General features: G+C 45.1%; 2 protein-coding genes and 1 long non-coding RNA gene across 3 annotated transcripts in view; 1 reads left to right on the top strand and 2 right to left on the bottom strand.

Moving 5' to 3' along the window:
- Nucleotides 1-68,384: 68,384 nt before the first annotated feature.
- Nucleotides 68,385-641,768, bottom strand: VAC14 (VAC14 component of PIKFYVE complex). Its single transcript, XM_030203598.1, has 19 exons — nucleotides 641,665-641,768; nucleotides 600,740-600,998; nucleotides 574,982-575,132; nucleotides 569,159-569,326; nucleotides 554,434-554,496; nucleotides 553,062-553,169; nucleotides 541,512-541,621; nucleotides 535,173-535,279; nucleotides 526,732-526,866; nucleotides 525,295-525,447; nucleotides 507,449-507,588; nucleotides 500,022-500,087; nucleotides 414,647-414,803; nucleotides 339,771-339,903; nucleotides 221,225-221,399; nucleotides 184,319-184,437; nucleotides 166,878-166,957; nucleotides 162,354-162,504; nucleotides 68,385-70,034 (listed from the first exon to the last, which is right to left on the bottom strand). The coding sequence occupies exons 2-19, from the start codon at nucleotides 600,841-600,843 to the stop codon at nucleotides 69,872-69,874; spliced, it is 2,283 nt and encodes a 760-aa protein (XP_030059458.1). The 5' UTR covers nucleotides 600,844-600,998; nucleotides 641,665-641,768; the 3' UTR covers nucleotides 68,385-69,871.
- Nucleotides 641,769-698,451: 56,683 nt separating this feature from the next.
- The window catches only part of HYDIN (HYDIN axonemal central pair apparatus protein), a 2,443,906-nt gene continuing 2,153,849 nt past the window's right edge, over nucleotides 698,452-988,508 (bottom strand). Inside the window, exons 95-109 of the mRNA XM_030205004.1 lie at nucleotides 976,702-976,867; nucleotides 968,032-968,179; nucleotides 934,811-935,018; nucleotides 926,300-926,521; nucleotides 908,605-908,774; nucleotides 879,461-879,659; nucleotides 874,104-874,262; nucleotides 868,192-868,469; nucleotides 819,217-819,436; nucleotides 799,373-799,579; nucleotides 779,091-779,254; nucleotides 737,746-737,896; nucleotides 736,292-736,522; nucleotides 713,408-713,632; nucleotides 698,452-699,902 (exon numbers count right to left, since the gene is read on the bottom strand). Coding sequence (XP_030060864.1) covers nucleotides 699,414-699,902; nucleotides 713,408-713,632; nucleotides 736,292-736,522; nucleotides 737,746-737,896; nucleotides 779,091-779,254; nucleotides 799,373-799,579; nucleotides 819,217-819,436; nucleotides 868,192-868,469; nucleotides 874,104-874,262; nucleotides 879,461-879,659; nucleotides 908,605-908,774; nucleotides 926,300-926,521; nucleotides 934,811-935,018; nucleotides 968,032-968,179; nucleotides 976,702-976,867 — 3,237 coding nt within the window. The 3' untranslated portion in view covers nucleotides 698,452-699,413. The remainder of the gene's footprint in view (nucleotides 699,903-713,407; nucleotides 713,633-736,291; nucleotides 736,523-737,745; nucleotides 737,897-779,090; nucleotides 779,255-799,372; nucleotides 799,580-819,216; nucleotides 819,437-868,191; nucleotides 868,470-874,103; nucleotides 874,263-879,460; nucleotides 879,660-908,604; nucleotides 908,775-926,299; nucleotides 926,522-934,810; nucleotides 935,019-968,031; nucleotides 968,180-976,701; nucleotides 976,868-988,508) is intronic.
- On the top strand, nucleotides 848,658-860,180 carry LOC115470423. Its single transcript, XR_003942196.1, has 4 exons — nucleotides 848,658-848,748; nucleotides 856,036-856,057; nucleotides 856,222-856,224; nucleotides 860,169-860,180. It is a non-coding gene; the product is annotated as an uncharacterized LOC115470423 (long non-coding RNA).

Below are 988,508 nucleotides of genomic sequence, written 5' to 3'. Positions count from 1 at the left end.
CATCTGGAGCGGAATTCCAAGTCCCTGGGCCTACTCCTCCTTGCGTTCCTCCCCTTGTAGCAGGCCATGACCAAGCTGATCAGCAAAACCCTGAGGGAAGTCAGACTCCTGAAGCGCAGCACCCAACCCCGACTGAGCCCCTCCACCTGGAAGCAAACGCCTAACTGATTGTCTGCCCCCTTGAAGCCCATCCCAGGCCAAAGGCCAGCTTGCAGCCAACCCCAGGGCCCTAAAGGCCAAGCACCATTATCAAGCTGACCAGGTGTAAGGCTACCACCTGAAGAAGCCCCCCCCTACAGCTGCATGCACACTGCTAGCAGGAGGCCCAATAACTGGCTCTAATCCAGTTCTCCCCCCTGCCAAAACAAACATCATGGGAACTGCCCCAGAAGCCACCCTCCAGGCCTGACCCACCTCTATTGCCACTAAGCCCTGCCCTACTGATGATGTCACAGGCCCCTCCGGAAGGGCCTGCTTGACCCCCGCTGATTCATCCAGCATCACCTGTGCCGACTTTCCTTTCCTGCCATGTGTGGGCCCAGATTTCTTATTTCTTTTTCCTTCTCTCCAATCGGATGCATCCATGGCCATGGCCTTATAACATTGCAGGGCCAAAGGAGAGGTGCCAGATCTCACCTGGTCAGGACTGGCCTCCTCATCAAGGGAGTCAACCACCATCAAATAAATCACCTCATCCGCTGAGGTGCTGTAGGGAGAATCACCAGATAACATGGAAGCTGTCCCGCAGTGAGGTAAGACTCGCTAGGCCAAGGGAGAAGCCGACGCAAAACACTGACCTGAAGCTGTCTCTGAGGAGCAGAATAAAGACCTTGCTGCCCGGAAGTGGATCCTGTTAATACATTCCCTTGCCGCCCAACCCTCAAGCTCTCGCTTCACTGAGTGGGCCCAAGGCAGGAAAATAACTCTTAAAAGTAAATCCCCTAATCCTTGCTGGTTCAGCCTCTCCCCCCTCCCCATAACAATGGACCCCTTCCTTCATTTTAGGCCTACAGAAATAGGCCCTGAACGGTTTTGCCAAATTCAAGGTTAGGATCGTCCTGTGACACTAGCTCTTGGGCTCCTATTGACTTACAGTTCTTAAGTGTTGAATAAGAGTTTCTGCCCAGCAGATTGAAGAGTCTGTTCTCAACTAGCTCTCTCTGCATGCAAAGAGGAGTCAGGAGCTCTCAGTGTCGAGCTCAGAGAGAGCAGATGTTGTAAATACTTTTAAACTGGTGAAAATTTGATGATGTTACAAAGGTTTTGAAAGGCTCATGCAGCAAGTTACAGTGTTAAACTACAGTTTGTAGAAAAGCATGCTGCAGACAAATTCCCCTTCTCGAAGGAGAAGAGGGGATGGAGCAATCTACCCAGCAAGCCTAGAGGCTCAAGAAAGCCAATAAGAAGGGTCCCATAAGACACAGGGAACTGGTATATGTGCTCAGAAAGATCCTATTACAGAGAACTACAGAACGACAGAATTTTGTAGTCCTATCCTATTTAAAGACACAGGAACCGAAAGTACTATAAGCAATGTCCAATATATACGTAAACAGCATCTGTCATGTGTACAGCTGTAGGTTTCCTGGTGTTGTCATACTTCTTTGCCAGCCTTTTATTCAGGGGCTGCCTAGATGGGTTGCAGGGCCTGCAGGGCTTTGGAGCTGGCCCTCTGCTCTCCAATGCCCACCTCCCTCCTCAGCAGCCAAGCTGCTTAAGGAACCAACGGGCGCACGTAATCCCTAAAGGCTTTGGAATATCATCTCCCTAATTGCTTGATAGCCTCTTTCTCCACACCCGCCACCGCAGCGCTCATCGCTGCACCAATACAGAAGGAGCGGGTCCCATAGCAAGTGGGGTCTTCCCTAATCACCACCAGTGCCTTACAGAGCACCGCCATAAATTGGTAATCGGTTAACACTCTGCTGTCCGTATGAATGAACAGCGGGGAACCGACAACCTCCTGGGCCCCTAAAAACACCATAATATGATGCACCAGGCAGGATTCTGCATCTGCAATCTGCTGCAGAACCAGCACGTGCCTGCGACCACCCTGATCTGCCTTAGACTGAGCAGCATGTAGGTACAATGCATCACCCTTCAAGGAGACATGGTCCAATAACAGGCCTTTTTGGCCCTCTGCTCCCCCGCCCTCCACTAGTAGCTCACCCACTCTCAGCACCCTAAAGAAGGCAATTGAGAAGGTGGCCCTGAAAAGCAATGTCTCAAACGCAGAATAGGTCACCAAAGGAATGGCCAGCATGAGGTGCATAAGTCTTTCATGAGTGATGTGCCGCCACTGATCCAGGCAAGTGGGCGAACACTTCCCCTAGCAGGCAAGCGGGAAAGTACTTCCCCCAGCAGCAAGCAGCTGCTGGGCCAAGAAACTGTTGAGGGGCTCTCCCAGTCAAGTGTGTGGTTAAAAAAGGTAAATCCTGCCAGATGATGAATAACCGCCCCCTCAAGAAACCCAACCTCTTCACTTGCACAATGTATTTAGTGACCAAGAAGTCAGGTGCAAAACCAGAAGTCTAGCCTTTACCTCTCAGGAAGGTATACAGCTTTGAAAAACCATTAACATAACGCGTCCATGTGGAAGGTGTCAGCGAGCTCCTTAGCAGTGAACACACTTAGTTCTGCAGCGGGGAACCAACAGCCGACTGGGCGCCTAAAAACACCATAAGATGGTGCACTGGACAGGATTCTGAGGTGCTCTCCGGGCATCCCATAGGGGGGATGGACACAGTTACTCTTGGCCGGGTGCTCCTGTCTATCTTTCTGGTTCCACTCCTCTCTTCTGTGCGGGTGGTTCATGGTAAGGGAGGGCAATACTCCTTCCCTCTTGTGTTGGCAAAGGATGTTGTTTGCTTTGTTCCTCTCTCTTAGATGCAGCTGGTCAGTTTGCCCAATATGGATTATCAGGCACTCGTTCATCCACTGGGCAGGCTACCATGCAGCATGGCAGCCGGGCTGCTTGCAGTTGGAAATGGCTCATCTGGGAGTGAGGATCTCCTGGCTGAGGGACCACAGCATGAGGTGGTGCCAGGTTTTTCCTCTCCTGTACTTGCTGAGTTCTAGAACACTTCACCCGCGGTGGCTGATCCAGCACTTGGGAGGGAATGAAGTGGACTCCTGGTCAGGAAAGAAGCTGATCGACACATCTAGGGATGATCTGCAATTGATCCTGGGATGGTTTCTGGCCACACAGGTGGTGTGGTCGGACGGACATTATACCCAGACCTAGATGTCTTCCTAATAGGATGGGGATGAGGGGGGCTGATAAAGATCAATCAGCAGATTGGGTTGTGGTTGGCAGCCCGTGAGGAGGTGGAAACTCAGGCATGACTGGATGGATGTTTCTTGTGCCAGGCATTTTGGCAGGCATAGAGTCCATCTATCTGACATAGGCCTGGATTTGTTTCTTAATGATCTTCAGGAGCTTATTGGTAGTTTTGTGAGAGCTTCAGGGCTGTAGGCCACAGCTTGAGAATTACTTGGGGGGGGGGGGGGAGCTAGGAGCTTTAGCTCATCGGGTGATGAGCGGTGAATTAGGCTCTAAAAGCAGGAGGTCTGGAGGATCAGGTGACCCGGTCAAGGAAGGGATGGAGGCCCATGCCAGTAACATTGTCGTAGCTGTCATGGTGATGTGGTGGGGTTTAAAATAGGTTAATTATGTTAATAATATGTTATTGTAGCTCGAGTGAAGGTTTGGTTTAAAAATTGTTATGGTTATTTGTTACATGCTAATAAGCTGCAACCTATATTTCATCAACAATCAGTCTTGTGAGTTTGTTGTTTGTTATCAGAGTTATAAGGTGGTCGGGGGGAGGGGGAAGGGAGCAGTGGGGTAATTAGTCCCCAGCTCCAAACGCTAGTTGGTGCCCCAAGTGACACATATACTTTATTGCATGCTATAAACTATGCACCTAACTGGGAGACACACCCATGCTCTGTCCACGTGTATGCCCCTCCTTTGAATTTGGCACTATGGCACTTAGGTGCTACCTTATAGAATAGTGTGTAGTAAATATAGGCATCTGTAGATTAATGGCACCTTTGATGCATATAAGTAGCGCGTACCTCTAGGCACTAGTTTATAGAACTACCTGCCCTATTAGACTCTCAGCCCCAAGGAAAGAGATGAATACCTACTATACTGTAACTCACTTTGAGATGCTACTGAAAAGGTGTGAGCTAAATCCTATCCCTTCCCTTTAGTAGACCCAGGCCCTATTGCTCTTCTACAAGGCTGGGACTCTTACGATGAAAACCACAGTGAATCTCAAGCAATTTGCAGCTGAACAGCTACAAAGCCACTGAAATGGGTTACTAGACATGAAAAATGACTTAGGAGTAAGGTAGATCTCTTTAGTTTGGAGAAACAGGCAGTTGCCTGTAGAACCTCATCCCAGATCGATATGGTACAGTGGTGAGTAAGACTGATTGTGCATCACCACACACATCCTAGTAGAAAAGCAGAATGGGACTAGAACCCTGATGGGAAGTAAAACCTGACCTGGAATCTCATATAAAGGGGAGGGGATTATAAAGCCCTTAGAGAATCCTATAGGGAGGAAAGCTAGAGCAAACGGGGAGTGGCAAAGAGCATGATTTTATAAATATTCTTTTTGATTGGATGAGAATTCATTCGCGTCTGATGATACAGAGCATATAACATGGGAACCATTTTGAATTACTCCATTGCTGAGGGAGGCACTGAAGAGCGAACTTGTGACAGTTTCAAGTACTGTAATTACAGAGATGTTAGAATTAAGCACTACCGGGGTGAAAATTGTGAGTAAGTTTTGTTTCTGTTTTCATCTACAGAAGCAGCCCCACCACCAAGACCCTGAAGCAGCAGTACGAAACGCTGGCCACCGTCGGCTTGGGGTGAGGGGGTGAAGAGACTAGTTCCAGCAGATGATTCTCAAAGTGCCGGTAGCAGTCAGTGCTGAAAGATAAGTGTTCATTTAGCACTATACCTCCTAAGTTTATTTTACAAATGCAGTTCTGATTGTGATCATTTGGCTTTTCTGTCAGAAATCACTTATTAAGTTTGTGAAATAGCACTATTAGCTGCGAAAAGCAAAAAGCACACACTATAAGCTGAAAAAGCACACAAAATAAAATAATCTAAATAAATACAATGATATATTAAGAGACATTTAATTACCAGAAGGTTTTTTTCTGGCCAATGATGAACAGAAGATCACTATGGATGATTTCAATCTGGGAGCTCTGTGAGGCTTTTTTCCTTCCAGAATTTAATAGGATTGCACTGGGTTAGTCCCTGATTCTATGCAGAACTACGTCTGTATGTAAGACATTTTCATCTAGTGGAAATTCTTTGAGAAAGTGAAGAATGTAAAAGGAATGCACATTGATGACATTGTGCCCAAAACAAAAAAATTAAATACCTATGATAAAATAAAAATGTAAACTTCCATAAACAACGTGAACAATTTTTGGTCTCTACATCCTTATTAAAGACTGTATTTATATGTTGCCCAATAGACTCTAGATAGTTCTCAAATGTACTACAAAGACAAAACAGTAGATATTGTGCCATAGAAAGGCACTGACTTTAAAGGCTTGAAGGAAGTAAACTGATATAGCAATAATGTTCAGAAGGCCAAGAAGACAGCCTATGCTCCCTCCTTGGAGAGGGCACTGAATCAGCCACATCAGATGTTTAAAATAGTTAAGAACTTATTGGGGATAGCACATGAACTGTAGGGGGATCTGGCCTCAGATTCCCTGGCTGATGTTGTTGTAAGTAACGTTGAGGTGCTGAAGAACCAGCATGTGGATACATTGGGTAAAGGTGCTATAGGAAAATTGGAGTTCAGGTAATTAAGTGATTTTGATGTTGTTATTGTGGAAAGTGTAGAATACCTGTGCACTGCAATTAGGGTAATTTATTCTACCTTCAACCCTGCTCCCTCCTTTTCATTGAAGAACTAAGGGTTTTTAGTTTGGATGAGGGATATGGTGAATGCATATCTGAAGTGTGTGTGTGTGTGTGTGAGGTGGAGGCACTGATAAATAGGGATTCAGTGAGGTCTTTACATAGAAACATAGAAAAAATGTAGGCGGATAAAGACCATATGACCTAGCCAGTCTGCCCATCTGTGCCATCTATTCTCCCTATGGCTCCCTTAGAGATCCTATGTAATAATCCCAAGCTCTCTTGAATTTAGATACTGTTTTTGTCTCCACCAGGTCCACCGGGAGGCTGTTCCACGAATTTACCACCCTTTCTGTGAAGAAGTATTTCCTCAGGTTACTTCTTGGTGTATCCTCTTTCACCTTCATTCTATGAGCTTCCTTTCAATGGAAAGAGAGTCGCCTCCTGTGCATTTATGCCACCTAGGTATTTCAATGTCTTTATTATATTTCCCCTCTCCCGTCTTTCTTCCTACATATACATATAGCGATCTTTGAGTCTGTCCCCATATGCTTTAGGACGCACACCACTGACCATTTTAGTAGCTGCCCTCTGTATTAGTTCCATTCTGTTAATATCGTTTTGAAGGTGTGGTTTCCAGAATTGTACACAATATTCTAAATGAGGTCTCATCAGAGTCTTATACAGGGGCATCATCAACCCCTTTTTCCTACTGGCCATTCCTCTCCCTAGGCATCCAAGCATCCTTCTAGCTTTCGTCATTGCTTTTTCTACCTGTTTTTTCCACCTTAAGATCAGCACATACGATCACACCCAAGTCCTGCTCCTCTTTTGTGCACAAGCTAGCTTATTTTTGAAAGGGAAGGACGCCCATCTTCCGACACAAATTGGGAGATGGGCATCCTTCTCCCAAGGTCACCCAAATTGGCATAATCGAAAGTCGATTTTTTGTGTCCTCAACTGCTTTCCATCGCAGGAACGACCAAAGTTCACGGGGGCGTGTCGGCAGTAACGAAGGCGGGACGGGGGCGTGGTTAAGAGATGGGCGTCCTCGGCCGATAATGGAAAAAAGAAGGGCATCCCTCACAAGCATTTGGTCGACTTTACTTGGTCCCTTTTTTTTCACGACCAAGCCTCGAAAAGGTGCCCAAACTGACCAGATGACCACCGGAGGGAATCACGGATCACCTCCCTTACTCCCCCAGTTATCACCAACCCCCTCCCACCCCACCCCCCAAAAAAATTAAAAAACATTTTTTCCAGCCTCTGCCAGCCTCAAATGTCATACCCAACTCCATCACAGCAATATGCAGGTCCCTGGAGCAGTTTTTAGTGGGTGCAGTGCACTTCAGGCAGCCGGACCCAGGCCCATCCCCCCCACCTGTTACACTTGTGGTGGTAAATGTGAGCCACCCAAAACCCACTGTACCCACATGTAGGTGCCCCCCTTCATGCCTAAGGGCTATGGTAGTGGTGTACAGTTGTGGGGAGTGGGTTTTAGGGGGGTTGGGGGGCTCAGCACCCAAGGTAAGGGAGCTATGCACCTGGGAGCAATTTGTGAAGTCCACTGCAGTGCCCCCTAGGGTGCCTGGTTAGTGTCCTGGCATGTGAGGAGAACCAGTGCACTACGAATGCTGGCTCCTTCCATGACCAAAGGGGTTGGATTTGATCATTTTTGAGATGGTTGTCCTCGGTTTCCATTATGCCTGAAAACCGGGGACGACCATCTCTAAGGTTGACCTAAATGTTGAGATTTGGGCGTCCTCGACCGTATTATCGAAACGAAAGATGAACGTCCATCTTGTTTCAATAATATGGGTTTCCCCGCCCCTTCGCCGGAACGTCCTTAGAGATGGACGCCCTTAGAGATGGTCTTCCCCGTTCGATTATGCCCCTGTTCTTCACCTCGTGAACTGTAACGTTCTCTGGGGTTTTTGGAGCCCATATACATGACCCTGCATATTTTTTAGCATTAAAGCTAAGCTGCCAAATTCCAGACCATTCCTCTAGCTTTGCTAAGTCCTTCCTCATGTTAGCCACACCATCAGGACTACTGTATTGCAGATTTTGGTATCATCCACGAAGAGGCACACCTTACCAGACAGCCCTTCAGCAATATCAGCACTGGATTTTGTGTTGCTTTTCTGGGAGTGAAGTTGCTTTTACCTGTAAGGTGATATGCTGTAAGTGCAACAGCTCCACCCGTGGGACCAATGTAGGAAGGGACTGATATAGAAATAATAGTCTGGGCAACAAGTTCATTTTAACCGCCGATATTTGGCCCCACCAAGAGAGCCATCCAGCTTTCCACCTATTTAAGTCTGTTCGTAACTCTTGCAGTAAAGGAGTATAATTCAGAGTTGTGACAAGTCCCTAGGAATCTGAATGCCTAGATAGCGTAAACTGGTTTGAGCTCTTCAAAAAGCAAAGGACTCTAACCACTCATTTACCTCCCCGTCAGAAATAGTTATTCCTAAAAGTTCTGATTTATCATAATTGACTTTAAAGCCCAATAGCTGCCCATAATAGTTCTCGGATGACTATAGGTAATGTTATCCTGGGAGCTCTCACATAAAATAATATATCATTCAAAATAATGCTATTTTATGTTCCATATCCCCAATTGGAATCCCTTTCATGTCACATAATGATCTAACCCGTTGGGCTAGGGGCTCAATAGACAAAGTAAATAAAAGAGGGGAAAGTGGGCAACCCTGCCTGGTACCACGCTGGATGGCAAACAAGGAGGAATACCCCCCATTTACTTTAATACGAGCTGCATGTGCTTTATAAAGACACTGTAGCCATCCTATAAATTTGGACCCAAAGCCCAAGTGTGTTATAACTTCCCACAGAAAAAACCAATCTACCCTATCAAAGGCTTTTTCAGCATGAGTAGTTAACAAGGCAAAAGGATCCCCCAATCTTTTCACTTCCCAAATAATATTTAAAGTCCGTCTAATATTGTCAGCTACCTGGCATCCGGGAACAAAAACAGATTGATCTGTTTGAATAAGACAAGGGAGTACTCTGCCAAGGCGATCTGCCAAGCTCTTTACGTCAGTATTTAGGAGGGAGATCGGCCTATTTGATCTGCACACTGTTGGATCTCTCCCAGGTTTTAATAAGACCAATATTCCCACTTCAAGCATACTGGGAGGAAGAGCGAAGCCCATGAAAAACGCATTCCCCACTCTTCTCAACAAAGGGGCCAAATCATAAGCATAAATCTTATAGAATTTAGCTGTATACCTCTCCATCCCTGAAGCCTTTTCAACCTTAAGCCCTTTCACTACCCACAAAACCTCAGCTAGTGTAATAGGGGCCTCCAACTCCTTCCTATTTCTTTCTGACAATTTCTCCAACGAGAGCCCCGCTAAATAATCTCGAATCCTAGGCACTGCTACGTCTGCCCCTCTAGAGTACAAATCTGAATAAAATTTCACAAACTGATCTCTAATCTTTCCATCTGATTAGTAGAGGACATCTCTAGGTCCCTTGATCTTCGCCACAATGCAATTAGACTGACGCTTTCGTAGGAAGCGCGCTAGCATACTACTCGCCTTGTGGCTAAATTCAAAGAACTTTTGCTGGACTAGGCGCCTCCTGTATTCTGTCCTCTCCACCTGAAGTTACTGAAGCTCCATTCTGCAAGCTAGGAGCTGAGAGAAAACTGTGGAATCTCTCCTCTGATGCAATGTCTCGAGATGAGCGAGATTCATTCGGAGCTCCAGCTCCTTAGCACATGACTCCCTCTTACGAATGGCCCCCCCATTTTATTAGGTGTCCTCTTACCACTGTCTTAAGGGAATCCCACAAGATACCATCTGAATCTTCCCCATTATCATTAATTTCCAAATAATTCTTTATACCCTCCTGCACTTCCTGGCAAACCTTTTTGTCACCTAATGTAGACTCGTTCAATCTCCAGAAAGTAAGTAGATTTTTATCACACCCTAAACTATGCATCAAATCCATATGGGAGCATGATCAGATGCATGTATATTCTCTATTTCCATATCGCTCACCTGCCCCCATAAAGAGCGACTGCATCACAATGCATCAAATCTAGTATAGATCCGCTGTGCATGTGACTAAAAGGAGTAAGATCTCTGCCCTGGATGTTGCAACCTCCAGAAATCTAATAAATCTAAATCTTTGGTCAAATGTGAAAACTTATCTCTGTGGGCTATGGTGTAACCTGTCCCTCCCCGAGAATGATCCATGTCCAAAAAAGTTATGTTAAAGTCATCTCCCATGATAACCTACCTGCAACAAATTGAGAGAGGGCCTCCCTTAAACCATTAATGCTCAGCGTTGTTCCCATATGGCTTATTATGGGAACATTGGGCACTAATGGGTTAATGAAGTGAAAAATGTTCCCTGCTCTACATTGGGAGCGTATATATTGATAAAGGTTACTTGTTGATTGTAACGACGCCCCCTAACCGCTATGCATCTCCCCTGTTCTCCAATATACACATTTTCCTTAGTAAAGGGCACCCCCGCTTTCACATTGATTACTAATCCGCCTGTTCCCCCCCTCCCTGTGGATCTGCTAGAGTAAAACACCCAGTATAATCTTTGTGATGTAGCAGTAAAGTATCTTTTTTCCTAATATGTGTTTCTTGAAGCATAACAACATCCCATTTAAGACGCACAGCTCTCTGAAAATAATACTCCGCTTTGCAGGATTATTTAGACCATTCACATTCCATGTTCCCACCCTAGTACCCTTCCCATTTCCCCCACCCCACCCCCTTTCCATAACTCCCCCAACAACCAACCTCCTCCACCTCCGGCCACTTAAATCCCTGAGTATGTGTGACACCGCTGGGGGCCTTCTAATGCATATCATATATTGATACACCCCTTTTCACTCATCCAATGTCATATAACCTTTTTGTTAACCACAGATATTTCAGTTATCTCTAATCCATTCACTCTCCAAACAATTAGCGAAATTGCTGCTACCACAAGTAGCTGTGCTTGGTCTAATTACCCCAGTGAGAATCACCCCAGCTCTGCAAGCCAAAAGTATTAGGTCTCTAACCAAGTCAAGTTGCAGCAGATTGATCGGGCTGATGTCCTGCAGGGGAGCGTGCCTTGTTGCCCGGGACCTTTTGCCATCTCTGCCATGGGGTGTCAGGAGAACCCTGGCCCCGTCCCTGGTCCTTTTGAACTGCAGCTGGCAGGTCAGTACACCCCAGCTCCAAAAGCACTTTCCAAGCCCCCGTTGTAGTCTGAGCCCTCCTCGTTTGACCACCAACAGTAAGCTGTAGCCCAAAGGAGAAAAGCCAACGATAGCACAGGCCAGCTTTTTGCAGATATCCGGTCACCTGTTTAAAATCCCTCAGCCACTGGAGAGTGGACCGGGCTAGATCTTGATAAACTTGTACTTTATAGTTCTTCCAAACCCTGCGGCACTTCCTCCAAACCTCTTCTTTCATAGAGAAATCATGAAAGCATGCTATAATGTCTCAGGGCAGCGTACCCCGTTGAGGTCCCAGACTGCGATGCACTCTGTCTATGGCCACAGAGGCTGGTCTTGATTCTTCAAGTGCTTTCTCTCCCGGGTGCAGTAGTTGATCACATATTTTCTTAACCACCTTTATGCAATCCTTGAAGTGTTCATCCTCTGGCACTCCCTTAAATCGGAAGTTACAGCGTCTCGATCTGTTTTCCAGAACTTCTAACACCAGCTCCAGATCTGACCTCAGCTGCCTTTCTCGCTTGAAGTCTGCTTGCAGCCCATGTATTTCCTCTGCTATCACATCCATGAGCTCATCCGTTTCTGTCAGGCGGTTGCCAATATCTCTGACCTCCTCCCAGAGCTCTGTTACCACCGTTTTAATATCTCTGCGAACCACCACTATTTCAGATTTCAAATCTTTAAACCACCATGCTACATCAGTTTTGGTAAGCTCCGCATCGCTCTCATACTGCTCTGCGTGCTCCGGGTCAGAGTTCGAGTTTTCCACCGCCATTTTGGAACCTCGAGTTATCGCCCTATGAGTTTCACTCGGTTCTGGCGTCCTTTGTTCAGCTACAAATTTAAATTTTGCAAGTTTTTTCCGTGGTGCCATGCTTCCAGAAATTGTCGGAGGGCAGTGTAGGAAGCAGCAAACCACTTTGACCGGGTGTATCTCGCAATTATCTATGCCACTCCAACGGAGCACCAGGATTAGGCAGTGGTGACATCACTTCCTCCCCTGATGGCCTTTTCTTATGTATTTTGGCATTCTTAGTTGCCAAGCTCATTGTGACACTTACTTCATCTGAAAAAACAATAAAGAGGAGGAGCTAGTTACTTTGATCCTGGGGAGGTGGGTTCAATACCCACTGCAGCTCCCTGTGACTCTGGGCAAGTTACTTAACCCTCCATTGCCCCAGGTACAAATAAGTACCTGCATATACTATGTAAACGTAGTTGCAAAAACCACAGAAAGGCGGTATGTCGAGTCCCATTTCCTTTCCCTTTATCTCCCATCCTAGTTTATTGGGTTTGTTGTCCCATACATCCTGTTGGCTGCTCTGGGCCTAGAAGAGTAAGGTATCTTTTTACCCTGCTTCCCTCCTACCATGCATTCTGATGACCCACCTAACCACTAGGCCATCACAACATGAATTTTGTTCTCCTTAATTGTACTTACTCTAAAACCTCCCTTATCTATTGACCTCAATGCTGATTCTCGTATGAGTTCTTTTGTCTAACTAAAGCCTGACTTGCCCACACACACAACTTGACACACTCTGGATGTCATGTTGACTATGACTGGCTCGCTATTAAATCCAGCTAATGTTTCAGCATTACTTATCTCATAGTTGGATCAATCTATACTTGCAGAAGGCATCTCTGGTGGATCAGCCCTACTGATCTCATACCCTTCTATAGTCTCTTTTCACAGGATTTTTAAGTCTTTAACCCTGTCTGATCAGGCACCCCAGTGGAACTCCATCTTAAGTTATGCATTGGGCTCTGTTGTTCCATTAAGACCTTTTCTGAAACGTGTGCAATGCCATCTGTGGCATTATGGGGGTCTGTATCTCTTTGTGTGAAGCTTGGAAGGCAGAGAGGCTGTAGAGAACAAATATGATGCCACATAATTTAGCTGTCTGCAAAGAATGCTACTATTTGGGTTTCTGCCAGGTACGTGTGATCTGGATTGATCACTCTTGGAAGCAGGATACTGGGCTAAATGGACCATTGGTGTAACCCAATATATCTATTCTTATGTTCTTATTTCATCAATCTTATTGCATCAATTTGATTAATACATAGGCCAACCACCCATAGAAACCTTTTTGCAGTGTTATCTGATTTATTCTCTGCAAACTCAGCAGTGTCCACATAGGCGTTGCCAAATGTAGAGGACCTAGCTCAGTATTGTAGCTCAAAAATTTATGTTCTGTGCCTCAACCTGTCCCTCCCAAGTGACCCGGACCCATCTCTCTCACTCTGTACAGCGTCGGTTCAAATGACGTTGTAGGAGCAAAGCAAGCACTACTATGAGCAATATGCCTAGCCCTGCCAGCACCTATACGACAAAATATATGGTTTGATGCCATGGGCGTAGACTAGGGGGGGCGAGGGGGGGCAATGCCCCCCCAAACGCAGGGCCGGCAACAGGCAGCTCTCCCTTCACCCCACCCTCTCCCCGTTCCTTCTCCTCCCCCCCTGGCCCCCCCGTGAGCCGGCTCTCCTCCCTCCCTCCGTATCCGTCCCTCACCGACCTGATCTTCGAATCCTTTGCCTGCCCGCTAGGCGCTAGCGCTCTCTCCCCTGCTGGTTCGTGCTTTAAAAATGGCCGCCGAGACTTTCAGAGGCTGCCTCGCAAGAAGTCTCGGCGGCCATTTTGAAGTGTGAACCGGCAGTGGAGAGTCAGCGCTAGCGGGCCGGGCAGGTGAAAAATTCGAAGATCGTTGGTGAGGGACGGATCCGGAGGGAGGGAGGAGAACTGGCTCGCTGGGGGGGGGGGGGAGAAGGAACGGGGAGAGGGCGGAATGAAGGGAGGGCAGGGGAGAGGAGGGTCACTGCTGGACTGAGTGGATGGAGGGCAGGGGAAAGGAGGGCCACTGGATATGGGGGCAGGGGAGAGGAGGGTCACTGCTGGACTGAGTGGATGGAGGGCAGGGGAAAGGAGGGCCACTGGGCATGGGGGCAGGGGAGAGGAGGGTCACTGCTGGACTGAGTGGATGGAGGGCAGGGGAAAGGAGGGCCACTGGGCATGGGGGCAGGGGAGAGGAGGGTCACTACTGGACTGAGTGGATTTAGGGCAGGGGAAAGGAGGGCCACTGGGTATGGGGACAGGGGAGAGGAGGGTCACTGTTGGACTGGGTGGATGGATGGAGGGGAGAGAAAAGAAATGCTGGACATGGATGGAGGGGAGGAAAGAATGAGGAAGGAGATGAGATGAGGGAAAAGGAAGAGAGGAGAAAAACTGCACATGGATGAAGAAAATAGGCAGAAGCTGAGGACCAGAAATGAAGAAGAAAGGAAGAAAGAAATAAATGGAAAGGAAGCCCTGGAAACGGAGTTAAGAGGACAGATAGCAGCAGAATCAGATACTGCACCAGCATGATCAGAAAAACAGTCACCAGACAACAAAGGTAGAAAAAAATCATTTTATTTTCATTACAGTGTTTGCAATATGTTCACTTTGAGAATCAGGTGCTCAACATTAAAAGTTTATATTTACTTATTTATACCCCCCCCCCCCAGGCTCTCTCCCCGGCTATAGCCAGCTCTGCAATTTGGGGGGGGGGGGGGGCGCAGAGGGGGACTGGGGGGAGAACCTGTTGTTAAATATTTGCCAGCACACCACTGCCTGTCGCCAAACCCGCTGCCTCTCTGATTCAGTGGCTATCCATTGGCAAACGAACACTGGTTATTCCCAAAAAAGCCAGCTCTTGCTCCCTTCCTTCCTCCATATTAGCATAATTTGCATATACATATATGCAAATGAATATGCTAATATGCCCCGCCCCTTCCTTTGCCCCCCCCCAAATGAAACAGTCAAACTACGCCTATGTTTGATGCATATGTGGCACTATCCAACATTAACAACCTGATTAAATTATGCAAATTCAGATATTGAATCCTATAAAGCTTGTTGCTTCATGAAGCTGCAATCTGCATACAGACAGAAACTGCTGATAAGGTTCCCAATGTTCCAAGACAATGAGGTTGTTATCAGCATTGATGTCATGGCTAGGATAGCCTCTTGTAGACACTGTGGCTGGCCAAACTGTACATTGGTTGTGCAACTCTGGCTCTTAGTCGAGGTGCTCCTGAATGTGGTGCCAATGAGATAATCATGTGACCCCTGAAGTCATAACAATGGGGGAATCACAATGTTCTGTTTACGTTACAACAAGGATAGAAAGCATGTCAACAGTAGAGCTGCAGCTTGGGATTTCTCTTTAAAAGGGGGCTCTTATCAGAGGCAGGGGCTGCTGTGTCAACATGCCACCCAGAGGAGCAGACCTGCGTTGGACTTGCCTGACCATCTAAGGGATGCGCTGACATCTGAGGGACTACATCAGGTTGTATGTGCAATGTACCTTTGTATTACTGCTGTGGGTTAGAGTGACTCTTTGCTTGTCAGGGTCTAGTTAGAGATTTATGTGCATTTACTCCAAGTTTATTTCTGTAATAAGATTGGCTTGGTCTTCATTTCTGTTTTTCTTATATCATATTTGCTGCTATTGTAAATAAAATAATTGCCCTATTTTTATAATTCTTGGGTGTGAAGTTAGTTTCTTCTGTTATTTTGGTGCAGTGGGCTTGGATCTAAGGGGAATATATTTGCATCTGACACTTCCCTCACCAATGTTAGTCTTGTTTGGGACCCATTTCTTTCAGGATTTATACTGTCAGGTACCCCAATAACACCCCAAAAAGAGTGTATCTGTATTGCGCCTACAATGTGCCTCCTGGACTGCTTTTTTGACAGTGGTCATCTTTCAAATTAGCCACTTCTCTGACTGAGACTATTTCCTCCTCTAAGCCCACTACTTTCTCTGTTGACCCCTTCTAAATGGATTTCAGTTCACACACATCACCTTGTTCTTCTAGTTTTGATCATTAACAATCGCAGAATATTGTCTGGGATAATCTCTGATTCCTGGAAACAAGTCCAAGTTTGTCCCATCTTAAAGAAACTTACCTTTGACTCTTTTTCTTTTCTTGTGCCCAACTACAAACCAGTGTCGAATCTGGCACAGCTATCTAAGTTCACTGAGAAAATAGTTTTCTCTCACCTAGTACAGTAGGTTGAGCATAGTTCTGTTTGATAAACTGGGCATGCTGACTTTTGACCAGGCCATATCACCAAAACTGTTTTGAAAACTCATCTTAGTGAGCTTCATCGTGTTCTTGATGATGGCAGAGTAGCCCTGGCAGTATTCCTGGACCTGTCTGCTGTCTTTGAGTTAATGGACCAGGTCTTCTGCTTACGAGGTTGGTCTCAATTGGATTATCTGGATAGGTTCTGTAATGATTTCTTTTAGCTTCATCCACATCAAGCACACATCACCTGTCTTGTCAGAGTTTGCTCCATTACTATTAAACATCTTCCTTAATCCATTGGGTACTATAGTACAGGACTTAGGACTCATTGCATTTTTTTAAATATTATATTATTTTTTCAAAACTTTCTAGATACAAGCATTCGGGCACTGATTTTCTGGGATATGAAGTGCATTTTGTTATGCAGAAGATATTCCTCTCCTTGCCTACACAGACCCTACTAAACCAGTTCTTAGTTATATTAATGTCTTGATGCTGTCACTACATGGTTTCAGGAAAACCAGTTTGTGCTAAAATCCACCAAGACTGTAGCATCTGGGATCACCGATCATCTTGTCCACCCTCTCTTGCACTCCCTTGCTTCGTTCTTCCATTATCATAGTGAATTCCTTTAAAGGTTTGAGAGTCCTTGTTCACTCTCACTTTTCCTTCAAACCTCAAGTTTCTACCATTGTGAAATGTGGCTTCCTAGCCCTGCAGCAGTTTTGGTCCGTTTTCTGGAGAGAACAGCTCAGTTTACTCTGCTTTATGCATTAGTAGCTTCGTGTCTGGATTACTGCAATGTAATATATGCTAGGATCATTCGATTTCACTTAGCTGTATTTTGGACAGATTGAAATCATTTATCAAGATTTTTTTTGCCATGGGCGGAGATTCAATTATGTTTCCTCGCTGCTTTTTCAACATCACTAGCTCTCCATCCAGGTTAGAATTTATTTTAAGATTCTTTTACCTTTGGCACACAAAACATTCTATTCTGGTACACCACTTTACATGTCTTCTATACTGTTTGATTAATTTGTTGTGAAGAATTCCATCTGTCAAATCTACCAGTTTCACGTGTGAGATTGGAGTCCACAAGGAACTGTGCCTTTTCCTTTGCTGCACAACTCTGTGAAATATGCTGCCACCTTCCATTCATGGTGAATCCTTGTACAAAACATTTACGAGTGTGCTAAAGGCTCATTTATTTCTGCAGGCATTTAATAGGTCATAGGTTTCCTTGGAGACAAGTAATGGGATTTCCTGTGCCTGTAACTTTCGTTCTTTCTGGTTTCTTAATTGTGTCCTTCCTCCCTGTCATTCTCTCTATACTGTCATGTCAAATTTTTGGTGTTCCTTTCTACTTTCTAAACTGCTTTGATATGCTTGTCATGAAAGAAAGTACAGTAAAACTGAATAAACACAAAAGAGGTCCTCGGGAGTGTGGGTAATTCTCACATACAGAAAGGGAAGAGATTTTGGATAGTCTCTTGTACAAATTAGTGAATACTGATTGTTTGCCAGTGACATTTGTCACTACCTTAAAAATTCAGGGGTCAATATTCAGAAGGAGTTATCAGGTAGGAGCAGCTGCTATCCACTATCCAGGCCATGACAAGGTGGAGCTGAAGCTGGGAGTTATCCAGACCCTGCCAATATTCAGCCTCTTTTCAGTCCTAAGCAAACGGGGTAGCTATCTGGGTGCCACCTCTGAATATCGATGGTACTCAAATCAGTGGCATAGCTATGGGGGGCCTGGGCCCCCCAAACTGGATCTGTGCCCCTGGTTTGGCTGGCGGGGGTCCCCAACCCCTGCCAGCTGAAGCTTTTTTTCCAGCGCAGGTGTCCGGCGCTGCTGCATTTCCTGCCCTGTTCTCTCTTCCCCCCACATCCGGCACGCCCTCACTTTGGGTTCTGGCCCCCTCTCCCACTTCCCTAATCATTAGTCATCCCTTTGTATATCCCAGTTGAACTCTACATGTTCGTTGTTGCCTGTTGGACTCAGAGAACCTGAGGCAATTTTATTCAGTTGTGTGGAAAGGTTTGGGCACCCCAGTTCAAGCTTTTACTCCTAGGGGAGTTATGTACAACTTTGCAATGCAGAATTTATGCAGAGACTACCGTTAGAGATGCATTTTTGAGGATGATGCTGGACTGGGCAGAAGCAACTGGGCATCACTTCTGCCCAAAGACCCACTAGTCCACCAGTGTTTCATTTGGTAGGCCCTTCAGTAGGTCTAGGCTCCTTTGGAGGTAGAGGGAGAGGAAGAGCTTGGGGCTTTGGGGGGGGGGGAGGGGGGCTTTGTGGGGGGGGGGGAGGTTTGGAGCTGGGGTGGCAAGTAAGGCCTTTAGGGGGTGGGGTGTAAGCCAAGGGGGCCTGCTCTGCCAGCCTGGGAGTGATGATGCTCCCAGGCAATAAAATGACCCCATCTAAAAGCTGGTTATTTTACCATGATTTCTAGGCCCTAATGCAACTTGCAGTGTATCACCAAAAGCGGCATTATGGTATATACAAAGTAATGAGATGCAGAACATGCATTTGTATGTTTTCATCTCATTACTCTGCAACCAACAGCAACTTAAATATTGCTGCAGTAAATTTGGTCAAGCTGCATTAGTGCCCTTTAAATCACGTTAAGAGACAAATAACGTGACTTTAAATCCCTAACATAGCTTGTTAACTTTCCTCTTTAATGCACAAACATGCCAATGAATATAAAGGCTTGCTGGTGAAACATGAGATGCTGCCAGTTTGAAATGCAAATAAGAACCTGGAAAGTCAACTGAGCTTAAATGATTTTATGTGGAAAAAAAAGCAGTGGCCTGAAGACTACTGGTGAAATAACAGCCACTGATGATCAACCCTTCTCCATTGTTGAAGATGTCAAGTAATACCCTCCCAGGGTGGAGGAGTACACTAATCATTAATGCATTGGCTGAGAACCCAGGGAACTGGGTTTAATCTTCACTGCAGTTCCTTGTGACCCTGGATAAGTCACTTAACCCTTTATTGCCACAGGAACAGAAAACTTAGGGATCAGTATTCAAAGCAATTTAACCAGCCAGAAACAGCTCCTTCCTAGTTAAATCGCTTGTTCAGGGTAAACTGGTAATTTTGAGGGGCACTTAACCAGTTAAGTGCTGCTGAAAATATCCAGTTAATACCCAACTCAAAACCAGTTACCTTGGTTGCATTCCGGGGTGTGAAATCAGCACTTGGCCGGTTAAGTGCTGCTGAAAATATCCAGTTAATACCCAACTCAAAACCAGCTACTTTGGTGGCATTCAGGGGCAGAGTCAGCACTTCGTCGATTAACTGCTGATGTTCAGTGCTTAACCGGCCATGATAACCACAAAGTGAGAATCCACTAGATCCAGTGCTTTTTATTTTACTTCACCCACGTTATGGAATTCTCTACCGCAGCACCTTCGGCTTGAAATGTCTTATTCATCTTTTCCTGCTCTTCTTAAAGCCCACCTTTTTCAGCAGGCTTTTCTTGTCTAGGATTGGGTTGGTTCTGTAGTGGGAGACAAGGGTAGGAAGATGGAAGATCATAGTTTTCAATTTGATTTTGCCTGGACCAGGGGTGTAGCTATGTGGGGCCACAGGGGCATGGGCCCCACAGATTACGCCCTGGCCCCCTCTACATTAGATCCCCCCGCTGCTGCCCGCCCCCCGCCTCACCACCGCATCAGGTACCTTGTTTGCTGGCGGGGGTCCCCAATCCCTGCCAGCTGAAGAGTCTTCTTCAGCGCCGGTCGACTCCGCGCCTTCGTGGTGTGATCATCTGTTTCTGACAGGGCTACATGCATGGTGCAGGACATAAGGCGTCAGAAACAGATGATCACACCACAAAGGCGCCGGAGTCAACCAGCGCTGAAGAAGACTCTTCGGTTGGCGGGGATTGGGGACCCCCACCAGCAAACAAGGTACCTGATGCGGCAGTGGGGCAGGGAGCGGGTTTGCGGTTACGGCGGCAGGGGGGGGTCGGTGGTGGGGGTCGGCAGCTAAACAGTGCCCCCCACCTTGGGCTCTGGCCCCCCCTCCTGCTGAGGTCTGGCTACGCCCCTGGACTCTGTTTTGAATTCTCTTGTCTTTGTATGCATGTTTCTTTGTATGAGTGATTTAGTTTGATTGGTAATAGGTAGTTGATTCTTTCCTATCTATTAATGGTGTTCCTTTCTGTTTCCCTGTTTTTATTGTGGGGTTTTTCTCTTTTTAAACTGTAAACCACTTTAATTTGCTTGCAACGAAAGCATTATAGCAAATATAATAAACGATAAAAGTCAGTCCTATCTTTATATGGTTTACCATTGCCAAATAAGTGCTGGATTTCACACTTAATTGGCTATGGTTTCACCGTCCCGGTAAATCTGGAAATTCAGTGCTGGATTGTGGACATGACCCGGCATTGAATTTCCGGGTATAATACTGGGGGGGTCAGCAAAACCAAAACACTGAATGCCACCAGCTGAATACTGATCCCTTACATTGTGAGTCTACTAGAGACAGAGGAAGAATCTGCAAATAATACATATATAAACTACTTTAGTTGTACCACAAAAAGGCAGTATATCAAATCCATGATCCTTTACCCATTCTAGAGCCCAGGCACAGAATACCATCAAGGAAATCTTTTCCAGAAAAAGTTATCCTGCCATTATATGAATGGATTAAAGATAATCTGCTGAACGACTCTGGAGGAAATCTCGCACCCTGTCAGACTTCACCCATTTCAAATTCATGCTATCCTCCTTCCAGTCCTCCCTATTCCTTGCCAAACAGGAATATTATTCTCAATTAACCAATTCTCTTGGCTCCAACCCTCGTCGCCTCTTCGCCACCCTCAACTCCCTACTTAAAGTACCCTCCGCTCCCAACCCCCCCCCTCTCTCTCTCCTCAAACACTAGCTGACTACTTCCGCGATAAAGTGCAGAAGATAAACCTTGAATTCACTTCCAAGCCTTCTCCTCCCTGTGACTTCTTAACCCACTCCCTCAACCAACCTAACCTGGCCTCCTTCTCCTTCCCTGAGATCACCGAAGAGGAAACTGCTCGCCTTCTTTCTTCCTCTAAGTGCACCACCTGTTCCTCTGATCCCATTCCCACCAATCTGCTTACCAACATCTCTCCTACAGTTAACCCCTCAATCTGTCACATCCTCAACCTCTCTCTCTCCACTGCCACTGTCCCTGACACCTTCAAGCACGCTGTAGTCACACCACTTCTCAAAAAACCATCACTTGACCCCCACCTGTCCCTCCAACTACCGCCCCATCTCTCTTCTACCCTTCCTCTCCAAATTACTTGAACGTGCTGTCCACAGCCGCTGCCTTGACTTCCTCTCTCAGGCCGTCCTCGACCCGCTTCAATCCGGCTTTCGCCCACTACACTCAACAGAAACAGCACTCTCTAAAGTCTGCAATGACCTGTTCCTTGCCAAATCCAAAGGTCACTATTCCATCCTCATCCTCCTTGACCTATCTGCCGCCTTTGACACCGTCAATCATAATTTACTTCTTGACACACTGTCCTCATTTGGGTTCCAGGGCTCTGTCCTCTCCTGGTTCTCCTCGTATCTTTCCCAACACACCTTCAGAGTATTTTCTAATGGCTCTTCTTCCACCCCCGTCCCGCTCTCTGTTGAGGTCCCTCAAGGATCTGTCCTTGGACCGCTTCTTTTCTCGATATACACCTCTTCCCTGGGCTCGTTGATCTCATTACATGGTTTCCAGTACCATCTCTATGCTGATGATACCCAGCTTTACCTCTCCACTCCCGACATCACAGTTGAAACCCAGGTCAAAGTTTCGGCCTGCCTTTCAGACATCGCTGCCTGGATGTCCAACCGGCATCTGAAACTGAACATGGCAAAGACTGAGCTCCTTGTCTTTCCACCCAAACCCTCTTCTCCCACTTTCTGTCTCTGTTGATAACGCCCTCATCCTCCCCGTCTCTTCAGCCCGCAATCTCGGAGTCATTTTTGACTCCTCCCTCTCCTTCTCTGCCCATATCCAGCAGACAGCTAAGACCTGTCGCTTCTTCCTCTATAATATTAGCAAAATTCGCGCATTCCTCTCTGAACAGACCACCCGAACCCTCGTCCACTCGCTCGTTACCTCTCGTCTTGACTATTGCAACCTTCTCCTCGCTGGCCTCCTGCTTAGCCACCTATCCCCCCTTCAATCTGTCCAAAATTCCGCCGCACGTCTTATCTACCGCATGAACCAATACTCTCATATCACCCCTCTCCTCAAGTCGCTTCACTGGCTCCCAATTCGCTACCGTATACAGTTCAAGCTTCTCCTATTGACCTTCAAGTGCACTCAATCTGCAGCCCCCCATTACCTCTCTACCCTCCTCTCCCCATATGTTCCTACCCGTAACCTCCGCTCTCAGGACAAATCACTCCTTTCTGTACCCTTCTTCACCACCGCTAACTCCAGACTCCGCCCCTTCTGCCTCGCATCACCTTATGCCTGGAACAGACTTCCTGAGCCCATACGCCATGTGCCCTCCCTGCCCATTTTCAAGTCCTTACTCAAGGCCCATCTCTTCTCCCTTGCTTTTGGTGCCTAACCACCTTCCCATTCCTGATACCTACACTGACTACATAGTTTTTACCTTTAGATTGTAAGCTCTCTTGAGCAGGGACTGTCCTTCCCCATGTTTAAACTTGTACAGCGCTGCGTAACCCTGGCAGCGCTATAGAAATGCTAAGTAGTAGTAGTAGTATAATATGCAAAATGCCATTGATGAAGCTAAAATAATTTCTTTCATCACTGATCAATGGACTTCTGAAAACACAACAGAATCCTGTGTAAGTCTTACTGCCCACTGGATCAACAATGACTTCCAGCAACACTTTGTTGTTTTGCACTGTGAGTATTTTCATGGAAGTCACATAGGAAAGAGCTGCTGTGTTAGAAATGATGGCAAATTGGAATATTCAGAAGAGCCAAGTTCATGTTCTCTTATGAGATAATAAGGTCAACATTGCAAAATCCCTGAAGAGATGCAGAGGTACATGGCATGAGTTGCATTGCTCATACACTCCAGCTATGCATCTGTGACTTTATTCTCTTAAGCTTCCATAACAACATTAACATCAAGAAAATTAGTTAGACATTTTAAACATTCATCTCATCCATATGCTGTTCACTATTTACAGGATCTGCTTCAGCATCAATTTCTGGCTGATGTTGCGATTAAATGGACCTCAACATATTACGTGTTGGGACTTTTATTACAGCAACAGAGGGTTATACTGTTACATTTCTGAAATGGATGGTGTTAAGGGACTAAGGCAGTGGTTCCCAAACTGTGCACCACAGCACCCCAGGGCATCACAGTGAACTCAAAGGGGTGCTGTGGCACATTTTCCCCACCTCCCTCCTGCCACCACCCAAGCTGCTGCTGTTTCTCTAGATGAGCAGCAGCAGCGGCAAAACAAGCTGCAGCAGACTATCCATACCTGCAGCTGATGGTACTGCCTCGTAGGATGTCACTTCCTGTTTGGGGCAGAGTTGGCAGCCAAGTGAATGATGAATCCTGCCTCACAGTAGCTGTATCTTGTTTTGCTGCTGCTGCTGCTGCTGGTGGTGGTCTAGAGAAGCAGCACTGGCAGAGAGGGTGTGGAGAAGGGGTGGGGGACAAAAAGGAGGCAGACTCTGAATTAGGGGAGAAACAGAGAGGGCTTAGGCTGAATGGAAGAGGGGAAAGAAGGAGGACAGAGGCTGGATGGAGAAGGCAGTGGCTAGATGGAAGGCGGAAGAGAAGGTGGGCAGAGGCTTGGTGGAAGCGGGAAAGAAAGAGGGCATGCGTGGGAGTGCTGCCATTGTTGGCTGAAGTGTGCCACCAATTTGCTCGCTGTGCAGGCAGCATGGAGCTTGGGCTTCAAGCAGTGGTCATCTTCAGCTGGTGGGGCTTGGCATCTCTACCAGCAAAGGTAGGACTCAATGCCATCGGGGGAAGGAGGGAGGGACCTGAGAGGAAATGTGTAGCCTAGGGGCGCCTTGACCCAAGAAAGTTTGGGAACCATTGGACTAAGGACTAGATTCAATAAATGGCACTCAAATTTAGATGCAAATGTTAATGCATAATTACTATTTTTTGCAAACTTTTTAAGTACTCAAAATAAGAAAACTGTGAATATGGCAGGTGCAAAAGTTTGGATGCCATTCTAGCTGATTCATCTCTACTTTTCTTTAAAAGTTGTAGATAAGACCTCATTAGACCAGTGGCGTAGCCAATGGTGGGCCTAGGCCCTCCCAGTAGCAGCACACCTATGATGTGGCTGGCATGGATCTCCAAGACCCACCAGCCGAAATCTCCCAACAACTGTCCCTCCTGCATACCTTGTAAATAGCAGATCTTCTCCTGAAATGAGCAGTGACTGATACATACTGTTTGCACTGGCCCTACAGCCTTCCCTCTAATGTATTCCCGCCTATGTGGAAACAGGAAGTTGCATCAGAGGGAAGGCTGTGGGGCCAACATGAACAGCATGTATTAGTTGCTGCTCACTGCCGGTGAAAATATGCTATTTAAAAGGTATGTGTGGGGTGGGGGGGAAGTTTCAGAGACCATATGGCTTGCAGGCAAGAGAGGGAGAGACCAACAGGCTCATTTTCGAAAAAGAAGTATGCCCATCTTTCGACACAAATCGGAAGATGGGCGTCCTTCTCACAGGGTCGCCCAAATTGGCATAATCGAAAGCCGATTTTGGGCGTCCCCCAACTGCTTTCTGTCGCGGGGATGACCAAATTTCACGGGGGGGGGGGGGGGGCGGAGGCGGGACTTGGGCGTGCCTAACACATGGGCGTCCTTGACCCATGATGGAAAAAAAAAGGGCATCCCTGACGAGCACTTGGACGACTTTACCTGGTCCTGTTTTTCTTACGACCAAGCCACAGAAAGGTGCCCGAACTGACCAGATGACCACCGGAGAGAATTGGGGATCACTTCCCTTTACTCCCCCAGTGGTCACTAACCCCCTCCCACCCTCAAAAAAATATCTTTAAAAATATTTTGTTCCAGCCTCAAATGTCATACTCAGGTCCATCACAGCAATATGCAGGTCCCTGGAGCAGTTTGAGTGGGTGCAGTGCACTTCGGGCAGGCGGACCCAGGCCCATCCCCCCCTACCTGTTACACTTCTGGTGGTAAATGTGAGTCCTCCAAAACCCACCACAAACCCACTGTACCCACATCTAGGTGCCCCCACTTCACCCGTAAGGGCTATGGTAGTGGTGTACAGTTGTGGGTAATGGGGATTGGGGGGCTCAGTACACAATGTAAGGGAGCTATGTACCTGGGAGCAATTTATGAAGTACACTGCAGTGCCCCTAGGGTGTCCGGTTGGTGTCCTGGCATGTGAGGGGGACCAGTACACTACGAACGCTGCCATAAATGACCAGATGACCACTGGAGGGAGTCAGGGATGTCCCCCAGTGGTCATTAACCCCCTTCCACCCCAAAAAAATCTAACTAAAAACATTACTTGCTAGCCTCTATACCAGCCTCAGATGTTATACTCAGGTCTATTAGAATAGCATGCAGGTCCCTGGAGTAGTCTAGTGGTGGGTGCAGTCCACTGCAGACAGTTGGACCCAGGCCCATACTTCCCCCTACCTGTTACACTCGTGGAGCAAACTGTGAGCCCTCCAAAACTCACCAGAAATCCACTGAACCCACAAATAGGTGCCTCCTTCACCTGTAAGGGCTATTGTAGTGGTGTACAGTTGGGGGTAGTGGGTTTTGGGTGGGTTTTGGGGGGCTCAGCAGACAAATTAAGGGAACAATGGTGAGATGTGTACTTGGGAGCATTTTATGAAGTCCACTGTAGTGCCCCCTTGGGTGTCCTATTGCTTTCCTGGGATTTCTGGGGACCAGTCTACTAATAATGTTGGCTCCTCCTACATCCCAATGGCTTGATTTTGTGCGATTTGCACATGGACTTTTTTTTTTTTTTTTTTCAAAAATGGACCAAAAGCCAAAACATCCAAATCACAAAACCTTGTTCAAAACAGTATTAAAAAAAAAAGATAGACGTTTTTCTTTTTTGAAAATTACCTTCTTTCCTATTTGGATTTTGGACGTTTTATGCATATTTATATATATATATATATATATAACATTTTTTTTGTATTACAATGCAGTCATCAAGCCTTTGAACAGCCTACAAAAATGTATTTTATATTTATAATTTTTCAATTAACATTCAAGAAAAAAAGCACTCGATACAGAAATAATATTTCTCATTACTGAAAATAATTTTTTTAAACCATATAAACAGGAAATATTAATCAAACTCAATGCACAAAGTGAGGGGGGAAGAATCTAGATGAATCAAGGCAATGTGGATGGGCATTTTCAATATGCTCAATATGTCCAGAATCCGAATAGCAAATAAAGGGGCCCTTTTACAAAGTGTTGGTAAGCCCAACGTGGGCTTTCCGCACACTAACTTGCGAGTACTGCCGGCCCAACACAGCCACCAGCGGTAGTTCCGGCTCAAGTGTGTGCCATTTCCAGCGCATTGTAAAAAAACTTTGTTATAGCATTGCCATACACTGCCCAGTTACTGCCGGGTTACCACAGGAGCCTTTACCATAAGAGCTCCCCACCACATGGCCATGTGGTAAGTTAGCTTGCCACATGATCATTTTTTTTGGGGGGGGGGGGGCCTTTTTACCCACTGCAGTAAAAAGGGCCCTGGCATGTGGGAAAATTGGCCCCCACCACTACTGCAGGGCCCTTTTCCCCGCAGCTTAGTAAAAGGACCCCATAGCAATTTTCAAAATAGCAAAACATCTCTTTTTTTTTTTTAATGGCCACTTGCTAGATGTTTTTGTGCTCTGTGCATTTATCTTTTGGGTCCATTTTTTGGGGAAAAAAACATATCCATGTGAAAAGCTCACAAAATCAAGCCATTTGGATGTAGGAGGAGCCAGCATTCTTAGTAGACTGGCCACACAGACATCCCAGCAGAGCAGTGGGGCACCCTAGGGTGCAATGCAGTGGACTTCACCTAAAATTTCCCAGGTACACATTTCACCGTTGCTCCCTTATATTGTATAGTGAGTCCTCCAAAACTCACCAAAAACCTACTGTACCCACATATAGGTGACATCTGCAGCCATAAGGGCTATTGTAGTGGTGTACAGTAGGTTTTTGGTGGGTTTTGGAGTGCTCACATTTTCCATCACAAGAGAAACAGAGTGGATTATTGGCCTGGGTCTCTTTCTCCACTGTGTACTGCACTGACCATTAGGGACCTGTTTATTGAGATGTGGGGTTTTGCGGACTGGATAGAACCAGGAGTTTGGCTTTGTCTTTGTTTTAATTTGAGTTTGAAAGTTGTTGCCCAGTTCTCCATATGGTCCAGTATTTCCGTGATGCTTTTGTTAAATGGTATATAGATGGTGACATCATCTATGTATATGAATGGGTTGAAGCCCATTGGTTCCAGTTTTTTTCCGAGTGGTGCCATCATTACATTGAATAGTATTGGAGATATTATTGATCCCACATTCAGGGATCCAAGAAGCTGATATTTGGTTAGACATCTTTACAATGTAAGATCTGGTCCTTAGGAAACCCTTGAACCATATTGCCACTGCACCACTAATTCTCATGTTGTTGAATATGACCATTATATTATGCAAGTGAAAAAGGCCCGTTTCTGACAGAAATGAAACTGGTGCTAGTAAGGTTTTCCTCGGAGTGTGTATGTTTGAGAGTGTGTGTGAAATTGACTGTGTGAGAGAGAGTGAATGTGCGAGTGTGTGTGTGTGACAGAGAGAGAGTGAGACTGGATGCGAGTGTGTCCATGAGAGGGAGAGTGTGTGTGAGAATCAGAGTGTGTGCCAGGGGCCCCTCCCTCCTCCCTCCCAGTTCCAGGGTCCCCCCCTCCATCCCTCCCTCCGTCCCTTCGATTTCCAGGGTCATAACCCCCTCCAAGTTCCAGGGTCATCCCCCCTCCCTCCGAGTTCCAGGGTCCCTTCCAGTTTCAGGGTCCCCCCCCCACCCTCCCTCATAGTTTGCGGATCCCCACCCTCCCAGTTCCAGGGTCACCTTCCCTCCCTCCCTCCCAGTTCCATAGTCCCCCTCCCAGTTCCAGGGTCCCCCTACCAGTTCAAGGGTCCCTCCCCCTCCCTCCCAGTTCAACGGTCCTGTCCCCTCGCTTCCTCCCTCCCTCCGAGGTTCTTGGGGGGGGGGGTTGCTATTTGCTGTCAACCTAAGGAGAGACTGCTTCTGGTGTCCAGCAGCTAAGTCCTGTTGTGACCCACAGGCAGCTGGAGCTCCCTCATACTCTGACACACATTGGCAGGCAACGGCGGGGCTGACGCAGCCACGGGCACTTACCTGGATAAAGTTTGTATTGTTGACAAATGATCTGACAATACAGAGTTTAAAATTGCAGTTTCTACCAGGTAGAATATTTTTTAAAGCTGTTTTAGTGATATTTAATTTAGATTTCATGATATATGTACAGATGGGTAGCTTTGAAATAAATTAAAAAGGTGTGCAGTAAAAAAACAAAAACCCTTTGTCCTTTACCTTTTAAGGCGCAGTTTATCCAGTAGAAACAGCTTTAGACGTGTTTCAGATGGAAGAAGGAAAAAAAAACGACAATGTGGATCAGCAGCTCCTAGGTGTGCTTGGTTTTGAGTGTATGGGAATTACGGCTGTGCTGGGGAGTGGAAACAGAGATTAACCAATGGGCTTCCTTGCTTACAGTGTAGTTGATTGGGTCACTTTCACTTGTGTGTAGTAATCATCCTGCTGCATGGCCAGAGTCGGCGAGGAGAGGGGGTGCGGCGGAACGGTGAGCTAGCGGCTGCGGGAGGGTGGGTGAGGGGGACTGTGGGCGGGGGAACGGGGTGCAGCAGCGATTTTGTTTGGTTTTGAGTGTTTGGGAATGACAGCAGCGTTGTGGAGTGGAAACAGAGATTAACCAATGGGCTTCCTTGATTTGTTGAGTGTCAGTGCTCCGCCCTCGACGTCATCACGGTTGACATGAGGGCGGGGCAGACACTCATGGGCAAACCAGATATCTATGCCACTTCAAGTTTACAGCTTGAGGCTTCATTAGAATGTTGGAGGTGCGTTTTATATATAGAGATTATAGTTACGAGGGAAACCCCCCAGTACATGAAATAGATGTGTCCATTCTACCCAGTCAAAGGTCTTCTCCACATCTAGAGAAACTGAAAGAATGGGAGAGGCCTCCGACTGGGCAGCATGAATCAAATGACAAAGCAACCTAGTATTACCTGAACCATATCATTTTTGAGAAAACCTGCCTGATCTCTATGAATTAGTGAATAGACGGTCTGCTCAGTATATTACATTATAATTTTGCATAAATCTTGTAATCAAAGTTCAAGAGCGATATGGGATGATAATTTTGAACCAATTGAGGATTTCTATTGGGTTTAGGTAACACAATTACATTCACTTCCAAAAACATAGTAACATAGTAAATGATGACATATATGGTCCATCCAGTCTGCCCAACAAGATAAACTCATTTTACATGATATGTGATACTTTATATGCATACCCAAGTTTGATTTGTCCTTGCCATTCTCAGGGCACAGACCGTAGAAATCTGCCCAGCACTCTTCTTGTACTAAAACTTCTGAAACTAATGCCAAAGCCCCTTAAAATTTACACTCCAGCCCATCCATACCTATTCGATCCAATCAGGGCATAGACCTGGTTTTGCTTCTCAATTACCGACGTTGCCAGCAATCTCCACTAAGATTCCGTAGATCCATTCCTTCTAAACAGGATTCCTTTGTGTTTATCCCACGCATGTTTGAATTCCATTTCCTTTTTCATCCCCACCATCTCCCATGGGAGGGCATTCCATATATCCACCACCCTCTCTGTGAAAAAATACTTCCTGAAATTACTCCTGCTTCCCTTCAACCTCAATTCATGTCCTCTAGTTCTACCGCCTTCCCGTCTCCAGAAAAGGTTTGTTTGCAGATTAATACCTTTCAAATATTTGAATGTCTGTATCACATCATCCTTGTTTCTCCTTTCCTCCAAGGTATAGAGGTCAAGTCGGCAAGTCTCTCCTCGTACAGCTTGCACCACAAATCCCATACCATTTTTGTAGCTTTACTTTGCACCGCTTCCAGTCTTTTTGCATCTTTAGCAAGATACAGCCTCCAAAACTGAACACAATACTCCAAGTGGGGCCTCACCAACAACTTGTAGAAGGGCATCAACATCTCCTGTCTTCTGCTGGTTATACCCCTCTCTATGCAGCTTAGCATCCTTCTGGCCACAGCCGTCACATTGTTTCTTCAGGGTGTCAGTGACCACTGGGAGAGTAAGGGGGGAGTCATGCCTTAATCCCTCCAGTGGTGGTCATTTAGGGCACCTTTTTGTAAAAACGGCCCATATGGTTAGAGTCTAACAAAAGGTCTTGATAATAAGACTGTAGATTAGAAAGGAGAATATTGGAGAATTTTTTATAACATTCTGATGAAATACCACCCAGTCCCTGTGTTTTGGAAGAGGCTACATTTTTAATAGCTTGTAGTATTTCTTCCTTAGTAATGGGTTGATTAAGTAGGGAGACATGTTGTGGAGATGTGAGGCAAATCAATATTGGATAGGAAAGTAGATATATCTTCTTCAGAAGCAGAAAATTTTGAGGTATACAGTTTAGTATAAAAGTTTTAAAAGCTTTATAAATAAGACAAGTAGTAGTAAAAATGTCTTCAGATTCAGATTTTATGCTTGCAATATGTCGTTTAGATTGTCGTCCCTGAAGATAAGAGGCCAAAGGTTTTCCAGCTTTATTAGCCACAGAGTAGTAAACAGAACTTTGATAAAAAGAGATAAAGTTTGCCATGTTAGTCAGTACAATATTATATTCAAATTTGAGAGATGCAATTTCTGAAATATTACTGGATCATCTTGAAAAAAAATAATTTAAATTCCAAATAATGAATCTCCTTTTCCTTAAGACTAAGTGAAGAGTTTAGTTGTTTATGTTGAAATTATGTATAGCTAATGACCATGCTTTATAAGATTTCCATATCATAAGAAAAGAGAGGTTAGGGTCACAATTGCACTTAAAGAAGTCAATAGTTGAATCTTTGATGTGACTGATAAAGGATTCATCTTTAAGTAGAGTAGAGGTAGGTCTCTAAGATCTAGAATTAGCACATTCCTCTAAACAGATTAAAACACATGTGATGTTGACGCATGGGTACTAAATCTTTCGAGCCAATAACGTATTCCAATTTGGAATAAGTATGGTGCGTAGCAGAGTAGAAGGAATAATCCTTTGCTGTTGGATATAGAAGATGCCAAAAATCAGACCAGCCATTTACATAGTAACATAATAAAATAGTAGATGATGGGCAGATAAAGACCCATACAATTCACCCAGTCTGCCCAGCAAACTCATAACATAAAGTATGATGTGATACTACATATGCACACTTGATCTTGATTTGTCCTTGTAATTTTCAGGGCACAGACCATAGAAATCTGCCCGGCACTGGCCTTGTTCTCCAACTACTGAAGCTGTCATCAAAGCCCCACTCCATAGAAGGCTGCTTGGCACTAGCCTAGTCCTCCAACTACTGAAGCTGCATCTGTCCAGCCATGATCAGGGCACACACTGTAGAAGTCTGTCTAGGACTGGCTTTGCTTCTCAATTACCGGTATTGCCATCTAATCACTGCTAATTTGTTTGATTCCATGCCTTCTATACAGGATTCCTTTGTGTTTATCCCACCCATTTTTGAATTCCATTACTGCTTTCATGTCCACCATCTCCCTTGAGAGGGCATTCCAGGTATCTACTACCCTGTCCATGAAAAAGTACTTTCTGACGTTATTCCTGAGTTGACCCCCCTGCAATCTAAATGTATGTCCTCTAGTTCTACCACCTTCCCGTCTCTGGAAAAGGTGACTGCTCTGTTTATATATTAATACCTTTCAAGTATCTGAATGTCTGTATCATATCACCCCTGCCTCTCCTTTCCTCCAAGAGTATACATCTTCAGATCATCATCTCTCCTCAAACGTTTTGTTGTGCAAACCCCATACCATTTTAATCAATTTTCTTTGAACCGCTTCAAGTCTTTTTGCATCCTTAGCAAGATAAGGCCTCCAAAACTGAAAAAAATACTCCACGTGGGGCCTCACCAATGACTTGTACAGGGGCATCAACACCTCCTTTCTTCTGCTGGCTATACCCCTCTCTATATGCAGCCTAGCATCCCTCTGGCCATGGCCACCAACGTATCACATTGTTTTGTCACCTTGAGATCCACAGACACCAGCACCTCAAGGTCCCTCTCCTGAGCTGTGCTTATCAATCTTTCTCCTCCTATCTCCTTTCTCCTATCTTGTACATCTCCTTTGGAGTTCTGCACCCCAATGGCATCACTCTGGCTATCTTCGTATCATCAGCAAACTCTTCCTTCTAGCCCTTCAGCAATGTCTCTTACAAATATATTAGACAGAATCGGCCTCAGTACCGACCCCTGAGGCACTCCACTACTTACCTTCCTTCCCTCTGAGCAAATTCCATTAACCACCATCCTCTGTCGCCTGTCAGTCAACCAGTTTCCAATCTAGTTCACCATTTTGGTCCAGTGCAGAAAGAAACAGAATCCGCTAGGCAGGGCTGTTTTTACCTATGAGAAAAAGAGGCAGCAGTCCCGGCTCAGCTTAACTGGGGCCCATGAGGAAAATCAACTCAGCACAGGGCCCACTCCAGTCTAGCATCCTCTTTCCCTCCCCTGGTTCAGCAGCTTCCTTGCCTGCCAGCCCTGTGACATAAAAGCAAGGAACCACTATATAGTCTGTGCTGCCAGTGAATCTACCAGTCCTGCCCCTCAGAAACAAGAAGTCACAAAGGGGTGGGACGGCTAAAGCCAGTGAGGTTGCAGAATAAATAGCGGGTCTGCTTCTTTATGCCCCTTTTTTTGCCAGGAAGTGGTGTGTTTGGCAGGGGGTTAAGGAAGCTGTCCTGCTAAACTTGGGGGTGGGGGGGTGCTGGACCACAGTGAGAGTCCATCCATAAATGTTTGCCCAGGGCCCCATAGGTGATTAAAGCAGCCCTGTAGATGGGATGCAGCTAATGGGAAAGTGCTGGGGGTGGGAGCATTTGAAGACAAGTTATGCACTCAGGAAAGAAGAGTGAGCCAAGGAAGGTTCCAGATGCTTCTGTGTGAGCTGACTTGGCTCTAAGAGGCATAATAGATGGACTTTGCATTGGAGAGCAGGGTGCAGAGAAGGCATAGGAATGAGAGAATGGGAAAAGTGTGAAAGTGCTGCTGTAGGCTGAGTTAAAGAGCTGGCATGGCAGCAAGTGCAAAAACTTGACATGATGATGCAACACTCAGTAGTCACATGAGCGGCAGCAAAGCAGAAGAATGTGTGTCTAAGAGAGAAAAACAGGACACAAATAATCCTGTGTCTGTGTGTATGCATTTAGTTAGTTTAATTCACACAATTTGCTAAACTACCCTTTGATGCAAAACATCAAAGCATTGTATAATCTAGTGATATATACAATATAACTTATATTCTGCAGGTGACCTTGTGGTTCTATGCAGATTACAGAACTTTAAGAGGCTGGTCATTCACCAGGAAATTACAATATTTAAAAAACATCTGCTAGCTAAAATATACAATCCAATGTCACATTCTGACCAATTACAATAGTCTTCCTACTAACATTTAGCCTAAAAATGGAAAACCCAATTTTGCACTACAACCCTACATAGTTATTTCCTATATAAGTATGTCTTGGCTAATTTACAGCAGATAATAGTAAAGTAAAAACATGTTTATCTAATCTGGCAGCTTGAAAGGAGAGCAAATTGTCAGGCAACCTAAATCTCCTCTTATTTTTCAAAGAAGGGTAAGTAAAAAGCTTGGTATTCCCTGTAATTTTGAAAGATGCCAGAAAGACAAAATGGTTCAATAGGTTTAATGGAGCTAGTCCAAACAGAACTTTATAAAGTAAGCATAAAAATTTAAAGTAGTCTTTCCCAAAAACAGCAAGCCAAATGGATTTTCAAATAATAATCTGACACACTATCATGTTTTTTCAAAAAGAAAATTAAACGTAGTGCTGGTTTTTGAATGGATTGTAATCTTTTAAGTAATTGCTTAGAGCATCCCCCAAAAATAATGTTACAGTAGGCCAAAGGTCTAAGGGCCCCTTTTACCAAGCTGTGGCAAAAGGGGGCCAGCGCTGGTATCGGTGCATGTTTTGCACATGTGCCAAGGCCCCCTTTTACTGCAGCGGGTAAAAGGGAAGTCTCTCTTTCCTGCAGGAAATGGCCATGCAGCAAGTAAAGCGCTTGCCTTGTGGCCATTTCAAGGGGAGCCCTTACTACCACCCATTGAAGTGGCGGTAAGGATTCTCATGCTTTCCCAGCGGTAACCAGGCAGCACACGACACTGCCCGATTACCGCCAGGTACACTCCAGCACTACAAAAATAAATATATTTTTGTAGTGCTGGATGTCACGGCACAATAGGGGTGGGAAGTACCGCCGAGCTGCTGCGGTAGCCCAGCAGTACTTCCTGTTTAGTGAGCGGTAAGCCCGCATTGGACTTACCACCAATTAGTAAAAGGGGAGAGATTGTACAATTAGACAAAAATGATCCTGATTGAAATATTTTCATACCCGATAATAAAGAAAGATTTCTGAGTTACAGCATTAACTTGCTATTGTACAGTCAATTTGGAGTCTACAAGTACCCTCAGAACAGGTGTGCCTACACCTAAATTAGAATTAGAATGTATTATTTCTAAACCCCTTTATCCAAGGCAGAATACAACATAACATACATAAAATAAAATCACAAACAAAGAAAACTCTCAGACTATAAGAATTGCGGCAGTGCAGATCTACAGACTTTAAGAAAAGGTCCAAATAGGGCAGCAGTGTTCAGATAGGCACATAATATGCCAAACATAACAGGGGGGTTGGGTGCCCAGCACCCGTGGTAAGGGATCTATGCATGTGGGAGCGTTGTCTGAAGTCCACCGCACTGACCTCTAGGGTGCCCAGTTGGTGTCCTGGCATGTCAGGGGGGCGAGTGTACTATGAATCGTGGCCCCTCCCACGACCAAATGGCTCGGATTAGGATGTTTTTGAGCTGGGTGTTTTTAGTTTCCATTATCGCTAAAAAAAACAAACGCCCAGCTGAAAAATGTCCATTTTTTTGAAAATACGGTCTGTCCTGCCTCTTCGTGTACCCGTTTTCGGACATAGATGCCCATGGAGATAGGCGTTCACGTTCGATTATGCCCCTCCACGTGGAGTAGAATGGATAAACGCAAATCTATTGTTCGCTCTTTCAAAAAGTACGATGATTAGAGGATACATCATGAAGTTACAGGGTAGTATATTTAAAACAAATAGGAGAAAATATTTTGCAACACAACACATTTAGGCTCTGGAACTCATTGCCTGAGGATGTGGTAAAAGCAGTTAGCTTAGTTGAACTTAAAAGAGATTTGACAAGTTCCTGTAGATAAAAACTGGGAAAGCCACTGCTTATCCCCGGGACTACATAGCATGGAAATTATCTACGTTTGGGATCCTGCTATGTATCTGAGACCTAGATTGGTCACTGTTGGAAACAAGATATGGGATGATGGACCTTTGGTATGATCTGGTATGGCTGTTCTTATGCCAGTGCAAGATACACAGCTTTGGCTGGTATTAGAGGAGATGAGCAGCAGTGTTGCTATCAACAACTTGTCCTGGGCATTAAAATTCAGAGATGAGAGCACAGGAGAGCCAGAAGACAACTGAATCTCCTCTTCCTTTCTTTTTTTGTTCTTGCTTTTCTCTTTGTCCATATCTTCCTCTTGTTTGCCGTGGTATTTCCTTCAGTAGAAGCCAAAATACATCTGTTTCCTTCTGCAGAACTGCTTTGCGTCGACTGCTGGCATTGATAAAATGTACAGTCAGTGCTTAATGTTTGCTCCAGAGTGGGTGATACAATTTTCTCTTTAGTATAGAGTTGATATATGAGCATGGTTTAATGACTAGATTAATAACTTTAGCATGCTCGTTATACATTCATTTCCATGCCCCTTTTCACATCAACATGCTAAATTGTTAACAGGCTCCTAAATGTGGGTAAATGCTTGAATTTGCATGGTTATGCAGATCTTGTGGGTAGTGTATTGGAAAAACTTAGAAAAAAAATCTTAAAACCATTTTGTTTTCAAAAGTTTTTCTTTTTTTGGTCCCTTGAAGTGACTCTGATGTGGGATTCTGTTAAATATTCTTTTTATTTATTCTTATAATTTATACTAACCTCCAAATTCTATATATGATGCTTTAAGTTGTGTGCAGTAATTTGGCCGCATGGCCAAATTGTGCACACAACTTAATTGACAAAGCCAATAAGCGTCAATAATTTGTACTTAACCAATTAGAAGCAGTAATTGGCTTTAATTAGTATTAACTTGCACAACTTTCGAGGCATCTATATATATAAAACTCACCCTCAACGTTCTATTTGCACTGACGTCACTGAAGTCAGGTTTGTAAGTTCGAAGCTCTGAAGCCACACAAAATCACAGTCTGTGGGCCCCGCCCTCGCGTCAAACGTTATGATGTTGAGGGCGGAGCACATTCTCAGCTCCAAGTTCCATTGTACTGCACTGTAGCTCTCGCACGGAGGCTGCAGGGGGGCCGGCGACACACGGAGACACAAAGGGACGAAGGGGAGCCTTGCTAGCGCCCGTTTCATTCCGATTTGAAACGGGCCTTCGTTACTAGTATTCTATAATGCAGCCACGTAAATTCTAATGTGCACAGTTGAAAAGGGGGTGTGGCCATGGGCATGGAATGTGCAGGTTGTGAGTGTCTCAAAAAACTAAGCAAACTATTATAGAATGCACCTGATCTGCGCCTAACTTAGGCACAGGTACTTAGGCCTGATTTTAGGTGGCCTAAATGGGTGTGCCCAGTGGTGTGCTGGTAAATGTTTAACAACAGGCTCTCTCCCCGGTCCCCCTCTGCGCCCCCCATCCCCCTCTGTGCCCCTCCAAATTGCAGAGCTGGCTATAGCTGGGGAGAGAGCCTGGGGGGGTAGGCAGTGAATTACTCCAGGAAAAAAAAATTAAATGAACCCAGGTTCCAATCTAATTAATGTTTAATGTGCAATAAAATGCCATAAATAAGTAAATAAATATAAACTTTTAATGTTGAGCACCTGATTCTCAAAGTGAACATATTTAAACACTATAATGAAAATAAAATGATTTTTTTCTACCTTTGTTGTCTGGTGACTGTTTTTCTGATCATGCTGGCCCAGTATCTGTTTCTGCTGCTATCTGTCCTCTTAATTCTGTTTCCAGGGCTTCCTTTGCATTTATTTCTTTCCTTTCCTCCTTTTTTCTTCATTTCTGGTCCTCAGCTTCTGCCTATTTTCTGCATCCATGTGCACTTTTTCTCCTCTCTTCCTTTTCCCTCATCTCCTTCATCACTCTTCCCTCCCCTCCATCCATGTCCAGCATTTCTTCTCTCCCCTCCATCCACCCATGTCCAGCGACCCTTCTCTCCCCCTGCCCTGCATGCACCCATGTCCAGTGACCCTTCTCTCCCCCTGCCCTCCATGCACCCATACCCAGCGACCCTCCTCTCCCCTGCGTTCCATCCACCCATGTCCAGCGACCCTTTTCTCCCCTGTCCTGCATGCACCCATCTCCAGCGACCCTCTTCTCCCCTGCCCTGCATGCACCCATACCCAGCGACCCTCCTCTCCCCTGCCCTGCCCTCCATCCACCCATGTCCAGGGACTCCCTTCTCTCCCCTGCCCCCCTTCCTCCACCAGCCACCCACAATCAAGCGACTCCCTTCTCTCCCTTCCTCCTCCAGCCACCCATATCCAGCGACTCCCTTCTCTCCCCTGCCCCTTCCTCCTCCAGCCACCCATATCCAGCAATTCCCTTCTCTCCCCTGCCCCCCTTCCTCCTCCAGCCACCCACAATCAAGTGACTCCCTTCTCTCCCCGCCCCCCTTCCTCCTCCAGCCACCCACAATCAAGTGACTCCCTTCTCTCCCCTGCCCCCCTTCCTCCAGCAGCCACCCACAATCAAGCGACTCCCTTCTCTCCCCTGCCCCCTTCCTCCTCCAGCCACCCATATCCAGCGACTCCCTTCTCTCCCCTGCCCCCTTCCTCCTCCAGTCACACAAATCCAGCAACTCCCTTCTCTCCCCTGCCCCCTCCTCCTCCAGTCACCCAAATCCAGCAACTCCCTTCTCTCCCCTGCCCCCCTTCCTCCTCCAGCCATCCACAATCAAGCAACTCTCTTCTCTCCCCTGCCCCCCTTCCTCCTCCAGCCACCCACAATCAAGTGACTCCCTTCTCTCCCCTGCCCCCCTTCCTCCTCCAGCCACCCTTATCCAGTGACTCCCTTCTGTCCCCTGCCACCCCCTCCCGAGTTGTCCATGGAATTCTTCGGGGCAGGCAGTCTTGCCTGCCCGCTGCCGACGCTGACTCTCCCCCGCTGCGGATCGCTTTTCAAAATGGCCGCTTTTAAAGCGCGAACCAGCAGCGGGGGAGAGTCAGTGCCGGCAGCGGGCAGCAAGACTGCCTGCCCCGAAGAATTCGATGCATAGGTGAGGGACCGGATCCGGAGGGAGGGAGGAAGGAAGGAGACTGGAGAGCCGGCTCGCACTTTCCAACAACCGGCTCGCAAGTCGGTGCAAAATTTAACAACCAGCTCTTGCGAGCCGGTGCGAGCCGGTTCCAGCACACCACTGGGTGTGCCTAAATTTTAGCTGCAAGAACGTTGCATGAGCATATTTTATAAACTACATGTAACTTTAGGCGTAGTTTATAGAATCACCATAACTGTGGGGCCCTTTTACTAAGCCGCGTAAGCATCTACATGCGCCCAACACGTGCCAAAATGGAGTAACCGCCCAGCTACCACGTGGCTCTTGCGGTAATTTCATTTTTGGAGAGCGTCCGATATGTGTGTCTGAAAAATAATTTTTATTTTCAGATGCACGCAGGTCATTACCACCCGGTTACCGCGTGAGACTTCACTGCTAGGTCAATGGCTGGCGGTAAGGTCTCAGACCCAAAATGGATGTGCAGCAATTTTCATTTTGCCACACGTCCATTTTTGACAAAAATTTTAAAAAGGCATTTTTTGCAGGTGCACTGAAAAATGATTCTGCACGCGCCCAAAACACGCCCCTACAGTACCGCAGGCCATTTTTCCATGCACCTTAGTAAAAGGACCCCTGTGTGGTTTTACAGCACTGATTTTTAAGGCACCATATATAGAATGCCCCCAAAATAGTCCATTCTATGAGGGGGACAAGAAAACACAAACCATGGGGGAGATAATCGTTTATGTGAAATAGTTTCAAGACAAATGAGTAAACTAAACTTATACATTATTGACCTAAGATATATAGCAAAGGAGTGGGACAACCTTAAAGGGAGACATCTTTTCCTTCTAAAAAGAATCTCAGCTGAGAAGGCTCAAAGAAAATATAACAAACATTATGAAAGGAAATTATATATTTGCACAGAAATCTTAAATTGAAAAGATGCTCATAGCGAAACTGTAGGTTGTCTCAGTTCTAGAAATTGTTTCCTTCTAGACCATGTCCACCTAGAGAATTCAGGAAAACCTTGACCCTGGATTCCAAAAAAGTGGTATCTCTGGCATGGTAATGTGGAGGGCATAATTGAAAGGGGCACCCAAGTTTTCCTGAGGACGTCCTCGCAGGACGTCCCGGTGAAGGGGTGGGGAAACCCGTATTATCGAATCAAGATGGGCGTCAATCTTTCGTTTTGATAATCCAGCTCATTTTCGAAAGTGATCGCTGGCCATCTTCCGACACAAATCGGGAGATTGCCGGCGATCTCCTGACCCCTGCCAAATCGGTATAATTGAAAGCCGATTTTGGCTGGGTTCAACTGCTTTCCATCGCGGAGCCGGCGAAACATCAAGGGGGAGTGTCGGTAGGGTAGTGAAGGCGGGACGGGGGCGTGCTCACGAGATGGCCGGCTTCGCCTGATAATGGAAAAAAAAGCCAGGCTTGACAAGCATTTCGCCGGCTTTACTTGGTCCCTTTTTTTTCACGACCAACCTTCAAAAAGGAGCCCCAACTGACCAAATGACCACCGGAGGGAATCGGGGATGACCTCCCCTTACTCCCCCAGTGGTCACCAATCTCCTCCTACCCAAAAAATAAAAAATAAAAAACATTTTTTTGCCAGCCTCTATGCCAGCCTGAAATGACACACCTAGCTCCATGACAGCAGTATGTAGATCCCTGGAGCAGTTTTTAATGGGTGCAGTGCACTTCAGACAGGTGGACCCAGGCCCATCCCCCCCTACCTGTTACACTTGTGGTGGTAAATGGGAGCCCTCCAAAGCCCACCCAAAACCCAATGTACCCACATGTAGGTGCCCCCTTCACCTCTTAAGGCTATGGTAATGGTGTAGAGTTGTGGGGAGTGGGTTTTGGGGGGCTAAACAACCAAGGGAAGGGAGCTATGCTCCTGAGAGCTATTTTATTTTTTGTAATTTTTAGAAGTGCCCCCTAGGGTGCTTGGTTGGTGTCCTAGCATGTGAGGAGGGCAGTGCACTACAAATGCTGGCTCCTCCCACGACCAAATGCCTTGGATTTCGCCGGGTTTGAGATCGCTGGCATTATTTTCCATTATGGCCGAAAACTGATGCCGGCCATCTCAAACCCGGCGAACTCTGACATTTGGCCGGGCAGACTGGATGGACTGTACCGGTCTTGCTCTGCCATCATCTACTATGTTACTATAATAGACTTATCTTGTACCAGCATTGACTGCATGATCTTTAAATCAGTGATTTCTCCAAACCCTAATATTGGAGGACAGCGATATTGATACAAATGGGCCAGATTCTATATATAGCGCCTAAAATATCCATGCGGTAAAAAAATACGTCTAGACATATTCTCTAAAGTACACCTAAATTTTATAGAATGGGCTTACATTTTTGCGCGGTATACTGAATACGCCGAGTGCCTCTCCACGATGAAATTTGGTCACAACCATTTAGGCCATGTTTTACTTGGTGTAAATACTAGTGTGTACATTTAGACGCAGAGGACCATATTCTATAACAATGCGCATACACTAGAAAATGCCCATTTCCCCACCCATAACCATCCCCTTTTTGGCTGCACATATTAGAATATACTTAGGGAGTTGTGCGCGTAAATTCTAATTATTGCCAATTAGCGATCATTATTGCTTGTTAAGTGCTGTTATCAACGCTGATTAGCTTGTTGAGCCAATTAAGTTACGTGCATTATTATAGAACATGCTTTATTTCAGCGCAGAACACTAGGCGTGATATATAGAATCCGGTGGAAAGTCTCCATTGTTACTACCTGTGGTCCCTCTAATTCAGGGTTGTCCAACCTTGGTCCTTCAAGCCTGCAATCCAGTTGAGTTTTCAGAATTTCCCTAATGAATATGCATAACTACTGTTCTTATATGGGTACACTTTTCTATAATTAGTTGTACTTAGTATAGCAAACACTTTCTCAAACAACTGTTGTTTTATTATCATCAATCTTTATTATTGTTAACCATTATAACTTTAAGAACATTTCCATTCAGTGCTGTTCATGATTGTTAAAATCCTTCAAACATATTGTAATGGTATCAGTTTATTATTGAAATATGTAGCATGATATTTTGCTGGATCATATATAACAGTATAAAAATACAGCTTTGAGATCAGCTAGCCTGAATTTCATCTCCCCTTCCCCTTTTCCTGGGGACTTCTGATAGCAGGACTAGTTAATTACAGACATTTAAGAGACAAAAGGGTACTGTGCTTCAAAGAGAAATAAAACTCTCTCTGCCCTCCCACCTAAAAAGACTGAACAAAAGCATGACTAAAGGTGGATACTTGAAGAATCACATAGACATCTCCACCAGCAGACAGATAGTCTGGAAAAGGCATAACTCCAGCTATTGATAACAAAGACTTCAGAGGGGAAACCATAAACAAGACATTTGCTTGTCAAAGGTATACCTGCCCCTCCCATCAACTATCAGACAAATGGACGCCAGGACATCTGCAGAAAGGAGAGACCTATAATGCAGATCATGTGAACAGACTACAATAACCATAATGCCTTGCAAGTTATCCAGTACAAACCAGGAAGCAGGTGCTGGGACTCTGTGATCATATCCTCCTGCAGCTTGCAAGATATAAAAGCAAAAGCTGTTTCTCCAAGATTCAGATTCTTCAGCTGCAAGCAACTCAGATCCACTCACTGCAGAAGCCCTGCTCCTGTCCTGCAAACATGTGCTTACCTCATGCTGTTCATACTATGTAACAAGGACTTGTAAGTAACATAACTTTTGATCTAGACCTGCTACTTTGCCTTACTTAAGCACAGATTATCTGTAAAGATCTCTTAAAACCTACCTCTTGTGTGCAATTGTATATTAAATCAACCTTTTTGAAGCTAAAAATACGGTCTCTTTGTGTTCTGAGTATATGGTATCTTTTATATATACTTAATTTATTTAATTTATTGCAAGTATCACCTTTGGTGATTGGTGGAGAAATTAATATCCTAAAACTTATAAATATAGCACCTGCTCTTAAATTATAAACAGTAGCGAGTGCTCTAGAGCTCTTTTCCCCAAGATAAATCATTTCTTGTAACAATATCACCACTCATATCACAATCATTCAACCTCAATCACCCAAATCATTAAGAATACTCAAATCTTTAATAGAGACGTCAGTCCACATTTCAAGTTATTAAAGTGATCTTGCTAGCTCTGAGGAGTTGGCGCGAAGAATAATGGACTAAATTAGAACATATACTATTAACCATCATTGACATTTTTTTTGGTGAATTCAGGCAAAAACGAAAGTATACATCACTACCAGAGGAAATTACTTGAAATGTGGACTGACGTCTCTATTAAAGATTTGAGTATTCTTAATGATTTGGGTGATTGAGGTTGAATGATTGTGATATGAGTGGTGATATGTTTGAAGGATTTTAACAATCATGAACAGCACTGAATGGAAATGTTCTTAAAGTTATAATGGTTAACAATAATAAAGATTGATGATAATAAAACAACAACAGTTGTTTGAGAAAGTGTAATGAATATGCATGAGATTTATTTGCATGCACTGCCTCCATCATAAGCAATTCATTGGGGAAATCCTGAAAATGCGACCTGGTGAGGCCCAAGGTTGGACAAGGGAAGTCGAGAGGGTAGCAAAATTTTGAGAAGAAACGGTTTCACAAATTAGAAGTTCCTTTTCCCAAATTCCCAACCACTGCCTTCCTCCATCAATGACTCTGAATTTGCTTCAGGCATCCTAGTTGCCAATTCCCTCTCAGGGGTCAATTGAGAGGTCTATCTCATGGCTCTGAATGCTATTCTAGGCTCTTCCTCTCCTCGGCTCGATACTTCAACACTTGATCCCAGGCCTGAAGGAGTCTCCGGTCCTTTTAGGCTCAGTGACCCAGCCTCACTGCAGCAGTGCCCAAAGTAGAACTGACCACATATGAAATGATAGGGGTCTGTTGAGTGAAGACAACTGAAGATGAGGGGGAAGGGGGAAGAGTTCCTCTTGTCTTGCCCCAATGTTTCGGCATGGAAAGTTTCAGCAAACGCCAAAGAAAGTTAGGAGCAAGCTGCCTGCAGTCCTTACTCCAACACCATCATGTCCTTTGTATGATATATTTTAATATTCATATACAGTGGGGGAAATAAGTATTTGATCCCTTGCTGATTTTGTAAGTTTGCCCACTGACAAAGACATGAGCAGCCCATAATTGAAGGGTAGGTTATTGGTAACAGTGAGAGATAGCACATCACAAATTAAATCCGGAAAATCACATTGTGGAAAGTATATGAATTTATTTGCATTCTGCAGAGGGAAATAAGTATTTGATCCCCCACCAACCAGTAAGAGATCTGGCCCCTACAGACCAGGTAGATGCTCCAAATCAACTCGTTACCTGCATGACAGACAGCTGTCGGCAATGGTCACCTGTATGAAAGACACCTGTCCACAGACTCAGTGAATCAGTCAGACTCTAACCTCTACAAAATGGCCAAGAGCAAGGAGCTGTCTAAGGATGTCAGGGACAAGATCATACACCTGCACAAGGCTGGAATGGGCTACAAAACCATCAGTAAGACGCTGGGCGAGAAGGAGACAACTGTTGGTGCCATAGTAAGAAAATGGAAGAAGTACAAAATGACTGTCAATCGACAAAGATCTGGGGCTCCACGCAAAATCTCACCTCGTGGGGTATCCTTGATCATGAAGAAGGTTAGAAATCAGCCTACAACTACAAGGGGGGAACTTGTCAATGATCTCAAGGCAGCTGGGACCACTGTCACCACGAAAACCATTGGTAACACATTACGACATAACGGATTGCAATCCTGCAGTGCCCGCAAGGTCCCCCTGCTCCGGAAGGCACATGTGACGGCCCGTCTGAAGTTTGCCAGTGAACACCTGGATGATGCCGAGAGTGATTGGGAGAAGGTGCTGTGGTCAGATGAGACAAAAATTGAGCTCTTTGGCATGAACTCAACTCGCCGTGTTTGGAGGAAGAGAAATGCTGCCTATGACCCAAAGAACACCGTCCCCACTGTCAAGCATGGAGGTGGAAATGTTATGTTTTGGGGGTGTTTCTCTGCTAAGGGCACAGGACTACTTCACCGCATCAATGGGAGAATGGATGGGGCCATGTACCGTACAATTCTGAGTGACAACCTCCTTCCCTCCGCCAGGGCCTTAAAAATGGGTCGTGGCTGGGTCTTCCAGCACGACAATGACCCAAAACATACAGCCAAGGCAACAAAGGAGTGGCTCAGGAAGAAGCACATTAGGGTCATGGAGTGGCCTAGCCAGTTACCAGACCTTAATCCCATTGAAAACTTATGGAGGGAGCTGAAGCTGCGAGTTGCCAAGCGACAGCCCAGAACTCTTAATGATTTAGAGATGATCTGCAAAGAGGAGTGGACCAAAATTCCTCCTGACATGTGTGCAAACCTCATCATCAACTACAGAAGACGTCTGACCGCTGTGCTTGCCAACAAGGGTTTTGCCACCAAGTATTAGGTCTTGTTTGCCAGAGGGATTAAATACTTATTTCCCTCTGCAGAATGCAAATAAATTCATATACTTTCCACAATGTGATTTTCCGGATTTAATTTGTGATGTGCTATCTCTCACTGTTACCAATAACCTACCCTTCAATTATGGGCTGCTCATGTCTTTGTCAGTGGGCAAACTTACAAAATCAGCAAGGGATCAAATACTTATTTCCCCCACTGTATGTTGTTATTTCTTGATTTTTGGGTTATATGTATTTTTAATTTATCTTATTTTGTTTTATAGTGTATCACTTTATTTAACTTAATGCTGTATATAACCTTATTTCTTCTGTGGTTGTAAAATACTGAGAATTGTAGATCAGCAATACACAAATATTTTAAAATAAATAATTGGCCATTTTATTAAAGCTTAGTGTGGGCTAATGGCCATTAGCATGCGCTAAATGCTGCATGTCCTATTTTATACCTATGGGCCACGTGGCACTTAGCGCATGCCAATGTCCATTAGTGAGTGCTAAAACTTTAGTAAAAGGGCCCCTAAGTAAAATATATACTTGTAAGGCTTTAAAATTATGCAAGAAAGTGTATGTGATTGTGTGCTGTAAATATAACTGCAGGGTTAGGAACTGACTGAGTGGAAGATGACAGAAGGTAGTGGTATATAAAGTTCTCTTTGAGCAAAGATATATTACCAGTGGTGTTCTGCAGGGATCAGACCTAGGTCCGCCTCTTTTTAACATTTTTGTTAGCAATATTGTAGAAAGGCTGTCTGGTAAAGTTTGCCTCTTTGAGGATGATACCAAACTCTGTAATAGAGTACACCCCTCCCCCCGGTGGTGTGGATAGCTTGAGAAGGGATCTGGCAAAGTTGAAAAATGGTCTAGTTTGACAGCTGAGATTTATAAATTATGTGTTTTTGTTTCTCAAATATTATTTGGCATGACACCGGATTACATGCAGTCCTTAATAACTATTCCCCTACACAATGTAACCTCTGGTTCTAGGGACTTCCTTAGACTTCATCTTCCAGATTGTAAGAGTGCGCTATAAGTCAGTTCACTCTACAGACTTTAGATATCAAGGTGCTAAGTGGTGGAATTCGCTGCTGCCAGTGGCAATCAAGGGTCAGCCTGATTACTTGGTATTTCACAAAAGACTGAAATTTTTTCTCTTTGAGACGTTTCTACCCATTGATGGAGTGTGTTAGGTTGTAACTGGCCATCAATGGTTTATTATTTATATCAAATTTGTGGTGCTCTGCTCTTACTTGATATTTTGTTTATGGTATTGTAAACATTTATTGTAAGCCACATTGAACTCAAGTATTGTTCAGGATAATGTGGGGAATAAATGCCTAAGTAAATGAATATTCACAAATCTTTTCCTCTATGTCCTTGGTGGATAATAAACAGATCATTTTTGAAGGTAAAATACTGTTTTTACCTGAAGAACTGGTGCCTATTATTGTTTTTCCAGGTACTATGATGCTACTTACTGTGTACACCGGGGCCTTGGGGGTCTGGACTCACCCACTTTACAGGCTCAGGCCCCCTCCAGACTTGCTGGAACCGTTAAATGGTGGCGGGTATACCAAAGCTCCGCCAGCTAAATAAATTTACTGCCAAGCTGCTCCCCTCCTCCTCTTGCTGCTAAAGGAAACAGGACATTGTGGTGGGCCTCTTCACACATGCTCAGTTCGCGCAAGAAAGTAGAATGCTTGGGGGGCATTCAAGATGGCGGTTTAGAGCAGACGTGCGTTCGGTGTGCTCTTCTGCCCAAGACTAGGATTGGAAATCTGGCGTGCTCCCCATAGTAATATGGGGAAAAGAAAGGGCAAAACTGGTGCCCCAACCTCCTCGGGCCCGGCATTAAACCCCACCACACGCCAACCTACCTTAGAGGCATTTGGTATCCGAACGCCGGCGAATCCAGCGGTAACCTCGGAAGTAATTGCAATTCTAACGGCAAACAGCAGTTCAGAGGGAGTGTCTCTCAGCCCTCCTGTAGGTGTAACCCCGCCGCAACTCGGAAGCTCGACGGAGCTGGTGTGCAGGGCCCTGGAGACGGCCGAAGTGGGCTTTGTTTCCTCATTCCCTGGAGGTCAGCTCATGGACAGTCCCCCTGGAGGTACATCAACTGGAGTTGGGATGGTGACATCGACTCCCACGCTGACCAGAGGGAACGCTCCCGGTGAACAAGGCGGTTTGGTAAGACCTCATAAAGTCACGCTTGACAATCTTTGGGATGCTATCCAAGGGCTCAACTCTTCCCTTCTTCAAATAATTCAAATAACAGCCTCTCTTAGAGGGGAGACAGTGGAAATGAAAAATAATATTGTACAATTGTCTAATAAGATGGAAGAACATACAAAAGGGATTGAGACTATAGAAGAGGAGGTTAAAAACGTTAAAGTGGTGGTGGAGTCAGTAATTAAGGATAATGCTGCTAAAACCAGGAAACTGGAGTATTTTGAAAACCAGCTCAGAAGGAAAAATTTGAGATTTTTGAATTTTCCCCGTTTCACCTTTTATCTCTCCATCAGAACTGTTAAAGAAATATTTCCAGGATATTTTAGGGTTGGCAGTAGAAAATCACCCACCAGTGACAGAAGCTTATTATATAAAAAGAAAAGTAAGAAATACTGATCAGCCACCTCAAGAGGATGTGAATCTCACAGAAGTTTTGGAAACATCTATTGAGAAAGAACGTGCAACTTTACTGGTTTCTTTTGTTCTTGAATTAGACAAGATAAATGTGTTGCGGTTATATTTTCACCATATAAATGACTTTTTCATGGGGGAGAAAATTAGTATTTTTTCAGACTTGGCTAAGGAGACTCAATTGAGAAGGAAGGAGCTCTTGACATTTCGGTCAAGGGTATTAGCCCTAGGGGCTACCTTCTTCATAAAGTTTCCTAGCAGATGTTGTATTTCCTTTGAATCTAATAATTACATTTTCTCTGACCCCAAGAAATTGCAAGAATTTGTGGTTAGTAGGGAACAGATGAAAGGCCCTGTTGGTGTAGCTTCCCAATCTAGAACTGCTGCCTGATTGCTACTGCTGAAGGAACTTCTGCTCTTGATTTAATTATATAATGCATGTTATGATATTAGATTTTATAGTTCCTTGATCTTGAATCCGATATTGTGGGTGGAGAATGAGAGTATAATTTCTTTATGTTACTTTGTGATTCTATTTGATCGGAATATTTCTACGATTTCTGTAATCTTTCTATATGGTTTTGTAATATGGAAATAAATAAAGAGAGTTAAATATGAAAAAAAAAAAAAAAAAAGTAGAATGCTTGGGGTGTCCTGGAGTTGCTGGCTGGAGACACGCTGCCACCTTCCTGTTTCCTGCAGCAGCAAGAGGAGGAAGAGAGCGACTTGGTTGCAGATTTATTTGGCTGGTGGGGTCTCGCACCAGGAGGGGGGGAAGAGGGAATGTGTTGCCCTCACAGTCCATCCCTGGGCCCTCTCCAAAATTGGGAGGGCTGGCTACGCCCCTGAGTGCGCACAATTTGCAACTTTCAGTCAGTCAGCTGTGCAGCCTTAAAATATAAGGTCATGGATATTCTTGCTGGTCTTCATTTAACAAAGCTGCTACTTGTGGAAATATAGGACCATCATTAATAAGAAGAGACAGAGTGAGAGGATAAAAACATCATTTATATTCTGCACAAATATACTATTACAAGGATCTTAGCAGAATCTGGACTCGCATTGAGTACATTAGAACAACGGCTCATTCATTAGCATTAAAAGGGGGAGAATCAGTTTAAATGCTCAGTGGCAATGCTGGGCACTGCTCTATGGGAGTCAGGATTTGATTCCAGTGCCCAGATTTTGCTCCTTGGCTCAGTCAGGGCTGTGTTTGCTGCAGAGATGGTATTCAGAGCCTCAGATAGAAAGTGAGTCATGACCATTGCACAGCAGTCAGACTGGGGTGAACATGTACCAGGTTTCGGAGGGAGCCACAGTCTGTGGCCCCAGGCCAAAAGGATTTCCACTGCACTAGACAGAAAGGTAGGGAGAGAACAGATACACAAAGAGGGAAAACAAAACTAGATAGTTGCTGGATAACGGCTCTGCAACCCCAGCTGGGATCAGTTCTGACTGAACTGGAAGCCCAAATGAGCAGAAGAAAACTACCAAGTGAAAGGAATAATTCAAATAGCAAATAAAAAAAAACAGGTCCCAGTCAAAGGAATATATTCTCCTGAGAGAGACAGTGCTAGCAATCTTGTGATTAGGAAAGCATTCCTGTGGAGGACAATCGAGAGAAGCTCTGCAGTTTTTCCCTGACTTTCTGGGTAACCCAAACTGTCAGTACTATCAAAATAAGTAACAGAAATATGATGTCAGTGTAAATTAAGGACATTTTTTTTGTTACATTTGTACCTCGCGCTTTCCCACTCATGACAGGCTCAATGCGGCAGTGGAGGGTTAAGTGACTTGCCCAGAGTCACAAGGAGCTGCCTGTGGAATTGAACTCAGTTCCTCAGGACCAAAGTCCACCACCCTAACCACTAGGCCACTCCTCCACTTCAGTCCCATGGATCAATTCATCTGCATTCTTGTTATCTTGTGGGAAACAAAAATCCCACCTCATTCCCCTAAAAAAAATTGGAGTATTTTGTGCAGCATTTGACAGAAAAAGAATATATTTGTCAATGTCATGACCAGAAAAAATGATTTTCAGGATGTGCAAGAGGATGGGATATCTTACATATTGCATTTACAGCCTCTATTCACAAAGACTCATTCACTGAAGTCACACGTTGAAGTTAAATGGAAAGGAAGGTGATTATTTTGATCCTATTTTATATAGACACAGAGGTGTCTATGGGGCTTATTGTCAAAGTATATAGACATCTCAAAAGGCTGAAATAGACATCCATGTGCTGGAAACGTCCAAGTACTGATTCTGCAGAGGCAGAAAAGGGACATCGAACACTGCATCCAAATAGCAAGAGGGAATGTTCTGGGTGTGTTTGGGGTGGAATTAGGGAGGGCCTGAAATCTGGATGTCCAAGAGCAATTACCAAAGGGGAAGAAATGTCCATGTGTAAAAAGAAGGACATCCTTATTTTGACCTGTTTCAGACTTGTCCAGGGTACAAAAATCCGGACAAACGGGCAGGCTGGTAGGCGGACAAATGGGCAGATTGCTAGCCTCCCCTCCCCTTACTTACTACTGCCCTGGTGGTCTAGTGACCTCTTCCGCCTTCAGGGCAGGAAAGAGCCCCCTCTTTCCTGCCCAGAGCACTGTCTTGCATGCATCCTTCCTGTTGCTGATCTCGGCGCCGATTCAAAATGGCCGCCGAAAGTTGAAGTGACCTCGCGAGACTTCAACTCTTGGTGGCCATTTTGAATCGGCGCCGAGATCAGCAACAGGAAGGATGCATGCAAGACAGTGCTCTGGGCAGGAAAGAGGGGGCTCTTTCCTGCCCCAAAGAGGTCACTAGACCACCAGGGCAGTAGTAAGGAGGGGGTGACGGGGAGGGGGGGTGAGGGGGTGTGTGACAGGAGGGAGGGGAAAATGTGACAGGGGGCGGAGCGAGAGCATGAAAGGGGGTGGGGCGGGGCATGTGTCCTCCTTTTTGGGGGACAAAATATGGTAACCCTAACAAAATATAAAAGTTGAAGTGGGATTTCAACCTGAATCCCTTGAGTCATAGGCCACTGCACTAATCACTAGGCTGCCCTTCTACTCTGCATGGATTTCTGTGTGGCTATTTTCAAAGAATGCTGCCATACGGATGTTTATGTTCCTTGTTTTTCCCCATTCATAATTTAGATGTTCCAGTTATGGCTGTTCATGCTGGACATTTCCAGCATATGGACACCCATCTCATGTATTTTCAAACAGGAAATCTTGACATATTTCCTATTCGAAAATATTTGTGAGATGGACGTCCATTTGAGATGTTCTGACTTGGACGCACTATTCTGATTTGGACGTCTTTTCCAAAATGTCCCTCCACATGTCTTTCTAAAATACTAGCACAAATGCTGCAGAAGTAACACCTACATGCAAGGTGCAGATATCTATGTCTGCCCAGGAGTAGGTGTAAATGTAAGTTTGTAAAGTATGTGGATAGTTTATATAACACATGTGTAAACTGTAACTCTGCCCACAGTCTCCCTAAACTTCTTCCCGGTGCATGCCTACTCTAACCTCACCTACAAGGGAACACCTAATTGCACCATGCATACTTTTAAGCATGTCCCTAGACCATTCTGGAACTAAATGTCAGCATTTAATTAACTTAAAAGTGATGAGACCTCAGCGATGCAACTTAATAGCATAAGACTTTTTCACTATCAATATTCACAGCACCCACCTACTCGTTTGTCTCAAATCACTTAAATATTGTGACAAATGTTAATATCCAATTTCCTTCAAGATGAAATTTTAAATAGAAAAATACTCATCTGGGGTATTCAAGCAAGTCTGTTGGGGATTTCTGCCGACATGACTCATGTTTCGCCCCCAGGCTGCATCAAGGACTATCCCCTTGCTTCAAACTCCAACTAGCCTCAGCGACACAGACTTTTAAGCATGTGCATATAAAACAGTGGTTTATAAAATGATGTCTACATTGTCCAGTGCTGCTGGCTTAACGGGTTGTACCACCTGAGCCAGCTATTGCTCTGGTGCCCCCTCCCATCTCCATTGGTGCCACATTGCCCCTTACCTTACTGCATTGGCTCCCTTTAACCCTCCCCCCCCCCAGTCAGCATCAGCTCTCTTCACCCCTTCCTCTTCCAGCCTTCCTCCCCCCCCCCCCCCCCCCCCAAGCATCAGCTCTACTTTGACTGAGAAAAGAACACAGCAGTGAGAGCAAAACATGCTTTCGCCTTTGAGCTTTGGCACCATGAACAGTGTCTCACCTATCTCATGGCTTGAGCTGGCCCTGGCCCTATTTGCATTTTCAAGCTGTGATACCCAAATATAGCTGCATCTTCTTGCTGTTGATATCAGTCTGGGCTGGCAATGTCTATGGGCAGAAAGAAACTTCAACTGTTTATCCAATTACATTCTTTAAAGGTGCATACTGATCCACAGGGAGACCTGAATGTCTGATGATGCCTAGTGCCCCGTCATACATGCTTGACCTCGTGGACCTCCCACCCAGAAATACCGAAAGATCTGCCCACACTTTTCTTAATCTGCACTTCCCCAGCTGCAAAGGATTAAAATACAAACTAACACATGCGTCCAGCTTTTCCTACATGAGCACGCAGTTGTGGAATGCACTACCAAATCACCTAAAAACAATTAACGAAATAACTCACTTTCGCAAAGCGTTGAAAACCTATCTCTTCACCAAAGCCTACAATGAGAACCCTTAACCAACTACAACACACCACCACTCCTCTCTTTCTATGACTATCTTCTTTCTATAATTGCTTGATTAGATCAACCTGTTAACCTTGTTATTCTTTGACATCTTTGTAACACCAATTGTATTTCTGTACCCTGAAATGGTGATGCCATTACAGGTATTTGTAAGCCACATTGAGCCTGCAAACAGGTGGGAAAATGTGGGATACACGTGCAATAAAATAAATACACATATGGTTTCAAAATGCTTGATGAGATCACAATATGCTGCTTGTATTTATGCTTATTCTTTACTACCACCCTTCAACACAAATATCAGAGTGATGTACACATCAAATCTAAAATCTGAACTCTGCTGCTTCCCTGTAAGCAGGGCTTAATTTGTAGAAAAAAAGGAAGTGGAACTGTATTTATTTATTTATTTGAATTTTGCTCATGCCTTTTCAGTAGTAGCTCAAAGTGAGCTACATTCAGGTACACTGGGTATTTTCCTGTCGGGGGCTCACAATCTAAGTTGGTACCTGAGGCAATGGAGGGTTAAATGACTTGCCCAAGATCACAAGGAGCAGCAGTGGGATTTGAACCAGCCACCAGAGTCACTGGGGGGTGGGGGGGGGGGGCAGGGAGGGCAAAATTCCCTGGGCTCGGCCTCCAGGGGGTTGGCCCAGGCCCGGCACTGGCAAGCTTCTTCATGCCTGTCTGCTTCCGGGTCTGTCTCTTCTGCTCCTGCTGCCCAGGACCCGGATGATTGCATTAAAGTGATATTGCATTAATGTAATCATCCGGGTCCCGACTCCCGGCACACAGGAGCAGGAGAGGACAGTAGCAGTCACTGAGATAGGTAGGTAAGCGGGCAGGTGGGTGGCAGTCTGAGTGTGGGGGGTGGCCCAAGTGGGAGAGGGCGGTGCAGTGCAGCGGCGGCCCATGTGGGGGGAGGGGCAGTGGTCTAGTCCTGCCCCGGGCCCAGCTGAGTTTCTCTGCGGCCCTGCCAGCCACCTCAGGATGTCAAGCCTGGTACTCTAACCACTAGCGCAAGGAAAAAAAGCAACACTGGGCCTTCAAGAGTGGGACAACAGGAGTATTTTATTAGCCAAAGACCCGACACGGGCCGTGTTTCGGCGCCAAAAAGGCGCCTGCCTCAGGGGTCAAATTGTAGATATGGTGGTAATACAGATTTCAAGTTATAAGTGCCTTTGAGGACAGCTTCAATAACTTGTATAGATTTTGCTATAGCGCGAATAAAAAGGGCTCCGACAAAACTCTAACCACTAGGCCATACCTTCACCTGGAACTGTAGAGCTGGGAGAGGGAGTAGGAGAGCAGGGGTAGGAGCAAAGGGAGAAAAGGGGCTGGATTAGGGAGTAGAGTTCCCTGACTGCTTTACTCCCTCTGCCCTCCTCTTTCCTGCAAGCTGGCTGCAAGGGATGGGCTGGAACAGAACACCTCTGCTGCTCTGGAGTCCAAATTGAAGTGGTAGAACTGTGTTCCAGGCTGTTCCCCAGAAATTAAACCTTGCCTAAAAGAAAAAAAAAAGAAAGAAAGTATTTGCGACTTGAAGCACTGTTCCTTCTAAATTAGGCGGGAGTACTTCAACTGAATTGCTGTCAGTGGGGGATTACTGCTTCAATATTGTATCTTCTATCACTAGGGACAAGCAGGTTCCCTGGAGTCCTGCAGAGCTTGCCTCTCACTATTGAAAATGTGATAATGAAACAGTGTCCTGTACTAGCAGGACTATAAGTGGAGAACTCAAGCTCAGCTTAGAGGAAACAGTGACTTGAAGGTACATTAGAATTGTGAACCTAAGTTCACTGGATGTTCAGCTATTGGTACCACAAATTTAATGAAATTGCAAAAACGGTTCAAAAGTTATCTGGTTGAGGGACATATGGAACCCACAGACATGGTATTATAAGGCTAGTGTACCTGTAGAAAACTAAGAAAAAAAAAAGATACCGTTAGATCAGAGATCTTCACTATTTTTCAAGTTGAGGTCAGTTTCTCATAAAAAGTTCAGTGTGAGAAGCAAGATCATCACCAGACAAAGCAGCAGACACCCTGTCAACCGCCACAATCCTGTCTACACCCATCCCCTTCAACCTGGCTCTTCCCACCTTTCTCCAGTTTCTAAACCCCTCCTATATGTTCCAGGGAGGTTTGTTTGTGGTACCACCAAGTGAACTTCTATTTCATTTTCTTCCAGCACCACATAGCTCACAGTAAGTTCGAGTTGCATGGTGCTCTCTCAGTCTTGTGAAAATACAATGGGATTTTGGGCAGCATATAGCTCAAATTCACTGAGAGCTACGTTTTACAGATACTAAACAGAATAACAGTAATGGAGGTATGCCAGCAACAAGTCTGAGGAAAAAACAGAGGGGAGGAGGGAGAGATTGTATTCTGGGGAAGGAATCAGGAGCCACACTTAGTTGATGCCTAGCAATAAAGAATACTGCTTCAGTTCATAATTACTATCTGTGTCAGAAATAAATATAAATAAGAGAATAATATATAGCTGGCAACAAAGTCTAACAAAAGTTGGCTGCAAGCCACCACAACTGGATAACCATCCTCACAATATTTTGCCTTTATGATAAATGTTTCCTGTCTGCTCAAATTATGCATCTTTTAAATCCCAAATCAGACTAATGCCACTTCCTTATTATAAAAACGGATCTTCCAAAAGCTCCTGTTCAAACTAAGCTATAAAGCTTGGTCTTGAGGGGACCAACCTGTCCTGAGTTTCTTTGCACTGCTTCTGACTAAACATTTTTCTAAGTGTGTCAGGGACAGTAAGCACCATTTTGAACATCGGAGACAAGAAATCATGGGTCAGTATTTTGGCTGAATTCTAGCAGGTAGATATGAAGCTCACAATGCAACTCCTTGTGACCTTGGGCAAGTCACTTAACTTTGCATTGCCTCAGGTACAAAAACCGAGAATGTGAGCCCTCTAGGGATAGAGATAGTACCTGCTTATAATGTGAGATTGTTCTCTGCTTTGAACTTGATGGTAAAGCAGATTATCAAATCCAGAATTAAATTAAATTTGATTTGGGGACTTAGCTGCAAAGGGTGGTAGCTAGAAAATTTTCATTTTGTGTTGCTTCCCGTGTTGTTTATGGGATTTTTTTTTATCCGGGCTTATTGTTCATGCTGACATTACAGGAGCAATCAAATTACTAGTCCAAAATTTTTAAGCAGGAGTCACTGTAAACAATTCAAAGTGTGCCCAATGCCTGTACTACTAAAGTGTTCAACAATCAGGAAAATGCAGCAATATATCTCACTAATCTTCTAAGACCTCAGTGGTATCTCATTTTACATAGGAACCCAGTCCTATGGCTTTCCCAACTTTTCATTGGTCTTCAATGTATTTATTTACTTGCTTTACTTTTTTGTCATTTTTATCAAATGTTTTCAACTTTTTCAACATTTAAAAAAATGAAAAGCTTTACTTAGCTTGCACAGAGAGACCCGCATCCAACATGAGTCATGTTTCGCAGATAGGCTGCGTCAGGGTAAAACTCTGTCTCTGAAAACCTCCTCTAGAAAATCAAGATGGAGTGTATATATATATATATACGTTGAGTTTTTGGCCTGTGCAGATCAAACTGTTTTATCAAAATCTAGAACTGTGCGATTAATTTGGTGACACTATTTACAACCTAAGAATCCTCAGCAGATAACAAATGAGATAGACATACATAATCAAAATAGCAATAAACATTAAAACAATACATTGGGGCAGTACAGTAAAAAAAACAAAACTTTGTACAGTTAAAGTGCTATACACTTTGATCCAGTGACAAGAGTGCTGTTTATATTTTGCTAGTTTGTCAGTCACCTAGTGTCATAATCCAGTGTATCCTGGTTTGTTTTTATGCTGTTTACATTGTATTTTCTGGATTTAATAAAAGACTTTCATAAATTAAAAAAACAACAACAATACAGCGTAAAAACATTCAAACATTTGTCAGAGTCACCTGCAGGCTCATTTTCAAAAGAAAAGGGCATCCAAAAAGCAACACAAAAGGCACATGGGCATCCCCATGAAAGAAGGTCGCCCAAATCCAATAACCGAAACAGGGTCGTAAGGGCGTCCTCAGCGCAAGGACGCCCATCTATGGTCGTCCCCACAGGGGGCGTGTTATGGGTGGTGTTACGAGATGGGCGCCCCCAGCGTATAACGGCTAGTGAAATGGTTTCGCATGGGTCGGAACATGGGCGTCCTTAGGTAGACCTGAAATAAAAACGACCAGGGTAAGAGGGAAGTCGTCTTTAGACCCATTAGCGATTTTGTGCAGTTGGAGAGTGGCGAGCGTTGTCGGGAGAGAAAGCTGAGAGTTTGTTGAGTACCTGTTACCTTTGTCTGTGTGCCGTAGTTGGAACATTTTCACCCTCACCTGCCTCATTTGTGTTTTACCTTTTCAGCTTTCCCTACCCCTTCTAGACCCCAAACCCAGACACCACTACTTCTTCCTCTGTCTCCCCATCCATCTCCATTCGCTGTCCCCAAGTTCATATTTCATTCCCTTACCTGTTTGTCGTTTCTGTTTGTCTCTTTGTCCTGTGTACTGCTGCAGCGTGTTTGTGAAGACTGCTTGGAGAGTGAGTGGCTAGAGGGTGTGGCAGGAGAGTTTGTACTGGGTCAGAGAGTGCTTGCAGTGTGGCTCTGCTGTGTGTTACCGCATTGTTTGTCGGTGGTGGGAGAGTGAGTGTCAGCTTCTGTTTGTTGCTGATGTGTTTCACCAAGTTGGTAGGGAGAGGTGAGCACTGGTGGCACTGCATTACACCTGTAGTGTGGGGAAATGGAGGCACTAAATGCACAGGTGGCTGAACTGCAATGTCTCACTAGGTACCACTTTGATAGGGCTGCCATTCAGCACCTTTGTGACCAGCTCAAACCCCTCCTGCAGCCCAGGACCCATAGGAACAACCCCCATCCCTGTGCACCTAAAGATCATCCAAAGTTCGCTCTATGTGCACGAGCCGGAGAAATATACGTGTTCAAAGCAAATTTGTACTACAACTCTTTATCTCTCACAAATGGGGTGTTGTGCAATATTCTCAAAACGTGTGATTTAAATTGCTCTTCTGTCAGATCTGCTGATAGTTCCTCTGCCCATTTCCTCTCCAGAGATTTATAGACCCAGCGCCTGAACTCCGATTAAGTCATCCCTGCTGGGAAATCCGGGTTTCGATACAGGGCCAAGAACGGGGTGGATGCTGCTGAAAACCCATGGCGCCGACACAGCCACCTTCAGGCCGCTCTCACTGAAAGCAAAATAGGGTTATGGCATAACACAGGATCTGTTTTCCCTGGAATTGTATGTAACAGCCAGCTGATAGGTACTGTGGGTGACCATACTGTTTCTACCTCTGTGGCAGAAAATGTGTGTGCATTAGTTAACCAATCATGTATATATCTAATGGAACATGCTACCGTGAAGTACCTCAGATTCAAAAGTCCCAGGCCTCCATGTGCCACGGACTTCTGTATTACCAATAGTGGTAGTCTGGGACGCTGCCCCCTCCATAGAAAGCTCTGAATCAGTCTATTCAGTAAACATTCATCTTTCTTTTTTAAGAATAGCGGTAACATCTGAAACACATACAACCACCGTGGGACCATTATCATGTTGATCAAAGCAATCCGTCCCAGCAAGGAGAGGAGGTAGGCGCCCCAGGGTTGTAACCATGTTCTAGTTTGGGTCAATAATGGGGAAACATTCATCTCATATAGCTTGTGCAGTTCGTCTGGGACAGTGACCCCTAGGTATTTAAAGTGATGAGAGGCCCATTGCAAAGGAAACTGCCCCCTTCACTGGGATGGAATAGTCATTGGCAGTGGCAGAGCCAAAGATTTCAATAACTTTAGCTTAAAGCCCGACAACTTGCCGTAATCACCCATCAATTTAAGTAAGTGGTCGAGAGAGCTTTGGGGCTCACTCAGGGCCAGATGCACTAAACTTAACGAGCCCTTAACGAACAAGTAGTAAACCCTGGCATGCACTAAACGCCATTTCCCGATCACGGTAGCAGCTAATGAAAACGGAATGCAAATCATTATAATGAGCTGCAGTACCATTACAAGGCTATTATAATGATATGCACTAATGTTTACCGATTTCCCTTATGGTGGAAACTCTAACGTGAGGTCTGCACCTCTCGTTAGGCAGGGGCTGCTATGGGAAAGGAAAAAAAAAAAAAACAAGCTGCGCGTCTGTGCCTAACATTGACGTCCTTCAAGGACATCCCTGATGAGCACTGCTTTCTTTTTCCCTTCCGACGCCCACCCTCCCCCTGCATTGAAAAAGCTTTCCGCAGCCTCCCCCACCCCGAGGCTGCCGCTCCCCCTCTCTTGAAATGACAGCTTCCCCGCCATCCTCTGCACCCCTGTGGCCCCACCCCCACCTCCGAGGTCATCCCCGCCGCCACGCCCCCCTCCACCCGCCCCCCTCTGTCTGCCACCGGGCCCTCACAGCGCTTCTCACCCCCGTGTGAAGGTGCGGCACCGGCCGCAGCAGGCAACAGCTGATCATTTGGCTTCGGGACTTCCCTTCTTTCCTCCTTGGCCCGCCCTCGTCTGACGTAAGTTACCTACGTACGTTACTTATGTCAGACGAGGGCAGGCCAAGGAGGAAAGAAGGGAAGTCCCCACTTGTTTCTTTTTGAATACCACCTGAAGGAAATATTACATCTCCTGGAGAGAGTTCAGCTCAGCGGTCTTCAGCATTTAAAGGCAAAGATCTTTGCCGTAAAGGGTTGAATTGAGTTATTGAATTGGATAGGCACAGAGCACTGGATGAATGCTTGGCACTTTTTTTTGGACTGGAGGTGCTATACAATATTCAGGAGAGCAAAGCTGGTTATAACAGGTTTTATGTTTTCAAAACTACAGGTGCTCTGTTTTACAAAAAACATCTACAGAAAAATCAGGTGCAAATCTCCAAGTTTTCCAGGTCAGTTTCAGTGGGAAAGTATGCAGAGGATACCTTTTTAAGGTAGTCCTTGCCCATCCCTTACCTTATAAAAACTGGTTTAAACCCAAAGGCGACATGTACCTGGCAACTTTGGTGCTCATCTTCAAAGCAGATGGATGTCTTCAAAAATGCCTAAAAAAATCTATCTGCTAAAAACACCCAAATCCTGATTTTGGAAAGTCAGACGTTGGACGTTCCGCACTGCAGTTTGTCCAGATAACAAGGAGACATATTGTGTGTGGGACTAGGGAGGGCCCAAAAGTACGACATCCAACAATGATTTTCGAACGGTAAGAAATATCCATGTCTAAAAAGAAGGACGTTTTTATCTAAACCTATTTCAGTCACGTCCAAGATACAAAACGTTGTTCTAATTGAGCAGCTAACCACTGGAGGGATTAAGGCATGACCCCTCCTTAATCCCCCAGTGATTTCTGTCCCCTTTCCTCTCTCCTGAAGTTGAAACTGGAAAGGAAAACTAGGCTCCTTGTCAGCTGCAGGTATTATGGCTATTCCGAACAAAGCAGTAAGTGGGTCAGAGAAGTAGCCTAGTGGTTACTGCAGTCGGTGGACTGTAAACAAAGGGAGCAAGGTCCAAATCCTAACTTAAAAAAAATAGTTCTGAGCCTTTCAGGAGGGGGGGGGGCAGGGGAGAAAAGAGGTTCGCTGGACATGGGTGGCTGCAGTGAGCGCAGGGGGAGAGGAAGGTCGCTGGACATGGGTGGCTGCAGGGGAGCCGAGGAAAACCTTGCCAGCACCCATTTCATTTGTGTCAGAAACAGGCCTTTTTTACTAATGCCCGTGGGGCTTGGGGGCATCAGCTTCTGGGGGGGGGGGCTTTAGAGGTGCAATACAAGAAGTGATACAGTCCAACCTGTGTAGCAGTTGCTGGAGCATATCGCTTATCCTGTGCACCTGCTGCACAAACCCCTGAGGCTCTTATCGATGCTCTGTATTGTGTTGGTAATCTGTGGGCCCAGAGGGGGTATGGTGAAAAAGCGGGGCTGGGGAGTGATAGGTGGACAACAGAGAGATGAGAGAACTGTGGCCATGGGGATGGGTTGGGGAGGACAGGGCTGTTGTTGTCGATTGTACTGGTTCAACTATCTATCTGGTGGCACTCCCCATGGATATTTGGGTATAGAAAGACAGAACTATCGCTGTAAATGTAAATATATTTAATATGCAAATAGACCTGGAATAGAAGTGTCTCTTTCCATTTAGTGGGCAACCTTGGCATCATCCATGTGCAAAAAGTATGTCATGGTGACACTGTTCCCTTTTTTCAGAGCCACATTCACCACCATCAGTGTGAAAAACCCTCTGTACTACGTTGAAGTGGTACTGGAGATGCCTCCATCCAGTCTCCTGACGGAAGATATTTCTCCCCTTCCCTTTCTGAGGTTTGTGGACTAATGTTGTATTTTTCTTTGGTTTGTTTGAATGAGTCGACCCTGGCCCACCCTGGATGTTGCACCTCCTCTTCTAGTTTTTAGAGTGAGATTCGGTTTATGAAGTTTTTCTAAGGTTAAAGGGAAGAGAGGGTTAGGAGGGAAAGCTAATATAGCAAGCACGTTAAGCTTTGTGCATCGTGGCATGATGCTTTTCTACTGTGGTCTGGTCACGGGGTGGGTAGATGGGGAGGAGATGGGGGAGGTAGTAAATAGATAGCGAGTGAGGGAGGAGGGAAGGGGTAGGCAGCCAGGAGAACAAGGTAGCACAAACAGACACATGAGTGGATGTAAATTGGGATGCTGGTGTGGGGGCTATATCAATGAGAGTGCAATTCTTCTGTTGAAGATGGAGGGCCAGAAGAAAGAACAGGGTACCACTGAAGCACCAGTGGCTGAAGGCTGTGGAAAGGGACCTTCTAGAGATATGATATGGTAGGTGCAACCTTTTTTCCTGGAAAAGAAGGGATTCTTTGGATTTGGTGGTCAACCTTTGCCTCATCCATGTGATGCCAGCTTGTCACTGTAACATCGTTCCCTTTATTTCAGAACCACCATCATATTCATCAGAGGGTGTCTTACAAGATTCACTAGGGATATTAGCAGGGCCTCTGTGCGAGAGGAGCTGCTGCAGCATACGCAGGGCCTTTTCATCTGGGAAGGATGTTCCCATGATCTCTTAGAAGGAAATGGCCCTTTATACGAAGAGTTGGGAGCTGGCAATCAGCTGTAAACAAAATTAACCATGCCCCCCTGGCCCAATATATTTTTTAATGTTTATATTTAGAACATTTTGTTTATCTTTTAATTACGTTTGTTACTTGGGTGTAGTTGCTTGTCTTGTTTGCTAAGTTTAAAATTGTTACGTTTGTTAGTTGGTTGCTTGGTTGGGTCATAGGTATGTAGGTTGTTAAGTTGTTGTTTGCATGGGGGGCATGGATGGGAGGTGGCTGTTGTGTTGTTGGATATCTAGGTAGTTAGGCGGTTAGAACCCAGAAAGGGAAAGTATTGTTATCAAGTCTATATTTACAGCTACTGAACCAGGCAAAGCACCTTTTCTTGAGACCACTGTGTACTCTTTCCCAGGAATATTAGCAAGGCCAGAGCTGGAGTGAGGGTGAGGGTGGGGGGGATCCCTACTCCTCCTCTGAAGATGTATCTGAAACACACACACACACACACACAAAATAGAGGCTGGAGGATCATCTCCCCCCTCAGCCCAATATATCAAGAGTGTGCATGCATTTGTATATATCTTGGACAACTTAGTATATAAATGTTGTTTGTTAGGTAAGGTGTTAGGAGGTTATAGAATAGTATAGAGAGTATATGCAATATCCAAAGCTAGCTTGTAGGCTGTTTTTTTTTGGTAGGCAGGTAGTTTGTTGATAGGTGGTTTGTAAGGTGGGGGGAGAGACTCTGAGAGAAGAGGACATTTCTCTGGGTAGGTGAACGTTTTCTGTACTCTGTGCTTTGGTGATTTCAAGGTTGGGGTTTAAAAAGAAGTAAGGTAGGTTTATTGATAAAGACATTTAGAATATAAAAAAGGAAACTTTATTAATTAGTCTCCCTACCCTTTTCCCCTTAGTTTCTAAAATGTGAACCACAACATACAGCATTCACTTATAGCCTCTAGAAGGCACAGCAGGGCCTAGTTCAGTCCTCATTTAAAAAGAGAAGACAGCTTTATTAATTAGTTTCCATAGTGTACAACCCCTTTTCCTTTAGTTTTAAACTGAAACTTTCTTCTAGAGGCAGAAACTTAACTGTAACAGCCAAGAGCATTAAAAAAGGTAGTAGCAGGGCATAAACTTCGTCTTAAAAGAACGTTACTTTCTGTTCTTGCCTGGAAGTGAGGTAGCAGTGCTACTGACCTGAATTAGGTGTTAATTAAGGTGTAAGGAAGGTAGAATAGCTGCAAAGGTTACTAGAGCAATCTGATTACTGTATTAGTTTCAAGGGTCTATTTGAAGCAGTCCCCTTAGAATCAAAACTCTAAAGTTTCCAGGAAACTTTCTTTCTGAGAAGCTCTGAGAGAAGAGGACATTTCTCTGGATAAGTAGTGAACATTGTTTGCACTCTGTGCAAAGAAGTAAGGTAGATTTATTGATAAATACAGTCAAAATTAAAAAAAATCAAACTTTATTAATTAGTCTCCCTACCCTTTCCCCCAAAGTTTATAAAATGTGAACCACTGCATACAGCATTAACAGATAGCCTCTAGAAGGTTCAGTCTTCATTTAAAAATTAGAAGCAAGCTTTATTAACTAGTTTCCATAGTGTATAACCCTTTCCCCCATAGTTTTAAACTGAAACTTGCTTAACTGTAACAGCCAGGAGCATTAAAAAGGATAGGTAGCAGTGCTACTGACCTGAATTAGATGTTAATTAAGGTGTAAGGAAGGCAGAATAGCTGTAAAGGTTACTAGGGCAGCAGAAAAACCTTGCTTAGTCAAATTGGTTGAAGAAGGAATATCAGTAAAGTTTTTAACTAAACAAAATTTTTCAGTATTCAACCAATTCACCATAACTCTTTTTCTTGGCTTTGCTAGTTTTCTTCTTATATTATATGGAGCTTCTGCCATAGAGACAAAGAGGTGCATTTTGAAAAGAAACGTCCAAGTTGCGATTTGGACGTCTTTGCAAAATGTCCAAATCCAGGGGCGGGGAAAACCGTATTTTGAAAACAAGATGGATGTCCATCATTCATTTTGAAAATACCATCAGAGACTTCCAAATCCTTAAATTTGGATGTCCCTAGATTTGGACGTCCCTAGACATGGGCGTTTCTGACTTTTGGCGATTTTTGAAACCAAAGACGTCCATGTCAAAAACGTCCAGCTGCCCCCCAGTCGTGAGACTGGGGGATTGGGCGTCCAAATGGCAGATGAAGTTCAACGTTGACAAGTGCAAAGTGATGCACGTGGGAAGGAGGAACCCAAATTACAGCTATGTCATGCAAGGTTCCGCTTTAGGAGTTACAGACCAAGAAAGGGATCTGGGAGTCATCGTGGATAGGACGTTGAAATCTTCCGCTCAATGTGCTGTGGCGGCCAAGAAGGCAAACAGAATGTTGAGTATTATTAAAAAAAGAGATGGAAAACAAGCATGAGGATGTTATAATGCCGTTATATCGCTCCATGGTGCGACTGCACCTGGAGTATTGTGTTCAGTTCTGGTCGCCTCATCTCAAAAAAGATATAAAGGAATTGGAAAAGGTGCAGAGAAGGGCAACAAAAATGATAAAGGGATGGGACGACTACCTTATGAGGAGAGGTTAAGAAGGCTTCTCTTTAGCCTGGAGAAAAGGCGGCTGAGGGGTGATATGATAGAGGTCTACAAAATTTTGAGTGGGGTAGAGCGGACAGATGTGAAGTGTTTGTTTACACTTTCTAACAATAATAGAACTAGGGGACACAAGATGAAATTAGAATGTGGTAGGTTTAAAACAAATTGGAGAAAGTTTTTCTTTACTCAGCGCGTGGTTAGACTCTGGAACTCATTGCCGGAGAAGGTAGTGACGGCAGCTGGCCTTGCTGAGTTTAAAGGGGGTCTGGACAGATTCCTGAAGGAAAAGTCCATTGATCGTTATTAAATTTTGGGATTTTGCCAGGTTCTTGGGGCCTGGATTGGCCGCTGTCAGAGACGGAGTGCTGGGCTTGATGGACCTTTGGTCTTTTCCCAGCGTGGCAGTGCTTATGTACTTACTAGCTGTTCAGCCCGTAAAAACGGGCTAGTATAGGAAGGGGGGGGGGGGTTGAAAGGCCCCCACCCCGCCGCCGAGTTCGCCGCTGCCGCTCCCCCTCCGAGTTCGCCCCCCCCCCCGGAGCTGTCGCCACCCACCTTCCACCCGGTCGGGCCCTCGCTCCGCTATTGAAACAGCGAGGGCACGCAGCACACAGCTCTACTGCTGAGCTGCCATGGCCTTCCTTCTTCTTCTCTGCCTGTGTCCCGCCCTCGTGTGATGTAACGTCGTCGAGGGCGGGACACAGACAGAGAAGAAGAAGGAAGGCCGATGGCAGCTCAGCAGAGCTGTGTGCTGCGTGCCCTCGCTGTTTCAATAGCGGAGCGAGGGCCCGACCGGGTGGAAGGTGGGTGGCGGCGGCGACTCCGTGTGGGGGGAGCGTTAGTGACGGCGGTGTCCCTCGCAAATGCGCAGTAGAGACCCTCTCTGTTCCGCCCCCGTCATCACGTATTGACGCGGGGGCAGGGCAGAGAGGGTCTCTACTGCGCATTTGCGAGTGAGTACGACACTCGCCATTTATATATATTGATGTCCTAATGCAAGCCATTTGGACGAGGGAGGAGCCAGCATTTGTAGTGCACTGGTCCCCCTGGCAATCCAGGACACCAACCGGGCACCCTAGAGGGCACTGCAGTGGACTTCGTAAAATGCTCCCAGGAACATAGCTCCCTTACCTTCTGTGCTAAAGCCCCCACCCCCCCCCCCCAAAACCCACTACCCACAACTGTACACCACTACCATAGCCCTTATGGGTGAAGGGGGGCACCTATATATGGGTACAGTGGGTATTTGGTGGGTTTTGGAGAGCTCACTGTTTCCTCCACAAATGTAACAGGTAGGGGGGGTATGGGGCCTGGGTCCGCCTGTCTGAAGTGCACTGCAGAACACACTAAAACTGCTCCTGGGACCTGCATGCACTGTCATGGACCTGAGTATGACATCTGAGGCTGGCATAGAGGCTGGCATGACATATTTTTAAAGATGTTTTTTGAGGGTGGGAGTGGGTTAGTGACCATTGGGGGAGTAACGGGAGGTCATCCCTGATTCTCTCCGGTGGTCATCTGGTCATTTTGGGCACCTTTTTGTGCCTTATTTGTAATAAAAACATGACCGGATGAAAACGTCCAAGTGTTCATCAGGGAGGGACGTCCTTGCTTTTTTCGATTATGGGTCAAAGACGTCCAAGTGTTAGGCACACCCAAGTCCCGCCTTCGCTACGCCTCTGACACGCCCCCTTGAAATGTGGACATCCTTGCGACGGACTGGAGACGTCCAAAATCGGGTTTCGATTATACCGATTTGGACGTCTCTGGGAGAAGGACGTCCATCTTCCGATTTATGTCGAAAGATGGATGTCCTTCTCTTTCGAAAATGAGCCCATTACTGTCAGGATCTCTAGTTTTACACCAGTTGTTTTCTAACAGTCTACAAGTATGTTTCAAACTCAGAAGTTCCTCAATATACCAGAAAGGTCTTTTGTTAAGCACTACTCTCTTGGTTACAATGAAGAAAGTTCATCCAGTACAGTAGTGAAAATCAAGATGTTTCAAGGAATGTGACTTAGGAGTTTTATCAAGCAGAAGATCAGTTATCATATCCAAGAAAGATAAACTTTCTTATGCACTGTGATTATTTCACTAGCTAGTCTAATCAAAGAGGTAAATAGGCAAACATTTAAAATAAGCTGAAGTAAATAATGATGAGTCCAGGGTAGAGATAACCAAGTAGCATGGCTAGCCAAAGTGGGAGGAGAGATGGCAAAGATATGAAGAGAATGACTTTTCTCATGAGTGGGTCCTTCTCCTAATAAGCTTAAATCATAATCCTTTAAAATCAATTACATTTACATCTTGATCATCATTTAAATGCAGGTTTAAATTGCATACTAGAAAAGTTCTAGAAAATTGACTTCCACTAGTTGAGGTGCTACTTTTGGCCAATAACTTGGAGGGTGATATGTAAACAAAATCCATGTTGGCATAGTAGATGAACCATCTTGTATTGAACATATTATATATTCTAAATCAAAAGAGACAAAAGGAGTAATTACAGAGAGTCAAAAAAATGATTTAAAAACTTTAGCTAAATCCCCACCACATTTGCCTAACCTAGGTGAATTAATAAAATGATATCCTGAAGGGCATAAATGAAAGAAAAGAGCATTATCATTCTCTATTATCAAAGTTTCTGAAACGAACATCTTAAGTAGAGGAGTGTGGTAGCCATGTTAGTCCACTCTTAAGGTTATCAATAGAAATCAAACAAAATAAAACATGGAAAAGAAAATAAGATGATACCTTTTTTATTGGACATAACTTAATACATTTCTTGATTAGCTTTTGAAGGTTGCCCTTCTTCGTCAGATCGGAAATAAGCAAATGTCATTTGCTTATTTCCGATCTGACGAAGAAGGGCAACCTTCGAAAGCTAATCAAGAAATGTATTAAGTTATGTCCAATAAAAAAGGTATCATCTTATTTTCTTTTCCATGTTTTATTTTGTTTGATTTCTATTTGAAACGAACATAAAACCCCTATCAGAAGACACAGTTAAATAATTCAGCAACAATAACTTGATGTTAACCAATCACATATTGACATAAAGCAAAAGAACAGGGGTGAAATCAAAACTATCAAAACTATCGAGATCTTTAAGTCTGTGTCCATATGCTTTATGACAAAGACCATTTTAGTAGCCATCCTCTGGACCCACTCCATCCTGTCTATATCTTTTTGAAGGTACAGTCTCCAGAATTGTACACAATATTCTAAATGAGGTCTCACCAGAGTCTTACACAGGGGCATCATCACCTTCTTTTTCCTACTGGTCACTCCTCTCCCTACGCACCCAAGCACTCTTCTAGCTGTTGCCGTCGCCTTTTCTACCTTATGATAATCACATACGACCACACCAAAGTCCCTTCTTTCATGCACAAAAGTTCTTCACCCCCTAAACTAATCTCTGCTGCCGAATTCCAGACCATTCTTTTAGCTTCGCTAAATGCTTCCTCATGTTATCCACACCATCAAAGGTGTCTACCCAATTGCAGATTTTGACATCATCTGCAAAGAGGGAAACCTTACCAGACAGCCCTTCAGCAATATCACTTATAAAAATGTTAAAAAGCATCGGCTCAAGAACCGAACTTTGTTGCACACCACTGGTAACATCCTTTTCCTCAGAATGAGCTCCATTTACCACTACCCTCTGTCACCTTCCACTTAACCAGTTCCTAACCCAGCCAGTAACTTTAGGGCCCATACCGAGGGAACTCAGTTTATTTATTGGTCGGCCATGCAGAACCATGTCAAAGGCTTTACTAAAATCTAAATACACCACATCTAACACGCTCCCTTGATTTAACTCTCTGATCACTCAGTCAAAGAAATTAATTGTCTGACCAGATCTGCCTCTAGTGAAACTATGTTGCAATCAGAAATCTTTCTGTATTTCAATCAAAAGTACTTAAACATTGAATTTCTTTATTGTTGTTATACACGAAAGCCACAGATAATGCAAAGAAGGCAGGGTTGTTTTAATACGAGAGGCAATTACAGTGGGAAACTAAATGACACATATGAAAACAAATGTAAATGGATAAACCTAGAATCATTCAAAGATTATAATTAGGAGAAATCACAAGGCGATGAGGAAAAATCAGCATAGGCATGCTGAATCCAGGCAAATGTTTAAAAAAGGGATAGGATTCAATTTTCTTAACAGAATCATTTTTGGGTGAAGGGGGTAGGTGGAGGACCATAGTGACAACATGTAAATTGACAAAGCAACTAACAGAGATCGTGCTATCTAAATCCACAAATTTGTTTCCCTACTTTTAGTTAATGAAACCATGCTGTTTTGCAATCTCTTTTTATTTAATTTTTCATATCCTCAGCAGACAGTGGCATCAGTTATTACAGGGTGTCAATAAAACCAAGGGAATTTTTTGGTTTGCTGTAGATGGAAATCCATGGTACACAGGGCCAAATCTATCTCTTGCATATGCCTAGGTGCATGAACACGGGATATGTGTCCCTTGGAAGCCATGGGATTAAGGAGAAAGGGGATTCCCTGGAGATGCTATTCAATCAATGGCCATCTTCTTCCAGCCAACCATTTCTTCCCTCAGAAGACACACGGTGTCTTGACTAATGGGAAATCTGACAGTACAGTCTCTCTCTCTGTGTCCCTCTAAGTATTTCTTACCTTTACTACTAGGCTCTCTCTCTCTTTGTAGTTACCGTGTTTAGAGGTATCTAAGTATTTATGAGATTAAAAAAATATTAAAGAAAAATGTTCAAACCTGTTTCTTGAAAAAAAGGTTTTCTGGGGTTAGCTCAGCAGCAGTGCAGTACACCCTGGTTTGATTTCTGGCTTGACTTCTGTTCCCTGGGCTAGGGGAGCTAGGGGTATTGCAGAGGCTGAATTCACAGCCCTTGGATGAATTTTTAGCTCTCACTCAGGGCTGACACCTACTGGCTGGACTCGGGGAGCACATGTACAGTTTCCATAAAGAGCAGCACTCTATGGCGCTTGGTTAAGGATTGTCACTGCAATAGCTGTGGTTACAATGGGTTATAAAAATAGAGGTTTAGACCTCAGGTAGTTACAAAGGATGATTCAGAGCATTAAATGTCACCGAGTGGAGTCAGGAAATCACATCTTTTCCTCAATTAAACATACTCATTTTAAATACTGTACTGGAAAAAAGGTGTGTGCATGTACAGGTTGCCAATAAAGTTTTACTGAAACTTCTAAATTCTCTTCTTGTTTTCCAAAAGGAAGAGTTGCCCCAAAAAAGTATAATGCTCTAATAGAAAGAGACAAATGGTTAGTGATGATACAAATGTGACACCTTAATGGCCATTCCTTATACAGTTCCATCACAGTGCTCTTCAATACAGGCAGGCATCCCGGAATCCAAGTGAACTAATGCTGTGTTACAAGCAAGAGCTGCTGTCTACAGTTGTAAATGTTTCTCTCTCTCAAAGGCCAATCTTCTTCTCTAGGTGGTCCCCTCGGTTGGCTCGCTGATGCCTCACTTCCAGGTGCTTGTTTTGAACCTTCTCAAAGTGCTGTAAGAGCTCCAGGTAGTCGACCTTAGAAGACTCTTCTTTCTTTGACCCCAACGGCATTTTTGCATCATGCCTGGAAAGGGAAAAACAAAAAGCATTATGGCACTGATAAATGGAAATATAGAATGATTTGGCAGCTGTTAATGTTTTGTAAAATTCTGAGATAGGGTTATGTGCTCCACGGCTAAAAAAATCCACTTTTTCTGTAATAGTGCGGCACCGAGGGAGTTTTAGGATGGTCTTTGAGAACTTTATGATTATCACTATAAATCCTTATAACCATACAAGATAGATAAAGTTTGACTCATCGCTATTCACCGTATCTAATCTCTGAACAAAAATACAAAATAAAACACATTTAAGTCGAGCAGTTGTCAACTAAAAAAATGACAAAACTTTCATTCTACAACTTTCAGTGGCTATTTTGGGAAAACCAGACATAAAAATAATACTTGCTTTCTTCACACAATGCCTCTTCTTTAGGGTTGTTTCATGGTGAGTTTGGGGTATTTACAAAAGTATTTGAATTGGTGTTCAAGTATAGAGAACCTTCTAAGGGAGGACACGCTCTGGTGTAAATTCTATAAGTAGCACCACATCAGCGCCGATAATGTATCTCTCAACGCAATTCTATAAAGAGTATGCATCCTTTATTGAATTGCGCTTAGCACTAAGCTGCATCTAACTGTAGGTACCTGCAATTAGGCCTGCTTATACTGGGGCCTAAGTTAGGTGCACTTAGGTGTGGTTCTGTATGAACATGCAAAAACACCTGGGAACGTCCCCAGCAACGCCCCTAACCATGCCCTCAAATTGTTATGCACGAAAGGATTTAGGCGCAATCTATTATAGAATCGGATATGAATCCTAAATACAAATTATTGCCAATTATTGCTGATAATTGATTATAATCAATTATCTATGTTGATTAGCTTGTTCAATTAAGTTGAGCGAACTCTTTATAGAGTCACGCTAAGCATGTCTTTAATCGGCACCGATTTTTCAGGTGCAATATATAGCATTTGGCTCTCTGTCTCTTCTTCCTCTCAGGTCTGGAATTGATCAATGGTAGGAAGTGTAATGTAAATACCAGGTGAAACAATACAGGGCTGGCCCAAGAGTATCCAACACCCTAGTTGAACCTTCCGACATGTGCCCTCCTTACCTATCTACCCCATCCCACCCCTGAGTGTCCAGCATCTCTCTCCTTCCCTATTCCCCCCCCCCCCCCCCGTTGTGTCCAGCATATTTCTCCATTTCCTATTTAAATACCATCTTCCCCCATGCTCCCATCAAAGTGTTTGGTGGCTTCCCTTCTTTTCCTTACCACATCTGTGGCAGCAAAGACATGTCAGTCATCTTGCCAACAAAAACACTTGTCATACCCTGTGTGGTGCCTTGAAATTTTGAACATGCTCAAGGGCTGTGGGATCCTGTCCACTCCTGAAAGAGGAAGTTTGGAGGGCGCAGAACCTGTCGGGTCTTGAGCATGTGCAGACTGAATTGACTTCTAATTTCACTTCTGTGCTGGAATAATTTGCATTATATCAAAATATTTTCAAGGTAATGGAACCACTGCCAGGGAAACAATTTATTTTTATATCTAGAGAGCTAAATTTCATAGCTTTTCAATGAGACAGGACATATGTTTGTATAGCAAAAAAGGAGAGAGTGATCATTACTAAATAAAAACAGTGACATAATAAGAAATCACAGGCACTGAAACACATTGTGCAGGCTGCCAGAGCATTATCCCCTTCTGAATACAGCTTCCAGACAAAAGCTACTGCTGGTCTCTTGTGAAAGAACTGGGAAATTTCATTGTCTGGTTGAAGTATGCAATGTGAATTAATGACTCTTTGAAGTTAAAACTGTTCCTTGACAATTTAGTGGCAACTCAAGTTTTAAAGAAAAAAAAAAAAAAGTTAGGGTTATACTTATAATTTTGTAATTATAGAGAGTGGGCAGCACACTTCCTTTACTATATGAATGCCTTATCACAGGCTTGTCCAAAACCTTTTACTATTGGGGGCCACATTTTATATTTGTAACATTCGGAGGGCCAAAACTTGCACCTTTGTATTTTGCTGCATTTTTAATCAAACAGTGGTAAAATATGATGGTGTCATCCCTTTCCCCAGCCTTCACCCAATCTCTCTCTTTTGTACCCCCCCCCCCCCACAAGCTTTCACCCAATCTCTCTTTTTTTCTCATGTACACCCCCCCCCCCACCTCTCTGACTTCACCTGCATCAAAACTGCACAATTCTGGTTCTCTGCAAGATTGAGCCGTGCAGTACAGGAAGTGTGGGTTGGTCATGTGGTCTCAGACTTGAAATGGCGAGAGCTCTCAAACTTCCTGCAACACATGACTCAAGCTTGAAGAGAACCTAGCAAATCCACTTAATATGTCTTTAAATGTGGTGAAAAAGAACATCAGAAATCACCCAGTGAGATGGGTGATTTCTGAGGCTCTTTTCCCCACATTTAAAGACATATTAAGCGGATTTGCTAGGTTCTTTTTGTAATATAGAGTGCACTGCTGATGATTTTGAGAACCTGTTGATTTGCCATAATATATCCTTGCCCATATCCTTTTACAAAACAGCTTCCTATTGGACATTATGGCTCCCAAGGAGGACAAGCGTTAAGCAGGAAGGTGCACCAAAGATAGAAAATCTCAGCTGTAGGGTGGCATTACCTGCTGTCTTTCAAAAGTGTTATGAGATCGTCTCAATCTGTTTCTTTCATCCTGACTAAACCCATTATTGCCCCGTTCGTATGGGCTGCAGAGAACCACACTCAAGCCCCCTGGGATTTCCGCTGGTCAGGAAAACCGCTGCTTTTCTTCTTGGCTATGCCCCCTGATTATCACGATGTCAGTCACCAGCTTGCATCTGATTGGGCCTAAACTTCCAGTTGCAACTCAGCTATTTTTGGGACCACAAGTTTGGGCCCAATCAGATGCAAACTAAAGGGAGAGAAGCAGAGGTAAACACTTTTTTACTTTTTGAATACTTTTTTTTTTTTTACTAAGTACAAAAGTATAGCTTCAAAGTAACTCGTTACAAGTAAAAAGTATGGCAAAAAATGTAACTTGTTACATATGAAATTACTGATAATTGTACTTAAGTATTGTAACAAAGTAACTGTACTTTGTTACTACCCAACCTTGAGCCACTGTACCAGTAGACATGTTTCCTTCCTCCTCAGCCCCAAGCCTGTAGAATGCTCAGGTCTGACCAGCCACAACATAAGAGGCTTCTGAACATGGATTCATTAAAACCGAGCATGTGTGGCACGGCACGGGGGGGGGGGGGGGGGGGGGGGGGAAGGGGGAGGGAAGCAAGGCAGGCGTGATGGCAGTGAACAGCACTGAAGGAAGGCTTCTGCTAGTGAGGCTTGGGGACCCCCACCAGCCCAGGTAAGTGGGGTTGTGGCGGAGGGCAGAGAGCAGTGGGGGAGGTGGGGCAAAATGTGCCCCTCCCCCACACTTTGGGCTCAAGCCCCCTACAAAACGGAGATCTGGCTACGTGCCTGGGGCATACACATGGGTGGACCATGAGCTTCCATTTACACACACAACTTGCACAATACTATAAGTTATACAGACTGTTGCTGCATTTACACGACTGTAGTTATGCCAAGTCTATGGTTTGTGTAACTACAGGTTTGTAAATGTTAGGCATGTTGATGCCGTATTATACTAGTAATCTATAATTGAATCGTGGCGCCCAGATGCTGTTATAGACTAGGCTGCCACCATGCAGCATCAGTTTGTCTAAAAGGAAGTGGCCACTTATAGACCTGCCACCTTAGGGGTGAATTCTATAAGTCACACCTAAAAAAAATCAGCACCAACCCCCCCCCCCCTGCACTTACGCGCTATAAAGCATGCCTAAAGTCAGGCGCGGTTTATAGAATACTGCGTAAGCGTAGGGGTCACAAGTAAATTTAGGCGTGTCCATTTGCACCAACAAAAACGTGGTGCAAATGCCCCTGCCTAAATTTACATGCGAAATGTCCTTATTCTATTAATTGCACACATAACTGGAATCCACACCCATGCTCTGCCCCAGAATGCTCATGACCATCCATTTCCATGCCCCCTTTTCTGGGACATGCGTAAAATTTAGGTGCAGATCAAACGTCTAAATTTAATGCACATACATGTTAATTGATATCAACACCAATAATTGCTTGTTAAAAAGCCAATTATTGGCGCTAATTGGCTCGTTATTCATTTAAATTGCATATGCAAATTGGGCCATGCGCCCAAATTTACATGCACAATTCTTGGCAACTTTATAGAATTCGGGGGGTTAATGTGCATTAAAGCACTAAAGAGTGCATTAAAAATTGCTACTAAAGCAAATTAAAAAACACCACTCAAAACAGGACAAATCAAAAAAACATGAAACTACATTTTTTGTTTTGCATGTGCACATCCCTACCAGGGATCATGACATACTGATATCCAAAGCTTAACCACATAGTGTTTGAATCATCCTCGAACACAGTGTTTCCCAAGTCCAGTTCAGTCAGGTTTTTCAGGATATCCACAATGCATATGCCTGAACTTGATTTGCATGCTTTGCCTCAATTATATGCAAATTTCTTTCATGCATATTCATTGTAGATATCCTGAAAACCTGACTGGCAAGGGGTACTCCAGGACCAGACTTGGGAAACACTGATGTAACTCAAGAGATACATCTGATTCATCTAGTTCTGAAGAGTCTTTTTTTCTGAAGGTCAAGGCAGGGGTCACAACGACACCGAGGGAGGTCCCAGAACATAGACAACAAAGACAGGCAGGGTAGGAATTGCCCTCAAACCTGAGCACAAACTAACAAGAAGCAATGTCACATGGAGGGGCATAATCGAAAGGGGCGCCCAAGTTTTCCTGAGGACGTTCTCGCAGGACGTCCAGTGAAGGGGCAGGGAAACCCGTATTATTGAAACAAGATGGCATCCATCTTTCGTTTCGATAATACGGTCGGGGATGCCCAAATCGCGAAAATTTAGGTCGACCTTAGAGATGGTCATCCTTAGAGATGGTCGTCCCCAATTTTTCGGCGATAATGGAACCGAGGATGCCCATCTCAGAAACGACCAAACCATTTCATCGTGGGAGGAGCCAGCATTCGTAGTGCACTGGTCCCCTGACATGCCAGGACACCCAACCGAGCACCCTAGGGGGCAACTGCAGTGGACTTCATAAATTGCTCCCAGGTGCATAGCTCCCTTACCGTGTGCTGAGCCCCCCAAACTCCCCCCCAAAACCCACTCCCCACAACTGTACACCCACTACCATAGCCCTTACGGGTGAAGGGGGGCACCTACATGTGGGTACAGTGGGTTTCTGGTCGGTTTTGAAGGGCTCACATTTACCCCCCAAGTGTAACAGGTGGTGGGGGGGGGGGGATGAGCCTGGGTCGGCTTTCTGGTCGGTTTTGAAGGGCTCACATTTACCCCCACAAGTGTAACAGGTGGGGGGGGGGGGATGAGCCTGGGTCCCGGCTGCCTGAATGCACCTGCACCCATTAGAACTGCTCCAGGGACCTGCATACTGCTGTCATGGAGTTGGGTATGACATTTGAGGCTGGCAAAAATATTTAAAAAGTTTTTTTTTTTTAGGGTGGGAGGATGTTGGTGACCACTGGGTGAGTAAGGGGAGGTCATCCCCAATTCCCTCCGGTGGTCATCTGGTCAGTTCGGGCATCTTTTTAAGGCTTGGCCGTAAGAAAAAATGGACCAAGTAAAGTCGCCCAAGTGCTCGTCAGGGACGCCCTTCTTTTTTTCCATTATTGGTCGAGGACGCCCATGTGTTAGGCACGCCCCAGTCCCACCTTCGCTATGCTTCTGACAAGCCCCCGTGAACTTGGTCGTCCCCGCGTGGAAAGCAGTTGAGGATGCCCAAAATCGCCTTTCGATTATGCCGATTGGCGACCCTGGGAGGACGCCCATCTCCCGATTTGTGTCAAAAGATGGGCGCCCTTCTCTTTAGAAAATAAGCCTGATTATGTTTTTACTTCCGACAGAAAACAAAAAGGAGGATGCTATAATGCTTTTGTATCACTCCACGGTGTGACGCACCTTGAATATTGTGTGCAAATTATGGTCATCGCATCTCAAAAAAGATATAGTGGAATTAGAAAAGGTACAGAGAAGGGAGACGAAAATGATAAAGGGGATGGGATGACTTCCCTATGAGGAAAGGCTAAAGGAGCTAGGGCTCTCAGCTTGGAAAAAGATGGCTGAGGGGAGATATGATAGAGGTCTATAGAATAATGAGTGGAGTGGAACAGGTAGATATGAATCACTTGTTTACATTTTCCAAAATACTAGGACTAGGGGGCATGCAATAAAGCTACAAAGTAGTAAATTTAAAATGAATTGGAGAAAATATTTCTTCACTCAACATGTAATTTAACTATGGAATTTGTTGCTAAAGAATGTAGTAAAAGCAGATAGCTTAGCAGGGTTAAAAAAAAGGTTTGGCTAGCTTCCTAAAAGTAATCAATAGAATTAAAACAAAATAAAACATGGAAAAGAAAATAAGATGATACCTTTTTTATTGGACATAACTTAATACATTTCTTGATTAGCTTTCGAAGGTTGCCCTTCTTCGTCAGATCGTCAGTTTTTTTGGCATCAATTTTTACGGTGCCATACACAGAACCTAGCCCTATCTGCATACATTGCAACTCTACCCCAGCCCTACCCAATTACACTCTTGGGACCACTTATGCATGATCCTGGCAGTGTACATAGGGCCCTTTTACTAAAGGGCTGCCGCAGGGCAACCTGAAACAAACGCCAGCCCAACGCAGGTGTCGGTGGTAGTTCCACCTCCAGCACGCTCCATTTCCGGCGCTAGCGGAAATATTTTAAAAATATTTCCGCGGGGGATTACCCAGAAGTAATCAGGCAGTGTCGAGTGTTGCCCAGTTACAGCCGAATTAGCCCGAGAGCCCTTACTGCCATCACAATGAGCGGTGGCAAGTGCTGCCTCTGAAATGGCCATTTCATTTTTGGTCTTTTTACCTGCTGTGGTAAAAGGGGGCCTTGGCACACAGCAAAAACAGCCGCCGTCGCCACCAGCGCAGAGCCCCTTTTACTGCAGCTTAGTAAAGGGCCCCATAATTATATACATGTATCAGGCATACTATTTTCAGCAGAGCCCTTTAGGCATATAAAACATGCTTTATACATGGAAACTGCTTTGTAAAATTATCCTCATTGTATCCCTGACAGCATAAGAAATTTCTTTTCTGAATAGCAGCTTATCCACTTAAAGGTAGAAAAAAAAACCTGAAATGATATTACAGTTCAATCAAAGCTTTTGTCCTCTCTCAATTATAATTTAAATTACGGAAGCCGTGTTTATAACGTTGAATAAACAGTTGTTCTATGCAAAAGATGCCTTTCAGGCATACAAAAAAAAAATTATAGGTGAATGTGAAAACACATTTAATACTACTGACTGAACTAACTCTAGGGGTGTCCTACAATTACAATACCTCAGGTGCATTGTGAGCCATGAGAGCAAAAGACTGATGGCCATGAAACAAAAGCATGTAGCACAGTTATTTGTTTCTGGATGGCTTGCTGTGGTGAAGTGCTTATTGTTAGGCTACCATATACCTCACTGCTAATTCAGCTGTCTTATAGCCATGTGACACAAAGTTTGTATGGGAAGCATTTGCTATAGTGCTGTTACAGGATTATAATAAAAGCGGAAGTAAAATCAGCCTGAGAGGCCATGCATGCTGCACAGAGCAGCAATAAGAATGACCAGAAATATGTAGCAGCAAACCTCCATGTATGCAAAGGCCATTTACTCCTAACTGGCTGTCTATTGTCATATTAAGAAAATGCCATACTGTTTATATGTGCTTATAACTGATTGGTTGACAAATAAGAAGGCCTGTCTTCACTTACAACAATGAGCAGAAGATGAACTAGATCATAAGAAACATATTGCTTGGAATTTAAATACCCTGAAATAGCCTCCACTGACGCCAGCAGAGTCCTACAATTTGTCATGTGGAATGTACCCTTTAGAAACAGAAAATGGGATAAAGGATTACTTGTTAGTCCTTTGGTACGGTCTATATTTATAGCCATGTCTACATCCTAGAAGCCCATTCAGGCCTTTTAAACCACTACCTGTACTAGACCGAATGCTGCCGCTAAACAGAAACAAATTATACACCACTGACATTCACAAGTGTCCCTTGAGACAATTTTTTGCCACTGTCAATTAAGTGACCCTAAAGATTTCAAAGGAAAGGGAAGGAGATTGGATTCATAAATTGCCTTTTTTGTGGTTACAATCCAAGCGGTTTACGTATTGTATACATGTATTTATTTTGTACCTGAGACGATCGAAAGTTAAGTGGCTTGCCCAGAGTCACAAGGGCCTGCAGTGGGAATTGACCCTGATTTCCCTGGTTCTTAGGCCACTACACTAACCATTAGGTTACTCCTCCTCTTCCATTTCAACAGGTCACTGTACAAATATCTCCGCTGGCCCATACATCTACAAAACCAGAGGCCCCTCATGTTTTAGAAGATAGCACAGGTGTGATGCTCTCTATTGTAAATGAGGGCTATCACTGGGATGAACAGAAAAGTTACGTACTTGTAGCAGGTGTTCTCAGAGGACAGAAGCATATATTCTTACAAGTGAGACTCACTAGCTGCCAGGCTCACAATGTTAATAATGAGCTTGGTAACTGAAGCAGAAAGTGAGCCTGGCGGATAAAAGGGCCAGAGGGTGGAGTTAATTCAAGTAGTAAAAGGATTTTGCAGGACGGCTTGTCCTGCCTGGTATGTTGCTCCAGACAGTAGTGAGCAGTGAAGGTGTGGATAGAAGAACACAATGCCATCTTGCAAATTTCTTAAAAGGAGGCAGAGCGGAAACGGGCTACTGAAGCCACCATGGCTCTTATAATGTGAGCAGTGACAGGGCCATGAAGGGCCATCCCAGTCTGAGCATACATGTAGGAGATGTGGAGAGGCATTTCGATATGGCGTCTAAGTCCGACTTTGGACATTTTGCTCTAAATGTCCAGAATCTGAATAGCAAATATAGCCATTTAGAAACAGTAAAATGTCTATTTTTTTTTTTTTTTTCGAAAATGGCCACTTGCTAGATGTTTTTGTGCTCTGTGCAATTATCTTTTGGTCCATTTCAGAAAAAAAAAGTCCAAGTGAATAAATGCACAAAATCAACCCACTGGGATGTAGGAGGAGCCAGCACTCTTAGTAGACTGGCCACACAGACATACCAGCAGATCAGTGGGGCACCCTACTGTACATTGCAGTGAAATCCACATAAAGCTCCCATGTACACATTGCTCCCTTTTATTGTATAGAGAGCCCTCCAAAGCCTACTTTACTCAACTGTGCACCCTTATGGCTGCAGCTATCACCTATATGTGGGTACAGCAGGTTTTTGGTGAGTTTCGGAGAGCTCACACGTTCCACCACAAGTGAAACAGAGTGGATTATGGACCTGGATCCCCTTCTCAATAGTGCACTGCAGTAATCACTAGCTACTCCAGGAAACTGCTTGCTGCTCTAATAGGACTGGTTATAACATCTGAGGCTGTCACAGATGCTGATATGTATTATTTCTTTTACATTTTGGGGGAGTGGGAGTGAGGGTCAGTGACCACTGGGGGAGTAAGGAGGGTCATTCCTTTATTCCTCCAGGGACCATCTGGTCATTTAGGGCACTTTTTTGTGGCTTAAGTCATTATTAAAAAGAGGTCTAGCTCAAAATGTCTTAGTTTTTGTCCTGGACATTTCATTTTGTTCCATTATGGCTGAAAAACCATCCAGGTTTTAGGAACACCCAATCCCACCCTTAACAGGACCCCTTGAGATTTGAGCACACTGCGGATGAACTGCATAGAAAAATGCCTGGAAAATGGGTTTTGATACCGATCTGGACGTTTTGGTGAGAAAAAACGTCCAAATGTTGCTTTATGCCACTTTTTAGACATTTTTCTCTTTTGAAAATGAGCTCCACAGTCAACCAGCCGAGACAGTATGTTTGGTGATAGGAATCCCCAATCTGTTAGGGACAAAAGGTACAAAAAGCTGGCAGGATTTCCTATGAGTTTTAGAACGCTCCAGATAATACGCTAAAGCATATTTGGACTAGTAAGACAAAAGTAATTTTTTTAAAAAATAAGCACAGAAAAAGTTACAAACAGAACAGAAAGCCAGAAGTCTCAGCACAACAGTAAGCCGACCTGATTTAAAAAACATACAGATAAGGCCACAGCCATCTACCGCTTCTTCTTCTAGAACATTTTTGAGAGGATTTCGATGATCTAGTTATTACACATCTAAGCGTCGTTTTACTATATTGTCTACTCTCGGTTATGGGAGAAAAGGCTCGACCCTGAACAGTGTCCAGGAGAGTTCTGATGAACTGCAAGGTCTGAACAGATTGAAGATGTGATTTGGGTAACTTATTACAAATCCGAGGAGCTCTAGGAGATGTATGGTAGAGTAATGGAAGTGTCACCGACTGTAGGGAGGCTGCTTTGACCAACCAGTCGTTAAGTCAGGGGAAGACATGTATGCCCCACCTGCAGAGCATTGCAGCTACTACTATCAGGCATTTTGGTGAAAACACGAGGAACTGAGGTCAAGACAAATGGCAAGACTTTGTATGGATAATGCAGAGTGTCACAGCGGAAATGCAGAAACTTCCTGTGAGCAGAAAGAATGGATATGTGGGTGATGCCTCCTTTAGGTCTAGAGAGCAAGCCAGTTGTTGATTTGGATCATGGGGAGAAGTGATCCTAGGAAACATGCAAAAATTTTTTGAGTAGGTACTGTTCAAAACCCAGACGTCAAGAATTGGTCGAACTCCCCCTGCCCCCGGCTTTTCGGTATGAGAAGTATCAAGATTAAAACCCACAACCCCTCTCTAGCAAGGAAATGGCTATGTTAATATGTTCGTGAGCCCTTGTTCCTAGGCTGAGGCTTAGGTAGGATCTTGGCCAAGGCCTAGGGTTGACCAAACAGGCGCTACGCAATACCACAGCCACAAAGCCCCACCACTCAAGACAATCAACTAGCTCCAGCAGAAAAGGGAGATAGACACTCAGGTGGGCCTCACGGCCGAACCGAAACCCACTCATACAGAGTCCAAGCGTACGGGCCTCACGGCCGAACAGGAACGAGTCATACACTAGGGAAGCGAAAAAGAACAAAGGGTCCCAAAAAGGACTGGAGCTCTGCAACAAACACACAAGAGAAGGGCGACAGACAAAAAGCTGGCAGGTACAGACTACGACCAGAGGGAGAGAATGCAAACAAGGCTACACAGAACCCACAGGTAGCAGAGGCAAAGCCCACAGGGAAAAAGGGGAGGCCGAGGACAGAATGGACACGAACTCAACAAGAGCGAAACTCACAGGAATGGCTGAACATGGAAAAGCAGGCTGAAGGAAAAGGCTGCTCAGCAGAGGCAGGGCTTACAGAAGGCAATACCAAGCTCTGCACATAAAGGGTAACACTGAGGATTGGGAAACTCAAACAAACAAACAGGAATGATTACAAGGGACAGAGAGGCTGCGAACAGAGGCAGGACTTACAGAGGCAAATACCAAGCTCTGCACAAAAGGGTTAATACTGAGGAAAGGGGAACTAAACAAACAACAGGAACAATTACAAGGGACAGAGAGGCTGCCAACAGAGGCAATACCTAGCTCTGCACAAAAGGGTTAATACTGAGGAAAGGGGAACTAACAAGCAAACAAACAAACAGAAACTAGCTTAGCACAGACAACACAACACCAGCCAAGCAGGGAACAGACACAGGTGCAGTGTAGTGAAGCAATCAAGCACACGCTGGGAACAACCAGCACACACAGACACTACAAGCAACGAGAAGAGTAAGCAAACTCCAACGAAAATACAGTGCTACTAGCACAGGCAGAGAGGGAAACAGGCTCAGCTGACAGGATTCAACGCTAAAGCAAAGGCTTGTAAGTTTAAATAGATTTGGCTTCTGACGGTCTGCTGCTTCACACGTCAGCTCAATCCCTGACAGGCCAATCAGAAGCGAGGTCCCAGTCATTCCCCTGCCTGTCTCAGCAGAATCATAACAAGTTGTATTGCATTTTGTCAGAGGAGGGTCGAATGCTCTTCCCAAAGTACCCGGAACAGGAGTACCCAAAACAGGAGAAGCCTCTATGATGGAATCCACACAGAACAAGAGACGTAAGGGCTGACCACAGACTAAAACAAAGTACCATCATTTGGAGGGAATTGAACAAGACTGTTTTGGTGGATGGTCAGGAGTTTTCTTTTCCAATGCAGAGTGTAACCGTGCTAAATGATCTTAAGTATCCACTGGTTTGAGGTTATGAGGGGCCACCTCTCTTGAAAGAGTATCAGCTGGCCTCGCACCAGTAGGTTAGTTGGCATGGACAACTGGATGGTGGCAATGCTCTCTAGTAAGGATTCAAAAACTCGGCTGCTGTTTAGGCTGAGAAGGGGCCTGTGACTTCTGCCCCTGTTGCAGGCGTGGGATGCAGTCCTCTGAGAAGGAGGAGCAGAGGAGTATAATGATGCTTAGATATGTAGCAATTAGAGCGTTAAAATCCTCCCAAAAATCTTCTAGAAGAAGTAGTAGAGAGCTGTGGCCTATTTGTATGGTTTTTAATCAGGTTGGCCACTTCCTTGACTTTGTCACCGAATAAGTTGTCTTCACAACAAGTGACATTTGCTTAACATTCCCAGACTGCAGATTCAAGATCATAAACTCTAAGCCAGGAAAAGACGTCTCACCAATACTCCTAAAGCGGAGATGCAAGAAGAGGCATCAAAAGCATATCATGCAACACTACCAGAAGTTTCCCGGTGTAGTTTAAGAAACTCAGCAGTCTTTTTAGGAGGAAGGAAGTCTGCAAAGGAGACTTTCCAAGAAGTTCCGAGAGAAGAGGACATTTCTCTGGAAAGTGAACGCTATGTTGCTTTGTGCTTTGGGAAATTAAAGATTGGGGTTTAAAGGAGGAATCGTAGGTTAGTGTTAGGCAAAATAAAAATATAAAAGCAAATTTTATCAACTAATCTCCATAGACTTTTCCACTTGAGTTTTAAAAACTTTGTACCACAGCATTAACAGACAGAATCTAGCAGCACTGCCGATCTAGTTTAGTATTAAGGGGGAATAAAAGAGAGAGAGATGAGAGAGAGAGAGAAAAGCAAGCATCATTAACTAGTTGCTGTGGAGGGGCATAATCGAACGGGGGTGCCCATCTATAAGGGCAGCCATCTCTAATGACGGCCCTGTTAAGCGGTGTACCCGACCGTATTATCGAAACAAGATGGCCGACCATCTTTCGTTTTGATAATACGGTCGAGGCCGGCCAAATCTCAACATTTGGGCCGCCCTTAGAGATCGCCGGCGTTAGAGATGGCCGCCATTGGTTTCCGCCGATAATGGAAACTAATGGCGGCCATCTGAAAACCGGCCAAATCCAAGCCATTTGGTCGTGGGAGGAGGGCAGCATTGTAGTGCATTGGTCCCTCTCACATGCCAGGACACCAACCAGGCACCCTAGGGGGCACTGCAGTGGGCTTCACAAATTGATCCCAGGTGCACAGCTCCCTTACCTTGAGTGCTGAGTCCCCCAAAACCCACTACCCACAACTGTACACCCACTACCACAGCCCTTAGGGCGAAGGGGGGCACCTAGATGTGGGTACAGTGGGTTTGTGGTGGGTTTTGGAGGGCTCCTATTTACAACCACAAGTGTAACAGGTAGGGGGGATGGGCCTGGGTCCGCCTGCCTGAAGTGCACTGCAGTACCCACTAAAAACTGCTCCAGGGACCTGCATATTGCTGTGATGGAGCTGGGTACGACATCTGAGGCTGGCAAAAAAATGTTAAAAATTTTTTTTTTGGGTGGGAGGGGGTTGGGGACCACTGGGGGAGTAAAGGGAGGTGATCCCCGATTCCCTCTGGTGGTCATCGGTCAGTTGGGGCACCTTTTCAAGGCTTGGTCATGAACAAAAAAGGACTACGTAAAGTCGGCCAAATGCTCGTCAGAGGCAGCCTTCGTTTTTCCATTATCAGCCGAGCCTGGCCATCTCTTAACCACACCCCCATCCCGCCTTCGGTACGCTGCCGACGCCCCCTTGAACTTGGCCGGCCCTGCGACGGAAAGCAGTTGAAGCCGGCCAAAATCGGCTTTCGATTATAATGATTTGGTCCGGCCTTCTCCTAAGGCCGGCCATCTCCCAATTTGTGTCGGAAGATGGCCGCCCTTCTCCTTCGGAAATAAGCAGGATAGTGTACAACCCTTTCCCATAGTTTTAAACTGAAATTTTCTCTAGAATAGGCATTTCCCCCATAATTTTAAACTGAAACCTTTTCTAGAGGTACAAACTAAACAACCACAAACTCTTGTTCTAAAGGCGATTATTTTCTGTTCCTTGGCTGCTGGAGAGGTAGCTTATCCAGCGACCTCAATTAAGTGTTAATTAAGGTGTGGGGAAGTAGACTACTTGCATAGGTTGCTAAGTCAGCTTCCAACAGCCTGTTTAAAAAAAGGCCCCTTAGATTCAAAACTATTATAAGAAGAAAGGTCCCACTGAACTTTCTTCCCTAAGAAGTTCCGAGAGAAGCGGACATTTCTCTGGTAAAGTGAACGCTATTTTGCTTTGTGCTTTGGGAACTTAAAGATTGGGGTGTTAAGGAAGAATTGTAGGTTAGTGTTAGGCAAAATAAAAATATAAAAAGCAAATTTTATCAACTAATCTCCATAGTTTTTTCCACTTAGTTTTGAAAACTTTGTACCACAGCATTAACAGATAGAATCTAGCAGGCACTGCAGGATCTAGAAGGGGGAGCATTTCAGAAAATGCTACCCTGGAGGATCTGGACTTCAGCTTTCTACCTAAGAGCCTAATTTTGGCTTCCAGAATCTCTCTCTCACATTTTCCTATGTCATTGGTTCCCACACTGAATATTGTAGAGTTCTATAAGAAGGATATAAGGCCGTATATTAATAGTTAGGGCAGGTGAGGCAATAGGGTTTCTACTAAAATGAAAAGAATTGCGTGTTCCACTACATGATTAATTACTCTGACCTTGTATCTTCCCAGACTGTTTACACAGTCTGAGCACTAACAGACTCCATAATCAGAAGACACCCGGGATTCAGTGGATATAAGAACATAGTTTATTAGTATCTTACCAAAGCCAGTACAGGTAATTAGGCATTCATATCTGGAACATGGTGGAACAGCGCTCCGCGACACACAGCAGGTGCCGTCAGTCTTCTCTCTTCAGCCTTCTGCCCCATACCCTAGCAGACTGCCTTTTATACATTTCTTGTACCATTCATTCCTATGGACACTCACTTTCTCACTGGCCATCTTGACCTGTTATCAGCCAGTACCTTCTAAAATGTCAACATCGTGGATTGCAATGATTTCACGTGTTCCCGGGTTCATATTATCAGTTGATAGCATTGATTCTTACACGTTCCAAGCCTTCCTCCAGCCCCCCTTGGATGTTCTCACCCTACTTGCATCTGACCCACTGCTATCTTCCACTAGCCAAAACATCCTTGCCTGTGACTTTCTTGCTAGGGCCAGTCCAGCTGTTGTTTATAGAGCAGATTCCCCCTCCCTCTATCTGCTCTCAATTACCTCATTCAGCTTTCATTACAGTGAAATGTCTTATGATTTTAGAGGCCTAGCTCTTAGCTGTAAGCCTGAGCCCTTGGCCTGTATTTCACAGCATTTTTCTACAACATGTACCAAGACAGCCGGCTCCTGTCTAGGTCTAACACCTTCTTACCAGGCAGGTAGGTGACCAGGCGATCCTCACATCTACCAGCCACCCAGCTATCTACATAACTAATGATCGAATCATCAACTACAACAGATGTCTTAACCCTTCCCACCTGGGCAGAAGTTCTTGGAGACTTATCCTCGGTGCAAGAGGATAGTACATCACCCTGGTGGGCAGATCCTGGTTACAGGAGTACATCCTACTTCACCAGGGTGATGTTCTCCTTCTAAGGAGACCTCCTTCCTCCAAGGCAGCACAGGGGCTGCCAGACTGGGGTGGGACTTCTCTACAACATCCCTGTAGGTCTCTTCTATGTACCTCTCTGTCTCCCTCAGCTCCTCCAAGTCTGCTACTCTAGCTTCAAAAGAACAGAGGACTGTGTGGATCTTGTCCCGACTCCCAGGAGAGGTCCAAGTCTGACTCTTCAAAGTACTTGTCTTGGGAAGTATGTGAAAGACTGTGTTGACTAGAGCATCAGCTCTGTGTGGAAGAAAGTTAAGGGAGGTGTGCCTCTGAACCAGGAGGGTTCCTCTGCCGATGTCGACGCATGTGTCGGTTGGGTTCCTGCTGCCCTTGATGCTGAGCCGGTGTGCAGGATCTCTCTTATGACTGCCTCTTCGATGTATCCTCGGACTGTGCTGAGGCTGGCGCAAGCACCCTGTAAGCCTGAGTAGACTGCGTATGCATTAGCTCTGAAAGCTCTTTCTTTATAGCCTGGATTTCTTCCTGTAGAGAAGGCATCGGTATTGGCTGGGAAAGGCGTGTTGAGGCAACATGAGTTATAACCTGTCTAGGCATTGGAGACCTCAAGGACCCCAAAGACTGTCGCTGAGGAGTAATCAGTTGAAGAGGAGAGCTGTCACTGTGGCAAGGATGCTTCCCGTGCATTGAAGATGTCGATGCAGGAGAGGTCTTGGCACCGTGCCTGGAGGGAGAATGATGGCAATGCTTCTTAGGTGTTTACACTGCAGGTCTCTTGATACCCGTGACAATGAGGATGTGGAGTCCTTACACGGCTGCGGTACCAAGTCTGATGCTGGACATTCCCGATGTAGCAATGGTGTACCCAATGTTGATGCAGTTTCTGTGTCTGGTGCCAAATCCCCTGCCATGTCATTGCCAATGCAGAACAAAAAAGTTTTTTCCTCGTTGGACTTTGCGGGTTTTAAGTGTCCTTGCTTGCATGCATATACAGAGGTTACACAGTATGTTTCATTGCTCCAGACCCAAGCACTGAACACATCCATTATGGGGTCTGTGCCTGAGATAGTCCTATTGTACCAAGTACACTTTTTAAACCACTCGGCACCCTTTTGACATGGAGAGAAAAACAGCTGATGCCAAGGTCACAAGGTCTCAGTGGTTTGGGGAGCTCAAGTAACCTCTAACTGAAAATGGTCAATGCTCCAAACAAAAAAAGGCCTAAATATGACAGAAAAAGTGTCCCAATAGAGAAAGTTTGATGTGCTAAGAGATTAGAAATATCCAACCTCTCTGCTTCGCATGAGACTGTGGTCCTGCGCCAAGCATCAAGCAAGAAGGAACTCACGAGTGCATGGTAGGGGCACTGCTCAAAGTTTTTAAAGTGACAGTACACTATGCAGTGTCCGCACCGGCCTCTGTAGATGATGTCCCCAAAATCTAAACACATGTAAAATATTATGCCTGCTTCTCTTGGGAGAAATAGTCTACGAAAAAGAAGTTAGCAGAAATGCCCCAGTTGATCTAATTTTGATCATCTACTATGTGAGCCTCATTATTGAGAAATAAATCTACTGAAAGCCACACATACTTAATATCAGAAGGTCTTTGAAAATTGTTTTCTTTGCCTAGATACAAGAGTATTACAGCCGTTCCCCATAAACAATAAATGAATCTCAGCATCAGGTTTGAATAGTTAGTAGTGGATTTAACAGCTACCACCCTACCCGATGGTTAGACCTAGCAACCCTCAGAGGGGAAAGCCACAAACAGTTACTGACTGATAGACAATTCAACAATGTGCATCTTGATATCATAACACACCTCAAATGTCTCATATGATCCTCTAAACACTCCTCATCTGGATTTTTGGAAGCTAGATTTCAGAGAAATTTCAGCCACAATCTAGCCAGCACTATCTCTTTACATTATTCTTACCTTCCCTAAAATATTATCAAGGAAAGATAGTTTCTTTTGTTTTTTTCTTTTTAACATGAAGAGCTATCCCTTCCCCTTGAATAGCTGGACCAACCATGTCCCATTCATGGGACTCGCTGAACCATGTCTGTGACAGCAATAATATTCATGTCTGCTTTCATCATTACGGCCTTGCATATTTGGAATGTCATTGCCTGGACTGTGAACATTTGTGCTCTTCAGTTATTTCTTCTCTCCTTGTCTACATGATGTATAGGCTCACACCTGCTCCATATCTACCCTGTTGTTTTAGGGTAGTCTTGTATGAGCCTTGTCTTTTTCCACTAGTTTCTTCACTTCTGGAAGTGATAGCCTGAATCAAATCACACCTCCTGCTTTTAAGTTTAAATATCCGTAGCGTGTGAAGTGGATTCGCCACTAAGATCCTTTTCCCTCCCATAGACAAATGTAGGCCATCCCCTAGTACAACCTTCCTCAGATTTGAATACAATGGAGTGATTTTGACACAATCTCCTGTCATTGTGCAGGGAATGCATATTTTCACATGCTTCAATAGTAAAGCAGAAGCACTTGCATGTGACCTAGGTTTGACTGTGATCTCAGGTTTCTCAGTTTCTGTAGTTCAATCAGACAGCACCAGCATCTCATAGTATAGAAATGAAAAAATAATGTAATGCACAGCTGGAAGAGTCGGTTCAAGATTTGGACTTGCAAGTATGCTTCTCAGAGAGCATTTGCCTGCGGTGTAGACAAAAGAGGGATGAAAGGGGGATTAGGGCAAGCACTTAACAGCTGAGCATTCACTACCTAAAGATGAACCATGCTCAGAGGAAGCTCAAAGGAATTTTATGTCATGCCATAACACTGTGAAGAAACTACTGTGAATTGCAACTGCTCTTTAAACCTTTGTTCTTGCTTTCCATTTTAGTAATGTCTTAAAAGGACTCACTTTAGCGAGTAAAACTTCAGATAAGGTTATATATGCTTCTTCCAAATGCCTCAGTATGACTTATTGTACACTCTGGTCAGTGTCCTGCCAATGCAACTTAACTCTGACACACACTATTATATCTTGTCATTCTAGAATGATTCTCACATAGATTTGTCAACCCATTTCAGTTCTAAACAGGGCTGTGGAGTCAGAATCAGAGTCATGGAGTTGGAAACAATTTTGGGTGGAGTTGGAGATGGTATATATCGTTGTCCTGGATCTAATTACCAGTATTTTTGATCAAGAACGAAACATTTAAAGCTGTAATATCAGCAGGCATCAGATCGGGCTGGAGTCAGAGTTGGACAGGTAGAAAAATAGAGGAAACAGAGGCAGCGTTGGAGAATTGGTGTGTACCAACTCCACAGCCCTGGTCCTAACCTGTAATGCCTACTGCTAATTGCAGTATTAGGCTGCACAATTCTCCATTAATGTAGCCTTATTCACGACTTGCCTTAGGCCCCTTGTAATTCTAGTTTTGTGTAACTGTTCATAAGAACTGTTAAGAACCTAAGAATTGCCATACTAGGTGTCCAGACCAAAGCACCCATGTAGTTCAGGCAATGTTCCATCAGTGCTTATCCAGGTTACTAGTACCTGGGATTGCTCAAGAAAGTGGCACAATTCTATACTATTTACACCCAGAGCTAAGCAAAGGCTTCTCCCCAGGTGTATGGATTTTTCCTCTAGTAATCTGTCCAAACCATTTAGTTTTTTGTAAAACTCAACTATGTTAACTGCGTTTACCACATCCTCGGCAAAGTGTTCCAGAGCTCAAGGTGAAAAAAATTATTTTCTTCTATGATTACTACCACTGGTGTTAGAGAGACTATGACTGACAAATCTAAAGCTACATATGAGATTTACTGACTGCTGTTTGTAAGAATAATTTTTTTATAATAGGGACGGCGTAACCTAGTGGTTGAGAACCAGGGAAGAAAGGGTTCAAATCCACTGATTCTCCTTTTGATCTTGGGCAAGTCACTTACCCCTCAATTGCCTCAGGTACTACAAACTTATTCCCCCCCTTTTACAAAGCCATGCTAGTGGCTGCCGTGTGTGGCAATGCCGACACAGCCTATTCAAAGTGAATGGACTATGTCAGCATTACCATGCGGCTTTGTAAAAGGGGGGAGGGGAGGAGTTAGACTAAGTCTTTTGGGGACAGAAAATACATTCAGGACCTGAATGCGCTAAATCCAAATCTTTAACAATAACTAACACCATGCCAAGATATTATAAAAGCCTCCTTTTTATTTTTTTTTAAGAAATGTTTTTTTTTTTCAAAAGTATGAGTATAAAGGGGCTTAGTGTATTTTAAGAAATGGGCTCAGTATGTTTAAATGCAGGACTTTCCTGTGGGCAAAATACATTTTTAATGTGGCCCAAAATAAGGCTTAAAATTTTTTTTTTTTGCAGGTCCTGTGCTAAGTTTTCAATTAGCATGTGAGACCTGCAAAAATATAACATGCCCTGCGTTGTCTGCATATCCAGTTAGCCCATGTTAATGCAAACACACCAGGAGCGTAAGCAGACCTGCCTTTGGGTGGGCCCCAAATTAACGTGGGTGGCCGTTCCCAACCCCACCCCTGTACAGTATTTTTAAAAAAAATTCCCTCTTCCCCCCCCCCCCCAGGCATCTTCTCTCTGTCCCTCCTTGGCCTACCTGGGCCGTGCTTTCTCCCTTTCGCCATCTCCTCCCGAGAGGCCCCGCCCCTGACGACGCACGCTGGCAAGAAGGCAATGGGAATCACCGGTGCTGGAGGGAGAACGGAGCTTCAGGGAGTACAAATGATCAGACCCCGCGGACGGGGAGAGTGGGCAAAAGAGGCAGGAAAAGATGGCGTCCTCACTTGGGTTGGGGCTTGTTAGGGTGGGCGGGCCTGAAAGAAAAGGTGGCTGGGCCTGGGCCCGTCCAGGCCTGCTCGTGGCTACGCCCCTGAAACACACTAGCTGGAAATACTTCCATGACCTTCCCTGCTTATGACACGCCCCATCCTGAATAAAAAAGAAAAGAAAAAAAAATAGTATGCAATTGGTACATGCTGACAGGCAAATTACCCACTAACCATTTTAATGAGTTTTGCAGTAAGCCTTTTTTCCCATGTTAAGCACATATTAGTTTTAACCTGGTTTTAGTAAAGGTCCCCAACATTTAATGGGGTTTTATTGTTACCTTTGATGACTTTGCAGAACAGAATTGTATGCTACCTATTAAGCTCAAGAGTGAAGAGGAGAACATATGAAGAGGCTGATGAGGATAAAGTGGAACTCCTTATTTCTGTTCTGTGAAATAGATGTCGAATGAAATCTTCTGCCCAGTGTGCGGCGGTGGCCAAAAAAGCAAACAGCATGCTAGGAATTAAAAGGAGAGGGATGTAAAATAAGACCAAAATATTATAATGTCTCTGTATCACTCTATGGTGCGAACTCACCTTAGGTATTGTGTTCAATTCTGGTCACCATATTTCAAAAAGATATAGCGGAATTAGAAAAGGTTCAAAGAAGAGAGACTAAAAAGATAGATGGGATGGAACTCCCATATGAGAAAAGGCCAAAGAGGTTAGGGCTCTTGGAAAGAGATGTCTGAGGAGGGATATGATTGAGGTCTACAAAATCCTGAGTGGTGTGGAACGGGTTGGAAGTGAATTGATTTTTTATTCATTCAAAAGTACAAAGACCAGGGGACACTCAATGAAATTGCATGGAAATACTTTTAAAAAACATAGGAAGAAATATATTTTCACTCAAAGAACAGTTAAGCTCTGGAACTCATTGGAGGCTGTGTGGTAATGGTGGTTAGCGTATCTGGGTTTAAATAAAGGTCTGGACAAGTTCTTGGAGGAAAGTCCATAGTCTTTATTGAGATGACATAGGGGAAGCCACTGCTTGCCCCGGATTGGTAGAATAGAATGTTGCTACTAACTGGGTTTCTGGCAGGTACTGACCTGAATTGGCCACTGCTAGAAGCAGGATACTGTGCTAGATGGACCATTGGGCTGACCCAGTATGGCTATTCTTATGTTCTTATTTTCAGATGACTGTTTGTGAGAAGCTAGAATAGACAAAGCATTGGGGCCAGAAAGGATACATCAAAGTGTATTGAAGGAACTTAGAGAAGTTCTAGAGGCTCTTCTGTCTGACCTTTCCAGCGTTTCTTTAGAGCCAGTCTGAAGGATTGGAGACAAGTGGTTCCTCTTTATAAAAGTGGAAGGAAGAGCCTAGAAACTAAAAGTTGGATAGTCTGACCTCAGTGGTATGTAAATTAATGGAAATGCTGCTAAAGCAGAGGATAGTGCAGTTTCTGGAATCTAGTGGATTGCAGGTTTTGAACCAGATGATTTTACTAGAGGTAGGTCTTGTCAGACAGACCTGACCAATTTCTTTGACTTGGTGGCCAGGGAATTGGATAGGGATATACTGCTAGATCTATTTAGATTCCAGAAAGGCATCTGACATGATTCTGCATTGGTGAATTATAAATGAACTGAGCATCCTTGCTATGGGCCCTATAGTGACTGACTGAGACGGTGACAAATAGTACTGGTAAATGGAGTTCACTGTGAGGATAGGGTATTACTAGTGGTGTACTGTCTTAATTGGTCTTTGATCTGGTTCTTTTCAATATTTTTGTCAATGATATCATGGAAGGGCTATCGAGAAAGATCTGACTTTCTGTGGATGATACCAAAATCTGCAACGGAGTAGATACCCTAGAAGATATAGATAATATAGCTGGTGGCAGAATTTGAAGAAGAAGGGAGGAAGCATAGAGCTACACAATAGGACAGCTGCACTTTAAAGCTGCTGTCAGTACAGTGTGAGGTCTTCCAGAAGAGGCTTGTGCTCAAGTTTTGCCAAGTCTGGCCCCCTCTGACAAGAAGTTTAATTTTGCAGCAGGAGCCAAGGGCACAGCATGGAGCTAGGGTGGCAGCAGAGGAAATGGAAGGGAAGGGAGGGGAGATGCTAAACACCAGGGGTAGGGAAGGGGAGATGAGATTCTGGATACTTGGCGGGATTAAGAAAGGGAAGGAGAGATTTTAGACTCCTTGGCGGGAGACTGGGGCAGGGGATAAACTGCACATGTGGGGTGGCTAGGGAAAATGGAGCGATGATGCTGGATATGATGGGGATAAGGAAGGAGGAGGAGTGCTGGACATGGGAAAGAAGGTAGAAAAAGAAAGGAAGATGTATTATTGGGGTGGAGGGAGGGGGAGGGTAGGACTTCAGCTGCCCTTGAGGGGAGGTGCATAGCTGAAGGGTTTGCCTATGTTGTTGGCTACCCTTGCGCTGACCCTGCTTTGAGGAAAGGACTACTGTATGGCAGATGAGATTTGATTCTAAAGCAGGGGCATAGCCAGACAACAGATTTTGGGTGGGCCTAGACAAGAAGTGGGTGGGCACCAAGTGTTCTCCCCTTCACCCACCACAAAAGAAAAATCTCAGCTGCGCGCGGGGGACAACGCTTCTTTCCACCTTAGCAGTCTACAGAAGGCATGCGCTGAAAACTGAGCATGCGCAGGTGCTGGTATCGTGGAGAATAACGTTTTTCATTACCATCAGGGGGAAGTCTTCAGCTGGCGGAGCTTGGGATTCCCACCTGCTACCACTAATACATGTGCTACTGTTGGGTGGGCCTGATCCCTAATTGGGTGGGCCCCGGCCCACCTGTAGCTACGCCACTGTTCTAAAGTATGCAGGGTCATGCATTTGGGCTGCAAACTCCAAAGTGTGTGTGTGTATGTGTGCGTGGGAAGGGGGGGGGGGGGTTATTTTTGTGCATAAAAAAAGGAGAATATGGGGGTTATTGTATCTGATGATTTTAAGGTAGCCAAACAGGTAGAAAAGATGATTAAAATACAAAACAGAAGGATGCTTGAGTGCCTAGGGAGAGGAATAGAAATAGAGATAAATGAAGGCAGATAAAGGCCAAATGGCCTACCCATTCTGCCCATCCATGCCATCTACTATCCTTTCCTCTCCCCTAGAGATCCTGGACTGGCCAGCAGGAAAAGGAGGTGAAAGAATCTCTGTATAAGTTTCTGGGTGAGACACAGTATTGGCACCTTTTTCCTAGCAGCTTTTTGGCTGCTTCACTTAATGGCAGAAAGCAAAATAAAAGGCAGTGCAAGACTTTTGTTCCCTTCTCCTTAGTCCATGTCCTTTTTTCTCACCACCAGCCACCGCAGAAGTGCAGGAACTTTCACAACCTGTAGAGATGGGTAGTACCTGTACTTTATTACAGTATTTAAGTACAACTGGTAGTACTTTTACTTGTAACGAGTTACATCTTTTCCCCAATACTTTTTATTATACCTCATTAACAGGTAAGCTGTACTTTTGTACTTTGTAACAGAATAAATGTTAAGTTGTAGTAGTAGTAGTAGTAATACAAGTCAAGAAGTATTAAAAAAAAAAAGTATTTTCCATGCTTCTGCTTGCAGCTGAATGGGTCCTAACTTCTAGTTCCAAAAACAGCTGAGCTGGGACAAAGTTCAGGCCCAATCAGATGCAAGCACGTGCTTGCCCTGCCCCTCAGGATACCCTCAATCCCCCCCCCCTCAGAAAAAAGCTCAGGATGCCCTCCCTAGTCAGGAAAGAACCCCACTCTTTCCTGCCCATTGCCGCTGCTCTCCTTGATGCCACTGCTTATTCAACCCACAACAACAAAGAATTGACAACTAACAAAAATCCATATAACACCAAACATAGCTGACCATACCAAACAATTCAAAGGGGCTACAATCACGCCAGATCTGTAGTAAGCAAATGACGTTACAGACTGGATCACGTCAGAAAACCTTGATCTACTCTTCATCAATGAAACCTGGATCCATGACCAAAAGGACCCCATAATCCTAGATCTTTGCCCCCCAGGATATAAAATCATTCACTGGAACAGAAAGGAAAAGAGAGGCAAAGGCATAGCATTAATCTATCGATCCTATTTTACCATCGAAACCACTGCCAAGTCCATAACACACCCCAACTGAAATTGCCTCAATCAGAATTCACAGCAAAAGCCTGCTTGATCACCTGATCTCTGTCCTGTTTTATAGACCACCAGGAAATTGGAACGAAGGCCAGACCATCTTCACTGACTTCATTTCAAACACTTGTGCGACCAACTCCAACATACTAATACTAGGAGACATCAATCTTCACCTAGAAGACCCAAACTCCGCCAACACACGAGAATGTAAGGGACATCAATCTTCACCTAGAAGACCCAAACTCCGCCAACACACGAGAATGTAAGGACCTCACAAAATGCAAGCAGCCCATGTCAACCCATATCACACAAACTCCCAACAGACCAGAACCTAATAATAAAAGATATCAAATGGACAGAAACTCCATGGACCAATCATTACAAATTAAACCTAACACTAAAATGGGGGAAGAAATGCTCACACCGCACACAAGAACACACAACCTACAGCACCAGAGGAGACCTGGAAACCTTCTGGCTACAGATATACAATAACGAATGGACAGAACAAACGGATTCCACACATTATCTCACAGAATGGGACAAGAGATGCAGAAGCATACTAGACGAAATAGCACCCTTTTGAACAAGAACCTCACATAGGCATAACTCTATACCAAGGTTCAACGACGAACTGAAAAAAACTAAAAACACAATCCAGGAAACTCGAACGAGCATGGAAAAAAATAAAAGATGAACACACACTTAATGCATGGAAACAGATACGTAGAAAATACAAATATGCAATAAGACAAACCAAAAGGACATACTATAAAACTAAAATAGGGCCTGACTTCAAAGACACGAAGAAACTATACCAACCTGTGAGCAAATTACTAGACACTACAGCGGTCACTGCAACCAATACAGACACTCCATCTGCAGACAAACTCGCTAAATACTTCAATGAAAAATCACAAACTTACGCAGAACACTACCTGATACCGAAAACTTCATCAATAGCTTGGATCCAAACCCTGGAGAATACCTAGCTGACTGAACTTGGTCAAACTTCACGGTCCTCACTGTTGAAACAGTCGCCCAGGTGATCAAAAGGTTCTCCAGCACCCACTACAAACTGGATACCTGCCCCAGCCACCTGCTAAAATTCGCCCCTGACCGCTTCATAACAGACCTTACATCCCACCTAAACTACTTGCTTCAACAAGGTTTTTTTCCCTGAGGAATATGGCAAAATCCTCCTCAACCCAATCCCAAAAGATTCCAAGAAAAAAACAACTGAACTTGCCAACTATCGCCCAGTTGCATCTATCCCACTAGCAGTCAAACTGATGGAAAGCATGGTGACCAAACAGATTACTGACTACATGGACAAGTTATTATTACATGAATCACAATCGGGATTTCGCCCCCTCCATAGTACCGAAACTGTGCTGATCACTCTCCTAGCCAAATTCAAGCAGGAAATAGCTACAGGCAAGAGCATACTTCTCCTCCAATTCGATATGTCGAGCGCATTCGACATGGTAAACCACAACATACTACTAAGACTCTTAGACTACTTCGGGATTGGCGGAAGTATACTTAGCTGGATCAAGAGGTTTTCTTACCACCAGAACATACCAAGTGAAATCACAATTAAACATATCACCTCCTTGGAAAGCAGACTGTGGAGTACCTCAAGGATCACCACTATCACCAACACTCTTCAACATAATGATGATCCCACTGGCCAAGTCCTTATGAAAGCAAGGCCTCAACCCGTTCATCTACGCAGACAATGTCATAATATACATTCCCTTCAGACATGACCTAACAGAAATCACCAATGAATCAAACTCGGTTTTGAACACCATGGACTCATGGGCAAATTCTTTTCAACTGAAACTGAACACTGAAAAAACACACTGTGTCATCCTCTCATCTCAACACAATACGTACAAACCCACAACCTTAATCACCCCAGACCACACCCCTCCCTATATCAGACAGTCTGAAAGTACTCGGTGTTACAATCGACTGCAACCTCACATTCGAGAGCCAAGTGAACTCTACAACAAAGAAAATGTTTCCACTCAATGTGGAAACTCAATGCGTAAAACCTTTCTTACCGAGGGAAATATTTCATAACCTTATACAATCAATGGTACTAAGCCATGCAGACTACTGCAACGGAATCTATGCGGGATGCAAAGAACAACTTACAAAGAAACTCCAGACTACTCAAAACACAACAGCTAGGCTGATATTTGGTAAATGGCGATTCAAAAGTGCCAAACCCCTCCGAAAAAAAAATGCACTGGCGTCCAATCAAAGAACGTATCGCCTTCAAAATCTGCACCTTGGTCCACAAAATTATCTACAGTCAAGTCCCAGGATACATGACAAACCTCATCGACCTACCAATCAGAAATATAACCAGTTCATCTTGGAAATACCTAAACCTCCACTACCCAAACGGCAAAGGACTCAAATACAAAGCAACCTATGCATCCAGCTTCTCTTATATAAGCATACAACTATGGAACACATTGCCAAAAGCTGTGAAAACAACCTACGACCACCTAAACTTCAGGAAATCACTAAAACCTAACTATTCAAAAAGGCATACCCACCGACCCAACATAGAAACCTACACTCTGCAACACAGCAAAACCAAGCTCAAAATAGACACTATGGGGCTCATTTTCAAAGAACTTAGACTTCCAAAGTTCCATAGGCTTTGAAAATACGCCTCCACATAACCTTTCCTCTCCTCAACCCCCATTGTACCTGACACACATATACCTTATTCGACCATAATACCACCTTGTATTTGTTTCTCTTCCGGACTTGGTTGAATGCCTTATTCGACCACAATATTACCTTATATTTGTTCCTCTACCGGACTTGGCGAATGCCTTTACGGTACTGTGTAAGCCACATTGAGCCTGCAAATAGGTGGGAAATGTGGGATACAAACAAACAAACAAACAAATAAATTAAAATGGCTGCTGAGACTGCCGCTTGAAGTCTCAGCAGCCATTTTGAAAAACTGGTAGTATTGAGGAGAGCAGCAGTAGTAGTCAGGAAAGAGTGGTGTTCCTTCCTGCCCCAAAGAGACCAGCTAAACTCAGCTAGCCAGTAAGACTCCCATTTCATGTCAAAGCCACCACTGGTGAGGCTCTTGTTCCTTGCATTTTCTGCAATGCAGATGGCTTTGTTCTAGCAGATGACATAATTCCTTTTGTGCTCTCCATCCCCACCTACTCCTTTAATAACAGGTTGTACCTTTATTTTTTCCTCTTGTATTTTCCTTTTCTCTTATTGATTCTTTGTTTATGTTTCCCACATTATTTTAAATTGTAAAGTGCTTAGTTATTTTGCAATATATCCAGTGGTGTGCTGGAGCCGGCTCGCAAGAGCTGCTTGTTAAATTTTGACAGCTCTTGCGAGCCGGTTGTTGTTGGGGGCGAGCCGGCTCCATTGCGGGAGGTAAGCATGGCAGGAGGGCGCCATCACAGGCCATGCTTACCTCCCCTGCCGCTCCGAAGCATATCCAACCATGTCCTTCGCCCCCACCCTCCCCCCCCCGCTCCCCTCCGTCTTTTTTTAATTACCTCTGTCGAAGCGCGCGCCATTTAAAGCCCTGCTGTGTGCTGGCCATCTCCAGGCTTCCCCTGCTTGCTTCGGATGATGTTCGTGCCTTAGTCCCGCCTTCATTCTGGATCGGGTGGATGTGAAGCGACTGTTCACGCTATCCAAAAATACTAGGACTAGAGGGCATGAGTTGAAGCTACAGTGTGGTAAATTTAAAACGAATCGGAGAAAATTTTTCTTCACCCAACGTGTAATTAGACTCTGGAATTCGTTGCCGGAGAACGTGGTACGGGCGGTTAGCTTGACGGAGTTTAAAAAGGGGTTAGATAGATTCCTAAAGGACAAGTCCATAGACCGCTATTAAATGGACTTGGAAAATTCCGCATTTTTAGGTATAACTTGTCTGGAATGTTTTTACGTTTGGGGAGCGTGCCAGGTGCCCTTGACCTGGATTGGCCACTGTCGGTGACAGGATGCTGGGCTAGATGGACCTTTGGTCTTTCCCAGTATGGCACCGACTTATGTACTTATATTAAAAAAGACGGAGGGGAGGGTTGGGGGCGAAGGACATCGTTGGACATGCTTTGGAGAGGCAGGGGAGGGAGTGAGAATCGCTGGATGGGTTAGAGGGGGCAGGGGAGAGACTTGCTGGGCATGGGTGGGTAGAGGGGGGCAGGGGAGAGACTTGCTGGGCATGGGTGGGGAGAGGGGGGCAGGGGAGAGACTTGCTGGGCATGGATGGGGTAGAGGGGGCAGAGGAGAAACTGCCTGGCCATGGGTGGGTAGAGGGGGGCAGGGGGAGAGAAGAGACTGCTGGGTATGGATGGATAGACGAGGGCAGGCAAGAGAGGAGAGTTTCAGGACATGGATGGAGGGGGAAAGCAAGAGAAATTCCTGGACATAGATGGGAGCAGGAGGGAAGGGAAGGGAGAGAGAAGAAATGCTGGACATGGAGGGAAGATAGAGGAAGGAGATTAGATGAGAGAAAAGGAAGTGAGGAGAGAACTGCACATGGATGGAGAAAATAGGCAGAAGCTGGATCCACTGTACAGTCAAGTATGCGGAGGACCAGAAATGAAGAAGAAAGGAGGAAAGAAAAGAAATAAATGGAAAGGAAGCCCTGGAAACGGAGTCAAGGGAACAGATAGAGAGCAGTAGAATCAGATACTGGACCAGCATGATCAGAGAAAAAAAGTCACCAGACAACAAAGGTAGAAAAAAATAATTTTATTTTCATTATTGTGTTTGGAATATGTCCACTTTGAGAATCAGGTGCTGAATGTTAAAAGTTTATATTTATTTATTTATGGCATTTTATCCCATATTAAACATGAATTAGATTGGAACCTGGGATCATTTAATTTTTTTTCCTGGAGAGAGTAATGTGTTGGCCGCCCCCCCCCCCCCCCCAGGGTATAGCCAGCTCTGCAATTTTTTGGGGGCACAGAGGTGGGTGGGGGGCGCCGAGGTGGATGGGGAGGGGGGGCGCCGAGGTGGACCAGGGAGAGAGCCTGTTGTTAAACATTTACCAGCCACCCACTGAATATATCAATATAAAATTGAACTTGACTGTAATCTTGTTTAATTTCCCTTATGTAGCAACTATTTGAATGATTCGAATGTGCATCTCTGAAGCACCCTACATAGAAGTGTTTTTCTTTAATAGCTGTTACTTCTATGAGAAGAGTAAGAGAAATTAAAGCACTGGTAACCTAAGATCCATTCACATCATTTTGCACAGGGGAAGCAGACATCATTTAGGTTGGTGGTGCCAAATAACCAATCTCTGCCTCTGCCCCCCCCCCCATGAACTCTTTAGTTGCTGATGTTATGCTGTTACTGATAGGGCCAAGGCACAGAAGGCCCCCATCCACTTCCTTTGGTTCTACGAACTCGTTTCAAGTTTTACTTAAGGTAGTAGCAACTTTTATTTATTTGGATTTAGCTAGCACCTTTTTCAGTAGTGGCTCAAGGTGAGTTGCACTAGGTATTTCCTTGTCCCCAGAGGGCTTATGGTCTAATGAGGCATGTGGGAGGCTGGAGGAAAAAGGTGGTGTGTCTGCGTGTGTGTGTAGGGAGGTGGGCTGCAAAAGGTGGATTGAGGTCCTGTTAAAAGAAATAAACACCACCATTGTAAAAGAAGTCCTTAATCAGGTTATAAAATTACCAAATATTTCCTAGATGCTGCCAGGAACATCAGCGGGTGATAAGGAAGAGCCTATATGTCATCAAGTGGGACTGACTTGTGCTGCTTAAGAGTGCACCGTCTCTCAGTGTCAGTGGGAGAGGGAGAGTGGTGGATACCTGGACATTTGGAAGAATATTTACTAGATGCTACCTGGAACATCAGGTGGAGCCTACATGTCATCAAGTGGGACCGACTTGTTGCATAAGAACGCACCTTCTCTGTGGTGCGCACCCACAGGTGAAGGGGCATGTCCAAAGGAGCACACCATGTCCCTTTGGAGCCCAAGAGAAGATTAGAGTAGCAAGGAGACTAATATCGTTGGAACCCAGGTGCTCACCTTATGATGGGCAAGCGTTAAGGCCCATTTTGGTAAAGTCAGCAAATGTCTTAGAGTCTCAACTTGCAAGTCTGGAGTCAGAAGCCTCCCTTAGTTTAGGGAGTAGACTGACCTTTCCCAACACCAACACCTTTATCTGCTTGAGTACAGTTTGCCCGCGAGTTTCCCATGTTGGTTTTCTGGACTCACTGTGGGAAGTTCTGGTCTGCCTGTGAATTTGACGGTATTGATCCTAAGCTGATACTTTGGAACTTCTCAGGATAACATTACATCAGGTGTTACCCTCTTGGTAAAGCGAAGATACCTACCTGTATCAGGAATTCTCCCAAGGACTGCTCTAATTTCCTCCTGCTCATGTTGATCTATTCTTACTGTACACCGCCTTGAGTGAATTCTTTCAAAAAGGCGGGTAATAAATCCTAATAAATAAATAATAAATAAAAGACATTAGACCATTCATTCTCACATGTGGGGTGACGTCATCCACGTCGCCCAGTGCAGAGAACTTTAAAAACATATATGACTTTAAGAACATGTACTAGAATCCCCATCGTGCATGCACGAGTGCCTTCCTGCCTGCCACGAGAGAATGGGACCATAAGTGCAGTACAATAGCACTGAAAACAACTCCAAGGGGAGGAGTGAGGGTATGTGAGAATGAACTCACCTGCTGTCCTTAAAGAATACCTGCTAAGGTAAGTATCTTCGCTTTCTCCAAGGACAAACGGGCCACATTCTCACATGTGGGAATCCCTAGCTGCCAGGCTCACTGAAAACACAACAATAGATCAATTACATAAGTATTGCCATACTGGGAAAGACCAAAGGTCCATCGCGCCCCAGCATCCTGCTTCCAACAGTGGCCAATCCAGGTCACAAATATCCGGCAAGATCCCAAAAATGTACAAAACATTTTATACTGCTTATCCCAGAAATAGTGGATTTTCCCCAAGTCCATTTAATAACGGTCTATGGATTTTCCTTTAGGAAGCTGTCCAAACCTTTTTTAAACTCCGCTAAGCTAACCGCCCTTTACCACAATTCTCTGGCAACGAATTCCAGAGTTTAATTACACGTTGAGTGAAGAAACATTTTCTCCGATTCGAAATGGTGAGTTCAAACAATAATTAACCTGAAACTATATACATACTCTGTGAGGAGTGCAGCCTGGAGCAGAATAAAATGGGCCTAGGAGGGTGGAGTTGGATTCTAGACCACAAGCAAATTCTGCAGAACCATCTGTCCAAACCAGTATCCTCCTCAAGGCCGTAGTGAGATGTAAATGTGTGGACTGAAGACCATGCTGCAGCCTTGCCACATTTTTTCTATGGAGGCTGCCCGCAAGTGAGCTACTGAAGTCTTCATTGCTCTGACATTATGAGCCTTGAAATGGCTCTCAAGAGAGGTCAGCCAGCCAGGGCACAAGTGAAACCCTGTGAACTGAAGTAACAGCCATCAAAAACAAGACCTTACAGATCATGTACTTCAGATGACAGGAATCCAGCGGCTCAAATGGAGCTTTCATCAGCCAGGTGACGACGACATTGAGGTCCCCATGATACAGGCAGAGGTTTGACAGGGGGCTTTGTCAAAAGCAAAACCTCTCATGATGCAACAACTAGAGGTTCTACATGGTGATGGTAAGCATTAATTGCATGGAGGTGAACCTTTACAGAGTTGGTCTTAAGACCAGACTCGGAAAGGTTGCAGAAGATATTCAAGCAGTGTCTGTGTAGGGCAAGAATAGGATCTAGGGTCCTGCCCTCACACCAGACAGCAAACCTGCTCCATTTTGAAAGAGTAACACCTCTTAGTGGAATCTCCCAGAAGCCAGCAAGACCTTGGAAACACCCTCAAGAAGATGCAAGGAGGCCAATTCTAAGCCCTTAACATGCAGGTTGGGATGCAGAAGAGATCCCTCGTTCTGTGTGATGAGAGTCAGAAAACACTCCAAATCCAAGGTTCTTTGGAGGATCTGCCTAGGTCAATAGGGGGCAATCAGAATCATAGTTCTGCAGTCTTGACTGAGTTTCAGCAAATTCTTCCCCCACGAGAAGTATGGGAGGATATGTATACAGAAGACCAGTTCACCAGTGGAGAATGAAGGCATCTAATGCTAGCCTGTAGTGTGCCCTGACCCTGGAACAGTACTGAGGGAATTTATGATTGAACAGAGTGGCAAAGAGATCCATCAAAGGGGTGCCCCACTCTCAGAATATCTCACAGGTAACACTCATGCTGAGCAACCACTTGTGCGGTTGCATGACCCTGTTCAGCCTATTGGCCAGGATGTTGGATTTGCCCACCAGGTATGTGACCCTGAGAACTACCTGTTCCAGAAGGCCCAGTGACACTGATTAAGGGCCTCCTGACACACAGGGTATGATGCAGTACCCCCTGCTTATTGGTGTAATACAATGCAATCTGATTGTCCGTTTGAATGAATATAATTTGATTGAACAATCAATCTCTGAAAGCCTGTAGAGCATTCCAGATTGCCCATACCTCCAGGAGGTTGATCTGAAGGATCTGCTTCCTGAGCTGACCAAGCCCCTGGGTGTGAAGCCCATCCAGATGTGCTCCCCACTCAGGTGGGATGCATCTGTCATCAGCACCTTCTGGGGCTGAGCAATTTGGAATGGAAATACCACAGTCAAATTGGATTGAACTGTCCACCAAAGGAGGGATTGAACTAACTCTGGTGTCAATCAGATGACACTCCACTAGATTTCCAGAGGCCTGACAGCACTGGGAAACTAGAGTACATTGGCAGTTCTCATGGGAGATGTGCCATGGGTTGTGACATGCACTGTAGCCTAGCACCTCAACAACATGCTAAGCTGTGACCCACTGGCTGGCTTGAACCTGAGTGGCGAGTGCGACTACAGTGTCTGCCCTTGCCTCAGGAAGAAAGTCTCGTGCCTGCTGTGTTGTCTAGTAGGGTTCCAATGAACTCCCAAATGCTTAACCGGGAGCAGATGGGGCTTGGAGTAATATAAAACCCTAGCAGGCTCTAGCACCCGAATAGTTCGTTGCATGGACTCCCAAGTGCCATCCTTCGATGTGCTCTTCATCAACCAATTGTCCAGGTACGGGAACACATGGCCTCCCAGTTTGCGTAGCAACATCTGGGCGCCTGAGACAAAGCCAAACGGCAACACATGGTACTAGAAGTGACATGTTCCCACCCGAAATCTGAGATATTACCTGTGGCCTGGAAGTATTGGGATGGAGTGTAGGCCTTCTTTACATCCAGAGAGCATAGCCAATCTTGAGCCTGAATCCATTGGGAGAAGGGTGCCCCAGGGAAACCATCCTGAACTTTTCTTTGGCTAAGAATTTTTTCGGGGCCCTTAGGTCTAGGATGGTACACATCCCCCCCTGTTTTCTTCAGGACAAGGATGTAACTGAAATTTTATTTATTTTATTTATTGCATTTGTACCCCACATTATCCCACCTTTTTGCAGGCTCAATGTGGCTTACAATGTTGTTATGATGTAGTCATTACAGGATCTTAGTACAATCGCTGATTAGGCTGAAGAATCTTAAGTACAATCGATAATAGGCTGAATGATCTTAAGTACCATCAATAACAGGCTAAAGGTAAATGGGGGTTTTAGATGGAAAGGTGGAAGGTAAGGTAGTGTGAGAGGGTTTTTTTTTTTTTTGCACATGAGTGTTGCACATGAGTGGTTTAAGGAATAATTTGTTTCATTGAGGATTGTTTTTTGTAAGCTTTGTTGAAGAGATGTGTCTTCAACGATTTGCGAAAGTTGGTTAGATTGTCCATGGTTTTCAGGGCCATGGGTATATGCGTTCCCATATTGTGTGCTTCTGTACACAAAAGTAGGTGGCATATGACTGTTTGTATTTAATTCCTTTACAACAGGGGAAGTTCAGATTGAGGAATTTGCGAAGCCGATCTTTTTGCGTTTCTGGGCGGTAGGTCCACTAGATTTAACATATAGAGTGGGGCGTCTGCGTGGATGATTTTGTGAACAGTTGTGCAGATCTTGAACTCAGTTCGTTCTTTCAGCGGGAGCCAGTGCAGTTTCTCTCTAAGGGGCTTCGCATTTTCATATTTAGCTTTTCCAAAATGAGTCTGGCTGCGGGTGTTCTGGGCTGTGTGGAGTTTTTTTAATGGTCTGTTCTTACAGCCTGCGTACAGAGCGTTACAGTAGTCCAGGTGACTTATCACTAATGACTGTACTAGGGTGCGGAAGATGTTTCTTGGGAAAAAAAGGTTTAATTCTTTTGAGTTTCCACATCGAGTAGAACATTTTTTTCGTTGTATTCTTCACGTGGTGTATCGAGTGTGAGGTTTCGATCAATGGTGACTCCAAGAATTTTGAGATTTTCTGAAATAGGAAGTGTGCAGTATGGTGTGGTTATAGTGGGGTAGTGTTTTGTGTTATATTGTGAAGTGAGGACTAGACATTGAGTTTTTTCTGCGTTAAGTTTTCAACTGGAAAGAGTCCGCCCAAGAGTGCATGATTTGGAGGCTCTGGCTGATCTCGTTGGTTATTCGTTTAAGTCACTGGTTGAACGGAATGTAGATCGTAACATCGTCAGCATATATGTAGGGGTTAACGTTTGATTAGCTAGAAGTCTGGCTAGTGGTATCATCATTAGGTTGAAATGGTTGGTGAAATGGGGGATCCTTGAGGAACTCCACATTCCGGTATCCAAGGTGGTGATCTGTCAGTATTCATTGTTACTTGGTAGTGATCTGGTGGTGAGGAATCCTTCGAACCATTTGAGAACTGGGCCCTCCAATACTGAAGTATTGTAATAGGTGTAGTAATATTCCATGATCCACCATGTCGAAAGCACTCGACATATCGAATTGTAATACGATTATGTTCTTGCAGTTGCAATTGTTTTTTTGAATGAATTAATCGCAGACACTAGTACAGTTTGTGGTGTTATGATTTGATCGGAATCCTGATGAGGACTCATGTAGAATTGAGTGTTTGGTTAGGTATTCTGTGAGTTGTTTCGTCACTATGCCTTCCATCAATTTTGTTATGAGTGGGATAGAAGCAACTGGTCGATAGTTTGTTAGGTCCATAGTGCTTTTTTAGCATCTTTTGGCAGCGGAGTGAGAAGGATATTTCCTTTATCCGTGGGGAAGAGACCATTTAGGAGTCTGTAATTTACTTGGTTCGTGAGGTCTTTTTTGAATTGTTTGGGGGCGGCTTTTATTAGGCTTAGTGGGGCAAATGTCAAGTTTGCATTGAGGTTTGGCATATTTCCTGAACCAGTGTGAAAGTTCATCAACTGAAATCAAGTCAAACTTGGTCCATAATCGATCGGCTGGATATTCCCCAGGTTTTGGGTCTAAGCATTCAAGGATGCTTGTGTACTCAATGTATTGCTTGGTATCATGCGTCAGAGCTTTATGATTTTTTCCTTGAAATAGTTCGCTAGGTTGGTTGCCGATGGGGTATCTGTGCTATTCGAGGTGACCTGTGTGGTGATTAGGAGATTGTTGACAAGTGAAAGAGTTTGTGCATATCCTTGTAATTTGGTCCTATTATAGTTTTGTAGTATGTTCTTTTGGTTTGTCTGATGTTGTATTTGTATTTTCTTTGTAGCTGTTTCCATTCTTTTGAGTGTGTGTTCGTCTTTTTTTTGCTCCATGCTCTTTCTAGTCTTCTAACTTGTGTTTTTAGTTTTTTTTTTAGTTCTTCGTTGAACCATGGGATTGAGTTTTTCCTATGCGAGGTTCTAGTTGGAGCGGTGCTATCTTATCTAGAACTGTTCTGCATCTGTTATCCCATTCTGTAGAAATTGGGTGAGTCGGTAGTTGTTGTCCATTCGTCAGTATATATTTGTTGCCAGAATATTAGAGGGTCTATTTTGCCTCTTGTAGTGTAGGTTCTTTTTCTTGTTTTTGTTGTGTCTTTTTTGTTTTCCAGACATAGAATCCCTTCCCTTCATCTCCTGGTGGAAGACCATGTGGGCCTTTAGAAGGATAGAGAGTTCCCTTTGCAAGTACTTCCCTGTGCTGAGAGCTGAAAGAACATACTCTCGGAGGACAATTTGGTGGTCTTTCACACCGATGAAGAGAATAACCGAGATGAACAATTAGAAGAACCCAGCGGTCGGAGGTTACAATGGGCCACATTTCTTGGAAAAAACTCAGCCTCTTTTGCACTCTGTCTTGGCAAGGAGGCTGTTGATGTATCTGTTGCCTACTACCTACAATTTTTCTTCTAAAAATGAGGAATGCTGTGCTGTAGCCAAGATAAAATTCGGAGAGTAGAACAATAGTATTACATTAGATCCATCATCTCCTTCACCTCTTTTTCAATTACATTTCAACTCATATGGGGCACATTGCCAGCCTACTGTGCACAGAGGCCTGATGCTCTCAATCATACCATTTTCCTGGTTTAATAGTGACTGATGAAATATGAGAAGTATCAAAAGCCGATATCTCACCAACTGCTTCCCCTGCTCCCTGCTAGGCTAAGGCAGAAATTCTTCAAGTCTTTAATTTTTGGATATAGTCATGTATACAAAGTACCATATACTTTGGAGTGGAGGAGTGGCCTAGTGGTTAGAATGGGGACTTAAGTCCTGGGGAACTGGGTTCAATTCCCACTGCAGGCACAGGCAGCTCCTTGGACTCGGGCAAGTCCACTTAACCTCCATTGCCCCAGTTACCAAATAAGTACCTGCTATATCATATGTAAGCGCATTGAGCCTGCCAGAATGGGAAAGCGCGGGGTACAAATGAAATAAAAATAAATACAGCTGCAATACTCAGGGGAGTTTTCTTCAGTGCTGAGATCACTGCTGATAAGGAAGTTGTACCTTGTAAAATCCAGGGGAAGTATACTACTTCATAGTTAAGTCCAGCTTTTTGGCTACTAGATCACATGAGATAGGATTTTGCTACAAACTGAGAGCTTCTTTACAAAGTCGCGCTAGCAATTCCGTGTGACAAATGAATGTGCTTCTTCTCATTTCCCGCACCAAGAATCGGTAGAACAGCTTTGTAAAAGAGGCCCTGAGTTGCAGTTTTGAAAGAGTCTATAGATTAAAATAGTTATTATCTCTCTTAGTGATCATTCAACTGGATTAGAACAAATATGTTGATAAAAAGTTATTTCTCATCTTGTAATTATAAAGGGATCACCTTCACCATCTTTTGAAGGAACTTTGGAATGAAAGAACTTCTGAAGAAAAGGTGCTCCTTGGTTGTTTGGATGAAGAATATAAAGGCAGGCAAATAGATTCCTCTGTTTCTGATCAATAAAAAAAAATTCCTCCCGAGAATGATCAGACAGATGAGGCTGCCCTACCTTAAATGTTTTTCCAAAGGACACGAACTGACCTACTTTAAAAACAAAAGGTGGAAAGGGTTTCCTTCATAGATCATCAAGGTGAAATAAAGAGCAAAGGGCTCAGGTTCATAAAAACAACCAAATAGAGTGTGCAACGACCCAAGTCAGCTCACACTTTTTTTTTTCAAATAAGCTACACCCACACACTGAACGTCAGTGATTTGTTGAACAGTCTGATTTTTTTTCACAGTAAGCCGAGGAGCGAAAACATGGCCTGCCTGGTCTTTTCAGAGTTTATATTTTAATGGGATATACCTTAAAAGGTTTATTTAATTTATTTTTCATTAACAGACCTTTGTATTTAACTATCACATTTCTAGTCCTTTATTCTTTATTACTTTAAACAAAACTTGCTGACCTATGAGGAAAACAAGGTCTCTAACAACTTAAACCAGCCCAATAGAAAGTAGGAAGTGACTGGAGCTGGAAAGAGATGTTGCCTGTAAAGTCCTGGAGACACTGGAAAAAAGGAAGTTCTTTAAACTCATCTGGGAAACAGGGAAACTCCTGGATGAGAGAATCCAGGAAGTTGGCACCAAATCTGCTAGCTAAGGCAAGCTTGCAGCAGGACAATTTATTTTCCTTTTGGCTGACATAAGCCTCAGACTTGGCCAAATGGGAACACCCCTGATCTGATAAAAGCATTTGTATTTTAAGCTGTGCCTAACCATGAAATTTATTAATTCTTAGAAAGGTCACAGTTTGAAATAAGGCAGGGGAAGTCTTGGGCAGATGCATCAAAGCTGCAAAAAGTACATGCAAATGTACCCTATAAATATACTTTATTGTTCAAATACCACATTTTGCCTTTTCAAAAATAATCAAAAAAAGCAACCAAATGTCTTCTTTTTCATGGCACAACCATATATTTGTCTGCTACTGACCACAAGGAGGCTATCTTGGCCTGGGAGACTGTTGATTTTTGCTGCATCTGTTGTCCACGTCTTGATTAATACCTACAAGTCTCATTTTCTGAAAGATAAGTACTGCTCTGCTGTAGCCTCTGTATCGCTCCATGGTACAACCACACCTTGAGTATTGTGTAAAATTCTGGTTGCCATATCTTAAAAAATATATAGCAGAATTAGAAAACATTCAAAATGATTAAGGGGATGGAACTCTTCTCATATGAGGAAAGGTTTAAGAGGTAGGACTCTTCAGCTTGGAAAAGAGAAGACTGAAGGTGGATATGATAGAAGTCTACAAATACTGAGTGATATAGAATGGGTAATGTAAATCGATTTTTTACTCTTTCAAAAAGTACAAAGACTAGGGGACATTCAAGGAAGTTACATGATACTACTTTTAAACAAACAGAAGGAAATATTTTTTCACTCAATGAATAGTTAAGCCCTGGATGTGGTATCAGCAGTTAGTGTTATGTGGGTTTCAAAAAAGGTCTGGCCAAGTTCCTGGAGGAAAAGTCCATAGTCTGCTATTGAGATAGACATGGGGAAGCCACTGCTTGTCCTTGGGATCAGTAGCATGAATCTTGCTACAATTTGGGATTCTGTGAGGTACTTGTGACCTGGGAATGGCCACTGTTGGAAGCAGGATACTGAGCTAGATGGACCATTGGTTTGACCCAGTATAACTATTCTTATGTTCTTATGTAAATTTATGACTGTGCCCCATCATAGAAAGCTTTGGTTAGCCACATCACGCGAGACTGCATTTAGTCACATTGCCCCTACATTATGGAACTCACTTCCACCTGAACATCGTCCGGAGTTAAAAATTTGTTTTTTTTAGACAAACTTTTTCATGTAGTTTGGATATTCTTGAATCCCTTTCTTTTGTATCTCCAGTTTTGTTGTTCAAGGGCGATTATTATTATGCAATTACAATCTCACACCATTTGTGTCTGTTTATAATTTTGTTAGTTTTGGTTTCTGTTATTGTAATACTAAAGATTGTGAACTGCTTTGAAAATATGGTGGTATATCAAATACACTGAAATAAAATAAAGCCCAGAGAGTACAGCAATAGTATTGTATAACCCTTCATATTCACCTTTTTTTTTTTTCAAATACATTTTCATCAAATGGGGCCCACTGGCTAGCTTACTATGCACAGAATGAACAGACCCTTATTTCTATGGGACACGCAATGGTACAAGGGATATGAAATTTTTAAAAAGCTGATTAAAGTTGTAGTTTTTAATGTGTATTTAACAGAAGTTGCAGTAGTTAGGCAACATTTATAGTTTCTTGAATAGGCAACCTTTTGCCTATTCATTTGTGTTTTATCACATAAGTTTTGAAGTATCCTGACAATTTTTGAAGCTATAAGAATACAGTGTAGCTGAATAACTGAAAGGGTTTGATTTAGGATACTTTCCTATAGCCACAATACGCACAAATGATATCAAAGCCAGCTTCCATAGCTCATGAAGTCCTTATGCTGTTGATGGTTGTAAGAAGCACTGAAGGGAATAATAAGCACTACACCATGAGCATGAATGCCACATTTACCATGGCATCCATGAACCCAGCTGGCTACTGCGACACTCACCAGCATTATGAACAGGGAGAGAAGCAGGCCCCTGTCATGGCCATGATACTTCTGGGCAGCTTCCTGGCTACCAAGAAACATAGAAAACAGAGACATGATATGGAAAAGTGTGGTACTATTTTAATAAATGCTGTATGTAGGAGGCAAGATGGCATCCAAGTAAGACATATTGGAAGCAGCTCTCGTCCCTTCCGCTGCTCTTAATCGAGAAAAACTATTCCTGCTTACAAAATGCACAAAAGGAGAAGTAGACAACGCGCCAGCCCCGCAATGCCTGTCTTACCTGCTTCTGGGATGTTGGACCGTTTCCTTTCACCGGGAGGATTATCGGGAGCTTCCTCGCTGCTGCAGAGTCTGGGGAGAGGTTTGCCATCTCTACAGCTTGAGCACGAAACATCTTTCAGCCCCGAATTGAGAGCCCCACCTGCTATGCTGGCGGTGGCCTAGAGGACGGTCCAAGAAACCCCTGAGGAGGACTCGATGGGGTCTCCAGGCACAGGTACCGACCCGAGGCAGGAAACGCTGACTTTCCCCGCGGTGGAAATGGCGGGTGAAGGAGGAGGAGGAAATATCCCTGGGGAAAATCTTGAATCATATCGGAGACAGCCAGCGGAGACTTCCTTAACAGACTTGGACTTACCAAGTAAGTCTTTTTTGCCTGAAAAACCTACAACGATAACTTTAGAAAATATATGGGAAACTTTGGATGGATTGGAAGCTTCTTTCTCTTAGAAGTTAAATTCCTTAATCAACAGTATAAACTCTGAATCAGAAAAAATAACTTTATTGGACAAAAAGTATTAAATATGGGAAAAGAGGTTGAAAAAAAATTCAAAAACATTACAAACTCTCAACAGATACAAGCCAATCTTATAAAAGAAAATATTTTCCTGCAAATAAAATTGAAATTCTTGAAAACTTTCTTTTTTTTTTTTTTTTTATTATTTTATTTATTCAGTTATCATTACATTTATATCTCAAACGTAATAAAGAATTAAAGAATATACACAGTTGAACTAAACAATCAGGCAAAATATAAATTTGTTAGTACACATTTAAATGATCCAAGAACTAGGAACTCAAAACAAAATAGTATAACTTCAATCTACAGAAAACATTTTGCAAACAGGAAGGGCAAGAAATCAAGTCAGGGCAGCCGATAAAGCGTACAATCCAAACAACAGTAAATTACTCTTTACTGACAATGAATTCTAAAGTTTATCTGGATCAAAAAAAATATAATTAGTAGATTCCAACGAGATATAGCATTTGCAAGGAAATTTAAGTATAAAGGTCCCACCTAATTGTAGGACCCTTACTTTCAATAATAAAAAAGCTTTTCTTCTTCTTTGCGTCTCTCGAGAGAGATCAGGAAATACTTGAATTTTTGAACCAAGAAAAGGTGTGGAGATGTGGCGAAAAAATAATCTAAATATGTTATTACGGTCCAGTTCTAAAGCAAACGACACCAACAATGTTGTCCGCTCCGTAATAACTTCCATAGAGCTTTCCAGAAACTGAGTCAAGTTCAAATCAGATTGAGGAGGTTGTAAATTTCCAATTCCAGCCCCAGAGATGTATAGCACTCTAATTAAAGGAGGAAAAGCTTCCGGGGGGAGCCCCAGAATTTCAATAAAGTATTTTTTCAGCATTTCTTTGGCTGGAATCAAAGGGGATTTAGGAAAATTCAGAAACCTGAGATTATTCCTCCTTAATTGATTCTCCATATAGTCTATCTTCTTCCTTTGAACAGTATTGTCCTTAATAATTGCCGAAATAGAATTTTTAATGAAATATACCTCGGTTTCAAAAAGATCCATCCTAGTCGTCTGTTCAGTAACCTTACCCGAAAGCTCTAAATGAGCCTGAGACAGCTTCCCCACATCTCCTCGTAAAGTTCCTGCCACTTGGAGTAACGTACTGTTTAGGCCTTGGATCGCTTCCCAAATGGAATCCATTGAGATAACGGGTGGTCTCACAAGTTCCCGGAGACTAACGGAGGGCTCGCTCAGTTGCCGCTCGGGCAAAGAAGCTTGCAGCGTCAAGCCCGCTTGCGGAGTTGTTTCCAACGGAGACGAGGTCGCTATGGGGTCTCCACTGCTATCCGCAGGGACTTCCACTTCCGGAAGCCCCCGTCAGTTACCTCTCCATAACCAACAACTCCCCTCCGGGTCTCTGGGGCGTATCATCGGAGGGGGGCTTAACGTCACTCCTTCTACGCTAAGGTCCGAAGAATCCCTCGGACCCCTCGAAGCACTGGCCTGAGTTCTCTGCAACAGCATTCCCGCTTCTTCTAACGTCGTCTGCCGGGTGGTAAGGGAATTCACCCGTCCCGTGGAGCGAGGTAAGCTGGGTTTACCCTTTCTCTTCCCCATAGACAACTAGGGGAGATTCCCACACACGACTTCGGAGTTGAGGGGCAGGAGCTGCTGTTCATGCGTCCTTCCTAAAACGCCATCTTGGATCTTTTTAAAAAAACGAAATTCTTGAAAACTTTCAACGCTCTAATACCCTTAGATTAACAAATTTCCTAAACAAATTTCAATCTCACCTTTGATAACTTTTAAAAGTATCTGAGATATTAAAAATTCCTGAAGAATCATATCCTCCTATATCAAAAATATATTATATACAACCTTTTTACAAGAAGCAACAAGAAATAGGCGAGAGATCTGATCAATCCGCAGATAATTTCGATATGAACCTAACTCAAATATTGCAAGATGATAAAGTTGGATTGACAACTGCTACACTTAAAGTTGTCTTTATTTTACAACCTGATAGAGACTGGGTACTTAAACAATATTTTCTTCACAAAGATCAACTTTTCTTAGACTGTAAAATAAGAGTTTACCCCAGTGGCGTACCAAGGGGGGGGGGGCGGTGGGGGCGGTCCGCCCCGGGTGTCAGTGGGTGGGGGGGTGATCCGCTTCGCTCCAGCTGCTCCCACCCTACCTTAAAAAAATTTTTTTGAAGCGTCGTTGCAGGCAGCGCCTCACGTCTGCCCTGCAGAAGTAAATGTCTTCGCTTCGAAGTTCGTCGTCGTCGGGCTCTCACTATGTCCCGCCCTCCTCTGAGGAAACTTCCTATTTCTGCGAGGGCGGGACATAGTGAGGCCCGACGACGACGAACTTCGAAGCGAAGACATTTACTTCTGCAGGGCAGACGCGAGGCACTGCCTGCAACGACGCTTCAAAAAAATTTTTTTAAGGTAGAGTGGGAGCAGGAGAGTCGGGTCGGGGTCCTCAGATGGGAGGGGTATTGTGGGGGTTCTCACATGGGGAGGGGAGGGGGTTTTTATATGGGAGAAGGGGACTGAGTGGGGAGGGGGTTCTCAGATGGGAGAGGGGTGTTGTGGGGGGGTTCTCACATGGGGAGGGGAGGGGGGTTTTTATATGGGAGAAGGGGACTGAGTGGGGAGGGGGTTCTCAGATGGGAGAGGGGTGTTGTGGGGGTTCTCACATGGGGAGGGGAGGGGGTTTTTATATGGGAGAAGGGGACTGGGGTGGGGAGGGGGTTCTCAGATGGGAGAGGGGTGTTCTGGGGGTTCTTAGATGGGGAAGGGGTTTTCAGATGGGAGAAGGGGACTGGAGTGGGGAGGGGGTTTCCAGATGGGAGAAGGGGACTGGGATGGGGAGGAGGTTCTCAGATGGGAGAGGAGAGGGGTGTTCTGTGGGTTCTCAGATGGGAGAAGGGGTGGGGGGGTTTCTCAGATGGGAGGAGGGAAGGGGTTCTCAGATGGGAGGAGGGGGCTCTCAAATGGGAGAAGGGGGCTGGAACTGGGGTCTGAGAAGGGGTCATGATGGAAAATGGGGCATGCCTGGGTCAGGTGGGAGAATGGTCGGTGCTGAAAAGGGGGGCAAGGCATGTGGATGAAGGTGGCTGAAACTGGGGGCTGAAGGAGGGTAGGTGGGATAAGGGGGCTAGTACTGGGACTGGGGGCTGAAAGGCAGCAGGGGCTGAAATTGTGGGGACTGGGGGCTAAAAAGGGGACAGGGAGAAGTGGCTGGGGGCTAAAGCTCAGGACTGGTGGGATAGTGGGGCTGGAACTAGGGGCTGGAAAAAAGGGGCAGAGAGGGGACAGATCCTGGATGGAAGGGGGAGTGAGAGGGAGGGCAGACCCTAGATGGATGGGAGAGGGAGGGCAAATGGTGGATTGAGCAGACAGAGAGAAAGGGCAGACAGTGGATGGAAGCGATAGAAAGGGCAGAGAGTGAATGGAAGGGGGAGAGAGAGAGGGCAGACAGGGGCAGATGGTGGATGGAAGGGGCCCGAGATAGAGGGCAGATGTAGATGGGAGAGAGGGCAGACATTGGATGGAGGGGACAGCAGAGAGGGCAGACACTGGATGGCAGAGAGAGAAGAAAGACAGATGCTGGATGGAAGGAAGACAGTGAAAAGATGATGAGGAAAGCAGAAACCAGAGACAACAAACTGTAAATAAAATATATATTTTTATTTTTTTTGCTTTAAGATAAAGTAGTATTGTAGCTGTGTTAATGTTTATAATAGAACATGTAAACAAGGTAATCTTTTTATTGGACTAATTTTAATACATTTTGGCTAACTTTCGGAGAACAAAACCCCCTTCCTCAGGTCCGGATATTGTAACAACACTATACTGTATTGACCTGAGGAAGGATGTTTTGGCCTCTGAAAGCTAAATGTATTAGTCCAATAAAATGGTATTATTTTATTTTCTATATTTGTTTTATTTCTATTTGTTAATTTGTAAAGTGGTGATTGGTACTTGTTAGTTTTTTCAAATTTACATCTGCTGTCTTTATGTTTTGCACAGTACTAGGGGACATTTTCTGTTTCTGTGGTGTTGCATTGTATGCAGAGTCTGGCATCTTGGGGGTTCAGTTTAATTTTTGTCTAAATAGAAAGTTTATTATTGCTTATTCTATAGTGGATTAGGGTGTATCTGTGTTTGTGAAAAAGACATGGCTTTCGGTTGGCATTGACTGTACAAGATGGACGATCTGTGTTATTCTGCCTGGTTTTGTTTTACAGTAGGTGAATTGATGTTCTAGTGCTCACTGTAGTGTTTAAGATGCTTTCCTTTTCCTTGTGTGACTTGTAGAAATTACTGCTTATGGTATGCTAGAATTGCTCTATAGGTCCTGAGTGTTTTGTATTCTTGGCATGCCTAGTACTAGATTTTGGAGAGGGGGGGGGGGGGTGTTAAAAAATGACCGGCCCCGGGTGTCAACTACCCTAGGTACGCCACTGGTTTACCCAGATATCTCGAGAACAACATAGAAGAAAAGACAAGAGTTTCTCAAACTGCACCTCAAAGCTATGCAATTGGGGGCTTTATTTTGGTTGAACTTTCCCTGCAAATGTGTCTTAAAATTCAACTCTGTTAAATATGTTTTCTTTGAATCAAAACAATTAAATTCTTTCTTGGAAGCTAAAATGGCTGAACTACCTATGATACATCCAAGGATTGTAACAACTTCGACTCCGTAATAGTATAAGAACCCGGTAGCTCTTCTTGGCCATCTTTTTCTTTCTTAGTGTTAGATGTTATTAATCTATCCTAAGTTTTGATTTTCTTATGTATTGTGTAATGCCTCCAATTGTTGGACTAAAGATGAGCAATAGATCATTCCTTTGTTTAAGAAATCTATAATTGCCATTTTATATGTACATATTTTGACTTAAAATCATCTTTTCTAATTTCAAGTGATATCTATGGAATGCTTTGAAGTCCCCATACACATCTCCTACCCACCCTGCTAGACTGTCTATGAGAGACTGTTATATACACTGTCAGCTACCACATTTGCTTATTTCTGATCTGACGAAGAAGGGCAACCTTCGAAAGCTAATCAAGAAATGTATTAAGTTATGTCCAATAAAAAAGGTATCATCTTATTTTCTTTTCCATGTTTTAATTTTGTTTAATTTCTATTGATTACCTTTAAGAGTGGACTAACACGGCTACCACACCTCTCTACTTAAGTGATATGTTGAAATTAAAATGAAAAAAAAAAAAAAAAAATAAATGCTGTATGAATTATAGCAGTTTGTGAAACAGGGGCACTCAAGTTTAAGAGGATCTGGGTAGGGAGAGAGCCTAAGTAGGGTTCACAAGTGAGGGGCTCCGTTAGCTATCACAGACACTGGCTAAGAACTTCTTGAGCTTTGGCTGTTGCCAAGACCTGCATGACCCTCATGACACACATGCTTCATTAATCTTTGGTGCAAGCTGTGGTCTGTGGCAGTGGGCTGGCAACCTTACTTTGAAGATGATGGATTGCCCAGTAATGCCCTACCTTGGGCTGACTCCTTACAAAGATTAGGGCCCTTGTTTACCCATAATGAGCCAAAGGGACCAGAAGAATGCATATCATTGGTCTGCTTCCCTGCTTAGGTCTTCCTCCTTGCACTACCATTTCAAAATGATCCGGGGGAGGGGATTCCAAATAGAATACAAATTACCCCTCCCTGGACAACAATGAAAGAGCTTGCTCAATATTGGGGGCGCTGAGTATCCACTCGTACCCAGACAGCTGGCTCCTCTGCCTCCTTTCACATGGGGAAAAGGGTGAAAGATTTAGGAATTGCTTGGGTACATAGGTTAGAATGCCTTCGTTAGCTGTGGTATTTTATTATTCCACTTGATGTTTACATTTATTCAAGAACTTGATATACTGCCTTATGCACTGGAAACAAAGTGGTTTTACAAAATAAAATTAATGTAACATGAAGAAAGAAAAACTCTGTTGCTTAATGACATGACAAGGTAACGTAGTGAAACAAGTGATATATAGAGAAAGGACCAAGCTACCTAAGAATTGTCATTCATTACAGGCCACATGTTCAAAGGAGTGGGTATTTAAGCCCACTTTATAAAGTTTGTAAGATGACTCAATATGGAGTGAAAACACAGTGGACCAACTTCTTATTTGATTTATTGCTTCTGGTCAAAGGGCTGGGAAAGGGGACTAGTTAGTTACAGCTGCCAGTATCACTACTTTAATAAAATAAAAAGGAATCAAACTATTAAATTTGACCTTTAAGTTATTTCACATATGCTTGTAAAAATTCAGGACATTCAGTCAATAAAATCATTTACTTTGCTTAATTTATTGATGCTTTCATTAATTTTACTATAGGGTTTCCAATATAGTGCAACAGTTCTGTGACAGGAAGATCATTCTGATTCAGCTTCTAAGGTATTTTTTTTCATTGTAAAATTAAAACATAAATACAGCCATCTGAGAGTTCTTCTTTCTACTAGTTAAGTTAAATCCACATTAAGATTTGTTGTTTTAAGCATTTCACACACCAACCGATTCTGTTATAGACAACCTCAGAAACATTATAGATACTTTTTTTCTTGGTTATACTTCAGTAACTCTTATATATTGTATACCAGTCCATCAAATCTTAATAATTTTTTATATTTTATTATGCAGTGCTCCGTGTGTTGAAGTGCCAAACTTTTTAGTGTTCCACGGAACCAGCATATAGCACTACAAATACGTGTACATCATTGCACTGGACCCTACCTCCCTTCCACTAAAGTAGCCTTTATATGAATTTGTCTCTTCAAATAAAGGCAAATATTTTTACTTATCTTGTTGGCAGGTCCTGAGCTGCTCTCTTTCTATGCTAGTGCTGCCGGTGCTGTGCGCGTGTTCGTGCTCTAAAATGTTATGCTGATGAGATCTTGCTGTCAGCTGTTCTCTGTTCTCTATGCGGTGCCAGGTTTTGCCTTACTGGCGTCTTCAGGAGAATCTATTCTTAAACTTCAGTAAACTTCTTATACTTCAGTAACGTCATACATTGTTGGTCTTTCTTTCATCCTCAATTTTAATGATGAATAGGCTTTAGAAAGTGGAGAGCTGGTGGCGTAGTCAGCCCTGACATTTTGGGTGGGCCCAGAGATAATACGAGTGGGCACTATGTATATAGGTATGAGTAGCATTTCTTGGGATACATACAGAATATAGGAAAAATGTATTCAAATTCTGGTAGCACCTCAGTAATAGCACCTGTAAAGTATGGTTGTTTCACCATTCTCAGATATCAGTGGCCTTACCACTATACTGGGAGTGATAGATAACCCCAAAACCTCAGACACCACAAAATCCATTCTCTGCCGGGTACTTTGTGAAGTAACACTATATCCTGCAAAGAAGCTCCTTAGAGCCCATGTTGCAAACCCTAACACCAATTCTGAATGCGAATACCAATAACAGTACCTTTAAAAAGGCAGCAGTGAATATGCACAAAAGCAATACACATCCCATTGGAAAAGCCAGAGGTCAGACTCCTAGATCCTCACACAAACCACATGCCAGCAGAATCTCTCACCTGCCCGGTCATAGGCAGAACTCAGACCAGCCCTCATCAGCTACCGAAGAAAGATCAAAAATTAAAAATTATCCTGCAGCCCTTCCCTTCTCTACCCTACAATCCCACCCATCCCCGTAGCCTGGTACCAGCCCTTCCCTACCTTATCCCCCCCCCATCCATCCCTGTAGCCCAGCATCAGCCCTTCCCTTCTTAACCTACCCCTCTCATCCATCCCTGTAGCCTGGTATCAGCCCTTGCCTTCTCTATCCTATCCCCCCATCCCCATAGCTCAGCATCAGCCCTTCCCTTCTCCATCACACCCCTCATCCATCCCCGTAGTCCAGCATCAGCCCTTCCCTTCCCCACCATCTATCCCATAGCTAGGCATCAGCCCCACCCTACTTCCCCTCCCTGTAGTCTATATCTGGCATCTCCCCTAGCCTTCCAAATTTCCCTCACCCCACCCTGAAGAATACCAGCATTAAATATAAAACATTTTGTTTTTTTAATGTCATGGGCACTGTAGAGTCCACCCCTAACCAGAAACCCACCTACATTAAATATAAAATATTTAAAAATTATTTTAACCTGGGCACTGCAGAGACCTTCCCCACCCAAAAACCCACCAACATGAAAAAATATACAACCTTTTTTAAACTTTAACTTGGGCACTGAGCCCATTAAAATTTATTGTTGGTAGGTTTCTGGGTTGGGGTGGGCTCTTTACTGCCTAAGGGGGGGGGGGGGGAAGGTACATTTAATTATTAAATGTACCTTTTTTTTCTCCTAGGCCATGAAGAGCCCACTCCCATCCAGAAGACCACCACCAGCATTACACTGTACATAATATTAAAAAAAACCCATTTATTTTACCTGGGATACTGGGCTTGAATTTCCTAAATTTTTATGCAACTATGCACTCAGTGTGCATGTGGTGGCAGGTGCAGATTCAGAGCACTGCAGACTGTGCTTCGTGTGCTGGCTCCTGTGCCTGTCCTGTTTGTGGTAGCAGGGGAGTGCTGAAGCCTGGGGTGAGGTGGGGGGCTCAATTCAACTGAAGGCTCATTGAGTGAGCCTGCAAGGGTCCAATAACTTCCCAGGTATTGCTGGCTCAGTGGAGGAGATCTGGCCAGCCAAGTTGTGGCACTGGTGGCAGATTTTTCCGTGCAACTGCGAGGGCACTGGGGGGGCAAGGCAAGCCAGGCACCCTCAGACCGAATGTCAGAGTGGGAGCACAGCAGAACAGAGCAGTGCGGCAGCAGTGGTGCTAGAGTGGCCAACTTTCGTTACTGACCCGGACCCTCACTAAAAAAAATTAAGCGGGTTACTGTAGATGGGAGGAGAGCTGGGGGTTTTGCTGCCAGCTGCCTAAATGCATGGAGCTGAGCCATGGCAGAACTGAAAGACCACTACAGCCTACCCGGCACCTAGAAGGCTGGCACCGATTGGAGGATCAGGACAAACTGGGTGGGCCTGAGCCGAGATTGGGTAGGCCTGGGCCCACCCATAGCTACACCTCTGCTATCCAGTCTTCAATCTCTCTTTATTCACTGCATCTACCTAAAGCTTTCCATATATTTCACTCTACCCAGGCCCTCTCATTCCTTTCCTCTTATTCTTCAGTCTCTTTCCCCCCATCCAGTATTACCCCATCTCCCTTCTTCCCATCCACCATTACCTCATCTCTCTCTCTCTGTCTCATTTCACTCCATCTAGTATTATCTCCATCTCTCTTCTGTGTCCCTCTCTCCTATCCAGCATTACCACATCTATATCTCTTCTCCCCATCCAGCATTACCCAATGTCTTTCTTTCTGTCTCTTCTCCCCATCCAGCATTACTTCCTCTCCCTCTGTCTCCCTTCTCCCCATTCAGCTTTATTCCCTTTCTCTTGCATCACCCCACCCAGCATTACCTCCTCTCCTCTAGCTCACTTTACCTCATCCAGCATTAGTCCCTCTCTCTCTGTCCCTTCTCCCCCTTTAAGTCAATCTCTCTCTCTCTTCTCCACAACCCAGCATTACCGTATCTCCCTCTCTCCCTAATTCTCCTCTTTCAGCACTATTCCCTCTCTCTGTCTCATTTCACCCCATCCAGCATTACTCCTTCTCTGTGTCCCCCATTAAGTATTACCCCATCTCTTTCTTGCTCTCTTTATCTCTCATTTCTCTCTTTTCCTTTATCCAGCATTGTCCTGCCTCTCTCTTTCTCTCTTTTCCCACCATCTCATCCATCCAGCACTTCTACTTTCTCTCTCTTTCCCCCTCCAGCTCACCCTGTTGCTGTTTTACAGATCGGGCCACATCATTTGTATGAGCAAAGATGCGCAGGACCATTTTCCTGCGAGATGCCGCAAGCTCAGCTGCTCCCACCCCTCTGATGTAAACTTCCTGCGTCAGAGGGACAGGAGCAGCTGGGTTAGTGGCAGCATGTGCAGGAAAATGGCCCTGTGTGTCTTTGCTTGTAAAAATGATACGGCCCAACTGAGAAAACAGCAACAGCATGAGTGAGAGGGAGGGGGAAAGAGAGAGAAAGGAGAGATGCTGGGGGAGTTGGAGGAAGTGCTGATTTGGGTTGGGGTGGCAAGGCAATTTTGGGGGGTAGCACTTGCCACCCCATAGTGATGCCTTTGAACAGGACAGATAAGGAATTAGAGAGTTAAATTTATCATGGGAATGATTAAAACAACATAGGTATTGAACAGGTCAAGAAGGAGTTAAGAGTTAAAAAGCACCTTCAAGTGGGCTTTTAGCCTCAATTTGAATAGGACCAGAGACGAAGCATGACATACCGACTTAGGAATTCTATTCCAGGCATAAAGCACATCGAGATGGAAAGAACAGAGTATTGAGTTGGCGGCAGAGGAGAAGGTTACAGGCAAGAGTGAACTGCCTGATGAACGGAGTTCCTGGGGAGGGGTGTAGGGAGAGAGGAGAGATACTGAGGAGCTGTAGAATAAATGCACTTGTAAATCAGTAAGAGGAGTTTGAACTGTATACAAAAATGGATAGAGAGCCAATAAACTGCCTTGAGGAAAAGTGGTTATGTGAGTGTATTAACTGGTGGAAGATAAGCAAAATTTTGAACAAATTGAGGAGAGATGGTTTAGTGGGAGATCTGTGAGGAACATGGTGTAGTAATCTAAGTGGAAGGTGTTGAGAGTGTGGATAAGTATTTTGGTGGTATGCTCAGAAAGGAAGAGGTATATTTTGGTGACATTATACAGAAAGAAATAACAGGTTTTAGAAGTCTGTAGGATATACGTAGAGAAAGGAAGGAGTCAAAGATGTCCCCAAGGTTACGAGGTGAGGAGGACAGTATTATCCACAGAAACAGAGAATGGGGAAAGAGGAACAGTGGATTTAGGGGGAGGGATAAGCGGCTCAGTCTTGGCCATGTCCAGTTTCAGGTGGCAGTGGGACATCCAGGCAGTGATTTATTTATTTTATTAGGATTTATTTACTGCCTTTTTGAAGGAATTCACTCAAGGTGGTATCAGATATGCAGGCCGAGACTTGGGCTTGTATTCCTGGCAAAAGTTCTGGTGTGAAGGAGACCTGGGAGTCAGTGTGAAGATGGTACTGAAAACAATGGGAGGAGATGAGAGCACCAAGAGAACAAATATACAGAAAGAAGAGAAGTCGTCCCAAGACAGAGCCCTGAGGTACACCACCTGATGGTGGGATAGCAGTGGAAGAGGATACATTAAAAGTGCGATGGGAGAGATAACAAGAAAACCAAGAGAGAACAAGTGCCTTGAAATCAAATGATGACAGCATATCAAGGAGTAGGTGATGATCAAAAATGTCAAAAGCAGCAGAGAGGTCAAGAAGGATGAGGATTGAGTAAAGGCCTTGGATAGGGCCAGAAACAGGTCACTGGAGACTGCAAGGGCTGTTTCTGTAGAATATAGCGAGTGAAAGCCAGATTGTAGTACATCAAGAACAGCTCAAATCAAGACAGTGGTGGAGAACAGAATGTTCAAGAGCTTGAATGCAAAAGGCAGGAGGTATATGGGATGAAAGTTGGAAAGGTAGGTAGAGTCCAGTGAAAGTTTTTTGAGGAGTGGTATGATCACAGTATGTCTGAAGGCATCAGGAACAGTCTCAGTGGAAAGTGATAGATTGAGGATATGACAAATAGAAGGGATGACAGAGGAGACAGAGCCGAGTGCATGGATAGGAATGGGATCCAATGAACAGACAGTGAGTTTGGAGGAGGAAAGAAAATGTGAAGTTTCTTCTTATGTGATTTTACAAAAGGAAGAATGGGTGGCAGGATTTGAAGGAAGGTTGTGAAAATGAAGTGGGGAAAGGGGAGATGGAGGTGACTTGGTACCTTGTGAACCATGTGATGTAAGTACTCAGCCATAGTCTGGGCAGAAACTGAAGAGGGGGTTGGAGATAGAAGTGCTTGGAAGGAGGTGTAGGAAAGAGACAGTGAGAGTTGGAGACGAGCATTTGTTTGGCAAATGCAAGAGCAGACTGGTAGGAGGTCAGCAAAAATTTGAAATATATGAGGTCAGCATGGGATTTTAGCTAAACACATTCAGCAGAATGAGCACAGGAAATGTAGATGATGGATTCTGAAGGTCAGACAAGGCTGGGGTTTGGCATGCCTTACAGAATGGTGAATTTTTAGGAGATAGAGTGTTCAGAGCAGAGGAGAGAATAGTATTAAAGGAAGAGACAGCCTCATTGATGAAAGTGAATGAGAGGAGAGCTGAAACAGTGGTAGAGAGAGTACAAGGGTCAACAGCCTTAGGATTCCTAAGTGTATTATTAGTGACTGGATGAGACTGCACCTGCTTCAAGAACATATGATGTTATCTTAATAGGGCATTTCCATGTGGCTTGAACAGCATTTGTTTTTTTTTTTAAAGTGCAGCAGCATGCCATGTTTTATGTGTGTAAGTGCTTATGCATGTAAGTATTGATGCTTACAGGTTTGATTGGTGGATTTTAGAAAACTGGACATCCTGGATGAGCCAATTAGGGAACCAAGTTAAATAACTAACATTTTGAAATTTGGACATGGTTTTCATACCAGACAATTAAGCACAATTGACCCCTCACTTACTCATGTGAATGCCAGGTCCAAATGAATGCTTAATTACATAAGAATAGCCATACAAGATCCATCTAGCCAGTATCCTGCTTCCAACAGTGGCTAATTAAGGTCAAAAGTACCTTGGTAGAAACACAAATAGTGGCAACATTTGATCACAGGGCAAGAAGTGGCTTCTCCCATGTCTATCTCAATAGCAGACTATGGACTTCATCTCTAAGAGCTGGTTCAGCCCTTTTTTTAAACCCAGATACACTAACCGCTGTTACCACATCCTCTGACAATGCGTTCCAGAGTTCAAATATTAGTGAGTGAAAAATATTTCTTCCCATTTGTTTAAAAGTATTTCCATGTAACTTAATTGAGTGTCCCCTAGTCTTTGTATTTTTTAAGAGTAGAAAATCAATTCACTTTTACCTGTTCTACACTACTCAGGATTTTGTAGATATTAATCATATTTCCCCTCAGCCATCTCTTTTCTCAGCTGCAGAGCCCTAATCTCTTTAGCATTTCCACTTTATCATTTTGGTTGTTCTTCTTTGAACATTTTCTAATTCTTATTAGTTATAAAAACAGGTCTAGCACAAAATGTCTTAGCTTTAGTTCTAGACAGTTTTTGGACATTTTTCTCTTTTGAAAATGAGCTCCAGAGACACTATAATGGTCTTGTTTTGCATCCCTTTTCTAATAATTCCTAGCATCCTGTTTGCTTTTTTTTGGCTGCCACTGTACACTGGGAAGAATATTTAAGCATATTGTTTACAATGACACCTAGATATTTTTCTTGGGTGCAGATTCCTAAGGTGGACCCTAGCATCAGGTAACTGGATTATTCTTCCCAATGTGCATCACTTTGCATTTGTCTACATTAAATTTCATCTGTCATTTGGATGCCCAGTCTTCCAATTTCCTAACGTCTTCCTGTAATTTTTCACAGTCCACACATGTTTTAACAACCTTGAATAGTTTTGTGTCATCTTCAAATTTAATCATCTCACTTGTCATTCCAATTTCCAGATAATTTATAAATATGTTAAATAGCGCCAGTCCCAGTACAGATCCCTGTTTCACTCTACCATTTACCCTCTTCCAGTCAGAGAAATGGCCATTTAACACTATCCTCTGTTCAATAACCAATTCCTAATTCACAACAGAACATTGCCCCCATTATATGCAAATCTCTTTCATGCATATTTATTGTGGACATATTGAAAACCTGACTGGCAAGGGGTACTACTCTAGGACCAGACTTGGGAAACACTGATCTAAGCAGTACCTAAGGTAATGGAGGGTGAAGTGACTTGCCTACGTTCACAAAGAGTATCAGTAGGAGAAGCAGAACTGAACCCTGGTTTCCATGGTCCACAATCTGCTTCTATAAGCACTAGACTGTTTCTCCACCCCTTGCCACTCATGTGCCTGATTCAATTGACAGTGAAAGAAAAGTTGCTTACCTGTAACTGATGTTCTCCACAGACAACAGGATTGATCAGGCACACAATCCTGCAGACCTCTCTGATAGCTGAACCACTGCTTGACTATAGAACTAACAGAGGGGATTGAGACCGTTGTACTTGGGAAAGGCTGCACATGCTTTACACTAGATGTTTTGTCCCAGCACCATCTGATTGTAGGAGTGGAACACTGAACACTGGATACTACTAGACCAACAAGACAACCTCAAGCTCTGTGCATACTACTGATGGACTTTTCCCTTGTGCATACTACCTCTGCTTCTGCCTTTTTATGGCATACTCCATACTTGAATGTATTGGATATCTAAGTTCTCTTGCACTGTGCCTTAACCGCAACTTGTCAGCTCCTGCTGCTTTGATGCTTATCTGTGTGACACAGGATGCAGGGGCATTAGATAAACAGCTTGTAACAGTAGTCGGTAAAGCTTGTACACAGAAACCAGCCTGCATGCAGATGCCACATGACTAGATGGCCTTGGAGGGTGTTGCCAACCCCCCTTCCCTGCATCTCTGAGCCTAGCGAACCTTATCTCCTCAGCCAGAAAGGAGCATTGTATTATGTGTGTGTGTAGAGCAGGATGCTAAGTTTCGTTTCCCTAGCCAGTATCATTTCAGTATTATGACGTGTGTATGTACTGTGAACTACAAATGTGTACTGTCAGAACTACAAATGTTTACTGAGCATGTCAACTGTGATGTATAAGGGGCCTAATGCGCAGGCCCAGCAGGGAAGTATAAATGTAGGTGTCAGATGATTTCTGACATACAGTATCCTGAGAGAGAACTCAGTGCTGTTCATTGCTAGCAATAAAAGCTGCATTGCTTTGGAACCAATTTGCCTTTCGTCTCCTGATTTCCGAGCCTGTTTCAGTGGCGAGCCAGCCAGGAGTACAAAAGGGAAATCGGATTATATTCTTTCCCCTCCCCACTGCAGCCGGATTGGGTCCCCGACCCCCCTCCCGAGAAGGTGGTGAGTGGCCACCGCTGATTTCAGCGTCCATCTCCCGGCGGAGGGCCGATCGATTCCGGCCGACTGAAAGTGGGGCTGTGTGGTTCCGGCAAGGCACCTTTTCCGACTCCGGAGAGAAGCGCACCGACGGCGCAGCCTGCAACGACGACGGACAGGCGAGTATACTCAACGTAGTGACCGGCCCAGTAAAGGACCGAAGAAGAGGCTTGATCACCCTCTTAGCCAGTGACTAATACGGACTAGGTCCCGAAACCTCACTAGGTTTTTGGCGAAGGAACCGAACGGGAGGGTTTCGTGTGGCGTATGAAAGTTGTGTGAGTGGGCTTGCATTTCCGGGCCGGGAGACCGCGTTCCGGTCAGGCCGAGTGTTGACCCTTTTGTGTCCGGTGGAACGAGACCCCTTACTCCTCCACCATCCTTTTCCCCCTTTGTCTGTCTCCTATCCTTTGGCACTCAGGTTAGGATGGGCGGGGGTGGATCCACACCTTTAGACTTAATGACGGAACACTTTAGCGAAGTGTTCGACCAAGATAAATGCAGTAGGGCCGGGATGATACAGCGATGTCAATTTATGTGGCCCGGGCTAGGGATTGCTGAATGGCCCCCGGAAGGGTCATTTGAGTATGAAAAGGTGGCGGCGGTCATGAATATTGTTATAGTTGAGGGGAACCCAGGCTGTCCCGAGGACATTCCATATATAGAAGCGTGGTTGGATGTAGTCCGGGATCCGCCGGGTTGGGCCCAACGCAAGGTAGAAAAGGCCGCCCTCATGGTGGTAAACCAAAGAAAGGGGCGCAAAACTAAACTCAAGGCCCTGCAGACCCCTGCCTTCGCTCTCCAAACCCCAGCAACCGTTGCCGTCCCGAAGGCCGCGGGGACCGCCCCCATAAGGCCGACCGCCCCCAGCATTGAAGCCCCAGAGACCACGCCCCGCACTACCATCACTAAGACCAAGGCCACGCCCCGTACCACCAGTACACTTCCCAGAACGAAACCCCTGAAGGGAACCCGAGGGAAAGTTCAGGGCTCGCCCGAAAAGATACCTCCGAGGGCCCCAATACTTGCTACGACGGAGGCCTACGAAGATGATGCTGCGCCCCCTCCCTACGCCCCCATATATCCCGACCTCGCGGACTTGGCAGAGGGCCAGGATAACGCCGAGGCCTCCGAGTCCGAGTCGGACGCTGAAGACACTTCCCGGCCAAACACACCCGAGACAACAGGTGCAGGTCCTGCAACCTCCAGGAAGAGCCAAAGGGTAGTAAAGAAAATTACTCGATTTCCCCAATCGAGTCCGGTAAGCACCCTCCCTTCCAACCGGAGAGCGGAAGTGACCGACTTATACCCGGTCCAGCAATCTACGACCTATACCCCTAACCCGACGGCAGGAGCCCAGCCCATCCAGTCGACCGTCTACAGCCACGTTCCCTTCTCCAGTGCCGACCTGTATAACTGGAAACTGCATGGGCCTTCGTATGACCAGAAACCCGAACAGCTGATAGAGCTGGTGGAAGGCATCATATACAGTTATAATCCCACATGGGGTGACCTCAGGCAATTGAGCGCCCACATTCTGACCACTGAAGAACGCCGTCTCCTACAACAGAATATGGAACAAGCCATTCGGGACGCCAACCCGGGCCATGCCAACTTGCAGAACCTCCTAGACACGGAAGTGCCCACCGCGGTCCCTGCGTGGGACTACCGAACCGATGAGGGCCAAACCGTCATCCGCCGGTATCAGCAGGCATACCTGGCGGCCCTAAGAAAGGGGAAACAAAAGATTACCAATATGAGTAAAATCCACAATGTAGTCCAGCAGAAGAACGAAAGCCCAGGGGATTTCCTTGAACGCCTTATGGACGCATTTAGGAGACATAGCCCGATAAATCCCGAAGACCCCAAAAACGTCCCTACAGTGGTCATGAGTTTTGTTAGTCAGTCAGCACTGGACATAAGAAGAAAACTCCAGAGAACTGAAGGATTTGAAGGGATGAGTATCAGCCAACTGAAAGCCATAGCTGATCGCGTATTCGGATACCGCGACCAAGAAGAAAAGACCGAAGCCCGGAAGGAGTCGACCAGACGGATGCGCGAGAATGCGGATGTGCTGGCCACGGTGCTGGAAGAACGCCTGGGGTCCAGACTGCGTGGCAGAGGCAGGGGCCGAAGGGGGAGAGGAACACGGTCCCCCATAGGACGCAACCAGTGCGCTAATTGCCGGGAAGAAGGGCACTGGTGGGCGGACTGCCCAGAGAAGCCACGAGACCAGAAGAGAGAGGAGGAGGACGACAACCGGCCAAGAGGCCCCAGACAAGGACAACGAGGACGGGGCCGGGGACGAGTCGAACAACAGGAATGGCAGATGGCCCTTGACGCCACCCGGGACCATACTGCATGAAGGGACCGGGAGGGCAGAGTCCCCACTGACCCTCTGGTGGAGATCCGGGTGGGGACACAGTTGATGAAGGCCCTACTAGACACTGGGGCCCAACGATCTGTTATCACCACTGCCATAGCCCCGGCCACGAAAGAAGCCATACCGATTGTGGGTGCCTCTGGGAAGTCACTCACTGCTCCCCTCCTCAAGGAATGCCAAGTCCAGATCGGAGGGACGATGGTGTCTCACCAGTTCATACATATCCCCGACTGTCCAGTCCCCCTGATTGGCCGAGACCTACTGTGCAAGCTCCAAGCCACCTTGAAGTTCAAGACTACGGGTGAAGTAGAAGCTCACTTTGAAGACCGACCGGTGACGCTTATCTGCCCTGTGCGGGAAGAATGGAGACTACACTCCCCCCTAATTGCAGGCCCTGACGACTGCCGTTACTACCAGGACACCCCTTTCGCACGGCAGAGGAAGGCCCTAATGGCTGGGGTGCCCGACATATGGGCAGAAGTGAACCCCGGTGGACTGGCCGTTAACGCCATCCCCATCTGGATTGAACTTAAACCAAATGCTCAAGTCGTCAACCAAGGACAATACCACATCCCTTATGCAGCCCGGCATAGTATGCAAACTCATCTACAGAAACTCCTTCAACAAGGGGTCCTTAAACCGATCAGATCCGCGTGGAACACCCCACTGCTGCCCGTTAAGAAGCCAGGAACATCAGAGTACAGACCCGTCCAGGACCTGAGGAAAGTCAACAACCAGGTAGCCGACATAGTCGCCCTCGTACCAAACCCCTACTCAATCCTAGCCCAAGTGCCAGCCCAGACCAAGTGGTATAGTGTCATTGATCTGAAGGACGCCTTCTTCTCCATCCCTCTTGCTGCCGGCAGCCAGAAGTTGTTTGCCTTCACGTGGGAAGACTTACAGACTGGGAATAAGCAGCAATTTACATGGACCCGGCTTCCCCAGGGATTCAAGAACTCGCCTACCCTCTTTGGTGACCAACTTGCCCAGGACCTGAAAACGTATCAGGACGAGTACGGGCCGGTCGTTCAATACGTGGACGACCTGTTGGTGGCCCGTGAAACCTACACGGACTGTGCAGAAGCCACCCTTTACCTCTTGAAAACCCTGGAAGCCCAGGGGTACAGAGCCAGCCGGAAGAAGGCCCAGATATGTGAGATCGAAGTCGAGTACCTGGGTTTTCGCCTCCGAGAAGGAACCCGAAGGCTCGGTACCCCCCGAACCCAAGCCATCCGCAACCAACCCACTCCTGCAAATAAGAAGGAATTGCGGGCATTACTAGGAGCAGCTGGGTACTGCCGGATCTGGATCATTAACTTCGCTGTTCTGACCCAAGACTTGTACGCCAAACTGAAAGGACCTGAACTCGAGGGCCAAAACCTCCAGTGGGAGAAACACGAACTGAAAGCCCTTCAGGACCTCAAGGAGGCCCTCGTGGCCCCACCAGCGCTCGGACTGCCAGATGTGACCAAGCCGTTCCACTTGTTCATCGACGAAAAGAAGGGACTGGCACTTGGAGTCCTTACCCAACTGGTCGGCACCTGGCAACGCCCTGTAGCATATCTCTCCAAGGGCATGGACAACGTGACACGAGGATGGCTGGGGTGTCTCCGAAGCATTGCGGCGGCTTGTCTGCTGATACACGAGGCCAATAAACTCACGTTTGGCCAAACCCTCTTTGTGACTACACCCCACACCATCCGCGGCCTACTCGAGAGCCACGGACCCAGATGGATGACCAACTCCCGATTGGTCAAATACCAGGCCCTCCTGTGCGAAAATCCGGAGGTACGGATCCTGGACACAACTAACCTTAATCCCGCTACTCTCCTTCCGGCCCCTGAACCACCACTCCACGACTGTGAAGAGGTAATGGCCACTGTGCATTCTAGCAGACCTGACCTCAAGGACCAACCCTGGCAAGGGGGCATCACCCTGTTCACCGATGGAAGCAGCCAAGTAATAGAGGGAATTCGAAGAGCTGGCTATGCTGTTGTGTCTGAGGACCATGTGATCGAGGCTATGGCTCTGCCGCCCGGAACGTCAGCCCAGAAGGCGGAACTGATTGCCCTCACCAGAGCCCTCCTGTGGGCTGAAGGAAAGGTTGTTAACATCTACACAGATTCCAAATACGCCTTCCTCACCCTCCAGGTGCACGGGGCCTTGTACAAAGAGAGAGGATATCTAACCGCTGAAGGGAAGGGACTCGCAAACGCCACTGAGATCTATCAACTACTCGAGTCAGTGTGGAAGCCAAAGAAAGTAGCTGTGATGCATTGCAGGGCCCACACCGGCCGGACGGACCCTATCGCCCGGGGAAACCAACAGGCGGATGATGCCGCAAAAAGGGCAAGTCAACTCCCTTACCTCTCTCATTCCTCTGACCCCATACTCGTCCTTCACCTCCCCACAGAGACCCCCATCTATGCCCCACAAGAAATTGAGTGGGCCCGGCAAGAGGGCCTGGAGTCGCGAAATGGCTGGTGGGTACTACAGGATGGTCGGATATGGATACCCGAAGCCTTGGCCTGGACGGTGGCCAAAGAGGCCCACAACCGCACCCACCTGGCAAGGGACGCCCTGGGGCGCCTGCTCGAGAAGACCTACTACATCAACAAGCTGTCCCTGTGGACCAAAAACGCTTCCAGCCAATGCGCGACTTGTGCTCGTAACAACCCAAGGACGGGACCCGGTCCTACGCCAGGACATGTCCTCCGGGGCACCAGCCCCTTTCACGTCTGCCAGATTGACTTCACGCATATGCCCCCAGCCCGGGGCTACAAAGCCATCCTTGTCGCCGTGTGTACCTACACCGGATGGATTGAAGCCCAGCCCACCAGAACAGAAATGGCTAAAGAAGTCACCTCCTTATTGATCCATCACATCCTGCCGAGATACGGCCTCCCCAAGCAGATAAACTCCGATAACGGCCCTGCATTTGCCAGCGAAGTTACACAACAGCTCAGTACAAGACTGGGCCTCGATTGGAAGTTGCATTGTGCTTGGAGACCCCAGAGCAGTGGAATAGTGGAGAGAGCTAACTGATCCCTGAAGAACCAGCTAGCCAAGCTATGCCAAGAAGCCAAAGCCAAATGGCCCGACCTGCTCCCACTGGCCTTGCTGCATCTTAGGTGCACCCCCAAGGCTACAGGCCTTACTCCTTACGAGATGATGTACGCCAGGTCACCACCACTACCCTCCTTTCCCGACTCCTTGCAGATACAGGGCGAGAGCTCCTTAGTAAAACAGATGAAGGCCCTACGCGAGGTAGTGCAGGACATCCAACAGTACACTGAGAGTGTAGGTCCCCTAGTCCTTACTAGTCCTACACACCAGTTTAGGGTGGGGGATGAAGTCTGGGTAAAGGAGTGGGATGAATCTGACTGTCTAAAGCCCAAGTGGAAAGGGCCCTCCCTTGTTCTCCTAACTACCCCAACCGCTGTTAAAATTGCAGGAAGTCCCGTGTGGATACATTGGACCAGGCTGAAACCCGCTGCGCCTACCGGCGGCACACCTAAAGTTTGGACTGCCCGTCAACATCCTGACGCTCCACTACGGCTGACCCTGACGAGGAAGTGAACCGGGTCCATGCCTGCCCAGCAACAGGAGCTCAGCTTTTGGACCCACTGCGTCTTTGGCTCTGTGTTTATTGCAGCCTTCATCCTGAGCCTCATTATCTTCTTGCTGCAAAGGCTCGGATACCTCCCACCGTACATATGATGCTGAACCTACTCCTCCTCCTCCTTTGCTCAGTCCTGAGCCATCACACCACCCTGAGCCAGAACTGTACTGAGTGCTTGCACTCAGTACGTCACCGCATAGAGGGGGCATATCACCTGGTCACCACCCTCATTCATCAATCACAGCCTCCGGAAGGCGATTGCCGGTCCCTTCCGGTTTGTGCCATTACGACCCCGACTGGACTCCAACAGTTTCACAGGTGCCTCCAGAGCAACCTCACTATCTGCCACAGCCCAGTCAAGCCAAGATACTACAATGTCACCCTCAGTATGTCGGATCTATGGGAGTCCAGGGAGATGGCGTCCTGTATTACGTAAATTCCACCCGCATTATTGCAGGTGGTACTCAAACTGTGGCTACCCTTACCTTTGACGTTTGTGTTGCTATAGACAGACACCCCTGGTCCCACAAGTGCGGAAGTCTAGCTTGGCGCAAGGCCTACGCGAATGATCACAAATATGTTTGCCCCCTTACCTTAGACGGAAGATATGGATCCCCTTGGTCTCGTGCAGCAGACACCCGGACCTCGGGATGGGAACGAGTGTGTGCCTACACAGGAGGCGGATACCCCGGATGTCCCGGTCTAGGTGAAATTCGCAGGGGCTCTGACAACACCGTGCTCCTTGAATGGCCGCTAAGGGGACCTGGGACCCCCTGGAGACAAACTTGGGGTTTTGGCATCGATGGGGCCGGAACGGACCCTATAACCTTCATCACCATCAGCCAGAGCCTTGAGGAGAAGGCACCCACACACTATCAGACCACGGTTGTCGGGTACCAGGATGTATTCGACGAAATTGCTCGCGCTGAGGAGGCAGCAACTAAGTTCCCCATTTCTCCCGAAGCTCGGAACATGTTCCTCAACCTGGCCGAAAACATTGCCCTCTCCCTAGGAATTGCCAATTGTTTCGTCTGCGGAGGCACCGATATGGGTGAGCAATGGCCCTGGGAGGCGAAGGAGATTCACCAGCACATGTGGGACGCCCTCAACGCTACCAACATTACCTTTCCCCGGCGTCCGAGGCCTTATGAATGGGCTCTGAGGACCAACATCATAGGTACCCTCTGCACTAGCCGGGCTCCCTCGAAGCGCTATTCCGTCCCAGTGGGAGATTCCGCTTGCACGGGGGTCCTCCAGTTTAATGGAAGCCGAACCACTTGGTGGCAAACGGACAACCTGCCCGCCCCGGTGCCCATTTGGACCGAACCCACACTGAATACAACCTGGACATACGGGGGCAACGCCTCCCTTAAATGGATAGCCCCGGAGGGCTACTACTACATTTGTGGTCGCAGGGCCTATGAGCAGCTCCCAGCCCGCTGGTACGGCACCTGTCTCTTGGGCACCGTCCGACCTAGTTTCTTTCTCCTGCCCCTGCGTGTAGGCGAGACGTTAGGTATACCTCTCTATATGGAACAGGGGCCTGGAAACATAGGCAGGCGTAAACGGTCCCCTCGAGACAGCAAGCCCAAGGTCCAGATAGGAGACTGGAAGGACAACGAGTGGCCACCAGAACGTATCATTCATTACTATGGGCCGGCCACGTGGGCTGAAGATGGCACGTATGGGTACCGTACCCCTATCTATATGCTGAATCGCATTATCCGTCTGCAGGCAGTGCTCGAAATACTCACTAACGACTCGGCCCTTGCACTTAACGTCCTGGCGCGACAAAACACCAAATTGATTACCGCAGTATACCAGAACCGCCTGGCTCTTGACTACCTCTTAGCCCAGGAGGGCGGGGTGTGCGGCAAATTTAATCTCAGCAACTGCTGCCTGCAGATTGATGACCAGAGTCACGTCATCAGGGAGATCACTGACCGGATGGTAAAGTTGGCTCACGTCCCTGTCCAAACCTTGAACAGCGCCTGGGATTGGACATCCTCTTTAACCGACTGGCTACCGACCTCTGGGAGTCTCAAGAGTATCCTTGTCATGGGTGGCCTGTTCTTGTTGTCCTGCTTACTAATACCCTTGTCTTTCCCCCTTGTCTTCAGGTGTCTCCGCTCCACCATGGAAAGCATCGCCGACCGCCGGGCAGCCGCCCAACTTATGGCCCTCCAGATGTATTCCCCCATACCGCAATCCGATGTGGATGAAGCAGAACTCTGTTCTCCCGAGGCAATCAATGGGCCGACGCCTTTGTGACAGCACAAGTCCGGCTACAAAGTGGGGGGGGGGGGACTCCACTAGGGACCCTCCGTCTCAACCCCGGCGAAGTAACCAGCGGCTGCGCAAGGGCCTAGGGCTCTCTTATTGCCTCTCCCTTCTAACTGTTCTTGTCTCTCTCTTCCTTTCCAGGGCTTATGGAGATGATACTCTCCACCAGAATGGATGTTCAAGTATCAAAAGGGGGGAATTGTAGGAGTGGAACACTGAACACTGGATACTACTAGACCAACAAGACAACCTCAAGCTCTGTGCATACTACTGATGGACTTTTCCCTTGTGCATACTACCTCTGCTTCTGCCTTTTTATGGCATACTCCATACTTGAATGTATTGGACATTTAAGTTCTCTTGCACTGTGCCTTAACCACAACTTGTCAGCTCCTGCTGCTTTGATGCTTATCTGTGTGACACAGGATGCAGGGGCATTAGATAAACAGCTTGTAACAGTAGTCGGTAAAGCTTGTACACAGAAACCAGCCTGCATGCAGATGCCACATGACTAGATGGCCTTGGAAGGTGTTGCCAACCCCCCTTCCCTGCATCTCTGAGCCTAGCGAACCTTATCTCCTCAGCCAGAAAGGAGCATTGTATTATGTGTGTGTGTAGAGCAGGATGCTAAGTTTCGTTTCCCTAGCCAGTATCATTTCAGTATTATGACGTGTGTATGTACTGTGAACTACAAATGTGTACTGTCAGAACTACAAATGTTTACTGAGCATGTCAACTGTGATGTATAAGGGGCCTAATGCGCAGGCCCAGCAGGGAAGTATAAATGTAGGTGTCAGATGATTTCTGACACACAGTATCCTGAGAGAGAACTCAGTGCTGTTCATTGCTAGCAATAAAAGCTGCATTGCTTTGGAACCAATTTGCCTTTCGTCTCCTGATTTCCGAGCCTGTTTCATGATGACATCAACCATTTTGTTTGCCTGATTAGTCCTGTTGTCTATAGAGAATACTTGTTACAAGAAAACAACTATATTATCCAGATTTCTAATGTATTTTTACTATGCAGTTTTCAAATACATTTTTATATAATTACAAATGTTTTTTAGGAATCTTTCATCCAAGCAATATGCCTATAGGGGAGGCTCTATCCATCTATAAAAACAGGCACAAAGACATCCACAAAAATATAAACATACAAACACACACATCTCATACAGTATCTTTCATTCAAATAAGACACATTTTATCATGTCTTTTCATACTCAGTCCCGAAACATGCCCATCTGCAAACGTAGGAAAGTCTACCATTTTATCACATGATAAGTGTTCACTTATCAACTTGTTTTAGTTTTATTATTTGTGAAGGGAATAATATCACTGAAGTTATTCTTTCACTAGCCCTTTCACTTAAAATTTGCCAAGATCACAGTCTTGCAACCGAGGTTCCTCCTTGCTATTTTCTTGAAATTTGATGAGGTTTCAATGAAAACAACAACAGAAGTTGTTAGAATGGTAGTGCAAACTCAAAAATCTCCCAACTTAGAGAAATCTATCTCTTGATCTGTAGAAGGGATTAAGTTCATTAGCAGTCCAATTGCAGGGACAGTCCAGAAATATCATAGGTTCAGTGTTTCCTCAGAAAGAACTGGGAAAATATGAGGTTATCATGGAGCGAGGAGAAGTAGTTGTAGCATAAACTTCGCCACTTTTCCCTAGTTTTGATCAACTAGCCTCTTATTATTAAGAATAAAATTGCAGAGCATATACAAAAACATGGACTGATGAGACAAAGTCAGCACGGATTTAGTGAAGGGAAGTCTTGCCTCACCAATCTAATGCATTTTTTTGAGGGGGTAAGCAAACATGTGGACAATGGGGAGCCGGTTGATATTGTATATCTGGATTTTCAGAAGGCGTTTGACAAAGTGCCGCACGAAAGACTCCTGAAGAAATTGCAGAGTCATGGAATCGGAGGTAGGGTATTATTATGGATTAAGAACTGGTTGAAAGATAGGAAGCAGAGAGTAGGATTGCGTGGCCAGTATTCTCAGTGGAGGAGGGTAGTTAGTGGGGTCCCGCAGGGGTCTGTGCTGGGTCCGTTGCTTTTTAATGTATTTATAAATGACCTAGAGATGGGAATAACTAGTGAGGTAATTAAATTCGCCGATGACACAAAATTATTCAGGGTCGTCAAGTCGCAGGAGGAATGTGAACGATTACAGGAGGACCTTGCGAGACTGGGAGAATGGGCGTGCAAGTGGCAGATGAAGTTCAATGTTGACAAGTGCAAAGTGATGCATGTGGGTAAGAGGAACCCGAATTATAGCTACGTCTTGCAAGGTTCCGCGTTAGGAGTTACGGATCAAGAAAGGGATCTGGGTGTCGTCGTCGATGATACGCTGAAACCTTCTGCTCAGTGTGCTGCTGCGGCTAGGAAAGCGAATAGAATGTTGGGTGTTATTAAGAAGGGTATGGAGTCCAGGTGTGCGGATGTTATAATGCCGTTGTATCGCTCCATGGTGCGACCGCACCTGGAGTATTGTGTTCAGTACTGGTCTCCGTATCTCAAAAAAGATATAGGAGAATTGGAAAAGGTACAGCGAAGGGCGACGAAAATGATAGTGGGGATGGGACGACTTTCCTATGAAGAGAGGCTGAGAAGGCTAGGGCTTTTCAGCTTGGAGAAGAGACGGCTGAGGGGAGATATGATAGAAGTGTATAAAATAATGAGTGGAATGGATCGGGTGGATGTGAAGCGACTGTTCACGCTATCCAAAAATACTAGGACTAGAGGGCATGAGTTGAAGCTACAGTGTGGTAAATTTAAAACGAATCGGAGAAAATTTTTCTTCACCCAACGTGTAATTAGACTCTGGAATTCATTGCCGGAGAACGTGGTACGGGCGGTTAGCTTGACGGAGTTTAAAAAGGGGTTAGATAGATTCCTAAAGGACAAGTCCATAGACCGCTATTAAATGGACTGGAAAAATTCCTCATTTTTAGGTACAACTTGTCTGGAATGTTTTTACGTTTGGGGAGCGTGCCAGGTGCCCTTGACCTGGATTGGCCACTGTCGGTGACAGGATGCTGGGCTAGATGGACCTTTGGTCTTTCCCAGTATGGCACTACTTATGTACTTATGTACTTATGTACTTATCTGACCAGGGCTGGAACAGATGTTCAAAAATCAGACTCAATGGTGTTTCATGAAAAGTAAGTCATGGTTAATACAATGTGCAGTCAGCCTGACAGATAAACAGGAAACAAAATTCAACAGTCTAAAAGATAAATGAAAAAATAAATACAAAGACCATGGGGGATAACATTTGCAGAACACTGCATTTGATTTGGGCGGTTCAGCAGGTCAATCTCGAATAGCCTTTCTGGCATTAGATGCTGAGAAGCCTTTGACAGTGTGAGCTGGCCCTTTGTACAGGAAGTAATGAGTAGAATTGGACTGGGGGATAACTTTTGTGCACGGATTACAGCATTTTATATGGGCCCCAGGGCTTGTCTCTGTATCAACTGCTCATATACACATATCTTCCCTATTGGTAGGGGTACACGTTAGGGATGCCCATTATCGCCCTCGATATTCACGCTTTACATGGAGCTGCTGGCTATCTATATCCATGAGCACCCGGATATTCAGGGGGTGGGGTGGGAGTGGTGAGGCTAGGAGAGGTGGAACATCAAATGGCTCTCTTTGCAGATGATGTTTTACTATACATTTGGGATTCGGGACTGACTTTGCCGATCATCATGGAAGTGTTTCACAAATTTGGTGCAGTCACAGGCTTAAAAATTAACATGGACAAAAGTGAGTTATTAGGGGTCCCTACATCTGGAGGAGAAGAGGAACGATTGCTCAGGGCTTTTCCCTTTCATTGGATGCCAACTCACTTCTGCTACTTGGGCATTTAGATCCCTTGTGACTTACAGTCTCTATAGTCTTAATTTTGGTAAGATCTTAGGTCATATTCGGGCAGATTTGGGGAGATGGAAGGGGCTCTGGCTTTCCTGGTGGGGCCATATGGCAGTTGTAAAGATGAATGTACTGCTGAGGCTTCTCTTTTTATTTCAGACCCTACCAGTTCAGATTCCACGTAAACTGTTACACCGCAAGCAGGCTACTATTTACCACTTTATTGGGGAGGGAAGCGTCCATGCTGGTCTAGAAGAGTGTTGTGGGGGGCCCTGGAACAAGGGGGTAGAGCAGTATCTAATCTAGATTGGTACTATATGGCGGCTCAATTAAGAATGGTTCTAGATTGGGAGGTTAGCTTGGATAAGCCGGGAAAGGAAAAAAAGGGGGGAAAAAAGAACAAAGAGTTTACAAGGAAAACAAAACAAAGTTAGTCTGGCTCCTAAAAAACTGTTTGGTGCTCAAGGTTTTCTAACTATTTTTTTTTTACCTGCGTGTAAACATAATGGAGGTAGAGTGGAGAAGGTCTTCTGATAGAAGAAAACAGTTTTGGGGTTTTTTTTGGAGGGGTGGATTTGTGGCAAGCCACAGCTTTTGCTTGCCTTCTGTAATAGGCCAAGCCTCCCTACATTAAAAGGTCGGACAGATTTCTCTTCCCTAGTCTGTCTAACAAAAGCAGCCAGTATCCCTTTAAAGCTTCAGGAGTGCAGTATACAATGCAAGTTGCCTTTCTCTATTCAGTATAAATCTTCTCTGTTGCTCTCTGTTTCCATGGTGATGATGCAAGTGAAATTTTCCATCTCAAATGCCAAATGCCTGTGGATGAATGTGAGCCCTTTGAGGGTTACCAAATATAGACAAAATAAAAGCTTTTACCATGCAGAAGGGGCCCGATCATGGTAAGAGTATGCACAGAAGCTGCTGAAAATGACAGGTTCCAGGGTGCTAGAGATGAGGAAATGTGAGACATGATACCTAATTCTTCAGTGACTAATGAAGTACAATAATTCACTAAGCCTTGTTAATTTGCTATTCACATACATCCAGATCCTCACATTGAGATATATAAATGCAGAGTGGAGGACTAACCAAGTGGGTTCGACATCCAGGGGTGCTCGGTTCAAATCCCACTGCTGTTCCTTGTGATCGGGGGCAAGTCACTTAATCTCCATTACCCCAAGTACAAAATTAGATTGTGAGCTAAACGTCCCAAGTCCGAAAGCAAATGTAACCATTTTCAAAAGTGCAAAATGTCTTTTTTTTTTTCAAAAATACCGTTTGTAACAAGGTTTTATGCTATATGTTTTTATCTTTTCAGGCCATTTAAAAAAAAAACAACATATGAATGAAAAACGTAGAAAATCAAGCCATTGGGATGTCGGAGGGGCCAGCAGTTTTAGCAGACTGGTCCCCCAGACATCCCATGAGAGCAATGGGGCACCTTAGGGGCCACTGCTGTGGAACCATATAAATGCTCCTAGGTACACATCTCACTGTTGCTCCCTCGTCTTGTCTGCTGAGCCCTCCAAAACCCTCTACCCCAAACTATATATCACTACAATAGCCCATATGGGTGACGGGGGCACCTATATGTGGGTACAATGGGTTTCTGATGAGTTTTGGAGGACTCAGCCGTCACAGTTTACAGCCAAGAGTTTGGAGTGTTAAGAAGGCTATTATTCTTGGATCCTGAAGCAGACAGTCAAAATGCTGGCCATTGTCGCCCATGTAGAAATTGCAGAAGATATCTCAGCACATTCGAGTTAATAAATCCAAAACAGTGAAAAATATACATTCAACACTTAACTTAAATATGCTGATATATCTTCTGCAATTTCTCCACGGTTGATGATGGCCAGCGTTTTGACTGTCGAGTGCATATTTTTCACGGTTTTGGATTTATTAAATTGAATCTGCAATAAGGGAAGTTTTCTCAGCCAATGATGACACTAAATATTCCTTTGCTCCAAAGAGACTGGTTTTAATGGGAGTCTGTTAAGGCTTTTTCCTCCCTTTTCATATTTTTCACTGTGTTAGCTAAATAAGTAGTTCTTCTACCTAATTGTCAGAGGAATTTATTTGGATATTCTTTTGTGGAAATTTATTCCTCTAAATCCTTCTTTATTCTATAGGTGAACCTCCATTTTCATGACATGTAGGTACGAATTTGGACGTCTAGATTGGGTTGTTCACAATACCCCGAGCATTTTAGCCAATAACCTGATAAGATTAGACAAATTCAGCATGGGGAAACTGAGGCCGATGCTGGACAGACTTCTATGGTCTGTGTCCTGCAAATGGCAAAAGACAGATGAAGCTTCAGCAACTCCAGTGTTGTATATCACTTTACTGCCACATGCTGTGAGCTACAGTGCTATGCAGCTCAGGGGGGGAGGGGACATCTTTACTGATAAGTTGAATACTGTCAACAATACTTGGAGTCTTGGTTATATCCACATATCATTCCCATCATGTTTGGCATGGTGGAGACTTGACAACCAGTATTTAAGCATGGGTGACTGAGGCCTACACAGAGTGGCTGGCTCAGCTCTGGCCACCTTGTTGGACAGCCTGAATGGGCCGTATGGGTCTTTAATTGCCGTCATTTACTGTGTTACTGTATTTTACAAAAGACTCTACAGTATGCTGAGCCTTTTGTAGAAACATATATAGGGATGAATCATTGGAGCATCGATTTCACAAACCTATACACTCAGAAAAAGAGTGGCAGAGCTTGGTAGGTTCCACAAGTTGACTAACACACAGGTGTATGTCCAGATATTTTAGCTTATGTTCCCATTTTACAAGGAACTCTTCTACCCAGTGTTCTCCTAAGAGGCCTTTAATGGTCAGTGCTTCAGGCTTCCCAAAATAAATTTTTAAGCCTGAGAAACTGCCAAAATGCTCTATGGTTCATATCACTGTCCCAATGCCAATTTTCTGAATCTTCTCAAAATAGTCACATGTCATCCACAAACAGATTTATTTATTTATTCAAAATTCTGTTTTCCATAGTTTTGTGAATGGTTTTGTGATTGAATGTGTTAAAGTGCTACATTCAATGACTTTACTAACAGTTTTGATAAAAATTTAAAATATAAAACAAAATTATAAAAGAAGTGAAGAAAGTAAAAATGAAATATATACATGTGGAGGTTTTTTTTAGCCGACGAAGAAGTGCTTTTTAATGTATTTATAAATGACCTAGAGATGGGAATAACTAGTGAGGTAATTAAATTCGCCGATGACACAAAATTATTCAGGGTCGTCAAGTCGCAGGAGGAATGTGAACGATTACAGGAGGACCTTGCGAGACTGGGAGAATGGGCGTGCAAGTGGCAGATGAAGTTCAATGTTGACAAGTGCAAAGTGATGCATGTGGGTAAGAGGAACCCGAATTATAGCTACGTCTTGCAAGGTTCCGCGTTAGGAGTTACGGATCAAGAAAGGGATCTGGGTGTCGTCGTCGATGATACGCTGAAACCTTCTGCTCAGTGTGCTGCTGCGGCTAGGAAAGCGAATAGAATGTTGGGTGTTATTAAGAAGGGTATGGAGTCCAGGTGTGCGGATGTTATAATGCCGTTGTATCGCTCCATGGTGCGACCGCACCTGGAGTATTGTGTTCAGTACTGGTCTCCGTATCTCAAAAAAGATATAGTAGAATTGGAAAAGGTACAGCGAAGGGCGACGAAAATGATAGTGGGGATGGGACGACTTTCCTATGAAGAGAGGCTGAGAAGGCTAGGGCTTTTCAGCTTGGAGAAGAGACGGCTGAGGGGAGATATGATAGAAGTGTATAAAATAATGAGTGGAATGGATCGGGTGGATGTGAAGCGACTGTTCACGCTATCCAAAAATACTAGGACTAGAGGGCATGAGTTGAAGCTACAGTGTGGTAAATTTAAAACGAATCGGAGAAAATTTTTCTTCACCCAACGTGTAATTAGACTCTGGAATTCATTGCCGGAGAACGTGGTACGGGCGGTTAGCTTGACGGAGTTTAAAAAGGGGTTAGATAGATTCCTAAAGGACAAGTCCATAGACCGCTATTAAATGGACTGGAAAAATTCCTCATTTTTAGGTATAACTTGTCTGGAATGTTTTTACGTTTGGGGAGCGTGCCAGGTGCCCTTGACCTGGATTGGCCACTGTCGGTGACAGGATGCTGGGCTAGATGGACCTTTGGTCTTTCCCAGTATGGCACTACTTATGTACTTATGTACTTATGTACTTATGCTGGTCTGTGAGTCTATAAGCAAGATAAAAATTTAGACCACAGACATACAGAGGCTTTTACCTCCTATTCTGTACTTTCTCTTTTAATGATTGAAATGGTCATAAGATGAAGCTATAGTTTATTTACTACAATATTCACAACTACATATTTGTTTGGAACAGTTGCTTTCTAATTGGGTGGTTGAGTTCTTTATTTGTAGAAGAGATCATCTAAACAAATAAACAAACAAACAAACAAACAACCCCCCCCCCACCCCGACTTCTTGCAATGCACACAGCCTTTAATGCTTCTGCAACCATGCTGGGTACAATAGTAAACGGTCTGGCTACTACCTCTGTTATTTTGATACTTTGTTTACATTAAACACATTTAGCTCACCCACCTTTTTGTCTGCAATCCCTCCATCTGTTTCTTGCGCAGAGATCTATTCCTCTCAAATTAAACTGCTCTGTCTTCTCTGGGCTGATTTCTCTATTCTGCATTCTGGTTCACAAAATAATCCATGGTCTAGCTCTGAGATACATGATTGATTTGATCAACTTACCAACGAGAAACACAACCAAAGCAGCAAGAACATACCTAAGCCTTCACTTCCCAAGATGTACAGGACTGAAGTATAAATCAACATACACTTCCAGTTTCTCCTACATCTGCACACAACTATGGAATACGCTACCAAAAGCCCTGAAAATCACGAGCAACCACCTAAACTTTTGAAAAAACCTGAAAACGCACTTTTTCAAAAAGGCATATCCCACTGATCCAACACAAACACCAATCAATGCAACACAACCGAAACACGATAGGGACATAATTCATAATTTACGATCCCCTAATGTGGATAACCCACATTAGCTTTATTTAACTAGTTAACTACAACATCACCTTGTAGTTTGTAATCACTTTTCCGGAATTATGTAAGCCAATTGAGCCTACAAATAAGTGGGAAAATGTGGGATACAAATGCAACAAATAAATATTCACTTCCACCATTTCATCATTATCTAACTAGCTTTCTGTCACTCTTATTTTCTGGTAATGTCCTCCTTACCTAATCAACAGCTCTCTGTATCATTATGATGGTGACAAATTTCATCCCATGATGAAAATCATATGGGGGCGATCTCTAAGGAGCTGCCAAGTTCTAGGTAGCAGGAACATATGCAAATGGCAGTATTTTAGCCACTCGGGTATACATATAAAGTATCACATACCATGTAAAATTAATGTATCTTGTTGGGCAGATTGGATGGACCGTTCAGGTCTTTATCTGCCGTCTTTTAATATGCTACTACAATGTTACTTACACACTTAAATGACCTCTTATAAAATACTGACAAATGGAAAAGTACATGTGAGATTTTGATGGCGTGTACTTTGCTGGTGGGTATGTGCATAGACAGAGCATGCAAATGTGCATTAAACTAATCCTAATTTTATTTTAGCTCATCCAGTCATGGGTTTACCCAGTGCATGATGGGACTTGTAGTCTTGCTTTTTCTTAAGGACTGCACTGGGGAAATCAGAACTACAAGTCCCTGCATGCAACAGGGCAAACCCAGGACTGGATTAACCCTGTCCTGCGAACCTGGATCCAGTTGGCAGCCTTACATTTCAAGGCAAAAGTGGATTATAATAATTTAACTGGTCAATACTACGTTGTCGCAATATCATAGCATAGATGCAGTAGCATACTAAACAAAATAGCACCCTTAAAAATAAGAACATCAAAAAGACAAAACTCGATACCATGGTTCAATGATGATTTAAAAAAGCTCAAAACACAATCCAGAAAACTTGAACGAGCATGGAAAAAAACTGAAAACAAACATACACTCAATGCATGGAAACAAACACACAGAAAATACAAATATGCAATTAGACAAACCAAAAGGTCCTACTACAAGACTAAACTAGGACCGGATAACAAAGATCTTAAGAAACTATTTCAACTCATAAATAAGTTAATAGACACCACCCCTGTCACTACATCCAACACAGACATCCCATCTGCAGATAAACTAGCTACCTACTTCAAGGACAAAACAACAAAATTACGTAGCTCTCTTCCTCATCACAACACTGACATCAAAAACTTCTTCGACAACCTAGACCTAATCTCAGGCGGAAACCCAGCTGACCGTATCTGGTCTACATTCAATCTACTCACCACTGAATCAGTTACACAAGCGATTCACAGATTCGCCAACACCCACTGCAAACTGAACATATGCCCCAGTTACCTACTTAAATCTGCCCCCAGCCAATTCATAGAAGACCTCACATCCCACCTAAACTTCACGCTACAACAAGGTTCCTTCCCCGAGGACTATGGTAACAACCTACTTACCCCAATACCAAAAGACACTAAGAAAAAAACAAACGACCTTACCAACTACCGCCCAATTGCATCCATCACTCTAGCAGTAAAACTGATGGGGAGCCTGGTGACCAAACAGCTTACGGAATACCTGGACAAGCACTCAATACTACACGACTCAAATCAGGATTCCACTCCCACTACAGTACAAAACTGTCCTAGTCACTCTCCTGGCCAAATTCAAACAAGAAATAGCCATAGGTACAAGCATACTTCTCCTTCAATTCGACATGGTAAACCATAATATACTACTAAGACTCCTTGGCCACTTCAGGATTGTTGGAAATGTACTTAATGGATCAAAGGCTTTCAAACCACCAGAACATACCAAGTAAAATCAAACTCAAACATATCATCACCGTGGAAAGCAGACTGCAGAGTACCTCAAGGATCACCATTATCACCAATACTCTTCAACATGATGATGATCCCACTGGCAAAGTCCTTATCCAACCGAGGCCTTAACCCATTTATCTATGCAGATGATGTTACAATCTACATTCCCTTCTGACATGCCTTGACTGAAATAACTAATGAAATCAATCATGGCCTGAACATCATGGACTCATGGGCAAACTCATTCCAACTGAAATTGAACACTGAAAAAACACACTGCCTTATCCTCTCATCCCAACATAACAACTGCAAACCCACAACAATAAACACCCCAGGACACGCACACCCTATCTCAGACAGCCTAAAAATACTCGGAGTCACTCTTGAGAGCCAAGTAAAAAACGTAATAAAGAAAATGTTCTACGCAATGCTGAAACTCAAATGAATAAAACCTTTCTTCCCGAGGGATACCTTTCGTAAACTAATACAATCAATGGTCCTAAGCCATGCAGACTACTGCAACGGAATCTATGCGGGATGTAAAGAACAACTCACAAAAAAACTCCAGACCACCCAAAACACAGCAGCCAGACTGATGTATGGTAAAACACAATTCGAAAGCGCTAAACCCCTTCGAGAAAAGCTGCATTGGCTCCCAATCAAAGAACGAATCATCTTCAAAATCTGCACATTGGTCCACAAAATCATCCATGGCGTAGTCCCATGATACATGACAGACCTCATAGATCTACCAACTAGAAACAAACTCGGATCAGCATGATCATACCTAAACCTACATTACCCAAACTGCAAAAGGCTAAAATACAAAACAACTTATGCATCTCGCTTCTCCTACATAAGCGCACAACTATGGAATGGACTCCCGTATGCAGTGAAAACAATACATGACCACTTAAACTTCAAGAAATTATTAAAAACCTACCTCTTCAAAAAAGCATATCCCACCGATCCAACATAAACCCCCACACCCAGCAACACAACATAATCAATGATCCTACTAGACAATTTACTATCCTCCTTCCCCTCGACCCCTAACCTCTGATTCACTTCTACCTCTTTTGATCACAACACAATCTTGTATTTATTATCAACTGAAATGGCAAATGCCATTACGGTACTTTGTAAGACACATTGAGCCTGCAAACAGGTGGGGAAAATGTGGGATATAAATGTAATAAATAAATAAAATAAACAGTAATTATAAATGAAAAGGCTTCTAATTAAATAAACAACAGTATATAGTATTTTATAATTTGTGTGTGTTCTGGATAACATCCAGGTGCATGTATTTACATCAGCAACAGTATAGAGTGGTTAGGTACAGCTGATGTTTGCTGCTAACCAGATAAGCTTCGGTCACAAAAATAGCTCTCTCAAATCTAGCTGGTTAGGTTCCAATGAAAATTCTCCTAAAGATAACGGGCTAAAAATTCACTGGCTCTCTTATCTGCTTAGTAGAACTGTGAAAATTGGCCCTACACGGAACATTTTTCTTACTTGTCTCTTTCTTTCACAGGCTTCTGGCAAAATGAGTATCTAGGAACATTCTTTATCACTGACACTAGCTACTTGTTCTGTCATCTTGAAAATATATCCTGGAACATTCCCTGATCTTGCACAGAAGCAGCTTTGACTATCAGAGGGAAGAAGGCAGCAGCAGGGAACTAAAAACACGAAGGTGATCATGCTTAATAGTGACTGGATCAATAGTCAAGCTGTGGTGAGAATCATGGAAATTCATCTGACAGTATTTATTTATGACATTTATACCCCACATTTTCCCGTATAATTTCAAGTTCAATCTGGCTAACAAGCTAAAAAGAAGCCATTACAAAATATAAAACAAAATATAAACCCACACATATAATGTGTGTGTGTTCTGAATAACATCCAGGTGCATGTATTTACATCAGGTCACCTCCACTCCTTCCCATAGTCCATTCTCTCAACCCTCCAACCCCTGCCTCCTTTTCTTCTTTTTCTGAAATCACTGAAGAGGAAACTACACATCTTATTTCCTCCTCAAAACTAACTACCTGTTCCTCTAATCCTATTCCAACCCATATACTTAATACTAACTCTCCTACTGTCATCCTTTTTATCTGTTATATCCTCAATCTTTCACTGTCCACTGCAACTGTTCCTGATGCCTTCAAACATGCTGTAGTCACACCACTCCTTAAAAAACCTTCATTGGACCCTACCTGTACTTCCAATTATTGCCCCATCTCCCTCCTCCCTTTCCTATCCAAGATACTTGAACGTGCTGTTCGCCGCCATTGCCTTGACTTTCTTTCATCTCAAGCTATTCTTGATCCACTTTAATCTGGCTTGCGCCCCCTTCATTCAACGGAAACAGCGCTTGCTAAAGTCTCCAATGATCTGTTCCTGGCCAGATGCAAAGGTCTCTATTCTATCCTCATCCTTCTCGATCTATCTGCTGCTTTTGACATGGTTGATCACAGCCTACTCCTTGATACACTATCCTCACTTGGATTTCAGGGCTCTGTTCTTTCCTGGTTTTCTTCTTATCTCTCCCAGCGTACCTTTAGTGTATACTCTAGTGGATCCTCCTCTACTTCAATCCCACTGTCAGTTGGTGTACCTCAGGGATCTGTCCTGGGACCTCTTCTTTTCTCCATCTATACTTCTTCCCATGGTTTTCAGTAATCTTTACGCTGATGACTCCCAGATCTACCTCTCCACACCAGAAGTCTCAGCCGAAATCCAGGCCAAAGTATCAGCCTGCCTGTCTGACATTGCTGCCTGGATGTCTCAGTGCCATCTGAAACTAAACATGACCAAGACTGTGCTTCTTATCTTTCCCCCTAAACCAACCTCTCCTCCTCCCCCATTCTCTATTTCTGTGAATAAAACTCTCAACCTTCCTGTCTCATCAGCTTGTAACCTTGGGGTCATCTTCGACTCCTCCCTCTCCTTCTCTGCACATATTCAGCAGACTGCTAAAACCTGTCGTTTCTTTCTCTATAATATCAGCAAAATTTGCCCTTTCCTTTCTGAGCACACTACCAGAACCCTCATCCACACTCTTATCACCTCTCACTTAGACTATTGCAACTTGCTTCTCACAGGTCTCCCACTTAGCCATCTTTCTCCTCTTCAATCTGTTCAAAATTCTGCTGCACAACTAACATTCCGCCAGTGTCGTTATGCTTATATTAGCTCACTCCTCAAGTCACTTCACTGGCTTCCTATCAGTTTCCGCATACAGTTCAAACTCCTCTTATTGACCTATAAATGCATTCACTCTGCAGCTCCTCAGTACCTCTCCACTCTCATCTCTCCCTACATTCCTCCCGGGAACTCCGTTCACTGGGTAAATCTCTCTTATCTGCAACCTTCTCCTCCACTGCTAACTCCAGACTCCGTTCCTTTTATCTTGCTGCACCATATGCCTGGAATAGACTTCCTGAACCGGTACGTCAAGCTCCATCTCTGGCCATCTTCAAATATAAGCTAAAAGCCCACCTTTTTGATGCTGCTTTTAACTGCTAGCCCTTATTCACTGGTTCAGAACCCTTATCATCCTCACTTTAATATTCCCTTATCTCTTGTTTGTCCTAATTAGATTGTAAACTCTGTCAAGCAGGGACTGTCTCTTCATGTTCAAGTGTACAGCGCTGCATACGTCTAGTAGCGCTTTAGAAATGATTAGTAGTAGTAGTACATATCAATAAGGAAAGAATCATAAATATAAAAAGAATTCAATAATAAAGTATAATGGGGAGAACGGAAGGAGGAGATTAGGCTTCAGGATAAATTGACAGAAATCATAAAGAGTTATAACCAGAGAGTTTCTGGCAAGAAATGATAGGACATGTTCAGGATAATTTTCTAAACCATTTTGACATGTAAAAGGCCTCTTACAAAATTTGGCACACAAGTTTGTGAATATTTGTGGAGTACGCGCTTTCAGGGGAGAAATCTGGGTAAAGCATGTACTTTATGCGTTACCATTTATACCTGCACCTGAGCAGGTATCAATGTCCTTATCTTCAATGTAGGCATGATTTCTGCAGGATTTTGCACTAATATTTTATAAAGACACTTAGAGGGGCATAATCGAAAGGGGCGCCCAAGTTTTCCTGAGGATGTCCTGGTGAAGGGGCAGTGAAACCCGTATTATCGAAACAAGATGGGTGTCCATCTGTCGTTTCGATAATACGGTCGCAAATCACAAAATTTAGGTCGACCTTAGAGATGGTCATCCCCGATTTTCGCCGATAATGGAAACCGAGGACGCCCATCTCAGAAACGACAAAATCCAAGTCATTTGGTCGTGGGAGGAGCCAGCATTCGTCGTGCACTGGTCCCCCTGACATGCCAAGACACCAAACGGGCACCCTAGGGGGCACTGCAGTGGACTTCAGAAATTGCTCCCAGGTGCATAGCTCTCTTACCTTGTGTGCTGAGCCCCCTCAAAATCCCCCCAAAACCCACTCCCCACAACTGTACACCACTACCATAGCCCTTATGGGTGAAGGGGGGCACCAAGATGTGGGTACAGTGGGTTTCGGGTGGGTTTTGAAGGGCTCACATTTACCACCACAAGTGTAACAGGTGGGGGGGGGGGGGGGGGGGGCCTGGCTCCGCCTGCCTGAAGTGCACTGCACCCACTAAAACTGCTCCAGGGACCTGCATACTGCTGTCATGGAGCTGGGTATGATATTTGAGGCTGGCAAAAAATATTTTTAAATTTTGTTTGAGGGTGGGAGGGGGTTAGTGACCACTGGGGGAGTATGGGGAGGTCATTCCCGATTCCCTCCGGTGGTCATCTGGTCATTTAGGGCATATTTTTGTGGCTTGGTCGTAAGAAAAAAAGGACCAGGTAGCATCCAAGTGTTGTCAGGGATGCCCTTCTTTTTTCCATTATCAGTCGAGGACGCCCATGTGTTAGGCACACCCCAGTCCCGCCTTCGCTACACTTCCGACATGCCCCCGTGAACTTTGGTCGTCCCTGCGATGGAACGCAGTTGAGGACGCCCAAAATTGGCTTTCGATTATGCCAATTTGGGCGACCCTGGGAGAAGGACGCCCATCTCCCGATTTGTGTCGAAAGCTGGGCGCCCTTCTTTTCGAAAATAAGCCTAATAGGCACCTTTTTATAAAATAGAATAAACATATGCACCTAAATGCAAAAGAAGCTGGTCACACTAAAGGTGATCAAAGTCAGAGACAACAAGTCACAGATGGGGCGAAGAAAACGAAACACTGCTACAGTAAAAGGTGACTTTAATGACAAAATAATTCTTAGACATAAGACCCGATAAAGCCATGTTTCAGCATCCGCCTGCATCAGGGATATGACATCACCACCAAAACATTTGTTGGCAACAATAAATACACAAAACAAATGGTATACCAATAAAAGCAATAAGAACAACTGCAACAGCAACTTTCAACAAGTCAAACATGCATGCAGTCTTTGAAAAAGTCTTTGATACGGGCGGATGCCGAAATGTGGCCACATCAGGTCTTGTGTCAAAGAATTATTTAATTAATAAAGTTGCATTTTACCATATTGTTGTTTGGTTTTCTTTGCCCTCTTCTGTGACTTGACTTGATGTCTCTGACTTTAAAATAGGCACCTTCCTGCCCAAGGACATGTATTAGTGTGCGCACATATGCTGTAATCAGGTACTGAAAAAGTCATTGGTAACATGGGTCAGGACATGCGTAAAAAGTTTCTTATAAAATCGGATTGTGCCCAGAAGTACACATGGTGCATGCAGCATGTACTTGTACAGTAGGCACGTTCAGGTGAGAAGTTTGGGCTCAGCTGTAATATATCTGCTAACATTTAGTTCCCACAAACTAGGCACTATCTCTGCAGAATTTGTACTAGTCTATATTAATAAATCCCACCTTGAACATTCTGAAGCTCACTCCAAAGCAGAGAAGCTCACTCCAAGGCAGAGAAGCACAAAAATCCTGTAGTCTTCATAGGCTAGGACCAGTCACCCTCACTCATAGACCCGCCCTCAGCCACGCCCCATCTAATATAATAAAACGCACCGTGAACATTCTGAGGACAAAGATTCTGAAGTCACAGCACACGATAAAGGGTTCATGGTTTCATGGTGGTGAAGCCATCCAACATAACACGGACCTATCAGAAGGGACCTATCAGAAGGGGCTTGCCCACTAACAAAGCAGAACTGTTACCAGGCAACGGAATGCGACATAGAACTCACCTATCAGAAGGAAAAAACAGAAGAAGGGAGGAGCATTCAGCTGTAGAATGCCTCATTGTCTGAGCAGCACAGAGAGCAGACGAACGCCGCTGGAAACAGAGAATATCCCAGCACTGGGTATGTACACAAATATTGTTGTTGGACCCGGGGAAACAGGAGTACAGCGTGCCCCTCGCCATCTGCAATGTGCGCCGCCACCTGCAAAAATTAAACCCGACCTAGCCTGCATCACAGACTGACCCAGGCGGGGGGAGGAGTAGGGAAACACGCTCCGCGTGTTTCCCTACTCCTCCCCAGCCTAGGATTCGGTACAGACTGGCTGGCAAACTGCTTGAATATACAAAACCGCTAACTCCTTCAATATACAAAACCGGAGGCAACAAAGAAAAAAAAAACATTATCACGCACGTGCACATAACTGGAACACCTCCCCCCCTTCATCTTCTCACGAACCAAGCAACCCAGGACGTGCAAAACCATCCCCCGCCTCAAAAAACCTGTCACCCACCTCGAGGATGCACACACCGCGCTGCTTCCCGCTGCGCATTCGTCCTGCATTCCTCCTGCATCATTCCTACGCTGCTGCCCTATAACGAACCGAAAGAGTGGCATACTCTCCCTTCCGCAAACCACACCACCCAAAACAAGACGCCGCTGCTTGCCACAAGGACCAAAAATACCATTAAAACCGACGGCCCCAGACAGTGCTGCTCTCCCGCCAACCAACAAAAAACATCCCCGGCATAAGGCAACCCCTAACCCACCTCAAGGATTCCCCGACCTCAATCACCCCGGGAAAAGACAGCGCCGCTTCATACAGTGCTTTTCGCATCAAAGGAAAAACTACAGGAGAAAAAAAAAAACTACATGCTAGCGCCCGTTTCATTTGTTTCGGAAACGGGCCTTTTTTACTAGTCTGTACATAAAACGCTACCTCAACATTCTGAAGACAACCTGCTGAAGCCATCTGCAAAATCCCTAAACAGTTCGTAAGTTCATGGTGGTGAAGCCATCCAACTCACCATGTCTCTCTGCCCCGCCCTCGAGGGCGGAACACAGAGAGTAAAGGGATCCATAAAGGCACCCCTACCAACTGGCAACCCCCTCCAACAAACAACGACCCAGGCAGGGGGAGTGTTTCCGTACTCCTCCCCCTGCCTAGGAATCGCTACAGACTGCTGGCAAACTCCCCAACCACATGACCACAAAAGCCACCCGCAACCCCCCCCCCCACACACAAACACACACACACACACACATAAACACACACACAAACACACAAACAAACGCAAACACACGCACACACAAATGCAAACACACACACACACGCAAACACACACACACACGCAAACACACACACACATAAACACACACATAAACACACACACACACACACACATAAACACACACGCAAACACACACACACACACAAACACGCAAACACACACATAAACACACACAGAAACACAAACACACACAGAAACACACACATACACACACAAACACACACACACACACAAACACACACACAAACACGCAAACACACACACACACATAAACACACACACAAACACACACACACACACAAACACACACACACACACACACATAAACACGCAAACACGCAAACACACACATAAACACACACACACACACACATAAACACACACAAACGCACACGCACACAAACACACACACAAATGCACACACAAACACAAACATAAACACACAAACATAAACACACACAAACACACACACACACACATAAACACACACAAATACACACACACAAACACGCAAACACACACATAAACACACACACACACGCAAACACACACACACACACATAAACACACACACACGCAAACACACACACACACATAAACACACAAACGCACACACACACAAACGCAAACACACACACAAACACACACATGCACACACACAAACACACAAAACACACACAAACACACACACAGAAACACACACACACACAGAAACACACACACACACACAGAAACACACACAGAAACACACACATACACAAACACACAGAAACACACACATACACAAACACACACACACACAAACACACAAACAGCCTCGACGGTGCATCTCTAAGTGCCCCCCGCCGCATCGCCACAACAACCCGTGCAACGGGACATCAGAAAGCCCCTACCCCCTTCCCTCCTCGCCGCATCACCCAACCCCTCCCCCTCCGCTTCACCAAGCCCCTCCTCCCCACAGACCGCCTCGCCACCCGCGACCGCTAATACAAACTCTGTCCGGCGGCTGCTGCTGCTTCTATTCAGCAGCAGCAGCCCATACATAAAGAAAACAAACAAACAAAAAAACAACCTCCTAAAACGCACCTCCGTGGAGAACCATCTCACATTGGCTGACGTCTCTGCAGCCGCTCCTCCTCTCCCCTCAACGTCAGTGCCCCTGCCGGAAGACCCCGAAGAAATGCCGAGGCGTCAGAGGGGAGAGGAGGAGCGCATGCTGAGACTTCAGCCAATGTGAGATGCTTCTCAACGGAGGTGCGTTTTAGGAGGATTTTTTTGTTTGTTTTCTTTATGTACGGGCTGCTGCTGCTGAATAGCAGAAGCAGCAGCCGCCAGACACAGTTTGTATTAGCGGTTGCGGGTGGCAAGGGGGTTGATGAGGGGGGAGGGGCTTGGTGATGTGCCACGATGGGGGGGTCGGGTGATGCGCGAAGGGGCGGGACAAGGGGCTTTCTTTGGGTGCTGCGCCGGCTGGGGGGGGAAGTGGGGGTCTCGCTGGACATGGGTGGCTGGAAGGAAGCAGGGGGAGGGGAGGGTCGCTGCACATGGGTGGCTGCAGGGGGGGCAGGGAACAGGGAGATAGGGATGGGGCTCCACACACCGCATGGGTGCCTGCAAGGGGGACAGGGGATACAGGATGGACACTGCAGGGCGGGCAGGGAGACAGAAGGGTTGGTGGTCATCAGGGGGGTCAGGTGGGTCGATGGACATGGCTGGCCACAGGGGAGGAACAGGGAAAAGGGAGAGGAGTGTCCTCTGACATGGGTGGCTGCACAGGAGAGGAGGGTCGTTGGACATGGGTAGCTGCAGGGGGGCAGGGGGACAGAAGGGTCGCTGGACATGGCTGGCTGCAGGGGGGACAGGGGAGAGAGGAGGGACGCTGCACATGCGTGCCTGCAGGGGGACAGGAGGGATGCTGAGGGGGGGGGGGCTGAGACCACATGGGTGGCTGCAGGGGGAGCAGGGGAGACAGGAAGGACGCAGCAGGGGGAGAGGAGGGTTGATGGGCATGGGTGGCTGCAGGGGGAACACGGGGAGAGGAGGGTCGCTGCACATGCCTGGCTGCAAGGGGGCAGGGGAGAGGGAGGGGGTGAGGGGATTCCTCACACCACACACGCAGTCACTCATTCTCTGTCTGCCACATACACTCTCACTCACACACTCACTGTCTTTGTCCCTTTCTCTCACACAGTGTCACACAGAAACACAAACTCTGTCTCTCACACACTCTCTCTCGCACAAACACATACACTCTGTCTGTCTCTCTCTCTCTCACATTCTCTCTCTGACACACACGCTCTTTCTGAAACATTCACTCCAAGGAAAACCTTGCTAGTGCCCGTTTCATTTCTAACAGAAACGGGCCTTTTTTACTAGTATTTTATAAAGGCACATAGATACCCAAGTGTCTTTAGAAAATATGCAAAAAAACAGGGGCTTTCCTGCCCTATTATCTAAGTTCATAATTATATAATTACACAGGACCAGTGTTAGGGAGGTGCAAACAAGGCAAATGCCCTGGACCCCATGCCACAAGGGGTTCCAAAGTCTGCCCAAAGCTTAAGAAGGCAAAGCCTGCTGGCAGGCTTTCGGGTCCCCTTTCAAATTTCTTCTCTGGGCTCCAGCAAGTCTAACAGAAGCCCTATGTATCAGTGTGGGTATGTGTGCTGTACTCTAGTAGTGAAAAAAACATTGGAAACACAGGGCCATGACTCAAAACTATCATGAAATGTGCGACAACCTGTAAACATCGGCAGCAAACTGTAGCAAATCATGGTGTTTGCTACCAATGTCAATGGTAAATAGTTAAATGGAGGAGTGTCCTAATGGTTAGAGGGGTGGACTTTGGTCCTGGGGCACTGGGTTCAATTCCCACTACAGGCACAGGCAGCTCCTTCTGACTCTGGGCAAGTCACTTAACCCTCCATTGCCCCAGGTAAAAATAAGTACCTGTATATAATATGTAAGCCGCATTGAACCTGCTATGAGTGGGAAAGCGTGAGGTACAAATATAATAAAAATAAATAAAAATATCCTTGTGATTGATTGCTGGTGGATTTAAATACTAATATTCTATGAGTTGTCAGTCAAAATGTGCAGAGTGAAGTATTCTTGCTTTTACTGGGGGGGGGGGGGGGGGGGGGGAGGGGAGGAGCACAGAAAGAACAGACTGTAGTCTGGTTGGCTTGATATCAGAATTAGTGGATTTGGTTAACAGCAGCACCAAGGGCACATTTAAAGTGTAAGGGATGATATACCTTAAACCTTCTTTGGGAAGGTGGAACACACATACAAAAACTTAGATTGTGAGCCCTCTAGGGACAGAGAAAGCCCTTGCATATAATGTGTACAGCGCTGCATATGTCTAGTAGCGCTATAGAAATGATTATTATTAGTAGTAGTAGTAGCAGTATCTGATAAGTGGTAGAGGGTCTCTAGCTATCTTGCTTCTAGTCTATAATGTGTTATCAAGAACCATCACCAAAAGACAGTCACTTGGAAAGAAAGGTAGAGGAAGCAAAACAAGGCTTCATGAAGAGTACTAGAGGAAAATAAGACCTCAGTGAGAAGAATAAAAAAATAATTCCGCTACCCAAACAAGATTCTGAAGATATACAAATATTATCCAGTCATTTGACAAACACACCAAGAGGAAGGGGTTTATAATCTCTAGTTGGCCTGACATTCTAGCAATGTACAAAAAAAATTCCCAGTGTTCAGGAGCTAGCAGCCTGGCTGGTACCCTAGTATACAACGAAGAAGAAAGCGTCAGCCAGGAATTGGCAGCCTGCTTGATATTCTGGCACCCTACCATTTCTTAGAGAAATCAGCTGGCTTCTACACATACTAAAAGGAAAGCAGACAGTGTTATTAGACACCACTATGACTAGATCTTTCCAATTTACTATATAGCCTGAATTCTAGTGGGAAGAGGTAGAAATTAAACAAAGCTTTGCAGTTTATATTCCAAAACGCTGAGTGAGACAATGCTATCCAAAAAGATATAAATCTATAACTGCCTATAACTGAGGAGCCTCAATCAGATAACATGACACAGGTTCATTTAGCAATGTAGAAAACAGCACCTCTCCTGCTGATCCAGAAAACTTGGATGTAATCACTTTCTTGCCATAAAAGGGGCATCAGTAAAATCTATTAATATAAAAGTACTAATTTTTATTTTATAACAAACTTTGAATATAGCTTAGCTTTGCATTCAGAAAAGGCCTAAAATCCCAGTGATTCTGTCTGAGTGAGAATTACCATTTATGATATATCTGTTTTAATAGATCTTACTCCATTTGTTGTCCAAATATATGTTATTTTGCAGATTCTAGTTTGCTTTGCTGTTCATATATATATTGGTTATTTTTTGATTTGCTATGATTTTTAGTTGGGAAAGGTGAATTAAGATTTAAATTAAACTAAACCTATGGATCAGATATTCTATAAAGAAAAGTATATTTCTACTTTTCTTTACAGAATGATAGCATAAGTGGCAGAGAATGCACATATCTAGGTTCGAACCTGATAAGAGGAGTTTGATTAATATATGTAAAGTTAGTTTGGAGGTGTCCCTTTAAATTGATGGAAAAAATGTCCAACCCATATATGAAATATATATCTCACAAATGGAACCTCAAATTTTTTCCATCAATTTAAAGGGACACCTCCAAACTAACTTTACATATATTAATCAAACTCCTCTTATCAGGTTGGAATATTCTTTATAGAGTTTGTATTCTCCTGTAGTTGTTAGAGCATATCTAGGTTCGACCATGTACACCAGTTCTATAGTAACATAGTAGATTACGGCAGAAAAAGACCTGCACGGTCCATCTAGTCTGCCCAACAAGATAAACTCATATGTGCTACTTCTTGTGTATACCTTACCTTGATTTGTATCTGCCATTTTCAGGGCACAGACTGTAGAAGTCTTGCCTAGCACTAGCCCCACTTCCCAAACACCAGCCCCGCCTCCCAATCTCGGCTAAGCTTCTGAGGATCCATTCCTTCTGAACAGGATTCCTTTAAGTTTATCCCACGCATGCTTGAATTCCGCTACTGTTTTCATCTCCACCACCTCCCGCGGGAGGGCATTCCAAGTATCTACCACTCTCTCTCCATGAATTTAAATATAAAATCCATCTTACACTCCCCCCACCCAAAAAAAATCTGTATGTGTGTGTGTGTTAGTATACTGTGTCTAAATATATACATGAATATGCATATATACATATATCTATATCTAGCTGGTATAAATGCCTACACCTTGATATATTCATGAACACATGTAAATGATAGTATCCTATAATTTAGGCACGCTCCCAAAGCTAAGTTACTTACCTGTAGCAGGTATTCTCTGAGGACAGCAGGCATATATTCTCACATGTGGATGATATCATCTACAGAGCCCAATACAGACACTGCCAAGTGCACTGTCACTTTAAATTTTTGAGGCAGTGCCCCCACTGTGCATGTGCAGATAGCTTACTGCCTGACACTTGAGTGAGGGAACAGCAGTAGAGTACTAAAGGTAAGAGGACAACTCCAAGGGGAGGTGTGAGGGATGTGAGAATACTACTACTACTACTACTAACTAGCATTTCTAAAGCGCTACTAGGGTTACGCAGCGCTGTACAATTTAAACATAGAAGGACAGTCCCTGCTCAAAGAGCTTACAATCTAAAAGACAAGAGAACAATCTAAAGACAAGTGAACAATCTAGAGGACGAGTGAACAGATAATCTGATAGGGAGGATAGATTGGAGGACGAGTGAGCAGTTAATCTGATAGGGTGGATAGATTGGGCCATTTCATATTTCTAGAGCGGTTAGGCGCCGAAGGCAGCATTGAAAAGGTGAGTTTTAAGCAGAGATTTGAAGATGGGTAGGGAAGGGGCATGGCGTATGGGTGAGGGAAGATTGTTCCAGGCATAGGGTGAGGCAAGGCAGAATGAGCGGAGCCTGGAGTTGGCAGTAGTGGAGAAGGGTACTGAGAGAAGGGCTTTGTCCTGTGAGCGGAGGTTGCGGGCGGGAACATAGGGGGAGATGAGGGTAGAGAGGTAGTGAGGAGCCGCAGACTGAGTGCATTTGTAGGTAAGGAGGATGAGCTTGAATTGTATGCGATATCTGATCGGAAGCCAATGAAGTGATTTGAGGAAAGGGGTGATATGAGTATATCGGTTTTGGCGGAATATAAGACGTGCAGCAGCATGCTGAACGGATAGAAGGGGGGATAGGTGGCCGAGTGGGAGGCCGGTGAGGAGTAAGTTGCAGTAATCAAGGCGAGAGGTAATGAGAGCGTGGACGAGAGTTCTGGTGGTATGCTCAGAGAGGAAAGGGCGAATTTTGCTGATGTTGAAGAGGAAGAAGCAAACAAAAAAAACAGCACCACGGGCCTTTAAAAATGGAACACAGTTCTTTAATGAAGGAGCCTTGACAAAAAGACCCGACACGGGCCGTGTTTTGGTGACTAGCACCTGTGTCAGGGATCACAGTGATGACGTGGAAAACTTGGGGAATAACTCGAATATATTCCTCTACAATATATTATTCCTTACCCCACGTCTCATATAGTAAAAGCTACAAAGCACCAAGGCACCAAGTTTTCCACGTCATCACTGTGACCCCTGACGCAGGTGCTAGTCACCGAAACACGGCCCGTGTCGGGTCTTTTGTCAAGGCTCCTTCATTAAAGAACTGTGTTCCATTTTTAAAGGCCCGTGGTGCTGTTTTTTTTGTTTGTTTTTTTTTTGTTTGGACTTTAGTTTGTACTTCGTTCCCTCTCTTTTGTTATATCGAAGAGGAAGAAGCGACAGGTCTTGGCAGTCTGTTGGATATGCGCAGAGAAGGAGAGGGAGGAGTCGAAGATGACTCCGAGGTTGCGGGCAGATGGGACGGGGAGGATGAGGGTGTTATCAACAGAGATAGAGAGTGGAGGAAGAGGAGAGGTGGGTTTAGGAGGAAAGACGAGGAGCTCGGACATGTTCAGCTTCAGGTGGCGGTTGGACATCCATGCCGCAATGTCGGATAAACAGGCCGATACCTTGGCCTGGGTCTCCGCGGTGATGTCAGGTGTGGAGAGGTATAGCTGGGTGTCATCAGCATAAACATGATATTGAAAACCATGAGACGAGATCAGCGAGCCCAGGGAAGAGGTGTAGATTGAGAAGAGAAGGGGTCCAAGGACAGATCCCTGGGGAACTCCAACGGATAGTGGGATGGGAGTGGAGGAAGATCCATGGGAGTGTACCCTGAAGGTGCGGCGGGAGAGATAAGAGGAGAACCAGGAGAGGACAGGGCCTTGGAACCCAAAAGAGGACAGCGTGGCAAGAAGTAAATCATGATTGACAGTGTCAAACGCAGCGGAAAGATCGAGGAGGATGAGGATGGAGTAGTGACCTCTGGATTTGGCCAGGAGCAGGTCATTACAAACTTTAGAGAGTGCCGTTTCAGTCGAGTGCAGGGGGCAAAAACCGGATTGAAGTGGATCGAGGATGGCATGAGAGGAGAGAAAATCAAGGCAGCGGCTATGAACGGCACGCTCAAGTAATTTGGAAAGGAAGGGTAAAAGAGAGATGGGGCGGTAGTTGGAGGGGCAGGTAGGGTCAAGTGAAGGTTTTTTGAGGAGAGGTGTGACAACGGCGTGCTTGAAGGTGTCAGGGACAGTTGCAGTGGAGAGAGAGAGGTTGAGGATGCGACAGATGGCGGGGGTGACAGTATGGGAGATGGTGTTGAGTAGGTTGGTGGGGATGGGATCGGAGGAACAGGTGGTGCATTTCGAGGAGGAAAGAAGGCGGGAAGTTTCATCCTCGGTGATCTCAGGAAAAGAGGAGAAAGAGACCTGGGTAGGTTGGTTGAGGGAGAGGGTTAAAGGGTGAGGAGGTGGTGGTGGCTTGGTCGTGAACTCAAGGTTGATCTTATGCACTTTGTCGCGGAAATAGTCGGCCAGTGATTGAGGAGAGAGAGAAGGGGGAGTAGGAGCGGGGGGCACTTTTAGGAGGGAGTTAAGGGTGGTGAAGAGACGACGAGGGTTGGAGCTGAGAGAATTGGTCAATTGGGTGTAATAGTCCTGTTTTGCACGGAATAGGGAGGAGTGGAGGGAGGATAGCATGAATTTGTAGTGGAGTGGGGGGGAAAGAAGATTAGGAAGGGACAGGGCAAGGAAGAGAACATGGACAGGGGCCATGGGTGGTGACTGAGGTGTAACAGGTGACTGTATAGTGACTGAGGTGTTAAGCAGTTAACAGGTGTCAATGGGTGACTATGTAATGACTGAGGTGTTAAGCAGATAGATAGGGCTTGAAGCCTGCTGTCCAACGGAGAACACTTGCTACAGGTAAGTAACTTAGTTTTCTCTGAGGACAAGCAGGCATAATATTCTCACATGTGGGACTCACTAGCTACCAGGCTCACAATATGTCAGTGTCAATGTATCTCTTATATACTGCTATATCCCCTCACAGGTTCACTGTGGTTTACAGACAGGTTTTTAATACAAGTATTAAAATAAAGAATAATCAACAAAATCTAAAAGTAAACCCATCAAGTCAAATCATTAACAATTATCAAATCAGTTTCTGTTGGTCCTGCGCTTGAGCATTGAGTGGGAAGGCATCCACGCATGCATGGTGGGGGCATTGCCTCAAAGATTTAAAGTGGCAGTGCATTGGTAGTGTCCGTACTGGGCTCTGTGGATGACATCATCCACCACGTGAGAAAATTATGCCTGCTGTCCTCTGAGACCACCACCCACACCCACAGGTAAAGCACATGCTTTTAAAGTATGGTGCATACTTTTCCATTCGTCAGTATTCTATAAGAGGTCATTTATGCAACTTCTTGCTGTCTAAAACTAGGCAACTCCTTACAAAATTATCTTCTCTTTATGGTATAATTTTATAGGTCACCAATTTTATTGAGAAAAAAATCACCAACAGTGCAACCAATCTGAGTCTCACCAAATGTTTCATATCGGTACTCACGTGGTGCGCATGAGATCAGGGTTAGGAACACACTGCAGCCTGTGGGACAGGAGCTGGAAGGCGCTGCTCTGGGGTAGAAGCATCAGCAGTCCATACAATGCCTTGATTAGATATGGGTTATTTTCCACATCCAACAACTGCAACCGCAAATCTACAGAAGAAGCATCAACATAATTTAAAAATGAAAAAAGGGGCACGAGAAGGAAGTCTGATTTACATGTGCTATTATGTAACTTCCTGGAGTGTCCCCTAGTCTTTGTATTTTTCGGAAGAGTACACAGTTTTTTTGCATCTACCCGTTCCCACACCATTCAGGATTTTATAAACCACCATCATACTTCCCCTCCAGATGTCTCTTCTCCAAGTAGAAGAGCCCTAACCTCTTTAGCCTTTTCTCATGTGAAAGTTGTTACAATCCCTTAATGACTTTGATCGCCTTTCTCTGTACGTTTTCCAGTTCTAACATATCTTTTTTGAGATGTGGCTGCCAGAACTGCAAACAATATTCAAGATGCAGTTTACAGAGGAATTATATTCTTTGTTTTATTCTCTATTCCTTTCTTAATAATTCCTAACATTCTGTTTGCTTTCTTGGTTGCCACCGCACAAGTGAAATATTTCAATATATTGTCCATGGCTTTTCCTCAGTGGTAACTCCTGATATGGTATATGTAGCTATAATTTGGGCTATTCTTCCCAATGGGCATCACTTTGCCCTTGTCCACATTAAGGGCCCTGTTTACCAAGCAGCATTATAGGCACGTTAACGTTTTTAACACACGTTAACCACGTACGCACGTTAACCATGTATGTGCCTACAATATCCCTATAGGCTCCTACATGTTTAGTGGGCGCACTAAAAACACTAACACACCTTAGTAAACAGGGCCCTAAATTCCATCTACCATTTGGATACCCAGTCTTCCAGCCTCCCAAGGTTCTTCCTATCTTACAATCCCTGGTGGTCTAGGAGTGTAGAACAACTTACTCGATTGAAACTATAAACATCAGACCAAATAACTGTGTCCTTATAACCAACAGGTCTGACAAATGAAAGCAATTCTACTTCATACTGATATCAATTTATTTAGGAGGAAAAGACCTCAGTAGTCACATGCATTCCGTAAAAGGCTCTAATCTTACAGGCCAATATTACTGGTTGCAAATTGTGACACCCTTCTCATTCATAGGTCAAAAAACTGAGGTCCATGTGTGCGGAGGTTATTTGGCTTGGAGGTAAAACATAGTATTTTATTATTTAAATTATTATATATATTCTGGCTTGGATACTATTTAGGTGATTCTAAAGAATTTCCAGGCTCTGCTGGGTATGATGAAGATGCAGCATTTTATATCTATGTTGATGATATTTTATTAGTTTTCCCTCAAAGCCCTTCTAATATTGATCTCTCTGCTCTTCAATCTTGCTTAGACAAGATTGCTTCCTGGTTAGCCAACACGTTTGGTGATGAACCCTTCAAAATCAGCTGCTCTTTGGATTGCCGGTCAGTGCTTCATTTCCTCCCTTGTTCCTTCCCTTCATAACACTCCTCTTCAGCTGGTACAGTCTCTTGGATACTTAGTGTTATCCTGGATTCTCAACTATTTTTTCATTCCCATATTTCTGCTACTGTTGTGCTTTCAATCTCTTCACATTATCCAGTCCTTTCGTGCCTATTTAGAGGATGCTTCTTGTGCCACTTAATTAATTAATTAGGATTTATTTACCGTCTTTTTGAAGGAATTCACTTTACTTTATTCCTTGGTTTCTTCCCATTTGGATTACTATAATATTGTCTACTCAGGTCTTCCTAAAGCTGCTCTTAAAAGGCACATCATTGGCTTCCTGTCCCTTTTTGTGTACAATTTAAGGTTTTTACTTTGGTTCACAAGGTTCTACACACTGAGAATCCTTCTCTTTCTGCTCTTATCTCTCATTTAGGCCCCTGTGCTCTGCTCTTTTTGCTATGTTTTCCTCCTGTTCACTGTTCTTCGAATCTACTCGCCTCAGCTTTCTTCTGCGCAGCCCCTTTTCTTTGGAATGCTCTCCCTGCTGACCTTCATGGTCAGCAATCTTATTCCCATTTCCAAGCTGTTCTTAAAGACCCACCTTTTTTTCAAAGCTTTTCGCTCCCTGGTCGTTAAGTGATGCCTCCATGCTCTTTGCCCTGGAACCGACCTGTACTTATTCTCTTTCTATGCCATCCCTTTACTACTTTTTATGGTGTTCCTTTCATGCATTTTAATGTTTATTTTTGTATTGTGCACTGCTCTGATTTTTATTGAAGGACATTATATCAAGTTCTTAATAAACTAAAAACTAATCAAACTTGTGGTGTGCAGAAGCTAGATTCTATAAGAAAGGAAACTGTAGTGATTGTTTTCAAACACAACTACTGGTCAGCTTATAATGTTAGTAGGGAAATGATATTACAATGAAATGAAGTTTATAAATTAGAAAATAATTTGAAAAATGTATTAACTCTTGATTGCAATTTTTCAGAGCATATAGTCCTCATATTCAGTAACACCAATGTGCTTTATTATTCTGGATTGTGAATCAGGTTGGTATAATGTCTGCAGTGTAGACCAGTGTCTTGACTCCTTTACCCCATTTTAGTAAGGATCTATATCATGCTTGTCCTTAATCAGTTTTATAAATAAACTAGCCGTTAAGCCCATAAAAACGGGCGAGTATTGCAGCCCTCCTCTCTCCCCTGGCCTCACCTCGTCTACCGATCCTCCCCCCCATATCCAGCGACCCTCCTCTTTCCCTTGGCCTCCCCCCCTCCCCCCATGTCTAGCAACCCTCCTCTGTGCCCTGCTCTCACCCCAAGTCCAGCAACCATGGCCTCTCCCCCCTGCCCACCCCCCATGTCCAGCTACCCTCATTGCCGCCGCTCCCTCCCCCTCCGTGCCCCCTGCACTGACCTGACAGCGCCTCTCACCTCCATGTGAAAGCGCTACAGGCAGCAGCAGATCGCTCTGCTGCTGCCTGCAGCGCTTCCACACGGAGGTGAGAGGCGCTGTCAGGTCAGTGCAGGGGGCCCGATAAGGAGGGGGGTGGGAGCAGTGGCGGCGGGGATGGGGGGGAGGGTGGAGGTTGTTTCACGCGATGTTCCTTTCCAGGCGGCAGTGGCGGCGTCCGACAATTCGACTCCATTTCCCTCTCTGTTCCGCCCTCTGACGTCATGACGTCTTGACGCGAGGGCGGGACAGAGAGGGAAGTCTATACTGCGCATTTGCAAGTGAGTACGGTCACTTGCCGTTTATATGTTTGATGCACAATGGGAAACATCTCTTGCTACTTGTGAACAGTTTGGGTAATTATAAAAAGCTGGTAATCATGATATTTTTTTTTTTTACACGTTGTCACAAAGTTCCTGTCTCAGAGGATATTTAACTACATCTGCATTGACTTGGGAACCTAAACATGCCAGACTTGTTGGGAAGTCCTGCACCTGGACTAGCTTGTTACACACACTGTAACTTAGACTACTTCCTTATATCTTGATTAACTTTACAAAGAACTTGCCTTTAGTTTAGCCACCCATTTATTTATCCCAACTGAATTTGTACCGCGAATCTTGTCCCCATCTATATATCTGCATTTTTTGGCCCCTCAGCTATATGATAAGCATTAGTATCACAGCATTAATGATAGCAGTTGTGATACTAATGCATTAGAAAAGCATTAGTTTCACAGCAGTGTTATTTGAATGTTCTAATTGTGTGCTTATCGATAATCCATCACTATTACGCTTACATCATATTATATTTCTGTTATTTGAATTTCAGTGCTGTTAAATGTGTATATTTTTTATCCTGTTTCAAGGTAGTCCTATTAGGTTTCAGTTTGCTGTTTTCCTCTTTCATTGCACTTATGTTATACGTGTACATTTTACTATTGTTATGCTGTTAACAAAATTGATGTTAAACTGTACCTACTGTACACTGCCTTGGGTAAATCTCTTCATAAAGGTGGTCAATAAATCCCAATAAAGAAATAATTTTCAAAATAGGTATATTTTAAAAAGAATATTTACATTTCTACTGACAAATAGGTGGGCTATTTGAAAACTGCCCCCATTAGGTGCAATATGCTCTGCTTGAACCCCAATATTATTTTCTGTTATACTTACTGGAGGGTTCTGCCTTTTAACATGACTGTGAACACAATACTGATAAATCACAAGGCTATTTTACTTTTTTTGAAAAATAATTTTGTGAATGAATATATAGGTTGGCATAGCAGTTATTATAACAAATCATTTGCTATTATTCCTTATTTCACCAGTTTTTAAGCCCCATGCATCTTTCTTTGACATGCAAGCAATTCATAAAATAGAACTATGCACATGTAAACATCCAGAACACAAAATAAATATGTAGCCATACCTTATATAAGCATATAAAAACTTCAGCCATACCATAAAAATGTATACATACAAAGACAATTTCACATGTATACAAACAACTATCTGATATTCTAATTAAAGAGGTAGAGGTATATGAGTTTCTTACATGTAAAGATTGGACACTCGATGAGTTGCACCAATTTATCAACTTCTGTGAGGAAATCCACAGTAACCTCCAGGTCTCCACTATATGTTTTGGTTAAGGTAGTTCCATTAAAGAGAAAACAGAACACATGCACAATGGAGATCAGCTCTTAGGATTTCCCACCCACTGGAACCTGCAGTGGATATGCAAAACAATTGAAATTGAACTTGAAATAAAATAGTTTTGGCACAGCAGCTGATCACTAGTACTAGAGTCACCTCATTTATCTCTAAAGGAGGATTTCATTCCCTACCACACATATTCTCCCTCCCTAAGTTGTACCTTGAAGGTGGTGGGGGTAGATGAAAAGAAAAATGTGTGCAGAAGATTAACTGTGTAAACTAGTTAGTAGTGCCACCAAGCAAGAGACCAGGGTTTCACTGTGATGGGATGTCAGTTGAGCTCTGGGGCCAACCTGGGAAGAAGATACATTTGCAGAGCTAAGACACCAGCCTGTCTCAGTGCTACCTCAGAAAGTTGCCTTCAGAAGGCAGCACAGGCAGGTGTACAGCGTGAAAAGAGTAACAAAGATAAATTGCCATGACATCCGCCCTAGTAAAACAGAAAGGAGACGACTGCTATCAAAGTTTAGTTTGAGAGAGGCTGCTGAATTAAATGGGTAGGTAGAAGAGCACAGGGTCATCATTTGCCTGAACTACATGCTTGTCAGTATCATGCCTTCATCCCCCTTCTTGTAGCAGCTGCTCATTATTAAGGAGCTCGTTTATTTGTTGTTTAGAGGGGCTGGAGTGGTTGTGGTACTGGCCCAAGAGAGCCTGTGGATGGATACACATTGGTCGAGTTGGGGTGAACTTGTATTCCTGTGATTTAGGGGATGGTGAGACAGAGGGGCCTCAAGTGCTGCTGCAAGAGTGAAGGATCAGGGCTTGATAACTTGTGTTGGTAGGAAAAATTGGGAGTGTGTTGTTAACTTCTGTGGCAAACAGTTACATAAGAAATAGAGGACTGAGAAGCTGGCAGTTTTGATTTATTTGTATTTTTCACTTGTTAAATTTGAGTATTTTTCAAAATTTAGCATTTATTATAAAAATGACATTTATGTCTGATTAACTGAAGCAATTTCAACTTCAATTTATTAGAATTGTATCCCACAGTCATCAGAGTTGGGAACTCAAGTTCTGTGGCTTACAAAAGATAAGTAGATATACAACAAGTACAGGTCAAGGATGCATAACAACACAATGAGCAAAGGAGTTGTGGTTACAAGAATGGGGGGGGGGGGGGGGGGGGGGGGGGAGAGATCTGGTTTACAGTACACTATTCCTTGGTTTGAGGCATGAAGCCCATAGGGAGTGAATGGGTCCTGGGTGGAAGAGGGTGGGGTATGTGATCATGATTACCAGGTATACTTTGTAACACTGATCTAGTTCACATTGATCAACAGAAATTTTCAATTACGAAAACTTTCATAGCTGGTGTCATGTCGTATGTCTTTGCACAAAGCATTGTATGGAAAGATGGTGGTATGGGCCAATTTATAGACTATCCCTTTATAGCTGGGGAAGTGGACTACTAGGTGGTCTCTCTGCTTCTTCTTGAGATTTGGTAGTGGTAGTTCTACTAATTACATCATGTAGCTGGGTGCATTGCCATAGACAACCTTGTGTATGAAAGCACAAATTTTGAAAACCACTCTTGCTCTAGTTGGTAGCCAGTGTAGGGATTGCAGCAACGGTGTGGCATGATCGTATCTGGATGTGCTGTAGATCAGATGTACAGAGGTATTCTGTATTGTTTGTAGATTTTTGAAGATGTACTCTCTGCATCCCGCAAATACTGCATTGCAGTAGCCTATCTGGGACATGACAAAACTTTGGATCAAGATGCAAAAGGTATTTTTTGAAAAACAGGCCCTTAGTCATCACAGTTGCCATAGTGACCTGAATACTTTTGACATTAAGGCTGACACTTGTGGTTCTAATGTTAGGTGTTGGTCAAGTATTATACGCAGCACTTTGATGCTGGTGTCCAGAGAGTATTCTGTTTGATCAATAGAGAATCTGTTGCTTACTGTTAGCTTGATTGGGCTGGTTATTGTCATGAACTTCGTTTTATCTCTGTTGAGATTCAGCTTAAAGGTCATGGCCCATGACTCCATCAGAACAAGCGCACGTTTGATGTCTAGTACATCCAGGATGTTGTTCACAAAGAGGATGAGTACAGTGACATCATCAGCATAGATGTATGTATTAAACCCGCTTGCCTCCAGTTTCTGGCCTAAGGGGGCCATCAGAATGATAAATAGTAATGGACAGATGGGGAACCTTGAGGCACTTCACATTCCGGGATCCGTTCAGATAGACAGACATCCTGACATCTTCATGTGGTAGGATCTGTTACTCAGGAATCCCTTAAACCAGGATAGTACCTTGCTTCCTATGCATAGGTTGTCTAGTAGGTTTAGCGGCATCTCATGGTTCACCAGGTCGAATGCCAAGGACATGTTGGACCGGAGGATTATGACTTTCCTACCCATGCTAATCTCCTTTCTCAACTTTGCCACCAAGGATGTTAGAACACTTCCCACGTTGTAGCTAGGTTGGAAGCCCAATTGAGAACTGTGCAGTATTGAAAAATGCATCATATATTCCAGGAGCTGTGTTGTAGCTATGCTTTCCATCACCTTGGTAAACAGGGGGATGGAGGCCATGGGTCTGTAGTTGGATACTACATCCTGCGTGATCTTCTTATTTTTTGGAATGTGGGATAGGATAATGCCTCTCTTTTCTTTTGGGAACTGGCCCTTGTGAAACAAAGATGATGTACTTGGTTAGTAACATAGTAGATGACGGCAGAAAAAGACCTTTATGGTCCATCCAGTCTGCCCAACAAGATAAACTCTTATGTGCTACCTGTCCTTTTCAGGGCACAGACCGTATAAGTCTGCCCCGCAATATCCCCACCTCCCAACCACCAGCCCCACCTCCCACCAGTTGGCTCTGGCACAGACCGTATAAGTCTGCCCATCACTACCCCCTCCTCCCAACCACCAGTCCCGCCTCCCACCACCGGCTCTGGCACAGACCGTATAAGTCTGCCCATCACTATCCCCGCCTCCCCCCACCGGCTCTGCCACCCAATCTCGGCTAAGCTCCTCAGGATCTATTCCTTCTGAACAGGATTCCTTTATGTTTATCCCACGCATGTTTGAATTCTGTTACCGTTTTCATCTCCACCACCTCTCTCGGGAGGGCATTCCAAGCATCCACCACTCTCTCCGTGAAAAAATACTTCCTGACATTTTTCTTGAGTCTGCCCCCCTTCAATTTCATTTCATGTCCTCTCGTTCTACTGCCTTCGCATCTCCGGAAAAGGTTTGTTTGCGGATTAATACCTTTCAAATATTTGAACGTCTGTATCATATCACCCCTGTTTCTCCTTTCCTCCAGAGTATACATGTTCAGGTCAGCAAGTCTCTCCTCATACGTCTTGTAACGCAAATCCCGTAGCTTTTCTTTGCACCGCTTCAATTCTTTTTACATCCTTAGCGAGATACGGCCTCCAAAACTGAACACAATACTCCAGGTGGGGCCTCACCAACGACTTATACAGGGGCATCAACACCCCCTTTCTTCTGCTGGTCACACCTCTCTCTATACAGCCTAACAACCTTCTAGATATGGCCACCGCCTTGTCACACTGTTTCGTCACCTTCAAATCTTCAGATACTATCACCCCAAGATCCCTCTCCCTGTCTGTACCTATCAGACTCTCCCCGCCTAACACATACGTCTCCCGTGGATTTCTATTCCCTAAGTGCATCACTTTGCATTTCTTTGCATTGAATTTTAATTGCCAAACCTTAGACCATTCTTCTAGCTTCCTGAGATCCTTTTTCATGTTTTCCACTCCCTCCCGGGTGTCCACTCTGTTACAGATCTTAGTATCATCCGCAAATAGGCAAACTTTACCTTCTAACCCTTCGGCAATGTCACTCACAAATATATTGAACAGAATCGGCCCCAGCACCGATCCCTGAGGCACTCCACTACTCACCTTTCCCTCCTCCGAGCGAATTCCATTCACCACCACCCTCTGGCGTCTGTCCGTCAACCAGTTCCTAATCCAGTTCACCACTTCGGGTCCTATCTTCAGTCCATCCAGTTTATTTAAGAGCCTCCTGTGGGGAACCGTGTCAAAAGCTTTGCTGAAATCTAAGTAGATTACGTCCATAGCTCATCCCTGATTCAATTCTCCTGTCACCCAATCAAAGAACTCAATGAGATTCGTTTGGCACGATTTCCCTTTGGTAAAACCATGTTGTCTCGGATCGTGCAACTTATTGGCTTCCAGGAAATTCACTATCCTTTCCTTCAGCATCGCTTCCATTACTTTTCCAATAACCGAAGTGAGGCTTACCAGCCTGTAGTTTCCAGCTTCTTCCCTATCACCACTTTTGTGAAGAGGGACCACATCCGCCGTTCTCCAATACCTCGGAACCTCTCCCGTCTGCAAGGATATATTAAACAAATCTTTAAGAGGACCCGCCAGAACCTCTCTGAGTTCCCTCAATATCCTGGGGTGGATCCCATCCGGTCCCACGGCTTTGTCCACCTTTAGCTTTCCAAGTTGTTCATACACACTCTCTTCCGTGAACGGTGCTCTATCCACTTCATTCTCATTTTTACTTTTTCCAGTCCATCGTGGTCCTTCTCCAGGATTTTCTTCTGTGTATGAATGTGTCAGCACAGACCAACAAATGTAGAAAGCAGTATCTAAGATTTTAATTGAAACAGATGACTAATTATGCCTAATGTAGCCATGTTTTGTCATGCAGTATCAGAAGCAAAACTGTATGAGCAAGACAATAAAAAAATTAAAATCACACAGTAATAGTCATTCACATACAAATAAACAGATAAAAAATTATGAATAATAAATGTACAAATAAAAAAACTACATGGAACAAATCATATCAGAACCATGCAAAGCAGTTAAGAACATGCAAAAAAAATATCAGAATGAAAGCATTAAAAAGGGGTACTGGTTCCAAGATGGCGCTTTGACCGGACGCACCTGTGTCTGCTGCTGAGGTGACTCCGTTGTTTTTTGCTGGTTTCGCTGCTTCTGTAACCTACTTGATGGGGAAACGGAGGGGGAAAGTTAAGGAGCATTCCTCGGCTCCTGAGGCATCTTCGGCGTTACGGCAGACGACTCTGCAGTTTCCAAAGCAGCTACCGGGACCTCGGGGAACTTCGACCCCCTCTGCCGCTCTCGACGCATCGGCGTCGATTGAGAGCGCTAACGGAGCTTCCTTGAGCCCTGTGGAGCGCATTGCTCCGCCTCAACCCGGAAGGGAATTGCTGGCAGCCCAAGCAGGGACGGAGAATGAAGGTGTTCAATCCAAACTGCTCGAGGGAAGGTCTGCAGCGATAGAATATGAACCCCAACCTAAAGAAGCACTTTTTCAATCAGCTTTACAGGTACTTCCTTTAGATATTGTTTCTAAACTATCTCAAGTTGGTGCTCAAATTCAACCCCTTCCTGGAATTTCTGGCGTGGTTAGACCTGCAATTGTGACATTAGAGTCACTATGGGACATGGTACACAATATTCAAATCTCTATGCAACCTACATTAAAAGAGAACACTGATAATATAAGAATTATTTCTGAAGCTGCGCTACTCCAAGCATAGGTATCTGCGCAGCAGGCCTCGAAATTGGAAAATTTGAATACCAAATTGCAAGAAATGGGAACTTTAGAGACTGTTTTGGTTAAGGACAATATTTTTCTTCATAAACGAACAGAATACCTGGAGAATCAGATTCGGAGACTTAATCTTAGGTTTCTAAATTTCCCTAAGTCTCCTTTAATTTCACCTGTTGAAATGGTCAAGAAATATATGGTGGACATTCTTGGAATGGACAAGGATTCGTTGCCCCCCATAACACGGGCCTACTACATCTGGAACCCACAGGGGGGTGATGGAAACCCCCCAGTGGTGGGGGATGGAATGAATTTAACTTCATTCCTCGAGAGTTCACTGGAGATTATTACTCAGAGGTCTACTATGCTTGTTACTTTTGTCTTGGAGCCTGACCGCAATGCTATATTAAGACTTTCCTTAAGACATTTAGAAAACTTGTTTATGGGCTCAAAGGTTCGTGTTTTTCCTGACCTCTCAAGCTAGACGCAGGGCCTTTTTGGAACTGCGTCCTAGAGCGTTGGCATTGGGAATAAATTTTGTATTACGATTTCCTTGTATATGTAATTTAATGCTTGAGGGCAGACAGTTTCAATTTGTTGACCCTAAACAGTTAAAAGAATTTCTTGATGCTAGAGTAGATATGAATGTTGTATGCCCTCCATAAAATAGCAGGCTGGGATCATTAACCCCGAGGTAGCAACTGGTGGGGATTATTTTTTTCTTTTTTATTGCCTTTTGTTATTTATATTTCTTGATTCCTGGAACCAAATGTTTCTTAATTTGTGGACGAATAGGCTTTAAGTGTTATTCCTTTTGTATTTCCTGTTGTTAATGCCCATTGCATATTCATAATTTGTAGTGAAATAATGATATATACTAATAAATAAAATAAAATAAAAAAAAGCATTAAAAAGAGCAATATCCAATTTCAAAAAAGGTTTTGTATGGTGATCATTTGTCATATAAACCTTGAGAAAACAGAGTTAGGATGATTTGCTGGAGAAACTCTGAAGGACTTGCTGTAGAGCTGAAAGTAGTTTTTTAATGACTTTTGTTTTTTAGTTCTTATTGTTTTTGAAACCTTGCTGTTATATTTATTGACTTGATGTGATAATTATTTTAGAATTGAGCCTGATTGTTACTTCTAGAGGGAAGCATGCTTTTTTTATTTTACTTCTCTATGTACTGTTATTAATTTTGTTTGCATAAGCTGTACACTCACTGATAAAATTGAGTATTCACACAAACTTATTCCATTCTTATGCACAATGATTAATAATTCTGCCCACTTGTCACATCCTGGTCACTGTACAAAGCTTTTTTGACATTGGATGCTGCTGTTTTAATGCTTTTATTCTCATATTTTTTGCATGTTCTTGTTTGCATGAGTCTGGTATGATTTAGTTTATGTAGTTTTTTAAATGTATATGTTTATTATTCATAATTATTTTTCTATTTACTTTAATGTGAATGACTATTTCTTGGTGAAATGTGGTCATGTCAGGCAAAAGTATTTATGTATTTGAATTAAAGTCCTGAAACTGCTTTCTATATTTGTTGGTCTGCTGTTTTTGTTCTGCTGTGTTTACACTGCAGATCTTCTGTCACTCTTGTGTTCCCTGATTAAGAGACTCCTGAAGCAGGCCTTGGTGGTCGAAACTCGATTTGTGTCGAGTCCATTTTATTGTGAATAAAGTCTCTGATGTGAACTGTTTCAGTATATTGGACATTTTTATTCTGCATTATCCTTTGTGTCACCCCTTGCTGTGTGTGTTTTCTGGTGACTTTTTTGCAGGGGATCTTTGTTCTTCTGTGTTAGTCGATCCCTGGTTGAGGTGCCCTTTTACTAAGCAGCAGTAAAAGGGGCCCTAGGCTAGGGGTGGCAGCCATTTTTGTTGCGCGCCAGGGCCCCTTTTACTGCAGTGGGCGAAAATAACCAAAAATGAAATGGCTGTGCGGTAAAGCTCGCACTTGCCACGCTGTCATTTCGAGGGGTGGCACTTACCGCCACGTACTGAGGTGGCGGTAAGGGCTCCCACACTAACTAGGCAGTGATTACTGCCGGGTAACCCACTGTGGAAATATTTTTTCAATATTTCTGCTAGGGCCGGAAATGGAGCGTGCTGGGGGTGGAACTACGGCAGGCATCTGCGTTGGGCCAGCGGTAGCTCCAGGTTGCCACATGGCAACCCTTTATTAAAATGGTCCCTAACTGTGGCTGAGGAAGTGACGTCACGAAACGGCATGGCTGCATGCTAGCTGAGCTCCGTATAATCCGCGGAGATTTATAAGCTAAATAGCCTGTTTCAAGCGGCGAAATAACTGCAAAACACGAGCGGAGGAGAGCGCAACACAGTGGGATTAAATTTCCGATGCAGACGGAGACGGAGAGACTGCATTTCTCCCGCTTTGCATTTACACCGTTGGCGCGTGGCGAAAACAAAATGGCGGCCGCAACATCGAATCGCCCGGAACGGGCGATCGCGGTAGCGGAACTGGTAGAATTAACACCCGCAGGGGAAGCACACACCAATAAAGATCAGGAGGAGCCCGAGGAAGAAATGGGTCCGGAGTGGCAGAAGTGGCTTCAGGAGATTCGGGCAGACCTGAAAGCAATGCGAGGTGAGCTGGTGACTATGGGGGCAGATCTCAAAGGTGAAATAAGAGAGCTAGGTTCTCGATTGGAGGAGGCAGAAAATCGGCTTGATGCCCAATCAGAGGCACTCGAGACCTTAGATCAGCGAACCACGGAAAGCCAGCTGGCCCACCAGCAGGTCCTCGACAAGTTAGAGGATCTGGAGAACCGTAGTCGCAGATGTAATTTGCGGTTTCGTGGCCTGCCAGAGTCCCCTGCCTACATTGACTGTGAGGATACTATACAAAGACTGACGAGTGATCTGCTAACAGCTGGAGGTACAGCAATAGAACCAACCGCGATCCTCATTGAGAGAGCTCACCGGGCATTCAGCTCCCCACGTGCCAATCTGCCTAAGGACATAATAGTGTGCTTTAGAGACTTTAAGATGAAGGAGCAGGTGGCAAAAGCGGCACGACAGACCCCAAATTTTAAGTGGGATACATACACAGTTGAAGTGTATCAAGATCTGGCAGCCACTACATTGAAGCGCAGAGCGGAACTCAAACCAGTCACTAGAAGACTTCAAGAACTGGGGATCCGGTATAGATGGAGACATCCATTTGCGCTAGTATTTTATAAAGAGGGTAAAATGCAGCACATAAGAACACTTGCAGAGGCGAAAGAAGTGCTGCCAGAGGAAGTCGAGATGGAGACATCAACCCCGACGACAGCAGCAAAGAGAGGCCCAACCCGGGTGATACCGCCTAAATGGCAACGAGTAGGCAATGGTCAGCGACGCCTAAAACGCCAACAGTCGGCAGCAAAAGTGACCTGATTGAGAAGCACTTCACTGGGAAGCCTCGGTTAAGGAGCAATTGTTGAATTGGCAAAAAGACAGAAGTTGATTGAACGTGCGCTCAGTGGCAATGCTGCAAAAAAAGAAAAAGTTGGACCTTAGGAAGTGATTGGGTGATGTATTTTGTTTTGTTAATACTATGCAAACACCTGTTATGTTGTTCTGTTGTCACTTAAATTTATAGAAAGGTAAAAATTGCAAAGAGATAAGGCTTTACTCAAAGATGTAGGAGCCTCCGCGGAAACACGGACTGAACAGCTTACACTTCCTTCTAGAATGCCCTTAGTGATATACAGGGGCAGCTTTCTAAAGAGGGGAGGGGGGAGGGGGGAGGGAGGGAAACCCTGGGATAGGGACAAGAAAGAGGCCTATCAGGATGGTAAGGGGAGGGCTCATCAGAGGAAACCACTAGGAAATAGGCAAAGAAGCATAATGACTCAGAGATTAGCAGGCAATAGAGCAATTTATTATGACATCTTATGGCAGATATCAACCTACTACTGATTAATGCCAGAGGGTTGAATATCCCGAGAAAGCGACAACTCCTGTTTAGGGAAATGCTCCGTTTGCGAGCAGATGTGGTCCTGGTGCAGGAGACCCACTTGCTGTCCAGACATGAATATTTGTGCTACCATAAGAAATATCCCCATATATATTTTGCGTCCAATAGCGACAACACAAAGAGTAAAGGGGTAATGATGGCATTTGTAGGTGATAAACCTTGGAACATACTTAAAGTGACCAGAGACAAGGGGGGAAGATACCTCCTGGTAGTGATGTCGCTGTTAGGACAGATCTTTACTATAGTAAACGTGTATGGGCCGAATGCACAGCAGGAGGGTTTTTTTTCAGAGTTGGACCAACTGCTCCAGAAACATGTAGAGGGCTCCCTATTGGTGGGGGGGGATTTTAACCTTACCATGCAGGCTCATCTAGACAACTCCTCGAGTAGCATACAATATGGCCGAAGAGATAGAGCAAAATTGTACGAATTTGTGAATCACTGGCACCTAATAGACCTGTGGCGGCGGGTACACCCAAGAAAGCGCAGCTATACTTACTATTCTGCAGTACATAAGTCATCCTCCAGGATTGACTACTGGCTAGGAGAAGCAGCGATAGCAGGATTGGCAGGGACACAGCAGATTTTACCTAGAACTTGGTCAGACCACTCTCCGGTTCTGATGCAGCTGACATTACCCAATACGCGAGGGAGACAGAAAAGCTGGCGTCTGGATGATGCTCTTCTGCAGGATCCGGCTAATCTAGTTAGCATTGAAACCAATATTAAAGAATATATCCAATTCAATGATAATGGGACAGTTTCACCGATAATAGTCTGGGAGGGATTTAAGGCAGTTATGCGGGGTCACCTCATAGCGCTGAAAGCACACACTAGGAAACAGCGGATGTTAAAAGAGGCGACTCTCCGGAAACAACTAGAACAGGAAGAAGCCAGGCTTCATAGTGGTGGATCGGAACATAAGCAGGCGAGCTTAGATAGAGCTAGCCGGCTGCGGGATCAAATCTGTGATTTGGAGCTGGCGGATATCTCCGAGAGTCTTCAGAAGGCTCAACAGACTCACTATGAATTTGGTAATAAGGCTAGCCGTCTGCTGGCCTATAGGCTAAAACAGCAAGCGAACCGCAACATAATTGCGAGCCTAAGGGATGAGGGAGGGGACACCCACACAGACTCTGATTATATAGAACTAGCATTCAAAGACTTTTATGAGAAGTTATACACCAGAGGTGAGGAGACAGATCACATAGAGATAACAGATTACTTAGAGGGGTTGGAGCTTCCAAGACTGACATCTAGTGCCACTCAGATGTTAGCGCACCCTATTGAAATGGAAGAGGTTATTCACGCTATTAAGGAGCTCCCGGCAGGTAAGGCTCCAGGACCCGATGGCTTCACTGGCAAATTCTATAAAACATTTGGGAAGCTGTTGGCCCCGCTGCTATTGCAAGTGTTTAATTCCCTAGAGGATAGTCCGGGGCTCCCCCCAACCTGGAATTTGGCTAATATTACGGTCATCCACAAGCCAGGGAAGGACCCACAGCTCTGTGGATCTTATAGGCCTATCTCACTGTTAGGGATAGACTATAAGATCTTCACAAAGATTTTGGCAACACGACTGCAAAAACATTTACCCTTTCTAGTTCATGAGGATCAGGCAGGTTTCGTGCATGGGAGACAGACATTCGATAATATACGTAGAGCACTACATTTGGTATACCATGCACAGGACACGCGGTCTCCATTATGCATTCTGTCACTAGATGCCGAAAAGGCGTTTGACAGAGTGAGCTGGTCCTTCTTGTTTGGAGTGCTAGATAAAATGGGATTCACTGGGCGTTTCCTCCGCTGGCTTCGTCTAATATATAAAACCCCTCAGGCCTCCATTAGAGTAAATGGCAGACTGACAGAGCCCTTCAATTTATATAGAGGAACAAGGCAGGGATGTGCAATGTCCCCCCTGCTTTTTGCCATTGTAATGGAGCCACTGGCGGTTAGGCTTAGGGCACATCCAGAAGTAAAGGGGCCACGATTGGGAAGAATTGAAACGCGGACGCTTCTCTTTGCAGATGACGTCTTGCTGATGCTAAAAGATCCTGAGACCTCCTTTCCGAAAGTATTAGAGATGCTAAATGCATACGGGAAAGTCTCGGGGTTTAAGATTAATCTGGACAAATCTGAAGTGCTTGACATAAATATTCCCATTGAACAAAAATCCCGTCTGCAGCAGGCAACTCCGTTTCGATGGGCATCGCGATACATTCGATACCTAGGGGTTAATATTCCCAGAGACATCAAGGAGCTATACCAGGTTAATTTCCCCGAGATAGCGAAGCGTTTGCTGCAAGACTTGCAAAGATGGGGGGGTCTACAGTTGTCCTGGGTTGGGAGGATAAGTGCAGTAAAAATGGTAGTACTCCCAAGGATACTGTATCTCTTTATGGCATTACCAATCTCCATCCCAGATAGCTTCCTACGAGGCCTCCAGAGGGACATCTTCTCCTTCATCTGGAAAAAAAGACCACCACGAGTTAAAAGAGAAGTTATGTACCAACCAAGGCAGCAGGGAGGGATGGGGGTCCCCTCTATCACCCTATATTACCAGGCGGCACATCTTAGAACAATAGCGGCTTGGTTCACAGACACAGAAAAATTGAGTGTCAGGATGGAGCAGGGCTGGGTGGGCCCCTTCCCGCTTAGGGCTATTCCATGGCTAGCTAAACAGGAGTTGGATGAACTTATCAAGGGATGCCCGCCGCTGATGCAGTGGCCCTTGCACACCTGGAGTGGGGTGCGAGAACAGTTTTTTCCAGGACGTAAGTTTTTTCGGCACATGTACCTTAGATTTGCTCCACACTTTACACCAGGAAGACATGACACGGCCTACTGTGGCTGGGAAGATATGGGTCTGTGCACGTTGGGCCAAATGTGGGAAGAGAATACGACAATAGCGTTTGAAGAGCTCTGCAGGGAACATGGTTTATCCTCCTTACAGGCTTTCCAATACTACCAAGTACAGGACTTTATAAGGCGAAGGGCAAGAGATGAGCTTAACTTATCAGAAACTAAGATAGAAATGTGTATGATGAGAGGGGGAGGTAAGGGGAGCATATCAAGACTCTATGAAGCATTGCTTCTATACTCCAACCCCGTAGAACATTATTTAGCTATATGGAATGAAGCCTTGAAGGAAACATATACTTTTCAACAATGGAAATTAGCATTTAAATCTTTGCTTAAGGTCTCGATTTCTAGTTCTATGATTGAGAATGGACACAAGATATTATATTGCTGGTACTATACCCCGCATCGCATTGCAAAGATGTTTAGAGGATGCTCAGCTACATGCTGGCGACAGTGCGATGGAATAGGGGACATGTTCCACATCTGGTGGGCCTGTACACACGCTCAGACATACTGGACAATGCTTCTGAAATTTCTGACTGAGGTCACTGGGATAACCTACCCAATGAAGATGGACTATTGTTTGCTACATTTTAAACCCGAAGGAGTTCCAAATCCAATACACCAGTTTGCTGGACAACTGTTTGTGGCAGGCAAGCTGGTATTAGCAGCGGCTTGGAAACAACCATCACTGCCGGGCCTTCATAGAGTCCTGCAGAAATTAGAATACATTTGCCTTATGTCCAAACTCACAGCGCTACGGAATGGACATTTAATACAACATCAAAAGACTTGGAAGCTTTATGAACAGTGGTTGTCCTCCCGGGACACTAAGAGCCAGTAAATGTTAGGCACGCATGAGTAGGTCGAGAGGGGGGGGGGGGGGGGGGGGGGGAGAGGAAGGGAAAGGGTGAGAGGGGTTCTGAGAAATTGAATGAGTGGAATTAGAAATGGGGAACAGCCCAGAAAAGGTGTTAAGCAATATGGTTGTATTAAAGTTGTTCTCTGTTTTGATATGTTTATATCTGAAAATAATAAAATAAATGGTAAAAAAAAAAAAAATGGTCCCTAACTGTAATAGCAGGTAATATGTGCAGTCGCATAGCCCATCTTGTGTTTTGTTAGTCTGGCAAGCAGCCTTGTGAAGCATTTTCTATATACCCATCTTACAATAAGGCAAATGAAGCACAAGCAGAAATGATGCATGTCTGTCATTAACATTTTGTGCAGATGTCTTTCTAGTGTATTTAATTTGGGAAATCCTGTATCATCATGCAAGATATTTTGATTTTCTCCCACGCTCCAACTGCATGAGGAGAGGAAAAGCCACTTGTTAGTCTTCAGAGGAATATGAACACCATAATTCCTTTAATTCCAGCGCAACTTTCTTTCTTAGACTTAAAAACAAAAGTAAAAAAAAACAAAAAACTAAAAAGGTAATCCAGTTTAGAAAAACAATAAAAAATCTATTTTATCAGGATCAGCAATAGAATATATCATGATGTCTGAATCCCAAAAAGGATTAAAGATAAATTCATAACAAAGAATATTTAATCTTGGTCTCCAGGTATACAGAAGTAAATTTATAAAGCATTTCCGTTGTGTAAAGCTTATTTTACACATGGAAAACTGAATGGCTTATTTCCAAAACCTGCTAAGTCCATACTAGTTGCATTGGAGTTAGAGGGTTATAGAAATAAGCTTTTCAGTTATTCCTGGGGGATTTCTGCATTATTTGTAGTATTTTTGCAGAGAATTTCCCCATCATAAAGCTTGAACTTCTCTACTACCTTTTCCCTCCTCATGCTCCAGCCTTCTTTACTCCTAATTCTGTCTGCCCCTAAAGTCTATTGCCACACGCAATACTCCCAACTCTTATTTTCCCTCCTCCCAGGCACACCCCCCACCTCTTCTTCTTTCTCCTAGGCACACACCTCCCCAGCTATCATTGTATCTCTTCCTCACCCAACATGGCACTCTCAAGTATGATCCATACCAGTGGTAAGCTCTATTTGTTCTGCGTCTGCCCTGCGGCACAATCTCGGCTTTCACTGCCACCTCTCCCATCCCAATACTACACATTCAGCTTTCTCTGACCCCCTTTGAACCCCATGGCACCAGGGGCGTAGCCAGACACCCAAGTTTGGGTGGGCCTGGACCCAAGGTGGGTGGGCAGCACTCCGCCTTGTCCTACAAGTGATTTGGTTTTTCCCTCTCTTGCCTGCATACCATATGGTCTTTCAAACATCCCCTCTCCCCCATATACCTTTTAAATACCCGATTTTCACCGGCAGCAAAAAGATGTTGGGGGTTTTGGGCTGGTGGGGCTTGGGGTCCCTGCCAGCCACATTATAGGTATGCTGCTACTTGGTGGGTCTGAACCTAAATTGGGTGGGCCTGGGCCCACCCCAGCCCACCCTTGGCTACGCCACTGCATGGCACACACTGAACTTGCTCTATTGCTCTGCACTCCACTTTTCCCATGGCACATTCTCACTTTGCTCTACCCCCCACCCTTCCTATGGCCTTGATGGCACATTCACCTTGCTATGCCCCCCCCACCTTCCCCATGGCACAGTCAACTTGATGTGCCCTCCGTCCCATGGCACACTCACCTTGCTGTGCCCCCCTTCCCACCCTCCCCATGGGAATTCACCTTGCTGGGCCCCCCTTCCTATGGCATATTCACCTTGCTGAGCCCCTACCTTTCCTAGCCACATTCACTTTGTTGTGCACCTCCTTCCACACTTTTCATGGCACACTTACTTTGCTGTGTGATCCCTCACACCCATCCCATGGCACACTTGCCTTGTTGTGCACCCCACATATGGCACACTCATCTTGCTGTGTGATCTTCTCCCACCCTCCCCCATGGCACATTCACTTTGCTGTGCCCCCCCCCCCCATCTAAATGCCTCTCTCTCCCTTCCATTGCAGGGATCATGTGGCAGAAGGAGGAGGAAATGAACCGCTGCACATCAGGTCATCTCCTCCTCCTCCTTTGCCAGCTTAGAGCCAAATGTTTATGTGAACTGTGCGGACCTCCCTACAGCCATGCAGTTCACATAAGCAGTCTGGCCTAAGCTGGCAGAGGAGGAGGAAGTGACCCGATGCCCAATTCACTTCCTCCTCCTTTTCCTGCTGTGTAACCTCTGTGGGGGAGAGGGTGGGAGCGATCCGATGCCAGCACTTCGAAGTATTCTGCATGTTCTGCGGGTGTGGGTAATTCTTCTCTGCGCACCTGTGCAGAATTCCCCCAGGAGTAGAAAATGGTATTATAAAATTGTTCTAGGATATATACACATAACCTCCAATATTAACCTGGCAGAGGTCAGCATATTTTTTTAAACACTGATCATCGCTGGTTAAATTATTCCCTGATATTCAGTGCCAGACTATGAATATTGGGGGATAATTTTGGGCAGGCTGGGAGGCGGAACTTATGCGGACCCGGATGATATTCAGCCAAGGCCCACATAAGAGTTATGCAGTCCGGCTAAATTTCGGCCAGGGACCTGCATCATTTTCTCAAAAATACTGCCTGGAGCCCCTCCCCTCAGCTCTCACCATTAAGAAGTGCTCCCCTGAAACTCCACCAATCATCCAGGTAGGGCCCCTAGGCCCATCTCTATGCCCGATGCAGAATGGCTGCCACGACTTCTCACGGTACTTCGTGTAGTCCTGTGAGCTGCTGCGAGAGGTTGTGGCAGCCATGTTGGAATGGAGCTGCAAGGGGCAGGAGTAAGGTGGCTGCCCTCCTGCCCCCAATGACCACCAGGGATACAGCCATGTTGCCAGATCTCTGAAAATTCCCCAGCCCAATTTGTGGCCCAAAGTAGCCCAAAAATAGTCCGACACCTAAACCAGCTGTCTGAGGAGTGGTGGTGGGGGGTGTCTCCCCTCGGAGCTCATCAATAAAAAATTGTGTGTGGGGGAAGAGGGAATCTATCAGTATGGCAAAAAAAAGGCCCCAAAAAAGCTACCTGGATGGCTGGGGGGATGGGATGGGGGGGCATTCTAGGGGGGGGTTCTTATTGGAGAGGGCTGGAGGTGGTATATCCTTGGGCTCCTCCTAGTACCACTCCTGACCTGCCCACTTTCTGTTTGGGTGGTCTGTGTGTCTGGTTAAGTGCTGCTGAATATCCCCCACTTAAGCAGCGGGAAGCAATTTAAGTGGGCAGGAGAAAAATCACTTTGAATATCGGCCTCATAAAGATTAGGCATACAGCAACACAGGAGGTGATATAGTCATAGGTGTTTCTGTGGGTGCAGTTATGATGCATATGCATATTCTATAAAATTTATATATTCATGAAAAAAATACACAAACATATTTGGAACCTGCTTCAGAACAGAAAAAAATTTGTATGCTGTTGGGGATGGCTCTGAGATTTGATTTTACAAAGGAACACAGGTGTCTATGTTGCCTTTAGAAAAAAGGCAAAAATAGGTACATGTTTTGTAGATTATATAAGCTTAATTTTTAAAAACTTAAGCCGCACAAACATCCCTTTGGTTATATTTCCCCTGTTTTAGAGACTGTGAATGTTAGAAGAGAAACAGAAACAGCCATCAGCCCCAGTTCTTTTACTGCCTGAATATTCACACACCATAGGCAGGTTATCAATCACAGCAAAACACTAGAATTAGTCCTCTTGCAGTCACTAATACTACACGGGAGTTACCCCCTTCCAGCATATCCTTCATTTCCTTAAAAACTCCAGAACAGTTTAAGGTGATATCTCAAACTATTAGCATTGCTAATACTTTGAAAACACAATAACTGGAGCTTTACAGTGATACGGTATGTAAAGAAGTAAAGCAGTGTTAAGTGGCATAACAGCAATATTACAGCAAATATCCACAGGATACAATTTCTGGATGAGGTCATAAGCATGCTTATAATTCTGAGTGAGGAAGCAGAGTGACACTGTGGCGACAGGATTGTGGCACCAGGAGCGGTAGAGGCAGCAGAAGAGGTTACAGCTTTCCTGTGCAGAGGGAATATAAAAGTGACATTTAAAACAATGGAATACAAAGTCATGTCTAAACGTTAATTTGTTTTAGATTGTTATATTCCCTCAAGTTTGTTTGGCTCTATGCATCCATAGTATACATGGAAGCAAAGTTGATGGAATGTAAAGTTTCAAAATCTATGGAGTTGTTGTAGGCATTAAAGTATCATAAAGAGCCTGATTCATCAACACCTTTACACCCAGACACTGAATAAGGGACAAGGCCCAATGCTCTGAAGCAAATGTGGGCACTAGAGGCCATTAGCACAGGACTAGTGACCGCATTTGCTAGTGCTGAATGCTGAGAGCTGACGAGCGCGTGAACTAATAAGCTCACCGGCTCACAGCGCAATGAGCATGGCAAATGGGCTCATCCCCTAATCCTCCCCAATGCTCAGCAGACAGTGTGCCAAACAAGGACGCTCTTTCTGCCATCAACCCTACATCAGCTCGGAGCTGGTGTTAGGGTTGTGCCAGCCATGGAGAGGAATGGGAATGGTAAGATCCGGGTCTTAGTTAGAGGGTGACTTGAATGCTGGACTTTGAGCAGGGAGAACAGTCAGCCAGGGGAGTGGTGTGTCAAGGTAAAGCTACATTCATATTTGCAAGGCCATAGAGATTATTTCAGGGGTAGGGGGAAATGACTGACTCCCCCCCCCCCCCTCACCACTGTCTTCCCCTTTCCTCCTTTGGCTTTTCTCCCTCCCTTTCTCTTCCTTACCAAGACATACTTCTTCCTCCTCCCCCTCTGGCATTCAAGGCATGTGCTCAACAGCTGTGCTTAACGAAACAGCCTTGAGTGCATGCCCAGGCACAATCCTTCTGCAGAAGTCCCTAATGCTCAACACTATGAGTGCGCCTAAATTTGCATCTCATTAGTGTTGAACATTAGGGAGTTTCTTTGCCAAGCTGATCCGTCAGTATTTTTCCAGTGCTGTTCAGCATTTGGGCCTAAAGCTTTATTGAATTAGGTCTTTGGTATGTTTGAGTGCATTATCCTACAATTACTAATACATTTCTGACCACCTATCCCAGAGGGTAAAGTTCTGAGCATGAACAACCCTTCCCACCCCGCAGCAGTCTCCAGAGTTTCCTCAGTGTAATGAAATTCTTGGGGAGGTGGGAGGGACTATGTGCTTGAATAATCCTGTTGTCTTTGCAAAACGTTTGTTACAGGGAAGCAACTTTGCTTTCTCTGCTGACAGGCAGGGTGTAATCAAGCACACAAGTGGGCGACTCCTAGGCTCAGGACCAATCCAATTATATTGATAACTTCAACACTGGTGAAAAATGGCAAAGTTAGATGACAATGTGAGAGCTGCATAGATCACAAGGCTAGGCTGGTCTATATTGCTCAACTTAATGCACTGTTTCTGACTGTGTGAAGTGAAGGTATGAAGCAAGGACCAAGTAGATGCTTTCAGATGCTATCTGGAGAAGAAGAATTCAAAAGAGTTATGATAGTCACAGTGGCTCTAATCTGATTAGGCTTGGCTATAGAGAGATATCAGTCTGCTCATAACATAATAGTAGCTAATAAGTTAGTTTATTTCCTTCGACCCATACAGGTTTGGCATTCTGTTGGCAAAGTAAACTGTTGAGCTGACCATTCTTTTAAGAAAACAAGCTAGAGCTTGTTTACAATCCAAAGTGTAGAGGGACTTCTCATGTGGATGCTTGTGCAGTTTAGGATAAAATGTAGGTACCACTATTTCTTCATTCATAAGAAAAGGTGATAATCTTTGGCAGGAATTTAGGACAAGTATGTAGTCCAACTTTATTATGATGAAACCAAGTATTACATTCATATGTAACTAAGGGTTGAAGTTCACCAATTCTTTTAGCCGAAGTAACCAATACAAAAGAAAAGAAGTGTACCTTCAAGGTTAAATTCATGAGAACCAAAGATTCCATAAGTAGCAATGGTGGTCTAATGAGAAATGCGAGGATGATAATCAGGTCCCATGGCATAGGAGGCTTCTGTATCAGTGGACTGACATGAAGAAGGATGGGCAGACTGGATGGGACATATGGCCTTTATCTGCCATTATTTTCTCTTTATGAGTCAGAAACGTATGAGACACTGAAGCCAAGGGTGCACAAACGTACAGTGGTGGAAATAAGTATTTGATCCCTTGCTGATTTTGTAAGTTTGCCCACTGACAAAGACATGAGCAGCCCATAATTGAAGGGTAGGTTATTGGTAACAGTGAGAGATAGCACATCACAAATTAAATCCGGAAAATCACATTGTGGAAAGTATATGAATTTATTTGCATTCTGCAGAGGGAAATAAGTATTTAATCCCTCTGGCAAACAAGACCTAATACTTGGTGGCAAAACCCTTGTTGGCAAGCACAGCGGTCAGACGTCTTCTGTAGTTGATGATGAGGTTTGCACACATGTCAGGAGGAATATTGGTCCACTCCTCTTTGCAGATCATCTCTAAATCATTAAGAGTTCTGGGCTGTCGCTTGGCAACTCGCAGCTTCAGCTCCCTCCATAAGTTTTCAATGGGATTAAGGTCTGGTGACTGGCTAGGCCACTCCATGACCCTAATGTGCTTCTTCCTGAGCCACTCCTTTGTTGCCTTGGCTGTATGTTTTGGGTCATTGTCGTGCTGGAAGACCCAGCCACGACCCATTTTTAAGGCCCTGGCGGAGGGAAGGAGGTTGTCACTCAGAATTGTACGGTACATGGCCCCATCCATTCTCCCATTGATGCGGTGAAGTAGTCCTGTGCCCTTAGCAGAGAAACACCCCCAAAACATAACATTTCCACCTCCATGCTTGACAGTGGGGACGGTGTTCTTTGGGTCATAGGCAGCATTTCTCTTCCTCCAAACACGGCGAGTTGAGTTCATGCCAAAGAGCTCAAGTTTTGTCTCATCTGACCACAGCACCTTCTCCCAATCACTCTCGGCATCATCCAGGTGTTCACTGGCAAACTTCAGACGGGCCGTCACATGTGCCTTCCGGAGCAGGGGGACCTTGCGGGCACTGCAGGATTGCAATCCGTTATGTCGTAATGTGTTACCAATGGTTTTCGTGGTGACAGTGGTCCCAGCTGCCTTGAGATCATTGACAAGTTCCCCCCTTGTAGTTGTAGGCTGATTTCTAACCTTCCTCATGATCAAGGATACCCCATGAGGTGAGATTTTGCGTGGAGCCCCAGATCTTTGTCGATTGACAGTCATTTTGTACTTCTTCCATTTTCTTACTATGGCACCAACAGTTGTCTCCTTCTCGCCCAGCGTCTTACTGATGGTTTTGTAGCCCATTCCAGCCTTGTGCAGGTGTATGATCTTGTCCCTGACATCCTTAGACAGCTCCTTGCTCTTGGCCATTTTGTAGAGGTTAGAGTCTGACTGATTCACTGAGTCTGTGGACAGGTGTCTTTCATACAGGTGACCATTGCCGACAGCTGTCTGTCATGCAGGTAACGAGTTGATTTGGAGCATCTACCTGGTCTGTAGGGGCCAGATCTCTTACTGGTTGGTGGGGGATCAAATACTTATTTCCCTCTGCAGAATGCAAATAAATTCATATACTTTCCACAATGTGATTTTCCGGATTTAATTTGTGATGTGCTATCTCTCACTGTTACCAATAACCTACCCTTCAATTATGGGCTGCTCATGTCTTTGTCAGTGGGCAAACTTACAAAATCAGCAAGGGATCAAATACTTATTTCCACCACTGTATACTATTACTATTAGGGCTGCACATCTATTAAAATTTTAATTGCACAATTAATCACTTTTCAAATGTTTAATTGTTGTATAACGTGTGCCCCTCACATTTCCTCCTGTACAGTGCAAAATATAGACAGCAAATGTAAATTCTCAAAACTGACACATTTCAATTACTAAATTGAAAATAAAATAATTTTTCTTACTTTTGTTGTCTGGTGATTTTATTTTGCTAATCATCTTGTTCCCTGGCTCTGGTTCTGCTTCTCTCTGTCTGTGTTCTGAATTGTGTTTCCAGGGCCTTTTGTCCATTCACTATTTCTTTTCTCTTCTCCCCTCCCTATATCCATCTTTCACGTTCAACTTTCTTCCATTTTTCTGCCTCCTTCTCAAATCTACCTCATTTTTTAGCTCTTGCCTTTCCTGCCTTCCCTTCCCTCTTCTCTTTCATTCCCCACCATCCATGTGCATTCCCCCTCTCTCCATTTCTCCTCCCCTCTGTTCATGTCTACCATCTCCCATTTCCAACTTCTGTCCCTCTCTTCCCCAACCATCCAGCATCACCCCTTTCTCTCTCTCCCCCAACCATCCAGCATTGCTCTTCGCTCTTCATCGTCCACCAATGACATATCTCTTTCTCTCTTCCCCCTCACTATCCACCATCAGCCCTCTGTCTCTTCCCCCCCACCATCCAGTATTGCCCCATCTCTTCCCTCTCACACACCACCATCCAGCATTGCCCCACCTCTCTGTTCTGCCCTCCAACCATCCAGCAATACCACGTCTCCCCCCTCTATCCCCACCACCAGTGCCACCAAAACAAAACCATCATCCCACATTGCTCTCTCTCTCCCCCCCAACCATCTGGTATTGTCTTCATCCCATCACTCTATCTCCCCCATATTCTGCATTGCTCCATCTCTCTCCACCCCCCATATTCTGCATTACTCTGTCCCCCCCCCCCCATATTTTACATTGCCCTGTCTCTTCTACCTTAGTCTGCACTGCTCTCTCTCCCCATCCCCATATCCTGAATTGTCCCATCTCTTCTCCATCCATTTTCTACATTGCTCCATCTCTCCCTACCTCCTTCCATATTTTGAATTGCTCCATCTCCTTTTCCTCTTTTCCTCCTGTTGGCTCACCTGCTCCTGTGATGGGCTCACTGTTTCTCTCAGTCTTCTCGGCACTTGTGACATCAGCAGCAAGCAGAAGTCAGGCATGGAGACATTTCTCTATGCGTGCTGCTGCTGGCTCTGCTGGACCCAGAAACAGGAAGTTACATCAGAGCTTGATGTAACTTGTAACTTCCCGTTTCTGGGTCTGGTCGCAGCACACACAAGGGAATATTTCACGTTCAACTTTCTTCCATTTTTCTGCCTCCTTAAATCTACCTTGGTTTTTTAGCTCTTGCCTCTTCATATTTGCCTTGCTGCAGCCACCATGAAAACAGAGAAGCAGTGAGTCCATCACAGGAGCGGGAGACCATATAATGTGAATGAGCCAGTGGGAGGAGGAGAGGAAAGGGAGACAGATGGGGCAAAGCAGGATACGGGGGGGGGGGGGGGGGGGGGAGGGGAAAGACAGGGCAATGCTGGATGGTTGCAGGTAGGGAAGTGTGACAGAGATGATGCCATTAATTCCGTTATAAATTTAATCACATTCTAAATTCATCTTTATTTGATATACTGTCTGAGAACATACCATCTATGTGGTTGACAATAATAAAAATACAAATAGGCAGCTGAAACAGCAATCGAGAAACAGAACTACCAATCTTTGATAGGAAAGGGATAGAAAACAAGAGAGGAAATACTGCATCTATCACAAGCTTAACTCCCCAACATGGGCACTAACTGCTAAACAAAAAAGAAAAAGGCCTTATTTGGATCCTCAAAGGCCTAGACCACAGCCTCAAAGCCTGCTGAAAAAGATGGGTCTTGAGGGCCACCTTAAACTGTTGCTGTGAGGACAGTATTCGTAAATATGCAGGAAGAGTATACCCATAGGTGGTTAGTGGCTCAGCTGTTTGAGGAGGCTAAAGTGGGCAAGGCTGGGCATGGGGTCTGAGTCTATAAATATGTATCAAATGCCAAAGAATAAAGTGGCAAGAAAATTAAACAGTGTAAACTTCAATAAATATATATAGATCTCTTAAGCAACTGAATTAAAGCGGATTGAAAAAAGTGTTCATAGATGATGCCTACATCTCCATAGAGGCCTGCAGCCAGTTTGCCTCTCTTCTCTCTTACACATCCCACTTGCCCTCAGCCAACACACCTATGGAAACAATTCAACTGTATTTAAAGATCCCTCAAGAGGCTGTGTCTCATAATTTAGGCTCTAAAACCCTTTCTGATGTTTTGGTGTAACCTCAGTAAGGCCAACACACAATCTCTCCATTGCAAAACGTTATACACAAATCTGTGCAAAAACACACTCAGAACCCTACCAAATTATAACAGCACTAACTTCCAGGACAGGAAGAGCTATAACTTTATGTGTGAAAAGGCAGCACTGTACACCGGGCCCTAAAATACCAATACACTACCTAGTGAATAAAACAAATAGGACTGTAAAAAGATCTCTATGCAAATACTACATGCTAGCAGAATACCGCACCTTGGTCACATATGAAAAACACATGACACAACAGATATGACCCAAGGGACCAGAGATCAACAAAAGATATGAAGGCAAAAAACTGAACTGGAAACCTCTACAAGTCAGACTTAACACTTCTATAGAGCTACAAGGCATATGCAGCGCTGTACACCATACACGTAAAAGACAATCCCTGCTCAAAGAGCTCACAATCAGCATACCACAATACTAGAGACATTGAATCTGAAATGTAAAATATCACAGATCCACATTTACAAAAGCTGACATTCTAATTAATAAATTCTGAATAAAATACTTTTTTCTACCTTTGTTTTCTGAGCATTTTGCTTTTCTGTTCACTTCGGTCCCAGTGTCTGTTTTATGCTTTTCTCAGTTTCTTTTCTTTGAAATGTCTCCTGTTCATCTGACATTTTTTCTTTCTCCATATCCACTATCTTCCTGTGTCCTTATATGTCCTGTCCACCATCTCCCCTCTGTGGGCCTGTCCCTATCATTCCTCCAGTTTCAGTATCTGCCCTCAAAGTGTCCCAATCCAGTCCTTATATTCAGCAGTTTCCCCTCTATGTCTTTGTCTTGCCTAGTCCTGCATTTCTCCCTCTTAGTCCCTATCTCCTCCTGTGATCAGCATTACCCCTCTGTGCCCCTACCTCCCCATCCAGTGTTGTCCCTCTGTGTCATTATCCCTTTTCCTCTATACCTAGCATCTCTTCTCTGTCTCACTGTCTCTCTCCTCTCTTCTTCCCCCTCTCCCACCCTGGGGCCAGGTAGTCTCCCTCTCTCATATCACTCCTGTCCCTCACAGTTAAATATGTCTTCCTCCTAGGTCTTCAGGGTCTTTCCCCTTTTTTCCCCTAGTCAGTCAGTCAGTCAGTCTTTCTCTTGCTTCCCACCCCCACCAAGCTGGTCCAGCATCTATCCCTCTCCCTCCAGCACCTCTTTCTGTCCCTCCTGTTGCAAAGAGCAACACTCAGTTCTCCTTCTTGCCTGCAAGTCCAGCATTTCTCCCCTTTTATCATCCCCTGTGGTTCCAGCATCTGTCCCTTCCTCCTGCTCCCTGCAGTCCAATGATGGTTGCTACCCTGCCTTAATTGCTGCCGGCAGGGGAACAGCGATTGAAATGTGCTGCCTTGATCTTAGGTCTGAAGATGGGGCTAGGAGGAGGCAGATGCAGGCAGGTGGGAGTGGAAGGAGGAGGCAGATGCAGGGGAGTGAGAAGGAAAAGCAGGACAATTAATACTACTACTACTACTACTTAACATTTCTAGAGCGCTACTAGGGTTACGCAGCGCTGTACAAATTAACAAATAAGGAACAAATTATGGAGGAAGGGGCAAATCACGGGCATGTGTAGTAGAAGGTGGACATGGAGAAGCAGAAGAATGGATTATGGGGGCAGGAAGGTAAAGTACATGAATACAGAACAAGGGGAAAGGTGGGCAGATGCTGGGGAAGGGGTATATGGGAAGAGGTAGAGAATGAATGCTAGGGATGTGGGAGAGATGGGTAATGAATGGAGAAAGGAGAGAGAGGAAGACAGCTATAGAAAGGGACAGGTCTTAGAAGCAGATAAGGTAGAAATGGGGAAGTAAAAAGGGGGAATGAGAGCCTAGATAAAAATATAAAACATAAGAAAATAGGGGATGAGTGACAGGGTTGGTGATGGGGTGAAAGGCAGAGGCAGATGAAGCTGGAGAGGGGAAGATAGATGTAAGAGGAAGGGAAAAAGATGGAGAGGGAAAACAATGGAATATGGAATTCAGATTTTAGAAGAGGGCATAGGAGAAAAACAAGCAGCAAAACTGGTAAAGAAAGAGGTAATTGGTTTTTGGATAAGGGCTAAGGAGGCAGTTTTGTGCCATAATATTCACTGCTATGTGGCTAACACTCATATCATGTCAAAGAGTACCATACATATATTTTATATTCAACTATATTTTTTCAATAAAAATATTTAACTTCTCAATGTTTTTGTATAATATTTTAAAAATCACTTGTTCCCCTCCCCCCCCTCCGAGCCAAGGGATGCTCCAGCCCAATCCCATTACTGCTCAAACAATATCATGACTTGCATATCTGCTTCTTTGGCTTAGAGGGAACATGGATTATATAGCATTCTTTTATCATTCTTTATCATGTCTATTATTACATAGAGCAGCTGAGGCAGCAATTTTTGGTGGAAAGAAAAAACTCTGTATTGAAAGAAGGGAAATTGAGCAAATTTCAGAGGGAAAAAGGAGAAGGAAGAAATGTGAACACAGAACTGTAGTAAGCACAGTAATCAGGGTGAAAGTATATTAAAACTGATGAGGAGTTAATAGAAACAAAGAAAAGCTGATCACTTGTCAACTTAAGTGATGTCAGTCACTGCCAGTTAGTCCTATGTTGTATTGGAAAAATGAGAGCGGGGAATTATTTCCACTTAGAATGTGAACAGGCTACCATACCCTTCATTTTGTGTAATAAGCTAAACTGAAAATTAACACACGTCCAACCTTATTACTACTTGAGAAAGCTCAGAAAAGGGATCAAGAAGAGATTATGATTTATTGGCCAGAGAACAAGAAATAATGAGAGCATAGCTGCAGACCTGCAATAGAGCAACATAACAAAACCTGCTCCACAGTTCATCACAGTCAAGGAAACAATTCTCACCAGTTCCAGGGCTAATTATTTTAGTTAACAAAACCATGGAAAGTAAGCCCACATATAATGATAGCCTTTCAAAATAATGCAGAGAAGAAACCAGTAAAGATGACTCCATACTGCCAGGCACATTGTTCAACAGTGAGGAGGTTAAAATGGCTTCCTAATTTAACATAATCCAACTTTAGGAGTTCAAGCTGCTCAGAGCTAATATCTCACAAGCAACAGTAGTGGGCCTAAAGGCAGAGATGAAAGAAATCAAATGTCAGGTAACCTAAAATAAAATCAACAGGGGAGAGCAACTGGACATCAGTTCAACTCAGATATCTGGAGATCACCAGTAAACTCCGTTCAAAACATCTACATATCATAATACAGGGTATAACAGAGACAGACACAAATAAGTGAGTCTAGAACAAATTTCTTTACAAGAGAATAAGCACTGTATAATGAGTTGCTATTACTCAATAAGTATGAGGAGGTATAAACAGATAAACAAGAAAGGAAGAATTACTGCTTCCTAAATCACCAGAACACGAAAAGGCAAATATCACTAATGTATAATGTTGGAACTAGTTAGCAAAAGAAAAATGTATATATTTTTAAATAGATGTATGTTGCCCATTCATACATAAAAACTAAATTCTGTTTGATACCTGGTTTATACCTCATCAAGCTTATTGGGTAATAGCAAATCATCATACAACATTGGCTATTCAATTGTAAAGAAATATATCCTATACTAATTATTTAAACTGCATATTATCTGTTATATCCAATCTATATTTAATATTTTGGTGAATGGGTTATTCATTGGTTATTAAGTTGAAAACTTATTAAAAAAAAATAAGTGGACCAATATTCAGCTGGTGGCAGTGAGTGTTTTTTTAAACAATGATAAGTGCTGGTGCTGGGCAAAATAGTACAGACCATAGGAGCCGACTCTGTGGGTGCTGTGGGTGCTTGAGCACCCCCAATATTGAGAAAATTCCTTGTATGTGTCCAAGGAAGGGTTATTTCCATTGGGCTTAGCACCCCCAATAATTTTGAAAAGTTGGCTCCTATGGTACAGACTATTATAAAGAACTAAACTACAGAGCAAATTCAAAAGCATGGATTAATGAGACAAAGCCAACATGGATTTAGTGAATTGAAATCTTGCCTCCCCAATCTATTACATTTCTTTGAAGGGGTGAACAAAAATGTGGATAAAAGTGAGCCGGTTGATATTGTGTATCTGATTTTTCAAAAGGCATTTGACAAAGTACCTTATGAAAGACTCCAGAGGAAATTGGAGAGTCATGGGATAGGAGGTAGTGTTCAACTGTAGATTAAAAACTGGTTAAAAGATAGAAAACAGAGAGTAGGGTTAAATGGTCAGTATTCTCAAAGGAGAAGGGTAGATAGTGGGGTTCCCCAGGGGTCTGTGCTGGGACCACTGCTTTTAACATATTTATAAATGATCTAGAGATGGGAGTAACTAGTAAGGTAATTAAATTTGCTGACGACACAATTTAATCAAAGTCATTAAATCGCAAGAGTATTGAGAAAAATTACAAGAGGGCCTTATGAGACTGGGAGACTTGGAGGGGCATAATCGACCAGAAACGCCTATCTCCATGGGCGTTAATCTCCGAGAACGGGTCCGTGAAGGGGCGGAGTGAACCGTATTTTTTAAAAAAAATAGACGCCCATGCTTTATTCGCCAAGGTGTGAGCTGGGCGTTTTTGCTTTTCACCGATAATGGAAAATGAAATCGCCCAGCTCAAAAACGAATAAATGCAAGGCATTTGTTCGTGGGAGGGGCCAGGATTCATAGTGCACTGGTCCCCCTCACATGCCAGGACACCAACCGGGCACCCTAGGGGGCACTTTTACAAAAACAAAAAAAAAGGTAAAAGAGCTCCCAGGTGCATAGCACCCTTCCCTTGGGTGTTGAGCCCCCCAAATCCCCCTCAAAACCCACTGCCCACAAGTCTACACCAGTACTATAGCCCTAAGCGGTGAAGGGGGGCACCTACATGTGGGTACAGGGGGTTTGGGGGGGTTGGACGACTAGTAGCATTAAGCAGCACAATTGTAACAGGTAGGGGGGGGATGGGCCTGGGTCCACCTGCCTGACGTCCACTGCACCCCCTAACAACTGTTCCAGGGACCTGCATACTGCTGCTTGGGAGGAGGGTATGACATTTGAGGGTGAAAGTAAAAAGTTGTGAAACATCATTTGTTGTGGTGGGAGGGGGTTAGTGACCACTGGGGGAGTCAGGGGAGGTCATCCCCGACTCCCTCTGGGGGTCATCTGGTCATTTAGGGCACTTTTTGGGGCCTTATTCGTCAAAAAACAGGGTCCAGGAAAAGTGCCCTAAATTCTAGCTACAAACGCATCCATTATCGGCGAAGGGCGCCCATCTCTGTTCGGGTGATAACCACGCCCCAGTTCCGCCTTCACCACGCCTCCGACACTCCCCCGTCAACTTTGTCCGCATCCGCGACGGAGTGCAGTTGAAAGCGTCCAAAGTTCGGCTTTCGATTATGCCGCTTTATTTGTTTTTGTGAGAAGAACGCCCATCTCCCGATTTAGGTCGGAACTTGGGCGTTATTCTCGTTCGATTATAAGCTGGTTGGGCATCTAAATGGCAGATGACGTTTAAATGTGAGCAAGTGCAAAGTGATGCATGTGGGAAAGAGGAACCCAAATTATAGTTATGTAATGTAAGGTTCCACATTAGGAGTCACCAACCAGGAAAGGGATCTAGGCAGGGGTGTGCTGGTAAATTTTTAACAACAGGCTCTTTCTCCAGACTTAGCCAGCTCTGCAGTTGGAAGGGCCAGGGGTGGCCGGGTGGGGGTGGGGGGAGAGCAAAACTTGCCTCTCTCTCCTCCCTCCCTTCGTGCGGGCACGCTAGGCATACCTTTGCTGGCAACCAATAAATGGACTGCCACCACTCCCAAGGTCTTGCTCTGAGCAGCATGCTGAAAATTCTCACACATGCTGGAGAAGTCCTAGCCTGCTGCTCAGAGCTGGAAACAAGGAGCTGGGAGCAGCAGTAGTCTATTTACTTGGCTGGCAGGGCTCAGCATCCCCACCAGCAAAGTAAAAGAGAATTCAGCAGGGGGCCCAAGCTCACATTTTGGGAGCCAGTTGTTAAAGTAGCCATGGAGGGCCATACTTTAACAACCGGCTCCCAAAATTCTTAAAAATTTAACAACCGGCTCTTGCGAGCCTGTGAGAGCCTGCTCCAGCACACCACTGGATCTAGGCGTCATCGTTGATGAATCGTTGAAACCCTCTGCTCAGTGTGTGGTGGTGGCTAAGAAAGCAAATAGAATGTTAGGTATTATTAGAAAAAGAATGGAAAATAAGAATAAGGACATTATAATGCCTGTGCATCGCTCCATGGTGCAACTGCACCTCGAATATTGTGTTCAATTCTGGTCACCGAATCTGAAAAAATATATAGTGGAATTACAAAAAGTACAGACAAGGGCGACGAAAATGATAAAAGGATGTGACAACTATGAGGAAAGGCTAAAGCAGCTAGGGCTCTTCAGCTTGGCGAAAAGACAGCTGAGGGGAAATATGATAGAGGTCTTGTAACCAGGTACCTGTAGGTGCAGCCAAGGATAGAACAATCTCCTCCAGCCACGGGCTCCCGGTACAGTCAAGAAATAAATGTCCACCAGCAACTTCAATCTTAAGGACTTTATTCCATTCAGGTTTCTAGTAGACCTGATGCACAGTTCCAACAGCAGCCTTCACACCTTCAATCTTAAGCACATACAAGCCACCTGAAAGTGTGTGGCAAATAGTCCCCTTTAAGCAGTAGGCTATCAGCACATACCAGGATTCAATACAGGCTCACAGTCAGCTCCAGTCGGGGCTGTTTATCCAGTGCACAATAAGCAGTAGTTCAATTCCAAATAGAAGCAGTTCATCATCACAGTTAAATCACAAAGCAGCAGTTTCTACCTTCTACTCTCTTTACCTTCAGGAGAGTTCAATACTTTAGGGACTCCTCATACCCAAGGGATTTCACCCTGCATCAGCTTCACTGGTAAATTCAATACTTTAGGGACCTCCCTTACCCAAGGATTTTCAGCCTGCAAATACTTTTGGGACTTCCTCACACCCAAGGGATTTCAGCCTGCTTCAATACTTTAGGGACCTCTCTTACCCAAGGGTTTTCAGCCTGCAACTGCTTCTCTCCTCTCTGCTTCTCTCTTCTGAGACTCCTTCCCACCTGCCTAATCAATCCTCAGCTTCTGCTCTCACAACCAATCATTCTCCTTCCATTAGCTTCCCCCACACCCATACCAGCTGAGTTGAGCATTAGACTAATGATGAGCTCCTGCACACAGGGTTTCCTATCTCTCTTTCCTCCTAGTGGCAGCCAATCTACACATCCTGCCAGCTTACACCCATGTCTTCCCCTATTGCAGCTAGGAGTCCAGTCCGGGTTCCTCATCTCACCACCTGGCTCCTTGCCTGCAATGCCTTCTGTGACTTGTATTTCAGACTGAAACTGCCTTAACCCAACTATCCTGGATGTTGACTATCAAAGTCTATAAAATAATGAGTGGAGTGGAACGGGTAGATGTGAATCACTTGTTTATGCTTTCCAAAAATATTAGGACTAGGTGGCACACGAACTGGAGAAAATATTTCTTCACTCAACATGTAACTAAATTCTGGAATTTGTTGACAGAGAATGTGGTGAAAGCAGTTAGCTTAGTGGGGTTTAACAAAGGTTTGGATGACTTCCTGAAGGAAAAGTCCATAGACCACTATTAAAATGGACTTGGGGAAAATCTACTGCTTATTTCTAAAATAAAATCTATTGCACTGTTTTGGGATCTTGCCAGGGACCTGTGAACCTGGATTGGTCACTGTTGGAAACAGGATGCTAGGCTTGATGGACCTTCGGTCTGTCCCAGTATGGCAATACTTATGTACTTAAGTTAGACCCAGCTTAGGTTGTTTCAAGTTCACCCAACTCCTTACTTTTCCTACAGGCTGCCTTAAAGGAAGGGGCTGCAGTAGGACACCCCTGCTGCTCTGACTCTGGAAGCCTTAAAAGAAGTGCATTTCTGGCTGCTCCCCCAGAAATTAAGCCACACAAATACATCATGGGAACAGAGAGTAAACTTGAAATTAGAACTGAAAGTGCCCACAGAATTCTCATAAACCAAACCAATTTGGGTAACACCTTAAGGGCTATAATAATGTGTTCTCACTCTTTTCAGGTCTTAATGAATAGGATCAGAGGGCAATCATTAGTTAGAAAGGCTTACAGATCAAAATCTATTCTGATCTGTCTCCATACACTTTAACTTAAAAAAAGAAGCTTGCATTCTTTAATGAGTGTGGATCAGAGACAAGAACACTTATTATTGCTAGGGCTTTCCTTTTCTTCTTTGTATCCAACTAAGAGCCACCTTTCATCATTAAAGCAGAAGAATGCATGGAGCTGTACAAGACTATGTGGAAAAGTGAAAGGAAAAGCGACAAAAGAGTACATGAAGGAGAGAATGAGAGATTGGGCAGAAACTGTACCAAACATGAAGAAAAGTGTCAGACCAAAAGAAGAAGCCAGTTCTAAAATGGAAACAGGGCTAATGAGTGGTGTTTTATAACTCTGTTGTCTCTTTCTTAAACAGATCCAGTCATTATGGACAGCACTGCATGATTATCTGGGAGCATGACAAGCAAAGTTTGCATGTATAGGCAGTACAACATATCCTTAGGTGATTTTCCTTAATTTAAAGCATATAATTTAAAGTGTGTTTACAACCCTCTGAAGAAATTCACCCAAGGCAGAATATAGCAAGTATAACTTGGACATAAGCAATAAACAATGACAAAAATATTCAAACAGTAAATATTACAGCATAGTATACTACTTACAATGTCAACATAATACTTACTAAAACATCTTAATAGCGAGCAAAAGGCTTAAAAGGAGATAAGATCAAGTAACAGGAGTTTAGAGAGATGACAAGGGTGATTAACTTGAGGGAATACTGTATGTGCAGTCAGAAAGGGTGCATGCAACAATCTCAACTAGACAGAGTGTGGTAAGCAAGTCCTGCTTCAATATGTGCATACTGGACAGAAAATATACTTGGCTGAACAAGGAGGATGACTGACATCTGTTAGGCAAGACCAATGAACACTCATATTGTTAGGACAGAAGGCCAGTACTGAGGACATTCTCTTACTGAACCTATTTCCAAGCTGGAGAAATTCTCGCATTAATCTACAGAAGTTGCATGTTTTTTGATAGCTCATAGTATTACTTACAGTTCCTTCTGCACATCATCTGACAAATAATTTAAGTGCTCCTGGGATAGTGTGGTTATCTCTCACATACACACTTATTTGTGTGGTATTATTATTATATATGTTTTATTGTAAACTGCATTGCGATTTGCAATTTGGAAACTGTGTTTGTATCTCATGACTTAGTCTGAGTGCTCCTGTAAATGGGCATAAAAACACATTTTGGACTAGATTCTATATATATCATGCCTAAAAAATTGACACTGAAAAAATATACCAAGACATATTCTAGACATATTCTACAACTAAATTTAGGCATATACAATATGCCTAAATTTCCACATCCTATATAATAATTCTTACCTCCAACGTTCTGACCTGCCTGGGACCGTGGCTCCCTCGGAGTTGGTCAGGAAGGCTCCGTAGATCAGACTGACGTCACTGGCCACATTATGACGTGATCCTAGCAGACCAACTCCGAGGGAGCCACGGTCCCAGGCAAGAAAGCACGTTGGAGGTGAGAATTAAGGAGCTCCGTCGATGATAATGGCGCCACAAACACCCCTCTCCCCTTCTGTCATTTCAGGACCCCCTCCCACTCCACCCCTCTCTGGCCCTCCCCTTCGTAAGAGCTGGCTGCCTAAAAGTTTTTACCTCCTGCACGCAGGGATGCAGACGCCTGACTAGGTTAAAATCCTTATTCAACAAAGGAAAAAAAAAATGTTCCAGAAAGTCACAGGACTTCAGGACACAACTGAATAGCAAACAGGCCAAGAGAGTTACACAATTCCCGTCTCCTCCACGCACACACAGATCCAGGACCTCAAACATTCTATATCCATGGTTCCCAAATGTGGGTGGTACCCCCAAACAGGGTAGCAAAATCCTCATTTGGAGTCACATGCACCTGCAAGAAAGTCTACAGTGAGTTGCACCACAGCACCAGAATTAGAGGGAAGAAAACCAAGCAGCAAGTACACAGCTTCATACAGACAGGTTCATCACTCTTCCTTGCTCCTTCCCTCCAGAAGCTTTTTAATATCATCAGCAGAGCTAGCAGGAGGAGAGGAAAGAGCAGAAGTGAGATATGTCGAGCAGCACAGTAATGTGAAGAAGCCTGATGATTGACCTGTGCTGCTGAAGGCAGGCAGAGTCAACCCCAGAGATGGTGGAAGGGCTGTTAGAAAACCAAAGGAATGCAGCTGCTGGCAGAGAAGGTGCTCAAGGCCCATGGCAGGGTTATAAGTAAACCACTGGAACAGCAGTAGAAGGCAGAAAGAGTCTGAGAAGCTGTGGCAGTGTCAGGCTTCTTCCCTGGAAGCACTGGGTTTGTGAGCCCTTGGACCACTACCGTGGAGCGGCAGTGGCAGGCAAGGTCACCTTCAAAGCAGAGACAAGGCAAGGCTGGACTGGAACCTCGGACTGGAGTTCTGCACTGGAATACACAGGACTGGAATGCAACGGACGGGTGCACACTGGACTGGAACCCACTGGACTGGTACACACGGGACTGGAACCCGCTGGACAGGAACACACTGGACCTAGGCTTCACCAACGCTTAGCCACCGTTCCCCGAGGGTTGAGCCCTCAGGTTCGGGCAGCCGGCAGGGCTTACAGGAAAACCGGAACTAGCAAGCAGGAACAACAGGAATCAGGATACAGAGATGCCCCCAGGCACCTAGGCGAAAGCAAGGCAGACAGGCATGGAATGTCCGGGTTCCGGCAATAGTCAGGTCTGGCCACAGGCAGAGAATATCCGGGTTCAGGCAGAAGTCGGGTCAGGCAGCAAGTATCGGGGTTCAGGCAGAGAGAGTAGTCAGATTCAGGCAATGGTCAGGTCAATTAGCAAGAATATGGCTAGAGCTCCAGTAGCAAGGAGTACTGGCAGCGGACAGGACTAGGGCTGAAGCTCCAGAAGCAAAGGAAAACACACACGGGAAAACCAGAAAGCTAAACACAAGAAAACTAGTAAAGCTGTACACAAGCTAACAAGAAAGCTATGCCCAAGCTAGCTAGTCACAAGCTAGAAACTCACACTAAGCAAAACACAGGAGAACTAGTAAAGTTGTACACAAGCTAACAAGCAAAGCTATGCCCAAGCTAACTAGTCACACGCTAGGAACTCACACAACACAACACACAGGAGAACTAGTAAAGCTGTACACAAGCCAACAAGAAAAGCTATGCCCAAGCTACTAGTAACAAGCTAGAAACTCACACTGAACTGGACAAGGTAGCAGTGCACAGAGCACTCTAACATACCAGGGACCTTAGACAATGCAAAGGCCAAGGCTGCAGTCTCTAAGTGATTAATAAAGCCCTTCAACACCTGAGGAGCAGCTACAGCCATCAGTAAGCAACTACAGAGGCTGTCCAGGCACAAACAAGAGAGACAAGTCCAGCAGCCTGGAAGAACTGGACCGGACTAAAGTCTGGAACGGGTAGGAACAGCAAGATAAACTATGGCAGCCACTGGCTCTGGCCACCAGCGGATGAGAGGAGCAGGCAGAGTGCACACAGAACATAGAGAGACTTAGAATACCTAGGTGCAGCACAGAGGAGCAAACAGAGCCAGGCTGGAAACAGAGGTAGAGCTAACTCAGGCAGCACCCCCAGGTGCATTAGAGTGGAGTAATTAGAGCCATGCTGGAAGCAGCTAGCACACAGAAGGAAAACTACTCGAGAAAGGATAGGCAGAAGCCAGCTTTGAAGCTGACCCCCAGAAATAAGGTAAGTCTGAGGGTGGTCATGGCCACAGATGTGACAGGCAGGACCATAAGGGCATGGACAGCCTAAATTGTAAGAATCTTTTGCACACTAAGATTATAGAACTTACATGCATGAATGTAACAATCAAGCACTTAAGTGCTAGGGACACACTCAGCAGTATTCTATTATAAGAGCGTACAAGTTGCATAGCGCATAAATTTAAGGGGAAATGAACAGGAGGGTGCACTTGGGCATGCGCAGTAAACTCCACAGCCGCGGGACGGCATGATACAGTCACCACCACCTGGGCCCTTCTCGGCTCAAACTCGGGTTTGCCACAGTCTGGAAGTCTCCCTCATTTTCCTTCCCCTCCTTTCCCCAAAGTTCAGAGGAAACCTGGAATCTCCCAGTTCAAAAAGTTCAATCAGTTCCAACAGTTCACCTTTTTCCCACTGCACACATCCTAATATTCTCTTCCCCTCCCCTCCTACTAACAGGTCAGGGGAATGTAAGGGTCCCATCCTTTCACTGTCAGCACCAACTCCTGACAACCACCCATATGACCCAGGTTGAAACATTCATTCCTTAATCCCTCCTCTGCTGCAGCCACCCTTTCCCCCCCAGCATTAAGCCAGAGAACCAGACTGCCAACTGCCCTCTGAATTCTCTACCTTTAGCTTTAGCAAGTGCAGAGATATCCTTGGGCTCCTCTTCCAGGCTCTCCTCCCTCTCTCTCTCTACCGTCTCCTGATTGCCAATCCATGGGTTCTTCTACACCCATGCCTCCCAGCTGCTCTTCATTCCCGATTGTACTTGCTCAGAGTCTCCTCTCAACCCTTAGTTCTCTGGGCTGGGTAGTGTGAGCCACTCTTACCTGCTCTACCCTGTGTCTCCCACAGGGGCCCCCGCTGGGAATTGTAGTCCCTGGCTCTACTTTATGTCTCCCTCAGGGGCTGCTGGGAATTGCAGTCTCTGGCTCTACTTTGTGTCTCCCTCAGGGGCTGCTGGAAATTGTAGCCTTTGGCTTTCCCCATTGCATCTGGGGAAGGTGACCAGCTGCTTTCCATAGCATGCTGGATCTTAGGCGACCAGAATCTCCGGCGCCCACCCCTGCGGGAGGACTCCAGCCACCACAAAGGAGCCTTTCTCTCTCTTTCCCTAGCCATCCCCTGCCCCACGTCCTCGTACTCTTCACAGCGCGTTTCAAACATTTACACATTCAGGTTATAGAATAACTGCATTTATGCATTAAAAAGTTACATTTAGGGGGTATGCTTTTACGTTGATATTGTCATGTTGTTTATAGAGTTTAAGTTCAACGTGCTGCATTTTGGCACCTAAATTCTGGTGCTATTATAGAATTGATGCTGTAGCATAAGGGAACATAGGATGAAGGTGAAAGGAGACAGAATCAGGAGTAACCTATGGAAATACTTCTTCACAGAAAATGAAGGTGAATGCGTGGAACAGCCTACCAATAGAGATAAAGACTGTATCTGAATTCAAAAAAGCTTGGGACAAGTACATAGGATTTCTAAAGGAAAGGATAGTAGATGGCATGGAAGGGCAGACTGGATAGGCCACATGGTCTTTATCTGCCTTCATTTTTCTGTTTCTATGTAATTGCCCCTTAGAGCAATGCTCAACAAATCCCAGGCACCAGGTTGCCTTGGTGTCTAAAAATTGGAACCTAGGATTTCTTACCACAAAATTTTTATATATGTATTTATTTTGTGCTGCTGAAGGAAATACGCTTTCTTCATCCTTGCAATAATTCAGCTCCCTGAAAACTATGAGAACCAGTATGAACTTCCTGCACCACACAGTCCAAACTTGCAATTGCTGCAAAAAGTAGCAAACATACTACTGCTTTTCCAGCTAGCAAGTTGAAGGAAATAGGTGACAAAGTCCAAGAGAGAGACTGGGTGAAGTTTGAGAAGCAAGGTGAAGGAAACAGGTGACAAATTCTGAGAGGGAGACTGGGTGAAGCTTGAGAAGCATATGAGAGACAAAGGAAGACTGGGTGAAGGTTGGGATAGGGCATATGAGGGGAGGGAGAAACTGGAGCTGGGAATGGGTATAATGTGCAGAGAGAGAGAGAGAAACTGGGTGAAAGCTGGGGAGGGATGTAAGAGAGCGAGACAAATTGGGTGAAGGCTGGGAAGGGGTATGAGAGAGACAAAGTGAACAAATGAGTGAAGATGGTGGTGTTTGTGTGTGTGTGGGGGAGGGGTAGAATAATATAAAAGAGAGACAGAGAGGTGCAGACCCATGCCATGATGATTTGTGAAACAGAGGCCATCAATTCTTTGCTTCACCTATCAGGAGGGAGATGTCACACAGGGGACACTACTGATTTCTGGCAGTGATCTGGAGTAGTACACCTTAAAGGACTGATTTACTAAACTTTTAGACACAAAATGGGAAAAGAACCTTAGTATAAATCAGTTTCTAAAGGAGCTGCTGCTGATCGTGGAGGTGATTCCTCTCCTCATTTCCATTCCCCCCCCCCCCCCCCCAAATGTAACATTTGGTAGAGGGGAAATGAAAAAGCAGTTATTCTAAACCACATTGAATGAAGTGGTAAAAAAAAATCTTTGCGATTTTTGAGGTCTATTTCCTCCTGCCATAGGGTTGGTTTAGTTTGCATCTTCTTACACTTTTTTGAGTTTCTCTCAAGTTGAACATATAGAGTAAAATAACGTAATTCTGTATCTGTGCTCTCTGCAGTTCTTTTTAATGTTTCAATGAGTTCCCTTGGAAAGGCTCTACAGAACTTCTGCAAATTCCTCAATCTGAACTTCCCCAGCTGCAAAGGAATTAAATACAAGCAGTCATACGCTACTACTTTTAGTACAAAAGCACACAGATCTGGAACGCACTACCCATGACCCTGAAAAAAATGGACAACCTAACCAGCTTTCGCAAATCTCTGAAGACACATCTTTTCAACAAAGCCTACTAAGGACATCCTCAATAACTATTCCCAAAGTACTCAGATGCATCTAAAACACCTCCCACAACACCTACCTAGCACCTGCATTTAAATTACCTACCTTAGCTTATTATCGACTGTATCTAAGATCATGTAATGACTGCATCATAACAGCACTCTGTAAGCCACATTGAGCCTGCAAAAAAGGTGGGATAATGTGGGGTACAAATGCAATAAATAAATAAATAAATAAATAAAAGGTTTAAGTCACTGGCTCCAAATCTTTAGGGCTGGCTCCTACATTCAGTGAAAAGTTGTTGAGGTCTGCATTAAAGCACATCTGCAAAACTGTATGAAGACATGGGATCTGATCATGATGTGCTGTTTTCACACTGAGGTCCATTGGCTATTAAGAAGAAAGGTGCTACAAAGATTTTTTTGAACTGAGAGATCAGATGCTCAAATTTGCAATGTATTTCAAAAAACATAATACACTGACTTTCTCTGTAATCAACAGAAGATGTGTCTCCTTGCTTATTTCACAGACATATTTGGAAAATTCAACGAACCGAACGCAGCTATGCAAGAAGAGAACACTAACATCATTCAGCTCAGTAATCAAATCACAGCATTCATGGAAAACATTGCTTTCTGGAAGATGCATTTGTTTAAATCAAACTATAGTTTCTTTCCTCAACTGTCAGTTTTTGTAAGACAATAATATTGAGGAAGTGTTCAGCCTAGGTGATGACTATATAGCTTAGCTGCCTACAAATACACTTCACAATCACCTTTTATCATGATTTAGATGTGAGAAAGTTCTGACTTTTTTTGATGCCAGCCTGAAGGCTGACTGGATTTGTCTGCAGTTGAAATAGAACAGCTCACTGAAATTAAATGCAATCAGTTTTATTAAGTAAAATATTCCCAAACTTCTCTTTCAGCATTCTGGTGCAGTATCAAGAAAGACCACTCTGAGATTTCAATGTGTGCCTTCAAATTGTTAGTCCAAACAAAAAAACAGCACCACGGGCCTTTAAAAATGGAACACAGTTCTTTAATGAATGAGCCTTGACGAAAAGACCCGACACGGGCCGTGTTTCGGTGACTAGCACCTGTGTCAGGGGTCACAGTGATGACGTGGAAAACTTGGGGAATAACTCGAATATATTCCTCTACAATATATTATTCCTTACCCCACATCTCATATAGTAAAAGCTACAAAGCAACAAGGCACTTTCACTTTCTGTGGGGTAAGGAATAATATATTATAGAGGAATATATTCGAGTTATTCCCCAAGTTTTCCACGTCATCACTGTGACCCCTGACGCAGGTGCTGGTCACCGAAACACGGCCCGTGTCGGGTCTTTTCGTCAAGGCTCATTCATTAAAGAACTGTGTTCCAATTTTAAAGGCCTGTGGTGCTGTTTTTTTTGTTTGGACTTTAGTTTGTACTTCGTTCCCTCTCTTTTGTTATATTAAAATTGTTAGTGCCATTTGCAAATACATACTTATATGAAGCAGGATTTAGTGCTCTTGTCTGCATCAAATCAATATTGATCTACCCTGGATGTCACATAAGAAATTAGATGTGCCATATCAACCACAGTGCCAGATTTTGAAAAGCTGTGTTTTAATTTCCAAGTCTATATGTCTTAATAGCCATGGTGAGAACACCAGCAGCATTCTTCAAAATCACTTTCTGAGAGAATAGGCAGAAGTTGAACTACTACTCCTTTCATCAATTTTGCAAGTTTGTGTCTGAAAAACAAAATTGATCTGTGTCTAGCTGGGATGACGATGATCTTGGTATCATCCTTGGATTCAGATCTTTTTTCTCTGACAGCCTGAAGACCTGGATATGCCAGCATCACACATACATTCCCCAGACTTAGCTGAACTGCAACAACTTCCATCAACTTTTCACTGCCAATCTGAAAACCTGTATTTACCTCCAGATAAAACTGAACAGCTCACTGAAAGTTTTCCAAGTTATTACTTGATATTAACCCATTGTGGATTTCAAGTCAAACAGATCAGATGTGCAATATTCGTGAAGCTGTATTGTATCAAATACTCCCTGGGTTGTTTGCTGTAAGGATGATTATTAGCAGAACATTAATTTTTCTTAACCTACATTAAGTTCACAATTTAGATAACACTTAAAGTCAAGGACATTCACAAGCAAGTGCTATTGTCCCTTCCATAATCTTGGGCAAACATACTTCAGTAATAACTGAAATTTGAGGTAATTGTGGCAGAACTCCTAAAGCGAATTCAATTGGCAGAACTCCTATAGCAAATTCAATAAGCAGCCCCCGGGGCATTCCTCAATTTCACTTGATATATTTGTTTTCCTCTGCAGAGAGAGTGCATTTGTGTCGCTGGAAGTAATTTGTGTTATGAATGAACTCTACTGTACTGTAAGATTGTTTAAAGAGAAGTGCAAAATATCTGTGCTTTCCCAAAAGATCAGAACTATTTCTCCAGAAATAAGCTATCATCGGGATCCATTTTGGTGCTATTTCTTCTTTTTAACAAACTTTCAAATGTACTTTTTGGATATTTTCTAGAGACCTCTCTCATTAAAGGATAAGGGCAGATGATTTTAGTCAGCACCACATTGTACTGTAGCTGACTCCATAATTAAAAACTGTTTCTATAAGTACTTTTTTTTTGGAAGGGGAGTTGGAAGGAGTGTTTTGTTATTAGTATATAGGGGTATTATATGCCTCTTGTGTCTGTACTTTTTAAGGAAGGCAGTTTTTTTTTTTTTAACTTTTTAGAAATTTGTATTGTAATCTAAAAGCATAGACAACTACAACAACAATCGGGGCTAACAAAGTTTCAAACATACATGCACATACTCTTTATCACCCGTTACTTTACTTTTGATTTATTTGCCATGTCTGTTTCCTGTTCCAGCCTGCAAGCCCTAAATGACATCCTCTCTCCTTATCTCATTGACCCATCTCATCTTGTCATATTGGGGGGGAGGGGGGACTTCAACATTCATGTTGAGGATCACTCTGACAATATCACCTTTGATTTCCTTTCTGTCCGAAACTACCCTCACTCAAAATGTTCTTTCTGGACCCATTCTGACAGACACATTTTGGATCTTATTATGACATCTTCCCCAACTATTGCTCTCTCTTTTTGATTTTTCTGTTCCCTGGTCTGATCACTCCCTTTCATCATTTTGGTACCCATTCTCTTCTATCCCATGTTCAATTACTCCTTCATCTGCTAAGTTGGTCAGAAGATTGAGAAACCTCACCCCTGACTGCTGCTTCACATCCTGTGATTCCTTTCCCCCCAACTTTGCATCACTTTCTTTCGATAATCAGTGCTCATTATGGAATGCTACCTTATCTGAAGCCCTTGATAGGGATGTTCCATTAACTTCTGTGCATGCTTACTGCAAAACTCATCCTTGGTATGACAATGGTCTCTGTCTTTTGAAGCAGCAACTTTGTTATCACAAACGTAAATGGCGTAGGTATTGACTTACAGAAGATTTTTTTTTTAAAGGATAAAGCCTTGCAATACAGAATTGCGGTTCTTTCAGCCAAATGCAAATATTACTTCTCTCTGCTTCAGCATGACACCAATAACTCTAGTTTGTATAAACTCCTTCGTCAAGTTTCTGGTTCTTCTCAACACACTTCTGCGCCATCAGGACTGAATTTGAATGCTCTTGCCAAGGCATTCACCAAGAAAGTTGAAGATATAAGGAACTCTATTTCTCCTCCTCCTCTTTACCCGAATTCTCTTCTTTAATGGAATCCTCTCCAGTTCATAACCGGACTAGTTCAGTGAAATGTCTTATCATCTCATTCTGACGTGGTTCAATTAATTTCCTCTGCAAGATCTACCACTGCACCTACTGACTCAATTCTTACACATTTACGGAAACAAATTAGCTTATTTTTGATGTCATACATCGATATTGTGAATGTGACCAGCCTCTCTACTGGTACATTTCCTTATAATTGGAAAGCAACTGTTGTTTCTCTCCTTAAAAATCATCCTTAGACTCCTCTGATCTCTTGAATTACCGACCTGTTTCTCAACTCCCTTTCTTATCTAAGATTACTGACAAACTTGTTGAAAAACAGCTCTTTATGTTTCTTGATAGGACTAATATTCTTCGTTCTTGTCAAACCAGCTTTCATGCCCCCTACAACTCTGAGCACTCTCTTCTTGCACTTTCTAATTTCATTCACCGTAGCCATGATAAAGGTCAGGAAGTTCTTCTCATTTCTCTCGACCTTGGTGCTGCGTTTGGTTCGATTGATCACAGTATTCTTTTGGATCGTTTGGAATCCATGGGTAGTACTGGCAGTGCTCTCTCTTGGTTCAGCTCTTATCTCTCTGATTGAACATGTCATGTATTCTTCTTTACTAACTATGTTATATATATATATATATATATATATATACAATGATCGGCTCCATATATGCTATGTACCATGTATGTTATCATGTATGTATGCACCTTAACGTTACACTACTTGTAATTCTGTTACCCGGAAATGGCAACCGCCATTATGGCAAATGTAAGCCACATTGAGCCTGCAAATTGGTGGGAAAATGTGGGATACAAATGCTACTACTACTACTACTACTAATAATAATAATACCAAACTGGGGACACTGCATCCTGGGACAAAATAAGTCAGTGGTTGCCAAACCTGATCCTGGAGGCACCCCAGCCAGCCAGGTTTTCTGGATATCCACAATGAATATTTATGAGACAAATCTGCATGCAGTGGAGGCAGTGCATGCAAATATCTCTCATGAATATTCATTGTGGATATCCCAAAAACCTGACTGGCTGTGGTATCTCCAGGACCAGACTTGAGAACCACTGCTATAAGTTCTGGATCTTTACTATTATTATTTGGAAAATGTCTTAATCCTTAGCACATGGATTCAGTGAAGTACCCCCTGCTAAGGTTTGACCAACCTTTATCGATAAAGGCAGTAATGTAAACATTTCAAGTCTCTTCTTGTAAACAAAGATCCTCATTAAAAAAGAAAATAATTTATCAGTGATTGATGTATGATTGACATCTGTAAATTATATTTATAGTTAGGCACTTAAGTGAGTGATGTCATCAGATGGTGCTGGGATAGAGCCACCTTCCCAAAGCTCAGAACTTTAGTGTAAAGTTCTGAACATTTGCAACCCTTCCCACATGCAGTAGTCTCCTCAGTTCCTGTATTGTTTTTTCCATTCAGTCGAACAGACGAGAAACAAAGTTCTCCCATGTTGTTGTTTTCATCATGTTTATTTAAAAATGTTCTTGTAAACAACAGAAAGCTATGGGGGTCATTTTCAGAGCACTTAGACTTACAGAAGTCCATAGGTTACTAATGTGACTGAAAGATCAAGAGGTAGAAGAACTGAATTATCATGGTCTTTGTGATACTGAATAAATGGGGATATGCCAATGAAGGTAGTTTCTGTAATATGATGATGTTAGAAACCTGTCTCGTTGGGATGGAGAATGTTAGATTTTTCAATGAAATTGGTTAGTTGTGAAAAGACAACAGATTCCAGAAATTTTGATTTAAAGCGGAGATTAGCAATCAGGCAACAGTTTGCACAGGAGGAAGAATCTTAACGTAAACTGGATGGGATTGGATAATGAGGTGCAGTGGTAATCTTCATTGTACTCAGAACTTTAGTGACAATGGGTAAGGAGGGAAGATTAAATGCAGAAAGAGCACTACAGAAAGAATCTGAAGGGAGGGGCTAGAATACTTGGGTATTTGCTGTGTAAAAATGGGTTTTAAAGAGTTTTGCAGTATGGTAACCTTATCTGAGAAATATGTAGCGAATTACTTGGCAGTAGGAATATTAATAGTGGTGCTAGTAGAACTTGAAGCTAAAGATGTGTGCAGGGATGGGGACAGCAAGTAACCCGCAGAAATCCAGGAGAATTGTAAGAAAAAGTCATTACTACCATGAAGACGGGAGGGGTTGGATCAAAAGTGAATGGGCAAGGGAGGAAGGAGATGGATTGAAAATGGATGGGGATCAGATTGACACCAACACCTCAGCTAAAAAAGAAAAAAGTCAAAAGAGGAGCTCAGCTTGATGAAAACAGGTGCATGTGTTCAGCAATTCTGGCAACGAGGGAGACCAATCATAAATAAACTGGTGAGAATATTTATTGATTTGTTTTGAGCATTTTGGCAGAGTATAATTTCCACAGAGCTATGTGACTGATAATGCAGATAATATGAAAGCAGCACTTCAAGATGAGGTCTGGATAGGTTGCACAGGTCATAATCTCAATCTTGTACTCTTTCTCATGGACTCCAGCCATCAAAAATTAAAGTTGATCCAAATGAACTCCTCAGTGAGGTAAGTGAGTTTCTAACATTGTGGTGGTAACACTCACTAAGCGGAACAAAGCAGTGAATTAGGCCGCAGATGGAACAACGAAGCAGAGCCAATCATGGAAGGAAGCAAAGTTTATTAAAGGACTTGACATGACCTGTGTTTTGGCAACTGCCTGCATCAGGGGCTGGATAAAATCACAACACAGTGTATCTTCCCATAAGATTCTTCACTCGGTGATGGGAACTGAAGATACAAAAGAGTTAGGTATTCTGTAGCAAAAAAGGTCTGCCTCCTCTGTCGCGAAGTAAAAAATGTGTATCTTCAATTGCCATCACTGAGTGAAGAAGATAAACTGTGTTGTGATTTTATCCAACCCCTGGCACAGACGGTTGCTGAAACACGCGCTGTGTTGGGTCTTGCTTCCTCAAATGATTGGCTCTACTTCATTATTCCATCTGCAGCCTCTTCACTGCTTTGTTGCACCTTTGATTTTGTTTTTCTGTTGCCCTCCAGTTTCCTTACTTTACACTCAATAAGCGAACAAAAGACAACTGTTCACTGAAGAAAACACTGTGTCAACTCAGTGAAACAGCGTTCTACAGACATTAAATCTGTGGCAGAAAATATGGAGGATCTGCGTGCTTTTGCCACTGAACCAGGTACAAACAAGCAGTTCCTGACCAAATTTTGTATAATTGATGACTCCTCGCTGACAAAAGTTATCATGGTGTTGGAACCATTTGACAGGGATATAAAAGAACTGTTGCCAGATACTAAGTCTTCACTACATCTGGCGGTCTTAACAAAAATATCAGTTGAAATGACATCTGACAATTGCAAGCTCAGACAGTCACGTGATACCATCCTTAAAGAATCATCTTGTAGATCACCTGGATTGCTATTTTACAGTTACAGAAACAAACTTGGTAGCAGCGTTGCTTAATCCAAGGCTGAAGGGTCATTTAGATCTAGCAGTTGAAACAGAGAAAAATTAAGGCAGATAAAAACAATATGGCCTATTCAGTCTGCCCATACATGCCATCTATAATCCCTTCATCTCCCTTAGAGATGTTAAGTACTGGTCCCAAACTTTCTTGAATTCAGATACATTTTTCATCTCCACCACCTCCACTGGGAGGCTGTTCCACAAATTCACCAACCTTTCTGTGAAGAATTATTTCCTCACGTTACTTCTGAGTCCGTCCCTTCTCAACTTCATCCTATGCCCCTCACTCCAGAGCTTCCCTTCAGTTGAAAGAGACTCACTTCCTGTGCATATATACCATAGTGGTATTTAAACATCTTGATCATATCTCCCCCCCTCTCGTGTCTTTCTTCCAAAGCATACATATTGCGATCTTTAAGTCTGGCCCCATATGCTTTATGACAAAGACAGTGGCGTTCCTAGGGGGGGGGGGGGCGGTGGGTGCGGTCCGCCCCGGGTGCACGCCACTGGGGGGGGTGCCGCGTGCGCCTGTCCTCCGTTGTTCCATGCTTCTTCTCTGCCCCGGAACAGGTTACTTCCTTACCAAACAGCTTTCAGACATATTGTTTACAAAAATGTTAAAAAGAAGGGTGGAACAATGCCATAAACCAGTGGTTCCCAAACTTTTTTGGCTCATGTCACCCTTCGTGTACGAGCAATTTTTCGCGGCATTTCCCCCCCCCCCCCCCACCGATCTCTGCCCCTCATCAGCCACACAGGTCTCCGCTCCCCAGCCACACCAATCTCTACGCCCTCCGGCCACACAGGTCTTCATCTTTTTTTCTGCACAAATGTAACAGTGCTACTGTGTCCCTATAACCAGCCCCTCCAAATGACACACTAATTACGATTTATAACAAATTACTACTCTACCTATGAAAAGTGTGAGAGGGCAGGTGATAGAGGAACAAGGAAACCACGGGAGCGAGGGTTGCAGAGAGCAGGGGAGTACCGACAGAGAAAGTTTCAATACCAAGTTCCTAGTATACGGAGAGCTCGCCCTCTGGCGGCTGAAAGGCCAACTGAAGTGGGGAAGCGAGGAAGGAACTATCAATCCCAGGAACCCTCCCTTCCCAGATGAGCTATGCAGAAACTAGGAGATGGGGTGGAGGACTGGGAGATGATTTCTGATGAGGGTAACGAGGGACAGCTGGGGAGGCTTGGGGAGGAGGAGGCTGGTGATGAGGATAAAATGGAAGTGACTGAGGGACTGGAGGAGGAGAGCATGGAAATTGCTGCTCTGGCCCAGACGGAGAAAGATACAGTGAAAGGTTTCCTGGCAGCTCCATTAAAACGGTGGTGGAAGACTGGAGGAGAAAAACTGAGGCAGTGGGGAAGGACTCTGTTTAAAATATGACAAGTACACTTGCCTCTGAAACTAGAAAGGAAAGCTGCCCAGTTCAAGTATCAGAATTGAGGGGGGATGTGAAGGAAAACTGTTTTTCTTTTTTGCTGTGTTGAACTGTGACCATTTGAGAATATCCCCAGCAAGGGAAAGGGGAGGGAAATGAAAGAGGCTGTATGAACTGCTCTGGGGCCTGAAAAGTGTTTGATTGGAAGACACAAAGTAAATGCTTTCGGTTGTGCTTGAATTAAAGGGAAGAGTAAGAAAGGAAGACTATGTTGAATTGAGAAAGGAAAGACAAAATAAAAACTTTTCATAAGAACACTGGCTTTTGGGTGAGCACTTGCGAAAGGAACAAGAAGGAAGGGTGACCCGGCCACAAAAGTTATTCTGTTATTATACTTCCTCTGTGTACATCTTTATGCTGCACAAGCCAGCATGTTTGAAAATATAAGTGAGATTAAATAAAAAATGCTACCAACAATAAAAAATGACAATGTGGATGCAGCAGTTCATAGGTTTGCTTGCTTTGTTAATGGGAAAGGGAAACAGAGACTTGACGTATTGGCTTCAACATTTTGACTTCATCCCGTCTCTTGTTTTCATCCAATCTCCTTGGCAGCAAAAGCGAATCCCGAAGGCCATCTGCTCTGTGTCCCCAGTGGCCGTGACAAAAAAACCCCGCAAGCGCAGGCCCACAGCAGCAGAACTGACAGCACATGCTTGAAGGTTGCTGCAGCCTTGCGCTTGTTTTTTTTTTGTTGTTGTTGTTTTGCTGCCGCTGCTGACAAATATAACAGTGCTACAGTTATATTTGCAGGATTTGCAGCGGCACCCAGAGAGTTCGCTGCAGCACATCAGGGTGCCGCAGCGCACAGTTTGGGAACTGCTGCCATAAACAGACTGCAAACACTGACAGCGGATAGTTGTAGTTGAGGTGCACCCAATTTCCAAACTGCCAACAAAATGTCCAAAATGAGAAAAATCAGAGGCAGATTTGTTTGGAGACTTATTCAAGAGACAGGAAACAACTTCAGTGATCAATGAAGTGGGTACATACATATCAAGCTTGGACAAGGAATTCTGCTTGTCTCTTATTACCTACTGGCAACAGAGGTCCTCATGTGTGGCCAAAACTGACACGTGTTGCATGCTCCCTGCTTGGAACTCCTGCCACCAGCACATCATCAGAACATTCTTTTCAGCTGCACAATGAAAAATGGAGGAATGTAGAACAGAACAGAGCTCTGTAGATGGTTTATTTTTACATAGTTTCAAATGATTGTTTTCTCGCAGTCCATGTTAATAATGCTTTACTCGTATATTTAGCAAAATTATGCTTATTGTTTTATGTTAAATTTTAACAAGTTATAGGATGTATTTTATGTTTTGTTGAATTTACAAGACCTTTTAAATGCGGGTTGGGAATGGAGATGGGAAAGAAAACTGTGGGGATGATGAGGGGACAGTACCAATATGATGGGGATGGCGCAGGGACAGAAAAGAATTGATTGTGGATGATAGTAATATGATGGGAATGGGCTGGGGATGGAATACAATTGACTGGGGACAGGTAAGGATGGGAGATCAGATTATGTTCCCGTGCACAACTCTACTGGAGGAAGATGTAAGACTCCTAAAAATGCGATATCCGCTCCAAGTGAGCAGATGCTCCCCTTTACTGGAGACTCATTCTTTGGAGAGAAAATTAAAGAAAAAGTAAACATAATTAAAGAAATCTGCTCCACTATTTAGTATTTCTCAGCTAGTCAACCTTCCATATCAATCATCTCTGCGATGAGCACTTCATTCAATCAATACAGATGTGGCTGTTATTACAAGAGATTTTGGGGTCATGTTCGGTGGGCTGTACCTGAATTTTCAGTAGCACTTGACTGCACAGTACTACTAAAAATCTGGTGTGCAGCACAGTTAGTGCTGGAGAGGTCTAGGGGCAGAGTCAGAAGATATGCAGACATCAGCAATACTCAGCGCAGTGCCTGCATATGTAACTGGACAAATAGAACCTCACAGAAAGTGGTCCTATCTTTGACCAGTTAAGAATGTGGGTGTTGGCACTGAACATCTACTATGGAGAATCATTTATGAAATAGACTCGATACGGGCTGTGTTTCCTGCCTCAGGGGTCAAACAAATGTTCCCTGCAATAGCAAATAAAAGCCAAAACATTTTTCAAACAGCATTGTGTAAGCGTTGGTAGGAGCAAAAACTAAGCACGTTCAAAAGTGAGAATGATTGCTTAATAGAGGGTGAGAGGGATGCCTGGGAATAAATGTGGATGGGAAAAAGAATGAGGGTTTCAGGAGTGGGTGAGAGCAGAGGAAACAAATGAATGAGTTGCAGGGGCGAGAGAAAGGAAGAACTATAGAAAGGGAAGGGAAAGATTGAAAATTAGAGATCTGAGGAAGAAGGTGAGAAGAATCGGGGAACTGAAGCTGTTGGGGGAACAGAACACACAAGGGCTGTATGTGAAGAAAGGGAAGGAAGCAAAGAGAATGAAAAGGAAGGGAGGATGGAGAGGAAGAAAGCTGCAGTGGGGCAAGGGTGAGTACAGCAGCACAGGAATACCATACTTGCAGTGGTGTGCTGGAGCCAGCTCGCACTGGCTCGCAAGAGCCGGTTGTTAATTTTTTAAAGATGTTGCTGGCTAGTTGTTCAGCACGGCGAGCTGGCTCCAGTAAACAAGGTAAGCATGGCAGGAGGGTGCCACAAGCCATGCTTACCTCGTTTACCTCACCTCCCACCACTGCCCTTGTTTGCCTGCACCGCCCTCATTTGCCTGTGCCACCCAGTGATTCTCCTCTTACCTCCGTCAAAGTGGCCACGTCATTGAAAGCCCTGCCCGTCTAGCCTTCCCTTCGTGAGTTCGTTCCCTCAGAGTCCCACCTTCTGATGTCATTACCTCTTTCTGCGAGGGCGGGACTCTGAGGGAACGAACTTGAAGGGAAGGCTAGAGACGGCCAGGGCTTTTAATGACGTGGCCGCTTCAATGGAGGTAATCAGGGGAGAGAGGAGAATCGCTGGGTATGGGTGGCTGGACGGGGGGCAGGGGAGACAAGAGAATTGCTGGGTATGGATGGATAGAAGGGGGCAGGGGAGAGAAGACAATCGCTGGGTATGGATGGATAGAGGGCGCAGGGGAGAGAAGAGAGTCGCTGGACATGGGTGGATGGAGGGGAGGGGAGGAGGGTTCCTAGACATGGGTGGATGGAGGGGAAGGGAGAGAAGAGTTGCTGGACATGGGTGGATGGAGGGGAGGGCAGGGGAGAGGAGAGTTGCTGGACATGGGTGGATGGAGGGGAGGGCAGAGGAGAGGAGGGTTGCTGGACATGGGTAGATGGAGGGGAGGGCAAGGGGGAGAGGAGGGTTGCTGGACATGGGAGGATGGAGGGGAAGGCAGGGGAGAGGAGGGTTGCTGGACATGGGTGGATGGAGGGGAAGGCAGGGGGAGAGGAGGGTTGCAGGACATGGGTGGATGGAGGGGAGGGGAGGGCAGGGGAGAGGAGGGTTGCTGGACATGGGTGGATGGAGGGGAAGGCAGGGGGAGAGGAGGGTTGCTGGACATGGGTGGATGGAGGAGAGGGAAGGGAGAGAGAAGAAATGCTGGACATGGATGGAGGGGAGGGAACAGTGAGTAAGGAGATGAGATGAGGGAAAAGGAAGAGAGGAGAAAAACTGCACATGGATGAAGAAAATAGGCAGAAGCTGGATCCACTGGACAGTCAAGTCTGCGGAGGACCCAGCTTTTACTTACGGATGTAGGCCAAGAAATGAAGAAGAAAAGTGGAAAGTAAAGAAATAAATGGAAAGGAAGCCCTGGAAACGGAGTTAAGAGGACAGATAACAGCACAATCTGATACTGGGCCAGCATGATCAGAAAAACAAAGTCACCAGACAACAAAGGTAGAAAAAAATCATTTTATTTTCATTATAGTGTTTGGAATATGTCCAGTTTGAGAATCAGGTGCTCAACATTATATTTATTTACTTATTTATGGCATTTTATCCCACATTAAACATGAATTAGATTGGAACCTGGGATCATTAAAATTTTTTTTTCCTGTAGTAATGCATTGGCTCCCCCAGGCTCTCTCCCCGGCTATACCCAGCTCTGCAATTTGGCGGGGGGGGGGGGGGGGGGTGCAGAGGTGGACCAGGAGAGAGCCTGTTGTTAAACATTTACCAGCACACCACTGCATACATGGTGAATGTATTTCTTCCTTGGTGGTCAAGACATGAAAAGTTTTTCAAATCTGAATCATCATCTCATACAGTATTAGTTACAAGAGTTATCAAAAACCTGTATGAGAACAGTGAATGCTGTGTCAGAATGAAAGATGGTTACATGAATTGGTTTAAAATATTAACTGGAGTTAAGCAAGGTTGTGTATTGTCACCATTGTTATTTAGTTTAGTCATGGACTGGTTAATGTAGAGTGCATTAGGAGCCAAAACCACAGGAATCAGTTAGCTTGAAAAAATGTGGTTTGAGGACTTGGAATTTGCAGATGATGTGGCCTTGTTGGCGAGTTCTCTTCAAGCAATGCAAACCAAGACGGAATAATACATTTTTGGTGGACAGAATGAGCTAACTATATCTAGCAAAAAGATAAAGCAATCAAATTAAAAAAGTGCCATAATTCACCTATTTAGGAATAATAGAAGAACACTGAGAAAGAAATGAAGATTAGAACTGGTGAAGTGGCATCAGTCGTGAACAGACTGGCTAAGATCTGGGACAATAAGAACCTAATAACTTGAATGAAGATGTATATGTATAATAGTACTGCAATACCACCCCCCCCCCCTCGTTTCACAGTGCAGAATCATGGCCAGTAATGAAAACTCTCTAAGAGAGACCAGACCGTTTTGGTTCACATAGCTTATGAAGAATCCTATATGTCAAGTGGCATATCAAGGCACAAGCCATGAACTGCGAAGCAGAAGGGAAAAGAGATCCAGGAAGATGAAGGCACAAGTGGTATCAAACAGCTGAAAAGGACCTCGCTGAGCTGGATACAGCTGGTCAGAAGGAGTTGATGAAACACAAGACCAACAAGATGCAGCTGTCTGCTTTAGGCACAGAGTAGCTCAACAGGACATAATAAAATAATAATAATATAGCAGTGATGATGTCAGAATTTTAGTAATATATCACTTGAGGCACATGTGGAGGGGCATAATCGAAAGGGACACCCAAGTTTTGCTGAGGACGTCCTCACAAAACGTCCTAATGGAGAGGCGGGGAAACCCGTATTATCAAAACAAGATGGACGTCCATCTTTCGTTTCGATAATACAGTCGGGGACGCCCAAATCTTGATATTTAGGTCATCTTTAGAGATGGTCGTTTCTGATTTTCGGCGATAATGGAAACCAAGGACACCCATCTCAGAAACAACCAAATGCAAGCCCTTTGGTCGTGGGAGGAGCCAACATTCGTAGTGCACTGGTCCCCCTGACATGCCAGGACATCAACTGGGCACTGCAGTGGACTTCAGAAATTGCTCCCAGGTACATAGCTCCCTTACCGTGTGTGCTGAGCCCACCAAAACCCACTCCCCACAACTGTACACCACTACCATAGCCCTTATGGGTGAAAAGGGGCACCTAGATGTGGGTTTAGTGGGTTTCTGGTGGGTTTTGGAGGGCTCACATTTACCACCACAAGTATAACAGGTAGGGGGGGGGATGTGGCTGGGTCCGCCTGTCTGAAGTGCACTGCACCCACTAAAACTGCTCCAGGGACCTGCAAACTGCTGTGATGAACCTGAGTATGACATTTGAGACTGGCATCGAGGCTGGCACAAAATATTTTTAAAGATTTTTTTTGAGGGTGGGAGGTGGTTAGTGACCACTGGGGGAGTAAGGGGAGGTCATCCTCGATTCTCTCCAGTGGTCATCTGGTCAGTTCAGGCACCTTTTTGTGCCTTGGTCATAAGAAAAATAGGACCAGGTAAAGTCGTCCAAGTGCTTGTCATGGATGCCCTTTTTTTTTCCATTATGGGTAGAGGACGTTCATGTGTTAGGCTTGCCCAAGTTCCGCCTTCACTACGCCTCCGACATGCCCCCATGAACTTTGGTCGTCCCTGCGACAGAAAGCAGTTGGGGATGTCCAAAATCGGCTTTCGATTATACCGATTTGGACGACCCTGTGAGAAGGACACTCATCTTCCGATTTGTGTCAAAAGATGGGCGTCCTTCTCTTTCGAAAATGAGCCTGATAGTGTCTAGTAGTAAAAAATCTCACATATTTCTAGCTAGTCTTTATTTAGCTATGCTACAGAATGTGAAAATATGAGACTGTCGCTGGTGAACACAGACAGTGATGAAGGGCAATCATATTAAATGCAAACTGATCTTACAGTTTGTCATTATTTATTTTAGAATACATTCACATGTTTTCACATTTTATAACATTTAGTCTTGTTTAGGCACTGTATTTATAAACAAATTAGTGTCGTGAATGCTGAATTTGTGCCAATCAAAATGTGAGGAATACCATATCCATTAGCGTATCAAAGGATTAACTTACTGTGACTCACAGTTCAGAATGGCTATAAAGGTCATTTTGCCATGCAGCACAGGATACTTAAAAGATTTTATGGTCCATCTGCACAAGTCTCCAGGGTATTCAGAATTCATTTACATATATAATGGGGTATAAAATATTTTACAAGCTCCTTTAGAGGTCAGCTTAAGACTCAATACTTATGATGTTAGGATACCATTCAGAAGATATGATGACAATATGTAACACATACTATGCCTCCTTTCTTCTTATCCTTCTACATTATTTATGTACCATGCTGAAAGACACACATGCCCTTCCACTATGATTTCTGCAACTGGTTGCTGAAATTATGAAAGGTAATATTCAGCCCATGCCGGTTGACACTCTATTAAAAGCTGTCTGCTGCAGGTTTTTTAATGCATGGATATTTCAGCGCCAAGCCATAACTGGATACCAGCACTAAAAATCCGGGTTGGATAATGATAAATTATCAACTGGCTCCGAAGAGTGGCACTTATCTGGGTAGAAACTGCTCCTATAGGATAAGTACCACTGAATATCGAACCTGAAGTTTTCAGCTAAAAAAAGGTACTGAAAAAGATATGCATTACTGATGGAGAAACCTATAATACAGGTTGATATAAATGTTAAACATACTGGCGACTTGAGATCCTTGAGCTGGTTCCTCAACTGGAAGAGCTCTGAAGAAGTTAGCAGGATGGTGTTCAGAGTCTGAACCATGGTAGAGGCAAATTTAAGATCCTCTTCTCGGAGTAGGATGTCTGCCATTGAATGGAAGATATTTTCTGCATTCAAAAGGAGACAGAGCTGCCTGTATATCAACACAAAGAAATAACATGGAATAAGTGCAAGAAGTAACAATGGTTCATTTGTTATTAATCAACCATGAAAGTGAATCAATCAATCACAAACCAAATAACTTATCTACTATTTCTTCCAAAAACAAATAAACTCAAGAAATCACAGACTGTCCACCTGACCAAGAATGCTCTTTTCAGCACAAACCATTTTGTTAAGTAATCCATACTCCTTTACTTTCTTGTACACATTTGATTTTCTACGTTATTTTAACACTATATTTAGGGCTTCTGATCCAACATGTTTATACATTTCATTTTTAAATTTTTATTATTCAGGCAATTGGCATTTCTGAAGGGTTGTAAAAGTAAATCTTTATCAGTGTTTTGTGTCAAAAAATAGAGCTGTAGGCAACCTTTTAAGTAGATTCAATTCCCTTTCCCAGTCTCTCTTTGGAAACTCTGGGGCCCTTTTACCAAGCTGCGGTAAAAAGGGCCCTGCAGTAGCGGCAGCTTTTGTTGTGTGCTGAGGCCCTTTTTACTGCAGCAGGTTAATTGGCAGCAAAAATACAAGGCCATGCAGTAAGATTGTTCTTACCATGTGGCCATGCGAGGTGAAGCACTTATCGTCACCCACTGAAGTGGCGGTAAGGGCTCCCCGCGCTAAACCGATGGTAACTGGGTAATGCACAATGTTGCCCGATTACCACCGGGTAACTGCCGCGCAAAAAAAATCAAGTCCTATTTTCCTCAGAGTGGGAAATGGCACATGCTGGGGCTGGAAATACTGCCGGCACCCGCATTTGGCCGGCAGTAGCTCCAAATTAGTGCGTGGTAAGCCTGCATTGGGCTTACTGCCGCTTTGTAAAAGGGTCCCTCTTTGTTTCTCCCTTCCAGTCTCATTTCTCTTTTGCTTTTTCTCTTCCAGTCTTCTTTTTTGCTCTAGTGCATGTCCGGCAGCAGAAGCAGCTCTCTTCCCTTCCCCCACCAGATGTTGATCTGAGTTTTATAATTGAAAACCACCATTTGCAGCCCTTCAGTCTACAGCCCAGTGCCAGAGTGTTAAAAACGCAATTGGCTCTGCGCTGCAAAAGAAGGAAAATGCTGAGGCGGCATGGTTGCTGGTTTTAAATTATGAAATTGAGACTCTAACCACTCTTTGACCAGTCCCGCTCCTCCAGTAGTAGTTCTGAAAAAGGCAGGGGGTTTGCCCACACATCAATATATTCCAATAACATCATTTGGCAAGTACCTCACACAAGGGCAGATGGAAGTAGTCATCATAATTTCAAAAGGCAGGCTATTTTTTTTTCTTTGGGGGGGGGGGGGTTCAATTATTAAAAAAATCCTCATCTGTTGTGTTTTATTGGCTGCTATGGTTATAATCAAAAGACAGATGTTCACGTTAGATTTCCAAAAGTCAACAAAATCACTCTTGTTTAAGTGGGCCTTTGATGGAATTTTTTTGCTTAAAGGATTAATCAAATGTAAGTGAATAAGTGTGATGGCTGCTCCCCCATCTAGGTTTTAGTACTGCATTAGTACCTATAGGGTCTTACCCTACTGAACAGTATTTATAAACTGGAGCATGTTAGATAATTTATGTGATTTTGAATTGTTAGTTCATGTTAATTTTTGATGATGATTGATTACTGCTCTGGTTCCATTTCTTTGTTCCATTCTTTTTGGACCAGAAACTAGTTTGTGTTTAATGATTTATATATTTTGTTCCTTGCCTAGGTAGTTGCTATAGTTAGATATGTTATAAATTAGCCACCCGATATTCAAAGCGATTTAACCGGGCAGGAGAGGTTCCTGCCCAGTTAAATCGCTTATGCCCATCTAAGCACTGATATTCAGTGGCTCTTAACCAGAGAGTCCTACCTAATATCACCACAGACAGCCCAAGCTCTGTTCGGTTAATACCGGGGCAGTCCATGGGTGGCACTTGGGCAGAGCCTGAGACTTAACAGGTATTTTGGCCATATTCAGACTGGCCTATGGAATTATTCTGGTAGACAAAGACATATCTATTCACTGTCAAAAAGATCATAGCCTCTGGAAGAACTTTATAAAGCTATGCATTATTACAGGGGTCAAAAATACATATCCCTTTACCAGATTTTTGTATCAATCTCTTTACATGATCTAAATCAGGATGAAGAAACTCTTCCAACATGTGCTCTTCATCCCTCCTTTTACAGTAAGGGTGTGTGTTGGAGGCGTGGTTTGGGCGGGACTAGGGCGGGCCCAAAATTAGGACATCTTCCAGAGGCTATGATCTTTTTGACAGTGAATAGATATGTCTTTGTCTACCAGAATAATTCCATAGGCCAGTTAGGACAGTCTGAATATGGCCGATAACCTGTTAAGTCTCAGGCTCTGCCCAAGCGCCACCCATGGACTGCCCCGGTATTAACCAAACAGTGCTTGGGCTGTCTGTGGTGATATTAGATAGGACTCTCTGGTTAAGAGCCACTGAATATCAGTGCTTAGATGGGCATAAGCGATTTAATGTCCAAGGCAAAAAAAAATGTTTTTATTTAGACCTGCTTCAATCATGTCCAGGGTACAAAACAGTACCGTGATAGAGAAGGTGACCACTGAAAGGATGAAGGCATGACCCCTCCCACCCCTAAAAGAAATTAAAGTAACAGTGGATACCAGGTTGTATGACAGCTTCAGGCATTATAGCCATTTCTAATAGAGCAACAAGCAAGTATAAGGCATAGCCTAGTGGTTAGTGCAGCGCACTTTAAAAAATGGAAGCCAGGTACAACTCCCACCTTAATTCCTTTATATGTTATTGTGAGCCCTCCAGGAACAGATAGAAACCTACTGTAACTAAAGGTACACCACTACAGTAGCCATTATGTTTGCAGGCTCCTGCCCGCTTAAATCACTTGTTTGTGGCTAACCAATAATATTCAGCGGCACTTAACCAGATAGTGCTGCTGAATATTTGCTGAACTCGGCTAAATTGTGGGTGTTCTGGGGGCGGAGTTGGCATTTATGCAGTTAACTGCCAATATTAAACCCTTGATCACATAAGATAACCGCTTAAGCTCTGGGCCACATAAATAGCAGTCCTATTTTAAGTGGTTCAGTTTACGTAGTCAAGGGCTGAATATTGCACTTAACCGCTAAGCTTTAGATGTCAGCCTAAAACTGGATATTCAATGCCAGCACCCGGATATGACCCAGCACTGAATATCTGGTAGCGCTATATAAATGCTATTAGTAGTAGTAATACAGCTGGCAGCAGAGATAAGAACCTTGAATGTCAGATGGAAAATGGTCCATAAACATACACACAATATACTTGCTAGGATTGTTTACAAGGACCAAGAGTTTCTTCACTTCCACATCAGAAACTTTGCAACCAAAGAAAGAAGGTTGGCGTGTTCATTTTCTTCTATGTTAATGGCTTTAAACATTTGGGGGAGGGGGGAGACAGATTTAGCTCATGCCTTCTCAGTAGTTCAAGAAAAGTTACATTCAAGTACAGTAAGGCACTTGTTTTAGAAGCATCAGCATAGCTGGAAGATAGCGACCTGAGAGCATTTGCTGATCGACCGAGTCTTCTCTGGTGGCGCAATTTCTGGACTTTTTCTCTGTTTCAATATGCCTCACACAAAGCGAAAGGGGATAGTGAAAGGCCAAACGCCACAGGCCAGAACTTCCTCCCCGATTCAACTGACGATCGTTCGATTCACAACGCCTATCCCTTTAACTGGAGAGCACGAATCCGAGCAGAGGACCAAAGGAGGAGCGATGGTCCTCTCGGAACTAGAAACATCACTGTCGTCGCCAGAATACAATCGACCTCCGTGTCCTGCGCTTACAGGGCAGAGTGAGGAGGCCCAGGCTATTTCGGAAGTCGGAAGAAGCCAGACCTCAGATGGCGTCAACCCTGCCCAAAACGTGGAGGGAACAAACATGGAGGATACTTCCCCCACGGAGATTACTCTACAGGCGATATGGAAGGTTCTGCAAGGTTTAAAGCAGGCACTGATAAAATCAGCTCAAGAAACCTCACAACTTGTGAGTAAAATTGATTCTTTGACTTTTTCCTTAGAAAAAAACTAAACAGGAGACGACCTTACAAATTGAACAAACTCAGCAAGAAGTAAAAACTTTAACAACAACAACTGAGATTTTGATACAGGATAAGAATATGGTACATAAGAAAATAGAGGAAATAGAAAACTTTAACAAACGATTGAATTTGAGATTATTGAATTTTCCTTGGGTGCAAAGTTTGAGTTCTATTGAATTATTAAAAAAAAATACTTGCAAGAAATTTTGTTATACCCAGAGTCATCTATACCTCCACTAAATAAAATGTACTATTTATCGAATCCTTCAGCTGAACCTGGTAATAGTGGTGATAAAATAGCATGTCCAAGAAACCAACCCTCTAACCAACAAAATCAACAAGACCTGTTGGATATCTCATTGATACTAGAGACATCATTATCTGAAATACAGCAACGTAGAACTCTGCTGGTCTCATTCATCTCCGAACAAGACCTAAACTCAGTGTTGAAGATATATTTCAAGAATACCTTAAAGACTTTCTATGGTCAAAGAATTTGGGTATATCCTGACGTTTGTAAGACAACTCAAGACAGAAGGAAAAAAATGTTGACTTTTAGAGAGGAGACTAGAGCTTTGGGGGCAACATATTTGTTAGCGTACCCACGTAAATGTCTGATTAAATATATGGGTAATAAGTACATCTTTCATGAACCAGAACATCTTAAAACATTTTTGGAAATGAAAAAGTTAACCATTAAACCTAAAGAGTAAATGAAAGATACTAGATTGAATAAGATTATTAAAGGGACTATACAGGTCAGGCCAATTTATTTATTATAAGTTGCTTATTTTGATCTCCTATTGTCTTAAACACTACCCCCCCTATGTTTCTCTATCTTAGTTGTGGTCTAAAGAATTCTATAACTTGATTTAAGACTTGATCTTTTGAAAGTTACCTTATTATTATATTCAATGTTATGCAATGTGTTTCTAATACATGTTAATCGTGTAAGAAAGAATAAATTTATAAATAAAAAAAAAGCATCAGCATAGCTGAAGTTACATGTGTAAATTGCATACACCTGCAAAGGACGATTTTAGAAAGCTGTTATGTATGTGTTGAGAGTCACACAATGCAAAGATTTCAAGGGGGAGTGGTGAGTGAACGGTTTGGCCGCGATTTAGACAAAGCAAAAATGTACACATGCATTCTCCTTTTTCCAAATGGAAAACACGTCTGTTACGAAAAATATCCCCTTCAGGTTTTACTCCAGCTCAGAGTGAACACACAGATTTTACAAAAGTGCTCGTTTTTGCCAGGGTTTTTACTCAAGGGATTAAGGTAGTCATTCTTCTGAATCCCCTGTTTATTTCTACCTCCAAAATTAAACTAATTAAAATTGTGGCCTCACTACTTAACTGGTGACACTTACACATGTAACTTTGCAAAACAGGGCTGCTACACATGGAAGCTATACCATTTATATGTGGAAGTTGCAAAATTGCCACTTCAAGATGGATGCTGCTGGGCTTGTGCTGTTCATTTTATCCACTTGTATATTTCTAAAACAGCTAATCACACTAGGCATCCTGGCAAATACACATTCATTCCTGCATGTATTTTAGAAAAGTTTCTGCGTCCAACCTGGATGCTTCAATTCCGATCTCTATGTTTTATATAAAATAGGCCTTCAAGTATACTTATTGCTCATCTGCCAGCAAGTCACAGGGGTCAACCAATTTATTGAGGGCTCAGGGACATTTCTTTATTTTTCTGCTCTGGAAAATGGACAGAATAGTTATAACCTTGACCAGGACAAACTTGAAAGTTACAGGCCAATATCCAATATCCCGCTTCTAGGGAAACTCAAAGAACAAACAGTCTGTGTTCAACTTAATGAACACAGACTAGGAGTAACTGGCTAGATTCATGTCTATCTGGATTCAGACTTGGTTATGGAACAGAAACGGTCCTCGTATCCCTACTAGATGATCTTCACAGAAACCGAGACAAGGGATTCGCCTCAATGTTAGTACTGCTAGATTTCTCAGCAGCTTTTGACATTGTGGATCATGATATCTTGCTAGCATGACTGACACAAACAGGTATCAGTGGAATAGTACTTGCCTGGTTCAGATCCTATCAGACAGGCAACAATCCATAATGTTTGGCAGCAATTCATCACCACCATGGATACTGATCTGCGGGGTACCACAAGAATTGATACTGTCACCTATTCTGTTCAATATCTACCTCAAGCCACTAACTGAGCTGATTCGGTCAATGAACACTCAGTTCTTCATCTATGCGGATGATGTGAAGCTACTCATACCCATTGAACCTGACTTACCTTCAGCCTTGAATAAACTGATTACCTGTCTAACATCAATTCAAGAATGGGCTAAACACAACAAACTTTGCCTGAACCCAAGTAAAACCGAGCTTCTCTGGGTCCCTAACACAAGTGGATACATACCAGACATCAAAATCCCTTTTGGGAAGTACAAACTCCCCCTCAAATCACAAGTAGGAACCTTGAAATACAGTTAGATTGAACACTCACTCTGATTCCCCAAATCCAAGCAACCTTCACGAGCTGCTTCTACTATCTGTGACAGCTATGCTGCCTCTCTCCTTACATCGAGAAGGTAAATCTTATCCCAGTTGTGCATGCCATGGTAACATCAAGACTGGATTACTGCAATGCACTATACAATGGTCTGACTACAAAGGGCTTGCACCAGCTCCAGTTGATTCAGAATGCAGCAGCAAGACTCATAGAAGGTTGCAAGCGACGTGACCACATCACACCATTTTTGCAAAAACTTGATTGGCTACCAGGGCTAAATTTAAAACTCTATGTCTGATCTTCAAGGCCTTGAAAGGAAATGGTCCTGAGTATCTGAAGAATAGGATGATCATATACACACTGCCAAGGACACTAAGGTCTTCCCAAGGTCCTTCACTAACCACACCCTCTCCAAAAGACATTACAACCTACTCCTCACTGGCCTCCCACTTAACCATCTATCCCCCCTTCAATCCGTTCAGAACTCTGCTGCCCGTCTTATCTTACGCCTAGACCGATATGCTCAAATCACCCCTCTCCTCAAGTCACTTCACTGGCTTCCGATCAGGTACCGCATACAGTTCAAGCTTCTCCTACTAACCTACAAATGCACTCAATCTGCAGCCCCTCATTACTTCTCTACCCGTAACCTCCGCTCACAGGACAAATCCCTCCTCTCAGTACCCTTCTCCACCACCGCCAACTCCAGGCTCCGCCCTTTCTGCCTCGCCTCACCCTATGCTTGGAATAAACTCCCTGAGCCCATACGCCAAGCCCCCTCCCTGCCCATCTTCAAATCCTTGCTCAAAGCCCACCTCTTCAATGTCGCTCTTGGCACCTAACCATTGTACCCCTATCCAGGAAATCTAGACTGCCTCAATTTGATTGACTGCACTTTTTGTCCTTTAGATTGTAAGCTCCTTTGAGCAGGGACTGTCCTTCTTTGTTAAATTGTACAGCGCTGCGTAACCCTGGTATTTTATTTTTTGTTATTTTTGTTACATTTGTACCCCGCACTTTCCCACTCATGGCAAGCTCAATGCGGCTTACATGGAGCAATGGAGGGTTAAGTGACTTGCCCAGAGTCACAAGGAGCTGCCTGTGCCGGGAATCGAACTCACTGCCTCAGTTCCCCAGGACCAAAGTCCACCACCCTAACCACTAGGCCACTCCTCCACTTTAGAAATGTTAAATAGTTAAGTAGTAGTAGTAGTAGTAGTAGTAGTGATACCCACAAGCGAGCCTTCTCCGGAGTAGCCCCCACATTCTGTAATGCATTGCCTGAAAGGCTCCGCTTAACACAAGACTATCTCTACTTCAGGAAGGAGATGAAAGTGTGGCTCTTCAATCAGGCCTTTAATGGAAGAAGTAACTAACTTGTTAGTTTCACTCACACACACAAGGAGTGACTCAGGCTGCATATACTGCAGCGGGACATGTTTATCCACTCCTACCCTAGCTGAGATAATATTTAACCATCTCTCTGACCTCATGTGCAACTTTCTTCAAATCAGTCACCTTACTTTCTAACTCTTCCTACTTTCTTACCCATCTGTTACAACTTTGCCTTACCCTTTACTATCAATTATATTGTTCTATTACGTATTGACACTGCAAGTAGTATACCATGTCATACTTTGTATTATTAAATGAATATTTTTACTGCTGTAATTGCCTATTGCTCATGTTTGATCTATTCTTACTGTACACCGCTTTGAGTGAATTCCTTCAAAAAGGCGGTAAATAAATCCTAATAAATAAAATAAATAAAGAGATTGATGTTATAACAGGATGTCTTCATGAGAAGTCCAAAAATGCTCCTATTTTAATTCTATTTTATAAAGGCACAAAAACCTCTAAAATACTCCAGCCATATAATAAAAAACTATCTTCATATAGGGCAACGTTCAAAACTATACAGATTTTGCCCCAATTTTCAAAGGCAAAGTACACAAATACTTTTCCTTTGAAAAATGCCCAGGAAAAAGCACCTGCCAGGATTTTCACCAGCTTTTTTTTTTTTCCAGATACCTTTTCCATGAAAACCAAATCTTGAAGTTGTAGAAGTACCATAGTATGTGGTTTGCTGCCTTCCTTGGCATAAACTTGCTCCAAAATAGCCTCCCCAAAATGCAGGTAGAGTACACATGTTGTGGAAGAAGCTTGTACTGCTACTGGTATATAGGACAGGCAATTTTCAAATAGCCATTTTTACCCATATAAATGACCATTTGCACAGGCAAAATGACATTTGAAAATTGCTCCAAGGGGTAATTTTACAAAGCTTTTTTCCTCATGTAAGGCATGTTTAGAATACTCAATTGAGATTAGTATATTATAGATTGACTACCATGTGACATGAAGGCCATGGATATTGAAGAGGAATCAATATAGCAGAAAAATATGACCAACAAAATGCAAAAGTTTCAAAGCTGGAATCAATTGCCTTTCTGTGAGTATATTTAAAAAGTCAATGGAAGCACCATCCATCTTGAATATGGCACTGGCAGAGAAAAGATGGGAGACTTAAATGTATTCCAGCTTTGAAAGATTTGCACTTGATTGGTCATATTTTCCTGGTATATTGACCCTCTTCAACATCCACAACCTTTATGTCAGATGGTAGTCAATCTATAATGCACTAATTTCTATTGAGTCCATTACAATTTCATTCACTGAAAAGCTTTGGCATAGAAAAACCCTTTTAAACAGGATCTTGTGTATGGCAATATCCTGTTCTTTCTCTGTTAACCTATTCAATAAACACAATTAGATGCACAAGTCCTCTAGTGAACGAGAGAGCTTACACACACATACTTCTCAATAACACTCATTTCTCAATGTGAAAGAGAAGTGTCATAAGGTGACATGATAATGGTGAAGATCTGATTAATAGAGAAGGGCAAATGATTCTGTATGTTAGGTGGTTAAAGAAGGAATTTTCATATCGCCAATGGGTACTGTTTTACCCATGTACTTTGCACCAATGAGCTACCAAAAAAACAAACAAACAAACCAGGAGCTAAATCTAAATAGTAAATACATTTTCTAAGTGACTATGCTAAAACTACTGAAGAAAGTGCCCACAGCCACTTGCACATCCTTCTTCTGTAGGTACTTTTTCAAACCAAACCAATGCTTGTACTTTTGAAAATACAACAATAATAAAAAACAAGCTACATAGTGTTTCCAACCTCACATGTTGGAGCATCTTTGTAAAGTCAGCTGAAAGTATGTTCTTCCACAACACGTGCACTTTTACTTGCACACCTGATAGACAGTTTTTCAATAGCCCACTTTCATAGGCAATATGCTACTATTCGTGGGACTAGCTTTGAAAAAGCCTCTAATTTTGAACCAAGCGTAGCTCTCCCTGGTAGATTATTTATGTTCTGAAACACATGGGATACATATTAAAGCAGATCTCCAAAGTGAGATCAAGCAGCAAGAGTAAAATGGTATTCAAATAGGTGTATAACAAATAAACCTTCAAGAGGAACAAACATTTAAATAAAGTTATTTTCTCTACAAACATTTTTATAAAGTTATTTTCTCCATGGTTGGGTGTGTAACCAGAGCTTTTAGTTGATATTCTTTTGCTGTTCCAATTCCTGATTGTCTCAGACACCTGGAATGCCAACAAACTTTTAATAAGTTGGCAAACTTTTAGACTACAAAGCAAGGATTTAGAAAGTTGTGTAATTAACTATGTAATTTCAAATCTTTACACAAGCAGACAACTATCCACATGACATAGCTTTAAAACATGTTACTAGGTGTGCCAGGGGCTATAAAGAATGATTAGGTGAAATACACATCAGCAGCAGCTGCTATAATTTCCATGCCAACAAGCTGCCATTTGCTGTTACTATCACAGCAATGACGCCAATGCACTTTGCCAGCATATCCCTAAATTGTCTAGGTGAATTGTGAAACAGTTTTCACTTTGGGTTTAGAACCATAGCTACAGAGTGAACTGGAAAACTGATATTGAAAAATGAGCAAAGGGTTATCAACAGGGGTGTAGCTACCATTCAGCGAGCCTGGCAAAATGCCCTCCTTCCCTCCCTCATGGCCGGGTTCAACATTGCACCAGCTTCCCCCCCCCCCCCCCACGTCCTGGTCAGCATTGCTCTAGCTCCCCCCCATTGCTGGTCCTCCATACGTGACAGAGAGAACACTGAAACCTGCACACCATTTTAGTAGCCACCCTCTACATTCCAGAGTAGAGGTGTGCACGGGGATGGGGAAAATGTGAAACCCATGGAAATCTGCAGGAATCCACAGGGATGGGGACAAAAAAGTCATTATTACTGCAGGGATGGGAGGAGATGGGCTGGAAGTGAATGGATTCAGGAGGGGATGGGTTAGAAGTGAATGGGGATGGTTTAGAAATGAATGGGAAAAGAGGGGATGGGGACCAAAATATGTCCCAGTATACACATCGACTCAGAAAGGGTATGATACATACCTGTAGCAGTTGTTCTCCGAGGACAGCAGGCTGATTGTTCTCACGACTGGGTGACGTCCGCGGCAGCCCCCACCAACCGGAAAAAAGCTTCGCGGGACGGTCGGCACGCAGGGCACGCCCACCGCGCATGCGCGGCCGTCTTCCCGCCCGTGCGCGACCGCTCCTGCCAGTTGAATAACTAGCAAAAGATGAAACACACAACTCCAAAGGGGAGGAGGGAGGGTAGGTGAGAACAATCAGCCTGCTGTCCTCGGAGAACAACTGCTACAGGTATGTATCATACCCTTTCTCCGAGGACAAGCAGGCTGCTTGTTCTCACGACTGGGGTATCCCTAGCTCTCAGGCTCACTCAAAACAAGAACCCAGGTCAATTGAATCTCGCAACGGCGAGTTTACAACAGAAATTGACCTACGAAGAACAACTAACTGAGAGTGCAGCCTGACCAGAATAAATTCGGGTCCTGGAGGGTGGAGTTGGATTTACACCCCAAACAGATTCTGCAGCACCGACTGCCCGAACCGACTGTCGCGTCGGGTATCCTGCTGGAGGCAGTAATGTGATGTGAATGTGTGGACAGATGACCATGTCGCAGCCTTGCAAATCTCTTCAATAGTGGCTGACTTCAAGTGGGCCACTGACGCTGCCATGGCTCTAACACTATGAGCCGTGACATGACCCTCAAGAGTCAGCCCAGCCTGGGCGTAAGTGAAGGAAATGCAATCTGCTAGCCAATTGGAGATGGTGCGTTTCCCGACAGCGACCCCTAGCCTGTTAGGGTCGAAAGAAACAAACAATTGGGCGGACTGTCTGTGGGGCTGTGTCCGCTCCAAGTAGAAGGCCAATGCTCTCTTGCAGTCCAATGTGTGCAACTGACGTTCAGCAGGGCGGGTATGCGGCCTGGGGAAGAATGTTGGCAAGACAATTGACTGGTTAAGATGGAACTCCGACACCACCTTCGGCAGGAACTTTGGGTGGGTGCGGAGCACTACTCTGTTGTGATGAAATTTGGTATATGGAGCATGAGCTACTAGGGCTTGAAGCTCACTGACCCTACGAGCTGAAGTAACTGCCACCAAGAAAATGACCTTCCAGGTCAAGTACTTCAGATGGCAGGTATTCAGTGGCTCAAAAGGAGGTTTCATCAGCTGGGTGAGGACGACGTTGAGATCCCATGACACTGTAGGAGGCTTGATAGGGGGCTTTGACAAAAGCAAGCCTCTCATGAATCGAACGACCAAAGGCTCTCCAGAGATGGCTTTACCTTCCACACGATAATGGTAAGCACTAATCGCACTGAGGTGATTCCTTACTGAGTTGGTCTTGAGGCCAGACTCTGATAAGTGTAGAAGGTATTCAAGCAGGTTCTGTGCAGGGCAAGAACGAGGTTCTAGGGCCTTGCTCTCACACCAAACGACAAACCTCCTCCACTTGAAAAAGTAACTCTTCTTAGTGGAATCCTTCCTAGAGGCAAGCAAGACCCGGGAGACACCCTCAGACAGACCCAACGCAGCGAAGTCTACGCCCTCAACATCCAGGCCGTGAGAGCCAGGGATTGAAGGTTGGGATGCAGCAACGCTCCGTCGTTCTGCGAAATGAGAGTCGGAAAACACTCCAATCTCCACGGTTCTTCGGAGGACAACTCCAGAAGAAGAGGGAACCAGATCTGACGGGGCCAAAAGGGCGCTATCAGAATCATGGTGCCGCGGTCTTGCTTGAGCTTCAGTAAGGTCTTCCCCACCAAAGGTATGGGAGGATAAGCATACAGGAGGCCGGTCCCCCAATGAAGGAGAAAGGCATCTGACGCTAGCCTGCCGTGTGTCTGAAGTCTGGAACAGAACAGAGGCAGCTTGTGGTTGGTCTGAGAGGCGAAAAGATCCACCGAGGGGGTGCCCCACTCTCGGAAGATCTTGCGTACCACTCTGGAATGGAGCGACCACTCGTGCGGTTGCATGACTCTGCTCAGTCTGTCGGCCAGACTGTTGTTTACGCCTGCCAGGTATGTGGCTTGGAGAAGCATGCTGTGCTGGCATGCCCAGCGCCACATCCCGACGGCTTCCTGACACAGGGGGCGAGATCCGGTGCCCCCCTGCTTGTTGACGTAAAACATTGCAACCTGATTGTCTGTCCGAATTTGGATAATTTGGTAGGACAGCCGATCTCTGAAAGCCTTCAGTGCGTTCCAGATTGCTCGGAGCTCCAGGAGGTTGATCTGCAGATCCTTTTCCTGGAGGGACCACATACCCTGGGTGTGCAGCCCATCGACATGAGCTCCCCACCCCAGGCGAGAGGCATCCATCGTCAGCACTTTCGTGGGCTGTGGAATTTGAAATGGACGTCCCAGTGTCAAATTGGTCCGAATGGTCCACCAGAGCAGTGAAGTGCGGCAGCTGGTGGAGAGGCGGATGACATCTTCTAGATTCCCGGTGGCTTGGAACCACTGGGAAGCTAGGGTCCATTGAGCAGATCTCATGTGAAGACGAGCCATGGGAGTCACATGAACTGTGGAGGCCATATGACCCAGAAGTCTCAACGTCTGCCGAGCTGTGATCTGCTGGGACGCTCTGGTCTGCGAAGCCAGGGCCAGGAGATTGGCGGCCCTCGCTTCGGGAAGAAAGGCCCGAGCCGTCTGGGTATTCAGCAGCGCTCCTATGAATTCCAGAGACTGGGACGGTTGGAGATGGGACTTTGGGTAATTTATCACAAACCCCAGCAGCTCCAGAAGTTGAATAGTGCACTGCATGGACCGGAGGGCTCCTGCCTCCGAGGTGTTCTTGACCAGCCAATCGTCGAGATATGGGAACACGTGAACTCCCACCTTGCGTAGGTAGGCCGCTACCACCACGAGGCACTTGGTAAACACTCGTGGGGCAGAGGCGAGCCCAAATGGCAGCACACAATACTGAAAGTGGCGTGCGCCCAGGCGGAATCTGAGATACTGTCTGTGAGCTGGCAGTATCGGTATGTGAGTATATGCGTCCTTTAAATCCAGGGAACATAGCCAATCGTTTTTCTGAATCATTGGCAGAAGGGTGCCCAAGGAAAGCATCCTGAACTTTTCTTTGACCAGGAATTTGTTCAGGCCTCTCAGGTCTAGGATGGGACGCATCCCCCCTGTTTTCTTTTCCACAAGGAAGTACCTGGAATAGAATCCCTGCCCTTCCTGCCCGGGTGGTACGGGCTCGACCGCATTGGCGCTGAGAAGGGCGGAGAGTTCCTCTGCAAGTACCTGCTTGTGATGGGAGCTGAAAGACTGAGCTCCCGGAGGACAATTTGGAGGCAGGGAGGCCAAATTCAGGGCGTATCCGCACCGCACTATTTGGAGAACCCACTGGTCGGAGGTTATGAGAGGCCACCTTTGGTGAAAAAATTTTAACCTCCCTCCGACCGGCAGATCGTCCGGTACGGACACTTGTAGGGCGGCTATGTTCCCGTGGATCCAGTCAAAAGCCCGTCCCCGGCTTTTGCTGTGGAGGCGCAGGGGGCTGCTTAGGCGCACGCTGTTGACGGGAACGAGCGCGCTGGGGCTGTCCCTGTGCCTGACGAGGCCTTCGGGCCGGCTGGTTGTACCTACGCTTTGCAAAAGAATAGGGTGCAGCCTGCCGTGCCCGGGAAAAACGCCCACCAGTGGGGGCGGATGCTGAAGGCGCCCGGTGGGAGAGCTTGTCGAGAGCGGTTTCCCGCTGATGCAGTTGGTCCACCATCTGCTCGACCTTCTCACCGAAAATGTTATCCCCCCGGCAAGGGACGTCGGCCAGTCTCTGCTGGGTGCGGTTGTCCAGGTCAGAGGCGCGCAGCCATGAGAGCCTGCGCATCACTATACCTTGGGCCGCAGCACGAGATGCCACGTCACAGGTGTCAAAAATACCCCTGGACAGGAACTTTCTGCATGCCTTCAGCTGCCTGACCACCTCCTGATAAGGCCTGGACTGCTCCGGCGGGAGCTTCTCGACCAGGTCCGCCAGCTGTTGCACATTGGTCCGCATGTGGATGCTCATATAGAGCAGGTATGACTGGATGCGGGTCACGAGCATGGAGGATTGGTAGGCCTTCCTCCCAAACGAGTCCAGAGTGCGAGACTCCCGCCCCGGGGGCGCCGAGGCGGTATCCCTCGAACTCCGTGCCCTCTTGAGAGCAGAATCCACGACCGCTGAGTCATGGGGCAATTGGGGCCGCATGAGCTCTGGGTCGGAGTGGATCCTGTACTGGGACTCTGCTTTCTTGGGAATGGTGGGGTTAGTTAACGGTCTCACCCAGTTCCGGAGCAGCGTCTCCTTCAGGACATTGTGCAGCGGCACCGTGGAGGACTCTCTAGGTGGTGATGGATAGTCGAGGACCTCGAGCATCTCGGCCCTCGGCTCTTCCACAGAGAAGGGAATGGTGATCGACATATCCCGCACAAAGGAGGCAAAGGAGAGGCTCTCAGGAGGTGAGAGCTTCCTCTCCGGTGAAGGCGTGGGGTCCGAGGGAAGGCCCGTAGACTCCTCTGAGGAGAAATATCTAGGGTCCTCCTCTTCCCCCCACGAGTCCTCATCCTCGGTATCGGACATTAGCTCATGTAGCTGAGTCCTGTACCGGGCCCGGCTCGACGTCGAGGCACCGAGGTCTCGGTGTCGTTGAGCGGTGGACTCCCGCGCCGGCGGGGACGGAGCTCCCTCCATCGACGTCGACGGGGACTCCACCTGCGTAGCAGTCGAGACCGGCACCGCAAGCGGCGGCGGTGTCGACAGCTCCGGCGCCGGGCTAGAGCTCGCCGGCGCCACAGTCATCGGCGCCGAGGGCGCAAGCACCCCCGGCGCCGGCACAGCCTGGCGCATCAGCCCTTCCAGGATCCCCGGAAGGATGGCTCTGAGGCACTCGTCCAGGCCCGCTGCCGGGAAAGGCGGTGGGGCCGGTAAGGGTGTCGGTGCCGGAAGATGCTGGGAGCCAGGAGACGGCACCGAGGTGCCGGAACCCCGACGCGTCGGTACCTCCACAACCGACGGGGACCTCTCCTCTCGACGATGACGCTTCGGCGTCGACTCCTCTTCAGGATGCACCGAGGGCGTCCGGTGACGACGCTTTTTGTCCTTCTTTCGATGCACGTCACCGGCGCCGGAGGGCATGGAAGAGGAGGAGGTCGATCCCCCTCGGTCTCGAGGCACCGGGTCAGACAGGGTTCGGTCCCGTGGCTCACGAGTTGAGGGAGTGACCGGGGCCGACTGCCCACGTGGCCTCTCAACCCCACTCTCACCGGCGGACCGGCGGGCCGACGGGACCTGTTCTCCTGGGGTCGCTGCCATCGGTGCCGATGTCTCGGGCATCGATACCGGTACCGAAGAACCGGCCTTCGATACCGATGCCGTCGAGGTCGACGTCGAGGGGCCGGCGCAAGTTCCAAAAAGACGGTCCCGCAGAACTTGCCTCGCAACCTGAGTCCGTTTCCGGAGACCGAGACACAAAGCACACGACTTGAGATTGTGCTCCGGCCCGAGGCACTGGAGGCACCAAGCGTGGGTGTCGGTCTGCGAGATCGGCCGGCCGCAGCGACCACACTTTTAAATCCACTCGGGACCTTCGAGGACATCGACGGAAAAATCGCGTCGGCGAAGTCAAAGTCGTCAATGGTGGCTAAAATCACACCACGAAAAAACAACGACCGAGCGACCACTAGGCCGCAACGTAGCGTCCCCGCTGGAAGCGAGGGAAAAGGGGAGCGCGTGCTCCACACGCGCAGTCTTTTTTTTTTTTTTTTTTTTTGTAAAAAGAAAGAAAATAAAAGGAAATTAAATTAAATTAACGAAGTGCGATCCGCGTATACGCGATCGCAAGAATCCGGCGGCTGAAGTAGAGAGAGCGGCAAAGCACGACTCTCTCCAGGCGCGGAAAAAAAGGAACTGGCGGGAGCGGTCGCGCACGGGCGGGAAGACGGCCGCGCATGCGCGGTGGGTGTGCCCTGCGTGCCGACCGTCCCGCGAAGCTTTTTTCCGGTTGGTGGGGGCTGCCGCGGACGTCACCCAGTCGTGAGAACAAGCAGCCTGCTTGTCCTCGGAGAAATGTGACACCAACACCTCAGGTAAAAAAAAAAAAAAACCATCGAAAGAGGAGTTCACCTTGATGAACACTGGTGCACATGTACAGCAATTTTGGCAACGAAGAGACCCACTGATAAACAAACCGTTGAGAACACTCATTGATTTGTTTCAAACATTTTGGCAGACTATAATCTCAACTGAGCTAGACCCATCTATGTGACTGATAATGCAGCTAATATGGAAGCAGCAATTTGAGATCAGGTCTGGTCAGGCTGTGCAGGTTCTCTCTCATGGTCTCCAACTATTAAAAACTGAAGTTGATCCGAATGACCTCCCCAGTGAGGCAAGCAAGCTTATAACATTGTGCAAGGAGGTGATTATACTCACTGAGTGCACAAAAGTCAACTGTTCCCTGAAGAAAATATTCAAGTAGTGCATGTCAACTCAGTGGAACAACGTTCTACTGACACTGAAATCTGTGGCAGAGAATATGGAGGAGCTGTGTGTAACTGACCAAGTGCAAATAAGCAATTCCTGACCAAACTATGCGCAATTGATGACTCCCTTGCTGGCAGACAAAGAATTCTGCTCGTATCTTACTACTTACTGGCAACAGAGGATCCATGTGTGGTCGACACTGACACATGTGGCTGAAACTGACATGCTGCCTGTTCCCTAGTTGGAGCTCCTGCTACAAGCACATCATCAGAATGTTCTTTTTCAGTTGCAGGACAAACAGTTAAGGAATGTATAACGGAACCAAGCTCTGACTCTGAGGATGGTTCATTATTTTTACATAGTTTGAAATGATTGTTTTCTCATAATCCATGTTAATATGTTTTTCTTGCATATTTGACAAAGTAATGTCTATTATTTTGTGTAACATTTTTAACAAGTTATAGGACGCATTTTATGATTTGTTTGAATTTACATGACCTTTTAAATGCAGGTTGGGTATGGGAATGGGAAAGAAAACTGTAGGGATGGGGAACAGAATTGACTGGAGGTGAGTGGGAATGGGAACCAGATTATGTCCCTATGCACACACTGCTCAACTCCACACTGCAACTCCACCCAAACTCTGCCACTAGAGACACCTCTAGGAATGTTTATGCTTGCACAGATTGCATAGAAGTAAGTGCCATATTTTGGTGTGCCTATATTTTATGGGTATATACCCTACACAATTTTACAGTAGTTACAGTAGTCACTTTCTATATGTTAAAATACATTAAAATATGTTAAAATGTTTAAATATGCCCCATGTGCCTAATTCTCAAGGTATGTCTACATTGGAAGTCTGATATATCACTTTCTATACATATGCCAATAGAAAATGAAACAGACGAGAAAATAGTCATGCATATATGTCATTCTGCAATATATATATATATAGTAATACTGCCAACTGGATAAAGATTCTCAAGACAGAGTTGACCCAGTCCTGAGTTTACCCCAGTGCATGCTGGGACTTGTAGTCTTGCTTTTCTTAGGGAATGCAATGGGGAAATCAGAACTACAGGTCCCTGTATGCAACCTAAATAGGCAGGAAGATGTAACGGAAGGACATAACAGAAGTGGAAAGATAGTGGTCTAAGCTGAAAGGAGCTGTAAAACTAGAAATAGCTCTTTACGTAAGGAAAGTAAGTAAAAGCAAGAGGAAAAGAAAAAAAATATGGTTCTCCAAACAGATGACTTGAAAAAATTAAGGGAAAAGAGATGGCATTCATGAAATATAGAACACAAGAAGAAGAACAACACAGAAAAGAACCAGTTAAAACTAAAAAAGAAATAAATAAGGCAAGCAAAAGCACAGGCAGAATAAAAAAAATAGCTAGTGATGTAAAGAGAGGTGTGACTTTTTTTCCCCATATATTTTGGGGAAAGAAGGAAGGCTGGAAATTGAATTGTAAGACTGCAGGATGCTGAAAACTGCTTTGTGATGAGTGATGAGGAAAAAGAGGACAAGCTAAATAAATACTTCATCCTGTGTTCAGAGAAGAAAATCCTGGAGCAGGACCCTTAGCTGGCTGACAAAGATATATATGGGAATAGATGGTGGATGCCTGGAATACCCTCTTGGTGGAGGTAGAGGCCAAAAACAGTTACAGGATTCAAAAGAATGTGGGATAAAAAAAGAGAAGATGGAAACAAAGCAAAATTTAAATGACCTTTGAACTTTAAACAGGGCATAGTGCATAACCTGCACTGAGCAGCAGGTAGAAATCTAGCTGCCTTCTTGGACAGACTGGATGGACCACACTATGTCAGTGAAAAATAAAGGAAAGAAGCCCCAAACATTTGCTACACTTCAGTCTCTTTGTGACCTCATTTACATCCTTTCTGAAACATGTATTAGTCCTGCATCCATTGAATTCACTGAGGAAATCCCTACTCAGCACTAACCTCTCTTACATCACATATAGTCAGAAAAAACCCCACATCAATGCCTTTGTAAACTGCGGTGAATGAGAAACTGCTGGCACTTAAAGACTGGATGTGTTCACATGAAAAAATAAATCACGTACTCTTTGTGTATATCCTCTCTTTTTTTTGTTTTTCCTTTAACCATAGGTGTTCTCTGCATAAGGGGACCATAAGCACATGACTTTAGCCACACCTACTTCCCTTACATATTCCATGTGCTCTTAAATCCCCTTAATTCTGGTATGCCCTTACAACCTAAACCCACTGGTGAAACGCTGTCAGTCTCTCCCAGTAGAACAATGGACAGCAAAACATCTGTCCATTATAGTCAAGGCTGGTCTCACACTGCCTTGAATTTTTACCCTTGCCTTATGTAAATGAGGTTCAGCAACGAGTCTCTGCACCTTGCCCCCCCCCCCCCCATCTCTCATAGGTTATCCTTGACTGTATTGTGCATAGTATCTTTGAAGGGAACAATGTGTGAACCCTGGGGGGGGGGGGGGGGGGGAGCCTTCATAACCTAAAGGAGTTTATAATGGAGAAACCATGAACTCTAACCAAGGCGAGAACTGTAGCTAGCTGCTGGCAACCATATTGCCTATATTTAAAAAGAAATGTTCTTCTCTGTGTTTAAGATAAAAATTATTTGCAAATAAATTCACTCAACGTTATCCAAACCTTCTTGTGATAGAGATGAACATTCAAATGCCCGCTTATAGTTTTTGGCTCTCACAAACCAGAATGAAAACAGCAATTCCAAAATTAGAACACTCATTCTCAGAATCACAAAGATGAGGAATTGCTTTTGGTTAAGGGAGTTGGCAGTGGAGAACATGCAGGCACTAGCGACCTAAATGTTTTACTTTTGGTCTGGACTTACTAATCATTTCTCAAGCTATTTCATTTCACAGCAAATAAATTTATATTTGCCACTTCCCAGGTAAGAATCGTGCACTGGCACCTTTCTAACCCATGCATGCACCGGCAAAGAGTTAAGAGAGGCTTATCAAATCATTCACAAATTGAACAGTAGAAAGAGAAAGCAGGAGAAGGGACAAATAAATAGGAAAAGAAAGCAGTAGAAGCAATCTCCTTTCTCTTCCAGATCCAGCCAGCATAGCTCAGCCTGAATGCTGCCTGTGAGCAGTCAGGCCAAGGGTTTCCATGGCAACGGCAGCCTGCCACTGCATGCTAGGAATGAAAACAGCCATGTCCAGGAGGAAAAGAGGGCAGAATGGCAAAGCTTGAAAGATGGGCAAGCTGGGGTAGTGTAGAGGGTGCTTCAAGACTAGAGGTCCTACCTTGTGATTCAAACTTTGTAGGTATAAATGAGAAAGGATTGTTTTCTCTCACTGTTTCTGCTGTGCTCATTAGGCTGTGAGTACAGACATAGCAGACTAATCTTTATTTCAGAAATAACACGCCACCCCTGATGCAGAGTTGCAGACTATTCACCTCTGGCAATAAATAATGAATGCTGTGACATAAGAAAATGGTCACATGGTGTGGTTGATTAAATTTTCTGTTCTGATAAGGGAACTAAGATACACAATTCTTGGCTGAGGTTTTAAGACCCTAGCGATCTTAGGCAAGTGGCAATCCCTCAGATTTCAAAGCTGTACATGGACATCCAGGTGGGCCCTGGTGGGCAGGGGCCCACCCAGTTTCACTTTAGGACCATCCAGTGGTGACACACATCATTGGTGTAGCTGGTGGGGATCCCTGGGCCCCACTAGCTGAAGAGTCTTTTCTGGAGTCCCTGAGCAGTCATCCCCGCAGCAGTCAGCAACATCTTTTCAGCTGCCAACGCCAGCACTCACCGCCACCTGCCACACATGCTCAGTTCAACTGGCACCCCCATGGGGCATGATGGTTGAACTGAGTATGCATGGGGGGGGGGGGGGGAGCAGTGCCAGTGTCGGTGACTGGAAACACGCTGCTGACTGCTGCGGGGATGAGAGCTCCAGAAAGGACTCTTCAGCTGGCGGGGCCTGGGGATTCCCGCCAGCCAAGGTATTCATATTTACTGCTTGGGGGGTGGGGGATGTGGTCAGAGAGGAAATGCATGGTCATGTCCACCTAGTCCACCCCCAGGCCCACCCCAAAATTGAGGTCTAGCTACACTACTGATGGGCATTCTTATTTCTTCTCTCCCTTGGAAGCTGTCTGCCAGAGCAACAAAATCTGTAGTCATAACAAGAATAGTACCCATGGCCAGTAATGTCAGTATACAGATTTCGGAAGATGTTAGTCACACTTATGTTCACAACTTAGGGAAAAATTACACATGGAGTCTTAAAAGGTGAATGTGTTGCAAGCAAGTCCTGCTGCAGTAAGTGCTCGCAATGTTGGCCCTTGTATGTGTGACTAGCTAGTTAGTTGCATCTTATATATCTAGAGAAAGAGAGAGATACTGCATGTATAAAACACTGCCCAGTGCATAGGGTGCATTTTCTTATGGTATTGCCATATGTAACTGTCAAAGCCACACTAGTCTCACACCTCTCCCCCTTCTCACTACTCAGACTACTCAATCCCTACCATCATGTTTCTGTTATAAACAGGTTAGCTTTTCCACATCATTTTCCTGACTAGTGCCTGTTACATGAGGGAAAACTTTGTAAAACATCTGTTTAGATCCTGGAAACTTCATACAGCTCTCTAAAATGTTTGACAGTAACTGTATTTATAGCCTGCACATGTGTTTCAAACTTCAGGCGTGGAATGTCTTCTGGTTACTAATGGAATTCTGCTGAGCATTACAAAGATTGCTTTGAAATTGAAGAGGAAGTTTCTTCCTCATCTCTTTCTCTAAAATATCAATTCTCAATATATACGTATTTAGTTTAGCAAAAGATCAAATGTAGAAGTCTAGAACTCCAGGGAAGTCCTTGGCTTCTCTTGATTTTCCTCATTCTTCAGCATTCTTTTTTCCTTGGAGTTATGTGTCCATAGGGGATCTTACTAAGGTGCATTGAGTATTTTTTGTGTTAGGCAAGACATGGGTAGTGAATGGGAATGGATAGCATATTGCAGTTGGCATGGAAAACATACCATACGCTGTTGATTGTGCTGTTAATACAGGATCACCACCTGCTAATTGCGAGCAGTGTTAACACATGGTAATGAAAATTTCAACGTGGTAATTGCAGAGGATGTGTTTGGCATGCCCCTGACAATTAGCATGCAACCTTTGCTTTAAAGCAGGTTAATTTTTGGTGTCAAGGCATGGTGAGACGATAAGGTAATGAAGGTATTTTGAAAAAGTGAGGTTACTAAGGTGACACCAGAATTTGAATATTTTTTTGGTATGGTGAGTTGTACCACAGTCATTACTGGGAAAGTTTTTGTGGATGCAGAGTATGTTTACAAAACTGAAGTGAAAGGTTTATATTTGGGGATTCTGTCTCATTCTTTATAGACTCAAGACCTCACTTTCATATATCAGAACTGGTTAAATTATGTTATTGACTAATTTTAATAGTAGTTACAACTGAAACTGCTTGGGGTTTCTTTATTGGAGGAGTAGCCTAGTGGTTAGTGCAGTGGACTTTGATCCTCAGGAACTGGGTTCAAATCCCACTGCAGCTCTTTGTGACTCTTGGCAAGTCACTAAACCCTCCATTGCCCCAGGCACAAAATAAGTACCTGTACATAATATGTAAACTATTTTGACTGTAACCACAGAAAGGCAACATATCAAGTCCCATCCCCTATCCTGTTTCTAACAATAGACAATCCAGGTCACAAGTGCCTGCCAGAAACTGAAATAGTAGCAACATTCCATGCTACTAATTCCAGGGTAAGCAGTGGCTTCCCATGTCTATCTCAATAGCAGACTATGGACTTTTCCTCCAGGAACTTGTCCAACCTTTTTAAAACCCAGTAATGCTAACCGCTGTTACCACATCCTCTAGCAACGAGTTCCAGAGCTTAACTATTCTTTGAGTGAAAAAATATTTCCTCCTATTTGTTTTAAAAGTATTTCCATGCAATTTCATTGAGTGCCCCCTTTGTACTTAGAGTAAAAAATCGATTCATTTCTACTCGTTCTACACCACTCAAGATTTTGTAGACCTCAATCATATCTACCATCAGCCGTCTCTTTTCCAAGCTGAAGAGCCCTAACCTCTTTAGCCTTTCTTCATGAGAGGAGGTCCATCTCCTTATCATTTTGGTTGCTTTTCTTTCCGCTATATATTTTTTGAGTTACAGTGACCAGAACTTAACATAATACTCAAGATGAGGTCACACCATGGAGCGATACAAAGGCATTATAATATTCTTGGTCTTATTTACCATTCTTTTTCTAATAATTCCTAGCATACTGTTTACTTTTTTGGGAACCGCCGCACAACGGGCAGAAGATTTTCACGTTCTGTATACAACACCACCTAGATCTTTTTCCTGGGTGCTAACTCCCAAGGTGGACCCTAGCATCAGGTAACTATAATTGGATTATTCTTCCCAATGTGCATCACTTTGTATGTTATGCTCTTAAGCCAAGTTTAACATGATAGGTGTGGGATTTGTTCACAGAAAGGCATGAGTATACTGAAATAATATTGCATTGCACTTGTTCAGTATTAGAACTGATACAAAATGAAAAATTATTAAAAGGAGAATTTAAATGTAATTTAGAATATGGACTCAGTGAAAATATGAAGATCTATAACACAAGATATGGAAGGAATATTTAAGAAGGAAGCATAATATAAATAGATGGGAATCATCTATGTCCCCTATAAGAAATCTTTCAAAATTCCAGGTTAATTGAAAGACTACTGAACCAATACAATGGGAGAATCTGAGAACAGGTAATTAAGAACTGACTTGGGGACAATTTTTAGACTCTCTGCTTTGGGACAAAGTCTGTGAGTTCTTTTTACCTGGGCGAGTCACTTAAACCTTCCATTGCCCCAGGTACGAAAAAGATTCTGAGCCCGCTAAGGACAGAGAAAATACCTGCATGTAATAAAGGTAAACCACTTTGATTGTACCACAGAAAGGCAGTATATCAAATCCTTGACCCCTTAACCCTCTCCCCACCTCCTTTGCCTGCGGACTTGTCACAGAGGAAGTAAAGGACATGTGCACTTTCACTTTGAACATGATGGGGAACTTCTGCACCACTTTTATGTGCAGGTATTTTTTCCAAGGGAACAAAAACAGGCATACAGGTGGAAATGTAGTGTAGCCACATAATTTTGTTTCCCTAAACTAAACACACCCCTGGAAATGCCTCCTCTAAAATAAGTTTACAGTACAGGCTTTGTGGAACAAATGGCAATTTTCAGCTAGCCAATTTCAGTGTGTATATCATTACTTTTCCTATATAAATGGTGAGAAAATTATCCTTGTAATATGCATGTGCACTCACAATGTATGCTCAGGTGTTGCAAAACAAAATACTCCCCAAGGACTATTTTACCATATGCAGATAAGAGATGTTATATATATCTGCCGTTGGCCAAGAAAAAAAGAATACTTAGAGAAATTATGTTTAACTGAAAATGTGAAAAGAAAAAACTTAAAAGACATATGGAATAACAACTTAGACTTCTAATAGGAGGGGGCTGGATTAAGATGAATGAAAAGACAAAAATCAGTCTTGCTGTAAGATACTAAATGATTTATTATAACTGGCTATATAATGTGTATTTTACACCAGAACTATTGTATAATATGAGGAAGTGAGAAAACAACTTTTGTTCAAAATGTGGAAAATTGATTGGTACAACTGAACACATGTTCTGAGAATGCAATAAGATAATTAGACTACATCTCAAAAATATTGGATACCAAGACACTATCATCTCCTGAAATATGCTTATTACACAGACTGAATTCAACTGTTAACAAGGCACATAAGAAAGCCACAGACATTGCATATGGTAACTAAAATATGTACTTATCGGGTACCACAGAAGGCAATGAAGATAAATTTAAAAACTGGACACATAGATGGATATGGCTGATATGTATTTAAATACCAGTCATTTCAATAGGGAAAGGACATGTACACATTTCCCTTTTAAAACTGTTGCTACAAATTAATGTTTCTAGAAGCAGAGCAGGCATAAAATATGCAACTATGTCTTTCGCTGGATTTACATGTAATACTTTGCAGAATGTTGTGTACGTCTGAACCCTAAACATCCCTCCTGGAAATGCCCATGTAAGCATCACGGCTGATGCATGCTTTTATATGTAGCCGGTGCCTTATTTTATAAATGTTTTTTTACACATATAAAATCTAGTTTTATATGAAGAACATCTTTCTAAAATTACCTCCAATATCCTAATAGTGACCCTTGATCTCTAGTCACCCAATCACAGCAATTGATCACACTAGAGAAGACCATCCTGTGGAAAAACAATGCCTTTCCTTTAGTTGTCTCTACTAATTTTTCCTGCAGTTTTAAGACTATCAGCCTATAATTTCCAACGTCCTTTCAGTCACCACTTTTATGAAGGGATAACATTAGCACTTCCCCAATGCCATCTCTTAAGATCTACTGAACAACAGATATTTCAATGGACCTGCTAGAACCCAAGTTGTCTGTATCCGAGTCTGCAGAGGTAAAAAGTTAGCACTGATCTTCTATATTACATTATCCCCATTATCTTTTTACAAAAATTGCTAACAGCTATGTTTTCCTCATCGAAACAGCAGACAAACAATAATCAGAAATTACAACAAGGAAGTCTATTCTTTTTTATCGTGCAGAGGATCATTATTCTTTCTATCAAATAATTCTTCATGCTGTGCTCCAAAAAGCAGGGCTGCGAACTCCCAATTTCCTCTCCCACCCACTTCCTGTGATAAGTTTGGTGTATACGCACTTTGACCAGCAGGACCTCATCTGGCATTAACTCCCTCTCCCTGTCTTACCAAGCTTAATACCAGCTCAGAATATTTTCCCAGAAGATTCAGTTCACATTCACACAGTTTCCTTCCCATTCACACAGTTTCCTGGAGTTTTAGCAATGCACAATTTTTTAGTGCCCAAATGCAAGGAATGATGTAGCTTCTCCCTCTTTTGAAGATTGTTTTTTATTAAATTCTTAAGAAGTAGTATTGTAATTATAAATCCACGAACAGCAAAAACAATCTGAAAACTATAATAAATTTTGGATGACAATTCTATTATTGGTTCACACGAGACAAAATCAAGTTACTTACATGTGGTGGGTGTTCTCCGTGGAAACAAGTCCTTACAACATTGCTGACATCACTGACAAAGCCTGGCATGGGACTATATCTCTGGCTATATTCATCAAGAAACTTTTCAGAAGGCTTACTGTTTATGCATGCCACTTCCACCTGCTGATGTCATGCAGGACCACCTCAACCTATATGCTAATTCACATGTTAAAGGCAATTCGTGTTAGGGCTGTAACTAGGCGGGTCATGGGTAAAGAATGGGTGTGGTGAGTAATAATGCAGTTAGGGGCTCTTACAAAGACATGTAAGGGCCTTTGTGCATCCAGCGCATACCAAATTGGCATTACTGTCCAGCTACCGTGTGCCCCGTGCAGTAATTCTGAATTTGGAATGCGCCAAAAACACGCAGTAGAAAATATTTTCTATTTTCTACTGCGTGGCACTTACCTAGTGGTAAATGGCAGTGAACACGTGTTACATGACTACTGCCTGGGTAGCATGTGAGACCTTACCGCTAAGTCAATGGGTGGTGGTAAGGTCTCAGGCCGAAAATGGATGTGCACTGGTTTTTATTTGGCTGCACGTCCATTTTCTGGCCCCTTAAAAAAAAGGCCCTTTTTCCAGGATGCGGCAAAAACTGGCCCAGCATGCCCATAAGATGCACTTGAACTGCCACAAGTCACTTTTTGCTGCGGCATAGTAAAGGGGTCTCTTAATGTGTGGCAACTACTGCGTGCTAACCAACTATAAGGTGCCAAGTGTGACCAGGGTACCATGCACTAATGGATATTTTAATGTGTGATCTGCAAAACAAATGCTGAATATGCTCCCTAACAGGAGTCACATTAGGAACATAAGCATTGCCATACTGGGACAGACTGAAGGTCCATCAAGTCCAGTATCCTGTCTTTAACAATGGGCAATCCAGGTCACAAGTACCTGGCAAGATTCCAGAACAGCAAAACAGATTATTCTAGAATATGTAGTGGATTTTCCCAAGTCCATCTTAATAATGGACAGTGGCGTACCAAGGGGGGGCGGGCGGTGGGGGCGGTCCGCCCCGGGTGCATGCCGCTGGGGGGGTGCCGCGCCTGTCAGTGTCGTTGGTTTCCATGCTCCCTCTGCCCCGGAACAGGAAGTAACCTGTTCCGGGGCAGAGGGAGCATGGAAACCAACGATGCTGACAGGCGCGCGGCACCCCCCCCCCCAGCGGCATGCACCCGGGGGGGGGGGTTCTTTCAGTGGGGTGGGAGGGTGTCTCTTCACCGGGGGGGGGGGGGAGGTCGCGCTGCACAGGGGGGGGGGCACTGCGGCGATCCGCCCCGGGTGTCAGCGCCCCTCGGAACGCCACTGATAATGGCTCTTGTGGTAATTTCATTTTTGGCTCGCGTCCGTTAAGTGTGGCCAAAAAATAATTTTTCTTTTCGGACATGCGTATAGGATGCACTCCAAGTGGAATTTATCACGCGTAGGTCATTACCGCCCAGTTACCGCATGAGACTTTACCTCTAGGTCAATGGCTGGTGGTAAGATCGCAGACCCAAAATGGACGCGCAACAATTTTGATTTTGCTGCACGTCCATTTTCGGCAACAATTTTTTAAAAAAGGGCTTTTTTACAGGCGCACTGAAAAATGGATCGGCGCGTGCCCAAAACCCATGCCTACACTACCGCAAGCCATTTTTCAGTGCACCTTAGTAAAAGGACCCCTAAGTGTATTCCATGTATATGACTGGAACCAGGAAAGCACAGTATGTGAAATATAAAGATCAGAGACCCTGTGAAAAAGGATGAAATGATCCAGTAGGTCAACTGTTGCAGAAAGGTCCCTTACATCCCTGTTTTTTTTTTTTGTTGCTCCTGGTCTTTGGAAAGCTCTTCTTATCTCTCTGCAAGCTAAGCCCTGATATAAGAAATCCAAGGAAGGCTTAGAAATTCATCTGTTTGAGTCTGTATATGGCATAAGGAATGCAGAAAAATTCTGATTGTGCATTTTGGTATCTATCTTCTTAGGTTTGGGTTACTGGGAGCCTGCTGGTTGAGGAAGTTAGCACCTCAGCCATGTCCAAGTGTGTCTCGCTGCTACGTTATGGATGTTTAGAGTGCTTTCCTGCCCAATGATGGATTTCTTTTCTTTTTCAATTTTATTGCAGTTTGCACTGCCTTGACATGCTTGCCAAGAAAGAAGGTATATCAATTTTTCAATAAACCACAGACCATAAATATCATTTATGCTGCTTTTTTTCATTTGCAAAGCAATACTACACTTAAAACTTTCTAGCTTTATACCCTGGACGCATCATTGAAAAATCTCACTCTTTTGTATGGTTCACCCTTGCTATCTCTGTTTTGAAAATTGACCTTCAATTGTCCCACAACTAGTTATCCATCCACACACTTACACCTTTTAATTCATCACTCTAATTACATTTATACTTACCTTGAAAAAATCTCTCTGGAGGATCCCTTGCTACAGTAAAAATGCTCTGGGATACAGGTGGCTTTTTTCTCCCCTTTTATATGCAGTTTGCAGGAAGGTCAATAACATGGTCTGCCCTGGTAGTAAAATGTTAACATGTTGGATTGGTGCCAGCAGTTCCCTGCTGGTCTCTGACAGAAGCTCAACTTAAAATGCTAAAAGAGAGGTTTAATTTCTGCGCTGAGGGGTCTTTGTACGCAGTATACTGATGACTACTGAGATTAGTAGTATATTATCTACATATTTGGTATATATTGGTGAATTAACACTAATGACTAGATTTACTGAAGCACACCATCACATTAGCATATGCTAACACAGTTAACATGAATTAGTAAATAGATCCTATTGTGTGCCAACAGTAGTGCACTATAGTAAATTTACTACTACTTATCATTTCTAAAGCGCTACTAGACGTACGCAGCGCTGTACACTTGAACATGAAGAGACAGTCCCTGCTCGACAGAGCTTACAATCTAATTAGGACAGACAAACAGGACAGACAAGAGATAAAGGAATATTAAAGTGATGATAAAATAAGGGTTCTGAACAAGTGAATAAGGATTAGGAGTTAAAAGCAGCATCAAAAAGGTGGGCTTTAATGCACTGTAATATTTGTTAAATAGTGCATTTTTTTCTGTGTTGAGGGACTTTATAAATCTACTTAAGGAGTCAGCCTTCCCAGTATACAGCTAGAAAGTGCACTATGGAGAACAGTCCTATATTATTGAGTAACCGATATATGCAGTATATTTAAATCATTTTTATTGATGACAAAACAATTGCAAACACTTTGGTCTGTCCCCCCAAAAAATACTGTGAGTCATCAGTAATATCATATCCTCTACCCTTCCCATCTCTTATCCCCCCTCCCATCCCTCTACCCTTCCTTCCCCTTCCCTCCCATTAGTTACAATACATGGCATTTAACAACTGGAAGCATTCAACTATATATTCAGTAAATAGCTCCTTGCTCCTGTAGGCATTGTTCTTAGAAACGGGTTCCACCTATCTAGGAACCGTTCAAATTCTTGTTGTGATCGGTCAATGGTGAATATGCGCTCCATCCTTAGAAGAGATATCATCTGCATTCTCCAAGTCTGAATCGAAGGTCCCTTTGTATTCAACCAGTCAGTTAGAATAGTCTTCCTTGCCATCAGAGTTGCCCGGTTCACAAAGTCTGGATAGCCTTTAGGTCTGGGGATGCCGAGGTCGGGCTTGCCGAACAACAGCAAAGGTGAGTAGCCCCAAGTTGTGCCCCAAAGGCTCGTTGTCAACTTAATAAGGCTAATCCAGAACTTGGCTATTTTCGGGCAGCTCCAGAACATCTGTCCCAGTGTTGCCCCTCTCCCTCCACATTTTGGGCACGCCCCATCTGGAGACAAGCCCATATGGAATGCCCTGCGGGGCGGAACATGTAGTCGTAACGCGAATCGATACTGGAGCTCCCAGTACATTGCCCAAGGGGTCATCCGCCGCATAGTTAGTACATGTTCCTGAAACATGTTAGGTGTTATCTGTGTTGATAAGTCTCTGCCCCATTCCTTGGCATATTTGACATAGTCCAGCTCAGATTTAGTGTCCTTGATGTGCCTATGGTGGTAGGACAGAGGAACTTTCTTCTGTGAGTTCAATGAGAGGGCCGAGGTCAGTTCCTCCTGGGCATCCTCTGCTAGTGCCTCCCATGATAAACTGGCTAATAGAGGTACTCTTTTGGTCCAAATAACTTCATTTCTTGCAAAGTTGCACTATCTTATCATAAAATGTTCTCTCATACAGGTTTGGTCCATAGACCCCTACCACTAGATATTCTTTATGGTGTATCCATAGATGAATTATGACAAATCTCCCCTGTGGGTCTCTTTCTATTAATTGTGATTTTGCCACCAGACTCATCCTTATTAGTATGGCTACGCCTCTCTTCCTCCCATCTGCCGAGGCCACATGGACTTCCCCCACCCAGTTACGTTTCAGTTTTTGATGTTCTTCTAGGGTCAAGCAGGTTTCCTGTAAGCATATCATGTCTGCCTTATGTCTGTTCAAGGCAGCTAAGATCTTCGCCCTTTTGATTGGAGTGGAAATACCTCCCACATTCCACGTTAAGAATCTAATTGAGTTATCTTTTACCATGAGTGAGAATTCTAAGTTTGATATCACGTTGACTCTTAATCCTTAGAGTTCGCAGTGCCCAGCTCACCGCGACTCCCTGTCGTGTATCATGGCATCCCTTCCCTAGTATCTGCTGCCTAGCTCTAGTGATAGCATCTGTGTGTCCTGTATGTTTTCTGTCCTTTCCACCATTATACCACAACTTAAATGTCTTAGGATTCTGATTCTTTCTTTCCAGTTTCCTGTTACATTTCTCACTTCCCACCCTTCCTCTTCCCTCCCTCTATCCCCCCTCCTCCTCCCCTTCCCTACTATTAGTCCAACACTCTCTTCCCGCATTCCAGTTAGTAGAGTAAGGATCTAATAATGTTGGGTCTGTTCCCCCCCCCCCCCCAACCCGCACCTGGCCCAAATACATGCTTATCGCACTCTAACATACACAACTTATCAACATCCATTAACATTAACTATGTTATTTACGTATCCAGCTGAGGCCTTTGTATCTTCATGTGCTTGTGAAGTTGCCAGCAAATTAAATCTGTCCTTCTTCCGGTTTGTGATGTCCTGGCTCCTCACTAATTATTCTGTGACCCAGGTATATTGTAAGATCCATCAGCCACGTTCTGAGCTGGATATATTCTCAAACTTCAAAGCTGTACTTGCTTCTGACGTAGTTGCAAAGGTTTTCCAGTTCCCATCAATTTGGACTTTTAGAAGGGCTGGAGACAACAACATGAATCGTTGTTTGTTGGCTACCAGTCGCTGGCAAATGGGGTTAAAGGCTTTCCTTTTTTCATGAACAGTCATAGAGTAATCTTGAAACACTTTAATATGTGCTCCCTCGAACATCAAAGTCTCCCATTTCAGGCGAGCCCCTCTCAGGATCTCCTCTTTATGAATGAAATTGTGAATCTTTATGAGCACTGCTCTTGGTCTGGTTCCGGCCTGATTTTTCCGCCCGACGCGGTGGGCCCTTTCTAAACAAAGCGGCTCCGCACTATCTGAGAGCGCAAAATCGGTCGTCAACCAACGCTCCAACAAAGTGAGCAGGGATCTGTTAGATACCGATTCGGGTACTCCTATTAAGCAGAGGTTCAACCTCCGGGATCTGTTTTCCAGATCATCGACATGCTGGTGTACAGTTCCTGTTGCAGGCCCTCGATTTTCATCGACCTGTTAGATGTCGTGTCTTCAATCTCTGCAACTCTGACCTCCAATTCCCCTGTTCGTCGGGTCGTCTCCCCCAATAGCGTCTCCACTCCCATAAGTTGATCTGACAGTCTTTTTAGCTGGGGTTCTATTGCTATTTTCACTGCTTCTGTCAATTGTGAGAGTTGCGCTGTTGTGAACGAGGTGTTGGTTTCCTGCTTTGGGCTCGCCGCCATCTTAACTTCGCTCAGTCTGCGCTGTTTGTCGGCTTCTTTTTTTACCGTTCTGCCTGGCATCACCCTAGTTTCCTTTATTACAAATGAGTCCATGCCCTCTTGGGAGTTAGCGATTTCAGTTTTAGGTCGTTTCGCTAGACTTCGCCGTTATGGTGCGGGGCTAAGGGGTGTGCAGCCCGAGAGAGACCAGAAAATGTGTCTTCCTCTCTCAATCCATCACATGATCCCCATATGCAGTATATAGAACATAAGATTAGCCATACTGGGTCAGACCAATGGTCATGGCACGCAGTTGCTTCTCCATGTCTATCTCAATAGCAGACTATGGCCTTTTCCTTCAGGAATTTGTCCAAACTGTTTTAAAAACCCAGATACGCTAACTGCTGTTACTACATCCTGCAGCAAAGAATTCCAAAGCTTAACTATTTGTTGAGTGAAAAAATATTTCTTCCTATTTGTTTTAAAAGTATATCCATGGCTATCAGAAGCGCTGGCTTCATCAGCAGCCTCGGGCCCAGACTTACCTTTGTGATGGGCAAATACCTCTTTCAAATACTTGGGTATCTGGCTCACAATGACAATCTCTTCCCTATATCGCCTCAATGTTTCGGCCCTGCTAGAGGACACCAAAAAACAGCTGGATGGTTGGATGGGCCTCCCTTTGACGTTGGGGGGGGGGGGGCAGGATAAACTTAATTAAGATGGTCATATTCCCCAGATGGCCTTTATGTCCTACAGACGGTACCCCTCCGATTGCTGCAGAAGGACTTGAAGCTGGTGAACAGACTATTTAGTCATTTTTGCTGGGCCGGCAAAAGGCCAAAAAATCGCTCAAGAGATAATGAAAGGCAGCTGGAATCAGGGGGGTTTGGGTTTCCCAACTTGTTTCTTTAAAACCAAGCATGTCTCCTCTGCCATCTGGGAGACTGGTTTCGACAGACACAAAAGTACACACCTATAGATTTAGAGCAGGAGCATTTTGCCCCATATAATTTTTTCTCATTGCTCCATGTTACATCTGGCCAGCTGCCGAGGCATTTTGCGAGGAAATGTGCTGCTTAGACCTTTGAGGAAGACTTGGCAATGGTGGGTATGACAGTTGGGGGGCAACCCGGCGGTCTCCGATCAAATATCAATTAGAGGTAATATTGCATTTGAGGCCGGTTTAGATAACCCGACCTTTCTCAACTGGGAGAGGAAAGGTCTTTCCACACTTGAGCAACTATTGGAAGAGGAATGGGAATTGATTAAGTTTGAGGATTTACAGGAAAAGGTGGGTCCCACATAGGGGAACCGTTTTGCGTATGCGCAAGTTAAGCATTACGTAAGGTCCCTAGACAAATTAGCACTAAGATTCCATCTGGGGGCACAGATTCGGGCCTTTTTTGATGAATGTATGGAAGAACAGCCCTCAGTCTAGGGGGTTCATAGACAGTTGATTTTGGACGCAGGTGAGAGCCTTTTTAGTTGGGCTGCTGGGGAGAACAATTCAGGGAACAGAGGGCCAGTTCCTGCTGGATCAACCCAGTGCTTTCACCCCCTTAGGCCGGCACCCCAGTTTTCTGTGTCAGAAATTGAGTTTGGTGGCTAGGAAATGTGTTTTACAATACTGGATTTCCTTGGAACCGCCAGCATTTTGGCATTGGAGGAATCAGGTGTATCTTCTGGCAGCTTGGGAGGCAAGGGAAGCGAGAGCTTCACCTAAACGAAAGAAAATGTTTACCCAAATTTGGATGCCTTATTTGCAGATCTTAACCCCTAAAGGACGCAGTCTGGTGATCAACCACTAAAGAGGGGAGTTTGGATAAGTGTTGGTAATGAGCCCTATTCAGTAATATGAGATAGGGGAGGGGAGGATGGAAGGTCGGGGGGGGGGGGGGGGGAGTTAAGGGGGTGGAAGTAGGGGCACCTGATGGTAAAGGCTTTCCTTAATAGTTTCTTGGGATCACGAGGCAAAAGGCTGCATGTTTATATGGACACTGTTATGTAAGATCGGCTTTATTAAATCATCTCTAAACTGTGAATTATGACAACCTTCATCTTGCAAGTGCTAAGACCTTTTGAGACATGTTGATGCTGGCTTATGTTTTTGTAACAGTTTCTCATGGGGGGGGGGAGGCTTTCTAGTATTAGGGCTGGAATCTGTTAAGACCTAACAGAATGGGGGGGGGGGGGGAATGATTGTAGGCGAATATCCAATCTGTTGTACTGTTCTCTTGGGTGAGAATTACTGATTATATAGGAAGATTGTGATTATTAAGCCTGTTGTATTTTCAATAAAACAGTTGAAACATAAAAGTATATCCATGTAACTTCCTTTAGTGTCCCCTGGTCTTTGTACTTTTGGAATGAGTAAAAAAATTGAATTACTTCTACTCATTTTACACCACTCAGGATTTTGTAGACCTCAATCATATCTCCCCTCATCTGTCTCTTTTTAAAGTTGAAGCTCTTCAGCCTTTCTTCATATGAGAGGCATTCCATCCCTTTTATCATCATGGTTGCTTTTCTAATTCCACTATATCTTTTTTGAGGTACGACGACCAGATCTGAACGCAGTACTCAAGGTGAGGTCGAACCACGGAGTGACACAGAGGCATTATAGTATTTATGGCCTTGTTCATCATCCCTTTCCTAACAATGTTAAGAGTCCTGTTTGTTTTTTTGGCCGCTGCTGCATATTGAACAGAAGATTTCAGCGTATTATCTACAATGACACCTAGATCTTTTTCTTGGTTGCTGACCCCCAAGATGGACCCTAGCATTGGGAATCTATGACTTGCATTATTCTTTCCAATGAGCATCACCTTGCATTTGTCCACATTAAATTTCATCTGCCATTTGGATGCCCAGTCTTCCAATTTCCTAAGGTCTTCTTGCAATATTTCACAGTCTGCATGTGTTTTAACAACCTTGAATAGTTTTGTGTCATCTGCAAATTTAATCACCTGGCTCGTCGTTCCGATTTCCATATCATTTATAAATATGTTAAATAGCACCAGTCCCAGTACAGATCCCTGAGGCACTCCACTGTTCAACCTCCTGTAGTGAAAGAAATGACCATTTAACCCTACCTTCTGTTTACTGCCCACTAACCCTTCCTAATCCACACCAGAATATTGCCTCCTATTCCATGACTCTAATTTTGTCAGGAGTCTCTTATGAGGAACTTTATCAAAAACTCCAATCTTCAGGTACTATGGACGATTTTAACGACAGGTTACATATTACTAACAGCAGATCAGCAATTTCATGCTCCAGTTCTTAGAGTGCCCATGGATGTATGCCATCCGGTCCAAGTGATTTACTACACTTTAATTTGTCAATTTGTCTCAGTACATCTTTCAGGTTCACCAAGATTTCTTTCAGTTCCTTTGTATCATAATCCTTGAAAACCATTTCTGGTACAGGCAGATCTCTTTCATCTTCTTCCATAAAGACCAAAGCAAAGAATTCATTCAGTTTCTCCACTATGGTCTTGTCCTCCCTGAGTGCCCCCTTTTGCTCCTTCATGATCTAACGGTCCCACGGATTCCCTCACAGGCTTTCTGTTTCTGATGTACCTGAAAAAAATTGTTATTGTGAGTTTTAGCCTGTGCAGCAAGTTTCTCTTCAAATTCTCTTTTAGCCTTCTTTATTAACACTTTGCATCTGACTTGCCAGTGCTTATGTTGCTTCTTATTTTCTTTATTTGTTTTCCTTTTCCATTCTTTGAAGGACATTCTTTTGGCTGTAATAGCCTCTTTCACTTAACCTTTTAATCATGCTGGCTGTCGTCTTCTCTTTTTTCTACCTTTGTAAATACGTGGAATGCATCTGGTCTGGGCTTCCAAGATGGTATTTTTTAATAATGCGAAGGCAAAAAAGGAGGTAAAAAATCCTCACGACACCGTGAAGATGAAACAAAAAAGTGAGGAGAATGGATGAGGATACCAACTGTTTTATATTTATTCACTTAAAAAATTCACTTAAAAAATTACATGTGCATAACAGCGACCCGACACAGCATTTTTGCAATTTGCCGATAACTCTTAGGAGAGGAGTATTTAGATGCTCGTTTTTTAAAAAAATATATATATCTCATATATATTATTTTTGAAGAGAGGAGACCAGAGAGATTTGTTTCCTGTTATTTCCCTTGGAACAAACATTCTAAACTACATCATTCAAGGTTATAAAGACCCCTGAAGCAGGCCATTGTGCCGAAACACGGCCGTGTCGGGTCGCTGTTATGCACATGTAATTTTTTAAGTGAATTTTTTAAGTGAATAAATATAAAACAGTTGGTATCCTCATCCATTCTCCTCACTTTTTTGTTTCATTTTTTAATAATGTCCATGCCTGACTTAGTGTCCTAACCTTTGCAGCCGATCCTTTTAGCTTCCTTTTAACCATTTTTCTCATTTTATTATAGTCACCCTTTCAAAAATTAAATGCAGTTACAGTAGATTTCCTTTGTGGGTTCATCCCAGATAGATCAAACTTGATCATGTTATGATCACTGTTTCCCAGTGGATCCAAAATCACCACCTCTCACACTATGCCCCGCATGCCACCAAGGACCAGATCCAAAATGGTCCCTCTCTTGTCAGTTCCTGGACCAGTTGCTTCAAGAAGCAGTCGTTTATTATATCTAGATATTTTATCTCCATGGCTCTCCCTGATGTAACATTTATCCAGACAGACCAAATGTAAATGGCATATCTTGTGTTGTTTCAAGAATGGAAATCCCTTCACCACAATGTTACTCATGTCACAAGGGTTCTTCTATATATTAAGCTGGGGTGGCAGGGTATCATGGAACACAACCAAGTATAACATTTCAGATGCACAAAATACATGGTAAGCATGTGTGCACATCTCCGTATTGTCATCACACCCTGAGATGCAAGGCATATGCATAATGGACTGTGGAATGAGGGAGACGCCCTTTACAAGATAGATGTATGTTTAGGTCACAGAGCTCTATATAGAAACATAGTAGATGATGACAGAGAAAGACCTGTATGGTCCATCTAGTCTGCCCAACAAGTTAAACTCATATGTGCTACTTTATATGTATACCTGACCTTGATTTGTATCTGCCATTTTCAGGGCACAGACCATAGCCCAGCCCTAGCCCCGCCTCCCAACCACTAGCCCCACCTCCCAACCACCGGTGCTGCCATCCAATCTCTGCTAAGCTTCTGAGGATCCATTCCTTCTCAACAGGATTCCCTTATGTTTATCCCACGCATTTTTGAGTTCCGTTACCGTTTTCATCTCCACCACCTCCCGTGGTAGAGCATTCCAAGCATCCACCACTCTCTCTGTGAAAAAATACATTTTGACATTTTTCTTCAGTCTGCCCCCCTTCAGCCTCATTTCATGTCCTCTAGTTCTACTGCCTTCCTGTCTCCGGAAAAGGTTTGTTTGCGGATTAATACCTTTCAAATTAATACCTCTCTGGCAGCCTAGCAGCTACACACGGATAGCCATCATTTATAATGCAAAGTGATAGTGGTGGGCAAAAGTGCAGGATGCATACAGTATGAAGTAATTTAATTCAATTTAATCTATGTTGGACACAGTAGTCACCCTATAAAAGTGTGATTAAATGAACACAAGTCCAGAATAACTACAGAAACTCTGCAAGCGCCATTGGTTACACACTGGTGCCAAGCCCATCATCAATGGCAGGAATTGTTTTGGCATGCTATAGATAGCATCCACGTAAGGTGGGAGGGAGGTCAGATCGACAAAATGTTAAATTATAGGGAATAGTTCTGGATATACACTCTGCAGACTGTTAGCTCTAAAGGCTTTAATGCAGAACTAGAATGGGCCACCTTAATTTGATCCATGTATCCTGATTGGTGGGTTACATTATCAATTGACTTTAAAAGTCACTAGCAAAAAAGCCGCTGTCATGTTTGACAACAAGAAGACCTCAGCACACAATGGCTTGGCAGTAAAAACGGTAATTGTTAAATCTATTACTTATGATAGTTTTCAGTTTGAACATCATGCTTTTGATTCACATACATTTTTTCAAGTGTGTGTGTGTGTGGGGGGGGGGGTTGATCCTTGATAAAGCCACGAGATGCGAAACATGATTCATGTCGGACGCTAATAACCCTCTACAGCCGATACAACAAGTAGCAGCTAAGTAACAGTTTATGTTCATTAGTTTTACACAAATAATATTGATGAAAGGATTGAAGAAAGTGAAGATCCTTAGAAAAATACATATATATAAAAAAAGCTATTATGGACCAGTGACGACTTTGGGCAGTTCAGAATGATTACAATTGCATCGTCACCTGATCCCTGTACTGAGGTCTGATAAAAATTCTTTAAAATATTCAGATATGCAAGCTTTATTTCTATAAGAGGTGACTAGTTTTGTGATCAAAGCTTGTGAAATTTACTATTAGTACTGCCCATAGGATTGAAGTTCAGGTTAGTCATTGCACATTCACATCTGTTCATCTGTTTGCTTTCTGTCTCCCCTGCTCCCTAGGCAGCATGAGTGGGGTTTGTAGCTTGGTCCTGACCCTCTTCCTGAGATTTGCTTTTTATTGCTGGACAAGCTCTCTTTTTGTCTGTTCATTTTTATTGTTCATTCTTTGTCTCTGGGTTAGTGTTGCTGTCAGTGTCTCTCCTGCTGGTGTAGGGCATATGAATCTTACCACAGTGACAGATAGCAATTCACCATGCCATCTAGTGCTTCAGTCTTGCTAAATACAAATGGTTCATAATGTGAATAATATCCTCTGACTAACCTCTTCCTTTCAAAAGGTGTAAAGCAGGTTCCTTGCCATGGAATATGCACAGTGTTAATTAGCCAGGAGCAGAGTGGCTGCACATTTCTTAAGCAACAGATGGCTTTATAATGAAAACACTACATATAAGTCTAAATTACCACTATTAGTTTTTTCCAGTAGTTTTTGAAGAGATTTAAATATATAAAGTTAAATCATGCTGCTGATGATAGAGTACAGACATTATGCACATATGCATATGGCAGAAACAATTAAGTCATTGCTGACTTGTAAAATGAGCAAGAATATGAAGACGGTACAGCTGATCCAGGCCACCGGGTCTTAACATGGGTGCGAGGGCCTGAACTTGTGACAGCCAGAAGAAGGAGGAGGGTTCATGCAATGGAACTTGCTGATGTGAGGCAAGCCCTGAAAAGCCATCTGTTCTCTATGTCGTTCCTTTCTTTTTCCTCATCCCCTGACTACTTCTTCTGCCTGATCTCTTGACTACCTCTTCATTTCTACCTGTGCTATTGTTTTTACGCATTAACCATTTCATGCCTATAAGAAGGCCATAGCAATATATCAAATATGCTCAAATAAAATAAATAAATAAAAATAAAGCCATGGTTGTGGTTTTGAACTGCACGACTGGGTTGAGGTTGCAGATTGGTGAGGGGGGAACAGTGTGGCTGATGTCAAGCTTGGAGCACAAGATTCCGCATGGAAAAGGCATTTGCTTTGTTCCTTCTCTGTTGACAGGTCCTGGGGTCAAGGGGACTGTGGATGCTGGAGTAAGTGAACAACATAATTAGGGTCATGGATATGATATACCGCCTTTCTGTGGGTACAACCAAAGCGGTTTACACATATTATAGGCAGGTACTTTCTCTGTGCCTAGTGGGCTCACAATCTAAGTTTTTTTTGTACCTACAATGGCAGCCTAGAGCTTCAGAGAGAGAGAGAGAGAGAGAGAGAGAGAGTGACCAGACCTCCATGAGGGTAGCTGACAGACAGAAGAGTAAGGCTGGGACACATGCTGCACACATATGTGGCTGGAGGTGGTATGCCCAGAAAAGGTACGACGAGACACAGAACAACAGACTGGTGATGGGTGACAAAGAGAGGCCAGACAGAAGCAGAAATGGGACACAGAGGCTCTCAGGACATCAGCTCCAGAGAAGGTCACAGGAGTCACTGCAGTTCTGCATGGGAATGTAGGAGGAGCAGCAAGTGAGATACCAGACACAAGAGCTAAGTACTAAGCAATGCACTGCGACACTGCCAAATAATGTGGGGGTGGTAAAAAAGCAGGGTAAAAAGAGGAGAAAAAAAAGCTAAGGAGAAGGGGTCATCCTTAGCTTCCATCAAGAAATGAAAGTTTGGTGGTGGTGAAAGGAATTCACTTGGCGGAAAGAAAGGTGAGTAGTGGAGTACCTGAAGGACAGATGCTGGGGCTGATTCTATTCAACATATTTGTCTGCAACATTGCTGAAGGATGAGAAGGTAAAGTCTGCCTTGTTGCAGATGATAACAAGAATTGCAACAGAGTGGACACCCCAGATGGAGTGGACAACATGAAAAGAGATCTGCATAATTTAGAAGAATACTCTAATATTTGGCAGTTAAAGTTTAATGTGAAGAAGTGCAGTGATGCAATTGGGCAACAGAAATCCTAGGGAGCTGTTTGTGCTAGGAGGTGAGATGCTGATAAGCACAGACAAGGAGGGGGACCATGGGGTGATACTGTCTGATGATTTCAAGGTGACAAAACAGTGTGCCAAAGTAACCAGAACGATGCTAGGCTGCATTGAGAGAGGCATAACTGGCAGAAGAAAGGAGGTGTTGATGCCAATGTACAAGTCATTAGTGAGGTCCCACTTGAAATATTGTGTTCAGTTTTGGAGACTGTATCTTGCTAAGGATGTAAAAAAGACGAAGTGATTCAGAGAAATGTGACGAAAATGGTAAGGAATTTTCGCCAAAAGATACATCAGAAGAGACTGGAAGAACTGAATATGTATACCCAAGTTTCCAAGTTTATTTAGAATTTCTGATCCCGCCCTCAGGGTACCATCAGGGTGGCTTATAATCTAATAAAGCTAAGGGAAAAAAGAAAGAACTAAAAATAATAAGAAGAGAGGGAACATGATAGAAAGGCAGAGGAAAAACAAGGAAAGTGAGTGGGGAAGTGGGGTACAACTACAATAATGTAACAGAATAGTGGGTAGGGAAAAACGAAGCTCTGTACAAATATCAGGACCTGCAGGACCATTGCATCAATTATCATAGGCATTTATAAAAAGATAAGTCCGTTTTAAAGGTATCATAGAGGGCCATAATCGAACGGGACCGGCCATCTATAAGGGCGGCCATCTCTAACGACGGCCCCGTCAAGCGGCGTACCCGACTGTATTATCGAAACAAGATGGCCGGCCATCTTTCGTTTCGATAATACGGTTGGGGACACCCAAATCTCAACATTTGGCCTGCCCTTAGAGATGACCGGCGTTAGAGATGGTCGCCATTGGTTTTCGCCGATAATGGAAACTAATGGCAGCCATCTCAAACCTGGCCAAATCCAAGGCATTTGGTCATGGGAGGAGGCAGCATTTGTACTGCATTGGTCCCCCTCACATGCCAGGACACCAACCGGGCACCCTAGGGGGCACTGCAGTGGACTTCACAAATTGATCCCAGGTACATAGCTCCCTTACCTTGTGTGCTGAGTCCCTCAAATCCCCCCCAAAACCCACTCCCCACAACTGTACACCACTACCATAGCCCTTAGGGATGAAGGGGGGCACCTACATGTGGGTATAGTGGGTTTGGGGGGGGGGGGTGGAGGGTTCCCATTTGCAACCACAAGTGTAACAGGTAGGGGGGTATGGGCCTGGGTCCGCCTGCCTGAAGTGCACTGCACCCACTAAAACTGCTCCAGGGACCTGCATAGTGCTGTCATGGAGTTGGGTATGACATTTGAGGCTGGCATAGAGGCTGGTAAAAAAATGTTTTTTTATTTTTTGGGTGGGAGGGGGTTGGTGACCACTGGGGGAGTAAGGAGAGATCATCCCCCATTCCCTCCGGTGGTCATCTGGTCAGTTGGGGCAGCTTTTTGAGGCTTGGTCATGAACAAAAAGGGAGCAAGTAAAGTCGGCCAAATGCTCGTCAGGGCCGGCTTTCTTTTTTCCAATATCGGCCGAAGCCGGCCATCTCTTAACCACGCCCCTGTCCCGCCTTCGGTACACTGCTGACACGCCCCCTTGAACTTTCACCGGCTCTGTGACGGAAAGCAGTTAAAGCCGGCCAAAATCGGCTTTCGATTATATCGATTTGACCGGCTTTAGGAGAAAGGCCGGCTATCTCCCGATTTGTGTCGGAAGATGGCCGGCCTTCTCCTTCGAAAATAAGCAGGATAGTAACATAGTAGATGATGGCAGATAAAGACCTGTATTGTCCATCCATTCTACCCAACAAGATAAACTCATATGTGCTACTTTATATGTATACCTGACCTTGATTTATCCTTGCCATTTTCGAGGCATAGACCGTAGAAGTCTGCCCAGTACTTGCCCTGCCTCCCAACCACCGTGCTGCCACCCAATCTCTGCTAAGCTTCTGAGGATCCATTCCATCTGAACAGGATTCCTTTCTGTTTATCCCACGCATTTTTGAATTCCGTTACTGTTTTCATCTCCATCACCTCCTGTGGGGGGGCATTCCAAGTATCCACCACTCTCTCAGTGAAAAAATACTTCCTGACATTTTTCTTGAGTCTGCCCCCCTTCAACCTCATTTCATGTCCTATAGTTCTACCACCTTCCCATCTACGGAAAAGGTTCGTTTGCAGATTAATACCTCTCAAATATTTGAATGTCTGTATCATATCACCCCTGTTTCTCCTTTCCTCCAGGGTATACATGTTCAGGTCAGCAAGTCTCTCCTTAAATGTCTTGTAACGCAAATTCCATACCATTTTTGTAGCTTTTTTTTGCACCGCTTCAATTCTTTTACATCCTTAGCAAGATACGGCCTCCAAAACTGAACACAATATTCCAAGTGGGGCCTCACCAATGACGTGTACAGGGGCATCAACACCTCCTTTCTTCTGCTGGTTACACCTCTCTCTATACAGCCTAGCATCCTTCTGGCTACCGCCTTGTCACACTGTTTCATCGCCTTCAGATCCTCAGATACTATCACCACAAGATCCCTCTCCCTGCCTGTACATATCAGAATCTCACCGCCTAACACATACGTCTCCCGTGGATTTCTACTCCCTAAGTGCATTGAATTTTAATTGCCAAACATTAGACCATTCTTCTAGCTTCTGCAGATCCTTTTTCATGTTTTTCACTCCCTCCAGGGTGTCCACTCTGTTACAAATCTTGGTATCATCCTCAAAAAGGCAAACTTTACCTTCTAACCCTTCGGCAATGCCGCTCACAAATATACTGAACAGAATCAGCCCCAGCACTGATCCCTGAGGCACTCTGCTACTCACCTTTCCCTCATGCGAGCGAATTCCATTAACCACCACCCTCTGGTGTCTGTCCGTCAACCAGTTCCTAATCAAGAGAGGTTTTGGAGCGTAGACCATTAGGCAGAGCATTCCAGAGGCGAAAACCTTGTACTGAGGAAATGGAGTTTCTTGTGTGTTCGTGAGTGATACGCAAGTTTTGAGAAGAGGATCTGAGAGCATGAAGTGGGCTATAAGGAATCAGAAGAAAAGAAAGATAAGTTGGTTCAATGAAAGTAAGTGTTTTAAAGACAAGTAATAAGAATTTGAATGTTATACTGTGAGTTACTGGCAGTCAGTGAGCTCCTTTCAGATGAGGTGTGATGTGATCATATCTTCTAACATTATAGATTAAGCGACTAGCGCGGTATTTTGGATAAGTTGCAGACATTGAAGTTCTTTGACTTTATGGCCTTGAAAATGCAAGTTGCAATAGTCTAACTGTAAGATAACAAGAGAATGAACCAGGATGTTAAGTGCAGAGGAAAAGATCAAACAGCGAACTGAACAAATAATCTGAACAATAGCTACAGACTACTTTCGAGATTTGTGGTTTAAAGAGAGTGATGAGTCTAGTAGAACTCCTAAGATGCTAACAGTCTGTTTGTGGTACTGGGATACTGGCAAGAAGTGGAATCAGTAAAAGTTTATTTCCTTTTTCAGAAAAAAAGAACAAATTTAGAGTTCTTGGGGTTCAAGACAAGATGGTGTTCGTGTAGCCAAGTAGTTATCTTAGAAAGTTTAAGGGGCAGTAAACTAATCTCAGAGGTAGTGCAGCTGTCCAATCTACAAACGATTTGAATATCATCAGCATATACAAACACGGTAAGCTCTAATATCTGGGCTAATGTGAGAACTGGCGCAAGAAAAATATTAAAAAGAATTGGAGAGAGAATGGAGCCCTGAAGGACACACAAAACCATATGAAAAGGAGGTTGAATTATTGAAGGATACTGTGTAATGTCTGTTAGAGAGGTATGAGGTAAACCAGTCTAAATGCACAGTTTGTTAAACCAATAGAGTGAAGACGTGAAAGTAGTATAGAATGGTTCACAAGATCAAAATGCTGCTGACAGGTCCAAAGATAGTAAGAGGACAGATGCACCTTGATTGAGTGAACAATAAAGAAAGGTAGTAATTCCAAGAAGCATGGTTTCTGTGCTATGATGCTGTCTGAAGGCTATCTGGGTTAGAATGGAGGACATAAGTTTTGTGGATAAAGTCTGCAAGTTGAGTGTGAACCACAGATTCGATAATCTTCGAAGAGGCAGATTTGCTACTGGGCGATAGTTATTAGGATCAGAAACAGGTTTAGATGTATCTGACTATAGGTCGGATGGTGGCAGCGTTCCAATAATCTGGGACAGAATCAGAAGATAGACTAAGGGTAATCATGCTATGAATGCCCTTGAAGAAAGAAGGGATACGGGAGATATGATACAGATATTTAAAGATACCAATATACAAACAGATCTTTTCCAGACACAGGGAAATAGTAAAACTAGAGGACATGAATTGAGGTTGTGGGCTGGTAGACTTAGAAGTAACATCAGGAGAAGACAATCAATACTTGGAATTCCCTCCAGAGGGAAGTGGTGAAGAGAAAAATGGTGATGGAATTCCAAAAGTGTGGGATGAATACAGAGGATCCTTATTTAGAAAGAGGATGCTATAAAAACAAAAATGAAAAGGTAACTCTAGCTCTGAGGAACTAAAGCCAGTGTCAGGCAGACTTCTACAGTCTGAGTCCAGTGTATAGCAAAACAGATTAGGATGTGCTGGAGGAAGCTTTGACAGCAACTCCAGTAGTTGGGACGTAAGGACAGACCTAGGCAGACTTCTAAAGTCTAAGTCTCAAAAGTGGCAAAAAGAGATCAGGATCAAGTGTACATATTTTATACCACATTCACTGTTGGTTTAATCATGAACTGATAATGAGTGTGACTGTTGGAAAGACTGGATGGACCATTTAGGTCTTTATCTGCTGTTATCTACTATGTTACCATGTAAGTACTAGTCTAGCACAGCAGAGTAGTTGTTATTATTTAGCAAAGCTTTGAAAACATATTTGTTTGTTTAAGTAGAACATGATGCTATGTTTTTTTAAAATTGTATCTCTTGTATACTTTGTAACTCCTGATGTATCAGCCTCTTTTGATTATTGCATTCTTGTCTTGAATCTCAGTTGAGAGAGCTGGTGGGTGATAAGTCTCCTATAACATAACATAACATAACATAACATAACATAACATAACATAACATAACATAACATAACATAACATAACATAGCAGCAGAATTTGACAGTCATGTATAGGTGTAATGCAAGGGTACTCAAGCTTTTTGTCAAGCGTTCCACCTTTTCTACTGCTGAGTTGTTCATGGTCCACAATATTAACTGACTTACCTACACATTTTACTGCACATCTAAGACTAAGCAGGCCAGTAGGCTTGCATGGACACTTCTCTCACTGACCTCACCCAAGTCTAAGCACTGCACCACTACTGAAAGCAATTCCCTGCACCCCTGAGCTCAGCATAGGCTGCTTCCAGGTCAGCCACTCCCTCATGGTAGGAGGGGGGTGGGGCTGAGCCAGGCACATCACTCTAGTCTCCCGCCCAGGGAATGTCACCAAATTCCAACCTTCCCTACTACCTACTGGAGCGGAGGAGTAGCCTAGTGGTTACTGCAGTGGAATTTGATCCTGGTGGACTGGGTTCGATTCCCACTGAAGCTCCTTGTGACTCTGGGCAAGTCATTTAACCCTCCATTGCCCCAGGTACAAGTAAGTATCTGTATATACTATGTAAACCGCTTTGAATGTAGTTGCAAAAACCACAGAAAGGCGGTATAGCGGTATATCAATTCCCATTCCCGTTCCCTTACCTGTGCCCACTAGCTATGATTTTTGACACTGTGCATGGGTGTAGCCATGTCTGGTTTTGTTTTGTGGGCTAAAATGTTTTTCATGTTAACGCTCAGTCATGGTCCACAGGAATTTGGTTCATGATCCGGATTGAGGTCCTTGGTCTGGACTCTGAGTACCCCTGGTGTGGTGTCTGAGTGAGAGCCACCAGCAATGACAGATCACTGAGCTATAGAACATAAGAGTAGCCATACTGGGTCAGACCAATGGTCCATCTAGCCCAGTATCCTGTTTTCCAAACAGTGGCCAAGCCAGGTCAAAGTACCTGGCAGAAACCTAATTAGCAGCAACATTCCATGCTACCAATCCCAGGGCAAGCAGTTGTTTCCCCATATCTGTCTCAATAGACTATGGACTTTTCCTCCAGGAATTTGTCCAAACCCTTTTTAAACCCAGATACACTAACTGCTGTTACTACATCCTCTGGCAAAGAGTTCCAGAGCTTAACTATTTGTTGAGTGAAAAAATATTTCCTCCTATTTGTTTTAAAAGTATTTCCATGTAACTTCCTCTAGTGTCCCCTGGTCTTTGTAGTTTTGGAACGAGTAAAAAATCGAATTACTTGGATTTTGTAGACCTCAATCATATCTCCCCTCATCCCAGTGGCATACCAAGTGCGGGCAGTGGGGGCGGTCCTCCCTAGGTATAAATAAAAACGTGGGTGCTCCGCTCCTGCTGCTCCCAACCCATCCTTCTATTCAGTCCGCTGGTGACGCTGTTGCCTCTCCTCTGCAATCCCCAGTCTCCACCTGCCTATTTCTCACCTCCCTCGCCAGCCCCCTTCTCGTTTCTGCCACCTGGCGCCCTGCATTTTTAAAATCTTATCTCTGAATTGGCAGTGCATCTGTGAAAGAAGCAGATTGCCTCGGCCCTTCCCGCGCTGTCCCTCGCCATCGCAGAAATAGGAAGTTACATCAGAGGAGGGCGGGGGACAGTGAGGGAAGGCCCGAGGCGATCTGCTTCTTTCACAGACGCGAGACACTGCACGCTGGCGCTGTGTTGCTGATTCAAAGATTTTAAAAATGCAGGGGGCTGGGTGGCAGAAACGAGAAGGGGGCTGTCAAGGGAGCTGAGGGTAAGCAGGTGGGGAATGGGGATTGGGACTCGAACTAACAACTAAATAGGGGCAATGGCTGGAACTCAAGGGGGGCTGAAAAGGAGGGGCTCAGATGGGAGAAGAGGGCTGAAGCTGGAACTCTGGTCTGAGAAGGGGGCAGGTGGGTGAATGGGGCTATGCCTGGGGCAGGGGGGAGACTGGGTCTAGGGCTGAAAAGAGGGACTGTAATTCAAGGCAGATGAATGAGGGGGACTGGAACTGGGGGCAGAAACTGTGGGGACTGGGGGCTGAAAAAGGGACAGGGAGAAAGAAGCTGGGACTGAAGCTCTGGACTGGTGGGAGAAAAGGGCTGGGGCTGAATCTAGGAGCTGAAACTGGGGACTGGTGGGATAATGGGGCTGGAACTGAGGGGCTGAAAAGAGGGGGCACAGAGCATGAGGGGACAGATCATGGATGGAAGGGAGAGAGAGGGAGGGCAGACACTGGATGGATGGGAGAGGGAGGGCAAATGGTAGATGGAAGGGGCAGAGAGAGAGGGTAAACCCTGGATGGAAGGGAGAGACAGGGCAGACAGTGGATGGAAAGGGAAAGGGAAATGGGACTTGATATACTGCCTTTCTGAGGTTTTTCCAACTACATTCAACGTGGTTTACATATATTCAGGTACTTATTTTGTACCAGGGGCAATGGAAGGTTGTGACTTGCCCAGAGTCACAAGGCGCTGCAGTGGGAATCGATCTCAGTTCCCCAGGATCAAAGTCCACTGCACTAACCACTAGGCTACTCCTCCATACAGGGAAGTGATAGGGCGAGCAGACAGTGGCAAGATGGTGGATGGAAGGGAGAGAGAGGGCAGACAGTGGTTGGAAGGGACAGAGGGAGGTTGGAAGGGATAGAGGGAGAGAGAGGGCAGTCGGTGGATGGAAGGGACAGAGGGAGAGAGAGGGCAGACGGTGGATGGAAGGGACAGAGGGACAGAGAGGGCAGACGGTGGATGGAAGGGACAGAGGGACAGAGAGGGCAGACGGTGGATGGAAGGGACAGAGGGAGAGAGAGGGCAGACGGTGGATGGAAGGGACAGAGGGAGAGAGAGGGCAGACGGTGGATGGAAGGGACAGAGGGAGAGAGAGGGCAGACGGTGGATGGAAGGGACAGAGGGACAGAGAGGGCAGACGGTGGATGGAAGGGACAGAGGGAGAGAGAGGGCAGACGGTGGATGGAAGGGACAGAGGGAGAGAGAGGGCAGACGGTGGATGGAAGGGACAGAGGGAGAGAGAGGGCAGACGGTGGATGGAAGGGACAGAGGGAGAGAGAGGGCAGACGGTGGATGGAAGCGACAGAGGGAGAGAGAGGGCAGACGGTGGATGGAAGCGACAGAGGGAGAGAGAGGGCAGACGGTGGATGGAAGCGACAGAGGGAGAGAGAGGGCAGACGGTGGATGGAAGGGACAGGGAGAGAGAGAGTGCAGACGGTGGATGGAGGGAATAGAAAGGGCAGATACTGGATGGCAGGGAGAGAGAGAAGGCAGATGCTGAATGGAAGGGAGAGAGTGAAGAGAAGATAAGGAAAGCAGAAACCAGAGACAACAAAGTGTTCATAACATATATTTTTTCTTTTTTGCTTTAGGATAAAGTAGTATTACCTGGGTTAATAAATGTTTATAAATAGAAAATGGAAATATGGTAATCTTTTTATTGTCCTAATTTTAATACATTTCGACTAACTTTCGGAGAACAAAACCCCTTCCTCAGGTCAGGAAAGGATACTGTAACAGCAGTATACTGTATTGACCTGAAGAAGGTAGTTTTGGCCTCTGAAAGCTAAATATATTAGTCCAATAAAATGGTATTATCTTATGTTCTATATTTGTTTTATTTTTATTTGTTAATTTGTAAAATGGTGATTGCTATATATTACTTTTTTCAAATTTACATCAGCTATCTTTATATTTTGCACAGTACAATACTTTGTAATTCTATTTACTATGTAAGCCGCATTGAACCTGCTATGTGTGGGAAAGCGCGGGGTACAAATGTAATAAATAATAATAATAATAATAATAGGGGGCATTTTCTGTTTCTATGGTGTTGCATTGAATGCAGAATCTGGCTTCTTGAGGGTTCAGTTTAATTTTTGTTTAAATATAAAGTTTGTGGTTACTTATTCTATAGTGGATTAGGATGTATCTGTGTCTGTGAAGAAGACATGGCTTTCTGTTGGCATTGACTGTGCAGGATCGACGATCTGTACTATTCTGGCTGGTTTAGTTTTACAATAGGTGAATTGATGATCTAGTGCTCACTGCAGTGTTTAAGACAGGGGTGTAGCCAGACAACAGATTTTGGGTGGGCCTAGGCAAGAATTGGGTGGGCACCAGTGTTCTCCTCTCCCCCCCCCCCCCTCCAAAAAAAATTCTCAGCTGGTGGGAAAACGCTTCTTTCTACCTTGGCAGCAGGCATGCACTGAAAACTGAGCATGCGCAGGTGCCAGTGTTGTGGAGAGTAGCATTTTCGTTACTATCAGGGGGAAATCTTCAGCTGGCGGAGCTTGGGATTCCCACCAGTTACCACTAAACATGTGCTACTGTTGGGTGGGCCAGAGCCATAAATGGGTGGGCCCTGGCCCACCCGAGCCCACCTGTGGCTACGCCACTGGTTTAAGATGCTTCCTTTTCCTAGGTACACCCTTGTGTGACTCGTAGAAATTACTGCTTAAGATATGGTAGAATTGCTCTATAGGTCCTGAGTGTTTTGTATTCTCAGTATGCCTAGTACTGGATTTTGGAGAGGGGTGTTAATAAATGACTGGCCCCGGGTGTCAAATACCCTAGGTACGCCACTGCCTCATGCGTCTCTTTTTCAAGTTGAAGCTCTTTAGCCTTTCCTCATAAGAAAGGCATTCCATCCCCTTTATCATTATGGTTGCTTTTCTTTGAACCTTTTCTAATTCTGCTATATCTTTTTTGAGATACGGCAACGCAATACTCAAGGTGTGGACGCACCATGGAGCGATACAAAGCCATTATAGTATTTTTGGTCTTATTCACCATCCCATTGCTAATAATTCATAGCATCCTGTTTACTATTTTGGCCACCGCCACACACTGAGCAGATTTCAGCGTATTATCTATAACAACACCTAGATCTTTTTCTGGAGTGCTGACCCCCAAAGGTGGACCCTAGTATCAGGTAACTATGATTTGGATTATTATTTCCAATGCGCATCACCTTGCATTTGTCCACATTAAATCTCATCTGCCATTTGGATGCCCAGTCTTCCAATTTCCTAAGGTTTTCCTGCAATATTTCACAGTCCACTTGTGTTTTAACAACCTCGAATAGTTTTGTATCATGTGCAAATTTGATCACCTCACTCGTCGTTCCGATTTCCATATCATTTATAAATATCTATATATATAAAACTCACCCTCAACGTTCTATTGTCTGCTGACATCACTGAAGCCAAGGTTCGTATGTTCGAAGCTCTGAAGCCACGAAAATCAAAGTCTCTGGGCCCCGCCCTCGCGTCAAACGTTATGACATTGAGGGCGGAGCACATTCTCACCTCCAATGATCTACTCAGGCCACAAACTCCGGATTTCCACACTGTAGCTCTGCTCCGCCCTCGCGTCAAAACGCGATGACGTCGAGGGCGGGGCACGAAAACTGCCACTCACACAGAGCTACAACGGAAACAACAGCGGTGCATGCCACGAACCAGGTAAAACCACGACGAGCCATGCAGCCATGAAACCCTTGCTAGTGCCCGTTTCATTGCTCTCAGAAACGGGCCTTTGTTTACTAGTGTTAAATAACACCAATCCCAATACAGATCCCTGTGGCACTCCACTGTTCACCCTCCTCCATTGAGAAAAATGGCAATTTAACCCTACTCTTTGTTTTCTGTCCAATAACCAATTCCTAATCCACACCAGAACCTTGCCTCCCTATCCCATGACTCTAATTTTCTCAGGAGTCTCTCATGAGGAACTCTATCAAAAGCTTTCTGAAAATCTAGATACACTACATCAATCGGCTCACCTTTATCCACATGTTTATTCATGCCTTCAAAGAAATGAAGCAAATTGGTGAGGCAAGACTTCCATCGGCTGAACCCAAGCTGACTCTGTCTCATTAAACCATGTTTGTCTATGTGTTCTGTAATTTTATTCTTTATAATAGTTTCCACTATTTTTCCTGGCACAGACGTCAGGCTTACTGGTCTGTAATTTCCCGGATCACCACTAGAACCCTTTTTAAAAATAGGCATCACATTGGCCACCCTCCAATCTTCAGGTACTACGGAAGATTTTAACGATGGGTTACATATTACTAACAGCAGATCAGCAATTTCCTGCTTGAATTCTTTGAGTATCCTTGGATGTATGCCATCTGGGCCAAGTGATTTACTACTCTTTAATTTGTCAATTTGGATCAGTACATCTTTCATGTTCACCGAGATTTCTTTCAGTTCCTCCGTATCATCATCCTTGAAAACCATTTCCGGTACAGGCAGATCTCTAACATCTTCTTCTGTAAAGGCAGAAGCAAAGAATTCATTCAGTTTCTCCGCTATGGCCTTGACTTCCCTGAAAGCTCCTTTTGCTCTTTTGTGATCCAACGGTCCCATGGATTCCCTCGTAGGCTTTTGGCTTCTGATGAACCTGAAAAAGTTGTTACTGTGAGTTTTAGCCTGTGTGGCACATTTCTTTTCATATTCTCTTTTAGCCTTCTTTATTAATGCTTTGCATCTGACTTGCCAGTGCTTATGTTGCTTATTTTCCTCATTTGGATCCTTCTTGAAGGACTTTTTACGTCACCTTTTAACCACATTGGTTGTTGCTTTCTCTTCTTTCCACCTTTGCAAAATACATGGAATGCATCTGGACTGGGCTTCCAAAATGGTATTTTTGAATAATGTCCACACTTGATTTAGTGTCCTAACCTTGCAGCTATGCAAGGAGACGACTAAGGTGATGTTGAAGTGCATTAAGGAAAATAATTTCAATTTTTAAAAGGTTGTAGAGGGAAATCCAAGAGCAAGAAGAAAGAAAGATTAAGTGTGAGGATGCCTAAGATGTGTAAGCCCTTCTGCGCTTAGCCAGTGTAGTAGGGCACTAAGCTCAAACATCATAATATGGGGCACAACTTACATATAAAGATACAATAATAAGTACACACAAAGATTATGAGAGGTACTTAGAAAACTGAACCAACTACAAATTTCAGTAATAACTGATAAGCTACTGTCTTATAAAGCAAAGTAAAACAATTTATATGAATGCAGCTAAATATAATAGTAAAATATTAAATAATTCTCAGTATAAAGTATTGTTTTATGAAATTACTTTGCTGTAATTCCTTTTATGAACATGCATCTCAAATCTGTTCTGAAGAAATCATTATGGGGCTGGAGTTGAAAATAAAGGGCTGAAGCTATACTGTACTGTGGTTTTAATTATAGCAGATGGTATCCAGTGCACCAGAATGCCTCAATTGGCAAGAAAGAAAAAAATGTAAAACTAAAAACTTGCCCAAAATGACATCCATGATTCCTTTGAGCAGTTTTATCAAAGACTTCCTTCTTGACAGACCTACTTTATTACAATGTTAAGGGCTCAAGAACATAGCATATATGGCAGGAAACTTAGTCAAAGGAAGAAGCAGGAGAGAGGAAAGAACAGAATATTAGATGGAACATCAGAATTCTGTAACTGAATTAAAAATCAGGGCAAGAGATCAATGGAGACTAAAAATGCGAAAATCCCAGAGAGGTTAAGTAGGTAACATGTTACGGTGACACAGTATCCTTTATAGGAAAAAGAAAGAGTGATGAGAAAGTAGAAAGAACAGTTTAGAGTACACAGAAATAGCCTGTAACTGAATCAAAGTGAATTCGATTGAAAAACAAAGAACTAGACAACTCTTCTCCTTCTTTGATTCTGTGCTCACGGATGTTTTGGTCAATCACTTGATCTTTCGATATCTGCCTTCTTAAAAGTTTAAGTTTTGCTGTCTTTTTAACTTAAGCCATGATCAGATTGAAATTTTGACATTATTTAGCCTGCTTGATATTATATCTGTATAACAGAAACCCGGGGATGGTGTGCAAGGCAAACTGTGTACTTGCAAGGCTTGCAGCTCTGAGTGGGCAGTGCTGCACTGCCCCCCCAAGCTGGGCAGTTTGTTTCGCACTGGTTCTCATAAAACAAACTAAGCAGCCAGGTCTAAAGGTGATCAACTAAGTAAAAATTGGTTGACTGGCAGGCAAAAGAAAGGTGAGTACTGAAGTGTCTCAAGGGTCAGTCCTAGGGCCTATATTTGTTCAACATCATCATCACCACCAACTTTGATTTACTGCAAAGTCAATTGAAATCAAACAAAATAAAACATGGAAAAGAAAATAAGATGATACCTTTTTTATTGGACATAACTTAATACATTTCTTGATTAGCTTTCGAAGGTTGTCCTTCTTCCTCAGATCGGAAATAAGCAAATGTAGTAGCAGATAGTATATATGAGAGAAACATCAAAGCATTACTTTGACAGTCTGACAGAGTGGAAGGGTGGGAGTATGCATGGGGACATCAAAGCATTTCATTGATATTCTAACAGAATGGGTGTTGGTAGGTGAGAGGAGGGTAATAAACAGAGAAATAAACAGAGAAATACAGCTTTATGTTTTATAATGAGTTAGAAAACCACAGACACAATTCCTCTTGTAGTGACATACAACCCTGAGCTGGAGAAACTGAGGAAAATCATAAGAGACCTACAGCCACTACTTCAGGAAGATGAATTACTGAAAGAGATATTCCCATCCCCACCAATGCTGGCCTTCCGACAGCCACCAAATTTAAAACACAAGCTGATCAGAAGTAAACTTCCAACACAGACGGAAAAAGAAAAGGGCACGTTTCCGTGTAACACAGCCAGCTGCAAACTATGCCAAAACATTTCACAAGACCCCACAGTCATTCACAAAGGAAAAATCCTATATAATAAAACTCACCCTCAACGTTCTGAGGACACTGACGTCACTGTCAGGTCCTCCGGGCACTTCCTTCCAGTTCGAAGCCTTCGTGGTGGTGAAGCCACCGAAAACACTGTGTTGGGGCCCCGCCTTCATGTCAAACGTGATGACGTCGAGGGCGGAGCAATGTCAGCACATTGAAGGTGGTGCCGAGGTCCGCAACAATGGCGGACGAATGCCGACGGGGTGAGTAGGGATGGGGGGGAGGTCCGGAAGGAAACCGTCCTAGCGCCCGTTTCATTGCCACAAGAAACGGGCATGTTTTACTAGTATTCAACATAAAGGACTATTTTACATGCTCATCTTCCAATGTGGTATATATCATTCAGTGTAAAAAATGTAACGAAATGTGGAATAATGATTTAGATAAATAATAACTGGGGATAATCGGGTTAATACCACGTTTTCTTTGTTTGCTGTTGTTTAAATTGATCTCCTTGTCTTGTTTCACTCTCCCTATTTATTTTGTGGTCTAAGAAAGAGAAAGATTGTATAAAATCCATTTATCTTGTTGAGATTGTTTTCTTCTAATATTGTTTTAATGTACAATCATCTCTGTTTTACTGTTTTGCAAGTGATCCTTGTAAAATGAAAAAATTATAAATAAATGATTTAAAAAAAATGTAATGAAGGATGCTATATTGGAGAAACAGGTCAGATGCTTAAGACAAGATTCAATCTGCACAGACATCACATGAAAATAGCCGGTGCCAGTCAGGCCCCCACCCCTGTGGGCCAACACTTCACAAGACCAGAACATTGCACCAGTGATTTCACAGTAAGAATACTGAAAGGTAATTTTAAAACAATACAGGAACGTAAGACCTTTGAAATAAGAATGACTGAATATTTTGACACCCAACAAACAGGACTTAATAAGGATCTGGGTTTTCTAACTCATTATAAAACATAAAGCTGTATTTCTCTGTTTATTACCCTCCTCTCACCTACCAACACCCATTCTGTTAGAATATAAATGAAATGCTTTGATGTTCCCATGCATACCCCCACCCTCCCACTCTGTCAGACTGTCAAAGTAATGCTTTGATGTTTCTCTCATATATACTATCTGCTACCACATTTGCTTATTTCCGATCTGAGGAAGAAGGGCAACCTTCGAAAGCTAATCAAGAAATGTATTAAGTTATGCCCAATAAAAAATGTATCATCTTATTTTCTTTTCCATGTTTTATTTTGTTTGATTTCTATTGATAACCTTTAAGAGTGGACTAACACGGCTACAACACCTCTCTGCAAAGTCAAAAAAGTATCTAAATGGTTTACAGAATTATAAAAATAAGGAAATAAACAACAAAAGAAACAGAGACAAGGGAACAAAAGGTAAAAGTTACGATTAATTCTATATGCTGCGAGTGATATTTCTGAAGCATTAGAATGGAAATTAGGTTTTTTGCAGATGACATCCAAGTTTATTCAAGATTCTCATGCCCATCAAGCATGATATCTGAGTGGTTTACAGATTAAATCTAGAAGAGAGGAGAGAATAACAGGAGATTGGTAGAAGGAAACAGGTGGGCAGAGGAGGGGAGAAGGGGGTGGAACTATAATAATTGATAGGAAAGTGGGGGGGCACAGTGGGTAAGAGAATGTGTAATATAGGCCGGCCATCAATGAGCTCAAAGCGAGACAGAAATTAGCCATAGGCATCAGAGAAAAGTTTGGATCTAAATTGCTGAAGAGAGGAACATAATCTCAGATGCTGGGGTAGTTTATTCCAAAGTTCCGGGCCCTGTACCAAGAAGACAAAGATCTGCAACACAGTGGACATCACAAAGGAGCAGGCAAAAAGAGTGAAATGAGTGATTTTAGGGAGCAAAAACCTCAAAGGAACTGTATGCGACAGAAGCGGAAAGGCTGATGAACATGATGCAGGAGAAAGACCTTAGGATGATAGTGTCCAACGATCTCAAGGTAAAAAAAAAGCAATACGACACAACAGTGGTAAAAGCCAGAAGAATGCTAGGCTGCATACTAAGGAGCATAATAAGCAGAAAGGAAAAGTCATAATGCCCCTATATAACACATTAGTGAGGTCTTATTTGGAGTACAATGTTCATTTTTGGAGTCTGTATCTCACAAAGGACAAAGTGGGTCATTCTATAAAGAACCACCTAGGTTTAGGCAGCAAATATGTATGTAAATGTTATAAATAGAAATAAATCAAAACAATGAAAAGAAAATAAGATGATACCTTTTTTTACTGGACTAACTTAATACATTTTTTGATTAGCTTTTGAAGAAAACCCTTTTTCTTCAGATCAGAAATAAGCAAACAGCAAGGGTTTGATGTGGTCACGCCACTTGCAGCCTTCTATCAGTCATGCTGCAGCATTATGAACAGGGGCATATCTGGACTCTGGCGGTAGGGGGGGCCAGAGCCAGAGGGAGGGGGCACATTTTAGCCCCCCCCCCGGCGCCACCGATCCCCCCCCCCGCCATTTCTGGACCCCCCTGCCACTGCCAGACACCCCCCTCGCCACCAATGACACTCTCCACCCCCTCCAGCCGCCGCCAACCCTCCCCCGCTGCTGTCACTTACCTTTGCTGGCGGGGGACCCCAACCCCCCGCCAGCCGAGGTCCTCTCTTCCATGCCGGCTGCAAGTTGCAATGCTTCCTGTTCTTCTGAGTCTGACGTCCTGCACGTACAACGTGCAGGACGTCAGACTGAGTTCCAAATTCTGAGTCTGATGTCCTGCACGTTGTACGTGCAGGACGTCAGACTCAGAAGAACAGGAAGCGTTGCAACTTGCATCCTGCACGAAATAGAGGACTTCGGCTGGCGGGGGCTTGTGGTCCCCCGCCAGCAAAGATCGGCGACGGTTTGGTGGCGGGCATGCGGGAGGGAGGGGGAGGTGGAGAGGGTCGATGGTAGGGGGGTCCAGGGCGAAATCTGCGGGGGCCCAGGCCCCTGTGGCCCCATGCAGATACGCCCCTGATTCTGAATTAGCTGGAGTTGGTACAAACTCTTTTTGATTTGGCCAGTGTACAGGGCATTACAGTAGTCTAGTCATGATGTTATCATGGCATGGACCACTGTGTTCAGACTCGTCTTTTCAATATATATAGAGAGAATTTGTAGCTGCCATACCTGTTTGTACCTGAGGAAATAGAGATTAACCATTGGATTCTATAGAGGTCATCCAAATTTAGGCATGGATCCCAGATCCGCGCGCAAACTAATTAGTTAATGAGCCATTAACAATTATTGACATTAACAGGCACTAATTAGAACTTCTGTGCGGATCTGCCTATGCACTATTCTATAACACTGCACAACAAAATTGTCTGACACATAAATCAAAAGGGGGCAGGGCCAATTCAGGGGCGTTCCAAAAATTTAGATAGTGTTATACAATAGGGTCATTTACATGCCCAACTGCTATTGGTTGCACGTCAGCATTTACAAAAGGTTTCTACAGGCATAAGTCCTTGTGCTCAAAGTTGGGCATGGGAATCGGCGCTAAGCAACCTTTACAGAATTGGCACTTGGTGCAGATCTTCCCAGTGCCTAATTTCAGGTGCCATTTATAGAATTCCCCTCTTAAGTGACTTGCCCAGAATCACAAGAACAGCAGTGAGATTTGAACTGGGCTTTCCTAGTTCTCAGCCTGTTATTCTAACCATTAGGCTACTCCTCCATCACACTGCTACCAGAAGAGCTTTATTAATATTGTTCATTTTTTTTTCAGAAGTATCTTGGATAGACCTTTAATTAGCAACATTTCAGTGGCAGCAAGGAGGATAGCTGCTGGTCACTAGAATGTTTCTTCAGTACCTCCTCAAGAAACTCTGATACAGTTTATATTAAATACGTATAACTTTGAAACAGCCCAAACAATAGTAGAAAATATTGCAACGGTAGAGAAATTTGAACCACTGCTGGAATGGGCATTTCTTTCTTGGTTGGCTGACTGGCTCTTCACAATGAAAGCTTTTTTTATGAATATAATATGATGAATTTGTGTTTTATTTGAAACATTTTTATTTTTAATTTATTATTAATGAATATTTTCCTTATAGCATACTGTCGGGAAGCAAGGGGCAGACGTTACTGTCATGCTTTGATGTTCTGGTTCATTGTTTTGATGCAATGCCTTATTGTTATTTTCTTAAATAAAAACTTTCTGTGGTATGCTGTGGATCTGTTCTGCAGAGTTACTGCATTTGAGGAATGTGCTACATTCTTTTCTTCAGGACATCAAAGAACAAGCAACAACATTTTTTTTTACTTTCAAGATAAAGCAAACACAGCAGATGGAATACCAAGCATTTTTACTGATATGGACAAAAAGAACTACAATTGATAAACTAAGCCAACATTACTTTGATGACATAAGCAACAGACAAACATTTAACACCAACACTTTCTTTTGACAAGCAGAATGACTATAGCTTTCTGTTATATCTGGTTGGATTTCAGATGACCAAAGCATTATTTACGAGCTGCCACAATCCTTCTTGATTCTGGGTCACAATTCAAACAGTTCTCTCTCCCTCATATCTCTTTTACTGACACCAAAGATCTTTTTCTAGGAGGTACCTTCTCCAAAGACATGTGAAGGGCCATTCTATAATCTAGATGCCAACATTTACATGCCCCTTGCACAACTAAATGCATAGAATAATAGTTAATGTTAGCATTAGCATGTGGCCATTTAAAAAAATTCACACGGGAGACTTTCTGCCTCCTATTAAGGAGGTTCTAGGAGCTCTTGCATTGAGGGGTCCTAGTGTTTTTATCGCATGCTAAGCATGCACTAAATATTAGAGACGCCCATATATTCCTATGGACATCTCTAACGTTAAGCACGCATGCTAAAAATGCTACTGTGCCTTTGTAAAAGACCCCCTCAGTTGAGTGTTACTCAATTAGCATGTGCTAATGTCAGCATGCTAGCTGAATAGTGCTTCCATGTCTATTCTCTGCCTCTGACATTGCCCTTCCTCTATTGCTTCTAGATAAATGAAAGCTGGTAGTTAATCCAGCTGCCTGCTTTATAAGTGGGGTTTTTTTTTTGTTTTTTTGATTGCAGAAGAAGGGAGGGCATAATAGAAGTCAGGTCTTCTCTAATATGAGCAATTGTGTGAGGGATCTGCTGTTTGAGCTCTAGGCTTGCAAGAGGGACAAACAGAAGACATAAAATAGATATTTTTGGTGCAGAGTAGTTTTCGTTTGCACCAATACTTTCATTGAGTGAGACTGTTTGGAAGTAGGGAATTTGGGAACTTTCTTGCTTAAAGACTGAGCCACAGACTGCTTCCCTGGTAAACCCTGTTTCAGGAAAAAGGAAAAGACATTAAGAGGCAGATGCAGCAACCAAACGTAAAAAAATCTAAATCGTTAAAGTCCCTAACGATTTTAAAATAACGAAACATGCACCAAAAAAAAAAGTCACACATGCTGAGATCGGTATTGAAACGTACAATGTATCAAAGAATCACAATACACATCGTTAATCGGCCCCCAAATCATGCGCAGAGCAGCCAAGCGTTATGTTAGCTGCTCTGCGCATGCCACAAACAGTCAAAACACAGTCAAATCACAAGCACATGGCTCCCAAATCCAAAGGATGTCAGAAAACACATAAAAAAAGCCCAGTCTTCCATTCTCTAAACAAACAGATTCATCGCAAGCAGCAAAACAGCGGCTTCAAAATCCCGAGGCTTCTCCGTTCACAGTGGCAGCATTGTTAAAAGCAGTTCTGAGATCCTCGCACCCCAGTCCCACAGAAGCACAAAACAGACAATTTAAACATTTTAGAGGAGGAAATACCTGCTTTGGGTTCTGGAGAGAAGGGGGTCTTCCTAAATTCACTGCCCAAGTCAAACTGCAAGAAGGCACGATCCGGCCTTGCCCCCCCGCTGCTCCCCACTTTCCGCCGCTCCCCCCACCCCGAAAAAGCAAACTTCTAGAAGCCCCTGCCCCCCTCCCTTCCTCACTACTCTCTCACCTCAGCTCTGCCTCCCGACATCCTCCGTCTGTGCCCCGCCCCCTTTTGGGGTCGTCGCCGCCATTCCCCTCCTCCATCGGGCCCCCCTTCCTCTTACCGGGCCCGTGCAGCGCCTCTCTCCTCTGTCCGAAGGCGCTGCACGGGCAAGAAGAAAGCTGAATCAGCTGATGCCTGCCTTCGCCTAGCTTCGATAGAGCGTCTTTCTCTTCCTGGGCCCGCCCCTGTCTGACGTCAGTAACCTACGTAGGTAACTGACGTCAGACAGGGGCGGGCGCAGCAGAAGAAAGACGCGCCATCGCGAAGGCAGGCATCAGCTGATTCAGCTTTCTTCTTGCCCGTGCAGCGCCTTCGGACAGAGGAGAGAGGCGCTGCACGGGCCCGGTAAGAGGAAGGGGGGCCCGATGGAGGAGGGGAATGGCGGCGACGACCCCAAAAGGGGGCGGGGCACAGACGGAGGATGTCGGGAGGCGGAGCTGAGGTGAGAGAGTAGTGAGGAAGGGAGGGGGGCAGGGGCTTCTAGAAGTTTGCTTTTTCGGGGTGGGGGGAGCGGCGGAAAGTGGGGAGCAGCGGGGGGCAAGGCCGTCCGTACAGGACGCTCCTGATGAGCGCCCTTGCCCCCTCCCGATCCTTTTTTTATTTTTATTTTTTTATGTGTTTTCTGACGTCCTTTGAGCCAATCACAGCGCTTTTAGCTCTGCTAATGCGCTGGGATTGGCTCAAAGTTTGTTTATTTTTTCACTTAACACTTTTTCCTGCCACGGAGCTGTCCTAACGAGAGGTCCAGACCTCTCGTTAGTTTTCCTGCCTTTTTCCTGCGTAAAGGCAATCGGAAAAGGTTAGTGCATGTCGTTTCAATGGGGTTTTCACACTAATTGCTCATCTCCATTCCGTTTTCGTTAGCTGCTACTGTCGTCGGAAAATAGGCTTAAGTGCATGGAAAGGATAGGAAATTCTTCCCTGAGGGCTCATTTAACGATGAAAAACGTTTAGTGCATCTACCTCTATGTTGTTTAAAAGAAAGGGGCCTCCCTTTGAAAAGCAGTGAAGGGAACTGCAATGAGGAGCTCATTTGCATAAACCTCAAGGAGCCCTTGATTTGGATCCCCTTTTTGGGTTCTGTACAAAGAAAAGGAAACTCTGAGACCTGGATAAATACCAAAGTATTGCATGCAGTCACCAAGTCTGTGTGTTTATTTTTTTTCAAGTTGTGATGCATTGACTATGTGCTCCTATCGTACCCTGTTAGAAGGGAACAAAAAAAAACCCCAAAACAGATCATGGACAGGAGAATTAGCCTATCATGTGGACATCTCTGCCTACTCCTGGAATCTATGAGTTCTTTTCTACTCCTGTAATCTTTCTGCTGGGAGTAGTCCCATCACACTAAGCATGAAAACAAAATCCTCATCTGTAACAGGTATTTCATACATACATAAAGCGAATGCTACATACCTGTAGAAGGTATTCTCCGAGGACAGCAGGCTGATTGTTCTCACTGATGGGTGACGTCCACGGCAGCCCCTCCAATCAGAACACTTTACTAGCAAAGGCCTTTGCTGGTCCTCGCGCGCCGATGCGCACCGCGCATGCGCGGCCGTCTTCCCGCCCGAACCGGCTCGTGTTCGTCAGTCCCATATGTAGCAGGACAAACAAGGGAAGACACAACTCCAAAGGGGAGGCGGGCGGGTTTGTGAGAACAATCAGCCTGCTGTCCTCGGAGAATACCTTCTACAAGTATGTAGCATTCGCTTTCTCCGAGGACAAGCAGGCTGCTTGTTCTCACTGATGGGGTATCCCTAGCCCCCAGGCTCACTCAAAACAACAAACATGGTCAATTGGGCCTCGCAACGGCGAGGACATAACTGAGATTGACCTAACAATTTATCCAACTAACTGAGAGTGTAGCCTGGAACAGAATAAACATGGGCCTAGGGGGGTGGAGTTGGATTCTATACCCCGAACAGATTCTGAAGCACTGACTGCCCGAACCGACTGTCGTGTCGGGTATCCTGCTGCAGGCAGTAATGAGATGTGAATGTGTGGACAGATGACCAAGTCGCAGCTTTGCAAATCTCTTCAATAGTGGCTGACTTCAAGTGGGCCACTGACGCTGCCATGGCTCTAACATTATGAGCCGTGACATGACCCTCAAGAGCCAGCCCGGCCTGGGCGTAAGTGAAGGAAATGCAATCTGCTAGCCAATTGGATATGGTGCGTTTCCCCACAGCCACTCCCCTTCTGTTGGGATCAAAAGAAACAAACAATTGGGCGGACTGTCTGTTGGGCTGTGTCCGCTCCAGATAGAAGGCCAATGCTCTTTTGCAGTCCAATGTGTGCAGCTGACGTTCAGCAGGGCAGGAATGAGGACGGGGAAAGAATGTTGGCAAGACAATTGACTGGTTCAGATGGAACTCCGACACAACCTTTGGCAAGAACTTAGGGTGAGTGCGGAGGACTACTCTGTTATGATGAAATTTGGTGTAAGGGGCCTGGGCTACCAGGGCCTGAAGCTCACTGACTCTACGAGCTGAAGTAACTGCCACCAAGAAAATGACCTTCCAGGTCAAGTACTTCAGATGGCAGGAGTTCAGTGGCTCAAAAGGAGGTTTCATCAGCTGGGTGAGAACGACATTGAGATCCCATGACACTGTAGGAGGTTTGACGGGGGGCTTTGACAAAAGCAAACCTCTCATGAAGCGAACAACTAAAGGCTGTCCTGAGATCGGCTTACCTTCCACACGGTAATGGTATGCAGTAATTGCGCTAAGGTGAACCCTTACAGAGTTGGTCTTAAGACCAGACTCAGACAAGTGCAGAAGGTACTCAAGCAGGGTCTGTGTAGGACAAGAGCGAGGATCTAGGGCCTTGCTGTCACACCAGAAGGCAAACCTCCTCCATAGAAAGAAGTAACTCCTTTTACTTTTAGTGGAATCTTTCCTGGAAGCAAGATGCGGGAGACACCCTCTGACAGACCCAAAGAGGCAAAGTCTACGCTCTCAACATCCAGGCCGTGAGAGCCAGAGACCGGAGGTTGGGATGCAGAAGTGCCCCTTCGTCCTGTGTGATGAGGGTCGGAAAACACTCCAATCTACACGGTTCTTCAGAGGACAATTCCAGAAGAAGAGGGAACCAGATCTGACGCGGCCAACAGGGAGCAATCAGAATCATGGTGCCTCGGTCTTGCTTGAGTTTCAACAAAGTCTTCCCCACCAGAGGTATGGGAGGATAAGCATACAGCAGACCTTCCCCCCAGTCCAGGAGAAAGGCGTCCGATGCCAGTCTGCCGTTGGCCTGAAGCCTGGAACAGAACTGAGGGACCTTGTGGTTGGCTCGAGATGCAAAGAGATCTACCAAGGGGGTGCCCCACACCTGGAAGATCTGGCGCACTACTCGGGAGTTAAGTGACCACTCGTGAGGTTGCATGATCCTGCTCAACCTGTCGGCCAGACTGTTGTTTACGCCTGCCAGATATGTGGCTTGGAGCAACATGCTGTGACGGCAAGCCCAGAGCCACATGCTTACGGCTTCCTGACACAGGGGGCGAGATCCAGTGCCCCCCTGCTTGTTGATGTAATACATGGCAACCTGGTTGTCTGTCTGAATTTGGATAATTTGGTGGGACAGCCGATCTCTGAAAGCCTTCAGAGCGTTCCAGACCGCTCGTAACTCCAGGAGATTGATCTGCAGATCGCGTTCCTGGAGGGACCAGCTTCCTTGGGTGTGAAGCCCCTCGACATGAGCTCCCCACCCCAGGAGAGACGCATCCGTAGTCAGCACTTTTTGTGGCTGAGGAATTTGGAAAGGACGTCCCAGAGTCAAATTGGACCAAATCGTCCACCAATACAGGGATTTGAGAAAACTCGTGGACAGGTGGATCACGTCTTCTAGATCCCCAGCAGCCTGAAACCACTGGGAAGCTAGGGTCCATTGAGCAGATCGCATGTGAAGGCGGGCCATGGGAGTCACATGAACTGTGGAGGCCATGTGGCCCAGCAATCTCAACATCTGCCGAGCTGTGATCTGCTGGGACGCTCGCACCCGCGAGACGAGGGACAACAAGTTGTTGGCTCTCGTCTCTGGGAGATAGGCACGAGCTGTCCGAGAATCCAGCAGAGCTCCTATGAATTCGAGTCTCTGTACTGGGAGAAGATGGGACTTTGGATAATTTATCACAAACCTCAGTAGCTCCAGGAGGCGAATAGTCATCTGCATGGACTGTAGAGCTCCTGCCTCGGATGTGTTCTTCACCAGCCAATCGTCGAGATAAGGGAACACGTGTACTCCCAGCCTGCGAAGCGCCGCTGCTACTACAGCCAAGCACTTCGTGAACACTCTGGGCGCAGAGGCGAGCCCAAAGGGTAGCACACAGTACTGGAAGTGACGTGTGCCCAGCTGAAATCGCAGATACTGTCTGTGAGCTGGCAGTATCAGGATGTGCGTATAGGCGTCCTTCAAGTCCAGAGAGCATAGCCAATCGTTTTCCTGAATCATGGGAAGGAGGGTGCCCAGGGAAAGCATCCTGAACTTTTCCTTGACCAGATATTTGTTCAGGGCCCTTAGGTCTAGGATGGGACGCATCCCCCCTGTTTTCTTTTCCACAAGGAAGTACCTGGAATAGAATCCCAGCCCTTCTTGCCCCGATGGCACGGGCTCGACAGCATTGGCGCTGAGAAGGGCGGATAGTTCCTCTGCAAGTACCTGCTTGTGCTGGAAGCTGTAGGATTGAGCTCCCGGTGGGCAATTTGGAGGTTTGGAAACCAAATTGAGGGTGTATCCTTGCCGGACTATTTGGAGAACCCACTGGTCGGAGGTTATGAGAGGCCACCTTTGGTGAAAAACTTTAAACCTCCCCCCGACCGGCAGATCGCCCGGCACTGACACATTGATGTCGGCTATGCTCTGCTGGAGCCAGTCAAAAGCTCGTCCCTTGCTTTTGATGGGGAGCCAAGGGGCCTTGCTGAGGCGCACGCTGCTGACGAGAGCGAGCGCGCTGGGGCTTAGCCTGGGCCGCAGGCTGTCGAGAAGGAGGATTGTACCTACGCTTACCAGAAGAGTAGGGAACAGTCTTCCTTCCCCCATAAAAACGTCTACCTGTGGAGGTAGAAGCTGAAGGCTGCCGGCGGGAGAACTTGTCGAAAGCGGTATCCCGCTGGTGGAGCTGCTCTACCACCTGTTCGACTTTCTCTCCAAAAATATTGTCCGCTCGGCAAGGCGAGTCCGCAATCCGCTGCTGGATCCTATTCTCCAGGTCGGAGGCACGCAGCCATGAGAGTCTGCGCATCACCACACCTTGAGCAGCGGCCCTGGACGCAACATCAAAGGTATCATATACCCTTCTGGCCAGGAATTTTCTGCATGCCTTCAGCTGCCTGACCACCTCCTGAAATGGCTTGGCTTGCTCAGGAGGGAGCTTGTCCACCAAGCCCGCCAACTGCCGCACATTGTTCCGCATGTGTATGCTCGTGTAGAGCTGGTAAGACTGGATTTTGGCCAAGAGCATAGAAGAATGGTAGGCCTTCCTCCCAAAGGAGTCTAAAGTTCTAGAGTCCTTGCCCGGGAGCACCGAAGCATGCTCCCTAGAACTCTTAGCCTTCTTTAGGGCCAAATCCACAACTCCAGAGTCGTGAGGCAACTGAGTGCGCATCAGCTCTGGGTCCCCATGGATCCGGTACTGGGACTCGATCTTCATGGGAATGTGGGGATTACTTAGAGGCTGGGTCCAGTTCGCCAGCAATGTCTTTTTTAGGACATGATGCATGGGTACTGTGGACGCTTCCTTAGGTGGAGAAGGATAGTCCAGGAGCTCAAACATTTCAGCCCTGGGCTCGTCCTCCACAACCACTGGGAAGGGGATGGCCGTAGACATCTCCCGGACAAAGGCCGCGAGAGACAGACTCTCGGGAGGAGAAAGCTGCCTTTCAGAGGAGGGAGTGGGATCAGAAGGAAGGCCATCAGACTCCTCGTCAGAGAAATATCTGATGTCCTCCTCCTCCTCCCACGAGGCCTCACCATCGGTATCAGACACAAGTTCATGAACCTGTGTCTGAAGCCGTGCCCGGCTCGACTCCGTGGAAACACGGCCACGGTGTGAGCGTCAAGAGGTAGACTCCCTCGCCCGCACCGGCGAAGCTCCCTCCGCCGACGTCGTCGGGGAGCCTTCCTGGGAGGCGGCTGCAGTCGGTACCGCAAGCGGCACCGATGTCGGAGACCTCACCCCGGGCAAGGGGCCAGCCGGCGCCTCACTCGACGGTACTGGTGGCGCAAGCACCCCCGGTACCGGAGGGGAAGGGCGCAATAGCTCTCCCAGGATCTCTGGAAGAACGGCCCGGAGACTCTCGTGCAGGGCGGCTGTGGAGAAAGACATAGAAGCCGATGCAGGCGTCGAGGTCAGAGTCTGTTCCGGGCGTGGAGGCTGTTCCGGGCTGTCCAAGGTGGAGCGCATCGACACCTCCTGAACAGAGGGTGAGCGGTCCTCCCGGTGCCGATGCCTACTGGGTGCCGAGTCCCTCGGCGACCCAGAGCTCTCGGTACCGATGCGGGAAGGAGACCGGTGTCGATGCTTCTTTGACTTTTTCAAATGAAGCATGTCACCGGAACTTCCCGGTACCGACGAGGAGGACGTAGAATCCAACCATCGCTTCCGAGGCCGAAGAAGGTCGGTCTCGGGGGGGCTGTACAGCAGGAGCCCTCAGGGTAGGGGGAGACCCACCCGAAGGCTCACCGCCACCAGCAGGGGAATGGACAGCCCTCACCTGCACTCCAGTCGAAGCACCACCGTCCGACGACATCAGCACTAGTGGAGGTCCCGGTACCACCGACGCCGACGCAGCCTTCCGATGTCTCGGTACCGACGATGCAGAGGGTCGATGCCTCCATACAATCAATACAGTCGCCGCCGAGGTCGGAGGTCTTGATGCTGTCGACGTCGATGCACTCGATACCCCCGGTGCGGTTGCCGACGAAGAGCCCGAGAACAACACGTTCCACTGGGCCAATCTCGCTACCTGAGTCCTTTTCTGTAAAAGGGCACAAAGACTACAGGCCTGCGGGTGGTGCCCAGCCCCCAGACACTGAAGACACGACGCGTGCCTATCAGTGAGCGAGATTACCCGGGCGCACTGGGTGCACTTCTTGAAGCCGCTGGGAGATTTCGATGACATGGGCGGAAAAATCACGCCGGCGAAATCAAAACTCGTAATGGTGGAAAAGGCACCAAAAAAGAGGGAGAGAAAAACTCGAACCGAGGCCTCAAAAGGGCCTACCCCGAAAACAAAAGTAAACTTAGCGGGGCAAAAAACTAGAAATACGGGAAGGGGAAAAAAGACCGAAAAGGTCTTTCCTCAAAATCCCTTTTTTTTTTGTCTAAGCAAAAGCTAAAAGACGCGCGAGGGTCAACTTAAGGGGCGCGAACGGCGCAAACACGACCGTCCTGAGCGCGGACAAAAGAAGACTGACGAACAAGAGCCGGTTTGGGCGGGAAGACGGCTGCGCATGCGCGGTGCGCATCGGCGCGCGAGGACTAGCAAAGGCCTTTGCTAGTAAAGTGTTCCGATTGGAGGGGCTGCCGTGGACGTCACCCATCAGTGAGAACAAGCAGCCTGCTTGTCCTCAGAGAAATGAAGGAGTTCTAAACTAACAAACTAAACTAAATAAAGAGGTCGATATTCAAAGTGATTTAACTAGGCAGGAGAGGCTAAATTGCCTGTGCAGGGCTTAGCACTTAATCAGATAGTGCTGCTGAATATCAGCACTAAGGGGGAGATTCTATATATGGCGCCTAAAAAAACTATCGCTGAAATCAGTGTCGACTAAGTGTATTCTATAAAATGCACTTAGTTGATATTTCAGTTGATATCCAATGGATATATTTCAGTTGATATCCATTTAATGTGGCATAAATCCCGGCACGTAGATTTAGGCGCACTGGGTCATATTCTATAACAACGTGTATACATTTTGGAACGCCCACGAAATGACCATTTCCCCACCCATAACCACACCCCTTTTTGCCTGCACGTTAGAAATTCAGCGTACTTCGTTACAGAATACATGTGGAGGGGCGTTTTCGAAAGGTTGTCCAAGTATGAATTAGGACGCCCTCGCGAAGCCGGACAAAATCAGGTAGGTATAATAAAAAAAATAGTATGGACGTCCTTAGACATTCCATTATCACAGTGCAAAACGCCCAAATCAGGGACGCCCAAAGTATAGTAAAAAGGATGCCCATCTTCCAGAACTGCGAAAGGACGTCCCTAAAACATTCACTGTACTTGCCAATTTGTCATATCAACGTCCTTCGCCAGCTCTACGAGAAGGACGTCTTTATTACCATACTTTGGACTTCTCTGATGTATCTGGTTGTTTCGTAAGTACATTGCATGTAGTAGTGGACATCCAGGTACGGGAAATATAAGGAACATTCATAAGCATAATGTACAGTAACAAGGACGTGTTTCTCAAAGAACTGCCAAAGGACGTCCCTCTTACAGGCCCGCCGCCTCAGGGCTCGCTGTAAGTATTGTAAACAGGGCACCTGTACTCATTTGTAAATGTATTTATTTAATAATGCAAATATCGTGTACAATATCAGTTTCCATGTGGCTAATAGGCAACTAGTAAGTCATAACACCTCTGTCCCAGATCAAGGCCTGAGCTTTCTGCTACCCTCCCATGAGTGTGGCTGTAACTTCCAACTAACCTCCTCTGAGATGAAATGCCTCACTTCTGTATCCCCCTTTCTGGGGTGCATACTGTTTCATGGTATTCTTGCCTGATGTCCTGCTCTTAGTGGATGTCATAGCATGATTTGAAAGTAATGTAAAGAAATAGTGCTTCCACCTCCCCCCTCCTCCCCCCCCCCCCCCAAAATGGTCATCCTACGATAGTCACAACTCAAAATGCTAACATGCTGCTGAGGAATGAGTATTCCCTGCCAACACATCTTATAGTGTACTCCTTTTTCAGTCCAGCTTCCAGGGTTCCGTCATCTCATGCATCTCACACCCCATGTGTCTAGCCCAGGGCTCACCACTGACCCCACTTTTCCCCATTCCTGCCTCATGCCAACCAGCCAGCTCCTACACTATGCAAGCCATGTTGAATGTGCTGATCTGAAGGACAATCCTTTTACATACACAGGGAGCCAGCAGCAGGAGGAGGAGGCAGGACTGCCTGCTCCGGTGGTGGAGCAGAAGGAGGAGGACCCCTGGCATGACATGCCTCCCCTTGAGGGTGAGGAGGGCCCAACACCTCCAGCCCTCTCCACACCATCCCCAGCACTGCGCCTCCTGCAGCAACTGGTGAATAGCCAAAACCAGTTGCTGCAGGAGGTGTCAGCGATGCGGCAGGCTAACTAGCAGCACTTCAGGGCACAGAGGCTGCTCCTGGTGCTGCTCGTTAGCCTGCTACACAAGGCCATGCAGGGAAGAGGACATGGTCTCCTCTGAAGGACTTTTGGGGGGAGGGGAATTGAACATAGTTTTATTTTTTGGGCTCACTTAAATACAAATTTAATATTTTTCATATAACGGTGTGTGTATCTACTTTGTGCATTACATATTATCAAATGCTGGGGTTGATGTGAGAGGAGGCAGCAATCTGGATTGCATGACAGGTGAACTGTGACAGAGAAACTTTGGTACATATGTGTCATAAGTGTGGCCATACAGAAGGCCACCTGTTCCTTCCAAACTGCATGGCTATATGGTAAAGGGGGGGGGGGCTGGGTGGGCATTTCTGTTGAGGAACAGAAATGCCCATGCCCATCCAGTCTCTCCTCCCTTACCATAGAGCCCCACAGCACAGAGTTGTGCAAATAATAGGTATGTTGTCCAGCACTAGTGATCTGCCAAGTACAAACTTGCAGATAGCCATAGGTAGCGCATAGACGATGTTTGCTCTCTGATCACCAGACACCCTTACCCACAACCAAACCACATTGGTGAGGGCGAGGAAGGAGCTACAAACAGCTGGGTCATCTTTTCACATTGAATGTATCAGCAATGGTATATAGTGCTGAGGAGAAAAGGGAAAACAACGGTAAAAGCATTAGATGGATGTTTACTTCATCACAATTGCAATATAACACATCAGGTACAGAAGGGCACAGGCTAGGGGAATTATATAGGCATCAGGCTGTAGCCACCTGCAGGTAATTTAGAATAGGAACTGTAACCAGAACCCCTCTCCCTCACCATGACTTAAGGGCTCAAGGCCGTGATAGGCACGCACCTGTGGCCACCTTGAAAATGGTCTGCAGGATAGAATTTAGAAATGTTCCATAACTATGGAGGATTGTAGGACTGTGTTGAATAATGTGGAAAAGACATTCAGTGCATCTATGCTTCCCCCCCTCCCCACCCCCCAGCACCCTTGAGAATGGGTGGGCACCCCCTCCGAAGGGACACCACCTTGCAGAGGTGGAGGGGCTTCCGTGTTTCAATGACTCAGAGGGCTATGCTGTAGGGTTACCCATATCAGACAGGCCTCTGAGGAGAAACCAGACAAAGAGTGTCCCAACCTGGAGGATCCAAGATGGTGTTGAGGGAGGACGTACGCTAGTTGAGTTCCCGTTTTACACCAGAATGCCTGAAGAAGAAGGCGCGCTCCCCAGAGAATGGGGAAGAGAAAAGGCAAAGCCATGGTGTTGTTCTCCTCGAACATGGCTGGGGTTCCCACCACTTCTCAGTCTATTTTGGAGAGATTCGGGGTCATAACGTCGGGGATATCGGTTCCTGCTTCGGGGAACAGCAAGGCTTTATTGCCGAATCTCAGTGGAGAGGGAGTGACTTTGAGTCCCCCTGTTGGCACGACCCCTCCAGGACCCGGAAACAGTATTGCTTCGCTATGGAGGTCAATAATGGAAACGCTCGAGGTGGGTTAAGATTTTCACGTGACCCGAGGAGGTCCTGGCGCAGCATCAACTCCGGATAATAAACCAACTGGGGGATTGGAGAGTGAGCTCTTCCCCCCGAAGATATCTAGAGCGGTTTCTGTGGAGAAATTGGACTTGGTGAAGCCAATAATCTCATAATGGACGTACTATAGGAACTGCTGCACAGTATGAATAACTCTCTTCTTCAGATATTTAAAAATTTTCAGAATGTGAGCTAAAGATACTTATCTAACAAAGTGGAAGTCCAAGATATAATAATAGAGACTTTGATTACGAGAATGGTTTCTCTATGAAAATCAGATAATTTGGAAATTAAGAATAGTCATTTTTCTTGTAAAAAATTGGAATTTCTGGAGAACCAATTAAGGAAAAACAACTTGAGAATGATAAATTTACCTATAATATCTTATTTATCAGCGACTGAATTCTTGAAGAAATATTTCTCTGGAATTTTGCTAATACTTTCTGATAGCCACCTTTTGGTGACTAAAGTGATTTATATTTCCTTTAAAATTTTCTTTACCAGAGAAAAGAGATGCAAGTTTAACTGACATTTTGGAAAATTCAGAAGTTATAGATAGAGTTATATTATTAGTGACTTTTGCCTTTGTTTTAGATGTTTTGAAATTGTATTTCTGATACATGGTTGATAGTTTTTTGGGTTCAAAGATGAATATATTTCCTGACACATCAAGGGAATCGCAGACTGGGAGGTGTGAAGTCTTGGCTTTCAAGCCAGGAATCATTGCCCTAGGTGGGACCTTCCTAGCGCGATTCCCTTGTAAGTGTTTTATTTCCTTATTACTTATTTGTTTGAACCTAAGAAATTATAAGAGTTTGTGGAAACAGATGAAGAATCCTCTGCAGCAACTTCCTTCAGTTACCACTGTACCGGCTGCAATAACCGATTAACTTTCCTCCCTCAGAAAATGTGAAGTGTAAGATTAACCATTTTGAGTTTTTCTTATTTTCTTTAAGATGGTTTTCCTGATCTTGGATCTTCCAATTGTGGACAATTGTATAAATATATATGTTGTTGAAAGAAGATGTTTTCCTTTTTCTTTATATTGATTTCTGTGTTTCCTTGCATTTATGTGATAAATGTGAATGTAATTATGTAAAATGATAAATAAAAAAAATAAAAAAAAGAGAATGGGTGGGCACCATAAAAGGGGACTGGTGTTCACCACATAAAGAAGGATGGAACCTAGTGGGGAGACACATGAGGTGCAGAGCGGGAGAAAAACTACCAGCTGTGGATACCCGTGAGCCTGGTGAAAATAGAGGTAAGATTTGAATGCAGAGAACATACAGAGAATGGGGAGCCCTTGATCATGAGGGATGCACACATCCATTCTCAGGGCCTCTTCCCCTCCCCCTCACCCACCCAACAGGCATCCACAACTGAGTGTGTCCAATAGAGAACAAGACATCTGTACAATGAATTGGATAGAAAAAATCATGGCTCTCAGAGTGCAGTGTATTACAGTCCACTGCTGTCTCTTGCAATCCTCTTGACCAGCTGTCCTGCAAGATGCAAGAAGTGTTTGTTTTGCACCTACATAGCAGAAAGGGAAGAGGTGGCTGAGAGGTATGAGCTTACCTTGAACTTGTGGTGCAAGAATCTCTTGGTTCCAAGGGACCAGAGGCTGCCTGCTTCAACAAAGGAGAGAGAGAATGGGGGACAGTGAGGCAGCACATCACACACAGGAAGGAGCTCCTGAAGGGTAGAGAATGGAGAGTTGGTCACATGTAGAAAATGTAGAGTATATTGTATGCTACCAGCTAACACCCAGTCTGAAACAAAGCCCACACACCAGTTATCTTTCAAGAATTGGCAAAAAAAGTCCCCCCCCAACCCCCCCCACAGGTATGCAAAAGCATACAGTGGCAAAAACAAGGTTTACTATAACTGAAGCTAAAACGCTTTGAAATACCACCCCATAATCTAAAGAAAAACCTCTAAAGTGCAAGCACAGAGAAAGCCATTTTAAAGAGGCGCCAGTAAGGGGAATGCAAACTTCCAAATGGGAAGAGCAGCTGGGAACGTTTATCATTATCACCCATAATCGAAATGAGGACGCCCAAAACACAGAGCAGCTGGGGATGTCCATAGTTCCCTACCCATAATCAAAATGAGGATGCCCAAATCGCCAAAGCAGCTGGGGACGTTTAGGGATTTTGTCAATAATCGAAATTAGGACTCTCATTGCGTTCTTACATGGGCGTCCTTGGGATAGTATTTAAGTGCCCTTCTCTGTATTTTCGATTCTTTGCATCACATTGGTACAATGGCACCAAAGCAACCACCCACCCTGAAATTGAACTGCTGGGTCACAAAATCCAGAGGAGGCACACACATCTCTTTGCTCCCACGGGCCAGAGGCTGGCTGCTACAATGAAGCAGAGAGAATGGGAGGCAGTAAATCTCTCTTATCTGCACCTTTCTCCTCCACCGCTAACTCCAGACTCCGTTCCTTTTATCTTGCTGCACCATATGCCTGGAATAGACTTCCTGAGTCGGTACGTCAAGCTCCATCTCTGGCCGTCTTCAAATCTAAGCTAAAAGCCCACCTTTTTGATGTTGCTTTTAACTCCTAACCCTTATTCACTTGTTCAGAACCCTTATTTTATCATCCTCACCTTAATATTCCCTTATCTCTAGTTTGTCCTGTTTGTCTGTCCTAATTAGATTGTAAGCTCTGTCGAGCAGGGACTGTCTCTTCGTGTTCAAGTGTAAAGCGCTGCGTACGTCTAGTAGGGCTATAGAAATGATAAGTAGTAGTAATAGTAGTAAGCGACTGGCTCAATGCGGTCTTCCACTGTGGTAGGGATGTGGAAGACTGCAAACGGAAGTGGCGCCGCTGAGGCGTGATGTGAGAAAGAAGGCTGGTGCCAACCCCCTAGCAGATGACACCGCTAACTTGACCCCCATCAAGCACATCATTCATGGGCTCTTGCCCCAGGAGGGGATCCACGGCATTGGGTCCCTTGTCACATCAGCACAGCCTGAGGGCTCAGGTAGGTTGACCATTAAGAAGCTGGGGTATCTGTTGTGCAGCACTACACTCTGTTTTACACGAGTGGGGGACAGTGTGGTGCTCCTCAGTAGGGCAAGGGGTGAGAACACCACATGCAATACAAATCACTATTCATTACAGACCATGACACAGGGAGTAGTCGGGTGGAGGGGGGAGGATTTCCAGCAATGTGTGTATAGGTTACCACTGTTTCACAGCTTTGGGGGCTTTCCCCACTCCCTCCTCTTTTCCCCATCACCAAACTCTTCATATCTCCTTCCCACATCTCTGTGCTGTAGCCACTGTGTCCTCTGCACTCTTTCCACAGTTCTAAGACTACCCACCTGCCTGTGTGGCTCTCTTCCACATCAGTCTCTGTAGTACACTGTGCTCCTCGTCTCCAACTCTGTACAATGTACAATGACATCTGTGGCTTGCCTGCCAATCCCATTCCTCACCATCTCTTTGCTGGGTCTTTGCCTGTGGGGCTATGTATATGAATGCTGAAAAACAAAAGTGGGTTATTTTGACCAACACACTTCCTCCCCTTTTGCTATGCAGGTGATGACAGCCAGACAGAGGAAGAAGCTGGCCCTAGTGGCCACCAGCCCCAGCACACAGAGCAGCAAACCAGTGGGCCTGCACAAGAAAGCACACAGGACCATGGGGTGGAACCACAGGACCCAGCAGCAGCAATGCCGCCTCTCCCTCCACCACCCGCAGCCTTTGGCGATGGTGGCACTGAAGAAGATGCAGGGGGGGGGGCACTTCCTCAGCAGAGGTCATCCTCCCAAAGGAGGCAGCTACTGCACCTCGCCACACAATTGCTGGGCCAGAATGTGCACATGGAAGATTACCGGCGCCAGAAATTGAAGCTGCAACGGGAAGCGCTCCAGGTGCAACGGGAAGCGGTACAGGCCCAACGTGATGTGATACAGGAGCTCCAACGGCTGGAGCACAGCATCGAGGGCCTATGCCGTGACCTGAAAGCACCTAGTACAGCCCTGATGCAGCAACAAGTGGTGTCTACTTCCACCACTGCACAGCAACCACCCGCTAAGAGGAGGAGCTTGAGATCCTCAGCCTCCCCCAGTCACTGGTCCAGCAGCCACACCAGCTCCCCAGGTTGCAGGGCAAAGCACAGACCGCAAGGTGGCCAGACTTCCACAGGGCAGCTGAGGCAGCAGGCTGCCTTGTGGACACAGAGGTGGAGAGTGGGAGCTCATCAGAGGAGGACTCTCAACAGAGGTCCCCTGCAGCACCAGCTGCAAAGGAACACGGTGGGAGGGGTAGGAGGGGACGGGGACAGTGGGAGGGCCTGTCCGCTGCGTGTTGCCAAATTATGTAGCATGCAACAGGCCAGGAATATCTTTGCCCCCTTTTGGAGGCTGTACAGGAGCTCCCCTCCAGCACGGTCCAGACATCGGAACCTGCTCTTAAGTTGTCCCAAGGTGCTCGCAATGATGCCACGGGTGGTCCGATGTCTACTGTTGTAGTTTTCCTCTGACACTGTTTGTGGGTGCACTTTGGGGGTCATGAGCCAACTCCGCTGTGGGTAGCCTCTGTTACCTTTGAAGAGAAGCGGGATGAGAAAGATGAGTGTGTATTGTTTGGAGTGGGTACCTTGTGGGGGTGGGGGGGAAATAGGTGGGTTGTGGAGTGAGCTGGAGGGAGACAGTGCTGAGGGTTGTGGAGGAGGTATAGTTTGGGCAGATCCATGCTGTACTTACCTAGGAGCCATCTGCCGGTTTTCTCCCTTCGGTCAAACTGCGGAAGATTCCTGAGTGCTGCAATATATAGGCGTCATGGGTGGAACCTGGGTATCGGGCACACACGTCTAGAATCTCCCCCTGGGCATCACACACAACTTGCATATTGAGTGAGTGGTATGTTTTCCTGTTCCTATAAGTGGCCTCTCGTGCCCGGTGGGGGGGGGGGGGGGGTCTGAGTGCGACATGTGTGCAGTCAATGGCGCCTATGACCGAGGGGAAGGGAGCTACGGCGCAGAAGTCAGTCATGTTGTTCTGCGGGGCCTGGGGGTGGTGGGGAAGGTGATGTACTCAGAGGTGTGGGTAAGGATTGCATCAAGGAACTGGGTGAGGCAGTTAGAAATGGAAGCCTGGGTGAGACCCGTGTTCACGGATAGGACAGACTGGAAACTCCCAGTGGCCAGAAAAGATGGAGAAGCAGTGATCTTTAGGTGCACAGGGATGGGGTTGTTCCTATGGGTCCTGGGCTACAGGAGGAGTTTGAGCTGGTCACAAAGTTGCTGAAAGGCAGCCCTATCAAACCGGTACCTAGTGAGACACTGCAGGTCAGTGAGGTCTAGGAAACTGCTACGGGGCCTGAAAACTCTGGGGCATGAGTACCTCCTGCGGTGCCCCCCATCTTCCTCCAACATGTAAGCCACCTGTGCATTTAGTGCCTCCATTTCTCCACACTACAGGTGCAATGAAGTTACACCAGTGCTCACCTCTCCCTACCAACTTGGTGAAACACAACAGCAACCAGGGCCATGCCTAGGGTCTCCGGCGCCCCCCTGCAGTTGCCCCCCCCCCAAAAAAAATGATCGCTACACTACCCGCCCTGCCCCCCCCCGAAAACGATCGCTACACTACCCGCCCTCTTCTCCCCAGATCCTTTTCCTTTTTTTTTTGTTTAAATTTACCTCTGTTCGGCGGCAGCGTAGCGTTAGTGAGAAGGAGGTGGCGCTCCCACGCCCCGACGTGTCAGTCTTCCCTTCACTCAGTTCCCGCCTTCTTCTGACGTCATTTCTGATGTCAGAAGAAGGCGGAACTGAGCGAAGGGAAGACTGACACGTCGGGGCGGGGGAGCGCTGCCTCCTTCTCACTAATGCTACGCTGCCGCCGGACAGAGGTAAATTTAAACAAAAAAAAGGAAAAGGATCTGGGGAGAAGAGGGCGAAGTAAGCATGGTGCGGCGGGGCGCCCCCCAGAGGATGGCACCCTCCTGCCATGCTTACCTCGCTTACCATGTTGGCACGGCCCTGGCAGCAACAAACAGAAGCTGACACTCACTCTCCCACCACCGACAAACAATGCAGTCACACACAGCAGAGCCACACTGCAAGCACTCTCTCACCCACTGCAAACTCTCCTGCCACACCCTCTAGCCACTCACTCTCCAAGCAGTCTTCACAAACACGCTGCAGCAGTACACAGGACAAAGAGACAAACAGAGACTACAAACAGGTAAGGGAATGAAATATGAACTTGGGGACAGTGAATGGAGGGAGATGGGGAGATAGAAGGAGGAGTAGTGGTGTCTGGGTTTGGGGGCTAGAAGGGGTAGGGAAAGCTGAAAAGGTAAAACACAAATGAGGCAGGTAAGGGTGAGAACGTTCTGACTATGGCACATAGACAAAGGTAACAGGTACTGAACAAACTCTCAGCTTTCTCTCCCAAGAACGCTCTCACCACTCTCCAACTCCACAAAATCGCTAATGGGTCTAAAGACGACTTCCCCTTACCCTGATTGCTTTTATTTCAGGTCTAACTAAGGACACCCATGTTCCCACCCATGCGAAACCATTTTGCTAGCCGTTATATGCTGGAGGCGCCCATCTCGTAATGCTGCCCATAACACGCCCCCTGTGGGGATGACCATAGATGGGTGTCCTCGCGCTGAGGACATCCTTACGGCCCTATTTCGATTATTGGAGTTGGGTGACCTTCTTTCACGGGGACGCCCACATGCCTTTTGTGTCACTTTTTGGACGCCCTTCTCTTTCGAAAATGAGCCTGTTAGTGAGTTGTGCGTCTAAATTGTAATCTGTGCCAATTAGTGCTTTTTACTGCTTGTTAAGTGCTGTTATCAGCACTCATTAGCTTGTTAAGCTTCATAAGTTACGCCCATTGTTATAAAATATGCTTGGATTTAAGCGCGGATCTCTAGGCTCGCTATATAGAATCCCCAGGTAACTGCCTAAGTGGAAACTAGCTATTTAGTGGGCGGTCCAGGGATGGAGTCAGAACAGTTAGCACTTGACTGGTTAAGTTAGCTGGCCAAATAAGACTACATAAGTTAAACCAGCCAAAGATAGGGCTATTTAACTGGTTAAGGCTGAATATCGGCACTTTACTGGTTAAGTGCCTGCCACCTGTACATATCCAGATTTCAATGCCAGTGCTCACATGGCAGGCACTGAATATCCTGGCTTAAAGCTGGTGGCAGTAAAAGAATGGCTGGCTGCCACCGGCTGAAGATTTACCACCAAATTACTGACCCTATAGACAGACACCGCTTAAGTGGAATGAGTCAACATGGGTTTAGCCAATGGAAGTTCTTGCCTTTACCAATTTATTAGAATTCTTTGAAGGTATAAACAAACAAGTGGTTAAAGGTGAGTCAATTGATATGGAGCAGCATTTTAGATAGGATGAACAAATCACTTAGTATTTTAGAACAAGATCTGCCAAAGTAGAGCCTGCTCTAAAATCCATGGTGAAATGGACATTTATGTTCCAGTTACATGCAGTGTGAACATACATTTTAGACCAATAAGCTACTCGGAATATCAATGAGGCAAAATACAATAGCAATATAAGCGTTTATATGACTGAACATAAATGTTTATCTGAATCATTTTTGAAACAAACAGTTATTTTTCCCAAACCTGTCATAGACCCTAGCAACCCTTTCCAGTTTCGCTTTCAGGTGTGTGACTGGGGGATTAAGAGGGTGAACTCCCTTGATCTTTCCAGTGGAGCACTGCTCAACAGTTGCACTTTTTTGAAACCAAGATGTCCTGTGTAGCAAGTGTAAATCCCCACATCCATCTTTTAGGACATAGACATTCATTCCCCTTCTGAAATGAGGAATAAATGTTCATTTTTAGGCCCACCCTAGTACCACCCAAAACATCCCCTGACCACATTCCCTTGCCATTTGCACATTCTTCAGTTTTAAATGTGTGTATCTTGGCTTGGCAAAATCAGGACAAAATATGTAATATGAATGTCAAAGTGCCTGTTTATGCAAGTCTAAAACACAAATGGCACTTCTAAAATAAGCACTCTAGTGTATTTGGATTTGCAGAAGGCATTTGACTAAGTCCCTCGAGGGATTCTTCAGGAAATTCAAAACGTTATGGGAGAGGAGGTAACGCTTTATTGTGGACTGGAAACTGGCTGAAAGATAGAAAACACAGTAAGAATAAATGGTTAATTTTCCAAATGGAAAAACGTCAATGGTGGAACACCCCAAGGGTCTGTACTAGGACTTGTGCTGTTTATTCATAAATGATACTGAGAAAGGAACAATGAGGTATGTCATTAAATTTACAGATGATGCCAAATTATTCAAAGTCATGAAAATGGGAGAAGATTGTGAGAAATTCAGAAAGATCTTATGGGAGTCCAAGTATGGGCACCTACACATAAATGGTAGATGAAATTTATTGTCGACATGTGCAAAAAGTGATGCATACAGGGAAAAATAATACAAAATGAGAGATCACATGATGTGTTGAACAGGGAGGCTGCGTTTGTCAGAGTTCCTTGGCATCCTCCACCATTAACCCTCAAATTCAGGTGATATTCAGTGTGGATCATCAGTTTGTTACTCTACGGACAGATTTGTGCGGCGATCACCTGTAGCCATGGCCAGTAACTCGACCAGAAGAGACAAAGATAAGAGGACAGCCTGCATGGACGGAGGTAAGATGGCGGATTGGGCAGAGGAACTGTGTGCGGTGAAGCCTGTTATGGCACAGCAGATCACTGATGTGGTGGTGCTTGCCCTGGAGGAACAATTTGCTGGACTTACCGAAAAAATTTGCTGCCTTGTCACAAACGGTGGTGGAGTTTGGTGCTCCTGTGTCAGAGTGTGAGACCCAAATTAGATTGGTGGCAGACACGGCTGGAAACTTCTTGCTCTCAAAGTAGCCCTGACACAATGTGAATCTAAACTTGAGGATCTGGAGAACCGTTTACATAGAAATAATCTGCGCTTCTTGAGTTTTCCAGAATCTGTGAAGGATGCCGAGTTATTGGGCTTTCTAGAAACTTGGCTAAAAATGGAACTCTTGCCTGAGAATCCCTTGGGAGAGCTTTGCATAGAACGCATGCACAGGCCGGGTCGTGGTGCACCAGGGGATCATAGGACACGTGCGTTTTCTTCATTTTGGCCATAAAGACCTGATCCTCCAAAGCTACTGCCAACATAAGGATCTGTGCTAACAAGGAACCTGAATCTTGATCTTTCAGGATTATTCAGCTGGAGTGGCTGGTAAGCAATGTGCCTTTATTACTGCTTGTAAAACTCTAATTGAGTTCATTTCACTCTCCAGTACCCAGTGCGCCTTCGCATTTTCCATAATGGAGTGCCACATTTTTTCGCGAGCCCGGAGGAGGCCACTCATCAATTGCCGACTCTACTTCCAGATACTATGGCAGAGACCTCTATTCAATTTTGTGAGGAGGCTCTGGGTGACTTGCCTCTCATCTTCTCTGCTGTTATAAAATATTGAGTTCTGAGTTAGGGGTTACTACCCAAGAAAAAGGTCTTGAGTCACTGTGGACAATATGTTGACATTCACAGTTCGTTAATGAGCTGAGGATGACAAACAAACAGAAATGTTAGGAATTGTAAAGGCAATTCTATAAACCAGGTGCTAACATTTGTGTGCACAAATATTTAGAATAATAGCATATACATGCCTAGATATAAACTTGCATGCATAGATGCCAGTATGATGCCTAAGCGTTGTTTGGGAAATACATGACTATTTTGCATAGCACATAATTGAAAGATGGAGTGTACATATAAGTGAATCATGGGCAAGACGTAATAAGCAAGGCTCCCACTTATGCATGCAACTTACAGAAAACTGTACATTACGTATGTCCCTGCTGCACTTAGTCCTCACAGGTCTATGGCTGACTTAAGTGGAACTACTTAAGTTCTAGGCACGCAAAGACCAGATTATTTATTTGTTACATTTATATCCCACATTTTCCCACCTATTTGCCCCCTAATTGAAAAGGTACAGAGAATATTGTTATGCCTCTGTGCTGGTCCATGGTGTAACTGCTCCTTGAGTACTATGCACAATTCTGGTCACCTCATCTCAGACAGAATATAGTGGAGCTGGAAAAGGTTCAGGAAAGGGTAACCAAAATGATAAAAGGGATGGAACATCACTCTTATGAAGAAAGGCTAAATAGGTTAGGGCTCTCAGTTTTCAAGAGAGGACAGAAAGATTTTGATAGAAATGTATAAAATCGTGAATTGAGTGAAAGTTAAATGGGGATGGTTTTCTAACCTTTAAAAACACTGCTAAATCAAGAGGACACTCTAAGAAACTAACAACCAGCAAACTGAAACAAATTATCAAACATATTTTTTCATACACAGCACAGTAAAGCTGACAAACCTGCTGCCAGAGAATGTGGAGCTACCATAGTGCAGTTCATAAGGGCTTCTGGAGCAAATGCCCATAAAAAGTTATTAGATATGTAGACGTGAGAAAGCCATTGCTTATTAGCTGACATGAGCTATAAGAAATGGATCTATAATTTGACATCTGTCAGGTGCTTGTGACCCTGACTTTCCACTGTTGAGGACAAGATACTGTGCTCGATGATCTTAGTCTGACTCAGCATGCCTTTTCTTACGCTCCTGATTAACTTTGGCTTAACTCAGCATGTTAAGGACCCAAGCTTTGAGATGGTGGGTGGGTAGACAGACGTGGGAAACTCAAGCAAGAAGCCCTGAAAGAAATACTTAAAAGCTAATAGGCTTTATGTATAGTTACCACCCCCCCTCAATAGTGATGTCAAGTCATTTCAGCACACAACTTGTCAAGAATTTTACCATTCTCAGAAAATTCCTTATTTGGATGAAATCAGTTTAGGATGGCTAGACAGATATAGATATCTCTAAACCGATTCCAAGAACAGATAGTATATGTAGCGACAGCAGTTAGCATATCTGGGTTTAAAAGGAGGTTTGGACAAGTTCCTGGAGGAAAGGTACTTAGTCTGCTATTGAGGCAGACATGGAGTAGCTACTGCTTGCCCTGAGATTGGTAGCACGGAATGTTGCCACTATTTGGGTTTCTGTCAGGTACTTGTGACCTGGCTTGGCCACTGTTGAAAACAACTAGTTTCACCAATATTCCACTTTAAAATACTGAATGGACTGGAATGGGTTGATGTGAATCACTTGTTTACCCTTTCCAAAAATACTAGGACTAGGGGGCACGCAATGAAGCTACTAAATAGTAAATTTAAAATAAACCGGAGAAAATATTTCTTCACTCTATGTGCAATTAAACACTGGAATTCATTGCCAGAGAATGTGGTAAAAGCAGTTAGCTTAGCGGGGTTTAAAAAAAAGGTTTGGCTAGTTTTCCTAAAAGAAAAGTTCATAAGCCATTATTAAGATAGACTTGGGAAAATCTGCTGCTTATTTCTAGGATAAGCGGCATAAATCCTGTTTTACTCTTCTGGGATCTTGTGACCTGGTCCAGCCACTGTTGGAAACAGGATACAGGGCTTGATGGACCTTTGGTCTGTCCCAGTATAGCAATTTTATGAATTTTAAATAACTACCAACTAGTTATCTACAAAACTCCAAACACAATATGAGAGTAACAATTTTATAGCTTTTTCATTTTCTTATGCCCATGAAATTCTGATCTGAAATTAGAAATGGTACCATCCTTATAATGCAAGATGATTGCTATTCCTATGCAGCCATTTTGAACGTCTATCTGCAGTGTCCATGTATTCCTTCTGGATTCAACAGTCATAGTATTATTCTGTAATTTTGTCATCTGTGAGGGTCACATAATTCAGTTGTTTTCCTCCAGCTACGCTTTCCTGCTTTTCTTCATTTCTGAAGCCAGCTGCCCTACTTTTCTTCCCAGCTCTTTCAATTTAATTGCTTTCCCCTGCTTTGCCTGAAGCACCATTATTGTACACTAAGGTGTCAATGAAATAAGCTTTATTAAAATCGACATGGCAACATGAGTTTCCTGCCAGGGTTACATTGGGCTTTAATGTCCAAATAATGAAATCCAGAATACAATGCTTTAAAATAGCTGTGTGATAGACAATGTGGTCATAAAAAGCTGCCATGTTAGGCAGCTCAGGTTTCCTCCTATCAACCCTTCCCCTCCCCAACTTCAGCTCCTATCCCTCTCCTAACTCTGCCTCCCCCAACAGCTCTGATCCCCCTGCTAAATCCTTCTGGCACAGGAACCAGCCCTCTTCTCCCTCCCAGTTAGAGGAAGCCCCTGGGCATACCTTATTCCCTGGTGGTCTAGTGGGTTGATAGGGGCAGGAGTGAACCCCATTTGCTCCTGCTCCTAGTGGCTCTATGGTAAAAATGGCTGCCACCTTTAGTGGAAACCTTGCTAGAAGTCATGGCAGCCATTTCTATTATGGTGCCACTAGAGGCAGGAGCAATTGGGGTTCACTCTTGCCCCCATCACCGCTCTGGACCACCAGGGAAGCAAGGTGGGCCCAGGGTAGGCATCCTCTAACTGCTGTGCTGGGGGGGGGGGGAGGGTTAGGATAGAAATCAGAGCTTTCTGCGGTGGTAGGAAGGAAGAGAGGGTAAGACACTGTACATTGCAGGCAGTACCCAGATTTTAAGCAGGTGCCGGCCCATACTCAGCGCTATCATCCGCTTAGCTAACCGGCCAAAGTTCAGACTAGTTTGTATGCAGTCCTACATGACTGCTTAGCTAGGTGGGTGCCAGTATTTGCATAACTCCCAGCTGTTCTCCCTATTAATGCCCCTGACCTGCCCATTTTGGACATGGCCAGTGAGTGCTAATATTAACTGGACAGTGTGGCTGAAGTGCTGTTGAATACCGGTAGCTAGGCAGGCACAAGTGATTTTAATGGGCAGGAGGCTCTCCAGCCCATTTAAATTGCTTTGAATATTGACCCAATAGTTGCTTAAGTATTGGCAAAATATTACCTCTTGCTCTAAATTCTGCAACTGCAGCCATATTCTGAAGAACTTATAGGTGTTTAAAGCATTGTTTCCCACCTGTAACATGTTTTCCCTAGTCAGCAGGATTGATCAAGTACACAAGTTGGGTGAACAGCCCTCCCAGAGCTCAGTGTATAGTTCTGAGCATGCATGATGCATCCCAGCTCCCACACACAGTGATCTCAGCTAGTTCCAAAGCTGAAAATATACAGGCAACTCTCATGATTGTGGGAAGGACTGTGCATCTGATCAATCCTGCTGTCTATGGAAAACTGCTGTTATAGGTGAGCAACAATTTATTTATTTTTCTCACTTATAACCCGCCTATAACCTAGGTGGTTCACAATAGATAAAACATACATAATCATAATAAAAACAAGCACATAAACAACATCAAAAAACCCAACTGTTATAATACATTGTGATACCCTGAGTGGGGTTTTGAGGGTGGGCCTGTGAAATAGCACAGCCAGACAAAGGTATATAAACAAAAATAAGTGGTTTATTAACTGACTCCTGAGGCCTGTTATATCACAGGGCCAGGAACACAAGGTGAAACGCCTCTGTAGTTCAGTAAATACAGTCTCAAGCAGGCCTCTGGCTGGCAGGCCTACAACACAATCTGTGGCTGGTAGGGCTGCCACACCACAAACACAAACTCCAAGTTCCAGGTCTGGCTACAGCTGGACCTCTGAGCAAGACTTGCTATTCTCAAGTCAGGAAACAAAAGTGGCTTACCCCAGCCAGGCCACGATCATTAGACATAAGCTGTAGCGGCATATGCTGGAGCTCCCGTTCTTCCTTTCCTGGGCCTCCTTAACCTCAGTCTGGCCCTGCCTTTTATATTTCCTGGTTTTGAATCCACCCCTCCTGGCTCACTTCCTTCCAGGGTGGGATTAGCAACCTTAAGTTGGCTCAGGCTATCTGAGGGATCTTTCTTAAGGGTGAGGGGCAGTGTTCTGTATACCCCCTCACATACCCTCCCTTTTAGCTCAACTCTATCCAGATGAGCTCCTGTCATATCAGGGTCCACCGCCCAAAACAAAAACCCAGCTGGACTTTGGGCACATGAAGTGGTAGGCGGTGGGACACAGGTTTCTCCCCTTCACTGGTTCCACCCTCTTCCTCTGTTGCATCATATCCATCAGTCAATCAGTTCCTGGATTTGAGTCCGGGGCTCCCTAATCATCCACTCTGAATCTATCTTCTATCTTCCATCTCTTCTTTTTCTAGGACAGTCCCTCGTCCAAGGGTGGCAACCCCTGAAGGTCCATGGGTATTGGAGACTCAGCACTAGGGGCTTGCCGCAACACCTTTGAGGCATTCTGGTCCAGTGTTGGCTCGCTCCTTTAGAATCTCCAGGAGACTCCCCACAAATCAATCTGGGTATGTAAACCAGCAGAGACAGGTTCTGACTATGGCACAAAATGTGGCCACCCTCTTGGGGTAATGACGACACCTCCACCTGGGCTCTTACACCTGCAAGGGTCTCTTGTAGTCAACTTGCAAGTCTAAGTGAGCCATCGCCTGGTGGGTTAAACTTTTCAGCAGGTCTTATTGACCTATAAGTGCATTCACTCTGCAGCTCCTCAGTACCTCTCCACTCTCATCTCTCCCTATACTCCTCCCGGGAACTCCGTTCACTGGGTAAAATCCCTCATATCTGCACTCTTCTCCTCCACCGCTAACTCCAGACTCTGTTCCTTTTATCTTGCTGCACCATATGCCTGGAATAGACTTCCTGAGCCGGTACGTCAAGCTCCATCTCTGGCTGTCTTCAAATCTAAGCTAAAAGCCCACCTTTTTGATGCTGTTTTAACTCCTAACCCTTATTCACTTGTTCAGAACCCTTATTTTATCATCCTCACTTTAATATTCCCTTATCTCTTGTTTGTCCTGTTTGTCTGTCCTAATTAGATTGTAAGCTCTGTCGAGCAGGGACTGTGTCTTCATGTTCAAGTGTACAGTGCTGCATACGTCTAGTAGCGCTATAGAAATGATAAGTAGTAGTAGGTCTGTTACAGGTACTTCTGGGTGGACTCCGGCCACTGAAAATTTGGCAAGACTTTCTTGCAGCGATTGTGCCTTCACTGTGGTACTGGCCTTGGCCCATAAGAAAGTTGTCTGGAAAGTTTCCTCAGATCCTTGGAATTGGATGACCTGTTAACAATAGGCAAAAATTCCACTCCCAAGCAGTGGTCCTTGAGTGTTTTCTGTTCACTCTCCGAGGTTTGTGTTTCCCTACTGTGGCTCTGCTCACCCAATCTGTCCTCCTCACAGAGGCCTCCTTGAGCTGGGCAGCTAAGCCCTCCAGCTCCTGGTACATCTCTTGATGGGACACTTCTGCCTGGGAAAGATGAGTTTGAACCTTCTCCAGCTGGTTTTACAGAACTTGGATGGTATGATCTAGGGCTTCTTTTTCCCCTGGCATTCTTGTACTTGAAGCTGTAGTTGAAGTATACATGCCAGCCAGCATTTGAAGTAGTTCTAGCACTGTGTTATAGCTCCACCAGGTTCCTCTTAGTTGCCCTTGCAGCTCAGAGTACTGCCACAAAAGTACTATGCCTGCCAGTTCCTGTTGCAGTCGTTTGACTTCTCATGTTGTTCCTCAATCCGCCAGGCATTCTTCTTTGCTTCCTGCAATTCCTGGAGCAGCTCGTCAACCTGGTTCGGTGACTGGGTGTCCTCTTTCCATTGTACTACGGTTCTCCCAGAAATCTCCTTCCAGGGTATGGGCCCTGCTTGATTTCCTCCTCCTGCCGCTCGATGTTTTTTTTTTTTTGTTACATTTGTACCCCGCGCTTTCCCACTCATAGCAGGCTCAATGCGGCTTACATGGGACAATGGAGGGTTAAGTGACATGCCCAGAGTCACAAGGAGCTGCCTGTGCCGGGAATCAAACTCAGTTCCTCAGTTACCCAGGACCAAAGTCCACCACCCTAACCACTAGGCCACTCCTCCATTTCTACCGAAAAGCAGATAGCTTGGAGCTCCTCCACATATTTCTCAGCTTGCCATCTAATCTCCTTCAGAGCTTCGGCCAATTGGGCTTGGAGGGACTCCTTATCCTCCCTTAACCTTCAGGTATACTTAGCTGCCTACTCAGAACCATCTTTCAACTCGGCAATATAGTTGTGGGTTTTCTCCAAGTCAATATACAAAGTTAAGGACTGACTCAGAACCCCTACTGGTGAGCTTGGCAGGAGATCAATTTCTTCCCATGCGTAATATACCATTGCTGACAATCCATCTGGGCTCTGACAGACCACTGGAGTCAGGTCTACTGCTGCCTTTGGATGCAAGGTATAATGCTCCTTCAAGCTTGGGTCCTGCCAATCCAGCTCCTTCCTTAGGCCATGTCTTTGGTGGGCTCAGATGGCTTCAAAGGTTGGAAAATCTTGGCCCAAAACAAATGGGTAAGGGAGGCTGGCCACCACCACCACCACTTCCAGCTGGGATGGTCCAGTCGACATTTGAAGGGAGACTTGAGCTGTGGGGGTATTGTCTCTGGTCCCTCTGCACACAAGATAATGCCACAGTTCGTTCATAGTTTATTTGCTGTTTAGTACATAGGTACATAAGTATTGCCATACTAGGACAGACTAAAGATCCATCAAGCCCAGCATCCTGTTTCCTACAGTGGCCAATCCAGGTCACAAATACATGGCAAGATCCCAAAAAAGTACAAAACATTTTATTCTGCATATCCCAGAAATAGTGGATTTTCCCCTAGTCCATTTATTAATGGTCTATGGACTTTTCCTTTAGGAAGCCGTCCAAACCTTTTTAAAACTTTGCTAAGCTAACTGCCTTTACCACATTCTCTGGTAACAAATTCCAGAGTTTAATTACACGTTGAGTGAAGAAACATTTTCTCTGATTCATTTTAAATTTACTACATTGTAGCTTCATCGCATGCCCCCTAGTGCTAGTATTTTTGGAAAGCGTAAACAGACGCTTCACGTCTACCCGTTCAACTCCACTCATTATTTTATAGATAAAGCCAACAATGAAAACCCAGAACCTCACTAATCCACTTCTGAAAGTCCTTCCTCTACTATACCTAATAAATTCCTTTCCTCTTCTCTCTTCCCTAATTAATCTCTGCACAATAATAATTGTACCTGACATCCAGGATTAACTGTGTTACAAACTATGTAAGCCACATTGAGCCTGCAAACAGGTGGGAAAATGTGGGATACAAATGCAATAAAATAAATAAAAATAGACCTCTATCATATCTCCCCTCAGCTGCCTTTTCTCCAAGCTGAAGAACCCTAGCCGCTTTAGCCTTTCCTCATAGGGAAGTTGTCCCATCCCCTTTATCATTTTCGCCGCCCTACTCTGCACCTTTTCTAATTCCACTATATCTTTTTTCAGATGCAGCGACCAGAATTAAACACAATATTCGAGGTGCGGTCATACCATGGAGCGATACAAAGGCATTATAACGCCCTCGTTTTTGTTTTCCATTCCTTTCTTAATAATATCTAACATTCTATTTGCTTTCTTAGCCGCAGCAGCACACTGAGCAGAAGGTTTCAACGTATCATCGACGACACCTAGATCCCTTTCTTGGTCGGTGACTCCTAACATGGAACCTTGCATGATGCAGCTATAATTCGGGTTCCTTTTTCCCACATGCAACACTTTGCACTTGCTCATGTTAAACGTCATCTGCCATTTAGACGCCCAGTCTCGTAAGGTCCTCTTGTAATTTTTCACAATCCTCTTGCGATTTAACGACATTGAAAAACTTTGTGTCGTCAGCAAATTTAATTACCTCACTAGTTACTCCCATCTCTAGGTCATTTATAAATATGTTAAAAAGCAGCGGTCCCTGCACAGACCCCTGGGGAACCACACCAACTACTCTTCTCCATTGAAAATACTGACCATTTAACCCCACTCTCTGTTTCCTATCCTTCAACCAGTTTTTAATCCACAATAGGACATTTCCTCCTATCCCATGACCCTCCAATTTCCTCTGTAGCCTTTCATGAGGTACTTTGTCAAACACCTTCTGAAAATCCAGATACACAATACCGACCAGCTCACCTTTATCCACATGTTTGTTCACCTCCTCAAAGAAATGAAATAGATTGGTGAAGCAAGATTTCCCTTCACTAAATCCATGTTGGCTTTGTCTCATTAATCCATGCTTTTGAATATGCTCTGTAATTTTGTTCTTTTGCCTGGCACAGACGTCAGACTCACTAGTCTGTAATTTCTCAGATCTCCTCTGGAACCTTTTTAAAAATCGGTGTTACATTGGGCACCCTCCAATCTTCCGGTATCATGCTTGATTTTAAGGATAACCATTCCCCTCCGCAAAAAAATCCTCACATTACCGGAGTCTACCAGTGCTTTACAGGGAATTCCAATTCACTTCAACTTGCAATACACAAGGATGAGAGGCCCCCACAAAGCTGCAAGCATGTGAAGTTACTATATTCATATCCATGGGCTCTAACTCTAAGCACTCTCTGGCTATGTGACCTCTTTCCCCACATCTGAAGCAGGTGAGAAAGTGCAGTTCCTGTGGATGGGTCAGCAAAAGACTTGGCCTCGGTGGAGACGAGGGCCTCCATCGCTCTTATCCCCTCCTTGGGGATGCTGGGCTGGAGGGCGGTTTCAGGTCCCTCAGGTTCTCCGATTGCATTTTCTCTCATTTCCTCCCAGGATTTCTAGTTTGCTTCTCCTCTTTGCAGGAATCTGGTTCTATTTGTGCTTGATAAAAAAGCTTCCGCCACTTCCAAAGCGCAATCTGGCGTCAATTTAGCGTACTGCCTCACCCATTGCTTCATAGTTAAAGGTAGCCCTTTAGTAAATTGTTCCAGAAGAATGACTCTTGTCATATCCAGGCCTGTCTTGCCCTCCAGTTAGAGCCATCTCCCGGTTACTTCCTTGAGTTGGTAGAAGAAACTCCGGGAGTTTTATTTAACTTGCAGGGATCCCTTCCGGAACTGCTGCCGATAGGCTTCTGGGGTGCAAGCCACCTTCTCCAAAACGGCAGCTTTTACTTCCATAAAGCTGACTGTCCCAGCGGAATTAACATCTTGGAATGCTGCCTGGCTGCTACTGCTCAGTAAATTCCCCAGATAAGCTGTCCATGACACTTCTGGCCAACCAGCAAGGTGGGCGGTTCTTTCAAACTTGGTCAGGAAATAGTCTGGGTCATCCTCCGGTACCATCTTCTGGAGGTTGCACCCTGGGAGACTGCAAGGCTTGTGCCATCTGGGTCAGGGAGCTGATCTTTAGGAGGCTTGCTGGTGTTCCCACTGCCTCTGTACTACTTGCTGCAGCTGTTGCTGGCCCTCAACTAGAGTCTGGAGTAGTCTCTCTCTGTGTTTTACTGTAGCTGTCTCACCCAGGAATGCGCAATGTATGAAGAAAACAAAAATAAAACCTGCTTGTCCGGCACTAACTATACATCCTCCCCCCTCCCCCCCATTTAGCCCAATGTCACGGCGTAGTATTGAGATGATCTGACTTCACTGGGCAGGATAAGCTCCAAAGATCCCACTCCTGATACCACATCATACCCCGAGTGGGGCTTTAAGGGTGGGCCTGTGAAACAACATAGCAGGACAAAGGTATATAGACCAAAAATAAGTGGTTTATTAACTGAATCCTGAGGCCTGTTATATCAAAGGGCCCTCAGTCTGGCCCAGCCTTTTATACTTCCTGTTTCTGACTCCTCCCCTCCCAGCTCACTTCCTCCTGGGGCTGGACTAGCAACCTTAAGGTAGCTCAGGATATCTGAGGAATCCATCTTAAGGGTGAGGGCCCATGTCCTGTATACTGTTTCACATACACCAACACCATCTCGAACTGACACAATCACACAATTGAGAATGTCTGTACAAAAAATGAGTTTTTAAAAGATTTTTAAATTATGCCACCCCATTACATAAACATAGGTAACCTGGAAACTTGTTCCAAATCAGCAGACCTGCGACAAAAAAAAACCTACAATGGACAACTGCACTGCTGTCTCAGATCTCAAACTTCAGTTTGGTCAGTATAGCAAAATCACCTGGAGCAAATACAAGGGAATTTAAACATAAATCAACAGATGAAAAAACAAAATCACAGGTCTGGTATGAACATTTTTTTGGAGGGTGGAAGAAGACAAAAAAAACTACACAGACCACCTGACTGAAATTAGTTCTTTTGTAGTACCATATTACATGAGGTTCCATTTAGAACTAGATTGTATATATGGCGCCTGAAAAATGGGCACCAAAAATATTTCCGCCTAGATGTATTGTGGAAAATGCGCCTAGATTTAGGCATGGCTTACATAATATGCCTAGTGGCCATGCCTGCACCTAACTCTAGGCGCTTCCATTTACGCCAATCAAAATTTGGTGTAAATGCCAGCACCTAAGTTAGGCATGGAGCAGGTGTATTCTATAAACGTGCGTGTAGATTTTTAGAATACCCACTGCCTGCCCATTCCATACCTATGGCCATGCCCCTTTTTGGCAGGACGCATTAGTATTTATGTGCACCACTTTACAGAATATGCCTAGCAAATTGTGTGTATAAATTCTAATTAATGCCAATTAGTATAAATAATTACTTGTTGCAATTATCGGTGCTGATTGCCTTGTTAAGTAATTAAGCTGCAAACGCAAATCCAGAAGACGACTGGATTTGTGCGTGCAATTTTGGTCACACGATATAGAATCCGGGGATTACTGTTTAGAGGGCAGAAGGCTTTTTCTGATCAGCTGTTATGTTATTGATAGAATGTAGGGCACATGATTTAATCCTTGATGAATAAAAGCATTAGTATCTTAAGTAAAAACTTAGGTTGAGTTACTAGAACCGTTTTGTTATGAAATTGTGTATACAGTTCATGACCACCTTATTGGGCACACCAGATGGACCATATGGGTTTTTATCTGCCGTCATATATTATGTTACTATGTTATAAGCTACTAGAACATGAATTTCATTCACTCTTCTAGCAGAGGTAACAGCTACTTGGAAGAGCACGTTCCATGTAAGGTGCTTCAGAGAAGTAGACTCCAGCAATTCAAATGGTTCCTTCATAAGGGATGTTGAGAAGTTATCGACTGTCAAGGCCAGCATGGTGGCATTTTGTTTTTTTTCCATGAGAGAAATAGGGGGATATGCATAGAGAAAAGAATGTCCAAGGGATTACTAGTGCATCTGGTGCCATGTAGTCAGGGGACGAGAGGATGGAGCAGTAGAAAAGAAGCTTTGCATTCTTATTGCTGATAAAGAGGTCATACTATGAATGACGGTCAGCAAAACTGCAGCATTTAGGGACCACTCATGAGACTGCAGCATCCTGCTGAGCTTCTCAGTTATATTGTTGTGATCACCCAGGAATATAAGTAACCTGTATTGGATTTGATTGGCTATGAGAAAGCCCAAAATCTTTGCTGTTTTGTGGCATAGATATAGAGATATTTCTCTTGGTTTGTTGACATAAAACATTGCTAAATGGTCGTCTGTTTGGATTAAAACTGACATGCCCTGGAGCACATTAAGAAAAATTGCATGGAGCTCCAAGTGGTTGATGTGGGCAAGCTTCTTGGACTGACTATATTCCTTGCAAATGGTGAGCATCAATATGTGTATATGATAAGATTCCCATAACCCATCTTGACTATGCTCAGGACCAATCCACAGTGATTTTTTCTCCCAGAATGGAAATAAAAAGTAAATCCGATCTCTCATAGGAAGGGCAACTTGTATGCTTTACAGGGGGTTTTGCTGTGACAGATCAGAATAAAACAAAAACAACAAAAAACCTGTTGCTCTGATTGAGCAGGCATAGCCTACTTTGGTTAAGCTCTACCAGGGGTATCTGACAATATTGCATGGATTTCTTTATGTAAACCACATGTAAGCAACCCAACTAGGTACCTGTTGGCAACAGCAGAAGTGGGAATTATCATATGCCATCTATATGAGTGCCAAATTTATTTATTTTCTAAAATATATAGATCGCATGATCTACAATTCTCAGCAGTTTTCAATCATACACACATATTAATACATATAATTATAAAACATCATGCATCAGATAGCAATAAAAATCAACTACAAAATTAATTCAATTTTTATACATCAATGGGTCCTCAGCTATCATTATGAAAAGCGTTATGTAAATAGGAACAAACATAGTTTGAAATGTCTACATGCGAATGCCAGCAGTCTAAGAAATAAGATGGGAGAGTTAGAATATATTGCACTAAATGAAAAATTTGATATAATAGACATCTCTGAGACCTGGTGGAAGGAGGCTAACCAGTGGGACACTGTCATACCAGGGTACAAATTATATCGTAGTGATAGGATGGATCGAATTGATGGAGAGGTAAGCATTGTATATTAACGAGAGCCTTGAATCAAATAGATTGAAAATTCTGCAGGAAACAAAACTCTTCTTGGAATCACTGTGGCTTGAAATTCCATGTGTAAAGGGGAAAAGGATAGTGATAGGAGTGTACTATCATCCGCCTGGCCAGGATGAACAGACGGATGCAGAAATGTTAAAGGAAATTAGGGACGCAAATAAACTGGGCAATACAATAATAATGGGTGATTTCAATTACCCTAATATTGACTGGGTAAATGTAACATCGGGACACGCTAGGGAGGTAAAATTCCTTGATGAAATCAAGGACTGCTTTATGGAGCAGCTGGTACAGGAGCCGACTAGAGAAGAAAAAATTCTAGACCTAGTCCTTAGCCCACGATCTGGTGCCGGAGGTAATGGTGCTGGGACCGCTTGATAACAGTGATCATAATATGATCGGATTTGATATTAGCTTTGAAGTAAGTATACATAGGAAATCAAATGTGTTAGCGTTTAACTTTAAAAAAGGAGACTATGATAAAATTAGAAAAACGGTGAAAAAAAACTTAGAGGAGCGGCTGCGAGGGTCAAAAATTTACATCAGGCGTGGATGCTGTTCAAAAACACCATCCTGGAAGCCCAGGCCAAATATATTCCGTGTATTAAAAAAGGAGGAAGGAAGACCAAACGACAGCTGGCGTGGTTAAAAAGTGATGTGAAGGAAGCTATTAGAGCTAAAAGAAAATCCTTCAGAAAATGGAAGAAGGAACCTACTGAAAATAATAAGAAACAGCATAAGGAATGTCAAGTCAAATGCAAAGCGCTGATAAGGAAGGCTAAGAGGGACTTTGAAAAAAAGATAGTGTTGGAGGCAAAAACACATAGTAACATTTTTTTAGGTATATTAAAAGCAGGAAGCCGGCAAAAGAATCAGTTGGACCGCTAGATGACGGAGGAGTAAAAGGGGCGATCAGGGAAGACAAAGCCGTAGCAGAGAGATTAAATTAATTCTTTGCTTCGGTCTTCACCGAAGAAGATTTGGGTGGGATACCGGTGCCAGAAATGGCATTCGAAGCTGACGAGTCAGAGAAACTTAATGAATTCTCTGTAAACCTGGAGGATGTAATGGGGCAGTTCTACAAACTGAAGAGTAGCAAATCTCCTGGACCGGATGGTATTCATCCCAGAGTACTGATAGAACTGAAAAATGAGCGTGCGGAGCTATTGTTAGTAATATGTAATTTATCCTTAAAATCGAGCGTGGTACTGGAAGGTTGGAGGGTGGCCAATGTAACGCCAATTTTTAAAAAAGGTTCCAGAGGAGATCTGGGAAATTATAGACCGGTGAGTCTGACGTCGGTGCCAGGCAAAATGGTAGACTATTATTAAGAACAAAATTACAGTGCATATTCAAAAGCAAGGTTTAATGAGACAAAGTCAACATGGATTTAGTGAAGGGAAATCTTGCCTCACCAATCTACTATATTTCTTTGAAGGGGTGAACAAACATGTGTATAAAGGTGAGCCGGTTGATATCGTGTATCTGGATTTTCAGAAGACGTTTGACAAAGTACCTCATGAAAGACTCCAGAGGAAATTGGAGAGTCATGGGATAGGAGGTAGTGTTCTACTGTGGATTAAAAACTGGTTAAAAGATAGAAAACAGAGAGTAGGGTTAAATGGTCAGTATTTTCAATGGAGAAGGGTAGTTAGTGGGGTTCCCCAGGGGTCTGTGATGGGACCGCTGCTTTTTAACATATTTATAAATGACCTAGAGAAGGGTGTAACTACTGAGGTAATTAAATTTGCTGATGACACAAAGTTATTCAGTCATTAAATTGCGGAAGGATTGTGAAAAATTACAAAAAGACCTTACGAGACTGGGAGACTGGACGTCTAAATGGCAGATGACATTTAATGTGAGCAAGTGCAAAGTGGTGCATATGGGAAAGAGGAACCCGAATTATAGCTATGTCATGCAAGGTTCCACGTTAGGAGTCACAGACCAAGAAAGGGATCTGGGTGTCGTCGTTGATGATACGTTGAAAACTTTTGCTCAGTGTGCTGCTGCGGCTAAGAAAGCAAATAAAATGTTAGGTATTATTTGGAAAGGAATGGAAAACAAAAATGAGGATGTTATCATGCCTTTGTTTCGCTCCATGGTGCAACCACACCTCGGAAATTGTGTTACCAACATTTCTAAATATAAAAAGTTTTTAGAGAGTTTAATTAAAGTTGAATGACTGATGACGATTACAGTGAGTCACTGAGATGTCTCAGTGTGAAATGAGTCACTGCTGAGGTCAGTTGGATAATCTCCATAATTTCAATAGTATCATTAGTCCAGTGCTGGGTTTTTCTAGTTTTTGAGTTAGTGCCCCCACTGTGTAGTTGTTGACTACTCTAGTTGATTTATCGGATATGAAATTAATGCAGAATGTCATCATTGAGAAGTGTGTATAGTGCAATAGGTTCTAAAGCAACTAAAGCAGTTTTTGCTATGCATTTACCATTCAGCCCACTGTTATAGGCACATACAATATTCGTTAACTATTATTTCTACTTGATTAATGAGGATTGAATTCAGTAATAAAACAGATTTTTCAAAGGAACTTCTAGGTGTAAACACAATATCGAGAAAAGAGCCTACTGAGATTTGAAGATTGAGAATTTGGGGAAAAAATTTCATAAAGCATTTTCCATGTGTACAGCATACTTTGCATACCATAAAACAAAACTGGGAAGTATACATGCACAAAACTTAGACATGGTAAAATAAAAAAAGTTAAGGAAACCCTCTACAATAACTCAAGAAACCAACAGAGGGGCAAATGAAAGAAACCACCAAGGGATTTCCTCTCACAAACGGACAAAAGTTTTTAATAAATAGAAAAAAAGGAAAATAATTTGTCAACACCAACACTAAACCGATATGGTCATGTTTCCACTATATGCCTCCATCAGGGGTACTTATGATAAAAACATACAATCATATAAAATATTTTTAATGCACACACTTTACCACTGCTAGATGTGAAAATCAGTGTCAAATACAAGGCTTTAAAAGTTAATTGTAATTTTGACAGCCATTAAAATTTGCTCTCTTTATTCCCTATGCCACAGGATGACAAAACTAATATTGTGGAAGTCCTGCAGATAAGTAATGCTTGACAATTTCCCTGTTAACCTGACTCTCTAAAAACTGCCCACCCCTTCCCTATGTAAAAGTAAGTGTGAATAGCAACAATGCAAATACTTGTACTTGCAATCCAGGGTTAAGTCAAGTGAGAGGCCCAGGTTTTATATTTTCTGAAGTACACATGTTGTTCTGAAGGAGAAAATTATCTGCAGAAAAAACAGGGAAGAAGTCTGAAAGTAGGTCTCCCTTAAGCATGGGAAGGTACGCATACACTTTCCCTTTGAGAACTGGTGCAAACTCTGCAACTGCCTCCAGTGGCGTTCTTAGGGGGGGGCGGTGGGTGCGGTCCGTGCACCCGGGGGGGGGGGGGGCGCATCTGCGATCCGTCCCGGGTGTCAGCCCCCCTATGAACGCCACTGACTGCCTCATAGATTTGAAAATTGTTCCTATGGGGAAGGGGGTGATAATTTATAGAGCATTTTCTGAGTGTAAACCATCTTTTACACAAGAAAATGGCTCTTATAAAACTGCGCATGGCTATACACTTGTAAAAATGAGGTGCCCCTAAGATTGCACTTATTTTCATGCAATCTGTGTGTAGGTGTTCCCGGAGGCATAGTACATAAGCATTGCCATGCTGGGACAGACCAAGGGTCCATCGAGCCCAGCACCCTATCACTGACAGCGGCCAAAAGAACAAGCAATTTGTCCCGCCCATCCTAGAAATACTGTATTCGCTCGTCCATTCAATAACATTCTATGGCTTTTTCCTCCAGGAAGCCGTCCAACCCTTTTTTGAAGTCCGCTAAGTTAACCGCCTTAACCACCTTTTCCGGCAGCAAATTCCAGAGTAACTACGCGTTGAGTGAAGAAAAATTTCCTCTGATTCGTTTTAAATTTACCACACTGCAGCTTCATCGCATGCCCCCTTGTCCTAGTATTTTTGGAAAGCATAAACAGACACTCCACATCGACCCGTTCCATTCCACTCATTATCATATAGACCTCTATCATATCTCCCCTCGGCCGCCTTTTCTCCAGGCTGAAGAGCCCCAGCCTCTTCAGCCTATCCTGATAGGGAAGTCGTCCCATCCCCTATATCATCTTTGACACCCTTCTCTGCACCTTTTCCAATTCCTTTATGTCTTTTTTGAGGTGCGGCGACCTGAATTGATCACAATACTTGAGGTGCAGTCGCACCATGGAGCGAAGAATAATATCCTTATTTTTGTTTTCCATCCCTTTCCTAATGATACCCAACATTCTATTTGCTTTAAACAGTCTTGGAAAGGAGTTGTGATGTACGTGGATATGTACCCACATGTGGAATGTGCAAAATCACTCAGACAAAACTTTGGTGAACAGATACATCAATAGATTTTCCCATGACCTCCACGGATGTCAAATGCCTACCAACACGTATCACCATATATTATTGATAGCCTACAACTAGGGACATAGGCTAAAATACAGTTCAGGGACGCCATACTCCTGAACTACTATTAGATGTAATTGCAGCATAACACAAGGGCACAATTGAAATGAAACTGCAATCAGTGGTTTCCATGGCAACACCATCTCTCATTGAGTAATGAGTTATTGAGAGAAAGGGACGTAAGATTACATTTATCTTGACTCTGCTGTCTCACTGGTGCTTTTGAACTCATTGAAATTGGCTGGTTTAGAATAGGAAGAACAGTGGTGTTTTTTGAACACTATTTCTGAACGAGGCAAACACCGATATAAAGACCACTTTTTGATCACTTAGATAAGATGTGGGTGTTATAACATTTGAACATGACAATAATTAGTTGTGTATTTTCACAAAGTCAAAATAATTTTTCTAAAGAAATACAAACGATTACATTGGGAGTTGGATGTGCTCCACAGTATTCGTGATTTGAAACTGTGACTAGGACACTAAACACAACTTCTCTAGGACTGTATCCTAATAGTCCAAAAAAGAACCCCTTCACAAATAAAAGTGGATGCAGTGAATTAAAAGCTGTATTTCCTAGTTGGTGCTCTAAAAGATATATCAGCAGTTTAACATCTATAAGACAATATCACCTTAAGCATGTATTCATATCCAGGTAGAGCTCAAATTCAACATATGACATCAGATGTTATTGCCCATGACATACTTTACCACTGAGGTCAGCCTTGAGATTTTAATCCTTTAGGTTCCCTTGCTTCCCAGTAATGCTGACTCATTATACTGATGAAAAGGAGTAGCATTAAACTAGCAGGATAGATCAACCAACTTATTATGCTCCTAGTCAAACAAATCGTTAAAACAAATTTGAAAGCAACAGAGATGAAAGTCCACAGACCAAAATTCAGCACTGCTTCCACAACAGTTTTAGAGATTCGACATGTTTTGGCATATAGCCTGGGTCAGGGCTCAAGACACATTTCTATTGATTTGGACCTCTGTTCATTGGTGGACAGAGAGGCCTAATGGAAGACAAGCGATAAAGAGAAAAAGAGAAAAGAATGATAAAAGGGAAAACAAGTCTAATCATTAGACAAGTGTAAAGAAAAGAGATTAAAAAATAAATCTATAGTAATACAAAATGGCCAAATTAAATCTCTCTACATATCCCCTACGGTGTCCTGTCTCAAAAATAAAAATCAATGGACCAAAAACTCAATCTTCCTACAAAATAAAGATAAAATAATCATAATTCCCTATTTATAAGTTAATTGCAAATGTTGGCAGTAAGGAAAAAAAAATCAACTAATTGCAGTGATGTTCTTGACATCTACAAGACAACTGGAACTAGATTCAGTAAATGGCATTGAAAAATTTTCGTTGAAAAAATTCACATGGAACACTATTCTATAAACGGTGCTCAAATTCACGACATTTATAGAATAAAGCCACTTTCCATGCCAAACTTTGGGCATGAGGATTTATACCGACTGTACGTTAGGCACGGATCATCCGTATTCAGTAATACTGCACACATCTATAGTGAACATCCCTAACCCACCCATACCCCTCTCCCTTTTGAGTTGCACGTGGATCTTTATATAATAGAAAGTTGCATACATAAATCAAAAATGTTGTCAATTTACACCAATAACCCAACTATTAGCACTAATTGACTTGTTAGCCAATTTAGTTGAACATGCATCTTAGGATAACGTGCAATTTTGCACATCATTTATAGAATCTGGGGGCTAATGTCAGATTACAAAGGCATATGCCTTACACACACAAAAAAGGAGGTAGAAAAATATATATATATCACAAGGTACAATGAGAAGCACCAATGCTTACAAAATAGGTTCTCTAATAACCAAATCAAGAGAAAAATAGAATAAGGACAATACAGTAGCAGCCTCTAAAAGTAGGACTCAACATATCAAAGCCAAACACAAAATTTATAACAACCTTATCGCTGTCTTTAGGAGTTTAACTCAAGAATTACCATTTAAGAGGTGGCATAATTATTATGGCTTTTTTTTTTTTTTTTTTACAAATACTATAGGTCACAAACAAACTCAACCTAGAAAACACACATACTCAGTGACTCCAAAAGGATACATACAAACATTTCTAAGTAATAACATGGCTATCACATTAACTTGCATTTACTTTTCAACAACCATGTTCTGACAAGTACACACTTTGCTCTAATTGTAACAATTTTCTCCATTGTTTTATGTAATAATATTTATCTCTTGTAATGTAATGGTTTTCCGGTTATTTGAGTTTCAATATAAAATGTTTAACTGGATCTGTCCTCCGCCTAGAATTTAAAGTTTAAGCGGACTATAAATGCCAAAATTAAGTTAAAGAAAGAAAACACTATCATAATGTAAGAACTCTCAAAGAAGCTCTTCAAAATGGCATAACTAGCTGAGACCAATTAAAAACAGGGCCAGTATCAGGCTGACAGCAACAAAAATTAATTTTAAACATATAAAGTAACCTGATTTAAAAAAAAAAAAGCCCTTTTTTTTAAAAAGGGGGCTTTTTAAACGTCAAGTGTTTTTATTACTATTTTCTCTATAATATTACAAAAAGAGAAGACAGTAATAACATCATAAATAGCAATAGCGCATCCATATTACATTTGTGAAAAAGAATTCTATTTATTGGGGACCACATATCAAGAAATCACTAATACTCCTCTCCCCCTTCGCTTTGTTGCTCCTTTTTTGTAATGATATTTGTGGCAGAAATAATTCTACCACATTTATATTTAATTCTCTACATGCTTACATTTAATTTTTTCAGCTATTTATTATTAGCTTTAAAATTAATGTCAGTAACATATCTAATAACTTTGCTTGGGGCTTAGTCTTTTGCATATGATCCTCTAGGGATTTACTGCACAAAATCTTATAAGAGGTTTATCTATATTTAATATATCGTTGATATATTGCCATACTCTCTCCTAGAATGGTATGAGGTTGTTACAGAAGAAAATCATGTGTAGAAAAGTTTCTCTCTCTAGTTTACATGACCAGCAGTTGGAAGTATTTTACTTATCTACTTTCGATGCTTTTAGAAGTGTCCAGAATGCACTGTGAATTATAAAGAACAGAGATTGAATTATTCAAGAAGATTAGAATATTCTAGTAGAAGAACTCCAGAAAATGCTCCCATTGGCAAAGGGTGAGCAAGCATCCAAATTCTTCTTTCCAGTCTTTTTCCATTCCTACACACACGTACCACATATACTCTTGTATACATCCCGTTGGTAATACAAGATTTTACATTTTGTAGGAGTTATAGTTGAGTGCAGGTAATACACGCTTTTACATGCCGAATAATGATTTTAAACAACAAGCACTGCTCAACACATATTTTTAAAACGTTTTAAGTCGTTTTATTTCTGAAATCACAACAATTCAACAGTATCAAAAATACAATGGAAACAAAATGCATTTGTTCTGACACTGGTCAACATATTTTTAAATCTTCAAAGTAACCGGAAAAAAACATGCGTTTGTCCTTATGACACTGGTCAACACATATTTAGAATGAGTTACAGAGTCCCAGAGGCAATGTGACAAGGACTATCTGTATCAGATTTATCAGCTTCATCATCAGTGGAGAATTCCTCAAATTCTGAGTTGCGGTAAGAATCTACAAAAGCTGCTGTTTCCTCATGGGAGAAACAATCTTCATCTTCCAAAGAGCTGTCATCAAGAGTGCATCTGTTTAATGGTTCTGGTAGATACAAATGGTACAACTTTCTCTTTGTGTAATTACCCATTCTTTGAGCTTCACCTCTATGTTTGGCCATTTTGGAAATTTACCTCGCCAAGCGCATTTTCATGGGTAGAGTTTTGCCAACTCCTTTCTTATTATTTACTAGTAAAAAAGCCCCGTTTCTGATGCAAATGAAACGGGGGGGCTAGCAAGGTTTTCTTCTGTGTGCATGTGGGAGTGTGTGTGTCTCTGCCCTCTCTCCCTTCCCCTCTGCTCTCAGTCCCCTCCCCCCTCAGAGTCGAGTCCTTCAGTGTTAAGTTTCCTGCTGTGTTTGTGTTACAGAGATAGTGAGGACTTCTGCCCTCTCTCCCCTCCCCCCTCTGAGTCCTTCACTGTTACAGAGAGAGCGATTTGATTTCGTGCTTTGCTGTGTTTTCCTTCACTGTTTGTGTTACAGAGAGAGCGAGGGCGGGGCAAACACTCATGGGGAAACCGGATATCTCTCCCCCTTCACACTTCCGGCTGGAGGCTTCATTTAGAACGTTGGTGGTGCCTTTTATATATAGAGATTATTTATTGCATTTGTACCCCACATTATCCCACCTTTTTGCAGGCTCAATGTAGCTTACAGGGTGTTAATATGATATAGTCATTACATAATCTTAAATACAGTCGATAATAAGCTGAAGGTAGATGAGGATTTAGATCGAAAGGTGTTAGGTAAGGTCGTGTGAGAGGTGTTTTAAAGCACTTGGGTGGAATAAGGTGTGATTTCTCCACTCCTGGATTGAATTTTCCTCTACAGAGAAAAATAATGCCTAGTCTCATAGGTTCTATTAACCTTAGCATATTTGATTGCTGAAAGCTTAAAGTCCACAGTGTATGACTTATGTTTCTGCATGATAGACCTTCTACCGGTATATACAGCCAAAGGGGCGGCTGTACAACAACTTACAAACCCAAACCATGCTTACCCACGAGTTATATATGGATGCTGGGTATATAAGAGAGAACACGGTAGTCTTTAGTATTTCTGAAAAGTTGATAAAATTAGAAGGCTGAGTGTCCAGAAGAGCCTATTTTGAGACAACAATTTTCTAAGACCCAATCCTCTCGAAGTTGAGACAGCAAATTAGTTGTAAATATTGAAAAGTGCAGTTTGAAGATAAGTCAAACTCAGATTGCAGATCAAAGAAACTTTTAGACTTGTTTCTGAAATCAGCTGTGCAATAGCCCAAAATGCCCTTATCTTGCCAGGGCTTCCAGGAAATGGACCGCTTTTTAATTCTTATAGAATGGTTATTCCAAATGAGTATTTTCAGAGAAAGGGGCACATCCTGACCATGAGTGAGTTGTAAAGTAGTGAAGGGTTCTTATAGCTTATGTTTTTGGAGACTGGGAGCCCAGACATTCCTGGCACTAACTAAACCATAAAGCTCCTGTTCCTAGTATAAAAGCTAAATGGCATTTACAAAAGTCAGGATAATTCACACGCCTCTGTATTTTGATAGCTTTAGTTTATAGAAGGATATTCTCAGTGTTTTATTATTTCATGAGAATTTTGCTATTGATCGTTCCAGTTTACAATAGATGGAATAGGGAAATAAAAGTGGAATAGAACTTAGTGTATAATTCAGGGGCGTATCTGCGTGGGGCCAAAGGGGCCTGGGCCCCCACAGATTTTGCCCTGGACCCCCCTACCGCCGTTAACCCTCCCCCGCCTACCGCCAACCCTTTCCCCGCCTACCGCCGTCACCTACCCGAAGGTCCGCTCCTGACGGTTTTTTTAAATATTACTTCAGCTGGCGGGGGACCCCAACCCCCGCCAGCCCAGCTGAGGTCTTCTTTAACTTCTTCATCCTCGTCAACGTGCTGCGATGTCAAACTCCGTCCAACTGGAAGGATGCATTGCAGCTTTAACAGCACGAGGATGAAGAAGTTAAAGAAGACCTCGGCTGGGCTGGCGGGGGTTGGCGCCCCCCGCCAACTGAAGTAATATTTTTAAAAAACGGCAGGAGCGGACCTCGGGGTAGGTGACGGCGGTAGGCGGGGAAAGGGTTGGCAGTAGGTGGGGGAGGGTTAACGGCAGTGGGGGGGAGGGTTATAATGTGCCCCCTCACTCTAGCCCCTGCCCCCCCCTACCGCCGAACCTCAGATACGCCCCTGGTATAATTCATCTTGGGTATCATCATTATCTTAATAGTTTCTAGTCTGCCTCACCATGACAGATGAAAAGGGGTATATTTAAATGCATATTCATTGATATTTTCAAGTTAATCACGGTTCTGATTACAGTATCTTCTAATATAGTGCAAACCCATGCGCCAAGTTATTTTATTGCTCTATGTGACCATCTAAAGGGGATTGAAGCTATCATTTCTTTAATGGTATATTTGTTCATGGGCATGAGTTCCATTTTGCCCCAATTTATTTTATACAAAAAGGGGACCAACACCATAAAAATTGTTCTGCAGAAATATATTGATACAAGATCTGCATCGGGGTAAGAAACTGTAATGGCCATCAGTCCTCCAGCATATGCCTTCACCACATATGTGTAAAGTAGCAGAAGCTTAATTCAGATAGACCAGGTTTTACCTTGGAATTCTAATTCTTGAGGCCAAGCCAAAACCAAGCCTGGAGTGGAGGAGTAGCCTAGTGGTTAGTGCAGTGGGACTTTGATCCTGGGGAACTGAGTTCAATTCCCACTGCAGCTCCTTGTGACTCTGGGCAAGTCACTTAACCCTTCATTGCCCCTGGTACAAAATAAGTACCTGAATATATGTAAACCGCTTTGAATGTAGTTTTAAAAACCTCAGAAAGGCGGTATATCAAGTCCCATTTCCCTTTCCCTTAATCTTAAAGACAAAGACTAGTGCACAGTGAGACTGTGGGGCCCTGTCAGAGACAGGGCTGCAAGAAGATTATTATTGAATTCTGCTTTGTTTATCTTCTGAACATAGAGTGTTTTGTTTTGTTTACTTTCACCTCTTTGAGTGGCTGTATCTGTTGAAGCTCTGCACCCATATCCTCATTCATACTACTACAACATTCAAAAGCAAATTTTCACTAATTAACTTCTATATTGGTACTCCTAACTATCATGGAATATAACAGAGTAAAGACATTTATGAGAAAAAAATTAAGCCATTAGAGGCAGGAACTGTTTAATAATGGCTTTGCTATTCAGTACCACATTAAGCAGAACTAGTATGTAAAATTAATTGAAACGGATATAGTGTGTGCAGTCAGTGGAATATGGGAGATTAAACAAGCCCCGTTGCAAATTTGTAAAAATATACCTCCAATACAATAACAATTAAAACCAAGCCCCCCTCATCCTACAACAAGTTGCCTAAATATAATCAACATTTGCCATTCACGAATAGCGTTGAGGAAATTCTCGTGGTTAAGAGGACCTGATTTTGAGAAGCTAAGTAATTTGTAGATTTTTTGAGTGCATAAGAATTTTTGACACAGTTTGACGTAGTGTTTTGTGAACACATATATAGATTTGTATTTTGAAGATAATATAAAATTTGAATAATTTAAAGTTTGAGGCCGATGATGAAGCAGCCCAGCCCCCGTGAGCTACAGTATATATAGCCGGGGGCTTCTTGAGGCCTTTCCTTTATACACTAAGAGTGTGATGTTGATTGAGCATACAATATTTGATCCCCTCATCTCGATTTGGATTGCTGGATATATTTAAAATAAGAGGGGACTTCCTTCATATGTTGAATAAATGTATACTTATGTCCATAAATGGCAGCAATACGCTAAACACTATTCAATAATTTATGTGCACATATGACACTGCACATAAATGCAAGGGGATATTCACAGAGGCGGGGCAAAAGTGGAGCCAACATTTACACAATTTACAGAATAATGTACTTTACAAGCATAACTGCAAGTTTAAGTGTGCACACTTATGTGAGCCACAGACTTGACATTAACCCCTGGGTTCTATATATCGTGCTGAGATTTCTGAGAAGAAATCGAAGCGTATTTCATAACAATACACATAACTAGTTATCAAGCTAATCAGCGCTGATAATTGGATGCTAACAATTACCAGCACTAATTGGCATTAATTAGAATTTACATGCACTACCCGCTAACCCCTGGATTCTATATAGCGCACCTATAGATCTGCGCTGAAATCCAAGCATATTCTATAAGGTAAAATTATGTATAATCATACCTGATAATTTTCTTTCCATTAATCATAGCTGATCAATCCATAGACTGGTGGGTTGTGTCCATCTACCAGCAGGTGGAGATAGAGAGCAAACTTTTGCCTCCCTATATGTGGTCATGTGCTGCCGGAAACTCCTCAGTATGTCGATATCAAAGCTCCATCCGCAGGACTCAGCACTTAGAGAATTACACCCACAAAGGGACACTCTGCCCAGCTCACCACCGCCGAAACGGGGGAGGGGAATTAACCCAGCTCATCCCCACACAAGTGGGGGAGGGGAATCCGTCCAGCTCATCCCCGCGGAGCGGGGGAGGGACACCACACCCGCCGATGCGGGGGGATCTGGCTTATCCTGCAACCGCAACCGCGGGAGGAGCTGACTGACCCTAACACCGCCGAAGCGGGAGGGGTACAAAGCTGCCCTACAACCGCACGAAGCGGGAGGGAGTGCCGGCAGAATTTTAAGTCTCAATCCAGCCCCGTAAAACGGAGGGGAGAGGAATGCAGCAGCTCACTGTAACACAAACTCGTCTCAACTCTTGAAGAATCCAAGTAAAGGAAGAACTTGAACACGAAGTCTTTCTGAAGTAACTGAAGACTAAACTTGAACCTGAAATGCAACCAGAATAAAAACAGTACAGATATCTGGGAGGGGCTATGGATTGATCAGCTATGATTAATGGAAAGAAAATTATCAGGTATGATTATACATAATTTTACCTTCCATATCATCAAGCTGATCAATCCATAGACTGGTGGGATGTACCGAAGCAGTACTCACCCAGGGCGGGACATAGAAATCCATGACCTCAACACTGAAGCTCCAAACCGGGCCTCCGCCCGTGCAGCCACAGTCAAACGGTAATGCTTGGAGAATGTATGAGCCGAAGCCCAAGTTGCCGCCTTGCATATCTCTTCCAAGGAGACGGATCCGGCCTCTGCCATCGAGGCCGCCTGAGCTCTCGTGGAGTGAGCCTTCAGCTGGATAGGCGGAACCTTCCCCGCGGCCACATAAGCCGCTGCAATGGCTTCCTTGACCCATCTTGCCACTGTAGGCTTAGCAGCCTGCAGACCCTTACGAGGACCTGCAAACAGGACAAACAGATGATCCGATTTCCAGAAATCATTGGTCACTTCCAAGTATCTGATGATGACTCGTCTCACATCCAGAAATTTAAGAGCAGAGTAATCCTCTGGGTAGTCCTCCCTACGAAAGGAAGGGAGACAGAGCTGCTGATTCACATGGAAGCGAGAAACAATCTTGGGCAGGAAGGAAGGCACTGTGCGAATAGTCACTCCTGCCTCAGTGAACTGCAGAAAAGGCTCTCGACATGAGAGCGCCTGGAGCTCGGAAACTCTTCTGGCTGAAGTGATAGCCACCAAAAAGACTGCTTTCAACGTCAGGTCTCTCAGAGATGCCCTCGACAAGGGTTCAAAAGGCGGCTTCTGCAATGCTCTTAGCACCAGGTTGAGATTCCACGCAGGCACCACTGAGTGCAGAGGAGGGCGCAGGTGATTAACTCCCTTGAGAAAGCGCACCACATCTGGCTGTGAAGCCAGGGAAGCACCCTTCAGGCGGCCCCTGAAGCAAGCCAGAGCCGCTACCTGGACTTTAAGGGAACTGAGCGACAGGCCTTTCTCCAGACCTTCTTGCAGGAACGCCAACACTGAAGAAATTGGAGCAGTGAAGGGAGAAAGTGAGCCTGCTTCACACCACGCTGCAAAGATACGCCAAACCCTGGCGTAAGCAGTAGAAGTAGAGCGCTTCCTCGCTCTCAGCATAGTGGCGATGACCTTGTCTGAGAAGCCCTTCTTCCTCAGACGCTGCCGCTCAATAGCCAGGCCGTAAGACCAAAGGGGGAGGGATCCTCCATCACCACGGGACCCTGATGTAACAGGCCCTGCTCCACTGGCAGTCGCAGAGGATCGTCCACTGAGAGCCTGATCAAGTCCGCATACCAGGGACGCCTGGGCCAATCCGGACCCACCAGGATTACCCTACCGGGATGCTTTGCCACCCGGTCTAGCACCCTGCCCAACATGGGCCAGGGCGGGAACACATAGAGGAGCTCTTGTGTCGGCCACTGTTGGAGAAGAGCATCTACTCCCAGGGATCGAGGGTCCCGTCCTCTGCTGAAGAAGCGCGGCACTTGGCAATTGGCCGATGACGCCATCAGATCTAGGCTCGGCTGGCCCCAGCGCTTCGTGATGTCCAAGAACGCCTGAGCAGATAGCTGCCACTCTCCGGGCTCCAAGGTATGGCGACTGAGAAAGTCCGCCTTGACATTCATGACTCCGGCAATGTGGGCCGCTGAAAGCTGCTCCAGGTTCGCTTCCGCCCACTGGCAAAGATACATAGCCTCCTTGGCTAGAGGGGCGCTCTTGGTACCTCCCTGGCGGTTGACATAGGCCACAGCTGTGGCATTGTCCGACAGGACCCGTACAGGCTTCCACACCAGTACCGGGATGAACTCCAAAAGCGCCAACCGAATGGCTCTGAGTTCCAGGAGGTTGATAGACCACTTTGCCTCTGCAGGAGACCAGAGCCCCTGCGCTGTCCTTCCCAAGCAATGGGCTCCCCAGCCCGACAAAGAGGCGTCCGTCGTGACGACAATCCACTCTGGGGTCACCAGAGGCATTCCCGCAGACAATTTGTCTGTCTGCATCCACCAGCTCAGCGCCTCGCGCACTGCTGGGTCCAAGGGAAGTCGCACAGCATAATCCTCCGACATCGGAGTCCAGCGCTGCAGCAAGGAGTGTTGAAGTGGTCTCATATGAGCCCTGGCCCAGGGCACTACTTCCATCGTGGCCGTCATAGAGCCCAACAGCTGCACATAGTCCCAAGCCCGAAGAGGAGAGGCTCCCAGGAACTGGTCCACCTGAGCCTGAAGTTTGACAATCCGATTGTCTGGCAGGAACACTCTGCCCACTTGGGTGTCGAATCGAACTCCCAGGTACTCCAGGGACTGAGTCGGGCGCAGCTGGCTCTTCTCCCAGTTGATGATCCATCCCAGGGAGCTCAAAAGAGCAACTACCCGGTCCACAGCTTTGCCGCACTCTGCATAAGAGGGGGCTCGGATCAACCAGTCGTCCAGATAAGGATGGACTTGTACCCCTTCCTTTCGTAGGAAGGCCGCGATGACCACCATTACTTTGGAAAAGGTCCGCGGAGCAGTAGCCAACCCGAATGGGAGGGCTCTGAACTGGAAGTGTCGTCCCAGGACTGCAAAACGCAGAAAGCGTTGATGAGGAGGCCAGATGGGAATATGCAGGTACGCTTCCTTGATGTCCAAGGAAGCCAAGAACTCTCCTGCCTTCACTGCCGCTATAACAGAGCGGAGAGTCTCCATGCAAAAGTGCCGCACTTTCAAGGCCCGATTGACCCCTTTGAGGTCGAGGATAGGCCGGACAGAACCTCCTTTCTTTGGTACCACAAAGTAAATGGAGTAACGTCCCTTGCCAAGCTGACTTTCTGGCACAGGAACGACCACGCCCAGGCGGATCAGATTGTCCAAGGTCTGCTGCACTGCCACAGCTTTGACCGGAGACTTGCAGGGAGAGAGTACAAACCCGTCTTTTAAGGGTCGGCAGAACTCTAGCTTGTAGCCGTCTCTGATGACTTCCAGCACCCACGCATCTGAAGTTATTGTGGTCCACTCGCCCAGAAACGAGGACAGCCGTCCTCCAATCTGCACTGGGGCGTGGACCAAGGCCCCGTCATTGGGTACGAGACCCTGGGGGAGGACCGGAGGAAGCACCTCCGGGATGGCGGTCTCTGCGAAAGGAATGCTGCTTGGGGGAGAAATTCCTCTTAAAGGAAGAGGGGGCAGAGGAACCCGACTTGCCCGGGCGGTACCGACGGGCTTCCTGCAACCGTCCTCTGGAGGTACCGGGACGAGTACTAGCCCGAGCCCTGACCTCTGGTAATTTCTTGCCCTTAGACGTGCCGAGATCGGTCACGATTTTGTCCAGCTCGACCCCAAAGAGCAGCTTGCCTTTAAAAGGCAATCTAGCCAGGCGGGATTTAGAGGCGTGGTCAGCAGACCAATGTTTCAGCCAAAGCCACCGCCGCGCAGAGATTGTCTGAGCCATGCCTTTAGCTGAGGCCCTCAAGACATCATACAGCAAGTCTGCCAAATAGGCTAAGCCCGATTCCAGGGCCGGCCAATCAACCCTCAAGGAATGATCCGAGGGGGAAGCCCGCTGCACCATAGTCAGGCACGCCCTGGCCACATAGGAGCCGCAAACTGAAGCCTGCAAACTTAAAGCAGCCGCCTCAAAGGACGACCTTAAGGCCGCCTCCAATCTTCTGTCTTGGGCGTCCTTTAGGGCCGTGCCACCTTCCACCGGCAACGCCGTTTTCTTAGTCACCGCAGTGATTAAAGAATCCACGGTAGGCCACAGATAGGCCTCACGTTCACTCACAGCCAAAGGATAGAGGCGGGACATAGCCCTAGCCACTTTAAGGCTCGCTTCCGGGACATCCCATTGAGCCGAAATTAAGGTGTGCATGGCATCATGCACGTGGAAGGTTCTAGGCGGGCGCTTCGTCCCCAGCATAATGGCAGAGCCAACAGGGGCTGAGGGAGAGACGTCCTCCGGAGAGGAAATCTTCAAAGTGTCCATGGCCTGTAACAACAGGTTGGGCAAATCCTCTGGGCTAAAAAGCCGCGCTGCAGAGGGGTCATCCGCTCCATCCGAGCGGGGATCCGTCTCCTCCAAGGAATCCGCAAAGGACCGTTGGGAGACCTCAGACACGCTGCCCTCATCTACATCGGAGGAGACAAAGTCCTCCAAGGCCTGGGAATCAACCCGAGGGCATTTACCTCTGGGAACCTCAACCTCTTTACCAGACGAGGGAGCAGGGGCAGCGTTTTGCATGAGGAAAGCCTGATGCAGCAGCAAAACAAACTCGGGGGAGAAACCTCCCAGACTGTGCACTTCCGCAGCCTGGGCAACAGCCCTAGACACACCCTCAACCGGCGCTCGCAAGAGCGGGGGAGAAACATGCTGTGCATCCAAAATGGCGTCCGGCGCGACACTCCGCGAAGGAGCCGCGCGGGAAGAACGGCGCTTAACTTTAGCCGCTTTTGTGCCGTCGCCCAAATTAAGGGCGTTCATGGCATTAATGTCTCCAACGTCAAGGGCGGCCCACGAAGAAGCCGTCCGAGCCGCGTGGCCGGCCAAGATGGCGGAGGCGAGGAGCGGGGGATGGGCGTTTATGGCGGGAAAAACCGCCACGCCGGTGGAAGGACCGGGACATTCATCGGTCACGAAACTGTCACCCAACAAGGGCGAATCAGGCTGTAAGACCCCCGCATCCCCTCTAGAAGCGCTCAAGCGATCCGGGGAGCGACCCTTTGCGCCCTCGCCCTCCGACGCCATATGCCACGAGGAGAAGAATCAGGGAACCCCCTGCCCGCTATAAAAAGGTAAAAATTACCTGCTGTCCGCTCCGAGCTGTAACGAACTGGTGTCCCAGTGAGTAGCTGCAATGAACGTTTAAATAAACGTCGAAATAAACGCCTTTAAGGACGTTTAAAATTTTTTTTTTTTTTTTTTTTTTTAACGGAGCCAGCGGGAGGGGGGAGAAAAGGAGGGACCTGGCACCACCAGGTTTGCACTTGCTCAAAAGAGCCCTCAACCCCAGGCACTCAACAAAACCTAAAAATTAGGCTTGGAGGCCTAGCCAGAGCTGCTGCTGTGTGTGACCACCACCTGCTGAGATAGAGAACATACTGAGGAGTTTCCGGCAGCACATGACCACATATAGGGAGGCAAAAGTTTGCTCTCTATCTCCACCTGCTGGTAGATGGACACAACCCACCAGTCTATGGATTGATCAGCTTGATGATATGGAACAATGTGTGTAACTTAATTGGCTTAACAAGTCAATCAGCATTGATAACAATTCTTAATAATGAGCACTAATTGGCAATAATTACAATTTATGTGCAAAGTTGCAAAGCATATTATATAACGCAGTGTGCCTAACTTCTAATGCGTGCAGGCAAAAAGGGACATGGTTATGGGCATTTCGTGGGCATTCTGAAATTTACGCATGCAGTTATAGAATATGGCCCAGTGCGCCTAAATCTATGTACTGAAATTTATGCCATGTTTTCACTGGCGTAAATGGATGCATGTAGTACTGGGATATCAACTATATACTGCGCCTAAATCTAGGCACTGCTTATAGAATACGCTTAGGCAGAAATAAGTACGTAAGTACATAAGTAATGCCATACTGGGAAAAGACCAAAGGCCCATCAAGCCCAGCATCCTGTCCCCGACAGCGGCCAATCCAGGTCAAGGGCACCTGGCAGCTTCCCAAATGTACAAACGTTCTATACACGTTATTTCCAAAATTGTGGATTTTTCCAAGTCCAGTTAGTAGCGGTCTATGGACTTGTCCTTTAGGAAACCGTCCAAACTCTTTTTAAACTCTGCCAAGCTAACCGGCTTCACCACATTCTCCGGCAACGAATTCCAGAGTTTAATTACGCGTTGGGTGAAGAAATTTTTTCTCCTATTTGTTTTAAATGTACTACACTGTAGTTTCATCGCATGCTCCCTAGTCCTACTATTTTTGGAAAGTGTGAACAGACGCTTCACATCCACCTGTTCCACTCCACTCATTATTTTATATACCTCTATCATGTCTCCCCTCAGCCGTCTCTTCTCCAAGCTGAAAAGCCCTAGCCTCCTTAATCTTTCTTCCATGCGGATTTTTTAGGTGCCAAATAGAGAATCCTCCCCTATGCGTATTCGGCAAAGCGGTGCACATAAATTTTAATGTGCGCTGCTGAAAAGGGTGTGTAGCTATGGGTGTGGAACGGCGGGCGGTTCCTGGTCAGTCTGGAAAACTACGCGCAGGGTAATGGAATGCACCTGCTCTGTGCCTAACTTAGGAACTGGTATTTACACCAAGTTTTACTTGGAATCAATGGCCGCGCCTAGAGTTAGGCGCTGTCATGGCTGCTTGGCATATTATATATACTGCGCCGAATTTTAAGCTTCTTCTATACAGTATGTCTAAATTAAGGCATGTGCTTAAGCGAATTCATTTTTAGGCTGATATATAGAAAGAATCTAATCCCATGTGTGCGAATCAAAAATGTAAGCAGGTCAATGCAGGTTTATGCTAGTGTTCTATAAGAATACTTATTCATGTAAGTGCACTCATAGAACAGGCCTGTATGTTAGCTGAAATTCTGATCATAAATAGCATAAGTAAATTTGACAATGATGGCACTGATTTCAATACTGTTGGCATACTGTTACTACTGCTCTGCACTTCTATAACGCTACTAAACATGCTACATCATGACTGCTAATCCTAGCTTGGTTTGTGGTTGTTGAAAGGTAATACCTTTCAGCAGTAAAAATATCAAGAACAACGTAACAGCAATATGCAGTAAAAGCAGTTAGCTTAGCTGGGTTTAAAAAAGGTTTGGATAATTTCCTAAAAGACAAGTCCATAAGCCATTATTATGATGCACTTGGGAAAATCCACTGCTTATTTCTAGGATAAACAGCATAAAATCTGTTTTACTCTTGGGATCTTGCCAGGTACTTGTGACCTGGATTGGCCACTGTTGGAAACAGGATACTGGGCTTGATGGACCTTCGGTGTGTTCCAGTATGGCAACACTTATATTTACCAGGAAGACAGGAGGTAAAGATTTTTTGTTATTAGGCCAGTATCTAGTTCTTAGATATTCTGGGGCAAATTTCAGCTGCCACAGTTACTATATTAAGTGCTAGCACCAGCACTTAATTTAGGGCCCCTTTTACTAAGCTGCGTTAGCGTCTATATGCGCCCAACACACGACAAAATGGAGTTACCGCCAGGCCCAACTACCGCGTGGCTCTTGCAGTAATTTCATTTTTGGCACGCGTCTGATATGCATGTCTGCATAATATTTATTATTTTCGGATGCACGTAACAGACGCGCGCCAAGGGGCATTTGACGTGAGTAGGTCATTACTGTCCAGATTCTTTACCGCTAGGGCAATGGCTAGTGGTAAGGTCTCAGACCCAAAATGGATGTGTGACCATTTTGATTTTGCTGCACGTCCATTTTACGCAAAAAAAAAAAAAAAAAAGAGGCCTTTTTTACAGGCGTGCTGAAAAATAGATTGGCGCGCATCCAAAACCTGCGCCTACACTTCCGCAAGCCATTTTTCAGCACACCTTAGTAAAAGGACCCTTTAATAATTCAGTGCTGTTATTCTTATAAACTGCAACGCTGAATATATATTATTCCTAGGGGACTTCCACATGAAATCTTTGAAATTTCTATGTATAAGAACAAATTCTATAAATGGTGCCGAAAAATTGTCGTCAAGAACAAAAAGCACTAAGCATTATTCTATAAATAGTGCTCAATGTTAGGCACCGTTTATAGAACAGCGCTTAGCACCAGGATTCGTGCCTAAATTTAGATGCGAGGATTTACACCAAGTAAATCGTGGTGTAAATCCTTGCGCCTAAATTAGGCGCAGATCACTCTTATTCAATAACAGTATGCATAAATTGGAGGAACACCCCTGATCTGCCTGTGACCTTCACATGGCTGCACCCTCTTTTTGGTCCATGCGTAAAATTTATGTACAGATCCCAATACCTAAAAATGCACACATAAATTTCAGCTGATGCCAGTTAGCACTGATAATTGATTGTTAGGGCCCAATTATCAGCGCTACTTGGCTCCTTGTTCAATTAAATTGGACACACACACAAATTTGCAAGCACAATTAGTGCCACTTATAGAATTTGGGGGATAATGTTCATTATCCAACCTGCAACGGGCTAAAGTATAAATCCACATATGCTTCATCCTTCTCCTTCATCAGCTCACAATTATGGAACTCCTTACCAAAAGCTATAAAAACAATTCACAATCATCTACATTTCAGGAAATCTCTTAAGACTTTGTTAGTTGGAAAAGCCTACCCCAAAGACTCAGCATGTGTCTCCACCTCTTGATTCACAACAATATAATGACAATTTTGGACTTATCCACCCTTCCCTTCTCTCCCCTGGTTTCCTATTCCTTTCTTTCCTTCCCCATCCTCTCCTTTATTTCTTATGCAGGATTAATGATGTATTAGCTTAATTTACTGTATTGGCGGCCGCCTTTGCGGTGCAATGTAAGCCACATTGGGCCTGACACAGTTGGGAAAATGTGGGGTATAAATGAGATAATAAATAAATAAATAAATAAATAAATAAAATTCTGCAATGTTTATTTTTAGTGTTTTTGAACAGAATTTCCTCCTCATAAAGCCTGAAATGCCCTCCTGTCTTTTCCCTCCTCAGGATCCAGCCTCTCCAGTTCCATCTATCACTCCATCTGCAGTTTTCATCCTCTAACTCCCAGTAAGACCACTAATTCTGCCCCCAAATTCTTCTCCTGCATGCAGTACCCCCATCTCTAATTCTCTCTCCCCTCAAGCACACAACCCTACCTCTCAATTTTTCTCTTCCTCTCCCCAACTATCATTCCATCTCTTCCATCCTTCCCATGGCACACCCTCAAGCTTGATTCCCCCCCCCCCCCCCACTACACCAATGGCACAGTCTCAGTTTTCTCTGCCCCCCCATCAAAATCCCCAGGCCACACTCACCTTGCTCTGCACCTCTCCCACACTCCCCATAGCGCAGCCATTTTGCTCTAACCGCCGCACTCATCTCCCCCACAGAGATAGCGCTGCATGAGGAGAAGACAGTGACCCACTGCACATCAGGTCACTTCCTTCTCCTCTGCCAGCATAGAGCTGACTGTGTTTGTGAATCATATGGTTCACATACACAGACGGGACTAAACTGGCAGAGGAGGAGGAAGTGACCCGATATGTAGTGGTTCACTTCCTCCTCCTGCCAGGCATTCTCTCCAGGGGAGGGGGAGAGCACAGTGATTGCTGGAAGCTTTGCAGAATTCTGTGCATTCTGTGGGGGTGGGGAATTCTGTACATATTCTATGCTGCACTTTTCCACAAAATTCCCCCAGGAATAATATATGTTGCGTGGTGACCATGCTAGCACTGTCCATTTAGATTTACGTCTGCTATTCAGCAGCAAGCCTAAAATATGCAGATAACTTAGCGGCTGAATATCACTATTAAGGGGAGAAGTTATCAATGTGAGGTACTGTTAAGAGGTACTGTTAAGATAGGGTATTTTACCACAAGTCGGTTTATTTCAGAACAGCTTTTTATTGCATAAAATGGGACCCTATGCTAAAATAACCTGACTTAAAATGGTAGCCCATGTTGATAACTCCCCCCCTAAAAGGATAATTTCTGGTGCTGCCTCCACCAGTTCCCTATATGGCCCATTTTAAAACAGATACTATCTAAATATTTAGCAAGTTGAACAGTCCATTATTATCTGTATTACTTCTAAAAATCTACAAATAAGCAAGTTATGTGTTTATCATCTGCTAGCTCAGAGTTGCCAGATGGCGAAAAATTTTCAAGCCCAACTAACCCTCTAAATTAGCTCAAAAATAGTTACACCACGTACGGTGGAGAGTGGGGGAGAGGTCCCCCCATACATCCCTCCAACTCCTCCCCCCCAGCTTGTTCATCTATGTGCTCTGCCGCCTCCTCCTCCTCCAGCGTGGACCATGTGCTCGTGCTTCGCTCGGCTGGGCCCAGGCTGAATCATAAATGACCTCATCACCCAGACACCCACCTCACCCCCTATTGGTTAAATCTGAAGCCAAAATGAGGCTTGAAATGCGCCAAGCTTCATTCCAGCTCCAAATTCGACCAATAGAAGGTATAGTAGGTATTTTTCTGTCCCTGGAAGGCTCACAATATGCAATGGAAGGTTAAGTGACTTGCCCAAGATCACATGGAGCTTCCCTAATTCTCATCGCTCTGTCTCTCTCCCTATCTCTGTTGGAGAAAACACACCACCAGCAGAGGTGTAGCTAGGTGTGATACAAAGAGAGCAGGCATGCCCCAAATGGATTTTGAATGAAATAGTGCCTATGCGAATTGGGCTTGTAGTCTTGCACCGTTGTCTATTTTACAAAAAGTCTGCTCCCCCTGACGTCAAAACCTGGCTACACTTCTGACCACCAGCAAAAGTCTAAAGCATCTAATAATAGACTTGTAAAATAAGTAATGAAAACCTGGTAAGAGATCCAATTTAGCATCAAGATATTTGTTCTTCCCTCACAGGACACACATTTTCACAAGTAGCAGAATTGCTAAAGAAAGAGAGGTCAAATATCCTAACATGCTTTACAGTTATTAATACAAGAGAATACCATGACTAACATTAATTATTGAAGGCCAGTGGACAATGTCAGTCATAAAGACTAATGCAACCAAAAAAAAACCCAAACCAACAATAAGAGATTCTATGTTTTTTTTTTAGTGATACAATTAATATCCAGGGGCTTGAAAAATCCACCCAGAATTTATAGATAAAAAAATCCATTTGCCTCAGGTAAGGGAGTGAGTGGATTTTTCAAATGCTGGCAACATCAATGGATTAACAGGCCACATCAGGAAAAGTATCTCCCACTAAACGTCTTGGTGTTAATTCAGCATGCATTTCTCTATAAACACTTTACTTTTATATGCCAGCTGAAAATCATTACCATCCCAACCTGCTACTCTGACATCAATGTAGAGCGCAAGTAGAGGGAGAAACCAGACATGTTTAAACAAAATAAACCACAACAGCAGATAGCACTGAAAGCTGAAATACTGACCTGATAATAAAGGCTCCCCTTATCTCTAATAATTTCCTTTCACTGCTAAACCTTCGGAGCAGGTTGATCATGAATTTGTAGAAGTAAGAATTCATAGTTGGAGTCGATGGTGAGCATTCTGTACCTTTTGTATCTGGAAGAAAAGACAACATGTCATTAAAAAGCAGCCGTCTAGCTGCAAGAAGGTATACAGTTATTTTTTGTTCTCCATTTCTATCCTATATATTTTTAATCGCTAGCAATCAACATAAAATTTTCCACCTTTCTTTCTAACGCACAGTTCTAGGGGCTCTCCAGGATCTTGAGGCATAAAACAATGTCACTTTCAGAAGAGATATTTTCTAAAGGATTTTATTTATTTTCAAATTTGTTTATTGACTGCTGTCTCGCATCTTGCAAGCTGTAAAGGTTATTATACATATTATGATAAACACATGGTATCTTATACAATTTAACTCGTCAGACACTTGATCTATTGTTGATATCATCTACTTGTGTACTTTAGACAGCAAATTACTCGTATTTAGGTTTCTAACCTAGCTAACACACGTGGAGGGGCATAATCGAACGAAAACGTCTATCTCCATGGGCGTTTATCTCCGAGAACGTGAAGGGGCGGACCGAACCGTATTTTCGCAAAAAATAGACGTCCATGTTTTATTCAACAATTTGTGAGCTGGGCGTTTTTGTTTTTCAGCGATAATGGAAAATGAAAGCGCCCAGCTCAAAAACAAATAAATCCAAGGCATTTGTTCTTGGGAGGGGCCAGGATTCGTAGTGCACTGGTCCCCCTCACATGCCAGAACACCAACCGGGCACCCTAGGGGGCACTTTTACAAAAACAAAAAAAAAGGTTAAAGAGCTCCCAGGTGCATAGCACCCTTCCCTTGTGTGTTGAGCCCCCCAAATCCCCCTCAAAACCCACTGCCCACAAGTCTACACCATTATTATAGCCCTAAGGGGTGAAGGGGGGCACCTACATGTGGGTACAGTGGGTTTGGGGGGATGGGGCTGGGTCCACCTGCCTGAAGTCCACTGCACCCCCTAACAACTGCTCCAGGGACCTGCATACTGCTGCCAGGGAGGTGGGTATGACATTTGATGGTGAAAATAAAAAGTTGTGAAACATCATTTTTTTGGTGTGGGAGGGGGTTAGTGACCACTGGGGGAGTCAGGGGAGGTCATCCCCGATTCCCTCCGATGGTCATCTGGTCATTTAGAGCACTTTTTTGGGACCTGTTCGTGTGAAAAAAGGGTCCAACAAAAGTGTCCTAAATTTTCGCTAAAAACGCCTTTATTTTTTCGATTATCGCCCTAACGCGTACATCTCTCCTCGGCCGATAACCACGCCCCAGTTCCACCTTCGCCACACCTCTGAATGCCCCCATCAACTTTGTCCGCATCCGCGACGGAGTGCAGTTGAAAATGTCCAAAATCGGCTTTCGATTATACCGATTTATTCGTTTTTGTGAGATAAACGTCTATCTCCCGATTTGGGTCGAAATCTAGGCGTTTTTCTCTTTCGATTATAAGGTGGATTGTGTACTCCCATAACTAAACCGTGTCCAACCAATTCCCAATTCTAAAGGATTTTATAATGTTGGGTGCAAATTCTAAACAGTTAATATCTGTATCATTTAGAAGGCTGCCAAAAATGTATCAAATCCAGTGAAACATGTAAAAACAATAATGCAATATCTGGCATAAAAAAGTTAAATTAACCAAAAGGGGATATATGTGCTTATAGTTTGTGTAATTGAAAGAGAAGGTCATCTGACCTTCTGTCATTGGTCTCTTGGACAGGGTATTAGCACCTACTACTATTACTAATTTCTATAACGCTACTAGATGTACACAGCTTATAAATCTATTCAAGACAAAAAGGACAAATAAAAGATTGGTTTCATTTATTATGGGAATGATTAAAAAGGTGGGCTTTTAGCTTGGATTTGAATACGACCAGAGACAGAACATGACAGAATGAACTCAGGAGATATATTCTAAGCATATGGTGCAGCAAGATGGAAGGAATGGAGTCTGGAGTTGGTGGTGAAAAAGAGAACAGATACAAGTGACTTATCTGATCAACAGAGTTGATGGGGAGGTGTGTAGAAAGAAATAAGAGACGAGAGATACTGAAGAACTGCAGAATGAATGCACTTCTAAGTCAGTAAGAGATGTTTAAACTGTATCTGGAGATGGGTAGTGAGCCAATAAAAGTGACTTGACAAGAGGGGCTATTTGAGACTAGTGACCCTAGTAGAACATAAATCATGCAGCAGAGTTGTGAAAACAGAGGAGAGAGATGGTTCAGTGGGAGACCCATGATGATCAGAGATATATCGTCACACACATTTGGCGTGTGACATACACATCAGGTCCATGACTCCAGCTCACACTCATATGTGTGTGAATCTCACGAACTGCCAGGCTCTTCCTTTCCTGCCCCGACTACTGCAGCCTGGCCCAGCATCTCTCACTTTCCTGGCTGAGGCTACCGCAGTCTGCCAAACATACTTGAGGCCACCAGTGGTAGTGCTGAATAGACACTGATTCTGGCCAACACAGGACCTTTCTTCTGCCACTCCTACCTCCAGAAACTGGAAGTAGCATCAGAGGAGGTGGGAGTGGCAGAAGAAAGGCCCCACGTTGACTGGAAGCAACTTCTATTCAGCACTACCAGTGGCAGGCTCAAGCAAGTTCGGCAGACGGTGTATGGGAGCCAGGCAAGTGGCAGATGCCAGCTGGGCTGCTGGAGAGCAGGGGAAGGAAAGGGAAAGTGTGTCTGGGAATGGGAAGAACAAAAGGGTCCAAAGCAGAAGACAGTATAGTATTATAAGAAGAGACCACTTCATTGACAGACTTTGAAAACAAAGTGGATGAGAGGATAGATGAGACTGGTGAGAAGATCAAGGCTAGCCAGTGGGGTAGCATATCTGGAGGTTGAATGAGGAAGTTAAAACAAGAAACTCTGAGGCATGAGAGCCAGAGAGGTTATTGGCATGAATGTTAAAGTCCCCAAGAATGACAGAAGGAAAGGATGGTTCAAGACACAAGGAAAGCTGGGAGTCAAAGTCAGTGAAAAAGAAGAGAGGGACTTATTGGGGCGGGGGGGGGGGGGGGTGTCAATAAATGACAGCTACCTGGAGAGGTAGTGAATAGACTGATTGAGTGCACTTCTAAGGAAGAAAAGGAGAGAAGTTGAGGTAGAAGGTGGTGTTGAAATCCATAAAAAGGAAAGCACAGCAGCCTGATACCATTGCCACAGCCAACTAGGAAAGGCATATGGGAGAAAAGGTAACCACCATGAAAGCGGGCAGCAACTAAACAGGGGAATAAAAATGAACAAAAGAAAGAAAAAGGGTGCTGAATGCTCCTATGGAGGGCACAAAAATATCTCAATAGAGATGCACCGAGGAGATGCGATGTTGAGCAGGAAGGCACCCGTGTTTGTATAGTGGAGCACTTTCAAAGGCTTCTGGAACTTCCAGAAAGCGAATGCTACATACCTGTAGAAGGTACTCTCCGAGGACAGCAGGCTGATTGTTCTCACTGATGGGTGACGTCCACGGCAGCCCCTCCAATCGGAAACTTCTCTAGCAAAGTCCTTTGCTAGTCCTCGCGCGCCCGCGCGCACCGCGCGGCCGTCTTCCCGCCCGAAACCGGCTCGAGCCGGCCAGTCCAGTATGTAGCAAGACAATACACTTCAAGGGAACACACAACTCCAAAGGGGAGGCGGGCGGGTTTGTGAGAACAATCAGCCTGCTGTCCTCGGAGAATACCTTCTACAGGTATGTAGCATTCGCTTTCTCCGAGGACAAGCAGGCTGCTTGTTCTCACTGATGGGGTATCCCTAGCCCCCAGGCTCACTCAAAACAACAACCATGGTCAATTGGGCCTCGCAACGGCGAGGACATAACTGAGATTGACCTAAAAAATTTACCAACTAACTGAGAGTGCAGCCTGGAACAGAACAAACAGGGCCCTCGGGGGGTGGAGTTGGATCCTAAAGCCCAAACAGGTTCTGAAGAACTGACTGCCCGAACCGACTGTCGCATCGGGTATCCTGCTGCAGGCAGTAATGAGATGTGAATGTGTGGACAGATGACCACGTCACAGCTTTGCAAATTTCTTCAATAGAGGCTGACTTCAAGTGGGCTACCGACGCAGCCATGGCTCTAACATTATGAGCCGTGACATGACCCTCAAGAGCCAGCCCCGCCTGGGCGTAAGTGAAGGAAATGCAATCTGCTAGCCAATTGGAAATGGTGCGTTTCCCTACAGCCACTCCCCTCCTATTGGGATCAAAAGAAACAAACAATTGGGCGGACTGTCTGTGGGGCTGTGTCCGCTCCAGATAGAAGGCCAATGCTCTTTTGCAGTCCAATGTGTGCAGCTGACGTTCAGCAGGGCAGGAATGAGGACGGGGAAAGAATGTTGGCAAGACAATTGACTGGTTCAGATGGAACTCCGACACAACCTTTGGCAGGAACTTAGGGTGAGTGCGGAGGACTACTCTGTTATGATGAAATTTGGTGTAAGGGGCCTGGGCTATCAGGGCCTGAAGCTCACTGACCCTACGAGCTGAAGTAACTGCCACCAAGAAAATGACCTTCCAAGTCAAGTACTTCATATGGCAGGAATTCAGTGGCTCAAAAGGAGGTTTCATCAGCTGGGTGAGAACGACATTGAGATCCCATGACACTGTGGGAGGCTTGACAGGGGGCTTTGACAAAAGCAAACCTCTCATGAAGCGAACAACTAAAGGCTGTCCCGAGATCGGCTTACCTTCCACACGGTAATGGTATGCACTGATCGCACTAAGGTGAACCCTTACCGAGTTGGTCTTGAGACCAGACTCAGACAAGTGCAGAAGGTATTCAAGCAGGGTCTGTGTAGGACAAGAACGAGGATCTAGGGCCTTGCTGTCACACCAGACGGCAAACCTCCTCCATTGGAAGAAATAACTGCTCTTAGTGGAATCTTTCCTGGAAGCAAGCAAGACGCGGGAGACACCCTCTGACAGACCCAAAGAGGCAAAGTCTACGCCCTCAACATCCAGGCCGTGAGAGCCAGAGACTGGAGGTTGAGATGCAGAAGTGCCCCTTCGTCCTGAGTGATGAGGGTCGGAAAACACTCCAATCTCCACGGTTCTTCGGAGGACAACTCCAGAAGAAGAGGGAACCAGATCTGACGCGGCCAAAAGGGAGCAATCAGAATCATGGTGCCTCGGTCTTGCTTGAGTTTCAACAAAGTCTTCCCCACCAGAGGTATGGGAGGATAAGCATACAGCAGGCCCTCCCCCCAGTGCAGGAGGAAGGCATCCGATGCCAGTCTGCCGTGGGCCTGAAGCCTGGAACAGAACTGAGGGACTTTGTGGTTCACTCGAGTTGCGAAGAGATCCACCAAGGGGGTGCCCCACACCTGGAAGATCTGTCGCACCACGCGAGAATTGAGCGACCACTCGTGAGGTTGCATAATCCTGCTCAACCTGTCGGCCAGACTGTTGTTTACGCCTGCCAGGTATGTGGCTTGGAGCACCATGCCGTGACGGCGAGCCCAGAGCCACATGCTGACGGCTTCCTGACACAGGGGGTGAGATCCGGTGCCCCCCTGCTTGTTGACGTAATACATGGCAACCTGGTTGTCTGTCTGAATTTGGATAATTTGGTGGGACAGCCGATCTCTGAAAGCCTTCAGAGCGTTCCAGATCGCTCGCAACTCCAGAAGATTGATCTGCAGATCGCGTTCCTGGAGGGACCAACTTCCTTGGGTGTGAAGCCCATCCACATGAGCTCCCCACCCCAGGAGAGACGCATCCGTTGTCAGCACTTTTTGTGGCTGAGGGATTTGGAAAGGACGTCCCAGAGTCAAATTGGACCAGATTGTCCACCAATACAGGGATTCGAGAAAACTCGTGGACAGGTGGATCACGTCTTCTAGACCCCCAGTAGCCTGATACCACTGGGAGGCTAGGGTCCATTGAGCAGATCTCATGTGAAGGCGGGCCATGGGAGTCACATGAACTGTGGAGGCCATGTGGCCCAGCAATCTCAACATCTGCCGAGCTGTGATCTGCTGAGACGCTCGCACCCGCGAGACGAGGGACAACAAGTTGTTGGCTCTCGTCTCTGGGAGGTAGGCGCGAGCCATCCGAGAATCCAGCAGAGCTCCTATGAATTCGAGTTTCTGCACTGGGAGAAGATGGGACTTTGGATAATTTATCACAAACCCCAGTAGCTCCAGGAGGCGAATAGTCATCTGCATGGACTGCAGGGCTCCTGCCTCGGATGTGTTCTTCACCAGCCAATCGTCGAGATATGGGAACACGTGCACCCCCAGCCTGTGAAGTGCCGCTGCTACCACAGCTAGGCACTTTGTGAACACCCTGGGCGCAGAGGCGAGCCCAAAGGGTAGCACACAGTACTGGAAGTGGCGTGTGCCCAACTGAAATCGCAGATACTGTCTGTGAGCTGGCAGTATCGGGATGTGTGTAGAGGCATCCTTCAAGTCCAGAGAGCATAGCCAATCGTTTTGCTGAATCATGGGGAGAAGGGTGCCCAGGGAAAGCATCCTGAACTTTTCTTTTACGAGATATTTGTTCAGGGCCCTTAGGTCTAGGATGGGACGCATCCCCCCTGTTTTCTTTTCCACAAGGAAGTACCTGGAATAGAATCCCAGCCCTTCTTGCCCGGATGGCACGGGCTCGACCGCATTGGCGCTGAGAAGGGCGGAGAGTTCCTCTGCAAGTACCTGCTTGTGCTGGAAGCTGTAAGACTGAGCTCCCGGTGGACAATTTGGAGGTTTTGAGGCCAAATTGAGGGTGTATCCTTGCCGGACTATTTGAAGAACCCACTGGTCGGAGGTTATGAGAGGCCACCTTTGGTGAAAAGCTTTCAACCTCCCCCCGACTGGCAGGTCGCCCGGCACTGACACTTGGATGTCGGCTATGCTCTGCTGGAGCCAGTCAAAAGCTCGCCCCTTGCTTTTGCTGGGGAGCCGCGGGGCCTTGCTGAGGCGCACGCTGCTGACGAGAGCGAGCGCGCTGGGGCTTAGCCTGGGCCGCAGGCTGTCGAGAAGGAGGATTGTACCTACGCTTACCAGAAGCATAGGGAACAGTCTTCCTTCCCCCAAAAAATCTTCTACCTGTAGAGGTAGATGCTGAAGGCTGCCGGCGGGAGAACTTGTCGAATGCGGTGTCCCGCTGGTGGAGATGCTCTACCACCTGTTCGACCTTCTCTCCAAAAATGTTATCCGCACGGCAAGGCGAGTCCGCAATCCGCTGCTGGAGTCTATTCTCCAGGTCGGCGGCACGCAGCCATGAGAGCCTGCGCATCACCACCCCTTGAGCAACGGCCCTGGACGCAACATCAAAGGTGTCATACACCCCTCTGGCCAGGAATTTTCTGCACGCCTTCAGCTGCCTGACCACCTCCTGAAAAGGCTTGGCCTGCTCAGGGGGAAGAGCATCAACCAAGCCCGCCAACTGCCGCACATTGTTCCGCATATGTATGCTCGTGTAGAGCTGGTACGACTGAATTTTGGCCACGAGCATAGAAGAATGGTAGGCCTTCCTCCCAAAGGAGTCTAAGGTTCTAGGGTCTTTGCCCGGGGGCGCCGAAGCATGCTCCCTAGAACTCTTAGCCTTCTTTAGGGCCAAATCCACAACTCCAGAGTCATGAGGCAACTGGGTGCGCATCAGCTCTGGGTCCCCATGGATCCGGTACTGGGACTCGATCTTCTTGGGAATGTGGGGATTACTTAGTGGCTTGGTCCAGTTCGCAAGCAATGTCTTTTTTAGGACATGGTGCAAGGGAACAGTGGACGCTTCCTTAGGTGGAGAAGGATAGTCCAGGAGCTCAAACATTTCAGCCCTGGGCTCGTCCTCCACAACCACCGGGAAGGGGATGGCCGTAGACATCTCCCGGACAAAGGAAGCGAAAGACAGACTCTCAGGAGGAGAAAGCTGCCTTTCAGGAGAGGGAGTAGGATCAGAAGGAAGACCCTCAGACTCCTCGTCCGAGAAATATCTGGGGTCTTCCTCTTCCTCCCACGAGGCCTCACCCTCGGTGTCAGACACAAGTTCACGAACCTGTGTCTGCAACCTCGCCCGGCTCGACTCCGTGGAGCCACGTCCACGATGGGGGCGTCGAGAGGTAGACTCCCTTGCCCGCATCGGCGAAGCTCCCTCCGCCGACGTAGTCGGGGAGCCCTCCTGGGAGGTGGCCGCAGTCGGCACCGCACGCGGTACCGACGTCGGGGACCTCACCCCGGGCGATGGGCCAGCCGGCGCCACGCTCGACGGTACCGGAGGCGCAAGCACCGCCGGTACCGGAGGGTAGGGCGCAACAGCTCTCCCAGAATCTCTGGGAGAACGGCCCGGAGGCTCTCGTTCAGAGCGGCTGCAGAGAAAGGCAAAGAGGTCGATGCAGGCGTCGACGTCAGAACCTGTTCCGGGCGAGGAGGCTGTTCCGGGCTGTCCAGAGTGGAGCGCATCGACACCTCCTGAACAGAGGGTGAGCGGTCCTCTCGGTGCCGATGCCTGCTGGGTGCCGACTCCCTCGGCGACCCAGAGCTCTCGGTGCCGACGCGGGGAGGCGACCGGTGTCGATGCTTCTTCGACTTCTTCCGAAGCATGTCACCGGAGCTCCCCGGCACCGACGAGGAGGACGTAGAATCCAGCCGTCGCTTCCTCGGGGCCGAGGCCGAAGGATGTCGGTCTCGGGGGGGCTGTACCGCAGGAGCCCTCAGGGTAGGAGGAGACCCACCCGAAGGCTCACCGCCACCAGCAGGGGAATGGACAGCCCTCACCTGCACTCCTGACGATGCACCACCGTCCGACGACATCAGCAGACGAGGTCCCGGTACCACCGACGTCGATGCAGTCGCCCGATACCTTGGCGCCGATGCAGAGGCCCGATGCCTCGATGCACTCGATGCAGTGGCGGCCGAGGAAGATGGTCTGGACGCTGACGACGTCGATGCACTCGAAGATCCCGGTGCCGATGCCGACGAAGAGCCCGAGAACAACACGTTCCACTGGGCTAATCTCGCTACCTGAGTCCGCCTTTGAAGCAGGGAACACAGACTACAGTTCTGAGGGCGGTGCTCGGCCCCCAGACACTGAAGACACGACGAGTGTCTATCAGTGAGCGAGATTACCCGGGCGCACTGGGTGCACTTCTTGAAGCTGCTGGAAGGCTTCGATGTCATGGGCGGAAAAATCACGCCGGCGAAATCAAAATCCGAAATGACGAAAAAAGAGCACCAAAAAATTTTTTAGGGAGAAAATCTCGACCGAGGCCGAAAAGAGGCCTACCCCGACGACGAAAGAAAACTTATCGGGGCAAAAAGCTGGAAGTACGGGAAGGGGTTGGCCCGAAACCCGGGGGGGGGGGGGGGTTTCCGGAGCACTTCCCGACACTTTTAAAGACTTTTCCGAAGAAAAAGAACACGTCAAAATAAATTTGGACGCGCGAGGTCGACTTTCCGGGGCTCGACACGGCGAAACACGACCGTACCGAGTGCGGACAAAAGAAGACTGGCCGGCTCGAGCCGGTTTCGGGCGGGAAGACGGCCGCGCATGCGCGGTGCGCGCGGGCGCGCGAGGACTAGCAAAGGACTTTGCTAGAGAAGTTTCCGATTGGAGGGGCTGCCGTGGACGTCACCCATCAGTGAGAACAAGCAGCCTGCTTGTCCTCGGAGAATGCTGAGTAGCGTCTGTGCCAGGTTCTATCGGATGACATCACTCAAATGTGGTATATAGTGTCCTGCTTGTCCTCGGAGAATGTATTGGTCTTGTCAACAGGCAGGACCAACCAGGAACCAATGAACCTAGAACTTATATACATGGCTGTGGTGTAGGTGCAGTCTGAACAGAACAAGGTGCAGTCTGAACAGAACAAAAATAGGCCTAAGAGGGTTGAATTGGATTCTAGACTCCAAACAATTTGTGCAGAACTGTCTGACAAAACCAACTGTCATATAGTGAATTCTGCTTAAGGTAGTAGTGAGATGTGAATGTGTGGACCAAAGACCATGTTGCAGCCTTGCAAATCTCAATGGAGGCCGACTTCAAGTGTGCCACCGATGCATCTATGGATCTGACACTGTGAGCCATGACGTCTCTCCAGCATCAGTCCAGCCTGGTCATAAGTAAAGAAGATGCATTCTTCCAACGAACTGGACAAAGTGCATTTACTGATGGCTGTCCCCATCTTCTTTGGGTAACCCCCCCCCCCCCCCAAAAAAAAAAAAAAAGCTGGGTAGACTGTCTACGGACCGTAGTGCTGTACAGATAGAAGGCTTCTCTTGCAGTCCAAGGTGTGCAGCGCGCTTTTGCTAGGATGGGCATGAGTTTTTGGGAAAAATGTTGGCAGAAAAACTGACTGTTAAGCTGGAAATCTGACACTGCCTTCAGAAGGAAATTAGGATGAGTGCAAGGATCCACTCTGTTTCGATGAAACTTTGTGTAAGGTGGATCAGCTACTAGGGCCTGAAGCTCACTTACTCTGCATGCTGAAGTGACCACCACCAAAAATAGAACCTTCCAGGTCAAGAACTTCAGCTGGCAGGTGTCTAACAGCTCAAAAGGAGCTTTTATCAGCTGCGTGAGGACTATGTTGAGGTCCCATGACACCGTGGGAGGTGTGATAAGAAGCTTAGTCAATAGCAAACCTCTCATAAATTGAACTAGAGGTTGTACAGGTTGTAATTTCCACCTGGTGATAAGTGCCAATTACACTGAGATGAAATCTTTTGGAGTTAGTCTTGAGACCAGACTCTGAAAGGTGCAGAAGGTACTCAAGCAGTATTTGTGCTGGGCAGGTAAAGTGATTTAAGGCCTTGGCCTCACACCAGATGGCAAACCTCTTCCACATGAAATTATATGACCTCTTAGAGGAATCTTATATGGAAGCAAATTGGACCCGGGAGACACCTTAATGCAGTTGAATTGACACAAACTCTATGCGATCAGCATCCAAGTCATGAGGGTTAGGTATTGGAGGTTGGTATGCAAGAGATCCCTCATTTTGAGTAATGAGGGTTGGAAAGCTGTCCAGTTTCCACGGTCATTCAGAAGCTAACTCCAGAAGAAGCAGGAACCAAATTTGCCTCGACCAGTAAGGCACAATGAGGATCATGGTTCCTTGGTCCTCCTTGAGTTTCGACAAAGTCTTCCCCACAACAGGTATAGGAGGATATACGTATAGACGATCATTTCCCCAATCAAAGGAAGAGACATCTGACGCTATTCTGTTATGCGATCTCAGCCTCAAACAGAACTGAAGGACCTTGTTGTTGAGATGAACGATGAAAAGATCAATTGAGGGGGTAACCCACACTCGGAAGATCTTTCAGGCTATGCCCATATTCAGAGACCACTCGTGTGGTTGCATTACCTTGCTCAGTCTGTTGTCAAGCTGTTGTCTTTCCCTGCCAGAAATGTGGCCCTGAGCACCATGCTATGGCTGGAGGCCCAATGCCACATCCTGACTGCTTCCTGACACAAAAGGTTTGATCCCATGCACAGTACATCACAACCAGATTGTCTGTTTGAATGAGAATAGTTTAGTTGAACAGTCAATCTCTGAAACCCTTTAGACCATTCCAAATACCTCGTAGCTCCAGGAGATTATGTGAAGCTGAGTCTCCTGGGAAGACAAGTGTGACCCTGGTTGTGAAGTCCATCTAGGTGAGCTCATCAGCTCATGTTGGATATGTCTGATGTCTGCCATCAATGTCTTGAATGGAGGAGAAATTTAGAATGCAAGTCCCCATGACCGGACTGGACCGAAATGTCAACCACGAGTGGTTCCCAGAGACTGGGAGTGACAGAAATGGCATCCACTAGGTTCCACAATCCTGGCACCACTGGGAAGCTAGGGTCCACTGAACTTCTCTCAGATGGAGATGTGCCTTGGATACAACATATATGGTGGAGGCCATATGGCCTAACCACCTCAACCTCTGCTGAGCTATGACCCGCTGGTTCTGGCAAACCTCCAGGGTGATGGCAATCATGGCCTCAGCCCTGATGTCTGGAAGGAAGGCCTGGGCTTGAACCGTGTCTAGCAGGGCTCCAATGAACTCCAACTGTTGAAAAGGGAAGAGATGGCACTTTGAGTAATTTATAACCAAACCCAGTAGCTCTAACATTCAAATGGTTCTTTGCACTGAATCCTGAGCCCCTTCCTTGGATGAGCTCTTCAGCAGTCAATCACCCTAGTAGAGAAACATATGTACTCCCAGTCTGCACAGATGTACAGTGACTACAGCAAGGCATTTGGTAAAAATTTGGGGAATGGATGCAAGGCTAAAGGGAAGACAAGGTACTGGTACTTTCCTACTTGAAATCTGAGATACTTCCTGTGACTAGGACATATCTGTAAGAGGATATAAACATCCTTTAAGTCCAGAGAGCATAATCAATCATTTACCTAAATCATAAATAGTAGGGTGCCCAGGTAAACCATCCTGTACTTTTCTCTGACCAGATATTTGTTCTGGGTCCTTAGGTCTAGTATGGGATGAACAAGTACTTGAAACAGAATGCCTTCCCTTTTTCCCCTGGTGGTATGGGCTTGACTGTGTGGGCCTGTAGAATAGAGGCAAGTTCCTCTGCAAGTACAGCCTGGTTCTGAAACCTGAATTTTGACACTCATGGTGTGTAATTTTGTAGAACTTGCCGCCAACATAGGGCATAACCTCCCTGGACTATTTGAAGAACCCTCTGGTTGTAGCTTACAAGGGTCCACCTTGCTTTAAAAAAATTCAGTCTCCCCCCCTCACCCAGGAAGCCATATGGGGTGGTCACTTCTATTTCAGCTATGCTCTCTTTGAGCCAGTCAAAAGCTCATCTCTTGCTTTGACTGAGGTGATGGCTAGGTCTTCTGGGGCCGCTGCTACCAAGGATGGGAGTAGGATCTCTGGGTCTGCTGCAAAGGGTGGGCTGGACGGTGAGCCAAAAGAGGAGCTTCATGGTTTCAGTTATTTTCTTGATTAAATCAGCGACCTCTTCCACTTTGTCCCAAAAGATTATCACCACATAGGTCAAACACATAGCCAGGTGAGTCTGCACATGCCAATACCTAATGCAGAAACCCTGGACACCACATCAAAAGCGTTATAAGCTGCCCGGACCTAGTGATTTTGACACTCCTTCTGCTTAGCTACTAACATATGGATTTATGCAGCCCTACAAGAGGGCAGAGACGGTGAACTCCGTTACACTCTGCACATAAATACTCATGCAGAGCTGGTAAGACTATATATGGGACACATGCACAGAGCCTTGATAAACCATCCTCCCATAAGATTCTAAGGGAGCACCAAGGTGTGAGTTCTAGAACTGTTAGCTCTCTTGAGGCCAGATTCAAACACCACAGAACGGTGCAGCAGATGAAATTTCTTGAATCTGGGAGCCTTTTGGACTCTGTACATACAGTCTGCTTCCTTAGGTACAGGCTGAACAGTGAGAGGGGTCTCCTAATTCATCATCTGTGCAGCACAAAGAATACAGTGCACAGGCACTGTCAAGGAGGGTTCTCAATAATCAAAGGACATCCAACATCTCTGCCCCGGGCTCACCCTCAACCTCTAAATCAAATGGAATGGCCCTAGCCATTTCCTACAAAAAAAAAACTGACAAAAGGAGAATCTCTGGTGGGGACTTTCTTCTTTCCTGAGGTGGAAAGGGGTCTGCTAGTAGAACAAGGGAGCCCTTCTCCGGTTCAATTTCAGAGCCAGGAACGGTTTGCGCCAGACTCAGTGAAGTACTCCTGCTGAGTTTGTGTCTGCTTCGGTCTACTAGACTCTAAACTCTGGGCAAGATTGTCAAGGGGCAGGTCCTATCCTGGACACTAGGGGAGCTTGCTCTACTGATGGGCAGGTGAGGAGCACAGCCTCTTTCAAGGCTGATCCCGGCACCCATCAAGACACTGGTGATGAGCAAGAGCAATAGATAAGGCATGGGGCTCAAGGAAAAATTGGGGCGAAGCCATGGCCAGCATCAACACACTCAAGGCTTCGGCATCTTGAGCTAAAATCCGCATCAATTCCTCCTGAAGCATGGCCTGAAGCCACACCTTAGTGGCATGCATCGGTAAAGGTGGGGCCGGAGTTGGATTGGTGACAGCCTGTGAAGATATCAGAGCCAAATTGGAAGGCTGGTCCCGGCATCAAGGAGACTGGCACATCAGCACCGATTCAACGGAGAGGGAAGCAGTCCTTTTGGCATGAAACTTCTTGGGTATTGACAGTGCTGATGATCCAGAGCTCCTGGCACCGTGCTTCAAGAAGGACCAGTGGTGCTCCTTCCTCTTCCCTTGATGCACATCCGTACCCCTTGGTGCCAACAAGGATGATGTCAAATCCTAACATTTTCTTGGTGTCAGGTCTAATGCGATTTGGTCTGACAGGGCCTTACCGGCACCTGATGTTGAGGCAGAGGAAGACTTCCTCAATGTCAGTTCACCTCCAGTGTCCGAAGCAGCTCCACTAGCCATAAGAACTGATGCCGAAGTCAATGGACCGGACGTAGAAGCGTCACAAATTTGTCATGCTGGGCCTCTTGCCTTTTTTGTGTCTTCTGCATCTTAGAACAGAGACAACAATTAAAGGCTTTATGGTCAGGTCCTAGGCACAGTAAGCACCAGTTGTGAGTATCAGTCCCAGAAATGGTCCTGCTGCACCTAGTACACTTGTGAAAACCACTGAGAGTTTTAAGGGACATAAAGGTAAAAATAGCCAAAGAACAAACAAATGGCTCAATTTTTTTTGGTTTAACAAAAATGAAACCAAATCAGGTGCTCAGGTCTAAGAGGGTCAACGGGAACTGTGCCAAAAAGAAAGGAAACTTGAGAGGCCGAAAATACTAAGAAACTAAACAGGGGAATAAAAATGGACAAAAGAAAGAAAAAGGGTGCTGAATGCTGCTATGGAGGGCACAAAAATATCTCAATAGAGATGCACCGAGGAGATGCGATGTTGGGCAGGAAGGCACCCGTGCTTGTATGATGCAGCACTTTCAAAGGCTTCTGGAGCTTCCAGAATGCTGAGTAGCGTCTGTGCCAGGTTCTGTCAGATGACATCACTCAAAAGTGGTATGTACTGTCCTGCTTGTCCTCGGAGAATGTATCCAAACACTGGGTTACTATATACCTTTGCCATTTCAACACGATGGTATATATTATGAACTGCCAGCACAATCACCTTATTTAATGCACACATAGGTCCTGACTAAGCTTTTGAAAATGTGCCCCTATTGCACTGTATTGCTGTGCACACTATTTACTGTAAGATATTTTAAATGATACATTTCTAGGGCAAGGCAAAAGAGAAGAATCAGTGTGCACTGTAAAGAGGAAGCATAGGAAGGATGAAGCAAGAAAAGGGAAGGGCACAAAAACAGCACAGGAGGCAGATGAAAGAACGCTCCCACACTCTGTCACTGAGGAAAATAAAAGGGCTGAGGCAAGCACAACTTTTTTTTTCACTTGAAAGAATAAGTGACCCTGCCAGGACATGAAGTGCAGAGCTAATGTCGTTGCTATGAGTTTCATGTGAAAAATTCCCCCAGCCATCCACAAAGGAACTGTCATCCCCACTCCAACTCCAGTTCAGGCTTACTACACCAGCTTTCAGAACCATTTTCAGACCCTTCATGCCAGCTAGCGGTACAACTTATTTTGCATTCTAAAGAGGAGAAGGTGAAACCTGATATAGGAAGGGAAGACAAGAGAATCTCTAGATTTTTTCAAGTTTTGTAAACCTAATCTAAGAGAAAAACTCCACACTTACTTTAATATTAAAAAAAAGAGAATCGAATTGATTCAAAAGGAAATAATCTATCTTCATCAAAACCCCTACAAAATATTTGGGCATGCAAGATAAATAACAAACTGCATTCTATAAACACACAAAAATCTTGCATGTAAATAAACTAAACTAAAATTATAATACTATATAAACACAGGTGAAGTCCTCTGTCTTTTACCAGAACAGGCTCAGCTCTGCAGAATTTCTTTTTAACATTTTTGCTGTAGCACACATATCATGGTGTTCATTTTCAAAGCACACAGATTTACAAAATTATGTGGACGAGCATTTTCTAAGTTGGACTTTGAATGTTTTGCACTAAAAGTACCAAAGACGAATACGAAATATACCCATTTTCAAAAAAAGGAAAAACAGGGTGTTTTTTTTTATTTATTTTTTTTTTAATATACCATTTCAAACAAGGCCTTGTGTTTTGTGGGTTTATCTTTTTAGGCCATTAAAAAAAAAAAGTTAAAACCGCACAAAATCAGGGCACTGGGATGTAGGAGGGGTCAGAATTTTTAGCAGACTGGTCCCCCCCAGACATTCCAGGAGAGCAATGGGGCATCCTAGGGGGCACTGCTGTGGACTTCATATAAATGCTCCCAGGTACACATCTCTGCTGAGACACCCAAAATCTACTACCCCCAACTGTACACCATTACAATAGCTCCTATGGGTGAAGAGGGCAGCTATATGTGGTTATAGTGGGTTTTTGGTGAGTTTTGTAGAGCTCACAGTGTCCACCACAAGTATAACAGATAGGAAGAGGTATGGACCTGAGTGCACTTGTCTACAGTGCACTTCACACACCACTCCACCAGGGACCTGTGTGCTGCTCTAATGGACCTGGCTGTAACATCTGAGGCTGTCATAGAGGCTGGTGAGTATTATTTTTATTCACATTTTTTTTTGGGGGGGGGGGGGGGGTGGGAGGGCATCAGTGATCACTGAAGGAGGGTCATCCCTGAATCACTCCAATGGTCATCTGTTCATTTAGGGCACTTTTTTGTGTCTTATTTGTCTTATTGTTTCTTGTTCATTTACTAGGAAGGCAGCTTGCGTGCAAGCAGATATCAAACAGTGACTGCTGGATATGATCCCCTGATGAAGCCTTCGTGAAACAGGCGCCTGTCAGGATCCAGCTTAAACAGTTAAGTGTCACTGAGAAAATTATTTTTTTCTAGTTAATTGCTGCTTCCTTATGGAACCTAAGAGTTGAGATTGTTTCTATAATGAAAATAACTGTTTAATATCTTTTTTGAAAGAAATAAAAGAAGAAATGAAAAGGAGAAAAAAATATATAAGTAGAAATTGATGGACCACTACCAATAAAGTTTAAAATGTTGGCAGGAAGGAGGTTTTTTGACCAATGATTGATTTATTGCTAAAAGATAATTATCCCAACCTATGATGGACCTATCTGGTGGGTTAAAAAAAATACTCTCTGCGATTTCTGAGGTCTTTTTTCTCCTGCAGTGTTGAGAAGGATGTTTTGACATAATCTTTAGAGTATTTTTTATGTGTGCATCTTCTTCCACTATCTGAGTTACAGTTTTGAGATACATTTTTTGTGGAAGTTTTCTGCCATTTATTAGGGTTAATTATTCGTTAGAAAAAAAGGTCTAGACCAAACATTGAAATATATAAAGATTTGATATTGTGATAAAAACACTACAGTTTAAAAAGAGACTGATTATACATATGCCAACATGCATATGTTGTAATGTTGCACAAAGGAAAAGCCCATTAAAAAAAAAAAAAAGTATATAACATGAACACATGCCTCTATAAAAAAACTGGTAAATGCATCTGGTGCACAAGGTCAACAACAGAAAATACACTTGTCTACACTCTGTTCTGACAAAGGCAAAAAAACATGAGTAGTCAAGCTACAAATGTAAATGTAATCAACCTAAAACTAACAATACCTTGCTCCTTTATAGAAAGTTTTATATAGCTAGCTAGCTAGATAGTCACGTCATGAAATGTAAAATTTAAAGTGCAAACTAAGGGCCCTGTTTACTAAGATATGCTAGCGTTTTTAGCACGTGCTAATGCTAGACACACCCATATATTTCTGTATATATGGGTGTCCACCCCAGCCCACCCCTAACCAGTTTTCTGGAAGGCCAGTTAGCAGAGATATTCAGCAGCCTCTCCTGCCCAGTTAAGCCCTTTTGAATACTGACCCCCAAGTTTAATAGCTAATGCCTCCATTACAAATTAGCAATGCACAGATGTCTACACAAGCTTTTGCACACAGCGCTAGACTCCCTTCTGAACCTAGAGCTGCTAAGCTACATAGCTCTTCTTTCTGATAGTGCACTAATCCTGAGGCCAATTTAAACCTGAAAGAAATCACCAGTTCTCTGTGTATGGGTTAAATCGAAAGGGGAAACTGGGAAGAGAAAGAAGAACATTGGATTGTTTCCTGGCCTGCACCCATTCTATTTATAACTAATTGTGCCCCAGCAAGATCAGCCCAAGGATACCGGATGCCTAGGTGAACCTTCAGCTATGCAACCCCCCCCCCCACCCCCACCAAGGGGCATCTACCTATTCTACCCCATAGTTCAGAATCTCTCCTTCCCCCTTCCAAGTGGCTAGCATCTTCCTTTTCACTCCCTATATCTCCCAGGTGGCCAGGATCTCATCTCTACTTCCCTACCCCCAACCTTCATCCAGCACCTCCATTTTCCCTCTCCAATTCAGATCCTGCCCTGCTATCCCCCTCCTTCTTTGCTGGCTCCAAACTTAAAGAACTGTGAACACTAGGTTGAAGCGCTACCATGTCCTGCCCCCTCTGAGGCAGACTTCCTGTTGGAATGGGATGGTTTGGGGCTGGCTGCAGTGGTGGCAGGACAAAGGATCTCACACATGGTGGAATCATGCCATTGGCCTACCAAATTCTGCCAACTCAGGTATTACTAGACAAATGCAGCACTACAGGAGATACACAATAAGACTGTAAGGTCTATAGAGCAGTGTCTGTCTAGTCAAGATGCATAAACAAGTAAGAGATTATAACACAAGGACATTTACATTCTTAATGAGATTGCAAGTAATCATGTAAGTCTTGGAGAAAATTGGATTCTTTGCAGAACCACCTAAGAATTATCTTGGGACAGCAATGTACATGAACGTTTGAGATCTCAAAGACCTTTACTGGACAACTGAAGACGACATGTATGTGATCTGAAAAACACGTGCACATTATCACAATTAGATACCATTTATGCTAGGCCAAGTATCATTTATAACCTGCAGAAATCCAAGTTTCATCCTCAGTGTGACAAAACTACTCAGCTCTAAATCAGGTTCTTTCATTTTATGCATATTCCTCACATTATTACTACAGAAGTGCCCTGAATGCCATTATTATATGATTTGCCACCAGTCAGACAGATAACTGGATGTGAACGCACTGAATTAACACAGCTGAAAGCCCACTGAACTTGAGTCTATTTCGGGCTAATATGGGGTATAAATGTCATGAATAAATAAATAAATACATAAAAAAATACATACATAATCCTCCCGCAGACTGTCAAGATAGACAAGGAAAACAGGTACTGACTATTCATAATTAAGGCAGAATTTAAGTTGCCTGGGAAAGTTTGCAGGCAGATCACATTAGGTCTCCACAGCCTGCAGAGTGCTGATTTGTGAAGGAGAAGACTTTAGCTATCAAAGTGTGATAGGAAGGCTTTTCTAACAGACTACGAAGGCAGGACAATGGGAAGCAGATTTTAGCTTCCACATAACTGTATGTAACCTGGGTCTCGCACCTTTTCGGGCTAGCTCCGGTCCAACCTAGGTCACAGAGAAAACAAACATAGTTTATTTATTTACTCCTTCAGATGCTCTATTCTTTCTCCACTCAGCTCCTCATACATCCAATCACAGTTTTCATACAGCGAGCTTGGGCGTGGGTAAACTGGTCCGGAATAGAGATCCGGGGTGTTGAGAGTACTAAAGAGTCTTGGGGTGTCACTTCACTCAGTCCACAGTACCCGCTATTATTCTCTTGTCAATAATCATGCTGTACCCCCCAGGGTTTTGTTTTTTTTAAATAGAATGTAACACAACTTTACCTTAACTGCTGCAACTGGCAAACAAATATGTCAACTCTTCTCATATTTACAATCCTGTTCAAGATCATTAGTAATGCTCTCGCTCTTTTCTTCATTCTTACAATATAGTTTTAGCTGTTCACATTTACACAACTGCCTGTCCTTTTACCTCTCCCGTTATGCCATAAATAAATCTAATGCTGCTTTGTTACTCCCGACTCCACTGCATTCAGGCACAGACCCTTCATGCTGTCCTTCTTCCAGTAGTGCACCTTGCAGGGCTACACACCGGCCTTGAACAGGCTTCCACTGTCCTGGTCCCGCTCCTAGGCTAGACTCCCCTTGTCCACTTGAAGCTCTCATATCCTCTCCAGTTGCCACTTATAGGGCAGCAACTGCTCCTTTAGTTAGCTTGTTATTTATTCCTTCACTCCAGGAGCCCCCAATGATCCCAAGGGTCCCGGCGGGGGTAAGGGCAACCAAAGACCTCGTGTACCTCACCACAGATTCTTTTATTGGCATGTCTCTTGACTACATGCTAGACCTGATTGAACTACCCCCAAGAAATGCAAACCTAGAAACCAGAAGCTGCTTACTACTTCACCTTATTAAATTGGACTTGGGGAAAATCCACTATTTCTGGGATAAGCAGTATAAAATGTTTTGTACTTTTTGGGATCTTGCCAGGTATTGTGTCCTGGATTGGCCACTGTTGGAAACAGGATGCTGGGCTTGATGGACCTTTGGTCTGTCCCAGTATGGCAATACTTATGTATTATGCACCTATCAAACTGCAGAAACATAACATACAAATCCATCTACACAGCTGGATTTAGCTATCTGGGATCCAAATGGTGGAACTCAATACCCATGATCACAAGAAGCATTACAAACTACCTCCAGTTAAGAAAAGAACTAAAGACCTACCTTTTCAGAAAATTCTTTGGCTAACCATGTGCAATACCAATGTTCTACACCACCTTGCAATTAGAACGCACCAATGTAACACCGTATAACCAAAAATTGCAAGTCACATACATCACTGTAATCTCAACCATTGTAAATTGCAAGCCACTTAAGTCACATACCTCACTGTAATTTCAACAATCGTAAACTAAAAGCCACTTTGAACTGAAACTTGCTTTTGGATAACAGTGGGATGTAATAATTAATTAATTAAAATTCCCACCTCCACCCTTGCTGTTATTCTCCACTGGGAAACCACTCTCTTTCTGCATCTTATTTCAACACCACTTCCCTTTGAGCTGGGCTACCTCCCACCCAGGGACATCCTACTTACCAACACACTGGCAGGGATCTCCTTCCCCCAAGGGCTTCTAGAAAAACTAATACCATTGCTTAGTAAAACCCATTCCATGGGGTATTTCATGTATTTTGCTGAAAGAGTGCTTTAAAGATGAAGTTATAGATAAACTCTGTGAAACTCTTCATTTGGATCCTTTCCATTCTTTGAAGCATGTTCTTTTGGCTCTAATAGCCTCTTTCACTCACCTTTAAGCATGCTGGCTGTTGTTTGCTCTTCTTCCACCTTTATACATACATGGAATGCATCTGGTCTGGGCTTCCACTATGGTATTTTTAAACAACGTCCATGCCCAATTTAAAGTCCTACCTTGGCAACTGATCCTTTTAGCTTCTTTTTAACCTATTTCCTCATTTTGTTGTAGTTGTCCTTTCTAAAATTAAATGCTGCTACAGTAGATTTCCTTAGTGACTTCACTCCAGATATCAGCTCAAATTTGATCATGTTATAATGACTGCTTCCCAGTGGACCCACTAAAGACTAGATCTAAAATAGCTCCCTCTCTTGTTGGTTCTTGGACCAGTCACTCCAAGAAGCAGTCATTTCTTACGTCCAGGAATTTTACCTCCCTAGCACTCCCTGATCCTAACATTTATTCAGTCAATATTGGGGTAATTGAAATCACTCATTATTATACTGTTGCCCAATCTGCCAGTTTTCCTAATTTCTGTAAACATTTCATCTGTCTGTCTGTTCTGTCCTAGTGGATGGTAGTACAGCCCTACCAGTATACTCCTTCCCTTCACACATGGAATTTTCTATCCATAGATTCCACGCTGCTACCTGTTTCATGTAGAATGTTTATTTTGTTTGACTGAATTCCCTCTAACATATGGCACACCCCCTTCCAATTGATCCAATCTATCACTGCGATAATTTGTACCCTGATAACACAGTGTCCCTTTGATTGTCCTCCTTCCACCAGGTCTCTGAGATGCCTATCATATCTACCTCTTCATTTAGTGCTATATACACTAACTCTCCCATCTTATTTTTTTAGGTTTCTAAAATTCATATACAGACACATCAAACTGTGTTATTTCCTTGCATCTACAAGTCTACTGGACTTGTTTCCCTAAAGAGACATGTGATGGGGTGACAAACAACATCGTATGATTCAGCTATCTCTGCGATCATGGCCCACTGACTCTGAATAACCATGATCATTAATTTGGTGATCCTGTTGGGAGATAAATTCCAACTGAAGTGATGAACTTAATTTGATATAGGTAATTAATAATGAAATCCTGAAAACTCCAATGTACAGATGATGGTGAATACAGATTAACTTGCCCTGCTTGATCAGTCAATCATCCAAACACTGAAATGTGACCCATCAGTCTGTAAAATTGCATGAATGACCACTAGAAATGTTTGAAGTAATGCAGGGCCTGCATCAGGATAAAGGGCAGTAAGTAGGTTTGGTTCTCCTACATGAATCGGAGATGCTTCCTAGGATTTGTATGTATTTAAGTATAAGTTTAAGCATCTTTCAGGTCCATAGAGAACAATTTTCTTTTTTTTAAGAGGGCTATGATTGTGCAATCTTGAAATTTTCCATTAGAAGGACTCTTAGGTCTAGGATGGGATGATATCTCCCAATTTTTCTTTTCAAAGGCCTGAAAATACGTGCGGGAGAGAGTTGATGGTATAGTGAAGAGCACTCTCTCACTGACTGTGCAGTTCAGCCACCTTACAGCAGGTGATGCTAGTCTGCTGAGGCTGAGACTGAGTCAGAGGGGTGAGGCACAGACCAGGATGCAGTTAAATGCCCTGAGGTTGAACAGATCAAAGATGCTTGAGTGCAGAGGACTCCAAGGGTGTGGTAAGCAGGGCTGCAATACCTGGGAAGAGCCTGGAAAAGAAAAGTTGCCTTAGCAAGGAGTGCTACCCGTAAGTGAGAGAGCAGAAGAGGATAGAGTTAGGACAAGTTTGTCTTACAACCTGGTCCACAGTGTGACTTGGGAAGTCAGTGAAAGTGGAACGCTGGGGATTTCAGGAAGAGACAAGGTAGTTGGGTTGCCTGGTGGAGAGGTGACTAAGCATGTTCCATGGGCCTACAGGAGCAGGCCACAGGAGAGACAGCTTGTGACTGTAAGAAGTGATTTTGTATGGTTATTTATCTCTGACCTGTGCTGAAAACAGGTTGTATATTTTCTCCATGTAAATATTTTCCTTTAACCCTATGTGGCTGTGTTTACTAAAGGCCCAGGCCTGTCCACAGAGTCAGGTTACTACAACTTGGCATAAAAATCCCTGCCCCTTTCTCACAATAGAACATGATTGACTGCTTTATATCTGCAAGACAAAAGAGAGCTCCTTCAGAAACAATTCTTGGCAAAAAATGTAATGAAAAAAACCTGAGAGGGTGATTTTGTGGAATTCTCAATGTGTACTCCGTAGACTTCCTTTGCTATCTGGGCAGCAATCTGTCTGACGTTATCAAGGACCAATTTATTTATTTACAAATTTGGTATATTGCCCTTCCTTACATGCATCAGAGCAGTTTACAATAAAGTCCAGATGGTAATAGCTCACAAAGGCAGAAGGGAAAGACAGACCACACACAATGACAAAAACAGGATCCATAGCAAAGTGAGCACAGCTTACAAACCAAAATATGTGTCAATGGACACAGGAAAAAAAAAAAACTTTTTTGCAGCATCAGATAAACTATAAAGGTATTGGAAAAAGCCTGGGTCTTCAGATCTTTCTTTAATTTTTTTTTGTGTTTTTTTCGTTACATTTGTACCCCATGCTTTCCCACTCATGGCAGGCTCAATGCGGCTTACATGGGGCAATGGAGGGTTAAGTGACTTGCCCAGAGTCACAAGGAGCTGCCTGTGCCTGAAGTGGGAATCGAACTCAGTTCCTCAGGACCAAAGTCCACCACCCTAACCACTAGGCCACTCCTCCACTCCAATTTGAGATTACTACTCTCACCCCCTAGCTCCAGAGGCAGAGGATTCCACCACACAGGTGACATGCAACTCAAGGCAGAGCATGGAAGTACCATATATACTCAAATATAAACTTATCCAAGTATAAAATCAGATAATAGTTTGCCCCCCCCCATCCCCCACCAAAAGGGAGAAAGCTTGAGTATAAACTAGGGGTGGGGCATTTTCAAATGTTTCTCTTCTCTGTGGTGCCAAGCATATCTCTCTTTTCCCCTTCCCCGTGGTTGCTCCCCCCCATGACTGGTATTTCTCTCCCTCTCCTACCCCTTCCCACGGTGATCAGTGGTAGACTGCTGCGAGGTCTTGAGCATTTGCACAAGTGTAAAGCCCCCAACTCCTGTTCTCTCTCAGACTACCAGAGAGGGAAGGGAGCCAGCAGGCCTTGAGCATATGCAGATGCTCAAGGCACACACTGGCCCAGCGCATAGCACTGCTGTCAGCATCAGCCAGAGAAAGAGGTAAGAGCAATAAAGGTCATTGAGGGGGAGGGGACAAAAGTACCAGTCACCATGAGAAGGGGAAATGAGGGTAACTGCAAAGGAGGGAAAGGGGAGTGGCATGCCGGTCACCTCAGGGATGGGTGAGGAGGAGTGAAAAGCTTGTTACCTGGGGGGTGGGGGGAGACCAGAGAGACTCAAATATAAACCAAGATCCCAATTTTAGGGCTTTTTTGGGGACAAAAAATATTGTTTATATGCAAGTATATACAGTAATTCTTTTTGGCCTATTGAAAGCTTTTAATACAAGCAGTCACATGATATCACAATTTTTCTTAGACTGTATAAAGCAGAGTGGAATTTTTTATGGTCAAGGATGGAATGGTGTTTCCACTATAGTTAAATGTGGAAGCACAAACAAGTGGGGTAACCGAGCGCTTTTTCTCCACTTCTTTTCAACAGCAAGTTAGCAGAGTGAAAAGAAGTATATGCTATCAAACATTTGTATGAATCGGTGTAATTGCTCATCTTTGTTATAGAGGGCCCCTTTACAAAGGCGCACTAGTGTTTCTAGCATGCTAAAAACAAGCATGCACTAGACTTTAGAGAAGCCCATATATTCCTATGAGCATCTCTACCATTTAGCGCACGCTAAAAACACTAGCGTGCCTTTGTAAAAGACCCCCATAGTTTGTAATTGGTTACCATGATAGGAATGAACCTTAGCGGTGCACAATTCACCAGTTTTTGTTCTCTGTTGGACCTCTTTATGAAAGCTAGAATAATGGCTGTGTGCTCTGAGTCTAGCCAAAAATCTGCTCTTTGTTATGAATGAGTTACCATGTTGAACTCTGGACTTCTGCAGCCTCATTGTATTTAATGCTGTAATATTTATTTTGGTTTTTTTTATAAACAAGCTCAGCATGGTGTCAAGAAGTGCAGTCTATAAATCATAAAGGTGGAAAAAAAAAACTCAAGCTTTGTTTTGAAGGGGCTGAGTGGACAGAGAACATCTTTGCAAGGAAAAAAAACTGTCTCTTTTCTCGTACACTCTGATACCTCCTTGATGTGGATGGTGGTTCAGAGATGGTGATGGAGATTGTCTGAAGCATTTTACACTGATCGTTGATGAGATCCACTGCCTCTTTGACAATCTCTGAAGAGATTCTCTCTACTACAGGCCACACCAGCCACCTTTCCTGCACTTCTTCCCTTACGGTCTGTAACCATGAGATCCAGCATGTGCCACAGTCATGGTAAAAGCTCATGATGCTATCTTATTTTGTTACATTTGTACCCCGCGCTTTCCCACTCATGGCAGGCTCAATGCGGCTTACATGGGGCAATGAGGGTTAGTGACTTGCCCAGAGTCACAAGGAAACTGCCTGTGCCTGAAGTGGGATTGAACTCAGTTCCTCAGGACCAAAGTCCACCACCCTAACCACAAGGCCACTAGGCCACTCCTCCACTCCAGAGATCAAGTGATCATATACTTCTCCAAATCCTCAACATGGTTCAGTAGGTGAAGAGATCTTCCTGTTTCTTTAGAAGAAGAAACTCAGAACTTTATGCCTCCTATAGATTCTATGCATAATTTTATTTTCATTTGTATAGTTTGTGGATGTATTTATTGCTTATATATGTGTAATCCCTAGTTAAACTGGGATTACAGTAGGAGTGAGCTCTGTAGAGAGTCACTGGGGGGAGTGACTGGGAGGTCCCAGGGTGGGAGGAAGCACAGCCCCTGTGGGTGTTTATAGAATAAAATGCAGAAAGATAGTGCCCAGGTTGGGGTGAGTGATAGATTTGGGAGGCGTTAAGAGGAAATGAAAGAATGAGAGAGGGACATGTCCTTGGTTTTGCCTCAAGCCACGGTTGACTGAGGGTCTGGTTGCCTGTAATGCCCTGTCTAGGAAGGAGAAGGGAGATCCTGGAGAGCCAATTTAAGTTGGGCAGAAGTTAAAGAGCAATATTGCCCTCAGTCACAATAACTAGAAGGAGCCAGAGCTTCAGGATGAACGGGGAGTCCTGCCCGCAAGTGGGATTTAGGGCAGGAAGGTGCCTGCTCAAGGCCAGGGTGCAGCCGTGGAAGGAGGACAGTCATGAGGGTCTGTGCCTGGTGAGAGTGGAGCGATTCAGTAGAGGAGAAGTACAGCCCCTGAAGTGACATTTAGCTAACAGGATAGGCATGCACAGGAGCCTTGTTTATATGTAAATAGCACTGACACATCTCTGTAATATACCTGTGAAGAAAAGTGGTAGGGGTGCTCCCACAGAATGACAGAAGTTGGAGAACAAGATAGAGTGCTACAATCATGTTGCCAGTGAATCAAGTTGGCCTAGTGGTTAGAGCACCGGTCTTGCAATCCAGAGGTGGCCGGTTCAAATCCCACTGCTGCTCCTTGTGATCTTGGGCAAGTCACTTAACCCTCCATTGCCTTAGGTACAAAATTAGATTGTGAGCCCTCCTGTGGATAGAGAAATATCCAGTGGGGTTGGAGGAGTGGCCTAGTGGTTAGAGTGGTGGACTTTGGTCCTGGGGAACTGGGTTCGATTCCCACCGCAGGCACGGCAGCTCCTTGTGGACTCTGGGCAAGTCACTTAAACCCTCCATTGTCCCAGGTACAAATAAGTACCTGTATATAATATGTAAGCCACATTGAACCTGCTATGAGTGGGAAAGTGCGGGGTACAAATGTAAGAAATACCTGAATGTAACTCACCTTGAGCTACTACTGAAAAAGGTGTGAGCAAATCTAAATAAATAAATAATAAAGGTTAACTTTGTTATTAAGCCTTTGGATTGCTGCGTGGATCATGGACTGAAGAGCCAAGTGGAACCCAGACTTGGAAAAGTGTCTCCCAAACCTTGGATCGCTATTCTGGAACATTGACCCACCCCAGCTCGAATGTAAGTGGATTGGAAAGGAGGTGTGTGGTAAGAGTGACCTGAAAGTGAGCAAAGACTGTAAAATGTGTAAAAGTACGTTTTTTTGTGGCCCGGCACCAGAGGTAGTGAACAAGTTAGACCCAGATTACATATGTTTATTATATACATTGTTTTAAAAGAATTATTCAGGAAAGTGGCATATAAAATTTATATTCAAATAATTACTGGGTGTTCTCTATAGACAAAGCCGACCATGAAGATCTGATAGGATGCTATGCATGAACTAAATATAGCCCTCTGAAAGTACTTCCTGTGAAGGTTCCAAGCCTGAAACTCCCTATCCTCACCATACATTCTCTCTCAGTACCTCCATCCCTCCTCTCTGTCCCCACCACTCGGTCATCCCCCTTCCACTTCACTTACTCTCTCTCTCTGTTCCCCTACCCTGTCATCACTATGCGCTCTGTCTTTCTTAAACCTCCTCCCTATGGTCACCAGTCTCTCATTTTCTCCATCACTCTCAAACTTCTACCCTGACCCCACCAGTGTTTTTTTTCTCTTTACAGCCTCCAACCCCTCCCCTCCAGACTTGATCCGTTCCCAGTTCCTCCTCCTAGGATCCACATCCCCAAACAACACAAGTGCTCGTGCCCTGGCTTTAACAGTTTTAACATTTCCCCCCATAACCCCCTCATCCTGACTCTTTTGAGAGATTTCAGAAAAGTAGAAACAGTTAAAGGAGGACTTTGGAGGCATGCTCTCAGGGCAGCTGCTCACTTTATACCCTCAGTGACAACCCTAACTCCACCAAGGAACCTTATATTATCAACTCTTGCAGGCACAATGCACTTCCACTTCAGCAATCAAAGGTTGGGGAAGTGTGCATATATCAAGAGCTATACTGGAAGGAAGGTTTATAAATTGTTTAAAATAAGTACACATACCCGAGGACACCAAAAGAGATACATTGAACTCGTCTGTAAACTAGAATCAGAATCTCTTTTAATCCAGCTTGAAGAGGAGAAACCAATCTGGTTGCTCATGGTATACTGAGGACCTAGTAACAACACATTATCTGTACAAGAACTCCTAGACCTGATTGCTCAAGTGACCCTGAATTACCCTAGGCTGGTGATCACGGGAGATTTCAACATGCACATCGAAACACCAGATACCACCACAGCTGCCTTTCTGGACACGACGACAGCACTAGGGATTCACATAGGTGATCAATTCTCCAACCCACAAAAAGGGTCACATACTAGACCTCGTATTCTACAAAGGGGTCAACATCCCAGAATTCTGGGAAAACAGTATTGAAATAACACCCCTATCACGGTCAGACCATTATCTTATTAAATTTTCCCTAAGTGACCACCTGAAACAAATGACACCTCTCACAGTTTGAAAGGAGATCAGAGAAAAAAAAAAAAGAAAGCACTGACCGGTGAGATTTCCTAGAGGCCTTAGACTATCTAATGTGGATGAAAAGTCAGGACAGGTTGACATTTGGAATACACACTTAGCCAAGACCTTAGAGAAAACAGCACCACCGAAAAGGTCTTATGTCCCACTAACAAACGCTCACCTTGGTTTTCTCCAGAACTTCAGATACTTAAATGCAAAGGATGGAAACTGGAAAGGAGATGGCGTAAATCTCGCCTGGATGAAGACAGGCTAAACTGAAGGAAGCACACAACAAAGTACCGCCAAGACTTAACAGCAAACAAAAAACAATATTTCTCTCATTGTAAATAGTATACCATGCCATACTTTGTATTGTTTTTGAATATTTTTACTGCTGTAATTGTCTATTGCTCATATTTGATCTATTCTTACTGTACACCGCCGTGAGTGAATTCCTTCAAAAAGGCAGTAAATAAACCCTAATAAATAAATAAATAAATATATTGCACTCTGACCTCATGTGCACCTTTCTTTAAACCAATCACCTTATTCTTTAAGTCCTCTTATTCTCTTACCTATCTATATGTTAACCATCTCTCTGATCTCATGTGCAAATTTCTTTAATTAGTCACCTTATTGCTCAGGCTACTAATTCAACCAAGCAGTTGTGTTCAATATAGTAAACAGCCTACTGCAACCCCCACAAACTCTTACTCTCTTACATATCTATATGTTCCATATTTGCTTATACCCTACATTGTCAATCAAAATGTTCTATTACATACTGTGTTGAAATTGTAAGTAGTGTACTATGCTATACTTTGCATTGCTATCTGAATATTTTTACTGCTGTAATTGTCTATTGCTCATGTTTGATTTATTCTTACTGTGCACTGCCTTGAGTGAATTCCTTCAAAAAGGTGGTAAATAAATCCTAATAAATAAATAAATTAACTAACTAATTAAAGATTATTTCCATAGGGACCTATTCCTAGCCTTTGGAAGGGGTAGGTCTACCAAGTCTGGTGAATAGATGTCTATATAACAGCAATCACCAAAACTACAGGTAGGCCCCGCACATTCAGAGAGAAATAATACTGAAAGGATCACATGGATACTGTTGTTCAGCTCTTCTCACAAACTGCTCAAAGAAAAACAGGAGGAGTTCCAGTAGGAGAAAGTGCATCTTTCTAGGTAACCAAAGGGGAAAGGCAAAGGCTTTCGTATTGGCCCTTGCAGCAAATCTCAGTATGGGAGGGCTGAGTGCACCTAAATAAAGTCACTTGGGAAGGCAGACGCAAAATCCAGAAGCTCTGTATTACTTTGTTTGATCTGGTCTGGCATTGGGATGGTTGGAATACTGATGAGCTGCAGATGCGTCCATTAAGTCAAAGAGATTAATTACCCAGATGCTACTGGTAGCCAGATTCACAACTGCAAAATATGAATACTTTAAATACCGAGTATTGGTTAACCATCTTACTCAAGAGAGCATGCATCAGAAAATCAGCATAAACCAAGACAATCATAAATACTGGAAGGTATGGGTAAAGTTTTGGAAGTATTATTATAGAGCAATTTGAAATAAAGATTATCTGTGGAGGATTTGTCTTTCTTTATTGAGTGTCATGGGTTGTGAACTATTTTGCCACTTAGCAGTAATTATTTCTCACTTTCCCCATTCCCTTATATAAATTAATTTGTAACTTAGATCCCTTCTGTGCTATTTACTACATGCCTCATATTTTTATTTTAAACCACTTAGAAAATGTTGTAATTCGTGGTATACTAAATAAATATGAAATGCAAAATTGTAAGTTTGTTTTTAATACATGCATAATGTCTGTCTGTACATTTATATAATAAAACTAACAAACTGAAGCTGATAATTTTCTTAAAGGGGTTTCATTCATTTAAGTATTGCCATACTGGGAAAGACCAAAGGTCCATCAAGCCAGCAATCCTGTTTCCAACAGTGTCCAATCCAGGTCACAAATACCTGGCAAGATCCAAAAAAGTACAAAACATTTCTATGCTACTTATCCCCCCAAGTCCATTTATATACGGTCTATAGACTTTTCTTTAGGAAGCCGTCCAAACTCCGCAAACCTAACCGCGGTTTACCCACATTCTCTGGCAACGAATTCCAGAGTTTAATTACACGTTGAGTGAAGAAAAATTTTCTCTGATTCGTTTCAAAATTTACTACATTGTAGCTTCATTGCATCCCCCTAGTCCTAGTATTTTTGGAAAGCGTAAACAGACGCTTCACATCTACCCCGTTCACACTGCACTCATTATTTTATAGGCCCTTTTACTAAGCCATGGTAAAAAGTAGCCTGCACTAGTTTTGGCACATAAAATTGGCACAAGCTGAGCCACTTTATACCAAGGTGGGGAAAAGGCCTTTAAAAATGGGGCAGTAAATGGCTGTGCTCTAATATTAAAATTAGCACATGGTTATTTACTGCCCAAGCTCTTACTACCACCTATTTAGTAGGTGGTAAGGACTCATGTGCTAACCCCATAGTAACCAGGCAGCATGTGGCAATGTGGCCACGTTGACGATTACCATGGGAATGCCCCCCCCCCCCCCCATGGTAGAAAATTATTATCTACCGCATGAAACTATGAGCGCCAACTTCAGAATTACTGCCGGGCTCCCGCACTACCCCCGCAGTAGGCACTGATTTGGCATGCGCCTTTGTTAAAAGGGCCCCTAAGTTTTTTAGCCTTGTATTTCTTCCTTTCTCCTTGCTTGGATTAAGGCATCTTGAGCTTTCATTCACAACTATTCAGGGATTTTCTTCCTCTGTATTAACACACCTACAATCCCCACTGTTCCTACTCTGTTTACTGTAGCAATGATCATGAGGCTGACAGCTTTGCACCAGGGCTCATTTTGTAGCCTTGTATCATGAGTTTTAAATCATGCTGCCAACTTTAAAAGCAATGTTGATTCTTCCTCTCCCCAAGGGGCTGTAAATGCTGCATTAGCAGCATCTCTAGCTGACCTAGGAATTAAACCGGAGACCCTCTGTAGAAAAGTGTTCATCACTGCCACTGAGCCTTTGAGCAAGCTTTTGCTTAAAGGTTTAGAAATTATTTAAAAAAAAATCCAATCAACATGACATGGCCCAGTGGCAGTACTAAGAAGCAGAGCGGTTTGGCAGAAACAGATGAATTTGGGAGTTTTTGCAAAAGTGGCATACACTCTATAAGAACTAATGGTTTCTATTCAATGATCCAAGTGCTTTGTATCTACAAAATCACCATTCTAAATTAAGGAACTCTCTCACATCCTACATGAACCTATTAAAAAAAAAAACAACCAAATAAAAAAAATTCACATTCCCTCTCAACATCTACACTTAATGGCCAAGTGGTTTGTGCACAATTCATGAGGAGCAACTGGAAGGTTTGTACCTTTCTTTCTCACCTGAAAACAGCAACTAAGTCCTTATGCAAAAAGAGAACAACAATATAAATGAAAACAAAAGTCAAACCAATCTAGTAAGGCACAATCTCAGGAAAAAGGATGGTGTTTTGGAAGGAAATTGAATTCAATAGGAGGGGAAGTGATGCATAAACAACTACTGGGGGCAAATAATAAATATTAGAAAGAGGTAGAGAGAAGAGGCAACTGTTCTAGAATGTTATAAATGAGTATGATGTAGTGGAAAGCCGTATCTCAACAATTTGTTGCAGAGATGTGGAGGAAGGATGTTACCATTATAAATGGCTGCTTTAGTATAAATGTTTTTCCAAAGAAATTGTGATGAAGGCAGCAAGTCCCCTCTTTATGGTAAGATCCTGACAGACAGTACTACTGAACTTCAAAAAAAAACAAAGCACCTTAACTTGCACAGGTAACTAAACACAAAAGCCCAATTCTTTCAATAAGTTGTCTAAGTTTGAAAAGGGACATCCAGTTTGGGATGTTCACAACTTGCAGCCTTTGTTAGAATATATAAGGTTGCAGTAAAAACATATGACCAGGAGCTACTTTTTACTACACCTACCCAAATGCAGCAACATCATCTACAAATTCATCTACACAGCTGGGTTCAACTACCTGGGCTCCAAATGGTGGAACTCAATCCCCAAGACCATAAGAAGCATCAACCATTATCTCCAATTCAAAAAGGAACTGAAAACATATCTATTTAAGAAAGTCTATAATTAATCTCAAACGTCACCAATGACTCATCAACAATCTAATTTCCTAACCCATCCTTAATCCCCCAGCAAATTGCAACTCCTAACTCGCCAGTTCTAAGCCAAATTGAACCAAAACTTGTTTTGGGATAATTGTGGGATATAATATTGTATAAATAAATATGTATTATGGCAGCACATTCAAAATAGGGTGGCATCACTCAGGGCTTCGTATATATACTACTACTTAACATTTCTAGAGCGCTACTAGGGTTACGCAGCACTGTACAGTTTAATAAAGAAGGACAGTCCCTGCTCAAAGGAGCTTACAATCTAAAGGACGAAATGTCAAGTTCGGGCAGTCTAGATTTCCTGAATAGAGGTATGGTGGTTACGTGCCGAAGGCAACATTGAAGAGGTGGGCTTTGAGCAAGGATTTGAAGATGGGCTGGGAGGGGGCCTGGCGAATGGGCTCAGGGAGTTTATTCCAAGCATGGGGTGAGGCGAGGCAGAAAGGGCGGAGCCTGGAGTTGGCGGTGGTGGAGAAGGGTACTATATATAAGTGTCAGAACTTGAATATGCAAGGAGCAGATTTTGCTACCTATCCCCCTTAACTCTACATAGTGTGGCACATAAGTTTAGATGCTAAAACCATACTTGCGCACTTAGGTGCTATTCTAAAAGGTAAAACCTAAGAGGTCCGTTTACTAAGCTGTGGTAAAGAGTGGCCTGCTCTAGTTTTGGTGTATGAAATTGGCATGTGCTGGACCATTTTTTACTGCGGCAGGAGAAAGGCCTTTTTTAAAATGGGGCAGTAAATGGCCATGCACTAACATTAAAAGTAGCACGTGGATATTTACTGCCTGACCCCGTACCGCTACCTATTTAGAAGGAAGTAAGAGCTCACGCACTACTTGTGCGGTAATCAGGCAGTGAGCAGCAATGTGGCCACGTTGCAAATTATCGCCAGGAATGCCCCCTGTGGTAGAAAATAGAACATTATTTTCTACCATGGGAAACTGCACACGCCAACTTCGGAACTATTGCCGGGCACCCACACTACCCTGGTGGTAGGGTTGATTTGGCGCGTGCTACCTGCACGGTAGCCCTACTGCGGCTTAATAAAAGGCCCGTAAGTGTTTCAGCACAACTGCAAGAGTGGTGTGCATGTCGGTGGGGCTTAGGCAGGTCATACACATACTTGCAAAATTTATAGAACACTAAGTTGCACGCACATGTGTCAATAATTAGGTGCAAGCATTTATGCCTGCTATGGACATGGCGTAAGTGGGCATGCTTAAATTTAGGCACATCATTTCTGACTTGCTAGCATTCTATAACAGCTCTGGCATGCAAATTTGTCATTATAGAATACGATATTAACGCTTAAATTTTTGGTGTCTAACTTTTAGTGCCCTTTATATAGTAACAAATCTCTTCCAGAGAAGGAGAAATGGTAAAACTAGAGGACATGAACTGAGGTTGAGGGGTGGTAGACTTAGGAGTAATGTCAGGAAATTCTTTTTCACAGAGAGGGTGGTTGATGCCTAGAATGCCCTCTCGGGGGGAGGTGGTAGAGACAAAAACAGTGATGGAATTCAAAAAGACATGGGATGAACACAGAGGAACTCTATTTAGAAAACAGATGATAGAAAACAAAAATTGAAATAAAAGAAACCATTAAATGGTTGCATGCGGGTGGATGTGTGAATGACACTTGGATGGTGACTCCGGCTATGAAGAATTAAGGCAGACTTTGTAGGTCTTTTTCTATGTATGGCAATCCAGTTTAGGATAGGCTGGAAAGGGCTTCAATGGCAACTTCAGTAATGGTCTGGGTCCTGCAAATGACAAGATATATGGATAGGCTGCAGTAGGTGGAACATAAGGACAGAGCCAGGTGGACTTCTACGGTCTATGTCCCAGAAACACCAAAGAAAGACTGGTGATAAAGTATATAATACCATGTTCATCGTTGATTTAATCATGAATTAATAATGAGTGTGACTGTTGGGCACTTACTATGTTACTTTGTTTAAAGAACTGCGCCCTATTGTGGCAATTCTATAAATTGGCATCATAATCAGGTGCCACAAAAAAAACCTAAGCACAGACTCTAGAAACATGCTTAGGCGTGCGTAAAGTGTTACAGAATGCAAACATTCAGTGGCATTGGCACATCAAAATATAGGCAAGGTCACTTATGTCAACTCAATGGTAGGCTTAAGTGGGCAAACCTGAGTGCCCCATGTCACCCACGCAACTTGAATTATTCTATAAGTTGGTACTTTGTGAGGCGAAATGCCCATGACATGGCTATGCCATCCCCAAGTTAATTCTCCCATGCAGTTGCACGCTAAAGTACTTAAGTGCACATTTTATAGAAGTGGAGGAGTCGCCTAATGGTTAGTGTAATGGATTGCAGACCTGGGGAACCAGGTTCAATTCCCTCTGCAGCTCCGTGTGATTCTGGGCAAGTCACTTAATCTTTCGCTGCCCCAGGTACAACAGTAGTACAATATACTGCTTAGATTGTGAGCCCACTAGGGATAGACCCAGTATCTGTAAAATTAAACTGTAAACCACTTAGGTCTAAGCGGTATATAAATACTGACACGGATGAATGACTAGCGCTTATGTGCAGATGTGCCAAATTATTAGCACCAATCACGCACATAAGTATTATTCTATAAATGTGTGTTCATTCTAGGTGCTCAAATTTAGGAGTACCTTATAGAATTGCCCTTTATGGGCTAGATTCTATATATGGCGCCTGAAAATTGAACAGGCTTCAATTTCTGCACGGTACATAGAATATGCCAAGCACCTCTCCATGTGACCAAATTTAATTGCGGCCATTTACGCCACGTTTTACTTGGCATAAACCCCAACGCCTAAATTAGGCATAGAGTGGGAGTATTTTATAACACCACGCATAGATTTGGGGGGGGGGGGGTTACGTGATGGCAGCTGCTTGAACAGACACCTGAAAGCTCAGCTCCGCTCTCTCGTCCGAAAAAATACCTTTTTCACACATCCCATGGATGGGTTAACATCTGTGACCTGGTTCACCTGTGTTTGCAATGTTAGAGATTCAGTTTGCAGTGAGACAGGAGGTGGAAAGTGCTGAGAGCATCTTGTTATACAGATTTGGTCGGCTCGCCTTGGCAAGGACCAGACTGCAAGGAGTGCGTGCAAGATGGCGGCTCAACAGCGAGAATCTCCGGCAGCACCTGTTCCTGAGGACACTATTCAAAAATCTATGTGGCATATGTCCAAGTTGCTAGATGACAAGCTTGCTAAATTACATGCTACTATAGATGAGCTGAAAGATTCGGTGGCTGGCCAGGCGGTCCATATGCAGCAGGCGGAGGAGCGAACCTCCACCCAAGAGGACCAAGTTCAATCCCTAGAGGATCGGCTAGGAGCGCTGGAAGTGCAGCATGAACAATTATCTGAGAGAGTAGAAGACTACGAAAATAGGTGGGGGGGGGGGGGGGGGGGGCACGCATACGTATCATAAACCTGCCGGAAACTATCAAGGATGAGGATTTGATGGAAATAGCAGAGTGATGGCTGCCTGAAGCAGTTGGGCTCCTGTCACGTCTGTGGTCGTGACCACCCTCAGACTTACCCTATTTCTTGGAATCAGTGTCTGTGCTGGTTTCTGTCTACTTCTGAGTTGGCTCTGTTTCTGTCTCTGGGTGCTGGCCACTTCCAGCATGGTGCTGATTGCCTCAGTATACTGCACCTGTGTGGGTTTAACCTCTCTGTGCCTCAGTATACTGTTTCTGAGTTAGCTCTATCTCTGTGGGCTGGCTGCTCTAATGGCTTCACTTCTCTACACTTGTGTGTATTGGGCCTCTCTGTACTTCAGTGGGCTGTTCCTGAGGCAGCTCTGTCTCAGGCTGGGTGGGCTGGCTGCTTCCAGCCTGACACTAATTACCTCAATAGACTACACCTGTGTGGGTTAGGTCTCTCTGGGCTTCTGTATGCTCCCTGCCTTTGGCCTGAAGGGGTGACCTCATCTGTCAGGGCCTTCTTAAGGAACTGGTGTTCTAGTCTTCATTGTCTTTGCATTGCCAATGCCTACGCAGTGCCTTAGGTCCCAAGGTTAGGGTGCTGTTTGCACAGTTAGCTTTCCTTGTCTTTTCTTGTGGGCTTCCAGCCCTTCTGCTTTGCTAGTTACTATCACCTGTGGGCCTTGCCTTCTGGCTCAAGATATTATTGCTCTGTGGGCTTCCATCCCTTCTGTGTCTATTGCTCTGTGGGCTTCCAGCTCTTCTGTGTCTATTGCTCTGTGGGCTTCCAGCCCTTCTGTGTCTATTGCGCTGTGGGCTTCCAGCCCTTCTGTGTCTATTGCGCTGTGGGCTTCCAGCCCTTCTGTGTCTATTGCGCTGTGGGCTTCCAGTCCTTCTGTGTCTACTGCGCTGTGGGCTTCCAGCTCTTCTGTGTCTATTGCGCTGTGGGCTTCCAGTCCTTCTGTGTCTATTGCTCTGTGGGCTTCCAGCTCTTCTGTGTCTATTGCTCTGTGGGCTTCCAGCCCTTCTGTGCCCTATTGCTCTGTGGGCTTCCAGTCCTTCTGTGCCCTATTGCTCTGTGGGCTTCCAGCCCTTCTGTGCCCTATTGCTCTGTGGGCTTCCAGCCCTTCTGTGCCCCATTGCTCTGAGGGCCTCCAGTCTATCTGTGTATATCCCTTTATCTGTGGGCTTCCAGGCCTTCTGGGTGTATTACTGCAGCCTGGGGGTTTCCAGCCTTTCTGTGGGCTTCTAGCCTTTCTGTTATCCCTGTGCAGTGGCTCTGCTCCCTGTCTGAGGTTGGTTAGCGGCTGATGCTGCAGCCATTTCTCTCCTTTCTTTCTGTTAGCTACTGTAGCTCCAGTCTAACCCTTCCTCTGGCAAGCGTAGCTGTCATTTCTTTTTTTTTTTAATATTGTTTTTATTGAAATTTTCCAAATTTTACAACTTTACAAACAGTCCTCTCAACAGAGCACCAGTCAATAACATATGACAAAATAAACTTGAACTTCCAAGACTATCGATACAGATTACTTCACATTGCATATAGAAATCCCCCCTTGTATCTTCCCCCCTTCCCTCCCCCCATCCCCTGCAGCATTGGAATTATGAAAGATTTTGCTTGACCGTCTCATAAGGTTGCCAAATTTATGATAGATATGCATCTGACCTTTTCTCATCGCCGTCAACTTAGACATCAAGTGCAAGTAACCAACTCTAGCCAACACCTCTTTAGTGGAGGGCATTGTCGTCCTTTTCCAGGCCTTTGCCAGTGCCATTTTTGCTGCCACCAGCATCTGGATCGCCAGTTTATGGCCATATTTTTTGCTACCCGGGGGCCTGGAGTGTAATAGGCATATTTCTGCCTGTTGTGGGTAATCCACTTGTACAGTCTTTTTCACTAATTCAATAATTTGTGACCAATATTTCTGAGCTTTTGGGCACTCCCACCAAATATGTAGGAATGTGCCCCGGCCTCCACATTCTCTCCAGCAGTCTGCTGAAACTCGGGGGTAAATTTTATGCAATTTCTCCGGTGTGTAATACCACCAGTATAATATTTTATACCCGTTTTCTATTGTGGCCTTAGCGATGGAGGGCTTCAACAACTGTCTATAGCTAATCCCCCACCACTCCGGAGAGAAACTCTTCTGTAGGGCCCCTTTCCATTTCTCAGTATAATGGTCTTGCGGTGTAGTGAGGAGTTGTAATGCTTTATAAAGCCTTGTAATACTACCTTTTCTACCTCCTCCCCTCAACGCCCTTTCGAGCCTGGTTTCCGCGAGCTCTAGCTCATCCTTCGCCCTACGAGCAATGTAGTTCCGTAGACAGTTGTAGTACACCAGATTCCTACTGTCTAGCTCATATTCTTCCTGTAGTGTTTCAAAAGGTTTTATGTCTCCATTTTGCCAAACTTGATCTAGTTTATATAACCCTTTGTATGCCCATTGTTGGAATGTTTTCTCTGACTCTCCTAGCGGGAACCCCGGGGCACCTCTAATCCCCATTTGCAAAAAGTATCTTCTTTCCAGAAAGACCTTCCTGCGTAACTGAAGCCAGGTGCTCAATAGGTGTCCCACACCTATGGGGATCCTACGCTGTATTCTCATTATTTCTTTTTCTGATTTCCATAGTACGTCTCCTAGGAAACGTGTACTCAACCACGCCCGTTCCCAGTGAAGCCACTTCTTTATAGTCATCGGGTCCCAGTCTGCCAATATACGCAGTTGGGCCGCCTGATAATAAAGATGAAAATTGGGGACTCCCATCCCACCATGAGCTGGAGCTTGTAACATCACTGCCCTGCGTACCCTAGGAGGCCGTTTGTTCCAGATATACGCAAACACTTTTCTATTAAGACGTTGAAAGAAGATGCGAGGAATTGGCACTGGTAACGCCATAAACATATACAATAGTTTAGGCAATAGCATCATTTTTATGGCATGAACTCTTCCCAACCAGGATAAATTTAAGCCCTCCCATCTATCTAATTCAGCAAACAATTCTTTCACCTTTTGTGGGTAGTTTGCCTGGTAAATCTTGTCCACTTTCGGAGTAATCGTCACTCCTAAATATCTAATGCCCTTGGTAACCCATTTAAAAGGGAAATCTTTCTGGATTTGCTGGATCTCTGACTTGGGTGTAGTAAGATTAAGGAGTTCAGACTTATTGGCATTAATTTTAAAACCAGATTTCAAGCCGAATTGTGTTATTGCGTAGCTGTCATTTCCATTCCCTTGAGCTTAGCTTGTATGTAGCTCCTGTGTCCTCTTCCCTGCCAAGCTAAGCTTCTATGGACACCCTGCCTGCCTAGTGTTTGGGTGAACCCGGATCCAGTCAAGCTGTGCCAGTTTCCCGAATCCTGTGGGAGAAGCCTGTATTGAGTATCCTGTATCCTGCTTCTCAAGCCTAACCCTGCTGTAGGACGTTGTTCCTGGATTCCTTGTTGCTTTCCTCTTCAGCTCCAGCCCAGCCACTCCAGTCCTGTCTACTTCAGCCCGTCTTAGGGTTGCCTGTCTCCTGTTGGGTGGTTTTGCCTGCTGCTGCCACCTCCGTGACAGTGGCCCAAGGGCTCACATTTCCCCGAGAGACCTGACAGCTCCCCAAGGACATGGGCCCGGTGCACATGGAGAGAGCACACCGGGTGGGGAGTAGAAGAGATGATGTCGCTAGGCCACATCCAGTTATTGTCCGCTACCTGAACTATGCCATCAAAGCACGGCTTCTGGAGTTATACAAGCAAAACGTGCTCTCTGGATTACAAAGGATCTAAGTTGCTGTTGTTCCAGGACTATTCATTACAAGTTTCAGAGAAACGGAAGATCCTGGCGCCCTTTTGCTCTCAGCTATTTAATAAAGGCATCAAGTTTGCATTTCAATACCCAGCTAGAGTGAGACTGGTTCACAACAACTGCACCTTGGTCCTTAACTTCGCTGCAGAGCTGCGAGCCTTCATCAGCTTTTGCCCTCCTGAGTTTGAATTTTTGTGGACACCATGCTTGGTGCTTCTGCTATGAGATGTTATAACAGATTATTTTGGCTGCTCACTCATAGGCCTTGTTCTATACTGGTATGACCTGCAGTGCAGATTCCAGAAGATTCAGAACAGGGAATTGCTATATGTTTAATGCTAGATTAGCTGGGGGTTACTTTATAGTTGTCTAACATGTTTTACTGCTTCTTAAGGGGAGTGGGGATAGGGAGAGCGGGGGGATAGAGAAGTAACACAGGATGGGTAGGTTGGAGCAGAGCGTGGGAATGGGGTTCTTATTAAGGGTTGGAGGGGATTTTGGAGTTGTATGGGATTGTTGTGTGCGGAAGGGGGGACTGGATACTCATTGAATGTATGGGACGGACCTGATTGGGGAAGGATATATGAGTTGTGTGCTTGGGGGATGCATGAATGGGGAGTTGTTTGGTTACTGGTTCTGGTGCTAGAAATAGGAGGGGCAGGAAGGGTATTCTCCGTGTTCTTGAGGGGGTTACAAAAAGGTATTCATTTGATGGGAAGGCTGTCTTACTTTGGGCAGGACAGACTAGCTGGGAACTGTCCTTGGTCTTTGAAAGGTTTGAACTATACTATACTAAAATCTCCTTGCTTGAGTGGCGGGATGAGTGACCTGCAAATTGTCACTTTGAATGTGGACAGGATTCACTCGCCTGTGAAGCGTACAAATATTTTAAACTATGCCAAATGCTTCGGGTCGATATCCTACTCTTGCAGGAGACCTACCTCACCAATTCTGAACATGGCAAACTGAAGAGAGATTGGGTTGGGAGGTGGTATCTGTTTCTTATAATGGCAGACAGCAGGGGGTAGCAATCTTCATTCATGCCACAAGACCATTTCAGACCCAGAGGGGTGGTACATGATCTGAATGGGGGAAATTCAGGAGAAAAGAACAGCCCTCTGTTCTGTGTATGCTCCAAATGTATACTCCACAAATACTTCTCCAACCTACTAGCCATATTGGCTTCGCTTTCAGATTATCCACTGGCAATGGGGGGGGGGGAATTTAATATTACAGCTGACCCCCTCCTCAATTGCAACCCCCCCAAAAACCCGGCCTAAACAATTTGAGGCACGAGGAATTAATTTCTCCAACAGGAATTAAATCTCCTTGATATCTGGAGGGTATTACACCCTGAAGAACGTAATTTTACTTTTTTTCCCCCAGGTATACAAAATACATGCCTGGTTGGACTACATATTCCTTTCCTCCTCTCTTTTGCCGGTAACTACAAAAGCTGACATAAAGGATGGGGTGGTGTCGGACCATAGCATGACCTGGGTGGAGATAGTTTTTTTTTTCACAGAGTCGCATGGAGGCTGGAGGATGAACCCCTCTCTCTACTTGGATGCTGATTTTAAGAAGTTCCTGGTGGAGGAGTGGGGTCACTACCGTGGGGATAATGACCTGTGGGATGTTGATCCGATGGTCTATTGGGAGGCCGGGAAAGCTGTTATTCAGGGGAAAATAACAGAGTACAGTGCCCGAAAACAGAAAATAGCTTCATTCTATCCAAGAACTGCTTGTGAGGGGAGGGCCAGAGAATGTTCAACAAGAATATCTAGAAATTATACACTGGATCAATCTCATTTTAAATCAAAGGGCCATACGAGACCTATAGATGTATAAATGTCAGTTGCCTAAATGGGGAAACAAGGCAGGAAGACTCCTGTCCACTCTGATTCGTTAATAGATCTCCTTAACAAGTGATCACTAAGATAAGGGATAAATCAGGAATACTAACCACTAAGGAGGCAACCATTCAGACCGCTTTTGTTGATTTTTACACAACTCTTTATGATAAAGGGCACTGCGACGTGGAAAACCGGAAAGAGTTTTCCAGGGGGCTGGAGCTCCCTACTCTATCCCAGGCCCAGTTAGATAGTCTTAATGCCCTGGTCACTGGGCCTGAAATTCAACAAGAACTGAAGCGCCTTATAATAGCGAAAGCTCTGGGACCGGATGGGCTGGGTCCGGAATATTATAAAATATTAGGTCATCATATTGTTGGCCCTTTTCAGATGCTTTGTCAGACACTGTTTTTTGCCAGGGCATGCAGCCAGTGGGCTAGCAAATGCAACTATTGTAATTCTCCCTAAACCGGGAAGGGATAGGTAACTCTTGGGTTCTTATTGTCCCTATTTCCCTTTTAAATCAAGACCTTAAGTTTTTGCCAGTATACTGGCATCCTGTCTGGGGAAAGTATTACCTGTATTGGTGCGTGTTGATCAAACCAGATTTGTGCCTTGTAGATATACGTCCACAAACATATTGAGAGCACTGAGTGCGATACAGGCAAAAAGGGGGAAGTGGGAGGACACTGTCATTACTAGCTTGGATGCCGAAAAGGCGTTTGGCAAAATTCTATGGGATTACTTATTATAGGTGCTCCCCCAGTTCGGTATTATGGGGGAATTCCTCATGGGAGTTTGTGCACTTTATAATAACCCGACAGCGCAAATTTTGGTTAATGGACAACTTAACCCCTCCTTTACACTGAAATAGGGGACAAGACAGGGATGCCCTTTGTCGCCAATGTGTTTGTCCTCTCTCCGAAACCCTTGGCGTGTAAAATCTGCCAGTCCAAAGCTTTGAAAGGCATACAGGTGGGGTCCCAGGAATATAAAATTAACCTATTCGCAGATGATATGTTGATATTTTTAGAGAATGCAGGATGTATTCGCCTTGGTGGCGCTTGTACAGCACTTCGGTTCTTTCTCTGGGCTGCGGATCAATTTTGAGAAATCGGAGGCAATGAAGCTGTCCACTGCTTGCCCCTGCAGATACTTAACCAACTTTCCCTTAGCATGGAAGTATTTGGAGGTGTTCTTACACTTAGACTATGGGGTCATGTACAAAAAACAAAATGTGCGTGATCGGGTAGATACTATCTGATCACTGTGCCACAGATGGCGAGATGTAACTATTTCATTTTTGGGCAGGGTAGCTCTGGTGAAGATGGTTCTATTGCCCAAGATACTCTATCCACTTCAGGTGATGCCCCTTTGGGTTACCAGAAAAGATGAGTTGACATACAGGGGAGTGGTGACTTTCTTTATCTGGTCAAATCGGTATTCCAAGCTTGAATGTCCCAGGGAGCAGGGGGTCATAAAGTTACCAGATCTACATCTTTATAATGTGGCAGCCTTGCTCTGCTGGCTACATGAACTACACACAGGGGCATCTCAATATGGTCCTGCATACCTCTGGTTCCAGGAGGCTTCCCCATATACCGCCTACAACACCCTCCAAACCAGGGGCGAAGGGGATACTTTATCGACTTTGCTAAGGCCACTTTGTAGGGCTGGGGTATGGTGGCACTCGAGACTGAGGGGGGGAGGCCACGGGAGCCTCACCGCTCTTGGAACTTGTGCAAAACCCAGACTTCCCTGCGGGACAAGGTTTCTCTACCTGGGCTTCTTCTAACAAACTCTTAGTGTGGTATAGACTGGGCAAAGAACAACGAATCTCCATTTTTCTAGACCAGTTGGCAGAGAGGTGGAGTGATAGCTTCGGGAAAACACTTACTAGGAGAGACCTGTCTATCCTATTTTGGGTTGTCTTCCCAAATTACTCCCAATGCAAAGTTACATGAGACTCAATTTAAGATCTTACATGATGTTTATATTACTAAATGTAAGGGGAAATCTATGGGATTATGGGATACTGATGTATGTGATAAGTGTGACACAGGAAAGGGTACCACGGTACATCACTTTTTGGAATGTATTAAACTACAGCCTTTCTGGTCCGGGGCCCTGTGAATGGGCATACGTGTCTCTTTTGGGCTTGGACTTTGTTCTTCATGACCAGGGCCTTTTGGATTACCAGCATCAATTTGCGCTTCTGGCATTGATGTTGGCCTAGAAGACAGTGCTCCACCATTGGGTAGGGAAGGACCCCCCACCCTTGCCCGAGTGGAAGGCTAGCATGGTGCAGATGGCCTCTTGGGAACTGTTGCTGGCATCTCACCTCATGGGGAAGTTCCTTAGAATGTACATGGACATTTGGAAAGCACTGCAAGATTACCTGGCAGGGCACCCATTGTCCACCCCAGTGAACATTGAGTAAGGGAAGAGATGGGTGGGGGAAGGAATGGAGGGGTTGTTGGGGGATTCAGCATATAAAATGTGAATGGCCCACGAGTGTAGTTAGTTTTCCTTGTATCTGTTTTATTGGAGGTTTGCTGTCATTTGCTTCAACATGCTTGCTGTGTGTACCATTCTTTAATAAAAATATTTTTTTAAAAACACAAATAGATTTTAGAAACGCCTACACCCCATTTTCAACTATACAACTTAGAATTTAAGCACACCAAGTTACAGAATACACTTAGCGAGTTGTGCATGTAAATCTTAACTAATGCTGATAAGTGCTTGTTAACGTCCAACTGACAGCACTGATTAGCTAGTTAACCAATTAAAGTTACATGTATTGCGATAGAATACGCTTTGATTTCCACGTGGAAATTAAGGCGCGATACATAGAATTCTGAGGTATGTGTATAAGTACTGAATTTTTCAAAACAGCATGTCCAAGGACAGCCAATTAAGAAGCTAAATTCAAACTCAAAAAACAATTCTTTGAGGTGGTTTTAATACCAGAAAGAAGAACAGTCAAACCCTCAATCGTTCCTCAAAAGCTCAGATGCAAATGAGCAGTTACCTAACACTTATGAATGACTCTGAGCATGTGTAAAATCAGATGGGAACATTTTTGAGAAACACACTTATACGTCTATAATCTACCCAAACCACACCCAGAACATGCTTCCCCTGAAATCGGTGTGTGCTGCTGGTATATAAATGTAAGTAGAAGCTTTTCTTCAATCGCTATTTTCTTGTATATGCCCATTTACAAGTGTACACCAGCTTTATTCATCTATGTAGAATCCACCCCTTCTAAAATGGCTTCCTAAATCACTTATTAGCCTGGAGCTATTACCCAAAAGAAATATATTTGAACTTCTCAGACAATATTTCTTCATGGAAAGGATGGATCAGGGGTTAGCAGAGGCCAATAAAATTCAATAAAAGTATGACATAACCGTAGTAGATCCTTGGACACAAATAATTCTAACTATTAACTTAGTAGTCACACACACACAAGGGCTAACACTGGCTATACATACTGTAGCAGGACTTGCTTATCCATTCCTAACCCAACTGAGATTATATTCATGCACATTTCTGACTTTATGTTAGAGGCTGACCAAATTTTTGTTTCGGTTATGGCATCAAAACCAGCCCAAAATCTGTTCTTTACCCAGTTTCAGCAAAAAGGTTATTTTAATTTTCGACCATGTTTTCAGTTTCAGACGAAAATGACCATGTGCTTTCAGTGGAAGCTGAAAATTTGTGCTTTATTTCGTTTGTCTCCCTCCCCCCTGAACCCCCCTCGAATGCCTCTCCCCCAACCCATAGGCGTCCCTGGGCCTAGTTTATAATCCCCAGTGGTCTAGAACTATAGTTGGGGAAGGAACAATCCTCAGTTACTCCTGCACATTCCAGCTCTGCTCTCAAAATGCTTGTTACAACTGGGGCATCACTCCGCCCTGACTACACCACTAGACCACCAGGGAATGTAAGGTAGTCCTAGGGGGGGCACTAGCCTTTGCATTTTTTTAAAACTGGGATTTCAAGTAATATAGCTATGATTTTCGACAATAGTTTATATGGTAAATACAATGCTCAAATAAGTGCTGTTGATACAAAATTTTAGCAAGAATTTAAGTCTTTAAATTTGGGATAATAAACTTTTTAGGAATTAGTCTCTCTATGGAGTTATGATGTCAGCTGTCACTCAGTGTGGTGCAAAGTTGGCCACTGTAAACTTACCATCTTCTTTACTTTTGCAGGGTTTCAAGAGAAAAAAAAAAACTTAAGTTCCAAAAAAATGTTAAAAGAGTAACACCCAAGACTGGCTTGGCCCTGCAATATTGCATCAAAAATGGACAAACAATAATCTTTGCAGTACTTTATCTGCTTCTCTTAATGAAAAAACTGAAAAGCACTGGGGACTCACTGTCATAAGACTTCACACTCATGGCAGCAAGCATGATATATTTCCCCATAAATTTTGAGTTACTGCCAAATACAGGGGTCAGAGGTCTGGGTATATACTCTTTTATTGATTTATTTAAAAGCATTTGTTATGTGCTGATCCAAAAATATATTCCTTAGCTGAGTATGGTATATAATCAAAACATATATCACTAACAGTACAATACAATCAATACTGTACAACTGGTAGCCAAATATCAGGTTTTCCTGAATATCTACTGATATAATAGGGGATATTTGGCCACTAGTTGGTTTATTTTGAAACAGTCCAAAAGTTCATTATAAAAGTCCAAAGGAAGATATTTGCAGTATGCAGAGTCCACCAAAATGTTCTAGTATCAGGATCCTGTCTGCCTTCATTTTTGCCATCAAAAGGTTATTCAACCATATAGAGGTGCTGTCTAGATGGAAGAAGAAATAAAACTGTGACGGCCTCTACCCAGCTTCCATTATGTTCTACAGAAAGAAATAGGACCAGTGAGCCTGATGTCAGTGTCAAGCAAACTGGTAGCAACCATCTAAAAAACAAAATTGACCATAAAGACAGCTTAATGGGAATGAATCAGCGTAGGTTTATCAAACGAAAGTCTTCTTATCTTACTCATTTATTAGATTTCTTTTTTGAAAATATATTAAAAAAAACATGTAGAGATACACAAGTATGTTAATATAATGTACAGAGAGTTTCAGAAGGCATTAGACAGCGCCCCTTTTGAGACATTTTTCAAGCATATTTGTATATGCAGGCATTTGGCTCAGGGGCACCTCTGACTGATTGATATACAGACTTATTATCTAGAGGCAGTTTCTAATAATTGTATGCTTCCTGCCTTATGTAGCTTCTGGACATTTGCACAAATACATAATACAAAAGAAATAAAAAGTAATTAAAGATAATCAGTAATAAAAAAATAATCAAATCATCACAAAATATTAGCCAAAAGGTTGAGTGTCTTTGAGACAGTAATATTTCTTAATTCTTGGAGTAAAAGTGCTCCAAACAAGAGAAGTACAGTAAAAAAAAGAAAAAGAAATAGCAATACAGAGTGTAGAATCAGCCTCGTTATTTCTGAAACAAAAGGTAAGCAAGGCAAACCTTTTTGTAAAGAACAACTAGTATAAGCTCTTTAACAAAACAGATACAGTGGTTCACCAAGATATAGAGCACAAAAGATAGTGCACAGGGTTTTAAACGAGTAGAATCGATTTTTTACTCGTTCCAAAAGTACAATGATTAGGGGACACTCAAGGAAGTTACATGGAAATACTTTAAAAACAAATAGGAGGAAAAGAGAAGATACTTACCTGTAGCAGGTATTTTCCGAGGACAGAAGGCTTTACATTCTCACAAGTGGGTGACGCCGATCCGTGTCACCAGATCTGGCATTTGCCAAAGCTAAAAAAGAGAGCTTTGTGGAGGGCAAGCCATGCTCCATCACACATGAGCGAGTGCCATCCCACCCGTCGCACGAACGCGATCTCCTCAGTTTAATACTACGGCAAACATATAGTAAAAATAAAAAGGAGACAACTCCAAGTGGAGGTGGGAGGGTCTGTGAGAATATAAAGCCTGCTGTCCTTGGAGAATACCTGCTACAGGTAAGTATCTACGCTTTCTCCTAGGACAAGCAAGCTTCTATATTCTCACAAATTGGGAATCCCTAGCATCCAGACTCAACAAAAAACAGCAAACATTGGTCAATTAGGCCTCACAATGGAGAGGACATAACAGAGTAACCTAAACTATATACAATCTGAATAACAGCGTAGCCTGGAACAGAATAAAACAGGGCCTAGGAGGGTGGAGTTGGATTCTAGACACCAAACAAATTCTGCAACACTGACTGCCTGAACCAACTATTGCATCGGGTATCCTGCTCAAGGCAGTAATGAGATGTGAATGTGTGGACTGAAGACCACATTACAGCCTTGCAAATTTGTTCAATGGAGGCTGACCTCAAATAGGCTACCGACACGGCCATGGCTCCGATATAATGAGCCGTGACATGACACTCCAAGGCAAGCCCAGCAATCTGTCAGCCAAATTGAAATGGTGCATTTCACGATGGTGACCCCATCCTGTTGGGATCAAAATAAACAAAAACCTAGGCAGACTGTCTGCGGGGCCTTCTCCTCTCCACGTAATAGACCAATTCTCTCTTGCAATCCAAGGTGTGCAAGCTGCTTTCGCCAGGATGGGCATGAGGTTGGGGAAAGAATGTTGGCAAGACAATCGACTGGTTCAGATGGAACTCCACCACCACCTTTGGTATGAATTTAGGGTGTGATGAAACTTAGTATAAAGTGCATCCACCACTAAAACCTGAAGCTCACTGACCCTACAAGCTGAATTAACAGCCACCAAGAAAATGCCCTTCCAGGTCAAATACTTCAGATGGCAGGAATTCAGTGGCTCAAAAAGGAGCTTTCATCATCTGGGTGAGAATGACGTTGAGACCCCATGACACTGGTGGAGGTTTGACAGGGAGCTTTGACAAAAGTAAACCTCTCATGAAGCGAACAACTAGAGGCTTTCCAGAGATAGGCTTAACTTCTACATGTTGATGATAAGCACTAATTGCACTAAGGCGATCTAGGGCCTTGCTCTCACACCAGACGGCAAACCTCCTCCATTTAAAAGAGTAAAACCTCTCAGTGGAATCTTTTCTGGAAGCCAGCAAGACTGACTCGGGAGACACCCTCCGAAAGACCCAAGGACGCAAACTCTAGGCTCTCAATAGCCAAGAAGTGAGAGCCAGAGACTGGAGGTTTAGATGTAGAAGCGACCCCTCATTCTGTGTGATGAGGGTTGGAAAACACTTCAATAAACGGTATGTGCTGTATATCCTGTTAAGTCAAATACTGCAAATACTGGAAAACAGCCAAACACAATCTCAAAGGGTCTTACAAAGAGTACATGTCAGCAATGCCCTTTTTTTGTATATTACTTTGTTAAACCAATGGGAAATATCCTCAGAAACCAAGGTCTCTGCCAAGGTCTGACCGTCAGGACACTAATTATCTATAAAAGATTTATGTGCCTGTGATCTTGTCTCTTTCATAGGGTATATTCTTCCCATAGGCAACCAATCTTTCAAAACATTACTGAAAAAAACTTTCCAAGCCACAGCAAAACTTAAGTGAATAAACTTAGCTTTCACATGACTGGCTTAACACCCCGCACTCCAATTGGTGACTTTCAATTTTATTCGATGGGGCCCAGATCGTTTCACCCACATAGGGGCTTCATCAGGAGCCACTCAACTACTGCATGAATGTTTCAGGGGTATAGATAGGATTACGTCAGTTCTAAACTCCTACTGACTTACTTGCCTGCTAACTTGTCAGCCATTGACTTACCTGCTCTCCAGTCCATCAATTCTCCCTGCTCGTTCCTGTCCATCTGCACCAGCTTGTTCCAGCCCGCCTGCTAGCTTGTCAGTCATTGACTTACCTTCTCTCCAGTCCATCAATTCCATCAATTCCAAGCCTCCAATTCAGCTTTTCTGCTCTATCTGCCTCACACCCCAGTCACTACACATACACCTGTTACACCTCAATCACTACTTATGCCCCCTGTCCACATTCTCTTCCTTGCCCTGTCCCTTCCTAATCTTTTTCCCCTCCCCCTACCGCTGTCTACCGCTGGAAATCATTGCCCACCCATGTCCCCTCCCATCCTGCTCGCTACGGCAATACCCTATTCACCCCCATCCCTCACCATCTCTCTTGTCCCCCTCCTCCTTCCTAGCTCTTAACGTTCAGCACTTCCTTCCTGCCATTAACCCATCATCATTCCTCCTAAGTGCATCCCGTCTTCGTCGCCCAACCTCCCCCACCCTCCTCCGCACTCTCTTGCTCCTCCTCTTGCTATCCGCGGGAGACATTAATCCTAATCCAGGTCCCCCTCACCTGTCCTCCTCCTATCCATGCAAACGATTCCGTGATGTCTCCAATCTCGTCTCTATTCCCCTCCTTCCCCCCTCCTCCCTCCCCTTCTCATGTGCCCTGTGGAATGCCCACTCGGTCTGCAACAAACTGCCCTTCACCCACGATCTCTTCATCTCTCGTTTCCTTCAACTGCTCGCCCTAACCGAAACCTGGCTCTCCCCTGATGACTCTGTCTCAGTCGCGGCCCTTTGCCATGGAGGTTATCTCTTCTCCCACACTCCCCGCCCAGCTGGCTGCGGTGGAAGCGTCGGGCTTCTACTCTCGCCCTCCTGTAGTTTCCAACCCCTCCTCCTACCGCAGTCTCACTGCTTCTCATCCTTTGAAGCACACTCCATCCAGCTATTCTACCCCTTGCCACTCAGAGTGGCAGTCATTTACCGCCCCACTAATAAATCCCTCTCTTCCTTCCTCACCGACTTTGATGCCTGGCTTTCCGTTTTTCTCGAACCCTCATCTCCGTCCCTCATTCTCGGCGACTTTAACATACATGCTGATGACCAATCCGACCCTCACGCTTCTCAGTTCCTCACTCTAACATCCTCCTTCAACATCCAGCTATGCTCCACCACCCCTACTCACCGAGACGGCCATTGTCTTGACCTCGTCCTCTCCTCTTCCGGCTCTCCCTCCAATTTCCACGCTTCAGCTCTTCCTCTCTCCGATCATCACCTGATCACCTTCACACTTCTTCACCCCCCCCCCCTCAGCCCCGTCCAACTTTAACCACTACCTCCAGGAATCTCCAGGCTATTGACCCTCCCACCCTATCCTCTAGTATTTCTAATCTCCTCCGAGTCTGTCGACAAGGCTGTCTCCGCTTACAATGGCACTCTCTACTCTGCTCTGGACACCCTCGCACCATCCACCTCCCGTCCCACTAAGTGTACTATTCCCCAGCCATTGCTGACCCCTTGCATCCGTTACCTTTGCTCCTGCGCCCGATCTGCTGAACGCCTCTGGAGGAAATCCCGCACCCATTCAGATTTCCTTCACTACAAATTCATGCTATCCTCCTTCCACTCCTCTCTATTCCTTGCCAAACAGGATTATTACACCCAATTGACCAATTCTCTCAGCTCCAACCCCCGTCGTCTCTTCGTCACCCTTCTCCCTTCTTAAAGTGCCCTCCGCTCCCACCCCCCCTCGCTCTCTCCTCAATCACTGGCCGATTACGTCCGCGACAAGGTGCAAAAGATAAACCTTGAGTTCACTACCAAGCCATCTCCTTCTCTTCACCCTTCAACCCTCTCCCTCAACCATTCAACCCAGGCCTCCTTCTCCTCCTTTCCCGACATCACCGAGGAGGAAACCGCTCGCCTTCTTTCCTCCTCGAAATGCACCACCTGCTCTTCTGCTCCCATCCCCACCAACCTACTTAACATCATCTCTCATACTGTCACCCCCTCCATCTGTCATATCCTCAACTTCTCTCTCTCCACTGCAACTGTCCCTGACACCTTCAAGCACACCGTAGTCACACCTCTCCCCAAAAAACCATCACTTGACCCTACCTGTCACTCCAACTACTGCCCCATCTCCCTCCTACCCTTCCTCTCCAAAATACTTGAGCGTGCCGTTCACAGCCGCTGCCTTGATTTTCTCTCCTCTCATGCCATCCTCGATCCACTTCAATCCGGTTTTCACCCTCTACACTCGACAGAAACAGCACTCTCTAAAGTCTGTAATGACCTGTTCCTTGCCAAATCCAGAGGCCACTACTCCATCCTCATCCTCCTCGATCTATCCGCCGCTTTTGACACTGTCAATCATGATTTACTTCTTGCCACACTGTCCTCATTTGGGTTCCAGGACTCTGTCCTCTCCTGGTTCTCCTCCTATCTCTCCCACCGCACCTTCAGAGTTCACTCTCATGGATCATCCTCCACCCCCATCCCACTATCTGTTGGTGTTTCCCAGGGATCTGTCCTTGGACCCCTTCTCTTCTCAATCTACACCTCTTCCCTGGGCTCCCTGATCTCATCTCATGGTTTCCAGTATCATCTCTATGCTGATGACACCCAGCTGTATCTCTCCACACCAGACATCACCGCGGAGACCCAGGCAAAGGTATCAGCCTGCTTTTCCGACATTGCTGCCTGGATGTCCAACCGCCACCTGAAACTGAACATGTCCAAGACCGAGCTCATCGTCTTTCCACCAAAACCCACTTCTCCTCTTCCTCCACTTTCTATCTCAGTTGATAACACCCTCATCCTCCCCGTCTCATCTGCCCGCAACCTCGGAGTTATCTTTGACTCCTCCCTCTCATTCTCTGCGCATATCCAGCAGATAGCTAAGACCTGTCGCGTCTTCCTCTTTAACATCAGCAAAATTCGCCCTTTCCTCTCTGAACACACCACCCGAACTCTCGTCCATGCTCTCATTACCTCGCGCCTTGACTACTGCAACTTACTCCTCGCCGGCCTCCCACTTAGCCACCTATCCCCCCCTTCAATCTGTTCAGAACTCTGCTGCACGTCTTATATTCCGCCAGAACCGATATACTCGTATCACCCCTCTCCTCAGGTCACTTCACTGGCTTCCAATCAGATACCGCATTCAGTTCAAGCTTCTCCTTCTTACCTACAAATGCACTCAGTCTGCTGCCCCTCACTACCTCTCTACCCTCATCTCCCCTTACGTTCCCGCCCGAAACCTCCGTTCACAGGACAAATCCCTCCTCTCATTACCCTTCTCCACCACCGCCAACTCCAGGCTCCGCTCATTCTGCCTCGCCTCACCCTATGCTTGGAACAACCTTCCTGAGCCCTTACGCCAAGCCCCCTCCCTGCCCATCTTCAAGTCTTTGCTTAAAACCCACCTCTTCAATACTGCGTTCGGCACCTAACTCTTACCTTTCAGGAAATCCAGACTGCCCCAATTTGACTGCCCCTATCAGACTAACTGTTCACGTGTCCTTTAGATTGTAAGCTCTTTGTGCAGGGACTGTCCTTCTATGTTAAATTGTACAGCGCTGCGTAACCCTAGTAGCGCTTTAGAAATGTTAAGTAGTAGTAGTAGTAGTTTATTGAACATTTCTCAAAACAGTATCACAAAATACAGCACTCCAGAACAAGTAAGTCATAACATAACTGATCAGCAAGATCCTTTTTTTTACGAGCTGGCCGACTGGCTTCCCCTCCTAGGGAAGGAAATTCGCATGCAAATGAGCACTCATTTGCATGCGATTTCCTTCATGCATGCCCTTCCCTTACCGATTCGCTAAGGGATCGGTAAGGGAAGGACTCTTTCATGCAGTTTAGTGCACCTGGCTTTAACTCTGCTCCAGGGACCTGCATACTGCTGTCATGGAGCTGGCTGGCATAGAGGCTGGCAAAAAAATGTTTTAAAGTTTGTTTTTTTGGGTGGGAGGGGGTTGGTGACCACTGGGGGAGTATGGGGAGGTCATACCCGATTCCTTCCAGTGGTCATCTGGTCAGTTTGGGCACCTTTTTGAGACTTGGTCGTGAAAATAAATAGACCAAGTAAAACCGGCCAAATGCTCGTCATCGCCGTTTTTCTTTTTTCCATTACTAGCTGAAGCCGGATATCTCGTAAGCACACCCACGTCCCACCTTCGCTACCCTGCCGACATGCCCCCTTGAAGTTTGGCCGCCTCCACGACAGAATGCCAGCGAGTGTCCAAAAATCGGCTTTTGATTATACCGATTTGGCCGGTTTTAGGAGATGGCCAGCCATCTCCCGATTTGTGTCGAAAATAAGCCTTATGTTTATGTTTAGTCAAAAGATTTATTGCCAAAATTAGAATGGCCAAGACTAGGCAATGTATAACTAAAACTCACAGAAGAAAACTGAAAAGAACTCCATTTAAACCAGGAAAAGTATATCTTATCACACCAGTAATTGATACTAAAGGGAGGAGGGAGAAGGAGAGATGTAGTGACTGCTGCCATCATTCATCTTCCATCACTCTCATGAAGCATCAAATGCTATTGAAAAAAGATAGGGAGAAGCCTACTTTAAAATTCTTATAAGAAAGCTCAGAATGGAGCTGCTGAGGCAGCTTATTCCACAAGGTGGAGGCTAAAAAGAAAAAGGCAGATGCTTGAGCGGATTCCCAGTAGGCTCTTGACAAAGAAGGGAGAACCAGATGATGGTCATTCAATGAACGTAACAAGCAAACAGGAATGTAAGTATAGGAAGACCGAACAGATGGTCTGAGTTTCTATCCTGAAGTACCCTGAAAGTCAGCAGTAGTACTTTATTTAAAAAAAAAAACTGGAAGCCAGTATAAATCTTGTATGTTTTCTGCTGTCTGTTTTCTTGTATTGTATGTTTTAGTTTTGTTTTATGGGTGTATGTAATAACCCGCTTACATATACTGGATATAAATATGATAAATAAATAAGTCTTGAAATAGTGGGGTGATGTGGAGGGGCATTTTCGAAAGAAACGTCCAAGTTGTGATTTGGACGTCTTTGCAAAACATCGAAATCTGGGGGCGGAGAAAACTGTATTTTCGAAAAAAGATGGACATCCATCTTTCGTTTCGAAAATACTGTCAGAGACGTCCAAATCCAAGGACATCCTTAAATTTTTATGTCCCTAGAAATGGACGTCTTTGATTTTCGGTGAGTTTTGAAACCAAAGACGTCTATGTGAAAAACGTCCAAATGCAAGCCATTTGGATGTAGGAGGAGCCAGCATTTGTACTGCACTGGTCCCCCTGACATGCTAGGACACCAACTGGGCACCCTAGGGGGCACTGCAGTGGACTTCATAAAATGCTCCCAGGATCATAGCTCCCTTACCTTGTGTGCTGAGCCCCCCAAAACCCAATACCCACAACTGTACACCACTACCATAGCCCTTACGGGTGAAGGGGGGCACCTATATATGGGTACAGTGGGTTTGTGGTGGGTTTTGGAGGGCTCGCTGTTTCCTCCACAAACATAACAAGTAGGGGGGTATGGGCCTGGGTCCACCTGTCTGAAGTGCACTGTACCCAATAAAACTGCTCCAGGAACCTGTATGCGCTGTCATGGACCTGAGTATGGCATCTGAAGCTGGCACAACATATTTTGAAAGATGTTTTTTGAGGGTGGGAGGGGGTTAGTGACCACTGGGGGAGTAACAGGAGGTCATCCCCGATTCTCTCTGCTGGTCAACTGGTCATTACGGACACCTTTTTGTGCCTTATTCGTAAAAAAAAAAACACGTTCGGGTGAAAACGTCCAATTGTTCGTCAGGGATGTCCTTGCTTTTTTCGATTATGGGTCAAAGACGTCCAAGTGTTAGGCATGCCCGAGTCCCGCCTTCGCTACGCCTCTGACACGTCCCCTTGAAATTTGGACGTCCTTGTGACAGACTGCAGTTGGAGACGTCCAAAATTGGGTTTCGATTATACCAATTTGGACGTCTCTATCAGAAGGATGATCATCTTCCGATTTATGTCGAAAGATGGACGTCTTTCTCTTTTGAAAATGAGCCCGATGGTCTTGACATCATTTGGCATTACACAAGAACTGAGCCTCCGTATTCTGGAGAGACTGCAGTCTTTTTATCGCTGTCTGGGCTAGTCCTGCATATACTCCATAGGTGGGAAGGAATATAGATTGTGATGTCATCCGCGTAGATGAACGAGTTGAGACCAAGTTTGGAAAGAGCTACGGCCAGAGGAATTAGCATTATGTTGAACAGTGTTGGGGAAAGAGGCGAGCCCTGAGGCACACCACAGTCAGCTTTCCATGGAGGTGACAAACTTGCGTCAGAGTGGACTTGTAGGTTCTGGAGGTTAAAAAGCTTTTCATCCATGTTAGCACATTTCCGCTGGTTCCTAAGTAATCAAGGAGCTATAGTAGGATTTTATGGTTCACCATGTCAAAAGCACTCGACATGTCGAATTGTAAAAGTAGAATGCTTTTTCCTATTGCTATTTCCTTTTTGAAGTTTGACAGGAGTGTGACGAGCACAGTTTCTGTGCTCTGGAGTGTGCGGAATCCCGACTGTGATTCATGCAAAATATTGAACTTGTCCAGATACTCATTGAGTTGTTTGTTCACCATACTCTGCGGCAGCAGTGCTCTGTCGGGCACGAAGGAACGGGCGAGCGATCGATCCTGCTGCTGCACGTGGCGGCTACTCTAAGCCGGGCAGATTCCCTTAATAACCAAACTAACGGAAGGAATGGTGACCAAACAACTCACAAACTATTTAAATAAATTCTCAATACTCCATGACTCCCAGTCAGGATTTCAGTCTAACCACAGTACTGAAACAGTACTAGTTACACTCATGACTAAATTCAAACAAATGATTGCAACTGGAAAAAACATACTACTCCTACAATTTGACATGTCAAGCGCTTTCGACATGGTTGATCATGGACTACTACTACATATTCTTGAGTACTTCGGAATTGGAGGTAACGTTCTCAACTGGTTCAAGGGATTCCTAACCACACAATCATATCAAGTAACATCAAACTCGACTACTTCAGCCACATGGATACCTGAATGTGGAGTCCCACAGAGATCCCCCCTCTCGCCAACTCTATTCAACTTAATGATGATACCCTTGGCCACACTATTAGCAAACCAAAACCTCAACCCATACATATACGCAGACGACGTAACGATCTACATCCCATATAAACAAGATTTAAAGGAAATTTCCAATGACATCAACCAAAGTCTCCATATCATGCATTCATGGGCGGATGCATTTCAGCTGAAACGTAATGCAGAAAAAACCCAATGCCTAATACTTACCTCTCAACATAACATGAACAAATTCACCACCATAAACACACCAAATCTGAACCTTCCAATTTCAGATACCCTAAAAATTCTTGGAGTTACCATCGATCGACACCTAACACTTGAGAGCCATGCGAAAAACACAACCAAGAAGATGTTCCACTCAATGTGGAAATGAGAAAGAGTAAGACCTTTCTTCCCAAGGACTGTTTTCCGTAACCTGGTACAATCCATGGTGCTCAGTCATCTAGACTACTGCAACAAACTCTACGCCAGCTGTAAAGAGCAAATAATCAAGAAACTTCAGACAGCCTAGAACACTGCAGCTAGACTCATATTCGGAAAAACAAAATATGAAAGTGCTAAACCCCTACGAGAAAAACTACACTGGCTCCCACTTAAAGAACGCATCATGTTCAAAGTTTGCTCCCTAGTTCACAAAATCATTCACGGAGACGCACCAGCCTACATGTCAGGCCTGATAGACCTACCACCCAGGAATGCAAAAAAATCATCCCGCACATTTCTTAATCTGCACTTCCCCAACTGCAAAGGTCTAAAATACAAACTAATGCATGCGTCAAACTTTACTTACCTGAGCACACAGGTATGGAATGCACTGCCACGCAACATAAAAACGATTTACGAATCAACTTCCGCAAACTACGGAAGACCCATCTCTTTAATAAGGCATACCACAAAGATCAACAAATGTGAACATACACCACTCCTTCACATATACTCAGAACTGTCCTATAATATCTGCTTGTTATATTACTATCATGTTTTGCCTTTATCATGTAACCCAAGATTCTTTCATGATTTACTGTAAGCCACATTGAGCCTGCAAAGAGGTGGGAACATGTGGGATACAAATGCAATAAATAATAATAATAATAATAAATTTTACAAAGAGTGAAATTGAGGCAATTGGCCAATAGTTGGTAAGATCATTGCTACTTTTCTTGGCGTCTTTTGGAATAGGGGTAAGTAAGATGTTTCCATAGTTTTCAGGGAAGATTCCATTACTAAGCATGAAGTTTAAATGCAGCGTTAGATCAGTAATGAAGCAATTAGGGGCGCATTTGAGTAAATAGTTCGAACAAATATCCCATTTGCAACATTTACTGGAAAATCTGCGGACCTCCTGCATAACAGAATCAACAGAGGTTTAAAGAGTGAAAACGTTCGATCAGCTGGATGCGCTCCTGGACCAGGGTCTAGGCCACTAAGAAAATCACTTATTCCTGAATTGTTCTGCGGTAAGGAATTCTGTAACTTTATGATTTTTTCTTTGAAAAACTTTGCCAGATTTGCAGCAGGTGGGATGTCTATACTGGTGGATGTGAGCGCAGTAGTATCTGTTAATTTGTTAACGTAAGAGTTTTCTCAAGTCTGTATAATCCGGGCCTATTTTGGATTTATAGAAGAGTTTTTTAGATTGTCTAATTGCATACTTGTATTTTCTTTGAGATTGCTTCCAAGAATTGAGGTTTTGAGTATCCTTGTGTTTTCTCCAGGCCCTTTCTAGTCTTCTGGAAATGGTGAGTTTTCTAAGTTCGTCATTAAACCATGGCGCTACGGCATGCCTTTTTGTTGTCCGTGTTCTGATTGGAGCTATGGTATCTAAACTTTGTCTGCATTGTGCATCCTAGGTGGATAAGAAGAACAGCTCAACTTATAGTGGTCAGACCAAGGGATTTCTGACAAATTAACGTAGGTTAACTGCAAATTAAGGTTACTGGCCGATTTATGTGAGAGTAGGTCAAGTGTGTGGCCTTTAGAATGAGTTGCTTGATTATTGCTTGATTGAGGTGGAGGAGTGGCCTAGTGGTTAGGGTGGTGGACTTTGGTCCTGGGGAACTGAGTTTGATTCCCGGCACAGGCAGCTCCTTGTGACTCTGGGCAAGTCACTTAACCCTCCATTGCCTGCCGCATTGAGCCTGCCATGAGTGGGAAAGCGTGGGGTACAAATGTAACAAAAATAAAAAATAAAAAAATAAATTCCAATATGAAAAGTCCCAGGAATGGAGAGCAAACAGTTACACGTGTTGTTTGATGAAGAGTTTTCTAGATATAGATTTATATCTCCTAAAATGAGTACATTGGGATTTGCCATACATGTGTTGGAGATGAAATCCATAAAGGTAGGTTGAACCTCATTCCAGTTGCTAGGTGGCCTGTAAAACAGGATACAGGTCAGGTGATCATATAAGGCTTTATTAAGGATTCTGATAGAAGCGATTTCTAGTTGCGGTGTGATGGATTCTGCTATGGTTTATATGACGAAGCTGGATCGATAAATAAGTGAAATACCTCCACCTCTTTTTCCTGACCGTGGCCAGTGGACAAGTTTATTTTTGGTAAGGAAAAATAGTGCGCACTGTGAAGTGCAACTTTAACCAAGCAGAAAGATAGTAATTTAGACATACTGGTGGTGCAAACTTGAAATGACTGTATTGAACAGGTTGCTCTTCTACCTCAGGTGATGTGTACAGGTGTTACAAATTGCAAAATGCAATGGTTCAGTACTAAGGCTGAGGAAAAGAAACAAGCTCTACACAGAAAAAAATAAAAAGAAAATGGAGAAGTACAAAGGATAAGGTAGTGACGGGAATATTGGTGGCAACTGGCAGATTACAGGGTGTAGACAGTGGAAACAAGGAAACATTTTTATAAAAAAAAAAAATCCAAGCTGCCACAAACCATCTGAGGGAACTATTTCATCTAGTAGGTATCATGGTGTTAGAACCTGCAATCTCTGCTAACAAGGAGAGTTTGAGACCTGATAATTCTGCAGCACATCTTGAAACAAAAATGCAAACCTGTACACTGCTGTAATGCTTGTTGCCCCTGATTTAGACAGAGATGTCTGCATAATGGGGTGCATTTGAAGGGATGGGGCAGGAAGAGATAAAGCAGGTAATTAGTTCTATGAATACTACTAGATCTCCTGATGGCCCCGGTCCATCTAGTTGGATTAAGGCTGTGGAGGCAGACGTGGTGGACGTTATTTTGTACATTGTTACACTGTCTGTGACTATGGGTGTGTTCTCCATCTAACCTTAAGAGATTAAGCAGGCATCCCGTCCTCAAAAAACCTACCTGAGATGCCTCACAACCCATTTCTTATTGTCTAATATCCAGCCTTCCCTTCTTGACCAAAGTAACAGTGTGTGTTTTTTGGCACAATTACAGCACTGTACTGAGAAGTCATGGAGATGAAATGCTTAGGAAACTCATGTTTGACAGACTGACGAGAGGACTGGAGGCTAGAGAGTCTGGTTTTATGATTTTTCTACTTATAGCAGCTAGCACCAATACCTCATGAACGTCTGTTGGGGTGACTACAGTTGCTCAGAATATAGGCAGTAGTCTTGAATTGGTTTCACTCATATCTTATAGGACATAAGCAGGTGATGAGTACTAGAGTAATAAACTCAAGCTGTCATAAGACTCCTTAAGGGGTTCCACAGGTTTCTGCACTTTCACAGCTGTTATTTAACAATTATGCACAACTACTTTCTGAGATGCGTAAGTCCTTTAATGTCCATTCTCACCTCTACACAGATGGCATAATGATTTATGCCCTTTTCTCTACTAGTGCAGAAGTGTTTTTATAAGCAATAGTGGACCGTTTTCAAGTGACTGTCTAGAAGTTGTCAGACCACAGCCTCTCCTTCAATTACAGAAAAAACAAGGTCCTATGTTTCACACGATGCTTCCTTTATTCTCTCAGGGGCGTGTCAAGTAGAGGGTGTAGATTTAGCAGTTAATCCAAAGATACTCTGACTAGGGGGTGCTCTTGAGCTAGAGGGTGATGTTATACGTTCAAATGGATACTATCAGATAGCTGGCTGTTATCTATTAGGGGACTTATCCTTGATACAGTGAAACATTTTAAATGGATACTATCAGATTGTTTTTTTTAAAGCAACATAATGTCTATATGACTTTAGAAAATAGTCTGCTCCAAAGCTCTTGCACAAAGTTACACCTGCTTCAAAACAAAAGTAACTCTGTGCGTGTATGTGCTGGTAAAGGTCAGTGCACATGGACATATTTTATGAAATCTGAAAGACATTGGGGTTTTCTATATTCTACATACATCTGTACAGATTGAAGTAATGCACATATTTTCTTGAAAGTAGGCTCCATTATTTCTGAGTGGGGCTTTTTTTTTGTTTTTTTAATCAAGGATTGGGATATTGATAGGTAGTACAGTTTATTTCAGTGGTTCTCAACCTAGTCCTTGAGGCATACCCAGGCAGTCAGGTTTTCAGGATATCCACAATGAATATGCATACCAAGGAGGCAGTGCATGCAAATCTATTTCATGTATATGCATTGTGAATTATCCTAAACTTGACTGGTTGGGTGTGCCCCAAGGATGGGTTGAGAAGCACTGGTTTATTTAAAAGTATAATACCCCCTAAAAAATATTGCTAAGGGAGGGTTGCTTGGGAAGGTAGGTGGATTGTAGTTAAGGAAAAGCACATGAAAGCACAACCCCATGGTTCACTGACCAAATTATGCATATAAGAACAATGAATTCCCCCACAAAAATCTTAAAAGGAAACATTGTTGATGAGTCTCTTTTTTAAAAAAAAGTATGTATTCTTCAATACAGTCCATAAATCCTCTGAAACCGCTGATCTTGGAGGAATGGAAAACAAGAATACAGCATGCAGACTTAAGGCTTGGAAGTATAAATCTATTTTTAAAACATATGCATCAAAATTCCCATTTTCTCAATTTTGTTTCCTTCCTGGGGAAAAATATTGAATTTTTTCCCCTCTTCTCTACAAACAGTTTTTGTACAGTGCTTTCACACACTACAATAAAGCAAGGGTTTGCCTTTGATCTTCTAATTTACTTCATGCAGTCTGGATACTAGTAAACCAGCTTACAAAATTCCTCAGCCCTCCTAGAAGAAACTACAACAGCCTATAAACAGATGAGTCTTACAGCATGCATGCTATTTTTAGATCATCCTCCAAAAGACAAGGGAAGCACGCATTTCGCATTTCGACTGTAGCCTCATCTGTATCCTGTTAAAAGGATCTGGCAGACAATCTGCTTTGCTGTCACACACTTCCATCTCTGACCACAGCTTCACACACAGGCAGAGGATCAATGAAATCCCACAAGCACTACATTTGGTTTTCTACATTACAAAATCCTCTGATCTAAGTAAAGGATATCTGGACAAAGTAGTTCAACAGATCTGCAGTCTCTGTAAGAGGTTACACAGACAAGAAGATGTAAGGGAGGCTAGAAAGAGACATAGATTAAAAGCTTTTAATTTTACCTGCGCTTATTTCTTCTTGGGGGGGGGGGGGGGGGTAGGAAGGATAGGGTTGAGGAGAATGAAGTTGTATTGATGTATAAATGATTATTCTGCACAAATTTTCTTACACAAACTGCTTTATCGTAACAGAGAACCATTAGTTGCCAAACAGTTCTTTTCCAGGGGGTTATTTTCAAAACTAATTTATGTGGGGTATAAAAAGAAACAGTTAACAAAGCAAAACAATTCTCCTTTAATGAATGGGCAAGGAAATAAGTAGCAAAAAAGGGTAAAGTTTAAGTCAGACTGCAAAGGCAATTAGCTACAGGAAATGAAAAGATGGAATGTAATGTTCCTTTTATGACACTGAACTCGATTAGCTTTCTATCCATATTCACTGCACAGTGCTAGAGACAGCACTTAGAACTGTTATGGCTCTGATACATGGAGGACAGCCAGTGATTTTGAGCTGACTTTGCAGTGATTTTCCTGCACCAGTGACATGAAAGGATGAACCTGGTATTGCAGCTATAGCAAGACAATAGCCAACAGTGAGCTGCCATGAATCCACGGAAACAAAGTAACTGAATGTAAAACAGCATGAAGATGCAGGTAACTTCTCACAAACCTGCCAGACATGACATTGGCTTTACCAACGTTTATCATTTACATTCCTGGGAGAGGCAAATTAAAAAGTATATGATTTCAAACAATTGTATTGGCTGCAAGACAAGGTACTTCCAAAATATATGTTTTTCTCTTCAGTTTCTCTATACGACAAAAATGTAAAGCAATCATTATTTATGAGTGAGCGGAAGAGTAGAGGGCTGAGAACCAGGGAAGCCCAGTTCAAATCCCACTGCAGCTCTTTGTGACCTTGGGCAAGTCACTTAACTTTCCATTGCCTCAGGTACAAACTCAATCTGTAAGCTTTCCAGGGACAGAAAAAAGAAAGACCTACTGCACCTGAGTGTACACTGGTTCAACATGTGTGCTCCCCCCCCCCCCATCCCCCAGTGTGGAACCTGGTAGCCGTTTCCTTATACCTTAGACCTGTGTCAGGTGCTGAAGTGACCAACCTAAGTTCAACTGCTAGCTGTGGCAGGCCATAACAAGTTCCCTGTCACCTCTTTTCTGGCTTCTGGAGGCATAGAATAATGGTTTGGGGTGCGGCCTGGGATCCTGGGGGTGGCAGGTTTGACTCCCTGGGGCTTCTTATTTTCTTCATTTGGGTCCTTTTTCCATTCTTTGCAAGACATTATTTTGGCTCTAATAGCCTCTTTCACTTCACCTTTTAACTATGCTTGGCTGTCGTTTTTTCTTCTTTCCACCTTTGTAAATATGTGGAATGCATCTGGTCTGGGCTTCCAAGATGGTATATTTAAACAACGTCCATGCTTGATTTAATGTCCTAAGCTTTGCAGCCAATCCTTTTAGGTTCTTTTTAACAATTTTCCTCATTTTATCATAGTCACCCTTTCGAAAATTAAATGCTGCTACAGTAGATTTCCTTTGTGGCTTCTTTCCAGATAGTAGCTCAAGCTTGATGATGTTATGATCACTGTTTCCCAGTGGACCAAACATCATTATTTCTTGTACTATGACCTCTATGCCATTAAGAACTAGATCTAAAATGGTTCCCCTTCATGTTGGTTCCTGGACCAGTTGCTCGAAGAAGCAGTCATTTATTACATCTACTGTAGGAATTTTACAGATGTAAAATTTATCCAGTCAATATTGGGGTAATTGAAATCACCAGGTATTGTACTGTTGCCCAATTTGCCAGCTTTGCTAATTTCAGTAAACATTTCATCTGTCTGTTTGTTCTGTCATTGCGGATGGTAGTAGAGCCCTACAAGAATACTCTGTCCCTTAATACATGAAATTTCTATCCATAATGATTCCACACTGCTATCGTTTTCAGGCAGAATGTTTATTTTGTTTGACTCAATTCCCTCTTTAACATATAGTGCAACCCCCCTCAAATTTAGAGAGCATTTCTGATTAAATTGATCTTTGTGTGTCTCATAGTTTGTTGAAATTGAAACCAAGAAAAAAAACAGAGAATAGGACTTTTATACAATTGCACGACTACATACATGGAAAAAGAGTGCTTATGTTACATAATCTGCATGTAGGAATGCCCAGGGGTACAGTTGGGCTGAATGCAGGTGGAATTCTGATGCACTTGCAAATTTTATAAAATATACCAGTATACATGTATAGTACACACAGACTGAAAACTTTTATATAGCACGTGTAAATTTGCCTGCTATCTTAAGTCCTATTTATAAAGTTATATAGGCTCCTTTTTGGACTTCTCACATAGATATTCTGTTATAAAATTAGCCCTCAACTTCTTTTTTTTTTTTTTTTAATTTGAGTATATTACCCCATAAACAGCACCAGCAAAAGTATCCATGTTCTTTGCTTCCCCCCCCCCCCCCCCCCCCCCACACACACATTTTGGCAAAGGATCCTTCACAGGAAGCCTCCCTTTGAAAACTTTACTTGACATCTCATGGGTACAAATTACAAGCTAGCAACCCATGCTCAAAAATTACCACCATAAGGTACATAATATGGGTCCCATAAATGTGTCCCTTTCCATATGTTAAGAAGAATGTGGTTACTACTCCTGAGGCATGGGATGGGTGAAGATGTTTAGTGAGTAATTTTATAACAGGCCATCATGAGAAAGCACCTATAGAGTTGCTATTTTATAAGGTTGTCTCTATAAAATACCAGCACACGTAGTAGAGAAATCATGAACTCTCTTACAGAAGAGCTGTGTATGAAGGCACATACTTTACGCACATACTTGCTAACTCTGCCCACACTACACCACTATCCAGCTTATTTTCGAAAGAGAAAAACGCCTATAGTGCGACCTAAATCGGGAGATGGGCGTTTGTCTCGCAAAGGCGCCCAAATCGGTATAATCGAAAGCTGATTTGGGGCGTTTCCAACTGCACTCCGTCGCGGAAACAAATAAAGTTGATGGGGGCGTGTCGGAGGTGGAACTGGGGCGTGGTTATCAGCCGAGGAGAGATGGGCGTCTTTAGCTGATAATCGAAAAAAAAGGTGTTTTTACCGCGATTTTGGGTTACTTTTTTTGGACCCTTTTTTTTCATGAACAAGTCCCAAAAAAGTGCTCCAACTGCCCAGATGACCACTGGAGGGAATCGGGGATGACCTCCCCGGACTCCCCCAGTGGTCACTAACCCCCTCCCACCAAAAAAAAACCCCACTTTAATAACTTTTTTTCCACCCTGTATGCCAGCCTCAAATGCCGTACCCACCTCCATGACAGCAGAATGTGTTCGATCCTCTCACAGCCTTTTCCTGGGTCAGATGTGGCTCTCGGGTGCAGTACAGGGTGAAATCAGCATTGCATTGTGGTGGGTGTAGGGTATTGGGCTCCGTGATTTCATTAGCTTGTGTTACAGTCTCACAATGTTGGTAGTTGGTAGGCTCTTCTCCCATGGTGCTTTTCCCCTGCCTACTGGGTCAGAGTGTGCCCTGTTGTGTTTCCTGTTGTAGTCCATGCGGTAGTGGCCATTTTTGTAAGCCAGTTTTAGTTCCCTTTCCTGTGTTAGCCACGTTACAGAACTTAGTTCTTACGTTGAATGTGGCTGAAAGAGGGCATTGTACAGCATTCTGCCAGCTCTGACCTACTGCTCATCTCAGTACCAGGGAGACTCGTTGCCAGTGGGGCACAACCTCTGATCTGCAGTTAACTGTGAGTAAAGGCGGTTATTCCAATAAAGGACGTTTTTGGAGAGATTAGTCTTCAGGTGTCAACTGGTGTGCCAATGTTATATAGCAGCAACAAGTCCTAGAGGCCTGCGTGTATGCAGGTCCCTCGAGCACTTTTAGTGGGTACCGCAGTGCACTTCAGCCAGGTGGACCCAGGCCCATCCCCCCCCCCACCTGCAACACTTGTGCTGGTAAATGGGAGGCCTCCAAAACCCACTTTACCCACATGTAGGTGCCCCCTTCACCCCTAAGAGCTATGGTAGTGTTGTACATTTGTGGGTAGTGGGTTTGGGGGAGGGGGATTAGGAGCTCAGCACCCTTGGTAAGGGAGCTATGCATGTGGGAGCTTTTTCTGAAGTCCACCGCACTGACCTAGGGTGCTCAGTTGGTGTCCTGGCATAACAGGGGGCGAGTGTACTACGAATCCTGGCCCCTCCCATGACCAAATGGCTCGGATTAGGAAGTTTTTAGTTTCCATTATCGCTAAAAAAAACAAACGCCCAGCTCAAAAATGTCCATTTTTTCCAAAATACGGTTCGGCCCGCCCCTTCACGGACCCGATTTCGGAGATAAACGCCCATGGAGATAGGCGTTTCCGTTCGATTATGCCCCTCCACGTATAGCAGCAAAGCATGCATTATCATGTCAAGGCACAAATTTCTACACAAGTTGGTACTTTATAAGAAGTCATTTAAGTGCATATATCACCACACACATGGGAGAATGACCTTATATAATTACTACCTTAATGGCTTTAATTATTACTCTATCATAACCTTGCCTAATGCCAGGATTGACTGCCCTTACTCATTTTTTCTTTTTGTTTTCTCCTTCCCTCCTGCTCCCTTTAATTTTATTTTTAATTAACTATTGAAGCCAAAGACCTGTCTTACTATTAATTTGTAGAATACCTTTGAAATGCAAGTTGAAAAGTAACATAAAAATAACTGGATACAGTTGCCTAGTTAACAAGATTTTCATCACAGAGATTTGTGCCTTAAAATCTGCCAAGATTTAGGAAAGTTATTTGTGCAATTCAAGTTGTGCAGGCAAAAATTTAGGGCTAGATTTAGTAACCAACTTTAATGCATTACTACATCTTGATTTAACATAATTAATTAGTATATAGACCCAGAGAAAACAGTGGGGGCCTGCATTAATGAATAAAACACACATTAGTAAATCTAGCCTTTAGTATGTAAAAGATTCTTCCTCATGTAATGCATATTTTATATACAGAAACAGGTTCTTCTACAGTTGCTCCCGGGTATACATATGTAAAACAGGAGCAATGCAAGGTTGCCCCTGCTTTTATGCAATGTGTTTGTAGGTATATTCATTGCTAAAATTTGTAACAGAGTGGACAACTGGGAGGGAGTGGAAAACATGAAAAAGGATCTGAGGAAGCTAGAAGAATGGTCTAAGGTTTGGCAATTTAAAATTCAATGCGAAGAAATGCAAAGTGATGCACTTAGGGAGTAGAAATCCATGGGAGACGTATGTGTTAGGCAGTGAGAGTCTGTTATGTACGGATGGGGAGAGGGATCTTGGGGTGATAGTAGCTGAGGATCTGAAGGCGATGAAACAGTGTGACAAGGCAGTGGCCGTAGCTAGAAGGTTGCTAGGCTGTATAGAGAGAAGTGTGACCAGCAGAAGGAAAGACGTTTTAATGCCCCTGTATAAGTCGTTGGTGAGGCTGCACCTGGAGTATTGTGTTCAGTTTTGGAGGCCGTATCTTGCTAAGGATGTAAAAAGAATAGAAGCAGTGCAAAGAAAAGCTACAAGAATGGTATGGGATTTGCGTTCCAAGACTTATGAGGAGAGACTTGCTGACCTGAACATGTATACCCTGGAGGAAAGGAGAAACATGGGTGATATGATACAGACGTTCAAATATTTCACAAATAATAATCCGCAAACGAACTTTTTCCGGAGATGGGAAGGCGGTAGAACGAGAGGACATAAAATGAGATTGAAGGGGGGCAGACTCAGGAAAAATGTCAGGAAGTATTTTTTCACGAAGGGAGTGGTGGATAATTGGAATTCCCTCCCGCGGGAGGTGGTGGAGATGAAAACGGTAACGGAATTCAAACATGCGTGGGATAAACATAAAGGAATCCTGTTCAGAAGGAAGGGATCCTCAGAAGCTTTGCCGAGATTGGATGGCAGAGCTGGTGGGGGGAGGCAGGGCTGGTGGTTGGGAGGCGGGGCTAGTGCTGGGCAGACTTGTACGGTCTGTGCCCTGACAATGGCAGATACAAATCAAGGTAAGGTATACACAAAAAGTAGCACACATGAAATTATCTTGTTGGGCAGACTGGATGGACCGTGCAGGTCTTTTTCTGCCGTCATCTACTATGCTACTATGTTACTATTGTAATTTTTGAAGTGCAAGAGTGGAGTTTGAGATTTATGTGTGAATTTTATATAATATACATGTGTACATATATGGAGAGTAAGGTACTTAGGTTAATCAGACAGGAAGATGCCAATTTCATATTTATGCAGAGTAGGCACCCCAAACATGAAAATGCACCTAGATGAAAGGTGTAAACATTATGCTTGCTCTCAAGTAGGTATAAATTTTTACTTTTCAGCATCTTTCTTAGTCCGCAGGCAACAGTTGTCCAGGACCACAATATTAGAGCTTTCTACTACCTACTACATATCCTTTTACTTTATCCAACTTCGCCTCTCACATTTGTTATCAGAGTGCCTAACAGCCTTATCTCACTGACTGCACTCACATAAATTAGTCTTGAATCCTGAAAAGACAATTACTTATTGTTTATTGGTTTAATATACCGCTTCCATTTGCCAAACAAGTCGAAATGGTTTAAAGAAATTCAATATACTGATAGGAAAGAACCACACAGCCCAACATACTCACTGTCACGTTTTCAAAGCTGGAAACTGGGTTTGTGAGCCCTTGGACCACTGCCGAGGAGCGGCAGTGGCAGGCAAAACCATCCCACGCTAGAGACAGGGCAGATCTCTGACAAACAGCTAGGCTTCACCTGCACCTGGCCACTTTTCACCAAGAGTTGGGCTCAAGGCTTCAGGTGGCCGGCAGGACTTACTGGACAGGGCAGGACTGGATAACAGCTAGGCAGCACAGGGGCAGCAAAGCAGGGAAAGGATAGGCTAATGCACAGGACTGAAAGCTGCGAGCAGCAACTGAAACAGGGAACAAACACAGCTAGACAGGAGACTGAACTGAAAGCTGCAAGCAGCCACTGAAGCAGGGAACACAGATAAACCCAGAACTAGACAAAGACATACAAACAAAACACAAGACTGGGAAACAAGCAATACAGTAAACAAGCAATACCCTAAACTAAACACAGACTAACTAGAACAGGCAAGACTTCAGGCAAGAACTAGAGCAAGGAAACAAACTCAGGCTGAAGTGCAAAAGCACCAACATACCAGGGCCTTAGACGCAATGCAAAGGCAAAGCAGAAAGGTTTCAAAATGGCTAATAAGCCCAGCAGCAGCTGAGACTCAGCTGCAACAATCACCAGGCAACTAAGTGTGCTGTGCAGGTTCAAACAAAACAAGCAGGTCTGGCAGTCTGGAAGATCCGGACCGGACTGCGCTGAAATCTGGAACGGGTGACAGCACACAGACAATCTAATGCAGCCAGCACACAGAGACAGAACTAACTCACAAAGAATAGACAGAAGCCAGCTCAGAAGCTGACCACAGGAAATAAGGTGAATCTGAGAGGGGGCACGGCCACATACGTGACACTCACAGAGAGCAAGGAAATTATTCACTTATCCATCAAATTGCAAGTAAAATCTCTTCACAAACAACTTCACACAAAAACAAAATCACAAATTAATTCTCTTCCCATCACAGGAACCCAGCTAAAATGACTAAGAATCAAACACAAGTTGGAAGAGGTAGGTCCTAAGGGAGGTCTGAAAAAACATGTATGATCTCTCCAGCTAGAGATGCTGAGGAAGCAAGTTCCATAGTGCTGGTGATAAAATGTAGAAAGAAAAGAACAAGAAGACTCCCACTTTGCTTTAGGGGTATGTGTGGCAGAACTATTCTGTTATCATAGTTATACATGGGGCTAATTTTCTAAGCTCCATTTTAAACGTATATATTTGTCATATAAATTATACTCTGGAGGTCTAATTTTTTTTAGTCACAGAACAGCCTCCTTTTTACAAACTTATTTTTGGAGGCTTACAATTCAGTCATCTACTGCAATTCCCATCTGTGCTCAACAGCAGAGATATCGTGAATGCCTGTCAAAGTGCCTTGCTCAGATAATTGGTGATGGAACCCATGAGGGAAGGGTCAATGCTGGATCTAGTGCTCACTAATGGAGGAAGTGTTTCCAATGTGCGGATGGGTGTCCACCTAGGCAATAGTGATCACCACACAATATGGTTTGATCTAAGAGCAAAAGCAGAGTGTAGATGCACAAAACTCAAAGTACTAGATTTCAGACATACTGATTTTGTTAAAATGGGGAAATACCTGAAGAAGGAGCTGATGGCATGGATAGGCATAGGTGAAGTGGAAGCAAAGTGGTCCAAGCTGAATGCTGCTATAAATATGGCAACGGATCTTTATACAAAGAAAGTAAACAAAAACAAGAGAAACATAAGAGCAAAAGAGGCTTCGGTCAAAAAATACAAAAGAAGGTAACAAGAGGTTTACGGAAAAGATTAATAGATTTAATACAAAAAAGTGAAGAGAGAAATATGGCTAGCAAAAGTGCAGGCGAAAGAAAAAATGTCTAAAGATATAAAGAGAGGTGGCAACACCTTTTTCAGATATATTGGAGAAAGGAATGGAATTGTAAGACTAAAAGATGCTGAGAATGGCTACGTGGAGAGTGATGAGGATAAAGCGAACATGCTAAACAGTAGCTTTATGTAGGGGTTAAAAAAAGTGTTGTTTTTTTTAAACGGGCCTTAAGAATGATATTAAAGTTCCATTTAGGACAGACCTGTCTAGATGGAAGTCTAAAGTGACTAACACCCCACACACAACGTACAACATCCGAATGTGTTGCCACATAAGACACTTAGATACGATCACAAAAACAAGCCTGAGCCACTACCTCAACTTTGAGGGAATTGAAGGAAAGATATTTCTTAAGCCCTTCTTGAAGAAAGGCTAAAATTTGTGGAAGTGACAATAAATGAGATAAGGTTTCTTTCTGAACACCAAGATTCAAAGGTTCTCCATACCCAAGCATATGTAGTAGAAGTAGATCTTTTTCAGACTTGCAGAAGGACAGCAAGGACTTCCTCCAAGTAACCTTTTTTTCCTTAGGCATGACCTTTCAAAAGCCATGCTGTAAGACCAAACAGGGAGGGATGAAATGGACCTTGAATCAGGCGGCCTCTGTAACTGGATAGAGACAGTGAAGTATCAATCTTCAACAGCATCAGATCTGTGTACCAAAGACACCTTGGCCAATCCAAAGCTACAAGGATCATTTTCCCTGGATGATGAGCAATGCGAGAAGTTTCCTGCTTAACATTGGCCACAGAGGTAAAATAAAGGTGGTCTGTTTGCCACTGTTGTAGAAGAGCATCCAGACCCTCCACACTGGGATCCTTCCAAATGGCTGAAGAATCTGTGGACTTCAGCATTCTTCCTGGATGCCATTAGATCTATCCCCAGTACTCCCCAAACATGATATAATCAGATAGAATGATTTTGTCAATAATTGCCACTTTCCCAGATCCAGAGAAAGTTTGCTGAGAAAATCTACTTGAGTATTTGGAGTTCCTCTAATAGAAGCTGCTGAAACTAGAGGAATATGGATCTCAGCCCAGCAGAACAGAATTTCTGCTTTTGTGGCTAGATGAATACTTGGTTCTCAGCTGCCTGATGACATAAGAAACTGCTGTCATATTGCCTGAGAGAATCTTCAATAGCTTCCCTCAAAGACAATGAGCAAAGGAAATCAAGGCTTTTTGAATGGTCTGAGCTCTAGACAGTTGATTTACCAAGAGGCTTCGTTTGGAGATCATCGGCCTTGGACTGATTGAAGCAGACATAGAGCTCCACAGCCCAATAAGCTGGCATCTGTTGTGACAACGGACCAATTCTGAATTGTCAGAGGAAATCTGCACTGAATCCACCAGTTGAGGCTGAGTTTGGCTTGGAGGGTCTAAGAGAAATGGAGGCGAACAACTAAGAAGGGACCACTGAAATGGTTCGATGTGGAATCTGGCCCATGGAAGAACGTCCAAGGTAGAGGCCAATGTACCCAGAACTTGAACATATTTCTAGACCCTGGGACATGGAAAGGAAAGTAAATCCTGACTTGAGTGTGAATCTATTGCTGATGAGAAACAGGAAGAAATGTCTTCCCTAAGACTGTGTTGAATATCACTACAAGATACTCCAAGATTTGTGCTGGAAACAACTGACTCTTGGTGAAACTGATTATCAAACCTAAGGACTGAAGAAGAGCAGCTATCTTGAATGAAACTTTCAGACTTTCTTGATAGGTAGAGATGCAAATCAGCCAGTCATCAAGATATGGATGAACCTGAATTCTGTCCTTGTGAAAGGAGGCTGCCACTACTATCATGACCTTGAAAAATGCTCTTGGTGATACAAAAAGGCTGAATGGCATTGCCATAATTGATGTTCTCCCAACGATTACAAATCACAGAAATCTTCTGTGGGGAGGTCAAATGGGAATATAAAAGTATGCCTCCTTGAGATAGAGGGAGGTTACAAACTTTCCCTGCTGGACTGAAACTATTACAGACTGTAATGTTTCCTTTGTGAAATGTTGAATCTTTAACACTCTGTTGACTCTTCTGAAATCCAAACCCAGGTGGAAGGAATCCCCCTTCTTTGTAACTACTAAGTAAATGGAATAACTTTCCGTTCCCCAATCACATTCGTGGAGACGCTGTACTATGCCTAAATGAAGACGCATTTGCAAGGTGTCTTGAACTGCTTGATATCTGGCTGGAGCTTTGAATAGAGATTCCAAGAAAAAAATCTGCAATGGAATGGGAGAACTCCATTGTAACCCTGTTTTATTATTTCCAAGAGACATATTAGTCTGAGGTAATTGTGGTCCACTCCTCATGGAACCTGGAGAGGTGTGCTGCTATGATGAAAACTGAGGAGTGAACAGAGACCCCATCATTGGGAGGCGTGGAAGGCACTGGTAGACATGGACTTGGAATCCGAGTGCTTTCTGTCACCTCGAAAGAAGGCTTGTCTTTGTTGGACATGGGAATGCTAGATTTGTCTGGTCTGTAGCACTTGACCTCATGAAACCTAAGATGAGACAGAGAAGATTTAAAAGAATCTTTAGGCTTGTCCTCTGGCAATCTCTGAGACTTGAAGTCTCCTAGGTATTTAACCAACTTCTCTAGAACTTCTCCAAAAAGAAGTTTAACTCTAAAAGGTTGCTTGCTAAATGTGACTTAGAAGCCACATCAGCTGTCTAATGCCTAAGCCAGAACTATCTTCTAGCTGAGAGTGTCAAGAACTGGCTGGTGTGCCTGTGCATTGGAGCTAACTATTGTTGGTAACAGCCAGAGCTAGATGGTATAGCAGAATACGGCTGGTTTGTACCATTGTGCACTACTGGTGGCAAGCTCCAATAGGACCTGAACCAGCAACCTCAGGATCTCTGTGCTCGCTCTCAGCTAGCTGCTTCTGTTGCAATTTTGCACCTTTTAATTGTATTGGACAGCTTGTGATATTACAGAACTGCTTCAATGTAGACAAATAGACTATTAGGCTATATGTCTACATCGAAGCAGTTCTGTAATATCAGAAGCATTTAGAGACACTACGGCATACAGATAGTGGTGCCACTTAGATACAGTGGCGACTGGAGCTGGTATGCAACAGTTTTGGCCAGTGTCAGTGTGCAATACCAGAGAGCTACTGTGGAAAACCAACACAGTTTAGTTTATTTACACTTGATATACCGCCCTTCAAAAAATCAGAGTGGTTTACATTCAAATATAAAAGCATATGTGGAAGAAGAAAAAGAACTCCAACTCAAAACCTTTAGCTCTGTAGCATAGTGTTAGCTGTTCCAGTTATGTAATGAACCACTTGTCAAGGCAAGCAACATAGGAAAGTGAAGTAAAATATGCCATATTTGAAACAGTGCCGAGTTCCACAGTTTCTAGTGAATATACTATCTTTCCCCTGGAAAATAAAACTGTTTGGTTTGAAAAAGCAAAACTATGAATGTTGTCCACTAACCTAAGCCCATTTACTTATCCTGCAGGGAAACATAAATACATTGTGGATCCCCATGTATATTATTGTCTGGGGAAATGGTGGGCGAGTTTCAACCACCTATTTACCCACATAAATGGCTTTTGAAAATTGACCACTATAAGTTGAGGTTTTCTATTTGTTTTTGAAGTCCGCAATCATCATCAGGCATGACTATAAACAACTGTAACACGACTAGTCATTTCCAAACCAGAACTGCAATGATCGCGAAAGTACAAAAATAATCAGACTTACTTGAGGGGCTGAGATATGTGCTTTTTGGTGCCACAGGCATTTGCAGCTCTGGCTGCTCGAGTTTCATGTCAGGGCTATCGCACAGACCTAGGTCTTCTGTCTGCCCTGCTGGGGATGAGGCAATTTCAGCCAGCACTTCCAGGTCCTTCAAGATGACCTAAAAATTAAACAAGCACAATTCACTAAGAATAAAAATGGCAAAGAGGCAGAAAAACTAAGAAGAACTAAAGGGTGCATGAGGCTCCGATTCTATAAACAATGTAAGCGCTTCTTCCTGCTTCGCCACCATGGAGAAGTTCCTCTGGGGCCCTTTACTAAACTGCGCTAGTAAATGGACTTAGCATGCCCTAATGTGGGACTTTCCCATGCATTAAGCCCATTTCTAGTGCAGCCATAAATAGAAAAAGATAAGCACAAGACCAAAATTCAACAAATAGGCTTTATTAGAATTAGCACGCAACCATTAAAACAAATTAACGAAGGAACACTTACCACTTCCTATTTAGGAGGCGCTAAGGGCTCCTGCGTTATGGATGTACTAACCAGTTAACACATCGATGTCAGCACCAGCTGAATAGCGCTTCCATGCCCATTCTTCACCCTGACATGACTCCTCCAAAAATGTTTCATAAAACAAATACCACACTCTTAGCACCCACAAATAACAAAACTAACGTAGAACGCATTAGTGCATCCTGCGTGACGCCATTTTTCCTGTGTTAAGGGGGAATTAGCACTTAATGCAGCTTAATAAAAGGGCCCCTTTTGGGCTCATTTTTGAAAGAGAAAGACACCCATCTTTCGACAAAATAGGAAGATGGATGTCCTTCTCACAGAAATGTCCAAATCGGTATAATCAAAAGCCGATCATCTCCAACTGCAGTCCGTCGCAGGGACTTGGGCGTGCCTAACACTTGGACGTCCTTGACCTATAATCGAAAAAAAGGACGCCCCTGACGAGCACTTGGACGTTTTCACCCGGACCTGTTTTTATTACGGCTAAGGCACAAAAAGGTGCCCTAAATGACCAGATGACCACAGGAGAGAATCAGGGATGACCTCCCATTACTCCCCAGCACCGCCCCCCCCCCCCCCCCCCCCACACACCTGTTATGTTTGTGAAGGAGTCTAAAAAGAATCCACTTACATGGAGAACTCAATAGATCCCACGGAGCGTAAAATGAAAATAAAAAAGGTGGGAATATGAACCAGGCTATCCAAAAACTGGAACCAAAATGAAATTTAAAATAAATAGTGTTTAATAATTTTCAAATTAATGATAATAAAACAATTCCACAATAAAAGTGACTCACGTTTGTGGAGGAAAAAGCAAGCCCTCCAAAACCCACCACAAACCCACTGTACCCACATGTAGGTGCCCCCCTTCACCCATAAGGGCCATGGTAGTGGTATACAGTTGGGGGTAGTGGGTTTTGGGGGCTCAGCACACAAGGTAAGGGAGCTATGTTCCTGGGAGCATTTTATGAAGTCCACTGAAGTGCCCCCTAGGGTGCCCAGTTGGTGACCTGGCATGTCAGGGGGACCAGTGCACTACAAATGCTGGCTCCTCCCATGACCAAATGGCTTGCATTTGGTCATTTCTGAGATGGACGTCCTTGGTTTAGAAAATCGCCGAAAATCAGAAACAACCATGTCTAGGGACGTCCAAATCTAGTGACTGTGAAATTTAAGGATTTGGACGTCCCCGACGGTATTTTCGAAATGAAGGATGGACGTCCATCTTGTTTTGAAAATATGGGTTTCCCCACCCCTGGATTGGGACGTTTTGCAAGGACGTCCAAATCGAAACTTGAATGTCCCTTTCGAAAATGCCCCTACACGTGTTCTAATTAATGCAACATTGTACAAACACATAATTTATTTTATTATTTACATTTGGATTTGAAATCACATCTTCTCAGGGTGAATTACATTCAGGTATAGTAATTTTCTAATTGCTCACATATTTATAAAACCTACGGAGGGGCATTTTCGATATGACATCTAAGTCCAATTTGGGATATTTTGTGAAAAATGTCCAAAAATTGAGTGACAAATTTTTGAACCAGAAAAACATCATCTTTTTTGTTTTGAAAATTGTCATTTTCTAGACGTTTTTGTGCTCATTGCGTCTTTAAGTATAATTAGAAAAAAAAATAAATCCTAGGAAAAAATGCACAAAACCAAGCCTTTGGGATGTCTGGAAGCCAGCATTTTTAGTAAACAGACCAAATAATAAACATTCCAGCAGAGAAGTGGGGCAGTCTAGGGAGCATTGCAGTGCACTTCACATAAAAGGTTTCAAGTACAACTTTCACTGTAACCCCCTTATACTGTATTGTGAGCCCTCCAATAACAGAAAAAAAAACTATGCACCACTACAATAGTCCTCAAGCCTGCAGGTTTCACCTACATGTAAGTATAGCAGGTATTTAGTTCTTTTTGTAGGGCTCACACTTTCCAGCACAAGTGTACCAGTTGCAGTAGGATACAGCCCTGGGTCACCTTCTCTACTGTCCACTGCATTGACCACTAGCCTACTCTTGGGACCAGTTTGCTACTCTAACAGGAATGGCCATCATATCTGAAGTTATCATACAGCCTGGTATGTACTGTCAATGTCACATCTTTGGGGGATGGGAGGGGGTCAGTGACCACTGGGGGATTAGGGGGGGAGGGTCATGCCTTAATCTCTCCCATGGTCATCTGGTCATTTAGGGCACCTTTTTGTAACCTAGTCATATTTGAAACTATAACTATACTGAACAGCATATTTTACTATTTGGCTGAATATGAATGAGAAATATTATACATTCAAATACGAATAATAAGTACATAAGTAATGCCACACTGGGAAAAGACCAAGGGTCCATCGAGCCCAGCATCCTATCCACGACAGTGGCCAATCCAGGACAAGGGCACCTGGCATGCTTCCCAAATGTACAAACATTCTATACATGTTATTCCTGGAATGGTGGATTTTTCCCAAGTCCATTTAGTAGCGGTTTATGGACTTGTCCTTTAGGAAACCGTCTAACCCCTTTTTAAACTCTGCCAAACTAACCACCTTCACCACGTTCTCCGGCAACGAATTCCAGAGTTTAATTATGCGTTGGGTGAAGAAAACATTTCTCAGATTTGTTTTCAATTTACTACACTGTAGTTTCATCGCATGCCCCCTAGTCCTAGTATTTTTGAAAAGCATGAACAGACGCTTCACATCCACCTGTTCCACTCCACTCATTATTTTATATATCCACTCCACTCATTATTTTATATACCTCTATCATGTCTCCCCTTAGCCGTCTCTTCTCCAAGCTGAAAAGCCCTAGCCTCCTTAGTCTTTCTTCATAGGGAAGTCGTCCCATCCCTGCTATCATTTTAGTCGTCCTTCGCTGCACCTTTTCCAGTTCCACTATATCTTTCTTGAGATGCAGCGACCAGAATTGAACACAATACTCAAGGTGCGGTCGCACCATGGAGCGACATAACGTCATTATAACATCCTCACACCTGTTTTCCATATCTTTCCTAATAATACCCAACATTCTATTTGCTTTCTGAGCCGCAGCAGTACACTGAGCAGAAGGTTTCAGTGTATTATCGACGACGACGACACCCAGATCCCTTTCTTGGTTCGTAACTCCTAACGTGGAACCTTGCATGACATAGCTATAATTCGGGTTCTTTTTTCCCACATGCATCACCTTGCACTTGCTCACATTAAACGTCATCTGCCATCTACCCACCCAATCTTCAAGTCTCGTAAGGTCCTTCTGTAATTTTTCACAATCCTGTCGCGAGTTAACGACTTTGAATAACTTTGTGTCATCAGCAAATTTAATTACCTCGCTAGTTACTCTCATCTCTAAATCATTTAGAAATATATTAAAAAGCAGCGGTCCTAGCACAGACCCCTGAGGAACCCGACTAACTACCCTTCTCCATTGTGAATACTGCCCATTTAACCCCACTCTCTGTTTCCTATCCTTCAACCAGTTTTTAATCCACAATAGAACTTTTCCTCCTATCCCATGACCCTCCAATTTCCTCTGTAGCCTTTCATGAGGTACCTTGTCAAACGCCTTTTGAAAATCCAGATACACAATATCAACTGGCTCCCCTTTGTCCACATGTTTGTTTACTCCTTCAAAGAACTGAAGTAAATTGGTCAAGCAAGATTTCCCCACACAAAAGCCGTGCTGACTCGGTCTCAGTAATCCATGTCCTTGGATGTGCTCTGTAATTTTGTTTTTAATAATAGTCTCTACCATTTTCCCCAGCACCGACTTCAGACTCACCGGTCTATAATTTCCCGGATCTCCCCTGGAAACTTTTTAAAAAATGGGTGTTATATTGGCTACCCTCCAATCTTCCGGTACCACGCTCGATTTTAAGGATAAATTGCATATCACTAGCAGTAGCTCCGCAAGCTCATTTTTCAGTTCTATCAGTACTCTGGGATGAATACCATCCGGTCCAGATTTGCTACTCTTCAGTTTGCTGAACTGCCCCATTTCGTCCTCCAGGTTTACCGTGAAGTCAGTTTCTCCGACTCGTCCGCTTGAAATATCTTTTCCGACACCGGTATCCCACCCAAATCTTCCTCGGTGAAGACCGAAGCAAAGAATTCATTCAATCTCTCCGGTACATCTTTGTCTTCCTTGATCGCCCCTTTTACCCCTTGGTCATCCAGCGGCCCAATCGATTCTTTTGCCGGCTTCCTGCTTTTAATATACCGAAAAAATTTTTTACTATGTTTTTTTGCCTCTAATGCTATCTTTTTTTCGTAATCCCTTTTGGCCTTCTTTATCTGCGCCTTGCATTTGCTTTGACACTCCTTATGCTGCTTCTTGTTATTTTCAGACGGTTCCTTCTTCCATTTTCTGAAGGCATTTCTTTTAGCCCTAATAGCTTCCTTCACCTCACTTTTCAACCAGGCCGGCTGACTTTTGGAGTTCCGTCTTTCTTTTCTAATTAGTGGAATATGTTAGGGCATTGAACTTTAACATAAAAAGTAATAAAAGAAGCAACATGAAATCAGAGATCAAGTGTTTATTTCAGTAGGATTTATCACAGAGAAGCCTTGGATTATTCATATTCAAATTTAAATCACTATTCAGCCAAATACAAATAATGTATTTAGGGTAAAATCGAATCAAATACGAATATTTGGTACAGCTCTATTTGATACAGGCCCAGACAAACCATCTTAATTTTTTCCCCAGAAGTTTTGGTTTTGTTCCATTATGGCAGAAAAATGTCAAACTTTTGGAAACAGTACCATAGTATCTTTTACCCATGTATTTTAAACTAATTTTCAAAGTGGAAGTATGCATGTGAATGAGAGGAGCTGAAAATGATACAGTATTGGAATGTGTTTATAAAGCCTTAATCTCCTTTATATTATTTCTATAAAGCAGATGGTATATAACAAAGAAAGAAACATTCATTAACAGTAACATTCTTGACTGAGAAACAAAACCACACAAAATATTTTAAGGCTATAGCACTGGAATCAAGAGACAGCAATTAAAGCTACAGCAAATATAATTTCACAGCCAAATAATATAATATCTGAAAATTTACACATCATAAGAACAGCCATACTGGGTCAGAACAATGGTCCATCTTCCCCAGTATCCTGCTTCCAGCAGTGGTCAATTCAAGTCACAAGTACTTGGCAGAAACACAATTAGTAGAACCATTCCATACTACTAATCCCAGGGCAAGCAGTGGCTTCCCCCATGTCCATCTCAATACCAGGCTATGGACTATTCCTCCAGGAAATTGTCCAATATTTAGCTGTGGCAGTCGGCCTCTTATCTAAACACAGACTGCCAAGGTGAAAAACAAATCTGGACAGAGAAGCGCTTGTATCCAGATTATAGCCAGCACCGAATACCCAGTTAGGATGGGCAGCATAATAACGTTATCCTAATAATTCCAGAGACCATCCAGACACAATCCATATAGTGCCAAGACAATCTTTAAGGATATTCAGTGGTGCTATGGGCTACATTCTATATATGACACCCAAACAATTGGCACAGAAGAAAAGCACTATTCTATAAGCCGCACTTACAGTTAGGCACAGTTTATAGAACAGCACTTACACCGGGGAATCACATCTAACTTTAGGTGCGGCCATTTCACCAACTGAAAAGTGGGGCAAATATATGTGCCTAAATTAGGCGTGTATCTCTGTTATTCTATAACACGTGCTAATTTTAGGAACACCCCATTCTGCCCATGCCCCTCCCATTTCTGAACCCCATTTTTTATTTTTACTCTCACCTAAACTTATGTTGTAAGTCCCAATTAATTCTAAATAGTGACAATAATTGCTTGTAAAAATGCCAATTATTGGAACTAATTAGCTCATTATCTAATTAAATTGCACATACAAATTGGGTGCATGCCCAAATTTGCACATGAAATTTTTGGCAACTTTCATAGAACTAGGGAGTATGTGTATATCAGACTATTGCTTTTCATTATGTTGCTTTAACTAACTGTGCAAGGAATATCTGAAAAAAACCACTCCAGAATATTTTCTGAAGTGCAAGGCATATCTCTACTATAATAAAAGGCACCTTCAACGTTCTGAAGCTGACTCCGTGGCTTCACTGAAGTGAAGGGTTCGTAAGGATCGCTAGGTTTGTCGCTCTGTAACCATCTCTTTCTGCCCTGCCCTCGCGCCTCTGATAGGTCCGCCGCCCTCGACGTCATCACGTTTTGAAGTCGAGGGCGGCGGACCTATCAGAGGCACGAGGGCGGGACAGAGAGATGGTTACAGGACGATGAACCTAACGATCCTTACGAACCCTTCACTTCAGTGAAGCCACGGAGTCAGCTTCACAACGTTGCAGGTGGGTGGCTGGAGGGAAGGGGGGGGAAGAGAGGGGGCAACTACCCTGGAACTGGGAAGGAGAGGGGGGGGCAACGACCCTGGAACTTGGAGGGGAGCCAGGCAGACCCTGAAACTGGGAGGGAGGGGGGAGGGGGAAAAGACCCTGGAACTGGGTGGGTGGGAGGGAGGGCGGACCCTGGAACTTGGAGGGGGGGCGGGCGATGTTGCAGGTGGGTGGCTGGAGGGGGGAGGGGAGAGAGGGGGCAACTACCCTGGAACTGGGAGGGAGGGAGCGAGGGGAGGCAATGACCCTGGAACTGGGTGAGTGGGAGGGGGGCCGGACCCTGGAACTTGGAGGGGGGCCAGACCCTGGAACTTGGAGGGGGGCCAGGCGGACCCTGAAACTGGGAGGGAGGGGGGAAAAGACCCTGGGTCTGGGTGGGTGGGAGGGTGGACCCTGGAACTTGGAGGGGGGGCGGGCGGGGGCCCCTGGCACACACTCATTCTCACACACACACTCACACATTCACTCACACTGTATCACACACTCACTCTCACACACACTCTGTAAAACACACACACTCTGAGGAAAACCTTGCTAGCGCCCGTTTCATTTGTGTCAGAAACGGGCCTTTTTTCCTAGTCTTTTTAATAAACTCCAGAATATTTTCTAATGGTTTACTGTCCTTTTTAAGTGACATGTGATCATGAAGCATAGTACAAGAGAGTACTGCATGAAACTACTGACCAGCAGATTGAAAACAAATTGCAGAAAGCTTTTTTCACACAAGGCATAATCTGTGGAAACTATGGCTGCTATGGTTGGAGGATCATGTCAAGGCAATTAACATAGTGGAATTCAAAAGAGGTTTGACCAAGATCCTGGAAGAAAAGTCCATAAAAATGCATTACCCAAGTAGATCTGGGAGAAACATTGGTTACTTATCTGTTATTGAGTTATGGAAAACAGATCTACTTTTTGACACCTTCTGGGTTCTTGTGATGCCGGTTGGCCATTGCAGACACAAGCAGTAGGGTAGCCAGAATTGATTTTTTGACCTTGTGATTAATTTGGGTGGTCACAAGATAGTGCAGACGCTATTATTACCTCCAGTTTTCCTCTCAGTCTTCTGTGAGGCTGCCACGTATTGGGTGGGCCAGACTCCAAATCTGAATGGCCATGGTCCACCCTAGCACATCCATGGCTAGGCCCAGATGCTGGTTTGAAGGATTATGGTCTGACTCAGCATGCCTTTTCTTACAGTCTTATGCAAAATTATTATTTTTATTCAGATTACAAAATCTTAAAACTTAATACCTTTTGCCTAATATACTGCAAACCACAGCCTGATAAAATACAAGCAAACAATAGAAAATTTAAATATAAAAAACCATAGGAAAAAAGTTATAACAAACAAAAGTACTGAAAACACGTAGGAGGCTTAGAGTGTAATTTTCATAGCCATTTCCTTAAGTAGAGTGATAATTTACTCACACAAATGGGCTTTCATAAAACAGCCCACTCTATGTCCATGTAATGTCTAGTGCCTGTATATGTGCATGCCTCTACAAAATTGCACTTGAGTACTATTAGACTTGATTCAGTCTTGATCAGTAAAAAAAAAAAAAGATGGGAAGAATGTTGCTTCTCATTAAGGTGATCACAACTGCTCTGCCTACTTGAAGCAGTCTTAAAGAAACACTAAAGAAGAATTTGCACCCAAAGAAATAAAACACTTTGAATTACTTCAATCATTTCAATTCTTTCTACACAATGAAAAGATAATGGGTCCATTTAAAAAATGAAGGGGTCATAAGTACATAAGTACATAAGTAATGCCATACTGGGAAAAGACCAAGGGTCCATCGAGCCCAGCATCCTGTCCACGACAGCGGCCAATCCAGGCCAAGGGCACCTGGCAAGCTTCCCAAACCTACAAACATTCTATACATGTTATTCCTGGAATTTTGGATTTTTCCAAGTCCGTTTAGTAGCGGTTTATGGACTTGTCCTTTAGGAAACCGTCCAACCCCTTTTTAAACTCTGCTAAGCTAACCGCCTTCACCACTTTCTCCGGCAACGAATTCCAGAGTTTAATTACACGTTGGGTGAAGAAAAATTTTCTCCGATTTGTTTTAAATTTACTACACTGTAGTTTCATCGCATGCCCCCTAGTCCTAGTATTTTTGGAAAGCGTGAACAGACGCTTCACATCCACCTGTTCCACTCCACTCATTATTTTATATACCTCTATCATGTCTCCCCTCAGCCGTCTCTTCTCCAAGCTGTATAGCCCTAGCCTCCTTAGTCTTTCTTCATAGGGAAGTCGTCCCATCCCCGCTATCATTTTAGTCGCCCTTCGCTGCACCTTTTCCAATTCTACTATATCTTTCTTGAGATGCGGCGACCAGAATTAAACACAATACTCAAGGTGCGGTCGCACCATGGAGCGATACAACGGCATTATAACATCCTCACACCTGTTTTCCATACCTTTCCTAATAATACCCAACATTCTATTCGCTTTCTTAGCCGCAGCAGCACACTGAGCAGAAGGTTTCAGTGTGTTATCGACGACGACACCCAGATCCCTTTCTTGGTCCGTAATTCCTAACGTGGAACCTTGCATGACGTAGCTATAATTCGGGTTCTTTTTTCCCACATGCATCACCTTGCACTTGCTCACATTAAACATCATCTGCCATTTAGCCGCCCAGTCTCCCAGTCTCGTAAGGTCCTCTTGTAATTTTTCACAATCTTGTCGCGATTTAACGACTTTGAATAACTTTGTGTCATCAGCAAATTTAATTACCTCGCTAGTTACTCCTATCTCTAAATCATTTATAAATATATTAAAAACCAGCGGTCCTAGCACGGACCCCTGAGGAACCCCACTAACTACCCTTCTCCATTGTGAATACTGCCCATTTAACCCCACTCTCTGTTTCCTATCCTTCAACCAGTTTTTAATCCACAATAGGACATTTCCTCCTATCCCATGACCCTCCAATTTCCTCTGTAGCCTTTCATGAGGTACCTTGTCAAACGCCTTTTGAAAATCCAGATACACAATATCAACCGACTCCCCTTTGTCCACGTTTGTTCACTCCTTCAAAGAATTGAAGTAAATTGGTCAGGCAAGATTTCCCCACACAAAAGCCATGCTGACTTGGTCTCAGTAATCCATGTCCTCGGATGTGCTCTGTAATTTTGTTTTTAATAATAGCCTCTACCATTTTCCCAGGCACCGGGTCCTTTTACTAAGCTGCAGTAAAAATAGGCCTTAGCACACCCATTTTTGCGGCAGTTGTAAAAACCCCTATTTTTTTCTATTTTTCCATTAATGGTCATGTGCGAATGTTGCCATTAGTGCGCAGCTATTTTTAAATATTACCGCATGAGAACTTACCACCTCCTATTTTGTAGGCGGTAAATGCTCATGCATTATCCATACACTAACTAGTTAATGTGCGGTAATGGGCAGGAATAACCACTCTTTGCCCCTGACACGCCCCTAAAAAACACACACACACACAAAACAAAAATACTAGTGTTAACTGGCAGGAGTCCTGGAAACAGCTAAAAGCCATTTGATTGGCTGATGGATCAATCAGTAGGTTCAAAACGGAAGCTTAACTGAGACTGGTGTGCAAAAAGTTGGTGAGTGAATTCTGATTTTCTTTAGCAAAACAGAAGTGTGTGTAGGTTGTGAGAAATACTGATTCCTCATTAAAACATTCTCCTTGAATAGGAAGGGTGGGTGATTTGTGAAGATAATTTACTAGAACATTATGCTTTAGTGATCTTGCCAAAGTTTAGAGAGTGGTGAATAAAATTGAAGACTTACCCCCCCCCCCCTCCGTTTACAAAGCTGCACTAGCAGCTGCAGCATGGCATTGCTGACCCAGCTGATTCAAAGTAAATGGTCTGTGTCAGCAGTACCGAACAGCTAGCCATCTGTGAAGCCCATAGGAAGGGGGGGGGGGGGGGGGTTGGGAAAGATAGGGGAGGTACTGGAGAGGAAGAATAGAGAGGGGAGCAATGTGGAACCCCACCTCGACTTATACAAGGGTCACAGCATTTTTGACTATCTTTAGTCACTAAACTGCCCTCAACTTATACACATCAACTTATCATCCACTCTTAGTTTGGTGGATTGTGACAGTGAATTATAATCCTTTTTACAGCCCTTAACTTATTGGACCCCTGGCACCTCCTCCATCTTGAGGAGTGGGATTACACACACACATCTCAGGTTCATCACACACTTTCTCCTTTAGATTATATTTTGGTGTTTAGTGGTTTGTTTCCCCACGTTGTGTCAGCCACTATTGGGCCAGAAGAGGTATCAGACCATGGTGTGCTCTGGATAGATCTTGAAGCGACTCCCTACTTCTTACAGAGGCCAGGTTAGGGGTTTCCTTCTTACTTATATTCATTTTTTTGTCTACCTACAAAAACAGTGGAAAGAGTTTGAGCACAATAATCTGCAGCATGCAAACAAACCCGAGCTTTTTTGGCCTGCTGGGAAGGCGGTGATGCGGGGAGTCATTATAGTTTATATTAGTGCTCACAAGAAGCGCTTGGCAAAAGAGATCGTGGCCTTGGAGCAGCTAAGAGAACATATGTTGCCTGCCCTACCCCTAGTGCCTTTGGCACATTACAAGCCACTCACAAAGCTTAAATTCTTATATTCATGAATGCACATCTCAATTGGCTTTATACAGGAAGCATACATTTTTTTCTATTTCATAATAAGGCCAAGAAATTATTAGCTCAAGTGATGCAAACATGGGGTGGTCCCCGCTACACATGTACTATCCGTACACCGGAGGGGCAAGTAATTTCTATGATGAAAAAGATTGTAGAAATTTTTGTTGCTCATTTCCGAGTGCTTTATGCTCAGAAAGAGGTTCCTATGGACTGTTGTGCTACAATAAGAGTCTATTTGGCATGGTCGGGCATGCCTCATTTTCCCCTGGAATTTCAAACTGCTCTTAGTGATCCCATATCAGCCAAAGAGGTGCAGAAAGATAATCAGAATCTTAAATTACATTCAGCTCCAGGCCCGGATGGCTATATGGGTATTATAAAATGTTGCACCTACAGTTATTGCGGTTGTTGTTATGAAGCAATGGTTTCCTCTCCATGAAAATACTGCTTTGGTAAGCTTGATGCCTAAGCCTGGTCGCTCCCAGGATCAGCACATGAACTATCACCCAATTTCTCTAATTAATGTTGACATTTAAGTCCTCTCTCATATATTCGCCTCTCTCTCCTTCTCTACTCAAATCCAGCAGATCGCCAAGACCTGTCGTTTCTTTCTTTACAACATCCATAAAATCCGCCCCTTTCTTTCTGAACACTCTACCAGAACACTCATCCACACCCTTGTCACCTCTCGTTTAGACTACTGCAATCTGCTTTTTGCTGGCCTCCCACTTAGTCACCTCTCCCCTCTCCAGTCGGTTCAAAACTCTGCTGCCCGTCTCGTCTTCCGCCAGGGTCGCTTTACTCATACTACCCCTCTCCTCAGGTCGCTTCACTGGCTCCCTATCCATTTTCGCATCCTGTTTAAACTTCTTCTACTAACCTATAAATGTATTCACTCTGCTGCTCCCCAGTATCTCTCCACACTCGTCCTTCCCTACTCCCCTTCCCGTGCGCTCCAATCCATGGATAAATCCTTCTTATCTGTTCCCTTCTCCACTACTGCCAACTCCAGACTTTGCTCCTTCTGTCTCGCTGCACCCTACGCCTGGAATAAACTTCCTGAGCCCCTACGTCTTGCCCCATATCCTTGACCATCTTTAAACCTAGATTGAAAGCCCACCTCTTCAACATTGCTTTTGACTTGTAACCACTTATACCTCTCGCTTCTACCTACCCTCCTCTCCTCTTTCCTCTACACATTAATTGATTTGCTTGCTTTATTATTATTGTCTATTAGATTGTAAGCTCTTTGAACAGGGACTGTCTTTCTTCTATGTTTGTGCAGCGCAGCGTATGCTTTGTAGCTCTATATAAATGCTAAATAGTAGTAGTAGTAGGTTGGCAGCAGGCCTATCTGAAATTATTCATAAAGAACATGCTGATTTTGTGAAAGGACATCAGTCAGTTTTAAATGTTCGCAAGTTGCTTTTGGCCCTGTTGTACTGAAAATGGATGAACATCCCACTTTTAGTGACTAGTTTAGATGTTGAACAGACCTTTGATCAAGTAAGATGGCCGTTTTTATTTGAGACTTTAACCTACGTGGGCACCTCTGGGTGTTTTCACCGGGAAGTGGAGGCACTATATGCAGAACCTCAAGCGGCCTTGCTTGTGAATGGTATCTGCACGGCTTCTTTTCCCATTTTTTATGACATGCAACAGAGTTGAACTTTATCACCTTTACTTTTAGTTCTTACCCTGGAGCCCTTATTATTATTTGTTGCATTTGTATCCCACATTTTCCCACCTTTTTGCAGGCTCAATGTGGCTTACATATTACCTTTAACGGCGTTAGCCGGTATCGGTCTGAACAAATACAAGATATCAATGAGTACAAGGTGATATTATGGTATTATATATTATTACATGGTATTATTATATTATGGTAGATAAGGTACATGTATGGTAGGTAATTGGGGGTAGGTAATTGGGGGAGAGGGAGAGGGGGAGGAAGAGTCAGGTAATGTCCATTACGGTCTTTGGTTATATTGTGTCACAGGTGTCCAGGTATTTTTTTATGTTGGGTTGGTGGGGTATGCTCTTCTGAACAATATTGTCTTTAGTGCTTTCTGGAAATTTAGGTGGTCGTCATTTTTACTGCTTTTGGCAATGTGTTCCATAGCTGTGCGCTTAAGTAGGAAAAGCTGGGTGCATAGGTGGATTTGTATTTGTGTCCTTTGTTGGATGGGTAGTGGAGGTTTAGGTAAGATCATACATATCTTGTGGTATTTCTGGTTGGCAGGTCGATAAGGTCTGTCATGCATCCAGGTGTCTCGCCGTAAATTATTTTATGAACAGTCGTGCAGATTTTGAAAGTGATACGTTCTTTGGTAGCCAGTGCACTTTTTCTCGGAGTGGTTTGGCGCTGTCAAAACGTATTTTTCCAAATATAAGCCTGGCTGCTGTGTTTTGAGCGGTCTGGAGTTTTTTTATGATTTGATCCTTGCATCCCGCATAGATTCCATTACAGTAGTCTGCGTGGCTTAGTACCATTGATTGTATCAGATTACGAAATATTTCCCTCGGGAAGAATGGTTTCACGTGTTTGAGTTTCCACATTGAGAAAAACATTTTCTTTATGGTGGATTTTGCTTGGGTCTCTAGTGAGAGGTTACGGTCAATTGTTACTCCGAGAATTTTCAGGCTGTCTGAGATAGGGAGGGTGTATCCTGGGATGATAATGTTTGTGGGTTTGTATGTATTGTATTGGGAAGAGATGATGAGGTAGTGTGTTTTTTCTGTATTGCGTTTTGATTGGAATGCATTTGCCCATGAGCTCATGACGTTTAAGCTGAGCTCGATTTGGTTGCTGATTTCTGCCAAATCATGTTTGTAGGGGATATATAATGTAACGTCATCAGCTTAGATAAATGGGTTAAGGCCTTGGGTAGATAAGGTCTTGGTTAGTGGAGTAATCATAAGGTTGAAAAGGATCGGTGACAGTGGTGATCCTTGCGGTATTCCGTAATCAGGTTTCCACAGTGACGATATGTTTGTTTTTGATTTCACTTGATATGTTCTTGTGGTTAGAAAACCCTTGATCCACTTGAGAATGCCACCACCGATTCCAAAATAATCTAGGAGTCTTAGCAGTATGTTATGGTTAACCATGTCGAACGCACTTGACATGTCAAATTGGAGGAGGAGAATGCTCTTGCCTATTGCTATTTCCTGCTTGAATCTGGTTAGGAGAGTAAGTAGTACTGTTTCGGTGCTGTGTAGGGGTCGAAATCCTGATTGTGACTCATGTAATATAGTGAATTTGCTTATATAGTCATTGAGTTGTTTGGTCACCAGTCCTTCCATTAGTTTGACTACTAATGGGATAGATGCTACTGGGCAGTAGTTGGTAATGTCATTTGTACTTTTCTTTGTGTCCTTTGGTATTGGGGTGAGCAGGATGTTGCCTTTTTCTTTAGGGTAGATACCGTTCTGAAGCATGAAGTTTAAGTTGGATGTGAGATCTGTTATGAAGCGATGGGGGGCAGATTGTATTAGGTAGCTGGGGCACGTGTCCAGTTGACAGTGGCAGCGGGAGTATTTTTTAATCGTCTGGGTAACTGTGTCGGTGCTGAGGAGCGCGAAATTTGACCATATTCGATCAGCAGGGTATTCACCATGAGTTGGGTCTAGACCATTAATGAATTTATCTATGTCCATGAGGTTCTGAGGTAGGGTTTTGCGTAGGTTTACGATTTTTTCATTGAAATATTTAGCAAGGTTGTCTGCGGATGGGATGTCAGTATTAGTCGTGGTGACCGGCATTGTGTCTAGTAGTTAGTTCAGAGATGATATAATTTCTTCGTGTTTTTGTAGTCCGGTCCAATTTTAGTTTTGTAGTACGACCTTTTGGACTGCCTTATTGCTTATTTGTATTTCCTTTGTAGTTGTTTCCATGCGTTGAGTGTGTGTTCATTTTTTGTTTTTTTCCATGCGTGTTCCAGGTTCCTAGATTGTGTTTTTAGTTTTTTCAGTTCTTCATTGAACCACGGTATCGAGTTGTGTCTGCGTGAAGTTCTTGTTTGTAAGGGTGCTATTTCGTCTAGTATGTGTCTGCATCTTTTGTCCCATTCTGAGAGGTAATATATGGATTCCATTTGTGCTGTCCAATCATTGTTGTATATCTGTTGCCAGAAAGTGTCCGGGTCTATTTGGCCTCTCGTGGTGCGAGTTGTGTGTTCTCGTGTGTGAAGAGAGCCCCTTTTTCGCCATTTTAGGGATAGGTTTAGTTTGTAATAGTCGGTCCATGGTGTTTCTGTCCATCTAGGTTGTGTTATGGTTAGATTTTGATCAGTGGACAGTTTGTGTGAGAAAAGGTCGAGTGTATGACCCTTTGCGTGGGTTGTTTGCATGTATGACCATGTAAGATCACAGATGAAGGACGTCCTTGCATTCTCATGCGTTGGTAGAGTTTGGGTCTTCAAGGTGAAGGTTAATGTCTCCTAATACTAGTGTACTGGAGTTGGATATACATGTATTTGAGACGAAGTCCATGAAGTCCACCTGGCTTTCGTTCCAGTTGCATGGTGGTCTGTAGAATAGAATGCAATTTAGGTGGTCGAGCAGGCTTTTATGGTGAATTCTGATTGAGGCTATTTCGAGGTGGTTTGTTATAGATTCGGCAGTGGTTTCCATCATGAAGTGAGATCGGTATATAAGCGCTAAACCCCCTCCTCTTTTTTCTTTCCTGGTCCAGTGGGTGATTTTATATCCTGGAGGACATAGGTTTAAGATGATAGGGTCCTTCTGATCATGGATCCAGGTTTCAGTGATGAAGAGTAGATCAAGTTTCGCTGACGTGATCCAGTCTATTATTGTTGTTTTGTTTACAAGGGATCTGGCATTGACGTAGCCAATTTGAATGTTTTGGTATGGGTCTTCTGTGTTTGGTGTTACGTGGACTTTTGTTAGGTCTCCATTCCTGGTTTGTGTGGGTTTTTTATGACCTTTTTTTTTTCATTTTGTTGAGGATGCGCGCTTGTTGGTTCTCTTCCTTTGTCTTGGTTAATGTCGGTTTGGTGTGATGAGGTGTGCTTGGTCAGTATTCGGTTATTGACTAGTATGGGTATATTGTTGATTTCTGCGAATGGGGTGGTCATTGTTAGGTGAATCAGGGATAAGGAGTAGATTGCTAGGAGCAGTTTGGCGGTGTTCATTATGGTGTCAATTCAATTGTTTTTGAAAGAAGACTATTGCTGTATTGTTTTTTAAAAGAGGACTATTACTGTATTCGACATTGAAAAATATTCTCCCGGAACCTCGTATTTGCGTAGAAATCTTGTCCTCATTAGAAATTGTGAGGCCTCCGTCGTGCGTCGCTGACGTTATGTCACAGGGTGTGACTTAGCGGGATCTAGCGTTCTCAGGATAATAAAAGTTTAATGACGGAGCGTGCGCTGCTTTATCTTGGTGGCTGGCACTGCTTACAGTGTGCAGTGATCGCTAGTCATAAGAACCCAGCGCTGCAGTTCTCTGTTCTCCTCTTTCCTGGCTAATCTTGAAGGAGGTTAAATAAGTAGGAGTGGAATTGATCCTATCTAGTTCACTGTGGCAAGGAAGTCATTTGGTTAATCTCTGTTTCCACTGCCCCGTGCAGCTGTCTTTGGCATTCACTCATTGTGTATGATTAAGGGTGCACCAGAGTTAAAGGGAGTATTGATTCAAACAACAGATGATTAAAGTTCTAGCTTTTGCAGAGGATTTGCTGTTAACTATGACGGATCCTCAGAATCTGGTTACACAACTACTCCTGCTCCTATCATCTTATAGTAGACTGGTTTCTGGCTTAAAATGGCCAAATCCCAGGCCTTCCTCAGAGATTCGTGATACAAGGCAGAAGGCCTTCCCTTTTAGCTGGGCTGAGTAGTATATTTTGTTTATGTTTATTTAGACTTGATATACCGCCTTTCACAACAAATCAAAGCGATGTACAATAACAAAACAAGTACCCGGAGCTTATTATCTCAGTTAATCTGTCTGAATTGTATGTTTGTAATGTCCAACCACTGTTGTCTTCAACTCAACAGATGCCTGGGCTTTGGCATGCTTGTTTCCCTTTCAGGGTGTATAGCTTTGTTTAATATGATTCAGGTGCCTAAATTGCTATATATTTTTTAGACGCTTCCTCTATTAAAGGGTTTGGGATGAGCACACCCTTCATGTATTCTTGCAGGTTTATTTATGGCAAGGTAGATGGGTCGGTTTACCTATTTCTATTTTGCAAAAAACCTAAGCCCCATGGGAGGGCTGGGTCTTCTGAATCTGCGGTATCTTATGGTGACCTGTGCTATGAAGCATATTAATGACTGGTACAGATTTTTCTGTGTTATGTTTAGAAAATAACCTTTTTACTAGAATTAATTTCAGCTGGCAACTTCATACTACACTAGGTTGCTCTCCACCATTGCTGTATCGTACCCTATTTTTGTGATCGGCACGGGCTGCTTGGCATTGGATTTGTAGATGTCATCACTTTTCAGCTTCAATACCTCCATTTGTGGCCATTCAACATAATCCAGATTTCCCTGTGGGCACGGACTCTGCAGTATTCGCTGCTGGAGATCCTCAGGGATTCATTATTTGGCCCAATTGCTTTCAGATGATAGACATGTGCAACCTTTTGTGGACCTCAGTGTCAGATATAATTTGCAACCTGCTGATCTCTTTGGTTATCTTCAACTGGCTCATTATGACAACATAATATGACCGGATTTGATATTAGCTTTGAAGTATACATAGGAAATCAAATACATTAGGCGTTTAACTTTAAAAAAGGAGACTATGATAAAATGAGAAGAACGATGAAAAAAAACTTAGAGGAGCGGCTGTGAGGGTCAAACTTTTACATCAGGCGTGGATGCTGTTCAAAAATATCCTGGAAGCCCAGGCCAAATACAGTGGGGGAAATAAGTATTTGATCCCTTGCTGATTTTGTAAGTTTGCCCACTGACAAAGACATGAGCAGCCCATAATTGAAGGGTAGGTTATTGGTAACAGTGAGAGATAGCACATCACAAATTAAATCCGGAAAATCACATTGTGGAAAGTATATGAATTTATTTGCATTCTGCAGAGGGAAATAAGTATTTAATCCCTCTGGCAAACAAGACCTAATACTTGGTGGCAAAACCCTTGTTGGCAAGCACAGCGGTCAGACGTCTTCTGTAGTTGATGATGAGGTTTGCACACATGTCAGGAGGAATTTTGGTCCACTCCTCTTTGCAGATCATCTCTAAATCATTAAGAGTTCTGGGCTGTCGCTTGGCAACTCGCAGCTTCAGCTCCCTCCATAAGTTTTCAATGGGATTAAGGTCTGGTGACTGGCTAGGCCACTCCATGACCCTAATGTGCTTCTTCCTGAGCCACTCCTTTGTTGCCTTGGCTGTATGTTTTGGGTCATTGTCGTGCTGGAAGACCCAGCCACGACCCATTTTTAAGGCCCTGGCGGAGGGAAGGAGGTTGTCACTCAGAATTGTACGGTACATGGCCCCATCCATTCTCCCATTGATGCGGTGAAGTAGTCCTGTGCCCTTAGCAGAGAAACACCCCCAAAACATAACATTTCCACCTCCATGCTTGACAGTGGGGACGGTGTTCTTTGGGTCATAGGCAGCATTTCTCTTCCTCCAAACACGGCGAGTTGAGTTCATGCCAAAGAGCTCAATTTTTGTCTCATCTGACCACAGCACCTTCTCCCAATCACTCTCGGCATCATCCAGGTGTTCACTGGCAAACTTCAGACGGGCCGTCGCATGTGCCTTCCGGAGCAGGGGGACCTTGCGGGCACTGCAGGATTGCAATCCGTTATGTCGTAATGTGTTACCAATGGTTTTCGTGGTGACAGTGGTCCCAGCTGCCTTGAGATCATTGACAAGTTCCCCCCTTGTAGTTGTAGGCTGATTTCTAACCTTCCTCATGATCAAGGATACCCCACGAGGTGAGATTTTGCGTGGAGCCCCAGATCTTTGTCGATTGACAGTCATTTTGTACTTCTTCCATTTTCTTACTATGGCACCAACAGTTGTCTCCTTCTCGCCCAGCGTCTTACTGATGGTTTTGTAGCCCATTCCAGCCTTGTGCAGGTGTATGATCTTGTCCCTGACATCCTTAGACAGCTCCTTGCTCTTGGCCATTTTGTAGAGGTTAGAGTCTGACTGATTCACTGAGTCTGTGGACAGGTGTCTTTCATACAGGTGACCATTGCCGACAGCTGTCTGTCATGCAGGTAACGAGTTGATTTGGAGCATCTACCTGGTCTGTAGGGGCCAGATCTCTTACTGGTTGGTGGGGGATCAAATACTTATTTCCCTCTGCAGAATGCAAATAAATTCATATACTTTCCACAATGTGATTTTCCGGATTTAATTTGTGATGTGCTATCTCTCACTGTTACCAATAACCTACCCTTCAATTATGGGCTGCTCATGTCTTTGTCAGTGGGCAAACTTACAAAATCAGCAAGGGATCAAATACTTATTTCCCCCACTGTATATTCCGCGTATTAAAAAAGGAAGACGGAAGACCAAACGACAGCCGGCATGGTTAAGAAGTGAGGTGAAGGAAGCTATTAGAGCTAAAAGAAAATCCTTCAGAAAATGGAAGAAGGATCCGACTGAAAATAATAAGAAAAAGCATAAGGAATGTCAAGTCAAATGCAAAGCTCTGATAAGGAAGGCTATGAGGGACTTCGAGAAAAGATTGCACCGAAGGCAAAAACACATAGTAAAAAAAAATTTTAGGTATATTTTTAGGAATAATGCGGAAAAAACACAATGTCTTATACTTTCATCACAACATAATATAAGTAAAATCACCACTATAACCACACCAAACTTTTCCCTTCCCGTTTCAGACACTCTGAAAATTCTTGGAGTTACCATTGATCGAAATCTCACACTTGAAAGCCATGTGAAGAATACAACAAGGAAGATGTCCCATTCAATGTGGAAACTTAAAGGAGTTAAACCTTTCTTCCCAAGGGTTATTTTTCGCAACCTATGTGAAACAGGCAATGCACATTTGTAGCCGTTTCCAGACTATTCCCTGTCCCCACATCCCCTTGCCATCTGGATGTAGTTGGTTTCCCAACGTCTGAATCGCTCCTGCTCTAAATTGGCATTTAAGTATCTGGGTCTCTCCAGGCATTTAATGCTGCCAGTTAGACATCTAGATGCTTCTAAAATAAGGGCCACAGTACACATTAAAACATCTGAATAGGACTTCCGGTGACGTCATGAGCTAGGGAGCAGCGTGCTACCGAAGCTCCGAGACCCCAATCTCCATTAAAGTGATAAATATCGTGGTGGAACTGACGGAATCGCTCCATTATATGGAAAAATACTTAACAACACTACCGGCAGATATGGCTCAAAAGTCGGAGAAGAAAGACAGGAGTAAAGCGAGTAGCGGAGAAGTTAAAATGGCGGAAGAGGCCGGGGCTACCGGACCCGCATTTACAGAAACCCAGCTAGCACAACTGACTTCGGCGGTTGAGAAAGCATGGGAACCCAGGTAGGTAGCGCTCACCAGCAAATTAGAGTCTTACCAGACAGCGTTGGATGGAATGGGAATCCGCGTAGGAGACCTGGAGACGCGAGTCTCGGCAGTGGAGGATGACTCGCGCGGATTTGGACCGGATATTGCTACTATGCGCTGCCAACTAAAAGAACAGAGGAATCTACTTGATGATTATGAAAACAGAGCGCGCAGGAATAACATACGGATTGTGGGTCTGGATGAAGCGCTACCTGAAAGGAATCTAGAAACCTGGCTAGAAAATTGGTTGTCTAAAGAACTGGCACTTACAGACACGATGGGCCCCGTAGTGATTGAACGGGCGCACCGCGTGGGCCGCCGACCAGAAGATCATACCCGCCCACGTGTGGTCATCGCAAAAATCTTAAATTATCGCCATAAGGTTGAAATTCTCCAAGGATTTAAACTTAAGCGCGACTCGCTGAAATACAATAATAGGAACATCTTGATTTTCCAAGATTTTTCTACACTGGTACAGGAAAAGAGAAAGCAATACCATGCGCTGTGTTCAAAGCTGGTACAAAAGAATGTTCATTTTGCGCTCCAATACCCTGCTCAGCTGAGAGTTCATGTACACAATACATGGCAGACCTTTACCACGCCGGAGTCCGCAAAATAATGCTTAATAGAAAGTAAAATTCTTGATGATGTCTGACATTGAACTTAATGATAAAGTGGAGGAGCGTTCAGTGGGGACCACATCCCCTTCAAAGTTATATGAGTAAAATGTATGTATGATATATAATGTTTCATTGTAATATGGAGTTTGGGGTCTCTAGTGTGCACTGGGGTCTTAGCTTCAACGTCTGACTAGATCAGGTGAATGAAGCAGGGTACCTGTATGGTAGGGGAGGTTAAGGAATGGGAGGGGGGTGGGGGGGAGGGGAGACTCTTTCCTAACTCTTAGCATTAGGAGCGCGCGGGTGTTTCTGCAGGTGGAACATACAAACATGTGGAAGGTGAAGGTCTTGCTGGGACTAGGCACTTGTAGAATCATATGCCTGACTTATATAGAGAGCAGGGGCAGTGGGAATACCCATAACAATAAAGAGATATGCCTATTAGACTAATATCTTGGAATGTGGGGGGTATAACTTCCCCAATAAAGAGGAATAAAATATTGACTGCCCTTAAAAGGCATAAGGCCGATATAGCTTGCTTACAGGAAACACGCCTTAGTGCAGCGGAACATGCTAAGTTGCAGAGATCTTGGGTGGGGGAGTGTTATGCCGTGGACTCTAAGGGGTGCAGGGGCGGTATAGTGGTCCTTTTTCGTAAAGGGTTAGCCTGTAAAGTAACGGTGGTGGAGAAAGGAGGGCATGGTAGAACCATTACATTGCGGGTGTGGGTACAGGGCTTTAGTTTCTTGTTGATTGGAGTATATGGTCCCAATGACTGCGATAAGGAATTTTACCAGTCCTTGGGAAGCCGCTGTCTTCAACAGGGAATGGATAAGTTACTAGTTATGGGTGACTTTAATTTAGTTTTTGACCCGAGGGAGGACTCTTCAAATCCGACTTCGACACATTATGCTGGACAGAGGGCGGGAGAACTGAAAATGCTTGCAAAAACATTAAATTTAGTAGACGCTTGGAGGGCACTGCACCCAGGAGAAAAAGATTACACACATAGATCACGCGCCCATGGTACCCTAGCGCGGTTAGATTATATTTTGGTAGAGAGGTCCATGTTTTCCCAAGTACAGGCAACTCATATTGGACCGGAAGAAATATCAGATCACGCTATGGTGTGGTTGGATCTTGAGGCACCCGGGGATAGAGTTGGGGGGGCAGGATGGAGATTTCCAGCATACTTGTATACGGAGCCCTCTTTTCAAAAATATCTGATGAGTAAATGGGGAGACTACGCATTTCATAATAAGGAACATGCACAGGTGGATCCCATGTTGTTTTGGGCGGCCTCGAAGGCAGTTTTGAGAGGAGATATTATAGCCTATTGTACTGCAAGGAAAAAAGCGCAGAGCAGTAAATATTTTACAATTAGAAAAACAGTTCCTCAGAGCTAAGCGTGTGCATGCGCGAAGACCTTCACCTAAGACCTTAGAAGCGCTGAAAACAATACAAATTACCCTAAACACCTTAATACACGAAAACGAAACCAGATTGGCGATTTATTATAAATTTAAATTACAGCAATTTAGTAATAAAATGGGACGGTTACTAGCTAGAGTAGTTAAGAACTGGGGAGGGCCCAGGGTGGTGACCACACTGCAAGATGAACGAAATAAGACCACTTCCTCGCAACAAGAAATTGGAAGCATCTTTACTAAATATTTTGCCTCACTCTATTCCTCTGGTGAGGCGCCCAATGTGCCCTTGATTCAGGATTACTTAGATAAGGCAGGGCTTACCAAGTTGTCATGTGATGAGTTGGCAATACTTAATGCGCCCCTGAATATAGGTGAACTACAACAGGCAATTAAACGATTAAAGCTACGTACTGCCCCGGGACCAGATGGGTATTCCGGGGAGTATTACAAGATGTTACCTTTAGAGGCACAAGTAACGCTTTTGGAACATTTTGATGAGGTGGTCAGTAAAGGTAGTTTCCCCCTTTATGCTAATACCGCGCTTATTACATTGTTGCCAAAGCCTGGAAAGCAGTTAAATAGAGCAGAGGACTTCCGGCCAATATCACTGTTGAACGTTGACATTAAGCTATTGGCGGGGATACTGGCCGAGAGGCTCGCGCAATACTTACCTAAATTGATAAGTGCTGAGCAGGTAGGATTTGTTCGCAATCGACAAGCCACACACAATGTCAGGCGCCTCCTGCTTGCAATCAGGGCCGTGCCAACCCGGTAAGCAGGGTAAGCACGGCAGGGGGGCGCCTGCGTACAAGGGCGCCATGCCCGGCGCTGCTGTCCAGTTCTTTTTCAAAATCTAAATTAAAAAAAAAATAAAACTTACCGCGTCGGCGCCTATGCGCATGCGCTGGTGCTGCCTTCCTGCGCGCACAGCTCTTTGGCGCCGCCACCGCCCAGCTGTTCCCACGCGCGGCAGCACGGATGAGGAGTACGTGCTGTACATGACACGTTGGTTATTTGGACTGCCGTTGGAGTGCTGACTGCTGAGACTGAGAGGCAGTGAAAGGCTGAGAGCCGCTGCTGCCTTGGATCATCTGGAGAGGTCAGCGAGCTAGCCTGCTGCTGGTGTAGCGACGGAGGGGTGAGTTGTGAGGAAAACTTGTGTTTATCTCTGCCGAGGAATTTTATATTTTATAGTTTTAAAGTAACTAGCAGGGACCTGCTGAAACTTGGTGGAAGGGCCTGTACAGGGTCATGACACTAAGACTGTCATAGCCTCTTTTCTGTCCCTATCACCTTCTCTCCCATTGTCTCCTCCCTGTTCCCAGCAGTGTATGTATCCATTTCTCTCATAAAGTTCCATTAACCCCTTTCCCCCAACACTCATTCTGTCGACTTTTCTACCTCACACCCCATGCTAGCTAAACACAGAGAAATTCCATGGTGGTTCAAGTCCCAATCTTCCCCCCCCCCCCCCCAGACTAACTCAGTAGCAGTTTCTTCCCATGATCAGATTCAACCCCCAGCTTTCTCTTTCCTCCTCCAACTGAGCGCTTATGTCTAGAAGAGCAGCTGGGAGATCTAGGGGACATGTCACTCTCATAGCCACATGGCCTAATTCAGGCCCCCTTAAGCTCATGGGCAAAATGAGTAGACTTTTCTTAAGGCTCCCTGCTACTTATCACGCAGCCTGTCTCCACTACTTGGTTCTCTTCTATACATGTCCTAGAGACCTCATCCTCATTTGACCTGAAATTTCCAATAACATAATAGTAGTGATGGGAGCTTTCCCAAGGCTTCTACTGCTGGCTATAACCTCCCCAAACTATAACCTCCCCAAACTATCTGCTTCTTCTTCTGACCATGACTGACAGCAGTACTCTGGGCCCCCAAGTTCTGGGTTCAAATGCATGGTTGCTGAAAGCTCCAGTTATAGTAACAGTCTACTATACTGAGCCTTGTGCTGCCACTGTCCCCAGCATAACCCTTTACCCTACACCTAATCACTCGACAACGACTATGACTTAGACCACATCTTCCATCAACTCCCCCCTATGATATCCCTTAAACTATTCCATCCTCCAGCCACTCCCACCCCTTATCCTTTGCTCATTTCAACCTTCCCCCTCCTGCCTCTCCTACCCCCTTCTTACTTGCCCATCCCATCTATCTGCATATCTCCATCATTATTCTATTATACCACAGCTTGTACTCTCTCTGTACTCTCTATACCTTGTAACCCCTATTACTATGTAAGCCAACAGTCTGCACTAGTATTCTGTTTTTGCTACCAAGCCACTCTGGTTTTTATGATATCCACAATGATAGTGCTTGAGAAATATGCATGCTGCACTGCTAAGTGGTTATAAACCCTTTATTTGTTCAGCAATCCCACAAAGATGCACTCCATCTTTCAGCTCCTATTTCCTTTGCATCTTGTGCCAAACCGGGGGGGGGGGGGGGGGGGCGCCAATTGATAGTCTGCAGGGGGGCACCAGAGACCCTTGGCACCAGGGGCGTATCTGCGTGGGGCCTCAGGGGCCTGGGCCCCCGCAGATTTTGCCCTGGACCCCCCTACCGCCATCAACCCTCCCCCGCTGCCGTTCTTACTTTTGCTGGCGGGGGACCCCAACCCCCGCCAGCCGAGGTCTGCTTCCACCTGCCGTTGCCGCAAAAACTTCTTCTTCAGCCGGCGGGGGACCCCAAACCCCCGCCAGCCGCCCCGCGGTGTTTAAAATTCATCTTCGGCCTCCGTGGCCGTGCTGCTGTGATAGGCGCTGTTGAAATCCACTTTGGAGTCTGACGTCGTTGTACGTTGTACGTGCTGCGACGTCAGACTCCGAAGTGGATTTCAACAGCGCCTATCACAGCAGCACGGCCACGGAGGCCGAAGATGAATTTTAAACACCGCGGGGCGGCTGGTGGGGGTTTGGGGTCCCCCGCCGGCTGAAGAAGAAGTTTTTGCGGCAGCGGCAGGTGGAAGCAGACCTCAGCTGGCGGGGGTTGGGGTCCCCCGCCAGCAAAAGTAAGAACGGCAGCGGGGGAGGGTTGGCGGCGGGAGGGGGGTGGAGTCATTGGTGGCGGTGGGGGCTCGGCGGCGGAGGGGGGGGGGGGCTAAAATGTGCCCCCTCCCTCTGGCTCTGGCCCCCCCTACCGCCGGAGTCCAGATACGCCCCTGCTTGGCACGGCCCTGCTTGCAATGGCGTATTGCCAAGAAAAAGAGGACCCCTCTATAGTGGTGAGTTTAGACGCCAAAAAGGCGTTTGATAGGGTGAATTGGGGATACCTATTTCATGCGATGCAGGCCATGGGGATCTCAGGATGGTTTTTGCAGGCGGTCCAGGCTCTCTATTGTGATCCGGCAGCACAGGTTTTGGTTAACGGTGTGCGGGGGAATGAGTTCCAGATTAAAAGGGGGACTCAGCAGGGCTGCCCATTGTCTCCAGCTCTATTTGTAATTTCATTGGAGCCATTTCTGCGCACGCTTATGACTCATAAGGATATTACAGGTATATCGGTGGCTGGTCACCAAGTAAAAGTACTGGCTTTTGCCGATGATTTGCTGTTAACTGTGACAGACCCACCAAGGTCTATGGACATACTACTGCAAGAAACAGATAGATACGGACGAATTTCTGGTTTTAAACTAAATCTGTCTAAATCGTCCGCCCTGGAGATAGTCCAAGGAGCCCAACATGATTGGAAATCTAAATTCCCCCTAACTTGGGAAATGCATTTTATTAGATACTTAGGAGTCCGTATATCGGCAGACATGTCGAAGCTATATGAACTTAACATACAAAAACTGCTAATTGATACAAAATTGAGTTTACAGGCTTGGAGTGAGCTTCCGGTGTCACTACTGGGGCGAATAGCCTTATTTAACATGATTATAGCCCCCAGATGGATATATATATTTCAAACCATTCCACTGTATTTGAGAAGAAGGGATAAACGAATTTTGAATCAACATCTGCAGAAATTTCTCTGGAGAGAGAAAAAGGCCCGCCTCTCTGTCCCTTCTTTAAGTATACCAGTGGAATATGGAGGCTTGGGTCTTTTAAATCTAAGGTTCCTTAATATACAGTGGTGGAAATAAGTATTTGATCCCTTGCTGATTTTGTAAGTTTGCCCACTGACAAAGACATGAGCAGCCCATAATTGAAGGGTAGGTTATTGGTAACAGTGAGAGATAGCACATCACAAATTAAATCCGGAAAATCACATTGTGGAAAGTATATGAATTTATTTGCATTCTGCAGAGGGAAATAAGTATTTAATCCCTCTGGCAAACAAGACCTAATACTTGGTGGCAAAACCCTTGTTGGCAAGCACAGCGGTCAGACGTCTTCTGTAGTTGATGATGAGGTTTGCACACATGTCAGGAGGAATTTTGGTCCACTCCTCTTTGCAGATCATCTTTAAATCATTAAGAGTTCTGGGCTGTCGCTTGGCAACTCGCAGCTTCAGCTCCCTCCATAAGTTTTCAATGGGATTAAGGTCTGGTGACTGGCTAGGCCACTCCATGACCCTAATGTGCTTCTTCCTGAGCCACTCCTTTGTTGCCTTGGCTGTATGTTTTGGGTCATTGTCGTGCTGGAAGACCCAGCCACGACCCATTTTTAAGGCCCTGGCGGAGGGAAGGAGGTTGTCACTCAGAATTGTACGGTACATGGCCCCATCCATTCTCCCATTGATGCGGTGAAGTAGTCCTGTGCCCTTAGCAGAGAAACACCCCCAAAACATAACATTTCCACCTCCATGCTTGACAGTGGGGACGGTGTTCTTTGGGTCATAGGCAGCATTTCTCTTCCTCCAAACACGGCGAGTTGAGTTCATGCCAAAGAGCTCAATTTTTGTCTCATCTGACCACAGCACCTTCTCCCAATCACTCTCGGCATCATCCAGGTGTTCACTGGCAAACTTCAGACGGGCCGTCACATGTGCCTTCCGGAGCAGGGGGACCTTGCGGGCACTGCAGGATTGCAATCTGTTATGTCGTAATGTGTTACCAATGGTTTTCGTGGTGACAGTGGTCCCAGCTGCCTTGAGATCATTGACAAGTTCCCCCCTTGTAGTTGTAGGCTGATTTCTAACCTTCCTCATGATCAAGGATACCCCACGAGGTGAGATTTTGCGTGGAGCCCCAGATCTTTGTCGATTGACAGTCATTTTGTACTTCTTCCATTTTCTTACTATGGCACCAACAGTTGTCTCCTTCTCGCCCAGCGTCTTACTGATGGTTTTGTAGCCCATTCCAGCCTTGTGCAGGTGTATGATCTTGTCCCTGACATCCTTAGACAGCTCCTTGCTCTTGGCCATTTTGTAGAGGTTAGAGTCTGACTGATTCACTGAGTCTGTGGACAGGTGTCTTTCATACAGGTGACCATTGCCGACAGCTGTCTGTCATGCAGGTAACGAGTTGATTTGGAGCATCTACCTGGTCTGTAGGGGCCAGATCTCTTACTGGTTGGTGGGGGATCAAATACTTATTTCCCTCTGCAGAATGCAAATAAATTCATATACTTTCCACAATGTGATTTTCCGGATTTAATTTGTGATGTGCTATCTCTCACTGTTACCAATAACCTACCCTTCAATTATGGGCTGCTCATGTCTTTGTCAGTGGGCACACTTACAAAATCAGCAAGGGATCAAATACTTATTTCCACCACTGTAGCTAGTGAAATGAGGCATATATAAGTGATTGGTATAGGAATGCCAATGATTACACCAACACAACCCTAGAGTTGGGTCTTTCACAGGGGACACACTTCAGTAATTATTTACATAGCACTGGTGCACCTGTGCCATACTCCCTGAAACATTCGGGAATCATGGTAACAGCAAAGGCAGTGTGGGGTTGGATATGCCGCTTACACCAATTTTCTGCAAAGGTAACCCCATTCCTGCACATTAGTGACAATCATGCTTTTCCTCCAGGTCAGATGTATTCTGTATTTAGGAACTGGAAAAGCAAAGGTATTGTATACTTATTACATGTATTAACCAGAGAGGGCCGCATTCGAGAGTTTTCAGAATTGAAAAAAGAATTTGGACTGCTAGACAGTGGTATTTTCTACTATAGGCAACTGAGTCACTATATTGCTTCTCTACCTTGGACATCGCTAACTGAAGATGTACAGGAAGAACTTTCATCAGCCTTTTCGCTGGAATCACAACAGAAAGTACCCATAACATACCATCATAGACACATACGAGACACAGCTCCAGAGGTGGACTACCATAAATTGGCACAATTATGGGAGGCAGATTTGCAAGTGCCAGTCACAACACAGCAATTGAAGACCCACATTTTACAGATAAGAAGAGTTACGACCTGGGCCACACACTGGGAGTTACAATACAAAATGGTTTTGCGATTGCATATACCTCCAAAGAGAGCGTTTCATATGGGACTCTCACCATGGGGAGTGTGCGCAAAGTGTGGCAGTGCAGGAGCAACATTGGGCCATATGTTTTGGTCATGTGTGGGTATTCAGAAGTTTTGGAAATTGATTATAGCCTATGTTGCCAAACTGTGGGGACAATCATGGCAATATAACTCGTCCTTACTTTTTGGTTGCCCAACTTAGGGATGACGCCCAGAAAGGGATATACTGCATTTGTTTTAAGGGCCATAATTGTTGGCAAGCAGGTAATCCTGACTGAATGGTTGTCATACCAATACCCCACATGGCAGCAATGGCGTGCTCGTATGGTATCTCTGTTGCGCTTGGAACGCATGGCTATAAAAAACTTTGACTCTAAGATGGGCGAGAGATTCCAGCAAAGATAGTCACCATTTTGGGACACTATGACTGCTGCGGCAAGAAGCCACTTGTTGAATTCTTAAACCCACTGCTTTGTATGATGTGACAGGAGAAAGGAAAGAGAGATTAGGTTTGGGAGGGTAAGGGGAGGGCCGGGGGGGGGGGGGGGGGACAAAATAAAAGAAGTTGGGGACCAAGATCATTCCTATTTGGTTGTCTGTTCAGTATAAGGGATTCAATACGAAAAGCGAGGGAAGGGAGGGGGATAACAAAAGAAATACCTAGTTGAAATGTATGGAAATGTAGATGCTTTGTTATACAGTTTGAATGTGACGTGTATATTCCATGGACTTTGTGGCTCCAACTAATAAAAACAGATTTAAACATAAAACATCTGAATAGACTGGGCAGAGGTCTTTACTAATTTTTAAGTCAGGGCAACTTTGGAACCAGATGAGCTGAAGGAGAGCTGCCAAATATCTTTTCATATGAGGCCTCGACTCTGTTGATCAGTGTGTGTCAATGACATCCACCTGATCGACCTGCTTTCAAACTTTTTATTGTGTGCATCCTCAAGGAGTGGGCATTTCCAAATACATTCTCTTGTCTGTTTTATCATTCTTTTGCCTGTTTATCTGTCTTGATTAGATTGTAAGCTCTGTCAAGCACGGACTGTCTCTTACATGTTTAGTGTACAGCACTGCATATGTCTAGTAGCACTTTAGAAATAATATGTAGTAGTACAGTAGTCTATTGAGTATGCGGCTCTTCCTCCTATCCACTTCCCCCTTTCTGCCATGGGCTTCGGTAGAGAGGCAGAGACTAGAAGAAATAACTTCAGAATGATGAGGGCTGCCCAGAGGTCTCCAGGGGCGGCCTTGTACTGAAGGATACTGGCACAGGGTGTAAGAACAGGTGGGAACATATAGGGGCTCATTTTCAAAGCAATTAGGCTTACAAAATTACTTGGAGGCGTATTTTCAATGCACTTAGACTTACAAAAATGTAAGTCTAAATGCTTTGAAAATGAGCCCCATAGTTACCTATGGAACTTTGAACGTCTAAGTGCTCTGAAAATGCATCTCAAATGACAGATAAGATAGACTAGCAGGAGTTTGAAAATAAGGTGACTAACCTAAGGAAATAATGCATAAGTAGTTAGACAAACCCACAACTGGTTTCCATGGCAGTGGTCAGTAGTCATGCTCCTAAAAAGTATCACTTTCTTACAACTGTCAGTGAATGGAGAAAAATGTTTTATGTCCATATGGGAACCAGCTACACAGTACATACAAACAGTTCTGCATTGTCACCACTTCCCTGTACACATAGAATAGTATACAACAGAAAAATTCCTGAGCAAAACAAACATGGTGAACAGACTAAGTGTAAACCTAATATGAGAGACTGAAATTGTAATGCTACAGTTCTTCCCTGCCTGCTTGCCAGTTTTTTTTTTCCCTTGGGAAATAATTGTTCAGAGCTGCTGTTTATGACTCAATATAAATCTGTCCCGATCTCTTGGTTGAAGTAAATTAGCACAATATTGACAAAGCACAGTTGTTACACATAAGTTGTGCTCTTGAGGCTATGCCACCTCTTGGTGGGACATTGCCAGAGGCTGAGACAGCACTGCTGCTGAAGAGATGTACTTGTGGAGGTTAATTTTATAATGGGATGCGTTTGTGTGAAGTTTGAGTAGGCATGTATATAAAGCCTCTTTAACAAAGAGACACACCTATGTGCCTTTATAAAGTACTAGGGCAAACATGGCAGAATTCACGCCTAGATTGAAATTGCACTCGTTTGCACATGGGAGAAGACGTAAATGTTTACGTGTGTTTTACAAAATGTGCATATGAATTGTGATTCCGCCCACGCTGTGCCCAGGCCCCTGAACACACCCATATCTGGTTCATGATAAAATATGCACTTTCTTTCACCAAGTGTAATTCTCATAGATAACCCCTGATAGAAAACAGAGAGTAGGGTTAAATGGTCATTTTTCTCAATGCAGGAAGGTGAATAGTGGAGTGCCACAGGGATCTGTACTGGGACCAAAGCTATTTATCATTGAATTGCATGTTCCATTTTACAGATCATTTAAAAATATGATAAATAGCATTGGTCCATTTTTAAATGATCTGGAAAATGGAACAGCAAGTGAGGTGATTAAATTTACAGAAGACACAAAACTATTGAAAGTTCTCAAAACACATGAGGATTGTGAAAAATTGCAGAAAGACCTTAGGAAGCTGGAAGGCTGGGCATCCAAATGGCAGATGAAATTTAATGTGGACAAATGCAAAGTGATGCACATTGGGAAGAATAATTGGAATCATAGTTACCTGATGATAGGGTCCACCTTAGGAGCCAGCACTCAAGAAAAACTCTCTGGGGGGGGGGGGGGGGGCAGTGCCTAAAAATTAGTTGACATGGGTGGAGAGGGTGCAAGACTTAAGGTTTACTTAGGTCACCTAATACTTTTTCACTGACTTTGCATAATTCATTTAGCTTCTGGTATGTGCCAGAGCTAGTACAACAACAGACTTCAGAACTACACTCCTTTTATGGAAGTGGGCATGGCAAACAGAAACTGGCTTTTATTAATAGTCCTTGCTTAACAATAACCCTATACTTCAGCCAATCAGGTGGGCAGAATAGCTGAGTATTCCAGTCATTATTTAAGCGTAACAGGGTCTCATTCAATGGAACAGTTCCACAATCAAGTTCTCTTCTATTTTCCAGTGTAAGAAAGATATCTTATTTATTTCAAGATTGAAACCTTTGACAGGCCCTACTTTGAATAAAAATAAATCTTTTTCATTCTATCTATGCCCATCGTCATGCAATTCAATTACTGTAAAATGAAGATAAAGACAATTCTCTCTTTTCCAAGATAAATATTTCTCTGTAGAGACATGCATAAACATTGCAACATTTTATTTAATCAACCATGTGCTGAGGTAGTGGCAGTGACTGCAATGAGCCCAGGTCATCCCATCCACTACACACACAGACATCTCTCTCCACTTCCATATACACCCCGCACCCAGCTACTATGTATCTGAGATAGCTGTGCCTGGCCAGGTCCCCTCTAAGTACAAGCCCACCTGGTTATGTATCTGACTCCCTACCACCACTCCACACCAATCCAGAGGGTGTGTGTGTGTGTGTATGTGTGTCTAAGGGTGGGGCACTTTTGTATGTGCTACAGTCTCCGGGAGGAGGAGGATCAACAGTGGCAGTGGTCCTGGAAGTCAAGCAGGCTCCACTACATAAGTACATAAGCACTGCCATACTGGGAAAAGACCAAAGGTCCATCAAGCCCAGAACTCTGTCTCCGACAGTGGCCAATCCAGGCCCCAAGAACCTGGCAAAAACCCAGAATTTAATAACGATCAATGGACTTTTCCTTCAGGAATCTGTCCAGACCCCCTTTAAACTCAGCAAGGCCAGCTGCCGTCACTACCTTCTCCGGCAATGAGTTCCAGAGTGTAACCACACGCTGAGTAAAGAAAAACTTTCTCCAATTTGTTTTAAACCTACCACATTCTAATTTCATCTTGTGTCCCCTAGTTCTATTATTGTTAGAAAGCGTAAACAAACGCTTCACATCTGTCCGCTCTACCCCACTCATTATTTTGTAGACCTCTATCATATCACCCCTCAGCCACCTTTTCTCCAGGCTAAAGAGTCCTAGCCGTCTTAACCTCTCCTCATAAGGTAGTCGTCCCATCCCTTTTATCATTTTCGTCGCCCTTCTCTGCACCTTCTCCAATTCCTTTATATCTTTTTTGAGATGAGGCGACCAGAACTGAACACAATACTCCAGGTGAGGTCGCACCATGGAGCGATATAACGGTATTATAACATCCTCATGCTTGTTTTCCATCCCTTTTCTAATAATACTCAACATTCTGTTCGCCTTCTTAGCTGCCGCAGCACATTGAGCGGAAGATTTCAACATTCTATCCACGATGACTCCCAGATCCCTTTCTCGGTCCGTAACTCCTAAAGCGGAACCTTGCATGACATAGCCATAATTCGGGTTCCTCCTTCCCATGTGCATCACTTTGCACTTGTCAACGTTGAACTTCATCTGCCATTTGGACGCCCAATCCACCAGTCTCACGAGGTCCTCTTGTAATCTTTCACACTCCTCCCGCGATGAGACGACCCTGGATAACTTTGTGTCATCTGCGAATTTAATTACCTCACTAGTTACTTCCATCTCAAGACAGCAATGTGGAACTGCAGCTGCTGGACTGAGCATATGTGCCTGGGTATGCCAGTAGAGGAAGGAGAAGGCGCCAGTGTTGTGACAAAAGCCAGATTTACTAAAAGGTACTAGCCCAATATCATGTATTAAAATGTGTTATTTACCACTAGTAAAAAAGGCCTGTTTCTGGCTCAAATGAAACGGGCGCTAGCAAGGTTTTCCACAGAGTGTGTATGTTTGAGAGAGTGTCTGTGAGAGTGACTGTGTTAGAGAGAGAGAGTGAATGTGCAAGTGTGTGTGTGTGGCAGAGTGAGATTGGTTGCGAGTGTGTGTGTGTGTATGTGAGAATGAGTGTGTGCGACTGCGTATGTGAGACAGTGAGTGTGCTCCCCTTTCCCCAATCTCAGGTCTGAAGAACCCCTCCCCTGTGGTCTGAGGACCTCCTCCCCCCGTCTGTGTTGTCTGAGGACCCCCCTCTCTGTGGTCTTACGGATCCCCCTTCCCCCCCTCTCTGTGTTCTTATGGACCCCCTTCCCCCCCTCTCTGGTCTTAGTGTCCCCCCTCCCCTCCCTCTCCACACCAGCGACCCTCCTCTTGCATGCCCCCCCTGCAGCCACCCACATCCATCAACCGTCCTGTCCCCCTGCAGCGTCCCTCCTGTGTCCCCTGGCCCCCCTGCAGGCACCCATCTGATCTCAGGACCCCCTACCCACCAACCCTCCTCTCCCCCTGCAGCCGCGCATGTGCAGCAGCCCCCTCTCTCCCCTGGGCCCCCTGCAGCCACCCATGTGCAGCGACCCACCTCTCCCCCTATCCCCCCTGCAGCCACCCATGTCCAGCGACCCAGCTGTCCCCTTGCAGCCATGCATGTGCAGCATCCCTCCTCGCTCCCCTGCCCCCCTGCAGCCACCCATGTCCAGCGACCCTCCTCTCCCCCTGCCCCCCTGCAGCCACCCATGTGCACCAAGCCTCCTCTCCCCCTGCAACCACCCATGTCCATCAACCCTCCTCTCCCCCTGCAGCGTCCCTCCTGTCTCCCCTACCCCTCTGCAGGCACCCATCTTGTCTCAGGACCCCCTACCCACCAACCGTCCTCTCCCCCTGCAGCCACGCATGTGCAGTGGCCCTCCTCTCTCCCTTCCCCCCTTCGGCGCATCACCAAAGTCCCGCCCCCCGGCGCATCACCCAAGCCCCTTCCCCCCCCTTCCCGTTGAGCTCATCAACCCCCTTGCCACCCGCAGACGGCAATACTAACGCTGTCCGTCCGCTGCTGCTTCTCGTGTTGAGCAGCAGCGGCCGGTAAAAAAAGCAAAAAGCAAAAAATAAAGTAAACCTGAAATGCACCTCCCTTCACAGCCATCTGGCATTCACTATCATCTCTGCAGGCGCTCCTCCTCTCCCCTCTGACGTTGATGCGCTCCTCCGGGGTCTTCCTCCAGGGGCAGTGACGTCAGAGGGGAGAGGAGAAGCGCCTGCAGAGACGACAGTGAATGCCAGATGGCTGTGAAGGGAGGCGCGTTTCAGGTTTACTTTTTTTTTTTTCTTTTTCTTTTTTTTACCGGCCGCTGCTGCTCAACAGGAGAAGCAGCAGCGGCTGGACAGCGTTAGTATTGGGTGGCAAGGGTATTGATTTGGCCGTGTGTGGGGGGGGGGGGGTAGGGGCTTGGGTGATGGGATTCGCTGAGTGTTTGTGCTCCGCCCACGATGTCATCACGTAGTGACGCGAGGGCGGGGCAGACACATGGAGCAAAACCGATCTACATAACTACAAAATTAACTTGAAATCCTAAGAAGCTCAATACAACACAAACGATTACTCCTGTATAACTACACCATACTGCACCCTTCCCATATCTGAAAACCTGAAGATTCTTGGAGTTACCATTGACCGAAACCTCACTCTCAATACCCACGTGAAGAACACGACAAAAAAGATGTTCTACTCGATGTGGAAACTCAAAAGAAGATGTGGAAACTCTTCCCGAGAAACATTTTTCGTACCTTGGTACAATCTATGGTAATTAGTCACTTGGATTACTGTAACACTCTGTATGCTGGCTGCAAAGAACAGACTATTAAGAAGCTCCAAACAGCCCAGAATACCGCAGCCAGACTCATATTTGGAAAGACCAAATACGAGAGTGCGCAACCCTTAAGACAGAAACTCCACTGGCTTCCACTCAAGGAACGTATCGAATTCAAGATCTGCACGATCGTACACAAGATCATTCACGCAGATGCCCCACTGTACATGTTTAACCTTGTGGACTTACCGCCCAGAAATGCCAAGAGATCAGCCCGCAAATTCCTCAATCTGAACTTCCCCAGTTGTAAAGGACTTAAATATAAGCAGGCATACGCCACTACCTTCTCCTACAGAAGTACACAGATATGGAATGGGTTACCCCCAGCCCTAAAAACTATGGATAATCTAAGCAACTTTTGCAAATCTCTGAAGACACAAATCACCTCCTAAACTATCCTATTCTAACACCATCTTCTCTAACTCCTCATCCATCTTCTGCTTACTTTTGATTGTATCCAATATCCTGTCATGACTCTGTCATAACAACACTCTGTAAGCCACATTGAGCCTGCAAATAGGTGGGAAAATGTGGGGTACAAATCTAACAATAATAATAATAATAATAATAGACTCTGTTTGCAGCACAATACCAGAAAAACAGAAAGAAACACGTTGCTTTACATTGTAAAATAAGACAGCAGATGATGTAAATTCTCAAACTGGACATATTCCAAACACTAAAATGAAAATAAAATGATTCTTTGTACCTTTGTTGTCTGGTGACTTTGTTTTTCTGATCATGTTGGTCCCTGACTCGATTCTGCTGCTCTCTATCTGTTCTCATAACTCTGTTTCCAGGGCTTCCTTCCCATTTATTTCTTTACTTTCCTCCTTAATTTCTTGCCCTACATCCATAAGTAAAAGCTGGGTCCTCTGCGGACTTGACTGGAAGAGGTATAGAGTGGATCCAGCTTTTGCATATTTTCTCCATCCATGTGCAGCTTTTTTCCTCACTTCCCTTGCCCTCATCTCCATCTATATGCATTTCCTTCCTCTCTCTTCGCTCCCCTCCATCCATATGCATCTCCTTCCTCTCTCTATACCTTCCCCCCTCCATCCGTGTCCAGCATTTTTCCTCTCCCTCCCCTCCATCTATGTCCAGTATTTCTCCTCTCTCTCCTCACCTCCATGTTCACCTCACTTCCTCTCTCTCTTCCCTCCCCTCCATCCATGTCCAGAAATTCTTCGATCCCATCCCTCCATCCATATGCATTTCCTTCCTCTCTCTTCCCTCCCCTCCATCCAGGTGCATCGCCTTCCTCTGTCTTACTTCCACTCCATGTCCAGTATTTCTCCTCTCTCCCTTCCTCTCCAACCATGTGCATCTCCTTCCTCTGTCTTCCCTCCCTTCCATCCATGTCCAGCATTTCTCCTCTCTCCCCTGCCCTCCACCCATGTCCAGCGATTCTCCTTTCTCTCCTGCCCTCCCCTCCATCCATGTCCAGCAATTCTCCTCTGTCCCCTGCCCTCCCCTCCATCTATGTCCAGCAATTCTCCTCTGTCCCCTGCCCTCCATGTCCAGTGATTCTCCTTTGTCCTCCCCTCCTATCCACGTGCAGCAATTTGCCCCACCTACCCCCCCCCCCCTTTTCAGCCCTGAGTTCCAGCCTTAGCCCCCTTCTCAGCTGCTGTTGCTAGTTTCAGTTTTAACCTGCCCGCCTCTTCTCCCGCGACAGCCCCTTTTTGTTCCTGCTGCCCTGTGTTTAAACCTGTTTTACATCAAAGTCAAAGCGGTGGTAAGAAGCAGGCTCGCCTTGGGCCTTCCCTTCCCTCACATTGTCCCGCCCTAACGAAAACATGAAATTACATCAGAGGAAGGCGGGAAACTGAGTGGGAAGGGGAAGGCCCAAGGTGATCCTGCTTCTTTCACTGATGTTGTTGTCTTAAGGGCTTTGAAATAAAACAGATTTAAACACAGGGCGGCAGGAACAAAAAGGAGGTTGTCTATTGTGGGGACTGAGGGCGGGCAGGTGGGGACCTGGGGTTGTGGCTGGAACTGTGAGCCACTGGTGGTGGTAAAAATGGCTTGTGGTGCCCTCAAGAGGTCGGTACACCCCCTGCCAAGCTTACCGGGTTGCGCCAGCCCTGCGATTCCCTCTGCAGCTCCTTGTAACCCTGAGCAAGTCACTTGGCTCTCCACTGCTCCCAAGTACAATATATAACTTAGATTGTTAGGGACAGTGCAAAGTATCTGTAATATAAATTGTAAACTGCATAGATGCCTCAGGGATCAATTGTGGTATGTCAAGTGCTATAAATAAAACATAAAAATAAAATTGTTAGACATCTGCTCTGAAACAGGAGGAATAGGAGTTCTCACTGGCAAATCTCTAATCCTGAACACAAACCAACCTCTGCCTTTTACATTCCCCTATATTCTTTATTGATATTTGCTAAACTGCACAAATCTGACATGTAGAGCTAGGTGGTATACAGACTAAACACACAGCTTTAAGAAAGGAACTACAATTTTTGATAGGAAAGAAACACAGGACAAAGAAACAGCCACAAACAAGGATGAGCAGTAATTAAAGTCAGAAAGGTGGGGCAGGGAGGAGAGGCAACAACAAGAAAGGTACGGAAATCCAGATCAATTAAGAAGGGTCATAGAATACCTAGGAAAAAAAATAAGTGACAAATCTGGGAAGAAAAGATTCACTACAAATGTCGAGCAGTATATTCCACAAAGCCAGTGCAGTAAAGAAGAATGCACGCCTCCTAGTCTAGTTCTACCAGGCCCTAGGCTCACACAACAAGAACAGACTAGGAGGCGTGCATTGTTCAATGATCGGAACATCTGATGAGGGATGTACAGAATGGTGAAGGTGGTAAGGTAAGTGGAAGTGCCAAAGCACAGGGCTTTAAATGTTAAGAGAAGGATCTTCTACTGCACTCGAAACCTAACTGATAACTAATGATGATCTTTCAGAAGCAGTAAGACATGGTCAAACTTTTTAGCATGACAGAGAATACATATTGCAGGATTTTGTATGGCCTGGAGCTTCTTAAGTGGTGTCTGAGAGATACCAGAATAGAATTATAACAGTCAAGTTTGGTAATCACCAAAGATAGAATGAGGCTGTGAAATGGAAGCATGATTGAAATAAGGTCTAACAGATTGGAGTTGTTGCACTATGTAAAAAGAAGATCTCACAACTGAGGAAATATAAGGACCAAAAGAAAGAAGAAAGTCAAGAAAGACACCAAGAAAGCGAAAGGAGTCATCTTGGGAAATGACAGAGCTGAATAAAGAGAGTGGTTGGGACAGATTCTGTTCAATATATTTGTGAGTGACATTGCTGAAGGGTTAGAAGGTAAAGTTTGCCTTTTTGCGGATGATACTAAGATTTGTAACAGAGTGGACACCCGGGAGGGAGTGGAAAACATGAAAAAGGATCTGCGGAAGCTAGAAGAATAGTCTAAGGTTTGGCAATTAAAATTCAATGCGAAGAAATGCAAAGTGATGCACTTAGGGAGTAGAAATCCACGGGAGACGTATGTGTTAGGCAGTGACAGTCTGATAGGTACTGACGGAGAGAGGGATCTTGGGGTGATAGTATCTGAGGACCTGAAGGCGACAAAACAGTGTGACAAGGCGGTGGCCGTAAGTAGGTTGCTAGGCTGTATAGAGAGAGGAGTGACCAGCAGAAGAAAAGAGGTTTTAATGCCCCTGTATAAGTCGTTGGTGAGGCCCCACCTGGAGTATTGTGTTCAGTTCTGGAGGCCGTATCTTGCTAAGGATGTAAAAAGAATTGAAGCGGTGCAAAGAAAAGCTATGAGAATGGTATGGGATTTGCGTTACAAGACGTATGAGAAGAGACTTGCGGACCTGAACAGGTATACCCTGGAGGAAAGGAGAAACAGGGGTGATATGATACAGACGTTTAAATATCTGAAAGGTATTAATCCGCAAACAAACCTTTTCCGGAGATGGGAAGGCGGTAGAACTAGAGGGCATGATATGAGATTGAAGGGGAGCAGACTCAAGAAAAATGTCAGGAAGTATTTTTTCACGGAGAGAGTGGTGGATGCTTGGAATGCTATCCCACGGGAGGTGGTGGAGAGGAAAACGGTAATGGAATTCAAACATGCATGGGATAAACATAAAGGAATCCTGTTCCGAGGGAATGGATCCTCAGAAGCTTAGCCGAGATTGGGTGGCAGAGCCGGTGGTGGGAGGCGGGGCTGGCTGGGAGGCAGTGATAGTGCTGGGCAGACTTATACCGTCTGTGCCCTGAAAATGACAGATACAAATCAAGGTAAGGTATACACAAAAGTAGCACATATGAGTTTATCTTGTTGGGCAGACTGGATGGACCGTGCAGGTCTTTTTCTGCCATCATCTACTATGTTACTATGTATGAATTGTGAACCAACATGCCATAGTTTTTTTCTCCATTTAATATAAGTACATAAGTAATGCCACACTGGGAAAAGACCAAGGGTCCATCGAGTCCAGCACCCTGTCCACGACAGCGGCCAATCCAGGCCAAGGGCACCTGGCAAGCTTCCCAAACGTACGAACATTCTATACATGTTATTCCTAGAATTGTGGATTTTTCCCAAGTCCATTTAGTAGCGGTTTATGGACTTGTCCTTTAGGAAACCGTCTAACCCCTTTTTAAACTCTGCCATGCTAACCGCCTTCACCACGTTCTGCCAGCAACGAATTCCAGAGTTTAATTACGCGTTGGGTGAAGAAATTTGTTTTAAATTTACTACACTATAGTTTCATCGCATGCCCCCTAGTCCTAGTATTTTTGGAAAGCATGAACAGACGCTTCATATCCACCTGTTCCACTCCACTCATTATTTTATATACCTCTATAATGTCTCCCCTCAGCCATCTCTTCTCCAAGCTGGAAAGCCCTAGCCTCCTTAGTCTTTCTTCATAGGGAAGTCGTCCCATCCCCGCTATCATTTTAGTCGCCCTTCACTGCACCTTTTCCAATTCCACTATATCTTTCTTGAGATGCGGCGACCAGAATTGAACACAATACTCGAGGTGCGGTCGCACCATGGAGCGATATAACGGCATTATAACATCCTCACACCTGTTTTCCATACCTTTCCTAATAATACCCAACATTCTATTCGCTTTCCGAGCCGCAGCAGCACACTGAGCAGAAGGTTTCAGTATATTATCGACGACAACACCCAGATCCCTTTCTTGGTCCGTAACTCCTAACGTGGAACCTTGCATGACATAGCTATAATTCGGGTTCTTTTTTCCCACATGCATCACCTTGCACTTGCTCACATTAAACGTCATCTGCCATCTAGCCGCTCAGTCTCCCAATCTCGTAAGGTCCTTCTGTAATTTAGGATGAGATGATGAGAAGCACATCAACTAGCTAAAGAGTCTAAACAAGATGGAAGAAAATCCAAAGATGGTACATCAGGGTTGGTGTAATAAATGAATATAATATCATATGCATAGATGTAGACTGAAATTGCATATTCTTGAATTATCTTTGCTAGTGAACCGGAAAACAGGTTAAAGAGCAGAGGAGAAAGAATAGACATTTGAGGCATCCCACAGGACAGTGATGCAGGTCTGAGGAGAAAGTGAGCATAGAGGATGAGAGAACCCTAAAGGAATGCCCAGACAGAAAAGAGGAACACCAATCACAGTATCTGACATACTAAGGGCACAGAGGTGAGATTAAAAAAAAAGATTATGGTCTATTAGATCGAAGGCCGTTGAGAGATCCAATGAGATAGCTAATAAACCTCTATCTTTGTCAAAATTTGAATGAATCTCACTTAAGACACTAGTCAGCACTGTTTCTGTGCTATACTGGGCTCTGTATGTAGCCTGTCATAGATGAACAGCTGACGTTTTTTCAGGAGAAGTTAGAAGCTGGTCAAGAATTTTAGGAGATGAAACATAAATTAGAAACAGTGCAATAGTAAACTGGATTAGAGGGATAAATAGAAGGATTTTTAAGGATGGGGCACAATACTGCTGTTTTCCATGAGGACAGTATTTGACCCAATGACAAAACTATGCTTCACTAGAGAAAGAATAGAAGGAAGCAAATCAAGATGCAGTATTCGCAACCAAGAGGAAGGCAGAGGATCCAGGTTTCTTTAACTATGTTGGGCCATGACTTTGGTGGATGACCCTGTTCTAATATATTTCTTTCAATTTGGTGCTTTATTATTAAGCAGTATAATGTTGCTATTCAGTCCTTGGCATTTGTTTTGCATCCAAACATTGCCTAAGATGTTTGTCTTAATTTAGCATTGTTTAATTTAAAAAATACTCAGTGTTGCACAGGAGACACAACCACTACAGATACTCCACTAATGCCATCATCCAAAGCTTTTTCAGCATTTCCAAGATGTGCAGGGCCCTCTGCTGCCTTTATAAGTGTAGGAAATACTTTCAAAGTGGTGCAATATGAGTCCAACAGCATCAGTCTTTGTAGGACCTCTAGTGGTGGCTGGGCACTAGGACCATGCTTATAAAAAAAAAAAAACAAGTTTTTCAGCTGGTGAACTTTGGAATCTGAAAATGTCTGACAGATGGCTGAAAGGAATCTGAAGCCATTCAGGTCTAATGTAGGTTTGTTTGTTTGTTTGTTTATGCTATGACAATTAGGTAGCTCTATATTCCACCTCCAACAAAAAGGAACACACGGCTTCCTGTCACTTTCTGTTAACAAGTCCCTCCCAACTTCAAAAAGAAAAATATTGAAACAGAATAGCAATAAATGTCAAGACCTTCAGCTCTGATCAGGTGTGCCACAGAAAAGTCACTACTGCAAAATGCTGAGGTCCAGACTAATAACTGGGCTCTGTTCTCAGCATCTCATAGCACTGGTTGGCTCCTAAACAGAAATCTTTCCTTCCTAGTTACAGAGTGTGGGAATAAATAGGCAGCATATATATAGGGCACACATAGCAAGGCCCTGCTTTATGCATCATACACTCTGCACAAAAAAACACCTCTTCACCTTTCTGAGAAGTTCTGACAGGACATTTCTCTGGTTAAGTGATATTATTTTGCTTTATGATTGGTAACTTAAAGATTGGGTTTAAAGACAAATTGTAGGTTATTGATAAACACAGTTTAAAAATAAGCTAAAATAAAAAGAAAACAAAATAGAATAAAACTTTATTAACTAGTCTCTATACCCCCTTCCCCATAGTTTTAAAACTTGAATTTTCTGCCACAGCATTAACAGACTCTAGAAGGCACAGCAGGGCCTAGTTCAGACTTAGAAAAAAATAAAAAAAGAGGGAAGCAAGCATTATTAACTCAGCATGTTTCCCTCTCTCTTTTGTCCCTCCCCTTCACCCCATAATTCAACATCTCTCCATCATATTCTCCCATTTTCCAGCACCCCTCCTTCCCCTCCACCTCTGCCCCAGGTCCAATATCTCTTCCTATTATTCACTCCCCCTTCCCCTCATTGTTCAGAGTGCCTCTTCTCCTGCCCCCCCCCCCCCCCACCGTGCTTTGTTAGGTAAACATCTCCCCATCCAACAGCTCCCCCATCCCCCCATGATTCAGCAACTCCCTGTGTAGCTTTCAATGCGATTTTTCTCTTCACAGCACTGACAGCGGCAGCGTTTTGCATTGATCTGCGAATGTCGGCCACAGAGTCTTTGCTCTGCTGCGCCCCTGTGGAATAAAGAAGTTACATCAAAGGGGGTGGGGCAGAGTAGAGAGAAGACTGAGGGACCAATGCAGGCAGCTTAATGTGAAACGTTCCACTGTCAATGTTCTGAAGGGGTAACCACGTTGAAAGGTACATGGGGGGTGGGGGGAGAGAGAGCGAGTGTGAGTGAGTGAAGAGGGTTCTTTGAGACGAGGGAGATGGCCACTGCAGGGACCAGGTGAAGCAAGCTTTCAGTGCCCCTCTCACTTTGTGCCATGAGCCAGTGCTCACCTAGTTCATGCCTTAACCAACCCTGGGGGGGGGGCTTCTCTTCTCCTGTGGTGGAGGGGAGATCTGAAAGTCTGCCAAGTGAGCTCTCCTCTGAGAATCCCTCTGGTTTCTCCTCAGAAACCCAGGAATGGTCTATCTCTAACTCAGCAAAGTATTCATCAGGGGAGGTCTAAGTCTGTGCTTGCCTCAGTCTGCTGAAAGCATGTCCAGGTCTCGAAGATGGGAACCAAGGTACGGGTCTGAGACTTTGGGAAGCTTCCTCTCCCAATGTAGAGAGAGAATCAATGCATCACTTGGTGCTGGCACCAATGCTTGACAAGGCACTGGTGTCGAGGACCACTCAATAGGCAGAGCATGGGTCTTCAAGATGGGCTGGAGTGGATTCATGGCTGGCACAAGTGCCCTCAATGCCTCTGCCGCATACAGCTGCGGAAGGTGCCCCAGCTCCTCCTGGAGCATGGGCCGGAACCGCTCCTCGAAGGCAGGCATCAGTAAAGGCTGAGAGGGGGCCAGTGTGGTGGCAGCCCATCAAGTTGTTGGTGCCATATCGGTAGCAGAGTCCCGGCTGTGGAGAGACTGTTGAATCAGCACCACTACCACGGAGGGGGAGCGTTCTTCGAGGAGGACTGATGATTCCTAGCCTTCACTTGACACTTCACATCGAGGTCCCTTTAGGTGCTGACGAGGACAAGTTGAATCCCTTACCCAGTTCTTTAGTATTTTTTTTAGATTTTACATCAAACATTTTTGCTTTTTTCATTTTTTCTTATGGGTTTTCCTCCCTCACAATTGAGTTCATTATTTGGCATCAGCAGTTCTCCTCTTCATGTCCCAGAGAATTCCCAGTATTATAAAATATTCTATTACCTGGGGGTCTGCGAATGGACCCAGACAAACTCCGCGCTATCCGGGAGTGGCCGCAACCCCAAGGCCTGAAGGCGCTGCAACGGTTTCTGGGGTTTGCTAATTACTACCGTCAATTCATTCCCCATTATTCTCAATTGACTGCTCCACTGACAGCGCTTACTAGGAAGCATGCGGATGTTAGGAGCTGGCCGGCCTAGGCGCAAACGGCCTTCAGTCAGTTGAAGAAAGCATTTGAATCCGCTCCCATTCTTCAAGCCCCGGATCCGGACAAACCTTTTGTGGTAGAGGTGGACGCCTCTGCTTTATTTATTTATTTATTGCATTTGTATCCCACATTTTCCCACCTCTTTGCGGGCTCAGTGTGGCTTACAATAAGATATGAATAATGGGAATACATTTGTTACAACTTGGTTATGGGTTTGGGCGCCGGGGCAGTTCTCTCTCAGGTTAACACCAAGGGTCGGCATCAACCTTGTTTCTTCTTCTCCAGAAAGAACGCAATTATACTGTAGGAGATAGGGAATTGCTAGCTCTGAAATTAGCCCTGCAAGAGTGGAGACATCTGCTGGAAGGGGCAGAGCATCGTTTTACAATGATTATGGATCACAAGAATCTCTTGTATCTGCAAGAGGCCCAGAGGTTGAATCCACGGCAGGCCCGTTGGTCGTTATTCTTCGCCAGATTCCGGTTTCAGCTTGTGTTCCGGTCGGCTGCGCAGAATACCCCTGCGGACTCCCTCTCCAGAGCCTTCGAAGTTCCAGAGGATATTGAGGAACCTCATCCTATGTTGGATCCGGCTTGCCTCTGTGTGGCCCCGGGGGGGGGGGGGGGGTCACCCCAACACGGGAATTCGTGCCACCGCAGAACCGGGAACAAGAAATGCATTGGGGACATTCATTGGTATGGGCCGGACACTTTGGGTTCCGAAAAACCCTCCGTTTAATTTCTCGACAGTACCGATGGCCTCGTATGAATCAAGATATCCTCCAGTTTGTCACGACCTGCCCCACCTGTGCCCGGACTAAGTCGGTGGTGGGGCGTCCCTGGGGGGATCTGCAGCCTTTGCCCATTCCTGTCGCCCCCTGGGAGGAATTGTCTATGGATTTCATTACAGATCTTCCCCGCTCCCAGGGGCACACTGTGATTTGGGTGGTGGTGGACCGGTTCGCTCGTATGGCCCACTTCGTTCCCCTACCAGGGCTTCCGTCAGCAGCACTGTTAGCCCAACAGTTCATTCAGCACATTTTCCGGCTCCATGGGCTGCCAGTCAGGATCATCAGTGACCGGGGAGCCCAGTTCACTTCACGATTCTGGAGAGCCCTGTGTTCCACACTGGGGGGGTGTTACCCATTTCTCCTCTGCCTACCATCTTCAGACTAACGGGATGGTGGAGAGGATTAACCAGACGTTGAAGGGATTCTTGCGGGCTTTTGTCAACCAGCGGCAGGATAACTGGGCATCCCTTCTCCCGTGGGCCGAGTTCGCCTATAACCACAGCGAACACTCTGCCTCTGAGCAATCTCCATTCTTCATGGTATATGGACAGCATCCGCGACTGCCTCCGCCCATCCCCCCGGACTCCTCTACGCCCATGGTTACTCAAACCCTTGCTGATCTGCGGGAAGTCTGGAACATGGCCCGGGAGCAACTACAGAAACCAGCCGTCAGGTATAAGTTATTTGCAGATCGGCACCGGCGCCCCACCCCGGTTTTGCAGCCGGGGCAAAAGGTATAGCTGAGTACCAAATACCTGAGGCTCCGTGTGCCCTCTAGGAGGCTGGGGCCATGGTACATCGGGCCTTTTGTGATCCAGTCTCGGATCGGGGCAGTGATTTACCGCCTGCGGCTACCTAGGGCTCTACGGATTCATAATGCCTTCCATGTTTCTCTGCTGAAGGTCTTTCGGGGGTCTAAGTGGCATCCACAGAGTAAGGAGTCAGTTGTTCCAGAGGCTGACCCCGATCCCGAGTACGAAGTTGAAGAAATCATAGACTCCAAGAGGCGTGGTGGAAAGCTGCTCTACCTGTTATCTTGGAAGCACTTCGGGCCCGAGGATAACTCCTGGGAGTCGGCTACCAAAGTACATGCCCCGGAGTTGGTACGGGCCTTCCATGCTCGCTATCCTCAAAAACCAGGACCCAGGAGGAAGGGGGCATCTGGGGGGATACTGTCGCATCCGCCACTCCCTCCGGTGGTTCCTCTGTTGGGCGCGGGAGCCGGGGTCCTTCGCGGCGGGGGCCAGCCCTCGGGAGGCGGCGGCGCGGAGCTGGGACTGGCCGTGGCGGTGGCCGCCCAGTCTGGGGTCGAGGTTGTGGGCCGGCGATCGCGGTGGCCGGGCTCGCGGTCGCCGGCGATGGGGGCAGTGTGCACGCCGGTGGGGGGTTTGGCGCCGGGGCACGCTGGCCGGCGTCTCTCTCATTTCCGGGTGTGGGAACCCGTAGTGCCTCCTTTGAAGAGTTGGATTGGGGGGCTGGTGCCGTGCTCCCGCCAGGAAGGTCTGAAGGAGCCAATCGGAGGGGTTCTGTTAGTGGCCGGGTTCTAATTGGCCGGCCATGTCGGCGGGGGCTGGGTGGCTGAGGCAGACGGGATTTAAGGAGTGGGCCTGAGATAGGACCTTGCTTCAGGTTCTGTTTCCCGAGGCCAGTCTCTGTGTGTTCCAGTGTTTGATTTGTTTTCCTTGCTCTCCTGGTTTGACCTTGGCTTTGTTTTTTGGACTTCTCTGCTAGCTGCCTGCCTTGACCTATCGCCTGGTTCAACTACGCTGTGAGCTATCTGCCCTGATCTGTTGCCTGTTGCTCTTCGCTGTGAGCTGCCTGCCTGTCCAGTAGCCTGTTCTGGTCTCTTTGGGTTCCTTTCTGCCCTCCTGGTTCCTGGTTCCAGTTCGGGGTCAGCTCGTCAACCCCGCAGTTCCAGAAGTCCTGTTGGCAGCTGTGGGCTCAACCCTCGGTGAACGGCGGTCGCCGCGGGTGAAGACTTGGGGTTGCACGGCTGTCCTCTGAGGTCCTTCGGGGCCTTGCGGGACCTAAGGGCTCACCATCTCGCCAGACAAGACACTAGGAGTAGTAACATCTCCTGACGTCAGGCAAGCAGGGTTCTAGTGTGGGCCAGTGACGTCAGGAGAGGTTACAATCCCAGTGAGACACATTTGAACGTTGAAGGAGCAAATTACTATATTAGATATCTATCTACCCATCCATCAATATATCATTGGTGTCAACTCTGGTTGAATCGGGGGAATCGGAGAAACTAAACAAATTCTCTGTAACCTTGGAGGATGTAATGGGTCAGTTCAGCAAGCTGAAGAGTAGTAAATCACCGGGACCTGATGGTATTCATCCCAGAGTATTAATAGAACTAAAAAATGAACTTGCGGAGCTACTGTTAGAAATATGCAATCTGTCCCTAAAATCGAGTGTAGTACCGGAAGACTGGAGGGTAGCCAATGTTACTCCGATTTTTAAGAAGGGTTCCAGAGGAGATCCGGGAAATTATAGACCGGTGAGTCTGACGTCGGTGCCGGGCAAGATGGTGGAGGCTATTATTAAGAATAAAATTGCAGAGCATATACAAAAACATGGACTGATGAGACAAAGTCAGCACGGATTTAGTGAAGGGAAGTCTTGCCTCACCAATCTAATGCATTTTTTTGAGGGGGTAAGCAAACATGTGGACAATGGGGAGCCGGTTGATATTGTATATCTGGATTTTCAGAAGGCGTTTGACAAAGTGCCGCACGAAAGACTCCTGAAGAAATTGCAGAGTCATGGAATCGGAGGTAGGGTATTATTATGGATTAAGAACTGGTTGAAAGATAGGAAACAGAGAGTAGGATTGCGTGGCCAGTATTCTCAGTGGAGGAGGGTAGTTAGTGGGGTCCCGCAGGGGTCTGTGCTGGGTCCGTTGCTTTTTAATGTATTTATAAATGACCTAGAGATGGGAATAACTAGTGAGGTAATTAAATTCGCCGATGACACAAAATTATTCAGGGTCGTCAAGTCGCAGGAGGAATGTGAACGATTACAGGAGGACCTTGCGAGACTGGGAGAATGGGCGTGCAAGTGGCAGATGAAGTTCAATGTTGACAAGTGCAAAGTGATGCATGTGGGTAAGAGGAACCCGAATTATAGCTACGTCTTGCAAGGTTCCGCGTTAGGAGTTACGGATCAAGAAAGGGATCTGGGTGTCGTCGTCGATGATACGCTGAAACCTTCTGCTCAGTGTGCTGCTGCGGCTAGGAAAGCGAATAGAATGTTGGGTGTTATTAAGAAGGGTATGGAGTCCAGGTGTGCGGATGTTATAATGCCGTTGTATCGCTCCATGGTGCGACCGCACCTGGAGTATTGTGTTCAGTACTGGTCTCCGTATCTCAAAAAAGATATAGTAGAATTGGAAAAGGTACAGCGAAGGGCGACGAAAATGATAGTGGGGATGGGACGACTTTCCTATGAAGAGAGGCTGAGAAGGCTAGGGCTTTTCAGCTTGGAGAAGAGACGGCTGAGGGGAGATATGATAGAAGTGTATAAAATAATGATTGGAATGGATCGGGTGGATGTGAAGCGACTGTTCACGCTATCCAAAAATACTAGGACTAGAGGGCATGAGTTGAAGCTACAGTGTGGTAAATTTAAAACGAATCGGAGAAAATTTTTCTTCACCCAACGTGTAATTAGACTCTGGAATTCATTGCCGGAGAACGTGGTACGGGCGGTTAGCTTGACGGAGTTTAAAAAGGGGTTAGATAGATTCCTAAAGGACAAGTCCATAGACCGCTATTAAATGGACTGGAAAAATTCCTCATTTTTAGGTACAACTTGTCTGGAATGTTTTTACGTTTGGGGAGCGTGCCAGGTGCCCTTGACCTGGATTGGCCACTGTCGGTGACAGGATGCTGGGCTAGATGGACCTTTGGTCTTTCCCAGTATGGCACTACTTATGTACTTATGTACTTATGTACCTGGTCCTGGCTACATAGAGACCTCCACACAGGCACCTCCTCAATGGAAGGAAACTGCTTCTCCCAGAGCCAACAATTCTCAGGTACCAGATCGTTCAGTGCCCCATTGCTCCCGGCACCATGCATTGAGGGGGATTGATGCTTGTGCTTCTTGGCCTTCACCCGATGCCAAGCATAGACACCACTTGATGCTGACAAGAACGACATTCTCCCATCTGCTCGGTGTTGGGTCCGATGCTGTCTGGTCCTGGGGCCCATGCACATCCACTCCCAATGTCAGACATAGGTCTAGTAGTCATGGGGAACAATGCACCCGAGGCCAGTGCAAGCGCTAATGTTGATCCTGATGATTCGGACCTGGTTCCAAAAATTCTCTTTTTGAGCCTCTCTGGAATTCTTTTTTGCAAACTCAAAGAATACAGTTAGTAGGGTTATGGTCTGGCCCCAAACACTGGATACACCAGAAATGGGTGTCAGCCCCAGAGATGGTCCCTATTGCACAGTACTTAAAACCACTGGAAACCTTTGATGACATGGAAGGGAAAACAGCCGTGGCTAAATAAAATGACCATGATGGTATTAAAAGGGGCAGATCCCCCCAAAATGGAAGGGATAGCATCTGACTGATGCTCAGGACTAAGAGAGCCTTTTGGCACAAGAAAAATAAAGGAAACTTTAAAAAAGGACAAAATAAATTAAAAATGCATGGGAGAGGAGTCAATGAAATCCTGGAGAGGGAAAAAAGCAACTAGCTAAAAAAAACCCGTGAGCAAAGACACCAAAAATCACTTGAAAAACTATGATGCAGATGTGCCAAGTCTCCTGCTTTCAGTGTACGAACAGTGGGAGTACTACTGTGAGCTAGGCAGCACTTCCACACCAGACGCCTTGTATGATGTCACCCACGTATGAGAATCAACTGGCCTGCTTGTCCTTGGACAATACCTAGCTTTTGTCACATCTGCTCAGCACACATTGGAATACCATCTTTAGCAAGGTTGTACTGACTTTATGGAATGCTCTTCCGCTTTTCCTGTGTTTGGAACACTCCTTTGAAAAGTTTGAAGCAAATTTCAAAGCTTACCTATTTAGTGATGCAATTGACTAACCCCTTTCTCGATGTTCCTCTAATGCAGGGGTTATCAACCCAGTCCTTGGGACACACCAAGCCAGTCTGGTTTTCAAGATATCTCATGCATATTCATTGTGGGTGTCCTGAAAACCTGACTGACTTGAGAACCCCTGCTCTAATAGACAGTCAGGTTGGATGGACTGCTGTTTGGGTCTGTGGGATACATCAGCCTTTCGTCTAATCTTTATCTTTGATGAATATTGTAATTCTATTTTTCCTGCTTCTACCTTATTTTCTCAGACTAAGCCACTCAGAAGTTATACTGCAATAGGCAAGGTATTAAGTACTTAAGGGGTCTTTTACAAAGCATCGGTAAGTTCAACGTGGGTTTACCGAACACTAAGTTGGGACTACTGCCAGCCCAACGCAGCCGCCGGCGGTAGTTCCACCCCGAACAAGAGCCATTTCCAGGAGAAAAAGAAAACCCCCAGAAATGGCTTGCACGGCAGTAACCCAGCAGTAATCGGGCATCACCGTGCGCTACTACTACTACTATTTAGCATTTCTATAGCGCTACAAAGCATACGCAGCGCCGGGTAACTGTGTGAGCTCTTATTGCCACCTCAATGGGTGGCAATAAAGAATCTCCGCCGCATGGCCATGCAGTAAGAATTCTCTTACCGCATGGCCATCTTTGTCTGAGGGATTTTTACCCGCTGCAGTAAAAAGGGCTCTGGCGTGTGGAATAAACAGCCCCCGCTGCTAGTTCAGAGCCCTTCCCCTCCAGCTTGGTAAAGGACCCCTTAATAAACCTGGATTTCTGTACCACAACCCCTTTAAAAGCCTAAATGACAGGGATACAATCCCTTAACCTTGGTGACAAATCCACCAATTGCTAACAGACCACCTTCTCAAGCAACCTACCCAAAAGAGGCAGATTTATTTATTTTATTACACAATTTTTATACCTCACTATCCAACATTCTAGGTGGTTTACAGTCATTACATACATACTAAAACAACTCTTAACAATACTACTTTTCCAGCACAGTAACTATAAATCACAAATAAAATATTCTCAGCTCTCCAGATCAGTGCCAAAGGCCTTCCTAAAAAAGAATGCCTTCACACTTTTTCTAAATTGACTATAGTTCTTCATTAAACGTATCTGATCAGGAAGCTGGTTCCAAAGTCTGGCACCCTCAACGTAAAACAAACAGTCTTGATCTGTACTCTTCCAATCGGATATATTTTACAGTGGGTACTACCAACAGAAGCTTGTTATCAGAACGGAGTGACCTTTATGGATTGTATATCCGTAATTGTGTAGCTAAGCTTATTGGAGCATCAATGTTCAAGCATTTATAAGTTAATACTAAAATCTTAAATTGAGAGCACCATTTAATATGAAGCCAATGAAGACTCCTGAGAACTGGGGCAATGTGGTCCCATCTGGCTGTTCTGGTCACTATTCTAACCAAAGCATTTTGTGCTAACAGGAGAGAATGTAACATGGCTCCCTAAGCTCCTAAAGCAACGCATCATAATAGTCAAACAGAAGAGTGATATGAGCAAAGATTACTGACTTAACATTCTCGTCTGACAAATAAACCTAAGTTTACTTAGGAGTTTCAGTTTAAAGAAAATACGCTTGACTACATTCCGTACATGGGGTGTAAAAGACAAAGCTGAATCCAGGAGTACCCCAAGGTATTTCACCTCATATTTAATTTCAATTGAAGTCCCTTCCAAATCAAACTGCTTGGGAAAAGTTGAATCCAGACTATCAGAAAGAATCATAATTTGCGTCTTAGCCATAATAAGCTTTAATCTATTGACTGACATCCAGCTCGTTATCATTAGCAAGTATAAATGTAGACAATCAAATGCTTTTGTAATATATTTTTCAATAGGAAAAAGAATAACATACATTCGATATGACACTCCCAATCCCCTCAAAAGTTTACATAAAGATATCATGTAAATATTGAATAAGACAGACGATAAGGCAGAACCCTAGGGCACCCCTGTTCAAATCTCTAACCAGCTAGATGTTGACTAATTTATTTGCACCTGAAAAAAACTGACTACTCAAAAAAGAACTAAACCAGGAAAGGACCTTACCCCCACGCCCAGTTCTTCAAGGCAGTTCCAGTAGCAATTCATGATGTAATGTATCAAAAGCTGATGAGATGTCTAGAGCAACCATAATCTAACTCAGACTCCTATCAAAACCAACCCCAATATTGTCACGCACCGTAATGAGCAGTGTTTCAAAACTTTGGGCAAAACCCAAATTGAAAATCATCCAAAATTTGGTATCTGTTCAAAAAGTCTTAGCCAAATAAAGTAATGATGAAGCTGTTCTATAACTCCCCTACCAATGTATTGTCGAGCATCTTTTAACAATGGTTTCACAACTGCTAATTTACAATTTATCTGGAAAAATACCTTCTTCAAAGGATGTATTCACCAATTATGTCAAATAAGGAGAGATCACTTTTTTTCAATGCCTTCAATATTTGAGGTGAGCATACATCTAAAGAATTTATAGTTATTAATCAAACAAAAGATTTTCTCTACCTGATATATGGTAACTGAAGTAAAATCACACCATCTTAATTGCTCTACCAAAGTCTTTTCTACTTTGGGAAGATGATAGGATAAAAATGAAACTCTAATATTCTCAATTTTCATGAAAAAAGCATCTGCAAATTTCTGACTTGTAATTGAACTATCCAGCAATTCTCTCTTCTGATCTAACCCTGCAAGGTAATTCACTGTCTTAAATAATTCCCTAAAAGAGAAAGCTGCCTCTTCAATTTTCTTATCATAAAATACTTTTTTCTTCTGGTAGACTGCTGGGTAAAATAATCTGGAAATTTCCTCCACTTCCTTTCCACCTTCCTTAATTCCTGTTTATCTTAATCAGTTCTTCTGAGATCTATGTAATAATTTCTCCTCTAAAGGGCCCTCTAAATCCAAACTACTAGAAAGAGAAGAAAACCACCTGTCTACTATCTGGTCCACTGAAAGTGACTCTGAAGAATCCATATATGGTAGCAAAAGGTACCTGGTCAAAATAGCCCTGACAAAAAAGCTCCCAACATAATAGTCCCTGACATAACAGCCACTGTAAAAATGGCCTGCCCACAATATAACCTTTGACAAGTTAGCCCACTGACAAAAGGGCCCAATCAGGCTGCATTTTTTTCCTAATAATCTTACCTTGCCAAACAGGATAAAGTTGGTAAGACTATGAAAATGATGACAATATTGTTTGTTTGTTTGTTTGTTTGTTTGTTTTTTTAATTAGCATGTTGATGGAAGAATAGATAGCAGAACAGATCATGAATACCAGTTTGTAGCTATAGAATTTTGTTTATTTATTTATTTATTTTTTTGTTACATTTGTACCCCGCGCTTTCCCACTCATGGCAGGCTCAATGCGGCTTACATGGGGCAATGGAGGGTTAAGTGACTTGCCCAGAGTCACAAGGAGCTGCCTGTGCCGGGAATCAAACTCAGTTCCTCAGTTCCCTAGGACCAAAGTCCGCCACCCTAACCACTAGGCCACTTACATATGCTTTATGCAATTGAATGCTGGTAGAAGTCTTTATCAGTGAAGATTTCAGTTGTAGTTTATTATATTTTTTGTGATGATATTTTTTCTTAGAGGGCTGTTTTGTTAAGGGGGCTATTTTGACCAGGGTTGTTTTGTGGGCAGGGCCATTTTGTTAGGGTGTGAAATGTCAAGGGTTATTTTGTTACAAGGCTGTTTTGTCAGGGCTTTTTTGTCGGGGCTATTTTATCAGGGCTATTATGACTGGGTGCCGGTAGCAAAAGGCTCTTCAATTTCTGTAGATCTATCAGTCCCCTAGTACTGATACCAGAGTGATTCCCTCTATAACTTATATCGACTTTAGAACCTACAGAGAACAACAAAGAAAAAAGATCTGACTAGGGTAAAGAAGAGATCTTAATTTGTGACCGTAAACTCCAATTATCAGGAAGAAAAATCAAATCTAGAATGAGTCCAGCTCTGTGGGTCGGTTCCTTAACTATCTGATTCCAAGAAGTAAAAACATCTAAAAAAAAAAAAAAAGTTTGTACTTTAAATTTGAACACACAGTATCTAAATGTAAGTTAAAATCACCTAAAATCAAAGTGTTCTTAAAAATTGCAAAATCTGAGCAATCAAAAACTCTACCAAAGGAGACATCTGCATGGAAAACCCCTGGCAGACTATATACCAAGCGAATATCCATCTTGTCAGAAGTAATAAATAAAGATTCTATCTGATCACTAATATTTTATTTTTTATTTTTGTTACATTTGTACCCCGCGCTTTCCCACTCATGGCAGGCTCAATGCAGCAGGCAATGGAGGGTTAAGTGACTTGCCCAGAGTCACAAGGAGCTGCCTGTGCCGGGAATCGAACTCAGTTCCTCAAGTCCACCACCCTAACCACTAGGCCACTCCTCCAACCTTAAAAACCAAATCAGTCTTCAAAATAATTAACAGCTTATCCTCTTTCCTACTAATGTACTCTTACTAAAGCATGTATATGAAGAAGGGTAAAGCTGTCTCAGCAGAACAGTGTCATTTTCCAAGAGCCATGGCTCTACAGAACATATCTGGTTTCAAATCACAAAGAATATCAAAGATCACATTTAATTTATTCCTGATAGACCTAGCATTAATAAGAAGAACCTTCAGGAATTCCAACTTCAAAGATACTGAAGCAATTATTGCTCTTGCTAAAGGAATCAAACAACACCCTCTGATTTAGTTCTGTTCTGGGATAATAAATCCCCATATTTCCCCCTCCCTATAATAACTGGAATATGAGAGAAACACATATTTAATAGAGAAATAGTGACCAAAAAGAAAAACACAAATAAGAAAACACAAAATGCTCTGCCTGACTTCCGCACGAAGGCGTGCACAAAGGAGCACTCCTTTGTCATGCTCCTTCATCACCACGACTGAGTTGGCGTGCTACCTCTAAAGCGAGCGCATCAGGCACAGAAGAACTCCTTTTTTCTGCTCGACGATATCCTGTGATGTCACGGTTGGGCAGTGCTTAATGATAGTCTGAGGAGAGACTCCCTGAAGATGATCCCACTGAAGGAAGAACAAAAATGGCTAGATGGAACAAGCTCTTTTGAAGCTTGTTAAAAGCTCCAGACTGGGTAATGCAGGATCGCGTTACCCAATTGTGAGAATTATGGTCTGCTTGTCCTCTGAGAAAAGAGAACTATTAATGAGTATGAGCTGGTCTAATACCTTAAACAACTGAAAGTTTCCTGGGGTGATTCCTAGCCATCATCAAGCTCCTCCCAATAGACTCCTTCAAAGCTTCTCTTATTGCTTGTTTATATACTCTTATTAGGAGAGATACCGAAGAAACAGCACAGAAATTGGTTTGAAGGTGACATCGGTGGAGTCCTCAGTATTTTCTGCAAGTGTTCTTTCATCCAAGACAATAGACCCAACTTTTTCCCAACAACAGGGAAATAGCAATCTTTTGTTGGTTAAACCTAAACAATACAAGACATAGCTGTACTGTCTGGTCAGATTGATCAATTATCTACGTACATACCAGAATCCACAGAAAAATGTAACAAATGAGTGGAGATATCTCAAATGTAAATGAGTGGTTAAAAAGAATTTTAAAATGGAGATCCTTCAGGAAAGTAATGTTTCCTTAATGAGAGATATTTATTTACTCAAAATTTAAAATGGAAATGCCAAGGTTTTACAGTCCAGATGGTGAGCCCTTGATCCATAGCCAAGAGAGCTAAGGTAGACGAGTCTCTGGTAAAGCAGGGAAGCGAGACAAGGGCAAGGCTCAATAACCCAAGAGGTAGCAAGGCAAGGTAGAGACTAAAAGGGAGTGCAGCAGAAACAAGATACTGGACCAGGGTATGCAGGGACACAGCAACACCTCAGAGATTTAGGCACACACCCATGCACAAGGCTAGAAGAGTCTCAGGAACCCACTCACACACTGAAGCTGAAGCGTACAGGAACCCCCTCACATAAGATGCTGAAGTGTACAGGACCCGCTCATACACTGAAGCTGAAGCATACATGAACCTGCTCACACAAGATGCAGAAGCATGCATAAACCTGCTCACACAAGATGTGGAAGGCATCTCAGGAACCCACAGAAGGAAAGAAAACTACAGGCGGCTAACGACGCAGAAGCCCCGAAGTCCTGCAACAGGAAAGTTAAATACCCAGCCAGGGGCATCAACACAGCGTCTTGATGTGGCATGGGAGCATGCCTGCATGGGGCCTGTGGGACTTCCAGGAGAATCGAGAAGCGCACCTACCAGTGTTCAGAGCTAGCAGATGGGACCGGCCCGGAGTCATGGTAGGACCGTGACACGGAATATGAGCAGAAGTTTGATTTGTCAAAATTTTCCTTTGCTCACATTTGATTATTCATTTACTATGCTTAAAAAATACCTGTAAGAATTTCTTAAGATACCAACTACATCAGGGGTTTTCAACCCAGTCCTCGGGGCACACCCAGCCAGTCGGGGTTTTCAGACTATCCTTTTCCTGAAAACACTGACTGGCTGGGTGTGCCCCAAGGACTGGGTTGAACACCTCTGAGCTATAGCAACACGCCCAGTATCTAAAGGTTATTATCTTCTACTCTTAAAATAAGGGAGAAAAGTGGGACAAGATGGCTCTTCACCATTTCAAATTTCCCTGAATGTCTTGAGCTTGACTTGATTTTTTTTTTTTAAAGGGAACCAAGAAGAGGATCACGTGATGCAGTGAGAGGAGACAGACGTGTTTTGCCTCCTGCTCGAGGGTCCTAACTCTCATCCTTTGACATCGCCATTAAAAATCCACATTTAACCTGCAGTTTGGCTCGGTAGTGCAGTGGTGGGTCTTATGGACAAATACCTTACACCAAAGAATAGGATGGCCGCAAAATCAGCGAAAAAGGGGTCGGAACGCTCCAGAACGGCTGAAGACAAAATGGCGGACCAAGGGCAGGCCCCGCAACTTACCTGCACGGAAGCAGCGATCACGGAACTTACCAAAGCGGTAGTGCTTGCCCTGGAACCGCGACTACAACAGTTGTCGGAGCAGTTGGCGGGGATTTCCCAAATAACGGCGGAATTAACCCGGAGAACCGGCGAATTGGAGTGCCGAGTGTCAGATATAGAGGATGGCGCTCAGGGGAATGGTGTAGAACTGACGCGCTTACGAGAGCTGGTGGTGGACCAACAAAATAAGTTAGAGGATCTTGAAAACAGGTCCCGCCGGGACAATCTTCGACTACTGGGCATTCCCGAAGCAGTGCCCGAAAGATCTTTGCGCCGGGTCTTGGAACGCTGGATGAGCCCAATGGTAGTGCGGGAAGAAGAACCAGACCCGGTGAAGCTTGAGCGTGCACATCGGTTAGGAGCGGTCCGAACCGGAGAAGGGCGCCCGAGAATAGTGATTGTCAAGTTCCTCAACTCAGCCCAGAAGGATGGATTTCTTCAACATTACCGGCAACACAAGGAAGAGGTTACCTATGAGGGAGTACAAGTGCGGGTGTATCAAGACTATTCTGCAGCGCTGGCGGCAAAGCGCCGCCAGTACTCTGAAGTTTGCTCGCGTTTGATCGAAAGGAAATATAAATTCCAAGTCCGCTATCCCGCAGTTCTGAAAGTGTGGCATAATGGCCAGTGGCGTACCCACGACACACCAGGGAGCGCGATGGCCTGGCTCAATGGAGTCCCTGAGCAGCACGTGGCAGATGATCAAGTGGGGTGAGGCCGAGACAGCGGGGAGAGATCGTGGATGAACAACTGCCTTGAAGAGTTGGTGGTAAAAGGGGTTAGATATCTGACCAGATAAGACTTAAACCACACCTGTTTCAGTGTTTTTGCTTATATTGTTGCACTATGGTTTCCAAGATTGGACTGTTTGGGGAGTGGGGGCGGGTGGGGACTTGAGGTAGCGGGAAGTAAGCAAGGCCGAGAGCCGGTTTGGGCCTTTTGAGTCCCTGCCTCCTCACCCCCTCCCTCCCTCAGTTGATACTAAACTCCTGGAGGAGAAGAATAGGCCTTCTCTTTATTAAACATTCACCCCTTTGATGCACAAGGTTATTTGAAAGTTTATGTAAAAGAAATATGCGAATTAAAGCATGTACCTGCTAATGTTTGATAGTGCAAATATAGTTTTAGGAATGGGGTGGGTGGTTTATGGAGGGGGGTTAAGTAACAGGGAGGAAGAACTTTAGTTTGGAAGATAGGGGGAGGAGTGGTGGGACAATGGTCGAGATCCGTTAAAGTGTGAGTAGGTAATAGAATAAGGGAGTGTAAGGTGGAAAATGTATGTGGCATAGAATCATAAGAGAGGATGGGATTCCTCTAGGCGTCATTACGTGATCACAAACAGGCTTCTCTATGGAGGCATGGAGAAGAATGGAACTGGGAGTGGAAGGGGAAAGGGAGGGAGGGGGGGGGGGTATCGAGGGGGGGAAGGGGGTTAGTTCTAGGGAGTCCCATGGTGTCCAATGGGGGATGGTATACTGATGAGTGTGTCGCTGGGGTGGGAGCGGTCTTTTGGGAGATCCCTGGGGTTGCGGACTTCTGGGCGAGGGCTGGGCGCCTGGGAGTCTCCAACGCTATAAGTGAATGGACCCTGATACAAGCAATGAGTAGGGACCCTGGATAGGTCACCGCTGCCACGATTAATTTCTTGGAACGTGTGCGGTATCACCTCCCCCATTAAACGTACAAAAATATTAACTGCTCTCCAGCGTCACAATGTTTCTATGGCTTGTCTACAAGAGACCAAACTCTCTGATGCAGAGCACCTAAAGTTAAAACAGCGTTGGGTGGGGGACTGCTTTTTTGCATCAGCCAAGGGTAAAAAGGGGGGGGGGTGGCTGTACTGATCCATAAGGGCTTACAATGCCAGGCTCAAGTGGTGGAAAGAGATAGGAATGGGCGCTATATATTGTTGCGACTGAATGTTATGGGGCAGGATTTTATCTCCTAAATGTTTATTGTCCTAACGTGTACGACCATTCGTTCTTCCAGCGCCTGGTGCGCCTAGGAATACAATACGCGGAGGTGCCTTGGGTGGTAGTAGGTGATTTTAACCAGGTGCTGGATGAACAACAGGATCGCTCAGGCCCAAATGTGGGGACGGTGACGAGAGCAGGAAAGGGTTTGCCTTATTTATGTCAAGCCCTGAACTTGGTGGACCCGTGGCGGTTGTGCAATCCCAGCGAGCGTGATTATACGCATTTGTCACGGGCACATGGCACGTGGTCCAGACTGGATTATATTTTGGTGTCTGCCCCTATTTTCTCGCAGGTAGTAAAGTCGGAGATTGGCCCAATGGAGATTTCGGACCACACACCCATTTGGGTAGATATGGACTTTGGAGAGGCGCGGTTAAGACGACGGTTGTGGCGATTCCCCGCCTATCTGGTGGAAGATGAGGACTTTAAGGACTATCTCCAGAAAAAATGGTCACTGTTTGCAGACGCGAACGCCTGCCATACGTCTGACGCGAGATTATACTGGGAAACGGCTAAGGCAGTGTTGTGCGGAGACATTATAGCATATATGTGTGCGAGGTCCAGACGTCTCTCGCAGGGACTGGTTCGGCTAGAGAAGGTATTCCAAGAGGCCAAACGGATTCATATGGCAACTCCCTCGGCACAGACTAGAGAACAGATGCTATCGGCCAGGGTGGCTTTAAATGCCCTAATCCATGAACGTACTAAAAAACACCTGTTCTACCGTTCTTTTAGATTCCATCGGTTTGGGAACAAATCAGGTAGATTGCTAGCGAGGCTTGTCAAAACCTGGGGGGGTAATCGCTTTGTGTCATCATTAATAGGCCCTAATGGACGGAGGGAAACTCAGACCTCAAAGATAGCACAGTTGTTTCATGATTACTACGCGGCTTTGTATGCGTCGCCATGCCCTCAGGAGGGGCCCCCCATGAGTGATTATCTTGAGAATTCGGGACTTCCCCGTCTCTCGGCTTCGGTAGTTGCTCAATTGAATGCGCCCCTAAAAGGGAACGAGATTCAGCGAGTGGTCAAGACACTAAAGAGAGGTACGGCGCCGGGGCCAGATGGATTTTCGGTCGAGTTCTTTCAGTGTATGTTCACGCAAGTTGCGGTCCCGCTACTCGATTTTTTTGAAGCTTCGTTGCAACAGGGCTCATTCCCTGGGTTTTCAAACGACGCCCTGATCTCGCTGATCCCTAAACCAGGCAAACCGGCGGACCTCCCTGGTTCTTACAGGCCGATTTCCCTGATAAACGTCGACCTAAAGATCCTGGCCAGAGTCTTAGCGGACAGGTTAGCGTTACACATGCCCTCGCTGATTGGAGAAGGGCAGGTGGGATTTGTCAGGGGGCGTCACTCCTCGGTGAATGTGAGGAAGGTATGTCTGGCCATTGCGCGGAGCCAGGTGGTTAATGAGCCGTTGCTTTTGATCAGCTTAGATGCCGAAAAGGCATTCGACAAAGTGCGTTGGGATTATATGTTTGCGGTGCTGGATCAAATTGGGATTACGGGATGGTTTCGGAAGGCAGTAGAAGTGCTTTATGAAAAACCAAGAGGGTCTCTGGTGGTAAATGGAACATGTACAGCCCCTTTTGAAGTGTCCTGTGGTACAAGGCAGGGATGTCCCCTGTCCCCTTTACTGTTTCTTTTATACTTGGAGCCTTTATTGAGGTATATCCAGAGCAACGTAGATGTTGTAGGGGTGAATCTTTCAGCAATCCCATTGAAAACGCTAGCGTTTGCAGATGATATTTTGGTGACCCTGACACAGCCCAGGCAGTCGATCCCGGCCCTTCTCGGGGAAATTGAAGAGTTTAGTTACTTCTCAGGCTTTGCTCTTAACTTACAAAAGTCAGCAGCATTTCCGATACAGGACCATATACGGACCGGGTGGGAGGGAGAGTTTCCGCTATCTTGGACGTCGGGCCCATTAAAGTACTTGGGAGTGTGGATACCAAGAGACCTGACCCAACTCTATGAGCTGAACGTCGAACCTCTGCGTACCATTATGAAGACCTCTCTCGGGGTTTGGCAATCGCTACCGCTGTCGAGCCTGGGTAGAGTGGCACTGTATAATATGGTGTTAGTGCCTAAGTGGACTTATATCCTGCAAACGGTGCCTATATTACTCACAAGGAAGGATGAAAGATTAGTGACTAGATTGGTGACACGTTATATCTGGCAGGGGAAGCGGTCACGGATGGCGGCAGCGCAGTTATACCGACCTAGAGGCCAGGGGGGCTGGGGCTTACTAAATGTCAAGTTGTTGTCTGTTGCCGGGAACATGAGGCATATATCTGACTGGCTTAGAGGCAAGAATCATTTCACCCTTTCAGAGGAAGAGCAGCGTCTCTTGCAACCGATACATCTTAGCGCGTGGTTACACGCCCAACCATGTGAACATAAGGTACCTGAGCCTTATGCAGTTTTGTTAATGCCATTGCGGCGGGCTTGGAGGTGGGTGTGTCGCCTTTTTGGGCTCTCGCCAAGGTACTCACCGTTGTTACCGTTACAGGGTAATCCTGATTTTCCGCCGGGCACGAGCTCAGCTCAATTTGAGGCCTGGAGAACCAGAGGGGCACATTATTTGCATCAGTTTTATTCAGAAGATGGCGAAAGGAAGACTTTGGGGGCCTGGCGGTTGGAATTTGGCGAGGGGGCGGGAGACTTCTTGGCCTGGCATCAGCTCTGCCATTATGTCCGGTCAATCCCCCCTGACTCCCTGAAACTAGAAGTGTGGACGAAGCTCTTGGAGGTGTTTGCCCTAGATGCACAGTTGGCAGTCCCCCTAAAATATTACCATGCGCGACTGAGAGAACAGTCGGGTGAAGTAGATTATGAAAAATTAGCAACCCATTGGAATAATGAGTTAACCCTGAGGCTTAGGGGGGACCAGTTAAAGACTTGTGTGCTGAATATCCCCAGGGTGACAGAAAATGTGACGCTGAGAGAAACTCTTTACAAATTTGTAATGCGTATGTATTTTTCTCCACATAGGGCAATGAGGGCGGCAATGCGAACAGATGACGTCTGTGCGAAGTGTGCTCACTCCCCGGCGGGCCTTGGGCACATGTTCTGGCAGTGCCCGTGTGTCCTGGATTTTTGGAGGCGAGTGGCCAGACATGTGTCGGTCATTTGGGGAGTGAACTGGAAGCCCCATGCCGCGCAGTTATTTGATCTCTTTAAACTGCAGACACCTGGAGCAGTGGGGCTTAAACCCTTTTTGAAGAGAGCTATCCTTATGGGCAAGAAAGTTATACTTCATCAATGGATAGGAGCAGAACCCCCAACTTTCTCACAGTGGAAGTCCAGGATGATCTTTTTGTGTGCACTGGAGCGCAGGGGGGTGGGGGACCTAGCCTTGCCTAGAGGTGATGCTTTCTGCAGACGGTGGGCACCCTTTTGGGATTCCCTGACCCCAGTGGCACGCAGCAGGATTTTGAATTGCTGATTGGTACATCATGGTGACTCCCAGGGGGGGGGGGGGGGGGGGGGGGGGAAAGGGGATGGGGGGAGTGTACAGGGAGGGATTAAAGGGGAGAGGGTTAGACTGATATTTAGAAATCGGAGGGATCAGTGGGCTATAAATAGTTGCTTTGCGGGAGCAGAATATTCTGCCATTGAGAACTGTTTATAGGGATATGACTATGATGTATGGTTATATAATGTTTATAACTGCTCTGTCATCGATGGGTCTGGCGGAGCTCAACTTAACACAATGAAAAATTGAAGATGACAAAGATGATCCCTGTTAGCGGAAGCAGCACTGCGCAGGGGGCCATAAGAGCCAAGGCCCTTTGCGGCGAGACAAGAGGAGGGGTGTATCCCTTTGGTTACCTCAACATGGTGCACGACCATCCAATTTGACTGTGGGCGAGTGTTGGATAGGGGGGGGAGGGGGTGGGAAGTGGAGGGGATATAACAAGGAAAAATTTAAAACTATTAGATGATATTGTTAGTGCAGTTGACATGTTGTGTGATCTGTCTGATTTTCTCTGAGCAACTGTACAGGTGAAGTTATCAACAATAAAAATGATTCCAAATAAAGGGAACCAAGAAAAATTCCTATTCTTGCGGCATATATTGCCAACTTAATGCTATATTCAGATAGGCATTGCTTCCTAAGATGTTTCTTCCATCATAAAATTGTTTATTTCTGAATTTTAAATTGAGTATGTTCCCAGATGTGACTAAACCACACAAGAAAGTTATGTTGTAGAAGTTAAGGGTTTTATAGCTGGGCATTCTTTTGATTAAATTTTCCCTGTAAATGTGTTGCAAAATACAGAAGCCAGCACAGTTTATTAAATTCCTGAATGAGAAACTCCTACACAGTTCCCCTCCCATCACTTCTTTTCTGTTAGCGCTTTCATCTGACACCCAAGACTATGCTTCATTAAAGCATGTTGACAGCTACTTGATTGACCTATCCTAGTGTTGTATTATTTGTTATTTCCTATGTATTGTGAATGTGGATTCCTCTTAAACTGGAGTGGTAGAACACTGAATGAATTGAAATGTTTTCTCCTGCACTAGAACTGTACTGAATTTGTCTAATATCAAAGCAGTTATCAACAAGAGTTTCAGGAATGTAGTTTTTAAACTAGAAGATATATACATATATATATTGTGGTGTTACCTACAGACAAGTCACTGCTGCAGTGTAGCAGCATTGGCAATAGCGTTATTATACATAAAGAACATAAAAGACTCAACTCACAAAAGGGTGCAGAGGCACTGTTCATTGAAAATGTTACTAAATCTTTTGTCTCCCCTATAGCAGAAGATACAAATGAAAGACATCACCACTAATCTGGAAAAAAAACTGAGGATCAGGTAGAGTGAACGGAGACAAGTGATGGGAAAGACAAAGATATTGTGCTAGCTCAGCAGATTAGGCAGGCTTCCTAGTCTCTACTTTCACTAATGAGTATTACTACTGATGAGAATGGAAATGAAAACAATGATGGTACTAATGTTATTAGTGACCATATGTATAAGATTAACTATCACCAGTGGAGAAAGGTAACACTCCTGTGAAACACTTGCATTACTATACGAGAGAGAAAATGTGCATGACACCAGTATATCCCATGGGATCTACAGATGACATACTACATCCAGTAGCAACAGCTGTGAAATAGTGCTGTGATATGCACTGACAGATGTTAGAATCATGTTGCAATATGAGCATTACCTACTTGCTGCCATCACTGGCCAGTACTCCCTTTTGACCCCTTTTTTGTTGGAGATGTCTCTGAATGAGTTAGTTTTTCAATACCATGACTGTAATAAACTTCATTCTTAAGCAAGGGTATATGGAGTATGATCTCAATCTCTCAAATTTACTGAGAACACTCACTGTAGTACCTGAATAATAGATTTAGATTTAAAGATTTTATTTATAACCCACCTTTAACGAAGGCAAGGTACAATATACACACATAAAAACATATAATCATACAAAACAAAACATATCAAAAAATAAAGAAGAGAATCTAACCTACATCACAATTCAAGGATGGGCATTCAAAATGTTCAGAGTATCAGTCTTATACCTGACTATCATACACAGAAAAAGCCAAGCACATCAAGTGTTTCTTCAATTTACGTTTAAACATCAACAAATTAGTCTCATGCTTCAGTCCAGCTGGAAATCGATTACATTCAGAAGGCCCAGCAATCGATAAAGACCCTTTCCTAATCACATCTAATCGAAAATGATTCATAGCAGATACAATTAAATTTCCAGCATTCATTGACCACAACTGTCTCTGTGGAACATAACACTGAATAGTATTTTTCAAATACACAGTTGTGTCATGAAACAAATCAAGGTGAACCTACATCAACAATTTAAATTTCACCTTAAAAACTACCGGTAGCCATCCCAAACGCTTTAAGTTAGCTGAAATATGATCGTATTTCAACAAACCAAAAATGAGGCGTACCGCTGAATTCTGCACAATTTGCAATGAGTGAATACAAGTTGCAGGTAACCCCAAGTACACAGTATTACAACAGTCTAGGCCAGTTAACACCATGGCCTCCACTACTCTCACAAAATCCATTGCTGGAAGCAAACAGCGCAATCTACTCAAAAGATGTAGTTTAAAGAATGAAGTTCGAATCTGGTGCAGAATCTGTGATCTAAAAGAAAATCCAGAGTCCACTATACCCTTACAGAGGTACAGGACAAAGAAACAACCTCCGGAAATAAAAAAGCACCACCAGCACTCACAAAAAGCAATTCTATTTTATTCACATTCAACTTCAAAACGATTCCGTTTCAACCACAACAGAACTTTCTCAAACACATTCTGCATTTTCTGAACAGCATCACACACACTTAGAGTTACAGGAAAGAAGAATTGAATGTCATCCGCATAAATGCGGAAACAGAGTCCTAATGACTGCAGCAAATGCCCCAAAGGCCTCAAATAGAGGTTAAAGAGTACTACAGACAAAGCAGAACCCTGGGGTATCCCCCCGTAACCAAATCTAGGCACCATATATAGCATCCAAGGGAATGTGTAATGCATTTGATATACCATCTTTCTATGGTACAACCAAAGCAATTTGCATATCTACTATAATAAAACTCACCCTCAACGTTCTGAAGACAACGTTCTGAAGTCACTCAGTCACTCACTGAAGGGTTCATGGATTCATGGTGGTGAAGCCACAACACTGACCATGTCTCTCAGCCCCGCCCTCGCATGACGGACCAATCAGAAAAAACACCCTCAACATTCTGAAACACAAAGGACCATCACAACACCGTTCCCAGGCAACACTAGGCAACGTAAGACGGACCAATCAGAGGAAACTACGTGACAATAAGGGAGGAGCATTCCCCAGCAGAATGGCTCATTATCTGTGCAGCACGGAGAGCACAGAACCACCGCTGGAACGAGAGAAGAATATTCCTGCTGTGGGTATGTGCAAAAATAGACCGGGGGAGGGGGGGGAGAAATTTTAAATGCCTAATGCCAGTACTGAAGAGTGCCAGAGGGCCTATAGCACAGACTATATTTGGGATCGCTTGACATGGAGTCAGAGGAGCCGGAAAACAACGTGCCCGTCACCATCAGGGACGTGGGCGAACAGGACAAGCTGAGGCCCAGCTGGAAGGATTACCCGCGACCCAGCCAGCAGCAAACAGCGACCAAGGAAGTGGGAGGAGTACTCCTTCCCTGCCTAGGAATCGCTGGAGACTGGCTGCCAAACTAACAAAACAACCGCACACCGACGCACCACCTCCATCATTCGAAAGGCATCCACTCTTTCTTCAACAGAAATGCAAACTAATAATACAAAACAAACAAAAAATACATGGTTTCTCAGGCGGCTGCAGGTAACTCCCCAACCCCTTCCTCTTCACCTTTTGCCGAAGCGGCCAAGGACGTGCCCAACCATCCCCAGCCTCAGGCAAGCTGTCTCCCACCTCGGGGATTCCCCGAGCACCCGGAAAAAGACGGCGCTGATTCCTGCAGCGCATAAATATTCCAGCATTCCCCTGCAGCCGGCCTGAAATGGACCAAACATACCGGATCACCCCCCGACGGCCCGAGACCGTGCTCTTCTCCCTTCTGCCAACTTAAAACAACCATCCCCGTCCTCAGGCAAGCCGTCACCCACCTCCAGGATGCCCAGAATCCCAGCCCAATGGAAAAAGATGGCGCTGCTTCCAACAGCACATTTCTCTTCCAGCATTCCCCTACAGCAGCCCTGAAACGGTCAAAAAATACCAACAGACAAAGAACGTGCTCCTCTACCTTCCGCCCATCTAAAACAACACTGCTGCCTCAGCACAACACAAAAAAAAAAAAAAACATGGAAAAAAAAAACAACACTCAACAAAGGCTGACCCCCCTACAACCACATTTACATTTCACCAACAGAAAGACCTCCCTCCACAAACCTCCTTGACAGACAAAACCACACACACACACAATACAACAGAAACACACCCTCAAAGCCACACACCAATCCAACCCACTTTGCCAGCACAGCACATCCCCCAACCCCCAAGCAAAAAACAAAACAAAAAAAGACACACATCAACAACCTGCACACACACCACACACTCACACACACAAAATAACTCTGTGACACATACACACACACACAAAAAACACCACATGCTAGCGCCCGTTTCATTGGTTTCGGAAACGGGCCTTTTTTACTAGTTTTATATAAGTACTTTTACTTGTCCCTAGTGGGTTTTTGTACCTGGGGCAATGGAGGGTTAAATGACTTGTCAGGGTCACAAAGAGCTGCATTGGGAATCAAACTAGAGAGTTGCATGGGGACATACATTTCCCCCATCCCCACCATTGATCTCTCCATCTCCAATCGAACCCACAAGAGTCAACATTATTATTTTTTGCTTGAAGCCCTCTGTTTCCTTCCAACCCCAACAGCTGCCCGTGGTTTTATGGATGGTATATACTATTCATCCAATGAGTATTCCAAACCTTATTCTGGTGCTCCAACTGCCTCTCTCCATCAAGGAGTTATATGACAGAAGATGGCATGAGCCTATCTGGCCCATTATTTGGGCTGAAGTCAGTGGGTGGGGCTTGTCGCCATATTGAGTAATTCAAAACAATAGCAAACTTGTGAGGTTTATACTGTTTTATTAAACCTCCTTGGTTTTGCATTCTCTTTGTTAGGAGGGGATCGGGGAGTTTTCGAGGGGTTTGTGAAGGGAGGGAGGGTATATTCAAAATGTTTTTGTCAGTGCTCCAGAGCTTGTTTTGTTATTTGCAATGTTGTATCAGGGATTTAAGTTCTGTGCTATCCCTCGGATTCTATATAGTGCGCTTAGATTTAGGCGCCAAAATTGGCACGGATTCTATAACACTGCACATAACTTAATTGGCTTAACAAGCTAATGAGCACCGAAAACAGCACTTAACAAGCAGTAACGAGCACTAATTGGCACTGGTTAGAATTTAGGCGCACAACTTGCTAAGAGCATTCTGTAACAATGTGCACTGAACTTCTAATGCGCAGCGAAAACACATGAGAGTAAAGCGCCAAGAAAATCAGCACAAAGTCCAGCCAATCAGAATTGTCAGCAAAGCTAAGTAACCCTGTTGTAATAGATTAATGGCAACGGAGTGGATTAAGTAAATTCAAGTTACTGAAAGATAAAAAGTTTAACCTAGAAGTTCACAATTGAAGTATGTAAAGAATGGACACAAAAAAAGATTGAAGTCCAGATCAAGATCAAAAGGTGGTAGGAGGCTGGTGCAATGATGTAAGAAAATGTGCGATAAGAGGTGATAAAGCCTCATGTGATATGCACTTTACAAACTGAGCACTAGAAAAATAAAAATATTTATTTTAAAGTAATTAACTGTACAAATATAAATACCTGATGAGAAGGTGGATGGTTGAACTAACCTTGACCAGGCAATATGGAGAAGTCAAGCACAGTTACTCCTATCATCAATTACCTCTACCATGCAAACTTGCCAGTAGTTAATCTACGCAGGAGCTGTTAGAGCTTGTGTAGGGCTGTTCAAAGCTTCTCTCTTCTGCATACTATTACCTACAAGAAGGTTACTATGGCCCCATCCAGATGATGCTGGATCCAACACACGAGGAATTGATCTGGAGCCACTACATATAGCTACCTAGAAGAAGACAGACTAGAGAAAAAGAAAGGCCCCGAATACTGCGCTTCCCTCTAATTATGGTTTTACATATGGACAACCTATTTAGGTGACCAAACACCTTATCCTTCTCTTCACCAGGAAGAGAATACAAAACGTTTGGCCTTGGCCCCTTTAAAGCTAGAAACAGACATCACAGCCTGAGGAGATCCCATCTCCAGTTGCTGGATGTACCTGGAAGTACTAGGGAAATGGAGACATATGACTAACCAAGAAAACAGGATCCTCCTACAGATTAACATTTCTCATGGCTCACATGAGAGCTATCTGGAGATCAAGTCACCAGCTTCTCTCTCACCAACCACCTCCCCAGTGAGGTACTATCCCTTTTATGGAGGCAATCTCATCCTGTCTGCTGAACTATCATCTCCTCCTCCTCCTCTTGCCCCAGGCAGTAAAATACTCTAGCACCCCAAACAATGCCAAAGTAAACCTGTACTTTCTTCCATGAAGACACCAGATTACGGCTCAGAAAGGGTCAAGCAGAACCTGAAGGTGCTGCCAAAGAAGGATATCCATAATTTATTTTTAATTATTCTTAGGTTGCAGAAATGTTTTAATGCATCACAAGCCTAATCTGGGCTTAAAGGCACTGTGAAGCTTCACTTGTATAGACTGAGGAGGAAAGAGGAGCTCTGATATGCATGTGAAGCCACCTGTTGAAATATTAACTCAGTAGAGAACAGGAGATGTGCAGGCTCTGCTGTGCCCCGAAGGTAGATATGCAGCCTTTCTGAACTTTCCCATTTCTCTGTCACATGGAAAGAGTAGTTACTTACCTGTAGCAGGTGTTCTCCGAAGACAGCAGGCTGCATATTCTCACAAGTGGGTGACATCACGTCGGCCCCGGAGGATTTTCAAGCAAAATCTAAAAATCTCTTCAATGGCATTCCGTCGCGCGAGCGATCACACCGCGCATGCGCGCACACATCTTCCCGCTCGCTGCATGGACACACCCCTCAGTTAAATCCAAAAGATGAAGGAGACAACTCCAAAAGGGGAGGTGGGAGGGTTTGTGAGAATATGCAGCCTGCTGTCTTCGGAGAACACCTGCTACAGGTAAGTAACTACTCTTTCTCCGAAGACAAGCAGGCTGATATTCTCACAAGTGGGGTATCCCTAGCTCCCAGGCTTACACAACACAACAAACAGTGGTCAATTGAGCCTCGCAACGGCAATGACAAAATAAAAATTGACCTGAAAAGAAGAAACATCTAAATGAGAGTGTAGCCTGGGACAGAATAAAAACGGGCCTAGGAGGGTTGGAGTTGGATTCTAAAACTCCAAACAATTTCTGCAGCCCCGACTGCCCAAACCGACTGTTGCGTCGGCTATCCTGCTGAAGGCAGTAGTGAGATGTGAATATGTGGACTGATGACCACACCGCAGCCTAGCAGATCTCTTCAATAATGACTTATCTTAGATGAGCCACCGACTCAGCCAAGGTTCTAATAAAGGGAGTCGTGACATGGCCCTCTATAGTCAGTCCAGCCTGGACAAAAGCGAAGGAGTTGCAATCTGCTAGCCAATTAGAAATTGTGCGGTTCCCGACAGCAACTCCCCTCTATTGGCATTAAGCGAAATAAACAACTGGGCGGACTGTCTGTGGGAGCTTGTCCGATCCACGTAAAGGCCAACGCTCCCTTGCAGACCAAAGTGTGCAGCTTGCTTTCACCAGGACTTGTATGAGGGCGAGGAAAAAATGCTGGCAAGACAATTGACTGGTTCAGATAGAAACTCAGACACCACCTTTGGCAAGAACTTACGAGTGCGTGCGGAGGACTACTCTGTTATGATGAAATTTAAGGAAAGGAGCATGAACCACTAGAGCCTGAAGCTCACTGACCCTACGAGCTGAGGAAACAGCCACCAAGAAAATGACCTTCCAGGTCAAGTACTTCAGATGGCAGGACTCAGTGGCTCGAAAGGAGCTTCCATCAGTTGGGAGAGAACGACATTGAGATCCCATGACACTGTAGGAGGTTTGACAGTGGGCTTTGACAAAAGCAAGCCTCTCATGAAGCGAAGAACTAAAGGCTGTCCAGAGATAGGATTACCCTCTACATGACAATGAGAAGCACTAATTGCACTAAGGTGAACCCTTACTGAGGTAGTCTTAAGACCAGACTCTGATAGGTGTAGAAGGTACTCAAGCAAGGTCTGTGTAGGACAAGAAAAAGGATCTAGGACCTTGCTGTCACACCAGACGGCAAACCTCTTCCATTTAAAAGAGTAACACCTCTTAGTGGAATCTTTCCTGGAAGCAAGCAAGACTCGGAAGACACCCTCAGAAAGACCCAAGGAGGCGAACTCTACACCCTCAACATCCAGACCGTGAGAGCCAGAGACCGGAGGTTGGGATGCAGAAGCGCCCCCTCGTTCTGAGTAATAAAGGGACGGAAAACATTCCAATCTCCACAGTTCTTCTGTATATAATTCCAGAAGAAGAGGGAACCAGATCTGACGGGGCCAAAACAGTGCCATCATAATCGTGTTCCTTCGGTCTTGCTTGAGTTTCAGCAAAGTCTTCCCTACCAGGGGTATGGGAGGATACGCATACAGAGGGCCTGTCCCCCAATGAAGGAGAAAGGCATCCGATGCTAGCCTGCCATGGGCCTGCAGTCTGAAACAGAATTGAGGGACTTTGTGATTGGACTAAGTGGCAAAAAGATCCACTGAGTGGGAGCCCCACTCTCGGAAGATCTTTCGAGCTACAGTTATGCTCAACGACCACTTGTGCGGCTGCATTATCCTGCTCAACATGTCAGCCAGACTGTTATTTACGCCGGCTAGATAAAAGGGCTTGGAGAAATATACCGTGTTGGCGAGCCCACAGCCACATCTGCACGACGCCCCGACACAGAGGGCGAGATCCAGTACCCCTTTACTGTCGAGGTAGACATCGCAACCCGATTGCCTGTTTGAATTAGAAGAATTTGGTTGGATAGCCGATCACTGAAAACCCTTAGAGCGTTCCAGATCACTCACAACTCCAGGAGATTAACCTGGAGACGCTTTTCCTAAAGGGACTAAGGACCACCACTGAAGGAAATTCCGAAAACTGGCAGACAGTTGGGTCACATCCTCTAGATTCCCTGAAGCTTAATACCACTGGGAAGCTGGGATCCACTGAGCGGATGTAATGTGTAAACGTGCCATGGGAGTTACGTGAACTGTGGAAGCCATGTGCCTTAGAAGTCTCAATATTTATTGAGCTGTAATCTGTTGAGACGGTCAATCGTCGGGATAAGGGAACACATGCACTCCCAGTCTACGTAGAGACGCAGCAACCACAGCCAGGCACTAGAAAAAAAAATACTCTGGACACAAATTGGGTAAAAGCATCCTGTAAGTCCAGACAGCATAGCCAATCGGTTTTCTGAATTATGGGAAGAAGGGTGCCCAAGGAAAGCATCCTGAACCAAAAATTTGTTCAGGCCCCTTATGTCTATGAAGGGACGCATCCCCCCTGTTTTCTTTCCCACAAGGAAGCACCTGGAATAGAATCCCAGCCCTTCTTGCCCTGGTGGAATGGGCTCGATCGCATTGGCACTGAGAAGGGCGGAGAGTTCCTCTGCAAGAACCTACTTGTGATGGGAGCTAAAGGGTTGAGCTCCCGGTGAGCAATTTGGAGGGTTTGATTCCAAATTGAGAGTGTATCCTAATCGGACCCCGACAGGCAGAACGGCCAGTACGGACAGTTTATATAGTGGGTATGCTGAATTGGAGTCAGTCAAAACCCTGTCTCTGGTTTTTGCTGAGGAGCTGCAGGGGCCTGCTTAGGTGCACGCTGTTGACTAGAACGAGCGTGCTGTGGCAGCGCCTGAACCGGCTGTCGAGAAGCAGGAGTATACATACGACCCCTTGAGGCGTAAGGAAAAAAACTCTCTTCCCGTTATAAAACTTCCGAGAAGAGGAAGTGGATGCACAGAATATCTGCAATTTTCTGCTGATTCAGTCTCCTCCAGGTTGGAGGCACGACGCCATGAGAGTCTGCGCATCACTATACCCAGAGCAGAAATCTAGATGTTACATCGCAAGTGTCGAAAATGCCCCTGGACAGGAAGCAGCGACACACCTTGTGCTGCCTGACCAGCTGGTGAAAAGGATTAGCCTGCTCCGGTGGGAGTGCTCGTAAAGATCCGGTAGGACTCGATTTTGAAGGCAATCATGCCAGCCTGGTACACCATTCTCCCAAAAGAGGCTAAGGTTGTATGCTCTGGCCCCGGGGTCGCCGAAGCAAGTTTCCAAAGCTCCTATCTGTTCTGAGAGCAGAATCCACCACCCCAGACCTAATGAAACTGGATTCCCCATGGATCCGATACTGGGATTCAGTCTTCTTGTATCATGAAAAAGAACTGTGGCAGAAGACTTAGGTGGAGATGGATAGTCCAGGACCTTGAGCATCTGGGCCCTGGGCTGACTCACAATCTCCACAAGGAAGGGAATGGCCTCAGACAATACCAGCACAAAAGATGAAAAATACAAAGTCTCCGGAGAGGAGAGCTGCTGTAAGGTGAGGAAGTCGAGACAGATAGAAGATCTAGAGAATCCTCAGCAGAGAAAACTCCATGAGCGTCATGGTCATCAGATGAGGCATCATCGGATTGAGCTAACAACTCAGACAGAGCAGCTCAGACCGAAATCCATCCGACATGAAGGCGCGGTGACCTCAACGACGGGGACGAGAAGTTGACTCCCCAGGCGACTCCAGTGAAGGAGAATCGACCCAGGAGGCTACCTACACCGATACCGGAGGCAGTACCGGTGAAGGGGATCCGATCCCAGGCAAAAAGCTAGGTGCCGCAGGAGCCGCTAGCTCCAATGGCACCCAATGGTACCGAAGCCTAAGGCAGAATCTGCAAATGCTGGGGAATCGATACCAGACTGCCAGATGACCTGCATGTCCATAACAGAGATGGGACCGATGGGACCCATGGTACCGATGGCACCCATGGTATCGATGGTACCCATGGCACCCAAGGTATCGATGGTACCCATGATACCCATGATACCTGGTACTGATGGTACCCATGGTACCGATGACACCCATGGTACCTGGTACCGATGGTACCCATGATACCCATGGTACCCATGATACCTGGTACCCATGGTACCTATGATACCTGGTACCCATGGCATCCATGGTACCGATGGCACCCATGGTACCCATGATACCTGGTACCGATGGTACCCATGGTACCTATGGCACCCATGGTACCGACATCCGGTGCCAGGGTACCTCCATAACAGAGGGAGGAAAGCTCTCGGCACCGATGGTACCGACGTCCGGTGCCAGGATACCTCCATAACAGAGGGAGCAAAGCTCTCGGCACCGATGGTACCGATGTCCGCCAATGCGCCCGAATGACCTGCAAAGCAGGAGGCGCCGAGGAGGGTGGAGAGCCACTCGATGCATCACTGTACCCAGCGTGCATCGGTCTCTAGGCAGCTGGCGTCGGACTCAAGAATTGATCTCCTTTGGGCATCCCTGGCATGTAGCGTACGTCTCTGCATTTTGAGACACTACTTGCATTTCTCAGGGAGATGATCCGGCCCAAGACACTGAATGCACCAGCTGTGCGTGTCAGTGACAGAGATCGTCCGGTGTACCCAGCGTGCATCGGTCTCTAGGCAGCTGGCGTCAGACTCAAGAATTGATCTCCTTTGGGCATCCCTGGCAAGTAGCGTACGTCTCTGCATTTTGAGACACTACTTGCATTTCTCAGGGAGATGATCCGGCCCAAGACACTGAATGCACCAGCTGTGCGTGTCAGTGACAGAGATCGTCCGGTTGCAGCGGGCACAAGGCTTAAAGCCGCTGGGCGTCTTCGATGGCATCTTTGACCACAAAAGTAAAGCTTCCTTATAAGTTTTGATTCCCATGTCAGGCACAGCCCCTTGGGACTCTGGCAATTACTAAACCTTTCCTTGCCCCAGGTACAAAACGTACCTGTATATGTAAGCCACAATGAGCCTGCCATGAGTGGGAAAGGGTACAAATGAAAAAATAAAGAGGTTTAATTATAATTTTAAAAGAATACTCGAAAGGGTAAAATAAAAAAGAGATTTAACTCCGAGGACCTGAAGAAACACGAAGCGCTAACGAACTCCGTGTCTCCTCAGACGCGGAAAAAGAAGAACTGAGGGGCGTGCCCGTGCAGCGAGCGGGAAGATGTGTGCGCGCATGCGCGGTGCGATCGCTCAACAGAACGCCATTGAAGAGATTTTTAGATTTTGCTTGAAAATCCTCCGGGGCCGATGTGATGTCACCCACTTGTGAGAATATCAGCCTGCTTGTCTTCAGAGAAAGTGGGAGATACAGGGCTTGGAATGAGTTGCTTATGTATCTTTGGTGCAAATAGGAAATTAAAATACTGCTGATACCATCAAAACAGTAGCGCTGCCTAAGTCTTACTCCATTTACACTATACAGTCCACAACTCAATCTGAGGAACCTCTCCAGCTTCATTTCTGGCTGGGTGCTAAACCTCCAATGTTATACCTGCCCACCTGGCATCTATTTACTTGCCTGCCTAATCCCAAGCCAGGCCTTGGCTGTGACATTGAATGCTATGACTTAGCTGCAGTGTGTCACCTCCTTATATTTCCAGACATACTGGAAGCAAATGGAGAGAAAGCAGATTGCACTCACCTAGCTGGTGCCTGCTTGCTTGCCTGCTTCCAGGCCAGGCCATAACACACTAGCTAACACAATGATCTGCCATAACTTACCTGAAGCATGGCACCCCCACCCCAACATACTGGAAACAAGGAGAGGGAAGGGGGGAATGTGATCACTTTAGACCCCTTGATCAAATTTCAATCCAACCCATCACCATAACAGACCAGGAAGCTGGCTGGCAAAAGGCTGCACTGAAGGATTTTTTTGTAGTCTTCTTCTAAAAATATTAATTGGTCTGTACCCAGGGAATGTAACCCTTTCCAAGAATACTAAAGGACAGAAATCACTACAGCCACAAGCCGCATGAGGATTGAAAGGGGAGGGAAAGGGAAAAGGACCCAGCACCACCAGATTTAGCGCCCATGGGTTCTGTGGACCAGCCTCCACCAATTCTAGCCCTCTAGTCCATTCCCAGAGGGGGAGGAAACGCTCTGTGGACTTGTCTGCACTAATCCTAGCCGTCTAGTTAGTCCCAAGAGGGGAGAGAAATCAGCTCCAAAGGACTGTTGCCTGCAGCTTCCCGCTAACAAGTATCTGGACCTACAGCCTTCCAAGGAGAGGCTTGCGTGTAGTTGCTGCATCAGGCCACCTGTCTGCACCATCTGCTGGAGCCAGAGAAATACTGAGGAGGTAAAGCAGCACCAGCAAACCTATAAAGGGAGTGAAATCACCTCCGAGCTTTTTTATTCTGACTCCTTCTGCTGGCAGGGGGTCATAACTCATTAATCTGGAATGGTTTGGCATGGACAATAAGGAAGCACAGTCTGAAGAGGGCTTGTTCTGTATAGGCTCTATTAGTATGCACATATTTTCTATTTTGCAATGACAATACATACGTACTTGAAAGAAATCTGGCTGTCAGCATTTACAGCTACTTTGAGTCATGCATAAGTATCAGCTAACTATTCATTTGGACCATGCTTTTGAGAAAAGAGGGGCAACTGTATTTTCCTCTCTGGTATTTAAATCTACGCCTGCCTTCGCTGTCGACGTTGCGACTTCAGTTAAAGCGAATGATACATACCTGTAGCAGGTGTTCTTCGAGGACAGCAGGCTGATTGTTCTCACGACAGGGTTGACGTCCATGGCAGCCCCCACCAACCTGAAAAAAACTTTGCGGGTGGTCCCGCACGCAGGGCACGCCCACCATGCATGCACAGCCATCTTCCCGCCCGTGCGCGACCGTTCCCGCTCAGTTTAATGACAAGCAAAGGAATGAGTAAAACGCAACTCCAAAGGGGAGGAGGGAGGGTAGGTGAGAACAATCAGCCTGCTGTCCTCGGAGAACACCTGCTACAGGTATGTATCATTCCCTTTCTCCGAGGACAAGCAGGCTGCTTGTTCTCACGACTGGGGTATCCCTAGCTCTCAGGCTCACTCAAAACAAGAACCCAGGTCAATTGAACCTCGCAACGGCGAGGGCATAACAGAAATTGACCTACGAAGAACAACTAACTGAGACTGCAGCCTGAAGAGAATAAATCGGGTCCTGGAGGGTGGAGTTGGATTCAAACCCCAAACAGATTCTGCAGCACCAACTGTCCGAACCGATTGTCGCGTCGGGTATCCTGCTGGAGGCAGTAATGTGATGTGAATGTGTGGACAGATGACCACGTCGCAGCCTTGCAAACCTCTTCAATAGTGGCTGACTTCAAGTGGGCCACTGACGCTGCCATGGCTCTAACATTGTGAGCCGTGACATGACCCTCAAGCGCCAGCCCAGCCTGGGCATAAGTGAAGGAAATGCAATCTGCTAGCCAATTGGAGATGGTGCGTTTCCCGACAGCGACCCCCTTCCTATTGGGGTCAAAAGAAAACAATTGGGCGGACTGTCTGTGGGGCTGTGTCCGCTCCAGATAGAAGGCCAACGCTCGCTTGCAGTCCAATCTGTGCAACTGATGTTCAGCAGAGCGGGTATGCGGTCTGGGAAAGAATGCTGGCAAGACAATTGACTGGTTAAGATGAAACTCCGACACCACCTTTGGCAGGAACTTAGGGTGAGTGCGGAGTACTACTCTGTTATGATGAAATTTGGTATAAGAAGCATGAGCTACCAGGGCTTGAAGCTCACTGACTCTACGAGCTGAAGTAACTGCCACCAAGAAAATGACCTTCCAGGTCAAGTATTTCAGATGGCAAGAATTCAGTGGCTCAAAAGGAGGTTTCATCAGCTGGGTGAGGATGACGTTGAGATCCCATGACACTGCAGGAGGCTTGACCGGAGGCCTTGACAAAAGCAAGCCTCTCATAAATCAAACGACTAAAGGCTCTCCAGAGATGGCTTTACCCTCTACACGATGATGGTAAGCACTAATCGCACTGAGGTGATTCCTTACTGAGTTGGTCTTGAAACCAGACTCTGATAAGTGCAGAAGGTATTCAAGCAGGTTCTGTGCAGGACAAGAACGAGGTTCTAGGGCCTTGCTCTCACACCAAACGACAAACCTCCTCCACTTGAAAAAGTAACTCTTTTTAGTGGAATCCTTTCTAGAGGCAAGCAAGACAAGGGAGACACCCTCAGACAGACCCAACGCAGCAAAATCTACGCCCTCAACATCCAGGCCGTGAGAGCCAGAGACTGAAGGTTGGGGTGCAGAAGCGCTCCGTCATTCTGCGAAATGAGAGTCGGAAAACACTCCAATCTCCACGGTTCTTCGGAGAACAACTCCAGAAGTAGAGGGAACCAGATCTGACGGGGCCAAAAAGGCGCTATCAGAATCATGGTGCCGTGGTCTTGCTTGAGCTTCAGCAAGGTCTTCCCCACCAAAGGTATGGGAGGATAAGCATACAGGAGGCCGTTCCCCCAATGGAGGAGAAAGGCATCCGACGCCAGTCTGCCGTGCGCCTGTAGTCTGGAACAGAACAGAGGCAGCTTGTGGTTGGTCTGAGAGGCGAAAAGGTCCACCGAGGGGGTGCCCCACTCTCGGAAGATCTTGCGTACCACTCCGGAATGGAGCGACCACTCGTGCGGTTGCATGACTCTGCTCAGTCTGTCGGCCAGACTGTTGTTTACGCCTGCCAGGTATGTGGCTTGGAGAAGCATGCCGAACTGGCAAGCCCAACGCCACAACCCGACGGCTTCCTGACACAGGGGGCGAGATCCGGGGCCCCCCTGCTTGTTGATATAATACATTGCAACCTGATTGTCTGTCCGAATTTGGATGATTTGGTAGGACAGCCGATCTCTGAAGGCCTTCAGTGCGTTCCAGACTGCTCGGAGCTCCAGGAGGTTGATCTGAAGATCTTGTTCCTGGAGGGACCACAGTCCCTGGGTGTGGAGCCCATCGACATGAGCTTCCCACCCCAGGCGAGATGCATCCATCGTCAGCACCTTCGTGGGCTGCGGAATTTGGAATGGACGTCCCAGGGTCAAATTGGTCCGAATCGTCCATCAGTGCAGCGAATTGCAGCAACTGACAGACAGGCGGATGACATCTTCTAGATTCCCGGTAGCTTGGCACCACTGGGAAACTAGGGTCCATTGAGCAGATCTCATGGAAGGCGAGCCATGGGAGTCACATGAACCGTGGAGGCCATAAGGCCCAGGAGTCTCAACATCTGCCGAGCTGTGACCTGCTGAGACGCTCTGGTCTGGGAAGCGAGGGACAGAAGATTATGCGCCCTTGCTTCGGGAAGAAAGGCCTGAGCCGTCTGAGAATTCAGCAGAGCTCCTATGAATTCCAGAGATTGGACTGGCTGGAGGTGGGACTTCAGGTAATTTATCACAAACCCCAGCAGCTCCAGAAGGTGAATAGTGCACTGCATGGACCGAAGAGCTCCTGCCTCTGAGGTGCTCTTGACCAGCCAATCGTCGAGATACGGGAACACGTGCACCCCCAGCTTGCGTAGATACGCCGCATCCACCACGAGACACTTCGTGAACACCCGTGGTGCAGAGGCGAGCCCAAAGGGCAGCACACAATACTGAAAGTGCCGTGTCCCCAGACGGAATCGGAGATACTATCTGTGAGCTGGCAGTATCGGGATGTAAGTATAAGCGTCCTTTAAATCCAGGGAACATAGCCAATTGTCTTTCTGAATCATTGGTAGAAGGGTGCCCAAGGAAAGCATCCTGAACTTTTCTTTAACCAGATATTTGTTCAGGCCTCTCAGGTCTAGGATGGGGCGCATCCCCCCTGTTTTCTTTTCCACAAGGAAGTACCTGGAATAGAATCCCTGCCCTTCCTGCCCGGGTGGCACGGGCTCGACCGCACTGGCGCTGAGAAGGGCGGAGAGTTCCTCTGCAAGTACCTGCCTGTGATGGGAGCTGAAGGATTGGGCTCCCGGTGGGCAATTTGGTGGAGTGGAGACCAAATTCAGGGTGTATCCGCACCGCACTATTTGGAAAACCCACTGGTCGGAGGTTATAAGAGGCCACCTTTGGTGAAAAATTTTCAACCTCCCCCCGACCGGCAGGTCGTCCGGCACGGACACTTTGATGGCGGCTATGTTCCCATGGATCCAGTCAAAAGCCCGTCCCCTGCTTTTGCTGTGGAGGCGCAGAGGGCTGCTTAGGCGCACGCTGTTGACGGGAATGAGCGCGCTATGACTGTCCCTGTGCCTGAGGAGGCCTTCGGGCCGGCTGGGTGTACCTACGCTTGCTGTAGGCGTAGGGTGCAGCCTGCCAGGCCCGGAAAAAATGTCCACCTGCAGAGGTGGATGCTGAAGGCGCCCGGTGGGAGAGCTTGTCGAGAGCGGTTTCCCGCTGGTGTAGTTGGTCCACCAACTGCTCGAACTTCTCGCCGAAAATGTTATCCCCCCGGCAAGGGACATCCGCCAGTCGCTGCTGGGTGCGGTTGTCCAGGTCAGAGGCACGCAGTCAGGAGAGTCTGCGCATCACTATACCTTGGGCCGCAGCTCGAGATGCCACATCACAGGTGTCAGATACCCCTGGACAGGAACTTTCTGCATGCCTTCAGCTGCCTGACCACCTCCTGAAAAGGCCTGGACTGCTCCGGGGGGGAGCTTGTCGACCAGGTACGCCAGTTGCCTCACATTGTTCCGCATGTGAATGCTCGTGTAGAGCTGGTAAGACTGGATGCGGGTCACGAGCATGGAAGATTGGTAGGCCTTCCTCCCAAACGAGTCCAGAGTGCGAGACTCCCGCCCAGGGGGCGCCGAGGCGGTATCCCTCGAACTCCGTGCTCTCTTGAGAGCAGAGTCCATGACCGCCGAGTCATGAGGCAATTGAGGCCGCATCAACTCTGGGTCAGAGTGGATCCTGTATTGGGACTCCGCTTTCTTGGCGATGGTGGGATTAGATAGTGGCTTCAGCCAGTTCCGAAGCAGTGTCTCCTTAAGGACATTGTGCAACGGCACCGTGGAAGACTCTCTAGGTGGTGATGGATAGTCGAGAACTTCAAGCATCTCCGCCCTCGACTCATCCACAGTGACCACGGGAAAGGGAATGCAAATAGACATATCCCTGACAAAGGAGGCAAAGGAGAGGCTCTCAGGGGGCGAGAGCTTCCTCTCCGGTGAAGGAGTGGGGTCGGAGGGAAGGCCCGCAGACTGCTCTGAGGAGAAATATCTGGGGTCCTCCTCCTCCCCCCACGAGGCCTCCTCCTCCTCGGTGTCCGACATGAGCTCTTTCAGCTCAGACCTCAACCGGGCCCGTCTCGACTGCAAGGAACCACGTCCTCGATGATGGCGTCGAGCGGTGGACTCCCGCGCCGGCGGGGACGAAGCTCCCTCCATCGACGTCGACGGGGACTCCACCTGCGTGGCAGTCGACACTGGTGCTGCAAGCGGCGTCGGCGTCGGAGGCCTCGGCATTGGGCCAGAGCACACCGGCGCCTCCATCATCGGCGCAAGCAGAGCCTGGCGCATCAGCCCTTCCAAGATCCTGGGAAGGATGGCTCGGAGGCACTCGTCGAGGCCCGCTATCGGGAAAGGCAGGGGGGCCGGTGTGGGTGTCAGTGCTGGAAGCTGCTCGGATCCAGGAGACGGTACCGAAGTGCCAGCGGACTGACGCAGCGACACATCTTCAACCGAGGGGGAACGCTCCTCCCGGCACTGCCGCTTCCTGGGCATCGAGTCGTCCCTCGAAGTACCGGAGCTGGCAGTCCCGTGCGCCGTGGGCGACCGATGACGGTGCTTCTTTGCTTTCTTTCGATGCCCGTCATCGGCGCTCGGCGGAAGAGACGAGGAGGAGGTAGAACCCCCCCGGCCTCGAGGAATCGGATCCGACAGGGTTCGTTCCCGATGGCCCTGGGTAGAGGGAGTAGCCGGGGCAGACTTCCCGCGCGGCCGCTCACCCCCGCCGTCACCGGCAGGCCGGCGGGCCAACGGTACCTGTACTCCTGGGGTCGGTGCCAGAGTCGGCTCCGATTTCGTCGACATCGGTACCGGTACCGAAGACCCGGCCGTCGACACCGATGCCGTCGAGGTCAACGTCGAAGGGCCGGCGCAAGTTCCAAAAAGACGGTCCCGAAGAACTTGCCTCGCCACCTGTGTCCGCTTCCTTAAGCCGAGACACAAGGTGCACGCCTTGGAATTATGCTCCGGGCCGAGGCACTGGAGGTACCAAGCGTGGGTATCGGTCTGCAAGATCTGCCAGCCGCACCGACCACACTTTTTGAATCCGCTCGGGACCTTCGAGGACATCGACGGAAAAATTGCGTCGGCGAGGTCAAAGTCATCGATGGTGGCGGTGAAGAGCACACCCGAAAAAGAAACGACCGCGCGGCCACAAGGCCGCGACGAAGCGCCCTCGCAGCTAAGAACGACGAGGTCTCTTTTTTTTTTTTTAACGAATAAAAGACTACACGAACGCGTACGCTAAACAAGAAAAAAACGCGACTAGGCCGCAATCCGGTTTCCGGGGCTGACAAAGAGAAAGACGATAACACGTCTCTCTCCAGCGCGGAATAGAAAAAAACTGAGCGGGAACAGTCGCGCACGGGCGGGAAGACGGCCGCGCATGCGCGGTGGGCGTGCCCTGCATGCGGGACCGCCCGCGAAGTTTGTTTCCGGTTGGTGGGGGCTGCCGTGGACGTCAACCCAGTCGTGAGAACAAGCAGCCTGCTTGTCCTCGGAGAAAATAAAAATTTTAAAGGCAGGGTAGCAGGAAGGAAAGGAGGACTGTTGTGGGAGAAGAGGGCGGGCAGGTAGGGGCTAGGGCGAGTCAATGGGCATGAATGGGAGGGGAGAGGAGAAATTGCTGGACATGGAGAGGAGGGTAGAGGAGAATCACTGAACATGGATGGAAGGGGAGGGCAGAGTAGAATTACTGGACATAGATGGAAGGGGAGAAAGGAGAAATCGCTGGACATGGAGGGGAGGGCAGGGAAGAGAGAAGAATTGCTGGATATGGATGGAGGGGAGGGCAGGAGAAATGCAGGACACAGGAGAGGGAAGACAGAAAGGAGATGCACATGGATGGAGAGGAAGGGAGAGAGAAGAAATGCTGGATATGGATGGACTGGAGGGCAGGGAAGAGAGGAGAAATGTTTAAATGTTAACCAAAGACAGAATAGTTTGTCTCAGAATGATTGTCTGGTGACACCCCATGTGAACCCAACAATACTAAATGCTGACCCAAAAAGAGTATGTGAATTTATTATGTAGTAAATGATATTAGAAAAAGACCTGCATGGTCCATCCAGTTTGCCCAACAGGATAAACTCTTAGCATATGATATGATAGCATAGGCATACTTGATCTTGAACTGTCCTGTCCTTGTCATTTTCAGGGCATATCAAGTGCTGGAGCTGCTGTTGAAGCCCACTCCAGCCGAATCAGATCTATCTAGTCACAATCGGGACACAGACCATAGAAGTCTGCCCAGTACTAGCCTTAGTTCCTAACTACTGGATCTGCTGCTTAAGCAAGGCTAAGTTATTTTGATTCCATTCTCTTTCCATATAGGAATCCACACATTCTTGAATTCCATTACCGTTTTCATCCCCCCCCCCCCCCATCTTCTGTGGGAGGGCATTCCAGGCATGCACCACCCTCTCCATGAAAATGTACTTCCTAGCATTACTGCTAAGTCAACACTCCCCCCCCCCCCCTCCCCAATCTTCATTCATATCTTCTAGTTCTACTGTTTACCCTTCTCTGGAAAAGGATTTTCCATATTAATACCTTTAAATTAAAACATCTGTATCATATCACCCCATCCCTCCTTTCCTCTAGGGTATACATATTCATGTCCTCAAGTCTCTTCTAGTACATGTTTTGGTGCAACTCCCATAACATTTTTGTCGCTTTTCTCTGAACCGCTTCCAGTCTTTTTACATCCTTAGCAAGATATGGCCTCCAAAACCGAACACAATACTCCAAAGTGGGGCCTTACCAACAACTTGTACAGGGATATCAACACCTCCTTTCTTCTGCTGGTTATAACTCTCTCTATGCATTAGAGCTCATTTTCATAATATTTTAATAATATTTTTAAACATATTAATAATATTTTTAAACATATTAATAATATTTTTAAACATCTGCACTACAGTAGGTACTTGAATCCAAAAGAAAATGACTATTAAGTAAGGCAGAGTAATTTACAGCAGGAGTTCTTAACCTGGCATCCACAGACCCCTTTGGATGAGGAAAAATTACATCTTTATTTTCACTAACCTCTAAGTGAATGTAGGCAACAGAATAATTTATGGCATCTAGACTCCAAAAATGGATAATTTCAGTAAATCTAAAATTATTATATCCTAAAAAGTTGAAACCAGCATATATTTGTGTGAAATATCTTTCTCTCCCAATTGATAATGATCAACACTTACTTGTTATTTTGTTAATATTTTGATAACTGCATCTAAGCATAATTGGTTTGCAATACAATCTATTTATTTTATGCATTTAAATATTCTGAGAATGGGTCCACAGGTTTCATCAGACTCTCGAAAGGGCCCATGGCACAAAGATTAAGAACCTCTGGTTTTGTGCATTTGTGCGTTTCTCAAGAGGTACTTACCTCATCAGATTCATCGGAAAGGGTCTTTAGTAAAATGGGGAAGAGGATGTCTGTATGCCGGAACATCTGAAATCAGATACATCATTATCATTACACTCAAAGTAAAGACACGACCTATTAGAAGACGTCATAATTAGATCTGAATTTTTGAAGTACACAATTTAATTTTTTTTTGTACTTTTTTTTAACAATGTTTGAATGAATTTAGTGATCATTAAAAAAAATTCTGAAAAGATTTTGTGAAAATGTTGATGCATAATCTAATGTCAATTCATCTGGACTCATACTGCATGCTATTTCAGTCTTAGGAGATACTTAAGGTGCAATAAAAGTCAGGCTTTACTGCATTTTAGTTTACAATGGAAGTCCTTAACCTACGGTATCTCAGTACTGCAGGTTAAGGGCTCCCACAGCACATAAATAATACAGCTTGTGACCAACCGTGAGAGCTGTGTTTTTCATAATGTCCAGGAGCATCGGTCCGTTAACCTGCAGACGAATGCTCATGGGTTGCATCTACAAGGTGCCGGATATTTAAAAGAATTTTTGAGGGTCATGTGGAACCATGAAGAAGGGGAGAATGCTAAAAGGCTCTGCTCCAGGCATTGCCTGCCCTTTCGCCTGGTAAGATTACCCAATCATCTGCGAGACCTGCATGAGCCTTAATAAGGGTGCAGAGATAGGATTTCCAGCCTGGCTATAATCAGTGGCAAAAATGATGGCAAACTGCCACACAGAAAGTATGGAGCCACCTGGAGGATACAAAGTTTGTGGAGAAGGTAGGACCATCTTCCCTGACTACTGGTTCAGAATAGGCTGTGGAAATAATAGCCAGTGTCACAGTAGCAGATGAACATACCTTGGAGGACAATTTCCAGTTGATCCTGGACAAACTGGAATCGATATACAATAGGCTGAAAAAGAGAGGCCTTGAACTGCACACAATCAAGCAATGCATGAACAAGATTTATAGCACATTACAGAGTGCAGAGAGAACATGGGCTCATCTGCAGGAAAAAATGATGGAAGAGAAGGCAGACTACCTTGAAAACCAGTCTAGGTATAACAATCTCAGACTGGTGGGAATTCCAGAGACAGTTAACAGACGGGAAGCTATGAGGAGGACTCGAAACATGGATGGAAAAAAACTCTGCAACTGAACAGTACTGCAGGATCTATGCGGATAGAAATGCACACAGAATTAGTTCTCGCTGGGACACTAAATGGCAGACCAGTGGGTGGGGAGCTTTCATTTGCTGATTTGTTTGTCCTTGAGATATTCTAAATCCCTGGTTACTTACTGCACATGCATTCATTTGCTTCTTGGAGTTATTGTAATTTGTCCTATATTCTGCATATTATGTTTTATTCACTTTATTATTTGTTTGTAAGCCACATTAAACTTGATTCTGTTTTGGGCTAATGTGGGGGTATGAATGTAATGAATAAATAAATAAACCAAAAGATTCTACAGGCGCTAAGAAAAGGCAAGCAGCTGGACTTTAATGGCAAAAGGGTGCTGTGCTTCCAGGACTACTTAGCCCAGATCTGTGTCATGTAACGGTTGTACCTGTGTGCCTGCACCTGATAAATTTCCATATTTCATTTGCTCTTAATTTATCCATCTAAACTTTGAATTTCGTATCAGGGAGAAACAAACTTATTCACTAATACACAGGCGACTAAAAGATTTGTGGATGGTGCTGCATCAGCTGAAGGCAACACTACTTTTGGGACCAACCTGTAAGAAACTCAGTTTGGTCCATAGGTGGGTCCGCTGACTGCAGTGTAAACAATCGAGTTGACCCCTTGAAGACAGAAAAGATGTAGGATATGGAAGAGCCAAATTAGTCTATCAAATACATAATAAAGCTTGAGTTATTTAAGAAGCCTGGGACATGAAAGGTGTATGGTGTAAGACTTAAGCACAGGATCATCGCTGAAGGTGGCATTCCTCCCCCTTGGAAAAAGGGGGGAAGGGGATGTTGATGCACCAACAGAGTAGTTGCAGGAACTATAAAAATATAGGAGCTCTGGGGATCAAAGATACAAGGATGAAGGATAGCTGTCTACAGTTAGTAATAGTAACTGTGTCAGCTGGAAAGGCAGCCTGTGAATGGTGGTAACTGTACAACCTTAGTTGAGGACAGAGATCTTAACATGAGCCCTTCGATTAGGTGTAATCTGCAGGATTCTATATAGTGTGCCTAGCGTTCCGTACTAAATCTAAGCGTATTCCATAACAACGTGCGTAAATTAATTGGCTTAACAAGCTAATCAACATTAACAACAGCACCTAAAAAGCAATGAGCACTAATTGACAATTAGAATTTATGTCCACAACTCACTATGTGTATTCTGCAATAAATTACGCCTAAATTCTAATGCGTGTAGTTCAAAAGGAACATGGGAGGGAAATGGGCATTCTTAATTCTACACGCTGTGAAGTTACACCATGTTTTCTTGGTATAAATGGAGGTGCATAGATTTAGGTGCTGGGATATCAACTAAGCGTATTCTATATACAGCGCCTAAATCTAGGTGCCACTTATAGAATACGCTTAGCAGGAAATGTTTACCGCGCAGATTTTTTAGGCGCCTTATATAGAATCTGGCTCTACATGTATAACTGAATAATCACACCAATGGAAAGGGGGTGGCCCCTTAGGAACTGTTGTCATACCACTAAAAGGAGGCCATGTGCATGAGTGATGGGAGTAGCAGGAGGTGGGAGGGAAGAAGCAGCCTCATCTACCCCTCAACATGCATACCAAGTGGGGAGTAAAATAGAACTGCAGCCCTTCCTTCCTCTGGGATACATAACACTTCGCTTAGACTAGATTAAAAGGTTTAATATTGTATATTATTGGGATACAGACATGTCTTCCAAGGAGGAGATCTGGTGGGAGAGAGGTAGATTGCAGAATATAAGTGGGCAGGCTCTTGGCACTAAACTAGATTAGTGAGAGCACAGAAGATCCTAAGTAACAGGACAATTATGACTGTACTATGGTTCCAATTACTTTGAGGATTGTAAGTTAGACATTGTTGGTTCCTACATTGCTGGCGAGACCTGCATGGATGAAGGGCTTATGACCTAGTGGTAGTTATAGGCACAGACACTTACCATAAAGTGCCGGATTCAACATTAGAAGATAGCACGCAAGTGAACCTATGGGCATTTGACTCTTTATAGAGGACTAGCCGTTGAGCCCGTTAAAACGGGCTGGTGGTTCGCCGCCCCCGCCACCCCTCCACCCGGCCCGTCTCTTCGCTATTCAACTTACATCTCCACAGCAGGCAGAGATCAACTGAGGTCCCGTCGGCCTTCCTTCTCTGCCTGTGTCCCGCCGTGTGACGTAACGTCAGCGAGGGCGGGACACAGGCAGGGAAGGAAGGCCAACGGCAGCTCAGCTGATCTGCCTGCTGCTGCGATGTAAGTTGAATAGCGAAGAGACGGCCGGGTGGAGGGGTGGCGGCAGCAGCGACTCCGGTGGGGGGGGGGGGGGGGGGGTACCAGTGGCAGCGACCTCAGGGGGAGTAGCGGTGGCAACCTCGGCGGTTCCCTCCCCTTCGCGCAGTTTCCCTCTCTGTCCCGCCCCCCCCCCCCCCCGTCATCACGTATTGACGCGGGTCGGGACAGACAGGGAAGTCTCTACTGCGCATTTGCGAGTGAGTACGGTCACTTGCCGTTTATATGTTTGATAATTGATAGCTCTGTGGGAGGATGTAGATTTCTGAACTACTCTGCAATAAGTACAGAATGTGTATCAATTCCACTTTTTCCATGATCAACTGGAAATTGTTGAAGGACAATTTATTATACTGGACTTGTTCTGACTTACAAGCGCAACAGTTGTTTTTCATTTTTGTTTAAGTAAATATGCAATATGATGTTTATTATGTCTGATTAGCTTTGGTAAACAAGGCATCTTCAAGTTACTGTTTGTAATGGTTTGAGATATGGGTGGAAGGTTAATGCTGTGCAGGAGGGGAGAAGGGGTAGTAGAGAGAGGTGAGGTTATTTATACAGGGATCCTGAGTTGGAGCTTTACTGTATTCCATTGCAGATGGGGTGGCTGGAGTACTGAGAGTGACTGCACTAATGGGTGAACCATTACATCTGGGATTCGGAAGAGGGCTGGAATTAGAAGTTGGGGGATGCAGGGTCGCCGAGAGGGGGAGGAAAGATTCCCCTGGGCCCGGACCTATGCCGGGGTCTCTCTCTCCTGCTCCTGACTAGACCAGAGTGATTGCGTCCCGACAGGAGAAGGAGACAAAACTCCAGCGTCGAGCTCCCCTTAGAGACTGGGGAGGAGCAGACACAGGGCTTCGGAGCCTCTGGTTTGGCTGGCAGAGGTCACCAAGCCCCACCAGCAGAAGCCTTCCTCCAGCGTTCTCTGCCACATTACCTGCCCTACGGCTGCTTTTCCCCTCACATTGCGCTACGAGATGTGAAGGGAAAAGCAGCCGCAGAGCAGGCAATGTAGCGAACAGCGCTGGAGGAAGGCTTCTGCTAGTGAGGCTTGGGGATCCACACCAGCCAAAGTATGTGGAGCTGCAGCGGGGGGCAGGGAAGTAGGGCTAAATGTGCCACTCCCACACTTTGAGCCCCCCCCCCCCCCCCCCATTTTTTGTGGTTTGGTTATGCGGCCGCTCTGGGGGGTGGGGGGGAACTGGCAGCAGCGGTCCTGGGGAAGGCCCGGCAGTGGCGGCCCTGCCCCGGGCCTGGCTCAGTCTCTCGGCAGCCCTGGGAGGATGAGAAAAATAGCAGGGGATTTAAAGGGGAATAGGAAGTGGTATTTAGGGATATTGAGAGGGTTTTTGAAATCCTGGATTACTGGGAAGTAAAAACAGAAGATGGGATGCCATTTAACGTTGGAGTTTGAGGTAAGGAGCGGAATGTCAAAGGAGAGGTGGTGGCTGGACTACCTCTCCTTTTGTACATACGGGGGAGGGGGTCAATATTCAAAGCAATTTAACCAACTAGAAAAGGCTCCTGGTAGTTTAAATCGCTTGCTCAGGGCTAACCAGTCATTTTCAGCCACACTTAACCAGTTAGTAACGCTAAAAATGACCAGTTATCATCTTTATCAAAACTGGCTACCTTGGGGGTGTTCCGTGGTGGAGTCAGCACTTGGATAGTTAAGTGCCAATATTCAGCACTTAACCAGCCAAGGTCACCACATACACAGAACCGCATAAATTAGTCCTATCTTTATGTTGTACCCCATAGCTGAATAAAGCACTGAATATTGCATTTAACTAGCTATGGTGTAGCCAGCTCTGCAAATCCAGAAAGTCAATGCCAGAGCCCAGAAATGGCCTGCATTGAATTTCCAGGCATAACGCTGGCAGCAGTCAACAAAACGCTTAGAATCAACCACATGGTTCTTGTATAGATGCCAGAATGTGCAGCTGTAACATAATGAATCTGAAAGTAATAACCTGGAATATAGGGGACATTTCTTCACCTAGCAAAAGACAAGAAAATAAAACAAGCTTTAAATAAGAAGCAAATGTCTGTGGCTTATTTGCAGGACACACACTTGAAAGCTGTTGAACACGGTAAACTCTGTAGATAATAGGTGGGAGAATATTTTGAAACCTCGGCATGTGCCAAAAAAGGGGTGAATTTTAAATTTGTAAGGGGTTATGTGTAATCATTCAGAAAGTCATTAAAGATGAAAAGGGTAGGTTTATCAATCTTTTTAGAAATAGAGAAAGGAAGGCAACAGTGCTTTGTAATATGTATGCCCTCAGTACTTATGATAAAAAATTTTAATAGTGGGAGGAGACTTTAATGGGGTCTTTGATTCTCAGTTGGACAGATCTCACAGTAAGGGGGAGAAGAAAATATCCCTTTGGTATGTGCTCTGTTGGAAATGGTGGATGTGTGAAGAACATTGCATATTACACCCATTTATTTGGAGCACATTCCACCATGTCCAGAACAAATTATATATTTGTGACTTAGAACAACTTTACTGCTATCAACACTGCAGGAATCAGACCGATCGCGATATCGGATCATGCCATGGTGTGGACAGTGCTGGATATGGGTATGACTGTCTGGAACTTATCAGTGGAAATTCCCTCTGCATCTTTATAAAGATGGAAAATTCCATGAGTTCCTGACACAAATGGAAAATTTATGGAGGATGTAACATGGTCACGCAGATGACTCTGTCTTATACTGGGAAGCTGCAAAAGCAATATTAAGGGCAGAAATCATGGCTTGCATCAGTCACAAAAAAGAAAACAAAAAAAGGCCAGAGATAGAGAGCTGATGAGACTAAAGAGACAAGTCACCAAAATCCATCACTTGTATGGATGGAGCCATATTTTACACCATAATACCCAACTGCTGGGATCTCAATGGACTCTAAATCAACTAATCCATCAGCTGACACAAAAATCTATTAGTTATTTTAGGTATCAGTATGCAAATACAAGCGGTAGGCTGTTGGCGAGACTCACCAAACAATGGCAGGGTCCTATTAAGATCAGTACCTTGAAAGATAGGTGAGAGGTACATACAGATGCTAATATTAATACTACATTCCAAGATTTTTTTTGAAACACTATTCAGCACCTGAGACTGTTCCCTTGATAGCGACACTTATTTATCTAGTCTCAATTTACCTTGCTTATCTACGAGAGATCAGGACATGTTGAAAGCCCTGATAATGCCTGAAGAGGTGACTTGGACCAGGACCTGATGGATTTCATAGGGAATTTTATAAGCTTTTAAAGGGAGAAAACTCGCAGTAGCAGAGCAGAGCAGAGCGAAAAGGGGTGTAAGGAATAAGAAGGCAGGATAGGAAATCTAGGGCTGAGGGGAGACTAGACTGGAACACAAGAATTAAAAAGCTTAAACTGAATACAGGCAGAAAGGGGTAACCAGTGTTCAAGATGGAGAAGTGGCGTGACATGATCAAGAGGTTTGGACCAGGCAGCAGTAGATTAAACCACTCAGGGTACAATTAAGTTATGGAATCTGTGCCACAGTATATGGTTAAAGCAGTTAATATATATGGGTTTAGAAAGGGTTTTGACAAATTCCTGGCACAAAAGTCCACAAGCCATTGTTACCTATGTAGACTTGGGAAGGACACCACCTATTCCTGGGAGTGAGCAACAAGGAATGCATCTACTCTGAGATTCTGCAAGGTACCTGTGACCTAGAATGGCCACTATGGAAAATGGACTGTTGGGTACAACTGACTTTTGGAATGACCCACATCTTATATTTTTATCTTCTAATCTTGGCACCTTGTTATGCTAGCAGCAAGACACTTAACCCTGACCTGAAGTACTTAATTAATTTCACCTACACCCTATATTTTGTGCACAATTTACCAACAAAAGAATACTGGGAGATGAAAACACTTCATGCTCATTACATTAGCTGCTCGGCATTTTACCTTCTGAGGAGTCTTTATGTATAAGTGATAGAGCCATTTCAGCACTGCTATCCTTGTCATCATTCCTATAGCTGAGTCATGAAGAAGGCGATTAAGCACATGCACTATTCCATCCAAGTTAAGTGTCACCTGGATTCTCTCTGCACTACAAAGAAGGGTTAAAAAAAAAAAAAAAGAAAGCAAACGTTAATACTTTTGAAAAGCACATAAACACTAAAATTAAGTCCCAAACCATCAATTCTCATGCAGGCGCATTCAGAGTTGCCATATGCTTGGAGAATAAAGCCAGAGCCAATACAGTTCATCAAACAGTAGACCCTCAGTAAGAGAGTAAGGGAGCAATTCTAAAACTGGGTGCCTGTTCTATAAAGGAACATAGGCATCTACTTGTCTTCATAGAATACTAGTGTAACGGTGGAAACGCAGGCCTATAACAGACATGAATGTTTATGCCACCCATGGAACTGGCGTGTTTGTGCATAAGTGCTGGAGATACATGCATAACTTATTGTATACAGTAAATCGCGTACATAACTTTGCACCCTGCCCACACTCCACTTGGACTCTGCCTATGTGAACACCTACCTGTAAAATACATGCTATGTAAAATACACAAGTATTTATAGCATAGCGCTTGGATAGAAATTTGGCATCTGCACACATACAGTGGTGGAAATAAGTATTTGATCCCTTGCTGATTTTGTAAGTTTGCCCACTGACAAAGACATGAGCAGCCCATAATTGAAGGGTAGGTTATTGGTAACAGTGAGAGATAGCACATCACAAATTAAATCCGGAAAATCACATTGTGGAAAGTATATGAATTTATTTGCATTCTGCAGAGGGAAATAAGTATTTGATCCCCCACCAACCAGTAAGAGATCTGGCCCCTACAGACCAGGTAGATGCTCCAAATCAACTCGTTACCTGCATGACAGACAGCTGTCGGCAATGGTCACCTGTATGAAAGACACCTGTCCACAGACTCAGTGAATCAGTCAGACTCTAACCTCTACAAAATGGCCAAGAGCAAGGAGCTGTCTAAGGATGTCAGGGACAAGATCATACACCTGCACAAGGCTGGAATGGGCTACAAAACCATCAGTAAGACGCTGGGCGAGAAGGAGACAACTGTTGGTGCCATAGTAAGAAAATGGAAGAAGTACAAAATGACTGTCAATCGACAAAGATCTGGGGCTCCACGCAAAATCTCACCTCGTGGGGTATCCTTGATCATGAGGAAGGTTAGAAATCAGCCTACAACTACAAGGGGGGAACTTGTCAATGATCTCAAGGCAGCTGGGACCACTGTCACCACGAAAACCATTGGTAACACATTACGACATAACGGATTGCAATCCTGCAGTGCCCGCAAGGTCCCCCTGCTCCGGAAGGCACATGTGACGGCCCGTCTGAAGTTTGCCAGTGAACACCTGGATGATGCCGAGAGTGATTGGGAGAAGGTGCTGTGGTCAGATGAGACAAAAATTGAGCTCTTTGGCATGAACTCAACTCGCCGTGTTTGGAGGAAGAGAAATGCTGCCTATGACCCAAAGAACACCGTCCCCACTGTCAAGCATGGAGGTGGAAATGTTATGTTTTGGGGGTGTTTCTCTGCTAAGGGCACAGGACTACTTCACCGCATCAATGGGAGAATGGATGGGGCCATGTACCGTACAATTCTGAGTGACAACCTCCTTCCCTCCGCCAGGGCCTTAAAAATGGGTCGTGGCTGGGTCTTCCAGCACGACAATGACCCAAAACATACAGCCAAGGCAACAAAGGAGTGGCTCAGGAAGAAGCACATTAGGGTCATGGAGTGGCCTAGCCAGTCACCAGACCTTAATCCCATTGAAACTTATGGAGGGAGCTGAAGCTGCGAGTTGCCAAGTGACAGCCCAGAACTCTTAATGATTTAGAGATGATCTGCAAAGAGGAGTGGACCAAAATTCCTCCTGACATGTGTGCAAACCTCATCATCAACTACAGAAGACGTCTGACCGCTGTGCTTGCCAACAAGGGTTTTGCCACCAAGTATTAGGTCTTGTTTGCCAGAGGGATTAAATACTTATTTCCCTCTGCAGAATGCAAATAAATTCATATACTTTCCACAATGTGATTTTCCGGATTTAATTTGTGATGTGCTATCTCTCACTGTTACCAATAACCTACCCTTCAATTATGGGCTGCTCATGTCTTTGTCAGTGGGCAAACTTACAAAATCAGCAAGGGATCAAATACTTATTTCCACCACTGTATATGCCATCATTCTAATCATTTCAGTGCATAATCATCTCCCAATTGTATGTACATTATAGAATTGCCTATAAATGCACACAAGAATTAGGTTCATTGTCTGGACAAGCAGCCTATCTTGCTTACTATTTTGACGTACAACTAGAATGCTGATTTTCTGAGTACACTGTGAGCTATGTGTATTTTAATGTCACATTCCAACCATGAGTGTGGGTGCTATTTCCCCCTCCCCTACTGACAGTTGAAATTAGCAAGAACATTAGTTAGAAATTTTGTTGGACTGTTGGTTTAATCACATATTGATAATGAATATTACTACGCTGTAGCCATAATAATAAATCCATTATTTGGACTACTGGCATGCTGTTGTGGAAACTTATCTTGCATTTGGCATTCTATTCCAAGATTGTATCACATAAAACTGTCCACATTTGGTTGGCATGGTGGCAAATTGCCAACTGCCCTGTTTGTGATACCAGTGTTTAATCATTAAGGAGTGTAATCTGCATGGAGTCACGGTTGCAGTCTCTGACAGCTTTTTTGGGCAGACTAGATAGACTGTCCAGGTCTTTATCTGCCATGATTTACTATGTTAGTACTGTGGTGTTGCTATGTTAATCTTCTTAGATTTGTAGCAAAAGAGATCAACAAAGGCAAGGGGATGGGATTTGATATACCGCCTTTCTGTGGTTAGAGTTAATAAATAGAGTGAGCAAGGTTCAATTTTTTTATCCTTGTTTTTTGAGTATACACAGATGTCTTATTATAAGAAGTTGGGAGGTTAGTGGGTCGTGCTTTAGGCTTTGTTATGACTCACGTTAGTCTCAGCTGTTTTTTTGAACCGATCATTTTGTGAGTCATGATTACGTGGCCGCTAGTGATTGGTTGGCTGTCAGATAGTTTGACAGATCTATGCACACGTAATCAGGTTATTTTAGTATATATTGGCGGGGTCGTTTGTAGGCTCCTGTAATTAAAGTACTGATACAACGAGCACACGTCAAGGTTGGCTTTTCTTCTTTCTTTCTTCTTTTTTTTAGTATGTATGGCTAACACCACGTAGACTTTTGGATCCCTGTCTGATGTGTAATTTTTTACTTTTTACAGTGTTACTCCTGAGTTTGGAAAAGTCTCCACGGTTTGAGAACCCGGTATCCCCTGAAGAAGCCTTTTGGCGAAATGGGTCCGTTGGGTTTCAGTGGTCTTTATCATATAAGAAAATCATGTTGTGGGGGTTCCATCATTGTGTGGTGGCCAAGAGACAACTGTGACTTGAAGGTATATCCAGATCTAGTGCTTCCAAGAACTGCATTCCCTTCATCATATCATACAAAAATAAGCACAGTATCAAATAAACATAAATAGCTATTGCTTCCTCTTATAAACCTCATGCTGTTGCCTTCTTGATTTTTTGGTGTGTATTGTAACAAATGATAGATGGCATCTCCCACCTTATTCACACAATACGTGTACAACACCCCTAACTCCATGTAAATACCCCCCCCCCGCCTTCAGAAAGGGTAAATACGTATCTCACCATGCACATACACCTCTCCCCCTCCCGAGAGACATTTCACCTAAACCCATCCCGCCGAGTCACACTCATAGATAGGCCTATGACAGCCAATGGAAGAAAGGGAAGGCACCACTGTGTCACACCATGCATGTGTTAACTTGTCAGAAATCAGTATAAACAGACTGACATTAAGAGATGAGTATATGAACATGTCAAGTAATCAGTCATAGTCCTCTGTACACTCTTGTCTGTGAGTTCCATAGACTATGTCTGCCAGATGGTAAAAACTGTCATAGCACTGACATCCAGTGGCCTCCAGATAGGCCCGCACGGTGTTGAGACTCTCCAGTGCTTTTGCAAAAGTGACAGGAGGTTGTTGAATTTCGTCAGCATGTGCTTCGCTACTCATTTCATCATCTGTTTCATCATTAGCCATATCTGGACATCAGTGCTGTCGTCAGCTGTTTGTAGATTGTAATCAACAGCTACGTAGTGATGGAACTCCTCTTCAGTAAGGTAAAATTATGTATAATCATACCTGATAATTTTCTTTCCATTAATCATAGCTGATCAATCCATAGACTGGTGGGTTGTGTCCATCTACCAGCAGGTGGAGATAGAGAGCAAACTTTTGCCTCCCTATATGTGGTCATGTGCTGCCGGAAACTCCCCAGTATGTCGATATCAAAGCTCCATCCGCAGGACTCAGCACTTAGAGAATTACACCCACGAAGGGACACTCTGCCCAGCTCACCACCGCCGAAACGGGGGAGGGGAATTAACCCAGCTCATCCCCACACAAGTGGGGGAGGGGAATCCGTCCAGCTCATCCCCGCGGAGCGGGGGAGGGACACCACACCCGCCGATGCGGGGGGATCTGGCTTATCCTGCAACCGCAACCGCGGGAGGAGCTGACTGACCCTAACACCGCCGAAGCGGGAGGGGTACAAAGCTGCCCTACAGCCGCACGAAGCGGGAGGGAGTGCCGGCAGAATTTTAAGTCTCAATCCAGCCCCGTAAAACGGAGGGGAGAGGAATGCAGCAGCTCACTGTAACACAAACTCGTCTTAACTCTTGAAAAATCCAAGTGAAAAAACTTGAACACGAAGTCTTTCTGAAGTAACTGAAGACTAAACTTGAACCTGAAATGCAACCAGAATAAAACAGTACAGATATCTGGGAGGGGCTATGGATTGATCAGCTATGATTAATGGAAAGAAAATTATCAGGTATGATTATACATAATTTTACCTTCCATATCATCAAGCTGATCAATCCATAGACTGGTGGGATGTACCGAAGCAGTACTCACCCAGGGCGGGACATTGAAATCCCTGACCTCAACACTGAAGCTCCAAACCGGGCCTCCGCCCGTGCAGACACAGTCAAACGGTAATGCTTGGAGAATGTATGAGCCGAAGCCCAAGTTGCCGCCTTGCATATCTCTTCCAAGGAGACGGATCCGGCCTCTGCCATCGAGGCCGCCTGAGCTCTCGTGGAGTGAGCCTTCAGCTGGATAGGCGGCACCTTCCCCGCGGCCACATAAGCCGCTGCAATGGCTTCCTTGACCCATCTTGCCACTGTAGGCTTAGCAGCCTGCAGACCTTTACGAGGACCTGGAAACAGGACAAACAGATGATCCGATTTCCGGAAATCATTGGTCACTTCCAAGTATCTGATGATGACTCGTCTCACATCCAGATATTTAAGAGCAGAGTACTCCTCTGGGTAGTCCTCCCTACGAAAGGAAGGGAGACAGAGCTGCTGATTCACATGGAAGCGAGAAACAATCTTGGGCAGAAAGGAAGGCACTGTGCGAATAGTCACTCCTGCCTCAGTGAACTGCAGAAAAGGCTCTCGACATGAGAGCGCCTGGAGCTCGGAAACTCTTCTGGCTGAAGTGATAGCCACCAAAAAGACTGCTTTCAACGTCAGGTCTTTCAGAGATGCCCTCGACAAGGGTTCAAAAGTCGGCTTCTGCAATGCTCTTAGCACCAGGTTGAGATTCCACGCAGGCACCACTGAGTGCAGAGGAGGGCGCAGGTGATTAACTCCCTTGAGAAAGCGCACCACATCTGGCTGTGAAGCCAGGGAAGCACCCTTCAGGCGGCCCCTGAAGCAAGCCAGAGCCGCTACCTGGACTTTAAGGGAACTGAGCGACAGGCCTTTCTCCAGACCTTCTTGCAGGAACGCCAACACTGAAGAAATTGGAGCAGTGAAGGGAGAAAGTGAGCCTGCTTCACACCACGCTGCAAAGATACGCCAAACCCTGGCGTAAGCAGTAGAAGTAGAGCGCTTCCTCGCTCTCAGCATAGTGGCGATGACCTTGTCTGAGAAGCCCTTCTTCCTCAGACGCTGCCGCTCAATAGCCAGGCCGTAAGACCAAAGGGGGAGGGATCCTCCATCACCACGGGACCCTGATGTAACAGGCCCTGCTCCACTGGCAGCCGCAGAGGATCGTCGACTGAGAGCCTGATCAAGTCCGCATACCAGGGACGCCTGGGCCAATCCGGACCCACCAGGATTACCCTGCCGGGATGCTTTGCCACCCGGTCTAGCACCCTGCCCAACATGGGCCAGGGCGGGAACACATAGAGAAGCTCTTGTGTCGGCCACTGTTGGAGAAGAGCATCTACTCCCAGGGATCGAGGGTCCCGTCCTCTGCTGAAAAAAGCGCGGCACTTGGCAATTGGCCGATGACGCCATCAGATCTAGGCTCGGCTGGCCCCAGCGCTTCGTGATGTCCAAGAACGCCTGAGCAGATAGCTGCCACTCTCCGGGCTCCAAGGTATGGCGACTGAGAAAGTCCGCCTTGACATTCATGACTCCGGCAATGTGGGCCGCTGAAAGCTGCTCCAGGTTCGCTTCCGCCCACTGGCAAAGATTCATAGCCTCCTTGGCTAGAGGGGCGCTCTTGGTACCTCCCTGGCGGTTGACATAGGCCACAGCCGTGGCATTGTCCGACAGGACCCGTACAGGCTTCAACACCAGTACCGGGATGAACTCCAAAAGCGCCAACCGAATGGCTCTGAGTTCCAGGAGGTTGATAGACCACTTTGCCTCTGCAGGAGACCAGAGCCCCTGCGCTGTCCTTCCCAAGCAGTGGGCTCCCCAGCCCGACAACGAGGCGTCCGTCGTGACGACAATCCACTCTGGGGTCACCAGAGGCATTCCCGCAGACAACTTGTCTGTCTGCATCCACCAGCTCAGCGCCTTGCGCACTGCTGGGTCCAAGGGAAGGCGCACAGCATAGTCCTCCGACATCGGAGTCCAGCGCTGCAGCAAAGAGTGTTGAAGTGGTCTCATATGAGCCCTGGCCCAGGGCACAACTTCCATCGTGGCCGTCATAGAGCCCAACAGCTGCACATAGTCCCAAGCCCGAAGGGGAGAGGCTACTAGGAACTGGTCCACCTGAGCCTGAAGTTTGACAATCCGATTGTCTGGCAGGAACACTCTGCCCACTTGGGTGTCGAATCGAACTCCCAGGTACTCCAGGGACTGAGTCGGGCGCAGCTGGCTCTTCTCCCAGTTGATGATCCATCCCAGGGAGCTCAAAAGAGCAACTACCCGGTCCACAGCTTTGCCGCACTCTGCATAAGAGGGGGCTCGGATCAACCAGTCGTCCAGATAAGGATGGACTTGTACCCCTTCCTTTCGTAGGAAGGCCGCGATGACCACCATTACTTTGGAAAAGGTCCGCGGAGCAGTAGCCAACCCGAAAGGGAGGGCTCTGAACTGGAAGTGTCGTCCCAGGACTGCAAAACGCAGAAAGCGTTGATGAGGAGGCCAGATGGGAATATGTAGGTACGCTTCCTTGATGTCCAAGGATGCCAGGAACTCTCCTGCCTTCACTGCCGCTATAACAGAGCGGAGAGTCTCCATGCGAAAGTGCCGCACTTTCAAGGCCCGATTGACCCCTTTGAGGTCGAGGATAGGCCGGACAGAACCTCCTTTCTTTGGTACCACAAAGTAAATGGAGTAACGTCCCTTGCCAAGCTGACTTTCTGGCACCGGAACGACCGCGCCCAGGCGGATCAGATTGTCCAAGGTCTGCTGCACTGCCACAGCTTTGACCGGAGACTTGCAGGGAGAGAGTACAAACCCGTCTTTTAAGGGTCGGCAGAACTCTAGTTTGTAGCCGTCTCTGATGACTTCCAGCACCCACGCGTCTGAAGTTATTGCGGTCCACTCGCCCAGAAACGAGGACAGCCGTCCTCCAATCTGCACTGGGGCGTGGACCAAGACCCCGTCATTGGGTACGAGACCCTGGGGGAGGACCGGAGGGAGCACCTCCGGGACGGCGGTCTCTGCGAAAGGAATGCTGCTTGGGGGAGAAATTCCTCTTAAAGGAAGAGGGGGCAGAAAAACCCGACCTGCCCGGGTGGTACCGACGGGCTTCCTGAAACCGTCCTCTGGAGGTACCGGGACGAGCACTAGCCCGAGCCCTGACCTCTGGTAACTTCTTGCCCTTAGACGTGCCGAGATCGGTCACGATTTTGTCCAGCTCGACCCCAAAGAGCAGCTTGCCTTTAAAAGGCAATCTAGCCAGGCGGGATTTAGAGGCGTGGTCAGCAGACCAATGTTTCAGCCAAAGCCACCGCCGCGCAGAGACTGTCTGAGCCATGCCTTTAGCTGAGGCTCTCAAGACATCATACAGCAAGTCTGCCAAATAGGCTAAGCCCGATTCCAGGGCCGGCCAATCAGCCCTCAAGGAATGATCCGAGGGGGAAGCCCGCTGTACCATAGTCAGGCACGCCCTGGCCACATAGGAGCCGCAAACTGAGGCCTGCAAATTTAAAGCAGCCGCCTCAAAGGACGACCTTAAGGCCGCCTCCAATCTTCTGTCTTGGGCGTCCTTTAGGGCTGTGCCACCTTCCACCGGCAACACCGTTTTCTTAGTCACCGCAGTGATCAAAGAATCCACGGTAGGCCACAGATAGGCCTCACGTTCACTCACAGCCAAAGGATAGAGGCGGGACATAGCCCTAGCCACTTTAAGGCTCGCTTCTGGGACATCCCATTGAGCCGAGATTAAGGTGTGCATGGCATCATGCACGTGGAAGGTTCTAGGCGGGCGCTTCGTCCCCAGCATAATGGCAGAGCCAACAGGGGCTGAGGGAGAGACGTCCTCCGGAGAGGAAATCTTCAAAGTGTCCATGGCCTGTAACAACAGGTTGGGCAAATCCTCTGGGCTAAAAAGCCGCGCTGCAGAGGGGTCATCCGCTCCATCCGAGCGGGGATCCGTCTCCTCCAAGGAATCCGCAAAGGACCGTTGGGAGACCTCAGACACGCTGCCCTCATCTACATCGGAGGAGACAAATTCCTCCAAGGCCTGGGAATCAACCCGAGGGCGTTTACCTCTGGGAACCTCAACCTCTTTACCAGACGAGGGAGCAGGGGCAGCGTTGTGCATGAGGAAGGCCTGATGCAGCAGCAAAACAAACTCGGGGGAGATACCCCCCAAACTGTGCACTTCCGCAGCCTGGGCAACAGCCCTAGACGCACCCTCAACCGGCGCTCTCAATAGCGGGGGAGAGACATGCTGCGCATCCAAAATGGCGTCCGGCGCGAAACTCCGCGAAGGAGCCGCGCGGAAAGAACGGCTCTTAACTTTAGCCGCTTCTGTGCCGTCGCCCAAATTAAGGGCGTTCATGGCATTAATGTCTCCAACCTCAAGGGCGGCCCAAGAAGAAGCCGTCCGAGCCGCGTGGCCGGCCAAGATGGCGGAGGCGAGGAGCGGGGGATGGGCGTTTATGGCGGGAAAAACCGCCACGCCGGAGGAAGGACCGGGACATTCATCGGTCACGAAACCGTCACCCAACAAGGGCGAATCAGGCTTTAAGACCCCCGCATCCCCTCTAGAAGCGCTCAAGCGACCCGGGGAGCGACCCTTTGCGCCCTCGCCCTCCGACGCCATATGCCACGAGGAGAAGAATCGGGGAACCCCCTGCCCGCTATAAAAAGGTAAAAATTACCTGCTGTCCGCTCCGAGTTGTAACGACCTGGTGTCCCAGTGAGTAGCTGCAATAGACGCTTCAATAAACGTCGAGATAAACGCCTTTAAAGACGTTCAAAATTTTTTTTTTTTTTTTTTTAACGGAGCCAGCGGGAGGGGGGAGAAAAGGAGGGACCTGGCACCACCAGGTTTGCACTTGCTCAAAAGAGCCCTCAACCCCAGGCACTCAACAAAACCTAAAAATTAGGCTTGGAGGCCTAGCCAGAGCTGCTGCTGTGTGTGACCACCACCTGCTGAGATAGAGAACATACTGGGGAGTTTCCGGCAGCACATGACCACATATAGGGAGGCAAAAGTTTGCTCTCTATCTCCACCTGCTGGTAGATGGACACAACCCACCAGTCTATGGATTGATCAGCTTGATGATATGGAATAGCGGCTGGGATGTCAATAACCTGTTCATCTGACACGTTTGCAACAGCTACATCTGTTTCCTCCCTCTCCACATCCTTAACAAAGCTTGCCCGCTTGTAGCAGTTCACAATGGTTGCCTGTGTAACATGATTCCAGGCTTCTTTCTGCATATGTAGGGAATCCAACAGTGATAGATTACGAGTCAGTTCAACAGCACGTTTATCCTTCTCAGCCTGGTCATCCATAACGCTCATCAGACAACGTAGCACAAGAGCCCGATAATGTTGTTTGAAATTGGCTATTATGCCCTGATCCAGAGGTTGGTGGCAGGAAGACCACCTTGACATTAGACAGCCTGATATCATCCCTGTATGCAGCACAATTATCACAAAGCAGCAAAATCTGACGCTTTTGTGCCCACATTCTAGTGTCTAACTTCTTTAGGCACTGCTTCCAAATTTCCCCAGTCATCCACAAATTTACATTAGCCTCGTATGACATAGGAAGTCGCTTAACTTTCTTGAAGCAACGGGGCTGCTTGCTCTTTCCAATGACGAGGGGTTCCAACTTCTCACTCCCATCCATATTGCAGCAAAGGAGGATCGTCAGTCGATCCTTCGATGTTTTACCTCCAATAGTTTCGGCATGTTTGAATGCAAGTGTTCCATTAGGAATCACTCGCCATTAGAGACCATTTTCGTCAGCACTGTAAATATCACGAGGTGCAAACTTCGTTCAAGATGGTAGGAAGAACTGAAACAACCCAATTTTCAGCACCAAAGTCATCAGCATCTTGTTTCTCACCATGCTGTTTCTTGAATTTTATGCTGTTCCTCTCCTTCCATCTTTCCAACCATCCAACAGTGGCTTTGAATTCAGTCAGTCCAAGACTTTCAGCTGCCTGGTTAGCTTTCTCCATAAGCAGTGGACCACTGACAGGAAACTGTCTGCTCCTGACTCGAGAAAACAACCGAAGAAGAGCATCTTCTACCTCCTCAGCTTTTCCCACCTGTTTTCGTTTCTGTTGTGGATTTGTATTGTTTTGCCAGTCTTCCAGAAGCTGGTCTTTCTGCTTCAAGCCACGTGAAATTTGACTGGGATTGACACCACATTCTTTAGCAATAGATACTTGACTTTCTTTGTTTTCTAATTTTTTAAGAACTTCTATTCGTTCAGCCAGTTGCAGTTTTGAATGTTAGCTGAAACGGATGTAATCGGTTTAGTCTGTCATGTGCTGTCCATTGCAGCTGTGATTGGTTGACATTTCATCAGTCTATAATCTAAAGAATGACACCAACACCTTTTTCTTTTATTAATGGAATTGAAAGTGGATGGACTTATCTGTTATGATTTCCCTGATGCAAAGTTTGAAACATGGTATCGTCATAAGTACATAAGTATTGCCATACAGAGACAGACAGACGGTCCATCAAGACCAGCATCCTGTTTCCAACAGTGGCCAATCCAGGTCACAAGTACCTGGCAAGATCCCAAGAAAGTATAATACATTTTATGCTGCTTATCCTAGAAATAAGCAGTGGATTTTCCCCAAGTTCTACTGAATTAAAAAGCCAAAATAATATGCAACTAGGCACTGGACTGATAAAGAGTGTATCATATTTGTACATTTGTGTATATCTCACAATTGATGGTTCATCAAGCTTAGATATTGATGATATGGTTATATGCTATAAAATAGAAAGTATGCATGATGATTAATATTTAGATTTCTCCAGACTGTTTTGGATTGTTGGATGTGTTTTGACCCTTTATAAAGCAGGCACACTTTTGGACTTCTCACATAGGTGTCCTGTGATAAAATCAATATAGACTATAGTTATATCAAATCAAAACCATCTCTCTTGTACTCTCAGCTTTATCAGATCAAATAAGCATTTCCTGAAAACAGTTCACATTGATTGCATATTGAGTTAGTTTACTGATTAAAATGGCTTTGGGATGCAGAAAGGCCTCACAACATTAAGTTGCTAACACAGCAGAGAGGTACAGGATTTGAAGCAAGCAGTTTAAATTAAATAATATCAGGATTTTTTCAAATACAACTTTTCTGAATTAGGTCTGCTTTGCAGATTCCTTCTTTCCTCAGTGTTGCCATTCATGGATGGTGTGATGAGAATGCTGTATATGTCGTGATTTAGCCAGAAGACTGTTGTGAGTTTCAAGATGGCCCACCAAGCTTGCCTGATATAGGGTCTCTACTTCATGGCCCTTAGAATAGATGGTTTGAGAGAATCCAGTGGTTGTGTAGATGGTCCTTTGATGCCTAGTTTTTCCCCTTTCTTCTCTCTCTCTCTCATATTAAAAGATTGTTATGACATTAGCACCAGTTAAATCCACAGAAATTACAGCACAGAGGAGATTCATGAAAATAAAATACACCGTGGACACCATGAGGGGCATAATCGAACAGGGCGCCCAAGTTTTCCTGAGGGCGTCCTCGCAGGACGTCCCTGTGAAGTGGCAGGGAAACCCGTATTATCGAAACAGGCAACTACCTTTCGTTTCAATAATACAGTTGGGGACGCCCAAATCTCAACATTTAGGTTGACCTTAGAGATGGTCGACATAAATGTTGAGATGGTCGACCTTAGAGATGGTCGTCCCTGGTTTTCGGCGATAATGGAAACCGAGGATGCCCATCTCAAAAACAACCAAATCCAACTCATTTGGTCATGGGAGGAGCCAGCATTCGTAGTGCACTGGTCCCCCTGACATGCCAGGACACCAACCGGGCACCCTAGGGGGCACTGCAGTGGACTAAATGATGCACTAACTGAACGGAAAAAGCCCTTCCCTTACTGATCCTTTAGTGATTCGGAAAGGAACGGGCATGCATGAAGGAAATCGCATGCAAATGAGCTGCTCGCTGTTAGCTCATTTGCACACGATTTCCTTCCTAAGGAGGGGAAGCCAGTGCAGACCAGCCAAGCGTTATGCGTGGCTGCTCTGCGTATGCCAAAAATGGCTTCATACACGCAAACAAGCTGCGTGTATAATAGCCATCTACAACCTTTGAAAAACACAAGTCCAGGTGGAAACGTCCAAGTACTCATCAGGGAGGTTTTTTTTTTTTTTTTTTAAGAGTATGGGTGAAGGACGTCCTTCGCTATGCCTCCGTCCCTGTGACGGCAGTTGAGGACGTCCAAAATGTGGATGTTTCTGTGAGAAGGATGTCCATGCCTTTGCTATGCCTCTGACACCCCTTTATTTATTTATTTGGATTTTGGATCACAAGTAGCAGCAGTGGGATTTGAACCGGCCACCTCTGGATTGCAAGACCACCTCCCCCCCAAGGACCTGCATACTGCTGCGATGGACCTGAGTGTGATATTTGAGGCTGGCAAAAAAAGTTTTTAAAAAGTTCTTTTTTTCAGGGTGTGAGGGGGTTAGTCACCACTGGGGGAGTCAGGGGAGGTCATCCCCGATTCCCCCTGGTGGTCATCTGGTCAGTTCGGGCACCTTTTTGAGGCTTGGTCGTAAAACAAATGGACCAAGTAAAGTCGTCAAAATGCTCGTCAGGGATGCCCTTCTTTTTCCATTATCACTCGAGGATGCCCATCTGTTAGGCATGCCCCAGTCCCGCCTTCGCTACGCAGCTGACACGCCCCCGGGAACTTTGGTCGTCCCCGCGACGGGAAGCAGTTGGGGACACCCAAAATTGGCTTTCAATTATGCCGATTTGGCGACCCTGAGAGATGGATGCCCATCTCCCGATTTGTGTTGAAAGATGGGTGCCCTTCTCTTTCAAAAATAAGCCTGCATATAACAGACACTGAGGTCCAAGATATTTGACTGATATAAGTGAATCTGCATTATATTGGGTCCACGGTACAATATATAACAATTAAAAAAAAAGAAGTGTATAGACCCTATAGATCTGTGTTATATGCAGTGCTTTTTTTGTGCCGGTACGCAATGGTACGGCGTACCGGCACCTTTTTTTTTTTTGCTCCCCCCGCCCCGTGAGTCCATTTCCGGCCGCTGCTGCTTCTCCTGTTGAGCAGCAGCGGCCACTACACAAAGAAAAAGATTTTTTTAAAAATTCAAACCTGGCTGAAACGCGGCACCCCGGCACTGTAGACAGCCATTAGGTATTGGCTGTTGCCCCGCAGCCGCTCCTCCTCTTGCCTCTACGTCACTGCGCTCCTCCGGGGTCTTCCTCCAGGGGCAGTGACGTAGGGGCAAGAGGAGGAGCGGTTGCGGGGCAACAGCCAATGCCTAATGGCTGTCTACAGAGCCGGGGTGCCGCGTTTCAGCCAGGTTTCAATTTTTTTTTAATCTTCTTTTTCTTTGTGTAGCGGCCGCTGCTGCTCAACAACAGGAGAAGCAGCAGCGGCCGGAAATAGGGGCTGGTGCCGCGTGCGTCGCGTCTTCGCGCCGTTCGCACCAAACTTGGCAGGGAGAGGGAATCCAACAGAGGGAAGGATTGGGGAGAGAGAGAAAGAGGGAAACCAACAGAGGGAAGGATTGGGGAGAGAGAGAAAGAGGGAAACCAACAGAGGGAAGGATTGGGGAGAGAGAGAAAGAGGGAAAACAACAGAGGGAAGGATTGGGGAAAGAGAGAAAGAGGGAAAACAACAGAGGGAAGGATTGGGGAGAGAGAGAAAGAAGGAAAACAACAGAGGGAAGGATTGGGGAAAGAGAGAAAGAGGGAAAACAACAGAGGGAAGGATTGGGGAGAGAGAGAAAGAAGGAAACCAACAGAGGGAAGGATTGGGGAGAGAGAGGGAAAACAACAGAGGGAAGAATTGGGGAGAGAGAGAAAGAGGGAAACCAACAGAGGGAAGGATTGGGGAAAGAGGGAAAACAACAGAGGGAAGGATTTGGGAGAGAGAGGGAAAAACAGATGGAAGGATGGGGAGAGAGGGAAAAACAGATGGAAGGATTGGGGAGAGAGGGGAAAACAGATGGAAGGATGGGGATAGAGAGAGAGGGAAAACAGGGAAGGATTGGGGAGAGAGAAAGGGAAAACAACAGAGGGAAGGATGGGGAGAGAGAGGGAAAAACAGATGGAAGGATTGGGGAGAGAGGGAAAAACAGATGGAAGGATTGGGGAAAGAGAGAGGGAAAACAGATGGAAGGATGGGGAGAGAGAGAAAGAAGGAAAACAACAGAGGGAAGGATTGGGGAAAGAGAGAAAGAGGGAAAACAACAGAGGGAAGGATTGGGGAGAGAGAGAAAGAAGGAAACCAACAGAGGGAAGGATTGGGGAGAGAGAGGGAAAACAACAGAGGGAAGAATTGGGGAGAGAGAGAAGAGGGAAACCAACAGAGGGAAGGATTGGGGAAAGAGGGAAAACAACAGAGGGAAGGATTTGGGAGAGAGAGGGAAAACAACAGAGGGAAGGATTGGGGAGAGAGAGAAAGAGGGAAACCAACAGAGGGAAGGATTGGGGGGAGAGAGAGAAAGAGGGAAACCAACAGAGGGAAGGATTGGGGAGAGAGAGGGAAAAACAGATGGAAGGATGGGGAGAGAGGGAAAAACAGATGGAAGGATTGGGGAGAGAGGGGAAAACAGATGGAAGGATGGGGATAGAGAGAGAGGGAAAACAGGGAAGGATTGGGGAGAGAGAAAGGGAAAACAACAGAGGGAAGGATGGGGAGAGAGAGGGAAAAACAGATGGAAGGATTGGGGAGAGAGGGAAAAACAGATGGAAGGATTGGGGAAAGAGAGAGGGAAAACAGATGGAAGGATGGGGAGAGAGAGGGGGAAAACAGATGGAAGGATGGGGAGAGAGAGAGGGAAGATGCTGGATGGAAGAATGCAGAAAGAAATAGGGGAGACACTGGAAGGATGGGGAGAGAAAGCAGAGCTGCTGGATGGAAAAGGGGAATAGAGAAAGACTGGAGAATAAGAGGAAGGGGGGGGGCATGGGGAGAACAAGGGTGAGGAAAAGATGAAAAGCCACAGGTAGATGAAGGAAATTAAAGAATGGATAGTAAGAATGAATTAAATCTGGACAGAGAGAGAGCCTGAAAAATATTGAAGAAAGCAAAGAAAAAGGAGACAAAAATGACAAATGGCACAGAAGAGTTAAGCGAAAAGAAAAGAAAGCAGAATCACAGACTGGGACCAATATGAAAAGAAAAACAGTCACCAGACAACAAAGGTAGAAAAAAAATCATTTTATTTTAATTTTAGTGTTTGTAATTATGTCCAATTTGAGAATTTACATTGGCTGTCTTATTTTGCACTGGGTATACTGGAGCTGTAAGAGCTTACAGAGATTACTTATAATGAAAAAAATCACGTTATTTTTTTCTCCTATAGTACTATAATATTTTCAATGATGTCTGTTTATATGCGCCATGGCTGGTATAGGGGGTGTGGTTAATGTGGGTGTGGCTATCATAGGGGTGGATCCATATGTGGTGACCCCGCCCATAATGAGTACCGGCACCTTTTTTTCTACAAAAAAAGCACTGGTTATATGTAAGTCTATAGTGCACTGAAAATAAAGGTAACTGGGCTGATAATCAAAAGTTGTTGTATTTTCATCAGAGGCAAGTGAATATATGGCTTCACTAGTCACAGATTCTAGTAATTTATACAGAGATATCAGGTCAAAAATCTGACTGAACAACCCAATGCTATCTGTATAAGAAATGGAAGATTTTGAGCCGGGGTGCGGTTGAGCCAAAAAATATCTGCATAGTCGTAATATTTAAACGCTATCCAGATAATTAATACATTTAATTTAGGCATACATGAAAGTACCGGTATAGATATTCAGCGCCACTACCTATAAAGTGAGCAGCATTAACTGGATGGACCATATGACTTTATGTGCTGTCATCTCCTATGTAATATACCTATTAATTTTAAGTGCCAGCTGAAAATCTAGCCCAATGTTCAAATCTATATATATAAAAGGCACTACTGAAGCCTCCAGCCGGAAGTGTGAAGCGCCAGAGATATCCGGTTTCCCCATGAGTGAAGGAAAACAGCACAGCACGAAATCCCTCTCTCTGTAACAGTGAAGGACTCAGAGGGGGGAGGGGAGAGAGAGACGTCCTCACTCTCTCTGTAACACAAACACAGAACAGCAGGAAACTTAACACTGAAGGACTGGACTCGGAGGGGGGAGGGGGAGGGAGAGAGGGCAGAGGGCAGGGACACACACACTCCCACATGCACACTCTGAAGAAAACCTTGCTAGCCCCCGTTTCATTTGCATCAGAAACAGGTTTTTTTTTTTACTAGTCATAAATATAGAGCAAGCAGCTCATCTTTTTAACACCTCAATGAGTAAACAATTTTCCAGGCCAAAACACTGAATCAATGACCTTGTGATCAGGATACCAAAAGACAACTTCAGAAATATCCAGGAATGTAAGATATTAAAAAAAAATCAGACACTTCAAAGCATAAGAGGGCTTAACAAGAACACATGTTTTATCACAAATCACCAGATATAATCATGTTGTCTGTAAGTATTCTTTTCATTTGGCTATCACATCATCTTCCTGTCTCCCTCTCACTCTACCCTTTCAGTCTAGAACCCCAAAATAATGCATCCTTTGGTTTATTTGTACATTCAGCCATCATCCATTGCATTTGCCTTCTCATTTTTTTTTAAAGTGATGAAAGGAGGGCAGATCTTGAAAACTAGGACAGCTCTCAAATCCCTTCTGTAAACAGAGCTCACATGGTTTAATTCACCCTGAAAAAATGAGAACTCACCATTGGTAGCTGTGTCCTGCCTGGACAGGGACTCATCAGGGTTATTCTCCATGTGCAACATCACTGACTGTTTTGCCTCATCTGTTTCATCATCTTCTGGGGTGACTAGCTTCATCAGACTCTGGTTACACACATTAGCCACTTCTTTAATGCCTGACAAAGCCATTGTAAGGAATATTTAGATTAGTTTCTGGTTTGGTCTCTATTGTCATCTGTAATCTTTGTCATATTCAAAAAACAGTTTAAGTCTTCTTCAGACCTAAAAAAAAAAAAACTTGACGGTTAGAGACTACAATGATCACTAAACAAATTATATATTTCATAAGATACCAGTCTCTCTTTCCCATGCTCATCTAGAATTTCATTCATAGGGCCTCGACTCTTAACCATTTAAATTTTACGTGCAAGAAGCTTATCTGTTTTGTTCACTGTGTCATAAAATATCTGTTTGGTCTATCTTAAACTCACTTTACTTGACAGGATAACATTCAGCTCACCTTTCTTGTGTATATTTCTAGTTTTCAAGACCTCCGAAACATATTATTTGACTTTTCAATTCTCAAGTCCTCTGGTATCAAGTTTTCCTCCACCTCTAATTTATGCCTTTGATAAATGCTAAAAATATAATTAAACTTTCTATCGTTAATATGAAGAGGTTAATACTTATATTTTGGTTTACCTTGCATTCAGCTACCATTCAACTAATTAACAAAATCTGCTTTTGTTTCCCCTACCTTTTTACAGCCTGTAACATCCCTCTCTGAAAGCAGTTTCAATGCCAGATTTTAAGTGCCAAATCTGAAGGTCTCGATTGCTGCATCCTTACATTTGCATCAGCCTGTTCGATCCTTGCGATCGTCAACAGCCAATCTTTTGCATGTTCCTTCTTTTAAGGTGGTTCACCTTGAAAAGTACAGGTCTTCTATATTTTATATGTAGATCAATTGTTGTGGAATGCTTTACCTGATCACATTTGAGCAATACGAGATCTATAGGACTTTAAAGTGGCCTTTAAGACCAAGTTGTTTCAACAGGCTTTTAATCATTGAAGATTAGTTTTTAAGATTTATGACTCAGTATTTTAGACGTTTTATCTGATACAGCATATTTTATTATACTTGATTTTAACTGGATGTAATTTTTTAATGACATATGTTTTTGTGTGTCTTGGTAGTTTATATGATGTTAACATGATTTTGATATTATGCTTGTTAAATTGTTCTTCACCTAGAATTTGGCAGATAGTGCAGATTATAAATACAGTAAATAAATAAATAAGTCTAACAAGGAAGTCACTTTCAAAATTAACTACTAGAACCCTTTAACTGTCTCATTCATGTCTGCTATAAATGAGCTGTCTAACAAACACTATGCTCAAACACAAAGGACGGTGTGATTGGCTCAGATGTGGCTGACACCAGCAGCTGCTAAGGATACTCTTTTTCCGGTCATCATAAGACAGGCAAGGAAGAACGGCAGTCAAGATCCCAGAAGAATAGGGTAGCATTACCCTGCCTGCCAGCTGGATAAATTCCCTCATCCATGACATAGCTGTCAGTTGGATCAGGTCATCTAAAAGTTGGAAAGAAGAAAAGCCAAAATGGAGACATATTCAGTCCAAAATAAAGTTATAATGGGAAGAATTCAATTTGACTCAATACTTAAAACTACATGGCTGTTGATTTTTTTTTTAAACACCAGATGGCATTTAAATAAAATCATGATGTTCAGATATGTAAGCAGTGCTGAATAAGAGCATAAGAACAGACATACTGGGTCAGACCAATTGTCCATCTAGCCCAGTATCCTGTTTCCAACAGTGGCTAATCCAGGTCACCTGGCAGAAAACCAAATATCTGGAAAAAACGAGCAGCACCACCATTATCTGGATAGCAGTGACATTCAAACTGTTATCCAGTAACTATCCAGAAAAAGTTAGGTCAGCAACTTTTCTGTCTTTACTATATCTGGATAGTTATATGGATAGCAATTTGAAGAATGCCGCTACCAGGATAACTTTTGCCTCCACCCATGCTCTACACTCGTACTGCTGTGGTGTAATCCAGACAGCACCAAAGCGGCCTACAATGAATTTTTGCGGTACTGTTTGGATAGTGTCACAGAAAATCAACAGATGGCCCTGTAAATGGCACTTATCCAACAGTAGGGGTGCTATCTAGATAAGTGTGTTTCAGTATCAGGCCCACTGCTGTCATTTATAAAGGTCACTATACTAGTAAATGCCAAACATTTGCATTAATATGCCAACTCTAAGAAAAAGAAATGTTACTCACCTGTAACAGCAGGATTGATCACATACACAGGGTGGTAACATCATCGCACTTCAAAGGAGCAAAACATATCTCCCAGGGCTCAGAAGACAGTCTCCTTAACTACTACGTTTCAAACCTCAAGAATTAATGAAACGTTTGGGGAGATGAGAGGGACTGTGTACCGTATCAATTCTGCAAAGGAAAACACCTGTTACAGGTGAGTAAAAATGTTTTTTTCCCATCGACAAGCAGGATGAACCAGGCACACAAGTGAGTGAATCCCAAGGTTAGGGCTGCTCATTTCTTTACATATTGTCTCGTATTTAGGAGTAGCAAGCACTGTAAAGTGTGCAAGAGTTGCTACATCACACAAACAAATTGTCCAGCACAGTTTATCCAAAGGCATTCTCCTTTATTGTGGCTTGGCCCACACGAAGAGTGAATTAAAGAACTGAAGCAAAGAGCAGATCAATGTTCTGCAAATTATATCCAACAAATCAGACTTTAGGAGAGCCATAGTGGCTACAACAGCTGATCTGATGAGTCTTTAGTGTTTAGAGTACTTGGTTTGTTGATAACAAAACTGGATGCAGGATACTAGCCAATTTGCTAGAATTCTTTGGGCAACTGGTATGCCAGTTCTATTAGGGTTAAAGGAGACCTGATTGGTTCAGTACGTTTAAGACAAGAAAGCCTAACAGAGTGTGGATGGTTTATTGCAGTAAACTTTGGATGATTCTGAAAAGCTACTCTCTTACGATAAAATTGTATGAAAGGTTCATAGATTGCTAGTGCTTAAGAGTTCACTTATTCATGTAGTTGAGGTACCAACTACTAGGAAAAGCATTCTCTATGCAAGGTGTTTGAATAAAACAGGCTACAGTGGTTCAAATGGCAATTTCAAAGAGAAGTTAGAACATTAAGGTCCCAATTGTACAGATGAGCTTTTGGCAGTTCAGCATGAAGATGCAAGTAAGGTCAAAAATATTTAGAGCCTACATGAGGGCAGACATTCCAGCCTTTTTAAAAGAGGAAACAGTTTTATCATCGCCAATATGGTATTATAAAAATCATTGTTTTGGGATGCTGTTGAAATTTGAGCAGGGTTTTTGTATAAGCTGAATGGGGAGGATACCCATAAAGAAGCCACCAAGTCTAGGGATTGCCAGAGTACCAGGAATTAGGTGACCAGAGGATGAATGGATTCAGCAGTAAAGAGAAAGCTTTGAGCTCTTGCTGCTGGCAAAGGGTCAACCTTGGGGGTCCAACAATCCTGAGAGATTGTCTACAAAGTCGTTACACATAGGGACCACTTCTGAGTTTGCAGAATTCTGCTGAGTTTGTTAGCTATATGATTCCAACTCAAGCAATATAAGCAGCTCGTATTTGGATGAAATGGGCTAGGAAAAAGTCCTAGATTGTTCCTACTTCCCAATAGAGATGTAGGATCCCATTCCCCTTTGGTTGTTCACATAAAGCTTAGCCATGGTTGTCAGCTTGAATGAAAAGGAAGTGAAGAAAAAACTCAAAGGCACAGTAAATGGTTCAAAGCTTCAAGTGATTGTTGTGCAGAAGCTGTGGAGAAGCCTCTCAGACTACATAAGTACATAAATAATGCCACACTGGGAAAAGACCAAGGGTCCATTGAGCCCAGCATCCTGTCCACGACAGCGGCCAATCCAGGTCAAGGGCACCTGTTAAGCTTCCTAAACATACAAACATTCTATAAGTTGTTCCTGGAATTGTGAATTTTTCCCAAGTCCATTTAGTAGCGGTTTATGGACTTTTCTTTTAGGAAACCGTCTAACCCCTTTTTAAACTCTGCCAAGCTAACCGCCTTCACCACGTTCTCCGGCAACAAATTCCAGAGTTTAATTATGCGTTGGGTGAAGAAAACGTTTCTCAGATTTGTTTTAAATTTACTACACTGTAGTTTAATCGCATGCCCCCCAGTCCTAGTATTTTTGGAAAGCGTGAACAGACGCTTCACATCCACCTGTTCCACTCCACTCATTATTTTATATACCTCTATCATGTCTCCCCTCAGCCGTCTCTTCTCCAAGCTGAAAAGCCCTAGCCTCCTTAGTCTTTCTTCATAGGGAAGTCATCCCATCCCCGCTATCATTTTAGTTGCCCTTCGCTGCACCTTTTCCAATTCTACTATATCTTTCTTGAGATGCGGCGACCAGAATTGAACACAGTACTCAAGGTGCGGTCACACCATGAGCAATACAATGGCATTATAACATCCTCACACCTGTTTTCCATACTTTTCCTAATAATACCCAACATTCTATTCGCTTTCCTAGCCACAGCAGAACAATGAGCAAAAGGTTTCAGTGTATTATCGACGACGACGACGACACCCAGATCCCTTTCTTGGTCCGTAATCCAAACATGGAACCTTGCATGACGTAGCTATAATTTGGGTTCTTTTTTCCCACATGCATCACCTTGCACTTGCTCTTGCTCACATTAAACGTCATCTGCCATTTAGCCGCCCAGTCTCGTAAGGTCCTTCTGTCATTTTTCACAATCCTGTCGCAAGTTAACGACTTTGAAAAACTTTGTGTCATCAGCAAATTTAATTACCTCGCTAGTTACTCCCATCTCTAAATCATTTATAAATATATTAAAAAGCAGCGGTCCTAGCACAGACCCCTGAGGAACCTCACTAACTACCCTTCTCCATTGTGAATACTGCCCATTTAACCCCACTCTCTGTTTCCTATCCTTCAACCAGTTTTTAATCCACAGTGGAACACTACCTCCTATCCCATGACTCTCCAATTTCCTCTGGAGTCTTTCATGAGGTACTTTGTCAAACGCCTTCTGAAAATCCAGATACACAATATCAACCGGCTCCCCTTTGTCCACATGTTTGTTTACTCCTTCAAAGAATTTAAGAAAAATGGTCAAGCAAGACTTCCCCACACAAAAGCCGTGCTGACTTCGTCTCAGTAATCCATGTCCTTGGATGTGCTCTGTAATTTTGTTTTTGATAATAGCCTCTACCATTTTCCCTGGCACCAACGTCATACTCACCGGTCTCACCCAGATCTCCTCTGGAACCTTTTTTGAAAATCGGCGTTACATTGGCCACCCTCCAATCTTCCGGTACTACGCTCGATTTTAAGGATAAATTGCATATCACTAACAGTAGCTCCGCAAGCTCATTTTTCAGTTCTATCTGTACTCTAGGATGAATACCATCCAGTCCAGGAGATTTGCTACTCTTTAGTTTGCTGAACAGCCCCATTACGTCCTCCAGGTTTACCGTGAAGTCAGTAAGTTTCTCCGATTCGTCCGCTTGAAATACCATTTCCGACACCGGTATCCCACCCAAATCTTCCTCGGTGAAGACCAAAGCAAAGAATTCATTCAATCTCTCTGGTACGTCTATCTTCCTTGATCACTCCTTTTACCCCTCGGTCATCCAGCAGCCCAACCGATTCTTTTGCCGGCTTTCTTTTAATATACTGAAAAAAATTTTGCTATGTTTTTTTGCCTCTAATGCTATCTTTTTTCGTAATCCCTGTGTTCCTTGTGTGTAGTGAGCATGCATGTTAACTCCTCACTCAGTATTGGATGCATCTATGGACAGAACAAGTCAATATTTCACCACAGCAATGGGAACATAGATTGGCCTCGGATGTCTAATACTGCAACAGAGTTCAATAATGAATCAAGGGATGAAGAATTATGGATAGAAAGCTGAGTATGTTGGTTCCACTGGAAATTATGGTTCCATTGTAGTCATTTCATCTATTAAGCAATTGGTACTACATGGACAGATGCAGCCATTGGCCCAACACCTGAAAATAATCTCTGCTGTGACCAAGTTTATCTGATATACCACAAATCATCTCAAAAATCTATAAATATTAATATTACATTTGTATCTCGCGCTTTCCCACTCAAAGCATGTTCAATGCGGCTTAAAACAAATGAGCAATGTTGAGGGGAAGGTCACAGGAAGAGTCAAAACAAAAGGAACTAAAAATACAATTTTGTAGGTCCTAAACAAAGGGAACAATGGGTCAAATGGGAGTGGAGGAGTGGCCAAGTGGTTAGAGCACTGGTCTTGTAATCCAGAGGTGGCCGGTTCAAATCCCACTGCTGCTCCTTGTGATCTTGGGCAAGTCACTTAACCTTCCATTGCCTCAGGTATAAAAATTAGATTGTGAGCCCTCCTGGGACAGAGAAATATCCAGTGTACCTGACTGTAACTCACCTTGAGCTACTACTGAAAAAGGTGTGAGCAAAATATAAATAAATAAATACAAGAGGTGATACACTGGTGATCCTAGGCTGTGCCGCAAACCATATACAAACTAGACAGCTCAAGGAGTGAGGTTCTTGTTCGCCCCCAAAAGAATACCATACTGTGGTAGTAGGCATTTAAGTGGAACCTGAACTTAAACGAAGATTCTAGTCTGTGGTCAAGAGGTACATTGTTCTACAGAGTCAGAGCAACAACAGAGGCAGAAATTGTGAGTGATATCCAATCTGAACTTAAGATGGGAAAGGACAATAAAACGATCATGCTGTGAGGAGTGAAGCTACCTCTGAGGATTGTAAGTTATCAGGAAACTAGAAAGGAACAATGGAATACTAGTATAATGAATCTGGTGAGTAATAGTAAATATCTAGTAAAGAATCCAGTAGGTATTGGAAGCCATATCTGAAAACCAGTTAAACCCCGATTCAAAAAATTACAAATTTCTCCAAATGAGAAATGACCAATTCAAGTATCAGCATATGCAATGATGAGAAATTAAGAACAGAGTGAACGGAGCATATTAAAGCGTGAAAAGAAACATTTCTTGACAACATCATATTTCCAAGTCTACCTCATTTATTGTATTTATATTTGATCATTTTACTATTGTTGTGTTAACAAAATTGTAAGTCTTATGCTAAACTGGACATACTGTACACCACCTTGGGGAAGGGAATGGGACTTGATATTCCACTTTTCTGAGGTTCTGCAACTACATTCAAAGCACCTGGGGCAATGGAGGGCCAGGTGACCTGCCCAGAGTCATAAGGAGCCGCATTGGGAATCGAACCCAGCTCCCCAGAATCACAGTCCACTGCACCAACCACTAGGTTACGCCTCCATAGAGAGAGGAATCAGATTGCTTATATCTACTCCCCCGATTCTGAAGATAATTTGCTATTGAATTTCTGTCTAGAACAATTTTCAACCTGGTTATGAGATCACAAATTCTCCCTTAAAGTCTGTAAATGTGAATCCATTAATTTTCCAAGCCCTTATTGTATTGTCCCTCTAGCACCAGCTCCCCTAGGTCACACACTTAATTATACAGATAAGGTTAGGATCTTAGGAGTAATTTTTGATCCAAAGCTAACCTTCAAGTGGCACACAGCCTAAATATTACTATCTTCTTTTTTTGCCCTGCAGCACATCCACTCAGTCAAATCTTATCTGCCTTTATCTTGCAAATGAATCCTCATTCTGTCTTTGGTTATCACACATCTGCATTACTGCAACTCTTTATTTTCTGGTCTCCCACTGTCTTCTCTTAAACAGTGGAAAACAGACAAAGCAGATACGTATGTGAAAAAGCACAATATTCAATGAATAAAAATCAAAATAAAATTAACAAGCCCGACACAGGCCACGCCTTGCCCAACTGGGCTGCATCAGGGGCCACAAAACAAACAGCCATACAACAACCAGAACAGATCCAAACAAGCAGAGACAAAACAATAATTGAGCTCCACAACCACGATTGAATGCTCGGCCGATAATAAAAAAACACCATGACAACAAAATCCAGTATATGTGGTGTGGATGCTTACTTTCCTGTCCAATGATTACAGTTCTTTTCTATAAAGTGTTTTTAGTCTGTAAACCGCTTTGCTCTGCATAGTCAGTTTAAGCAATATAGTAAAAACAAAATAAAGATAAAGTACACCATATAGAAATCATCACCGACAGGTCAGCACCCAAATGGCACATTCAGCTCTACCAACATGTCAAAGGATATTTTATTTTCAGCCACCAGCTTTCTCCTGTTCTTTTCAGTTTCCATATCAATTAGTACCTGCCTGAACTGGACTACAGCGCAATCAAAGTTCTCTCTCCTATCCTGCCACAATATTGGAAATCTTAATTTCTTCTCAAATTAAGGTACATTCAGGCTTATCCCTATAATTTCTTGAATATCAGTACTGTTTTTCTCACCATCCCTTGTCATCTTCTTCTACTCCTCAGTCAAACACATAACACAACCCTTATTCTACAAATATATTACATTCACTCTCCTCATTCTGGGGGTCTTTTACTAAAGCTTAGCTCAAGTTATCTGCAGACCCCCTCTATAACCTAGACTGTGGTGACCCTCAGTGGAGGGCCACAGACCAGAGCACCCTTTATAACCTTGAATCCCATCCAACAGTTTTGCTGTTGTAAGATGGTTGTCATTCCCTCCTTTGTTCTGGGAGTTAATATTGTCTCTGCAGTATTTTCAGGTTCTATCGATGACTATGCGGTAGATCCAGGAAAATATTACAAGATAAAAGAAAGCTTAGCAGATACCGAGAACTACAGATCTAAAAAACCAATGAACATACTAGACTTTTTGCATTCTATTTACTCAAACATTGCTGAAAATGAATAAAATCTCTATTTTTACGTTCTTAATGTAGAATTCTAGTATTTCTATTTCTTTTGAACCAATCTGGATTCTCTGTAGGCTGCAATAACTTGTATTTGATCAATATAAGAATTATTTAAAGGGGACATAACATAACCTTTTAAGACTGTGCAGGTCTACTCTTCAGATATGACAGCCTACAAAGAATCCACCATCTAGCTCCAAAATTATACGGGGTGAGGAAAAAGCAAGCAAATAGCAACAAAATGTTAGAAAATTAAATACAAAATGTGAACTGTCTTCATTATGATCATTTTCATAACATATAACAAATTTGGCGTTGCATGGGTCTGATAACCTGGAAGGGGATTAGACCTGCTTGGGAAGCCTAGACAGTGAAGGCAGTCTCTGTCAAACATGTATACTGCAGTTTCTAGTTACTATGTCAGATTTAAATAGTTTAGTTGAAGATTCTTACACCGTCACATGATGTGAAATTCAGGCGATTATTACAAAGCAACACTGAAGTATTCAGGTATTTACTATGATCTCCACATACCCACCTACTTTCCTTACATATGCAAGAAAACATTTCTTACTCATTTAACTGTGCTCACTAGGTACTGGAAAAGCTCAAACCATCATCCAATTTCTTAGATATAGCTACGTTAAAACTATATCTTGCATTGTTTTTCTTTACTCAGCGCGTGGTTAGACTCTGGAACTCATTACCGGAGAAGGTAGTGACGGCAGCTGGCCTTGCTAAGTTTAAAGGGGGTCTGGACAGATTCCTGAAGGAAAAGTCCATTGATCGTTATTACATTTTGGGATTTTGCCAGGTTCTTGGGGCCTGGATTGGCCGCTGTCGGAGACGGAGTGCTGGGCTTGATGGACCTTTGGTCTTTTCCCAGCGTGGCAGTGATTATATACTTATGCACTTATGCTTGGACATTCCATATTCACCAGATGCTTTACTCACCAGAACCTTGGCAGTGGATAACCAGAATGTTGGCCATTTCTGCAAACTTCACACTGGAAGGGTTTTTCTTGATCTCTTTTAGAAACTCACCCAGGACTACCTCACACCTATAGAAGACATCAATTGTTAGCAACAGCTCATGCTGCACAAACAGCTCATGCTGCACACTGAACAGAACACAAATGATTATCTCTAAATGTTATGACTTACTGTCTACAGGATGCAAAAGTACACCAGTGATTCTCAACTAGTGCGTCACCAAAATTTTGACAGACAGGAAGCCCATGCTTTTCTTAATGATCATGTTTGTATGTAGACCGAGAAGAGCAGCTAGGGAGGCAACTATTTGAAATCTCCACAACCAGTCCCTATTTCTGCTTCCCCACCACAGTGATCACTAGCCCCCTCTTGGCAATGACTACCAGCTCTAATCATTGGATAGAGTGAATAAGTTTTAAAAGGAACTGGTGGTGGGACAGGCGACAAGCATGGAGGTGGGGATCCCTGAGTGACTCAGAAAGATGAACCTGGGGGGCATAAAAGAAGAGATGAGTTTGGTGCAGTGGTGCTGCAAGAGGGGAATGTTAGGGGCAGCAAATGCCCCTTAAAAATGGTTTTTAATATAAGGATTAGATGGGGATTTGAGGATGAGGGAGAAAAGGGACAGAGGGATTAGGTGAGGACCCAGGGACTGGGTTGTAGTGTGGGTACTTGGGCAATTGAATGGGGACTTGGAGAGGATGGGAGTGGGGACTCAAGGATTTGGTGACAGTAAAGATAAACAGCTAGGTGGGAGTATGTGAAAGGATGGATCAAATGGGATGGGACATTTGAGGCAAAAATAAAGAAAAGTGGGATGGGATGGAGAGAAGGTATGAAACTGTGGAGGATAAAGAAGTGCTGGAAGAGGGTTCCAAGTGAATGAGAAAAGGGAAGAGCTGGGGAGGAGGTGAAAAGAAGTATGATATAAAGTACTGGAGGCCAGGGAAGGGATGAGGGTCAGGAAAGGAACTGGTGAGGGAGTGAGAGGTACAGGAAGACAAATGAGGGTTGGGGAAGAGGTTCAGTGCAAAGGGTTGGAAATGGGATTCTACGGATTGACTGAGGGTGGGGAACAGAAGGCTGGGATAAAGAGAGGCAAATGAGGGAACCAGTTGTGTGGAGAAGGTGGAAAATTTGTAGATTACTAAGTAAAAAAAAAAAAAAAGATATTGAGGGTTGGAGAGTGGAAAAGAAGAGACAATCTAGCCATGAGTGGATGGACAGGCACAGAAGACAGAAATTAAGGAAAAAAGATGAAAAGTGAAAGATTAGTGTCAGAGACAAATATAGAGAAGGAGGAAGCCAGAAGAAATGCCAAATGAAGAAAGTGAAAACAGATTTAGAAGACCAAATAAAAAAAGTGAGTGGAAAGATACCAGGCCCATCGTAATTAGAAAAGTAAATTGCCCAAAAGCATTTAATTAAATACAGAGGAAATGCATTTATATTTATACTTCTCCTGTGTTGTACTGCTCACAGAGAATATGGCTTTTTTAGGGTTTCCATGTCCAGTTCTTGTTTATTTTGTAATTGGTGAGGGTTAATGTGTTTTCTCCACATGTGATCAAGGTGAGGGATTCTGCTAGCATGTAGTTAGGTGCTGGATCATGGAAGTCTGACTTGTTCAACTTTTCCAACAGGAGGTGTTTTGGTGATCTCTATCGTCAAAGATGGCATTTCAAAGGTACAATTCTTGCTCTTTGTGTCCCGAGTGCTATTGCTGTTGTAGTACACAAGCTGCTAAGAAACTACGCAGCTAAACAGAACCTATCTGAAGGATTTTGTATTATTTCGCATAGTATCTGACAGTGAAGAGATATTGTGTTGCCGTTACGGAGATATCAGAATTTCAAAATATATATATAATTTTTATATGGTGACCTAAAAGGGAAAAGATTCTAGAATTGATAAAATTTCTTGAGATTTACAGAAAGTTTAGTGTGAATTTGTCTATCATGCAACCCTATATCAAAAACTGTATGCAGATCAGTTCCAGATAAATAAAGATTAAAGGGGAGGGGCTCTACTATGAATCCTTTTTTACTGGTCTTCATCTTCCTACTTTAACAGTGGAAAACCTATAAATGCTTAATGCTACTCTGGAGCGGAAGAAGTACAGCATGCTATTAAGATATCTGCCAATATAGCCAGATGGGCTACCTTTTGAATTTTATAAGATCCTAGGCCATAATGTAGTTCCAAACCTCAACAAATAGTGAATATCAAAGACCTTGAAAAAGTTAAGGAGGAAGAGATCTCACACAATCGTAGCAGCTAATCGGTATTAATTATAAACCGTTTTGACAATGTCCACTGCTACTCACAGTTAAAAAAGTAATCACAGGTCAGAAAAACCTCCTTCTAGTAAATGAATTAGTGTTCATAAAAAATATTTTATTTTTTTTATTTTTTTGCTGTTTAATTTCATATAGTCCAAAACAAATTCAAATATCACAAACTGTACTCATCTTGTGAGCTTTCAATTCTTCACAAAATACTATAACTTGCCACAATCTTGGCCTTAATTCTTAACAGTTGGAGTCGTCTCTTAGCGCCACTCGACATGCAAACACACATGCAAACATTTACGTTTTGTTTTTTATACCATTCATTTTCCAATTAGAGATCCGCTGCGTTCATCCCACACGTTTTTGAATTGTTTGTGATGAAAAATATTAAAAATTGCTTTTCAGTCTTGCTTTAATCGATAATACCTTTTTAAAATCCCCTGTGTTTGACCCAAAAGTGACTTTCCTGGTATATCTCAAGAACAATGTATGAGATAAGGCACATCTCCAGAACAGGTTGAAATGTCTCTGAAGTCAGCTTGTGCAGGAGGGAGGCGGAGTATGTTTGAAGTCTGGCAGATAACCCACCTGGCCAGTGGTTTGTTTGCCTGAACTGAGAGCATATGACTGAATCCTCACGTACATGGATAAGTTTTAGCTTAATAAAAAGGGGTTTTTTTGCAGCAGAGCCTTGGGGCTCATTCTGTGGGTGGACGCATCGTGCAGAAAAGACTTGTTCCTGGTCTGGACGCTTCAGGCTTTCGCTGCAACGGGCCTCCCAGCTGATGAGATAAGGGCCTGAATGATGTAATTCCTGACCAGTGATGATGATGTATGTATATATATATATATACTGTATATAAATATCTTTCTTATTTTACTTTTCTATAGCCTTCCTTTAGTAATGTACTCGATTAGTGTGTGTATTTCTTAATCATTGTGATGCAGTAACAATAATGACTTATACACTCTCCAATTAAAGTGCAAATAAAGAGTTTCATTTACCCAATACGAATCTAAAAGAATCTGTAGTATTTTATTCTGTGAGCAGTCTGTGGTGATCAAGTGAGCAGGCTGCAATACCGAAGCAATACAGTCACTGTTTGTTGTTATTTTTTTTTCTCCAACACCTCCCTTGGAAGGGCATTCCAGGCATCAACCACCCTCTCCGTGAAAAAATTTCCTGACATTACTCCTAAGCCTACCACCCCGCAACTACAATTCATGTCCTCTAGTTTTACCATTTTCCTTTCTCTGGAAAATATTTCTTTCTATATTAATACCTTTCAAGTATTTAAACATCTGTAGCATATTTCTCCTGTCCTTTCTCTTCTCTAGGATACATTTATTCAGGTCTTCCAGTCTCTTCTCATATACCTTTTGGCACAAGCCCCATACCATTTTTGTCACAATCCTCTGGACCCCTTCGTCTTTTTATATACTTAACAAGATATAGCCTCCAAAACTGAACACAATACTCCAAGTGGGGTCTCACCAACGACTGGTACAGGGGTATCAACACATCCTTTCTTTTGCTGGTTACACCTCTCTCTATATAGCATAGCATTCTTCTGGCTAGGGCCACCACCTTGTCACACTGTTTCGTCGCCTTCAGATCTTTTGTTTCAGCTTGCACTCTTTCAGAGTTCCAGCGTCAGAGTTAGTTTATGGAGAATCAGCAGTAAAGTATACATCATTATATGCAATTGTCAAAAAGACTACCTAGGAAGTCTATACATCCAATAGAAGACTCCTGAGGCAGGCCATTTTTGGCCAAAACACGACTCATGTCAAGTCTGGGATGCTGTAAATAAAGCTTCAATACATAGTACATCATCTAATGTTCAGTTTTTTTGTCGCCCTTGCTGTGCCAGACTTGTTTGTGAGACTGCGAGGGTCTGTGTTCTTCTGTTTTGCCATGGAATTTGTTGACTACTACTACTACTACTACTATTTAGCATTTCTATAGCGCTACGAGGCGTACGCAGCGCTGCATAAACATAGAAGAAAGACAGTCCCTGCTCAAAGAGCTTACAATCTAATAGACAAAAAATAAATAAAGTAAGCAAATCAAATCAATTAATGTGAACGGGAAGGAAGAGAGGAGGGTAGGTGGAGGCGAGTGGTTACAAGTCAAAAGCAATGTTAAAGAGATGGGCTTTCAGTCTAGATTTAAAGGTGGCCAAGGATGGGGCAAGACGTAGGGGCTCAGGAAGTTTATTCCAGGCATAGGGTGCAGCGAGACAGAAGGCGCGAAGTCTGGAGTTGGCAGTAGTGGAGAAGGGAACAGATAAGAAGGATTTATCCATGGAGCGGAGTGCACGGGAAGGGGTGTATGGAAGGACGAGTGTGGAGAGATACTGGGGAGCAGCAGAGTGAGTACATTTATAGGTTAGTACAAGAAGTTTGAACAGGATGCGAAAACGGATAGGGAGCCAGTGAAGGGTCTTGAGGAGAGGGGTAGTATGAGTAAAGCGACCCTGGCGGAAGGCAAGACGGGCAGCAGAGTTTTGAACCGACTGGAGAGGGGAGAGGTGACTAAGTTGGAGGCCAGCAAGAGGCAGATTGCAGTAGTCTAAACGAGAGTTGACAAGGGTGTGGATGAGGGTTTTGGTAGAGTGCTCAGAAAGAAAGGGGCGGATTTTACGGATGTTGTAAAGAAAGAAACGGCAGGTCTTGGCAATCTGCTGGATATGAGCAGAGAAGGAGAGAGAAGAGTCAAAGATGACCCCAAGGTTTCGAGCTGAGGAGACAGGGAGAATGAGAGAGCCATCAACAGAAATAGAAAACGGGGGGAGCAGGGAGGTGGGTTTGGGGGGGAAAATGAGAAGCTCGGTTTTGGTCATATTTAATTTCAGGTGGCGTTGAGACATCCAGACAGCAATGTCAGACAAGCACGCTGAAACTTTGGTTTGGATGCATGGTGAGATATCAGGGGTAGAAAGGTAGATTTGGGAGTCATCAGCATAGGGATGGTAGGAAAAGCCATGGGATGAGATTAATGAACCAAGGGAAGAAGTGCAGATAGAAAAGAGGAGGGGACCAAGAACAGAACCATGAGGTACGCAGACAGGCAAAGGGATAGAAGTAGAAGAGGATCCACCAGAGTGAACACTAAAGGTGCGGAGGGAGAGGTAGGAAGAGAACCAGGAAAGGACAGAGCCCTGGAATCCAAGTGAGGACAGGGTATCGAGAAGTATGCTGTGATCGACAGTGTCAAAAGCAGCGGAAAGATCAAGAAGAATGAGGATGGAATATTGACCTCTGGATTTAGCCAGTAATAGGTCCAAGATGGATTTTAAAAGATTTAAAATTGGCTTTAAAACTTTTTTTTTAAAACGTCATTTCACGATGGGCAACTGAAGGGCTTATTTCCAAAACCTTCTAAGTCCAATGCAACTAATATGGATTTAGCAAGTTTTCTAAATAAGTCCTTTAATTCCTATTTTTGGATAGTGTTCTCATTGGTGTGTGCCGGATAGGGAGACTGTAGGCATGAATTCATACCAAAGCTATTCTTTTCTTTTATCCTTTCTATTGCATTGTAATTTCTTTTTCATTTGCCTCTTTTCTTAAGTTTTTGATTGTATGTGCACAGCTTGGATTTCTTTGAAGGACAGAATAGTAAGAGTACTAATAAACAAACATGCATTTGAGGTATAAAACTATTTCTTTTATGTCCCTTGTCTCCTCCTGGGTTCATAAATTTAGGCTTACCACACAAGGCTTGTGACTTTAGACCCTATACTATTTTGATGGCCACCTTCTGATCTAGATCCCTTCAGAATTAACCGCAATGCTCTAAAATGAATACTCACCAGTGATTTATACAAAAGTGTTAACATCATTCTAGCTGTGGTCTACTCTATGTCTGTTCTCATGTATTCTCCATCTTCCTCTGCTTGTCCAAAAATACTGTTTCTCTTTCTTATCTTCCTCTAATTATTTGTGCTTTCTGCAACAGCTTTATTTTCACTTCTACAGGACTCCATTCAGGTACTTTACTTACATTTTTCTTATTTCTTTGCTGTTGTCTCCAAGAATCTGGAACAGCCCATCTAGGATTTCTGGCAGATAATCAAGCAGGTTAATATCTGGCACTGACTCCAGCACTAGGATCTACAGGAAGATGAAGGAATAAAAATATAATAAGCTACTAACAGGTACAATGAAACAGCAATTAGTTTTGTACCCTCAAATACTGACTTTTTGCCTATAAGAGCAATGTTGAACTAGCTGGGCTATAGCTAAGAGTTGGGGGGAGCAAAGGGTACAGAGATGTGACCCAGAGCACTCCAGCAAAGGTCAAGAGTTGTGAGGGAATAGAAAGGTGTGACCTAAAATTCAGAACACATGAGTCGGGCCCTCTGGTCTTAATCTGAGCTTTACTTTGGAAAATTCTGTACTCAGCTAGAATTTGGTAATATTTTTCCTTCTCCCTCTGCTGAAGAAGTAATTATACAGTATGCCTGGACACCTACCATGGAAGTGGCTACAAGTTTCTAGTATTCTAGGATTATGAAATGTGGATAGGGAGTCTAATGGTTAAATCATCAGGCTTAGCAACAGAGAAGCCAGGCCGTTTGTGACCATAAGCAAGCCACTTCATCCCTCCTGCCTCAGGTACAGTGATGAGAAACAGTCCCCTCCCCCATCCTGTTTTACTCTATTATTGAATATGTCACACTGAATAGTTTTTAACATTAAAACAAAATATAATATTCGATAAAGGGAACCTGACTAAACAAATAACATTACATTATTACTTCATTTAAGGAACAAAGTTATCCAACACCCATCTCACCCGTGTGATAAAGTATCTGCCCCCTAAACTTAACTGGTTGCACCACCTTTAGAAGCACAAATTGCAATCAAACATTTCCTATAATTTTATCAGTCTTTTACATCAGTGTTGAAGAATTTTAGCTCACTCTTCTTAGAGAACTGCTTTAATTCAGACATATTCATAGGTTTTCATCTATGAACTGATCGTTTCATGTCTTGCCACAGTATATCTATTGGATTCAAGTCAGATCTTTACTAAATCAATCCAAAACTTTAATCTTGTTTCTCCCCAGCCATTCAGATGTACCACTACAGTAAGCATAGTGCTTCAACAGGAGAATTTTATACTGAATCCTATTGTATAGGGGTAGTCAACTTCCTTGTGATAAGAGAGGAACAACAATCATAACATTTGGCATTGTGAATCAAACTAACCACTGTATTTTGTACACAACACAGACATTTTAGTGAATAAAATGGAAGACCAAGCAGTAAAGAATTACAATAATCCAGATGATTAAAAACTAGTGCATGCACTAATATTTTCAGTGTATTGATCAAAGATGAGGTTTTAAAGATCTTATCTTTCTGACAGCTTAAAAAGATTTCTGGATTATTTGTGAAATATACGTCCTAAAAGAATGAAGTATCAAAAATAACTCCTAAAAACATTTTATGATGTTCTTACTGTGTGCTTTACACCAGACATAATTGGATCTGTGTTGTCCAAAGAGTTCCACAGAACATTATCCCAGAATGATGTGGGAATTATCCAGGTATGTTTTTGTAAATGTGAGACAAGAATTGATGTTACTCCTGGACTGCAGTGGTTTCTGCCTTGCTACTCCCCTAAGAATTCCATTTTGCTCAGTCTCTTTCTTATTGTGGAGTCAAGAACATTGATCTTAGCAGAGGCTAGAGAGGCCAGCAGTTCTTTGGATGATGTTATGAGATGTTTTGTGACGTCCCAGATCAGCAGCTGCTGCACCCTTGGAGTAATTTTGGGAAGTTGGTAACTCCTAGGAAGATTCACTACTATTCCAAGTCTTCTTCATTTGGAGATGATGGCTGGTGGAGACCAGAGCTTTAGAAACAACTTTGTAACCAATGTATTTCAACAACTGTTCTTTTTCTCATCTCTTCTGGGATTTCCGCTGATTGTGGCATAGCGTTCTTGTAGAAACTTTGTGGTGAATACTTCATTCATATGGTAAGGTTCAATATAGAGTGGTTTAGATTCAACAGGGCTGGCTGCAATCAAGCCTGGCTCTGTTCAATCAGATGAATCTATTTATCAATTACATTTGTTCGATTGGTTGATTGAGAAACTAAGGGGGCAGTTATTTTCACATAGGGTGATATGGTTCTGGATAACTTTGTTCCTTAAAAGAATTAATAATTTTTTAAGTAGAGGAGTGTGGTAGCCGTGTTAGTCCACTCTTAAGGTTATCAATAGAAATCAAACAAAATAAAACATGGAAAAGAAAATAAGATGATACCTTTTTTATTGGACATAACTTAGAAATGTATTAAGTTATGTCCAATAAAAAAGGTATCATCTTATTAGCTTTCGAAGGTTGCCCTTCTTCGTCAGATCGGAAATAAGCAAATGTGCTAGCTGACAGTGTATATAAGTGAAAACATTCAAGCATTACTATGACAGTCTGACAGGGTGGGAGGATGGGGGTGGGTCGGAGGTATGCATGGGGACATCAAAGCATATCACTGATATTCTAACAGGATGGGTGTGGATAGGTGAGGGGTGGGGTGATCAACAGAGACATACAGCTTTATGGTTTATAATGGGTTAGGAACCCCAGATCCTTGTTAAGTCCTTTCTGTTGGGTGTTAAAATATTCAATCATTCTGACTTCAAAGGTCTTACGCTCTTGTATGGTTTTAAAGTTACCTTTCAGTATTCTCACTGTGAAATCACTGGTACAGTGTCCTGGTTCTGTGAAGTGCTGTCCCACCGGGGTGGGGGCCCTACTGGCTGTATTGTTCATATGATGTCTATGTAAATTGAATCTTGTCTTAAGCATCTGGCCTGTTTCTCCAATATAGCATCCTTCATTACATTTTTTGCACTGAATGATATATACCACATTGGAAGATGAGCAAGTGAAAGATCCATTTATGAAAAGGAACAGAAGGGCACACTTCCCTGTAATTTATCCAGTTGCAAACTATGCCAAAATATTTCACAGGACCCCAAAGTCATCCACAAAGGAAAGATATTCAACATAAAGGGATCTTTCACTTGCTCATCTTCCAATGTGGTATATATCATTCAGTGCAAAAAATGTAACGAAGGATGCTATATTGGAGAAACAGGCCAGATGCTTAAGACAAGATTCAATTTACATAGACATCATATGAACAATACAGCCAGTAGGGCCCCCACCCTGGTGGGACAGCACTTCACAGAACCAGGACACTGTACCAGTGATTTCACAGTGAGAATACTGAAAGGTAACTTTAAAACCATACAAGAACGTAAGACCTTTGAAGTCAGAATGATTGAATATTTTAACACCCAACAGAAAGGACTTAACAAGGATCTGGGGTTCTTAACCCATTATAAACCATAAAGCTGTATGTCTCTGTTGATCACCCCACCCCTCACCTATCCACACCCATCCTGTTAGAATATCAATGATATGCTTTGATGTCCCCATGCATACCTCCGACCCACCCCCATCCTCCCACCCTGTCAGACTGTCATAGTAATGCTTGAATGTTTTCACTTATATACACTGTCAGCTAGCACATTTGCTTATTTCCGATCTGACGAAGAAGGGCAACCTTCGAAAACTAATCAAGAAATGTATTAAGTTATGTCAAATAAAAAAGATATCATCTTATTTTCTTTTCCATGTTTTATTTTGTTTGATTTCTATTGATAATTTTTTAAAAAACTGTTGTTCACTGAGATTCTGTTTGTCTAATATTACATTGTGTTTAAAGATCAGAAGTCATTCAGACTAACATATATGCAATAATAGTGGAAATCAGGAGGTGGAAAAACTTTTTCACATCACTGTACAAACAGACTAAGAGGCTTATTTTCAAAGCACTTAGATTTACAAAGTTCCATGGAGGGGAATAATCGAATGTCGCCGGCGAAATAGGTCGCCGGCGATCTATTTTGGCGGCGGCGCAACAGCTGGCCGGAACCGTATTTTCAAAAAAGATGGCCAGTCATCTTTTTTTTTGATAATAAGGTGTAGGCCAGCGAAATGCCTTGGATTTCGCCGGGTTTGAGATTGCCACTTTTGTTTTTCTGCGATAATGGAAAAAACTGCCGGCGATCTCAAACCCGGCGAAATCCAAGGCATTTGGCCGTGGGAGGAGCCAGCATTTGTAGTGCAATGGTCCCCCTCACATGCCAGGAGACCAACCGGGCACCCTAGGGGGCACTTCAAACATCTTTTATAAACAACCAAATTAGCTTCCAGGTGCATAGCACCCTTCCCTTGTGTGCTGAGTCCCCCAAATCCCCCCCAAAACCCACTGCCCACAAGTGTGCACCATTACCCTAGCCCTAAGGGCTGAAGGGGGGCACCTACATGTGGGTACAGTGGGTTTTGGGGGGGTTGGGAGGGCTCAACATTACCCACCACAAGTGGAACAGGTAGGGGGGGATGGGCCTGGCTCTGCCTTTCTGCAGTCCACGGCAACCAACAACAACTGTTCCAGGGACCTGCATACTGCTGTCAGGGTGCTGGGTATGACATTTGAGGCTGACATTTGAGGCTGGCATACAGGCTGGCAAAAAAGGTTTGTATTTTAATAATTTTAGTGTGGGAGGGGGTTGGCAACCACTGGGGGAGTAAGGGGAGGTCATCCTCCATTCCCTCCGGTGGTCATCTGGTCAGTTGGGGCACCTTTTTGAGGCTTGGTTGTGAAAATAAAAGGACCAAGTAAACCCGGCGCAATACTGCTTATCGCCGGGTTTTATTTTTCCATTATCCGCGAAAGCCGGCCATCTGGTAGCCACGCCCAAGCCTGCCCATGTCCCGCCTTCGCTTCGCCGCCAACACACCCCTTTGAACTTTCGCCGGCGAGGCGAAGGGAAAGCGGCGAAGCTATCACAAATGTAGCTTTCGATTATACGCTTTTCGCCGCTTTTGCGAAATTGCCGGCCATATCCCGATTTGTGTCGGGAAATAGCCGGCGATTACTTTCGATTATAAGCTGGATGGTAACCTATGGAACTTTGTAAGTCTAAGTGCTTTGAAATGAGCCCTTAAGTCCTCTAGGGACAGGAAAATACATTCAGGTACAGTAGGTAACTCCCCTTAAGCTACCCAAAAAAGCCTCAATCTTTACTGATTGGATCATGCTGGAATGCCTTGACCTAGTCTTCATTACAGAAACTTGGGCCCAACACCAAACTGATCCCATCCTGCTTGATCTATGCCCCACAGGCTATAAGCTTGTGCACTGGCCTCATCCTGGGAGGAGAGGTGGAGGTATAGCGCTCATCTATCGTTCCACCTTCATCATAGAACCCACTGCTGACTCCATTACGCTGCAACTTGAAATCGCCTCAGTGAGAATCCATAACAAAACCTTGGCTTGGTCACCTGACTTGTATCCTACTATACCGGCCGCCCAGCAATTGGAACAGAGCTCAGTCTATTTTTGCAGATTTTATTTTCAATGCATGCTTGTCCAGTCCCTATGTACTTGTCCTGGGAGACATCAATCTGCACCTTTAACACTATTCCTCAGCAGACACGCGTGACTGCTTAGACTTCCTCAGCTCTTGGGACTTTACCTACTGGAATACTCAGGCAACCCATTCAAAAGGACACACTTTAGTCCTCCTCTCCCTCAAATCCCTGTGGTCAGCTGTCCCTTGGTCTGACCACTTTAAAATCAATTGTTCAATTCTGTGGCAGATAAAAGGACCACAGCGTGCGCATCCCCCGTACGTCGTACACGACAAGAGGGTATGTCGACCCAGCGGCATTCTGGCAGTCTGTTTATGAGTCTGACTGGCCGGACCCGGTTGACTTAGATAGCTTCTTCCTCAATTGGGATAACCGTTGTAGAAATACCTTAGACGCCATAGCTCCACTCAAAGTGTGCTCAACAAAAAGGAAACTCGCTGCCCCGTGGTTTAATTATGACCTTAGAACTGTCAAAACCAAAACCAGAAGACTCGAAAGGGCCTGGAGAAAGCACCAGGATACTCAACATCTCACTGCATGGAAGCAGTCTCACAGACAGTACAATTATGCAATTAGGCAGGCAAAAAAACATTACTTCAAAACCAAGATTGGCCCGAATTACAATGATGCCAAAAAGCTCTTCTTTTTTGTACACAAATTAATGGATACCACAGTGCTTACCACAACAGGTGAAGGCATTCCTCCAGCTGCAGATTTAGCCAAATTTTTAAAAGACAAAATTATCAAACTGAAGAGCTCCCTTCCGGTGAACAATCCCAGCATTAGTGATTTTATTAGTGGCTTGGATCAGGGGCCTGACGAGCAGCCAGTAGACCATCTGCTCTCCAGCTTTTCACCTCTATCTGTAGATTCCGTCAAGCTGGAGCTTCGCAGATTTGTCAGGAAGTATTGCAGGCTGGATGTGTGCCCCAATTATTTACTCCAATGCGTCCCTGCCTGTTTCCTGGATGACCTGACGCAGCATCTCAACTATATGCTTGGTAATGGCAAGTTCCCCGTAAACTATGGTAACATCTTACTAACCCCAGTGCCCAAAGATACCAAGAAAAAGAGTAGTGATCTATCCAACTACCGGCCAATAGCTTCCATTCCCCTTTTCGTGAAACTCATGGAGAGCTTGGTGAATAAACAACTTAGTGAGCACTTGGTTAAGTTCAATATTCTGCATACCTCGCAATCAGGTTTCCGACCGCTCCACAGTACTGAGACTGTGCTTGTCACTCTTCTGTCCCAACTTCAAGAGGGAAATAGCTGTAGGGAAGAGTATTTTGCTCTTACAGTTTGACATGTCTAGTGCCTTCGACATGGTGCACCATGGCATCCTGCTGCGGCTCCTAGATTACCAAGTACACGCCAACTCTACCTTATCACCTCATTGGAAAGCAGACTGTGGAGTGCCACAGGGTTCCCCACTATCGCCAACCCTCTTCAACATGATGTTGATTCCCTTGGCAGTGGCTCTTTCCAAACTGGGACTAAACCCATTTATCTATGCTGATATCACTAACTTCATCCCTTTCCAGAAAGACCTAAATGAAATAACTAGCAAGATCTGACAAGGCTTTAAAACCTTGCTTGACTGGGCCAACTCATTTCGATTCAAAATCAACGCTGAGAAAACACATTGTTTGATCCTCTCCTCTCGCTTCAACAAACTCAGACCTCCTACACTAATCACTACTGAGCTCGTCCTGCCAATTTCGGAGTCCCTAAAAATCTTGGGTGTCATTGCGACTGACAGAACAGGATGTAATGGCACTTAGGAGGCTGGTAGTTAAATTCTGCTGGGGGGGAAAAAAGTCTAGGATGAAATGGCAACATCTCATAGGGAACTGGAGACAGGGTGGGCTGGGATTGCCGGACGTCCGACTGTATAACCAAGCATGTCTTATGAGACATCTGAGGGACTGGGTACTAGGTACAACCACGTACACGGATATGGGGCTGGAACGTGCATTTTTTCATCCGTGGCATTTGAACTATTTGCTACATGTTGAAAGGAAAGGAAAGCTGCCAGAAAGAATAAGGGACAGTGTATTGCTGGGGCCATTGTGGCATATGTGGAGGGAGCTTTTACAGCGCTGGGGTCAGGACCCAACAGCTAGTGTATTGATGCCGTTAGCTGGGAATGATTCTTTCACCCCTGGTAGAGAGAATGTGGTGTTTCGTAGACTTCAGGAACAGGGGGTGGAATTGTTGGAAAATTTTATTCAGGAAGACGGAACCTTGGTACCAGTAGAAGATTTTGTGCAAAGGTGGTCAGGGGGACTGGCGACAATATTGGCCTATCATCAACTAGCCCATTATGTACATAGCTTATCGAAAGAAGGACTGTCTTTGCGATTTGGGAGACAGCTTCGGGAATTTGTAGAGGGAGATGCGATGGGGCAGGTCTCGGTATCCTGGTTTTGCAAAGAACTAGAGAAGGGACAACCAGAAAAACAAGTCCTAGAGGTGGCTACTAGATTGAGCGTTGAAGCACAGCAGCCAATATCTGAGCGCCACATTAAACAATCGCTGAAAGGGTTATCGGGGATAGTGCATAGTGCAGAACTCCAAGAATGCCAGTTCAGGACAGTACACAGAGCCTATTTCTCTCCCAGAAGGGCATTTCAAGCAAAAGTCATAGAATCTGATCATTGCCTAAAATGTAAGCAGGGAGGTGCTACATTGACACACTGTATGTGGCAATGCAGGCGTATTCGATCCTTCTGGGGGGGACTAAGTAACTATTTAAGTGGGGTATTAGGGTATCAAATTGATATCACCTTTGATAGAATGCTATTCGGTAACCTGGGACAGTGGGGGGTGGGGACACAAGGAGAACGACTGTTTCTAAGTAAATCTTGCATAGTGGGGAAGAAGTGTATCCTTAATCATTGGGTGATGGACATGCCTCCCTCATATTGGTACTGGAGGAATAAACTCCATCAACTTATGCTCTGGGAGGCGAGGGGGGCACGACTGACACCAAGAAGGCAGGTCCGGTTTCTGAGTATTTGGCAGAAATATATAAATACGATATCCCCACGAGCACGCAGTCAAGTACTTAATGGGCTACCTTGGGGTAGAGGAGGAGATCAGAACTGATAAACTATGAGATTTGGATCAGGACAAGGAGGGGAGGGGGGATGAGGGGAGGGGGGGAAAAGAACGCACACGACCAGATAGCGAAGGCCTGAATGGTGGAGCTTTTCATTGACAAGCATTGTTGAAGTTAAAGGTACACTTTAGTGAAGTTGTAATATCAGGGTACAATATTGACAGAATAAGCAATTGGCTACCAGAGGAGAATGGGAGAGGGGGAAGGGAGGAATTGGGAGGGGTAGACAGTAATATTAAAAGTTATATAAGAATTGATGCCTGTTAGTTAGCAATTATTGCACAATCACATTGGGATCTGATGTTTGATTTGTGCAGAGATTGTATGAAAACGTTCATTGTGTTGCAGCATCAATAAAAAATGTTTAAAACTAAAAGAAATCTTGGGTGTCATAATTGATAGATCTTTGACATTGGAGCAGCATGAGCTCTGTAGTCAAGCAAATGTTCTTCACTCTTTGGAAGCTTAAGCGTATCCAGCCTTATTTCCCTAGAGAGGTATTCCGCAACCTAGTCCAGTCCCTAGTTACAAGTCGTCTCGATTACTGCAACAGTATCTACAGGGGATGCACATCCATGCTACTAAAAAAATTGCAAACTGCTCAGAACACAGCAGCTCGACTCAACTTCGGTAAATTGAGATTTGAAAGTTCGAGCCCACTACGTGAGAGGTTGCACTGGATTCCTGTGAAGGACCGTATCTTTTTCAAGATCTGCACATTGGTGCACAAAATCATCTATGGTGACGCTCCTGCTTACATGGACACTCTCATTAACTTGCCGCCCAGGAACTCCCGCAAGTCAGCTCGCTCGTATCTCAATCTCCACTATCCAGCTTTTAGTGGCCTAAAATATAAGACTGTCTATGCTTCCTCTTTTTCTTATCTTAGCACTCAATTCTGGAACGGGCTGCCCCAAGTGGTCAAATTCACCCCAGATCACCCAACCTTTAAGAAGCGGCTCAACACCTCCACGGTGGAGGAACATTTGTTGTTGAAGCTGTTACATTTTAGTGCTTGGTTACACACGCGGTCGAGCAAATATTGGGTTCCGGGTCCCTATACGGCGTTGTTCTTACCACTGTGGCAGGCGTGGAGATGGTTATGTCGTTTTTTTGGGCTCTCGTCGAGGCATTCTCCATTGTTACCACTGCAGGGCAACCTGGACTTTTCCCCAGGTTTGACTTCAGCTCCATTTGTGGCTTGGGGAGGAAGAGGAGCTCACTACTTACATCAGTTATATATGGAGGATGGGGAGAGGAAGACGCTGGGAGACTGGCGGTTGGAATTCGGGACAGTGGTGGGTGACTTTTTTGCTTGGCATCAATTACAACATTATGTCCAGTCGATCCCATCTGCCTCTTTGAAGGCCACGGTGTGGGAAAAGCTGCTACAGATATTGGCCTTGGATGCACAGTTGGCAGTCCCACTAAAGTATTACCATTCATGCTTGAGGGATCAGCTGGGTGAGGTGGATTATGACAGTCTGGCGACCCAATGGAATGTGGAGTTATCTCTGAAGCTTCGGGGAGAACATTAAAAAACTTACATACTGAACATTCCCAGGGTGACAGAGAATGTGACGCTGAGAGAAACTCTTTATAAGTTTGTAATGGGAATGTACTATTCCCCGCACAGGGCAATGAGGGCAGCCATGCGTGTGGATGCCGCCTGTGCCAAATGTGCCCACTCCCCGGCGGGCCTTGGGCACATGTTCTGGCTGTGCCCGAGTGTCTTGGAGTTCTGGCGGCGGGTATCTAGGCAGGTGTCGGCTCTCTGGGGAGTAATTTGGACGCCTCACGCTCTCCAGTTATTTGATCAATTTAAGTTATCGGCACCGGGGGTAGTGGGGCTTAAGCCTTTTTTTGAAGTGGGTGGTTCTTATGGATAAGAAAGTAATACTTCACCAATGGATTGTGGCTGAGTCTCTAACCTTTCAGCAATGGAGGTCCAGGATGATTTCATTGTGTGCATTGGAACGTAGGGGGGTGGGGGACCTAGCCTCGCCCAGGGGTGACGCCTAGGGCACCTTTTTGGGATTCTTTAACCCCAGTGGCGCGCAGTAGGATCCTGAATTGTTGATCGATGCACCATGGAAACCCGGGGGGGGGGGGGTTGGGTGGTTTGGAGTGGGTGGGTTAAGGGTGGGCTTGGTTGGGTACGACAGTGAAATGAGTTTGGCTGCTCTACTGGGGAAACCTGGTCTAGGGAGCAGGGTATGTGTGCGCTGGAGATAACGAATGCTCACTGGGAGTCATAAGAGCAAAGGCGCTCAGTGGGCCTTTGGTGTGTGGTCAGGCCGCGGCTGGTAGTTTCGCGCATTTAGGAGGTTAAGCATTGTATAATTGCAAGGACCAGTCTAGAAGATGTTTTCCATGTTAATAATTGAATAGGGGTATGGGGGGAGGGGGTGGGGAGTAAAATTGGGGAAAATAATGTTATGATGGTGCTGAATCTGTTGAAGTCACACATGGTTTGTGGCGTGTGCTTATGTGGCCTTGTTATGTATTAGATGTACTTTGCTTTTACCATCAATAAAAACGATTGAAATAAGAAGCGGATCAAGACCTTCCTCTTCGGCAGAGCATATGCCGTAAGCCCTCCCGGTGTCGCATTCTTCTGAACCATGGCTGCCATAGCGACTAATTGTCACCTTCTCCTCTTTCCCTCTCCCTCCTGTTGTTCCTCTTTCCCTCCTAAGACCCTAATTACTGTATTTTGTATTATTGCTGCTTAATAGACTATTGTACGCCACATTGAGCCTGCCCGTGGGTGGGAATAATGTGGGATATAAATACCATAAATAAATAAATAAATAAATAAATATAAAAATGTAAGCTAAATCCAAATAAATACTGAAATACTGTGTGGATTCAAATAAATATCAATTCCTTTTTTTCAGGAAATAATACAAATGAATTACAAACCCTCTATGCTAAATGACTGCCTGGTGGTGCTATGCCAAACACTTACCCAGGAAATGATGAACTGCCGGGCATACTGGTTATTGGAATAAATCCTCTCTCGTAACAACGGGACAAAAGCCACCAGATCAAACTTATTACTTTCTGTCACAATGTCCTACAATCCAAACATAAGCAAGAATTATACTTTCAAACTGATACCTCTCATTTCAACATGGGCTCAATCACCAGAGAAATAAGATTGCTAAAGAAAGGTATATGGTCCAGCAGTTTCGTGGCAATGGATTGTTTATATGCCAGAAATTTGAGCGCTCAACTTTCTAGACTTAGTGGGAGTCAGCATACAACAACCTCCTATTATATAGAGAGTATAAATTTTAGAATCCCAGCACACAATCATTCATCAAAGTGCGTAAAACTTAATTTATGTAACACTAATTCAATAGATCATTTATGTGGATATTTTAATAGCTATTTTTAATTGTTTTAATAATAAATATATTTAAGAATTTTTTTATGGCCTCTGAGATGGCTCGTTTCACATAACAGCATATCTCATGGCTCACTTGAATCTTCATTGGCCAAAATACTTTAATTAAACTTCCAAATCACACTTGGAAAAAGGGTTTGATACGCTCACAAGCAGGACTAATATGCCAACATAGCCATGTTTCGCAATACTCGCGCTGAATCAGGGCAGGTTGTGCTAGTTCAAGTTCGCTACATGTCAATGTTCTTTCAAAATGCCCCTGCCATTAAATATTGACCTTTAACTTGAACTATTACATAGAGAGTGGCATCATAAGAAACAAAATCGATGTGACTAGATTTATTGCTGTCAAAAATCAGTGCAAAAACAGAGAAGCAGGAGCAGATCCTCTACATACATAACCACAATCAAGAGAGGAGAAGAGGATGAACAAAATGACTATCAGCCGTGGGGATGAGGTCTTCAAATCTTTATTAAAAGCACCAGTGTAATGAGACCCAACACGGGCCGTGTTTCAGTGGACACAGCCACCTGCCTCAGGGTGTTTTGCTGCTTTGATACAGAGTTCTCAATGCTTGCTCTCCCGACAGCCGTTTACTGAACCCATTGCAAGGTTCAGTTTATTCTTTTGTGCACCAGACATACTTTGTCAACTAGTCATCAGGCTTAGAGCTATATTTGTGACCCCTGAGGAAGGTGGCTGCGTCCACCGAAATACAGCCCGTGTCAGGTCCCATTGCACTGGTGCTTTAAATAAATATTTGAAGACCTCATCCCCATAGCTGATAGTCATTTTGTTCATCCTCTACTCCTCTCTTGACTGTTAAAATTTAGTCCCATATGAAAGAGTGAAGCAAATTTAAATCTCATATCAGCTGGAACATTAAGTATCCTGCATTCACAAATAATATAACAGTTTTGTATGATGTACCTTCAAAAGGCGATCCAGCAACTCAGAACCACTTTTCACATTTGGGTCAGGGTCAGCAGCAAGCTGTGGAAAGTTTAAAGAAATTAGAAACAATCAGTGAAAATGTATAGAGACATATACAAAATGTGGCATATCATACCTGTTATGTTTGTGGCAGTTTTTTGAGAGAAGATCTAAATGCAATTCATCCTAAAGTATGTTCCACACAGCTCCAAAATATTTTATATTTACTTTACATGAGAATTGCCATATTAGGTGAAACCAAGTCCATCAAGCACAGTAACTTGTTTCTAACTGTGGCTAATTCAACTCACAAGTGGCTGGCGTGATCCCAAAAAGTGCATCTAAGTATACCTGGTTTATGCACCTTTCCTCCACTAGTGATCCAGCTATACTAACTGCATTTACCATATCCTCTAGCAACAAATTCCAGATCTCAAATATACGTTGAATAAATAAAATAGTTTCTGAAATTTGTTTTAAATCTATTACTTAATAATATTCATGGACTGTTTTCCTAGTCTTTATATTTTTTGAAAGGGTAAATGATCTGTGTTGACCCATTCTATTCATTTTACAGACTTCTATCATATCTCCCCTCAGCCATCTCTTTTCCAAGCAAAAAAGCCCTAACCTATTTAGCCTTTCCTCATAAGGGATCCATTCCCTTGCCCTTTTCATTATGGTCACCCTTTCCTGTGCCTTTTCCAGTTCCAAACATCTTTGTGGATGTGGTAACCAGAATTGCACCCAATGGGGGTAATTTTATAAAGAAGGCATCAGCATGTATACATAATGATTCAAATAACAGCACGTACACACGTGTGCAAATATATGCCTGTAAGACCTCGAGTGAGAGTGGAGAGCGTACCAGTGGAATAACGCAGCTGGACAACAGGAGTGCACACAAAACAAGCATTTGTTTACAGGAATCCCTAGGCCTGTTACTTCACAGGGCCCGAGTCATAGCGTGTTTTTTTTTCCAGCGATATTGAGGCATGTGGTTACATGCTGTAATTTTCTGGAGTGCGATTCTACCTCTGACGAAGCCATTGTACCAGGGGCGTATCTGGAATCCGGCGGTAGGGGGGGCCAGAGCCAGAGAGAGGGGGTACATTTTTGCCTCCCCCCCCCCGCCTCTCTCCACCCCCCGCCGACATCCCTCCCCCGCTGCTTACCTTTGCTGGCGGGGGGCCCCAACCCCCGCCAGCCGAGGTCCGACCCGAAGCCTTCATATTTAGTCTTCCTCCGACTCCTCCGTGGTCATGCTGCAAGTGACGCTGCTGATTCGTTGAATCCAGTTCGGAGTCTGACATCGCAGCAACGTCAGACTCCGAACTGGATTCAACGAATCAGCAGCGTTACTTGCAGCATGACCACGGAGGAGTCGGAGGAAGACGAAATAAGAAGGCTTCGGGTCGGACCTCGGCTGGCGGGGGTTGGGGCCCCCCGCCAGCAAAGGTAAGCAGCGGGGGAGGGTTGACGGCGGGGAGGGGGGCCAGGGCGAAATCTGCGGGGGCCCAGGCCCCTGTGGCCCCACGCAGATACGCCCCTGCATTATACTGTTTTTTTTGCCTGCTATTGTGCCCTAGTCCTTTGGCCATTTACTACATATGGTGGCAACTAGGGCATACACTATTCAACAATTTCTGTTGATGAAAACCTTATTTTACAGCCCCTGACGCAGCCCCTTTGGGCGAAACACAGCCTGTGTCTGGCTTTTTTATTGGGGTGTTTTACCCTATAATAAAGATTGATCTGTACTACTGACTGATCTGCTTTGTTTGCCTTCACCTAACAAAGTTTGTGATTGCCGGAGTTGTCACACCCCAAACACAGCCTTTAGCTGTCTTCTCTCAGCGGTACAGGTCTAGCTTCAGTCAAACCTCAAAACAAACATGCCATATTCAGTTCAGCATTAGCAAACGGCTTACCTCACAGCAGCTATTTGTCTTCAGCAAGGGCACAGGCTGGCTTGGGCTTCAGTTCCTTCCTCCCTGGGCCTACTTAATTTCTGACTGGCCCTGTCTTTTGAACTTCCCGATAATATCTCCGCCCCTCCCAGCTTACTTTCTCCTGGGGCGGGGTCTGTACTCTTAAGGTGGCCCAGGCTAATTAAAGAGGGACTTTTCTTAAGGGTGAGGGGCAGTGTCCTATAAACCTCATTACAATGCCTAAAAGCCAAAATTCCACCTAAGCACTTTTCTATAAATATATGCACATCTTACATGGCATCTACTTTACTGGTAGGCATAGACATGGATGAAGTCTGGGTGGAGCATTAGCGGGACTCTTAAGTTATATGCATATCTTTGGCATTTGAGCTTAAGTACTTACATCAGCTCTATAGCTAGCATAAGCGCTCATGCCTAATGGATAGTACATGGCCGGGTTCCCACAGGATGATGTACAAAATATCTCAAAAAGTCATCAAAAAGGAGAGTCCTCTGTGCTACAGGAAGTGGTCTAGGATCACTAAAAGGTTGCCAAAACAGAGTAGAAACACCAAAAGAGCTTCAGGATCCACAGCAGATCTAATTGTGTGGATTTGAGTTCCGGTGCCATTTTGGCGTCCTTTTACTGATCCTAGACCACTTCCTCTAACACAGAGGACTCTCCTTTTTTATGACATTTTCAGATATTTGTACATCATTCTATTTATAAACCCCTGATATAGGCGTTTTCGCTGAAACACAGACCATGTCGGGTCTGTTCGATAAGTTGACGACCCCACTCTTGACAAGCTTCTGCTTTTCGTCATTTCGATATGTATACACCATCCAGTTCAGGTGATTTATAATTCTTTAAATTGTCCATTTGTACTTAATAGATCTTTCAGATTCACTATGATTTGTTTCAGTTCCACCAAATCACCATCATTAAATATCATTTCCAGCAAGAATATCTCCCCAACATCCTCAATAAATATCAAAGAAGAAAATTAATTTAGTCTTTCATATAAGTACACTAGTAAAAAATGCCCGTTTCAAAAGGGAAGGAAACAGGCGTTAGCAAGGCCATCCCCCACCCTCCCTCGCTGTTCCAGACTCTGCAGTCCCTTCGTTCCTCCCCCCTCCGCGACCCAGTCGACCCCCCCTTCTCGGCGAAAACTGTCCCCCGCTGCCGTCCAGTTCCTGTGCTGACGGGGGACCCCAACCCCCGTCAGCCGAAGTCCTGTGCTGGCCTTCGCGGCGTTGCTTCTTCAATGATTTTGTGTTCAAGTTCCTCTGTGTGCGTCTGACGTGAGACGCACACAGAGGAACTTGAACCGAAGATCACTGAAGAAGGAACACGATGAAGGCCAGCACAAGACTTCGGCTGACGGGGGTTGGGGTCCCCCGTCAGCACAGGTAGTAGACGGCGGCAGGGGACGGTTTTCACCGAGAAAGGGGGTCGACAGGGTTGCGGAAGGGGGGGGTCCATTGGCGTTTCGAGTGTCAGTGCAAACATTCACGGGCACAGGGGATATCTCGACGCCTCAACTTCCGGTGGTGGCTTCATTTAGAACGTTGGGGTTGCAAATTATGTGCAGATGGGGCGTGGCTGAGACTTGTGCTGGCTGTTGATTCAGTTTCAGCTCGGAAGGAAAGAGAGACAGATCTCTCAGCTGAGGCTCTGTGAACAGTTCTATATCCTGACCTTCCCAGGTACTGTTTAGACAGTATATAGGTGTTTATTTAGTTTTCCAATTGATCCATTTTTCAGGTACTTGCTACTGTTTGCTATTTGCACAATTTCTTTGTCCACTATTCTAAGTTCTGAGAATAAACACAACTGTTTGTTCGCCTTACTTGTCTGGACTGATAAAGAATCCTAGTGGTTTGTGTGTTGGGTCTGTGAATGCTTTCTGGGAACTGTGGGACCACTGGGAGTGTGGCTCCAGTAACCTAGAAATCACTGGGGATTAATTTCAGAGCGAGAGACTTGCCCAAAGGCGGTTGTGACCCAGTCAGTGGGAGGAGGGTGGGAGGTATCGGCAGCAGGGCCCATTTTATTCCTATGGGCCTGCTGCAGATAAATCAAGCTAAGCTTTAGTAAAAGGCCCCTAAATGATGAGGTAGATATAATAGGCATCTCAGAGACATGGTGGAAATAGGACAAGCAACAGGACACTGTGATAACAGGGTGCAAATTGTATTGCAGTGACAGAGAGGATCAAATTGGAGGGGAGGGGGTTGTGCTATGCTAAAGAGGGAAGAGAAAATTGAGTCAAATAAAATAAACATTCCACATGAAACAGATAGCAGCATGGAATCATTATGGATAGAAATTTCATGTCTGAAGGGAAGGAGTATTCTTGTAGGGCTGTACTACCATCCTCCAGAACAGAATGAACAGACAGATGAAGAAATGTTTATAGAGATTTGAAAAACTGGCAAATTGGGCTGTTAAGTCAAATGATTTTGTACACGCACAGCATGTTTTTGTTCTTGTTGAGAAGATTTGATAAGAATCTATTATACCTTGGATTAAAAATCATGGAGGTTTTTAAGACCAATGACAGAGAACTGTGAGCTGTTTGTGAATCACAAATGTCTACATAACTGCAGGTTTGCCGGCTTTTTTGGTTAGGTAAGACAGTCACAGTCAACTGAAGTCTTTTCCCTACTTTTTTAAAAAACGTATGAGAGTAAAAAACATTGGACAAAAAATATAGAAAATAACTATGTAAAAGGACACTTATGAAATGTTATGTAGACTGTGTGGATGTATGATTACTATATATCATAGATTTCACTTTCTGGAGTACATTTGAAGTATTATTGATCCACTATTTATATTTTTGGTATGTACACATTTTTATAGTGGTTCTTTTTTGTATATTTACTTAGAAGGAAGAAAAAGAAATATTTTGCTTGGTTAAATTACATTAGTGTTATTGGGTATTGACACAAGCGTTAATAAATGGTGAATATCAGGGGTTTCAGCAGAGTTTATAAATAGATTTATCACATTCCTGAAAAACACAGCCACTGGACTGTGCAGGTATAGGCTGCTATGGAAAGTCTGCCATGATAATGAGAAGGGCCCCTCCAGACCTCTGCACTTCTGGGTCTGAGCGGGGATCCGTCCCTGGATAGGACAATCAGACCAACAAACAGGTCACAGACTCACAAAAGCAAAAGGAGTGTGCTCTCTACTAGTAAGGAAAAAGAACAGGGTCCACCCCAAAGATTATGCCAAATGGCTTATTAGAAGGCTTCCAGCTTCCTCTTAAATGCTAAATAGTAGTAGTAGTAGTAGTAGTAGGAAAAGGTTTTTATAAAATTGGACAGCCATACATGCAGGTAAAAAGTAAATGTGATGCAAAGAAACGTAAACTTTTATGCTCATTATATATAGACATTTCCAGAGGTGCAGTTTGCACGAAATGGAGGCAGAGTTGCAATGTACATGTACTTAATACACAGATACACGTGAAGGCAACACGAATAAATATACACCTTTTTCCAAACAGGTTCAAATTAGCATGTGGGCATTTGCATGTTATTAGGCTGGTTCTGGGTGTCTATTTTATAAAGGCATACATTTGCTATGTTGTCTTTTTAAAACAAACTCCAAATGTGGCAATGACTTAATTTTTGTGAGAGAACAACCGAATATTACACCCAACACTCACGAAAAAGATTTTTGTGGACCATCAGATGGTGAGTAAATCTGGAAACAACTGTAGTTTATGCTTTAGTAACTCCGCTTTTTGATTACTGTAACTTTGTTTTTTGGGTTTGTCGAACCATTTGTTAAAATCACTACAGATTGCATAGAATGCTACAGCTCGACTTTCTCAGGTATTTCAAGGTTTGATCGTATCTCACCAATACTGTGTGGATTGCTATAGATGCCATTAATGTTCAGCGATTTTGTTGTTTTTCCTGTCATTTTTCTGCATTCTAGTGAGATATCTGCAGTGGCATGTGGCAGAGTACATGGTTTTACAGTTCTTCATATTAGGACCCTTTATTAAGGCAATTTTTGCCGAAACACTGCAGTGTTTTGTTTTTTAATCATCTTGAAGTACTTTCTGTACACCACTTTTATTATACACTCATATCGGATATTGTTCCAAGACTGTTTATTGGTTTATTGTTTTAATCTTCAGTCTAATAAATTGAGCCATTTTATATCATCCTGACTTGTGAGCTTGGCTCCTTACGTTCCTTTATTCTTTTCTCTTGTGGATTGCACTGGCTGCCAGTTATATGGCATACTCACTTTAAGGTAATAAACTCTTGATTTTTAAAAGCATTGAATAATGAAGTTCCTTCATCATTAGCCACCACCCTATGGATTTACTGTTCTCCTTGTCCACTACAAATCAGCAGACAAATCGATTCTGGATGTTCCTTGCTAGTGGCATATCTGATTAGAGGAATACAGATCTTCAATGTTTTATGTGGAGGGTACTCAATTTTGGAATTATCTTCCTTGGGAATTACGTAGTGTAAAGAGCTACTTGCACTTTTGGAAGCTGTCTAAAGGTTTTCCGTTTTAAACAGCTTTTAAATGAACTTTGGCAGAGTTCTGCTTTGCTTACGGCTGTTCAGCATGAATTCAGCATTTAACCAGATCTATATTTTATTATATGCTTTTGATTTTATGTTTTATTGTATGTTAACATACATAATATAAATCAATAAAAAGAATCTGAGTTGTAAATGATCTAGTACTTGGGATAGTAAGGTATGGGCATTATGGAAATAATAAATAAAACAGTCCAATACCAAAACCTTAATTCATCATTGATCCTATTTATATGATATTATATCTTTATCATTCCACAACATACACATTCCCCCAAATTATATGGCGCCTTAAGTTGTGTTCAATACTGGTCTCCATATCTCAAAAAAGATATAGTAGAATTGGAAAAGGTACAGCGAAGGGCGACGAAAATGATAGTGGGGATGGGACGACTTTCCTATGAAGAGAGGCTGAGAAGGCTAGGGCTTTTCAGCTTGGAGAAGAGACGGCTGAGGGGAGATATGATAGAAGTGTATAAAATAATGAGTGGAATGGATCGGGTGGATGTGAAGCGACTGTTCACGCTATCCAAAAATACTAGGACTAGAGGGCATGAGTTGAAGCTACAGTGTGGTAAATTTAAAACGAATCGGAGAAAATTTTTCTTCACCCAACGTGTAATTAGACTCTGGAATTCGTTGCCGGAGAACGTGGTACGGGCGGTTAGCTTGACGGAGTTTAAAAAGGGGTTAGATAGATTCCTAAAGGACAAGTCCATAGACCGCTATTAAATGGACTTGAAAAATTCCGCATTTTTAGGTATAACTTGTCTGGAATGTTTTTACGTTTGGGGAGCGTGCCAGGTGCCCTTGACCTGGATTGGCCACTGTCGGTGACAGGATGCTGGGCTAGATGGACCTTTGGTCTTTCCCAGTATGGCACTACTTATGTACTTATGTACTTATGTACTAGCCAAAAAGCACCAATAACTGGTACATAACCAATTAGCAGCACTAATTGGCTATAATTAGAATTAACGTGCACAACTTTCTAGGCGTATTCTGTAATGCAGTGAGCGTAAATTCTAATGCACAAAGTCGCAAAGAGAACGTGGTTATGGGCGTGGGATGAGCAGGTTGTGGGTGTTTGAACAAAACTATACACACTATTATACACCCGATCTACAGCTAAATTAGGCAAAGGTATTTTGGCCTGGTTTTAGGTGGCCTAAATGGGTGTGCCTAAATTTTAGTCACAAGAACGGCACGTGAGCATATTCTATAAACTACACATAACATTTGGCATAGTTTATAGAATCATGCTAACCGCGTGGTTTTTCAGCACTGATTTTTAAGCACCATAAATAGAATTCTCCCCATTCTGTACTTCTCTTTAGTTTTGTTTCTCATTAAATTGTGGAGTGATAAAGATATATTAAGACTCATTTTCAAAGCACATAGACTTACAAAGTTACACAGGTTACCATGGTGCTCATTTTCAAAGCATTTAGACTTAGCGAATGCTACATACCTGTAGAAGGTATTCTCCGAGGACAGCAGGCTGATTGTTCTCACTGATGGGTGACGTCCACGGCAGCCCCTCCAATCGGAAAACTTCACTAGCAAAGTCCTTTGCTAGCCCTCGCGCGCCCGCGCGCACCGCGCATGCGCGGCCGTCTTCCCGCCCGAAACCGGCTCGAGCCGGCCAGTCCAGTATGTAGCAAGACAATACACTTCAAGGGAAGACACAACTCCAAAGGGGAGGCGGGCGGGTTTGTGAGAACAATCAGCCTGCTGTCCTCGGAGAATACCTTCTACAGGTATGTAGCATTCGCTTTCTCCGAGGACAAGCAGGCTGCTTGTTCTCACTGATGGGGTATCCCTAGCCCCCAGGCTCACTCAAAACAACAACATTGGTCAATTGGGCCTCGCAACGGCGAGGACATAACTGAGATTGACCTAAAAAATTACCAACTAACTGAGAGTGTAGCCTGGAACAGAACAAACAGGGCCCTCGGGGGGTGGAGTTGGATCCTAAAGCCCAAACAGGTTCTGAAGAACTGACTGCCCGAACCGACTGTCACGTCGGGTATCCTGCTGCAGGCAGTAATGAGATGTGAATGTGTGGACAGATGACCACGTCGCAGCTTTGCAAATTTCCTCCATGGTGGCTGACTTCAAGTGGGCTACCGACGCTGCCATGGCTCTAACATTATGAGCCGTGACATGACCCTCAAGAGCCAGCCCAGCCTGGGCGTAAGTGAAGGAAATGCAATCTGCTAGCCAATTGGATATGGTGCGTTTCCCTACAGCCACTCCCCTCTTGTTGGGATCAAAAGAAACAAACAATTGGGCGGACTGTCTGTGGGGCTGTGTCCGCTCCAGATAGAAGGCCAATGCTCTCTTGCAGTCCAATGTGTGCAGCTGACGTTCAGCAGGGCAGGAATGAGGACGGGGGAAAGAATGTTGGCAAGACAATTGACTGGTTCAGATGGAACTCCGACACAACCTTTGGCAGAAACTTAGGGTGAGTGCGGAGGACTACTCTGTTGTGATGAAATTTGGTGTAAGGGGCCTGGGCTACCAGGGCCTGAAGCTCACTGGACTCTACGAGCCGAGGTAACTGCCACCAAGAAAATGACCTTCCAGGTCAAGTACTTCGGATGGCAGGAATTCAGTGGCTCGAAAGGAGGTTTCATCAGCTGGGTGAGAACGACATTGAGATCCCATGACACTGTAGGAGGCTTGACAGGGGGCTTTGACAAAAGCAAACCTCTCATGAAGCGAACAACTAAAGGCTGTCCTGAGATCGGCTTACCTTCCACTTGGTAATGGTATGCACTGATTGCACTAAGGTGAACCCTTACGGAGTTGGTCTTCAGACCAGACTCAGATAAGTGGAGAAGGTATTCAAGCAGGGTCTGTGTAGGACAAGAGCGAGGATCTAGGGCCTTGCTGTCACACCAGACGGCAAACCTCCTCCAATGAAAGAAGTAACTTCTCTTAGTGGAGTCTTTCCTGGAAGCAAGCAAGATGCGGGAGACACCCTCTGGCAGACCCAAAGAGGCAAAGTCTACGCCCTCAACATCCAGGCCGTGAGAGCCAGGGACTGGAGGTTGGGATGCAGCAGAGCCCCTTCGTCCTGCGTGATGAGGGTCGGAAAACACTCCAATCTCCACGGTTCTTCGGAGGATAACTCCAGAAGAAGAGGGAACCAGATCTGACGCGGCCAAAAGGGAGCAATCAGAATCATGGTGCCTCGGTCTTGCTTGAGTTTCAACAAAGTCTTCCCCACCAGAGGAATGGGAGGATAAGCATACAGCAGACCTTCCCCCCAATCCAGGAGGAAGGCATCCGACGCCAGTCTGCCGTGGGCCTGAAGCCTGGAACAGAACTGAGGGACCTTGTGGTTCACTTGAGATGCGAAGAGATCCACCAGGGGGGTGCCCCACGCCTGGAAGATCTGTCGCACCACACGGGAATTGACGCGACCACTCGTGAGGTTGCATAATCCTGCTCAACCTGTCGGCCAGACTGTTGTTTACGCCTGCCAGATATGTGGCTTGGAGCACCATGCCTTGACGGCGAGCCCAGAGCCACATGCTGACGGCTTCCTGACACAGGGGGCGAGATCCGGTGCCCCCCTGCTTGTTGACATAGTACATGGCAACCTGATTGTCTGTCTGAATTTGGATAATTTGGTGGGACAGCCGATCTCTGAAAGCCTTCAGAGCGTTCCAGATCGCTCGCAACTCCAGAAGATTGATCTGTAGATCGCTTTCTTGGAGGGACCACCTTCCTTGGGTGTGAAGCCCATCGACATGAGCTCCCCATCCCAGGAGAGACGCATCCGTGGTCAGCACTTTTTGAGGCTGAGGAATTTGGAAGGGACGTCCCAGAGTCAAATTGGAGCAAATCGTCCACCAATACAGGGATTCGAGAAAACTCGTGGACAGGTGGATCACGTCCTCTAGACCCCCGGCGGCCTGATACCACTGGGAGGCTAGGGTCCATTGAGCAGATCTCATGTGAAGGCGGGCCATGGGAGTCACATGAACTGTGGAAGCCATGTGGCCCAGCAATCTCAACATCTGCCGAGCTGTGATCTGCTGGGACGCTCGCACCCGCGAGACGAGGGACAACAAGTTGTTGGCCCTCGCCTCTGGGAGATAGGCGCGAGCCGTCCGAGAATCCAGCAGGGCTCCGATGAATTCGAGTTTCTGCACTGGGAGAAGATGGGACTTTGGGTAATTTATCACAAACCCCAGTAGCTCCAGGAGGCGAATAGTCATCTGCATGGACTGCAGGGCTCCTGCCTCGGATGTGTTCTTCACCAGCCAATCGTCGAGATATGGGAACACGTGCACCCCCAGCCTGCGAAGCGCCGCTGCTACCACAGCTAGGCACTTTGTGAACACCCTGGGCGCAGAGGCGAGCCCAAAGGGTAGCACACAGTACTGGAAGTGGCGTGCGCCCAGCTGAAATCGCAGATACTGTCTGTGAGCTGGCAGTATCGGGATGTGTGTGTAGGCATCCTTCAAGTCCAGAGAGCATAGCCAATCGTTTTGCTGAATCATGGGGAGAAGGGTGCCCAGGGAAAGCATCCTGAACTTTTCTTTTACGAGATATTTGTTCAGGGCCCTTAGGTCTAGGATGGGACGCATCCCCCCTGTTTTCTTTTCCACAAGGAAGTACCTGGAATAGAACCCCAGCCCTTCTTGCCCGGATGGCACGGGCTCGACCGCATTGGCGCTGAGAAGGGCGGAGAGTTCCTCTGCAAGTACCTGCTTGTGCTGGAAGCTGTAGGACTGAGCTCCCGGTGGACAATTTGGAGGTTGAGAGGCCAAATTGAGGGTGTATCCTTGCCGGACTATTTGGAGAACCCACTGATCGGAGGTTATAAGAGGCCACCTTTGGTGAAAAACTTTCAACCTCCCTCCGACAGGCAGGTCGCCCGGCACTGACACTTGGATGTCGGCTATGCTCTGCTGGAGCCAGTCAAAAGCTCGCCCCTTGCTTTTGCTGGGGAGCCGCGGGGCCTTGCTGATTCGCACGCTGCTGACGAGAGCGAGCGCGCTGGGGCTTAGCCTGGGCCGCAGGCTGTCGGGAAGGAGGATTGTACCTACGCTTGCCAGAAGTATAGGGAACAGTCTTCCTTCCCCCGAAAAATCGTCTACCTGTAGAGGTAGAAGCTGAAGGCTGCCGGCGGGCGAACTTGTCGAATGCGGTGTCCCGCTGGTGGAGAGACTCTACCACCTGCTCGACTTTTTCGCCAAAAATGTTATCCGCACGGCAAGGCAAGTCCGTAATCCGCTGCTGGACTCTATTCTCCAGGTCGGCGGCACGCAGCCATGAGAGCCTGCGCATCACCACACCTTGAGCAGCGGCCCTGGACGCAACATCAAAAGTGTCATAAACTCCTCTGGCCAGGAATTTTCTGCACGCCTTCAGCTGCCTGACCACCTCCTGAAAAGGCTTGGCTTGCTCAGGGGGAAGAGCATCAACCAAGCCCGCCAACTGCCGCACATTATTCCGCATGTGTATGCTCGTGTAGAGCTGGTAAGACTGGATCTTGGACACGAGCATAGAGGAATGGTAGGCCTTCCTCCCAAAGGAGTCTAAGGTTCTAGCGTCCTTGCCCGGGGGCGCCGAAGCATGTTCCCTAGAACTCTTAGCCTTCTTTAGGGCCAAATCCACAACTCCAGAGTCATGAGGCAACTGAGTGCGCATCAGCTCTGGGTCCCCATGGATCCGGTACTGGGACTCGATCTTCTTGGGAATGTGGGGGTTAGTTAATGGTTTGGTCCAGTTCGCAAGCAATGTCTTCTTCAGGACATGGTGCAAGGGAACAGTGGACGCTTCCTTAGGTGGAGAAGGATAGTCCAGGAGCTCAAACATTTCAGCCCTGGGCTCGTCCTCCACAACCACCGGGAAGGGGATGGCAGTAGACATCTCCCGGACAAAGGAGGCAAAGACAGACTCTCGGGAGGAGAAAGCTGTCTCTCAGGAGAGGGAGTGGGATCAGACGGAAGACCCCAGACTCCTCGTCAGAGAAATATCTGGGATCTTCCTCTTCCTCCCACGAGGCCTCACCCTCGGTGTCAGACACAAGTTCACGGACCTGTGTCTGCAACCTCGCCCTGCTCGACTCCGTGGAACCCCGTCCACGATGGGGGCGTCGAGAGGTAGACTCCCTCGCCCGCATCGGCGAAGCTCCCTCCGCCGACGTAGTCGGGGAGCCTTCCTGGGAGGTGGCCGCGGTCGGTACCTGAGCACGCGGTACCGACGTCGGGGACCTCAACCTGGGCGATGGGCCAGCCGGCGCCACGCTCGACGGTACCGGTGGCGCAAGCACCGCCGGTACCGGAGGGGTAGGGCGCAACAGCTCTCCCAGAATCTCTGGGAGAACGGCCCGGAGGCTCTCGTTTAGAGCGGCTGCAGAGAAAGGCTGAGAGGTCGATGCAGGCGTCGACGTCAGTACCTGTTCCGGGCGTGGAGGCTGTTCCGGGCTGTCCAGAGCGGAGCGCATCGACACCTCCTGAACAGAGGGTGAGCGGTCCTCTCGGTGCCGATGCCTGCTGGGTGCCGAATCCCTCGGCGACCCAGAGCTCTCGGTGCCGACACGGGGAGGAGACCGGTGTCGATGCTTCTTCGATTTCTTCCGAAGCATGTCACCGGAGCTCCCCGGCACCGACGAGGAGGACGTCGAATCCATCCGTCGCTTCCTCGGGGCCGAGACTGAAGAAGGTCGATCTCGGGGGGGCTGTACCGCAGGAGCCCTCAGGGTAGGCGGAGACCCACCCGAGGGCTCACCGCCACCAGCAGGGGAATGGACAGCCCTCACCTGCACTCCACCCGATGCACCACCGTCCGACGACATCAGCAGACGAGGTCCTGGTACCACCGACGTCGATGCAGCTATCCGATGTCTCGGCGCCGATGCAGAGGCCCGATGCCTCGATGCACTCGATGCAGGGGCGGCCGAGGAAGATGGTCTGGACGCTGACGACGTCGATGCACTCGAAGATCCCGGTGCCGATGCCGACGAAGAGCCCGAGAACAACACGTTCCACTGGGCTAGTCTCGCTACCTGAGTCCGCCTTTGAAGCAGGGAACACAGACTGCAGTTCTGAGGGCGGTGCTCGGCCCCCAGACACTGAAGACACGACGAGTGTCGATCAGTGAGCGAGATAACCCGGGCGCACTGGGTGCACTTCTTGAAGCCGCTGGAAGGCTTCGATGTCATGGGCGGAAAAATCACGCCGGCGAAATCAAAAGCCGAAATGGCGAAATTTGAAGCACCAAATTTAGAGGGAGAAAAAATCTCGACCGAGGCCGAAAAAAGGCCTACCCCGACGACGAAAGAAAACTTACCGGGGCAAAAAAGCTGGAAGTACGGGGAGGATTTACACGAAACCCGGCGGGGGGTTTCCGGAGCACTTCCCGACTAGGACAAAGCTTTCCCGAAGGAAAAAAACCACGTTCAAACAAATTGGACGCGCGAGGTCGACTTTCCGGGGCTCGACACGGCGAAAACACGACCGTACCGAGTGCGGACAAAAGAAGACTGGCCGGCTCGAGCCGGTTTCGGGCGGGAAGACGGCCGCGCATGCGCGGTGCGCGCGGGCGCGCGAGGGCTAGCAAAGGACTTTGCTAGTGAAGTTTCCGATTGGAGGGGCTGCCGTGGACGTCACCCATCAGTGAGAACAAGCAGCCTGCTTGTCCTCGGAGAAATAAAGTTATACGGAGGTGTATTTTCAAAGCACTTAGACTTACAAAGTTCCATAGTAAACTATGAAACTTTGAAGGTCTAAGTGCTTTGAAAATGAGCCCCTCCCCTAGTAACCTATGGAACCTTATAAGTCCAAGTGCTTTGAAAATACGACTCCACGTAACTTTGTAAGTCTAAGTGCTTTGAAAATGAGCACCATTATATAAAAGAATCAATGAATTAAAGGTGTTGGCATTGGACTAAATGTTGCTTCCAGATATACCCACCGTCTCATGGTCTGCAAAAAGATTTTTCATAAGTGAGAGTGTTGTGGGTAATGTCTTTTTAAAACGGGCACATTTTTGGACTTTGCCATTTAAGCATTCTGTCATAACATTGCCTCCCTAAAGTATAAGCTGATTGTACTCATACTGCAAACCAAATTTGAGCCTTGGCCTTAGGCTGTGTTAAGATTGCACTTTGCCTTATCAACTCTATAATCCTGTCCTCCCATCAGTCCACTCTTACTATAGAGGAAAATAGGCTTGCTTACCTTACTTAAGCCATCAAACAGCACATTGAAGTGAGGGAGGACTGAGCCCCGAGCAACCTTGACAATATTGTAAAGGGCTTCACAGGCATAGTATCTCAGACGACTGTCAGCATCATTGAAGCATGTTAACACTGGCTCTATCAGTTCCTTTAAGTAGAGGCCAGAGTCCTGAAATCAAATGAAAATCAAGGAATTCAGTGGACTGACATAAATACCTCTGTTTAGATAGCATGGATTTTAAAGATCCAGGAAATAAAATGGACGTGCGGCAAAATCAAAATTGCCACGCGTCCATTTTGGGTCTGAGACCTTGCTGCCAGCCATTGACCTGGCGGTAAAGAATCTGGGCGGTAATGACCTATGTGTTTCAAAAGCCACTTGGCGCACGTCCATTACACGCGCCAGAAGATTAACAAATATTTTGCAGATGAGCACTAAAATTGAAATTACCACAAGGGCCACGCAGTAACTCCAATTTGCCGTGCATTTGGCGCACATAGGCGCCTACACGGCTCAGTAAAAGGGCCCATTAGTGAAGAAGTAAATCTACAGTACTATGAGTATACTTAAAATTTGTTGACTGGGTTCTGATTGGCCTGGAGTTTGAAATTACCCAGCAGTTGTTGCTGATTGTTGCTTAGCCCGGGAGAAAGGAGAGACAGATCTCTTTGCTTAGGCTCTGTGAACAGTTATATATCCTGATCTTCCCAGGTCCTGTTGAGACATAAGTACATAAGTAATGCCATACTGGGAAAGGACCAAGGGTCCATCGAGCCCAGCATCTTGTCCACGACAGCAGCCAATCCAGGCCAAGGGCACCTGGCAAGCTTCCCAAACGTACAAACATTCTATACACGTTATTCCTGGGATTTGGATTTTTCCAAGTCCGTTTAGTAGCGGTTTATGGACTTGTCCTTTAGGAAACCGTCCAACCCCTTTTTAAACTCTGCTAAGATAACCGCCTTCACCACAGTTTCCGGCAATGAATGCCAGAGTTTAATTACACGTTGGGTGAAGAAACATTTTCTCCGATTTGTTTTAAATGTACTACACTGTAGTTTAATCGCATGCTCCCTAGTCCTAGTATTTTTGGAAAGCGTGAACAGACGCTTCACATCCACCTGTTCCACTCCACTCATTATTTTATATACCTCTATCATGTCTCCCCTCAGCCGTCTCTTCTCCAAGCTGAATAGCCCTAGCCTCCTTAGTCTTTCTTCATAGGGAAGTCGTCCCATCCCCGCTATCATTTTAGTCGCCCTTCGCTGCACCTTTTCCAATTCTACTATATCTTTCTTGAGATGCGGCGACCAGAATTGAACACAATACTCAAGGTGCGGTCGCACCATGGAGCGATACAACGGCATTATAACATCCTCACACCTGTTTTCCATACCTTTCCTAATAATACCCAACATTCTATTCGCTTTCCTAGCCGCAGCAGCACACTGAGCAGAAGGTTTCAGCGTCTTATCGACGACGACACCCAGTAGACACCCAGACAGTATACAAATGTTTAGTTAATGATATAATTGATCCATATTTCAGTTACCTGTTATTGTTTGCTGATGGAACATTTTTTTGTTCATTGTTCAAGTGCCACAATAAACCTGATTTGTTTGTTGACTCTGCCTGTCTGGACTGATAAAGAATCCTGGTGGTTTGTGTGTTGGGTCTGTGAGTGCTGTTTGGGAACTGTGGGACCACTGGGAGTGTGGCCCCAGTAACCTAGAAATCACTGATTTGAGAGAGGGAGACTCGCCCAGAGGCAGTTGTGACCCAGTCGGTGGGAGAAGGGTGCTAGTGTAGAGCACAAGCGGCAGGTGCAGGTGGACCTGTGCTGTGCTGGGGATAGACCTAAGTGGCAGCAGGGTAACTCCAGGTGGGTGGTTAGGTGTTTCGAGATGGTGTTCCTATCTGAATCCCTTATATCTCCAAGAATCTAAGGTTAGAGAAACAGTACAAGGGACAAGGGGCAACTGTATCTAGTAGCCCTAAGAACAGGAAAACTTTCAGAGAGCTGCCCATTAATCCATATTCTAGACCTGAGGTTGGTATAAAGAGCTTTGACTGCTGAGCTAAAGTGACCCACAATACCACAGCTTCTCAAAACACTAAACAAATTCCTAATTACTGCAATCAAAGGCAGTCTCTGCATCAAAACTAACCAACAAAGAAGACCTTTCATCCCTAATGATCTGTTCTAAGGAGGCCAATATTTTCCTAATATTCCAAAACTACATAACAATCCCTAACAAAATCTACCTGGGAATCCAACAGTAGTGAAGGAAATATTTGAACCAAGCAGTTAACCAAAATCTTGACCAATAACTTGGTTTCAGTGCATAATAATGAAATAGGGGAAGAACTATTACTTGAGCCAAATATGGTAGCTCAAGTATGGTAGTCCACAATATGATTAAACATTTTTATAAGAAGTTTTAGTAGTCTTTCAAAATTTTATAGAACTCTGCCCTAAACCCATCGGGTCCTGGTGTTTTACCTAATGCACTCTGCATAATCACCCATTCCACTTCCTCCTTAGAAATTGGAGTATTCAACAGTTCTTGCTTGATTGGCATAATCTAAGGTAATTCTACACTAGACAAATAATTCTCACCGTCAAGGCCCTCTCCCAAAGGTTTAGAATACAATTTTTCATAGAATAATTTAACAAGCTTGCAGACATCTTTATTCATTTAAATTTCCATCACCTCTGAAGGTTTCATCTTTAAGATTTTACGGGGTCCCTCCAATCCACATACCATCCCAGCCAACAGCTTACCATTTTGGTTCCCATTTAAAATATTGCATAGATTTCTTTGCTCTTTGATGCAAGAGCTTAAGACCTGTTTGTGAAATCAACAATTGCAATTTATTTTGAAGGGTCAGATAAGTTACCAAAAATTACCTGTTCAATTTTAATCAATCTTTCCAACATTAAAATTTCTGTAGATTTTCTCTTATGGCTATAATAGCCAATTATTTCCCCACAGAGCAATGTCTTGGCAGCCTCCCAAAAAAAGGACAGGTTCTAATTCATATGCCCGATTGAAAGTCACATACTATCCAACAAGAACTCTCTAAAAGAGATTCATCTGTGTACAATTCAATGGGGAATTTCCATTGAATCTGAGAGTAGGAGGTTTCTGAAAGGTCCAACTCCACCAAAAACAATGTGTAGTCTTAATATTTCATATGGGCCAATCTCTGCTGCAATCATTTTGCACATCAACTCGAAACACTAACAGATAATCTATTCTGGTTTGGGTGGAGTGAGCCCTCAACAAATGAGCACAGTCTCTGTCCATAGGGTGAAGGATGCTCCACATGTCCAGCAAATCCAACAGGGTACACACATCCAAAGGAATTCCTTTATTGGGTTAGGCGCATTCCTTGCCAGGCCACCAGACGCCATATTAAAATTTCTTCCTAAAACTATGGGAATCCCTTCAAAGCCTAATAAATGATTAATCAAAGTGCATATAAAACTTCTGTCATATTTATTAAGAACATAAATGTTACATAACAACAATGGCTGTCTATCTAAGGTCACATGTGCAATCACAACCCTGCCCAACTCAACTGCCACAAGTTTATGTAATATGTATAAAACACCTTTCCTAATAAGGATCACCAGCCCTCCATTTTTGGCCACAGCCTGGGCGCCATAGAAGGAACCCACCCATCATCTATTAAGTTTATCATGTTCCACAGACAAAAGGTGGGTTTCCTTCAAGAAAACCAGATCCACCTTTTTCCTATGTAAGGCTTGAATGAGTTTTGTTCTTTCAATGGGGAGAGGAAACACCTCCCACATTACAAAAGAAGATTTTCACCATATTATACCAGTTATGAGCACTGACATGACCAATGTAATGGACAATGCAAATAAGATGGGAGGAGAAATCCTTAAAGCAAAGAATTCTACACACCTCATAGGAACTCTGCCTGCCTGAATCACCTGCAAAATTTCTTGCTTATTATAAAAGTTTAACAGGCAGAGTATCATCACCTAAGGCCTTGCTCCCTTGGCTCATTTGGGGCCAATACGGTGTGCCCTATCAATGCAGAGAGGCCCAGCTCAACTCTGCAACTGTAGGGAGGACAATAGCCAAACTACTCTGTTTGACTTTACAGAAGGGTGATATATCAAGCAGGATAAATAACTAACCCTCCTGTTTCCAAAGCCATGCTAGCGGCTGGTGATGCGGTAATGCTGACATAGCCCATTCACTTCGAATGGGCTGTGTGTGCATTGCCGCACAGCTTTGTAAACAGGGGCCTAAATAAATAACACACATTATTAATCACAACGCTAATAGTGATTAACATGCAGCTCTATTTATTTTATATAGGAAAAGGGAAGGGAAATGGGACTTAATATACCGCCATTCTGAGATTTTTGCAACTACATTCAAAGCGGTTTACATATATTCAGGTACTTATTTTGTACCGGGGCAATGGAGGGTTAAGTGACTTGCCCAGAATCACAAGGAGCTGCAGCAGGAATCGAACTCAGTTCCCCAGGATCAAAGTCCACTGCACTAACCACTAAGCTACTCCTCCACTCACATATTCCTTTATAAAATAAATTGCTACAATAATCTTCAACAGTGCACAAATTTGCAACACCTGTTTGAAAGCAGGTGAAATGTGTGCATGTGTTCTATAAAGTGCACAAAGACATTACTGAACTCTGCTCCAGAACACCTATGTGCTCAATGTGAAAAATAGACACTAGGCTGTCGTGTGCCTTTTTGTAAAAACCATTTGCTGTAAGTAAAAACATTTATAGGCCAATATTCAGACCATGGCAGTCAATATTTAAACCCCAACCGTCGTGTTTTGTTTTTTTTTACACCTGGATATTTATTGGCACTGAATATCCAGAACGCCTCACCCTATGCTTGGAATAAACTCCCTAAGCCCATACGTCAAGCCACCTCCCTGCCCATCTTCAAATCCTTACTCAAAGCCCACCTCTTCGATGTCGCCTTCGGCACATAACCATTACACCTCCATTGAGGAAATCTAGACTACCCCAACTTGACATTTCGTCCTTTAGATTGTAAGCTCCTTTGAGCAGGGACTGTCCTTCTTTGTTAAACTGTACAGCGCTGTGTAACCCTAGTAGCGCTATAGAAATGTTAAGTAGTAGTAGGTATAATGTGGCCACTGGCGCTAATCCGAATGCCAGCGATACTCGGACCGGTACCGATAAATAGCTGGACAAAAATTAGGACAGCTCTTTTTGCTGTCCCAACTTTATCCAGATAGTTACCTGGTTAGCGGACTGAATATCGTTGCTAACTGGATAATTCCTGACTCTGCCTTAGCTCTGACTCTGGACTGTCTCAGTATTACCCAGCTAGTACTGAAGTGCTTGACTGGATATTCAGCAGCATTATCCAGATAATGCCATTGAAAATCCGAGTATGGGCCTGGTGAGTGGGACTTATCGGAGCAGGAACTACTCCAATCTGAATAAGTCCTGCTTCATATTGACCCTTTATTTATTTGACTTTTTCCTGATATGTAGAAAGTGTTTTATAAAACCACCCTCTTATTGTGAAAGAATCCTCCCAGGCAAACCAATACAGTTTTGTTCAAACTGTATACAGTGAAACATACCATATGAACACACAAAAAAAGCTTCATTCAGATACTATATTCTCATCTGAAATTAATCTACAGCCAGAGCCAGCTGTGATTTCTCTGTTCCATACATGCAGGGCAATACACCAGCCCTCAGTATGAGGACTTTCAGGTACGTTTTTGGAAGAATGTTCTATGTCATGCAAATATTATAATTTAGCTCACCTTGCCAAGGGCAATGGCACAAGCAGCCAGTCCGATCAGCCCCCCTTTCCTACTGTGAGGGTGTTGGGACAATGCGAACTCCTGGGACAGGATCTGGATTACATGCTTGATCTGCGTTGCGTTGCTCTGGGCTACAAATTCTCGCACCAACCTTAAGGCAGAAGAGAAATGAGTGTAGTAAATGAGAACACATCCTCAAAGATGACCAACATACAGTACCTATACAGAAACAGAAGCACATAATGATGTGAAAAAGGCTAGCAGGTTTCATGGTAAATTATAGCAGTTCCACAAATGTTCAGAAAGCTCAAGCACACTGTCAAGAGGCGTTCTGTACACTACTGCACTCAAAGACACTCAAAATATCGTCAAGAGCTCCCATGCGTTTAAGCTATCTTAGATTACATTTTTCTTCTTTCAAAGCTTTTCCTATATCCATCGAGCCATCATGAATCAAGTGGACAGTTCTCACTGCACTCCTCTATCAAGCAACACACAAGTACTTTTTTATGTCCCTATCCAAGCAAAAAAGTCTGCTGATATTGTAAATTAAGGAGAAAAAAAAAGACCCTCTCCTCTATCAGTGCTGTCAAAGGATACACCAGATCAAAATAAAATATGTAAATAATCCTTTATAAAATATTGCAACCTCCATTATGATCTTGGTCACTTATCAGAAGGGACAGATACTTGCCTCCATTCTTTCAGCATCTGGACAAGAAACCTGAAACTGAGCACATAACTACAAGGACAGCACTCTGCACAGTCAAATACTGACTTCAAAGACTCCACTGCCTGTTGATAAAGAGGGCAATCTTCAAAACTATGCATTTTGAGACAAAGACCAAGGATAAATTTACTCAGGAATTCTGTAACAATTTTCAAAAGAAAAAAATAAATCACCTAGGAGAAAATATCCATAGACATACACACCAGTTGTTTCTGTGGGTATTTTGATATGAAATATAATGCATATAGTTTTGAAAATACAACTATGCTTGTTATTGTCTCCCCTAGTCTAATCCCTACCCCTAGGGAACAATGCAGGTTAAAGTACATGTGTTGAGAAATAATGGGTGTACTTTTACCCACACAGAATTTGGCCAATTTTCAAACAGTGCTTTAACCAGTGCATTTTTTCTAGTGAAAAAGGTGCTGGTATTCAAAAGCCAGGGCCACCCTTCGGGCTGGGGTGATCACTGAGGGGACCCACCCTACAATAGCCAGGCCCCCTGCAACCAGTCACAGATTCTATGACAAGGCAGAATTGGTATGTAGAGCCTGAGCTCTTTTATTAAAATTTGGGAACCATGTGTCAATTTTAGCAGACAATGGAAACGGTACTGGTACTCAGTACCCCCAAGAACCCCCACAAAAAAAGCCCTGGCTTTAACCCAAGTAACCATTTACAAAGCCAACTAGCTTTTAAAAACTTCCCCTCATGTGCCCTGCTCACAGAATCATTTCCAAACAGGAGGCCCACTTCACCTGAACCACGGCTGACATTCAGGGAATGCAGGGCCTGGTGCGAAGCAGCCGGAATACCCAAACTGGGAGGAACTTATAGTGCTGGGGTGGGTTTACCAGAGACAGCCCTGCAATGAGAACACCCAGGCAGCAGCAGCTCCTCCTGAGCCAGACCTGCTTCATCCAACCCAGGCCCACCACAGTGAAGTAGCATCTCCTGAGCAAGCTAAACCAAACAACAGTATACGTATGATAAAGTACAATATGGAACTACAGGAACATGAATGATTTTTCAAAAATAGGGAGGAAAAGACCTCATAACGACCAAAATCAACAATATTTTAGGCTCTTTCAAATTGTAGCCCTTTTGTAATGTGATCACTCAAAACGTAATCATGGGTCAAGAACTCCTGAGCAAGGCCTGACACAGGCAGCAGCTACTCCCTTCTCATCCAATGCAACATGGTAGTTTCTCATTAAACACAAGCATCAGGCACCAATTTTTAGGTGTCTGAATGATTTGGTATATGGGAATTTTCCACGCCTGTGATACTGAATGCTAACAGTTCCTTGCATTTTCAGTTCTAGTGTTTATTAAATGGTATGATTTTGGGGAATTATACAAAAAGCTCATGCAGAACAACTATGGGCTTCAACAAATTTTCAAAATAAAAGGATGAACAGACTTCCGATTTGTATAAATTCTCTGGTGTAATTTTCTCTTACATTTATAACTGCTCTTTATCATGAAAACATTTCCAGATTATTTCATGCACATATGACATTTTTTCACAATATTTTTTATTAGTTTCAATAAAGACATACAACAAACACAAATTCAACAATGAAAGGAGAGTATTGCTATGAGAGGGAATGGGAGCAGGTGGCAGGTCATAGTTTCTATTATTTTTTGTGATGTAAGAAAAGAAGAAGGGGTAATATTGGAAATTGGAAAACATAAAAACATTGAATTATATACGGTTTGTTAACGTTAGAATGTTTATTGCTACTAAGGAAATTATTTTAAATTAAAATTCAATAGTTCAAATTTGACTGGGGTAGGTGGACTCAATCCCAATGAGTCATCTATCCACCCTTCAATCAATGGGTTACACATTGTTTTAATAATCTGTAACAATGTTTCCAACATTTAAGTACAGATTCTAATTAATGAAAATGACCCAATGCAATAAGTTCTCTAAGTAATAAACCAAATATATTATATTCCACAAATAAATTTCCATCGAAATAAGTAATAGACTTTCAAATGGACAAAGCGAATGCTACATACCTGTAGAAGGTATTCTCTGAGGACAGCAGGCTGATTGTTCTCACTGATGGGTGACGTCCACGGCAGCCCCCTCCAATCGGAATCTTCACTAGCAAAGGCCTTTGCTAGCCCTCGTGCACCGATGCGCACCGCGCATGCGCGGCCGTCTTCCCGCCCGAACCGGCTCGTGTTCATCAGTCCCGTATGTAGCAAGACAAAGACAAGGGAAGACACAACTCCAAAGGGGAGGCGGGCGGGTTTGTGAGAACAATCAGCCTGCTGTCCTCGGAGAATACCTTCTACAGGTATGTAGCATTCGCTTTCTCCGAGGACAAGCAGGCTGCTTGTTCTCCCTGATGGGGTATCCCTAGCCCCCAGGCTCACTCAAAACAACAAACATGGTCAATTGGGCCTTGCAACGGCGAGGACATAACTGAGATTGACCTAACAACTTATCCAACTAACTGAGAGTGTAGCCTGGAACAGAATAAACATGGGCCTAGGGGGGTGGAGTTGGATTCTAAACCCTGAACAGATTCTGAAGCACTGACTGCCCGAACCGACTGTCGCGTCGGGTATCCTGCTGCAGGCAGTAATGAGATGTGAATGTGTGGACAGATGACCACGTCACAGCTTTGCAGATCTCTTCAATAGTGGCTGACTTCAAGTGGGCCACTGACGCTGCCATGGCTCTAACATTGTAAGCCGTGACATGACCCTCAAGAGCCAGCCTAGCCTGGGCATAAGTGAAGGAAATGCAATCTGCTAGCCAATTGGATATGGCGTGTTTCCCCACAGCCACTCCCCTCCTGTTGGGATCAAAAGAAACAAACATTTGGGCGGACTGTCTGTTGGGCTGTGTCCGCTCCAGATAGAAGGCCAATGCTCTTTTGCAGTCCAATGTCTGCAGCTGACGTTCAGCAGGGCAGGAATGAGGACGGGGGAAAAATATTGGCAAGTCAATTGACTGGTTCAGATGGAACTCCGACACTACCTTCGGCAAGAACTTAGGGTGAGTGCGGAGGACTACTCTATTGTGATGAAAATTGGTATAAGGAGCATGAGCTACCAGGGCCTGAAGCTCACTGACTCTACGAGCTGAAGTAACTGCCACCAAGAAAATGACCTTCCAGGTCAAGTACTTCAGATGGCAGGAGTTCAGTGGCTCAAAAGGAGGTTTCATCAGCTGGGTGAGAACGACATTGAGATCCCATGACACTGTAGGAGGCTTGACGGGGGGCTTTGACAAAAGCAAACCTCTCACGAAGCGAACAACTAAAGGCTGTCCTGAGATCGGCTTACCTTCCACATGGTAATGGTATGCACTGATTGCGCTAAGGTGAACCCTTACAGAGTTGGTCTTGAGACCAGACTCAGACAAGTGCAGAAGGTATTCAAGCAGGGTCTGTGTAGGGCAGGAGCGAGGATCTAAGGCCTTGCTGTCACACCAGACGGCAAACCTCCTCCATAAAAAGAAGTAACTCCCCCTCCGAAGGGACACCACCTTGTAAGTGGTGGAGGGGCCTCCGTGTTTCAATGACTCAGAGGGCTATGCTGTAGGGTTACCCATATCAGACAGGCCTCTGAGGAGAAACCAGACAAAGAGTGTCCCAACCTGGAGGATCCAAGATGGCGTTGAGGGAGGACGTACGCTAGTTGAGTTCCCGTTTTACACCAGAATGCCTGAAGAGGGCGCGCTCCCCAGAGAATGGGGAAGAGAAAAGGCAAAGCCGTGGTGCTGTCCTCCTCGAACACGGCTGGGGTTCCCACCACTTCTCAGTCTATTTTGGAGAGATTCGGGGTCATAACGTTGGGGATATCGGTTCTTGCTTCGGGGAACAGCAAGGCTTTACTGCCGAATCTCAGTGGCGGGAATGACTTTGAGTCCCCCTGTTGGCACGACCCCTCCAAGACCCAGAAATAGTAATGCTTCGCTATGGAGGTCAATAATGGAAACGCCCAAAGTGGGTTAGGCTTTTCATGTGACCCGAGGAGGTCCTGGCGCAGCATTGACTCGGATAATAAACCAACTGGGGGATTGGAGAGTGAGCTCTTCCCCCCGAAGATATCTGGAGCGGTTTCTGTGGAGAAATTGGACTTGGTGAAGCCAATAATGTCATAATGGACGTACTATAGGAACTGCAGCAGAATGTGAATAACTCTCTTCAGATGTTTAAAATTTTTCACTATGTGAGTTAAAGAATTTATATTAATACTTATCTAACAAAGTGGAAGTCCAAGATATAAAAATAGAGACTTTGATTATGGAAATGGCTTCTCTATGAAAATCAGATAATTTGGTAATGAAGAATAGTTATCTTTCTTGTAAAAACTGGAATTTCTGGAGAACCAATTAAGGGAAAATAACTTGAGAATGATAAATTTACCTATATATCAGCTACTGAATTCTTGAAGAAATATTTCTCTGATACTTTGCTAATACCTTCTGATAGCCACCTTTTGGAGACTAAAATTATATTTCCTTTAAAATCTTCTTTATCAGAGAAAAGAGATGCAAGTTTAACTGACATTTTGGAAAATTCAGAAGTTATAGATAGAGTTATATTATTAGTGACTTTCGTCTTTGATTTAGATAGGAACAATGTTTTGAAATTGTATTTCCGATACATGGTTGATAGTTTTTTGGGTTCAAAGATGCATATATTTCCTGACACATCAAGGGAATCACAGACTGGGAGGTGTGAGGTCTTGGCTTTTAAGCCAGGAATCATTGCCCTAGGTGGGACCTTCCTAGCGCGATTCCCTTGTAAGTGTTTTATTTCCTTATTACTTATTTGTTTGAACCTAAGAAATTATAAGAGTTTGTGGAAACAGATGAAGAATCCTCTGCACCAACTTCCTTCAGTTACCACTGCACCGGCTGCAATAACCGATTAACCTTCCTCCCTCAGAAAATGTGAAGTGTAAGATTAACCATTTTGAGTTTTTCTTATTTTCTTTAAGATTGTTTTCCTGATCTTGGATCTTCCAATTGTGGATAATTATGTAAATATATATTGTTGAGAGAAAATGTTTTCCTTTTTATATTAATTTCTGTATTTCCTTACATTTAAGTGATAAATGTGAATGTAATTAAGTAAAATGATAAATAAATAAATAAAAAAAGAAGTAACTCCTCTTAGTGGAATGTTTTCTGGAAGCAAGCAGGACACGGGAGACACCCTCCGACAGACCCAAAGAGGCAAAGTCTACGCTCTCAACATCCAGGCCGTGAGAGCCAGAGACTGGAGGTTGGGATGCAGAAGCACCCCTTCGTTCTGGGTGATGAGGGTCGGAAAACACTCCAATCTCCACGGTTCTTCGGAGGACAACTCCAGAAGAAGAGGGAACCAGATCTGACATGGCCAAAACGGAGCAATCAGAATCATGGTGCCTCGGTCTTGCTTGAGTTTCAACAAAGTCTTCCCCACCAGAGGTATGGGAGGATAAGCATACAGCAGGCCTTCCCCCCAATCCAGGAGGAAGGCATCCGATGCCAGTCTGCCGTGGGCCTGAAGTCTGGAACAGAACTGAGGGACCTTGTGGTTGGCTCGAGATGCAAAGAGATCTACCAAGGGGGTGCCCCACACCTGGAAGATCTGGCGCACTACTCTGGAGTTGAGCGACCACTCGTGAGGTTGCATAATCCTGCTCAACCTGTCGGCCAGACTGTTGTTTACGCCTGCCAGATATGTGGCTTGGAGCAGCATGCCGTAACGGCGAGCCCACAGCCACATGCTGACGGCCTCCTGACACAGGGGGCGAGATCCGGTGCCCCCCTGCTTGTTGATGTAATACATGGCAACCTGGTTGTCTGTCTGAATTTGGATAATTTGGTGGGACAGCCGATCTCTGAAAGCCTTCAGAGCGTTCCAGACTGCTCGCAACTCCAGGAGATTGATCTATAGACTTGTTCCTGGAGGGACCAGCTTCCCTGGGTGTGAAGCCCATCGACATGAGCTCCCCACCCCAGGAGAGACGCATCCGTAGTCAGCACTTTTTGTGGCTGAGGAATTTGGAAAGGACGTCCCAAAGTCAAATTGGACCAAATCGTCCACCACTGCAGGGATTTGAGAAAACTCGTGGACAGGTGGATCACGTCCTCTAGATCCCCAGCAGCCTGAAACCACTGGGAAGCTAGGGTCCATTGAGCAGATCACATGTGAAGGCGGGCCATGGGAGTCACATGAACTGTGGAGGCCATGTGGCCCAGCAATCTCAACATCTGCCGAGCTGTGATCTGCTGGGACGCTCACACCCGAGAGACAACAAGTTGGCTCTCGTCTCTGGGAGATAGGCACGAGCCATCCGAGAATCCAGCAGAGCTCCTATGAATTTGAGTCTTTGTACTGGGAGAAGGTGGGACTTTGGATAATTTATCACAAACCCCAGTAGCTCCAGGAGGCGAATAGTCATCTGCATGGACTGTCGAGCTCCTGCCTCAGATGTGTTCTTCACCAGCCAATCGTCGAGATAGGGGAACACGTGCACTCCCAGCCTGCGAAGCGCCGCTGCTACTACAGCCAGGCACTTCGTGAACACTCTGGGCGCAGAGGTGAGCCCAAAGGGTAGCACACAGTACTGGAAGTGACGTGTGCCCAGCTGAAATCGCAGATACTGCCTGTGAGCTGGCAGTATCGGGATGTGCGTGTAGGCGTCCTTCAAGTCCAGAGAGCATAGCCAATCGTTTTCCTGAATCATGGGAAGAAGGGTGCCCAGGGAAAGCATCCTGAACTTTTCCTTGACCAGATATTTGTTCAGGGCCCTTAGGTCTAGGATGGGACGCATCCCCCCTGTTTTCTTTTCCACAAGGAAGTACCTGGAATAGAATCCCAGCCCTTCTTGCCCGGATGGCACGAGCTCGACCGCATTGGCGCTGAGAAGGGCGGAGAGTTCCTCTGCAAGTACCTGCTTGTGCTGGAAGCTGTAGGACTGAGCTCCCGGTGGGCAATTTGGAGGCTTCGAGGCCAAATTGAGGGTGTATCCGTGCCGGACTATTTGAAGAACCCACCGGTTGGAGGTTATAAGAGGCCACCTTTGGTGAAAAACTTTCAACCTCCCCCCGACCGGCAGATCGCCCAGCACGGACACGTTGATGTCGGCTATGCTCTGCTGGAGCCAGTCAAAAGCTCGTTGCCTGCTTTTGCTGGGGAGCCGTGGGGCCTTGCTGAGGCGCACGCTGCTGACGAGAGCGAGCGCGCTGGGGCTTAGCCTGGGCTGCAGGCTGTCGAGAGGGAGGATTGTACCTACGCTTACCAGAAGAGTAGGGAACAGCCCTCCTTCCCCCATAAAAACATCTACCTGAAGAGGTAGATGCTGAAGGCTGCCGGCGGGAGAACTTGTCGAAAGCGGTATCCCACTGGTGGAGCTGTTCTACCACCTGTTCGACTTTTTCTCCAAAAATGTTGTCCGCTCGGCAAGGAGAGTCTGCAATCCGCTGCTGGATCCTATTCTCCAGGTCGGAGGCACGCAGCCATGAGAGTCTGCGCATCACCACACCTTGAGCAGCGGCCCTGGACGCAACATCAAAGGTATCATATACCCCTCTGGCCAAGAATTTTCTACACACCTTCAGCTGCCTGACCACCTCCTGAAACGGCTTGGCTTGCTCAGGAGGGAGCTTGTCCACCAAGCCCGCCAACTGCCGCACATTGTTCCGCATATAGATGCTCGTGTAGAGCTGGTAAGACTGGATTTTGGCCACGAGCATAGAGGAATGATAGGCCTTCCTCCCAAAGGAGTCTAAGGTTCTGGAGTCCTTGCCCGGGGGCGCCGAAGCATGCTCTCTAGAACTCTTAGCCTTCTTTAGGGCCAGATCCACCACACCAGAGTCATGAGGCAACTGAGTGCGCATCAGCTCTGGGTCCCCATGGATCCGATACTGGGATTCGATCTTCTTGGGAATGTGGGGATTAGTTAGAGGCTTGGTCCAGTTCGCCAGCAATGTCTTTTTTAGGACATGATGCATGGGTGCTGTGGACGCTTCCTTAGGTGGAGAAGGATAGTCCAAGAGCTCAAACATTTCAGCCCTGGGCTCATCCTCCACAACCACCAGGAAGGGGCTGGCCGTAGACATCTCCCGGCAAAGGCCGCGAAAGACAGACTCTCGGGAGGAGAAAGCTGCCTTTCAGGAGAGGGAGTGGGATCAGAAGGAAGGCCATCAGACTCCTTGTCAGAGAAATATCTGATGTCCTCCTCCTCCTCCCACGAGGCCTCACCATCGGTATCAGACACAAGTTCACGAACCTGTGTCTGAAGCCATGCCCGACTCGACTCCGTGGAAACATGGCCACGGTAGGAGCGTCGAGAGGTGGACTCCCTCGCCAGCACCGGCGAAGCTCCCTCCGCCGACGTCGTCGGGGAGTCCGCCTGGGAGGCGGCCGTAGCCGGTACTGCAAGCGGTACCGGTACCGGGGACCTCACCTCGGGCAAGGGGCCCGACGTCGCCTCACTCGACGGTACCGGTGGCGCAAACACCCCCGGTACTGGAGAAGGGCGCAACAGCTCTCCCAGAATCTCTGGAAGAACGGCCCGGAGACTCTCGTGCAGAGCGGCTGTGGAGAAAGACTGGGAAGCCGATGCAGGTGTCGAGGTCAGAGTCTGTTCCGGGCTGTCCAAGGGGGAGCGCATCGACACCTCCTGAACAGAGGGTGAGCGGTCCTCCCGGTGCCGATGCCTACTGGGTGCCGACTGCCTCGGCGACCCAGAGCTCTCGGTACCGAGACGGGAAGGAGACCGGTGACGATGCTTCTTTGACTTCTTCAAGCGAAGCATGTCACCGGAGCTTCCCGGTACCGACGAGGAAGACGTAGAATCCAACCGTCGCTTCCTCGGGGCCGAGGCCGAAGAAGGTCGATCTCGGGGGGGCTGTACCGCAGGAGCCCTCAGGGTAGGGGGAGACCCACCTGAAGGCTCACCGCCACCAGCAGGGGAATGGACAGCCCTCACCTGCACTCCAGACGAAGCATCACCGTCCGACGACATCAGCAACAGTGGAGGCCTCGGGTACCACCGACATCGACGCAGCCTTTCGATGCCTCGGTACCGACGATGCAGGAGGTCGGATCCTTGAGGCAGTCGATGCAGTCGATACCGAGGTCGATGACTTTAATGCTGTCGACGCCGATGCGCTCGGTGCGTCCTGTGTTGATGTCGTCGAAGAGCCCGAGAACAACGCGTTCCACTGGGCCAATCTCGCTACCTGAGTCCGCTTTTTCAAAAGAGCGCAAAGACTACAGGCCTGCGGGTGGTGCCCAGCCCCGAGACACTGAAGACACGACGCATGCCTATCAGTGAGCGAGATTACCCGGGCGCACTGGGTGCACTTCTTGAAGCCGCTGGAAGACTTCGATGACATGGGCAGAAAAATCATGCCGGCAAAATCAAAATTCGCGATGACGGAAGGCACCAAAAAGAAGGGAGAAAAAACCCGTACCAAGGCCAAAAAGGCCGGTCCCAAAAGCGAAAGGAAACTTACGCGGGGCAAAAGCTGGAAGCACGGGAAAGGGATAAAGACCGTAAAGGTTCTTCTTTTTTTTTTTTTTTAGCGAAAATCGCGAAGACGCGCGAGGTCAACTTGAGGGGCACGAAACGGCAGCAAAACACGACCGTCCCGAGCACGGACAAAAGAAGACTGACGAACACGAGCCGGTTCGGGCGGGAAGACGGCCGCGCATGCGCGGTGCGCATCAGCGCGCGAGGGCTAGCAAAGGCCTTTCCTAGTGAAGATTCCGATTGGAGGGGGATGCCGTGGACGTCACCCATCAGTGAGAACAATCAGCCTGCTTGTCCTCGGAGAATACTAGCTATAAAGCAAGGGCTATTAATATTATCAAACTTTTTTTATTCGGAGTTGTAACATTTAAGTTGGGGCTTAAAGACCATAAGAACACCAAGCTGATGTCAGAAGAAATGTTTACTGGATGTCCCCCCCACCCCACCACCTTCCATCAGATCCATTTAGAAGACCGGGCATGGTTGTTTTGCATTTTTGGTCCTATTCTTTGGAATAAGCTCCTACTGGAATTAAAGCAAACAACATTAGGCTTCATCGGCATTGCCACGTGGGAAATCGCTAATGCAGGTTGGTAAAAGAGACCCACTGTTTCTTTCTTTTAGGAAACTATTGAAGGCATATTTGTTTCAGTTAGCATTTGTTCAATGCTGGTAACATCTGATTAAAATAAGACTACTGATTTATTGTATATATGTGGATTGTATACAATATTTGTTATAAGTACTGTTTACGTATGTTCAGTTCCATAGTGGAAACAGGACAGTTCAATGACTTGCTGTGGCTAGCTAGATCATTGTCCTGCCTAAGGCAGGTCGCGATTTGAGGAAACCGGAATCTTACAGGCCAATTTCCCTGCTTAATTATGAAGCCAAATTATTTGCTGAAGTCTTAGCCAATTGTCTGTCCTCTGTTCTCCCTGACATGATAGAGGAATCTCAAATCGGCTTTGTGCAAGGTCGTATATTACTAAGAATATGCAGAAAATTCTTACCACTTTGGAACTGCCATCTGCTCAGACTCTATGTTCATCAGTTTTGATGCCAAAAAGGCTTTTCACTGGGTGTTGTGGGATTTTCTGTTTGGGGATTTAGATGCATATGGTAAAAGTGGATTTTTTCAGGACACGATCCAAGCATTATACTCTCTTCCTGAGGTCCAGGTTTGGATGGTTTGCTTTCCTCTTCTTTTCTCATATATCAAGGTTCAAGACAGGGCTGCCCATTACAAGAGGACCTTACGAGACTGGGCATCTAAATGGCAGACGATGTTTAATATGAGCAAGTGCAAAGTGATGCATATGGGAAAGAGGAACCCGAACTATAGCTACGTCATGCAAAGTTCCATGTTAGGAGTCACCGACCAAGAAAGGGATCTCGGCGTCGTAGTTGATGATACATTGAAACCCTCTGCTAAGTGTAGGGATCTCGGCGTCGTTGTTGATGATACATTGAAACCCTCTGCTAAGTGTGCGGTGACGGCTAAGAAAGCAAATAGAATGTTAGGTATTATTAGGAAAGGAATGGAAAACTAAAGTGAGGATGTTATAATGCCTTTGTATTGCTCCATGGTGCAACCACACCTCGAATATTGTGTTCAATTCTGGTCACCACATCTCAAAAAAGATATAGTGGAATTAGAAAAGGTACAGAGAAGGGCAACAAAAATGATAAAGGGGATGGGATGATTTCCCTATGAGGAAAGACTGAAGCCTGTAGGGCTCTTCAGCTTGGAGAAAAGACGGCTGAGGGGAGATATGATAGAGGTCTATAAAATAATGAGTGGAGTGGAAAGGGTAGACGTGAATTGTTTGTTTATTCTTTTGAAAAATACTAGGACTAGGGGGTATGTGATGAAGCTACAATGTAGTAAATTTAAAACGAATCAGAGAAAATGTTTCTTCGCTCAACGTGTAATTAAACTCTGGAATTCGTTGCCAGAGAATGTGGTAAAGGCGGTTAACTTAGCGGGGTTTAAAATAGGTCTGGCTGACTTCCTAAAGGAAAAGTCCATAGACCACTATTAAACTGACTTGGGGAAAATCCACTATTTCTGGGATAAGCAGCATAAAATGTATTGAACTTTTTCTAGATCTTGCCAGGTATTTGTGACCTGGATTGGCCACTGTTGGAAACAGGATGCTGGGCTCGATGGGCCTTTGGTCTTTCCCAGTGTGGCAATACTTGCTCATTATCACCCTTACAGTTTGTTCTTACTTTGGATCCCTTGATTCAGGACATTCAGACGAACCCTGACATTCCAAGGCCTTACGCTGGGCACAGATACATTTAAAATAGCGGTCTTTACTGATGACTTGCTGGCTCATGTGGTGAATCCAGTTGGCTGCCCTAAGTTGGGGGTCCTTTTACTAAGGTGCACCGAAAAATGGCCTGGTCTGTTGTAGGCACATGTTTTGGATATAAGCAGGTCCATTTTTCAGCACGCCTGCAAAAAATGCCTTTTTTGTGCAGAAAATGGATGTGTGGCAAAATAAAAATTGGTGCACGTCCATTTTGGACCTGAGACCTTACCACCATCCATTGATGTAGAGGTAAGGTCTCACGTGTTAACTGGGTGGTAATTGTCAACACGTGTACACTGCCAATTACAGCCCGGTTAGCGCCATGTGCTAGAAAATAAAAAAATATTTTAGGGCACGTATAAAAAATGGAATTATCACTCGGGGCACGTGATAGCCGGGTGGTAGTTCCAAATTGATGCGCATTGGATGCGCATTGGCGCCTACGTGTCTTAGTAAAAGGTCCCCCTGCTGTGTTGTTAGAATATATAACTGGGTACTGGGACATTTCCAGTTTTAAGCTCAACTTGGAGAAATCAGAGCCCATGTAGAAAGAAGGGGAACAAGGCTTAGGGTGGTGGGGATCTTTCCCATTGACATAGGCGGGCAGATCTTTCCATTATCTTGGAGTGTTGCTGTCTATGGAGATGAGGGATATCTGTTGTTTGAATGTGGACAGGCTTTTACAGTATACTAAATTTCAGTTTGAGAAATGGAGTCGTCATTTACCTCTATCATTAATGGGTAGGATTAATCTATTTAAAATGGTGATTTTTCCTCGTTGGCTTTATGTCTTGCAAGTTTTAAAACAATACAAGAACATAAGACCTTTGAAGTTAGAATGATTGAATATTTTGTCACCCAACAGACAGGACTTAATAAGGATCTGGGTTTTCTAGCCAATTATAAACCATAAAGTTGTATTTCTCTGTTTATCACCCTCCTCTCACTTTCCCACACCATCCTGTTAGAATATCAATGAAATGCTTTGATGTCCCCATGCATACCCCCACCCTCCCACTCTGTCAAACTGTCAAAGTAATGCTTTGATGTTTCTCTTATATATAATATCTGCTACCACATTTGCTTATTTCCGAACTGACGAAGAAGGGCAACCTTCAAAAGCTAATCAAGAAATGTATTAAGTTATGTCCAATAAAAAAGGTATCATCTTATTTTCTTTTCCATGTTTTGTTTGATTTCTATTGATAACCTTCAGCATCTCTGTAATGAGGAAGGCAAATTTTAATCCCTTCTTAGAATTACAGCAACAGCTTTCTCTAACTGAAAAAATACTATTTTGCTCACCTGCAGTTGCATCACTATTATGCGAGCTGAGATAAGGCAGAATTACGAACAGATTTAGATCAGAGGCTTAGAGAATTTTTAGAAGGGGATGTTTTTGGACATGTTTCAGTTTCTAGTCTCCATAAGGCTTTGGTCTCTCTTCTCAGGACTATGGTCCTCTCAAGGCCGCATGGAGCTTTGAGTATGACCTGGAGGGGATGGAGGGGAGGGAATTTTTAGTGCCAAACTCCAGGACAGTCAATACCATAAAGCATAAAAGTTATCACAGTTTCAGGCCTAGTGGGATGGCTATCTACTGCGCAATGTTCCAAATGTCAGCGGGCGGAGGCGGACAATACTTTGTTTCACGCTTTCTGGAGCTGTAGTAGTATCCAGGCTTCTTGAAGTGCAATCCACAGATACTTGAGGAATATTTTTGGTCAACCTATAATTATTTCTTGGAAAGGGGTTCCATTGGCTAAGTGGGAAGCTTTGGGATTTCTGATAAAGATTCTCGTTTTTCCTAGTAAAGCTTATGCATTGGGAAAGAAATGTATCCTTACTCATTGGTTGTAGATGTGCCTCCCTCTTTTTGGTACTGGAGGAATAGACTACATGACTTAATGTTATGGGAGGCGAGAGCTTTTTTTGTCTGTTTGGACTTGTTAGTTACAAGCTAATCTCACACAGGGCAAGAAGTATGGTACTGAATAAATTCCACATTGTATGATGATTTGGTTCTCTCCTAATAATAGGCTGTCTTGGGTCCTCTGTCTGGGTGGGGGGATGGGTAAGGATGGGGTTCTACAACGGTCTGGAATCATAAGAGTCCAGACAATGGGCAGTCATAATTGTACACTGTTTGGGGGATGGGTAGCTAGAAGGTTTCATGGTAAATTATAGCAAAGTTACCCAAACTGGAAGTAACTTAATGGAGCCTTGAGCATGATCTGGGGAGGGGGTGAAAACCAGGATCATAACTTTTTCTTTGTTTCATGCTTTAGGAAACTTTGTTCACCGTTATGCTATTGCTTTTTTCATTCTCATGTACATGACTGTTGCATTTGCCTTGAATTGTTGCAGTTTGTTATCTGCTTCTTTTGTTCCTGAATAAAAACCATTAAAAATTATATGCTGTTTATGTTTGTTTTTTATTTAATTATTTTATATATTTAGATATGTTTTTTGTAACCCACTTAGATTTTTGAGATAATGTGGGCTATATATATTTTAAATAAGGGGCCCTTTTACACAGGCGCGTATGTGCCTATGCACGTCCAACACGCATCAAATTGGCACTACTGCCCGGTTACAGCGTGCCCCATGCACTGTCCGGGTTAGTGCGTGAGACCTTACAATAAGTCAACAGGTGGCCGCACGTCCATTTTCTGGTACATTACAAAATCCCCTTTTTTCCAGGCGAGCTCAGGAAATAGACCAGTGCGCGTCCAAAACACGCGCCTACACCAGTGAAACCACTTTTGCACGTACCTTAGTAAAAGGGCCCTAAATAAATAAAATAAATGCAGATAAGCTTAGGCACATATAGCCTATATGCATATACATTTACCCAGACTGAGTGGAGACATCCCTGGTGTGGTGATGGGGGGAGGGGGGAGTCAAGAAGAGATTAACATTTACGCACAGACTTTTGAAACTTCAAAAAATATATGTAAGTGAATTAATCTTGACAATCTGTGCATGCCAAAAGAGTAGGTGTAAATGCGTGTACACAGTTTCCTCAAAGCATAGTAACATTCGGGGGCATAATCGAACAGGGGCGCCCATCTATAAGGGCGCAAATCTCTAGGGACGGCCCCGTAAAGAAGCGTACACGACCGTATTATCGAAACAAGATGGGCGGCCATCTTACGTTTAGATTATACGGTCAGGGACGCCCAAATCTCAACATTTGGGCCGCCCTTAGAGATGGCCGCCATTGGTTTTCGCCTATAATGGAAACTAAGGGCGGCCATCTCAAACTCGGCCAAATCCAAGCCATTTGGTCGTGGGAGGAGCCAGCATTTGTAGTGCACTGGTCCCCCTCACATGCTAGGACACCAACCGGGCACCCTAAGTGGCACTGCAGTGGACTTCAGAAATTGCACCCAGGTACACAGCTCCCTTACCTTGAGTGCTGAGACCCCCAACTCCCCCCCCCCCAAACCCACTACCCACAACTGTACAACACTACCATAGCCCTTAAAGGGTAACGGGGGGCACCTAGATGTGGGTACAGTGGGTTTCGGAGGGCTCCCATTTACCACCACAAGTGAAACAGGTAGGGGGGGGATGGGCCTGGGTCCGCCTGCCTGAAGTGCACTGCAGTACCCACTAAAGACTGCTCCAGGGACCTGCATAGTGCTGTGATGGAGCTGGGTATCACATTTGAGGCTGGCAAAAAAATGTTAAAAAAAATTTTTTGGGGGGGGTGGGAGGGGGTTGGTGACCACTAGGGGAGTAAGGGGAGGTTATCCCCGATTCCCTCCGGTGGTCATCTGGTCAGTTCGGGCACCTTTTCAAGGCTTGGTCGTCAACAAAAAGGGACCAAGTAAAGTTGGCCAAATGCTCGTCAGGGCCGCCCTACTTTTTTCCATTATCGGCCGAGGACGGCCATCTGATAACCACGCCCCCGTCCCACCTTCGGTACACTGCCAACACGCCCCCTTGAACTTTAGCCGTCCCTGCGATGGAAAGCAGTTGAGGCCAGCCAAAATCGGCTTTCGATTATGCCGATTTGGCCGGGCCTGAGAGAAGGCCGCCCATCTCCCGATTTGTGTCGGAAGATGGGCGCCCTTCTCTTTCGAAAATAAGCAGGATAGTAACATAGTAGATGATGGCAGAGAAAGACCTGTACGGTCCATCCAATCTGCCCAACAAGATAAACTCATATGTGCTACTTTATGTGTATACCTGACCTTGATTTCTATCTGCCATTTTCAGGGCACAGACCGTAGAAGTCTGCCCAGCACTAGCCCTGCCTCCCACCACCGGCTCAGTCACCCAATCTCCGCTAAGCTTCTGAGGATCCATTCCTTCTGAACAGGATTCCTTTATGTTTATCCCACGCATGTTTGAATTCCGTTACCGTTTTCATATCCACCACTCTCTCCGTGAAAAAATACTTCCTGACATTTTTCTTGAGTCTGCCCCCCTTCAATCTCATTTCATGTCCTCTAGTTCTACTGCCTTCCCATCTACGGAAAAGGTTCGTTTGCAATTTTTTAAATGGAGGTATGCATGTACATTTGCTTTAAAACTCTGGCAATGTCCACACAGCAAGAAACCATGGGGGGCAAATCTATATCCAGGCACCTCAATCGCAGCACACTGAGAGCTAATTCTAAAATGGCATCTAGGTGCCAAAATTCCATTCTAGAATACTAGTGTAAGTCTGCATCTACGCACCTATATTTAGGCATGCCCAAAGTTAGGTGCTGGGATGATCCAAGCTAAGCTAGTATCTGAAAAGAGTGTTCTGTGCAGAATGACCTTTACAGAATACTAGCTTAGTGTGCATTTTCCCTCGGATTCTATATAGCACACCTAGAGATTTGCGCCAAAATCCAAGTGTATTCTGTAACATGTGTAATGTAATTGGGTTAACGAGCCAACCTGCATTGATAACAGCACTTAACAAGCAAAAACGAGTAGTAATTGGAAATAATTAGAATCTTTATGCACAACTCGCTAAGCGTATTCTGTAATTAACTGTACCTAACTTCTAACATGCGCTGGTACAATGGGGTGTGGTTATAGGCAGGGAAATGGGCATTTTGTGGGTGTTCCCAAATTTACGCTTGTAGTTTCAGAATATCTCCCTGTGCGCCTAAATCTACGTGCCAGGATTTACGCCATATTTTCGTTGATGTAAATGGATGCACATAGTCTTAGGTGCTGGGATATCAATCAGCAAAGCGTATTCTTTTTTTTTTTTTTTTTTTTAATTTTTTTTTTTAACTTTTTCAGTACACAGTACACTCATAAAAAGCAGAAAAAACATCATCTAGGTCACTCTGCACACCAATACTGATACAAAATTCAACAGAACAAGGAAACACTGTCATAAAGGTGAGATGTATTCCATACTGAATTTTCTTTTATAACCCTCCTTTTTCCCCCCTTTCACACACTCGCAAGCCGTCATGCATATACATCCCATCACAACATTCGTACTCCACGCACCCATCTACCCATGCCCTTCCCCCTATCCCCCCTCCCCTCCTACTATCATGGAAACCTTAGCCCATGATATTTAAACATGAAGCCCATATGTAAGCGTACTGTCTATTGGCCAGTTTGGGGGATCCCCTGTAGATCTGATTCTCATATTTGCCTACTTCCCTCATTTTTGCTTTCCAAGCTTCTGCAGGTATGGGCTCCGGTGACACCCAGAAATGCAAAACTGTTTTCCTAACCAGCAGCAGAGAGACATACACAAATCGGCGCTGTGGATATCGCAGTCCCTGGACCACCAATAATGACTGATCCCGTAACAGTAAAGTTGTATAGTCCCACTCCAATTCCCGCTGCAACACGGCAGCCAATAATTGAAAAGCCACATTCCACAGTGATAGAGCCGAGCATTCCAAGAAAGAGTGTATAAGGGTTCCCCCCTCAGTCCTGCACTTAAGGCATCTGTCATCTGTCCAGAGTCCTATGGCTGCCCCCTTTGCTCTAGAAATATATGCTCTATGGAGGATCTTGTATTGTGTCTCCTGCAGGTCAGCAGCTCTAACCATCTTATACAGGTTAGTGAAAAGTTTCCCAAACTCCTTTTCCGTGTACCTAGATCCTACATCCTCATTCCAGCGCATTACCAGCTGTTCCATGTCCCCCCACTGCCCGTTCGTTGTTAGGATCTTATACCAAGTAGATAAACTGTTAACCTTAGTGGGTATACGTAACAAAATCTTATCTAAGGGGCCCCAAAGCCAACCGTCTCCATGTTGCGCCTGTATAGTAGACCAGTAGTGTCTAACCTGCAAGTACTGTAATAAATTGTTATTCGGTACGGCCCACTGTGCCTTAACTTGGTCAAAAGACAAGAAGACCCCCGACCCTTCCTCCAAAAGTTGACCCAATATCCTGCAGCCTAAATCTGCCCACTTAGAAAAAATAGAAAATCCCATGCCCGCCGGGAATGCCGCATTACCTGTCATACTCAAATATGGTGAGGCATCCGAGGAGCACCGCTGCTGACCTCTCCACCACACCCAAGCTCTCCTTAAGGGTCGTAAGAAAGCCAGCTTGTGTGACATACAAGAGTCACTACTCGATCCCACATGCAGCAGATTAAGAAAAGTCCACGGGTGACTCCAGTCTCCTAGTCCCTCACTAGGCAAGAAACGATTGCTCCCTCCCATTCCCTCATAAATAAGGCGCATTAACGCCGCTACGTTGTACCGGCGTAAGTCCGGTAATCCCAGACCCCCTCTGTCTTTGTTGTGGCATAAGTTGGAGACCCCTATTCGTGCCCCCTTCCCCCTCCATATAAAAGTCCTAATAAGGGATCGGAACTTGCGTTCTTCCCGTCTGAGAACCCAGATTGGTGCAGCCTGTATCGGGTATAAAATCTTGGGAAGCAACACCATCTTTACTAATGCTATTCGCCCCATCAGCGAAAGGGGCAAGTCCCTCCATCTGTCACACAAACTCTTGATCTTGTCCAGAGCATCTATCACATTTTTCCTATAAAATGTAGTTCTATTAGTGCTTAAATAGATGCCCAAATATCTCATTGCCCCTGCCACCGGTTGTATCGGAAGCCCCGCCATCCCCCTCGCCCCCTGAGTATCCGTCATGGGCAGCAGCTCCGACTTAGTATAGTTAACTCTGAGTCCTGAGATATCCCCGAAGCCCCCAACCACAGAGAGTGCCTTCTCCAAATCCCTTGGGGCATGGGCAACATATAGTAGAATGTCGTCAGCAAAGAGGTTCACTCTCAGCTCCCTACCCCCTACCCGAATACCTCGGACCTCTTCACTACCACGGATCTTTGCAGCCAAAGGCTCTATAGCCAGCACAAAAAGAAGCGGCGAGAGAGGGCACCCCTGCCTTGTACCCCGTTGAATTGTAAAATAATCAGTAAGCCTCCCATTTATCTGTAATCGTGCAAAAGGATTGGCATAAAGTGCCCGGATCCACTCAGAGCAGGCCCCACGAATCCCGAACTGCTCCAGCACCCTAAACAAGTATTCCCACGAGATACTGTCGAAGGCCTTTTCCATGTCCAGCCCTACTATAGCCGCCGGGCCTTCCGTCCTCTTACACTCATGGATGGCCATCAAGGCTTGCATGATATTCATAGAGGCTTGCCTCCCCGGCACAAAGCCCACCTGATCTTCATGTACTAAAGTATGTATGACCCGGTTCAGACGCCTGGCCAGGATAGCCGCCAAGATTTTAACATCCTGATTTAATAGCGAAATTGGTCGATAAGACCCCACCCTGGCCACATCCTTCCCCGGTTTCGGTAAAAGCACCACATGGGCCTCATTTCGCTGCAGGGGCTCCCCCCTGTCAACCAGATCATTAAACCAGGTCCTCATCGGTGGTGCCACCAGGTCTGCCATGATTCGATAGTATTCAGGCCCAAAGCCTTCGGGCCCAGGGGCCTTAGTCACTTTCAGGGCTCCTATGCCCTCCCTTATCTCCTGCTCTGAAATGGGGGCATTCAGATGGGCCAGCTGCTCCCCATCCAGGCGTGGGAGCTGCAATCCTTGAAAAAAATCCTCATACTTGGTCTGGTCAAAATCTCGGACTCTGTAGTATATGACCTCCCCTGCTCATCCTGAATAATGGATGTAATCTGTCTCTTTCGCGAGGGCCGCACCAAATTGGCTAACAACTTGCCTGCCTTATTACCCCATTTAAAAAGTCGGAACCGCTGGTAATATATATCTCTTTCGGCTCGTTGCCGCAAGATCTCATCTATCTGCTGTTTAACCTGCTTCAGGGCAAGCTTATTGTCCTCGTTCATCTGAGAAATGTGCTTCCGGCGTAACTGATGGTATTCTTGAGACAGGCGCAACAAATCCGCCTCTCTCTTCTTCTTTGCACCTGCCGCGTATGCTATGATGTGCCCTCTCATAACAGCCTTGGAAGCTTCCCAATATGTTCCCGAGCTCACATCTGATGTCTGATTGTGCTGTTGATACTCCACCCACTTAGCCCGCATATACTCCTGAAAACCTCTATCAGTGCCTAACAGAGGGGAGAACCTCCACACCCGCTCGCTCGGCTCCGTACACCACGGGATAATTATCTCCACTGCCTGGTGGTCACTTAAGGTATGATTTACTATTTGCGCTCTAGAAATCCGAGCAGACAGGGAGAGGTCCACCAAGAGGTAGTCCAGTCTAGAATAAACCCCATGAGGGTGTGAATAAAACGTAAACTCCTCCTGCTGTGGGTTCAGTAGCCTCCAGATATCCACTAGCCCCGTCTGAGTACATACAAAATTCACCCCTTTGTGCTCCCAGTTTCCACCCTTACATTTCGCTGGCTTGCAGTCAATTGAGGGGTCCGCTACCACATTAAAATCCCCCCCCACAATCAGCTGGTATTCAGAGTAGGCGACCACCCTGGCCACCACCTCGGAGAAAAATTTATGGGAGTATACGTTGGGCCCGTACACATTACACAGTAAAAGTTTTTGTCCCCAGAGTTCTCCCAGAACCAAGACATACCTCCCATCTCTGTCAGCTATTGTTTTATGAACAATGAAGGGGAGTCTTTTATGTATCAAGATAGCCACCCCTCTCTGTCTTGCATTGTAGGAGGAATATCCTATCTCCCCTACCCATCCCCTTCTGAGTGTTTGATGTTCTGCCGCTGACAGATGTGTCTCTTGTAAGTAAGCAATCTCAGCCCCCGCTTTAGACAACCAGGAGAGTAGTTTTGTACGTTTGATGGGAGAATGGATCCCATCAACATTAAGTGTGATGATCTTTAAATTAACCATATTTTAAGCATTCACAAATTCTAGCACTCAATTCTTGACAAAAGTTCTCACAGGCCTCCCAGCATAGCCTGCGGGAACAGCTGCGCCAACCTTCCGGCCACCAAACATTCATCAACATACATATGCTGCGTCTGACTGCTTCACTCAGGCTAACCACACTTTTAGGCTTCAAGTTTTGCGTATCTTTCAAACTTCCCCCAGCCCCCCCCCCCCCCCGCCCTACCCTGCACAAACACACCTTCCACTCCCTCTCTTCCATCCACCCCCCAACCCTCCCCTCTTACACATCCATACTCCCCCTTCCTCCCCCCCTCCCCTCCCGAACCCCCACCCAGGAGCTATTTTCCCTCCTATAACCCACCAGTAACCACCCGCCCGTGGCTCCGCCCCCCTGACATCAAATAGAAATAAGAAGAAAGAGAAACCCCCCCCCAATATCTCCTCCTAAAACTTATACATAGTCTCGTAGTAAACTATATGACAATGCAACCAATATAACTTTCAACTGTCAATGCATCGGCTGGAGCCATGCTTTGTATAACAGAACAATACCATCTACATAGTCCAGGTGCCCTGCTCCAGCCCCGGCCCCCTCCCTTCCAGTGCATGGCTCCAGTTAAAGAAAACATTAAGTAAAACAACTTAGAGTAACTGTGCTCCCCCTTACCACCCACAGGTTTAAGGCCCCCATTGATATGTGCAAGCGGCCGCTTGAAGCGTCCACAAAACCGCAGAAGCCACATCATCCCTGGGCTGCTATTATAGTTCCTTTATCCGCGGGGCCCCCAATGCTTACGTGCCATCCGCCACAAACCCCAAGAAGCCCATTTTCTCCGTTCAGTTCTGATCCTCCAATCACGCTCCCTGAACAACTCCTCACGGCAGGCGCCTGACAAAGGCCTACAACTCTTTAGGGTCCGTAAAGAATAACGTTTTGTTGTCGTGGAGGATCCTCACCTTCGCCGGGAATAGGAGGGCAAAACGCACCCCCTTATCAAACAGTCTCTCGCAGTGAGGGCCCATCTTCTTTCGCTGCTCTGTGACTCGTGCAGAGAAATCTTGAAACAACAAAAGCTTGTGGCCGTCATACTCCAAGGTTTTCTTGCTGCGATAAGCCTGGAAAAGTTTTTCTTTATCGGCATAGTTAAGGATGCGCGCAATTACTGGTCTCGGGCGCGCATCCTTCTCGCGCTGGAACCCCACTCTGTGGACCCTCTCGACCAGCATCTTCGTGTCTGCTGACTGGAGCCCCAGCTGGTCAGGCAGCCAATGTTCAACTAAATTCCGCAGTTCAACATCCTTAACCGCTTCTGGCAGGCCGATAATTCTGACATTATTGCGCCTGCTACGATTTTCCAAATCATCAATCTGCTGGGAAAGCTGGGCCTGGCGCACTTCCATTGTTTCCACTCGAGCCTGCATCTCCTCCGATCTATCCTCTTGGCGGGAAATTCGATCCTCCGCTTGCTGCATTCTGGCATTTTGACGTTCCATCGCATCCTTAATGGAGTCCACTGAGGTCTGTATTTTAGTTAGTCTTTCATCTAAGCTCGCAGTGATTTGTTGTGTGATTTCTTGAATCGCCGTGGTCGGCAGGGTCAGGATCCCCGCGGGCTCTGTTTTGTCCGCCATCTTGGGACTCGCCATGGCCACGCGTTGCTTATTCTGCCGCTGTGTCTTTACGGGCATAACACCGCTCCCTCTCACCGCCAGCGCTTATTCAGCTCTCCGATTATCGCCGGTTAGAAGCGGGTACCCCTCAGCTGTTCCTGCGGCGTGCTCGGGTGGTTTTAGTGCGCAAAAACGGGGTTTTTTTTCAGCAGTGGGAGCGGAGCCCGAGCTGGAGACGTCCGCTCAGCTCGCAAGCATCACGTGACCTCAGCAAAGCATATTCTATATACTACACCTAAATCTAAGCGCTGCTTATAGAATATGCTTAGTCGAAAATGATTAGTGCATTTTTAGGCACCATATACAGAATCCCTCCCCTCTGTGCCTTTTGTGCCTAACATAGAGTGGAGGAGTGGCCTAGTGGTTAGAGCACCAGTCTTGCAATCCAGAGGTGGCCGGTTCAAATCCCACTGCTGCTCCTTGTGATCTTGGGCAAGTCACTTAACCCTCCATTGCCTCAGGTACAAGCTTAGATTGTGAGCCCTCCTGGGACAGAGAAATATCCAGTGTACCTGAATGTAACTCACCTTGAGCTACTACTGAAAAAGGTGTGAGCAAAATCCAAATAAATAAATAACACTGGGAGTGAGAATTTATACCTGCTGAAGGCTGGTGTAAATGCTCCAGCTGAACTACGTAAGTACATAAGTATTGCCATACTGGGAAAGACCAAAGGTCCATCAAGCCCAGCATCCTGTTTCCAACAGTGGCCAATCCAGGTCACATATACCTGGCAAGATTCCAAAAAAAGTACAAAACATTTTATGCTGCTTATCCCAGAAATAGTGGATTTTCCCCAAGTCCAATTTAATAATGGTCTATGGACTTTTCCTTTAGGAAGCCATCCAAACCTTTTTTAAACTCTGCTAAGCTAACCACCTTTACCACATTTTCTGGCAATGAATTCCAGAGTTGAATGACATGTTGAGTGAAGAAAGATTTTCTCCGATTTGTTTTAAATTTACTACTTTATAGCTTCATCGCATGCCCCCTAGTCCTAGTATTTTTGGAAAGAGTAAACAGACACCACGTCTACCCATTCCACTCCACTCATTATTTTATAGACCTCTATCATATCTCCCCTCAGCCGTCTTTTCTCCAAGCTGAAGAGCTTTAGCCTTTCCTCATAGGGAAATCATCCCATCCCCTTTATTATTTTCGTCGCCCTTCTCTGCACCTTTTCTAATTCCACTATATCTTTTTTGAGATGTGGCGACCAGAATTGAACACAATATTCGAGGTGCGGTCGCACCATGGTGCGATACAAAGGCATTATAACATCCTCATTTTTGTTTTCTATTCCTTTCCTAATAATACCTAACATTCTATTTGCTTTCTTAGCCACAGCAGCACACTGAGCAGAAGGTTTCAACGTATCATCGACGACGACACCTAGATCCCTTTCTTGGTCTGTGACTCCTGAAGTGGAACCTTGCATGATGTAGCTATAATTCGGGTTTCTCTTTCCCACATGCATCACTTTGCATTTGCTCACATTAAACGTCATCTGCCATTTAGAGGCCCAGTCTCCCAGTGTCGTAAGGTCCTCTTGTAATTTTTCACAATCCTCCCGCAATTTAACGACTTTGAATAACCTTAGCAGGTATTCTATAACATCGTGCCTAAATTTGGGGAAACGCCTCTGACCCAGCCTTATCCCTCCCATGGCCACACCCAATTTCAAACTGCATGTAATGAAATAGGGTGTAGGGCAGATCCACACATAACTCCTAATTACTGTCAATGAAGTGCTTGCAAACACAATTATTGTTAGCACCTAATTAACTAATTAATTTATTTTCAGATCTGTGATCCACACCGAACTTTGGGCAACCTACACAGAATCCCATGGCATGTCAATAGAAGGTATAAAATGTGTGCACCTGAATGCAGCACTCTAGTGTGTAACTTACAGTGTTCTGTAGTTTACTTAAGCAAATATTGATCCCACCCATGCTCCTCCCCTTTGAATGCCCCCCTTTGCATTTGTGCACTAAGCAAGTCGTACGTGTCATTTATAGAACAGTGTCAAGCACACACCTAGCACTGGCATGCGCAAGCGTACATTACCTAAAAGTGCTATAAAAGTTTAGGTACGCAAATGGCGCTTACATTTAGCTGTGGGGAATGTGTTATTCTCCCTTTCATTTAAATTTAGCTGCCAAATTATAGAATGAGACTAACGAACATATATTTTATGTATGAAGTTATAAAATTACCCCTCCCCCTCAGGAATGACAACCCCACACATCAAAATATATCAGGAAGATTGGCCTTGGACTTACTTTTCTATTTCCAGAGCAGCCACCTTCCTCTTTTCATACAGCTTGTCATTCAAGGCACGCACTATATTGGGTGTAAGTGGTGAAAAATCCTTCTCAGTGTTCATCTTCTTAACAGGAAGTCTCCTTTGCACACTCTACCTACAGAGTTTAATTTATGATCCTCTCCAGCTGAAAATATGCATCACCATCAGGGCCAGCCCCAGGAGTGTGCAACTGTGCCTCAGAGTTTGATACACAGTGTCAATCGCTGCTGCCAGATCTGAAATAAAATAATAGTATCTCATAACATTGTATTAACAAATATTGTACACTGTAAAAATAGAAACTGTATACTGTAAACATACAAGAAGACACAAAAATGGTAAAGTCTACAACTGAGTGTCAACTGAAAAGGCCTGTGACATGCAGGTCTCCAGTTCAATGCCCAAGTCGAATCTTCCACTCCCCAGGTCAATTAGACTGTGGACACCCTAAGAGACTCCGGAAGTGGAACATGGAACAGGAAATCTTGCTACTACTCAATAGTGAACCCTGGTGGTCAAATTCAAAGCCCATGATTACAGGGTTTTGAAAAGATCCCTGAAATATTGCCCATGGCCCAAGGCTTGTTGATGCTATGACTAGAGTAGGTACATTGGTATGAGGTAAAATTAAAAATAAGGGAAAATAAGGTAAAATTTCTGAGTGCTTGCAAATGAAGTCACATAAAGTGAGGGATCGCAGTTTAAGTTCTGACTGAGCTAGAAACCCAAAGAAGCAGGAGGAAACTGCCAGGTCAAACTGTCAAAGAGATTTTATGAAAGAAAAAGTTTTACACATGATGGCATCCTAGGCTAGAATGAATCACTTACAGAGTACTCCTATGGTCCTCCTGTTGCAATTCTAAAAAAAATATCGTTTTTACATTTATCAACCATAACAGCTTATCTTGCCATAAAAACATGCTCTTTTAAGCTGACATTTGACTGTAGTTTTTTGTGGTTCAGCTGCAGCCTAATTTTGAATAGGGCAAGTAGATCAGAAAATACACATTTAGGTCTGTGTGCGCAAAACTGCCATAATATTTCATAAAAGGCTCACTGAAAGCAGAGCCTTTTATAAAATATGTAAAAGTATTTTTTTTAATGTGTGTATTTGATGTCATGCACAACAGAAGACGCCATTTTACAAAGAGGTGCTGTGAAAACAGTTCCAGAGAAGTAGAGATCTTCTTTGGTAAGAATTTGCTGGGAAATTATTTTTAAACTTGGCAAAAGGTAGACTTAGAATTAAATAGGTAACCTCAGGGACCTTATTTTTGAGTTACTCTGCACACTTAGTAAAGGAGTTTAAGGAATAGTTGTTTTTAGCATATAAAGAGGAGCATTTTTGATATGACGTCTAAGTCCAACTTTGGACGTTTTGCAAAAAATATCCAAAATCTGAATAGGAAAGGTCATTTTCAAAAAAGAAAAAATGTCTTATCTTTTTTTTTGTTTGTTTTTGAAAATACTGTTTTCAAACAAGGTTTTGTGCATTGGACATTTTGTTTTTTGGTCCATTTTCGAAGAAAAAAAAACATAAATACAAAACATAGAAAATCAAGCCACTGGGATGTAGGAGGAACCAGCATTTTTAGCATACTAGTCCCCCAGACATCCCAGGAGAGCAATAGGACACCCTAGAGGGTACGTCTGTGCACTTCATAAAAAATGATCCCAGGTACACATCTCACCTTTACTCCCTTATCTTGTCCCCTGAGCTCTCAAAAACCCACCCAAAACCTACTGCCCCCCACTGTACACCACTAAAATAGCCTTTCTGGATGAATGGGACACCTATTTGTGGGTACAGTAGGGTTTTGTGACTTTAGGAGGGGTTACAGTTTCTACCACAAGTGTGATAGGTAGAGGAAGATAGGGACCTGGGTCCCCCACTCCATAGTGCACTGCACCAACCACTACACTACTCCAGGAACCTGCATGCTGCTCTAATAGGCCTGGCTATAACATCTGAGACTGTCACAGAGGCTGGTAAGTCATATTTTTGTTCACATTTTTGGGGAGTGGGAGGGGGGTCAGTGACCACTAGGGAGGGATATTGGGAGATCATCCCTGTACCCCTCCAGTGGTCATCTGGTCATTTAGGGCACCTTTTTGTGCCTTATTCGTTATAAAAACAGGACTAGCTCAAAACATCTTAGTTTTAGTTTTGTCTTGTTCCATTATGACTGAAAAACATCTAAGTCTTAGGAACGCCCAAATCCCGCCCTTAACACACCCCCAAAACGCCCCCTTGAGATCTGGATGCACTGCAGACAAACAGCATAGAAAAATATCTAAAAAAATAGGTTTCAAAAATACTGATTTGGACGTTTTTGTGAGAAAAACATCCAAATGCTGCTTTATGCCACTTTTTAGACGTTTTATTTTGAAAATAAGCTACAAAGTCTCTGTTGCAGTTCCATAGGCTATTATTTAAGGGGGCTTTTCTACAATTACTATAGTATAAAACACAACTAAGTACAGGAAGCCTCAGCTTGGAGAAGAGAGGGATGAACAGAGATATGATAGAGGTCTATAAAATAATGAGTGGAATGGAATGGGTAGACGTGAATTGCTTGTTTACTCTTTCCAAAAATACTAGGACTAAGAGGCATGCAATGAAACTATTAAGTAGTAAATTTAAAGCAAATCGGAAAAAATATTTCTTCACTCAACGTGTAATTAAACTGTGGAATTCATTGCCAGATGTGGTAAAAGAAGTTAGCTTAGCAGGGTTTGAAAAAAGGTTTGGATAACTTCCTAAAAGAAAAGTCCATAAACCATTATTAAGATGGACTTGGGGAAAAAACACTGCTTATTTCTAGGATAAGAAGCATAAAATCCATTTTACTGTTTTGGCATCTTGCCAGGTACTTGTAATCTGGATTGACCACTGTTGCAAACAGGATACTGAGCTTCATGGACCTTCTGTCTGTTCTAGTATGGCAACACTTATGTTCTTAGTGACATCTCTTGGGGCTTTGCACATGATTTTTATTTTAAATTTATTTTATTTCAATATTTAAACAAGCATACAACTTGTTTGCGAAATACAGCAAGAATATAACAAAAAGATATCTGACTAACTATCCAAATAAACATCACGCTTCCTTAGACCACTAAATAATATATATAAATGGGGGCTAAATGAATAGAGAAGTTTACATATTCATAATAACTATATTAAATTAAATAGACAGCATGTCTCTCATTTTTCCTTTAACTTTTCAGTTGTTTCATTTCTCTGAATGATTTGAGTTGTTCCGGTGAATAAAACACATATTTTGTTGTTCCCAGTCTTACTATGCATTTGCATGGATACGCTAGAAAAAAGGAACCCCCCACTTCCAACGTCTCCTTTTTCAAAGCCAAAAATGCCTCTCTCTTTATCTGGGTCTGTTTTGTGACATCAGGGTAAATCCATATCCTCTCCCCTCCAAAGAGGGATTTTGCATTTTTGAAATATAATCTCATTACAGCGTCCAAGTCCTGTTCAAACACAAATGATACTAATAAGGTAGATCTCTGCGTAGTATCTTCTAGGGATTGTTCCAATAAGAGTGAGATATTTTTCAAATTTATTTGGCCTTCAGCCTCTTTTCCAGGCCTTCTCATTTCCTCTTTGGGGCTTTCAATATAATACATTTTATTTATCAGGGGCATAGAATCTTTCAAAAATTTCAAATTTTCATTTAGGTATCTCTTAAATAAATCTATTGGGGCATACCCCGGGCATTTAGGGAAGTTCAGGACCCAAAGATTCAGGTGACTATTATAATTCTCTATCCAGCTTATTTTCGAAAGAGAAAAACGCCTATAGTGTGACCTAAATCGGGAGATACACGTTTGTCTCGCAAAGGCGCCCAAATCGGTATAATCGAAAGCCGATTTTCGGCGTTTCCAACTGCACTCCGTCGCGGAAACGAATAAAGTTGACGGGGGCGTGTCGGAGGCGTGGTGGAGGCAGAACTGGGGCGTGGTTATCAGCCGAGGAGAGATGGGCGTCTTCAGCTGAAATCGGAAAAAAAAGGCATTTTTACCGCGATTTTGGGTCACTTTTTTTGGACCCTTTTTTTTCACGAACGTCCCAAAAAAGTGCTCCAACTGCCCAGATGACCACTGGAGGGAATCGGGGATGACCTCCCCGGACTCACCCAGTGGTCACTAACCCCCCTCCCACCAAAAAAACCCCACTTTAAAAACTTTTTTTCCAGCCTGTATGCCAGCCTCAAATGCCGTACCCACCTCCATGACAGCAGAATGTGTTCGATCCTCTCACAGCCTTTCCCTGGGTCAGATGTGGCTCTCGGGTGCAGTTCAGGGTCACATCAGCATTGCATTGTGGTGGGTGTAGGGTATTGGGCTCCGTGATTTCATTAGCTTGTGTTACAGTCTCACGATGTTGGTAGTTGGTAGGCTCTTCTCCCATGGTGCTTTTCCCCCTGCCTACTGGGTCAGAGTGTGCCCTGTTGTGTTTCCTGTTGTAGTCCATGCGGTAGTGGCCATTTTTGTAAGCCAGTTTTAGTTCCCTTTCCTGTGTTAGCCACGTTACAGAACTTAGTTCTTACCTTAAATGTGGCTGAAAGAGGGCATTGTATAGCATTCTGCCAGCTCTGACCTACTGCTAATCTCAGTACCAGGGAAACTCGTTGCCAGTGGGGCACAACCTCTGATCTGCAGCCCACGAAGAGGACATTGCCCTCGTAGAGTGCACTTTAAATGCTTCAGGCGACGACCGCCCTGAAAGCAGATAAGCCGAAAAAATGAGTTCATTAAGCCATCGGGCTATAGTGGCCTTAGACGCCGGAAACCCCCATCGAGGACCTGCCAACAGAAAAAAATAAATGATCAGAATTCCTAAACACATTTGACATCTGCAGATACTGCCACAGAGCCCTGCGGACATCCAAAAGGCGCAATTGTCCAAAGGAGTCCGGAAACTGCTCCTTAGAGAAGGAAGGAAGAAAGATGGGCTGGTTGAGGTGAAAAGCTGAAACCACCTTAGGCAGAAAAGAAGGCACCGTATGAAAAGTTACCCCAGATTCTGAGAACTGCAGAAAAGGACCCCGACAGGAAAGAGCCTGAAGCTCAGACACTCTTCTAGTCGACGTCATTGCCACTAAAAAAAACTGTCTTGAGAGTCACATCCTTCTCAGAAGCCCGTTTAAGAGGCTCAAACAGAGATTGCTGGAGCGCCTTCAACACGAGCCCCAGGTTCCAAGCCGGACAAGGCGATTGCAAAGGAGACCGAAGCGCCCCTCTGAGAAAACGGAGAATATCCGAATGAGCAGCAAAGGGACAATCCGGATACTTTCCCCCGGAAGCAGGCCAACGCTGCCACTTGAACTCGAAGGGAATTGTAGGCCAGGCCCTTTTGTAGCCCATCCTGCAAAAAGTCCAGCAAGAGCGAGACTGTTGCCAGAGTCGGCGAGATAGACTTTGGCGTACACCATGCCTCAAAAGTGCGCCAGATCCGAGCATAAGTCGCAGAGGTAGACCGCGTGCGAGCCTGCAAGAGCGTGGCAATAACCTTATTAGAATAGCCCTTGTCCCTCAATTTCAAACTCTCAAGAGCCAGGCCGTAAGACCAAAGCGGCAAGGATCCTCCATAGTCACCGGACCCTGAACTAACAGGTTCGGAACCCGAGGCAAAGGAAGAGGCGCGTCCACCAGCATCCGCCGGAGATCCGCGTACCACGGACGCCTTGGCCAATCCGGGGCGATCAGAATCACCAATCCTCGGTGCAGACGAATCCGAAGTAGAACTCGCCCTATCAAGGGCCAAGGAGGGAACACATACAGGAGGCCCGAGGGCCAAGGTTGAGCCACAGCATCGAACCCCGCCGAGCGAGGATCTCTCCTTCTGCTGAAAAAGCGAGTTACTTTGGCGTTTACGCTTGACGCCATGAGATCCAAGCCTGGAGTCCCCCATTTGGCACAAATCTGAAGAAAAACTTCATCTGCCAGTTCCCATTCTGCCGGGTCGATTTGATGTCTGCTGAGGAAATCGGCTTGCATGTTGCACTGTGAGCCGCGGACAGCAGCTCTAGGTGGCGCTCGGCCCAGTCGCAGATCTAAGACGCCTCCGCAGTCAGGGCCCTGCACTGAGTGCCACCCTGGTGGTTGATGTAGGCCACTGCTGTCGTCTTGTCCGTCAGAACTTGGACAGGAAGACCCTTCAGCGTCCTGTGGAAGGCCAGAAGGAGCCTGAAATATCGCTCTCAGTTCTAAGCGATTGATGGACCATCCCGCTTCCGCAGTGGACCACAGACCCTGAGCCTAGCATCCCTGGCATCCGTTATCATCAGAAACCAAAAAGGAAGAGCCAGTGGCATCCCCTGCTGCAGCCTGCTGTTGGAAAGCCACCAATCCATACTGTGTTGGGCAGCAGGAAGCCACCGTAGTCTGCGTTGGTATTCCTGGGAAATCAGAGACCATTGCTGAAGCAGAGCAAGCTGCAGCGGTCTCATGTGAGCTGTCGCCCAGGGAACCACCTCTATGGTGGTCATCATCGATCCCAGAAGCTGAACAAAGTCCCAAGCTTGAGGGCGAGGCATCCGCAGGAGCAGGCGGACCTGATTCTGAAGCTTTATTTCATTTATTTATTGCACTTGTATCCCACATTTTCCCACCTATTTGCAGGCTCAATGTGGCTTACAAAGACCTGTTATGGCATAGCCATTACAGGGTAGCAGATACAATTGGTGTTACAAAAAGATCATGGATGACAGAAAAGACCTAAGCAAGCAGTTGTAGAGAGATGACTTTCAGAATGAGGGTGGAGTGGTGAAGTGTTATAAATAGGCTATGGATTCTCGTGGTAGGCCTTGTTGAAGAGATAGGTTTTCAGAGATTTGCGAAAGTTAGTTATTTCATTAATTATTTTCAAGTTAGTTGGTAGTGCATTCCACAGTTGTGTGCTCATGTAGGAAAAGCTGGTCGCGTGTGTTAGTTTGTATTTTAATCCTTTACAGCTAGGGAAGTGTAAATTAACAAATGTGCGAGCTGATCTTTTAGCGTTTCTGGGAGGGAGGTCCACTAGGTCTAGCATGTAGATCGGGGCCTCACCGTGAATGATTTTATGAACAATCATGCAGATCTTGAACGCGGTGCGTTCTTTAAGTGGGAGCCAGTGAAGTTTCTTTCTTAGGGGTTTTGCACTCTCATATTTTGTTTTTCCAAATATGAGTCTGCGGTGTTCTGGGCTGTTTGAAGTTTCTTGATAGTCTGTTCTTTGCAACCAGCGTAGAGTGCATTGCAATAGTCCAAGTGACTTAGCACCATTGACTGTACCAGGTTGCGAAAAATGGATCTTGGGAAGAAAGGTTTTACTCTTGAGCTTCCACATGGAGTGGAACATCTTCTTAGTTGTATTCTTCACGTGGGTTTCTAGTGTGAGATTTCGGTCGATGGTGACTCCAAGAATTTTCAGATTGTTTGAGACGGGAAGGGAGAAGTTTGGTGTGGTTATGGTGGTGAATTTAGTTGTATTATGTTGTGACGTGAGTATACGACATTGTGTTTTTTTCTGCGTTAAGTTTTAGCTGCCTGCTGTCGGAAAGAAAAACGAACCCCGAAGCCGTGTCAAACCGGACCCCCAAATACTCGAGAGACTGAGAAGGGGTCAGGTGACTTTTGGGCATATTGACTACCCAGCCCAGAGTCTGAAGAACTGTAACAACTCTGGCTGTGCAAGTCGACTCTCGTCTGCCAAATTCGCTCTCATGAGCCAGTCGTCGAGATAAGGGTGAACTCTGATACCCTCTCGCCTGAGACAGGCAGCCACAACCACCATGAGTCCGAGGGGCAATCACAAGGCCGAAATGCAAGGCGCAAAACTGGAAATGTTGGCTCAATACCACAAACCGCAGAAACCGCTGATGCGGCGGCCAGATGGGAATATGCAAGTACGCTTCCTTGACGTCCAGAGACGTGAGAAACTCTCCTGGCTGTACCGCCGCAATGACAGAGCGCAGGGTTTCCATGCCGAAGTGTCGCACTCCTAACGCCTGGTTGACTCTGCGTAAGCCAAGGATAGGTCTGAACGACCCGCCTTTTCGAGGCACCACAAAATAGATAGAGTAGCGACCGCAGCCGCGTTCGGCGGGAGAAACCAGAACCACCGCTCCGAGCTTCAGCAATACCTGCAAGGTCTCGTATACTGCCGCCCGCTTGACGGTAGTGCTGCATCGGGACTCCAAAAATGCGTCTCCTACTGGGACAGCAAATTCTAGCCAGTAATCTTCTCTGATCAGTTCTAGGACCCACTGATCCGAAGTAATCTTGGTTCACTCCTCGAAAAAGAGGGAGAGACAACCCCTATTGCGGGAACCGACGAGTGGACCGGCGCCCCATCATTGTGGAGGACGCCCCTGAACTCCTGGACACTGGCCGGACGACGACGCGAATTTGTCCGAACGAAAGGAGTTCCTCTGCTGGAAACGGGTATGTTGACTAAACCCCGCAGAGCGCCCCAGGCGATACTTGCGACCTTCATGAAAACGTGGCCTGGAAGAGGAGGGAAAAGAAGGACTTTTGGAAGAAGGCCTCGGCCTATCCTCAGGCAACCGTTAGGACTAGAGTCCCCTAGGTTCTTAACAATCTTCTCCAAATCCTCCCCAAATAAAAGAAGGCCCCGAAAGGGTAACCTCACCAGCCTTTGTTTAGAAGCCATGTCAGCCGCCCAATGCTGGAGCCAAAGAAGGCGGCGGGCAGCAACCGCCACAGACATCTGCTTAGCCGAAGCTCTGCCAGATCATAAAGGGCATCAGCCAAAAAAACAGGGCAGGCTCCATACACGGGCCAACCTCAGCGAGAGAACCCGTTCCATCAGCGGGCTGCTCAATCGCCTGCTGCAACCAGGAAAGGCAGGCCCGGGCTGCATAGGAACTGCAAATAGCCGCCCGTAAGGTAAGGCCCGAGATACCAAAGGACCGCTTCAGCACAGATTCCAGCCGCCGGTCCTGCATATCTTTCAAAGCGACCTCGTCCTGCATATCTTTCAAAGCGACCCCTCCCTCCACCGGGAGAGTAGTCTTTTTAGTCACAGCCGTGACTAAAGCATCCACTTAGGCATCCCAAAGAGGGCAACTGACTTTCCCTCAGGGGGTAAAGGTGACATATAGCCCTGGCCACCACCAAGGGACCCTCAGGGTCAGACCATTGAGCTGAAAAAAGCTATTGAATGGAAGCATGCACGGGAAAAACCTGAGAAGGCTTCTTAGTGCTAGCCATCCTAGGATTAATAGAAGAGGCAGCGCCCTCGTCAAGATCTTCAATACAAAGGGCCTTTAAGGCATTAGAAATGAGAGCTGGCAGCTCGTCGTGGTGGAAAATCTGAACCGCTTTAGGGTCATCCAACTCCTGTGGCAAGCAGCCACCCTCATCTGGATCATCAGTCCGTGAGGGCCTGCCAGACCCCTCAGACTCCCCGAAACTAGACCATGGGGGAGAATAGAGTGAAGAAGTGGCCTAGTGGTTAGGGTGGTGGACTTTGGTCCTGGGGAACTGAGGAACTGAGTTCAATTCCCACTTCAGGCACAGGCAGCTCCTTGCGACTCTGGTCAAGTCACTTAACCCTCCATTGCCCCATGTAAGCCGCATTGAGCCTGCCATGAGTGGGAAAGCGCGGGGTACAAATGTAACAAAAAAAAAAAAAAAAAAAAAAGAGTCCCCCTCAGACGGGGTATTCACTCATCTACGCTTAGCGTCAGCCAAAAGCTTGGGGGAAGAAATAAAGTCTCCAGCAGACGCTGGGCTATAAAGAACCGGAGGAAACCCAGACCGACAGGAATTGTCAGGAGTCTCAGGTAGTGCTCTTTTTAACATAAAAGCTTTATGCATCAGCAGCACAAATTCAGGGGAGAAAAACTCACCCTGTACATCCGCCCCCCACAATGGGGGAAGCGGAGGCAAAAGCTCCTCTAGAAACCTAAAAAACTAGGCGTCTCCCTGCACTCAGACCCCTTCGCAACCGCGAGGGTTGAGTCACGCAGCACCTTCAAGATAGCGGCCGCTGCCAACTCTGGCGGGGGGAAGAATCACCGCCCGCCATGCTTGTGCCAGCATAGCATCCAGGCAGCATGTGCTGCAAAGCCCCGCTGCTGATCTGCATTTCCCACAGTGGGAGCAGCGCTTAACCCCTTCAGCAGCCATCAAATACAGAAAACAAAATGGCACCTTTGCGCCAAAACTTACCCCGCACAGAGCACTGTCAGCGGGAACCTCCAGGGAGAAACTGGGCACCACTCTCACCTCAGGAGACCAAGTCAAACGAACTGCGGTCAAGCTACACCGAACCAGGAGCTCAGGAGAAAGCCTCTCTCTGTTTCGTTTTGTTTTTTTACTGTGAGGAAAGTTAGAGGCAGGCAGCCACAGAGAAACTCCGGGAGGAGGGGGAATGGGGTAAGGCAGGGCCAGGGAAAACCAAGTATGCATTTAAAGTGGGCACCACCAGTCACAACCCCCCTGCTCTACTGGCAAAGCACAGGAGCCACCCCAGGCAGAAATCCAGGAGCTGAGAAGCAACGTCCACACCTGCTGGGAGATAGAGTTATACTGAAGGCAGAAGGGGTTGGGCGTCTTGGAACACCATGTGCTTTCAGTGTTCTCTATCTCCACATGCTGGTAGGCAGATACAACCCATCAGTTAATGGATTCATCAGCTGTTGGTGACAAGGAAGTGGGGGCTACTCCGGAGAAGGCTTGCTTGCGGGTATCACATCGTGTAATATGTTTTGGAGAGGGTGTAGTTAGTGAAAGTCCTTCGGAGGACCTTAGTGTCCTTGGCGATGTGTGGAGGATCATCCTATTCTTCAGATACTCGGGGCCATTTCCTTTCAGGGCCTTGAAGATCAGAGAGTTTTAAATTTAGCCCTGTATTGTACTGGTAGCCAATGAAGGTTTTGCAAAAATGGTGTGATGTGGTCACGTCGCTTGCAACCTTCTATGAGTCTTGCTGCTGCATTCTGAATCAACTGGAGCTGGTGCAGGCCCTTTGTAGTCAGACCATTGTATAGTGCATTGCAGTAATCCAGTCTTGATGTTACCATGGCATGCACAACTGGGATAAGATTTACCTTCTCGCAGATAATAGAAGCAGCTCTTGAAGGTTACTTGGATTTGGGGAATCAGAGTGAGTGTTGAATCTAACTGTATTCCAAGGTTCCTGACTTGTGATTTGAGGGGGAGTTCATACTTCCCAAAAGGGATTTTGATGTCAGGTATGTATCCACTTGTGTTAGGGACCAGGAGAAGCTCGGTTTTACTTCGGTTCAGGCAATGTTTGTTGTGTTTAGCCCATTCTTGAATTGATGTTAGACAAGTGATCAGTTTATTCAAGGCTATAGGTAAGTCAGGTTCAATGGGTATGAGTAGCTGCACATCATCCGCTTAGATGTACAACTGAGTGTCCACTGACTGAATCAGCTCAGCTAGTGGCTTGAGGTAGATATTGAACAGAATAGGTGACAGTATCGATCCTTGTGGTACCCCGTAGGTCAGTGTCCATGGTGGTGATGAGTTGCTGCCAAACATTAAGGATTGTTGCCTGTCTGATAGATAGGATCTGAACCAGGCAATTACTGTACCATTGATACCTGTTTCTGTCAGTCATGCTAGCAAGATGTCATCTATGAGTTTCCCTAGAAACAGGATGTTGAATACTGGCCTGTAACTTTCAAGTTTGTCCTGGTTAAGGTTGTTTTTCTTCAGCAGAGGGCAAACCACTGCCCTTTTTAATGCTGTTGGTAGTTGCCCATTAGAAAGAGGTATTCACAATTTTTGTGGCGCCTTCTATAAGGCCCATACTTGCCTGCTGCTCTATCTTTGATGGGCAGGGATCGAGGGAGCAGATAGTTGGTCGAAGGTCTCTTAGGATTTTGTCAAGGCTCTCCTCTGTCATTAGTTTAAAAGTGTTCCATCTGTCTCTGTTAGGAGGGGGCGAGTTTGTGCACCCCTGGTTGACTGGTTGGGCACTGGGTGGGATTGCCTGTAAATCCTGGTGACGACTTTTAATTTTGTTGGCAAAGTATGCAGCAAAATCATTGCAGTTCAGTTTAGACTGGGCAGGCTGGTTTTGTTGTGGGGGGTGCAGTAGGCTGTTTACTATACTGAACAGCTGCTTGGTTGAGTTGGCAGCCTGTGCAATGCATTGAGAGAAATACTGTTTTTTGGTTGCTGTTAAGGCTTGACGGTACTTTGCCACGTGCTTCCTGCAGTTTAGCCTGTCTTCATCCAGGTGAGATTTGCGCCACCCCCTTTCCAGTTTTCATCCTTCGCGTTTAAGGATCCAAAGTTCTGGAGAAAGCCAAGGTGAGCGTTTGTGAGTGGGGCATAAGACCTTTTTTAGTGGTGCTGTTTTCTCTACGGTCTTGGCTAGGTGTGTATTCCAGATGTCAACTTCTTCTCACACTGCTGTCTTTTCATCTACATGTGGATAGTCCAAGGCCTCTAGTTAATTCTCAGCGGTCAGCTTTTTTTTGTCTCTGATCTCCTTCCAAACTCTGGGAGGTGCCATTTGTTTCAGGTGGTCACTTAGGGAGAATTTAATTAGAAAATGGTCTAACCATGATAGGGGTGTTATTTCAATACTGTTATCCCAGAATTCTGGGATATCCACTCCTTTGTAGAATACCAGGTCTAGTATGTGACCCTTTTCGTGGGTTGGAGAATTGATCCCCTGTGTAAATCCTAGTGCTGTCATCATGTCCAGAAAGGCAGCTGTGGTGGTATCTGGGGTTTTGATGTGTAGATTGAAGTCTCCCATGATCACCAGCCTAGGGTAATTCAGGGTCACTTGAGTAATCAGGTCTAGGAGTTCTTGCACAGATAATGTGTTGTTACGAGGTGATCTGTAAATCATGAACAGCCAGATTGGCTTCTCCTCTTCAAGTTGGATTAAAAGAGATTGTGATCCATGTAGCTGGGGGGTGGATATTCTGCGCAGTTTGATTGTCCCCCGAATCAAGACTGCTACCCCTCCACCCTGTCATCCTGGTCTTGGTTGATGCTGAATGTTGAAACCTGTTGGGCATAGTTCAGCCAGTAGTAACCCCCCACTTTCATCTAGCCAGGTTTCCTAGGATGTCAAGATGCTGTTTATTTATGGCATCATGGATCACCGAGGATTTCTTTGCAGCTGCTCTGGCATTCACCAGTCCTATAGTTCCCAAGTGTGGTCTGAGGGTGCTGTGGGTAGCTTTGGTGTGACAATGAGGTGATCCTTTAAGTACTGTTATGTAGGTGTTTGACCTCTTGCACTTTTGCCTTCTCTTTGGTTTGTGAGGGTTATGGTTTCTTCTCCCACACACCACTGAGATGCTTGCATGACACATTTTTGTGTCAGAAGCTAGTTAGGCAAAATTTCACTGGGTGGTGCTGCAATCCAATCTTTGGAGTACACCCTGTAGATCAGCAGCCTTCCTAGTTGGCAATGCAGGGTTAAGGCTTTAATAGCTAAAGAAGAGACCTTTTAAAGTTGTAAATTCAGACCAGGCCTGTGAGATCAAAGTCTTCCATCAAAAAGAGAAACAAATGGCTGCACTTAGCAGGGCCCAAGCGACAGGCAGAGATCTGGAGTCTCAATGCGTGGATGAGATGATGGTGCAGGGATGAGGGTTTTGGATTTGTCAGGAACTGAGCAGCATTCTGGGGAAGGGGGAGCCTATTCCGATCTGATGGGCTTCACCTTAACCAGGGTGGGACCAGGCTGCTGGCGTCAACATTTAAAAAGGAACTAGAACAACTTTTAAACTAGAAGCGGGGGGAAGGCTGACAGTCGCTCAAAAGCGCATGGTTCAGGATAAGGTATCTTTTGAGGATATCACCCAAACAGGGAAGAATAGCCTCCTTGTAAGTAAGGATGTCAAAGAAACTGCAGTGGATCAGATGGCCTTAAGTAAAATTAAAAATTACCAGACATAAGATAACATATTAATAATGCCATGTATTAAACGTGATATAAAACTGAGCAACAAGCATGCCTCGAAATGTCTATATGCAAATGCAAAGAGCCTGAGACATAAGATGGGAGAGCTGGAATACATTTCACACAGTGAAAAATTGGATATTATAGGCATCTCTGAGACCTGGTGGAAGGAAGATAACCAGTGGGACACAGTCATACCGGGCTACAAATTATATCGTACTGATAGGGTAGATAGGATTGGAGGAGGGGTAGCACTGTATATTAATGAGAACTTTGACTCGGATAGGCTGCAAATATTGCAGGATACAAAACCCTTATTGGAATCTTTGTGGATTAAAACATAAGGAATGCCGAGCCAAATGCAAAGCAGAGATAAGGAGGGCGAAAAAGGACTTTGAAAAAAAATTAGCATTAGAAGCGAAAACACATAATAAAAAAAATTTTTAGATACATCAAAAGCAGGAAGCCGGCTAAAGAACTGGTTGGGCTGCTGGACGACAGTGGTGTTAAAGGGGTGATCAGGGAAGACAAAGCTGTAGTAGAGAAGTTAAATGAATTCTTTGCTTCGGTCTTCACCAAGGAGGATTTGGGAGGGACACTGGTGCCGGAAAGGGTATTTGAAGCTGGCAAGTCAGAGAAACTAAACAAATTCTTTGTAAACTTGGAGGATGTAATAGGTCAGTTCTGCAAACTGAAGAGTAGTAAATCACCAGGACCGGATGGTATTCATCCAAGAGTATTAATAGAACTGAAAAATGAACTGAGCTACTGCTAGTAATATGCAATCTATCCCTAAAATCAGGTGAGGTACCGGAAGACTGGAGGGTGGCCAATGTAACGCCGATATTTAAAAAAGGTTCCAGAGGAGAGCCGGGAAATTATAGACCGGTGAGTCTGACATCGGTGCCGGGCAAAATGGTAGAGGCTATTATTAAGAAAATAAATTACAGAGCACAAACAAAAACATGGGCTCATGAGACAGTCAGCACGGATTTAGTGACGGGAGGTCTTGCCTCACCAATCTACTGCATTTTTTTTGAGGGGGTGAACAAACATGTGGACAATGGGGAGCCGGTGGATATTGTGTATCTGGATTTCCAGAAGGTGTTTGACAAGGTGCCTCATGAAAGACTCCAGAGGAAACTGGAGAGTCATAGGATCAGAGGTAGGGTATTATTGAGGATTAAGAGCTGGTTGAAAGATAGGAAACAGAGTAGGGTTGAATGGTCAGTATTCTCAATGGAGAAGGGTAGTTAGTGGGATCCCTCTGGGGTCTGTGCTGGGACCGCTGCTTTTTAACATATTTATAAATGACCTAGAGATGGGAGTAACTAGTGAGGTAATTAATTCGCAGATGACACAAAGTTATTCAGGGTCGTCAAGTCGCAGGAGGAGTGTGAAAGATCACAGGAGGACCTCGCGAGACTAGGAGATTGGGCGTCCAAATGGCAGATGAAGTTCAATGTTGACAAGTGCAAAGTGATGCATGTGGGAAAGAGGAACCCGAATTACAGCTATGTCATGCAAGGTTCCACATTAGGAGTTACAGACCTAGAAAGGGATCTGGGAGTCATCATGGACAAGACGTTGAAAACTTCTGCTCAGTGTGCTGCGGCGCTAAGAAGGCGCACACAGAATGTTGAGTATTATTAGGAAAGGGATGGAAAACAAATTCGCGGATGTTATAATGCTGTTGTATCGCTCCATGGTGAGACCACACCTTGAGTATTGTGTTCAGTTCTGGTCACCGCACTTCAAAAAAGATATAAAGGAATTGGAGAAGGTGCAGAGAACGGCGACGAAAATGGTAAAAGGGATGGGAGGACTTCCCTATGAGGAAAGGCTAAAGACGGTTAGGGCTCTTCAGCTTGGAGAAGAGGCGGCTGAGGGGTGATATGATAGAAGTCTACAAGAAAATGAGTGAAATGCAGCGGACAAATGTGAAGCGTTTGTTTACACTTTCTAACAATAACAGAACCAGGGAAAATAAGATGAAGCTAGAATGTGGTAGATTTAAAACAAATAGGAGAAAGTTTTTCTTTACTCGGTGCGTAGTTAGACTCTGGAACTCGTTGCCGGAAAATGTAGTGACAGCAGTTGGCATTGCTGAGTTTAAAGGGGGTTTGGACAGATTCCTGAAGGAAAAGTCCATTGAACATTATTCATTTAAATTTTTGTTTTGTTTTTGGGTTTTTGCCGGGTTCTTGAGGTCTGGATTGGACACTGTCGGAGACAGGATGCTAGGCTTGATGGACCCTTGGTCTTTTCCCAGTAAGGCGGTGCTTATGTTCTTCTATGTGAAATTCTTGGAGACAGTGCATAGGTTTCCTTTAGTTTTAAGGAATCTAAAAGATTCAGAGTTAAAGAATCTAAAAGATTCAGAGTTACAGAAGTAGATTATGTAGTTAAAATAACAATTTTTTTAACTCACGGATTGCAGGTATGAACTTTAGAGTTTCTGGTTCTGATATATTTGGATGGTCCAATTGATGCATGTTTATTGTTCCAGAGGAAGGATAGATTTAAATAAGGATCCAGCTCCAGTCTCAATGCATGAGGAGAGTTATTTAGGGGAGATAAAATGTCCTTTCTCCTGCCAAAAATAAATGGAAGAAGTTCCGAGTAACACTGAGGACTGGTACCTCAACACAGACTGAGCAGAAGTCAGTAAAAGTTTGGGTTGTAAATAAGCAGAAAATGTAGTTATTTAGTCTAAGTTGCAGAGCATGATGTGAACCCAGCCAGCCAGCCAGCCAGCCCCAATAACTTTGTGTTGTCAGCAAATTTAATTACCTCACTAGTTACCCCAATCTCTAGGTCATTTAAAAATATGTTAAAAAGCAGTGATCCCAGCACAGACCCCTGGGGAACCCCACTAACTACCATTCTCCATTGAGAATACTGACCATTTACCCTTACTCTCTTGTTTTCTATCCTTTAACCAGTTTTTAATCCACAATAGGACACTACCTCCTATCCCATTACTCTCCAATTCCCTCTAGAGTCTTTCATGAGGTAGTCAAACGCCTTCTGAAAATCCAGATATACATAGTAACATAGTAGATGACGGCAGAAAAAGACCTGCACGGTCCACCCAGTCTGCCCAACAAGATAAACTCACATGTGCCATTTTTTGTGTATACCTTACCTTGATTTGTACCTGTTTTTTTCAGGGCACGGACCGTATAAGTCTGCCCAGCACTATCCCCGCCTCCCAACCACTGGCTCTGGCACAGACCGTATAAGTCTGCCCAGCACTATCCCCACCTCCCAATCACCAGCCCTGCTTCCCACCACCGGCTAAGCTTCTGGGGATCCCTTCCTTCTGAGGAGGATTCCTTTATGTTTATCCCACGCATGTTTGAATTCCGCTACCGTTTTCCTCTCCACCACCTCCCGCGGGAGGGCATTCCTAGCATCCACCACTCTCTCCGTGAAAAAATACTTCCTGACATTTTTCTTGAGTCTGCCCTCCTTCAATCCCATTTCATGTCCTCTAGTTCTACCACCTTCCCCTCTCCGGAAAAGGTTCGTTTGCAGATACAATATCAACCGGCTCACCTTTATCCACATGTTTGTTCACCCCTTCAAAGAAATGTAATAGATTGGTGAGGCAAGATTTCCCTTCACTAAATCCATGTTGGCTTTGTCTCATTAATCCATGCTTTTAAATATGCTCTGTAATTTTGTTCTTTATAGTAGTCTCTACCATTTTGCCCGGCACAGACGTAAGACTCACTGTTCTATAATTTCCCTTATCTCCTCTGGAACCTTTTTTAAAAATTGGCATTACATTGGCCACCCTCAAATCATCCAGTACCATGCCCGATTTTAAGGATAAATTACATATTACTAACAATAGTTCTGCAAGTTGATTTGTCAGTTCTTTCAGTTTGACCATGATCCCTACAGCAATTTTAGCACTGACTGTATTTCTTATCCTTTGGAGTCCAGTCTAAAAATTTTAGGAGTTGCTGTCGATTGGCATTTAACCTTTGAATCAGGTGTCCTCAGTTGTTACTAAATCTTTTTAATTACTTTGGAAGCTGAATCGCATTAGGCGCCTGTTTTCAATTGATATTTTCAGATTACTTGTCTAATCTCCTGTTTTGACCCAGTTTGATTATTGTAATTCTATCTATGCAGGGTGTAAAGAATGTATTTTAAGGAAACTGCAAACTGCTCAAAATACTGTGGCTAGACTTGTCATGCATGTACCACACTTTGAGAGGGCTACTCCTTTGCTGATATATTTGCATAGGGCTAGGATTGTATTCAAATTCTGTGCTCTCATATTTCAGATTTTGTATGGTATTGACCCTGACTATATGTTGCCTCTTGTTACTTTTGCCTTCTTGCAATTCAATCTTTGGTGCAACAGACTACCTACCTGTGTCTTCATTTCCCTACCTGCAAGAAAATAGTTTATAAATCTATATATTCAACTACTTTTTCATACCAAGGTACTAAATGTTGGAATTCCTTGCTGAAAAATAAAAGATCCCAACATCATTATTTGGTCTTTTATAAGTTTTTGAAATCTTTCCTTTTCAAAAAACTTCTGTCAATTGATCCTGGTGCCTAATCTCCCCCTTCCATTCTCCCCATTATGCTTTATTATTGAATTCTTTATATATTTATGATTCTTCCTTATTGATAAGTGGGTTTACTTTTTTTTTCATATTTTTAATGACTTCTTTTTAGCTTGTTAGCCACATTGAACTCAAAATTGTACAGGAAAATGTGGTTGTGTGTGTATATAGAGTAGTTACTTACCTGTAACAGGTGTTCTCCGAAGACAGAAGGCTGCATATTCTCACAAGTGGGTGACGTCACGTCAGCCCCGGAGGATTTTCAAGCAAAATCTAAAAATCTCTTTAACGGCGTTCCGTCGCGCGAGCGATCGCACCATGCATGTGCGCACACATCTTCCCGCTCGCCGTGCGGACACGCCCCTCAGTTAAATCCAAAAGATGAAGGAGACAACTCCAAAAGGGGAGGTGGGAGGGTTTGTGAGAATATGCAGCCTGATGTCTTCGGAGAACACCTGTTACAGGTAAGTAACTACTCTTTCTCTGAAGACAAGCAGGCTGATATTCTCACAAGTGGGGTATCCCTAGCTTCCAGGCTTACACAACACAACAAACAGTGGTCAATTTAGCCTCGCAACGGCGAGGACAGAATAAAAATTGACCTGAAAAGAAGAAACATCTAAATGAGTGTAGCCTGGAACAGAACAAAAATGGGCCTAGGAGGGTTGGAGTTGGATTCTAAACCCCAAATAAGTTCTGCAGCCCCGACTGCCCAAACCGACTGTCGCGTCGGCTATCCTGCTGAAGGCAGTAATGAGATGTGAATGTGTGGACTGATGACCACGCCGCAGCCTTGCAGATCTCTTCAATAGTGACTGATCTTAGATGAGCCACCGACTCAGCCATGGCTCTAATTTTGTGAGCCGTGACATGGCCCTCTAGAGTCAGTCCAGCTTGGACAAAAATGAAGGAAATGCAATCTGCTAGCCAAGAAGAAATGGTGCGGTTTCCGACAGCAACTCCTCTCTATTGGCATTAAAAGAAATAAACAACTGGGCGGACTGTCTGAGGGGGCTCGTCCGCTCCACGTAAAAAGGCCAGCGCTCTTTTGCAGTCCAAAGTGCGCAGCTTGCTTTCGCCAGGGCTTGTAAGATGAGGGAGAAAGAATGTTGGTAAGACAATTGACTGGATCAGATGGTACTCCGATACCACCGTCAGTAAGAACTTTGATGGCATGCGGAGAACTACTCTGTTAAGATGAAAAGTAAGGTAAGGCGCTTGAGCTACTAGAGTCTGAAGCTCACCGACCTTATGAGTTGAAGGAACAGCCACCAAGGAAAACGACCTTCCAGGTCCAATACTTCAGATGGCAGGAATCCAGTGGCCCGAATTGAGCTTTCAGCAGCTGGATGAAAACGACATTGAGACCCCAAGACACTGGAGAAGGTTTGATAGGGGCTTTGACTGAAGCATAAGAGCCAACTTTCAAAATTATTGGGGGTGCTAAGCCCAACAGAAATAACCCCCCCCTGAACACATACAAGGAATTCTCTCAATATTGGGGGAGAAGTAAACCTCTCATGAAGTGGACAGCTAAAGGCTGTCCAGAGATAGGCTGACCTTCTACACGTTGATGATAAGCACTTATTGCACGAAGATGAACACTTACAGAGTTGGTCTTGAGACCAGACTCAGACAGGTGTAGAAGGAACTCAAGCAAGGTCTGTATAAGACAAGAGGCAGGATCTAGGGCCTTGCTGTCACACCAGATGGCAAACCTCTTCCATGAAAAAGAATAACACCTCTTCGTGGAATCTTTTCTGGAAGCAAGCAAGAATCGGGAGACACTCTCTGGAAGACCCAAAGAGGCGAAATCCACACTCTCAACATCCAGACCGTGCGAGCCAGAGATTGGAGGTTGGGATGCAGAAGTGCCCCCTCGCTCTGCGTAATGAGAGCTGGAAAACCTTCCAATCTCCAGGGTTCTTCTGAAGAACAACTCCAGAAGAAGAGGGAACCATATCTGACGCGACTAAAAGGGAGCAATCAGAATCATGGCTCCACAATCTTGCTTGAGAATCAGCAAAGTCTTTTCCACCAGAGGTATAGGAGGATATGCATACAGAAAGCCTGTCCCCCAATGAAGGAGAAAGGCATCCGATGCTAGCCTGTCGTGAACCTGCAGCCTGGAACAGAACTGAGGGACTTTGTGATTGGACTAAGTGGCAAAAAGATCCACTGAGGGGGTGTCTCACTCCCGGAAGATCTTTCGAGCTACAGCCATGCTCAACGACCATGACTGTAGCATTATCCTGCTCAGCCTGTCGGCCAGACTGTTGTTTACGCCAACTAGATAAGTGGCTTGGAGAAAACATGCCGCGTTGGCGGGCCCACCGCTACATCTGCATGGCATCCTGACTCAGAGGGCAAGATCCAGTACCCGTTTGTTATCGAGTACATTGCAACCCGATTGGTTGAATTAGAATAATTTGGTTGGTTAGCCGACTCCAGGAGGGATGCAACCTTCGTCAGCAGCTTTTGTGGCTGAGGAAGTTGGACGGGACGCCCCAGAATCAAATTGGAGAGAACTGACTACCTCTGAAGGGAATTCCTAAAACTGGTGAACAGTTGGGTCACATCCTCTAGATACCCTGAACTTGATACCACTGGGAAGCTAGGATCCACTGAGCGGATGTCATGTGTAAATGTGCTATGGGAGTTACGTGAACTGTGGAAGCCATGTGCCTAGAAGTCTCAATATTTACTGAGCTGTAATCTGTTGAGATGGGCAATCATCGGGATAAGGGAACACATGCACTCCCAGTCCATGAAGAGACGCTGCAACAACAGCTAGGCACTAGGAAAACATACTCTGGACGCAAACTGGGTATAAGTATCCTGTAAGTCCAGAGAGCATAGCCAATCGTTTTCCTGAAGTATGGGAAGAAGGATGCCCAGGGAAAGCATCCTGAACCAAATATCTGTTCAGGCCCCTTATGTCTATGATGGGACGCAACCCACAAGGAAGCACCTGGAATAGAATCTCAACCCTTCTTGCCCTGGTGGAACGGGCTCGACCGCATTGGCGCTGAAAAAGGCGGAGAGTTCCTCTGCAAGTACCTACTTGTGATGGAAGCTAAGGAATTAAGCTCCCAGTGAGCAATGTGGAGGGTTTGATTCCAGATTGAGAGTGTATCTTCTATGTTTGTGCAGCGCTGCGTATGCCTTGTAGCGCTATAGAAATGCTAAATAGTAGTAGTAGTAGTAGTAGTAACCGGACTATTTGAAGAACCCACCGGTTGGAGGTTACAAGAAGCCACCTTTGGTGGAAAAAATTTAAACCTCCCCCCGACAGGCAGATTGGCCGGTACGGACATTTTTTTATTTATGGTGGCTATGCTGAATTGGAGCCAGTCAAAAACCCGTCCCTGGTTTTTGCGGAGTAGCTGCAGGGGCCTGCTTAGGCGCACGCCGTTGACTACAACGAGCGTGCTGTGGCAGAGCCTGAACCGGCTGTCGAGAAGCAGGAGTATACGTACGACCCCTTAAGGCGTAAAGAAAACTTCTCTTCCCTTTAAAGAACTTCCGAGATGAGGAAGTGTATGCACAGAATATCTACAATTTTACTACTACTACTACTACTTAGCATTTCTATAGCGCTGCTAGGGTTACGCAGCGCTGTACAATTTTAAACAAGGGGAAGGACAGTCCCTACTCAAGAGAGCTTACAATCTAAAGGTAGTAAAACCATGTAGTCAGTGTAGGTATCATGAATGGGGAACGTGATTAGGCGCCAAAAGCAAGGGAGAAGAGATGGGCTTTGAGTAAGGACTTGAAAATGGGCAGGGAGGGCGCATGGCGTATGGGTTCGGGAAGTCTGTTCCAGGCATAAGTTGATGCAAGGCAGAAGGGGCGGAGTCTGGAGTTAGCGGTGGTGGAGAAGGGTACAGATAGGAGTGATTTGTCCTGAGAGCGGAGGTTACGGGTGGGGACATACAGGGAAAGGAGGGTGGAGAGGTAATGGGGGGCAGCAGATTGAGTGCACTTGAAGGTCAATAGGAGAAGTTTGAACTGTATACGGTAGCGGATCGGGAGCCAGTGAAGTGACTTGAGGAGAGGGGTGATATGAGAGTATCGGTTCACGCGGTAGATAAGACGTGCGGCGGAATTTTGGACAGATTGGAGGGGGGATAGGTGGCTAAGCGGGAGACCAGCGAGGAGAAGGTTGCAATAGTCAAGACGAGAGGTAACGAGTGAGTGGACGAGGGTTCGGGTGGTCTGTTCAGAGAGGAATGGGCGAATTTTGCTAATATTATAGAAGAAGAAGCGACAGGTCTTAGCTGTCTGCTGGATATGGGCAGAGAAGGAGAGGGAGGAGTCGAAAATGACTCTGAGATTGCGGGCTGAGGAGACGGGGAGGATGAGGGCGTTGTCAACAGAGACAGAAAGTGGGGGAAGAGGAGAGGAGGGTTTAAGTGGAAAGACAAGGAGCTCAGTCTTTGCCATGTTCAGTTTCAGATGCCGGTTGGACATCCAGGCAGCGATGTCTGAAAGGCAGGCCGAAACATTCGCCTGGGTTTCGACTGTGATGTCGGGAGTGGAGAGGTAGAGCTGGGTGTCATCGGCATAGAGATGGTACTGGAAACCATGTGATGAGATCAGCGAGCCCAGGGAAGAGGTGTATGTCGAGAAAAGAAGCGGTCCAAGGACAGATCCTTGAGGAACCCCAACAGAGAGTGGGACGGGGGTGGAAGAAGAGCCATTAGAAAATACTCTGAAGGTGCGTTGGGAAAGATACGAGGAGAACCAGGAGAGGACGGAACCCTGGAACCCGAATGAGGACAGGGTGTCAAGAAGTAAATTATGATTGACGGTGTCAAAGGCGGCAGATAGGTCGAGGAGGATGAGGATGGAATAGTGACCTTTGGATTTGGCAAGGAACAGGTCATTGCAGACTTTAGAAAGTGCTGTTTCTGTCGAGTGTAGTGGGCGAAAGCCGGATTGAAGCGGATCGAGGACGGCCTGAGAGGAGAGGAAATCAAGGCAGCAGCTGTGGACAGCGCGTTCAAGTAATTTGGAGAGGAAGGGTAGAAGGGAGATGGGGAGGTAATTGGAGGGACAGGTGGGATCAAGTGATGGTTTTTTGAGAAGTGGTGTGACTACAGCGTGCTTGAAGGTGTCAGGGATAGTAGCAGTGGAGAGAGAGAGGTTGAGGATGTGACAGATTGAGGGGTTAACTGTAGGAGAGATGTTGGTAAGCAGATTGGTGGGAATGGGATCAGAGGAACAGGTGGTGCACTTAGAGGAAGAAAGAAGGCGAGCAGTTTCCTTTTCGGTGATCTCAGGGAAGGAGGAGAAGGAGGCTATGTTAGGTTGGTTGTGTGAGTGGGTTAAGAAGTCACAGGGAGGAGAAGGCTTGGAAGTGAATTCAAGGTTTATCTTCTGCACTTTATCGCGGAAGTAGTCAGCTAGTGTTTGAGGAGAGATTGAGGGGGGGTGGGAGCGGAAGGCACCTTGAGTAGGGAGTTGAGGGTGGCAAAGAGGCGACGAGGGTTGGAGCTGAGAGAATTGGTTAATTGAGAATAATATTCCTGTTTGGCAAGGAATAGGGAGGTCTGGAAGGAGGATAGCATGAATTTGTAATGGGTGAAATCTGACAGGGTGCGAGATTTCCTCCATAGTCGTTCAGCAGATCGGGTGCAGGAGCGAAGGTAACGGATGCAAGGGGTTAACCAGGGCTGAGGATTAATGCGCTTAGTGGGGCGAGCGACAGATGGAGCTAGGGTATCCAGAGCAGTGGAGAGAATTTCATTGTAGGTAGAGACAGCCGTGTCGACAGATTCAGAAGACGAGATGGAAGGGAAGAGATTGGACATGTGAGAGGATAGGGTAGGGGGGTCGACAGCTTGGAGATTCCTGAAGGCAGTGGTTATAGTTGGACAAGGTTGAGGGGGAGGGTGATGAAGTGTGAGTGTGATTAGGTGATGATCTGAGATAGGAAGGACTGAGGTGCAGAAATTGGAAGGTGAGCAGGAGGAGAAGAGAACGAGGTTGAGACAATGGCCATCACGGTGAATAGGGGTGGTGGAGCATAGTCGGAGGTTAAAGGAGGATATTAGAGTGAGGAATTTAGAAGCGTAGGAGTTGGATGGGTTGTCAACGTGAATGTTAAAATCACCAAGAATGAGGGATGGAGATGCGGGATCAAGAAAGACTGAGAGCCAAGCATCGAAGTCAGTAAGGAATGAAGAGAGGGGCTTATCAGGGGGGCGGTAGATGACTGCAATTCTGAGTGGTAATGGGTAGAATAGCCGGATGGAGTGAGCTTCAAAGGACGAGAAGCAGTGAGACTGCGGTAGGAGGAGGGGTTGGAAACTACAGGAGGGCGAGAGAAGTAGCCCAACGCCTCCACCGCGGCCATCTGGGCGGGGAGTGTGGGAGAAGAGATAACCTCCATGACAAAGGGCCGCGACTGAGGCAGAATCGTCGGGGGAGAGCCAGGTTTCAGTTAGGGCGAGGAGTTGAAGGGAACGAGAGATGAAGAGATCATGGGTGAAGGGCAGTTTGTTACAGACCGAGTGGGCATTCCACAAGGCACATGAGAAGGGGAGGGAAGAGGGGGGAGAGGAGGGGAATAGAAACGAGATTGGAGACATCATGGAATCGTTTGCATGGATAGGAGGAGGACAGGTGAGGGGGGCCTGGATTAGGATTAATGTCTCCCGCGGATAGCAGGAGGAGGAGTAGGAGAGTGCGGAGGAGGGTGGGGGAGGTCGGGCAACGAAGGCGACGAAGACGGGGTGCACTTAGGAGGAATGGTGAAGGGTTAATGGCAGGAAGGAGGTGTTGAAGGTTGAGGGCTAGGAAGGAGGAGGGGGATAAGAGAGATGGTGAGGGGGTGGGGATGAATAGGGTGTTGCCGAAGCGGGCAAGTTTGGGAGGGAAAACAGGTGGGTAATGAGTTCCAGCGGTAGGGGGAGGGGAAAAAGATTAGGAAGGGACAGGGCAAGGAAGAGGATGTGGACAGGGGCCATAAGTAGTGATTGCGGTGTAACAGGTGTAAGTGTAGTGGCTGAGGTGAGAAGCAGATAGATAGAGCGGTGAGCCGGAGGCTTGGAATTGGAGGGATAGGTGGACTGGAGAGCAGGTAAGTCAGTGGCCGACAGCAGCAGGCAAGTGAGGCAGTGGCTGCCGAGCTTGCAGGCGGGCTGGAGCAAGCTGGTGCGGATGGACAGGGACGAGCAGGGGGAGGCTGGGGGGCAGGTAAGTCAGTGGCTGACAAGTTATCAGGTAGGCAAGTAAATCAATGGGTGACAAGCTAGCAGGCGGGTTGGGGCATGCTGGAGCCGATGGACAGGAACGAGCAGGGAGATGCTGGCTGACAAGCTAGCAGGCGGGTTGGAGCATACTGATGCAGAAGGACAGGAACGAGCAGGGAGAAACTGGAGAGCAGGTAAGTCAATGGCTGACGAGCTAGCAAGCTAGCAGGCAGGCAGGTAAGTCAATGGCTGACAAACTAGCAGGTGGGCTGGAACAAGCTGGTGCAGATGAACAGGAACGAACAGGGAGAAGCTGGAGCAAGCAGGCTGGAGCAGATGGACTGAAACAAGCAGGGAGAAGCAGGTTTAGGTGGATTGGAACACGCTGGAGCAGGCAGGCTGGAGCAGGTGTACTGGAATAAGCAGGGAGAAGCTGGTTCAGGCAGACTGGAGCAGATGAACAGGAACGAGCAGGGAGAAGCTGGAGCAAGCAGGCTGGAGCAGATGGACTGGAACAAGCAGGGAGAAGCAGGTTCAGGTGGATTGGAACACGCTGGAGCAGATGTACTGGAGCAGGCAGGCTGGAGCAGGTGTACTGGAGTAAGCAGGGAGAAGCTGGTTCAGGCAGACTGGAGCAGGTGTACTGGAACAAGCAGGGAGAGTTGGTTCAGGCGGACTGGAACACATTGGAGCAGATGTACTGGAGTAGGCAGGCTGGAGCAGGTATGCCGGAGCTAGTAGACTCGAGCAGATGGGCTGGAGCAAGCAGGGAGAAGCTGGAGCAGGCGGACTGGAACACTGGAGCAAGCAGGGGAAGCTGGATCGGCGGACTGGAACAAGCTGGGATCGGGCGGACTGGAACAAGATGGGGTCGTGTAGACTGGAATAAGCTTGGAGCAGGCGGACTGGAACACACTAGAGCATTTGGAGAAGCTGGAGCAGGCGGACTGGAACACTGGAACAAGCAGGGGAAGCTGGGATCAGGCGGACTGGAACACGCTAGGGCAGCTGGACTGGAGCAAGCAGGCAGGCCGGAGCAGATGAACCGGATCAAGCAGGGAGGAAGCTGGATCAGCGGACTGGAACAAGCTGGAACCGTCAGACTGGAGCAAGCAAGCAGAGAGAAGCTGGCTTGGGTGGACCAGGGAAAGCTAGGGCAGCTGGGCTGCAGAGCAACCGATCTGGGCTGCCCTCAAACAGCGGAGCGACCAGGGCGCTTGTAGAAGACAGCCGCGCTGTGCGCCACCCCAACAGCCCAACAGCCCAGTCAGGAAGAATCACGGTGCAGGCAGGCGAACTCCGTCCGACTCCCAGCCGACACAGTCCCGGGCAGTTCCTGCCGGGGAGCGCGACGGCCGAGGGTGAGCTTTCGAGTCGGTAGACTCAGTGCCAACAAGCTCACCCCGCAGGAATGTCCTTTGCGATGGTGTCGGAGACGGGTTCGGCAGGAAACCAGCTGGACTTCAGTAAGTCTTGGTGGGTGGGAGGTGATCGGCTGCTGAGGAGGGTGATTACGGATTGTACCCCGGCGGGTGGGTGGTAGTCGGCAGCAGCGTTACTTTGTGGTGGAGGAATCACCAAGGTCGTCCGTCGGTTGCTGTGCGGTCCTTTCAGCCCGCCTCGTGGTCGAGTGGCTGGGCCCACTGCTAGCCACGCTGGCCTCGCGATCAGGTTAGGCAGTGGAGTGGCCGCCCGAAGCCGCCCGAGATGCGGCTATGGCTCGCCCCTACTATCCTCGTGCCCTGATTCACAGCCCGGGGGGCTGGATCGGCTTAGGAGCTTTCTCAGTTCGGGAGCTCCTTGTTAGGGCTCCCGTCCGTCGGCCATCCCGGGGTTTATCCAATTTTCTGCTGAGTCCCCTCCTCCAGGTGAGAGGCACGCAGTCATGAGAGTCTGTGCATCACTATACCCAGAGCAGAAATCTAGATGTTACATTACAAGTGTCGAAAATGCCCCTGGACAGGAACCTGCGACACACCGTGTGCTACCTGACCACCTGGTGAAAAGGTTTAGCCTGCTCCGGTGGGAATGCTCGTAAAGATCTGGCAGGACTCAATTTTGGACGTGATCATGCTAGCCTGGTACGCTGTTCTCCCAAAAGAGGCTAAGTTTGTATGCTCTGGCCCCGGGGGCGCCGAAGCAAGTTTTTAGAACTCCTATCTGTTCTGAGAGCAGAATCCACCACCACAGAATCATGAGGTAACTGAGGCCTAATGAAACTGGGTTCCCCGTGGATCCGATACTGGGATTCAGTCTTCTTGTAGAAGACTTAGGTGAAGATGGATAGTCCAGGACCTCGAGCATCTGGGGCCTTGGGCTGACTCACAATCTCCACTGTAATGTGTCAAGACAGATAGAAGATCTAGAGAATTCTCAGCAGAGAAAACCTCCATGACCTTCATGTTCATCAGATGAGCCATCATTGAATTGAGCTAACAACTCAGACAGAGCAGCTCAGATCCAAACCCGTCCGACATGGAGGTGCGGTAACCTCTACGACGGGGTCGAAAAGTTGACTCTCCAGACGACTCCAGTGAAGGAGAATCGACCCAGTAGGCTGTGAACACCAATACCGGAGGCAGCATCGGTGAAGGAGATCTAATCCCAGGTGAAAAGCTAGATGCCGCAGGAGGCGCTAGCACCAATGGCACCCGATGGTACCCATGGTACCGAAGCCAAAGGCAGAATCTAGAAATGCTGGGGAATCGATACCAGACTGCCAGATGACTTGCGTGTCCATAACAGAGATGGGACCGATGGGACCGATAGTACCCATGGCACTGACGGTACCGATGAGACCGATGGTACACATGGTACCGATGGTACCCATGATACCTGGTACCAATGGTACCCATGGTACTGATAGTACCTGGTACTGATGATACTCATGATACCTGGTACCGATGGTACCCATGATACCTGGTACCGATGGTACCGATGATACCTGGTACCCATGACATCTGGTACCGATGGTACCCATGATACCTGGTACCGATGGTACCGACGTCCGATGCCAGGATACCTCCATAACAGAGGGAGCAAAGCTCTCGGCACCGATGATACAGACGTCCGCCGATGCGCCTGAATGACCTGCAAAGCAGGAGGCGCCGAGGTGGGTGGAGACCCACTCGATGCATCACTGTACCCAGCGTGCATCGGTCTCTATCGGACTCAAAAATTGATCTCCTTTGGGCATCCCTGGCAAGTAGCATACGTCTTGTTTGAGACACTACTTGCATTTCTCAGGGAGATGATCCGGCCCAAGACACGTCCGCCGATGCGCCCGAATGACCTGCAAAGCAGGAGGCGCCAAGGCAGGTGGAGACCCACTCGATGCATCACTGTACCCAGCGTGCATCGGTCTCTATCGGACTCAAAAATTGATCTCCTTTGGGCATCCCTAGCAAGTAGCATAAGTCTCGTCATTTTGAGACACTACTTGCATTTCTCAGGGAGATGATCCGGCCCAAGACACGTCCGCCGATGCGCCCGAATGACCTGCAAAGCAGGAGGCACAGAGGCAGGTGGAGACCCACTCGATGCATCACTGTACCCAGCATGCATCTGTCTTCATCGGACTCAAAAATTATCTCCTTTGGGCATCCCTGGCAAGTAGCGTACGTCTCGCCATTTTGAGACACTACTTGCATTTCTCAGGGAGATGATCCGGCCCAAGACACTGAATGCACCAGCTGTGCGTGTCGGTGACAGAGATCGTCCGGTTGCAGCGGGTACAAGGCTTAAAGCCAGTGGTGTGCTGGAGCAGGCTCTCACAGGCTCTCGAGAGCCGTTTGTTAAGTTTTTAAGAATTTTGGGACTTTAACAAATGGATCCCAAAATGTGGGCTTGGTCTTTTACTTTGCTGGCGAGAGAGAGCCCACAGATAACAATTTACCAGCACACCCCTGCTTAAAGGTCTTTGATAAGAAAAAAATAAACTTATAAAGAAACACCACAAAAATAAAGCCTCCCTATAAGTTTTGATTCCCATTTCAGGCACAGCCCCTTGTGACTCTGGCAATTACTTAACCTTTCCTTGCCCCAGGTACAAAAAGTACCTGTATATGTAAGCCACAATGAGCCTGCCCTGAGAAAGGGTACATATGAAAAAATAAAGAACACCCGAAAGGGTAAAATAAAAAAGAGATTTAACTCCGAGGACCTGAAGAAAACACGAAGCGCTAACAAACTCCATGTCTCCTCAGACGCGGAAAAAGAAGAACTGAGGGGTGTGTCCGCACGGCGAGCGGGAAGATGTGTGCGCACATGCTGGGTGCGATCGCTCGCGCGACGGAACGCCGTTAAAGAGATTTTTAGATTTTGCTTGAAAATCCTCCGGGGCCGACGTGACGTCACCCACTTGTGAGAATATCAGCCTGCTTGTCTTCGGAGAAAAAAAAAAATATATATATATATATATATATATAAAATTGAGTTGAACTCTGAAGCTCAAACTTTTGCGATTGTGAGTTGGTTTTTAACCTCAGAGAGGTAAGCACAACTCTCCCTTCAAGCTCTCCTTCAAAACTCAAGTCCAAATAAGAAGTTAACTGAACTGGCCCTTATGTGCAACTTGCAGCAGGTGTAAATGACAATGCTGAAGTTTTAGCAGGTATACATGTACTGCCATTCTAAAATATAGAATACACGTATAATTTGAAGGACCACCCAAGTCTTGACTCACAAAAGGTTTCCTTTCAATTTGTTCATTATACCTGCACATACATATAAATAGCATCTTCTCCATCACTTGTGTACATGCCAATTAACACCTCTAAATGGCACCTAATCCTCCTAAAATCACCTCTGATTTTCGTTCTTCCCACTTTTAACTCTTTGCTCTACACTTCATTGTTTGTAAACCGCTTTGATTTGTTGTGAAAGGCGGTATATCAAGTCCCCAGGTAAAAAACATTTGCTCCCCATCCCAGTTGTTTTCCATCCTCTTCCCCCAATTGTTATCCCCTGTTCTTTTAGCTCCCCACCCCTCAGCCATTCTACTCCATTCTGTCATACAGTCCATCTAGATGCTCTTCTCTCTCCTCCTACCCCATATACTTCCCTTCCTTCAACTGCTTTCATAACTGGTGCAGAGCCAAAGCGGACCACTGTTGCCCACCTCTCCGCAGCAGCAGCAGTGCCTCAGGTCAACCCAAGCCCAAATGTAATTAGGACTATCAATTGGGCAGTATTTGACCAAACTGGCTGGTTTCATTGAAGGCAGGCTAGTAGCTGATAGAACCTGGCGTGCCAGTAATCTTCCAGTCTACACAACCAACACCTGACTCTATTCCCTCCTTAGCCAGGTGTCAGCACTTAGGAGAAAGCAGCAGCAGTATTGAGGGAGTATGGGATCTGTGATTCTAGCACATTTCAATTCATAAAACGTTTATATGATACCAATTTGGTTAAAAAGCCATTCAAACCAGTTCACAATATACATTATTAAAAAGACAACACCACTAACAAATCTAACTCATTCAATCCCCATGCACTCCCACTTACAGTCTTAATGGGATCTGACCATATAAGTTACTGCCCAAATAAATATGCTACACGTTCTTCCTAATCATCACTATCCTCATTCCTACTATAGGAAGAGAATAGTTTATACAATTTGATATACCACCTTTAAAAAAAAAAATCAAGGTGGTTTACAATAAAATTCAATACAAAAGAATTAAAAAAAAAGAAAAGAACACCATTAAAATGATAGGAAAGCACATACACCACACCACCTTTCATGCACAAAGGCTACACATATACTTAATTTAAATGACCTGCAAACCTAATGCTTACATCTACTCAAATGCTTTCTGAAAGAAAAAAAGCTTTCAACTTCCCCTACTCCCTTCACCCTTACCTTTTCTATATACCTATCTCTTCTTATTATTCTGCTAGACTTAACGTATATTTTCTCTATCAATACTATGTAATCTTTACTACTATGTATGCCGCATTGAAACTGCTGTTAGTGGGAAAGCGCGGGGTACAAATGTAATAAATAAATAAAGTTTTAAGCTGCTTCCGGAGCAACAGTAAAGTTGTCTCCACACGTTAATCACCTGGTCCCGGCGTGCACCCAGCTGACCTAACGTTTTCAAACTTCACACCTCTAAAAGTTGATTCTGTAACACAGGAGATACGCAGATTTTCAAGTAAATTTTGCAAATTGGATATTTGCCCAAACTACTTATTAAATGCGTCCAACCTGCTTCGCTGCTGATCTAACACAACATTTGAACTTCCTGCTTACTAATGGAATATTCCCTGAACACCATGGAAATATCTTACTCACCCCAATTCCAAAAGATGCCAAGAAAAAAAGCAATGATCTTACCAACTATCGACCGATTGCATCAATTCTACTATTTGTAAAATTGATGGAGAGCATGGTTAACAAACAACTCAAGGAATTTCTGAACCAGTTCAATATTTTGCATGAATCACAGTCGGGTTTCCGCCAGCACCATAGCACCGAAACTGTACTAGTCACGCTCCTGTCCAACTTCAGAAAGGAAATAGCTGTAGGAAAAAGCATTCTACTTTTACAATTCGTCATGTCGAGTGCTTTTGACATGGTGAACCATACAATCCTGCTACAGCTACTTGATTAGTTTGGAGCCAGTGGAAACGTCCTTGCCTGGTTGAAAGGCTTTTTAACATCAAGAACCTACCAAGTTAAATCCAACACAAGTTTATCGCCTCCATGGTCAGCAGACTGTGGTGTGCCTCAGGGCTCACCTCTTTCCCCAACACTCTTCAACATAATGTTGACTCCTCTGGCAAAAGCTCTTTCCAAACTTGGTCTCAACCCGTTCATCTACACGGATGACATCACAATCTATATCCCTTTCAAAAAGGACTTAAGCGAAATACACCATGAAATCAGACTGGGGCTGCACACCATGCTTGCTTGGGCTAACTCATTTAAACTAAAACTCAACACTGAGAAATCTCATTGCCTTCTACTCTCCTCTTTCCATAACAAGTACAAACCATCCACCTTAATCACTCCTGAGCTTGCCTTACCAATCTCTGAGACTCTAAAAATCCTAGGAGTAACAGTAGATAGAAACTTAGCACTGGAGCAACAAACAAACTTTACTGCCAAGAAAGCATTCTTCGCTTTTTGGAAACTAAAACATATAAAGCCTTATTTCCTTAGAGATGTTTTTCGCAATCTAGTTCAAACTCTAGTATTAAGCCACCTAGATTACTGCAATGGAATCTATGCAGGGTACAAAGAAATGCTTCAAAACAAATTACAAACTGCCCAGAATACAGCTGCAAGGCTGATCTATGGAAAATCGAGGTTTGAAAGTTCAAGGCCACTATGTGAGAAACTACACTGGCTGCCCGTCAAAGACTAGATAACTTTTAAAGTTTGCATCCTAGTGCATAAAATCCTCTACAGTGAAGCTCCAGCTTATATGGATAACCTTATCAATTTACCACCTAGGAACTCTCACAGATCATCTCATTCGTACTTTCTCCATTACCCTACATGTTCTGGCCTCAAGTATAAAATAACAATAATTAACTAGGGAAAAATATATATAAACAAAGTACGTTTTTTTTAAAAAGAAATACCTACTATGGTTTGTACTCCCTGTTAAACAATATTCCAATATCTCGATATCTCTTATTATAAATGCTTTTTAATATAAACAAACAGACATGTATTACCCACGTACAACAATTAAATAAATAAATACACCCCCAGTGTTACTAGCAACGTTGGCTCTTCCTATTTCAATAACAGTCACGTATGTCCCTTTATGTTCTTTATCATATGTAACGCATTGAAACATTCATGCTATATAGTTTTTCAGCGTCCTTTCATTAATGTTTCAAAACTCTTCAAAAAGTCAGTTGCCTCCTTGACTGTGATAATAGTTCAATTGGTCAGCGTTAAACGTTGAAAAATATAGCAACAAAGAATATATAACACCAGCAAAGGAACCTTTTAACGTAATCTTCCATCTTCCTTCATCGAGTCATTGATAATAAGGATTCCCAACGATTGCAAGCAATTATGGTTCTTTAATTTAAGCGTTTTTTCTCCCAGTCAACTCTCTCTGTAGCCTCAGTTCTCTCGGTTCTCTATGCGAGACCGCATTTCGCACTTAGCTTCTTCAGGCCCCAAGGCAACGAAATATGGGGGACATCACTCCGCTTGTGGTAATTGTGTTTATTGCAAATATGCCCTAGTTACGAACAAAGTAAAAATTCCAGGTATTCAAAAATATTTTTATCTTCACTCGATTACTAATTGTGATAGTGAGCAGATTGTATATTGTATAATATGTCCATGTAATAAATATTATATAGGTCATACTAAGAGGAAATTGAAAATCAGATTAGCTGAGCACATTAGCAATATTAGAAATTTGAGGAGTGATGCCCCCCTGGTTGCCCATTGGAATGAATGCCAACATGCAATAGAAGATATTAGATGCATGGCATTGTTACAGATTCCTGTATTGAATCGAGGAGGTAATATAAGTGAAATCCTTTTTAATATAGAACAACGTTTTATTTTTCAATGGAGAACAGTAACACCTCTGGGACTAAACTTGGAGGTAGAATGGATTTGAGACACATACGTCAGAGAGAGGAGTGGCTTGCTGCTAGTATTTATATCCGGTTTAGCTAGCCATAGAGATGTTTGTATCATCATTTCCTGCCAGCCTAGAGGCGGAAATCAGCCCGTTGGGTAAGTTGCCGAAATAATTTTAATGTGAGAAAAGACGAATTAAATGTGGATTAAATATTTGTATATATGAAAACTTGGACATGTAATGATAAATGGGAATGATAGAGGAAGTGTATATATTTTTCATGTAGGATGTTGATCACGGTTCTCCTGAAGAAGCTAAGTGCGAAATGCGGTCTCGCATAGAGAACCGAGAGAACTGAGGCTACAGAGAGAGTTGACTGGGAGAAAAAACGCTTAAATTAAAGAACCATAATTGCTTGCAATCGTTGGGAATCCTTATTATCAATGACTCGATGAAGGAAGATGGAAGATTACGTTAAAAGGTTCCTTTGCTGGTGTTATATATTCTTTGTTGCTATATTTTTCAACGTTTAACGCTGACCAATTGAACTATTATCACAGTCAAGGAGGCAACTGACTTTTTGAAGAGTTTTGAAACATTAATGAAAGGACGCTGAAAAACTATATAGCATGAATGTTTCAATGCGTTACATATGATAAAGAACATAAAGGGACATACGTGACTGTTATTGAAATAGGAAGAGCCAACGTTGCTAGTAACACTGGGGGTGTATTTATTTATTTAATTGTTGTACGTGGGTAATACATGTCTGTTTGTTTATATTAAAAAGCATTTATAATAAGAGATATCGAGATATTGGAATATTGTTTAACAGGGAGTACAAACCATAGTAGGTATTTCTTTTTAAAAAAAACGTACTTTGTTTATATATATTTTTCCCTAGTTAATTATTGTTATTTGATACATGAATGGGAAGATGGCAACTGCCCAGGGGGATTCCAAGTCTGGGCTGTCGGAAGACAGAATAGCAGAGATATTGGGAGGTACACGATTATTCTCGGATCCTCTTCAACATCAAATATGCGGTTGGGAGGAGATTTTAAGAACTCATAAAACACTGGTGAGAACTGAGTTACATTCTGCGGCGTTGATAGAGTATTATCACGCACAAAGAGTCCCGCGTGGACTACGTATTAACAAAGAACCAAGATTCTTGGGTAATGATCAATATGTAGCACAATGGAACTCCGTGATCACCAGATGCTCACTAGACCTTATGTTATTAACTATTGATGTTCTTCATGAGGAGATAGTTAAAATACAACAAGAACTGAATAAGAAAATAGAGAATATTAAACATGTTTATGAAAAATCGATATTTGAAAAGCAATGGGAGGAACATAATTCCAGAATAGACCTGTATCGAAATCAACAGCGAGAGTTAAAAATATCAAAATTTAAAAGAGACGAATATGACTACACAAAGGGGTTTGTATATGGTTGGATGGATAAAAGGAGTAAAAATCGAAGAGGCCGTGGGCCTAATTGAAAAGTTCAATTTAAGTTATCATCAAGCGATTCTTCAGAAGAAGATAATAGCAAGAAGGGCACAGAACAGAGGGGGGAAGGGACCCCAGAGACAATTAGCACGGGTAATCTTTTACCAGAGACTTTTTTACGGTTACTACCACAAGTCCAGGAAGCGACCAATGTGGTCAAAACAGTAACAAACAAGAGAGCAGCGAGAGGTGGCAAGATCAAGAAGTAGATACAGTCATCAATTTATCTAAATATAGTCTTTCTCAACATCAAATAGAAGCATTAAATAAGGGACTGTCGTTTGTTCCTTATTCAAAATACGATGCGTTTGCTACCAGACAAGGATTATATAAGTTTTTTAGAGAACTGAAATTACGGTTATTTTTTGGCAAGTCTCCAGAGGATAAGGAGGAGAATAAAGGCTTACCCCGTACAGGGGTTAAATCCCGGTGGTCCCCTCCAGGAAATCCTGACCCCTCTATTTTGGCCTTTCAAAAACTAGTACTTAATGAATTGGAACGCATGGAAACAATTAGGATGCCTCATAGATATAACTTTACGTTAGACCAACAACTTTGCATTCAACAACTTGCTAATAATGATCAAATAGTCGTAGTGCGTGCTGACAAAGGAGGTTCCACAGTGGTTTTAGACAAACAGAAATATATAGATGAAGGCTTACGTCAGCTTACACAGGAAGAGTTTTATGATTGTTTGAACTATGATCCTACGGAACAGCTAAAGGATTTGATAACTAAATATGTGGGGAGGGGTGTGATGGATGGTATTTTTTCAGTGCAAGAACAACGGTTTCTTTGTCACCCTAACCCAAAAATTCCTTACATATATTTCGTTCCGAAAGTTCATAAATCCACAGTGGACCCTCCAGGTCGCCCGATAGTGTGTACTAGGGATTCAGTATTAGAGCCTCTTTCTAAATTAATAGATGTATTCCTTCAACCATGGGTTACTAAAGCGGAGTCTTATGTTAGGGACTCCACAGATTTCATACATACTTTAGAAGTAATTAAAGATCAAGGCTTGGTGGAGGAATCCACCTTATTGGTAGGCTTGGACGTAATAGCCCTTTATACAAATCTGCCCCAGGAAGGGGTCATCGAAGTAGCAGGTTCTGTTCTGGAACGATGTAATATCCCCAAAGAAAAGAAAATGGCTTTATGCCAACTTTTAATGTGGGTAGTTAAGTTTAATTATTTTCAATTTGACCAGCAGTACTATCTTCAAAAAAGAGGCATAGCCATGGGGGCTTCAGTAGCCCCCTCATTGGCCTGCCTTTATATGACAGAATTTGAAGAGAAATTTGTTTATCCGTCACCATGGCATACTAATATTATGCTATGGCGCCGTTACATAGATGACGTGATTATGTTCTGGAGAGGATCCGAGGAAGATCTAGCAATATTCATAAGAGAATTAAATGAAGCTGACCCATGTGTTAAATTTACTGCTAGGATTTCACGAGACACATTGGAATTTTTAGACATAAAAATTAATAAAATGGATTTCAATAACTTATCTACCTCGATCTATAGGAAGAATACCGATAGGAATACTCTGTTACATTACTCGAGTTTCCATCATATAGCCCTAAAGAGGGGAGTCCCTGTTGGACAGTATTTAAGATTACGTAGATTATGTTCCTCTTTGGAGGAATTTAAAATTCAGGCATATGACATGACGGAGAGATTTCTCCAACGTGGGTACCCCTTATCAGTTCTAAAACGGGCATATAAACGTGCCCGATATGCTCAAAGGGATTGGTTGTTTATACCAAAAAGGAAGAAGATAATAAAGCCCATAGCATGTGTTTTACCTTTTTCGCAAAGGGCACCGTTAATTGGTCATATAATTCATAAATTTTGGCATGTTTTGGGTGTTCACCCTGTCTTTAAAGAGCATCCTAAAATGGCTTATAGCCGCAAATCTAATTTGGGAGAACTCCTAAAACGCCCCAAGGCAACGAAATATGGGGGACATCACTCCGCTTGTGGTAATTGTGTTTATTGCAAATATGCCCTAGTTACGAACAAAGTAAAAATTCCAGGTATTCAAAAATATTTTTATCTTCACTCGATTACGAATTGTGATAGTGAGCAGATTGTATATTGTATAATATGTCCATGTAATAAATATTATATAGGTCATACTAAGAGGAAATTGAAAATCAGATTAGCTGAGCACATTAGCAATATTAGAAATTTGAGGAGTGATGCCCCCCTGGTTGCCCATTGGAATGAATGCCAACATGCAATAGAAGATATTAGATGCATGGCATTGTTACAGATTCCTGTATTGAATCGAGGAGGTAATATAAGTGAAATCCTTTTTAATATAGAACAACGTTTTATTTTTCAATGGAGAACAGTAACACCTCTGGGACTAAACTTGGAGGTAGAATGGATTTGAGACACATACGTCAGAGAGAGGAGTGGCTTGCTGCTAGTATTTATATCCGGTTTAGCTAGCCATAGAGATGTTTGTATCATCATTTCCTGCCAGCCTAGAGGCGGAAATCAGCCCGTTGGGTAAGTTGCCGAAATAATTTTAATGTGAGAAAAGACGAATTAAATGTGGATTAAATATTTGTATATATGAAAACTTGGACATGTAATGATAAATGGGAATGATAGAGGAAGTGTATATATTTTTCATGTAGGATGTTGATCACGGTTCTCCTGAAGAAGCTAAGTGCGAAATGCGGTCTCGCATAGAGAACCGAGAGAACTGAGGCTACAGAGAGAGTTGACTGGGAGAAAAAACGCTTAAATTAAAGAACCATAATTGCTTGCAATCGTTGGGAATCCTTATTATCAATGACTCGATGAAGGAAGATGGAAGATTACGTTAAAAGGTTCCTTTGCTGGTGTTATATATTCTTTGTTGCTATATTTTTCAACGTTTAACGCTGACCAATTGAACTATTATCACAGTCAAGGAGGCAACTGACTTTTTGAAGAGTTTTGAAACATTAATGAAAGGACGCTGAAAAACTATATAGCATGAATGTTTCAATGCGTTACATATGATAAAGAACATAAAGGGACATACGTGACTGTTATTGAAATAGGAAGAGCCAACGTTGCTAGTAACACTGGGGGTGTATTTATTTATTTAATTGTTGTACGTGGGTAATACATGTCTGTTTGTTTATATTAAAAAGCATTTATAATAAGAGATATCGAGATATTGGAATATTGTTTAACAGGGAGTACAAACCATAGTAGGTATTTCTTCTCAAGTATAAAGCCACTTACGCATCCACCTTTCCCTATGTTGGTGCTCATTTGTGGAATGGATTACCTAAATCTGTTATAACTACTCCCGATCATCTGACCTTCAGAAAAACCCTCAAGACCACCTTATTTGGAATAGCTTACGCAAAAGTCCCGCCATCGCATCCATAACTGCTGAACTGTAACTATCTTAACGACATCCTCAACTTTATTACCCCTTCCCCTTCTCTGTAATTACTCACTGATCTCTCCTACTTCCATGTACTTGTTTATGCCGGATTGATGTATGCCTTTTTCAGACTGCTGTAAGCCACAATGGGCCTGCGCGTGGGTAGGAAAATGTGGGATATAAATGCTATAAATAATAATAGCTTATTCCAACACCCAGATGCAGGCACAGAAAATGCTCTGTTCCTCCATTTCATCAATCACATCACATATGTACAGGAAATACCTAGCAAACAACCATTACCGGTAACTAAGCATGACTGCATAATGGGAACAAACCAATGTAAGAGGGCTGACGTCTGGTTGTTGGCGTACAAGGTCTTAAAAGTCAAAATCTGCCAGTTAAATCACACTCTCTCCTGTACTGGCAACCAATGCAATACAGCCAGAGACGGAATGCAATCTCTTTTCTATTAGCTCCTATAAACATTTTTGCTGCAATGTTTTGGACTTCCTTCAAAGAATGCAACCCATTTATAGGACAAGCCTGTGTAAAGAATGTTACAATAATCCAAAACACAAAGTATTTTAACCTGCATTATTATACAAAATGCCCAAGAATCAAGATAGGGTTTAAGTCTCTTAATCATGGGCAATCTACCAAAGGTAGAAATCTGAGACAGATGTTGATACCCTACACCCTCTTGACCTAGCCAAGCCCCTTTATTGATCAATGGAAATAAACCAAAGAGACCGGTCTTTATTCCCAAAACAGAGGCATGAGTTCATAGGCCATGAAGGAACTCCACCTAGGACTGCCTACTGGCTCATGATCTACCCAACAGGTTGATCTAACGGTAGTCATGCATGGTCTTACTCGACTGCATATGAAGAGACTTGTAGCCCTCATTCCCTACGAGCTTAGCAGCAAGGATCAACCACTGCATTAACTCGTAGCCTAACTCCACTCACCCCCTCCCTATACAGGTTTCCATTGTAAAAAGGAAATAGGGCAGAGCCACTGAAGGGCTTGTCTGTGTCATGCTACTGGAAGTTGAGATGAGTAATAGCATAATGGAGCTAATGTGGTAGAGACACCAGAAGGAAGATTTCAGGGGAAGGGACCGGACTCCATTTTCATGGTAACCTTGGGTGGGGGGAAATATACGTATGAAATCTGAAGGCAGCCTACTTTTTAATAAACAGAGCTGGCAACCCTCAGCTCCAGTTCCACTGCAACAGCAGTGGCTTTTCCATCCTTTGTTTGAACCCATGAAACACACAAGCTACTCCCACATACCAGCACCCATAGCAGCAGCAGCTGCAGGTACATTGCAGACCACCAAGCGCCTTCCTTCTATCCCTGGATCCTGCTGGTGGGGAATAGCTGGCTATGGAATGAATGGGGATTTGTCACATACTGCCCAGTGCCTCCACTCATTGGTCCTGTCCGAGACATCACTTGTCACAGACAGTCAAAACTAATAACATAAGTTATCTTTCATAGAATGTGCTAATAAACACATCAAATACCTAGTGCTTAATAGACAACAGAGTTAAAACTGGGCTTGATCTTATGACTAGCAAAAGACTAATCATTAACATGCAAGGTACCATGCAGCCGGCTCCCCTCCCCACTAGGTACTGGTAGCAATAAGAAGTACTGAACCAAAATTCAAACAGTCCCCCACCCTGTACCTTGAAGGAAACAGGTAAGATGCTAGACTAGCAAGTAGTCTGCAGCAGCAGCAGGCGACAGCCACTGCTGATTGGCTACACCGGAGGTAAAGAACAGGAAGAGAGTATGGACGATAGAACGGAGAAGAGCGCGCTCCTCCTATTCCAGAGTCCAGACCGTCAGAAGCAAGCTAGGCAGTCTCAGCTGGTTGGCTGCAGGCAGTAGCAAGCAATAGGAGACGACAAACCGGAAAAGGCAAGCACCGCCTACGCTCCTCCCCCAGCCTTTAGCAGGGCGGCCGAAGGCGGGTAGAAAGAATAACTTAGCCGCCGCTAATTGGTTACCAGCAACCAGGAAGGAAAGAAAGTAGAAAACGGATTTCCCGGATCCCCTGCTTACCACCAACCACACGGAGGTTAGATTGAGAGCAGGAGACGGCATGACATGCCGTTATGTAGCCCATTATGGAGTGAAGGCAGTTAAGGCGGAGCTTGGCGCCGTTTAGTTCATCCAAAACAATGGCAAACGCTATTTAAAACAATAGCAAAAGCTTATTAAAAAAACATAACAGACTGCCTATGCGTAGTCCCTCTGTCAACAGTCTAAAGCTGTTCCGGTTGCATAGGTTTTCTGTTTATTTGAAATCTTCCCATATCCAGATATAAATATAATGAAATTGAGTATCACTAAAACAGCTTAAAAATTGTTGTAGCTGGTGGAAACAGCAGTAATAAACTCTGTATTTTGTGGAAATGATAAGTAGTAGTAGTGCTCATTTTTATACACTTCTATGGAACGGCCGCCGAGAGACTGGGCCTGGCCCGGGACAAGGCCGCCCGTGGGCCTACCCCCCTCCCCCGCCACCGGGCCCGGGCCCCTGCACTATATGTAGATCCAACTTGTGCAAAAACCCACTTATAACCTTACCAAACCATAACAGCACTAATTCCAAGGACAGGACGAGCTACAACCTTATGCGTGGAAAGGCAGTACTATAATTACACCGGGCTCTAAAACACCAGTACACAACCTAATGAAAAACAAAACAAAAAGGGCTGCAAATACTACACACTAGCAGAATACTGTACCTTGATCACACATGAAAAACACATGGCAACAGATATGACACAAGGAACTAGAAATAAAAAAAATATGACGGCAAAATACTGAACTAGAAAGCTAGCTCAAGAAGTCAGACTCAGCATGCAGCAATACTAGAAAAATTGAAACTTGCATGAAAAATATCACAGATACACATTTCCAAACGCTGACATATTCCAATTAATAAATTCTGAATAAAATACTTTTTTCTATCTTTGTTGTCTGATCATAGTTTTTCTATTCGCTTTGGTCCTGTCTTCTGTTTTATGCAGTGTCTTCTTTCCATTTGCTATTTTTTCTCTCATGTCCACCACCCTCCTGTGTCCTTATGTGTCCTGTCTACCATCTGTAGCCCTGTCCCTATCCTTCCTCAAGTTTCGGCATCTGTCCTGAAAGTGTTCCGATCCAGCCCTTAAATTCAGCAATTTTCCCTCCATCCATATCCAGCATTTCTCCTCACTCCCCTTCCCTCCACCATGTGCATGTACTTCCTGTCTTCCCTCCCCTCCATCCATGTCCAGCATTTCTCCTCTCTCCCTTCCCCTCCATCCGTGTGCATCTCCTTCCTTTATCTTTCCTTCCCTTCCCTTCATCCTTCTCCAACATTTCTTCTCTCTTCCCTGCCCTCCACTCCATCCATCCATGTCCAGCATTTCTCCTCTCTTCCCTCCCCTTCATCCATGTGCATCTCCTTCCTGACTTCCCTCCCCTCTCTCCATCCATCCATGTCCAGCAACTCTCCATTCTCCTCTAGCCTCTCCTCCATCCACCCATATCCAGTAAATTTCCTCTCTCCCCTGCCCCCTCCAATCATCCATCCGTGTTCAGCAATTCTCCTCTCCCCCCTGCCCTGCCCTCCTGTCCAGCGATCTCTTCTCTCTCCCCCCTGACCGCCCCTCTTGTCCAGCGATCTCTTCTCTCTCCCCCCTGCCCTCCCCTCTTATCCAGCAATCTCGTCTCTCTCCCCCTGTCCTACCCTCTTGTCCAGCAATCTCTTCTCTCTCCCCCCTGCCCTGCCCTCTTGTCCAGCAATCTCTTCTCTCTCCCCCCTGCCCTGCCCTCTTATCCAGCAATCTCTTCTCTCTCCCTCCTGCCCTCCCCTCCCCTCCTGTCCAGCAATCTCTTCTCTCCCCCCTGCCCTCCCCTCCTGTCCAGCAATCTCTTCTTTCTCCCCCCTGCCCTCCCCTCCCTCCGAGATCCAAGGCCCCCCTCCGTCCCTCCCTTCAGCCTTCCCTTGTCTGTCTCTCAGCTCTGGTCCCGCCCTCATTTCCTGTTTCCACAAGGGCGGGACCAGAGCTGAGAGACAGACAAGGGAAGGCTGAAGCGTGAGCCTGCACGCTTTTCACTGTGTGCTGCTCTCGCTGTAACCCCGACAAGGTAAGAAGATCGCTTTTGAAATTCGGAGGGACGGAGGACGGGCCCTGGAACTCAGAGTTGGACGGAGGGAGGGAGGGGCGAGCACCTACGAACTCGGTGCCTATGCATGCAAAGGACATGCGGCGCCAGGGAATTTTGTCCCCCCCTGTCCCCCCCTTCTCGGTGACCCTGCTATGGAATACAGTAATACTCCTGCCAGAATTCTACACCACAAAAATAAAAATTCTGTGCAAAAAATTTCAAAATTCTGAACACAATCCCTCCCCCCCCCCCCACCCCTTTTACAAGCGGCTGCTCATGCGGTAATGCCAATGCAGTCTATTCAAAGTGAATAGGCTGTGTCGGCATTAGCGTGCGGCTTTGCAAATGGAGGGGAAATTTGCAAATTCTGCAAAATTCTATGCACAAAATTTGCAATATTACAAGCCCCATACACAGATACCATCTATATTTTTCCAAGCCTCCTAGCACCCCTAGCATCCATATATTTTACAGCCCCCTCCCTACACCCACACACAGCATCCACTAACTTCCATCCACCCACACACATAAACACACACACGCACACATACACATGCACACACACATAGCATCCACCTTTTTTACAGCCTCCCTCCACACACACAAACACACCATCCACCTTTTTTACAACCCCTTTCTCCACCCCTCCTCTCACACGTAGCATCCACTTTTTTTTTTTACAGCCACCCCACCTCTCTCCACACACACACAGCATCCACCTTTTTTTTCTGGTCCCCTCCCTCCCTCCCTCCCTCCCTCCACCCACTCACAGCATCCACCTTTTTTTAACAGCCCCCTCGCTACTTGTACCTACATACCATCAATACATCAATATTTGTTTTCAGTCCACCCCTGCACTCACCCGTGAAGTAAGAGCAGGAGGAGCTGCATGAGAGGAAGGCAGGAAGGAACCCCACTCTTTGCTGCCCACTGCCGCTGCTCTGGGCCAGTGCTGCAACTTTTTCCAAATGGCCACCGAGACTTCCTGCAACAGTCTCACGAGATTACTGCTTGAAGTCTTGGTAGCCATTTTGAAAAAGCAGTGGCACTAGCTAGAGAGCAGAAGCAGTGGGTAGGAAAGAGAACAGCGCTGGAGAAAAGCTTCAGCTGGCAGGGGTTGGGGACCAGGGGCCCAGGTACCCAAGAAGACCCCCAGTAGCTATGCCACTGAGCCCAGCTAAGGAACATGTTATTTTGAGTTAGTTTTCACTGGACCAAACTTGCTTTCCTTGTGCCATCACCATCCAGTTGCCAGTGGCGTAGCTAGGTGGGGCGCAGGGGAGCGCCACCGCCACATGCCAATATCGTTCTCTACCTCCGTCCTCTTCCCTCCCTTGCGAGATTCTCCTGTCTCTTCTGCCTCTCCCATCCGCGTGGCCATTTTTACAGCCCTGAAGCGTTCTCCATCCGGCACCGGCGATTCAGATAGTCAGCCTTCTTGCCAGCGTCGGGGCCTCTCCTCAGGCGCATCCCACCTCTGTGGAAAACAGGACGTTGCATTACAGTAGGCAGGACGCGCTTGAGGAGAGGCCCCGACACTGAAGGCTGACTATCTGAATCGCCGGTGCCAGACAGAGAATGCTTCAGGGCACTGAAAATGACCACGCGGACTGTAGAGAGGCCATGGGCGAAAGATGTAAGACTCGGGGAGGGGGTGGAGAAGGGAGAAAGAGCTGCCCAAGGAGGTTTTAATAGGAGTGGAAATGAGCCTATCTAGTCCATTTGTAAGCAAGGAAGCCGGTTTGGTTAATCTGTTTCCACGCCCCCTCACAGCCGTCATTGCCGTTCACTCGAAACAAAGCAAGCAAACTTATGAGCTGCTGCCTCCACCTTGTCATTTTATATTGTTGGTCCATCTGTAGCAAGTCTAAAGCTGTTTCAGTTAGGTAGGCAGTGCCTTAAAAGTGGGAGGAGAAAAGAAATAACAATTGAGTATCACTAAAACAGCTTCAAAAAATATTGTAGCCAGTAGAAACCGCAATTATAACCTCTATAGGTTGAGCTCATTTTTCTTCACTGTTCTTGTTCTATACAATACAGATGTCCAGATTTCAGTGAGGATATCCTGTTTCCTGATGGGCTCATCTTAACTGCTGTTGTAATCTGCCTTGGGAAGCCTGGTGTTTTAAAGGTGATAGAATATACTGAAATTAAATGAAAGTAGAATTAAACTCTCCTTTCATTGGGACACATGGAATCACATCATCTATTTTGAAGAACTTTCTTTTAGATACACAAATGGATTATTCTGTTTTGAACATGTTTCAGGGGCAAGTGGCTTTATAAATCAAAATAAAAAGAAATATTTTGTTTTATCAGATCTATTTTGTTTAAACATAAATGGACTATAAGCCCCTAATGCAGTCCATTGGTTTTCTTATATTTTTTGCTTGTGATGACTGTGCCAAAACTGAAAAATCTTGTCTTATCTCTATCTGGTCGATAATAAAAGGAACTCTATCCACCCTTAAAAGTTGTTTTGTGGCCATGCATGAGGAATTGTGATATTGAATAAATGTATATTTGTGTCCCTAGTCTTGCATCCTACGTTTATATAATCCTTTCAAGAAATCCAGTTAATCATTTAACATTAGTGGAACATAGCCATAGAGGCATGGTATGGTCCCATTTTTAATAATGGTAATACTAGGGCCCATTTAAGGAACAGGTTATTTTGAGTTAGTCTTCACTGGACCAAATTTGCTTTCCTTGTGCCATCACTATCCAGCAGGATAGGCAGTGTCTTAAAAAGTGGAGGATAAAGGATTTTTTTTTTACACATTTATATCACACATTATTCCAACCAAAGTCGGATTAAATGTGGCTTACATTTGAAAATACAAATACCTGTTTTGTAAAAGGTACATTTTTTTCAATTTTTATTTTGCAAAGTACAGGAGAAAATGCATTTCTGTTTCTTTTTTACCAGTATTGCACTGTTTTTATAGAGTCTGGCTTCCTTGGGCAGAGAGGAAGAGGTCTCTATTTCAATTTTTGGTGTTGTTTTTTTTTTCTTTTGTGGCTCCCTGTTTTGTATTAGATTGTTATCGTGGAATGTTGTCACAATTTGGGTTTCTGCCAGGTGCTTGCGACCTGGGTTGGCCATTGTTGGAAACAGGATAATGGGCTAGATGGACCATTGGTCTGACCCAGTATGGCTACTCTAATGTTAACAAGGTGTCTAGCAGTGGAATAAACGTGTGTGCTAGGTAGTTAAGAAGACAGGTTGCCTGTTCTGGACAGTCCAGGGACCTCTTCTGCATCTTGCCTCCTGATGTAACTTACTGTTTCCTTGTAGGCAGGACGCAACAGAGACAGCCTGTATTAATCAGTGCCCGCAACAGCCCTTGAGCAACAACACAGACACTGTTGTATAGCTGACCCCAACCGGCGCCTATTTTATAAAAGTCTGCTCCCCCTGAGATCAAAACCTGGCTACGCCTCTGCCAGTTGGATAGGCAGGGCCTTAAAAGGTGGAGGATAAAGCTTTTTTTTTAAATTGACATTTATAGCCTACTTCAGTGATGGCGAACCTTTCAGAGACCGAGTGCCCAAACAGCAACCCAAAATCGAATTATTTATCGCAAAGTGCCAGTACTCATTATGACTCATTATGACCACATATGACTCCACCCCTATGATAGCCACACCCCTTACACCAGCCATGGCGCATATAAACAGACATCATTGAAAATATTATACTAGTATAGGAGAAAAAAATAACATGATTTTCTTCCATTATAAATCATTTCTGTAAGCTGTTACAGCTCCAGTATACCCAGTGCAAAATAAGACAGCAGATGTAAATTCTCAAATTGGACATATTCCAAACACGAAAATGAAAATAAAATGATTTTTCCTACCTTTGTTGTCTGGTGATTTTGTTTTTCTATCCATATTGGTCCTAGTCGCTGATTCTGCTGCTCTCTATCTGTTCTCTTAACTCCGTTTCCAGGGCTTCCTTTCCATTTATTTCTTTACTTTCCTCCTTTCTTCTTCATTTCTTGCTCTCCATCCATGTCCAGCAACCATCCTTTCTCCTCCAGCCACAAATGTCCAGCAACCCTCCTCTCCCCTCCAGCCACAAATGTCCAGCCACCCTCCTCTCCTCCCCTGCCCTCCCTCCCAGCACCAGGCCTCCCTCCCAGCACCCAACACCAGGCCTCCCTCCCACCCAGCACCAGGCTTCCCTCCCACCCAGCACCCAACATCAGGCCTCCCTCCCTCCCAACACCAGGCCTCCCTCCCACCCAGCACCCACCATCAGGCCTCCCTCCCACCCAGCAGCACACAGACAGCACCAAGCCTCCCTCCCTCCCTCCCAGCACCAGGCCGCCTTCCCTCCAACCCAACAAGCATCAGGCCACCTGCCTGTCCTCCCTCCCTCCCAGCACCAGGAACCCCCCTCCTCCTGAAATTTAAAAAGCATACCGTCCTCGGAGTTAAGCCGCGTGTGGTGCGTCGGCAGCGAAGCGCGTGTTCTTTGCTCGGCGCGCCAAGAAGGCGCGTCGAGTGAAGAACATGCGCTTTGATGCCGCTGCACGCCACCTTAACCCCGAGGACGGTACGCTTTTTAAATTTCAGGAGGAGGGGGGTTCCTGGTGCTGGGAGGGAGACTGGGAGGGCGGGTGGCCTGATGCTTGTTGGGTTGGAGGGAGGCCGAACTGGTACTTGGAGGGACGGACATTGAGCGGACCAGCGATGGCGACGGCGCGCGTGTCAAGGGAGAGGGCTCTGCGTGCCCCCTCTGGCACGCGTGCCATAGGTTCGCCATCACTGGCCTACTTTATCCCAAGCAAACCCTGGTTCAATGTGGCTTACATTTGAAAATACAGTAAAACAGAATAATAGAATTCAGTAACATCATGGGAGTAAGTCGACGGATATGTCTGAAACATTTAACAAAATGAGATTACCATATATTTGTATTTATTTATTTGTTATATTTATACCCCACATTTTCCCACCTATTTGTAGGCTCAATGTGGCTTACATAGTACCGGAGAGGCGCTTGCAGACTCCGGTGACAACAAATACAATGTGATGTTGTGGTAAGCTAGAGATCATGTGGCATAGCCACATTAGGGAATCATATAAAAGTCTGTCCTTTAATGATGCCACATGTTCAGAATCATAGCCATAAATATAGACAATTATTCAAACATTATCACATGCAAATTTCTACAGCACAACACAGATTATTCCAAATCGTTTAACCAAAAGGTTTCGCCTTTGGCTTTAACAAGCAATACCATGTGCATGTAAGATCTGGATAAACAAATTAAAACAATCAAAGTTTAATGTAAATGCCCATAATATGTAATACTTGGTAGCAATAATTAAACAGTGGAATATTCACATAGCAGGCAGCTAACAGATTTATTTTCCACTGAACATAAATAACTTTGTATGAACTTGGCGGCTAATAGTGTGCTGCTGGCTACTGTATTTTGGTGGTGTATTGTTTGCTTCATAATAAAATCACACACATCTGTATATAAATAAACAGCTGGGAAACAAAGCTTCAAAGCTTCAAAACCAAAAAAACAAATACCTTTTACACCACACAGACTTTAAGAACTAAAAAATAAACATAAATTGTAAATTGGGATTTATTAACCACCTTTATGAAGAGATTCACCCAAGGCAAGTGTACAGCAGGTACAGTTTAACATAAAACTTACAATTTTGTTAATAGCTGTGAAAATGAGGCTTCTGCTTCTGCTCCCACTCTCCAGCAGGCCTGTGACCTCTGAACAAGACTCCTACCAGTCTCTTCCCAACATCCTGAGCAATCCAATCTCAAGCTCCTGGGCCCCTTTTTCACTCAGGGTGAGCTGGTTCTCAGTATGCAAATTGTATGCAGATTAGCATGTTACCCTTTCTTGCTCAGGGTGACCTGGTTCTCCAGAGGCAAAATTAAACAGGTCTCACCAACAGCATATTCCTCAGGCAATTCTTTATTCCACCCCTGGGCACACTTCTTCTAGCTTAAATACTTTATACATTCACATGTCTTCACACTGCGCCTCCCCACACAGATACCCAGGCTCAGTACTAAATTCAATACTTTGGGGACTTCTAACCCCAGGCTTTGCAGCCTGCTTCTCAGTACTGGGCCACACAGTTCACCACAAGTCCATAGGGTTCAGCCAGTTCTTTCCAGGGGGATTCTCTTTCTTCAGCTACCAGCTCTCTTCTCTTCCTTTCACAACTCAGGTGGGGTATAAAGTGGTTAATTAGCTACACAGGACCCAGCCCATAACCTCCTACACCTGTGGACATCCCAGGGCTCTCCCCGGTCCTAGCGACCGCCATCTATTCTCCTACTAGTGCCCTCTAGTGGCCTACCCTGGATAGGACAGCCTCATACTTATCACACAGCATAACAATACTAAAATAACCAAGAATAAACTAAATACAATAAATGAGGTAAACTTGAAAACAGTAAATTGAAACCTAATAATAGAACTACCGTGAAACAGTATGAAAAATATACACATTTAACAGCACTGGAATTAAAATACCAGAGATATAATACACCTAATAAGCATGCATTAGAACATTCAACTAACATAGATATGATGCTAAAAAGTTTCTACAATACAGCTTACCATATAGCTGAGGGACCAAGAGCAGATATATGATGGGAACAAGACACATGGTACAGAGTCAGTTGGGATAATTAGATGGTTAACTAAACTCAAGGCAAGTTCTTTTTATAGTTAAGCAAGAGATAAGGAACTGATCTAAGTTACAGCGTGTGTAGCAAGCTAGTCCAGGTGCAGAATGAGTGTATAGTCAATCACCCTATGTATTAAAGGCTTGAGAGAAGAGTCAGGCTTTCACCTGCTTCCTGAAATAGAGGTAGCCTCAAATTACTAGCCCCTCTGAGAGTAAATTCCAGTGTGTGGAGGCTACTCCTGAGAAGGCTCACTGGAAGGTATCACATCGTACAATTTCTTTTGACGAGCATACAGATAGTGATGATCCTTGAGACGACCTTAGAGGTCTCAAAGATGTATAAAGGGCTAGCTTATTCTTTAAGTACTCTGACCTATTTTGTCTGAAGACCTTGAAAATCAAACAGAGAGTTTTAAATTTAGCCCTGTAAGATACTGGTAACCAGTGTAGCTTTCGCAGGAAGGGTGTGATGTGGTTACGCAACTTGCAGCCTTCTATCAGTCATGCTGCAGCATTCTGAATTAGCTGGAGCTAATACAAACTCTTTTTGGTATGGCCAGTGTACAGAGCATTAGAAGTAGTCTAGTTGCGATGTTATCATGGCATGGACCACTGTGGTCAGACTCATCTTTTCAATATGTGGATGGAGAGAGATTTCATAGCTGCCGTAGATGATAGAGACAATTTTTGAAGGTTGTTTGAATTTGTGGGATCAGAATGAGTGATGAGTCGAGCAGTATCCCAAGATTCCTGATTTGTGATTTTAGGGGAAGTTCAAATTTTCCAAAAGGTATTTTGAAGTTGGGTATTTCTCCATTTGTGTTTGGCATCCAAAGAATTTCTGTTTTATTTGGGTTCAGGCAAAGCTTGCTGTTGCTCCCCATTTCTGAGTTGCAGATAGGCAGGCAGTCAGATTACTCAGAGCTGTGGGTAGATCTGGTTCAATAGGTATGAGTACTTGCACTTCATCATAGTAACATATATCATAGTAACATAGTAAACAACGGCAGATAAAGACCTGAACTGTCCATCCAGTCTGCCCAACAAGATAAACCCATTTTACATGGTATGTAATACTTTATATGTATACCTGAGTTTGATTTGTCCCTGCCTTTCTCAGGGCACAGACCGTAACAGTCTGCCCAGCACTCTTCCTGTACTAAAAGTTCTGAAGCTAACATCAAAGCCCCTTAAAATTTACACTCCAGCCCATCCTTAGCTATTCAGTTACGATCAGGGCACAGACTGTAGAAGTCCGCTTTGCTCCGGTTTTACTCTCCAAATACCGGCGTTGCCACCCAATCTTCGCTAAGATTCTGTAGATCCATTCCTTCTAAACAGGATTCCTTTGTGTTTCTCCCACACATGTTTGAATTCCATTACCGTTTTCATCTCCACCACCTCTCACAGGAGGGCATTCCACATATCTACAACCTTTCCATGAAAAAATACTTCCTGACATTACTCCTGATGTTATGGTATAAGCCAATTGTCAGAATTATTTTATCAATATAAAAAGACAGCTTTTAAAAGATGTACCTCTTTCCCCTTTTCCTTGGGAATTTCTGGTAGTAGGACTAGTTAATTACAAAGACATTTAAGAGACAAAAGGGTACTGTGCTTCAAAGAGAAATAAAACTCTCTCTGCCCTCCCACCTAAAAAGACTGAACAAAAGCATGACTAAGGTGGCTACTTGAAGAATCACATAGACATCTCCACCAGCAGACAGATAGTCTGGAGAAGGCATAACTCCAGCTATTGATAACAAAGACTTCAGAGGGGAAACCATAAACAAGACATTTGCTTGTCAAAGGTATACCTGCCCCTCCCATCAGCTTTCAGACATGTGCAGAAAGGAAGGACTTGTAATGTGTATCTGCTCCAGAGACTGAGCAGGAAGCCTTTTTCACATCAAATGTCCCGTTCCGGGCCCTTACCTGGCGGTCCGCGGGCAGGAGCGGGAACCAGGGGCGCCCGTGGGATCCGGGACGGCAGGGAGAGGCTGCCGAGGGGATCGGCACTGCCGTCAGCTGTTCTGAGGCCGGCGATCCAGAGGAGCAGGCGCCGGCCTCGGAGAAGGAGATCCGCCAGCCAAGATGGCGGCGCCGGCGTCGTCGTCCTCCTCGCTGGAGCAGGACCAGCGAGGTAGCTCCGCCCACTCACGCCGGATTGGCGCATCCACAGAGAGACTCCGCCCGCCGGACGGGGGGACCAATCCGGGTCCCTCTGCCTGCCTGGGCAAAGAAGATTGGCTCCAGCTGTTGCTATCGGAGGGACGAGCGGGGGATTTAAACGGAGACACGGAAGGGGTCCAGTGCTTCCGTTTCGTGTATCAGAAGCCACCTCCTGTGAAGACAGTGTTTGTTCCTAGTGCTCAGCTAGCCGTCCTGCTAGCCACCTCTTGTGAAGACTGTGTTTGTTCCTAGTGTTCAGCTAGCCGTCCTGCTAGCCACCTCTTGTGAAGACTGTGTTTGTTCCTAGTGTTCAGCTAGCCATCCTGCTAGCCACCTCTTGTGAAGACTGTGTTTGTTCCTAGTGTCAGCTAGCCGTCCTGCTAGCCACCTCCCGTGAAGACTGTGTTTGTGCCTAGTGTTCAGCTAGCCGTCCTGCTAGCCATCTCCTGTGAAGACTGTGTTTGTTCCTAGTGTTCAGCTAGCCGTCCTACTAGTCCTTCCCTAAAGACTGTGTGCTGACTTCCAGCCAGGCCAGCCGTCACCCCGCGGTTCCAGCAGTCCTGCTGGCCGCCTGCAGCTGAGGGCTCAACCCTCGGTGAACGGCGGTCGCCGCGGGTGAAGATTCGGGGTGCGCGGCTGTTCCCTGGGGCCTTGTGGGGCTCGGGGAGACTCGAGAGCTCACCAACACCAGATAGACATCAGAGACACGACAGGAAACGGAAGCCATGAGCTCGCCGACGCAACCCGATCTACGGGACCTGGCCAAGGTACTCCAGCAGCAACAGGAACAGCTTAATGCCCTGTCTGGGGTGCTCCAGAACGTATGCTCTCAACTTTCCACGCTTCAGGTACAGAACCAGGCCGCTGCGGTCCAGGGGGCCGCAGCGGCTCCCCGAGTGGGAGGGTTCCGCATGGGACCTCGGTTCCCTGAACCAGCACGATATGATGGGACCCCCGGAGGATGTCGGGGGTTCCTCAACCAGTGTAATCTGGCCTTCCGGATGCAACCGGAGGCGTTTGCTTCGGACCAAAGTAAGGTGGGCTACATTATGGGCCTTTGTGTAGGGAAGGCCCAGGCTTGGGTGGCTCCCCTGAACGAGCAGCAGGACCTCATTCTGGATGATTATAGTGAATTTCAGCGCCGGTTCCGGATGGTGTTCGACCTTCCGGGGAGACCCTCCTCCGTGGCGTCGGAACTGCTCCGGATTCATCAGGGAGAAGGAACGGTGGCCGACTATGCCATCCGGTTTCGGACCTTAGCCACGGAGCTGCGTTGGAATCCGGAGTCCTTGATGGCCATCTTTATGGAAGGCCTCCAAGAACGGATCAAGGACGAATTGGCGGGACGGGAGATCCCTGGACAATTGGATGCCCTCATTTCGCTCTGTATACGAGTTGACACTCGATTCCAGGAGCGAGCCAGAGCCCGGGCGGAGCGGCAGAAGTGGGCACGAGGGACATCCCGGATGGGCAAAGGGCCGTCCCTCCGCCAGGAGAACCGGGACTCCACGGAGCCCGGGGAAGAGCCGATGGTGATGGGCCGTCAACGGTTGACTCCCTCCGAAAGACAGCAGCGACAGTCGAACGGACTATGCTTCTATTGTGGGAAGGCTGGACATTTCCTCCGAACTTGTTCCGTCCGGCCGGGAAATGCGCTCCCCAAGGCACCCTGAGGGGAGGGTTCTTGGGGCACTCCGCTCCCCTACCGGACTCCTTGATAACACTACCGGTAACTTTATGGTGGCAGGAGACCACGATCCAGACCCAGGCCCTGGTGGACTCAGGGTCAGGGGGCAACTTTATTGGACTCGAACTGCTGCAGCAACTGGGCTGGCCCACGCTCCCGCGGAGGCCGGTGCTGCGAATAACCTCCATCCAAGGGACTACACTTCCCCAGCCGGTCACGGAGATCACCCCCGGGTTGGGATTACAGGTGGGGGAGGATCATCGGGAGGAGGTCCAATTCCTAGTGCTATCCCGGACCATCCACCCAGTGGTTCTGGGACTCCCGTGGTTACGGTGCCACAACCCGGTTATCGATTGGCCCGGGGGAAGGATTCAAGCTTGGGGTAGTTCCTGTCAGGAGACCTGTTGTAAGGGCCGGGCTGGCAGCTGTCCGGCCTTAAATACGTTGCCCGATGAGGGAAGGGTTGAACTGGGCTCGCTGCCTATGGATTATAGAGACTTTGCAGATGTGTTTAATCCCAAGGAAGCAGAGGTGCTACCGCCTCATAGGTCTTTTGACTGTGCCATTAATCTGAAGACGGATGCGGTGCCCCCACGGGGCCGACTGTACAAGCTGTCCCGAGGAGAGTCCAAGGTAATGCAAGAATACATCCGGGAGAACCTGCGAAAGGGGTTCATCCAGCCTTCTACGTCCCCAGCGGGGGCGGGATTCTTTTTTGTTACCAAGAAGGATGGGTCCCTGAGACCTTGTATTGACTATTGGGGGTTAAATGCCATCACCGTGAAAGATCGTTTTCCGCTCCCGCTCATTCCCGAGCTCTTTGACAGGCTGCAAGGAGCACAGGTGTTCACGAAATTGGATTTGCGGGGGGCCTACAATTTAGTTCGAATCCGGTCAGGGGACGAATGGAAAACGGCTTTTAACACCCACGAGGGACATTTTGAATATCGGGTGATGCCGTTCGGTCTATGCAATGCCCCTGCGGTGTTTCAACGTCTCATCAACTACGTGCTAGAGGATTTGCTAAACTCCACGGTGATTGTATATCTGGACGACATTCTGGTTTACTCTAAGGACCCCACGGAGCATACGGGCCATGTTCGCGCTGTGCTGCACCGGTTACGACAAGCCCATCTATTTGCGAAACTCAGTAAATGCGCTTTCCATCAGCGGTCATTACCCTTTCTAGGATATATTCTGCTACCCGGGGGCCTACAGATGGAGCCAGACAAACTCCGGGCCATTCGCGAGTGGCCGCAACCGTTGGGACTGAAGGCCCTACAACGGTTCCTGGGCTTCGCCAATTACTATCGCCAGTTTATTCCCCAGTATTCCCGATTGACAGCACCACTGACGGCGCTCACCCAAAAGAACGCGAGGGTCCGGGATTGGCCGCCAGAGGCGCAAGCGGCCTTTCGTCAGGTAAAAGAGGCCTTCGAGTCAGCGTCCATCCTGCTGGCCCCCGATCCGGAGAAGCCTTTTATTGTAGAAGTGGACGCGTCCGCCTTGGGGGCCGGGGCGGTCATCTCGCAAATCAACCCCGGAGGCCGGCGCCAACCGTGCTCCTTCTTCTCACGTAAATTCTCCCCAGCAGAACGGAACTATACGGTCGGGGATAGAGAACTCCTGGCCCTGAAATTAGCCCTGCAGGAGTGGAGGCACTTGCTGGAGGGAGCGGAGCACCGGTTTACGGTCATCACTGACCACAAGAACCTCCTATACCTTCAAGAGGCTCAGCGATTGAATCCCCGACAGGCCCGGTGGTCATTATTCTTTGCCAGGTTTCATTTTCAGTTAGTATTCCGGGCGGCGTCCCAGAATACCCCGGCGGACTCGCTCTCCCGGGCATTTGAGGTCCCTGAAGAGACCAAGGAGGCTCATCCGATGTTAGATCCCACGTGTCTCAGTGCGGCTACAGGGGAAGTCGCACCGATCAAGGAGTTCGTGTCGGCCGCCGACCGAAAGAGAGTCATGCAATGGGGACACTCATCTAGATGGGCCGGGCACTTCGGGTATCACAAGACTCTCCGATTCATCGCGAGACAGTATCAATGGCCGCAAATGAGGCGGGATATTCTCCAGTTTGTTACCTCGTGCCCGGTGTGTGCACGGACCAAGCCAGTAGGGGGACCTCCCGTGGGGGACCTGCAACCATTGCCCGTACCGACCACTCCCTGGTCGGAGGTATCCATGGATTTCATCACTGACCTACCCCGTTCCCAGGGTCATACCGTGATCTGGTTTGTGGTAGACCGGTTCTCAAAGATGGCTCACTTTGTTCCATTCTCGAGCCTTCCTTCGGCAGCCTCTCTAGCCCAGGCCTTCATTCACCACATTTTTCGACTACATGGGCTGTCCAGTCGGATCATCAGTGACCGAGGACCCCAATTTACCTCACGCTTCTGGAGAGCCTTGTGCACGGCCTTGGGAGTGGAGACCCATTTTTCATCCGCCTATCATCCCCAAACCAACGGCATGGTTGAGAGAATTAACCAAACACTGAAAGGTTTCTTGCGAGCCTTTGTTAACCAACGACAAGATAACTGGGCTTCTCTACTTCCCTGGGCCGAGTTCGCTTATAACCAGAGTGACCATTCATCCTCAGGGCATTCCCCGTTCTTCGTGGTATACGGACGACATCCTCGGCTTCCAGGGCCGTTCCCTTCTACCACGGTAACCCCGGTAGGGGACCAAACCCTGGCAGACCTACAGAAGGTCTGGGAGATGACTAGGGAACAACTACAGAAGACCGTTACCAAAGATAAAATCTTTGCCGACCGCCACCGGCGACCCGCCCCAGTGCTCCAGCCAGGGCAGAAGGTATGGTTAAGCACTAAGCATCTGAGACTCCGAGTGCCTTCCCGGAAACTGGGACCTCGTTATGCTGGACCTTTTGCTATTCAAGAACGAATTGGACCAGTCACATATCGGTTGCGGTTACCCGGGACCCTACGAGTGCACAACGCCTTCCATGTCTCCTTATTGAAGAGGTTTCGAGGGTCCGGATGGCACCCGCGCCCATCCCAAGAGGAAGCTCTCCAGGTGGCCCCGGATCCGGAGTATGAGGTAGGAGAGATTCTTGACTCAAAATGGCGGCGGGGAAGACTGTATTATTTGTTATCATGGAAGTCTTTTGGCCCCGAAGACAACTCCTGGGAACCCGTAGCTAATGTACATGCCCCAGAATTGATTAAAGCCTTCCACGCCCGATATCCGTCCAAACCTGGACCCCGGGAGAAGGGGTCATCCGGGGAGGATACTGTCCCGTTCCGGGCCCTTACCTGGCGGTCCGCGGGCAGGAGCGGGAACCAGGGGCGCCCGTGGGATCCGGGACGGCAGGGAGAGGCTGCCGAGGGGATCGGCACTGCCGTCAGCTGCTCCGAGGCCGGCGATCCAGAGGAGCAGGCGCCGGCCTCGGAGAAGGAGATCCGCCAGCCAAGATGGCGGCGCCGGCGTCTTCGTCCTCCTCGCTGGAGCAGGACCAGCGAGGTAGCTCCGCCCACTCACGCCGGATTGGCGCATCCACAGAGAGACTCCGCCCGCCGGACGGGAGGACCAATCCGGGTCCCTCTGCCTGCCTGGGCGAAGAAGATTGGCTCCAGCTGTTGCTATCGGAGGGACGAGCGGGGGATTTAAACGGAGACACGGAAGGGGTCCAGTGCTTCCGTTTCGTGTATCAGAAGCCACCTCCTGTGAAGACAGTGTTTGTTCCTAGTGCTCAGCTAGCCGTCCTGCTAGCCACCTCTTGTGAAGACTGTGTTTGTTCCTAGTGTCAGCTAGCCGTCCTGCTAGCCACCTCCCGTGAAGACTGTGTTTGTGCCTAGTGTTCAGCTAGCCGTCCTGCTAGCCACCTCTTGTGAAGACTGTGTTTGTTCCTAGTGTCAGCTAGCCGTCCTGCTAGCCACCTCCCGTGAAGACTGTGTTTGTGCCTAGTTTTCAGCTAGCCGTCCTGCTAGCCATCTCCTGTGAAGACTGTGTTTGTTCCTAGTGTTCAGCTAGCCGTCCTGCTAGCCACCTCCCGTGAAGACTGTGTTTGTGCCTAGTGTTCAACTAGCCGTCCTACTAGTCCTTCCCTAAAGACTGTGTGCTGACTTCCAGCCAGGCCAGCCGTCACCCCGCGGTTCCAGCAGTCCTGCTGGCCGCCTGCAGCTGAGGGCTCAACCCTCGGTGAACGGCGGTCGCCGCGGGTGAAGATTCGGGGTGCGCGGCTGTTCCCTGGGGCCTTGTGGGGCTCGGGGAGACTCGAGAGCTCACCAACACCAGATAGACATCAGAGACACGACATCAAAAGACCATTGGTCAGCAAGATCCAGACAGCAAGTCTTGTGATGTCATAAGACATGAGACCAAGATACCACAATGCTTTGCAAATGCCCAAGGGTTGCGTGGAAACCAGGAAACCAGGACAAAGATCCACATGGCATGTCTTCCTGCAGCTTGCAAGAGTATAAAAGATAGAAGCTGTTCCAGACAAAGATGCTTCCCTTCAACTGCAACACAGATTCTTCTCTTCCTGGGACCTGTAGCCCACCTGCTTGCTATGAGGACCTTTTCTGCAAACGTGCTTACCTAATGCTGTTCATACTATGTAACAAGGACTTGTAAGTAACATAACTTTTGATCTAGACCTGCTACCTTGCCTTACTTAAGCACAGATTATCTGTAAAGATGTCTTAAAACCTACCTCTCGTGTGCAATTGTATATTAAATCAACCTTTTTGAAGCTAAAAATACGGTCTCTTTGTGTTCTGAGTATATGGTATATTTTATATATACTTAATTTATTTAATTTATTGCAATTATCACCTTTGGTGATTGGTGGAGAAATTAATATCCTAAAACTTATAAATACAGCACCTGCTCTTAAATTATAAACAGTAGTGAGTGCTCTAGAGCTCTTTCCCCAAAATAAATAATTTCTTGTAACACTGAGTCTGCCCCCCTTCAACCTCAATTCATGTCCTCTAGTTCTACCATCTTCCCATCTCCGGAAAAGGTTAAGTTGCGGATTAATACCTTTCAAATATTTAAACGTCTGTATCATGTCACCTCTATTTCTCCTTTCCTCCAAGGTATACATGTTCAGGTCGGTTAGTCTCTCCTCATACGGTTTGCAACGCAAATGCCATACCATTTTTGTAACTTTTCTTTTCACCGCTTCCAATCTGATTACATCTTTAGCAAGATACGGTATCCAAAACTGAACACAATACTCCAAGTGGGGCCTCACCAACGACTTGTAGAGGGGCATCAACACTTCCTTTCTTCTGCTGGATATACCCCTCTCTATACATCCTAGCATCCTTCTGGCCACGGCCGTCGCCTTGTCACATTGTTTCTTCACCTTCACAACCTCTGACACCAACACCCCAAGGTCTCTCTCCTGAGTCAAGCTTACTAATCTCTCCCCTGCTATTCGGTATCTCTCTTTTGGGTTTCTACACCCCAAATGCATCACTTTACACTTCTTGGCATTACATTTTAACTAATATAGAAACTCTAAACACAGCGCGTAAAAATCAATAAATACTACCGCTGTCACCCACACAGCCAAACAACTGAACAAACCCCACACCAACAGTGGAGAAAAAAAGCCTCAGTATCACCACACAGCCAACCCAGAAATTCAGACTATAAGGCGTGGGCCCGGCCTAGCATCATGTGGCTCGAAAAAAAACTCCACTCGTGTGCTGAAAACATTCTTACTGCTCCTTAATGTACCCGGGTATGTACTGAAAACAATTCCCAAATACACTACTGAAAACAATTCCCAAATACACTGATGTGGTGACAGACGTGTAAGTATTTATATAGAACAAAGAATATAGTACGAAACAATTACTTTCATTTTCATTTATACACTTTACGTCAGTTCAATCCAAATCGGCTGTCATGGTGAGACAACTACCCAACACTTAGCTTCAATCCAATGACTGTAGTGTCCCGCTGTCCTTAACTGCACTAGCCAGTCAACTCAACAGGGAGTCCCTGTTTCGCTTCCACTGCATCAGGGGTTCCAAGGCTACACCTGGATTTTCAATCCTGTGTCCAATCTGCTGTATCATGAAACGAAGCAGGTAACTGACAAAAAGACGCGTACCCCACTCTTTAAATAGATAATGCACCTCCCACTTCTATTAGAACCAACCAATCAGCGGTGGTTACTAGCTGTGTCTTCATTACATTGGTGGCCCAAATCCACATCAAAAGAAATAAAAAAAAATTACACGAAATCGAAAAAGATCGAAAAAAACCCAAAACCAGGAAAGGAGGGGAAAAATATATATATTCAAAAGAATGCCGACCACTCCACTCGAACATTAAGTCCATCCGATTCTGTTGAATTAAAAAAGAATATCCACTTCCTCCACGACCCTCCAGACCGGTCAAGACGCGTGGGTTATGTCCTCCTTCCAGCAGAGGGAGACTGAGAAACACTGAGCTTTTGAATACTATATATATAACATGTGCAGTACATCCACTAGCCAGTATTTTCTCAGTCTCAGCAGAGGTAGAAGGACAGCCTGTGCAGTCTTCAATAGTCTGGTGAGGTAGTTTGGATACTAGGTCACGGGGAATTTTTGGTTTCCTGACCACGTTCTTTTTATTGGCATACCCTGTACGTGTGTTTAAAATAAATAAATAAATAAATAAGTGCTTCGGGGCCCTGGGTCCGATGGGGCCCAGTGTTTTCCCCTTGGGGTGTCACACCTATTTTGGGTCCCTTCCACTGTGCTGCTCTCTGTTTTGAGATTCTGGCAGCTTTGTGCCTCGGCTGCTTTCCTTGTACTGTAGCCTTGAGTGCCTCACAATTCTCAGCTGCCAATTTATGTTCCTGTTTCTTTAAGAGCAACAGTGAATTTCTCCTGCTTGGAACGAACAGAGTTTCAGTTCTTTGTTTAGAGCGTGAGAGCAGCGCGAGTGTGTTGTGTGAGTGAGAGCATTTTGGGTCCGTCTCGCACAACATTGTTGTGTTGCCCTCGTGTTTAGATGGCGGGCAAACTTCTCTGGTGTCGCGCGTGCACGCGCCGCAGTGTTGAATCCCTGGGAGCTCAGTGTCGTCTTTGTAGTGAACCAAAGCAGGCGACGGTGGCGGCTCCCCCCCCCGAGTTAACTGCGGAGGTCCCGGCAGTTTCGGGAGTTGCTGGGACAGCGGGGGCTCCACTCGGGACGTCGGCGGCGGTTCCAGTTTTGGCGGGAACGTCCGCCATTTTGTCCATGGCGCGCACCGCGAAATCAGCTGTTTTTGGGCCCGCTGCTCCTGTTTTAGTTACAAAAGCCCCGGCTGAGGCTCCTGGAGGGGTTGGTTTTCCCCCTGATTTCGTGTGGACCCTCTATCAGGCATTGAGGACGGGACCCCCCCCAACTGGAGGAGGGGGCTAGTACCTCGCTGGCAAAAAGACCACGGGTGGATTGGTCAGATGACGGGGAGTATTTTTCTCCGGGTGGTTCTGACGGAGCGCTTAGTGAGTTTGGGGACCCAGAGGGGTTCGAAGGCTCTCAGGATGCGGAGTGCTTGATTCCTGGTGAGGATCCCTCAGTGGTTTGTATTTTCCACAGGGATGAGCTGTCTGAGCTCATAGATCAGGTGGCGGCCAACCTTAAGTTTGATCAGCCAGAGGTGGCCTGGGGGAAGCTAGACAGGTGGATCCCTTAGTTAAAGGTATCCAGCGGACAGCCCGGTCCTTCCCCATGAACAAGGATCTCCAGGATATGGTTTTTCAGGAGTGGAATGCACCAGATGCGCCATCTAAAGTCGCGAAAGCTATGGCGAGGCTTTATCCTCTTCCGCAGGAGGATAGAGATTCCTTTAAGGCCCCCACAGTGGATGCCGTGGTGATGGCAGTTACTAAAGCCATGGCAAACCCGGTAGACGGAGGTACCGCCCTCCGTGACCCCCAGGATAGGAGGCTGAAATCGTTTCTCAAGCGTAGTTTCGATCTGTCGGCTCTCGCTTTGCAGGCCTCGGTGTGGGGGCCTGGTAGCTCGGGCGTGTTTTTGCTGGGCCGAGAAGCTTCTGGATGATTCGGTGGATGTTGGTTCCTCGGGGGTCCAGGAATTAGCTAAGCTGGAGATGGGATCGTCCTTTTTGTCGGATGCTCTTTATGATTTATTGCGTGCTTCGGTAAAAAATATGGCTATGTTAGTGGGGGCGCGTAGGGCTCTCTGGTTACGCGGTTGGGTCACGGACGCGGCCTCTAAGGCTAAGCTGTGTTCTCTTCCCTTCAAGGTGTCCATGCTTTTTGGTGAGGATTTGAATAAATTGATGCGAGGTCTCAGTGATGCCAAGGCGCCTCGTCTTCCGGATTTTCGTCCCAAGGCGGCTGCCAGGGGTACTTCCTCCCGAGGTCGGTTTAAGGAGGCTCAATGGTATAGGCCAGGGAGGTCTAGTGGGACTTCTAGAGGTCGGTTCTTCCAGCGCACCCAGTCCTTTCGTGGGAATCGTCGCGGAGGGTGTGACTTTTCCGCGGGAGGACAGGTTTCGGGGCGTAATTCACAATGAAGGTGTGCGGGCCCAGGCTCTGGTTCGGGTAGGGGCTCGACTATTTTACCAGAACTGGGCCCAAATCACTTCAGATCAGTGGGTTCTTGAGGTGGTGCGAGACGGATATGCACTGGAGTTCGACAGTTCGCCTCCCGAAAGGTTCCCGGAGTCCCCTTGTCATTCAAGGCTCAAGCGGGCAGCAGTGTGGGACACTTTGGCTTGTCTAATCAGTCTGGGGGTGGTGGTACCTGTTCCCCCCACTCAGCACCGCTCGGGCTGCTATTCGATCTATTTTGTGGTCCCAAAGAAGGAGGATGACTTTCGGCCTATCTTAGATCTAAAGAGAGTCAATGCAGCCCTCAAGGTTCCCTCTTTTCGCATGGAAACGTTGCGGTCGGTCATTGTCGTGGTTCAGGAAGGAGAGTTTCTTTGGATTTGACGGAAGCTTATCTCCACATTCCCATTCGGGCCGCTCATCGGTGATTTCTTCGCTTTGCGGTATTAGGGAAGCATTTTCAGTTTTGTGCTCTGCCTTTCGGATTAGCAACGGCTCCCCGAACCTTTTCCAAGGTTATGGTTGTAGTGGCGGCGGCCTTGCGGAGGCAAGGTATTCTGGTGCACCCATACCTGGACGATTGGCTGATTCGGGCCAAGTCCCGGACGGAGAGCAAGATGGCTACTGCTCGAGTGGTACAGTTTCTTCAGTCTCTGGGCTGGGTAGTGAACTTCGGCAAGAGTCATCTGGTGCCGTCGCAGTCTCTGGAATATCTGGGGGTCCTTTTCGATACCAGGAAGGGTCGAGTATTCTTGCTGGGTCCCTGGATTCACAAGTTGCAGGGTCAGATTCGTCAGTTTCTGGCGGAATTGGCACCGACGGCCCGGGAGTATCTGCAAGTCCTGGGGTTGATGGCGGCCACCATAGAGGTAGTTCCGTGGACCCGGGCGCACATGCGGCAGTTGCAGTTAGCTCTTCTCAGTCGTTGGTCACCTCTGCATCAGAAGTTGGACATTCATCTTCAGTTGTCAGTAATCCCGCACCTCAGTCTCCGGTGGTGGCTAGACCCATGTAATCTGGAAAAGGGTATGCCGTTGGAGGCCCCGCAGTGGGTGGTCCTTGTCACAGACGCCAATCTTCAAGGCTGGGGAGCTCATTGTCTCGGGCAGGTAGCGCAAGGTCGGTGGACTCGGATAGAAGCTCAGTGGTCCATCAATCGTTTGGAAACTTGGGCCATTCGGTTCGCGCTTCAGGCCTTTCAGAATCTTCTGTTCTGAAAAGCAGTCAGGGTTTTCTGCGACAACGCCACCACCATGGCTTATGTCAACCATTAGGGGGGCACAAAGAGTCAGGCGGTCGCGGAAGAGGCGGCGCTGGTGTGCCAATGGGCGGAGATTCATCTTCTAGTGCTCTCCGCGGCACATGTGGCCGGAGTGGACAACGTGGATGCAGATTACCTGAGCAGACATACTCTAGACCCCGGAGAGTGGTCTCTACATCAGTCGGTGTTCGATCGCATTGTGTTGGTCTGGGGGCTTCCCGTGGTGGACCTGATGGCAACGGCCCGCAATGCTCAAGTTCAGAGGTTTTTCAGTCGACGGAGGGACCCTCGAGCGGAAGGGATCAATGCTCTTCTGGTGCCCTGGCCTCAGGAGTTGCTGTATGTTTTTCCTCCATGGCCGTTAGTCGACGGGTAGTGCAGCGCATCGCTCGGCACCCCGGACGGGTGATTTTGATAGCCCTGAATTGGCCGCGTCGGCCGTGGTACGGAGATCTGGTACGGCTGGCAGTATCAGATCCTCTTCCGTTGTCAGATTCAGTGGTGTTGTGTCAGGGTCCGATAATTATGCCAGATCCGGATCGGTTCTCGCTTACTGCCTGGCTCTTGAGAGGCACAGGTTAAAGAAGAAAGGATTTTCGTCCAGAGTCATCGCCACGATATTGAGCTTTCGTAGGCAATCCACTTCGTTGGTGTACGTCCGGGTCTGGAGAGTTTTGGAGTGCAGGTAGACAGGTTCTTCCTTTTCGCGCGGCGGTGACGGATGTATTGGAGTTTTTGCAGGATGGTATGGACAGGGGTCTGGCCTTGTCCTCCTTGAAAGTACAAGTGACAGCTTTGTCGTGTTTTCATGGGAAGGTTCAGGAGAAGTCTTTAGCTTCCAGTCCTGATGTTGTTCATTTTTTGAAGGGTGTTAAGTTGCTGCGACCGCCTCGGTGGCAGATGGTGCCTCCGTGGGATTTGAATCTCGTTCTAGATGCTTTGGTTAGGTCGCCGTTTGAGCCCTTGGTTTCTGTTTCGGACAAGGATCTTTCCTTAAAGACGGTTTTCTTGGTGGCTCTTACTTCAGCTCGGAGAGTGTCGGAGCTTCATGCTTTGTCTTGTAGAGAACCCTTTTTTATTTATTTATTATTTATTCATTTAACAATATTTACAAGAAACATCTTGCATAGGAAAGTGTCGTATAACTAGGAACTATTACAAAAAGGAAAATATACTCAAAAGAGCACATGAGTCTATACTCTTTCAAAAGTTATAAGACACTCAAGTCCATAATTGGAGATCCAAGATTTCAGGTAATCTGAGGGGAGAGTTATATTAAAGAAAAAAAGTTTTAGGTAAATCCAACTCTGCTAAGAAATTATACATTATTCTTTAAAGCTTCTCCATTCTAACTGAGACTACTAGTGCTGACAGATGTTCAGGTTCAGTAAATACATATTTCTTCCCCCCCAGCCTTACTATGCATTTGCAGGGGTACCTTAAAAAGAGGGTACCCTCCAAGTGCAGAATTTCTGGCTTAAGGAGTAAAAATTGTTTCCTCCGTCGACATGTCTCCTTGGAGACATCAGGAAATAACAATATTTTGAGACCCAAAAAAGGGTTCTCCTTGTTACGGAAAAAAAGACGGAAAATCCAATTCTTATCAGGTAGTAGGGCAACGGTCGCTACCAAAGTAGCGGCCGTCGCCAGCTCGGAGTCAGAGGTCTCAAGCAAAAGAGAAACGTCAATAGGTTTTTCAGTCTCTTGATTCAAGTTCTTTTCCGGGACATAATAGACTTGGGAAAAGGGTGGAAAATCCTTTTCCTGAACATTCAAATTTTCACGGAAATAGCGTTTCAACATCTCAAGAGGAAGAACATTTTGAATCCTAGGAAAGTTAACAAATCTCAGGTTATGATTTTTAGTATAATTGTCAAAAACCTCTGTTTTCCACCTGAGATTAGTTAGATCTTTTACAATCATAGTTTGTAACTTTTCCATCTTCATAACCCTTTGATCAATTTTTTCCATTTTTTCATTTAAAACTTTAAGGTCTTCCTCCTTTTTTTTCAAATCAATTTCAATACTCTTTGTCCCAGATTAGACGTTAAATCCCACAAAGTATCTAAAGTCACATTCTTTGGCTTGGCCAATAACTCTTTAGGAAGTTCAAACCTTGCTGAAGACTGTAGATCTGCTGCACTTCGACCCTCAGTTTCTTTCTCCTCATTACGTGGCGACGATATGGGCAAACTACCCTCCATTCCTTCCCCCGATGGTAGAGACGCTTCTCCCCGAAGTTCTTCCGGGTCCCCTACTCCTTCCGAGGGAGACCCCGTCGGGTCAAAGAGAAAGGAACTAGTGCCAAGTGGTTGAGGAGGAGGAGTGCGTGCAGCGGGGCTTAAAGTTGTTTCCAGTCCGGGGGAAGCTGATATCTCCCGTTCGCCAGCGTTCCCAATCGGAGGCATTCTGCCTTCTTGTATAAGTGCCCGTGGCCTCATGAAACGATCCAAAGGACTAGGTAATGGGGATATATGCGGGGAAGCTCTGCCCGCAGTTTTCCCTCGGCATTTAGGCATCGTAAGGAGCGAGGTCTAAGGCGTCCTAGCAGGGTGGAGCCATCTTGGATCTGAACCGTAGAGAACCCTTTTTGACTTTTTCTAAGGAAAAGGTTTCGTTGCAGCCAGTGCCGTCCTTTTTGCCCAAGGTGGTCTCAGAGTTTCATGTTAATCAAGTCATTTCCTTGCCAGTTTTGGGTAACTTGGCAGGGGATGCGGAGCAGCGTCGTCTGGCAAAGTTAGATGTGCGGAGAGTCTTGCGCTGTTACATTTCCAGAAATCGGGAGTATAGACGTTCTGATCGTTTGTTCGTTCTTCATGGTGGTGCAAAAATGGTGCGGCAGCTTCCAAGGCAACGATAGCAAGATGGTTGAAGGAGTCGATTGCTTCTGCTTATTTGCTAAAAGGTCACGTGGTTCGGCTCATTCTACCAGGGGAATGGCGGCCTCTTGGGCGGAGAGTAGTATGATTCCTCCATTAGATATTTGTAGAACGGCGGTTTGGTCTTTGTTGCATTCCTTTGTTAAGCATTATAGGATTGATGTGCATGCCAAGGAAGAGGCAGGCTTTGGGGCTGTAGTGTTGACCTCTGGCCTTCGTGGATCCCGCCTGTAGGGTCTTTACTGCTTTGGTACGTCCCACGCGTCTTGACCAGTCTGGAGGGTCATGGAGGAAGGTGAAATTAGATCTTACCTGCTAATTTTCTTTTCTCTAGACCCTCCAGACCGGTCAAGGCCCGCCCTGTCTGTATTTTAGGCCAGGAGGTATGTTTTGTCTGTTGATATTTCTTGGCAGCTGTTGATTGTGGTGTCTATGGTTTCAGACTCTGTTTTTGCCAGATTTGGTGGGTATGAGTCTGGACAGGTGTGACCGTGTTTGGTAGTCCACCTGTGGAAGCACACACGAGAAAGGGACACAGTAAGAGAAATGAAGAAAGTGTCCAGTTGGCAATGACCTCGTACAGGGTTGCTCGTTATAGTTAGTGTTATTGTTTCTCTGCTTTGTTAGTGTTATACTGGCTAGTGGATGTACTGCACAGGTTATATATACAGTATTCAAAAGCTCAGTGTTTCTCAGTCTCCCTCTGCTGGTAGGAGGACATATCCCACGCATCTTGACCGGTCTGGAGGGTCTAGAGGAAAGAAAATTAGCAGGTAAGATCTAATTTATGGCTATGTTTGAGGAGAAGTGGATCTATCCATCTATATATTCTCGGCATGTTCAGTTCTGGAAGCGTTATATAGAAGATATTTTCTATATTTGGACAGGCATGACGGAGATGTTGCAACAGTTTGTGGATTTTTTAAACCAGTGTCACCCACAGAGTAAATTTGAAACAGCCAGTAATAAGCAGCATATTTCGTTTCTTGATGTATGGGTAGAGATGGCAACAGATGGATTTGCAACCATGGTTTTTTCTAAACCCACAGACAGGAACTCTCTACTACATTTTTCAAGTATGCATCCTCCACATATGAAAAGGAATATCCCATTTGCCCAATTCCTATGGTGCTGGAGGATCTGTTCATCAGGTGCACTAAAGCATTGAGTGACAAATTGATTCGACGAGGATATCTGCAACATCTGGTAAAGAAGGCAGCAAAAATGGCATGGCACAATCCGAGAGAGTCGCTTTTGCAGTATAAAGCAGTCCAACAGTGTGAGGATATACTACCCTTTGTGATTAAATATAATGCAAATACCACCAGGCTTAGCAAAGCGGCGAGGAGACACTTTGATTTATTAAAAACACACCCCATATTTGAGAGTTCCAATATTCTTATTTCCTATCAGAGAGGTTGTAATTTGGGGGATCTATTGTGCCCTAATGATGTTTGGTCCCCAAGGAGAATGCGTACAGATGTGGGCTACCATAGGAAATGTGGCCACTGTTCGGTGTGTCATATTATGATGGAAGGGAGTGACTTAATTCACCTGACGCGAAAAAAATGTATTTTGAAATCCAAGATGACCTGTGAATCGGTTGGGGTAGTGTATTTAATTAAATGCCCCTGTGATTTACTTTACATCGGGCAGACCACAAGAAGTTTAAAAATAAGACTAATGGAGCATCGTTCTTGCCTTAAGCTCCTGAAGCGTGAAGCCCTTCTAGTGATTCACTGCAAGACCAAGCACCATCAGTTTGACGATCTACTATGTACAGTATTGAAACAAAACCTTCCCAAAGGAGAGGAGATATGGGTTGCACGTTGCGTCAATTGGAACAAAAGTGGTTATTCATTTTTAATTAAACAGAATTGGATGGACTTAATGTTCGAATGGAGTGGTCGGCATTCTTTTGAATATATATTTTCCCCCTTCTTTCCTGGTTTTGGGGGGGTTATCTTTTTTGATTTCGTGTAATTTTTTTTTATTCCTTTTGATGTGGATTCTGGCCACCAATGTAGTGAAGGCACAGCTAGTAACCACCGCTGATTGGTTGGTTCTAATAGAAGTGGGAGGTGCATTATCTATTTAAAGAGTGGCGTACGCGTCTTTTTGTCAGTTACCTGCTTCGTTTCATGATACAGCAGATTGGACACAGGATTGAAAATCCAGGTATAGTGTTGGAACCCCTGATGCAGCGGAAGCGAAACGAGGACTCCCTGTTGGGTTGACCGGCTAGTGCAGTTAAGGACAGTGGGAAACTACAGCGACTGGATTGAAGCTAAGTGTTGGGTAGTTGTCACACCATGACAGCCGATTTGGATTGAACTGACGTAAAGTATATGAATTTTTGAGCTGGCTGGGTGGCGATACTGAGGCTTTTTTTCTCCACTGTGGTGTGGAGATTGTTCAGCTGTTTGGCTGTGTGGGTGACAGCGGTAGTATTTATTGATTGTTACATGCAGCGTGTGTGGAGCTGTGTTTAGAGTTTCTATATTATTTCAAAGCTTGAGTGGATTATTAGTCATAAGATAATTAAATTTTAACTGCCAGACCCTCGTATCATCCGCAAAAAGGCAAACCTTTCCTTCCAACCCATCAGCAATATCTCTCACAAATATATTAAACAGAATAGGTCCCAGCACCGACCCCAGAGGAACTCCACTGCTCACCTTCGTTTCTTCCGAGTGGATTCCATTTACCACCACCCTCTGCCACCTGTCAGTCAATCAGTTTCTTATCCAGTTCACCACTTCTGTCCTAAGTTCAGCCCTTTCAGCTTATTCATGAGTCTTCTGTGGGGGACCGTATCAAAGTCTTTGCTGAAATCCAAGTAGATTACATCCAGCGCATGTCCTTCATCCAGCACTTTGGTCACCCAGTCAAAGAAGTCAGTGAGATTTGTTTGGCAGGATTTTTCTTTGGTTAAGCCGTGTTGCCTCGGGTCCTGTAACCCATCAGCTTCTAAAAAGTTAACTATCCTTTCTTTCAGCAGTGACTCCATTTTTTTCCCTACCACCGACGTGAGACTTACCAGTCTATAGTTTCCCACTTCTTCCCTGTCTCCACTTGTGTGAAAAGGGACCACATCTGCTCATCTCCAATCTCACGGAACCTCTCCTGTCTCTAAAGATCTATTAAATAAATCTTTAAGAGGTCCCGCCAGGACCTCCCTGAGCTTCCTCAGTATCCTGGGATGTATCCCATCCGTCCCCATAGCTTTGTCCACCTTCAGATTCTCCAGCTGTTTATAAACTCTTTCTTCCGTAAACGGCACAGCATCCACTCCATTCCCAGATATTCTCTCTGCAGCCAATCATGGTCCTTCTCCAGGATTTTCCTCCGTGAATACCGAAGAGAAGTAATTGTTTAGCACATTTGCTTTATCTTCATCACTCTCCACATAACCATTCTCATTATCTTTCAGTCTCGCAATTCCATTCCTATCTTTTCTTCTTTCTCCAATATATCTGAAAAAGGTCTTGTCACCTCTCTTTACATCTTTAGCCATTTTTTTTCCACTCGCGCTTTCACTAGCCATATTTCCCTGTTCGCTTCTTTGAGTTTAATCCGATAACTTTTTCCGTGATCCTCTCATTGCGTTCTTTTGTATTTCTTGAACAAAGCCTTCTTTGCTCTTATTTTTTCAACTACTTGTTAGAGAATCATATAGGCTTCCAGTTTCTTTTGGTTTTGTTTACTTTCCTTGCGTAAAGATCAGTTGCCATATTTATAGCAGCCTTTAGCTTTGACCACTGATTTTCCACTTCTCCTACGCCTTCCCATTCCAACAGCTCCTTCTTCAGGTATTCCCCCATTTTATCAAAATCAGTACATCTGAAATCCAGTACTTTTTGTGCACCCACACTCTGCCTTGCCCATATATGAAACCATATGGTGTGACGATCACTATTAGATAGATGTAGAATTTTGTGTCCACTGACTGAAGCGGCTCAGCCAGAGGCTTGATGTAGATATGAAATAAAATGGGAGATAGTATGGATCCCTGTAGAACCCCACAATTCAGTGTCCAAGGTAATGATGTGCTGTTGCTGAACAGAACTGATTGTTGTCTATCTGAGAAATAGGATTTGAACCAAGTAAATACTGTATCACTGATACCTGTTTCTGCCAGTCTTGTAAGCAGGATATTATGATCCATGGTGTCAAAGACTGCCAAGAAATCGAGCAACACTAGTATCGTGGCAGATCCCTTGTCATGATTTCTGTGCAGATCATCAAGAAGGGACATAAGAACTGTCTCTGTTCCGTACCCAGATCAGATTGACATGGGTCTAGCCAATTACTTTCAATTAGGTAGTCGTTGAGTGTAGATTGTTCTATAAGTTTTGCCAGGAAACGAATGTTAGAGACTGGTTAGTAGTTTTCAAGCTTGTCCTGGTCCAGTGAGGTCTTTTTCAATAGGTGGTGCACAACAGCTCTTTTTAGTGTTGTTGACAGCTGCTCTTCCATAAGAGAGGTGTTAACAATTTTAGTGGCCCTTTCAGTGAGGCTTGTGCTCACTTGTTGTACAATCCTTGCTGGACAGGGATCAAGAGGGCAGATTGTAGGCCATAGACCTTTCAGGATATTTTCAATAACTTCCTCTGTGACCTGATTGAATGAGTCGCAGATGGCTGTGCATGGTGGGGAAGAGGGAGTGTTCTCGTCATTAGCTGGTAGGAGCTTTGATGGGACTGTCTGTAGGTCCTGATGGAGACCTTTAATTTTGTTGGCAAAGTAAGTGACAAAAAGTCATTTCTGGTTAGCTGTGAATAGGAAGGTTGGTTCTGTTGTGGGGTTTGCAATAGGTTTAAATGGCTGCTTGGTTGAATTTGTAGCTTGTTATATGTGTTGAGAAAAATATTGGTTTTTGGCTGCAGTAATGGTCTGATAGTACAGTGTATTCTCAATGGAGAAGGGTAGTTAGTGGTGTTCCCCAGGGGTCTGTGCTGGGACCGCTGCATTTTAATATATTCATAAATGACCTAGAGATGGGAGTAACTAGTGAGGCAATTAAATTAGCTGACGACACAAAGTTATTCAAAGTAGTTAAATCGCGGGAGGATTGTGAAAAATTACAAGAGGACCTTATGAGACTGGGAGACTGTTAATCCGTTCGTGAACCCTTGAGCCTAGGCCGAGGCTTAGGAAGGATCTTGGCCAAGGCCTAGGGTGGACCAAACAGGCGCTACGCAAACCCACAGCCACAAAGCCCCACACACTCAGGACACTCAACCAGCACCAGCAGAAAAGGGAGATAGACCACTCAGGCAGGCCTCACGGCTGAACAGGAACCCACTTGTACAGAGTCCAAGCGTACGGGCCTCACGGCCGATCTGGAACCGAGTCACATACTAGGGAACGGAAAAAGAACAACAAGGGGTCCCAGGATGGACCAGAGCACATGCAATTGGCACATCGCTAGCTAGACACAAGGGAAGGGCGACAGACAAGAAGCTGGCAGGTACAGTCTACGACCAGGGGAAGAGAAAGCAAGGACAGAATGGGACACAGACTCTGTAGGAGTGAAGCTCCACAGGAACACTCTAGGCTATACCATACAGCACACAAATACACTAGGCTGTGCCACACAACACCCAAGGGAAAAGGGAAGCCACCTATAGGAATACACAAGGCTGTGCTACACAGCACTCAAGGATAAAGGGAAACCACTCAGCACTCAAGGGTCAAGGGAAACAACACACAAGGCTGTGCCACAGAGTCAAATAACAGACACTAGAGACAAAGGGAAAAGCAAGCAAACAGGGACAGCTGCCTTTACATACACCCGACAGATAAGGAGCAATGCTTACATGACTCAGAAGACAACCACAGCAGACAAAGAGTTAAAGCAGTCTAAAGGGAAGGGCTACTAACTACACTCACGTCAGGAAGAAGCAGGGCATACACTGTAATCAAAGGTTTAAAGCTAACAAAGGAAAAACACAAACAATGTTCTTACCAGAACTCAGCAGCACACAGAGACAGAGCAGACAGGGAAGCAAGGTAATCAGGGAAAGCAGCTTAGCTAGGGAAACAAACAAGCATACGCTGGGAACAACCAGCACACAGAGAAACTACAAGCAATGAGAGGAATAAACAACTCCCAAGAAAGCACAGTGTGCTATTAGCACAGACTGTCAGACTTGTGAGTTCTTATACCAAGTAGAGTGCTGCTGAGCCTGGTACTTGGATCAGGTTCTGCTTGGCAGCCAGACAACCCCGGGTTTCACCTGCGCTGACCGCCGTTCCCCAGAGGTTGAGCCCCTAGGTGCAGGCAACCTGCAGGACTTACGAGACGGAGCTGGAAGGGGGGTGGTGAACGTATTGGCTAGGCAGGCAGCAGGTCAAGAGAGTAATCCAGGTACAGGCAAAGTCAGTAGGCAGGCAGCAGGCAAGAGAGTAATCCAGGCACAGGTTAATTCAATAGGCAGGCAGCAGGCAAGAGAGAAATCCAGACACAGGTAAAGTCAATAGGCAGGCAGCAGGCAAGAGAGTAATCCAGGTACAGGCAAAGTCAGCAACGAGGGACAAAGTAGGGAAGAAGCAAACTACTGAGCAAGTAACACCTACCAAAGTAGAAGCCGAAGCATGGAGTCCAGGAGGAGTTCAGCTGATAAAGTGCTGGTGTCTGACATAGCAGGGACCGGCAGGGAGAAGGAGCACAGCCATAGGGCACGAGCAGGGGAAGGAGGAACCGAAGAGAAGCAAGGGAAGCCAGGCAGAGAGAGAGCAGACACAGGTGGGTGGAAGCAAAGCAATCAAGGAGCCTGCAGCCAGAGAAGAACTACACACACATGGCTCAGGGCTGTGCCAGTCGTGTGTGTGTGGACGGGACCCTGCGCAGCCCCAGTACGTCGCGTGCGTTGAGGTAGGGGACATGACACAGACAGAGAGAGGGTAACAGGCTTCAGCTGACCGGGGTCAAATGCTAAAGCATAGACTGAAGGGAGAGGTAGGCTTAAATAGAACTGACCTCTGGCGTCTGCTGCCTCAATCCCTAACAGGCCAATCAGAAGCGAGTCCCAGTCATTCCCCTGCCTGTCTTAGCAGAATCATAACAGAGACTAGGAGTCTAAACGGCAGATGACGTTTAATGTGAGCAAGTGCCAAGTGATGCATGTGGGAAAGAGGAACCCGAATTATAGCTATGTCATGCAAGATTCCATGTTAAGAGTCACCGACCAAGAAAGGAACCTAGGTGTCGTCGTTGATGATACGTTGAAACCTTCTGCTCAGTGTGCTGCGGCTAAGAAAGCAAATAGAATGTTAGGTATTATTAGGAAAGGAATGGAAAACAAAAATGAGGACATTATAATGCCTTTGTATCGCTCCATGGTGTGACCGCACCTCAAATATTGTGTTCAATTCTGGTCGCCGCATCTCAAAAAAGATATAGTGGAAGGGCGACGAAAATAATAAAGGGGATGGGATGATTTCCCTATGAGGAAAGGCTAAAGCTCTTCAGCTTGGAGAAAAGACGGCTGAGGGGAGATATGATAGAGGTCTATAAAATAATGAGTGGAGTGGAACAGGTAGACGTGAAGTGTCTCTTTACGCTTTCCAAAAATACTAGGACAAGAGGGGCATGCGATGAAGCTATAAAGTAGTAAATTTAAAACGAATTGGAGAAAATCTTTCTTCACTCAATGTGTCATTCAACTCTGGAATTCATTGCCAGAAAATGTGGTAAAGGCGGTTAGCTTAGCAGAGTTTTAAAAAGGTTTGGATGGCTTCCTAAAGGAAAAGTCCATAGACCATTATTAAATTGGACTTGGGGAAAATCCACTATTTCTGGGATAAGCAGCATAAAATGTTTTGTACTTTTTTTGGAATCTTGCCAGGTATTTGTGACCTGGATTGGCCACTGTTGGAAACAGGATGCTGGGCTTGATGGACCTTTGGTCAGTCTCAGTATGGCAACACTTATGTACTTATGTGCATTTTGCCATGTGTTTCTTAAAGTTGAGCCTGTCTTCATCTAGGTGAAATTTTGTTTTAATTTTCTTTCAATTTGACGTCCTTGGAGCTTAAGGATCCGTAGTTCTGGGGAGACCTATGGGGAGCGCTTGGTTGTGGAGCAAAGGACCTTCTTTAGAGGGGCCATTTTTTTCTAATGCCATTGCTAAGCTTGCTTTCCAGATATCAACCTGTTCTGACACTGTCATCATCTTTTCATCTAGATGGGGGTAGGACAAGGCCTCTAGAAAGTTTTCAGCAGTCAGATTTCTCATGTCTCAGATTTCCTGTCAAACTTTGATTGGGTCCATCTGTTTTATGTAGTCCTTAATAGAAAATCTGATTAGGAAATATCAGTCCATGATGGGGGTCTTATCTCTATGCCACCAGCCTTGTGTTCCAAGATGTTGACCCCTTTGCAGAACACCAAGTCTAGCCCTTTTCATGGGTTGGAGATTTGATCACCTGAATTAATCCTAGAGCTGCCATCGTATCAAGGAAGGCAGCAGTAGTAGTGTCTGGAGTTTCGATGTGTAGGTTAGTCTCCCATGATCAGTAACCTAGTGTAGCTCAGGGCTACCTCAGTCACCAGGTTCAGCAGTTCTTGCACAGATGATGTGGTGCTGCAAGCTGCTCTGTAGACCATGAGCAACCACATTGGTTCCTTGTCTCCCAGCTGGATTAGCAGGCATTCTGATTCAGACAGGTGGGGAATGGAGACTCTGCGCAGTTTGATTGTCTCTCGGATCAGGACTGCTACCCCTCCACCCCTCTTCCCTTGTCTTGGCTGGTGCAGGATTATGAATCCTGTGGGGATAGTTCAGCCAATGGTGCTCCTCCACTTTCATCCAGCCAGGTCTCAGTTATTCCCAAGATGTCTAAGTGGTATTTATTGATGACATCATGGACCATAGGAAATTGTTTATTGGCTGATCTGGCATTTACTAGGCCCAAGTTTCCAAGTACTGGTCTGTTTGTGGTTGTAGTTTTAGGGGTTATTTGACGGTGGTAGGCAGGTGTTCGTGTGGGTATTGCTAGATAAGAGGTTTGCCTCTTGTGTCTTCTAGGCGGATGGAGGAGTCTATTGTTTCTTCTTTCCCAGATTTCTGGGATGTCTGAAGATTTTTGGTTTACTAGACCAAAGCACATTCTTGTTTAAAGTAAGTAAGATTACACAGTTCTCTAGCTATTCAGTATAGCGAAAAGACAGTTTGTCTTTGGACGCAATTAACAGTGGATTGTTAATTACGCAGACAGTGCTAGATGAGAGTCTGGGTCCCTTTGAAGTATCAGCTTCTTAGGAAGAGGAGCTCTGTTGTTTGCTTCAATAGAGACTTGTTTAAAATGAGATACGCAGTCAGTCAGCTAATTCTACTTATATTTTGTGCTTTTAAATCTTGTAACAAGGTAAAATAATTTTTAAATTTTGGTATCTAATATTTAACAGGCACTTCTTTTCACTAGAGACATGCATCAAAATGGTTGTATTTCACTCCTGTGAAATATTTGGAAGTTTTAATCCATAGGAAGATTAAGCAAGATATCAGAAATTTAGAGATAATATAAGTTAAAGATGTGAACTTCAACTCACAAATTGTAGTGATGGTTTCAAATTGCAATTTCTGATCCTGATGTCCAGATGTCCTTTAATACAATTGATGCAGATCCCTAAAAGCTTTTTTAGTTGTAGATCCAGCTCATATCACAAGCAAAAAGAAAGGGTGCTGTTGTAGGAGGTGGAAGGCCTCCAAATATTTAATATACAGAATTAATTTTCTCATATTGGACAGAGAGGAATGAAGGCTTCTCTCCTTCCAAATCATGAGAAACAGAGCTTGCTGGAATAGCAATTACACTTTACCTCCCCCCTCTTGCCAAGCCAGGTGAATTGTAAAGCTGAATTGCCCCCAATCTCACCCATTAAGTGTGACTGGTCTCAGGGAAATTCAGGTGACAGAATTCTTTTCCCATGCCCCTTGGAAGTAAGACTTCTTCAATCCAGGAGAGAATTACCTTCTTTTCAACTATGTGGAGACATAGCAGGTAAACACCTTGCAGAAGAGATCAAACACTGTGTCTCTCTCTGAGAAACAAACACTGTGGAACCAAGTGGTAGTGGTTTTATGACAGGGAGCAACATGACATAAATTGACAAGAGAAACCTAACACCTCTATAGCAACTGGAAGCAGTAAACTTTTGTCTCCTCTTTTAGAATAGGGAAGATATTAAATTAAAGGTTTGAGAAATGTATGTCCAAAACATTTGGACAACAGACCAAATGCATCTTCAAAAGGAAATGTAAACAGATGCTGTGTATTTTATTGATACTAGAGATCCTGACTGACTGTAAGGTGCTAACTAAGGGGGTGTGACAACCCCTCCCCCTTGTGCTCCCTTTTTGTCTTGTAAGGGAAAGAAAGTTCTATATATTATGTCTTTGCCAGATAAGAAGTTGGTCAGTGTCTAGTGCACTCTGCCCCATGCCAGGGGATGGAGAGCCGGACCTGATCATTTCCATTGTCCTTTCATGTTTTTTCTCCTCTTTTCTATACTAGACTATACTTGAATATTTTCTTGTTTTTTTATCCTAATCTCTGGATAATTAAATAAACCTGTGTTAACCCCAGGAAGTGCTTCCTTGGTCTCTTTTTGTCTTTGTTGCAGTCTAAATAGTGCTACCAGTTGTCTGGTTCTTTTAAGGTGCCGTGGTCGAGGGGATTGTATTTGTGTGAGTAGTGCCCAGCCGTGATTAGACTCTGGAGGCGGGGCACAAAAAGCACAAACAGTGCTTACTTGAAAAGTGCAGGGAGGCAAAAAGTTGCATTTATCCAAACAAAACAAATGAAATTAACTAAGTGAAGGAAGGAAACTCAAAATAAAACTCAGGACTGGTACCCCAACTTAGACTGAGCAGAAGTATTTAAAATTTGAGCAGTAAATAAGCAATTAGTCTATTATTTAGCCCGAATTGTAGAAGCCCGATGTGAACACAGCCTTTGCCTTCCTGTTTCCTATACAATACAACTGGACAATGTTGGCACATTTAGACTGACTCTGGACAGAACTTCTACATGAAGGAAGCTGTTCTCTCATTATTCAATACACCTCTGTGAAACAGTAGTAATAAAAAAGTTAAGTGCATTTATATAATATACCACAACATTCCACAAAGTGAAAGAAGCAAGTTCCCACATATCATCTTTTTCTTTTGATGTACAAACAGGAAAAAAAAAGATGTTAAATGCTCCCGGGTTTCAATCTAATAAAGGTATTTAAAAACCCCCAAAACCTTTGTACTTATAAATAGAACTCTGAATGTTGAGCACCTGCTTCTCATAACATGATGTCTGTTTTAGTGGCCCTTTACTAGGTGAAAACATCTTGGCACGAATACAGGGAGTCCCTATAACCAGCCCCTCCAAATGACACACTGATTACGATTTAGAACAAATTAGTTCTCTAACCGATGAAACTGTTACTTCTGTGTACATCTATATACTGCACAAGCTGGCATATTTGAAAATATAAGTGAGATCATATAAAAATGCTACCAACAATAAAGAATGACAGCGTGAATGCAGCAGCTGATAGGTTTGTTTGCTTTTCTTTGGGTGTACAGGGATGACGGATGTGTGGGGGAGGCAGGGCTGAGCTGGCTTCAACTTTTTGATGTCATGTCATCTCCTGTTATCAGTCTAACCTCCTTCTTGTATCACACTGCTATTGGCAAGGAGGTTTAATGACCATTGGGCTGGACTGTTTGCCTGGTACCACCCCCTCTGCTGGACTGCTTCTGGGATGCCAACAGGCCGAGAATCCCTGCACCGACATACTCTGTTATTGACTGCCAGGCCCCACCTGCAGAGAAACAGAAGTCACATCAGAGGAAGTGGGATCCATCAGACAATGATGAAGCACATCGGTGTGGGCGTTCACAGTGCCTTGCTTGCCCATTTTATGAGCTGAGAGGTTTAATGGCAGGTAATGGATTACAGGGAGGGGGAAGAAGGGATGCTGCTGTACAGGGGGAGGGGGAAGGAAGGAAAGCAAAGAGAGAGAGGATGAAAGATGGATAAAGGCATTATTATCCAGGAAGAAGGAATGTGAGACATGCTGGAAATCTGAGGAGAGGGGGGGCAGAGGAAGGAGAGACATGCTGGAGATCATGGAGTCAGGGAAAGAAGGAGAGACATGTTTGAAATCACAAGGTGGGGGGGAGGAAGGAGAGAGATGCTGGACATCTTGGGGAGAGGGGAAAAGCAAGGAGAGAGATGCTGGACATCATGGGGGGAGAATCAAGGAGAGAGGTGATAGACAACACAGGGAAAGGTTGAGAGGTAGGGAACAAGAGAGATGCTGGATGCCACGAGGGGAGGGGATAAGGGGCTGATAATGAAAATGGAATGGTATGGAAAGGAAGGGAGGAGGAAATTCTGAGTTGGGATGGGAGCTGGGTAGAGCTGAGGGTGGGGTTTGGGAGGAACTTATGCTCTACTAAACAAAAAGTAGTTCCATAAGCCCTGGTCGCAAATGTTCAGATTTCAAGGAAAAGGGGAAAAAGAAAAAGCCAAGGGACTGGGGGGCTCTACACATAGCAGAACCTGCGGCAGCTTGATCAGGCACCCATACCCCTTTCCCCTGGTGATGGCCTACTTGCCTGTGGCCCGAATTCCCATTTCCCCTTATTCTCCTATCCCCACCAGAAGGGCTAAATCCTGCTCGATCCAGCTCCACTTCCCACCAGAAGGCCTGGGTTCTGCCACATCCAACTCTAATTACTACCAGTAAGGCTAAATCCATCCAAATTGAGCCTAATTCTAACCAGGACTGGATCCTGCTGGATCTAGTACTAAATCCCACTACAACGGTTGGAGCTACCCAGATCCAGCACTAGTTCTCACCAGAAGGCCTGGATCCTACTAAATCCAGCACTAGTTCTCACCAGTTCCCAGCAGGAGGGCTGGATTCACTTGGATCCAGCACCCATTCCCATCACAAGGGCTGGATCCACCCAATTCCAGTACTAATTCCCACCAGGAGGGCAGGATTTGGAACTAATTCCCACCAGGAGGGCTAGATCCAGCACTCATTCCCACCAGAATGGTTGGATCCACCAAGATCCAGCACTAATTCCTATCAATAGGGCTGAATCCACCCAGACCTAGCACTAATTCCCAGCACAAGGGCTAGATCTACCCGGATCCAGATCTAATTCCAACCGGCTGGATCCACCGAGATCAAGCTCTAGCTCCCAACAGAAGGGCTGGATCCAGGTCTAAATCCCAACGGAAGCACTAGATCATTCTCCAGCTCATTTCTGAAAGAGTAGGACGCCCATCTTTCGAAACAAATCGGAAGATGGGCGCCCTTCTCTCAGGGGCGTCAGAATCGGCATAATCGAAAGCCGATTTTGGGCGTCCCCAACTGCTTTCTGTCGCCGGGACGGTCGAAGTTCCCGGGGGCATGTCAGAAGGGTAGAGAAGGCGCGACAGGGGTGTGCCGGAGTGTGGTTAAGAGATGGCCGGCTTCGGCCGATAATGGAAAAAAAATGGGCATCCCTGGCGACAATTTGGTCTGCTTTTTTTGGTCCCTTTTTTTTTAGGTCCAAGTCACAAAAAAGTGCCTGAACTGCCCAGATGACCACCAGAGGGAATCGGGGATGACTCCCCCAGTGGTCACTAACCCCCTCCCACCCTCAAAAAAACAACTTTAAGAACTTTTTTTGCCAGCCTCTATGCCAGCCTCAAATGTCATACTCAGGTCCATCACAGCAGTATACAGGTCCCTGGAGCAGTTTTAGTGGGTGCAGTGGACTTCAGGCAGGCGGACCCAGGCCCACCCCCCCCCCTACCTGTTCCACTTGTGGTGGAAAATGGGAGCCCTTCAAAACCCACCAGAAACCAACTGTACCCACATGTGGGTGCCCCCTTTCACCCCTTAGTGTAGACTGGATGGACCGTGCAGGTCTTTTTCTGCTGTCATCTACTATATGTTACTATGTAGTGGTGTATAGTTGTGGGGAGTGGGTTTTGGGGGGGTTGGGGGGGGGGGTTCAGCACCCAAGGTAAGGGAGCTATGCACCTGGGAGCTATTTTTTTTTATTTGTAAAATTGTCCCCTAGGGTGCCCGGTTGGTGCCCTGGCATGTGAGGGGGACCAGTGCACTATGAATGCTGGGCCCTCCCATGACCAAATGCCTTGGATTTGGCCGGGTTTGAGATGGCCGGCTTTGGTTTCCATTATGGGCAAAAACCGAGGCTGACCATCTCAAACCCGGCCATCTATGACATTTGGGCGGCCCCAACCGTATTATCAAAAAAAAAGATGGCCGGCCATCTTTTTCGAAAATATGGTTGGCTCCGCCTACTTGCAGAGCCGGCCCCGGAGATGGCCGGCCATGGAGATGGCCGGCGCCGTTCGAAAATGCCCCACTGTGTCCAACTAATTCCCACCAGAAAGGTGGTTGTAAGTTTTTTTGTTTCTCAAAAGGGATCTGTTCTTTCCAGTGAGAATAGCAGTTGGATTTTAGTGTATAGATTTCAGCTATAAATTACAGCCAGATCCCACAGGATCCAGCCCTTTTGGTTGGATGAAAAGCTGGATCCAGCAGGAGTGCCGGCTGTGAGAGCTGGTGTTGTGGGTGGACTGAGTACAGAGAAGCCATTTGCGTGTGCTGGAGCAGGAGTAGGTGGGCTACTGGATTGGAAACTGGTTCACTGACAGGCAACAGAGGATGGTCGTAAATGGAATCTGCTTAGAGGAAAGGAAGGTGAGTAGTGCAGTGCCTCAGGGGTCAGTGCTGGGGCCGATTCTGTTTAATATGTTTGTGAGAGATCTTGCTGAAGGTTTAGAAGGAAAAGTTTGCCTTTATGCAGATGACACGAAGATAGTCAATAGAATGGATATCCTGGATGGAATAGAAACCATGAGAAGGATCTCCAAATGTTGAAAGAATGGTCAAGATTCTAGCAGTTAAAATGTATTACTTCACAACTAAATATCTGAGGTAACAATATGTCCGGTTTCCCCTATATTGTCAAATATAACCCTTATAGAAACCAAAATTTTTGTATAAAAACAATAACAAAAATACTTTTTAGTGTCTAATATATTAATATTTTGATAGTGCTCAGACCAACTGCATTATTCCGTACATAATATAGGATCCATCTCCTCCATAATACATTCCTCCAACCATCATTGCACTGAGTCCTCCCTGCCTACCAAAATGTTATTGAATCTAATGCCAAGAAATGCAAAATGATGTATTTGTGGTGCAGAAATCTGAAAGGGATGGATCAGATAGGAGGGGAGAGATTGGAAAGCTCGGCTCAGGAGAGGGACCTTGGGGTGAAGGTGTCTGAGGATCTCAAGGTGACGAAACATTGCAACAAGTAGGTGTCTGTGACCAGAAGGATGCTAGGCTGCATAGAGAGGAGTATAACCTGCAGAAGAAAGGAGGTGTTGATGCCCCTGTATAAATCATTGGTAAGGCCTCACTTGGAGTATTGTGTTCAGTTTTGGAGGCAGTATCTTACTAAGGATATAAAAATACTTGAAGCGGTTCAAAGAAAAGCAACAAAAATGATATGGGGTTTGTGTAGCAAGATGTATGAGAGGGGACTTGCTGACCTGAACATGTATACCCTGGAAGAAAGGAGAAACAGGGGGATATGATACAGACGTTCAAACATTTGAAATGTATTAATCTGCAAACAAACCTTTTCCAGAGACAGGAAGACAGTAGAGCTAGAGGACATGAAAGTGGGCCAACTGAGGAATAATGTCAGGAAGTATTTTTTCACTAAGAGGTTGGTAAGTACATGGAATGCCCTCCCATGGGAGATGGTGGAGATGCAAATGATAACAGAATTAAAAAATGCATGGGATAAACACAAAGGAATCCTGTTTAGAAGGAGTGGATCCAAAGAAGTTTAGCGGAGATTAGGTAGCAACATCAGTAATTGGGAAACAAACCAGTACCGGGCACATGGGCATAGCTTGGGGGGGGGATTAGGGGGGCAATGCCCCACCTCCTAACGAACTGCCACCCCATTTTTCTGCCTGGCATCCCCCTGGGTGGTGCAGCTGCAGCAGCATCTCTCTTTCTCTCCTGCTGCCACCACAGCAGTGGAGTCTTCCAATTCTTTCTCTTCTTGCAGCCCTGTGGCACCTAGTATCGCTCCCCCCACCCTGAGTCCTCCAATCTCCCGAGCCGCCTGCAGCCTCAGCGAGAAATCAGTATGCACGCTGATTTAGACCTGCCCCTGGAAGCATTTCTTTCTCTTTCAACTTCCTGTTCTTGTGTAGGTGGGAAGCTGTAGAAGAGAGAAGGGCTTCTGGGGCAGGTCTAAAGCAGCATACGTACTGCTTTCTCATTGAGGCTGCCGGTGGCTTGGGAAATTGGAAGACTGAGGGGGGGGGGGGGGTCAATACCGGGCTCCACGGGGGTGGAAGGAGACAAAGATCTGGAAGACTCCAGTGCTGTGGTGGTGTTAGAAGGAGAACAAGAGAGACAGGGGCAGGTCTGAGTGGTGAAGGGTAAAAAAAAAATGAAACCACGGTGGTGGCGGGGGGGGAATAAGAGAGAGAGATGGAGAAGGAGCAGAAGATAGATGGGAGTAGGGGGTGTGGGTGGGGGAGGGGGAGGGAGAATGAGCAGAAGATGGATGGGACTAGGGGGTGTGGGTGGGTGGGAGGGAGGGAGGGAGGAGCAGAAGATGGATGCAACTAGGGGTGTGCGGGGAAGGGGAACAGAGAAGAAGATGAGTGGGATGGTGCAGCTCTGGATTGATTGGCTCCTGGCCTGGTCCCCTGAGTCTAGTCGAGATTCTGGGGTCTGAGGTGTCCTGGTTCTGGGACTTGGATGCACACCTGGAAGTGGCGTAGCAAGGGAGGGACGGTGGGGGCGGTCTGCCCCAGGTGCACGCTGCTGGGGGGGTGCCACACGCCGGTCAGCTTCGTTCCAGGGCAGGAATGTTCCAGGGCAGAGGGAGCATGGAAACGAACGAAGCTGACCGGCGCGCGGCACCCCCCAGCGGTGTGCACCCGCGGGGGGGGGGGTTCTTTCGCCAGGTTAAGGTGGTGTCCTTTCACTGGGGGGGGTCGCGCTGCACCGGGGGGGGGGGGGCGCTGCACCCAGGGGGCGGGGCGCATCGGCGATCTGCCCCGGGTGTCAGCCCCCCTAGGAACACCACTGACACCTGGTGGTGCCAGGTCCCTCCCTTCCTTCCCCATTGCCTCTTTCTCTGCCTGAGTGGGGTTTGTGGTTCTTATTCTACTGATTTAAAAACAAAAGTCTGAGGTTTCTTTTTCTCCGGCGCCCTGCCCTTATTTTTTTTTTATTGAAGATTTAATATTACAATTCCAAGAACATTCTTGTACATAAATAAGGAAGAATATAATCACCATATTTTCACCTTATAAATTTATCACTTAGAATAACTATTACAGTCTTCCTACTTTAGTCCACAATGCTGAAAGAGAAACAAGGCACAATACTTAAGGAAATAAAACTTCCATAAGTTCAAAATCAGAAACCTAAGGGGAGAATCACAAGACCATTATTATTACAGATTAAGGTGTAGATGTCAAAACTGTTTCTGAATTTAGAGATGGGGTTACAACTTTCTTAGATTCCAAGAAATAATTTAAATGTAAAGGGTAAAAAAATATATATTTCACAGACTTCAATTTCACCACACACTTACAAGGAAAATTCAGCTAAAATAATCCCCCCAACTGAAACACAGAAGGACGTAATTTAAGAAAACTTTGACGCCTGTACAAGGGGGCCTGTAATATATTGTTTACATTTTATTGTTGTTTTATTAACTTCCATTTTGTTTCTTTATAACCTACTTTGAGCCACATTAAGATTTATATAATCCGAACCAAACTGATTGTAACTCTACTATTGTCATTGTTATTTCTGGATGGATCCTGCCCTTCTAGAGGGAATAAGTGCTGAATCCAGGCAGATCTATCTCTTCTTGGAGGAAGGAGTGCTTGATCCAGGTGGATCCAGCCCTTCTTTTGGGAATGATTGCTGAATGCATAAGAACATAAGAATAGCCATACTGGGTCAGACCAGTGGTCCATCTAGCCCAGTATCCTGCTTCCCAACAGTGGCCAGTTCAGGTCACAAGTACCTAACAGAATCCCAAATAGTAGCAAGATTCATGCTTTATGTTTACCCGTTCTACACCACTCAGTATTTTGTAGAATTCTATCATATCCCCTTCAGCCATCTCTTTTCCAAGCTGAAGAGTCATAACCCTTTTTTGTAACTTTGAATTTTTATTGAAAATCTAAGAAAACCAAACAGAGAATTATAAAGTACAAGCATTACATCCAATAAACATAAAATAACTGCAAAACCTCTGAACAGCTAACTGAAGAGCAGTAAAGATACTGAATAAATGGAAACAAAACGGTAGCATTAATTTATCCCATTATATCCCCTTGACCCCCACCTCCTCTATCTAATTCAATGTCCAAATAATGCTGTGGTAAGTCTGATTTATTAGATTTAAGAGCAGTTAACTTTGCCATCAGTGTCACATAGCTCAGTCTCTGTCTCCATCTAGTGATCAAAAGATCTGGCAGCAGAAATGCAGCATCACAAAACCTTTCAAGAAGTTGTATTTAAATCATTGAAATTCAATAAACATAACAGCTCTGTAAAGCGAACTGAGTTGCCCAAATCCCTCACAATTCTTCTTGAACCAATTGCCAAAAGACTCTAACTATAGGGCATTTCCACCATAAATGAAGGAGAGCTCCAAGTGCTGCACAGTTCCTCCAACAAAAAGGATTGTCCTGAACTGCGATTTTATATAGAAACTGGGGAGTTGTATACCATCGCATTAATATTTTAAAACTGTTGTCCATAATCTGAGCTGAAATAGGGAAAGCATATTGGTATAATTCAGCACTTCCTCCCACTGTTTAAACGATAAATCTATACCCAAGTCCTTCCCCCAGGAAAGCATATATTTTAATTTAACAAAGCCATATTGCACTACTGTCTTATGTAGTTCGGCTATCAGCCCCCTAGTTGTGAGGGGATATATCCATAGTTCCTCTAACTTACGTTGCTTTAACTACTTTGAAAAGGTCTGAAACAATGTCGTGGTTGCAAACAGACATAGAAATTGAAAATTTTAAGCTGAAACTCAGATTGTAAGTTGGAAAAGGATTTAATGTTACCTTCAAAAAATATTTGGTGGAAAGTACGTAACCCCCTCTGTGCCCACTAAACCAATTTGGGATTGCACCTGTATACATCATCCCCATCAACCAAAGGTGTTAACCACAATCTCCACTCCTTCTCCCAAAAGGCATCACCTAACTTCCCCCACTACTGGAGAATGCCTAAGAAAAGGGTTTGTTATGTCCTAGACCCAAGTCCAAGAATCCCAATGGATGCTCCAAATAGGTAAATGCTGTAAATAGTATTATTCAATTTACACATAGGGCTTAACCATAAACATGGGAGGAGCCAGCATTCGTAGTGCACTAGGACTAGGGGGCATGCGATGAAGCTACAATGTAGTAAATTTAAAACGAATCTGAGAAAATATTTCTTCATTCAACGTGTAATTACTCTGGAATTCATTGCCAGAGAATGTGGTAAAGGCGGTTAGCTTAGCGGAGTTTTAAAAAGGTTTGGACGGCTTCCTAAAGGAAAAGTCCATAGACCATTATTAAATGGACTTGTGGAAAATCAACTATTTCTGGGATAAGCAGTATAAAATGTTTTGTACTTTTTTGGGATCTTGCCAGGTATTTATGACCTGGATTGGCCACTGTTGGAAACAGGATCCTGGGCTTGATGGACCTTTGGTCTTTCCCAGTATGGCAATACTTATGTACTTATGAAGGGGAAGAGAAAAGTAGAGAGAAGGTGGAGATGGTGCATATAATGGAGAGAAAGGGGTGAGAGAGAGGAAGGAGAGGATCCACATGGATGGAGAGGAGAGGAAGGGATGAGAAAGAGAGGGAAGGATGAACATAAATGGAAGGGATGCGAAGGAAAGAGAAACGGAGGAGATGGTGCACAAGGATACAGGGGAAGGGATGGGAGAGGGAGGTGGAATACATGGAAAGAAAGAGGGAGGATAGGGTGCATATGGATGGAAGAAATGGGAAGAAAAGTGAGAGAGCACAGATTGTGCACATGGATGGAGAGGAGGGGAAGAGAGAGGGAGGAGATTGTGCAGATGGATGGGGAAAAAGGGAAGAGAAATACAGGAGATGAAGGGTAAAGAAAGGTAAGAGAGAGGGAGGAGATGTCACATGTGGTTGGAGGGGAAGCAGAAGAGAGAGGAGGAAATGGTGCATGTGGATGGAGGGAAGAGAGAGGGTGCACATGGATGGAGGGGGAGGAAGGGAAAAGAGAGGGAGAAGATGGTTAATGGATAGAGAAGGAAGAGAGATGGAGGAGAAGGAAACAGAGAGGGAGAAGATGATGCACATGGATGGAGGGGAAGAGAAGAGGAAGGGAGGAGATGGTAAACAGGGATGTAGGGGAAGAAGAGAGGGAGGAGATGGTGCACATGAGATGAGAGGAAGAAAAATAGAGGTTATGGTGCACATTGATGGAGGGGAAGAGGTTGGAGATGGTGCATGTGGATGGAGGAGAAGGGAAGGGATGAGAAAGGGAGGAGATGTTGCATGTGGTTGGAGGGGAGGAGGGGAGGAGGAGAGAACAAGAGGAGGGAGGAGATATTGCACATGGATGAAGAGGGGAAGAGAGAGAGGGAGGAGATGGGATATATGAATGGAGGGGAAGGGAAGAGAGAGGGTGCAGATGGTACACATTGAGAGGAGAGAGGGAGGGAATGGTGCAAATGGATGGAGGGGAAGGGAAGATAGAGGTGGTGTTACATATGGATGGAAGGAATGGAAAGAGAACAGAGAGAGAGAGAGAGAGAGAGAGAGAGAGAGAGAGAGAGAAAGGAGTTGGTGGATATGGATGGAGAGGAAGAGAAGGGAACAGATAGAGGGAGGAGATACCATTCATGAACAAATGGGAAGGGGAAGAGATGGAGGCAGAAAAATTGAAGAAAATGGAATGTGAAAAACCAGTGTCAATGATGGATGTAGGACAGAAAGTGAAGGAGAGAAAAGAAATAGTGGAGGAGTGGTCTAGTGGTTAGAGTGGTGGACTTTGGTCCTGGGGAACTGGGTTCAATTCCCACTGCAGGCATAGGCAGCTCCTTGTGACTCTGGGCAAGTCACTTAACCCTCCATTGCCCCAGGTACAAATAAGTACCTAAGCCACATTGAGCCTGCCATGAGTGGGAAAGTGCAGGGTACAAATTAAAAAATAAATAAATTACAAATGGATAAGGAAGCCCTGGGAATAGAGTTAAGAGCATAGGCAGACTGGGAACAAGATAATCAGAAAAATAAAATCACCAGACCACAAAGGTAGGAAAAATGATTTTATTTTCATTTTAGTGTTTGAGGAATGTCAATTTGGAGAATTTACATCTGTTGTCTTTATATTTTTCACTGTTCAGGAAGAAATGTGTTTCTTTCTATTTCTCTGGTGATATACTGTGTGCAGAGTCTGACATCTTAGGGTTTTGTTTGTGTACATTATTACTTTTAGTTTGTGGTCCTGTATTTAAAGAAGGGTTATCAGTTTCCTGCATGTGTGACTGAGGCAAGTTTTCTTTTGGGATAGAAGTAAAGAAGCAGGGCTGTGGAGTCAGTAAAAATGTATCAACTATAATTCCAGATTCAAAATTAAAAGAAAAATTATCTATCTATCTACACAAACACACACAGCAGGACACTGATTATCCAAACTCTGATTATCCGGATATCCAGTTATCTGGATTGTTTCTGTTCTTGTTCTTTATCTTTTCCATTTTTTTAAATCATACTCTCTGTATCATAGTTATTACATTATGCCTGATATACAATAAAAAATGTTATAACATCACAAATAATTTGGTATTTTTTCCCATTTGTAACTGAAAGCAAAAAATAATACTCAACATGTAATTCTCAAAGTATATTCTCTTTTCAAAAAGAAATGTCCAATTATCTGGATTTATGATGATCCAGACCACCCCCTGCAGAGGATAGTCCTGATAATCAGAGTTGTACTGTAGATAGATAGATAGATATCTTTGTCTTTAATGTAAAGTTATATTTACCAGTACTTTAGATCCAGAGCAAACATTTTAAAGTCTAGTTGGTAGTTGGTGTCGGAACTGGAACAGCAGTGCAGCAGTGGCACAGCTGACAAAGATAGCACTAGGGAAGCCCTTTAAAAGCCACTGGCCCTCTGGTGACAGTGGCTTTTAAAGGGCTTCCCTGCTGCTACCCTCTGGACTGCTGCCTGAGGCAGGCGCCTATTATGTCTAGTGATTGGGCTGGCCCTGGGGTTGGAGCAGTTTGTAGGGTGCTGAGGCAGATTTGGAGGGTAGTTTTTGAAGTTGGAGCTGTTTATAGGGTAGTAAAGCAATTGCAGGGGATATTTTTTCGGAGCTGGGGCAGTTTGCAGAATGATGGAGTAGTTGCAGTGGATAATTTGTAGGTAGTAGGGCAGTTGCCAAGGTGTAGTTTTCATTGGTGGGGTCATTTGATAGTGTGTTTGTGTGTGTGTGGGGGGGGGGGGGGGTGGGTGGGAAGTTGGTAGAATAGGGAGAGGCAGTTGCAAATGAGAAATTTTCTAACTACTATGTTTCACAGTATGTAAGTTTCTATGCTATAGAAGTCTGAACACTCTCCTATAGAAATGCATTGCACCATTTTCTCTAGGGAGGACTTTTTTCTTTGGAACCCTCAGTCAGATTTGATCTATTTTCTCACAATATATGTTTATTGAATACATAAATTAAAACATACAAAATGCAAGAATAGAACAAATGCCTTACAAACATATCAAACCAGAACACCTGAAAGAAATATTGTAATCAACCCCCACCCCTCAAACCTCCCTCCAACTCCCTCCCCATCCCCCCCTTGTCGTACTTGACAAATCCTCACCCAAGCACACCAGGACTCTTCAGGGTAGCTGGAAACCTCCACATCCCCCACTACAAAAAGAGTCAACCCTGCAGATCTTGAACCAGATTCAAAAGATGGGACCATTTGTCATCTGTAGGATCATAACACCTGAATTGTTTGTTCGTTTTTCCATTTCCCCAGTAAGTTTTAATTTCAAAAACCAGTCTGTAATTGTTGGCCCCTCCATTTGTTTCCAATGAGCAGGAATAACAGTTTTAGTAGCAGTGAGAGACATTCTCTTCAAACATCTCTGCCATTTGAGTCCTCTGCAATTTCCCAAACCCTATAAACCAGGGGCACCTTTAACACCACTGGTGTGGAAGGGAGCAGGCTAGGCTCCTGCGGTCCTACATCTTCCTCTCTTCTTCCACGAACAGGTTCCCCAGTAGCAGCAGTGGCAGCAATTCCCACATGCTGCCTGCCACTAAGCTGGAAACCTTCTTTCTGCCATGTCCTGTCTCTTCTGTCATAACTTCCTGTTTCTGACTAGGTGCCAGTGGGATGTGGCAGAAAAAAAGCTTCCAGTATAGTGGCAGTGTGGGAACCTCTGCTGCTGCCGGGGACCTGTTCAAGCAAGAGCAATGCTTAAGAGAGGGAGATGCAAGGCTGCAGGGGCCCAGCTTGCTTCCTGCTTCCCTCCATGCTGCTGCTGCTGGGTACCTGTTCATAGGAGAGTTCTGAGGTGGGGTAGGGAAGGAGAGATGCTGCCGGGGGGGGGGGGGGGGGGGGGTGATACAGAATTGTTGGTCATGGGAGGGTATAGTAAGGGGAGGGGAGAATTGTTGGACATAAGGGTGGGAGGGAGAGATACTGCATGGATGGTGAGAAGGATGTGAGAGATGGAAAAATGCTGGACATAAGGGTGAGAGGGTAGGGAGATATGCTGCATGGAGGGTAAGAGGGATGAGAGAGAGAATTGTTCGACATGGGGGAGAGGAGAATTGTTCGACATGAGGGGTGAGAGGCTGCATGGAGGCTGAGAGAGGGAGAAATGTTGGACATAAGGGTGGAGGGGAGGGGGAGAAGCTGCAATGAGGGTGAGGGTTGAGAGGGAGAAATGTTGGACAAAAGGGTGGAGGGGAGGGGGAGAAAGTGCACAGGGGAGAAAGGCAGAAATGTTGGACAAGGTAGTGGACAGGAGGGAGAAAATTCTGCATGTGGGACAGGGAAGAGAGATTATGTGCACAAGAGAGGGAAAGAGAGATGGTGGACAATAGAAGCGAGGGAGAGATTTTGGACATGGGGTAGATGAGAGGGAGAGATACACAGGGCCCTTAATCTTCAAGCTATCTTAACTAAAGTTGATAAAATCAATAGTCTCCAATGTCCTTATCATGGTGGGGATGTATGGAATCTATCAAAATGTCCATTATGACCATTGTAAATTACTATTTAAGTATGCTATCCAAATTAACCCTCTCCCAATTTTTATAAACAAGTTGAAAAAAGAAAGCCTCTTGGATAGCTCATAATACCTTAAAGGCTTCCAAATCTGAAGGGGTGTTTCCCTGATTTTTACTTACACCACAATGCTGCCATTTTACACTATGGAACTTTTTGGCTGACTCAATCCCTTAATTCTAGTAATTGCCCAGCATGGTTCAAAATTAAAACTGATTTTGTTAAGCCAATTCCTCTAACATGGCTTCCATATGCTCCCAAATCTCACATTTCTTCCATTTTTGACGTAATCTTGTCTATTCTACATGCAATACACACCCTAGATTTACATTTTAAGAAAAGTAGATGGTTTTCTCAAGATGCTCAAATATGGTTTAATTCCAATCATGAACCTATTATATGGAACAATTGGTGTAAATATGGTATATGGAACTTGACTCATCTTATACACGATCATTCCTTCTTGACTTTTGCTCAACTTCAAGATAAGTATCTTTTACCTGATTCCGAATTTTATCACTGGTGTCAACTCTGCTGTCTTTCCTCTGTTTTTAAACCTGTTAGTACCTATCCTAAGGTCTCTGATCTAATGACCCTTTGGACTCTTGGATCAATACAGGGTCACACTACTTCCCTCTTTTACAAGACCCTAAGATCCAAAAACTTTACCTTTCCAAAACATTTTTGTACATTATGGTCCAGTCACACATCTTGGCCAGGCTCAGATAAAGCTTGGAACTTCTTTTCTGCATCTATGGTTAGACCTACTAGCCTAATGCAATCCTTGTATTTTCTCTTTCATAAGGCTATTTGGACCCCAAGTAAATTACACCACGCAAAATTATACTGAACCAACCTTTGCTGGCAATGCTCATTGCATTTGGGTTATTTACTACACATGATTTTTTTTTTTTTTAACTGTCCTTGCATCTCTACATTTTGGTCTTCAAATTTGGACTGTTGCACCTATCACAACTCCTATTTTTGCTGCTGCTGTTATTTTTCATTCCCTTGCTCTCCAAGATAACATTAATATTTGACAATCAAAACTTTTTAATATCCTAATAGGCCTTACTATCCAGATGATCCTTCATAATTTGAAATCACATATGCTCAATATCTTTTTCTGGTGGGCCATTGCCGTTTTGGTTCATAAATATGAATGTAAGGCTGTTGAATATTTGAATAGAGGTGTTATCATTGAAAAAATATGGGCTCCCATTTCCTTAGAACTTAACAATACATTGATGTTCCTTAAGATATTTTACTCCTACATTTATACTTCTACTGAGGTTTAACTTTTATAATGTCCAGGATATTATATTGGGTGCACATATATAGTCTATATTTTCTGACCCTTCCTCATATATATCATATAAGTAATACATTATTGTTTTGTATTAATCTAGCATACTTACCTGTTACTTCATGATTGTTTGTAATTATTCATATTGCTGTTTTGTATCGTTTATGCTGTTTTGAAATCTGATTTTTCCCACGTTAATGAGAAGAATTATGGTACTATTTATTTTAAAAATCCAAGGAGCGGTATCAACAATTACATTGTAGTAACAGTTTTTAGGGATAATCATAACAAATGGGTCAAGGTGATAAAACCTCACAATGCCAAGGTTTTAATCATTAGTCCTATATTTTTATTACTGAAATCATTTATGATTTGTGAATGCAATTGAGATTATAAGGGTTTCTCACTTTGACACATTTTTTATGATTATATATAAGTGTACTAGAAGCACACACACAATTATTCACTCTCTTGGCCCACACAAGCTCAATACTAAACACTGTCCAAAAGCAAGTGTTCTCTTAAACTTTGAAAAATTGATTCACACACAGGGACTCTTCAGAGTCTAACAGAGTACCTTTCAAGGGCTGTATTTCAATCTGGGATGTACATTATGGAAGTTTCACAGCTTTTCAATGTCCTAAATTCATTTCAGTGTCACCCCTCTAAACCTTATTATATCCTGCTTTCAAGAGTGACACTGAAATGACTGTGGGACTTTCAAAAGCTGTGAAAAATGTAATGATGTAGATCTTAGACTGAAGGACTTTTGTGGCCAACAGTAAATTATATGCTTGTTCCTGGTATACACACATAGGCACAAACATACAAAAATATGCCTACTTTAGGCACTATCCGCCCGATATTTAAAACCATTTAACTGGCCAAGAATGGCTCCTGGCTGGTTAAATGGCACTTAATTGGCTATCTGGCAATATTCAGGAGATAGCTGGTTAATTCCTGATGAATATTGCTGATTAGCGCTTAGCAGATAGCCGGTTATATCGTGCAATAGAACCGGCTATCCACCAATAACTCAGTGCATCGCTGGCTAAGGGTCCCTTTTACTAAGGCACACCCAAAAGTGGCCTGTGCTGGTGTAGGTGTGTGTTTTGGATGCACGCTGGTCCATTTCCTCAGTGCACCTGAAAAAAAAGGCATGTTTTTTTCTGTGCCGGAAATTGGACGCACGTCAAAATGAAAACCAGCATGTGTCTATTTTAAACCTCAGACCTTACTGCCACCCATTGACTTAGCAGTAAGGTCTCACACACTAACCGTGCGGTAAGCATCCAGTGCACGTCAACTGCCAATTACTGCTGGGTAAGCACCACGCAGTAGAAAATATAAAATATTTTCTACCACGTGTTTTTGGTGCATGCCAAAAATGGAATTACCACCTGGGGCACGTGGTAGCCGGGCGGTAGGGCTAATTTGACATGCATTGGATGCACGTAGGCACCTACGCACCTTTGTAAAAGGGCCCCTAAGTTTGGCTGCCAAAATAGCTGGAATATCTTTGGCAGGATTAAACTTAACTGGCTAGTGCTTAATATCGGCTTGGCCAGTTAAATTTAAACTGGCTATACAACACCTGGATATTCAATGCTGGTCACCATAAATGGCCCAGCATTGAATATCTGGGCTCAGCACCGATCCCGGGAGTCAGCCCTGCTACCTCCTGTGGTCTGAATATTGGACTCTATCTTCCTAATTCTATAAACTTGCACACGCAATTTTATGCTTATCACACAAAGTTGCATGCACAGTTAGTTACACACTATTTAATTAGCTGCAAACTGCCATTAGCAACCACTAATTGGCTATAATTGTTGTCAATTGGTGCTAATTGGCACTAATTGGCACTAATTTGCAGTTTGGATTTCTAAAATCTGTGTGTGCCAAATCCATAGCATGCAACTGCAAGGGGTCATGGACCTGGGAGGGGCATGGGTGGGTCAGGCGTTTGCCTAGCACTTGTGTGCAGGTTTTTGAATACTAGCAATTGCGTGCCTTTAAGCTGGTGTAAGTGCTTGCATCTAAAGTTAGGTGCATAACTGCAGACTTATGCTAGTATTCTATAAAGCGAAAGCTACATACCTGTAGAAGGTATTCTCCGAGGACAGCAGGCTGATTTTTCTCACAAGTAGTCTTCTTTTTTCCACGGCTCAGGACAGCTGTGTTATGGATGTTCTGCGCCTCTAGGCTCGTGCCTTTTTCGCTGCGTTCTTCCGTTCAGAAGTTTTAACCTCCCCCTGACCGGAAGATCGTCCGGCACGGACACTTTGATCTTGGCTATGCTCTGCTGGAGCCAGTCAAAATCTTGTCCCTTGCTTTTGCTGGGGAGCCGCTGGGGCCTGTTGAGGTGCACGCTGTTGACGGGAACGAGCGTGCTGGGGTTTAGCCTGGGCAGCAGGCTGGCGAGAGGGAGGATTGTACCTACGCTTAGTAGAATAGGGAACAGTCCTCCTTCCCCCATAAAAACGTCTACCTGATGAGGTAGATGCTGAAGGCGGCCGGTGGGAGAATTTGTCGAAAGCGGTGTCCCGCTGGTGCAGTTGCTCTACCACCTGTTCGACCTTTTCACCAAAAATATTATCCCCCCCGGCAAGGAGAGTCCACAATCCGCTGCTGGATCCTGTTTTCCAGGTCGGAGGCACGCAGCCACGAGAGTCTGCGCATCACCACACCCTGAGCAGCAGCCCTGGATGCGACATCAAAAGTATCGTAAACACCCCTGGCCAGGAATTTACGACACGCCTTCAGCTGTCTGACCACCTGCTGAAAAGGCTTGGCCTGCTCAGAAGGGAGCTTGTCCACCAAGTCCTCCAACTGCAGCACATTGTTCCGCATATGAATGCTCATGTAGAGCTGGTAAGATTGGATTTTGGAAATAAGCATTGCAGAATGATAGGCCTTCCACCCAAAAGAGTCCAAGGTTCTAGAGTCACGACCCGGGGGCGCCGAAGCGTACTCCCTAAAACTCTTGACCTTCTTAAGGGCCAGATCCACCACACCAGAGTCATGAGGCAACTGAGTCCGCATTAACTCTGGGTCCCCATGGATCCGATACTGGGATTCAATCTTCTTGGGAATGTGGGGATTAGTTAGTGGCTTCGTCCAGTTCACCAGCAATGTCTTTTTGAGGACATGATGCATGGGTACAGTGGACGATTCATTAGGTGGCGAAGGATAGTCCAAAAGCTCAAACATTTCGGCTCTTGGCTCATCCTCTGTGACCACAGGAAAGGGAATGGCCATAGACATTTCCCAGACAAAGGCCGTGAAAGACAGACTCTCAGGAGGAGAAAGCTGCCTTTCAGGAGAGGGAGTAGGATCAGAGGGAAGAACGCAAGACTCCTCGTCAGAGAAATATCTCGGGTCCTCCTCTGCTTCCCACGAGGCCTCACCCTCGGTATCAGACACCAGTTCGTGGACTGCAGTCCGAAGCCGGGCCCGCCTCGACTCCGTGGAAACCTGGCCACAGTGGGTATGTCGAGAGCAAGACTCCCACACCGGCGGCAATGAAGCTCCCTCCATCGATGTCATCGGGAGGCCGCTGATGCAGGTAACACAAGCGGTACCGGGACCAGAGACCTCACCACGGACGAGGAGCCAGCCGTCGCCTCTCTCAATGGCACCGGCGATGCAAGCACCCCCGGTACTGGAGTGGAAGGGCGCAACAGCTCTTCCAGAATCCCTGGAAGGATGGCTCGGAGGCTCTCGTTCAGAGCGGCTGTTGAGGAAGGCAAGGGGTCTGGTACCAGTGACGAGTTCAGAATCTGTCGGGGCTGCGGAGGCGGTACTGGGCTGTCCATTGTAGAGCGCATCGACACTTCTTGTATGGAGGGCGAGCAATCCTCACGGTGTTGACGCTTAGCGGGTGCCGAATCCCTTGGTGACCCGGAGCTCTCAGTACTGCGACGGGAAGGTGACCGGTGTCGATGCTTCTTTGCCTTCGCACGAAGCAGGTCACCAGTACCTCCCGGTACCGAAGAGGAGGACGTTGAATCCAAATGCCTCCTCGGGGCCGGGTCCGAAACAGGTCGATCCCGGGGAGCCTGTACCGCAGGAGCCCTCGAGACAGGCGGAGACCTACTCTAGGGCTCACCACTACCAGCAGGGGAATGGACAGCCCTCACCTGCGCTCCTGATGATGAAGCACTTTTTTTAAAAATACAAACAAAGAACGCAACGGAAGACTTTCCGAAAACTTCCAAACAGAAGAACATGGTGAAAAAGGCGCGAGCCTAGAGGTGCAGAACGTCCGTAACACAGCCGTCCTGAGTCACGGAAAAAGAAGACTACTTGTGAGAACAAGCAGCCTGCTTGTCCTCGGAGAATGACAATTACACACATAATTGCCAGTATAAGATTTGTGTTTAGCACTCAGCATCCCTGAGCCTAACTTTAGGTAACCTGGAGAAAATTATCCCCTATTTGCATTAAAAAAAAATAATTAAAAAATTATTTAGACCAAAGTTCTATGAATGTCCCTAAAAGGTTTGTCACAGTTCATTAATTGTTGGTACAACTCTTTGAGGGGCCCTTTTATTAAGCCACAGCAAAAAGTGGCCTGTGGCAGTGCGAGCACATCTTTTGGGCGCACGCAGGGCCAGATTTTGCCGCATCATGGAAAAAGGGCCTTTTTTAAGGGGCCAGAAAATGGACGTGTGGCAAAATAAAAACCAGCGCGCATCCTTTTCGGCCTGAGACCACCCATTAGTGGTAAGGTCTCACGTGCTACCTGGGTGGTAGGCATGCAGCGCATGTCTACTGCCATATAGCGCTAGGTGAGCACCAAATTCAGAATTACCACCCGGGACCCCTGAAATTTTTAACATTTTATAGTTGTGGTGTACCCTCAGAGTTCTTTTGTATTCTTTATTACTCAAGTGATAATGACCTGCATGGAGAGCCTTCCTTGTAGATAATGCTTTAGTAAAAACACTGAAGACCTAAGCTAAGGGTTTTTAACCCATCAGAACAATACCAGGAAATGGCCAATTCTTCGGGGCATTATTTGAGCACTATAACTGTCTCACTGGATGTTGTGGATCAAAATCAAGGTTACCAATCATTATTTTTATTTCAGAACTGATTTAGGAATTTCTTATTCACTGCTACTTATACAGTTTCTGTATTCTAGACCACCAGTACTTTAAACCATTGCCAAGTAGTTTATAATAAATATCAAACTAAAACTAGATCTTGGAAAGAAATAATAGTTTATGGTTGAAAATGATTTGCATGGTTACTGAGATTGGATCTTGTCCTATCTAAACATACATATGTCTTTACTAGTCACATCAGCATCCTTGAGAACTAGAGAATATTTTAATGAGAAATACAATGTAGGAGAAGATGGCATATAAGGTAGCTTTAGATCAGAGATTTTAAAAAATTACAGTACACAAAGTAAATAATGCAGTTCAAGGTATTTTATATGTGCGTATACAGTGAGAGCAAAAATACATGGAAATGTCTGGGTACAATTTAGAGGGTCTGAAGTGAAAGCTAGTATCATGGTCATGCTACCGAGAGTTAAGTTTTGGTGTTCATTCAGTAAAATGTATTGCATAGCACATTAAACCCTATTTTAATGTGTATATTTCAAATTTACCATATCAGATGCTAAAACCTTTTTTTATCACAAAACATATTGCATAGGTCTTTTGCAAATTATATTTCTGTCAGCAGTGCTGAAAATCATTTCACATTTTTGTATGCATGTGTTTTGAAAGTGCTCAGGATGAAAATGTGCTTGTTGCCAACTTCTATACATTCACAGTTTTCTCTGAGCTTGCATTATTTATGTATTTATGCATTTGTGGTTAAGTTCAATGTGGCTTACAGTTAACTTATGTAGACAAGAGCACTAATATTCTTTTGTTGCAGAAAGGCATGTCATATCCAAACGGCATTGTCAGTTTCAAGATCCAGGGAAATGGGCAGAAGAGGACATCAAATATTTGGTACTGAAGTATTTTCAATGGCATTTGTAGTAAGAAAGTACATGCACAGTGTACACAGTCAAAATAAGAACCATTAAAAGTTTTTACTGGTGAAAATATATTTTGTGAGGTTCTTTAACATTCAATGTTCTCTTCTCTTCTCTTCTAAAGTGAAGGTCATCACTGCTAAAGCAAAGGATGTATGTGCCATCATTGTTGGGTGTTTGAAAAAGGAGGAGAGGGACATGATCTATTTAGCACAGGAAGGGTACTAACAGATGACTACATAGCATATATAATCACTGTATTAGGAGAGATCCCTGCAACTTTTTCTTTGTGTTCTGGATAAGCTTGACTCTTAACAATGAAAGGATGAGATCCGCCATCACTTCTCAGGGGTCACACCCTTTAGATAATAAATCCAGTAAATGCCTTGTCCAGTTCCTGCAGTTCGAGGGCAGGAGATAGTGAGCTTGCCGGTGATGGGAGCTTTGCTGCTGGAGGGATTTCCTTCAAAAGACACTGTAATGTTGTTCACCTTTTTAGAGCGGATGTTCTCACTACCTCTGATTGAGAACAGGGGGTTGTCCACATGAAATGAGAAAACCATTGTCTGGGGGAAAATGTTTTTGAAAGGAATGGTGGTACTGACACCTGCTCGAATTTGAATGGGACCCTGTGGTTTTGGAGACAGGGATGTTCCAACTAATGGAAAAATATAGTCTCCTCCAGTGGGGGAAGATATGAAGAGAGCAGCCTGTGTTTCACCCAGCTGGCTAGGTTCGTAAGTCACTTCCACACTGAGCTCTGTGCCTCCTTGTGCCGCTGGTGCTGCATGAATAATTTTTTCTACATGGAAATCACTGCTGTCAATCTGGAAAAAAAAAATAAAAGCCGTTAACTGAATTAAAGATAACAGACGTTAACCCCCGGATTCTATATAGCGTGCCTAGAGTTACATGCGGTTCCGCATATTCTATAGGCATATTGTATAACTACATGCTTAGATGTAATTGTTTTAACAAATTGATATGCATTAACAGCTCTTAACAAGCAATAACAAGCTAATTGGCAAAAATGAGAATTTACACACGTACATTGCTAAGTGCATTCTGTAATGTACTGCGACTAAATTCTAATGCGCGCAGGAAAAAAGGGGCGTGCTTAGGGGTGTGGAAATGGGCGTTTCATGGGCATTCCAAAATCTGCGCACGATGTTATAAAATATAGACCAGTGCATGTAAATATATGTGCAGGGATTTATGCCAGCTTTTCATTGGTTTAAATGGACTCGCGTAGGTTTAGTTGCATGAACTATGCCTAAGCATGTAGATTTACGCATGGTATTTAGAATATGCTTAGGTGTAATTGCCTAACACGCATTAATTTTAGGAGCCATATACAGAATCGGGCCCTAAGGGGGTAAATCTATAAGAAGCTGCTTAGATTTAGGTGGCAAGAACACACATAAATGTGAACTATACCATTTCTGCTCCCTGGAGAGCCTCCTGTGGGGTGCCTCAGGGCTCGCACCTCTCGCCTACACTGTTTAACATCATGCTGATCCCACTTGCTACCGTCCTCAGCAACCTGGGCCTAAATCCTTACATTTATGCTGATGATGTCACCATTTCCATCCCTTTCCGTGACACGGTTGCCGAAATCTCGGGCCTGATTGCTACAAGCATATCTACAATGGAACATTGGGCGAGGGTGTTCCGGTTCAAGTTAAATAAGGATAAAACTCAGTGTCTCATGCTCCACTCCCCTTACTATTCAGTCCCTACTGATACCCTCACTATAAATGACTATGTTCTCCCTCTATCCAGCAGTCTAAAGCTCCTTGGGGTGACCTTGGATAAGCATTTGCTTCTGGATGACCAGGTACGAGCTGTCACTAAGAGAATGTTCAATGCAATGTGGAGGCTTCGGCAGGTCAGATACTGCCTAACTAGAGAAATGTTTCGCACCCTTGTTCATTGGTTGGTGCTATCTCACCTGGATTACTGCAGCGGGATTTATGCAGGTTGCTTTGGATACCTTTTGCAGAAACTCCAGACTGCACAAAACACTGCGGCAAGACTAATCCTGGGTAAATCGCGTTTCGAGCATGCTCAACCTCTGCGTTTCCTTCTCCACTGGTTGCCTGTGAGGGAACGTATCTCTTTCAAAATCTGCTCCCTAACTCACAAAATCATATACGGGTTGGCTCCGGAATATATGCTTCGCCTTATTGACCTGCCTCCCCGGAATGCAGTTGCCACCTCGAGGTCGTATCTCAACCTGCACTTTCCAAATTGCAGAGGCTTTAGATACAAGAAGATCTTCACTTCGTCCTTCCAATACTCCTGTGCCAAGAACTGGAATGGTTTGCCGAAATTCTTAAAGCTGCAAAATGATCACCAGCTGTTCAAGAGGCTGCTGAAAACCCACCTATTTGGACTGGTCTACTCCCCCCACTCTCTTACCGATCAATAGTCCCGCTTTCTTACCCCTGCATCTGTTATGCCCCCTTCCCTTTCCTTGCCTATTCTTGTCTCTTACCATTTTCCCTTATTGCATTGTCATTTTTAATTCTCCTATGTAAGCCACATTGTGCCTGCATGTGTGGGAAAATGTGGGGTAGAAATGTACTATAAATAAATAATAAATAAATAAATTCTCTGACAAAGCACTAGTCTTTAAGTGTGCACCAGTATTTGATGGCACATTCTTTGCAAATGGACACTCAAATGGGCAGCGCGCACATATTAGTGTGTGTACATTATAAAACACCATAATGTATGAATGTTCTTTAATCATCCAGGTTTCAGCATTTACATCAGCTCTATGACTGGTGTGTGTGATCGCATGTAACATATAGACGCATTTTTAACCTATTATGCTAATATTCTATAAAGAAAATATGCTCCAAATAGGTGCTTTCTTGGTGCTTAAAAACAGGCGCGCCTTTATAGAATTACCCTCCAAGAGCGTAATGTTGTACATGGGTGCCTGTATGAAATGACCAATAAAGGCATCTATTTTCTAACAGGCAACATAGGCACTCCCAGTAGTGTACACAGTCTCTCACACCTGCTCTGAACATGTAAATATGTGCATGTACTCTATAAGGGTAGTTTTATAACAGGGGCAAGTAGGCACTATTTTAAAAAGACAAATAATCACCTATACGTTTTTATTAAATTCCAGCGTTAGAAGTTTGGAGTGTGCAAGAAGGTGTGTAGATTAGTATATTTTATAACCTATGCGTGTACTTGAGAACTCCATCCACACTCCACTCTCGTACTTACCTAGTGAGGAAGTATGCACCACCTTGTCATATTTTATATGAGTCTGTTTCTTTGGGCGCCCAAAATAATTAGTTATTGAGCTTCAATGATTTAATTATTGGAGCTGACAAGCATTTAATTGGAACTAATAATGACTTGGGTGCCAATCAGGCTATGTGCAATACTGTAACAACGGGCACATAAACTGAATCATGCACAACTCAAATGGGGCGTGGCTGTGGGAGGGGCATGGGCAGGTCAGGAACATTCACAATAGATGCACACATTGTTACAGAATAGTAGGGATCTGTGCCCAATTTGCATGCCAGGATTTACACTAGGTTTCAGCTGGTATAAATACTTGCACCAAAAGCTAAGTGCTAAATTTGGTGCTCAGTGCTATTCTATAAAGAGTGCTCATCCCGAAGCACCCTTTACAGAACAGCGTTGCACACCAAATTTCATCTGCGCTGAATTTTTGGCACCATTTATAAAATCTGGCCTTTTCCTCCAGATTCTGTATAATGTGCCTAGAGATCTGCACCAAAACCGACGTGGATTCTATAACAACACGTGTAACTTAATAACCTGAACAAGCTAATGAGCACTGATAACAGCACTTATCAAGCAATAATGAGCACTACTTGGCACTGATTAGAATTTACGCACACAACTTGCTAAGCATATTCTGTAATGAAGTGCACCGAACTTCTAATGCACACAGGCAAAAAGGGGTGTGGTTTTAGGCAGGGAAATGGGCGTTTCGTGTGTGTTCTAAAATTTACGTGCATAGCTTTAGAATATGGCCCAATGTGCCTATATCTATGCACCAGGATTTACGCCACATTTTCATTGGTGTAAATGGATGTGCGTAGTTTTAGGCGCTGAGATATCAACTAAGCGCCTGATTTCAGCGCCAATTTTTTTTAGGCGACATATATAGAATCTCCCCTTTATGTGCAAAAATCAGCATTTTTCACAAAAAATGGTTTACAAAATTATCCTTTATGGGGGTAATTCTCTAGATCGCCTAGTTAGACACTGGGATGGTGCGTGTAAAGGGCAAATTCTATAACAGCAGTTGTGATTGCAACTGCCATTATAGAATACTAGCGTAAAGTTAGGCATGAGCTCAACGGCTGGGTTAAATACGTGTGCCTAACAGTAGGCAGTTAGGCCAGTGGCGTAGCCAGAAGTCAATTTTTGGGTGGGCCAACAGGTTGGATGGGTGGGCACTAGACAGTGGTGTGCTGGTAAATGTTTAACAACAGGCTCTCTCCCCGGTCCACATCTGCGCCCGTCCACCTCCCCCCCCCCCCCCCCCCCCCCGGTCCACCTCCCCTCAAAATTGCAGAGCTGGCTATAGCCAGGGAGAGAGCCTGGGGGGGGGGGGGGGGGGCAATGCATTACTGTCTCCAGGAAAAAAAAATTAAATGATCCCAGGTTCCAATTTAATTCATGTTTAATGTGGGATAAAATGCCATAAATAAGTAAATAAATATAAACTTTTAATGTTGAGCACCTGATTCTCAAAGTGGACATATTCCAAACACTATAATGAAAATAAAATGATTTTTTTCTACCTTTGTTGTCTGGTGACTGTTTTTCTGATCATGCTGGCCCAGTATCCGATTCTGCTGCTATCTGTCCTCTTAACTCCGTTTCCAGGGCTTCCTTTCCATTTATTTCTTTACTTTCCTCCTTTCTTCTTCATTTCTTGCTCTATATCCATAAGTAAAAGCTGGGTCCTCTGCAGACTTGACTGTCCAGTGGATCCAGCTTCTGCCTATTTTCTTCATCCATGTGCAGTTTTTCTCCTCTCTTCCTTTTCCCTCATCTCATCTCCTTCCTCATTCTTCCATCCCCTCCATCCATGTCCAGCATTTCTTCTCTCTCCCTTCCCTCTCATCCATCCATGTCCAGCAACCCTCCTCTCCCCTTCCCTCCATCCAGCAACCCTCCTCTCCCCTTCTTCCACCATATCCAGCAACCCTCCTCTCCCCTTCCCTTCATCCAGCAACCCTCCTCTCCCCTTCTTCCACCATGTCCAGCAACCCTCCTCTCCCCTTCCCTCCATCCAGCAACCCTCCTCTCCCCTTCTTCCACCATGTCCAGCAACCCTCCTCTCCCCTTCTTCCACCATGTCCAGCAACCCTCCTCTCCCCTTCCCTCCATCCAGCAACCCTCCTCTCCCCTTCCCTTAATCCAGCAACCTTCCTCTCCCCTGCCCTCTCCTCTCCCCTTCTTCCACCATGTCCAGCAACCCTCCTCTCCCCTTCCCTCCATCCAGCAACCCTCCTCTCCCCTTCTTCCACCATGTCCAGCAACCCTCCTCTCCCCTTCCCTCCATCCAGCAACCCTCCTCTCCCCTTCTTCCACCATGTCCAGCAACCCTCCTCTCCCCTTCCCTCCATCCAGCTACCCTCTTCTCCCCTTCTTCCACCATGTGCAGCAACCCTCCTCTCCCCTTCTTCCACCATGTCCAGCAACCCTCCTCTCCCCTTCCCTCCATCCAGCAACCCTCTTCTCCCCTTCTTCCACCATGTCCAGCAACCCTCCTCTCCCCTTCCCTCCATCCAGCAACCCTCCTCTCCCCTTCTTCCACCATGTGCAGCAACCCTCCTCTCCTCTCCCGTCTGCCCTGTTTCCTTCCTGCCCCCCCCCGTACCTTTAAATATTATAGTTTTGCTGGAATCGCGGGCAGCCGGCATTGAAGACATCGGCAGGCTTACGCCGGTTCCAGCAGCCTTCCCTTCCCTCGTTGCAAGTCGGATGATGGCTCCGCCCTCGTAGAAACAGGAAATACGTCAGAAGAGGGCGGAGCCATCATCCAACTTGCAACGAGGGAAGGGAAGGCTGCTGGAACCGGCGTAAGCCTGCCGATGTCTTCAATGCCGGCTGCCCGCGACTCCAGCAAAACTGTAATAATTAAAGGTACGGCGGGCGGCGGCGGGGCAGTGGCGGGCTGGGGAGGCAGATGCGGGATCGGAGCTCAGCCTGCTCCCTCCGCTCCGCTGCCTCCACTGCTGGGTGGGCCTGAAACAAAACTGGGTGGGCCTGGGCCCACCCAGGCCCACCCGTGGCTACGCCCCTGAGTTAGGCATGTAAATGCTAGTATTCTATGACCCATGCATGTAACTACTTGACACGTCCTTGTCCCACCCATGTCTCTCCCAAGTCCACGCCCCCTTGAAGTTTTGTGATCTGGAATTTGAGCGCATGATCCATAGAATGCTGATTAAGAGCAGTTATGTGCATGACTGTTATTTGGTGCCATTTAGTGCTACTACCAATGTGTATACGCTTGTTGTATAAAACATGCACACATATCACAACTGCACCTAAACTCTGCCAAAACTATGCCTCTGGGAACACCTATACGCAGATATGTAAAAGTAGGCAGAATCTTGTAAGAGTCATTTTCTGCATGTAAAATATACTTTACATATAGAAAAGCTTTATAAAATTAACCCCTTAGAGAGAGAGGGTAACTTTATAACATGTTTAGGGAAGGGAAAGGGAAATGGGACTTGATATACTGCCTTTCTGAGGTTTTTGCAACTACATTCAAAACGGTTTACATATATTCAGGTGCTTATTTTGTACCAGGGGCAATGGAGGGTTAAGTGACTTGCCCAGAGTCACAAGGAGCTGCAGTGGGAATCAAACTCAGGATCAAAGTCCAGTGCACTAATCACTAGGGGTAAGAAGGTGGCTATTTTGGTCTTTTATAAAGACACGTGGAACAGCATTTTAGAAAGGATGCACAGAGGGGAATTCCAATCTTCAAGTCAAGAAGCGTGGAATTCCCATACTATTTTACAAGAGGCTTTGCAAATGTAAAGCCTCTTATAAAACAGGAGCAGAGCTATACAACCCAATGTCAGCTTTGTGAGTTCCTGTGCCGAGCAGTGGGCTGCTGGGTGCGAGGAATTTGGACCTGGATTCTGCTTGGCAGCCGGGCAACCCCGAAGTTCACCTGTGGTGACCGCCGTTCCCCGAGGGTTGAACCCCCAGGTGCAGGTGGCCGACAGGACTGAGAGGCAAGAAGCAGGGTGCCATGAGGAGCCGGCTGATGGAGAGCAGAAGGAACAGGTACAGGTACAGGCCGTGAATTACAGGCAGGTAGCAGACAAGAGAGTAGACCAGGTCCAGGCAACGTATCACGGGCAGGCAGCAGACAAGAGAGTAGACCAGGTCCAGGCAACGTATCGCGGTCAGGCAGCAGACAAGAGAGTAGACCAGGTCCAGGCAGCGTATCACAGGCAGGCAGCAGACAAGAGAGTAGACCAGGAACTAGCAGGGTCCGGAACCAGAAACGCAGACAAAATACAATGAAGAGGAACGCTTACCAATTAGAAGCCGAAGCAAAGCAGCAGAGGAAGAGCTTCCCTGAAATAGTGTTGGCGTCTGACATCAGCCGGGAATCAGCTGGGCAGCAGACCAGTCAAGGACCAATGGCAAATGAGGGAGAGAGAGTCAGAAGCCTGCCTGCGGAGGAAGCCAATCCTTGTGGTGCAAGGAGGCGTGGTTACGGCCCAGGGCAGTCTGCAGAATGGGGTGCTGAAAGGACAGCAGTGCTCCCAGTACCGGCGGCAACATCAGTGTGAGGGCAGCGTGGCTGACAGGAGAGTCGGCCCAGCTCAGCGCTGCTGAAGGGAATGGCGGGCGTTCCTGGTTCCCTGGAGCTTCCCGCCGAACCGGAGGTGAGGGGCGTGACAGTACCCTCCCCGGAAGTCCGGGTTTGGTTGGGTAGCGGGTATGGAATTCTTGGAGCAGTTCTGGTGCATGGACGTTAGTAGCTGGTTCCCAGGAATTGTCTTCAGGACCAAAATGTTTCCATGAGAGCAAATAGAAAAGCCGTCCCCTCCCGCGTCTGGAGTCCAGTATCTGCTCTACTTCAAACTCAGGGTCCGGCTCAGTATCTGGAATGGCGATCTTCTTTGGCTCCGGGTGCCATTTCAAGGATAAGAATGGCTTCAACAAGGACACATGGAAGGCATTGTGGACCCTGAGATTAACAGGTAATCGGAGACCACCCCCACTCGGGATTGAATTGAAAAAGGTCCAATGAACCGGGGGGGGGGGGGGGGGGGGCGAACTTGAAAGAGGGTAAATGAAGCCTCAGGTACTTGGTGCTAAGCCAAACCTTCTGTCCTGGTTCATAGGTCAGCGCAGCCTGTCTCTTCCGATCTGCAAAGAGTTTATACTTAGCAGCAGCTTGCTGGAGATGATGTTGGACCTTACTCCAAATGTCCCGGATATCCGTGAGGGTCCGTTGGAGCTGCGGCGAGGTTTGGGTTAGTGGGATTGGAAGGGGTAGTCGGGGATGGCGTCCATACACCGTAAAAAATGGTGATTCTGAGAGGCGGAGTGGAGACAGTTGTTATAAGCAAATTCTGCCCAGGGGAGCAAAGTAGACCAGTCATCTTGTCAATTATTTGTATACATACGTAGAAAGGTCTTGAGTGTTTGATTGACCCGCTCTACCATCCCATTAGTCTGAGGGTGATACGCGGATGAAAAATGGGTGATGACGCCCAAAGCAGAACACAGAGTTCTCCAGAACCTAGATGTAAATTGAGATCCTCGGTCACATGATCCGCAGGGGTAGACCATGCAAACGGAACACATGCTGGATGAACTTCTTAGCGAGAGTAGCAGCGGATGGGAGGGATTTCAGGGAAATGAAGTGAGCCACATGGGAGAACCGGTCCACAACTACCCAGATGACCATGTGACCCTGGGAAGGTGGTAAGTCGGTCACAAAGTCCATGGATATTTCCTGCCAAGGAAGCTGTGGAACTGATAATGGCTGTAAAAATCCCCATGGCTTGCCAGGAGAGGATTTGTTTCGGGCACAGACCGGACAGGTGGAAACAAAGTGTAAAACATCCTGAGCCATGTGCAGCCAGCAATAGTACTGGGAGATCAAATGAAAGGTTTTGCAGAACCCAAAGTGACCGGCAAACATAGAAGAGTGTCCCCATCTGAAAACTTTCCTCCTGGAGCAGTGTGGAACGGAGGTCTTCGAGGTGGCCGAAGCTACAGTTATGGAGGCGATACAGGCAGGATTTAACATGAGAAAGGATTCTTCGGCCTCTTCGGGAGGATTAAAGGCCCTGGAGAGTGCATCTGCTTGAACATTCTTTTTGGCAGTACGGAATACTAAGCGGAAATCAAAACGGGCAAAGAAAAGAGACCAACGTGCCTGTCATGGGTTTAGTCTTTTAGCATCCTGGAGATATAAAAGGTTCTTGTGGTTGGTAATCACAGTGATGGGGTACAATTCCCCTCCAGGAGGTATCGCCACTCCTGAAGAGCCAACTTAAGGGCCAGCAACTCCCGGTCCCCAATGGTGTAGTTACGTTCTGCTGGAGAGAATTTCTTGGAGAAAAAAAAACAGGGATGACGTTTACCAGAGTCTGTAGCTTGAGAGAGAACTGCCCCTGCCCCCAGCGATGAGGCATCCACTTCTAAAATAAATGGTTTTGTTATATCCGGACTTCGAAGCACCGGCGCAGACAAAACGTTTTGCTTTAAGGCAGAGAAGACTTCTTGGGCCTCAGGAGACCAGTTCTTCACATTGGCCCCTTTCTTAGTAAGTGCAGTCAGAGGTGCAGTGATAAGGTAATATTGCTGGATGAACTGGCGGTAGTAATTGGCAAACCCCAGAAAACGTTGCAAAGCACGGAGACCTTGGGGCATGGGCCAGTCTCGGATGGCTTGGAGTTTAGTGGGGTCCATCTGGAGACCTTCTGAAGAGACGATATACCCCAGGAATGGAATAGACTGTGGGTGAAAAGCGCTTTTCTCTAGTTTGGCGAAGAGACGATGATTCCGCAGGCATTGGAGAACGGTGCATATATGATGGGGATGATCTTGGGCCAAGGCAGAGAATACTAGAATGCCATCCAAATACACAATAACTGAAGAGTACAAGAGATCCTGAAAAATGAAATGAAATCCTGGAAGGCTGGAGGAGCATTACAGAGGCCAAAAGGCATAACAAGATATTCAAAATGTCCCTCATGGGTATTAAAAGCAGTTTTCCACTTATCTCCATGGCGGATTCGGACCAAGTTATAGGCGCCTCGTAGATCTAGCTTGGTAAATATTGAAGCTCCCTGCAGATGGTTGAATAGCTCTGGAATAAGAGGGAGCGGATACCGGTTCTTAATGGTAATTTCATTAAGGCCCTGGTAGTCTATACAGGGCCACAAAGAGCCATCCTTTTTAGGTACAAAGAAAAACCCGGCCCCTGCCGGAGACGAAGAAGGTCTGATGAAGCCCTTTTGGAGGTTCTCTTGGATGTATTTCTGCATGACCCATGATTCCTCCCGGGAGAGGATGTACAGGCGGCCCAGGGGTGGCGTCTTGCCTGGGAGTAGTTCAATAGGGCAGTCAAAGGGTCGATGAGGAGGGAGAGATTCAGCCTCTTGGCTATCGAAGACGTCCTGGAACTCTTGATATTCCACTGGAAGGCAGGCCTCACAGGGGCGGAGGACCCTGGGGAAGGCCGAAATAGTTCTCGCAAGGGGATCCACTGGCATAAGGCATGAAGTGAAACACTGGTAACCCTAGCTGCCGATATTGCCGGTCATCCAGTTGATGTTGGGCATGTGCTGTCGCAACCAGGGCAAACCCAAAATTACTGGATGGATAGCCTGGAGAAGAACCAAGAGTTGAATCTTTTCTTGGTGTAGAATTCTGACTTGCATCTGTAAAGGTTGCGTAATGTGGGTAATAGAATGGGGTAGAGTCAGTCCCTGAATGGAGGTTACCTGCAACGTGGGTTTATAAGGAACCGAAGGATTCCCTAGTTAGGCTAGCATCAAAAAATTTCCCTCCTGCCCCTGAGTCAATCAGGGCTAAAGTACTAACACTAAGTCCCTTCCATCGTAAAAAAATAGGAATGGAGACCAGATTATCCGGAAGGGGTGAGGATCGACCCAGAGCCACCCCCGGGTCTCTGCATTTCCCGGTTTATTTGGTCAAACTTTCACGAAATGACCAGCCTGTCCACAATACAGACAAAGTCGATTGTTTCGACGGTGAGCCCTCTCCTGTTCCGAGAGACGATGCCACCTGATAACCATCGGCTCTTCAGAACCTCCAGAAGAGGAGCCAGAAGCTCCTTTAGGGGAAGTTGGGTGTGGTATCCGAGGAGATGGCCTTTGAGGTGGGTGCTGAGCCGAGCGTTCCTGTAACCTTTCTTGGAAGCGGATAGCAACACAGACACAAGAGGGTAATGAGGGCGTCCAAAGAGGTCGGAAGTTCCCGGCCTGCCAACTCATCCTTAATTCAGCCATCTAACCCTTGCCAAAAAATGGCCTGAGGGCCTCCTGGTTCCATCTCAGCTCGGAGGCCAAGGTTCAGAAGTGCACCGCATAGGTCCCTACAGAACAGCTGCCTTGTTGGATCTGTAAAAGTTCCTCGGCCGCTGTGGAGGGACGCTCTGGCACGTTGAAGACTAACCTGAAATGACGAAGAAACTCCCCCAGGTCAGCAAGAAGTGGGTCTCGTTGCTCCCAGAGAGGAGAGGCCCAAGCCAGGGTGGGTCCGGAGAGCAGAGAAATTATATAGGTAATCTTGAGCTTGTCAGAGGAAAAAATCCCGGGTTGCATCTCAAAGAGCATAAGGCATTGGTTAAGGAATCCCCGACAAGCCGAAGGAATACCGTCAAACCGAGGAGGCTCAGGAAGCCGCAGCCCTGGAGTAGGGAAAACAGGCCCAGACGAGACAGCAGGAGGTTGGCGCTGAGATTGGAGAGTGGACATCTGGGAGCACACATCCTGTAATACTCCAGACAGTCGGTTGAGCTGGGCCTGTTGTTGCTGGAGAATCTGGGCCAACTCAGACAGGTTGGGTTTGTCCGGCAAACTCATGGCTTCGGCTTACTGTCAGCTTTGTGAGTTCCTGTGCCGAGCAGTGGTGCGAGGAATTCGGACCCGGATTCTGCTTGGCAGCCGGGCAACCCCGAAGTTCACCTGTGGTGACCGCCGTTCCGAGAGGGTTGAGCCCCAATGTGCGGGCGGCCGACAAGACTTATACTGAGAGGCAAGAAGCGGGGTGCCACGAGGAGCTGGCTGAGAGCAGAAGGAACAGGTCCAGGTACAGGCCGGGAATTACAGGCAGGTAGCAGACAAGAGAGTAGATCAGGTCCAGGCAACGTATCACAGGCAGGCAGCAGACAAGAGAGTAGACCAGATATAAGCAACGTATCGCAGACAGGCAGCAGACAAGAGAGTAGATCATATCCAAGCAACATATCGCGGGCAGGCAGCAGACAAGAGAGCAGACCAGGTCCAGGCGAAGTATCACTGGCAGGCAGCAGACAAGACAGTATACCAGGTCTAGGCAACGTATCACAGGCAGGCAGCAGACAAGAGAGTAGACCAGGTCCAGGCAGCGTATCACACGCAGGCAGCAGACAAGAGAGTATACCAGGAACTATTAGGGTCCGGAACCAGAAACGCAGACAAAATACAATGAACAGGAACGCTCACCAATTAGAAGCCGAAGCAAAGCAGCAGAGGAAGAGCTTCCCTGAAATAGTGCTGGCGTCTGACGTCAGCCGGGACCAGCTGGGGAGGAGACCAGTCAAGGACCAATGGCAAATGATGGAGAGTCAGAAGCCTGCCCGCGGAGGAAGCCACTCCTTGCGGAGCAAGGAGGCGTGGTTATGGCCCAGGGCAGGCCGCGGAACGGGGCGCCGGAAGGACAGCGGTGCTCCCAGTACCGGTGGGAATGGCGGCAACATCTGTGTGAGGGCAGCGTGGCTGACAGGAGCGTCGGCCCAGCTCAGCGCTGATGAAGAGAGCACCGGGCCTGCTACAACGGCGGGTGTCCCTGGTTCCCTGTAGCATCCCGCCAAACTGGAGGTGAGGGGTGTGACACCCAACACCTACACGTCCCAAAGAAGCAGCAATTTCAGAAAGCTGGGAAAACAAATGGGAGCGGTCTTCTAAAATCACTGCTCCCTCTTCTAAGGGCGCTAATCCTAGCCTTGGGGCCCCTCCCACCTCGAAGTCAGCTCTACCCTCCCCCAACAACACATCCTGGCAAGACCCCTCCCATCCCCCATCCCACCACAAACACCCAAACCCCTCCACAGCATAAGAGCCCTGTCCCGGCACAACCAGCCCAATCCCCTGAGCAAACTGGTCCATTTGTGAGGATATCATTCATCTGTAAGGACTTCTATAGAAAGCAGTAGCCTGCTTGCAATATTAGTCCATTAAATTATGTAGAAATACAGGTCAACAAACAAGGGAGTTATGTGTTCAGTGGCAGGTGGTGAACGCATAACTCTCCTAGCTACAGATTTTTCAAAATTATTTGGGTATCATTCCAGATATTATCCTGACAGCAAGGGGCGAGGTTAGGTAAGGGATGAAGATGGCATCAGAAATTACCATTTAATGAGAATATTCAGCTGATAAACAGAAAAGTTAATCTGTGTAAATTAGTTGTACCAAATAGCAGGCCGTGATCACCTATTAGTGCATATAGTGGGTCTTTTACTAAGCTGCGGTAGCATTTTTAGCTTGTGGTAGAAATCAGCTGGTGGTAAATGCCAAGATGCTCATAGGAATATAATGGGTGTCTCGGCACTTACCGCCAGCTCATTTCTACCACGAGCTAAAAATGCTACTGTGACTTAGTGAAAGACTCCCATAGTCAGCACTGCTACTTTTACAGATAATGGCCCCAAATATATACTACTAAGTTAAGTCTCATTGTTGGTGCTTAAGTCAATATGGTGACTGTGCTGGCTCAGTATTGGGCCTTTGTGATTAACCTTTCAGAGTTATGCTTCTTTCATCAGATCTGTGTAAGCAAAAGTATTACCTACAACTTGTTTGTGAATCATTATTTCTTAGGAAACTGATTGCACTAATTAGATCAAGGCACAGCGAATGAGAAAAGGAGAGGCATTGAAAACACAAGGAAAAGGAAGGGATGGGAGGAGAGAAAAGAGTGAATAGAAAGGCAAACTAAGCAGAAGATGGAGAAAAGAGTACAGGGATAGGAGAGGAGAAATGGTGAGTGGAAATATTCATAGAAAGAAAGATAGGCAGGAACAGAGAAAAACATGGGTCACCTTGCAGGAATACTCTGATTTTTGCCGTATGTAGTTCATGAACTTGACACTGAGCACCTGACTGGAACCAAGTGCTGTGCAGAAGTAGATTGGTTTCTCTGGCTTGGCTGGCATGGCCTTCAGTATCAGCTCATACTGGAAGATGCCCAACTCATTGTTCATCAGTGTCAGGCGTCCTGTGGTCTCGCCAACTTTCAGAGGCTGGTATTCAAACACCAGGCTCCCCTACATAGGAAGAAAGGACAAAGAACTTTTACAGATCAATATGTTAAAGGAATATCTGCTTGGCCATGTTTTCTGAGCATAAAGGAAAGAGTAGAATAAGGTATTTGGAATGAGGTCCAGCTATGGCCCCACTGATAGTTCAGCTCAGAGTTAAATAAGCCATTTACACAATGGACACTCATTTGAAAATGCTGAAAGATAAAAAAAATGCTGGTGGCATTTTAAAAGCTTTTACAAGGGATACCAGAATTGAAATATTGGAGGAAAACAAGCTAAATCCTGAACAACTGCAAAGGAAGAATGAAAAATTACAAGAAGCTTTTGTACAGCACAATGAACCTAAAGTCTTTTAAAGTAGGAACAAAATTTTGGTTCTCCTTAAAATCTATGATACAACAAGGTGTGTGGTAACCCAGTTGATGAGCAGACAGTTTGATAAGAATCTTTGTTCTAGAAGCAAGTTGTTTTAGGGACAAATATACCAGAATGAATTAAGAACACTTAAACTAGACTGAGAAAATAACCAGTGGCTGTGAAACTTGTAGTGACCCATCAGTAAAAAGCTGAACTACCTTGGAACTCTGTAAGAACATACTGATGTCAATTTTATATGGCACTGAGACGACTCAGTGCTGTTTTTGTTTCATTTTTAGCACAGCTGCATATATAAAACCACACATGTATTCAGGTGCATGCATAGTTTTATATATATATAGAAAAAGGGGCATTAAAGGGGTGTTTTTGTGTGTGTGTGTGTGTGGGGGGGGGGGGGGGGTGAGGCATCTATCCCTCTAATTCTATATAGTGCACCAAACTTTAAGCACTAAAATGGAACTTATGCACCATAAGTAAATGGAAGTTATGCATGTAACTGCACTTACGTACTATTCTATAAGGTATCATCTAAGGGCCCAATATTGAGACTGCAGGAGGAAGCTTGGCTAACTCCCACGGTCGACAGTCAACCTGGATATTCAATGTCAGGCTGTTTTCAGTGACCGGCATTGAATATATAATTTTTGGCCAGTTTAAATTTAACCAGCCAAGCCGATATTCAGTGCTGGATGGTTAAATTTAAACCGGCTAAAGGTATTTCAGTTATTTTGGTGGCTTAATTTGACCACCAAACTTAGTCAGCAATGTGCTGAATATCGGCGGATAGCTGGTTATATTGTGTGATATAACCAGTTATCTGCTAAGCATTATCCAGCAATATTCAGTGGGAGATAACCGGCTATATCCAGCTAAATATTGCCGGACAGCTGGTTAAGTGCCATTTAACTGGCCAGAAGCCATTGTTTTCCGGTTAAATGGTTTATGTAGTCCAAAAAGCAGAAGCGACTCCTCAATGGAAAAGGTTGGTCCATAGCGACTCACGTTTCTACGCGTCTTGTAGGTGATTTTGGTTTGTAAGTCTACCATTTGATGCAGCATTGGTGATTAACTGGATACTATATTTTGTTGTATGAATTCATCAGTTTCCAGTGTAATTATTTGACTCCTGAGGCAGGTGCTCTTTGTGCCGGAAGCATGAATTGAGTCTTTGTTTCACCACTGCATTGTCTTACTTATAATAAATATTCCATTTTGGAACCACATTGGTTTCCCCCTTCTTTTTGTTCTTTTTAGACTACATAAACCATTTAACCTGCCAGGAATGTCTCCTGGCCGGTTAAATGGCTATCCGGGTATGAGGAATTTGGGCAGTGACCAAGAAGGAAGAGAGAAGTGTGCTGATACAAAAGTTTGGAGGAAGTAGCTGACGTAATCTGATGCTGGAAGAGTTGAGGAAGTACTGGTCCTTGCTTGAGATGAAGTTAAATTTGACACAACAGTGAAAAGCTTTTTTGGCCTGCTGGAGGAATGTAAACTTAGGGAAGCATAATAATTTTTATTTTCCTGTTTAATGCTGAGATGGTATACAAGTAGTTTGACTTGTATAGAAAATAGAGATGATTCTGAGCAAGATTTCCCTAGATTCTTTCAGAGCGCTTAACATGTCAACAAAGTAAATATAATCCTGCATGGAACAAGGGTTGGCAACTTGTAAGTTTTCTTGATAATGGTCTGTCAGGAGCATGTTGGTCATGATATTGTTGAAAAACAGAGTTCCATGTTGAGACCTGTTCATCTATAGGATGAGAAGGAAAACTGGAGAAAATTGGGAGGATTGAGGAGGTATCAAGCTGATGGATGTCCCTATTAGAAGAAGGTTTAAGAACAATTTTGGGCAAGTTACCAGAGAGTTGAAGGTTAAATGAAAACAGAGACACGGTCTGACCAAGGAACATGTATAGCTGAAAAATTTGACAGGAGTAGAGCAGAACAGGAGTTTACGGAGAGGACCAAGTCCAAAATATGGCCAGCTTTGTGAATAGGATTGTTGTAGATCAAGATCTGAGGGGATGGGGAGAAAATGCTTACCTTGGGGTGAAGACAGTCATAGTGGAAATCGAAACCATCGAGGAAGAGGAGATAATAATTGCAATAATAAGAGAGTAAGCGATAGAGTCCCAAAGGAGAGTGTCATAAGTGGGGGGAAAAGTAGATGAGAAGAAAGTGAAACAGCTCACAGAGCTGGGGTCATAGAAGCAAAAGCTCAGCTTAAGGAAGAATGGTGGTAGGGAGTTCAGTCAGTAGCAAAGAACACCACTCTGCTACCTCTGTGTGATTGTCTGCATACAGAAAATACAGTGTAGCCAGGGGGAGGCATTGAAGGAGAAAAGATTCCTCACTGTGGCGCAGACAAATCTCTGCGAGGCAAAGGAGCTGAGGACGAGTAGTCAGCAGAGGTTTTGCTACGGACGGCTTGACAGTTGAGGAAGGCAGCAGAAATTGTGAGAGCGGTGCATAAGGAGGTTTATGGGGACAAATAGGAAGAAGCAGAAAAGGTTGTTGGTAAAAGCCATCTTGGCTGGGAATGAAAAAATGGGAGTCTTGTTGGGAGTAATTTATTTATTTATTAGAATTTAATATACTGCTCAAACTAACTAGCAGACCTGAGCGGTGTACATAAAATGATATAAAATCAAAACAAAAAGTGGGAAAAGAACTCCATTTTTAGACAGGAAATATGTACCTCATTCATACAATAACAAGCAGGGATCAAACTATAGGGATCAGGGGAAGGGGGGCATAATTGGGTAAAGGGAAGAAAGGGAGGAGAGGATAAAAGTTCAGTGAAAGCCCTGCGAGCAATAACCCCTCTCAGAAGTTTGTGTTATAGGCTTGTTGAAATAACTAGGTTTTTAGCATAGTTTTAACGTTTTTAAATGAAGGTGGGGCAAAGAAAGAGAATTCCAAAAGAAAGGGGTGGAAAAAAAGAAGGCACGGTGACGAGTAAATTCAAGTTGGACAGATTTAGGACTTGGAAGTACAAGGCGAAAGTCATTGATAGAGCGAAGTAAGCACACTTGAGAATAAGGAATAGTCAAGGATGCCAGATAGTCAGGAGTTCCAGCTCGAAACGCCCTAAAAGTCAGTGTGAGAAGTCTGAATATAATTCGCTGTTCAATAGGTAACCAGTGAAATTTTTGCAAAAGGGGGAATAACGTGATTATATCTTTTAGAATGACAAATCAGTTTAACAGCAGTGTTCTGGATTGACTGAAGCTTCTTAATGTTCATACGCAAACAGCCGAAGAAAATAATATTACAATAATCTAATCTTGAAACCAGGAGGGACAAGACTAAAGAGTGAAAATTAATCTGGTCAAAGTAACGGCATATAGTGCGTAGTTGTCGAAGCACAAAAAAAACAAGTTTTAGATAGATACAATACATAAGGGGAGAAAGTCAACTGAGAGTCTAGGATGACTCCCAAATACCAAAAAGAATCAACCGGAGCAATGTGTGTACCAAAGAGACAGCGAGGAGAAGTAGGAACAGTCAAACCACCAGAAAACCAACAGGCCACAGTCTTTTGTTTGTTGAGTACCAATTTGTGATCTGAGAGCCACTGAGAAACCAAATCTAAATAGTTTTGCAGAGGACCTAGAGTAGCATTGATGGAGCTTGTGGAATAAAGTAAGAAAATATAATCAGCGTAAAAATAGAAAGAAATACCAGTTGCTTGCATAAGAGCAGCAAGTGGGCTTAGGAACAGATTAAAAAGAAGAGAGGAAAATACTGAAGCTTGGGGAGGCAGACAAGTTGGGAGTTACAACCTTATAAAACCGGCCAGTGAGAAAAGATTGGAACCAAGCAAAAACTACTTCAGAAATGCCAAGAGAGGAAAGTTGTGTGAGCAATAAATTATGGTCAACCAAATCAAACATGGCAGAGAGATCTAAAGAAACGGCTAGAACTACTTTATGTTTATCCAAATGGGAATATATTTCAGAGAGAACAGCTGTCAAAACAGTTTCTGTGCTATGGTGGGTCCTGAAACCAGATTGTCTAGGATTAAGAGCTAGAACTTTATCAGAGAATGAGGATAATTGTAGATAAACCACCTTCACTAAAATCTTGGACAGAAAGCATAGATTTGAAACAGGTTGGTAATTTGCTAGGACTTGAGGAACAAGTGTAGGTTTCTTCAAGATAGGCTGCACTAAGGCTAATTTCCAAGAAATAGGAATCTATCGGGATGACAAGCTATCGTTAACTTGGGAAAGAATCATTGGTAAGAGTGAATCTTAGGGATTTTTATCCAAGATGAAGGAAATAGATCTAAAGAGCAAAGGGTGTTTCTCATAGAAGAGATGGTTTTAGTTAGTGACAAAACAGACTGTGGCTGAAAAGTCAACCAGGAGGAAAGTCCTATTACCAATCTGGGATCATGAGTCATAAATTGAGGGATACCAAGAGAAAAGGACTGTTGAACTGGCACGGCCAGAGACGATACCACAGACAGTGACGATCTAAGGTCCTGAACCTCAGAAGAGAAATATTGAGACAAAGATTCAGCTGTTGGAACTAACAAACCTTTCAAATTACTGACCTGTTTCAAATCTATGCTTTTTGTCCAAGATTTTAGAGAAGGTGGTTTATCTACAATTATACTCATTCTCTGATAAAGCTCTAGCTCTTAATTCTACACAATCTGGTTTCAGGACCCACCATAGCACAGAAACTGTTTTGACAGCTGTTCTCTCCGAAATATATTCCCATTTGGATAAACATAGAAGAGAAGAGTTTGAGCTGGCTGGCTGGGTTCACATCAGGCTCTGCAACTTAGATTAAATAACTACATTTTCTGCTTATTTTCTGCTTATTTACAACCCAAACTTTTACTGAATTCTGCTCAGTCTGCATTGAGGCACCAGTCCTCAATTTTACTCGGAACTTCTTCCATTTATTTTTGGCTGGAGAAAGGAAAGTTTATCTCCCCTAAATAACTCTCCTCATGCACTGAGACTGGAGCTGGATCCTTATTTAAATCTATCCTTCCTCTGGGACCAGGGGCGTAGCTACGGGTGGGCCAGGATGGGCCCAGGCCCACCCAGTTTAGCCTCAGGCCCGCCCAGAAGATCCTTACCCTCTCCCACCCCTGCTGCAGTGCTTCTTTTAATGCTATTGGCGCTGCTGTGCACAGTCTCCCACCCCCGAGGCGGCGCTTAAACTTCGCTACGGCGCTGCCTGCCTGCCAGCAACTCTACAGATGCGGCACCGACTTCCGACGTCCTACTCCGGGGCCTTCCCTCTGCTGCGCTGATGTAACTTCCTGTTTACGGAGGCGGGACGCGGAAGGCCCCGGAGCAGGACGTCGGACGTCAGTGCCGCATCTGTAGAGTTGCTGGCAGGCAGGCAGCGCTGTAGCAAAGTGTAAGCGCCGCCGCGGGGGTGGGAGACTGTGCACAGCAGCCGACAGCATTAAAAGAAGCGCTGCAGGGGTGGGAGAGGGTGAGGAAGTCAGTGGGGTGCTGGCCCAGGAAGGGGAGGGGAGGGAACAGAAGGCTGAAGGGTGCTGGACTTGCCAAGGGCAGAGGGGAGGTTGGAAGGAAGGGGAGAGGTTTGGGATTTGCAGAGGGGAGGTTGGAAGGAAGGGGAGAGGTTTGGGATTTGCAGAGGGGAGGTTGGAAGGAAGGGGAGTGGTTTGGAATTTGCAGAGGGGAGGTTGGAGGGAAGGGGAGAGGTTTGGGATTTGCAGAGGGGAGGTTGGAAGGAAGGGGAGAGGTTTGGGATTTGCAGAGGGGAGGTTGGAGGGTAGGGGAGAGGTTTTGGATTTGCAGACGGGAGGTTGGAGGGAAGGGGAGAAGTGCTGGATATGCAGGGGGGGGTGGAGGGAAAGGGGAGATGTGCTGGATACGCAGAGGGTTGAAGTGAAGGGGAGAGGTGCTGGACATGTAGGGGGGCTGGATGAAAGGGAAAGAGATGCTGGACATGTGTGTGTGTGTGTGTGTGGGGGGGGGGCTGAAGGAGAGGTGCTGGATATGCAGATGATGGCTGAAAGGAAAGGAGACAGATGTGGACCTGCAAGGAGGGCTGGAGCAAAGGGAGAAAGGTGCTGGACCTATGGGAGGTGTTAGAGGGAAGAGAGAGAGGTGCAGGGAGAAAGAGCCAGATGCATAAGGGGAATGAAAGAGAGGAAGAGAAGCTGGTTGGGGGGTGGGATCAGAGAGGAGAGGGACACATTGGTGTGTGTGGAGGAGGGAGAAAGGGGACATAGGGAAGTATACAGATACAGAAGGGAGATGATGGGCATTAGATGGGAGCATGGGGACAGGGACACAAATGTGAGATGCTGTATGGGGATGGCACATGGGCACAGAGGGGCCTGACAAGGGGGGGGGGACGGGGATATGGAATAGAGATAAAATGCTGGACACTGGAGGGGGGGTATATGGACACAGAGGGGGGGGGAGAGATACCAGACAAGGGGGAGAATAGAAGGGATATGCTGGGCATGGGGTGCATAGGTGCACAGAGGAATGATGATGGATGAGGGGATATGAACACAGGGGAGATACTGGACAAGGAAATATAGGAAAACAGAGATGGGAGATGGATGATGGACATGAAGAAAGAAGAAATGTCAAATAGGAGACACTGGCAAGTGAGTTAAGAGAAGACAGAGGGAAGCAGAAACCAGAGACTGGGACCAATATGATTTGAGAAAAAATGACCAGACAACAAAAATGTATTAAAAAATATTTTATTTTCAGTGTTGTGAATATAACATGTTGGATTTGAAATGTACATCTTGCCAAAGTTGATGTTAAACGTGGCGGGAGTCCAGGACAGAAATCTAGGAAAGGACCCCAAAGTCCATTACCAGGCTGCACCTTCAGCTTCCAGCATGCAGGCTTTCTCTGGCCAAGGAACCAAGCACAATTGCCCTAGTTCCATCCCCTAACACCATCCCTGGCATGTGCCATCTTTATATTTTGCACAGGAGCAAATGCCTTTCTTGTTTCTCTGGTGTTGTACTACATGCAAGGTCTAGTTTCTTGGGGTTTCCGTTTAATTTATATTTCTAGAGTTTGTGGTCACTTATTCTGTATTTGGCATTTGTGTCTTGTTTGTGTGACTGAGGTATTCTGTTAGCATGAAGTTTCCATGTAGCATTCTGTAGTAATTTGGCTTGTTCAGCTTTCATGATAAATGTATTTGTATTTTAGGGCTCTACTATAATATTTAAGGCACTTCTTTTTCATAGTTAGGATCTTTGTTTTTGGAAGTTAGTGTTGGCATGCTAGATTTGTTCTAGGTTCTGAGTGACTTTTGTTTTATAGATTTTTTTTAAAGTTAATTTATAATATGTCTGTAATTGAGATTACACTAGAAAACAAAATTTCTTTGTATGATGAGTTTTATGGAGAATTGTCCTTGCTGTGCTCTGTATCCATTGTTGATGGAGAGCCAGGAGGTTCTCTGGATGCAGAATGTGTGGCTCAATGGGTCTGAATGGTGCAGTCTATTGTACTTCCCTTAGGTCTCAATTGGCCTGCAGCCACTGAAGCCTGCACTGCAACCCTCATTGAAGTTATGGGGAGTGGGGTAGGGACAGAGTATGAGTGCATCAGGTTGCTGTTTTTTCTCTTTCAAAAAAGTTGGCAACTCTAGTGCCCACCCATCCAACCTGTTGGCCCACCCAAAAATTGCCTTCTGGCTACGCCACTGTCTGGGACAATAAAGAAAAAGCCTACAGCAACCTGCATCAATTGGACCATCCAAGGATATCAGAACCAGAAACTGTAAAGTTCATACCTGCAATCCGTGAGTTAAAAAATTTATTTTAACTACATAATCTACTTCTATAACTTTGAATCTTTTAGATTCTTTAAAACTAAAGGAAACCTATGCACTGTCTCCAAGAATTTCACATAGAAGTGCTAAGTGCAGCCATTTGTTTCTCTATTTGATGGAAGAAATTGATCTCACAGGCCTGGTCTGAATTTACAACTTTAAAAGGTCTGTTCTTTCAGCTATTAAAGCCTTAACCCAGTGGTGTGCTGGAGCCGGCTTGCACCGGTTCGCAAGAGCCGCTTGTTAAATTTTGACAGCTCTTGCGAGCCGGTTGTTGTTGGGGGCAAGCCGGCTCCATTGCAAGAGGTAAGCATGGCAGGAGGGCGCCATCACAGGCCATGCTTACCTCCCCTGCCACTCCAAAGCATGTCCAACCATGTCCTTCGCCCCCACCCTCCCCTCCCGCTCCCATCCGTCATTTTTTAATTACCTCCGTCGAAGCGCACGCTATTTAAAGTCCTGCTGCGTGCTGGCCATCTCCAGGCTTCCCCTGCTTGCTTCGGATGATGTTCGTGCCTTAGTCCCGCCTTCATTCTGACATCATTTCCTTTTTTCGCGAAGGCGGGACTAAGGCACGAACATCATCTGAAGCAAGCAGGGGAAGCCTGGAGACGGCCAGCACGCAGCAGGGCTTTAAATAGCGCGCACTTCGACAGAGGTAATTAAAAAAAGATGGATGGGAGCGGGAGGGGAGGGTGGGGGCGAAGGACATCGTTGGACATGCTTCAGAGCGGCAGGGAGGGGCAGGGGAGGGAGGAGAATTGCTGGGTATGGATGGGTAGAGGGGGCAGGGAAGAGAATTGCATGGATGGGTAGAGGGGGGCAGGGGAGAGACCTGCTGGGCATGGATGGGTAGAGGGGGGCAGGGGAAAGACTTGCTGAGCATGGATGGGTAGAGGCGGCAGGGGAGAGACTTGCTGGGCATGGGTGGGTAGAGGGGGGGCGGGGGAGAGAAGAGAATTGCTCGGTATGGATGGATAGAGAGGGGCAGGGGAGAGAGGAGAGTTTCAGGACATGGATGGAGGGGAGAGCAAGAGAAATTCATAAGTACATAAGTACATAAGTAGTGCCATACTGGGAAAGACCAAAGGTCCATCTAGCCCAGCATCCTGTCACCGACAGTGGCCAATCCAGGTCAAGGGCACCTGGCACGCTCCCTAAACATAAAAACATTCCAGACAAGTTATACCTAAAAATGCGGAATTTTTCCAAGTCCATTTAATAGCGGTCTATGGACTTGTCCTTTAGGAATCTATCTAACCCCTTTTTAAACTCCGTCAAGCTAACCGCCCGTACCACGTTCTCCGGCAACGAATTCCAGAGTCTAATTACACGTTGGGTGAAGAAAACTTTTCTCTGATTCGTTTTAAATTTACCACACTGTAGCTTCAACTCATGCCCTCTAGTCCTAGTATTTTTGGATAGCGTGAACAGTCGCTTCACATCCACCCGATCCATTCCACTCATTATTTTATACACTTGTATCATATCTCCCCTCAGCCGTCTCTTCTCCAAGCTGAAAAGCCCTAGCCTTCTCAGCCTCTCTTCATAGGAAAGTCGTCCATCCCCACTATCATTTTCGTCGCCCTTCGCTGTACCTTTTCCAATTCTACTATATCTTTTTTGAGATACGGAGACCAGTACTGAACACAATACTCCAGGTGCGGTCGCACCATGGAGCGATACAACGGCATTATAACATCCGCACACCTGGACTCCATACCCTTCCTAATAACACCCAACATTCTATTTGCTTTCCTAGCCGCAGCAGCACACTGAGCAGAAGGTTTCAGCGTATCATCGACGACGACACCCAGATCCCTTTCTTGATCCGTAACTCCTAACGTGGAACCTTGCAAGACGTAGCTATAATTCGGGTTCCTCTTACCCACATGCATCACTTTGCACTTGTCAACATTGAACTTCATCTGCCACTTGCACGCCCATTCTCCCAGTCTCGCAAGGTCCTCCTGTAATCGTTCACATTCCTCCTGCGACTTGACGACCCTGAATAATTTTGTGTCATCGGCGAATTTAATTACCTCACTAGTTATTCCCATCTCTAGGTCATTTATAAATACATTAAAAAGCAACGGACCCAGCACAGACCCTTGCGGGACCCCACTAACTACCCTCCTCCACTGAGAATACTGGCCACGCAATCCTACTCTCTGCTTCCTATCTTTCAACCAGTTCTTAATCCATAATAGTACCCTACCTCCGATTCCATGACTCTGCAATTTCTTCAGGAGTCTTTCGTGTGGCACTTTGTCAAACGCCTTCTGAAAATCCAGATATACAATATCAACTGGCTCCCCATTGTCCACATGTTTGCTTACCCCCTCAAAAAAATGCATTAGATTGGTGAGGCAAGACTTCCCTTCACTAAATCCGTGCTGACTTTGTCTCATCAGTCCATGTTTTTGTATATGCTCTGCAATTTTATTCTTAATAATAGCCTCCACCATCTTGCCCGGCACCGACGTCAGACTCACCGGTCTATAATTTCCCGGATCTCCTCTGGAACCCTTCTTAAAAATCGGAGTAACATTGGCTACCCTCCAGTCTTCCGGTATTACACTCGATTTTAGGGACAGATTGCATATTTCTAACAGTAGCTCCGCAAGTTCATTTTTTAGTTCTATTAATACTCTGGGATGAATACCATCAGGTCCCGGTGGTTTACTACTCTTCAGCTTGCTGAACTGACCCATTACATCCTCCAAGGTTACAGAGAATTTGTTTAGTTTCTCCGACTCCCCCGCTTCAAATATTCTTTCCGGCACCGGTGTCCCCCCCAAATCCTCCTCGGTGAAGACCGAAGCAAAGAATTCATTTAATTTCTCCGCTACGGCTTTGTCCTCCTTGATCGCCCCTTTAACACCATTTTCGTCCAGCGGCCCAACCGACTCTTTGGCCGGTTTCCTGCTTTTAATGTATCTAAAAAAAATTTTACTATGTATTTTTGCTTCCAACGCTAATTTCTTCTCAAAGTCCTTTTTTGCCCTCCTTATCTCCGCTTTGCATTTGGCTTGGCATTCCTTATGATCTATCCTGTTACTTTCAGTGGTTCTCTTCTCCACTTTCTGAAGGATTGTTTTTTGGCTCTAATGATTTCCTTTATCTTACTGTTTAGCCACGCCGGCTGACGTTTAGTCTTTTTTCCCTTTTTTCTAATACGTGGAATATATTTGTCCTGAACCTCCAGGATGGTGTTTTTAAACAGCATCCAAGCCTGATGCAAGTTTTTTACTCTGCGAGCTGCTCCTTTCAGTCTTTTTTTCACCATTTTTCTCATTTTGTCGTAATCACCTTTTCTATAGTTAAACGCTAGCGTACTTGATTTCCTAGTTTCACTTCCTTCAATGCCAATATCAAAACCGATCATATTATGATCACTGTTATCAAGCGGCCCTCGTATCGTTACCCCCTGCACTAGATCATGAGCACCACTAAGGACTAAGTCTAGTATTTTTCCTTCTCTTGTCGGCTCCTGAACTAGCTGTTCCATGAAGCTGTCCTTGATTTCATCAAGAAATCTTATGTCCCTTGCGTGTACAGATGTTACATTAACCCAGTCTATATGCGGGTAATTGAAATCCCCCATTATTATTGTGTTGCCCAGTTTGTTTGCGTCCCTGATTTCCTTTAACATTTCCGCATCCGTCTGTTCGTCCTGGCCAGGCGGACGGTAGTACACTCCTATCACTATCCTTTTCCCCTTTGCACATGGAATTTCAATCCACAGTGATTCCAAGGAGTGTTTTGTTTCCTGCAGAATTTTCAATCTATTTGATTCAAGGCTCTCGTTAATATACAATGCTACCCCTCCACCAATCCGATTCACCCTATCACTACGATATAATTTGTACCCCGGTATGACAGTGTTCTGGACATGGATGGAGGGGAGGGAAGGGAGAGAGAAGAAATGCTGGACATGGAGGGAAGATAGAGGAAGGAGATTAGATGAGGGAAAAGGAAGTGAGGAGAGAAACTGCACATGGATGGAGAAAATAGGCAGAAGCTGGATCCACTGTACAATCAAGTATGCGGAGGACCAGAAATGAAGAAGAAAGGAGGAAAGAAAAGAAATAAATGGAAAGGAAGCCATGGAAACGGAGTCAAGGGAACAGATAGAGAGCAGCAGAATCAGATACTGGACCAGCATGATCAGAGAAACAAAGTCACCAGACAACAAAGGTAGAAAATAAATAATTTTATTTTCATTATAGTGTTTGGAATATGTCCACTTTGAGAATCAGGTGCTGAATGTTAAAAGTTTATATTTATTTACTTATTTATGGCATTTTATCCCATATTAAACATGAATTAGATTGGAACCTGGGATCATTTAATTTTTTTTTCCTGGAGAGAGTAATGTGTTGGCCACCCCCCCCCCCCCCCCCGGGTATAGCCAGCTCTGCAAATTTTTTTTTTTTTGGGGGGGGGGGCGCAGAGGTGGGTGGGGGGGCGCAGTGGTGAACGGGGCGGGGCGAGGTGGACCGGGGGGCGCCGAGGTGGACCGGGGAGAGAGCCTGTTGTTAAAAATTTACCAGCACACCACTGCCTTAACCCTGCATTGCCAACTAGGAAGACTGCTGATCTACAGGGTGTACGCCAAAGAGTGGATTGCAGCACCACCCAGTGAAAATTTGCCTAACTGGCTTCTGACACAAAAATATGTCATGCAAGCATCTCAGTGGTGTGTGGGAGAGGAAACCAAAACCGTCACAAATCAAAGAGAAGGCAAAAGTGCAAGAGGTCAAACACCCACATAACAGTACTTAAATGATCACCTCATTGTCACACCAAAGCTACCCACAACACCCCCAGACCACCCTTGGGAACTATAGGTGAATGCCAGATCAGCTGCAAAGAAATCCTTGGTGATTCATAATGTCATAAATGAACAGCATCTTGACATCCTAGGAATAAGTGAAACCTGGCTAGATGAAAGTGGGGGTTTACCACTGGCTGAACTATGCCCAACAGGTTTCAACATCCAACATCAACCAAGACCAGGAAGACAGGGTGGAGAGGTAGCAGTCTTGATTTGGGACACAATCAAACTGCGCAGAATATCCATCCCCCAGCTACTTGGATCAGAATCTCTTTTAATACAACTTGAAGAGGAGAAGCCAATCTGGCTGCTCATGGTATACAGAGCACCTCGTAACAACACATTATATGTGCAAGAACTCCTAGACCTGATTACTCAAGTGACCCTGAATTACCCTAGGCTGGTGATCATGGGAGACTTCAATCTACACATCAAAACCCCAGATACCACCACAGCTGCCTTTCTGGACACAATGACAGCACTAGGATTTACACAGGGGATCAATTCTCCAACCCACGAAAAGGGTCACATACTAGACCTGGTATTCTAGAAAGGGGTGGACATCCCAGAATTCTGGGATAACAGCATTGAAATAACACCCCTATCATGGTTAGACCATTTTCTAATTAAATTCTCCCTAAGTGACCACCTGAAACAAATGGCACCTCCCAGAGTTTGGAAGGAGATCAGAGACAAAAAAAAAGCTGACCGCTGAGAATTTCCTAGAGGCCTTGGACTATCCACATGTAGATGAAAAGACAATAGTGTGAGAAGAAGTTGACATCTGGAATACACACCTAGCCAAGACCTTAGAGAAACCTTAGAGAAAACAGCACCACTAAAAAATGTCTTATGCCCCACTCACAAACGCTCATCTTGGTTTTCTCCAGAACTTCGGATCCTTAAACGCAAAGGAAGAAAACTGGAAAAGAGATGGCGCAAATCTCACCTGGATGAAGACAGGTTAAACTGCAGGAAGCACATGGCAAAGTACCGCCAAGCCTTAACAGCAACCAAAAAACAGTATTTCTCTCAATGCATTGCACAGGCTGCCAACTCAACCAAGCAGCTGTTCAGTATAGTAAACAGCCTACTGCAACCCCCACAACAAAACCAGCCTGCCCAGTCTAAACTGAACTGCAGTGATTTTGCTGCATACTTTGCCAACAATATTAAAATTCGTCACCAGGATTTACAGGCAATCCCACCCAGTGCCCAACCAGTCAACCAGGGATGCACAAACTCGCCCCCTCCTAACAGACAGATGGAACACTTTTAAACTAATGACAGAGGAGAGCCTTGACAAACTCCTAAGAGACCTTCGACCAACTACCTGCTCCCTTGATCCCTACCCATCAAAGATAGTGCAGCAGGCAAGTATGGGCCTTATAGAAGGTCAAATCCAAACAAGCAGAGTGGTGTTGTCTATATCAAAACAAGGACATCAAAATAGTCCAACTTAGTCCAGAAAAAAAAAATCAGCGTCCTGTCCAGCGTTTTTTAGTCACTTAATTTTCTTACAAGTTCGCGTCTGGGTTCCCTGAGGAAGAAATACGAAACGGGACTGTCGGAGTCTATACGCAGGACAGATTCGTCAGTGACTCTCTTCCACAAAAAGATAAGTTATTTTGTGTTTTTTTTTACTTTTTAGAGCTGGAATTATGTGTGAATAAAAGCATTGATAAATATAAGAGAACAAAATAAAAACAGACCTATTTTGGGGTTTTTTTAGTCTATGATGACTTGTTGTGTGTGCTTGAAAGTTACAGGCCAGTATTCAACATTCTGTTTCTAGGGAAACTCATAGAACAAACAGTCTGTGTTCAACTTAATGAATGGCTAGAAAAGAGTAACTGGCTAGATCCATATCAATCTGGATTCGGAACCGGTTATGGAACAGAAACAGTCCTCGTATCCCTGCTAGATGATCTTCACAGAAACCGCGACAAGGGATTTGCCTCGATGTTAGTACTGCTAGATTTCTCAGCAGCTTTTGACACTGTGGATCATGATATCTTGCTAGCATGACTGACAGAAACAGGTATCAATGGTACAGTAATTGCCTGGTTCAGATCCTATCTATCAGACAGGCAACAATCCATAATGATTGGCAGCAACTCATCACCACCATGGACACTGACCTGCGGGGTACCACAATGATCGATACTGTCACCTATTCTGTTCAATATCTACCTCAAGCCACTAGCTGAGCTGATTCAGTCAATGGACACTCAGTTCTACATCTATGCGGATGATGTACAGCTACTCATATCCACTGAACCTGACTTACCTATAGCCTTGAATAAACTGATTACTTGTCTAACATCAATTCAAGAATTGGCTAAACACGATAAACTTTGCCTGAACCGAAGTAAAACCGAGCTTCTCTGGGTCCCTAACACAAGTGGATACATACCTGACATCAAAATCCCTTTTTGGAAGTATGAACTCCCCCTCAAATCACAAGTCAGGAACCTTGGAATACAGTTAGATTCAACAAATACTCTGATTCCCCAAATCCAAGCAACCTTCAAGAGCTGCTTCTACTTTTTGCGACAGCTACACTGCCTCTCTCCTTACATCGAGAAGGTAAATCTTATCCCAGTTGTGCATGCCATGGTAACATCAAGACTAGATTACTGCAATGCACTATACAATGGTCTGACTACAACGGGCCTGCACCAGCTCCAGTTGATTCAGAATGCAGCAGCAAGACTCATAGAAGGTTGCAAGCGACATGACCACATCACACCATTTTTGCAAAAACTTCATTGGCTACCAGTACAATACAGGGCTAAATTTAAAACTCTATGTCTGATCTTCAAGGCCCTGAAAGGAAATGACCCCGAGTATCTGAAGAATAGGATGATCCTCCACACACCGCCACAGACACTAGGGTCCTCCCAAGGACTTTCACTAACTACACCCTCTCCAAAACATATTACACAATGTGATACCCGCAAGCGAGCCTTCTCCGGAGTAGCCCCCACACTCTGAAACGCATTGCCTGAAAGGCTCCGCTTAACACAAGACTATCTCTACTTCAGGAAGCAGGTGAAAGCTTGGCTCTTCAACCAAGCCTTTAATGGAAGAAGTAACTAACTTGTTAGTCTCACTCACACACACAAGGATTGACTCGGGCTGCACATACTGCAGCGGGACATGTTTATCCACTCCTAGCCTAACTGAGATAATATTTAACCATCTCTCTGACCTCGTGTGCAACTTTCTTCAAATCAGTCACCTTACTTTCAAATTCTTCCTACTTTACTCATCTATATGTTACAACTTTGCCTTACCCTTCACTACCAATTATAATGTTCTATTACGCATTGTGTTGTCATTGCAAGTAGAATACCATGCCATATTTTGTATTACTACTATTACTATTTAGCATTTCTATAGCGCTACAAGGTGTACGCAACGCTGCACAAACATAGAAGAAAGACAGTCCCTGCTCAAAGAGCTTACAATCTAATAGGCATTGTTACTTGAATATTTTTACTGCTGTAATTGCCTATTGCTCATGTTTGATCTATTCTTACTGTACACCGCCATGAGTGAATTCCTTCAAAAAGGCGGTAAATAAATCCTAATCCTATATAATAAAAAGCACCTCCAATATTCTGAAGTTGACTCTGTGGCACTGTGGCAGTGTAGGGTTCATAAGTCTGTAGTTCAACATTTCATTGGCTCTCACTGTCCCCGCCCTCACTTCGATGAAACGGAATGCTGCATAGTTGCTAAGCAAACAAACGCGACATCACAGGAACGAAGAACCAATCAGACAGAACGGAACTTGGAGGAGGGAAGTGGAGTGGATTGAATCTCTAACAAACAATCATATACAGGGAGGTACGAACATCAGTGGAGGCAAGTGCACAGAACGGAAGGGAAGACAAACATTTAATCACTTTGTCACTCACACACACCACACATACATACACACACACACAGACATCACTCACACACACACACACACACACACACACACACACACACACACACACACACACACACACAATCACTCTGTGTATCTCTCTCTTACACTGTCTGTAAAACACACTGTCACTCTCAGTCTCTCACATGGGCAACTGTATGTTGCATTCTCACGAGTAAGGAGCTCTTCTGATGTGATTGTTAAACTGATTGAAGGGCCTGAACAAGGAAAACTTTTACCACATTGTAACACAGTTTACACAAAAAATATTGTATATAAAGAAATCTTACACATGTAAACAACAATTATATTCAGAATACAACCGTGGAAACATTAATGGCAGGAACTCATTACATTGCTAGCGCCCGTTTCATTGCGTTAAGAAACGGGTCTTTTTTACTAGTAAATAAAATAAATAAATAAATAAATTGTAGATTAGGCTGAAGAAGTCAGTGTCCGAAAAATAGTGAATAACTCTTTGGAAGCGTTAGGCACTGTAATGAGATGGCTTTTAAAGTAAAGTGACTTTGACTTTGCACTCCGTAGATGATAATTATAATTTTTAAGTTTAGCTTTGAAATTGAGGAAATCAAGTTTCAGATTTTGATTTATACCATTTGTGTTCAGCCTGGTGGAGGATTCTTTTAAATAACCGAAGATTATTATGGTACCAAGGTTTTTTTAGTGTGGAAGTTTAGACTGTTTGAAAGGGGCAATCTGATCTAGTGCAAAAAACAATGCTGAATGGAAACAAAATGCTTGGTCCTCGAGGTTCAGATTATCAAAGTCAGAGGCAAAGAGAACAGTGAAGGGGAAATAGAATCAGAGTCAACATGAGCTAGGTGTCTACATAGTAACATAGTAGATGACGGCAGAAAAAGACCTGCACGGTCCATCCAGTCTGCCCAACAAGATAAACTCATATGTGCTAGTTTTTTGTGTATACCTTACCTTAATTTGTACCTGTCTTTTTCAGGGCACAGACCGTATAAGTCCGCCCAGTACTATCTCCGCCTCCCAACCACCAGCCCCGCCTCCCACCACCGGCTCTGGCACAGACCATATAAGTCTACCCAGCACTATCCCCGCCTCCCAACCACCAGCCCTGGCACAGACCGTATAAGTCTGCCCAGCACTAGCCCCGCCTCCCAACCGTCTAGACCATACTGGTGGCGGTAGGAAGTTGGGAAAAAAATAACGAGATGGAGAAATGGATAAGAAAGTGATCGGACTAGGGGACATGAGTAAAGGAGAAAGAAGATGGCGACAGGGGAGAATTTACTGAAGATATAACCAGGTCCAACATGTGACCAGCCTGATGGGTAGGGAAAGAAACGCACTGATGTAAATCAAGCTCAGTTAGGGAAGACAGGAAAGGCCGTGATCAGGGGTGAATAGGGTCAGCAACATGGGTATTAAGATCACCCACGATAAGAATACTAGAAAAGCATAAAGTTGCATAATTGTCTGAGAGCAAGCTTCCCACTGAGCACTAGTTAAAGAGGGTGGAGAGTAAAACAATAGGAAAATTAGAGGGGTAGGTGTACAAATACGAACAGTAAGAACTTCTGGAAATGGAAAATAAGGAGAGAGCTCAATAATCTGTAAATCAGTAGAGAAAAGAATAGCCAAACTGCCCCCAGTTCTGGACAGTCTTTCTAGGGATATAAAATCAAAGCCATCGGGAAGGCAGTTCAGTATGTGATCCTCCTTACCAGGCCTGAGCCATGTTTCAGTGAAACAGAGGACCTTAGAGCTAGTAGAGAGTATGAGGTCTTGGACTAGTGCAGTTCAGAAGGCCTATGGAAAGACTGTCTTCAACTAGCAGCGGTTCAATCTGAGACAAAAGCATAGAAAGATAAAGTACCTGTGGAGTAACTAATGGCCTGGTAGGGAATGGATGTCGGTGTCCAAAAATAACTGGGATTTGGAATCCCTGTAAAGCCTCGCGCGAGGTGTCAGAGAAATCACAACAGACCTGAAATAGGCAGTGGCTCAGAAGTAGAAGAGAAAGGAGCAGAGCTATGCTGGTATTCCAAACCGAAGGGTAGAAATGCAGAATTATCTAATGTGGAGAAAAACTGGGGCAATAGGGTACCCAAAAGAAAATATATCTCCCCACCCAAGCAGCAGTGAGGGGAAGAGAGTTGCTTACATCCGTAAAGTACAGTCACGTGATCCAAGAGAAACAGAGCACAGGGCTCCCAGGGAGTGTAGGAAACTCAGAGGTAATCACTGACTGCATCCTAAAGCACACAGATAACACCAGTGCATATACAGTCAAATGGGCAGAGAGATAGCTCGAGCAGTAGTGAGCGGAAGAGAGTTATAGTGAGCTATGAAGGAGCTTCCAGCTTCACATTTGTTTATGTCAGTAAAGGACAATCACATGATCCAGGAGAAACAGAGCACAGGGTCCCCGAGGGAGTGTAGAAAACTCAGAGGTAGAGAATGACATGTGGACGGTGACCCGCGGTAACCGCTGGGATGGGGAAGGGACATCCCACAGGGACAGGGTGGGGACAGGGACAGATCCCACAGGGACGGGGAGGGGATGGGGACAGAGCCCATGGGGACAGGGACAAACTTTGTCTCTGTATTTTCTACGTTGAAGTCCGTTTATAGACTGGACTGTTATTTATGTTTGAGTGATGCAGACGATATTTTGATTTTTTGGAAAAAAAAGCAAACATGCTGCCCACAACTAGCAAAATTTGCAAGGGGGATCCTGTACATCCTGCTACCAGCACATCGTCTAAGAAGACATCTTCTATTGCAGGAAAGATTGTGGAAGACAGGAGAGCTAGACTAAATCCTGAGATTGTTGATGACTTCTTATTTATCCACAAATTAAAAAATCATAACAGTGCTTCATAGGGCATATTTCTCCGCTCAAGGGCATACAGAACGGGTGTACTTTGTACCTTTGGACATTTTAACAGGGTGGATTAAGATTCCTTGGGGTAGTAGAAGTCAGCTATTGCTGAGATTGGGTAGTGGTGTGTGTGGGGGGGAGGTAATTATAGCTGCTCGTTGTTATTATTGTTTTCTATTTGTAATTTATACACAACAGTTGCACAGCATATTGCGCCTTTTTATACTTTAACAAAAAGATTTAAATATAAAATTATAAATGTTTGTGGCTTCTATAGATAAGGACAGAGACCACAGGGATGGGGTGGGGACAGAGACAGGGCCTACAGGGACGGGGTGGGGATGGTCCATAGACAGAACCCATAGGGACGGGGTGGGGACAGGGACAAACTTTGTCCCTGTGTCATTCTCTGCTCGGAGGTAATCACTGACAGCATTGTTGGTAAAGAACAATCACATGATCCAAAAGAAACAGAGAACAGGGCTCCCGAGGAAGTGTAGAAAACTCGGAGACAATCACTGTCAGCATTCTAAAACAAAGCACACAGGTAACACCAGTGCATACACAGTCAAATAGGCAGAGAGACTCCAGTAAACAGCAATAGGATAGGAGGAAAGGAAAGGCATAAAAAGAGTTAAGAGTAAGAAACTTAAAAGTAATGGGTGCCTTAAGGCCAGTCGAGAAAGAGACCTGGGAAATAGCGCCTCTGTAGCTGCCCCCAGAGTCGCCCCAAAGAGCATGACTTGCTCCTTGTGCATTTGCCGCCGTGACGCAAATTCCGCCATGGGTTTTAGTTTAAAGGGTCTTATGCCTGGAATAGGCTTCCTGAGCCATTACGTCTAGCTCCATCCCTGGCTGCCTTCAAATCCGGCTAAAGGCCTACCTGTTTGATGCTGCTTTCGACTCCTGACTTGTCACTTTTATCTTATCCTTGTGTCCTTCTGTCTGTCCTTCCCTTATCCTTATTGATCCTGACTGTTTGTCCTGATTTAGATTGTAAGCTCTTTTGAGCAGGGACTGTCTTTCTTCATGTTCAATTGTAAAGCGCTGCGTACAACTGGTAGCACTATAGAAGTGATTTATAGTAGTAGTGATTTATAGTAGTAAAAGGTCTACTGGGGGTCACTTCTGGGAGTATCATGTCATAGGTGGGGTCAATGTAGAGCAGGGTGGATCAATGAAGGCAGTAGCAGTGTCTAGAAGGTAAAGAAATACATTCAGGAAAGTTAAAATAAAACACAATAGCCAAATGCAGAATATTGATAAAACACAAATGAGGCCATTGGTTTCAGTTTAAAGGGTCTACTGGGGATGACTTCCAGGAGCGTCACATTGCAGGTGGAGTCAACACAAGCTGGATGGAACAATGAAGGCAGTAGCAGTGTCAGGGGTCACTTCTGGGAGCGTCACATCGCAGGTGAAGTCAACACAGAGTGGAGTGGGGCAATGAAGGCAGTAGCACTGCCGAGGGTCACTTCTGGGAGTGTCATGTCACAGGTGGGATTAACACTGAGCGGAGTGGCCACTGTATATGTCCCTTTGAATATTGGCCTGTATATATAAATTCTTTAAGCTGGCCCCTGACAATTCTTCAAAATCTGTTATCTATGATATGTTTCAAATAGTGTAGCAAATTGTTTGCACCATGTCTGTCTGATGTTATTTGTAAATTTTTTTTTTCAGTCCTAAGTTGCCTTCAGGCATTTGTGAGAATTTGATGACAAACACAGGCTTTAGCTACCTGCTTGGGATAATTCTGATCAATACAACAGTACACTGGGAATGCTGCCTTCTCCACTAGCTTTAGGGAGCATGCATGCTCACTTGTAGCAACCAAATTACACTGGTAGGGTAAACTGGTGCAAAGCTATTAGGCACCCTAGACAAACCTTCAGCCTTGTACTCTCTCCCCTCAATCTTCTATCCCCACCCAGGCAGGGCCGCCGAGAGACTGAGGCGGGCCCGGGGCAGGGCCGCTGCCCTGCCCCCGATCATCGCTGCTCCCGCCCCCTCCCTCCAGGATTACCGCTGCCGCAACAGAGGTACCTTGTGGCTGGCGGGGATACTGAGGCCCCACCAGCGGAAGAATCCAGTGCTGCTCTTCACTCCATGCCTGTCCTGCCCCTGCGGCTGTTTTTTTCTCTCGTCACACATACTCGGTTTCAAAACCGAGTATGCACCTGAGGGGGAAAAGCAGCCGCTCGGCATGGCGGTAGAAGTGAGCGAAGAGCAGTGCTGGAGGGGGGCTACATTACACATATTACACAAATTATATTTTTTACCCATGGACTTTACACCAGTTTTCAAAGTGAAAGCATGTGTTCTTAAAGCTCCCATATGCATTTGCATCTACATTTTCTGTTGGATACTTTTCTTACTAAAAAATATGTTCACTTTTAAAAGTAGCAAGATATCTACTTTGGGAACATGTCTACTGAATGTGGCTAAAAATGTATGCATTGTTGCAATCCTTGCCTAGAAGGACATCTCTGATAAATATGGTTACAAGTAAGTACACCGTAGAATGACATACATACTTTTTACCCATACACAGGGTGGGCAATTTTCAAATAGCCCATTTCCATGGGTAAAACACTGGCACTGCTGCTTCGTACTATGGCTGCCTGGCTGTCTTGCCTGCTCTTCCTCTCTTATGTGTGTACTTCCATCCAATCAGACAGAAGCAGGGGTTCTTTTATTGTCAACTTGGGCTGCCTGATAATTAATGTCACTGTTTTTGCCAGTGCTTAAGTCCAAGAGGCTAGTAAGCCACAAAACCTAGAACTCACATTTTTCTTTGGAATCAATTCATACCTCAGACTGGGCAGGAACTGTAAAGTGTGGGGGTGAGTTGATTTCTGGCACTTTGCAGTCAATATTAAATGTCACTGGAATGCTTAATGGGTTCTCCACTTTCAAAGTAGCAGTGATAGTCTGTCGTACAGGTGCCACCATTTCGATGGTACTAATGATTCCAGGAGGAGTGGCCTTGAATGTGACAAAGTAAAATATATATTCCTGGGTTGTTTCATTACGGAAGGTTACCTGAAGTTAGAGAAACCAAAAGAAAGGGATTATATCCTGTGATGTATCAAAATCAGTAGCATGCCATATAATCTAATTATTTGGGAAATCTAGAGAGCAATGTTCAAAAAGATTTATGCAGTTAATTGTGAGTTTATTTAAAGATTCTTATATACCTCTATACAGGACCATGTAAACCACATACATGTTCATGCTGAAAATCTGTGCCTGGAGAATGCATAACTTTGGGACAGAAAACCTAATGTCCAGTCGAAAGATATGTTTTAAAACTTGGGAGGGGTTGAATGGGTTCCAGGGACAAGGGTAAAAGATAAGGAGAAAGTATAAATATTCAGTTGCTATCTGCTTATCTTGAATGATTTCTGGACAGCAGAAATAGCTGTGCTAACTTAGGGACTCTTTTAGTAAGCTGCAATAGATGCTAACGCTTGCCTAACACAACTTAAAATGACATACCACAGGACGTGCTCAGGTGTCTCACGGTAAGTGGCAAATGTGTGCGCTAAACGCATGCTAAAAAATATTTACAATTTTTTTGAGGGCGGAGAGTGGGTGCAGCTAAATTACCATGCACTAACTTTAGAGCAGGAATAGTGTATGGTGTCCTTACCGCCTACATTACAGCAAGGCAAATAATACAAAATTTTTTTTTAAAAAGAAAGGACATTTTTATGGCTGTGGTAAAAATGGACTTAGTGTTTGGGGAAAATCTACACAAGGGTGAACTATGGTTATTTTTTGCCGCAGCTTAGAAAAAGGGCAGTTTAAATGACCAACTTATCCATTTATGTTTGGGACCACATATTCAGTAGTTAAACTTAAACAGGTAGCAAGAATGAAAATCCATATAAAGATAAGCATCCGTTGATCTTTACGCAGCAGCTGCCCACTGAATACTGACACCATAGTTTGGAAAACATTGTTTGGTTGAAAGATAATCTGCCCATTTAGTTCAATTTTCTATAAATATCTATTTATATATTAGGAATTTGCATTCATTAATACATATTTGCTTCATCAGAGCTCCTTAAAAAATTAGCGTGCACAAAATCTAATTAACACATGTAAAGCTGATTTTAATAACATGAATGGGTGAAATTAACCAAAAAAAAGGTCTTAAAGTCAGGGACAGACCAAAAATCCAAACTATGTATATCAAGTATACAAATAAATAATCAGGAGCTATTATAACCAATGCCTGGGAAAAGCTGGAGCTGCTATACCTTGATATTGAATAGTCCCTCTTTGTGAGAGAAAAATGTGAGCTTGTAGTCTCTCTTGGAGGATGCTGGCACTTCATGGTAGTCGAGTCCTTTTATAATGGTGGTAGGATCTATCTTATCTGGCTTTAGGAACTCTATAAACACATGGAACCTATAGGAGAAGCAAGAGGAAGTGTCAGCTCTCTACCTCCATCTGCTGGTAGGAAACAAAAGGTAAAATTATGTATCATGCCTGATAATTTTCTTTCCATTAATCATAGCTGATCAATCCATAGACTGGTGGGTTGTGTCCATCTACCAGCAGGTGGAGATAGAGAGCAATCCTTTTGCCTCCCTATATGTGGTCATGTGCTGCCGGAAACTCCTCAGTATGTCGATATCCAAGCTCCATCCGCAGGACTCAGCACTTAGAGAATTACACCCACAAAGGGACACTCTGCCCAGCTCACCACCGCCGAAACGGGGGAGGGGAATTAACCCAGCTCATCCCCACACAAGTGGGGGAGGGGAATCCGTCTAGCTCATCCCCGCGGAGCGGGGGAGGGACACCACCCCGCCGATGCGGGGGAATCTGGCTTATCCTGCAACCGCAACCGCGGGAGGAGCTGACTGACCCTAACACCGCCTAAGCGGGAGGGGTACAAAGCTGCCCTACTGCCGCACGAAGCGGGAGGGAGCGCCGGCAGAATTTAAGTCTCAATCCAGCCCCGTAAAATGGAGGGGAGAGGAATGCAGCAGCTCACTGTAACACAAATTCGTCTCAACTCTTGAAGAATCCATTGAAAAACTTGAACACGAAGTCCTCCTGAACAGGAACTGAAGACTAAACTTGAACCTGAAATGCAACCAGAATATAAACAATACAGATATCTGGGAGGGGCTATGGATTGATCAGCTATGATTAATGGAAAGAAAATTATCAGGTATGATACATAATTTTACCTTCCATATCATCATGCTGATCAATCCATAGACTAGTGGGATGTACCGAAGCAGTACTCACCCAGGGCGGGACATAGAAATCCCTGACCGCAACACTGAAGCTCCGAACCGGGCCTCCGCCCGAGCAGCCACAGTCAAGCGGTAATGCCTGGAGAAGGTATGGGCCGATGCCCAAGTTGCCGCCTTGCAAATCTCTTCCAAGGAGACGGACCCGGCCTCTGCCATCGAGGCCGCCTGAGCTCTAGTGGAGTGAGCCTTCAGCTGGATAGGCGGCACCTTCCCCGCGGCCACATAAGCCGCTGCAATGGCTTCCTTGACCCATCTTGCCACTGTAGGCTTAGCAGCCTGCAGACCCTTACGAGGACCTGCAAACAGGACAAACAGATGATCCGATTTCCGGAAATCATTGGTCACTTCCAAGTATCTGATGATGACTCGTCTCACATCCAGATATTTGAGAGCAGAGTATTCCTCTGGGTAGTCCTCCCTACGAAAGGAAGGGAGACAGAGCTGCTGATTCACATGGAAGCGAGAAAACAATTTTGAGCAGGAAGGAAGGCACTGTGCGAATAGTCACTCCTGCCTCAGTGAACTGCAGAAAAGGCTCTCGACATGAGAGTGCCTGGAGCTCGGAAACTCTTCTGGCTGAAGTGATAGCCACCAAAAAGACTGCTTTCAACGTCAGGTCTTTCAGAGATGCCCTCGACAAGGGTTCAAAAGGCGGCTTCTGCAAGGCTCTTAGCACCAGGTTGAGATTCCACGCAGGCACCACTGAGCGCAGAGGAGGGCGCAGGTGATTAACTCCCTTGAGAAAACGTACCACATCTGGCTGCGAAGCCAGGGAAGCACCCTTCAGGCGGCCCCTGAAGCAAGCCAGAGCCGCTACCTGGACTTTAAGGGAACTGAGCGACAGGCCTTTCTCCAGACCTACTTGCAGGAACGCCAGCACTGAAGAAATTGGAGCAGTGAAGGGAGAAAGTGAGCCTGCTTCACACCATGCTGCAAAGGTACGCCAAACCCTGGCGTAAGCAGTAGAAGTAGAGCCCTTCCTCGCTCTTAGCATAGTGGCGATGACCTTGTCTGAGAAGCCCTTCTTTCTCAGACGCTGCCGCTCAATAGCCAGGCCGTAAGACCAAAGGGGGAGGGATCCTCCATCACCACGGGACCCTGATGCAACAGGCCCTGCTCCACTGGCAGCTGCAGAGGGTCGTCCACTGAGAGCCTGATCAAGTCCGCATACCAGGGACGTCTGGGCCAGTCCAGACCCACCAGGATTATCCGGCCCGGATGCTTTGCCACCCGGTCTAGTACCCTGCCCAACATGGGCCAGTGCAGGAACACATAGAGAAGCTCTTGTGTCGGCCACTGTTGGAGAAGAGCATCTACTCCCAGAGATCGAGGGTCCCGTCCTCTGCTGAAAAAGCGCGGCACTTGGCAATTGGCCAATGACGCCATCAGATCTAGGCTCGGCTGGCCCCAGCGCTTCGTGATGTCCAAGAACGCCTGAGCCGATAACTGCCACTCTCCGGGATCCAAGGTATGGCGACTGAGAAAGTCCGCCTTGACATTCATGACTCCGGCAATGTGGGCCGCTGACAGCTGTTCCAGGTTCGCTTCCGCCCACTGGCATAGATTCATGGCTTCCTTGGCTAGAGGGGCGCTCTTGGTACCTCCCTGGCGGTTGACATAGGCCACAGCCGTGGCATTGTCCGACAGGACCCGTACTGGCTTCAACGCCAGTACCGGGAGGAACTCCAAAAGCGCCAACCGAATGGCTCTGAGTTCCAGGAGGTTGATAGACCACTTTGCCTCTGCAGGAGACCAGAGCCCCTGCGCTGTCCTTCCCAAGCAGTGGGCTCCCCAGCCCGTCAAAGAGGCGTCCGTCGTGACGACAATCCACTCCGGGGTCACAAGAGGCATCCCTGCAGACAATCTGTCTGTCTGCAGCCACCAGCTCAGCGCCTTGCGCACTGCTGGGTCCAAGGGAAGGCGCACAGCATAATCCTCCGACACTGGAGTCCAGCGCTGCAGCAGAGAGTGTTGTAGTGGTCTCATATGAGCCCTGGCTCAGGGCACTACTTCCATCGTGGCCGTCATAGAGCCCAACAGCTGCACATAGTCCCAAGCCCGGAGCGGAGAGGCTACTAGGAACTGGTCCACCTGAGCCTGAAGTTTGACAATCCGATTGTCCGGCAGGAACACTCTGCCTAATTGGGTGTCGAATCGAACTCCCAGATACTCCAGGGACTGAGTCGGGCGCAGCTGGCCTTTCTCCTAGTTGATGATCCACCCCAGGGAGCTCAAAAGAGCAATCACCCGGTCCACAGCTTTGCCGCACTCTGCATAAGAGGGGGCTCGGATCAACCAGTCGTCCAGATAAGGATGGACTTGTACTCCTTCCTTTCTCAGGAAGGCCGCGATTACTTTGGAGAAGGTCCGCGGAGCCGTAGCCAACCCGAACGGGAGGGCTCTGAACTGGAAGTGTCGGCCCAGGACTGCAAAACGCAGAAAGCGTTGATGAGGAGGCCAGATGGGAATATGCAAGTACGCTTCCTTGATGTCCAAGGATGCCAGGATGCCAGGAACTCCCCTGCCTTCACTGCCGCTATAACAGAGCGGAGGGTCTCCATGCGAAAGTGCCGAACTTTCAAGGCCCGATTGACCCCTTTGAGGTCGAGGATAGCCGTACAGAACCTCCTTTCTTTGGTACCACAAAGTAAATTGAGTAACGTCCCTTGCCAAGCTGATTTTCTGGCACCGGAACGACCGCACCCAGGCGGATCAGATTGTCCAAGGTCTGCTGCACTGCCACAGCTTTGACCGGAGACTTGCAGGGAGAGAGTACAAACCCGTCTCTTAAGGGTCGGCAGAACTCTAGCTTGTAGCCGTCTCTGATGACTTCCAGCACCCAAGCGTCTGAAGTTACCCTGGTCCACTCGCCCAGAAACGAGGACAGGCGTCCTCCAATTTGCAGTGGGCCATGGACCAGGACCCCATCATTGGGTACGAGACCCTGGGGGAGGACCGGAGGGCGCACCTCCGGGACGGCGGTCTCTGCGAAAGGAATGCTGCTTGGGGGAGAAGTTCCTCTTGAAGGAAGAGGGGGCAGAGGAGCCCGACTTGCCCGGGCGGTACCAACTGGCTTCCTGAAACCATCCTCTGGAGATACCAGGGCGAGCACTGGCCCGAGCCCTGACCTCTGGTAACTTCTTGCCCTTAGACGTGCCGAGATCGGTCACAATTTTGTCCAGCTCGACCCCAAAGAGCAGCTTGCCTTTAAAAGGCAACTTAGCCAGGCGGGACTTAGAGGCGTGGTCCGCAGACCAATGTTTCAGCCAAAGCCACCGCCGCGCAGAGACTGTCTGAGCCATACCTTTAGCCGAGGCTCTCAAGACATCATACAGCAAGTCTGCCAAATAAGCCAAGCCCGAATCCAGGGCCGGCCAATCAGCCCTCAAGGAAGGATCCGAGGGGGAAGCCCGCTGCACAATTGTCAGGCACGCCCTGGCCACGTAGGAGCCACAAACTGAGGCCTGCAAACTTAAGGCAGCCGCCTCGAAGGACGACCTTAAGGCCGCCTCCAATCTTCTGTCTTGGGCGTTCTTTAGGGCCGTGCCACCTTCCACCGGCGCCGTTTTCTTAGTCACCACAGTGATTAAAGAATCCAAGGTAGGCCAAAGAAAGGCCTCACGTTCACCTTCAGGCAAAGGATAGAGGCGGGACATAGCCCTAGCCACTTTGAGGCTCGCTTCCGGGACATCCCATTGAGCCGAAATTAAGGTGTGCATGGCATCATGCACGTGGAAGGTTCTAGGTGGGCGCTTTGTCCCCAGCATAATGGCGGAGCCAACAGGGGCTGAGGGAGAGACGTCCTCCGGAGAGGAAATCTTTAAAATGCTCATGGCCTGCATTAACAGGTTGGGCAAATCCTCTGAGCGAAAGATCCGTGCTGCAGAGGGGTCATCCGCTCCATCCGAGCGGGAATCCGTCTCCTCCAAGGAATCCCCAAAGGACCGTTGGGAGAACTCAGATACGCTGCCCTCATCTACATCAGAGGAAACAGCGTCCTCTAAGGCCTGGGAATCCACCCGAGGGCGTTTACTTCCGGGGGCCTCAACCCCTTTATCGGATAAGGGAGAAGGGGCAGCGTTCTGCATAAGGAAGGCCTGATGCAGCAGCAAAATAAACTCGGGGGAGAAACCCCCCAGACTGTGCACTTCAGCAGCCTGGGCCACAGCCCTAGACGCACCCTCAACCGGCGCTCGCAAGAGCGGGGGAGAAACATGCTGCGCATCCAAGATGGCGTCCGGAGCGACACTCTGCGAAGGAGCCGCGCGGGAAGAACGGCGCTTAACTTTAGCCGCTTTTTTGCCGTCGCCCAAATCAAGGGCGGCCATGGCATGAACGTCTCCCAGCCCAAGGGCGGCCCAAGAAGAAGCCGTCCGAGCAGAGTGGCCGGCCAAGATGGCAGAGGCGAGCAGCGGGGGATGGGCGTTTATGGCGGGAAAAACCGCTGCACCGGAGGAAGACCCGGGACACTGACCGGCCTCCGAACTGACACCCAACAAGGGCGAATCAGACTTTAATACCCCCGCATCCCCGCTAGGAGCGCACACGCGGTCCGGGGAGTGATTCTTCGCGCCCTCGCCCTCCGACGCCATAGGCCACGTGGAGATCAATCGGGGAACCCCCTGCCCGCTATAAAAAAGGTAAAAATTACCTGCTTCTCGCTCCAAGCTATAACGACCTGGTGTCCCAGTGAGTAGCTGCAATAAACGTTTAAATAAACGTCGAAATAAACGCCTTTAAGGACGTCCAAAAATTTTTTTTTTTTTTTAACGGAGCCAGCGGGAGGGGGGAGAAAAGGAGGGACCTGGCGCCACCAGGTTTGCACTTGCTCAAGAAGAGCCCTCAACCCCAGGCACTCAACAAAACCTAAAAATTAGGCTTGGAGGCCTAGCCAGAGCTGCTGCTGTGTGTGACCACCACCTGCTGAGATAGAGAACATACTGAGGAGTTTCCGGCAGCACATGACCACATATAGGGAGGCAAAAGGATTGCTCTCTATCTCCACCTGCTGGTAGATGGACACAACCCACCAGTCTATGGATTGATCAGCATGATGATATGGAACACAATTTGTCTACACTGGTGTGGCTGGACTAAGGGAAAGGAAATTAACAGGTGTGACTAAATTTCACCTTGCCTGATAAGTAAATATTAAAATTCTTGTCAGTGAGCTGCATACTGCTATGACTATGAGTACTTACAAGTTAAAATAATTTAAAGTGATTGGCTGGTGAAGAGATCATGGTGTTCATTTTCAAAGCAAACAGAATTATAAAGTTAAATGGAGAGGCATTTTTGATATGACAACTAAGTCCAACTTTGGACATTTTGCTCAAAACATGCAGAATCTGAATAGCAAATATTGCCATCTTCGAAACAGCAAAACGTCTTTTTTTTTTTTTTTCAAAAATGGCCAATTGCTAGATGTTTTTGTGCTCTGTGTGTTTATATTTTTGGTCCATAATTTAAAAAAAAAAAAGTCCAAGTGAAAAACATACAAAATCAAGCTATTGGGATGTAGGAGAAGCCAGCATTCTTAGCAGACTGGCCACACAGACATCTCAGCAGACCAGTGGGGCACCCTAGGAAGCACGGTAGTACACATCTCACCATTGCTCCCTTATATTGTATAGTAAGCCCTCCAAAACCCATCAAAAGCCTACTGTACCCAACATGCTATATAGTAACAACGGGCTATGAAGGCCAACACACTGAGGGAGATGAGAGAGCACCACTGGAAAGGGAAATAGACTACTCATGTGGGCCACAAGGCCGAACTGGAACGCCACACACAGACACCAATGAAAGGTCAACAGACCAAACACACAGATACAGACAAAAACCAGAATAAGGGAACTCACGCAGAGAGGTAACCCAAGCACTGCAACACAGCTAAATGAAGGAGTGACCCATACAGGATCCAAACAAGAGCTACAGCAAAAATAGGGAAAAGGAAAACCACACAAAAGACAACAAAAGCAACACAGTTAAGGAGCAATCCACAAACAGCAGGTAAGGGTAAGGCAGACTACAGAGAGAGACTGCTTCTAGTTATACAGCTCAGATGAGGTGCAGTGCTCACAAGAACTAAGCAACAGATACAGCAGGTAAAGGCTTAATAGGGAAATCCAAACAAAGGAAGGAAGCTTTTACCATGGACTCAGCCAGCACACACAGCAGGGAAGGGAAAGGCAAGGCACACAGTGAAGCAACGGACACCGAGAAGCTGAACACAGCTGCACAGCAGCTAAGTAAGCAGAGAAGAAGCTGGCTGCTACAGACTCACAGAACAAACACAAAGGGAACAATGGCAACCAAACAACAGAGAATTCACCCTGTGCCACAGGCACAGACTAAGCAGAAACAAGGTACGCTCACAGCAGAAGGAGATAATGCTAGAGCATCCTATGCAGGCAGAGGTATGTTTAAATAGGGTCTGGTATCTGACATCAGCTGCCTCAGACATCAGCCCAAGCCCTGACATGGCCAATCAGGAGCGAGACCCAGTCACTACCCTGCCTGTCCCAGTACATAAGTATTGCCATACTGGGACAGACTGAAGGTCCATCAAGCCCAGCACCCTGTTTCCAACAATGGCCAATCCAGGTCACAAGTACCTGGCAAGACCCAAACAAAGTACAATACATTTTATGCTGCTTATCCTAGAAATAAGAAGTGGATTTTCCCCAAGTCCATTTTAATAACGGTCTATGGACTTTTCCTTTAGGAAGCCGTCCAAACTTTTTAAAACCCTGCTAAGCTAACTGCTTTTACTACATTCTCTGGCAACGAATTCCAGAGTTTAATTACACGTTGACTGAAGAAAAATGCTCTCTGATTTGTTTTAAATTTACTACTTTCTAGCTTCATTGCGTGCCCCCTAGTCCTATTATTTTTGGAAAGAGTAAATAAGTGATTCATATCTACCTGCTCCATTCCACTCATTATTTTATAGACCTCTATTATATCTCCCTTCAGCCATCTTTTCTCCAAGCTGAAGAGCCCTAGCCACTTTAGCCTTTCCTCATAGGGAAGTCATCCCATCCCCTTTATAATTTTTGTCGCCCTTCTCTGTACCTTTTCTAATTCCACTATATCTTTTTTGAGATGTGGTGACCAGAATTGAACACAATATTCGAGGTGTGGTCGCACCATGGAGCGATAAAAAGGCATTATAACGTCTTCATTTTTGTTTTCCATTCCTTTTGTAATAATACCTAACATTCTATTTGCTTTCTTAGCCACCGCCACACACTGAGCAGAGTTTCAATGTAACATCAGCGATGACGACTAGATCCCTTTCCTGGTCAGTGACTCCTTTTTTTTTTAATGAAAATAATTTTTATTAAGGTTCCAGAACACCAACAGCATTACATTACAACACAAATAAGCCCAATGCAAGGGTGACAATACTAGAAATAAGTTTTTATGCATAAAGCAGTTTAAAATGCTGTTACCTACTTCTTCATTAATCTGCCCCTGCATGTTCCAATAATCAGTCAGTCAGTGTTCCATTCACCCGGTTTTATCTTTATCACCCTCCACCCCCAGTGACTCCTAATGTGGAACCTTGCATTACGTACTATAATTTGGGTTCTTCTTTCCCACATGCATCACTTTGCACTTGCTCACATTAAATGTCACCTGCCATTTAGATGCCAAGTCTCGTAAGGTCCTCTTGTAATTTTTCACAATCCTTTTGCGATTTAACAACTTTGAATAACTTTGTGTCATCAGCAAATTTAGATACCTCACTAGTTACTCCCATCTCTAGATCATTTATCGAACACAACATTTTGTATACCATTCATTTACCATTAGAATTTCTTTCTTCTATTATTAATAGCTATTTAATGAGCTAACATAGTAACATGGTATGTGATACTTTATACCTGAGTTTGATTTGTCGTTGCCATTCTCCGGGCACAGACCGTAGAAATCTACCCAGCACTGTTCTTGTACTAAGTTCTGAAGCCCCTTAAAATTTACACTCCAGCCCATCCATATCTATTCAGTCACAATCAGGGCATAGACCGTAGAAGTCTGCCCAGCATCAGTTTTGCTTCCCAATTACTGGTGTCACCATCTAATCTCCGCTAAGATTCCATGGAAACATTCCTTCTAAACAGGATTCCTTTGTGTTTATCCCACGCATGTTTGAATTCCATTACCATTTTCATCTTCACCACCTCCCGCGGGAGGGTATTCCACATATCCACCACCCTCTCCTTGAAAAAATACTTCCTGACATTACTCCTGAGTCTGCCCCCCTTCAACCTCAATTCATATCCTCTAGTTCTACCGCCTTCCTGTCTCCAGAAAAGGTTTGTTTGCGGATTAACACCTTTCAAATATTTGAAAGGCAGGTCCATATGAGGTGCTTGGTCACTTCATTTCTCTAATCCGTTATTTATGAATTCAACAAACCAAACAAGCCAAACAACTTGTACAGATAAGCTTTACAATATTGGAAAATATTGTACATCAATCTCCAAAAGAGAAAAAGGAAATCAATCTTTAAAAAAAATACATTACTAATGTTCTATTTTAGCCCACAAATGGGAGACCAAGAATAGGTAATTCTAGAAAAATAAAAAAGAAACATTTACAAAGAAAAATGCAGGAAACACCCCATATATAATTATAGCCCTTAATTATAATATTATGACTTTATTCAGATAGTTCCTTTGCTATCTAGATCTTTTATCAAAATTGTTCTCAGTCATCAATCTCAATAGTAAACATACATAAATATTGAAAGCTTCCTGCATTTAGCCACTGTTGTAAATTTGTCTCGTCAATATATTATTACAAAATTAATTTAGTAAAGAAATACCACATTGCCAAATATTTTAAAATCATGATTTCCATTAATCTTGTGGTACCCATTTTATTTTTCTAAATTTCTCTTAAATGTACACGTATTTCAAGCCTAAAACAATTCTTCTTATAGGAAACACAAAACGGAATTATTTCTACATGATTCAACACCACCTAATCTCCCATAATTAATCTGCTGAGTGTAACCTCAAGAATCCTGGGCAACCATTTCCCTCCCCTGGGGAAACTTTTCCTGACCTCACAAGTGGAGTTAATTTCTGATTCTCCCTCCTTAGAGAATCAATCAAACCAAGCCTCCTCTGCTCAAATTTCTCAGATCCTGACCCACAGAACCTGTAATCTGGCTCCCAACCAGATCAGCTTAGACCCAAATGATTAAAAAAAGACACTATAGTCTGGCATGTAGTATATTCACTTTGACCACAAGATGGCAGTGCAGATCAATAATACAAATAGTCCACAGACTGAGGGCGGGGCCACTGAGGATGCCCCGACTATTGTGCGGACCCTATGTACCCAAATGCTGGGTACAGAGGGTGACTCTGCTCTGTTGGAGCTTGAGAGGGTGCCCTGCTCTTTGGGACAGCCTGCTGAGAATTGGCCCCATGATATCATTGCCTGTTTTGCTAAGGAGCGAGTGCTGTAGTATTCTCGCCAGATTTCTTCACTGGAATACAAACAGGCCTGGATCTCCATTTTCCAGGATCTCTTCCAGTACACCTTAACCCAGCACAGAGCTTTGAAACAGGAATTAGAGGTTTTAATTAAGGCAAAGATCGTTTACCAGTGGGCTTAACTGCATCGGGTTTGTACTGTGGCGGCTGCCTGGAAGATTTTATATGATGCAGTGCTGACTTATTCTGCCTTGCTGCCTAGTTCTGTAGCTCCTGTGACCTGAGCAAATCTTCAGCAGTGGAAACGGGTGTCTGCTAAAGCCCAGAAGACCCAGCAGCCCTCTGTGGGAGTGTCTGCTCGCTGACACTATAATTTGCATACTGGTGTTTGCTTTTTTTTCTTTCCTATTTTCCCTGATCCTGTGTGGTTGATAAGATGTATGGTAGTTTCACCTTAACTTTTCTGTGATTGCTTGGATGGTGGGATAGTTAATAGAATGCTTTTGGTTTGCATGGGTTTGCCTATGGGGTTGGGTGTTTGGTGTTGTGAGTCAGTTCTTCAGCTTCCCACTCAGAAATCCTTTGTGGCTTCTGTTTGGTGTCTGATGTGTGTGTGGGATTGGGTGGCTGGGGGCATCAGGATGGGGTGAGTGGGTATGGGAGGAGGGTTGGGATACGGGTTGGAGGAGGGAAGTTTCTTTCTAATTCTGGGGTAGGGATTGGTTCAGTTACACATCTCTAGTACTCATTTTTTCTTTATGTGTGCTGATTTGAAACTCTCTACTTACAATGTCAAAGGCCTAAACTCAAATCAGAAAAGGCAACAGTTGTTTAAAGAACTGCTTCTCATTAAGCCCATGTAGTGTTCTTGCAGGAAACACATATTCAGCATCGCCATGAGTGCCTCCTTTCACATCCTCAATATCCTCATGTTTTTTTGTGCCTCCACTGCAGATGATTCTAAGAAGCGAGGGATTGCCATCTTCCTGCACTCTTCCTTACAGTCCATGTTGAGAAAATTAAGAGGGACCCTGAGGGTTGTTACTTCTTTTTACATCTTTGGCTGGACCAACTTGAGATTACCTTGGCCTCAATCTATGCTCCAAATGAACACCAGGACCATTTTCATGGTAAGCTTTCTGTGGGGTTACATACTTTCTTTCAGGGTATCTTGATAGTTTGGGGGTGGGGGGATTTCAGTGTTACTTTAATCCCAGCTCTTGATGTGCTGGTGCTTCTACAGATGCTGACTTTCAGCTCTCATGGGCTTTGGCATCTTTTGCGCGTGATTTGGGTCTTTATGACATCTGGTGATTGGCTCATCCCACTGTCTGAGATTACACTTTTTATTGTCATACTCATTGCTCCTACTCCCGAATATATTACCTTTTTGTTTACAAGTTGTTGCTGGATGCTGGAGGGCTCTCTGGTATTAGGAATGTCACTATTTCCGATCATGCCCCAGTGTGGGCTGTTCTTCTTCTCTTCGGAAGGAAGCTAAAGATTAGCACTGGTCTTTGAATACTCTTTTGCTGCAGGATGCTCAGATCCTTGTAGGTTCTTCGGGAATATCTGGATATTAATTTGCAATCCAGTCCCCTTTGGGTATAACTTGGGATGCCTTAAAAACAGTTACACGCGGGTATTTCTTCAGTAAGCCAGTAGGCATGCTCGCACTTAGCATGCCCAGCTGGCTCATTGTCTCTCAACTATTACTGCTTTGAAGGAGCGTCACAAGGACATGAGGTCTGTCTCCGTTTTGTGTGAATTTCAGGCTGCTAAATTATAATCTTTACTCTGATCAGCTCTGGTTTTTAATTCAAAGATCTCACCAGCTTTATTACGAACAGAGTAATAAGTCGGGTCGCTTGCTGACCTTTCAGTTGCGTAAGCTGCGGGCGGATCATACCATCACTACGCTGGGAATGGGATGGGTAATTACTTGGCCAAATCTTCTCAAGGATCCTACTATTGGACAGGATGTGATCGAGGCCTATTTGTCCTCCCATGATCTCCCTAAGTTGATGGAATGGCAACATTTGTGTCTGAATGGTCCTATTACTGCCGACGAGGTTTAGAAGGTTATTAAAGCCCTGCTGGCGGGTAAGTCCCCAGGATTGGATGGTCTTCCTAATGACTTTTATAAACATTTTGTGGGTGAATTTGCCTCTTTATTGGCTAACATCCTCAATGAGACCTGTATAGGGGAGGCCCTCCCTCCATCTATGATGGAAGCTTGGATTGCTGTAATCCCTAAACTGGGAAAGGATAAATTGGAGCGTGCTTCTTACTGTCCCATCCTGTTCTTATTTCCAATGTTAAAACCTTTGGCCAAGGTTTTGGCCAACCGGCTAGCAGTTGTTTTGCCTTCCTTAATACACCCTGATCAGGTGGGCTTTGTGCCTCAGTGGTAAGCCACAGATAATGTGCAATGGATGATTAATCTCCTTTATCATGCCAGACAGATGCAATTTCCACTGTGGACTTTTAAGTTTAGATGCTGAGAAGGCCTTTGATCGTGTTATGTTACAGGTGCTGGAGTGTTTTGGAGTTAGTTCTCATTTTTATACTTGGATACAGGCCTTTTACTCCTCCCCTAAGGCATGTGTTTGAGTCAATGGAGGTAACTCAGCGCTGTTTTCTTTAAATCGGGGTACACATCAGAGTTGCCCTTGTCCTCAATGCTTTTTGCCCTGGTAATGGAGCACCTTGCTGTGGCAATTTGATGGAACATGTATATTACGGATATTCAATTGGGGGATTGGGATTACAAATTGGCATTATTTGTGGATGACATGCTGCTTTCCTTCACCTACCCTTTTTGTTTCTCTTCTTAATTTGATGAAGGTCCTTACGGACTACACCATTGTTTCGGGATTTAAAATCAACACGACCAAAATGGAGGCCTTGGCTGTTGGCATCTCTCACTCAGTCGTGGACTCTAGTCTTTCTTCTTAGTCTGCTGGGTGCAGTGTTGAATTCATTACTTAGGAGTTACTCTACCTCCGACTAATTCCAATTTGTTCTCGGCTAATTATCCCTCTTTGGTTCAGGAGCTTTACCGGGATCTTGAGTGTTGAGATTGTTTAGAACTGTCTTGATAGTCACACTTAAAAATAATATCTTGCCCCATTTGATGTACTTATTCCAGGTCCTTCCTCTTTGCTTTTGTGGGACCTCATTTGTTGCATCACTTATTATGGCTTCCCAGTAAACATCATCACTTGGGGGGGTGGGGGTGGCATTTGTCCCTCTATTTCCACAACTTTTTGTTGCTGGAATGCTCTTTTTTTCTACTCCTGACCTGGTGTTGTCCTGCCATACTCTGATTGTTTTTAATCTGCTGGTTCCTGGTACTTTTTCTCATTGGATTTCCCTTGGTTGACCAATTAGGGTCTTTCTTCCTTCATGCTAGTGGACGAGTATACGGGTTTCTGCATGAATTCTATGCTTTTACTCAATTACATTTTTTGATGGTGGCTTCAAATGGATTTTGCATGAAGACTCCTTTTAGAGGACATAAGTGAGGACTCTCAAGGATCTAGGGGCTTGATCTCTTGCCTGTATAAATTTCAACGGAAGCAGATTCGCCCTTATATTCTCCACCGTCAGAATTGGAAGCGTGAGTTGGGGCTTTCTATTGCGGATGATGATTGGACTGTTATGGAGAAGGTTTTGTTGAAGATCTCTGTTTCTGTGCCTTGTAAGGAAAATGCTGTTAAAGTGATGTTCCACTGGTACCTTACCCCTGTACGTCTCCACAATATATTCTCTGAGGCTCTCTCCCTCCGTTGGAGGGGTTTCAGTGAACTGGTACCATGGGTCATCTCTAGTGGAGTTGTGTGACGGCCAGAGCCTACTGGAGAGTCATCCAGCTCTGGATGCAATGCTGGTTGGGTTGCACAATTGCTTGGAATCCAGTGCATTTTTATGTTAAATCTTTTGTATTGAAGAATTCAATAAACAGTCAAATAAACAATATGTCTCATGTCAATTTTCAAACAAGTTCAACCCCTAACCTGATCTACAACCAGTCCCATCCCAAACCCTCCCTATGTATAGGTTGAAACCTTTTTATTGAAAACGTGGAGGGGCATTTTCGAATGGGGCTGGCCATCTCTAAGGGCGCCCATCTCCGAGGATGGCGCTGCAAAGGGGTGGGGCCAACCGTATTTTCGAACGAGATGGCCGGTCATCTTTCGTTTTGATAATACGGTTGGGGCCGGCCAAATGTCAGAGATGGCCGGCCTTGGTTTTTACCGATAATGGAAACCGAGACCGGCCATCTCAAACCCGGCCAAATCCAAGGCATTTGGTCGTGGGAGGAGCCAGCATTTGAAGTGCACTGGTACCCTGACATGCCAGGACACCAACCGGGCACCCTAGGGGGCACTTCTAAAAAAAACCCAAAACATTAAAATAGCTCCCAGGTGCATAGCTCCCTTACCTTGGGTGCTGAGCCCCCCCAAAAACCTACTCCCCACAACTCTACACCATTACCATAGTCCTTATGGGTGAAGGGGGGCACCTACATGTGGGTACAGTGGGTTTTGGGGGGGGGTTGGAGGGCTCCCATTTACCACCACAAGTGTAACAGATAGGGGGGGGGGATGGGCCTGGGTCCATCTGCCTGAAGTGCACTGCACCCACTAAAAACTACTCCAGGGACCTGCATATTGCTGTCAGGGAGCTGGGCATGACATTTGACGCTGGCATAGAGGCTGGCAAAAAAAAAAATTAAGTTTTTTTTTGAGGGTGGGAGGGAGTTAGTGACCACTGGGGGAGTCAGGGGAGGTCATCCCCAATTCCCTCCGGTGGTCATCTGGTCAGTTCGGGCACTTTTTTGGGACTTGGACCTGAAAAAAAAAGGGACCAAGTAAAGTCAGGGCTGGCTCTCTTTTTTCCATTATCGGGCGAAGCCGGCCATCTCGTACCACGCCCCCGTCCTGCCTTCTGTGCCCTGCTGACATGCCCCCTTGAAAGATGGCCAGCGATCTCTTTCGAAAATAAGCTGGATAGTATAATAGAATACTAACAAAGGCCCATGAAGAACAGAGAGATATGATGTTTACAGAGTTTTCCATTTGTGTGTGATTGTTGAACCAATTTGTTTAACCAATTGAAATTATCCACTCTACCCCCTAACCCCTATTGTTCAAAGTATAGCTATGAGGCTAACACAATATATGCCACTAGAATGAAAATCACAGTGAAACAATAAAGCCGAGTCTGTGAGTTTGTCTATAAAAGAACATATCTCACAGCCCACCGTAAACCATGCATGAACCACATAAATCTCCACCTCTCCCTCTCAATCCCACCTACCCTCTTAGCTCAGGAAATTCCTGGTAAATAATAACTGCAAATATAAACCCTCAAAATCCTCCACCAATGCAAGAGCACAACTTGTAGGAAATCTTGCCTCACCAATCTATTACATTTCTTTGAAGGGGTGAACAAACATGTGGATAAAGGTGAGCCTGTCAATATTGTGTATCTGGATTTTCAAAAGGCATTTGACAAAGTACCACATGAAAGACTCCAGAGGAAATTAGAGAGTCATGGGATAGGAGGCAGTGTCCTATTGTGGATTAAAAACTGGTTAAAAGATAGAAAACAGAGAGTAGGATTAAATGGTCAGTATTCTCAATGGAGAAGGGTCGATAGTGAGGTTCCCCAGGGGTCTGTGCTGGGACCGCTGCTTTTTTTTTTTTTTTTTTCATATTTTTATTAAGGTTTTACAAGTATAACACAAAACAACCAAAAAGAAAAAGTAACAATAATCCATGGCAAAGTTAATAACAAAAATAAAAAGGCAGAACAACATACCATGACAATACCCATAGCAAATCAGCAATTATACAATTATCAGGTAGTGCTATTAGGAGTCTGACAAAATGAATCTAAACGAGCCCAGGTCTTCAAGACAGATTGAACACAACGGTACTTATGGGCTAGAATAGTTTCATATTTCCTAATCACACACACGTTACTCCACCATTCATTATAATTGAGATGTACATTATTTTTCCAGTTTAAAACAATTAAATGTAAAGCAACCGCTAACAAAATATTAAACAATTTCTTATCGGATTCTAAAAGAGAGAGGTTAGGAGAAGAGGCCCTTAAAAGCACAATATCATAAGAGATCACGGTTAATGAAGGCAACTGAAAAATAAGGCGCAACTTAGCCCAAATGAGTCGCCAGTATGCTCTTACAGTAAAAAAACATATGGGAAAGGGATCCATCTGATTCTTGACAGGCCCAGCATTTGTAATCAAGACTTTTAGTGATCCTGGCCACTCTAGCAGGTGTCCAATAAGCCCTGTGAAAAAGAAAATAGGAGGATTGGGAAATTGCTGCTGATTTAGTTGGACGCATCGAATGGACCCAAAAAGTATACCAGTCAAAATCAGACGCATCAAGACTGAGATCCCTTTTCCAAGACAGCCGTAATGGAGCAACAACATCAACACACGAATCCTGAAGTTTTTTTTATAAAGGACAGATGCTTTTTTCTTACCAGCTGCAATACTGAGACAGAGGGCAACAAAATCTGAAGGAGTAGCGAGCAGAGAATTAGAGACCTGAAAGGTCGAGAGAGAGGTAGAGATATCCTTCCATACGGGAGAGGCTAGCAAAGAAACACCATATAGTGCAGCCAAAGCATCCGGTGACAACAACGTACCTGCAATATAAAGGTGAGATAACAGCCATATACCCTTACAAGACCATTCAGCTTTTTGGGACTGCAGGTGAACAGACTGCAAGCTAGAGTTATACCAGAGGGAGACATCCTCCAGGGAGGCAGCGCAAACTCCAAGACCAGCCCTAAACGTACGGATATTAAAGGCAGAAGCCTTCAACAACCGCAAGTGCTTGGTATATGGATACAAATCTGCAGAGGGTAAAAGATATAAGGGGCAAGGGCGCACCAAGGCGGCCTCAAAAATCAGCCACCTGGGCGTCAAATGAGAGAATTCCCTTTGGAACCACATTAAAGACTGTGATAGGCGAAAAGCCATGTGATAATTTTTAAAATCAGGAACATTAAGACCTCCCAAATGAGTCGGCATCTTAAGTTTCTTCAGTGCAATGCGAGGTGGCTTTTGTCTCCACAGAAACTTAAGTAACAAGGAGTCAATCTTGGCATAGAAAGAGTTTTGAAAAGAGAAGGGAGTCATACTAAATATATAATTCAACTTTGGAGCCAGAACCATCTTGATAGCCCCAATCCGTCCCCACCACGTCAAATAAAGCGGAGACCATAAACCCAGGAGTGAAGTGGTTAAATTCAAAATTTGATTCCGAATAAGAGACATAGTCTGATCCACCGACCTGGAATACCAAACTCCCAAATATTTAAGCTTAGAAGGTTCCCAGGCAAATGGATATTGAGATATCTGATATCTATACACCCGGGAATTTAACGGCATGATGGCTGATTTAGACCAATTTATTTTATAGCCAGACAGTGAGGAGAAGGAATTGATTACATCCAAAACAACAGGCAGGGAGTTTGGGGTGGTATAGAGTAAAATATCATCAGCATAAATAGAAAGTTTGAACACCTCACCTCCCACAGACACCCCAGAGATATTGGAATGAGCCCGGATAGCCAGAGCCAATGGCTCTAAGGCAATATTAAAAAGGAGAGGGGACAATGGACAGCCTTGTTTAGTACCCCGCCGGAGAGGAAAAAGTGGAGAATTAGTACCATTCACTGAGATTGAAGCCATCGGATCAGTATATAAAACTTTGACCATTTTAATAAAAGATGGACCAAAATTAAACCAAGCCAAAGTGTGAAACAAGTAATCCCATTCAATTCTATCAAAGGCTTTCTCAGCATCCAGTGAAACCGCTATAAACGGCTCACGTGAGCCCTCAACATGTGCAAGGACATTCCAGAAGAGTCTAGAGTTATCGCTAGCCAACCTGCCTATCGTAAACCCATTTTGATCCCTATGGATGATATCCGGCACAACATGTTGAAGGCGCAAGGCCAAGATTTTAGCATAGATTTTGTTATCAATATTAATCAAAGAAATAGGCCTATAATTCTCAACTTTAGACGGGTCCCTATCCGGCTTGGGTATACAGTGGTGGAAATAAGTATTTGATCCCTTGCTGATTTTGTAAGTTTGCCCACTGACAAAGACATGAGCAGCCCATAATTGAAGGGTAGGTTATTGGTAACAGTGAGAGATAGCACATCACAAATTAAATCCGGAAAATCACATTGTGGAAAGTATATGAATTTATTTGCATTCTGCAGAGGGAAATAAGTATTTGATCCCCCACCAACCAGTAAGAGATCTGGCCCCTACAGACCAGGTAGATGCTCCAAATCAACTCGTTACCTGCATGACAGACAGCTGTCGGCAATGGTCACCTGTATGAAAGACACCTGTCCACAGACTCAGTGAATCAGTCAGACTCTAACCTCTACAAAATGGCCAAGAGCAAGGAGCTGTCTAAGGATGTCAGGGACAAGATCATACACCTGCACAAGGCTGGAATGGGCTACAAAACCATCAGTAAGACGCTGGGCGAGAAGGAGACAACTGTTGGTGCCATAGTAAGAAAATGGAAGAAGTACAAAATGACTGTCAATCGACAAAGATCTGGGGCTCCACGCAAAATCTCACCTCGTGGGGTATCCTTGATCATGAGGAAGGTTAGAAATCAGCCTACAACTACAAGGGGGGAACTTGTCAATGATCTCAAGGCAGCTGGGACCACTGTCACCACGAAAACCATTGGTAACACATTACGACATAACGGATTGCAATCCTGCAGTGCCCGCAAGGTCCCCCTGCTCCGGAAGGCACATGTGACGGCCCGTCTGAAGTTTGCCAGTGAACACCTGGATGATGCCGAGAGTGATTGGGAGAAGGTGCTGTGGTCAGATGAGACAAAAATTGAGCTCTTTGGCATGAACTCAACTCGCCGTGTTTGGAGGAAGAGAAATGCTGCCTATGACCCAAAGAACACCGTCCCCACTGTCAAGCATGGAGGTGGAAATGTTATGTTTTGGGGGTGTTTCTCTGCTAAGGGCACAGGACTACTTCACCGCATCAATGGGAGAATGGATGGGGCCATGTACCGTACAATTCTGAGTGACAACCTCCTTCCCTCCGCCAGGGCCTTAAAAATGGGTCGTGGCTGGGTCTTCCAGCACGACAATGACCCAAAACATACAGCCAAGGCAACAAAGGAGTGGCTCAGGAAGAAGCACATTAGGGTCATGGAGTGGCCTAGCCAGTCACCAGACCTTAATCCCATTGAAAACTTATGGAGGGAGCTGAAGCTGCGAGTTGCCAAGCGACAGCCCAGAACTCTTAATGATTTAGAGATGATCTGCAAAGAGGAGTGGACCAAAATTCCTCCTGACATGTGTGCAAACCTCATCATCAACTACAGAAGACGTCTGACCGCTGTGCTTGCCAACAAGGGTTTTGCCACCAAGTATTAGGTCTTGTTTGCCAGAGGGATTAAATACTTATTTCCCTCTGCAGAATGCAAATAAATTCATATACTTTCCACAATGTGATTTTCCGGATTTAATTTGTGATGTGCTATCTCTCACTGTTACCAATAACCTACCCTTCAATTATGGGCTGCTCATGTCTTTGTCAGTGGGCAAACTTACAAAATCAGCAAGGGATCAAATACTTATTTCCACCACTGTAACAATGATCTTAGATTGATAGAAAGAGCCAGATTGACCTTCACAATGTAAGAGCGAATTATAGATAATATGTAACTTGGGTACCAGAAGATCTGCAAACATCCGGTAAAATTCCACAGGGAGACCATCATTACCTGGTGGTTTACCTTTAGAAAGGGAATGAATAGCCTCCAATATTTCTTGTTGGGAGAAGGGTTGTTCCAAAGCGTGCTGTTGAGGCCTGTTAAGTTGAGGCCTATCAAGATGGTTCCCAAAGTCCCCAAAGGATCCTGATGAAAAATGTACCTCTGGGTCATATAATTTGTGGTAGTATGATTGGAATTGCTGGGCAATAGCTTCATCCGAGATATGGATGACCTGTGCGCAGTCAACTATTTGCGAGACCCTAGACCTATTTCTCTGGGACCGCTGCTTTTTAATGTATTTATAAATGATCTAGAGATGGGAGTAACTAGTAAGGTAATTAAATCTGCTGACGACACAAAGTTATTCAAAGTTGTTAAATCGCAAGAGGATTGTGAAAAATTACAAGAGAACCTTCAGAGATTGGGAGATTGGGCATCTAAATGGAAGATGACATTTAATGTGAGCAAGTGCAAAGTGATGCATGTGGGAAAGAGGAACCCAAACTATAGCTATGTAATACAAAGTTCCCCATTAGGAGTCAACAACCAGGAAGGGGATCTAGGCATCATCGTTGATGATATGTTGAAACCCTCTGCTCTGTGTGCAGTGGCGGCTAAGAAAGCAAATAGAATGTTAGGCATTACATGAGGATGTTACAATGCCTCTGTATCGCTCCAAAGTGCGACTGCACCTCGAATATTGTGTTCAGTTCTGGTCGTCACATCTCAAAAAAGATGTTGAGGGGCATTTTTGATATGACGTCTAAGTCCAACTTTGGACGTTTTGCAAAATCCAAAATCCGAATAGGAAAGAAGGTCATTTTCAAAAAAGAAAAACGTCTATCTTTTGTTTTCAAAAATATTGTTTCGAACAACGTTTTGTGATTTGGATGTTTTGTTTTTTGGTCCATTTTCGAAAAAAACAAAAAAAAACGTCCAAGTGCAACGCGCACAAAATCAAGCCATTGGGATGTAGGAGGAGCCAGCATTTTTAATTGACTGGTTCCCCTGACATCCCAGGGCAGCAATAGGGCACCCTAGGGGGCACTGCAGTGGACTTAATAAAATGCTCCCAGGTACACATCTCACCATTGCTCCCTTACCTTGTGTGCTCAGCCCCCCCCCCCCCCAAACCCACCCAAAACCCACCACCCCCAACTGTACACCACTACCATGGCCTTTAGAGGTAAAGAGGGCACCTATATGTGGGTACAGTGAATTTCTGGTGAGTTTTGGAGGGCTCACAGATTCCACTACAAGTGTAACAGGTTGGGGGAGGTAGGAGCCTGGGTCCATCTGTCTGCAGTGCACTGCACCCAATTCTAGACTACTCCAGGGACCTGCATGCTGTTCTAATGGACCTGAGTATAACATCTGAGGCTGGCATAGAGGTTGGTAAGCAATGTTTTTCATCACATTTTTGGGGGTGGGAGGGGGTTATTGACCACTGAGGGGAATAAGGGGAGGTCATTCCTGATTCCCTCCAGTGGTCATCTGGTTATTTAGGGCACCTTTTTGTGCCTTATTCGTAATAAAAACAGGTGTAGCTCAAAACGTCTAAGTTTTAGTCCTGGACGGTTTTGTTTTGTTCCATTATGGCTGAAAAACTTCTAAGTCTTAGGAATGCCCAAATTCTGCCCTGAACACACCCCTGGCACTCCCCCTTGGCAGTGCCGTAGCGAGGGCTAATGGCACCCGGGGCGGGTCGCCGCTGCGCACCCACCCCGGGTGCAGCACGGCACGACCCCCCCCTCTGCGGCGCACCCCCCCCGGAGTGAACCCCCCCCCACCACGGACCGCATTCTTACCTGCGGGAGGGCCGATCCGCCCCGAGTGCACGTCACTCGGAGCTGCGTCGGCCCCGCTGGTTCCCTGCTCTCTCTGCCCCGAAACAGGAAGTAACCTGTTCCGGGGCAGAGGGAGCAGGGAACCAGCGGGGCCAGCACACCCTGAGCGCATGCACCCGGGGCGGACCGCCCCTCCCGCCTACGCCACTGCCCCTTGGATTTGGACGCACTACTGTCGGACTTCAGAGAAAAACGTCTAAAAATAGATTTTGAAAATACTGATTTGGACGTTTTGGTTTGAAAAACGTCCAAATGCAGACTTATGCCACTCTTTGGACGTTTTTCTCTTTTGAAAATGAGCCCGATAGTGGAATTAGAAAAGATACAGAGAAAGGCGACAAAAATGATAAAGAGGATGGGACGACTTCTCTATGATGAAAGGCTAAAATGGCTAGGGCTCTTCAGCTTGGAGAATATATGATACAGGTTTATAAAATAATGAGTGGAGTGGAATGGGTAGACGTGAATCACTTGTTTACTCTTTTCAAAAATACTAGGACTAGGGGGCACGCAATGAAGTTACAAAGTAGTAAATTTAAAACGAATCGGAGAAAATATTTCTTTACTCAGTGTGTAATTAAACTCTGGAATTCGTTGCCATAGAATGTAGTAAAAGCAGTTAGCTTAGCGGGGGTTTAAAAAAGGTTTGGCTGGCTTCCTAAAGGGAAAGTCCACAGACCATAATTAAAATGAACTTGGGGAGAAAAGGATCACGTGATGCAGTGAGAGGAGGCAGACGTGCTTTTGCCTTCTGCTCGAGGGTCCTATTCTCAATCCCTTGACATCGCAATCAAAAGACCCCAACTAGCCTGCCTTTTGCTTAGAGAGAGACGAGGTGGGGCTTATGGACAAATATCTCACATCACAAAGCAGAATGGCTGCTAAAACATCAAAAAAAGGGTCAGAGCGAACCAGGGCTGCCGAGGACAAGATGGCGGATCAGGGACAGGCCCCGCAGCTTACCTGTACCGAGGCTGCAATTACACAGCTCACCAATGTGGTAGTGCTTGCCCTGGAGCTGTGCTTGCAACGATTATCTGAACAGCTAACAGGAATCTCACAAATCACTACCGAATTGGCCCCGAGAACGGGCGAACTGGAGTGTCGTGTGTCTGACCTGGAGGATGGTGCCCAGGGGAGCAGTGAGGAGCTGACGCGACTTCAGGAGCTGGTGGCGGAGCAACGAACCAAGTTAGAGGACATGGAAAATAGGTCCCGTTGGGACAATCTTCGTTTTCTGGGCATTCCAGAGACCATGCCTGAAAGATCTTTGCGCAGGGTTTTGGAGCGCTGGATGAGCCCGATGGTAGTGCGGGAAGAAGAGCCGGACCCGGTAAACCTTGAGCGTGCGCACCGTCTGGGAGCTGCCCGTGCCGGCGAGGGCCGTTCCAGAACAGTGATTGCCAAGTTCCTCAACTCAGCTCAGAAAGATTCGTTTCTTCAATATTACCGTCAGCACAAGGAGGTCAGCTATGAGGGAGCACAGGTGCGGGTATACCAAGATTATTCCGCAGCGCTGGCGGCGAAGCGCCGCCAGTACTCTGAAGTCTGCACTCACTTGATTGAAAGGAAATTTAAATTTCAAATTCGATACCCAGCGGTGCTAAAGATTTGGCACAATGGTCAGTGGCGCTCACATGAGGCACCAGGGAGCGAGATGGCCTGGCTCAACGGAGTTCCTGAGCAGCAAGCGGCAGGTGATTGAGCTTGGTGAGGACATGACAGTGATTAGAGGCTGGCGGTGGAGCGCATTGCCCTTGGAGAGTTGTTGGTAATGGGGCTGGATATTTATCTGGACAATACTGAGACTATGTTTGTTAGAGTTATTTTTGACATGCCACAGATTTAAGTAATTGATTTGCTCGGGGAAAGGGAAAGAAAGAGGAGGGGGAGTGCCTGGGGATGCGCAAGGGGAAACTTACAAAATATTGTGAAGCCTTAAACTTGCAAGACTTCAAGCCCCCCTTCCCCTCTCAGTTAGTTTCATGGCTCTGGGGAAGAGTAAAAATGTGTTTACTTATTAAGTACCTGTTATTTCAAAGCTTCAGTTTTGACTGTGTTTAAAGAACAGAAAATCTGTCAGTTCTATAGGGTAGAAACGAAACTGTTATGTCAGGTATTATTGTTAAGAATGTGTGTAGTGTGATCTGTGGGGAGGGGAGTAGGGGTGGGGTATGAGTGAGATGTGGAGGGGCGAATAGTTGGGGGTTGTGGGGGACAACTAGTGTGGATGGCGGGTGGGCGGAAGGTGGCGTAGGGACTAGGCCTTGGCAAAGTGTGTGTATGGTTTAAAAGGGGGGGAGTGGAGGGAGTGGAGGGGGGGCACTGGCGAGGTGTGTGTGTGAGGGTGAGTACATGACAGGGCTAGTGCGTTTAAGGAGTGGATAGGGGCAAGAATCTGTTCTGAGTAAGGATGGGACTTCTCAAGGTGTTATTGCGTGATCACAGACAGGCTTCTCTGTGGTGACATGGAGAAGAATGGTTCTGGGAGCTGGAGGAGAGGGGGGGGGGGCGGGAGGCAGGGAACTGGGAGGGGGGAAGGGGGAAGGGGGGTTAGGTTTCGGGTATTCCACAATGTCCAACGGGGAGTGGAGTGCTGGTGGTTGTGCTGCTGGGATGGGAGTGATCCTCAGGGACTATCTTGGGGTTGTAGACTCTGGGGTGAGGGCTGGGCGCTCGGGAGTCTTTGGCCCTTTGAGTGTGTGGGTCTTGATTAGAGTAAAGATCAGGGACCCTGGCTAAGTTGCCGGTGCCCAGAATTATTTCTTGGAATGTGTGTGGCATCACCTCTCCTATCAAACATACAAAAATATTAGCTGCCCTCCAGCGTCACAATGTCTCCCTGGCCTGTTTACAAGAAACCAAATTATCTGATGTAAAACATTTAAAGTTAAAGCAGCGTTGGGTGAGGGACTGCTTTTTTGCGTCAGCCAAGGGAAAAAAGGGGGGAATGGCGGTATTGGTACACAAGAGCTTGCAAAGCCACGTTCAAGTGGTGGAGAGTGACGGTAATGGACGTTACATTCTGTTGCGGATGAACGTTATGGGGCAGGATTTTTATCTTTTAAATGCTTACGGACCCAATGTGTACGATCACTCGTTCTTTCAACACTTAGTGCGCCTAGGAATACAGCATGCAGAGGTGCCTTGGGTTGTGGTGGGAGATTTCAACCAGGTGTTAGATGCGCATCAGGATCGTTCAGCACAGAACACGGGGACAGTAACGGGAGGAGGGAAGGGTTTACCCTACTTGTGCCAGGCCCTAAACTTGGTGGACCCGTGGCGGTTGTGCAACCCTAGCACGCGTGACTACACACATTTATCACGGGCGCACGGCACGTGGTCCCGATTGGATTATATATTGGTGTCTGCCCCCCTTTTCTCACAGGTAGTGCAGTCGGAGATTGGCCCTATGGAGGTCTCGGGCCACACATTAATTTGGGTGGATATGGATTTGGGGGAGGCGAGGCTGAGACAGCGGCTGTGGAGATTCCCCTCATACTTGGTGGAGGATGATAATTTCAAGGAATATCTGCAGAAAAGGTGGTCTCTATTTGCCGATGCGAGTGCCTGCCATACTTCAGATGCAAGGTTATATTGGGAAATGGCTAAGGCCGTGTTGCGTGGGGATATTATAGCCTATATGTGTGCTTGTTCCAGGCGGCTCTCACAGGGACTTGTCCGGTTGGAGCGGGTATATAAGGAGGCCAAACGCGCACATTTGGCAGTCCCTTCAGCGCAGAATCGAGAACAGATGTTATCTGCCTTGGTGGCTTTAAATGCACTGATACATGAACGCACTAAAAAGCATCTATTTTACCATTCTTTTAGGTTTCACCGGTTTGGGAACAAATCGGGTAGGTTGTTAGCGCGGCTTGAATGTGAGGAAGGTATGTCTTGCTATTGCCTGGAGTCATGCTGTCAATGAGCCTCTGCTTCTGGTCAGCATAGATGCAGAGAAGGCGTTTGACAAGGTGTGCTGGGATTATCTGTTTGCGGTGTTAGATTTTATTGGGCTTACCGGATGGTTTAGAAAGGCAGTGGAGGTGCTTTATGAGAAGCCTGGCACGTCTTTGGTGGTGAATGGAACGCGTTCGGCCCCTTTTGCAGTGTCTTGTGGTACTCGGCAGGGATGTCCCCTGTCCCTGCTATTTTTTTTTTTTTTTTGTTACATTTGTACCCCGCGCTTTCCCACTCATGGCAGGCTCAATGCGGCTTACATGGGGCAATGGAGGGTTATTGTTTCTTTTATACCTGGAGCCCCTACTACGATATATCCAGAGCGATGCGGATGTCTTCGGTGTGGACTTTTCCTCGTTCTCAATGAAAACATTAGCTTTTGCAGATGATATATTAGTGCCCTTGACAAAGCCGCAGCAGTTGATCCCCGCCCTTCTTAGTGAAATCGAAGAGTTTAGCTATTTCTCTGGCTTTACTCTTAACCTACAAAAATCAGTCGCGTTCCCGATCCAGGAGCACATACGAGACCAGTGGGAGGGGGAGTTTCCACTGTCCTGGACGCCGGGTCCATTAAAATACTTGGGGGTGTGGATTCTGGGGGACCTAGCTCAGCTTTATGAGTTGAATGTTGAGCCCTTGCGTGATAGTACGAGGACTTCTCTTAGGGTATGGCAATCTTTGCCGTTGTCGGCCTTGGGCAGAGTGGCACTGTACAATATGGTATTGGTGCCCAAGTGGACCTATATCTTACAAATGGTGCCTATACTGCTTAGCCAGAAGAATGAGAGACTAGTGACTCGGTTGGTGGCGTGCTGCATTTGGCAGGGGAAGCGGTTGTGGATGGCGGCATCACAGCTTTATCGACCAAAGGGCCAGGGGTGTTGGGGTTTACTAAATGTTAAGTTGTTGTCTATTGCGGGGAACATGAGACACATCTCTGATTGGTTTAGAGGTATGAACCATTTTACCCTTTCGGGGGAGGAACAGTTGTTGTTGAAGCCAAAACATTTCAGTGCGTGGTTACATGTGCAGCCTTGTGAGTATCGGGCACCGGAGCCTTACGCGGCTTTGTTTTTACCATTGCGACGGGCGTGGAGATGGGTGTGTCGCTTCTTTGGGCTCTCTTCGAGGTTTTCTCCCTTATTACCGTTGCAGGGTAATCCCGATTTCCCTTCAGGTTCGAGCTCAGCTCAATTTGTGGCCTGGGGAGGCAGAGGAGTTATCCCTGAAGCTTCAGGGGGAACAATTAAAGACCTATGTGTTGAATATTCCCAGGGTGACAGAGAGTGTGACGCTGAGAGAAACCCTTTACTCTGAAAATAGTGTGATCTGACTTTCATTCTGCTCTGCTGTTTCATTCTACTCTGCCTATAGTGTGCTCTGTTTTAATCTGCAATATAGTGTGCTCTGTTTAATCTGCTCTGCCTATTGTGATTTGATTGTTGTTGTTTCTAACTGGTTTATTGATATCTGTAAATCTGAAAAGGAGATTTCAGATTTCAAAACTGCTAGCAAGTATTAGAACTTTTTTCCTTTCTTAACAGTGTGCTCCCCCTCCCCCACCCCATTCTCACCTGGTCCTTCTGCAGACATTTTAATTGCTTAGGAGGGGCTAAACTGAGCAGCCTCATGGTCTTACCTCCTGGCTGAAGGAAACAGTGTTGCCAGGTGGGCGGTTTTCCCGCCCAATTGGGCGGTTTTCCACGACCCGCCGCGGGAAATTTTTGCCTGCGGCGGGTCGCGGTTTTTTGGGCTTCTTTTTCTTCTTTTCCGCGGTTTTTCGGGCGTTTTTTTCGGCCGCGGGGGGGGCGGGGTTAGTGACGTTTTGGGCGGGGTTAGTGACATTTTGGGCGGGGCCGATGACGGGGGAGGCGGGGCCGGTGACGGGGGAGGCGGGGCCGGTGACGGCGGGGGCGGGGTTGATGATGCGGGGGTGGGGGTGTCAGGGGCGGGGTTTGAGTTTGGGCGGGTTTTGGGCGGTTTTTACTCTGGATTGGGTGGGAAAAAAATTTTCCACCTGGCAACACTGGAAGGAAACTCACACAGCTAAGACTTGTGCTGGCTAAATCTCCTGGTTATCCCTATCCTTTGGCTGTGTTTTCTCTGGGCATCCCTTCCTTCTTTCCTTGTCTATCATTGTCACTGCATTTCTATCTTTCCTAAAAAAAAAAAAAAAAGGGAAAAAAAAACCTCTTGGCTCTGAAAATAGTGTGATCTGACTTTCATTCTGCTCTGCTGTTTCATTCTACTCTGCCTATAGTGTGCTCTGTTTTAATCTGCAATATAGTGTGCTCTGTTTAATCTGCTCTGCCTGTTGTGATTTGATTGTTGTTGTTTCTAACTGGTTTATTGATATCTGTAAATCTGAAAAGGAGATTTCAGATTTCAAAACTGCTAGCAAGTATTAGAACTTTTTTCCTTTCTTAACAGTGTGCTCCCCCTCCCCCACCCCATTCTCACCTGGTCCTTCTGCAGACATTTTAATTGCTTAGGAGGGGCTAAACTGAGCAGCCTCATGGTCTTACCTCCTGGCTGAAGGAAACAGTGTTGCCAGGTGGGCGGTTTTCCCGCCCAATTGGGCGGTTTTCCACGACCCGCCGCGGGAAATTTTTGCCTGCGGCGGGTCGCGGTTTTTTGGGCTTCTTTTTCTTCTTTTCCGCGGTTTTTCGGGCGTTTTTTTTCGGCCGCGGGGGGGGGCGGGGTTGGGGACGTTTTGGGCGGGGTTAGTGACATTTTGGGCGGGGCCGATGACGGGGGAGGCGGGGCCGGTGACGGGGGAGGCGGGGCCGGTGACGGCGGGGGCGGGGTTGATGATGCGGGGGTGGGGGTGTCAGGGGCGGGGTTTGAGTTTGGGCGGGTTTTGGGCGGTTTTTACTCTGGATTGGGTGGGAAAAAAATTTTCCACCTGGCAACACTGGAAGGAAACTCACACAGCTAAGACTTGTGCTGGCTAAATCTCCTGGTTATCCCTATCCTTTGGCTGTGTTTTCTCTGGGCATCCCTTCCTTCTTTCCTTGTCTATCATTGTCACTGCATTTCTATCTTTCCTAAAAAAAAAAAAAAAAGGGAAAAAAAAACCTCTTGGCTCTGAAAATAGTGTGATCTGACTTTCATTCTGCTCTGCTGTTTCATTCTACTCTGCCTATAGTGTGCTCTGTTTTAATCTGCAATATAGTGTGCTCTGTTTAATCTGCTCTGCCTGTTGTGATTTGATTGTTGTTGTTTCTAACTGGTTTATTGATATCTGTAAATCTGAAAAGGAGATTTCAGATTTCAAAACTGCTAGCAAGTATTAGAACTTTTTTCCTTTCCTAACAGTGTGCTCCCCTACCCCCCACCCCATTCTCACCTGGTCCTTCTGCAGACATTTTAATTGCTTAGGAGGGGCTAAACTGAGCAGCCTCATGGTCTTATCTCCTGGCTGAAGGAAACTCACACAGCTAAGACTTGTGCTGGCTAAATCCCTGGTTATCCCTATCCTTTGGCTGTGTTTTCTCTGGGCATCTCTTCCTTCTTTCCTTGTCTATCATTGTCACTGCATTTCTATCTTTCCTAAAAAAAAAAAGAAAAAAAAGAAAAGAAAAACCTCTTGGCGCTGAAAATAGTGTGATCTGACTTTCATTCTACTCTGCCTATAGTGTGCTCTGTTTTAATCTGCAATATAGTGTGCTCTGTTTAATCTGCTCTGCCTGTTGTGATTTGATTGTTGTTGTTTCTAACTGGTTTATTGATATCTGTAAATCTGAAAAGGTGATTTCAGATTTCAAAACTCTTAGCAAGTATTAACATTTTTCCTTTCCTGGAAATAGGTTTTAAAACAAACACATTCCACAGGTTTTAAACTTTAAGCCCCCCCCCTCCCACCCCAAGACTGACACTTCCTAAATAAATTTTCTAACTATTCTACTTATTGCAAATTAACTCCACCCAAATTACAACTGCCTCTGGTTGCCTATGTATGGCTGAGGAGTAAAGTTAATCTTGCACAGTATTAACCCCATCATAGCATACCTGTTCATTCCCATTCCAACAAACAGGATGACTTTTATTCTCTGTAATAATTGTGGTGTTTCAGTTTCAAGGCCAATTATCTGGAGACTTAAGGCTTGTCCTGTCTGTCATCAGCTTGCTAGTTTAAAACAGGAGCTCAGTAAGGTAAAACAGGAATTAGATGCACTTAAAGCAGCTTCTAAGTACACAAAACCATGCAGCACAGAATCAAGCCAAATTCACACCACTGCCTCCAAGGATAAAACCACCTAGGAATAGATGGTTCACAATAGGCTCAGGCAGACTTCACTATGTGCACCAGAGGCATCCGCCCTCACAAGTGTTGCCCCTACAGAATTCTTTTGCTCCATTACAGCGTGGTGATGATCCTGAAAATAGAACTGAGGCAGAAGAGAAAGAAATGAAGTTGGAACAAAAGGATATGAAGGTACCCAAAGAGAAAAGACAACCCCAAATCACAAATGTTGAAGCACATACCAGGAAATGTACATGGAAAGCGATGGCCACAAATGCTCGCAGTCTAAGCAATAAAGTTCATGACCTTCAAGCCCTGATGTTGGAGGCAGACTTAGACATTGTTGCAATCACGGAGACGTGGCTAAATGGTTCGCATGAATGGGATGCAAACATACCAGGCTATAATCTGTTTAGGAAGGATAGAGAGAGTCGTAAAGGTGGAGGAGTAGCTCTATATGTGAGAAATGATATCACGGCGACCAAAATGACAGGGACCTGGGGAAAGGAAGAAGTGATATGGATCACCTTAAAAAGAGAGGATAGAACCTCTATACACGTGGGTGTTGTCTACAGACCTCCGAAACAATTGGAGGAACTAGATAAAGACCTGATCGCAGATATTCAAAAGTTGGGAAACAAGAGAGAGGTGCTGTTGCTGGGAGATTTCAATCTGCCGGATGTAGATTGGAAGGTTCCGTCTGCAGAATCGGAAAGAAGTAGAGAAATCGTGGATGCTTTACAAAGCGGTTTGCTCAGACAAATGGTGACGGAACCCACGAGGGAGGGAGCGACACTGGATCTGGTGCTCACAAATGGGGATAGCGTGTCAAATATCTGAGTGGGTGCCCACCTGGGCAGCAGTGACCATCAAACGGTTTGGTTTGATATTACAGCTAAAGTGGAGAGCGGCCACTCAAAACTCAAAGTTCTGGATTTCAAGCGTGCTGACTTTAGTAAAATGGGGGAATACCTGAGGAAGGAGATGATGGGCTGGGAGGAAATACGAGAAGTGGAAGGACAGTGGTCCAGGCTGAAAAAAGCTATAAATAGGGCCACGAACCTTTATGTAAGGAAAGTAAATAAAAGCAAGAGAAAAAGGAAACCAATATGGTTCTCCAAGCAAGTGGCTGAGAAAATAAAGGCTAAAGAGTTGGCGTTCCAGAAATACACAAAAACTAAAGAAAAGGAACACAAGGAGGAATACAGGATGAAACTGAAAGAAGCCAAGAGAGAGATACATCTGGCGAAAGCGCAAGCGGAAGAACAAATGGCTAGAAATGTAAGGAGGGGTGACAAAAATTTCTTCAGGTATATACAGTGGTGGAAATAAGTATTTGATCCCTTGCTGATTTTGTAAGTATGCCCACTGACAAAGACATGAGCAGCCCATAATTGAAGGGTAGGTTATTGGTAACAGTGAGAGATAGCACATCACAAATTAAATCCGGAAAATCACATTGTGGAAAGTATATGAATTTATTTGCATTCTGCAGAGGGAAATAAGTATTTAATCCCTCTGGCAAACAAGACCTAATACTTGGTGGCAAAACCCTTGTTGGCAAGCACAGCGGTCAGACGTCTTCTGTAGTTGATGATGAGGTTTGCACACATGTCAGGAGGAATTTTGGTCCACTCCTCTTTGCAGATCATCTCTAAATCATTAAGAGTTCTGGGCTGTCGCTTGGCAACTCGCAGCTTCAGCTCCCTCCATAAGTTTTCAATGGGATTAAGGTCTGGTGACTGGCTAGGCCACTCCATGACCCTAATGTGCTTCTTCCTGAGCCACTCCTTTGTTGCCTTGGCTGTATGTTTTGGGTCATTGTCGTGCTGGAAGACCCAGCCACGACCCATTTTTAAGGCCCTGGCGGAGGGAAGGAGGTTGTCACTCAGAATTGTACGGTACATGGCCCCATCCATTCTCCCATTGATGCGGTGAAGTAGTCCTGTGCCCTTAGCAGAGAAACACCCCCAAAACATAACATTTCCACCTCCATGCTTGACAGTGGGGACGGTGTTCTTTGGGTCATAGGCAGCATTTCTCTTCCTCCAAACACGGCGAGTTGAGTTCATGCCAAAGAGCTCAATTTTTGTCTCATCTGACCACAGCACCTTCTCCCAATCACTCTCGGCATCATCCAGGTGTTCACTGGCAAACTTCAGACGGGCCGTCACATGTGCCTTCCGGAGCAGGGGGACCTTGCGGGCACTGCAGGATTGCAATCCGTTATGTCGTAATGTGTTACCAATGGTTTTCGTGGTGACAGTGGTCCCAGCTGCCTTGAGATCATTGACAAGTTCCCCCCTTGTAGTTCTAGGCTGATTTCTAACCTTCCTCATGATCAAGGATACCCCACGAGGTGAGATTTTGCGTGGAGCCCCAGATCTTTGTCGATTGACAGTCATTTTGTACTTCTTCCATTTTCTTACTATGGCACCAACAGTTGTCTCCTTCTCGCCCAGCGTCTTACTGATGGTTTTGTAGCCCATTCCAGCCTTGTGCAGGTGTATGATCTTGTCCCTGACATCCTTAGACAGCTCCTTGCTCTTGGCCATTTTGTAGAGGTTAGAGTCTGACTGATTCACTGAGTCTGTGGACAGGTGTCTTTCATACAGGTGACCATTGCCGACAGCTGTCTGTCATGCAGGTAACGAGTTGATTTGGAGCATCTACCTGGTCTGTAGGGGCCAGATCTCTTACTGGTTGGTGGGGGATCAAATACTTATTTCCCTCTGCAGAATGCAAATAAATTCATATACTTTCCACAATGTGATTTTCCGGATTTAATTTGTGATGTGCTATCTCTCACTGTTACCAATAACCTACCCTTCAATTATGGGCTGCTCATGTCTTTGTCAGTGGGCACACTTACAAAATCAGCAAGGGATCAAATACTTATTTCCACCACTGTAAGTGAAAGGAGAATGACTAAAAAGGGAATTGTGAGACTAAAAGATACTGTGAACCGCTATGTGGATAATGATGAAGAAAAAGCAAATTTGCTAAATAGATACTTTTGTTCTGTTTTCACAGAAGAAAATCCGGGAGAAGGACCGCGATGGACTGCAAAAAGTACAAATGAGATTGAAGTGGATAGAGCACCGTTCATGGAAGAGAATGTGTATGAACAGCTTGAAAAGCTAAAGGTGGATAAAGCCATGGGACCGGATGGGATCCACCCCAGTATATTGAGGGAGCTCAGAGAGGTTCTGGTGGGTCCTCTTATAGATTTGTTTAACATATCCTTGCAGACAGGAGAGGTTCCGAAGGATTGGAGAACGGCGGAGGTGGTCCCTCTTCACAAGAGTGGTGATAGGGAAGAAGCTGGAAACTACAGGCCGGTAAGCCTCACTTCGGTTATTGGAAAAGTAATGGAAGCGATGCTGAAGGAAAGGATAGTGAATTTCCTGGAAGCCAATAAGTTGCAAGATCCGAGACAACATGGTTTTACCAAAGGGAAATCGTGCCAAACGAATCTCATTGAGTTCTTTGATTGGGTGACAGGAGAATTGAATCAGGGACGAGCTATGGACGTAATCTACTTAGATTTCAGCAAAGCTTTTGACACGGTTCCCCACAGGAGGCTCTTAAATAAACTGGAAGGGCTGAAGATAGGACCCGAAGTGGTGAACTGGATTAGGAACTGGTTGACGGACAGAAGCCAGAGGGTGGTGGTGAATGGAATTCACTCGGAGGAGGGAAAGGTGAGTAGTGGTGTGCCTCAGGGATCGGTGCTGGGACCGATTCTGTTCAATATATTTGTGAGTGACATTGCTGAAGGGTTAGAAGGTAAAGTTTGCCTATTTGCGGATGATACTAAGATCTGCAACAGAGTGGACACCCGGGAGGGAGTGGAAAACATGAAAAAGGATCTGAGGAAGCTAGAAGAATGGTCTAAGGTTTGGCAATTAAAATTCAATGCGAAGAAATGCAAAGTGATGCACTTAGGGAATAGAAACCCTCGGGAGATGTATGTGTTAGGCGGGGAGAATCTGATAGGTACGGACGGGGAGAGGGATCTTGGGGTGATAGTATCTGAGGATCTGAAGGCGACGAAACAGTGTGACAAGGTGGTGGCCGTAGCTAGAAGGTTGTTAGGCTGTATAGAGAGATGTGTGACCAGCAGAAGAAAGGGGGTGTTGATGCCCCTGTATAAGTCGTTGGTGAGGCCCCACCTAGAGTATTGTGTTCAGTTTTGGAGGCCGTACCTTGCGAAGGATGTAAAAAGAATTGAAGCGGTGCAAAGAAAAGCTCCGAGAATGGTAAGGGATTTGCGTTACAAGACGTATGAGGAGAGACTTGATGACCTGAACATGTATACTCTGGAAGAAAGGAGAAACAGGGGTGATATGATACAGACGTTCAAATATTTGAAAAGTATTAATCCGCAAATGAACCTTTTCCGGAGGTGCAAAGGCGGTAGAACGAGAGGACATGAAATGAGATTGAAGGGAGGCAGACTCAAGAAAAATGTCAGGAAGTATTTTTTCACGGAGAAGAGTAGTGGATGCTTGGAATGCCCTCCCGCGGGAAGTGGTGGAAATGAAAACGGTAACAGAATTCAAACACGCGTGGGATAAACATAAAGGAATCCTGTTCAGAAGAAATGGATCCTAAGGAGCTTAGCCGAGATTGGGTGGCAGAGCCGGTGGCGGGAGGCGGGGTTAGTGCTGGGCAGACTTATACGGTCTGTGCCAGAGCCGGTGGTGGGAGGCGGGGCTGGTGGTTGGGAGGCGGGGATAGTGCTGGGCAGACTTATACGGTCTGTGCCCTGAAGAGGACAGGTACAAATCAAAGTAGGGTATACACAAAAAGTAGCACATATGAGTTTGTCTTGTTGGGCAGACTGGATGGACCATGCAGGTCTTTTTCTGCTGTCATTTACTATGTTTACAAGTTTGTAATGTGTATGTATTTTTCTCCACACAGGGCGATGAGGGCAGCAATGCGGGCAGATGACGCCTGTGCGAAGTGTGCTTGCTCCCCGGCGGGCCTTGGACACATGTTCTGGCAGTGCCCATGCGTCCTGGAGTTTTGGAGGCGAGTATCTAGGCATGTGTCGGCTCTCTGGGGAGTGACCTGGACGCCCCAGGCCTCTCAGCTGTTTGATCTTTTCAAGCTATCGGCGCCAGGGGTAGTGGGGCTTAAGCCCTTCTTGAAGCGGGTGGTTCTCATGGGTAAGAAAGTCATACTCCATCAATGGATAGTGGCAGAACCCCCAACTTTTCAACAATGGAGGTCCAGGATGATTTCTTTATGTGCATTGGAACGTAGGGGGGTGGGAGATTTAGCCTCAGCAAAGGGGGATGCTTTTTGTAGGCGGTGGGCACCCTTTTGGGATTCTTTGACCCTAGTGGTACGCAGCAGAGTCCTGAATTGTTGATTGGTACACCATGGAAACCCGGGGGGGGGGGGTGGAGAAATAGGGGAGCTGGGGTGTTTGAAGAGGGAGGGTTTAGAAGGGAGGGGGTTAGATTTGGGCATTAGCAATCGGTAGTGGTTGTGGGCTTTTCATTAGCTTTCTCAAATCATATTAGCCCAATGGGTTTAGGGAGGTAGGGCAGGATATATGTTCATTATGCTTTGCAGTGTAATCCTGGTCGTCATTGGATGGATATGTAGGTGCAGTCATGAGGCGGCCTTCCCCAAAGAGGGTATCCTAACTGTTGGTCGGGCGCGCCCCTCCCATCTATTTGGGGGTGGGGGGCTGCTCCCTGATCTCTGGATGGGCATGACATTGACAGTGGCCCGGATGTCCCGCTGAGAGACCTTGGATCAAAGAACAGTGACTCATGTTTGCTGGAGATACTGAATGCCCACTGGGGGTCATAAGAGCAAAGACGCTCAGTGGGCCTCTAGAGTTTGGTTACTCTGCTGCCGGACTGGAGGTGTATATTTGCCTTTTTGCGGATGACACCAAGATTTGCAACAGAGTGGACACCCCGGAGGGAGTGGAAAACATGAAAAAAGATCTGAAGAAGCTGGAAAAATGGTCTAACGTTTGGCAATTAAAATTCAATGCGAAGAAATGCAAAGTGATGCACTTAGGGAGTAGAAATCCAAGGGAGGCGTATGTGTTAGGTGGGGAGAGCCTGATAGACACGGACGGGGAGAGGGATCTTGGGGTGATAGTATCTGAGGACCTGAAGGCGATGAAACAGTGCGACAAGGCGGTGGCCGTAGCGAGAAGGTTGCTAGGCTGTATAGAGAGAGGTGTGACCAGCAGAAGAAAGGAGGTTTTAATGCCCCTGTATAAGACGTTGGTGAGGCCCCACCTGGAGTATTGTGTTCAGTTTTGGAGGCCGTACCTTGCGAAGGATGTTAAAAAAATGGAAGCGGTGCAAAGAAAAGCTACGAGGATGGTATGGGAGTTGCGTTCCAAGACGTATGAAGAGAGACTTGCTGACCTGAACATGTATACTCTGGAGGAAAGGAGGAACAGGGGTGATATGATACAGACGTTCAAATATTTGAAAGGTATTAATCCGCAAACGAATCTTTTCCGGAGATGGGAAGGCGGTAGAACGAGAGGACATGAAATGAGATTGAAGGGGGGCAGACTCAGGAAAGATGTCAGGAAGTATTTCTTCACAGAGAGGGTGGTGAACGCTTGGAATGCCCTCCTGCGGGAGGTGGTGGAGATGAAAACAGTAACGGAATTCAAACATGCATGGGACAGGCATAAAGGAAACCTGTGCAGAAGGAATGGATACACAGAAGCTTAGCTGAAATTGGGTGGCGGGGGGAAGATGGGTTGGTGGTTGAGAGGCTAGGATGGGGGAGGGCAGACTTATACGGGGTCTGTGCCGGAGCCAGTGATGGGAGGCGGGACTGGTGGTTGGGAGGCGGAAAATACTGCTGGACAGACTAATACGGTCTGTGCCCTGAAAAAGACAGGTACAAATCAAGGTAAGGTATACACATATGAGTTTATCGTGGACAGACTAGATGGACCGTGCAGGTCTTTTTCTGCCGTCATCTACTATGTTACTATGTATCCATAAAGTAGAGTGTTGTTAAATTGGGAGGCCGCCAGGATAAGTTTTCATGTTCAAAGTTGAATAGGATTATGGGAGGGGGTGGGGAAATGGGGGGATAATATGTTGTGATGGTGCGGATTCTACTGAAAACGGTAACTGTTCCTTGGTGTATGTTTATGTTGTTTTGTTATGTATTGGATGCGTTTAATGATTGAACTAAAAAAAAAATGAACTTGGGGAAAATCCACTGCTTATTTCTAGGATAAGCAGCATAAAATATATTCTACTGTTTTGGGATCTTGCCAGGTACTTGCAACCTGGTTTGGCCTCTGTTGGAAACAGGATGCTGGGCTTCATAGACCTTCAGTCTGTCCCAGTATGGCAATGCTTATGTACTTATCTCCCATCCCAAACCCTTCCAAGAACCCCCAATACAACTCTGTGGGGTCTGGACTCTGATGACCAGGGCCGGTCCTAGGGTCTCTGGCGCCCCCCAGCAGACTATGAGTTGGCGCCCCCCTGATCTCCTTTCTCTCTTCTCCCACCCTGCCCCTGTCCAGCGATTCTCCTTCGCCCCATCCCCCGCCATACCGAGCCGCCCTTGGTACTTTAAATCTTTAATTTACCTCCGTTCCAGCAGCCACGTCATTTGAAAGCCCTGCACTGTCTCTAGCCTTCCTTCCCTTCGTGAGTTCGTTCCCTCAGAGTCTCGCACTCAAGGAAATGACGTCAGAAGGCGGGACTGCGGAATGAACTCACGAAGGGAGGGAAGGCTAGAGACAGGGCAGGGCTTTCAAATGATGCGGCTGCTGGAACTGAGGTAAATTAAAGATTTAAAGCACCAAGGGCGGTGCGGTATGGTGGCGCCCTTGAAGGCAGGCTCCCCCTGCGGTGCTTACCCCACTTACCGGGTTTGACCAGCCCTGCTGATGACCACCCAGTGCAACAGCAAGTTCAAGGTAACTCATACAAAACTAATGAAAAACCAAACCATGTACCCCTTAATTATTGGGAGACCATAAAAAAAACCTCTCAACTCCTGCAGATAGACCCAACTGAGATCTCTGTAAAGTATTTAAGGCAAAACTACAAGCTCTAGGGGAAAGCAAAAAAATATATGGTTCCCAGATTTTCAAGAAGCTCTTTTTACACCTGAAAGACGTCCCAGCCCCTCTACACTTCCATAACAAATGTTGATGTAACAAACTCTGCCAATCCCAATAAGATGGGGGATCTGGTATAGTCCACACCCTAAGAATGGACTTCTTACGCAACAGAGCGAAGAAAACAGCGAAACCCTCCCATCTGAAAGGGAAATGCCTCATATTTATCTAGTAAGAAACCAGCCACCAAGAGTGGAATGGCCGAGTTCAGCACTCCTTTTAAATAATGGACCAAATGAGACCAAAAGTGGCGAATCACTAAACAGTCCCAAAAGGCATGAAAAAAAGAGTTGTGATGGGATGAACATTTTAGACAAAGTGGAGTATTAATGCCACTCATGTGAAACAGTTGAGTTTGAGAAATATAAGCTCCATATAGTGTTTTGAACTGACACTCCTGTAAATCAGCCGTCCGTGTGAGATGTGAGATGTGGGATGCGAGCCACCAGAATGCCAGATCTAAAGAATCTGGTGATCTATGTAAGTCCTCTGCCCAGCGGGCCAAAACTGGTTGATACTGAATGGGAGGGATGACACAGAGCAACGTCTGGTGTAGGGAGGAGACCGAAAATCGATCCCTATCATCCAGTGTGAAAAATGAATGTACCCAATCCACCAGGGCAGCCCTATCTAGAGTAGAGACATAGTGGCAGAGCAGCTGATAACTATATGCCCTGATCTCCACAGGTACTTTAGTAAACAAATGTTTATTTAGTGTTATAATTGATCCATTTTTTAGTTACTTGTTACTGTTTGCTGATTGCACTTTTTCTGTCCACTGTTCAATATTTTTATGAGAATAAACAATCGTTTGTTCGCCCTGCCTGTCTGGACTGATAAAGAATCCTAGCAGTTAGTGTGTTGGGTCTGTGAGTGCTTTCTGGGAATTGTGGGACCACTGGGAGTGTGACTCCAGTAACCTAGAAATCACTGGGGTTAATTTGAGAGTGGGAGACTCGCCTAGAGGCAGTTGTGACCCAGTCAGTGAGAGGAAGGTGCTAGTGTACAGCACAAGCGGCAGGTGACCTCAGCTGTGCTGGGGATAGACCTTCTAAGTAGCCATGGGGTAACCCCAGGCAGGTGGTTAGGCATTTCATGACACCTCCTATACAAAGTACGGAGGTCCTTCCTACGCAGCCTAAGGGGGAGCATCTGAAGCATACAAAACCATTTGAGAAATTCAACAATCTTATATAAATGAATTCTCCCATGAAGCCCTAAAGGCAGCGTTTTCCAGTTGGACAAATGAGCCAGAGTAGAGTCTAGGAGTCTGGCAACATTGAGATCATACAACTCCGTTGAATGCATAGAAAGACGAATCCCAAGGTATCGAAACAAATGTGTCACCCAATGCAATGGGAATCCAGTGCATTTTTTGTTTCCTAAGAAACCACCGGGCCTCTCTCCCTTCCAGGCTCTGTTTGTTCACCATGCCATGTGTGTCGCCTGTGTGACTGGCGGAACACTGGAAACAGACTACAGTGCCTTTTTTGGTGAAATGGGTGACCAACCTCTGGTACATCTGTGATATGGAGCGTTGGCTGGCTACTCATAACATCACTCTTGCTAAATGGGAACTATATGGACACCTTTTGTGACTCACTATTGTTATTAGTTCTGTGACAATTACTTACCTTTGTCTCCAGACTGATGGATAACAGGGGGAATGCGGGGAGTGGGGCTGTAGGAGGGAATGCAAAAAGGTTTAGAAGTTCTGGTTTGTGTTCATTTGCGTTTCCAAAGTGGCCCACCCCTGTTGGTGAAGGGGGGTTGTTTCACATTTCTACTTTATGGCTACTTATTGTACTTTAAAGTTTTTGTTCCATTGATTTGCCTCTTGGTTATTCGATAAACACTTCTCACAAATTAAAAAAAATTGCCTGATAGGTAATTTTAAAAAGGATTTGCCATGCACAAATTTTACATGCAGAAAAAGGCCTTTTATAAAATTGAGTGGCAGTATACATTCATGTAAGCACAAGTGCAAATGAGATGGATGTGCACTGCCTGTAGGTATCCCAGGTGGCACAGTTTGGGAAGAGCTGGAGCAGAGTTGTACTGCACTACCATATTTTATAAAATATGGTAGTATACACACAGAGGATAATTCTAAAATAGTATGCCTATGTTTAGGTGCCTAGAGGGCATCAATGTGGTGCCTATTCTATAAAGGAAAGCAGTCCACCTACTTTCCTTTATAGAATACTATACATGCCTATAATTTAGGTGCAAGCACTTATGCCAGACATGAGCTGGTGTAAGTGCTCGTGCCTAAATGCTGGAGATATGCACACATGTGCCACTATTCTATGAACATAACATAAGAACAGCCATACTGGGTCAGACCAATAGTCCATCTAGCCCAGTATCCTGCTTCCAGCAGTGGCCAATTCAGGTCACAAGTACCTGACAGAATCTCAAATAGTAGCAAGATTCATGCTACTGATCCCAGGTACAAGCAGTGGCTTTCCCCATGTCTATCTCAATAGCAGACTGTGAACCTTTCCTCCAGGAACTTGTCCAAACCTTTTTTAAACCCAGATACACTAACCACTGTTACCACACCCTCTGGTAACGAGTTCCAGAGCTTAACTATTCATTGAGTGGAAAAATATTTCCCCCTGTTCATTTTAATTTGTGCCATGTAACTTCCTTGAGTGTCCCCTAGTCTTTGTACTTTCTGAAAGAGTAAAAAATCTAATCATTTATGCATGTAATCAGCACATAAATGTTAGCATCCCCTTTATAGAATTAGAACCATAGAGTACATGCACATTTATACCTGCCTTGGCGCAAAGGCAGTAGACAAAAGAACTCCAATCCCACTCAAGCAATTGTCATTTCTACTACTGATTTCTTTTACCTCTGAGCCCTGTTCAGCCAGTTTGTGACAGTAAGGAGCTCATTGTATGATGTCTTGCATGGTATCTCACGGATGATGTTCCCTGAGGACTTTGGAGGATCTGACACACCCTGAAGAAGGTAAACCAGGCCTATTCCATCTGGGAGTGGGAAGAAAATGGAGCCCTAAAAAGATTGAAACAAGTTATTATTGAGAGTTTGAAAAAGACACTGCAACCTGAACAAAAATACTATCTATCTCTGACCACAATGATAGAAACCCTTGTCCTTAACTTCATTCTCCCACTCTGCCTGGCCCTGCCCTCTTTAAAGTGCCTCAGTTTAGGAGTCTTGTGATTTAAGTTAGGTGCCTATACCTTTTGAAAATCTATCTCAGAATGTTTTTCCTACTTTGATTTTTTTTTTTTACTGATCAGGTGCTGCACAACATTCCTTAAATTCATTGAAATCACATTTTAAAAAATTTCTGTGAGATTAAACTGGCTGTCAAACTGCCTTGGATTCCTGTGTCTCATTTAGTTCCTATTTTCTTTTGAAACTATCCTGTAAACAGTGAAAGAAATATGAAGTAATCACAAAAGTTTTAAATAAAAGTCAGTTTATAATTTACAGCTACCAAAACTTATAGGGTCATGGTCAGTGGTGTGCTGGAGCTGGCTCGGTCCGGCTCGCAAGAGCCGCTTGTTAAATTTTGACAGCTCTTGCGAGCCGGTTGTTCTTTGGGGCGAGCTGGCTCCATTACACGAGGTAAGCATGGCAGGAGGGCGCCATCACGGGCCATGCTTACCTCCCCTCCCGCTCCCAAACATGTCCAGCGATTGTCCTTCGCCCCCACCGTCCCCTCCCGCTCCCATCCATCTTTTTTATTACCTCTCCGTTGAAGCGCGCGTTATTTAAAGCCTGCTGCCCATCTCCAGCCTTCCCTGTTTGCTTCGATGAGCAACCGGCTCGCAAGAGCTGTCAAAATTTAACAAGCGGCTCTTGCGAGCTGGACCGAGCCGGGTCCAGCACACCACTGACCATGACCCTATAAGTTTTGGTAGCTGTAAATTATAAACTGACTTTTATTTAAAACTTTGGTGATTACTTCGTATTTCTTTCACTGTTTACTGGATAGTTTCAAAAGAAAATAGGAACTAAATGAGACGAATGAACTCATCGAAGCAAACAGGGAAGGCTGGAGATGGGCAGCAGGGCTTTAAATAACACGCACTTCAACGGAGAGGTAATAAAAAAGATGGATGGGAGCGGGAGGGGACGGTGGGGGCGAAGGACAATCCCTGGACATGTTTGGGAGCGGGAGGGGAGGGGCAGGGGAGGGAGGACAATCGCTGGACATGTTTGGGAGCGGGAGGGGAGGGAGAGAATTGCTGGGCATGGATGGGTAGAGGGGGGCAGGGGAGAGAAGACAATTGCTGGGCATGGATGGGTAGAGGGGGCAGGGGAGAGAAGACAATTGCTGGGCAGGGATGGGTAGAGGGGGGCAGGGGAGAGAAGACAATTGCTGGGTATGGATGGCTAGAGGGGGCAGGGGAGAGAGGAGAGTTTCAGGACATGGATGGAGGGGAGGGAAGGGAGAGAGAAGAAATGCTGGACATGGAGGGAAGATAGAGAAAGGAGATTAGATGAGGGAAAAGGAAGTGAGGAGAGAAGTTGCACATGGATGGAGAAAATAGGCAGAAGCTGGATCCACTGTACAGTCAAGTCTGCGGAGGCCCAGAAATGAAGAAGAAAGGAGGAAAGAAAAGAAATTAATGGAAAGGAAGCCCTGGAAATGGAGTCAAGGGAACAGATAGAGAGCAGCAGAATCAGATACTGGGCCAGCATGATCACAGAAACAAAGTCACCAGACAACAAAGGTAGAAAAAATAATTTTATTTTCATTATAGTGTTTGGAATATGTCCACTTTGAGAATCAGGTGCTGAACATTAAAAGTTTATATTTATTTACTTTATGGCATTTTATCCCATATTAAACATGAATTAGATTGGAACCTGGGATCATTTAATTTTTTTTTCCTGGAGAGAGTAATGCATTGCCCCTCCCCGGATATAGCCAGCTCTGCAATTTGGGGGGTGGGGGCGCAGAGGTGGATGGGGGGCGCGCAGAGGTGGATGGGGGGAGGGGGCGCAGAGGTGGACGGGGGCGCAGAGGTGGATGGGGGGGCGCCGAGGTGGACCAGGGAGAGAGCCTGTTGTTAAAAATTTACCAGCACACCACTGGTCATGGTGCTGTTTTGAAATATCAAGTTTCAAGTTTATTAACATTTTCTATCCCGTCCATAGGAAATTCCATCTAGGTGATGTACAATCTAAACTTAAAAGAAAAAGGTCTAAAATTAAAGGTGTAGATAATTCCGGACAAAACATATTGTACACATTAGGGTAGAGGGGAGAACAAAGCTGTAGATAATTCTGGACAAAACATATTCTACACATTAGCGAAGAGGGGAGAACGCCATTTTATGATAGTAAAGTAAGGGCTAAGGTGAAAAAAAAAAAGGTTATCCTAACTTGAAGACAAGTCTTACAACAGTCCCACTGAGCTTTAAGATTATGGGTTTATGGACTAGCTGGATAGGCGTCTTGGAAAAGAAATGTTTTGAGATCAATTTTAAAATGATCAAGAGATTGGGAATGTCTCAAATAATTTGGCAGAGAGTTCCAGATTTTCGAGGCTTGTACTGAAAAAATTGCTTGCCTAAATGTGTTCATGGTGGATCTCTCTGTAAGATGGTACACTGAGTTGAAGAAGTTGTGCAGATCTAACAGCTCTAGTTGGGGTATATGGTACTAAATATCGTGCGAGATAGAAGCATTCGTCAGAAATGTGAATTTTAAATGTTAGTAACTGCAATTTATATTTAACCCGATGAGTAATGGGCAGCCAATGGGCTTTTTTAAGATGGTGAGGTGTAACATGGTCAAACTTTTTGAGTCCATTAATATTGTTTTATAGCTGTATTTTGAATAAATTGTAATCTTTAGTGATCTTTTATCCTTATGCCCATGTACAAAGAATTGCAATAATCCAACTGACTGATAATCAAAGAATGATTAACACAGTAAGAGCTGGAGGATAAATTAATGAGTGAATGGGTCTTATTAGACGAAGCATAGAAACAACAATGTATTACTTGGGATATCTGAGACTGGAAGGTAAGTTGTGAGTCCAGTATAACACCTAGTATATGGGTGGTCTAAACCTGTGGGATCAGAGTATCATCTAGAAAAATAGGAGAGGAAAGGGATACATTTATCTGATTGGAAATAAGGAACAGGTTAGATTTATGTAGATTTAGAATGAGCTTATATGATTGTAGCTAAGAAGTAATAAGCTTGAGTGTCTTATTAACATCAATAATTTCTTGTTGTTCCATGGCACAGAAAGGGTATAGGATTTAGATATCATCTGCATATACAAACAAATGCAGACCCAGATTCTGAGTCAGGGGTATAGATACCACCCTCTGACACTTCCCTCCCATGCAGAAACAGGAATTTGCATCTTAGGGAAGGTTCCGAGGTAGGTTGCAAAGCCCTGATACTGCCAATGACCTTTAGCAATACAGCCAAATTTGAAGGTAGATAGGGATAGGGGTTGGGGATGAGAAAAAAGGAGAGATGCCAGATCTGGACAGGAAGAGGAGAATGGAGGGAGAGATGACAGACAGGGCATGCAAGGGAAATACGTGCTGTATGTGGGAGTGGAGGGAAGGAGAGATAGTGGATAATGGGAGAGAAGAGAGATGGGGGTAGGAATCCTGTTCAGAAGAAATGGATCCTCAGGAGCTTAGCCGAGACTGGATAACAGAGCCGGTAGTGGGAGGCGGGGCTGGTAGTTGGGAGGCAGGGATAGTGCTGGGCAGACTTATACGGTCTGTGCCAGAGCCGATGGTGGGAGGCAGGGATAGTGCTGGGCAGACTGTACAGTCTGTGCCCTGAAAAAGACAGGTACAAATCAAGGTAAGGAATACACAAAAAAGTGGCACATTTCTTGGGCAGACTGGATGGACCATGCAGGTCTTTTTCTGCCGTCATCTACTATGTTACTAAGAGAGATGGGGTATTTTGGACAATGGGAGGGATGGAGGGAGTGAAGAGAGCTAGAGGTATTGAATTCAGGGTGGAAGGAAGGAAAGGAGATGCTGGACAATTAGGAGAGATGCTGGACCACTGGGAGAGAGGGAGGGAGAAATGCTACACCATAGGGAGGGGAGGGATAGGGGAGTTAAATGATTATTACCCTGTATATGAGGGATCCCCAATGTATTGCTCTAGAGCTGATGCAGGTGCTTGGAATTGAAATGGGTGCAGGGGGTAGGACAAGAGGGCTGACATGGGGGCTAGGGATGGCAGAAGTGGACTGATGTTTGCAGTGGTAGGGTGGCAGAAGGGGGACGGTATTGTCAGATGATAATTTGGTAATAGGGGGCTAATACTAGGGTTCGGAAAAAGGTCTAATGCTTCGGCTTGGGGGAGGGGGCTTACAGCTATCACAGGGGCTGGAGGTGTAGGAGAAAGGCAGCTGTTAAGGGATGGGTGTAGGAGAAGGGTTCTAGTGCTGGGCCTGGAGGAAGGCGGTTGAGGGCAGGGGTCTGAAACAGAGGCTGGGAATGACAGGGAGGCAGGTGAGAGATGGGGCTGATGCTGGGGCTGGGAAGAGGGGACCAGAGGTTGATGCATAGACTGGGGATGAACAATAGGAGAAGACAGAAGGTGAGAAGGGGCTCAGAGTGCAGGTAGGATGGGAGAAGAGAAAGAGAGAGAGAAGAATGGACTGGAGGGAAAGGGTCAGAATGGAAGGAAAGAGGGAGGGAAGTGGTGAGAAAGGATCAGAATGGAGGAAAAGGGTGTAATACGAGAAAAGTGTAGAAGGAGGGGATGAGAAAGGGGAGAAGGAGGGAAGGAGAGGGTGAGAATGAAGAGGGGTAGAAAAGGGTTGAGAGGTACTGGAAAGAACAGATAAAAGAGACAGATCTGCAGGTAAAAGAAAGAAGGGGGCTGGATGCCAGGAGGAGTTGAATGGCAGGTAATAAGCTGGGGTTGGAATGAAACTTGGAAGAAGATAAATGGGAGCTGGGGAGAGAAGACAGTGGAAGATGAAAAGCTCATAGGTAAGTGAGATGTGAAAAGAAGGAAACTGAAGACTAGAGTGTGAGAGAAGGGAAGAATGAGGGGTAAAATCTAGCTGCTGAGTGGAGATGCATAGGAGAAACAGAAAAATGATTAAAGGGAACAATCAATATCAGAGACAGATGCAGAGAGAAAAGAAAGAAGAAATAAAAATGAGACCCTGGAAAAGAAACAGGGAACAGAGTCGACAGAGGAGACTCGCTGGGTGGCTGGAGGGGGGTAGGAGAGAGAAGAGCATCGGTGGGTGGCTGGAGGGGGGCAAGGGAAAAATTAGAATCACTGGGTGGCTGGAGGGGGAGCAGGGGAGAGAGGAGAATTGCTGGGTGGCTGGAGTGGGGACAGAGGAGACACACTCGCACCCAGCAGTCTCATTCTCTCTCTGTCACACACACACACTCACACATTCACTCTCTCTCTCTCTCTCACACACAGTCAATCTCACACATACTCTCTCAAACATACAAACTCTGAGGAAAACCTTGCTAGCACCCGTTTCATTTGCGTCAGAAATGGGCCTGTTTTACTAGTAATTATATATTTTGCAAACTTTATATTTCACACAGTACAGAAGGGATACATTTCTGATTCTCCAGTGTTGAATTGCACAGACTTCTTGGAGTTCCTGTTTCTAGTTTACGGTTGCTTATTCTATATTTGAGGCTCTGTGTGTATTCTGCAGGACTGATAGATGTGAAGAATTCTGCTAATGCTTAGTTTTTGTCTAGGGATCTTTAGCAGTTTGGCTTGTTCTGGTTTTTTTCCAGCAGGAAGTATATTAGTATTCTAGGGTGCTGCCATTTAAAGGTAGGTTGTTACAATTTGAGTTATGGATGTTAGTGCTACTTTATTGTGGCAGGTTTTCTATATAAGTCTGGAATGGATGCTTTGTAGGACCCTTCCCCCAGGTCTCTGTCTCCTTTATCTTGTTGGACATAAGAGTGGAGAGGAAGGAATAATGAGAGGGATGAGAAAGGACTAAATGGACATAGAGGTGGAGGGGTGGGTGAGAGGCCGCATGGAGAGTGAGAGAGAGAGAACTCTTGCATGGAGGGTGAGAGAGGGAGAATTGTTGGACATAAGGATGGAGTGGAGGGTGAGATGTTGCATGGAGGGTGAGAGAGTGAGAAATGTTAGACATAGGGGTGGAGGGGAGGAAAAGATTATGAACGGGGAGAGAGGAGAAATGCTGGACAAGGTAGTGGACAGGAGGAAGGGAAAATGCTGCATTGGGGAGAGGGAAGAGAGATTTTGAGTACAAGGGAGGGAAAGACAGATGGTGGACAATAGGAGACAGGGAGAGATTTGGGACATGGAGATAAGAGGGAGGGAGAGAAGAGAAAGAGGGAGATGTTGGATTCAAGAGCAGAAGGGAGTGATGTCAGCTAAACGAGCTGTGATTGGCTGACAGAAACGGAGGGACTTAATAGAAAAGGAAGGACATCTAAACAACTGATTCATGTGGTGCAGTGCTTAGAGCGCTGGCCTGGGAATCAGAAGGTGGCTGGTTCGAATCTCCCTTTTACTATTTTTTAATTTGGATGTCCCCAACTGCACTTGCATGTTTTTTTTTTTCTTCCGATTTTTGCTCTCTGCATGGGTCCCGGCAGCACCAACTAAACTAAATTTGCTTGGGGGACCTGCATACTGCTGTCATGGAGCTAGGGATGATATCTGAAGCTGGCATAGAGGCTGGAAAAAAAAGTGTTTAAAGTTCGGGTTTTTTTGGTGGGAGGGGGTTAGTGACCACTGGGGGAGTCAGGGGAGGTCATCCCCGATTCCCTCCGTTGGTCATCTGGTCATTTAGGGCACTTTTTTGGGACCTGTTCGTGAAAAAACAGGGTCCAGAAAAAGTGTCCTAAATTCTGGCTAAAAACGCCTTTATTTTTTCGATTATCGGCCGAGCGCGCCCATCTCTCCTCAGTTGATAACCACGCCTCAGTCCCGCCTTCACCATGCCTCCAACATGCCGTCAACTTTATGCGTTCCCGCGATGGAGTGCAGTTGGAAACGCCCAAAATCGGCTTTCGATTATACCGATGTGGGCACCCACAAGAGAAAGACGTCCATCTCCCGATTTAGGTCGGAATTTGGGTGTTTTTCTCTTTCGAAAATAAGCTGGATAGTGGAATTAGAAAAGGTACAGAGAAGGGCGATGAAAATGATAAAGGGGATGGGACGACTTCGCTATGAGGAAAGGCTAAAGTGGCTAGGGCTCTTCAGCTTGGAGAAAAGACGGCTGAGGGGAGATATGATAGAGGTCTATAAAATAATGAATGGAGTGGAACGGGTAGATGTGAATCGCTTGTTTACTCTTTCCAAAATTACTAGGACTAGGGGACACGCAATGAAGCTAGAAAGTAGTAAATTTAAAACGAATCGGAGAGCAGTTAGCTTAGCGGGGTTTAAAAAAGGTTTGGCTGGCTTCCAAAAGGAAAAGTCCATAGACCATTATTAAAATGGACTTGGGGGAAAATCCAGTGCTTATTTCTAGAATAAGCAGCATAAAATGCATTGTACTGTTTCAGGATCTTGCCTGGTACTTGGGATCTGGATTGGCGACTGTTGGAAACAGGATGCTGGGCTTGATGAACCTTCGGTCTGTCCCAGTATGGCAATACTTATGTACTTAAGTAAAAAGGAGGAGAAGGGTGATAGAGGGTGACATTTGAGTTGACAAAGAGCAGAAAAGAAAAAAAAAAAAAAGGAAAGAACTAAAAAGGAACGATCAATATGTTACAGGCAGATGTAGTAGGGGAATAGACAGGAGAGAGGAGAAAAGACAAATGAACAGCAGTCACTTGAAGGAGAATTAGAAGACGGCACAGGAAAGCAGAAAAGAGAAATCAGAATTAACATGATGGAAAAATAAAATGTCTAGACCACAAAGGTAGAAAAAACAATTTTATTTTGAAGGAATTTGTTAGCTTTGGGAAATGTGCCTAGTTAATATCTTTGTATTGTGTTCAGTAGAAAAGGAAATGAATTTCTGTTTTTCTTTCTCCCGTGTTGTAGTATGTGCTAGATTTATCTTCTTGGAGTTCCCAACTCAATTTTTGTCTAAATATTTTTATTTCTAATTTGTGATCCCTTGTTCTGCATTTGGTGAGGATCAAGTCTCTACAGTGCTATAATCTACATTCTCAGACATGTGAACTGGTCGCTGTTTTGTTATCTTTTTTTTTTTTTAAAGGTTTGTTGCAGAAGTGCATTTTTAATTAAAAGATAAAATAAGACATTGGATGCAAATGATTACGACAAATTGGAGAGCTTCAGATCTAGAATAGCTGTGTGCTATAAGAGATCCAGTAGTTTATTTTAGAGCCATATATGATGCAATAAATTGATTCATAGTGTGTTTGGTTAGTAAGCATTTTGATATTGTTGCCACTAAGAGCCCTGTTTACTAAGCAGCATTATAGGTGCGTTCATGTATGGAGTATTCAACAAATTGCTTGATTTGGTTCTCCTGATGAAGAATTTGACGAAATGCGGTCTCGCATTGAGGACCAGGATGAGTTAAGAAGAAATTGATGTTTGAACTTTTACCGATTCCTCCAGTAGCCTAGCTCTGGCCCGATGCTGTGGCTTTGTTAAAGAGCAGCCAGTTTACTGGCGAAAGGAGTGTAACATCTTTTTTAACCAGCATTCATTGCACTGTTCATTACATTGAAGGCACTGTGGCCGGTGTTATACAGAGGACATGGACAATTAAGTGTTTTTAGAAACACAGGTTATAGAGTCGCGTTCGGCTCTATATGAATTTAAAGTTACCATATCTAAATTGAATGTTGAACTCTGAATACAATTTGAAACATCATTGTGATCACTACTAATGGTGGGCTTGAATGTATGAATATGGTAGTTGTGAGTGAGTGTGAGCATCTGTTGGGCTAGTATGTAAGGAGTTCTGGGTTTACTTGTTGTGGGATAGGGAGATTGGATATATTGACACAGCACAATTAAAAGTAATTTTATAAAAAAAGTGATTTTATTTATTTATTGCATTTGTATCCCACATTTTCCCACCTCTTTGCAGGCTCAATGTGGCTTACAATGTGTCGTTATTGGTAGATAGTAGATTAGGAGTTAACAGTTAGTGTTACATAAAGAATAGCATAATCGAAATTTAAATAGTAAACAGTACTGACAATAAGTTAGGTGGAGATGCCATAGAAATTAACGTAATTGAAATTTAAACAAGCAGATCTAAGCAAAAAGCATTGTTGATTATAGGTAGATTGCGATGTATTACATTTATAGTTGCTGCTTTTATTGGTATGCTTTGTTGAATAGGTGGGTCTTCAGGGATTTGCGAAAGTTAGTTAGTTCATAAGTAGTTTTTAAGCTGCGCGGCAATGCGTTCCATAACTGTGTACTCAGGTAAGAGAAGCTTGACGCATGCATTAGTTTGTATTTTAGGCCTTTACAACTGGGGAAGTGAAGATTAAGGAATGTGCGGGATGACTTTTTAGCGTTCCTGGGTGGCAGGTCTACCAGATCTGACATGTAGGCTGGGGCATTTCCGTGGATGATTTTATGAACTAAAGAGCATACCTTGAACGTGATGCGTTCTTTAAGTGGAAGCCAGTGTAATTTCTCCCTCAGGGGCTTAAGCACTTTCATATTTTGTTTTTCCATAAATGAGTCTAGCTGCGGTGTTCTGGGCAGTTTGCAGTCTCTTGATGATTTGCTCTTTACAGCCAGCGTAGAGTGCATTGCAGTAATCTAAGTGACTAAGCACTAATGATTGTACCAGGTTACAAAAGATGGTCCTTGGGAAGAAAGGTCTTACCCGTTTTAGTTTCCACATTGAATAGAACATCTTATTAGTTGTATTTTTCACATGACTTTCAAGTGTAAGATGTCGATTGATGGTAACTCCAAGAATTTTCAGTGTGTCTGATAAGGGAAGGAATAGTTTTGGTGTGTTTATGGTGTTGAATTTGCTCATGTTAGGTTGTGAGGTGAGTATAAGGCATTTCTTTTTTTTTTGCATTAAGTTTCAGTTGAAATGCATCCGCTCATGAATGCATGATATGGAAAACTTGATTGATGTCGTTGGTTATTATCCAACCAAAACCTCAATCCATACATATACGCAGATGACGTAATGATCTACATCCCGTTTAAACACGATTTAACGGAAATTACCAACGACATCAATAGTTTTCCATATCATGCATTCATGAGCGTGAACAAAAAGGACCAAGTAAAGTCGGCCAAATACTCGTCAGAGCCGGCCTTCTTTTTTCCATTATCGGCCGAGGCCGGCCATCTCTTAACCACGCCCCTGTCCCACCTTCAGTACACTGCCGACACGCCTGCTTGAACTTTGGCCGGCCCTGCGACGGAAAGTAGTTGAAGCCGGCCAAAATCAGCTTTCGATTATACCGATTTGGCCGGCCTTAGGAGAAGGCCGGCCATATCCCGATTTGTGTCGTTGTGGCAGCGCTATAGAAATGCTAAGTAGTAGTAGTAGTAGTAGTAGTAGTAAGTCGATTTGTAGTTAAGACCTTTATAGCTTCGGTAGTGCATATTTAGATGTGATCGTGTTGATTCTGATGTGTTTCTAGTTGATAGGTTGATCAAGTCTGTCATGTATCCCGGGGCTTCACAGTAGATAATTTTGTGGACTAGGGTGCAGATTTTGAAGGCAATGCATTCTTTGATTGGGAGCCAGTGCAGTTTTTCGCGGAGGGGTTTTGCGCTTTCAAATCGCGTTTTTCCAAATATAAGCCGAGCTGCCATGTTTTGAGTGGTCTGGAGTTTCTTTAAGGTTTGTTCTTTGCATCCTGCATAAATTCCATTGCAGTAGTCTATTTGGCTTAGCACCATTGATTGTATCAAGTTGCAAAATGTTTTCCTCAGGAAGAATTGTTTCAAGCATTTAAGTTTCCACATTGAGTGGAACATTTTCTTTGTTATGGATGCCACTTGGCTCTCTAGTGTTAGGTTGCGGTCTATTGTAACGCCGATGATTTTCAGGCTGTCTGATATAGGAAGGGTGTAATCTGGGGTGTTGATACTTGTGGGGTTGTCGGCGCTGTGTTGGAACGAGAGGATGAGGCAATGAGTTTTTTCTTTATTAAATTTTAGTTGAAATGCAGTTGCCCATGAGTTCATGATGTTCAGGCTGAGCTTGATTTCGTTGCTGATTTCTGTCAGTTTGGTATTGTATGGAATGTATATTATGATGTCATCTGCATATATGGAAGGGTTAAGGCCTTGGTTGGTTAAGGTCTTGGCTAGTGGGGGTCATCATTGGGTTGAAAAGTATCGGTGATAGCGGTGATCCTTGCGGTACTCCACGGTTTGCTTTCCATGGTGGTGATATGTTTGAGTTTGATTTTACTTGGTATGTTCTTGTGGTTAGGAAGCCCTTGTTCCAGCTAAGTATGTTTCCACCAATTTTGAATTTGTCTAGTAATCTCATTAATATATTATGGTTGACCATGTCAATTGCACTGGACATATCGAATTGGAGAAGGGTGTTTTTGCCTGTTGCTATTTCCTGTTTGAATTTGGCTAGGAGAGTGATTAGTACTGTTTCGGTGCTGTGGAGGGAGCGGAAACCTGACTGTGATTCATGCAATACTGAGTATTTGTTTATGTAGTCTGTAAGTTGTTTGCTTACCATGCTTTCCATCAGTTTGACTGCCAATGGGATTGATGCTACTGGGTGGTACTTAGTGATTTCATTAGTTTTTTCTTGGGGTGAGTAGGATATTCTTACAACAAAGGGGGGGAAAACCAATTCAGTCGGAGTATATAAACAACATTACACCATACTAAACGCCAACTAATATATGCAAATATCTCTTTATTATAAATACTTATGCCTTATACCAGCTATTAACTTTAAACATTAAATGTTTAAAGTTAATAGCTGGTAAGGCATAAGTATTTATAATAAAGAGATATTTGCATATATAAGTTGGCGTTTAGTGAGTAGGATATTGCCATTTTCCTTAGGGAAGAGACCTTGCTGAAGCATGTAATTTAGGTGGGATGTGAGGTCTCCTATGAAGCGGTCAGGGGCGGATTTTATTAGGTAGCTGGGGCAGATATCTAGTTTACAGTGAGTGTTGGAGAACCTGCTGATCGCTTGGGTAACTGTTTCAACGGTAAGGAGGCGAAGTTTAACCAAGTCCGGTCAGCCGGGTATTCTCCAGTGGTTGGGTCCAGCTCATTAAGGAAGTTTTCAATGTCAGTGGTGTCTTGAGGCACCGTGTTGCGTAGGTTTACAATTTTTTTCATTGAAATACTTAGCAATTTCATCTGCAGATGGGATGTCTGTATTTGTTGTAGTGACCGAGTTGGTGTCTAGGAGCTTGTTCACCAGCTGGTATAGTTTTTTTGTGTCTTTGTAATCTGTCCCTATTTTAGTTTTATAGAATAATCTTTTGGTCTATCTTATTGCGTATTTGTATTTTCTTTGTATTTGTTTCCATGTGTTAAGTGTATGTTCATCTTTTGTTTTCATCCATGCTCATTCGAGTTTCCTGGTGTGCGTTTTTAGCTTTTTCAGTTCATCACTGAACCATGGTATCGAGTTATGCTTGCGTGAGGTTCTAGTTCGTAAGGGTGCTATTTCGTCTAATATGCTTTTGCATCTTTTGTCCCATTCTATGAGGTGGTAGGTAGAGTCTGTTTGTGTTGACCATTCATTACTGTATATCAGTTGTCAGCAGGGGCGTAGCCAGACCTTGCCAGGAGGGGGGGCCAGAACCTGAGGTGGGGGGGGGGGGCACTGTTAAGCCGCCTCCCTCCTCCGGCGACCCCCCCTTCCCCCGCTCGATCGCGCCGACACTCTTAAACCCCCCTCCCGCTACCAACCCTCCCCCGCCGTCACCGCCCGCCCCATGAAGTACCTTGTTTGCTGGCGGGGATGCCCAAACCCCGCCAGCCAAGAGTGTTCTTCAGCGCCGGAGTTAGTAGACTCCGGCACCTTCATTCAAGGAAGTTCGTCTGAAGGATCAGCTGGTTTTGACGCCTTACGTCCTGCACCGTGCATGTAGCCCCGTGCAGGACGTAAAGGCGTCAAAACCAGCTGATCCTTCAGACGAACTTCCTTGAATGAAGGCGCCGGAGTCTACTAACTCCGGCGCTGAAGAACACTCTTGGCTGGCGGGGTTTGGGGATCCCCGCCAGCAAACAAGGTAAATCATGTGGTGGCGGGGCGGGCGGCGATGGCAGGGGAGGGTTGATGGCGGGAGGGGGGGGGGGGTCGTCGGCAGGGGGCTCAGGCCCCACGTAGCTACGCCACTGGTTGTCAGAATGTTTTCGTGTCTACATACATCACCTCTTGTGCTGTTGGATGTGTGATCCTGTGTTCGTTGTAAGCCCTTTTTCCGCCAGTGTAGGGACAGGTTTAGTTTGTAGTGGTCGGTCCAGGGTGTTTCTGACCATTTGATATCAGTTATCAATAGGTTTTGGTCTGTTGATAGTTTGTGTGAGATGAGATCAAGTGTGTGGCCTTTTACGTGGGTTGCTTGCATTTGTGGCCATTTGAGATCACATAAGCAGAGGAATTCCTTGCATTCTCCTGCGTTGATAGAGTTTGGGTCTTCTAGGTGAAGGTTGATGTCTCTTAGTAATAGGATGTTGGAGCTGGTTACACATGTGTTTGAGATGAAGTCCAAAAAGTTAGCCTGGCCTTCGTTCCAGTTGCCTGGAGGTCTGTAAAACAAGACACAGTTCAAGTGATCATGTAGGGTTTTGTTGTGGATTCTAATTGAGGCAATTTCTGGTTGAGGTGTTATGGACTCAACAGTGGTTTCAGTGGTAAAATGGGATTGATAGATTAGTGCTATGCCTCCGGCTCTTTCTTCTTTTCTTGTCCAGTGTGTGATTTTGTATCCTGGAGGGCACAGGTCTAGGATTATAGGGTCCTTTTGGTCATGGATCCAGGTTTTTTTTTTTTTGGAGGATTTTTTTTTTTTTATTATTTAAATTGTCCAATATATCACCACATAAAGTGAATATGCAATCGGCATTATTTAACATTAGGAAACAAAAATGATAAGTATATATCTTTACAGCCCATTTGTCCACAAGTTAAAGAAATTTGATTCCAAGATTAAGGAAATTAAAAAAGAAAAAAGATACAAAAATTAATAATCAATAGATGCTTCCTCTGGTTCAGACCCCAGCCTGCTAAATTAGGGAAGGTTTACTATATTCACATCAACTCTTGCATCAATAAACTCTTTCAACTGTTTTGGATCTAGAAACTGAAAATGTTTACCCTCAAGCACCACATTACAAAAACAAGGAAATCGCAAAACAAAATTTGCTCCCAATGCCACCACCCTGGGGCGAAGTTCCAAAAAGGCCCTTCGTCTCATCTGTGTAGGCAGTGAGAGATCTGGAAAGATACGGACCTTTGAGCCCAAAAACAGATTTTCTAAGTGTCTCAACGAAAGCCGTAGTACGGCATTCCTATCAGGCTCCAACGCAAAAGTGGCAAGCAGAGTTAACCTCTGAGTAACTATTTCTAATGAGCTTTCTAGGAATGAGGTAAGATTCATTCCCTCCCCTATTACGGGGGGATTTCCCACCACCACTCCAGTACTCCTGATGTAATAAGCCCATGTAATGGGAGGGAGTGAGTCCTTATCCATTCCCAGGATGTCCACCAAATATTTTTTAACCATCTCCAAAGGAGAAATTAATGGTGATTTGGGAAAATTAAGAAACCTAAGGTTAAGCCTTTTAGTCTGATTTTCAAGGTATTCAAGTCGTTTATGTAGGAAATTATTGTCTTTAACCAAAGCTGTTTCTATAGATCCCATTTCTTGAATTTTGATATCCACACGTTCCAATTTCTGGGTTTGCTGTGCAGTCCCTTGTGCTTGAAGCAGGGCAGCCTCAGAAAGAACTTCAATATCAGAAGAATTCTGCTTTAAAGTAGTTTGCATAGAGGTTTGGATATTGTAAACCATATCCCATAGTGACTCCAGAGTCACAATTGCAGGTCTAATCACTCCACTAGCCACAGGAGGAGATTGAGGTAGACTATCAGCCCGAGCTAACTTGGAAACAATAGCTTGAGGCAATACCTTTGAAGCCTGTTGTAGTAATGTTTCCCGAAGTTGAGAATCTATCTCCGTTGCTGCAGTCACACCCTCAGACAGGACCAGCTGAGCCACTTCGGCGTCTGTCTCTGTTTGAACAGCCAGCAACTCTCTTCCAGGCTGGGGAGGTGCAATTCGCTCCACAGGGCTCAAGGAAGCCCCGTTTCCACTCTCAATCGACTCCGAAGGGCCGAGAGCTGCAGTGGGGGTCGAAGTTCCCTGAGGACCCGGTTGCTGCCTGGGAAGATCCAGGTTTTATTAATGAAGAGTAGATCAAGGTTTTCTGACGTGATCCAGTCTGTTAATATTGCTGTTTTATTTACAGCAGATCTGGCATTGATGTAGCCCACTTGGATTGTTTGTAAAGGGTCTTCTGTGTTTGGTGATGTGTGGCCTTTTAATAGTTGTTGTTTCTTTGTTAAGGTGGGTTTGTTATGATCTTAGTGCCACTATTTAGTGAGTTTTTTCACTATGTAATGATAAATCATTTATTTACACTGCACATTTTGAAGTTCAACAGAGAATATTTTGTGTTTCAGAAGAGCGTGGTCCTATAAATCCCTGATGCAGCAATGCAGCAAAATGCTGGCCATCATCGGTGGGACCATATTTCAGATGTGAATACTTATTGCACTTGGAGAACAGATAAGTTTTGCTCTGTTTGAGGTTCTTTTACCAAGCTGTGGTAAAAAGGGCCCTGTGCTAGCAGTGGGTGCCCTTTTTGCCATGTGCTGCGGCCTTTTTTACTACAGCAGTTAAAAAGGCCAAAAAATGGCATGTCCATGCGGTAAGAGTTTACTTACCACATGGTCATGCGGGGGGAGCACTTAATGCTACCCACTGAGGTGGCGGTAAGGGCTCCCACACTAACCCAGCGGTAACTGGGTTGCAATGCCCAATTACCGCCGGGTTAGCTCTGTGCTGGAAAATATCTAGCTATTTTTCGTAGTGTGGCAAAAATAGGGCTGGAACTACCGCTGGTGCCCACGTTTGGCCAGCAGTAGTTCCAGATTAGCATGCAGTAAGCCCGCATTGGGCTTACTGTTGCTTTGTAAACTAGTTTGACACTAGTTTTGCTATGTGCTTTAAATACTATCTATATGGAAGGTTTTTTATGCCTGTGAGGTAAATGCCCATTGTGCCTGTATTTATTCAAGAAAATTTAAGGCTGGGCTGTGTAGGGCTATTTCCCTGTGAGCCTCACTCTGCTGGTCTCAGCCTGTGTATACTATGTCAAGATGGAGTCTGTGAACTAAGACCCTACACTTCAGTGACCAAGCAGATTCAACTTTCTGTTTGTGGCAGAGCTCTGCTTGTGGTAAATAACTGGCAGGTCTGGAAAAAACTCAAGGATATGCAGTGGGCTACCTAACCCTTGCACCTCCCTGATGAGCTACAGGGGGTAAGGCCATGGTGCCAGCGAGTCTGATGAGAGGCAGGAATGCATACCACAATGTAACAACTGGAAGATCAAAAAGGTTTTTCTTGCTCAGGGAAGGAGCTGGACAAGATCCTGATTGGTTGCTGTCTGGTCACCTGGGAATCAGGGGCCAGAGAGCGGGAACCCCCCAAAAAAAGGACAGAGAAAAGAGGACAGACAATAAGAAGAAAGAAAAGAAGAAAGGGAGAATTTGTCTGGTTCTACTGGAAGAAGGGTAGCTGGCAAGAAGACCAGCGAGACCTGAAGTGGTCCACAACCTTGTGAACTGACCATCTGAAGAAAGTACCTGTTGGTTCAGCTCTACCGGCCACAGAGACTGTAATCCTGCATGCTGCAGAGAGCCTGTGCTGTTTCCTAAGACGGGGACTCGCTGTGGAAAACAGCTGGAGTCTAAAGGGAAAAACCTGTGTCCACTTCATCTGAGAGACCACCTAGAGTCAGCTCGGTGAGAATTACAGGGAATTGTTTCCTATAGTCGGGGATTAGCTAGTGGGTTCTTACCTCAACAAAGGCGGGTTAGTCAGAACTTTGTGATCAGGAAGATGTGCTGCTATTACTTCATGACCTAGTCAGTATTACTAATCAGGATTGTGTAATAACCTAGTAACCAGTGATATCAGTGTTTTAGTTAGACAATACATTCTACAGTTGCTTATCAGCATAAGGGAGCTACATTTGTACAGCTGAGCTGTAGTGTAGGGTGTATTATTCTATTTTCTTACCTATATAATAAATTAATATATTTCACAGCAGTGACTTTACTTTTATTCCAGTTCTCTCTAACAGAAGAAAAGTTCTGGTGTAGGCCCAGAACAGCCAGGTTCCTTATAATATATAACCCTGGACAGAGCTAGGAAGTTGGTTTAGCCAGACTCCTGTAAACGGAACCTGGGAATTACTCATTGGGTAGCTTTGCCCAGAAGAGTTATTCACCTATAAATGCTTACAGCTCTGAGGCTTTTTTCATCACATTTAATCCTTGCGTGGCTTTATTGTCTATTCTATTTAATAATTCTAGAGTGTGAAAGCACAAATTTTGAAGATTTGTTTTGTGGATTTAAACTAGGGCCCCCTGCTCTAACCATTAGGCTATTCATCCACTCCACACGGAGATCTATTAAGAGGTTAATTTTTACAAAACTTAGTGCCTCAATGAAATCCATGTGCCTTGTTTTATACATCATTCATGATTTGGATGTTTCGGTTTGTAAAATGGATGTTAATGCTAGATGTAACCAGCACACAGACGTCAATTTCTCATGTATTTTAAAATAGGTTGTACCTTGGCAGATCCTGTTCTAATATACTGGCATCACCAGTCATGTACTGACCTGGATGTCCTGATTCTGAGTTGGACATCCTTTCTAAAAAGATGTTCATAAAGTATGGACACAGAAAGTGAAAACAAAGAAACTGGAAAAGTTGTCAGAAATACCTGGTAACTTGTACAGCATAATTATTATAAAAAGCAAGCAATGGTTTAAGTCCTATCTCTTCCTGTAAGATTCTCAAATATGATCATTCCCCTCCAACTTTCCCTTCAAGAAAAATGTGATTCTTTGTCTTAAAGCTGGTTTAACTAAGCATTATAGCAGGGAGGATTCTTCCAGAATTTAGTGACTGTAAACCACAGTAAGCTGGATTCCTAGGGTTTTATAGATATTGTATGAGTGAACTGGACACCACATCTCAAAACAGATATAGTGGAATTAGAAAAGGTACAGAGAAGGGTGACAAAAATGACAAAAGGGATGGGACGACTTCCCTATGAGGAAAGGCTGAAGTGGCTAGGGCTCTTCAGCTTGCAGACTAGAGGGCTGAGGGGGGATATGATAGAGGTCTACAAAATAATGTGTGGAATGGAATGGGTGGATGTGAATCACTAGTTTACTCTTTTTCAAAAATACTAGGACTAAGGGGCACGTGATTAAGCTATTAAGTAGTACATTTAAAACAAGTCAGATAAAATATTTCTTCACTCAGTGTGCAATTGAACTCTGGAATTCATTGCCAGAGAATGTGGTAAAAGCAGGGTTTAAAAAAGGTTTGGACAACTTCCTAAAAGAAAAGTCTATAAGCCATTATTAGAATAAGCAGCATAAAATCTATCTTACAGTTTTGGGATCTTGCCAGGTTCTTATAACCTGGATTGGCCACTGTTGGAAACAGGATACTGGGTTTGATGGACCTTCAGTCTGTCCCAGTATGGCAACACTTACGTTCATAGAGGCTTTGCTATCTCATTTTTTAGTTTTTTTATTATTTTATATAAAGTTTTTTTATAACCAAGCTAAGTAGTACATCAAATTTTATTAAACATAAAATCTCCAGCCGTGAGGCGCAATTTAGGCATGAGCTCAATTTGCAAACCAGAGACCACTGTAAACATTTCTTCAACTACCTTCTATAATCACCACCTGTGAAAATGGTTTAGCAAGAACTGATGGTTTTTTTTGGAAGTGGAGAGGGGGCGGGAATGAGGTTAACCCAGATGGACACTAGGCATACAGATCTGAACCATGCTAGTTATATTCTTATTGACAAAAAATGCTTTCTGAGTGCACCTCACAATGGATTTCTAACTAGATTGCAATAGTTGTCCTGCATGGCTGTCCTGCATGGTTTCCCATATTGGTAGCTAATAAGAGCTTGTAAATACATAAATGTACTGCAGGTGACAATTTAAAACTCCATTTATTTCAAATACCTACTAATGTTTTTGCCACGGTTGGTGCTACTTTTTTTGCTGACCAGTGTGAATGCTTACTGTGCTGCCTTCCTCCCCAGTGGATTCCAATGGATCCTCCCATAAGATTCTCTTTTTCCCCAAGAATAAATTTATGAGAGTCTGAACATGCTTTACATATGCAGTGGGGTTGCAATAAGGCTACCAGATTTCTACACAACTTCTCTCTTGTGCTAATAGCCAGATATATTATGAAATAATACAAAACCCTTCAAAAAGCTCATTCAAAGCCCACAGCAAAAATGCCATACCATTACACCACTGTTAGGACTGATTCAGTGCCAATTATTAATTGTTTTGATAATAGGGATATAATTAGTCCTAATGAGGTCAGAAAACATAAGAACAATCTCTGAACCAAAATAATGAAATCCTTGTACAGCAACCCTAAATTTTGACAGTTCTAGTGCAGGTGGGACATTTGGAAAATATTTTATATTTACGTTATCAGCTAATTTTGAAACCTATTTTCCCATATGACCAGAACCCATCTAAAGTGTCTTAGCTGACTACTAAATTGCTTTGCAAGCCTTTTTTTTTTTTTAAGAAGTTTGTTTTCTTAGAGGTTACTGTAGTCCAAGGGGTTCTCAGATCCAGTACTCAAGGTCTACAATCCAGCCTGGTTTTCAGAATTTCCACAATGAATATAAGTGAGATCTATTTGCATTCACTGCTTCCGTTGCATGCCAAAAGATTCCATACATATTCATTGTAGAAACCTGAAAAACAGGCTGGGTTAAGGACCTTGAGGACTGGACTTGAGGCCCGCGCTGTAGTCTCATCTATATTTAGATGGGTATTGTTAGAAAAAAAATAGAAAACAATACAAATTAGTAAACACAATGGATCCCTGAAAAGTAATGGATAAAAAATGACAACTATACCTGGTGTTTGCTCTCAGATGTCATAATTTGTGGTTGGTAAGTAATCTCATATGGCTTATTGTGTTGGGCATCCACAATGATGGAGTCATGCCCTGTCCAGTGCTCTCCCTCAATGATGGGCTTCAGATTCCATGAGCTGTTGGTGCGGTTGGCAAGCAAGATGGTCTGTGTCTGCCTCCCACGCACCACACATTGGAAATTCAAAACCTGCAACAAAATGATCACCTAGCTTATGCTGACCTTCTTTGATTTCTAAAAAGGCAATAATAGATCAATTTTCTAAGTCTGTAAGAATAGACTTATCTCTCCTAAATCAGCCCTATATGGCTTGTGGACATTTATTAGCCACTAGAAAGTACATATGTACTTTCATAATGTGCATACTTTTGGCAACAAGGAAATGAAGCGTTAATGGGATGATTCAGAGGCACATCTAGAAACTACATGCCAGTTTTTAAAATGTGTCTACATAGTAGGTATATATTTGATTCCCATACTTTACTGTTTAACACTGTGGAAATCTATGTGGATACCTTGCGACTGAAGATTGACTAGGTCTGTGGGGTGAAAATTATATATGTACTTTGGTAGTCAGGCACTCTACTGGAAATTTACTGCAATATATGTGGGGCAACCAGCCTGAACCCCTTATAATATATACAGTATATATAACAAAGAATTTCAATATGTGTATATATCCATGCATCCATAGAACTACACTTGATTTCCACATTTGGTCATTTGGGTTCAAAACAAGAACAGGAAGTGTGTTCAGAAACTGAAAAATACAAAAAAGCAAAGTAGAAAGAGGCAGGCAAAAATATCAAGAAAAATAGAAGGGGGGGGGGCGAGGACAGATAAAGCAAATAGATGACTGAAGTGCTGTTTAAGAAAGTATACTGTAGGTTCCCCTTCATTTAGATATATTGTTGTGTTGCATGTTTCTCATTACAATCTTCAGTTTTTTTGAACAATAGTAAAACATTTTTAAAGATTTTTTTTATAATTTAGTAGACTATAGATTATGTCCTGTTTTTTTAATTTCATATATGGTTGTATAAAACAGGTTTCCCAAAAATTAATATACTGTGTCGAGCAACACATAAGATTTTAATTCCTGCTGGTCATCAAAAAATATATCATTTTAAATTCTCTATGTCAATTTATTAGTCCTTAATAATGATATGGTAATTTCCAAATATTATTTGTGTTTTTCACTTATTTATAATATTAGGCTAATGTTGGATTTACATTTTATATGTTTTATGCATATTTTTCTATTTATATACGTTTAATGTTTTCATGTTTAGAGTCCTGAGGCTGGCCACAGGGCCGAAACATGGCCATGTCGAGTCTGATTTGATGATAATAAACTTTTTTGGACAGCATCATCGTCTCATTTTCTTGAAGTCACCTTTCCTGTTTCCTGAGTGGCTTTATCCTTGCTAAATTTTGGTTCTTCTGTACTTCTTGTTGAAGAATCTGCTTAAACATTGGGCGAAGGTGGATACATAGATGCATGTCAATAAAACACTGTTCTACACATGCAGTTCTGACTGGCGGACAACGTAGAATTTTTCCCTTCTGTCTTTTCCTATCCTCTCTCCTATCAATGATTGTAGTTCTATGCCTCCTTCCCTACTGTATCACGTCCTGTCGTTTGCCTTGAAAATTTTCCTTTCTTTCATTTTCCCTGTTATTTTAGATTGTAAACAGCCTTGATGAATTCTGAAAGGCGGGATAGCAAATTTAAATAAACTTGAAAAATAAATTTAAAACTTGTGCTGCCTTGGCTAGGTACTGCTGCCCATGTGGTATGCATATAAGACCTCTGTAACACCTAAAGGAGGAATTTGACTGAGGTGCCCTTTTACTACTGAAGAGGAAAGAATACCCTGAGGCGGTGATCACTACTCTTTTGCATACTTGGAAGTGATCTACATCCACTGCCTAGGCTAGGATATGGAGAGTCTTTGTCTTGTGGTATAAGGAGAGTGCTATTTTCCTTTTCAGTCTTCCCTTCCACAAATTCTCACCTTTCTTCAGGAAGGTTTCAAGAAAGGTCTGGTGTTGAATACCTTGAAGGTTCAAAGTGGCAGTGCTGGCTTTCTACAGCGGCTGAGTCAGTGATTCTTCCTTGGTGGCTCACCTGGATGTGGTTGGGTTTTTTTGGTGGGGGGGGGGGGGGGAGTAAATCAGTTGCAGTTTCTGTCCCATTTGTCCATAAAACCAAAGCGAGACGGATTCTCCAACTGGATGGGACCCTGATGGAGGCCCCTCTCTGTAGGGAGGAGAAGTGGATGGTCCACTAGGAGATGGACCAGGACTGCATGCCATGGTATCCTGGGCAAATCTTGGACCCCCATAATTACCTGGCTGCGATATAGAGCCATCCACCTCAGGATCTTACTGATCAAGGGCTGGGGAGAAAATGTACAGAAGAGAGTCTTGAGGCCAAGGCTGCAGGAGATCATCCACTCCCTGGGAGCCTAGCTCCTTCCAACAACTGAAGAACCTGCAGAGCTTCACACTGCATCGCCTTGCCACTGGGTCCGTTAAATGAAGGCAAACAGAGTCAATAAAAGTGCTCTTTAATCATGAAAAATACCCCCCAGATAACCAATATTTCTCCAATTGCCATATAGAGTCCACCAGAGAGTGATACAATAAAACTTTCAGGACCCAACAGGGATCCATGTTTTGGCAACAAATGTTTGCCTCAGGGGTCACAATGTCTGGGTGTCATAAAAACAAACAAGAGTACTGCCTACTAGGGCAAAGCTCAAATCTGTATCCTCTATCTCCAACTGCTGGCAGGCAGGCGTAGCCCACGTCCTGGACTGATCTATTGCCAACGCAAAGGAAGTTAAAGATTTTTATGGCCTCGTCAAGGTGTAACATTGTACCAAAAGCTGGATGAAGCAGCAACCTAATGGTTTCCAGCTCGGTCATTATGACCAGTATTTTTTCTTTTTGAAAGAAGCCATGTTAAATGGTAGGATTTCCTGGATATAGAGTTAAGTCAGGAGTTGGCCCAGGGTTCCTTCCCAGATGCAATCAGGAAGCAGGAGTAGGATTTGTGGATTTCTATTGATCCAGTAAATTTCTATAATTCTTTGGTTGGGAATTGTGGCCTGGTGGAAAGTGCAGAATGGCAGGAGGTGCATTTTAAATTTACACATAAGTTACATTTGCTCAGAATTCCTATTGCAGTTGCATATATGACTAGATCAGAAAGTTGCCTGAAGTGTACTGAAGGCATTCACTCTTATCTTGATTTTGTATGGACATGTAAAATAGTTGCAAGTAATCAAACAACTTCAGTAGGGGTAACATTTCTAGGTCTTCTTAGAAAAGTAGTTTCCACCTCTAGTTCCCACATCACTCACTCTTTCTCACGGATAGTATAGCTGTAAGATACTCCTTGCTCTTTATGGTGGTGCCTTTAATCTTCTCTCTGTTACTCTGTAGCCCTTATCTCTTTTGTTACTGGTGTATTTCTTTGGAATACAGGTTAAGTCCAGTGTTCCTCTTTCTCTCTCTTCTTACAGGTGGCAACAGACCTTCTGTACTCTTATCCATTCAGGTTCCCTATAGCTCTCTTGTTGTAGCTCTGTGTTCCATGAGGGCTATAGTTTGCTTTGTTGAACAGGTTAAAGGAAAAACTCTATGTGAGTGTGTTATCCCCGGATACTTAACGTTGTTAGTACTCATTGAATCAATTGCCCCCAGCCTCAAGTCCCTTCTCCATCTGTGACTGTATGGTGCCAGTAGCTTTTGTGTTCTCTCTCCGACTGAGGATCAGAATCCAATCTCCCCATGACCAAGACCTTCTACCTGAGGGCACATGGTGCCTCTGGGGGCCAGCCACTCTCTCTCTCCTTATCTTAGATTGCAACAAGGGACTGCTGTGGATCAGACTCACAATCCCTGTACTGATTCTTTCCTTCTTCCTTCTCTCTTAGGCCCTAGAGCATGGTGCTAAGGCTTAAGTGGGTCCCAGCTGCTGCTCTATATGATCTTTGATAGGCACCCTCTGGGGAAAGAAGGTTTAGCTCCTCCCTTGCATATAGGGTTTTACAATTCCCTCCAAAAGCTCCACCTCAAACATTATTGAGACATTTTTTCAGGGTAGACCTCCCACTATTCAGGTTTGATTGGCACCAATCTGGAGCAGGGGCCCAGCATGTTCCCCCTGCTACTGCATAGGAAAGAGCACTTTGATAACCTGCTACAAAGTTTTGTTTGTGAAGAAAGCATGCCTTGCTGTTAAACAGTATATCCTGTACAACTGGTTTGATGGAGACCCTCCTACAAGGTCTGATGGAGCCTGTAAATGCATAGATTTACTGAGAAAGGAGCACTAATTTGCACTCAGAGCAAGTGTTACCAATGAGCAAATTTAGACGACAAAGAGAACAGATTAGGTATAAAGCCAATTTCTTTCAAGACCACACACAAGCCCAAGGCAGTGAATGAACCAAAATATTACTTTTAACTAAAGCAGGCAGCTGAGCAGGCATACTATATAAAATGTATGATATGCAATATGGCTTAGTTACTTGGGCTGCCAGTGGAAATTCAGTATATTGGGAAGTACCTCTCATCCAATCCTGAACACGTTGCACTAAACAGCTCACATTATACAACTGGAGATCCAGTAACCCCAACCCCCAATCCTCCAATGCCCACTGCAAAATCTTCAATTATATTCTAGGCTTCTTGCCTCGTCACAGAAATACAGAGACCTGTCTAGTCTATTCAGTGCTTTTTTTTGTAAGAAAAAAGGTGCCGGTACTCACACAGGGCAACCTGGGGGGGGGGGGGGGGGGGTGCTACTAAAAATGCCCTGCCCTGTATATAAGCTCTGCCCCTACAGTAGCCACACCCCACAGTAGCCACACCCCTTTACCAGCCATAGAGCAGATAAAAAGCATCTTTGAGAACATTACACCAGTCCCTAGAATACCAATACATCTCTTACTGATAAAACATAACAAACAGGATGTTCTACACAGAACTACATATCAGAAGATCTTGATGGAGTCACAATAAGTAATGCTGATGTTAGTGCCTGGGTATAATACTAACAATCTGACCTGCCTTATTCCAGCAGCATTAAGAACCTAAAAATGTAGAAGTCCATAATTCTGCTATAGATTGTATTTAAAAAGACTGTAAAGTGCTATAAAATGAATGGACGGAAAAAAGTACACAAAAAGGTCCACTAACATAACTTTCAGGAACAAATAAAGACCTTCCTTTTTTTCCTGTGTAAATCAATCCATTTTAGTGAAGCATCACGCATTCATACATCTCTTCCACAAGGCCTACAAAGAGAACCCATAGCCTTACAAAACTACCTCACCAATCCACACAGTTATTACAGTCCACCTTCTACCCTGCCTAACACCTTCCTTCTCTCTTACCTAATCTTTGAACATTACTAATTTATTTATTTATTTATTTATTGCATTTGTATCCCACATTTTCCCACCTTTTTGCGGGCTCAGTGTGGCTTACAATACATTATGAATGATGGAAATACATTTTGTTACAATTCGGTTATGGATTACATTGTGAAGAGTTATACGAGACAAAATCAAAGTATCGTTAAGGAATATATCAATGGAAAAGAACGTTGAAACATTGGAAGGAAACAACGAGGAGCCAAGGGGCAATATATCATGACAGAAAACATATGATATACATTTTTTTTTTTTTTGTGAGTAGAGGTATGAGTGTGGTGAGGTTTCAGGATAGAAAATTCATAAGTGGATGTGTTGATGTATTACTGAACAGTGAGTGTGGATTTTATGTGTTTTGGTTCTTTCCGTAAATTTTCTCAAAAAGATGTGTTTTCAATAATTTGCGGAAGTTGGTTTGTTCGCACATCGTTTTCAGGCCACGTGGCAGCGCGTTCCAGTCCTGCGTGCTCATGTAAGAAAAGGTTGACGCGTGCAGCGCCTTGTATTTCAGGCCCTTGCAGTTAGGGAAGTGGAGGTTGAGGAAAGTTCTGGATGATTTTTTAGCGTTTCTGGGTGGTAAGTCGATTAACTCAGACATGTAGGCTGGGGCTTCTCCGTGAATAATTTTGTGGACTAGTGTGCATACTTTAAAAGTAATGCGTTCCTTGAGTGGGAGCACTTTCATATTTTGGTTTTCCGAATATGAGTCTGGCTGCTGTATTCTGGGCTGTTTGAAGTTTCCTCAGTATTTGCTCTTTGCAGCCTGCGTACAGTGAGTTGCAGTAGTCCAGATGGCTGAGTACGAGGGATTGCACTAGGCTGCGGAAGACGGATCTTGGGAAGAATGGTCTTATTCTTTTCAGTTTCCACATGCAGTAGAACATTTTTTTTGTTGTGTTGTTTGCATGGGTTTCGAGTGTTAGGTGCAGTGCTTTTTTTGTGCCGGTACGCAGCGGTACGGCGTACCGGCACCTTTTTCTCCTCCTCCCCTCCCCTCCCCTCCCATTATTTCCAGCGATTCTCCGCCTCTCCCCTGCCCTCCCATCGACGTCCAGCGATTTTTCCGTCCCTCCCCTGCCCTCACCTCTCCCATATCCAGCGATTCTTCATCCCCCAGCCGTCCTCTTTCACTGCCTGCCAGCCAGCGTCGGACTCAGAAGCGAACGGTGCAGGCAGCGATTGGCTGGCAGCGTCGTAGCTTCCCTCTGCAAGTCCCGCCTATGCGTAAACAGGAAGTTGTAGGCGGGACTTGCAGAGGGAAGCTACGACGCTGCCAGCCAATCGCTGCCTGCACCGTTCGCTTCTGAGTCCGACGCTGGCTGGCAGGCAGTGAAAGAGGACGGCTGGGGGATGAAGAATCGCTGGATATGGGAGAGGTGAGGGCAGGGGAGGGACGGAAAAATCGCTGCACGACGATGGGAGGGCAGGGGAGAGGCGGAGAATCGCTGGAAATAATGGGAGGGAAGGGCAGGGGAGAGAGAATTGCTGGACATGGGATGGGATGGGATGGGAGGGAAGGGCAGGAGAGAGAGAATTGCTGGACATGGGATGGGAGGGAAGGGCAAGGGAGAGAGAATTGCTGGACATGGGATGGGATGGGAGGGAAGGGCAAGGGAGAGAGAACTGCTGGACATGGGATGGGATGGGAGGGAAGGGCAGGAGAGAGAGAATTGCTGGGATGGGAGGGAAGGGCAAGGGAGAGAGAATTGCTGGACATGGGATGGGATGGGAGGGAAGGGCAAGGGAGAGAGAATTACTGGACATGGGAAGGGCAGGGGAGAGGCGGAGAATCGCTGGAAATAATGGGAGGGAAGGGCAGGGGAGAGAGAATTGCTGGACATGGGATGGGATGGGAGGGAAGGGCAGGAGAGAGAGAATTGCTGGACATGGGATGGGAGGGAAGGGCAAGGGAGAGAGAATTGCTGGACATGGGATGGGATGGGAGGGAAGGGCAAGGGAGAGAGAATTGCTGGACATGGGATGGGATGGGAGGGAAGGGCAGGAGAGAGAGAATTGCTGGGATGGGAGGGAAGGGCAAGGGAGAGAGAATTGCTGGACATGGGATGGGATGGGAGGGAAGGGCAAGGGAGAGAGAATTACTGGACATGGGAAGGGCAGGGGAGAGAAAATTGCTGGACATGGGATGGGAGGGAAGAGCAGGGGAGAGAGAATTGCTGGACGGGATGGGAGGGAAGGGCAAGGGAGAGAGAATTGCTGGACATGGGAAGGGCAGGGGAGAGAGAATTGCTGGACATGGGAAGGGCAGGGGAGAGAGAATTGCTGGGGATGGGAGGGAAGGGAAAGGGAGAGAGAATTGCTGGACATGGGAAGGGCAGGGGAGAGAGAATTGCTGGACGTAGGATGGGATGGGAGGGAAGGGCAAGGGAGAGAGAATTGCTGGACATGGGAAGGGCAGGGGAGAGAGAATTGCTGGACATGGGATGGGAGGGAAGAGCAGGGGAGAGAGAATTGCTGGAGATGGGAGGGAAGGGCAAGGGAGAGAGAATTGCTGGACATGGAATGGGAGGGAAGGGCAGGGGAGAGAATTGCTGGACATTGATGGGAGGGCAGGGATGAGATAATTGCTGGACATGGAGGGGAGGGCAGGGAAGATAGAATTGCTGGACATGGAGGGGAGAGAGGAGAATCGCTGGACGGGGAGGGGAGGACAGGGAAGAGAGAATTGCTGGACATGGAGGGGAGAGAGGAGAATCGCTGGACGGGGAGGGGAGGACAGGGAAGAGAGAATTGCTGGACATGGAGGGGAGAGAAGAGAATCGCTGGACAGGGAGGGGAGGACAGGGAAGAGAGAATTGCTGGACATGGATGAGAGGGGAGAGAGGAGAAATGCTAGAAATGGATGGAGAGGAGAGCAGGAGATAGAGGAGAATTGCTGGACATGGATGGATGGAGGAGTTGGCTAGGAGAGAGGAGAAATGCTGACTTGGATGGAGGAGAGGGGAGAGTGAATTATTGCTTTATATGGATACAGAGGAGGGAAGAGAGATGAGAAATGCTGGACATGGATGGAGAGAGGAGAAGTGCTGGACAGGAATGGAGGGGAGGAAAGAAAAAAGAAGATGCACATGGATGGAGATGAGGGAAAGGGAAGAGGAGAAAAACTGCACATGGATGGAGAAAATAGGCAAAAGCTGGATCCATGTTATACCTCCTCCAGTCAATTCCATGGAGGAGGACCCAGCTTTTACTTATGGATGCAGGGCAACAAAAGAAGAAGAAAGGAGGAAAGTAAAGAAATAAATGGAAAGGAAGCCCTGGAAACGGAGTTAAGAGAACAGATAGAGAGCAGCAGAATCAGAGACTGGGACCAATATGGATAGAAAAACAAAGTCACCAGACAACAAAGGTAGAAAAAAATCATTTTATTTTCATTTTAGTGTTTGGAATATGTCCAATTTGAGAATTTACATCTGTTGTCTTATTTTGCACTAGGTATGCTGGAGCTGTAACAGCTTACAGAAATTATTTATAATGAAAAGAAATCATGTTATTTTTTCTCCTATACTAGTATAATATTTTCAATGATGTCTGTTTATATGCGCCATGGCTGGTATAAGGGGTGTGGCCAATGTGGGTGTGGCTATAATAGGGGCGGTGCCATGTGTGGTGACCCCGCCCACAATGAGTACCGGCACCTTTTTTTCTACAAAAAAAGCACTGGTTAGGTGGCGGTCGATGGTAACTCCAAGGATTTTTAGTGTTTCTGAGATTGGAAGGTTTAGTTTTGGTGTATTTATAGCGGTGAATTCCTTTGTGTTGTATTGGGAAGTAAGTATCAGGCACTGAGTTTTTTCTGCATTTAGTTTCAGACGAAATGCATCTGCCCAGGTGTTCATGATGTGTAGACTTTGGTTGATTTCATTGGAGATTTCTTTGATGTCTTGTTTGAAAGGGATGTATATTGTTACATCATCGGCGTATATATATGGGTTGAGGTTATGGTTTGATAGGAGTTTTGCCAAGGGGATCATCATTAGGTTGAAGATGGTTGGTGAGAGAGGTGATCCTTGTGGTACTCCACATTCAGGTGTCCATGCGGCAGACGTGGCTGACTTTGATGTGACTTGGTATGAACGCTTGGTTAGGAACCCCTTGAACCAGTTTAGGACGTTTCCTCCAATGCCAAAATATTCAAGTATGTGTAATAGGATTCCGTGGTCAACCATGTCGAAGGCACTTGACATGTCAAATTGTAGGAGGAGTATATTGTTGCCGGTTGCAATCATTTGTTTAAATTTAGTCATGAGGGTAATTAATACTGTTTCTGTACTATGATTCGATCGGAATCCTGATTGGGCATCATGCAGTATTGAGTGTTTATTTAGATAGCTGGTGAGTTGTTTAGTTACGATTCCTTTGGTTATTTTGGTTGTTAGTGGTATGGATGCTACTACATAAGTACATAAGTAGTGCCATACTGGGAAAGACCAAAGGTCCATCTAGCCCAGCATCCTGTCACCGACAGTGGCCAATCCAGGTCAAGGGCACCTGGCACGCTCCCTAAACGTAAAAACATTCTAGACAAGTTATACCTAAAAATGCGGAATTTTTCCAAGTCCATTTAATAGCGGTCTATGGACTTGTCCTTTAGGAATCTATCTAACCCCTTTTTAAACTCCGTCAAGCTAACCGCCCGTACCACGTTCTCCGGCAACGAATTCCAGAGTCTAATTACACGTTGGGTGAAGAAAAATTTTCTCCGATTCGTTTTAAATTTACCACACTGTAGCTTCAACTCATGCCCTCTAGTCCTAGTATTTTTGGATAGCGTGAACAGTCGCTTCACATCCACCCGATCCATTCCACTCATTATTTTATACACTTCTATCATATCTCCCCTCAGCCGTCTCTTCTCCAAGCTGAAAAGCCCTAGCCTTCTCAGCCTCTCTTCATAGGAAAGTCGTCCCATCCCCACTATCATTTTCGTCGCCCTTCGCTGTACCTTTTCCAATTCTACTATATCTTTTTTGAGATACGGAGACCAGTACTGAACACAATACTCCAGGTGCGGTCGCACCATGGAGCGATACAACGGCATTATAACATCCGCACACCTGGACTCCATACCCTTCCTAATAACACCCAACATTCTATTCGCTTTCCTAGCCGCAGCAGCACACTGAGCAGAAGGTTTCAGCGTATCATCGACGACGACTCCCAGATCCCTTTCTTGATCCGTAACTCCTAACGTGGAACCTTGCAAGACGTAGCTATAATTCGGGTTCCTCTTACCCACATGCATCACTTTGCACTTGTCAACATTGAACTTCATCTGCCACTTGCACGCCCATTCTCCCAGTCTCGCAAGGTCCTCCTGTAATCGTTCACATTCCTCCTGCGACTTGACGACCCTGAATAATTTTGTGTCATCGGCAAATTTAATTACCTCACTAGTTATTCCCATCTCTAGGTCATTTATAAATACATTAAAAAGCAACGGACCCAGCACAGACCCCTGCGGGACCCCACTAACTACCCTCCTCCACTGAGAATACTGGCCACGCAATCCTACTCTCTGCTTCCTATCTTTCAACCAGTTCTTAATCCATAATAGTACCCTACCTCCGATTCCATGACTCTGCAATTTCTTCAGGAGTCTTTCGTGCGGCACTTTGTCAAACGCCTTCTGAAAATCCAGATATACAATATCAACCGGCTCCCCATTGTCCACATGTTTGCTTACCCCCTCAAAAAAATGCATTAGATTGGTGAGGCAAGACTTCCCTTCACTAAATCCGTGCTGACTTTGTCTCATCAGTCCATGTTTTTGTATATGCTCTGCAATTTTATTCTTAATAATAGCCTCCACCATCTTGCCCGGCACCGACGTCAGACTCACCGGTCTATAATTTCCCGGATCTCCTCTGGAACCCTTCTTAAAAATCGGAGTAACATTGGCTACCCTCCAGTCTTCCGGTATTACACTCGATTTTAGGGACAGATTGCATATTTCTAACAGTAGCTCCGCAAGTTCATTTTTTAGTTCTATTAATACTCTGGGATGAATACCATCAGGTCCCGGTGATTTACTACTCTTCAGCTTGCTGAACTGACCCATTACATCCTCCAAGGTTACAGAGAATTTGTTTAGTTTCTCCGACTCCCCCGCTTCAAATATTCTTTCCGGCACCGGTGTCCCCCCCAAATCCTCCTCGGTGAAAACCGAAGCAAAGAATTCATTTAATTTCTCCGCTACGGCTTTGTCCTCCTTGATCGCCCCTTTAACACCATTTTCGTCCAGCGGCCCAACCGACCCTTTGGCCGGTTTCCTGCTTTTAATGTATCTAAAAAAATTTTTACTATGTATTTTGCTTCCAACGCTAATTTCTTCTCAAAGTCCTTTTTTGCCCTCCTTATCTCCGCTTTGCATTTGGCTTGGCATTCCTTATGATCTATCCTGTTACTTTCAGTTGGTTCTCTTCTCCACTTTCTGAAGGATTGTTTTTTGGCTCTAATGATTTCCTTTATCTTACTGTTTAGCCACGCCGGCTGACGTTTAGCCTTTTTTCCCTTTTTTCTAATACGTGGAATATATTTGTCCTGAACCTCCAGGATGGTGTTTTTAAACAGCATCCACGCCTGATGCAAGTTTTTTACTCTGCGAGCTGCTCCTTTCAGTCTTTTTTTCACCATTTTTCTCATTTTGTCGTAATCACCTTTTCTATAGTTAAACGCTAGCGTACTTGATTTCCTAGTTTCACTTCCTTCAATGCCAATATCAAAACCGATCATATTATGATCACTGTTATCAAGCGGCCCTCGTATCGTTACCCCCTGTACTAGATCATGAGCACCACTAAGGACTAAGTCTAGTATTTTTCCTTCTCTTGTCGGCTCCTGAACTAGCTGTTCCATGAAGCTGTCCTTGATTTCATCAAGAAATCTTATGTCCCTTGCGTGTACAGATGTTACATTAACCCAGTCTATATGCGGGTAATTGAAATCCACCATTATTATTGTGTTGCCCAGTTTGTTTGCGTCCCTGATTTCCTTTAACATTTCCGCATCCGTCTGTTCGTCCTGGCCAGGCGGACGGTAGTACACTCCTATCACTATCCTTTTCCCCTTTGCACATGGAATTTCAATCCACAGTGATTCCAAGGAGTGTTTTGTTTCCTGCAGAATTTTCAATCTATTTGATTCAAGGCTCTCGTTAATATACAATGCTACCCCTCCACCAATCCGATTCACCCTATCACTACGATATAATTTGTACCCCGGTATGACAGTGTCCCACTGGTTATCCTCCTTCCACCAGGTCTCAGAGATGCCTATTATATCTAATTTTTCATTTAGTGCAATATATTCTAACTCCCCCATCTTATTTCTTAGGCTCCTGGCATTCGCATATAGACATTTCAAACTACTGGTCTGTAGTTGGTTATTTCTCTTGCGCTTTTCTTTGTGTCTTTGGGTATTGGGGTGAGTAAAATTTTTCCTTTTTCTTTTGGGAAAAGTTCATTTAGTAGCATGAAGTTTATGTGGTTCGTTAGGTCTGTTATGAATTGTTGAGGAGCTGATTTCATGAGGTTATTTGGGCATATGTCTAGTTTGCAGTAGGATTTGGCATATCTTTTAAGTGTATCAGAGATGAGGTCTTCTGATAGTAGTTCGAATTCGGTCCAGGTTCTGTCTGCTGGGTATATGCCGTCTTCTGGGTCTAGACAATCTAGGAGTGAGGCGTATTTGATTTGGCTGAAAGGTATTTTAAGTCGTAACTGTATAATTTTCTCCTTGAAGTATTTCGCAAGGCTGTCTACGTCTGGTATATCTTTGCTGTTGTTTGTAACTGGTGTGGTGTCTAACAGTTTGTTCACATGGTAGAAAAGTTTATGTGTGTCTTTGTAGTTTGGTCCTATTATTGTCTTGTAGTGTAGTCTTTTAGTCTGTTTTATGTTATATTTGTATTTCCTCCGAAGTAGTTTCCAGGCATTTAGGGTTTGTTCATCTCTTTTTTTATTCCATGCACGTTCTAGTTTCCTGACTTGTGTTTTAAGCTTTTTCAGCTCTTCGGTGAACCATGGGTTTGATTTTTTTCTGTGTGATGTTCTGGTTTGGATCGGGGCAATTTTGTCTAATGTTGTTGTACATAAATCGTCCCATTCTTGGAGGAATTGGATGGTGTCAGCAGTGGTTGACCATTCGATCTGGTAGATCTGTTGCCAAAATGTTGTGGGGTCTATTTTTCCTCTCGTGGTGTATGTAGTTCGCTGATGTTTATTGATTTTGTTTATGTGTGTTTTTTGCCAGTAGAGGGAGACATTTGCTTTATGGTGGTCTGACCATAATGTAGGTGTCCATCTTGTGTTGGTAAGTGTGATAGCTGAGTCCGGATCCAATTTGTGTGTTATGATGTCCAGTGTATGTCCTTTTTCGTGTGTTGGTTGCGTGTTGGGTGCATGTAGATCCCAGAGTTTTAGGAATTCTTTGAATTCTCGTGTGCCTGTTGAGGTGTCATCTTCAAGGTGTAGGTTAATATCTCCTATTAAAGGATGTTTGTGGCAGATACACACGTGTTCGAGATGAAGTCCATGAGTTGTGTTTGGGAGTCTTGCCATTTTCCTGGTGGTCTGTAGAATAGGATTGCATTGAGGTGTCCTATTAGGTTTGGGTGATTAATTCTTGTCGATGCAATTTCAAGTTGTGGTGAGGTAGATTCACCCGTGGTTGTGATGGTGAATTTGGGTTTGTAAATTATGGCTATTCCGCCCCCTCTTTTTCCACTCCTTGTCCAGTGGGTGATTTTGTAATCTGGTGGGCATGCTTCTAAGATGGCGGGGTCTGTGGGGCTATGGAACCAGGTTTCTGTAATAAATAGAAGGTCTAATTTATCTGTGGTGATCCAGTCTAGTATATCTACTGAGTTGCTTACTGCTGATCTTGCATTGATGTATCCTAGTTGGATTGATTGATGTGGGTCTGTGGGGGGGTTCGATGTGTTTATTTTTATTAGTTGTCTGTTTCTTCGGTGGTTAAATTTGTTGTTGTTTTCCTCTTTTTGTTGGTGGTGTTCATGTTCGAAAATTTTTCCTTTTGGTTGGTTGTTGTGTCTTTGGTTTGGTGAGTTGTTGGTAGGTGATGCGTAGGGTTGGTGTATTGTGGGTAAGTTATTATGGATGTTCTTTAAGGTGGGCATTGTGTGTATGTGAGTGCTGTGTGATTTGTGAGTTCTGGGGTTATTGTTATCTGGGTTGTGTTTGCGTGTAAGAGTATGGTGAGACAATGAATGGTTAGGAGTATTTTACTGATATTCATATCTGTGTTTAGGCACTGTGGCAAATATTCAGCTGGTTAGCATTCAAGTAAGTAAAGCATAGTATAGACTTTTATATCCAAGTTGAAAGCGGTGCATACAATTAAAGCCTTCTATTTAAAACAAGCAATGCAAAGTATAAACTTTTAAATCGAGCTAAAAGCAATTAAAGCCTTCTATTTTAGGCAAGCAATGCAGAGTATAAACTTTTGGATCTAGCTGGAAGCAGTTAAAGCTTTCTATGTAAAGCAAGCGAAGCAGTGAATAAACTCCCAAATCGAGCTGTGAGCAATTAGAGCTCTCTATTTAAAGCAAACAAAGCAGAGCATAAATTTTCAAATTGAGCTGAGAGCAATTAAATTAAATTAAATTAAAGTCTTCCTTTTAAAGTAAGCAGTGCAGAGTATAAACTCCCAGATCAAGCTGAAAGCAATTAAGCCTTCTGTACAAGCAAGCAGTGCAAGCAGGGCATTAGCTTTTAAATCGAGTTAAAGCAGTATGTGCAGCCATAACAAGGCAAAGTGGAGCAAGCAGGCAGATATTTAGGCTATTGTTGCGGGTCACGGTTCTGTTGTGCCCTGTCCCATCCACGCGGTCGCCACCGGGTCCAATCTGACCTCACTGGGCCCTGCGTCCTCCTTGCACTCTGCCTTCCTTTACCTGTTCGGCGTGAGATGTGGAGTTCACCGTGGGAGCGAGCAGGTTCTCTGCTGCAGTCTATGCAAGCCCCCGAAGTCGGCCATGAGGTGGTCTCCGGCAAGTTCAGGAAGGTGGGTGCCAGTCAGCAGTGGCGGATGGCGACCGCTGAGTGTGCCTCGGTGCTTGACCAGCATCCGTGCCTGGCCTGTTGTGTCGGGGATGAGCTCGGGGGAGAAAGCCGCTCACTAGGGGTCTCCGGCAATCTTTGGAGGGCGGGTGTCGGTTTGCGGCGGCGGAGGTTGGCCACGAGGCGGGTGGTCGGTTGTTGCGGCGTTCGGCGGTGAAAGATCAGCGCCGCATTCCCTCGTCGCCGCTGCTCGGAGCGATGCCAGAGGCGGGCTGTTACGATAGGCGAGCTGGCACCTCGGCTGTGCTCAGGCGGACTTCCGATTGGCTGGCGCGGCGATCTCAGTCGGAGTGCTGGCGATTTGGCCTACCTTTCGGGTCGGCCTCTGCTTGGGTGGTCTTCGTTAAGCGATGTCCCTTTCTGCTCTGGTTCACTCCTAGGCCGTTTCAGCCGGGGAGCGTGTTGGCGGTGTGGAAGTCCTTGGATGCAGCTAGGTGCCCGATGTGTAGCTGGAATTGGGAGATGGTAGGATGTTTACGGCGCTGGAGTGCTGGGCAGCTGATTTTTAGAGTGCCCTGCAGAGCGCCTTGCAGAGCTCCTTGTAGAGCGTCCTCTCAGTCGGCCATCTTCACCACTATATAATTGTATCTGATATCATGGAATTATTATGTCATAACCAAACTCTGTAAGCCACATTGAGTCTGCAAATAGGTGGGAAAATGTGGGATACAAATGCAATAAATATGTGCAAAATAAATGAATAAATGGTGAAAACAGCATAGACCTAAACAAAGCTGATGAAAACCATTTCCTCTACAAACTGAAGTCTCATTATTTCTTCCCCAGCTTTACTAAGATTTCTCAAGCAGTGACGAATCTGTTCCTGCTATCACTTATTTCTGCATCAGGGGCGTATCTGGAATCCGGCGGTAGGGGGGGCCAGAGCCAGAGAGGGGGGGGCACATTTTTGCCTCCCTTCCCCCCCCCCCGCCGCCGCCTCTCTCCACCCCCCTCCCCGCCGTCAACCCTCCCCCGCTGCTTACTTTTGCTGGCGGGGGGCCCCAACCCCCGCCAGCCGAGGTCCGACCCGCAGTCTTCAAATTTCGTCTTCCTCCGTGGCCATGCAGGATGCCACAATGCCTTCCTATGTAGTAACAGGAGGAATATTCTGGTTTCCAGTTCCAGGGTAATGCTATTCAAAACTAATGCAGGGGAGTTCTATTCGGGGAACTATCCCAATAGAATGAGTTTTAGCTTTTGCAGTAAAGTATAAAGTGCTTCTCTCTCTGAGGAGTTTCTGAAAAAAGGAAATGTAGACCTACAAGCAGTGGGTTTCCCACTTGGGGGCCCATCTGAGCCTTGGCTCCCTGCCCAAGGGACTAAAGAAGAGAAGGCGCAAGCACAAGGACTGCCGGTCTGATTCACAGCTGTCTCCAGGGGCTTACTGAGAGAAAGAGGCCAGTTCCCATTTAAGATGGATATGGGTCATGCATTTGATATAAAGAAGAGTCAGGGGTTGCCAGTCTAGTGCACACTGAAGCAGTGTCCCATACTGAGGAGGAAGGAGAAATCAATGGAGAAATGCAATCCTGCTCTTCAAAAGAGAAAAAAAAACCAGAGTGAAGCTGCTGCTAGTCTACAGACCTGATGGGGAAAGGAATGAAGCTGGAGAGGGTGGAAACCTGAATGAGATAGGGCCTAAGTCCTGGATGCATCCTGACCTGCCTACTTCTGAGGTGAAGCACTGGGAACACAGAGACATAAGTCATAAAGGGATAATTCTATAACTGGGTGCCTCCAATTAGGCAACCAAAGGGAGCATGGTGGAAGCCTACTCTATAACAGAACCTAGGTGCCTAGATTACTTTGAAGAATACTAGTGTAACCAGCTGTCAACACACCTACATTTTAGAGCTTGTATAAATGTGCACACCGATGTGTGGCAGGGGTATGTAACTTGTAACTTACATGTGTAAGTGGCAGCTCCATCTATGTCCCTATCCCTGTGTATGCTCCCTTGCAAATAAGTCCTATCATGTAAGTTAAGCAGGTATTTGCAGAATAGCACTTAGGCACCATACTAACATGTATGTGTGTAAGTGCATAGATAGGCACATATATGCTAGTATTCTAAACATCTATATATATAATGCACATGTAAATGTGAGCATCTATATTATAGAATTGCCCTTTGAAGCACTGGGAGCATTGACAACAGCACTATATGGAAGGAGTGTGAAAATAATTATTTATTTATTTATTATATTTGTATCCCGCATTTTCCCACTAAAAGCAGGCTCAATGCGGCTTACATAGTAATAGGTAACACAGAATTTTGTTACGTAAAGTAGGAAATTAAGTATAACATAATAGAAGGATGGATGGGTAGGTAGGTAGAGACAGGTGATAGAGAGAATGGAAGCCAGGGTGCTTTCTGTGCCTTAAATACTGAGCATTACCTGAGAGAAGGAATAAAGAGAGTGGCTGCTAAAAGTCTTAAGATAGAAAAAGGCACTTACAAAGAAGCAGAGAGGTGCAATACCTGTCTATCAGTAAAGGACAAAAGTTCATCACGCACTTGCTTAAACCTTCACTATCCCAGCTGCAGAGGAGTTAAATACAAATCTAGACATATATCTAGCTTCTCATACATCTGCACACAACTGTGGAATGAATTACCGATCAACATAAAAACAACACACGACTTGACAACCTTCCGAAAATTACTGAAGACTTACTTATTCATAAAGACATATAAAAAAGATTCCCCATAACGATTTGTCACCCAAATTACTCAAAAAACAACTATTATGGAATTCTCCTAATTTGTTTATTTCATTACATCCTCATTACTGAATATTATATCTTGTCCTGATATCATTATGTTATGTTTTATCTGTTTATGCACTTCCAATCCTACATGATATAACTAAGCACCTTTATTTGTATTAATTCTGAAATTATTATTCTGTTAAGATGATTGCTATGATATTCTTTTGCACCTTATCTGCTTTATATTCTGAAATTCTTATTCTATTAATGTGAATGTCGTTGTAACATTTTGTAAGCCACATTGAGCCTGCAAATAGGTGGGAAAATGTGGGATACAAGTGCAGCAAATAAATAAATAAATAAATAAATAAATAAAAAGAGATGCATGAGAATAGAGGAGATAACACACTTCTGAGGAAACAAAGGACTGTAACTACTTTGAACAATTTTCATACCTTTTACAAATTTTATAGACTGCCTCATTGTTTTCATAGCTTTATTACTGTACATATTTTGGGCACTTAGGAAGGATCAAATAAACTGGAGTTGCCAGAGACTGTGTGCTAAGTATATACTCAGCCATCAGGGGAGCCTTGTGTATCTGCCTCTGAGGTCACCCTCAGTCCCAACCTATCTGAGTGGTCTGCTACGCTTTTAAACAACAGTATGAAAAATGCAGGGGCAATGGAACATCTTTTTAATTAGGAGGTCCAAATAAATCAAGCTCTGTCCGTGACCTCTCCATCTCCCTGGTTGTTCATACTACGTGGGGCAAAAAGTTTGTTGGGCCATGGCAGTTGTAGCTCATCCTATTCTATGACCTATGGAAAAATGTACGGGGGTATGATAACTTTTACAAAGCACCATAAATCCATTCACTAGGACTAGATTTACTTTATGGGCATCCTCTGCTATCACCATAGAAAACCATAGAAGAGGCAGGGCATCACAGGGCCTGTCAGCATGCGAGTGCTGGAAAGCCCTGCACTGGAGAATTACTTACTGAAGAAGAATTTCTGGCTGCTGTATCAGGCCCAGATTAAGGCATGGCCGCAATAGTAACATTCAAGCCTGCCATTCACACTCTGCATCAGTGGCGTAGCCAAGGGTGAACTTTAGGTTCAGGCCCACCAAGTAGCAGCACACCTATAATGTGGCTGGCAGGGACCGCAAGCCCCACCAGCCAAAAACTTCCAACAACTTTTTGCTGCCAGTGAAAATCTGCTATTTAAAAGGTACACGGGGGAGAGGGGATGTTTGAAAGACCATATGGCATGCAGGCGAGAGAGGGAGAAACCAAATCACTTTTAGGACAAGGTAGAGTGCGGCCCACCCACTTTGGGTCCAGGCCACTCCCCTGCTCTGCATTCTTCTACCTTAGAAAGAACCATGAATAACTTTCACACTAGTAAATAGTTCACATCCATAGCAGATGGAAACAACTCAAAAGGAAATCTGCTGAGCTTATTTAGAGCTGCTACAAAGAGAGGAATATTCTTTCAATTTCTCTTCTGTCATCAGTGACTGATGCTTCCAGTGAAACTCTGTAATTATGTCAAATTACCTCTTTGACAGCAGGGATTCCCACACCAGATCCAGATAGGGTAAGCTTAAGCGGTTTGCTCCCTTCAATAAAGCATTTCAGGTTTTCATAGAGAATGTTTTGTTTCAGGCTATAGGGATGAAATGTCACCTGAAAGGCAACCTCCATCCCAGGGGTGATATAACCTTCTGTGGGGCTGATGGAGAAATCAGGCTGAAATGTTTTGATGTCCCAATTAAACCTACCAAAAACATACAAAAGAAAAACAAAGTGTTAATTTAATGTAGAAAGCTATAGTCCTCAGTGTTCCTCTGTACCTGACTAAGCATCTTTATGGGGACATCTGTTTATCCATATAAAACCCCCCACTGAAAATTGCTCACCCACTCTCATCACAGTGCAGATAGTTTTAGCTATCAGCAAAAAAGGGATGAAACAGGGATTGAAAATATGCAAAGGGATTTCATATTGAAAACCCCACAGGCACTTTCTGCAGGTATATCTGCACTTGATTCAAAGCAGATAACTTATAACTGATGTCTACAGTTACCAGCATTTTCAAAGGGTTTTGCTCAGAATAATCTTGTAGTACACAATTTTTTTAACTTTTACATTGGGATAAAATCAGCAGTTACTTTTTGTCCGTGGACTTTGCATCAATTTAAAAGTGAACATACACACGTACTTTTGCTTTCAAACCTGCAGTGGGTTTAAAGTACCCAAACATATTTGCACCTGTTACTGTATGCGCATTTGTGTTATGGAAAAAAATGAGCACATATTTCAAAATGCAGTATATGCATATACAAACCTAACTTAACCCCCTCCTAACCTAAACACACCTTGGAAGCACTTATTTGAATGTGGCTATTTAATACTTGAATTTCATTAACACCTTTTCACTGGTAGCTCAAGGTGTGGTACATTCAAATACAGTAGGTATTTCCCTATGTCCAGAGGGTTTACAATCTAGGTACCAAATGCAATGTCATATACTAACATGCATTATTTACCACACATCCCATTTTATGCAATAGATCCTATCTACTATTAGGGCCAGATTCTGAAAATGGCATCTAAAATATAGAGGCATCCAAAAAATTGCTTAGCACGAGTCCATAAACTGCACCTAAATTTAGGTATGGTTTACAGAATAGCGCACTGGGCTGGGGTATGCACCTACATTTAGGTGTGGCCATTTACGCCACTGAAAACCTGGTGTAAATACCCACACCTAAATGTAGGTGCGTTCCCCTGAATTCTATAACTACACATGTAAATTTGAGTAATGTCCCGACATGCCCACACTCCTCTCATGGCAGTGCCCCCTTTTCAGCTACATGTGTTAGAATTTACGTGTGACTGTTTTTAGAATATGCCTAACAAGAAGTTGCGTTAATTCCAATTATTGATGATAATTTATTTTTATTGGCCAATTATTATTACTGATTGGCTTATTACTCAATTAAGGTGCGCACATAAATTAGGCATGCGCCCAATTTAACTAACGCACACAACTTGCCATGCCTTATATAGAATCGAGGGATTAATGTGTGCTAATGCAGAACTGCAGTTCTTATCACTTTTTTCATGGTTATGACCCCATAATCATGGCCAAATAAAATTGCATAATCTCCCAGAGGTGCCAAATAATGATGCACTCATAGAGATCCCATTCCATTTGGGGGTCCCAATCCACAGTGTGAGAAGCTCTGCAGTAGCACATTTTAATAATGATAGCCTTAAGATGTACTTGAGGCAACAGAGGGTGAATATATCTGCCCAAGATTAGAAATGTCAGCATTATTTGAGCCCTGGGTTCTCTGATGCATATGAAGCTCTAACCACTAGACTATTCTTTCACTATGTACTATTACATGTACTTCTTTCTGTGTGAAAGTGAGGAAAGATTGGAGCAGTACGCTGTGGATCTGCTCCCTCATTAGCATCATCTCTTCTGGTTAGCGTTTTGAAAAGTGCACCAAGTTTTGAGGGAGTGTGTTGCTTACCTTCCTAGATCTGACATCAACCAGTGGCTGTTACTGTGCTGTCTACCGCCCCTCTGTGTGAGAGCATGGAAAGACTGGGAATATTAGCTGCTAATTTAATAGGGTGGGATAGAGAAAATATTATGGAAAATTATGCCATCTAAGTTGTATGAGGTAGTCAGAGGGAACAGGGGTGGCTAAAGGTAAAAGATATGGTCGATATAATTCAATTCAACTGATTGTTTAGAATTTCAGAAACCTATTCCAACTATTTATTTAATTTAATTTATGCATTCTTGTATCCCACTATTATCCAAAAACAAATTTCAGTTCAAAGGGGATTACAATTTACCAGTGGCGTTCCATGGTTGCCTGACACCCAGGGCGGATCGCCACTGCGCACTCCCCCTCCCTCACACAGTCCCCACCTGCCTTCTAAGTTCCAGCTCCATCCACTCCAGCATGACGCCGCCTCCCCCACCCCACCTGCCAACCAGGTTCCATCTCCGTCCACCCCAGCGTGGTGCCTCGCATCTGCAGCACTGCTGTAAAAAGAAGAAAATTGCCTCGTCGTCGCCCTTCCCTCTGTGTCCCACCCTCGAGGAAATAGGAAGTTATGTCAGAGGGCGGGACACAGTGAGGGAAGGGCCAACGACGAGGCGATTTATTCTTTTTACAGCAGCGCTGCAGATACGAGGCGCCACGCTGGGGTGGATGGAGATGGAACCTGGTTGGCAGGTGGGGACTGCGTGGGGGGGGGGGGGGAGGCGGCGCCACACTGGGGGTGGACGGAGCTGGAACCTGGTTGGCAGGTGGGGACTGCATCGGGGGGGGGGGGGGGGAAGGCGGTTCCATGCCAAGGGGGGAGGGGTGTGGATGGATGGAGTGGAGCACCCCCCCACCCGTTGACACCCGGGGCGGACCACCCCCCACCCCGCCCTTGCTACGCCACTGCAATTTACAATTTGGTGGAGTTACAATAGTGTTGTGCAATGTGGAGAAGGTATCAATAGTTTGTGTAGTTATTCATAGAATTTATGAAGAGAGAGATTTGAAGAGAAAAAGGTAGTGGTAGCTTTTGTGTTCAGTTGCAGAGTTTTGGTGATGTTTATTCATATAGTTTTTGAAGAAGTAGAGAAGTTGGTTTTCATTTCTTTTCTGACTTGGAGGAGATTTGTGATGCTTCTTATAGCTTTTGGTATCGAGTTACACCATTTGGAACCCTGCTAGCTAAATCCTGCTGTGTAGATTGTTTTGTAGATCGTATTTTTGCAGTTGGGTAGATGTTTCTGTTTACTGGGCTGGCATTTCTTGAGGATAGTTCATACATGTTAAGCATATGTTCGGGTGCCATTCCAAATAGTATCTTGAAGATTAGAGTGCTCGTTTTGAAAAATATTCTTGCCTTAACTTGTAGCCAATGTAGTGTTTCAAGCAGTGGGGTTGCTCTTTCGTATTTTGATTTATTGAAAATCAGTCTTGCTGCTGTGTTTTGGACTGTGCAGTGATTTTAGCATGTTTTCCTTGCACCCTACATATGCTGCATTGCAGTAGTCTACATAAGTACATAAGTAATGCCAAGTAATGCCATACTGGGAAAAGACCAAAGGTACATCGAGCCCAGCATCCTGTCCCCGACAGCGGCCAATCCAGGTCAAGAGCACCTGGCAAGCTACTCAAACGTACAAACATTTTATACAAGTTATTCCCGATAGTATTTTTGATTGGACCAGTATCCGGAAAGATGCTCTAGGGAAATAGTCTCTTATTCTTCTCAGTTTCCATAGTATTCTGAAGCATTTTGATGTAACTGCTGATATTTGATTGTCCAGTGTTAGATGTCTGTCGAGAATGTTTCCTAGTATTTTAAGTTGTGTTTCGATGTGGTAAGTTTGTTGGTTTATTGTGAATTTTTGGTAGGATGTGGGGTTGTGTGGGCTGGATAGTACTAGGAATTTGGTTTTGTCTCTGTTCAGTTTGAGTTTGAAAGTTGTTGCCCATTCTTCCATGAGTTCCAATCCCTTTTTTCATTTTGTCCTGTATGTTTGTGATATTGTTTTGAAAAGGTATGAAGATGGTGATATTATCTGCATATATAAATGGGTTGAAACCCATTAATTCCAGTTTTTTTCAGAGTAGCGTCATCATTACATTGAACAGTATTGGTGATATTGGTGATCCCTGTGGTACCCTGTACTCAGAGATCCATGAGGCTGATGTTTGGTTGAACATCTTTACAATGTAGGATCTGGTCTTTAAGAAACCATTGAACCATGTTGCCACTGCACCACTGATTCCTATGTTGTTGAGCAGTGTCATTAGTGTGGTGGGGTCAACTAGGTCGAACGCACTTGACATGTCGAATTGTAGTAGTAACAAACTCAGGGCTTTTTTTGAGGGGGTACTTGGGGGTACTGAATACTGGCACTTTTTCCACTGTGTGCTAAAATTGACCCATGGTCCCCAAGTTTTAATGAAAGAGCTCCGGCTCTACACACCAATTCTGCCTTGTCATAGATTTTGTGACTGGTTGCAGGGGTCCTGGCTATTGTGGGGTGAGCCCCTCAGTGATCACCCCACCCCTGAAGGGTGGCCTGGCATTTGAGTACCGGCACCTTTTTTGCTAGAAGAAACACACTGAACAAACTATAAACAATATTAGAGGTGATCTCCTATAGGGTTAGCACAATATCTAGACGATTAGGAGATTCTAAACACAGGGCATAGGTCTGTCCCAACTAAATTTGCAAATTTAAAATAAAGATATCATTAATATAAAGAGGAAAGACCTCAAGAAGCCCCCAGCATAAATTTTAACCTTGGGGGCTGGACTTCTTCATCATCGGCCGAAAACCTCTTAAAGCTCTTTAATTCTTATGGATCTTTCAATTCTTGAACTTTAATTCTTATAGATCTCTTAATTCATGGGCTTCATAGCAAAATGCAGGTACTTAGCTTGTCCGCTGTTTCCTGCTGTGCGGGTCCTTCCTACACCTCGATATCTGTCCAAGGCCTACGATGGCCAGCGTTTCGGTGACCTTCTTCAGGGTCCTGTGGTCCGTATGTTATCTTATTTTTAATCCCTTGTTACATGGATCTGCCATAAACCCATCAGGGTTGATGAATTAGGGACTCACTCCAAGAGGCAATCAGAAAAATCTACCCTGTCCCTGGTACAAAAATAAGTACCTGAATATATGTAAACCGCTTTGAATGTAGTTGCAAAAACCTCAGAAAGGCGGGATATCAAGTCCCATTTCCCTTTCCCTTTTATCAAGTGGTGCTAGAAGATGTCATACAGCAATGCCAATGGGCTTTGTCAGCATTACCGCACTGGAAGCCTCTAGAATAGCTTGATAAATGAAATCCTAAAATGACTCTCAATTTGGATTCTGCAGTTTATTTTATACAGAAACTATACTGGCAGCAATATTAGTTTTTATTTATGGATAATTTATGTTGTATGAAATTTTTTTTTGTTACATTTGTACCCCGTGCTTTCCCACTCATGGCAGGCTCAATGCACCTTACATGGGGCAATGGAGTGACTTGCCCAGAGTCACAAGGAGCTGCCTGTGCCAGAAGTGGGAATTGAACTCAGTTCCTCAGTTTCCCAGGACCAAAGTCCACCACCCTAACCACTAGGCCACTCCTCCACTCCACTGTGACTGGTTGCAGGGGTCCTGGCTATTGTGGGGTGAGCCCCTCAGTGATCACCCCACTGTTTTTATCAGTTTGTTTATATTGTTTGTTTTTAATTTATGAAATGTCTAATTAGCAGTTACTGCTCCTGAAGCAGCCTTCTATAGGTAAAACATAGCTACATTGGGTTATTTTTAATAAAAGCTTTTTTAATTTCATCTCCTGTGATCCATTTTCTTCCTTCGCAACTACTGACTGTGGATCTTACTTGCTTCTTTTGTGTTGAGACCATTTAGCAGCAATATTGACAGAATTGAGATTATGGACAGACAAAAGAATTCAGGTTTATGTTGTGCAGTTGGATTTATCTGTTGCATTTGATTTAGTTAATTATGATGTTATGCTATTCTGATTGGATAAGATTGGCATTTCAGGAACAATAAGAACCTGGCTTGAGAATTTTTTGAGAAATAAAACTTTGAGAGTTATTTGGGTAGAATCAATATCAAGTGAGTGGCCAGTGTTATGTGGGGTACTGCAAGGTTCCACATTGTCCCCTATTTTGTTTATATTTGGTCCCATTGATAAAATTGTTGAGTGAAATGGATATTATGCTCCCAATTGGGAACGCATTACAAAAATGTCTTTTATAAATGATGTTTTTAGAAGTGTGAAACACTGGATGGATAAGAATACTTTAAAGATCAATCCAGACAAAACCAAGGTATTATGGGTAGGAGGCAACATGCAGAACCACCTCAAATGATTATTGGTTTAGCTAATATGACTATTTTTCTATATCCACCAGAAATAAAAATATTAGGAGGAATAACTGATGCTACATGGAATCTCATGTTAATATGATGTTGTGAAAGTTACTTCATAATTTAAAGTTGATTAGATCTGTAATTTGTTAGAGCCTAAATATTTGAAGTTGATTATACTAGCACTAATTTTATCTCATTTGGATTATATGAATGTTGTATTGATGGGCTTACCAGATAGACAAATCTGCAGGTTGCAAAGAAGAAAAGGGTGATGAAAATGATAAAGGAGATGGGACTACTTCCCCACGAGGAAAGGCTAAAGCGGTTAGGGCTCTTCAGCTTGCAGAAGAGACAGCTGAGAAGAGATATGATAGAGGTTTAGAAAAGAATGAGTGGAATGGAATGGGTGGACGTGAATTGCTTGTTTACTCGTTCCAAAAATATGTAGCTATTAAGTAGTAAATTGAAAACAAATCAGAGAAAATATTTCTTCACTCACCATGTAATTATCAAGATGGCCGCTATCTAGTGGTCACGGAGCAGTTGGCTCCATAGACCCTGACCGAAAAATTAGCTGTAAATCAGCTGTAAATCAGCCGTGAGGCCAGTTGGGAACGAGCGTCCAACTCCCAACTAGACCCCAGGCGGAATAAAGGAGCTACAGCCGATTACTACCGGACCTGGCCGACGATCTCATCAGGAGGACCGAGTGACCTCGTGGCCATACTTACCGGTGGGATCACGGGCCGGACTGCAGGTCATGGGAGTCGCGGGGAGAACTGGGAAGTAGCGGCAATCGGAGCTAGCAGAGGCGGCAAGGGAGCCCATCATGGCCCCCGAGGCAGGGAGAAGCGGCTGCACCTCTCCTCAAGGGGGACCGAGCGAGGATCGCGAGCCCAGCCTGCCTCCAGCTCGGCGCAACAAGAGGCGTTTGGGCCTTTCCATACCTCCTACCCAGCGCAACGAGAGGTGTCCGAGCCCTCCACAACTCTCACCCGGAGCACCGAGAGGCATCTGAGCCTCTCCATACTCCGGCCCGGCCGGCCGGGCGACCCCGAACACGCACCCAGCACCGTCGCCTCCCTGTCCCTTTGTCGAATCGGGAAGGCAGTGGAAACCAGGGGCCGGATCCAACGCGGCCGCTTCGTGGGACAGAGGAAGGTGAGACGCAGACACAGGGGAGTCCCAAGAGAGGCAGTCGGAGCCGCCGTGGGCCTGGCCGACAGCGCCATGCGGTTTAACAAGTAGAGCAGCGGCAGCGGTGTGACAATAAAGGGAACATGGCAGCTTAACTCCGGGAGCCATCAGCCTAGGATCGCGGCCTCCCACACCAACTCCTGTCTCCGGACACAAAGACAATGACACAGAGACAACTACAGAGTTGCAGAACCCCACCAACCCGAACGGGACACCCGAACTCCAACCGCATCGACCCTAACCACGAATACAGCTCTCAGAGATGTTGAGTTTCAGCACCAGAAGCAACGCTTCTAAACACCTGACTATGAGTAATAACCGGCCTCAGTTGCTCCCTGGTGTGCCAACAATTACCTCAAGATACTGAGGCCTCACAGAGAAAGCAATTAGATACCAGTAGACAATCTAACAAAGAAACCTACACAAGATCTTTGCCATTCTCACCCCCTCTGCTCACCTTCAAGCTCACCCCACAGACCCCTAGTAAACCCCTCAAGAAATAAAACATCACTCTCACCTTAAAGAGAATCCCAAAGAGAAACAACAAAATGATTATCACCAAATTAGTTCTAATAACCTACACACTATCCCTAATACACCAAACACTAACCACCCCCCTCACAAACAATAACAATATACCCACAATACTTAACCTCTTCAGAGTACCCTGGCACAACACATCCCACCAGAACAACAATATTCAAAATAATGAAAAAACTACCCCACAAAGACAATCATACCACAAAGGAAAGAAAGGACATAATAAACCTACACAACAAGAGAACAGACAACTTAAGAAAATCATCACAACTACGAACATAAAAGACCCCTACCAAACAATTCAGGTGGGATACATAAATGCCAGATCAGTAGTAAATAAAACAACAACAATAACTGGCTGGATCACGGCAGATAATCTCGACCTAGTACTCATCAGCGAAACCTGGATCCACGATCACAAGGACCCCATAATCCTAGAACTCTGCCCCCCAGGCTACAAAATCACACACTGGACAAGGAAAGAAAAAAGAGGAGGTGGAATAGCACTAATCTATAAATCCCACTTCACCATAACAACTGCTGAGTCTATAACACCAAAACTCGAAATTGCCTCAGTTAGAATCCACCGTGCTACCCTGCTCGACCAGTTAAATGTGGTCCTGTTTTATAGACCACCAGGAAACTGGCAAGAATGCCAGTTAAACTTTATGGATTTTATATCGAATACATGTGTATCCAACTCCAACTTACTCATAATAGGGGATATAAACCTACACCTGGATGACCCTAATTCAACCAATACACGTGATTGCAAAGACTTCTTACAACTATGGGACCTTAGCATACCTAATATGCAAGCTACACATGTCAAAGGACACACAATTGACCTCATTACATACAAACTATCCTTAGACTCAAACCTTATACTAACAGACACAAAATGGATGGCCGTACCATGGTCAGACCACCACAAATTAAACGTAGCCCTACAATGGTGGAAAAAAGATACGCACCCCAAGCAAGTATGCACAACATACACCACTAGAGGACAAATTGATCCTGTCACATTCTGGCAAGAGATCTACAAAAATGAATGGTTAACACAGACAGACTCCAAACACTATCTCCAAAATTGGGACGACAGATGCAGGAGCATGCTAGACGAAATAACACCACTACAAACGAACCACACAAAGACGCAGCTCAATACCTTGGTTTAACGAAGAACTGAAAAAACTAAAAACACAAGTCAGGAGACTCAAACGCGCATGGCAAAAAATGAAAAATGAACACACATTCAAAGATTGGAAACAAATGCAAAGAAAATACAAATATACAATAAGACAAACCAAAAGAGCATACTACAAAACCAAAATAGGACCAGACTACAAAGACGCACATAAACTCTACCAACTCGTGAATAAACTAATAGACACCACACCGCTTACCACAGCCAGCACAGGCACCCCATCAGCAGACCAACTTGCCAAATAGTTCAATGAGAAAATCATAAAACTTCGGTCCACATTACCACTCAAAACCACTGATCACAAAAAATGTATGGATTGCTTGGATCCGACCCCCGGCGAATGCCCAGCAGATCGAACCTGTAACGACTTCGATCTGCTAACCGAAGAAATCATCATTCAAGCACTCAACAAATTCTCCAAAACCCACTCCAAACTGGATATTTGCCCCAGTAACCTAATAAGCTTCGCCCTCAAACGCTTCATAACAGACCTAACATCACACCTGAACTACATGCTACAACACGGACTTTTCCCCAAGGACAAAGGAAATATATTACTCACACCCATACCCAAAGACTTAAAGAAAAAACTAAACGACACAACCAACTATCGTCCAGTAGCATCCATCCCTCTGATAGTAAAACTAATGGAAAGTATGGTAACCAAACAACTCACCAACTACCTAAACAAATTCACAATACTACATGAATCACAGTCAGGATTTCGAGCCAACCATAGCACTGAAACAGTGCTAACCACTCTCATAACCAAATTTAAACAAATAATTGCAACTGGAAATAACGTGCTACTCCTATAATTTGATATGTCCAGCGCATTCGACATGGTCAGCCACCAAATACTCTCGAACATACTAGACTACTTCGGGATTGGAGGAAATGTACTAAGATGGTTTCAAGGTTTCTTAACAGCAAGAACCTATCAAGTGACATCAAACTCTAAAACGTCAACACCATGGAAACCTGAATGCGGAGTACCACAAGGATCACCACTCTCACCAACCTTGTTCAACCTAATGATGACACCTTTAGCCAAATCACTAGCCAACCAAGGACTCAACCTGTACATCCATGCGGATGATGTCACGATATGCATCCCGTTAAAAAAAGACATAACCAAAATCACAAATGAAATCACACACAGCCTCCAAATAATGAACTCATGGGCGGACGAATTCGAACTAAAACTAAACGCAGGAAAAACACAATGCCTCATCTTGTCCTCACAATACAACACAAACAAACCCAACATCATTAACACCCCAGACTACACCCTTCCGGTATCAGACAGCCTAAAAATTCTGGGAGTCACAATTGACCAAAATCACACACTCGAAGACCATGCGAAAAATACAGCAAAGAAAATGTTCTACTTAATGTGGAAACTCAAAAGAATCAAACCTTTTTTCCCCAAGGGAAGTATTCCGCAGCCTAGTACAATCAATGGTGCTATGTCACCTAGATTACTGCAACGCCATTTATGCCGGATGCAAAGAACAAATCATTAAGAAGCTTCAAACTGCTCAAAACACAGCAGCCAGACTCATATTTGGGAAAGCGAAATATGAAAACCCCTAAGAGAAAAATTGCACTGGCTCCCACTAAAAGAACGAATTGCGTTCAAAGTGTGCACCCTGGTCCACAAAATAATTTACGGGGAAGCCCCGACCTATATGTCAGACCTTATAGACTTGCCTACCAGAAACGCAAAAAGATCATCACAAACATTCCTCAATCTCCACTATCCTAACTGTAAGGGGCTAAAATATAAATCCACATACGCGGCCAGTTTCTCATACATCTGCACACAGCTATGGAACGCACTACAGAAGGCCATAAAAACAATGGAAGACCTAACCATCTTCCGAAGGCTACTAAAAACAGATCTTTTCAAGAAGGCATACCATAATCATCCATCTTAAACACTAAATAATAACACTACACAAGATCTATACAAAACTGAAAGCCTTTCACATGATTGATTACCCTCCTTGCTACCTATATTTAAGCAGTACCACTTTAAACCTCTTGTCGAATAGAATCTCTTTATAGTAGATGACCTAATGTATGTCACAATCCAATTTATTACTCAGGAACCTTTATGCAATACCATAATGTATTCTTCTTTACCATGTATGTATGCACATGGTATACAAATATACCATGATCTGGTCCATGTATGTTACTGTGTATGTTTGCACCTTAACATTATACCACTTGTTACTCAGGAACCTTTATGCAATACCATAATGTATTCTTCTTCACCATGTATGTATGCACATAGTATGTAAACATACCATGATCTGTTCCATGAATGACATCATGTATGTATGCACCTAACGCTACACCATTTGTAACTCTGTTACCCGGAAATGGCAATCACCATTACGGCAAATGTAAGCCACATTGAGCCTGCAAATTGGTGGGAAAATGTGGGGTACAAATGCTACAAATAAATAAATAATTAAACTCCGGAATTCATTGACACAGAATGTGGTAAAAGTAGTTAGCTTAGAAGGGTTTAAAATAGGTTTGGATAATTTCCTAAATTAAAAATCCATAAGCCATTATTAAGATGGACTTGGGGAAAATCCACTGCTTATTTCTAGGATAAGCAGCATTAATTCTTATTTTACTGATTTGGGATCTTGCCAGGTACTTGTAACCTGGATTGGCCACTGTTGGAAACAGGATCCCGGACTTGATGGACCATCGGTCTGTCCCAGTATGACACACTTATGCTCTTATGACTGACGACAACACTGTAGATCTGCAAATCTCTTCCGTGGAGGCTGATCACAAATGGGCTACCAATACAGTCATAGCTCTCTCAAAAGGAGCTTTCATTAGATGTGTTAAAATGATGTTGAACTCCCATGACACTGCAAGAGGCTTGATGGGAGACTTCAAAAGAAGCCCCACATAAATTGAACAACTAAAGGCTGAGCTGAGATGGATTTACGTTATATTTGGTGATGATTAAGTGCCAACTGCTCCAAGGTGAACCCTAAAAGAGTTGGTCTTGTCACCTGACTCAGAGATATAGAAGGTAGTCAAACCGTGTTTGTTAAAGGTAAAAAAAAAAAAAAGGATCTGAGACCTCAACTTCACACCAGAAGGCAAACCTCTTCCATTTAGAAACATAGGACCTCCTACTAAAAACTGTTTGGAAGCTAGCATTACCCAAGACATACTGTAAGCTAAATTCAGGGAATCAACCACTACCTTCTCAACATCCATGCTATGGGAGCTAGGCACCGGAGGCCAGGATATAGCAGGGATTCCTGATCCCAATTTATTAGTGTTGGAAACAATTCCAGTTTCTAGAGATCTCTGGAGGAAAGTTCCAGAAGACGAGGAAGCCATGTCTCTCTCAGCCAGAGGTTCAGAAACTTTTCACTGTAAGAGCTATTGGATGAAACACAAACAGAAGTCCCTCCCTTCAATGAATGAGGAAGGCATCTGAGGCTTGTCTGCCATGTGATCCTAGTTTAACAGAACTGAAAGACTTTCCTGTTGAGCAGAGTGGCAACAAAGATCTATTGAGGGATTGCCCCACTTTCAAAAGATCTTCTGGGCTACATCCTCATCCAGTGATCACTGTGAGGTTGACTCAGTTTGTCTGCCAGTTTCCCTGCAAGATATGTGGCTCTTAGTGACCACTCCTTGAAGATGGCCCACTTCCATATTATAACTGCTTCCTGACATAGGAGGTATGAACCTCTCCCTCCCTGCTTGCCGATGAAAAACATTGCAACCTGGTTGCCCATCTGAATTAGAATAATTTGATTTGATAACCGATCTGAAAGCTTTTAGAATGTTCCAGATTGCTGTTAGATCTAGAAAGTTTGTCTTATGAAGCTTTTCCTGAGCAGACCAGAGATCTCAAGGGTGAAACCCATCTAGATGTACTCCCCAACCCAGGTTGGACACATCCATTGTTAATAAGAACATAAGAATAGCCATACTGGGGCAGACTGATGGTCCATCTATCCCAGTATCCTGCTTCCAGCAGTGGCCAATCTAGGTCACAAGTACCTTAAAGAATACCAAATAGTAGAAAGATTCCAGACTACCAAACCCAGAGATAGCAGTGCCCTTCCTCATTTTGATCTCATTAGCAGACTATAGACTTTTCCTCCAGAAAACTGTCCAAACCTTTTTTAAACCCATATATGCTAACCACTGCAACCACATCCTCTGGTAACAAGTTCCAAAGCTTAACTGTTCATTAGGAGGGGCATAATCGAACGGCGCCGGCGAAATACATGGCCGGCGATGTATTTTGGCGGCGCCGCAAACAGCTGGCCAGATCCGTATTTTGAAAAAAGATGGCCGGCCATCTTTTGGTTTGACAATACGGTTCCGGCCAGCCAAATGCCTTGGATTTGGCCGGGGTATGAGATGGCCGGCTTCGTTTTTTAGCGATAATAGAAAGTTATGTCGGCCATCTCAAACCCTGGCCAAATCCAAGGCATTTGGCCATGGGAGGAGCCAGCATTTTTAGTGCACTGGCCCCCCTGACATGCCAGGACACTAACCAGCCACCCTAGGGGTCACTGCGGTGGACTTCAGAAAAGCTCCCTCGTGCATAGCTCCCTTACTTTGGGAGCTGAGCCCCTCAAACCCCCCCCCCCAAACCCACTACCCACAAATGTACTGCACCCACTAAAATTGCTCCAGGGACCTGGATACAGCCTCTAGGACTTATTGCTGCTGTATAACTTTGGCACACCAGTTCACACCTGAAGACTAATCTCTCTGAAAAAGTCCTTTCTTGAAATAAGCACGTTTACTCACAGTTAACTGTCTTGGTACATGTGGGTACCAATGACATAGGAAAATGTGGGAGAGAGGTTCTGGAAGCCAAATTTAGGCTCTTAGGTAGAAAGCTCAAATCCAGATCCTCTAGGGTAGCATTTTCTGAAATGCTACCTGTTCCACGTGCAGGGCCCAAGAGACAGACAGAGCTCCAGAGTCTCAATGCGTGGATGAGACGATGGTGCAGGGTGGAGGGTTTTAGATTTGTTAGGAACTGGGCAACATTCTGGGGAAGGGGGAGCCTATTCCGAAAGGATGGGCTCCACCTTAACCAGGGTGGGACCAGGCTGCTGGCGTTGGCATTTAAAAAAGAGATAGAGCAGCTTTTAAACTAGAAATGGGGGGAAGGCCGACAGTCGCTCAAAAGCGCATGGTTCGGGAAAAGATATCTTGCAAAGATACCTCACAAACAGGGAAGATAGGGTTTCTGGATAGTGAGGTTGCACAACAGACCGTGGTAGGCCAGGTGCCCTTAAATACAACTAAAGATCAGACAAAAGATGTCAAATCAATAGTGTCAGGTACTAAGCATCATGCAAATAAGAACAACAAACATACTCTGAAATGTCTATATGCAAATGCTAGGAGTCTAAGAAATAAGATGGGAGAGTTGGAATATATTGCACTAAATGAAAAATTGGATATAATAGGCATTACTGAGACCTGGTGGAAGGAGGATAACCAGTGGGACACTGTCATACCGGGGTACAAAGTATATCGTAATGATAGGGTGGACCGGACTGGTGGAGGGGTAGCATTGTATATTAACGAGAGCCTTGACTCAGATAGATTACAAATTCAGCAGGACACAAATCACACCTTTGAATCACTGTGGGTTGAAATTCCATGTATAAAAGGGAAAAAAATGGTGATAGGAGTGTACTACCGTCCGCCTCGCCAGGATGAGCAGGTAGACACAGAAATGATAAAAGAAATCAGAGACGCGAACAAAATGGGCAATGTGATAATAATGGGTGACTTCAATTATCCAAATATAGACTGGGTAAATGTAACATCGGGACACGCTACAGAGATACAATTCCTTGATGAAATCAAGGACAGCTTTATGGAGCAACTGGTGCAGGAGCCGACGAGAGAAGGAAAAATTCTAGACTTGGTCCTTAGTGGAGCGCATGATCTGGTGAGGGACGTTATGGTACTGGGGCCGCTTGATAACAGTGACCATAATATGATCAGTTTTGACATCGACCTTGAAGTAACTGTACACAGAAAGCGAATGCTACATACCTGTAGAAGGTATTCTCCGAGGACAGCAGGCTGATTGTTCTCACTGATGGGTGACGTCCACGGCAGCCCCTCCAATCGGAAACTTCACTAGCAAAGTCCTTTGCTAGCCCTCGCGCGCCCGCGCGCACCGCGCATGCGCGGCCGTCTTCCCGCCCGAAACCGGCTCGAGCCGGCCAGTCCAGTATGTAGCAAGACAATACACTTCAAGGGAAGACACAACTCCAAAGGGGAGGCGGGCGGGTTTGTGAGAACAATCAGCCTGCTGTCCTCGGAGAATACCTTCTACAGGTATGTAGCATTCGCTTTCTCCGAGGACAAGCAGGCTGCTTGTTCTCACTGATGGGGTATCCCTAGCCCCCAGGCTCACTCAAAACAACAACATTGGTCAATTGGGCCTCGCAACGGCGAGGACATAACTGAGATTGACCTAAAAAATTTACCAACTAACTGAGAGTGTAGCCTGGAACAGAACAAACAGGGCCCTCGGGGGTGGAGTTGGATCCTAAAGCCCAAACAGGTTCTGAAGAACTGACTGCCCGAACCGACTGTCACGTCGGGTATCCTGCTGCAGGCAGTAATGAGATGTGAATGTGTGGACAGATGACCACGTCGCAGCTTTGCAAATTTCCTCCATGGTGGCTGACTTCAAGTGGGCTACCGACGCTGCCATGGCTCTAACATTATGAGCCGTGACATGACCCTCAAGAGCCAGCCCAGCCTGGGCGTAAGTGAAGGAAATGCAATCTGCTAGCCAATTGGATATGGTGCGTTTCCCTACAGCCACTCCCCTCTTGTTGGGATCAAAAGAAACAAACAATTGGGCGGACTGTCTGTGGGGCTGTGTCCGCTCCAGATAGAAGGCCAATGCTCTCTTGCAGTCCAATGTGTGCAGCTGACGTTCAGCAGGGCAGGAATGAGGACGGGGAAAGAATGTTGGCAAGACAATTGACTGGTTCAGATGGAACTCCGACACAACCTTTGGCAGAAACTTAGGGTGAGTGCGGAGGACTACTCTGTTGTGATGAAATTTGGTGTAAGGGGCCTGGGCTACCAGGGCCTGAAGCTCACTGACTCTACGAGCCGAGGTAACTGCCACCAAGAAAATGACCTTCCAGGTCAAGTACTTCGGATGGCAGGAATTCAGTGGCTCGAAAGGAGGTTTCATCAGCTGGGTGAGAACGACATTGAGATCCCATGACACTGTAGGAGGCTTGACAGGGGGCTTTGACAAAAGCAAACCTCTCATGAAGCGAACAACTAAAGGCTGTCCTGAGATCGGCTTACCTTCCACTTGGTAATGGTATGCACTGATTGCACTAAGGTGAACCCTTACGGAGTTGGTCTTCAGACCAGACTCAGACAAGTGGAGAAGGTATTCAAGCAGGGTCTGTGTAGGACAAGAGCGAGGATCTAGGGCCTTGCTGTCACACCAGACGGCAAACCTCCTCCAATGAAAGAAGTAACTTCTCTTAGTGGAGTCTTTCCTGGAAGCAAGCAAGATGCGGGAGACACCCTCTGGCAGACCCAAAGAGGCAAAGTCTACGCCCTCAACATCCAGGCCGTGAGAGCCAGGGACTGGAGGTTGGGATGCAGAAGAGCCCCTTCGTCCTGCGTGATGAGGGTCGGAAAACACTCCAATCTCCACGGTTCTTCGGAGGATAACTCCAGAAGAAGAGGGAACCAGATCTGACGCGGCCAAAAGGGAGCAATCAGAATCATGGTGCCTCGGTCTTGCTTGAGTTTCAACAAAGTCTTCCCCACCAGAGGAATGGGAGGATAAGCATACAGCAGACCTTCCCCCCAATCCAGGAGGAAGGCATCCGACGCCAGTCTGCCGTGGGCCTGAAGCCTGGAATAGAACTGAGGGACCTTATGGTTCACTTGAGATGCGAAGAGATCCACCAGGGGGGTGCCCCACGCCTGGAAGATCTGTCGCACCACACGGGAATTGAGCGACCACTCGTGAGGTTGCATAATCCTGCTCAACCTGTCGGCCAGACTGTTGTTTACGCCTGCCAGATATGTGGCTTGGAGCACCATGCCTTGACGGCGAGCCCAGAGCCACATGCTGACGGCTTCCTGACACAGGGGGCGAGATCCGGTGCCCCCCTGCTTGTTGACATAGTACATGGCAACCTGATTGTCTGTCTGAATTTGGATAATTTGGTGGGACAGCCGATCTCTGAAAGCCTTCAGAGCGTTCCAGATCGCTCGCAACTCCAGAAGATTGATCTGTAGATCGCTTTCTTGGAGGGACCACCTTCCTTGGGTGTGAAGCCCATCGACATGAGCTCCCCATCCCAGGAGAGACGCATCCGTGGTCAGCACTTTTTGAGGCTGAGGAATTTGGAAGGGACGTCCCAGAGTCAAATTGGAGCAAATCGTCCACCAATACAGGGATTCGAGAAAACTCGTGGACAGGTGGATCACGTCCTCTAGACCCCCGGCGGCCTGATACCACTGGGAGGCTAGGGTCCATTGAGCAGATCTCATGTGAAGGCGGGCCATGGGAGTCACATGAACTGTGGAAGCCATGTGGCCCAGCAATCTCAACATCTGCCGAGCTGTGATCTGCTGGGACGCTCGCACCCGCGAGACGAGGGACAACAAGTTGTTGGCCCTCGCCTCTGGGAGATAGGCGCGAGCCGTCCGAGAATCCAGCAGGGCTCCGATGAATTCGAGTTTCTGCACTGGGAGAAGATGGGACTTTGGGTAATTTATCACAAACCCCAGTAGCTCCAGGAGGCGAATAGTCATCTGCATGGACTGCAGGGCTCCTGCCTCGGATGTGTTCTTCACCAGCCAATCGTCGAGATATGGGAACACGTGCACCCCCAGCCTGCGAAGCGCCGCTGCTACCACAGCTAGGCACTTTGTGAACACCCTGGGCGCAGAGGCGAGCCCAAAGGGTAGCACACAGTACTGGAAGTGGCGTGCGCCCAGCTGAAATCGCAGATACTGTCTGTGAGCTGGCAGTATCGGGATGTGTGTGTAGGCATCCTTCAAGTCCAGAGAGCATAGCCAATCGTTTTGCTGAATCATGGGGAGAAGGGTGCCCAGGGAAAGCATCCTGAACTTTTCTTTTACGAGATATTTGTTCAGGGCCCTTAGGTCTAGGATGGGACGCATCCCCCCTGTTTTCTTTTCCACAAGGAAGTACCTGGAATAGAACCCCAGCCCTTCTTGCCCGGATGGCACGGGCTCGACCGCATTGGCGCTGAGAAGGGCGGAGAGTTCCTCTGCAAGTACCTGCTTGTGCTGGAAGCTGTAGGACTGAGCTCCCGGTGGACAATTTGGAGGTTGTGAGGCCAAATTGAGGGTGTATCCTTGCCGGACTATTTGGAGAACCCACTGATCGGAGGTTATGAGAGGCCACCTTTGGTGAAAAGCTTTCAACCTCCCTCCGACAGGCAGGTCGCCCGGCACTGACACTTGGATGTCGGCTATGCTCTGCTGGAGCCAGTCAAAAGCTCGCCCCTTGCTTTTGCTGGGGAGCCGCGGGGCCTTGCTGATTCGCACGCTGCTGACGAGAGCGAGCGCGCTGGGGCTTAGCCTGGGCCGCAGGCTGTCGGGAAGGAGGATTGTACCTACGCTTGCCAGAAGTATAGGGAACAGTCTTCCTTCCCCCGAAAAATCGTCTACCTGTAGAGGTAGAAGCTGAAGGCTGCCGGCGGGCGAACTTGTCGAATGCGGTGTCCCGCTGGTGGAGAGACTCTACCACCTGCTCGACTTTTTCGCCAAAAATGTTATCCGCACGGCAAGGCGAGTCCGCAATCCGCTGCTGGATTCTATTCTCCAGGTCGGCGGCACGCAGCCATGAGAGCCTGCGCATCACCACACCTTGAGCAGCGGCCCTGGACGCAACATCAAAAGTGTCATAAACTCCTCTGGCCAGGAATTTTCTGCACGCCTTCAGCTGCCTGACCACCTCCTGAAAAGGCTTGGCTTGCTCAGGGGGAAGAGCATCAACCAAGCCCGCCAACTGCCGCACATTATTCCGCATGTGTATGCTCGTGTAGAGCTGGTAAGACTGGATCTTGGACACGAGCATAGAGGAATGGTAGGCCTTCCTCCCAAAGGAGTCTAAGGTTCTAGCGTCCTTGCCCGGGAGCGCCGAAGCATGTTCCCTAGAACTCTTAGCCTTCTTTAGGGCCAAATCCACAACTCCAGAGTCATGAGGCAACTGAGTGCGCATCAGCTCTGGGTCCCCATGGATCCGGTACTGGGACTCGATCTTCTTGGGAATGTGGGGATTAGTTAATGGCTTGGTCCAGTTCGCAAGCAATGTCTTCTTCAGGACATGGTGCAAGGGAACAGTGGACGCTTCCTTAGGTGGAGAAGGATAGTCCAGGAGCTCAAACATTTCAGCCCTGGGCTCGTCCTCCACAACCACCGGGAAGGGGATGGCCGTAGACATCTCCCGGACAAAGGAGGCAAAAGACAGACTCTCGGGAGGAGAAAGCTGTCTCTCAGGAGAGGGAGTGGGATCAGACGGAAGACCCTCAGACTCCTCGTCAGAGAAATATCTGGGATCTTCCTCTTCCTCCCACGAGGCCTCACCCTCGGTGTCAGACACAAGTTCACGGACCTGTGTCTGCAACCTCGCCCTGCTCGACTCCGTGGAACCCCGTCCACGATGGGGGCGTCGAGAGGTAGACTCCCTCGCCCGCATCGGCGAAGCTCCCTCCGCCGACGTAGTCGGGGAGCCTTCCTGGGAGGTGGCCGCGGTCGGTACCGCACGCGGTACCGACGTCGGGGACCTCAACCTGGGCGATGGGCCAGCCGGCGCCACGCTCGACGGTACCGGTGGCGCAAGCACCGCCAGTACCGGAGGGGTAGGGCGCAACAGCTCTCCCAGAATCTCTGGGAGAACGGCCCGGAGGCTCTCGTTTAGAGCGGCTGCAGAGAAAGGCTGAGAGGTCGATGCAGGCGTCGACGTCAGTACCTGTTCCGGGCGTGGAGGCTGTTCCGGGCTGTCCAGAGCGGAGCGCATCGACACCTCCTGAACAGAGGGTGAGCGGTCCTCTCGGTGCCGATGCCTGCTGGGTGCCGAATCCCTCGGCGACCCAGAGCTCTCGGTGCCAACACGGGGAGGAGACCGGTGTCGATGCTTCTTCGATTTCTTCCGAAGCATGTCACCAGAGCTCCCCGGCACCGACGAGGAGGACGTCGAATCCATCCGTCGCTTCCTCGGGGCCGAGACTGAAGAAGGTCGATCTCGGGGGGGCTGTACCGCAGGAGCCCTCAGGGTAGGAGGAGACCCACCCGAGGGCTCACCGCCACCAGCGGGGGAATGGACAGCCCTCACCTGCACTCCACCCGATGCACCACCGTCCGACGACATCAGCAGACGAGGTCCTGGTACCACCGACGTCGATGCAGCTATCCGATGTCTCGGCGCCGATGCAGAGGCCCGATGCCTCGATGCACTCGATGCAGGGGCGGCCGAGGAAGATGGTCTGGACGCTGACGACGTCGATGCACTCGAAGATCCCGGTGCCGATGCCGACGAAGAGCCCGAGAACAACACGTTCCACTGGGCTAGTCTCGCTACCTGAGTCCGCCTTTGAAGCAGGGAACACAGACTGCAGTTCTGAGGGCGGTGCTCGGCCCCCAGACACTGAAGACACGACGAGTGTCGATCAGTGAGCGAGATAACCCGGGCGCACTGGGTGCACTTCTTGAAGCCGCTGGAAGGCTTCGATGTCATGGGCGGAAAAGTCACGCCGGCGAAATCAAAAGCCGAAATGGCGAAATTTGAAGCACCAAATTTAGAGGGAGAAAAAATCTCGACCGAGGCCGAAAAGAGGCCTACCCCGACGACGAAAGAAAACTTACCGGGGCAAAAAAGCTGGAAGTACGGGGAGGATTTACACGAAACCCGGCGGGGGGTTTCCGGAGCACTTCCCGACTAGGACAAAGCTTTCCCGAAGGAAAAAAACACGTTCAAAACAAATTGGACGCGCGAGGTCGACTTTCCGGGGCTCGACACGGCGAAAACACGACCGTACCGAGTGCGGACAAAAGAAGACTGGCCGGCTCGAGCCGGTTTCGGGCGGGAAGACGGCCGCGCATGCGCGGTGCGCGCGGGCGCGCGAGGGCTAGCAAAGGACTTTGCTAGTGAAGTTTCCGATTGGAGGGGCTGCCGTGGACGTCACCCATCAGTGAGAACAAGCAGCCTGCTTGTCCTCGGAGAAAGTCAAATACGTTAGCGTTTAACTTTAAAAAAGGAGACTATGATAAAATGAGAAGAACGGTAAAAAAAAAACTTAGGGGGGCAACTGAGAGAGTAAAAACTGTACAACAGGCGTGGACGCTGTCAAAAATACCATCCTGGAGGCCCAGGCCATACATATTCCGTGAATTAGAAAAGAAAGACGGAAGTCCAAAAGACACCCGGCCTGGTTGAAAAGTGAGGTGAAGGAAGCTATTAGGGCTAAAAGAAACGCCTTCAGAAAATGGAAGAAAGAACCGTCTGAAAATAACAAGAAACAGCATAAGGAGTGTCAAAGCAAATGCAAGGCGCAGATTAAGAAGGCCAAGAGGGAGTATGAAAAAAAGATAGCATTAGAGGCAAAAAAACATAGTAAAAATTTTTTTCGGTATATTAAAAGCAGGAAGCCGGCAAAAGAATCGGTTGGGCCACTGGATGACCGAGGGGTAAAAGGGGCGATCAAGGAAGACAAAGACGTAGCGGAGAGACTGAATGAATTCTTTGCTTCGGTCTTCACCGAGGAAGATTTGGGTGGGATACCGGTGTCGGAAATGGTATTTCAAGCGGACGAGTCGGAGAAACTTACTGACTTCACGGTAAACCTGGAGGACGTAATGGGGCAGTTCGGCAAACTGAAGAGTAGCAAATCTCCTGGACCGGATGGTATTCATCCTAGAGTACTGATAGAACTAAAAAACGAGCTTGCGGAGCTACTGCTAGTGATATGCAACTTATCCTTAAAATCGAGCGTGGTACCGGAAGATTGGAAGGTGGCCAATGTAACGCCCATTTTTAAAAAAGGCTCCAGGGGAGATCCGGGAAATTATAGACCGGTGAGTCTGACGTCGATGCCGGGGAAAATGGTAGAGGCTATTATTAAAAACAAAATTACAGAGCATATCCGAGGACATGGATTACTGAGACCGAGTCAGCATGGCTTTTGTGTGGGGAAATCTTGCCTGACCAATTTACTTCAATTCTTTGAAGGAGTGAACAAACATGTGGACAAAGAGGAGTCGGTTGATATTGTGTATCTGGATTTTCAAAAGGCGTTTGACAAGGTACCTCATGAAAGGCTACAGAGGAAATTGGAGGGTCATGGGATAGGAGGAAATGTCCTATTGTGGATTAAAAACTGGTTGAAGGATAGGAAACAGAGAGTGGGGTTAAATGGGCAGTATTCACAATGGAGAAGGGTAGTTAGTGGGGTTCCTCAGGGGTCCGTGCTAGGACCGCTGCTTTTTAATATATTTATAAATGATTTAGAGATGGGAGTAACTAGCGAGGTAATTAAATTTGCTGATGACACAAAGTTATTCAAAGTCGTTAAATCGCGACAGGATTGTGAAAAATTACAAGAGGACCTTACGAGACTGGGAGACTGGGCGGCTAAATGGCAGATGATGTTTAATGTGAGCAAGTGCAAGGTGATGCATGTGGGAAAAAAGAACCCGAATTATAGCTACGTCATGCAAGGTTCCACGTTAGGAGTTACGGACCAAGAAAGGGATCTGGGTGTCGTCGTCGATAACACACTGAAACCTTCTGCTCAGTGTGCTGCTGCGGCTAAGAAAGCGAATAGAATGTTGGGTATTATTAGGAAAGGTATGGAAAACAGGTGTGAGGATGTTATAATGCCGTTGTATCGCTCCATGGTGCGACCGCACCTTGAGTATTGTGTTCAATTCTGATCGCCGCATCTCAAGAAAGATATAGTAGAATTGGAAAAGGTGCAGCGAAGGGCGACTAAAATGATAGCGGGGATGGGACGACTTCCCTATGAAGAAAGACTAAGGAGGCTAGGGCTATACAGCTTGGAGAAGAGACGGCTGAGGGGAGACATGATAGAGGTATATAAAATAATGAGAGGAGTGGAACAGGTGGATGTGAAGCGTCTGTTCACGCTTTCCAAAAATACTAGGACTAGGGGGCATGCGATGAAACTACAGTATAGTAAATTTAAAACAAATCGGAGAAAATGTTTCTTCACCCAACGTGTAATTAAACTCTGGAATTCGTTGCCGGAGAAAGTGGTGAAGGCGGTTAGCTTAGCAGAGTTTAAAAAGGGGTTGGACGGATTCCTAAAGGACAAGTCCATAAACCGCTACTAAATGGACTTGGAAAAATCCAAAATTCCAGGAATAACATGTATAGAATGTTTGTACGTTTGGGAAGCTTGCCAGGTGCCCTTGGCGTGGATTGGCCGCTGTCGTGGACAGGATGGTGGGCTCGATGGACCCTTGGTCTTTTCCCAGTATGGCATTACTTATGTACTTATGTACTTATGATCAGAGGTTGTGCCCCACTGGCAAAGAGTCCCCTGGTACTAAGATTAGCAGTAGGTCAGAGCTGGCACAATGGTGTACAATGCCCTCTTTCAGCACCATTCAAGGTAAGAACTACGTTCTCTAACGTGGGTAACACAGGAAAGGGAACTAAAACTGGCCACTACCGCATGGACTACAACAGGAAACAAAACAGGGCACACTCTGACCTGGCTGGCAGGGGGGAAAAGCACCATGGGAGTAGAGCCCAGTACCCTACACCCAACACAATGCATTGGTAATGTGACTCTGCAGGGCACCTAACAGAAAAGGTGTCACACTCACCCGAGAGCCACATCGCAACCAGGGAAAGGCTATCGGAGGATACAACACATTCTGCTGTCATGGAGGTGGGTACGGCATTTGAGGCTGGCATACAGGCTGGCAAAAAAGGTTTTTAGTTTTATTTTTTTAGTTTGGAAGGGGGTTGGTGACCACTGGGGGAGTATGGGGAGGTCACCCCCCATTCCCTCCAGTGGTCATCTGGTCAGTTGGGGCACCTTTTTGAGGCTTGGTCGTGAAAATAAAAGGGCCAAGTAAAGCCGGCGAAATACTGCTTAATGCTGCTTTTTTTTTTCCATTATCGGCGAAAGCCGGCCATCTGGTAGCCACGCCCATGCCCGCCCATGTCCCGCCTTCGCTAATCTACCGACACGCCCCCTTGAACTTTCACCGGCGAAGCGACGGGAAAGCGGCGATGCTGTCAAAAAAGCAGCTTTCCATTATACCGATTTCGCCGCTTTTCCGAAATCGCCGGCCATCTCCCGATTTATGTCAGTTCCTCTGCATCATCACCCTTGAAAACCATTTCTGGTACATGTATATCACTTACATCTTCTTCAGTTAAGACCAAAGCAAAGAATTCTTTCAAATCTCTCCACTAATGGCCTTGTCCTCTCTGAGTGCCTCTTTACTCACTGATGATCCAAAGGTACCTTTGATTCCCTCACAGGCTTTCTACTTCTGATATACCTTATGAAGTTATTACTATGAGTTTTCACCTCAGTGGCAAGTTTCTCTTTGTATTCTCTTTTAGCCTTCTTTATCAATGCTTTGCATCTAACTTGCCACTGCTTATGTTGCTTCTGGTTTTCTTTATTCAGATCTTTATTTTTTTTCATTTTTTTGAAGGATGTTCTTTTGTCTTTAATAGCCTCTTTCACGTCTCCTTTTAACCATGCTGGCTGTTGTTTGTTTTTCTTTTCTCCTTTACTAATACATGGAATAAATCTGGTCTGGGCTTCCAAGACGGTATTTTAAAACAACGTCCATGCCTGATTTAAAGTCCTAATCTTAGCAGCTGATACTTTTAGCCTTTTTCAAAATCCACTTTTCTCATTGTATCATAGTTGCCCTTTTGAAAATTAAATGCTGCTATAGTAGATTTTCTTAGTGACTTCACTCCAGTTATTAAGTCAAATTTGATCATGCTATGATTGCTCTTTCCCAGTGGATCCAACACCATTACTTCTTGGACTAAGTCCTGCATTCCACTAAGGACTAGATCTGAAATAGCTCCCCTTCTTGTTTGTTCCTGGACCAGTTGCTCCAAGAAGCAGTCATTTAATATGTCTAGGAATTTTACTTCCCTAGCACTCCAGGAACAAAGAGCCAAATGGATCCACAATTGGGGATTAGTGCCCACAGCATATTTCTCAATTTCAGGAATTTGGAAGCAGAATCCTTTTCACCAGATTGGTCTGAAACATCCATCAGGACAGCGAGTCCCTGAGTGGGAAGGTGATGAAAATGATGTTCTGAAGGCTTCGTGTGGCTTGTGGCCTTAGGTTAATAGGATCCACTATGCTTGCCTCAAATTAAGGCATGCCATGGAAATTACATGAACTGTAGTGGTAATGTTGCTTGGGAAAGGTTATAATGAACCCAAGTAGCTCTAATATCCAAATGGTCATATGCAATTCTTTTGAAGAGTCAATCATCTAAGTAGGGAAACATGTGCACCCCCAGTCTGTGTAGAGATGCTCCAACAATCTGTAGACGTTCTTGGTGCTGATGCAAGGCCAAATGCAGTATACAGTACTAGAAGTGGTGTTTATTATGAATCTTAGATACTTCCTATGGCTTGGATATATCTGTATGTGAGTATAAGCATCCCTTAAGTCTAGAGAGCATAACCAATCCCTTTTAGAAGCATGGGAATGAGGATGCCTAAGGAAATCATCCTGAACTTTTGTTTGGCCAGGTCAAGGCCCTTAGGTTTGGGACAGGACAAAATCCCATCATTTCTGTGATCAGGAAGTATTTGAAATAAAATCCCGTCCCTCTTTCCTGGTGTTGAATGTGTCTGACTGCATTGGCCTGTAAGAAAGAAGAGAGTTACTTGGTACGCAATTCCTGATGCTGGCTGTAAAATTGATGCTCCCACCGAGAAATTTGGAGAAATGTTTTCTAATTGCAGATGGTAACCTATCTAGACAATTTTTAGAACTATCGGTCCAAAGTTATAATAGAATACCTTGCAGCAAAAAGTTCTAGACTCTCTTCTACCAGAAGGTTGTCTGGGATGGTTACGGGGATTGAGGTTATGCTGTGCTGGGGCAGTCAAAATCCATGCCTGGTTATATAATATTCACCAAGATTTTGGCCAAGCGTCTACAAAGATTGATGCCCGTTTGATCCATGTGGACCAGACAGGCTTTATAGAGGGTCGGCAAACATTTGATAACATCAGACGGGCCATTCATCTGATACATGAAACAAACACTACTCACCAGCCCACATTAATGCTCTCCCTAGACGCAGAGAAGGCGTTCGATTGGGTCCATTGGCCTTATATGTTTTGGGTTTTGGAAAGCATGGGCCTAACGGGACGTTTTATATCATTGCTTCGGTGTATATACGACCATCCGATGGCCTCTTTAATTATTAATGGGGCCCGGTCGGACGCCTTTATGCTGGGGTGGGGGACGTGCCAAGGGTGCGCGCTGTCCCCGCTGCTATTTGCTCTCACCATTGAACCACTGGCCCAAGTAATTAGAGGTCTCAGGCATTTTAAGTTTGAGCCTGTAGCTATGCAGTTCATGGGTCATAACTGACCTGTCAGTGGTCAGAAAACTGCAAATCAATTCAGAACATAAGATCATGTTATTTGCAGATGACATCTTATTGACACTGACCAACCCTCAGAACTCTTTACAGGTGGTGATGCAGAGCCTTCAACAGTTTGGGTCTATATTAGGCCTACAGATCAATATGACCAAATCGGAAATCATGGGTTTAAATCTGCCTCCTGAGATGATACTAAGCTTACAACAACGATTCCCTTTTAGATGGACCACACACTTTCTTCGATATCTGGGAGTCAACTTGACACCTACACTACAGGGGTTATTTAGGGAAAAATTTCCCTCTAAGCTACGGGAACTATTTCAGGAGTTAGATCGTTGGGAAGGGTTGGAACTTTCCTGGTTAGGTAGAATACAAGCCATAAAAATGATGATACTGCCAAAAATTCTATATTTGTTTCTGGCACTGCCACTACCGATCCCTAGAAGCTTTTTTTCACCAATTAAAACGAAAGGCATTTGCATATAAACACAAGCCCCCGAGGGTGCGAGCTGAGGTCCTATACCAATCCAAATTGAAGGGGAGAATGGGTGTTCCAAACTTTTCTCTGTATTTTCAGGCAGCCCAGCTGCGCTTGCTAGTGGGGTGGGCCACTGACAGTAATAAACCTTGGCTTCAAATAGAAAAACAATGGTTGGGACTTATGCAATTGGCCTCAACACTACGGCTACCTAGGACACACATACAGGCCCTGGCGGCATGTGCCCCCCTGGCGGTTCATTTCTCCCTCCAAACATGGTGTGACATACGCCATAAATTTTACCCCGACATACAATATTTTCACCAAATGCCTATACAAGGCGCCCCTGGTTATTCTTGGGGGAAAGATGATACAGTATATAAGGCTTGGGAGCAAAGGGGCCTGAGACATCTGGGGAAGCTTTGGGAGGAGGGGACGTTTCTATCTTTTGCAGAATTGCAGGAGGAGTTTGGCCTCCCGTGCCATCATCTGTTTCACTATAACCGGATAAGGGACTATATTTTTCGCAGAGCACAAGACAGTGGCGTAGCCACAGGTGGGCCTGGGTGAGCCAGGGCCCACCCCCTTAGGGCTCAGGCCCACCCAACAGTAGCACATGTTTAGCAGTAGCTGGTGGGGATCCCAAGCTCTGCCAACTGAAGAGTTCCCCTGATGGTAATGAAAATGCTACTCTCCACGATACTGGCACCTGCACATAATCAATTTTCAGCGCCCGCCAGCTGAGATATTTTTTTTAGTGTGTGTGGGGGGGGGGGGGGGGGGGGGGGGAGAGAACACTTGGTGCCCACCTACTTCTTGCCTAGGCCCACACAAAATCTGTTGTCTGGCTACACCCCTGGCACGAGAGGAGCTACAGCTAGAAGAGACAGGACTAGAGCGGGCAATGGGGGGGGGGGGGGGGGGAGAGCCAGAGGATGTGTCTCTCGAATCTATGCAGCGCTTTTATCCCATAGGTCACCAATCTTGAAATACACACAGTGATGGGAATGTGACCTGGGGGTCAGTCATGATATGCAGAGCTGGGAGCGAGCATTTGGCTACATGTTAAGAGTGTCTATAAGTAGCTCATTGATAGAGAATGGCTACAAGATCTTGTATCGCTGGTACTATACACCTGACTGATTAGCAAAAATGTTTAAACAAATTTCGGGCCATTGCTGGAGGGGCTGTAAGGCAGTAGGAGATATGTTTCACATTTGGTGGTCCTGTCCAAAAATAAAAGGTTATTGGGCGGAGTTACTACGGCAGCTTGGCCAGATGTTGGGAAAAGACTATCTGGCCACTGCAGAACACTGTCTATTACATTTTCACCCCCCGAGGGATCTCACCAGCTTTGCATCGCTTGGCCTCAACCTTTCTGGTGGCGGGCAAGAAGATAACATTGGCTTCATCATGGAGAAACTCGCACACACCACCAGTGATAAAAGTGGTTCACAAAATGGACTATTTATATCAGATGTCGAAACTCACACCTATTCGATCTGGGTAGGTGACTCACTTTTATAAACTCTGGGACAAGTATAGAGAGTGGAGGTCTCTATCAGGGATTGACTTGGATGCCCCCCGGCTAGTGGTCACCGTGGTATAGACAGTGACTCTGATTCTTGGAACCCACCTGAACGAGAACTGGAAATGGACTAGCAGTGGCCATATGCATATCATCTCTCATGCTAAGGGGGGGGGGGGTAGGTTGGGGGGGGGAGAGATGGCTGAGGATTACAATGTTTCATTTATAGCTGTATAAGTTGCTTTGTTGGATGTTTATTCCAAAACATTTTTAATAAAAATAATATTAAAAACAAAATCCATCCCTGGTTTGGACTGTGGAGCTGGCTCATCTTTCAGGGCCCTTCGCTGTCTTGTGCAAAAGCAATCCCTGTATTTTTTGGGAGGAATAAGAGGAAGGGGGATACCAAGCGGTTAGTGCAGTGAGCTGAGAACCTGGAGAACTGGGTTTGATTCCCACTGCAGCTCCTTGTGACACTGGGCAAGTTACTTAACCCTGCACTGCCCAAGGTACAATCTGTGAGCACACTAGGGACAGAGAAAGTACCTACATATAATAAATGTAGACTGCTTTGATTGAACCGCAGAAAGGTGGCATATCAAATTCCATTACCCTTACCCGTGTCTATGAGAATAGCAGAACCTCCACTGTCCTCCATTGTAAAACCTCCTAAAAGAGGAGGCTGGGTTAGAAGTGAGCTTGGAGTGAATATTGCTTGATGAAGGTAGCAGACTCCTGCACCTTATCTCCAAAGAAATTCTCTCCACAGCATGGCATGTCAGCAAGCTTCTGCACTTTTGGCTTAAGGTCTGAGGCCCACAGAAATGCAATTCTGTGGGCACTAATCTCCACTGTGGATCCCTTTGGCTCCTAGCTCCTGGAGTTCATCTGCCTTCTCTTGGAGGAGAGTGTCAGTACACACAATTTTCTTTAAGTGCATGCTGGTAAAGAGCTGATAGGATGCTATGCAGGACTTGAGCATAGCATAATTAAAGGATTTCTTCCTAAAAGGCTCCAAGGTCCTCACCTCTCTTCCCAGGGGCATCAAGGAGTGAGTCTTTGCACCCCTGCCCTTTTGAGAGTGGATTCGACCAGATGTATTTTCTTGAATCCTGGAGCCTTTTGCTATGTACAGAGTTGATCTTCTTTTTCATAGGCAATACGGGGGGGGGGGGGGGGGGGGTCTCCCACAGTGTCATCTGTTCATCCTTCAGGATTTTGTGAACGAGCACTGTAACAGCCTCCTTGGTGGGGGAGGGGGTGTCAAGGAATCGAGGGATTTCCAGTACTTCTGGTTTGGTTTCCTCCTCCATCTCTAAAGGAAACGGGATGGCTTTCAACATCTCCCTGACAAACTGAGTGAATGAGAGCTCCTCTGGAGGAGATTTACATCTCTCATGTGGTGGGGAGGGATCTGACGGAAGAAAGTGGGCCCCTCCAAGGAGAACATCTCTGGTTCTTCCTCAGATGTCCAGGATTGCTCTGAATCAGACTCATAGAACTACTCAGGTGGATATATGTTTTTCTCTGCCTGCCTGAAATGACTGACCTCCTAGTCAGCCCTGTGCTAGTCTCGGCTCTATGGAGGCAGTTTTGCTCCCTCCATTGTCCTGGAGGATAAGAGGCCCTCTATTCAGCAGTATTTTGTTCTTGATGCTTCAGTGATCTTGGCACCATGCTCTAAAGGGGCTTGATGTCAGTACACCCTGGTCTCTGTCTGACATCTGGCATCCTTGTCTTTGCTGAAGAGGATGAGGATGAATCTTTCCTTTTCCTTAGGAGGGGATCAGAGAATGATTGATCCCAACAGACTATCGATTCTCAAAGTCGAGGGTGATCGAGACACTCTTGATGTCGATGTGTCCCCAGTGTTCGATGAAGCTCCAGGAGTCATGGAAACCAGTGAATCCAATGACAAAAGTTCATGGCCTAGACTTATCGACACCAAAAAATTGTTTGTTCTGCTTCTCTTGACCATGGATACCTCTCTTTAGCATCTGGGAACACAGAAGACATTGAGAGGTATCATTATTGGGTCCCAGGTACTGCAGGCACCAATTATGAGTATCCTTTATAGACACTGTCCTGCCGCACCGGGAACATTTCTTAAAGCCACTGGAAACTTTTTTTTCTGGGACATGTTCAGAAAAATAGCTGTAGAGAAATAAAACAACATGATTATGAAAAAAAACCCAACCAGGTGCTCTAGGCCTATCAAGACCAGAACAGGGCTGACAGGAAAAAAAAAGGAAATTTAAAAATATTCCCAAAATCTAAGACAAATACTGTGAAAAACAAAATCCACAAAGGGCTTATACAAGTGAATTAACAAAGATTTGATGAAAAATACTGAAAAAGCAGATTTTAACACTACTTGAGGGGGATCACCAGAACAGTGCATCCAGAAAAATGGTGGTGCATCACTCTCAAAAGCTTTGAGTAAAGAAGCTTGAGAGTGTTCCCCACACAAGGGCTGTGTCAGATGAGGGGTATGCACACATGAGGATATCTTGCATGTCCTCAAAGAATCAAACGGATTTTTTAAATTGGCCCCTCAATAGTTGCTAAAAGTCTGTTCCTCTGTTCTACATTTTACCCACATAAAATGTGGGTAGAGTTACGTTGGTGATTAAAAGTAGTTGTTGAGATTTCATTTTCAAATTCCTATGCATCCTTTGCAGATGTAAAATATATGTGTACTTTTGTATCTGTATTCTGCACTGGCCACATTATGAATGGGAAAATTTGCAAGGATGTTGCCTTTCAAAATGAGTTTGCATTACACTTGTACTTCAAAATGGTAGTAGCCTCAGGTCAGCTGGTGCCAGGTTAAAATAAACTACCAGTTGGGCAGGAGTAACTGAGGATTTCTCCTGTCTCTCTTTGGACCCTGGACACTGAGGTCCTTTTACTAAGGTATGTTAACAGATTCAGCACATGCTAATGATTAGCGCGTGCTAAATGATAAGAACATTTTATACCTATGGGTTTCTTAGCATTTAGTGTGCACTAATTGTTAGAGCACGTTGAATCCATTAGTGCACCTTTGTAAAAGGAACCCATTGAGGGGCATAATCGAAAGGGGCCGCCCATCTGTAAGGGCGCCCATCTCCGGGAACGGCCACGAGAAGGGGCGGTCCCAACCGTATAACTGAAAAAGATGGGCAGCCATCTTTTCTTTCGATAATACGGTTGGGACTGGCCAAATGCCTAGGATTTGGGCGGATTTGAGATGGGCGGCCTTGGTTTTCCGTGATAATGGAAACCAAAGGCGGCCATCTCAAAAACGATCAAATCCAAGGCATTGGGTCATGGGAGGGGCCAGGATTCGTAGTGCACTTGTTCCCCTGACATGCCAGGACACCAACTGGGCACCCTAGGGGGCACGTTTACAAATTAAAAAAAAACATTAAAATACCTCCCAGGTGCATAGCTCCCTTCTCTTGGGTGCTGAGCCCCCCAAATCCTCCCCAAAACCCACTCCCCACCACTCTACACCATTACGATAGCACTTATGGGTGAAGGGGGGCACCTAGATGTGGGTACAGTGGGTTTTGGGGGGGGTGGGTTTGGAGGGCTCCCATTTACCACCACAAGTGTAACAAGTACGGGTGGGGGTTGGGCCTGGGTCCACCTGCCTGAAGTGCACTGCACCCACTAAAAACTGCTCCAGGGACCTGCATACTGCTATCATGGAGCTGGGTATGACATTTGAGGCTGACATACAGGCTGGAAAAAAAAAGTTTTTAAAGTTGTTTTTTTTGGTGGGAGGGGGTTAGTGACCACTGGGGGAGTCAGGGGAGGTCATCCCCGATTCCCTCCGGTGGTCATCTGGGCCACTGGGGGAGTCAGGGGAGGGCACTTTTTTGGGTCTTGTTCGTGAAAAAAACGGGTCCAAAAAAAGCGGACCAAATTTTCGCTATGCCCGCCATTTTTTTTCCATTATCGACCAAGGGAGCCCATCTCTTAAGCATGCCCCGGCACGCCCCTGTCCTGCCTTCGCTACCCTTCCGACACGCCCCAGGGAACTCTGTTCATCTCCGCGACGGACTGCAGTTGGGGGCGCCCAAAATTGGCTTTCGATTATACCGATTTGGGCGCCCATGGGAGAAGGGCGGCCATCTCCCGATTTGGATCGGAATATGGCTGCCCTTCTTTTTCGAAAATAAGCCTGATTGTGTTTATACTAGGATGTGGTTCTGCAGGATTCTAGGAAGGATGGGAGAAACCCCAGAGGAAGGCTTTAAAAGACAGCTCTGGATTTAAAAAATAGTAGTATGTTACATCAGCTTGGAAGGCGAGGGTGGGGGGGGGGGGGGGGATGACATAATGAAATGAACAAAAAAGCACAAGACATTTTTGTTGTTTTTCTTTCATCTCATTTTAAAACAAAAGAAATAAATTATATCAATATTTCCTATTTCATTTTAAATGAATGCACTCAGGGCTCCTTTTATAAAGCAGTGCTACTGATTAGTGGTGTACTGAATGTGAAGAAGCCCATTCAATTCCCATGGGCTACTTTGCATGCAACGTAAGCTAATCGGTAGCACCGATCTATAAAAGGAGCCCTCTATTTGTTCTTCACTTGCATCAATTCTATCACAGTTTTAATTGATATTCCTTCTAGTCTAAGTATCTACCTCCATCTTGGTAAAGTATTATTTGTTTCATTTCTTCTGACCTTTCCTCATTCTATCTTTCAACCAGAAACTGAAAAAACCCCCCACTGTATCAAACCTGGATTTTGTCTACCATCTATTTGAAATACATATACTATATATATGGTATAATAAACTTGAAGAACGGTGCATCTTTACGTGTATAAATGGTTATTTAAAGGTTGCAATCAAATCTCTGTTCTTCTTTGCTAGAATATTCTATTGTCTTCACTAAAATAGCAATTGATGGAGTGTAGAGTATAGGTAACTAGATCCAATATATTATTACAAAACCTTCACTTTTAGAAAACAGTTGTGAATAAATATTCCATCCTAAAAATTGAAACCCACACTGCTAATACAGAATATAGGAAGAAAAAGTCTCAGCAAGTTCAGGTGGCTTCAGTCAAAAATGGCTCAAGTTCTATAATTGGCATAAAAACATCCCTTTATTCACATTCAAGAAGCACTGTATATAATCAATGCATTTTTATCCTATTTTTTTTTATTGAGGGCCCCATTTACTAAGGTGCGCTAGAGTTTTTAGTGTGTGCTAAAATTAGCATGCAGTAAATGCTAGAGACACCCATATATTCCTATGGGTGTCTCTAGTGTTAGCACACGCTAAAAACGTTAGTGTGCCTATAGCATGGCTTTGTAAACAGGGCTCTTAAATTAACATTTTTTTACTTATCTCAAATCCTTTTGTAGCTAAATAAATTTTTTTTAGGGATTCTCCATGTCCAACAGTGACCAGTGTTTCACTTTGCTGCTTCAAGGAATCATGGTCCACTAGAAATAAGAATACTTCAGTTTACAGGTACTTACAACTTAAAAGGTACAATTTAGCCAAATGCTACCAATGCAACTGGTTCACAAAACATGGTGGCTATTTGAGACAAATGCCATCAACCCCAACATCCAATCATGTGTTCACTTTCCTATACAAGATCGAGAGGAATAAGATTATGAATTATTTAGACAATTATTATCTGAAAATGTTTATATGCCGTCATCAATAGATTCTACTCCACAAATTAAAAAGACAATCCTCCAAGTTACCCAAAGAGTGTTAAGGTCTGACTTTATATAAAAAAAAGAATACACGTTTTTAAATGTATCTTATCCAGTTGTAACAGTACTATATATGCTCACAAAAGTGCATAAAATGTTAAATGGCCCATTGGGCAGATCAATTGTTTCTAAAAAAAGGTTCTTTATTAGAACTCCTTTCGATTTATGTTGATTGTTGTTCCCTTTGGTTTAAGATATTTTTTCTTATATAAAGGATTCTTCAGACTTTGGGGTTCTTTTACAAAGGTGAGCTAAATGCTAAGATGCCCATTATATTCCTATGATTGTCTTACCATTTAGTGCACTAATCATTAGCATGTGCTAACTTCCTTAGCACGTCTTAGTAAAAGGACCCCTTTATGATTAAACTAGCTGATTTTTCAGTAAAGTTTGAGGCTATTGAGAACCTTTGGCTGGTAACTTTAGACATCACTTTGGGACCCTTTTACTAAACTGCAGTAAAAAGTGACCTTAGTGCACCCTTATGTGGGTCATTCTCATGCACTAAGGCCATTTTTACCACATGGGTAAAATGGCAACTTTTTCTATTTTTTTAATTAATGGCCATGTGCTAATTTTCACATTAGCGAGTGGGCCCCTACCACCACCTATTATGTTAACCAATTAGTGCAGAACACACCTACTCTCCACTCCTGACCCGCCCCAGCACTAACAAATAAAATCTGTTTTTGATCCCGAGGAAATTGCATGCAGATCACAAAAGTACCATTTTATTTATTTATTGCATTTGTACCCCACATTTTCCCACCTATTTGCAGGCTCAATGTGGCTTACATAATACCGTCAAAGGTGTTTGCCCAGTCGGTTGATAACAAATACAGGTTGTATAGAGATCGAATGAGGTATATGTGGAGGATCGGAAGGGATGAAGATTGTGTGATGTCCGGTGCGATCATTAGTCATGTTATGTTCCTGGGTGAAGAGGTTTACATGGGATCATTGGGATAGGCCTTTTTGAAGAGGTTGGTTTTTAGTGATTTCCTGAAGTTCAGGTGGTCATGGATTGTTTTCACTGCTTTTTGGAGGCCATTCCATAGTTGTGTGCTTATTTAGGAGAAGCCGGATGCGTGAGTTGTTTTGTATTTCAGTCCTTTGCAATTTGGGTAGTGTACGTTTAGGTATGATCTTGACGATTCAGCTCTATTTCTTATTGGTAGATCTATAAGGTCTAACATGTATCCTGGGACTATGCCATATATAATTTTATGGACTAACGTGCAGATTTTGAAGATGATCCTTTGATTGGGAGCCACTGCAGCTTTTCTCGAAGGGGTTTTGCACTTTCGAATCGTGTTTTGCTGAGTATCAATCTGGCTGCTGTATTTTGGGCGGTCTGGAGTTTTTTTGTGAGTTGTTCTTTGCATCCCGTGTAAATTCCGTTGCAATAGTCTGCATGACTTAGGACCACTGATTGTATTAGGTTTTGAAAGGTTTCTCTTGGGAAGAAAGGTTTTAGTCGTTTGAACTTCCACATTGAATAGAACATTTTTCTTTATTACAGAGTTTACCTGGCTCTCGAGCGTAAGGTTGCGGTGAAGTGTGACGCCGAGTATTTTCAAGCTATCTGAGGTAGGGTTACCATATGGCTCCAGAAAAAGGAGGATGGATTGAGCCAGCTGGGTTTTACTTCCATTGCTTTCCATTGAAAGCAATGGAAGTAAAATCCGGCTGGCTCAATTACTTTCATTGAAAGCAATGGAAGTAAAACCCGGCTGGCTCAGTCCGTCCTCCTTTTTCTGGAGCCATATGGTAACCCTAATCTGAGGTAGGGAGGGTGTGTCCTGGGGTATTTATGGTTGTGGGTTTGTACTTGTTATGTTGGGAGGATAGGATGAGGCAGTGTGTTTTTTCAGTGTTCAGTTTCAGTTGGAATGAATTTGCCCAGGAGTTCGTGATGTTCATGCCATCATTGGAGTGGAGGAGTGGCCTAGTGGTTAGGGTGGTGGACTCTGGTCCTGGGGAACTGAGTTTGATTCCCACTTCAGGCACAGGCAGCTCCTTGTGACTCTGGGCAAGTCACTTAACCCTCCATTGCCCCAGGTACAAATAAGTACCTGTATATGTAAGCCGCACTGAGCCTGCCATGAGTGGGAAAGCGCGGGGTACAAATGAAATAAAAAATAAAATAAATTTTATTGGTTATTTCTGTCAAGTCATGTCTGAAGGGGATGTAGATTGTAACATCGTCTGCGTAAATGAACGGGTTAAGGCCTCGATTGGATAAAGACTGTGCCAGTGGAATCATCATCATGTTGAAGAGTATTGGTGATAATGGTGATCCTTGAGGTACTCCGCGGACAGCTTTCCACAGTGGTGATATGTTTGAGTTTGATATTACTTGATAAGTTCTGGTGGTTAGAAAGCCTTTGATTCAGTTAAGTACATTTCCTTCAATCCCGAAGTGACCAAGTACTCTTAGTAGTATGTTGTGGTTTACTATGTCAAATGCGCTCGACATGTCAAACTGGAGGAGGAGTATGCTGTTACCTATGGCTATCTCCTGTTTGAATTTGGCCAGGAGGGTGACAAGGACAGTTTCGGTACTATGGTGGGATCGGAATCCTGAGTTATGTAGTATTGAGAACTTGTCCAGGTAATCCGTAAGCTGTTTAGTCACCAAACTCTCCATCATTTTTACTACTAATGGGATAGACGCAACTGGACGGTAGTCGGTGAGATCGTTGCGCTTTTCTTGGAGTCTTTTGGTATTGGATACCATAGATACCTGAGCCCTGTGGTAAGGCCTTTTTTTGCTGCAGTAAGCACGTTAATGCTACCACAGCTTAGTAAAAGGACCCTTTTATTCTGTGATACCCCAGCAAGAAGCTTTAACAATATTAAAATATTTCCTTGATATTTAGTCCAATAAAACTATCCCCACAGAATTTATTTTGGAGCTGGCCTCACTGGTAATGACAAAAATATTTTTTCAGTGATTTATGGTTTTTTCAACAAATTTCAGGTATGCTTATGGGTGCCACAATGGCCCCGTCAGTAGCCAACTTGGTTGTGGCTTTTTATGAGCAGAATATAATCGTACCTTCAAGTTTTTATGTTTCCATTAAATTATGGGTTAGATTTTTTGATGATATTTTCGTTTTGTGGGATGGAACAGAACAAGAGCTTTCTTCATTTTATGAATGGTTACATCAAAGCCATCATAGATTAAAATTCACCAAGAATTATCATCAAGTTGAAATATCATTTTTGGATATATTAATCACTAAAGGATTGGAAGGTTTTTTTTCACTTCAGTTTATTGAAATTAGAGACAGGAATACACTGTTGAAATATGAAAGCTGTCGAGGGAGGACCAAGATGGCGGCCTGAAGGGAGGGCGGCGAGGTTGCTCAGAGGTGCTTGTTTTTCCTGAGTCCCGTTTACCTGCGGAATGCCGAAGCGGAAGGGTAAGCGGGTGCCTGGTCCTGGGGCACTCGCGGGACCCGCTTCGGGCACGATGGACCGCTTTGTTGTGGTGGGAGGCAGCCAGCTGAGTTCGGGAGTCTTGCTGACGGGAGGGGCGGAGAGAGGTGAAGCGTCCCTGCTGCCTGAGATGGAACTCAGCCCGGAGGTGAGGGAACCGCCTCCCATGCCTGCGTCGGTGCGAGATGTGAGTGGACAGGACTTCCTGGCTTCCGAGGAGGGGGCGGACGGCCCTGTGCCAGGACCTGCTTCGGGCAGGAGTGCGCAGCATACCCCGGAAGGGGGGATTATCAGCGTGCAGGGTGGCAGTGCTCCAGGGGGACGACATCTGGAGGAGGGGGCCGGTTTCTCTCTGGGGTCCGAGAGGAGTGCTGAAGTTTTGAGTAAGTCTTCACTTTTGCCTAAACCTCCGAATTTTACTTTGGAAACTATCTGGGATGCTTTGCTTACTTTGGAAACTTCATTGTGCAAGAAAATGTTATTACTGTCGCAGGCCTCTCAGCTTCCAACTGAGACTGTTTCCCAATTGGGACTGCAATTAAAGACAGTGGGAGAAAGATCTGAGGCCCATGACTTGGCCATTAAGTCAGTTCAATCGGTACAAACCACCATGATTAAAGAAAATAAATGGTTGCATAGGAAGATTGAGGCTCTTGAAAATCGGCAGAGGGCAAATACTCTGCGAGTGATAAATTTTCCTAAACAACAGCTGACTGCACCGATACTGACTTTTAAAAAATATCTCTTTGAAGTGTTAAAGGTGTCTGAACCGGCGTGCCCGCCTATCTCGCAGATTTATTATTTGCAACCTTTTAAGCGAGTGGCTCAAGGCGAGCAGGCTGCTAGTGAGGAGTCTGCTGGGCGGTTTGACACCTTGGACTTTATTCGGGAGTTGGAGGGTGAAGAGGAGCGGCGGGAGCAAGCTACTCTTATAGTGACATTTGTTTCACAGTTAGATAGAGATAGGATTCTGAAGTTATTCTTTAAATTTCGGAAAGAAAAATTTTTGAATGTACAAGTACGGATGTATCCTGATGTGACCAAGGTAACGCAGAGGAGGCGACAAGCTTTTCTTAAGCTGCGCCCCACTGTGTTTCAGTTGGGGGGCCTTTTTTGGCTCAATTATCCCTGTAAATGTGTGGTGAAGTTGAATGCTGTAAAGTATGTGTTTTTTTAACCTTTGCAGCTGAAAGCGTTCCTGGACTCCCGGGGGGGCGGGGGTGCTCCTTCTCCGGCACCTGGTGTGGAGAGTGCATCTCCACCTCAGTTATAATTGCCTTCCACATCTCCCTTCAGTGTCTCTTTTTGTGTTGGATTGTTATGGTTTAAATTTTTTCCCAGAATAGTGGCTTGGTCACTCGCTTCTGTTGTGGACTAACAGGGGAGGCGGGAGAGTGCGTTGGGGGTAGAGATTTCCTGTGTAAAGATGTACCTACAGTTCTCCTAAGTTGTACAAGAGGTGTTCTTGGTACTGTATATGTGAAATGTATAAATAAAGAAATAAAAAAAAAAAGAAATATGAAAGCTGTCATCCACAATTTTGAAAGGAGAGCCTTCCTTTCTCACAATTTTTGAGATACTGGAGACTCTGTTCCACTGAAAGAGAATATAAAAAGCAAGCTAAGATTTTGAAGAGACATTTAGAGAACAGAGGATACCCTTTGGTAATTGTCAATAAAGCATATAAATAGGCTAGGTTAATAATCAGCAACTATTATTACAACCAGCATCAAGACAAGATACAACAGACGACACATTAACATGCGTTTTAAGATATACAGCTGATGCTAATTCTGTAGCATGAACCGTCAGAGGCCACTGAAGGCCGCTATCAGTACTACTTGTTTTTCATAAAGCTCAGTTTTGGTTGAAGACATTTCAAAGAACTGTTATATCCATCTGCACTAGCTGGGAGATGGTTTGATTTGTCCACTACGGAACAAGGAGCTTGAGGACACTTTTCCCCGGATTCTGTACATGGCAATTAAAGTTGCACGTGCAAATTAGTACACATTGCTAATTTGCACACCCAACTTATTTGATTAATGAGCCAATCAGTGTCAATAATTGGCTTCTAACAACAATTATTGGTGTTAACTGGCCTTAATTGAGATTTATGCGTGAATCACATTCTATAATGATCCATGCGTAAATCCTGGGAAGTGTATTTTTTTTTGGGGGGGGGGGGGGGGCATTTCAGGGATGTTCCTATGAATTATATGCATTCTTATAGAATATGCCTCATCTGTGCCTAATTTAGATGCTGGCATTAACACTTCCTTTCAGCAAGCATCTTAAGTTAGGTGCGGATTAGGTGTTTAGGCGCTGTTCTCTAAAGATGGATGCCCTTTATAGAATACCGCTCAACACATAATTTTTTCCATGCCAATTTTTTGGCATGATTTACTGATTCTAGTCCTTTGCCTGTGGAGGATGTTCTATCTGTAGCAGTACCCTGGAAATTGATAAATTTGATAATCCTGGTGATGGCAAGATCTACAAATTCAAGTTTCACACCACCTATGGAACAAATTTGTGGTTTATTTTATAATATACATTTGTAAGAAGCTCTATATGGGACAATCTTCAAGAATATTTTATATGAAAATAGTGGAGCATAAAAGTACAATAACTACTCAAATAGAAAATTCTCCTCTAGCTTTACATTGTAAGCATTATTATCATGATTTTTCAGCTCTTCAGTGTTTTGTGCTGGATTGGATTCCTCCACTTTTCTGTGGTGGTGATAGATGGAAACTGCAGTTGCAATGTGAGCAACACTGGATCTTCAGTCTTGGCACTATGGAACCAAAAGGTTTGAATGGTAAAGTTAAATGGCAACATTTTTTCTAAAAGCAATTAAAAAATATATTTTTGAATCTTCTTCTCTAATTCATCTGATTGGCTTAGAAAAGGGAAAGTGCCTGTTTGGAAGCTGGGGGTGATGATGTCTATCTCAAATTGTTGCCATGTTTTGTGAAACAGTTGATTCTGCAGTATTCAATAAGACTGTACCTCTTAAGTTGTGAGTACCTGCAATCTGAAGGTTTTTTTTGTTCCATTTGTACCCCGCGCTTTCCCACTCATGGCAGGCTCAATGTGGCTTACATGGGGCAATGGAGGGTTAAGTGACTTTCCCAGAGTCACAAGGAGCTGCCTGTGCCTGAGGTGGGAATCGAACTCAGTTCCTCAGTTCCCAGGACCAAAGTCCACCACCCTAACCACTAGGCCACTCCTCTCCTGTATGTATGTATAACTTGCTTAGATCTACATATCTATTTTATTTATTCTTTTCTATAGTGGTCCATGATTCCCTGAAGCAGCGAAGTGAAATGTTAGCCACCGTTGGACATGGACAGTCCCTAGAAAAATGTAATAAGCTACCAAAAGGATTCTGAGATAAGAAAAAAAAAAAAGAGAGAAATTAGGTCTTACCTGCTAATTTGCTTTCCTTGAGTCTCTCCAGATCATTCCCTATGAGTGGGTAATATGCACTCCTACCAGCAGAGGGAGACTGAAAATTATTGAACAGCGCTCCTGTTTAAGGAACTAAGTAATCCTGACCTGCTCAGTAGTTTGAATAGCCAAGCAACACCTAAAAATACTTCAACCACAAGAAACTGAACACTTAAAACACCACCAGAAATTGAGCTCCCAGAAAGAACTCCCCAGAAGAAAAAGAACATCAAAAAGAATAACTGGAACAAACTTTAATAAAACACAGAGATGCAGTTGCAATCCCAGACGGAAGAAATCTCAACGATCCCACTGTTCCTGGGTGGGCTCTGGAATCATCTGGAGAGACTCAAGGAAAGCAAATTAGCAGGTAAGATCTAATTTCTCCTTCCTTATCATCTTCTCCAGACCATTCTCTATGAGTCAGAAGTACCAAAGCAGTACTCACCGAGGGTGGAAAGGTCCCCGGAGCAAGACGGATGCCCCAAAGGAAGCATCCTGTTGTGCCTGCACGTCCAAGCTGTAATGCTTGACGAAGGAATGCAGTGAGGACCAAGTCACCACCTTACAAATATCCTGTGGTGGAATGAGAGAGTGTTCTGCCCAGGAAGAAGCTTGTGCATGCATAGAATGTGCCCGAAGAACTGCGGGCACCTGTTTCCCCGACAGCAGGTATGCGGAAGAAATTGCCTTCTTGATTCAATGCATGATGGAAGTCTTGGAAGCCGCCTCCCCTTTTCAAGGTCCCCCGAACAAGACACAGAGTCGGTTGGACTTCAGAAAGTCCGCTGCCTGATGCAAATAGCACTGCAACGCCCAACGAACATCCAACTTATACAACTGAGGGGACTCATCCCCCAGGAAGGAAGGCAAGGAAATAGACTAGTTGACATGAAGCTGGACATTCTGTTCCACCCAGGCCATGATCAACGCCACCTCCTGTGCTAAGAGAGCTTTTGGTCCCCCCCCCCACTCCCCCAGCGATTGACGTAAGCGACTGTTGTCACATTGTCGGAGAAAACTTAGGCATTGCGAAATAGGAGCATACGGCTGAAAATGCAACAGAGCAAGACGAATTGTCTTGGTTTCCAGATGATTGATGGACCAGCAAGACTCCTCCGCCACCCAGGAGCCCTGAGCAACTTGACCCTGACAATGGGCTCCCTACCCAGTCAGGCTGGCATCCGTTGTTACTAACACCCAGTCCGGAGTGTCGAGGGGCATGCCCTGGCTCAGATGATAACAATCCAGCCTCCACTGAAGGCTGAGCTGCACTGGATGACAGAGAGAAACTCTGTATAAGAGAGAGTCCACCTGAGGGGACCAGCGAGCCAGGAGGACCGCCTGAAGAGGCCTCATATGTGCCCATGGCACCACCTCGATGGATGCTGCCATAGACCCCAGCACCTGCAAAATATCCCACGCTGACGGAGCCTGGATTGCCAGCAACCGACGCACCTGGGACTGGATCTTCAGGATGAGCACTGCCAGAAGGAGCACCAAGCCCTCGCGTGTATTGAAATACACTCCCAGGAATTCCAAGGACTGAGAGGGAACCAGCAAGCTCTTGGATGCATTGACAATCCATCCCAACTGCTGGAGAAGGAGAACCACTCAACTTGAGGCTCTCTGGCTTTCCTCTGCCGACTTTGCCCTGATTAATCAATCGTCTAGGTAGGGATGCACCAAGATACCCTCCCGACGCAACTGAGCCACTACAACCACCATCACCTTGGAGAAGGTCAGTGGCGCTATAGCAAGCCTGAAGGGCATTGCTTGAAACTGGAAGTGATCTCCCAGGACTGCAAAGCGAAAAAACGGAGAGTCTCCGTGCGGAAGGGCAACACCCGCAAAGCCCGAGTCACCCTTTTTAGGTCCAGAATCGGACGCCAGGCACCCTCCTTCTTGGGCACGACAAAGTAAATGGAATATCTGCCAGAACCTCTCTCGCCTGGGGGAACGGGAACCATAGCCCACAGAGCCAGAAGACGATCCAGGGTCTGATGCACGGCCCTGGCCTTGAGCGGTGACTTGCACGGAGAAACGAGAAAGGCATCTGGAAGCAGATGGTGAAACTCCAGTGCATACCTCTGTACCTGACTATATCTAAGACCCACTGGTCTGAAGTTACCCGGACCCAGCTCCGATAAAACAGCTGAAGCCTGCCTCCTATGGCCAGAACCGGAGACTGGGCCCCCGCACCTTCACTGGGAGGTTCTGGCACTGCTGGATTACCCGGCACCTCCATCGCAACCTCCTCTACAGTTACCCCAAAAGGGCTGAAAGGATTCACCTCTATTCCAGAACCGAGCACATTGAGAACCAGCACCTCTACCTGACCTGTATCTGCAAGCCTCCCTGAAGCGCCCTAGGGCTGCAGATCGGGAAGCCAAGTGGGACCTATCCTACGGAAGTCGAGCCCCTTTGGACTTGCCCAGACTCGACAAGTTTCTCCAACTCATCACAAAAAAGAAGCTTACCCTGGAAAGGAAGCTGACTTAGACATATTTTGGATGCTACATGTGCCGCCCAGTGACAGAGCCACAAGAAGCGACGTTCTAACACTACCAGTGCCAGATTCCTTGCAGAGGCCCGAACCAAGTCATATATGGCATCCACAAGAAAAGTGGTGACCATCTCCAAAATAATGACATCGGCTACCGAATGAGAAGAGGAGTCTGCCAGAACATTGGGGAGACACTCAGCCCATCAAAAACAGGCACGAGCCACATAGCCCCCGCAGATGGCCGCATGCAAGGCCAAGGCAGAAACCTTGAAGGAGCGTTTCAACAAAGCCTCCAACCTGTGATTCTGCGGGTCCTTGAGAGATGCCCCACCCTCGAGAGGGATAGCCAACTTCTTGGTGACCGCTGTAACCAGTGCGTCCACCTTGGGGACCCAAAAGGTCTCCAGATCTGCCTGAGGGAGCTGATAAAGGTGAGCCATGGCACGACTGATTCATAAATGCGAATCAGGAACTACCCACTCTGCCTCCACCAGTTCCTTCAAATCCTCATAATAAGGAAAGGTTTGTGGAGGTCTACGAACCCCCTTAAGAAGTGGGTCCCCTTTCCGGGACACCTGAGTGGGATCTTCTGACAATTTAAGCATCTGAAGTACCTCTGCCAACAGGGCAGGCTCTTGCCTTCTCTGGAGAGAAGTCCCTTCAGGCAAGGCCCCTGGTGGGAACAGAGCACCATTCTCTTTCCAAAAAAAAAAAAAAAAAAGAAATATATATATATATATTTCTTTTTTTTTTTTTTTTGAAAGAGAATGAGGGGAGAAGACCGAGGCACAATTCTATGGGCAGAGGGGAGTGGAATGGGGGAGGGACTGGAGCCTGGAGTGTACACCCCCCAAAAGAGGCGCATGGGCCAAGAGCCCGAGACCAATGCAGCTGTTTCTCTCCAAAGGAGGTTTCTTTTTGTTCCTTTTTTTTCTTTTACTAAACCACTAAGCAAGATTCTAAAGGGAACCTGTAAACCTAACTAAAACCAAGGGGCCAAAACTAATGCACCCACTAAAAACCTCTGCTGGGAGACTGAGAAATACTGAGCAGGTCAGGGTTGCATAGTCCCTTATACAGGAGTGCTGTTCAATAATTCTCAGTCTCCCTCTGCTGGTAGGAGTGCATATTACCCACTCGTAGGGAATGGGCTGGAGAAGACGATAATAGTGTAAATAAAAAATAGGATAAAAATGCATTGATAGGATAAAAATGCATTGATATATAGAACCAGTGGTGTGCTGGAGCAGGCTCTCACAGGCTCGCAAGAGCTGGTTGTTAAGTTTTTAAGAATTTTGGGAGCCGGTTGTTAAAGTAGGGCCCTCCATGGCTACTTTAACAACTGACTCCCAAAATGTGGGCTTGGGCCCCCTGCTGAATTCTGTTTTACTTTGCTGGTGGGGATGCTGAGCCTTGCCAGCCAAGTAAATAGACTGCTGCTGTTCCCCGCTACTTGTTTCCAGCTCTGAGCAGCAGGCTGGGACTTCTCCAGCATCTGTGAGAAGTTTCAGCATGCTGCTCAGAGCAAGCCATTGGGAGTGGTGGCAGTCCATTTATTGGCTGCCAGCAAAGGTATGCCTAGTGTGCCTGCTCGGAGGGAGGGAGGAGAGAGAGGCAAGTGTTCCCCCCCACCCCCGCCACCCTTGGCCCTTCCAACTGCAGAGCTGGCTATGCCCGGAGAAAGAGCCTGTTGTTAAAAATTTACCAGCACACCCCTGTATAGAACCCAATTCTTGCGATCTCTGAGATACTAAAACCAAGTGCAGAAGAACTGGCACATTTCCAAGAAAAGGTGAAAAAAATCAGGAGTTCCTTACCTGAAGTCAATTTGGACAATTTGACAGGATCAATCCCAAACAGTAAGAGAAATGACATCCCCACAGACAGAATATGGGTTAAAATTTGAAGAAATCACTTCTATTACAGTCAGGAAGACCCTATCTAAACTCTCAAAAAAAGTCATGCTACTTGGATGTTTGCCCATCATATCTACTAACTAACATTCCACCACAAATCCTGAACTGGTTGACCGACTTTGCAAATAGAACACTGCAAATATGCTACTACCATGAATCTCAGAAATAATACTTACACCCTTATCAAAATTCCTATGAGCAGATAACTACCATTCAGTCGCAAGAATACCATGGATGGCTAAGCTCTTACAATTCATGGTAAACAACAGCTTCAGTCTTTCCTAGAATCCTTCAACATTCTATATAGGATGCAACATAGCTTCAGGTCTTAGCACAGTACTGAATCTTTACTCCTTATCCTCACCAACAAGGTCAGACAGTTTCTGAACAAAGGTCAACAGGTCATACTATTACAATTCGACATTTCAGCAGCATTCGACACCGTGAATCACTCAACACTCCTTTTTCTACTAAACGAGATAGGTATCGCCGGAAACGTACTGTGTTGGCTTGTTTCATTCCTAAAGAGTAGATCAAGGGTAAAAATGGAAAATCCCCAAGCTGGTGCCCTGGATGCAGTGTACTCCAGAGCTCACCTTCTCACTTTCCCTATTTAATATCTATTTGAGCTCTCTAGGACATCATGCAACAGCCAACGGAATCTCTGTGCTATCATATGCAAATGATATCTTCCTTCTATGCTCAGCACTGGAAACGTTCACGGAAACCTTAGACTCCATCAGACACCACATCTCTGTTATAGACAGGTGGGCTACAAACCATTTCCTAAAGCTAAACAAACAAAAAACGAAAATACTTTGGTTTGGAGATACAGATAAAGGGGCATAATCGAACGGAAACGTCTATCTCCATGGGCGTTTATTTCCGAGAACGGGTCCATGAAGGGGCGGACCGAAGCGTATTTTCGAAAAACATGGACGTTTATCTTTTTTTGAGCAGGGCGTTTTTGTTTTTCAGCGATAATGGAAACCGAAAGCGTCCAGCTCAAAAACGAATAACTCCAAGACATTTATTTGTGGGAGGGGCCAGGATTCGTAGTGCACTGGTCCCCCTCACATGCCAGGACACCAACCGGGCACCCTAGGGGGCACTTTTACAAAAAAAAAACAACCAAGGAAAAACAGCTCCCAGGTGCATAGCACCCTTCCCTTGGGTGTTGAGCCCCCCAAATCCCCCTCAAAACCCACTGCCCACAAGTCTACACCATTACTATATCCCTAAGGGGTGAAGGGGGGCACCTACATGTGGGTACAGTGGGTTTGGGGGGGCGGTTTGGAGGGCTCCCATTTACCAGCACAAGTGTAACAGGTGGGGGGGGGATGGGCCTGGGTCCACCTGCCTGAAGTCCACTGCACCCCCTAATAACTGCTCCAGTGACCTGCATACTGCTGCCAGGGAGGTGGGTATGACATTTGAGGGTGAAATAAAAAGTTATGAAATGGCATATTTTGTGGTGGGAGGGGGTTTGTGACCACTGGGGGAGTCAGGGGAGGTCATCCCCGATTCCCTCCAGTGGTCATCTGGTCATTTAGGGCACTTTTTGGGGCCTTATTTGTGGAAAAACAGGGTCCAGGAAAAGTGCCCTAAATTCTCGCTAAAAACGCATATTTTATTTCCATTATCGGCGAAAGGCGCCCATCTCTGATCGGCTGATAACCACACCCCAGTTCCGCCTTCACCACGCCTTCGACATGCCCCATCAACTTTGTCCGCATCCGCGACGGAGTACAGTTGAAAACGTCCAAATTCGGCTTTCGATTATACCGCTTTATTCGTTTTTGTGAGATAAACGTCTATCTCCCGATTTGGGTCACAATATAGGCGTTTTTCTATTTAAAATTATAAGCAGGATAGTCTCCCAGCAAAATCGATAACACTGAGTACAGTCGAAACACTAACAATAGAATATCATTCAAGGGTACTAGGCATAATCCTCGACGACAGATTATGTTTCAATAGGCAAATTAATGACCTCAGTAAAAGATTCTTCTCAAACTCAGACAACTAAGAGCAATAAGATCATGTCTCCAACAAGAGGACTTCAAAATTCTAGCCCAAGCAGTTCTTCTAACACAAGTAGACTACTGCAATTCGTTATACGTTCGAATTGCAAGTAAACTACATAACTGTTTATAACTACTACAAAACACCTCTGTTCGGCTAATCTGTGGTATGGGCTGCCGCGCTAGTGTGTCATCTGAAAGACAAAACCTACACTGGCTGCCAATCAATCATTGCATCAACTTTAAAGTAATCTGCTCAATCTTCTAGAAAATTCCCTTCCTTTCTCCTGGGCAAGACTTTGGAATGTGCTACCATCAGATCTAAGATACTCATCTTCCTATCTCCTTCAGGAAAACTCTGAAGACCTACCTGTTTGACAAACAGGCCTGTGTTAAATGTTCTGCTTGATTATGTAATGTTCACCTTAATGCCTACCATTCCATGAAGTTAACATCCCTCTACTGTTGAGACCGCCTTGCATTGTAAACCGCTATGAATCCTTTTGGAAAATAGGCGGTATGCAAGACTCGAATATAACAGAATAGAATAGAATGTAAATAAAGGGAGGTTTTTTTTTAAGCTGATGATAGAACCTGAGCCATTTTTGACTAAAGCAATCTAAGCTTGCTGATGCTTTTACCTCCCATATTCTGTGTTACTAGTGTGAGTTTTAATTTTTTGGATGGAATATTTATTTACAACTGTTTTCTAAACGTTGAGGTTTTGTAATAATATATTGGATTTAGAACACTCTCTTAACATCTGCAGTTTAACTTTGAATATGACAAAATACCATTTCCATCCCATGTGGGAAGCACCTAACTCAGAAAACCCTGGCTTCTAAGCAAAAAGATAATATTTCTTTAGTACCGTGCTCCAATGTCGCCTGTATTGAACATTACAATGCGTCGAACTACATGACTTTGCAGGACAGCAGCTCCAAATGGTATATTATCCTGATCCAAGCTGATCTCAATGCCATGGCTGCAGCCACGGATAACAAAGAGGCAGCGTGATAATCCAACATGCTCCAGCATGACCTCTTCTGCAAACGATTGGATGCGACTCTTGGGGCTGAATGTCACCTCAACTTTCCAGGTGTCTTGGGGCTTTAAAGTTATTTCCATTGAAGGACACAAGGTGAGGACCTAAAAAATTATATATGCATATAAAAATCTATTTGTTTACATTATTTATTTACAGAATTATTGATTCTTTCCTATACTAAAATGCACAGAGACATGTACAACATTAAACAATTAAAACAGCATAAACAAACAATAGCATTAGGTGAATGGCTAAACTACCTTATTTTCTATTTATTCACTCATCTACTCAGTTATCTCCACAGGGAAACAGCCAGGTTTCAAATTGGTTACGGAGGATCCTACAATCCCTCTCAGATTACAGGTTTTCTTGCAAACTATTCCAAGCCTTTGCTATTCCTAATAAAAAAGCTGTCACCCATCACCTTACTCTCTCCAATTCACCCTATGAAGGGACTACAAAAGTAGCCCCGTGACTAGAACACAACATCCTCTCCAGGACTTATCATTCAAATTGCTGTCTTCAATATTGTGTGGTCTTTATTCCCATGGAGGGGCATTTTCAAAAGAACATCCAAGTCAGAATTGGGATGTTCTGCTCATAACATCCAAAATCCCATCCATCTCACAGCCATTTTCAAACAGAAAAACATTGAGGTTTCCTGTTCAAAAATATGTGATAATGTCCAAAATGAACAGCCATTTTCCAAAATAAAACATCCAAATTATGGATGCCAAAAAAACCAGGGACAAAGACATCTGTCTGGCAGCATTTGTACAAAAATGGCCACACAGATGTCCTTGTACAGCAGACGGGCAGCCTATTGGTTACTACAGTGGACTTTAATCCAGGGCACCCAAGTTCATATTCCACTGCAATTGTGTAATTTTAAATGGTGAGCCCTCTAGAGACTGTACTTGAAAGTGCACCACCTCAATAGCCTTCAGGCTTCCAGGTGTCTTTAATATTTAGGTATATCTCTGTTTCTGGAAGGCTCACAATTTAAAAGAAAAAAAAAAAGCTTAAGTGGGAACTGAACCTGGGTCCCCAGCTTTACAATCCACTGCAGTGACCACTAGGCTACTCCTCACACCTGTTTTGGGCAGAATGCTTATAACACCTGATGCTGTCATAGGGCCTGGTATTTCTTTCAGTTTCACTTTCAGGGGAGAGGGACATCAATCAGTGGGGCAGTGGTTCCCAAACTTGGTCCTGGAGGCACCCCAGCCAGTCAGGTTTTCAGGATACCCACAATGAGTATTCATGAGAAAGATTTGTATGCACTGCCTCCACTGCATGCAAACCTCTCTCATGAATATTCATTGTGAATATCCTGAAAACTGACTGTCTGAGGAGCCTTCAGGAACAGATTTTGGAACCACTGCACTGGGGGATTCAAGAGAGGTCATGCCTTTATTCTTCCAGAACTCAGCTGCTCAATCAGAGCATTTTTAGTAACTTGAACATGATTGAACAGGTCTCGATAAAAATGTAGTTTTTGCCCTTGGACATTTCTTCCCATTCCATTATCATTGTTGAACACCCTAATTTTGGGTCCACCCTTGTTCCACCCAAAACACGCCTCCAACACAACCTCTTGCTATTTGGAAGAGCTGCAGTGTAGAGCATTCTAATTCTGCTTTTTCAAATTTGCTTTTTAAACATTTTTAGCAGATGGACTTTTTTTGGCCCTTTGGAGACATCCATCTGCTTCAAAAATGGGCACATTAGGGGCTCATTTTCAAAGTACTTAGACTTACAAAGTTCCATATGTTACTATAAGGGGCATTTTCGATATGACGTCTAAGTTGGACTTTGGAAGTTTTGTGCTAAACATCCCAAATCTGAATAGGAAATCATTTTCAAAACAGCAAAATGTCTTATCTTTTTTTCCCCCCAAAATAGTCACATGCTAGATGGTTTTGTGCTCTTTGTGTTTATCTTTTTGGTCCATTTACGGAAAAAAAAAATCCAAGTGCAAAATGCACAAAATCAAGCCATTGGGATGTAGGAGGAGCCAGCAATCTTAGTAGATTGGCCACGCAGACATCCCAGGAGAGCAATGGGGCACCCTAGGGGGCACTGCTGTGGACTTCAAATAAAAGCTCCCAGGTACACATTTCACCATTACCCCCTTATCTTGTCTGCTGAGCCCTCCAAAACCCACAGCACACCATAGTAGCCAACTTTTCAAAATGATTGGGGGTGCTTAATTTTTTTTTACAGGTGGTGCATCTCCCCTCCCCCTCTCCCTTTGTCCCCCTCTCCTCAGAGTTCCAGCCCCCCCCTCTCCTCAGAGTTCCAGGCCCTCCCCTCTCCTCAGAGTTCCAGCCCCCCCTCCCTCTCCGCAGAGTTCCAGCCCCCCCTCCCTCTCCGCAGAGTTCCAGCCCCCCTCTCCTCAGAGTTCCAGCCCATCCTCTCCTCAGAGTTCCAGGCCCCCCTCCCTCTCCTCAGAGTTCCAGGCCCCTCTCTCTCTCCTCAGAGTTCCAAACCCCAATCCCTCCTTCCTCCGAGTTCCAGACCCCCCTCCCTCCCTCTGACTCAAGTTCCAGCCCAACCTCTTCTCCCACTCCCACAACAGTCCTTCGCCTGCTCCTCGCCATACTGCATGCCGCCCATAAATTAAAAGTCAACTTACCGGGGTCCCAGCAGCAGCAGTAGTGAAAGGCGACCACGAGCAGGCTCGGCGAGTCGGTGCTAAGTTCAGCCTGCCTTTCCTTCTCGTTGCTCTCAGCTTTGCCTCTGGTCCCGCCCTCATTTCCTGTTTCCGCAAGGGCGGGACCAGAGGCAGAGCTGAGAGCAACGAGAAGGGAAGGCAGGCTGAAGCACCAACTCGCCGAGCCTGCTCGTGCTCGCCTTTCACTACTGCTGGCCCGGGGACCCCGGTAAGATGACTTTTAAGTTATGGGCGGCATGCAGGAAGGTGAGGGGCAGGCGAAGGACTGTTGTGGGAGTGGGAGAAGAGGTCAGGCAGCGGGCTGGCTCCTGGGGACCTTCCGGTTCTGGCGGGGAAATATTGGGGGTGCTCGAGCACCCACGAAGTCGGCGCCAATGCCGCACACCACTACAATAGCCCCTATGGGTGAAGAGTTCACTTATATGTGGGTACCTTAGGTTTTTGGTTAGTTATGGAGGGCTCACAGTTTCCACAAGTGTGACAGGTAGAGTGAGATATGGGCCTAGGTCCTCTTCTCCACAATGCACTGCACTGACCACTACACTACTTCAGGGACCTGCTTGCTGTTCTAATAGAACTGGCTGTAACATCTGAAGCTGTCATAGAGGCTGGTACTTTTTTTATTCAACTCTTTGAGGTGTGGGAGGGGGTCAGTGACCACTGGGGGAGTAAAGTGGTCATCCCTGATTCCCTCCAGTGGTCATCTGGTCATTTAGGGCACCTTTTTGTGCCTTATTCATTCTAAAAACAGGTCTACATTAAAACATTGAAGTTTAAGCCCTAGACATTTTCGTTTTGTTCCATTATGGCTATAAAACATCCAAGTGTTAGGAACGCCCTAATCCTGCCCCTGAAATGCCCCCTTGTGATTTAGATGCACTGCAGATGAATTGCACAGATAAATGTCTGCAAAATAGGTTTTGAAAATACCAATTTGGATGTTTTGAAAATAAACTTGTCCAAATGCTGCTTTATGACACTTTTTGGATGTTTTTCTCTTTTGAAAATGAGCCCCTATGTAACTTTGTAAGTCTAAGTGCTTTGAAAATATGCCTCCATGTATCCTAAACATCAGAGATAACAACTTAACTCTTACTTGTGCCTCAACTGGGCAACAAATGCTACTGATTTTGCCCTGTCCCGTCATATGATATGTTACAATGGGGCTCATTTTCAAAAGAGAAAAATGTCAAAAATATGTTTTTCTAGGAGAAAAATGTACAAAACATATAATAACACAAAAGGAATAAACTGTCTCAAAATACCAGTACGCTGCTGCTGTGTTGTGAGGACTGTTTACTGGTGGTGGAAGAGTGAGTGCTAGGCACTGTCTGTTGGTGGAGGGACTCTCTACACTCACTAGGTGCAGTAGGTGGAGGTGTGCACAACCCTTAGTTTGGGATAAGTCGGTTACACCAGTGGTATTTGGTAATGGCTGAACTGTATGCACTGTTGGTGCATGGTTTGATGGAGGTGGAAGAGGGTTTGGAGGAGACACACCGCAGGAGATACCCCCGTTTCCATGTATATAGGTCCTGCTTCAGTTTCCTGGAACTCACCGCTGCCCAATGCCTCACCAGTTACTGGTTTGACAGGGCTACCATCTAGCACCTGTGTGACCAACTGCAATCCTTCCTACAACCCAGGACCCACTGGAACTATCCTATCCCTATCCAACTGAAGGCTACTGCCTCCCTCGCTTTTCTGGCCACTGGTAGCTTTCAGTCTGTCCTAACTGTGAATATGAGCCTGAACCAGCCCTCCATTTCCAATTGCCTTACCCAATTCTTTGATGCCTTCCTTACCCACACCTCAGATTACATCACTTTCCCCACTACCCTCCAGGCCAGTTCTATGGCATAGCTCACTTCCCCTCAGTCATAGGCATCATACACTGCACACATGTTGCACTCAGAAACCTCTGGGTACAAGAGGCCATCTATAGGAATAGAAAAGCATTCCACTCAATGAATATGCAAGTTGTGTGTAATGCCTAGAGGGAGATTGTGGATGTGTGTGCCTGATAACCCCAGTTCAACCTATGATGCCTACACACTACAGCATTCTGATATCTACTGCAGATTCGACCAACGGAAGATCACCGGTGGCTGGCTCATAGGTAAGTGTACATAAGTACATAAGTATTGCTATACTGGGACAGACCAAAGGTCCATCAAGCCCAGCATCCTGTTTCCAACAGTGGCCAATCCAGGTCACAAATACCTGGCAAGATCCCAAAAAAGTACAAACCATTTTAGGCTGCTTATCCCAGAAATAAGCAGTGGATTTCCCCCAAGTCAATTTTAATAATGGTCTATGGACCTTTCCTTTAGGAAGCCGTCCAAACCTTTTTTAAACCCCACTAACCTAACCGCCTTTACCACATTCTCTGGCAACAAATTCCAGAGTTTAATTACATGTTGAGTGAAGAAACATTTTCTCCGATTCGTTTTAAATTTACTACTTTGTAGCTTCATTGAATGCACCCTAGTCCTAGTATTTTTGGAAACAGTAAACAGACACTTCACGTCTACCCTTTCCACTCCACTCATTATTTTATAGACCTCTATCATATCTCCCCTTGTGCAACACGGATCGGCCAATCCTATACCCCTCCTCCCACAAACCTTCAGCACTGACTCTTTCCAGGTGTCTCCACAACCCACTATTCCCATCCCAACTCAGCACAGAATTTTCCAAATTTATATCCAGAATTTTCTTTACTTTTTTTTGGATAGAATTCCCACACGATTAATATCACAGTCTTAAATTCTGCATGACATATACTTGATATTACTGGCTGCATATTGTTTGAGCGTGAAATAAAACACCAGGTTGAAAATTCCACAGTGCAGCTGTGTTCACTGTGTTTGTCTCCTTCCACCGGGAACTGCACTCAGGACAGATGTAACAGATTTCTAAGAAGAGCTGCCTGATGCCATATGCAAAAAATTCATACTAAGATTCCCATCTCTGTAATTCATGTATGGATTCAAACTCAGTGTGACAGAAAATATCTCATAACATCTCTAGCATGCAGGATGGAGATAGGACTTACTTTGGGGTCATGCAGAGCTTGCATAGTGGGTGTGATTGCTACGGAAAATGTGAGTGAGGCAGCACTATTATTCACTATTGGAACAACTCTTTTCACACTCTGGCCAACTTGGAGTGCTCCAAAATTCACCACCTTGTGTCGGGGATTCAAAACTTCAATCTACAAATAAAGTTCAGAATGCAAAGCAATAAAATACAAGAGCAGAGCACAAAGAAAATATTAAGTACTACTACTACTATTTAGCATTTCTATAGCGCTACAAGGCGTAGGCAGCGCTGCACAAACATAGAAGAAAGACAGTCCCTGCTCAAACAGCTTACAATCTAATAGACAAAAAATAGAGTAATCAAATCAATTAATGTGTACAGGAAGGAGGAGAGGAGGGTAGGTGGAGGCGAGTGGTTACAAGTGGTTACGAGTCAAAAGCAATGTTAAAGAGGTGGGCTTTCAGTCTAGATTTAAAGGTGGCCAAGGATGGGGCAAGACGTAGGGGCTCAGGAAGTTTATTCCAGGTGTAGGGTGCACCGAGACAGAAGGCACGAAGTCTGGAGTTGGCAGTAGTGGAGAAGGGAACAGATAAGAAGGATTTATCCATGGAGCGGAGTGAACGGGAAGGGGTGTAGGGAAGGATGAGTGTGGAGAGATACTGGGGAGCAGCAGAGTGAGTACATTTATAGGTTAGTAGAAGAAGTTTGAACAGGATGTGAAAACGGATAGGGAGCCAGTGAAGTGACTTGAGGAGAGGGGTAATATGAGTAAAGCGACCCTGGCGGAAGACGAGACGGGCAGCAGAGTTTTGAACCGATTGGAGAAAAACTATATATCAGAATTTCCCCAAATCTGTCCTGGGGCCTCACAACCAGTTGAGTTTTCAGGATATCCACAATGAAGATGCATGAGATAAATTTGCAAACACTTGAGACCAGGGGCATAGACAGACCTGACATATGGGGGAGGGGTGGGGGGCAAGTTAACATGCAGGGGCACTGGGCATATAGGTGTGAGTAGTACTTGGTATACTCCTTAATAATGCTTTACATTGCGCTTGATAATGGATTTCTAAGTAAACAGTCTGTCCTGCATCAACATAAACCACATGCACACTTATGGAAACCTTGGAAACACTGACATTTGTAAATGAAGTTGCATTATCCCATAACTTAAACTTTGCCATTATACTAGACTTGAGTCTGGTCACATCACAGTATCCTGGAAAATAATTGCTGCAGTGGCACATATCCCTCAACTTTGCTTTATAACAAATATAAAATGCCTTATTAAGCTGTATTAATAAAATAAGTCTTCTCGTCCCTACCGCTGGTTCTACTGCTTTATCTCCTTTCTGAAGCTGACATTAACCACTTCAAGTCCCTCGAGTTCCTGACAGTGTTTCTTACACCCCCTTCTCCTTACAAAAGAGAAGACAAATAAAGAATTGTCTACCAAATTACTTTGTAAAGTAACATTAAATCCTGCAAAAAGCTTCTCAGAGCCTATGTAGCAAGCTTAACAGCACCAATTCTGAACACACAAATATCAGTAACTGTACCTTTAAAAAGGAAGCAGCGAATATACAGAACCACAGCATGCTTCCTATTGAAAAAGTCAGACCCCTATGGATCCATGCATTTTCAATATGGTAATACTACAGACCAGTTAAGGAACAGGTTATTTTGAGTTAGTCTTCAGTGGACCAAACTTGCTTTCCTTGTGCCATCACCATCCAGCTGGATAGGCAGTGTTTTAAAAGGTGGAGGATAAAGGATTTTAAAAAACTTTTATATCCCACATTATCCCACACAATCTAGGGTTCAACGTGGCTTACATGTGAAAATACAGTGCAACAGAATAACAGAATTCAGTTATATCATGGAAGCAAGTAGATGGAAATGTCTGAAACATTTAACAAAGTTAAGATTAGCATATATACCCAACTGGGCATTTAAAAGTCTGTCCTTTAATGATGCTGCATGTTCAGAAACCATAGCCATATGTGTAGACATGCACACACCAGAACAGGCATCCATACACTCACTGCAAATGTAAACAACAACTTCTACAGAGTACATCCAAAACTTCATTTTTATTTCTCATTTCCATCTTCCAAAATTCTACGCAGCAGATGTACAGATCTGTAAAACAATGACACAGTTTATATCCAATTGTTCAACCATCCTTAGGATTCACCTTTGGGTTTACAAAGCAAAACCATGTGCATATAAGGGCTGGATAAATGAATTAAACAAGGTTTAAAGCAAATGTCCTTAATATGTAATACTTGGTAGCAATAATGAAACAGTGATGGAATATTCATGTAGCAAGCAGCCTGAGCCAACAGATTTATTTTCCACTGGATATAATTAACTTTATATGAACTTGGTGGCTAATAGTGTACTGAATTGGACAATGTTGCCACATTTAGACTAAATCTGGACAGAACTTCTGCATGAAGGAAGCCCTTCCCTCATTATTCAATACCTCTCTGTGAAATAGTAGTAATAAAAAAAGGCAAGTGCATTTTTAAAATATACCACTGCATTCCACAAAATAAAAGGAGCACGTTCCCACATGCCATCTTTTTTCTTTTGATGTAGGCACAGGAAAAAAAAGATGTTAAATGCTCCTAGGTCTCAACCTAATTAATGATTTTTTTAAATGGTACTTATAAATAGTAAGTCTGATTGTTAAGCACTGAAACTCATAACATTATGTCAGTTTTGTTGGCCCTTTACTAGGTGAAAACATCTTTGCACGAATACAGGGAATCCCTATAACTAGTCCCTCCAAATGACACAATGATTTACAATTTAGAACTAATTTACTACTCTAATGGATGAAACCAATGCTTCCTCTTTGTCCGTATGCTGCACAGGCCGGCATGCTTGAAATTATAAGATCAAATAAAAGTGATACGAACAATAAAGAACAACAACGTGGACAGAGCAGCTCATAGGTTTCCTTGCTTTGTTTTGGGTAAATGAGGATGATGGCTGTGGCGCATGGAGAGGGAAAGGGAGACTAACCTCATGGGCTTCAGCCCTCAAGCCATCTCCTGTTCTCAATCTAACCTCCTTGGTCAGCTTCTCCTACTTGCAACCCTTCTGGCTCCCTGCACCACTGCCCTTCTTCAATTTTCCAGGCCACTGGCAGTGTCAATGAGGTAAGCACACTGCCTTCAGTGGTCCCGGAGGCTCTCCCTCTGTTGCAGTGTCCTGCCTATGTGGGACAGGAAATTGTAGCAAAGGGAAAGCTTCCAGGCTGCCAAAGGCAGTGTGCGTACCTCACTGGCACTGCCGGTGGCCCAGAAAATTGAAGGACAGCATTGCAGGAAGCAGAAGGGCAACCAGTAGTGCCCAAAACACAGGCACTTGACTGGCCACCAGGGTTGGAGGGGCCTGAGGCTGGAATGGGAGAACCTGGGCCCCCAAGGCCTCCTGTAGCTACGGCAATGCTTAAGACTAAGAATGCACACATTTATCTTATGCATGCTCATTTTGGCTATCTTGAAAATCTATCTTTGGGCTCCCAGGACAGACTTGGGAAGCCATGGTTTAAGCAATATTAACAATATGATATTGTAGGACAACCTAAAGTAGAGGCAGGGCTGGCTCAACCTATGAACCAGGTGAGGCAATGGACCAGGGCACTGGTGGTAAAGGGCACCAAAATCCCAGTCTGGCATCTTCCCTCTCTCTTCCCTCCCCTCTGCGGGAAGGAAGAGAGAGATGCTGGATTGGGATTTGCGATCTTGGTGCCCCTTTATCTCCAGCAATGGGGGTGGGGACTTCAGCTAGATGGGGAGCTACTGGCTCAGGGGCTGGGAGGTGTCAATACAAAAGTTGATTCAGGGCACCGTAGTCCTTTGAGCCAGTCTTGAGCAGAGGTCTTCACTAATTTTAGTCTGGGCTGACAAATATCTTCTTATATGAAGCCACAACACCGATCTATGCATGACGACATCCATCAGAACATCTAGCCTTGGTCACACATGCAGAACCACAGATAGCCCCTCTTCAAATACAGGATAAGTGACCGCAAACTAGAAGTACTAATGCAGACACAAATTAAACTGAACCCCTAAGATGCTAGACTCTGCATGCAATGCAGTACCACAGAATAACAAAGAAATGTATTTTCTCCTGTACAGTTCAAAACAGCGAGAGCTGATGTAAATTCTCCAATCACTAAACTGAAAATAAAATAATTTTTCATAACTTTGCTATCTAGTGATTTTACTTTTATAATCGACATGTTCCCAGTCTCTGATTCTGTTTCCCTCTGTTTGTGCTCTGAACTCTGTTTCCAGGGCCTCCTATCCATTTGATATTTCTTCTCTCCCCTTTTTTCTTCCCTTCCTACCTTCTATCCATTTTTTGCACTGATCTTTCAGGTTCAGTTTTCTTCCATTTCTCTGCCTCCTTCTCAAATCTATTTAGTTTTCCATGTCTTCTCTTCCCCTCCATGTGCAGCATTTCTATTTTCCCTTCCCTGCCCTCCATTCATGTTCAGCACCTCCCCTCTTTCTTTCTTTCTTTTTTCCATGCCCTATTTCCAGGATCTCCCCCTCTCTTTTCTACTTCATGTTTGGAATCCCCCTCGTATTCTATCATTCCTTGCCTCTCTGTCCTTCATCTCTTCCTGTTTCTTCCCACCCTACTCATCTATTACTGCTCCCTTTGTTCTACGGTTGCAAACTAGCTGGTTTTTAGCCAGCCTGGCTGATATTTCAATGGCCAGGTCAATTGCCAACAGACCCTCAAAACTGACAGTACAAAAGCCGGTCTTTTTGTCCCCAATGCAGACACTGAGGCACTGTAGTGTCTCCCTCTCCCTTCCTCTCTCGATGCAGCATCTCTCCCTGTTGACTCTGTTTCTACCAGCCCCCCCCCCCCCCGGTCCATCCAATGTCTCTCCCTATGCATTTCCAAGGTCCTGAAAATGCCTTTGCTGACAAATGACACAGCCGCAGTGATTCAAGCAAGCAGAATTCTCTCTAGAGCTAGTGATTCAGCGTCTGCACTGGGGCTCTGTTGGATGATGTCATCCACATCTGGGACTAACGCGGCCTGCTTGCCCTAGGAGAACATGCAGTAATTGTTAGTAAAATCATCCCTTACTGAATAGCACTTGAGTATGTCCCTTTGACAACAGCAGATATTTGCTAAAACTTTATATTCAGTGGCTATCTACTTAGAAGTGCAAACTTCTAAAAGTAATCATGTTCTTGGCCATTTTTCTAAGTTCCTTTCTGCAAAGATCAAACAAGGATTTGGAGTTTGTTCTCCTAAATTATCAAGACAAGACATTTCTTTGAATTGGAGGTTTTCCCCAGCCTTGACATTGTTTCCATCTCTTACCTTCATCTCAGCTCCCTTTCCAAAAATCTCAATTGTCTGCTGTGAGTGCCCATTGATCTCAAAACAAAGTTTTTCATGGTACTGAATAGCTTCTCTGGGATAGAAAGTGATAGGAACTTCCATCTTGTCTCCAGGAAGCAGAACTTCAGCCTGGAACTCCACTTCCAGGTAGGCTGTGTTGATGAACAAGCAGTCTATGCTGTGAGAGATGGGAGAAAAAGATACTTAATAAGCCCTATAAGTGTGTAGCCCAATAATTTTCATTTTGTATTGTTTCTCATTTCATTTACAGAAATTTATATTTTGTTTGTTTTTCCATATACTTAGCAATATTGTTAAGTGTGCAAATTGTTTTGGAAAAATGATGCACTCAACGATATTTTGCAAGGAGTTCATACTATTTACAAACATTGGCGTCTCTAAACAGAAATATTTGGGGAGGGCATCAGGGGGGGCAAACTAGGTTTGGAGGGGGACAAGTCAAAGCGACATTTATACACATCATGCACCCCTCCCCAAACCCTTTTTATGAATTAGCAATATAAGATGCCATTAACTTTTACGCATAAAGAAAGCCTCCCCTTCCAGTTAGATTCGGCTACCAGTTAAAACCACCATTTTAATTGATAGCATCATGCAATAAATTCTTCTGTGTGCAGTGAAGTCTGGATTCTCTACAGCACAACTGAAGTAAACAATAGTAAATTCTATGAGGAAATACAGGAATAAAAACCCCCCAAAAACTATTCTTTCAAAAATAAGGAGGAAAAGACCTCATAAAGACAAAGATCCACAGTACTTAGGCTCATTTGTAGTATAGCCACTTTATAATGTGATCAGTCAACAAATAATCATCGTTCTAGAAAAACCTCCACAATTTGTTTAGTAGATCTAACAATGTCGAAAACTTTATAATGTCTACCAATCAATCATGTGTCCAAAACATGCAAAGCAATAATAATAATAATGATAATTACAATAATAATAATGAAATGGCACTTAGCTTGGGGCGCACAGAAAAAATGGCTTGACTGTGTTATATTTTCACAGTTCCACAGGATCCAAGAAATGGATAACCGAGTCTTCAAACTTATTAAAGACAATAGCATCCATTCGCTGTGTCTTCTTCCAAGGTAGGCTAAGGTCCCGACGGTTTCGCAACGGCTTCTTCTGGAGACCTTGCCACAAAGTAACTAATGCTGTAAGCATTAGTTACTTTGTGGCAAGGTCTCCAGAAGAAGCCGTTGTGAAACGGGTCCCCGTCGGGAACTTAGCCTACTTTGGAAGAAGACCCAAGTGCTACACGGTGAATGGGTGCTACTGCCTAGACATTATGAATGATAATTAAAGTTTTTGACATTGTTAGATCTACTAAACAAATTTTGGAGGTTTTCCTAGACTGAAGCTTATTTGTTGACTGATCGCATTATAAGGTGGCTGTACTACAAATGAGCCTAAGTACCGTGGATCTTGGTCTTTATGAGGTCTTTTCCTCCTTATTTTTGAAAGAATAGTATTATTTTTATTCCTGCATTTCCTTATAGAATTTACAATTGTTTACTTCAGATATGCTTTATTTTTTTATGGTATGATTGATCCTTTGTTTTTTTCTTTGTTCTGGATTCTCTACAGAACTGGACAGAATCTCAATATAAACCCTGCACTGCCAGTCCTGTTCTCTTGTTCTCAAACATTCCCAACAGTATCCCTCTGACTGGGATTTTTCACTGTCCTGTAATTGGTTTATGGTTCAACAGGTTGCTCTGATCAGGAAGGGTAGACCAAGCTCCCTTTGAATTCCCTTCCTCCATAGGAAAAGAGAAAACCCTTGATGGAGGACCTGTACTTCATAGAGTTTGTGAAGGAAATGGCCGGGGCTATTTAGTTTCCGTTAGAGAAACAGCCTGGAGCAGAAATACTGGATGTCTCCAATAATTTGACATCCCCTCCCCCTTCCTGGAAAGCTTGACTGTGCACATTCAAAAAATCCTTATGAAAATGTTGAAGACTGAGTCTGCCTACTTATTCACTGGATGGACAGAGATCAAATATGTTCTCGAAGCCAGGAGGATAAGAACTCCTCAGTGGTAAAAAGTCTATCAGAAGCTCTTCTTCAGGATAAATTTGATGACTTTAGATCCATAGCAAACAAGGAATATATGCATAAAATATGTGGCCAAATTTACCTATGATGATTTTGGAAAGAACTTCTGCAAAATTGGCTCACATATTTGTTACAATGTGTAGGAAGAACTCACCAATGTGGCCCATGAGGTAGATAAAGTCAAAGAAAAGAAGGGCCAAATCAAAAATCACTGTCAGACTTTTCATATCATCTCTACAACTGCTTCCAAACTGCCCTTCACATCTACTAGAAGGTATCTAAGTGGAACCCTGTCTCTTCTGAGGGGTGCCTCCTCTGCCACCTTCGTTATCATAGTCATAGTAACATAGTAGATGACGGCAGAGAAAGACCTGTACGGTCCATCCAGTCTGCCCAGCAAGATAAACTCATACGTGCTACTTTATGTGTATACCTGACCTTGATTTGTATCTGCCATTTTCACGGCACAGACCGTAGAAGTCTGCCCAGCACTAGCCCTGCCTCCCAACCACTAGCCCCGCCTCCCACCACCGGCTCTGCCACCCAATCTCCGCTAAGCTTCTGAGGATCCATTCCTTCTGAACAGTATTCCTTTATGTTTATCCCACGCATTTTTGAATTCTGTTACCGTTTTCATCTCCACCACCTCCCGTGGGAGGGCGTTCCACATATCCACCACCCTCTCTGTGAAAAAAATAATTCCTGACATTACTCCTGAGTCTGCCATCCTTCAATCTCATTTCATGTCCTCTAGTTCTACTGCCTTCCCATCTACGGAAAAGGTTCATTTGCGGATTAATAACTTTCAAATATTTGAACGTCTGTATCATATCACCCCTGTTTCTCCTTTCCTCCAGGGTATACAACATGTTCAGGTCCGCAAGTCTCTCCTCATACGTCTTGTAAAGCAAATCCCTTATCATTCTTGTAGCTTTTCTTTGCACCGCTTCAATTCTTTTTACATCCTTAGCAAGATACGACCTCCAAAACTGAACACAATACTCCAGGTGGGGCCTCACCAACGACTTATACAGGGGCATTAAAACCTCCTTTCTTCTGCTGGTCACACCTCTCTCTATATAGCCTAGCAACCTTCTAGCTACGGCCACCGCCTTGTCACACTGTTTCGTTGCCTTCAGATCCTCAGATACTATCACCCCAAGATCCCTCTCCCCGTCTGTACATATCAGACTCTCACTGCCTAACACATACGTCTTCCGTGGATTTCTACTCCCTAAGTGCATCACTTTCTTCGCATTGAATTTTAATTGCCAAACCTTAGACCATTCTTCTAGCTTCTGCAGATCCTTTTTCATGTTTTCCACTCCCTCCTGGGTGTCCACTCTGTTACAAATCTTAGTATCATCCGCAAAAAGGCAAACTTTACCTTCTAACCCTTCAGCAATGTCACTCACAAATATATTGAACAGAATTAATAGTCAGCAAGCTCCGTGCTTTGCACCAGGTAGAAAAGCCACAAAGCTACTGTCAGCTTTCCATCTGGAGCCTTGGATGAGGCTTTGAGTGCATCCATTTGGACACAGCCAGTATCTCTGTAATCATTCCAGAGAATTTTCCTGTTGGGGTGATGTTGAGGATTTACATAAATTACAGGCCCAGTATAATCTTGAACACCTGGGCCTGTAATTTATGTAAATCCTTGAACATCCCTGCCATATTGTCCACCAAGGACATACTTAAGAGGAAACTTCTCTCTTATAGACCAGTGTGATCAAATCCATTTCATCTGGGGAAAACGTACAAGCATATTACTCCCAAGTATTTTCTGATCTCAAAGAAAATGGAGTTCATCCTGTTCTACACTCAAGAGCCTTGAACTAATTCTTTATAAAGGAAAAGTTCAGGATGGCTTTTCTTCCAAAAAAAGAGGACTGGTTATGCTCCCTGGATCTCAAGGAAGTGGACCCACATAGAGGCCCTGTGATTTGGGTGTATCTCAGATTTATGATAAGGAACCACCACTTTCACAATTGCATACTACCCTTCTGTTTAGTATTTGCTCCATAAGTATCACTAAATACCTAACTATAGTAATGGTACACCTATGCAAACTAGGGGTGCACACATTTCCCTACTAGATGATAGAGCACATTTTTGGGTGGGTATTGGAGCCACTAGAGTTTCATCATCAATTACCCCACATTCCCTTGCCCATTAACTGTTGGAATTCAAAGAGTTCTGCTTGACACATCAGGTAAAATCCTTTCTTAAACAACAACAAAAATTATTGTAAAGAAAGTTTATAGACATTGGATTAGGACATGTTAAAGTTGTTGGGCCTGTATGGCATCAAACATATCATGTAAGTCACTGTCTTGGAATATCGTATGAGGGATGCCCAGTATACTTCTCACTACTAGTGGAATCAGGCCACTCAACTCACAAGATGCTATCTGAGTCACCAAGTAGCCTGGTGGCACAGCTATTCAAATCTAGCCAGGGGAACCCCCTTTGAAGTTCCTAAAAATTAAATTGCCCTGACCACTGATTTCATCCAAAATGGACTAGGGAGCTTATATGGAGGGATTCCACACCCGGGGTGTATGGTTATTCATGAGATTCTTCATCATACTTCCTAAAGCTAATGGCAATTTTGGTTCATTCCAAAGGTTTTCAGAGATTGATTGGCCAACAGAATTACCCTAGTACAGATGAATAGCAGGTAGCCATGCACTATATCAACAGGCAGGAAAGAGAAGATCATATCTCTTTTATTGTGGAACTGAGCCACTTCTCACAGAATAACTCTGGGTCACCTACCTAGAAGGGATGGACAAAATCTTAGTGGACAAACTCGAGCCAAGTCTTGCAGCCCTACAAGTGGTTTCTAGATAGAGAGGTACCAAATGAGATTTTGTGAGTGGGGGACATTACAATAGATCTTCAAATGATAAGCAGTAGTAGTAGTAATAATTGGAAAAAGTTTGCCTGGTGTGGTAGAAAAGCCCTAGACACTTTTTCCTGTTCCACACAAAAACTGTTTTGAATACTTTTAAAGCTGCCTTGAGGTGAAGAATCAACTCAAGTTCATTTTCAGTGCAGTTGGTACCTATCCCTACTATATAGAAGGTAAACACATCTCTGTATAGTCTTTAACTTGTTTTTGTATGGGACTTGCTTCTCTTGTAGTCTCTTATCAGGTCTTGTGTAATATCTTAGGAATTCAACATGGTAGTAACCCAGCAGATGAAAGTTCTGTTGGGCTATTGCCTCCTGTGAGCTAAAATACCTGATCTAGAATGTTTGTCTTTGGCTTTTTACCATTTAGAGTTTATATGCAGAGGGGCTCATTTTCCAAGCACTTAGACTTACAAAGTTCCATAGGTTCTAAGTGCTTTAAAAATACATCTCCACGTGCCTTAATGAATTATCTGCTCTTTATAAAATTTTATGACAATAGGGTGGTTCAGCATATTGTGATCAGGCAGGGAGCGTGGATTGGGAATCCGAGGGAGCAGGAAGGAGAAAGTCCCTTTTGTACCCAAAAACCCCACGGGAGTACGGGGCCAGAAGGTCCTGAACCAGGCTAGTTCGGGAGAGCAGCTTGTCTCCTTCCCCTTTGAGGTTATTGGGATCAAAAGACTACAAGTCCCAGCAGTCCATGAGGGAGGCACCGGGTAGGACCAGGAAGTGTACCCACACTACGGGTCCCAGAATCCTAGGGGAAAGGAGGAGGATCTGAAGGGGCCAGATCAGGATGATAGGAGACAGCTGGGTGGGAGTGATCAGGAGGATGGGAGACAGCTAGGAGGGGGTGCTGTAGAGGCAGGGCTTTTTTTTGATGGGGTACTGAGTACCGGCACCTTTTTCATTGTCTGCTAAAATTGACCCATGCAACCCAAGTTTTAAGAATAGAGTTCAGGTTCTACACACCAATTCTGTCTTGTCATAGATTCTGTGACTGGTTGCAGGAGGCCTGTTTATGGTGGGGTGGGTCTTTCAGTGATCACCCCACCCCTGAAGGGTGGCCTGGCATTTGAGTACCGGAACCTTTTTTGCTAGAAAAAATGCACTGTGTAGAGGAGCCCATGGACTGGCAGGCTGGGGAAGGTGGAGGATGGTTAGAGAGAGAGGAGATCCCATGGACATTTCTGCTTTAGCTCGAGTCAAAGGTGGGCAGTTGAAAGGGCTCATCATGGCAACATGGTTCTTTGACTTAATGAAAGGAGGGAAGAAGGGGCTACAGCAGCACTCTAGGTGAACGTTTCAACTGGAGTCGTGTGGGTGGTTGTCAGGTGTTGGAGCTGACAAGGAGGGTGGGACCCTTTCATTTCCCAGGCTCTAAGGGGTGGAAGTGAAGACACGGGTGAAACTGAACCAATTGCATGGTGTATACTAATGACTGTGTTTAGGAATAGGAAAGAAAGGAAAATAACTTTTAACCTGAGTTTGTGACAAGGGTGAACTTTGATAATATAAAAAGGTAACAGGACCTGCAGAGTGGGGAAGGAATACAAGTTCCTTTCCTCCCCATAAGGTGAAGGGGAAGGAAGGAAGGAAGGCTGAAGGGGGGAGGGGGTTGCCCTTCAGACTGAGAGTGATTACTGCCCTGGAATTAAGGATGGACTTTGAAGAGTGCTGAGAGACCCAAGCAGCTGGAAGAGCTGCAGTTGCGGGCAGTGGTCAGAAGCTAGAAAGGGGCGGATAGAGGAGCCCAATAAATCCAGCATCTTAGCTGCAACCTAGGTGGCCACCTGGGTCAGAGCTGGGTGTATCCATTTGAGGTTGAAACCAGACACTGGGGGCCAGAAGGGGGAGAAAGCAGAAGTGACTGACCAGGTTTCTCCCTGTGAGAGGATTGGCAAGCTGGGAGATCCAGCAAATTGAGGTGTCCCGTAGATTACAATATGCATCCTAAATTCTAAGATGGTATCAGATTTCCATCTGAAGGTGCCTTGTGCCCTTGTGTTGCAAAAGTGTCTTAGCTTTCTATTTGGAGCAGGCTTAAGCCCTCAGAAATCTACCCAACCTTTTGTTTTCTTGACTACGGGGGGAGGGGAGGGGGAGGAATTTATCAAGCAGAGTTAGGGTTTTATGTTTAAACGATTTTTATTGAAAGTTCAGCATTATACATCTGCTCAAAACATTGCACTGTATATATTTCACAAACAAACCATGCTGTATGCAAACACTTAACATTAATCAGCATCCAAAAAATATTTTTAAACATTTTCTCCCCTATCCCTCTGATAACCCTCCCTCCTCCCCCGTCCCCTCCAACAGCATTACTAGACCTCTTACATTGACTAGCCAGAGTACTATAGTCTCACTCCCCTCTTCCCCTGTTACCAACTCCCCCCCATCTATGCCCCGTAGGGTCTAGACTCTGATGACCCCCCCCCCCCCCGGGGCGATGGATGAGGTCTCTTTCATAATTTTTATTGATGATTCTGCTTACAAGACATAACCACAAGATTCCAAATATAACCTTTAAATCTCATAACATGTCCTGTGGACAAATCTTACCCATATGAACCAGTCTACTGAATTACCACCTTTCCACCTATCTCCTCCCCCCCCTTCCCTACCCCTCCAAAACTTTCCTCCATACTTCAAGGAACCCCCTTTACCCGAGTCCCTCTCCGACCCTCTTATACTATTCAAACTGTACTGATTACCAATTTAACTTATTATTCGTTTACTGATGCCATCGCCTTCTCAAGGCCGAACTCTTTCCCTCCCTGTCCTTTCACCCACACCTTCCAGTAAGAATTAAAAAACTCCTATTTTTAATTAAATTTGTACCCCGTGCTTTCCCACTCATAGCAGGTTCAATGTGGCTTACATATTATATACAGGTACTTATTTGTACCTGGGGCAATGGAGGGTTAGGTGACTTGCCCAGAGTCACAAGGAGCTACCTGTGCCTGCAGTGGGAATTGAACCTAGTTCCCCAGGACCAAAGTCCACCACGCTAACCACTAGGCCACTCCTCTTTTGATTATTTCTCTACAAAGTATAGAGCTTGTTTAGAACAGCACTTCTTGCTTTGTGTGAAATGTTCTGTAAATAACTGTTCCAAATTTTATAGAAGGTCTTTCTTCTCTTTGGAGTGGCCCCTGCTTCCCGTGCCTCCCAAAGCATATGGAGGTTCCTCCTGCATCCAATGCTTAAGTATACATTTTTTTCCCCACAGCAAAGGCCTTATACAGTAAAAGAACTAAGTTTTTGTCTGATACCCCAGTAGCTTCCCATTTATTTAATAGTATTCCTTTCCAAGAATGCATAATTTTTTGGCCAAGAAAATGCTCTAAGTATTTCTGCAATGTACTCCAAAATGTTTGAACTCTTTCACATCTCCAGAAAGCATGCATAAAAGTGTTGTTCTCTTTTTTACATTTAGAACACGTAGCATCCCGTATCCAGCCTACTCTTGCTGCTTGCGCCTGTGATATATAGCCCCTATGTAGTATCCTATACTGGCTTTCCTGAAGCTCGGCACTACCTACTTGCTTTGGGATGTCTTTTATCAACTTTGCAAAGTTTACTCCCTTCAATTCATAACCCAACTCTTTACTCCATGCCAGTTTAAGTGAATCATATTCACGAGGGGGTATAAGAGATAACAGGACTTTGTGTAGACTAGAGACTGAGACCATACCATAGCCATCCCCTTGAAGGAGATCTCGAAGCTTCCTACCAAGCTTTGTTCTTAATGCTTCTCTATCTAAGCTTGACCAATAATGATGTAATTGTCTATATGCAAAGTAATCTTTATGGGTTATAGATATTCTTTGCTGTAGGTCTTGAAAACTGTATAAATCTCCCTCTTCATTAATTATATGTTCAATTAAAGTGATACCTTGTGCTGCCCAACTCTCGACTAGCCCCTTCTCCAGTCCTGGTTGGAAGTCAGCATTTCCTTGATATGGTAACTGGTCACTAACATTTGGGTTCTGATTCCATATTTTCATGATAATACCCCAAATATTTCTTAAGGGTTGTAACAGTATACTTTTTCTACATATGGATGGTAAGCTTTTTGACTGGGCCTGCAATAAATAGTTTAAATGCCAGGGCTTATATAATGCTCGTTCCCAGCTGGTCGGAATGAACTGATCCGTGTCTAACAGCCAATCCCTGAGATGTCTCAGAAGACAGGCCTGATTGTACCGCCTATCCCTAGGTAATCCCAGTCCCCATTGTTCCCAGTTATCATATAGATATGCTAAACGTATTTTTGATTTCTTCCCTCCCCATAGAAATTTCCTACATAATCTATTCAGTTTTTGTATATCTTTTCTTAATAGTTGCAAAGGCAGCACTTGCATAACAAATAGCCATCTTGGAAAGATGATCATTTTGAATAGATTAATTCTACCTATAAGTGACAGGGGCAGGTGGCTCCACTTCTCAAAAGAGTGCTTTGTATCTTGTATCAACCTATCTATATTTAATTGATATAGTTTTGAAGTTTCCATGGTCAGTCTCACCCCTAAATACCGAAATGATTCATTGGCCCATTTCAATGGGAATTTGCTCTGCCAGCCCCTTACTTGTTCGCCTTCTCTCTGCAACGCTTCCGACTTCTCAAGATTTAACTTGAAGCTTGAGTAGTCCCCATATTCTGCCATACACTCCAGAAGAGCTCCCACTGAAATCCTAGGATTGGTCACATGAACAAGTAAATTGTCAGCGAAAGCTGCAATTTTAAAAGTTTTTGAACGTAGCTTATTGCCCTGTATATCTGGAGTCCTCTGTATATCCCTGATCAAGGGATCCAAAGTCAAAACAAACAAAAGCGACAATGGGCAACCTTGTCTAGTACCCCGATATACAGAAAATGGGGGGGGGGGGGCATTGTTCCATTAACCCACACCTGCGCTTGACGAAGATAATATAGCGCCCTAATCGCCTCCTGAAAAAACCCCTTTATGCCATAGGCATCCAGTTCTCCAAATAAAAAATTCCACACCACTCTATCAAACGCCTTTTCGGCATCAAAGCTAATTTACATAGATGGTATACCTTGATTGTTCACTGCTTCTAGTGTTGTTAATATTTTCCTTATGTTTTTAGTAATATTTCTACCCTGTACAAAACTCACGTGAGATTCCTCAATAATGTCTGGTAATATACGGGACAGGCGATTTGCTAGGACTTTTGCAAACAATTTGGCCTCATAGTTAAGTAGCGATATCGGCCTATAAGACTCTGGCTTATGTATGTCCCGCCCTGGTTTAGGTAACACTATGATCTATGCTAATCTTAACGAATTGGGCATCCGTCCCTCCTTCACTATAGAATTAAACATGGCTGCCAAAGGTAAAACTACTTACTCCTTCAATATTTTGTATAATTCACCTCTGTAACCATCAGGACCTGGTGCCTTTACCCAGTGGACCCTGCTGAATGGCCCAGGATATCTCCTCTACGGCAAAAGGAGCATTGAGCATGTCCAGGTTGTCCCGGCTTATGCAAGGGATAGTCTGTGTCGCGTCCCTCACCTGTGACGCTCTCCTGTCGGCCGTCTTGCGCCTCAGGTCTGCTGGAGGAGGCACTGGCTGGGAGGGGCAGTCAAACGCTGGGTTCCTGCATTGCCCCAGTGGAGTTCTGTCGGCCGTCTGGGCTGATCCGGCTCTCCGCTCCGCGTCGGTGGCAGCTGGGGAACACCGGCCATCTTGGTAGCACTGGCATCTCCGTAGATAGCTCTCTCTTTCGGGCGTGGAGCCCAGGAATGCCGCGGACACTCCCCCAACGCCTGGATTGGCCAATCGTGGCTGGACACCGCCCCCTCCTGCTGGCCGGCCAATCCTGGGTTCTGGGAAGGTTGCCTGATGGTTACGCCTCCTTTCAGCTGTTTCCTGTCTTCCTAATGGAGAGGGCTATTTTAGAGCAGCAGTTTGTGGTGCTCGTTGCTTCGGCTTCTACTGGTGTGGATTCCTGGGCGCCTGTTTCTCTCGCTGTTTGGACTGCCTTCTGCCTTTGAACCTGTGCCTGGACCTGGACTTTGTCTTTGCTTGCTACCTGCCTTTTGAACCTTTGCCTGGACCTGGACTTTGTCTTTGCTTGCTGCCTGCCTTTTGAACCTTTGCCTGGACCTGGACTTTGCCTTTGCTTGCCGCCTGCCTTGTGAACCTTTGCCTGGACCTGGACTTTGTGTTTGCTTGCCGCCTGCCTTTGAACCTGTGCCCGGACCTGGACCTGGACTTTGCCTTTGCTTGCTGCCTGCCTTTTGTACCTTTGCCTGGACCTGGACTTTGCCTTTGCTGGCGGCCTGACTTTTGACGTCTTACCTGGACCTGACCTTTGCTTCTGCAGGGCTGCCTGTCGGGAGGCTTCTGCCTGGACTTTACTTCTGTCTCTGTTTGCCGCCTGCCCTGGTGATTTGACTTGGACCTTTCCTGGGGTCTGCTGCTTGTCTTGGACTGTATCTCAGACCGGTCTCTTGCCTGAGTTCTCTGCCTGCGACCTTCCTCAGGTAAGATCGGGGTCATCCGGCCGCCTTAACTCTGTTTGGGCACTAGGGCTCACTACCTGTCACTACAGGCTTTGACAGTCTGTCCCGAAAGGTACATAGTACTCTCTAATGGGGGAGGGCTTGATTGTGAATACAAGTGTGCATAATACTCTGTCATAATTCTATTAATTTGAACATCCTTATTCTCCAGGGTTCCTCTAGCCGAGTATAATGCATTAATCTTAAAGGGCCCCTGCCGAGGATGTGCCAGACGGGCTAGCAACCTCCCACTTTTGTTTGCATATTTGTATAATTGGTATCTACAGTAAGTATGTTGTTTTTGGGCGCTATGATGGATCCTTTCATTCAGAGTTTGCTGCAGTTCCAAGAGCTGAGTTTTTAATTGTATGCTATGGTGTCTACCATATGCTTGCCTTAACCTTGTTGCTTCTTTTTCCAAGTGGTGCAGCTCCCTCTCCCTGACTTTCTTCTGGTGATTGACATATGCCATAATGTCCCCCCTAAGCACTGCTTTGGCTGTTTCCCAGTATAAAATTGGAGTTTCCATATGTGCCTGATTAGTTTCTTGGTACAACTGGTATTTTTTATTATAAAGTCAATAAAACCTCTATCCTTATATAAATGAGTGGGAAACTTCCATTGAAAACATTGGGGATTTGCTTCAGGTAGTTCCAGAGTTACCATTACCATTACATGATCTGATATTTTCATGGGACCTATACTTGCCTCCCGTACCCCTCCAAACAAATTACGAGAAATGAATATATAGTTGATCCTGGACATGGTGGCGTGTGCGTGAGATAGGTGAGTATAATCACGCTCTACCGGATGTAAAGTAAGCCAAATGTCCACCAAATCCAGGACTTCACTCAACACATCAATTCCACGAGATTCAAGCTGGTTCCCCTTGACTCCCCATGCGATCTATCTAAATTCGGGTTTCCCACAGCATTGAAATCCCCTCCAATCAAGAAAGGAATCCCTTCAAAGCCATTTAAATGATTTAGAATTTTTTTGTAAAAAGCCTTATTATATGTGTTTGGAGCATATATATTACATAGAATTAATGGTTGACGCTCTACTGTTAAATGTACCAACACAAATCTTCCCTCATCATCAGCAATGATTTTATGAGTGACCATCTGGATCCCCTTCTTAACTAACACAATAACTGCTGCCTTTTTGGCCCATGCAGGAGATTCAAAGTAGGATCCCACCCACCAGCGACATAATTTTTGGTGTTCTCTGGCATTTAAGTGTGCTTCCTGGAGGAAGGCTATGGATACTTTTTGCTTGTGGAGTGTCTGAAGAATTTTTTGTCTTTTAATCGGTGAAGAGATACCCCCTACATTCCATGTCATTGTCTTAAGTGCCATTGCATGATACCATTGAACAAATGATATGGAAAACTGATACCTTCTCTCTTTGAGCGATAAGGGCATCCCAGCCAGTACCCTCCTCGCCCCCCCCCCCTTAAATTTGACTCTGTAGTAATCATCCCTTTCTGTTGCCCAGGACTCTCTTTTTGATGCTTCCTTCCCCCTCCTATCCTTGAAGTACATTCCCAACTGTATTTCCCCCCTACCCCTTCCCTTCCCACCCCCCCACCCTTCCAACCCACACCCACTCCTAAAGGGCACCAAAAGTGCTCTACTTCTGTATCCCTGATCAGAGACCCCCCCTCAAACAAATGTGTCCGTTCCTTCACTATTAATACCGCTTAGTCATTTAAACTCTGCTGAGAATATTCATATTCCGTTCTCAATGTTTCCTCCACACTTCTGTCCTCTATACAAGATCTCCAAACCCTCAACAGGGAGTCAGCTCATGTCGTAGATGTGCTCGGTCTATCACGCTCCAGATGATCCACAAATGTTTGGGCTGCTTCTACATTTTCATAAAATTGTACAGTTCCATTATGTTGTATTCGAAGCTTGGCCGGATACAGTAGACTGAAACGTATGTGTAATCTGTGCAAATGACCACAAACCACAGAGAATTGTTTGTGCTGAAGAGAAACTTTTGTGGAATAGTCCTGAAAGCACAGGATCCTGTGCCCTTCAACTTCTAGCTTCCCTCCATTCCTGAGGGCTGTTAATATTTCCATCTTATGATGATAGTGGAGCAGTTTAAATATTACTACCCTGGGGTGGTCATTGAGAGCTCTCCTGGGGCCCAGCCGATGAGCTCTTTCTATCTGCAGTGGCCCCGCAGTACTTCGAGTCTGCAAAGACTTAGAAAGCCAAGATTCCAGGAAACTCCTTAGTTTTGCTCCTTTATCGATTCTGGTACTCCAATCAATCTAAGGTTATTCCTTCGCGAGCAGTTCTCTAAATCATCCACCTTGTACTCCAAAGATGTCACGGCTTTCTTTAAGCGTTCGATGTCCGTAGTTGACTACTGAGTCGTGGCTTCCATGTCACCCAAACGCTGCTGGATATCCTGAAGTTCTGTAGTGAAGTTAGTAAGCCATTGGTCCATTCCATCTAATTTGTCTATTACTTGTTGTAGTTGATGACTCATGGCCTCTTCCACAGCCATTTTCACTTCCGTCACTATTTCAGATGCCCATGCTGAGCTTACCGATGGGGACGGAAGGGAGCTTTTTTCCGCCATCTTTGAACCTCCTCCTCTGTTTTTCTCCACCTCCTTTTTTGTTCCTCGGGCCGCCATACAGAAATGCTAAAGACTCCACTCCTGTAATGGCAACCTATTATTCAATGAGTAGTTTCTTCCAAGCTGCCTCTTAGATATGATACTCCTCAGGAGACCAGTTTATCCTCCAAAGTCTCTTTTTTTATTTTATATTGTCTTGACTCTCCTTTCTCCCTGCTATCCGGACTTTAGCGAGACAAACACGGAGATACTGTTTGATCCCCGTTGCAGATTCTGAACATCTATCTGCCCTCAATTCAGTAGCAGTATTTTGCCAAACTTGTTGCACTCATGTCTCCTGTTTTGGTATTCAGATGTTTCCCCTACTCTAGGCAAGTTCCCGTTCTTATGTACCGTGGTTTCCCGCTTCACCTTGTCTTCCTTCTTGCCCTTTCCCCTTTTGGGATCGAGAGTCTTGCCTGTGCTTGCGCTGCCTCCGGGTCCTCCGAATCGACCTCCTTTACTGCGTGCTGGGTGAGTCACCGTGTCTTCTTTAGCCAGCCCAGGGTCTTGTGCTTGACTCCACCGAATTTACTTCTCCGGAGAATCCGCTTGTGGCGCCATATGGGGGAAGGGCGATCGATCGCAGCTCTTTTCAACTGCTTCTTGGGTGCACTCCTGGCTTTTTCACCGTCAAATGTTCGGCCTATTCCCTGGTACCTTCAACAGGTAAATCTCCCTGTTGAGCTGAGTGTTGGGATCGTCTACAGTGGAGGTCTCCGATCGAGGATTCCTGTAGCTCAAATTGTTGCGGCCATCTTGCCCGACAGCTCCACCAGAAGTCTCAAGCAGAGTTAGGGCTTTAATGCACATTAAGGGACTGCATGCTAAATGCTAAGAAGCCCATTTTTAAAAATTCAAATCTATTTTATTAAAGTACAAGAGAACAGACAGCTCATACAACAATCAAATACATACTGTGACAAGGCAAGCCCCAGAGATTCCCCAGTAAAGCAGTTGAGCCCAGAACTACAGGTCCCAGAAGTCCTTGCAAGAATGAGAGAAGAGAGTACTCCTAAAAAAATGGAATGGATTCCCAGCCCCAGCAGGGGGAGCAATAGCTCAAGGCAGGGTGAGCCTGTTACTCCCTTCCCCACTAGAGAGAGAGGGAAGGATGAAGCTCAGGTTCCCTGGCTTCGCCATCAGTATATAATTCCCCCCAGCTGTGAGAAGGGAAGGGCAGATTTCCTGGAGGCTCTCAGTCACCAAGAGAGAGGGGAGACGAATGGAGAGAGAGATCCCATGGAGTATGTGGAGGAAGGAAGTAGCCTGCCACTAGAGCTGCCTATGGGAGAGGAGGAGCCAGCTACCATGGAGTGGGAGAATTCAAAGGTTGCTCTGTCCAGCACTTGAAGGCAGTGGAGAAGGCCACACCGGGCGTGGTGCTGAGAGGTGGGAGAAACTGCCAACCCTGCTCCTTACAGGGTTCCCCCTGTGCTGTGAAAAGGCAGGTGATTTGTGGTATTGGTTTGATGTGCAAAGACTATCCATGAAGATTTGTTCTGAACTGTTTTGCTATATTGAAGGCATGGGAAGGGAAAGCTAATGCCCTACTAGAAGACCTGAGGTCTTGAGGAGCTGAGCGTTTGCTGAGGGATTTTGGGACCTGGACTGTACCTTTTTTTCTTTTGAAGACTATATTAAGAAGGCTGTATCTTTTGTTTTGAAGAATATATTATGATTTTTGGTATGAAATTGCCTTGATAATAAAATACTTTGGCCCTGAGCCCCAGTATCAGCAGCATTCTGTCTGGCACCCTGGGAGCCCCGCAGTCTTGCTGGCTCCACCCAAGAGGAGGAAGCGGATCCCCCCGTTACAATACATCAGACTTTTATACAACTGTTCCTTATTAATCCCTCCTTCCCACAAAGATGCTAAGAAGCTCATTTCATTCCTATGGGCTTCTTGGCATTTAGGCCGCATTAACTCCCTTAATACATGATTGAGGGCCCTAATGCTGCTTGATGAATTCCCCCCCCCCCCCCCCCCCAAATCATGGATAGCACATTGGAGCTCTCTTGCATATGCCCAGGCAGGCATGACCTTCAAAAGAGCATGTCAGGGCTCACTATATAATGTCAGGCATTGTGATCTACCTGAGATCAGTCTCCATGGTTTGTAAAGCCACAACATGGGCTTCTGGCCAAACATTCACATCATACACCTACCCTAGCTATGATAATGTTCAAGCACCTTTCTGACCTCATCTGCAATTTTCTTTAAATGTATTCCCTTATTTTCTTACTCATGTTACTCTCTTATCTATCTATATGTTCCATCTTTACTCATACTATAGGCAGTCTATGAAAATGTTTTAATAAGTATTGTGTTGACATTGTAATATAGTATTCTATACCATACTTTGTATTGTTTGAATATTTTTACTGTTGTAATTTTCTATTGCTTATGGTTGACTTATTCTTGCTGTACACCGCCTTGAGTGAATTCCTTCAAAAAAGTGGTAAATAAATAAATTGGATGCCAAATATTCATACATACAAATTTTACTCAATTATTTAAACATCCAGTTCTAATTAGTCAATTTTGCCAAAAAAAGCTAAAGATTTGTTTAGTATTTCACACTCACTAACTGGCATTTAATGTAGTAGGTTGACCACTGTCACTGAAAACACATTGAATTGTTAAATTTATATCCTTTTTATTGGACAAGAAAAGATAGGTCATTTTAAAAGCCCTATGCATGATTTTCATATAGCAAGGTGGGGAATTATATGTGCAAGTGGTAAACACATGGAAACAGTAATTTTAGAACAGCCTCAATATACTTTTGGATGTGCTGGTCATGTGATGCAGGCCAGAACAATCAGCTATTTTAGTGAAAGTTAGGTTGGTGGCCTATGCTAAAAGTTAGCATGACTGTGCTGTTTCTTTTTTCCTCCCCCCCCCCCCCCCCCCCATCTCTCAGAATAGCTCTACCCCAGAAAGAGACTATTACAAGAAAAACATGTTTTTCCTTCCATATTTCTCTTATCAGACACTGTTAGGCACCAATATGGGAAAAAGATATCCATCTTTGCACCTACCTTGTGCACCTGTCAAACATGTTTTATATATTTTTTTTGCTTTCTGATTGATTACAGTGGCCATCACCCCTAGTGTTTGTTTAGGTTAGGGGCATCTTCACACATACCAGAGAGGCCCTAACTCCATCATGCCCTTTCTTATACAGCTGTGTGGTAAAAGAAAAGTTAGCATGACTACGTTGTTTCTTCCCCTTTCTCTCAGAATATCTCTGCCCCAGAAAGAGACTATTACAAGAAAAGGAAAAGGAAAAAAAAAGAACTTGGGTTTACCTTGAGAGGTGTCTCAGCTAAGTTGGGCATTTTCAGACTTGGTCTGATTGTAAACTGAGGTTACCTGTTCCTAATCCCAGTGGCGTAGCAAGGTGGGGCGGGAGGGGCGGTCCGCCCCGGGTGTCAGCTCGGGGGGGGGGGGGGGGGTGCTCCCTGCCAGCTCCCCCCCCTCGGCGCATCGACCCCCCCCCCCCCCAGTGCCCACCCTCCTCCGTCCAACCAGCTCCCTACCTTTAAAAAAATATCGGAATCCGAAGCGAGGCGCAGCGCCTCGCGCCTGCACGTAAAAGAAATGTGCACCATCTCATCGGGCCTTCTCTCGCTCTGTCTGTCCCGCCCTTGCAGAAATAGGAAGTTGCGCCTCGCTTCGGATTCCGATATTTTTTTAAAGGTAGGGAGCTGGTTGGTGTCGATGCGCCGAGGGGGGGGTATGTCATCGTCCTGCACCCGGGGGTGGGGGGGGGGTGCAACGGCGAACCGCCCCGCCCCAGGTGGCAGCCCCCCTCGCTACGCCACTGCCTAATCCCACCCACCCCTCGGTGAACTTCCCTGATATAGGGCAATCAAGGGACAAGTATCTTCATTACACTTAATTGGTCAATCCTAATTCTTGTTATTCCCTATCACAGTTCACCTTTTCACACTTGTGAATCACATCAATATGACCTTCATTCAGTGCAATACATGTTCTGCTTTAATCCTAAGGCAAACTATCTGGAACCTTTGAGCATGTCCTATCTGTCTCCAAATATCAGCTTTGAAAGATGAGTTCAACAAACTCAAGAAGGAATTCGCTACAATTAAAGAAGTATCCAGGATTACTCATTTCTCAGCCAATTTACCACCACCACTGCCTCAGAGAATGAAACAAGAGAGGAATAGATGGGTCACAGTAGCCCCTGGTAGACTAAGATCTGTGACACAGAAACACTCACACTCCCAAGCTTTGCCACTGTCAAATTCTTTTGCAGCATTATGATGCTGAAAAAGAAGTACTGTGATGGAACCAGAGGCAATGAAAGTAGCACAACCCAAGAAACATCGCCCAAATAATGACAGATTGGTGAAAAGCTGAAAATTCTTACTGCTCGGAGACTCCATTATCAGAGGCATTAACTTATGAAAACAGTTCCAACCTAGTGAAATGTCTTCCAGGAGCCTCAGCTACAAGATGTACAGACCAGATACTGAAAGTGATCCAAGTTTCAAATGCTGATGTTGTAATTCACCTGGAGACAATTGACCTGGCCAACAATAGCAAGTTTACAGCACAGAGAGTGTTCCAGAAGCTTGGGGAGGAACTGAAATCTTTTGTACGGACTGTGGCTTTTTCTGAAGTAATTCCTACATGGGGAAAACAGTGGAATTCATTAAGAGGCTTGAGTCTTGGTGTAAAGAAGAAAGTTTTAGATACATGTGCTGTAATGATGGGCTACATCTTTCTGTGATGGGGAAAAAGGGAGAAATTCATACAGTATGTTTCTACACATTTAAACTAGAGGATGGGGGGGGGGGTGACAAAAGGAAACATGGGATTTCGGAAAGTCACCCCCCAAATAAACATGATGGCAGAGGAAAAATGGAGGAGTGGCCTAGTGGTTAGGGTGGTGGACTCTGGTCCTGGGGAACTGAGGAACTGAGTTCAATTCCCACTTCAGGCAGGCAGCTCCTTGTGACTCTGGGCAAGTCACTTAACCCTCCATTGCCCCAGGTACAAATAAGTACCTGTATACAATATGTAAGCCGCATTGAGCCTGCCATGAGTGGGAAAGTGCGGGGTACAAATGTAACAAAAATAAAAAATAAAAATAATAAATATAGAAAACCACCTAAACTCACTAAGCACATGGAAAGCAATGAGCACAAATGCTCATAGTCTAAGTAAAAAGGTTCAAGACTTGCAAGCCCTGATGTTTGAAGAAAACTTGTATATTGTTGCTATTACAGAGACATGGTTCAACAATTCCCATGAATGGGATGTGACCATACCAGGCTATAATCATTTTAGGAAGGATAGAGAGGGTCGAAGAGGTGGAGTGGCTCTGTATGTGACAGACAATATCAGTGTCTAAAATGCGGGGAACCTGGGGAAACAAAGAAGCTTTATGGATCGTCCTGGAAAGAGAAGACAGAACCTGTATCCACAAGGGGGTTATCTACAGACCTCCTGCACAAACAGAGAAGTTAGACAAGGATCTGATAGAAGATATTCAAAAGATTGGTATGGGGGATACCGGTGTTGGAAATGATATTTCAAGCGGACGAGTCGGAGAAACTTACTGACTTCACGGTAAACCTGGAGGATGTAATGGGGCAGTTCAGCAAACTGAAGAGTAGCAAATCTCCTGGACCGGATGGTATTCATCCTAGAGTACTGATAGAACTGAAAAATGAGCTTGCGGAGCTACTGCTAGTGATATGCAATTTATCCTTAAAATCGAGCGTGGTACCGGAAGATTGGAGGGTGGCCAACATAACGCCCATTTTTAAAAAAGGTTCCAGGGGAGATCTGGGAATTTATAGACCGGTGAGTCTGACGTCGGTGCCAGGGAAAATGGTAGAGGCTATTATTAAAAACAAAATTACAGAGCACATCCGAGGACATGGATTACTGAGACCGAGTCAGCACGGCTTTTGTGTGGGGAAATCTTGCCTGACCAATTTACTTCAATTCTTTGAAGGAGTAAACAAGCATGTGGACAAAGGGGAGCCGGTTGATATTGTGTATCTGGATTTTCAAAAGGCGTTTGACAAGGTACCTCATGAAAGGCTACAGAGGAAATTTGGAGGGTCATGGGATAGGAGGAAAAGTTCTATTGTGGATTAAAAACTGGTTGAAGGATAGGAAAGAGAGAGTGGGGTTAAATGGACAGTATTCACAATGGAGAAGGGTAGTTAGTGGGGTTCCTCAGGGGTCTGTGCTAGGACTGCTGCTTTTTAATATATTTATAAATGATTTAGAGATGGGAATAACTAGCGAGGTAATTAAATTTGCTGATGACACAAAGTTATTCAAAGTCGTTAACTCGCGACAGGATTGTGAACAATTACAGAAGGACCTTACGAGACTGGGAGACTGGGCGGCTAAATGGCAGATGACGTTTAATGTGAGCAAATGCAAGGTGATGCATTTGGGAAAAAAGAACCCGAATTATAGCTACGTCATGCAAGGTTCCACATTAGGAGTTACGGACCAAGAAAGGGATCTGGGTGTCGTCGTCGATAATACACTGAAACCTTCTGCTCAGTGTGCTGCTGTGGCTCGGAAAGCAAATAGAATGTTGGGTATTATTAGGAAAGGTATGGAAAACAGGTGTGAGGATGTTATAATGCCATTATATCGCTCCATGGTGCGACCGCACCTTGAGTATTGTGTTCAATTCTGGTCGCCGCATCTCAAGAAAGATATAGTGGAATTGGAAAAGGTGCAGCGAAGGGCGACTAAAATGATAGCGGGGATGGGACGACTTCCCTATGAAGAAAGACTAAGGAGGCTAGGGCTTTTCAGTTTGGAGAAGAGACGGCTGAGGGGAGACATGATAGAGGTATATAAAATAATGAGTGGATGTGAAGCGTCTGTTCACGCTTTCCAAAAATACTAGGACTAGGGGGCATACGATGAAACTACAGTGTAGTAAATTTAAAACAAATCGGAGAAAATATTTCTTCACCCAACGCATAATTAAACTCTGGAATTCATTGCCGGAGAACGTGGTGAAGGCGGTTAGCTTGGCAGAGTTTAAAAAGGGGTTAGACGGTTTCCTAAAGAACAAGTCCATAAACCGCTACTAAATGGACTTGGGAAAAATCCACAATTCCGGGAATAACATGTATAGAATGTTTGTACGTTTGGGAAGCTTGCCAGGTGCCCTTGGCCTGGATTGGCCGCTGTCGTGGACAGGATGCTGGGCTCGATGGACCCTTGGTCTTTTCCCAGTGTGGCATTACTTATGTACTTATGAAAGGGGAGTTGCTAATGTTGGGAGATTTCAATTTGTCTGATGTGGACTGGAACATCCCATCTGCAGAATCGGAAAGAAGTAGGGAGATTGTGGATGACTGTCAAAGTGCCTTGCTCAGACAAATGGTGACAGAACCCACAAGGGAAGGGTCGATGCTGGATCTAGTGCTCACAAATGGAGCAAGTGTTTCCAATATCCGGGTGGGTGCCCACCTATGTAATAGTGATCATCACACCATATGGTTTGATATAAGGTCGAAGGTGGAGTGCGGACGCACAAAACTCAAAGGACTAGATTTCAGATGTATTGATTTTGATAAAATGGGGGAATACCTGAAGGAGCTGTTGGCTTGGGAAGGCATAGGAGGTGTGGAAAAACAGTGGTCCAAGCTGGTGACTGATCTTTATGCAAAGAAAGTAAACAAAAACAAGAGAAGCAGGAAGCCTATGGTTCTCTAAACAAGTAGCTGAAAAAATAAAAGCAAAAGAATCTTTGTTCAAGAAATACAAAAGAACACAACAAGAGGATCATGGAAAAGATTATTGGATTAAACTCAAAGAAGTGAAGAGGGAAATACGGCTAGCGAAAGCGGAAGAAAAAATGGCTAAAGATGTACAGAGAGGTGACAAGACCTTTTTCAGATATATTAGAGAAAGGAGAAAAGATAAGAATGGAATTGCGAGATTGAAAGATAATGAGAATGACTACGTGGAGAGTGATGGAGATAAAGCGAACATGCTAAACAATAATTTCTCTTCGGTTTTCACAGAGGAAAATCCTGGAGAAGGACCGTGGTCGGCTGCCGAGGGAACATCTGGGAATGGAGTAGATACTACGCTGTTTACAGAAGAAAGAGTTTATAAACAGCTTGAGAATGTGAAGGTAGACAAAGCTATGGGGCCGGATAGGATACATCCCAGGATACTGAGGGAGCTCAGAGAGGTCTTGGTGGGACCTCTTAAAGATTTAATAAATAGATCTTTAGAGATGGGAGAGGTTCCGCGAGATTGGACACGAGCGGATGTAGTCCCTCTTCACAAAAGTGGAGACAGGGAAGAAGTTGGAAACTACAGACCAGTAAGTCTCACGTCGGTGGTAGGAAAAATAATGGAGTCGCTGCTGAAAGAAAGGATAGTTAACTTTCTAGAAGCCAACGGGTTACAGGACCCAAGGCAACATGGCTTTACCAAAGGAAAATCCTGCCAAACAAATCTTATTGACCTCTTTGACTGGATGACCAAAGAACTGGATGAAGGACGTGCACTAGATGTAATCTACTTGGATTTCAGCAAAGCCTTTGATACGGTCCCCCACAGAGGAGTCGTGAATAAGCTGAAAGGGTTGAACTTAGGACCGAAAGTGGTGAACTGTATAGGAAACTGGTTGACTGACAGGTGGCAGAGGGTTGTGGTAAATGGAACCTGCTCGGAGGAAAGGAAGGTGAGCAGTGGAGTTCCTCAGGGGTCAGTGCTGGGGCCTATTCTGTTTAATATATTTGAGGGAGCTATTGCTGAAGGGTTGGAAGGAAAGGTTTGCCTTTTTGCGGATGACACGAAAATAGCCAATAGAGTGGATACCCTGGAGGGAGTAGAAACAATGTGAAGGGATCTCCGAACGCTAGAAGAATGGTCGAGGGTCTGGCAGTTAAAATTATAGTTAAAATTTAATGCCAAGAAGTGTAGAGTAATGCACTTGGGGTGCAGAAACCCAAAAGAGAGATACCAGATAGGAGGGGAGAGATTAGTAAGCTCGACTCAGGAGAGAGACCTTGGGGTGTTGGTGTCCGAGGATCTAAAGGTGAAGCAACAATGTGACAAGGCGACGGCCATGGCCAGAAGGATGCTAAGCTGCATAGAGAGGGGTATAACCAGCAGAAGAAAGGATGTGTTAATGGCCCTCTACAAGTCGTTGGTGAAGCCCCACTTGGAGTATTGTGTTCAGTTTTGGACGCCGTTTCTTGCTAAAGATGTAAAAAGACTGAAAGCGGTGCAAAGGAAAGCTACAAAAATGGTATGGGATTTGCGTTGCAAGCTGTATGAGGAGAGACTTGCTGACCTGAACATGTATACCTTGGAGGAAAGGAGAAACAGAGGTGACATGATACAGATGTTCAAATATTTGAAAGGTATTAATCCGCAAATGAACCTTTTCCGGAGACGGGAAGGCAGTAGAACTAGAGGACATGAATTGAAGTTGATGGGGGGCAGACTCGGGAGTAATGTCAGGAACTATTTTTTTCACAGAGAGGGTGGTGGATATGTGGAATGCCCTCCCACGGGAGGTGGTGGAGATGAAAATGGTAATGGAATTCAAAAGTGCTTGAGATAAACACAAAGGAATCCTGTTTAGAAGGAATGGATCTGCGGAGATTAGGTGGCGACGCCGGTAAATGGGAAGCAAAACCGGTGCTGGGAAGACTTCTATGGTCTATCCCTTGATTATGACTGAATAGATATGGATGGGCTGGAGTGTAAATTTTAAGGGGCTTCGACATTCGCTTCAGAACTTTTAGTACAAGAACAGAGCTGGGCAGGCTTCTACGGTCTCTGCCCTGAAAATGGCAAGGACAAATTAAACTTGGGTATACATATAAAGTATTGCATACCATGTAAAATGAGTTTATCTTATTGGGCAGACTGGATGGACCGTACAGCGGACAGATGTGAAGCGATTGTTTACACTTTCAAACAACAACAAAACCAGGGGACACAAGATGAAGCTAGAATCAAACATATAAACGGCAAGTGACCAACTCACCTGCAAATGCGCAGTACAGTCCCTCAGAACGCTAAGAGTGTAGAAGTCCAAGCCCCGCCTCCACCAGCAGTACAGCCCAATAGGGAGGAGGGCTTGGACATGGGCGTGGAAATCGAAGGAGGAGGGAGCAGGGCGGGAAGGAGGGGGCAGAACTGAGGGAAACACGCTGGGGGAAAGGGCAGGGGAGAGAGCAGGGTTGGTGGACCTGGGGGGGGGGGGCCATAGGAAAACAAAAAACTAGCCCGTTGTTACGGGCTTAACGGCTAGTCAAACATATAAATTGTGAGTGACCGTACTCACCCGCAAATGCGCAGTAGAGACCGAACGTTCAAGGAGCAACACTCCAAACCCCGCCTCCACCAGCAGCTCCTGTACCGAATGTAATGCAGCCAATAGGGAGGGGAGGGGGCGTGGAAATCGTCGGAGGACGTAATGCAGCCAATAGGGAGGGGAGGGGGGCGTGGAAATCGGAGGAGGACGTAATGCAGCCAATAGGGAGGGAAGGAGGGGGCGTAGAAATCAGAGGAGGACGTAATGCAGCCAATAGGGAGGGAAGGAGGGGGCGTGGAAATCGGAGGAGGACGTAATGCAGCCAATAGGGAGGGGAGGGGGCGTGGAAATTGAAGGAGGACGTAATGCAGCCAATAGGGAGGGAAGGAGGGGGCGTGGAAATCGGAGGAGGACGTAATGCAGCCAATAGGGAGGGGAGGGGGTGTGGAAAACGAAGGAGGACGTAATGCAGCCAATAGGGAGGGGGCGTGGAAATTGGAGGAGGACGTAATGCAGCCAATAGAGAGGGGAGGGGGCGTGGAAAACGGAAGAGGACGTAATGCAGCCAATAGGGAGGGAAGGAGGGGGCGTGGAAATTGGAGAAGGACGTAATGCAGCCAATAGGGAGGGGAGGGGGGCGTGGAAAACGGAGGAAGAAGTAATGCAGCCAATAGGGAGGGGGCATGGAAATCGGAGGAGGACGTAATGCAGCCAATAGGGAGGGGAGGGGGCGTGGAAATTGAAGGAGGATGTAATGCAGCCAATAGGGAGGGAAGGAGGGGGCATGGACATCGGTGGGGGAGGGAGGGAGGATGGAGAAGAGAACCACCATGTACAAGGGCACAGCAAGAACAACGAAGTGGGCAACAAAAAAACCCACAGCAGAAACCAAGCAGGGATCAAAAAACGTTCTGGGGCCAACAGAAAAAGGTAATCAGGTGCATTCACTCACAGCACACACACACACAAGTCCTGCTTTGCAGCATGAAGCAGACATAGCTGTCCCGCCCCTTTGGCTCACTGAACAGCACAAGTCAGCAGAAGGGGCGGAACAACAACAACAACATGTATGCGGGGAAGGGGGGAGGGAGACCAGCACGCACTTAAAAACGAGCCTGCCTTTCAAACTGCTCTAACAACTGCCTAAAAGGAGACACTGAACCTCCACTGACGCACAGCTCCAACAACTGACTACAAGGAGACACTGAACCTCCACTGCCACACAGCTCCAACAACTGACTACAAGGAGACACTGAACCTCCACTGACACACAGCTCCAACAACTGACTACAAGGAGACACTGAACCTCCAATGAGACAGGGAGTACTAACAGCTCATAAGCACTCTCACTCACTCACACACAGAGACACACACGCACACACACACTAGCTGCTCACTCTCACACTGTCTCTTTTCCACAGAAACACACTTCATTTCTCACTCACTCTCAAACACAGACCCACACACAATATTCTAAGAAGAGGAGGGGGACAACAAAAAAAACAACCCTGATTTGCAGCTTATAACAAATGGATATACAGAGCCACTGACCACCACCACTGTGAGAGCTCACTCTCACGCTGTCTGTCTCTTTATCAGAGAGAAACACTTTCTTTCTCACTCACTCTCTGACTCAAACACACACGCACCCAATCAAACATATAAACGGCAAGTGACCAACTCACCTGCAAATGCGCAGTACAGTCACTCAGAACGCTAAGAGTGTAGAAGTCCAAGCCCCGCCTACCCCAGCAGTACAGCCCAATAGGGAGGAGGGCTTGGACATGGGCGTGGAAATCGAAGGAGGAGGGAGCAGGGAGGGAAGGAGGGGGCGGAACTGAGGGAAACACGCTGGGGGGGAGGGCAGGGGAGAGAGCAGGGTTGGTGGACCTGGGGGGGGGGGGGGGCCATAGGAAAACAAAAAACTAGCCCGATGTTACGGGCTTAACGGCTGGTATGGTAGATTTAAAACAAATAGGAGAAAGTTTTTCTGTACTCAGCGTGTAGTTAGACTCTGGAACTCGTTGCCGGAGAATGTAGTGACAGCAGCTGGCCTTACGGAATTTAAAGGGGGTTTGGACAGATTCCTGAGGGAAAAGTCCATTGAACATTATTAATTTTTTTTTTGAGGGGGGATGGTTGCCGGGTTTTTGAAGCCTGGATTGGCCACTGTCGGAGACAGGATGCTGGGCTTGATGGACCCTTGGTCTTTCCCAGTATGGCGGTGCTTATGTACTTATGTACAGGTCTTTATCTGCTGTCATTTACTATGTTACTATGTTCTCAGCCTGGAGTCTGCAGCTCTGCAGATTTGGTGAGAGCCTGTTGTGCTGTAACCTGTCTTGTATCCAATTGATGATTGCAGTGTGACCAGTTCTTGCACCTGATTATTTTTTTACTTGCAGTAAACATTTTAAATTCTTGTGCGTGAGTGCGAGTGCTCGCTATAAAATATTTGAACATGTCATAAGGAAATGCAAAAGAACTAAGCATTACTACCAGCAGCTGCTAGCAGTATAAATCGCCATGACTTTATATCCACATTTAGAAAACAGTTTTTTTTGGTTACATTTGTACCCTGTGCTTTTCTCACTCATGGCAGGCTCAATGCGGCTTACATGGGGCAATGGAGGGTTAAGTGACTTGCCCAGAGTCACAAGGAGCTGCCTGTGCCTTAAGTGGGAATTGAACTCAGTTCCCCAGGACCAGAGTCCACCACCCTAACCACTAGGCCACTCCTCCAGTCACGTTGGGGGCATGGTATGGGTGGCACTGTGGTTTACATGTCTATATGACACATTTTACTAAGCCTAAGAATGTTGAGGATGGAAAATCTAAACACTGGCATCTGCACCAGCTATAAATCATGCAGAAATGTCAACGTCACTTGTTTTTTGGAGCTGGTGCTTGAGAATATAGAGAGGAACTCCATTATCAAGTCTAGGGATATCAGAAACTCACCCTGCCCCACCAACACAAGGTTTCCATGCTGAAGTGGGGAACCTTAGGAAGGTGTTGACCCCTCTGAGGTCCATTATAGGCCAAAAGGAGCCCCCAGTCTTTGGGACTACAAAGTAAATGAAGTAGCAAGCACAACCCCTTTGAAGGGCAGGGCAGGTTCTACAACTTCTAGCTCAATTAAGCACTTCATGGTCAACTACAGCAAAAAAAAGGGTGGAGAAAAAAAACATCACACAATGTGCAAATTCCAAACAGCCTTTACTAAATATGCTGTTGTTGCATTGTTGTGCAGTTCTGTTTCCCTCCTTTTGGACGGGGTAAAGCCACCACAAGGGTGGAGGTACACTGGAATCCTACGCAAGTGGATGCGCAAAGAAAGGAGTAGAAGACGGAGGAAACAATTCTTGCTCCTTAAGCCGGAGATTCTGCACTTGGGGGGTACCTTTTTTTTAAGATACCCCTGCAAGTGCATAATAAGGGTTAGAGAAAAAAAATATGTATTTACAGAACCTGCTCATGTGTCGGCACTTATAGCCTCAGTAAAAGTGGAAAAGCGCTAAATATATAAAATAACTCTGCCTAGTTGAATTAGTATGTCTTCCGATATCTATTTTCCTTGTAATGTTTTTTCTCCTTTTGTTTTCCGAAATCTTGGATCTGAATTTATGGACTTGAGTATTGTTTTCTTTTGAAAACGTGAGGAATTCACCTTTTCCTTTATTATAATGATTGAGCATGTTATTGTTAAATGGATACTATCCTGAACAAGAATTTTGCTTGTAATATATTTAATAATATGAATAAATAAATAAAATAAAAAAAAAAAAAAAGAAAGGAGTAGGAAAGGTAGGCTCTTCCAAAAAAACGGAGATGGCGTGTGTGGAGAATCAATTCTTTATTCAATCACAAACACTGTCCGAATTGAGTGTGTTACAGTGTTTGTGATTGAATAAAGAATTGATTCTCCACACACGCCGTCTCCGGGTTTTTTGGAAGAGCCTACCTTTCCTACTGCTGTCCCTCCTTTTGGAGTCAGGGTCAACTACACCACCTCCCTCTTGAGGAGAAACCAGCATGGAGAAACCATGAAGGCATCTGAAATGGCTTTGGTGAATTCCAAAGTATATCCCTGTGGGGAAGGTTTCCTGCCTCAACTGAGGACCATGGTTCAAACCCCAGGAGTTACCAGCCCAGGGACTTAGCCCAAGGGATATAGGACATAGACTTTAAACTGGGGGAGGGGGGGGTCAGGCCTACCTCATCTAATTGCAGCAGCCCAACTTCAGCATCTGCTGCGGGTAGAGAAATAATGAAGGATTCTAATATACACTAATCCTTATACCGGTGATGTCACTGGAACAGTTCAGTATCTCTTCCTCCATTTTCTGGAAGGAAAGGTTCACAACCAGTGGGATGAAAAGGAAGAGGGATTTTTAAAATAGAACTACCAATAATAAACGAAAGTCCATTTTTAATTTCAAAAACCTTGTAAAAATCTATGAAATATAGGTACTTTTAAACAAATAAGAAAGCAAATCACATAAAACCAACACAGAGAGAAAGTGATTAGACAGGATGATATTTTAGGAATGTAGATATTACTGTCATTTTAAAACATCTCTTGCAGCCAGTCACTGACTGACCCCTGTAAGTAACGGCCTGTTTCTAGTTTACCTACCTGATCTCTTTGTCATCCTTGTTAGTGATCACTAGACTTCGTTTGTTACAGGGCATGCCTGCATGGTAGATGAAGCAACTCCTAAAGTCATGTTTCATGAAGGAAAAGTGGATGCTGGGAATGGCTGCAGAGCCCAGAAGTAAGCAGGTAAATGTTGGACCATTGCTAATCTGTGGAAAGAAGAATCAGCACCATGCTAAATATTAACAGAACTTCTATTTTTTTTGTATTTTGTCAGCTTTTGATATTCAAGGGACTAAGAGGTTCAAAGCAATAGTACAAATGTTTTTTTTTCTGCAAGAATTTGTTTGAAAACTTCAGGAAACAACAGACAAAATATCAACATTTCTTCTCTTGTTGTTAACGATTTCCCATCCCTACTGCTTGGAATGCAAAAATTAAAAAAAAAAGTTATATCACTTTAGTACAGCAACACAAACTTTCTCCATTACCAAGCATTCTGTGAAGAAATACAAAACTATAGAAAAGGCTGCAATAAAGAAGCTGCAGCCTTTTGTTACTCCACACAGTTGTGCTTGCTCTTTATTTGGTAAGAATGGGGCTAAGTGAGGTCCAAAAGAGTTTCGGGGGAGGAGGGGAGTAAAAGGGAAGATAGGATCTCCATCTCTGAAGTTATAAAACATATATCATTACATTTTAAGGGTAGGGAGATCCTTCAGTCCCACTATGGCCCAATAAAATAAAGTAATAACAAACTAAGCATTATAACAGTGCTACAATAGCTATTGTATTGCCCCTGTTCTGGGTGCTCCTGGATTCGGGGTCTGACCCAGTTGGAGCTTCCCGAGGGCAGTCTCTGTCAGTCCCTTACTCACTTGGCACTCTGTGCCTCCAACTGTGGAAAGAAGCGTTAGCAGGTGCGAGTACCCTCTTCTCTCCCAGGAAATCAAAAGAGATACAAATCTAAAAGGGAATTTGCTGTGAACAAGGCTGGCCATCGAATCTCACAGGTTGGGCTGGAGTGGGTGTTCCAGCTCTGGGATGGTGATCTGCAGGTTCAGGAGACACTTATACTCTTTCAGTTCCAAAAAATCACGCTGGAATCAGCCATTTATAAAAACTCAAACTGTTTATTCTTCAACTCCACAAAATCAGGAACATCAAGCTGTATCAACTCCCCAACCCTGAATGCCAATCCTTTAAAACCACAATCCTTCTGGTATTCCCCCAGGGGAACTCCTGTATTCTCCTCCTTGGATATATTTACAGATGCTTTTCAGCAGGACTACCTACACTTTTTATAGACTCCTATCCTTGCCTATCCCAGTGAATAGTGTCCCAAAGGCTGTGCTCCTCTCACTTTCACAGGTCCAGACCCCCTGTGGCTTGACCTCCTTCCAGCGGTGACCCCCATTTTGGATCCACACTGGTCTTGGGATGGGCACTCCCTGGCTCCAATCTCTGGCTCCTGGGCTGGGTCTCTTCTCTGCCCACCTGTAGCCCCACTACTCTTCAGTTGTTGCTTTGCTAAGCCACAACTCTCCTTTACAGCCAATAATCACATTTCTCCCAGTTGGAATTCCCTTTTCTCTCCTCCCATGTCAATGATAGAGGTACATCAGGCAACCAAAGATCCCCTAAAGGACATATCCTTAGCTTTATCTCCTTCCAATCACCCCCCCCCCCCCCCCCGTCGCTCTTCCATCCCATGGCACTATCTCACTGCATTTTATTTCAAAACTACTCCTCTTGGGCTGGGCTTCCTCCCACCCAAGGACATCCCAGTCATTCCCTCAGTGACTATCCGGGGAACTTACTCTTCTAGTAATTCCCAACCTAACGGGGGATTACACTATGATTTAAGGGTGGATTTAAATCTCCTCAACGAGGATTCTTACTGGAGATTCTCAGGCAAACAGTTCCAGATGGATGGAGCCACACAGCAGAATGCTTGCTACAAGAGAAGTCTAATCTGAGTCTATTAAAAGTAGGAACAATTGCATTGAAAGATCTAAGAGATCTACACAGAACATTGGGATAGGACATAATGCAAAATAATCAGGAATGCACTTAGAACAGCTTGTTTGCTGTTCTGAGTTATCCAAATTGTTATCCAAATACTGGCACTGAATATCAGTTCTACCCAGGTTCAGTCCTTGGACTGCCCAGGCCCTATATGGATAGCACACAGTGGTCTGTAGTGATTTTCAGCAGCATTATCTGGAACGCTCCGGTCAGCCCAACTTATCCAGGTAGCAGTACTGCTACCTGGATAGTTCTGAATATTGGCCCACTAGTTCCTATTTTACACTGAAATATATATACATTTAACAAAATTTTCTCATCAGCTTTTACACCTGCTCCAGGCCATGACTGGATTTCGTCAGCATACTCTTTTCAGCCAGGGCTTGTAATAAGTGATTGAGGGGGTAGTTGTGCTTAATTTCATGCCAAATTATTAGCATTCAAAATGTTAAAAATCATCTTTGGGATTTTCGCTCCTTAATTGACTCCACATATACATATGACCACTCAAGGTTTCTCCGTGCTGTCTCTGATCTCTCTGGGCTCCCTGCCTCCACTCCAGTACATCTCCCTCAGACTGCTCAAGGTGACATCATTTCCTCAAGACTATATCTCCAGCCTAGCCAGGCACTTGCGCCAGGGGCATACGCTGAAGGAGTTCACAAGGAGTAATCATGCTCCTTGTGCACTCCTTGGGGCACCCCCAGGGGCATCTCAGGCCTTTTTCTTCTGGCATTTCTGTTTCTTTACTTTCCCTTCATTTCCTGAACTTGTATATTGTATTTCTCCCGCACATAATGTCTTTCATTCCCTCCTCCATTCCTGTACTAATCCGCTCTCATCAGTTTCAGACTTTGAGGCCCTTCTGCTTTCTCGCATCCTTACTCCAATTCCCGTGTGCCCCACTTCTCCACCTATTGTAGTCTCAGCACCTCCATTGCAGCTCAGCCTCCTCAATGTCCATTCCCTATGCCACAAGGTTCTTTAGTTGCTGTTCTCATCTATTGTCACTCAATTGATATCTGCTGTCTCACAGAAACATGGCCTCATCCCAGGAACTCGGCTTTCTTACTAGATTCCTGCCCGCATAGGTGCCCGGTATAAGAGGCTTGGGGAGGCTAAGCCTCCCCAGCCGGCAGCCACAAGTTCTCAACAAACAGCAGCAGGATGGATCAGCAGTTTCTCCGTCTTTATTCTTCTCCGTTCTCCTCCTCCAACCAGTCCCGACTCCTCTCTCTTCTTTGCAGTGCTGCCTGCGCCCCGTTTCTCCTCTTTCCCTCTCCTGCGCGCCTCAGTCACATCAGCCTTCAGGGCTGGGCTGCTGCCGGCATGATCGAGTCCTGCTGAGTGTTCCCAAGTCCCGCCTTAATCGCTACAGTAGCGAATAGCGATTGTCGATTCGCGCTGACTGTATTCTCGTCATCTGCTGCCTTTAGCGCCTCAGCGTCAGCCTTCCCTACGAGGGCTCCCGTCATGATGCAACTTCCTGTTCCGCAAAGTCGGGAATGCGTGGGCGGGGCCGTCACTGAGTAGGGAAGGCAAGGCTGGCGAAGAGTTCCCACTTCCTTCAATGGTAGAAAACCATAATAAATTCAAAAGGAAATTGTGGCACGCAGCGTTCAGGAGAGGTAGGTACACTGCTGACTCTGAGACAGGTTTTAAGTCAAAATAAAAAATGAATATTTTGTTTCATGCAGATCTCAGCCCAATTAGTTATGTTTAGACAAAAGAGTCTCTTTAGTTTAAACATAACTAAATGGGCTATAAGCCCCTAATGCAGTCCATTGGTTTTCTTTTATTTTGTTTGTGATAATAACTTACAGTATACTGTGCCAAAACTGAAATTTGAAAACTTATCAATCTATCTCTATCTGGTCGTTAATAAAAGGAGCTCATTGTTGTGAATACTATCCACCCAGTGTGGCTATCTGAGCTTGAATACTAGTGTACCCAGACTTAAATTGTGGCACGCCGCACTTGGATTTCAGGAGAAGTGCTGACTCAGGTAGGTTTTACATTATAAGTCAAAATAAAAAAATAAATATTTTGTTTCATGCAGATCTCTTTTTCTTCAAAGATGGACGAAAGGTAAGGAGCTCCTGAGGTCCAGAAGAAATAAAACCCACCTGGACCACCTGGCAAGGCCTCTAACTGGACTGGAATGGACCGGAACTGAGGTCGAGCTGACCCACGGTTGGCTGGGAGTTGCGGGATCGCGACGGCGTTGCTGAGGTCCAGCAAAAAGGAACAAACCTGGGACTGGCCGGGACGGCCTGTCCACAGCTGGCCTCGTGGTCTCGACGCATCCGCTGCACATCCCTGGCCAGACAGGCCCATCTGGGCCTAGCAGAGCTGGCCAGATCAACCGGATTGAGCGGAGACCAGTCCAGAGTGGAGGCGGAGTAGCGTCGACTCCCATGCTGCGATGACGCTGCGGCACTCTACGGCGAGCGGACGAGCGGGTGAGAGGCCCAGGGCTGATCGGAGTTGTCAGCCTGCCGCACCCCAGGTCTGATTGATCGGACCGGGACGAGAGCGGCCGACCCGTCGACCGACGACCTCGCGGAGAGTCGTTGAAGGAGTGGAGCTCCTCGCGAACCGGACGAGATCACCCATGACCACGTGGAGACAAGCTCCGGCCTGAATCGCCTCCAGCGCCGCTGGTGGACCATCTGCCCACGCCACCTCCAGCCCTGTCGCGGACCACCCGCACGTGGACGCCTGACGCTGCCATCCACGGATCATCGAGAGACTCCACCGGTGTAGACAACCGTTCGCCTGCGGACACCCACCCTGAGCGACTGTACTACTACTACTACTACTACTTAGCATTTCTATAGCGCTGCCAGGGTTACGCAGCGCTGTACAAGTTTAAACACGGGGAGGGACAGTCCCTGCTCAAGAGAGCTTACAATCTAACGGTAATAGACTACGCAGTCAGTGTAGGTAACAGGAATGGGGAAGGTGGTTAGGCGCCAAAAGCAAGGGAGAAGAGATGGGCCTTGAGTAAGGACTTGAAGATGGGCAGGGAGGGCGCATGGCGTATGGGCTCAGGAAGTCTGTTCCAGGCATAAGGTGCTGCGAGGCAGAAGGGGCGGAGTCTGGAGTTAGCGGTGGTGGAGAAGGGTACAGATAGGAGTGATTTGTCCTGAGAGCGGAGGTTGCGGGTGGGAACATACGGGGAGAGGAGGGTAGAGAGGTAATGGGGGGCAGCAGATTGAGTGCACTTGAAGGTCAATAGAAGAAGCTTGAACTGTATACGGTAGTGGATTGGGAGCCAGTGAAGCGACTTAAGGAGGGGGGTGATATGAGAGTATCGGTTCACGCGGTAGATAAGACGTGCGGCGGAATTTTGGACAGATTGAAGGGGGGATAGGTGGCTAAGCGGGAGGCCAGCGAGGAGAAGGTTGCAATAGTCAAGACGAGAGGTAACGAGTGAGTGGACGAGGGTGCGGGTGGTCTGTTCAGAGAGGAAGGGGCGAATTTTGCTAATATTATAGAGGAAGAAGCGACAGGTCTTAGCTGTCTGTTGGATATGGGCAGAGAAGGAGAGGGAGGAATCGAAGATGACTCCGAGATTGCGTGCTGAAGAGACGGGGAGGATGAGGGTGTTGTCAACAGAGACGGAAAGTGGGGGAAGAGGAGAAGAGGGTTTGGGTGGAAAGATAAGGAGCTCAGTCTTTGCCATGTTCAGTTTCAGATGCCGGTTGGACATCCAGGCAGCGATGTCGGAAAGGCAGGCTGAAACTTTGGCCTGGGTTTCAACTGTGATGTCGGGAGTGGAGAGGTAAAGCTGGGTGTCATCGGCATAGAGATGGTACTGGAAACCATGACATGAGATCAACGAGCCAAGGGAAGAGGTGTATATCGAGAAGAGAAGCGGTCCAAGGACAGATCCTTGGGGAACCCCAACAGAGAGCGGGATGGGGGTGGAAGAGGAGCCATTAGAAGATACTCTGAAGGTGCGTTGGGAAAGATACGAGGAGAACCAGGAGAGGACGGAGCCCTGGAACCCAAATGAGGACAGTGTGTCAAGAAGTAAATTATGATTGACGGTGTCAAAGGCGGCGGATAGGTCGAGGAGGATGAGGATGGAGTAATGGCCTTTGGATTTGGCGAGGAACAGGTCATTGCAGACTTTAGAGAGTGCTGTTTCTGTCGAGTGTAGTGGGCGAAAGCCAGATTGAAGCGGGTCGAGGACAGCCTGAGAGGAGAGGAAGTCAAAGCAACGGCTGTGGACAGCACGCTCAAGTAATTTGGAGAGGAAGGGTAGAAGAGAAATGGGGCGGTAGTTGGAGGGACAGGTGGGGTCAAGTGATGGTTTTTTGAGAAGTGGTGTGACTACTGCGTGCTTGAAGGTGTCAGGGACAGTAGCAGTGGAGAGAGAGAGGTTGAGGATGTGACAGATTGAGGGGATAACTGTAGGAGAGATGTTGGTAAGCAGATTGGTGGGAATGGGATCCGAGGAACAGGTGGTGCACTTGGAGGAAGAAAGAAGGCGAGCAGTTTCCTCTTCGGTGATCTCAGGGAAGGAGGAAAAGGAGGCCGGGTTAGGTTGGTTGAGGGAGTGGGTTAAGAAGTCACAGGGAGGAGAAGGCTTGGAAGTGAATTCAAGGTTGATCTTCTGCACTTTATCGCGGAAGTGGTCAGCTAGTGATTGAGGAGAGAGTGAGGGAGGGGTGGGAGCGGAGGGTACTTTAAGTAGGGAGTTGAGAGTGGCAAAGAGGCGACGAGGGTTGGAGCCAAGAGAATTGGTTAATTGAGAATAATATTCCTGTTTGGCAAGGAATAGGGAGGATTGGAAGGAGGATAGCATGAATTTGTAATGGGTGAAGTCTGATAGAGTGCGAGATTTCCTCCAGAGTCGTTCAGCAGATCGGGTGCAGGAGCGAAGGTAACGGATGCAGGGGGTCTGACCATCGAGCCTGCCCGGGTGCTGCTGACCAGGCACTCGGGGAGAGAGTGAGGTGCCTCACGGGAGCTCTGGCTGCTCGGTTGCTTTGAAATCAGCCCAGCTCGGTTGCTCTGAAAGCAGCCCAGCTGCTCCAGCTTGCCCCAGTCCACCCGAGCCAGCGTCTCTCTGCTTGCCTGCTCCAGTCCAACGGCTCCAGCTTGCTCCAGTCCCCCGACCCAGCTTCCCTGCTTGTTCCAGTTCGTCTGCTCCAGCCTGCCTGTTCCAGTCCAACTGCCCCAGCGTGTTCCAGTCCACCTGATCCGAGCTCGTTCCAGTCTGCCTGATCCCAGCTTGTTCCAGTCCGCCTGATCCCAGCTTGTCCCAGTCCACCGATCCACTTCCCCATTGCTCGTTCCAGTCCGTCTGCTCCAGCCTGCTTGTTCCAGTCCAAATGCTCTAGTGTGTTCCAGTCCGCCTGTTCCGAGCTCAGTCCAGTCTGCATTCCAGTCCGCCCGATCCCAGCTTCCCCTGCTTACTCCAGTGTTCCAGTCCGCCTGTTCCAGCTTCTCCCTGTTTGTTCCAGTCCATCTGCTCCAGCCTGCTTGCTCCAGTACATCTGCTCCAGTGTGTTCCAGTCCGCCTGAACCAGCTTCTCCCTGCTTGTTCCAGTCCATCTGCTCCAGCCTGCTTGCTCCAGCTTCTCCCTACTCGTTCCTGTCCATCTGCACCAGCTTGTTCCAGCCCACCTGCTAGCTTGTCAGCCACTGACTTACCTGCCTGCCTACTAACTTGTCAGCCATCGACTTACCTGCTGTCCATCTGCACCAGTATGCTCCAGCCCGCCTGCTAGCTGTCAGCCATTGACTTACTTGCCTGCCTGCTAACTTGTCAGCCCTTGACTTACCTGCTCTCCAGCTTCTCCCTGCTCGTTCCTATCTGCACCAGTATGCTCCAGCCCGCCTGCTAGCTTGTCAGCCATTGATTTACTTGCCTACTTGCTAACTTGTCAGCCATTGACTTACCTGCTCTCCAGTCCATCAATCCCTCCAATTCCAAGCCTCCAATTCAGCTTTTCCGCTCTATCTGCTTCTCACCTCAGTCACTACACATACACCTGTTACACCGCAATCACTACTTATGGCCCCTATCCACATTCTATTCCTTGCCCTGTCCCTTCCTAATCTTTTTCCCCTCCCCCCACCGCTGTCTACCGCTGGAACTCATTGCCCACCCATGTCCCCTCCCGTCCTGCTCGCTACAGCAATACCCTATTCACCCCCGTCCCTCACTACTTCACTATCTCTCTTGTCCCCCTCCTCCTTCCTAGCTCTTAACCCTCAACACTTCCTTCCTGCCATTAACCCATCACCATTCCTCCTAAGTGCACCCCGTCTTCGTCGCCTTCGTCGCCCGACCTCCCCCACCCTCCTCCGCACTCTCTTGCTCCTCCTCCTGCTATCCACGGGAGACATTAATCCTAATCCAGGCCCCCCTCACCTGTCCTCCTCCTATCCATGCAAATGATTCCGTGATGTCTCCAATCTCATTTCTATTCCCCTCCTCCCCCCCTCTTCCCTCCCCTTCTCATGTGCCTTGTGGAATGCCCACTCGGTCTGCAACAAACTGCCCTTCACCCACGATCTCTTCATCTCTCGTTCCCTTCAACTGCTCGCCCTAACTGAAACCTGGCTCTCCCCTGACGACTCTGCCTCAGTCGCAGCCCTTTGTCATGGAGGTTATCTCTTCTCCCACACTCCCCGCACAGCTGGCCGTGGTGGAGGCGTCGGGCTACTACTCTCGCCCTCCTGTAGTTTCCAACCCTTCCTCCTACCGCAGTCTCACTGCTTCTCATCCTTTGAAGCACACTCCATCCGACTATTCTACCCATTGCCACTCAGAGTGGCAGTCATTTACCGCCCCCCTAATAAATCCCTCTCTTCCTTCCTCACCGACTTCAATGCCTGGCTTTCCGTTTTTCTAGAACCCTCATCTCCATCCCTCATTCTCGGAGACTTTAACATACACGTTGATGACCAATCCGACCCTCACGCTTCTCAGTTCCTCACTCTAACATCCTCCTTCAACCTTCAGCTATGCTCCACCTCCCCTACTCACTGAAACGGCCACTGTCTCGACCTCGTCCTCTCCTCCTCCGGCTCTACCTCTACTTTCCACGCTGCAGCTCTTCCTCTCTCCGATCATCACCTAATCACCTTCACACTTCTTCACCCCCCCCCCCCCCTCAGCCCTGTCCAACTTTAACCACTACCTCCAGGAATCTCCAGGCTATTGACCCTCCCACCCTATCCTCTAGTATTTCTAATCTCCTCCCCTCCATCATGTCCTCCGAGTCTGTCGACAAGGCTGTCTTCGCTTACAATGCCACTCTCTCCACTGCTCTGGACACTCTCGCACCATCCACCTCCCGTCCCAAAAAGCGTGCTAATCCCCAGCCCTGGCTGACCCCTTGCATCCGCTACCTTCGCTCCTGCGCCCGATCTGCTGAATGCCTCTGGAGGAAATCTCGCACCCATTCAGATTTCCTTCACTGCAAATTCATGCTATCCTCCTTCCACTCCTCCCTATTCCTTGCCAAACAGGAGTATTACACCCAATTGGCCAACTCTCTCAGCTCCAACCCCCGTCGTTTCTTCGCCACCCTTAACTCCCTCCTCAAAGTGCCCTCCGCTCCCACCCCCCCCTCACTCTCTCCTCAATCACTGGCTGATTACTTCCGCGACAAGGTGCAAAAGATCAACCTTGAGTTCACTACCAAGCCATCTCCTCTTCACCCTTCAACCCTCGCCCTCAACCAACCAACCCAGGCCTCTTTCTCCTCCTTTCCTGTCATCACCGAGGAGGAAACCGCTCGCCTCCTTTCCTCCTCGAAATGCACCACCTGCTCTTCTGATCCCATCCCCACCAACTTACTTAACATCATCTCTCATACTGTCACCCCCTCCATCTGTCGTATCCTCAACCTCTCTCTCTCTACCGCAACTGTCCCTGACAACTTCAAGCACGCCGTAGTCACACCTCTCCTCAAAAAACCATCACTTGACCGTACCTGTCCCTCCAACTACCGCCCCATCTCCCTCCTACCCTTCCTCTCCAAAATACTTGAGCGTGCCGTTCACAGCCACTGCCTTGATTTTCTCTCCTCTCATGCCATCCTCGATCCACTTCAATCCGGTTTTCGCCCTCTACACTCGACAGAAACAGCACTCTCTAAAGTCTGTAATGACCTGTTCCTTGCCAAATCCAGAGGCCACTACTCCATCCTCATCCTCCTCGATCTATCCGCCGCTTTTGACACTGTCAATCATGACTTACTTCTTGCCACACTGTCCTCATCTGGGTTCCAGGGCTCTGTCCTCTCCTGGTTCTCCTCCTATCTCTCCCACCGCACCTTCAGAGTTCAGTCTCATGGATCTTCCTCCACACCCATCCCCCTATCTGTTGGTGTTCCCCAGGGAACTGTCCTTGGACCCCTTCTCCTCTCAATCTACACTTCCTCCCTGGGCTCCCTGATCTCATCTCATGGTTTCCAGTATCATCTCTATGCTGATGACACCTAGCTGTATCTCTCCACACCAGACATCACCGCGGAGACCCAGGCAAAGGTATCAGCCTGCTTATCCGACATTGCTGCCTGGATGTCCAACCGCCACCTGAAACTGAACATGTCCAAGACCGAGCTCATCGTCTTTCCACCAAAACCCACTTCTCCTCTTCCTCCACTTTCTATCTCAGTTGATAACACCCTCATCCTCCTCGTCTCATCTGCCCGCAACCTCGGAGTCATCTTTGACTCCTCCCTCTCCTTCTCTGCGCATATCCAGCAGATAGCCAAGACCTGTGGCTTCTTCCTCTTTAACATCAGCAAAATTCGCCCTTTCCTCTCTGAACACACCACCCGAACTCTCGTCCATGCTCTCATTACCTCTCGCCTTGACTACTGCAATTTACTCCTCACCGGCCTCCCACTTAGTCATCTATCCCCCCTTCAATCTGTTCAGAACTCTGCCGCACGTCTTATATTCCGCCAGAACCGATATACTCATATCACCCCTCTCCTCAAGTCACTTCACTGGCTTCCAATCAGATACCGCATTCAGTTCAAGCTCCTCCTTCTTACCTACAAATGCACTCAGTCTGCCGTCCCTCACTACCTTTCTACCCTCATTTCCCCTTACGTTCCCGCCCGAAACCTCCGTTCACAGGACAAATCCCTCCTCTCTGTACCCTTCTCCACCACCGCCAACTCCAGGCTCCACTCATTCTGCCTCACCTCACCCTATGCTTGGAACAACCTTCCTGAGTCCATACGCCAAGCCCCCTCTCTGCCCATCTTCAAGTCTCTGCTTAAAACCCACCTCTTCATTGCTGCGTTCGTCACCTAACTCTTACCGTTCAGTAAATCCAGACTGCCCCAATTTGACTGTTCACTTGTCTACTAGATTGTAAGCTCTTTTGAGCAGGGACTGTCCCTCTATGTAAATTGTACAGTGCTGCGTAACCCTAGTAGCGCTTTAGAAATGTTAAGTAGTAGTAGTAGTAGTAAACATAACTAAATGGGCTATAAGCCCCTAATGCAGCCCATTGGTTTTCTTACATTTTGTTTGTGATGACTTATACTGTGCCAAAATTGACATTTGAAAACTCTTATCTCTATCTGGTCGTTAATAAAAGGAACTCATTGTGAATACTATCCACCCTAAAAGGATGTTTTGTGGCTGTATATGAGAATTGTGATATGATCCCTTGTTTCATATTGTTGACGGTCTGTGATGTTGTCCGTATGGGTGGTATATTGGTGTATTAGGGTCTACCCAGTGTAATATTTATGGTACAGTAAGGTTCTGAGTGTGGTTTTGTACAAATTTGTGCATAGTGTTTTGCAGTTGAGCGATTGTGGTTAGTATATGCTTTGAGCAACCACTTTTTTGACATACGATACATGTCTAATATCTACATTTAATAAAAGGTGTTAATTGTGACTTTTATTTTTACTTATTTTTTCTGTGTTATCAGACAATTATGGATGTAAGCCCCACCCCCTTTAGCCTCCCCAAACAGTTGGGCCACCGACCGCCTATGCCTGCCCGCCTGGTTTTCTTGCAGTTCACACCCTCTGCCCCTCTTGACATTGGGGTGGGGTGGTGGCTTGCATCTCCGCTTCCAAGCTTAAAGTTACTCAGTGCTCTTTTAAAGGACTCTCCATTTCAGAAGCCATTGTTCTCCATATCTCATCTTCCTTGTCCTCCTTTTATTTGGCCTTTCTTTATTGCCCCCTTCACTCTCCTCACTCTTCCTGGATGAACTTACCACATTTACTGCAGAATGTTCTGACCTCTTCTCTCCCCCTTAATCCTGCTGGGTGATTTTAATATCCCTCCTTCAGCCTTGTGTGAATCTCGTTCAACACATCTCTGCCCCCACACACTCTGCAGATAATTGTCTTGATTTAATCTTCACTTCCCCCTGCCCTCCCCTCTCCATTTCTGCCCTGTCCTATTTCCCTCAGCCTTGGATTGACCACTATCTTCTTCTATTCTCCCTTTCTCTCTTTCCTCTCCCTTCCTTTGTCATGCCAGGTCATGTTCCATCTCGTCCCCTCTTAGATATCACCATAGGTCACATTAACTCACATTAACTTCACCAGAGGACGGATTGATAATGATAATTTCTGGCTACATATCTATGCCAATAACTGGTCAACACAACCTAACTCAGATCTCTTCCTTACTATATCGTATACTACTATGAGATCTCTCTTATTCCAATCCAGGCACAATCTAATGCCTAACTATCAATAACGTGACTGCCGCTCACTTGATTAAGCTATTTAAACCACTTTATTTATATACTGCATATATTTTCTTTAATGTACTAATAACTGGTATACATGTACCAATAGTATATCATTCATTCATTCATCCTCACACACTCTTAGAGTATAATATCTCTATTACATATTACCTGGGTTAGAACAGGGAACTTGGCAATTATAGAATAACCCTATAATAAGTACATTACAAATACATGAACACTGATTTAATTAAGGACATCTCTAGACCGATGTCACCAATGTCTCCAATAATCCTTCACTTCTATCATGTATCTTTTCCAAGTTGAAGTTCAATGTTCAGTATACAAACTGATCCTCTGAGCAATCCTTCTGGGTATCTGCTGCAAGCTTCCTTTGAATTGGACCAACAAATGTTCACTCTACGAGTCTTCAAAAAGTATAGCACAATCTGCTAGCCCGTCCGTCTGTCCTTCCTTGGGTAACTGCAATCCTTCATTCAAACACCGATCCCCACTGTTGTTGTTGATGAGGTGGATCTAAAACTGTACATAGCACCTTTCTGTTTAAAGTATTTCAACCCAACGCTAACGTAGCGTTTCTTCCATTGGCTTCTTCAGGGGTGTTGAGCTACAATAAGATAGATACAACAACCAGCTAAAATCATCAGCTACCAATTGCTTCTTCCTCTACATTAACATAATATGATTACTTAAAATTCATACCTTATAACTTTTAACAGCTGCTTGCACAGGACCGACTTCACTGGTGTCCTGAAAAATGGTGGTGCTGCTGAAAACGCCAGCGCATGCGCCCTCCATATATATAGCAGGGGAGATCAGATGTAGCCAACCAGAGAACCGAACTCATAACTCATAGCAGATTGTGCTATACGTTTTGAAGACTCGTAGAGTGAACATTTGTTGGTCCAATTCAAAGGAAACTTGCAGCAGATACCCAGAAGGATTGCTCAGAGGATCAGTTTGTATACTAAACATTGAACTTCAACTTGGAAAAGATACGTGATAGAAGTGAAGGATTATTGGAGACATTGGTGACATCGGTCTAGAAATGTCCTTAATTAAATCAGTGTTCATGTATTTGTAATGTACTTATTATAGGGTTATTCTATAATTGCCGTTCCCTGTTCTAACCCAGGTAATATGTAATAGAGATATTATACTCTAAGAGTGTGTGAGGATGAATGAATGAGTGATATACTATTATAGGAAGGTACATGTATACCAGTTATTAGTACATTAAAGAAAATATATGCAGTATATAAATAAAGTGGTTTAAATAGCTTAATCAAGTGAGCGGCAGTCACGTTATTGATAGTTTTCCTTACTATATGGGATAATAGATGCAAAATGATTTTGGACGAAATTGCACCACTACACTCCAAGACTTTACGTAAATGCAACCCCTCACTGTGGTTCAAAGATTTACTGAAAACCTTGAAGTCACAAACCAGAAAACATGAAAAAGCATGGAGCAAATCAAAGGATAGCCTTAACTTTAATGCATGGAAACATTCACAAAGGAACTACAAATATGCCATCAAATGTGCCAAAAGAGACTATTATACACAAAATGTTCTGAATAAATAAATAAATAAAAAATTACCATGACTGGTGCAGATAAAAATAAACAATTTCAAATTATAAAAACTCTCCTAAACACAGATCTAGTAACAACTTCACCTTCAAACCGTCCTTCTGCTGACCAATTAGCTAAGTACTTCAACGACAAAATCACCAATCTTCGCAAATCGATTTCTCAAGACGATTCTACTGCAGACACCTTTCTTGACGAACTGGACCATGGATTTGATGAAGTACCGGCAGACCGATATTGGACCAATTTTACCCTCCTTACCACTGAAGAAGTCACTAAACCCATCTCTAAACTCTCCAGGTCTTATTGCCAACTTGACCCTTGTCCCAACTATCTTTTGAAAGGCGCCCCAACATGTTTTATTTCAGATCTCACCACCCACTTAAACTTCCTACTTCAGCGAGGCTCCTTCCCCACCAGACATGGCAATATATTACTAACACCTATACCAAAAACCCCCCCAAAACTTGCAAATGATATTACCAACTACCGTCCAATTGCCTCCATCCCTCTAATCACAAAACTGATGGAAAACAGAGTGACCTCGCAACTCAACGAATATATTCAGAAATTCTCCATCCTGAATGAATCACAGTCGGGCTTTCGTTCGGCCCATAGTACTGAAACGGTTCTTCTTACCTTAATATCCAAATTCAAACAAGAAATAGCAATTGGAAACCGTATCCTTCTCCTACAATTTGACTTATCCAGCGCTTTTGACAAGGTTGATCATACCATCCTAACTAAACTTCTGGACAAACTTGGGATCGGTGGCAATATCATCAACTGGATAAAAAGTTTTATTACCACAAGATCTTACCAAGTCAAAGGAACTACAAACATATCTTCCCCATGGTCATCTGAATGCAGGGTACCGCAGGGATCTCCACTTTCTTCGATACTCTTCAACCTCATGATGATTCCCTTAGCCAAGTTACTAGCCAAACATGGCCTTAATCCCTTCATCTATGCTGACGACATCACTATATTTATCCCCTTTAAATCCAATCTATCTGAAATCTCCGATAAAATAAATATAGGCATGACCACCCTAACCTCTTGGGCTAACGCTTTTCAAGATGAAATTAAACAAAGAGAAAACACAGTGTCTAGTCCTTTCATCTCAATACTCTCCACTTCTCCCGACTACTCTTAGCACCCCAGACGTTAAACTCTCCATATCTGACAACCTAAAAATACTTGGAGTAACGATTGATAACCATTTATCATTCGAAAACCATGCTACATTCATCACAAAAAAAATGTTTAATATGATGTGGATTTTGAAACGAGTGAAATCATACCTTCCCCTGGACACCTTTCGGAACATAGTACAATCCACAGTACTCATGCACGCAGATTACTGCAACAGCGTTTTCTTAGGATGTAAGACCCTAATCCTGAAGAAACTTCAGATTACCCAAAACACGGCAGCCAGACTTATCTTTGGCAAGTCAACATTCGATAGCGCAACACCTCTACGAGAGAAGCTTCATTGGCTCCCCATCAGCGAAAGAATAAATTTTAAAGTCCACACTCTGATTCATAAGATCATATATGGAGAATCCCCTAACTACGTGAATAACCTCATCGACCTCCCAACCAGAAATAGATCATCGTCTTCTCGTACTTATCTCAATTTACATCTTCCCAACTGCAAAGGTATTAAATACAAGACCTCCTATGCATCCAGTTTCTCCTTTTTGGGCAGCCAGCTTTGGAACACTCTGCCAAGATCCATCCGAACAATCAACGACCATCTACCATTCAGAAAAATGTTGAAGACCCATCTCTTCAAGAAAGCTTACCCTAATGACCCAACTTAACTTTTTAAGCCCACCCACATGATTCCTGCCCCGATGATTATTATACCTTTGACCATGTCTCACAATCTCCTTATGCTCATTCCTCAATCTCTTCTTCTCCATCCTTCCTACTCCCTACCCCTCCCACTCCCTTCTCATTTTGCTCATCCTATCTTTGTTTACCTCTCAATGCTCAATTTACATATCCTCAAAACCCCACTATTACTATGTTTACTACAACTTGTAACATTCTCCTTCAAGACTTTGTAATTCTATTTACTATGTAAGCCGCATTGAACCTGCTATGTGTGGGAAAGCGCGGGGTACAAATGTAATTATTAATAATAATAATAATGATAATAATATATTTTAACTCTGGACTCTCTTCTCTTTCCCCACAGAATCAGTACCTGATCAGGCCTGTAGCCTGAACTCAGCCTTGGCTCATCTTCTTGATCAGCATGCCCCTTTTAGCCTCTTCCTCATCAGTATCCTCTACTTGCTTGCCCTGGTTCACCCCTGCCCTCTGCCTTCTCAAGTCACAATTCTGCAACGAACAACACCTCTGGCACAAATCCAGATCCTCTTCAACTTCCTCGCATTATCAATCCTGTCTCCATGCATATCACACAGCTATTAAGATAGGCAAACGTAAACACTTTGACCGCCACATCGCTTTGGCTGCTAACAGACCACAAGCCCTTAAAAAAAAGTAAGTTTAATTAATAAAAATAATATTGCAAATACAACACCAACAAGGTCACACAAATATGAAACAAGAATATACAAAAGGTCCCCCCTTCCAATACAAATACAGAGCAACAACTCCCCCTCCTCCAAAACATTCCCCTAGGGCTTTGAGAGAGGTGGTGGTGTCAATATAGGTAATACAGAAGAATCTGAATTCAAGGTTCGAATAGAGGAGGAGTAGCCTAATGGTGTGTGCAATGGACTACCATGAGGCAGTTTCTAGATGCCATGATGTCCTAATCAGGCTTAATATTAGAAAATATTGCTCTAGAATAACAAACATCCTTTAAGTTGAAGCAGTGAAGGACAAAATAATAAGAGAATTCAAGAAAGCATGAGAAAAAGCATAGAAAATCCTTTGTTGGAAAGAAATGAAGGGAAAGCCAGAGATCAACAGAGGACTAATACAATGTAAACTGGATATGTCCGATTAGCCTTACCTCTTAAGGGATCTTACACTATACATTTTCAGCCTTTTAATCTCAACATACATATTCCTTACCTGAAGTCAATGTGCATTACTAGACTGAAAATGGAATATGTATAGATTATAGGGCTAAGAATTGAGAATGGAGTTTGAATATGTGTGTGTGAGTTATATTTCACAATGTTTATGCAAATCCATCACTACCTGCTAAGTCTTAGATGCATCTGTTTTATGCCAGTAATCAGTGAACACATCTCAGGTACATATACTACCAGTACCAAGTTAAAAGCATTGTTCACTGTTACCAGTGAACCAGGAAAGTCTTCTAGTATTGTCATAGCCAACTTTCTACATTGTATGACTGCCATAATAAAAGCATGCTAGTTGTTTCAACTGGCTCTTCTCACCTTTATTTTAAGTTGTGCATCCTTTAAGGTGCATTTCTGCAGGGGATGAAAGGTCAACATAGTCTGTGTGTGCTGCCAACCTTCAATTAAACCCTTCTCAGGCACGATTGTCAAGTAATGCTGCAACTGCTTGGGGGCAGTGATTTTGCAATCAAAGTTGAAGCCAAAATTGCCATTGTTCATTATGTTCAACTGCCATGTGGTCATGTCATTTACCTCCACCTATGTGCAGAGGGTTGGGAGAAGATATCAACAGGTCAATGATATTCTATATGCAAATTTACTAACAGAAATAATTTGCTATTAGACTGTTTAAATTGCTGCTTTAGAAAAAAGATCCATCTTCTGAGATGGATCTCATAATAATACATGTGTCTCTTCAATAAAAAAAAAATATATATATAAACAATATAGATTGTAGGATTTTTTTACGACTTTTTTTTTCCTAAAATTGAAGCAGATATGTTTCTACTCTAGAAAATTCACAGATAAGCAAATGTTCCAAATGAAGAGAACCAAATATCCCTGAGATATCCCCAATATCTTTCTTGCAACAAAAGAAAATTTGATGTTGAATATATAGCTATAGAATCTGGATACTGTGATTTATGTATGTAGAACCAGTCAAGAAGTGAAATCGGTGAGGAAATCATATTGTCTGCATATCTAACATAAGAGTCAGTTTAATTAAATAACGCTTGCCAAACTGGGTCAGCACAAAGTTCCATCAAGACTAGTATCCTGTCTCTCACAACAGTGGGTGCTTAGTGAAAGTGTATAAATAAATAGAGTTTGTGTAGTATTGTACATTCCTGGTCACAACCTTTCATTTTTTAGTAATCATAATCTAGAGATGTATCAAACCTGGGCTAACACCCCTTATATTAGGTTAAGTAGCCTGTGATTGATTTATCTTCCATAAATGTCAACATTTTTTGAGACCAGTTAATTTAATTTATTTTTAAACTGACTTTCCAGGTTAAATTTAACCCTTCCAAAGTGGTGTACAAATATTTTTAAAATTATTTTTGGATTACAGCTACAGGGGGAAAGGGGTAGGGCAGTGGTGTGCTGGTAAATTTTTAACAACAGGCTCTCTCCCCGGTCCACCTCAGCGCCCACCCCCCCCCCCCCCCCCCCCCCCATCCACCACTGCGCCCCCCCCCCGTCCACCTCTGCGCCCCCCCCCATCCACCTCTGCGCCCCCCTAAATTGCAGAGCTGGCTATAGCCGCGGGGGAGGGCAATGCATTACTCTCTCCAGGAAAAAAAAATTAAATGATCCCAGGTTCCAATCTAATTCATGTTTAATGTCGGATAAAATGCCATAAATAAGTAAATAAATATAAACTTTTAATGTTGAGCACCTGATTCTCAAAGTGAACATATTCCAAACACTATAATGAAAATAAAATTATTTTTTTCTACCTTTGTTGTCTGGTGACTGTTTTTCTGATCATGCTAGCCCAGTATCCGATTCTGCTGCTATCTGGCCTCTTAACTCCGTTTCCAGGGCTTCCTTTCCATTTATTTCTTTCCTTTCCTCCTTTCTTCTTCATTTCTGGTCCTCAGCTTCTGCCTATTCATCCATATGCAGTTTTTCTCCTCTCTTCCTTTTCCCTTATCTCATCTCCTTCCTCACTCTTCCCTCCCCTCCATCCATGTCCAGCATTTCTTCTCTCTCCCCTCCTCTCCCCCCTCTCCCCCTGCCTTCCATCCACCCATGTCCAGCGACTCTTCTCTCCCCCTGCCTTGCATGTACCCATATCCAGCGACCCTCCTCTCCCTGCATGCACCTAGTGACCCTCCTTTCCCCTGCCCTCCATCCACCCATGTCCAGCAGTGACCCTCCTCTCCCCTGTCCAGCATGCACCCATACCCAGCGACCCTTCTCTCCCCTGCCCTCTATCCACCCATGTCCAACAGTGACCCTCTTCTCCCCTGCCCTGCATGCACCCATGTCCAGCGACCCTTCTCTCCCCTGCCCTCCATCCACCCATGTCCAGCAGTGACCCTCCTCTCCCCTGCCCTCCATGCACCCATACCCAGAGACCCTCCTCTCCCCTGCCCTCTATCCACCCATGTCCAGCAGTGACCCTCTTCTCCCCTGCCCTGCCCTCCATGCACCCATACCCAGAGACCCTCCTCTCCCCTGCCCTCCATCCATCCATGTCCAGCAGTGACCCTCTCCTGCCCTCCATGATCCACCCATGTCCAGCAGTGACCCTCCTCTCCTCTCCCCTGCCCTGTATGCACCAACAGCTCCCTTCTCTCCCCTGCCACCCCCTCCCGACTTGTTCCGCAAATTCTCCTGCTTCCTCCCTCCCTCCGGATCTGGTCCCTCACCGATCCTACCTTGGCCATCAAATTCTTCGGGGCAGGCAGTGTTGCCTGCCCGCTGCCATCGCTGACTCTCCTCCGCCGCCTGATCGCGCTTCAAAATGGCCGCCGAGACTTACAGAAGTCTCGGCAGCCATTTTTAAAGCGCAAACAGGCAGCGGGGGAGAGTCAGCGATAGCAGCGGGCAGGCAACACTGCCTGCCCCGAATAATTTGATGGTCAAGGTAGGATCGGTGAGGGACCGGATCCGGAGGGAGGGAGAGCTGGCTCGCCCTTTCCAACAACCGGCTCGCAAGTCCGGGCAAAATTTAACAACCGGATCTTGCGAGCCGGAGCGAGCCGGCTCCAGCACACCACTGGGGTAGGGGCAGTGGTGTGCTAGAGCCGGCTTTTACCAGCTCGCAAGAGCCATTTGTTAAATTTTTAAGAATTTTGGGAGCTGGTTGTTAAAGCAGGCCCCTTGTGGCTACTTTAACAGCCAGCTCACAAAATGTAGGCTCAGGCCCCCCTTCTGAACTCCCTTTTACTTTACTGGCGGGATGCCGAGCCCCACCAGCCAAATAGACTGCCACTGCTTGTTTCCTGCTCAAAGCAGTAGGCTGGGACTTCTCGCGTATGCTCTGACTGTGTGCGAGAAGTCCCGGCATGCTGATGCTGCTCAGAGCCAGAAACAAGCAATGGGGAGAAGTGGCAGTCAATTTGACTGGCGGGGCTTGGCATCCCTGCCAGCAAAGGTATGCCTAGTGCACCCGCATGGGGGGGGGAGGCATGCATTGCAGCGCCCTGTCCACCCTCCCCCACCTCCCAAATTACAGGGCTGGCTACACCCAGAGAGAGAGAGTCCATTGTTAAACATTTACCAGCACACCACTGGGAAATGGAGAAAGGGAGCTTTATGCCTTGGGAAAGCCTTTTTATTGTGGATTGGGGAGGCTGAGCATGAGGGATGGAGGAGAGAGAATCTGAGACAGCATGGGCATAATTATACATATATAAGAAATCATATTAATTGTTAATTCTGTTTAAAAATTTAGGGTTTAAAAGCTTGGTGTTTGAGTTGTGAACTTTTCACCTTGCAAGTAAAGTGATGGAGGAATGTCATCTGGTTTAGATTATTTAGAAGTTTTACGTTTGCCAGGCTAAAGGTTAGAAAGGTCAGAGAGAGAAACTTTCTTTGACCCTTTGTGAATGATGGGAGGTTAAGGCTAGTTCATAGGTATTATTTACCATCTGTATACCATTAAATCTTGAGGGGATACCATTATGAACAAGGCATGTTGCAGACATATTGTAGTTTTAAAAGGATTAGGCTGAAATGCTGTTTAGTTAGAAGAAAATAATTAGATTTTAGAAGTGCTTAATATGTAGATATTCCTAATGTTTAGAATATGTCTTATAAGGATGCTTATTTTAGAATATGTTTATTCTGTGTAGTTAATATGTAGAATACCTTTTTAAATCTAATGTCTGTCCAACTCTTTGTCTGACTTTCTAAGTAAGACTGTAGTTGAAAAGGTCAGCATATGGTTTGAGTTAGCTGCAGTCCTGGCTAGGTGAAAGAGAAGTCAACTCTCTTCTCCTTGATTAATTATAGGTAAGTGTAGGACTGGTCTTCTGAAAGTAATAACTGATATGTATGCTATTAAGTAAGACTGGCCCTTGACCCCTTAATGAATGCCAGAGTTCAGTTAGCAGTTAGTATGAAGTTGACTAGGAATATGAGAATGTCCCTTAGCCCCTAAATGAACCCAGTTTAAGCTATAGCTGAGAAATTAATCATAATGAAAATGCAAGAGACTGGTGCCATATTGTCTAGCTTGAGGGGCCCCAGGTCATAGGTCAGTTTGAGAAATATTAAACCTATGTAACTGATATTTGGAATATATGAATGGTAATAATTAGTTCAAGGCAGGGTGATCAATCTATTCTTTACCATCTGGAGAGTAAGGGGGGCTAGGAGGGAGATAGAACGGTATATAAGTGGGAGTAGAAGCAGCTTACGTCAGAAGGAACAGACAGAAGAAGGAGAGCTGAAGGAAGACACACAGCAGAAGAAGAGAAGAAGCTGAGACAGAAGCCATAACATCCAGAGAGCTGAGAAAGGGAAGAAGAGAGCTAGAACTGATGTCCTACTTTGTTTGCTGGCAAATAAAGAAGATTTCTCCCTCATTCTGGTGTGTGCTGTTTGACTCCTGAAGTACCACAGATTCTGCTAACAATAGGGGTAATTCATGCATCAATTCCTGCAACAAATCAACTCTGGAACAGTTTTCCTTTTTTATTAAACTTTAGGCCAGTAGGAGGATTGCTCAGTTAATTTTACGACAGCCTCTTGCCAGCCAACAAAGTTTTCTTGTTAAGTATAACTAGATTGTGTAGCTATTTAATACTATCCAGCTAAACTGAAGCCACACCTATGGAATTCTCAGGTCACTGCTTCTTTTTAACTGGATAGATTTTGACCAGCTGACAATTTGGCTGGACAGAATTCATATGCTCTGGGGGAATTTCAAAAACCAAGATTTGCCCTTGTAACTCCCAAACTTACCAGACATAATTTGTGAATACTGACCATTAAGCTACTTTCTCCCATAGCCTCAAACTAGGAAAAACATTTTAGTACATCAGCTCTCTAATTCATCTCAGGGAAGGAGTGCAGCTTAGGGATCTGCCTCAACTGCAGCTTGAGACCACACAAGAAATCCCCAGCTGCAGGTGTGCCCAGCTGCAGGTGTTCATGAAAACAGAAGGGGCAGAAAAACAGTTTGATCCCTGAGCCATCTCCTGAGTAGTTTAGTTTAGACCCATATGTCAGAATATGCTCAGCAGTTTTCTTGCCACTACCTTTACTGAAATATAGTGTAGCAGTACCATTCAGAGGTACTGAATGGCATAGTACATGGCTTCCACAAGGTATAACCTTTTGGTCCAGGTACCCACAGATTCCTATTTTTGGTAGGAGAATCAAGGGAGCTGGTATGCAATATTGAATATGGGGCCTGAGCACAGTAGTCTCACATCTGTTTAGGAACCAAACCAATAGAATCACTCAAGCAACTGAGCAAACTAATGGAATGAGCTAATTCCAGTACGTTCTCCATGTATCTATTTGGCAAGTACCTCCCTTATCTGGGCCCTTTAGGTCACTCAAAATAAGAAACTATGCTGTATCTCAACATAGGGGAAATGAAACCATTTCCCTTTCTCTTATATGTGTTCATTCATACAAATGGCTTATAACAGGGTAGTACAAGCATAGGTGGTCGGTGGCTCAACTGTTTGGGCAGGGTTAGGGGTGGGGCCATGGGTGGAGCTTAAATCCATAATTGTCTGATAACACAGAAAAAATAAATAAATAAAAATAAAAGTCACAATTAATACCTTTTATTAAATTTAGATATTAGATATGTATGATATGTCAAAGAATAAAGTGGCTGCTCAAAGCATATACTAACCACAATCGCTCAACTGCAAAACACTATGCACAACTTTGTGCAAAAACACACTCAGAACCTTACGGTACCATAAATATTATACTGGGCAGAACCTAATACACCAATATACCACCCATACGGAAAATGCAGACCATCAACAATATGAAACAAGGGATCATAATATCACAATTCTCATGTAGCACCACAAAACATCCTAATTCATGTTTAATGTGGGCTAAAATGCCATAAATAAGTAAATAAATATAAACTTTTAATGTTGAGCACCTGATTCTCAAAGTGGACACATTCCAAACACTATAATGAAAATAAAATTATCTTTTCTACCTTTGTTTTCTGGTGACTTTGTTTTTCTGATCATGCTGGCCCAGTATCCGATTCTGCTGCTATCTGTCCTCTTAACTCCGTTTCCAGGGCTTCCTTTCCATTTATTTCTTTACTTTCCACCTTTCTTCTTCATTTCTTGTCCTACATCTGTAAGTAAAAGCTGGGTCCTCTGCAGACTTGACTGCCCAGTGGATCCAGCTTCTGCCTATTTTCTTCATCCATGTGCAGTTTTTCTCTCTTCCTTTTCCCTCATCTCATCTCCTTCCTCACTCTTTCCTCCCCCCATCCATGTCCAGCATTTCTTCTCTCTCCCTTCCCTCTCCTCCATCCATGTCCAGCAACTCTCCTCTCCTCTGCCCCCCTCCAGCCATCCACACCCACCCAGCGATTCTCTCCTCTCCCCTGCCCCCCTCCAGCCATCCACACCCACCCAGCGATTCTCTTCACTCCCCTGCCCCCCTCCAGCCATCCATACCCACCCTCAACAATTCTCCTCGCTCCCCTGCCTCCGTCACAGTAGCCGCCGTGAACGCCCATCTCTAGCCTTGTAAGCCTTCCCTTCATTTCCGTCAGTGTCCCGCCCTCGTGGAAAGAGGAAATGACATCAGAAGAAGGCGGGACACTGACGGGAATGAAGGGAAGGCTTACAAGTGAAATATTCAGATCCTTTTCTCAATAGAGAAACCTCAAACTTGTAAATTTCCACCAATCTCTTTTCACATATTTTCTCATTTACCACATAATCAGGCACACTTTCATAATTTCAGTCAACTTAGATCAAACAACAATTCTTTCTTTTCTTTCTTACACACGGAGCTCAAACATGCAAATCCTGTCTCAGTCAAATCTCTCTATTACCGGGCAGATTTTCTAACAGGAGCTGCTCATCCAATCAGAGAGCTCTATTTGAATGCAGATTAACATACACTCTAATGGGAATTTTTAGTCAAAAACACTAGATAAACCCTTCGTTTTTGGATCAAACTTCACATTTTTGATCAGAGTCATGCCCTAACATTAAGGCTGTAAACATTTCCAACCATTTTTACCCATAAATATGCAAATGAGAACCTCCCAAAAATGGACTAATTTGCTTATGGCTTGAGCAAATTTGAGTACATAGCTTACCAATCTCACTTCCCAGCACCTAAATTCTGCCATTAGATTTAATGCAAATACTTTTAAAACTTATTTTTAGCACTTTTAAAATTTCAGTGGTTAGTGCAAGTCTCTTTGGTGTGAACTGCTCATGTGCAGGAATTCATGATCCTAGTTAAATATCTCCCTGACAACCCAGGACACCTCCAGCCAACCCCCCCCCCCTGCTCTCCCAGCAGTAAGGTAATCAAATTACACCAATTTCTACAACTGGAAGGCTAGAGACGGGCTTTCACTGCAGCTGCTGCAATCAACAATTTAAACCCCCTGGGGAGGCTTAGCCTCCCCAAGCCTCTTATACCGGGCGCCTATAACCCTGTGTATACCATTTAGACTCTCTGAGAACAGTTTTCAGACAGGCTCATTTGCTCATGTAAGTCTCCATATGCACAGGTAAATGGCTTTGAAAATTGCCTTCCACATACTATCAAGCACCCACTATTAACTCCACACTGTTCACACTAGTGATGAATCTCTTAAATCACATGGTGGTACCTGTGCTCCATAATCTAGTATTTCAACCTTGGTTAGAGCAGTATAGAAAGTTTTGGAAATAAAGAGGACATGTAGGCAAGTTCTCTTCTCACTAATAGTAACGGGTATAAAATATTCATGTAGCCTGACATTATGTTTGGATAAATTTAAGATAATTGCATTATCAATATTCTGTTTAACAAACACACATATTCTTAAGGTACATTTCCAATTACCTGTATACAAGAGATAGCTTGCAGTCATATACATAGGGTAAATTTTCAAAGGTATAGACAGGATCATCATGCCTAACATAAGAAGTTAGAAAGCCTGGTCATCTGAACCTGTAAAAGTGCATTTTCAGTTGCCTAGAAGTACACGTGCACTTTTACATATAATAAGAGGGGATGGCTACAGTTTCAAGGCATGTACATTTCACTTTAAAAAATGTAGCTGTATAGTAGGAATGCCACTAACGTGTATAATTTATGCTATTGTTCACAACCATTCAAGTGTTTGTTGACACTTTTAACAGCATATGTTGCGGATATCTTGTTTTTGAAAATTGGGTGGTTTTATGCAGTCGTGGAAGTACTCACACTTTTGAAAATAGGCACCCAATTTTCAAATTTATCCCAATATAATTATTTTCTAAATAGGAATGAAAAACTTGGATGCTTCAATATATCAATCCAGTTTCCTCAAGAAAATCCTTTTTGGCAGGCATTATTGTAGTACTGTATTGTCTGTCTTTTTCTTACCTGCTTGAAGTTGATCTCATTGGTTTTTTGTGCATCTAGAGTGACAGTTGCACCATATTTCTCCTCACATGTTATGGAAGCATCCATGATGAAGCCATCTGCTTTAACATTCAAGGTCAGTGGCTGCATTTTGTTCTTTACATCACAGATCAAATTAAAGTTCACCTCACCCTCAATTGTAGGAGTAAAAAGAATAGTGATGGGAATTCTGGGGGAAGAAATACATTTCTGGTTTAGTTACTATCTCCTGCCTAGTCTGATAGCTATACAACAGCTATACAGTGATGTGAAAAAAATTTCCCCCTCACAATTTCCTCTATTATTGCATATATGTCATATTGAATGGTTTCTGATCTTTAAACAAAAGATAATATTTGACAAAGGGAACCTGAGTTGACACATGTTTTTAAAATTATAACTTAATTTATTTAAGGAACACAGAGAGGTGCATAATAGAACGGCGCCGGTGAAATAGATCGCCGGCGATGTATTTTGGCGGCGACGCAACAGCTGGCCGGAACCGTATTATCGAAAAAGATAGCCGGCCATCTTTTCTTTCAATAATACGGTTTGGCCCAGCCAAATGCCAGAGTTCGCCAGGTTTGAGATCGCCGGTTTTGTTTTTCAGCGATATTGGAAAAAATGCCGGCCATCTCAAACCCGGCAAAATCCAAGGCATTTGGTCATGGGAGGAGCCAGCATTTGTAGTGCACTGGTCCCCCTCATATGCCAGGATACCAACCAGGCACCCTAGGGGGCACTTCTAAAACTTTTTAAAAAATACACAAATAGCTCCCAGGTGCATAGCTCCCTTACCTTGGGTGCTGAGCCCCCAAATTCTCCCAAACCTACTCCCCACAACTCTGCACCATTACCATAGCCCTTATGGGTGAAGGGGGGCACCTACATGTGGGTACAGTGGGTTTTGGGGGGTTGGAGGGCTCAACACTTAGCACCACAAGTGTAACAGGTAGGGGGGTGGACCTGGGTCTGCCTGCCTGAAGTGCACTGCACCCATTAAAAACTGCTCCAGGGACTTGCATACTGCTGTCAGGGAGCTGGGTATGACATTTGAGGCTGGCATACAGGCTAGAAAAAAAAGGTTTTTATTTTTTTTTAGTGTGGGAGGGGGTTGGTGACCAATGGGGGAGTATGGGGAGGTCATCCCTCATTCCCTCCGGTGGTCATCTGGTGAGTTGGGGCACCTTTTTGAGGCTTGGTCGTGAAAATAAAAGGACCAAGTAAACCGGAGAAATACTGATTAACACCGCTTTTTTTTCCCATTATCCGTGAAAGCCGGCCATCTGGTAGCCACGCCCATGCCCACCTTCGCTATGTCACCGACACGTCCCCTTGAACTTTCGCCGGCTCGGCAATGGGAAAGCGACGATGGTGTCAAAAAAGCAGCTTTCCATTATACCGATTTCGCCGCTTTTGAGAGATCGCCGGCCATCTCCCAATTTATGTCGGAAGATCGCCGGCGATCACTTTAGAAAATAAGCCTGAGAGTTATTCAACACCCCATATCACCCATGTGAAAAGTAACTACCCCCTTTGATACACAATCAACCAAGTGGCCTAATTTAATTGATAATTATGCAATGCTGATTAAACACAGCCAGGCTCGACTACAGCCAGCCCTGTTGAATCCAAATTAGAGAGCTGTATGGGAACGGGGTTCACAGGAATCCCAAGGAAATCCCTCAGGTCCATGGGACTCCTGTGGGAATCCCCATCAGATCCACAGGAATATCACAGGGATGGTTGCAGCCCCTGCGGGGTTCCCATGGTGTATAGTACCTCCAGAATGCCTTGTGCCATGGTCACCAGCGCCTTCTCCACCTCCTTGATCAGCACACACACACAGGCCAGCAGCATCGGGTCACCTGAACTACAGGCATGTGCGTGCTGCAATTGGGTGATCTCCCAGTCCCACCTTCTGGTGCTGCACAGCACAGCATAAGTACATAAGTAATGCCATACTGGGAAAAGACCAAAGGTCCATCAAGCCCAGCATCCTGTCCCTGACAGCAGCCAATCCAGGTCAAGGACACCTGGCAGCTTCCCAAATGTACAAACATTCTATACATTCTACACAACTTCTTTTTCCGGGATGCACACAAAAGAACAGGAAGAAGAGAACTGGAGTTGGAACTGCATGCGGTAGGAGGCTTGGAAGGGAGCTGCACACAGTAGGAGGCTTGGAGGGGTGCTGCACAAGGTAGGAGGCTACCTTGGAGCTGTGTGCGTGCACAGGAAGTAGAGTACTCAGTGGAGCTGCACACCATAGGAGGCTTGGACACAGCTGCACGTGGTAGGAGGCTTGAAGAAGCTGCCTGCATGCCTGAAAGAGATATATTCTGCACCAGGGGCGTAGCCAGACTTCAGCAGTAGGGGGGTCCAGAGCCGAGGTGAGGGGGCACATTTTAGCCCCCCCCCCACCATTGCCGACACCTCTAACAACTTTGACTCCCCCCCCTGCCGACGACCCTCTCGAACCCTCGCCCACCGTCGCCTACTTTTGCTGGCGGGGGACCCCAACCCCCACCAGCCGAAGTCTTCTTCCTTTGTTTTGTTTCTCAGTCTGACGTCCTGCACGACGTCAGACTCACAGAAACAGAACGAAGCCCTGCAGGACAAGCAGGACAAGCAGGACGTCAGACTGAGAAACCAATCGAAGGAAGAAGACTTCTGCTGACTGGGGTTGGGGTCCCCTGCCAGCAAAGGCAGAAGGCGGCGGGCTGGCAGTGGGAGGGGGGGTTGAGAGGGTCGTCAGCAGGGGGGGTCCAGGGCCAAATCTACGGGGCCCAGGCCCCTTGGCCCCATAGCAGCTACGCCCCTGTTCTGCACAGGAATGGAGTCAGGAAGAGGACAGGAGAATTGCTGGTAGGTATCTTATTCCATTTATACAAATGACTCGAAAATATAGTTAAGTTTTAGGGGGGAGAAAAAAATAACATTATGCTCACTATGCAGGTGCAAGAAAGAAACCCATTTTTAAGCATAATATGTATTTATGTTCTCAAAAGACTGCATTTTTATGGATTCACTTTCACTGGCTTACATGGCCTATTAAGGCATCCCACGGCATTTTCCATGCTTTGCATGTTAGAGCCAATGGCGTAGCTACGTGGGGCCAGGAGGGGCCTAGGCCCCCGTAGATTTGGCCCTGGACCCCCTGCCAACGACCCTCTCGACCCCCCCCCCTGCCGCCAACCCGCCGTCGCCTGCCTTTGCTGGTGGGGGACCCCAACCCCCGCCTGCCAAGGTCCTCCTCTTCTCACAAAAAGACTCACAGAACGAAGCCTTGCAGACCAGCTGATCTGCAAGGCTTTGTTCTGTGAGTCTGATGTCCTGCACTTACAACGTGCAGGACGTCAGAAACAGAAGGAAGCCTTTTGCGAGAAGAAGAGGACCTCGGCTGGCGGGGGTTGGGGTCCCCTGCCAGCAAAGGCAGGCGACGGCGGGTTGGCGACGGGAGGGGGGGTTGAGAGGGTCGGCGGCGGGGAAGTTGGTGGGTGCGGCGGGGTCGGCAATGGCGGGGGGGGGGGGGGGCTAAAATGTGCCCCCTTACCTCGGGCTCTGGACCCCCCTCCCGCTGAAGTCTGGCTACGCCCCTGGTTTAGAACCTCAAACAGTTTTATGCAACTGGGAAGTGAGATATTAAATTGTAACAGGACACCACTGCCCGATATTCCTGACACACTGGTTATTGTCCTCTTCCTTGGTGGTCAGCCTCTGGTTTGAGGTTGGGGAATGGGGAGGGGAGGGGTATTGGTTTTATGCCTGTTTTAGAGTATGTTTGTTTGTGTTTGCATTTTCATTTAAACTCAAAACTAAACAACCTTCAGAAGTAGATACTACTTTCTTTTTTATGGGTAACGTGGAGGGGCATTTTCGAAAGGGACATCCAAGTTGAGATTTGGACATCCTTACAAAACGGCAAAATCCAGAGGCGGGGAAACCCGTATGTTCAAAACAAGATGGACGTCCATCTTTCGTTTCAAAAATATCGCCAGGGACATCCAAATCCTTAAATTTCGCCATCCATAGATTTGGACGTCCCTAGACATGGACGTTTCTGACTTTCGGCGATTTTCGAAACCAAAGACGTCCATGTAAAAAACGACCAAATGCAAGCCATTTGGTTGTGGGAGGAGCCAGCATTTGTAATGCACTGGTCCCCCTGACATGCCAGGACACCAACTGGGCACCCTAGGGGGCACTGCAGTGGACTTCATAAATTGCTCCCAGGTACACAGCTCCCTTACCTTGTGTGCTGAGCCCACCAAAACCGGCCCAAAACCCACTACCCACAACTGTACACTACTACCATAGCCCTTACAGGTGAAGAGAGGCACCTAGATGTGGGTACAGTGGTGTGAGCTGGTCACCCTTCCAGACTCCGGCCAGGGCTGACCCTGCTTAGCTTCCTCCACACACATGGTCACTGCTGGGCTCTAGCCTTCTCAGAAACTCACAGGATTCTCTCTCAAACACTGGGGAGCTTTCTGCCCACTCTTCTCCCTTCACAAAACACTCATCAACACCAGGCTTCTTATAATTAAGGGTTTTATTAATGGCCATTTACCATACTCCTCATGGCTTATTTCTTATTTAACATCAACATTTCTTCTTCTTTAACATAAACATTTCTTCAAATCAAACATAACAAAAAGGCACTTTACTCAGAGCCTGCTACTTAAACCCTTCTCAAACTTAAGACAGTTCCTCAAACTCAAACAGTCAAACACAAGCATCTACTTTCCTTCTCCAGCTGTCACCTTTTCCAGAGAGAGCTTCCCCAGTGTTTCCATCTACCTCCTACAGCTTTCCACCACTCTCTTAATAAAGCTGCCTGCAACCCTCTCACACCTGGTTCAATTTCCCAATCAACTGCTGGCTTCTCACTCTCCTGCCTAGAGTCCTCCCCCTGACTCTGATTCTCTTGCTGCTGCAGTGCATTCTGGACCTTGTAGTTTCCTGCCTCCTCACAGTTGGTTTCTGGTGGGTTTTGGAGGGCTCGCTGTTTCCTCCACAAAATTAACAGGTAGGGGGGGATGGGGCTGGGTCCGCCTGTCTGAAGTGCACTGCACCCACCAAAACTGCTCCAGAGACCTGCATTCGCTGTCATGCACCTGAGTATGACATCTGAGGCTGCCACGACATATTTTGAAAGATGTTTTTTGAGGGGGGAGGGGGTTAGTGACCACTGGGGGAGTAAGGGGAGGTCATCCCCAATTCCCTCCGGTGGTCATCTGGTCAATTCGGGCACCTTTTTGTGCCTTAGTCGAAAGAAAAACAGGTCCGGGTGAAAACGTCCAAGTGTTCGTCAGGGACGTCCTTGCTTTTTTCGATTATGGGTCAAGGATGTCCAAGTGTTAGGCACGCCCAAGTCCTGCCTTCGCTATGCCTCCGACACACCCCCTTGAACTTTGGCCGTCCTTGCGATGGAGTGCAGTTGGAAACGTCATAAATCAGGTTTCGATTATACTGATTTGGACGTCCCTGGGAGAAGGACGTCCATCTTCTGATTTATGCCGAAAGATGGACGTCCTTCTCTTTCGAAAATGAGCCCAATAGAAACATAGAGGGGCATAATCGAACGGGGCACCCAAGTTGTCATGAGGGAGTCCTCGCAGAACGGCCCCATAAAGGGGTGGGGCAACTCATATTATCGAAACAAGATGGGCGTCCATCTTTCGTTTTGATAATACGGTCGGGGACGCCCAAATTATGAAATTTTAGGTCAACCTTAGAGATGGTTGTCCTTAGGTCGTTTTTGAGATGGTCGTCCCTGGTTTTTGCCGATAATGGAAACCGAGGACGCCCATCTCAAAAACGACCAAATCCAAGCTATTTGGTCATGGGAGGAGCCAGCATTTGTAGTGCACTGGTCCCCCTCACATGCCAGGACACCAACCGGGCACCCTAGGGGGCACTGCAGTGGACTTCACAAATTGCTCCCAGCTGCATAGCTCCCTTACCTTCGGTGCTGAGCCCCCCAAAACCCACTCCCCACAACTGTACACCACTACCATAGCCCTAAGGGGTGAAGGGGGGCACCTACATGTGGGTACAGTGGGTTTTGAGAGGGTTTGGAGGGCTCAACATTTACCACCACAAGTGTAACAGGTATGGGGGATGGGCCTGGATCTGCCTGCCTGAAGTGCACTGCACCCACTAAAAACTGCTCTAGGGACCTGCATACTGCTGTGATGGAACTGGGTATGACATTTGAGGCTGGCAAAAAATGTTTTTAAATTGTTTTTTTTTTTGGGTGGGAGGGTGTTTGTGACCCCGATTCCCTCTGGTGGTTTGGGCACCTTTTTGAGGCTTGGTCGTGAAAATAAATGGACCAGGTAAAGTCGGCCAAATGCTCGTCATGGATGCCCTTCTTTTTTACATTATCGGTTGTGGACGCCCATCTCTAAATCACGCCCTAGTCCTGCCTTCTGTACGGTATCGACACGCCCCCGTGAAATTTGGTCGTCCCCGCGACGGAAAGCAGTTGAGGACGCCCAAAATTGGCTTTCCATTATGCCGGTTTCGGCGACCCTGAGAGAAGGACGCCCATCTCCCGATTTGTGTCGGAAGATGAGCGTCCTTCTCTTTCGAAAACTCACCTGATAGTAACATAGTAAATGACAGCAGATAAAGACCAACAAGATAAACTCATTTTACATACGGGAAGGATGGAGAAGATTAATTGAAGGGACAGGCGGGGATGGAGGAGATTACTTGCGTGGATGGGCAGGGATGGAGGAGACGCCAGCCGGGTCAGATGGGGACGGAGAAGATTACTTGCGGGGATGGGTGAAGATGAAGGAGGTTCCAGCAAGGACGTGAAATTTCTGTCTCTGTGCAACTCTCTAATCTAAACCTTACTATATACTGAAACTTACCATGAGAGTGAAGTAGTCTGTACAAAGCTTCTATAAGAATGCAGTGCCAATGGTCAAAGGAAATTTCAGAAAGAATTGTTGTTGAAATATATCAGTCTGAAAAGGGTTACAAAGCCATTTCTAAAGCTCTTGGATTCCACTGAACCACAGTGAGAGCCATTATCTCCAAAAGGAGAAGGTTTGGAAGAGTAGTGAATCTTACCAGGAGTGAACAGCCTGCCAAATTTCTCCAAGGGGCGGTGTTACGTTCCTCACCTGTGGTGCGATCCGCACGGTCGGTTCGCCGCCGGACGCTCTCTCAGTAGCGATGGCTGGCCATGTTGGCGGTCAGCGGTGGTTGTGTTCACTTCAGTCGCGTGGCCGGCCATAACGATTCGCCCTGAAGGCCGGCCACGCGGACTGTCGGCACCTGTGAGGTAGGGTTTCCTTTCGGTGAGGTCCTTTGTGCCGCCTGATGGCACGGGATTGGCCGCTTCCCGCTCCACACCTCTCCAGCAGCCGGCCAACCCGGGATCGTTCTCCCCAGCTGACTGATGTTACTGCCGATGAGGGGACTAGTTAAGAACCGCAGTCTCCTTCACACTTTGCTTCGGCTTCTATGCTTATAGAGGTCTGGTGCTTGCGAATGAGCGTTCTGCGGTCTACTTTCCTGCTTGACTTGACTCTCGGATTGGAACTGACTATTCTCTGCTTTGCTGCCTGCCCTGACTCTCGGATTGGAACTGACTATTCTCTGCTTTGCTGCCTGCCCTGACTCTCGGATTGACACTGACTATTCTCTGCTCTGCTGCCTGCCCTGACTCCCGGATTGTTCCTGACTATTCTTTGCCCAGCTGCCTGCCCTGACCTGTGGCTTGGACTTGCGCTTCACAGTACTTCCCTCTCCTGCCTGCCACGGCCGGCGGCTGCCTGACCCCATCCGTATCCAGAAGTCCTGGTGGCCACCTGCACCTGGGGGCTCAACTCCTGGGGAACAGTGGTCATTCCCAGGTGAAGCTGGGGTTGTTCAGCTGCCCGACTGAGTGTGGCGCTCCTCTTCTGCCTACCGTGCTCTGTCGGGGCACAAGGGCTCACTACCATCATCCTGACAGGCAGTGTAATGGAAATCAAGATCATTCTATATATATATATGCTGTAGAATAATAGAATTGTGTCAGACCTTACTGCAGAATAATAATCACTGAGAAGAAAGGTCAAATATATGTCATGCTTATAGTTAACTAGCTTATTAGTAAGAAGTAAGCAAGAATCATCTCATGAGTCTGGAATGTTTTAATTAACTGAAAGAATGAAGGAAGTGTATGTGCCTTATCTAAGAAAGTAGCTGGAAGGGCAATAAAGGGAATCATATTTTTTCTCATTTGTTAAGCAGAACTATAGCACCTGGTGATTGTAAGATAACAGTATTCCCGGCTATTTAAAGGTTATATTGAATCAGTATAGTCAGACTGCTAACTGAGTTTTATGTTGGTGGCCTCCCTGCATGTAGGATTGAATTACAAATAAAGATCTTTATATGATTGAACCCAGAGTTCTGCGAGTTTCTTCGGTAAGAGGAAAAATTCCATAACATTTTGGTCCTTCGAGCCGGAAACCAATACCCTTCCCTGGCTACAGGGTCGAGATTGACACTGCGCACACGGATGAAGACCGTTCATACAGAAAGTCCTCCGGTGGTAGTACCGAAAAAAGAGGCTGCTTTTTCTGTGGCCTGGGAAGGTGATGGTTCCAAACCAAATTTAGACCGGAGACAGCTCATAGGATTCTGGGTAAGTCTGTGGGTTTTTGTTGTTGTTGTTTTTTTTGTCAGTTTTGTTTTGTGTGAGATGAATCAGGGATTCATCTAAGACAATAGCCTTTGCAAGACGGCTACTGGAATAAATAACTCGGTGTACACTTTAAAGCATAGGAGTCCAGACCAGATTCATGGATCCCGAGATTCTGGGAATTTTCCTTACAGCAGTCTAGACAGAGTTCTGGGAACTCACTGGTGTAATTATTAAGAAAAAAGGGGGGGGGGAATTAAGAGCATTTTGTTGATTGTCTGGAGAAATGGGAAATTTGTGTTGCAAATTAGGATTTTATAATTATTTATGCTGATTGTTCTGACTGCTGTGGTAATTATGGCAGAGCATTAACTGGTGATGCTAAATTTATGCATAAGATGCATTCAGAAAATGTAAAATATTTGAGAAAATAGGAAAAGAGATTTGGATTTGATGGAAATCTCCCCCCCCCCCCCCCCGCACATGAATTTCAAGAATTTTTCTTGAATCTATTTGTTAAAGAACTATGTCACTTATTCATATTATGTTGACAATTCATTCTTTTCTTTAATTCTTTTGGATATATTACTGGAATTATTACTAAGCTTAAATACTTCACATTCCACAATTACAGTTTCTTTTTCTTTAAGAAAAAAAAAACTTTCCTTAAACATATTTCTTGCCTGATCTAATCTTTGTAAAGGTCAGTCAAGAACACAGCCCTTCTCTGCTTCATTAGGATTTTTCTTTTTGCAGCTGAATTTGTTGCATTACATTTGAATTTTAATTCTGCGATTTACTGAAAGGTGCATGACACTCTTTTTGGAGGAAGAATTTGTAAATGGCTTGTGGAAGTGGGAGCATGATAAAAGAAAACAAATCAGTCTCTGAAGTTTGCATATGTACTGTTCTTCCCTTAACGGCTCAGATATTAAATTGTACAATGTAAAATGTCATAAATTGCCTTTCACTATCCTATGTTTCATAGCTAGGTAGCTTTTACATTAGTTATTATGCCAACATTGTTTTTTTTCTCCCCTGTTTTATCTATCTGTTGCAGTTTCCCGCCGTACTAATAGCTTTCTATCTCTTTCTTTGAGCTCTCGTAATCACTTCAAGGGTTACATACAATATAAGTAGTCAAGTATGTATTACCTACTCTTAATTAGACTACTACAAAATTCAAATTTTTTATATAACAATTCTTTATTACTACTCACACTCCCTCTCTTAATCATATATATTTGCTAACCCACATACATATTATCCAATACACCAAAAGACTTCCTATACAAATTACAAGACTAACAATGAACATCAATAATTCACTTATCTCAAAGTCCACCCTATGCAATACGCATCATAATGAAACGTCCACACAGTGTGTCCCACAAAATCATGTCCAAAAAGATCATTCCTTCTTTTTCAATTCCAACTCAGTCAAATGATGACAGATAGGCACAACCGTTGACAAACGTCCCTTCTTTCATCGGGTTAAAAATACCCAAACTCTTCTTGTAAACAAAATTCCAGTCTATTTTCACCACGGGTTATTGGATTACCCACACTCTCTTTACAAACACAAATCCGGTCTCAACACTGGCCATGTTTCATTCATCTTCTTCAGGAGACCTGCTTAAAAACAACAAACATAACGCACTACTTTCATACAGTCTTACCATATTCGCATATTCAAACACAATGTATTATAAATACCTTCAACAGCCTCATATCATAGTTTGGTACACCAAGAGAATGCTCTGTAGTTGGTGTAACCACTCACACTGAATATTCACTATACACCGACTACAGAGCGTTCTCTTGGTGTACCAAACTATGATATGAGGCTGTTGAAGGTATTTATAATACATTGTGTTTGAATATGCGAATATGGTAAGACTGTATGAAAGTAGTGCGTTATGTTTGTTGTTTTTAAGCAGGTCTCCTGAAGAAGATGAATGAAACACGGCCAGTGTTGAGACCGGATTTGTGTTTGTAAAGAGAGTGTGGGTAATCCAATAACCCGTGGTGAAAAGAGACTGGAATTTTGTTTACAAGAAGGGTTTGGGTATTTTTAACCCGATGAAAGAAAGAAGGGACATTTGTCAACGATTGTACCTATCTTTCATCATTTGACTGAGTTGGAATTGAAAAAGAAGGAATGATCTTTTTGGACATGATTTTGTGGGACACACTGTGTGGACATTTCATTATGATGCATATTGCATAGGGTGACTTTGGTGGTATTGATTGGTCAGTTGCTCACTGTGATACTAATGATTTGGCTAGTATGCTGGGTTAAGAGAAAATTTTACCAAGATCCAGAAGAGGCTATGGTGTTTTACTATAAATGACCATATGGCATTAACTTGGGGAACAACCTGTCCCTGAGCAGTTTGAGATGGAGCTGGTCTCTAGGGGTGGTGCATATCATACTTGCGTGATTGAAGGCATGTGAGTGTGATTGCAAGCCTAACTAGAGCAAAGTCAGACTCTGCCCAAAGCCACCAGAAGCCTAATGGAACAGATGCCCAATGACCACAGAAACTTGATGAAAGAGTAAATACCTAGCAACTATATGCATGACATGAGCAGGGCAAAACAATGAATTCTTTGTTTATAAGAGTCACAATTCCTATTTAGTGACAGATTCCAAGGTTCAAATATCCGCCATTAAAAGGCTCACTTCTCCAAAAACACCCATGTAAGCTTTTTGTTTGTTTGAATTACATGCTGTAGAATAATAGAATTGTGTCAGACCTTACTGCAGAATAATAATCACTGCGAGTTTCTTCGGTAAGAGGAAAATTTCCATAGCAGGCGGACTGACCATTTGGGCAACCAGACAGTGCCTGAGAGCCCAGAGGCTCTGCCTAGTTGCCCACCACCACCACACACTACAGCCCCCTGAGCTTCAGTGGGCCCTCCTGAGTCCCACCTTGAAGGGCCTTCACCCTTGGTGGTCTAGTGTCCTCTGTGGGGGCAAGAAAAAAGCATCACTTTTTCCTGCCCTCTGCCGTTATCCTGCCTTGTGCTGCTGTGTTTTAAAAATGGCTGCCCAAACTTCCTGCAGCAGTCTTGCGAGATTGTCAAGACCTGCAATACTACCACTGGAAGTCTTGGCAGACGGCACTAATTTTTGAAAACTCAGCGGTGCTGAGCACAATAGTGGTAGTGGACAGGAAAGAATGGGGACCTTTCCTGCCCATGATGATGCCACTGGACCACTAGGGCCTTTCAAGAAGGACGAGGAAGGGCCCACTGAGGTTCGGAGGACTGTAGCATGCGAGGGGGGGGGAAGCAGCTGTGGTGGTAGGGAACACTGTAGTGTGCAGGAAGGGAATGGAAGTGGTAGGGGGGCTGTAGTTTGTATGAGGGGGGCAGTGGCAGCATGGAAGTGGGGGGGGGGGGCGGGCAGCGGTCGGGGGGGGGGGGGCTGAGATCACCCTTAATGCCTGGGGGCCTAGATCACTGTCGGTCCACCTCTGGCAGAAACTTTTGCTATCCAACAATACATAGTAGATGATGGCAGAAAAAGACCCGCATGGTCCATCCAGTCTGCCCAACAAGACCAACTCATATGTGCTACTTTTTGTGCATACCCTACCTTCATTTGTACCTGTCCTCTTCAGGGCACAGACCGTATAAGTCTGCCCAGCACTATCCCCGCCTCCCAACCACCAGCCCCGCCTCCCACCACCGGCTATGGCACAGACCATATAAGTCTGCCCAGCACTATCCCCACCTCCCAACTACCAGCCCCGCCTCCCACCACCGGCTCTGGCACAGACCGTATAAGTCTGCCCAGCACTATCCCCGCCTCCCAACCACCAGTCCCGCCTCCCACCACCGGCTCTGGCACAGACCGTATAAGTCTGCCCAGCACTATCCCCCCCCCTCCCAACCACCAGTCCCGCCTCCCACCACCGGCTCTGGCACAGACCGTATAAGTCTGCCCAGCACTATCCCCGCCTCCCAACCACCAGTCCCACCTCCCACCACCGGCTCTGGCACAGACCGTATAAGTCTGCCCAGCACTATCCCCACCTCCCAACTACCAGCTCCGCCTCCCACCACCGGCTCTGGCACAGACCGTATAAGTCTGCCCAGCACTATCCCCGCCTCCCAACCACCAGTCCCGCCTCCCACCACCGGCTCTGGCACAGACCGTATAAGTCTGCCCAGCACTATCCCCCCCCTCCCAACCACCAGTCCCGCCTCCCACCACCGGCTCTGGCACAGACCGTATAAGTCTGCCCAGCACTATCCCCGCCTCCCAACCACCAGTCCCACCTCCCACCACCGGCTCTGGCACAGACCGTATAAGTCTGCCCAGCACTATCCCCGCCTCCCAACCACCAGCCCCGCCTCCCACCACTGGCTCTGCCACCCAATCTCGGCTAAGCTCCTGAGGATGCCTCACGTTTTCAAAAACACACTTGGATGATCCCTTAGCTTTTTGGGATACTGTTCTATGGAAAGACAAGTCAAAACTGGAACTCTTTGGACAACATAGATTATGGCAGGCGGGGCTGGTGGTTGGGAGGCAGGGATAGTGCTGGGCAGACTTGTATGGTCTGTGCCCTGAAGAGGACAGGTACAAATCAAGGTAGGGTATGCACAAAAAGTAGCACATATGAGTTTATCTTGTTGGGCAGACTGGATGGACCATGCAGGTCTTTTTCTGCCGTCATCTACTATGTTACTATGTCTGTCATAAAAGGAAATATAGCATACCACAGTAAAGCAAAGCTACTCACCTCTACCAGGTGTTCTCTGAAGATAGCAGGACATACATTCTCATATGTGGAAAACAACTCCGAGGAGATGGGTATGTGAGAATATATATTCTACTGTTCTCGGAGAACACCTCCTACAGGTAAGTAACTTTGCTTTCTCCGAGGACAAGCAGAACAACATATTTTCTCATGTGGGAAACCATTGGGCTCATTTTCGAAAGAGAACGGCGTCCATCTTTCAAAACAAATCAGGAAATGGGCATCCTCCCAGGGTCGCCAAAATCGACATAATCGAAAGCCGATTTTGGGTGCGCTCAACTGCTTTCCATCGCGGGGACGACCAAAGTTCCCGAGGGCATGTCGGAAGCATAGTGAAGGCGGGACTGGGGCATGCTTAACACATGGGCATCCTCGGCCGATAATGAAAAAAAGAAGGGCGTCCCTGACGAATACTTGGCCGCAGGGAGCGGCGTATGAAACAACTACCCTCCTCTCCCCTGTCCCCCCTCCAGGCACCCATGTCCAGCGACCCTACTCTCCCCCTGCCCTCGCTCCAGCCACCCATGTCCAATTACCCTGCTCTCTCACCTGCCCCTCCTTCATCCACCCAGGTTGTGTAACCAATTCTTTGGGGCAGGCAGGAAAGATTCCTGGTCCTGCCTGCCCGCTGCTGGCGCTAGTGTTGAGACGCTCCCCTGTTGCCGGATCGCTGTTCAAAATGGTCGCCGAGACTTCCAATGGCGGACTCGCGAGACTTCTGCTGAAGTCTTGGAGGCCGCTCTTGTAAGTATCGGTGGCCATTTTGAACAGCGATCCAGCAGCGGGGGAGCGTCAGCGCCAGCACCAGTGCCAGCAGCGGGCAGACAGGAACGGGGATCTTTCCTGCCTGCCCCGAAGAATTGGTTACACAACCTGGGCGGATGAAGGAGGAGCAGGGGGAGAGGAGGGTCGCAGGACATGAGTGGCTGGAGGGGGGGCAGGGGGAGAGGAGGGCCATTGTTTGATGCACCGCTCCCTGCCACTTGCTCCACGTGTTTCCCTACTCCCCCTGCCTGGGAATCAGCTGTGACATCAGCCTGGGTGGCTGGAGGGGGGGCAGGGGATAGGAGGGTCCCTGGACATGGGTGGCTTCAGGGGGGCAGGGGGAGAGGAGGGCCGCTGGACATGGGTGGCTGCAGGGGGGGGTAGGGGGAAAGGAGGGTCGCTGGACATGGGTGGCTGGATGTAGGGGGTGAGGGGGGTCCTGAGACCAGAGAGGTGGGGGTTTGGTACGCCGCTCCCTGCCACTTGCTCCACGTGTTTCCCTACTCCTCCCCCTGCCTGGGAATCAGCTGTGAGTGATGTCAGCCTGGCTATGGCGCCTAGCTCAGCAACTCCACCTTGTCATCAAAAAGATTATCATCTTGGCAAGGGATATTCACCAGCTTCTCCTGAACGGCCAATTCTAGGTCTGAGGTTCGCAGCCATGTATCCCAGTACCCGAAGTGGAGGCTCTGGATGCCATATCAAAAGCATCATAGGCTTCCTGGGTTATTTGCTTTCGACACTGCTGCTCAGATAGTACATTGTTTACCAAGCATTTAAAGTTCATGTTCATAAAGAGCTAATTAAGCATGTATGCATGCAGGAGGGCAGCATAGCATTCTGAAACATCTTTCTCCCCAAAAATTCCCATCTTCACATCTTTCCATGGGGACATAGAAGTGAGTCTTGGAGCTTTTGGTTCTTTTGAGAATGGATTTGATGACCATAGAATGGTGTGAAAGCTGGAGCTTCTTCAATCCAGCAGCCTTCTGGATTCTATATATGGAGCCTTCTTATATATATACTATATTTCTTTATTATTGCTTCGCTGATGAAAAAGCCTGGATGTAGTGATACATGACCAGTGATGTGATGTATGTATAAAAAGCCTGGATGTAGTGATGCATGATCAGTGATGTGATGTATGTATCTTTCTCTTCAGCTATATAGCTTAATCATTGTGTATCTTAGACAATAATGACTTATACACTCTCCATTCGAAGTGAACCTCTAATAAAAGTCTCATTTACCTAATACGAATCCAAAAGAATCCGCAGTAATTGTTGAGCAGTCTGTGTTAGTGAGCAGGCAGGCAGTAAGCGCAGAGTAGAAGATTTCAGCATATTACCTACAACACCACCCAGATCTTTTTCTTGAGCGCTGACCCCCAAGGTGGACCCTAGCATCAGGTAACTATGATTCAGATTATTCTTTTAAATGTGCATCACCTTGCATTTGTCCACAATAAATTTCATCTACCATTTGGACGCCCAGTCTTCCAATTCCCTATGGTCTTCCTGCAATATTTCACAGTCTGCACGTGTTTTAACAACCTTGAATAGTTTTCTATCATCTGCAAATCTGATCACCTCACTCGTCATTCCACTTTCCATATCATTTATAAATATGATCCCTGTGGCACTCAACTGTTTACCCTACTCCATTGAGAAAAATGACCACTTAACCCTACCCTCTGTTTTCTATCCAATAACCAATTCCTAATCCACACCAAAACCTTGTCTCCTATCCATGACACTTAAATTTTCTCAGGAGTCTCTCAAGAGGAAATTTATCAAAAGCTTTCTGAAAATCTAGATACACCACATCAACCGGCTCACCTTTATCCACTTGTTTATTTATGCCTTCAAAGAAATGAAGCAAACTGGTGAGGCAAGACTTCCCTCGGCTGAATCCATGCTGACTCTCTCCCATTAAACCATGTTTGTGTACGAGTTCTATAATTTTATTCTTTATAATAGTTTCCACTATTTTGCCTGGCACCGACGTCAAGCTTACCGGTCTATAATTTTCCGGATCATCCGTAGAACCCTTAAAAAAAATAAGCGTCACATTGGTCACCCTCCAATCTTCAGGTACTACGGACAATTTTAACAACAGGTTACATAATACTAACAGCAGATCAGCAATTTCATGCTTGAGTTCTTTGAGTACCCTTGGATGTATGCCATCTGGTCCAGATGATTTACTACTCTTAAATTTGTCAATTTGGTTCAATAAATCTTCCAGGTTCACCAAAATTTCTTTCAGTTCCTCCACATCATCACCCTTGAAAACCATTTCTGGGGCAGGCAGATCTCTTACATCTTCTTCCGTAAAGACAGAAGCAAAATATTCATTCAGTTTCTCCACTATGGCCTTGTCTTCCATGAGCGCCCCTTTTGCTCCTTCATGATCTAACAGTCCCATGGATTCCCTCATAGGCTTTCTGCTTCTTATGTACCTGAAAAAGTTGCTACTGTGAGTTTTAGCCTCTCCGGCAAGTTTCTCTTCATATTCTCTTTTAGCCTTCTTTATTAATGCCTTGCATCTGACTTGACAGTGCTTATGTTGCTTCTTATTTTCTTCATTTGGGTCCTTTTTCCATTGTTTGAAGGACAATCTTTTGGCTGTAATGGCCTCTTTTACTTCACCTTTTAACAATGCTGGCTGACGTTTTTTCTTCTTTCTATCTTTGCAAATATGTGGAATGCATCTGGACTGGGCTTCCAAGATGGTATTATTGAATAACGTCCACACCTGATCTAGTGTCTTAACCTTTGCAGTTGATCCTTTTAGTTTCTTTTTAACCATTTTCCTCATTTTATTATAGTTGTCCTTTTGAAAATTAAATGCAGCTACAGTACATTTCTTTTGCAGATTCATCCCAGAAAGTAGCTCAGACTTGATCATGTTATGATCACTGTTTCCCAGAGGACCCAACACCGCCACCTCTTGCACTATGCCCTGTACACCAATAAGGACCAGATCCAAAATGGCTCCCCCTTCTGTCGGTTCCTGGACCAGCTACTCCAAGAAGCAGTCATTTATTACATCTAGAAATTTTATCTCCTTGGCACTCCCTGATGCAACATTTATCCAGTCACTATTGAGGTAATTGAAATCACCCATTATTATAACATTGCCCAATTTTCCAGCTTTCTTAATCTTTGTAAACATCATCTGTCTGTTTGTTCTGTCCCAGCGGACAGTCCTAAAATGGAATTTTAATCCATAATGATTCCACGCTGCTATCTGTGTCATGTAGAATGTTTATTTTATTTGACTCAATTCCTTCTTTAACATATAGCGCAACCTCTCCTTCAATTTGATCCTTTCTATCATTGTGATACAATTTGTACCCTGTAAACACAGTGTCCCATTGATTGTCCTCTTTCCACCAAGTCCCTGAGATGCCTATTATATCTACCTCATCATTTAGTGCTATATATTCTAACTCTCCCATCTTATTTTTCAGGCTTCTAGCATTTGTATACAGGCATTTCAAATTGTGTTTTTTTCTTTGATCTACAAGCTGCTTAGAAGCTGAAAGGGATAATGTGCACCCTTTATCCTGCTCTCTCATTAAGCACACCTGGCTTACTTTCAGCATTGTTAAAACCTCTCTACTGGGATTCCTTAAATGTCCTGTTTCAATAGTATCCTTCAAGGATACTCCACACTGAACCATGCGCTCCTAGGCGACTTTCAGATTTCCTCCCCATTCTAGTTTAAAAGCTGCTGGTTCCATCCCGGTTGAGGTGGAGCCCATTCTTTCGGAACAGTCTCCCCATTTCCCAGAATGTCGCCCAGTTCCTAATAAATCTAAATCCCTCATCCCTGCACCATCGTCTCAACCAAGCATTGAGACTTCGGAGCTCTGCCTGCCTATTGGGTCCTGCGTGTGGAATGGGGAGCATCTCTGAAAATGTGACCCTGGAGGATCTGCACTTCAGCTCTCTACTTAAGAGCCTAAATTTGGCTTCCAGAACCTCCCTCCCACATTTTCCTATGTTACTGGCACCCACATGTACGAAGATGCTTAACTCAGCAATACAACAAACAAAAACCTATAATGAACACATTATAACCCCTCTTCTCTATGATTCCCTACTATGTTTGTAACATATTTATTTCACTGACTATAACATTACTCTGTATTTGTTTCATCACCGGAGGTAGATATCGCCTCACGATATTATGTAAGCCACATTGAGCCTGCAAATAGGTGGGAAAATGTGGGGTACAAATGTAACAAATAAACAAACAAATAAATAAATAAATAAGATAGCCGGCTCCTCCCCAGCACTATCTAAGATCCTGTCTAGGTGATGCGCGAGGTCCACCACCTTCGCTCCAGTCAGGCAAGTCACCAGACGATCCTCTGTATGTGAAACTGTGTTTTATGCACAGAAATTGTATCTTCTAAAATTGTCTGGGATATATAGAGGCATATTTTCAAAGCAGTTTGGGAGGCTAAGTTCCATAGGTTTCTATGGAACTTTGGGAGGCTAAGTGCTTTGAAAATGAGCTTCATAGTGATTATTTTCTAAACTTTTTTTTTACAAGCGAACTCTGTTTTACCTGTGATTAAGGCTTTTATAAAATTATCATAAGTACATAAGTAATGCCATACTGGGAAAAGACCAAGGGTCCATCGAGCCCAGCATCTTGTCCACGACAGCGGCCAATCCAGGCCAAGGGCACCTGGCAAGCTTCCCAAACGTACAAACATTCTATACATGTTATTCCTGGGATTTTGGATTTTTCCAAGTCCGTTTAGTAGTGGTTTATGGACTTGTCCTTTAGAAAACCGTCCAACCCCTTTTTAAACTCTGCTAAGCTAACCGCCTTCACCATATTTTCCGGGAATGAATTCCAGAGTTTAATTACACATTGGGTGAAGAAAAATTTTCTCCAATTTGTTTTAAATTTACTACACTGTAGTTTAATCGCATGCCCCCTAGTCCTAGTATTTTTGGAAAGCGTGAACAGATGCTTCACATCCACCTGTTCCACTTCACTCATTATTTTATATACCTCTATCATGTCTCCCCTCAGCCGTCTCTTCTCCAAGCTGAATGGCCCTAGCCTCCTTAGTCTTTCTTCATAGGGAAGTTGTCCCATCCCCGCTATCATTTTAGTCGCCCTTCGCTGCACCTTTTCCAATTCTACTATATCTTTATTGAGATGCGGCGACCAGAATTGAACACAATACTCAAGGTGCGGTCGCACCATGGAGCGATACAACAGCATTATAACATCCTCACACCTGTTTTCCATACCTTTCCTAACAATACCCAACATTCTATTCGCTTTCCTAGCCGCAGCAGCACACTGAGCAGAAGGTTTCAGTGTGTTATCGACGACGACACCCAGATCCCTTTCTTGGTCCGTAACTCCTAACGTGGAACCTTGCATGACGTAGCTATAATTCGGGTTCTTTTTTCCCACATGCATCACCTTGCACTTGCTCACATTAAACATCATCTGCCATTTAGCCGCCCAGTCTCCCAGTCTCGTAAGGTCCTCTTGTAATTTTTCACAATCCTGTCGCGAGTTAACGACTTTGAATAACTTTGTGTCATCAGCAAATTTAATTACCTCGCTAGATACTCCCATCTCTAAATCATTTATAAATATATTAAAAAGCAGCGGTCCTAGCACAGACCCCTGAGGAACCCCACTAACTACCCTTCTCCATTGTGAATACTGCCCATTTAACCCCACTCTCTGTTTCCTATCCTTCAACCAGTTTTTAATCCACAATAGGACATTTCCTCCTATCCCATGACCCTCCAATTTCCTCCGTAGCCTTTCATGAGGTACCTTGTCAAACGCCTTTTGAAAATCCAGATACACAATATCAATCGGCTCCCCTTTGTCCACGTTTGTTTGCTCCTTCAAAGAATTGAAGTAAATTGGTCAGGCAAGATTTCCCCACACAAAAGCCGTGCTGACTCGGTCTCAGTAATCCATGTCCTCGGATGTGCTCTGTAATTTTGTTTTTAATAATAGCCTCTACCATTTTCCCCGGCACCGACGTCAGACTCACCGGTCTATAATTTCCCGGATCTCCCCTGGAGCCTTTTTTAAAAATGGGCGTTACATTGGCCACCCTCCAATCTTCCGGTACCACGCTCGATTTTAAGGATAAGTTGCATATCACTAGCAGTAGCTCCGCAAGCTCATTTTTCAGTTCTATCAGTACTCTAGGATGAATACCATCCGGTCCAGGAGATTTGCTACTCTTCAGTTTGCCGAACTGCCCCATTACGTCCTCCAGGTTTACCGTGAAGTCAGTAAGTTTCTCCGACTCGTCCACTTGAAATACCATTTCCGACACCGGTATCCCACCCAAATCTTCCTCGGTGAAGACCGAAGCAAAGAATTCATTCAGTCTCTCCGCTACGTCTTTGTCTTCCTTGATCGCCCCTTTTACCCCTCGGTCATCCAGCGGCCCAACCGATTCTTTTGCCGGCTTCCTGCTTTTAATATACCTGGCGTTATGGATGTATAAAGTAGGTATGGAGAAAGTTTGCTCCTACTTTTACATGAATCAAGGATCGGTATGTTCAGGGAGCAGTTTTGGCAAAGCACAGATAGCGTTGCAAAGTATGCACTGTTTAGACCCTTGTATTTCTTGGAATAAGCGGTATAATAAGTTTTATTAAACATAAACATAAATTCAATGGTGACAAATTGATTAAATAAACAAGTGGAATGGATGACAATCATATAACGTTGTAGACATTGATTGGTGGATCGTGCATCGTGTGATTTGTGATGCCAATATACTGTAGACTGTTGTTGCTTTTCAGAAAAAATGAGCACAATTTGATAGTGGACTGGAATTATTTCACCTCTTATGCCAACTCTTTGAAACATGAATTCAAGTCAGGTGATGTAAAGATTAGTGGCATGTGCATAAAGAATCCCAACAATACACATACAAGAGGAGAAAAAAAGATGTGAACAATATTTTTTTATTGAGTAATATAGAGTCAGCACATTAACACTAGATATATGGACGCTATATTAATTGTGAAAAATTGATCAATGAGTTGCAAAATGAAAAACTGATAGATCTGAATTTCCACTCCTCATTCTTATGAGGGTCCAACTGCTCTATAGATTAGGTTGGTTTATATGAAGATATTGGGGTTGATATTCAGTCGGCAGTGCTCAGCGTTTTGCAGACCACTGTCGGTGTTAATTCCAGAAATTCAATAATGGGCAATGTCCGGGCTCCAGCATTGGAGCCGGCTAAACCATAGCCAGTGAGGGGCCCTGTTTACTTAGCAACGCTAAGGGTGCACTAGCATTTTTAACACGCACTAAACGCTAAGTTGCCCATAGGAATATATGGGGACTCTAGCTAAAAATGCTAGTACACCTTAGTAAACAGGGCCCTAAGTGTGATATTCAGCATGTAACCAGATATGGGGCACTGCATAAAAATAGGTCTGACTTTTATGCAGTGACTTTGGCTGGTTAAGTGTTGAATATCGGTATTTAACTGGCCAGGTGCCGACTCTGCCCCCAGAACACCCCCAAAATAGCCAGTTTTGCTTTAAGTGCTAACTGGTTAAGTGCTGCTGAAAAGGACTGGTTATCCCCGAACAAGCAATTTAACCAGCCACGAGCCATTTCTTGCTGGTTAAATGGCTTTGAATATCGACTCTTCTATATGTAGTTCAACCTTTTATTTTTGATATTCTGGGATTGTTACTTCATATTTTCTAAAATATATGTACATTTACACCAGCTTCTGATCAGATATAAATGTACATGGGTGCATTTTACCTGCGACTGTTGCACCTTTCATGAGACTATTTTATAAAACAGCCCCAGAATAGGTGCCTATTTGGACTTCCTATCTAAGTGACCTGTTATAAAATTACCCTCCATATGCATACATCCTGCGTGAGAATACATTTATTTGACCTAGTGAGAGATACTCCTGGGCACATGGTTTGGGTGAAGTTTGTTATTATGTTTGTATATGTGAATATAACTTTTGTGTATATTTGCTGCACAAGATAAGTGGTGGCCTGTTATAAAATTACCTTCAACTTAATCAACATAATCAACTCTATATATAGGTAAGAACAAAGCAAGCGTAAAATCCATGGAGGTGCAGGAAAGAAAACCAGACTCCTATGATGAACACAACAGGAAGAAGGAGTGGGAAATGGATAACAGCTCTTCAACAACAAACACGGGACACCAAAACGTTGAAAAACACTCTTTATTAATAATGGCTTAAGACTCAACATGGCACCATGTTTCGGCTGTATATACTTGCCTAAGGAGTCTCGAGGTAAAAGTATAATCTAAATGTGGAGTGTTGAAAGTTCAAGGAGGTTGTAATATGTTGGTCTTTATAAAGACCATTGTAATAATGCTTTATGAGAAATCTAAAAAATATACAATCACTGATAGTATATTTTTTGGATTTCTCATAAAGCGTTATTCAAAAGGTCTTTATAAAGACCAACTCATTACAACCAGTGGCATTCCTAGGAAGGCTGACACCCGGGGCGGATCGCCGATGCGCCCCGTCCCCCGGGTGCAGCGCCTCCCGGATGCAGCATGCCCCCCCCCCCCGGTGAAAGGACACCCCTCGCGAAGGAACCCCCCCCCCCCCCGGGTGCATGCCACTGGGGGGGTGCCGCGCGCGCCTGTCCTCCGTTGTTCCATGCTTCTTCTCTGCCCCGGAAGAGGAAGTAACAGGAAGTAACCTGTTCCGGGGCAGAGAAGAAGCATGGAACAACGGAGGACAGGCGCGCGCGGCACCCCCCCAGTGGCGTGCACCTGGGGCGGACCGCACCCACCGCCCCCCCCCAGGAACGCCACTGATTACAACTTCCTTGAGCTTTCAACACTCCACATTTAGATTATACTTTTACCAAGAGACTCTTGAGGCAGGCACATACAGCTGAAACACAGTGCCGTGGCGAGCCTTAAGCCATTATCAATAATGTCTTTATTAATATTTTGGTGTCCCATGGTTTGTTGTTGAGCAGTTATCTGTTTTCCACTCCTTTTTCCTGTTAAATACAAAGCAAACATGTAAAATTGGAAGGAAAAAGCCTCAGAAAATGACAGCAGCACCTGAAAGAAGTGCAAAAAATGTTCCTTTAATCATAACACATCAATAACTTTTTAAAAAATTTGTATGAAGTCTTTATTAACCATTAAAACATAGCAATAATCTCAATGAGCAACAATAACATGACACTATTTTATAGTTTATACAAGCAGTCAAATGACACTCCTAGTGCACCCCTTCAACAGTTTCAACAGCCATATGTTAACTTCATTTAACTTCAAACTTTTTGTTTTTTAGATTTTTCACATGTCGATTTTCTCCCTCCCTATACTCTCCTCTCTCCCCCCCAACCACCCACCCCCATGGAGCACCGCTTACCACTCTCATTCTCACCACCCTCTCATCACTCGCACTAGGCTCTTTGAGCACCAAGAATGAAAAATTTCCAGACTGAGGGCAAGATGCACTAAAGACTTGTTAAAGCCCTTTCCTTATCGATTCCCTTAGCGAATCGGTAAGGAATGGACATGCATCAAGGAACAGGAATGCAAATGAGCTGCTTGTAGCTCACTTGCATTCTCTATTCCGTCGTTAAACAGTCGGCCAGTCGAGCATGTGCAGAGCAGCCAAGCGTTATGCTGGCTGCTCTGCACATGCCAAATACGCCACCCTGTGCCGCCCGAAGACGCCGCGCTCCTCACCCCCTCCAATGCGGCTCGATAGAGGACAGTGCAGTTGAGGACGCCCATCCAAAACAAATGTCCATTTTGGCAGTGCTTCACTCAGCTGAGAGACCTGGAAGTCTCTGAACCAATCACAGCGCGTTTAGCTGTGACTTACATGACGGCAGACCTTTAATTGCCTCCTGAATTTCCAAGGGGGTAACCCGCTTTTCCAACATTGCCTGCTGCTGGTCAGTCAGGGAGGATAGTTCGCTGTCTATCAAGTACTGCTCTATAGAATCCAAGGAAGGGCTAATCTCCTGTGCGTATAGTGCCTGATAAAATTCCCCAAATCGTTTGTGTATTTGCTCTGATGTACGTAATTCACTTCCTCTAGCATCACGCACCTTCAAGATCGAGCGATCAACTTTTTGCCTATGCAGCCATATAGCAAGGAGACGCCCAGCCTTATTAGCAAACTCATACGAGCCCACCCTGTTCTTCGCCTGCAACATACTAAGCTGTTCTGAATAGAAAGAATCAAGCAACGTTCTCTGCCCCCTCAACTCTTGCAATACCCGGGGAGATCCACTAGCTTTGTGTTGGGCCTCTAGCAAGCAGATACTCTCCAAACATCTCGCTATCTGTGCCTTACGGGCCTTTGATCGTTTACTGGCTAGTTGCAAGGAATAGCCCCTGGATAACGCCTTCATAGCATCCCACACTGTGCTGAGAGACGGCCCCGAATCAAAATTAAACTCCAAATATTCTTTTAGCACTTTTCTATAACCTTCTACCACCTTCCCCTCCTCCAATACGCTAACATTCAGAGTCCATTGTTTTTCCTTTGTTTCCGCCCTTATATTTGGCAGGGAGACCCATATTGGGGCATGGTCTGATATTGTCATGCTGCCTATACCCGCCCCTGGTCCCCGCTCCACTAGTGCAGTATCTAGGAATATATAGTCAATATGAGAGTATGAATGGTGTACTGGCGAGTAAAATGTGTAGTCCCTATCCTTCATATGTGTCAGCCTCCACAGGTCCACTGTACCCAGGGAGTGTGCTAATGATTCCAATGCTAGTGCCTCTTTCTTCCCCTCGGTTCGGGTGGCCCCTGTTCGATCTAAACCAGGGTTTACCACAGCATTAAAGTCACCCCCCAATATTAGAGAACCCAGGGCAAATGCAGCCAGAGAATGCCTAACCTTTGCAAAAAACTCCACTTGTCCACTGTTTGGAGCATATATGGATGCTACCGTTAAATCCACTTGGTCAATTTTGATATGCAAAAATATAGAACGCCCTCCCGGGTCTCTTTTAACATTCATTACTTGTGCCACCACCGATGAGTGTATCAGTATCGCCACCCCCCCCCCCTTTTCTGGAGCCCTCAGCTGAAGCAAAGTATGCCACCAGGTACCCTGGATGGGAGAGAAGTCTTTCATACCTACGCCCTAGGTGCGTCTCCTGCAAGAGGACCAGATGAGGCCCAAGCTGCTTCAATTCCTTATAGAACTTCTGTCTCTCCTGAGGCATATTCAATTCCTTGACATTGTAAGATAATATCTTTAAATCTGTACTCATCTCATGACATGTCAACTACATGTCACGGTTGTGCCCATGTTTCGTGCTCTCCTTCCTCTCGCCACCTGGTGGCTGCAATGGACTGTCTGGTTATTGTCACCCGTTCCAGATTTCAGCACAGTCCGATCCGGATCTTCCAGACTGCCAGACTTGCTCTGTTTGTTTGAACCTGCACAGCCCCCGTAGTTGCCTGGTGATTGCTGCAGTTGAGCTTCAGCTGCTGCTGGGCTTAATAGTCAGTTGGAAATTCTCTGCCTTTGCATCGCCTAAGGCCCTGAGGTTTGTCAGTGTGCTGTGTGCATGTCTGCCTAGTCTGGTTTTTTGTATTGATTCTTGCCTGAGATTCTTGTCTGCTCTAGTTAGTCTGTGTGTAGTTTAGATTAGGTAGTTGCTTGTTCTCTAGTCCTGTCTCTGGGTTGTAGTTTTGTGTCTAGTCCTTGTCTGTTTGTGTCTTTAGTGGCTGTTCTGCAGCTTTCAGTTCTGTGTCTTGTTTATCAGTGTTTTGTTCCCTGTTTTAGTGGCTGCTTGCAGCTTTCAGTCTTGTCCTTTAGCTTATCCCTTCCTTGCCCTGCGGTCCCTGTTTATTTCCCTTCCCCTCTCACCCTCAGTCCCTGTGCAGCCTTGTTGGGGTCCTATTTCGGCCCTGTCCTATAAGTCCTTCCGGCCACTTGCAGCCAGGGGCTCAACTTTTGATGAAAGGTGGCCATGTGCAGGTGAAGTCTCACTGCTTGTCAGAGTTCTGCCTTGCCTCTGGTGTGGGGTGGTTTTGCCTGCCACTGCCGCTCCTCGGCAGTGGTCCAAGGGCTCACAAACCCAGTTCCTGCTTGGAAAACATAACAGAATGCAAAGGCCATGAGCTCAGCATGATCACCCTACCTGCTGGGTTTCTGGCTTATGACTTTTTCTTTTGCTGGCACTCTGGGGTTCCAGTCTCTGACCTTGTTTCCTGTTGGCAATCCCGCTTCCAGCCCGGGTGCAGCTCCTAGTCCCAACCCAATTTTTGCTTTGGATCCGTTTATGACGCTTTATGACTACCGGGTTAAACTTTTGTCTGATCCAGCCCTGAAGAATACTCCTGAGGCTGCAGCAGAGAGAAAGCGTATCTTGTTGCTTGGGACCTCTAAGAACCCAGTGTCTGCTATTGATCCCTCTACCAAGCTCTTCTTTTTCCGCATCAAACTTCTCTCGATTCCAGCCCTGCGGGATACTCCGGAAGCCCAGGCTGAAGGAAGGTGGGTTGGTAATCCCGAGGTCCAGGCTTACCACCGGTCCATCCTGAGGGACGCTGTCAGCCGCAGAGAGGCTGAGTCCACTCCGAGGTCAAGTTCCAGCCAAGATGCTGAGTCCGGATCAAGTTGCGGGTCCAGCCGAAATGCGGAGTCCGAGCTGAGTTCCAGCTCCTGCCGAGATGCGGAGTCCGAGCCGAGTTCCAACTCCAGCCGGGATGTGGAGTCTGAGCCGAGTTCCAACTCCAGCCGAGATGTGGAGTCCGAGCCGAGTTCCAGCTCCAGCCGAGATGCGGAGGCCAAGCTGAGTTCCAGCTCCAGCAAAGTTACTGAGTCCATGCCGAGTTGTAGTTCCGGCCAAGAAGCTGAATCCACTCCAAGGTCCAGTGCCAGCTGAGATGCTGAGTCTACGCCGGGTGCTGAGTCCAGCCAAGCTGCTGAGTCCATGCTGAGTTCCAGGTCCAGCCAAGCTGCTGAGTCCACGCTGACTTCCAGTTCCAGTCAAGAGGCTGGGTCCGAGCCGAGTTTCAGTTCCAGCCAAGAGGCGAAGGCCAGTCCTTATGCCAGTCCGGGTTCCAGTCTTGACTCCTGTTCAAGTACCAGCCAAGCTACTCCTGCTCATGTTTGGAAGCTCCTCCGAAGGTTTCACCATTGTTACCCATGGAGACCTGAATTCCCCGTGGAGGTCAGGGGGGTCTTGAGGGGGTGGGGTACTGTCACGGTTGTGCCCATGTTTTGTGCTCTCCTTCCTCTCGCCACCTGGTGGCCAGACCTGGTGGCTGCAATGGACTGTCTGGTTATTGTTAGCCGTTCCAGATTTCAGTCCGATCCGGATCTTCCAGACTGCCAGACTTGCTCTGTTTGTTTGAACCTGCACAGCCCCCGTAGTTGCCTGGTGATTGCTGCAGCTGAGCTTCAGCTGCTGCTGGGCTTATTAATCAGTTGGAAATTCTCTGCCTTTGCATCGCCTAAGGCCCTGAGGTTTGTTGGTGTGCTGTGTGCACGTCTGCCTAGTCTGGTTTTTTGTATTGATTCTTGCCTGCTCTAGTTGGTCTATGTGTAGTTTAGATTAGGTAGTTGCTTGTTCTCTAGTCCTGTCTCTGGGTTGTAGTTTTGTGTCTAGTCCTTGTCTGTTTGTGTCTTTAGTGGCTGTTCTGCAGCTTTCAGTTCTGTGTCTTGTTTATCAGTGTTTTGTTCCCTGTTTTAGTGGCTGCTTGCAGCTTTCAGTCTTGTCCTTTAGCTTATCCTTTCCTTGCCCTGCGGTCCCTGTTTATTTCCTTTCCCTTCTCACCCTCAGTCCCTGTGCAGCCTTGTTGGGATCCTGTTCCGGCTCTGTCCTATAAGTCCTGCCGGCCACTTGCAGCCAGGGGCTCAACTTTTGGTGAAAGGTGGCCATGTGCAGGTGAAGTCTCACTGTTTGTCAGAGTTCTGCCTTGCCTCTGGTGTGGGGTGGTTTTGCCTGCTGCTGCCGCCTCGACAGTGGTCCAAGGGCTCACAAACCCAGTTCCTGCTTGGAAAACGTAACACTATGCATATTATTTTTACACATCCGAATCCATACATCCCAGTGATGAGAGCCCTGAACCCTTAATACCCAACCATGCCCCTTCCCCTACCCTACACCCCCCCTATCCCCCTACCCTATCTCCCTGTAACCCCCCCATCCCAAATACTGACACCAATTAGAGGTCCTAGTCCCTCCAAGTGGGAATTGAGGAAGATACCCACCGCACCCCCAGCCCCCCTCCCCACCCCCTCATAGTCTCTACATTTGCCGTCCCTTCCTCCCAGCATAACTAATCCCAATCTCTAGCCCACCCGCACAAACCAATTTTCCTATTGCCAATTTCTTTTTTTTCCCCTTTGTCCAGCACTCTTTGCCACATATCACGTCCCCCATTCACCTCTCATACCCAGCAAATAAACAGTACTACACACTCTTACCCCTAAAGGTGATTTCTAAAAGGCTTAACCCGCTTGCCAGGTCCCTTTGAACTCAGTCAATGTGTCCCCAGTCCACCTTTCTCAGACCATCTCAGTGCTTCTGATTACTGCGTTTAGTAGACTCAGGAACTCGCAGCCACCTTTGGAGCTTTGCTCGTGTTGTAAGCGCCACTGCCCCAGGAGGAATATTTGAGGTCACCAGTCCCGCTCCATGTAAGGCTTCCCATGCTTCCGCAAGCGACTGCACTCTATGTTTATTGCCGTTCAGAGCAAAATTTAAGGAGAATGGAAAGCCCCATCTGTATTGCATTCGATGCTTGTTTAAAATATACAGGGCTGGTTTCATCTGGCGCCTCTGCTGTAAAGTGTATTGTGAGAGGTCCTGGTAAACCAGAATCTGGGCCCCACCATACTCCACGCTCTTTACCTTCTGAGCACATGTAAGTATCTTTTCTTTGACCTCATATTTGTGGAACCGCACTATTATGTCCCTCGTCTGCTGCTCCTTCTGGGCGCCCAATGCTCTGTGTACTCTATCCAACTCACACAGTATCTCTCCCGCCTCAGGGCCTAGCAACGTAGCACACATGGATTGCACATCCTCAGTCTCTCCCCATGGGCGTAGTTTGACTGTTTCATTTGGGGGGGGGGGGGCAAAGGATGGGGCGGAGCATATTAGCATATCATTTACATATATATATATATATATATATATATATATATATATATATATATATATACACACACAAATGAATATGCTAATATGGAGGAAGTAAGGAAGGAAGGAAAAAAGAGCTGGATTTTTTTGGGAATAACCATAATGAATATGTATGAGATATCACGCCAGCTCTTTCTCCCTCCCTTCCTTCTTTCTTCCTTACCCAGTACTCCTTCCATCCACGTTGTCGTTCTTTATTGGTCCATCTTTACTAAGTCTACTACTTACAAGTGTTAGAGATCTGGCCTTCTTGTAAGGCACTGCCTACCCAACAAAACAGTGTTAGCGATCTCTTAACACTGTTTTTGTTGGGTAGGCAGTGCCTTACAAGATGGCCAGATCTCTAATACTTGTAAGTAGTAGACTTAGTAAAGATGGACCAATAAAGAACGACAACGTGGATGCAGGCAGCAGCAGCAGCAACTCACAGGTTTGCTTGCTGTGTTTTGAGTGAATGGCAACGGCTGCGTGGGGTGCACGGGGCAGTGGAAAAAAATGAGACGGTACCAAATAATGACGTCTTCTTCTTAATCCTTACTGTCTCAGGACTATAGGCTCAGGGCCTCAGGCTTAGTCACTTCTACTCACCGTCTTCGGGACAGGCTTGCAGCAGCGAACTAGCTAGCACCAGTAAAAGCACCAACAAACAGGCAGGCTCGACTCCATCCTTCGCTTCCCTGCCCTCTCAGCGTCCCGCCCGCCCGAAAGGAAATGACATCAGAGGAAGGCGGGACGCAGAGAGGGCAGGGAAACGAAGGACGGAGTCGAGTCTGCCTGTTTGTTGGTGCTTTTACTGCAACTTCGGGTGAGAAAGTTGTAAGTCATCGTGACGTCAGTCGTTTCGTTTGGGGGGCAATGCCCCCTTGCCCCCCCAGTCTAGGCCCATGTCTCGCCCCCTTCAGGGACTCCCCGAAAACGGAGATTATTCCTCCAACCCCTGTTTTCTAAGTCATCCAGCTTATATTCGAGATTTGCATTCTTTTTCTCCATCTCTTGAAGCGTTGTGGCGTGTTTATTGAGGGTTTCCGCATACTTATCGATTTTCAGCTCTACCTCCTCCACCCAACCGCCCAGCTCTCTGAGATCCGAACTCAGCGTATCCATGCGCTCCAAAATCTCATCCTTGGATTGCTTAATCTCAGCCTGAATGTTAGACAGGAACTTGCGGAGTTCACTGGAGATTCCCTTTTTCGGGGGGGGGGGGGGGGGGGGGGAGCTTGTGTTTCAGCCATGGACAGGGCGGAATCTGACGGAAACACCCGATCTGGGGACTCATGGTGTTTAGCAGCCCTTCCTGCCATGCTTCTCTCCTGCCTCTCCGCATCTTTCTTTCGGGCCGATGCCGCTTTACTCATGTCTACTGCTGTTTATAGGAGAAATCGGGTCACCTTTGCCAACTTTTTGTTCCCGTTAGGACCGCTTTTTAGCTCATGAATCAGGTGCTGGGAGAGGGAGCTATGAAGCTAAGCTGCCATGCCGCCCGATGATGTCACTTCCTCCCCAACACATCAATAACTTTAAACAGCCTATTCAAAAAAGCATATTACATTCACAATTTTACAAAAACATATATTATCAAGAAAAAAATACATGTTCAAGGGGAAAACCCATTCAAAACCTTATCCAATCAGTCTGTGAATCCTTCATCTGCTTGATTGTTGATTTAGTTGAACATTATACCTAATTCACTTCACATTTGTATGGTTATTTTATAAATGTATCCATATCTGTGAACCACAGAAATAGGAGTCATACGTTTGTATGGATAGCATATCCATATGAAGTTAGGACTGTTACGGTCGTCGACATCCGTGCCTTGCTCGTCAGTGCCCTATTCCATCTAGACCCATTAGTTTTACTTGCAGTTCTAGCCAGTGACCTGTGGGGTCACTGTAAAGTGGTAAAAGCCAAGCTGGTGATGTAATCAGTGCTGAGACCTTCTTAAGCTAGCTTCTGTGTCCACTCAGTGTTCCCGCAATAATCTTTGATTCAGCTCAGGCCTGCCTGAGGCTCTGCTGGTTCCTTCTGCTGTTTCCTTGTCAGGCCAAGGCCTGAAGCATTGCTGCAGCTTTCTCCTTCTTGCTCTGTTCCAGTGAAGCCTGCTTCCAAGCCTTGAAGTCCTGAGAGCTCTGTTCCAGTGAAGCCTGCTTCCAAGCCTTGGAGTCCTGAGAGCTTCCTGCCCTTCGGCTGAGTCCCCAGTCGTCCCCACAGTGAGTCCCTGGTTGCTGGATGCAGTGAGTAGGCCCTGTGCTGTGTTTTGGACTGTGTGTGCTGGGATGAGAAGTATCTCTGGACGAGAGGTGGCTGTGCTTGGAGTGTGGAGGGATCTGCGTGGGCTGTTCCTGGTTCCTGTTTGTTGCACTGTGCCTTTGTGTCTTTTGCCTTAGGAGCATTCAGCTCATGCATTTCAGAGACTGTTATTGATTTGCTTGCCTTGGGAGCATTCGGCCCAGGCGAATGTTTGTTTTCTTTTACAAGAGACTATTTTGAGTTCCTTTGCTTTGCTGCTGCTCATCTCCTGCTTCTGAGAAGAGCTTGCCGCGGAGGTCCCGTGGCTTACATGAGAGTCCTGACAGAATGAATCTTTATCTGACTGCCAGTGGTCTCAGCGCTTCCAGCTAAGTGCTACTGCTTTCTGTTGCCTGCCAAGGCAGGCCTTTTGCTTAGACTCTTGTGCTCTTGTGTTTGTTTGTTTTTTGTACAGCTAGGCTGTCTTACTTTTTGCCAATATTGTATGCTTAAGGTTTTGTTTTGCTTTAGCTAGTGTTAGGATGTGCAGCTAGGCTGCTTATTGTCCTCTCTTCCCTTACATTATTGCTGAGCCATTTGTTTGCCTTTTGCCTTCTGTTCTTTTGCTGCCATTAAAGCTACCTTAGTTCACATCCACTTGCAATCCAGTTCAGTTTTTTGGGATACTCTTGGGACTCCGTCTACCCAGAGGTGGTTGAGTGATCCTCACGCAGCCACTTCTGGGCCAAGGGCTCACAAACATCACAAGGACTGCATATTCACAGGTCTGACATACAGATAAGATGTCTAAATATCCACACAAAGATATATGATCTATTATCAGTAAATCTTTATGCAGATAGAGCCCCAATGAATATCAAACCTAATATTTTTATTTCAGTCTTTAAATATAAATATTTATGCTTGCATCTAGACAGAGCTTTCTTGCAATGTAGAAGCTTCTGAAGTGGCAAATTTAGTCAACTAGTATGCGATTGATCTCCGTAAAAAGCACCATGTTATCCACTTAATTCATACCTATAGGAATAAAGGGGCCCTTTTACAAAGGTGCGCCAAAAATGGCCTGAGGTAGTGTGGGCGCATGTACTGGACACGAGCTGGACCATTTCTCCACCCCGTCTGGAAAAAGGGGGGGGGGGGGGGGGTTCTTGGGCTGGGAAATGGACATGTGGGAAAATTAAAACCGCAGCATGTCTATTTACGGCCTGAGCCCTTAATGCCACCCACTGACTTAGCAGTAACGGCTCATGCATTACCTGTGCAGTAACCATCCAGTGTGCGCCAACTGCCAATTACCACTGGGAACACCCCCGCACTAGAAAATAGAAAATTAGTTTCTACCGCGTGTTTCGGCGCATGCCAAACTCAGAATTACAGCCAGGCACATGTGCTAGCCAGCCAGTAATACCGATTTGATGTGTGCTGCATGAGCGTAGGCCCTTACGCGCCATTGTAAAAGGGTTCTAAAGGTTCTAGTGACTATAAATTCAATCTTGAAAATTTTAATACATTTCAGTCATTTGTTAAATAGTTCCCCCTTTCATATAACCCCCCCCCCCCCTGTTTACCTAGAAAGTGGAAGGATGTCACCCTCCATGGGCTTTACCACCAGGCAGCTGAGGAATCCTTCTGAAAAGCGAGAATTCTCACGGAATGAAAAGGCAAAGGCTCGTTCCTCATTATTAACCAGATATACTACAGCTTGGGCCTCATGACCTTCAGGGAAAGATATAGGAAAACTTCAGTCCTCAATTCAAAGCTATTGGACATTCTGTGTCAGCCTCATCAGAGCATAGATAGTCTCCTATATGAAACTGATACTCCAAGGCCAGCTATATTTAAAATGTCTAATGTAGCAAGAAACAATTCAAGTGGCTGTCATTAATGAAGCTATTTCTAAAGTAATCACATCCATGACATAGCTATGCTCTGGAGGAGGATGAAGATATATATTTTTTCATTTATAGATAATACAGTAATTAGTTATCCAAGAAAGCTAAAATGAGATAAATGTCTTGTGTTTAACCATATTATAGTAGCACACGGGGGTTGATATTCAGTGTGGTTTAACCGGGGAGAAGAAGCCCCTGCTTGTTTACTCCATGCTGACCCAGTTGGGATCAGATGTTTAACATCACCCAACAAGAAAGTGACATGAAAGTGCCACTGAATATTTGCTCTGTCTGCTGTGGTATTTTCTAGTTCATGCCAGGGTGGTTCTAAAAAATCAGTGGAAGCATTCTTCCATTGACCTGGTGGATAATAAAAATGGAATAATATAGTCAGACATCCTTATAAAGAATTGTCCTGAACTGTACCATCCATAATCTCTAATGAAGGAGACTTAAAAAAGGAATGCAGATTAACGACAAAAAAGGATTTATATATCAAAGCAACTCCCCCACACAAAAACAGAAGCCTATTTACTAAGGGTACTAAGGTTTTACACCTAGTGCATGGTAACTCAAAAGGTTAAAGAATGCTAGGTGCAAAAATTTTACGATGGCTGTTGTGGCATCCCCAGCATTTTTGGGAGGTCTGCTATGCAGTTAAAACAGAGCAAAGTTTGTTACCACACTTTTAACAATACAGCAGATAATACGGAATGATGTCAGATATACCTCCTAAAGCATTAACAGTTAATGCTGTACTGTGTTCACCATTAGCCTGTGTTGATTGCTAATTTAAAAGACTAATTCAGCTTACAAATAGGTCCCACACTGTTTTACATTTTCAAACAACCTTTTCTAAAATTGTCCAGAATATATGTACTTAAAACTTATGTGTACACACCCTGTACAAGCATAAATTTACTTGATAAGCGTGGAAGCATTTCTGGGGACAGGGCAGTGGAAGGCTTTCGATTTATGTGCATAGGGTCAAATTTTATAAATCGCACCTTAAAAATTGGCGCAAAAAAGAGGGGAAGTGACATCACGAGACTAGATGGCTGCCTAAAATATCAGCTCCTGCACTTCCACACAGCTTTGAGCCATTATCCATAACCATCCATAATAATTTTGGAGATTTTATGCCCGAGAGAGATTGCTGCAAGACACCGATTAAAATGAGTAAAGTGTCGGCGTCGCAACATCGAGAAGGAGAGTGCCAATTGACGAGGCAGATGGCGAAAGGCCTATCACGCCATGCGTCTCCGGAACTATGGCGGTCGTCGGATTCTGACACAGCTTCATCTCATACGGACCAGCAATGCTCGGCCCCCAAAAAGAAAAATGCCACAAAGGATCTAGCACAATGTCTAAAGGCGATACGAGCGGAAATAAAAGCGTCCAGGGTGGAAATCTTGGAACATGTTGATGCCATTAGCCTCAACTTGCGTGAGCTAGGGGGCCAAGTGGAGGCACTAGAGGAGCGGGCCGACGAACAGGCCGAAGCTAATCAGGTGGTGGAGGCGCAAATCTCTAAACTGACCGAACAAGCGGAAGATTTGCAGTACAAACTGGACGACCTGGAAAATAGAGGTTGTAGGCAAAATTTAAGATTTCGGGGAGTACCAGAAACCGGAGGCGGCGAGGATGTCTCCACTATAGTGCGTTTACTGTGCGACAAAATATTGGGTGATAACCCTGATTCGGGTGTGGTGGAGATCGATTGGGCGCACCGAGCTCTGGGCAAAACAATGGCTAATAGGCCCCGAGACATAATAATGCGTTTTGCATCCTACGCACTCAAGGAGCGGATCTGGCAGCGGGCCCGTCAGCTTTCAACATTGGAATACAATGAAGCAAGGATTACAGTTTTCCAAGATATATCAGTATATACGCTGGCGCAGAGACGGGCAATGAAGCCTGTTCTAGAGGTTTTGATCAAGGAGAAGATAACTTATCGTTGGAGCTTTCCCTTTGCTGTATGTTTTGAACTGAATGGCAAACAATTTCGGTTCCGGAAGGTCTCTGAAGCATGGCAGAGTTTACATGAGGCAGGCTTGACCTCAGCAGCGGTGGTACCAGTGGGGATGGCACCTGCCACGAAAGCCAGGCTTCAGAAATGGAAGCAAGTTGTCCAGAAGACTCAGAAATCTGGGACATAGTTTGGAGTGTAAAACAAACAACTATCTGATTGGATGTCCTAGGCAAGTGCACTAAGAGCAGCAGCGCTGAATATCTGCTGGATGGTGATTATGTTGATTTTGACAGTTTAATGCGGTGGAAAGGTTGTGGGTGAATGGTATAATATGCTAAAGATATGAGAGGGAGGGGACGTGTGAAATGTGTGGAAGTGGGGAGGGGTAGTTACTCTGGTCGGTGGGTTGTTTTCTCAGGTTAACCCATTCAGTGTAGATGGCACTGTCTGGTGGGAAGTAAGGGAGGGGGGTAGGGTAGGATGGGGACACAAACTGGGGGGAATATCCAGAGGTAGGACTCAGGGCAGGGGGGGAGGTGGGAGGAGGATGAGGAGGGATGATGATGGGTTGCTGGGAAGAGAAGGGTTGTTGTTAGGGAGGTGGAGAGGGAAGGTTTGGGGGCTAGAAGGCATTTTCAGGCCAGGTTGTCTAACATATTGGGAAACATGGTTATTATTAAAAATTGAAGGTGTGAGTTGTTTCCTACTAATGAAATGAGTGCAGAATTAAAAATATTGTCATATAATGTAAAGGGATTGAACATGCCTCAAAAGAGGCAGAAGCTTTATAAAGAGCTACAGCAGCTGAAGCCGCATGTGGTTCTTTTACAAGAGACACACCTCCGTCGAAAGTTTGAGCAGCTTCTCTCCTGCCCGGGATACCCTCGGGTATACTGTGCTTCCTCTGAGACAACTAAAAAAAGTGGGGTTGCAATACTGATTCATCACACGGTAGGGGCAAAGGTACTACAGGTTAAGAAGGACCCGGGAGGGCGTTTTATACTTTTACACATTCAAGTAGATCAGGTAGACCTAACGATAGCATCAGTGTATGCTCCCAATAGTGGGCAGGTGCAATTTTTTACCAAAATGAAGAACTCTCTAGCTTCATTTATACGGGGATCCTTGATAATGGGGGGCGACTTTAATGCGGTAATGAACCCAGACATAGACAGAACAGGTGCCCCTACAATAGATGGGGAAAAGCAGGCCTCTGCATTGGAGTCTTTGGCCTGTTCTTTGGGAACTCTAGACTTGTGGAGAGTGACACATAGGGCGGATAGAGACTACACCTTTCATTCGCAGGTGCACAACTCTTATTCGCGTATTGACTATGACTATATATTTGTAGATGTGGCGCTGGCAGAAAGAGGGCCGCAGGCGGGAATAGGCAATGTGACAATATCAGATCATGCCCCGGTATGGGTTAATTTGCCACATATAAGGACAGAAGCAAAGGACAGGCGATGGACCCTAGACATCAGCCTGTTGCAGGATAAGGAGGTGGAGGAGGGGTATAGAACAATGCTGAGGGAGTATTTAGAGCTTAATCAAGATTCAGGTCCCTCCCAGGCCATAGTGTGGGATGCAATGAAGGCGGTTTCCCGGGGATATTTTTTACAAATTGCTAGCAAACGAGCTCGAGTACGTAAGATGCAAATAGCGAAATGCCTGGAGAGAATAAAAGCATTGGAGAGTCAGTATAAGGTGCACAGATCTCCCTTGATTTGGCATCAACTATGTGGAGAGAGGTTGGCCTTGGACTCTATATATATGGAACAGTTAAGTTTGGGCAGAGAGAGGTTCAAGGTGGGAAAATATGAATTTGCCAATAAGGCAGGGCGCCTTTTAGCGATTAAGCTACGACGACAAAAAGTTGACCGTACGGTAAAACAAGTGCGTGATGGGAAAGGCTTGGTGGTCCATAGCGCAGTTCAGATCCGGACTCGCTTTAGGGAATTTTATAAAACTCTGTATGCCCCAGAAATTGCCCCATCCTTGGAGTCCATAGATACTTATTTGGCGGATAGTGAACTCTCTGCACTGGCCCCTCAGCATCAGGAACTGTTAGAGAAGCCTGTCACCCCAATAGAGGTCCAAGAAGCTATATGTAGTTTGCCCTCTAGTAAGTCGCCTGGTCTAGATGGGCTCCCTAATGAGTTTTATAAAAACTTTGCACCAGAGCTGGCACCCCTTCTTGCTGATTTGTTTAATCAGGTGGCAGATGGGGGGACCTTGCCCTCAACCATGAAGGAGGCATGGATAGCGGTGCTACCCAAGCCGAATAAGGATCCCCTTAAATGTGGCTCGTACAGGCCAATATCGGTTTTGAATGCTGATGTTAAAATATTGGCGAAAGTGTTGGCAAGTAGATTAGCGCCACTGATGCCGACGATTATACACCTTGATCAAGTTGGCTTTGTGTCACATAGAAAGGCCATGGATAACATCAGGCACACTGTAGATCTCATGTTTCTAGCCATGAGAAGCCAGAGGCCTTTGTGTCTCCTTAGTCTGGATGCAGAGAAGGCCTTTGATAGGGTCCATTGGCCATTTATGTATAGTCTTAGAGGTTATGGGGTTTGGAGCTCAATTTAAGAGATGGATCCAGGCATTTTATGAGTCTCCCAGAGCCTGTGTAAGAGTAAATGGGAGTAATTCAGAGTTGTTTCCTTTATATAGGGGAACTAGGCAGGGGTGCCCGCTATCCCCTCTATTATTCGCCATGGTCATGGAGCCATTTGCCTCTAGACTACGGGCAGACCCCGGAATATCAGGGGCGCGGGTGGCCGATAGAACACATAAACTGGCGCTCTTTGTGGATGATATTTTGTTGTATGTCACTCGACCTCTAACTACTTTTCCAACTCTAATCAATGTTATGGAGGAATACTCTGCACTATCTGGTTTTAAAGTAAATATGTCCAAGTCTGAAGCTCTGAATATTACTCTTCCAGCAGACACAGTTGAGTCCTTAAAGGAGTCCTTTGAGTTCAGATGGGCAAAAAGACAAATTAAATATTTGGGAGTGAATATCACCCCAAGTCTAGCAGGTTTATTTGAGGCTAACTACAAGGGTTTACATTGCAATATCAAGGCAGACTTAGAGCGATGGGGGGATCAAGAGGCCTCCTGGTTTGGGCGGATAGCCATTGCTAAAATGAACGTGTTACCAAGATTGCTATATTTATTTCAAGCGCTGCCTGTCATAATGCCCAGGCGATTCCTTGCATCGTTGCAGGATTCAATAATGCATTTTGTCTGGGCTGGGAAAAGGCCGCGCTTAGCACGAAAGCTTCTCTATCAGGACAGGAGAAAGGGGGGATTGGGAGTCCCAAATCTCACATGGTACTATAGGACTGCACAGGGGAAAGCCGCGATTGAGTGGTATCAAGATTATCCTGATAGACAATGGGTGCATTTGGAACAACACTCTTTTGGAAATACATCATTAGGGGCAGTCATGTGGCTCCCTAAATCATTTCGAACACTAGGAGATGGAATGTGCCCATCCATAGGAGTAGCTCTTCGCTATTGGGATAGTTTGTTTCCAGGAGGGAGGTGTGTCCTTACAAGCATGGTGCCCATAGCATTTAATCCTTTGTTTCTGCCTGGGATGGAAACCGGGGTATTCACCAGATGGTATAAGGAGGGTGTGAGAAGCTGGGGCCATTTGTTAGCTGAGGGCTCTCTGCTGTCTTTTGAGACCCTGAGGAATAGGGGCATTGTAGGGGAAGGGGGTGAATTTGCATACCGCCAATTGGCCCATTTCTTACAAACAGAGGCAGTTAGAATAGTGCTAAAACGGGCAAGGTTAGGATTGGAAGAGATTTGTGAAAAATCTGCTTCCACTAGGGGTTTGATTAGTCGTTTATATCAATATGTAAGTGCACAGATACCCAGTTGTACCCTACATAGGAAGCGTTGGGCGGAGGAGTTTGGTGTGGCCTTGGGGGAGACCGAGTGGGAGAGAATAGAGCGATCGGCGACGGGTGTGTCCACACATGTGCCGTTCAAGGAAAATGCTGTAAAAGTTTTGTTTCGATGGTACCTCACTCCGGATCACCTTAGGCGAATGTACCCGAATTCTTCGGGACTGTGCTGGAGGGGGTGCGGTCTTGGAGGGACCATGGGGCATGTGTGGTGGAGTTGTGTAAAGGCTCAAGCATTTTGGAAATCGGTTAGAAGTAAGCTACAGAAATGGGTGGGAGGCCCTATTCCTTGGTCACCTGAATTTTTTCTCTTTGGGGCAAGAATTCCAGGTTTAAAGAAATGCCAACAGGAGTTGGTGCAGCTAGCTGTGGGAGTAGCAAGGGTGGTTATTGCTTCACATTGGAAACAGCATGGGGTTCCCTCAGTTGTAAAATGGCATAATAAGTTGAGCTATGTGTGTGAGATGGAGAGATTGATAGCTGAAAGAAAACATCAGATGAGTAAATGGTATTTGGTTTGGAATAGCTTCTCATAATCCTGTAGTAAGAGGGCTTTGGGAGTGTCGTGAGGTGAGGTTTGCATGGGAAGGGAGTTAGATAATCTGGCGGGATGGGAAGGGGGGGATTAACTGTATCATAAAAATGTTTAAAAAATCTTTTTGAAGTTTTAACAAAAGGTTAAAGTTGGATGTTATAGCTGCGGGAACAAAGAGGTCTAATCAGAGCGAATGTGAATATCCTTAAATAGTGCCTTACTTCCTATGTAACTGAAGCAATTTTGTATTGTTGTGCTGTTCAATAAAGACTTCATGTAAATAAAAAAAATAAAAAAAACAATTGGCGCAAAAAAAAAAAACATGCGCTTTGCGAAATTCTATAAAATAGGCGTATTTTATAGAAATATGCTTAGTGGCTGTTCTTGCGACTAAATTTTAGGCATACCCATTTAGGCCACCTAAAGTCAGACCTAAATACCTGTGCCAAACTTAGGCGCAGATCAGGTGTATTCTATAATAGTGCACATCGTTTTCTGAAGTGCCCATGACCCACTCATTCCATGCCCATGACAACTGCCCCTTTTCAGCTGCGTGCATTAGAATTTATGTGTACCACATTGTAGAATATTCCTAGAAAGTTGTGCGCATAAATTCTAATTAAAATCATTTAGTGCTACTAATTGGTTGTTAAGTACCAATTATTGGAGCTGATTGGCTTGTTAATCAATTAAGTTGTACATGCAATTTGGCTGTGCAGTTGAATTAGCGCGTACAACTTAAGGTGCCATTTATAGAATTTGGGGGATAATGTATAAGATACACAATATGTGCACCAAAAAATCAAGCAAATGTGTGCATGCAAAACAGCAGGTGAATATGTGTGCATGTACAGGGGCGGCCCGACCATTAGGCCACCTAAGGCGGCAATCTTTAGGATCGGCATCTCGGGGGGGGGGGGGGGGGGGGCGGGGGGGCGCAGCTTCGTGGCATTTTACCTGGTCATGGTGACTTGCCGAGCCCGGCAGCAGCAGTGATTCCTTTACGCTGCCCTGCTGCCGCTGGCACCCGCCTCTTCCCTTTACTGCAGCTGCCTGAAGTAACTTCCTGTTTTGCTCAAGCAGCCTCAGTAAAGGGAAAAGTCAGGTGCCGCCCGCGGCAGGACAGCATATGGGAATCGCTGCTGCCAGGTTGGAAAGTCTCCGTGACCAGGTAAACACCCGGGGTGGGGGTGGGGGCGGCATACAAGCTCTGCCTCAGGCGGCATCTTGCCTTGGGCTGGCCCTGTGCATGTACTTTTTGTGGGGTAATTTTCAAAGGGAAAGTATGTGCATACTTCCTTTTGAAGACTGGTGTTCATGTGCACATCTGCTGCACAAGTTAAGTAGCATGTTATACAATTATCTTCCCAATTGGGATTTTCTCCTTACAGCCTATTATTTTTATCTAATGAAGTCATAACGGTCAACCTGTGAATCCTAGTGAATATTAGTAACTCTGGCGTCCAAAGCTCCTGACGTTCACATCAGAAATTTCCTTAAAGGAGTCAGATACCCATGAGCTGGCCTTGCAGAGAACCTTTTGTTTTCACTTCCTGATCAGGTTTTGGGCCCGATATTCAGCCGACAGTACTTTGACTGCCTGCCGGCAGCATTAAACCCGGATATTCAATACCAGGCCATTTCCGGCATCTGGCACTGAATATCTGGGGTTTTTTTGGCTGCCAAACACTTAACCAGTTAAGCTGATATTCAGCGGCTGACCAGTTAAGTTATAGTAGTTAAAGATAGGACTGCTATTTGTGCCTTACGGGATAAGTTGTATGACATAGCCGGTTTAGCAGCAGCCACTAACCGTGAATATTGGGGGGTTTGCTTTTTGCTTTTAATTTGGCTATAGTCAACTAGTTTAAATCCAGGAACTGTTAAAACACTTATATTATACTTACCAACCAGGCGTGATAGAAAGTTGAGGTGAGATCGATCCAGGGACACTGAGGGTTCAGTAGTATTTCCTACTAGCAGGAATGGAACTGAAATATTCTGTTCAGGGATTGTGAAGGTCCAAAATGACTCAACAATGTCCATTTCTTGAGACATAAATTCAAAGGTGATCTACACAATGAGAAGATTATTACAAATAAGTGAAGGAGAATAGTACTCGCACATAATTAAACCATAATTTTTCCTAATGAAGAATGATTCTATTCCCCAGTCTTGATACATTGTTCTTTGTTCTTTTTTTGAGGAAGGAGGGGTAGTGCAGCTACAGCAATTTGTTCCTGCTTTTTTAGGTTTCAGCTTAAAATAAAATAGGACTAAGATCTGGCACTTGCAAGCCTTCATTTGCAACTATCTGGAGATTTTTTTTTAATGTCATCTCAACTCAGTCCAGTTACCGCAGAGATTGTCCACGGCGAGAAGTCTTATACCAGGGATCCTTCTGAAACCCTAAATCCAAACGTTTGATTGGGACTTCCTCCCCTAAGGCTGGCCCAGGATGTGGACCTGATTAGGAATCAAACACAGTTCCTCCCCAGGATTTAATACTTTCATTTTTAAAAATGTTATATTTATTTAATGTTATTCAAATGCAAATGCTAGCATGCCATATTCCACTTCTGATATACAGAAAAATGAATATAAAGAAAAAAATATATAAACTGCAGTAAAAAATCTTCAAGTCCCAAAACTGAGGGATTGAAAATAGGAAATAATTATGTATAGCAAATATAACAGAAAACTAAAAAAAGACACACAAGATCTAAAATGTCCATGTGATTAGACACAGTTATGGGAGTTTGATACCTCCTTGACGTCCTTCCATGGCAGGCAGTCCCTGGATCCTCCTGCTGCTATGGGGAACAAACGGAAAGGAGTGGTCCAGCAAGTACTTCTGTAGCTGTCACTGAATCAACCACTGAGGCAGAGGACCTTGGAGCAGTTTCCTGCTCCTGCAGGTATTGCTGTGAGTTCTTCTTTGACCGTGCCAGAGATGAATATCTCTGGCAGCAGTGGAAGCAGGGTCTCTGAGTCCCCTGCATGAGCTTTTCTCCGCAGCATCCAGGAGGTGCAACTCAAGTGTAGCAGTGTGGAGCAGGAGGAAGTTGATTGATTTTCTCGTTGCCCCCTATGGAGGGATCACCATTTGCAGTCTCCTTCCCTGGGGTTTTCAGTGGAAAAGTGGAATCTGAACATCAAGTGCAGTAAAATATAAGCAATTCCACTGGTAGGGGAAAGCAGAGGGCCTTCGGACTGTGCAACAGCTGCAAAAGCCCACAGTAGTCATGATGGACACTGTGGGACGCTATGCAGCTTCTTAGCACTTCCTAAGTGTCTGTCCGCCTTATTTTCGAAAAAGACGCCCATATTTCGACCCAAATCGGGAGATGGGCGTCTTTCTCCCGTGGGCGCCCAAATCGGTATATTCGAAAGCCGATTTTGGGCGTCTTCAACTGTACTCCGTCGTGGAAATGGCCAAAGTTCACGGGGGGGGGGGGGGGGGGGTGTGTCGGAGGCATGGTGAAGGCGGGATTGGGGCGTGTTTAACAGCCGAGGAGAGATGGGCGTCCTCGGCCGATAATCAAAAAAAGAAAGGCGTTTTTAGCGTGAATTTGGGTCACTTTTTTTGGACCCTGTTTTTTCACGAACAAGTCCCAAAAAAGTGCCCTAAATGACCAGATGACCACCGGAGGGAATCGGGGATGACCACCCCTGACTCCCCCAGTGGTCACTAACCCCCTCCCACCCAAAAAAACAACTTTAAAAACTTTTTTTTTCCAGCCTGCATGCCAGCCTAAAATGTCATACCCAGCTCCATCACAGTAGTATGCAGGTCCCTGGAGCAGTTGTTAGTGGGTGCAGTGGACTTCACCCAGGTGGACCCAGGCCCATCCCTCCCTACCAGTTACACTTGTGGTGGTAAATGGGAGCCCTCAAAACCCACCAGAAACCCACTGTACCCACATCTAGGTGCCCCTCGTCAGCCATAAGTGCTATGGTAATGGTGTAGAGTTGTGGTGAGTGGGTTTTGGGGGGGATTTGGAAGGCTCAGCACCCAAGGGAAGGGAGCTATGGACTTGGGAGGTAGTTAACTTTTTTTTTTTTATTGTTACAAGTGCCCCCTAGGGTGCCCGGTTGGTGTCCTGGCATGTGAGGGGGTCCAGTGCACTACAAACCCTGACCCCTCCCATGACCCAATGCCTTGGATTTGGTCGTTTTTGAGCTGGGTGCCTTCGATTTCCATTATCGCTGAAAACGATACCGCCCAGCTCAAATCCGCACAAATCCGATGCATTTGACTGGCACAAACCGTATTATCAGAACAAAGATGGACACCCATTTTTTTTTAAAATATGGTTTGTCCCGCCCCTTCACGTACCCATTCTCGGAGATAGACGCCCATGGAGATGGGCGTTCGCGTTCGATTATGCCCCTCCACGGCTGTTTATGGGTGAATTATCTGATTCTTGAGATACCATAGAGGACCATTCTCTACAGTTGAGCTAACATGCTATTAGGCAGGATTCTTTGGAAGCTAAGATCAAAAATCTCTAGGAAGAAAATACTATTTTAATGAAGGATAACATTTATATTCACTGGAGAATGGAACATTTAGAAAATCAAACCTGGAAGAACACTTTAAGGTTTCTAAATTTCCCTAAATCTTCTTTGATAACTCCTATTGATATGCTATGTAAATATATGCGAGATATTCTTAAGATACCAGCAGAGGGGGGAGGGGGAGGTTGAAAGGAGATGGGGTTAAACATTATACTATACTATACTATACTATACAGTGCTTTTAGTCTGCAAACACCTGACCAGTTTGTTGTGGATTATATAAAGAGAAGATGAATCATATCTTCCAGGAAAATACATTTAGTTTTCAAATTAAAGAAGTGAAAAATTGAACACCATAAAATTTCTCAAATAACCAGGTTTTTAAGTTTTATCAAAAGCCAAATAATTCGAACTAATAAGAATTATCAGAGGTAACAAATTTAACACTACTGAAGCCTGGTAATATAATGAGGAATTAAATATAGACTAATATGCAACAATTGTTTTTGTTCTATTGTACTGTTTGACTCTAATAAAAATTATATTAAAAAAACAAAACAAAAAGAAAAGATAGCAGCAGAGTCCTTACCACCTGTGGTAAGGGCCCAGTATTTGAATTTGTCAACTCAATCTGACTCTGTTTTTGTACATGAGAAAGACCAATCAGCAATGAATATCACTGAATTTCTGGAATTCTCTTTGGAAGTAGCGACCCAGAGGACCACATTACATTACATTTTACAGTTGTATATCGCAATGACCCCTAGGAGTTCTATGTGGTTCACAGAATCAAAAGAAGCAGGACAAAGTCCTGGAAATACATCAGTTTTAAAGTGTCCAAAATACGATCAGACTCATTTTAAAATAGGTTTTGATAGCTTTCTTAAACGCAGAATATTGGAAAATTTGCCAAATTTTTAATAGCAGTGAATTCCACCAGTGTGGTGATTGATAAAAAAAAAATGTTCCATTAAACAGGGTTTCAGACGTTTTGGATTAGGGCATTGTAATAGCAAAGGGAGTCTACATCCTACTATCAAATGTCTAACTGAAAGATGGATAAGGTTCACTAAATATTCAGGGGCATATCCATGAATTATTAAAAAGGTCATTAAGCCAAGTTTGAACATTATACGAGACAACTGGAAGCCAGTGAAGCTCTCTCAAAAGTGGAGAAGCAGACACATATTTAGATGATCTACAGATTAGGCATGCTGCAGTGTTCTGTAGTGTTTGAAGTCTTCTTAGAAGACCCTCATTTAATTCCACATATAGAGCACTGCAGTCAGTGGTGTGCTGGAGCCGGCTCGCAAGAGCCGCTTGTTAAATTTTGACAGCTCTTGCGAGCCGGGTTGTTCTTCGGGGCGAGCCGGCTCCATTGCACGAGGTAAGCATGGCAGGAGGGCGCCATCACAGGCCATGCTTACAAGTGCCCCCTAGGGTGCCCGGTTGGTGTCCTGGCATGTGAGGGGGACCAGTGCACTACAAATCCTGGCCCCTCCCATGACCCAATGCCTTGGATTTGGTCGTTTTTGAGCTGGGTGCCTTCGATTTCCATTATCGCTGAAAACGATACCGCCCAGCTCAAATCCGCACAAATCCGATGCATTTGACTGGCACAAACCGTATTATCGGAACAAAGATGGACACCCATTTTTTTTTTAAATATGGTTTGTCCCGCCCCTCCCGCTCCCAAACATATCCAACGATGTCCTTCGCCCCCACCCTCCCCTCCCGCTCCCATCCGTCAGTTTCTATTACCTCCCTCGAAGCGCCACCTTATTTAAAGCCCTGCTGCCCGTCTCCAGCCTTCCCTGCTTGCTTCTGATGAGTTCATGCCCTTAGTCCCACCTTCTGACGTCATTCTGACATAATTTCCTTTTCCCGCGAAGGCGGGACTGAGGGAACGAACGAACATCATCACGAAGCAAGCAGGGAAGGCTAGAGATGGGCAGCAGGGCTTTAAATAACGCGGTGCTTCGACGGAGGTAATAGAAAAAGATGGATGGGAGTGAGAGGGGAGGGTGGGGGTGACGGAGAATCGCTGGACATGGATGGGAGCGAGAGGACAGGGGAGGGAGGAGAATCTCTGGGTATGGATGGGTAGAGGGGGGCAGGGGAGAGAATTGCTGGGCATGGATGGGTAGAGGGGAGCAGGGAAGAGAATTGCTGGGCATGGATGGGTAGAGGGGGGCAGGGGAGAGAATTGCTGGGCATGGATGGGTAGAGGGGGGCAGGGGAGAGAATTGCTGGGCATGGATGGGTAGAGGGGGGCAGGGGAGAGAAGAGAATTGCTGGACATGGATGGGTAGAGGGGAGCAGGGGAGAGAATTGCTGGGTATGGATGGGTAGAGGGGGGCAGGGGAGAGAATTGCTGGGCATGGATGGGTAGAGGGGGGCAGGGGAGAGAAGAGAGTTTCAGGACATGGATGGAGGGGAGGGCAAGAGAAATTCTGGACATGGATAGAGGGGAGGGAAGGGAGAGAGAAGAAATGCTGGACATGGAGGGAAGATAGAGGAAGGAGATTAGATGAGGGAAAAGGAAGTGAGGAGAGAAACTGCACATGGATGGAGAAAATAGGCAGAAGCTGGATCCACTGTACAGTCAAGTCTGCGGAGGACCAGAAATGAAGACGAAAGGAGGAAAGAAAAGAAATAAATGGAAAGGAAGCCCTGGAAACGGAGTCAAGGGAACAGACAGAGAGAAGCAGAATCAGATACTGGGCCAGCATGATCAGAGAAACAAAGTCACCAGACAACAAAGGTAGAAAAAAATAATTTTATTTTCATTATAGTGTTTGGAATATGTCCACTTTGAGAATCAGGTGCTAAATGTTAAAAGATTATATTTATTTACTTATTTATGGCATTTTATCCCCTATTAAACATGGCCCCTATTCACATTCTCTTCCTAGCTCTGTCCCTTCCTAATCTTTTCCCTCACCCCCTACCTCTCTCCGCTACAGGAACTCACTTCCCATCCATTGACTTCATCACCTCACCTTCTCTCCTACCCTCTTCCTCCCTCTTGGCTTTTAATCTCCGTCTCTTTCTTCCCTCCATTTTGCCTTCCCCATTCCACCTAAATACCTCTCGCCTTCGACGCCTTCGTGGCCACACCTCTCCTACTCTCCTCCGCTCTCTTTTACTCCTTCTCTTACTCTCAGCTGGTGACATCAATCCCAATCCTGGCCCTCCTCACCAACTATTATCCAAACTCTACAGATCTCATCGTGACCTCTCTAACCTCATCTCTATTCCTCTACTCCCCTCCTCTTCTCTGCCCTTCTCTTGCGCCCTATGGAATGCCCGCTCTATCTGTAACAAACTCCCCTATATCCAGGACCTCTTTATCTCGCGTCACCTCCATCTGCTCGCCATAACAGAAACCTGGCTCTGTCCTGATGACTCTGCTTCAGTCGCAGCCCTGTGCCATGGCGGTTATCTATTTTCACATACTCCTCGCCCTGCTGGCCGTGGGGGCGGTGTTGGACTACTTCTCTCTCCCTCCTCCAGATTTCAACCCCTTCTTCCACCTCAATCTCACTGTTTTTCCTCCTTTGAAGTCCACTCTATCCGCCTTTTCTCTCATCTGCCTCTTCGAATAGCGGTCATTTATCGTCCCCCTGATAAGTCCCTTTCATCCTTTCTCAGTGACTTTGACGCCTGGCTTGCCTTCTTCCATGATCCTTCCTCCCCCTCTCTCATCCTTGGTGACTTTAATATTCCTGCTAATGATCCTTCCAACTCTTATATTTCCAAGTTACTTGCTTTAACGTCGTCCTTTAATCTCCAACTATGCTCCACCTCCCCCACTCATCAAAATGGTCACTGTCTTGATCTCATCTTCTCCTCCAACTGTTCACCTTCTAGTTTCCTTGCCTCTGATCATCCCTCCTCTGATCACCATCTTATAACTTTCACACTTAAATCTCCTCCCTCCCAGTCCCGTCCTATCTAATTTATCTAGGAATCTTCACGATATTGACCCTTCATCTCTATCCTCCCATGTTTCAAACCTCCTCTCTACTGTGGCACCATCCACGTCTGTCAACGAGGCTGTTTCTTCTTACAACAATACTCTATCCTCTGCCTTAGACACTCTTGCACCTTTGATGACCCGCCCTGTAAGGCGTACAAAACCCCAACCTTGGCTGACTTCTAATATCCGCTACCTACGTTCCTGTACCCGCTCCGCCGAACGCCTCTGGCGGAAATCTCAGGCCCTTGCTGATTTCTTACACTTTAAGTTCATGCTGACCTCCTTCCAATCTGCTCTTTTACGTGCCAAACAGGATTATTTTATCCAGCTGACCAACTCTCTTGGCTCTAATCCTCGACTTCTCTTCACCACATTGAACTCTCTCCTCAAGGTGCCCCCTCCCCCAACTCCCCCTTCATTATCTCCTCAGACCCTTGCTGAATTCTTTCACAACAAGGTTCAAAAGATAAACCTTGCTTTCTCTACCTCACCACCTCTCCCTCCACTAGTCCGTTCCCCTCTCTCTCCTTCCCCTCATTCCCTTTCCTCCTTTCCTGAAGTTACTATTGAGGAAACTACACTTCTCCTTTCTTCCTCAAAATGTACCACCTGTTCCTCTGATCCCATTCCCACCCACCTTCTTAATGCCATCTCTCCTACTCTTATTCCTTTTATCTGTCACATTCTCAACCTCTCACTTTCCACTGCGACTGTCCCTGCTGCCTTTAAACATGCTGTGGTCACACCTCTCCTTAAGAAGCCTGCACTTGACCCTACTTGTCCCTCCAATTACCGACCCATCTCCCTCCTTCCTTTTCTCTCCAAATTACTTGAGCGTGCTGTTCACTGCCGCTGCCTTGATTTTCTCTCCTCACATGCTATTCTTGACCCATTACAATCTGGTTTTCGCCCTCTCCACTCAACCGAAACTGCGCTTACTAAAGTCTCCAATGACCTATTACTGGCTAAATCCAGAGGTCAATATTCCATCCTCATTCTTCTTGATCTTTCCGCTGCTTTTGACACTGTCGATCACAGCATACTTCTCGATACCCTGTCCTCACTTGGATTCCAGGGCTCTGTCCTTTCCTGGTTCTCTTCCTACCTCTCCCTCCGCACCTTTAGTGTTCACTCTGGTGGATCCTCTTCTACTTCTATCCCTCTGCCTGTCGGCGTACCTCAGGGTTCTGTTCTTGGTCCCCTCCTCTTTTCTATCTACACTTCTTCCCTTGGTTCATTAATCTCATCCCATGGCTTTTCCTACCATCTCTATGCTGATGACTCCCAAATCTACCTTTCTACCCCTGATATCTCACCTTGCATCCAAACCAAAGTTTCAGCGTGCTTGTCTGACATTGCTGCCTGGATGTCTCAACGCCACCTGAAATTAAATATGACCAAAACCGAGCTTCTCATTTTCCCCCCCAAACCCACCTCCCCGCTCCCCCCGTTTTCTATTTCTGTTGATGGCTCTCTCATTCTCCCTGTCTCCTCAGCTCGAAACCTTGGGGTCATCTTTGATTCTTCTCTCTCCTTCTCTGCTCATATCCAGCAGACCGTTTCTTTCTTTACAACATCCGTAAAATCCGCCCCTTTCTTTCCGAGCACTCTACCAAAACCCTCGTCCACACCCTTGTCACCTCTCGTTTAGACTACTGCAATCTGCTTCTTGCTGGCCTCCCACTTAGTCACCTCTCCCCTCTCCAGTCGGTTCAAAACTCTGCTGCCCATCTCATCTTCCGCCAGGGTCGCTTTACTCATACTACCCCTCTCCTCAAGACCCTTCACTGGCTCCCTATCCGTTTTCGCATCCTGTTCAAACTTCTCCTACTAACCTATAAATGTATTCACTCTGCTGCTCCCCAGTATCTCTCCACACTCGTCCTTCCCTACACCCCTTCCCGTGCACTCCGCTCCATGGATAAATCCTTCTTATCTGTTCCCTTCTCCACTACTGCCAACTCCAGACTTCGCGCCTTCTGTCTCGCTGCACCCTACGCCTGGAATAAACTTCCTGAGCCCCTACGTCTTGCCCCATCCTTGGCCACCTTTAAATCTAGACTGAAAGCCCACCTCTTTAACATTGCTTTTGACTTGTAACCACTTGTAACCACTCGCCTCCACCTACCCTCCTCTCTTCCTTCCCGTTCACATTAATTGATTTGATTTGCTTACTTTATTTATTTTTTGTCTATTAGATTGTAAGCTCTTTGAGCAGGGACTGTCTTTCTTCTATGTTTGTGCAGTGCTGCGTATGCCTTGTAGCGCTATAGAAATGCTAAATAGTAGTAGTAGTATCATTAAATTTTTTTTTCCTGGAGAGAGTAATGCATTGCCCCCCCCCCCAGGCTATAGCCAGCTCTGCAATTTGGGGGGGGGGGGGCGCAGATGTGGATGGGGGGGGGGGGGGGCGAAGTGGTGGACCGGAGGGCACAGTGGTGGACCGGGGCGAGAGCCTGTTGTTACAAATTTACCAGCACACCACTGACTGCAGTAGTCCAAATGTGATAGAACTAAAGATTGTACCAGCAACCTGTAAGCTGACTGACTGAAGAAAGATCTAATCCTTCTTAATTTCCACAGAGTTAAAAACTTTCATTATCAAGAAATTGATTTAGGATTCAAGTTTTAAATTCTTGCCAACAACTCCTCTCAGTATCTTTAGCTGCTTTTCTATTTGGTACAAGACACCATTTATTGTGATAGAAGTTTCTAAAAACAGTTTGTAGGTATTTCCCAATACTAGAAATGTAGTTTTATCACTATTAAGCTTTAGTTTAAAAGCTGCTGCCCAGCTTCAAAGAATGCTAAAACCTTCCTCTGTTAACTGAGAGATGGAGAATAGTGATGAATCAAAGGGTTTAGTAATAGTGATGTAGTCTGCATATTATATATGTATTGTACCCTGTAGATGACAATCAAATTGCCAGTTGGGCCATCAGCAAATTAAACAATATATTTGAGAAGGGCGAACCCTGCAGAAGGTCATACTCAGGTATGCATTCAAAGGAACGGTGCAGGTTTCCTTTCTTAACTTGATTATGATCTACTCTTTAGAATACCTGTTAGCTATCTCCATAACAAGGCTATAGTACCATAATGAATTAGCAAATTCAACAAGATTTCATGAGCGACAAGATCAAATGCAGCAGACATGTCAAACTGCATTAAAAGCACCCTTCATTCCATACTAATATCTCTTCTAGTTTATGAATATAGGGAAGTTAATAAGTCTTGGTGCTAAAAGATTTTCTAAAAACCCTGATAGTGATGAAGGGAGAATGTTATGAAATTCTATGTAGTCCACCAACTGGCATGCCACAATTCCCTCCATAACCTTAGTAAGAAATAGAATGGATGCAATGGGTCTGTAATTTGAGACCTCAGCAAGACTGGATTTTGCATTCTTTGGTATCGGAGTAAGGATTATTTTTGCCTGCATCAATAGGGAAGTGTCCTGAGTGAAAACTATCTGTAATGCAAGCAAATACATAATTTTTAAATTGAATAGAGTTATGATTCAATAAAAAACTAGGACAGTGGTCCAAAGCACAATAGGAGGAGGCGTGAGTTTTCATAAATGATTCAAGTGTAGACAATTCAATGGTATTAATATAAACTAACGCATGCGTCAACCTTTTCCTACCTGAGCACACAATTCTGGAATGCACTGCCGCGAAACCTAAAAACGACCTATGAACAAACCAACTTCCGAAGTCTACTGAAGACCCATCTCTTCAACAAGGCATACAACAAAGATCAACAAATATGAATTTCTGTACACACAACCAGAATTGCCCCTACAATATTTGCTTGCCAAACTACTAACATGTTTCTTCATTATCATGTTACCCAAGATCCTCTTTTATTACTAAATGTACATTTTCTTTATAATTCTTATATATTTCTTAAATATCTCTTAATATGTTTGCTTATTAAAATACTTCCATGTTCTATCATTATCATGTTACCAAAAATTCTCTGCTATTACTAAATGTATACTTTCTCATGTATTCTCAATATTCATGATGTATTGTAAGCCGCATTGAGTCTGCAAAGAGGTGGGAAAATGTGGGATACAAATGCAACAAATAAATTAATTAATTAAAAGAACTCCAGTTCCTCTCACCTATAATCCTGTCTTGTTGACTCTAAATTTTATCTAGAAGTTCTGGATTTCCAATTTTATCCTGTTTTAAGGAAAGCCTAATTTCAATGTGGAAATTAAAAAGAATAAGACCTTTCTTCCCAAGGAGTGTTTTCCGCAACCTGGTACAATCAATGGTGCGCAGTCATCTAGACTATTGCAACGCACTATATGCCGGCTGCAAAGAACAAATAATCAAGAAACTCCAAACAGCCCAGAACACTGCAGCTAGACTCATATTTGGCAAACCAAAATTTGAAAGTGCCAAGCCCTTAGGAGAAAAACTACACTGGCTCCCACTTAAGGAACGCATCGCGTTTAAGGTATGCTCACTAGCTCTCAAAATTATCCATGGAAACGCACCAGCTTACATGTCAGACCTGATAGACCTACCACCTAGGAATGCCAAAAGATCATCCCGCACATTCCTTGATCTGCACTTCCCCAGCTGCAAAGGAACGAAATACAAACTAATGCATGCGTCAAAATTTACCTACCTGAGCACACAGTTATGGAATGCACTGCCGCACAGCTTGAAATCGATCTACGAAAGAACGAACTTCCGCTCATTACTGAAGACCCATCTCTTTAATAAAGCGTACCACAAAGATCAACCAATGTGAATATGCACAACTCGCCCATCTATATTCAGAATTGTCTCTTAATATCTGCTTGTATACTATTACTTTGTTTTATTATCATCATGTTGACCAAAACCCTGCAATACTAAATGTTTAGTTACTAACATTCTTACACTACTCACTTACACTTACACTTACACTTTGAGCCTGCAAAGAGGTGGGATAAGGTGGGATACAAATGCAACAAATAAATAAATAAAAGTGAAGAAAGGAAGGATGGAGAAGATATAAAGGAGGGAAGAATGAGCATAGATGACAGATGGAGAAGAAAGCTGAGGGAAGAAGGAAAGAGAACAGCAGGCAAGCAGTATGTACTGTATATGTGAGACCTAGGGAGAGATGCAAATTAGCAAGAAAGTAGTGAAATATATATGAGGGAGAGGAAAGTATGTCTGAGAGAAGGAGGGAGGAAGGGAAGCATGG

Source organism: Microcaecilia unicolor, chromosome 5, assembly GCF_901765095.1.
Source record: "Microcaecilia unicolor chromosome 5, aMicUni1.1, whole genome shotgun sequence".
Classification (NCBI taxonomy): domain Eukaryota; kingdom Metazoa; phylum Chordata; class Amphibia; order Gymnophiona; family Siphonopidae; genus Microcaecilia; species Microcaecilia unicolor.
Note: the sequence above shows the minus strand (reverse complement) of the source record. Positions and strands in the feature narration are given on the sequence as shown.

Excerpts from the sequence above, each read along its gene's own strand:
- VAC14 (XM_030203598.1), bottom strand. The coding sequence starts at position 600,843 with ATGAACACTGAGAAGGATTTTTCACCACTTACACCCAATATAGTGCGT. Across the intron at positions 525,448-526,731 it reads TTATGATGACCGGAAAAAGA|GCATTAAAGAAGTGGCTAAT; the intron begins GTATCCTTAGCA and ends TGGCTTTGTCAG. Across the intron at positions 221,400-339,770 it reads AGGGGAGCCTTTATTATCAG|GCAGCTCTGTCTCCTTTTGA; the intron begins GTCAGTATTTCA and ends GTTGATATACAG.